Source organism: Rattus norvegicus, chromosome 3 (genome assembly GCF_021556685.1).
Source record: "Rattus norvegicus strain SHRSP/BbbUtx chromosome 3, alternate assembly SHRSP_T2T, whole genome shotgun sequence".
NCBI classification, from domain to species: domain Eukaryota; kingdom Metazoa; phylum Chordata; class Mammalia; order Rodentia; family Muridae; genus Rattus; species Rattus norvegicus.
Genome location: NC_141536.1, coordinates 110,734,607 through 111,888,039, shown reverse-complemented (window position 1 = coordinate 111,888,039; position 1,153,433 = coordinate 110,734,607). Strand labels below are relative to the sequence as shown.

Below are 1,153,433 nucleotides of genomic sequence, written 5' to 3'. Positions count from 1 at the left end.
GTTTTCTTCAGGGATGCATTGCCTGAGAGGCTTAGTGTTTAGCTTGCCTTAGCTGACTACTGGTAACCGCTCCCACCTCTGGTTCTCCTCCTTACTTCTGAAGTTCTCTATGTAAACAGGTCTTTTTCCGACACGAACCCTCAGACATCAACGTTTCAGGTGTTTATAATTTGCCCTGCCCGTGGTATCCTTTTATGGCAGCAGCAAACAAGTAAGGAAGGCATTTAATAATGTGGTTTTTTTAAAAACCAAAAAGAAACCTTCAGTTTCAGGATCGGCGACATTTTAATAAAAACCAAACAACTATGGGCTTTCTTCTTCATGCCAGAAATCTCTGCCTGTCCCATCGTAGAGACCAGCAGCGAGCCGAGCTGTGTAAATGCTGAATCATAGCAGTTCAAAGCTCTCTGACGATAAGTGCTGTGGCAGTTCAGGGAAGGAAGAGATTTCAATTTTCTTTGAATATTGACTTGCCGCTGCATAATAACTGTAATATCTTCTAATAATGACAGCCAGACATTTCTCACAAGGGCTAATGAATCACTCCATTTAGCTGTGACAACAGCGAGGCGAAGACATATCTTCAAGAGCCCAGACCTTATTTTCCCAGCCTTGTCCCAGGGATATAATGTGCTTAAAAGTTATGACAAATTAACTGCTTGTGGCAAATCTACACGAACCCTCTCAGGAAGCTGGAGGTCTGGGCCTGAGTTAGTGGGTTATTATTGGCCAGGGAAATAAAATTTGGGGAGGGAGGATACAACCCGACAAGGAAGGATTTTGAAAAGCTGTAGAGTTTAGGCTTGGCTTGGTCAGGATGTCAGGGACCAGTGACTGTTGAAAAGGTATGAGCAAGCCTTCCTTCAGTCACAAGCTTTTGCCTATTCAGTATGCAATATTCATTGCACAGGCTGAGGCACATTCCCTAGACAGCGTACAGACCTCCATAAAGTTTTAAAAGTGATTAAAAAACAAAATGAAATCATAGGGGAGAATGTGGTGCTGTGAATTGTTTTAGCTCTGCCAATTTTTGTCTCATTCGTATAGTTTTCCTAGAAAGGAACAGCTATTAATTTCACACTTCCACAGTTATGCTTTTTTGTACCCAAGTCTCACTTGGAATAATTGACCAATGGCTCTTCTTGTGCCTTTTGGAGGAGGAAGCCATCCCTGTAATTGTAGTACCTAGGAAGTACCATCTAGTCTTGGTAGAAACATGTGTCCCTGTCATCTTGTTTAGTAAAAGACCACCATTGTCATTGCTACACCACCACTACCACCATCACTGTCATCACCATCGTCAATCACTACAATCATCACCATCACCACCACCATCACCATCATTACCACTACCATCATCACCATCATCATTGCTCATCAGTAGCTTCAAGTCCTGGGCACCCTGTGATCAAGAGACATATTCATGGAGAACTGCAACATCAAGCAGCCTGACAGAGAAGGAGAAGGTCCAGGTAGCCTTTCAGATCCAAAGTGGCCACAGCTTCATCTTAATCCCTTGGGTTCTTACATACATTTCTTCTGTTGACGGGACTCAGCCATCTTGTAGGAGCCAGGTCTTTTCTAAGCCTTCAAGGTGTCTCTCTCACATACTCTATGTCTTTTTGATCTGGGAATCCATGGTTACAATCTCTTCATAACCTGGCTTCTTAGTGGCTCAACTATCCCCAAGTCTTATCTTAGAAACATGACCTTTCCTTTCTGCTTATATCTGACCCCATCCTAATTGAAAAATGCATTTGGATCAGTTTATTCTATTTTGTAGCAACTTAATTAAGATTGCATGATGTTGACCTGTGGAAGAAGAGGAGGCTAACCCTTGTATGGGTGGCCTGGGCTGTTTTATAGTAATGTGGTTTGAAAGAGAATGACGCCCATAGACTCATGTTTGAATACTTGGTTCCCAGTTGGTGGAACTGGAACTGTTTGGGAGGGATTAGGAGGTGTGGCTTTATTGGAGAGGGTATGTCACTTGGAGAGGTCTTTGAGGTTTCAAAAGCTCAGCACTATTTCCATTATGCTCTTTCTGTCTCTGCTTCCTGTTTGTGAATCATATGCGAGCTCTCAGCTGTTCCTGCTGCCATGCTTTTGTTTCACCAGCATGGACTGTAACCCTCTGAAAAACTTAAGCCCAATTAAATGCTTTATTTTCTAAGCTGCCTTGGAGTGGTGTTTTATCACAGCAGCAGAGAAGTAACTAAGATAAGCAGGGACTGTAGGCAGATGTGTAAAATATGAGTGGCACAGCTCCCAAGGATTTTCCATCTGTTCCCATAGCCTCTCTGCCAGTTAGTAGGACCAAATTTCATGCCTCTGAATACTGGAAGTGGTGGGCTCAGGGAACTCTTGTGTACTTTCTACCGTTAGTAGCCATAGCAAGTCAATGCTCTCAGCAGATGTCCTTGCAAGACTTGTCATGGCCCTTCAATACAGGGTAAAGCAGAACAAATTTATTTAAATGAATGTCACCGAAAAGGATCAATGGCAGAGCAGAGAGAACAAAGACGTCTCTTGCAGGATCCTTCTGACTCTTCTGTCAGTTCCCTTGGGAGAAGTGAATGTTCCACACATCAACCTTGGTGGGGATGAGGTTAGGGTTTTACAGCAGCCACCAGGCTTGATGGCAAACCCAGCACTGGCTGGGTTCATTCAGAGTAGGTGTGTGCCATGGACAGTGTAGTGTTCAGGGAGTCTCCCCAAAGCTGGAGAAACCATGTCTCTTCTCTATGTATAACACAATAACCTCTCTGTCACTGTCACTAGGCCCCCAGTTTGTTTGCTCCACAGCTTATTAGAGTTTCTATTGTTGTGGTAAACCTGGAGAGGAAAGGCATGGTCTGAGCTTACAGCTCTCAAGATAACACTTTATCACCCACAGAAGTCAGGGAGGAGCTCAAGGCAGGAACCTGGAGGCAGGAACTGAAGCAGGTGCCATGGAGGGGTGCTACTTACTGGCTTGCTTCTCATGGCTTGCTCAGCCTGCTTTCTTATACAACCCAGGAACACTTGCTTGGAGTTAGCGCCACTTGTAGAAGGCTAGACCCTCCCACATATATCATTAGTCAAGAAAATGCCTGGCAGCCTTGTTGATTAGCTAATATTACAGAGGCATTTTTCTTAATTGCGTTGCTTTTCCCAGATGACTCTAATTTGTGTCAAATTGACAAAACTCCTAGCCAGGACAGCACCAGTCCTGGACTCTTGCTGCTAAACCTTGACCATACTTACTTCTAGAAAACAGATATAGCCCCCATCACTTTTATTCTATTGGGTTTTTAAAAGCCCAGGTCTTTTCCAATTTAAAATTGAGGAAGTGGGAAGTGTTGTCTGCTGATAGGTTCTGGGTTATCTGCCCACATCCTTATTGGAAGTTAGACTCCAGAGAACCAAATAATCCTATAAAAATGGGTACAGAGCTAAACAAAGAACTGCCAACAGAGGAATATCGAATGGTCAAGGAGCACCTAAAGAAATGTTCAACATCCTTAGTCATCAGGGAAATAAATGCAAACAAAAACAACCCTGAAATTCCATCTCACCAGTCAGAATGGTGTGATCATAAACTCAGCAGATGTTGGCGAGGATGTGGAGAAAGACAGGATATGGGATTGCAAACTGGTACAACCACTCTGGAAATCAGTCTGGTGGTTCCTCAGATGGACATAGTAATACCCAAGGACCCAGCTATACAGCTCCTGGGCATATACTCAAAAGATTCCCCAACATATAACAAAGACACATGTTTCACTATGTGCATAGCAGCCTTATTTAAAATAGCCAGAAGCTGGAAAGAATCCAGATGTCCTTCAACAGAGGAATGAATACAGAAAATGTGGTACATCTACACAATGGAGTACTACTCAGCTATTATTAACATTGACGTCATGAAATTCTTAGGCAAATGGATGGAACTAGAAAATATCATTCTGAGTGAGGTAACCCAATCACAAAAGTACACACCTGGTATGTACTCACTGATAAGTAGATATTAGCCCAAAAGTTTGAATACCCAAGATACAATTTGCAGACTACATGAAGCTCAAGAAGAAGGAAGACCAAACTATGGATGCTTCAGTCCTTCTTAGAAGGGGGAACAAAATATTCATGGGAGGAAATACAGAGACAAAGAGTGGAGCAGGGACTGAAGGAAAGATCATCCACAGACTGTCCACCTGGGACATATGCAGCCACCTAACCCAGTCACTATTGCTGATGCCAAGAAATACTTGCTGACTGGAACCTGGTATGGATGTCTCCCGAGAGGCTCTGCCAGAGCCTTACTGATACAGATGAGGATGCTTACAGCTAACCATTGGGCTGAGAATGGGGACTCCAATGGAAGAGTTAGAGAAAGGACTGAAGGAGCTGAAGGGGTTTGTAAACCCATAGGAAGAACAACAATGTCAACCAACGAGCCCCCCCACCCCCGAGCTCCTGGAGACTAAACCGCCAACCAAAGAGTACACATGGAGGGGCCCATGGCTCCAGATGCATAAATAGCAGAGGATGACCTTGTTTGGAATCAATAGGAGAAGCCCTTGAAGGCTCATTTCCCCAGTACTGGAATGCCAGGGTGTTGAGGTGGGAGTGGGTGGGTAGGAATGGGAGCATCTTCATAGAACCAGGGGGAGAGGGGAAGGGGAATGGGAGGAAGGAAAGGGATAACATTTGAAATGTAAATGCATGAAATACCCAATAAGAATAAATAAAGAAATTTTAAAAAAGAATCACTAATGCAGGGGTTTGATACTTTCAGTAGGGATCTGTTGAATGAAGCCATTTTTTCAAACATGGATAGGAGTAAATTAAAGAGGAGTTCTCCACTGAAGGATCATGACAGAAAAGTGTTCTATGAAGATGTCCAGGCCAGCATTTGCAGGATAGATTATTTATTTAGTGTGTGTGTGTATGTGTGTGTGTGTGTGTGTGTGTGTGTGTGTGTCTGTGTGCACTCGAGTGTGTATTCATGTGCACGTGTGTGCATATGAGTGTGAAGAGGTGCTTGTCTCTGCGTGCTCATGTCAAGGCCAGAGGATGGCTTTTGTGGATATTCCTCTATAGCTGTTTTCGTTTTTTGGAGACAAGGTCTCTTACTGAAGCCAAAGCTTGCTGTTTCTGGTAGAACAAGGACCTGCTTGTCTTCACATTCCAATGCACTTCTAAATTCAGCTTTTTTTTGTAGGCTCTATACAGGTCCTGGTGTTAGCACAATAACCACTGATCCATCTCCTAGCCCTGCAAGATATTTTTCATGATTTATAGCAGAGAGCTTACCTAAGGATAGTTAGGAACAAAATACACCTACAGTAGGAGACTGATTCCCTTATCATATCTGTAATATGTATAATACCTTTCTTTAAAATAAAGATAGATTTATTTATTTATTTACTTATTCATTTATTTATTTTATGTGAGCACACTGTCGCTGTCTTCAGACACACCAGAGGAGGGCATCAGATCCCATTACAGATGGTTGTGACCCACTATGTAGTTGCTAAGAATTAAACTCAGGACCTGTGGAAGAGCATCCAGTGCTCTTAACCTCTGAGCCATCTTTCCAGCCGATGTATTTCCTAAGTAGTTTCACCTTTTTATTCTTGTTGAGAATAAGCCAAGACAGACCAAGGACTGCGTGGACAGGTATAGGTAGATAGACGAAAAGGGGTTAAGCCAAATGGGAACCTTCAGTCCAGGGCTCTGAGCTTAGCTCCACGACGCTGCTTACGTGATGGAGAGTTAGGTAGGTAATTCTACCGTGGACCTTAAATTTGCCATCTATGTTGTAAGGTTAGTAGTACCTACTGTGTGGTGTCACACCGAGAGTTAAAAAGGTAATATATAAAGAACCTAGCAGAAGGGCTTGCCCAACGGGGGGCTAATAACTGCCAGTATGAGCAATGCTGTGGGGTCACTAAGGCTGGGCTACTTGGTTACCGGGAAGTGAGGGAGCGGGACGGAATCTGAGAGTGATGGAGAAGTTGGAACAGACAGGAGTTGGTGATGGACAGGATGATGGATGGGTGCATGAGAAGATGACTCATCAAAGAACTATCTATGATTTATTGATGAATCATCTTGTGGATGATTCTTAGCATTAAATTATTTTGATTTGGGCTGACACTTTTCAGATAAAATAAAAAAAAAAAGCTATTGAGACTTTGTCCTGATACAATGGGCTTTCTGAGACCCAAAAGACCAGTTTAGCTGGCTATATCAGGATGAAACTGGAAAAGGGGCTGATTTTCCTCCACGTTCTTTATAAAGCGAAGAGAACTAAAACACCGAGAAAAATCTCTATATCTGGCTTTATTAGTCAGTGGCCCCCATCCAGAACCAGTTTCACCACCTTAAATTCATATTTTAAAGGCAATAGGGTATATAAATGGCAAACAAATTACTAATCACCTCAGGGACTGAGACACTAAGGAGTAAAGGAGTCAGATCTACACAAGGACAACGGTACTAGCCTAATGCCCAAAGCTCACCTGAAAGGCCCTTTGGTGTCATTCTAGAGCAGGGGCTGTCATTGTCAGGGGTGGTGGTCATTAAACCCACATGCTTGTCATGGTAGCTGATTGCCTGGCTGGCTCAGATCCTGTAGCCTAAGGTAACTCGGGGATAAATGGTGGGATTTACAGGTAGCCTAAAGAGGCCTCAAATTCCTCACTACCTGAGTACCTACTGTCTGTTTAGAAACTAGAAGATTCAGCATGAGCTTGTGAGCTTAAGAGAAATACAGTCTTAGTCCGCCACACGAGACCTACCCAACCTTCCTGTACCCTAACAGGGCCCCCAGAGAATCGTTCCACAGTGTTTCTCAACCTTCCTAATGCTGGCACTGTTTAATACACTTGCTCATGTTGTGGTGACCCCAGCCATCAAATTATTTTCATTGCTATTTTCTAACTGTAATTTTGCTACTGTTATTAAGGATGGTGCAAAAGTCTGATGTTTCTGATGGCCTAAGATGACCCCTGTGAAAGGGGTTTGACACCCACTAAGGGGTCATGACTCACGAGTTGAGACCCAGTCATCTAAAGGAGGGGGAAAGGAAAGGAACAGGTTTTATGAGAGATAAAAAGATGAAGTACAGAAAAGGAAAGAGTGGATAGCTGGTTTGAAGAGGGACATTTGCCTTGCACATAAAGACCTTCACAAAGTGGCCTGGGCCCTGCAGGTCGGACCATGGCGCCCAGCTCCAAGTGCGAGGCCGCCTGCTGAAGGCCAGCTTATTGAGCTCAGCAAGAGGTGCACTTGCTTTCCGCCCTTAAATTAGAAGCAGATTGCAGGCTGCAGGTGATGAAACAGTGGCAACCACCTGTTCTGTCTCCAAAGTCACCCAGACTCTTGCTGGACTCTGCCAACCCCAGGCCACCCAGCCTGGGATTTCAGACCCGAGTGTAGTATATCTTTTCCAACAACCCTCTGGTTTTGTCCTTTGAAAATTTCCCCACATTAGTAACAAAGCAAAATATCAGCACTGATGGGGAGTGTGGTCAAGTGTAAAACCCCAGGTCCTACCCAGACCCTCAGAGTCAATACACGGCAGTAGATCCTGGAAATTTGTGTTAATTCACACAAGGAACTTCCAACATCAGCCCAAGTCCAAACGTGAGATGCAAAGGGATGTCCTTTGATCTGACCGTGCAGGGCTGCTGATGTTGATTTTCTTCTGCGATGACTATCACATTTCTGAACTATCAGCAAGAAGGAAAAACATAGCTGAATTCTCTATATTTGAATGAATACCTTTGCAAGTAAGATATCTTTACTAATACACATTACACAAGCTCCCTTTCTGTCTCTCTGTCTCTCTGTGTCTCTGTTTCTGTGTCACTGTGTCTCTGTCTCTCTCTGTCTCTCTGTCTCTGTCTCTCTCTGTCTCTCTGTGTCTCTCTCTCTCTCACACACACCCCCCCCCCACACACAAACTCTCACACACACTCATGGTTTTGTGCAGGATGCCCATAAATCAGGTATTCAATCCTTGTTCTCCATCTAAATGAATAAGGAGTCTATCTCAAAACGATTCAGTAACTTCTGCATGACCTGGGAGTCAGGGTGATTTCGGTTTTGCCTTGTCAAATTAAGTAGGATGTGTGGTTCTATGAGGTTACCCAAGAAGAGACATTTCCTTGCAAATAAAGCCATTTTTTCTCAGCCACGGCAGTGCTGTGTAGTATTTTTCGTTTGTTGGAGAAACTGCACATGTCTCAACTACTTTCTGCCTTATTTGTGAATTTCCTTTCCTTTTTTTTTAAACTATAGCTCAGTGGTAGTGATCTGCCTCCAGTCCTCTCCAAAGAAGGGCTTAAGCTACCTGTGTCTGCTTTCTGGTTTCCCTTTCCAGAAATTTGAGAGGCTCCCTGGGACCCCGGGTGTGGGGATTAGGTTCTGGGAGCTGTGCTTTAAGGGATAGGAGCTGGTCTTTGAGGGTATTGGTGATTCCCCGCTCTGCACTCTGTAGCCACATATAGCTCTGTATCTCTATAGCCACAGTGTACTGTGATGGGTGTGCAAGTGTGTATTTGATGTGAAGTGTGATGGAAAGTAGGTGGAACAGAAGCAGCCAAGAGGAGAGCTGGCGGAAAGGCAGTCCCCAGCCATTTAGCTTCTGGTGCTTGGCATGCTCTGAGTAGCTGCAGAGGGTTGGAGCAAATGGGTTTAACCAGGACGAGAAATCGTGGGCTTTGCTCATCACCCCCGTGCGAGTTCACTTCCTGTACTGTTCTGTCCCACTGATGGAAATATTAACATCTGCTCTGCCTGTTCCACAGAGATGCTCTAAGTTATAGGTGTAGTCTGTCAGTGAAATGTAACCTGTCACCTTGCAATGGAGAATGGATGAATGATTCTTCCAGCTGTGTGGTCCCCAGCCCCTTGGCAGAAGGACCCTAACTGCCCAGTGTTGGCAAACAAGAGCTCCTTTCAGAGAGGCCTCATAAGCTTTTTGAAACAAAGCTGGATTCTTTAGCAAAGCCTTTGTTTGTGTGGACTCAGAGCCATCGAGAGGAACCACAAAAGAGGATCTCTCACCCCTCAGCACCCACAAGACTGCTGCCAGTGTCCCCTTCCACCCAAGCACGAAGTCCAGCCCCATGAAGACAGTCTCTGTTCTCAGGACCATATCTGCCCTCCACGCAGCTGAATAGCGTCCATTCTCTGCCTCTTGCACCTTTATTTCAAAGGATCCTGAGCACACGATACACTGTAGCCTGCTCCTCGCTGGTAGACAATAAGGGGTCTTTCATTGACTGGCCCAGTTGAAATGCTACCACCTACGCCCAGCAGCTTCCAGACAGCTGTTCTGGGCTGTGCAGAAAACATCTCTCCATTATTGATCATTTAGAAAGCCACATGCTGACAGGGGCTCAGTAAGACAACATGTAATTTATAAAGTGTGGATTTTTACAAAACTCATTATATATCTGGACTGCCTTCCTGACAGTCCTAAAACAGCAGAATAATCCTATTAAACGAAGATGCAAACTTTGACCCTGTTCAATTTTGGTCAACTGCAAATGGCCCTTTCTATAAACAAGCAGGCCTCTTAAAATGGCATCTGTATAAAGACATTTAAGGGTGATAGAATAAACTTTCTTCAGTTGGGTTCCCAAATGGCTGTGAGCATTAATAGCTTATCCTGAAGCGGTTCTGCAAAAGGGCTAGGAGCTGGGAACCTGATGCAAACGGATGATTCCTTTGCCTCAAAGTCTAGCACACCTATTGGGTGTGGAATTGCCAAACCACATTCTGGTGACCACACCTCCTATGTGAAAGGAGAAAACTTGGGGTAACTTCAGACCTCTGACTGACTCTTTGACCTCTTGGAAAACAACTCTAATCCTCAATGTCACTCACCGTTGTGACTGCATTAGCCTCAAGGGTTTGAGTGTGGCTTCCCGTACTGGAGTTTCTTTTCTAGCATCAACTAACTACATTGAAAACATAATTTCTTTTCTTGTCTCCTTCAAAAGAATGTTTAAAGGTTTGGTGTAATGGAGTGTGTACATGCCTACACTTTGGCGTTCCCAAGCAAATGTTCCAAAGTTGAGGGAAATCTGAAGAGTGATTAATCTACCAATTCACGTAGTGGTCTATCCGAGCGCCTGGGAAGCCCTCCACTTCCCTCAGCTCTTCAGTTTGTCTCTCTCTGTCTCTCTCCCTTCCTTCCCCTCCCCCCTCCCTGTGTGTGTATATAAAGCTGGCAGCTACTTGTAACATTATCTTGATGCTTTCATAGAATCCTTTAGGTCTGTTGTTGGGGAAGGAGAAGGAAAATAGAGATTGCTTGAATGTTTTTCAAAGACTCAGATTCATAACCAGAGAATTCTCTCAAACCAATCATCAGTAATTCATTCAACATAAGTTTCTGCCTGACTGTACCAGTAACTCAACAGACTCATGGGCTGAGCATATGAGTCATGAGAGCAGAAACTTACAGTGTGTGTGTGTGTGTGTGTGTGTGTGTGTGTGTGTGTGTGTGTGTGTGTAGATGAGCGATTAATATCAGAAGCTGTTAGAGAATTATGAGGGATTTAGGAAGGAAGAGAAATGTGGATTAGTGTCATTTGCAAACTCTGTGGAAAAGGAGGGAGAACCTAGGCTTTGAAGGGTGACATTTTGTAGTTGGGGCATTACCAAGAAAACCCAACTTAGCATGGAGAGAAGTTGGCAGAGTAGAGGCCTTACTCAGTAGGCTTGGGTGAAGGCTTAGTTTTCAGACATTTACTTGACCATATGGATGGTGCATAGTGGAGGAGAGAGGGACCCCTGGGCTTCTTGAAGCTCAACCGTCTCCCTCCTTTTCCCCCAAACTTCACCTTCCCAGGAGACAGTTGATTGAACTGCAGATGACATCATCTTAGAGGTAAGGAATTGCGTATTAAACATTTATAAGTCATATGACTGAGCCCTCCTCACACCCGAGGGCCTGCCTTTTGCACAGTTTCTGACTCTAGGGCCTGGGATGGAACCAGAAGCAATTAATATTAACAATTTCCGATCTCACCACCCATGCTGACACAACAATTCCAGTTTTGGAAAACACTCATGTAATCTTCTCTAATCACCTTAGTTTACAAAGAAGGGAATTGAGACCCGAAGTGTGCTTAGGATTTAAAGAGAACACCAGCAGACAATTACTTACACTTTCCCAGTGTCCCAGTGCAAGGTCCAGAGTAGTTCTCAGTCCCCACAGAGCAATTCCAACCTTGGTTTCCTTTACCTTAGAACTAGAGTCTCCAATGACAGCTAAAGCTTGTGACCATTGCGGGACAGGGCTGCTCAAAGGTACAGGGATAAGTTAGTCAACTTTGAGACTTTTAAGGCTTATGAAAAATGTTACCTTAAAAAAAAAAAAAAACCCCAACTCTCCTCTAAATTAAACATGAATTTCCTAGCTCCCTAAGTTTATAGCCTGTAGGTGGCAGTGTCTTCCTTTTCTATGCACAGCCAGCCCAGGCTCATTTCCCCCAGTGCATAGTGACTTACAGATCACACCACCCACCACAGCCTGGTATGGGTCGGACTAGGCAATGAGATCTAGAATTCTGAGAACTGTATTGTCCCAGATTAACACATGAGGATTTGGAGTTTTCGAAATGTTTTTATTTTTCTAGTTGTGTTCTTATCCTCTGCGTAAGGCCCTTATACTGTGAGTAGCTGGAAACCAGACACAGAGGAACATTCCACGCTGGCTCCAGGAGTTCAGTCTGAGGGAATGTTCTTCACAGCAGAGGCTTCATGCTGCTAAAGCGTCCTTTGATGCATAAAAGTTGGGGGTGAGAAGAAAGATCCAGGGAAAATATTCTAGGAACGGCATCACAGAAATGCCAAAGGGAGAGACAAACAAGCCTGTGATTGTCCGTGAAGAACCTCCAGAGATTATGCATGAATTCACTATTTCTGTATGACCCGGGCCTTGCAGATGGCCTGTGGCCACAAGATCTCCATTTTGTCAGCAGTCAGTGACACAGAGAGAAACTTCTCTCTGCTTTCAACCCTATGATGCAATCGTCACTGCAGCACCACACACTCAGGACTGCCTTCTTCCTCCCAAGAGCCCACACTGCTATTCACTGCTTATGGCTTCGCTGTCTTCAACCTCTGAAGCCATGCGAAGGTCAGTGCATTGCATCTCGATTCATCCTCCTGACTCCATCCCACTCTTACAAACTTAAACCGTTGTCTCCAAATTTCCAGCAGAGATAGAAGGCTCTCCTTCCATGCATAGTTCCTCAGCCTCCTCATCCCATTCCTCTTTCTGCATTTGCTGGAACCCAGACTACTTCCAAAATAATGGTAGACATTCGCTTTTGAACATTTTGTTCCGTCGAAAGGATATTACTTGTTTTCAAAGATTAAATGACCATGTAGGAGTGATTCCCACGGTCTCCTACACAGCACTGGCTATCATTTCACAGAGCCTGTAGAGAGCACTCTGCAGTGTGATGTGCCTTCTCACACGTGCACGTGATGTGCTTGCAGCACACTGTGGAACAAAGCGCCTTCAACACGCTGTAGCGGGAAGTGCATTCCGCACACTGTACTGTGATGTACCTGTTTGCCAGTTGCTTCTGACTCTTAGCCCGGCTTTACTTCCTTCCGTTGCCCACTGATAAAATCTTTCTTACCATTTTCATTTATATTGTAATCAGAGAATTAATATAGACTTAGTTCTTTGACAAATTTTATCCTAAAAATATTTTAATGAATTAAATTTGTTCCCTGACATTTCATACATGTGTACAATGTGTTCTAATTACTCTCGCCTCCCACTCCTGTCAACCTTCCCGCCTCCCTTTTCCAGGCGTCCTTTTGTTTTGTTTTGTGACCCACTGAGTCTTTACTCATAGGCTTGGAACTGTCCACTGGAGCCTGATGGGCTCACCAGTGGGTGCCCAACTAAAGGCGGTGACTCTCCCTCTACCTGCTTCTGTTTGTAGTCAGTATTCAAGAGGGAGGAACAGGGTCCCATACGGCCCTCCCTACCATGGCTGACTGCTGACAGGGCAGGTCTTGTGCAGGTAATTGCAGAAAATAAAGAGAAGGGAGACTGTTTTATTCTTCCTCATACCCCTGAGGTCCAGGAGAGAGGTAGGCAGTGGATGATAAATAAGTGTGCCTGGGCTTCTAATCAATTAATCCTCCTTGAGATAGCACTTTCTTCCGTCTCCCAAGTGAAACTTCCTTTTTCTACCTTAGACTTTCCCCTTCTGGCCATTATTTGACTTGGCAAGTCAATAAAATGGCTTGACTTCTATAAGAGAGAGGTTGATGTGAAGAGAAAGGCAGAAATGTTGAAGCAAAGCCGCGTGGGAAGTGAGGCACCAGTTTCCACAGGTCCTGAGGCTTATCAACATCCTCTTTAGCGTTGCTACCCGCTGTTCTAGCCATCTCTTTTTGCCTTCTTAGATAAATTGACCTTTCTTTAAGAAGCACAATTCAAGTAAATTAAGAAATAATGTCCTTTTTCTTTTATCTCATCCGCTGTTGTATGTACTATTGTGTTAGTATTACAGCTCTGCTAGTATCTCTTGCCTGCTACCTTCAGCAGGTGACCTAAAACGGAGGTTTCGAACATGTTTTAATGTGGAGGTCTGGCTCAGTGTGCACTTAAACTCATCTGTGTGATCGCTCATTCTTCCACCGGGCTGAAGATCTGTGTACCCCAGAACATGCCACGGATTCTCATTATCTTCGAGTATACAACACTGTCCAGTGGTGCACGTTTGCACTACTCCCTGTGATGATGAGGGTGAAATACAGAGAAACCCAGAGGGAGGCCTTTACAGGAAGGTCCCATGCCAAGGGTCCTAAACAGGCTTCATAATGTGACACTAGGTCAGTTAACCTGGGTCATCAGTGTCAACGATGGTCAAGCACAACTGTCATTGTAGTTGTGGGAAATGAAGAAAAACTGTGGTGACACATCCTTTCATCCTAACATTTGGGTAGTGCAGGGCAGAGGAACCCAAGTTCAACGCCAGTCTGAGAGAGCAGTGACTGTCAGGAACACTCTGCAGAATGTGGTTGTTTGGGATGGTGGGTGTTCCGTCTAGAGCAGCAAAGCAGATTGAGAAGGAAAGCCTAGAATGACTAGACATGCGTCTACAACTTCTCCTAAGACCCAGTGGAGGTAGGAATTAGTGTTACCCGGCATCACCCCATAAGGAAGCAGCAGCTGCAGCCAGGTGCTATGTTTGATGGCGCAACACAGCAGAATTCACCACAGAGAGCCCCAGCTCGTGCAGAAGCAGCTTCCTCAAAGGCACTTTCTTTTAGTCTCAAATCTACAATGATTTTTAATACCTTCCCAACAACATAGTGCCAGTTACCAGCAGCCATTTTGTAGAGATGTTTTCATGCTGGAGTGAGATAGACTTGGAGGGTTTCAGCTTCGTGTGATCTAGAAGGTAGGAAATGCTGAGGAATATCTGAAGTAAAGGAACTGTCCTAAACAGAATCTGTACATCCTGAGAAGGCTGATGTGTAACCATTCCTAACAACACTGGAAAATAGTGAGATTTCCATAGACTATATTTATAATGACCAATAAAATACACTTACACTTACATTTTTACAAAATAAGATGTATTGTGCGTATGTATTTAAAGCATGATGATCATGGAAACACTGAGGAATCCACTCCTAAGCTTACTGACATCTAATGCTCATGTGTATCCCTGCTGTGATCCCTCTTCTTGACCTACAATCTGGAATTTTATTATTCCTGTCATTTTAATTTACAGCTTTTACATTTATGTCCCTAAATAGCCCAGTTTTGAACTTTATGCAAATGGAATATAATACTCTATGAGTCAGTGTAAATGTGTTTGTATGTGTGTACATACGTATCACGTCTAGAAATATTTTCCAGCTTATTCTTTTGCCTTGAGAATTCTTCCTATTTATTATTGCTTCCTGGTATTTTATAAAAAACAAAGTATCTTATTTATTCCCCAAAGGCTTTCCTTCATGTCATGTACTAGAGCATAGGTACAAACACCTCCTGAGATCAAAATTCTATCTTTACTCTGACTGGGTAGATTCGTTTAGCACACACGAAGAGACACCGGTGATTTGGATGGTTAGAAGCGTTAATTTCCCCTAAAATATCCAAGTAGTGAGTCCAAGAGAGCACTGATCATCATGAGGCAGATGCAGGACCTGGTAAGGTGGGAAGATGAGTGTTCAGACTAGAGGGGCACAGGAGACCCAGGGCATAAGTGAGGACGGCTGTTTTACACAGTGGTCCTATCAATGTGCACTCCTGCATGCATGCCAGGGGCTTTTGGCTGCTCCACAGTGCTCTTCATTGACTGTTGCAAGACTTCTACACGTAAGACAATAAGGTAAGAACAAAATAGTTGAAGTTTCAATTCTCATCTTCCTTTTGATGAGGTTGACTATATATGATTTTTCATTATTTTATTTATTTACATTTCAAATGTTATCCCCCCTTCTTGGTTTCACCTCTGCAAACTCCCTATCATTCCCCCTCCCCTTTTTCTATGAGGGTGCTCCCCTCCCATTCCTGCCTCACCACCCTAGCATTCCCCTACTCTGTGTCATTGATCTTTCACAGGACCAAGGGCCTCCCCTCCTATTAATGCCAGATAAGGTCATCCTCTGCTACATATACATCTGTGGTCATGGGTCCCTCCATGTGTATTCTCTGGTTGGTGATTTAGTCCCCAGGAGCTCTGGGGTGGGGTCTGGTTGGTTGGTATTGTTGTTCTTCCTATGGGATGCAAACCCCTTCAGCTCCTTTAGTCCTCCCCTTAACTCCTCCATGGGGGTCCTCATGCTCAGTCTGATGGTTAGCTGCAAGCATCCACATCTGTATTTGTCATGCTCTGGCTAAGCCTCTCAGGAGACAGCTATATCAGTCTCCTGTCAGCAAGCACTTCGTGGCGTCAGCAGTAGTATCTGGGTTTGGTGGCTGCATATAGGATGGATCCCCAGATGGGGCAGTCTTTGGATGGCCTTTCCTTCAGTCTCTGCTCCACTTTTTGTCCCTGTATTTCCTTTAGATGGGAGCAATTCTGGGTTAATATTTTTGAGATGAGTGGGTTGCCCCATCCCTCAACCAGGGGCCATGCCTAACCTCTGGTTATGGTCTCAACAGGTTCTCTCTCCCCTTCGACTATATATATTTTAATATTTATTGGCCATCAGTATTTTTCTTCCATAAAATTCCTATCTACATATCTCCAATTTTAATGGAATTAATAACTAATTTTAGATATTACTTATATGTACAATATATTAATCCTTTGGCAGTTATAATGTCCAGCAAATATTTTCCACTATCTATAAGTCAAGTTTTAGTTTCTTTATAAGATTGTGGTAATATTTGACTATTTACTACATACATATACACTGAGAAAGTAAATTCTGAGCTATTTTATATCCGGGTGTCTGGCACGTAGTGGTGTTTATTTTCAGGAGGTTACAGTAGAATTAAACAGTAGAGGCCTTGTTCTCACTATTCACACCCGGCACAAGGGGAACACTTGGTCTGTGCTGGGTGGCTGTTCACAAAGAGAAGAAAATGGAGGCAACCTATGGTCATTCTCTATTTGCTCTCAAGGGACCATTATAGCTCAATTCACCCTTTTCTGTGAAAAGGGAGGAAGCGGAGGACTCTAGGGGCGGGGGCAATGACTGTAAGTTTGGAAAGAGTTGAGGTAACTATGGTTCTTGCACCTGCCCTCTCCGCCACAGCTCTTCCTGTCATGGCTTCCAGTGCATCCCTTACCATCTCCCTCTAACCTGTCCAGTGCAGTGTCACTGCGCTTCTAGTACAGGTTTTAAATCTCCACAAGGTGTTAGTCTTCTGTAGATCATGGTGTCCTGGAGGTCCTTGAAACAAAACACCAAGCAAATAACAAAACTCCTGCTCATTATTCATTACACAAATTAACCAGGACTTGTGTTTATTCAGCCTGTTCCCTCCAAATCCCCCTCCCCGCTGTTATCTCAGTTTGCTGTTTCAACAGTGTATTGCTCTGTCTTGTTTCAGACAATCCCCTCCAATTCTTCAAAATAAAAGAAGATTTATCATAATTTATGGTTGAGGTAAATATACTTTGATTTTCTGTCCTGCTCAACGTGCTTTAAAAAAAAATCAATGGTTTGGACAAAGCCATTGATAGCTTCTTGATGGAGTAAGCATCTGTGTGAATCAGGGAGGGATGGAGTGAAGGGCTGAGTCCACAGGTAAAGGATCTGATAAACAGTAGCCTGCACCGCTCAGTGGGGCTCGGAGAGAAACAGCCATGCTAATGAGGAAATGTCCACCTCAGTGGTAGACCGACCTACTTTGACACTTCAGAGTTCCCTGATTCTTCTTTGGGGAGAGTACCTCAACTTTCCTCTCCTTCAGGCTGCTTCACAATTATGTAAATTGTGGATAACTCACTGTAGAGCAACAGTTTTTTTGTCCTGTGGAAACTCAAGTGATGCTGTTGATTGATGAGCTTTGAATGAGTATAAATATCTGCCTGGTTCTTTTGCTAAATGAATGGATAAAAATTTCATGGCATGGTTAAAGGACAATCACAGGTTTATCTCATTTGGAGAATTAGTTTTTAACAAAACAGAAAGAAGAAAACCTAAGTGATGGCTCCTGTGGAAGGCATGTGGTCTTAGCGTGCCGTGAGCTATCTAAGGCTATGGCTGAGCACTGCTTCTTTGGTGTTAAGTATGTCACGTGGAATTATTATTCTAAACCATCGGTCAATTTTTTTTCAGTTGTAACCCAATGCATGATCATTTCGATAGTTGTTAGTATAAATAATTTTAAAATCTGGTGAAGAAAATCATTATAATTATCTCCTTTAACAGAATACTTCAATGTTCTTGATAGCTTTCTATTCTACAAAATATGGGTTTGTTAGAGAGTGTGTCAGACATTCATCTGGGTTCTTAGTTTTACAAGAAGTTTCCTTACGAATTATTTTCCAAGCATACCTGTTTTTTAAATAAGAAGTTGCATGTGTGTGTGCATGTGAACATGTATATATGTGTGACTGTATATGTATACGTGTGTGACTGTACATGTATATGTGTGTGACTATATATATATACATACATACACACACACACACACACACATATATATATATATATGAATCCATATCTGCAATTATTCCTCTCTTCTTTCTCTTCCATCAGGAATTTTAAATTTTATTTGAATAATTAAACCATTATGTCTTAATTAAATAGTAATGTATTTAATGACTTTAGCTTTAATAGAAACTTTTACTACACGTCTAGCTGTTTATCATAAGTGTAAAAGAATAAAATTGTTATGTCTATCTTTTTCTAACAACCAGTGCTTGGGTAAATTCATTGTATTTTTTTATCAAATTAATACTCCAGCATTTCTCTGCTGTTATTTTAAGTGAGAAGAAATGAACTAGGCATTCCTGCTTTGAAAATTGCCTCCATATATCTGAAAAAAAGAGGCTGGGAAAAATTTGGATTCACCTTTTCTATCTTAAAATATAGCCCTAGTAAAGGATGCTTTTAGGCATGGTTATTTTGGGACAAGACAGTTACAAATGCTAACTGAAATTACATGTTTCTCTCATTCATACTTGACCAAAAGATAATTTAAGATACTGCTCTGGTTCTGTCGCTGCCGGCATCTGGATGTCAGCACCAGGAGTGACCAGCCGAGGGTGCTGGCTGGAGTGAGCAGCATGCAAAACAGTCAAAATTTGAAAATAATACTCAAAGATGAGACAGGAATAGCCCCTTTCCTAAGCATGAGCACATTTTCTATTTTCTTTTCTAAATTGGTCCTTTCTTCATTTTTGAGAGACACCATCCGTCTTTAAGGATCCCATCACCGGGTTCATTTGACTCTTTGTCTGAACTTCACTGGCCTGACCTTAGATATTAGGAAGGCTCTCAATCAGTTGTCACCTCATTTGTGAAACAATGTTACAAAGGGATTTTTCTTGTCCCTGTATAGTTATTTGATTCCTATAAAATGCAAGCATGATTGGTCAAAAGGATTTTTTTATTAACGTCAATGCAATATGTCCCATTTGCTTTGCGGTTGCTATGGTTCCATGTAATTACAAAAGGACGTGTGGTGCAGCAGGTAAAGATGCTTGTCAACAAGACTGACTGATGACAACCCGATTCCGTGCTACTTTACAGGTCTAGGATGGATCTGGTGATTCTGCATTTTAACCCACATTGGTGTTTATGTCTCAACTCTTGATGGGACAACAAAAGGCAGAGACAAGGACAAGCTAGATACCCTTATATACCAAACATGAAAAACTGGAAAGATCAGTGTTGGCCAAAGCACAGTCAAAGATTCTTGGTCATAAATGAGGGGAAGGGATCACTTCTGATACCTGAACTCAATCAAGATGAAGCTGGAGATTGCTTCCACTCTCTAAGGAGTTGAGACCCAGCACCACCTATGCCCACCACGTGTTGGAATAATGGTGTTCACCTGTGCAGGATTTCAAGTCGGGATGCTTGACACTGCTTTGGAAACAGTGTATGAAGCTATTTAGCAAAAAAAAAAAAAAAAAAAAAAAAGAGAATGATACTGATTTGCCACTTCACATGTGCACAAACATGGTTAAGCTTTCTTAGTTCATGTGTCCCTGTGTGCACATGCCATTTACATGTAAATTCATTGCCACTCAGGACATTTTCCTTTTTTCCCTGTAGGTAAATGATATGCTTTGTTTGTAATAATAGTAAAGCCAGTGTTTAGCTTTCATTAGGCATCAATTAGGCTCCCGAGGTATCGAGAACAATTCCCTCCTACATGTCCACCAGCTTGCACTGGAGTGACCATGATACTGGCTCCTCATTCCATGAGGTGTCTGCAGCAAAGGACCCCACTTGGGTAATGTCATCTTATAGTCCATTGCTCCACTAAATGTCCCTTTTCTTGGTGACTCTCCACAGTGTCATGATGACCTTGTACCAATTTCCTTGTTCAAGTCTCACCCTACTCTCAAGAATGCTCCTTCCTTGTCTTGTGAAGACTCAACTTTATCTCTGACTTCAGCTGGAGAATTTTCCTTGTTGCCTGGAAAGAGCTGCTGGATCCTTGGCTGGGAGCCTTCCTTGCCCTAGTCTGCTGCGGCCAGCTGGTTTCCTCTTCTGCCCTCCTCTCGTTCTTCCCAGGAACCAGCTGGATCCAGCTTATCTTGAGCCCAGATCTATTCCTGCCTATTCTTTGTAAGCCTCCAAGCTTTCCCCAGTGTAAGCACTAGCTACATCGCTGTTTAAAGACCCAAGGACAGTTAATTCTTTGCTGCCTTTTCTGTCTCTGGTTTTCATCCACCATTTTCTCTTGTCACTCAGAGCTTACATACTGCTCTTTAAACCTTGATATCTTGGCTCCCTGTGCAGAAGTTTTGGATCATATATGTTTTTGATACTAGAGTCTTAGATAAGAAAATGTTTATTGAAACACTGATGACAAACTAATTTCAGAAATTCTAAGGGTCAATTCAGCTCAAATGTTAATTGGGCCTTCTACTGGTATCTCTGAGGACAAAGATAATTTTAGAAATCTGGATGAGGCTAACAGAGTTCCTTCTAAACACATTCCAGAGCTGACCACTGTCTGCAGCCTGCCTATTTTCCTGGGTCATCCTAATGCCATGAAAACTGTCCTCTGAGCTGCCGAATGAGACAGGGTGGAGGGAGGATGCTGCTCAGGACTCTCCGTCTGGCCTCATTGCATCTCCTTTGTCCTCCAAGTGAGAAGAATGGTACCTTTTGAGGGAGCACATAGACTGAAGCTGAGAGATGAAGTTCGACTTAGGAAGGGCAGGAGGAGGCTATGTGTATGTAATGCAGACACCGGCTACCCCACACTGTCCTCAGGGCCCTTGGGCTTGTGTAGGACATGGTTGTCTGGCATTATCTTCCCCACTTTGGTTTCTTTCTAATGCTAGACTGGAGGACAGCCTTAACCAGCCTGGTTCTCTGTTCCTTGTTCCCTGAGACAGTAAGTCCCTGTAACTCCTGCAGGTAACTCCTTTCTAGCCCTGGGAGGGAGCTAAGCCTCTGTATCCTAGCACACAAGCTTCTCCCAGCCAAAAGCTTAGGATCATGGGGTCAGCACTGATTTCAGAGCACTCTTCTTTCCTCCTGCCCTAAACCTATCTAAGAACTGCAAACAGAGTTACATCACAAAGGAAGGCTGTGTTTTAAATAGCTCCCTTGATTGCTAAGACCTGGCATACTAGAGCTTTGAGAAGTCCTAACTATTACCCAGGAAACTGATTGGGCAGAATCCAGCTTTCTTACCTACTTTGTTCCCCATTGGCAGCTGTGAGATCAGCAGCCGCCATGTTTGCCCTGAGGAGGCTGAGCTTGCTGGCCTTCTGCCCCTACCCTGCTGACATAGACTGGTCTTGTTTTTCTTCTGTCTAGGCTTTCCTCTGAGCCCCAGAGGCTGTTCCTGGAAAGCTAAATCCTCACAAATGGCACTCTATATTTTGGGTGGTGGAAGGGCAGAAGGGCATGGTGAAAAAAATTAAAGGAACAAAGAAAAATTAAGGTTGAGAGGAGAAATTGAGTCAAGCCAAAGAGCGGTGTGTACTCTTGATCCCTAGCACTTGAACCAATAGCTTGCCACTTAGTAAATCTCTCTTTCCCCCATATTCTTCTCCATTGCTATGGAGTTTTCTGATATGGAAGCAACTAAATATTTCCCTATATTTTTGCTTGTATTTTAAGCATTTTAAAAAATATTCAAGTATTATAATGGCCTGGGTTTATTTTGGTTTATGATGCTGGTCTAAGGTAGCCTTAGGGATTATGGTAGACCACATGGGAGGACCTGGAGGTACAAACATAAAGGTATCTGCTTCTGTTGCTCGTGGGTACTCTGCAGAACCACATAGGTGTGATCTAACTTTTGAACCTCTGAAGGGTCCTGCCTTGGATAACTCTCCCTGTGTGATAGTTGATCCTAGATTCAAGAATCTTATTGACAGAACTTACTGTGAGTATTCTTGAAATGAACAGAGAGATGCTGAGAAAACCTTTCTCACCACTCCCCAAAGAATAAAACAAGACAAGAAAGGAAGGGAATTAATTCACTCACTGCTTATCACAGAGCCTGAAAACTGTATGTTAGGATCTTTGGAGGAGGAAGATATTTTATGTAGGTTTTTTTTTCTTAAGATTGATTTATTGTGTGTATACGAGTACACGATAGCTGTCTTCAGACACACCAGAAAAGGGCATCGGATCCCATTACAGATGTTGTGAGCCACCATGTGGTTGCTGGGAATTGAACTCAGGACCTCTGGAAGAGCAGTCAGTACTCTTAACCGCTGAGCCATCTCTCCAGCCCTATTTTGTATAGTTTTAAAAATGCGGAAATTACTCAGACATTTTTGAAATTTAGAGAATGAAGAAGATGCAACGATCCCTTAACCATCATAAGCCAAAATAAATTCAGACCATTACAAACTCCAATATTAAAGAAAATCATTAAAATATGAAAAATAATACAGGTAAATATTTACTTGGTTCCATTCCAGAAAACCATCTCCATGGCATTGGAGGAGAGTATGGAGGGAAATATTGACTTGCTTATGTAGTAAGGTAAGAGTCTGGTGTGTCAAGCTGGATTAGAAATATCATTAGACATATGTGTCAGATTGGCAGAAATTGCATTAGATAATATAAATGTCTAAGGGGCTTTTTCAAAGCAATGTGAAAAACTCTTAAGACATCCACCGACAAATCAGTTTATTTAATATGAGGAATTCACATGTGAGCGCATGTTCCATTTGAAAGAAATACAAATGAAAGTGCTAAGGGGGCTACTGTTCACCTCAGTAGCTGACACTGAAACTCAGTCAACTGAAGCTCATGTGGTGGTCGGATGAAATAGAAAGTTCCACACTCTGTACGGACAGTAGAGCTGATGGCTTCTACTTTAGAATTAAGCATCAAAAACTTTAAATATGTACAACACACACACACACACACACACACACACACACACACACACACACACCCCAAACCCCTAAACTATGCCTACATGATCATATGTGAGACAGAGTCTTATATAGCCAAGGTTAACACTTAACTCACTACATTGCTAAGGATGGTCTTGAATTTCTAATCTTTCTGCCTCTAATTTTTGAATATTTTGGTTACAGGTGTAATTCAGCGTGCCTGGTTTTGAGGGTTTATGTGAGCAGGGAATAAAACGCAGGGCTTATAATACTCTAGGCAAGCACTCTACCAGTGAAGTCATAGCTTCTTTACTCACTGTCCCCCGTGTATAAAAGGGGTAAAATGGCAGCCAAATTACAAAAAGTTAATTCTCTATGCTATTATTAATAGAGTACAATACACAAGTACAATATGTGAAATGAGAACATACTATTGATATGTTCGTAATAAAAATAAGAAAAGTGTTGACTGTAACAGCATGCACGCATTAGCTTTCTACTGCTGCTATGACAAATTGCCACAGTCCTAGTGGTTTAAATCCATACAGTTGAGCATTTTAAAGTCCTGGCATATCTCTCAAGGCCTTGAGCCAGCATCTGCAGAGCTGTATTCCCTTCCAAAGGCTCTGTGGTAGGATCGGTTTTCTTATTCTCTAAGAGTTGGTAGAGTATACACCCTGAGGTTGCTGGATGGAGCCTGGGTTGTTGCTATTTGCTTTCAGGTCACGAAGTGTTAGAGTTTACAGAGGCTGCTCTCTTTCGTTGGCTCAAAGGTTCTTTCATCTTCAAAGCTAGCACTAGGTCAAGCTTCTTCTCTACTTTAAGTGTCTCCTCTTAAAAATCTTACCTTGCTTTGCTGGGTAGTGGTGGCACATACCTTTAATCTTAGCACTCAGGAAGCAGAGGCAGGTGGATTTCTTTGAGTCTGAGGCCAGCCTGACCTACAAAGGGAACTCCAGGACAGCCAGGGCTACATAGTGAGATTCTGTCTTAAGAAACAGAACCAAACAAAATCCAAATCAAAGCAAAACAACAAACCAAAAGTAAAAACTTACCTTGCTGACTAGACAAAGGAAAGTCCCCTTTAACAACTTATATTGTTAAATTGGATGTTCTTGGAAAACCTAGACTGCAGTCCCTTCTGCCATCTTCGGGTTTATAACCTTAATCATGCTTAAAAATATTGCATGTCTCTTTCTATCACATAAACACGTTCATAGGTGCCAGAGATGCAAGACACGGGCATTTTTGAAGATTGCTATTTTGTTACTATTTTAGATTAAAGATGCTACAAAGACATGTGCATGAATCCAGCTTAGTGGTCAAACAAGCATCAGGAAAATGGTATGATTATTTAAAAGCTATAAAATTAAGACTAACTTTTATTTAAAAAAAACTGCCAGGGGTGGAAAGGGGTGGTTGCGGGGAGGTGGGGGTTCCAAGGCTTAATGAAAATGAAAGGTACACAAAAAAGCTGTGTGGAAATCGAAGATCTTTCCACACAAGAGGAAAGTAGTGGAGAATAGCAGAACTTAAGCAACAAGAAAGGAGGGAGGGGCTACGATAGGAGTCAAAGGTTCAAGAGGGGACAGGAGGAGACAAGAGGGGAGGTTAGCTGAAGCTAAGGATCTGTGAAGAAGGCCTAGGGAAACCCACTAGTTTGTGAGTTAATAAAATATGTAATATATTTCAAAAAGGAGGTGAATACAAGTACTTTGCATGGATAGATGATGCTGCCTCTAGAAGATGGATTATTAAATACAAATCTCGTTGTCAAAAATGGAATAACTCTTTATGAGCTATTCACTGGTCAGGGAGAGCTCAGAGGAGAGCCAAAACAACACAGGCTTTTGCTATTGCTCTGGGTTGCCTATGATAACTAGATCAATGTTATTGGTGAGGACACTCATGTAGGGACAAGTGTGGCAGGATGTGGCCACTAGTGCAGTGTAGCATGACAGTTACGGGGGATCAACAAACCACTTTCAGATTGGATATGAAGTCTGCTTCACAGGAGGGAATTTATGGCTGTACTGTAAACCAGATCGAAAGCCCATGACATGGAAGACCAAGGACCCTAGAAGGAAAGCTACTGTTGTTTTTATGTTAATGACTATGCAATCAAGCTGCCTTCTAAATATTTATGGCTGCAGTCATTGATTTATCTTACACTCAGCTTTGGCCAGAGAAGTTTCTTTTCGGAATGAGTAGTGATTAACGCAGAGACTCATCGTTGGTCAAACTACTGAATATGAGTTCGGGTGCTCAGCTATGGATGAAACAGCTATACTTTTCCCATCTAAGGCTGAAGGAATGTCATGCAAGAGAGAGAGAGAGTAGAAGTAGTGTAGGGACCGCCTAATAGAGAGGGGAACTATGGGACATGACATGACTGGCCCATATCACTCACAGCAGTTGTAATTATCTGCACAAGGTTGCTGTAGTCGAAATCCCTCATAGATGGGTAAGGAGCGCCTGAGGGCAATCCTTGGTAGAAGAGCTATTGCCAGTTGATGTCTACTAAGGGAAGGAAAGTCATTTCTTTCGGGGAAATGGCCACTGGTAGGTTGTCCCATACCCATGTATGCATGGACAAAAGTAATTTGACTCAGGGGACTTTTTACTAAGGTGGGCAATAGAAGGTATTAGAGAGAGGTAGTAGGGGATAGATATGATTAAAATATATTGTATATATAATCCCATATAATGTATGGGATTTTCAGAAAATGGATAAAATATCAAAAACTCTCTAGTATTCTATTACTTCTCCTAAGGTCAGGACAGATATTATCACAGTGGTTTGGGCTAGACCACAGCCTAATAGGGGAGCAATCAACTGCTACGGACTCGTCTGTGGGTTTCCTCTTCAAAGGGGACTTCTTTTTTTTTTTTCTTTTTTTTTTTTATTATCTTGAGTATTTCTTATATACATTTCAAGTGTTATTCCCTTTCCCGGTTTCCGGACAGACATCACCCTCCCCCCTCCCCTTCCTTGTGGGTGTTCCCCTCCCAAACCTCCCCCCATTGCCACCCTCCCCGCATAGTCTAGTTCACTGGGGGTTCAGTCTTAGCAGGACCCAGGGCTTCCCAAAGGGGACTTCTAATGGAGGGGAAACCCTAGGAGCTATGGAATGCCCTATGGAAGATGAATGACTCTTTTCTCCATTGGATATTCAGGAACATTATTTTTACTTTCTCTGTAAGCTTAGGCCTTCCTTGGAAGGTACTTGTTGAGGGTATGGACATTGTCCTGAAGTCCAGTGAGTCAACAAACACATGTTGGGGATCTTTTGTGTCACAATGTTGGGTACTGATGATACACAGTGGGTGAGATCAGAAGGCTGTATATTGTAGGTGAAGGGAGGAGGGAGGAAGGAGGAGGGAATGAGACTAAATTTTGCTAAGACTAATAAATTAAATAAACTAAAGGAAAATGAGATTCTCTGATCAACACTATGAGATTCTGCTTGAATATATTGACCCCAGGTCCATATTGGACCATAATGCTCTTATCTCCTTTCTTTCTCTATATTTACCATGTCTTAATAAAATCCTGTTCTAATTGTGGAAGGTATTTTTCCACTTACTTAGATTCCATAAATAGCACTGCCCACTCTACCCCTCCATTCTGCCATCCTCAGGTCTGTCAATACCGAGTGTCCCAAGCTTCCTCTCCTTCTTTGGAGGCCACCCTGCCAGGGTGAGTGACTTATTGCTAAGCAGCTTACCAAAAAAAAAAAAAAGAGTTTTCCCAAGACATACTTTCTTTGCTCTTCTTGGTACCTCCATGCCCTCCACCCTCTTGATTGGTCTTGTGTTGCTTTGGGGCTTTGTGTGGTACAGTGGTGGAAAGAAAGAGTGCAGGCAGCAGAGAAGACTAGGGTGGTATGTCTTCCACCTCAGAGCTGTTCCTTTGCTGAGAAGACGTTCACGCTTACTCCAAGCCAAACAATTTGGTTCTCACTGCCAACTTTAATAGACACTTCCAGTAGAGAGTGGCTGTCCTAAGCTTAAGGGCCATTAACTCTAGCTTCAATAAAAGGATGGGCACTGCTCCCTGGGCCTACAATCAGTCCATTAGCCCACACTTGGGTTCCCTGACTTTTTTTGCCTGGTTATTTCATTGTCTTTATTTGCTACTCTACAGTCATGTCCCTTAGCTCTGTATTCTTGCTACACTGTTCTACCCAAACTCTCAGGGGTGAATTATCACTTTCTCTGCCCTCTGCCTCTGCCCACTGTTTGTTGAGAAAAGACACAGCCCACATTGGCTGTGCCCGCTGTGCATTCCTGTGTTGTACAGTATTGATTTTCAGTTCATTTCCCATGATGAGCAGTTCAAATATGTCAGAATCTACATGGGCCCACCAATAATGACGGTAGCAGTGTTATGATTGTTATGATTTTTATAATTATTGTACAATGATTGCTAATAATTATATAACATTATCGTTGCACGATAATTCTATCAGCAAATATTGCTATGGTAATTAATCATATTCCAAAATATCCTCAATGCTTAACAATGATTAAATCACTGACTCCTCCAACTAACCTTAGAAGATGGAGGGGCATTGTTAGTCTTTGCATTTATAGAGTCACAAAGTATTCAAGGAGCCCTTGGTGGTCGGTGCTGGGACTTGATGCTGGGTGACATTGTGTGCTTTGGATGTCTCTGTGGGATCACTTGAGTGTATACCCATTCCCATTCTCTCTCAGTGGACAGTTTCTTTTCTGACATCACTGAGAAAATCAAGGTTACATAAACAGGGTTTTCTTCCTTCCTTCCTTTTGTTTTTATTTTCAGACAGTTACATTATGATTCATAACTGGCAAAATTACGGTTATGGAGTATCAAGGAAAATGATTTTATGCTGGAAGGTCACCACCACATGAAGAACTGTATCAAAGGTCACAGCACTAGGAGGGTTGGCTTTGTTCTTTTTCCAGACAGGGTTTTGCTTTCTCTGTGTAACAGAACCCTGGCTGTCCTGGGCTCCATCTGTAGGGCAGACTGGCCTCAAACTCATAGAGATCTGCCTGACTCTGCCTTTGGACTGCTGGGTTTAAAAGTGTGTACCACCACACCTAGCCTGAACACTGATTTTCTAACGTATCTTCTTTCTGTATTTTATCTTTTGGACCCTAAAATCACTCTGACTGTTTTACTTCACTCTCAGAAAATGGTGTTTTCTTGCCCCATTAGGCAGTCTTGATGAGCTCTTGTCCTCCTCTCTCTAAGGAGTTACATTTGTACCAGATTGCTCATGTTCTTTCCTAGGATCTTTAACTTTTCCTCCCTTGAGGGTCTTTCTTCCCAAGGCCTTTGCTCTGCATTGGTTTCCCTCATCCTCAAAAAGGTCTGAGCCTTGACTATAGACCTGGGAAGGATGAGGCTATTCATTTCTCCTTCCCAGGCTAAGTCCTTGCATCTAGGGGCTTGTTCTGAGCTCCAGGCCTTACCTTGCATTTCACAACTTCGGGCTCCAACTTGTGTTCTGGGAACTATTGTCCCAGTGGATTGATTAGCTTATCCCTGCTTGTCTCCTAGAGGTGATTACATCCCCTTAAAACAGAAATTGTTCCTGTCTCCACCAACTAATTAGCTACTCAGAGGTTTCATTAAAGCATTTTTATCACGTGCCTACTGTACATTAGAGACCCCAACAAGAATTAAGAACCCAAAAATTAATGTGGCTGCCCTTGAACTTGGCTCTGATAAAAGGTTCCTAGCCGCTAGCTGCACTAACACAATAATGAAAGTTTGGGTGGCAAATCTGGACATAATGGGCACTGTGCAAAACAGAAGTAAAGCCATCCTTATATCATTTATACTTTATTAAGACAGGCATTATCCAGAGTTTAATGATGGACAACTGGCATATGCACAATGCCCAAGGTTCCCAGTGTTGTGCAACTAAATGTAAGGTCAGGGGTCCCAAGCGCATTTATTGTCTAAACTCTGTCATGTATATATGGTATACATGGATATTCACAAGGATGAATAAGCCAAGAGTCTAAAGGAGACACATCTGAGGAAGAAAGCCTTCCACAAAGTGTTCATCAGCATCTAATTTGCATCTTGGAGGAGGAATAGGAGTTTGTCTGGTGGACTGGAATATGATCCAGACAACATCTCCCTGGCATAGATACAAGAGTATAGTGCTGTGAAGAAAAGCGGATGGGACAACATTCTGAATAGGAAGTTTAAGATATAAATAAGCTTGAATGGACTCCTTAGACCAGTGGTTCTGAACCTATGGGTCATAACCCCTTTGAGAGTAGAATGACCCTTTCACCTAAGACCATTAGAAAAAAACACAGACATTTATGTTACAATTTGTAACAGTAGCAAAATTACAGTTATGAAGCATAAAGGAAAATAATTTTATAGTCGGGGTCACCTCCACAACATGAAGAACTATATTTAAAGAGTCGCAACATTAGGAAGGTTGAGAACCACTGCCTTAGATGAGGGCTATGTAATAAAAAGTCTTAGAGCATTGAAACTTTGATGTTCTGCTGTAGTGTTTAGCAAAGAGGTGCTACACATGGACCAAGTTTTACACATTAACCAAGTTTCTCATGCTGAAGTGACACCTAACTGTTTCTCACAGGGTCTGAACCAGAACCCATAGCATTCCAATGAGTTAGAACAATAGTTCAGTCAATGAGTTAGAACAATAGTTCAGTCAATGAGTTAGAACAATAGTTCAGGGCTTTTCTTGAACTATTACTATGTAGTGTTCTGCACCTTCCATTTTCTTCCTTGTGTAGTTTGTAATTTTTTTTTTCTCCTTGAGAACGGGGAAGAAGAAATAAGAAGACTTCTTGGTCTGTTGGGAAATAATCCTAGAGACATCACAATCTGAAACCACTCTTCATTTTTGTCCATTCAAATGTGTGTGTGTGTGTTTGATTTGGAATATCTAGTCCAAATGGCTATGGTTCTCATCGAGGAGAGGGCAACATCCTGACAAGGGGCCCAGTGCTGGAATCTTTGCATCTCTACAGTATGAGCCTCAACATTATCCACAGTCCTCAAGAAATGTGGCCCTGACGGCTTTGGCAGGTCTAGCTTTAGGCAACAGAACTATCCCTGACGCCCTAAATTCAGGGATTGTTTCTTGCTCTTGTCCTAAGGTATTAACTAACACCATTCTCTTATGCACAGCCAACTTGCTTTTCTGCTTTATGACTTCCTCAAGAGCAGGAACACGACACAGAGGCAGGACCAAGGGTTTCTCCTGACATAGGTGCCCAACAAGGCCATCCTCTGCTACATATGCAATTGGAGCTATGGGTCTGTCTATGTGTACATTTTGTATGGTGGTTTAGTCCCTAGGAGCTCTGGTTGGTTTGTATCATTGTTCTTATGGGGTTGCAAATACCTTCAGCTCCTTTAATCCTTTCTCTAACTTCTCCAATGGGGACACTGTTTTCAGTTCAATGGTTGGTTGTGAGCATTTGCCTCTGTATTTGTCATGCTCTGGCAGAGCGTCTCAGGAGACAGCTATATCAGGCTCCTGTCAGCATGCATTTTTTGGCATCAGCAATATTGTCTGTCATTGTATATGGGCTGGATCCCCAGGTGGGGCAGTCTCTGGATGGCCTTTCCTTCAGCCTCTGCGCCAAACTTTGTCTCCCTATTTCCTCCTATGAGTATTTTTGTTCCCCCTTCTAAGACGAACTGAAGCATCTGCACTTTGGTCCTCCTTCTTGAGCTTCACGTGGTCTGTGGATTGTATCTTGGGTAATCCAAGCTTTTGGGCTAATATGAACTTATCAATGAGTGCATAACATGTGTGACTTTTTATGATTGGATTAACTCATTCAGGGTAATATTTTCTAGTACCATCCATTTGCTTATGATTTTCATGAAGTCATTGTTTTTAAAAGCTGAGTAGTACTCCATTGTGTAGATATACAACATGTTCTGTATCCATTCCTCTGTTGAGGGACATCTGGGTTCTTTCCATCTTCTGGCTATTATAAATAAGGCTGCTATAAACATAGTGGAGCATGTGTCCTTGTTATATGTTGGAGCATCTTTTGGGTAAATGCCCAGGAGTGGTATAGTTGGGTCCTCAGGTAGTACTATGTTCAGTTTTCTGAGGAACCACCAGACTGATTTCCTGAATGGTTGTACCAGTTTGCAATCCCACCAACAATGGTTGGGTGTCCCTCTTTCTCTACATCCTTGCCAGCATCTGTTGTCACCTGAGCTTTTGGTCTTAGCCATTCTGATTGGTGTGAGGTGGAATCTCAGGGTTGTTTTGATTTGCATTTCCCTGATGACTAAGGATGTTGAACATTTGTTTAGGTGCTTCTTGGCCATTCAGTTGAGAATTCTTTGTTTAGCCCTGTACTCCATTTTTAATAGGGTTATTTTATTCTCTGGAGTCTAACTTCTTGAGTTCTTTGCATATTTTGGATATTGGATAGCCTTTTATCGGATGTAGGATTGGTAAAGATCTTTTCCCAATCTGTTGGCTGCTGTTTTGTCTTAATGACAGTGTCCTTTACCTTACAGAAGCTTTGCAATTTTATGAATTCCCACTTGTAGATTCCTCATCTTAGAGCATAATCCAATGGTGTTTTGTTCAGGAAATTTTCCCCAGTGCCCATGTGTTTGAGGCTCTTCTCCACTTTTTCTTCTATTAGTTTGAGTGTATCTTATAGGCATACAATAGCACAGTTCTTAATTCACTTGAGATCACAGTAAGCTGTGACATAGGTATTTTCCAGATAACTAGAAAATTATGTATGAATTGTGCAACTAGTATTTCTAAAGCTATTTTTTTAAAAATATCTTATGCTGTTCCTAGAATCTGTTACATGTGTGATGGGATAAAAGTTTAACATACCTCTCTCTGTCTCTGTTTCTCCCCCTGTCTCTGTCTCTCTCCTCCAAGCAGAATTAGCTTTCATTAGTCTAGTGTCTTAAAAAGAGGGATAGAGTAGAAAATATAAGTTGCCTAAGTATGTCTATGACATTGGGTTCCAAAGGCCTAAGTCCTTGGAGTAAATCAGAGAGTTCTGATTTCCTTTAAAAAGGGGATCTTGGATACAGACACAAACACATGAAAGAGATGGGTAATTCTGTAGACCAAAACCTAATGATAAAGGAAAATATTGAAGAAAGGATGGAGGTGGAAGGAGGAGGGGGAAGGAGGAGGGAGCTCACAGAATTGAAGTCTGAGGCAGATGAACACAGTAAGGTTTGGTAGAAGATGGCTGGGTGACACAAGCTGGCCTGGCACTAAGTGTGGCAATGCAGAAGGACCTTTATCTTGGAGTGTTAGACAAGAAGCAGTGGCAAACCTAGGTGGAGTTGAGCTTACCTATAACCCATGTGTGCAGGAGTGACTCAGGAGCCCAGGGAGAAGCATCCTCTTGCCCTGGAGTTTGGATGTTACTGACATTACTGAGAGCCTTTATGAGAACTGTGCTCAAGGGTGCTGTGAAGTCTTGGATTTGAATTCCTAATCAATTTGATGGAGTGCACTATTACAAAGGACTGGCAGAATTTAAATTCTCACAATTCTAGGGTTGGGCTGTCCACCTCCAGGTACCTCGTTGAACATCTACCTCCATGCCTGTATTTCTAGCTTTGGATATCCCTCCACTTTTATGCCTGTCTTTTATATAATTTGTCCACCACTAGCACAGCTCTCAATTCTCCTTATTTATTATAGTTAGCACATAGTGTTCTTCTACAAATCTGTTTCTCTCATTGCCAGGAAACCAGATATCAAAGCTCCACAGACTTGAACAGACAGGGAAAGGACAGTGGTTCTGAGAACCTGCTTGTTTTTCTCATCTTCGAAATGGTCCAGCTGTGACTGTCATGCTTTCTCTGAGTAGAGCAGAGAAGCTTTTATTTGCTGTTTTTGGAACACTTACTTTCCCCTATTTTCTTAGTCAAGGCCATATTCTCACAGGATGGAGTGGTTCAGTTTGTTCCTTCTTGGAAAATGACATTATCTAACTTATTCGGTCCTCCACTTACCATTCAACCATTCATTTACATATTATTGAGCCCCTACCATATCACTGGATTGCAAAAACTAATTGATGATCTCTCTCTAAAAAAGTTTAAGGGCGAAGGCATCGATTCTCAATCTTTCCTGCAGCCAAGAAACCCTGGTGGACACTGATAAAATCCTATTATATTAGAAGTCAATATTTATTGAGCCCTAACTGCCTGCCAGGTTCTATGCTTGTTTCAAACGCAGTTTTTATTCCTCATTTCTTTGAGGTAGTTATCTTCTACTTACACATGAAGGGATGGAAACTTAAACCTGAATATGTGTGGTTAATGAACATTTAGAAGAAGGGTTGGCTCTGAAGCAGCTCACAGCTAGAGCCTACATTCTCTATTCCTGAGCACTACACAATGCCTCTAAAGCCAGCAGCATCCAAGAACCATATTGTAGAGTGGCAGGTTTTGAAATTCAGTGTCACATGTTAGACATTTGCCACAGCCATTGTTGCATTTAATACTAATGATAGCTCATAAGTGGGTTGTTTCGTGATCTACAGATTGCAGCGAAGTTCTTTGCTTAAAAGGTTTAAATAACTTGCCCCAGGGTGCTCATCTGATATCAAAGGAAGGCGAGGTTCAAAGTGTGTCACTGGATGAAACTTTAGATGGTTCCAAAATTTCTTATCCTCCGACCGTGGGGAAGAGACCCAAAAGAACTGTATTTATTTAGAGCAAGTACAGTGTAAAGTCTAAGGGAACCATACGAATAGGACTGCATATTGGGGAAAAGCTCACCTGTGAGCTGAGGATTGAAAAGGGAGGAGAGACATGATTGGGAACCCCAGGAGGAAGGGCATCATAGGTAGAAAGAGTAAACTCAGGAAAGCAGGAAGGCAGGAAGGCAGGAAGTCAGGAAGGCAGGAAGGCAGGAACAAGACAAGAATGTAAGGCCAAGAAGGTGAGAACCGGAGTACCCAAGGCCAGGAATTAAGCAAAGGATGAGGGGGATCCCCTGGGTTTCAGATGTGGAATGGTTTCTGGGGTGCACTGGTAAAGAGATGCTGCTGACAGAGGGTTCAGAGGTGTTTGATGGGGTGTCATGGTAGGTCCTACAGCATGTGTGTTGGTGAGGAGTGAAGTGACCAGGAAGGAGAAGACATAGACTATTGTAAGCAAGGCTCAGTGTGACTAGAGGCCAGGCTAGGCAGATATTAATTCAAGGGAAGTTAAAAAGAGAAAAAGTGAAAGAAAGACTTGGCTGTAGTCTAGGAAAGCTCCAAGCCTGATAAGTGGACCAGGCATCATCTGTGTGGAGTCTGGTCTAGAAGGCTGAGGGAACGTGACTGAAAGTGAAATGGAATGGCAACAGGCACTGCACCTGGAGATTCTAGCTGGAATTACTGCATTGTCTCTATACACTGCCCAGGATGGCTGACATGGCACTGAGGTTTACACTCCCATGGGACACAGTGCCCTCAATCAGATCCATACCTCAGAACCAAAGTCTTTTTGAAATGAGATCATTATAGTCCTGCTTAGATCAGACACAGTCATTCTGGATTAAAGAGACTTCTAATCTGTTAGGATGGTGTCCTTGTGAGAGGGGACAGTTCTCTCAGACACACGCACAGGAGCAACTTGTAGAGATGAAGACAGAGTTTATGTGGATATAGTAATGCCAGATGGCCAGAAGCTTTGAGAGAGACATAAAACAGAGCCCTTCTGAACCCTAGAAGGAGCCAACACTGATGATATCTTAGAACTGTGACTCAGTGAATGTCTTTGGGTCAAGCTGCCAGGATGGTGGTATTCTGATCTAGCAGGCCTGGCTAGCCAAAGCGCCAAGCAAGCACAGATGGTCCCTTTGATGCCTCCAGGAGAGAAGTGGGAACCAACTGACTTCGTCTGTTTTGGATAAGGCCTATCCTGAAATTTTGGGTGGCAAAAATCAGTGGATTCATGGGGGAATTAGAGAAGGCTAGAAATGGAGAAAACCTAGCAGGAGGATGGTGTCTACTGTAAGACATGTTGAGCTTAAGGTGGCAATGGTGAAACCAGGGTAGAGCTTTGATCATAAGAGCAAAGTAGAACAACAAACAACAACAAAAAGAGATGCACGAAAATATTCCTGCAAAGGTGAGAAGCTGGGGTAAACTGCTGAGGTTGGAGAGTGAGGATGGTTAGGACCTCCAGCCCTGAAACGTTGCAAGCCATAGATCCTCAAGATACAGGTACTGAGGGTGAAGGTCGGAGCTGAGGGCAGAGGACCACTTGGCCAGGCCGGAGCGGCCTGCTGTATTCAATGAGGTGAAAATGCTGCACACATGGAGGATTTGTGCACATGAGACAACCACAAATCACGTTGTGCTGTTCTGCTATGAATGGCATTTCTTCTCAGCCTCCTTTGGTTGTGTAATTGCCCCTGATCATGGTAACGGGACCTACCTGGCTGTCCTTGCTGTTCAGGAAATGGGCTGTGCTATGTGATGGCAGCATTGAGTTTTCAGATTCACTCTTCCTATTTTATGGTCAAGGGGAGGATTAGTTTATTAGCTGATTCAAGGAGGAATGAGTGCCAAAGCTCCTTTTGTATGAGCTGAGTTTGAGGGGTCATTGGGGGGCTCGTCTGTTACTTCTTGTTGATCTTGTGTTCACTTCTGGGAGACGTGAGTATGCCTACATCATCACAGCAATAATACCTTCCATTTCCTGAGACCTTTGTTTTTATCAAATGTGCTCACCTGAATTGACCTCATATAATCCTTGCAAGCCATTGGTGTGAAATTCTGGCACGGATTTGTACAATCCATCATGGCTGTTGGTAAGAATTCTTTTATTGACTCTGTAATAATTGTCAGACACCCACTTTTTCAGACCCAGCTGGAGTTACATTCTCATGCAATAAGAAAATTAGACTTTCTGTGAATTGAGAGATCTTTATTTATCCCATAATATGAGCAAAACTCTGGGCTGGGCATTATGTAAAGATTCAGGCAGGGAGGGCCTCTTAAAGTGCTCTGACTGTGGAGACAAAATGTACAAATGAGAAGCGATGAGCCAGTAAGAGGCTCTTACCAGGGTGAATGTGTGAAGCAGTCGCACTTTGGATAGCCTTGGTGAGTACTTTGGAATGTTCCTTGAAGAGTTCATTGAGAAGGTGGGGCAGAAAGGAATTCACCCTGCTGGAGGGCCAGAAGGAAGGCTCCCAGAAGAGGGTGCTCTGCTCCCCTCTCCACAGGGAACTTGCTAAATTTTGGTTTGCTTGTTGGAAGGTGCCCAGCCCAAGGACTGCAGCTAGCTGACCCAGAATGCCTGAGCAGAGGAGTGGGGCTCCCTCGTGGAGCTTTAGAAATCTCCCACCCATACCAGCACAGACTTAGATAGGACCCAAGAAATGGGCATATTAGGTATAAAAATTTCCATACAGATGCCTAGAACTATCTTTAAAAATAGCTTCACCTGTAAGGAAGAAGGGAAAGCAGGATGGAGGGAAGGAAGGATCAAGATTTACTCCAACTTTTGGGTTAGATTGTGCTCCATTTGTTCATTGCTACTCAAAGTGGTCCATGAACCAGTAGGACTTTCTGGCCTCACTGCAAACCTACTGAACTTTGCTCTGTCTAAAGGGGTCTCCAGTATGCACGTTTAAAGATATCAATTATTGTAAGGTCAGAGCATATTTTAACAAAAGCACAGCACAGGTATTTGTTAGCCCATTGTGGTCCCAGTCATAATGATGCGGGCCTAACCCTCACTTTTTCTCGTTAGGTCTGTACGTGAATGTGCTGCAGATGTGTTTCAGGCAGTCCAGGGAATAACCGTGCCAGCCCTTACCACCTTCCACATGGCAGTAAGAACATAGTGCTTTGCCTCAAGCTAGTTTGGGTGAAGATATTCTCGATTCTTCTGAGCCAGTAAGGGTGTTGGTTGTATGGAGGAAATAAAATCATAGGCTTTTGGTTGGCTATGACTTCAAACCTAACTTACCTCTCAGAGCTTATATTTTTATAAAATAAATCCATGAAAATGGGGATCTTATTTATCCTATAGGTTTTTTTTTTGCTTATTGTTTGTTTAACTTCTAGGATAATACACATAGACAATTGCTGGTACACTGTTTTTGTTGTTTGTTTCAAAAATCAAAAGCAGCATTAATTCCTACCATCTCCTCTACAAGTCACATGGTGTCCAAAAAGAGTAAACCACCCATCCTCTTCCCGACCTGGCTTTCCCATGTGCCTCACAAGGCTCAGCTGGCCCTTAAGCTCCTTCCCAGGATGGGACTGGACAATGCTTCTGTGGATGCCAAGCACGCACAGGGATGTTCCTTACTCGTCTATCCCTGATTCGCCCTTCCTTCTCAGGCTGCCACTAAAAGTACCAGCCAACTGTCTCTGAGAGCAAGGCTGGTAGCTTAGAGTAATTCCCCTGGGGTACCAGTTCTTGCCCTGCAGGGTGGCATCCTGGGTGAATTCCACAAGTTCCACAAGGTGAGGAGTACTAGCTCACCCCAGATGACTGCTGTGAGGACATGGCTCCACGGAGCATGTCTAACGCAGAGAGAAGAGCTGGGCTGCACCCTGTTCTCGAGACATTATAATCCTACTTAGAGACAATGTAGAGATCCCAAGACTTAAAGGATGCCCAACAGTGAGTCATTCTTCTTACCACGAATGTAACGAAGCCTTGTAGTCATGGGCTCAGTCTTGGCGGGAATGTCACGGTAACTTACACATTATCAAATTAATTTTTAAAAGCAGATGTGAAATTCCATCTTGGCAACAGTGGCTAAGCAATTTTGGCTTTGGCTGGGGTGGGGGTGGGGTTAGGTCATTGAAGCTAGAGAGGGTGTTTGCTTTGTGGCTGGAGCTGCTGAGGGGCACACAGCCAACATGGTTAATCTGGGCTTTATTTTTTTTGCTGACATAAGGGTTTTACCTGAGCCACTGTGGGTTTTTTTTTTCCCTGGTCCTTTCTGAGGCACAAAGGCAAAACAAAAACAAAGCCCAAGGAAAACACAGACTCACTGCTTGTTTCTTGGAGGTTTAGTGGTGAGCCATCAAGGCTTGCTACTTCTTTTGCTGGGGTATAATTGCTGTTTCTGGAACTTGTGTCTGATCTCTTTGATTCTTTTCTGTCCCTCATGATTCACCTATGCCGCCCAGAAGCCCCCTTCTCCCTGGAGTTAAGCTCTCTTTCTCATCACTACTGCCACTTCCTGGTACCATGTGTCCGCCATCTTTGTTGGAAACGAGAGCCCTTCTCTAGGAGGCAGCTAGCCGCTCCAGAGCTAGGATGACCACTCTTCCCACCCTTCCATCTCTTCTTCAAAGAACTTTGAAGTTTGTAGTTGTTGTTCTGGAGTTTTGAAGAAACAAATCATCAATATGTCCACAAATATTTATCAAGTGCTTAGCTTCCTCTGCCCTTCTAGACGTGTCTAGGAGCAGGGATCAGAAACATGACCCTAGGATATTAAATGGAGAAATGCCTGGGCTTCAGCCTCCAGAAAGAGCCTGGCACAGTTCTAAGAGGAACAGCTGGGCGGTGGTTGGAGCCTAAGAGGCTTGCTGCAGAATGCAAATTTCATCCAAGTTTTGACTTAGAAAATATCTCACTCTTTAAAACATTTACTAGCTATCATGTACGATTAGCATGTCAATTATTCTAGTGAAATAAAGCTGATGCTCCTTCTGGAAAGTACTCCGTGGCTGCCTTTCATCTCTCCACTACTCAGTGTGGACTATAGCAGTATTCTGGCTTCACTGTGAGGCTAGGAGCCCAGAAATCGAGAGAGGCTTGCATCTATGGTGCCCCATTCCCTACTTCCCCAGTCATAACCTTGTCCTTATAGACACATGTGATCCCTATTTTTCACCCAAGAAGAATCCAATTAGATTTCAAAGAAATAGGTGTGCTCTGCCTTCAACAAGTTCCTAGTACACAGTAGCAAGAGGCAATGTATCAAACAATTAGTGCCCTGGCTACTTCACAGAAGGGGTCCTTGATGACCCATTTGGCCAATGGAGCTGTTTATTGGTAGGTGGTAGAGTGTAAGCACTGAAAGAGGGTCAAGGATAAGAAAGATCAATGCAAAGAGGAGCAGTGAACACAAGCTAGAGTTGAGCTGGTGGGAAGCTTCCCGCCAGCTAGACTGGGTGCAGCTGTGGTTGCTGCCAGCAAAGACACCATGGACAGGAGCTTACCAGCCCTTCCGTGAAGTTTCAGCCTAAAGGAGAAAAGGCCGGCACATCAAGCTGGGAGGCTGGGGGTTCTAGGCTTGAATGTTCCCTCATGCTTCACTCTACAGCAGAAGAGGGCTTTGCAGACTGTGGTTTCCAACTCATGAAACCTTGTCTTCATGTTGAAAAAGCTCCTTGTTGCAATTAGCGTCTCTGCCTTCTTTCTTGGCTAATACCCCTAAGGACTCAGTCCCACTCAGTCAGCCATCATTTATGAGTCAGTTCTGTGAGGGAATGACACTAGGCACCAGTCATTCCTTCTAGAAGAAATAACAGACCCCCCCTTTTTTTCTAAGTAAAAGGCATTGGTGGTAGGACTCTTCTTTCTTACACTGTCATCTACTCCAGGAATGAAGTAAAGGCTGGCTGTGTGAATTATTCTAATCCAAGAATAAATATGAAAACAAAAAGGCTAGCCTTGTCCAGAACAAAAATAAAATGTCTGGAGTAATCTGGAAGAAGATAATTAGATTGCCAACTTGTCTGGGTCTTCAAGTAGAATGCTGTTTCCAAGGAGAATAACAGAGAGGTGCCAAATGTCTTTAGGGTCCGTATTTTCCCTCTCCTGACAAGCATAACCCTTATGGGGCAGTTGTATTTTAACAGATTTAAAAATTTATTTAAAAATTCCACGGAAAGAAGAGATGGGTGGGCTCTTGTTTTCATGTGTTCAGCCTGGCCCTGAGTGGGAGGGAAAGGCTCTACTAGCTTCTTCCAATCCTTCCCAGATTGGTCAGCCATTCTTGCTCAGACAGCACTACAGAGGGATAGCTAGTCTCCCTTTTCAGGCCCTCTTTATAGCTACACACTCAGCTGAGGGTGCCATGCTTTAAGTGTCCTAGAAACAGAGCGAGTCCAAGTTGGTTGCAGGTGGGAAAAGCATTCCCTGGAACAAGGATACCCATGCACTTGGTCATTGGTCACTATCCACAGGCAACACAGAAAACTTTGTCCAATATTGTGTGGTTGTGAGCCTTGAAGTGGCAGGAAAGTCTACATCGAGCATGTATCAAGACTCAAGTAGAGTCTGATAAAATCTAGATGACTGTGGTTACCTGCAGACTCAGAGGACTGGCGTACTGAAAAGATGGTGTTAGGGGATTCCACACAAGCTCTCACCTGCATCATGTTGCTCTGTGTATTAGTTTCCTCTCCTCTGTGCTGTGATTATTTAGGGGCAACGTGCTCTAATTGCACAGCATGTGTGTTACCCATAACGCTAAATAGTTTGTCTTGTACACAGAAAAGATCATAAATACCCGTGAGCCAGATGGACAAATACACTGAGAATATTATTTAAGAAACATTCATTATACAACCATGTGCAGTGGCACACCCTTTTAATGCCAGTGCTCATCTGTGAGTTCAAGGCCAGCCTGGTCTATGGAGAGAGTTTCAGGACAGCCAGAACTACATAGTAAGATCTTGTCCCAAGAAATAAAAATAAAAATAAAAAAGGAAAGGAAGGAAGGAAGAGAAGAAGAAAAAGAAACCATTACACTTTTATGCAGAACTACTTATATAATAAAAGCAAAGGCTATAGGTGTTCCTCAGTGGTAGAGAATGTATTTAGCATGTATAGGGTCTGAGTTCAGTACCAAGCAGCAGAAAGCAAAAATGAAAACAAAAAACAGTGTAATCCTACTAAAAAATTAAATAGACTCCTGCATGATCCAGGAGCCTATACCACCGAAGCTTGTGAGTGGAGGGTCTGCTTAGAGTCATGTGAAGTCTGTTCTGCTTTATGAGCTACTTGAGAGCAAAAAAATATTCCCCATGGCTTAGATCTTGTCATAAGGAAAGTTTCGGTTCTACAATGTTGCTGCAGATGAGATCACTAGCATAGGTTACTGTCGTAAGTGTTACTAACAAGAGTCCCAGGTCCACTTCTGAAAAATTACCATGCAGCAGAGAGAGGAGGCCAGGGGGATGGGAAGAGCCCACAACCACTCATAGGCCCAGAATGCCTAAGAAGTTAAGGACCACAATTCCTGCCCCGTGCTCTGATTTGCTACACACACACACACACACACACACACACACACACACACACACTCACACACACACACAGACACATACACACACAAGCACGCGCGCACGCACACACACACACAGACACACACACACTCAAACACACACACACAGACACACACATAATAAAAATAAATACATCTTTGAATAAAAAGAATATGTGAGCAGTTATTATGTGAGGTTGAAGCAAGAGAAAGCATTTTATTTATTTATTTTTGCTTTTCCTTTTTTAAATTTTCTTTTTTACTGGATTTTTTATGTATTTATATTTCAAATGTTATCCCCCTTCAGGGTTTCCCCTCAGCAGACCCCCTACCTGTCTCCCTTCTCCCCTGCTTCTATGAGGGTGCTCTCCCACCCACTTTCCTCCTACTTCACCCTTAGCATTCCCCTACACTGGGGCCTCAAGCACTCACAGGACCAAGGTTCTCACCTCCCATTGATGCCAGATAAAGCCATTCTCTGTTACATATGCAGCTAGAGCCATGGGTCCCCCATGTGTACTCTTTGTATGGTACAAAGAGTAGCTCTGAGGGCTCTGGTTGGTTGATATTGTTTTCTTCCTAAGAGGTTGTAAATCCCTTCAGCTCCTTCAGTCCTTTCTCTAACTCCTCCATTGAGGTCCCTGTGCTCAGTCTGATGGTTAGCTACAAGCATCCTCATCTGTATCAGTAAGGCTCTAGCAGAGGCTCTCAGGAGACATCCATATCAGGCTCCTGTCAGCAAGCACTACTTGGCATCAGCAATCGTGACTGGGTTTGGTGTCTGTATATGGGATGGATTCCCCATGTGGGGCAGTATCTGGATGACCTTTCCTTCAGTCTCTGCTCTACTCTTTGTCCCTGTATTTCCTTTAGAAAGGAGCAATTCTGGATTAAAATTTTGAGAAGGGTGGGTGACCCCATCCCCCAACCAGGGGCCTTGCCTAACCTCTGGATATGGTCTCTACAGGTTCTCCCTCCCCTTTATTGGGCATTTCAGCCAAACTCATCCCTGTTGGGTCCTGGGAGCCTCTTGCTTTCTTGGCACCTGGGACTTGCTGGCTACCTCCAGTCCCCCATCCTCCATTGCTACACACCTCTGTTCAATTTCCTGACCCTCTGTATATCATCCCCATCTCCTCTCATACCTGTCCCCCCTTCCCCTCCCCTCTTCTCTCCCTCCTCCTTCCACCCTCTACCTCTTGTGAGTATTTTGTTCCCCATTCTAAGAAGGACTGAAGCATCTACATTTTGGTCTTCTGTCTTCTTGAGTTTCATATGGTCTGTGAATTGTGTCTTGATAGAAAGGCACACAGTGGCTGAAACAAGGGGTGAAGAAGGCTTAGGACACCGAGATCACTCGGGTACAAACACAGCAAGCCCTTAATGAAATATTGCTAAAGAAATATGGGTTAGAACATGAGTGGGAGCTTATACGACCTTGGTCAGGCAAGCTGGGATGTGAGGAGATACAGGAGAGGGTCATGGAGTGGTGTTGTAGAGACAGAGGTAGGAAGCAGGGAGGAATTAGCAAGGAGAAACAATACACAGGAAGACTGTGTGGGGCCCTGCAGAAAAGTCCAGAAGAAAAGGCTGCTTCCACCCATGAGATGTAGAGACCCCTGAAATGTATGATGGAACCTTTGTCCTCAGTAATGATGGTTCCATCAGGTCCGAGAAAAGTGGGGCACCCAGCTGAAGCCCAGTTCTACTAGGAACCCATGACATGTCCTCGCATCTAAAGACCACAGAAAATGCAAAGAAAAGATTTGTCCAAAGGACACTTAAAATACAGCAGTTGAAAATTTTATCCCATAAATAAGTTTTCTCTACTCATTTTGAAAAAAACAGTCACTTTTTGTAAAATTTGATAATAGTAAATGTATCTTAAGCCTTGAAAAGGAAGGAAACTATGATTTTAGTTTCCCACCCTGTCACCTCTTAGTGGTTTAGCTTCGGGTAAATTGTTTAATATCTCTGAACTCCAGATTCCTTATCTGTAATGGAGAAACCAAAAGATGTCCTTTCTGTGATTGGGGAAGTCTGCTGAGCTCCGGCAAGAGTCCTGGCACATGGCTGCCAAGAGCATCAGGCTTAGCCCACACCACTCCTCTTGCCCACAGTCTGTTTCATTGTTTGGGGGGAGGAGGTTGGGGAGGAGTTGGTGAAGGCTGATAAACTAATTTTTTTTTTATGAGATAGCAGATGGGAAAATTCAAAAACAATGTAGCTTACAATTGACTTTGTCGATGATGGTTGGCTAACTCTGGGCCAAATGCTGCTCTTTAATGAATGGGAGTGTGAAATTTATTAAGATTAATGACTGTCACAGCTGGTAGCCAGATGTTTACATGATTCCCCCTGTTTCATTGCAAATATATCAGTGGAAAGGGTTGGAAGACAGAATTAGGCAAATAAGTGAAATATTTTAAGAATAAATAAATGTTGTTTTGGAGGGTTGGATATTAAGATCCTAATGTGTCTTGATTAGACTAATATTAAAAAATTAACATTCATAAACCAGTAATCTAAATGAGATAGTTTTCAACATAAGTGACTTGTGGAGGGAACCGGTATGGGCATGAAGCTCATGGCGAGACAGCCAGCAATTACATAGCTCTTGTCTTGCGGAGCAGAAGGAGTTAAATGTGTCTTTACTGACCTCAGATATGAAAGGGCTAATCGTTGGGTTTAATCGAGGGAGGATAAAATGACTTTGCTTCACACATGTATTTATGTTCTATTTTTAGCATCATAATTATTTTCGCAGCTGTCAGAATTTTACAAAACTTAATAGGGAGACAGATTTGAATCCAGGATAGCTTGGTACTTTGCAAAGGAGTCCAGTAAATGAAAACTTCTTAGTGACTGACTGACCGTATTTGTGTCATTGTCCTAAGCTTCAACCCTTGAGTGGATGGGAAGAGGTTAATTAGTTGGAATAAATAGTGGGATTTTTTTTTTAAAGAAGCTGCCTGCATATAAGTGATTACAGACACACAAATGAATAAAGAGTAGAATTGCGGGAAGACAGGTTTGGCATAACTGATCATCTTGACCATTTGAAGAAGAGGAGAAAGAGGCTCTGCCATTCTGGTCTTGAACAGTCCAGGGGCAGAGTCAGAAATGAGCAGGCTGTGCGCAGAAGAAGAGCATTCGGGGGTTGGGGGTGGGAGGGCAGGGGCGTGGAGCAGTTCCGAAGCTTCAGTAATTACATTTATTTTCCTGACTTAGGGAATCAAATTACACATTTACATATTAACTGCTCACTTCCTCCTTCAGTAATACGAAACAAGAAACTATCCACAGGACATCTAAGACCAGCATTTAAAACTAGCAACCCATAAATGCTCATTTAACAAGTGTATTTATAGAAACTTATTTGTTACTGTACTTGCCCCCAGTGAGCTGCTAACTCAAAGCTGCAAAGAGGAGTTCAATGACATGAGCTGTAGTGGGCAGAGTCCTTGACCTCCCCGAAGGTATCAAAGCCTGAATCTTGGAGGTTTTGCATATATTATGCTCTTCATGGGGGGATGACTTAAGAGCAGAATTGAGGTTACTAATCAGTTGACCTTAAAATGGAAAGATTTCCTTAAACTTTCTAGTTGGGCTCAATCTAATTGCAATGCTATTTAAGTGATGGAAGAGGAGCTAATGTCAGAATGAAATGATGTGGCATTGTGACATTCTGAGGCAGTGTCTTGCACCAGGGGCAGAGGGAGTGAGGATCAAACACGAGACATCGTTGACTGAGCTATCTTTCCAGTCTGGATATTAATGTCTGAAAGGAACGTTCATTGGCAACTTCCATTGACTTTTTAATGAAGCATATATACCAGGTTGGTGAGATGACTCAGCCTAAGACACCGAGTTCCATCCCTAGGCCACATGGTGGAAGGAGGGAACCGGCTCCTACAAGTCATCCTTTAACCCCCACAAGCTACAACCCCTCCAACGACAGGATACTATTCTACATACAAAGTCTCCCTCTGGAATAGTCCAGTGAGTTTTGAAAGAAGCTACAGTCACTTTCTGGACACTCCCTCAAGTAAGCTTGGTGAGGAGGCAACCCTGTCATTAGGGGATGTGACTTTTACTAGTGGGATCCTATTGCCTTTCAACTTGTTCCTGCTCAGCTCTCTGCAAACCTGAGCTGGAGAGCTTTCATGCTCACTGACATCCTGGAGGTGTGGCTAGGCCAAGGCCTCGTGTTCTCATTTGGTCCCTGCTGACTCCTCCCACTCTGCTTACCCACATCACCGCCCACAGGACCACCCACAGGTAGATAAAATGGAACCCATCCGGAACTCCCCAGAGCCCACCAAGGTGGTGATGTCTAGAGAATCCTGGTTGTTTGCGGAATGCCATTCCAAAGTGCCCTTTCAATACACTCACTGTGCTAGCCTTGCGATCACTGCCAATCTGTAGAAAATTACAGGATGGGTTCTTGTGAAAGACTAAATTTGCATAGCTTTGTCTTCTGTTGTTTATTGGGAACGGGGGAAGATTTTGCTTTTGCTGACAATTTGTGTAGCTTTATTGGACATTATTGGGTTAGGTTTACCCTGTTTATTCACCGGCCTAAATTACTATGCATGTGCTGTCTGCTGAGGCTTAGCGTCAAACCATCTTCTTTTGTTTAGATTTGCATTGCTGTTTCTGCCTGCAAATTATTTTATACAGTGCCCACCCCCAGTACACACAGAAGGCTGGGATTAGATATATTTTAGATCTATTTTCTCATTGCCAAGTTCAGGACCCACTAATGCCATTTCTCCTGAACTCAGAGCTGAGTGAGATCTTTACCTCGGTCCCTCACTATCACACTGATCATCGTGTTCAGTTAAAGGGACAAATCGCTAAAAGAAGACGTGGCGCCACCGGGTCCATGTCTGTGCTTCATTAGACTGGGTCCATTGGTATCTTTAGTCAAGTGGGTGTTGTGAGAAGCTCTTTTGAGCCCTGTACAGTTTTTAGCTCATCCTTTGCCATTGTCCTTCAAATATGTAGCAATAGCATATTTAATGTGAAGACATATTAAGACTTCACATTAAACAATAAACCAGATGTAGCCAAAAGTTCCCGAAGTACGAACGTTCCACAGCTGAGAACTAATGCCTACAAGCCGTGGTTCTCAACCTTCCCAGTGCTGCGACCCTTTAATACAGTTCCTCATGCTATGGTGACCCGATGATTTCGTTGCTACTTTATAAGTGTAATTTTGCTACTGTTATGAATCATAATGTTAATATTTGCTATGTGACCTCAGTGAGGTTCATGACCCACAGATTGAGAGCCATCCAATACCTCTAATACAAATACCTGGTTTCAATCAGGCAGCTTCAGAAGCGATGAGCAGGCTCAGCTGTGTAGAGCACCTGTGTACAGTCTTAGCTTCGGGCAGAAGTGTATGCGCTCAGTAGGTGGCTGGGCTGGAGAGCTGGGATTCCACATTCTGCCTGCTCTTTGTACAGCAGCTGCAAGGCAGCTTCTTTTACTTTCTGACCGACAGTGATGACAGCTCGGACCAACAGTTTGACTGTATTTGAATGTGCTAAGTAGAAATGGCCGTAATCATAACTTTTCTAAATTTATTCTTGTTCTTGTTTAAAAAGAGAAGGTTCTCAAGGTTGGGAAATGATGCAATATTTTATTGATTTTTTTTCTGTAACAGATATGGATCTGGCCATGACTACATGTACTGATGGCATCCTAAAGAGAACCTGAGTCCAAGTTCATTACCACTTGTCCCTAAATAGCATTTTAAATTTTCTCATATTCTCTTACCTAACCTTGAGTCAGGAGATGCCTAATCCTGTTACTCTCCTTCAGCCCTTCTAATACACAATCACCATCTAATCTCTCAATGAACAATTAGTATTTTAACTTTCCTAAGCCAAAAGTTGGATAAAGCTCCATAGTCATCAGTAACCCAGGCACCAAATTTTATATCTCAAAAGTTCTTTGAGATATAAAGCATTCTATCTGTTTAGCCTGTATTTTTCTCCTTCCCTCTCTTCTTTCTTCCTTCTTCTGTTCCTCCCTCCCTCCCTTCTTCCTCTTCTGGATCTCTCTCTTTTTCTTCCTTCTTATCACTCTTCCATTATCTTTTAATAAAAGGCTTCTCAAAAAAGGTGAGCAATGGTTCACCCATGGAAGAATTTACAAGGAAGCTGGTTATCATGCAGGTGTTTCTTCCCAACTCCAGACTTTCTGGGATTAAGAGCTGATTATCTCTATAAATTAGCTCCTATTATCATTCCCCCAGGATTGTTCAACCTTTTGACACTGCAGCAGAGCAGCACCGCCTGCCATCTACTGCTGGAGAGCTGCACAATCCAGCTATATAGCATTTTAGCTAAGCAGACGATGTTGGGCTAGGCTCATACACAGCTCTCTTGTGGTGCATGTGACCTGTGAGCAGTGGTTGGGCTCACCTGTGAACCCATAGTATTTTGTTCCTGGAACTTAACTGCATTTTAACTTAGCATAGCAGGAAGAGAAAGAGAGAGAGAGAGAGAGAGAGAGAGAGAGAGAGAGAGAGAGAGAGAGAGAGAGAGAGGGAGGGAGGAAGAGAGGGAAAGAAGAGATGAAGTAGTACCAGAAAATGTGGCAGGCACTTTCCACTGCGCATTTCATGAAATATTTGCAATATTGCCATGCGGTTTATGGAAATGTAAACCCTGGCAAGGCTGATGGCTTACACTCTGTAAGTGGGTGATGCTCTCATTGCCACTCCAGGAAGTACTCAGCGATGACCTCGTACTTCACTGATCTCTTGGTACAATTGTATTACATCTTTTATAGAGGAAACCCTTAGGGTATAAGATCCTAACGAAATGCCACAGTGGAATGGACACTGACCGTAACATCAAATCGGCTTTGCTTGGGTTCTGGTTCTGGTATTTATGGGTGCCTTCCAGACTGACCTAGGGCATGGCCCTGTACCTGTGGCTAGAAAGAGACCAGGTGATGAGAGGGAGGAGGGTGAAGAGTAGACCTGCAGAGGACAGGCAGCCACTGTGTGACAGCAAGGATGCCTGGACATTTCTACTGACTGCCATTTACAACCCAGAACTTAGTGCTACAGCTAACCAAGCATGGAGGAAAGTTAAACCAGGCTTTTCATTGCTGTCATTTGTTAATTTTATGTGGCCTTGAGTCCAACTAAAACTCAGGGATGTATGGACATTCAGGGGACTCTAATGGCCCAACATAGTAAACATCTGTTGTTTTTCTTTGCATATGCTACGAAACTTTTACCATAAAGACAAAATGCCCAAATAAACAACTGGAGGGAGAAGGCTTTATCCCAGCTCAGTTTTAGAAGCCTTGGTCCATGGCGAGCTTGCTCCTTTGTCATCACCAAGGGCCTGAGGAGATACAGAACATCTTGGCATCAGGAAAGTGCATCAGAGAGGAGCTGCTTGCCTCTCACCTCATAAGAGGCAGGAGGAAGAGAGATCAAGGGAAGACTGTGGACAGGAGACACCCCCTCAAAAGCATGGCTTCGTATCATTCTGGGTTTCAGACCTTGATTTTCCTCTGTGCACTACATTGTCCATGAGGCAGTGCACTGGGTCCAGCAAGTCAGGAGGGTATGTGATTCGACGGAAGTCAAACAAATCTGACAACAAATCTGAAGACTTAACTTTGCTTTTGTTCAGGGTATCTGCCAAGAAGTGCACAGACTATAAAGCAGTAAACTGAGGCGATTAGAGATTACGTCTTTATTGGAGGGGCAGAGGCATGGCCAAGAGATGGGTTGTGGTGAGATTACCGAGTCCCTAGACATTTTCCTGTTTGAAGCTAGGAACTATCCTGGAAGTTTTATACACAAATGTCAATGATTTTCTTATTTTGCTCAAGCTGGTTTGAGTAGGATTTTTTGTTTCTAACCTTTTGTCTTAAAGAAATAGAATTCAATAAATGATCATTATTAAAATCAACACATTAAAACGCTTTCGATCCGTTCTTCCCCGTGACATAATCTTTGTACGTACCAGATTCTCCAGGATTGATGATTGAAAGATGAAAGTCAGTTGGGAAAGCAAGGGAGAAAGGAGGGAGAAGGGAGAAGAGAGAGAAAGAGAGAGAGAGAGAGAGGGAGAGAGAGAGAGAGAGAGAGAGAGAGAGAAATAGAGGAAGGAAGAAAGAAAGAAAAATAGAGGAAGTCAACTCTATTAGGTTACAAGAATTTTGTTACTTTCTTTTGTTTTTGATGTCCTTTTGGACCACATTCACAATTATGAAAACTATTCTAGTAGGTCTGAGATATTTCTTAGAACTTATCTAAAGATCTCCAGTTGCAGGAAGGCTGTGCCCACTCATGATAGAGGAGCCACACCCAAAAGATTTTATAAGAATGTTCGTGACTTCCTGGTGATAGTATGTGGTGGGGACAGCATTCGGTGCTGCCCAGTGGGTGTCCTCATGTAGGTGACTGTGCAGCCCTGCTGGAAGTGGACAGAAGAGGAAGTGATTCTATACTAGGTCTTTTCAAGGGGGATGGGGCATATGAAACCTGTTCAGGTCCTTATTGTGTAAACCCACTTTGCTCTAGAACTGAGTGGAGTTTCAATAAAAGGCTCGTGTACCGAAATGGGTGAAACAGACAGAAAGAACCAGGAGCTGATACATTTATTAGTGCACACCTTGGTTTGTGGGACTTTCTTTTTGTCTTTCTTTTGCTTTTGAGACGGTATCACCCTTAGCCCTGATATCAGTCCTGCCTCAGCCTCCCCAGTGCTGGGAGTACAGGTGTAGCTACCATGTCAAGCAGAAGCTTTGCTAGTAGCAGTGATCTTTCTGGAGCTTTGTCACGCAGCGTCAAACGCACTGTTCTGAGCGCCTGGCTGATTCATTTCAATTCTCCTAGCTGCTCCTTGAAAGTTGTTCCTATTATTGAGATTTATGATCAGGAAACTTAGAATAGAGGGACAATTGATCAGCTCATGGAAGCCAGCAATACAAGCAACAGCATGGCTTTTCATTTAAATCACCCGTGGGACTGCCAAACACTGACCACACCTCATATCTAACCCACTTGGTGGGTTCTAGGACTTTCAGAGCAACCTCACAGAATACCTTTGGGTTTGTTTTGAGATGGAGTCCCACCAGGTAGCTCTGGCTGGCCCAGAACTTGCTAGGTAGACTAGGTCTGTCAGCTCTAGAACAGAGGGTGGGATGGGTAGAGGTGAGGATCCTTGCTTCAGACTCTGTCAGCCAGGGCTTCAACTGAATCCCAACTCTTCCACTAAGGAGCTGATGACTTTGGTTAATCACTATTTAAGTTTCTCCAGCATCTGCAAAATAAAATGGGCTTTGTAATGAAGAGTAAAGAAATACCAACTGGCAAAACGTAATGAGTATTAGTAAGCAGCAATGAGCAGAGCTCGTTATCACATCAAAATAGTCATTTATCCATGGTTTAATAATTTGCTGGCAAATAGCTTAATGTCAGATAAATACTAGGTTGCTAGCTGTAGATAGTTGAAGTCATTTCCCCTCCCTTCCAATGCCCTTTGCGAACAGCATCCTTTATCATTTATTGTGATGTTGCTGGTTTTTAGAGCTCAATGCTTATGACAAAACTTTAAAAATAAAAAGAAGCCTTTTGGATCCAGTCAGACAGGATAATGGACAAGCAGAGGTAGGGTGGCGAATGAAGCCATGGGACATACTCATCACTGTCCCTCACTGACTTTACCAATCTCCAATAAAACTTACAAATAAAAAAGTGGGTTTGGCAGGCAGGGTGGCCCGCTAGTTCCCCGTCTTTGTGCTTTGGAAATGAACTCTTGTTTGTTGGTAAGCAAACAAAGAGAAAGAAAGTGCTATTGCCATTCAGGGCTTGTGACTCAGGAGGAGATGGGACACCAGCAAGTAACTGTGAAGGGGATGATACTGTTACAGAATGCATCGTCACAAACATACCTGAAAAGCATAACACTGTAATTGCTCTATGGAAAGATGCAATGATATACAACCTGATTAATTACTTAAGTAGTCTCTCTCTCTCTCTCTCTCTCTCTCTCTCTCTCTCTCTCTCTCCCTCCCTCCCTCCCTCCTTCTCTCCTCCCCCTCTGTGTGTGTGTGTGTGTGTGTGTGTGTGTGTGTGCATACACTGTGCACATATATGTGTATACAGGTATAGCTGCCTATAGAAGCTAGATGACCTAACCCAGTAGGGATCAATCACGTGCTTTCTGCTTACCCAGCTTCTGAAAGCTGTAGCTGTAAGCAGCTTGTGTTGTACCATTCTGAGCTTTACTGACAAGGTCAGAGGCCAAACAGGAGCTTGGTGCCTGGGACAAAGTTCCCTGCCCTTTTTAGTTGGGATCGATATCTTAATCAGAGAGATACATGTGGTCCTGCACTCAAATTACTTCCCTAATCTGTTTTCCACAGGGAGAAGAATGCAAAAACAATATCAGGGAAAGCCCGTGACCTGGTGTTTGTACTCATGGGAGGAGGCAGTGCTTTGAGCATCCTCTTCTAGACCCTGGCTTAGTTCTGTGGTCAGAGCATCTGGGCTCTGTCCTCTGTTCTCTGCTTTCTTGCTTGCTTTCTCTCATCTTTGCTCCCCTCTGTTTGTTCCTCAGCACCCCCCTCTGTCTTTCTCATTTCTCATATTTACTTTGTCTCCTTGCAAACAAATCCCCTGGTGATGTTTGGTGTGCACCCTCACCACAGTGACCATTCCTCATCCTGCTCAACCTAATTCTATTACTTCTGCTGAACGTGTTGTGTGGTGCTCCTCCAGGTCAGCATTCACTGTGATGAACCGTGCTAGGTGCTATTATGTCTGCTGATACACATGTAGGACGTGAGAAAACCAAAAGGCGTTTGTCTTCAGAAGCGTCACTGTTCCCAGAATTAACACATCACTGCATCTGAGAGTCAGGACACTGGCTTTTCAGTTCCTCTAATTCAAAACATCTAAGGTTAAGTCTATGTAGTAATAGAGGTTCAGTAACTGTGAGCTAAAGGCAGACATGGCAAATCAAATAGTGTTTTTACTTATTTTTATTTTTACTTGTTTGTGAAGGGCTGAAATGTAACTTGTGTAGTCTTAATTCTAAAAGAAATAAAAAATTAAAAACAAGTAGAAAGAGTGGGGTGATATCGCAGATGAAATCAATCTTTTAAGATATGCAGGTCTCATCATCAGGTTGTGGAGAGAAACCAAGGGTCTGGGCAATAAACAGCCTGTGATGTTAGGAGCTTCCCATGAACCACTTTGGCCAATGACCTTAGCAAAATGCAGCCCATTTCCGGCACTGAAGGGAAGTTTTCCTAGGTGGCATCAGAGTTCTAGTTGGGGCACTGTCTCAGCCAGATCCACCCAGATCTCTTTGATTTCTATTCAGGACCATGGTACTCTGCCTGTGTCTCAAGGAGTGGTATGTTTCTCCCTCCAGCCACCCCATGGTGAGCTACTGGAAGCCCGGAATAGCCTTTGTGAAGGCTCAGAGCTGGCTGGGGGTGAAAGGCAGAGTAGCAATGGCTGGGCTACCCCTTTCCGCTCTCTTGGCAGCCGGATGCAATTCCATTTCTTCTTAAAAATAATATTTTGATCCCATACTGTTTCTGGCTAAATGTTACCTTTGACAAGCTTTGCACAAATTACCATTCACAGTCACACTCCCTTTGTGGCTGATTCCGTTTTTAGCAATGTGGAGGGAAGGCGTGCTCTCCGAAGGATGTGTGTGCATTTGATATGCCTGTTCCTGCTCTCTCTGAAGGTCAACTCTAGCGTGCATTCCTGGCAGGCTGACATTCCCCGGGCTCTACAGACATCTCCTTCTAGGTTCTGGAAGTTTCCTAGCCCCACCTCCCCCCACCTTAGACCAAGAAGTAAATCTAGATGCTTCTCTTTCTCCCTACTGAAAAGGGGGAAGGAAAGGCGAAATTTCTGGCTGTCCATCTCCCTGCGTGTTTAGGGATCTGTTTAAGTGTGTATGTTCCCAGACACAGACTTTTGGGAGGAGCTTTTGTTGAAGGCAAATACTAGGGTGAATTCTAAGCTGGAGAAAGAAACAGGAGGTCTGAACATCAACTTTTTGCCAAGGTTTGTTTTATTTTTAATGACTCTCTTGAGCAGCTTCTTTTTAAAAAGGAAGATTTATTTATTTTTATGTGCATTGGTGTTTTGACTGCATGTATGTCTGTGTGAGGGTGTCGATCCCCTGGAACTGGAGTAGACAGTTAAGAGCTGCCATGTGGGATTGAACTCCGGGTGCTCTGGAAGAGCAGCCAGTGCTCTTAGTTGCAGAGCCATCTCTCCAGCCCTGTCAAGTCCTTTATTAGACATTAGATATGCTGATTTGAAGTTCACTTCATTTTTTTTACTTTGTTTTTAGATTTGAGCGTATCATGTACGTGAAAAAACAATGAATGTAACACAAATACATAATTACACATACATTCTTATGTTTATATGTTTGCATATTTACAATATATAGCAAAAAGAAAAAAAAAAGAACGTCCGTGTGGTGCAGCACACTCCTTTAGAGAGACGAAAACAGGGTACCGATAGTTTGTGACCACAGCTCTGTGTCTATAATTGGATTTTCCTTTCTTCTCCTGTCTCCTGTTCCTTTCCATTATTTTGTTTTTGTTACATATGCAAGAACTTATAAAATAAGCATTGGCCCGTTTACATGTCTTAAAATGTGACAACAGTAGCTTTATGATTGAACCTTACTTTTTCTTTCAGTAGGATTCGAGCTTTGTGTAGACTAACACGTCATTGTAGCTACAGTTCATTCTCGCCTTTGTATAGCATATGCTAGGCTGTATCTCAGCTTACCATCTATTTTATTGTTTATTGGCATTGATAATATGGCCTTGCGCACACTCCTACTTTACCTTGGGTGTATATAAGCAATAGTTTCTCCAGGGCGCAAATTATGTACGAGAGAGAGCAGAGTCTCCGGAGAGATCCATCATCTATTTAACTGCCTTCAGCTAAATCACTTCCCAAAGTGGCTGCAGCAGTGTGTGCTGCTAAGAGTCCTGGGTAAATGCTCAGCTGTGTTTTTCGTGTTGCCGACCAGAGCGTGTTTCTGCAGTGTGGGAGGGCATGTCACTGAACTGTTTGCATTCCTCTGCGTACTGACGGGCCTTAACATCTTCGAAGCCTTTGTTTACCATCTATATTTGCTTGGGAGTTATTTATTTATTTTTCTTTTGCTGTCTTTCTTCTGGGATTTTTTTTTTTACTAGCCAGTAGATAAAACAATTTTTTTTTCCAGAGCTGAGGATCAAACCCAGGGCCTTGTGCTTGCTAGGCAAGCGTTCTACCACTGAGCTAAATCCCCAACCCAACAATTTCAAAACAATATTCAGATACTAACTTTTCCTAGTGTTTCCATGAGATGATTGTTTATGATGCCTTATGACATTTTAATATTTATTTTATACACTTCATTTATTTACTTATTTACTTATTCATTTGAGACGGGGCTCAGTAGGTTGTTTGGTGAGACCTAGAACTCAGTCAATAACATACATTAGCCTTGGGCCTCCTGTCTCAGTCTTCTGAGTTCTGAAATTACAGGCATATACTACCGCACTAAGTATTTAGTTTTAATGCAGTCCAAATACCAACATTTCCTCCTATGATTATGTTTTTGTCATGATGTTTAAGGAATCCTTTCTGATATTAAGACATTCAAACTATTTTATGTTCTATATTAAAAATTTTCAACTTTTTTTGTATGCTACTGTCTGTAATGTAATGAGAGTTTTTATGTGAGATATGGGAAAACAAGGTTTTGTTTGTTTGCTTTTGTTTTCAAATGGATGATCCATGGTATGGATTTGCTTAGGCTGAGTGACCAGACAGGGTAAACAGAAATGTATTCACTCACAGTTGGGGGAGGGGCTAGACAATTGAAGGTGCTGTTGGCCTTCCAGGGGTGACTCTGCGTACATTGGGGCCAGCCTCTTGTGCAGGCAGGTGTTGAGAACTCTCTGACGTCATGGCCTCCTCAGGTCCCATTCAATCAAGAGTGACTCTTGCTACCTCTTCACAGGTTGAATGTGGGGGAGGAGTGAACAAGGCTATTCGTAACAAGTGTGCATTAAATTGCTGTTTATTACACAAGTTATGCTTCCACTGGGCCGTGCGTCAGGCTTCTGCATGTGTGAGTGTCTGCCTTAAACTTCCTTCTGTGCACTGTACTCTAGTCTATTTGCTATACCATGTCAACCCAATATGCTACACTGTATCAAGACCAAGTACTTAAGTGTTAAAGCCTTGCACGGAGCCAGGATTTTCCCAGTCTTTACACATTATTGTTTAGCCTTAGGAATATAGATATTTAACCTTCCGTTGATCTATATAAATTTTAGAAGCAACTTTGTCAATTTCTAGTAATAATTTTTTCTAAGGATTGATGTGAGAAATCATTGAACCTGTAAGTCATCTGAGGAGAATGGATGCATTTGTAGCATTGGATGTTTGAATTCTTGAGCATATGTTTCTTTCTGTGTCTGTCTGTCTGTCTCTTTCCCTCCCCCTTCTACCCTCAATCCTTCTGACCTTCTTCCATTTATTTTTTTTTTCTCACAGGAAAATTCTGTTCCATTTGGTGTATATATCCTGTTTAGCTTAAGTGTCAAGTTGACCTTATGACCTAGAAGTGTCTGATCCTCAACAAGGGAACTGCTTGGATCAGATTGGCCTCTGAGCATGTCTGTGGTGGGAGAGGAAGGGGAGAATGTTGATGGTTGCAATTCTTGATTCTTATTTGCTGTAGAACACAGCCCACTGTGGGCAGCACCATCCCTAGGCATGTGGTCCTGAACTGTATAAGAGGGCTAGCTGAATACGAACTTTCTCAAGAGCCAGCTAGCAAGCAGCATCCCCCGTGGGTCCTGCTGTACTTTGGCTGTGAGTTCCTTGACCAGAGGTAACTTTGTGTGGAATAGCAAGCTGGCCTGGTTTAAGGTCCTGTCTTGAGTTTCTGTCCCAATTTTCCCTCAATTATGGACTGTAACCTGTACCTGAAATAAACCTGTTCTTATCCTGTTGTGTTTGGTTATGATATTTTCATAGGAAATCATGAAACTAGAGCAATATGAATTTTTGCAACATAAGCAGTAATTTTGAATGTATTTAAATTCTCCTAACCGATATTATATAATGTACTCTCTTCTTTTCCTAACAGTCTTGTTGCTTAGTTGTATTTGGGCACTAATCCGAGTATCTGGACTTACTGTGGCTACCTGGACACCAAAGCAGATAACCTCTTAAGCCTGTTAGCTCCTTCCTCCTCAGTTACCATTGCAGAACATATTCTCATTTTTGGTTTCTTTCCAAGTTTGATAAGTTGCAATTTTTTTTATTCAAAAATGTATGTCCTTTATGCGAACGTCTGCTTCTTGGCATCGTGTGTTCTTTATATTCTCTTATTTAATGCAATGTGTTTTGTAACTGTAGGAACAGCCCCTTTCATTCCTGATTTCTTGTCTGTTTTACCTTGAATATTTTCCTGGCTGATTTCCCCATAGTTTTGTGTTTGTTTTTGTTTGGTTTGGTTTGTGTGTGTGGGTTTTTTTTTTTTTTGTTGTTGTCGTTGTTGTTGTTTTTGTTTTTGTCTCTTTACCTTTCCCCCCAAACAGCCTTTTTGGATCTGTTTATTCTCTGTCTCCATTTCCTATTTTATCAGTGACATTCACTGTTATGGAGATTTTTAAAACACCTACAACATTATTGGTTGGCACAGGCCAAGTTCCCTTATATGTATAACAGCACACTTTATACATTTCCTTGTTTTGACCTCATAATCTTCAAGAAGGGAGTATTAGCATTCTCACTGTAGGACAAATTAGGAAACGTGAAGTTCCTAGGGCCACTAGACTGAGAAGTGGAGACGCCCACCCAAGCCACCTGTGCTGAGTTCCTCCTCTACGTCCGTAAAGCAAAGCTGAAGGAGAGACAATGTGTATTAGAACTCCAGGGAATAAATTAGAGGGCTTAGACATTCCGGTGTGCTATGAAGTTACTGAAGAATTTTGCTGAATTTGGACTTGAAGCTGCAACCAGTCCCTGGCTCTACCTCCAGCAGTACTTTGATGCTAAAGGCGGGCAGACTGAGAGAACTCAATTACCGTACGAGTCCCTCACAGCCTTTCCATTTCCAGATATATCTGAGTCCAAAGATAATGGAGTGCTTCCTGCAAATTATCAAATTGTCTTGCTATGAATTGCAATTTTTGAAAAAAAATTCAATTTTTGAATTAACTTGCAAACAGCTTTCAAGGCATTTTCAAAGCTGTTTCCAGCTCTCACACGTTTGACAACTGCAGCAGCTATTAAGCAGATAGGCTGTTTATTTAACCAACCACAGACAGGACTATTAGACGTTAAGTGATTCGCTCAAGGTCGCAGACACAGACGTAGCCGGCAGCACGGTGGGTCCAGGATGCAGGCTGAGCCTCGCCTCACAGATCTACTGCTTTCCCTCATACTTTCCAGATCCACGAACTTTTAGGTCTCTCTGTGAGGCAGTGTTGGGTAAAACGGTATAATAAAAACTTCTGTAAGTTGCAGATATGAGATAGTCATGAAGATAATAGAAATATTGTGAGATGTGGGTAGAGGTATGTGTATATCTGACAAGTGTGTGCATACCCACGTGTATTTGTAGGTACATGTGTGTAAAATATGATGGGGGATTTAGGTATAGGATTATGGGAAGTATGTGTGTGTGTGTGTTCATGTGTGTGCATGTGCAGTTGCATGCATGTGTGTGAGTGGGTGTATGTGTGTTAGAATGCATGTGGAGGCCAAGAACAACCTTGGGTTTTATTCATCAGGAGCCGTCCACCTTTGTTTCTAGGACAAGGTTTCACAATAAACCTGGAACTTAGCGTTTGGGCTGTGCTGGCCGACTGGCAAGTCCCATAATCCATCTGTCTCTGCCTCCTGGGTGTGTTAGAATAATTTTTTTTTAAATGTATGATGCTATTGAGCTATCTCACCAGGCCTGGATTATGGGAAATTTAAAAAAGGTGTAAGATTTGCTTCTGAATGGAAAGATGAGGATTCTAATATTTTTCTACTTTGCTCCAAGTTAATCTTAAGAATTCAACAACATTGAGAGCTTGGAGGGTTATACAAAATTTTTTTAACACAGTATGTTACAGCTAGTATACTCAGCAAGGTGGAATACCAGAGAGATTCTATTAAATTGAGTAAAGGATAACTCAGATACTGGAAGAACGTTCTAGATTTCTATAGGATGTGCTGAGCACTTGTACTGTAGGGCACTATTTTCCCTCTGTCTAAACCAAGTGAAGCCACGGATGGTTTCAATCTTGTACTTTGCTCTCTATGGCTTCCCTGCTTTGGCCAAACCATCTATATCCTCAGTCATTTTCCAGAACACCCATCCCTTTATCATATCCTAACCTGAATTTCCTTTGCTTTCCTTGCTGCTCGATTTAATCTCAAAGGCTGCCATCCACGGATCCAAGAAATGGTGACTGGCTTCCTTTCCATTATCTGTCACGGCTTCTCCACCTCTTTTTTTCCCTCAGATACTGGAAACATCGAGAAGTTTATAACATATTGAGATTTTTTTTTTTACTCTTCTCTCCAGTGATCCTTTTCTGACCCTACTGTGACAAAACTCATGGAGAACCTGATCATTGTTATGGAAACAGTGATCTGCATCACTGTTCTTAAACTGCCTCTTGTTAACAGTGACATGTAGCTGGGCTACTGAATGACCTGTCTTTCAGATCCTTGACTGACTTCGAACAATGTCGTCAACTCATCAGTTTGGTCCACTTACTTTTGTAGCTGAATTCTCGACTTCCTCATCATTACTGTTGACTTCATCATCTCCAGGTTTCAAGGTCAAATACGCTGACAGGAGCTGGGACCAGAGCTCAGTTGATAAATTATTTGCTAAAGAATTGATGACAAGGCCCTAGGTTCAGCCCCTTGCACACACCGATTATCCTAGAATTCAGGAGTAGAGGCAAGAGAATCTCAAGCTTCAGGTCACCCACAGCTACATATGGAACTTGAGGATAACCTGGGCTAAGTCGGACCCTGTTTCAAAAACCAAACAACAGCATGCTGATATGTTTCTTCCGGTTCCCAACCCATAAGGAACTTCATCTCATCTCTCATAGCTCAATTTACTATGTGTCACATGTCACTCCTCATGTATGTCCTTATTCATAAAATCCTACAGGCCAGCCCTCCTAAATCCCCTTCCCGTTGCTTCTCTATTAGGCCCACTTGGCAGCCACAGCCTTTGTTCCATGAGATCTTCTACCACCTCTCTTCCTACATCTGGGTAGGGTGTAGCCAGAAGAAAACTTTCACCTTGCTGCACAGACTAAATTTACAACCACAGATCCTACCCCAGCCCTCAGCACTGCCTAACCAATTTCTTCTTCTCTCTGGCCAATTTACTTGCCTACTCTCTAAGAAAATGATTTCACGCCCTCCGTCCCTTCGGACCTACTCTGCTCTTTTTTGTTCAGCTGATGATCACATTTGCTACATCACCGAGAGCAAGAACAATCAGGAGAGAGACAGCACCTTCCAACACTGACTCCAATGCTTCACCAGTGTTCCTTTGACTCCTGCTGCTGGACTGCGCTAATTCCTGCTGAAAATGTTGCACCGTCTCTGCCTGCAACCACACAGTTGTTCCTTGTCTACTGTGCTACTGCTCTCCTAGACTCTGCTCAGTCCATCATCAGACAGACACGGAAGAGTATCTACGCGGCTAGGGACGAGTTCCTTACACACCTTCAGGGGAGGAAGGGACAGAGAATAAATGTTGATGACAGACTAGGAGACTTCAGTTTGGGTCTGCCTTCCTTTCTCTTCCTTGTTAGGCTCTACATGTCTGAAGAAAGCCCACCTTCAGTTTCTTTCCTTCAAATCACAAGGGCAGACCCCTGAAATGAAGACAAGAGTCTATCGCTGTCCATTCGTGTGGGCCATGGGAGTAAGTATGCCTACCACTCTGTGAAATATTACCAGTTGATTTTAGTTAATAGAAACAGACCCTCCTATTAGTACTTTAATAAGTAATAAATGTAATACTTTCGTCTTTTACTGCCTGTTTCCTATTTCTCAGGAACTTAGCACTTGGGCATATGGGGGAAGGGGAATGGATGTTTTAATCCAGTTCTTTCAAACTTCAACACTTTAAACATCTTTTTTCCCCTTCTCTCAGTCTAACTTTAAAAATGTTCTGCCCATTAAAGCCCAATGAAGAAATTTGATTTCAATCCCTGTTAGCTTGCTCTAATGCTTTTCTCTTCTACCTCTTAGCCTAAAATTGGTCCAAGGAAGCCACTATACCTTTTCCCTAGGCAATGAGCTGCAATATGGTGTAATAGTAGACTAATTAAAAAACAAGCTGGGAGTACACTTTCGTAACAAAAAGCTGTGCCTCAGCCCATCACAGCGGCAGGGCACCCGTCAGTCATGGGTGACTGACTAATCAGACCCTGTTCAAACCAGGCAAAAATTGAGCTAACCAATCAAGCTGTCTCTATCCATGAATCTTGCCCAAAGCTGGGGACTCTCCCCACCTCTTCTGCCTCTGAAAGAAGCCTAATTTGAGAACCACTCTCTGCTCGATTAAATTCTGCTAAGTTTAATTTGTCTAAAGTTTTCAGTTGAATGTGCCTCTTTCGGCTTTCAATACACCAGGGAAACTGTTCTGTCAGGACAGCGGGCGTTTACAGATACCAAGGTCAGTGGTCAGTTCTCAGCACTTGAGTATCTCAGTCTCTCCACATCATTTGCCACGGCTGACTACCCCAGCTTGCTTAAGATGCACTGCTTCCTCCCCCTACCTCGCCCTCCCGGAATACTAGCATCTCTTGGACACTTGTGACATGGATCCCCATGCATTTCACTGGCGAGCTCATGCCACTTTCTTCTTGGTCTTCATTCTCTTACCCCGAAGAAGTTACCATTCAACACTGCGTTGGCATGAGCATAGCAGTGATATACACAAAAACCATTCCGTTTCCCTGACTGGACTGGAAACATCCATAAGCACCCCTTGGTATTGGCAGAGACCTTTTGTTAGCATTTTGTCTAAGCCCTGCCCCACAGTTACCTGGCAACAGACAGGTGTGCCTGACTCACCATGAAAGGGGCAGCTTGCTCCCTCCGCTCTCTCTTGCCTTACTGCTCCCTGCTCTGTCCCCTTGCCTCTTCCCCCTCTCTCTCCATCCCCCCATCTCCATATGCTCATATCAGGGCCTCAACTTCTCTCCTCTCCTCTCCTCTCCTCTCCTCTCCTCTCCTCTCCTCTCTCTCTCTCTCTCTCTCTCTCTCTCTCTCTCTCTCTCTCTCTCTGCCTCTATTACCCTCTCATTCCCCATCCCATGCCCTGAATAAACTCTCTTCTATACTATACTATCGTTTGGCTGGTCCTTCAGGGGAAAGAGATGCCTCAGCATGAGCCCACCCACCAAGGCACCCTCCTCCCCCACACCTCACCACACATCCACCAAAACATATCCCCCCTCTCTTCATCTTTTTATAAATACAACACCTTTTACTTTGCATTTTAAGGAATTCCTCTCCACTCTTACTGTTGTAAGGCAAGACTCCCTCTACTGATATTTAGCTATCTTCTTTTTGAATTTAAATAGTTTTTAAAAATTAAAATACAATTGTATTATTTTTTCTTCCCCTTCCTCCCTCCAACCCCTGCCATGTACCTACTATTGGCTTCCCTTTTTCTTTCATTAGTGTTGCTACACACACAGTTGTGTGGTGAGTGAGTGTGTGTGTGTGTGTGTGTGTGTGTGTGTAATAGATAAATATGTGAATGCAGCCTGCCCAGTTGACTTAGTGTTACTAGTTCCTAATACATATATAATTTCAGGGCTGAGTCCTTGGTATTGAATAACCTATTAGTGGCTCTTCCCTGAGGAAGACTGAAGTTCCCATTCAGCATTGGCTAGTTGCCTGGAGTTCTTTGTCTAGGGTCAGGGCCCAGTCAGATTCCCCTTCCAAGTTAGCATGTCCACTGGTGTTGTCCTTGCTCTGGTCTTGTGTAGGCATCTGTTTCCCTTCTGATGACGGTTCGTCATGTGCAGCTTTTCCCACACCCAGTGTACTTCAGAACAGAGAAGGACCATCTAGGTCTAGTTTTCTTTCGTGCTGCCCTGCTATTTCCACCGATATGTACAATAAACATTTTTCCTGAAACCCCTCCTTTTGACCTCACTACTTTCATCATTTCCCATCATCCTCCAGGTCTGGTACCCCCATATCACTGGTGCCAACCTCCATCTTTGGTCTTACTGCTGTTTCCCTCAATGCTTTACAGAGATGCCTTGCTTACGTCATTATTTTTCCAGATGATTCTCCCCCTAGACTCTCCTATGGTTCTCTTTACAGCTGTCCTCTCAGACTTTCCATGGCCACTCTCTGGTAAGTCAAAAGCCTCTGGACTTAACATTCCCCTGTTTTGTTTTATTTTGTGTTTTTTTTCTCCATGCTTTGCTTCCAAAACTCTTCTAACACTGGACATACATTATCTTATCTACCTGAGCATGGTCTGTCTCCACAGCTAGGATGTAAGTAAGATCTGTAAGGACAGTAAGTTTTGCCTCTTTGGTTTCTGAAAATAATGTCCAACCATAGTAAACCTTCCTGTATTTGTTGAACAACTTCATGGGTGACTGACTAAATCCTTGTGAAAGGCGGCATTCCTCTAGTTGGCCTTTCCTCATCTGGCTCCCTTGAACCGTTGGCTCTCATCTTTCATCTCCAGCTGCCAGTAGGTTCCGTCTCAATCCACGACCCCATATTCCTTCAGTTGTCTCCTCATCCTTAACTCCATGCCTCTCACCAAGTGTAGACACTTCTCAGAGATGGTTCTGAAAACATGTGCATACAAAAATAGCTCTAAAAACTTTTAACCCATTTTTTGTATAGAATCAAACACATTCTAAAGAATAAAATTATATATCTATATATATATATGTAGATGCTTATCTCATCTTTACTCAGAATAGTAAAAAAATTGAAATAGTGTAAATATTCATTAACTGGTAGAAACATGAGTTACATAGGTAATTAAGAAAAACTGGTTACATATGTGTCTCAATATGAGGATATATTTATATACTAAGAAAGATAAACTATCAGGTTATAGGATAACGTGGTGGCTTGAATAAGAATGTTTAGTCCTCAGGGAGTGGCATTATTTGAGAAGGATTAGAAGGTTGCTGCAGGGTGGGTGTCAATGGTGGTGGGCTTTGAGATTTCAAAAGTCTATGACAGGCCCAGTCTCTCACTCTCTACCTGAAGATCAGGGTGCATCTCTCAGTTTCTTCTCCAGCACCATCCCAGCCTGCCACTATGCTCCCCACCATGATGATAGTATACTAAGCCTATGAAACTGCAGGAAAGCCCACAGTTAAACGCACTCCTTGTTTAGGTGCCTTGGTGTCTCTTCGTAGAAACAGAACACTGACCAAGACAGATAGATATTACATTTTGCTAACTATGAAATAACTAATATATGTCAAATTGCTGACAGAAGCAGAGTCTTAAAACTATATCTGTTTTTTAGATTCAAGTTACTTGAAAGAAGCAGGGATGCTAGGTAATAGTTTACGAGTTTAGAAATAAGAAGACACAAAAGAAAAGAAAAGATGGATACAGGTTGGCATAACTCTCAAAGTTCACATAAGTAGAAATTTCATATATGTGTGAAGCTAGAAAATATTTCCAGACTACATGACACAATTATATAAATATAGCATCCAAATCGATAAGAAAACACCTCACCTAAAGCATGAGATGGCCAGCAAATTGTTAAGAAAAGGGAACTGGTAAAAGTCAGGAGTGAGTGTGCTTGATAATAGGCCTCAAACACCAGCCCAAACCTCAGTGGCTCATTGTATTAGAAAAGGAAGAGACTCTGTAACTGTGGATGCCTGTCAATATGTATGTGTGTGTGTGCGGCAGTCCATGCACATGTATGTGTGTGTGTGTATATCTGTATACAAGTATACATACACACATATATACATGCATATATATATTTTTTCCCTACCTTGACAGACCATAACAGTTCCACCAGGAACAAAATCATTTCTGTATCATAAACTTCTATGTCTCAAGCCCCCAGCTCTGTGACTGACTGAGTCTCTGTTGTGTATGTATACTGATGCACACATGGGCAAACTGATAGGCATTGTAAAGGAACATTTTTCTACTAATATGTCTTTCTAGTTTATAAAGCTATTTTGTAATTATCAGTATTTTTGTGTTTGATTATAGTTTCTAAAAACAATATGACATATACCATGGGTGTGGTAGCACCTCTAGTCCCCAAACTGTGGGAAGCCATGGCAAAAGAACAATAATTGGGAGTAGTCTGAAGCTACATAGAGAGAAACTGTCTTTAAAGCATAAAAACAGACATACTGACCCAGTCTTTAAAAAAAAAAGGTTTAATTATTCTGATGTTATTTAATTTGTAATATATTTTCTGTCCTTTATCAATGTAATCTATTTACTTACATCATGTTTTAGTGCAACTTACAAGAAAAATAACATGCCAGAGAAAATTGCTTTGTAAATGTAAAAATGTAAATCAAATAAAATTCCATTGCAAGTCATTGGTAGCAGGACAAAATACCATCAAAACAGCCACTTGCCTTATTATGCAGACTGTAAAATGAACTTAAAAAAACTTCAAAAGGTCAATGTCTTTCTTTTTTTTCCTCTTTTCCAATCAGGCTATGCAAAAACAGGGCATTAGAATGAAAAACTATTAAAATTATGCTCCTTATTCAGGAGCTGAGAACTGTTTACAACTCATAATTCTAAAAGCATGAGTCTCATGTCAGCTTCGACACTAGGGTGATTTTCTTGAACACCGTCGTGGACACTGCAGTTGAGTAAGAGGAGGACAGGCAGGAGGGTCTTAGAGGGAAAGGGTGGGCACCTGGGGATTGTGACCTAAGGAACCCACCGGTTGTCCTAACCCAACCAGCAGTCAAGATGTAGGCCTTCAGGCTAACAAGCATCCACCTTTAAATCTGGGATGGAGTTCAGTGGTCAAGTGCTTCCCTAGTATGCCTGAGGTTCTGGGTTCAATCCCCAGAACTACAAGAAAACCAACCAAAAGACAGATGAGAAGACAAGCCTGAGGATGTAGTCTCAAAGCTAGTGTTCCACTAATCTCCCTCTTCTCAACAGGAAAGAAACATTTAACCGTCAACAGCATCCAGCTAATACTCACTGATCTGCACATGGGCTTGGAAGGCAGCTGACGAGATCAAAGAAGAAAAGAAAGCGCTGGAGTCCCAACTTTTTAACAGGTTCTTCCAAACACCTCTTACTTCCTGCTTGGCTTCTCTCCAGAAACTCTTTGTTGTACCCATAGCCTGTAGGTCTGACATTTTCTTCCTTGGTTGGCTGTCTTCTTAGAGTGTCTACCTATAGTCCTTAGACTGACCCCTCATACAGCCCTTGACTAAAGTAACATCTCTTGATAAGAATCTCTAGCTAGTCTTACCTTTGTATGCATATCCTAATACAGTTACTCACTCTCTGCAGGCCCCATCAGATCCTAGATAATATGGGCCATAGCATTCAACTTCCTATCTCTCTCTAGTATCTGGATCAAATTTACCTTATACATCCCCCAATTCATAATGTCTAGTAGTGGGTAGACCTTATACATCCTCCAGAATAAGACAGGACCACTGCTGAGTCTCCTCTCCTTAAGACTACCAGTGGAGTCTGATTCTCAGAGAGAGACACCAGGCTCTCACCAGAAACTGAGTTTCCTGGCACCTTGATCCTGGGCTTTTTGGTTTCTCATCTAGCATTCTATTTCTGTTCTTCACAAATCATCTAGTCATGGATACTTTGTTACAGCAGCATGAACACACGAAGATGTTGCACAATATGCATTTGACTGACAAACAAAGAGGCAATTGGTGAGTAGTTCCTGGACAGCCAATCCTTGGGAAATGTGATGATACTGTAATATGAGATATGGGCCATTTCTCCCCACTCTCTAATGGCTATAGTTAGATCTTTTTGGTTGGTGGAAATTATTGAGAGACCTGCTCAAGGCTCTAGATAGTCAGCTGGAGACTCCAATTTCACTGTGAAGGCGGGTGGACTCCTCTTTCCTTATCGTTCTGTGGGAGGAGAATCAGAAAGGCTCTCTCAAACAGGTCTTACTCCAGGCCTTAGAGGTCTTGACTTTTCTTTTCTTTTCTTTTCTTTTCTTTTCTTTTCTTTTCTTTTCTTTTCTTCTCTTGACTTTTCTCTTCTTTTCTTTTCTCTTCTTTTCTTTTCTTTTCTGACTCTATTACAACCTGGAGAGTAATGTCTTGAGCTTTGTATTTCCTTCAAAGAGAAATTATATAATCTCCAGACTAATAATTAAATTATCTCCAGATTACAGAGCAGACCCCTTGAGAGGCCTAGGAAAGGCAGACTATTAAGCATGATATCATTCCAGCTTGCCCAAGTCCCTTCTCTACCTGCTAACACACTGTAGGCTGCAATCATTTATACAGCTTCTGGACATCATCCTAGGGCGTGGCTGGATGTGTGGTGTCCATCACATTCACCAGGCACTGGGCATCAGAGTTGAGACAACTTTAGAACCATTCCTACCATTCCTCACTTGAAACTTATTGTACAAATAAGCCCAACTCAAGGAGACTGAAGATACAATGACCACCAAAGGCTGCTGAGTAGCCACAAGACTCTATCTGCCATTGGAGATCAGAATTACCTAATGGAGATCAGACCCCATGAGATGCTTCCCATTCCCCCCTCTCCTTTCCCTTATTATCTGTCTTTCTCTGTCTCTCCTCCTCTCACAGGATAAGACAGTTAAATTTTGGACTGGCCTTTTGGGAGATTATTGTTTTTTACTTATTAGAGTTCCAAGCCTAATTCTGAGATCCAGGACAAACTGTTGCTCTTAGCAAGCACTGGGGTCTTGTTAACTGGCATCATGGTCCTTGGATCACTTCCAGGGCTTCTGAACATGCTTCTTTCCATAGTCCAATCTCTCAAGGCCCTTACCAGTACTTTCTATCCTCTTCTCTAAACAGGAGCTGCTCTGCCAGGGGAAGGCGTTGGTGAAGGGAATCTTTAGGAAGTCCCAGAGACCTGAGATGAGGAGGCTCGCAGGTGTCATTGCAGAGATTCCTAACAGTGGGGACATGGAACCTGAAGAGGCCACCTCCTCTAGCCAGGCAGGACACCCAGTGGAGGGATAAGGACACCAATCCACCTACAAAACTTTCAACCCAATTTTTGTCCTGTCTAAAAGAAATGCAGGGACAGAGATAAAACAGAGATTGAACGAATGGCCAGCCAATAACAGGTCCAACTTGAGACCCATTCCATGGGCTAGAACCAATCCTTGACAATAATGATTAATGATAGCTATTCTGTTATGCTTGCAGACAGGAGCATAGCATAACTGTCCTCTGATAGGCTCTATGTAGCAGCAGATTTAAACAGACACAGATACAGCCAAACATTGGATAGAGGTCAAGGACTCTTATGGAAGAGTTGGGGGAAGGATTGAAGGCCTTGAGGGGTATGGGAACCCCACAGGACAACCACCAGTGTCAACTAACCTGGACCCTTGGGGGTTCTCAGAAACTGGGCCACCAACCAAAGAACACACATGAGCCGGAATGGAGCCCCCAGCACATTTGCAACAGACACGCAGCTCAGTCTCCATGGAGGCCCCCAACAACTGGAGCAGAGGCTCTCCCTAACGCTGTAGTATAACTGTGGTAACTGTTCTCCAACACGGCTGCATTGTCTGGCCACAGTGGGAGAGAATGTGCCTACTCTGGCAGAGACTTGAGGTAATGGGTGGGGTTGGGGGGGCAGATATGGGGGAGCATCCTCTCAGAGGAGAAGGAAAGGTAGGAGAATTTCAGTTAAGGGGGGAAGTGCTTGGACTGTAAATAAATAAACAAATAAACCCAGGAGCTGCTGAATTTCAGGTGCCCACCTTATCCCATCCTTTCTCATTCCCTGTTTGCTTACCACCCCCCTCACATCCCTCCCTATGACATACTACCTTAGTATGTTAGGTTGCTGTGTTTTCCCTCTCTGTCCTGTTTCTCAGTCATTGCTGACACCAGCATGTATTATCTCATACATCAAAGTCTTTAATATCAAATGTTTGCTTCTACTAAAACCAAAATCACTGATGTTTTTAATAGATACAGAACTAGAAAAGGTCACAATCTATTTTTTTTAATGCTATCGTATTGGACTATTTTAACCTTTGCTGGTGCGGCTTGCCTTGGGTCGGTGGGCTTAGAAAGTTGGAGACAGTAATACTGAAAGTCTGTTTTCTATTTTACACAGAGAATTTGATTGATGATTAAGGTCAGGATTATAAGTTTCCATATAATGGCTCCATTCCTGAGGAAATGGGAGAAAGCCCCCAGCGGTGACACTCATTTACACATTCTGTTTCCCTGTATTTATTTTTTTTCTCCCCACCTCCAGCTTCACATCTTCTGCTCACTGTCCTGCCCCGTCCTGGCTTTTTCAGTAGACGTGAAGGGTGAGAGGACTTTTTCTCACCTATCTCCCATGTGGTGGAATGGACACCAGAAATGGAAGAACTTATTTAAAACCCCGCATTCTTTCAGTATAACAAGGGAGGTAGCATCTGTAACATGTAAAAGATGAGACTGTTAGTAGGATGATATTCCTACTGAGAGTGTAGTTGAAAAAATGGTAGAGATGTTTTTGCCCATACGAGGGGAAAAGCAGGCAAAAAAAAGTGTTCAGACTCCTTAGCAGGCTTTGTCGTAGACATCAACAAGATTGCTGATTCCTGTGCTACCATTGTCTACCGTAAGATGTATACCATGGAGAGGCCATTTGTCTGGCTCGAGGTTTCAAGGAACTTTTCATCAGTGTAAGTTCAGGAGTTCAGCACTGAGTTTCTTCTACTATAACCCCGTGTCCAGTGGAGGTGAACAGCATGGGCCAATCCCCCATTAAATCCAGGTTCCGTTTGTTGAAGCTGCTATTAGACATCAGCATCTGTAAGTTTGACAATTGGTTATCTGGTTATCCAGCAGTCTCCTCTAATTAGGGGACGTGGTTGGTTAGAACGCAGGGAGTCATATTTCATCTGTGAGAAATACTATTCCAGAAACAGCGTTATTGGGAGGTACCAGGAGAGCTTAGGAAGAATGGCCTTCAGGGAGTCTATTTTGGGGGGGGGGGCGCTTTATACAATCTGACCTGTTGTTTCATTGTGTATTTTTTTGTCTGTGTCTTTTTCTGTTTCTCTGTCTCTTTCTGCCTCTCTGTTTTTCTGTCTCCGTCTGTGTCTGTCTGTCTGTCTGTCTGTCTTTCTGTCTCTGTCTCTGTCTCTGTCTCTCTCTGTGTGTATGTGTGTGCACACATGTCTGTGGTGGAAAGGGTGGAAAGGCTATGAGTTAACACTGGGTGTTTTCTTTAATTTCTTTCCACCTTATTTTCTGAGATAGGCCCTCACTGACCCCACAGCTCACTAACTTGGCTAGACTGACCAGCTAGTGATCCGTGAAGACCTGCCTTTCTGTGCCTCCTCAAACCCGGGATTACAGTTGCAGACATCATCCTGGCTTTACCACAGTGCTGGGGATACAAACCCACATCCTTATTCTTGCGCATCCTTCACTTGCCAAGCCACCTCCCCAGGCTCACCTGTCCTTTCATAAACTGTTTACAAGAAAGATTCTCTTTGAAGATGGCAAGGGTGTTATTCTAAAGATAAGGGGGGAAAATTGGAAACCAAACATGGTTCAATAGAGTCTGTCCCAGGGAAATTCAAGAGGTAAAGAGCGGGGATAGATTGAAAGCACACATTTTAATTAAGAAAGTAACACATGACATCACACACACACACACTCACAGTGAGAGAGAGAGAGAGAGAATCACATCTGTATTACATCCCCCAAAATAAAAATATCATTTTCATTTTAGATTTTGCTATATTTTCCTTCTAAACATTGTTTTCCTAAGGATGCATTCTTTTGCCTAGTTGAAATAGTATTTCTTGATGGTAGATACAACTTATAAATCCATTTAAAAACACATATTACTAAACATTCCTTATATCTTTACTCAGCCATATAAAATTCTTCAATCAGATAACTATTTCTTCATTTATTCCAGGATGGCAGTCTCTTGAACATTTAATTTATTTCCCTTGTTGGAAGATAAACTCCTTAGTGTACAAATCTTTATCCAAAATTCAAATTATTTTCCTTAGGCTGGATTCCTGAAAGTATATAAACTGAGCAGCAGGATGGCGACACTTTTCAGATTTTTGATGTATTTTGACAAATTACTTTTGCAAAGGGCGGTGCCAATTTGCACTCCCACCCACAGAGGATTGAGTAAGACCATTTTCAAAGTCTTTGCTAATTGGATAATTTAGAAATAGCATTCAATTTTGGCTTGACTTTGTATTATTTTCTTTCCACTAAACTTGAAAGACTTCTCATCTTATCAGCAAGTTGGAAAACAAGATCTTTTAAGAAAGAAAATCATGTGCAAATTGAGACTCTCGTTAGGGCGTCCTGCTATTTTGCAAAGGTTGATGCTAACTGTAACATATGAAAGTTGTCTGAACAAAAATGTGAACCATTAAGTGAAGCCCCTCCCAACGGACCATATTAGTATATTCGCTCATGGTATCTCAGGCCATTTGGGAGAGAGGTGAGATGATGTGCCCAGAGATCTTACTAGAACCAGGCCTGGAGGAGGCACAAGAGAGCATTTCCATGGGAAGCTATGAGAAACAAGGGAGAGTGAGTCTGGAGGTGCAAAGAGGTGATGTCAGTACTGAGTACCATGCTTACTTTAGTTCTGCATGGTTGCTCTGGAGTCAGGCTGTGTGGGTCCTAACTCAAGCATTCATGTGCTTAACCATGTTTTTGGGTCATTAAGAAGACAAAGTATACCTGTCTAGGTACAGCTGACTCCTCACTGTCCAGGCAAGCACACGGAAGACTAGCTAGAAAGGATGTGGGAAGGGAGAGAGAGCTCTCACCCTGGAGGTTGGTCAAGGCCTCTCACCAGCTGAGAATCAAGGATTCTAGCATGATTAACAAAATTTACTGTGAAGGTTGCCTATATCGAGACAATAATCATTTTTAAATTAAAAATTATTATTTTAAAATTTTGTTTATGGATTTTTCTTGCAAATGTATATCTGTAACCTGTGTGCCATGTTTTTTTCAGAGGCCAGAAGAGAGTGTCAGATACCCTGGAACTGGTGTTACTGACGGTTGTGAGTTTGCCATATAGGTGCTGGGAATTGAACCTGGATCTTCTGGAAAAGCAACAAGTGGTTAATAGTCCTTTTCTACTACTTTTCTGCCAAATAATGGTTGTTTCAAATAAGACTGTTAAACCACCAATGAGCCATATTTCCCCCCCCCCTTTTTTTTCTTTCTGTTTTTTTTTTATTTTTCTTTTATTGGATTTTTTTAAATTTACATTTCAAATGTTATTCCCTTTCCCAGTTTCCTGGACATAAGCCCCCTATCCCATCCCTCTACCCTTCTTCTTTTTTTTTTTTTTAATATTTTTTTATTAACTTGAGTATTTCTTATATACATTTCGTGTGTTATTCCCTTTCCCGGTATCCGGGCAAACATCCCCCTCCCCCCTCCCCTTCCTTATGGGTGTTCCCCTCCCAACCCTCCCCCCATTGCCGCCCTCCCCCCACCAGTCTAGTTCACTGGGGGTTCAGTCTTAGCAGGACCCAGGGCTTCCCCTTCCACTGGTGCTCTTACTAGGATATTCATTGCTACCTATGAGGTCAGAGTCCAGGGTCAGTCCATGTATAGTCTTTAGTTAGTGGCTTAGTCCCTGGAAGCTCTGGTTGCTTGGCATTGTTGTACATATGGGGTCTCGAGCCCCTTCAAGCTCTTCCAGTTCTTTCTCTGATTCCTTCAACGGGGGTTCTATTCTCAGTTCAGTGGTATGCTGCTGGTATTCACCTCTGTATTTGCTGTATTCTGGCTGTGTCTCTCAGGAGCGATCTACATCCGGCTCCTGTCGGTCTGCACTTCTTTGCTTCATCCATCTTGTCTAATTGGGTGGCTGTATATGTATGGGCCACATGTGGGGCAGGCTCTGAATGGGTGTTCCTTCAGTCTCTGTTTTAATCTTTGCCTCTCTCTTCCCTGCCAAGGGTATTCTTGTTCCCCTTTTAAAGAAGGAGTGAAGCATTCACGTTTTGATCATCCGTCTTGAGTTTCATTTGTTCTAGGCATCTAGGGTAATTCAAGCATTTGGGCTAATAGCCACTTATCAATGAGTGCATACCATGTATTCTTTCTGTGATTGGGTTAGCTCACTCAGGATGATGTTTTCCAGTTCCAACCATTTGCCTACGAATTTCATAAACTCGTTGTTTTTGATAGCTGAGTAATATTCCATTGTGTAGATGTACCACATTTTCTGTATCCATTCCTCTGTTGAAGGGCATCTGGGTTCTTTCCAGCTTCTGGCTATTATAAATAAGGCTGCAATGAACATAGTGGAGCACGTGTCTTTTTTATATGTTGGGGCATCTTGTGGGTATATGCCCAAGAGAGGTATAGCTGGATCCTCAGGCAGTTCAATGTCCAATTTTCTGAGGATCCTCCAGACTGATTTCCAGAATGGTTGTACCAGTTTGCAATCCCACCAACAATGGAGGAGAGTTCCCCAATGAGCCATATTTAAGGCACAAGTCATATGCCCGTGCTCCTTTCCAAGCTATAAACCTGTGCTTTTCTATCTCAAAAGAACCTCTCCCTCTAAAGAAAAACAAATAAAAAACCCAGGAAGCAAACCCTGCCAAGCTATACGTTTCTTTATCTCCTTGTAACCCTTGTGACCCACGTGACCTTATCTGACTGCCATCCTGTCCACGATACCTTCAGAGCCATCCTGTGATGTCATTTACTAACAACAGGAGAAGGTCTGTGTGTGTGTGTGTGTGTGTGTGTGTGTGTGTGTGTGTGTGTGTGTGTGTAGGGTATACTAAGAACTGTGTGAAGGATATAAGCGGAAATCCTATGTGAGGCTACAGTGAATACACTTGAGAGGCACAAACCCACACCTTCAGAACAGACTGTCCTTCCTCAGAGCCTCTCTCTCAACTCTGTGCTTGGATTTATGTTAAAAGATCACCAGTACTCCCACTCTGTTTCACACAGGTTCTTTTCTGTGGAGAATTCAAGAATTCCAGCTTCACTTGGGTGGAGTTCTCTGAGGAGAACTGTTCTGGCCACTGCAGGGCCCACTGTGAAGCTGGACACCCAGCCTCTACCCACTGCCACAGACACAAGCAACCCACCTCCTGGTAGCCTTTGCCAAAGCGGTCTGCATCTCCTACCAGTGCACACACATGCTTGAGAGCACCTGTGCAGATAAACAGCCGAGGCGTCCTGGGCATCAGGGGGGTACATCTATCTCTCCCCAGAAGTCCTGTGATCACCCTTCACCTCTGTGGGCACTAAACACAGCAGCTCAGTCTTTTTCTTAGACTCCCTGAGGTGCAAGTCACATCTCAGACTCTTATCTTCCTGGTTACAGGCACCCAGAGGTTGCTACAGAGGAGGCTACAGCTCTGTCAAAAAGCTTGACCAAAGCAGTGGCCTCAGCTGTGCAATGTCCCAAGGTTTGGAACCAGGGTTCCCTCCAATGGTGATACCAGCTTCCCTTTGGCTTAGGTCCGCATGCCTCTGACTAACATGCTCACAGCATTGACTAGGCTGGGAATGTGCATACTCTTACTTCACATAATCAAAAGGGCAGAGGCACTTCCCTCTTCTTTTATGCCCCACCTTTCCCTTTCCTGTCCTTCCTTCCTGGGATATCCCTATCCCTTCCTATCCTGAACAATTCAGAAAACCTTGGGAGAGGGCAGCCTGCCAGAGGAGGCGGGAGCCGAGGGATGTGTGAGTCAACCACAGGATGTGGGGTGCCTCCTGGGATGCTGAGCAGACAAGGAAACATTTTAAGATAATGGGAGTCAGGCTTCTCATTGTCAGAGAAGGGAAGTACAAATGTGAAGAGAGAGAAAATTAGGTAGGTAGATCCATAGCTGGTAGATAGAGGATAGATTCCATTAGATAGATCCCCCAGGGTGGCTGGTGTTAGTCATGCATCCTGGTCTCAACATCCAGATCTCTTGGAAGAGACACAGGTGGGCGCATGCCCTTGGGACTTGAGATTTTGGAAAGACTCCTACACTTGGAGGCAGGACTACCAGAGATGTGACCTTGAGTTTATTTCTGCTTCCCTGTACCTTCCATCATCCTCTGCCCCAAGTAGACCCTGACTCACACGGGCTCCCCAGTCTAGGGCTTGATTTCCTTCTACGTGACAAGGACTGAGCTGTAGGTCATACAGCCTCAAGAAAAAGAACAGAGTGCACCCCAAAGCCACCAAGGTTGAGGCACTTCAGCTCTGAGAGCTGTCCCTACACCAGGCCATACAGGGTTTCTGTGTGTCTGGCCTCAGTGTTTCTATACACTCCAGTGTATGTATATCTGTCTGTCTGTCTGTCTGTCTGTCTGTCTGTCTATCTATCTATCTATCTATCTATCTATCTATCTATCTATCTATCATCTATTGTTTATCTTTTGACATACATATATATCCTCTAACCCAGTCTGGGAGCAATAATAGCCCAATAGCAAGAAGGATATTCATGTCTTGGTAACTATATGCTGCTATTGTTCAAAATAAAACAGTAAGAAGTCCCAGAGATGAGATAAGAAAAAAATGCAGATAATTCTGAAGCAATCCTTGTATTAGAAAGTAAAGATACATGCAATGAACAAGGTGTATAATGGGGAGCAAGCAAAAAAGACAAATTTGCCTGAGGGACTCTCACTGACTGACTCTTCGACAATATATCAAGACAGTTATGATAACAGATTAGGAGCCACTGACTAAAACAGATGACCAAGAGTTCATGCTGATATCAATAGACAAATGAATAAGTTAATTTATCAAATTTCAAAATACCTCCCTAAGAATACTTACAGAATGTGAAGGAAATAAAGAGAACTATGGTGGAGAAAGTGGAAGTCTGGTGAGTGGCCTTGTGGAATAAGGGGGAACCATGGTTGCATATGCGTGGTCTTCCTGCCCAAGGTACACAGTCAGAATATAATTGCGGCAAATTATCAAGACAGCAACAACAGAGAGAAGGCTCACTTCTTAACATGGCCAAGTTATGAGCAGCTGTCAACAGCCTGCTGCTGGGTGGGATTTATTTGTTCAGATCGTGCTGTTTTGGTGCCTGACATTCCTATGACACAAGGCAAGTCGTCCATGAGAAAGAGATGGTGGTCACATGCCACTACTGTTTTCCCTTCTGGATGGCTGTGCTGAGCTGTATGGGAGAAGGCTCTGGTGCTCAGGAGACATGGACATAGTTCTGTCCTCCCTCTTCAGCAGCTCAGAAAAATGCCCCACTGGTATTTTTGCAGTTTTGTCAGCATTTGTGACAGTTTCACACTCCAGACAATCCCCTGTGGTGTGTTGTGCTCCAAGTTAAACTCCTGAAACAAAGGTGCAGGGACAAGTATGGGGTAGGGAAGCCATGGGGAGTTTCTTTGTCCACTGGGTAGTAGCAGAGACATGGTTAGGAGTCAATAGGTCTCCTGTCCTGTGGGGATTACACGTGGGCACCAGGAAAGGGTGTGCTTCAATGGGGACAATGGGGACAAGGGGTTAGCTTGTGGGAGGTGGTGAGTCAGTCAGGATTCTGACTGTGTGCTGTCACCATCCATAATGTCATCAGATAAAAACAGAGAACACCTCCGCCCTGACACCCTGAGCTGCTCTAGGACCATGCAGGGTGACCTAGTGTCTTGGTGTATGTCAGATAATCTTGGTGCCTTCCACTTGACAAGGATGCACTACGCGTCCACTCTCACTTGGCTCTTCTTTCTCTGCTTGAGAACTACGCTACGGAGTGTCCACCATGTTCTAGGTTTTGCCTCACCCTGTTTTTCCCTCACCCTGTTTCCCTGTTTTTCTCAGCTCATGGTCATGGAACTCTAGGATGAGAGAAGAGGGAATATAGTAACCCCAGTTTGAGTATTATACTGCAGTGAGTTTCCATTTCTGAATGAATTTTTCCAGGCAGTAAGTTTTCATTGCTCCCCTCCCCCACTCTGTAAGTAATGTAGGCCCCCTCCCCTCACATGTAGCATGTGTGTGTGTGTCTCTCTCTTAATACTTTACAAAGATCAGAGACTGCTTAGGTGGCCTCCGTTACCTCAGACTACAGCAATTGAGTTATTTCCATGCAAATAGACTAAGACAGAGACCCAGACCCACTGTAGAAAGGATGCATCGACAAAAGAGAAAGGGTAGGCTTAGGTTCCCCAACATCAAGTTCTCAGCACGAAGGGGATTTATCTACCCCAGAGGGACAGAGAGCAGGGATAAGGGACAGAGACAAGAGATAGAGGAAGAAAGAGAAGGGGAAGGGAACAAGAGGGAGGGAGGAGGGATATTTGTCCCAGAGGACAAAGGATTGCTTCTGGATAGACAGGAGCCAGATGTAGTACATAGGCCAATGGCAATCTATAAAGGTAAAAAGGAAAATCCCACGAGGTATTTAATTTTAATCTGGCGTGTTAACTAGATGGGCGAAAGGAGGCTTTTGATTGCTGGACTTCCATACTTTGATAGCTGCATGTTGGTAGTCTTCCTCAGGAGGAGGAAGTAACCAAATAAGGGAAAAGACCTAGGGGCTAGCTTCAGGCATGTAATCTAAAGGCTTTTAGTAAGGCAGAGGGAATAGGAGAGAAGGGCAAGGCTGTCAGAGCCAGGCTGGCCACACCTGAGCTGGCCAGAGTCTCTTCAGTAGACTTCTTTAGACCGATAGAAAGAGAAAAGAAGAAAGGTTCCCTGTTGGTAACATCCTAAGCCTAAATAAACCCTTTAGAGTCTGCTCTGCCAGAGGAGGAGGCTCTTTCTACCATAGAAGTCTGGAAACTTGCCAATAAGCTCCATTTCATCTGGAGATGAACCAACTTCCTGTCTTATCTGCTAGTGGGTAGCAAGCCTGCTTCCTCCCCACAGGACTTGGCTCTTGTATCTACAAGTGTACTGTAGTCACAACTCTGATTGCCCCTCACTGAGCAAAGACTGACTTCAGGGATTGTCTTTCTGACTGGGATTGCCTCTTCCTTCTGAGGGACAGGCTAGCAAGCAGCCCACTAGTGGTGATCCATAGAGTTATACAGTCCAGTGCTGTGACTTCCAAGTGAGGACTCAGGACAGAGGACTGCAGAGCCTGTGTTATAGGCTAGTGATGACAGAGGCAACTCAAAGCAGAGCCAGGATGAAAGTCCAAGTTCTCCTTGTCCTGAGATGTGCCTGCTCCAGACAGCGTGAGCATGGAGATGGTAGTGGCAGAATCAAAAAAGTAAAAGTGGAAAATTTAGGAAGACATATGACAAGGAATTGGAGCCCCAAACTTACCCATTCTATTTGGAACAGAAAAGCAATAAGTACATTATTTGGACATTGACTTAAAACAGTTTTTCTCAGCAGCTCTAAGTTGAGTCAAACCATTTTCATGATGGAGGCCGCCCTGTGCTTTGAAGTGTGCCCATCAGCTTTGCTGGCTTCCAACTACTTCATGTGCTGAACCTCAAAAACTACCAAATGCCTCCAGTTGTGGGAAGTTTCCTTCAAGACTGAAACATTCCACCCTGCAGATAAACTCCTTAAGCAGGAAGGTGAACATCTCAAAATAGCTTCAAGGAAGTTCCTGAAACTGATCAGATTCACTAGGCTCATCTCTGCCAGAATAAACAACAAAAGCTCAGAGTGTCTCCTGAAATGGGAGGAAGCTGAGCTTCGAAAAAGATTCTCAGACCAGACGAGATGCCTGGAAGAAGTAGAAATCAGCCAAGCTACTGGAAGAGGTTTAGACCAACTGCGGCACCTGGAAAGGACACTCTCTCAAATGTTGCTGCCCACAGGGTGGGCAGTGTGCTTCATGTCCCCAGCTTTCTGAACTGTCACCCATGCTGCAGTGGGCTTTAGTAATGCAGCTAGCTGTCTTTGAGCCATTTCTGCTCTTTTAGTAACCCCCGTAAGTAACTAATCCCAACAAAACTCATTGGTTCACCAAGTTGGACTTCAGTGGCATCCATACTTTGGTCTAATGACATGACTGGCACCAAGCTGCACAGACACTGGGCAGTGCGAGCGCTGGCATTGGAGTCTGGCAGTTCAGTGCAGCTTGAGGCTCTGTCTTTGGAGAAAGGCTGCTGCTTTGAATGATCCAAACACTTACCAACTCTATAGCTTCCCTTGGGCTGTCTAGGGCTATATAATACTACCTACAAAACGCAGCCAGGAGAGTCTGTCATTCGTAGATGTTTAATAATTAAAGAGAGGGATGAAGCTCAGTGGCACAGTTCTTGCCTAGCTTGCACAAGGTCCAGTGAGAACAAGGAAGCGTTGATGACTATGTCCCAGCATAGGCCACAGCGTTCTAGATGGCTCATTACCTATTGTATCTGCTCAATTACAGTTTGGTAACTGATACAGAAATTAGACTCGTTGTCACTTTAAAGAGTTTCTTCTAAAACAACAGAACCAGATCAGTTCTGACTAAATGTCACAGAAAATGTAAGAGAGAAGGAAAGCAACTAAGTCAGGTGTCTCAGCTTTCCTTCAAATCCAAAAATAGACGAGGATGTACATGTTTATTTAAAGCGAAGAACGAAACTACATCAAATGCTCAGGGCCCAAGAGCCTTTGTTCTTCACTGTTTTGAGGCAGTTTACCAGAAATGTTTACACGGAAATGGTTCCTTAGTGCAGCCTGCTTTCTTTTTAGCATCTAGAACACTCTATGCTGTCAGTATTATTTAGGGTCCATGCAGCCGAAACACAGGATGCTTCAGGATCATTAAGGCACACTAAATCTAGTACTAGTCGCAGGATGCCGATCCCGGGGGACACTGCAATAATGTTGCCAGAGCTCTCTGTACCATTGTTCCGGGCCTTTCTGGAAATACTGTGGGAATGAAAAATTCCCCTGTGGCAACCACAGCATGGCTGAGCTCCCATCGCCTGCTCCCTCCACACGGTGTGCAGGAAGACACTCCCGCCGTGGTGTTCTACTTGGCTGCTGTTTGATTTCCACTCTTGCGTTATTTCCTCTGCCAGAGGTGTGCGTTTATTTCATTTTCCCAGCCTGGAAATGTATGATTACATTGACTTCTGTCCCTCTTGCTATCATCTTTTAAATAATGGTGGTGAGAGTGCGTTGCACCCGGAACACTGAATTTTACAGTGCACCTTCACACGTGTTAATTTACACAAACAATTTATTGCTTTTGCCCCAGCAACAGCTGTCAGCTCAGTAGAGAATTTTCCCTTTTCGCCCTCAAACCCATGTGATCCTTTTCAGTTTGCTTCTTTTCTTTTTTCATACAAACAGCAAAATAACCTTATCTGCTTTTCAGTTCACAATGTTCAATCTTAATTAAACCAAGTTCAGGGTACAAGCGGAAATGAGTAGCGGTGAGGGGCCGATTACTAACAGTCATTGGCAAATTCGTTCTAAATTTAGACAGTGCCCTTAGAGGCCTCCAGATTGAATCACAACCTTATAATTAATATTTCCTGTTCTTCCTCTCTGTGTGAAATCGTCAGGCCCAGTGGCACTCGCTGTATTTGCTGTATTTATTCTTTACAGATTGTATGCCACTGTTGATGACCTGAAGTCAGGAAGCAAGATGACTGAAAAATACCATCTAAATGATAGCACAGAATTTCAGCTAAACAGCTCGACCCCCAAAAAGTCTTAGGTTAAAAAATCAAAGTCCATGAGGTAGAGTGTACACAGCTCATTGATTAGAGCATTTGCCAGGCAAGGGTAAGTAAGGTTTATAAGTAAGGTCAATATTGTTTTCAAACTAAGATAATATTAATGTACATATGTCAAACCAATTCCCATTAGTAATAGGTGAGTTTATGAACACATACCTGTGCCTAAATGAATAAAGATGGATAGGGGATTTTAATAATAATAATAATAATAATAATAATAATAATAATAATAAATTACATTTTCATTGAAGAAAGACCTTTTTTCATACAATAGATTCTAATCTCATTTTCCCCTCCCCAACTCCTCCCAGTCCTTCCCCACATCCTTACCCACTCAACTCCATGCCTTTTCTTTCCTTCTTTAAAAAACAATCAAAAACAATCTCTCCCTCTTTCTTTCTCTCTTTCTCACAAAAGCCCTATAAACCCCACAAAACTAGAATCCAAAATATAGAAGCAAAAGACCCAAAGATCAGTATAACAAACAAAAAAGCCAAAACAAAGGAAGAAAGATGGGAAAAAGTCTACAAAAATAACAGTGAGCTGGTTTTGTGTTGACCAGCTACTCCCGGGAACAGGGCTAACCTGAAGTGTGGTCAATCAGTTAAACTCCATTGGAGGGAACTTGTTTTCCCTTTGTACATGAGCACCAATTGCCCATAGCTTCTTGGTTGGGGCAGAGGCCTGTGCCCCCTTCTTTCTCCCTCTCTGGGATCCTTTCTGGCTTGAACCTGCACAAGCCTCGGGCGTGCTGCCCCAGTCTCTGAGTTTGTATGTGCACCAGTCCTGTTGTGTGTGGAGGACACTGATTTCTTGGTGTCTCCCATCCTCTTCTGATATTTCTGCCTTCTCATCTGCGTAGAGCCTGTCCCTGAGGGGAGAGGGTGAGGAGGTCATCCCACTTAGGACCGAGTACTCCAAAGTCTCTCGCTGTCCACACAGTGTTCAGTTGTGGGTCTCTGTGTTCCCGTTTACCCTGAGAAGAATTTCCTCTGATGGCGGATGAGTTTTTAGAGCATCTTTCACTTTTATAGATGAACAACATTACAGACAACACTTAGATCTATACAAAGAAAATGTCATTAAAGCTTGGAAAGTTTCCTAGGTTGGCCAGTTAACCTGGTTTATAGACAGACAGACACTACACAGACAGACATCAGAAACCCAAACATGCAGGCGCACGTACACACACACACACACACACACACACACACACACACACACACACACACACCATGGGAGTTTAAATTTGGAATTCTTGAGGTTCATTGTGAGGTGATGGGAATTCCAAATTGTGTTGGATAGCAAACATCAAAGGAAGAGTGGGTCAGAGGGAGGAGGAGGACTGGAGGAGAGGATCCAGAAAGTCAGTTAACCATCTAGTCTAAAAATAGACAATGCCGTGGAGCACATTGTAAAAGGGGTTTCAGAGCTGACCTCGGGGAAGACCCAGACACACCACCTGCAATTGCAGGCTAAAGTGTGTTGTGAACCGGCTCTAAGAATAATGTTGCATGGTAGTAACCTGGAGGACTTGGGGTTCTGTGGGGTTTTCTTTCTTGTAAAAATCACATTTGGATGAAATAATAGCTGAAACTGATGAGTCTTGAGCTCTCAGAGGTCAAAGCTGACTCAGTCCAGTTAAAGGATTCTGGCTCAATAGCAGGACACGAAAGCCATAGTTAAACACACTGGATACCTGTGCCTCATCCTCGGAGAACTTTATAATCTTTGGAGGTGAAAGAGCTGTCCTTTTGCCTGGTACGTCTCCAACCAGCTGTGCACTGGACCCCAGACTCTTTCTCCAATTCTTTTGCTATCAGGGAATATGGCTGTGTTTTATAGGTGTTTGAATATTTCTATTCCTCCTCCTATGACATCAGACTCTGATTGTTAAGGGCTGGATTCTTGGTTCTTGATTGCCAGACCTGATGATGCTTGGTTCCTGGAACCTTGACTAAGGGAATGAAGAAAGGCTAGACCTGCGGACACATGTACTGAATATTTGGGGTCAGGTTTGGGGTATGCTCACTCTAATGATGTGGTACCTACTACTGCCAGCATCCCAGAACCTTTGCGTGCACGTGCGCGTGCGCATGCATGTGTGTGTGTATGTGTGTGTGTGTGTATGTATGAATGTATGGGTGTGTGTGTGTGCATGTACGTGCGTGCATGCGTGCGTGTGTGTGTGTATGTATGTATGTATGTGTGTGTGTGTGTATGTGTGTATGAGTGTGTTTGGCACAGCATAGGAAGAGGGATTAGAGAGTCTCAGTAGGAGTTATTTGTAGATCAGTCATAGGCTATAAACATGTAAGAGAAGGAGGATGCTGTAGTTGCTAGGTTTTGTACACATTGATCCATCATCCATAAATTCTTGAGCTCAAACCCCCGAGGAAAGCTTCGTCATTCCTCTGACCCTGGCCTGCGTGGATAATGGCCACTCTGACAATTCCCTGTAGGTCTGAAGCCTTGCCCTGTTCACAGCCCACACGCAGGACTTCACTCGTGCGGGGCTTCCCACACGCCCCACACTCGATGTCTCTGTGGATCAGAAGCAGGAGGTGGGATGGACGTTTTAATGATATCCCAGGTTATTCAAAGGGTCCTTGATATTTGAGGATCAGGTGCCTCGAGGCACTGCCTTGTGTGCTCCGTCACTTCTTTACAGAATATATCATGGCAGAGGCTCTGAAGCTCTTCCCTGGCATTTTCATCCACATCGTTAGCATCCACATGTAGCTGCCATGAGCATCATCTCTACAACATAATTTGAATGACACAGCAAACACACTCGAAGGCTCCCAAATGCTTCCTGTGACCTTCAGGATTAAGTCCTGACTTAGCCTGTGCTGTTCTAAGCCCCAGCTGCATCCTCAATGCCACGAGCGCTATCATTTCCTGGCTGGGAGGAAGTGACTCAGTATCCTGGAAACTATGAATTTGACAGTCTAAGAAGTTTCCAGAGGAGACTATAGAGGGCGGGAGTCCAGCAAGTCCAGAACTTGCCTGTTTTCTTTGAACAGTTTGTTTCCTGCACTGGGAAGAAAGTGGCCACCTTGCTTAGCTCTCTGCCTCAACTGTGTCACCTCCCATCCTTCCAGAGTCAACTGTAACAACATCCCTTCTAGGAGAGTTTTTTCTTACCAGTCTTGGTTTGCTTCAGGTTAGTTTCCCTGCATGTCAGACTGAAATGTGTGTAGGTTTTAGTCTTTGAAAGAAGATTCTGACTGAGATTAAGGAACAAAATATTTATTTGGGATCAACATTTTTGACTAGAGGACAGAGGAAGCAGGAGTGGGTAGAACACGTCAAGCTGTGACACAGATCTGAAAAGGTCTTTGTGCTAGTCAGCATCCTGTCCCTGTGACAAAATATTGGAAAACTTTTAACTTGAAAAAGAAAAAGGTCATTTGGGGTCATGGTTTCAGTCTGTGGTTGATTGTGCCTGAGGTAAGACAGGGTAGCATGATTGGGAGCATGTGGTAGTTACATCGTTAACCTCATACTCTCAGAGAGGAGAGAAAGAAGGGAGAGGAGCGGAGAAAGTAGGGGAGGCAGAGGAGGGGCAAGAGACAGTGAGGAGAGAGAAACACACACACATTCATACACACACACATTCATATACACACACAGAGGCAGGGTCAGAGGGACAGAGGGATGCAGGGGTGGGGAAAGACAGAGAGAGACAGAGAGACAGAAAGACAGAGAGGGGGAAGAGAGGGAGGGAGAGGAGCGGAGAAAGTAGGGGAGGCAGAGGAGGGGCAAGAGACAGTGAGGAGAGAGACACACACACATTCATACACACACACATTCATATACACACACAGAGGCAGGGTTAGAGGGACAGAGGGATGCAGGGGTGGGGAAAGACAGAGAGAGACAGAGAGACAGAAAGACAGAGAGGGGGAAGAGAGGGAGGGAGAGGAGCGGAGAAAGTAGGGGAGGCAGAGGAGGGGCAAGAGACAGTGAGGAGAGAGAAACACACACACATTCATACACACACACATTCATATACACACACAGAGGCAGGGTCAGAGGGACAGAGGGATGCAGGGGTGGGGAAAGACAGAGAGAGACAGAGAGACAGAGAGACAGAAAGACAGAGAGGGGGAAGAGAGGGAGGGAGAGGGAGAGAGAGAATAGAAGAGAGAACAAGAGAAAGAAGAGGGAGCATGAGGGAGCCCTGGGATCTCTGTCCTCAGTGAGCTAAGTTTCTTCCCTTAGCTGTCAACTTACCAAGGTCCCATCACCTTCCCATAATACCAGCAGCTGAGACCAAGCCTTCAAAAATGGAGCTTTAGGGCAACACCTAAGATCAAAGCCATGCTGACTTATGCCAATACAGCAGGGAGTTCTAGAGAGAGCTCTGATTACTAGATATCTGGGACAAAATGGCTAGGACTGTCTAGCTTTGCCTGACTTCTCAGATGCAGTCTCCCAAGGCAGGATAGGACCACTGTCGAGGAAGATTTCTCCGGCTGAGGCCAGCCACAGAGGATCTGGCAACAAAGGGCTGATGGGACCCTGTCTTGTCTCTAGACAAACCTTTCCCTGATTCTCATGTATTTGCCACACTTTACTGTTTTTTTTTAATCAGAGGCAGTTATGAACTTTGAACTCAAAGGGAGAAAATATATTCTCAAAAATTAGGTGTAAACTATTGCATAGGTCACAGATGTAACAGGCACCCCGTCTGGTGCTCCTAAACACAGAACTTGTTCCCTGAGCCCCGTCTCTGGCCTTTCTCATTGTGAACTGTACCCTCCAGCCCTCAGTATGATGGCGGTGAGTACTCTGCAGGTGTTGCCCTAGATATCTCTACTGTCTGCATCGTCTTCCCTTTCCTTTCTCTTTGTCCTCAGTTTGTCTTCACTCCCTGGCGGAGATGTCTGTTGATGATTCCCATTACTCAAGCCAAGGGCAGCCTGGTTATAGGAAGCGTGCTTTGGCATTGGTGGGTAGCCTGTTGATAACTTAGTTTCATCATATCGAATTAAGAAGAGTGAGTGGGTGAGCTTCCTAATGCAGATGATGAAGATGGCCAATGGCCTTGACACTTTCAAGAATAGCCCTGTGCCTCTCTCTCGTCATCATAACTATTTGGTGTCATACTGGACTCAGGTTCTAAATGAATTAAACACGTTCACGCCTGGAGATCTTGAGTTAGATCCCTGAGAAGCTGAGGTAGGGCAGTACTTTGCATGGCTGGCCACATCGTTTCTCCCCAACTTTCAAAGATCCTGTTTTCAAGACAAAAGCAAACCATAAATTCAAACAGAAAAAGTCTGTACAATTGGCAACACCTGAATTTATATTATTTACTCCAGTGGACATGACATCATTAAAAAATAAGCAGAACAAACACAATTTAAGGAAAAAAGGAGAAAAAGTAATAACAATATAGCATGCATTGAAAGCAGGTAAATATTCTCAGCATTGACACCGAGATCAGTTGATCCGTAGTCAAAGCCGAACTTAAGTCAGCTTTAAGAAATTCTCCAGTCTATAGCCATTTTGATTGTGCACTATGCTTATTGATATTTTAATTTGCAATGTAATGAATGAGCTTCCGTCTTGTTAATTGATAGATCAAAGCTAGGTTGGCTCACTGAGAGCAGAATGAACATTCATGGCACTGGTATGAACTTCTGTGTTCTATCTCCAAACACAGTTACTGAAGAAAACAACCTCACAGAGAGAGCCAGATGGAAATAGAAAGCTCTATTAGAGCAATGCCCCTGAGCTTCAGAATATTAACTTTTATCCAAAATAAAGAGATAATTTTTCCAAACTCACCTACAGATGATTCGGCTGCCAGTTTCAGAAACATGACCCCAAAGTTATAATTAAATTTAAGCTTTCTGTTGGTGATCGGAATGAATCCTGGATTTAATATGATTGGAGGTTACAGTAATAAATTAACCTTCAGCTGTCACCTGTCATAACACACTCCTGTGACAAAGAGTGTTCATCATATGCGGCTCACCAGCTGAGTTTAAGAGCCTCCACATTCGTCTCTGTGCTGCTGAACAAGGCAGCACGCACAGTTGCATTGTAGGGTAGGTCAAATTGCTATGAATGTCTTAATTCGTGGTTATGTGGTAGAAAAAATGGTCAGAAGGGACGGAAATGGAGAGCCAAGCAAAGTGCCTGCTAAAGGTTTGGGGAAGCATCAAAGACTCCCACCCTCCAAAACTGAGGGCAAAAGGAAAACTAAGCCAATAGAGTCTGGTAGGAGAGACAGAATGGCCTCCTGCCTTGCAGTTAGAATGGCGGTAGCCAAGGGTCTTCAATGAAAGTGACTTTCTGCACCAACCTATTTGAGCACATCTCACTTCTGAGCAGCAGAAGGTTCTGTAGCTAAGACGTTAGATGCTAGCACCATGTTGAGGAAAACAAACTGGAGCAAATCCCTAATCCCCTTCTATCCCAGTCTGCTTATTCAACTTCTACAAGTAATCCAGACAGATACCGCCTCCCAAATACAGTCTAAGTACTGTCTGCTTAGAAATTAGTTCATGTTATTATTATTATTATTATTATTATTATTATTATTATTAATCAAAACATTGCTGTAAGGCTGTGATGTTCTAACTTCTGTGTTTATTTGTGTGTTGGACCATACTGATTAATGTTGCTTACGAAGAACAGACATAAAATAGAAAGGTAAGAAGAGAGGACAGGCAGACTGTCTTCTTCTTAAAGGGTGTTACAAGACTTGTTGTGCATGTTGTCTGTGGACCAAGTAGGGAAGAGCTAGCTCTGCCACTAGCTCAGGCCAGGCTGAGTACTACTGATGACCAAGCACTACAAGCTGTTACAACGAAGAAGAGGAAAGTGGAGTTCAGTGATGGATGGGACTTTTCCCAGGGAAAGCTGAGGTAACTGCGCCCACCTTCATTTTGGCCCTAGAAATTAGGCATTATTAGGCACTCTAGCCTACTTCTAAACAAGTTCTGTAGACTTTGTTCTTGTCATTTGTTTCCTAGCAGAACTCTGATTACTTTCCTTGTGTGGGTGTTTGGTATTTGAATGAGCATTGGAGATGATGCTCTTATGGTCTGGATTTGCACGGATGTGCTTGAGATTTAAAACAGAGATTTCATTTTGTCCTTCTAATGACTAGATACTTATTAACCATGTCAACTAATACTTGCATATATTCTTAGCCACAGGTATTTCCATTGTAAATGACTTAGTCATTTCTCGAGAGACACTAGAGTCCTCCAGTAGGATGCCTCATTACTCTTGTGGATATTACAATGATTCTAAGCTACTATCCTTGAACCAAGTAAAATAAAGCACATTCATAACAATAGTGTGGAGAACTCAGGAACCACAGGTTACATTCTTTGTATCTCCTAAAATTTCAGCATGGGAGAAGAGGGTGTCATGGATAATTCAAAGCTCTTCCTTCTCACAGTAACGGAACTTGTCAATAAATCTATATTTTTTAGGAGGTGAAAGGAAAACAGAAACCATTAGCACCATAATCGTGGACCTCAGCAAATGACAATCTAGCTGGATTTAAATAATAGATTTCAATTTACAGCTAGGGTTTGTTGCCATGTGAACTCATTATACACCAGACAATGAAAAACAAGTAAATAATCAAGCAACAACCAAACTAAACCAACAACCAAATAAAAAACCTTTTACTTAGTAAGCAAAAACCCAGTATTGTGTTTTTGACCTTATTGACTGATGGATGTCCATGTAGGCTGACAATGGTTCATTAAAATGTGTGTGTGTGTGTGTGTGTGTGTGTGTGTGTGTGTTTCTTCATCTGTCACTGTTTTGAACTCCAAATGTTTACTGTTGGTTCTGAGGGTAGAGGATAAATTGATAATGCTGCAGAATTTATTTAGCTTTTCTGAAAATTATTCTCCATGACCCCTGGGTCCAGCTCTTTGAGGTGAGATCCAGGCACAGGCAGTTTTTAGCACATCCTGCTTTCCGAGAAGCAGTCTGCTAAAATGGGGGCTGCAAAACACCTCACACTTGGCTCACTACCACCCCAAGTTGCTGCCAGCAGGCACGTTTTGATGTGTCAGTTCACAAAGCCCTCCAGAGGCCGCTGTCAATCGCCATCCTTATCACTGTGAAGTTGGTGGCTGTGTTCAGCACCGTCTTCCTTTTGTGGAGGGGATGTCATCTTTACCCAAGCCGTCATGCTGCATGTAGGCAAACTCTGAAAGCAATTTGTGGAATTAAACGGAAAACATTTATGTCGAGCCTCAGATGCACTTCATGCAGGGTGCTGCCCCTCCCCCTCCCCACGTACGCCCAGTGTTGCTGTTTGCGGATGATGACACAGTACTCAAGAAAGAGGCGAGTTCTGCTCCAAGATGCTCAAAAAATTCTCAAAGGCATCTTTTTTTTCCAGACCGCATTATGCAAATTATTACCTGGATACAATGATTGTTCTCTTGTTCAACAGAGCCTTGAGACATCAGACAGCCCTGGACAGATTCAGAATATTGACAAGACTCCTGTTATCCATCTATTCATTAACAATGATTTTGGAGTTCCTATTATGCACCAGACACAAAATAATCACTGCCCATAATCTCCTCACTGGGTCACATAGCCTGTACCCAGAGCAATGTACAGGTGGACTTATATGTGGTACAGTTGGTCTCTAGTACAGTAGAAGAATCCTGTTACTGCCAGGTCCCTGGGCATAGGAATCTATGCTTACTCCTTACCCTTGGTTGTTGTTCCTCTTCTCGGGGATGGTACTTGTACCCCTGACTGAGTCAGTTGCTGGGATCTCATTCTGCACAAAGAAAGCATTGTTGTTTACCAGTGTGTTTGCACAGGGCTCTGCTGCTTTGGGATAGCCTTGTTTAGAAGCCAACTATCATTTTTTGATACTTCTTTGGATATTTTTAAAAGGCACTCAGCACTGTTCTTTACCAATGTTCTAAAGATTCATTCTTTTTGACATTAAACATTTTCTCATCAAGTACACCCATTGCATATGCTACTGTGATACAGGCAGACCTTACACAAGCATACGAGGTGTTTATATAATATATTTTCAGCTGATTCCCTCACATGGTCTTTGCTTTTAGAGTTCCCCTAAAAGGTTTGTGCTGGAAAAAAAATTTTTTTTTATCAGTTTGCCACAGGTTAGAGTCATCTGAGAGTAGGGAACCCAAATTGAGAAAATGCCTCCATTAATATTGGGTTATATGCAAACTGCAGAGCATTTTCCTAATTAGTGGTTGATTTGAGAAATCTCAGTTGAGTGTAGGTGGGATCAACGCTGGGCTGGTCCAGGTCTTGGGTTCTAATGGGAAAGCAGACTGAACAAGCCATGATGAGCAAGCCATTAAGCAGCACTCCTCTGTGAGCATCTGTATCAGCCGTCTTCTGAGTTTTGATCTTAGTCATTCTGACTGGTGTGAGGTAGAATCTCAGGGTTGCTTTGATTTCCATTTCCCTGATAACTAAGGATATTGAACATTTTTTTATTGGATATTTACATTTCAAATGTTATCCCCTTTCCTGTTTTCCCGTCCATAATGCCCCTATCCCATCCCTCTCCTCCTTCTTCTAATCCTCCACCCAATCATGCACCCCTTCCAGACTCCCCACCCTGACATTCCCCTACACTTGGGGGGGTCCAGCCTTGGCAGGACCAAGAGCTTCTCCTCCCATTGGTGCCCAACAAGGTCATCTTTTGCTACATTTGCAGCTGGAGCCATGGGTCTGTCCATGTGTACTCTTTGAATGGTGGTTTGGTCCCTGGAAGCTCTGGTTGGTTGGTATTGTTCTTACGGGGTTGCAAGCCCATTCAGCTCCTTCAATCCTTTCTCTAACTCCTCCAATAGGGACCCCATTCTCAGTTCAATGGTTGGCTGAGAGCATTCACCTCTGTATATGTCATGTTCTGGCTGTGCCTCTCAGGAGACAGCTAAATCAGGCTCCTGTCAGCATGCACTACTTGGCATCAGCACTATTGTCTGGGTTTGGTATGTGTATGGGCTGGATCTCCAGGTGGGGCAGGCTTTGGATGGCCATTTCTTCAGTCTCTGCTCTGCACTTTGTCTCCATATCTCTTTCCATGTATATTTTTTGTTCCCCCTTTTAAGAAGGACTGAAGCATCCACACTTTGGTCACCCTTCTTGAGCTTCATGTGGTCTATGGGTTATATCTTGGGTAATCCGAGTTTGGGGGTTAATATCAACTTATTAGTGAGTGCATACCATGTGTGTTCTTTTCTGACTGGGTTACCTCGCTCAGGATATTTTCTAGTTCCATCCATTTGCCTATGAATTTCATGAAGTCATTGTTTTTAATAGCTGAGTAGTAATCCATTGTGTAGATGTACCACACCCTCTGTAGCCATTGCTCTGTTAAAGGACAACTGGGTTCTTTCCAGCTTCTTGATATTATGAATAAGGCTGCTATGAACATAGTGGGGCATGTGTCTTTGTTGTATGTTGGAGCATCATTTGGGTATATGCCTAGGAGTAGTATAGCTGGGTCCTCAAGTAGTGAAATGCCCAATTTTCTGTGGAACTGCCAGACTGATTTCCAGAATGGTTGTACCAGATTGCAATCCCACCAATAATGGGGGAGTGTTTCTCTTTCTCCACATCCTCACCTGAGGTTTTGATCTTAGCCATTCTGACTGGTATGAGATGGACTCTCAGGGTTGTTTTGATTTGCATTTCCTTGATGAGTAAGGATGTTAAACATTTCTTTAGGTACTTCTTAAACATTTGATATTCCTCAATTGAGAATTCTTTGTTTAGCTCTGTACCCTATTTTTTAATAGGGTTATTTGATTCTTTGGAGTCTAACTTGAATTCTTTGTTTATTTTGGTTAATAGCCCTCTATCAGATGTAGGATTGGTAAAGATCTTTTCCCAATCTGTTGGTTGCCCTTTTGTCCTAATTACAGTGTCCTTAGCCTTACAGAAATTTTGGAATTTGATAAAGTCCCATTTGTGGATTCTTGATTTTAGAGCATAAGCCATTGGTTTTGTTTTTTTTTTTTTTTTAGGAAAATTTCTCCTGTGCCCATGTGTTTCAAGTCTCTTCCCTACTTTCTTTTCTATTAGTTTGAGTGTGTCTGGTTTGATGTGGAGGTCCTTGATCCACTTGGACTTAAGCTTTGTACATGGTGATAAGCATGGATCGATCTGCATTCTTCTACATGTTGACCTCCAGTTGAACCAGCACCATTTGTTGAAAATGCTATCTTTTTTCCCCCTGGATGGTTTTGTCTCCTTTGTCAAAGATCAAGTGACCATAGGAGTGTGGGTTCATTTCTGGGTCTTCAATTCTATTCCATTGATCTACCTGCCTGTCTTGTATCAATACCATGCAGTTTTTAATCACTATTGCTCTGTAATACTGCCAGAGTATTACTCTGTAATACTCTGTAATACGATCAGGGATGGTGATTTCCCCAGAAGTTCTTTTATTGTTGAGTATAGTTTTTTTCCTATCCTGGGTTTTTGTTATTCCAAATGAATTTGCAAATTGCTCTTTCTAACTCTGTGAAGAACTGACTTGAAATTTTGATGGGGATTACATTGAATCTGTAGACTGCTTTTGGCAATTTTTGCCATTTTTACTATACTAATCCTGCCAATCCATGAGCATGGGAGATCTTTCCATCTTCTGATATTTTCCTCGATTTCTTTATTCAGAGACTTGAAGTTTTTGTCATATAGATCTTTCACTTGCTTGGTTAGAGTCACCCCAAGGTATTTTATATTATTTGTGACTGTTATGAAAGGCGCTGTTTCCTTAATTTCTTTCTCAGCTTGTTTATTCTTTGAGGGGAGGAAGGCTACTGATTTATTTTTTGAGTTAATTTTATATCTAGCCACTTTGCTGAAGTTGTTTATCACGTTTGGCATTTCTCTGGTGGAATTTTTGGAGTCACTTAAGTATACTATCATATCATCAGCAAATAGTGATATTTTGATTTCTTCTTTTCCAATTTGAATCCCTTTGACCTCTTTTGTTGTCTAATTGCTCTGCCTAGGACTTCAAGTACTATATTGAATAGGTAGGGAGAGAGTGTGCAGCCTTGTTTATTTAGTTCTTGAGTTTAGTGGGGTTGCTTCAAGTTTCTTTCCATTTAGTTTGATGTTGGGTACTGGTTTGCTGTATATTGCTTTTACTATGTTTAGGTATGGGCCTTGATTTCCTGATCTTTCCAAGACTTTTACTGTGAAGTGGTGTTGAATTTTTCAAATGGTTTCTCAGCATCTAATGAAGTGATCGTGAGTTTTTTTCCCTTTGAGTTTGTTTATATAGTAGATTACTTTGATAGATTTCTGTATATTGAACCATCCCTGCATCCCTGGGATGAAGCCTTCTTGATCATGGTGAAAGATCCTTTTGATGTGTTCTTGGATTCAGTTTGCAAGAACTTTATTGAGTATTTTTGCATCAACAATCATGAGCAAAATCAAACTGAAGTTCTCTTTCCTTTTAGGGTCTTTGTGTGGTTTAGATATAAGCATAGTTGTGGCTTCATTTAATGAGTTGTGTAGTGTTCCTTCTATTTTTATTTTGTGGAAGAGTTCGAAGGATATTGGTATTAGGTCTTCTTTGAAGGTCTGATAGAATTTTGCAGGAAACTCGTCTGATCCTGTGCTTTTTTTGGCTGGGAGACTTTTAATGACTACTTCTATTTCTTTAGGGGTTATGGGACTGTTTAGATGGTTTATCTGATCTTGATTAAAATTGGTACCCAGTGTCTGTCCTCAGATTCTGTTGTTATGTCTTCCTTTTCATTTCTGATTTTGTTAATTTGGATACTGTCTCGGTGCCTTCTGGTTAGTCTGGCTAAGAGCTTAATCTATTTTATTGATTTTCTCAAAGAAACAGTTCCTGGTTTTGTTGATTCTTTGTATAGCTCGTTTTGTTTCTACTTTGTTGATTTCAGCTCTGAGTTTGATTTTTCCTGTAGTCTATTCCTCTTAGGTGTATTTGCTTCTTTTTTTCTCTAAAGCTTTCAGGTATGCTATCAAGCTACTAGTATATGTTCTCTCCAGTTTCTTTTTGGAGGCACTCATAGCTATGAGTTTTTCTCTTACCACTGCTTTCACTGTGTCCCATAAGTTTGGGTATGTTGTGTCTTCGTTTTCATTAAAATTTAAAAAGTCTTTAATTTCTCTATTTCTTCCTTGACCAAGTTATCATTGAGCAGAGGATTGTTCAGCTTCCTTGTGTATGTGGGTTTTCTGTTGTTTTTTTGTTATTGAAGACCACTCTTAGTCCATGGTAATCTGATAGGATGTGTGGGATTATTTTAATCTTCTTTTACCTGTTGAGGCCTGTTTTGTGACCAATTACATGGTGAATTTTGGAGAAGGTACCGTGAGGTGCTGAGAAGAAGGTATATTTTTTTGTTTTTGGATGAAATGTTCTATAGATATCTGTTAAATCCACTTGGATCATAACTTCTGTTAGTTTCTCTGTGTTTCTGTTTAGTTTCTGTCTCCATGATCTGTCCATGGATAAAAGTGCAATGTTGAGGTCTCTCACTAATATTGCATGTGGTTCAATATATGCTTTGAGCACTAGTAAAGTTTCTTTTATGAATTTGGCTGCCTTTGCATTGGAGTATAGATGTTCAGAATTGAGAGTTTATCTTGGTCAAATTCATCATTTTTCCTTTTATGAGTATGAAGTGTACTTCCTTATCTTTTTTGATAACTTTTGGTTGAAAGTCAATTTTATTTGATATTAGAATGGCTATTGGAATGGCTTGTTTCTTAGGACCATTTTCTTGGAAATTATTTTCCAACCCTTTATTCTGAGGTAGTGTCTGTCTTTGTCTCTGAAAAGAAAATGGGCATGGTCTTGAACTCATTGGCACAGGAGACAACTTGCTGAAAAGAACACCAATGGCTCAGACTCTAAGATCAATAATTAATAAATGGGACTTTATGAACCTGAACATCTGAGGTGCATTTTCTGTATGCAGCAAAATGCTGGGTCCTGTTTACATATCCAGTCTGTTAGTCTATGTCTTTCTATTGGGGAATTGAGTACATTGATGTTGAGAGATATTAAGGAATAGTGACTGTTGTTTCTTGTTATTTTTGTTGTTAGAGTTGGAGTTACGTTTGTGTGGCTATATTCTTTTGAGTTTATTGAAAGATTATTACTTTCTTGCTTTCTCTAAGATGTAGTTTCCCTCCTTGTGTTGGAGTTTTCCAGCTATTATCCTTTGTAGGGCTGGATTTGTAGAAAGATATTCTGTAAATTTGGTTTTGTCATGGATATTGATTTCTCCATCGATGTTAATTGAGAGTTTTGCTGGATATAGTAGCCTGGGCTGGCATTCGTGTTCTCTTAGGGTCTGTATGACATCTGTCCAGGATCTTCCAGCTTTCATAGTCTCTGTTGAGAAGTCTGGTGTGATTCTGATAGGTCTTCCTTTATATGTCACTGACCTTTCCCCCTTACTGCTTTTAATATTCTTTCTTTGTTTTGTGCATTTGGTGTTTTGACTATTACATGACGGGAGGAATTTCTTTTCTGGTCTAATCTATTTGGAGTTCTGTAGGCTTCTTGTATGTTTATGGGCATCTCTTTATTTCAGTTAGGGAAGTTTCCTTCTGTAATTTTGTTGAAGATATTTACTGGCCTTTTAAGTTGGGAATCTTTGCTCTCTTCTATACCTATTATCATTTGCTTTGGTCTTCTCATTGTGCCCTGGAGTGCCTGAATCTTTTGGTTAGGAGCTTTCTGCATTTTGCATTTTCTTTGACTGTTGTGTCAATGTTTTCTATGGTATCTTCTGCCCCCGAGATTCTCTCTTCTATCTCTTACATTCTCTTGGTGATGTTTGCATCTATGATTCCTTATCTCCTTTCTAGGTTTTCTGTCTTCAGGGCGCTCGCTCTCTCTCTCTCTCTCTCTCTCTCTCTCTCTCTCTCTCTCTCTCTCCTACTTTTTATTGTTTCTATTTCCATTTTTAGATCATGGATGGTTTTGTTCAATTCCTGCACCTGATGGGTTTTTTTTTGTTTTGTTTTTCTGTGTGTGTGTGTGTGTGTGTGTGTTTTCCTGTAACTCTTTAAAAGATTTTTGTGTTTCCTTTTTAAGGGCTTGTACCTGTTTACCTGTGTTCTCCTGTATTTCTTTAAGATACTTTAAAATACTCTATCATCATTATGAGATGTGATTTTAAATCCAATTCTTGCTTTTTTGGTGTGTTGTGGTATCCAGAACTTGCTGTGTTGGGAGAACAGGATTCTAATGATGCCAAGTATCCTTGGTTTCTGTTGTTTAGGTTCTTGTGCTTGTCTCTTACCATCTGGTTATCTCTGGTGTTAATTGGTCTTGCTGTCTCTGACTGGAGCTGGTCCCTCCTGTGGGCCTGTGAGCCTGTGATCCTAGGAGAGCACCCCTGGGAGACCAGCTCTCTCTGGCAGGATTTGGGTATGGAGGGTATAGGACAGCCTTAGCTCCAGGGCACAGATGGAGACACGAAGGTATGTCAGCAGGATTCTGCATCTTGATCTGAAGGTAGCAGAAGGAGACTGTCTTCCAGGCAACTAGGAGGAGGGTCTCAAAGTCCACCCCCACAGTGACACACTTCCTCCAACAGAGCTACACTTACATCAACAAGGCCTCCTGATAATGCCACTCCCTGGGCCAAGCATATTCAAACCATCACATTCCATTCCCTGACCCCACAGGCTTGTTCAAACACTTGACTCTGTGTGGGTCATACATGGGCATAGCATAGTGCAAAATACATTTAGTCCAACTTCAAATGTCCCTATAGTCTATAACATTCTCAACAATGTTAAAAGTCCAAAGTTTAGTCTTTTCTGAGACTCATGAAATCACTTGACTGTAATCCCCTACCAAGTCAAAATAAGAAAGCAGATCACATACGTCAGATATCATGGGACATACATTAGCATTCCAAATTGTCATAGTGAGGAAATATTGGACCAAACAAGGTCAGATACAAGTTGGGTAAACTCCAAATGCATCTCCATGTCATCAGCTTTATTGATTGCAACACAATTCTTTGTCTTGGGATAGTTCCACTCCCTGTTAGCAACTTTCCTAGGTTGTTATTCCACAGCTCTGTCATCTCTAATGTCTTGGGGTATTCAAGGCAATGTCTTGGATCCACATATGATCTTCTGGCTACTCCAAAGGGTTAGATCACTTCTGCAGCCCTGCCCTCCATAGCACACTAGGATTTGGTTGATTCCACTCTACTGCTGCTGCTGTTCTTGGTGATCATATCATAGTACTGGCATCTCCAATATGCTGGAGTCTTCTAAGAAATGGGCTTCACCATTAACCTCTCATAGGCTTGCTTCATGATGCCAAGGCTCAACTTCTTTGCATGACTCCTTTAGTCCTGGATCATGAACTGCAAATGAAATTGTACCTTCACCAATGGCCTTTCCTAGCCTCTCACAATGCCAAGCCTCAGCTGCTCTCCAGGACCACTTCATACCTTCAAAACCAATAACTCCCTGGTTATTCTTACACATTACCAAGCTGGGTTTCTATCTCTCGGCTTCTATCTTTGTCCTCTCAGAAAACACTTCCCAGAAATTTTCGCCTCAGTGATGCTGGTCTCTTCTTAATCACCTCTAATCTCTTAGCTCCAGCTGACCAACATCAATTGTCCCAGTAACCCTTTCTATTCTTGACTCTAAAGCCAGATTCATATGGCTGAACTTGCCAAGTTCTTCTGTTTGTTGGGGCTGGAACATGGTCTCATTTTTCTATTATATCCTTCACTGCCTGACTTTGCTGTCCTGAAACTTGCTCTGTAGACCAGGCTGACCTTGAGCTCAAACATCTGATTGCCTCTGTCTCCTGAGTTCTGGGATTAAATACATGTACCACAACTCCTGAATGTAAGCTTTTCTTTTCCTGAAATTTGCTCTATACTAAGATATGCTTGCCTCCTGGGATTAAAGATATGTGTACCATGTCTGGGCCCAAGCTTTTCATGACTATGAAGGCTTGAGGCTATGCTGCAAGTCCAGATGAAAAACTTATATCTTCCAGCCACAAGGTATGGATCACTGGTGTGCCACCCACAGTTTTGGATTTTAGTTCATTCCAGATTATAGGTCCAAATGAAAACAATAACAATGTAATAAAGCCTAACATGATATGGGTATTCCTTGTTCAATTGCAAACTTATAAACAATAAGCTTAGTTGGGTGGGATCTTGTCCCAAGGTCATCACTCTTTTCATTCCATTTAATATCCTTGAACATTTTACTTCCTGGTGCCCCTTTATTACTTGAATCATACATTTTGTATTTTTTTCTTTCTAAGCTTGCTATATTTGATTAAAACATTTTTTATGAGAGTAAACCAAAGGAAAAAGTCTCTGCTGTGCTTTTCTGAGACTTCCTTTGTCAATACAATTAATCTGATCCTCTTCACCTTAGATAGCCTTGGGCAGATTCTTCAGACAAGGACAAAAACAGCTACATTTCTTCAACAAAATACCATAAAGTCAGTCTGTAGTACACATACTAACATTCTTCTCCCCTGAAATCTCTTGAGCCAGGCTCCCACAGTTTAAATCACCCTCAGCACCAATGTCTTCTACATTCCTAGTAGGATGGCCCATTACATCTGACTTAAAACATTCTGCTGCTTTCTAAATCCAAAGTTCCAAATCCATATTCCTCCAAATGAAAATATGATCAGGCCTATCACAGCAATACCCCGTCCTTGGTACCAACTTCTGTATTTCCGTAGTTAGGATTTCCGTAGCTGAGAAGAGATACCATGACCAAGGCAACTCTTATAAGAGACGATTGGGGCTGGTTTACATGTTCTGAGGTTCAGTCAATTGTCATCATGGCAGGAAGTATGGCACAATCCAGGCAGACATGATGCTGGAGAAGGAGCCAAGAGTTCTACATCTTGATCTGAAGGAAGCAAAAAGACTGACTCTTTCCACACTAGGCAGAGCTTCAAAGCCTACCCCAACAGTGGCATATTTCCTCCAACAAGGTCAATCTCTTAACAGTACCACTTCTTATGGGCCAAACATATTCAAACCACAACTGACTTCCATTAATGATAGACTGTGATATGGAAGTATAAGAAAAACAAGCCATTTTTGCCTCAAGTTACTTTTAGTCATGGTGTTTCATCATAGAAATAGTAACCCAAGCTAAGATGGTCTTGTGTAAAAATTTCCTCATAGATAAAATAGAGGCTAAAATTTTGTCTCTTTCACAATAATTTTAGGAGATAAAAATAAAATAATTTGCAAATTAAAGTTCTGTGAAATGGACTATTTTAATGAAATGCTGGGAGAGTTCCCCTTAAAATCAGATTATATTTTAAACTGTTACCTCTAGGCACTCCCTAGAAATAACACTATATTGAAGTAGCTTTTATTAACAAGAAATAACATATCTAATAAAGGTCATGAAATTCCACTCAAGTACATGGGGAAAATTTCTCCTCCCTCCTCTCCCTCTCCCTCTTTCTTCTCCTTCTCCTTCTCTTCCCATCTTTCATTTTTGTGTCTTATCTAACTAGGGCTAACTTTATGACTGTGACTTGTATGGTCACATTGTGTCACATTGTAGAAACTCTTCTTACTTTCTCTGCTGTCACTGGCTTGATGTTTAATCATTTATGAACAAGGGGGGGGTGTCTTAAGGGGGTGCTGTGCGACCCACGGAGAATATAAGGTCTCTGTTTGCTATCTCTTCTCCTCTCTCAGTCTCTTGTGGGGTCTAGCTTACCATGCAGGATTAGTTTATATGCGGAACCACTTCTCCAGGAGTTAGAGCAGAGGAGAAAAAACACATTTATGGAAAAGATTTTTTTACATTTCATTAATTAATTTATATATTTACTTTACATCCAGATTATATCCCTCTCCTCCTCCTGATCCCTTCATCATATAGCCCCTCCCTCCATTCCTCTTCTTTTCTGTGAAGGGGGAGGAACCCCCTGAGTACCACCCCATCCTGACATATCGAGTCACTGCAGGACTAGACACATCCTCTCCCACAGAGGCTAGACAAGGTGGCCCAGTTAGGGAATAGGAGTCATAGGGCCAGCAATAGATTCAGGTGCAGCCTCTCATTCCAGATATTGGGAGACCCACATGAAGACCAAATTGTACATCTGTTGGGTCCTGCGATAGAACTATTCAACATTTTCTGAGAAATTGTGAAATTGATTTCCAGAGTGGTTATACAAGTTTTTACTTCTATCAGCAATGGGGATGTGTTCCCCTTGCTCCACATCCTTGCCAGCCTGTGCTGTCCCTTGAATTTTTGATCTTAGCCATTCTGATGGGTGCAAGGTAGAGTTTCAGAGTCTTTTTGATTTGCATTTCCCTGATAACTAAGAATATTGAACATTTTTTAAGTGTTTGTCAGCTTTAGAGATTCTTCTGCTTAGAATTCTCTGTTTAGCTCTGTACCCTATTATTTAATAATAATAAATAATTTGGGTTATTTGAGTTGTTGGTGTCTAATTTCTTGAGTTCTGGATTTCTAATGTTTTGGATATTAACCCTCTGTCACGTGTAGGGTTGGTGAAGATACTTTCTTAATTTGTAGGCTGCCATTTTGTCCTATTGACAGTGTCCTTTGCCTTACAGATGATCAGTTTCATGAAGTCCCATTTATTAAGTGTTGATCTTAGAGTTTGAGCCATTGGTGTTCTCTTCAGCAAGGTGTCTCCTGTACCAAGGAGCTCAAGGCTATGGCCATTTTCTTCTATTAGATTTAGTGTATGCAGTTTTATGTTGAGGTCTTTGATTCACTTGGCCTTGAGTTTTGTGTGAGGTGATAAATATTCATCTATTTGCTTTCTACATGCAGAAATCCAGTCAGACTAGCACCACTTGTTCCAGATTATCTCCCTTCCCCATTGTATGGTTTTGTCTTCTTTGTCAATAGACAAGTGCCTGTAGGTGTGAGGGGTTATTTCTGGGTCTTTGATTTGATTCCATTGATCAGCCTGTTTATTTCTACCAATACACACAATATTTTATTACTATTCCTCTTTAGTACAGTTTGAAGTCAGGGGTAGTGATACTGTCGGAAGTTTTTTATTGTACAGGATTATTTTGAACAATCCTGGGTTTTTTGCTTTTCCACATGAAGTTGAGAATTCTTGTTTTGGAACTTTGGGAATTGCATTGAATCTGTAGATTGCTTTTACCGTTAATCCATAAACCTGGGAGGTCTTTTTATCTTCTGATTTCTTCTTCAGTTTCTTCAGAGACTTGAAGGTCTTGTTATACAGGTTTTCACTTGCATGGTTAGAGTTACACCATTTATCTTTTGTATACAAGAGGGCTACTGATTTTTTTAGTTAATTTCCTATCTAGCTACTTTGGTGAATGTGTTTATTATCAGCTGTGGGAGTTCTCTGGTAGAAGTTTTGGGTCACTTAAGTATACTATCATATCATCTACAAATAGTGATATTTTGACTTCTTCCTTTCCAATTTGTATCCCCTTGATCTCCTTTAGTCATCTTACTACTTTAGCTAGAACTTCAAGTAGTGTATTGAAGAGATAGTGGACAGCCTTGTCTTGTCCCTGATTTTAGTGGACTTGCTTTTAATTTCCTTCCACTTAATTTGATGTGGGTTACTGGCTTGCTGTATATTACCTTTATTGTGTTTAGGTATGTGCCTTGTATCTCTGATCCTTCTAAGACTTTTAACCTGAAGGGATATTGGATCTTGTCAAAGGCTTTTTCAGTATCTAATGATATTATTATGTGTTTTTTCCTTTCAGTTTGTTTATGTGGTGGATTATGTTGATGGATTTTCATAGATTGAACCACCCCTGCAGGTAAAGATGGTTTTTAATTGTTGCCAGTTGAATGATGCATCTAAGCTAAGTGACTTAATGAACAACTGAGCAACTGAGAGAGTCATCTAGGGAAGCAGACAAAAAAGCCAGGCTTAGGTCAGAAATTCCTTCCTCAATCAAGGAAGAGGTGTTACCTAAGACATACCCATTTCTGGGATTTGACTGCTATGAAGCATCTCTACATTCAGGGTCTGCGCTGAGTGATGGAGAGTGAGGCTCACAGGACCACCCCTTCACTGTACTGCTTGTTGCAGGCAGGAGCTGTGCACCTCCCTCTGCAGACTCTCATCTGAAGCTCACACTGCTCCATTTCACTGTCAGCCACTTTTAAAAGCACATTGATTAGGACATAATTCACATACCACAAAATCGCATCTTTAAACTATGCCACTGGGTGTCTATTTAGTGCGTCTGTGGAGCTGTGCCATATCACGCAGCCATCACCACAGTCCACTTAGAACACTTTCAAGGTCCTGACAGAAGTCTCATGCACACATGCAGTCCTTCTCCAATGTCCCTCCCTCCAAGCCCCCACCACTGCAATCATTAACACCTTTTGTCCCTTAGCATCTGCTTGATCAAACTCCAAGGCTCACCCTTGTCATAGCATGTGTCAACACGTAATCCCTTATCATAGGCAAATAACGTTCTATTCTGAGGACGTACTAAGCTGCTAATTGAGTGTTTCTCCCCAAAATCATGTGCTAGAAACCTAAGTCCTGATCTAACAGCACTGGGAGTTGAAACCTTGAGAAGCAATTAGGCCATGTGAACTCGGTCCTTGTCAACAGATTTATGTCACTATCATGAAGTAGGCACGATAAGGGAATGTGTGTCTAGTGAAAGGACATGCCTCTAAAACAGGATGATGGGGCCAGAGGACATCACTTATGGTGATATCTGATTCTGAACTTTCCATTTTAAGAATCATTTCTTTAATTTAAAATCCCATAGCCTCATACATCCTGTTAGAGCAGCATAAAGTGGGCTAAGACATATCACATTTTATTGATCTATCCATTTTAAGTTATTTTCAATGTGGGTCTACTATGAATAATGAAGATGCATGTGAAAGTCCAATGTGACCATGTATGCTATGGTTTGGATATGAGGTTCCTACAAAATGCTCATGTGTTGAAGCTTGTTTCCCAGTGTGGCAGTGTTGAGAGCTAGGGTCTTGGGGGAAAGCGATTGGAACTCTGAGAGCTTTAATTTCATCAATGGCTTACCTTTGATGAGTTCATAGAAAATACAAGGGGGCCTAGCTGAAGGTTACTGAAAACATAGCTCGGGGATATGGCATCCCATAGACCCTTCCCCCATCCTTCTGGGTTTCCAGGAGGGGAGAACTTTCTGCCACATGGTCTCACCAAGATCCCCTGCCTCTCCTGAGACCCAAAGCAATAGACCAAGCCTACCTTGGCTGAACTCTTTGAAACCATGAAACAAAGTAAGATTTTTTTTTCTTTTTTTGAACAATTCCTCTCAGGTATTTACCAAAGTGAGGAAACCTGGTTAATATAGCGTATCAGTTACTTTTCTGTTGCTGTAATAAAATACCATAGCCCCAAACAACTTTAGAAAGTGTTCATTTTGGCTTACCGTTCTAGATGGATAGAGTCCACAATGGTGAGTGTCCTGGTTGGATTTTCTGTAATAAAATTAATAAAACACTGATCAAAAGCAACTTGAGGGGAAAAGATTTATTTCATCACGAAGGGCAGTCAAGTCAGGAACTCAAGGTAGAAATGGAAGCAAGGACCACAGAGGAATACTGTTTACTAACTTGCTACTTGTGGCTTGCTCAGCCCCTCACCGCTGGTTCAGCCTGCTTTTTTTTATACCATCCCAGGGCCACTTGCCAAAGGGTGGCACCACTCACAGAGGTCTGGACACACATCAATCATCAACTAAGAAAATTCCCATAGACATGCCTAAAGGCCAGTGTGATGGAGGCATTTTCCCAATTGAGGTTCCTTCTTCCCAGATGACTCTAGTTTCTGTCAAGTTGATGAAAACAAACAAACAAACAAACAAACCAAAAAAACAAACAAAAACACAACAAACAAACAAACAAACAAAACAAAACAAAACAAAAAAAACCTAAACCTTGCAAAGCAGGCAGATCTGGTATCATGAACAGGAAGTTGGTTGACCATGGTAGGGTGGTAGGGGTAAGGAGAGGGGGGAGAGAGAGAGAGAGAGAGAGAGAGAGAGAGAGAGAGAGAGAGAGAGAGAGAGAGAGAGAGAGAGCTCATAGGACTGAGGCAAGGGTATATATCCTCAAAGACTGCCCTCCATCCTCCCTGTACCCCCGGTGCCATCCATCCATCAGCAAAGAAAATCTTTAAGTCCTAATAGTTCCATAACCTTCCTGAATAGAACCACCAACTGGGAACCAAGTGTTTAAGTACATGAGCCTCTGGGGCACGTTTCTCATCAAAACTGCCACATATAGCATACTTTCCTTTTTCTTGGTCATATTCCAGGAGTAAAACTGCATGGTTGGATTATATGCCAAATACTTATCTATATATCTGTGCCAAAAGACTCCTTCAGTATCACTGAATTATATATATTACATATTAAAATTATATATGGAGTATGATGATCCCTACGGCTGCAAATTAGAGAGTAAGGAGGTCTTTCATATTTAGTTTCAAACTTGAAGTCAGATTTATTGGGATAGCCATAGCATAAAATATTTTATAATTAAGTAAATAAATCTAGGAGTAGGCTTCATCCCCTGCCTCAGAGCACTGCTCGAGTGGATAATCCGGGATTTCTTTGACTGCTGCCAAAAAATGCATTTGGCATTTGCTCAGGATCATACTCTCTCCTGAGGCACTTCGGAAGGTCTGGCCTGGGTGATAGTTGAAAGAATACATATTCAAATTTACTGGGTAGTTTTGTGTGCCTAGGGGCCGGAGGTAGAGGGAACAATTGTGTGAGATGAGACCTGCTGAAGTTAGGAGGTCATGAGAAAAGCGGGGGCAATGCTGAGTGATGTCTCACAGTTTAGCATCCACATGAACCCTCATAACTTGTAAGTCTGGGGAGGAGGCTAAGATCCTGATCTCTGTCAAGGTCCTGGTGTCCACTACTGTGAGTCCTAGGGCTGCAGCCCCTACAGGACCTCTCTGTAGCTATTACTGCTTCTTAAAACTTTGAGCAGTTCAAGGACCCAAATTAGTGTCATCTTAGCGTCTCTTGGTGAAATAGAGCTCGTAAAAGCCAAGGCTCCCACATCCACTGAACTTGGAAGGGCAAGGGGAAGGCGCGTGTGTGCTCTGAGCCCCATTCTTCTCTTGCATAATCAGCAGATCTCATGTGGTCTTTCAATTCAATTAAGTTCCATAAGCTTAATTAACTTATGGCGCCTATTTGAAAGTTGGGCCGCTTCATGGTAGAGTGGAAAGGCAGCGTCACACCAGAAATCAAGAAGGATTGAAGATGGAAAGTCAACTGGATAGACGGTGTGCTCGGCATGCTCCAAACCCGTGAACCACTCTCAGAACACATCAAAAGAGGAGCTGGGTATGAAGTTGCAGAAGAAAGCATCATCATCATCATGCTACCTAGCCAGTGTGTCTCTCAGTCTCCTGCACACCAAATAGCTGTCAAGATTGTCTTTGTTCGAGTGTGTTTCCTGGCTCTGCCTTGCCCATGGAGACTCCCCAACCCCTTTCCTCTGGGTTAGATTTTAATTAGGTAGACACTGCTTCTCAGACTTGAAAGCACACACGAGTCACCTGAGGTCTTGTTCAAACACGGATTCTGACTCAGCACATTGGGAGCAGCCCGAAAACCTGCTTATGTACCAAGAATGTGGGTGACGGCAATGCATGTCGTATGCTCCTGGGGACAGGTGGATTATTTAATTATTTCAGTGTCTGCTTCCTGGTTCTCTCCATAGTAGACAGAGGCCTCATGGGGTGCCTGGCCCTGGAGCAAGCATCCCTAGACTGAAGAACTCCTTTTCCAAGGAGGGAGATATTCTGGTTCGTCTGTTGTACTTCTTCCACGGAGAAGCCCACCAGGCCTCTGTGACTCTGTCTCTAGTGTCTTCAGGGACACGGAGAAACAGTCTTCTTCTATTACACAACAGAACACAAAATCACAGTGGTATGGTTTCTAAACAGAGGAACTTTTAATAAGCACGGCGAGCAGACATTACACATTCTCATTCCGCCTTGCATTTTGTCATCTATCTTCTGGGAAAGAGGCTTAGAGATCATGGTGTAACTCACTTAGAACAACAGACAATTGTCACAGCCTGTTAATTCCATCTGCTTCTGATGGGAGGGGAAAATGGTTCCACGGTGAAGTCAGAGGGGCTCAGACACAGACAGGGATTTTCCTGAGGGTCCCACAGTGAGAGCTGATGTATAATTAGAAGAATGAAGGAAAGAAGAGAGACCGTGCCAGGCAGGGTCTGGCTAATCAAGACTTCTGTCTGCCAATCACTGTTTCTGACATTTGAGCCTTCTCTCTAGTGTAAGAAAAAAGGGTGGGGGTGAGTCTGGGAGTTGAAGTGTAGATTCTAAGTAGGAGAGGATAGAGTGAAGGGGACCTTTGCTCCAGTCACAATGGCATATTGTGTCTATATGTAGACTAGGGTTTATCAATTATCAAGTGCTTCTGAAACCAGAAAGCACACTGCTTAAGCATTCCATGGTTTCTTCAGCTTAGATTTCTTTTTTCTTTTTTTAATTAAACCTTTATTTTAAAAATCGTATAAATAAAACTGTATGCACCCAAGTTAATCAGACTCAAAATCTATACATCGCTATGCATAGGCTTCTACACAGAACAGCCATTATGAAGCGGTGGGGACTTAAATTGGATTTCATATTAATTTTATGACTGAAGTTATTGGTTTTACTGTGTAAAATGTGCGTAATTTCAGGATCACTTAAACATCTCACTTATTGGATCATTCCCAGGAACACCATTGTTGGAAGCCAAGATTCCTGCCATCTGACTTGGGGCTTCTGTAATCTTGGATAAGCAGTTAAACCTTTTCGGTTTCCATTCGTGACCTGATAGGTCAGTCTCTTGGTCTTTTCCAAGTGTGTGTTGTGTAGAATAAATATTGAATAAAAATACTATACGTTGATCAAGTAAACGTGGTTAATGTGAGGTTGGGACTTGTTTCTTTGTTGCAGGACTCCTCTGAGTCCTTAATGTGCTATCTTCACTATTAACCCCTGATAGAGGCCAACATTTGCTGTGCCCTGAAGACATACATCATCATCTCACATTTTGTCCCAAAGCCCATCTCCATTCTTTCATTTCCTGTCCTTCCACCCTCTGTGTTAGAGCCCTTCTCTATCCCATGACCTGTCTGTCCTCTTCCCCCATGAGTGGGAGATCCTCCCCTCTTTCTCATTCCATGTGCCCTACCTTCTGAGAGTCAGAGACCCTCTACCCCTCTCTCATCTTCTCTCCCTCACTCTCTGAGTTGGAGGACCCTACCTCTCTCTCATTCCTTGTCTCCTAACCTCTGAGTCTTAACAACATGTCTTGTGACTTGATAATTTGAAAACATCTGGGAAAATTTCAAAATATAATACTTGAATCCTAAATAACTGCATAGTTAGTAATTATTTGTAAATGGTAGTGGCTCCCATTTCTCAAGTTGCCATGTAGTGATTTTACAGAGCTTTCCTGCATGCATTGAGAAATTCCCTTCTTGGGAACACTCCTCCATTGCTTGTGGGAGTGCAAATTGTACAACCACTTTTGGAAATAAATTTAAAGGTTTCTCAGAAAACTGTAGACATTTCTAACTCCAGATCCAGCTCTAACACTCCTGGGCATATACCCAAGAATGCTCCTCTATCCCACGAAGACACTCGCTCAACTATGTTTACAGCAGCTTTCTTTGTAATAGCCAGAAACTGGAAAAAACCTAGATGTCCCTCGACTGAAGAATTGAGTGAAGAAAATATGATATGTTAATACAATAGAATATTATTCAGCTATGAAAAACAAAAATATCATGAATTTTCAAGGCAAATGGATAGATCTTGAGATTATCATCCTGAGTGAGGAAATCTAATTCTAAAAGGACATGTATAGTATGTACTCACTTATAAGTGGATATTAGTTATAGAATATAGGATGTCCATGCTACATTCTACCCAAAGAAGCTAAAGAAGGAGGAAGGTACCAGCAAGGATGTTTGAATCTCACTTAGAAGGGGGAATAAAATAGACATAGGAGGCAGATGGGGGGAGGAAACTGGGTTGGAGAGGGGATAGGAAGAAGAGTGGGGGTAGTTCAGGATCAGGTGTGGGGAGGGACAGGAGAGAGGGCCAGATGGCCATGAGAATGAATGAAAATCTATAACTGACTTGGGTAGGGAGATGGGGGCATCTCCAGGACATGACAGAGACCTGGGATAAGGGAGGTGCCCAAGAACTGATGAGGGTGAACTTAGCTGGGACTCATAGCAGTGGGGATGTGGAACCTGAAGAGGTTACCTCCCATAGCCAGGCAGGATCCCCACTGGAGCAATAGGGACATCAACCCATCCACAAAACTTTCACCCCAAATTTTTCCTGTTTACAAGAGATGTAGGGATGGGGATGGAACAGAGACTGAGGGAATGGCCAACCAATAACTGGACCAACTAGAGATGCATCATGGGGAAGCACCAATCCCAGACACTATTAATGATACTCTGTTATGCTTGCAGAAAGGAGCCTAGCATGGTTGTTCTCTGAGAGGCTTTACCTAGCACCTGACTCAGAGACTCACTGCCAAACATCAGTGGAGCTTTGAGACTCTTTGAAGGAACTGGGGGAAGGATTGTGGGCCTTAAATGGATAGGATTACAATAGCAAGACCAACAGAGTAAACTTACTTGGACCCTTGGAGCTGTCAGAATTTGAACCATCAACCAAAGAACAGGCTGGAAGTAGGCCACACCACATATATAGCTGATGTGCAGCTTGGTTTTCTTACAGGTCCTGAACAACTGGAGTTGGGGCTATCCCAAAAGCTGTTGCCTGTCTATAGGATATGTTCTATCTGGCCTGCCTTGTCTGGCCTCAATGGAAGAGGATGCACCTAGCCTCACAGATACTTGATGTGCCAGTGTGGGGGGATACGCAGAAGGGGCTCACCCTCTTAGAGGCAAAGGGGAGAGGGAGAGAGGCAAAGGATTATGGGAGAGGTGACTGGGAATGGAGCAGTGAGTGGGATGTAAAGTGAATAAAAAAGAAAGAAAAAGTCCCCTTCCTCTCAGCCTCTTTGTTGACATATGAATTTGATGTCAATTATGAAAGCTTGAGTGAATTCAATATTTTCATACATTGCAAGTAAAAGTTGTGTGCATCTGAAACTAATTATTTAGGCTCTCGAGACTGCTCTTTAATTACTTGACCAGGGGAATGTTTGTGTGCCTTAAACATTAGCTTCAATATTCTTGATCAAATGTTTTAGGCTGTTGGAAGAGCACATCACATTGATTTTATGGTCAAACAAATGGTCGAGAAGTTCTTTTGAATGTGGTCCAGAAAAAGAAAATAGACTTCATAACTGGTTGATTTAAGGGGAGGGACATGTTCAGAGAATGCTAAGGCCCATTATCAACTAGCATCTTGGTGGGATGCAGAGCCCCTGAGGGTCCTCTAGGGGGAATTTCTAGTAAAAGAAATTATGAGTTATCAATTTCCTTTAGTACTTGGGATCCATCCTTGGGGGGTACCATTGTTAGTGCAGGAGGCCCAGTAGCAAACAGGCTCTTACAGTAACCCGCGCGGCAGTGACTAGCCATCTATTCATTTTAATTTCTTGGGTAATTGGTTTCGTCTATTAGCAGTCAGCCACATATCTAAGCCACAAATGACTTTTCTCCATTAAAAAAAAAGTCTTTCCTCTTGGGTGTGATGGTCAACTAAGCCAATAAGCCTGGTGGATTTTGCTAGCTTCTTACATCAGTGACTTCAGACACTACAGGGGTTACTAAATAAGGTCTACCCATAGACTCACCTAGTTTTTTTTTTTTTTCTTTTCTTGATAAAACTGTCCCAGAATGCTGTGCATTTCACCATTAGTTTTCCTTCATTATACAGCACAGATTTATAAAATTTACTTAGTGGAATTTGTGATATCCCCAGAACACTGCAGGAAGCAGTTTAATATGTCATTTTCGAAGGGCTGCAGGAGCTGAAATCGCTTTTACGGTCTACAGTGAAAGTGCTTCTTCCTAAGAGGCAGCAGTACAGTGAGTTTTATGCTTCCTTTTGAATCTCAAACATAGATTTACTTGTTCTACAAAATATTTACACTTTTTTTTACAACCAACAAGTTGTTGACTTTACAGAGGAAATGTAAAGAGACCCTGCCACATTCCCTGGGACACCTTCCAAAATGCCTGCTTTTGTCTCAGCTATCACTATGTCTATTAGCATACACCTGGGAAAACAAGCCAGCGTGGCCCATTTGAAGCTGAAGCTAAAATGTGCTGCCCTGTTATTATGAGGAGAACAGTGTAATTTATATTATTCTTGAAAGGATGACAGAAATCTGTTCCGAACAGACAAGAGTCATCATTCGTAGTTTCCTGTTCCCGGAATTCTATGACATTTATTTGGGGTGTTCGGGGAGAGGGGAGGTCAGGGTGAGGAAATGATTTATGCAAAGCTCACGTCCTGGGCACCAGCACTTGTCTCCAGAGGCCTCCTCTTTAATTGTGAAGCACAGTCAAGGGGAGAAGAGAGGAGGGATTTATTACTTATAAGGTTAGAACAAGAGAGGGAAATGTTCTATCCCTGAAGGTTTGTTTGGTTCAGTGAAGCTAGTTGGCTTACAAGAATTTTTCTTTTCTTCCTTCCCATTTTCTTCTTGAGTGTTTAGAAATTTTATTATGAGAGATTCCAAACTCAGGAGATAATAATGTGATTCCGACTCAAATTTACAGTAAGCAACTTTTGTGACTGATTCTGCGATAGACCTTTCTCTCTTTCATTCTTCCTGAACTTTGGATTACATACTGTGTAATCCAGACTGGCCAGGAACTCTCTTCAGGTAGACCAGGATGGACCCAAAGACCGCCATCATCCTGCTTTTGCCATCTGATATTAAGACACACCCAGCCTTTCCCTGACATAACTTTGCAAAAGCAATATTATGTTAAAGTTATATTCTCCCCAATCATCTCCCATGTGCTTTGCATCAAGGCAGTTTTTGAAGTAAGTTTCCTTGCACTGGTGCATATGTACATGACTACAGCACATTTATGACTTGATAGACATCCTGGGATCCCACGCACATCATTTATAATCCAGTTATTTAGGAGCCATTTCGTGATTTTATTATATCCATAGATAATTGAAACCATTGTAACCTTAATTCTGTCCCTAGGAATGCATCTGGAAATCGCATATTCATGTATGTGTGTGTGTGTGTGTGTGTGTGTGTGTGTGTGTGTGTGTGTGTGTGTGTGTGTGTGTGTGTGTGTTGTGCCTGGCTTCTTTCTCTGAGCACAGTATTTTTGGTCTTTATGTTGTGACAGCACCTAGTGCTTTTGCCACAATCGGGTCATCTGTTTGCCAGCTGATGACATGTAGCTAATTTTGATCTCTTGGCTCTTATGAATGATGTCACTATCAACATTTGCATCCAAATATTATTTCTTTTGGGTTATACTAATGATCGAAGCATTTGGGTTTTTTAATGTAGATAATACAGTTCATCGTAACATGTAATTGCCACACGAGGGGCTTTGTTGTCCACAAGTCTAACGTGTTCCTCTTTTATCTCGGTATTTTCTCTCTTTGTCTTTGGTTCTAAGTGATGTCTTCATGTGACCACACAGGGGACTTCTCTACAAGCTGGACATTTTTCTGCAGCATTCCAGCATCTCCCTTCACAAACACATTTCCCTCAGAACAGAAAGCATCTTTTTTTTTACATTTCTCCAAACTCGCTGTCTTCTTTCTTTCTTTCTTTCTTTCTTTCTTTCTTTCTTTCTTTCTTTCTTTCTTTCTTCCTTCCTTCCTTCCTTCCTTCCTTCCCTCCCCCCCCCTCTCTCCATGATGCTCATCACTTGCTTTAATCTCTCTCTAGACATTAGGAAGGTTGAGCCCAGTCGCATGTGCTCATTGACTGTCCCTTTCCTCCATAGGATTCCATACTTACTGAACACAGCTTTCTGTTAAGTTAGAGTACTTTTGTATCAATCTGTAATATTTCTTATAGATGATCGTATGTCTGTTAAAAGAGATTGCAACTATCTTCTGGCCTTACTCATTAGCTTCAAACTTTATTATTATGTATAATGTGTATATGGTAAGTGTGGATTGGGGATGGTGTGCATGCTCACCATGGTGTATGTGAAGGTCAAAGGAAAACTCTGAGGAGTCCTTTCTCTTCTTCCCCCTTCATGTGGGAAGGAGAAATCAGCCTGAGGTTGGCTGGCTTGTGCAGCAAGCATTTTACCTGCTGAGCCATCTTACTGGCTTCCATTACCCTCATTTTTTCCCTTGAGGTAGGATCTCACTGAACAGCACAGGCTGGCCTGAGCCACCCCAGTGCTGAGATTACAAGTGTGGACTACTGTGCTTGGCTTCCATATTCCTAATTTTTTTTAAAAAGCACAATTTTTCTGGATGAGGTGGAATATATCTATAATTCCCAAACTCTGGAGGCAGGACGATGGTGATTATGAAGCCAGCTTAGGTTACATAGGCAGTCCCTGTCTAGATTAAATAATAAACAATTGAATACATTGGCTTTAATTTTTTAAATACAAATTTGTCAGTGCTTTCCTTCACAACACATATATCTCGCTGTTCAAATTCGTTCCTATGGGATGAAGAGATAATTTAGTTGGTAAAGTGTTTGCTATGGAACAATGAGAACTTCCGTTTGTTCCCCAAAGTCCAAGGAATAGTGCTGGGCAGATGGAGGCAGAGTTGATGAGTTTGGGGTCCTACCAAGAGACTCTATCTAGATCATAGCAAAGATGAATGGTTCCTAAACTACCCCTGAGGTTGCCATTGGCTCCCACATACACACAAGTATCTGTGCACAGACCTGTGCTCACACGTAGACATGCTCCCACACTGTATGCCATACAGTTCTTTCTAGTGACATTATTCCTCCTTTCTATTCGCTTTTCTGAAGTACTTAGTTTGGGGAGTTTTCATATGAAATCTTAGTTCATTTGGAATTCTGCATCTGTGTCTTTTCATGAAGTTAATTAAAAAATCCAATTTTACCTCTTAAAATTAACTATCTGTTTAGGCACCTAGTTGTCCTAGTGTTGTGTAACAAACACACAATTTTCCCTTCTTCTTGAAATGTCGCTTTGGTTATACATTAATATCCATATATTTGTGTTGTGAGTGGTGGACAAAGGAGGGTTAGAGAGAGGGGTTTCTTCATGTCTTGGCTCTGCCTTTGTCTACCATGTATTTAATCTCTAACCCACATTATTGTTCAGTTTTATTGCCAGTCTTGAATCTGAGAAGGTAAACCCTTTTTCCTTTCCTCCTCTTTGTTTTTCATCTTCACAGGCTATTATTTTTTGCTAATCCATATAGTGTTATTAATGTTGATATACATTTTTAAGTCCCATGAAAAATCTTTAGTGGATTCTCACGCAGTACTGTATCTACTATTCTGTTAATGGCTTCATTGAACAGAGCCTGAACATCATCCTTAGAAAAACACTAAGAAGGAAAAAGTGACAAGGAGAAATGTAGAATGTGAGAACGAATATTGCCACAGACAAGACAAAGTCAAATCTATTAGCAACCATGATACTTCTAAGTGAACTAAGTTCATTAGTTAAAACTTGAAGACTCCGGGCCATGAATCTACCCACTCCTTACAAATGATGTGTTTACATGGTAATAAAAAGTTGAAACTAAGGAAATGATTTAAAGAAAACATTGGCTCAATACTAACTATGCCTATCATGAATCCTGTGTGGGTTAATCTTGGCTGTCAACCCGACTGGATCTGGTAAGTTGATGAGCATGTCTGTGAGAGATTTTATTGATGTCATGACATAAAGTATAAATGTAGGTGATGGCAGAAAAATAAGGAAGCCTAAAGGAGAAGGTTTTCTTTTGTTTTGTTTTGTTGTTGTTGCTTGTTTTGTTTTTTGGTTTTGTTTTGTTTTTTCCTCATTGCCTCTGTTTTAGAATTACAGTGTTTAGATTTTACACTGTTGTGTAAAATCACCAAGTCCATAATCAACTAGGGGAGGAAGGGATTTATTTCATCCTATACCTCTCAAGTCACACTCCATCACTGAGGGAAGTCAAGGCAGGCACTCTAGAAGGGCAGTAACTTGGAAGACAGAAACTTATGCAGAAGCCATGGACAAATGCTGTTCACTGGCTCGCTCCCTATGGCTTGCTCAGCCTGCTACCCAGGGATGATGTCATCCATAGGAAGCAAGACCTTCACTAATCAAGACAATACCCACAGGCTTGCTTACAGACTGATTCTAAGGAGGCATTTTCTCAACTAAGATGTCCTCTTCCCAGATATGTCTATGTTTGTGTCAGGTTGGCAGAAGCAACCAGTATACGTTCACTTCTTGACGGTGACTTTATCTACCGTGTTTGCAAGTTCAGCTGCTACGCTGATGCCAGCTTGGCTGATGCCAACACGGCTGCTGCATTCTTCGCTGGCATCAGAACTCAGCTTCTTTAGGCTTCCAACACAGATCACAGATCAGTGGCTTTCCAGAACCCTCCAGGCCTTCAGTACCAGGTCGCTGAGAAATACAGTCTCATGTACTAGCAGCTTCTGGACATGGACATTGGCCTATCCAGTGTGAAGACCACAATTGTTGGATTAGCAGAACCACATTGGATAAGACAATCTAATAAACCTCCCTCTAGAGTGCATTCATTCATTCTATCATTTCTGTCCCTCCAGAGAACCCTGACACACAAGTGTATGTCTCTGGTATCTCTTGCCACAGAGAATGAACTCACTAAACAAGAACCCATGCTCTGAATCTACGTATTCCTCCAATGGGGTGCTTCTAGTAAGCATGTGGCAGGGATCTATTGGATCCAGTAGTGTCTAATGTGTCCCGTGTGGTGGTACACACCTGTACCCTTGGCGTTCAAGAGGCAGGGACAGGGGATCTCAAGTTAAGGACAGACTGATTTACCCCCAAAACAAAGTTAACCTTTTCCTGTACCCCTTTGAAGGCATTGGTTGCCCAAGTTTGCATACTAATTTTTTTAAACAAAAATTTAACAGAATGAAATTGCTATGCATAAAGTACATCTTAAAGAATAAATACTGTTAAATTAATAGTAAAAGGGAATATTTACCAGGCTTAAGTATAACAATTATTAATCTGTAATCTAAATACAGCATCAACATTTACAAGAGAGGTTTGAAGCAATTGCTTGGTGGTTAAAGGTGTCTGCTGGCAAACCTGACGACTCCAGTCCTGTTCTCATGACCCACATGGTCAAGAAAGAAAAGTTTACGTCAGAACGTTGGCCTCTACCCTCCACATAAACACTATGGCAGGTGCTTGTCTGTGCTTCTATCTAGGTAAATAAACATGAAGGTTTACAAATGGAGAGTTAGAAGAGAAAGTAGCAAATACATAGTCGAATTGGTTCCTTTTCAAATTTACTCACACTGTTGTTGAATTCTTACCTTTTCTCAGCATATACACAGCACACATGCACACAGTTTTAGTGTTCTCTGCTGGCTCCCACACATGGTGCTGCGTGTCCTCCAGCCTATTGCTTTCCTGGTGGACTCATCGCCTGCCTGCTTTCCCCTATGGCTTGGGCTGAGACTGAGCTGGTCTGAATTAGCCTCCATTGAGTATAAAGGGAATCTACCTGCACCCAGTCCAAATCATGAAGCTTTCTAAGAGTGAGGATCTCCTGAAATGGGGTAGTGCTCACTGAGACTCCCAGACCTCACCAGGTAAAGTAAGGGCCGCAGCTTCTTTCTGACTAAAACCAGGCAGATTCTCAGGATCTGATTGACTTGCAGTGCACATGCACGGGCCTGCTTTCTATTTCGTTTTCTGGCAGGGAAGAATTTACTTGTCACCCAAATCACAAATGGGAACAGATAACTTCTATAGCATGCTGCTGACCAAGCTATGTTCTCAAGCCCACCCTTCCAGGGAGACATCATTTTCAGACGAGCCAGCTGTTAGGGAACCCTGTTCCTAAGACCCAGCGAAGTGTTCCACAGAGCTGATCTTTCCCTCTGCACATTGTGCCCGGTGCAGTGTCCCACAGTCGGTATCCTTCCCGTCTGCACTCTGTGCCAGCCCCTCTGGCTCTGGTGACACAGCTTCATATACTTCTAACTCTTCTTATTGTTTGTTTTGGCCCTGTGGGTTTTCGCCTTTTGTTTTGATCCCATGTTTGTTCCTGGCACCTTGGGTGTTCTTTTCCTTGTGAGTGAGCTGTGCCTCGAAGCATGTTGTTGTGTTTTTACATCACTTTCTAACTCTGCATTTAAAGGCTCGTAATTTCTCTTCCTCTGCTGGCTTGTTCAGAGACACTCCCCTGCAGTTTGTTGTTAGCACCTTGCACGCTGTAGAGCAAGAAGGCCTAGGAAATGAAGCAAACCGCAAATTATTCAGCATGAGGAGAGCGTGGGTTTGCCCAACAACAGACACCCCAATTTGCTATTTCTATAAATGACCTCTAAAACTGGGGTGTTCACTAGGACATATAATTAGTGTTTAGTGAGACAGATGCAAGAAAGTCTTTATGGCCTCTGTGCTGAAGAAAAACAATCTACATGGCTTGGTAGAGGATAGATAAGCCCTGATGTAAGTGCTGGGATCTGAGATACTGATCTGTGTGTTTTTGTCCAAGAACAGGCTGTGGCCCATGGTTGTCCATCTGGATCTGCACTTGTCTGCATCCACGGACTCTAGAGAACAATGTGTCTGTACAGGACAGAGAAGGTAAGCATGCAATGGGTGGGAATAACCACAGGCTCCTACCTGTTCTAGCCAGTCAGCCGCTGAGGAAGAATTAGATCATATTACTTTTGTAGAAACTTTGAAGAAAGGAAAATAAGCCTTGAAAACAAGATTATATCCAGTACAATAGACAGGAAGTGAACAGTTTTGGCATGAGGAAGCAGTGGCCTTGGGGAAGGTGTGGTGGTCTCTGCTCTTCTCGCCACTTATCCTTACATATCTTGGACTCCTGAACATTTTTCCAAAATCAAGCTTTTGGAAGGAAAAAACTGTAGTTCTAGACAATGTCATCGTCTCTAGGTTCTTTGGCTCTTGAAGCTGAGACATGTTTGAACCCCACGCCCCAGCTGTTTCCTGTTGCACAAGCTTTCGGTTTTCCTCAGGTAACCTTGAAAGTCCTGACTCTCCTCAGCCAATCCCAGCCATCCACTTTCCTTGCTAGAATCTGAGGCTAATGATAATCGTTCGTGTGTGTGTGTGTGTGTGTGTGTGTGTGTGTGTGTGTGTGTGTGTGTGTGTGTGTGTGGTGTCTGGTGGGAGTTTTCTTGAAAGAGGTAAAAGAAGCTGGTTGGGACAGTACAGTGAACTTGTACTTAGGAACCAAGGTGAAAGTATCCTGAGACAAACTTAGGCTATACAGTAAGCCTCTGTTTTCAATGAACAAAAACTATAATTAATAAATAAATGGTAACAGACAATCCTATTATCTGACTGACACTGCTGTTTGTCTCCGGTTGTAGAAGTCATCTTGTGAGACTGAGGGACACCCTCTCAAAATGAAGCCAGTATGCTGTTATTAAATGCTAGCTTTTATGCTAACTTGGTAGAAGCTAGAGGCATTTGCCCCAGTTGGGAAAAGGCTGTAATACTGGCTTGTGGACAAGACTGTGGTGTTTTTCTTAATTCGTGATTTATTAGGGATGATGGCCTAACCTATTTTGGGTCATGCCACCACTGACCATTTGGTCCTGCAAGAAATCAGGCTGAGCAAGTTGTAAGGAACAAGCCAGTAAGCAGCATTCTGCCATGTCTCTGCATCAGCTCCTGCTTCAAGGTTCCTGCCTTGAGTTTTTGCCCTGACCTCCCTTCATGATAGACAGTGATCAGGCCATGTAATTTGAAAGAAACCCTTTCCGCCCCAAGTTGCTTTAATCACAGTGATAAAAACCCTAACTGGGACACAGTGGAAAGAGGGAGCCATCATCCTAATGCCCGTGGGTGGCTTTGTGAAGCTGCTTTATGATATATATATATCCATATATATATATCATATATATTCATATATATATATATATTTCTTATGTTTAAACCAAATGAGTAGAGGCATTCTCTTACAGAGCCAGGCTTCCTAATTGATACATAGAAATGTTTGATGGTTTTGGCTTACTTACCACCCCACTGGCCATTGTGAGAATCAACTGAGTATCAGCTTCCCAGATTGTCTCACGGTGGTAGTGATAGAGGTGAGATGAGAAGGCTGCAGTGTCTGACACCAGGCCTATTTCTGAGGGTCTCTCTGAGGTACAAAACTCTATTACTGATTTCAGTAGAGCCTTCCAAGTGTGCTGGCGGTACACCATGGCAGATAATCTGATGGTCCAGCCGGGGTGGTTTAATCTGTAATGGGGTACTTCAGAAGTACAAAGATGTTAGCTTTAGAAAAATTTCTCTCAAGACATAAACACCATCAAAGATACTTGCCTCTGCAGGGGAAAGGGGAAAATCAGAAAATGTGCTTGATACCTTAACCCCATAGCAATATAGAAGTCTACAGGCTTGAGCTGTTTGTTTATAGACTTAAAAGGGTCTACCATGTTTCTAGGCGATCAGAACAGTTCTGAGCAGCAAACCGACAAGGAAACAAGTCAATCATTCATCTTGGTCTATTCATCTGTTATTTTCTCTTCAAAGCTGCTAGCTGTTGGTGCCCATACACGTCAGACTTCCAACTGTGAACCGTCAGGGACAGTATGATTCAGGTCTTTGGGGTTGTCTCAGTGTGGCAGGGAAGATGTCTGTTTAATACTGAAGGATTTGCTCTTTCCTAGGGACCCCAGGCTCTGACAATTGGTGTCAAACAAGACATCCAGCCTTCCTACTTGCTTCCTTGATCCAGCCAACCCAGTTACAAACAAAGGAATTGAGGTTCACTGGGAATTGTATTTCCCATCCTCACCCCTATCCCCATTCTTATCCTAACTCTACTACATCATGCTTTATACACATGACTTCATTTGGTGGTGGGAGAGGAATAAAATCAAATGGGAAACACGTGTGGTACTGGAAAGAGAAAGGAGGAGAGACATCTTGATGTCTCATCAGATGTTATTTATCTCTTTCTCTGACTGGGTGGGTTCTTATGGGGAGGGGAGCATTAAGGAGTCTCTCTGTTTCCTGCTCTGTTTCTCTTTCCATCATTATCTGCCTTGGGCTTCTGTCTCTGTGGGCTGGAAACCAAAAAAATACATGGGATGTAGAATTCAAATAAGATGATAATCACTAAGAAATCAGATTCAACTCTGAGTGACTAAAGTCACTTATTTTAGAGAAATAAAAGTGCTAAAAAGCCCCTTTCTTCTCACAAATAAGAGTTGGGGCTGCTCACCCCAGGGTCTGGGAAACCTACCCTGTGTGTGATGACAGGCTTTGTTCACTTGGGTTGAAAGTCCTTCCACTTGTTCAGAGGATATGGATAGTTCCTCACTGATTTGGAAGAATTGATGTCTAATTTGTTAATTGTCAAAGCTCAAGATGCTACACACCTATCCTTGGTTAGGTCCCAAATGCTGTCCTCCACACCAAAGAAATGAAAAGGCACTTTTTATATAAATGGCTCAGTGAAGACAAAAAATATAGTGAACATCACAATGTCATTGTACAAAGTGACTTATTAACAAACAAACAATAAAACAAGCAAAAAAAAAAAAAAACCCAGAGAGATACATCTGTGCCTCAACTTGTAGCAATAAAGCTGTGTAAAGAACACTTGCCATTTGTAGCCATCTGCCATCAGCAATTGGGGATAATCTCTATGTCCTCTTGACAGTTTTGTCCCATGCCATGACCCCTTGAAGAAGCATTTCTACTGAAGATGAAACATTGAGGAACCCACTCTTGGGTCTGTGCTTCTCTGAGCTCTGAGTCTGATGATCAATATTCGTTTGCTGTTCAGAGTTCCTTACAGTCCATATTGAATCAGAGAAAGTTTGTACCCAGTGTTTTCTTGTAACTTCTTACAATGCCCTGCTCCTGCCAGCCTTTTCTGTACAGATCACTGGTAAGGAAGGCTGGCAGCCTTTGATAAATATTGTCATTGAAGGAAATAGGAAACCAGCTTTCTTGCTCTGGTTGGAAAGATGAGAAGTGTTAGCTGTTAGAAGATCAGCTTTCTTCTACTTATCTCAAGTTTTCTAACTTCTGCCTTTAGACTATTAATAATTATAATCCTCATCCACACCAAGGGCAATGCTGTTTTCTGCTTGTAGTGCTGCGGATTAAGAAATCTTAAAACACAGAAGCCAGACAGATGCCAGACACTCACATATTTCTAGACAACATGGCAAAGAATTCTCAGGGCAGATAGAGGAACAGAGGAACATGGAACAGACTTCTACTGGTAATAAGAATGTGTCAAGCGTATAGTTTTTTTATTTTTGGTTTCAATCTCACTCCAAAGGAAGAATGTGGGCAGAGGAGGGAGTATAGGGAGAGTCTGGATGACACCTGTTTTTCTTTTCTTTTTTTTCTTTTATTCTTTCGCAATGAGCTTTGCTATAACTGAACCAATAAAAGGCACTTAGAATTTTCTGGAACAATCTTCTAGTATTCAGACAATACAATCTTCTCTGAGATCAAGTTTCTGCCTCTCTTTCATGAAACTGCTTGAACTAGTAGGAAATACCCAGTAGGAAATAATGAGCCACAATAACAGTCTGGCAAGACAGCCCAATAGTGCAATAATGACAGAGATATTTGGGGGGGCAACCAACAGATGTCTAACTCAATTTAAGGCTCATTCAATAGGAGGGTGCTCATACTGTAAGTCTGCATAAGAATCCATGGCTTGAGAGGTTGTAGAAGCTAAGGGAGAATCCATCACCACCATTTATCATTAATTAACAATTATTCAACTGCCTTCTAATTACTTATTCTTATAACCATAGATGAGTGTCACTCTCAACCTTGGGCAAAGAAACTTCTTTTTTGGCGTACATAGTGGTTAATGTAGAGACTCACTTGTAACCAGTCAAAGTGCAGAGGATAAATGACTGTGGAGAGCTCATGGCCAAATGAGCCAGTCACACCACACCTTTGATCCCTAAAGCTCAGGGAAGATCACTCAGGAGTGGATGAAAAGAGTGTAAGAACCAGGAGGACTACTGTGAAATATCTTCAGGATAGGATGTGGACATTGTACCTACGAAGTCTCTACGCTGTGGCTACCTTCACAAAACCTACAAAAGATCACATCTGATGCCATGAAAGCAAAGATGAAGGATGGGCTCATGAGGCTCTACTCTTAGCTGTGGATCCACAGGTAGTTAATGGTTGCTTTGGAAAGATCCAAAGGACAAAAGGTGCTACATCCGTGTGCATATGGACAAAACTTATTGGACCCCGTGGGTTATATGTGCTGTGGATGAAACTCCTGAAAGTGTGCTGCAGAAACCGATTGGCTGATGAGAGTTTAGTGCTGTGGGGAGATTGGGATGTTGCATGTCCAGAGGCTAATTACCTTATCTTGGACTAATTAGCTCTCTGGAACAGCCATTCCTTGACCACCTCTGTGTCTGAACTACTGTCTTGTGACTATTAAAAACTTCCTGGATTCTATTAACTTAGCAGACCACAAGCTTCTACCAATCTGAAAGCCAAGGATGTCATCAGGTAGCATCTTGTTCCTATAGACAAGTTTTCCCACCTTTCTGTAACTGTCTCTCTGGGGTACCAACCAATATATTTTAAACTTGCTTTAATTTATGACTTTCTTTGTTCTGTAAAGTGATAAAAACTTTATGAAATTGCTTTCATGTTAGAACATAGAAATTTTGATAACCCAAATCTATGTTCCAGAGCCAATTGTCATTAAAAATAATTCCAGAACAAACTATTTCTTATTGCTTTTAAAGTGAGAGCTGTGATTTTTCAACAATAATGCATATATATGATCTCCAAGCCACTGAGTACTCCTGTGAGGGGTTTTCTTCATCAGATTATCTGAAGCAGGAAGACCCACCCTAAATCTGGAGGACCCTTCTGCAGACTGCCCAAATAAAAGGATGTGGAAGCAATTGGTCTTTGACTATGTGCCCTCACTCTTGCTAGGAAGTTCTCTTGTTAGGAGGTCACTGTAGCTGTCCTTCACTGATATTAGAACTGACTTCTTCAGACTTCCAACAGAGACCAATGGCTCTCCTGGAATTCTACTGGCCCTCAGTGCCAGACTAATATTGTTGAGACTTCCAGCCTCATGGATGGACAACTGCCAGACTCCCAACCTTGCCAGAGTGAGACAACCATCATTAGATGACAGCCTGTAACCCAGTCTGCTAAATCCAACATATGTGTTCTGTTTCCTCCATCCTTTAGACAACCCTGACTTATATGCATAGCACCTGCCTCAGGCAACATGAATACAGCCATGTGCTATTCTGTACATGTGGCCATTGCTTGTGTAGGATTTCTGTCTACTCCCTACCATTTGTGTCTTTTAAGTGTCTTTCATTTATTTCTCCTTCTAGAGTACTTTTTCTGCTAAGCTTGTAATCTTTGGAGTGCTGCAGGTGTGGTCTTATCTTGGGGGTAGTTCTAGCCCTCTGGAACCTTACAGGAAGGATTATAAGAGCGACAGTATCATTTTGACTTTATCTACAACACTGCTCGGTTGGAAAGAATTGATGCTTTGCAAGCAGAAGGCACAATTTCTTCCTTCTCTGTTTTTCTCTTTCCTTCTTCTTCTTTTGTTTAGCTACTTGTTCTTTTATAGTTTAGAGGGCCATAGACTTCACCTTAACTAAATGCTATGCTATGCTGGAAGGCATATGCTGGAGGGTGGTCTGTTGAATTCCAGGGGTCAGTAGCCATTGTCCTAAAGTATGAGAGCAACTGCCCTGGGGATTGCTGTTTCGAGGGAAGATACCAATAATAAGCATTTTGTTATAGAGATGATAACATTCAGAACTTTCCTTCTGGTTCCTTTATGTTCATGTAGGCTGTGCCAACAGATAAAAACTTTGATAATGGGGTTCACTTTAATCCCTGTACTGTGCCCATTTCCATGTTGGGAAAATAAATGACAGCTTGACATTAACATTAGTTTAGAAACTTTCTTAGATTCAAAGAATATGATATGTGTGATGGTTAATCCCTCTAATTGCCAAGGTGGAGTTCATGTCTGATTTAGTTTTTACCATCCATTGTTAAGTACTGCACCAGCTCAGATATCCATCCCGAGAGTGGGAGAGAGCTCCACTCTAGACATTCTGTGTGTGTAAACCCAAATTAATTGTGTCAACAATCCCACATGGATCAATACTTTCAGTTTCTAGGTAAAGAACTTGAAAAGAAAGTTTGAAATATCTACCCGAGATGATAAAGCCAGTACTTAGGGCAGGGGTTACTGGTTTTTCCTAGCCAATGTTATTTATTGATAGCACATTTGCTTATCCTGCTGGTCATGGTTTATCTGAGATCTCTATTCAGTCAGGTATATGCTTAATATAGTAGTATTATAAAGAGACCCTGAGGCCCCTTTCTATACTTCTTAAATACCTTTCATTACTGGATGGAGTGAAGGTTCCAAGATCCCCAGGGAAAGGTGAGGACCAGGCATCATAAGACTTGGGACTTTTTTTTTTAATTGATAAGGAGAGAGTATTTCAGTATTTTAATGAAAGGAAGTCCCCAGTGTAAGTATGTCCTTATGTGACTTGAATAATTATATGACTCTCATACTTTTAATTTTTCTTAATTGAAAGTGCTTTTCTCTTTAGCTGAGAATAAAGGCCCCAGTTACATGTTTTTTCAACACACTCAATCCAGTATTATTCATTTCTAGAAACAGTATCTACATGGACTGCATCTTTGGACTCTTTATCTGAAATTAGTTTATGTGTGATTAGTTCAAAAGCAATATTTACATGTATAATTCTCTAAGGCAATTGTAGAATTAGTAAAGAAAGAAGGCCCAAGGGTGAGAGAGCATCTCCATTTGCATTTGTATGTTACAGGTCTCTCTGACTGTTCAGTACAATTTAGCGATCCTCTAAGGAGTTCAAATGGAATTATAAAAATCAGATATAGAAATCATTTCCAAAACGTGTTCATTTAACAAGATTAGCTATCCTTGGAAGAGTGAGTAAGGAGTGTACCAGTGTGATGCTGAAATCACCATCCAGCACTTTAAACTCTTGCATTTATTTAAAATACGTTAGTGAATGCAAATAACGTACCCGAGGGGGGAAGTAAGAGCCTTAGCGGTGATATCTATGGAAAACAAAACACATTCTCAAATCAAGTACTGCAATCATTGTTTGCACACAGGTACGCATTATGAGTAAAGTGTTTAAAAAAAATTAGAATGAAGAGGCTCTTGGTTAGGATGACTCTAGCCCTTTTAGATGCTCTACAAGCAAGACATAAACGGTACTACAAAACCAGAGATGCAAACAGTTGGAAACCACCAGCTGACAGAGACCTGGAAGTTTCCACTCCCATCCACCAAACATATTTCGGTCTTGCACTCAGTCCATAACTGCTGACTAGCTATGTGGGGGGTAGTTCTGCAAATCTCTGGGCCTGAGCACTGCTTGATTAATAAGTGGTCCTTGGCTCAAGTACATTCTATTAAATTTATATTGTCTAAATGTTTTATTTTAACAGATGAAATTGCTTAATTCCCTCAGGTATAGGTAATATACCCCCCTCAAATAAAATAACTTCTAGTGGGCCGTTGGAACTTGGACGAGGTAAATTAGCCCTCGTTCACTCAGTATCATTATATTATCATCAGACACTAGCAGGCCCTAAGTTGGTAATCACATTTTAATAAACGGCAAGCCAGGCCCTTAAAACGACTAGAGTGTTTTCCCTTCAATTATCACAAAGGATGGTGTGGTCCCAGGCTAGGCAGGACGCTGGTTCCTTCTGAGAGGCTTATTGGTGATTCTCCTAGAGTCAGTTGCTAGTTTTGGGGAGGCAAACTCCATGAGTGTGCTATCACCCCCAAAACTGCTCGCCTCAACCTTTTCTGTAATAAATGAGCTCAATGGGAAAACTTACAATTGCCTTTGTGTTGGGGGAGGGGCTAACTCCTGTGTGATAGATGTAGACCATCCTCTTGCAAACGTCTCTGAGTTCAAAGCATGAAATCCAAAAATTTAGATTTGTTTGTTGGTTGACTGGCTGGTCTCCAGACCTCCCTGAAGTGGTGACAAGCCAGTTATGGGAAGTTACCAGGGAAGAAAGAATTGAACCAGTCAACACACTTTTCTCTTAATCCACACCTGGATGTTTTTAATGCCGTGCTTGAAAATTATGTGCCCAGAAGGACTGATGTCCTTCCGTCTGATAACCTGCTATCTTAGGCCAGCTCTGGAGGACAGAAGAATAGGAAAATTTACAGTACTGGGAACAAGTCCCCCGTATGGCTCAGGGCTGCACCTACTCAGCCTGAGAGCATTTCCTTAGCCTGAATCTTGCCAACCCTTCATAAAATGCCCCTCTGGGGGAGAGGACTGTGGTCTGATCTGATACTTTAATCCCAGTTACAAGCTGACCGGGCTACTCTGTGATTACAGGGTTCCTGGACTTCAGGTTAAGATTTACTTCCTTAGCTTTGAGTGACAGAGGCCACTCTGAAGGGTCATTTTCTTATCTCTTTTTATAGCTCCTGTGTTTCAAGGGGATGGGTGTCAGTGTGCAATGACCAACAAGAGAGACAAAAACATCCAGTCATAAATTACAAGCCTTTCACTGCCATCCCTCTGCAACTTGAAATCATTTTCATTCTAGGATGTTAGACACAATTATTTGCCATAGCCTAGCCAATTTTTAGGGCTTCCTTTGACTACCCACACCCATCAAATAACTCAGTATGAGAAGGTAGGAAGCCATGTTGATGGAATATTTGTATTGTATTATATCTAATCATATTAGACTGATGTCTGTGACTTGTGTTGATTCATGAATCTTTAAGACGTCATCCAGCTTCAACTAACTTGTTCCATAGAAGGAGAAAGTAGGAGGCCAATAGAAATGATTTACCTACGATCCAGTTTAAGGAGGTAGGGAAAGCCCTGCCGTGTTCATGTGAGTTCTTCACCTTCTGGCCCCATGATACAATTCACCTCTTAACAAAAGCCAAGTGGTAGCAACTTCCAACCTACTGAATGACAAATAAAGTGATATGTGAATGTACAAGCAAGACAAAAGAGAAGAAGCAGGGTGGGGATTCAATTTCAGGTGGTCTTGCAAACTCCACATATACCTTTTAAAATGGTTTGATTTTATGCACCAAGAACAGTTTTACATCTGACATGAGTACTTGTTATGTGCTTTCAAGTCAAAGCTAGTCCAAGATAAGTCATGATTATAAATTTATTTGGGATGGAACTGAAAACATATGATGCCTGAAGTTAGTGGGAAACTTGCTACCCAGTTCAGATGACTGCTCTACTTCTGTCACCAGCCAGGATCCTCCAAGGTGTGGTCCTCCAAGGTGTGGTCATAGAACCTTAGTTATCGGTTTAGTCATAGAACCTGGAAGGTATTTGTTGGGACAAAAGGGGTCATAAGTTAATGATAACCTTTAACAGTTTTGCATTCATTTGAAATTGTGACAAAATTGTGAATTGTTTAGCCATTCTATCATTAAGCAATTAACCTAAAGATTTTTCACTGTGTTGAGCTGTTTGGAAGAAACACAGTTTCAGCTGGAGGGATGTCTCAGCTGATTAAGTAGCTGTCCCATGGCATGAAGACCTGTGTTTAAATCCTGAGAAAGCCCGTCAGGCTAGCTCTGATCTGTAACCTCAATGCTCCTATGTCAAGGTGGAAAGAAGAGGTAGGAGAATTCCTGAAGGTTCAGCAGCCAGTTTGCCTCACATATGCAACAGTCAACAGAAGGCCATGTCAAACAAGGTGACGGTGAAGAACAACATGCATGGTGGTCAGAGGACAACCATGCATGCATCAGCACTTACACACATGAACCCACAGGAAAGAAAAGTGAAACCATTTTCTCAAAGGAATAAGACGTTTTGAACATGTGCTCTATTTTCCCAAGATAACAATACTAGCTAAGGTTACGGAATGACTTTGTGAAGTCTCTGATGCTGAGGACTGACTCTCTATTTTTGTCTCTCTCTTCTTCAGTCTCTCTCTTCCCCTACCTTTTATGTGTGTGCATGCAAACATGTGCGCATGCGCGCGCGTGCGTGCGTGCGTGCGTGTGTGTGTGTGTGTGTGTGTGTGTGTGTGTTTGTAAGCAACAGAGACAGACAGAGAGACAGAGATAGAGGGAGGGGGGAAAGGAAGGAGGGAGGGAGGGAGAGAGAGAGGGAGGGAGGAAGGGAGGGTGAGAGAGAATTGCTTTCCTCCCAGCCAACAGTTTCCATAAGCTTTTCAGTAGCTGGAACTTGAGCCTGGCAGTATGGAGCGTCAACGCTACATTCACCCGTCAGAATGAATGGCTGAATTACTGTGACATTAGTAAACCAATAATTCGTTTCCTGTGTCATTGTTCCTCACCTAAGCTGGTTAGCCAAGCCTTTTCAAAAGTCTGACTTGCTCGACCCGCTACCGGTTACAGTCCATTTCAAGCTCTTCTGTATAAAACAGTCTTGTCAAAGGAGAGACACCTGCTCCCAGCAGGGGGGCTCCGCACTGCCTGCCAAATTCTGTGTTACAGTGTCTAGAAACAAAATGATCTTTCCATCTGGAATGTGTCTGCCATGACTGCCTCCCTCCAGTTGACTGCCAACCTCTGGTGCCAGAATGAGGCAGAGACACAAGGCAGGAAGGCTCAGGGAAATGAATTTTGATAAGTTCTTGACATTGTTAAAGTTAGCTTTCTCTGAAGGAGGGCTGTTTACTTCACCATGACCTCAGCTAAATATGTATGTGTGGCTTCTAATGGGGTGGGGGTTTCTCCGTCTATGGACTAAATTCAAGTTTATATTTTTGGCACCCATTTTGAATTTTTACAAAGCCTCCTATGAATTTTCATTCTTCTTCAAGAAGACTCCCAGTTCTTTGGGATCATAGCTTCCCTTTGACGTAGGAGAGGCCAGAGGCTTTGTTCATTTCTCCTGCCATGAAAGCAGCTGTTCACACAGAACACTCTCACCTCTCCCTTTACAGGCGTGCCATCCTGTCTGTAATTGCTAACCTGTCAGTGAAGTCCACTTGATGGGTAATGGATGATACCATCCCTTTACCTTGGTGAGAAGCCATCAGTGTCTCCAGGATTTCCAGCTGCCTGCTGTTGGAGCTATGGTGAAGCAGAGAGCATCTGAAAAGTTTTCATGACTCCTCTCTATTGATACCTACCGTAGCAGGACTTTGAGACTTCAGCTCATTCGATGTAATTGCTATGGATAAGATGTAGGTTAGACAGCTTGGCATGTTGACATGGGGTATCACAAAGAAAACTGAGACTATCAAGGCACTCTGTAAATTGTAAAACAACACAGTTGTTATTTTATTTGGTTCCAGAAATTAAATATGCGAAAATTGTCTAAATACTTTGTCTCAAAATTGCATGTAATCCCCCCAAACAGCTACCATACAACCCCCCCCCTTGTAGAAGCCTAGCACTAATCTCTTCCCCCAAATTCATTTTCTCTGCAGGTAAGTCACATCCCTGTGGGCTCCCTCCTTACATCCTAGTTAATTAAAACAACAGTAATCAGCATCTCATCGAATTCACTCTCAACAAATGATTGTATCCTCACAAGTCTGTTTTGTTTTCTTGTTCCTTATCCTAGAAGAGAAAAGGACGAGGAAAGGTAGGCATTGGCTTGGAGATATACGCAAGGAAACTACAGCACCGAGGGAACCAACACCATTTAGCCCCAAACATTTCCTCTCCTGCAAGCTCAGAAAAAGATTTCCAATTATTTGGGAACAAATAACATCGTATAGTTTCCTACATATTACAGACAAGACACCAGAAAACAACTAGTTTGACAGAACTGTCCAGCAGCCCATTAGCTATGAGCTCTGCTAACTATCTATCAATGTGTCCCCTGCAGAATCTGCCAAGGAAGCAGAAGGGAAGGAGTTTCCCATCAGGACTCTGGAAGGTAAGGGAACAGAAGCAAAATATGACTCCTCCAACTGATGCAACAGCCTTGGAGGACAGGGGTCTCTCTCTCTCTCTCTCTCTCTCTCTCTCTCTGTGTGTGTGTGTGTGTGAAACAAAGAAAGAGATAGACAGAGAGAGACAGAGACAGAGAGACAGAGAGACAGAGGGAGAGACAGAAAGAGAAGGGTGGAGGGGGTGAGAGAGAGAACATGGATGACACACATACAGTAAAAGTAAGCAAATGCCCTGGGTCTTCTAACTGTAAATTAATGTTTTATTATGAGCTCCTCTGAGCAGCTTGGTGATTACTGCTCAGTTTTCAAGACTGAAAAGATACTTTCCCTCCCATTTCATTATGAATAAATAAGTCCTATTGTACTATGGTACAACCAGGAAGCAATTCAGCTAAGCCTGAGACTCTGAGAGAAGATAAATGGCTTTAGTTTAGTGGCGCATATTTAAATCCTTCCAAGCAACATTCTGAAAGTTGATCCTTCTCTATTTTTGCTATTCTAAGGTATTGTCTTCTCAAATACTGGGAGAAATACATATGGGCTCTATGTGGGTACACTATAGAACAGAAATAAATGCCAAGCTAAAAAAATTTACAAAAAAATACAGCTTAAGAATTTGCAATGACATTACCACTTTGAAAATAGAAAATAAAAATTTAATACAATTGGCTATTCCAAACATATTAGAGGCATTAGTTTTAAAGTGAAATTACCAATTATGAGTTCTATGATCTGGTAAAGGGACCGAAATTTAAATGAGTTGTGAGAACCATCTTTATCTCGATGACCCATTTCACACACACACACACACACACACACACACACACACACACACACATATATATATATATATATATATATATATGCTAATAGAAGGTAAGGTCACAATTTTCAGGTGGCCACTGAATGGGAACCCAAAAGTCATTCTCTTAATGGACCCTCAGCTTCGGCATTTGTGCCAGTTCATGGTACCGAGTCAGATCTAAGAGTAGGAAGTGCTTTGTGGAAACAGGTGGTTCTCATCAATGGTTCAAAGCCCACAGATTGGCACCTGCTTCAGAACTATCTGGAATTGTCATCAGAAATCCACATTTATGGGGCCCCATGTAGGTCTTCTGCATCAATCCTTTTGGCTTGGGTCCTGGGGATCTGCATTTATTAATGGCCTGTTCAAAGTGTGATTGGTGTTGCTGGCCAGAAATGCCACTGTCCACAAACAAATCACAATAAATAGTCTGAGAAGGCTGAAATTGCCTCTGAGGAGTGAGACAGAGCTTCAAAGATTCCCAGCCAAGAGAATTCACTGCCACTGCCCTCCTGAGCACAAATCCATCTGCCCCATTTTTCTGAATACACCACTCAAGTATAGAAAGCCCATCTTCACAGTTGCAAAAATGCTTAGATCCTTCAAAGAATGGACCTAGACAGAGTCCAGAGGTAACAGAATTAGAATAGGCCTAGACTATTACAAGGAGATGAGCTCTTGAGTGACATTTGACCTACACTCTCTATGTGTCATAACAAGGGAGGGTAGAATTCTCTAGCCACAAGCAATTGTAACAGCCTGCCTGTGATGATGCCTGTTCCCACTCTGTAGACTTTGTATAAATAAGAAAGGTGGAGCAGAAGAATCAAAATGAAGGAAGTATGAAAATGCCACAATGAACCCTGTTGCTTTGTGCGGTATACTGGTCATTTTTTCAACTTTATAAGTACTAGAGTCACTTAGTCTATCTTCTTTATTTTCTCAAAGAAACACCTCCTGGTTTTGTTGATTCTTCATATAGTTCTTTTTCTTCTAGTTGGTTGATTTCAGCCCTGAGTTTGATTACTTCCTGTCATCTACTCCTCTTGGGTGTATTTGCTTCTTTTTGTTCTAGAGCTTTGAGGTGTGCTGTCAAGCTGCTAATGTATGCTCTCTCCAGTTTCTTTGTGGAGGTGCTCAGAGCTATGAGTTTTCCTCTTAGCACTCCTTTCATTGTGCCCCATAATTTTGGGTATGTTGTGCCTTTATTTTCATTAAATTCTAAAATTCTTCAATTTCTTCCTTTATTTCTCCCTTGACCAAGTTATCATTGAGTAGAACATTGCTTTGTATGTGGGCTTTCTGTCTTTTCTGTTGTTATTGAAGACCAGCCTTAGTGTGTGGTGATGTGATAGGATTCATGGGATTATTTCAATATTCTTGTATCTGTTGAGGCCTGTTTTGTGACCAACTATATGGTCAGTTTTGGAGAAGGTACCATGAGGTGCTGAGAAGAAGGTATATTCTTTTGTTTTATGATGAAATGTTCTATGGGTATCTGTTGAATCCATTTGGTTCATAACTTCTTTCATTTTCTCTGTGTCTCTGTTTACTTTCTATTCCTATGGTGTGTCCACTGCTGAGAGTGGGTTGTTGAAGTCTCCCACTATAATTGTGTGAGGTACAATGTGTGCTTTGAGCTCTAGTAAGCTTTCTTTTATGAATGTAGGTGCCCTTGCATTTGGAGCATAGATATTCAGGATTGACAGTTCATCTTGGTGGATTTTTCCTTTGATGAATATCAAGGGTCCTTCCTTATCTTTTTTGACAACTTTTGATTGAAAGTCCTTTTTATTTGATATTAGAATGGCTACTCCATATTGTTTCTTGTGACCATTTGCTTAGAAAATTGTTTTCCAGCATTGTACTCTGAGGTACTCTGAAATAGTGTCTGTCTTTATCTCTGAGATGTATTTCCTGTATGCAGCAAAATGCTGGGTCCTCTTTACGTATCCAATCTGTTAGTCTATGTCTTTTTATTGGGGAATTGATTCCATTGATGTTAAGAGATATTAAGGAATAGTGATTGTTGTTTCCTGTTACTTTTGTTGTTAGAGGTGTTTGTGTGACTATCTTCTTTTGGGTTAGTTGAAATTAGATTACTTTCATGCTTTTTCTAGAGTGTAGTTTCCCTACTTTTGTTGGAGTTTTCTATCTATAATCCTTTTTAGGGCTGGATTTGTGGAAAGATACTGTGTAAATTTGGTTTTATCATGGAATATCTTGGTTTCTCCATATAGTAATTGAGAGTTTTGCTGGATATAGTAGCCTGGTCTGGCATTTGCATTCTCTTAGGGTTTGTATGACATTTGCCCAGGATCTTCTGACTTTCATAGTCTCTGCTGAGAAGTCTGGCGTGACTCTGATAGGTCTGCCTTTATATGTTACTTGACTGTTTTCCCTAATTGCTTTTAATATTCTTTCTTTGTTATGTACATTTGGTATTTTTTTTATCATGTGACAGGAAGAATTTCTTTTCTGATCTAATCTATTTGGAGTTCTGTAGGCTTCTTGTATGTTTATGAACATCTCTTTCTTTAGGTTAGGAACGTTTTCTTCTAAAATTTTGTTGAAGATATTTACTGCCCCTTTTAGTTGGGAATCTTCAGTCTCTTCTATACCTATTATCCTTAGGTTTGATTTTCACATTGTGTCCTGGATTTCCTGAATGTTTTAGGTAAGGAGATTTTTGTGTTTTGCATTTTCTTTGATGGTTGTGTCAATGTTTTCTATGGTATCTTCTGCCCTTGAGATTCTTTCTTTTACTTCTTATATTCTGTTGGTAATGCTTGCATCTATAACTCCTGATCTCTTCCCTAGGTTTTCTATATCCAGGGTTGTCCCACTTTATGATTTCTTTATTGTTTCTATTTCCATTTTTGATCTTGAATGGTTTTGTTCAATTCCTGCACCTGTTTGGTTATATTTTACTGTAATTCTTTAAGGGATTTTTGTGTTTCCTCTTTAAGGGCTTCAACCTGTTTACCTGTGTTGTCGTGTATTTTTCTAAGGGAGTTATTTATGTCCTTCTTAAGATCTTCTAACATCATCATGAATTGTGATTTTAAATCAAAATCTTGCTTTTCCAGTGTGTTGGGGTATCCAGGGCTTGCTGTGGTGGGGGAACTGAGTTCTGATATTGCCAAGTGGCCTTGGTTTCTGTTGCTTAGGTTCTTGCCCTTGCCTCTTGCCATCTGCTTATCTCTGGTGTTAGCTGGTTTTGCTGTCTCAGACAATGGCTTTACCCTCTTGTAAGCCTGTGTCAGCACTCCTGGAGACCAGTTTCTCCCAGTGGGATCTGGGTACAAAGAGTTGTGTTACAGGGTCAGCTCTGGGCATAGGGAGAAACCAGAAGGATCCTGTCCCAGAGTGCTCCTTGGTTCCTGTGTCCAGAGGGTTCCAGGTGGGTTCCTCTTGGGCCAGGAATGTAAGCAGAAATGGTGGTCTCATGTGTGCTCTCAGAATTTTCCACACTTCTGAAAATCCAGCTCTCTCCCCATGGGATCAGGGTACAGAGAGCTGTGGCATAGGGTCAGCTCCAGGTACAGGCTGAAACCAGAAGCGCCATTAAACTTTTAAGTGACAGTGTTTTAAAAAAGAGTGTGGGCTTTTAAAAGCTGGACTTTGTTTTACATTACAATATTAACATGAAATTTTGTGGATAAATAAAAAGGGGAAGATTATTGTTTAATAATGATGTGTTTGTCAAGTTAACATGGAGTCATTTGTGTTGTTTAGTTTTTTTTTTTCAACTTGACTCAAATTAGGGTCACTTGGGAAAAAGCAACCTCCACTGAGTAATTATCTCCCATAGTAAATTGTGCCACTGTTTGCTGGGCACATTTGTGGGGTATTTTTTAAAATAGTAGTTGAGTTGTGAGTACCCAACCCATTGTTGGGTGTGCTACTCATTGGGCAAGTGGTCCTATTGGTAGGTGAGGGGATGGGGAGGGAAATGAGGCTGGGTTTGGAATCAAGTGTAGAGAAAGACAGGAGAGAGGGCCAGGGGCAAAGAGATTGAATGGAAATCTGCAGCTGTTGGTGGTGGGGGCATCTCAAAGATGTGCTAGAGACCTGGGCAGGGAGGCTCCCAGAAATCAATTGGGGTGACCTCAGCTGAGAATAACAGCAATGGAGATATGGAACCTGAAAAGGCCAACTCCTTCATTTGGGCAGGAACCCCATTGGAGCAATAGGTGCACCAACCCACTCGCAAAACTTTCAGCCCAAAGTTTATCCTGCAGGATGGAGCAGAGACTGGGGGAGTGGCCAACCACTGATCTGCCCAACTTGAGAACTATCCCATGGGCAAGCACCAATCCCTGATACAATTAATGGTACTCTGTTATGCTTATTAATAGAAGCCTAGCATGAGGGTTCCCTGAGAGATTCCACCCAGCAGCAGACTAAAATAGATGTAGAAACCCACAGCCAAACACTGGATGGAGCTCAGGATCTTATAGAAGATTTGGGAGAAAAAATTGAGAGCCCTGAAGAGGATAGGAACTTCATATTAAGACCAACAGAGTCAACTAAGACTCTCTATGGCTCTCAGAGACTGAACCACCAACCAAAGACCAGATACGGGCTGGACCTAGATCCCCTGTACATATGTAGCAGATGTATAGCTTAATCTTCATGTGGATTTCCAAATAACTATAGCAGGGGCTATCCCTAAAGCTGTTGCCTGTCTGTGGAATATGCTCCCCTGATTGGGATGCCATTGTACCTAGCCCTGCAGAGACTTGATATGCCAGGGTAGGGGATACCCAGGGGAGTCCTCTACCCTCTCAGAGGAGAAAGGTAAAAAACGGGATGAAAAATTGTGTGAAGGGGACTAGGAGGGGACAGTAATAGGGATACAAAGTGATTGAGTAAATAAATAAATTTTAATAAAAAAGAAGAAAAGTAGCTGAGGGAGCAATGGAGAAAATGCCAGTACATAGTAGTCCCCATGGTCTCGACTTCATTTCCTTTCTCTCAGTACCCGTCTTGAGTTCCTGCTTGGCCTCCCTTGATAATGATTTGGAATCTCATAGCAAAATAAGTACTTTCTCCCCACATTGCCTTTGGTCAGTGTTTTGGCATAGCAACAGATAGACAACTGGGACATATAGTATTTAAAAATAATAAAAAAAAATCAATGACATTCTTGAATGAGAACAAGTGGGTGTCGAAGCATGGCATACATACCCTCAGCAGCAGCAACTGACAAATTCTAGATGATGCCATTGGCCAATATATACCTTTTGGATGGGAGATTGTTTCTGTGTTGGTTCCCTTAGGCATCAAAGCTTTTTAAACCTAGAAAAGCAAGACATTGTTGTGACACTTGGGGATTCTGAAGGACTCTGCCTTACACTGTGGGGGAAGGTTTGGGGAACTGGTAAGATGTTGCTTAGTCACCCAATTATCTACTGTCCCACGGAAAGCCCTTGAAGCCCAAGGTATACGTCACATTGGTAAAGTCTTAGGCAACTGTTTCTTGAGCTAAAATCAATTCATTCCTCTGAGTTCTGGAGTTGGGGTTTCATTTTAGCCCCACATTCTAACATTTATGACAGTCTGCATTATTTTGAGCAAGCCAGTAAACAGCCAACTCCCCAGCCTCTGCATCAGTTCCTGTTTTCAGATTCCTGCCTTCCCAAGTTGTTTTTGGCCATGATTTTTACATAAAAGTAACTAAGACATGATCTCTCTTTACACAGTGTATTTTGATGCCCACGGCTTTTCCCTGCAAACAATCTTTGTTCTGGGTATCTCCGATCTTCTAAAGTCTCTTTAATTCAACTTAGGCCTTTATAGTTTCATGCACAACCTTCATAAGAACTCTGCAGAAAGGCTAATGCTGTCATGTGTTTTCCAGTTTCACTGGCTTTCTGGAACTTTAGCACAAGCCTCCATAACTACCTCCTTTCCTGTCTTCAAAAGAAGCACCACCTGGATGATGCCAAGTTCTGCCGCCTTCTAAAGATTTAGCCTGGTTCCTTTGACTGCAACTGCAGTAGTCTCTGTGTGCCTTCACAGCTAATCCTGGGAAAAGCATTTCCTAGAGATCAGTTTTCCCCAGAATACCCTTGAAGACTCATGTTTTCAGATATTTTCCTTTAAAATTCATTTGAATTGTTAAACTGTGGATCTCTGAGTGGACTCTTGTCCTCCATGCATCCTTCTCATTGTATTCCCACCACGTCCACAGTTTCTCTTTAATGGAATTAGTCTCAAGCTGTACATAACTCACCTGCCTTCAATGTTAACTGTATTGATGCTCCTTTACTCCCCAAGCTATATGTTCATATTTTTCTGCTCTGTCTCACAGGAAATCTGGGTAAATGCAGCAAGCAAAACCCATGCTACCACCCAAAGTTATATCATCCTGATGTGTCCTTCACCAAAGAGTTCAGACTATTATTTTTGAATTTAATATCATTCACATTTTCATCATCAGGATGTGGACACACAGCCATCCTATTTGCCAGAATATAATGCAAACGGTCTGAGGCTCGCTTCCTTGTAGAGTTCTTATTCCCTTCTAAAGCCTCCTGGGCACTATATTTAATGACTAGATTCCTGCTACCCACCACTACCCATGAAGTTCTTTTTATGGCCTTCCAGGGTTCCCCTTCCTCTACAGCTCCAAAATCTTCAACATTCCTCCCATAAACCAGTTCTAAAGACATATGAACCACACCATTAGGTTTATCACAGCCGTGGCCCTATTTCTTGGTATCAATATTTTCCGTTTTAGTTATTTGTGTGTGTGTGTGTGTGTGTGTGTGTGTGTGTGTGTGTGTGTGTGTGATTGTGACAGAATATCTTACAAGAAGATACCTGTAAGGAAGACATTTACTGGGGCTCACAGTTGAGGGGAGTTAGCCCATCTTGGTAAGGATAAGGAATGCATGTCAGCAAAATACAGTGAGAATGTGTGGAGGTGGACCGGTCACACTTTAGGGGATCAGACAGCAGAAACTGGACAGGAAATAAGCACTGCTACAAACCCCACTTCCTCTGTAGAGACTGTCTTTTAAGGGGACAGTAACCTCTCATAGCATCGCCATCAGCTGGGAGCCTGGTATCCGAACTCACAGACCTATGGGAGAAGAATTCCCATTTGAACCTCAACAGGTTGAGAAAACAGTGGACTTGCCTTTGCATACTTCCCTATTTGGGATAGACTTCAGCAAGCCTAATAGTCACGTGCCTTCTTGAACCTGTCCCCTTGCCTCTCTCTCCTCCTATTCTGATCCAAGCCACCATTATCTATCACCTGGGTGACTTAGCTGGCGTAGTAACTGGCCTCTTCCAGTTCATTTCCTACATAAAGTCAGGGTAATCTAAATGCAAATGTGATCATGCTTAAAAGAACCCTTCAGTGGCCTTTCATTGCTCTTAGAATAAAGAGCAGAATGCTTAAACAAGGTGTGTGTGATTTGCCCTCCACCTTTTTTAGATCCGCTCTCCAATCCCATTCCACTTTTCATTGTGCACTGATTGCATTGGATATCTCTGCATTTTTGAATGCTGTATATTCTTCTGAATATATAGAGTCTTCATTTATATGGTTTATGTCCTCATCTTCACACTCTTTCTAAACCACACTCCTTCAATTAAGTACTTCCTTTTTTTCTTTCACTTGATCTTAAATAACACTTTTCCAGAAAGCCCTTATTTTCTTTTTGTTCTCGTTAGCATCTTTGTTGCTGTGATAAAAACACCATTGAAAACACCATGGGAAAGGAAGAAAAGGATTTATTTCAGCTTACAGGGCCATTACTGAAGGAAGGCAGGGCAGGAACTCTAGGCAGGAACCTGGAAGCAGGAGGTAAAGCAGAGACCATGGATGGCTTGCTCACTTACCTTTCTTATACGTCTCAGGCCCACACGCCTAAGTATAGCACTGCCCACAGTGGACCAGGCCCTACTATCTCAGTTGCTAATCAAGGAAATGCCCCATAGATGTGTCCTCAGACTACCTTTATGGAGGCAGTTCCTCTGTTGAGGTTTCGCTCTCCCCAGGAAAATCTAGTATGTGTAAAGTTGAAAACATCAAAACCTAAGCAGTAATACTGACTTCTTATCAACTTAACACACAAATATCACTTACAAACCATAGTCTTTCCTTTCTTATTTATCCTCCAGATCTTGTTTATCCCTATGATTTCATAGTAATATCACAGTACAAGACTCAGTTCCATTTCTGAGATTCTATAGTCTTCAATGGCTTTCACACCAGTCCATGATTTTGTTTCCATGACCCTCTTATGAAATAATATGGTCAGATTGCGCAAAGCAATGCTCTACTCTTCTGATACCAGTCTCTGCCTTAGTTTGCTTTATGTTGCTGTGATAAAAGCCAGAAGGGGTTATTTTATTTTATACTTTATAGTCCTTTGCTGAGACCAGTCAAGGCAGGAGCTCAAGTTAGGTGCCTGGAGACTGGAACTGAAGTAGTGGCCACAGAAGAAAAGTAGAGCATTGCTTCCTAGTGTGTCTCTTTGGCATCTTGGGCTACAGCTCTTGCACAGCTCAGGGATACCTGCTTAGGTATTGGACAACTGACAACGGCCTAGTAATCAAGAGAATGCCCCACGGTCGAGCCAACAAACCAACCTGATAGATCTAACTGCCAGTGGAGGTTCTGTCCTCGAAGGTAACTCAAATTTGTGACTCAAGTGGACAATACTAACCCACGCTATGTCTGTAATATAGTATCCCTCTAATGGCTTTCGCTCTATTACCAATTATAAATTCAGCTTTCAAGCAGATTAGTGTACCTCTCCCAGATTTTTTTTTATCAGTTTCCTTAAATTCCTCCCAAGCTCCTGTGTAATACAGAGGATAACATTTTATTTTAGGGCAAAATTTTATTTGGTAATTCTGTTTATCAGAAACCTCTAAGCTCAGCATAGTCAAACACACTATTTTACTTCATCAAATCTCTTCCCACTTTGAGTACTATCACATCATATAAACTGTCTCCAGAGAAAACTGCACAGAAACGCCTTATGGAAAATAAGAACTGATTTCTGTGTATGCGGCTTGATATCATCTCTGCTCACTCCTTAAATTAAAAAAAATGTAGCTTCAGAAAACAAAGTGTCAAGGATGGATAACTGATGATAGAATATTCAAATCACTTTAGTAAAACCATTACAAGAAAACGGGACAATATTTTGAGTGATTTGGCACAACAAACCAACTGCACTGGTAAGTTTCTAAATTGCAGTATCATTTTTGTAAAGCCATTTTGCAGTGTAAATCATTCATTAATGAGGCATTCAATACACTTTGGTATGCTCCACCACAGATAGGCCAGATATGATGATTTGGTGAGCACTGGATCATTACATGAAAATTCAAACAGGACTTCTGCTGAGTGCATGGTTATCTGTGGTCATCCGGGTCTCTGTATGATATACTAATTATCACTCCCCCTACCACACAGAGACATTAATGAACTCCTTGTTCCACTTCCTGTTATGACTTGGGCTTAGATATTTGAAGAAGCATTCCATACACGCATTCTTCAATTTCTAATCACTGCTTTGCTAATTGAGAAGTTCCTGCTTTAAAAAGTTCAGGATGGATAGAAGAAGAATTTTTTTCAGGATTTTTATTCAGATAATATGGGCAGCCTTCAAGCAGGGAGGGAAACAAAACACAACATTCACCACTGGAAAAACAAAAGACTCAGAGCAAATATTTAAAAGCCAAAAGGGGTTGTGATCTTTGGGTTGTGGGATATTTTTATGGCAAACAGATGAGAAAATACAAGTAGAGGAGTGTATTTTCCAGGATTTCCTCTTTGGCTCTAAAATGCCAGGTTCTCATCTGGATGCAAAGCTATATGTTTAGCAATCTCTCCACTCCACATCTGGATATTTCCCACACTGGAAGTGACATCAGTGAACACAAAGGAAGACAGTCATTGCCTAAAGCAGGATGAGCATTGGGGTTTCCTCTCCACCATTTGTGTCTTGTTTGAAACCAAGGCTGATCTGCAGTCAGACACTGAACGCAACCTGCACTGTGATGCTGGGATCATGCAGGACCTTACGCAATCGATGGTGCTCATTTATCTTCCTAAAGTACATTTGACCAGTCAGACCCACCCCCTTTTCCTCCTTGTGAGTTCTATTCACGCTTCCTTTTAGATAGAGCAGAAACAGAATTATACTTCCAACCTTTTCATACAATTAACATTGAAGAGAAATAACAGACTCACAGTTATAGATTATGAAAAAAAAATCATCCAATTATATACTGAAACTGGGACGGATAATTATGTCAATAAAACCAATTGGCACAAAAAAAGCCAGACCCATGAAACCAGGACATTTGGCAGGATGAGAGACTTTGACTGGCAACAGAATTGCATGGTCCTTTTTGTCTGTCACCTGCTAACACAACTGGACACATAGGCAGTAGTTAGTAGAACCAGAAGTATGAATATGAAACTTGGGGCCAAAGCTACTCAGGGCCAACTTAATCAGTTAGGCTGAACGCATCTGTGTCCAGGAGAGGAAGCTCTTCCTCCCTCCCTATGCAAACCTTCACATAGACACACTAACTTAGCAGCCCCTTAGGCTTTCTTAACAGAACTCTTTCCTCTCACAAACAACTTAGAAAGGAAAGGAAAGACTTTAGCCATTTGAATACATTAGTCTTTGAATACTATTTTCCAGACATTCCGAAGAAAAGGCTTTATTCACAGTCCTCTTTCTTTACAATGCAACAGTGAGCCCTCATACTATTGCATACCCCCGACCTGAGCTGTCTGAGGCAGATCCTTCTGGATTGAGGAGAGAGGCTGAGTTGATCCATGGTGATGTGTTCTATTGGCACTAGCCTTGAAAGTTCCAGTTCAGATACATTTGCAATTTGGGGTTATGAGTTTGTAGTTGTGAAAGTACTCAGAGCTTAAGAGAACATGAATTGATGTGATATCATCAAAGGACTCCAAGTCCAGCTCCCATTGGTTATGTGGAGCATGGATGGAGTCTATAGTAGGCCATGTGAGTCTTACTATCATATGTATGTCTGAATTTCTACTTGGAGGAAGTATGGTGCTTAGAAGGTTAACTATGGCTACTTAGAATAAGATCTCATTCATTATTGCTACAGCGAAATAATTTTACTGGTGTAGGTACAGAGTAGCCATCTTCACGACAGCTACAGAAATGCCATGTTGCTTGACCTCTGACCTTACCATCCCTTAGTCATATAATTCTCCAGGAGCAGTGACTCCTACATACTATGAATCTCTTTGTACAACAGGACAACAGCCTTGTACAGAGCAAAGGCATAAAAGTAGATTCTCATCATTGTAGTATTTTTTTTTTGAAGACCCAATGTCTATGGTAAATTTCTAATAACCCAAAACCAGTTTGGTTGTCGTGCCTGCAAACATCATGGGGTCTTTTTTCCAAGTGGGTTTATTACTTTTCCCCAAAAGGACAGAATGGCATTGGCAATGAACGCCTGTGTCTGTGAGTCCAAGAGGAAAGTGGAAGCAGGATGGTCCTCTTGTGCCATGCCCTTCCATGCCAGATAAAATGCTTCTGCACCCTGTGGCCAGAGAGCCAGCTGCGGGACCGGAGGATGGGGTGAGGAGCCAGGGTCAGCCACGCTGCCAGCTGGCTATCAGGAAATGTGCCTTACCGTGCCATGTGGCCGTCTGATGACCAGGAAGAGTGGCTGGTGTGGAGCCCAAACAGAAAGGGCTTTGAAATTTTGATCTTCATATTATGTAACAGATTCCTGGCTGCATTCATAAAGCATCAAAGACTCAGATCTCTTTCTTCTGAAAGACAAGGGATCTCTATGAATGGATTGTAATTAAAAACGTAAAAAAAAATTCTTATGAACAACCAGCTTGAACTCCTTCCGGAGTTTCCTTTGTGTCTCATTACCATTGACCTCTGAGTGAAAGCACTCTGTAAGCGACCAGCTCACCTGCCTCATCTGTTTTGAGAACAAAGGTGTCATAAGAGGTGGTTCATCCTTCTTCTGAGGTGTATTTCATACTGACTTGCCACATGGGGGCTACGGTCAATCTTCTTTTACTCCTGCACTGAACTCTGACAGGATAGAAGTGGTGACTAGCTGCAGTTCTCTGCGGGGCAATGTTTAAGAGGCCATATTAGAGGGAGCCGAGCCTCAGCTGCTTTGACTGTGTGTGGCCTGCACACAGGAGGGTCAGCCGTGTAGGGAGCCCAGGGTGAAGGTCAGTTTAAGATGCCCACATCTGAAGCTTCTGAAGTCCTTTCTTTCAGTGCCTGGGGCAAGGAGGGGTGGAGGGATGTGGGAAATCGTGTATTCTACCATTCTATATTTATTTTTAAAACAAGGCAGTAAATACAACTTTTGAGGAGCTTGAAGTTTCCTGAAGAGAGGAAAGCTCCTCAAGGTACTTCCCATTTCACCCCCACATCCTGTCCCCGCCCTCCGCTTTCCCCTTTGCATAGTGTGGTGCGTTTCTTACAGACTGACAGACCGATGGTTGTTAACTGGCGTTCTGAGGTCACAGGAGGGAGGCCTCACTCTTTGTGGTGCACATTCAACTGGCTTTGACAAATGTTATACATTTTGACAAGTGCCCTGACAAGTGTTTGGCACTCTTCTGTCTCTCAGAATGATGTCATTGTCCTTAAAGTACGGCTGGCTCGCTCCACCTCTCCATCCCTCCTCTCCACTGGCTCCCAGTTATGACCATCTTTTCTCCGTCTCTCTAGCACTACCACTTGCAGAATGCCATATAGCTGGAATTACATATAATATTGCTTTTCAGGTCGCATTGTTTAGTAATGTGTCCGTTTTCTTCATTTGTGGCATGTTAGCTCATTTTTTTTTTTTTTTGCAACATGAAATGATACACTGTGGGATAATTTGTTTATTAAATGCAGGTGGACATCATGGTTGCTGCTTCCAAGTTTTGGCAACTATGATTAAAGATGATGAAAGCATTCAGGAGCAGTTTTTGATGGTTTCGTACCAATTTATAAACCCTCATATGTCATGGGGAAAGATGAGTTGACTGAGCACACATCCCAGACACAACACACTGCTGTGTGACGGCAGTCACCTCATCAGTACTGGCTAAGTAAGCAGCCAAACAAGCAACACACTGCAGTGCAGAGTCTCAGGGACCTTACGTTGTTCTTCCAAATTTGTGTGCTGAAACTCCAGTTCCAAAGTGGATGTATTGGGACTTACTGTATTGGTATTTCCTATATCTACTATGCTTTTAAACGAGGTCATGGGGGTGTGACACGAAAAGACACCAGTGATCTCTCTCTCTCTCTCTCTCTCTCTCTCTCTCTCTCTCTGCTAGAAAGTGAAAGGTAACAATCCACAAGACAGCTGTGTCTTGGATTTCTGTCCTTTAAGCCCTGAAGCCAGTGTACTTTTGTTATTTGTACAGACAAATAACATGGAGTCTGTTTCCCATGGTGCTGTTGGTGCTAATCAAAGATGAAGGGAAAGTCACACATGCTTGGCAATACCACTAAGGATCTGCAGGACTGTGCCCTTTCATGCCTGGCTCACACATGGCTTCAGTAGACAGACAGTAGGTGTTGAAAAGGGCTCTGGTAAGGTATCCTAACCACTTCCGTGAAACGGACTACCAGTGAGGGACCTTCTCGGGTAGGCATCCACGTCAAAGTACTCAACTTGAATGCAGTGGCTGCTAGTTGTGCCTCATCATACTTGCCCTGGAAGTATTTGAACACAGTGACCCGTGTAGCTGTTGTCACTATAAAGCACAAGGCTTGTCATGAGTAAAATGCATCTGACAGCTTTTAAAATTGATTTACTTGGTAATTACTGAGGTGGATGTTTTTATTTCTTCTGTGACTTATCAATTCAAATATTTTATTTCTCTTAAAATAAAGTACACTCCTATTTTGATGAAATAGTAAATAAGGGGTCTTTGTATACTGAGGAAGCTGGTCCACCACCAGAGTGGGACACTTCAGTCATAAACCTTAGGTAGTTTGGGTGTGATGTCTGCTGGGTTTTTATGTTATGACAATTAATTGGTTTATTTGTTTACATTTCTGTTTTCCACACCATGCTCTGAAATTCTCACAGTGAGGATTAGCCACGCATTTCTCTGTATTTGCATTCATTGCTTTGTTTTGGATTTTGCAATTAAATCTTTAATTATCCTAGAAATTCCCTGTAAAAAGTAAACAATGTGAATGTTTTGGCTGCATTTAAAAAATCATGATAGCTACTCTGAGAGCCATTTCTCCTGTCCAAGAACTAACCAGGCCAAATCCTGCTCAGCTTCCAAGAACAGAGGATATTGGGAGGCCACCAGGACAGCATAGACCCTGAGTACTACTTCTCACTGACATCCTGAAATATTTCTTAAGAACTTGAAGGTATCTCTTCAGTGGTTAACAGCAGAGGTCAAGAGAAAAGGAGGTAGGAACAGAGGGAGGGAGGGAGCTAGAAAGAAATTTTCCTTATTTTAAAAGCTAAGTGGAAAACTTGAACGTTTTCCATCAGCAGCGGGTGGAACTAGGCATTCTGTGCAGCTTCAATTCAGAATGCCTCAGGAGACTGAGGGCGTAGAGGGCAAGCCACACCTCTCCTCTGCTCCTCCTGAAACAGTCTCCCTGTGCACTCTAAAAGTGAGAAGCCAAAAGTATGTTGAAGCTCAGGGAATACTGGAGGCAGCAAGGCCTTGGAGAACTTCGATCTCCAATCACTTTTGATAAGAACATGGAGCCCCAGAGTTTAATGGACCTACCCAAGTCCTAACCCTGGCTAGCTGCAGAGTCACCCTTAGGTCATACCCTCCGACCTCAGTGTGGCCTCTCCTCCCTCCCAGTTCCTCTCATCTTCCCTTCCTTTCCTGTGACTTTTCTTCTGCTCAAAATTCCTTTCACTGCAACCACGGATTCCCCTTGTCCCCTGGATATGATGTTGTGGGACAGTGAAAGCTCTGGATGAAGGTGGCTTTCAACCAGAAATGCAGCGTGGCTTGAATTTCTCGCAGGAAATCTACCACTTAAGGTTGCCATGTGTTTTTAGTCCCCTTTGGGCACTTTAAAATACTGTTGCCCCAGGGGAACTAGAGGTCTTTTTACTTTTCTTAGGAGAAAGTGATTGCAGCCAAAGCAATAAAAATCCTTCCTCTTTTTTGCCTAAAAGCAGTGAAATGATTACCTATGTCTTTAATTTAAATTCCCTCTGACAGCTGAGATTCCGCTGCTGCTGGAGGGAATGAGCAGCCCGCATCTATTGTCAGCGCGGAGGCAGAAGGAAATTTTATTGACTAGGGAGGATAATTCGCATTAGGGAAGTCAGGCAGGCCTGCTCTGACCTATTGGAATATAGTGCAGGGTCAAAGGGCACAGGATCTGAGCTGGAAAGCATCGTTAGCTTAAATGCCAGTTGTGTCCCTTTGTGTATTCTACTGAGACACTTACTTGGTCATCTGTACCTCTGGGACTGGCAGGAGAGTTGCTCTCAGCTGCTCTTTGCTTATCCGTGTGGTGTGGAGAAGAGATTGCTGCCAATGCCCTTGGGGCTACAGTTTGAGAAAAGAACAGCCACTGATTGCTACATCGTCAATCCCAGAAATTCCATCTGCATGTTTTCAGAGCCTTGGTACATAAGGCCACTCCTTGGGGGGACGGTTTACTGTGTTTGCCTTTAAAAAGGAACCCTCAGAAACCAGTCCAGGGAACTGTCCAACAAGCAAGCCTGCTCTCATACCCCTCCTCCTCCCTTGCTAAGTGTCTCTGAAAAGGGCCTCTCTAGGGACACTTGTTCCTGGTAATATAAAGACCCAGTAATGCATGAGACTTCTTGTTTATTTTTTTTCCTTTCTTTCCATGCATAGGGGGACAGAGACTTGCTCTTAGGTCACTGTAAGTTCGTTCAGTGTCCTGGGAACTGGCTTCAGACTGCCTTCCCCATGAGGGCATCAACCTCTGTGTTAATACTTTATGTGCATTTTCTCATTAAGTAGTAGTTAATATTACTATCCCTATTTGACGGGAGAAGAAACATGACCCAATGCCTTTTTACTTCTATTGGTATGATGAGACACCATGAGCAAGCCAATTTATAAAAGAAAACATGTAATTTGGGGCTTCCACTTTCAGAGGGTTAAAATCCATGACCATCCATGATGACCATGGTAACAGGCATAACAACAGTAACTGAGAGCTTATATCCTTAGACGCAACCACAAGGCAGAGAGAGAACTTACTCAAAATGGCACAAGTTTTTTGAAACCCTAAAGCCTACCCTCAGTGACAAACCTTTTCCAACAAAGCCACACCTCCTAATCCTTCCCAAACAGTTTCACCAACTGTGGACCAGGTATTCAAATCTATATGTCTATGGGAGCCATTCTCATTCAAACAACCAGACCAAATAAAGTTAGAATAAATATTTTCTGAGAAAAATGCAGCCACTGAGGGAGGAGCAGTGATCTGAACCAAGATTCATGCTCCTAGCACCTACTATTTTCTCTAGGACTTCTAGGCCCAGAGCCACAGTTGACAGATAGCACTCCATTTCATATTTAGTGGCAGTGTTGTCTGGGGACAGTTTGTGGCTTTCTTGCTTGCCTGAGAAGTTACTTACATATCTCTTCATTCTAGGTGTTGTCAAGGCTACTATTTGATCACCTTGAGGTACTGTTTCTGCTGTGGGGGTCTCTGTGAGGCTGGGCTAAAGCTATACCAGCTTAGACCCCATGCTTGCTAAACTTTGATTCCTTCACCTGCTTAGTTTCCTAACCACCCACCATACTTCTGCTATTGCTGCTGCTGCTGCTGCTGCTGCTGCTGCTGCTGCTCCTCCTCCTCCTCCTCCTCCTGCTCAATCTCCTCTAGCAGATGAAATCTTAGGCACCTCCCAAAGTCTCCTCTATGCCTTTTAATAGTCTTTTCTTACTGACTCTTGCTTTTTCCTATGTTACATCATCATGGACCCACGTGGCTCCAGTCATGTTACTCCAAAAAAAGATTCTTTCTCTCCTAGAACTTTAAGAGTTCTTTAAGATCAGTCCTTGGCCTGTTTGAGCCACATGGGTGTGATGAAATGAAGGTGTGTGATTGACAATTCGAGAAGCAAATGGAAGCAGATGGGGGCTGAGGTGCCAGCAGGAGGTGGTTCATGGTGCCATGGAGACCTGACAAAGTGATCTGAGATTGCTTACCACTTGCTGGCCTGTCATAGTCATCATAGAACAAAAGAACCTTCAGTCATACATCCTACTGGGACAACTCCAGGAAAATGGCCATCATAGATTGATGGTGTAATTGTCTGTGAACATGAAACCAGGGCTCTCCAGGTGAGGAAGTGGGGGAGGGGAAGTTTTGGGAAATAAGGGCAAGAGAGACTCATGTAATCTACCTGGCTTTGACTCTGTCTGGGGAGAAGACCAAGTGGATGAAGACAGTGAGTTTTGCACCATTCTCTGCCTTGCAGGAGAGTTTATGACTGGCTATAGCAGAGGTACTTTCTTCCTGGTGAACAGTCATGGCTGTGCTTTTCTAGCATAAGCATCAGCTGTTCCAACAGTATTAGCTCCAAGTACAGATGAGGGAAGAGTGCTTCCCAAAATTATACAGCACTATGACTCTCAGCCAAGAGGATGACTTCCTGCGGCTGGCTCTCCATGAGTCAGCAGATGGTGCCTTTGTTTTCTGGGCAGAAGCAGAGGAGCTTATATGCCAGAGGTGCCAGAGGAGACTTTAAGTCATAAGCAAAGGATTTAGGGCCCAAGCCTCCTCCCTTTTCTTTCTCCAGGGAGCCAGTTTGGGATGTATCTGAGACTACAGATCGCTGATGGCCATTGAGTTGACTCACGGTTGTTGGCAATGTCATAACAATTTTAGTTAGGAGAAGTTTGACATGGAGCCAGAATGAGGGCTTGGCTGGTTTCAGACAGAACAGATTGGGAGGCCAAGGCCTTGAGCATACACACACTGGGGTGCTCACACAACTCGGGCAGGTAGGAAGGAAGTCTAGGCAGGCACGTTGTGCTCAGCAGGAGCACGGTACAATCACACAGGTGTCCTGTGAAACTTGAGAGAGATAGGTTATGATTGTTGCCACCGAGTGCATACAGTAAATCCCCACTCCCAGCAGACATCAGGGGAAACCACTAATCGGGCAACAACAGCGGTCCAAGGTTTGGATCCAGAATTTTAACTCACCAGAGAGATCAGGAAAAGACAGGGCAGAGGTTTGCTTGTTGCACCAAAGCCCATTCGTCTTCTTAACGTTGCTGCTATAACTGTGTTCTGACTAATTCATAGTACAGAGAAACTTATCTCCTTAGGTGGGGAATGCTGTTTCTAACTCCTTCAGTTAGGATTGCCCCACTGAAATCTAAACATGTTAACACTTGTGTTTAAAACTTGGTGGCTCTGACCTAGATATGGTGGCAAATGCCTGTCCCAGAGCTTCGAAGTTGGTATTTATGTATGAATATATGTGTGTATGTATGTATGTATGTATGTATGTATGTATGCATGTATGTATGTATACATGTATATATGTGCATCACACGAAGGCAGTGCCTGTAGAGGACAGAAAAGGGGCTCAGATCCTCTGGAACTGGGATTTTAGTCAGTTGTAAACTACAATGTGGGCCCTGGGGATCACACATCGGTCTTCCAGAGGAGCACCCAGTGCTCTTGTCAGCTGAGGCATGTCTTTAGTCCCAGCTCTCCACTTTTTAGAGGGTGCCTTCCTGCTGTGTTTTCAGATGACAAAGACACAAAGAAATGTCTCTAAAGCCTCTTCACAAGGGTCATAATTCTATTGGTGATGGCTCTTCCTTCATAACCTAGTTATTTCTTAATGGGTTCACCTCCCTGTGCCGTTGGCAGTTAAGTTTCAACATGTGAATTTGAGGAAACTATCCACGTAGAAAAAGGCTTAACCAGTATGTACGACTCAAGTGTGTACCTGATGAGTAGGACTAATATCTTCTCAGGGGAATTTTTCTTCATGTGTGTGGTTGTTAATTTTGGTTGTCAACAAAAGGATGGGGAAGACAGGATGATGGGTCTCATCCATCTACAGAACACAGACTAATGGAAGAGTGGGCCAAAGAGGAGCCTCAGGCCTTACGCATGGATGGTGCCCAAATCAGGACTTGGGAAAAGTCTTTCCCATGAAGCATCATGAAGATTCCAGAGTGTGCTTGAGGGACTCTACCAACATGTTTGCAGGACTCCAGCCCTTTCTCCTGTCCACTTAGAGATGGCCCACTTTTTAAGCAGGGCATGATTTGAATAGTTGGCACAAGATGTGAGAGTAGATATGAAAATCGTAGCAAACAAGTCAAAGAATGCAGCTGATAGAAGGGGTTTAGTATCTACATGCATCATTTCTAACACTTGAAAAATGATCTTATTCTCATTTCTCAAAGATAAACAAGATTGATGCCTAATCTTTAGATAGAAGCTCAAATGAACTAATCATTTAGGGCACCCATGCATCTGTCCACTCCACCTCCCTTGGCCAATTGCATGCATCCCTACCGTTGTTTTAATGATGAGGACATTAGATTTGAGGAAATGAGATGTCTTCCCCATGGCCATGCAACTGGCATTTATGGAGCTCAGGATGAGAGCCAGGAACCTGATTCTTGAACTAAGGATGTGATTTTTCATATGTAAATGAATGTTTTTTCATTTAGATCACACAAGTAACACACTTATTATGGGCATATTTTTTAATATATAGGTTTGGATAAAAAAAACCCACTACAAGTGACCAAGAAATAATAATTTCTTAGACATTGTAATGTATGCCAGTCCAATAATTTATTTCTATACATGTGCATGTAGGAAACTACATAAACATTGTTTTATAACCTGATTCTTTCTCTTCATAATTCCATGTATTTACCATGTCATTAATTTTTATGACATCACTCAATTATAAAAAATTATCACAATATACTTGCTGAGCCTCTAATTAAACTATTGTCCATTTCGTCTCATTTTTGTAGCTACAAACTGAATTGCAATCAACATCTTTGAAAAAAACTGCATCTTCTTGCTCATTTGGCTTAATCTGATTACAGTAAATTCCGGGGAGAATATATACATATATGGTAAAAAGAACATACATTTATTAGGTTTTTAAAATAATGTCTGCTGAATTGACTGGGGTTTTTCCTCCATAGCACCAGGGTGTCTTCCTCTTCATGGTCACTCGGTATTGTATGGTGCAAGTGTTCACCGGTGGGAAGAACGATGTGCAATGTTTTGAGTATTTTTTTTTACAAGATCAAACCATAGTGACATGGAGTTGGAGCTTGTTAGCCATCTCTTTCTCTAGGCAAACAACATGTTTGCCTTGAAGATGAGAAGTGGCAGGAAAGTTAACAGCAGTAGAATTTCAAAATGCTGCCATTCGAGACCTATTGGCAAGCCTTACACAGGTAGCTACATTTTAAGGCTGGTAGAACATCCATGCCAGAACTGTCCTAAGGGAAGGAACCAGACTTGCTACAAGGATTTTGGAAAAGGTGGAAGATGCTAAACACTACTGTTAAGTCTTAGTCGTGTGTTTCTTATTGCCACTCTAACTACTTACTATAAATTTAGGAGCCCAAAGTGGTAGACATATATCTTAAATTCCCAAAGTAGATGACTGAAGCAGCTCTTAAGATAAAATCAAGATTGGTCAAGGCTGATTCTCTACGTGTACAAGTCACCTCTAGCTTTGGGGCTGCTCATGCTCTGACTTCCATACCAGTACCTGCTTCCCATGCTGTTACATCGCCTTCTCTCTTGTAGCCAAGCTGCCCTCTGTCTTCTGTTTACCTGTGATTCTATTGAAGCTAACCAAAGTAGTCTACCACAGTTTTCCTATGTCTGAATCCTTAACTTGGCCCTATCAAGAGGCCCAAAGTCAGGCTTGGTTTGAAGGTCAAGGAAGCTGTGACGAATAGCAAGGGAAATGCCCTGCTGTCCACATGAAAGTAGGGAATTATAACAACTAGGGGCAAAGCCAGAGAAATATCACTCCTGGGACCCAGTGCCATGAACAGGACTTACTGGGGGACACCACATAAGCATAAGGCTCAAATGCCATTGTGTGTGGCCTTGGAACCAGCACTTTGTGAGACACTGATCAAAACATTAGAGAACTATATATTTTTTTTTATAGTGGGCGCTTGGCTTTGTACCATCTACCTTAATTTCTAAAGCAATACAAAAGAGGAAAAAGATGATTTCAGAAAAGGAACCATGAAGACTTTAAGAGCCCACAGAAAATATGGAACAAGGGACAGTCTGAGGATTTGAATCAACGTGGTGAGTTTAAGACAGAGAAGTGTTTTTGGCTTCCCAGCCATTAGCCTCATATCCAAAAGCTGCTGTGCCTAAAACAATGCGACTGGTACAAACATACCTCTGCTGTGTGGCACAGAGAAGGTTGTGTGGCTTAAACTCCTGTCCTTATCACACAGATGCAGGGACGGTTGACAAGGGTAGGTCTCCTCTGTAGAAATGTCTTCCTCTACCCACCCCATACCTGCCCCATGTAGTCTTCTATAATTTTTATAAAAAGGTAAAGTGACTCTCAGAAAAGGATGCTTTTGGTAGATCTTGCAGATATCATCTTTAATTGCTGTTCTGATCTTTTTTCTTCTATAATCTGAAGCACCGATGGGACCAGCACGGCATAATTTAGTGCAGTTGACAAGAAAGTTACCCAAAACATCTCTAGGAAGGGGGAAAGTTGCAAACAAGCTCATGTCTTTGAAGGATAGAAGAGAATCTCTGCTTTGGGTTAGAGGTCAGCCTGGAGGCGTCATTTCTACCTGCGTCTGGTCCTCAGGGCTTTGTCTCATGTGTGTTTTTGAACAGAAGTGGCTATCATGATCCTAATGTTCATATTTTGAAACTATCATCCAACAGAACTCTCCCAGGTGCTCTTTTTGAGAGTGAAAAATCTTCTTCAGTGGCTTCAACAAGTATTTGTCACTCCACTAGCTCATCTCAGATGAGCTTCAGTTTCTGAATGAGCTTGTAGTCCAGTAATACGCTGTGGCCGGTTTCCCCAGGGAAATATATACAGAGTCTAACAGTCGAAGAAAGAGTGGCTGAAGGGACAATAGTGTCAGCACTGGGAACTTTGGGGGGCTCACGTATTCCTTGTGCCCACCCAATCAGAATCACTTTTTATACAGAACCCCAGATGATCCTTCTCTGCACTCGAGTTAGAGAGGCACCAGCTCACCTCCCTGAGAAGAGGGAAAGGAAGCTGGGGAGAAGCACTATGCACCTGCTGCTCAAATCTCCCCATGATGGTGTTAAATTGATTTTGACAGCATTTTTCATAGAGAGTGATGACAAAATGATTTGAACAGTTATCATCTGTCAGTTTAAATGTTTTCAGCCACAAGTAAAACAAAAAACAAAAACAAAACAAAAACAAAATAAAAAACTCCCAACACAATGGGCTTATTGAATAAGTGGAAAATATATTTTACAGCACAAAATATTACCAAGTAGGATAATTCCTGCCACAGTTCACTCCTTTTTGGACTCCCTTCCCTTTTGTCAACACAAAGTTTTGTTAAGTATCAAATGTGTTTAAGGGCAGCCTCAAGCTCACAGCTCTGCTGCTTCAGCCCCTGGAGTGCTGGGATTGCAGGCTTGCAACATCATACCCAGATTAAAGTTCCCCTAAGACTTCCTGTGGCCTCCTGTCATATTTCACTGGTCAGGACTGGCATCCATACCTGTCTCTAACCTGCTTCTACCAAGGCAATTCATCATGACCACTTTGCCCAGTCAGAATGTACCTATAGCCATGAAAGGAAGAGCCACCAGGATCAAATCCGGACCTCATCTTCAAAGAGGAAAGGCTCTTGGCACCTAGAGGTCAGCTCCAGCTGTTATCTACAGAATTACACTCCTTACTATTTACACTCCCTACTTGTCTCAGGATGGCCAAATTAGTTTGAATCTGGTGGTTCACAGCACAACTGGAAAATAACTAATTTTCCTTGCTTATCCATTTGGAATTTTAAAATGAAGCTTGCAGATGCTTTAGGAAGAAAAAGAAAGTAGACCAAGAACAGTAGGAACGGATGGAAGGGATTCTCATATTCAAGGCTCTGATTGAATGTGACAAAGGGCAGACTAAATAAAGAAGGCACTTGACAGAACACTCTAGACGAAAGGACTTGTTTTGCTTGTGTTTGGGCAGCAAAGCCTCCTTTTCCCAGGCCTGCTGCTGAAAACTGGGCTGTCTGGATCTACCAGGATCAATACAGTTTTTGGCACCATGCTCTGTTAGCCCTGGGGCACACATTTACATTGTCATAGTTGGTCTGCTTCACAATGACATTCTTTTGAGAGGGAAGCAACAGAGTGTGTGTCTGGTGAGTACTATGGCCAAATACTAGGCCCCCACACAAGAAAGTCACAGGCTTTTTAACACCTAGCCTTGTTTGCCTTCATTAAGACTAAATAATACCAAGTTCACTCTTGGTTTCCTTAGAACAAGGCCCAGCAGTGGGTGAATTAGAAGCCTCTTAATTATGCCTCGTGCTGTGTCAATCCCCTGAGGATGTGAGGGCTTGTTAGGGAAGGGTGGATAATCTGAGCCCCCCCTGGCTGCAGCCTGTGAATGGCTGGGATCTCCTTGGGCTCTGTCTAATAATAAGGCTTCTCTCCAGTGGCCCTTGGATGCCTGCCTTGTGACCTGCCAGACTGTTGTGGTCAGGGCAGTGGGTGGCTTTGCAATGGCTTTATTTGCTTGTTGAATGGATGGTTTCTTCATGATTTCCTTTGTTCTCATTTTATTAGCAATCTCTGTGCAGAGGCACTTGCTCAAGTGTGACCACCTCCAAAGGGACATTAAGGATTTCACAGAGGGTAGATCAGTCAGTCTGGCACTCCACCCATCAAAGTAGGTTTTATTCTTAAGTCCTTGGTGTTTTGAACATTCTTTTATTTTACAAGACTCGGAAAATTTATAATTTAGGGTGATGCAGCTGTCAAATCCTTTATTAGGCCTCTAACATGTAGCAGCCAATTCAATGCTTTAACCACTGTGCAATGGACAGCATCATCTCTAGTCTGTGAGCAACTAACGCACAGACAGACTGGAACTTTCTTCTGGTCGCACGGCAAGTAGCTGGTAGATTGAAAGGTAGAAAAGAAGTTATTATACATCAAAGCTTTGTGCTCCTTACAGCTCAGGGTGACTAAAACTTGGCTCCACCCACTTCTTTAATTTTATTCATGAAGGAAGGTGGGCCGTGAAGCATGAGTACATCCCAAGTGCTCATAATTCTTCAGATGGTTTTCTTGGTGGCAAACCTGAAAGCTTAGATCTCACTTCGTGCTTATCCCTAGGGCTGGCTTCTAATTCTTTAAAATAAGTACTGTTATTTATTAGTCGCTGTAGACCCAGACTTAATGGCACCAAATTCATAGAACCAATAGCGCCTAGCATCTCTCTCTCCCCCTCTCTTTCTGTATGTTTAGGGGGGATATTTATGCCTGCTTGACTAAGTTTAGTATGTAGTTTTGGCTTATAGGTTTATAGAGGCTAAGAAGTCCTATCCCCTGTCCTGCCTTGGTGAGGCTCAAGAGAACAGGTGGTGTAGGTTCGAAGCTAGATAGTTGGTGGTATGGCTTCCAGGCCAGTTCTAAAGCCCTGAGAATGACGAGCACCACAGCAGAAGATACATGTCCCATCTAAGGAAGCCAGGCAGAGAAAATGCAAGCTGCCTTTGTCTTTTGTCCCATTCAGTCTTGCCATGAATTACATGACGGCTATCCGCTCAGGAAGGAACATCTGAATTACTCACTCCATCAATTCCAACATCATGCTGACAGTAACAACCTCAGACATACCCCACACAATATTTAACCAGATATCTGGACATCCCGTGGCGCAGTCAAGTTGACACACAAAATTTACCATGCCAAGTACTACTGACTGGGTGAGAGTGGTGTCCGCAAAGGAACGCGTTCTTTTCCTTTGTGTTCTTTTAAAAAATACAGCCCAAACTTTCATCGTGTAACTCCGATTTCAAATGGTTGCTGTGTAACACTGGGCAAGGCACTGAAAAATCTCAGCATATTGAAGGTAGTCTTTACCACTCGGTGTTCTGAGAGCATTACACAAAAGGAGTCAGGGAATAGAGTTCAGCAAGCAAGATGTTTATAAGTGGCAAACACTCTCAGTGCTATTGTTGTTGTTTGTTTCCATTGTAAATATCAACGTTAGGTTGGTTTTGAATGTAGTGAAGCTTTCAGTTATCTAGATACAGTGTGTCACAGCTCTCAGGAAAGGCTTCGGTCATTAGGTCATTGCACTACAGGGAATGGGCCTGGAATTCTGATCATGGGGAGATGGCCATCTATGGACTTCTACTGTCCACATCAGCTGCCTCTCTAACATCTTCTGTGGGCCAATGGCTTTCCCACTCTTGAGCTACTGTAGCCATCATCATTTCAAGAAACAAATATAAGAATATCCCCCTTCCGGGTAGGTGAGCTTAACTAGCACTTTCCCCAATGAGTATTTTTAAACTAGAGATTTGTATGGCTCATTCAGAACCATTTTACCAGAAAAGGCAGCTGCAGGGAAAATGACTTAAAAGGACATGTGAAAGATAGACCCGGCCTGTCTTCGTGGCAACAGAAATATTGCTGTTATTAATATCATGCACTTAGAGAGGTCTGCCTTCCAAAGGAGCTTAAAGCATTGCTCATATATTATCTTATTGTTCTTTGCCATATGCAAGGGACATAAAAGATAGGAGTAGGAAATCTTCAGGAAAAAAGGCACTGTTCACTGTAGTACCTTTCGGTTGAAACAGGCCCAGACGAGAGTATCACAGTCTGGTGTGAGTGAGGAGCTGATGAATCACTTTCCTAGAAGCAAATGACTTCCTGTATATGTCCCTGAATGGCAGGTGTGTGAAGGCTGCCCTTCCAGGAAGACACCTGCATCCACACCTGGGAAAGAAATGCATTTCTGGACTTTATAGCATTGTTCAGTTCTCACAGCTGACGTTCCCAGCCATGCAGCCTCTTTAAGAGGCTGATTGCAGTGTCTCTCCCTTGCCATTTCAATGATCTCAACCTCTTGGCTACTGACCTCACGTCTAAGGGGTCTTAGCTCCATGTAGGGTCAGGTAGTGGAGGATGCCTAGGGTTATATTCTCCTGTTGCTTAGGGTGGTGGTTTGAATATGCTTGGCCCAGGGAGTAGCACTATTATAAGGTATGGTCTTGTTGGAGTAGGTGTGGTGTTGTTGGAGGAAGAGTGTCACTGTCGGGGTGGGCTTTGAGACTTTTCTCTTAGTTGCCTGAAGACAGTCCGCTCCTGGTTTCCTTTGGATGAAGATGTAGAACTCTCACTTCCTCCAGTGCCATGACTGGCTGGATGCTGCCATGATTCCTGTTATGATGATAATGGATTGAACCTCTGAACCTGTAAGCCAGGCCCAATTAAATGTTGTCCTTTATAAGAGCTGGCTTGGTCATGGTGTCTGTTCACACCAGTAAAACCCTAAATAAGATATCTAGTGATGGAAGATTCTACACAGTATTTCACAGAGAAGAAGCTACCTTCAAGTTATGACATTGATGCATGCTTCATACCTTCAGCCTTAGTCTAATCTAGACCATTCCAGTTCATATCCATAGTCATTCTGATATTTGACTGAGTGTGAAGGCAGCAAACAAAGGGTGACAGGCCCACACCTGCACAAACACCATAATGTCATACTGACCGGCAGCATAATGGAAGCTCAATCTATCTTTTCATGGAAGAGGAGCACTTGAGTTCCTGCCCCGGCTTCCCTTCATGATGGACTATAAGCTATACAATAGACCCTGGCCTCCTCAAGTTGATTTTGGTCATTGCTTTTGTTAAAGCAACAGGAAACAAACTAGGATACTAACCACTTATTGTCACATTGGTTAGTAGGGGCAGGGCAGAAGAGAGATCAAGGGTTTTATAAACGTTGTGAGCTGAGCTAAATGACTAAACAATGTAGACATCACTGATGGACAAATCCCACTCCCTGCCCTCAACAAGAGATAGCTGCTATATTCATTCTATTTCTACACTTTAGTTGGTGATGTAAAAACTCAGGTAGGTTTAGTAGTCTTGCTAACAAAAAGAAAAAAATGACAAATGCCTCTGACTTGAGGAAGCTTGAAGTGGCTCTGGGGCTTTGCAATTTCAAGCACACCAATTACAGTTCTTTGTATCAGGGCTGTTCACTGAGGCGATTGCCTCATTTTTGAAAGGTCAACAGCTCCTGGTCTTGGCACAAGCAAATTCCAAGCATGGCAACAGAATATAGCCAGATAACCCAACGGGAGTCTTTGTCTCTCCCATCCATCAGTAATCTGAGGATCCTTCCAGAACACACTGAGTCCACAGCTAACTCTCATATGGAAGGTGGATGCTGGAAAACACCAGCCTTATTAGGCAAAACCTTTTTCTTAGAGATTTAAAGTGTGTTTTCATAGCAAGTTAGCTGTTGTTCCTAAATGAGTTGTTTCAAAGGATCATTCATTTTTTTCCCCTATCTCCCCATTAAAGAGTATTATAAGGATTGTGTTGGGTTGCAGTTAGACACTGAGTCCATCCAGGTTGAAAGAGTGAGCAGCCATATGCTGTCAAGTCCCTGCTTGGCAACTTGCACTTTGAAATATCTGTATTCAAGCTTTAAGAAGAAAAGTCAGTCCTCCCAGGGACTCTTGAATGAGATGTGTTTTCTGCTGTGATAGTCCATTTTGGGGGACAATAAGAACCCATGTTCCCAACTTGAACAGAGACAAACTGATGGCTATACTCTGAGCTTGGTTCCCTGCTTGTATGTTTTCCACCACCCAAGACAGCCTTCTGCCCATTCCAAAGAGGTATTTATGGGCTCCAAATGGGGAAAGTGGTCCATTCTCAGACTTGAGGCTTTAGATCAAGCTATGAACCAACTGGAAATTCCTTTTACACAGCTAATATTTCAATGTGAGGGAAAGGGGAGGAATCTTCAAGTTTTGCTTTCTTATCTCTTCACTCTTTCTTCTTTCTTTCCTTCTTTCTTTCTTTCATTTTTAGAAATTTCAATTCTTGCCTTGTTAATATTTGTTTGTGGTATGATACATCTCACTTGTAGAGTACTTCCCATGTATGTGCTGTATTGGTCTTTATTCCCAGTACTTAAGAAAGAAAAAATGGAAGAAGGGGGAGGAGAGAAAGAAGGTTTGCTTTGAGTTTTGGCCTGTGTTTTGTTGAAGTATTGATAGCAGGTCGCCTTTTACTGAGAAGAATGCTGCTGGAAGGACCAATGTTTAGACATTGCCTGCTGTGCTGTCTTGACCCTTATAAAGCTTGGACCTCACAAAGCCTAGGAAAGGCTTTCTCACTTCTGAGTAACAATGTCTATAGGTGGCTTACACTCTCCATAATTATATGGAAATTATATTTGTATATATTATATGCATATTATATATATATATATATGGAGAGAGAGAGAGAAATGAAGATATTCTTACCCAATTGGCAACACAATCTGTAACCTAGATGATATTTAAATTCTTCACTTATCTCTGGTAGCTGGTGGGTGACTGATGCAGATTAGAGGTCAGGAGGCTCTGTCGACAGTAAGAGAAGCCAATGCTCAGCCCTCGGTGTGAGCAGTACATCCATAACATCCAAAAATCTTGGAACTGCCCAAGTGGAGTCTATTTGGATATTGGTGCCTGAGTTCTGGGTTCCCAATGGACTTCATCCCATTTTCAGAGTTTCATATGTATATGATATATATGATATATCATATACATATATATTTATTCATTTATTCCAGAAAGCACATCACCTTGAACAAATATTAACTGTTAAGTCTACATGCTCCTGATGATAAGCAGGAGAGAGGTCTAGATGGCTTGAATTCTTGAATTGTATTGTGTTCTGGAAAGCTGAAGTTTTATTTTCACAGTATCAAGGGAGCTCAACTCTCATTATCCAGGTGGTATGTTAACAGTCATAAAAACAGAAAAGCAGAAACCAAAAAAGTATCACCAGAGACCAAACCACACAACAAAAGGCTGCAGAGAACAGTGAGTAAAGGAGAAATGTTTCAATCAGTCCTAAACATTAAGCTCAGAAAGATTAGGAAAATACATTTGGAAGTCAGTATTTCAATGCTACATGAAGAGGTACCAAGAGAAAAGAACAAACAAAAGGTTTTTCTTGATTAAAGCACAGTAACTGTGTCAGATGTGGTGACACACACCTATGATCAGCACCAAGAAACAGAAAAAATGGGGTTAATACCAGTTCAAGGCCAGTTTGGCCTACACAGTAAGATGCTGTTTGGAAACTAAAACCAAATAAAAAGTTTAAACAAACAATAGAAAGATTGAAATCCAAACTATTTCTTAGAAAAGAGAATTTAAAAGGAAGATAGAAAAATGCAAGGAAGGATAATATATTCAGGGAAAGGAAACATCTTGAAAGTGGATATCAAACCAATAAAGAAGCTCTCCAGAATGGAGAGAATTGTGGGGGATAGGGAAAAGAAGAAAAATTGCCCTAGAACCCTAATTCTGGCATCTTCCAATGGAAAGAGCATGTAAGGACTGACTCCAAAGAATAGAGGGACCCTCCTCTGGGCACAGCCTCATGAGTTAGAGGAGCCGCTTCCAAAGTTTTCAGATTTTTAAGAACTCGGGACTTAAGTAACAGTACTTGTGCTGTTAGGAAAATGCTTTAGCACTGACCTCTTGGCCCTGAAGAAATGATGTTTTAAATACTCGAGAAGATCAATGAATGAATGGATACCAGCCTTCTTAAACAGCAGCATTAGATGCTGAGAAACTGAAGCAAGAAACTTCCAAGTTCTGAGGAAGAATAAAGTGTATGTTTATTCAGAGAGGGGGCGTTAGAAACCTTTTAAAGTAGAAACACTTAGGAAACACTAGTGACTTGTAGGCTATGAAACACCTGGGTATTTGCAAAAAGGCTACAGCTTCTACCATAAGGCTTCTGCCATGACCTTCTGGAAGGCTGTCCAGGCAGCTTGTTCCCCTACAGCTGCTGGCACAGATGTGGAACATCCTCATGCCTCTTTTGGGGGGCCCATGTGCTCTCATTACACTGGCTGTTGCCACCATCCTTACCTAAAAGGAACAACTTTTTATGGTTCTTACTTTTGTGTGTCATTATTTTCCAAACTCAGTTCCTGAGCAGCAAGAGTTGATGGCTGAATCCTGGATAGCCTGCTCATGGTGTAGGCACAAGTGGGATAAAAAGCGGCCTGGAGACATTTTGAGTTTGCAATGGAGAAAGTTGGGCTTTTGCTTAGAAAGACTCATCCTGTAGGAAGTCTCCATACATAAAAAGAGTTTAGACTCTGACCAGAAAAGAAATTATACAATGTCTTCACAAGATATCTTAGGGACACTTAGTGATGTGTTAAAAGAAAAAATACAACCTAATGTGGACAAATTAGAAAAACAGATAAGAGAAGGAGATATATATGTGTATATATATCCAAAATAGAATGGGATCTATGCTATATGGTAGAGGACTGTGGACACAGGCTTTCAGCTTTGTAATAGATATGTTCCTACCACTAACTGGAGATCACAATCAAACCTTGCAAAGCAGGGAATTAATCCCAGCACCCTGATCCAGATAATAATAAAAACATTTACATAACGACAATAAGACAGATATATTTTCTGTCACTCTTTCCAGTGTTTCCTATTTGTAAAATAAGTTTGTCACATGTGAGTGCGGGAGAGACTGTAATGTAAGTATCCTCAAGACTGACAATGGAGTGTGCAGGGATGAGAGCCTCAGTCATACAGGGCAGGAGACGGGCGGAGAGCAATCCCTCTTCACATCACAAGAAGGTCGTCAACATCAGAGGGTCAAGAAATGGAAAAGCTGTACAAGGACAAAGGCAGCTGCTCAGAAGGTGTTTGATTTGAGCTGTTACTTTTGGGAGAAGGGAAGGGAACAGTGTGATGGTTTGTATATGCTTGGCCTAGGGAGTGGCACTATTAGGAGGTATGGCCTTGTTGGAATAGGTGTATCACTGTGGGCATGGGCTTAAAACCCTAACCCTAGTTGCCTGGAAGTCCGTCTACCACTTGCAGCCTTCAGGTGAAGATGTAGAACTCTCAGCTCTCTGCCTATACTATGCCTGCCTGGATGCTGCCATGCTCCTGCTTTGATGATAATAGACTGAACCTCTGAACCTGTAAGCCAGCCCTAATTAAATGTTGTCTTTGTAAGAGTTGCCCTGGTCATGGTGTCTGTTCACAGCAGCAAAACCCTAACTAAGACAGAAGTTGGGACCAGGGACTGGGGTATTGCTGTGATAGGCCTGACCATGCTTTTGTTTGGAAGAATGTAGATTTTGGGACTTTGGATTTGGAAAGCCATGTAATGCTTCAAGTGGGGTTTGATTGGCCATCCTAATAAGAATATGGAAGACTTTGTTGCTGAGAGTGATTTGATCTGCAGAAGCCTGGTTCTAGAGGTTTCAGAGGCAAAGAATTTTAATATATGGCCTACAGACTGTTTTGTGGTATTTGGGTGAAGAATGTGGCTGCTTTTTGCCCTTGTCTGAAGAGTCTACCTGAGGCTAGAGTAAAGAGATTTATATTAATTGCATTGACAAAGAAAGTCTCAAAAAAGTCCATCAGAGACTTTGTTCTTTTGTTAAGTCTCATGAAGAGCATTTTGAACAAGCATAGAAAGCTCAGAAAGGAAAAATATAAAATAAATGGTCTGAGTATTAAAGGGGCACCAGGAAGTGAAATGGACATGAATCCTGTGTTCTAGGAAATAACAGAGTGGGGGCAAGACCCTATCCAGCTAAGTTTAGATCCAGGCATGGTTGTACATACCCTTAATCCCAGGAGACAAAGCCAAACAGATCTCTGAGTTCAAGGACAGCCAGGGACAGAGCAAGTTCTAGGTGAAGAAAAGCTTAAGTCCATGCATGATGGTACACACCTTTAATCCCATCAGACAAGCATGCAGATTTCTTGAGTTCAAAGTCAATCTACAGAGCAAGATCCAGGACAGCCAAGCTTAGGCAGTAAAGAAGTTGGAAATCAGAAAGCTAGTGATAATGTTAATAGAACAAAGGGACCATGTTCCAGTTCCTGCAAGTAGCAGAACTCAGCAGCATTGGCCACATGGCTCTGGCTTTAGAGTCCAGAATAGAAGGGACAGCTGGGACAGTTGATGCTGGTTAGCTGGAACTAAGAAATTAGTGGTGATTAAGAAGAGACCAGCATCACTGAGGTGAAATTTTCTGGGAAGTGTTTTCTGAGAGCACAAAGAAGTTGTGTTCCAGAGATAACTAAGGTTGCAGTGCATGGAAGAGTCACCCGGGTAGTACTGGCTTTGAAGGTATGAAGGGATAATGAAGAGCAGCTGAGGCCTAGCACTGTGAGAGGCCATGGAAGGACACTGGTTGAAGGTATAGTCTCAGCTGCAGTGAATGGCCCAGGACTGGCGGGTCATGCAAAGGATTTGAGGCCTGGCACCATGAAGAGAACCTATTAGAGGCTACTGATAAAGCCTAGTTGCAGCAGAAGACCCCAGTGTATTGGGTATGCCAGCACCATGGGATGACCACCAAGAACAGCAGCTGTAGTGGAGTGGATCAACCTGAGCTTTAGAATGCTACAGAAGGCAGAACTGGAGAAGTGATGCCAGCCCATTGGAGGAGCCTAGAAGATCATGCCTGGATCCCAAACATTGAAACAAGAAGCTATAAAGTTGAAGCTGTCTTCGAGACTCAGGGTTTTCAAGATAACACAGTCATAGGATATCTCCTGAGGAGTGCTGCTAACAGGGCGGAGAACCAGTCCAGGAAAGAAGTTTGTTGCAGTCAACAAAGATGAAATAGAAGTTGGAGATCTGAAAACTGCTATGACATCAGACATGGAGATGCAGAGTTTGAGTTTGCCCAGCTGTTTCCTGTCTTGATATGAGGATTACAGTTAAGTGATCGGATGGATCTCAGAAGAGACTTTCAACTTTGGACTTTTAACATTGCTGAGACTGCTATAGACTATGGAGACTTTAGAAGTTGGACTAAATGTACTTTTTATTATGCTATGGCTAGAAATAGCCCCCACAGACTCATATGTTTGAACAAATCTGTGGGGGGCCAGGGAATAGAACATGATGGTTTACATATGGTTGGCCCAGGGAGTGGCACTATTAGGAGGTGTGGCCTTGCTTGAATAGGTGTGTCACTGTGAGCACGGGTTTAAGACCCTCCTCCTAGCTGCTTAGAAACTAGTTTTTTCCTAGCAGCCTACAGGTGAAGATGTAGAATTCTCAGCTCTGCCTGCACTATGCCTGCCTGGATACTGCCAGGTTCCTGCCTTGATGATTATGGACTGAACCTCTGAACCTGTAAGCCAGCCCTAATTAAATGCTGTCCTTCTAAGAGTTGCCCTGGTCACAGTATCTGTTCACAGCAGTAAAACCCTAAGACAAACAGTAAAGAAAGTCACGTGTTCATGTTTTATATCTGAAAGCTAAGAGAAAAGCTTTTGAGTTCAGCAAGACACGCTATTACAACTTTATTTCTAGAGGTACAAGAATTACCCAAAAAAGTGAATTGGTTGGGACAGCCTTGGGCAGTGAAGATGAAGAGGAGAAAGGAAGTAAGTCTGGGTTTCTAGCGTGTGCTGAACCATTGGTGTGTGTGTGTGTGTGTGTGTGTGTGTGTGAACATCTTCCCACCCTCCATCCATAGTGTCTGCATCCACAGATTCAACTAACTGTAGATGGAAAATCTTTGGGAAAAAAAGCGTGTGCAAAGAGATATATATATCCCCTTTTTGTCAATAACCCCAAATAATACAGTATAACATCTATCTATATCATATTTGCCTTGTAATTTACATTCTAAGTACAGTTTCTAAGAGCATATAAGAGTATGCAAGTCAGTTTTATAAAATGCTGTGCACTTATAGAATGGACTTGTGTGTTTGTTGATCTTGGCGTGGGCAGAAGACTCGTGGCCTGCAGATGTCAACAAAGAACAAATAACTCCATAAAGGGAAAAAGACATTGTGTGTTTTCATGGAAAATAGCCAAAATAATATTCCTTTGTGTCATAGAGAAAAGAAAAAGTAGATTTATTTTCATTTGAAACAGATTAAAGAATTATTTTTAAAAGAATTTATAATATTTTATCTATAGTTTTGTTATGCTCATGGTTAAAAACAATGATTTATTTTGCACTGAAAATTACTCCCCAAACAGATTATTTTCAAACACTTATATGTGGAAAATATATGAACTCGGTATAAAAGTAAGCACTACATTTTCTAATCTCTTTTGTCAGGTCTAAGTTTGTATAGTGTTGTCTTTTGCTGCTTTATTTTGTATTTTGGTGGTATTGCTGCCTGGATTTCAATTTTAAAATTTATCAGCAGAGACCTGAGTAGAAAACTATAGTTTTCAGCCAAGTACCTTACTTTGATGAAAGTTATTGAGTCCCACAATTACTTCTTCTCAGTAGAACAATGTGTTGCATAAAGATGGACCCACCTTTACGAGACGGAACCAATACCATAATTATGAAACCCTAACAATAAGGAACAACTTACTGAATTTGGGTCAGTTTGTCTGCCTAATGACACTGCTCCTCTTTACTGTTTCAGACTTGACTAATCTCCATTGTGTGCCTGACATGTTTCGTAACCGCTTGTAGGTAATTTTAAATCTTCATTTTTGGAAAATTACATATTTATTTAAGATGCGTGGGTGTGCACAGGTAGCGTAGCTAACCTGAAGTTTTAACACCGTGAAGAAAATTAAATGGCACAACTCATCTAAAGATCTTTGGAGGAAATCCATGACTAGGAGGTGGGGGAGGTGGGCAAAGTCTGCTAGAATCAGGAACTGCTGAAAACCTGCCCCCAAGATCCACATCCACGGACAGATTCAAAGAAGCATAAAAATAGAAAAGCCAACGGGATATGCCAAGATGGTGCCAGAGTAGGAGCTTCCACCATGACCGTCAATGCAGTGGGGGTCAAAGGGGACTTTCCTCCAGGGACTTCTTAAGTCATCTTCAGTCGTCTGTGGCCTGCCCTCTGATTGGCTACTCATGGGGATTCTTTTACCCAGTAGGACATTTGTTGCCACTAAGAAAGGCACAGCAAACATAGATGCATTTGATTTCCTTGGGATTTGGTGGTCTTTCACTGAATCTCCTTTACATCCAATAGCATGAGAGTTAGGAAGGGCTCCAGTTTGCTTGGGTGGGAATGTCCTCTAGTAGGACCCACAAAATAAGCCACTGTACACTAGCTTCCTGAGAGACTCAGCTGTGCTTTCTAGTGTTTAACTTTGACGTAATGTGTACTTTGTAATATTAGGCTCACAGTTTTTTCTCATCCTTGCAAACATTTGAGAAGAAGCATTGGATGCAAAAAGAGGTGTTCTGGGTGTCTCCAGGTAGCCTCAAAGTTAACTCTGCTTCACTTAGGCAAATATACACAGTTATACTGAGAGCAAAAATTCAGTGGGCAGGAAACCAAACAGTAGAACTTATCTGAAATCTTTGGGTGATGCCCATGGCTAGGAAGTGGGACAGATAGCAATGTCTCAGAACAGAAGACTGTTGAAAACATGCCCGAAAACCATTCACTCTTGGTCTAAGGTCATATGGACTCTCAATGCTTTCTGAGATCCCACTTCAAATCTTTGCTAGACAAGCTTCCTTCTTTCCCACTGTTAATACAGAAGATGGTTATAAGTTTGCTCATTTTCCCCAGTGAGGAGGAACATGGCTAACATCAGCAGCTTCTCAAAAATTCTTGACCTCAACTCCATCCTGGTCCTTTTACATTATATTCTGTATCTCTTACTAAGAACAGAGTTTCTAAATCTATTCTTGATCTTTCTCTCCAATGTTCCACTAATCTGTCTCCTACGCAAAAACAACTTCATTTTCTATGATGCTGAAGCCTGAGCCCCAGAACAGGACTTGATCTTTGTTTACTTGTGTACTTTCCACTGTGCTTCCCCTGTCTAGCACAGTGTCTGTAAGTGTTAGCTCCACCCACTCTCTATTCATAGACTCTGCCACCTACATTCTTTGTGTGAATGACAAAAGCCTCAATAGGTTTTTACTTTCTTTCCTACTGTGCACATGGCCACTAGACTAACCTTTAAAAACAGATGTCAAGAGCCATCCACTGTCAGTATCCTTGAAGCCTAAATGTCACAGTGTGGTTTACAGGAGTCTGGTGTGGTTGTGGTCCATGCCCACATCTCTAAGTCTCATCAACCCTATTTTCCTTCTATCTCTGTGGATGTCTTTCACTTGGCTGAACATGGCTGAATTCTTTTTCAACTTGGGACTTTCATATACTTAAAGAGTTTTTTTCTCCCAGTGCTTTGTTTGATGATGCCCCCACTTCCTGCCTTCTAACCACCCCTTCATTGTCACTTACTTAATGTTTTTTATCTGGGGCTGAAATATGAACTAGAGACCCTGCTAATACATTAAACTGTTACTGTGGGATTCATCAGCACTTGAACCACTATGTTTGTAAATGTGTGTGTGTGTGTGTGTGTGTGTGTGTGTGTGTGTGTGTGCGTGTGTATATACATGTGTGTGTGCTTGATACTCAAATATGAGTTCTATGCTAGAAGGAACTGCATCTCACTCATTTTTCTATTTTTAGTACTTAGCACAGCACCTCATATGCAGTAGTATTACGGTTCAAGTTAGAAATATCCCTAGAGACTCATGATTTGGACACTCAGTCCTCACACCAGTCATGGTGCTAATTTGAAGGCTGGTGAAGGTGGGGCCTGGCCAGCAATAGCAGCTCATTAGAGGGTCTGTGAAAGATATGCTTGCTTCTACTTCTGGTCTGTTGTCTCATCTTCCTAGTCTCCACGGTGGCAACAATCATCACCACAAACTTCTTTGCTCATGCAAGTGAGTCTTTTCCACTGCCAAACCATCCCCACAATGATGGACTGAGAGCCATAGAAACCATAAGTCAAAATGAACCCTTCCTGACTTCTGCTGCTTCTGTCAGACATTGACTACAGTGAATGAGAAAACAAAAGACATGTAGGCAGCTACATACCTGCGTACTATTTCTATGAATCGGGACAGATAGTGAAGGTCAGTCGATAAGAATCTGTGAAAACAGGTTTCTGGGTGGTAACTTAAAATATGACACACAAAAAAATTAAAGTTTGTTGGTCACTAGGAAGGATAGGCCACACTGCTACAAGCACACAGAAGAGAAAGAATATGAGATAACAGGATAAAGAAAGGCAGGAATGGCAAGCTAGAGCAGAAACAAGACCACTCACGATGTCCCAGAGCTGCACATAGCTCCTTGCCCACAGGGCACTATGCCATGAAAGCCTGTGAGTCACATCGCGATTTTATTCCTTCCTTTTAGATTTGTATTTATTTATTTATTTATTTATTTATTTATTTATTTATTTATTTATTTATTTATTTGTATGCAAGTGTATCTGTGCACATGTACGTGTGTGTGTGTGTGTGTCTCTGTGTGTGTGTGTCTGTGTGCTCCTAAGTGCAGGTACCCACAGACACCAGAAGAGGGCACTGGAAGCCCTGAAGGTAAAGTTACAGAGAGTTTTGAATTAGGTGTCTGGGACCAAACTCAAATCTGTGCTAGAGCAGCACGTGCTCCTAAGTCCAGAGCCATCTCTCCAGTCACCACATGTGTATGAGCTTAGATTGTCTATTAGCTACATTATAAAGCATAAGTGAAACTGATGAAATTAATTTTGATACAGTATATTTTACTTATCCAGCATGTCAGAAACATTACTCCTCCGACATGTAGCCAATACAGAAAGCTATGAGACATTTTACCCTATTTTTCAAAGAAATCTTCACAAGTTACTGTGTTAAACAGGCAGCAACTCTCAGTTCAGGCCACTTACCTTTGAATCAACTTATAATCACTAAGGATGGTAAGTGATATCCACATTTGGACAGCCTTTCAGATTTCTTGCATTATATGGTTGGGTGTTTAAAACAAGATGCCATGGCCCGGGGCTCCTAAATTTCAGATGGCTAACTTTCCATACCAGAGTGGCACTGTGGCTAAGATTTTGGGAAGGATTTTTTTCCTGACTTGATGATGGCTTCTTTTTAGCCTTGTCTTCAGAGAGCAGAGAGTGAGAGGAAGGGAGAGAGGGAGAGAAAGAGATAGGAAGTGGGGGAGAGACTGTGTCGCCTTGCTTCACCTTATAAGGCCACTAATCTTATCCTTTGGTCCATCTTCACAATATCGTCCAAGTCTAATTGCTGTCCAGAGAGCACATCTCTAGACACCCAATGGAAGGCTAAGTTTCTTCCCATATGCATTTTTTGGGCACTCAAGCATCCACTCCTCAGTTGGTTTCCAAAGCTTATCTCTGCCAACCACAAACTTGACTTAATTTTCTTATTCTAGGATACCATGTCAGGTAGAATATGTTTCCTTAAATGGCACATCCTGGGAAACTTGCATACCTGATATGTAGGGCTGATGTGCAAGAGAGGAAGCATTTGTGTCCCTCCAGAATACAGAACTAGAATGGAATTTCAAGGGGGCAGATTGCTTTGAGGGCTTTAAACAATAAAGTGCCCTGTTCTGCAGATTTTTTTTTCTTATGAAAAGAGCCAGGCAGAGGCTGATGCCCACTTGGGCCAGAATTCAATAATTCACTGAAGGCTACTATCAGATGATCTTTCAAGTGGTTTTGAACCAGGAGATTCTATAATTGAATTAATCTTGCAACATTCTTCCAACAACCAGTATTTTCTTTTGGACTCTCATTTGGCATTAGAAAATGCTTTAGCTGACATTTTATTGTCCTAGCAAATACACTTTTTGTTATAGCCACACATGCCTGCAGAGAGAATGAAAACAAGGGGGTGGGCCTCTCTTTAACCCGTTGTTCCCCGACTATGAATTTATCATTTCACAGCATGTCATATTTGTCCTTAATACCAGTGGACTACACAGCACATGTGAGTGGCAGTTGCTCTTTTTTTTTTTAAACCTTGTCAATGAAATGCGAGCAATCTGAAGAAATCATTACTATTTCTCAATAAGAAAACTTTCTGTGTTATAAAACTCTGCAAGCCAAGTCAATGGTGACTTACCAATGGTATCTACCCTTGGCTTGTTAGGTTCTTGTGGGATGAAGTGTGCTTGTGTTTGCTGTTAGCCATAGCCTTGGTGAAAGCCAGGCCCGTTTGCTGCACACACTTCAGCCTAGCCAGAAAGTAAAGGAAATAAAGTATTAGCACGTTTTTAAAGTTGAAGAACACATAGACATCCAGCCAATGATATGAAGAAGAGTAGAACGTTGTTCTTCACAGCAGCGGTCACTTCTGACACGTTTCGCTGAAGTACTAAAGTTACAGTTGTGTGATGGTTCATATGTGAAATGCCCTCAGGGTCTCAAGCACTTGGACACTTGGTCTCTAGTGATGGCATTGCTTGGTGGTGTTCAAGGTGGTAGAGCCTTACTGGAGGAAGTTGGTCACTGGGGAAAGGCTTTGCAAAACACATCCAGCTCCCTCTCACCATGCTTATGATGTTAGAACATGTGAGATTTCACGTTCCTGCTCCCACTCTTACACGTGCAGCTTGTTGCCATGCCTCCCCACCATCATGGACACTCTCATGCCTCTAGAACCATAATTCCAACTCTCAGTCTCTTCTATCAGCTACCTTGGTCATGGTGTTTTAGCTTAGTGACAGAAAAGTAACTAACAGGCTGTTTCTAGAAACTTGCAAGTTCCCTTTTGGCATTTTGGGTGTGATTATTTTCAATGTCAAGTGCTTCTCTATTTGCGAAGAGAGTCTTCCTCTTTCAACTCCATGGTCCACATTCTTCAGCCATGGCCTGCCTCCCACCCTCTGGCCACAAGGATGAGCACACTCAAACCAGCAAACACCTGACAATCGGATCCTGCTCTGCTATTGAAACACTTCCCTTTTTCAAGTCTAGGTGACAGGTACCTTTGCCTCTCTTAGCTCATCATAGGCTCTTCCTGTCATATCAGCTACTGGACAGGACACATTCAAAGACTCATCTCAGAGGCATTAACTCTGTAGTGTAAACCACAGGAGAAACTGTAGGATTCAGAATACTGTCCTATTAGAAATAATTTCACTTAGGTGAACATTCAGCCCACTTTCTATTTTATTCTTAATAATTCCCTCTTTCATTTGTTCATTAAAAATTTCCCAAATACCCACATGATGCCAACCACAGCACAGAGAGTAAAATTCATTTCATGTATGCAGGAACTCATTTTTTTACACACTACCCTCACTGTAAGATTGTAATCCACAGAGTGGACAATGTGTGGTGTCATGTGGCGGCCATGCTGGGGAGGGAGTGAAAGCTCACAGAGGAGGTAGGCTTTGAGCCAGGCTTTCAGGAATGCTGGGCACTCCTGGCAGTTGGCAGAGGGAGGGTGGGGGCTGAAATGCAGGCTGGGAGGATAAAGCAGAAAGCAACAGGTGAGAGAGTAACCGGGCTCTAGAGAGATGACTCTGAAGCCATGGACGGGCAGATTCTGAGAAGAGTGAGGGTTGGGTATTTTTGACCTAGGAATTTTCCTGTCTCCCTTAACCTTTAGAATGAAAACCAAAAATCTGTCTAAAATGGAGACTATAAAGTCTTCTAGAATAAGAAAAACAATTATGTCACATTTTGGTAGTGGTGGTGGCCTTTATGGCCTCTGCCTCCTCCCTCTCCTCCACTCTTTTCTCCTCTGTTATAAAATGTAAGAATGCCTTTTGTTGTTATGATTTTGCAAACAACAGTGCATAGATTGTCCAAGCATAGCCATACTGGGTGACACTCTGTACTGGTTTCCTATTCAGAAACAAGACATAGTTAGTTCATGCATAACCAGTGTTACTGAGCTGAGCTCTGTGTGCTGTGTGACCCATGGGGCAGGATCTGCTGTGGATGGCTCTGGGCAGTGCTGGATAGAATGTCCAAATTCAAGTAACCTCCTCAAAGCCCTACTGTAATAAAGTTGCCCTTAGCGTGAAGGCAGATGCTCACAGGCAGGCCTGTGACAACAGAAAAAGAGCTATCCCATCATCTCGAAAGGGTTCCGCAGGTTTCGGTAGCAGCATGGCTGTGGGCTTATCTCCTCAATTGAGCTTGTGGATCCCACGGGGAAAATGGAAAATCCAAAGTGAAAACCTGCGCCCTGGACAGCTGAGACATCCCAAAGCTAGCACAGTAAAAAAAAATGAGTGATTAATTCCATTGGCTCTGGAGAGCTAGTAATAGGATCCCAAGAGCCAGGATCATGATGGTTCTCCTAAAGGTTAGATTAATCCAGGGACCACGCTGTATTGTGCATAGAGACACAGCCTGGATCCTCATGACACATAGTTTCTTGGCCTGAGTTTTGATAAAGTGCTGTGTGCTTATATATGGGATTAGCTCTAAATCCTTGCTGCTGACCTAAATGCCATACTCTTCCAGCCTCCAAAAATATGAGGCAGCAGGCTTCCAACCTTGCAAACTCACCACCATAAACACTTTTCGCAGTTCACGTAAGCCACCCTAGAAACTCCAGCATGCATTTCAGAGCAGCATTAGGAGAGAGACCAGTGAACTGACTTTGGGCAAATGTAAGCGTCTTAGATTTTGACCAGTTTTTCCAAACTCTGTCTCAACTCTCCTCATCCAGCCGTGACAGTTCCTCATCTGTGAGCATAACACCTGTTTCTTCCTCTGGTAGCTCTGTCACCCAATCAAGTGTGTCACTTTTATATTGGCTCCCTCTGTGCTTCCCTACATCAGCCTCCTTTATCTAAATCCTCACCTTTCTTGCCCTTGAGGCCCTGGCTCTTATTTCAAGAAAACACAAATATGTCCTCCCGTTTGTTTGTGTTTTCACGGATACTTATAGGATGGTGATCTTAGGTCATCGTTATAGGATGTGAGGAACAAGGTGAAAACATCCCATCATCTAAGACCTTACAACTGCAAGGAGAAAAGCGTTAGGGAGACAAATATGCAAGACTGTCTCTGAGAAATAACATACCAAATCACACCCGCAGTCCTGTACAGGAACCCTAAACATCAGAGTGACAATGGGGAGCTAAGAGAGACCCCAAAATGGCTGCACTTGAACTTAATACAAACAGCTTAGGATTTTTCTACTGTTTTCCATACATTGGTCTTATTCGAGGCATTTCATTACACATGGTGCAGCGCTCATAAGCCAAATGAACAGCTTTGTCCACTGTGGCAAGTCTGATGTCAGAAAGACAGCAAGCACCTCCAGCATGGGCCCCACCCTGACATGTTCCCACAGTCTGCAGCAGACAGCACATGCTTGGTTCATCCACATACATCAGAGATATGTCATCACAGACAGGAATATGACGGCTTTATAATTGCTCCAAGCCATCTAAAGGTTAAGGATGCCTGGCTTCTTTAAAATAGGGTGTTCCAGGCTGGAAAGACAGCTCAGTGGCTAAGAGTGTTTGCTGTGAAAACAGGAGGACCTGAGGTCAAATCCTCAGTATCACGTGAAAGCTGAGCGTGACGACAGATGCTTATAGCCCCAGCGTCAGGGGTGGAGACAGGTAGATGCCCAGAGCTCACTGGCCAGCCAATTTAGCTGAAACAGGAAGCTTCATGTTCAGTGAGTGTCTTAAAAAAACTGCATAGAGGACATCCAGCATTTTCCCCAGGGCACTGCATGTTCAGACACAGACACATGCACGCAAACATGCACATGTACTTGCCACACACAAATAAAAGAAAACATAATGCTTTGCACAGAATAACTGCAGTCATTGCGATGCATTTCAAATAGGACTGTTCTCTCTAAAGCACCACACCACCATCTACCTAGAGTCTGTAGAGATGGTCTGTGGAGCCCTTAGAGATGCTGAGATGTTGGAGTCTAAATTTAAATCTGAAGTAACTTGCGATCTCAGATCAACCCCTTCCAGAACATAGTCACCTCATGGTCCCGGGAGTGATATCTTGACATCAAATAGCAAAACCCATTTTCGGTGAAAGGTGGGCATCTTGTTTATATTTATTCCATGTTCTTTATGTTCAAACAGCATTCTTTCTGTTGCTTGGTGAGCTCTTTGCCCCAAGACACCTCAGATCCTTTATTGAAGGTCTTTCCTGGTAGTTATTCTGGCCAATCTTCTTGTTGGGCAGGATGGGACTAACCACTCAGAAGCCATTGCTGTCTGTGAAAGCCTTCTCAGAGGCTCTATGCTTGTGCCCTCTCCCCCAGCAAACCAGGACCTACAGAATCTCTCTATACCAGACACTAGCACACCCCGATTCTCCAGCTGCTCTCACACACAAAGGGACAGAGCAAGGTCTGACCACTTGAATGTCTCTGTGTCACATTACTGTCAAGACTGAAGTTTTCATGTTGTGCAATTGTGCCCTTTGGATCAGAAGAGCCTGGCTGTCTAAGGACTTGATTTTCTGGACTGCTGGCTTGTGTTTGAGTACGTTTCCCAAGCATGGCACTAAATGGTTCGAGGAAATGCTGATACGACTGTAGCAATTTTCTCCAATTTGTTCCTGACAAAGAATTCTCTTCAAAATTGAGTTGGCTTCTTTTCTTTTGTTCAAAAATGCTGGTAAACACAATTAGCCTCATTAACCTCAGTTTCTATTTCATAACCGAAAATTAGCCTACAATCACTGGTTTGCTGGAAAGCACAGTTGTAATTAGTCTTTAACTGACTGATACAAAAAAATCTGCCTCTTTAAAAATTTTCGCTGACATCTCAGTGCGTATGAAAACAAGTCTGAACCTTTCTATGTTAGCACTGGGGATGGAAGTAAAAATAAATGGGACTTAAATCAAGGCTCTCAAGCTGAGACATGAAAAATGGTATTCTTGGATATAGAAACTGGATAGATGATGCATTTGTTAGAGGAAGCTGATGGTGTTAAAGGTAGATGCCATGAAGCCAATTCTCAACATATCTCATGCCCAAAGCAAGTTACCTATGACACTAATGAACATGCTATCTACAGGCCAAAGCAAGTTATCATTTGAAAAAATAATAATAAAATAGAAATAGATTGGAAAGAAGGGATTTTCTTCCTTGGCACAGTTGAAATGTCACTTTCAGCCCTTGAAATCCACATTGTTGGCTACCAAAGGCAACCAAAGGACAGCTTTTTTGGGAAGAGATGCTAAAGTCACATTTCATGAGCTGTCTCCACATTGAAGACTGGACCACTCTTTTTTCGGATCCGCAAGCTAGAGTCAGAGGTCCTATCAAGAATTTGCCTGGCCATTGCAGTACCCAAAGCAGAAGGATGAAGTTGTTCATTTCTTTTCTTTTTCTTTTTTTTCTCAATAGCTAATCTTGAATGGAAAGGAAAAAGAGAGAAAGAAGTTTGAAGTAGTTCAGCTAGGTCTTTGGAAGGTGGTAAATGCATGCCTATAGGCAGCAGAGTCAAGCCACAGCAGGCGTCCATCAGGTGGATGCACACGTCTGATTAGTCACTGGCTAGTCTGATCTGTGGCTACACAGTAGACCAGATTGCTTCTAAACGGCGCAGATGCACATTTCTGATAGGTGAATTAAAGAGCCAGTGTCACGGAAGATCCTGTGGTGAGAAACAGTTCAGTTCCTAGTTCACAGGCTGCCATCTTCTTACCCAGCCTTCATGTGATAGGGCAAGCGGCTCTGAGGAGCCTCACTTAGGAAGACACCAATGTCATTCATGAGGGCTGATTCTTCATCACTTAACAAGCTCTAACGGTCTCTTGTCATTATCCCACTGAGTTGGCATGATTTCCATGTTGTTATGTTTTAAAAGGATAGAGAGAGAGAGGATTACATTCTATGGAGGTCTGGGGGAAGGGGTGCCTCAGTGGGTCCATGCTCAAGCATCCTTCCTCCTGAGGGACCAGCCATACGACACTGTAATATATAAGAGAGTTTATTCAGGACATGGGAAGGGAAGTTAAAAGGTTAGTTGGACAGAGAAACAGAGAGCATAGAGAAGAGTAGGAGTAGAGGAGTAGAGTAGAGGCCGGCCATGAGCAAGTGGAGAGAAGGGACAAAGGGGCAAGAGAGTGCAAGAGGAAGCAGGGGCAAGAGCAAGAGAGTGAGGAGGGGGCAAGTAGCTCCTTTTACAGCGTCAGGCATACCTGGCTGTCACCAGGTGACTGTGGGGTAGAGCATACATGGCTGTTGGCTGTTGCCAGGTAACTGTGGGGGTGGAGCTTAGACAGAATGCTAACACATGTGGGTTTAGGTAAGCATTAATTGAGAACCCATGCAGTTGGTGCGGCACATGGTCCTGGTGTTTGTCATTCTGGGCCGGACAGCATTATAAAAAGAAGCATTTCAGTGATCAGAAACTTGAACCTATAAGACATTTTATTAGTGATTGATGTGGGAGGTCCAGGTCACTGTGGTGTGATGCCACCCCTGGGCGGTATATAAAGCAAGCTGAGCAAACTTGGGGTGCAAGCCAGTACACAGCGTCATTCTGTGATCTCTACAGGAGTTCTTGCCCAGGTTCCTGCTTGAGTTCCAGCCCTCCTTGAACTTTAGTTTCCTTTAGTGATGGTTGTGATTGGGACAAATAAGGCAGATAAACCCTTTCCTCCTCGTGTTGTCTTTGGCCTTTCCGCAGAAATAGAAAGCAAACCAGACAAGCAGCTCTGTGGGGCTTTAGGCCAAATCTGGAGTAACTTCAGATAAGATCTTTGGAATAGTGCTCTCCTAAACTTGGGAGGTGACAGATCTGTGTGGAAAACATCCCTTCTGTGATCGGCATCCATTGGGGAGTCCCAAGACCTCTCTAATCTCTGAGTAGATACTAAACAAGACCCAAATAAATCATCCTTAAAAGAGATGTGGTCCTTTCCTCCTCACTCCTCCATGCAAGATTCAGCAAATTCCTCATTTCCCCTAGCCCACTGGTTGTCAGCCTGTGGGTCTTGACCCCTTTTGGGGGTCAGAACAATCTTTTCACATGGATATCAGATATCCCCCATATCAGATATTTACATTATAATTCATAACTGTAGCAAAATTACGGTTTTGATGTAGCAATGAGAGTAACTTTATGCTTGGGGTCCCCACAACATAAGGAATTATAGGGTCACAGCATCAGGGAGGTTAAGAACCACTGGTGTAGACTTAAATGATGCCCCTGGTACCCACCCATTCCAGGACTCTGCACTGTCCCCGTTTATATAGACACTGACTGGGAAACTGCAAAGGGAGTCTAGGTGTCCTGTCTCAGTGCCCGAGTTGCAAATGAGAAGTCTTATAATTCAAATGGAACTTCCCTTGTGTCACTCCCTGAAGCTCTTATCAAGCCCCATAATAGGGAAATGAAAAAGTCACTGAGTCAGGAAATAATCCAGGGCAGTAAAGTGGATTTCATTAGGGACCTAAGGCGTCAGATGCTAATAAAGTAATGAGCGGGGAGATTAGTGTTATTTCTCTATGGCCAGTTGGAGAGAATGGCGTGTGACACTGGACTGCATGTCAGGAACTCTGAAGCATTTTCCCTACTCTCCGCAGCTTGTTTATGTAAGAGGCTCTGTTTGTGCAATAGCCAGTGGGAAAGATTATATTGCTGGGAAGTGGATATCATCACGAGAACTTTCTGACTAGAAGCATCTCTCTTTAACTTGGTTTTAAAATTCTCAGCAATGTGCCCTCTAAGAGCTGCCCTCTTCCAAAGAACAACAGACAGCCTTTACTTTCTAAGACATGGCGTTACTTGACTATATTCAACTCTGAGCATATTCTACTTTCCCTGATGTCTTAGACATATGCCTTTTCCCATTTTAATCTCCATTTGTTTCAAGCTAATAATAATGCATATCCTCCAGAAAGAGGAAAGACCCTGGGGGTGGTTATTTTGACAAGCTATTGCTCCTCTCTTTCCCTGACATTCATTTCTTGTTTCTTTTGGGTAATTAAACACAGAAAAGGTCACCTAGCATTCTGGCAATAACAGGACGTGGGGAGGGGAGCAATGGCAGCCAAACAATACGAGGAAGGCGGCACTATTTTTATTTTTCTTCCCGTTTCTCTAGGAAGGATTAGTTATTTCTTGATTATTCATATGGTATCTACTTCCTCTAAGACTCTCGAGGCAGTGAGATTTGAAAGCACCCCAGAAACACCTGCCTGTTACTAAGTTTAATTTCTTGGCAAAACACCATTGCCACACCAACACGAAAATTCGATTTGAGTGCTTCTAAGTTCCAGTGGAATGGAAAATTCATCTCACCTACAGCAGCTGTATTCACTGGTACCTGTTCTCTGTTCCACCATCCACTCCTGCGAGCCCCGGGGAGGCATTTCCCATAATGCCTTGCTGAGAGTCCCAAGCTAAAATGGTGGTGTACATGACGCTGCTCCTTTCCATTTCCTGTACATGCTCTTCTCGGCTCCACAAGGGGCATAGGCTGCAACTTCTACAACCCAGCATTTCAAGGTCCTGGATGGTGCCGAACCTCATGCAGTGGGGCACCTTAGCTGGTTGATGGCTGTCTAGGCCAGTTCAAAGCACCACAGCAGTTGCAAACCTGGGCTGTTTTGTTAAATGGTGTCTTCGTTGTCGTGCTGTGAATACGATTTAGACTTTCTCACCCATGGTCATTGTCATGTTATTCTTTAGGCCTAAAAGTCTCTCTTTTTAAGTGATTGTAGTCCTGCTCATCGTCATGGCTTTGGTGAAAAGATTACTTACTGCTGTACAAAGCATGAGAACTGATTGTTGTTCTCCAACGTGGGTGCTCCGCTACCAGAGACAACAGCGCCCAGCAGCCCCAACATACCACCGCCACTGCTCTCCAGGGCAGCCGCCCCGACATATTGTTGCATTCCCTCCCCCATTACTCTCAAAGGCAGCCGTGTAGTTTGATCGCTTCACCTATATTCACCCACCTGTCAGCAGACATCTGTGTCTCACTTTTGGTGGAGTTCTTTCACGCGGATAGGGCTTGGGGAACTATGATGTAATCCAGGATCGCCTTCAGTAAGAAACATTTATTTCCTCCACACGGTTTCTCCTCTTCCATTAAGTGACTCGGGTTTTGTTTTAAGATACTGTCAGGTTTGTGGGAGAAAGACAAGGACAACCCCTTCAGCCTCAGCGCAGGGTTGGCACATTAGCCTTTGGTTTGAGTTGGCCCCCGTAGTTTCAAAGTTTGGGGAACTGGTTTATAACCCTTGTCACACCTCCCTGGGAGAGAGAACGAGAGCGAGAGTGAGATCACTGTGTGCTATCGGTCTGCTTCAAAGCTTTGGATAACCTGGCTTGAAGAAGGCTTCAGCTGTGGTTTATTTCTGCTGTTTTTGAAAGCTATTTTAAAACGGGGCTTATTTACACTTTATTTTATCTCAATTTCTGACTCCCTCACTGTCGGGAGCTGCTCCTCACTGTTTGAGCCTCTGGTTCCTCAAGCACACAAGCCATATCTTAAAACACTTACCTAACACCAAGGCAGAGACATAAAAATAAGTTCTTTAGGTCGGGACTGACCTCAAGAGATTATCTCTGCAGATGCCCAGGTTGGCACAGCCCTCTCTCATCGGAAGGGCAATAAGATCGGTCCCCAGAGCACATGCAATGACCCCTAACCTAGCCCTCCGGCCTTCATACTGCAACTTCCCATCCGTGGTCAGACATCTTCCCCTTTCTCCTTTGCTTTCCCTGCCTGCCTCCCCTCACAGTTCCCTGGTAACAGAGGTGACTCTGTCTGTCCTAGTCCCCAAACCCAGAGGCACAGAAGGAGATAGCTTCCACCATTAGAGCAGTCTTCTAATCAAGGGGTTTCCAGAAGAATTCTGGCACAGTTGGGGGAATGGTGGTTCCTTGATGTACTTTCTTGCTTCCCTTTCATCAGTGTCCGTAAGGCCTTCAGACATGTGACCCCCTCTGCCTACCGTGTCCTGATGCATCTTTCTGATGGAGCTATGTTTTGGGGCTGCAAAGGTGGTCCAGTGAAGGGCAGATTGCTCTCAGGAGGAGAAATATGGAGACGGCTCTCCATAGCCTTGTTAATATTGAGAACTCTGCAGAGTGGAGTTCAGTTCATACTTTTGTAATGAATCTCACTCCCACCCTGACTTCCTGGCGATGTTTGAAGCTTTGGTTTGCAGAACTCTGTAGCTTTTATAATCACGATACATCCCCATGGGTCTCTTGGTTTGGCTTAATTCTCCAGTCACAAAGCTGAGAAAAAAAGAGCCTGTCTTTAGGTCCCTGGAAAAAACATTTTTCCCCCCAGAAAGCCACACGGCCCAGTTTGGGGCCTTTCTTTATAGATTCCATAGCCCTATAGTAGAGCCCTGTTAGTAGAGCAGTGTCTTTCAGACTCACCCTGAACTTTGCGACTTTGGGATAATCTGATAGTCCTGGCCATTCCTTCTCTTTGACCATTGACTGGGGTCCTCCCAAGTTGTCTACTGTTCAAGGTGTCTGTTCCCTGTAACTCTCAGGTATTCTTACAGAGTCCCAGTCGCCCTTGAAACCTACCTTCTTGTCAGAAAAGAAAAGACATTTTGTTTACATTACTTCTCCAAGGAGGATCCCTTACTCTAAAATCAGTTTTGGTTGGATTTTTTGTTTTTTATCCATAATCAGGATCAGTTTGAAAACTCATGAGTCAGGTCTTTCTTAAGACTGTCTAGAAGTGCTTATTAGATCTGAAGATTTATAACACGTTTGAGGAAAACAGAATGAGGTTCTCTATATTCTTTTAGATCATAGAAACCAAGACTCTACTGTACCTTGAACAAAATGCAGAATGTATTGATCCATAATAAACCAGGCATAATTTAGATACAAGAACTTGATGTATATTACATGTAATTCATATATAATTTACACACATATATGTATATGTGAATAGATATAAATATTATAGATTTATACATGTGTATGTACTGTGTGTGTGTTACTGTATGTCTGTCTGTGTGTGTGTAGTAAAGCAAGGTAGGAAACTATTTCACTGTTTTCAGTCACTCCCCTGTAAATCTATTCTGTTGTCTTCCCTCCTCAGAGATTTTGCAGTTATTTTCGTGTGTGTGTGTGTGTGTGTGTGTGTGTGTGTGTGTGTGTGTATACCTCGGCTTGGGGGAGAAGGTTTCATTGGCAAAGCATGAGGTTCTGAGTTTGATCTTTAGCATGGACAAAAGAACAGGGTGTAATGGCATAGGTCTACAACCACGCCCCTGAGATAGAGATCTCATGACCCTTGAAGGGGTGAAGCTCATGCACAGTCTTGTAAAATTAGTGAGCTTCTGCTTCAGCAAGAAACCCTGACTCAAAAACTAAAGTGAGTCCTGAGTGACAAAGACATCCAATGCTGACCTCTGCCTTACGCACATTGTGTGCACCCTACTGCCAAAGTGGGGGTGGGGTGGGGAGGGAGGGAAGGGGAGGGAGTTAAAAAAAAAACTTGATTTCATCCTTCTAACAGAACACGAAGCCTCAGGGCAGAGGGCACAGTGGTTCTATTGTTCTTTCCTCTGGTCTTTCTGTCCCTTGGTGGTCTGTACCCTAGCAGGAGAAAGCGCATGACTGGTACTGACACCGAGTGTGGTGGAAGTTATCTGGTCTGCTCCATGTTGCATATGAGAAGTTTCCTTAGATGTGTTTCTTAGAAATAGGAAATGCTGTTTCCTCCTGAACATTTATGATTTTAGGAATCCATGTTGTATTCTCCACTACTAATCACAGGCAACAGGGGCCTTAGCCCCGAGTCTTACCAAAGTGCTCTCCATCTACAGGCAAGAAGATGGTGGAAACGGCTTGTATAGCACGTCCTTAAGGCTGGTGGATCGCTCCCAGGAATTCCTGGCCTAACTGCCACCCAAATGTCACTGCTCACCTTCTGATGGCAGAATGCTTCTGGAATCCATTCTCTTACACCAAAAGGCAGCTATTTATGGGCAAGCGACGGCGTTTGCACACACGATTCTACTCCCCTTCTAACTGAGGGATGGAGTTGGGGCAGTGGGCAAGGGAGTATCTTCTACCAGAGGAGGAGGAGCCAGAAAGTCGGGTGTCCCCACAAAGCACCTTCATGGGTAACATTTGGAGATGCCTGGCAACTCTAAATTCACACCTAAATATCAAATGTGTGTGAAAGCGTATTTGTGAAGGTGTGAATGGAGTTTAATGTAAGCTGGAGTACTTGGATTCGTGGGAGTGGTACCTGGCTTCAGGCACTGTCAGTTAGCAGGAAGCCCTGACCCTTTCTCTAGGGTTATGGGGACAGCTTCTGTGAGGTGATCTATTCTGGCTGCTCTGCACTGCCCTGCTTGTAAGAGAAGCAAGCCTTTCTCCACCAGCTTCCAGCTGCCCACTTAGGCTCTCAGGGTCTTTTTTGTCCCACATTTTTCTAGGTGTGGACTGAGTGCCATCCTTTGGTCTCCCCACCCCATGCCCTAAAATCTATGCCATCAACTGCAGGCACAAAATTTGATCTAATTTTCATCAACAAACTCAGTCATCAATGCAGTCAAGACAATGCCTATCCTCAGCCCCCAAACGTCCCCATTCCCTCTTCTTTGATCTTTGGCCTCTCATCTGCTTCCTAAGTTTGGATGTTCCACATTTCCTGGTAAATGGAGTAAAGCTGCCTTTTAACTTTTGTTGGCTTCTTTCAAGGTAATTTTTAATTTTAAAAATCAAAATATAATTATATCATTTTCTGTTTCCCCTTTTCTCCCTCCTACCCCCCATATGTGCCACCCAACATACCTTTTCTCACAAACTCTTGGTCTCTGGCCTTTTTTTGTTACACACACACACACACACACACACACACACACACACACCACACCACACTCAACCACAGACACACTCATACACTCACACAATCTATTCAGTACATACAATGTTATTTGTATATATATAATTTCAGGCTTACCATTTGGGATTGGATAACCATTTGGGAGATCCCTCTAGGGAGCAGACTGCCTCTCCTGCTCTGAGCACCCTTGATAACCGATAGTTCTTTGTCCAGAGTGATACCTGTGAGGTCTCCCCTTCTATGCTAACATGTCTGTTAGTTCAGGTGTTATTTAGTCAGCCACGTTGTTCAGACTTCTTTTATGAGTAGCTTCCTGACAGTTCTAGGAGACACAACCTCACGGCAGACATCCCACTCCCGCGGATCTTACAATCCTTCCCATCCCTCATTCCTTGATGTTCCGTGAATCTTAGCTGATGGAGTTATGTTGTAGATGACTCAGCTAAGACTGGCATCATGTGCGTACTTATTCTCTGCATTTTGATTGACTGCGGTTTTCCATAATGGTCTCTGTCTGTTACAAGGAGAAATTTCTTTGCTGAGGGTTGAGAGCTACACTTAACTGCGGATATAAAGGTAAATATTTAAGATGCGGTAAGGGATTATGGTGGTTTAGCAAAGTAGTAGTTGTAGGTTCTCCCCCAAGATCCCTCCAGCCCCAGGTAGTTAGCTAGATTTCCAATACCAGGTATGATTTCCCTCCTGTAGGGCAGGTTCTAAGCATTTTGAGCCTCGTTTGGATTGTGTTTTTAGGATTGAAAAGTTTGTCCTTTTTGATTGTTTAGTCTTCTATTGTTTGAATATGGCACTGTCTGCTCCCAAATTAATGGAAAATGTAGTTGTTTTCAGTAGACATGTAATGAGAATTTGCACAAGATTTTGTGTGAAAGTGTATTTTCAGTTCTCTTAAATACCTAGAAATGGATGGTGGAATATATGATAGCCTTATAAGATACCTTGGCATGCAGTGTTTCAACTCTAGCAATGGCACAGTCTGCCCTGGACTTCAGTGTGTCAGCCCACTGAGGCACCAGGACTGTCAGAACCTTTACTGTGACTCACCCTCCTTCCTATGTAACTTAGTTGTGGATTACAAACTAGTAGTCGGTGTCAGAATCACTGAATGAGGACAGGATCCCTGGACACGGGTCTTATTGGATTCTATGGGGGTTCTACTGAAGATGGTGATGTAAAAACTACCCTTACTGTGGCTGTCTTTTCTCCTTTTGAGTTCTTCTTCCTTCTTTGCCCTTATTCTTCTATCCTTCAACTCCCTAAACCTAGATAAGGGGGGTGAGGATAGAGAGGAGGGTAAAGAGATCCCTGAATAAAGTCAGAGGTTGAAAAGAGGGAGCTAGTATCATTAGACTGCTTCCTGATGATTAGGAGCCTTGAGTTACTTGGGACAAGTTTGACCTTCACCATCAGGATATCTAATTTCTTCTTGTTTCTTCTTTCTGCATGACTGCTTAAACACCAACCAACAACCCACACTGCCCGTCTGGGTCACAGCATTTATATATACCCTCTAAAAATTCCCCAGAAGTTCAAACATCACACGATCTCAGAAACTATCTACAGCAGGCAAAATCATACCCCTGCTAGAGTAGTAGGCAAATCACAGTCAGCTGTCAGGACAATCAAAGCAGCCCCAGAACCCACACCTGAGATTAAAACAAAAATATATTCTTATAATATTTCCATGTTTTTTAAAAGAAACTAAAATTCCAAAATTGTCACTACACCTTATTACATTCTTGTATGTCAGAACTTGTAGAAGGGACAGTTCAGTACAAAGGAGTGGATACACAGGCCCATCGTCCCCCATTCACGTCACAGCCTGAGTTAATCTAAGGAAGGCCCTCACAGAGATTGTATAGCAAGGTTAAAGATAGACACCAGTTATGTCTCCACACCCTCTCGTCCTTGAATGGTTTCTCTGGCAGAAGCTGAACATCATTCTTGGTTTCAGTTCTCACCCGAAAAGCCTTTACTGTTTCTAGATCCTTCTACTGACTACAACCTACTTGTTTCTGCATAGCCCTTCTCTTCTGTTTTGCCCCAGATGTGGTCATGATTCCTATGTTACTGATTTCTGGACTTCTTTTCTCTTCTCCTGGTTGGTTCTCAACTCCTGATTGATGCTTGGCTTATCTGTGTTAAGTCCTCTCCATAGTGAAATGTCTTTCTGGTTAAATTTTCATTCTGTTTCATTAGGCCACTATAGTTCATATGTACAGCTTCTTTATTGGGGATATAGTGATCAAGAAACAAAATGCACAAGACACTGTCTGAACCTGAAATGAAGAAAATTTCCCTCCACAAATAGAGAAAGTGACATCATCCAGAAAAGGGTAGCAAGAACCACACTGGGGATCCTGATAGATAGATTCGTTTTCCTTTATTATTTAAAATAAATTAAATATGTATATTTAAATATATAATTTATTGAATGAAAAGTAAAATAACTTTAATATGTAGAGACTAAATAATTTTAAGTTTCAATATATAACTGATTAAAACAGCTTTGTAAAAATACAAGTTTGTTTGTTATGTGTTTGTATAAGAGAGACACTTACACAGAGACAAAAGGCACAGGGACTGGGAGAGGGAAATGCCACAGCACATATGTAGAGGTCAGAGGACAATCCCTTGCCTTCCACCTTCTTGAGCAGGGTCCCTTGCTTCTGCTGCTGTATGCTGGACTCCAGGCTAGCTGGCCTGTGGGCTCTATCTCCACACTCTGCACTCCGGCTCACTGGGATTTCAAGTCAGGAGATCAGGTGTGTGAGATTACCCACTTTTATTCACGAGTAAGCTCCCCAGAATAAAGGTTTTCTAAGCCATTTGACTGTGAACTGGTTTTATTATTGTTCTCATGAATTTGTCTACTTTGAACTACCACTCTCCTTTTACAGTCATATAGGAAGAGATGACTAGACATGCTTTAAGTTTACTGATGAGAAGAAAGCCATCCATGAGACCGCTTGTCTTAGTAAGGGTTTTACTGCTTGCCCAGACACCATGACTAAGGCAGGTCTTATAAAGGACAACTATTAACTGGGGTTGGTTTACGGATTCAAGGTTTAATCCATCATAATCAAGTGAAGAGCATGGCAGCAACTAGGCAGGCATGGTGCAGGCAGAGCTGAGAGTTCTACATCTTCATCTAAGGCTGCTAGTGGAAGACTGACTTCCAGGTAGCTACAACTAGGATATTAAAGTTCACACCCACAGTGACTCACCTACTCCAACAAGACTATACCTCCTAATAGTGCCACTCCCTGGCCTAAGCATATACAAACCATCACAATGATCCTATCTCTTAAGCCTTATATTCCACAGTGCCCCCCCACCTCTGTGTGTGTGTGTGTGTGTGTGTGTGTGTGTGTGTGTGTGTGTGTGTGTGTGTGTAAAGGTCAAACTTGGGTGTCATTCCTCAGAACTGTCTCTCTTATTTATTGAGACAAGGCATCTCACTAGGACCTAGAGCCTCCAGAAATGTTTAGATTGGCTGGACAGAAAGCCCAGGAATCCATTTGTCTCTACCTCCCCTGTGCTGAGACTACAAGCAAGCACTACCATGTTTTGCCCTTTTCATGAATTCTGTTAATGAGATTAAGGTCCTCTAGTTTGTGTAGGAAGTACTGTCTCCCCAACTCCTACATAGTCATTTCCTCTGTCATCACATTAACCACATGGCCAGGCCACAGTGGCTACACACTGCACGCACATGTCCTCTTGTCTTCTCCCTGGGCTTTGTGGTTCAATTCTTTTGTTAAATGAGCTCACCATGAGATGTGTGCATAGGACCTGGTACTTTCCAGGAGCCATTTCCTTAGTCTCTATCTAGGTCTGTTAGTCTATGATCAAATTACCCATCTTCTAACTTTATGCTGTACTCCAACCTCCCACACCATCTCCTTTTATCTTTTTCAACAGATCTCCCCAGCAACTGGATCAGTTCTCAGACACAGCTCTTCTTACACTAATTTACTAGGATGATGGAGACCAGCACCTATTTTGTCTAACCATTTTGTCTGCAATTCTGGGTATAATGATCACAGCTGTTAGTCAAATCAGGCTCTGAACTTGGTCATGGCCACGGAGACCCCATTTTTGGTGCCAAATGTCTCTATGACTTCTGGACAAAAGGATGATCCCAGCTATGAGGCAAGATAGAGATAGAGAAGTGACAGGTTCAAAGGTAGTCTTGGAAAGTTAGCAATATTTCTGTGCACATTTTAAAGATCATTGTTTTAAGGGGTACAGCATGTGCCTCTCATAGACAAAGGCTTACGTTCAATCCTAGTAAACCACAAATGGTGTGTACTAGAGGGGCTCAAAATGTTAAAGAAAGCTGACTGTTCAAGATTCAGAAATGTGAATCAATGTTTTAACTACTCATAGCTCAAAATGGATCAAGTTGGGTCTATTTTCTGTCTTCCCAAAAATTGCTTATCAGAATGCTCCTATGTTTGGATAACTAAAATAAAATGAGAAAAAGAAAGAAATGTTTTCCAAGCATGAGCAATCAGACAAATTTTGTTGAAAATAAATTTTTAATTGGAAGTACTTTTAGGTGGGCTTTTGGAAGTTTATGCTTCAAAACCATTCAAACAGGCAGGCAAGTAAAAGAAAAAGGTTGATAAAGGGGATTTCACCAAAGTAAAAATTTCTAAACTGCTGTTTAGAAAATGAAAAGGCACACCACACACTAGAGAACATAGCCACAAAGTGACTAAGGAATTTATGTCTCTGTATAGACATGCCTACAGGCTACCCATTTATAAGGTATTTCCATACTGATATGGGGAAGGCTTTGAGAAGATACTCCTCAAAAGAAGCTATGCAGATAGTCAATAATCACATGGCAAAAAGCTTCACATCATCAGGGAAACTTCGGCCCACAGTGAGGTGGGATTTCATGGCTCCCAGGACACCTGAGCGGAAGACCGAGAGCAGCGAGCAGCCAGGGTTCTCCCAGACTGCTGACAGAAATGTAAAATGAAACTTCTTTGGAAAACCATTGGCAGCTCCTTGTACGTTACACATGCATCGCTGCTTTGATCTCGTAATTCTACTCCTACCCAAGAGAAATAAAACTTAACCACGAAGGATTTGCAAAAGGCTCTTCATGTCAGCTTTAAACTGGAAACGCCCCAGAAGTCGGCCGTGCCAGAGTGAATCTGTACAGTACAGTGCATTTAGAGTATGGAGCACAATTAAGCAGTAAAAACGAACAGACCACTAATGCAGGCATCGGCACGCTAACATTTGTTTCACAGAAGGATCAGTTGTCAAAGTCTATATTGCTTCTATTTATATGAGGTTCAAGAGCAGGCAAAACGACCCTTGACATCAAAATAGCAGGTTCCTTGCAGAAAGCAAGGTATTTGTGGATAAGTACAAAAAGATTCGAGGAAGTTTCTGGGGTGACAGGTTACTCTGCATCCTGCTTAGAGTATCAACTCAATGCTTGCATTTATCACAGCCCATGCTCTGTATGCAAATCCAGGTCTACAAAATAAACAAGAATACAATTAGGTCCTCCCCTCAAAAAAGCAGCTCAACGAACAAAGGCAAGTGATTTCTTAATGTCTCCAGGCAAGGAGGAAGCAATGTTTTATCTGCTTTAATGACACAAGTACAGACCGCAGTAAATGAAACCGCAGTGTTGCACTGTAAATTGGGAGAGCATACAGCAGAGAGCAGCTTACCTTACAACATCGTGCATTAAACACGATGTTACCTTAACACCATCTACCAACCATTGCACTGCAGCTTAACGGTGATCCAGGAATGGGACTTTTATTCCTAGTTTGGCCTGTTTATTCATTGGTGGAAGTAATCAATTCAATATGTTCTTGCTCTTTGTTGGCGCAGAGCTGATGACTGTCAGAATAGCCACCAGCTTTGCTGACTGCCACACAGCCAAGAAGATTTGAGATGATTAAAGGAGCAGTTGTGGAGCTGAGTCCACGACTCATTGTGGACTTCCACAGGTCATTGTGGAAGATTGGAGACTCAGACCAATAGAGCTTTTCTACAACTAGGTGTGTGGTCTGCTCTCACACAGGCTGCCAATGTGCTCCGAGGGCAAGATGGCTGCTGTGACTTCCACTAATGGTTACTCGATAGTGAATCCCAAGTTGTGGACTTATGTGTTAGTGATGGCTTTGACATTAAAGTAAACACATTCCTTATTGTACTGAATACATCTTCAGTATTCTTCTGAGTGTTTCTAAGAATGTGCGGTCTCTCTGGGCCTTGCCATCACCCTTCAGACTCTCAGGCCCTCCTAGTCTGTGAGGTCCTGGGATCGTCTTGTGCAGGAACAACGTTCTGTAGTCTATTACATTTAGCCTCATCTAATGTTCCCAGACCAGGTTTTCTGAACCTTGATCCCTCAAATCAGTTTAAAAATAGGCATTGCCAACTTTTTCTTGCCATAACCTCCAGTGTCCTTAGTTTGCTATGGTGGTCATCTCCTCGTCCATAAGCCTTCTGACCTACTGGCAATGCTATTTTACAGGAGCATGGTTGAGTATGACTACCTAGTCTGGGAGCTGGCAGGCTGAGCCCAAGGGGAATCAAACTCAGATGACTATTTTAAAACGGATTTAATAAAAAGGATAGCCATTTGTCACAAGAAAATCTACTTTTTGGAGCACTCTCAGGCCATCTTTAGATGGTCTCTCTTGCCTTTGTCTTTACTGTCCTGCCACCATATTACAATATTTATGAAAAATTTCAGGAATGATACAGGGCCTGGGAGGTTTCGGGTTTACTGCCTGGCTGTTTCTTCTACTGTGATGGATTAAGAAACTGGAGCTGAAAATGAAAACGTTCACCGGCAATTTCTCCATCAGTGCACCAGGGGAGCCAGTCAGGCTGCATCTTCCTCCTCCTCCTCCCAACCCCTGTAAATGAATAGCACTAAGAATTATAGACAGGCACAGCTTGGGACAACTTTAAAAGCCCACCCTTAGATTCCCACTAAGATAAGCAGCCTTCATATTAAGGGGCTCCACCGTCAGCTAAAAGGAACGGCTGGGGCCCACAGTAGGAGAGAAGGAAAGATGCTTTTACAAAAATTACATAATTTGGCTCCCAGAGAAAAGGAAGGATAAAGTACAGGCTGTGTTCCTCCCTGATTCCCTTGCCTGGCTCCCCTATGGAAACCCTGAGAAACTTGGTGTTCATGAAGGTGAAATTAAAGGGAGACCGGTGAAGATGAGGACGCCTCATGAAGGCGAGAGTGGAAATGCTGAGCTGTTAGGGTATCCCGTGGGCTCTGAGTGGGTTTCAGTAAAGATTTAGGGAAGGGGGGCTTTCTGTCTTCCTTCAGCAAAAAAGTGGGAGGACTCAGGTAATGCAGAAGGTGAGGTCAGGAAAATGCAAACCATTCTGTGTTGCTTCAGGCAAACATTGAGTGCTTATTGTGTATCCAGCATTGCACCTGCTAGGAAAAAATGTTTTGAAGGCTCAACCACAGAACTCATTTTGGTTAAAAGGAGGAAGAAGAGGAGGAGGAGGAGGAAGAGGAGGAAGAAGAAAAGGAGGAGGAGATGGAGAAGAAGAAGAAAAGAAGAGGAGGAGGAGGAGAAAAGGAGGAGGAGAAGGAAAAGAAGAAAATAGGAGGAGAAAGAAGAAGAAGAAGAAGGAGGAGGAGGAGGAGGAGGAGGAGGAGGAGGAGAAGAAGAAGAAGAAGAAGAAGAAGAAGAAGAAGAAGAAGAAGAAGAAGAAGAAGAAGAAGAAGAAGAAGAAGAAGAAGAAGGTGACAACGACTTACCAAGTCTGATGATTCAAATGATTCAGACTCCAGCCACAGCTGAGATGCTGAAATACCCTGTCCTGGCTAATTTCCGAGTTTCTACAAGGCAACCTAGAGTGACTGTGCAAGCATTTATCTTTGCTGCTTTCCTACAGCTCAATTCTGTGCAGCACATGATATCATTATGTGAGACAGTAACCAGATTTATTCCCCATGTTTGACCTCAGTTTCTCCGTATGTGTTGCTGTAGTATCATCTGGCTCTGAGTCATTCAGAGCCTTATGGCAGATGCTCATTGCACTCAAAACCATTATGTGCTTGTTTGCAGTCACGGTCCAGACATACCATCCTGTCAGTCAGGGCTCTAATTGGTGCCCACACATTGGATCCATAAAGCGCCTTACTGGGAACTTCTGAAAATAGTCACTGAGTGAGTTGTCTACTTTCCCTTACCAGGTGTTTCTTTTTCTATTTGGTGAATACAAAGGTTTCCCAGATATGTATCTTATGTTCAGGACAGTGTACTCTCACAAAACGGATTCTTCCGCTTGAAGGCGCAGCTGGCTAAGTGATACTGCCAGCAGCTGGAGGTGGCACGTTAGTACTTTGTCTTTTTCCAGCCTAGGATAGGGGTGGAGGGTGACTTGTGCCCCCCCTCATATGTGTGTGTGTGTGGTGTGCCTATGTGTCTGTGTTTCTGTATATGGGGGGAGGGGACACCGTGTGCATGCGATGGGACTGAAGGGTTAGAATGGAAATGGAACTAGGCATTTTTTTCTTTTGCAAAAACAAAGCAACCGTAATTTGTTGATGTTTTGTCAAGTTATCAATGACCCCTTAACAGCATCAAAAGAACAAAAGAACATTGCTTGGAAACAGAAAAATAACCATCTGAGGGAGCAAATGAGAGCTTTGGTCTAGGTGGAGCGCCTAACACTGTCCTCACCCACCCAGGTAACCTCAGCTGAGGCCAGGACCTCATAGCCCCACTAGTCTGAGACTTCCAAGCTCCCCAGAGAATCCATGTTCTGGCAGCAAAGCAAATCACTTACGCGTTTACTGTCCGTCGAGTTTAAAACTGAAGATATTTTTGTGATAGACTGAAGATATCTCGTAATAAGCTGAAGATATTTCATAATGGGATCTGGAAATTTTTACCAAGTATTTTATTGCACTGTGTTCCTCTGGCGAAGTGTGCAAGATATAGTGCCAAGAAAGACTAATAAATCTAGGCAAGTATGAAAAGCTTAGGGACGATATTTATAAAAACTTGACCTGTAGGAGGAAGCCTTTCTCCAGGTGCTGGACTGGGAAATTCCTTAGCTCTTTTGAAGCTTCTCAGAGAAGTTAGTATAAACTATAGACACCATTTCCCCCTTCTGTCCTTCTCTTTCTTCTTCCTTGATGGTTTTTAGAAGGGCTACCATGTAGCCTCAGGTAGCTTTGAACTCACCGTGAAGCTGGGGCTCTCTTTGAACTCCCTCCTGCTCTGACCTCCCAAGTTGCTGGGATTGCAGGTGTGCACCGCCAGTCTCTTGGCTCTTTGTCATTCAGGTTTGCCTACCTGCATTCTTAACCCTAGAAGAGAGAAATCGATCTCCTAACGCACTTTGGAGTGGCAGTCAGACAGATGCATCTTTCTAACTTTTTGGAGGTCATTTTTGTTGTTGCTGCTGCTGCTACTGCTGCTGCTGCTGCTGCTGCTGTTGTTGCTGTTGCTGTTGCTGTTGTTGCTGCTGCTGCTGCTGTTGCTGCTGCTGCTGCTGTTGCTGTTGCTGTTGTTGTTGTTGTTGTTGTTGTTGTTGTTGTTGTTGCTTAGCCCAAGGATAGATGTGAGAGACCAATTCTGAGGTGTGTTCAGATAGTAAATCCATTGCCAGTGCCAGGCACACAGTCAGGCAGCTTTGGGCTTGTTTTCCTTTTCCTCCCTTTCAGATATCCTGAGAGTTCTGTAAGGGCAAGCGTTAGTAAGCTGCAGGGTTTGCTGGGAAAGCCTGAGTGCATACTGGACCAGTGTGCAACAGTGGCTCTATTCCTAGTTGTCCTAGTTACCTAATGTTGGGTCCAAACCATCTCAGAACATAATGGCTGGACATGACAACTATATATAACACTTTCCACGGGTCAAGAATTTGAGTCTTCACTGGAGGTTCTGGATCACTTCTAAGTTGCCATCAAGATGTATATAAGGGCTATGAACATGTGAAGGTCTCACTGTGAGCAGATGACTAGATTTAAGGTGGCACGCTCATATTGCTGTGGACAGGAGATCTCAGTTCCTCGTTGGGTATATTCCTCTATGTGTGGAAAGCCCTCAAATGTGGCAGCTGCCATCCCCCAGAATGTGAGGGCTTGAGGAAAATATGGGAGAAGGCACTGACTTCTATGACTTAGTATTTAAGGTCATAGGCTGCTGTGCTAGTCATTTGGTAGAGTCAAGTCACTGGGTCAGGCCCACATTAAAGGAGGTAAACATCCTCCATCTCTTGAACGGGGGAATGATAGGTACATTTTCCAATCATCCCACTGGCTGAATAGAAGTTCTGCTTTGTGCAGAAGGAAAAGAAAGGCAAAGTACAATCTCTTCAGTCTGCTCAGGTCTCTCTTCAATCCTCCTTTTGTTTAGTCTCCCTGATAACCGGCCCTCCAAGCCCCAGGCCCGCCCCTGTGTTCCTTCAACCCCACTTGTGGCTTTAATTACCATCTTCCCATCCTGACTCACTATTGTCGATCTTCCATTAATAAATCTCAGCACCCACACTCACCTACAATTAAAGAGAGTCTGATACAGATAGACTCAGATGACCCTGAAACATGGAGTTGAAAACCCTGCTCATCCCTCAAACCCTACGAATCCAGAGGACAAAGGTGAAGTAGGCACAGAAAGGGGAGAAGCACTCTGTCTCCACTCATGGGATTCTCCTCTGGTCTGCAGCATCCTTGAGTTCCCGGAATTGTTGCTATGGCTTCCCAGAGGATTCCCTTGGCTCTTGAAAAGGGTGGGTAATTTATCAATGTGGGGCCAGCCTGACGTCTCACCCATCACACCTCTGCGGCTCCCCTGAGCATCTCCCCCCTGCTTAGTAGTAATCACGGCAGTAAATCACTCCCAGCTCATTACTATCCAGACCCTGTCCATAGACAACACTATAACTCACCAGGAAGTCTGATCAGCCTTTCTCCCTCTCAGGCTTGCTAGTGGCTTCTGGGACTACCAGCTCACAGGGCGCAGTCAGTCCTAATGGCCTTATCACTCGGCTACCTGCTTCTCCTTCCCAAAGGGAACACCCCTTAGTGTATCTGAGTCAGAGAGTCTGGCTGAACCATCCTATTACTGTTTTATATAAAGCACTTACAGAATTCCTAGAGGAGAGAGAAGTCTCCAAGGAGAACTTGTCTCATTAAGCCGCAGCCTGCTTTCCAAGCAGCCAGAGAGGCTCTGAGCAGAGAACTAAGATGTTCTGGGGACTTGGTGATGCTAATGCACTGACCGACCTCTGGGTACAGGGGGACCATAGTGGGGAAATGATCTCAGAGAAGAATGGAGAAACTGTGTTTTTTTTTTTTTTGTCTGCCCCACTTAATGGGGTTGAAGAAGCAGAGACGTCTATAGTGTCTATAATGTGATAAAAATGTACCCAACATAAAACCCCAGGGTTCCTACACCTAAAAACTCCCTATGATACATTCTTTCTTTCCTTTTAAAAATTCTCCTCTCTCTGCTGTATAGGACTCTCAACTTAGCCATAGATAGATAGAGAAAATGGCTTCTGAAGACGTGGTCTTTTAAAAGCCTAGAGAAGAAAGACCAGACATTTCTTTAAAAGGCTCCTGGCCACTATGTCTTTCAATTCTGATTTATAGGAACCAGTCAAAGAAACTCCTGGGAAATGGCTTTTTTTCTTGCTAAGAAAGCATCACAGAAAACAAGCCAACTCCCAGGTTGACAGGAGGCTGTCTGCAGAGAACTTGGGGGTTGCATTTAGAAAGGTTTGCAGAGCAACCCAGTGAATCAGGATGCAACGAGCTCTGAATGCCGACTCTTTGGGGAGCTCATCCTGCAGCTTTGGGTTCTGCAGAGAAGTGAGCCACAGCACAGGGCAGACAGCATCAGTGCTGCTTTCTGAAGACCACGGTTTCTGCCAGAATGATCCTGGGAAGTTTATACATCTTCCCCTCCGTGCTCTTCAACCCAGGAGGAACACTTTAGGAAAGCAATTATGCCAGGTGACTTTCAAAGGGAGGAAGAGTGAGCGAGCAAGATAGATAGATAGATAGATAGATAGATAGATAGATAGATAGATAGATAGAGACAAAGAGAGACAGAAAGAGAGAGAGAAACAGAAAGACAGAGAAAGACAGAGACAGAGAGATAGACAAACAGATAGAAACAGAGACAGAGAGAGACAGGGAGACAGATAGAGACAGAGTGACAGAGACAGAGAGTGTATTTGCACACGTGGCAACACTACTTTCCAAGTCTGAGGACCTCAGAAGAAAAAAGTTGCATATGGAAAAAAAAGTTCTAGCAGGACTCAGTTTGGTTCTTTGACAGTAGGGGCCATGATCATCAGTGCTAGAAGCAGGTCTTCAAGACATTCCTTCCTTAACATTTTCAGCAGATAAATTTCCCATTACCTTTAGAATAAGCTGTATTAGGTCTGAGTACCTGACTCTCAACCTCACTGAAAGTAGGTGGCAAAAAAAAAAAAAAAGGAGTTATTTCCTTGTTGAAGCTTTAAGAGTTACCACAAAATTCACACTTCTTGCAAGCATGTGTGACTGGCAATTGTCCAGATGATGTATGCTTACAGCTTGAGAGTGACTTAGAACAGGGTTTCCCTGCCCACTTTGGATGGGCATGTAGAGAAGCGATGAGAAAGCTGTTGCTATTATAAGATAGGGAGAGAAGTGGTTACGTTGTTATTGCAGCTCAGCATATCCTTTTCAATGTGATGCATGGTCCCCCTCAGAAGAGGGGACCTACAATTGCTATGTCCTTTCCGTAAGAGTGATTTATCTTTCCAGAAATGTCTTTCTACATGAGGGTTTGAAAATGCCTCAAGTTGGATCCAGGGGCCCATATATTATCTCTGCCACAGGAAAGGAAAGAAATATTTTAAAAATAGTTTTATGTGAGTCTTCTGTGAAAGGATAAAGACTTAGTTTCTTTTCAATTGCACTATTAAAACTTAAAATCATTATTCTCCCTATGCTTGTGTGTAATAGCCTTCTACAAAATGCATGTGTTTCTCATGTCCCCTCTTTGCTAGAATACAGATCATGCTTTGAACAAGATCAGGACAGGAGGTCATGATCTACTCATGCCTCAGAGGTGATGAGATCTAGCAATGTGCTATCTAGAGCAAAATTAGTTTTGTAATGAATTCTTTTTACATTTATCATTAATATAAAAGACATAGGAACAGATCTATTTTGGACTGATAGAAACAAACAAAAGGTTATAAACAGTCAACTGTTACTATTTTCCTACTATCCAGTAGGCCCAGGTGTGGTGACTTGCCTCAATCCCAGCACTCAGTTAACACAGGAGGATCTCAAATTCCAGGCCAGCCTGCCCTACATTGTAAGACTATATAAAAGAAGAAATACAACAACAACAACAACAAAATCCAAATATTCAACTGGGCAAGGAGAAGTGCTGTATGAAGAAATGACAGGGTAAGATTCATTGTTTACAAGCCATGGTTTCTTCAATGGTGGGCAAAACCCTTGAACAAACACAATTATCAGCCAGATCCTCCAGAACAGGTCTAAGGCAGTGTTGAAATGCTAGCATTCCACTGAGGTAGATCATGGGGGTATAAAGAGTGTGTCAAGAGAGCCGGCAGAGCAAGTAAAATGCAGTGGCTTCTGAGCCAGCCACGGGTTCCCAAAGAAAACCAGCTATGTACTTGCAGGGCTCTGAATATGCCAAGGGACCTCTCTGCCCTGCAAAGGAATCTATCAGGGAGAAGAAGGGGCAGTTGGCCTGTTGATGTCTCTCTGTTCCCTTCTCCGTGGTATCTCACTGAGGCTAATTCCCACATACCCCCATCCCACTGCCAGCCTTCATGACTCAGTCCTCCTGGGTGAGTCATCTACTTCTCCAAATGAGAAGGATCCATGGCCTTCACGGATTCAAGAAGGCTCCAAAGAGGGCACCTGAGCTGCTACTGGTGAAAAAAGCCAATTTGATGTCCAAATTTGGGCAAAATCAAGGTCTAGGGCAGTGACTGGGTAAGGTGCATAAACTGATTCCAACTTAAGTACTCAGTATTGAGTTGTAAGAGTTACAGGATCTGTATGGAGATGATGGTTAGTGTTGGAATTTTGTTATATATGTTGTATATTAAATGCTTATTTTTACAGATGGTTGGAGGGTCGTGGAGCTGCCCAGGAGAAGCAGGATGAATGAGGTCTCAGACTAAGAGTGCAGGCTGTGTCAGAACTGCTGTACCTTGACTTCTCAGACTGTTGAATATTACAAAACTCATTCAGTTTACTGGAAACATTGTCAAGACAAAATCAGAGTGACTGTAAGTCTTTGTGAATACCTCCTTCAAAGCCAAAAATGCTTGGAGATCCCACACAGCATTGCAACCAGTCAGGGTTTACCAGTACACAGGCATGTCCACAGTCCAGCCTGTAAACATGGTTATTAGAGCACTGATTTGCTGAAATAGTTGGGCTAGTAGGCTCTGTCTATCTGGTACCAGAAGTCATTTAATTAGCTGAACCATGAATATCATAAATACCAGGATGCAATGTGCTCTGAAAGTCAGGGATACGTAGTCAAGGGCACTATACTTGCTGCCTTGAGTAGAACACTTCAAGGACAAGGCTCCAAGGTACATCATTTTAAAAGTACTTTAAATTCATCTTTAAGTGTGTGTGTGTGTGCACATATGTGTGTGTGCACATATGTGTGTGTGCACATATGTGTGTGTGCACATATGTGTGTGTGTGTGTGTGTGTGTGTGTGTGTGTGTGTTCAGTGTCCACAGAGGCCAGAGGTATCAGATTCCCTTGAACCGGAGTTACATGTGCTTGGAGTTGCCTGACATGGGTATGGGACCTGAACGTAGGTCTTCTGCACGTCCACTAGGTACTCGTCATCACTGGGCCTTCTCTCTTGCTCCCATGGTGCCTTATTTTAAAGAATCCTACATAATCCAGTGTCTCCTAGAAGTTTTTCATTATATACCATTCCTCTGTGTGTAACAATAATCCACCATCTGATGCACTGCTAGCAAAGAAAATATGCTGTCTCTAGACTCTCTTCAAGTGACATGTAACAGGCTTGAATTCTGGCAGCTACGAACTAAGTAAGCATTGTGCTCCAGGCCTGCTTGTGACATCAATTCTCTGTCACTTTAAAATCAAGTCACACACCCACACTCTGACTTAGTTTCTTCATTTTCTAAGTAGGGAAAAAAAAATACTATCTTACAAGGCAGATCAAGGACTGGATGCAAAGACGTTTTGAAGCTAAAAAACAAGGCAAGTGAACTCCTCGCTCCTCAAATGAACAATGTGGCTTACGATTGATTCGACAAGCGCTCTCCTTTTTACAAATGAGTTCTGCACTGATCTGAGCAGGTTTTGTCTTTTCCAGCAGACTCTCACATCATTTTATGAATGCAGAGAGCCAAGAAGAGCGGATGTTGAGTGGTTGCCAGAGTGAAATGAGCAAACCCTGCTGCCAGCTTCCCACCAAAAAGTAGGTGCTTGGACCATTTTATTCAAAAGCCGTTCTTTGAAAGCACTATGTGCTGAATAAATACCCAAAATGCAATGTGTGGGGACTTCCTTGCTGGGGTGACAGAGTGGGAGTCACTGAGCAGAAGTGCACACATCACTCCTAGGCGCTCCTTCTGAGTCAAAACGGAAAAAGAATCAGTCACAAAATCCTAGAATGAAAGAATAGAAAGGGACTTGAGGTCTATCTGTCTCCCTCCCCCATTTGGCAGAGTGGTAAACTGTGGGTAGAGGGCTAAACTGTCTGACTCCTGATAAACGGGGTTTTGGAAGAAGAACTAACTCAGTTCCCTTATATCAAAGCCAGTGCCCCTCCTTAGGCAGTACCTCGCTTCTGCCTTTTGATTTGGAAGCCTTCAAATATAGTTCAATCACAGACGAGCAAGTCAGGATTGTGCAAAACCCCTCTGGTTAGAATATGGAGTGTCTGTCCCCTATATGCTTGAGTCCTTGGCCCTCTACCTGGCAGTGGCATTTTGGAAGTACACCTTTAGGAGGAAGTACATGGTTACAGAAAGAAGGTCCCGTCATGAGGGGTGGGCTTGAGGTTTTACAGCCTAGCCCCACGTCCTGTCTGTTCTCTGCTTCCTGACCATAGATACAATGTGACAGCTGCCTTACACTTCTGAGGTCACGTCTTCCCCTGGGGTTATAAACCGTAATAAATCCTCCTCCCTTACCGTGGTTCTTTTCAGGTATCTGGCACCAGCATCCAGGAAATTCGTGATACTCCTCCCAAATGTGGCTGAGCAGCCGCATGGCCTTCGCTGTAGGAAAAGCGGCTTTCTACAAAGGCAATATGGAAGGTGTCAGAGAAGAGATGAACAGGCTGTGTTTCTTAGTCAAAGACTGACTCAGGGAAGGATGTGGCTGGGCTGTGTTCGGATCCATGGAAGGAAGATTCTAGAACACAGGCCACACAGAACAGCTCTGCCTTCTAGGCAAGGAACTTGGCTATTATCTCTCACATCTGCTGGCTGCACATTTCTAGAGAGGAGGTTTTTTTCTTTTCTTTTTTTTTCCCTTTAAAGCAAGATGGTTCTTGTCCTCAGAGGCAGTTTTCTGGGGAAGGGGCAGCTGTGAGACATTGTCAGACTGTCTACAGCTCCAGGTGTGATTAGGATCATTGCTAGGCCAATTATCTGAGCCACAGGGTTCAGGAACAGAGTGAGGGTACAGTGGAGGGAAAGGCTAGGAAGAGAGAAGAGGCCGATGCTAAGATCACTGACTTAGAAATTGGTATTTCCTAAGACTCCCCAGAACTGGATAGGACAGAAGGCCTGGGGAACCAACCACATTGTGCCTTTTTTATGTCCCTCTCCACTTATCTCCTTTAGGGTCTCTCCTAGGTTTCAGCTGCTGGGACGAACAAAGGCGAAGAGGAAGACAGGTTTGATGCTGTCCTCAGGGCCATAATAACCATCCCCAAGCCCCAGGCTGTCCAGAGAATTCTTCTCTAACTGTCTAAGGCTGTAGAGGGAGTAGCCAGCTGTGTTGAGTGCTCCTGGAGAAGAAGTGGGCATGGTGTTCCCACCCTGAAATGCTGGGAAGCATGCCGTTTACCGGTCTCTCAGGGCGGCGTGCAAACTCCTGCTCTCGGCCGTGAGTCAGCAGAGATGGGAATGTTCACTTATTTGCACAAACATATGTCAACAGTGCTTTCAAAAACAACCCACTCTTCTTATCATACCACAAAGGAAATATTAATTCTTGTTAGTCTTCAGCGTAGCTCACATAGCAGTCTGTTGCTGGGAATGGACTTAGTACACTCCCACGTGAGAAAATAGAGGTTCGGAGAAGTGGCTTGACCAAGCACACAGAGTTAATTAATGGCAAAAACTTAGTGTTACTCCTCTCTTTCTCTCTTTCTCTCTGTCTCTGCCTTTCTCTTTGTGTCTCTCTCTGTCTCTTTCTATCTGTCTCTGTCTATCTGCCTCTTTGTTTCTCTCTGCCTCTCTGTGTTGGTCTTTCTGTCTTTCTGCCTCTCTATGTCTGTCTCTCTGCCTCTCTGTCTCTCTGTCTCTGCCTCTCTGTGTGTCTCTTTCTCTCTGTCTCTCTCTCTGTCTCTCTCTGTCTCTGTCTCTCTCTCTCTCTCTCTCTCTCTCTCTCTCTCTCTCTCTCTCTCTCTCCTCTCTCTTGTCACACTGGGGACTGAACCTCATGCAAGTTTTACCACATAGTTATATCCCCAGACCTTTTCATGCTTTTTGCTTTTGCACAAAGTTTAGCTAAAGTTCCCAGGCTGTCCCTGAACTCACTGTAGCCTATGTAGGCCTCAAAACTTGTGTACCTCTACTTCAGCCTCACATTTAGATGGGAGTACAGTCCCGAGCTAATAGGTCCAGCTTAGTGTCACTCTTATTTATTAGAGCACATGTATGCAGGTGTGTTCTTGTGTCTGAAAGCCAGAGGCCAGTGGCGTTTCCTATTTCTATCTACTTTGTTTCTTGGGACAGATTTTCGAGGGCTCACTGACTTTTCTAGGTTGCCCGGCCAGCAAGCTTTAGGAATGCTCCTGCCTCCACCTCCCCAGCCTCTTGTTTACAAGTCTGTGACTGTGCCAGGGTTCTGACTTTAGTGTTGGGTATCCACATTCAGGTTCTCATCATGGTCTTTTAACAAAGAGCCTTACCAACTGACCCATCTTCCTAGCCCAAAGTGTATCTTCTTTTAAATAAGCAAACAATTGGATGGCACAGTACCAAAGCTTGGGCTGAGAATCAAATATTCTCTATTGCATCAAAGCCAGTGGCCATACCTCCCATCCAAGAAGGCACAGTGCACATGAAGTCTCAGTGGAATGGGAAGGATGAAGGTGTAGAAGGGACATGAGACTGAGAAAATGTGGAGACTGCCTTCCCCAATCTTAGAGAAAACCTGGGGAAGTCAGAGAAGATGGGACAGGAAATCACACTTACAGGAAGCAGAGGTGAGCACAAAAGGTGTTCCAGGGTGGGGCACAGTAGCAAAGGGCAGTAAGCTGGGGCGGAGTCTGAAGGGGAAATGGGTGTGAGCTTTGATTGGGAAACCAGGCTGTGAATAAGGAAGTAACAGAAGGAAGGAAGCCAGAGCTCCCAAAGGCCTGTTGGCTTTGGAATCTGGCGGGTCCTACCAGATAGGGTCTCCGGCATAAAATTCACTTTTATGTTGTGTTCTTTTGAGGTGCTAAAGATGTGTTTGAAGTAAGCACTATTGAAATCCAAGGCCCCTAAGGAAGACTGGTGTGATGTCCTGAGTAACACCCCAGGAAATGGGGAGAGAAGAATGGTAGCTAGCAGAAGAAAACAAGGTAAAGCAAGGAAAGACCACGCGAGGGGCATGAGGCTGGGTGCCAAGAGGCAGCAGAAGATGCCAGGACAGAAAACCTTACAGTCTGTGCCTGAGGTGGCCGTGCCGAGGCCAGATGTGAAGCAAAAGGAATCATCTGGTGGGCAATGGTTCAGGAAAGTCTTAGATTTACCCTTTTCCTTCTGAAATTTTAATAAATTTAGTCTTTGAATTGAGTGGACAAAGCATAGATAAACAGGACAAAAACTTAACAGTTGTCAACATGTCTAAGTATGGGAGTCACAGAAAAAGTGTGTGACCCAAAGGAGACAGTAGCTGGTCATTAAAGAGAGATAAACAAAGGGACATTGTTGGGGCTGCTGGGAGTAGGACATATGCTATGAGAGGTGGACAGCCTCTAGGGTTGTCTTGTGAGGAAGATAAGTCCCCCAGCCAGCCACATGTGGTCATCTCTAACTGGGCCAGGTGTTGGATCTCCACTCTTCTTACTGTTGGAAAAAAATCTTTGCTATGATAAGAAGCTGTGATTGCCCTAGAGGTGTTTAGAGTTCCTTTTACAAAAGGATAGCTCTTCAGAGTTCTTCCTGCATCTGCCGAGAGATCTGGTATTACAATAGGCATTTGGAAACACGTCAAACAAACATGTTTCCAGTAAACATGACAACATAGTCTGGTCCTTCTCAGTGTCTGGACCCTCTGAAAGGAAGCACACTATCGCCCAAACAGGGAGCATCACCTCCCAGGAGCCTTGTGGAGCAGAGGGTCCAGGTTGTATGCTCACCTCATCTGACTAGAAGTAGGGAGAGGAGGAACCTGGCTCTCTGCTGTGGGGAAACAATGAATATTGTTGACTCCAAACTGGAATATTCTTAGGCTGTGCTTAGAGCCTGCTTCTATAGACAGGAGGTCTCATGAACCGGTGTAATTTTTTACAGACACACATTATGTTTACCAACAAATTTTAATGATACTCTCTACCCACTCTTTTTTTTTAAATTTTAAATGTATTTGTATGAGCATATGCCACGTGTATGAAGGTACCCATAGACTCTAAAAGAGCTCAATCCCCTGGAGCTGGAGTTTAAGATGGTTGTGAGTCAAGTCACCCAACCACCTATTCTGATATTCAGTCATGGATCCCGTTGGCCAGTGGTAGCCGGTAGTTTTTTTTTTAATCAAATTAATTTATTTTTATGTATATGGGTGATTTGCCTGCATGTACGTTTATGTCTGAGTACCGCATTTATTCCTGGTGGCCATGGAAGCCAAAAGACGGCATCAGAGCCACTGAAATTATAGTTACAGACAGTTATGGGTTGTCATATGGGTGACAGGAACTGAACTTAGGTCCTGTGCAAGGTTAGCAGGCACTTTTAACCCCTGAGCTTCTGTCTAGTCCCTAGCTGAGTTTTAGGATGACTAAATTCCCGATGTTATCATCCCAATCTACCTGGAAGGGAGCTGACAAGTGTCTAGAATAGCATGTGGGACCCAAATAGTTTGGCCTTCATTAGTTTTCAGAAAAAAATATAAAATAAAAAAACTTATCTTAAAAAAATGAAACTGAGCATGCAAATTACCAATGTACTTGTGATGGAAAGAACAAGAAAAGCCACCAGTGTGCCACGCTTCTGATTCATTGTCACTTTACCAACAGTGAGACACACACGAGGACACAACTGTACAAACACAATATGTGATTTTGCGGAAGTATAACTATTATACTCACTAAGCTAGGCATAACTTTATTTCAGCACCTAATGTATATACTGAAGCACATCAGTAGCAATGAAAATCATTTTCTTTACTTGTCCAAGATAGTTTACCACTACTAGCCATGTTACAACTGTCATCTTGAGCCTGAATACTACAAAAAAAAAAAAAAAAAAAGAAAAAGAAAAAGAAAAAGAAAAAGAAAAAGAAAAAGAAAGAAAACAATCACCCCTGCTCCAAAAATAAAACAGGGGGAAAAAGCACTAACAAACATAGTTGAACAGTTACTTTCCAGTTTTGCTTTATGAAGATATATTTGCTAGAGTAGGAAGAAAACTATAATTTCACTCAACAATTAGCATTTATAGCATTAACATGTTAGGCATGGAGAACGTGCCTTTTCATTCTGCCGACCTCACAAATGGTACAAATGGACAGGATGATTCAGAACTAATAAAAGATACAGGATGCAGCGTGCCTGTACTTTACAGCAAAGATCAAGAAGAATGGACAGAGGCCAAGGTAGGCAGCTGCTGTGTTTTCTTTCTCCTCCTTCCCTCTTCCCTTCTTCTTCCTTCCTCCCTCCCTTTCCTCCTTCCTCCTTTCCTTTCTTCTTCCTTTCCTTTCTTCTTCCCTTCCTTCCCTCCCTCCTTCCTTCCTTCTTTTGTCCGTTCCTTTTTCCTTCTTTTTCTCTTTCTCTTCCTTCCCTCCTCCTTCCTTCTACCCCCTTTCCTCCTTCTTTATTTTTCATTTTCTTTTTCTTTCTCTTCACCTCTCTTACTTGTTTTCTTTCTTCTTCTGGTTTTGTTTTTGTTTTTGCTCTTTAAACAGGCCTTTCTATATAGCTATGTAGTTCAGGCTGCCCTAAAATTTTCTCTGTAGCCAGGCTTATCCAGAGCTAGTGGATCTCTTATTTTCACTTCTGGAAAATGACAGGATTACAGGTATGTGCCCCTAGACAGGAGCTCTCTCTCTGTAGTCCAGCCTGGCCTTGAACTCACACCCCCCTTTTCTTTCTTCTATATGAAAATACTAGAATTATTGGAGTGAGCCACTATTCCTGGCAACTGGGGGATTTTATTTTTAAATGCTCTGGAGACACATCTGGTGTGGATGTCCCATTTGTGGCTGAACACTTCATAGACACTTATTTTCCTCACTTGAACAGTGTTGTAACTCTGCAGTATCCATCATATCCTGCACAAAGAAGCATCGCAGATCAGGTCTGAGAGTTGCACTTGTCTATGGGTAGTAAGATACAAATTTCGAAGACAGTTTGATATTGGACAAACAGATTTAATAGGTTCACCCCTGAAACCTGAGTTCCCAAACCATGGGTTCTTGACCAGATTTGTAGAAGTAGGAATGTTTTCTCATACAGTCTAAGCAGAAGGCAATTGATTATCCTATAGCATGATAAAACTAATGATGACCTCTTGTCCCTATAGAAGCCCTGTCCAGCACTATGAAAGCCAGCCAGCATGAAGGAAGCTTGTAAGGTGGAATTGGTTTGATTTCTCTAAGTCCTGTGGCCAAAGTAAATGTTATCTTCAGCAATTGGGTCTTACCATCAAGTTATTGCAGAAAAACAAGAACAATGGCAAAAGCTTGTATATTTCGGGGACAATCTCTGAACAAAACTGGAGAGAAGATATGTCACGCCGGTCTTGTGTCTGGCTTCTGGGAGGAGCATTATGCTCTGTATAATATAAGTCCAATTAAACTCTATTTAAAAGAATGTTTTCTTAATATGTACAGGTGTTTTGTCTACATTTAAGTCATTGTACTATATGAATATCTGGTGCCCACAGAGACCAAAAGAGGATTTCATATACTCTGAAACTGGAATTATAATTGTAGTACTTGGAATTGAACCCAGGTTCTCTGGAAGAGCAGCCAGTGCTGTAACTGTTGAGCCATCTCTCCATGTCCCAGATAAACTATTTTATTATACACATGTGTGTGTGTGTGTGTGTGTGTGTGTGTGTGTGTGTGTGTGTGCAGGTGTGTGTGTGCGTGTGTGTGTGTGCGTGTGTGTATGTGTGTGTTGTGTGTGTATGTGCTTGTGTATATATGTGTTATATATGTGATACATATGTATGAATTTGCAAACAGGTTTTTTTGTTCCCATCTTCCTCCCCCACCCCCTCTGCACTACTCCCCCTATTTAAACCTCCTTCTCTATTATTCTCCATTTCTTCTATCCCTTTGTGTTAGGTAGTGTTTTACTGCTGTGAACAGACACCATGGCCAAGACAAGTCTTTTAAGGACAACATTTAGTTGGGGCTGGCTTACAGGTTCAGAAGTTCAGTTCGTTATCATCAAGGTGGGAGCATGAAAACGTGGTGCAGGAGGAGCTGAGAGTTCTACATCTTGATCTGAAGACAAATGGGAGAAGACTGGCTTCTAGGTAGTTAGGAGGACGCTCTCTCAAAGCCTATCCCCACAGTGACATACTTCCTTCAACAAGGCCACACCTCCTAATAGTGCTACTCCCTGGGCCAAGCACTTTCAAACCACCACACCCCTCTCCTTAAGATCTATTTTTCCCTTCCCACCAATGGTCCCTTTCTAGCTCCCTTCATTCTACAGTTGCTTCCAGTTAAACACTCTAATCTAAAGTTTCAATACAAGGATCCACACAGGAGTGAGAACATGGAACCCTTGTCTTTACTGAGTACTGGATACCTCCCTCAGTATAATATTTACCATTTTAATTCCACTTGCCTGCAAATTTTATAATCCCGTTTTTCTTTACAAGTGAATAAAAATCAAGGTTCAGAGACTGTCATCGATGTGGAAAGAGAGATTGTTAAACTCTAGACCTTGGGGAGGGACCTGAGCAAAACAGTGTCTTCAGGACCTGAGAGGACCATTACCTCACAGCAGCTGTGGCTGCCTGTGCTAGGCCTGCACACAATTAAGTCAGTGAATATGCCAGTTCTAGGTAGGGAGGACCTCACTAGTCTCTGTGCCTAGCTGAGGAGCTGCTGGCAGTTGTCCTCTGCAGGAGAGAAAATCATTTTTCTTTTAGGAGTGTGGCCCCTGGTAGATCATGGCTCAGTGGATAACCCCAGAGCCATAAGTAAATGTATATGGGATGTCTCTAGATGAGGGTCCTCGTATCCTTGGTTTGCTTCCTTCCCCAAACTCTCTGTCATTTGTAGTTTTTCCATGGGCAGCTGTTTCTTTTACCAAACTACTGAAGTGAACGTGTATATGGATATTTATAGAAAACAGAAAACAATTAGTTTACCTGCAAATAATAATTGTTGGGTAATTTGCTTAATTGGGGTCCCTGGATCAGTGGCACCAGCCAGTGTTAACCTGCTAGACTCCACCTGAGGTGATCTGCCTCATTGTGTGGTTTGCATACCACCATATGCCACCCAGACTGAATTTTTTACCCAGTGTGAAATAATTCCTATTGACAGGATAACCACAATCACAGCAGGTAAGCCAAACTAGGGGAAAACAATAATCATATTAGGGAAACAGTAATTGCCTGTACCCACCACCAAATGTTGCCGTTAATCTGCTGAGGATGTCTGCCGAGCATGTGGTTGGGAACAGCTTGAGGGCCACTTGGAATGATGCTGGGACACGAGCATAGGTCCCCTTAAATGCACTTGACTATGAGCTATGTAGGATTTGCTAGTGGCACTTGGTCTTAATTTTCACCATAGTCTGAAACATGAATATGTAATCCAGGCCTCAAAACCTGAAGGCAGAGGTCCAGGACCAAGGCTGTAGCTAAAAATCTGCTTTTCTGCTTGGCCAGATGGCCTGCACCTTTAATAACTATGGTGTTTTTAAATCTGAGTATCAAGAGCTAATGTTCAATCCACCGAAACTACTTTGCACAGAATGCACCCCATCCTCAGACTCTGCCAAGTCTCCCTTTTATGCCATCCATGAGCAAGACATCTCAGAGTGAAGTGTAAGTACAGAGATACCCCACAGAGCAATGGCTCTCAACAGTGGTCTTGAGATCCCTTTGGGAGGTCAAATAACCATTTCACAGTGGTCACCAAAGGCCATCAAAACCCACAGACATTATAATTCATAACACTAGCAAAATTATACTTATGAGGTAGCAATGACGATAATGTTATGGCTGGGGGTCACCACAGCATGAGGAACTAACTGTATTAAAGGGTCCCAGCTTTCCGAAGGTTGACAATTGCTGCCCTAGAGAGTGCTGTTGAAGCAAGATTGCCACGGGCACTAATCAACTCTTCGCTTTCAATACCTCATTTTCTCTTCAGCATGAACCAACTGACGCCTATGTGACACCCCCAAGAAAATTGTTTCTGCTCTGACTTTCCAACAAGTGCTCCTGGGCAGAGCTGGGCACCCCCCAAACCTGTGAGGATCAGGGTTTCATTGGACAGTACTTCCGGGAGTGAGCAAAGCTTCTGTTTTGAATGAGGCTGAAGGATGCTGTGGAAGTGAGAATGCCTTTAAAAACATTTTTTTAGATTCGTTTATTTTATTATCTTATTTAAATGAGTGTTTTGCCTGAATGTATTTCTGTGCTCCATGAACCTGTTTGATTTCTTCTGAGTCAGAAGAGGGCATCAGATCCTCTGGGACTGGAGTTATACATGGTTGTGAGCAGCCATGTTGGGTGCTAGAAATTAAACCTGTGTCCTTTCTTCAAAAGCAAGCAGTGCTTTTTACCATTGAACTAACTCTCCTCATCCCAGAGAAGTCTTTTTAAATGTCTCCTGAAAATAGAAGAAAAATTCCTAGTGGAATTATGGGATTTGATGGCTTTTTTGTGACCTAGGTCTTTAATCAATTAAAATTTACCCATTGGAGCCTTTTGCAAAGCAAATCGGTATCTCACTTATTAAAAATTAAGAAAGCCATAGTGTCTAACATGCACATAGAAGGGCAGGGAAGAGTAGCAACAAAAGGTTAGGCATAGGGAATAAAGCTACACTACACAGTTCTGATTTAAATGTACCACAAAGTTTGGGTGTCGCCACCTGCAGCGCATGACATTAGCATAATTGTGTTTGCTTACTTTTAGTTTATGAGTTGCAGACTGCAGTTAGGATCGTTTGTATGGTTTCATCTGAATTATGGGCTGGAGCTTGGAAAGCCAAGAAAGTAGTTAGAGACAACGCTTACAGCAGCTGGAGAAACTAAGCAGTTTCTTTGAAATAAACCACAAAACACAACACAGCGACACGAAGCTTTATCACACTAGGCTTTTCATTAAAAATGGGTCTATCTACCCAAGAAGCCTCCCCAGCCAGCCAGGTCCAGAATGTAATTTTGTGTACCACATACCTGCCTGTTGCCCTCAGAGGTCAGAAGAGAGCTTCAAATGCCCTGGGATTGGAGTTACTGATGGCTATGAGCTGGCATAGGGTGCTGGGAACTTAGGTCCTCTCTGCAAGAGCACTAAGAACTTTTACCCGCTGAACTCACTCTCCATCCCTGAGGAGATTTTTAAATTATTGCTAACTTCCTCCCTACTCCCCCAATAGGGAAAAATGCAGGCTCTGAACTCATATCCCATCTCCCCAATAAGAGGCCAGCATTAAGCAGTCCCCGTGGCTCCTCCATACATCCATGGCTGCTAAGATATTCATATTAATACTAATGGTAGATAGACATGTTTTGGAAGTCAAGGACTAATATCATTTCTGTCTCCTCAACAGACATACACACAGATACAGAGATACAGAGATGGGGGTTGGGGGACAAGAAGGAGGATGGAGGAGGGACCAAGGAAGGGAGGACAAAGAGGGAGGATAGGAAAGAGAGGAAGAGGGAGATAACACCTGGTCTTTTCAGATATTTTGATAACTAAGTTCTTGCTTCTCTTCCTTACACGCAGACTCATTGTCTCTCTCTCTCTCCCTCCTACCCATCTCCCAGAGGTCTGCCTGCCCAGTGACACTGACCAGCTACTCCACTTTGCCTCCTGTTCCCGTTCCTGACATTTCGGTTGTGGACTATGGAGCCTCCATTGCCTAATTATCAATCGAGGCAGCAAACCTCTATTTCTGATTGTTCCCTTGGTCCCAAATGCAAAAAAATCAAATCAAATCAAATCAAAACAAAACAACAACAAAAACAAACAGAAAGCAGCTAGAGGCACTTCAAGTCCCATGTTCAAAGAGTGACTTAGCTTATCAAAAGCTCAACAAAAACAACTTGGCATCCCATGCCTCAGTTTGCTCCTCTCCTATGAAATTCCCCCAGCCAAGTGCAAAGCATTCCAAACCTGTGGTTGTAAAGGCAGGAACCCAGCTTGGAGTTACCAGAGTCTCACTTTTCCTCATGATCTCAGGCAATCATCTGTGAGAAGGCACCACAGGGAAGCACTCTCTCGCCCTGTCTACCCCCATTCAACCTGATCCATTATTCTAGGTTTCCAGTTCCCGGATTGGTTTCCCACTTATGAGCTTTACGCCCACACAGAGGTCAGATGTTTAAAATCACTTTCTGGAGTACAAACCTCCCCATCCAAACCATCAGTTGACCTGTAGAGCATCTAGGCAGGATATCGTGGCTGTTGAGCTTTGCCTCCATCTCTGTCTCTTCCAATTCTCCTCCTCTCTCCACTCTTCTCATGGGCTCACCTCATCTATATACATCCTCACTGACTCTTCTGGCTGAGTATCTGTAGTTCTCTTCCCATTGGGAGCAGCATGATGATCTTTCTCTCTATTCAAGCCTACACTCAAGTTTTTTGTTCACAATAAGGTCAACCCCTGGCACCCTGGCTGAAGTAACTTCTCATACTAGTCCAATGTTCTTGTGTGGCTGTTTAGGCTTATCACTCTGTGAAGTATCTTGCTGTCTTAGTTCCTTCCTGATTGCTATGATAAAACACTATGATGATGGCAACTTATATAAGAAAGAGCTTACTTGGGGCTCATGCTTTCAGGGAGTCATAGTCCATGGCCACCATGGTAGGAGCATGGCAGAAGGCAGGCAGGCTTGGCTCTGGAGCAGTAGCTGAGTTCTTACCTCTGAGATGCAACCATGAGGTAAAGAGAGCTTACCCCAATGGCATCACTTTTTTTAATTGGGTATTTTTTATTTATATTTCAAATGTTATTCCTGGTTTCCTGTCCATAAGTCCCCTATCCCATCCCCCTCCCCCTTATTCTATGAAGGTGGTCCCTTCCCCAATTTCCCCCTCTTCCCACCTCCCTGTCCTGACATTCCCCTACACTGGGTGGTCCAGCCTTGTCAGGACCACGGGCTTCTTGGTGCCCAACAAGGCCATTCTTCTGCTACATATGCAGCTGGAGCCATGGGTCTGTTCATGTGTACGCTTTGGGTAGTGGTTTAATCCCTGGGAGCTCTGATTGGTTGATATTGTTGTTCTTATGGGGTTGCAAACCCCTTCAGCTCCTCCAATCCTTTCTCTAACTTCTCTTAAACCTCTAAGCCTACACCCAGTGATGCATTTCCTCCAATAAGTCCACACCTCTGAATCCTTCCCGAACAATTCCAAGAGAGACCAAGTAAACAAACATAGAAACCTATGGAGGAGGCCATTCTCATTTAAACCACTGCATTTATTGATATTTTTCTTTCATTTTCCCCATTTCTGGTGTATCACTCTTGGACTATTAAAAACTTGAGAGCAATTACTTTAAATTATTGAGTGATTCTTTTTTTGTACCTAAAGTGAAGAAAATTATGGCATGAAATCTGACAAATGTTAGCCTTATTTCTGTGTCCATTTATTGCCAAGTTAATTACTCTGTTTAGTAAAGAGAATGTGAAAACCAGCTTGTACAGGTTGGGAATGCCAGATCACCGGACCCATGCTTGAACCGTGCTTGGAGCAAAGGTAACTCAGCGTGCCCGACAGGAGCTGCTGTGGGAGGACTGTACCTGTCAGGGCACAGTAGTCAGAGTGCATTCAAAGAGCTCCTCCTACTGAGTCCAAGGCAACAGAGCCTTGTGAAAGGAGTGAATGGGATGGAATGCGTAAATCTCTGACTTCCCAGAATGAGAAACATTTCCTTCTTGAGTTCTCCTTTCAGTGGTGTGTGTTTCATCCCAGACTAGAACTAATGTCCTGCCCCAAGAGACTGGCCCGTGTAGCATAGAGGCAGACAGTCCACAGAGGAAGTCTAGACTCCTGACTTGGAGGACTTACCTCAAGCCTATGCCATGGGTTGTCTGCACTCCAAAGCATGACAAAACATAAGGATGGTCTGATTCAAAACATATAGACCTTGTTCCTTTGCAGTGTTTTGCCTTCCATCTTCCTGAGTTCTGTCTTTGCCTCCCACAGTATCCGTCTTTCCGTGGAAATCTCTTTTCCCTCATTTATGTTCATTCATATCCAGGATTTTCTTTCTTCCATCTTTATTAACTTGGTATTTCTTATTTACATTTCAATTGTCAATTGTTATTCCCTTTCCCTGTTTCCGGGCCAACATCCCCCTAGCCCCTCCCCCTCCCCTTCTATATTGGTGCTCCCCTCCCCATCCTCCCCCCATTGCCGCCCTCCTCCCAACAATCACGTTCACTGGGGGTTCAGTCTTGGCAGGACCCAGGGCTTCCCCTTCCACTGGTCCTCTTACTAGGCTATTCATTGCTACCTATGGGGTCAGAGTCCAGGGTCAGTCCATGTATAGTCTTTAGGTAGTGGCTTAGTCCCTGGAAGCTCTGGTTGCTTGGCATTGTTGTACATATGGGGTCTCGAGCCCCTTCAAGCTCTTCCAGTTCCTTCTCTGATTCCTTCATATCCAGGATTTTAAGGATATCTAAAATACTGCTCTTTCTGTCTTAGATAAAAGTTTCTTTCCTGAGCTGCAGACATCTCTGCTCACCTGCCAGTCAGATATTAAAATTAACAGCTTTATTGAGGCAAAACAAGCACATGATGAGTTTCACACATTTGAAGAGTAAAATTTCTTACATCTGACAGATGCTTAAACCTGAAAAGCTGTCACAAGAATCGAGGAACGTACTTCTCAGCAAAGGTTCCCTTTTTGCTGTCCTTCTCCACTTTCCTGTTCCAAGGAGAACTGATCTCTTCTTTGCTGTAGGATATTTTCCATGTGCTGGAGTTGACATAAAGAGAGCCATTCAGTATCTGCTCTTCATTGGGAGGAAGAAGTATCTGGCTTCTTTCACTTAGCATCAGTCTGGTGAGGAACATTGAAGTCATGATTCAGAAATTCACTTCATTTTATTATCGAGTAGCGTTCTGTTGAATAGTTATGCTACAGTTGATCTATGCAGTCAATCACTGATGTTCTTTATAGTTTGTGGCCATTAGGAACAAAAGTACTGTGAAGTCACTCCATTTCCTAACCATAAATACCCAGATGTGGAATGTCCAACCTACAAGGGCAAGAAAAGAAAAGAAAGCAAATTGTTTCCAAAGGTTTGGACCTTTGCCTTGTGACCTTTCAGATAAAGTCAAGTACAGAAGAGACGTGCCTACAAGCGCCACCGTGCCTATCTTTGCCAAACGCTGAGCCTATCCACATTGCCTTCAGACTAATTCCATTCACAGAGTTGTTAAAATTAACCTGAGCAGCTCAGGCTCCTGCTCTCTGCTCTCCTCTTCTATATCCCGCCTCAGTGCCATTCTTCAAGACCCTACTGGAGTCTCTGACATCTTCCCACAATTATTCCATTCAAAGAAACTTAGGCATCCTAGAGACTTGGCCACTCCCTCCGTAGTACCGTGTTCAAGTACTCATGCACCTGTCAGGTATCTTGTCCCACCTCAGGAAGGGAAAACAGAAAGAATTTAAGGAAACACCTGCAGCATCACCAAGTACACTGGAATTCACAAGCATTAATGTTTCCCTTCCTCAAGGAGCAATGAGTTCTGCCCCAATCTAAGCTGAAACTGAAAACAAGCTTCACTTTCAAATAGTTTCTTTTCCTTCAGTGAGTCTCCTTTCACGACAGGACCAATCACAGTGAAATACAGCATTCCTATTTCTGAGCAATAAGCCAAAAGAGCGCACTAGCAAGAGATGGCTACAAATTTCCATTCCTTTCAAGTTTCATGCTTACAATTTAAAAACTTCGAGCCCAGGGGAGAAAGGAACTCTAAGGTTTCTCAGCCGTTTATGGTAAGAAGCAGGACTGTTTTGGTGATGCCCGTGGGACTGCTACAAAAGCCGCCTGACTGGAGGATTCTGTGCTGCCACTCCATCCTGGGGCTGCTTCGACTCCGGTAAGGAGCAGAAGAAAGGAGATCATCTTACAGGGCAATTCCATTGTGCTCCCTTTCCTTTGCTAAGTCATGCATCTGCAGAAGGTGATATTTTTAACTGTTTCTGCACTTCAGCAAATAAAAGACCTAACTAAAGAACACACTTACCACACATCCTAGTCAATGAGCAAGGACAAATTTTTAGAGAGTTTTAGTGCACTTTGTTGTTGTTATTGTTAATTATCCTCTCTCTCTCTCTCTCTCTCTCTCTCTCTCTCTCTCGTGTGCCTGTGTGTGTGTGTGTATGTGTGTGTGTGTGTATGTGTGTGTGTGTGTGTGTGTGTGTGTGTGTAAGAGTGCATGGCATAGCATATCTGCAAAGTCAGAAAGATAGTTCTCTCCCTCTATCTACTGTGTGGTTTCCAAAGACACAATCAAAGTTCTCGGGTTTAGTAGCAAGTGCTTTTACCTGCCAGGCCATCTCATTGGCTCACAGAGAAATTTTAATGCCCAATCTCAGTGACTTATATTTAGCTGACTGCCCCACTCAATAGCTCACAAGTAATTGGTCTTGTATCTCTTTCACCTTTCAGTCTTATGCTCTGTATTTTATAAAGATGTTGTAAAGTCACCTGACATGTCGAAGGAGAGAGGGCTCTGATTTTAGGATGTAGGCCTCTGAATTCTGCATGAACTGAAAACCAGATGTTTCATCAGGAAAGCTGTCCAGCTCTGGCAGCTAGAAGATCTATCCTGTGACTTTTCTTTTAAGTCAGAGAAGGAGAAGGAGGGGGGCTGGGCCAGGAAGGTTGGGATGAAAGGCAGGATTTCCTGAGGAAACTCAGCTTGGGCTTCTGTAGTTACTGATGTTGCTTTTCCTCCTCACATGCTAAGCGTGAGCCTGAGTCTGCAACCCACTGGCTCTCCGCTTACGTCATTACATCATCAAGCATTGCCTTCCCCGGAGCAAGTTCTACAGCATTGCACCAGACATGCTTGGGGCAACACTGGCGAGAGGTGAAGAAGGAAATGATTTCATGTCCAGCCTCAGAAGGGGGTTTCCCAAGACATGGTGGGTGAACAGCTCTTAAGATGTCTGAGATCTGATCTTTGATGCATGTGTACTTACTCCCTTCTCTACTGTGAGGGGATATGGATGTGGCAGATTGGAGATGGTGGTACGCTTTTTTGGCAAGCTCGCTGTGAATGTGTGTTGGCTAGTGAGTGTGAAACAGTGTGGAAGTGATCTTTGCCACATGTGTGTCTGGCCTTCACAAAGATGGGCTGGGCTACTGTATGAGAAGCCTAACTACAACTTCTCATTTAGAAGTGCAGAGAAGGGAAGGGAAGAGGCCCTTGCTGAGATAGGCCTTCCAGCCATCTCTACTACTCTGGTTTAAAATGTTGTCTCCAGGTAAATGCTGCTGTTTTGAAGCTTGTGAAGCCCTTTGAGCATGGGACTTACCTGGCAGGCAGTGTATCTACCTGGCAGGGCTTTCGTACTTGCGGGCAGTTCCTCTCTGTTTCCTCTGTTGGCTCAAGCTCTGTTTCCTGATCCACTGAGAGGTAAGCAAGCCAAATGACACTCCCGCCATCACAGAAAGGAGTCTCTCACTGTCCTAAACACCACCATGCCTTTCTATCATGAAACTGAGAGCCTGAATAAACCTTCCTCCTGCTAGCTACTTCTGCTAAACACTTTGTAAGGGGAAATGAATGAGTCTGCCAGGCCTGGTCCTTTGTTACCTTCAGCCCAGTCACCATCAGCATTACCAAGAGACCCCATTCAACTCCACAGTCAACTACTGACCCACAGAAAGGAAAAAAATCCTGACCTGTAGGTAATGGTTGTTTCTCAGCTTAACAAGTTTTGAGGTGTTTTTCGTAGAGAAGTCACCCCTTGGAGCTGTGGGTAAGGACAGCTTCTGTAGGGCTTCGATACCTTATATGGCTTTTCAAGACCTCGGTCCTATTCTTTTACTTTTTAATAAACTTTATTATTAAAAACTTGCAAATCGAAAAACCTAAAGCTAGGTAATAATAAGTAATAAACTAGAAATAAATAAAGCTCATTGTTTTTCTAGCTCTAATTCTGTCATAGGCTTTCTTGTTTTTGGTGGTGGGTAAGTTCACAAAGTATATTTGATACTGAAAGCATAAAAATTTAATGTGCAGTTTTACAGCTTCTGTTCTGAATATCGATTTTTAAACATATAGAAGTTCATTAAGATGTGTAGACTTGGAGTCTGATTAATTTTGGTGAGTGATTTTTTTTAATTGTCAGTCCTATTCCTTATCCATACACTTCAGTGGGTGTTTATCCCTTAGATGCAGACATCCAGAACCCTGGGCATGTGCTTCCCATGGGAGCATTTGGACTTGTAGTGCAGTATGGTGGTTTGAATATGCTTGGTACAGGGAATGGCACTATTAGGAAGTGTAGGCTTGTGGTAGTAGGTGTGGCCTTGTTGGACAGAAGTGTGTCACTCTTGGGGAAGTACTTTGAGACCCTTCTAGCCATGTGGGAGCTAGTCCTCCCCTATTGGCCATCAGTTCTTCCATCCCCACATCTGTCTGGACACTACCATGTTTCTGCCTCAATGATAATGGACTGAAACAGTAAACCTATAAGCCAGCCCCAATTAAACGTTGTCCTTCATAAGAGTTGCCTTGGTCATGGTATCTCTTCACAGCAATGGAAACCCTAAGACGAGGAGTTTTAAGCATTTCTTTAGTGTTCACGATTGTTTGCATATGAAGAGGTCAACTCAGAATAATAGAGCCCTTTCTTCCACCCATACCACACACACTGTTGTACGGCAACCTTTCCAAGCTGTTGTGGTTGTGGTGATTTTAAAGTTAAAATGCAATCATGTGATCAGGCGGCATTTTGAGATTGTTCCTATTAGAAAGGAAGGAAAGCTCAAGGACAGCAAGAATTCACCTACCAGGGGCACTTTAATCTTCTCCTTGTTCCTTCTCTTAATCATTCTGCTTCTCTTCCCCATGCTCACGTTCTCAACACCACGCTGCCTTTCCAAACACAGATTCACAGTTCCCAGTCATTAGTCTCCCTCAGAGCCATTTTTCCCCATGTTTTCTCTTTTCTTTTGCCCAGCTAAAATTAGCCTTGCTAGCCGGGACCTGTACTTAACCCAGCACACAGTTCCAGCTCTGAGTGAGATGCCAAGAACACCTTTTCAGCCTGGATCCCAGGGTGTGCTTGGATGTTTTGTGCTGAGGGCATCAATACGATGCTCAGCCATGCGTGGCTGTTTCTATTCTAAGGGATACATTTGGCTGTTTATTAAGCAGCAAGAAACAGTGTAATCTTCACCTACTGACAAAATGAATGTGGGTGAGATGCTTCTAGATGCATGGCATTGATGTTTTGAGCAGTAATCGGCTGTGTTTCAATGTGGCTTGCAGCAGGCAAATGCCTACTAGAGAATCTGACATCCCGAATGGCCTTTTTATTTGGTCCAGACCCCAAAAGAACTCTACTTAGATGAGCAAAAGCAAGATGTGTCTACAAATTGGATTTGTTACCTCATAGCATTTATTAGGATGTCTTATTTTTTCTGTTTCCCTCATTTCAAGTTGTGGGGTATTTGCTAAAAGCCCAAGATGAAATCAAGTTAGACTGAGGAAGAATTGACTGGGTTAATCATGATGTGTTCTAAGTTATAGAAAAATTAGGGTAATTATATCATTTATTCTCCAAAGTAGGATACTGAGTATGAGATGAGACACTTCTGATCATTAAACCAGGACAACAGTCCCACACCCGCGGATCCCGGCCTGCAGCAGCTCTCTGCTCCCAGACCCGTGAGAGAGAGAGACCTCACCGCCTGGTCAGGTGGGCACTCCTGAGGCTGCAGAGCGGAAGAGACCACCAACACTGCCCACCCCTGCCCACATCCCTGGCCCAAGAGGAAACTGTATAAGGCCTCTGGGTTCCCGTGGGGAAGGGCCCAGGAGCGGCAGGACACCTGCGCCTGAGACACCGCCGGAACCTGAAGGAAGAGACCGGATAAACAGTTCTCTGCACCCAAATCCTATGGGAGGGAGAGCTAAACCTTCAGAGAGGCAGACACACCTGGGAAACCAGAAGACACTGCACTCTGCACACATTACTGATTCCAGAGGAAAACACCAAACGCCATCTGGAACCCTGGTGCACTGAAGCTCCCGGAAACGGCGGCGCAGATCTTCCTGGTTGCTGCCTCCACAGAGAGCTCGTGGGCAGCACCCCGCAAGCAAACTTGAGCCTTGGGACCACAGGTAAGACCAACTTTTCTGCTGCAAGTGACCTGCCGGGTGAACTCAAGACACAGGCCCACAGGAACAGCTGAAGACCTGTAGAGAGGAAAAACTACACGCCCGAAAGCAGATCACTCTGTCCCCATAACAGGCTGAAAGAAAACAGGAAAACAGGTCTACAGCACTCCTGACACACAGGCTTATAGGACAGTCTAGCCACTGTCAGAAATAGCAGAACAAAGTAACATTAGAGAGAATCTGATGGCAAGAGGCAAGCGCAGGAACCCAAGCTACAGAAACCAAGACTACATGGCACCATCGGAGCCCAATTCTCCCATCAAAACAAACATGGAATATCCAAACACACCAGAAAAGCAAGATCTAGTTTCAAAATCATATTTGATCATGATGCTGGAGGACTTCAAGAAAGACGTGAAGAACTCCCTTAGAGAACAAGTAGAAGCCTACAGAGAGGAATCGCAAAAAATCCCTGAAAGAATTCCAGGAAATCATAAATAAACAAGTAGAAGCCCATAGAGAGGAGTCACAAAATCCCTGAAAGAATTCCAGGAAAACACAATCAAACAGTTGAAGGAATTAAAAATGGAAATAGAAACAATCAAGAAAGAACACATGGAAACAACCCTGGATATAGAAAACCAAAAGAAGAGACAAGGAGCTGTAGATACAAGCTTCACCAACAGAATACAAGAGATGGAAGAGAGAGTCTCAGGAGCAGAAGATTCCATAGAAATTATTGACACAACTGTCAAAGATAATGTAAAGCAGAAAAAGCTACTGGTCCAAAACATACAGGAAATCCAGGACTCAATGAGAAGATCAAACCTAAGGATAATAGGTATAGAAGAGAGTGAAGACTCCCAGCTCAAAGGACCAGTAAATATCTTCAACAAAATCTTAGAAGAAAACTTCCCTAACCTAAAAAAAGGGATACCCATAGGCATACAAGAAGCCTACAGAACTCCAAATAGATTGGACCAGAAAAGAAACACCTCCCGTCACATAATAGTCAAAACACCAAACGCACAAAATAAAGAAAGAATATTAAAAGCAGTAAGGGAAAAAGGTCAAGTAACATATAAAGGCAGACCTATCAGAATCACACCAGACTTTTCGCCAGAAACTATGAAGGCCAGAAGATCCTGGACAGATGTCATACAGACCCTAAGAGAACACAAGTGCCAGCCCAGGTTACTGTATCCTGCAAAACTCTCAATTAACATAGATGGAGAAACCAAGATATTCCATGACAAAACCAAATTTACACAATATCTTTCTACAAATCCAGCACTACAAAGGATAATAAATGGTAAAGCCCAACATAAGGAGGCAAGCTATACCCTAGAAGAAGCAAGAAACTAATCGTCTTGGCAACAAAACGAAGAGAAGAAAAGCACACAAACATAATCTCACATCCAAATATGAATATAACAGGAAGCAATAATCACTATTCCTTAATATCTCTCAACATCAATGGCCTCAACTCCCCAATAAAAAGACATAGATTAACAAACTGGATACGCAACGAGGACCCTGCATTCTGCTGCCTACAGGAAACACACTTCAGAGACAAAGACAGAAACTACCTCAGAGTGAAAGGCTGGAAAACAACTTTCCAAGCAAATGGTCAGAAGAAGCAAGCTGGAGTAGCCATTCTAATATCAAATAAAATCAATTTTCAACTAAAAGTCATCAAAAAAGATAAGGAAGGACACTTCATATTCATCAAAGGAAAAATCCACCAAGATGAACTCTCAATCCTAAATATCTATGCCCCAAATACAAGGGCACCTACATACGTAAAAGAAACCTTACTAAAGCTCAAAACACACATTGCACCTCACACAATAATAGTAGGAGATTTCAAAACCCTACTCTCATCAATGGACGGATCATGGAAACAGAAATTAAACAGAGACGTAGACAGACTAAGAGAAGTCATGAGCCAAATGGACTTAACAGATATTTATAGAACATTCTATCCTAAAGCAAAAGGATATACCTTCTTCTCAGCTCCTCAGGGTACTTTCTCCAAAATTGACCATATAATTGGTCAAAAAACGGGCCTCAACAGGTACAGAAAGATAGAAATAATCCCATGTGTGCTATCGGACCACCACGGCCTAAAACTGGTCTTCAATAACAATAAGGGAAGAATGCCCACATATACGTGGAAATTGAACAATGCTCTACTCAATGATAACCTGGTCAAGGAAGAAATAAAGAAAGAAATTAAAAACTTTTTAGAATTTAATGAAAATGAAGGTACAACATATCCAAACTTATGGGACACAATGAAAGCTGTGCTAAGAGGAAAACTCATAGCGCTGAGTGCCTGCAGAAAGAAACAGGAAAGAGCATATGTCAGCAGCTTGACAGCACACCTAAAAGCTCTAGAACAAAAAGAAGCAAATACACCCAGGAGGAGTAGAAGGCAGGAAATAATCAAACTCAGAGCTGAAATCAACCAAGTAGAAACAAAAAGGACCATAGAAAGAATCAACAGAACCAAAAGTTGGTTCTTTGAGAAAATCAACAAGATAGATAAACCCTTAGCCAGACTAACGAGAGGACCCAGAGAGTGCGTCCAAATTAACAAAATCAGAAATGAAAAGGGAGACATAACTACAGATTCAGAGGAAATTCAAAAAATCATCAGATCTTACTATAAAAGCCTATATTCAACAAAACTTGAAAATCTGCAGGAAATGGACAATTTCCTAGACAGATACCAGGTACCGAAGTTAAATCAGGAACAGATAAACCAGTTAAACAACCCCATAACTCCTAAGGAAATAGAAGCAGTCATTAAAGGTCTCCCAACCAAAAAGAGCCCAGGTACAGACGGGTTTAGCGCAGAATTCTATCAGACCTGCATAGAAGACCTCATACCAATATTATCCAAACTATTCCACAAAATTGAAACAGATGGATCACTACCGAATACCTTCTATGAAGCCACAATTACTCTTATACCTAAACCACACAAAGACACAACAAAGAAAGAGAACTTCAGACCAATTTCCCTTATGAATATCGACGCAAAAATACTCAATAAAATTCTGGCAAACCGAATCCAAGAGCACATCAAAACAATCATCCACCATGATCAAGTAAGCTTCATCCCAGGCATGCAGGGATGGTTTAATATAGGGAAAACCATCAACGTGATCCATTATATAAACAAACTGAAAGAACAAAACCACATGATCATTTCATTAGACGCTGAGAAGGCATTTGACAAAATTCAACACCCCTTCATGATAAAAGTCCTGGAAAGAATAGGAATTCAAGGCCCATACCTAAACATAGTAAAAGCCATATACAGCAAACCAGTTGCTAACATTAAACTAAATGGAGAGAAACTTGAAGCAATCCTACTAAAATCAGGGACTAGACAAGGCTGCCCACTCTCTCCCTACTTATTCAATATAGTTCTTGAAGTTCGAGCCAGAGCAATCAGACAACAAAAGGAGGTCAAGGGGATACAGATCGGAAAAGAAGAAGTCAAAATATCACTATTTGCAGATGATATGATAGTTTATTTAAGTGATCCCAAAAGTTCCACCAGAGAACTACTAAAGCTGATAAACAACTTCAGCAAAGTGGCTGGGTATAAAATTAACTCAAATAAATCAGTAGCCTTCCTCTACACAAAAGAGAAACAAGCCGAGAAAGAAATTAGGGAAATGACACCCTTCATAATAGACCCAAATAATATAAAGTACCTCGGTGTGACTTTAACCAAGCAAATAAAAGATCTGTACAATAAGAACTTCAAGACACTGAGGAAAGAAATTGAAGAAGCCCTCAGAAGATGGAAAGATCACCCACGCTCATGGATTGGCAGGATTAATATAGTAAAAATGGCCATTTTACCAAAAGCGATCTACAGATTCAATGCAATCCCCATCAAAATACCAATCCAATTCTTCAAGGAGTTAGACAGAACAATTTGCAAATTCATCTGGAATAACAAAAAATCCAGGATAGCTAAAACTATCCTCAACAATGAAAGGACTTCAGGGGGAATCACTATCCCTGAACTCAAGCAGTATTACAGAGCAATAGTGATAAAAACTGCATGGTATTGGTACAGAGACAGACAGATAGACCAATGGAATAGAATTAAAGACCCAGAAATGAACCCACACACCTATGGTCACTTGATTTTTGACAAAGGAGCCAAAACCATCCAATGGAAAAAAGATAGCATTTTCAGCAAATGGTGCTGGTTCAACTGGAGGTCAACATGTAGAAGAATGCAGATCGATCCATGCTTATCACCCTGTACAAAGCTTAAGTCCAAGTGGATCAAGGACCTCCACATCAAACCAGACACACTCAAACTAATAGAAGAAAATCTAGGGAAGCATCTGGAACACATGGGCACTGGAAAAATTTCCTGAACAAAACACCAATGGCTTATGCTCTAAGATCAAGAATCGACAAATGGGATCTCATAAAACTGCAAAGCTTCTGTAAGGCAAAGGACACTGTGGTTAGGACAAAATGGCAACCAACAGATTGGGAAAAGATCTTTACCAATCCTACAACAGATAGAGGCCTTATATCCAAAATATACAAAGAACTCAAGAAGTTAGACCGCAGGGAGACAAATAACCCTATTAAAAATGGGGTTCAGAGCTAAACAAAGAATTCACAGCTGAGGAATGCCGAATGGCTGAGAAACACCTAAAGAAATGTTCAACATCTTTAGTCATAAGGGAAATGCAAATCAAAACAACCCTGAGATTTCACCTCACGCCAGTGAGAATGGCTAAGATCAAAAACTCAGGTGACAGCAAATGCTGGCGAGGATGCGGAGAAAGAGGAACACTCCTCCATTGTTGGTGGGGTTGCAGACTGGTACAACCCTTCTGGAAATCAGTCTGGAGATTCCTCAGAAAATTGGACATTGAACTGCCTGAGGATCCAGCTATACCTCTCTTGGGCATATACCCACAAGATGCCCCAACATATAAAAAAGACACGTGCTCCACTATGTTCATTGCAGCCTTATTTATAATAGCCAGTAGCTGGAAAGAACCCAGATGCCCTTCAACAGAGGAATGGATACAGAAAATGTGGTACACCTACACAATGGAATATTACTCAGCTATCAAAAACAATGACTTTATGAAATTCGTAGGCAAATGGTTGGAACTGGAAAATATCATCCTGAGTGAGCTAACCCAATCACAGAAAGACATACATGGTATGCACTCATTGATAAGTGGCTATTAGCCCAAATGCTTGAATTACCCTAGATGCCTAGAACAAATGAAACTCAAGACGGATGATCAAAATGTGAATGCTTCACTCCTTCTTTAAAAGGGGAACATGAATACCCTTGGCAGGGAAGAGAGAGGCAAAGATTAAAACAGAGACTGAAGGAACACCCATTCAGAGCCTGCCCCACATGTGGCCCATACATATACAGTCATCCAATTAGACAAGATGGATGAAGCAAAGAAGTGCAGGCCGACAGGAGCCGGATGTAGATCACTCCCGAGAGACACAGCCAGAATACAGCAAATACAGAGGCGAATGCCAGCAGCAAACCACTGAACTGAGAATAGGACCCCCGTTGAAGGAATCAGAGAAAGAACTGGAAGAGCTTGAAGGGGCTCGAGACCCCATATGTACAACAATGCCAAGCAACCAGAGCTTCCAGGGACTAAGCCACTACCTAAAGACTATACATGGACTGACCCTGGACTCTGACCTCATAGGTAGCATTGAATATCCTAGTAAGAGCACCAGTGGAAGGGGAAGCCCTGGGTCCTGCTAAGACTGAACCCCCAGTGAACTAGACTGTTGTGGGGAGGGCAGCAATGGGGGGAGGGTGGGGAGGGGATCACCCATAAGGAAGGGGAGGGGGGAGGGGGATGTTTGCCCGGAAACCGGGAAAGGGAATAACACTCGAAATCTATATAAGAAATACTCAAGTTAATAAAAAAAAAAAAAAAAAAAAAAAAAAAAAACAGGACAACAAGTGTTAATTCGGAGAGTCCTAGGATCATGGATGTTCCAAATCGCCCAAGTCACAGCCGGGGAGAGAGCTGTGAGTAATGAGCTTCGCAGCACAAGCATGGTGACGTGTCTTGGTCCCCAGAATCCACATGGAAAGGTAGTTTCACTGATGTTTCCTTGTAGTCCCAGTGCTTTGGAGGCAGGGCCAGGGTGATGCTGGAGTGCTGCTGGGAACCAGCCTCCTCTAATCATTGAGTACAAGGGTCCCTGGGAGAAAGCCTGTCTTAGAAAACAAAACAAATAATTCCTGAAGAATGTCATTCAAGATGCCCTTTGACCTCTACATGCATGCAGACACACATGAATGTATACTTGTGTGTGTGTGTATGCACCCATGTGCACATGAGCGTGCGCACGCGCGCACACACACACACACATACACACACCACCTACCAGTACCCCCAAGTCATACGGGCTTAAGTAATGAAAGTAATTCATTGGCCTAGACCACAGAAAGGCCAGTGGTCCAGAAATTGAGTAAGCATCTAATTGGTTCTAGCAGTTGGCTTTAAACGTCTCCCTTTTGCCTTCTTCGCTGCAGGTGCATGCTGATGCTTCTCGTGGTTGTTGGAAGGACACTGGTAGCTTTGGGAAGTTCTGGGCTTCCTTTCTCAGACATCAACAGAAATAGCAGTATGTCCCAGCATTGCAAGTGAGAATTCCAAGACTCTGGTACTTAGATCACATGCCCACTGTCATTCCCCTGACTGAGGGATGGGAACACCTTGATTGGCTTCATTCACTCACAAGGCCTCAGTATTCGAGCTGTGAAGGGAGCAGTTTCTCTTTAGTGGTTAAAACAATCTCCTCCATAAAATATGGATAATGTTTTAAAATAGTTTTTAAAAGGCTGGTGCTTTTAAAATGGCTCCGTGGGCAGAGGTCCTTGTGCACAGGCATGGTGATATGAGTTCCATCTCTGATGCCCACAAGGTGACAGAAAAGAACCAACTTCTCAGAGTTGTTTTCTGACCTATACATGTGCACACCTTGGCATATATGCTCCTGTAATTGTGTGTACATGTACACTGCACATTCTACACACACACACACACACACACACACACACACACACACGAATGAACGAATGAATAATGTGTTTTTAAGAAGGGGAGGAGTTTTTAAGAAGGGGAGGAGTGGAACGGGTATCTAGCAAAATGTGCACTCTACAGAAATAAACCTATATTTAATGAAGTGGCTCCTGATCGCTAGGACTAAATGGAGCGTCTTTGGTGCCAGTTCCTAGAGTAAAACTAGGTTTCTACATTTCATTCCCAGGTGACCTTGGACAAGATGTTTAAACCAGATCTAATTTCTCCAATCCAGAACCAGAGTCATGGCAGTATCTGCCTTGTGTAGCTGCCGTGGGATTAAGGAAGATACTACTACAAAGTATGGTTGTAACAGTATCAGCTATGTAATAGGTACTTAATAAATGTCAATGTCTTTTAAATAGTCATAGGTGACTTTAAAAGGTATGTTGCAGCGTATGTATTGTGGGGCAGGGGTTCCTGGAGTACCACTTATTGCCCTAGGCAGGCCACAGGACACATAGGACGTAACTTTTCTTTTGAATGAGTGGTCAACCCAATTCTAATCTTCCCTCCAGTCTGTCTTTGAACTGGCCTTGGAGACATTCTCTAATCTGCCCTTTTGTAATGGTAGATCTTCTGACCCTGTCAATCCAGAAGCTTCCGGTCTATACCCTGAGGGAGGGGATGCTGCACAGAAAAGCTAAGAAGAATGCTCGAGGCAGGCAGGTTTGCCCATCGTTCTAAATGTACTTTTGTCACATCTGATGGGCAATCAAACATCCATAAAAATGTAGGGAGGGCAGGATTTTCCAGCTTCTAGACAGCAGATTGAATGGCTCTTAACAGGAAGTCAGGCGAGACACAGCCACCCCTGGAGGCTGGAGATCCCCGAGGACACAAGGCTATGGTGCCTGTCTATACTCTCCGCAGTGGGCTACCTCACCATAGGGCAGCTTTATTGATATCCTTCATAGAAAATTAAAAAATGTAAGCCCGGTGTTTCTTCTGAGTTCTATGGGCCACTCCAAGAAATTCATCAAACTTGGGGCTGTGAAACCGTAATCAGTATTAGTCAGAAGTTCCAAATTTGTGCTTAGGCTGGAAGTGTTGGTAGTTATGGAAACCAAACCCTCCCTCCATTCAAACAGCTTTCATCCAGAAGACACCCAGGTTGCTTCTGCCTCCCAGTCGCTGATGCTCTGGAAGGAGGAGTCCTTATTCCTCTTGAGGCTGCAGAAAACTTTTGCGTTGATTAGTGAGCAAAGGAAAAAACAGTTTGTTTTCTTTCCAGGCAGAGATGTTATCAGAAACTTAGAAATTAATTTACTTGGTTGAGGAAGAAACAAGAAAGGTGAATGTGAGCCGACCCAGGGACCCTGGTGAGAACTGCAGAGCAATACAAAGGGTGAGAGCAACTGTCAGGTCACATGACGCGTCAGGAAACTTAAATGTTCACTGACAACGGTGAGTTAGTTCTCCTCCTCCTCTTCCTCCTCCTCCTCCTCTTCCTCCCCTTCCTCTTCCTCCTCCTCTTCTTCCTCCTTACTATACTTTTCTATTAGAAAAATTTGAAGTTATATAACTACATCATTTCTCCCTTCCACTTTTTTCCTTCAAACCCTCTCATATACTTCTTCACTCTCCTTCAAATTTATGACCTCCATTTTCCTTAATTGTTATTACATGAATACATGTACATTATACATATATATACATGCACATCCATAATATACATATATATGTACACACACACACACACACACACACACACACTTCTCAATATAACCTGCTCAGCGTGTATAATGTTATATAGGTATGTTTTCAGGGCTGATTATTTGGCATTCTTAAACTCACCACAGGGTAGCTTAGAGGGGTTTTGTAGTGGTTCATAGCCAAGAGATTCTCTCAGATTCTAGATAAATCCCTCTGGTTGATACATCAGTCCATGTGTCTTCCCATGGGATAAAAGTATCGGGGGAAGATTTAGAGACAGGAGCTGAGATGGTGCTTTAGAGATGCCACAGCAGGAAGGGATGAGGCTTAGGGACATCCGTTTCTCAGTGACAGGAGAAAGGGGGTGTCAGATGTAGGCCTGTGATAGCCAGTATGAAAGATGAGGGAGACAACAGTATCGCTGACAAAGAGGGAGAAAGCAGAGGCTGGCCTCTGATAGACGGTTAGATTTATAAATACAAGCTTAGCATGCCCAGGGCTTTGAAAGCAAAGTCAAAATGATGCTGAAATATTGAGGAAGTCATTTTCTCTTCCCCTCTCTCCTCATCTACACAATCAGGGAACTAAACAGTAAGCAAAGACAAAAATGTCACAACAATAAAAACATTCATACACTTGTTCATGTCCTGCCTGAGCTTACTCATTAGCATCTGTTAAAGCTAGAAGCTATCTAGCCCTACCTTTGGGTGTGAGCATAAAAGAATGAACTGCAGTGGTTGTCGTCTTCTCTTCCTACGGGTTTTTGTAACAAAAATACTACTTTAAAGGTGCTTTTTAATAGAAGGCAAATGCCTTATGGATTTGTGTTATAAACACAGACTAAACCATTAGCAACAATTATGCATGTGCAGTTTAGTTTTTATTATCCTGTGTTTCCTGGGGATTTTTATGGCTAGACAAGGATAAGTTCTTACATTCAAAATATGCATGCACACACACATTTACACAGAGACACACTCACATGCACACTAAGGCACAGACACACACACATTCACACAGACACACTCCCATACAAACATGCTTACAGACGTACACACGCATACAGAGACATACACACACTCACACAAGACATACTCACACACACAGACACATTCACACACACATTCTCTCTCTCTCTCTCTCTCTCTCTCTCTCTCTCTCTCTCTCTCTCTCTCTCTCCTCACAGTGTAGACTAGATCGGCATAGGAAAAATAAGCAAACTGCAATTTCTGGACTTTGTTTGACAAAACATGGCAGACCAAGACAGTGGCTAGCTGTCCTTTGCTTTCTTACAATGATCGTTTCTTATCATTTCCCATCATGCTTCTGTCTCTATGGCACATTTCAAAGGGCAGGTAAAAAGAAATGAACCTTATCCTGGGAAAGCCTTGACCCGTTCCTGGAATTGCTCACCAACCCCACTTTAACTCACGGGTGATACTCTTCTGTCAAAGTTTGCTTATGAAGCCAGCCATCCCCACACTCAATCATGCTTTAAGAAACACATTCACCCAGCAGGTCTGTACTTTTATTCTGTAATAAACTTCCTCTCCATTATTTACTCTGCTTCCTTAATGTATTCTTTCTCTGATAGAGACAGGGCCCAGAAGCCCTGCATAGAGACTGCACACTGGTCTGTGTTAGAGATCTCCCTAGCCTTCATCCATAGATAGATAGATAGATAGATAGATAGATAGATAGATAGATAGATAGATAGATAGATAGACAGACAGACAGAGATAGAGATAGAGATAGAGATAGATAGATAGATAGATAGATAGATAGATAGATAGATAGATAGATAGACAGACATAGATAGATATAGAATTTCTTCCTTTCTTACCGTTGGTTTCTGCAAGAGACAGATTATTCAAATTCTAATTGCTCATTAATGAAATACCACAAAAGATAAATTCTTTAAAAACATGTTTTCATTACAAAACACTATTTACTATCTTTCAGAACTTAACATTTTTTTCTTGCTGTGCACATAGAACCCAACAGTCTTTGAAGTGAAGATGATAAAGTATGGCCCCCGCCTCTAAGCTTGTACTCTGATTTCAGAGGTGCCAGTGGTGTGCAGAGACACCACTGGTCCAACCTTAAATTTCATAGAAGACTCTGTCCTCTCAAGGGCTAGGAGTTGACTCTTGTTTTTCTGTGTCTGCCTTGATTCTGAAACCAGCTGTAGGCTTTCTCATGTGACCATCTCATCTCCACCATCAAAACAATGGCCAGCAACATGTTTGGTTTATATTAGCAGTAGTTGTTGAAGTGATGGTTATGAACATCAAATCATTGAATCCATTGTCTTTAACAGAATCACTTCAGTGAAAGGAGCTATTTCACAGGCAGTTTTGAATTATTACTTGCGTTGATTCATTTGATGGATACATTGAAGTAACATTTTATATTTTTAAATGTAGCTTTCCTTAGTTTATTAACTTGTTTAAGAATTTAGCTCTTATTTACCCACTTGACCTACTACTGTCCACTCAACTCAATTATTTAACAGCTTAAACAGACACTTCATAAGTATGTAAATGGAAACACCTTGACAGAATGCAGGTTTCTTCCTAAGTGTCAATTATACGCCTCAACATTCCCCTCAATTTGAATGTGTTAGTAAGACTCTAATTACACTGGTTTACAGCTGATGGAATTACAGAAGGAGAAGATCTCTCCCCTACATACTTATTAGACCTCAGTAAGTGTTCCTTTGCAATCTGTTGCTATTCAATTATCAAGTAATAACTGTCTTAATGAATCTAATTGAAATGCTTATTTCAGACTCCTATCACACCAAAAGAAGAGGCTTCACTTGGAGTCATTCTCCCTGATTGAGTCTAGTTTGTTACCCAGGAAGAAGTGGCTTCCTGTGGCAGACGGTCACATGCTGAAAAGCCTATGAGGAATTTTAAGGGCATCTGGGTTTCTGGGATTTGTATGTCTTGAAACTTAAGCCCTGACTTGACCTTGCTACTCCAGGCTGCATCACCCCACATACACTTTCCCGTTCAAACCCTACAACCTCCCTGAAATCTGTATAGGTTATTATCCCAATGGAAGTGATTTAGAAACTAAGTATAGTTTGTTTTTGCAAGACAAAAAATCTTCAACTAACTTATATCTTAATAAATGGCAGAGGTGAGAATTAGTTAGTATTTCTCTCCTTCTCTGAATCTACCACAGGGTATAAAGTCTTTCACAAAAGCAAAGATTTGTAGTGAATATTAGCTCCTTTCTGATGACATTACTGTTTCCTCAGAAAGCTGAGGCTCAAACCTACACAACAGTGTGGGACCTGATGCAAGTCTCTGAAGCCCAGCCCTGCAGTCCATTATTGTGTTTTGTTTGTCATGAGATCGTCTTGCTGTATAACATACACTAGACTCAAACTTGTATAGGCCAGGCTAGTCTCAGAGCCTTGATCCTCCTCCATCAGTCTTGTCAAGAGGGCAACCATGTCTACATGAGGTTGGGACTACAGAAGTCAGATGTGCCTGTGCATGATGATCTAAATGGGACTACATTGTTTGAAAACACATACAAAACAAAACTGCTTAAGTTAAGCGTGCTATACAATACTCACAAGGTTGTAGACTTTGCACAATCTTTTCACTTTTGTAACATTGTCTGACTCTACAATTATGTAAAAAAAATCCTCCTTTACTTCTAAGTCTAGAGATCATTTAATATATAGAAGGCAGCTTAAAACATCTTGCTGTGCTAATTCCCCCCTTTATTAATTAAATTGATCTTTTACAATTTCTTGCATATATATATATATATATATATATAATGTATTCTGTTTTCTTTCGATAACATCCTTTATTTCCTTCTCCCCTCTGCCAGCTCTGCTTCTCCCTCAGTGACCTACTTCCCATATTTATTGGGTTTTGTCTGTTTAGTACCCCGCACACTCTAACAGGACATACTCTGTGCTGCTGATTTAGAACTAACTATCAAAGCCTAATGCGCTCGCAACGAAATGTGTGGGCATAAAACTAAATGCTATGCCTGACTTACATAGGTCCACTACCTGGAGACTGCCCATTAGCCTTTCTTACTTGCCATGGCCTGCTGTATTAAAGATGGCACTTAGCAGCCTTTTCCCTGCCTTTCAATCCTTATGCTCTTTCTGCCCCTTCTTCCTAATGTTGCTTGAGCCTTAGGGGTTGGGGTCACTGTCTTTGTGCGGATGAACCCTCAGCTTTCACTTATTCTTGGCAGCTGCAGAGTCATGAGTTTCTGTATTCACCTCTGTTCAGGGATGCTTCTCTGACTAAAGCTGAGGATAGTGTTTGCCTGTTGGTGTAAAGAGATATTTAATAGATACCTAGGAGCTGGAAAGATGCTTTCGTAGTTTAGGAGTGTTTACTGTTCTTCCAGGGGACCCAGGGTTGATTCCCAGCACCCATATATGGTAGCTTATAACAATCCGTAACTCCAGTTTAGGAATCCAATGCTTTCTTTTGACCTCTTTGAGAACCAGTATATAGACACACATATAGGCCAAACACTCATTACTCATACACTAAAAAGCTAACAAACACATTTAGGAAATTCGGTTTTCCTCTAGGTACCAAGACCTTTTCAGGTGTAGGGTTTGGACAGGGTTGTCAGTATTAAGCATTGATGACTTCTAGCAAAGGACGTTCGTTCTATAATAGCCAGGCTGTCATTGGCTCATCATACCTGGCAGATTTATACTACAGTTCTGGAGTTCACAGCAGAGTAAGACCATGGATGCTGTATCTCTACCCCACTCCTACCCCAACAACCAGTATAGCACCATCTGATGCTATGAGTGGTAGCAGACAGCGAAAAAGCTTCCACCTCATTTCCAGTTTGATTCCTTAAACTGGAAAATCTTATTTCTTTGGAGACTCAGTTGTGTCATGTGATATTTTTCTGGAAACAGTCTCATGAGAGGATGTTTTTGTTGAAGTGGCAGATGGGAGGATGTTTTTCTGAGAACAAACACGTGATGCTTTTCTGGAAGCAGCTGGGAAAGGGGTCATATGATGTTTTGATAGTCTTGAGAGATCACATGATGTTTGGAAAGGGTATAAACATAATCCAACAGACAGTGGAGGATGCTCTGTGGTATTGGTGTGCCTTACCATTCTTTGTTGGTCATTATTGGGCTTTGCTGATGCTGGGTCTTTGCTGATGACCCTGCATGGTATTGGTTCACCTTGCTGTTCCTTGCTGGCCATAATTAGTCATGACTTCATGTAAAGAAACACACCAAGAACTTCTGGTGGCATTCTGGCAGCTTCTTGCCACTTCCACAGACTTGGCCTATTGGCAGAGCCTTGTGGTTTCTTCTGGATTGATTTTCTGTTGCTGATTCATAAATGGTATTTGTGACCAGATCAAGCCACTGCTGCTGATACATGTGAACTGAAGTGCTGCTATCTTGACAGAACAGATTGGATTCACTCTAAAGAACTATTTCTAAATAGGTGCACATCCTCTTTTGCCCTATTAACCTTTCCTTTCCATTAACTGTGGTGGGTGGTAGGTAGGTTTTGAAAAATATGAGCCCATAATGCCTCTATGTCATATATCCAGGGTATATGATGTTCTCAGTAGTGGGATTTCATCAATCAGTCCTGGTGGGTAACTGAGAACAATGGCAGGAAGCTGAAGTATTCTGTGGACATCTGGGGCCTTCCTAACCATACTTCCTATGGAGCTCTCTCTCCTGGCACTGGTTCTTTTGTTCAGTGACCTGTTACTCCTAAGCACCAGCACTCTCTACTTTGGTGCGTTTCTTTTAATGAGGTAACAGTGTCTTTGTAAAATGATTTTCACACTATTGATCCCTGTTCTATTTTGTAGAATAATTTAAAGACTGTCAGGTTGTTTTCTTCTTTGAAGAGCTACCTAGTCTACCTAGTCCTGAGTTTTTTGGTTCTTTTTTTTTTCTTTTGAGGGTTTATTTCACTGTTTTTGTTTGGGACAGTTTGATTACAGTTTTACTCTCTTGAAGGTTACAGGTCCATTTAAATTACTTATGTCATCTTGCTTTGAATGTAATATGTCAAATACACCCTATAAGTCCAACCATTTTTTCACATTTCCACCTAATAGGATATAGGCTTTTAATTTGTTCATTGGCATTTGTTGCAATGTCATCGTTTCATCTCCAATCCTATCCATTTGTAGGGTTCTTTTGCTTTCTTTTGGTTAATTTATTAAAAACTCTTTGTTTTCCTCAATTCTATTTTGTTGTTATTATTGTTTCATTAAGTCCTGCCTTAATATTAATGATGTAGCCCTGTCTGCTACTTTTGAGTTCTGTTTATTCTTTTTTTCCCAGAGATTTGAGATGCACCCTTAAGTTATCTATAGGGGATTTCTTACTTTTGTGTTTGGTTTGGTTTGATTTTGCTTTAGGTGTTTAGCACTACAATTTCCTCCTACAACTGTCTTTGTTGTGGTTGATGGATTGGGGTATTTTCTTTGCCATTTGGTTCTGGGATTTAAAAAATTTTTCTTCCTGATTTCTTCAGTGACCCAGTTCTTATTGAGGAGTGTACTGTTTGTCTCCACATGTCTGTGTACTTTTGTAGTTTCTGTTGTTGTGGATATCCAACTTTATTTCATAGCGGTCAGACAGAATTCAACATATTACCTCAGTTTTCCTACATTTGTTAAGGATTTATCTGTGACCTACTATGTGGTCTAAAATAGAACATTTTACTCCTTAGTATTAGGGTGAATGTTCTGTAGACATCTGTGTGGAGTAAGGTATAAGGACCCAGTTTTATTATTTTCATATGTGGTTGATATCCAGATTTTTGAATATTATATGCTAAAGATGCTCTTTTTTCCCTCCAGTATATTTTTTGCTTCTTTGTTAAATAAACAAACAAAATAAAACAAAAACAGTTAACTGGGATTCTGTATGTACTTACACCTGGTCCACTCGTCTATGTTGAACAATACCCTTTGATGTCTTCTAGAATTTAGTTTTCAAATATTTTACCAATAATCTATGTACTTAAACCCTATTTGTGTATAAAGTCTTTTATCTGCAGTGTTTGCCTATTTTATTTTTTGTTTTGGTAGTCTGTCTATTGGTGAAAAAGGAATGTTGACTCTTCCCCAGTTATTATGGTTGAGTTAATTTGTGGTGTCATTGCTAGTAGCATTTGTTTTATAAAATTAGATATACATGAATTTTGTATATGTATTTTACTATTGTGATATTTTCTTGATGTTATTTCCTCAATATATTAATATGAAGTGGGGTTCTTTATCTCCTTTGTTTGAAATCTATTTTGTCAACTATTAAAATGCCCACTTCTTGCTTTCATTTGCTTACAATATTTTTTTCTGTCCTTTTACTCTAAGGTTGTAACTATTATTTATCATTGATGATGACATACATTTTGAGTGGGGGACAGCAAAAAAAGATCCTGTTTTCTACTCCAAGCTGTTAGTTACGTTTTCCTATTAAGGAGTTGAAATCATTAATATTTCAAGTTAATGTGAAAGATGTGTTAATTCTGGCTAAGTTGATGACAGTGTGGTGTCCTCTTAGATAGACTTCTTGTGCTCAGCTGCCCTAGTGGTACTTACTTTTACTTGTGGTCGTATTGGTATGTTTATCCTTTAGTATGATGTATTTCTCCCAGGGTTTCCTGTAGAACTGAATTAATAGTTGTTGAGTATCTCCCAAGACATCTCCTCTTGGGTTCCCCACCTCATCTCCTTCTCCTACCTTCATACTCACTTTCTTTTTGTCTCTCTTTCTCTTTGTGCCTCTGTTTCTCTGTGTCTCTCTGTCTCTGTTTCTCTCCTTTCCTTCCTCCTTCTCTCCATATATACACACGTATACAAATATATACATATGCAAACATATATAATATATTGAGTCCAGTTACACTTACCTTTATGCACATGGGTACAAGGCTGTTCACTATAGCATGAACAATCCACAGTTTCCTATCCTGGAAGAAAACTGGCATTCCCCTAGCTGCTATCAGATACCTTTAGCCTCTGAAGGAAGAGTTGGGCTGTGTGAGCTCCACCATCCCTGCTGGAACATTGACTAGACTGATGCTTTGTAGATCTTATGTCGCATACACAGCTGTTGAGAGTTCATGAGTCCAGTGGCCTGTGGTTTCCAGGAGATACTGTTTTATAACCATTCTTTCAACCTCTGGCTTTTAAAAAGCTTTCCACTTCCTCCTGCACAGTGTTCCCTGAGCCCTGAGGGAAGAGGAAGTAATAATGATGTCCTATCTGAGGATGAGCACACTGCAGCCAATTATTCTCTGTACTTTGGCCATTTCTGGTTTTCTGTGCTAGTCTCCATTCACTGCCAAAAGAAGCCTCTTTAATGAGGGGTGTATTCTAAACTATTCTATAAGGGTAGGTGTTTAAAAGTTATATTACATCAACTTAGCTAGCAAACTGATAATACTAAGATCTCTCCTAAGGCCTATGGGCTCAATCGCCATGGATTCCTGGCCTGGCTTACAGTGCCAGGGATAATTTCCCTCCTATTGAACAAGCCTTAAAGGCAACCAAACTGCTGTTGATTATCTCCCAAGACATTCATGCCACTACTACACAAACGAGCATGCCTTCCTTACCAGGTAGGTTGGGAATGTAGTTCACAGCTGAGTAAGAACTCCTTGTGCTTTATCTCTTGGTCAGCCTGCCTGATGCCCTATCGAGCAATACCATCAGTAAGGAAGTTTTCAGTTCAATACCAACTTGATCTTTCCAAGTCCTGCAACCATGTTGTGAGGTGCTTTCATTATCGGAGTCTTACCAAGTACATGTGATCAACCAAGTAAAATGGCAACAGTTTGTATGACATTGGTGGGATCTTTTGAGCCACCCAACTCCAGCCTGGCCTTCTGTTGACTGGTCCATGGTTTCTGAGTCTAACATTAAGACTCCACATAGAATCCTACATCCAACAGAGGGCCACTATTCAAAATGTATAAAGAACTCAAGAAGTTGGGCACCAATTGTCCAAATAGCCCACTCCATCGGTTTATTAATGTCCTCACTAAGTTCAATTAGGACTCGATTCACTTCCTTGAACTCTTTGAATGCATTGTAACTATTCCTTAAACTTTGTGCCCTGAGATTCGTCTGGGCTGTTCTCCTTGAGGAGCAGTATTAAAGGATTGATTATCTTTGTAGAGAAACATAGCTTCTTGGTTTCTTATATTGTGTCTGCGTTTTGTGTTGGGAGCCAGGCATCTGGTCTTAAGTGGTTGGTTGTACATTTTGTATGAGTCCACTTGGGTTGAGTAGAAGTTTGGCTCTGATTGTTGTTGTTTTTTTTCTGGTGCTTTTTGTTTTGTTTTCTGTTATTCTATCTCAGCTGATTCTATATCCCATAGGAAATGCTTGAAGTTCAGTCTTCCAGATACTTGCAGACTTATAAGTGGGGAGGCAGGGTTAATTCCAATCCTGGAGCCACAAGAAGATCACAGCAAAACTCATGAATGTGTAATTTGTTTTTTATCATGGGAAGTTTCTATTTTCTTATTCTTATTGACAGTTGTAACCTTTCAGAGTTTGGAATACGTTTCTCCAAGCCATCAATTTTGAAAGTTTCTATGTTGTAATCAGTCATTATTCTAATGGGCCTGCCTTTATTTGTGACTTGGATCTTCTCTGGTGCCAGCTCCAACATCATTTTCTTGTTTTGTGGCTCTTGTGTTAAACTCTGTGCCATGAGTTTTTTTTTCTGCCTGTCTCTTTGGTGTTCTGTAGAAGAAATATCTTTTTTGAGATTTGGGGAGTTTTCTCTTATGATATTATTTTTATTTTATTAAAAATAATATCTATACTTTTGTCCTACATTCTTCCCAGCTTTGATTATACTTTGTTGATTTCAGTTTTCCATGAAATCTCAAATTTCCTTCTTGTTCTACTTGTTAGCGTTCTGTCTAAGCTCCACACCCACAGTTACCTGGCAACAGCCAGGTTTGCCTGACACTATAAAAGGGACTGCTTGCCCCCTCCTCACCCTCTTGCTCTTTTGCTCTTGCCCTCTTCTCCTCTTCCCCTTTGTCCCCATTCCCCTTCCCCCTTCCCTCCACATGCTCATGGCAAGCTTTTACCCCTCTCCTCTTCTACTCTTCTTTCATTAAACCTTTCCACGTGGAACCATGTTGGCCTGTTGTAGTTTGTCCGGATGCGAGCCAAGATTTCTACCCCAACACTACTTAAGGGTTTAAAACTTATCGTTTTCTTCAGGTGTATGTTCCACTTCCTCTGTATCATCCTTTAGTCCTGAAACTCTGCCTTCCTTCCACCTGGTCCATTCTGCTAGTGAAGCTGCCCATTTGCATTTGACTAATTGACTTTTTCTTTTCCAGCTTCATTTCAGTTTATGCTTTCTTCAGCATTTCAATCTTTTTACTGAATATGATTTTCATATCCTGAATTGACTTCCTTACTTCATTCAGCTGTTGGTTTCTCACTTGAGTGTCAATCAACTTATCCCTGGTCTCTCTGAGCTCATTCAGGTGTTCGTGAACTTTTTGAATATGGTTGCAATTGCTATTCAAAGTCCGTGTCTTCTATTTCATCTAAGTCATCCTGCTTGGGTTAGAACCTTTCAGTGGGGGATGTAGTGTCTTTGTTTTCATTTTGCTTGTGGTCTTCCTATGAGATCTGGGTATCTGGAATTAGGTTTTTGGTTATATCTTAAGCTGTGTGTTTTCTGCTCATTGGGCTGTTACTTTGAGATGAGTGACAGACTGGAATGCTTGTGGAACACTGGTCTGAACCAGGCTAGGCCACATGTAGCAACTCAACTATAAAGGTCTCTCTTTTAGGCAAGGGGATGGGTCATAGGAGTAGGGATGAAGGAACTGGCTCACTCTATCTACACTGGGTTGGCTTGGGCCATATATCTAGGTTAATGTGCTTAATGGAGTAATAGACAACTTTATTGCCCTAACACAAATGGAATTGACTCGAGGCCACATGAAATTTCTGTGATTTTAAGGATTTAAGGATTCCATGGAATTTACAAGGATTTTAGATACCTAAATGACCTAAATGTAATAATAATAATAATAATAATAATAATAATAATAATAATAATAAACCACTTGATACAATTGATAGGTTGTGACGAGTTATCCAGGGCTGGACAGGTTTGTTTTTGACTATTCTTTTGCCTTCACACTTGCTGTTTCCCTCTTTCAAACAGCCTACAGGTTGTCTCCAGACCTCTTCTTGTCTTTATACTATCTGATTGTCATTTAACTGTCACATCTGTATCTTTCTATGTAAGGTCAAGGATCTGAGAATCCTTGCTTATGCACTCAGTTTTTCACACTCAGTTTTTCAGGAAAAAATTTGTTTTTGCCCAATTAACAGAGTGCCAAAAATGTACAAGTTGCTGCTACTCCACTATTATATTTGTATTTAACCAAAGCCATGTGGTAGAAATGAGTCATTTCCTTGTGGGGGGAAAGCTCACGTTTCCCCAGCCTGCTTCTCCAACACTGTGTGAGATCCATGAATGTGTCAAGTGCCAGCCAGGTTCCTTGCCTCAAGAACTCACACCTAAGGACTGTTGGCCCATTCTTTATGGAGAACTCCCAGCAAGAACCTCTCACTGTGATGACACCAGGAAATTCAATTTGGGAAGTAAAGAACATACAGTGGAGAAAAGAGTCCTTTTGAAAAATGAAATGCTCAGCATAAAGTTCATATGATCATTCAGAAGGAAGGGTCATGTCCATCAGAGAGAGCTGAGCTTTGCTGAATGCCATGAGGATGTTATTCAGCACAGAAAAGTGCTTGCTAGGCAACAACTAGAAGCCGAATTTACATCTGCAGCATACATGGGTAAGCTGGCCAGATCCCCATGTGCAACTGCAACCCCAGTGCCATGGGGAGGGAGCACAGACAAGAGGATCACTGAACTTAGCAAGCCAGCAGCCTAGATCCAGGTTCAGTAAGAGACTATCTCCAGGAAATAGGGCAGAGAGTGGTACAGCATGAGACTTCATGTCCTTCTCCAGCATATATTCTATACAAGTGTGTATTACTGCGCACACACACACACACACACACACACACAAACACAAACACACAGCAGCACTACATTATATAAAATGATTACAAATATTTTAAAGTTGAAATATGTAAAAATTCTATGTATATATACTGTAGTTATAAGTAATAGATTTAGCCAAATATGGCAAATATTGTTTTCTAGCATGTAGAATATTGTTTTCAAAAATGAAACAGTAGATTGGCTTTAAATATTTATCAGGTACTTATTTATTGAATGGCAACTATTTTTATTTACTTTTTAACGTGTGGCATGTATTTGATTGATCTCAGAAGTCTTCACACCAATTTGTGAGTTACCAGGGGACTCCAGTCTTAAATCGAACCAGAGTTTACTCATTAGGCTATTATTGTTTTGTTTTGTTGTTATCATTTTGTTTTGTTTAGTTTGAAACAGGGTGGTAGCCCTAGCTATCCTGGAACTTATTTTGTAGACCAGGCTGTCTCCCAAGTGTTGGGAAGACATGTGCCTCGCTGCCTGTTTGATTTGGGGCAGGTTTAGTCCCTTTACCAGGACTTGTCAAGTGCCTCTTCCTGTAGCTGTAACCCTGAGGAGTCTCACTGTCACTTCTCACCCATTCTGCATACCTCTTTGCCTTCTTTTTCCATCTCTTGTTTCTTGTCCAGTTCCTTCCTTCCTTTCTTCTTTTGAGTCTATATATTCCTCCAAATCACTACCCAACTGTTTAACCTCCAAAGCGCTGAGAACGGGCAATGTCAAGCGAGAACTTCTATGCTTGGCCCAAACAGTTGATTTAGATGTAAAGGAATCCACAAGCTAGGTTTAAGATCTTGACTTGGAGTAGCAGTCAGGCTATTGTGTAAGGTAGCACAGTTTAAAGAAAGGTACATGAGACAAAAGACAGAGGACCTCTTAATTTATTTGTCACTTATTTCATGATAATAAAGTGTGTTCCAGAGATAAAGCCATAAATGGGACAGCACTTTCCCGTAAAGCACATATCATGGTCGCAGAAAAAAGTAAACCAGCAGGAGCTGGGTGGTGATAGCACATGCCTTTAACCCTAGCACTCAGGAGGCAGAGAGGCAGCTGAATCACTGTGAGTTTACAGCCAGCCTGGTCTACAGAGCTAGCTCCAGGACAGCCAAGGCTACACACAGAAACCTTGTCTTGAAGAACAAACAAAACAAATCAAACAAACAAATAAACACAAAACCCATCAAGAAATAACAATGAAGAGGATGTTTGTTAGAGGTGGACATTAGCACGTGGCTGAGATGGGACTGTGAGCCTTAGTGGGGACAGCCTCCTGTGAGTGGCACCGTTTGTATTGAGGCTTTACAACTTACACTTTAGATACATCACTTTTCTTTTAAAAGTACCTAGCTCCCAGGTTATTTCAGGGATGAAAGATAGGAGAACATAAAATACTGAAGAAATGTAGTTGTTTTAATGCCACCCCTGGGAATTCAACAAGCAAAATCAAAACCAGCTTGCTGTAGAATGACCAGTGCTCCTGTTTTTCTCAACACTATTCCAATAGCCGAATTAGGGAGTCAACCTAGATGTGTATCAGAGAATGAGTAGGTAAGATGTGGCATATATAAATGATGAAGTTTTATCCAGCCATAAAGAAAACTGAAATTATGTCATCTGAAGGAAAATGGATGAAAATAGAGGTCACCGTGATAAGCAGAACAAGCAAGTCTTAAAAAGAGTCTTTCATGTTTTCTGTCACATATTGAATTTAGGGAAGAATAAAAACACATGATTGTCCAAGGGTGTGGGAAGTGAAAGAGGAATGGTAAATAAGTCTAGGAAAGAGTCATAGAGGGGTGGATATGATCAAATAGTGTGTTCACAGGGAAATGTCATAATGAAACCGTTCGTTTGTACCTCTCATATACACCAAGATAATTCATTCAGATATTATTTTCACTGACAAAACAATGTGTTAGCTGGGATAGGCACGAGAAACCGAGAGCACACTGTTATTGTGGTAGTCCAAGTCAAGTGTAATAGAGAGTTATGCAACTGTGTGCAAGGTGTAGAGTGACAAAGTAGGCCTTTCCCAAGCTGTGGCCTGTGAGGGGCATAGAGCAATGGCCAGTGTTAGACTCCAAATGGAGAAGAATGGAGAAAACTGCAGAGGAGTCCCTCACTGACAGGACGCCTCCAGCCTCAGCCTCAGCCTCAGAGTGCTGAGGGTCTAACTAACTTCAGGACCAGCTTGACACGGGAGGAGGTCAAAATGCTGGACTGGATGTGGAATCTGCCACCAAGAGGTTTGCCATCAAGGATGGGAGGTAGCATGTACACACAGGATTTGATGAGTACACAGAAAACAGCAAGAATCAAAGGAAGCTATGAAGTAGTCGGATAAAATCTAAGGAATTCTGATGGGACTGTAGGATTGCTCCCATCAACTGCTGTGGGGATTAACACACAGATAGTTCTTTGGTGTGTTTCAAATTAAATATTCAGAGAGGGAGAGAGGGAGAGGAAGAGGGAGAGGAAGAGGGAGAGGGAGAGGGAGGGGGAGGGGGAGGGGGAGGGGGAGAGGGAGAGGGAGAGAGAGAGAGAGAGAGAGAGAGAGAGAGAGAGAGAGAGGAGAAGCACCAGGACCAGGACCTTAGATACTCTCTCCCCTGGAGTCACTCAGGGAAGAAGTTTGGGGTCTTCCATCTGGTCCAGCCAAACACAGGCTTCTCCTATTCCAGATGATCTTGTGAGGGAGGCCTTTTGTATCACAAGACTGCCTTTGACCCCAAGCTGATCCTTACTTGAGCCTTTCTTGACTTGTCATTCTCAGCTTGGCTCTGAGAATCCCAAGTAGCTATTATTGCTTGCAGTCGCCAGTGAGTTATCATACAAACTTCAATCTTCTGCCTTGTCCTCTGAGTCCTATGCTCTGTAAGGGACAGCCCATGAATGCACAGGTAAAACATTCTGCTGTTCACCTATCACCAGTCCACTTTATTGACTAAAGTGATCAGAACAGAGGGAGACAGTGTTGGAAGCTTCCTTTCACAGTGGATGGAGGCAACAGGTACAGAAATGTGTCTTCTGTCTTGGAGCTTAAGAGGAAAGGAACATGGTAATGTCACTGGACAGAGTGACAAGCAGAGCTCTTATGATGGAAAGGCTCTGCTGCATGTGTAGAACACGGCACTGGGTCCCTGGCTCCCAGAAGAGATTGAAACATTGTTCATTCTGATACTTTGCCCACTATGAACCCATTGGCCAGTCTCCATCTCTCCTTTTTAAAAAAATTACTTATTTTATTTTATGTGGATTGGTGTTTTGCCTGCATGCATGTCTGTGTGATGGTGTCAAATCTTGGAGTTACAGACAATCGTGATCTGCCTTGTAGGTGTTGGGAATTGAACCCAGGTCTTCTCAAAGAGCAGACAGTGCTCTTAACCTCTGAACCATCTCTCCAGACTTCCTCTGTCAATTCTAGCCTTGCCTCTGCATCTTTTTTATAGCTTATTTTGTGTCCTTTTAGGAGTACATTTGAAAGAAATATCACATGGGAAGGTTGATGCTCTGGAGGACACCATACTTAACCTATATTTAGTCTCTTCCTAGTTTCTTCCCATTTGACAGGTTAGAAAAATCATTGAAAAAAATTGCAGCAAAATCTGTTCCTTTTATTCCACAACTCAGTTCTCTTGCTTCTGCCTCTTACTGATGAACCAGCAGCAGAAAGCATGACGTAGCAGAATTCTGAACATGCTATATTGTGCACAGGGAACAGGGCATTCCTGTCACAAGAGATCTGCTTGTCACACTGTCCAGCTTTTTTTGTTCCCTCTACTGACATATTCTCACCTTACAGATTTTAGAAAGCATGATCCTGTTTTTTGTCATTAGAACAGAGAATGAGTCTACCATTACCGGTGTGTATGAACAACTGATTCATCTTCTTAGTAATTATTACGTACAAGTTATTTACACCTGAGGCAGGTACCTCCTCCTTGTCCACAGGATGCAGTGCTGTCTAGATACCATACAGTTTCCCAGCCCAGAGCCCTTCCTCTATAAGACGAGGAAGTAGACACTTAGAAACCACTTTTTCAAAAAAGTGACTCCTCACTTGGGACCAAATGTTAACTTAAAGCAAAGAGAGAACCCAACATTCTCCATATTCATTCCCTGTCCGTCTCCTTGATTTCAGTTGAAAACATAAGGATAACTCATTATCCTTAGCCATTCCTCCAGTCACCATGGAACTATACAGAAGCTATAGGACCTTATAGGACAGACCTCCCCTGCTCCTACAGGAGTATTTACTATACACGATGGAGACACCCCATACTGGAGTAGCATTAGTGTCTTCTGAGAACCACACTGATCGCCTTAAGATGTGACAATAGTAAAGATGTCTTGAACCACCTTGAAGAGGCAGAATGGAGTCAGCGAGTGACCAGAGCACACCATGATCTAGATAGCTAAATTATAACCTCGTATCCATACCCATCCACACTTCATCCTCTATTTAAACCTCAACCTCTTGACCTTTGGTTGTTGAGTCTAGCCTTTAACCAATAAGCTGCCTCTCAAGGTCAATCTCATGTTAGTATCCTGGAAGCTGAACATGTCATTACTGGACCCCTTCTTTGTTTCTCTTTCCAGTGTGGCCATATTGAATATGTCACCCTTCTCTGTTCTTCACCATCACTAGTTTCTTTCATTGGTATACTATGGGCCAGGATGCTGGTTCTGGGTACCCAGGTTACAGTGCAGCTGTGCATTATGTGCATGTGGTAAGAGGCCCTTCTTGTACATCACAGCTTGGAGTGCAGACATGGCAACCTGTGTGTGTGTGTGTGTGTGTGTGTGTGTGTGTGTGTGTGTGTGTGTGTTTATCCTTGACTTTTAGGGCACTTTCTGCCACATTTCCTGATCTCCACTCTCTTTCGTCAGCTGGACACTCCTGCTTCTCCATTGCCTTTAGTTGGAATCTATGAAGGTTGGAAATTTTTTCCATGTTCAACTTGCCTAATATTTTCTCAAGATAATCTGTGCAATTGTGCTGTAAACCTTAGGTTGTTGGTGCTCTCACTTGGGCTCATGTGAGAGACCTGTGTTGATCATTTTTGAATCTCCAGTTGCTAGTCTACTATATATGGTCCTTAAAAGGTCTCTGGTACACTCTTGCTTGATGAAATGAAGGTTTTCATTGAGCTAACAATTCTGTCCTGTAAAAATGGTTTACAGACATAAGGTGAAGAGAGGTCTCTTTACTGAGGCCAGAGTCAGATTGGGAAAAGCCTATTATGCAAGACCCAGGGGACTGCATTTTGTGCTGGTTTTGCTGTGGAAGTTTTTAAGGAATCAGAAGTGGTTTAGTGATCAAGCCTGTTTTAGAAGGCCCGGTTGATTCGATGGTTGTATAGAAGACACTTGCTGTGGTAATAAATTTGATGCATGTCTGAGCCTTTGTTGTTTTCAAAATTGACAGTGGGAACTTTTACCAAATAAAGGGTTCTCAAGTCTAGGCACAGACATCTTAATTCTACTGTCTACTAATGGGGATAAATATACCGTATCCACTCTCCATTGGCTAATGCAGAGTGTAGTTTTAGAAGGTTGAGTGTCCCACTTGAGACCAGTACACACCAGCCAGCATGATCCATTATTTACCATTTGAATAGAGAACAAAGTCAGAAGGAACATCCTCATCCTTAATGGTAAACGATGTTATTCTCAGAAGAGGCAAAGGGGATGCACTCACTTCTCTCTTTCATCGTCCTCTGAGATACAGAGTCCTCAGGTCTTCGGTAGTCTTCAGTGCAACATGAAAACTGTATCATTCTATCACAGAGTAAGATGTGAAAAGCTCACCTTAGAGAAGATTATGAGTTTCCATATACCCTGTGAGTATGGGGCAGGACGTTCACATCTTCATATACCCATTGGCCAAACACTTAGGATTATTTTCATCAGAAGTATTTGTTTCTGAGAATCTAGCGAAGAGCACTTTAAGTGAGTAATGTCTTCATCCACCTTAGAGATAATGATTTATTTTATTTAATTGTTCTGGGATCTGGCCCAGACATTGGCATTTTTAAGAGCTCCCCAAGTGATTTTAATATCTAACTAGGTTTTTAAAAAGCACTAATATAAAACAAATTAACATATAGTCAGGCAGATAAATGACAGAGACAGGGGATTTCCACTCCGTCTACTCCCATTAGTTCATCCACGGTCAGCATTCTGTTTCTTAGGGCGCTCTCAGTTGGAAGAAAAATTTTGATAAATGATGGAATAGGAAAGATATTATTCTTCTCATTCATAGACATTCTGGACATGGAGGTCTTCCAAGTGAGTTAGCAACTGTACAAAGTTGTCAAGGCATGGAGGGCTTTGCATTTCCTTGCTTGCTTTCTAAGGCAGAATGGCCTGTCTTCGTTACTCTTAGATGGATTTGTCAGTAAAGGGTCTTTCTTGCATCTCTAACACCAACAAAAAAAACCCCTAAAACAATTGCATACCTCTGTAACCTCGGTGCCCTTCGATTAAGGAGTCAGCTAACCTGAACAAAGATATGACTCTAGGTTCAATGAGAGACCTAGTCTCAAAAATGTAAGATGGAGAAGAGATTGGGAAGCCACATGTCATGGCTTCTAGATGCTTGGACTCCCATGTGTACACATGATGCATGGGCACAGGTACATGTCACACACATGGGGCAAGGTAACAGACAGATGGAGGGGGGAGGAGGAGGAGGGGGTGGGAGACAGAGAGAGAGAGAGAGGGAGAGAGAGAGAGAGAGAGAGAGAGAGAGAGAGAGAGAGAGAGAATGTGTATGTGTGTTAGAAAGGATACCTTACTTGCGAAGATACTCTTTAAAACATTGAGAGCTTGTCTATTAGAGCTAGCTTCTAAAATTTCAATTTCTTCCGGACTATATAAGCTAAGATTTCCCAGAAATGTCTCTGGAGAGGAAAATGTGGGAGAGGAGGAGGAAGAGGGAGGAGGAGGAGAAGGGGGAGGAGGAGAAGGGGAAGGAGGAGAAGGGGGAGGAGGAGAAGGGGAAGGAGGAGAAGGGGGAGGAGGAGGAGGGGGAGGAGGAGGAGGAGGAGGAGACTATGAAGACTTTTTTTTCCCTAGGGACTACTTGTTAAGTAGAGGAAATTTCCTTTTTAAAAATCTGTGTAGGGAGGGGAGAAGCCCTAGAGAGTTTGGCAAAGGGGTGTAGCTCTTCTGACATCTTCAACTGGCGTGCTGAGAGGATTTAGCTGCTAATTACTTTGTATTTTCTGAAGTTCTCATTACCATAATCACCTCATTGTCTTCAAAGCTACCTGCTGTCTATTCTTCAGCTGCTTTGAATCAGGGAATAGAAGACAAAGGAGAAAAGAGGTCTCTGAATCATTGACCTTCCAGACAGTCTTCCAGACAGGGAGATGGATGAGGCCTGTATAGAATCTTCCACTTCGTGAAGACTTCTCAGCTCTCCCAGGGTCCCCACAAACTTTTTTATTTTGAAACACAGAGTCTGTCTGGCAATTCAGGGACTTGCTTTGTAGACCAGTGCTGAATTGGAGTCATCCTCCTGCCTCTGCCTCCCCAGGGTTATGAATACAGGTTACAGTGCCCAGCTCAGTTTCTCTCCTGTTCTTTGTTGTCTTGGCGTACTTCAGAGTCCTGCATCTCCAGCTGACAGACATGCTCTGTTTAGATGTTTTAGCAATCAGGTGGTACTGAGCTTCACACACTGTTATCTCGCTGCCTGACACACTGACTTGTTAGGCAGATGGTTTTCAGGGGACAGAGTTCATCATTTCTTGAGACCAATTAACTAAGCAAAATTAGATTTCTCTAGGATGTCTGTTTTACTTTTATGAAGCAAACAGAATAAGAACTTACAAAAATTAAAAATACATATTTGAAAGAAGCATATTTAAAAAGTATTTCCATTTTAATGATTATAAACAGTTTAGTATTTTTGTTTCTTTCTAGACACACACATATATTTATATATATATACACACACACATATATATATATGTGAAAAAATAAATTTGAATTATATTGTGATAAACTATTTGCCAGTGAAATGAGCCAATTTAAACTAGATTAGAGTATATAAAGTCAGGTTTATTAGAAAGTTGCTCTTGGGTAGGTTCAAGAACAAGGCCAAGAAAGCAGCACTTGGGAGGGAGACAGAAGGGAGAGCAAAGAGTGTATTCACACAGGGAGAGAGGAAATCCAAAGAAGAAGAAGAAGAAGAAGAAGAAGAAGAAGAAGAAGAAGAAGAAGAAGAAGAAGAAGAAGAAGAAGAAGAAGAAGAAGAAGAGGAGGAGGAGGAGGAGGAGGAAGAGGAGGAGGAGGAGGAGGAGGAGGAGGAGGAGGAGGAGGAGGAGGAGGAAGACGACCATTTTGGGGAGAGAAAGCCCAGTCCCTGGGCTGGAAAGTTCAGGGTAGAGGGTCAGGTATGCCAGGAAAGGACTGAGTGATGCTGGGAGAATCTGCCAGGACTACTTTGACGCTTTAAATATGCACCTCAGCTATTTGCCCAGATTCTGGATACCAACACAGTATAGTCTTCGTTCTAGTAGTTTCACATTTTCTTTCATTTGTGCTGCATACTCATCTAAGTTAAGCAAACCTTGTGATCTCTTTGGAGGTGAGCTCCATAGGTATCAGGAATAATCATTTACTAAAGCCTAGACACATCACGGACTAACTGATTCATGGGTAACTTTAACCTATGTCTGGAAGAGGCTGACATCAGCTCTATGGGAATCTTCCTTTTATGGACCATCCCAGTATATCCTGACCAACCAAAGTCTGATTGCTGGACCTAGGGAATGACAAGTCTCTCAACTCAAGATGTCACGGACTTCTGAACCTTGCTATACCTAAATGCTAGGTAATACTCAAGGATTGCGAATTTGCCAGAATATCCTAGGAACTCCTTGTTCTCTTTCCAGCTCCCTCAAGCTGTCCCTGACACCCGTTGAGAGAGTTTGAAGTGTACTCGAATCCTCTTACTTGGGAAACTGTTTTGCAATGTTAAGAGACTGTACACTTTTTCTTCTCCCAGTCTAGGGCATTTGCTTCAACAAAGCTTATTAGCCTTCGAAGGTACCACTCTCTGATCAGGCTTTGCCACCTAGATGAAGAGATGACTCTTGGGCAGTCACCATATCTGTTCCGGCCTACCAGAAAGCTGGTCCAAATTATCAGAAAACAACGTGTTTAACTACCAATACGCAACCTCAGCACACTATGAAAAAAAAAAGTCAAAACAAATTTTCTAAATACGCAGTCAGTGCCCCACCTCCACCTCCACGGTCCCTCTGATAGTTTAAGGCAACAATCTGACTTGTTGACAGAGCCTCAGGTGGGAGCAATTTGGCGCACCAGTTTAGTTCCCTGGAGCATTATTCTTACCACCCTGCTTGGTTGTGTTCTACCTACTCAATGAGAACTTCAGTCATGCCTTTTCTCTTCTAGTGATTGATGGGAAATGTATGATACAGTGGCCAAGCATGTGACTGGCTTCAGTGAATGCTGATTTTCAGTGGCCTACTGGCCTGTAACCCTGAACACTATGACCATTCTGTCTCTGTGGCTCCTCCTTTCTGTAATGGAATACTGGAACGAGGCCATAGTCCTTTATCAGAAGGTATGCGTTTGTGGGCTGGGCATGAATATGGCTATATGTGAATGTGTCTTCATTTGTGAATTGACTATCCTTTATATTTCCATAGATGTCAAAACTTCATTGAATTTAAATCTTTGAAAACTGAAATGCTAACTCTTACTCGAAAAGAATTATACAGCTATGGACACCTGATTTTTGGTAAAGAAGTCAGAAATACACAATGGAAAAAAGAAAGCAAATGGGGTTGTTCTAATTGGATGTCAGAATGCAGAAGAATGCAAATAGATCTATAACCTTGCACAAAATCCAAGTGTAAGTAGCTCAAAGATCTAAACCTAAAACAAGATACACTTATCCAATGAAGGAGAAAGTAGGGAATAGCCTTGAACTCATCCCTAGGCACAGGAAAAACTTCCTGAACAGAACACCAGTAGCACAGGCACTAAAATCAACAATTAATAAATGGGACCTTGTGAAACTGAAAAGCTTCTGTAAGGCAAAGGACATAGTCAGTAGGACAAAATGACAGCCTACAGAATGGAAAAAAGATCTTCACTAACTCCACATCTGACAGAGGGCTATTGTCCAAAATATATAAAGAACTCAAGAAACTAGACATCTACAAACCAAATGATCCAATTAAAAAATGAGGTATAGCTCTAAATAGAGAATTCTCAACAAAGAATGGCTCAGAAACATTTAAAAAAATGTTAATGTTCAACATCCTTAGCAATCAGGGAAATGCAAATCAAAATGACATTGATATTTCTTTCATAACTGTCAGAATGGCAAGGATTACAAGTGACACAAGTGACAGCTCTGGTGAGGAAGTGGGGGATTCCTCCATTGTTGGTGGGAGTAGAAACTTGTACAACCACTATGGAGATCAATATGGAAGTTCTTCAGAAAATTGGGAATTGATCTACCTTAAGAATCAGCTGTGTCACTCTAGGGCATATGCCCAAAGGATGTCCTATCCTACCACAAGGACACTTGCTCAACTATGTTCATAACTGCTTTATTCATAATAGCCAGAAATTGGAAACAACATAGATGCCCCCGCAAATGAAGAATGGATAACGAAAATGTGATATGTTTACACAATGGAGTATTACTCAGCTGTTAAAAACAAAAACCAGGGGTAGGGGATTTAGCTCAGTGGTAGAGCGCTTGCCTAGGAAGCGCAAGGCCCTGGGTTCGGTCCCCAGCTCCGAAAAAAAGAAACAAACAAACAAAAAAAAAAAACCAGGAACAAAAAACAAGAACATCATAAAATTTGCAGGCAAATAAATGAAACTAGATAACAGTCAACCTGTGTGTGTAGCCCAGACCCAGAAAGACAAACATGATATGTACTCATTTATAAGTGGATACCAGCTTAGAATCAGGTTACTATCCACAGACCCAGAGAGGCCAAGTAAGAAGGAGGGCTTAGTGGGGGATGAATGGATCTCCCTTCGAAAAGGAAAGAGAATAGATTTTGCAGGTAGACTGGAGGTGGATGGGGATGGAGGAGAGAGTACTGGGAGAGATAACTGGACTTGGGCATTTGAGAAGTGATGTAGAAATCGAGTGCAGTGCACTCCCTGGAATGTACAAGAGTGGTTCTTGTGAAGTCTCCTAGTAATGAACACAGAGCCCCGGGCAAAGCTGCCAGCAGTGAGATTGGGACATCAACCCAGCCTTTGACTCACAATATGTTCTTCCTGGTTATGGTGGTGCAGACCTTTGGAGAGTGGCCAAGCAATGACTGGTCCAACCTGAGGCCCCATCATAAAAGAGCCCATGCCTACTATTGCAAGGATGGTCAATAACCAGAGGCTGGGCACTCCAGAAACCCAGGATAGAACTAAATATGACTGGCCAAAGTAAATAAATGTATGTATGTATGTATGTATGTATGTATGTATGTATGTATGTATGTATGTCAATGAAATGATTCCTAATGATAGTCTGCTATATTCATATAAGAAAGAACACTCAGCAACTGATGGGGGCAGATACAGTGACCCACAGCCAAAGACTAGGTGATGCCAGGGAAACCTTCCAATCAAGGGGAGGAAAGATTCTAAACACCAGAAAGGTCTAGGACACCTGGAGAACATGACCCACAGAATCTACTAAGCAGGGCTCATTGGGGCTCACAGACTGAAGCGACAATCACTGATGGGTCTGAGCGCCGTCATCTGCATATATATTGTGGTTGCAAAGCTTGCTGCTCTTATGGTGCTCCTAACAATGTGAGTGAGAGACATCGCTGACACTTTGAGTGCATTTGGAACCCTTTTCCCCTTATTGGGTCCCCTCGTTCAGCCTTGATATTGGGGTTTGTGCCTAGCCTTAATGTAGCTTGAATGCCACGATTGTTTGGTACCCTTGGGAGGATTGCTCTATTTTTTTTCTGAAGGGAAATGGAGGAGTAGATCTGGAGGAGAGAGGAGGAGGGTAACTGGGAGGAATGGAGGAAGGGGAAGCTGTGGTTGGGATACAATGTGTATAAAGAATAAAAACAAAAAAATTTAAAATTGTTAATGATTAACTGAATATGGCTCAAAAGCCCCAGGAAATAATACATACGTTGTATGATAGCACTTCATTTTATATTTCTATTCACTATACAAACCCAGCATAGCCTGACAGTATTCCAGAGATTAATCACTCTATAATCAATACCTAATTTTAAAAAGAATTATATCATAAGACAGAGCATAGAAGTATGCTGTTCTCTACTGTATGTGGATGCTAGTTGATTCATGGTCTGAATGACCAGACATTATGCACCCTCTCTCTTCCTCCCCTGCACGAATCCTCCATGAGTTAGAGATTGATATTATTATAGGTTCATTCCTTGTTGTTTATGATATTAAAATATTTGATAAAGATCGAAACGCTGACAGAGATTTAGGTGTTTAACATGTTATATATGCAAAAAGAGTAAACATCAAATATAGATCCGAGTCAAATAGCTTAAAGTGCATTGTTTGTCATGTCTTACTTTATTGCTAATCTTACATATATTGCTCATCTAAGAGGGAACAGGCCTCACACATTCATAAATGGCCTACAAAGCAAGCTGCTGAGTGAGAATAGTTAAACCCTACATTCATAAAATAAGAAATAGAATTACAGAGTTGACAGAGACCATAGAACTGTCAGAGAAATAAATGCCAAACTGTCCGTGTTCAAAAATGAGATCGCGTAAGTAGCCTAGTTGCTCAAGCGATAGTCAGTCAGATCCACAGTTCTTCAGCCGTGGGTGCAGGGAGGGCTTTCTGGAAATGCTGTTCTTTGCCACAATCTACAGAGGATATGGGAAGAGAGGGCAAAAGAAAATGAAAAAGTGACCCCTCTTAGATGACAGGAAGGTAAATCCCTCTGCTTCCAGAGCAGTATTTAAGTTACCATGTCACTCTCTGACTTGAGAGATGCTCAATTAGCCTCTCTCTCTCTCTCTCTCTCTCTCTCTCTCTCTCTCTCTCCTTCTCTTCCTCTCTCTCTCCCCCTCTCTCTCCCTCTCTCCCCTCTTCCTCTCTCTTCCTCTCTCTCTCTCCCTCTCTCTTCCTCTCTCTCTCCCCTCTCTCTTCCTCTCTCTCCCTCTCCCTCCTCTCTCTCTCTCTCTCTCTCTCTCTCTCTCTCTCTCTCCTTCTCTTCCTCTCTCTCCCCCTCTCTCTCCCTCTCTCCCCTCTTCCTCTCTCTCTTCCTCTCTCTCTCCCTCTCTCTTCCTCTCTCTCTCTCCCCTCTCTCTTCCTCTCTCTCCCTCTCCCTCCTCTCTCTCTCTCTCTCTCTCTCTCTCTCTCTCTCTCTCTCTCTCTCTCTCTCTCTCTCTCTCTGCATTCCATGTCTCTCTAGACTTCAATGCTGCCACTTCCCAGGGAAATCTAAGTTAGTGCATTGGAACAGGAGCATGGGTGTTCTGTCTTGGGTACTTGTGTTTGTGCCTTTACTCAGTAGCTTAACAACAGATTTTCTGAAAAATCCTCAAGTTCCCTTGCTGTACTGCTCTCCATTGGGATCTGAGTATCCATCTTGAGGATTCATAGACATGGTTTTAGGGAACTATAACTCCACTGAAGAGGAAAGTGAAATTTACTTTTCAATCCACAGCCTGCATGAAACCATCAAGGTTTATGACGAGAACAGCTAGGAACACCTATGAAAAGGGGGTAGGTAGAGGATGCACTTTTAGGAAAGAAGGCCCAATAGACCTAGAAAAAGGACCGTCCATAACACGGGCAGCAGCAATATCCTGGAAATGTTTACAACAGGAGGAAGTAATGTGGTGTTAAGATTCAGCCAATGACACATTTCTCTTATGTCCTCCCATCAAGTGCCCAAATGGAGCTACCAGACTCCTGCTCGTTCTTTTCTGAGACACGATGACTCCCTCCCTCACTGTCCACGCTTGATGGAAGCCTTCAGAATGCTATACACTGCTGCAGAGCTGCTACCTACAAAAATGAATACTTTCACTAGCTTATTTTGTAAGGATTCCTAAAAGAAATGTTTTTTTTTGAGCTCGCCTTGATCCTAGTATTGTCCAAGAATTGTCTTGAATTTCTGATCATCTTGCCACTGCAGGCATGGAGGTACACATACTCTGTTATTCATTCTTGGGAATGGAAACCAGCATAGAAGGCAAGTAGTTGACTGAGTTATAGCCATAGGTCAGATTTCTGTGACTCCTCACTCTCTGGACTGTTGCATATATAAAGGGAGTGAAGGGAGCGCATATCAGTGAACACCATGAAAAGGGTGAAGCCCTTGATGGGCTATGTCAGTGTCTGCTGCTCCAAGACACTGTAGCCTAAGATGCTACTGAGGTTTTCCTACAAAGGCCTTAGAAGAGCTGCAGGTAGGCTTTGGCCAGGAGAAGCCATTGGAACGAAACAGGCAGAGGCAATATGACCACTGTATCAGAGATGACTTTGTGCCCACCCGTAAGGGCCATTGGTGGCTCACCCTTACCGCTCCTCCCCCCGCCCCCCAGCCAGGTACATACTAAGGGAAATGCCACAGAATCCTACTTCCACTTTCTATGCAGTGGGGTGGAAGCCTTCGATATATCAAACAGCAAGAACAGTTTGCCAGTTACAATTCTGAACTAAAAGTACATTTATGTTATAAATCATGAATTCTTTGCGTGGTATCTTTGTGTGTTGTGTGTATGTGTGAGCATGTTGTGTGTAGATGCATGCATGCCACGGTGCATGTGTGGAGTTCAGAGAACAATCATGGCTACAGGTGGTGCATCTTCCACTATGATTGAGGCATGGTCTCTTGCTCACCAGTCTACACTAGAAGAGTCCGTCTGTTTGGGGGTTCTCCTCTCCCTCTCAGTTGGGAGCTCTGGTCTGATGGAGTGCTACTGGGCTAAGTTCAAACTGCTGGGGTTCAGACTCTGGTCCTCATGAGTACACATCAAGCATTCTACCCACTGAGCCATCTCCCCAGCCCAGAAGGTGGAAACTCTAAATCTCTCTTTAATTCAATCAAAGCCCAAGATAAGCATTTGGCTGTGGACACAGGGCTATATGATCATGGGGCTTTCTGAACTGCCTGTCTTATTTCTGGCTCCGGTCTTAAACAATAGTCTTCCAAGGAGAGAATGGAGCATAATGTGACGAGGTAAACAAGATTTCAAGGGAAGAATATGTTCTTAGACTTTGAAATAAATACAGCATGACTATCATAAAAGCACGATGCCGTATAAACCCACGCATAATGTCGAAAGGCAGGATGATGTAATGACTTGGATATTTTATTTTGACTTTACATGCGGTGTTAAAAACCCAAAGTACATATTATTTACACATCCACAATACAAGTTTACAAGATATCTATACACGTTAAAGGACTCTATAAAACAGTATAGAGCCACTTCACTTCAGGGTTATTTTTTTTTTATGCCGTACCATTAAAAAAGATACAATCTGTGTTTACCTTTGCACAAATGGATAAAGCATTTAAAATTAAATTAACAGAATAGAGACTAGAATCCATGTTAGAAATTTCAACATAAATACTGATAGAACTCACAGTACAAACTCTAAGGCAGCACAATGTTACAAAATGTTATCAGGGGAGGGGCGTCACACAGAGTTACCACGCTGGGATTAATATTGGTAAGGAGAATGCGAACAAGGTGGTGGGTGGCAGATGTGTAGTGCTTATTGTGGGTTGGTTTAATTGATTATTAAACTGTAATATTTTTAGTTGCAAAGCTGAAGTGTTTCAGCTTTAGAGCTTACAAGAGATCACAGGGAATCATTTTTTTTTCCCAATAGAAAAGCATGTTCTTGAAGGAAAAGATCAACTGCATCAGTATTCTACATCCTGTATAAAAATGATCTGGTGTTTTGTACCCCGTCCTCCCCCAGGTAATGCATACCGTCGTCACTGTCCCAAGATATCGCCTGGACTTTGCCCGATTGGGTCAGGGGCCTTCCTTGGCTGTGGAAATTTCTAGATTAGGTTGGGTAAATGACTGGGTGGACGAGCAGTGAGTTAACCAAAGCTATCAGTAGGTAACACACCTTCAGCCGTCAGTGGGCTCTGCCAAGCTACATAGAAATGACTCGACATGGTTTCCACAGGTGCCACGTTCCCTGGGAACCCTCATCTGACTGCACATTATCAGAACAGCAGGGGTGGAATGTTTGTCATGGCAAAGGGTGGGTGCTGCTTCTGATCCTGGAGGGAGGGGGGCGGCGTTGTTCAACAACAAGTCGCTCTAGGTTGCTTTATGACTGTAAGAAATCTTCAGGTGCTGGCTGCAAAACACTTACAAGTGGCACATGGGAAATGACGCTCTGTAGCGGAAACACTCAGCATACCGAGGGACTTCTACCACTCTCGTGAATAAGGCACAAAATGCACAGATCCAGGTAAACTCACATGTGGTATTTACAGTTCACTGTCATTGCCTGCATGACTCAGGAGAAAATCCTCACAGAACACAACACAGAGGGAGGACAGGACCACGGAGAGCTTTATAGACCCTTCATGCTAAGCCAATTGTCTGTCTTTGCTATCTGTCTCTTTCTTTTGTCCTAGTTTTGGCCTTCTCTTGCCCCTTGGGGGTTGGGGGTAAGAGGATTTAAGAGAGGAAAAGTTTTTCTATATGGAAAATAAAATAACACAATCAAAATAAATGCTTCTAAGTGTGTCCAAGGATGAGTAGCGTGCCTCAGGCTTTAATTCACAGTGGACAGGTAAATGTTACTACTGAATACTGGTAGATACATCAAGGATACCTCTTCATTCCTCTAACTTCTTAAGCTGGCAAGACTGGAATAGACGTTCTGATGGATAGCAGCACAAAATTACTTAGAACACTTAAATGTTCTGACATTGGGTATCACATAGGTTATGTTCATCACTTGACAGTCAAAGAAGCCTTGACTATTTCTTAAGGGAGGCAAACTCAATGGACTGGTGTGGGAGGACTTTAGTTCTTGTTCAGCCATGCTTACTGTAAACCACTCCAAAGTAGAAAAGATGCTATGGGCACCTAAATATCTCTCTCTCTCTCTCTCTCTCTCTCTCTCTCTCTCTCTCTCTCTCACACACACACACACACACACACACACACACACACACACCTCTAAACAGTTTGTTGGTGGCATTAAAAAAAAAAACAGTGCCACACTCAGAAAAAAAAATGCTACAGTTTGGGCCAAAGATTGAATTTTCAGCAAACTGCTTGGCAATCTCCAAGCTCGTTTTGTTTTGAGACATTCCCATCTTTCCATTTTGACATTTGTGCAAGAGGCAAGGTGAATGCATACATATTGAAATGTTCACATTTAATGGGAAGACCACGCTGAACGGCAGTCTACACTGAACCCATTTCAAGTGTTGGCTCAGGTCTTCTGAGCACTGTGTCAGTTCTTCACACTGGCGAAGGGAGCCCTTCCGGGCTACACAGCCCTTCGGCTTCAAACAAAAGACGTGGAATGAGCAGGACCTCCCTTCCTTTCCCGCAAGTACACAGAAGCCTTGCTGTAGTAGCTACATGTGGCAAGTTCTGGTGTTACCAAAGTTACAGAGTTTCTTTGGCTACTTGTTTCTCTTAAAACACAAGCAGGTATCTCGTCTTAAGGTACCCTCACAGCTTCCTCGAAACAGCAGGGACAGGATAAAGCCACACAGGAATAGCACACTTGAGGCCTAGTAAGTGTATTTGTTCAGTGGTCTGACAGATGTGGTTTGAGGAACAAAGGAAGGCTTTGGTGGCACATCAGGTTTTAAGGATGGTGTCCTCTTTAGTCCCGTCCTGGGTAGGGTACCATTACTGGTGTAGCTGCTCTGTCTGGAGAGGGAGGGCTGCAGATGGACACTCACCGGTGTCCCCTGAATATAGTCCACCTTCGCCCCTGTTGGGGTGGGCATATATCCTCCACGGTTCATACTCGGCTGTCTAGATAACAAAACACCGTTTGGTGAGTTTAAGTTTTTAGGCACGGCAGATATAGAGTGCCTCTGGGAGGAGTTTTTGTGATAACCCCTTTGTCTTTCCAGAGAAGTCATTGGGACCCCAGGAGTGGTGGGGACATCTACTCTCTTGGTTGGACTATTTCTGGGGAGTGTTGAGGGGGGGGAGTATAGGGATGCCTCCCGGTTAGGAACCTTGGGTGGGACCTCAGACATTGGTCCCGCTGGGTCCAGCATGAGGGTCTGATGGGCCATGTGGATTTCTCCCATGATGGCTTTGGCGTTACTGTTTGGGTCATTGAGATGCTTCAAGAGATCATTGAGGGTGTTTCTGGAGTCCACAGAGCGCCGGTGTTCCCTCTTACTGGATGACTTTGTGAGAGGGTGATCAACGTTCTGAAGCTTCTTTTCGGCTTTGTGAGCGTTAGAGTTTGAGAAGGATGTGTTGTAATCATGAGTGGCGTTTGGAAGAACGATGGCACTGGGAATATGCCCGTGACTTAACGGGGAATGGGGTGGAGGACTAGAAGGAAAAAACTGGGGGTGTTCCTTCCTTGAAGCACCATGGCCATGGGCCTTATCGGAGTGGCTCTTCATGGCCTGCAGGGTCTTCTGGTGGAGTACAGGTGTGGACTCTGGCGTGGGGAGAGCAGCCAGCTCTGGAGGCTGGCCTCGATGGTCCATGGCCATGGACTTTGGATCAGTGTTGGGAGGCAGCTCCTTCCGACTGGTCAGCAGGTTGCTGTACAGTTTGGGTGAATCGATGTTCTGCTGGTACTCCTTGACGGGGCTGTCAAAGAGACCATTCAGCTTGGCAAAGCTTCCACTGGAATCTGTGCATGACTGGGCCGATTCTGCATCTTTATGGATCTTTCTGTTCTTCCGAACAAACATGTCACGATAGCAGTACACAGCCACTCCTGCGATGAACGCGCCCAAGACAAAAGCTGCAAACACGCAGGTGATGAGGACATTCATGTGGACCATCTGGTTGGAATCTCCAGACTGGACTTCCCACCGTACACCTGCAACACACATGCAAAGTCTTTGAACGGAGTGCTCTTAACAACATGAGCTATAGAACGGCTAATACTGCGTCAACACTTCCTTCTAACTTCCCACATGCCTAGCTTACAGGAGCGAGTACATACCAAACTTTCACAGTATCCCACCCTCTGAATTCACAATAAAATTTCCAGAAACATATATGTTTGCCCACCCCACCCTCCAAGTCCTTGGTATATACTTCTCTCTCCTTTCACTCAGTCTCTCAAGCAGTTGTTAGGGATTTTAAGAGTTTCTATCTAAAAAGCAGAGTTAGAACAGCTCAGAAAACAACGTGTACCTTAGGAGGCTCACCTAATTCTTAAACTGGGATTAAAGAGTTGCTGCTGGGGTTAAGGAAACGTCCGAATTAACAGAAACACACATCACGCCCAATTGCTATGCTAATACGGTTGTGTTAACTAGGACATAGACGTAACTGGTCATGAACTAAAAGAGAGTACTTGGTCAATGTTAAGTTCGAGTATGCGCCTGTGCGTTGGTTTTCACGTTCTGTTTTGAAATTTCATCTTGGAATGAAATACCCATGAAGTATCTACTTATGTAAGAAAACTGGACAGCATAAGAAAGTAATGAGCTACATATTAGTTTAAGACTATCCTTAAATTATCTGGAGGCATTTGAGAAATACTTAGGTTAGACCTAGAAAGTGAAGAGTGAGTTAGTTTGTAATTATTGGAAAATTTAATGCAACCACAGACATCTGACAATCAACTAGAGACATGTTAGGTGAAGAGGTATTCAAGTCTGCTACATGCTATACACACGGCTCTCCCAGAATAAGTGAGTCAGAGGGATTGGGAAGGTTCTCTGGCATTAAGTTAGTGATAAGGCCCTTGAATATTAGTTGGTTTCAATCAGTTGTCAAGACTGTGGAACTTAATGGTATTGTGAAGAACCAGAAGAGAAAAGAACAAAGAAATGGTATTATTGAAGAAATCAAAACAGAAATAATGATTGTAAAATCATTTGCAATGAAAATATAAACAAAACAAAACAAAATCAACAGAAGTAAATCATAAATGACAAGGCAGTGCCATAAGAACTGGCTGGAAACCTGATACCGTAGCTTATACACAAAGGCATCGATAGGTTTTTTCCTAGAGTATTAAATCTTCTAAGCAAATTGATTAGACAGCTTTTTAACTTCACCTATTGTGGGCTAAATGTAGTCATTACAGCCAAATGCTATGCTGTACTTGGCCGCTCGTGGCGTTTGGACAACTTGTCACCCTGCGCATCTTTCCACATTACATCTGCAGATGAAGCAAGAAGGGGCTGAGACAGCCTCCTAGGTAGAATGTTTGGTAGCAGGTATTTGTCATCTGCGAGCTTTTGTCCTTGGACATCGAGAGGGTGACCCTCAAAATCCTCCGATATTCAGCAGGCTCTCAGCACCTGCAGGCGAAACCACTACAGATTAGATTGTCTGAGTGGCTGTCTCGGGAGCCACGGCTTGGGCAGGAATGCACTCAGACTTAAACCACAGGACAGCAAAGTCACCGTGGTCAGTGGGACTGCAGTTCTACTCAGTTTCACCTCTGAGAGCCAGGCTAGGGATCAGGTTTCCACGCAGTCAGAGATGAAGTGCCTGGCCAGGCCTTACCCTTTGGGATACCTGATATAGTATCAGTAAAATCGGAAGTGTTTGGGTCATCTTGAACTACAAATTTCCGGGAGCTCGTCAGTTTAGGTCTCCAGGTATCAATCACTTTAGATGTAATTTCTGGGCTACTTGCCACAGTGGTAACAGAAGATGAGGATACCTCCATGTCTGTGGTGGCAAACAGATGTCCATTAACATGGCTAGCGTCAAGAAGACTTTCCTGATTGCTTCCTTGCATTTGAAAGTCAAGTACATGTTCTCAGAAACCCTGTCCTAGAATTTTGCAAAAAGCCCCCTTGAGGGAACGAGACTGAGTCTTTTTCTTGCAAAAGGATAAAAACTAGAGGTTGACAATGAAGACACATTATGCAGATTTTCCAAAGTAACAGACACGAAGGTGGACATTCCTACTGAAGCCTCCTCGTGGAAATGTAACACAAGCCCCAACTTCGGCTGACTCTGGCCCTCTCCAGCTAGCTGTTAGGATCGCTTAACTTATTTGTATCTCGTAACATACAAAGGACCTTTGTGAATGGCTGGGGTCTTTATACCCTTTCCTTCCCTGGAGAAGCTATAATGGAATTACATTTAGAAAATACCTGGTCAGGTCCAAGTAAACACTTGATCTTGGACCTGATAACCCTGTTCTGCCTAAGAAGCCACTCTGCTTCCCCAAGGCCCCTGTCCATTTGTAGGTTTCTCAATGCACTGAGAGCCTCCGTCCCCAGTGAAGCACAAACCTTGCTGTGTTCTCCGAAATGCCTGGGGAGTTTCTTCCGAAGAGTTAGCAGTAACTCATGCACAAGCAATGGTATTTATACACTGAATAAGAATGTTGGGACACATGAGATAGGTCATCCTTTTCTCCCCCCTGAGGGATAAAACTGATGTGAACCCTAGACACAGCATGGTTGGAAGAGCAACCGAACCTTTCTGTGTCTATTACGAGCTTTAACCTAGTAGATTTCCACGAACATGTAAGCATATGCTTTTAGACACAGTATAGACTGATCCAATAGTTACAGAGAGAGACTGGTAAACAAACACAGACAGATGTGCATGAAGACCCCACTGTAATCTTTGTACATCAAAATCCAGCTTCATTCAACTGAAGCTAGGTTCTTTCACACCACTGAGAACACAACGTCCAGAGATTCCTGGGATTGCCACAAGACATTCAAAGGGGATCTTTAAAACTTAGAAATACACATTTTTGGAAAATGCGTATTGTTCATTCCTTGTGGTGGGGAGAGAAGGGGGAAATTATGCAATTCTGTCATCCATGGCATATAGATGGCCAGAGGGAGCATTCACAATGCAAAGGGTCGAGAGAAGGAAGCTGGGCGGCTGGCGTGCAACTGAAATGCAGTCTATGTCAACCCATTTGACTTTTCTTAAGGATGTGCCTTGGTCAATGATGAACCATTCCATGGTACACACGGGTGGAGGGGCTGAGTAAGAACTCATCCTTCAGGACCTTCAGAGGGTTATGAGTCAAAGCAGAAAAATGGAGGGCTGCCAAACTGCGCAAAAGGAGGGGGGAGAGGGGCAGAAAATGCTGAACCGATGGAAAGAAAAGACTGTTAATTCAAAAAAATTAAAAAAAACTAACCAGATGTTGGACCGCCAAATATTTTGTAATCTGGTGTAGTTGAAGTAGGCAAACTTTCTAAAGGGATCAAAGGAACAAGTCATCAGTGAAGAGTAATGGAAAGAGAGCAAAAAAGTTTATGAACTCCAAGTAATAGAAAAGAAGTCCAAAGAAAAGACTACAAACTGAAAGGCTACTGGTTACACTATCTTTCTCTAGACTGATTGTTTACAAAAGTGCAAATGGCGAAGGAAAAGAAAAACTCAGAATCTGTTCTGATGGACCCCCATGACCAAAGAGCTCAGCTTTTGCGAAGTTTTAAGTTAAATGCTAGGCGGTATGTGTCCCTGGTCATTATAAAGGCTGGTTGTAAAATAATGTTTGCGTGCAAACATGGTCAACGGGAGCAGCAGCCAGAGGGAAGGGAGGCGTCTGTCTTACCGTGGCAGTCCCCTAGGTGGGCCGTGTTGCCATACTCGGTGTCCTGCTCATATCCTCCAGCACTGTGGTTATGGAAAGCAAAGAAGTCTTCGGTTAACAGCCTTCATAGGGACACAAGGGACAACCAGGACAGAGCCAAGAACACAGACTGGTTAGTGAGAGTAAGCAGAGAGAGAGAGCGCGCAAACAATTCAACAAACTTGCCAACGAGTTACTCGTTAGGTTAGCTAGGGTGCCTAAGAGAATAAGATGTTCCCTCTTCACAGTCTAGTGCCCTCGAGGGTTGTTGTACCTAACCCTCACTTCCCTCTCAAATTTTAGATCTTCTTTTTAAAAACTTCCCCCATGCCAGAATAAGAAAGGAAGGAAAGGAAGAGCAGTACAGCTGGGAATTTAATACTTTTAAGCTGTTGATACCCTGAGAGAAAATGGCTAGGTGGTTCGTGTACTTACAGCATCCCTAAGGTCACTCTCTCACACACTCCCTGGCTTAACCAACCACAGTACGGGTCTCGTGATGCAATGCAAGACCTGCCGAAAAAGCAAACAAAGCGTGATGCAGATTTTCCTCCTCAGCATAGGATAGCCACCCTGGGAGCAGGAGCGAATAAGGAAGCTTACTTTTTACAGGAGCCATAGCGCTCACAGCGGCTGAGGGGGATGCGGACCACGCAGCTGGAGAAGGCCACGTATAAAGCATGGTGATCCCTGTCCAGCTGTAACGAGACGACCTTCCTGTCCTCCTCACTCTCGGCGCTGCACCTATTTGGTGGTTACATTTTGAAGACATACACTGAAGTCAAGCCTGCACCAACGATGTAAGAGGTGCAATTTGGCGGCTCAACCAAAACAAATTATAATTTGAGAAATTATAATTGTGGGATATAGCGCTATGGTTTTGTGTAGCTGGTTACATTTCCAGCTGGACAAAGGGTCTTTTTAAAAAAAATTGCTTTCGAATGGGGTTGCGGCTGTGAAGGACTGGTTCGATTCTAGGAGAGGAGGAGGATGGCATTCTAACGCATTTAAATCCTCCCATGCTAGAGGACTCTGGGTGTCTCCTGTATTCAACGTCCCTCGCTCACTCCTTATGTGTTTTAACCGTCCACACTCTCTTGCTGAACTCTGAGAATATTCTCTGTGCGCATGCTTACGACCAACTGTGCCACATGCAGCATCCCGAAATAGATCTGCAAGGTAAGACGGTGCTAAAATGTTCTCGTTTTCACAGGTGAGAAAGGAAGGAGGGGTGCCTTATTTTTAAACTCATCAGCTGTTCGCCCTCCTGGCCCCAGTGGGCTTAGGAAAACAAACAATCCTGAAAAGCACTTCTATGGGGGAGGTAAATAATAAACGAAGAAATAAAACCCAAATGGAACATGTAAAAAAAATCGCTAATTCAGGAGTCTGAAAGAAAAATGGCCAGATAAGCTAGACACCCATCATTTTTTTGAGCAGGGCTAAAGAGCGTTCTCCCAAAACATACTTACTTGGCTGGGTTATAAGCTTCGATCTCTTCGAGTAATACACTGTCGTTCAAAGAGAAAGGACTGGTCTTTGCCAAAACTTTAAGCACCACGCCGGCCTCAGAGCCAACAAAGATGACTGTGTAGTTTTGGTACGGCCCTGCCGAACGGTCCACTTCGATGGCTGTCAGCCTGTACCTAGAGCAGGAAAAGAGGCAGGTCAGTCCGATCCGGAGACCTGTGGAAGAGAAATGGGTGGGAGTAGACTGGCCTATTGTCTCACCGGACCCGAGTCTTTGTGAACCAGGGCTCATCAGCAATGGGTGGGACAGCGGAGTCCATCAGCGGGTGGGACTTGATGAAAGACAGGGTATCATCTGGAAAGTCGATGGAGGTTTTGTAAGCTTCCGCGAGGCCATGTTTGGCACAACAGCCAGGCCTGAAAAGGAAGCAGAAACCTTCGATTGTTCTCCCTCACATACTGGATTTAAGGAGTAAGCACACATTCTGCTGAGAAGAGGCCGAGAGAGGAAATAGGGGCTGAAAAACAAGAGGAGTGATGCCATTTCCCAGAATTCCATGGGCTTTTGCACAGCCACATGCACAGGGATAACATTTATTGGCTTTGTGAGGCCTGTCTCAGAGGATTGGCCTGCTGGGGTGGGAAGTTGGATGACAGATAGATAGAACATGGCTCCAATGTTCTTGGTGGGAGGGAGGCTGTTCAATACCAACACCTTCATGTCTTTTCTTTACCTTGGTTTTGGTACTTTGTCTTCAGGAACCGCTGTCCAAACAGAGTCTGGGGTTTTCTGCTCTTTGAACCGCCCTTTGAACACTTTCTCAATGTCGTCCATGCTAAAGGCACAGACTGCAGAGCCAGGAATGCTGAAAAGGGGGAAGAAAACCATGAGGACGAGGATGACAGTGGGGGCCATGCCCAGTTCCCACGGGGAGCACAGAGCCTCCGTGGGGTGGCGGGGACTCGGGTTCTGCTTGTCCCCACCTGTTGAGCTGCGTGGTGAAGACCCCGATCACGGTGGGGATGCCATTGATTTGGATGATGTCTGTGATGGACTGCAGAACATCGAAGTAGAAAAAGGAATCTCCAGGGACTGAGCAGTTAAGCCGAGCCTTCAGGAAGGAAGTCCAGTGTTTCTCCAGGACCCGCTGTGAGCCACCCATGTCGTTTTTACAAATGCGGGCCACTCGGGAGTACACAGCCTGCACAGAGACAAGAACCGAGCCATGAGACTGTGAGCACGGGGGGGGGGGGAACAAAATGCTGCCACTCAGGGGAGGGACACACACGGAAACCAAAGGAAACAAAGGAAAAGAGATGTCTGGCTCAGAGGAACAAGCCGCCTCCTCCCTGTACTGCCAAGCTGCCAAACACGCTCCCCGAGACCTGAGCTATCTGTCTTCCTGGCTGAGTGAAAATCACGCCAGTGCTTCTGCCTCTGACTTCGTCTACTGCTCCTCATATGACTAATAAAATGCACAGTTCTTGAATGTGGTCGTAGAAGAGTCGACAGTACTTAAGGAGCACATGGGCTTTCACAGAAACACTCCGAATTGAACAGGGGTTCCCATTTTCCATTCTGCCTTTGACACTGGAAAGGATGAGACTATCAATGGCTTTCTAAAGAGGAAAAAAGGCCTCCACTTTCTATGGTGATAGAAATAAAAATATGAAAGCTTTTGAAAGCCTGAGGAGGCAGCTGTTCCCACTCTGGGCATTGTGAGGTGTTTCCCAGCAGTTAGCTGTACCATCAGCAACCCAGTTCCCTGACTCGTCCTTAAACGCACTGAAGCGAGTGCTTTGAACCGGCCCAGGAGAGCACCTGTCACTCTTTCAAAGTGGGTGGGATTTCATTCAGTTTAAGTCCACAGTGCACATCAAGCACATATACTTGCCTTGCCTAAGTTATTATGTTCCACGGCGATTTCTCTGAAGAAGAAATAGACATAGTTTCCATATTCTATGGCGTGAAGAAAGTGTGGTTCTGAAAGGAGATTGAAAACAAACCACTCATAAAGGACGATTCAATTAGTGTAAGACCCCAACTGCCAGCTCTGTTGCATAACTACACTTGGAGCACGATTGTAAGGAGTCCCGATATGGGTGTGTTCAAGCTTCAAGAGCCTGAGTCTTTCAAGTCAGCTAATGGACTGCAAAAAAAAAAAAAAAAAAAAAAAAAAAAAAAAAAAAAAAAAAGGCCTGCAGGGAACTGAGCTGCAGCAAAGGTCTTTGTTTCAACAGATTTATTCATTAACCTATTTAACTAGGGAAGAAAATCTCATATTGAGAATTTTAAAAAAACCCTTGATTTTCAGAATTTAATGAGCAAGATGACTCTATAAATATGAACTCATCGAGTCTCACTAATAAAGCCCCAAAAGGAGGCGCCGTGTACGGGACGGTAACATTGTGGTATGGGGGGTACTGCTGTAAGCACTTGGAGTTAGACAACTGGACACACGAAGACAAGGCGTCTAGTTGTTTACTTTTGCTTTGGCCACTTGCATAACTGCCTGGATGGACTTATTCCCTGACACATCTACAAGTCTGTTCGTTCCCTGCCAATGTCGTGTTTAATAAGCAAAACACCATGTGCTTTTTCGAGATGAGCAAAGTTATGCTCTGAACTTCCTGTTGGCCTTGGCTGCTGCTCCCACTTAAACCTTTCTAACCATGCCTCCCCCACCCCCCAACACCATGGCAATGCTCCTTTAGGTACCTTTGATCCATTTGGAGTCGTATTTTATTGTGCGGAGGGCCGATCCATCACCCATGCTTCTGTAAATGACAGCATCACTGGCCAGGAAATCAGCCACTGTGGCAGAATACAGTTTCCCATCTGAAACCAAAGTTATAATTTGGTAAAATAACCATGATTACCTATGGAGTATTAGCACGGCTACCGTCTGCAGTGTTTCACCTGGCACCATTAGCTATGCAATAAACTACACTGGCGCTCATCCTCAACCTCTAACTGGCTGTCCTATGATATTACCTAATTTTACAGGTGAGGGATCTAAGCACCAAAAATTAAGCAATGCATTGAGGGTCAGAGACTTAATTAATGACAGAGCCACGTGTAAGAATACATATACCAGTCACTGAAATACACCTGTTTGTTTTTTGTTTTTTCACCCATTCTTCTTAATAATTTGTTCCTAGGCTTTGCCCTTTGAAATGCTTGTGTCAAAGTATATATCCAAGATGTGAGCTTTTGTCTTCCTTTAAATTCCCTTTGCACTGTCAATGTCATTTATCAGCGATATTCAATACACACTGTAGCTTCTCACCAGCAAAGAGGGCAACATTGGTTTGTCGGGCATCAAACGGGCACCGTGCCAGGCCACTAATTTCTTCCCCATCATACTCTAAGGTACTCAACTGCAAGAGGAAAAAAAAATAGCTTGTGTCACATCTGTTCAATGTACCTGTTTGGAGGCAATATTGCTTTATTTCTATTGAACTTCTATTTGAGGGATTCTGTTTCATATTCTCTCATAACAGAGATAAGACAAATCTATGGGTTACAGAGGGGAAGGTTCAACTCTAACAGCATACCAGTGAAAGAAATTTTAGTTGAGGAGAAAAAAGTATCATCATGTAAAACACACTTACCCTATAGTATCTGCACATCGGGTTGAAAGCGTTGGTGCCACAGACAAAAACCATCTCATCATTTCTTGGGACAAAGACTTTGATGAAGTTGTGACATTCATCCTAAAGTAAAAATAATTACAGGTCGGTCAGACATCTCCTATGGTGATGTCATGGTGGCGAGGCCACCAAGAGGGACTGCGCAGGCACCCGTCCACTGCACTCACTTTATGCTTGCCTTTCATAGCACAATTTTCTCGATCCTGCTGTCTGGACCTCCATGTCAGCTTCTAGATTAATCAAGTAAAATCAAAGCTCAGTGTTAACCGGATGCACTCTGAGTGGGGGGCGGGCATGACTGAAGCTCAGGGGAGTGTGGGAGGGCGCACTCGCCCTCTGTGTCTAGCTGCTCACCTTGCTCGGGATCACCTCTGTTTGGGGGATGTCATTTAAGTTCACTGTATAGACTTGATCCCTGTTGGAGACAAGGCAGTTCAGTCATATCCTGTGAACACATCAGTGCTATACGCTGTTTCTTATTTCATCCCTACAGATCTGCTGTGACTATGTTTTGAAGATCATCTGGCGTCTCTGTGACTTGAACAAAGTCAACAGGGCACTTCCTCACTAGGGAGATGCTTCTGGTGCATTGCTGCAGCCAGGGCAAGTGCAGCTTTTCTCTCCAGGCTTGGGGGCAAACTGACTGGGCATAAACACAGGCATATTTCTGATATTTGCCTGAAAATTCTAAGTTAGGAGAGAATCAAGAATGACCCCACCCCCTCACCCCCTGCTGCTCTGGGACAAAATAACAATGATGCATGATTTCTGGATGTGTCACTGAAGGCTTTAACTCTGCCTTCCATCCTGGTACCCAGCATGCTCTCCATGAGAGCATTTTTGGCTACTTGCAGGGTTTGATCACAATCTCATATTAGTTTTTCATGAACTAGACACATTAATGCAAGCACCACAAGAGAAAAGAATTTTAATCTAATAAACCAACGAAAGGAAAATTACCTGCCAGCAATATAAAGTGTGTCTCGAATTTTCAACATCAGCTGAAAGTCCAGCCTATGCTGCGATTCGTTGCCTGAAGGGCGTCCTCTAAAAACCGGATATTGCCTTGAATCTGCAAGTGAAAATGGGCTAACCCATCAGTCAGGATTACGGAGCTGAAGAATCAATAGACAGCATTGATTAGCTGTATATAGTACTTGTAGGAAGGGTTTTAACTAAATTCCTCTCTTAAGGTCTTGAATATAAATTAGTAAAAGATGGAGAACTGTCAGCAAATGGTCTTTTCTGTTTTTACTGAAAATGTATAATCCCTACGCCTGGGCTGCTGCAGGATGGCGCCCAACAGAACTGGCTCAGTTTCCACACAGCCGAGAGAAAGACGCAGATGATTTAATGTGCAAAACAATGTAAAGACATTTTAAAATTTGTCTCTGATGCTGAAAATGAATAGACACAGAAAAAGACAAACGAAAGGCTTCCTTTGTAAGCAGGAAATGGCTTTGGGTGACTTACAGTGGTAGTCAACCGTGTTAAGGGGCTCATCGTCCTCAGGGAAGCTGACGGCCCGTAACCTGGAGACCAGAAGGAACAGCACACAGAACCACAGCAGAAAGAACCTCATGGTTGGCCGAGAAGGTATCTGAGCTCCCTCCTCAGAAGTCCCACTTAGCTTCCTGGAAGACAAAAGCACCATGGAAAGACATTTATGTTGTGGTGAAACTGGGTTCTGGCTCGTAGCCAGTCCAAATTTTTGCCCACCTCTCTCTACAGCTCCGTATTTATCAAGAGACCCGGCAGTGGTAGACAGGTTATCTCCAAGAACAGACAAAAGGCAGCGCCGAGCCAGGCCTCCCTGAAGCACCTGGTGAGCATATTGATGCTTTGGGCACATTTGCCAGAATTCTGGAGGCAACTCTGTGTCATCCTAGCAAAATCACCAGAACCCCAAACAGAAGTGTTGGCTGCTGACTTGGCAAGGAAGTGGGCAAAGGAGGGATCAGAATTTTAATTTAACTCCAATCTGCATCCCTTCCCCCAGTCCTGAAACACATAGATACAACGTGTTTCCTCCTCTCAGGAAAGGCCCAAGAGCCAGGGCTGACGACCTTGTCCTCAACCACTGCTACCACAGAGGATCTGGCACCTAGAACCAGCTGCACGTCTGGCCCCGTCCAAGTCACAGAACTATCTTCCGAATTAGGTGTTTTGAAGGCCAATGGAGACAAAGAGGTCAGTGACCTTGTATTAGGATGAAAGGGATTGAAAAGAAATAAAACGATTCCGTGGAAATCCAATCAGTAAAGCAGAGAGTGACAGAGTAGGCCAGCTGGTACCCAGCCTCTAGGGACACCTAGATTCTAACATAAAGCCATTCAGACCCAAGCCAATACCCTAGGTACACTGCCCTCTTAGCTTTATGGGTTGGTTTCTTTCTTTTTTCTTCCTTTTTTTTTTTGAGTTATAGGGGACCTTGGGGACCTTCAAGCTTAACACCTTCCTTTGTTAAATGGGAAAACTAAGGGCTGGCAAAAAGAAGGAACTCACTCTGACTTTCATGGTGCCTTTAGGGCAAGGCTGAAGTCCAGATCAGTCAGCTGAGTCCCTGACCAGACTCGTTGCTCCAAACCAGACTGAGGAAATGAATGGGTGTTTCTCCTTCAAACAGATGGTATTACAAGGAGACATTTTGAGAGAAATGGCTGTATTCATCACTTTTATTGAGGTTATGTTTCACAGATATTAAATCACACATTAAATATGTACAGTTACTGTAGATCAATAACTCAATAAAGCTATGAGAACACAGTTAAAAGATCTGTAAATGTTAGCAACTCGTTGGCAAAAAAGAATGAATTGGGTTTTCTGGGCCAATAGGAGAGGCACGATTGTGAGATTCCCAGGGTGCTGTTCTTCAGCAGTGCTGTCTTTACACAACCAAAGCTGCCAATGGTTCATATAATAGTCGCTGTCTGCATACCTGAGAAACATGGCGGCAAGTTACAATTAGCCCCCATGTATTCTGAAGAATACAGTCATTCAGTGAATCAAAAGTGTGACTACACACTGCACACACTATTTTCTTTCTGTCTAAAGTGGAAGCTAAATATACCTGAGTGAAAATGTACTTTTGAAACACAGGCCTAGTTTTATATGGAGAGAAGAATGCTTCCATAAGATCTCTGTCGATAGGTAATAGCAGTTAAGTTAATAATCAAAAATACTTCGCAAAGCAGGATGGGGCAGCAAAGGTGGTAGCACCACTCTGTACTCGAGCTTACGAATGGACAGGACTCTATCACTGCTAGCTAATGGACGCCGGGAATGGGCTTCAATCTCTAAGAGAATCAGACTCCTTATTTATAAAATATGGGAAAAGCATGTCTTCTCACCAAGATAAAAATGAACTAAACGCACCGTGGATTCTGAGCAAAGTTAGCGCTGTGGACTGCCAGGTTGACCTCAAGAGTCTGAACGAGGTCCTGAAAAGATGAGCTAAAAACGGATGGTAGTTTTTCCAACTTTTCTTGCAAATAAAAGGCTATTTAAAAACGTTCGAGAACGACGTATAGAATAAATTTAATAGCTGATACCTACTTATCAAACCTTCTCTTAAGAATTTTACCAACCCAACTCCACAGCCAGACTTATTAATTTGTCCTAGTATTTCTGCCCCTCGTGTTGTTTTCAGCCGTAACAAGGAACCCTTAATCCCTTTGCCACATCTTCCCAAGCAGCCTCTCCCTGTCTTGTTCCCAATGCTTTCTGTTTGTTCAGACCCTAGACAGTTCTAGCAGCCGAAAAAGACTAATGTGCTCTAAGCACCAAGTTTGCCTGTGGCAGCGGTCCCAAACTGCATCTTCCGGATGGAAAGTCACTTGGTTCTTTCTGCCCAGAATCATGAAAAAGGATCTCAAACACTCGCTCCTAAAGAAATGTGGAAATACGTGCACAGAAACAGAAAGCTCTGTGAGGCTTTCTTCCACAGCTCACATCAGCATCTCTGTGTCCCAGCACCGGAAGCAGCCCTCATCCACGAGACTGAGGCCAGGTCATGCCGACTCACAGCTAGCCCTTAGCTGTGGCTGGGCGTGACATCCTGCAGCACCTCTGACACATAAATCGCCTCTCCTCATATCCTGCCTACAGCCCACCTAATCCTTCATAAATAAAGCCCAGGACCAATTTGCTTTCTGTCTACAAAGAAAGCTTAATTTAAAAAAGATGCCGTTTTGCTGTTGTTGCCACACATGGAAAGTATTTGTTGTTATATATAGCAAAGCAGGGCTCAGGGAGTAAGTCAGTGTGTGTGCGCCCGCACAGAATCTGAAAATGCATGAGAGAAATGCACCGAATAAAGGGCTAATCTGCATAGAAATCCTTCCGTTTATTAAGATTTCTGAGACTTTGTGTCAGCCAGGCTGGCTTCAGATTTCAACCTCCTAAATGCTGGGATTAGAGATGCATTGCACCATGTCTGGTTCCTCAGGGAATGGCTGAAGGACTCTAGGGCTCAGTGGCATCGGGACGATAGCTAGGTGATGCCGGCAAGCCAAGAGTCGGACAAGCCAGGGGAGAGGATGTCAACCGAGGGGTAGAAAAAGCTAAAAATTTGTCGGTGAGGTTGACTCGCTGAGTTTGGACTTCAAGTTGACTCAGTCTATCAAATGTAAATTAGAAGTAATTGCCTTTACTATCTCACTGGCCCCTCTGGGGATTAAATTCATAGAAGATATCTTACACAACCTGATTGACGGCACAATTCTAGTGGCTTTTTAGTAAATATTGCAATTTACTGTCTCATCTTATTAGGCAACAAGGATGTGAAGGCTGTCCCGTCCCCACATGCTGTTAGGCAGAGCCATCTGCAAAGCTGGCTGTTCTGCCTTCACCCTCACCACAGGGGTTTCCTTTAGGGCAAGGTCCAGTTTTGGAAGTGCTGACCCTCCGCTTAGGAGGAGGAACCAATTCCCCCAGCTTAATGAAAGGGGATCTCTGTGGGGCTACTCTTCACAGGCAAAAAGAATGGTACTACAAGAATAAGCAGATTTTTCATATTTTGGCCATTACATAACCACTAAGTCAAAAAATGTGCTCTTAAAAGGAGCTCCCAGGACCCCAGAGCCTGAGTGGCAGTGTCCACAGGGGGAGACGCAGATACAAAGACTGAACTCCAGTCACGCCTGACTTCACCCTACAGAATCGGCCTGAAGTAGAAAAAGTATCGGTGGCAGCCTGAAGAGTAACACAGACGTACGAAAGATTGCCATGAGTAAGTATCAGAAGCCCATCATTTATAGCCCCCCAATATCTGCATCAGAGAGAAGGAGAGTCAAAGAATCCAAAACAACTTTCAGCAATCTAACCTCCAGATTGACAGCCATAGAGTTCTTCCACCCTACCGGTTTTCAAGGAAAGATAAGGTCATAGTTTCCTCTATGATTAAAACATCCTATCCTGCAGGGGAACTCCTCAAACAGGGAGGTAACCATCACCATCACCACCACCACCACCACCACCACCACCACCACCACCACCACCACCACCAACAACAACAACAACAACAACAACAACAACAACAACAACAGATAGCTTCCAGAACTCCCTGAAACTGACTAGATTCAGTAGTTCTCTCCCAGCCTCCCTCCCTGTTTCCTCTGAGGAAACAGAGACCAGCATCAAGAGAGATGGAGTGGAGAAAAGCTACCCAGAAGACTCTCAGACAAGAAGTTCCACCTGGAAGAGATTTAGGTCAACTAAGGTACCTGGAAAGGCCACTATCCAACTTGTTGAGCTGTCCACAGGCTGTGTGGTGTGCTCCAGGTTCTCGGCTTTTATGCGCCCATGCTGGGGTGGGCTTTGGTGATGCTGTCTTTGAGTCATATCTACTCCTGAAAGTAACCACTCACCATAAAACCCATTGGTTCACCGAGTTGGATCTCAGTGGTAACCACACTTTGTTCTACTGTGGGTTCCCTATATGGGGTGGGATATGAAGGATGTTTTATTGCCCAAAATTTTGTTACCCAACAAGTAATTTCACCTATGAGAAAAGTAACATAACCCAGTCACCCAAATATATATTTTTATACAATGTTCAGTGTCAAACACCCATTACTGGACATTCCAACCCAATGTAGAGACAAAGTAACAAACAGATAAACTATACTTTGGAGTTATCAAGCATATGTTAAAGAAAACAATAACATAGGTGGATCTTTAACCCCACCACTTGAGAGACAAAGACAGGTGGATCTCCATGATCTGAGGCCAGACTGGTCTACTTAGAGTTACAAGGTAGCCAGGGAAACATTGAGAGCCTGTCTCAAAATAAACAAGCAAAATGGCTGATTTTATCTAAGGATATCTAAGGATGACAACAAGAATTTCACCAAAGAAGCATAATCCATAAAGCTGAAGTGGAAATCTTACAGCAAAATTTACATGTAACTAAAAATTCTTAAAAACTGTGTTTCATAATTAGTGAACTGGAAAATAAGTTAAAGGTAGTTATCAGACAGAAATGTGGAGAGCTAAAAGACTGTAAAGAGTAAAACAGAAAGTGTGTGTGAGGGTTGGGGATTTAGCTCAGTGGTAGACTGCTTGCCTACCAAGTGCAAGGCCCTGGGTTCGGTCCCCAGCTCCAAAAAAAAGAAAAAAAAAGAAAGTGTGTGTGTGTGTGTGTGTGTGTGTGTGTGTGTGTGTGTGTGTGTGTGTGTACACTGATATACATAAGACCATATTTAATACTATTTTTTCAAAATTGACAAAAATTAAGTTACCCAGTTTTAACAAATACCTCTAAGAACTTTTACATAGAAAAAAATTATACTTAGACATATTATACTTTAGATCCTGAAGACAAAGACAATTTTTTAAAATGGTTAAAAGCTAAAAGAGATGTATTATTTTTAAAAGAACAAGAGTGGCCTGACAGCTGACTTACCAATAGAAATGATGGAAGGCAGCAGACCATAGAATGAGATTTTTAAAAGTGTAGAAAGAAAATAAATTTCCAGCATAGAATTCTGTGTGAGCAGTGAGGGCAGTATTAAACACAAACACACACACACACACACACACACACACACACACACACACACACACACACACACACACACAGAGAGAGAGAGAGAGAGAGAGAGAGAGAGAGAGAGAGAGAGAGAAAAGTTTATAGAAACAAACACTTAAGAAATTTTCTGTTAGTAGACCCAAAGCAAAACAGAGATTTTAGTCAAATGGATTCACCCAGAGTCAAACAACCTCTTTTATATTTATAGTACTCAGTATATAGTATATAGTATATAGTATATAGTATATAATATATAGTATATAGAAATCCATACTTTCCAGATTAATAGAAGCTGGTACATAGTCTCTGGCTTTCTGAAAGCCCCTTACTTCCAAGAAGGAAAGAAAGCTAGAATCTAGCCCTTCCACATTGGTTTTGAGTGTCTTCCCTACCTGTGTCCCACGACCGCCGTGGGTCACTGGGGAGCACTTCAGCTCCTTGCACACTTCCCACCCAGGATCTAGAAGAAGAACTTCCTTCTTCTTTCTTCCCAGGGACTTCGCTGGCCCCTTCAGCGTTGTCTTTGCTCCCCGAGGTTGGCCTCCTCCTCTACTGTGTTGCTTGATGACATCTTAGTTTCTAGAGCCTTTCAAAGATTTTATTGGCTCCTTTGCTCATGAGTCCACCCTGTAACTCCTCCTCAGAAATTATCAAGTTAAAAGTCAGGCAGGGCCCAGGTGGGTCCATCCTCTGCCTTGCCAGCATGCTTGCTTAACTAATGCTCACAACTCATTCTTCCCATCAGAACCTTGAGCCCACCAACTGCCCTTTCTTCTCCAGTCTCAACATTCCTCTCAGACACTATAATTAAAGAGCAGGCATTTCTTGAATGTGTCTACAGATGCTTCAGCCTCCTCTACCTGCAATAACCTTCTTTCAAAGGCCCTATCCTGGACAAGCAGCCATTAATCTCCAGATCTACCCTACAGCATGGGACACTGGGAAGGTGTTTGTTTTGATTTGGCTGCAAGGAGCAGAACACTTGACCACCAACTACAGATGGCAGGTTGAGACTCTCTGGAGATCCTGGATTGTTTTCTAAACTTGAGTACTCTCTAATAAACTTAAAGTTTTGCTTCAAGGACGCGGTATGCTTTCTAGTCACAAGGGACAGTCTGCATACCACTCATTTCTGCTCTCAGTGACATACTCAAGTCTCTTAAGTGCCTTGCTTCATTCCAAGTACACTGACCCTTTAACCAACTCCTGCAGTCAGTCTTTTTTCCATATGTGCCAGTGCATGTGTATGCACACATGTCTTGAACATATGAGATCATGCTGGCATGTATGTATGTGAGAGAAATGTGCGAATATGCAGGCGCCAGAGGCTAGTATTCTGTGTTTTCCTTATCTCCAGCATCTCTCACTGAACCTGGAGTTCAAATGGTTAGGCCTGCTGGCTAATTAGCAAGGATGAGAACGCAGCCCCCGATTCTCTCCCCCCTTAGCCCTTTATCACAGCACGGGGGCTAGAGATAGGCTATCCCGCCCAGCTTTTTACATGGGTGCTGGGGATTCGAATTCATGTTCTCATGTCTGTGTGGTAAAAACTTTCTCTATGGACTCTACCCCTTCAGTCTTTTCTTGAATAGAAAGACCATAGATTCCCATGCCTACTCCTTTCTCTCCCTGTCTTTCCTATAACATGGTTTAACTTTTAAACTGTCTGGATGATGTCAGGAATTCTGATCTGTCTCAAACTCCAACCCATTAAAGGGGCGACAGCTCGCATGACCCCAGATCCTGCAGCTGACTTCTCTCCCCCTTCCTCTCACAGGTTTAAGTTTAGGCTCCATTGTGGCTGCCTCGCCTCCTCCTCAGTTGTCTACATCCTGAGTTCTTACTCTTTCTAAATGGGGCACACTGTGAAGACACCGGTTATCTCTGGGCATTTACAGCCTTGGGGCACAATCTCTCCAAGTTTCGTTAGCCACATCTGTCTATTCATAGAAGTCCCCATCCCAACTGAGACAGTCTGACACTATAGTCCATTGTCCTGGAAATTCAAGCCCAGGCTGGCCTTGCGCTCTCAACGTCTTCTTGTACAGCCTCCTGACGCTGTGATTTCAGACACAAAACTCCACGCTTGGCTCTTCACACACCTTCCTGTGTTCCTTCTAGCACATTCTTCTGACCATTTATTCACCTGCTAGTTTGTCTCCTTAACTGTTTCCTCCTCAGACAGAGTCTCGCCGAACTGGCCTCAAACTGGAGGTCCTCCTGCTTCCTCCTCTGTAGCCCTAGGATCACAGGCATGGGCTGCCAAGCCTGCTTTCCCATTCAGTTTCTGGTTGCAACGGGAACCATCTTCCCAGGATATAAACCTTGCTGTGTGACTGCACAGCCCACCGATAATTTCATAGTAAAACCCTAGTGCTTCGAATGTGGCCTTCTGGACTGTTCTCATCCTGAGTCCTCTTCTTTTCAGACTCATAGTGAACCTCTACCGTGCTACCTAGGTTTCCGCTATCTTTGCATGATATTGGGCACTGGGATGTGGTCTGCACCACTGGCACTGCAAAGCCATTCCCCTGCTTACCTTCTGCATGGGACATTCTCTTTCTAGTTGTCGAATCCCCCTTTCCTCCTCATTTCTGTTTCGTTTGTTGTTATTGCTTGTGGGTTGTTTTTGTTTGTTTGCTTGTTTTGGGAGGGTGTTGCTCTATAGCCCTGGGTGGTCTAAAACCCACTATGTAGCCCAGGGTTCTAACATTCATTGCTCTTTCTGCTCGTGTCTCCTGAGTGCTGGGATTACACATACACATCATCTTGACCAACCTGAATATGGATTCTTGACCTCTATTCTTTGGCCTCCTTGATCCTAAGATTTCAGAGTCCTCCCACCCCTCAAAATCTTTTCCTCCTACCTTGGAGGGATGTGTGGCTAAGCCATCAATGCCAGAGACAGCTTCCAGTGAAGTGTGAAGAAAGGAGTGAACCAAAGGGCTAATCGTGAGTCCTGAATCACCACAGCCATGCTGACTCACTTAGGGCAAGGGGAGCTTTTTGGACTTCCAATTTAATTTAGATTCTTACCCAACTATTAAAGAGCAGCAGAAGGCAGCACGTCCAGGAGGACAGGCATCTGAGGCTCCACTCTCAAGCAGCATGGAGTTCACTAAGATTGTTGCGGATGAAAGGGGGAGAAGGAAGGTGTGGAAATAAAAACTGCCACCCACTCTGGAGCCTGGCATTGACAAGAATGATGGCCCCCAGAGTGCCAGAAACTGCCTAATAGCCTTGCATGGCAGAACAGAAAAGAAGCAATAGGTTTGGGATGATTGAGAGAAAGCAAGGAGAAGCAAGTTAACTGCTATTCCTTGGCATTTACCATGATTCAGGACCATAACTGAAGGTCAGTTATGGAAGGGGGATCTAGATTTATTCAGCATGTCCCCATTCTATAAAGAAGGACTTTGGGCTTTGGTAATTAGCAATAGCATGTAATCAGAGTGGTGGATGACCGGACTTTTGGCTCAGAAGCAGGTAGCCTTACCGTGTGTGGTGACATGTCAGGACCATAAGCCACCAACCAGTACATGTGTACAAACTCCAGAAAGTAGTATTGGGGAGGGCCATCTGGGTCCTACATAGCCAGGGTGTCTCCTCACATCCAGACTCCCCAGGATCTTGTCTGATAAGGTGTTTTGGGGAAAAGCTGCTCTTTCAGTGAAGAAATCTGTCCTGGGAGCCTATTCTGCTCACAGCTTTAGAGTCAGTTTGCAGGTAGGAATGAATGCAGGCTCTTATCTTACCAAGCAAGAAAAGGGCTGCTGAAAGGCCTTAACGCTGAGACCTTTCATCCTTTTGGAAATACAGACAGTTAGCAGGAAGAGGTGCCCAGTATGACTGTATTAATGACAGGCTACAATTAACCGTCTAAGACTCTGTTGTGTGATACTGAGGAAATGACAATGTAGCTGTCTCATTCAACTTCTGCTCGGTGCAGCCCTGCAGGCGCAGGAGAATCTGGGAGGATGTGCTTGCTCAGGACCACGAGGAACAAGTCAGGAAGTCTCCTACTATCAGTGACATTAAGAAAGAGACCTCGTCACTAGAGACATAGATCCATAAAGTGCTGTGTGTCGTTCACAAGTTGTTGTACTCCTCTGGCCCGAGTTTCTTCATGTGTTGCATCAAAGCAAATATCATAGGAACCTTTGCTTTTCGAGGATCCATGTTCTCATCTCTGAGGTCAGACGTCAGGTTCGAAATTCCCTTCAGCTACTTTCTTGGATCAATATTAGCCCTCTCTAACCCCAACACCCACTGGGCTCCTCTCACTCATCATACGAAGTGGGTCCAGTCACAAACAGGCTCTCCCTGGCCAGGCTGTGATGGCGACCTGAACCCACCATTTCCATTTTATGACCTTTAACCTACTTCAGTGCAACCTCACTCCTGTCCATCAATAAAGCCCAAGGCAATCTTCATTTAAACCCCGCTTTGCCAAGGCATTTCGTCATGCTGGACAGTCTTGCTGGTTATTCCTCTGCTTCTTGATACTCCTTCTCTGATGAGGAGATGATCCAGAACTCTCTAGCTGCCAGAGAGCAGCATCCTCCCCCTACTCATCTCAACATGCCTGGTCCACAAGACAGGGCTCTTCAGGTCTCAGCCGGAGTCCCTAGAGAGTCATTCACCTCACACCTGCCTTCTTCTCTGTCACTGGCTGCTCCTTGAATCTCAGATCCTCATGTTCATCACAGACTATGTTGTTACCCCAGATCCAGACACCAAATTCTCTGCTAGGTGCGATTCTGTTTTCTACGGGTCTGAAACAAACCCAGATTCTTCACTTGGACTTCCTCTCCCCAACAACCCCTACAGGCTCAGTTTCACTGCTCACAGTGCCTGGATTTAAATCCACATAGCATTGTTTCACAGTTCAAGTAACTCTGGACATATTCCTTAATCATGGCGCCGTGTAAAACTGTCCTCGAGACACTTCACATGTTTCTGTTAAATTGTAAGATAACGTTTCATTAACAGATATTGCATTGGGTGTCACCAAGAGAGACGAGGTGGCTGAATGTCATCTCATTCTCTCTCAACACAGTATGACACGCCCAGCTTGGCCTCAAAGTTGCCTGTAAATACTTAATAGTTACAAGAAGAAATGAGTGCGCGAGACTGGAGGCACGCGCCTTGCTTACGTGCTGTGGTGAGTGCGGATACAGTGGATATGATCTCTCACAGCTTGTGTACGTAATCTACAGGAGCCCTCAGGCCATCAGCCTCAGTCTGTGAAGCCAAAACATTGTCTACAAATGCAACAGATGTGTACTTTCACATCTGCCCATCACTGGAAACCTAGTCCTTCCTGTAAGAGGAACCCAGGACAAAGAACTAAGTGGTTCCGTTTCCTGATCATCCCATCCCCTTATCCTGCTTCTATTCACCTCGTAGCTTCCCGGATACAGACGAGAGCAGAGAGGTTCCTGAGAGAGGTGCTTTGGGTGACGAAGTCTGTCCAAGAAACCTACTTGATTTGATTTCATTACCCAGCAAGCAAATATCATAGTAAATCAGCCTGTCTCCTGGTGGCAGCTGGTTTAGACCTGAGATGCTGCACAGGGAAGCTCTTTGCTTTGAGGGGTGGCCATTTTCCTTCTAAAGTTAAATTGTGCTAGAGCACAGTGTAGGTTAAATCAGCATGAACACATTCATAATTTCTTTTCTTACGGCTAGATTCAGACAGACGAGAAAAAGGTGGCAGTGGGTGCCACCCAGGGGACAGAAGGCAGGGGCTGAGGCATAGAGCCTGTGGCGTCCATTATTAATGCTTGCTTTAAAAATCAATGCTTTCTAAAACCCGAGGCAGTTGTGCTTCTGTCAGCCTACTTTATGTGCGTGCAAAAGGCTAGAACGTTGAAGTTTGGTGAAAAGCAACAGGTTTTTATTAAGTGTCTGATGTTCTTACATTGGTGACTACTACTACTATCAGGATTGGTGATGCTCCGGTAATTCTATTAATAGTCTGAAGAGGAACTGAAGCGAAAACAAATCGAGCAGGAAGGGACAGAAAACAGTCTCTAACCTGTCCTGGGCAAATCTAAGCAAACTGAAAGGAGATTGCACAATGTGTCCTGTAATCAGAACCACTGCTCCGGGCAGATGTTTCCAGTCAAAACTTGCCTACAAGCTTTTGCCAGTCAATCTCAACTCAGATAGGATAACATTTTTTTTGAAAGCTAAATTGTTCTAGCAACAATCTTCATTGAAGGTTAAAAAAAAAAACAACAACACAAGCAACTGATGGGAGGATGAGGCCCAGGTCATAGCAGAAAGAATGTACTATCCAGGACAAATGACAAACTGTCTTGAGAGATCAACATGAGGACTAGGTCTTTGAGAATAGTAACAAGAACCTCTGCAATAAAAAGAAAGAAAGGAAAAAATACATAGCAGGGGATTTTGGTGGCGGGAATGAATAACTGGGTAACTGCCTTTTTGGTGGTTGTGATTTTTACCAGACACAATGGGTTTTCAAGGCTAACTAGTGGGGAGGGACATTAACAGGAAGATCCTGCATCCATCACCCTCCATTCTCCATACCAGGTGCCTGCCAGGCTGCGCCCTCTCTGGCCTCTAGAAAAAGTAACTGCTCTAGACCAAAGCGGAACCCAGACTCCTGGGACGACAGGATGCCAAAGGCCTCAGCTTGTCTTTGGAACACAAGCTCACTCCACCAGATGACCTGCTGTGGCTGCCATATGGCCTGTGTGTGACATTCTGCTTGGGATAATGGGGTCTGGGTGTGTGCCTGATTCTGCCCACAGGGTCTGGATGACAGAAGTAAAGAATGTGTGTTCCTAGTCTATTGACACGTCAGATGCAATCCCTCAATACTCTTAGCTTTTTAATATCATTCAAGGTGCCTTTTCAGAGAGCATGAATATTATCCAGGCATGGGGAAACTAAGGAGGACTACCGCTGTCATTCCTGTCTGGCAAGGGAAGAGATAAGCAGGGAGGGAAATTAAGAGACATAGGAAGTAACTGTGAGAAGCTGGGGTACAGCAGTAGTGTTACAAACGCAGTCCAGTGATCTCTGCTTAGCACTTCTAGGACAACAGCACCTCACTCGGCTGGGAGGAGCTCAGGTCTTCACGCACAGGGCTCAGCAAACCACTTATAGAGCATTTAAGATGCTGTCCTGTTTTGAAGTTGACAGATTTACAGAAGGGTTAAAATTCTAACAACCCAGAGAAAGAAAAGTGGTATTTAAAATCAAATGAAACGGCGTGCAAGGCCAAGAACGGTAGGTCCTAGTCATCCAGAGTTCAGCCACCTCGTGTCTGCCTTCTGTAGGTCCACACACAGACATGCGCATAGGTAGGACAGCAAGTTCCTATGACAGAAGAGGATTTCTACCCCGACAGACCTAAAGGATCGTTAGCGTGATTCATCAGCAGCCCACAAGCAGTTCTGACTTGATTCGCAAGCAGACAGACAGGGAGCCAGGCTCTGTACTACTCCTATTAGTTTGCTTTCTTTTCTCCCCTCCCCCAAAACAGTTACTTATTTCGACAGACAATTTTTTGTTGTACGGATGGAGATTCCTGGAGAGTCGGGCTCAGCTCACCAATCCAGCCCCAAAAGTGAAGCTGCAGTCAAGAATGGGGACCAGGTGGACACTGTGGCCAGTAGGACTTCTGGGAGGGCCCACACAGGTATGGGCCACAGCTCACCCGCAGAACTCTGATGATGTACTCTGGGGATCTTTGGAGCCACAGAGGCAGAACTGGAGTCTAGGTAAATCCGCACAAGTTCTCAGGATCTCAGCTGTTAATTTTTATTAAGTAAATGCAGGACAAAAGTGTTTGTGGAGTTTGACTCTTCTGTTGTTATCTGCTTACTCTACCCATTGCTCAACAGTGGATGTAGGGTAATGAACACTGGTTCTACAGGACAACGAACATGGATTTTTATAGGCTAATGAACACGGGTTCTATAGGACAATGAACACGGGTTCTATAGGCCAAGGAACACTGGTTCTATAGGCTAATGAACACAATAGGCTAATGAACACAATAGGCCAATGAACACTGGTTCTATAGGACAATGAACACGGGTTCTATAGGACAATGAACATGGATCCAGGTTCTTGCTGGGCTGCTGAGTAGGAGTCTATTTACCAAGCTATCCGACCTCGGGCAACCTAATTAATCTCTTTGCACCTCTGTTACCCTGTAAATGGGGAAAGATAGGAGTAGCTGCCTCCTAGGATCACCAGGAGGACAGAACCAGCCCTCTAAAGAGCTTATCGAAGTTCCTGGCACAGGGGAACGCTGTAATTGTTATTATTCAGGGTGAGTATCAGGAAGCCTGTTCAAGGCTAAAGCCACAACCTTGAGGAAGGCTCCAAGGCTGGAGATAATCATGCTTCAAACATTTAACCACCCTTATCTACAGGTATTCTTCCTCCCCTTTATGAATCACCCCAAGAGGGTGCTTGCTAATCGCAACTTCATTGTCAAACACACCTGGAGGTAAGAGGAGGCTAGAAAAAAAATCTGGGTTTTCCTTTTAACCCCTTGAAGGCTTTTAAGGAGCCAAGAGGCCATTGGAAAAGCAAAGCCCCTCCTCCAGCTTCCGGTTCCTCCTCAACTGGAGCTGGAGCTTAGCATACAGATGACCTCCAGGGCCATTCTCTAAATCATCAGATTTTGTTTGTGGATTTGGTGCCTGGGTTGAAAGGAGCTCTTTAACCAAATGATTTCCAATTCATACTTCTAAATTTCTGCCATAGCATCAGCGTTGCCTAGGATACAAAGTGCATGTGCTTGCTCTCAACCAGGAGACAGCGGGGCTCTGCTCTGCAATCTCTGCCCATGATCTTCTAAGCCAAACCACAAATGGAATTTGCAGGGCAAACGATTCTCCAATGGGACTTAAGAATGTGGGCCTGACACTCGGATGGGGTCCCAGATGGACGGCAAAGGGCACATTTGTTCCCTTACAACCAGGTGGCCATTGGACACATGGGCTTTAGAAATAACCTCACGCTTCCCTAGCCCCAAGGGTGAGATGTAGAAGGCCTCCCACAGGGTACCATTTTCTTTTGTAATTAAGGATAATGCATGGCAGGAAGCTCAGTTCACACACACCCAGGAGGAGCTCCAGCCAGATTTCTTAGCCCTTCCCTGTACCCAACTGATAGAGTTGACAAATTACCCCTGGCTTGAAGGAGGGGGCAGCAGGCCCAACTCTCCAGTGGTGCCCAGCCTAGCCCAGGGAATGAGCAATATTTCACTTTCATAGGATTTTACACTTAAAGGAACTATTTCTAATTGACTCAGGCTCCTAGACCCTTTAACGGTTTAGGCACACTCAGTTACTCTAGCACGTTTCATGTCAATGGCATGAGGACAGAGGTCTTGTCTGGGCTGTTCTCTGCTTATCTTTAGGGCCCACAACTAAGCCTGGTCCCTGGGATCTGTTTCTATGACTACTTGCTGAATTAGGAACGAGTCTCCATGTTATGGAGCAGGAATTAAAGAACTACTTGAGGGCATATACCTAATCAGGGGTTTTGGATCACAAGTCCACAGCCCTTTGCTCTCCCTCTCACCTCAGGGGCTAAGCTTAGAGAGCCTCTGAAGGGATTTGTGTAGACAAAAATAAATAGTTTAAACAATGTCATCAACAAAGCCCTAGAAATTATGATGCCCAAGAAGAATCAGAGAGGAGCAATGGATGAGCCTTCTCTCAACATCCTCTCTTCTGGATAAGGGAAGACTTAATTCTGACAGCACACATAGCCTTCAACCTTTCTTCCCTCCTATATGCCCTTCTCACCACCTGGAGCACTTTCTTGGGCCTTCCCTCTTCCTTTCCTGGAGAAACAACCCCCACCATGATTCTTTTCTAAACGTTAACTCCTTATTTTCTCGATGTCTCTCTAACCACACACCTATTATGACTTGAGCATTTCGTGCTGTATCCTTTTTCTATAAACAGATTCCTGATAGAATGCTTGGTACACGGGATTTGGAAGTTGGTTACATGAGTTGTGGCCAATTCTGTACCTCATCAAGAAAAGAAATTTTCCTCCTGTGATGGTGAGATAGTTATTCTTGGTTGTCAACTTGTCCAGACCTGGAAGCAACTGAGAGAGACAAGCTATTCGGAACAGTTGTGAAGTCGTTTCTGGATCAGGAGATGTGAAGTGGCGAGACCCATGCTAAATGCCAGCCCCCACCTTCCAGTGGTAGCTCAGGTTCAAGTCGGTCCTAGGGAAAGGCTTTACTCTGCCTCCATGGCTTTTTACTGATGAGTCCATCTCCCCTAATGTTGCTGTTGTCTCTTTATAAACTTTCCTTTACCACCATTAACATCCAGCTTTGTGGGACTTCCAACAAGGGATGGAGACCAGGTGCTGCCTCAGAATCCTTAGGCCTTCAGCAACTGCTCAGGCATCCACTTCAGAAATGAAAAAGCTATTGGCTTCCTTCTCTCTGCAATCTGAAGATAGACATTATCTGATAGATCCTATCACATGTGCCAATCTATTAAGCCCCCTTCCGATGGGTAATCATTCTAAGCAGGTCTGTTCTCCTATAGCATAAACAATCAGGTGATAAAGTTACCAATGGTTACCCGCTATGAACAGATACGCAGCAAGTCATTAAATTACATCCCATTCTGTAAGAGCTACTCCTTCTTACGGTTTGGGTCTGACCACAGTGAGGTTTGGTCTGTCCCTGATCCTGAAACTCCTGGGATAGACACAGACGCTTAGCATGTTCCAGGGGTTGGCTCTGGCTTAGTCTCTAAGGCCCAATGCTTGGGATCTGGGACTTCAAATTCTAACCTAGTCACTGGAAATGTCTCAGGAGTGGGTGGGCGGTGGGCTTAGCTAGGATACAATGAGGCTATAGATGTGCAAAGAGCAGGAACAAAAGTAAAATCCTTGGGCGGAAATTAGCCTAATTACTTTAGTAGGGTAAAGTGGATTGCTTTCCTTTACACCTCCAACCCTTGTAGCTCTTTGATGAAAAGAAAGCCAGGGTAGGCAAAAGTGTGGGACCCTTTATTCAGAGAGGAGTTCACAGGAACAAAGTGTGGTTACAGTCAGGGTAGGCAGAGTTCTAGCAGGTCCTGGGAAGGGGTGGGGAGATAAGAGGGCACTGGGCTAGGGTGAGAGGCTTCCTGTGGCCTTGGCAAGATGGGTGGGAGGCAGGGCTGCGCTCTCACTGTAGAACAGGCTGAAGGGCCCAGCTAGTCTTCAGGTAAGTGGGCACCGAAAGCACACAGGTCATGTGACACAGGCAGGTGTTTTAACCATAATGCTCATGTTCTCAACACCACCTCAGTGTATCAGGGCACCTGTGACCCTTTCAGTGCGCGATCTCTTTCTACAGCTTTCACACTGCCCCAGAAGGAAACAGTGTCCCTGAAGGAAGGCAACCATCTGCAGCAGGAACTTCGGCACAAACGGGGCTTCCGGGCCCCCAGCTCCCAGTCTTACCTTCTCTGAGGTAGCAAAAGGGTGCACCTTTGCTGACTACCTCACTAGGATTTCAGAGGGACAAGTGAGAAAATGTGAGTAAAAATACCTTTAGGTTGCGACGGTGCTATCCAAGCAGGAAGAGGCTGTGGCATCATTAACACTCTATTTAGCCACAGTTTTGCACAGCCCAAGAGTGTGGCATGGCTGCTGCCTGTGCTCAGAAAAGGCCCCTTTCCCAGGGAGCAGTTATTTTGTAAGTCCCCAGCCTGGCTGGATCTCCCAGCCTTCTTCTCCACAGTTCTTTGGACCAGGAAGTTGCTTCAGCATTTCACTCATCCCTCAAGGCCCGTCCTCAGCTTGGCAATGTCTCTCTCAGATCTCCACTGAGCTCCCTGCACTTCTGCAATGGATGTGCCAGGGTGGCTTCCACTCTCTCTGGCTACTTGCCTGACCCTTTGAACCGTGAGTTTCCAGAATCTACCACACATTAGAGAATCAAGTTCAGGGACCAAGACCTGGAACATTCCCTCTAGCTACCCACTAAACAGAGGAGAAAATCCCCAAGATGTTCTCAGTTTGTGTCTGTGGGACATGCCCTGGAGCTGTGTGTGATATGCAGATGCTGGCAGGAGGGAAATCTGACTGACTGCCACCACAAACCAAGGCTGACTCTAAGCAAAGTTCTCTGGGCCCCTGCGCTAAGCAAGCACTCACTAGGAGCTATTTTTCAGATTTACCAATGAGGAAATGAAGTAGCCGCTTGTCTTCAGTCACAACATGAAATGCAGGCTTTAAGTCTTTTAGGCTCCATTGTCTGTCTGAGGACTTGGTTAGCATGCCAGGAAAAGTTAATACTGATTAAGGGGAAATGGCAGGAGAAAGGCGTTTTAACTTCTTAAAGAAACACTTTTCCTATTTTTAGCGTGATTTTATTATTTTTTAAGACAGGAACATTGCCCACATTTCTTCCCCCAATCAGATGACTTGACTGGTAGCTACCAGAAAAGTAAATAAACCAAAGCTCCAATGAAGAAATAAGGGAAGGCTCCCGCCAGAAGCCAGCCCAGATGTTCACCTTTAAAGCCTTGAGAGCTCCAGTCCCACCTGCTCCTCCTGCCTTTGCCTTCGAAGCCAAGGGTCAGTCCTGAGCAGAAAACTCTCCCTGGACCCCGCCAGCCAACGCTGCCTCTAGGTTGTTTCCAGGGTTGAGAAAGCTGGAGCCACCCTTCAGCTTGGGGGAGACAGTGTTCTGGGCCCTCTCTGCTCAGCTGCTCCAGCCTCCTTGGAGACAAATTGAGTGTCAAAAGATTAGGCTCCCCTCCTCCCAGGCCCTTCAAATGAAAGGATGGTTTCCTTAGCAACGTCTTCTTTTAAATGCTTGGCTGCTTTGGCGGAAGGGGCTTTCGGGGAAGCACATAGTGTGTCTTCCCCATGCGGCAAAGCTTGTCTACTTCTGGGACTTTCAATTTCCAACAGTAAAGCACAGTGAGATAGGCTCTCACTCCCAGGCAGCGGAGTTTTTAAAAGTGTGAACATGTAAGAATCTTTTGGATGACGGCCCAGCTTCTCGCCACGGCCGAGAGCTACGGTGCTCATGAAACACGGAGAAGAACCAGGCTTCACTTTTCAAATAATTTAGGACCAGAAACATAGCTCAGTAGTGAGTGTCTGCCCGGTGTACACTAGGCTCTGGGTTCTGTCCCCAGCACCTCAAAATGAAACAAGGCATCAAGTGAAATAAGAATATGAGAGAAGCAACAACAAAAACATTTAGACGAGCCATGGTGGTTCAGGCCTTTGGGGTCCCACCTACAATGGACTAAGCCCTCCCCAATCAATCACTACTCAAGAAAATACTCCACAGGCCTGCCTACACCCTAATCTTATTATAGAGGCATTCTCTCAATTGGGTTCCCGCCTCTCAGATGACACTAGCTTCTATCAGGGTGACGTAAAAACCAGCCTGCATAACTAGTAACAGACACCTTGAAATCTATTGCTCAGCAGTTGGGTGGGGCTCTCCAAAGGCACTGCCAGAACATTCTTAAGGTAAGAGCTTTACCAGGATGAGAAGACGCATACACTGGACACCTTTATGCTTTTCTGAGGTACACCACACCCTTGGCCCCGCCCCCACAGGCTGTTGTAACAGAAAAGGGCAGGTTACTGGAAGCTGACTGTCTAGATCCTTACGGTGGGTTGTGAGTTGGTTGGTAAAGCATCTAGATTATCTACAGGTTACCCTCAGTCCAGGAGAGCCTGGGGTGGCAGGAGAAACGGTAGTTTAGGTACAAAGAAATCCTTCTCCCTGAACCTCTGAGAGATAGCGGTACAGAGGCAAGTACGCCCTCCCTCCTAGTCACGGGCATTCCACTGCCCAGATTTTTCAGCTTCTCAAAGGGTTAGAAACACAGTATGGCAGCTTAGGCATATTATCGCCAAATGTTTTCACACTCTTCACATTTGAAAGTGGGTGAGCCCCCTCTGTGAATCTGCTGACTGAGAAACAGAATACTGCTGAAGAGTTGCTGGTACCAGGTCCTGCCCAAGCCTTAATAAAGGGGTAGCATCCACTTCTTATGTCTTCCGGTGTCTGTCATGGGAACCTAGTAACTCCCTGTGGTGTAGGGAAGCCCACACCACGATGCTGCTGCCTTTTCCCCTGTATGGCTAGATCTATGTACGAAGGATCTACAGGCTGTGGCTCTCAGCTGTAATGAAGCATCTTCTTGATGGGTGGTACCCAGTCATCATCTCAGAACTGGATCTTCCAGCCTCCAGCTACCTCAGGAGCTAAGCCGAGTCTCTGCTGAGCTCTGTCTGAACGCAGGCTCATAAACTAAACAGGCAAGCATGAGACTTTCAAACACTGGGATTTGGAATAGTGTGCGTGTAGAAATCCTTTCCGAGACCATCTCCGAATTATCTCTGTCCTGAAATACCACCTCCTTTGTTCTCTTCTCTCAGTTCAGCAGTGTAGTGAAATTAGCTGTCAGAGCCGAGCATGCTGCGGACACAGTGACTTTGGTCAGAGCACAGATGCTCTGACAATTATCCAGCAACGGCCTTCAGACTGGTCTCTGTCTCACACAGGATGGAGTTTGTCCTTAAAATGTCATGCTCCCGTCTCTTAAAAAAAAAATCAGGCTCCTGTTAACAACCGTCAGAGTAAATACTGATATAAGGAAGTGTGATTTTACACTTTTGTTTGGGGAAGAGCAGGTGTGTTTCCACCTATACATGCATGGGTGTATGCTGTAGTGTGCGGCTATCTGGAACTCCAGTTTTACGTTGACTGCTTTTATCACTCCGTACATTACTTTTTGAGAGAGGGTCTCTCTCATGAAAACTGGAGTTCACTGACTTGCTGGACTGCACAGCTAGTGAGCTCTCCTTATGTCTGCCTCTCACTACTAAAGTTAAATGTCTGCCTTTACCACATCTGGCTCTCTCTGTGCATGACATACAGTAAGCCCTTGACTCCCTGTGATGTGTACCCAGCACCCTACTAGCTATGATTCTGAAGGATACTTCAATGCATTGCACATGGCAAAGTAACTTAGGCACAAACACTTTAGGGACCATTTGTGGAGGTGTAACACAGTGGGAAAAAGGCAGCAGCATCGTCGATGTTGCTGGCCAAACTGAAAGGCTGCATGAGGAGGAATGCAAATCGATGTACACTTATCACCCTGCCCCAACTCCACTCCAGATGCATCGAAGACCTCAGCATTAAACCAGACGCAGCGAATCTGATAGAAGAGAAAGTGAGAAAAGCCTTGAGGTAACTGGCACAGAAGATGGCTTTCTGAACAGAGCATTCACAGTGCAGGCACGAAGATCAACAATGAATCAATGGACCTCATGATGCCGAGAAGCTTCTGCACAGAGAAGGACACCATCATTCAGGAAAAAGTGGCAGCCAACAGAATGGGGAAAGACTTTTGCCTACTACACATCTGATGGAGGGCTAATACCCAAAATATATAAAGAACTCAAGAAACCAGGTATCAAGAAATCAAATCAATAAATAATGGGACCTAAACAAGGAATTCTTAATAGAGGAAACTCAATTGGCTGAGAAACACTTCAAAAATGTTCAACATCCATAGCTATCAGGAAAATACAAATCAGAAGAACTTCAAGATTTCATCTTATAACTGTCAAAATGGCTACGATCAATAAAACAAGTGACAGCTCATGCTGGCGAGGCTGTGGAATAAGGGGAACATTCACTTGTTGCTGGTGGGAGAGTAAATATGCATAACAATTCCTTAGGAAGACGGGAAGCAATCTACTCCCAAGATCTTACCACCCCAAGATACTACTCTTGGGCGTGTACCCAAAAGACACTTCATTCTACCACAGAAACATCTGCTTGGCCATGTTCACTGATGCTCTATTCATAATAGCAAGAAATTAAAACCAGCTCAGATGTGTATCAACTGAGAATGGATGAAGAAGATGTGGTACATTACACAATGGAATATTAGTCATTTCAAAAAATGAAATCATAAAATCCACGGACAAATGGATGGACTAGAAAAAAATCATCTAGAGTGAGGTGTCTCAGACTCAGAAAGAAAAACAGGGCGTATTTTCACTTATGTGTGGATACCAGCTGTTAAGTCAATGATAACGAAGCTATAATTCATAGAACTACAGAGATTAGGTATACAGTAAATGACTTACAGAGCACATATAGATCTCAATAGAAAAAAGCAAGTGTGATAATTACGGATGGACGGATGGATGGATGGTTAAAACATGAAGATCTAGTAAAGAGGTGAACAAGGGAGTGAATGTAAGTAGAGACAGCTAAAAAAAGGGGCCATATGAGGGGTAGCATAGAAAGCTATTAAAGTAAGAGCCTCCATATAAATGTAAGTATGTATATTTTTGAAGTCAATCTAAATGCCAGATAATGGTGAGACAATGTTCTCTTATCGCCAAATGAAGCTTCTGGTACCAGGACTGGGTTACATTTAATTGAGTTATTGGCTACAGGGGAGCCATGGGAACTACCAAACAACCCGGGCTGTTGCCAAGACTATGGGTTTCTCTCCATAAACTGACAGCAAGGTTCAATTGCTGAAGACAACACCTATACAACTTATTGATCACGGATAGGTCAAGCTGGTGCCTACATAGAGACTCTGCCATCATATTTGACCCAGGAAGGTATCTGCATGCTACCAAAAGAGAAATGTAAACATCAAGCCAGCCAGAAACCCTGTGATGGACAATTGTGTTCTGCCTGAAAGACATGTGTCTTAGTATGTCTTAGTCAAGGTTTCTATTCCTGCACAAACATCACGACCAAGAAGCAAGTTGGGGAGGAAAGGGTTTATTCAGCTTATACTTCAACATTGCTGTTCATCACCAAAGGAAGTCAGGACTGGAACTCCAGCAGGTCAGGAAGCAGGAGCGGATGCAGAGGCCACGGAGGGATGTTTCTTACTGGCTTGCTTCCCCTGGCTTGCTCAGCTTGCTTTCTTATAGAACCCAGGACCACCAGCCCAGGGTTGGTACCACCTACAATGAGCCCTCCCCCACCCTTGATCACTAATTGAGAAAATGCCTTATAGCTGGATCTCATGGAGGCATTTCCTCAAGGGAAGCTCCTTTCTCTTTGATAACTCCAGCTTGTGTCAAGTTGACACACAAAACCAGCCAGTACCATATGCTAGGGCATTGGTGGCACAAAATTTGTCAAGAGTAGCCAACCAATACCTGATTTGACTCAAGGCCTACTGTAGAAGATGCAACCCACGCCTGACGCTGCTTATGTGATCAAGAACCAGATGGGCCTACAGTAAAACCAAGTACTGCTGTTCTAAAAACAAAGGGGAAAAAAGGAGTAGTAAGACATTCCTAATGACATTCTGCTATGCTAATAGATCAGCCTGTAGCGCAGAGCAACTTCCTCCTGCAGCAGAAGAGAACAAATGTAGAGACCCACAGCCAGACATTATGCAGAGAGTGAGTGAGACACCTTGGAACAATCCGCTCTAAATGAGATGTCTCCTTCAAATTCCTCCCTTTGGGCTCAGGGAACCCCAAGGGAAGGGAAGCAGAAAGAAGGTAAGCCAGAGGGGATGGAGGACATCAAGAAAACAAGGCCCTCTAAGTCGCATGATCTAAGATTGTATGAGACTTGAGGCAGCGCGGGCATGTCTGCACCAGGCTCTTTTCGTGTATATTATGGCTTCCAGTTTCGTGCTTTCATGGGATTTCTGCATATATGAAGGAACGGGTCTCTGATTCTTGGGCTCATTTCCCCTTCTTTCTATGGTCCAACTCAGAAATACTAGTTTTTGTTTGGGCTTCTATATTATATTATATTATATTATATTATATTATATTATATTATATATTATTATTGCCACATAGGAACCTGTTTGCTTCCTAATGAGAGGCAGAAAGAGAGTGGATCCAGATGGGAGGGGAGGGGGGAGAAAGTGTGAGTAGGAGATGGAAGGGAAACACTAATCAGGGTATACTATGTGAGAAAAAACGTTTTCAGTAAAAAGAAGAAGAAATGAACAGACAGACAAACAAAACAATTCACTGAGGTATAGCATGCCGCTTCTATTCCTGCATGTGTGTACATCAATATTGCCAATCTTTAATTCAATTTCACTTCTGACGACTTATCTCAAGCAAATAATCTAAGGTGGAAAAGAAAAAAATTATAGGAAGATACTTATTGACAGAAAATTAGATAAAACATATCTAAACATAGGAAGTTCAGAGAGAGCCCATCTCATCGCTCTCGCAGAGCAAAAATAACAATGATTAAAAATCCTCGATGTATGATGTAATGCTAGGTGAGAACAAAATCAAAACATGAAATTGTATGTTTACACATTCTGACCACAGCTATATAGAAACATGTATAATTGAACAGAAAACCAGGAAAGGTTGTTTTTGAGCTATTTCCCTTAAAATAATACTTTGTAAACTTTAACTTAAAATGGAGAGAGGTTTATGATTGTAATCCAAGCATTCAAAGGCTGAAGCAGGATGACTGCCTTAGGGTCAGGATTAATCTGGGTTACATAGTGAGTTTCAGAAAAACCTGAACTACAGAATAAAATCCTGTCTCTAAAGAACTAAAATAAATCTATATGGAATAAGGGTGGAGAGGAAATGCACCTTTCGTAAATAAGGTCTCCGTCCAACCACAGGAGCCAAGTATTTCTTCATGAGCAGAGCTGCCACCAGTCTGCTGAGTGACAAGAATAAGTATTCAAATCCCGCCTGATTTTTTTCCCCAGAACATAGAACTTATTGTAGATGTTAATGCACTAGAGAAGAGGTGGTCCATCGTTTCCGGGTCATATGTACATTGAAGGTGGCAGTAAGGAAAGGGAGGCCTGAGGCTTCACCTGAGCTGGCATATTGTAAACAAGATGTCACCTGTAAGCAAGATGTCCCCTTGCTCCTCTCCCATTTCCAGTCCTTACTGTTGCTCTGTTAAGTGTCAAGACTTAAAAAAGTTCAAACAACGCCCCTCTTTTGCCCCATTTTTAAGGGTGACTTGGCACAGGATGACTTAGAATTTATTTTTTATATGCACGAGTGTTCTGCCTCTCTTTCTCTCTCTCTCTCTCTCTCTCTCTCTCTCTCTCAAATTAGGAATTATAGTCACATAGAAGAAGAAAACCTGTTATAGACACCTCAGTAGTCAAATCTATACCCCCCCAAAAAAGATGAAACCTCACTGCAACTAAGCACATGAATCTTGAAAGCCAAAAATTACTGGTCGACCAGTTGTTCAAATATTAAGATCTCCTTTCTGCCCTCTAAAATCACACATGGGAAGATGGCGAGTGGGAACCCCGTGCTGCCGGTCGAAGTCCTGACTGTGATGCCTGCACACAGGACATCAGATCTTAGCTCCTTGCTCTTCACTGAACCATCATCCGACACTATCCCAACCAAGAGAGGTAACCAGACTCTCAGCAGATTGTGACTTTTATTAGAATGTATAACTAATCATTAATGGCCTGTTTTCAGAACCAATCTATACGGCTGGATTGTCTCAGCATGTTCTGAAGGCATTGCTGGCTGTTGGAGCTTTGAATCTACTGCAGAACTTGGTCACTATGAGCCACTCTTCTCAGTCATACGGTCAGTATTAGGGCAGAGAAGGCTGATTTGTGTTCCTGCCTTTATTAGTTAGAGCAACGAGTCAGACTTCAGCCATCTCTGTAGGCAATTGTCCAATCACCTGTCTCAGAGCTAAGACATATGTAAATGCATCCCTTAGATCACAACTCCTTAAACTGTGGCTCCTGACCCCATCTGGGACTTCTGAGTGTGCAATGATTAACTGAGAATCCAGTGAGCCTTGAGTCGGAGGTATTTCTCGTAGCATTTGCTATGCTGTGTCATGTGACCTCACCACAGCCTTTGTTCTTAATGCATCATATTGGCTCTTTCTGCTGTTCGTGACATCAGGCACCTAGCACTGCCTAAGGCTGTCTGAAGCATGCTGGTTCAGATTTCAGACTATTGTATACAGTGTACATATTATACGTACAAGGTTTGCTGCTCTTATGAAACTGTAATAGTTTACAGAAAGCAGAGACTTTTTGTATTCCCCCAGTCTAATTCTGCAGCATTTACATAACACAGTGGCGTAACTTTAGCCTGTATTACACTAGACTTCGTTGACTTTAAAAACTGCCATTTGAGGTGTTAACTTGAGTTTCACTTAAAAAAAAATTCTTCCATGATTTTTGACTTGAGTCTTGGAGAGAACTTGCAACAGTTTCCGAAATGGCCCTGAAATATGTCTCCCATTTTGGACTATGCATTTATGCAAAGCACTGTTCTCAGCATTGACTGTTGTACTAAAGTACTAAACAGCTCAGAAAAACGTTGAAGGCGCTCTATGTCAAATATTCAGCTAAAAATTAAATATGTAAGAATAAACGAGCCTGTCTATCCCATTAGTATGCAGGCTGGCTTTCGTCTTTAATAAATTATAAAATGATACATGAACCAAATATCATTTTAAAGTACACTTCTTTATGATTTATTATCAATAATGTTTAATTTATATGTCTATTTTATAAAGCTGTATACCCAGGGCATACATTCATAATCCAGAGGCATGTAAAAAAAAAGGGGGTTGTGAACGGAACCAAATTTTTAAAAGTTCTGTCTCAAAAAACCATTAAGGGTTAAAGTGGATATGGTGGCTCACAGCTGTCATCCTAAAACTTGTAAGGCAGAGACAAGAGGTTTGGTGCAAACTCAAGACCAGCCTGGTCTACAGAGTGAAATCCAGAGCATAAGCCAAGGCTATACAGCAAGAACATGTTCAAAATACCAAAAGAGCTGGGGCTGGGGAAATGCCTCGTGGTTAAAACACTTAACAGGCCAAGCAAGAGGATTGGGCTGGGACCAGATACCAGATCCTTAGCACCCATGGCCAGGTGAGCATGAAACCTGTGTGTAATTCCAGCACTCTGACAACAGCAGATAGGAGCTCACCTCAGGATTACATATGTGTATGAACACATGTGAAGACACATTTGTACACATTCAAACATGCATACATATATACACATACACCACACACATAAAGACAAGCATAGAGGAAAAGAAAGTAAAGAGTAAATTAAGACTTCCAAACCCATAGTAAAGAACAAGCAAACAAAACTCAGGCCATTAAGGACTGGTGAGGCATCCTGGGAAAGGAAATGCACATTTTCATTTTGCTCTAAGGCTTCTAGCTAAGCAGCTCCCTCCTGCACACCAAAATAGACAGGTGTCAAGGCATCCCCTACTAATGTGAACTTAAAGTAAGTATGGTTAAAATAAGAAGTAAGTAAGCCCAGTGCTCGAGGCTACAGCAGGAAGGCTGAGATGGCAGGCTAGCCTGGGCTACACAACAAAGCACTGTCTAAATAGATAACGTTTTACAGATGACTCAGAGTCTGCTTCTCTGTCGCAGTCTGTATTTTCGAGTTGCTTAAAGTAATTGACACTGAGACCTATGATTGGTGCCAAAGTAAAGCCTACTTAATAAAAAGCTCATAATACTAAACGTTATCGCTTTGACCTTAGGGTCCTGTTGCTAAGACTTAGGTTGTGTGTGGCTTTTGGCATACATGGCAGAAGGCTGCCCATCTCTCTGCTGAACCATGCCAGCCATCTGCTTGTCAAGTAGAGAAGCCAGCCTTAGGTGCTGGTGTTTAGGTGTGTGATCAGAGACACTTGGAATGCTGAATCCTCCTCCCCTCCCCTGCCTGCTCTAAAATTCACTCAAGAGGCTGAGGGGACAGAGGACTTAGCAGCTAAGAGCACTGAAGAACACAGATTCAATTCTCCAGCCCCCTATCTGGCAGCTGGCAACTGCCTTTAACTCCAACTCTAGGGCATCTGATGTCATCCTCTGGTGTCTGTGAGTGTCTGCATACTCGTGGCATGCACTCGAATTCACGCACCCATGCAAAGAAATAGAAAAACACCTTAAAATAAAATGTACTCACATGAAGGTGCTGTCAGGTAGCACTGACAGTGTAGTTAGAGGTGCATTAGGAACCTCAGGTAAGTTAGTAGGTTTTCTTTGGGCTTTTATTCCTTTAGTTTCCCTGGGACCTCAGTCCGATGAGCAGTCTGGTGTACTCTTAAACACCTGCAGGCTGAAACCTACAGCAGAGCTTGCCGGCATGAATGAGCCAGTCAGACCTTGGTTCTCACGCTTCCCTCTTGCCCAATAAAGAGAGATTCTGAAGAACTTACTTGGCCCACGTGCTGTACTCGTATCTTTAAGACCACAGGGAACATACCCAGAGCTGGCATTCCTCAGGTATCACGTGATGTGCACTCTTTTGACAGGTTAGCACTTATGCCAGGGTCCTGACTGAAGCTAGACAATTCTCGGGGATGCCAATACTTGTGTATGAGCGTTTAAAGTCTTAGATATAGATTATTTTTCAAAGTATGGCCAAAGTACAGGAGTGAGTTGAGTCTCCTCAGGGAAATTAACATAAAATCTATAGAGAAGAAAGGTCAGATCTAAGTGCAGTGATGGGAATGAGGCCAGTGCCTATCCATCAGGCAAAGCCACCTGCAGCATGGAGACCTCTGCTAGAAATCAAAAGTGTCACCTCATACCTCACCTTTCTCAAGAGAAGTTCTGATTCCTATTATTCTTTTGATCCTATGCGTCCCATGTCCTAATGTCTAGCTCAGAAAGAATGGTTGCTACAGACAAAACCCAAACTCCAGCAGACATCACATCATCGGTATCTTACTCTTAGAAGGGGTGAAAATTATGTTTCCGTTACGACAAATCCAAAGACCTGGGAAAATTAGGGGGGCTTCCTGGCTGGCTGACAGTGGGACCTCAGACCCAGAGTTAGTGAGTCCTTCTAGCTTAAGCCTCCTTAGACCAATACTGAGCCTCATGACCAATCATGAGGTTGGCAGGGCCCAAGCACAATGGAAAAGGGGGTCTGTGAGGAATGTCAAGAAGATGACAACAGAATATTCTTTAGCAAGGACCAAGGGCCAAGCAGAGGTCACATGTCCACAGAACTGATGCTGTTAACAAATATTCCAGCATATGATACAATTTGGTTCTTTTGAGGCAAAAATGGAAGATGCAATTTGAAGAAAAAAATGAATTTTAAAATCTCACTGCATGGATAAATACACGAATAAGCAAGAATGTGAAGGGTATTGCAATCCTCTAGAAAATTACTAAGATCCAAGGATAGGAGTAACTGATGCAGTAACTCATTTTAAGTACCTGATCCATTAGCTGCATCATAATCGCGCACTAAGGTGTAGCATAGTGAATGTTTTGCATGGCCAAAATTCGGTCTAACTGGCAAGTGGCCCTGTACATGTGTAGTAGAGCAGACTGGCCTTGATGTGTCTTAATGTCATGTTCTGATCAGAATGGTTTCCACCTTTTCTCCTTCTTTGTGTACTTTTAAACAACCCTCCAAATAAGGTTTCCTTGTAACCAACAGAAGCCCTTCCTGTGTAAATACCCCATAAATGACCACACATCTGTGGTTTGAAAACAACAGTGGTGCTAGTAAAGCTACGACTTGTTGAATTCCATGCCAATTGCTTTCCACTGGGGAACAGTTTGTGGAGTTCCCACTAGGTAGAAAGACTATTCTAACTTATCTGCGGTGCCTGAGAGCGTCAGGATCAGAGTCCGACTCTGGACTCATGGGCTGCAAGGGCTGGGAAAGAAACTGTGAAGGTTGTACGGGAAAAGGAGTGAAGTCAGCCGCCATCTTCCTCTATGACACGAGACTTGGTAAAAGTCTGAATGATGTTTCACCTTGGTGGGCAGAAAGGCAACTATAAAACACCAAAAGTAGAAATCTCAGATATTGAAAATCTAGACAGTTAATTTTTATAGCTCCATGCAAAGGCAGAGCAGCTGTTCAAAGAGGAGTAGAGGAGGGGCCTCCTCGCCCCAGTTTTATGGTGTCTTAGACCTGATTTATTGTTTAACTGAACTAGGAAAAGAGGCTAAAAAAATGTACACAGGGGACAACAGCTAAGCCAGGCGGACTGTGAGCAGGTACCCTGTGATGGACTCTATTACGTGACAAAGAGGCTCGAAGAGCAGTGGCTTTCTTGGTGGATACAGGACTTGGAGCTTCAAGGGTTAACAGTGTTTTTTTTTAAGTAGGAGCATGAGAAAACTGTGAATTTATGATCATGAAATATCTCTGCATTTCAGAAAATTGCGTTAGCATTTCTGACGCTCAGCAGATGAAAGTGCCTTTATAATTATGACTATATTTACTGTGATGTTTCCAAGTTGATCTGGCAGGGGGTCCTTGTTTCTCATCATACACGAGCTACAGGGAAAGGAAGGAAGCGTGGAGAAAGCGAACGTACGCTCTATCTAGTGCCCGCATTCGGGAGCGTTCTCCTCCAGTGTCAAACACCTTCTCTATTTTTAGCTGGCTCATCAAATGTAATTTCTGTTTCAGTTGTGGACAGCTTTTTGAATTATGGGAGAAAAGTATTCCTTGCCATCCATGAGACTTTTACAGCTTGTATGCAACCACAGTCATGCTGTTGTCATGTACACAGTAGAAACATAACATACATGTGAGACAAGGTATGTAAGTGTTCTGTGAAACCAAACACTGCTTTTATGCATGCAGCCAGAGGCATACCAACCTCCTCAACCTGTTACACTCACAACGCTCCCATTTCCTGTCTCAAAGTGGTTTAGACTCCAGATTTGGGTGGGTGCACAATTCTGTCCAATGAGACCCAGGAGAAGTCTGTCACTCATTACGACATTCTGGGAAGGTCAGATTCTCACCTGACACACAAATGCTTGTAGGAACATGAAAACAGCTGCCCCAGGAAAGGCCACGGCAAACGCTCAACCCTTTGTAACTTGTTTAGCCAGAGAAGGAATCAACCTCAAAGGCAGCACATCTTAGGAGGGAGTCCTTAGAGCCTGACATGAGGTCCTGAGCATTTAGCCCAGACAGAAACACCTTTGAACTGGGTTTCTGTTTTCCGCTAAGCATTCTCATCATAGCGACCCAGCAGGACGAAGCAGTGTGGGTTCCAGCAGTGACCAGGCCAGCTCCTGGGCAGACGCTCATTGGTTCTGCATCTCTTTAGGGATACTTTCTCCATTTTATAGGATGGGAAACCAAGACTCAGGAAGACTACTGATATACGCAATTTCTAAAATCCACCAAACACAGGCCATTTCAATCTCTGCTTATCCTGACTTCAGGGGCTCTTATTCAAAAGCTCTGTATGAAGAAAGGAGGCTGTGTGGGGTAGAAAGTGTAAATGTGTGGTAGGGCCAGGTCACTTTTAAATCCAGATGGGCAAACACCAGTGTAAAGGATGTGTCTAGAGTAGTGTAGGTAATTTTCATAATGTTGAGTCTGATAAAAATGTGAAAATCGTGAGCAGAGTTGAGGGGAAATGAAGGTTCCTACGGTGGGAACTAAGCAGTGGTCACTGCGCACCTGCACATGGGCAGTAGATACCTCCTGTGTGGAGTCACTCATCTTCCTGTCTGTCAGCTGCGCAATTCAGGGAGCAGAGACTGCTAAAGACATCTGTATTAAATGCTACCACTGATATATTATATGTTTATATATTTGAAGATATATATTTTGTAAATATATATATACACATGTATTTGTAAAGGAAATATTACAATCATCTCATATGTACAGTGCCATTATTCTATGGTTTCAAGCACCTGTGACCAAGTGTGGTCTGGAAATATTGACACAAAAATTCCAGAAACACATGACCCGTCAGTTTTATGTGAAGCACCCTTGAGTAAGGTGAGGAAATCTCACATCCCATTCAGTCTTTCTCTGTGACAGCAATCTATGCCTGCCTAGGAAGGGAGCCTTATAAGGGACTGTCAGCACTGGGTTGGCCTTGGGGCCCCTCTGTGGGAAATCATCTTGATTGTGTTAATTGAGGCAGGAAATCCCCAAGCACCATTTCCTGGAAATGAGAACCTGGACTGTGTAAGAGTACAGAAAGCATGCTGATTGTGCATGCATTCTGAGTGTGCATGCATTCTGAGTGTGCATGCATTCTGAGTGTGCATGCATTATAAGCAGGCATGCATTATGTGCACTGGCCTGCATGCTGAGTACTGACATACACACATTCACTCACTACTTTCTGCTCTTGACTCTGGATATAATGTGACTAACTGCATTGGGTTCCCGCTGCCTTGACTTCCCTATAACCTGGAATTGTGAACCAACCCCGTTTTATCTCTTAACTTGCTTTCTTCAGGGTATTTTATCACAGCAACAGGAAATGAAAGCAGGGTGCCATCCCTGCTGGTCCAGGACTCATCCATCTATGCAGAGACACCATACTGTGTAAGTCACCTGCCTACTAGCCACTTAGCACCTGTCTTAATGATCAGCTGGACAGCTACAGTGTCACAGTGCTTGTGCCCAAAGGAATCCTTTCTCTGACTTAGAAATGGCTTCAAAGTCTCACAGAGATGTAGTCAGTGAACACTTCTGCCTGAGAGCCATTAAGTTGCCACTTTCAATGAAAAAGCAAAAATACAAGCTGCTGTTTTGAAAGATACCAGATTATCACAGCGTTTATCCACGAGTACTACTGTAATGTTTCCATTTTGTTATTAGCTATTGTTATTAATCTATTGTTGTACCTAATTATCGGTATTTATTTCTGTATGAGGGAAGGCATGGTACATATAGGGTTTTGGGCACCCACTGGAGAAGGTTCTGGAAATTAATTCCCTATGGGCGACAGAGACTACTGTATTCAATCGAAGATGACAAATTTGTTTTGGAGGAACACCTTCCTCTTTCATGAAGAGATTTTGTTAATAAAGACAATCCTTTTCTCCCTGACTTTGGACCTCAGCCCATCACTTTCCGAAGTACAAGTTAAACCAGCCACAGCCTATAGGCCAGGTCCAGCTCTGTCCTTTGAAGCTCATCTGCCCTCTCAGTGAGACATGTTTAAGATGGGAGGATGGCTCTACGGGGACTTGAGTGAAAATTACAGAGAGGCTGTGCAGTAGCAACGCGCCAACTCCCGAGAGCTGAATGAGGTACGGTTATTGCTAACGGAAAATATTATCTATGTATTTCTGAAAATTGAGTCTAAAAACTATATTAACAGCAATGAAGTGTAAGTGATCCCCAAAGAAAAGGGCAGAGCACTGTAAAATGTAAATGACAATAATAAATTTGAAAAGGAGGGCTATCTGTTGCCTGGCTATGTGTGCACATAAGTGTATCACACTCAGGTTGGGGGCTCATGGTTTTTAAGTCACCACGGTATTTGTTCTTACAACTGAGGAAGATGCAATGTGGAGATAAATGTAGCATTAAAGAACCCTGTAACTAGAACCTTGGAGGTCCTAGGTACTAGAGTTTGCCCTTAAATTCATTTTGTTCTAAGAAGAAGATGGTGGCCTGTCAGCTAGGGCCTGTCTGAAGTTCCAGGTTGGTGGTCAAGCAAGGCTAGCTTCTAGACTCCTAGCTTTGGGTTCTTAATCCATTTTCAGACTGTTCTGAAATCTTTTGTGTTGACAGATATACAGTGTGACTTTCAATATTAGAATTGACTTTACACATCCGATGGAAGAGAGGCCCTGAGAACTTTCCACTGCTCTTTGAGTTCTAGTAGAACACAGGACACTAATTGAATGGCTGGCCTTTGGGGACTTAGAGCTTCACAGACCAGAGACAGTCATGGTCATCAGGGAAGGAGCACAATAATCTTGCTTGAGAAACTCCATCCAGTTGGTCAAGAGACAGTGCCAAAATCAGCAAGTGACAAGGCAGTTGCGTCTGTCACACTTCTCCATGCGTCCCTACTGAGTAGACAGTGGCTTTGGAACACTGCCCCACAGGTCTCAGGCTTCAAAATGGTTCAGGTTCCCAAACTGCATTCATCCAGTTTTGTCAGAGAAAAACAAGTGGATTCACGAACCACTTTCCATTCATTTAGTAAATACCTACTCTAACAAAACAACAAAACCCCAACTGGGTAGCATACTCAGTACAGAGCAGGACATGAAGAGCAGTATAGGTAAGGTCTGGGTTGTCCAAACTATCATGACTATATTTAATATTTAAAAGCCCCCAATTGATTGTTCTAAGAGCAACATAGCTTTTCTCATCACTCATGTCTATGGTTTCACTGTTTTCTCCATCAATTAAATAGAGGTGATTTACAGTGAGTGGTTGCGATACAGGCTTCAAAGTCAGAACTGGGCAGAGAATCATCAACGCCTGAGTTCCTGCCACCCTTGAAACATGCTACCTTTATTTGCAAAAAGGAGATCAGGCTAAGGACTTTAAAACTGGGAACTAATCCTGGGTCATCTGGGAGGCCAGTTATTGTGAGGGTCCTTAACGTGAGGCTGCGAAGTCAGGGCTGCAGGAGCCAGACAGTAACTGCAAAAACGGAGGAAGGAGAACAAGCAAGGACTGAACATGGCCATGGAGACCATAAAAAAGAAACAAGAAAAGTTTGATCCCCGCACCCATGTGCCTTGATACGGGCCCGCTGACACACATCTCAGACTTCTGCTCCTTCTGACTATAAGGTTATAAATCCCAATTGTTGTGGGTTACTGGTTTGTCGTCCTCTATGAGAAGGTGAGGGACTCCTCAAGGAACTGTAACATTTCCTACAAAATAGGAATAAAACAAGTAGGTATCCCAACACCCTAACACAGGACCGAGAGAGTGTAAATAAAACCTTTTGGGGGGCTCCACACAGATTAAGAGCTCAATGCCCAGTCATTATGCCCATGATAGCATTCTAGCATAAATGTATGGATGGCTGTTTACAGTGAGCAGTGATTTCATTATGTCGTAATGGCACCTTACACTTTAACAGCACTTTCATTTCCCTGTATTGTTGTATCTGACACTAACTATAATTTCATGGGGCAGCAGAGCATCCACAGATGTGGAAATTTGATTGGCTGACCATGGCCGGAATTCGAGGCACCTGGTTCTAAGTGCAGTGTGCCCCTGACCTCCGCATGGGCATGGTATCAATAGATACAGAGAGTAGCAATAAGTGGTGATAACGAGAGGTGATGGGGTCGCACGCTCCAGACACACTCTTCTCCCCATGTGGGCTCAGCCAGAGTTTCCAGCCAGGCCTCAGCCCCCACTTTCCCAAGCATGGAGTGGGGGGGACCACCTCTGTCTAATGTGTCGAGTCAATTGTGCAAAGCCCTAGGGGGAAGAATTCCATCCTGACCACAGCAGGCAATCACCTGATGCCCTGAAGCATGAAGTTTGATTACCCTTATCTCAGTTTATCATTGCATCAAGGACTGTTGATGGGAATACTGGCCCAGGGCCCCGAATAGAAAAGATGCAGGCCAGTCAGCAGAAATACGTCAGGCTCTTTCTCTTCCCTCGTTTTTTTTTCCCTCACATAGGAAATCTTTTACCAACTAGAGTCTTTCAAAATAAACCTCTTTAGCTCGCAGTGTTTTACTGCTTTCTCTTTTCTTTCATAAGCTAACTGAGATGCCCTAGGCTGGCAGGAAGAGGTCATGTCTAGCTAGCAGCCTGTTCACACCCCTCTTACTATAGAGTAATGTGTTGACATGGAAACCTGCACCCCCACTCCCCACCCCCAGACGCTAGGCCATCAGCAGATGCCCCTATCAGGCATCCTCTGGCTACACTGGAGGCTCTTTTCTCCAAAGGTAGTCAACAGACAACAGGCGTTAGTTAACCTGGTAAGCCTGATGGCAGGTTAGGGTTCTGGGAATCTGCATTTTAATCTGTGTAATGATGAATGTTAAAGTCTGAGGTCTGCCCATGGTTATGGGTCAGATAGGTGGACTGGCTCAGGAGTGAGCCTGAGCTGTATGGCATGTTTCCCCAAGCCAGGAGCCACCAGTACAGAACACACACCAATTCTCGCAACTGTCCTTTGACAGCGCCAGCAGTGGACTCCAGATCCTGACGTCATGTCTCTGAAACAGCAGATGTCTCGGTTGCAGCTCTTCAACAGAGGCACGGAGGGGCTGAGGCCAGTCTCCAGCTGCCTGCAACGATCCCTCTCTCAGCCTGGTTGAACCAGTCACCAGTGTATGGAGGTGCTGTGGGGCGGAAGTCACAAGCCACACACTAGTCAAAGAGCAGCGCCAGAGTCACACACGGCAAGATGCGAAGAACGAAGACTAAGAGAACAGGCTGTGGAGCCAGACTCTATTTATCTTTACCTAACAGACAGTGGTATATTTAAAACACTGCTGCATGCCAAGCGCTATCATAAGTCCTCTTCAAATATTAATTCATGAATGTCTCACAACGGTCTTCAGACACAGGTACTACTAGAACAGTCTTCCGTTTCTAAGCCTCAGAGAGGTTAAGTAACTTGTTCAAGATCACACAACTCATTCAAGATTACACTTCATCTCACAGATCCTAGCTCCCTCTCCCTGCCCCCTTTCACTACGGAGTAGTGGTTTAACTCTAGGACATACTTACTCTCCCATGCCTCAGTTTCTTCCTCTGTACAATGAGTATGTTATTAATAGTAGCCATCTTCAAGAACGCTGGTCAAATGATTTAGCATATTTGCTTGCGTGCCGGGCACATGGCGAGGACTCACATATGTCAGCCCCTTGCTCTCAGCCTTACATTCTCGGGGGTGGCGAGAGGATTAAATGAGACAACATATTTAAAGTGCTAGGCACAATGCCACCGTGCAGGGCAAACACATAGCATGCACTGTTATTATTAGCCCTGCTGAGCCAGGCTGGCTTATTTTAGACTGGGTTTAGAGGCAACTGGGCTGGGCACAGGGGAGCAGAGTGCCTTTTGCTTCAAGCTCCTGTGCGGGCGGCAGATCAACTACTAGACTTAACGGACTCTCTGTTTTAAGACACCGGAATATTCCTAAAAATTTTGTTCCCCATATTGGATTTGCTCATGGTTGGACCTCTCCTACTGACCTATTTTGTAATTTCTGACTGGTGTTTAATTGGCAGCCATTCTTCGCTGAGACTGTCATGTAAAGCAGTAACCTGTGAGAGTCCTGAATACACCTTGGAACGCTGAGCCGGGGTGGGTCCAAGGCATGGGAAAGCAGCTGACTTGACCATTCCCAATGCCTCCCCGGATCCCCGTTTTCATCTTATTCCACTTTCCCTATGTATTCTAATAAGCATACCTACACCACACAACTTCTGTCTTCCCTCCCCCGAAGTTTATCACATTCGCCATTAAACTTAACTGTGTGCTGATTGTAATTTACGTTAACCTCTGGGTTAACAATGGCTGAGAATCACCCACGCTCCTACTTAGCTTGGAGGAAGGTTTGGAATTGGGTAGCGGGGAGTCACAGTGTTAGGGAGGAAATGACACAGAGAACCATCACTGGAGGCAGAAACTTTGCCCTGGGAGTTCAGAACCACAAAGGAAATGTTCACTTCCTAACGGATGCCGTCATAATTTTCCAAGTCTTTTTCCTCTGTTAGGAATAAGCTGCCCCGGCCTCAAACCACGCCATGTAGTCTGCGCACCAGGGGAGACTCTATCTGCAGTATGATAAAACTCACTGTGCATTTACGACACTTGCTGAACATACGGGCTTCTCCCTCTGCTGACTTGAACCAGGTCACAACCTCAGGGAGCTGCCATCTAAATGGGCCTTATACTCCAGCCCACCTCGTTATCATGGTTTCAGTGTTTTTATTCTCATTTCATCTCTATTTCCTGTCTCCACATCATCTTCTTTCCCTTCCAGAACACTCATACAAGCATGCATTCTATTTAAAGAAAAAAGAAAAGGAAGAGTCTGCGTTTAAAGTCTTTTCGTGTTAAGAAGAAAAGATAAGGCCCACAAATCAGCAACCTCAGTTGCTTCTGCTCAATATCTCAGTGAGCAGAGGTCTCGCTGGGTCCTCACTGCTGAGTTCGTGTATACATGATCCACCCGCAGCTGACGTGGGGCTCTCACCACTCATCATAGAGCAATCTGACTTGTCACAGATTGATCCCATGCATTCTGATGGCTTACTCTGCCAGGCTGGCAGCTCAGGGACACCCAATACATCTTTGTGGGTTGCACAGCCAACTGCCACTGTGCACCTGAAATACAAGTCCGAGGTAAGTAAGGACTCAAATGCAGATAACTGACCTTGATCCCAAACCCACCCCACCCCAGGCCCTTTGCCTAAGCTGTTCTCTATGCCTGGAATGCCTTCTCTTTCAACACCTCCCCCACCTCCTCTCACTGTCCACCTGTCCAAGTCCTACCTAGTTCAAGGAGCAGCTCAAATATCAGTGGCCCCACAGGGCCCTCCCTGACCACCCTTGCCAGAAATAACCTCCCTTTTCTCAGCTTCCACAGGACTGGGTGTATCTTCTCTGGCGCTTAAAACACACCCCATTCTACTGTGACAGTTTGCTTAGCGCTCTGGAATCATGTGCTCCTCCAGGGACTCATGCAGAACAGATCCTTGGTCAAAACCGAATGAACACGTTTGCGACAAGGACAAGAACAGAGAGTGAGGAATGCAATCACTACTTCTGTGGTCCCTCTTTCTTTGTCTACTGCTTTCAGAAGTGCCTTTCTTCTATCTGCCAACTACCCAAGGGATGTCTGACCCTAACTCCCTAGTTCCTAACTCCTGGGGTTACAAGTGAGGTACTGGTGAAGGGAGAGAATCTAGCTTCCTGGTTTGCTGATGGTCCACTGAGGAACACAAGTGTTTTCTTGACACGCTTCCTCTACTCCAGGTCTTTTGTGCCAGTGCAAACCATTGCTTCTACTGGTAAATGCAGACTCCAATAACAGGCTAAGTGGTTGCAGATCCTCCTGAGGCCTTATTATCCGTGTACTGACACACTGAACGCTTACTCTTGAAACCTATATTTCCTTCCCTTAAATATATGTTGAAAACCTTAAATTTCAGCATCATGTGCAATGGGAATGAATACCTGGTTTTAAGTTTTTCCTCCCACAGGAATTCTGAAGGAAAATGCACAGTAACGAGAAGCTGCTGCACGGGAGAACGTGCATCTCAGCAGCAGGTCTGATCACTGGTCAAAGAGCGCTGTGGAAACCCTAAGAAGAACAGCGTGTGTCACGCTGGGATCCACGGTCAGGCTTCAAGCAAGCATCTTCAACCCCAGAGCTGTGGCCCATGAGCACCTCTGGGAAACGAGACAGAAGGATGTAATGGACTGTCACCTGACACAAATGGTACCAATGGAACCAAATGGTAAGTGCACCCAGACGGCACCTTTTTAAGAGTGAATATTGCCATGCGTCTGTCTATGTTGCCATCCTAGATAAGAAAACCCTACGTGGAGAGGAGGGTTGGGAATGGTGCTGTCTGAGAACATTGAAGAAGTCACGGGTTATCTGACTAACAGGAAGACATGACTTAGGTTAGCAAGAAAGACACAATTCAGGAGCCTACCCACATGAGTAAGTCATTCAATAAACACATTCTCCCCAAATGTAACTTCATAAGAAGAGTCAGAAATATCAAAGTGATCTGATCAAGTACTACGATGAGGCAGTGTGGGCTGGGATGTCCAGAGGTTCGAACTCCCTACTGGGTGACCCAGTTTCCTCATAGCAAGTAGTGGTAATGGAGCCTAACTCCTTGTAGGCATTGGAGCCTTGCATATAATCAAGATGGCGGGGATCTTATCAGGGCATCTAGAGTTTAATCAGCAGACTCCATTCATTGTTGGGTGTTATGGTTTCTGGTCCCTCCCTCGTCTTTCTCTTCCATCACCACCACCCTCCTGCCCCTGCTGTTCTGTCGCCAAGGTCACTCACATCAAAGTGTGAAATGATCCCACCCCCTCTGCACATCAAATCCCCAAAGAAGTATTCTCAACTAGAGAAGTTCAAACCGAGACATTGAAAAGCTTGACAATTATCTCCTAAGAAACTCACCTGCCCAATACATTTTATTCTTTCTCTAACAAGCAATAGCTACCATTACGGACACACAGAACGGGGAAAACAACAAGATGTGATCAAAACTGTGTGTACTGTGGGCTACTAGGCCCATTGCACAGTCTAGCAAAAGGGATGAAGCCAGGGCAAGCGTAGGTCACTGACGAGCTAGAGAGGCCTTTTTTCTGTCTCCAGTTCTGGGTCACAGGCCAAATGCTACTCTTATTTCTCTCTTCACCTTTCGGATAGAATGAGTGGGATGAGTAGACTCTGAACGAAGAAGCTTCCTCATTCTGCAATTCTGTGACTAAACTCTATCAAGCCCAGAGCATCACTGCCATGGCCACATGCCACTTAAGGCTGGAACAAGCAAGCTCTCCTGTAAGTGAAAGACACCTTGCAAGCCAGCAGGCCCTGTGGCAGGTGGACTTCCAACACGGGATGAGTGGCCTGGTGGGCACAGGCTGTGAAAAGATGGAAACTTCCTGTTCTGGGTGTTAGCTTTAGTTACCACAGCCAGACAATGTTGCCAGTGGTGTGGAAGGAAAGATCGCTGTAGCCAGCTGTGCTATTCACAGTTGGATGGATTCCGTGTACCTCCAAATGGTGATAGAGCCAGAAGCCTGTTGTAACCAAGGACAGGATGATGGATGATCTACACACTGTGTCCAAGTGGAGAGGATGGCAGAAGTTCACTTCAGGGTTGTTAAAATGCTAATCGGGGTGACTTAACAAAGCCAGATAGAAAAGTTTGAGAAACTCGAACAGCTCATGTGGGCTCTGCACTCCACCGATTGGAAGGCCCTCGGCTGCAATCTTTTTTTTTTTTTTTTAAATTAAGAACTTCTAACAATTTTCCTGTTGGGGAGAAATAAAAACCGCCTCAGTGGTCAGCTACACTGTCCCTGTTACCGAGATCTGCTAGGAAAACAGCTCGACGTCAGCCACCTCAAATGAAAAGTGTCCTGGCATACTTAACAGAGTCACGGGGTCTACGGTTTGCATGTGGCACAGGAATAAATCACAACACTTTTCCTACCAACTGGGGTTGTCAAATGTCCTCTACCGTATCCTTAGATGCTGGATTCGGTAGATTTTTTTATGCTAAATCTCCATTCACATATGCCTCAGAGAATCCCATATTCCGTTGCTGTGACAGACCCAGTGCACAAACTAAACTGACAGCCCATTCATTCATGCTGAGGGCAGGAAGGCCTGCACCAGCGACATTATATACAGACGATCTTGCTTCAAAGTTTTGTCAGATTTGCACACACACACACACAAGAGACAAATATTTCTGTGTCTTGCCCCCCAGGTCTGATTTTCTAGTCAGTAGTGTTGCTCCAGGTGAGTATACAAAAGCCTTTCTGGTCACAGGGTGTTGGCTCATGGTTACAGCTCCTTGCGGATGACAGGTACTCAATGAGCACCAATAGGTTGGCCCACCTCAACTGCCTCTTGCTTCCTCTAGAAATAGATCCAGTCTACGCAAGCTTACAAGCCCTGAATAGAAATAAAACCTACCATTTTGTCCTGCAGCATGGTGGGGTAGGAGTTTGCCTCCTAGGGTTGCACTAACACTGGTCAGGCATCTAGCCAGGCTCTCGATCCTGCATGAAATGCATCCCAAGAGTGAAAAATGACCCTATTTCAGATGCATTTCTCACCCTTTGTATCTTAGTGAAACTCACAGGCAAGAACAATGACTAAGCTAATTACCATGGTTCATTATGACAGAACAGCAAGAAGAGCTCCCTCAGACTCAGCTAAGTCCTCAGCAACCGTGAGGATCTTTTGGAATTAAAGTTCTGAATCCAAGCTTCTTGTCCATGGCCTTTCAAGGAACGGAAACCACCAGACGACAGGATACAGAGGCTCACTTACCCACATTAGTTACTGGACAGAGCCTTCCTGTGCAGCAAGCCAGTGAACTGAAGTCTTCAGGGTTTTTAAGTTGCCCTCACTCTGAGGACTAAGGCTGACGTCACAGCCATCTTTCAAATTCATCAAACCAAGGGAGGCATGACCAGATGGTGCTGGTACTATTAGAGGGTATCGAAAAAAAGGGGGTAGGGGTGGCAAAATGCCCATAGATCTAAATCAAACTCAGGCTAACCAGATGCCTGGCGATGGAGCCGTCACAGTATTCCTGCCACATTCTCATGCATCACAGACGCGCTCCTCAGAAAGGGTACCTATGTAGCATTCTCAGGAGAAATGAGATGGGTGCCAATATCCTGCAGGATCCAGTAAGAAATGCTAGTGGTTTGTTGCTCTTCCTAAGCAAGCCAGCAGAGAAATCTTAGGATCTCATATGCATTTAACTGTCTCCTTGGAGCATAGCTCAGAGACCTCAACCAAAGCCTGAAAAGCAGATCCCGGCTGTAGTTTATCTTCAGATATTTAAGCTCCTAGTGATATAGGCCCAATCTCAGAGCGTATCTGTAATTTTTAGGTATCTGAGCCAGGATAAATGCTCGTGTGTAATGCATGCTAGCTTGAGAGAATGAGTCTGTCACTCACTACATTAACCCGATACTAAAGAGAAGTTAATTTCCTCGGGTAGACACTTAACATCATGAATAAACACAGTTCCAGAATCTATTGTTTTGTGCCATCAAAACGACAGTAAAAACGCTACCCCCCACCCCCAGCTGTCTAAGATTTCACAATACAGGGAAGAAAAGCCTTGGAGATTTTCTCCAAGGAGAGTATTTCTCCTTTTCAAGGGCCAGAGACGAAACCAACTGAATAAAAATGTTAACTCTTTCCCCGAGACTTTGGCATTGAAATAAACAAAAGATTCTATTTCACTGTGTCAAGTATCAAGCAGAAGGAAGGGGAAAACACATATATTTTGGCAGTGCAGACTTAAAATTTGTAGTAGCTAGAAGTTTTGAGAGGAAGTAGCCCTCGACATTTCCCATAAGTAACCAGAAGCAGCGTTGTATTTAAGGCAAAGAAGCCTTAGTGGTTGACACGGAGTCCAGTTACTGTACACAAAGTCGGGGTTGGGGGTTATATCTATAATAACGATGTGCTGTCCCACTCTGAGGATGCTGGAATTGACTACTGACCAGTCCAATTCCTCCAGTGCTCTAACTCATACCCTACCGCAATACTTCCCCCACCCCTCCCCAGCGCGCTCCATGGCATTTTTTTTAAAAAACAAGTATTAGATTTAAACAGTACTCTGCCAGCAATGATCCTAGTAGCCAAATAATGAGAAAAATTCCAAACTCACTTTGCATCCACACCTCCAAGTTCTTAGATCTCAAGAGTTAGACGTCCGACTGGAAGCTGAAAGCGCTTCCCAATCCCCCCAGGGCGGCTACTGCCTCAGTTTCTACAGAGGGTCACTGCAGTAGAATCTGGAAGTTTCCCTACCTGGTGTTGGCCTCGGTTTGCCTGCCTCTGCTCCCGGCTACAAGACGCCTCTAGCCGCGAAAGAAGCGGCTCATACAAAATTGACTTTTCCTTATTTGTTTCCATCCATAATTGATGGGGAGCTGAGAGCGTAACACGTCTCCCGGTCGAGCCCTTGCCGCCTGGAGAAGACCCCGTCCAGGGCGCTTCGGTGGAGCATTTTTCAGTCAGAGAACAAAGCACGCAAAGTTGCGGGGGAGAGTGGCTGAGAACCCCGCGGGTGGGTGCCCAGTCAGTGGCTCCGCGCTCCCAGGCGTCCTCCCAGCCGAAGGTGGCCGGGCGGCCTGGGCTGCGCTGCGGGCTGTAGGGTTGGAGGCTGCAAGCCCCGCGGCGAGGAAGGCGGGCTCACCCTGACGGCTTGCGGAACAGCGCAGAGCCAGCCCTGCCAGGAAGAAACTTTTCCTTGCAGCCTAGGGTGTCTTTTCTTCCCTTAGGGGTGCGCCCCCGGAGGAGGGGTGCGCCTAGGAGGAGGGCCGAGCCGCCCCGCCCCGCCCCCCAGGCCGCCCACCGGCCAGCTGGAACCGGTCAGCCAGACCTCCCCAGGCGCCTCGGGCACCGCTGGAGACCGTGCGGCTTGGGAGAGCAATGAACTCCGGGGAGATGCGACGCTACGCCCACGCTTACACACGCGCCCGCACACAGCTGCTCTGCGGGCTCCGGGCTCGGGGTCCCACCCCCATCACGCACCCAGAGCGTCAGCGGAGCTTGGGAGACTGTCTTACCTCTCATAGGGAAGCCTGCTTTAAAAAACAGACAAATAAAGCTTGTCAGGATCAGATGGAAAAGCCGATCAAGACGGTGTGCAGAAAGAGCAATCCCACGGTCTCCGGTCTCGCCTTGCGATCTATCCTGAAACTGGTCCGCTCTAGCCAAGGCGGCGGGGGCGGCGGCGGCGGCGGCGGCGGCGGCGGCGGGACCCAGCGCCAGCAAAACAAACCGCTGCTCGGCAAATGGTGTAATTCGATCCATCTCCGAGTCGCTCCCTGAGATCCCGGCTCCCTCGCCGCTCTGCAGCTCCCACCGCGGCCAGCGCCGCCCAGAGTCCTACGCGCGCCGCGGCCTCGACCCCAGTGGCCGCCGCGTCCCTGATCGCGCTCGGCCGCGCGCCCAGGCTCTCCCACCTTAGCGGAGCCGCTCCTCCCGCGCCTCTCCGAGCCGGGTCGCCCAGCTGGCGCCGCCTCTGTAGCCTGCAAAGCCGCCTCTCCCTTCCCTCCCTCTCCCTTCCTCCAGGCGCCCTCACTACTCTCCCAGCCAGCCACCCTAGACGATCGGAGGACAAATGGCTGCAGCCCAGTGGTGCGGTGGGCGCAGTTGTACCCCGAAGTTTTGTCTTAGTTTTCTAGTCTAGGATTTATTTTTGAGCTCATTTTCACAAGCCCCTCCCCCATTTATCTTTATAACCACTAAGTAAAACAGCTGGGAAGAAGCAATCAAACATAGCCGTAGCTTTAAAAAATACAGAAATTGCCTACTAAAAATCTTATTTCCACTTTGAATGAAAGCCATTCGGTACAGTGTAATTTTGCAGGCTAATGAGCCGGTTTTACAGGCAAGTGTTTCGTTTAATACGTTGTGGGAGAAATGAAAATGTCCTTGAAGCGACATCATTTAAGATGTACGGATTGTCATAAATGAAATAAAAGAATCATATATCCCCAAACAAGAGGATCTTAATTTAAAGTTCATTTCCAAGAACGGTCTATGTTTATTAGTTTCCAATCTAATCATGTATCACTTAAGGGTTCTAAGTGGCTGGAATCAACCCTGATGCCCTCGCTTAAAGAGAGAAAGAGGAGAGCATTTCCGCCAAACTTTTGGCTTTCCTTTGAGTGTGGTTAATTATTGTGGACCGGTCATGGAAGCAAATTCTTGTCTAGAGTCTTCCTGCTTTTCTCCCGCACACAGATATATATTTACATTTAACAAGAACACTGCCCTGGATTTGAAAAAAAAAAAAACTCCAAAAAGACCCCCCCTGTTAACACTTGTAGGCAAAAACTTGTAGCCAAAAGCAAGCCAGGAGAGAAAGGGCAGCCTTTTTAAATGCAAGCTTTTCCCTCTGTTCCTCCTGTTACAAGAAAGGGGTAGGGGGCGGAAAGAGTGGCTTCTGAGGCTAGCTCAGTGTTTTTTCTGCTGTTAAGTCTTTTGTTCCTGGTTGGCTGGTGTTTTCTGGTTGTGTGGGGCTCTGACATCATTGCAAGTTACTTGGCAGTCAGGGTCTTCCCCTAGCCAACTTCTGACCCAGAAAGCTGTGAGCATTTCCCGGCCAGCGGTCATTCCTTCCTTCCTTTCTTTCTTTCTTTCTTTCTTTTTTTTTCTTTCTTTTCTGTACTGCAGGCAGGGTACTGGCCACACTGTGAAGATGCAAAATGAGGACAGGGGCTACTTGGTTGGTGAGGGAACAATCCACCTGCCACCTTGACAGGTTTGCTTGTCACTCTGTGTCTGCCATAGCAGCAAAGGTTCATTCCAGATTCTTGAACCCACCTCTCACAAGCACCACTAGACAACATCTTACTGCGTAGCTCAGGCTAGCCTGGAGCTTATTGTTTAGCCCAGGCTGGCCTCAAATGTGAGGCAATCCTTCTGCTTCAACCTCTGGAGTATTGAGAGTACTAAGAGTGAGATACAATATCCAGTATAGATTGGGTTCCTGTGCCCGTGGGCAGTTTTAGAGGGAAAGATACCCAGAGATTACAGTTTTACCCCAGACTGAGTCTTTAAATCCGGGAATAAGAAGGAATGATGGTCTGGTGGGTTGCTGGAGAATATGCTGATGGGTCCTTTAAAAACCATGAATTACATGTTTTCACTCTAAATATCAGTCTGGACCTCAGAGTCATCCTTGTGTTTGCTCTGATGGAGGCCGAGAGGACAGAGCCTGTCATGGGAAGAGAGGTCACAGACTACTCTTGAGGATTAACCATGTCCATGTTGTGAGGGGCGGGTGTTGAGAGGAAAGTGACACTCTTTATTTAGTCTTTAGGAGAAAGACATCCAAGGAAAGCACTGAGGTCGTTGCCGCTGCCATTGCTGTGGTTCTGATTCCCATCAGCTCTCTAATCCTGTTAGCCTCTGCCAATTCCCTTCTTTCCACACACCCTACACTCTAGGGAATAACACTGGCTCGCATTCCCTGTCCCCCATTGGAGCACACTCTCCCGATGCTCCTGCTTTTTCGGGTACCCTATAAAATGGTCCAGTTCCATGTCTGGTTTCTTGATTGAATAACAAACCGTATAGGTGTCAGAGTACCCTCAGCCCACAAACCCTTTGTACGGGTCTAAAGGACTGTCTTCTCTGTTCCAAAATGTTCTTTAATTTATCTTGTTTAGGATGTCTCCCAATTGGACACTTAATGGGCCTGGTGCCCTGCACTGGGTTGTACACTCAGTAAATACTTGTGAGACAGGTATGACACTGGGGCCTGCAACATTCTCATACTCTCTTCTGGGCCGAATAAGAAAGGGTTGTTATTGCTATATTCATACTAATACTAATGCACTCTAGGCACTAACTTTGTGTCCCAAGGTCTTGCAGTCCCACTGAGGATGATGGTTAAGTGGAGTGAGTCAGTAATTGGATAGACACTCTTGACTCTTTTCACCACCTCCCCCCAAGGCTGACTCTACCTGGTTAGCAAATACACTTCGATATTCTCGGTGTGGCTTTCCCACCGATGATAAGTAGTAAGTCACTTCCAAATGAATTGTAAGTATAAATGTATCTAAACTCCACGGAAAATCTCTGCATGTGATTCTCAGTAAAATGTATCAGTCATCAAATAGTGGAGCTTCTTATCCATTAAACGATGAGCTATTAAACCGCTAAACTTAAAGCTATTAAACGAATACCATGCTTTAACATCTGCCAAGCTGTTCTAAGCATTTCAAAAACATTGGTGTGCAACGATTCTATGAGGGGATACTATAATTAACACCATGTCCAAGGTGAGGGACCCAAAAGAACACAACGCAAAAGAACAAAACGAAAGGAATTTTAGTAATCCGGTTAACGTCACACTCGCACTGGGATTTGTTTGCTCCATTTTACTCAATGAGCTCTGAATAGCAACCGTCAAGGATGAAGTTTTTAGAGTTTATGCAGTTTGCGTTTAAGTCCAGCCGCTTCCCAGTAGATTTGTGATTTGGATAATTGATTTAACCACGGTGGGCTTCAGTTTCCTTATTTGCAGAACCAGCATTATGATAAAACTTTCAATGGCTTCTGTGGCTGACTGGATGAGATAACACAGGTGACATACTTAGTCTCTTGCCAGGAGTGCAGCAGGCACGGAGTAAACGCTAGGCAACACTCTTCTAGATACCACCCAGGCCATGCAACGTTGGGATGCTTCACCACTGGATCAGAAACTGAGTCCAAACTCACAGGAGAAGTGAGTCTCCTCAACGGGTGGGTTACCTTTGCTCATTTCTGTCTCTACTCCTGTCTCCAGGGGGTATGTCTTTTAATTCAGGTATACATGCTATTATTCAACTTGGGAACAAAGTTTTGCATGAATTTTCATGAATAACATGGTGTAGGATGGAGATTTTAATGGTTTAAAATATATAAAGATGACCGTTTCTCTGATGACTTCCATTTGGAATGCATGCACCCTATTCCTTACACTGGTGCACTGTAGAAGGTGCTTTTGTGGCAAGGGATTGCTTTCAAAACCAATCCAAACTCCCCATGACATGATAGATCATTAATAATATAGACACACGTCTCTGCATCTGCACTGACACAGCTGGCCTCCTTGTGTCAAGAGTTTGCATATGAAAGGGACTCTGCCAAGATATTTCACTTTAATGAAAAATATTTATCATGGTAAATCATAAGCCTCAAGACTTTACTGACATAATTCATTTCTATTGCTGGTTTACGCTAGTATAGCACATAGCCATTCCCGTATTTGGAATGATAAAAAAACTTATTTTGATTACTATCCTATCTTAGCATGAGTAATCTCTGCCACTTGGTCTGTGTAAAGAAAATATGCCATGCATTTTTAGAACAACCATCAATTACTTATTTACTTTTACTAATGACTTCACAGGGAGCCACTGCATGGACACTGGAGGTTTTCAAATACAATTTTTTTTCCCACACTGGACAGATGCACAGCCCTCAGCTTTTAATATTACGAGGTCTTTTCGAAGGCAGAAGAAAGATGAGCGTTAAGCATCATCGTGTCTGTACATTATGCACATCCTACTCTCCATACAACTGTCTGAGCCGCTTGTAAGGGATAAGGAAAAAGACGTATTTAAACCCATGCAAATCTAGAGTAAAACAAGCCCCTGTCTGTGTTAATGGTTAGGGTCTCAGGATTGCGTTTCTCTGAACCATTTCAATATCACCAAATTCTTTCTCCATAGACGTGTCCAGCCATTAGCAGTATAAAATGTGATTCGTTGCCAGAAGCCACTAGAGCCACCTACTGGCTAAAAACACAAAACAAAACAAATAAACAAACCAGAATAGGATTCTGGGTAATTTATACCTTTCCAAATAAAGACTGTCCAAATGCATGCTTCGCTTTTTTTTTCCTGTTTGTTTTTCAGTCAGGGTGTGCAATAGACAGTTTACAAACAGCAGATATATGGAGTTGTTACAAATCACACCGCTAAGGTGGGAGCAAGGGAAGGCATTCCGAATGGGGGACAGGAAGAAATTGATACTCTGCTATAAAAATCAATAGTGAGCCTTATTAGTGTTCAGCTGTAATAATAGGCTTGTCCAAAAAAAATCCCAAAGCCCAGTTAAATGCTGATGCAGCAGCAAGGACGATCAGCCTGCTTGCTAACAGGCGTTCAAACCTGTGCCTTGGATAGCTGTCGCTGAGTCAGAAGTGACACAAATGAGGGGCCAGCCTGCAATATCTCCACTAGTTAGGTACAGGGCCAGCGTGTGCTCTTTCCACTGATCAGTTACAGGGCTTTCAGGTACTGTAAAGCAATCTCTCCACAGTTCCTTGACCCCAAGTTACCTATGACCTTTGAACTTACAGATGGATACTAGTCAACAGACAAAACCATTTCAGACCCGATTTTTTTGTTTGTTTGTTTGTTTGTTTACACAAACTTTCTTGTCAGGTTGAACACAACTGCCAAGCTCTATGTAAACATTACTGATTCAGTTCACTACTGTGTCGGCAGCTGTTGGAGCTTAGGTTTTTTAAGAGAAGCATAAAAGGGGACCTTAAAGAAAAACCCCATGGACATTTTGCTTCTGCTATAAAGCAAAAATAAAAAAAAAAAAATGCTGGCTGAGAACTTTTTTTTCTGGAAAGGCCAGGAAGTTCTTAACGATTTGACTGCTGACCTATTACACTTACACCAACAGTTCACTCTTCCAGTATATGGGTGTGTCTCAAGAGAGTGTGTGCGTGTGAGTGGATTTTCCTCTGTATTCCTGTTTCAAAAAGAAACCCGTATGAGTTCTTTTACTATATTAAAGTCTTCGGAATTGTGTTCATAAACTCCTCCGCTATGCTCTGCATTTCTGGGTCATAATTACAAAATAAACAGATTCATTTCTCATCACAAGTTTTAATTAAGAATTCCAGTTACATGATTACTTTCTAATGAATAATACCTACTCAGTACCACACCAAGGCACACTATTAACCATGTTGACTCAGAACGTATATTTTCTAAAGACGGTTCCAGAGGTCTCATTTGTAAGTCGTCAACCTTGGGAGCTGCCCTATTAAAACAAAAGGAGAAGCCTTATTTTCTACATCAGTTAGGTGGAGATTCAGGAGGCAAAGGTAGTTTATGATTGCTGGAAAAAATTTATTTGGCAGGAAGTGCTAATCAAGTATGATTTCAGCTTGTTGTAACTATCGAGCTGGTGAGTTCTGTTTTTTAGTTTTGGTTAGACCATTAGTCTAGGCTATCCTTTAATCAAGCACTAGTTAGCTGGGCCTTTACTAGTGTAAGGTGTCCACAGGGTAGCAGGTTTGAAGTATGGCCCCAGTCTGGGCTCCTGGCTCTTAAAAGATATCTGCTTTCCAATCAAGTGAGGAAACACCATCTTGGTTTTAATTTATGTGCCAGCATTTATGCTAAAGAGTAAAACAATATGAAGAAGAAAGTCCAGTGGAAAAAAGAAGTGGTATCTTTAGAAACTGCAGATAACTCAAATCAACCCATTCATGTGAACTGCCAGCGACACAAAAATGCCCCGAGTCAGCAGTCCTCTGTGTAGAGCGGCAAATCCTTTACTAGGGAGACTCGTATCTCCCCACTGCAGATAAGGGCCCAGGATAAACCAAAGTACAGGTACACCCAAAGTCCAACTGGGTGAGTCAATGAGTGTTACTGGGGTCACTTACAGGAATAGGGGTGAAGAGTCACTTGCAAGAGCAGAAATGATTCAAGGATAACAGCATCGCCAAGGTCAACCCCTGCACAGGTAGTAGCTCACAGAGCTGGGGACCTGGAGAACACTGCACACCCTGCAGGGAGCTCAGCCTGTGGGATAGCATCCTTTCTGGGTGCCTCAGTTGGTCTAAACCTCTTCCAGGCATTCTAGCTCAGCTTCTTTATGCTCCATTCAGGCAGCTAGTCTGGTCTGAGAGGTGGTTTTTGTTTGTTTGTTTTTTTTTTGGTTTGGGGGGCTTGTTTTGTTTTGTTTTCCAGCTTTTATTACTCTGGTAGGGAGGGACCTAGTGAATCTGCTAGGTTTCAGGGACCTCCAGAAGCTATTTCATGTTGTTTACCTTCCTGTTTAAATAGCTTCTGTGCTGGATGGACCATTTCAATCTTGTACGAAAGCACTGTAACACAACACTACGGGGTCAGGGACCCTTGAAGACAAAACCCCACAGTCTTTGCAAAGTCCAGTCAAGGTGAGGAGGGGCAAGATGACTAGAAGGGGAGAGGACCACTCATTCATTCTCGCCTGTGTTCATTCCACCATTTGTTATTAATAGCAGCAGTCTGCTTTGTGTAAAGCACGGTGCTGAGATAAATGAGAAATCGCTTGCATTCAGACAGCAACTGAAAATTTGAAACGCAGTTTTATCATTCAGAATCCTGGCAGGGAACAGATGGCATACTTGGCTTGGGTAATCTGAGGAGCTGTTTGTGAAGGTGAGAGTGGGGTGCAGGGAGAACACAGGGGACAGTCACCCTGGGGGCTGTTCTAGCCTTAATTTCTAAGGAGCCGGAGAAGGAGGCAGTGAGCAGAACCAGCAGTCACAAAGGCAAGCTGAACCCCTGTGAGAAGCACTGACCTTCAGCCAAAGGACTCTGCCAGCCTGAGGTAACCTGTGCTGGAGGGAAGGAAATGAGTACTGCAGTTCATCCTCTCTGGTCCCACACTGTGCTTTTCATTGGATCAGCCTCACTGGAGCCAGAAGGCTAGGAAGTCACTGATACCTTTCTTAGGCTCAATCCCCTCCTCCTCCTCCTCCTCCTCTTCCTCTTCTTCTTCCTCCTCTTCCTCTTCTTCCTCCTCTTCCTCCTCCTCCTCCTCCCATGAAGCAAAGTCAGGGGAAAGGGGATGGGAGTGGCTCTAGTGGAGCGAGTAGAAAGTGATTTTATTTCAGTCTTTGTAGAAAACTTTGGGACAGAAGAAGTCTCAGCTGGGAGGTGCTTACTGGAAGCACACTGTGCAGTAAAATCTGGAAACGGGGAGTGCTGGATGGCATCCTGAGCTTAGCAGGGTTCCTCTAGCTTCTGCCCTTTGAACTTTCTTATTACACTTATATCCCCAAACAGCCTTATTAACATATTTTATCACCCACTGTTGTGAGAGAGGGAACTAAGTCCTTTTTAAAAATATATATAACTGGCTAGGACAGGAATACTGGCTGGGACAGGAACTCTGGAACTTTTGATATTCAAAGTAATGATAACTGCATGAGAGAGTGAAGCTCACATGTGAGGCTATAAACAGTCCAGTGGTACAGGAGAAATGCAGTGGTGCATACAAGGGACAACAAATACTGGTGCACATTATAAATGACTTCATAACAGGGAGGGCTTCTGTGAGTGAGCAAGTGAAGTGCAGTGAGGACAGACACCAGGGATGAAGTTCACAACAAAGGCATTGCTGTAGGGGACAACGGGGTAGGGGAAAGTAAGCCACATAACAGACCTGGGACTTGTGCATGATCCTGGAGCCAGCTAGTGCGAGATGCGACTGCGAAAACAAGAGAAGCATCACTACACGCAGTGTTTGGATTGCCATGTGCTGGGCTTTGAATGTTTTCTTGGCTGCTTAGAAGACAGAGATACTTCTGAGGGCATAAGTGATGAGAATGATCTTGGGATGTTCAACGTTTGAGGAAAGCATTATTCAAATGCTTCAGATAGAACTCAAGACAGAGGGAAGAGCTTGGAGAGGTGAGAATACAGCTGGGAGGACTTCAGTTGACTGTTCAGGAATGGACGGTACCTAGAGTGGATATGGAGCCTGAGCAAAGTAGGAATGTCTAACAGAAGCCACACCCAGGCATCCAATGTTTGGTTGGACATCAGAGAGGGCTTTCCTCGTTGGACTTGAATTAAGAAAAGTTGAATATATTTGCAGAGGAGGGTAATTCAGTTTTGTTTGATGTAAATCTTAAAATACAAGCATAGTAGCCATGGATAGCCAGCAAGACCTGGAAATAGTAATGATAGTAATAATCATGCAATTATTACATAAAATTTATTATGAAAATTGTTTGTTACAGCTAGTAGATCAGGAAGTTCTATGATACAGGGGAATAATAAAATCTCAACAGGCCAAATACAGACAGAAAGTAAACACATGCAGGTGAGCCTTCTGGGTTTCAGGGGCTTACAGTGATCACAGGGGAACTTGTGATACACATAGAAGCCCACTGAAGAAAGGGATAGCCTGACTCAGTTTCCACTCTTGCTCCCAGCTTGCATACAGGAAAAAAAACAGACCTGGGGGCTCACTGCATTTTCTGTAATATCTTTTGGAGCTGAGAGCTAGGATATGCTTTCAGCTTGACACAGAGAAAGCTGTTAGAAACTTTTAAAACTTTTCGTGAGACTGTCCAAACCCATTAGTCTAGAAAGGCTTCAGGGATTCTGGTCCCCTAATATGGTGCAATTGAGGAAAATGTGGCTACAATTAATTTGCTTAACCGTCATCACTCATGTGGAATTAAGAAACCCTAGGCCATGATCATTAGCACTTGCTTCGAAGACCTCAGGGAATCCGGGGGGAAAATACAGTTCAGTGGCTTCTCTGACTTTTCCTAGGCAATGTGCAGCTCTTCATTTTACTTGATTGGAATGTTAGGATAGGATGGTGGAGAAGGATCCCTTCAGGATGATAAAAGGCAGGGGTGGGATGGGGTGGGGCAGACACCACGAAGCCTGGGGTATTACTCAATGGCCAGATTGAGCTTGGAAGCCGCATACAAGACAATTTATGACACAGTAGCTAAAAGAATCATCAGAATGGCCATCTAACTTATTTTCCATTTTTGAGACAGGGCCATGTAGCAGTGCACGGGCTTGTTCCCAGGTACTCTCCTGCTTCAGTCCTATGTGTAGCTGAGACTCCGGGTATGTCACTGGGTCTGACTTCCCTCTTCTGCATCTAGGGGCCATTTCTAAACAACGTACACAGGGTTAGCCTAATGTGGGGTGTGGGGGTAGAGAAGCAGAGTGGAAGGGAAGGCAAATGCAAAATCTAATCAAATATAATGGCAGATTTCCAAGAAAGAAAGATAAGTCTTTAGCAACATTGGTAGTTTCAATTTCAGAATTGACGATGCTGACACTGGCAAGAAGGTAGACTTTCCCTCTTCCTTTTGCTTTCCTCTTTGGCATTAATGGGCGGGGACATAAAACAGATATAAGTATTTGTTAATTTCATAGAAACCACTTCAGATTATACAGGATGTCATAGAACGTATGCTTAATTATATAAGCAACCTTTGCACTAAAATCTTCACTTTACTGTCCTCCCATAAACATTTTATGAAGCATTTAGTTTATGGTTGGATTAAAAGGAACTCCGAGGCAGGGATAAACTAGAGAGATCCTTTCCTTGCGCTTTTAAACTGATTTCATTAGAACTGTAATTTAGTGCTATGTATAACCGAGCAATGCAAAAGTAGAGATGGGACAGATCTGTGCTCTCATTATTTAGTCCAATGTTGGGAAAGCAGCATTTGGCTTTTAATGAATATTTAATATGTCGAGGAGCTCTCAGAACTCAATGCTTGCAGCAAGAGGGGGTTATTGCAGGAGGAACTGAATTGACACCTGGCCTCCTGAGTTCTGTCTCCACTTCTCTTCAGTACACCTTAAGTTGCTAAGAGGCGGTCAGAGCTGCACAGCAGCCTTCCCTCTGAAAATCCTCCTCAGGTGCGCAGGAACTGAAGATGAGGGAGCGAGAACTCAGACGCCACTGGGGCGGAGCGGTTGCCTTTGGTCTCAGTCTGCAGAGTGTACTGTTCAGCGATGGCTTCTGTGCCCAGCGGCCTCCAGGAGAACTGGGTGGAAGGTCACTGTTAAAACAGCAGTGCAGACTTTGGTCCTAGCTCAAGTTCTTCCTTATGTCTCTCTTGATCAGCTCAAGTCTGGAACACTAGGGCTTGCAGGCAGGCTGGTCAAGGTAAGCCTACACCGTAGAGGGTGTACAGACAGGAAGCTGCTGTGTATTTGGGAAGTGGGAAGCACTGTACGACACAGGGAGATAGGAATTTCAGAGTCCCTTGACAGGTAGGTCATGAAATCTTAAAAAATCATTTGTATGGTATTTAATTCCGTTTTTATAAAAATTAGATAAGTATCAATAATATGGGCTTTGAATGTTCATTTGTTAGGTCTTTGGGATCTGATAACAACATGTTTCGGCTTGTCAGGACTACATCCCATGGTATTGTGATTAGGAGCAGAGAGCATATGTCTAAGTAACCCTCCTTCTCCACATGCTAAGCACCTACAGTCTTAGGTTGTCTTTTTTGACTGCTACTGCTTCGTGATCCATGCTTACGCCGTCTGTCATGTTCCTCAGACTTCAGTAATGAGTGCCAGTCAACAGGGGCCTGCTTCTTACCACATCTCAGAACCTTGCCCATGTGGACTCCTACTGGATGGGCAGTCTATTTGATAATGCAGAGATCACCAAGAGTGTGAACGCACTTCCTCTAGCACAGTGCCTTTAAATGCATCTCAGTTCCTTCTATAAAAGAAAACTAAGTGTAGGATGACTTGTCGCATCTAACTTTTTCACCTCAAAATTGGACAGAATGGATCCTTTCAGATAGAAAACAAACCGTAGATTTAATAATCGGTTGGTATGATTACTTAACATGATTTTGAGCTGCTAGCTAATGTAATAAGAAAAGAAAGCAAAATAGAATTACGAAAATTAGCAAACATTGTAACGTCTGAGAAAGGTCGAGTGGGGTTAGCCGTGTTCACAGTTCATAAGATATGAAATTTTTGTCTTTTTTAAAAAAAATATTTTTTATGTGTGTCTTTCTCTCTGTATGTGTGCATGTGAATGAATATAGGTGCTCAAGGAGACCGGAAGAGAAGGTCAGATGCCCTGGAGCTGGGGTCACAGGCAGTTGTGAGCTGCCAGATGTGGACGCTGTGGGCTGAACTCGGGTCCTCTGCAACAGCGGTCCATGCTCTGGCACCGAGCCATCTCTCCAGCCCTGAAAACTGCTCTTTTCAATACATCTAATAAACACACAAGTACTGTAGTGATTTATGATGGACAAAATAACCCCCTTTTAAGGGTAAACCAAGCATAAGGTATGTGAGGATAGACTTAGAAAGAACTGCGACGGTTAGAAGAACAGAAGGAAGACCCTACACAGAGAGCCTGCATGAAGCATCAGTGCAATAAAACCTTCCATAACCTCCAAGTCTCTAAGTTCAATGTCAGTGTAATTATGCTACGATGCCTGCCCCTTTGTGAAAACACAAAGGGCTGCTGTGATGTCGCTTCCAACCCCGACCAGCAGGAAAGGAGAGGAAAGGAGCGGCACCACCACATTCTTCTCAAAGCAGTTTATTTAGGAACCCTTTGTCTGCAAACAGCAACAAGGTATCTCTCCCGCCCGGACCGCACTCCCTTATAACCTCTCTCAACCGCCTCAACCTTCCAGTCTGCGTAACCTCCGATCATAGGTCCACGTCACATGGCCTGATCTATCGTCATGGTGCGCCTGCGCAGCTCTCACGATGGGGCGTGGCTTACTTTCAGGTGCTAGTTGTAAGACTCGGCAGCAGTCCTGGGCGCCATCTTGGGATTGCCGCTGCACCTGTTCCCCACACTGTGAAAAATTTCAAACGGCACTACAGCACTGATTTGAAAAATTCTGGGGCAAAGAACTCTTGTCTATTCATGTAACTATATATGTTTTAAAGCTACCATAATTAAAACCCTGCTAAAAAGGGTGTAGGGAGGAGCATCAAAAGCAAGGGAGAAGAACGGGGCGCGCAGGTAGATACGCGTGCGCTATTAAGTGACACGATATGAATTAAAACTATGATTATGCTAGCATTTCAAGCAACAAACAAAAAAATAATTATTGAATAACCATGTTGACAAACTGTTTATCTCTGCTGGGGGGTGGTGTAAATGCTAATATCCTATTTCACACTTCATTATTCAAAAAATTATAATGACCCAACCAGCTAAAATTTAAAGAGATGCTGTATGTAAGAAAACAGAAGTATTTCCACATGCCTAGACTAGCAAAGGCTCCTTTAAATGGGATATAAAAGCAAAAACATAGGGAAAAAAGACAAGAATCAGCACTCAGAAGGCAGAGGCAGGCAGATCTCTGAGGTTGAGGCTAACCTGGTCTATAGAGAAAGTTCCAGGACAGCCAGGGCTACACAGAGAAACCTTGTCTCAACTGTGTCTCCTAAGTAAAAATGTTTGTAGCACAAAATAAATGTTAACGTGGCAACTAGAAACCACTCACAGTTAGAAGGAAAGACGCAATGCATGGTTTACATCAGCATGGTTCTACTGAGCAACAGCTCACTTATCAGGAAGCTGTGCTTCACTGTGCTCCAGTGCTGCAGGTCAACTCAGAGCTTTACCCACACAAGGCCACAGTGGATTTGTTCCGAGAAACACCAGGAGGAACACTACCTCCAGCCTCAAACTCTTACCGGGAAACCCTACAAGTCAATGCTCTTCTACAGAGCTGGTTGTCTGTCAGAGCAACCTAACTTCACAAGGTTTTCCTCATCGCAAACAGAAAGTCCTGGTGCATTGGCGATCGGACCTCAATCACGGTCCCCTTTGCTGCTTTCTGGCAACAGCCAATCTTATCTCTGTCTCTATATCTTTGTCTTGGGACATTTCAAAGATGTTGAATCGTATAATCCGTGGCCTTTCTATGATTGGCTCCTTTGAGCGAGCATAGTGTTTTCCAAGTTCATGTTGCTAGTATCAGTATTTCATGTTTTATGGTTAAATAATATTGCTTTGAATGGCCATACCACTTTAAATTTACTTTTCATTTCCTCCTGTTCTTGCTGTTAGACATATAATGTTTTTAATGTTATATAATGTTATTACAATGTTTTATAAATGTTATTTGCCATGTGTATTATAAATAATAAACAATCTTTTATAATGTTATTATAAATATTTGTATGCAAGTTTTTGCAGGGATAGATTTTTTATATTTTCTTGAATATATAATCATGACTGGGAGGTTCATGTGTGTTGGGGGGGTCATCTTCCTCTATTTCTGCCACCTTATTTTTTTTTTAAGATGGGATCTCTCCGTAACTTGGCGTTTGATGTTTTGGCTAGGCCAGGTGGTCAGCAAGCCCAGGATTTACCTGTTTCGCCCCAACCCCAGCAATGAAGTAACAGGTCTGTGCTTCCGTGTCAGGTTATTATGTGCTTGCTGGGGATCTGAACGCAGGTCCTCGTGCTCGGAAAGCAAGCGGTTTGCTGTCTTCCCAGCTCACACTAGTGGAGTCCTGTCATAATATTTATGTTTAGTTTTTTTGAAGAACTTGTCAAATACATGAATGTGCTAATTGTGTCAGAACCTCACCAACATTTTCTCTTGTCTGACTAGGTCACCATGCTGTGTATAAAATGATGTTACATTTTCCATCTTTTACATGCTTATTGACATTTTGGATATATTTTTTGAAAACGTCTGTTTTATTACCTGTTTTATAATTAGGGTATTTGAGTCTGATGATCTATCATCTATCTGTCTGTCTGTCTATCTATCTATCTATCTATCTATCTATCTATCTATCTATCTAAAATGAATGCATATTCTGCACATTTGCATGAAATGGAAGGATCTTTTTCAATTATTTGTTTTTTCCCCACCACTTTCCCTTTTTTCTTTCCTTCCCTGTTCTTTCACTCTATCTCTCCTTTTCTTCTTTCTTTCCTTTCCTTTCAAAGTATTTTCATTCTGCTTTATTCAGAAACCAAATATACAAAACAAATCATAACTCATCTGTATTATTTATTTTACATAATGAAGAAATGCGGGAATAAAATATGTGTTTGTATGATTTTTAAAGGTATTAAGGGATGTTGGATGGATACGAAGAACCAATGACATGACTAACTTGGGAGAGGTACAGCGGAGATGGGAACTGTGTTTTGTAGTGTGACTCTCTGAGAATCTTGGGAATTTTGAACCATGTGTCTACAGTTATTTTTCAAAAATTGCTCATAAATTAAAAGATCTATATGTAATATGATTTTAAAATTTTAATTTGTATAAATGAAATGAGTGTCCCTTTCTAAGTCAAACCAAAAGGTTTCCCTGCTACATTTGTTCTGTCTGATTCCTTACAGCCTTAATAAGGGTTTTATCTCATTACTAGGAGAGGGTACCAAAGTACCCTGCAGCACAATGGCCAGGATGTGGGCAAAGGAGGATCTGAAGTCTCCACCTTCTATTTGATCTCAGTCCAGATCTCTGAACAATGGAAGCAATTCTTTGTACTTTATGGACGATGCCTTTGAAGCTACAGACTTTGCATTTGAAGTTGTTTATCTTGTTTGTAGATTGTTGTCTGCACTTTTTTGTTACTGTATTTTTTAGACAGGATCTCATATACCCTTGGCTGGTCTCAGACTCTCCTGCCTCCACCTCCCAAATGCTGAAATTACAAAGGTGCAGCATCACGCCTGGCTTGTTAGTTTCAATGTCTTAGCTAAGGAGCTGTTGCCTGACTCAAGGTCATGAAGCTTTACTCCTGTTTTTCTAATGTGAGGCTCTTCTGTGTTGGCCTGTGCCCTGTTCTGAGTTAAGTGTTATATGAGGCAGCGGCTTGTGCCTGCGTCTTGCATGGAAAAGGATTGAGACTCTTAATATAGCCAGCACACTTTAATACAAATATGTACAGCATGCCAATAATCAAATGGACAACTGATGCTGAATAGGCTATTTTGGCTAACTGACCTGTGAAGAGATATTAAGTATAGCAATAATCAAAATGCAAATTAAAATGAATAACTAATAATAATTATTATTATTCAAGTTAGCAGGAAAAAATCACCATTTACAGTGATGACATGTATTTTTAGACTTTTGAAGTAATGTTGAATGTTAATTTTGTGCATATGTAAAAATGTACACTCTATACTGAGATAAAAATAACCTATAGAGAAGTGATATTATCCTATACACTGCCATTTTTCAAAATCAATGTCAGCTGAGGATGCATATGTTTATGTGTATCATTCATGTGTAAATGTGTATGCATATATTTATGATGTATGTGTCTGTGTGTATGATGTGCATGTAGATGTGTATGCACATATGTGTGAATAATGTGTGTGCATGTATATGCACATATGTGTGTATAATGAGTTAAGAGGCAAGTCTTTGTGCTCCCTCATATACTCTAATCTTTTAAAAACTTTTTATTGATTCTTCGTGAGTTTCACATTTTGTACCCAGGTCCCACTTACACCTTTCTCCCTGCTTCATATCTGTCCTCTGTCACTGCAATATTCTCATAAAAGAAAATAAAAACAAAATAGAAATAATAAAAACATAAAAATCATGATGTGTGGGGTAGCTCTGCATAGTCCTTGGATATCACCATGATCCCAGGTGGCAGCCCAGACCAAGGACATCTGCATGGTCATTAGTGGTAATATTAGTCACCTACATCAACACAGGCCCCTGCTGCTTTGTGGCTACAGAGCCTGACATGGCCCTCAGCAGCAGCAGCAGAGCACAGGTGAGACTTCACTATGGCCTCGGGTGGCAGGGCAGGCCACTCACATCAGACTGTTCCTCTCTACCCTCGAGTCTCCAGTTGCATCTCTCTTCAGACTGCTGAAACTGTTCTGCTTTTCTTTCTCTCCCATCTCTCCACCACACACTTGCACATCACAGTGGCTCTTGCTGTGGGTGGGCCACATGGCTGGTGGACCTCTCTGTATCTTTCCCTGCCCATGCTGCATGGGCATGGCTGTATTGTGTTTTTTTTTCCTTTCATTTGAGCAGTAATTAATTCTATTGTCAGAAAAATATATGAAACTTTCTAAAGTTTTCTAACATAATCCCCACATTTGCGCACGCGCACACATACCCACCCACCCACCACATGTGTCTTTGCCTAAAAAGATAAAGAAATAGGCCATCATTTAGAATAACACTTTAATTCCCATTATTGGCATGGCTCTTTCAGGGATTTGAGTGTGGTATGCTTGTGCACGCATGTGTATGTCAGTATTCATCTATAGATCCTTTGGTAAGAATTATCTAGGTAATTCTATTGATTTTCTACTTTCCTTTATGTCAGGGCAAATTCAAAGGGAAGAAACCACTTCTCACATGCATTATTTTTCTCTGCAGGACTTTCTGGAAACTGTCACAAAATGGATTGCTGCATAATGGTATCTTTTCTCATTTCCTCCCAGAATACTGACATACACAGAAGTTTGTATATCTGACCAAAATGTGTTCTATCACTGGTATATGACATGCATAATAGTTATAGTCTGTCATAAAGCCAAATAAATAAATGTAATCTGTTGTATTTAAATAGCAAAATTGTATTGAATGTCCTATAAATATTTTTATTGATTATACAGAATTCCCCCAAAGTATTATAAAATGAATGTATAGCCTGCAAAGATGCAATTCGACCATCTCATAAATTACAGTTATCTGCAGTTAATGAGCTTGCGACAGTAAACTTAAACACCGGGTTAATCATTAGCTTTACAGTGTAGAAATGCTTGGGCTGGGGAGATGACTCAGTTGGTAAGAGCAATCAATCTGCCTCTTCTGACAACCTGAGTTCAAATGCTCGGCACTCACGTAAATAGCCAGGTGAGGCCACTTGCACACCTGTAATCCAGTGCTATGGGGAGACAGACAAATAGGCGTGTCACTGGGGTTCGCTGACTACTGACCTAGTTTCAGGGTCAGTGAGAGATTCTGACTCAAAGAAATAAGATAGAGAGTGGTAGAACAGACGTTCTCTGTCCTCCTCTGACCTTTGTGCAGTCATAGGCACACACATGCACACACACACTACAGTACACACATCATACATACACACACACACTACAGTACACACCGTACATACACACTGTAGCACGCTCACACTCATATTCCCTATGCAACACTAACATATACCACACACTTACTATAGTGCAAATACTCTACCATACTCACATTTCAGCTAAAATGCAGCAACATACCCACACACCTACATTATACCACCTTCACATATACCACATGCATAAATATTGTAGTAAGTCACATACGACATACACATGTGCCATACTCAGATATATCACACACATACACATACACACATTACAGCATACTCACACATATTCACATTACAGCACACACCCAAACTATAGTACACTCATATGCCCTAATATATGCACACATGCACATACAGCCTCTACCGCCACCCACCACACACATATAACGTTTTGAGTATTTCAATAGAATGTGTTTTTAAAACATATGAAAACTTGAAAGAAGAATATTTTTATGGTCCTAATTGCAATATTAATTTTTTAACATTTATTTTTAATGACTATTTTTAAAATCTTTCTTTTAGACTGCCATCCAGCAGGTGGTAGAAAAGAAAGGATATGGGGGAGGTGGACCCGTTTAGAAATGTCTCTTTGAAGCAACTCCCCTCCGTATTGTCAGGAAATCAGTAGTTTAGTTTACAGGAGTCAGCAGCTGAAGCTCGATCCATTTGTAGATCGGTAGAGTCAGGATAGCAAACCCAAATCAACACCGGAAGCACTACCCAGCAGAAATAGCTGGGCCTCAGCCTGGGTACAAGTCAATAGGAAGGAAAGAGGAACACCTGGAAAAGTTCTCAGATGGGCCTCTCTCAGTGATGCAAAGATCAGCAAAGATGTGAGACCAACAAGCATTGTATTGTTAGCTCTATACACAAGACAAGCTCAGTCTCCATAATGGTCCCTTGAGTTCTATTTGTACTCCCTCCAAATATCATGTGACCTCCACGGGTCTTGCCTCAGCACATGTCTTGCCTCAGCATGTACATCTGTCTCAGCTGACATTACTCTGTCAATCAGTCCATGGAAGCTGCAAAAAAGCCATGGTAGTACACTACCAGATGTTTTTGGGTATGTTTTTCTCTATGAAGTCTTGACAAATGTAGCTCAGCTATACAATGAGAGGTGGACTAATATACGTATGTTGTTAGCAAAGAATCCTTCATCACATGTCCTTTCACATGCTTGCTTTAGAAGAACATCCTTTCTCCTGTGTCTGCTTCAGTGAAACGTTCCTTCAAGAGTCTGTCTTAGCCTCTTACTTATGTCTACTTCAGGAAAACACTCCTTTCTGGGTTTATCTCAGCAAAACATCATCTAACACAACTGACTCTCCAAAGAACACTTAAGTTTCTACTTCACCTATTATTAATAATGATGATTTCATTGTAAATATAAGTTAAAATTGCTTAAATTTTGAAGTAGTTTGTTCTTCATAATAAGTTAGGTCACATTGGAACCATGGTCACACTTTATGTTTATCCTATTCTTTAAGCAGGCACACAGTTGCAATTACATGGGTGTGACTGTTGATACTCCTCCATTCTATGGTTTGGACAAATTCGTGGGGACAAGTATCTACCATTAGAATATTACACAGAATAGTCTCGAAACCCTAAATACCTCAATACTCCACATGATCCCGTTACTCATTCTCCAATTTAGGCACTGAAAACCAGGGGATTTTTTTCTGTCTTTATAGTTTTTCCTTTTACAAATGTTTATAGGTGGAATCATAACATGTGTAGCCTTTCAGATCAGCTGCTGTGCTAATTTTATACATTTAAGTTTTTTTTCCATGGTTTTCCATTCATTTACTAGGGAACATTCTAGTTGGTTCCAAGTGCTGGCAATTGGGAACGAAGTTGTAAAAATTTCTATGTCCAGTTGTTGTATATATGTGAGTTTTCAGCTTTGGATTGATACCAAAGAGTTTAAGTGCCGCATGATATGGTAAGAGCATGGTCAGTTTTCTAAAAATGGCACTTTGATGATTTTTTTCCTATTAACTTGACACAACCTAGAGTCAGCTGGGAAGAGGTCTAATGGAAAGAACACCAGATACGGGCATCAGCAGGTGTGTCCATGCACCATGCACCTCTGTTTCATTTTTGTGCACTTGCTACGTCACCTAGAAAACACCGCAGCAAAAAGACAACAGTGGGCCATGTCTCGACAGATGATGACTTTTGATTTCCTCATGCAGAGAATGGAGACGACATTAGGCTTTAAAGGTTGTGAAAGCCTTAGATGAGATAGCGTAAGGCAAGCACTTGGCATAGGATTTGGCACATAGTAGGACTGCAACAACTATGAGTCTTTCCCCTAAATCCTGTTATTAAAAGAGCGTTACTTTCTGAAATGAAATATTGGTGCTCATCGGACAAGATTGAACAAAAAGAAAGTAGAATAAAAATACTTTTAAAGACCAATAAAGGCATTGCCTTCTCACAGTCCGTGGACCAGGTACACAGTGCTCAACAATTTGGATAGATAATTAGGATTTAGAAAAGCAATTTAGTGACTACTCTAGTTCAGGTTCCATCTCATTTTTGCTCTTTCACATCCTTCAAACCTAGCTCTCCACTCACGGCCATTTTAAATGTAAGTTTACGGAATGATACAATAGAAAATTTTACAGCTACTATTTGGAGAGTGCTAGGTAGTTTTGACAGTGTCTAGAAGACTATACCATCCAAGGATCTGGTTCATTTCTAGTTCATGCGAGCCAAACAAGCACGTATTGTGCAAACTCTGATACTCCGTAGGACATACTACATCGACAGAATGACTGTGGTCATAGGAAGGCTTATGTGGGAAGAGCAGTGTGCTTGACAGCTTATGTCAGCTCTAGATATAGCGAGAGAAAGAGATGCCCATGTGCTATTCCTTTCTATTTCATATATGTGGTTTAGTCATACAAAAAGAAAAGAAATGGAACAAAGGGGAAAAACAGCAGTGAAATCCAGACAGTTAATACAAGTTAATACAGGTTTATAATTTAGTGGACTCACAATTTTTAGGGCCCATTTATATAAGACAACTTTTCATTCCGCTCCTAAGAAGTATCTCTGGTTGGGAGATTTTAGTAACCATGCCTTGGAGAAGTCTTAAGGGAATTTTATTTTTATTGCTAGAGGTTTTGCAGCTGTAGTAAAGAGCATTAATAAGATTTTGTTCCCGTGTTGGAGAATTTGCTCATTTTGTCTCTCACTAACAGCTAAACCCACACTGGCTGCCTCTCATTTTCTGACCTCTTCTAGAGCAGAAGATTTTTCTAAAACTGCTTACCTTCCATATCTTTCTGGCCATTCCCCCTCCACAAGGACCAGTGATCACATCGAAGTTTTACAGATTATAAAAATACAATCCTAATGGGATCTCAAGACTTCAATATTATAATAATGAGAAACAGTCATTTTGAGGAAAAATGAAAACATGGGATGGTTTCCAATAAGCCTGTGTTAAATATCCAATAGTTTCTGAGAGAACAGACAGTATTGAAGGATTCTAAGATCATCCACGGACAGATCTTCTGTTTTATTGATGTAACCATTGACATGCAGAGAGTTAATGATCCTCTGGGCTTAGTGAATTAGGGAAGCGCTTTGTGGGAATGGGATTCAAGACTTTTGGCATAAGACTATTCTCCAGTAAACATAACTAAACCTTAGCTGGGTCATAAATGGGATGGTGTTTTATGTTGTGATGGGTAATTTCAATTGTTAACACAAGATCTCGCATCACCTAAGTGGCAAGCTTCTAAGCATTCCTCAAGGGGTTATCTTGAGACAGGCCTGTAGGGATGGCACCATTGCTTGGGGTGAGATCCTGGACAACATAAGAAGAAGAAAGCCAGCTGAGAACTAGAATTCATTGTTTTCCTTTTTCTAACTATGGATACAATGTGACTGGGTGCTCCAAGATTCTTATAACCTTGACATTTCTGATCTCTGGCAGGATGTACTATATATACACGTATGTATATATGTACCCTTGAGCTATAAGCTGAATCTCTTTCCTTTCCTCTCCTCTTCTCTCCCCTCTCCCCCCCCCTCATTTTTTTGAGACAGGGTTTCTACATATCGCCTTGGTTGTTCTACAATTTGCTCTGTAGACCAGGCTGGCCTTGAACTTCGAGATCTGCCTGTCTCTGTCTCCCAAGTGCTAGGATTAAAGGCATGTGGCACATTATCCTGCTCTTTTATCTCTCTTAAATTGCGTTTGTTACAGAATTTTATCACAGCAATACAGAAGTAACTGAGGCAATATGTTGAACACTCTGTAAGGTTTACCTAACTTAAAATGTAAAGGTTGAGATGAAACATTCCGAAAGTCTGATCAGGGAAGAACTTAGACTAATTAGAATTAACTTCAAATAACTAGCCTGTCTTTGTTATAACAAGTGAGAGCTTGGCGCAGATGAAAGGAGAGCTGAAAAATCAAACAGTTGGGATTGAGGGGGTTCGGAGACATAAATTCTGTCAAATGCCGTTCTCTGGATTAGCGTATGGAAATAGAGATAAACTAAAAATAAGGCAAACATGACATCCAATGAATAATAAACCAGTTAGGAAAATAGTGCCATCATCTTTACTGTTGGGAAAATAAAGAAGATGTCAGGCAAGTAAGAGCCATGGCTGGTGTAGAACTCTCCTAGGCATGCCCAGAAGTTTCTGTGGGAGTTCAGAGAGGAATCCAGGCAGGGCTTGGGTTTTTTTTAGAAGAGTTGGATGATGTTGGAGCCTAGTGTATGTCTGGGAACAGAAGTGGCATTCTTGTGGTTCTCTGCTTTGGCAATGGGGAAAGAGACTCATGTCCCTGTGTCCTTGGTACTTAAGAGTTTAAAGATCTTCATTGGTTTTGCACTTCCTGGACAAGAGAAATACAGTTGACACATCCTAGAATGGTCTTTAAAACCTGGTACCAGCCTCGAGGGACCATAAGAAGGAACTATATCATTTCCTTAATCATTCTACAACCGCTTACTAAAAGATGTGAGGAATTCTATTACATGGGGAGGGCAGGCAAGGTGATGGTGATAATTGTGATGAGGACAAGAACAAGGACTATGATGGTGGCCATAGTCATTTCCATGAATTGTGCTCCCACTGACCCTTAGTTCCATAGTTAGTAGTATACCTCTGAAGCAAGCATGGTCACAAGCACTGCATCTGTGACATGTGCATCCAAGCTGCAGATCGGAGGCTTAAACAGCAGCTCTGTCACTACCTATGTGGCACAGCAAGAGAGCCTGAACTCCAGCAGCCTTAGTACCTAGTCTACATGATGGGAATGAGCCACATAGCGGTGCTGGTCAAGAAGGGTCTTTCACAGTGCTTGGCTTCCAAGACATTTGCAGCGTATAGATGTTGTATCCTTACCATGTCCGATTCTTTCTCTAACCCACGGACACAAGAGCCACCACCCAACACTTTTGTCAAGTAGAGACCCCATGAGTGAGAACTGCCCCTCCTCCATCATTCTAATCTTTTATTTATGAAGTGTCAGTGAGATTTGCGGTGATTGAGAGGGAATCACACAGCATGCTTGCTGTTCAGGCATATTCTACCGCAGGAAAGCCCTGAGGTCTCACATCCCGGAGGGACTGAGCAACATGGCCTGCTCATGAGTCCTGTGGAGTTTCAGTGTGGATAACTTGAATGGGCAGAGGCTGCAGAAATTCAAACCATTGCTTGCACCAAATAACACAACCTTGCATGCTTGAAGTCTCAGACACATAAAGTAATTGCAGGGTTTAAAACAAGGTCTGAAATCACCTCCCCACCCCAAACTTCCAGAGAAAGAGGAGTTTGAAAACTTCAAGTCAAGGAATGTTGAGATGAATGAGGAAACATCTTCTGTGCAGATTCAGTGGTGTGAACGAATGTGCATGCTTGCAGATACCCGTGTGTTCTCTTTGCAACAACTGTTTGCAGATGTACACAAGAGCTACCTATGGCCTGTTGACAACAGGACATCACCAGAATCTTGTTTTTACTGGATACACTGATGGCATATTAGTTACAAATGTCAGCTCAGTTTATCATAGATCAATAACTCATTATATGCTCAGAATATACAAAAATCCAATATGAATCAGGTTGGTGTCACATCTAAGTATTCAAATCTCATACCAATATAGACTTTTCAGTCATGTGACTCCCCACTTCTCTCTCCTAGGCTAGCACTGGAGATTAAATATACTGTGATTTTTCTCAGAAGTAGGGTTTTTTGTTTTTGTTTTAAAATCATTTGGCAGTTTTGACAAAGGGAAAAGTATCAATTGATGGTCTTGAGATTTTCTTAAAGCAAAGTTTATGCATTTCTCTGTGCATGCACATGTATATATGTGCACACCACCCCTTCTTTTGTAGTTAGAAGTCATCAGAGAGGTTCTAATGAGATGATATAGCATAGCTCAGTCAACAGCAAATCTCTCTCAACTGGTTTCAGCTAGGACCATTCTAGCTGCATTGTGAAGGATTTGAAGATGCCCAGACTGTCACTATATTGTTTACTTCATAGCCTTTTAGATCCTGAGATGAAACTTTACTGAATACAGTATGTTACTATTCTATCAAGAATCTTAACAGCAAATAAAGTCATACTACCCTTTCTCTACTTCCTGTCTGCATTTGAAAATGTAAAATTCAGACTTGGCATTGGTATTCCAAACCATCCTGAGTCCACAGAACTTTGAGTCACACCAGATACAGCCAAGGAACTTCATGGAGAATGCCCACTAAACCCTGACCTCCCAGTGCCTCTGCCTGTCTGTGCTCCTTAGGTCTTAAGCCCAGGAGACACATGCCAGATATGAGGCTGTCAGTCAATGAATAAATCATCTCTCTCAATATTCTCTTTAGTTTTTGTCTAGAGCAATGCCTACTCAAAAGTCAGGCATTAGCAGGGGCGGGGCTCAGATTCTGACTCTGCAGTCGGTGTACATTGCTTCTATCTCAGTGAGAACAACAGGTACTCTAATTGAGGCAGATGTATTTTAATTACAAACCTTCCCTGCTTCTCTCCTTTGTCACTTTCATATAAAGATGCTTCCTATTGGAGAAAAGCTGCCATGTTCATCCTGCATCCTGCTGCAAACTAAAAACAAAACAAAACACAAAAGAAAATGCAAAACAACAACAACCAAAACAACAACACACCTTGCACTTGATGGGCCACAGCAGACATATACATTGATCTTTTCACAGCTAACCTGTTTGTATTTATGTGAGTATAGGAAATATGTTGTCATATGTCCATGTGAATAAATACATGGCTGTGGACCTGATGGCTACAGGCAGGAGGTATGGGCTCTACTCAGACTGTCCTCACTGGCCAGAAAGGGGCAGGCATGAGGCATTGAGATTTTCTTGCATAGTCAAGGAGAGATAAGATTTTTCTTTTTATAAAGCAAAGTTTGGGGCATTGAAGTTGGTAGGAAAGATTTCTTTTGTTTTTGTTTTAGCCTTTTTTGGCATTGTATCATTTTGCAGCTCTGGAATTCACTATGTACTCCAGGCTGGCTCTGAACTTACAGCGATTCTCCTGCCTCAGGGTGACAGGAATGATCTATTGCACTTGGCTTTCAAGTTCTATTTAAAATGTAAAAAATTATCTATTTTAGTGATGCATAAAGCCCATGTTTATGGAAGTATTCTACGATACTTGAATGTATACATATTGTAAAATGTTCAAAACAGGAAAACAGATCTATATCTACAAATACATATCATTTCTTTCTGGTGGAAATATTCGATGTCATTTCTTCTAGCATTAGAGACACACACACTGTGGTACCATAGCACTCAGAACTCTCGTGTGCACGTAACTTTAGCCTTTGGTCAGCCTCTGCCCTCCTTCCCCCTCCCTCCTCATTGCTTTCCCAGTCTCTGGAAACCACCATTCTAGTCTACAAGACTGACTTTTCAATATTCTAGACGGGAATGACATCATGTGACACTTGTCTTTCTGTGTCTGACCTACTTCACAAAGCATTGTAATCTCCAGGTCCAGCCACCATGCCACGAATTGCTGGGTTTTCTCCCTCTTATGGGACCCATTATTCTATACTCTGTGCCTTCCACATTTTACTTATCTGTTCAGCTGATGAATACCTTGCTGTTTCCATATCGTGGCCACTGTGAACAGTGCTACAGTAAATATGGAAATGCAGATGTGTCTTCCACACACTGATTTCATTTCCTTTGGACACACGCAGTAGAGATTGCCAGATCGTATGTGAGTTCTATTTTTAACTTTCAGAGGGATTTCCATGTTGTTTCCCACATTGTTTCACATTCCTACCAGCTGTGTGCTGAGGCTCCTTCCTCTTCATAGCTCTGCCAGCACCTGTTATCTTTTGTCTTCGTGATAACTGCTCATTACTTGGGTTTTTCAGTTATATCTCCCTGATGATTAGTGAGGCACGGCAGGCGTTTTCTCCTATGTTCTTAGCCAGTTGAAGATCTTTTCTTGAGAAATGTCAACTTGAGTCTATCACCCATTTTATAATCATGGGAACTTTTTTTGGGTCTGATTTTGCTTCTGATACTTATTTGTTTATTTATTTATTTAGCTATCAAATTTCAAAGTTTCTTATACCCATGGACCAGTCTGAGGTAGACTCTGAATTTTCTACTGCTAGATGCACAATTTTTCAGAGGCATACTGTCTGGTGCAAAGACATTTTCGGTTCTATTGAGGCCATCACATCCGTGTAAAGTATTAGTGCTTCTCACGAACTTTTCTCAAATGTGTCACATATGATATGCCTGATTGCATGCTAGTTCTTGGTTCCTCTCTAAGATTGTCTGACTAGGCAGTTGTTGTGTAGAGCCCAAGGGTGTGCTTTTTCTAACAAGATTCCAGGAGACTCTTCCACAGCCAAGCATGGGGCCCTGAGTCCAGGATCATTGCCAAAATCAGATGCAAGATTTCCAAACCCATCCCATCTACACATTAGAATTTTCTGGATAGCTTTGAAAAATACCACATCACATGTTGATGTCTCTAATTATTTTTATGTTTTTAAGTTCTAGGTGACTCTAAGGACACACACACACACACACACACACACACACACACACACACACACTCACACACAGAGTTGAGAACCACCACTTTCACTTTAGAAGTTACAGATTTTCAGGGTGAGCTTAAGGTAGGAAGGGGTTATATTGGGACTAGAGACTCCCTCCCCTTTTCATTGTTTAGATAGTGAATATTTCCTTCTATCACAAGTTATAAATGTTGTATTTATTTGATAGGTTTGTTATAGCAAAGAGAAGGTGTACTGAACAAGAATTATATTTCACAATGACAGAGACCAGAAGCCCAGGACCAAAACATATGGAAGGTGGGTTCTTCCTGGGGCCTCTGAGGAAACAGTCTACTGTAGGCCTCTTCCTTTAATTTGTGGATGCTGCTCTCTCTCTTTCTCCACATTGTCTATTTTATATGGGGGTGGGGTGGGAGATCTCTGCCTTTAAATTTCTTTCTTTGGTGTACGCAACAGCCATATCAAATTTGAGCCCACTGTGATATTCTCCGTTTAACTTGATTATCTTACATCAAAAACCTTAACTCCAAATAAGGTTATATTCTGAGAAACTGGAGTTATGACTTTAATAAATGAATTTTGTTTCTATTGGGGGAGGAGAGCAGAGGGATATCTATCCCTCTATCACTGACATTCTTTCTAAAATTGAGACTATCTGAGCGTGGGAGAGATATAGCTTCTATTCCATTCCCATAGCAAATGAAAGGCTTTATTTATTTATTTGGTTGGTTGGTTGGTTGGTTTGTTTTTCTGAGACAAGATTTCTCTGTGTAGCCTTGGATGTCCTGGAACTTACTTTGTAGACAAGGCTGACCTTGAACTCAGAGATCTGCCTGCCTCCCAAGTGCTGGGATCAAAGGCATGCACATCCATCTCCAATGCGCTTTCTAATCACAGAAAACCAGTCTTTATAAGTCCCCTATGGTACAGGCTCTCAGTTGTTCTCAATAATTTTGAAGCACAAGTGGTACACCAGAATGAACACTCTGGTCATTGTTGTTCAACGAAAGACTAGTTGTTGCCATGAACCCATCAAGGGACACCAGGAGTTATTTCTGCACACAGATCCCGAGAACACCTGCATATCCTTTTCAGTTTAGATAACAAAGAAGTCTCCAAGATGTTTACATGGCTTGTTAGGCTCTGAGAGAGCTTGCCTATGCACTAGAGAGTCAGGCAAGCCTAATGTAGTTTTGCTTTTTCTAAGTATAACGTATTTTAATGTAATGTGACAATATTTAAATTGTGGTGGGATGAAGTCGTTTCTGCAACTTAATTCTCTATGCTGAAGTAGAACTCTTAACTACATACTTGGGGATTATTTTAGGCAGAGAAAAAAGCTGTATAATCAGCAAGTGGACCCTAGCAAGATTATCTTGGTGTTGTCAGAACAGAACTGGTATAGTATCCTGGTGTGTCCACAGTGGGGAAAGAAAACTGAAATGAATATTTTCACCCATGAGATGCATAAAGGTAAAGGCAGGTTGGGGAGAGCATGAGCATGTGCATTGCATGTGTGTGCATTTGTGTGTTTACATGCCTGTCTGATGTTTCATCAATAACTTTTAAAAATATGGGAATTGAGCCAAAGTTCAGATTAAGAGAAAAAGGAACCTTTTGACTAGTTTTGACTATTAGGTACAGTGGATTTCTGTGAGTTCTAACCCCTCTGGCCATGTTCCACCTCTTCCTCTTTTTACAAAACAAAGCATCACCACACTGCCTTGGTTGGCCTCGAACTCATGAACTCAAGTGATTCTTCCACCTTGGCCTCCAGAGGAGCTGGGACTGAAGGCATGTGCGACACCTTGCATTTCTACAGCTCCTTCAGGGCTTAGATTTTACTTTTACTGTCCCATCTGTTAGCTATTCTGGTCTAGTGCAGTATTGCCAACTGGGGTTCACATATGAAAATCGATGATTTTCTTCTGTTCTATGTACATAGTTCTCTTTGGCATTTTTATCTTATAAAAGCAGTTGACATGATGTGTGTTCTCCATTGGTTACTTGGCTTCTCTTTCCTCTGGATCAGAATGCCTACGAAGGCAATGACTGTGTAATGACCACTGTGGACATGGGGAGCACTCAGTTAGACTTCTGGAAAAAAATGAATGACTGATCCAGACTAAAGAGGGGGCATGAACACATATTTGACCAGTGTTACATCAAGCACACGCACACACCATACACACACACACACACACACATACACACACACACACACACACACACACACACACACCATTGCCTACCTGGAATGGTGGGCCTTCCATTAAGCACCACTTAGTTCCACCTGAGAACCTCCTATTTACAATGGAAGACTGAAATCCGTCTTTTAAGATAGATGCTGTCAGAACTGTTTGCTGAAGAGGAAGTTAATGACTTGTTCAAGACTAAAGACCTGCAAGGCTTATCATTAGATTAATCATTTCCTACAAGTCACCCCTTTCTCTATGCCAATGATGACAGTGGCAAGAGGGCAGCAGTTGCACTGCCTATCACCTTCAGTAAATGTAGCTCTAGGGAAGAAAGGATGTGCTGTGGCCTCCCTTCTTTACAAGAAATGACTGCAGTGGTTACTACAGTGGTTCACACAGACCTGGAGCTATCATGCTGGAACTCAAGAATTCTTGAATCCCGATTTCCAAAGGAAAGCATAATGACTTTGACTAGACAGACCTGAAGATAGCACTTAAGTGACTGGAGTTAACATAGCTAAGAAGACATCCTGACGCCAAATACCTTCTGATCTAGTGCTCTTGATGGCTCAATATTGTCTTTGGTACTTTGAACAAAATTGTCAATTTGGTATTTTGAAAAAATTGTCACTTAATCATGAGACAGAAATGCCAGATTGAGACATATTCTAAAAAATAAGAAGCCAGTATTCTTCACAAGCATGGTGGTTCTGAGGAAGAATCTAAGGTTAGAGGAGATAATGGACACATGACAATCAAACACACAATAGACCCTAGATTAAGTCCTGAAACAGTAGGACATGGGAGACCACGAGTGAATGCAAATGCGGAGTGCAGACATGTTCATAGGCTGCATCATTGCAAATATTTAAGGTTTTGGTAATTATATTCTATGGTCATCTGAGCGTTTAATATGAGGGTGAAGTTGAATAGAATATCATGACTTTCCATGTATACATTTTTGTCTTTGCTTTTAAATTATTATGAAATATAATCATGAAGAATAGCATGGGTTCTACAAAATTATTCAATTTCTAGATACTAAAATTCAAACAAAATCCTAGGAAGGTGAATTCACAACAAAGCCTACTTGTAAGTTGAGAACTCTGTAAGTTATGGCCACGACTGGGAGTCTTTGGGTGCTACCTCAGGTCGTTTAGTGGATTCTGAATACACACGTGGTAATGCTTTGCTATGAGTTGGTTCATTCTTTCTAGAAGGAAAACCATTTGTGAGTTCTATAGAGCATCTCTGCACACTGAAACAAGCTGCCTCAGGCGCTCTTTCCACCATTTCTAAATGCGGTCTGTGAGAATGAGGAATTCTTTGTGGGGAAAAATGAAAGAATTCTGAAATGAAGAAGGGAACGGGTACAGTAGGCTCCCTTCCCCATTTTGCTTCCTACTTTTTAGTTGCTCTAGTCAACAAGAGTAGGGCTGAGTCCTGTGCAGTCACATCCATGGAGAGAAAAAGGTCACAGCCATGTAACTTTTATTGTGGAACTTTTTTTTTTTAACTTGAGTATTTCTTATATACATTTCGAGTGTTATTCCCTTTCCCGGTTTCCGGGCAAACATCCCCCTCCCCCCTCCCCTTCCTTATGGGTGTTCCCCTCCCAACCCTGCCCCCATTGCCGCCCTCCCCCCCATAGTCTAGTTCACTGGGGGTTCAGTCTTAGCAGGACCCAGGGCTTCCCCTTCCACTGGTGCTCTTACTAGGATATTCATTGCTACCTATGGGGTCAGAGTCCAGGGTCAGTCCATGTATAGTCTTTAGGTAGTGGCTTAGTCCCTGGAAGCTCTGGTTGCTTGACATTGTTGTACATATGGGGTCTCGAGCCCCTTCAAGCTCTTCCAGTTCTTTCTCTGATTCCTTCAACGGGGGACCTATTCTCAGTTCACTGTTTTGCTGCTGACATTCGCCTCTGTATTTGCTGTATTCTGGCTGTGTCTCTCAGGAACGATCTACATCCGGCTCCTGTCGGTCTGCACTTCTTTGCTTCATCCATCTTGTCTAATTGGGTGGCTGTATATGTATGGGCCACATGTGGGGCAGGCTCTGAATGGGTGTTCCTTCAGTCTCTGTTTTAATCTTTGCCTCTCCCTTCCCTGCCAAGGGTATTCTTTTTCCTCATTTAAAGAAGGAGTGAAGCATTCACATTTTGATCATCCGTCTTGAGTTTCGTTTGTTCTAGGGATCTAGGGTAATTCAAGCATTTGGGCTAATAGCCACTTATCAATGAGTGCATACCATGTATGTCTTTCTGTGATTGGGTTAGCTCACTCAGGATGATATTTTCCAGTTCCAACCATTTGCCTACGAATTTCATAAAGTCGTTGTTTTTGATAGCTGAGTAATATTCCATTGTGTAGATGTACCACATTTTCTGTATCCATTCCTCTGTTGAAGGGCATCTGGGTTCTTTCCAGTTTCTGGCTATTATAAATAAGGCTGCAATGAACATAGTGGAGCACGTGTCTCTTTTATATGTTGAGGCATCTTTTGGGTATATGCCCAAGAGAGGTATAGCTGGATCCTCAGGCAGTTCAATGTCCAATTTTCTGAGGAACCTCCAGACTGATTTCCAGAATGGTTTTACCAGTCTGCAATCCCACCAACAATGGAGGAGTGTTCCTCTTTCTCCACATCCTCGCAAGCATCTGCTGTCACCTGAGTTTTTGATCTTAGCCATTCTCACTGGTGTGAGGTGAAATCTCAGGGTTGTTTTGATTTGCATTTCCCCTATGACTAAAGACGTTAAACATTTCTTTAGGTGTTTCTCAGCCATTCGGCATTCCTCAGTTGTGAATTCTTTGTTTAGCTCTGAACCCCATTTTTTAATAGGGTTATTTGTTTCCCTGCGGTCTAACTTCTTGAGTTCTTTGTATATTTTGGATATAAGGCCTCTATCTGTTGTAGGATTGGTAAAGATCTTTTCCCAATCTGTTGGTTGCCGTTTTGTCCTAACCACAGTGTCCTTTGCCTTACAGAAGCTTTGCAGTTTTATGAGATCCCATTTGTCGATTCTTGATCTTAGAGCGTAAGCCATTGGTGTTTTGTTCAGGAAAATTTTTCCAGTGCCCATGTGTTCCAGATGCTTCCCTAGTTTTTCTTCTATTAGTTTGAGTGTGTCTGGTTTGATGTGGAGGTCCTTGATCCACTTGGACTTAAGCTTTTTACAGGGTGATAAGCATGGATCGATCTGCATTCTTCTACATGTTAACCTCCAGTTGAACCAGCACCATTTGCTGAAAATGCTATCTTTTTTCCAGTGGATGGTTTTGGCTCCTTTGTCAAAAATCAAGTGACCATAGGTGTGTGGGTTCATTTCTGGGTCTTCAATTCTATTCCATTGGTCTATCTGTCTGTCTCTGTACCAATACCATGCAGTTTTTATCACTATTGCTCTGCAATACTGCTTGAGTTCAGGGATAGTGATTCCCCCTGAAGTCCTTTTATTGTTGAGGATAGCTTTAGCTATCCTGGGTCTTTTGTTATTCCAGATGAATTTGCAAATTGTTCTGTCTAACTCTTTGAAGAATTGGATTGGTATTTTGATGGGGATTGCATTGAATCTGTAGATTGCTTTTGGTAAAATGGCCATTTTTATTATATTAATCCTGCCAATCCATGAGCATGGGAGATCTTTCCATCTTCTGAGGTCTTCTCCAATTTCTTTCCTCAGTGTCTTGAAGTTCTTATTGTACAGATCTTTTACTTGCTTGGTTAAAGTCACACCGAGGTACTTTATATTATTTGGGTCTATTATGAAGGGTGTCGTTTCCCTAATTTCTTTCTCGGCTTGTTTCTCTTTTGTATAGAGGAAGGCAACTGATTTATTTGAGTTAATTTTATACCCAGCCACTTTGCTGAAGTTGTTTATCAGCTTTAGTAGTTCTCTGGTGGAACTTTTGGGATCACTTAAATATACTATCATGTCATCTGCAAATAGTGATATTTTGACCTCTTCTTTTCCGATCTGTATCCCCTTGATCTCCTTTTGTTGTCTGATTGCTCTGGCTAGAACTTCAAGAACTATATTGAATAAGTAGGAAGAGAGTGGGCAGCCTTGTCTAGTCCCTGATTTTAGTGGGATTGCTTCAAGTTTTTCTCCATTTAGTTTAATGTTAGCAACTGGTTTGCTGTATATGGCTTTTACTATGTTTAGGTATGGGCCTTGAATTCCTATTCTTTCCAGGACTTTTATCATGAAGGGGTGTTGAATTTTGTCAAATGCTTTCTCAGCATCTAATGAAATGATCATGTGGTTCTGTTCTTTCAGTTTGTTTATATAATGGATCACGTTGATGGTTTTCCGTATATTAAACCATCCCTGCGTGCCTGGGATGAAGCCTACTTGATCATGGTGGATGATTGTTTTGATGTGCTCTTGAATTCGGTTTGCCAGAATTTTGTTGAGTATTTTTGCGTCGATATTCATAAGGGAAATGGGTCTGAAGTTCTCTTTCTTTGTTGTGTCTTTGTGTGGTTTAGGTATAAGAGTAATTGTGGCTTCGTAGAAGGTATTTGGTAGTGATCCATCTGTTTCAATTTTGTGGCAACAACCAGGAAGATATGCGCTGCCCCTTCCGGGAGCTTCAGTGCACCAGGGTTCCAGATGGCCTTTGGTGTTTTCCTCTGGCGTCCGAGATGTATGTACAGAGAGCAGTCTCTTCTGGTTTCCCAGGCTTGTCTCCTCTCTGAAGGTTTAGCTCTCCCTCCCACAGGATTTGGGTGCAGAGGACTGTTTATCCAGTCTGTTTCCTTCAGGTTCCAGCGGTGTCTCAGGCGCAGGGGTCCTGCCGCTCCTGGGCCCTCCCCCACGGGAGCCCAGAGGCCTTATACAGTTTCCTCTTGGGCCAGGGATGTGGGCAGGGGTGGGCAGTGTTGGTGGTCTCTTCTGCTCTGCAGCCTCAGGAGTGCCCACCTGACCAGGCGGTCGGGTCTCTCTCTATTGTGGAACTTTTAAATGTTCAAATTTATTATTTGTTATTGTTAAGCTTTTCTTGTATCCAATTTATAAATTAAATTTTATCACAGTATATCTATGTGTTGGAGAGAGAACATATTTGAGGGCAGTATTGCCCACAGTTTCAAGCATCCACTAGGAGCTCATTGGAGCCCAGTGTAAGGGAGAATGTACTATACACTATACTGACTGCCTGTTTCACTCTTCAGCTGTGAAGATTCATGGGTGTTTTTTCCCTCTGTCATGAAAAACTAATGTGTAATATTCTTCCCCTGTATTTATCATATTCCTGAAATTAGTCACAAGCTTTTTTTAATAATTTGACTATGATGCAGTTTCTAGATGCAAAGCAGAAAGGGAAATGGCCCTGGGCCACATGCTTATAATCTGAGACACTTGGGAGTCTGATGCAGGAGTATTTTTTCAGTCTATGAGTTAAAGACCAGCAACATGACAGTGAAACCCTGTCAGAACAAACAAACAAACAAACAAACAAACAAGCAAACCCCATAGGCCTCCTGCTGAGCTTTCCTATAGATAGACTGGTTTTCTATTTCATGTTGTCTAGAACTTGCTAAGTGGCTGGGGTGCCATGTCATGGGCAACATAGGGTAGCAATGGATAGTGGGGTCTGAGCCTCTAACTGTGTTAATAAGAGAACAGAAGCACATAGCCATGGAGGTGATTTGAAAAGAAGTGCCAGTCTACCACACTGTGTGGGGAAGCATTTTATCCTAAATCCCTGCTTCCTCTACCCCATAGCATATTTCCAGCTGCCATGGAGCACTCAAAGAGCTGAGAGCAGAAAGATACAGTGGTGATCAAATTCATGTGCATGCTAACGCCACTGCCCTAGCCAAGCCAGTGCTCAGGAAAGGCCTGCAAAGGGGAAGAGGCATGGATGGTGTGAGGCACTGCTCAGAAATAGGCAGTTTATTCCATTTGTTTGACAGCTGTCAGAGCAACTGAGAGTGGGAGCAGGGCTAGAAGACATTACAATTCTAATTTTTAGTTATTGTATATGTTAGGAATTGAATTTATAGCTGTGTGTATGCTACACATATATTATATTATTGAGTTATGCTCTTGGGCCCCAAAGTATAGTTCATAGACCCTAGACCCTGGCTTATAGGTTAAGACCCTTCAGGGTGAGTTTAGTTGTTCATTGAAACCTGATTGAGAAGACTATTCCTCCCCTATCCAGTGACACAGGAAATCCCTAGCACTGGAATCTTAGGAGGAGTCGACAGAGAGAATAATCCATTAGTCTGTTTGCTTCCTAATGCTGACTACCTCATTGAGCTATTAGGTAGGTTCTTACCTTAAAAGACAGCCAACCAAGCAAGTGCAGGAAAACTCCTCAGGACTCACCACCTGGTTGGCATAATTTTATGAGTATTCAATCACAAAGGGACCAAACCAGCATCTAGGAATACAGCTTCCCCTGAACAGATCACCAAAAAGCAAGGTGACTCACTGTTGCCGCTATGAAGATGAAATTCAAAAAAAATTAAACACATTGAAGACACAGCTGAAAATTCCACATACAAATGTATTGAGCAAGGGAGATGTGAGCAGATGTCACCAACAAGCTCAGCAGTGTACAACCAACTTAATTTTTGTTTTGAGGCACGAGAAGGGCGTTGTGTCCATGTCCCTTCCTTCTAGATGCTCCTTATCCCGTGTGAGCATTTAAGGAATAGAAAGTCCATTATGCACGCAGTGATTAAATATGGCTTATCCATGACTCAGCGTTGGGTTATCCTGTCTTTGTCAACTTGCACAGCCAGGTAGAACTCATTTCTTTGTCTTCCTCTGAAGTCTTCATTTCTTTTTGAAAAGTCCTTTCATTTCGTGAGCTGAGGTATATGGGTAATTTGTGATTAGAAACCCTACTCAAGGATACTGATTAAGTGTATCTATATTTATGACTATATAAAGCTGTTAGCTTTCGGGACCTCAGCAAATACTGTGCCATGCCCTGATCTCTCAGCGAGGAAACCCGGGATGGTTGGGTGTGTTATCAGCTACATCTTGAAATGGTGCACCAAGAACTCAGAAGTCCATGCCACCTTCCAGGGAGTCAGTCCATGGAAGTGATCTGGCCTCCCTGATGTTTCTCATGCTTATCGCCCTGAATCACAGATGTGAGGCTGGGAAGTACCTAAAAGTTTATTCTCTTTCCTGTCTGTCTGAACTTGTCATTGTCTCTACCAAATCCTCTCAGGTCTTCCCCAACCCCAGTGAACCCCTGTGTAGTTAGGAATGTACCAACTTCCATGGCTTCAATACTGCCTGTTGTATACATAATTACACACTCAGCTAAATTTAGCTTCATGTGACCACTTTTCTAATAACTGAACACTCACATTTGTTTCGAGAGCTCTTGGATTCACCTTGGTCATTGGGCTACTCATTGCCTGGCTCCTTTTGTAGGGCTGCTTCTGTTATGTTGTCCAATAGATTGTCTAATGCTATGCCTGGTCTGACCAGCTCTTAGGAGAACAAATTGAGCGATAACTAGTTTAGAACTAGGTATTTCATCTGATACCATTGACCCTTTCCCCCCCAGTAGAAACATTTGATTGTTGACTCTATTAACTCACTATAGTTTCAAACCCTATTTTCTAGCCTCAGTCATATCCATTGCCATCACTAAACACTATATCTTCTATCTATCTATCTATCTATCTATCTATCTATCTATCTATCTATCATCTATCTATTTATCTATCTATCTATCTATCTATCTATCTATCTATCTATCTATCTATACATCATATGTGGATCATTCAGTGAGTTTAGATCTCCACTGCCATCAAGACTCTTAGGTCCAGCCTTATCTTAGTCACCTATATTTAAAAAAATAGGGGAATATCAAATTTGGCATACGTTACATTTTGATTACTGTTTGCCTTTCTTTATCTTCTGTTCCCTAAATAATCTGATTGCACTCGCTGTTGTGATCATATGACAGGAGCTGCACATAAGAAGCCATATGTTCAGCTTCAAGTCTTCCCTTTTCCCACAGAACTCATGAAATTCACTGGTTTTTCCCTCAGCTGTTCTGACTTCCCTCTTGAGGTCTGTCACCGGCTGTCAGCTGTCTCTTCTATTTCCAACAGTGTCCAGGTTCCTCTTCCTATGGTTCTTATCATATTACTTCCCTTTAAAAACTGTCCAGTAAGCTCTCCTTATTTTTATAATAAAATCTAATTACTTAACATGGTTTTAGAGATTTGCCATACGTGGCTTACAGGACACTTTTTCAGTTCCTTTAGTAAGTCATGCTATATACTGCTCTATCTGGAATATTCTACTGTGCCCCTCTCTGCTACTTCCAAGTCATTTTTTCTTTTAAGACTACAGTGTAAATGTCACTGCTTGGAGGTATGGAAGTCATCTTCAGACAATTCTGTACTCCAGCACAGTTTCTCCTATCACAACACCTGGCTTGATACTAAAAATCTGCTACGGGGTATTGGACTGCTTCATTAGTGGGTTCCATGTACTGTGACATAGGCAGGCATCCCCTAGGTACAGTATGGTGTCAGGCAGAACAGATGTTCAGAATTTTCTCATAGAAGGAACAAAGTGCTGCTGTCAAAATTTATGTTTCTAGCTTTGCTCAGTGTCTAAGACTTCCTTTATGAGTATTAAAACTGCCATTGGTTAGCAGTATAATATGTGTATATATATAAATATATGTATATATACACAACACACACACTATACACACACACACACACACACACACACACACACATACATGAATGAATGAGACAGGGTGCTCTTATGCAGTTCACATTGTGCTTAAATTTGCAATCATCTTGCCTCAGCTGCCCAAGTACACCTGATTCACCAACACTTTGAATAAGACTATCATTTGGTTGTTCATTAAAGGGATAGATACACATGTTGAGGTGACGGTAAGGTCATGTCCCGAGAGATATTTGATTTGTGACTGGAGAATCTGAGGTACTGGGAAAGTGGCAGATGAGATGGCATTAGCCTGTGAGCTTCACAGATGAGTGAATTTGCATGATGCCTTTTCTTCACCCAAGATGCTAGTGACTTAAGTAGATGCCCAAACATTTAGTGTGTGTGTGTGTGTGTGTGTGTGTGTGTGTGTGTGTGTGTGTGGTATGTGCATGTGTTAAACCTTTTAAAGATGGGCTTTTCCTTTTATAGTATTTGATGCTGGTCTGACCATGATTAGATGTCTGATATTTCCTGTCTAGGAATGAAACTACCATCTACTCAAGCCATTGTAAAACTTTCAGAAGTTTTGAGCATAATTAAATGACCCTGCTAAAATATCTAAATACTTATTGCATTTTCTCTTTTTTTATTTCAATCATTTACATAGTTTTACTTGTGAAGTATTACAAATAATTTTATAATAGGACTCCTTGTGAGAGCCAGGCAGATATATAAATATTTGAACAAATCACCCAAAGCCCTGTTGCTTACATATCTTAACACCCTGCAGGAATATCTAGCCACCTGCTTCCCATTTGTGTCCTAGTTAGAGCCAATGCTACTATATTTTCATTTCTCATCTGTTCTGCAAATTCAGACACATTTTCCTCCAGTGGAACCTCTTCACTGGTCCAACTTACCCTTAGCATACCTCAAATATGTTTCTAATCAAGTTGAGTTTCCCTCTGGTCTTCAGATCTCCCAGGGGTATGAGTGGAGTCTCCTGGAGGTACAAAGCCATAGTGGGACATGGCATATCTCACTGGGGTTAGTTTTCCTGTCTGGTTGTATTAGATACCTGTGTGAGTAGCTCCAGAGCCAGAGTGGCACCTGTCTCCAGATACTGTGAAGGTCTCAGTGCTCTCCCATCACTCTAGACAAAGCACTACTTCACCGTTTCTGGTGTCTTTACTTGTGGCTGCCATGTTGCCCTCCTGGAGTGTAGAAGAAGCATTTCCATGTGGAGCAAATTTTCATAAGTGTGGAGTAAACTTTTGGATAAATCCCCTCACATACACACCTCCCACTCACCCTGTCAGTGGGCTGTTTGCAGCATAACGGCACTAAATGGCCTTTAAAAAGGCTTCCTGCTCACCTAGGTAACCGGCTCTGATGCTGTAAAGTCCACTTTGACTCAGGGGTGCCTCATGTGGGTACAGCTTCCCCTGACCTCTTCTGCTGTCCCTTACACTCCTCCCATCACTCCGTAATCAGAGAGCAATTGTCTCAGATTCTGATTCCTAGAAACACAATTTCCATGAAGGTTGTATAAAATGTCACTTCTCAGAAGTGCCGAATGCTTACAGTGGCCTTTGAGGGACACACAGCTTAACCCAGGAAGTGAAAAGCCACGCTCCTCCCTACTTAGGAGTACTTCCGCATTAAAAGTCTAAAGACTGAAGTGTGTATTTCTCAGCACCACATTTATTCTTGAATGCCAGATCGCACTTTCTTCCTCTTCCTCCCCTTTTGTGGACGACTTGTCTCTATCAGTAATGTTCTTTGCTCAGTCTTTTTCATCCGATTCATGTTTCAGGTACGTGGCATTGAGTCTAGACTCTAGACATCGTGTGGCTATTTTTTTTAAATCAATTCATGAGTGAATAAATGAATGAACAGAGTGCCTCACATTTTTCTATAAAAATTAATAGATATTGAATAATTAAAAGTGAGAGTGGTTGTGGTAAACCTGCCAAGTCACGCAAAATTTTAAAGGGAATTTCCATTCTAAAATGTCTTACAGTTTGCTAAATATTTAACTTTCAATTATTGTTGTATAACTGCCAACATCGAAAGCTTAGACAAGCAGTGCTCATTTATGCATTTAGCAAATTATTATTAAGCTCCTGGAATGTGACTGTAATCTTAGAGTCCCAACAGGAACATTGCAGTGAACTGGGCAGCCAAACTTGCCTGCTTCAGAGAATCACATTCTGTGTCATGTCTCTGTATCTCAATGCTCAGTGGAACCCAGGTTTTAGAACAAATGAGTATATATATGATGGTTAATCTTTACTGTCTACTTGATGAGATCTATAATTACCTAGGAGAAGAGATTCTGTGCATGCCTGAGTGGGGATTGTCTTAATTAGGTTAACCCAGGGAGAAGACCTGCCCACTGTGGTTGGACCCATTCCCACCTCTGGGTTTCTGGAGCTGAACATAAGTATCCATTTCTCTCTGCTTCTAGACTGTGGATACAATGTGGTCTACTGCTTCACCATTCAGGCAGCGTGACTTTCCTGCCATGATGGACGGTAACCTCTTTTATTTCTTCTCCGTTCTGGGTTTTTATTTGATAACCTATGGTACCTAAGAACACTCTATCCTAATTACAGGGCAACACAATTTAAACTTCTAATACAGGGGTATATTTTTATATACTTGATACACACACATATTATGCTTGCATAGTAGTCGGTTTACATATGACTTTCTCAGATGTCATTGTTAGTTATCCCTCTTCAAACTCACTTTTCTACTCTGCCATATTCTATCTCCTGTCCCACCAATGCTTCTTGCTCCCTGTCCCTCATTCTTCCTTCCTGTCACCAATGCTCCAGTTTTACATACATTTTATTACTGCCACTTAACCTCTATCACCATGAGCCAGAATAAATCTTTTCTGCCTCACTTGCTCTTGTCAGGGTCTTTTGCAGCAGTGACTGGACACGCAGCTAAGACATGTGATATCGAACAAACACGTGGACGTAAGGCTTCCACAGTTTTAAAGATAGTGCCAAGCATGTAGTGTGTATTGAATAAACGTTAGTAGCTATTCCTGTCATTATTGGTTTCCAAATCATGGTTATCGTTTTAAAATTATTGTTATCAATAGCAAAACAGGTTGGGGAATACTACCTGAAAAAAAAACCATAGTGCATACGAGACTAGAGCAAGCCTGCACACATGACCATCCTTCTAGTGCAGGCAGGGCTGGCTGTGGTCTTAGGAGGCATCGGTGTTTTTCAGGAAGAGAGGAATGGGTCAGGTTGCTTTCGCTTTCCCCCAAACTGCTTAGATGTGAGGATCTTTGGGTCTGCCATTCTGACGTTGATTCCATATAAAGATCAAAACTAAACTCCACTCCTGTACAGAGTTCTGCTTCCTTGCTGCCTATCCTTGGCAGCTTGTGGAGTTTGCTACTATGGGTATTTAACTTTGGAAGGCCAATAGGTACTTGTTAGTAGAATGAAATAACATTCGTTACAGATTGCAAGGTCAGAACTGGGTAAGACACAGTACATTTCCTCTGTACAGCCAATAGTTCACTCATCCATGGCCTTACTACCTGAACTCCCAAGGAAGAAGGATCGTTAATGTGCCTGGACAGCTATGTAATTAATGATGTAGGGAGCCTGTTTATGAGAATGACATGAATTACTATATATTAAATAAACATACAAAGCTTATTCTTTCTTTAAAGATATAGAAAATATAACTAAACTTTGATTTGTGTTCATGTAAAATAGTCAATTCAAAATTTAAAGAGTGCCATGATTTCCATGTCAATACTTTATAATAGACTCATATTTAAAGATTGTGAGATTTTTATGGACTATTACTTCTTCTGTCTCCACAGCCTTGAAATCACCACTTCATGATGTCAATCTTGGGCACAGAATAATTATCCCTCTTTATGGCCCGTTCTTTGCTTTCCCAAGGTAGCCATGGAAAGAAATTAAGTCAGAGAATGCTCACTGTATTCAGGGATATTGGCATCAGGCTATGCCCTACCCTAAGTTATTTCTATACTGTGTAAACCTTTTTTTATTTTGTTTTGTTTTTGCATTTTCTAAGTGGCATTTGATCCGATACTAAGGACAGAGGATGACTCCCTCCCTCTGCTGGATACACAAACAGCTCCTTCTGCCAAATAGTTTCCACGAGGTGTAGATTGATAACAACTTATTCCTAAGCCTATAAATTAAATTCAGACCATGTGAGTATATGGATATATTATAATCATACCAGGAAAGTCATGCCAGAGGGCTTGTCAATCAAGGAGAAGGATACAGTGCCTTCACCTGAACCCCATAAAAAAGATATCTAACAACACTGGCAAAGGCCCCAGGGACATACCACCTGACCCGCCCTGCTTCTCACATCCATCTCTCATAGAGGCCTCTTTGGAACTCATTGAACTTCTGAGTGTTAATACTGCTAGGTAAGTTTGGAGTGAAAGAACCCGTGCTTGCCTTGGTTGGCTCCTACAGGCAAAGCACTGCCCCAAAATCTCGCATAGCTTATGCATTTACTATTATTCAGTAAATTCTGATAGGATGAAAGGGCACACATGTTTCTGACAGTGTGCTCATAACAAGGAAACCAACAAAACTCACTGAATTGTTCTTCACTGAAGAAAACCTATATTCCTCCTCACAAAGGATCCATCTTTTTATCTGTGGTCTGTGTGGGCAGAATTTTGTGTATTCCTCAGGTCAAATTGAAGTAACATCAAAACATGAACAAGTGTTTAGTAGCCAAGAGGTCAGCAAGACCACACCGTCTTAAAGACTTATAACCTGATCACGGCCCTGTTGTGTGCTTTGACAAAACTACCTTGGTCAAAAGAAAAAAAATCCACCCTGGGCTTGCTGATGCTCAGGGTGGAGAGACTACAGCTTGGACTTGAAACCTGGTCACTGTGGTGTTTGATTTTGTCATTTGACATTATGACTTAGACTGCTGAGTGCACGGAAAATACAACTGACACAAAAGTGGTGCCATTGAGTCAGGGCCTTTCCTCGGCATATTAAGAGGTCAATTGATAGGTAAAGAGTCAGAGTTATGCTTGAGGGCTCTCTGCATGTCCTATCCACCATCCCTTCTTCGGTGGCATTCAGTAGGAGAGATGCTTTACTTCTGAAGCTTGGATTTGGGAAATCTGGGTATTGTTTGAAATGACCAGGGCTAAACGCTTTTCTTTGAGAATAATTTTTGTGATGAGTTATATTTACTTCTGATTATATTTGAGGAAACATATCAACTATACCAATCAATGTTCTTCCCATTGGATGAAGAAACACTGGTATGATTTTTGGCAATAAATGCTTTTTCATCTAGTAATATTTATAATTAATTTTTAGCTACTTTCCCTCAGACCATTACACTCTATAGGGTGGATTACTATTTGAAGCTGGTGAAGTTAATGTCATACAGTGCCAAGTGGCACCTGTTGTTATGAAGCTGACACCTACTTATCCATTTATTTATTGAATTAATCCCTTATCTTGTTTTATTTTAGCCACTTTTCAGGGGATCAGCCCGTTAACACACTTAAAAAGATTTCCTTTATTTTCATATAATGTGTATGGGGGATTTGTATACACACACACACACACACACACACACACACACACACACAGACACACACAGACACACGTGTTAGATGGCATGTGAATGCTGTAAATCAAACCTGGACATTCTTTAAGAGCACTACGTTTACTGAGGAGACATTTCTTCAGTCTCTAAATAAATACCTTTAAAATATTTTTACTTAATGTTCACACACACACATATAATATTTTTGATCAGATCTACCCTATTCACTCTGATTCCTTCCCTATGCCTCCCAGCACTTTGCCCTCCCAATTTCAGTCTCTCTCTCTCTCTCTCTCTCTCTCTCTCTCTCTCTCTCTCTCTCTCTCTCTCATTTTAATACTCACCGCTGAGTCTATTTAGTATGTGCCTCCTATATGTGCATGAGTGTGAAACCATCTATAGGCGCACAGATAGACCCACAAGCTTGTATCTCTGAAGGAAACTGACAATTCCTCCCTCGGCAGCCATCAGTTGCCTATAGTTTCTCAGCTAGTAGTGGGACTCCATGTGCCCCTCCCCGCTCTTGCTTGGTCTTATATAAGGTCTATGCATGTGTGCAACTACACTGTCATATCATATCACTGCAAGTATATCCAGTGGCTCTTACAATTGTTCTGCCCCTTCTTCTGTGATGACCTTGCATCCCTGAGATTGCAAACTTAATTTTTCTTTTTAACACTTAAAAAATTGCTTTTCTGGAACACTTTCTTCTTGCATAACTGAAACTCTGTAGCCATTAATAACAACTCCTCAGTCATCCTCTCCCCAGCAAATGGCATTCTCCTTTCTGCTGCTATGAGTTTGTTCGTTCTTTCAAAACCAGTACGTTGTATGTAATACAAAGGCACACTACTTCTATGCTACATTCCTAGCTCAATTTGACTACTTTAGAGATCTTGAGGAAGTGAGGTCATAGTACCCATTCTTCTTTTATTTAGCTCAAGGTCTATCCTTAGAGTTCCTCTCCATCATAGGCTATGACAAGATGTCTTTCTTTATGGCTGAATAATATTCCACTGTATGTATATAAATCCTCAGTCGTATACCTGCAATATTTAAGGGACTTTCATCTTTTGGTGGTTGTGAATCATGATATGGCAAACATGAGGAATAAGTATGTTTCTGGCACATTGACTTCTCTTCCTTGGGTTGAAGGTCTGATAGCAGTATTATTTGGCTGCATGCTACTTCTGATTTTTGAGACATTAATTACTTCCCACAATAATGGCTCCATTTTACATTCCCAGTAGTGAAGGAGAGAACCAGTTTGTCTAAGACATAAAAACATTTTCCATTTCCTGTTGTGAGAATGGCTGTCCTCACTGGAATGAGGTGTTGTCTCTGCGTATTTTTCTCAGAGGATTAGAAATGTCAATCATCTTTCACTTGTATGCTCTTGATGTGCTCTTTGAAGAGACATCTATCCACATCTTTGGCCCTTTCTAAATCAGGTAACTTCAATTTTTGTTTTTGAATATATGAGTCTGTTATTCGTTTTTAATAGTAACCCCTTTGTGAGTATTTTCCCTTTCTGTTATACCATGTGCTGTTTACATGGAGTCTTTTGTGCAAGCCTTTACCTTGTCAGTAAATGTCAGACTCTGATTCATTCAAATCTCCACATTTATGACATCAGTCTCATTTCTTTGAGGGCAATGAGATTTTAAGGATACATATGTTATCAAGAAAATCCAAACATTAGCCATAAAGTACCCATATTTTTATTAATCAAATTGCTAGCATGTTCTTTGGTTCTATGCAAGAATTAAGTATGAAGTGACACCAGGCATGGGCCGGGCTCCAATGATCAGAGTGAAGCCAGGTAGGAGTGTGAGGTATGGCTGCTGAGACAGGATGAGGGGTGTTAACTTGTTTGGGGAAGGAAGTTGGTCCCTGTAATCACACCTGGCCAGCATAGACGCCATTTTACATGTAGTCTGTAGAGATCAGATGTATGTCCAGTTACTTCATGATATGGTCATGTCACCAACACCCATGAATAAGTGAGTTGGCCATCTTACCATTTAGAAACATGTGGTGCCCCCCCAAGGCCTTTGGCCCTTGTCATGGAGACAATAAGTTAGATTCTGTGCCTGTTTTATGACTTTCTGGGTCATTGGGTACCTTGGAGAGACGGGGCAAATCCAGGCAAATCTTTTAAGACAGTTGAACCCTCTATTCTCCTTTATAAAAACCAAGATAGCCACATGAACCAAAAACCAGGTGTGGGACATGCTACAGACATGCTATCTGTAATTTTCCTAATTATTTTCCCACAGCTATTTGCACATTGTGAAATTTCCCAGGGGGAAACTTACTTAAAGTTTTAAAAGATAAATGTTATGAAGAACTTTGGACACAGACATTGGACTTGTGAAACTCAAACAGAGAGGCAGACATTGCCTCTCTGCTGGGGCCAAGAATCAACAGGAGAAGAGGCCAAGGCTGCCGAGCAGCCCAAGGGGATCCTGGGAAACCAGGCCTTTTCTTCTTTTCTTCCAGGGACAATGTGAGGGACCCCCTTGAAGAAGAAAAGAAGCCAAGTCAAAGAAGATTCTTTTTTTCTTACCCAGAAAATATGGGTAGAAAAGACTATCATATTTCCAGGCTTCCGGACTATCTTTATCATTTTTTACTTCGATCTCTGTGTATATGTATCTATGTACCTCTCTATATACTATTGTTAGTTTATATATCATAAATTATATACAGTTATATAATATATAAACATAATATATGAAACATAACATATAAAATATTATAGTTTATATACATATATGTACACACACACACACTCACACACACACACACACTCACACACACTCACACACACACACACTCACACACACTCACACAGTACTAACCAATTACCCAAAGAGGACAATTGAGCACTTCATCCTTACTCAGCTTCAAGTGTCCGAGCTCAGTCTCAGATCTTGGCCTTCTACTTCATCAAGCTACTGTGTTCATTTCCTGTCAGTCAAATCAAGCAAAGCCCCGTGCAAGTTGCACACAAGGTAAGGCAAGCATTGTTTGCAGCAGCTCCAGACTCTCTGAGTTATCTCCGAGTATGAATATGCCATCTAGGACACACATAGATTTTTTTCACACCACATTCTCAATTTTTAAGAATCAAGAAATTTCAGTATAGGAGATGACCTTCTCAGGTGACGGGAGCTCCTAACAATTTTAAGAATTATACTCTGAGGTTTTGAGTCACATATCTTGGGTGCTTCTCAGTTTCTAATACCGACTGACTTCATGTCCCTGAAACTTTAATATTTACCTCTCTCTACTTCGGTTTAGTCATCTGAAATAGGCCACAGAAATATCCAGCCTTCTTATTCACATGTACAGGTAAAATAAAATATCCATATAGAACATGAATACTCAGTAATATATACACACGGGCTAGGGTTGGCTCATGGGGTAAACTGAGCTTGCCGCACAAGCTTTTGTGTCTGAGTTCGTGTCCCAGTACCTTATATTTAAAGTGTGGGCATGGCTGGATGCACTTGTAATCCCAGTGCTGTGGGAGGTGGATACCAGAGAATATATAAGGCTTGCTGGCCCATCTCAAAGGAGTAAGTCAGAAAGTGATGACCAGGATACAAGGCATTTGCCTCTGGCTTTACACCCGCATACACACACCTGCGTAAAAACCACCCGTATATAGAACTTTGTGTATGTGTGCAAATAACTTAAATAAAAAAGACTGAACCCCATAAAGAAAGAACTGAAAAAATCTTAGACATTAAGAACAGTGATGGCTAAAGATAAAAGGAAGGCTCTTGAGGAAGGTTAGAAGCCACTTTGCAACTGACATTTGTGACGCTTTGCTATAGACTGGTGGCCATGCTTGATCTGCCACACTGTCCACTTGCAAACCTTCAGTTTACCTCAGTGGTAGCGTGAACAACTGGACTCAGAAGAAGCATGGGGTCAATGAGAAGGTCAAATACAGCAATGAGGAATGCTTTTCTGATACAAATAATAAAATACTGGAAAGAAAAGGAGGGAAGGAAAGAGGAAGGAGAACTAGAGGGTGTAGGGCTGGAGGGTGTAAATGGGCAATGCCCTTTACAAAGCACTTTTGAGTGTCAGGACCTAGGACCTCTGCTGGCTGCACTGAAGGTCAGGACCTTCCCCACACTGGCTGCCGCAGCTTACTCACTGGCTCCTTGTTTGATGCTGGGAAATGATTTAGTCTGGGGATGATTATCACTGGGTGTATGCAGTCTCTACTCCTCTGTCCCTTGCCACTGCTCTGGAAGGGATGGCCTTGTGGTCCCCTTTGGCTCTGATTTTCTATGATAAAATTATGTTCTTTGTGCTGGCGATGCCTCTCCAATAAAAAGAAAATAGCGAAACCTTAGGCTGGAGAAGGCGACACATGCTCTGAGATTTGCAGTAGAAAATTAATGTTCACGGGGTTTGCTTGTTGGGAAAGGAGAGTCCCCATTTTCACATTCCCTTTTCTATAGAGGCTTTTAATTTAGTAGAATTATATTGCTTTTTTTTGCTGCTCAACAGCTGTCAAACACGGGTGGACTTTTTGAAAATTCTTTAATCATCTAATTTCTTACATTCTCTGTCTAAAAGCAACCTCATAAGAATTGTTAGCAATTTAAGCTCTCCCTTTCATTTGATTTGGTTTTCAGGACCTATAGCTGGGTAGATACAGATGTCATTGTTCACAGTGAGCCAGGCTCTGAGTGCTTTCAGCAGGTGCAGGCTGTAAAGCAATCTCTTCTAGTTCTCTCCTGCTACAGTTGGAGATGCTTGGACTCAGAGAGGGGATGCTCATAAGCCAGGGTTACACAGGAAGGGACTGTGACCTCTGTATTTTTCAGGCCGGTGTCTCACACTTTCCAGGCCACCACTGGGAGATGGCACTAACTCCTCAACTCTTGAGTCTGTTTGACTAAGAGTGCTACGTTGGAAAATATTCAGTCTGAGCTATGAGGGACTTGAAACTTCTTGGGTCTCTTGAGGGGTGATAATCTTAGAGTCAGCCTCAATGCTAATGCTGTGAGAAGCCCAAAACATATGGGAAAGCTGGGGAGACAATGAAGTCGTATGTCTCTGCCAAGCTTCTGTCCCATACACAGCACCTAGTCTTGACCCAAAGACTTTAATGAGTATCCAACTCAGCTGCTCCTTCAGAAGACTGAAGGCCCAGCTATTACTTACGACCACGTGAGCACCTCAAGATAGAACACCAATTGAGCCCAACCACCCACAGAGCAATGAAAGGAACTAAATAGTGTTTATAGATGTGCTATGCAGGTTTATTCTACAGCAGTAGCTAGCTGAATTATCACTCTCCCCTTCCTGGGCAGATAGACTAATGAGTATATTCATTTCAGTAGTTGGGCAGATTTGAACGTGACAGCTATTAATTTGAGTTTAACCAGAAGATCAACTTGATGCCAGAATTTCTCAAATTTTACAAGTTCTACCCTTTCACCTCTCACTGGTTCAGGAAACTTGAATCTTTCGTTGATGGTTGCAATATGGACCAATGAGGTATGAATAGGCTTAAGCAGGACTGTGTCTGAAAGTTGCAGAATTAGTCAAGATATAAAACCTTTGCACTCCACTTCATCTTCCAGACCAGATCTGGATGTGATGGGGGAGAGCTACAGCCCGTAGCTTGGACAGCTAGGTGATACTGAGGGCAGAAATTACATCAGAAGGAAATCTAACCAGGAAAAAGGAAAACACGTTTTTGTACTTAACAGCAATTGAACTTAAAGCAGTGAACTGGTTACACAGACACTGACATTGCTTGGGAAGTCAGACTCAACGACAGGAAATGTAACGGAACAGCTGGTAGCCATGACCAGTGCCAACAGAAAGGCAATGATGTCATTCCTTTCCCAAAGCCAGGAGGCCATGAGGATCTCAAGCTTCTTACCTGGTACAGCTGCCAGCCTGGCAGAACTGCTGAGACTTGCCACTAGCCAGGGCTGCAGTAATCCACATGGATGACAGTGTAGCCAGCCTTTCTGCCAGTCTCCTCCTGCAGAAGGGAGACCCCTTACTGCTATGGAGCTGGAGGAACAGAGTGGGTATCCTGTTTATGCCACTGTCATTGTCCCATGTCTCTGGCTCTTACAAGATTTCACTTTTTCTTCTACTGAATTCTCAGCAGCTACCCTCACAACACAGCTCTACCATTGATGCTTGGAACTGAAGGCTCTTCTACCTGTGCCCCTGTTTCTGAAATAGTGACTGTGTGATTTATGACTTAGGAATAAATGCCTGGGCCATAAGCTAGGGCTTATTCCCCAACTAGCTCATAATGTAATTAACCAATTTATTCTATTTTATAATTGCCATATGACTGGGTACCTCTTCTCAGTTTCATGCGTCTGACTCCTCAGAGTTTGGGGCAAATCTCTTCCCATGCCTGACTCTAAGAGTTCCTCTCTCCTTGCTGGAACTCCCCCCCCCCTACTTCCTTCTCCAACTAATAGGCCATCAGCATTTTATTGACAGGTGATGTTTTCATACAGTACACAAGAGAGTCTCTCTACAGCTGCCTGCCGGATTCTTTCTTCTTTGTGGAGGAGCAAGGGATTGCTGGGCACTTCTGTTCAGCCATCTTGAATCCTCTGTTAACAATGTTTTCAACCTGGATAAAGTTTTCTTAGGACCATGTTTTATACTCACTGGGTTATGAGGGTTAGTATGAACCTAGAGACGTGTGACGTCAAGAGTGATGTATCCAAAGTAACGGCTGTTTCCCCCCCCCCCCACAACCAGCCCCATTCCTTCCCCCCCTGCCTTGCCACCCATGTTTTGGCCAGGGGGCAGAGACTGGCTTTACAATGGGACAGTGATTTGAAAATCACCCCAAGGCAATTACTTTCTTTCAAAATAGAACCTTGGAAATGAACTTGCCATCAAAAGCATGATTTCTCCTTTCAGTTTCTGTGAGCTCTGTCTGGTGGGGATCTGGGGCACTTGGCCCAGAATTGCTGCCTTTGTACTGCAGTGGGGGTATCTCCTAGGCTGTAGAGAATGGAGAGTCTGTTCACAGGTAACAGTAGACGAGGAGCCAAATAAACAAAGATGCTAAGAATGAACCGGACACGAAGCTCCAAGGTAAGAATCAGAGGGGTGAAGGCTGAAGCACTGGCTGGAGACAGCATGGACCTAGCAGAGCAGCAGTGGACCCAAGGCCTCTTTTGGGAATGAAAGCACAATTCCGTTCGTTCCACAGAAACCCTTACATGCACACCCGTATGGTTTCCGGGGTACAGAGGGCATTTCTGCAAGCATCTTGCCCACTGGGAGCACAACTCTCGTGTATTTTTTCTCTCTCTTCTAAGGGACCTGCTGCTAATTCCTTCTTGACATGTAACAGCTTTCCTTCCTCCTGCTTCTCTCTCCCTCTTGCTGGCAGCTCCAGAGGAGAGATGCTGTTGCCTCCTAGCTTGGGTTGCTTTTCAACTGATTTTGAGGTCAGCGTTCCTGGTGCATCAAAACAAGCAAACGCTTCTCGCAGCCTCCTCAGAATGAGAATCCTCCATAGAAAGCTCACCAGGCCACCCCAGGTGTCCAGTGACAGGCGTGTAGGCAGCATTCACAGTGTGAAAGCTGGGAGACAGCCATTTGAAGGCAGGGGTTAAGTTGGAGAGGGACAGAGGCGGAGAAGAGCGCTCTCAGCTCATGTTGATTTCTGTCAGACTTCAGCTGAGGTTTGTGAAGAGATAATTGTGTTATATTTTCTCATCCTTCACAGCCTGGTGGTTCCTGTATAATTATACATGCCTGAACTTAATATTATTTCACAAAGAGGAAAAGATACAGCAGATTTTTAGCCTCAGGGTTCTTATGATTGGGGACAGATTTTACTCTCACAAATAATTTCATTCTTTTTCCATCCCCCCACCCTCCGCCCTTTGCAAAGAGTAATTGTAGGGATGTGGCTCACATGGAGAGCCAGCCATTGGGGATGTTTTCAGAGGCTAGAAGAAGAGTTGCCAGGCTAAGGGAACATATATCATTTAGGACCCGATGACACACAAAAGTGGCCCTCCTGTGTTTTAGACGGCAGCCTGGGAAATGATGAATCTCTCTGCCACCTGCCTCTGGCACCAGAAGTTAACAGGATTTGGTTTGCGATAAAAATCATATTTGAAAAACTTCCCTGTCTTTCTGATAAGCAGTTTTTTTTTAAATTTAGGAATGTTTCTGAATGTCATTTAATTTTTGCTGTTTACATTATTAATGTGATCAAATATTATTCTGTTATATTTATTTTGCTGCCCGGAATCAGTATGCTCTTTATTGACACATTGCCTAGAGTGGAAAATAAAGAGCAGAATCTCAAATTAAGTGAAATTTTCCTATTGATATTATATCATTATCCTTATTGAACCAGAAAAAAAAAGCAATTAGGAAAATAAAACATAGTCTAAATGTTTTTATTAACATCCTTAATGCATGTACTCAGAATTGCCAATAAAAATTTCAGTGTAACCTGGTGACAGAATAAATTACATATGTAATATAATTGTTTCATGTTAATTAAAATATTACTGTGATCTGCATTTCACGAGGCATGCTCATCTCTGACTTCCCCACTTTGAGGTTTCTGACTCCTGAATGACTCTGTAAAGAGGATCAGTACTGCCTTCTTGTAGCAGTTTTTGTGGTTAGCCTTAGACATCTTCAGCAAACCTCACTGACAGTCAGAATCTGGTATATAGTGAGATAACCAGGAAGCCATGATGCTGGGCTCACTTGGGGCACAATGACCAGGCATGTAAAATGCTGGCTATGACCTCACACTCGGAAGCCCAGCTCCCTGGTTTCAAACTATGGCTTTCTAGAAGTCACTGGCAAGTTGCTTAGTCCCTCTATGCATTGATTTCCTTGTGTGTGTGCGTACATGTGCATTGTCTGTGCACGTGCATGCTGCAGGGCGGCTGGGAGACTCATGTGTGACATCACCAGAGGGTGTTAGGCATCTTCTATGTATCCACACTGGTACTGTTTCAAGCAGCGTTTGGCTCAGGGTCCTCATGACGCAGTTGCCTGCTAGTATGACTATCATTACGCTGTTTGGCACAGTGCAAGCTCTCAAGGAGAAGTAGCAGTTATTTTTACACTCCCTCGGTTGTCCACATAGCAGAGTGTCCTTATTTCCTAGTCTACTGAAGAGTGGATACTTTATCCCTAGTTCACTCTGGCTCCTCGCCTTCATGTTCACTCTGCGTGCAAGCCTAATACAAGCCTCACGTCTCTCCTGTCCAGTTTACTGCCCCCAGCATCAGTTTTGGAAACTTAAAACGTTGTGGCCTCAGAACTGCTATTCCCTCTTGTAGCCTCTCCCCTTGCTATCCCAATCTTATGGTCTCAAAGGCCTGCTTATGTTCTCTTGGACCCTACTTTTTGGTTCCTTGCCTTGTCAACCCAAGCTTTCTACATGTGACCCCCAAGTACATTGACTTATCCAGTATCCCAGCCATTGCTTCAGTTTCCATGCTCCAAAAAGGCTGTGGCCAAGGTCACTTTCCTTCGTGGGTCCCCCACCCCTTTATTCAAATATGGCAATACGGCATGCCTTTCCTCTTATTTCTGGTTACAGCTCTTGGATGTTTCCTGTTACGCTTGTGAGTTCCTGCACACCTTCTATAATTGGCAATGGAACCAGATACTGCAATGCATTAGTTTATAATTTAATTTATGTCTATGTTTTGTACCTACCTCAGGGACATAGGCCACTTTTGACAGTGAATGTGCCATGTTGCCCTTTGTAAGGTGCCATAGAGACAAGGGAGATAGATAGTGCTTCAAATAGTCTTGGTGGAGTGCTCCTCTCTGGCTGAAATGAAGGTTTCATTTTTCAACTCAATTCAGCATCATTTTCTGGTTCTTATGCACTGTGTATAATGAGATTTGCTTTGAGTTATCAACACTGCAGGGGAATGTTTAAATTAGAAAGAGAAAACCCACCATCGATTTCTTTGAAAATGGAATAAAAACACAAAGATATTTCCCCTATATTCTATTATCAAAATATAATCTAAATTCAAAGCAATCATACCAGCAGTGCTGTTGTTTTCTCAAGATCATGAATTTGGTTTAGGAAATGTATTTATCAAAAGTAATTAAATGGAAATAAGACTCTTTATACACTACTGCATAATATTTCTTGCTACCATATATAGGATCAGCTAATGCCAAGGAACTAAGAGATTAGATGGAAAATGTAGATATCTTGCCCTAAATCCCTTGACTTAGGAATTCAATAACAGCCTGTACAAACTGGGCAGTGATGCTAGAAAGAGCGGGTGAGCTTCTTCACACACATTGGAGTTAGAGAAAAAGAGGACCCAGAATTCCTTGGTTCTTCTGTTTCTTTACTAGGGATAGGAAGTCAATGTGTCAACATAGTCATTCAAAACTTGCTAAGCTGAATTTCTAGTAAGCAAACAAGGGAGCCACGTTCTTCCTAGGCACACTCCTTTCACCCCATACTTTTATCTGCTGTGGACTGGTAAAGAATCTCAGGAGCCTTCACCTCAGTTTCACCATTAGTCACATGACTACACCAAAACCATGGACTTCAGCTCAAAGCTGTGTGTGTGTGTGTGTGTGTGTGTGTGTGTGTGTGTGTGTGTGTGTGTAGGCTTGTGTGTACCAAGGGGCATGCAGAAGTCAGAGGATGAAGGTGAGAATCGGTTCTCTCCTTCTACCATGCAGGCCATGGGAATCAAACTCAGGTCATTAGGTTTGGCAATAAATATACTTATGCACTGATCCATCTTGCTGCTCTTCAAGGCTGTTTTTTTTTAGGGGTAATTATTTCCCAGATCTTTTACAATGTTCTCAGTCATGAATCAAGCCTGTGCATGAGTGAGATTGAATGAAGGAAACATGGTGATAGACCCCGCAGGAGTTCACAGTGTAACAGAAAAGGATATTTTCCAGGATTCCTTATGGAAAGTGAAGAAGGCATAAGCAAGGGCTGAGCTAATTCTCTTTCCTCTGGGGGTGGCCCAAAGGGAAGTGTTTCTAGCAGTGTTTCCTAGCCAGTGGCCATGTAAGCAAGGTCTTAAAGGATGCTCAAATTTCTGTAGCTGGAAGTGTCCAGGAGGTGACATGTCCAAAGGTGAAGAGTGATCAAAAGCATGTGACGTCCTCTGTAGACTGGACAAGAAGGTTGCTTTGGTAAACCAACTGGCTACAATAGACCTGGAGCTGTTTCATAAGACTGAACAAAGGCTTCGTTTCCTCAAGTGATACAATCCAGGCTCTCTGCAAGTGAGGCTGGTAGCAGCTGCAGGGGGTGTCAGCCCCGGTCTGATTCTCAGGCAGTTTGTTGTACATGACCCATGTGTTGCTCAGCAGAGAAGATGGATATTTCCTTCTTGAGACGATCCAAGAAGACAAGACAGGCACAGATGTGGAAGAGAAGGAATTTGGCAGAGGAATTTACCTATGTGTGTGAAGAGATACGTGGGACTATCCTGGGAAACGATAAGTGTACCAGGAGTCTTGACTAGAAGCCATGGAAGGTGGCAGCAGACGACTACTGACTGTCGAGGCATACTTGGCAGCTGGCAGGAGAAGCTGGGAGGGCCGTCTGTCACTTAGCCACTCACTATGTCAGTGAACAGCTCCCCAGCATGTGTCCTGTGCTAGGCAATGTGTCAGGAGCTTAGGACCCAGAGAAAAACAGAGGCAGTCTTGCCCCAGGAGCTCATGGCTGGATATGAGGAGGGAAACTTGCAAGCGGCTCCATGTGTGTACTACAGGTAGGAAGACAAAGGCCTAGGTGTGAGAAATGTTAGAGGCATTGAAGATGAAACAAGGATTTCACTGCCTGGAGGGAAAGAGCACCAAGAAGGTTTCCAAAAAGTGACTCCTCCAGTGTCTGAGCTGAATTGCTCAGATAAGCTTACTGTCAGACCAGGGTAGGGGTTCAATAGTAGCACCAAAGTAATAACCATTAGGGAATCTCTGGGAGATACTCCCAACACTCACTAGCTTTTCTATGTTAGATTGTTTAAAAAAAAAGAATTATGGAGAACAAAAGAAGTATAAGGTGAGAATCCTTCAACCATTTATTTCTGCCAGCAGTGTCAGGACTGAGCATGGTGTGTGGGTCTGGGGAAGGGATGGGGACAGCGATCATGGTGGCACAAAGAGCAGTTGAAGTGAGAACTACTAGAATAGCAACCATAGTAGGGAGAGCCTTGGATGTATCGGCGATGTCTACAGACAAAGCAGTAACAGGCTACAAGAGGACCCATTTAAAAGGCCGAGGACATGACTTTCAGGTGTGGGAAGAAACACTTCCCAACTTCCAGAGCATCTTTAGAGGGTTAATGTGACCCTCAGCCTCCTGGGCTGTAAGTAGCGCACAGAGAGAACGGGATGACATGTGGCTTTTATCTCATTGATTTTGTAATTTCTGTGGTGTATGAAGCCAGAGTAGGCAGCAAGGAGCAGACTACAGCTCATCTATTACCTGGCTCTTTATACTTGAGGCGATGCAGTTCTGTGTGTATTATAAACTGCTGGTTGGAAATTAGCTGGCAAGTCCAGGTGGGAACAGGCCAGACATTTTTGTGGGCTTAACATTTTTCACTGTTATATCTACTCGCTGTTCTTAGTACAACAAAGTGCAAACTGACCCGAGTTATCTGAAAGCTCTTAACACAATGTAGAACTTTAGGTTGTGGTAACAGCTCGCTCTAGCCATGAGGCACACGAGGAGGGAAGGAAAGTCAGTGGGGTTCAGTCCGGAGATAAAGAGATGGCCCATGGCTGTATTACCAGAGTAATCATTTTTTTTTCAACACATTTTTTAAAGACAATTTTACAGCGTCGAGAAAAAAAATCTTACAGAATGGACATTAATTTTATTTTATTTTAACAGAAGGATCGCTGCAAAGAATGTGCTTCTGGGAAGGAAAATGGCTGATTTTTGGAGCCAGCCTAGATGTAGCCTAGCACCTTGGAAATCACCTTCGTATACAGCTTATAAATGTCTCAAACACTCACAGGAAGCCTTCTGAATGCTACAGACTGCATGGTTTTCATTTTTCAAAATGACTTATTGACGTCTAATACAGGGTAGAATATGGCAACGGGGCCTTTAGAAGACACTGAATTATGGTAGTGACACCCCAAGCTGAAAGGGATTAGTGTCCCTATCAAAGGTCCGCAGAGAAGCCCCTCAGTGGGCTGAGGTCTCTTTGTGCAATTCTGTAGGGATGCTAGATGATACAGCCCAATGCAGGACTTCACTACCATCTACTTGGACACCATTTGAAAATTGTTCCACATGATCCTTTATTGTTTCAGAAGTTCAAGTCACTGTTTCTGTTGCCTGTGCCCTACAACTGACCACCCTATAGTTTGGTGGCATTTTCATATGTTCGCATATTCTGTGGCTCTAGCATTTGAATAGGCCATAACATGGGTAGATTTTGTGCACCATAATTCCAAGTGTTTCAACTGGAAAGACACAAAGCCTGGACTCTGACTGTCTCTTTGTCCCCTTGTTGGACAAGGCTCAACTTAGATAAGGCTTCTGATTGGATCTTCTGGGAACAACTCATTCATGTGGCTTAGGCTAGCTCCCAGGAGGGCAGGGTAGGTCGTCCCTCAGGTGACTGAGCTGGTCTCTGTTGTAGACTGTTTAGGACTGTATAAAACCATAGAAATGATAAGAGAATGGTGACAAATTTAGAGAGCATTTTTTCCATCACTTAAAGTGTATTAATATGTAGACGCTTCCCTTGCTGTTTATGTGATGATCACGAAATCCGGACATAAAGAAATACGGAGGAAAAAGGAGAGGTATAGGAAATTCTCACACAAGCCATGGAAGGAGAAAGCTGAATTTTAAGAGTAACTGAGCTTAATTCAGTGCTATTCTCTGTGCACTTATTAGTGCATGTATGTATTGCCTTTGAACACTTCTGCACTTCCTACACAGCTCCCGCTAGGAAGAGAGGCCAGGAAGCCTAGAGCACTTGCCTCATTCAGAAGCATTCCGCACTCTGGAGCTCTCCTGATTCTCCTAAACAGAAATTAAGCACAAGATAACTGAGCACAAGGTTATCCCTTTAATGCCACAGGCATGCTCTCAGGCAGGCTGTTCCTAAATACAATACCCCAGTGGATTACTTCTCAGAAGTTTTCATAGGATGCGGGCCTCACCATGGCACACAGACTTGTCTGGACCCAACTTCCTGAAGCAGGAAAACTGTTCTATTTTTTGTTTCCTCTCCTAGCAGTGAGGAAGCAAACGCTGTTGGAGCAGGAAGTTTGAGCAGGAATTTGTTGACAAAAGCATTTTTTGGTAGGTTTAAGGAAAAGGTGTCTTGTAAATTTCCTCTAACAGCTGGCTGACAATTCCACAGACACATACAGGATGTCTGACCTCTAATGCCATGGGAACATTCAGTATGGATCAGCACTCACACCCTAAAAGCACCTTTTAGGATAGCAGTATTTGTGTCTAAGAATTGAGACAGGGGTGGGGTCTAAGGAGAGAAGGAAATCTGGCACTCTGGGTTGGTTCTGGAGATACTGGGCTGTATTGTTGAGCCACTGTTCATCTTTTCTAGGTTAATGTGCTCAAGTCTCCTTTTTAAAAGGAACATGAGCCCAGAGAGATGGAGATAGTGGTCAAGAGAGTTTGTGGTTCTTGCAGAGGAACTAAATTTGGTTCCCAGAACCTACCCAGTGGCTTACATCCACCTATTACTCCAGCTCCAGTGCCATCTTCTGCCCTCCATGAGGATAAGGAATGTAGATGGTACACGTGCACTCATACACAAAACACTTGTGCACTTAAAATAAAAATATATCTTTAAGGGAAAAGGGACAAAAGGCATTTCCCAGCCCAAGACTGATCATGGGCTAGCTATTCCTGTTCTTCTGTCTGACTGCAGTATTGGCTCCCTAAGGAGTTCAAAGGAACTACAGCAAAGAAAACAAACACAATGAAAGAGAGGAAAGGGAAGAAACAAAGCAGGAAGCTAAGTAGAAAGGGTGGGAACACAGCAACTTTGAGGCCCTAAGAGCCCAGGATAGCTCTTATGCTGCAGGAACAGACAGCAGATTTTCCCCTTCCTCCTCCTCAGAGCCAGTATCTCCATTTAGAGAGAAACATAAAATAATAAGCCTCCCCAGGCAACAGGAGCGTGCATGGTGTTGCATCAGGTATTCTGACAAAGGAAGATGATGTTAGGATGTTTCTGAAAGGTGAGACAGAAGAGCTCCCAAGTAACACCGCCGAGAGCTGCCTGCTCTCCTCACCACAGTCAAAGCTGGGAAATAAAGGAAGCCCTTTATGGCAATGGCAGCAGGAGTTGTGTAGCATCCATGCTTGCTGAGGTCACTCAGGAAGCCCGGGCAACCTTTCTGACGCCTGTCCAACTAAGGGAAATATATAAGAAACATCGCATAGAATTGATAGGTGGGTTCAACTCAGAAGATGCTGGAGAGAGGGAAGAGAGAGAGACAGACAGAGACAGAGAGAGACCGACAGGGACAGAGAGATAGAGAGACAGAGAGAGACACAGAGACAGAGAGACAGGGAGAGAGACAGAGAGACAGAGACAGAAAGAGGAGAGAGAGAGAGAGAGAGAGAGAGAGAGAGAGAGAGAGAGAGAGAGAGAGAGAGAGAGAAAGCACCTGGAAGCTCAGTAGCAGGTTGGTCGGTTCAGGCTTGGGAAGCAGATGATTACTTCAGACTGGTGGGGCTCAAGTGAGGAAGATGGAAGGGCTTCACAGGGTGTGTAGCAGGGAGGCAGACGGCAGGACCAAGGAAGTGTGGCGACACTGGCAAATGATTTACTTTATGCCATACTACAGCGTTTTCTACTTTATAAAATTGGGAAATCCCACTGGGCTGGAGAGAGAGCTCAGCAGTTAAGAGTGCTTACTGCCCTTGTGGAAGAAGACCCAAGTTCAGTTCCGAGCACCTGTATCACAGCCCCTTGTGGCTCCAGCATCAGGGAGATGTGATGCCTCTGGCGTCTGTGGGCACCTAGTCTCAAATGTACATACCCACTCACAGATACATGTGCATACCTACTCACAGACACATGTGCATACCCACTCACAGACACATGTGCATACCCACTCACAGATACATGTACATACACACTCACAGACACATGTACATACCCACTCACAGACACATGTACATACCCACTCAGACACATGTATATACCCACTCACTGATACATGTACATACCCACTCACAGATACATGTACATACCTACTCACAGATTCTTGTACATACACACTCACAGACACATGTACATACCCACTCACAGACACATGTACATACCCACTCACAGACACATGTACATACCCACTCACAGATACATGTACATACACACTCACAGACACATGTACATACCCACTCACAGACACATGTACATACCCACTCACAGATACATGTGCATACACACTCACAGACACATGTACATACCCACTCACAGACACATGTACATACCCACTCAGACACATGTATATACCCACTCACAGATACATGTACATACCCACTCACAGATACATGTACATACCTACTCACAGATACTTGTACATACACACTCACAGACACATGTACATACCCACTCACAGACACATGTACATACCCACTCACAGACACATGTACATACCCACTCACAGACACATGTACATACCCACTCACAGACACATGTACATACCCACTTACAGATACATGTACATACACACTCACAGACACATGTACATACCCACTCACAGACACATGTACATACCCACTCACAGATACATGTACATACCCACTCACAGACACATGTACATACCCACTCACAGATACATGTACATACCCACTCACAGACACATGTACATACCCACTCACAGACACATGTACATACCCACTCAGACACATGTATATACCCACTCACTGATACATGTACATACACACTCACAGACACATATACATACCCACTCACAGACACATGCACATACACACTCACAGACACATGTACATACCCACTCACAGACACATGTATATACCCACTCACAGATACATGTACATACCCACTCACAGATACATGTACATACACACTCACAGACACATGTACATACCCACTCACAGACACATGTACATACCCACTCACAGATACATGTACATATACACTCATAGACACATGTACATACCCACTCACAGACACATGTACATACCCACTCAGACACATGTATATACCCACTCACTGATACATGTACATACCCACTCACAGATACATGTACATACCTACTCACAGATACTTGTACATACACACTCACAGACACATGTACATACCCACTCACAGACACATGTACATACCCACTCACAGACACATGTACATACCCACTCACAGACACATGTACATACCCACTCACAGATACATGTACATACCCACTCACAGATACATGTACATACACACTCACAGACACATGTACATACCCACTCACAGACACATGTACATACACACTCACAGACACATGTACATACCCACTCACAGACACATGTACATACACACTCACAGACACATGTACATACCCACTCAGACACATGTATATACCCACTCACTGATACATGTACATACCCACTCACAGACACATGTACATACCCACTCACAGACACATGTACATACCCACTCACAGATACATGTACATACACACTCACAGACACATGTACATACCCACTCACAGACCCATGTACATACCCACTCACAGATACATGTACATACACACTCACAGACACATGTACATACACATATTTAAAAATAACTTTAAAAGCCTTCAGGAAAGAAGATCATCCTAGGAGAAGGCATTGCTATCTTGACTGCTTCCTGACATATATAATTGGAGCCTGCAAAACATTCTATAAATACGTGCATTACCCTCCAGAGTTCAGTGGTTATTAAGTTAAAGAATCTTCTCCAATAAATCTGTTTAATAGAATTTCCCTCTAGGTGTTGCTGTGTATTTATGAGATTCTGGGGGATGGAGCCCAGGGCCTTGAACATGCTAGATAGGTAATCTACCCCTGAACGACACACCTAGCCCCGAGGACTAGGTATAGCCCAGATTGGTCGTGAACTTGAGAGCCTTATGACTCATCCTTGAGAGTAGCAACAAGGCAGGCTGTTGCTGTAACTTTGAACACATCATTGATGCCTTCCTCCTTTAATGCAAGTGGCATAGTTTTATATGCATGTGCATAAATATGGAAAGTGGGTAGGAATCACAGTGATGACATGACATTATGTGCAGAGACAGAATGTCAGGGTAAGACTCGCTTAACTTTGAAGCTCTGTTAACATATCCAGGGTCATTCATCTTCAGATTTGCTCCCACACTCATTTCTGAGTTTTTTTCTGTAAGAAAAATATAGTCAAGATAAAAATAAAAAACATGAGAGAGCCTGTGGGCAGCACCCCACAAGCGAACTTGAGCCCCGGGACCACAGGTAAGACCAACTTTTCTGCTGCAAGAAAGCTGCCTGGTGAGCTTGGGACACACGGAAGCAGAATTCCTGTAGGACCGTGCACGTTCTGTGTTTACCGGAAGTCCCACTCCCGCGGATCCCGGCCCGCAGCAGCTCTCTGCCCCCAGACCCTGTGAGAGAGAGACCCAACCGCCTGGTCAGGTGGGCACTCCTGAGGCTGCAGAGCGGAAGAGACCACCAACACTGCTCACCCCTGCCCACATCCCTGGCCCAAGAGGAAACTGTATAAGGCCTCTGGGCTCCCGTGGGGGAGGGCCCAGGAGCGGCAGGACCCCTGTGCCTGAGACACCACCAGAACCAGAAGGAAACAGACCGGATAAACAGTTCTCTGCACCCAAATCCCGTGGGAGGGAGAGCTGAACCTTCAGGGAGGCAGACAAGCCTGGGAAACCAGAAGAGACTGCTCTCTGCACACACATCTCGGACGCCAGAGGAAAAAGCCAAAGACCATCTGGAACCCTGGTGCACTGAAGCTCCCGGAAACGGCAGCACAGGTCTTCCTGGTTGCTGCCGCTGCAGAGAGCCTGTGGGTAGCACCCCACGAGCGAACTTGAGCCTCGGGACCACAGGTAAGACCAACTTTTCTGCTGCAAGAAAGCTGCCTGGTGAACTCAAGACACAGGCCCACAGGAACAGCTGAAGACCTGTAGAGAGGAAAAACTACACGCCCGAAAGCAGAACACTCTGTCCCCATAACTGACTGAAAGAGAGGAAAACAGGTCTACAGCACTCCTGACACACAGGCTTATAGGACAGTCTAGCCACTGTCAGAAATGCAGAACAAAGTAACACTAGAGATAATCTGATGGCGAGAGGCAAGCGCAGGAATCCAAGCAACAGAAACCAAGACTACATGGCACCATCGGAGCCCAATTCTCCCATCAAAACAAACATGGAATATCCAAACACACCAGAAAAGCAAGATCTAGTTCCAAAATCATTTTTGATCATGATGCTGGAGGACTTCAAGAAAGACGTGAAGAACTCCCTTAGAGAACAAGTAGAAGCCTACAGAGAGGAATCGCAAAAATGCCTGAAAGAATCGCAAAAATCCCTGAAAGAATTCCAGGAAAACATAAATAAACAAGTAGAAGCCCATAGAGAGGAGACACAAAAATCCCTGAAAGAATTCCAGGAAAACATAAATAAACAAGTAGAAGCCCATAGAGAGAAGACACAAAAATCCCTGAAAGAATTCCAGGAAAACACAATCAAACAGTTGAAGGAATTAAAAATGGAAATAGAAGCAATCAAGAAAGAACACATGGAAACAACCCTGGATATAGAAAACCAAAAGAAGAGACAAGGAGCTGTAGATACAAGCTTCACCAACAGAATACAAGAGATGGAAGAGAGAATCTCAGGAGCAGAAGATTCCATAGAAATCATTGACTCAACTGTCAAAGATAATGTAAAGCGGAAAAAGCTACTGGTCCAAAACATACAGGAAATCCAGGACTCAATGAGAAGATCAAACCTAAGGATAATAGGTATAGAAGAGAGTGAAGACTCCCAGCTCAAAGGACCAGTAAATATCTTCAACAAAATCATAGAAGAAAACTTCCCTAACCTAAAAAAAGAGATACCCATAGACATACAAGAAGCCTACAGAACTCCAAATAGATTGGACCAGAAAAGAAACACCCCCCGTCACATAATTGTCAAAACACCAAACGCACAAAATAAAGAAAGAATATTAAAAGCAGTAAGGGAAAAAGGTCAAGTAACATATAAAGGGAGACCTATCAGAATCACACCAGACTTCTCGCCAGAAACTATGAAGGCCAGAAGATCCTGGACTGATGTTATACAGACCCTAAGAGAACACAAATGCCAGCCCAGGTTACTGTATCCAGCAAAACTCTCAATTAACATTGATGGAGAAACCAAGATATTCCATGACAAAACCAAATTTAAACAATATCTTTCTACAAATCCAGCACTACAAAGGATAATAAATGGTAAAGCCCAACATAAGGAGGCAAGCTATACCCTAGAAGAAGCAAGAAACTAATCGTCTTGGCAACAAAACAAAGAGAATGAAAGCACACAAACATAACCTCACATCCAAATATGAATATAACGGGAAGCAATAATCACTATTCCTTAATATCTCTCAATATCAATGGCCTCAACTCCCCAATAAAAAGACATAGATTAACAAACTGGATACACAACGAGGACCCTGCATTCTGCTGCCTACAGGAAACACACCTCAGAGACAAAGACAGACACTACCTCAGAGTGAAAGGCTGGAAAACATCTTTCCAAGCAAATGGTCAGAAGAAGCAAGCTGGAGTAGCCATTCTAATATCAAATAAAATCAATTTCCAACTAAAAGTCATCAAAAAAGATAAGGAAGGACACTTCATATTCATCAAAGGAAAAATCCACCAAGATGAACTCTCAATCCTAAATATCTATGCCCCAAATACAAGGGCAACTACATACGTAAAAGAAGCCTTACTAAAGCTCAAAGCACACATTGCACCTCACACAATAATAGTGGGAGATTTCAACACACCACTCTCATCAATGGACAGATCATGGAAACAGAAATTAAACAGTGATGTCGACAGACTAAGAGAAGTCATGAGCCAAATGGACTTAACGGATATTTATAGAACATTCTATCCTAAAGCAAAAGGATATACCTTCTTCTCAGCTCCTCATGGTACTTTCTCCAAAATTGACCATATAATTGGTCAAAAAACGGGCCTCAACAGGTACAGAAAGATAGAAATAATCCCATGCGTGCTATCGGACCACCACGGCCTAAAACTGGTCTTCAATAACAATAAGGGAAGAATGCCCACATATACGTGGAAATTGAACAATGCTCTACTCAATGATAACCTGGTCAAGGAAGAAATAAAGAAAGAAATTAAAAACTTTTTAGAATTTAATGAAAATGAAGATACAACATACCCAAACTTATGGGACACAATGAAAGCTGTGCTAAGAGGAAAACTCATAGCGCTGAGTGCCTGCAGAAAGAAACAGGAAAGAGCATATGTCAGCAGCTTGACAGCACACCTAAAAGCTCTAGAACAAAAAGAAGCAAATACACCCAGGAGGAGTAGAAGGCAGGAAATAATCAAACTCAGAGCTGAAATCAACCAAGTAGAAACAAAAAGGACCATAGAAAGAGTCAACAGAACCAAAAGTTGGTTCTTTGAGAAAATCAACAAGATAGATAAACCCTTAGCCAGACTAACGAGAGGACACAGAGAGTGCGTCCAAATTAACAAAATCAGAAATGAAAAGGGAGACATAACTACAGATTCGGAGGAAATTCAAAAAATCATCAGATCTTACTATAAAAACCTATATTCAACAAAACTTGAAAATCTTCAGGAAATGGACAATTTCCTAGACAGATACCAGGTATCGAAGTTAAATCAGGAACAGATAAACCAGTTAAACAACCCCATAACTCCTAAGGAAATAGAAGCAGTCATTAAAGGTCTCCCAACCAAAAAGAGCCCAGGTACAGACGGGTTTAGTGCAGAATTCTATCAAACCTTCATAGAAGACTTCATACCAATATTATCCAAACTATTCCACAAAATTGAAACAGATGGAGCACTGCCGAATTCCTTCTACGAAGCCACAATTACTCTTATACCTAAACCACACAAAGACACAACAAAGAAAGAGAACTTCAGACCAATTTCCCTTATGAATATCGATGCAAAAATACTCAATAAAATTCTGGCAAACCGAATTCAAGAGCACATCAAAACAATCATCCACCATGATCAAGTAGGCTTCATCCCAGGCATGCAGGGATGGTTTAATATACGGAAAACCATCAACGTGATCCATTATATAAACAAACTGAAAGAACAGAACCACATGATCATTTCATTAGATGCTGAGAAAGCATTTGACAAAATTCAACACCCCTTCATGATAAAAGTCCTGGAAAGAATAGGAATTCAAGGCCCATACCTAAACATAGTAAAAGCCATATACAGCAAACCAGTTGCTAACATTAAACTAAATGGAGAGAAACTTGAAGCAATCCCACTAAAATCAGGGACTAGACAAGGCTGCCCACTCTCTCCCTACTTATTCAATATAGTTCTTGAAGTTCTAGCCAGAGCAATCAGACAACAAAAGGACATCAAGGGGATACAGACCGGAAAAGAAGAGGTCAAAATATCACTATTTGCAGATGACATGATAGTATATTTAAGTGATCCCAAAAGTTCCACCAGAGAACTACTAAAGCTGATAAACAACTTCAGCAAAGTGGCTGGGTATAAAATTAACTCAAATAAATCAGTTGCCTTCCTCTATACAAAAGAGAAACAAGCCGAGAAAGAAATTAGGGAAACGACACCCTTCATAATAGGCCCAAATAATATAAAGTACCTCGGTGTGACTTTAACCAAGCAAGTAAAAGATCTGTACAATAAGAACTTCAAGTCACTGAAGAAAGAAATTGAAGAAGACCTCAGAAGATGGAAAGATCTCCCATGCTCATGGATTGGCAGGATTAATATAGTAAAAATGGCCATTTTACCAAAAGCAATCTACAGATTCAATGCAATCCCCATCAAAATACCAATCCAATTCTTCAAAGAGTTAGACAGAACAATTTGCAAATTCATCTGGAATAACAAAAAACCCAGGATAGCTAAAGCTATCCTCAACAATAAAAGGACTTCAGGGGGAATCACTATCCCTGAACTCAAGCAGTATTACAGAGCAATAGTGATTAAAAACTGCATGGTATTGGTACAGAGACAGACAGATAGACCAATGGAATAGAATTGAAGACCCAGAAATGAACCCACACACCTATGGTCACTTGATTTTTGACAAAGGAGCCAAAACCATCCAATGGAAAAAAGATAGCATTTTCAGCAAATGGTGCTGGTTCAACTGGAGGGCAACATGTAGAAGAATGCAGATTGATCCATCCTTATCACCCTGTACAAAGCTTAAGTCCAAGTGGATCAAGGACCTCCACATCAAACCAGACACACTCAAACTAATAGAAGAAAAACTAGGGAAGCATCTGGAACACATGGGCACTGGAAAAAATTTCCTGAACAAAACACCAATGGCTTATGCTCTAAGATCAAGAATCGACAAATGGGATCTCATAAAACTGCAAAGCTTCTGTAAGGCAAAGGACACTGTGGTTAGGACAAAACGGCAACCAACAGATTGGGAAAAGATCTTTACCAATCCTACAACAGATAGAGGCCTTATATCCAAAATATACAAAGAACTCAAGAAGTTAGACCGCAGGGAAACAAATAACCCTATTAAAAAATGGGGTTCAGAGCTAAATAAAGAATTCACAGCTGAAGAATGCCGAATGGCTGAGAAACACCTAAAGAAATGTTCAACATCTTTAGTCATAAGGGAAATGCAAATCAAAACAACCCTGAGATTTCACCTCACACCAGTGAGAATGGCTAAGATCAAAAACTCAGGTGACAGCAGATGCTGGCGAGGATGTGGAGAAAGAGGAACACTCCTCCATTGTTGGTGGGATTGCAGACTGGTAAAACCATTCTGGAAATCAGTCTGGAGGTTCCTCAGAAAATTGGACATTGAACTGCCTGAGGATCCAGCTATACCTCTCTTGGGCATATACCCAAAAGATGCCTCAACATATAAAGAGACACGTGCTCCACTATGTTCATCGCAGCCTTATTTATAATAGCCAGAAACTGGAAAGAACCCAGATGCCCTTCAACAGAGGAATGGATACAGAAAATGTGGTACATCTACACAATGGAATATTACTCAGCTATCAAAAACAACGAGTTTATGAAATTCGTAGGCAAATGGTTGGAACTGGAAAATATCATCCTGAGTGAGCTAACCCAATCACAGAAAGACATACATGGTATGCACTCATTGATAAGTAGGTATTAGCCCAAATGCTTGAATCACCTTAGATCCCTAGAACAAACGAAACTCAAGACGGATGATCAAAATGTGAATGCTTCACTCCTTCTTTAAATGAGGAAAAAGAATACCCTTGGCTGGGAAGGGAGAGGCAAAGATTAAAACAGAGACTGAAGGAACACCCATTCAGAGCCTGCCCCACAGGTGGCCCATACATATACAGCCACCCAATTGGACAAGATGGTTGAAGCAAAGAAGTGCAGACCGACAGGAGCCGGATGTAGATCGCTCCTGAGAGACACAGCCAGAATACAGCAAATACAGAGGCGAATGCCAGCAGCAAACCACTGAACTGAGAATAGGTCCCCCGTTGAAGGAATCAGAGAAAGAACTGGAAGAGCTTGAAGGGGCTCGAGACCCCAAAAGTACAACAATGTCAAGCAACCAGAGCTTCCAGGGACTAAGCCACTACCTAAATACTATACATGGACTGACCCTGGACTCTGACCCCATAGGTAGCAATGAATATCCTAGTAAGAGCACCAGTGGAAGGGGAAGCCCTGGGTCCTGCTAAGACTGAACCCCCAGTGAACTAGACTATGGGGGGAGGGTGGCAATGGGGGGAGGGTTGGGAGGGGTACACCCATAAGGAAGGGGAGGGGGGAGGGGGATGTTTGCCCGGAAACCGGGAAAGGGAATAACACTCGAAATGTATATAAGAAATACTCAAGTTAATAAAAAAAAAAAAGAAAAAAAATAAAAAACATAATTCAGAGAGGGGGTAACAGATACACAAGTCAAAATCAAAAGGCTTCAGTGCTTCAGTGCTTTTGGGGGTTTCTTAATAGTCTGGGTGTCTATGGGCTACTACTTTTCATTGCACAACAAGAGAGCTGGGTCAAACCAGGTTAAGGACTGTACCATGTGTCTGATTTTCTGAATAAGATTGGCATTTTCAAAGTTTGTCTTCTCCCTTCCAGACGCGTATAATGTCTTGGCAATTCCTGTGGTTGTTTCTCAACTAAATTCAACAAAGTGCTGAAGTCTTTGGATTGATTTTGTTTCCAGAATTTTTGTGAAGAATGATAAACACTGCAGTGCCCTGTCCTCTGGGTCCTAATGACTGAAGAGCCTAAGTTTCAGGGTCTTCTTACTGGACACCATTAGGTCTGGTGTCTGTTAGTGAATGAGTATCACTGAAGCTCCGAAGCATATTACTCCTACAGAAAGGAAACAGCAGAATCCTAAATATGCTACTTCTGAGATCTATCTGAGACCAGGTCAGCATCAGGAAATGAGGTAAGTCAGTCCCAGCGATTCTGAATTGATGCAGAATAAAGAGTTGTTGGCCAGAAGGAGTCAACCACCTCCAACACCTTCCTCTGCTCTAGCCATTTTCCATCCTCTCTTTAATGTGGCTAACCTGCACAGTGAGCCCCACTTGTGAGAACTGGCTTTGGGTAACTTTTTGTGGCTCCTACTACTCACCCAATTAAGGGACCTCGTGTTTGTTAGACACCCACACCACAGCAGACAGCGTCAAACATCTTACATGTGGAACCTCTTTGTCACTGAAATTCCTTTAAAATAAATTGAATATGTGGATCCGCGGGGTCTTCTGGGATGTGCTAGCAATATGGATTTGAATTCTATCTCTGACCAATACATACCGCAGGACTGTCTCAACCCAACCAGTCATTCTGCCCAAATATGCATCCTTGATTTCCTGTTACTAACTGATCATTCCAGATAGTTCATTTGTTCTATGAACAGTAACTCTAATGCTGACCTTCTCTTCACTCTGGGTGAAATGGAGCCAGCTTTATGGAGTCTTCTGAGCCTTACTCACATAACATACATACTGAATTTATCTCATATCATTTAAAATGAAGGTTTTGAAAAGAAATTGGTCTCTAAGAAGCATGGTAACTGCATGTTTTGTGGAGAATTGTCTAGTGTGAATGTTCCTGTAGTAATGTATTTGGGCCCATTTAGGACTCATTATAAAGAAAGAGGTGAGAAATGATAAGAAAGGTGCACAGAGTAGGAACTGAAAATAAAACACCCGGGCCTTCCTGATGCTGTAACAACGCTGTTAGTGGCTGAAGCAGAGGAAGCGCCCTTCCATGAAGATCTGGTTAAGTTTAGCTTTCAGTGAAGCATTAAAAATAGCAAATTTCAAAATTGATGTGTTATTGGTGTTTTTCTGTAAGTACTTAACACCTAAGGATGGCTATGCCAATGGGACACAACTCCAAGCGTTATGGTGGTGGCACCCTATCTCTTTGAATACACCAGGCAACACTGTAATCTGCTGCTCTTCAAAGACGTCAGAAGCGCTGTGGTCAAACAAACATGGACATGCTCTAACATACATCCTCACCAGCTCTATTTCTGCTTCTATCAAGGCCATTAGATATGTACCCACGATTTACATGTCATCTGTGAAATTCATAGTGATTGGCTTGAAAGGTTTCTCAATTTATCGTTGCTTTTAGGAATACCTGAAGCCACTGAGAAATTTAAACAATAATCTGTGTAAGACACTCAGGTTGATTCTCCAACTGGGATGAGAGTAAGAGAAAGTTAGGTGTGAGTACCTGGCGAAGCCATCACTGCTTTAAGGGATGTGGCTTCTAATTTGACTCCTGCTTGTCCCTTTGACAATTCGAGCAAAGGCTCTGTAACCAGGCAGTGTGGTTTTGCTTTGTACAAAAGGACTCCAGTGTCACCTTCTGGGACACAAACTGATCATTATTCTCCATGGACACACATGCATTTCTACCTTCAGAGTGTCTATTTTCCCACAGCCCAGGAATGAGCTACGAACTGTTACTGCCTTTTCTTTCTGAGTTCCTCCCTTCAGGAGAGAATGTGAGAACCCAGCACTTCATGCAGTTTCCATAGCTTCCCTCCTCAGCCAGAAAATCCTTAGGACTGTAGTTTTAGCAGGGCAGTGCCAAAGTGTCAATGCCAAAAGAGGTTTTAAAATACTTTCGACTCAGCCTGCTAAGCACAGATTACATCACCAGGATTTTCATCAAAATACATTTTAATTTCCTCTTTCTCTTCAAGTAGAAGAGAGAGAGAGAGACTCAAACACTGAGAAGAAGGTGCTTGCTCAAAAAACTAGAGGCAAGTTCAGTGTTTGTGTGCTGTGTGTGCAGTAGTTTCCCCAAGGATTGCTGAAGGGAGAGGGATGGGGGCTACCATGTCCTTAGAGGGAGGTCCAAGGGATGCACATACAGGTTATTAGGTGAGACCTGTGTTCTTCCTAGTCAACTTCCAAGCAAATTGGGTGGAAAAGGACCGGTTCCTGTGCCTGAGTGCTCAAGCCTGACCAGCCCGTTTGTTCAAAGATGGTTCTTGGCAAGGGCCAGTTTCTTCATACTCCAAGATTAACCTTAGAAGTGAAAGCAGTTGAATTCACTTTTCAAACGACTGAAGTTTGCAGTGGAGACAAGTTCTCTCAACCTGTCTAATAAACATAGAGAAACAGAGTGCTATCCAATCTTTAGGATCTTTTAGGTGTTACAGACAAGTGGCATGTACTGAGGCAAACCCAGCTTCTAGGCAAACTGAATGTCCAACGAGTAAAGAATATTCACCTGGCAAATTTCATATATTGTAAAAGGCTTCCCACCAAAAGGAAAACTTTCCAAGACTGGCCTTAGCATCATCCAAACAGAAGCTACCACAAGTTTGTCATTTGTCTGTCTACAGAGAAGCAGTTGATCCTTACGCCAAGAGCCCGAGGTTAGGTACAACCCAAACTTCTCTTTTCTAACTTACAAATACCTCCTCTGCTTCTTTCTGCTTTTAACATTATTTCAATGCCAATGATTTATTTATTGGGCTTTCTTCTGTTTATGCACATTTAGCTCTTTTTCCAGGCATTTACTAGAACTTTCCAAGAAATGTATTCTTTAAAAGAATAGCCACAGGCACATTATTTAACCTGCTTCTTTTTTCCTTAGTTGTTAATTGAAGACAGCAAACTGGTTTATTTGGGCCAAACATTTACTTTTAAAGAAAATTACAGTTTTTATTTATTCTTTGATAATTTTGTGTAAATATGTTTTGCTTTTTTTCCCTCTCCCCAAACTCTTTCCAGATCCTTCTTCATCTCCCTACCTACCCCAAACCACATTCTTTATCAAAATAACAAGAACAACATGAAGAACATGGAGTTCAGTTTATGTTGGCTGACTACTTTCTGGCATGGGGCTTGTCTTGTGGTTGACAGACTCAGTGTCACTCTGTTGAAGAAAACTGACTGTCCTTTATCCAGCAGCAATCAAATACCAACAGCTCTTTAGCTGAGGGTAGAACTTCCTTAGTGTGGGACTTCCTGCCTACCTCTCCTTCTCTAGTTGAGATTTTGTCTGACTTGAGTTTACGCAGCTCTTATGCATGCTACCATAATGAGCTGGCTAGTTTTATGCCAACATGACACAGGCTAGAGTCATTTGAGAGGAGGGAACACCAATTGAGAAAATGCCTCCTTAAGATTAGTCTACAGGCAAGTCTGTAGTACATTTTCTTAATTAGTGATTGATGATGAAGGACTCAACCCATTGTGCTACCCTTCCTTGGCTGGTGATCTTGGCTTGTATTAGAAATCAGGTTGAGCAAGCCAAAAGGAACAGGTCAGTAAGCAGCAATATTCCATGGCCTCTGCATCAGCTCCTGCCACTTCTGTGCCCATGACCTATAGAGTTCCTGCTTTGGCTTCCCTCAATGAATTGTTATATATAGGACAAATAAACCATTTCCTTTCCAGGTTTCTTTGGTCATGGTGTTTTATAACAGCAATAGAAATCCTAAGACACATGGCCTCTGTGAGTTCATATGTACAACGGTCCTGTTGTATCTGGAAAATGCTGTTTCTTTGAATTTATCTACAATCTCTGGCTTTTATACTCTTTTCACTCTATCTTCTCTACAGATCTATGAGCCTTGAGGGAAGAGGTATGATATAGACATCCCATTGAGGGCTGAGCATCCTGAAACACCTTATTCTCTGCTCATTGAACAGTTGTAGTCTCTCTCTCTCTCTCTCTCTCTCTCTCTCTCTCTTTCTCTCTCTCTCTCTCTTCTCTCTCTCTCCCTCTCTCCCTCTCTCTTTCCCTCTCCCTCCTACTCACTCTCACTCTCTCTTGCTCTCTGTCCCTCCCTCCTTCACTCTCTCTCTTCATTGGTTGTCACCATCTGCTAGAAGCTTCTATGATAAGAGTTTGGCGGTGCACTAGTGTATGGGTACAGGAATCATTTTTATTGCTGTGTTCGTCTAGCAGAAGATTGTAGTAGATTTTTTTGAAGGGCTCATGATTTAATTGACTCATGTTCTTGGGATCATTGACAGTCAGATATGGGTTTCATTTCATGAGGAAAGGCGGCTGGTTACTCCTCTCATAGTCAGGTCTCTGTTGCACCAGTGGACATATATCTTGCCAGGCAGGTTGCTATTGTCCTCACAGGGATCCTATTAGGGTGAGATTGATGATTTTCTCATCTGTTACTGTATTTAGCATTTTCTAGCCTCTGAGGATGAAGCTGCCAGTTGAATACTAGATGTTTCCATATTCTATGGTGTAAGTACACGGCGTCATACCATCAAGTTGTAGAAAGCAACCAACGGCTCTGGCAATAACCTGTAATGTTAGGAAGCTCTATGGGGTCCCACTGGTCAACAACTCAAAACGATGCAACCCATTCTCGATACCAGGCTTGTATTTGATAGCATATGCTGCAGCAGCTGTGGTATTACCACTCCATTGTAGGCTAAGTTCATTTAGATTCCTTTTACCTATGGCAAATATTTTTAATTGGCTACCTAGGAGCCAAGCCCTCCTTTTAAGTTTTAGAGTTTTTCCTTTGTCTTTGTAAACATACATGTTCAAATACATTGAATCCCCATTTTAGTTCTTTAAGATAAAAAAATGCTGATGTTTTTGGTTGCCCATGAGGACTGTTAGTACACTCTTGCTTGAGATGACACATGCTTTGGTGGTTGTACAGATAAAATAAGCTGGAACTGAACCGGAAGCATCCTTCTTGTTGGCTGACCCTTACAGTGTGGGCTGCTGCAAGAGAGAAATCATATGCAGTCTCACACCCGTGGACCCTGCATGCTACACTACTGCCCTGCCAAGGAAGGTATGACTGTTGGTGCAAGAGTAGCGTGAATGTTATGTGGATAACCAGGCATTTTCTGATTGGACTAAGTCCTTCTCTATGGGAAAAAATTCATGCCTGCTACTATAAACTGGGTCAGAAGCCTACAGCTGGGGAAGGCATCGGCCCTAGTGTGGAAGATACTATTGTAATTCCACTAAATGTGCCTATAAAACTGCCTTGTAATTGTAGAGGAAGGCTGCCATCTTCTTTGGTCAGGGAAGCTTCTTTTTCAGTGGGAGACAGCTAATACAGACACTTAAGTGGACCAAGGGCTGAGAATCACTGACTATTACAAGTGCAGCCTTAAATAGGACACACATATCAACTAACTTCTTCAAGGCTCAGGAAACATGGAAACTTGTTGCATTGGGAATCATTCTCAAAAATGGTAGGTTCTTCTTGTAAGATCTCATCTTGCCCCATTTATAAACAACAAAAATGAACACCATAAATCCTTTGATTGTACGTACTCTCCAACTTTCAAAGTTTTACCCTGTTTGATTACTAGAGCTATCTGTAACAGATATAATTTTAATATTCTTTTCATGACTGGCCCATTTCCTGATATAACTTAATTTAGCAATTACTGTTTGCTCATTGATTTTAGCATAACAATTTCATGTACCAACTTTTATAAATAGATTCGGCTCTTTAAGATGCTTTACCATATTTAAGCAATTTACTTGTATAAAATATGCTAATAAAAGCTGCTTAATGTTGAAATATATTTTAAAGGTGACTGAGTTGGTTATTACTACTTTTCAGAACTTTCTTACTGTCCCTTTGTTTTTATATTTCCAGTGCGCCATTAGACTGTTTTTCTTTAAATTAGGATGTTCTATTAGCATTTTAAAGGCAAATGATAAAATTGTAAAATGAAAGTAAAACTTCCTGGGAGGGAATGAGGAGATGGTTCAGCAGATAAAAGCATTTCTGAGGCAATCCTAACAACCTAAGTTTGATCCAAAGACCTCACGTTAACACACACACACATGCACAGTCACAGGCACAAGACACGTGCATGCACACACACACACACACGCAGACACAGACACACACAGACACACACAGACACACATACACACACACAGTCACACACACATCGGGGTTGGGGGAGAGAGGCAGAGAGGAGACCATATCTCAAAGACAAAGTTGAAGAAACAAATCAAGTCCTGAAAGCTGTTCTTAATGTCCACATGAACAAATGTGTGTTGCTTCCCACAACTCCATCCCCACAATTTTACAAAAGCACTGTCGGGGGATGGGTCATGATCAATCTATAATAATAATAGCTCTGCTTAAGAATCATATAAACTGCTTTTATAAAATCTTTCGACAATGCCTTAGAATTTTCTTTTTAAAAAGTGTGTAGACTGGAACCAGTGGGCTGGCTCTGTGGGTAAAAGTGGTTTTTATTTATTTATTTATATTTTTGTTCGAGCCTTAAGACCTGACTTTGTTTCCTGGAAGCTATGAGAATGTAGAAGGGGAGAAGCTACTCCACAGAGTTTTCTTCTGACCTCCATATGTGTGCTATGTAGCATGTGTGTTCACAGATCACATAGCATATACACTCATACACACAGACACACAAACATATTATTACTACTACTACTACTACTACTACTACTACTACTACTACTACTACTACACTACTACTACACCACCACACCACCACCACTGCTACTACTACTACTACTACTACTACTACTACTACTACTACTACTACTACTACGCTACTACTATGACTACTACTACTGATCTTATCCCTTTGTTCTGTTATTTAAAATGGTGTCTATTCTCCCACTATATTTTTAAAAACTTTATGCGTGTTTGCATCTAGAGATTTCAGATGTTTTTCTTCTTAAACAAAATTTGCTAAATATGAACCTTTTACATAAATTGCTACAGTTTCATAGACTGAGTCTACACAATGCTGTAAACTATGCTAGGAGACATCATGACAGATGCTGGAAAAGGCTAGAGCACACCTTCAGATGTGTGTGCTGCGAGTAGGGCACAGCTCTTTTTTTTTTTTTTTTTTTTTTGTTCGGAGCTGGGGGACCGAACCCAGGGCCTTGCGCTTGCTAGGCAAGCGCTCTACCACTGAGCTAAATCCCCAACCCCGGGCACAGCTCTTATAATCTAATGTGGAGATGGGTAAAATGGCTTTGTTCATTGTCACTCATGAAGACCTTTGCTATGATTAAACATAAATGCTTGAAATTTAAGTTCTAGAGTCTTTAATTATATTTTTCTGTTTCTAAGATAGGTACAATTTTTTATTTTACATTTTGAAGGTGAAAAACACCTTATAATTCATATATACACATATTGTAGAAAGTTTTCTCTTCCTTGCTGAAATGCTAATTATCATAAAAATTTACAGCACCTAAGAATAAAAAATAAATATGATTGTGTATTATGACCATGCAGATTCCCACGTTCTAACCAGAAAAGGAAGTTTATTTTAATATATTTATTACTTGTACTTAAAATTATTGGCAGATGATGAATGTGGATGATGAGGTGATTAAAACATGAGTGACATTTAACATCTTTGATTTTTCAAAAGCTTTTAACATATTAGGCGAAGAGTAGCACTCTATTTAGATCGTGGAAGTTTCCAAATTCAGCTACCAATGCCATTCTTACAATATGGCTGCAGAAGCTTCATTAAAATGATAATGACGAGATGAAGCCCTCCTCCTTTCCATGAAAAATTTAATCTGAGTGTTCTCACTAGTTTTATATCAATTTGACACAAGCCAGAGTCATTTGGGAAGAGGGAATTTCAACTGAGAAAATGCATTGACTAGACTGACGAGTGACGTGGGGATACCCAGATCACCACTGTAGCTAGTGGCGTCCCTACTACCCTGGGCTGGTGTCCTGTGAGTTATAAGAAAGCAAATCAGCCTTCGTGCCTTTGCATCATCAGCTCCTGCCTCCAGGTTCCCGCCCTGTTTGAGTCCCTGCCCTGGCTTCTCCCAGACTGTGATATAGAAGTATAAGGCGAATAAACCCTTTCCTCCTCAAGTTACTTTTGGTCCCGGTGTTTTTACAGCACTAGAAGGACTAAGCAATGCAGTAAGCTAACTTGGGTCCATCAAAGGCATAAATGCTGCAAAGGAGCAGAACAGTCACTGACGCTTTACGTGTGTTCCCTTTGCGTTAAATTCTAGAAGAACACAGTAGGAAAACTCAGGAGATGTACTCATATACTTGTAATCCCTAGTTCAAAATTAGAGTGGGAAGAGCTCTGTTCATGAAAACACTAATAATATTTATTACCCTTGGAGAGAATAAGAAAGGATGGGAATGAATTTAAGAAAATCATAAAAGTCTGCTAAAGTACATACAATTACAGACACGTGGGGGATCTTATTGCTTCTTTCTACAGAAATCCTAATTACCAAGGCACTTAGAATGGAGAGAGATTCAACAGCTCCCCTTTTAAAATCTTCATATTAGGGCTTAAAAATTAGCTGCTCAGTCGGCTCGCTACTGTGGTCTGCCTGTGTTCATTTTTCTCTCAGAACGTTAGCATCACTCGCAATTCTACGTTTGGCCTTTTACAACAGGAAGGCAAGTGAAATCCTGCACTTCCCCCGTTTTGATCCATTGCAGAGCTGTCATGTATCTAACTGTGCTCAGGAGCACATTTCGAATAGCACTGCCACTTGAACACGGCAACTCTGGTGGCTTGAATGAGAAATGTTTCCCGTAGGTTCAGGTATTGGGACACTTGGCTCCCTGTTGGTAGAGCTGTTTTGAGAGCAGTGTTAGGGGGACAACCTTGCTGGAGAAGTATGCCCCTGGAGGTGGGCTTTGAGATTCCCGTTTGCCCCTTCTGTCTTAGCTTGTGGTAAAGCATGTGAGCTCCCAGCTTTCTGTTCAGCAGTCACGGCTGCTGCCTGCTGCTGTTCTTTTCTGCCACAATGGGCGCACTAACTCCTCTGGAACTATAAACTATTTTTTCTAGAAGTTACGGTGGCCATGGTGTTTTATCACAGTGACAGGACAGTAACTAACTAACACAGCAGCCTATGACATTCTAGGGTGTCACAGGCAACAATCAGCCACTGTATGACCTTTGGTGTTCAGCCATCTCTTTACTGCTGAAGAGGTTCTAGCTATTTGACTGCTATATGGAAGTTTACGGTCATTATGGAAACATGGTCATTCCAGAAGGCTTGATCCTGAAAAGCAGAGATTCAATCAAGGAATAATAGAATAGTGGAAACTTCCAACACAAATAGAATTCACGTTTTATGGTGTCAGTTGCCCATGGGATGAACCCCAATATAAGAGAGATATCTGCACCAATATAAGAAACTATTTGGAATAAGACTTCCATCTTGAGTAGTGGTTTAGTAAAGTTTAAGATCCCAAGACCTTTCTGGAAACTAACATCCTATTTGGCAGAAAGAGACATGTACCTGGGTAACTGACATCCTGGTTGGCAAGTTAAAACATGAATGTTAGACAAGCCCCATTCTGGTTGACAAGTTAGGTCATGAATATTAGACAAGACAAGACCCCAGTCACAGTTGAGTACCCTAAACACTGGGAGCAGAATAAGTGTACAACAAAGACACGTTCCTAAGGAAAGCCCCTAGTCCTAAATTCTGATTGGTAAAATAATTTGGTATAGATGTTTGTGGATTTGGGGCTTAAAACCTCAGTAGGATCTTAACTTGGAGTCATGGTTCAGTTCTAGAATCTGGATCACGGCCCTGGCCCACTAGTCCTGGGGCGTATGCTCAAAAAACTATCCCTGTCTGACTGAACTTGGTGTTTGTATGGATCGTGAGGTGATTTCTGAACCCCAACATTCACCTTGCAAGGGGAGAACATTGGTTTGCTTGTAATGAGAGCATAAGACAATTCTGACGCTTTACCATTCTACACATCCATAAATGACTGCTTGAGTGTCAGCAGTATTGACTTTGATGTCACAAATTCTGCCAGGTGAGTAAATTCACAATTAACGTGTGTGAATAATGAGGATCTGCTGATTTGAATTTTCAATTTAACATCCCATGTTGCACAGGAAAAGCTACAGCATAATGGAGCATTAAATTGTGAGCTTCAAGAATACATGAATAATTTGCAGTTTGAGCTTAACTTATGCCCTTCCCATAAGTGTCCCAAATATTAATAATGAACATATAAGTTGTCTTCTTTAAAGGAGCTGAATATAAATGCAATATTTAAAAGACAGGCATGCTCACATTAAAACAGGATATTGATCTGAGGAATCGATTTTCTCGGACTTTTTTGAGTCTTATTTAAGACGTTTGTTAAGTATTTATGGCAACAACATGCATTCACATTTAACTTTCTCTCAGGTTCAAAAAGAATAATGCAACTGCAAAGAGGTGGGAATTCTTACCTCTGCCTCTCACATCGGAATAATCCAGTCAGTTAAAATAGAAGCTAGAACATCCAGACTCTCACTTTGGCTAACAAACCGGAAACTCTGTAGTCAAGGTCAAGGCTTCTGTTACAGTTTTTATCTAAGCTCAGGTTGTTTTATTATGAAGAAGCAAGGTTGAGATCTATGGAGCTGCATGTTGAGGAAGCCACTCATGACACAGCACTCAGTTTTCTAGAAGAAATCAAGAAAACTATGGTTTCCTTGACATGATAAAGATGATCATGCATGTGCAAAACTGGGTGGTGAGTCATGTAAATAACTAGGGCCCTGTATATTAACCTGAAATAGGAAAAATAACCTTGAATTTTGGGGTGGAAACTCATCGTCATGTTCTCTTCCTTCCTTCATCATAAATCTATAGATATTAGAAAATTTATAGTTATATCAGCACACCATATGAGAGCCCATATTACCCTAAATCCCCAAGGGCAAAGGTTGCTTCTATTTTGCCTTTGTTAAAAATAGTTTACTATTTATTTTATTTCTTGAGATAATATTACATTATTTCCCCCTTCCCTTCCTTCCTTCTAAATGTTTCCACATCACCCTCCTTGCTCTAAAATTCATCGCCAATTTTTCATCAGTTTCAGTTATATGAATATATGTGTATGTATGTACATACATGTTTTCACACCCACAGATATGTAGAGTCCTCATCCCTCAGTAAGGAAGCTTCTCTTTGCAACAGCTGGAGACCATAATAGAAAACCACAAGCTATCAGAGTGCAGGCCTGTGGAGCCCTGGCCCAAAGGCTACATCCACAAAACAACTCCTGCTTGATGATCACTGTGGAAGAGGATGTGGAAAGACTGTACGAGCCAGCGGATCAGGAAGTTTGTGTGAGGTTCCGTCTCCTATTTTGCTCTTTACTGAATTGCCGAAGCCCAGGATAGTGCATGGAAAGTGAATCTCATCAAACTGGTGCTGGACATAGTTAGGAGACAATGCATTCTGGAGTAGAGAATGGCAAGGGCTCTGTACGCTTGGTGAGTGCTCTGGTGCTTGCAGATGTGATAAGCATGCTTTCTGCACACATGCTTACTATGTAGGACAGGAGAGGAGTGGAAGACAGGAAGTGCACAGTATTATTGCATAGATAGGCGTAAAAATATTAACAATTCCTACCAGATAATTACTGCAAAGAGTCTCGTTGAATCACAAAGATAGTAAAAATTGCGGTCAGTTAAGTGTTTAGGCAAAGCTTTCAAAGGTGCTAAGTCCTTAAGTGGCTCCTGGAGATCCATTATGTTGTGTCTACAGAGAAGCCAGTCAAAGAAACCTTCAACAAACGAGAGAGATGCCATTGGCACAGGGTCTGTTCTCTATAGGCCTCTCTGTGAAAGAATTGGCTTGTTCTCTAGGTTTGGGAAGGAGGTATGGATACTAGGGAATGAGCAGCAGTAGTCAATTTTCTCCTTTCCTTTCTTTCCTTTTCCTTTTTCTTTTCTTTCTTTTTTTTTTTAATTTCCATGGCGTATTTGAAGAGTCTCTATTATGTCCTATGGAGTCAAGTTTCTTTTAATGTGCAGATTCCACCACCCATTAAGCATGCTTGCATGAGAATAGCTTCAGGTTACAGTTCTATTTGAAGTTTTTCTATGTAAAGAGGGATTCTGCCTTGATTTAAGAAAATTTCTCATTTTCAGGGCATTTTCCTTGTAAACCGATCCTCCTCAGTTATACCTCGCCAGGTGTGCAGGCATGTTTATCTTCTAAGAAGACAGAGGTATTTTTATCACACCCTTTTCATAACTAAGGAGAATTGGGATGATAAGTATGCACAGAAAATATGTCTGTCACTGTTCTGAAGTTCACGGCACCATTAATTCCATGAAGGTGTATTTGGCTCTTTTCTTCCTTTATGTTTAAATTATCATGGATTATGTCCCTAAACAATGGTCTAATTTAAACCAAGCTTAATTGCCTTTGGACCAGGGACCTCTCAAAGGCACTTCTACTCACAGAGAGCAGCTTGGTCAACATATATCTAGCTACCATATAAACTAGACATTCAAAAAGGTAACTTGCTTCAATAACTCATGCCCAATGAGATAACTGTAGAATCAAGCTAGTCTGTGGCTCTTTGCTTGGCTCCAATTTGCTTTTAGATGTTGGTCACAGGGACACCTGGGGTCTTTAGGGCTGATAGCATAGAGAACATTACCAGAGCATAGTCTCTCTTTGAAGTGGAGCACAGAATGTTCGGTAATGACCTCTGGTCATGTATGATTCCGAGGTGCCCAAGCCTCGCTGTCTGGCTACTTAATTCCACAGCTATATTTTTAATTCTGGAAAGCAAGGAGTGAGTGCTAAAGAAGAGAAGGAGGGGGGCTGGGGAATTTCCAGACTAGCACAGACTTCAAAGACCTCCTCTGCTAATCTTATAATGTCCTTGAACCCCTCCACAAATAACTGCACTTGCTAGTGAGATCCAGCTTAACCCCTTACATGCTTGTTCTCAGCCAGCCCAGAAACAAAACAATGACAGCAATACGTCAACCAACCAACCAACCAACCAACCAAACAAACAAACAAACAAAGACAGAAATGGGAGTGTCTCTTAAAAACAGCAAATTTCTCCCATTTATTTATGTCTTAGAAGTACTCATTGAGCTTTAGTTTTGAGTGATATCTCTACCTGAAAAGTACCATGCCAAGAACAAGCAATTCTAAATACTATGAGAATTATTTCCAAACCACTTACAAGTTGTAATTCCTCAGTGAGGGCATAACTCTGTATTATGCAGCAGCAGCAAAAAAAAAAGTTCAGAAAATAAAGTCATGTATACTAATAATAGGTTTAGGTCAGTGCCAAGTTAAGAAATGGGAGGAGTGTTCTTTATCTAGGAAGGCCATTCTTGAAAGGCACACACTTTGAACTTTTGAGGTACCCCAGCAAGAGGAGAAGTGGACTAATTAAAAGCACAAGGATGTGGCTAGCACTGCCAGGCTGAAGAGAAGGGCACTTGGGGTGGAATAGTTTCCAGGACTGAGCAGGGAGGCTGGGGGCTGCCAGGAGCACAATGGAAAGACTCTCAGTAGGAAACATCTGAAGGGGTGTTGCAGGAAAGGGTGCCTTGTTGCTCTCCAACATTGAAGACTGGCTTCCCAGGGCAGTTTGGGCGATAACAGTAAGAGACCTTACAAGTTTTCATAGAGCTTCATTCATTTTTCAAAGCACTTCTATGTTTATTGCATTTAATACAGCAAGCTGGTAAACTGGGACCCAAGGACTGCCGAGACTTTCTTGGTTAAACAAGAATCTAACCGCTATTCCTGTGAATTAACTGGCTCAAGTGTGTAAATGGAGGTGGCTGCCGTGAGTAAAGGAAGGATGGAGGTGTCAGAAAGACGCTGTACAGAAAGGTCCCTTTTTGTCTTGGTGAGTGCTGAGCAGGGCGTGGAGGTGGGACAGAAGAATCTACACTAAACGTGTCTTGACTCCATGAAGGTTTGGTCTAGCCTTCATTTTCCACCCTGGGATGCGCTGCTCCAAGAACACCATCCACTGCTATATACCTTACCGACGTGTGTGCTATGCGATTCTGAAGTGTGCCTCTTGTACCTTTAAGTCTGTGTGTGCTCGCAGATGAAGCGCTTTGCTTATTCTCATTACTTTGTTTACTGTCAATGTATAAATAGGGTGATTAGTAATGCTTTGTCCTGTGCCTGGATTATAACTTCTGTGAACATTAGTTTAGCATTTCCTGAACATCATGAGTGGGAGGGGCATACAGAGCCACAATACTGATTAACATAGGTGGGTTGGGAAACTGCTAGTGTACTGTGATTTTCAAGTTCTAAATAAATTGATGTTGATTCTTTCCTAGAGGAAATGAGAGCGACAATTACCATTTTCTGTTGTAGAAAGTATGTGTTGCAGTCTACATAGGATTATAGTAATTTATTCATCTCATCATCTTTAATCGATGATTTCTGAGAGATGGGTACTGTCCTGTGTGCTGGCACAAAGGTCCTTTAAATGGTAAAGAGGCAGAACTCTGGAACTCTAAAGCTTGATGCGGCAGAGTGCTGGGTTTCTAAGCCAGGTAGCAGGACAGGGGTACCTAAGATACAACGTGCTGGAAAGGACATTCTCCATTGTTTATTAGTAAAATAGACCAGCTTCTGTGGAAATAAGTGCGGAGGCTCCAAGAAAACTAAACATGTAACTCGCACAGGTCCTAGTCATCCCAACCCTGGCTATGTATCTGAAGGACTGTAAGCCAATGTGTCACAGAGATACCTGCATGGTCATGGTTTACTCCATACCGTTCCCAGTACTCAAAACATGGATCCAGATGCCCATCAACTGAGGAGTGAGGTGGGAAAATGTACATACACACAGTGGACATTAAGTTAGTCATAAAGAAAAAAATATGGTATGCACGAGGAAATGTATGAAATAGAGATTGTTGTGTTAAACCAAACTGTCAGAAAGCCAAATGCCACAGATGGACTAGACACAAGGACAGAGCATGGCAGTCATTAATATACTAACATAAAATCAGGAAGGAAAGAGCAGATACCAACAAGGACCAGCTTAGTGGACAAATGATGTGTGTGATCGGTGTTCACTTCCAAATGGTTCTAATGGCTCTTTCTTATGGCAGACATTTGAAGTCATTTTCCTGTGACCAGGAGCAAGCTTGAGATGCAGCATAGTTAGAAATCCTAGCTAGGATTTTTGCCTCAGGCCCATGGTTACCATTACGTCTTTGGCAAATGGAATAGTCCCATTGTATCTTTTCCCCCCAATTTCTGTAGGAACTAAAATGAGGATTCCAGGTTGGGTAGCCTGTCTGTGTAAGCCAGTAATTCTAGCACTCAGGAAAAGGCAGGACCTTTATAAGCTTTAGACTATACAGCCTAGTCTATATAGCAAGTTTCCGATCAGCCTAAGCTAGACCCTGTCACAAATAAACAAAACTAACAATATGAATATAACAATTATTTCCTTATGTTCAAATGCGGCTTTTAACATAAGAATAGTTCGATATGAAGTTTGAAATGCAAGGTGTCTAAGCTGCAGTCACAAATGTATAATACCCTCATCTATCCACATCTATCCACAATAAGTCAACTATTAATTACTGAACTGCCAATGATAACTATGCATATATAAAAATTGTAATATACACACATATAATTTCATAAAGAGGGAATTTGAGATCCTTGCACCAAAAGTCCCTCTCTGGTTAGTGTTGGCATCTCTATTCATGGCACACTACAAGAGGCAGTGTAATTCATCTCTTGAGCTAAGTCTCTCTCAAGAAAGAGGAGGAATTAGGTCTACTTCTCAATCCTTCACTTAACTAACAATTTATGTCAGCCTGCTACAAGCTACAGTCATCAGAACACAGGGAACATCAACCGAGACAATGTTTCTATAATATCCTTCTATAAGGCATTTTCTTAATTAGTGGTTGATGGGGAGAGGCAAGCTCATTTTTCATTAGTGCAGTCCCTGGGCTGGTGCTCCTGGGTTCTATAAGAAAGCAGGCTGAGCAAGCCACGAGGATTGAGTCAGTAAGCAGCACCCATCCATGGCCTCTACGTCAGCTCCTGACTCCAGATTCCTGCCCTGCATGAGTTCCTGCCCTTACTCGCTTTCTTTGTTGATGAACTGTTACATGAAAATGTGAGTGAAATAAACCCTTCCTTCCCCAAGTTACTTTTGGTAATGGTGTTTTGTCGTAACAACAGTAACACCAACTGTGACAGGTTGATAACAAGATAGTGGGGTATGGCTGTGACAGACTTGACCATGTTATTTTGGAAAGGATTGTGGAAAGACTTTGAAACTATGGGCTAGAAAAGCCCTAAGTGTCAAGAGCTCAGTGAGATGGTCTGTAGGAACCTGGAAGATAAGAATTTTGAGAATCGTGCAGAAGATGGAGGCCTGACTTGTGAAGTTTCAGAGGGAAGCAGACTCTACTGGGATTTTTGTGTAAAGAAATTGTAGTTTTGGTTAGCTGGGGCTGAAGAATTAGCTGTGATTGACAAGACAAGGCTATTAAAGTGAAATTTTGCTTTGCTGGGATACTTGATGTGGGTCAGTTGGAGCTGAGAAATGAGTGGTGAGTAAGAAGAGACTAGCATCATTGAGGTGATATCTTTTGGAAAGTGTTTCCTGGGAGCAGCACAGAGAAGCTGTGCTCCAGGTACGGAAGCTGAAATTGATGGTGTAAGAATTACCCAGGTAGTACTGGTTTTGAAGGGTACTGGTGTAAAGGGATCATGGCCAGTGGCTGAGGTGTGGCAGTGTAGCCGGGGTGGAGTCTCTGAGGAGATCCCAGGAGAAGGCATTAGACAAAGTGCAGCCCTTGAAGCAGAAGAACGCAGCAGGTTTGGAGATGCCAGTACCATGGGACGACCACCCAGGACAGCAGCAGCAGTGGAGTGGCGTCAGCCTAGAAGAAAAGCTATGAGTGTTTCAGAGAGCTGAGTCGGAGAAGAGACCCAAGCCCCTTGGAGGAGCCCAGAAGACTGAGCGAATCATAGATAATTGAGAACTGAGTTATTTACATTATTGGCATTCAGTTTTGCTTTATCCAGACTGTAACTGTGCCCTGGTTCTTTCCTCTTAAAGAAATAAATTGACTTAATTTTGATTTCTACAGAGTCCACAGCTTGTAAGTTTTTGTAATAAATCTCCTTTATATATAGACAGAGATTCACTCTCTAAGTTCTGTTACTCTAGAGAACCCTGACTAATATACCTGTACAAGTGGGTTAGTCAAGGGCTAGAACTTTTTCCTGAGAGTTGCTGGGAAAAGAAAATAGAACACTACTTGCATTTTCAGGTGCTCGGTGAACGTTATCAGTGGTGGCTCTGCTGGTGCTGTTTTTGGGTGGTGGTGGTGGTGGTGGTGGTGGTGGTGGTGGTGGTGGTGGTTGTAGAGAAAGAACCCTTAGTACCCAGAAGTCTGCTCCCAAACTCTACTGACTCTGCCTACCAGGAATACATTCTCAAGAAACACCTTGGTGTGACCCATATTTCTCCACATGGCATTTCTGTTACCAAGACTGAGTTGGCTAGGGAAGTTTTAAAGTGTACTGTCAGCTCTCACTTCTCCCTCATGGAAACTGCCTCCAGGAGCTGTTATGCAGCCATATATTTGAAAAGTTGGAGGCATTTGGCTGGACTATGAAAGTGAGCGGGCATCTGTTGGCTCTGTGTACCTTTGCACAGAGAAACCTTGAAGCCCTATCTGCTGGTGACTTGGGGCTGGTGATTTACCTCTCTTCTATTGTGTGAGCTAGGAAAGCCCAGTGCTGTGCAGGCTGCACAGACCGGTGCTGGCTTGTTCTGTCAGCTGATGGTATTCCAATTGCGTGTGTGCTTTAGGATTCAATGACTCACTGACATCTGTGTCAGGCACTTATTTTTAGTACATTTTTCCCTACACACATGTCTCTGGGATGTGTTTCTCTTTTCTCTCTGACAAGTGCTTCTGTGTAAGTGACATGCAAAGCAAAGTGTTGTATCTGAACCCTCTGTAGCCTTTGTCTTCTTCATACTACTAGAATGGCCACATGAAGATACAGAGAAGATGATTTCTCTCAGTAGTAGATGGATTCTTTGGTTCTGGCTTCAGTATTACAGGTTAAAATGGGCCCATTAGAAGTACAAACATGTATATTCATGTATACCATATGTGGATTCTTTATATATATGCTTTGTATCACCAATGTTACATTAATATGTTTGAGTAGGCATCTAGAAGATATAACTTTATTTATAAATAAACATACATGAGCAGATTAGAAGCAAAATTTACAAATTTTATAAAACAGCACAAGTTTCTATTTTCTTTGCAGCGTTATTTATCCTAAGTGTCCAGTACATGAGCATATATCCCACTTCGTGTATAACACATGTGTGGAAAAGGATATCCTAGCCACCATCCCTCGGCTCTCATTTGGTGAACGCTTCTGTTCTTGGCTGGGAGAAAGCCATGCCGTGTCACAGCAGCTGGCATCTTACAATCTGTGCAATAATGCAGGCAGTTTGGATCAGCCTCAGTGAAGGCTGGCAGTGAACTGGGCATGCTCACCGTGAGCTCTGAGCACACTCACTGTGAGCTCTGGTTGAATTCCTTCAGTAGAACTCCTACAATCCAAGACCAGGAGAATTTGGCTTCTGACAGATTTAAGAGGTAACATGTTTCTATCGCTGCTCTTCTTTTAAAAACATGCAAGCTTTGTCACTGAACTATCACTATGTCTTGGAGAGTGTGGGAATATATTTGACCATACATTTGCACATGCGTACAGACATTCACTGTCTTCCAAGTGCAGCCCCAATGCTTACCAGACCTTCCATCCGCCAGCCTAAAGAATAAGGCCCTTTGACGAATACAACTGCCACCATGCAATGGCATTAGTCCACATTGAGCTTCAGTAACACGGGGGTGAACTTACGGGTGCCCACTGCACCATCACAAACCATAGAGTTATGTTTTCATGTATACACTGGTACCTTTTGGCATGCCATTCAAATGCTTGGATAGGGACTCCTGGCCAAGGCATATATACCCTGGCAAGTAAAGCTATGCTATGAAGTATACTTTATACCCAAAATAGTATTCTCTTGAGAGACTTGTAATTACAAGAGTTAAACTGCATAGCCATGTTATGTTGCTGTGTCTTATCACTGGAAAATCCATATCTAGGTAAAATTGGACCTGTCTTTCAGTCAGCAGTGATGACAGAGGAGAAAATCACTTGGGGATTTAGCCGGCTGTGGAGGGTGGAGGCTGCCTAACAATTAACCACGGTTTAGTGGATTATTGCTAGTCATAGCTGAAAACTGTATGAAACCCAAATGCCAACTGCTTTTAATCTGTGGGAACTCTGTTCTTCTGTGAAATTTGTCTAATATAGCTTCATCTGAGACAGGATGCTGGGTTGCACACACTTTCTAGCTAGAGACAAATTTGACCTAAAGGGACAGAGTTATGTGAGCCCACATGAGCACTTCTGCTCCTCTTTTGTTCTGAGGTTGAACTGAGGCTGTTTGTGCCATCCTGTCCTCAGATCATGAACACGTGGTCATGTGACTATGACTCTGTGTGTACTCAGAAGCTGGGCTGTGAAACAACTGGGAGTCATTCCATGGCTGCATCGTTTCTGGCTTTCTCCATTTGCAAATGCAATACCACCAGGAAAAGTTCTCTGTCCTCAAATGATTCTCTTAAGTTGTCCTTCTCTAGAAGTGCCGTTCTCATAGTTTAAGATGTAGATTTTCCTAAATGTGTTTAGTTGGCACTCATGACTAGTAGGTACTATGACCTCAAAGGATTAGACAGGCTGGCAGAACAAGGATGTGGACTATGCACATTTGCTCTGCATCTATTTCCTGGCTTACAGTTCCTGAAATCACTGGGTTATCTCTAGAGAGGCTCTGCTTTTGCATGATAATGAGATGGACTGAGGTGAGAGGTCCAGCGGTAGATCCAGGACAGGGCTGACTACCAGAAACACCAAGGTAGGATTAGAATCTTAGACACAGCCCTACCTCTGGGGGCCTGAAGATAAAGCTGGACTCCCAGAAATGATGATGTAATTGATCATGTCTATATAATAAACCAGCTGGGTTCTGAGAGTTGCTTGCTGGTTGGACACAGGGTGTTCCCTGCAGGATGGGAGTCTCTCTCTCTCTCTCTCTCTCTCTCTCTCTCTCTCTCACTCTCTCTCTCTGCCATGCACCTTATACTGTATGTCTTTTCATCACTATCATTTATAAAATGCCTTACAATAAATCAACAAACATATATAAAACATTTTCCTGAGCTATTTGAACTGCCTTGGCAATTTTATGGTGCCCAAAGAGTAGGCTGTGGGGTCCCTAAATTTATAGCCAACTGATGAGAGGCATTGGGCCAGCCAGAGACTGAGATAAGCATCTGCAATGAGCAATGACAGTCTTGTGGGACTGAATGATTTACGTGTGGTCCTGACACTGTCACAAAGTAGACTGTGGAATGAAATAGAAGCCATTGAGTTGATGTCCATTCGGGAATTGGTTGAGAAGGAGATATACTACCATGAACACACTGTCAGAAGTAGTATTGTGCTCATTTATGTGTATTTAAATGGGGGAAAAAGACTTCAAAATATTGCTGATCTAAGGAGCAGTAAAGTAGTCTCTATATAAGTAAAGAGGAACCTAGGAGCAGAGGCTGGGGAATGTTAGACAAGGAACCACAGTAGAAGGGGCTACCACTCTCTGGGTACTTTAGGAAGCACACGCGTTGATCTGTGCTTGCACTGGTACCGTCAGGGAGGAGAGGTTACCCTTCCAGTTGGTGCAGCTATGACAGTAGTTGGGAGTGGATAATATGGCAGCATCAAGAGTATGGTAAATAAGAGGAAGAAAATAAAGGAACAGTGCTCACTTTCTACACCACCCCGTTCTTTCCAAAGCTGTTTCCAATGGGGTGAGTTCACAGCATCCTGGGATTTGGCCCCTTCTGTCTCTTTACCTTGGATTCTCAGAGCTGCCTGCAGTCGATCAGGATTCGGAATCAGTTCAGAGTAAGTCTCATTACCTTCCTGCCAGTTATTCCGCAAACAGACTCAGACATCTCCAGAGCTAGATGTTCCTTTGTTGTCTTGGCAACAGTTTTGTTTGCCCTTTTAGAGACAAGCAGATAGGCTGTGAGCCTGAAAAATAAAATCTCCATTTTGCTAATTTTAGTTCCTGTGCTGAAGGTACTAAGCTTCTTTGGTCTTGTGAGACCCAGTTCTCCAAAGCAAACTCTCGGAGTTAGAGAGAGTGGGAGCAAGCTTAAATGTATTGCAGTTGTCCTTAGGAGATGCTAGTATAAACCACTTGCTGTGGAAAAGCCCTCCTTGGCAGTCCACTTTACAATGCTACAAGAGAACGCCTGAGGCTGCTAATTTACAAAGAAGAGAACTCTGGTTTTTTTTGTTTTTGTTTTTGTTTTTGTTTTTGTTTTTTTTCAGTTCTGAAGGCTGAGATGCTGGCATTGGTGTGTAGTGAAGGCCTTCTTCTTACATCTGCACATGGAAGAAAGCAGCAGGCAAGAGAGCAAACTCCCACTTCTATCAAGGTGCTTGAAGAAAAGGGCAGCAGATTCTGATAACATAAAAGAGGTCCTTGTGCCCACCACACCTCTTAAAGACCCTGACGTTTGGTACTCTCCATTGACTGTGCCTGGATTATAGAGGAAACATATTCAACTCGTTCTATCTTTCTTATGGCAAAAGAGCAGGAAACTGGAATTAATTCTGTCAAATTTCATGTCAGACAATCTGATTTCATCATACTTAAGAAGATTTACCTAACAAACATGGCATTATCTCTGACACATGGCTTTTATGCTAACTGCATAGTGTATGTACTTCTCAGGCACATGCCCATTCCCCTCCTTTTTCAACCATACATTTTGGGGCCTGTCAATTATCTCAAAGTCTAAGATATTTGAAGGCATTAATATAAGGCATTAATGTGAAGTAGAAGACTAAGAATCCTGCTCTTTGAACCTCTTGTTGTCTTAGGATCTCACAGCATATACAACAAGAACATGGGGATGAGATTTGACATAGGTGTTTTCTCAAAGCTTCCCAGGTGTACAGTGATGCACTCCTTAGTCTAGACAAAGAAGGATTAATTGGCTGCCCTCAAAGCCAAGCTTTATGATCTTGCTCAGGGCTGTGTCAACATCCCTTTAAAGTCTGTGATGCTGCAGAACTTATGACCACATGCTCAACCAACTCGACTAGAATCAGCATTTTCATAAGACACTGGGATCTTCCTAAAGGGCATCCTTGTTTGAGGAGACCTGCTCCATCATGCTGCACCCCACAGCTTGATTCTGCATTTGAAGCCCAAGGCTAAGCCTTACCTGTCCTCTTTCCATCATGAGTCAGAAGCTTTGCCAGAGACACTAGGAGCCTGCTCGGTGGACACACACATTTTCTTCTATGTGTCATATCTTCCGGAGCAGTGGAAATATGGGCCCTTGATGAGTTACATGACTGAGAGAATCAACTTCATTTGTAATAATTAGTTAAAAATATATTCTCCTTCAGAGAAGAGAAGTTAGATCTGCGAGGCAATGTATGTAAGACTCTACATGTACTGTGTGTGTTTGAGCACAGAATACCATCTGCCTAGAGTTGGAATCTTACACAATTCTAGTCTTCTTTCCTTGAGCTCATGGGGAATCATTTCTGACAGTCGGATTGTTGAAGAAACCTTGTCTCTGTCCTTATTTCTGCCTCTTGTTCTCCCTGGGTCCATTTCCTCTTTGTATCTCTCCTCCGACTGCTGCCCTAGTCTGTTCTTCTCTTCTTTTTCTTCTTTGCCTTTCACCCTGTCTCTCTTGATACATCTAGATACCTCCCATTTCCTAACATTTTCTGAAGTGTTTCACAATGAATGGATAGGTTAACACCATATGCTGTCCCCATACTCTTGCCTTCCCACGCTGCTCTTTTTCTATCTGGAATGCAGTTTCTTCTAGGCAATCTTTTTCTGCTCAGCACTACCCCCTTTTATTCCATTGAAACATTTCCTTTGAGGTCATTTCATAGACCGATGATTGGATAACTCCCTCCTTTTGCCTCTCTTTGGATTGTCGCATTACTCCAATGGAAGGGAGTCATACTTCTTTAGTAACTAGTCAGAAAGGCATTCAAGAACATGATTGGCACCTAGCTATACCCATAGGATGTATTCAGCTATGATTTGAATGTGTGCATGCCTCTCCTCATTCCTCTTACATGATGATAGAGAGAGAAAAGAGCACTGGACTCTGAATGATCATCACCGCCATACTTAAACTCTATGTCTAATGTTAATCATCTATTAAAATATGAGAGAGAGTGAGCAGCACTTCTCAACCTGTAGGTCATGACTTCTTTGTAGGTTCACCTAAAACCATTGGAAAACACAGATACTCACATTACAAACCATAACAGTAGTAAAGTTACAGTTATGAAATAACAACAAAAATTATTTTATAGTTGGGAGTCATCGCAGTGTGACAAACTGTATAAGAGGGTTGCAGCATTAGGAAGAAGGTTGAGAAGCCCTAGGTTAAAGCTAGTGACCTCCATTTTTAGCACAGAGGCTCTACTTCTATTGGTATCTGGCAGCTAGTGCTTTTGACAGAACTGAATGTTTCAGAGCCACTTTAACCAGAATATGGCATATCCTGTACGTGAACAATGACGGTCATCAGATTATGTCTAAATTATAGAAAGAGCTGACTGGCATTGTCACTGTTAGGTGGACTAGCTCCACTAAGCAGACTGGACAAAGAGATCATAACTCACTTAACAAATAGCTTCCTTGCTTCAGCCAGGGTGCCATGCCTCAGTGAGCTACCTACTACTAAAAGTTGGACAGGAAGACAGAGAAACCATCCACTCTAGCACAAAATGTTTTGTTCTGTAACATAGCATGCCCTCAAGCACTATCCAGCATAGAGGAAGTACCCAATATGGTTTGGGGATTATTGGAGGGGTGAAGCTTCAGGTGAGTGGTCTATAACAGAAAATAGCAGAGAGAAAGAGTGATGCAAACAAATGTAGACAGACAGATGGGTGATGTACACAGAGAGGGAGGGAGTCCCAAGATCATACATAGCACAGTGAATCAGTATCCTAGGCTTCGCACTTAGATCCTCTGCCAACAAACCCATTTCCACTCCCTTGCCTTGTCACTTGAAGATTTTCTGGGAATTCTCAGTGACTGCCTCAGCCCTGGTATTTCTGGAAGTTCTCTTTTTCCCACCATCCCCAATGCTTTTCATGACCATTCATTATTTCTCCTGAGTCTCTGCCAGCTGGACCTGTGAGAATGGCACAGAGGAGCGAGGTGGCTGGTGTGTGACCCCAGAGGGCCCCTCTTCCCACTCTGCTCTATGGAACTTGGCTTGGAAAGGATAACCACTAAGAACTGAGTTTTTATCACTAGTGGCTTCCTTCACCAAGAAATGTGAGCCCTGTAGATATGAAGAACAATTGGTATATGGCCATGAGGTTTCTTGATTATAAAGGAATGAGAAGGTGAATAATAATATTATTACTTCCTGTTCCAGAAATAATCTCTGTAAAAAGAAAGGTAAGTAATTTCCAGCCTTCTTTCTTTTTTTTTTTTGTAGTTTAGCTCAATCTTTTATTTTCTCTTCATTTTTTGTCTTTTTTATTATTTTTCTGTTTTTCTTTTACATTATTTAGACAATAACATTCTAGACTGGCTTGTGGGCATATTTACAACAAATGTCACAGTCCTTTGGGTGCACATAATTGGGACATTTTGTGACTAGTTAACCCTCACTTCAGTTTGTTACGGAACAACCCTTAGCTCCAGCATTAGACAGCAAGGAGTCAGAGGGCTGACGAGGGCCTTCAATTCATAAGGCAGGGAGAAAGATCTCTGAATCACAAGTGAGCCACATACACGTAGAAATTTAATTTTGTTAATAAGTATCTTCATGTTAGAAATGCACCAGACTGTTAAGCTCTTATGTGTAAGAGACTCAGCAATTTCCCTAATACACAGAGCTCTAGACACACTCTTTCTCAGCTCTTACTCTGGAGGAAGACAGGCGTGGTCTCAAGAGTGTCCATAACTATCCCAAGATGTTGAAGTTAATAGGGTAATGTATTTACTATGTCCATATTTCCATCTATTATTGTCATTTTAAGCTATCTGTGCCCAGCCCAAATGTAGGGCTTTCTTGCCAGTGGTATGGGGATTCATGCATGAAAATCTGAGCTCCAGCTAGGGTACAGTGAATTGTCTGTGATACCAAGTATTTCTTAAGAAAAAAAAGAAGCATGTTCTTTTAAATATATAGACCTTTTGGGGATCAGTGTTCTATATGGAATGACTTAGACAGTTACAGACATTTTCTACCCTACACCTGCCATTCCCATCAATACCAACTTAGATTAGCATAGCGCATTCACTATGTTAAGGGTTGACTCGAGATTTAGCCACTATCCAACATCTGCAGCCTGCATATCCACAGCTTTTACCTCATCTTTTTCTGCTCTAAGATCTCATCATGGATACCATGTACATGAAGTTGTTGTTTGTTTGTGTTCTGGTCTGTGTCATTCTCTTAAGTTTTCCTAATTTTGATGACCTTGAATGTTTTTGAAGAATATTTCTGACTGATATTTTTGCGTAAATGTACCTCTTAGGCTGGTGAGACGACTTAGTGGGTGTGGTGGTTTGTATATGCTTGGCCCTGGGAGTGGCACTATTAGGAGGTGGAGCCTTGTTTGGGTAGGTGTGGCCCTGTTAGAGTAGGTGTGTCACTGTTGGTGTGGGCTTTAAGACCCTCATCCTAGCTGCCTGCTTGCCTTCAAAACAAGATGTAGAACTCTCAGCTCCTCCTACGCCATACTGGCCTGGATGCTGCTATGCTCCTGTCATGATGATAATAGACTGAACCTCTGAACACATAAGCCAGCTCCAATAAAATATCCTTATAAGAGTTCCATTGGGGTCTCTGGGCTCAGTTTGATGGTTGGCTCTTAGTATTTACATCTGTATTGGTCAGGTGCTGGCCTGGGAACCCCAATGGAAGAGCTAAGGGAAGGACTGAAGGAGTTGAAGGGGATTGCAACCCCATAGGAAGAACACTATCAACCAATGGGACCACCCAGAGTTCCCAGGAACTAAACCACCAGTGAAGAGTACACATGGAGGGACCCATAGCTCCAGCTGCATATGTAGCAGAGGATGGCCTTATCTGGCATCAAGGGAGGGGAGGCCCTTGGTCCTGTTAAGGCTTGATGCCCCAGCATGGGGGATGATGGAACAGTGAGGCAAGAGTGGGTGACTGGGTAGAGGAGCACCCTCATAGAAGCTAAAGGAGGAGGGGAGAGGAGGGATGAGATGGGGGTTGTGGAAGGGAAACCGGGAAGGGGGATATCATTTGAAATGTAAACAAATAAAATTATTATTAATAATAATAACACCAATAATAATAATAATAATAAAAGAGTTACCTTGGTCATGGTGTCTGTTGACAGCAGTAAAACCCTAACTAAGACAGTGGGTAAAGATGCTTTCTGCTAAGACTCATGACCTGTTTGATCTTCAGGACTCAGAGTAAAAGGAAAGAACTGACTCCTGGGAGTTGTCTTCTGGCTTCCACATAAGAACTATGGCAAGTGTGCATGTGAATGTGTGTATGCCTGATCCACACACACAGTGACACACTGAATAAATCTAATAGCTTTTTTAAAGCAAAAATTCCCTCCTTTAGCATTTATATGCTTTTCTCCTTGTAAGACTAGGACTGACTAAACAATAAAAGTCAAGTTTATTAATACTTTATTTGATAATCAGCATCTCTGCTCTTTTAAAAAAAAAGCCTTCTCTACTGAAGTCAGGAAGAAAAGACAGAGACCACGAGCTTTGGGAGAAAGACCACTTGCATATTCACGGTATATGTTCATATGCCCTGTCAGGTTTACCATCGATAGGACATATACTGCTGCTAACGCTGGTCTTGACTGCCTGGTGGAGGAAGCACTCCCTAGGTTTCTGTCTACTGTGTTACTCCCTCCCCATTTCCATTCTGCTCTCTGAAAGGAAGCTACAGCGCTTGGCCTTGAGAGGAGAGGGGAGTTCTGCGCACCCCTCTAGAGTGGAGAACACGCATGAATCTTCAGAGGCTCTGTGTGGTTGCTTGGCTCTTGTTTCTCATTTATTAGTGTTATCACTCATTTGTCTCTAGCATCACGGATTCATAGACACTTTCTACTCTATTTTTTTTTTTCTTAAGTGAATTCAGCTTTGGCCACTGGAGCCTTTTCTAGTCAGGCCCTGTGTTCCTTTGGCACACCACAGTATAGCGTTTCTTTGAGTGTTCCCTCATTTTCTGGCTTTGTAAAACACACTTGACTTATGCCTCAGGCAGGTTTTCTACCACCGCGGGGAATGGTCACCAGTGGACATCTATTTGAAAGGATCTGCACTCACCCCTTCAGTGAGCCTTATCTTCTATATGAGTTAAAACTGAATACAAGATCATGCTTATAGTGAGCAGGGCCCATGTCCTCCCTGCTGGAAGAGTGGCCCTGCTCCCAGGTGGCACTGTATACAAGCATGAAGGAGATACTGAAGACAGACAGATGGCTGGACAGAAGAACAGCCAGAAGGGGTTGTAACCAGGAGCCAGGCGTCTTCTGAGACCAAATGCTGCTGCTTCAGTCTCAAGCACTGATCACTCACAGCTGATAGTAACAGACAGCCACCCGGTCCATCTGCTGACAGGACTTATGAGGCAGCAGGTTGTAGACACATTCGGGGGCTTTTGGGTTAGAACAGAGTGATAAGTCAGGAGAAGAGTAGACAGGAATCATCTCTGTGGTGTCGTGTGCCAACTCAAATTAACAACTAATGACAACAGATTGTATTTAGCAGACTTTTAATATAAATTAGGTTAATGGTGACACATTTGAAATAGTACACTGAAAAAAAAATTCAGTCTGTAACAGCAAGCTAACAGATGTTGGCATTTTTATTATTAATTATACATTTCATTATCATCTGATTATTGTCAAACATCGTTTGACAGAAAAAAGTATAAATGATTCATATGTGTTTGTTGTGATGTTTAAAAGGGCCTGTTTTATTAATGGGGTGACTTGAGTCTTTGGATACCATTCTAAAATCCTTAGGTTTAATCAATGTGCGGAGTGCTATCCAGCCATCCTCAGTTTGACTGTACTTGTTATTCAGTAGAACTTAGCTTCATACCACAGCTCATCTTACCCGCTGTAGTCCACAGCCCACAATGGCTTCCTAGGGAACATTGCAGCATGATTCAGGGAGGCTCAGCAAATACTGCGAAGATATTTCTCAGAGGTGTCCAGAGAGATACCAGAATGAACATGGTACTTTTGCCCTTGGGAAACTGAATCATGGTACTTTTGCCCTTGGGAAACTGAATCTTTTCCTTTTCTCTTCTTTCTGTCTTATTCCAGCTAAGAACTGGGCAGGACAGACAACCATACAATGAAATTTAAGGTGTCATTTCCAACCCTGCTCATATTCTGTCGAATCTGCTCATCCAGTGCATACTTGGTGGATAATCTGCTTGTGTTGGCAACACAGTCATTCTGCTCAGACAGCATCCCGATGGGATTTGCTGAACACTGCACACTTCTTGAGTATTATAAGGACGCTCTGTGATTTGTGTATTCTTTGGGACTTTTGTTAAGCCCTGGCTGGTTTCTGGGTTGAAGTGGGTGTCACTGATGGAGTCTACCAAAAGTGATATTCTAGGCAATGGGAACACTGAGGAAAAGTCAGCAGAAGGGTCATAGGAGTGAGAGGACCAGGGACTCTGCTTTTTATTGTGGCTTCTAGTTACAACAGGGAAGGAAGCTATAACTTTGAAATCTGAACAGAGTTGCCTAAATAAGACCTGGACTATTCCAATAAGAGTTGACATCCAAACAGAGATGGGGAAATCTCCTGGGGTCACACTCTTAGATGAAGAACTATAGGAAATTAACAACTGCACAGAGAGAGGATTAATTAGCCTTATCCATGGATGAGTTCTCCAATTTGTCATCCGATATTAAGTGCTTATAGCTGTAGAAACTGAGTAGACTCACAGGTATGTTTATATGTTGATTCATTTGTGTGTATACGGGACAGCAAGGGGTAAAAAAGAGGCTTCTTTTATATTTTGGAGGGTGGACAGACGGGGAGGAAGAAATCATATAATTATATTTTAATTAAATAAATAAAATATATCTCTCCTTAAGAAAATGGTACAGAAGAGACAGTTTATATTAAGTCACTCCTGCTTTTATTTACTCGCTTTGAAAGAGACAAAAAAGAAAAACTTTTTGGAAGTGTCTACTCTCCAAGGCTTATTACAGCATCACACTGGCTCACTGCCTGGTCTACAATTCCCAGGGCGAAAGTCATTCCCACTGGAGAGCTGTAAGATACTGGTGATGAGATCAGGGTGAAATACTCCTGTTTTCCCGAACACCAGGGAGGGCTCTTGTCATGCAATGCTCTCGGGGAAATGTTGAGTCCTGTATCCCCTAAGTGACTTACTGTGGAAACAACAGTAAGTTGAGCCTGAGCCTGTTGTCAGGTCAGTGGTTGACTCAGCCAAACACCTGTCTGTGATTCTCAACCAAAGTGGGTGGCGAGGAGGAGCAGAAAGCTGGAAGAGTCACATGCCTGTCAGAAATGTACTTGGGGCAGACACTGTGGAGTGGAAGGAATATATACTATTCAACAAGAGTACGTGAGCAGCCTTGGGCATACTCCAGCAAGGTAGCTGTGAGCCACTTGCCTTGGAAAGGGTGTGTCAGACCATGTCGTTGTGTTTCAGAGCACAAGCCAAACTGTTCAGAACCAAAAATGAACTCTGAAACCTACATGGCTTCACTCACCAGCATCTCCATTTATGTTTTTTACCAATGCTCAACCACCATTTAAAGAGCACCGTGTCATCAGTGATGAGGATGTCTACATAGCACAGTCCAGCCTGGACCTGAGTGAGGTGAAAATATATTGGGGACATTTTAAACAAGGAAATACCAGCTAGAAACATCCTTAAAAGATTTGTTCTTGTAATACATGGTGGGGTGGGGATTGGAGGCCTTCTTATATTACAGGTACCATCAGTCTATACCTGCAGTGTCAGAGTGGGACAGATCCAAGAATACTATGTTCTCCCCTGCAGTCCCAGGACAGAGTGAAACCGTGAGACCACAGTGGGGTAAAAGAATGGCTCTTCTTTTGACCATTGAGGTTAAAAAGAGTTTCAGCGTTGATCAGGAGATGTTCTTGATGTCAGCCCATATGAAATCAGAACAAGTGGAGGTGACAACTGCCACATGGCTATGTTCAGGCTATCATGTAGCTCTACAGGTCAGAGCACCGAAAAATGTCCTAGCCAAGGGGAACAGGGTCAACTTGCTGAGGAGTTAGAAGAAAGCTTAGGAGATGACCATAATCCATGCTGGAAGGAGATAGAATCCCACCAGGGACAGAAGGGGGGTGTTCTCACACCCGTGTGGGATCAAAGGAATACTTTAAGGGTAGAGTTAAAATTTTAAATCCCATAAACCACAATGGATTTTGCATTGGTCTTAATTTTTCCTTGTGTGATTTTATTTTTGCCTTTATCATTTAGTCATCCTTTAGTCAATTTTAAAACTGTCTCACCATCACCACATCCCAGTTCAAGAATATCCTTGTGTCTCCTAAGTTTCTGTGGCTACTTTGTCAGACCTGTCTGTCACATGCATTAGTGTGAAGAGCAAGACAAACTATGAAGGAAACTAGGTCCTGGTTCATGCTAGGCAAAAGCTCTACACTGAGCTTTAGTTCAAATCTTTTCACATTGAAATTGGGTCTCAGTAAGTTGCCTGTGAGGATTCAAAATTGTGATTTTTGTTTTCTCAGCCCACTGAGTGGGTGGGACAATGGGCCCATGCATAAGGTGCTTAGTCAAATCTTTAAACCTTTGGTCAATTCTTATTCACAAGAGCAACCTGGATTGACTTCCCAATTCTTCCTCAGCCCTTAATTTAGCTAAAACATGTCTAACACCTGTACTGTACTTACTGACATGGTTGACTGGTGCCTAAGCTTGGCCTCTCAACTTTGACTATTCATTCTCATGTGTTATTGAGGGTTACCCAGTTCTCTGCTGATCTTCACCACAGATGTGTTAATAATTCAACAGACTCCCCAAGTTACAGGTTCAACTCTCCTGGTGTTGATGTTAGATGTCAGTCAGAAGCTCTGGTCATGAGGTACTTCTAAGTAATAAAATATAACTATTTACATATCGTGTGTTATGGCAATCGAATAACTATGAACCCTTTCTGGCTTTGAAGAGGTTACCCCTTCTAGGTCCAGTCAAGTCTTAGAGACTTTATAAGGCCTGGTCAGAAGCATTTCTTTGAAAGAAAAACTATGGTATCTCAAGACACTTCCCTATAGTTTAGTCCTCATGCCTAGGAGACATGACATTCTTCTGATTAACAATTTTAGGGCCAGGGACCACACAATAGGAAACCAACCCTGAGGACATTTCCAGACTGTCAGTGCACCTTCATTTTTCTTGGGGACATGAACAATGCTGTGTCCTCAGTATTGCCCCAATTCTCACCTTTGTTGCTCCATCTCCAGGTGTTTTTTCCAAAGGGGCCCTGACAGGGACTACAAAGAAGACAGATAGCCACAGGACACTAGGACTCAGGACTCACTAGCTGGCAAGCTCCATAATTTCCTTGTTGTCTACCACATTCTTCAGAGTGAGCTGCAGGAATCTCCAGTTGGGAACCATGAGGTTTTTATAGCATTAGTCACCAGGAAGAGAGAATGATAAGTGTGGCCCCAGGGGGCAACCAGCAAGCTCAGAACTGAGCTGAAGAGAGAAACAAAGTAGGGTTACAGTTGAAGACGTCAATGCCTCTTCTTGGTGACTGAGAGAACACTGAGTATCAGCAAACTTCTGTAAAATACAAAGCACAGAGTCAACCTGTAGGATCCAAGAGATTACAGCTTCCTACCTGGGAATTAAATGCTGCACTTTTGAAGTTGTACTGCTGGGAGCCACCTCAACAAAGACCATATCTTCACCATAACCTAAGTCCCTACAAACATGGAGGAGTTGAAATCATTGATGTGTTCTCTGACAGAATAAGATGAAACCAGAATCTAATAAAGGAAAGACAAGATTAAAACTTCCAAGTGATTGGAATTTAAACAACAAACCTCCAAATAATCTACGCTCAAACAGTAAGTCTTGAAGAAAAAATGAAGACACAGAACTGACTAAAACCAAATACATCAGACTGTGTGGAATGTGATGGAATCCACTGAGAAAAGGATATGGTATGGAAGCAAATATTCACAAAGTAAACAAAGAAATGTCTGAAACCCATTTTCTCTTTCCCTATCTCAAGAAGCAGGAACAGAGAAACAAAACAAATCCCAAACACAAAACAAAAAATCAAAAATATTGAAATAGGAAAGTGATATATAATCAATTAAGTAGAAGAGGATGAGGAGGAGAAGGAAGAAGAAGGGGGAGGAGGAGAAGGAGAAGGAGAAGGAGAAGGAGAAGGAGGAGGAGGAGAAGGAGAAGAAGAAGAAGAAGAAGAAGGAGAAGAAGAAGAAGAAGAAGAAGAAGAAGAAGAAGAAGAAGAAGAAGAAGAAGAAGAAGAAGCAGCAGCAGCAGCAGCACCTTCTACAAACATCAATGGTCCTAATAAGACTACTGAGCCTGGCAAACATACAAAGACAAGAGATACCAATCAACCAATCATCAATATCACAAATGCATCACTAAACTCCCATTTGCATTGAGATGAATCCATGCCAAACACATTTCGGTGAGGGTGCGTATTCTTTGCCAGTGGCCACCGCTACTACATGCCATGAATTTTGAGCACATATAAAGCATAACACAATTATTCTCTTACAGTTCTGGAGAGCTCAGCCATAGCTGGGTTTACCACCTTTCTCACTGGAGGGAAGCATAAGGTTCCTTGCATTTTCCAGTTTCTCTGCCTTGACTCGGAGTTCCTTGTCTCATGGCACCTTCTTCTACCTTAGAAGCTTAGCATCTCACTTAGGTTGCCATATTGTATTCTACTCAGGTGTTTGGCCAAACTGTTCACAAACTCTTTTCTTTAAGGATTCTTGTGGCTACATGTACTGTCCTCCAGGATAATCTTTCCATTTCAAACACTTTTAAATTTACCACATCTGTAAGGCAGCTCATTGCATATAAGGTATTACCATTTCCTGCTTCCTGAAATTAGTACATGGGTTACTCTGGGGTGCATCACCTAGTTATTATAGAATAATCCGAAAACTTCATATTTATAAACCTGACAATTGAGAGTGAATGCAGTTCAAAACTACAAGCTGCTTAAATTTATGAAACACACACACACACACACACACATACACACACATACACACACACACACACACACACACAAAATAGTCTGGCAATTTTAATATTTTAAGGTTTAATGAGATGGGATGTTTAATGAAAGGGTCTCTGAAAGAGAATTACATACTCAAAAATCACCAGTAAGGAGTTATACCAACTTTTAGAGAAAAGTTAACACCAGTTTCCTAAAAATCATTTCTAGACAGACACACAGGGGGACACACTATCACTACATCATGAGATTGACATTGCTATATGATCACAAACACAAAGAAACTACACATTAAAAACAATGAAAAAGAAAGCAGCAGACCAATAATCCTCATAGACTGAAGATGCAAAATCCACAAAAGTTTAGTAAATCAAAGCCAGACATATATGTGAATTATGCACTATGACCATGTGGAATTTATTCTAAGTATGCAAATCTGGTTACATATTCAAAAATAAGTCAGTGTTATATACTATACCATAAGGCTAAAGAAAAAATATCACACAATCGTATCAATAAATATAGAAGAAGCATTTGACAAAGTCTAGCACCAATTTATGGTCTCAAAAGTCTTCGGTATAGTAGGAATAAAGGGAAACTTCATTAGTTTGCTAAGGATGTCTACAAAACGCTAAGTTAATATACACGATATAAAGGTTACTCTGATACTGCGGCAATGCATTGCTCTTAGAAGTTTTATTCATGTAGAAAGGGAATCCAAGTCACTTCCACAAGGCAAGAAAAAGAAGTAAAAGGTATGCCACGTGGATGAGACTGCCCCGCTTGCAGATGAGATGACTGTCTACAGAGATAAACTCCAACGAAGTTTATGGAATGATTAATGAGTTTAGTGAAGTCTCTGATCATAATCAATACACAAAAAGCAATCTTATTTCTACATAGTTAAGAATTAAATACATGAAATCTAGGAATTAAAAAAAGTATATTTACAATTAAGACCCGAAACAAGTGAATTTAATAAAATCTACATAAAATCTTCATGTCAAAATAAAAAGAGATCATGAAGGAAATAGACAAAACCCTGAACAAATCAAGAGACACCACTGAGTTCAGGAACTGAAAGACAGTGAAATGAGAATTTCAGCTCTCTCCATGGTGGTCCATTGATTCAATATCATTCCTGTCTGGTTTATATAGGAATGTCGTATTATTCCTTACAACTGTGTGGGAATCCAAAACTATCCCAAAATAGAAAGTTTAATTACGTCAATGGACTTGACATGAGAGCTAGCATTTATTGAGCACTTGTTATATATTTTGCATTTGGCTAGATGTCATAGCATATACTCTTAAACCTCTCACTGAGACATGTGGTTATATACTGAATAATGACAGAAGAGTATTTTACGAAATGTATCTGTATTAGCTGCATTAATTGACATAGGCAACATAGAAAAGGAAGGTTTTATTTGGACTTGTGTTCCAGAGAGATATATGTTGGAGGTTATTTGATCACACTGTGAATCCCAAGATTGTGTTATTTGCTGTAACAAAACAAAACAAAAGAAAAAAGAAAAAACAAAACAAAACAAAACCCTGTTTCTAGTTGCGGTGAGGCTCACCCTTAGTATGAAACTTTAATCCCTCTGGCTGGAATACAGACAGGCCCCTAGTACGCACCTTTAATTCCAAACAATGAAGGTAAAGTTAGCTTATAGAAGGAAGCAGCCATGTTTGAAAGTGATGTCTAATTGAGTGGCAGCTAAGTGATGAATCAGAGAAAGATTTGACTGAGTAGGATATGCCCAACTCTCCTGAGAAGAGGAAAAGAAAGCTACTCGCGGGGCAGTGCAGAGAGAAGAGAAAGGAGGCAGTTTTACCAGGAGAGTTTTACAGAGACAGGTTGAAGGAAACAACAGAATGACCAGAGAATGAGAAGGAGCTACAAGACTAGAACAGATTGCTAAAGTTAGTGAGGCCAAACAGAGCAGTTCAGGAGAGGCTGAGAGAGAAGCCAGATTGAATCAGTCAGCTTGGAGAGGAGTTTGAGCCAGCACAGCTGTACTGAATAAGGTAGCCGGAGATCAGGAAGTACTTGAAAGGGTAAGTCTCAGATCCTGGAAACATTCTAGGCCTAAATTACCTTGTACAGAGGCTAGAAGCTTCTGCGAGTAGGCCTAGGTTAGCAGACCAAGGCAGCAAACCCCTGAGTTGACAATCACCCACATGAATAAAAGTTACATTTATACATAGGCATCTACCATGGCAGCACACAGCAGACATGACAACAGGAACAGAAGCTGAACGCTCACACCTTGAACCATAAGCAGAGAAAGTGAACTAGAGTTTCACCCTCTGTGATAGCATTCCTCCATGAAGACCACCCATCCTCAAACAGTGCCACCAACTGGATATGGTGCTACCTCTGAGGTACATTCACAACCAAACCTCCTTCTCCCAGGGCATCGATGAACCAAACCCCCTGCGATTGGAATAAGCTAAGGGAGAATGACATAATTCAGCAATGTTATTTGCTGCTGTGTGCTTGCTGTGGGTAGAACACGACATACTGTTTTACAGTAAAAGTAAAAGACACATTTAGTAGGAGCATTGTATACAACAACTGTAAATACTATGATGAATGCACAGACTAGCATAGCAGTCATTATATTGAGTATTTTGTATCCTACGCTATGCTTCCATACAAGCCGTGGCAAGTGGACATGTTTACACTAAGTATATTGCACTAAGATGTTCAGTCTAAGACATCACTCAACAATAGAATTTCTCAGCTTCATTAGAATTTCACAGGCCCACGTATGTAGTATATTATCAAACAAAATGTCATGAGCAGATGACTGTCATGGGAACAGCAACTGCTGAATTGAAAGCAAAGCTGACTTAGGAAGCACAGGGAGGCAAGCAGAGCTTGGCTTTTTAACACTGATCAAACTGGGGAAAAAGCTGGAACATAGGTCAGTGTGGTCAGCAGTGTAGTTTACTGCACGGCACCAGTATAGTGTTTGTTTATTGAGCACATCTAATTATACTCAAAGTGGCTTGCCCTTAAATCTAGGTGGTTCTTATGGTGGCACCTGTTAAAAGCAGAGCCAAGAATGATCGTGTCAAAGAGATGAACAACTTTTCATTTTATTATTCTTCCTCCCCCTCCTCTAAACCCAAGAATCATCACCACAGTGACTGAAATAGATGCTGATAAGTGTGTCCATGTTACCATCCAAGGAATCTGTCTTGTCCTGTTGGTTTCTCACTGGTCCCCAACATGGAAACTTATGAATGAAATGCCAGCAGCTTCTCAAAGACTTGAAGAAGGAAAAAACAAAAAAACAAAAACAAAACACACACAAACCAAACAAAAAGTACAAAAAACCTTGAGGCTATTCCACCCTTATCCTACTAAAACCCAAACAAACAAAATCCCCAAACAACAACAAAACCAAAAAGACCAAAACCACCCCCTCCGAACCAAAAAACCATATATGCTTTCAGCAAATATACTGCCAGTCACTTTTCTCGAAAGGGCACTTGTGAGTTGGCGTGCCAGTGGCGTGTGCATTGAAGACCAACTGTACACTAGAGAAACCGCATTCATTTATGTCACATACCATGCATCAACACCCCCAGGAAGCTCCATGTCTTCATTTTTCTTCCCGGACCTCATTAGGGAATTTGCTTCACACAGAGTCTTGCCTCCATTTAGAGCCAGCTGGGTGGCATTCTGCTCCCTCGCACTCTGGATATGAGCCACACATGTGTCCTCCCAACAGCCTCAATCCTGTCTGCCTGACTGGAGAGTTCACTGAGCCTCTGAATTCAGTCTGCCGGGAAAGCTGGTGAATTGGGCATATATTATAAACCTTAAAGATTACTAATGCCCAGCTTCTGTCTCCCCTTCCTTCCCATTATTTATAATCTCTGCCTCCTTCAAGCCCTGAGAAAATTTCGGCTAAGAGATGTCTTAATTGGTTGTCTTTAAAATAAGGTATGGTCACCTTGACAGCATAGACATTTTTCTATTGGGATAGAGGGAAAGAAATTCCTGATATCATAGTTGACTACACTCTGCATATTTTTAGATTATTTTCATAAATATTGCATAACCTTTACTGTATATAACCACACATGTAATTTCAAATAAAGAGATCTTCCTATTTTGTGCATATTATCAATAGATACTTTACTGATAAGGATTTAAATGTCAAAACTGCAGGGCTGACTCTTTCGGCTGTACATGGTAGATGATTGCTCAATTTCTCCTTAGGGAGAGCGATTTTTACAACCTTAGCAATAACTCATGGAAACACTTTATCGCTGCCTGCATTTATATATCCACTCACCTCAGTCACTTAACCGTTATAGCACATGACAATTAGGCCATGAGCTTGGCCCTAGGCTTCTGGCAGGAATCATTTTTCCCTCTCTATGAGTAAGACTTTCCTCCCCCACCCCAAGAAAATCTTAGGAGGAAACGTGATTTGTTAACTAGAATTTTAAGCTCTGTTTGGCCTTTTCCAAATATTAAAGAGCAATTCTACGCTCAGCTTAAGAAAATCATATGCTAGTGATAATAATATTTAACCTGTAAGTAATACAATCTGAACTAGGAGATGCTCATTAATTCAGTGGTTGTTAATTGGAAAGCAGGTTAAGGGTGCAATGGGACTTCCTTGTTTGGGTCCCACAGCCCTCTCCTGTAGCCTGTCTCATTTGCTTCAGTATTTCCCTTCAAACATATTTCATTGGCTCACAACTGGGTGATGGAAAGTAGATGCTCAGGTCACAGTGGAGGGAAAATTCCCTTCCCAGATGAATACATCAGACCTCATTTAATGCATCTGGGAAACACGAATTTGCCTGCGATTTCTTTATGTAATGGTGTTTCGGTGCTGATTGCCATTTGTCTCCTGGCCAGTTATGCACCCTAAGCAGCTCTGCACGGTATTTCTGTTCAGCGTCCTGTTTTGCTTACTAGATTAGTGTTCTTCGGAGGACGACCTGACATTTGCCATATTATATTGCAGCTTCTTGATGAAATCATTCCCTAATGTTTGAAAAGTGCATTCTATTTTCCTTCCATGGCTAGGATTCTCGTAACCCATATGATTGAATATTATACACCAATTTGATGATTATATGTCTATGTTTTTCTTCATAGCATTGATAAAAAATGACACAGTCTCTGCAGAAAAGTGTTTGATGTAGCTTCCCAGGTCAGTGTCATTAATAACTCTTTCTGTCTTGTTTCTTAAGGCTAAAACTGTGCAAGGAGGTGAAATAAATGCAAGAGCATGGGTAAATGCAGTCAGCCTTTCAGATCCACAGATTCTGCATCCACGTGTTTAACCAAACATATGATGAAATCAATTCTTTAAAAAAGACTATGTCTATTATGAATACACACAACCTTTTTTTGCTGTCATTCCTAAGAGATGCACACTAACAACCATTTATACGTAGCATTTATATAATTTTAGATGTTATAAGTAATTTCAAGATGATGTATATGAAAGAAAGTCTATAGATGACATGCAAATCCCGTACTATTTTACATAAAAGGCTTGAAAGTTCAGATTTTGGTGTCTGTGGGGAGTTCTGGATTCAAGACACCCATGGAGACCAGCGACCAACTCTCTTAGAGTTGGAGAAGCATGCAGGTGTGACTCAATATCACTATGTCTTCCAAGAAGATTGGAAATGTGGAGTGAGGTGTGAGGAACAGGTAGTGAAAAACTCATGATCAGGAGACGTAAGGGTGAATGGCGCCCATGAACACTCCAGAGGACAGGTACAAAGAGCTGACTGTACAGAGGCAGGCTCCTTTCCAGGCACTGAAAGCAGGGCTGCATGAGAAGAGGGAGACGAGGATCCTGGTAAGAGAGGAGCTGGGGAAGAATGCCAGGGGCACTGCCTCAGGATCTTGGCATCCACTTTGATGTCATTTTTGAGAAACTAAACATTTTTCAAAGCCGGATCCTGCTATCCCCATGTTGTTCTATAGAAAACTTAAAGCACATTCTCCCTTCTGTGTTATGAATGGATTGTAGAGGCAGCAGGGGTCGAAGCAGATGCTATCTGCATCATCTGTATCTATACGTGTGCACAGGTCTTAGTTACCCTTCTAGGCTGCGAATTCTCTGCAGTAGGGCTTGGGTGTCCGTAATTTCCCATTTGCTAGCATGAGCCCTGGAAAACATTCTATTGAGAGTCTGCAGGAAGACTCTTCACTCCTGTGCCCACTTCCTTGCTGATCATGGCTACTGTGGGGTCAAATCAGACGGATCTGGCTTTCTTCCTTCCTACACACTACTGCTGGAACTATCACACAGTTTGTTCCCTGTGCTAATTACTTACTTGATTATGATAGGCACTACTGTAAGCCAAGGAATGATTAGTCCACTGGCTGACATAGCAGGAACTCTTTGTCTATTGGAGGAGCAAGAAACATTGCGTTGCGTCTGTTGTCCTGTCCGTAAAATGTAAATGAGAATTTTAACCAAATGATGAGCTTGTTTTGACATTAAATGAGCTAGAACAAGTAAAGTCCATAAACTTGTATGTCAGTGAGCACTTAGTAACTGTTGGTTCTTATGCTGTGATAATGTGTACATCCAGCAAGAGGAGAAAAGATTCAGTGAGCACACCGGGTTGAGATGGGGCTGCCTGGTTATAGATGTGTTCACGCACACGATATGGACCCTGGGTAAAACCACAAGTAATGCTGCTGGTGCCACTAAGGAAGAAGTGATGACTGCCAGAAAGCTGACTCACGTCTCTATTTTGACTCTTATGTGGCTATTCCATGAGGGAAGAGAGAGGTGAAGGGTCATTTGAAGCATGAAGGCTGGCCCTTGAATGAATGACGCTGCACCCAAATGCCAAGTGACTCTGCATAAGGAAGCCATGCACCCTTTCCTTCAGTGCCACACTGGCCATGCCTGAGCTTTCTTTGAAGGACTCTCTGAGGATGACAACTGCAGAATGCCCAGAGTCTTCCTAGAACTTACAAAACTCCAGGAGGCCTTACGGAAATGAGAGCTCAAACCTACAAAAGGCCAGCAATGCATCCACAGAGAACAGACTGAGAGGGATGACCCAGGCTCCAGAGTTTCCACAGTGGGTTGAATCTAGGCCCAGGCCTTCGGGATCAATGACAGCCTGCCTTTCCCTCTCCTTCCCCAGTGACCAACTCCACTGTTGTATGCTAGGAGGACTTCCTCAGCAAGTCTCAGACACCCAAATTCTTGTTTTAGAATCTGGGTCCAAAGAGCTCCTAAGACAGATGCTTGAGCCAAGAGATGGAAATGGGAGGATGACATCAACAGGTCAAAGGTGCTAATGACAAATTCAGCACTTACAGCCCAAGGCTGACTCTCCCGTGACTTCCATGCTGACTGATTTGGAAAGGCAGAATATCTTACTTTGCTACTGCTTTGTGTTCAGGACAGAAGCATTATTCTAGGGAGCTTCATGGAAATCTAGAAGAACCCCAGCTTCCCTGGGAGGCAGGAAGACATTTGCTGGATGTTTGGTTCTACTAAATCAGCCTTCTCAGTGGTTCCCTTAAAAGGTTCCTCACTGCCAGAACCTTCTGTGTTACTACTCCTCTACCTAGGAGAGAACAGTCACTAGCTTTCACAGTTTCTGGAAACTAGGGTTGGGGTTTGAAAATGACTAATGTCTTTGCTGCCTTAGGACTCTCCATGGGTGTAAAAATATTGGTAAGTATTGCCGTAGAGGTTCTGGATTATGAGAATTGTGTAGACTGAATTGTACCCACACAAGAGAAGCCGTGGAGCCCAAATCCCAGGGAAGAGCTGATGACTGTTCAGCACAGACCTGCAGGACCAGGGAACGTGGTGTGAGACCTTAACTCTTCTCATTCTCTAAGTCACAGGGACATCCAGGAGCTTCCAAAGCAGTGGAAGCCAGATGAGCCATGGCTGGGAGATATCACACTCCTCGACTCTCCGAAATTGCCCATAGTCCCAATGTGTCTCCATGAGGCACAGCTGCTCTCTGCACAGCTTCAGAGCTCCTTGCCAAGGCAGACTGAAAGTGAGTCACCTTTGCTGATTCACTGGGTTTATGGATTTAGCTAATTCATCTAAAATGTGAAAAACATGTCTTGAGGGAAGAGTTCGGACTGGTAGAGCTTGTAACGCCCACGTTTCCATTTCTGACCCTGACTGTGGTTTAAAGTTGGCAATCGTTTTGTTCTACTTGGCAAAAGTGGGAGCCACTATCTCAGATGCAGACGAGCATTTTGGATTTAACTGGTGAGGTTCTCACCTGCTTTTATAGTTGGTAAATGAGCAAACACACATGTGTGTTCCTTCACTGGGAAATCTGAGGAACTACCCGGTAGAACTGAGATGGGCTAGGTTAGTTCTAGAATATCTCTTTTTAGCATTGACTACAAACTAACAAGTGCTATCTCCAGGACTTTATTGCCCTGTTCTGTGAACCACATGGATGTTACATAGAATCATTCATGAATTCTCCTCCATGGTCATTCGAAGTGTGGCATGGCCCAGGACTACTCATGCTGTGTTTTTGGATATGGTTTGAGCGGGACCACTAAGAGTTCATTTGTTAAGTACTTGGCTGCTGGTGAGGTGATATTGAGAGGAGGGAACACATTAAGAGGTGGGCTTAATGGACAATAATCTCGTCTTTGGGGTGGGGAAGGCCCTCAGAAAAGATTAATGTAGTTCTCAAAGCAACCTGGTTGGTCCCTTATGATCGGGTTATTAAAAAGGGTCACCTGCCCACCAAATTCCTTTGGATTTCTGTCCTACCATGATTTTATCCCCTTTAAAAGCCACCAGGTTTAAGTCTGTTTCCCCAGCGTGACATGATGGCACACAGGGGCTTGTCAATAATGGGCCAACAGGTGGGGCTACCTAAGCTCGGATAGTCAATTGCCCTCCAAAACTGTAGACTAAATAATCCCATTGTCTTTATAAAGTGTCCAAAAATACATGTTTTGGAATAGAAACAGAAAATGAACTAAGAAATTGAAGTGGATGTTCCCCATTTAGCCTGGAGACATACTAACATTTGAACTGCCTCAGTTTCCCCCTGCCATGCCGATGGTAGCCAAAATTTCATCTTCTAAATTGCCTGAATCCCAAGGTTAAACCAACACACAAACATGGTAACTGTGAATCCCTTGGAAGAAATGAAGGATAACGGAAGGGGAAGAGCACAGCCACTCAGCCCACATCTGATTTACTGCTCGTGGTGCTCACCAGAGCGCAGTGCCCGATACGATGATAAAGTGTCAGTACGGCTGGCTGATTTGCTTTTGAAAAATCACCCAGGACCAAGATCAATAAGTAACTGGAGGCTGCATGTTCATTTTAATCTCTAAACCTTAAACATTAGTTGTTTTTTCCACCGTATCCCAAAACTATAAGAAGTCTCCATTCTCTTGATACTGAGAAAAGAGCAAGCTGAGTGCAGATGACCTGAAGAGGACTTGCCCATTCCTCTGCCTCCAGGAGTGTGAACAGCACTGTTACAACCCCTTTACTGAGGGATGTTTCTTACCAAGCATGCTCGGGGATTAGAAGTCTGCAAAGGGACATACTCACTAGAGCAATCCAACAGATTTCTAGTACTTCTACCGGGTGGGTAGGCACATGGCCTTGACCTTATGAGGCTGTTCTTGAGGGAGTTAGTGTATGCAGCGATGATATTAGTAGAGAGGGTCACAACTGTCAATTGCAGAAACTGTGCCTCAAGTGCTGGGGTCAGTTGAGTGTTGCATGGTGATCAGGGTTATTATAACCTGCCCTCTCCTAAGGTACACCATACTCACAGCCTATGTGGGTCAGCTGCTTTAACAGAAACAGAAGTGGGAGACACAACATGGACAAAGAATAAAATCTGAACTTTGGAATGTCTTTAAAGTAGAAAGTTCTGTGACTTTTGGATTTTCCAGGCCAGTAATAAAGGAAGGGTTGCTAACCTTTGTCGTTCTTATTTTCCAATAAGAATGTTATAAATACTATAGCCCCATTTAATTTCATCTTCCCTTTTCATTTTAAAGGTCCACAATTAGAGTAAAGAGCAGTTAAATCTGTGTGTCTTAGACTTAGCAAGCTCTTAAATCACCAGGACAAGAGTAACAGTAACAACAGACTCCTGTTCTTTACCCCACGATTCTGATTAATAGAGGCTGAAGGTCCTGAATCTTACCTCTAATACAGTAGTTCTTAAGCTTCCTAATGCTGTGACTTTAATACATACAGTTTTTCATCTTGTGGTGACCCCTAACCATAAAACAAGTTTATTGCTATTTCATAACCATACTTTTGCTACCGTTATGAGTCATAATGTAAATATTTGACATGCAGGATATCTGATATGTAATTCCTATGAAAGGGTTCACAACCCACAGATTGAGAACTGCTGTTCTAACAACTTCCCTGGTGGTTCTGGTATAGATCAGCAGATCATATTGCATGGTACACTATTGAAAAGAAGGAAATCAGGTTAGTTAACATGCATTATCATGTCCGTGATTTATCGTGGACCAGGTGACTCTTCCTCATCTCTGGTCTTCAGACCATTGGTCATCTGGTATACAATAATCTCATTCTCTGATTCCAAGACACATGACATCCAAGGATTGCACAATATCACCCCGCTGCAGAGCTCCAAGTAGAGTTTTGAGAATGGATATAACATTCTCTTCTGCTATCCCACCAACAGACAAGTTAACTGCCTAGTTGCCTAAAGAAAAGGGAGAAGGGAAGGAACAAGGCAAAGATAAAGTTGTCTAGCCTAACTGGTAGCTAACATGTCTTCCTTGGTAGCCTGACTCTTCTGCCAGGGCATCATTGTCTTGCGAATTACCTAGCCTGGGGAACAGCCTACAGCATTCCCAAGTGTCAGATGTCCACAAAGGCACACTCCTAGATCCAACTTCAGAAATACAGCCTTTCTCTTCCCCTCTGGAAGGCGACTCAGACAGGAGTTGGTTACTTTATATCAGACTATATTATGTCTTTTTGATTTCAAAGCAATCCTAATATGAAGTACTTAGCCTCACTTTGTAGATGAAGAAATTGATATTCATGTGCCACCAGATTGCCCATGGCTTCCCCAGAAGCCATGCTGAACATCAGCAGTGCGCCAAACACATAGAAGTTATTCTCACTCAGCCAGGTTCCTCTTCCTGCCCTTTCTAACAGAGACGTGGCAGAGGTCAAATGTGAAGCTAAATACAGACTGGAGATTAACTCGACTATTTCTATAATAGGAAAAACACACAAAATCCCTACAGCCACATCAGAGAAGAGTGACCCAATTAATTCGGTGAGGAGATCAGCTGCATTGATCGGTGGAAATGTGGAGAGGACAATGCAGCTCATTGATTGAATGATTTACTTTTCAGAGGCTCTTATAGACATAGCTGCAGGCAAGTCTCTTCTGAAAGGGTTGCCATGACACCAGCCAATGGATCTACTCCCTTTGACTCCCCCTGCTTGCTCGGACAAGTCTGGCAGAGCCTCCTTGGTCAGAGGTCTGCTTGCCTAGGTCACTAGTTGAGTTCCATTTTTGGATCTGATGCCTTTTCAAACAAATGGCTTGTCTTTCAGGACAGCCTTATTTCAATTACTAAGTACCTCTTGACTCCTTACATTTACAAATTAGTATCTATGTCCCTTTTGTTAACAATCCAAGCACAGGAGGAGGACCCATGGCAATATTCCCATTGCAGAGAGGAGGGATTTACATCCAGGGAGGCTCAGGTCACCCAACGGGCTATAGCAGGGCCACCGTTGTCTCTCTGAGTTTAAATATTGTCTTCATGAGGATACAGCAATGAAGATGCATTAACCTTAAGACTCAACTCAATTAAGGAAGAATATACAGGGATTAGCACAAACATGATTTGCAGTATCAAAGGGATGTTCAGTGAAATCTTGTGAGGCAGAAAAGAATCCAAGGAGAGGGAGAGGTGGAGAGTACCTAACCACTCCTCAACAGACGGTCCTCCTTCATGCAGGGCAGTGCTCCAGGTGTTTACTAGATGAACTGGGTCAGTCTCCATCTCAACTTTCAGAGGAAAAATCTTCCCATTTTTCAGATGAAAAACCAAGTCTTTCTAACTTATTATAGACGCTTAACAAACCTGGAATGGAAACCCAGTAAACTATATCTCTCTGTAGGGTGCATCTAGAAACCAGTTTAAATGATTCTCAGCAAGGGGAAACCATTTCCTTCTTTATTCAGAGGGGAACAATTATGTACACATCTAACTGTGTCTTTTCCTCTATATCTGCTTTATATCCATATCATCTACATTTATAACTATGTCCATATCTCTATCTTTATATCCACCTAGATCTACATCTGACATCTACATCGACAATATAGACATAGACGAGGACATAACTATAGATAAAAATATAAATGGAAACCAGACCATAGCAAGAGTTAAAACTCCATTTTAACCTGCTCTTCAAACCATCTCTGTTATAGTGTTGTATTTAAACCTCATAATGATTTGTCAATAGCAGCTTTGGAAAATACTAGACGTTTCTACTGACTTCAAAAGAGGTAGCCAATGTGTGAATTTCACACAACACAGAACAAAACTCCGCTGCATTAGCGCCACCTTTCATGAGCCACTTATATCTCACCACTTCTCATTGGTCCATTACCAACTCAGCCAGTTGCATCCAAGCAACAGACTGAAGCCTGAAAGATTGCAAATTCTCCCCTATACTTTGCTGCTTACTGTAGAAATCTGGGAGGAGACCTGGGGAAAGAGTGTGGACTGCATCTGAGGCTAAAGCCAGCTAGCCTCAACAGGAGCTCAAGGTAGGTTATGGTGACATGGGCTCACAGCAGGCAGCAGCTTACTACTGCTGGCCGAGGAGTTCAGTTCACTGCTGAAAGTCTTCTCGGGAATAACCTCGTATTAGAAATTTAGGTAGAGAAGCATGCAAACCCAGCTAGGCTGCTTCTCAGTAGTTGAATGGAGTAGATGGGAAATAACTGTCCTCTGAGAGGCTCTACCCAGCAGCTGACTGAAACAGATGGAGATACCCACAGCCAAAAATTGAATGGAGCTTGGAGACTCTTACAGAGTTGGAGGAAGGACTGATGGTCCTGGAGGGGATAGTAACTCCACAAGAAGACTAACAGAGTCAACTAATCTGGACCCTTGAGGGCCCTTGGAGACTGAACTACCAACCAAAAGCCTACATGTCTGGACCTGGGTCCCCCATACATATATAGGATACGCACAGCTCAGTGTCTGTGTGGGTCCCGCAACAACTGGAACATGGGATATCCCTAAAGCAGTTGCCTATCTGTGGATCCCATTCCCCTAACTGGGCAGCTTTGTTTGACTTCAGTGGGAAAGGATACGCGTAGCTCTGCAGAGACTTGATTTGCCAGGATGAGGGGACACAGGGAGGCTCTACCCTTACAGAAGAGAAGGGGAAGGGACTGGGAGGATAGGGGGAAGTGATTAGGATGTAAAGTGAATAAATTAATTAGTAAGAGAAAAAGGAAGTTTTTTCACAAATACCATACTGTCTTTGAGTTCCCAAACTGTGTTTAGAGGGGAGTGGTACAGGCTTTGACTACCTTATATGGTAAGGGGTCAGTAGGCTGAAGACGGGTGTGCAGGCTTTTTCTTTTTGATAGCTATTTTTGTACTGTAGAAGCTTCCAGAAGGTAGAAAGCACATATGAAACTTTTCCTTGCAAAATTTTACTCACATATCATCTAGCCACATAAATGCATCCTCACAATTAAGTCCCTAACCATGCTCTCTTCCTTTTCAGAGACAATGACATATAGTCAATACTTCTCAAACTTTTTAAATGTTGTTTTTAAAGCATCCAGCATTGAAACACAGCCAAACAATGAAAATAGATTTTTCAGCCAAGGGCTAGATACTCGAGCAAATCACCATTGAAAAGAAGTGAGATTAAGTAAATAATTAACTCAGAATGAGTTTATCCCTTAAAAGGTTGTAACTGGGATATCTTAGGATGTGGAGTAAAAAGTATCTGTTGAATGTATTGAACCAATACTAGTAAAGTAATTGCCAAATATTGACAAAGAATAGTCAGATCATAAGGCAAATATTATATCACTCAGTCATGATATTAAGCCTATGAAGTAGATGTTGCTGTTATATTTACCCCATTTTATAGATGAAGACAAAGACTCTAAGAGAGAATTGTCAACCTCTCATATGACAAATGCCAGGATGTATACAAGAGCCTGTGTTCCTGGGCCTTGTACTTCAATGGATAGGATTATAGACTTGGAGAGGCAGAGGATCTAAAGGGAGTGCAGGGCATTTGAATTATACTGGGGGTTGATGCATGTAACTATATCTAGGAAGACCAGAAGGGCTACAAAGACAGATTATAGAGGAGAGTGGAGATGGAGGAGGCAGCAGCTGCATTACTGCTTAGATGTTGTGGTTAAGCCAGAATCCAGGTCACTTAAGACAGGAAGATCTGCTGTCTTAGAGGAAAAAGGACATGACTACAAAAAAATTAAATAAAAAATTCAGGTTCTTGACTTAAGGAAGGAGCTTAACGTTTGGGAAAACCAACAGTGGTCTTGCTAACCAGACTGAACTCTAGACAGAGTATCTGTCCATCATGACTTGGCTGCTAAAAATGTGAGCACTGATTCTTAGTAGCGCAGGGAAGTAAGTATTGGACATGCTTTGCTCCTAGGTTATGACGTTTGTGTGTGTTTCCCCTGAATCCAATCTATACTGGCTTTAGATATTGTTTTATTGTGTTAGGGTTTCTCTAAAGCCATCATTCTGAGCTACACAGCTATGAATTAGCCAGTGTTTAAAAATGAAATTAAAACTAGAAATGAAAAGCATTAACTGGCCCTCAGTAGTGATGATACAAAACAGCACTAATTTAAGTAGTCCCTAAATCATAACATATATTTTAAGGCCAGAGTTTTGGCTGAATATGGCAGTACCTTTCTCTAATCTCAATCATCAGGAGGCAGAGACAGGAAGGTCTCTGTGAGTTAGAAGTGAGCTTTGGGTCAACACAGTGAGTTCATGGCTAGCCAAGGCTGCATAGTAAGACCCTGTCTCAAATCAAACCAAATAACCAAATCAAACCAAACCAAACCAAACCAAACCAAACCAAACAGAAAACAGATCTTGGGGGACTCCTAACATAAACAGCATAATTTACAGCTCCACCTTTATGCCTCTTGATGATAAGGCTGATTGGTGTTCATCTTGATTTCCCAACCCCACACCGACTGCTACTGCTGTTTCTGTACCTCAAGGGTAGTTTTTACTAACTTCCTTAAGAATATTTAAAGGTTTTCCAAAGGAGGAGACCTTGACCATCTTGTTCTTGGCTCTATCCCCAGCATCTAGTAAGAGCATCTGATATATGAAAGAGTCCAAGTCACAACTGATGTGGAATGAATCACACATTAAATACACTGGTGCTAGGAATCCAGCAAAAGCTTCATGTATTTCCCAAAGAACTGAGGAGAGCTAAGCCTATCCCTCCCCCTCATGAACTGAAGGGATCGATCGGATAGATGACTTCAGATGAAACCAGCTTAAACTGAAAGTATATATGGGGAAGGATGACCTTCTCAGTGGTGCGCCTATAACGGTGACTAATGTATTATATGCAATCACATTTGTGTGTGTATGTGGTTTTGTGCAGTTATGTGAACATATGCTACATGTGAGCTTGAGTGGCAAACATTTTACTGACTTAGCCATTCCCCAGCCTTTGACACGTATGTTTATAAAGTTCCTAGGCTTTTGAATAATTAGCAGTGTTCATTCTCCCAGAAACAGTGGGAAATATTTGTAGTTGTAGACTTTATATGATTTAACATTCATTTCCATGAAACTTTATTTATGTGTTTTTTTATAAACACATCTACAATCATTCTCAAACATGTTTAACAGTTTAAAGTCTGTTGATCTAGACAGGCAGCTGCAAAAACTGTAGGCACACACCCTGTGCTTACACACCCTGGAGTTCCCAAGAGAGCGACGATTTGTTATTAGTGCATTATAAGAAGTGACTTGCTTGTCAGTCTTAGTAGTCTAGAATAAGGTAAGGAGCAAAAAACAAGACAAAACAAAATCCAAGCAAACAAAAACCAAGAGGGTTGTCTTAGATACTGCTCTACTGCAGTGAAGAGATTCCCTGACTAAGACAGCTGTCATGAGAGAAAACATTTAATTAGGGAACCTGCTTACATTTCAGAGATTTAGTTCATTAGCATCCCAGTGAAGAGCATGGTGGCACACAGGGACGCACTGGAGCAATAGCTCAGAGTTCTATATCTATATTCTGAGGAAGAGAGAGTGCCTGGGCCTGGTGGAGGCTTTGGAAACCTCAGCCCCCACACTGCCCCCCACAGCCCGGGGATACACTTTTAAACAGTTCCACTCTGTGGTGCTTTACATATATGGGCCTATTGGGGACCATTCTAATTCAAACTACCACAGGGGTCATTGAGTTGTCTGAATAGTTTTATTAAGAAATTGTGTTAAAAGCCAACACCTTTCACTTAAAAGAAAGTTCCTTGGACCATTGCTCTCAGACACAAGACTAGAAAAACACTTTCAAAGGTAGACATGATGCAGGGGACAGACTGAAGGACTTGGGGATAACCAGACACTGTTGCAGAGATCTAGTGATTTAGAGAAAACAAGTTATAAGCTTGGTCTTCCCAGAATCATTTTGAGTAAGGTCTATCTACACACCTTACTGTCTACACACACTGCAGTTTAAGTGTGAATATTTTTTGTTTCACTAAACATTTATTAAGGAGTCTTTTAACATATGATTTTTGAATAACATATTTTTTCATTATCAAATCGTTCCTTGATCATTAGAGATTTGTGATGTAATAGTTACCATGCAGCTAAAAGACTGATAATGAGTATGTATGTGTATATGAATATGTGTGTGCACACACATGTATTTGTGGTGTGTGTTTGTGTTTGTGTTTGTGTGTGTGTGTGTGTGTGTGTGTGTGTGTGAGAGAGAGAGAGAGAGAGAGAGAGAGAGAGAGAGAGAGAATGAATATGCATATGGGTGTGTTGAATGTTCATGTACATTTGGCCAGAACATCCAGTGTGGCAGAGGAGCACTATTTCCTCACATCTCAGTGTGGTAGAGGGATGCTTCCTTTTTCCTATTTCTTTGCAGACAGCAAGCAGAGAAAGGAACACTCAGGAAAGGGGCTGAGGAAAGAGACATTTTCCAAGAACAGGCTTCCTTGGACCAACCTCCCCACCCCCACCCAATTAGGCCCAGCTCCTACCTCTCATCAGCTCCTAGTCAAGCCATCATGCTACAAATCCACCCATGGGCTCAATCCTGAGTTATGTCACAGTCTCTGTGGTCTGGCTTTGGCAGCACTCTAAGCTGTTCCTTTAATTAGGCATTGCCCAAGCCAAACAGATTGGCAACTAGGAGCAACCATCACTGACCAGTCCACTCAGTCTTACAGGGTCTTGCTTTTTCTCTCTGTCCTTCCTTCTTTCCTGTGCTTGCTACCATGCTGGGTATTCCTGGGTTTTTATCGACTCTGTTCTTCATCATTAGGAAAATAAGTAAAGTCAGGGGACCTTCTTTAATATTTTAGCATAGAATTACTGCTACTTATTATATATCATATTACATTACAAAAATGATAACAAAATAAATTATTATGTTATAAATAAGATAACGCATCTAGGAATGAAGCAGGATTCCTTTTGAAGAGCAGATCTCCTTGTATATACATCTGTAGTCAAGGTTTAACCTGTGCCTCAGCTTGAGACTCATTACCACCAAGCTCAGATAACTCTGTAAATTTTTAGCACAGTCACAATAGGGATATAAAGAAATATTTATTCCTATGAGATTGCCTTTTCTTGAGGAACGGGGTGTGGTTAAAAGCAAATCTACGGTGGAACTCCAAATAAAGCTGGCCTTTTGTGTGGAAATTACATGGCGAGAGGAGGGGCAGTTACAGCTGGAGTAGAGTGAAGGCTCATGTGAGGTCATCTCACTGATATGAGCTGTTTAGGTGTTGTGGGGAGTAGAGGAGAAGCCTCCCATTGGTGCTGTGAAGACTAAGGGATTAACTAACCTATGCTGTGATGATTAGGAATTCAGTCAGCTTTAGGCCTTAGGTGCCTGGGAAACATGGTTAGGTCCCAGGGGAAGCAAACATTGGAAAAATAGATAGAAAAGAACCTTTATATTAAGCTAAGAAACTCATTGGAAGTCAAGAAGATTAGTCTAGACTGGCCTAGAACTTGTAATGTAGCTGAGGGGACTGACCTTAACACCAGATTCTCCTGACTCTACCTCTAAACGCTATGATTGCAGGCATAGCCAACACAACCAGTTGAGCCTTTGGCTTTAAACCTCGTTTGTTGAGTCAAGTTCTCAATTATGAAGATTTAGCTGGCTCACTGTATAGACTAAGCTTGACTTGAACTCAGAGAGATCCTGTCTCTACCTCCTAATACTGGAAGTAAAGGCATGTAGCACCACATCCAGTCCCCATGATTCCTTTGATTTGATGATGGGGATGGAAGTCAGGGCTTTATACATGCTAGGCAAGCACGCTACCAGCTGAACCACATTCCCAGAAAAGAAGAATTTCTTTAGGATTCTTCTCTAAAACTGAACCACTCTTCCCCCAGGACCTAGCAATGTTTCCAGTTACAGATGTTCAGATTTAGTAAGTCCTATGTATTAATTATTCTATAGCAGGCTACTTGAACTTCAATTTCTCCAAAGTAGTCACTATGAGATATCATATGTATGATGTAAAATACTGATCCTAGTTGGATGGGGCAGAATAGCTTATGGGTAGTGTCTGGTAGATACAGCAAGAGTCAACGGGGTTGGTATAAGTGTACAGACAGTTAGAGTGTTATTCCATGAGAGCCTTGCAAAAAGTTACTCCAGTGTTGTGAAAGTTGATTCAGAGCAAATGATGTCACCTGGGACTTTACAGGGGAAGGGGGAGCCAGTTCTGGAGTACTGGGTATCTGCATGTGCAGTGAATAGTCAGCTGTTTGTCTGTCGCCCTACTTAAAAACAATGTCCAAGACTGAGGAGCTTATAAAGAACATAAATTAAGTTTCTCAAAATCAAGGTACCAGCATTTGGCCCTTTAGCTTCCAAAACAGAAAGGCAAGATACCACCTGCTCCCACAGCCTTGTTTCATAGACCTCTTCCAAGCACAAGAGAGTGGTCGTTCATGTCCCAGGCACCTCTTAAGCCAATGGTGTTGAAACCACTCTTCCCCTAGGACCTAGCAATGTTTCCAGGATAAGGAAGAAGGCAGGGTGTGACACTGGGTTAATTGAGTAACAGGTGTTCAGATTTAGTAAGTCCTATGAATTTGCATATCTCATATATTGGTGACTTTAGTACAGAAAGACTTAATTTTTAAGTAAATTTTAGAAGCACTGAAGTTCAAAGAACTCCTTTGGTGTCAATTAAGACCTGAAAAAGTTCTTTCAAATGTCTAAGGGGATGCTCCACTGAGAGGCAGCTTAAGCCAACACAGTTGGAAGGAGCTGGGAAAATGACTCCAAAGCAGTTCTGTTTTCTTTCTTTTTAACTGGTGAATTTGTGAACTGAATGTTTACCCCATGCCTAGTTCTCAAGGCACAGGAACATGATGGCAACAGTCACTGGTGAACTCTGTCTTTTGCTTGTCTGTTTTGCTGTGTGTGTGCATGCGCGCGCGTGTGTGTGTTTGTGTACGTGCGCGTGCACACGTTCTTACCAATTTGCATACATACAGATGCCAGAGAAGGGCTAGGATGACTTACTCTATTATTGCCTTTTGCCTTTGTTCCTTGAGGAGTGTTTCTCACTGAGTCTGAAGCCCACTGATCCAGTTAGCATGACTGACCAATGAGATCTTGGGATCTGTTTGCTTATCTACTGCCCCATTGCTGGGGTTACAAAAGCCCTTGGCTGAGCTTAACTTTTATGTGGGTGCTCAGTATGATTCATTTGCTTTCACAGCAAGAGTTCTTACCGTGGAGTCATCTCCTCAGATCCAAGGAGCTTGTTTTTGTAGTTTTGAAACATGGGATATACACATGATGTAGGCTCACATGCCTGTTTCCCAACTTACCAATTTTTTATTTCATTTTTCAAAGCAACTTTTAAAGCTGTGGGAGATGGACTATGAAGGTACACATAGGCATATAGGTGTGGTCACAAACCTTGTGGTTACTCCAATCTATGTGTTACAGATTAGAGCTAGCATGACTAGAGTAGCTATTTAAACACCCCATACCCGAAAGCCCGTGATAATTCACAGTATCATTTAAAAATTCTATAGTGAGCTTGACAAATATGTAAAGAATAGATCAAATCAACTATCTTAAGAGCATAAACTCAATTAAGATACATATATAACAGACAGGCAAAAGTATAGTGTTCCTTAGTAACACAAACAGTAAATTGATGATTTTTACATGACACACAGTTTTTTCTTGGAGGAGACTCTTAGAGATTATAATGGAACTCAAGAGAAAAGCCTCAGACCATGTGCACAGTTCATTCAGTTGTACAAGAAGCACAGGGTGCTGAAATGCAAGCAGGTAGAGCATTGGAACCAAAGTCTTCTTGAAGGTAGACACAGAGAGACTTTACATTAAAGGACTTCTATGGTTTGTAAGCCATATCCACTTATTGGAAAGAAAAAGCTATATGTTCACATTCAAACATGAGAAGTCTGTTTGGTGCTTTTGAGCTCTTCACAACCAGCTATTTTGAAATAAATAATGAGGAAAAGTAACGAAGATGCCACCCCATCCTCTTTTCTGATCATAGTTGGCGGTCTTGCAAATTGAATGGAAATCCCATAAATCTGGTATTTTAGAACTGTTTCCTGTTCACCAGAAGAGGTAAAGCAGACATTCTTTTTCTCACATTCCTCTCTGCAGGGAAAACCACTCCCAGCACAGAACTGAGTCTAGTTCTTCATCTCTAAAGGGTTCCCTATTATCTAGGAAAGAATTGCTAGTGACCAGGCTTGAGAAAGCCCCTTTGTGGATCAGTAACTTGTAGACTATAGACTGAGGTATCTGAGTAAGATTACTTCGATGCCCATTAAGGTAATGGCAGAGAATCCAAGTCTTTCCCTACTTGCCACATAGATGAGCCTTTCCAGCATTTGTTTATGTGTAAACTAGAGAAGTTCTAAATAATCTTGAGGGTAGAGATGAGGCCAAATTATAACAGCTCAAAACAGCCTGAAAAGGAATAAAATGGAGAAAAGAGACCAAAACAGCAGCCAGAGAAATGTTTGGCAGAAGCCCGGCGTATGTTTGGCACCTTCCTAGACTTCTGCCGGTCTGCAGAATGATCACTTAGGTGCTGGTGTCTCTATTCAAATATGAGTGACCCTCTTCGAGATCTCCATCAATATTTAGCTGTTTGGAAAGTGTGGTGTCAAAGTGTCCCTCTCCTTATGCCCTGGATCTCCAAGGCAGCTACTCATAAGCACAGCATAGTTCGTCTGCAAGGTGCACTGAATGGAAATGATATCCCATTAAGCATGTCTTACTCAGTGAAAACATTTTCCTGAGAACCTCAGCGAATTCTCTTTAGAAGTACTGCACTCCAAACAAACTACATGTTTGTTTGTTTTAAATAAAAGATAAGCAGATGTTTACTTAAAATAATACAGGAATATTGTACCAACATCATAACGGGACTGGCAGGTAGAAAGGGACAAGCACTGTACAACTTGAGTTGGTGATGCTGCTAGCTTTACATAGAACTTTGGTACAGTCACTTACCTTAAGAGGCCTTCATTAGTTTATCTCAAGTAAAGAAAGGAAGTAATGTCTAAGACTTCTCATTAGTTGTATGACCTGTGTGGGGTCTGCCCGTAAGGTCAGTTCTAAAGCACTGTGCAGTAGAAACGATTCTGAGTATCCATTAGAGTATGAGGTAAATGAGTTGGGAGATCAGGGGCCACTCAACATTCAGTAGGACCTACTTAACCTCTGAGGCAACATTCTAGGATCTCAGAGGCATGTGACATTATAAATGGTACCAATATACCCTATTTGTATAAACTTTTGACAAAGCTTAATTGATTACCTTAATTGTTGATTACCAACAGAGATCAACCAAAATATATTGAATCTTAGACACTTCATCATATGATTTCTTTGGTTTCCTAAAAAAATTGAGAATACCACCCCCACCTTTGTTTTTGCTAAAAGAAGCACTTCACAGATCCTTCTGTTGTCCTTGAATTCCCAGCAGCCTCTGCTCTTGTGCTTTTGTGATATTATTCAGTAAATGAGAATTACTTGAAGACAAACACTGCTGTAAATTGACAGTCTACCAAAAAGCTCTGGAGGCTGCTGACTAATTAACACGAGGGTAGTATATACACAGTAGATACACTGGGCTGAACATACTGTGGACAAAGAAGCAATGCACATCCTGGCAGAATTGCAGAGAGTCAGCAAAACTAGTCAACACACTACTTAGAAGAGGGCAGTTTAATGGCACTGACTCATTCCTGGAATTTTCTATTCAATAATTTTAGACCTTTATTGATGATTGATATGTGGAATTACAGAAAATAGGTAGGATATGGCAGGGAAAGGGAATGAAACTACTGTAATGTATATATAATGGAACTGAGAGAAAAGCCTCATAATATATATTATATATGTAATATATAATATATATAATATTATGTATGTATATATGCTTTTCATTCCATAAATTAAATTTTCTCAGGCTCTTGACATCAGTGGTACCACAAGACTCCTACCCCTCCATCCCTGTCCCACTCCTCTCTTATGTGTATGTGCAGGCATGTTTGAGCATGAAGTTAAAAAGCCAGAGGATGACATTTGCGACATGGAGAGACATTGAGGTGTCTTTCCTTAATCCTTTTATTACCCTCTTTTGTGAAGCAGGACCTCTTACTGAAACTGAAACTCACTGTTTGACTAGATTTGCTGGCCAGTGAGGACTTCAGCAGCAGCCTTTCTTTATCCTGCAGTGCAGTACATAAAGATGCACATGGCTTTATAAGGGGCATGGGGATCGGAACTGAGGTCCGCATGCTTACATAGCAACCATTTTACCAACTGAGTCATCTCTCCAGGTTAGGAGTATCACATAACTAACTTTCTTTCTTTCTTTCTTTCTTTCTTTCTTTCTTTCTTTCTTTCTTTCTTTCTTTCTTTCTTTCTTTCTTTCTTTTTCTTCCTTCCTTCCTTCCTTCCTTCCTTCCTTTCTGTCTACCTTCCTTCCTTCCTTCCTTCCTTCCTTCCTTTCTTTCTTTTTTCTCTTTCTGTTTTGAATTGTGCCTATCTCAGCACCAACAGACACAATACATCTCATGTCATTGTTCTTCATAATAGGTCATGGCACATCTTGAAGAAGCATGTCAGAGGACAAGCCCATGACTTGTGCCTCATGATTCTCTTACCCATTGGGATGACTTGCAAAGTTGGAATGGGATATGGTCAGGCCTGAGAATTCTAGTGAAGGATTCTAAGCAAGTTTCCTTTCCATAACTCATACATTCAAATGTTGTGTCAAGAGGACCGTAATGTAATTGAATAGCATGCTGTCTTATAACCATGGATTCAGGTTTTTTATTGTTTTTTAAACCTTCCTCAGGAGGACACCAGATTTCCTTGAAATATCTGAAAATGAAAGAAGAGACTTCATAGTAGATGTAGAGCCATCTTTCTAGGCCGTTGGTAATGTCTGCCTGTTTGTATTCATGTTCCTGTAGCTCTCACCTACATCACACCAGGCTTGGGTTTCTGAGCAGTAGAATACAGCAGGAGTAGTGGCAGTACTCTGTTAAACATACTACGGCATTATAAAGTATGAAGAGAAATATCTTGGTTTTGTTCTAGAACCTGAAACAGATTCTTGGAAGTTCTTGGAAGCTCCTGGTTTCTCATTGAAGTCAACTTTAGAAAAAGACGTCTCCTGACTTAGGGGTAGCCTTTTTTCAGGTTCCTTTCTTTCACTTGGATAGTCTTCTGCTCAGCCCATGGAGGGCATCCTATCCCCCTCTCCTAGCTTACCCACTGTAGTCATAGAGTATCACTTCCCCAGCAAGACTGGGTCCAAGTATTTACTACTTGTAATGAAATTTCTTCCAGGGTAACAAGCTACATTTAGCAGGGCCAGATAACCACATGATGAAACAAAAACCTCATAAGCAAACAGTGGTCGAGAGCTTGGGAGTTTTAGCCTCACTTTCAACCTTCGGGGAGTGTGACCAGTTAGCATTTAAATGACTAACTGTTGATTAGTGATCTATTAAATCATACTGATGTACCAAAATATCTTTTAAACAGAACCTGAGCAATGAAGGTTCTCTTCAGTTGCCAACTTGGTGAGACTGAGACACAGCTAGGAGATCATGTAAAGCACAATTCTGTATAAAAGTACAGGGATTTCCAGTGAGGACTAAGAGGACATCATGGTATAGGCTGAGAGCCCTGGTGGAGTAAGGTATCTATCTATGTATCTATCTATATGTCTAATGTGTTTATCTATGTAGTATGTATGTATGTATGTATGTATGTATGTATGTATGTATATATACGTGTGTCTGTCTGTCTTTCCATATCTCTTAATGTGAACTGTCATGCTCTAATGATCTCAAACCATGAGATAGAAATGATCCCTTTTCCCCTTAGAGTGTCTCTCTTGGGTATTTGCTATAGCAACAGAGGGTCTAATGAGCACAGTAGGGTAGCCTTCAGAACCCTTAGTCACTGTTGAAGCACTCAGAGAAGCAAAAGCTACGATGTAGGGAACGAAAGGCACTATAAGCAACACCAGTGAAGCTGAGGAAGAGACCAGAGCCAGTGTGCTTAACAGCAGGCGAGCTCATTGTTTAGAAATGGGTCGTTGATCATTAAATGCAAAACATACAAGGCTGCAATTATTTGCTTGCTTCCCACTCACCTATTTTCCCAATATTATCTATTTTTATAAGCAAAAGTATTTCAAAACATGAAATTCTTAAAATCCACACTCACATCCTTATTTCAAATCCTGGATTTAGTCAGAGAGGCCTGTGCTGCTTCTGGCTCCCAGAGCTGGTTACCCTCTTTAATTGGATTGATGGTGACGGCTGTAATTACCTTTAATGAGATTGTGTGTCAAGTAACTATGCTTTTTCTACCAGGGCTAGCTGGGCTTGTGGAATACAGACAGAAGAAGCCTCTAGTTATTGAGGGGGCATCCTAGCTTTCCAAGTCATGTTTGCTATAGTGGAAGATTTCTAAATGTCTATAGGAAGCCCAAGGAAGTCTTCTTTGGAAGCAGGTTTTTGACCTCCACCTTGTCCCTGCAGCTTTGCTTTGATGTGAGCTCCAGTGAAATGGCTGTGTTCTAGGCCTCTATTATCACTCAAATAAAAATGTTTTTGAAGGATTCAATGAAGATTAGCAATAGTAAACCTGACCCTTTCTTCCTGCTTTATTGCTGTTTGCTGTTATAAACTGTGACCACCTTGAAAACATGTCTTCACTATTTTTATGTATCTGTATGTATATTTTTCCCCCAATAAGGCTTTGCTGTGTTGCCTGGGCTGTCCTTGAACCTGCCATCTTCCTATCTTTTCTTCCAGAGTGCCATGGATAAGAAGGTCTATCTTTTAGTTTTTGGGATCTAAGCAAGTGACAGGATGGAAATAGCCAGAGGTGATATAAAACTTTAAAGAAACAGTAATTTCTAGGCACAACAGGGCTGGTACACAGGTGAGATTACAGAGACTGTGACATCATGCATATGGCCTGTACAAGATCAAGGCAGGCAAAATCACAGTGTGGAGGAGGGGATGTGGGCACAGAGCCCCAGCCTCACCAAAGAAGCTATTATTCACAAACACTAGCTGCTAGGAAATGAAAAGTCAGTTTTCTTCAGTGGTGGGACACTGGGTATATCCATCCCACTCCAGGACAGGTCTTATGTTCAGGAGTAGTTGATCAGAACAGATTTGACTCCATGTTTTCCTCTCTCTCTCTCTCTCTCTCTCTCTCTCTCTCTCTCTCTGTATTTACTTGTTTTTCCTTTTTACATTTTGTTTTGAAAGGGAGAGAAAGAACAGAGTTGAGTGGGTAGGGAGGGCTTGAGAGGAGTTGGGGGATGGAGGAGAATATGCTAAAAATATACTGTATGAAATTTTTAAAGAATAAAAAGGTGGTTGAGATTTTTTTTTTAAATAAAGCAATTTTGAGTACAAGCGGGTGCTGCCACACCTAGCATTTTTAAAAGCACCCAATATCTAGTAGAGTTTATCTTACTCTTCTCCCCCTGTGATCTGAAAACTTAACAGTCTCTAAAAGTAACATGGTGAATAAGAGATGTTAAAAATACTAGTCTCTATGTGTAGACAGAGCCGTAATTAATACCTAGGAAGCCAGATGCTCTACGGCAAAAGATGCCTCTATTTTCCAATTAACACATGGAGAGTTTTACATTTTTCAATTGGAAGCCCAGCCTCCGAACAAGCAAGGCGGCCAAATGTACTGCAAACACACGTAGCTTCAGAGAGACGTCGCGCACTGAAAACACACCCCATCTTATTAGCTTCAGCACCGCTCTCATTATAAACAGACTTGCTTATCCTTCCTCCTTCTGATGCGCTTGAAACAGAACTTGGATGGGTGCCCTCTTGAAAAAAAAATAGTTCTTGCCTTCACCAACCAGATGGTGCACATCCTCTATGCCTGGTCCTCTAAGGGAATCAAGAGGGGCTCCTATTGTGTTCCATAATATGATTAGTACATCCGCAATAGCTTGTTCTTACGGAGACTTCTGGAAGTTAGACAGCTTGGCTAATGTGGTCCTGCAGAGTTGGATAGGAGACCTTATGCAGCTGAGGACTCAGAGCTATAAGGAGGGGCTTCTGCTTTTTAATTCTTCCAAAATAGGCTTCAGTGGAGGTGTGGGGCCCTGCCACATTGGCTCACAAAGAAGCTGTCTTCTGTCTTTGAAACTCAGAGACAAAAAGTCTGCTGTCTCATAAAAGGGCTAATCAAGCAAGAAAGCCTCCCTCTCTTCCCCTCCTTCCCTTCCTTTCTTTGCCCCTCTCCTTCCTGGTCTGATCCGACCATATTATATTTGTAGTATTTTCCATTCACCGACACCACCAGCAGAGCCAATAACCACTCCTGGCTACCATTTGAGGGTCACACTCACCACAAACAGAAAAAATACCATTCTGAGTTTAGCCAACGAAGTGGGGAATAATATGCTGTCTCATACCTTGGAGATTATTCTGTCTTGGCAGAACCTAGAAAGGAGAAAAGAGAAATACATGCATTAGTGTTTTATTCCTCCTTACTTTTGAAACCACAGAGCTGAATTAAACAAATATAGTTTTTCTAATAATTTAATGAACAGCTAATTTCTGCACTTAATCCAACTATTAGGGAACCATTGGGGGTGAGGGGGAAACATTTAGGGGTGGGGTGAGAGGATTCATGCACCAAGAGTAAATCCCATCCCAGTCTAGTCTCTGGGGTTGTGATACAGCATTTTGAGGCAAAACAAAAACCTTTGCGAGCTTGAAGAAGTCCTGTCAACTGCGTCCAATGTATCCCATCACACTTCACAGGTCAGAGAGAAAAATCCCTCTGGGTTAAGACCCTGTTCACCAAACGTAGCATCACAAATCAGTCTCTGTACCATAGTCTAGTTTAGCAGTAAGGCTAGGCTGGTCATGTGACAGCAGAACGGACTCAGATAAGTCTCATCCTGTGACCAGAATCATTCTGTAGACCTGAGTCTGAAGAAAAGTTTTTGAATTGCTCAGGGCAAAGCCTCTGCTGAAGTCTGATGTTCAGTTCGGCCAAATATCACATCTTCTCCCCAGTTTGCTTTTTGGAAGCATTTCTTTCATATCCTAAGCATGTGTGCATTTCAACTTGGGCTAGAAAGATTTAATTAAGAACAACTCCATCACCACCAAAGGAGGCTGTACTTAATCAATAGCTCCGGATCTGAGAAACATTTTCCCCCCGAGTGCTGCATGGTTCTCAGGAACCTGGACTCCTTCCCTTTCTTAAAATGTAAGACTGCTTCTCTTTCTGGTATTTTGCCAATTAGAAAAAAAATTGCGTTGAGCAAACAGCTAGCAAATCCATCAAAAGGTTAGGATTCTTTTTATTTGAGTGCTCTTTCCTAATGGGTTGAAATTGATTGATTAGCTCACCTAGAACAGACTTAGCCTTGGGGGAAACAGCTTTGTAGACCTTAGTGGACTGGATTTTAAAAGCCAAAAAAAGTAGAAAATCAACATTAAGAATTCAATGGACTTCAAAAGCAGAGGAAAACACAATCTGAAACTATATTAAAATCCTTTTATTTATTTCCAGTCAAACAGCCTCATAATAAGTTATATTGTTATCCTGTCTACGGGCTCCTTCTTAGGCTGGGAATGTGCCTAGGCTATGATCTCCAAATTCAGTTTACACTGAACTTTCCCAAACTTCATGTACTATTTAATTTTAAAATGCTATGACAAATTTATCACCTTGTAGACAATTCCCCTCCCCTTCCTGCCACAGCTCTACCAACATTCCACATATTGGTTTTGAAACTACCTTCAGAATGAAATTTGTCTAAGTATAAAGTTTGCCTTTTAGAAAAGGCAAGAGGTAAAAGAAAGCAGCAGTTAATCCCCTGCCTCTGGCTAGAATTAAAAGAAAAGAACTTCTTGAAGGCCGACCACTCTGATCTTGTCTCTCACCATCTTTGCTGTTCAGTCTTTGGTATCTATAAGTACCATGCTCCTTACACAGAGAGGAAGGGTTTAGAGAAAGTGACATTTACATTTGAATATGTGGGAATAATATTGCTTGTGAAAACGTAGATCCTGGGCCCATCTCTGAGGTACTGAACCAAACTGGAGCATCTTAAGTGTGTTCGAGGGAACTGGAGCCCAGAGACCACCATTTGAGAAGACCTGACGGCTGGATGTGAAATGTATCCGGTCATATATGCTGAGTGTCAAGCTTTGAGTCAGAAGGTATTTTAAGTGGGTATTCAAGGTGGTCTGCAACCACTGTTCAAGTGTAAGTCTGCAACCCCAGTGTGTAGAGGCTGAGAAAACGGGACTGCTAATCTGAAGCCAGTCTGACCACACTAGCAAGTTGTACTCAGTAAATACACTTAGAGGTATTCAACCAATACAATCCCTTTAGTGCTCGCAGTTCCCTGGTCCCCACCTTTTTGATTTCCAAACAGATATCTGACCTACTGAGCACTGAAAGGAAGAAAGCTTAGGTGATGCAGCCTAATTAATGCAGTGCCCATTTACAGTTTAATTCTAAGTAAGTCACAGAATCCTTAGGAAGACTAGAAGGACTTAGGAGCAAAAAACCCACTCTTTCCCATGTTTTCAAAGGAAGACACTTTTAAATAAGGAGATGAAAGTGGTCGGGCTCCGGAGGAGTATCTAAAAGATGAATGAAAAATTTTAGCCACCAACTTGAATAACTTCCAGGTGTCTGCTTTCAGATGGAAATATCCACAAGGAACTATTAAGTAAATACGATTAATCATAATTAATCACGCACTGTCTGAAATTGCCTAGAACCAAAATTCTGAAATGGACACATGGCACCCTTCTGCTGCTGGCTCTAATGCCCCACCAGTTCACAAGGTATCGTGTTGTTTGGTTCAGCACGAGCCTTCCAACTTCCAATCTCTTATTAGTGATATTGTAAGAAAAAAATGAATAAAATGTCCAAATATGTGCCACCAATCTTTGCATATTAAACATCCTTTTCCAACACACATATAGTTTGCACAAATGATAATGAACACATCATCGCTTCCTATGTGCCAGCCCGAGGGTCTCCCTTTCTTCATTTGTAAATGCTAACTTTGCACTTAGCACCTAAGTTCCTTGAAGACCACGATTGAGCTAAAATAAGGGGTTGTATACAGATGGCCACCTTTAATGGAACACATACCTAAAAATATATAAAAAAATTATTTTCTTGCCACCATTATGTTACTGGAATGGAAAAATTTAACAGTACGACATAGGAAGGAACTAATTCAAACAAGGTACTGTCCCTATGTTTTCAATATTGTTGTGGGGTCAGAATGACATGGTCACTGTGGTAATTACTTCCCTCTTGCTATGACTAAGGGTAATAAGCAAACTAGGGGAGCAAGGGTTTGCTTGGCTAGCTCAGAAATCTCATTACTTTGTGGTGAAAGGAGTTAAGTCCCTTAGGCAGTGAGGGCAAGAGCCTTGGTGGATCATAAGCTAGTCATGTAGAACATGTCACCTCGCCCCTGAATGAATGACCAGCTTTCTGATTGAGCTGAGGAAGCATGCATAGAATGTGCGGACTGCTTACTAGTTCTATCTGGGACGATCTCAAAAAGACAACCCTACTAAAGATGACTTCAGTCACCATCTACCTTCCATCCTGAGATGTGTGAGTCTGTCAGCAGGGTGTAGCAGAGGTTTTTCTCCCTTGAAGCCCCTTCCCACTTGGCAATGAATGCAGGGCTGTGTCCTGCCTGGACACTGAGGTACCCAGAGCATAGCCACCTTTCAAGGAAGGCAAAACGCAGTGCATAAGGGTTGTCCTCAATCTGTGTTTTACCTGAGTGAATAACAGTGTAGTCTGGAACAATTGTGGTTCCTGGTCTCCTGTCTACCCAGACAGTACTGGCATACCTCTGGGAGTTGGGAACAGGAGTCCCTGGTCCTTGCTTTTTCCAGGGGAATTGGGTGCCAAGAGTACAGTGGGGCTGGATGAGAAAACACTTTCTCTGGGAGACCTAGGTGAAGTTCTTCAGGACAGTTGCTTAAAGATGGTGAATGTGAATGCATATGTCTTACTGAGGGTGAACCAGGGATTAAATACATTTGTGAAAGAAATGCACAGGAAGGGAAACTCAGTAGCTAAACACACAGAACCTAAATAGATACCTCATTAACACAGAGAACTACGGGTGTTTATATTATATTATGTGACTGATTGCCATGGTCCTTTCAGTGGGGTGTCATATTTATGTGTTTCAGAGCATGTAGAGGCAGGCAGGGAGTGGCCCCACTCAATTCTGAGATTCACAAGGTCTGAGCTCATTCAACCTTAGCAGTTCTTCTGTCTGGTGGTATGGTCCACCTGCCCCACACATAAATGCATTTGTTCTGCACGGTCATTGTTAGCATTCTCTTACTCTTCTTGAATGTGTGCCAGTGGACTGGGAAGTCACTGACTGGCCTTGACATTGGTGGCTGTTGTGAATCCATATCCCTAGTTAGAAAATCCTAGAACATTCTCAAACAACCAGCATCAGTTTTGGGGAGGGCACGGCAACCTGGCTCACACACACCATGCTGGGAACTAAGCAGAGTTAATAAGGAGGAAACAGGGCAACATAATGCAGTCCCCCAAAGATGTGCTTCAGTGACTCAAGATACTTCTGCCATCTAGATCCTGTAGTTCTAGCTCCTCCCTATAGCCTATTCAAATTCTGAATCCATCACTGGGCCCATTCAGGATGAGGACAGAGGCCTCCAGATCGTCATGTCTTTAGAAAAGCCCTTGGAGCTCAGTGAGAGATCTACTTTCCTCAACCTTTCTCAATCTAATCAAACTGACAGATTACCCATCTCAGGCCCAGAACAGCACTCTTGTCTTCATTAATCTTTCGGATAGCGCTATAACTTTTTTCCCTCTTTTCTCAAGAGGTGTTTTCCACAGTGAACTTGACCTTCAGCAGGGAGCCCTTATCCCCCACCTCCCAATTGCACCAGATCAACCATACCATCTATTTTTCTCTTTTTTCTTATCTGTAAGTACCTAGCAACCGTTGATCTTCCCAGATGTCACTTAACAGCTTTCGACTGGACATCCTCTGGATCACAGCCACAGCAAACATTTATCAGAACCACAGGTCTCCAGGCCTTTGCCCAGGCCCCCACCTTGCTTGTGATGCCTGCATTTCTTACACGCAAGTTCACACAGGAACTTGGATATATTTCTTCCAGTCTTCTTTGCAGCTGATAAATACCTGATCATTCTTTAAAACCACATGCCACACCTTTCCTGTGGATCTTAATTTTCTGAGACAGAGTTACTTCCTTATTTGCGCTTCAGTGCTACTTCTTCCTAAATACTCCAGAATACCAATCAAAACATATTAGCAAGACCTGTGTATAAACCTGCCTCCCTGCTTAGACAAGGGGGTTCTTGGAAGCAAGCCTTCCTACCTTTGCAATGAATATCAAATGTCTACTTTATGCTGGGAGTTTTATATTCTGAAATGCAGGATGAAGAATAGTGAGAATATTTGATGGGTAACCAATAAATTCCACGTCAGGGCATCAGTGAACGAGTGCTTTTTGCGAGGTCTCTAAATGATGCTCCAGTTGTCATTAACTTCCTACTCACTCTTCAACTGTGAGAGACATTAGGCACTTATTTGCCAGCATGTTGTGTCTACTAACTTTAGAAAGGGGAAATTATTTACAGAATGAGCACTGGTCTTTATGGACAAATGAGAGGAAACTGGGAGCCAAGGGAAAGAAGTAAGCTCATACTCTTAAAGCTAAGAGGGTAAAGACAAATGAATAGCATCCTCCAGCATGTGTAAGCCTCAATGACAACCTTGCTACAAAGCGGGTGGTGTGAATTATGTTGTCTCTGTTGATGGATTAAGTCCCCCCAGGCAGAGTCAACCGTGGGACTGTTTCACTCTGAGTTCTTTGCCTCTGATTTTGTTTTTTTAAAGAAAAGAAAAGATCTTGATGTTTAAAGCTTTTCTTCTGGTTATTTACAAAAAAAAATTAAAGTCTTTCTAGGCAATTGTCCAAATTCAAGAGCTTAAGCTAAAAATCCCCATTTTAGAAAATTTCATGCAATTCTCTATTTGGATTGAGGGGACAGCTTTTTTCTTGACTAATCATAGAACAAAGAGTAATGAATGCTTTTGAAATTTCAGGCAGAATTAGAAGTCAGGATGCTTCTCAGAGGTGAGTGGATCTTTCATGGCTCAGGAAGGGAGGCAGGGCCATCATTATGCTGCATGCCCTACCAGTAGCTTCTCTGCCCATTCCCTCACTGAATACATTCTGAGGGATCTGTGTTCATTATGATACTTCCCACTAATCTGAAGAAAAACAACGTGATTGCCAGTGTTGCTTTCCATAATATATATATGCAGTTAATGCAGTTATGAGAGAAATAATTTGGAAAGAAAGTATTATAGACCCAGTTTTCATTGGTTTGACAATTATAGAGCTAGTATGCAATGAAAACAAAAAAAAATTATACAATCTTTTTATAATTTTTATGAAGGGCCCTTCTAGATGCAAATTTTTACTTATGTAATTTTCACAGGCTATAATTTGACACAGACTCTGTCTCCTAACCAAGCGGTTTGTTGTAAACACTATTTAGTTTGTAATTACCATACAGTTAAATGACTAATCACAGAGATTCACTTCATGATCATTGACAAAAATGGCCACACTTAACACAGATGAAATTAACACTAAGGAAAACGGGGCTGCCTCTCACATATTCTCAGCCAATCAACCAGAGCAAAGCCACCGGGCACAGCTCTAGAGTGTGGGATGAGAGACAATCTGTGTTGTGTGAATCAGAGAAAATGTGACACTTAGTAGATCCATTGTCTTGCTCCAAGTCCAGTTGGATGCCAGGAAGGGGAATTACAGAAGGACCAACTGAGAAAAAGAGATGTGTTCCTAAGAACATGTGGACGAACCAGGTGAGTCTTATCTTTTTATATTTTCCTCTCCGCCAAGCTCCTCTCTGTGAAATATTCATTTTGAGGGTATTCATTTTTAATATCTGCTTAGAAAACATTGGTTATTCCTTCCTCCTGACACTGCTTCTATTACCTTAATTTCAGAAATGATGTCTAGTTTGGTGACTGCTAGAGACTAGAGCCAGACTGTAAAATGGAAAATGTCATCCAGAATGCCTCTGACAGCAAGAAGCAACAGCTTGCCCTGAATTCCACTCCTGTTTTCCCAAGGGCACCGTTTAGTACCTACAGATGCTGGTGTCTTGGATGTATGTTGCTATAGTCATCTTTCTTTGCTACTCTCCATGTGGCTCTGTCCACTCATTACTCTCTCCAAGCCTCAGCTGGCACATCTCTCTTCAGTGTTACCAGGTAATTCCTAGACACAGGGGTATGAGACATTACACATGGTAGTCCCTGTGATAGTTCCCAACTTCTATACTCACCTGTGCATGTCATCCTCTGGCCACACATTTGTGGCATGTCTACCCATCTTTGTTCTTTTCTCTCCTGGCATTTTTCTCTACCTAATCTTTGTCCTATCTTAGTAGCACTGAATTGCTTTTCGTATAACTTTAGAATACATCAAAAGAAATCTGGTTCCACCTGACTTTTGTAGCCACCAAAAACCAGCCTAACATACTTGCCTAAATACTTGGCAGGCCCAGATGTCCCTGTCACTGTAAAGCAGTCATCTGTTTTCTGAAGATGCCCTCCTGGACTCACAGTTTCAATGAGTCTTTTGTAATTATATATTGTGAACCTGGGCATCTGTGTCCCTTTTTAAAAATTTACATTGACACTCAATCTCCTGTGTTCTTGTGTTCATTGAGAAATGAGGCTTGTGGAGATGATCGTGCCTTAAGGTCTTCACACACACAAATGGAGTTTGTGCCTTTGTACAAGGATTTAAGGGAGTCTGTCAAGCTGTCCTACCCTTCTTGCTCTTCTCCTGCATTGGGGCTGTGGTAAGAAGGTGCCATCAAGGAAGGTAAACCAAGTCTCTAACCATATTGTGGTGACCCCACCCCAACCATAAAATTATTTTGTTGCTACTCCATAACTGTTATTTTGCTACTGTTATGAATCTTAATGTAAATATCTGATCTTTAGGATGTCTGATATGCCACTCCAAAAGGATCATAACCCACAGGTTGAGAAACACTTCTTTAACCATACATCATCTTGGAATCTGAGGCCTCTAGCTCTGAAGCAAAGATAGTTCTATCACTTATGAATTACTTAATTTAAAATTCATTGTTACAGCACCATAAACAGACTAAGACAGCCTCCAGCCTCCAAGTTCCAGTCTCAATCAAGATCTGGCTGCAACTTCCTGAGAGGTCCTGCATGCATTTCTTAGGGTTGCTATATAGAATTCTATAAATAGGTTGGGTTATTAAGGCAGAAATTCATTCCCCCCAATTTTAGGAGCGAAACCCAAGGTGTCTGGAGGGCCATGCTCCCTTTGGACTCTGGATAGATCCTTCAGCTTCTTCCAGTATGACAGTCCTTAGTCTTGATATTCTCATGTTGTTACAGCATCCCGTTTCCACACCAATGATTTCTTCATATAATCATATTGGATTAACATCTTTGCTAGAACAGTAAGATGTCATTTGAACTAACACTATCTGAAGAGATTTTCTATCTAAATAGGCCTGAATTATGAGGTACTTGGACATGGGACTCGGTTAATTTAGTGCTGAGGGTTGAACACAGTGTCTTGAACCAAGCAGGCTCAGTAGTATAATTCAGCCCTCAAGAGACCCCAATCTAGAACCACTCGAGGGAACTAAGTCAACCTACAAATCAATGTAACCTAATAGGAGTGTTAAAGTCACTGTGAGTTAGTTGTCCATAGCAACAGATAAACAAAATGATTTTCTTTACTCAGGTCCTCTGGCTTCTGGCAACACAGTCTAGAAATTTTTTCTTGCAAGATTGCTTGGCCTTTTTGAAATTTTCCCTTGTTTGTTTTTGACATTTGTTTTAAGGACAAGGTCTTGCTATGTAGTCCTGTCTTATCAGAAACTTGGTAGCTGGACCAGAATGGCCTCAGACTTGGGCCCATCTTCCTGCCTCTGTCTCACAAGTGTTGGAATTATAGGCCCATGCCATTCTATTCACATAAGCTTGGTATTTAATGCAACAGACATGGTCACTGTTTCAGAAAGGTGCCTTAGGCTGTACATCCGTTTCTGTTCCCTGCTGGTATACACTGAAATGACCAAAGAAGGAATTCATCAAAAGCATGCAATAGAAAGAAAAGGGCAAGGGGCATGAACAGACCAGAAACTGAAGAATTGATTAAAGGTGCAAAGGAGATAGAATTATATTAGAAGGTGAAGCCAAAACTCAATAAGAAACAGCTAAGAAGCCAACTACTAAATAATGTTTGTCCTGCTTTCTGTACAGAACCCATACCAGGTCCACATCAAGCCAGCAGGACTGGAGGTGACCAAGAGGCGTAGTCAGTATTAGCAGCAGCTCACCTCAATTCCACCCCTCATCTGAATCACCCTTGGAATAGCATCCCCTGGAGAGGTACATTCTCATCTGCATCTGTGAGGGAAAAGCTATAATACCAGAAAAGATTATTTGCCACATGCTTGCCCTTTCCTGCTACCATAACCCTGGACCAGTCTCCATTGAGGTTCAACCATGCACTCCACTTGAGGGAGCTAGGCCACTAAGCACTCTAGTGTGATGGCCTGCCTACCCATGACATAACTCTTCATAGTGTGAGAACTGCTGAACAAAGACATTCTTAAAATCTCAGCCTCGGCACTGTTGACAATTACAGCCAAGAGCTTCTTCGTTGAGGGGTCATGGCCTGTGCACTGGAGAGTATTTAACAATACCCTTCGCCTCTAACCTATTAGATGCTGCTTCAGTCATGAGATCCAAAAGTACCTCTGGACATTGCTATATATCCCCTGGGGAAGAAGCTTCCCCTAGTTGAGGGGTGTGTGTGTGTGTGTGTGTGTGTGTGTGTGTGTGTGTTTTGTGTGTGTGTGTGTGTAGGGATATCCACACACATGATGGCCAGAGAACAATCTCAGGGGTTTTCCCACTCAGAAAGTATCTGCCTTGTCTTTTCAGGCAGGGTCTCTCACTGATTAGGCTAGCCTGGGTGGTCAGCAAGTTCCAGGATTCTGCCTGTCTTCATCTCCTATGCATTGCTGGGATTATGAGCCGTTACCACTGTGCTTGGCTTTTTATTATGTTCCTGCCACTCTGAACTCTTGACTGACCATTCCTCTCTGGGTATTATTACTCCATTCTCTCTAGGAACTATTAGTCACCTCTAAGTCTTACTCAGACTCCCATGCTCCAAATTCTTCCAGGACTTTGCTTCTACCTTTAGATGAGCTACACAGGGGCTCAGACATCATCCAGATGGTTAGTCTTTAGGCTGCAATGCAAATGCATGCTAGGGAGGCTTTAGCAGTGCAGGCTTGGGAACTGTAAACTGAGGTACAGGATGGGTTTTGCGGTACCCCAACTATGTCCTAGTAATAAAAACATTAAACCTGAGGAGGAGGAGTGCAACCTCCACGAAGGAGAGCCTGGATTGGGCTGACACCCTTGACGTGGATGCCTGTCTGCTACAGTTCTCTTAAGGAATGGGTCTGCTATAGGTTTGCACTCTATTCTCTGTTCTAATTAGTCTTACTATTTCTCTGATACAATGCCATGACCCCAAAGCTACTTGGGGATGAAAGGGTATATTTGGCTTACACTTCCACATCACTCTTCATCATTAAAGGAATCAGGGCAAGAACACAAACAGGGCAGGAACATGAAGGCAGGAACTGATACAGAGGTCATGGAGGAGTGCTGCTTATTGGCTTACTTCTCAAGGCTTGCTAACCTGCTTTCTTATAGAACCTAGGAACACCAGTACAGTAACCTTACCACATACAATGGGCTGGGCTCCCCCACATCAATCACTAGTTTAAGAAAATCTTCTATAGGCTTGGTTTGCCTATAGCCTGACCTTATGGTGGCAGTTTTTCAATTGAGATTCCCCCCTCCCAAATGATGACAGCTTATAACAAACTGACACAAAACTGACCAGCACAACACCATACCTCTGAGAAGGAAAGAGGCCCTGGAAAAGGGAAAAGACTTGGACATTAGGCACACCTGCCAGTAAAGGTCAGAGAGAGGGCTTCACAGACAGTGAGAGGGCAGGCTTCATGGTTTAGGTTTGGTAGTGATGTGTGAGGAGTACTCTAGGCAGACCAACTCCCACTCTAGGGAGCCAGGGTGAGAGAGATGGTAAGATAGGTGCATCTGGTCTTCACCAGGGTCAGGACATCTTACAGCTGGGGATGCATATGAGAAAGCTCCATTTGCTCTTTTCAGAGGGTTGCCATAGCAAACCAACATCAGCAGCCTAACTGGTATCTAGCCGCATGGGTAAGCTTACCTGTCATGTGACAAAAAATTCCAGTGTTTTGTAATTTACAAATATGTCAAGGTAGAACCTTGGATTTTGTTTTTTGCTTGCTTGTTTGTTTGTTTTGTTGTTGTTTCTGAGACAAGGTCTCCTCCCTATTAGCCCTGGGTAGCCTGGAACTATGTTGGCCTAGAACTCATACAGATCGATCTGTCTCTGCCTCCTGAGTTCTGGGATTAAAATTGGGTATCATTCAGTATGGTGGTAACTTATTTTTCAAAAGCAATATTTACTGCTCCAGCAGTAGTATATAAAATCTGCCACCCAAATATTTTGATTTTATAAATAAAGTTTTATTGGAATGTAGCCATATTCACATTGTGGATGGTTCTTTACAAGGACCAGAGTATAATAGTCTTGACAGACTTAATAGCCACAGCAGCTGGAATATTTATTAACTTGGCCTTCAGAAAAGGTTTTCAACCCCGCATTCCAGAGCACAGAATACAACCTTCTTTTCACACTTTGTTTTCTTCTTTGAGCTATAGCTTTGTATACCAAGACAGAATGCCAATTTTCAGTTGAAGACTGATAGCTTCTATGCAATGTATGCTTAGGTTTGGGTTTCTCTGAGTTTTGAATGAGGGTTCTGTTTAGAGAGTCTGGAAAGGCTGTCAGCATGGACTCAGTTGGTGAATCCATCAGGCAGGGGCAATAGAGTGAGAGCCGTAGGGGTGGGGCATGAAGCTGAAAGAGGTGGAGGTGCTAGGGACTGGTGTCTGAGTATCTGGAGCTAGGAGCCTCCAAGGAGGGAGAATATGACATTTGTCTTTCTGGGTCTAGGTTACTTTATTCAAAATGATGGAAAATGGAATTATTGCCAGGATAGGGCATTTGAGGGTCAAGAATAGGGAGCTGCATCTGGTATAGTAATCTGATCAGGGAATGAGAAAGTGGGGGCTCTTTAGAGATGGGAGAAGGAGGTAAACACAGAGGGAGGGAGGAGTATAAAAATGACAATAAGGATGTCCTAAACCTGTGACACATATAATTCTATAAAAAATATATTCCCCATAAATATACATATATAGTTTTAATTAACTTTTCCCATCTGTACTAACAAGACTCCTCCAAAAGCCAAAGACCACCCAAACAAAACAAAACAAAACAAAACAAAAAAAACAAAGCCCTAATACCAGGCATTGGAAGGCCTCTTTGAGTTGTTGAGAATGACTGTCCAAGAAACTTGTAAAATATACATCCTACTGCTATTGCCCTTGGTTGCCCCCAGATGTAAAAGGTAAGTTGCCATTGCTGAAGATACCACATACTTCAGAAGCAAAGTCCAGAGGTCCTGAACTAGAACTGACTTGAGTGTCCTAACTATCATGTTACCAAAGGTACCATGCAGGCTTCCAAAGGAAGTCCTACCCAGTTATGATGCCTACTGTCTACAACAATGACTAGCACAGCGGGATAAAGCAAAGGGCACAATAGTAGCACAAATACATTGGTACTAATCAATGTATTACTCTCTAATTGAATTTTCTAATTGAACTCAAGACCTACTCAACAAGAAGAAACTCATGCCTGGTACTGAAAATCTACCAAACTACTCAGTGCCAGTGACGTCATGGATCTCAGAGGAGAGCCTACAACCACCAAACCAGCATAATCCCTAACTACATCCTAAATATTTGCTCTTATAACTACAGGTAAATGTAGTAGTCCTGACCCTTCATCAAAGAAACTTCTCTTTGCAACGATGGAGACCACTACAGAAAACTATAACCAATCAATAGGGAGAGTTGCAGAGCCCAGTTCTAATGAGTACAACCTATAAAATGCTTACACACTTTAAGGCTCGGCGAACATTCTCAAGAGGAGGTGGGAATAGTGTAATAGCCAGAGGAACAGAGAATTCTCTGTGATAGCATGTCTTCTAGAAATGTCAGAAGCTACATCCATAAACTCTCACCAACATAACAGCCCAAACACAAGCAAAACAAGAACCACAACAGACATGCAGAAGTGGACAGAGGAGAAGCCCTTGAGGCTTCACCCCTATACGAAGATCTACAGGCGACTAAGGAGTGTTGAGAGTGGGAGGTATAGTCTTCCCCAGGGAAGAACAAACCAATTGGTTACCCAATACTAAGTGGTTAGCCCTGAGAACACACACATACACCTTTATAAAGATGGAGTAGGTTATATTTAGGAGTATTTTTGTACATTCATATGTACATGCAATAACAATACAAAAGAGAGGCCGTGGGTTTTAAAAAAGGGTATATGAGAGAGTCTGGAGGCAGAGAAGGGGAAGAGAACATAACATTATATTTAAAAACTCTTCTATATACATATGTGTGTGTGCGTGCGTACATACACACACACACACACACACACACACACACACACACACACACACACGGTGGAGGTGATGTGGGGGCTTCATTGCAAGTCCAGTGCTATGGAGTAGAGCATAGAGAATCTTCCCCCTGGCCTCCCCATTCCCTTCCTTCTTTCCTCTTCTATACTGGCTCCCTTCTGTTTCCTGAGGCTCTTACAGCCACAAGAAGCCCCTTCTTCCTACAGGTGCACCTGCCAGCCAGAAACACCTTAGCCTTTTTCTCCTTTTCACTCAATCCAAGATACCCCCACCCCCTAGGTTACTACAGCTTCCAGCCTGCCCTGCTGGCAGCCTTCCTGGCAGTTGGAAACACCCTGGGGAAAAGAGAGAAAACACAAACAAACAGATATGGGGTGGGGAGAGGGAAGAATCAAAGAAAAAACTGTCAAATTTCATTTTGAAAGTCTCACCCAGCAAAGAAATAGATTTCTAGTTTAAAAACACAGCAAACAGTTTTCCCTAGGGTTATAGGGCCACGGGGCTGGGAGCGTGCGAAAGCATCCGTCTACAGGAATTTTTTGGTTGTTTTTGAAGAAAGTTCATTTAATTATTTGGAGTACTGTTCCACTGAGCCAGCTGCTGGCACCCTGAAACTAAGTTCCCACAACTCAGTTTTGAAAGAGCGTTGGCTTCAAAGTGGTTCCACCATCCCCAAAATAAAATCTTGTGGGACACATCTGGGTAATATGGCCCCCTTTTATATATTTGCCTCTACATGGGACTTCATACCACACAAAGCACATAGCTAGGAATGGCCATATTTGGTCTTCCCAGTCAGTCTGAGTGGTAGGTCAAAGGTCACTTCTTCCTGGAGGGAAAAAAAGTCAGAAAATTAAGGCTCAAACAGATTTGCCCCCTTGTCTGATCACAGGCACCCCAGGGTATAAATAGGCTAGGAACGTGGGTTCTGTTTCCTAAGCCTCTGTGATTCCTCTGGAGTCATTGCTGTACCTGGTAGATTAATGCAGAGTCTCGTCCCTAAACAGCCCCGCACTACTTCTTGTGATTTCTTGAGTTCCTCTGCCTGCTAAGCCTGCCTGTGTGATAAAGAAGGGATGCTTCACAAAATAATTACACATGATAAATGACATAGAACTTAAAAAGGCACTTACGTCATGTTTGTACTGAAGAAATATTGAAAAGTAACCATCTGCTGTTAATATTTTTAATTTTATGAAGGGCTACTTGTGTTCAAGAATGACAAAATATTGCTAAAATGGGTTAAGGGAGGGTTGGGGAAGCCATTAGAGACTTTGGCTTAGGGTAGATAGAGTCCTAACCCCGGTCATCCTGCTCTTCCTTCAAAACCCTAGTCAGTCAGAACGCTCTATTCTGAGTACCTCAGCCTGGCTCTCAGAGTTGCAGTCAGGCAGAGCCCTAGCAAACACCTAGTTATTTTTCAAGTGGGTACTCCGCTTTTGTACAGTCAAGTTTTCCTCATGTAGTTACTTCTGGGATTGAATATGCTGATACAAATAATTTAAAAATGTTATTTATTTTATATATGAGTCTTTGTCTGCATGTATGTCTGTGTACTGCACGTGTTCCTTGTACCCACAGAGGCCAGAAATATCCACGTGTTGGATATCCTGAAATTGAAATTACAGGCAGTTTTGAGTTGTGGAGGGTGCTGGGAATTGAATCCTTTTGGAAAGCAATAAACGCTCTTAGCAACTGAACCACCTCTCCCGCCTGGGCAATGCAAAACAACAACAAAAACAACAACAGCAGCAGCAACAACAAACCCGCCAAACAAAAAATTCTTACCACAGGCCATAGCACAAAGGTATTGATGGATTTTTTTTTTTGTCACAGGTATTAATAGCATCATTGACATTTTATATGTTTTTGACCTCTCCTTGACCCCAGTCCATGTTCTCTGCTTGGGGTTGGCTTTGTGAAGGAGCCCGGTATATATGAGGTGGACTCTCCTTTATTTCTTGCAGTGCAGTATTTTTCCCACTATTAAGCCAACACAAGCCTCAGGTAATGTTATCTTTTTCAGAAGACAGGCTCCCACATAGATGCTGTCAGAGAGAATTTGGGGCGTGTGAACAATTTAAATGAATCAGCCCTGACAAATCCGATTTACAGATTAAAACACTGTTGTGATATTTACCAAAAGTATATATAGCAAGTTAAGACACCTCCGACAGGCAGACATTGATTGCCTGTGTTAATCAACTGGTATAATTTAGCTACAACCAGAAGCAAAATGCTTCAGGAAGATAAACCTGATCATAAATAATTCCAATTTTGGTGCATTTTGAAATCAAGGGAGACTGTTGTTCAGGGTTTGCTGCAAGGTGACACCTCTGCTGTGTTACATGAGGTCACATCGGCTTCATCTGAGTGTTGGGAGAAGATAGGAGTTGACATAAACAGATGACAAGGGATTAGGCAACTGCATCAGCCGCTGATGCATTAGGAGAGACGGAGGGAGCCCGCTGTCTGCGGATTGTACTCCCCTCATCTCAGATGCTTTTAGGTCTGTATCAATAGTCCTTCATCCATGTCCCCAAAATCTCTGGGCAAAATCAAGAATCTGTAGCCTTAAAAGAGACCCGGAGAAGGGCTCTATCTAGAAACCCTGGAGCAAGGTGACTGCTTAAGAAAAACACATTCTGCCTTTCAAAACTTATTTGTTGAATGAATAAGTGAATGAAAAATTCTCCTTCCCTCCCAATTCCCAGAAGGCTGCTTTGCCCTCAGGGCGTGAAAGGGGCTGCAGAATCTGGAAAGACCCTGGGGGTTTAAGGCCTTAACCAACCCAGTCACTCATTTATTATTTAAACTCTGCCTACTTCTAAAAAAGATTTGAGACAGCTTACAACAAAAGTACCAACACTAAAGGGCCTTACCCTCAGCCCTTCCTTGCAGGGTTTCATTATCTGTTCCATGATCATCAAACACGAGTATTAAATGACTATTTGCATGGGATGCTATGCCAGGGGCTGAATAAATCAGGCAGAGCCAGGCTCTGACCTCCATAAATTTCCATCTGTTCAGTTTGCATTCATTCATTCTTTTGACAAATATTTATTTGCACATTCCACATGCATGGCTCTCAGGGATTGTGTGGAAGGAGCAGAAATGAGTTGTGTGCAAACTTTGCCTTAGCCTCAAAAATTTAGAGATTAGCATGGGACGGGGGAGGGAGCAAGGGTAGCCAACAGAGTAGCGCTGTGATGTGGATTAGGAATAAATAATTAATCCCCTGATGCCAGGTAGAAAGGATCCATGCACTGAGGCTGTCACACAGAACAAGCAGTAGAGTACAAGAGTAATTGCATCCGTTCACTGTGTGGCCTAAGGAGAAGCAGGCTGAAATACGTTGTATAACAAACCTTTCCCTGGGGGGATGTAACACATGCGCATCTATTCACCCCAGATAGGGAACTCAGGGCACACCAACATATGGATACTACCAAAGTCCAACCTGGTTAACCAAAGAGTTCTGTTGGGGGTTTACTTACAGAAATATGGGTGAGGGGTTACTTACAGGAGCAGAAATAACTCAAAGACAGCTGCATTATCAAAGTCTATCCCAGCATGGGTGACAGTTCACAAAGCTAGGGACTCGGAGCATACTGCAGGCAGCTCAAAACATTGAAGGGGTGTCCTTTCCAGGTGCTTCAGTTGGTTCAAACCTGTCTGGGCATTTTGGCTGGATTCTGCTTCTTCCAGGCACCTGGTCTGCAAAGTTGTCTCAGTGTTTCCGAGAGGAACTTTCCGCTCTTATTGCTTACTCTTGCAGAGAGGGGCTTAGTAAATCTGATCAGTTTCAGGGACTTCCTGAAACTCTCTGGAATTGTTCACCTTCCTGCCTAAGGAGCTTCCCTGCAGCATGGAATGCTCCAGTATTAGAGGAAACCTACAGAACAGCAGGTCAGGCTGCAGACAAGACTGTAAAGGAGAAGCCAGTCACCTTTTAACCTACTTCTCACCTTTTCCTCCTCCTTCATTTGTGTCTGGATTCCCTGGGTACTGATGTTGGTAGAGGTGTCCAGCTTCATTGTACCATGCAGACCAGGTGGCCATCTAAGCCATGTGACCTGGGGTGCATATACTCTCTTCTATTGGAAACCATGACTAGGAAAAGGCTATTTTTAGAGGACTATGCTTCTGCAGAACTGTGGCAAAATTTGTTACTCCAATCCCAGAACTAAACAACCTTCAGTCTTGTCTGCCCACAAGGCACAGATTTCTCAAGAATGCCCTTCAAGGCCTTAGTAGCAGGAGAAGGATGGCTCTAGCTCTCAACTTTAGCTGAGGCTCCTTATACCCAGGAACAGCAAGATTTTTAGTTGTCTGTTGAGATGCAGTTTAGGCTAAGAGACCCTAGCTTGCTATCCTGCCTCAGTTGTGCTGGGAGCACAGTTGTGTGTTACTATATCGTAGTGCTTTAAACAGCACTTCTCTCTAATCAGTTACCCAGGAAACATATGTTGATTTAATGGAATAAACTGTCTTGCCAATCTATTGTAGCTACATAAGTGTGGAGTGCCAGGCAATATTTTCTGGCAAATGACAGATTTTTAAGTAAAGGTACACCAGTGTCCCACCAGTGCAAAGGGCTTTGGGTTACATAGCCATGAGAAGAGATGACAGAGAAGTAGTGTACTGAGGCAGGACATGCAAGCTTGCTTTCATGTTGAAGTTGAGGGGGCTTGAGGATGGGTGGCAGTGGCCAGAAGACTGGAAGGAAAGACTTTCTCATTGGCCTCAGAACTGCACTACCTCAGGACTCTTCCCATTCTTCCCAGACTGCAGAGAAGTTACTCAACAGAAGAGTTAAGCTGAAGGCATCAGGATCCAGCACTAAGGGACAGGCAGTACAGGAGCCATTCCTTCAGAGCATGACACGGAAACTACCTGCTCCATCCCCAACAGCACTGAGCGTTCCTCACCCAGGAGGCAGCTGCCTCTTCTGCTTAGCGGAGAGTACAGCTCCAAACAGGCTGCTTTGTGCACGGCATTTACCCTGTGGCATTTAGCCCATTGTCAGTTTAAATTTATTCTTTCGTCTTCTGACTGGCTTTGAAAAAAAAGTGTCAATCCATCTAAAAAGAGAAATCCCACTACAGTTTTCAGAGGTTCTTTGCTAGGCCTTGTAATCCACTGTCAAAAATTCTCTCCTGCCTTGTGTCTCATGTCAGTTAGCAGGAAAGCACAGAGCAATGTCGACACTCATTGCTTTCATTAGACTTCTACAAAGCCCTGCTCAGGGGCCGGCCATTGCTCTAAGCATGACTGGCTGCTTATAAACTTGCCAGCGTTTGTGATGGCTTACTCCGCATTATGTTTGGTTTCTTTTTTCTTTGCCTGTGGGATGAAACTAGACACACACTAGTTAAGTCAGACTTGGGCTCACTGCCATCGTGCTTGGGGAGGCAGTGACTAGATCTAAGATCTGTTTGGGGACAACCAAGCAAACATCCCAGCAGATGCCCTCTTCTGCAGAGTTCAGACGAAGGGCTCCTCTAGGCACTGCTGCCTTCTCTCTATATTTCCATATATAGAGCCCAGAGACAGCTGCGTTTCCACAGATGAAATGGGAGCTCCTCAGACCACAGGTGCGAATCTGTAAATTCAGTGGTTTCTTCTACCAGTGCCGAAAAAAATTCCTCTGACAAATTCTTCTAACACATAACACAAAATCCCAGTTACTGTCCATGTCCAGCTGACTATCTCTACATCCATGATTGGTGTCCAGCTACTGTGTTCACCACTCTATTCCGTGTGCACACCAAGATTATTCCTGCAATGACCCTCCTTCTCCTTCAGAGTCCTCTGCTATGGGTTTCCGCATGCCCCACTCCTGTATCAGTTCAGTTCATATGGACTTTCTCAGACCTGTTTCAGAGGCCACTCAGGGCAAAGGAGAAATGTCCTAGTTCATACAGGTCTTCTCAACCACATTCCATGATTTAATTTCCCAAAATACTTATCATTATTCAAAGTGATCATATGTGTGTGTGTGTGTGTGTGTGTGTGTGTGTGTATAAAACATTTACTTTTACTTTTGTACTTGTGTGTGTGTGTGTGTGTATAAAACATTTACTTTTACTTTTGTACTTTGTGTGTGTGTGTGTGTGTGTGCCAAATGATCTTGCTGAGATAACATGTATTTCCCCCTCTCTCCACCTTAGACATATATATTCTTTTTTTTTTTTATTAACTTGAGTATTTCTTATTTACATTTCGAATGTTATTCCCTTTCCCGGTTTCCGGGCAAATATCCCTCCCTAATCCCTAATCCTTCCCCCTCCCCTTCTTTATGGGTGTTCCCCTCCACACCCTCCCCCCATTGCCGCCCTCCCCCCAACAGTCTAGTTCACTGGGGGTTCAGTCTTAGCAGGACCCAGGGCTTCCCCTTCCACTGGTGCTCTTACTAGGATATTCATTGCTACCTATGGGGTCAGAGTCCAGGGTCAGTCCATGTATAGTCTTTAGGTAGTGGCTTAGTCCCTGGAAGCTCTGGTTGCTTGGCATTGTTGTACATATGGGGTCTCGAGCCCCTTCAAGCTCTTCCAGTTCTTTCTCTGATTCCTTCAACGGGGGTCCTATTCTCAGTTCAGTGGTTTGCTGCTGGCATTTGCCTCTGTGTTTGCTGTATTCTGGCTGTGTCTCTCAGGAGAGATCTACATCCGGCTCCTGTCGGTCTGCACTTCTTTCCTTCATCCATCTTGTCTAATTGGGTGGCTGTATATGTATGGGCCACATGTGGGGCAGGCTCTGAATGGGTGTTCCTTCTGTGTCTGTTTTAATCTTTGCCTCTCTATTCCCTGCCAAGGGTATTCTTGTTCCCCTTTTAAAGAAGGAGTGAAGCATTCACATTTTGATCATCCGTCTTGAGTTTCGTTTGTTCTATGCATCTAGGGTAATTCAAGCATTTGGGCTAATAGCCACTTATCAATGAGTGCATACCATGTGTGTTTTTCTGTGATTGGGTTACCTCACTCAGGATGATATTTTCCAGTTCCAACCATTTGCCTACGAATTTCATAAAGCCGTTGTTTTTGATAGCTGAGTAATATTCCATTGTGTAGATGTACCACATTTTCTGTATCCATTCCTCTGTTGAAGGGCATCTGGGTTCTTTCCAGCTTCTGGCTATTATAAATAAGGCTGCGATGAACATAGTGGAGCACGTGTCTTTTTTATAAGACATATATATTCTTAAATCACTGTGTTCCATGAAATTGCACAGTTCAAATGACAGACAAGGCTAAAGGAGATTGGATGCCCACCCAGGACCCTTGCTTTGCTAGTCTTGGGAAATACTAGTTCCAGATGTGGGCAGGGACTAGGAACCCTACAGAGCTCAGCGACAGAAGAGCTCATCCATTAGACAGGAGAGCCGTCTGGGCTGTGTGGGCACCAAGCTGCCGTCCCTCCTTCCACGTAATTATGTTTCAGACCTAGAATGTAATCAGTCTACTAAGTCAGATAACAGAACAGAAATGGCTTTGAAAGGTCACCCCAGACAGGTGGATCCTGTCACATTCCTAAAGGCTTTGAAAATTGTTTAAATTTTGGGGACATTTTCTAGCGGAACTAAGTAAAAGGTCAAATAAGAAAGCCCCAAAGAGCTAAGGACTATTTTCCCCTTAAAATTCCTCTGATTTAAAGTCTTAGCCTAAGAAAGTGTCTGGGAATGCAAATGCTGTGGTTGAATTGCTTCAGCTTATCAAGTGAAATAAGGAATACTTTGTTATGGTTCTTTTTTTTTTTAACTTTTTTTTTCTGAGCTGGGGACCGAACCCAGGGCCTTGCGCTTGCTAGGCAAGCGCTCTACCACTGAGCCAAATCCCCAACCCGTTATGGTTCTTTACATCCCCAGTAACTGCTTGTCTCGTGGAGAGTTGAGTGGAGTGGCAAACTAATTGCATGGTGAGTACCATATATTTACGACTATTTATGTTTTCTAGATTGGAGTACAGGGTAATTATTTTTGGTCTTATTAAGTGCAAATTACCAAGTCATCTTCAGGCACATGTAATTACTATGTGGTGCAGTCACATGCCACTTCCCAAGCAAAACGAACGTTTTATTTAACAGGAGCAATTCGATGTACATGGTTTTATGAACCCACCATGGCCTATCTTCTCCACTTTGCAAAAGAGTCTTTTTTTTCTTATCATGGGGGCATTTCCTTATTTAACTACATCAACTATTCTCAAAGGTTGGTAATATTTAAAAATATATATTTAGGGATCCCTCCACCTAGCCCTAACTTGTCCTAGTGAAGTCTAGCCTCACTATCTAAACAAGTGTCTTGTATACTCATATCATGTCCTTACCAACCCCTGTGACATACCTCCTCAGTGTCGTAAACTATTCCTTCTGGAAGGATTTTTCTCCCAAAGCCTAAGAGATGGATTTTTCTGAAAGAAGAGCATACATTCCTAGACAGAATACATATTTTTGTTTGTGATCAAATTGTCTGTTATTCTTTCTAGACTGCACTTTGAGAAATAGCCTCATTCCTCCTCCCCTGCTTGTGAAAACACAAGTATTGCAATTACACTGAAGTGTAATTATCTGTTGGTCACTTCCTGAGTTTTCTGAGTTGGCCACGCAACTTTTCTACATGCTTCCAATTTTAGTGAAGATATGCCTTTACACAAAGACACATCACAGACACACAGGCACACACACGCCTGAAGGAATAGCAATAGGAGGCAAATCCGAGGCTAAGTAGTTATTTGACTCATGGTGAGGACAAAGGAAAACTTTTCAATAGTTATTTACCAAGCATGTACACAGACATCCCAATCTGACTTGTCTATATACCCTAGTTAGAAAGTCTGGTTGCTGACAGGTTCATTCCCTTATTTCGGACAGCTCAGTGAGACAGACAGTGCCTCAGGACCTGAAGTCACAGGACCTCTGTGTCTTACTATTCATTCATTAGGAAATTAGGGTAAATTTCTTTCATGACCCACTTTCTTCATCCACACGACAGCAATACCCGTAAAGCCTCTCCAAGGGCTATTTGGTGGAAGAAACAAAATCGCACATGCAAATTGCTGACAGCACCACTACTGTGTATGAAAGTCTCCACAAACGCAGCTATTACTGATGTATTAAACACCAGATACCACATTTATATTTTCGGCACTTGCATTTTCTCCTTTACACTCATATTGGAAAAACAAAACCAATGGGACATTATAGATTTCTTTCCTTGCATATTTAAACCAATGTAACTAAACAAGAGTAGAAGATGCTTTGTCCTTGGCAAGGCAGAGAAAAGGTTAACTTCTGACTCCAAGCAAAGCCAGCTGGAAAGGCAGGCAGGCTGTCTGCTCGTGACAAGGAGGGGAAGAAAAGCTAATTTTAGCCGCTGTTCCTCAGTCACTGTCCAGTTTGTATGCACTTCTCCATGTTCACCCCCTTCCTGCCTGGACTGTGAGGGTTAAGCCTCATTCCCCAGGGGAGCTTCAGTCCCAAGATGGAATGAAAAAATTCCGAAGCAACCCTTGAATTAAAGATGTCTTAGCTTCAACATATCCTACACCCCTGCCCCAAATACCAACCTTCCATCCCTTGTAAATTATCCTTTCCCTTTTCTCGAAAACACTCATGAAGCCTCCTGACTCTCCTGCCATCTTTTGCTGAAAGGGACTTTTATAGAACTGTGAAATGTGGCTGGAGAAAATGGTGAGAAAGTCCAGACACATGTCAACTTGGTCTTCTAGCAAACAAGGAAAGCCAAGATTAATGGTGATTGCTAGGATGAACCCATAAGCTTTCGGAACTTTCTTCCCCCTTGCTGCTGAAGCCAAACTATCAGGGCAAAAGGAATGGAAATTATGCAAGTAAATACTTTATTTTATGAGCCTAGGTTTTCTGTTATAGAGATCGTGAAAAATAAAATACATTTGCAAAATGTGAATATTTTTGCTTACTAATATTTATAATTAAGGCACAGATTCTTACTCTAACAAAAACTCTAGCTTTGGGAATAGGAACAAAAACAGAAACACAATACTTTTGCTGACAGCAGGGTTCTTCTGTAGGCAATAGCAAGCCTCCATGTGTGCATAAATAACAAGATATATTTGTGTGGGCACAGCAACCCACATACATTGAAAACATATAGGTAGTGAGGACTCAAGAACAAAAGGGAACAGCTATATGCTCAGGTCTGAAGACTGCATAGGACTTATTTTGTTGTGAATTGATGTGTCATAGGAAAAAGACATGACATGGTTAGATGCAAACTTTTAGGGATGATTAACCAAACCAGAGAAAACCCAGCTTGAAAGTCCTGGTCCGAGGAGTATTTGAATAAAAACAGTGTTTCACAAACTGTGGGTCAAAACCCCTGTGGAGGTTGAACGACCCTTTCACCATGGTCACCTAAGACTATGGAAAAACATAGATATTTATATTACGATTCATAACAGTAGCAAAATTACAGTAATAAAGTAACAACAAAGCAATTATATGGTTGGGGGAGTCACCAGAACATGAGTGACTGTATTTAAAGACCATAAGGAGTCACTGAATAGAAGCAATCTCAGAATGACCTGGCTGTCTCATATCTTAATACTCTTCCAGTTCAATCCTAGATGTACCAACAGAACAAATATCTCACCAATGGCTTGCCAGGGACCTGGTGTCTTTGAGCTAAAAAGTTCCTTCTCCTGGACTAGGCTCGGAGGAAGGCAGTGCCTCCCTGGGGTTAGGCAGGTGATATCAGAGAACCTAGTTTGGGGATGAATTTGTCATTGCTCGGGTAGTGGTGGCAATAATCACCCTACTTCCCTGTGCTCCCTGGTCACAGACATGATCTCCAAAGGTTCTGAGGCCTGTCAGGTACCTGGTCTTACATTAGTGTCAGTTCTAGGAATGTGCTGGCTCACCACCGCCCTGGAATGTGACGAGCCTGTGGGCTGAGGCCAGGTGCCCTTGGATTGTATTACGTCATTTCTGTTTTCTTCTTAATTCAACTCACAGCTGATAGCTGTGTCTTTAAGAGATAAATTCAAGATTGCATACACTGTAAGAGTGAATTTTGGTACAACAATAAGTATGGGCAAGGAAACATTCCAGCAAAGAAAGTTATGTAAATCCATTCTGGCTAAATGATAAAACTATCAGGAACTTGCAATGAACAGGCTACCACCGAGAAACATTTTATCATAGGGAAAAAGGTCATGTAAATGTTTCACACAAATGCACGTAGAATCTTCTTTACAATAGTTCCTTATCAAATCAGGCTGAGAAGAACTGGGAGTGCCTAGTATGCTCCCCCTGGTCAACTCTGATAATTGTGTGCCTTTCCTCCAGCTTCTAGGTCTACACAGGTGAGATACTGTGCTTCATTGATTTCTTTACGAGAACATCTGGGTGCTACCCCAAGGTCCATCCTGACAGAGAACTACTTTTCCTTACCTGCCTGCACTCAGGCTGCCTGCTCTGCTGCCTTTTGCTCCTTGGTCCCCAGAAACTCCCAATCAGTGCTTCTCTGTTGACTTCATTAAGGCAGCATTAGGTAGCACGTTGACCTGGCTTCCACCTTCGCCCCACCCAATAGCTTTGTATTGGTCTTTGTTTTAGACAGACTGCACGGTGAAAGGAAGCCATGCACAGTCCGATCCTCTTTCAGCATTCTCAAAGCACTGAGAGTGGGCAGGTTACTACATAATTGATGGGATTAATTTGTCTCAATGAGTGAAATGACAATCGTGTTTCCAGCAGCTCAGTGATCTGAGCATCAGGTCTGGTTTCACTCTCTGGGTGGGCGTGGCCTTTCCAACACTAGTCCAAAGTCCTTTCTTTCTTCTGTACACTCTCCAGTGTTGTGTTTTTCATGTACGACTTTGCAATAGAAAAGCTAAGCATTCTTATGATTTTACAATTTGAACCAGGTCCAGTAAGACAAAATAAATACGAGTCTTTCCCAATATCTACTAATAATGTGGAGAAGCTAGGAATGATCTGAGCAGTATATCTACCTCACTGTCATAGAAAACAGAGGTCTGTTCAACAACCTTTTCACTTAAATTTGTCATGATTTTGAGATGGAAGAGAGTAGTTCCATATGGGTGGGAAAAAAGTTAGGATAGATGATTTGGAGTATTTGGGATTTTTGTTTCAGTGTTTCAGATTGTTTTCAATCACACAAGAGGAATGATTTATGACCTGAGAGAGTGATGGGACGGATACACTGGAGCAATCAGCTGGGGCTTCCCTTTCAGGTCTGAAAAAGCCAGGTCCTAAAGGAAAGGGAGTGTCAACCTGCACTCTCAATATTTCCACAAAAGCCACAGGTTCCTGCTTAGTAACAGGGACAGTCAACAAGAACACAGAACTTGCCGATTCCAAACCATCCAGCTAGATGAGGGTTATTACTATTCCCACCTTTATATATAATAACAACTTTTGGACTCACAAAATAAATCACTGTAGAACTGGAATCCAAAGTCAGTTTGCAAGCACCCAGTACCTAAGTTCTTGGTGCCTAGAACTTTGAGAACCATGAAATGTTAATAGTATACACCCTGGAAACTGAACCGAATGAGAGGAGAACCAGTGAGACTCAAGGGACCTGTGCTGGGCCAGCACAGTAAGAGCAGGTGGCAGTAGCGGTAATAACGGCAGCAAATAAAACCAGAAACATGAGGGGAAGAGATACATGTAGTTACCTGGATGCCACTCCGATGGGAATCTTAAAGAGAACTGTAGTGGTGGGAAGGTAAAACTAACATCGACAACAACCCAATCAAAACAGTTTTCCAGGTAGAAACTGTTCCTGAAGAAATTCAAAGTCAGACCATATCCGTGGTTGACTTGTTACCCAGGGACCAGTTGTTGACCAATGAAGCTGTTTCTGTAATCCCAAGCTAACAAGTCCCAGGGCCATGCAAGCTGTGAGGGACAGAAAGATCAGCAATGGCACACCACAGGCACCTCAGTGACCCTCACATGGGTGACAGTGTAGGCAGGAACAAGATGGAGTGAGTGTGTATGATCCCTTAGGGAGAAACAACAGAGCTTAACAGAATGGTATGAGGGTCAGTTATAGAAACAGTCAGTATTTGGTCCAACAAAATTGTCGCCTTGAGTACTTCACATGTTCTGGAGCTCTTACTGTTCGTGATCAACTTTTGCCTACCTCATAAACTTTCGCTGTGCTCTTTTAGCTTGCTTTCAAAGTTTCAGATTATATAATAAATATGCAGTGAGGTGTCGTTAAAAGCCACTCATTTTCACTTAATAATTGTTATTCATTTTCAATTACATATTCATTCAGATTCATCGGTTGACTTTCTGTGGCTGGTTTTTTGTTTGTTTGTTTGTTTTGTTTTGTTTTTGTTTTTGTTTTTTTTCTGGTTGTTTCTTTCTGGGTTTTCACAGCCTGTGCCTTGAACTTAGAATTCTTCTGATCGCTCACCACTTATGCCTCTCAATCCATTGAGCAACTAGAATACTGCTTACTGTCACATCCTGAGATTTTGAGCATAAGGTTTTATGTTTTTTTGGAGTCAAGCAAGACTGGCTCATTTTTAGGATGTAATTCCCTAAGGACAGAGTCTGTCATGTGAGATGTGGCTTCTCTCATAAAACTGAGCAGTGTCCAGTAAGGGCTCAGAAAGCATGAACTAAACCATCTCTGATTTGCTTGGATCAATATTATGTTTTTAAACTTAGTGGTCATCCTGTTTGCGCATATTAGGATTTCCTAGAAAAGCCGCAGGACATTTTTTTGTATTTTTTTTTTTTTGGTGTGTGTGTTTATTGGAAAGCCCCATTGCCTGTGTGTGTATATGACTCTCTCTCTCTCTCTCTCTCTCTCTCTCTCTCTCTCTCTCTGTGTGTGTGTGTGTGTGTGTGTTGTGTAAAGTCTGTATCTTAGTGCTACATTAGACAATGGCCTGTTTCTGAAGGCTGACCTCACCTAGCCAGCAAAACAGGAAGGAAAGCGTAGGTATTTTCTATATGTGTATCATGCCAAAAAATTAAAAAAATAATATAGTAATGCAAAAAATATTTCTAAAAGTAGTTTATATAATTAAAATTATCTATAAGTAATGATGGTCTGACACACAACAGTATGTCATCTGAGTTCTGATTAATTCTGTTTCCGTATATGTAGTTAAGTATCAGAAAGGAGCCTCATCCAACCAGAAAAGAAATGAAGTTTGTTTTTCAAGGATATTTTGTTAGAGCAAAGCATTGTTTTGTTTTGTTACTTCCAAGTAAAGATCAGGGATGGATGTATTGAACACACACACATGTATACACACATACACATGATCACACATGTACACACATATATACATACATACATACATGTATACAAACATGACCCCGCACGCCCATGTGCACACAAGTACACACATTTGTTTAACATCTGACACCCAATTCTGAGACCTCACACTTTCATAATTTCATCATTATTATCATTTTCTATTCCTTACCAAACAATGCTTTTTACAAAACTTCAGTATGTGTGGTTGCTGTGATCATTATCAGTTTGTGGAAGTCTAAATATGCCTAAACCACAGTGGCTAAGAAAAATTGTGCTTCAGTGGTTTTTTTCAAGAATCCTTCTTGACCACAAAGCAGTTTCAAGCATCTGATATTCAACTTTCTCAAATCCACATTAGGCTGGTAATGGCTCTGGGATGTTTTTAAGTCACTCTGTAATTGTAAATAGTTAATCCAGTTCACTGCAGAATTCAAATTTACCCTTTGACTTACTGCACCGCTCTGAACTCAGGAATTCTCTAATCAGCGAGCAGAGCATCTGCAATTGGCACTCTCCTGGCCAATGGCTGTAGTGGCCACTTGAATATATTCCAGAAACATTTGCCTCTGAAAATATCCTTTGTCTTATTTTCAAATGCTTTCTCCTAAAGTGGCCTCCAGGCTTCTCCCGCCCAGTTACAGAGTAAACAAAGCTATGCTGAGCTTAGCCCTGGCCCTTCCAGTCAGTGGGGTGAAGCAAAATTTCCCACCAGAAATGCCCCCATGACTCCTGTCAGTTTAAAACAGTTAGAGCAAGTGTGCAAGATAAGATGGATGCTCTGGCTTTCGGGAGGGCAGGAGTGCAAGTGAGGGGCCTCAGATCACGTTGGCTGTTTTGGGCCATTCCAGATGCACACACACACTAACATTTATGTCAGCGTTGGCTCTGCATTTACGATTTGAATACTCTCCTGCCCCAGATGAATATTTGGGAAAGCATAAAACTGTCTGCACCTTAATGATTCTCTTTAGATTGGCTAAATGTATGGGGCCTTTCTCACCACTCAGGGGCACACTATCAGACTTCCTTGCCTGTTCTGATTGGCTGACTCATTAGGTTGGGCTGTGCTGTCTTTTGGCCATAACTTATCACTTGGGACAGCATAATCTGGGGACTGCTGTAAAGTACCCAGTCTGTTTTCTATCACGGGTCACTGTGTTGGGCACAAAAACAACTGTGGCTTTTATAGTGAAGGGAAGATCATGGGGACCAGACATGGACCAGGCTTGCAACTTCAGGGGAAAGGACAGGCTGACCAGCTGAGCTAAGAGCAGGGCAAAAGTAAAAACTAGACCAGAAACTCCAGTTTCATCTGCTGCAGACTGGACGATCTCAAAGTCAAGTAGCTTCTCTCCTTCTCAGTCAAAGCCACAGTGGAAACAGAGAAAAGCCAAAATAGAATTTCACCAATCTGGATCTGGGCATTCTTAAATATTTACACTTAAACAAAACAAAACACACTCCAATTCCACATAATTGTTCTGTTCACAAGGTAATTACAGGATTTGCAGCAAGCAGCGTACTGTGTGGCTCAGTCTAAGTGGCATAGGCTGGTAATGGGTTTCATTTTAAGTGGAAGCCTGAACTACTTTTTCAAATGTCACTGGTGTACCCCTAATTGTGTGTATCACCTCTCTTGAAGATAACATCAAAGGCCTGATCCAGGTGAGTCATGACTCAGTGGACCACCTGCTTTGGGTCAAGGCACTCAGAACCAGCATGAGGGCCAGCGAACACAGAAATGCCTTCGTTTCTCCAAATAACACAAGCAAATAATACAACGGGGACCACAGAAGGGCATAAGATTGGGGTGAGGCCACACAGGACGCTGGAAGTTTGATGTTTAACAAAAAGGAAACACAAAGAGCTTAAGACACAGAGGTTTCTTTGGTCAGCATTTTTAATGTCACTGAGGGATCTACAGAAAGATACTTTATTAAAGTATGCACACACCTGTGGTGTGGGCAATTCTCGTGCTCCTGTAAGGGCAGATGCAGTCAATCCTGAGGGAGTCCCCTCCAGCACTAGAATGAGGATGTGTTTAGGGCCATTGAGAACCAGGTAGTACCTATGCTTGGCATCTAGTAGTGCCCTGGACTGGGATCTAGTCTCTTGTGGGTACCTTCTATGTAGTCTCTTATGTTGTGGTAAATCTCCAACCCAAATAAGCCCATGGAAGGAAAGCACAATTCAATTAATATGAATGCAAGCTGTGCGCCTAGATTGGGCAGAACTACAATTACACTACTCTATTCCCCAGCTATGAGATTTTTTTATGACTTGTGGTTTCTCTAGGTCACGTGCTTCTGCTTCATTTTCCTTCCATCTCCTCCTCTTCAGTCTTCGTCTCTGTCCTTCCTCTCCTTGTTCCTTCCCCTTGCTCTCTTGTCTTCTCTCCCCAAAACTTTTAACTCCACCTCTCTTCCACTGCCCAGTGACCAGCTCTAGCCTTTATTTTACAAGTTAAAATGGGGAGGTCCACTGGAAGTAACCTGATTAAGTGACTGTGATTCACTCCTCCTCCCAGCCAGACCCTGGAATTAGCATCAAAATACAAACAGCACCAGGGAAATCCACAACACCCTTGTGCTAGACACAAGTATATGGTCTCTAGTGTTGCCTCGAGCATCCTATGTCAAGCGGCTTCTAACTCACAGAACCACAGCAGAGTTCAAATCTACTCACATGAAAAGTACATCGTCGTGACACAGGCACTGTAGGCCAGAAGACTCTTCTTCAAGGCTCTACTTTACAGAAGTCCCTTAGAAAGTCCCTGATGTAAGCTGAATACTACAGGGCACAAAAGAATAGCCAGTGATAACGGATACTGGGTTTTTCACCAGCAAGGTGGGACAGAGAAGCAGAATCAGAATGCAACTTTCCAGTCAGGTGGCTTTCTCACATCTTTATATAGTGACTGAAAAGGCAGTTATGAAAAGACAGACAGCTTTCCTTTAAAGGAAACCTTATTAGAAAGACCAGAGAGAAACAGATACAATCTGTAGCTTTTCATACAGAAAAGGGCTCTGAGCTTGGAAATCCTTCCTATCTTTTGGGTTTCTCAAAGAGTGCCCAAGAGGCTCACAAAGGCCTTAGAGCCCATGAACGTTCCCAAATTCCACAGAGTAATCGTCTAGACTACTGTTCTATTCAGCACTCATTTGTGCAGAATTGATGGTGATCATTAAAAAAATAATGTTGTTAATAATGAGACTACTGTATCCCATTGTAATGTAAGAAAAGTTTTCCTGTGTTCTCTCTTATTTGGAATCTGTACTTGCTGTCTGAGTTGGGTGAAGCCGATACCCCAAGTCCTCAATTTAGTATTTTTCATGTTTATTGATCATGTGGGCTTCCTCACCTATAAGCCAAGTGAGTTAATTTCTTTCAAATTTCTTGGGTTGGGTTATTAGTTTTGGTGTTGGGCTTTTGTTTGTGTGTGCATGTGCATGTTTGCTTCTACATATTCTTGTGTGTGTGTGTGTGTGTGTGTGTGTGTGTGTGTGTGTATGTGTGAGTGTGTGTGGGTATGCAGGTTTACATGTGTGTAGGCACATATGCATATGTGTACCTGTTCATATGGAGACCAGAAATTAATGTTGAGTGTCTTAATTGATAATCTTCATTTTGTTTACTGAGGTTATCTCCCTATACCCAGACTCACTAATTCTGGTGACTCTAGCTAGCTATCTCAAGGGTCCATGACTCTGCCTCCCAAATGCAGATATCACACAGGTAGCTTCCACCCCTGCCCAACGTTTATATACAGTCAAGGGATTAGAACTTCAGTTATAACTATATAGCATGTCTTTTATCTGCCGAGCCAGCTCCCTGGTCCTCATTCATTCATTATTTAATTTAGTCATTTTTTCTCATGTAGTTCTTCATAATGTCTTATTGAGGACACACTCTTTGCTAGGTCTGATTCAAGAAGTCTGGTGAACTCTAGACTTCATGAGCTTGCATTCTAACAAGGACCAAGCAAAGTAAGTCTACGGGATAGTGCCAAATAGCAAGGCCAGCCAGGAAGAAAGACAAGTAAAAGGAAAAACCAGAATAAGAAGAAAGTGTGTATATAGCACAAAATGTAGTAGTCAGGAGTAGACCATCAAAGAAATCACAACATAGGTTGGAGCAGAAACCTATGGAAGACATCTGCGTCTTAGAGGAAGAGAATTTTAGGATCGTAAACTCAGATTAAAAATCAGGAAGGTGAGGTCTGAGGACACTGAAATGATACAACTCTTCTTTCTAGTTGTTTACAACACCCTTCAACATTACTTAGTATTTTAAGGTTTATTTTTATTTGCTTAGCTTCCATTTATGAAGCTAAATCCTATACTCATCACATGTTGACAGAAAGCAGCTTAAGAGGGGAGGTAAGTAAGGGTTTATTTCGGCTCATAGTTCAGGGTTTGGTTGGTTCACCATGGGGGAGGCATGGAATCTAGAGCTTGAGGTAGCTGTCATCTTGCATCCACAGGCAGGGAACTAAAAATGATTAATGCTCATCTGGTCTCCTCCTTTTTGTGCAGGTTGGCTCACAAGCTCATGGAATGGTACCCATATTCAGACCAAGTCTTCCCTTAGTCAATCAAATCTACACTCTCCATCACAAGCATGCTCAGAGGATAGCTTGATCTCTAGACCTTCCCTCATAGGGTGTCCAGGGGTTTGTCTCCTCTGTGATTCTAAATCCTATCAAGTTGTCAATGGAGATTAAACCATCACAATAGTCTATCCGATAGCACCAATTGTAGAGGCCTGAGTTTGAGGTGGGAGTTTCTAGTGTAAATCCTTACATTCTTCCTTTTGTTTGTCTGTTTTGTTTTGTTTTTTAATCATGCTGTCTTACTCAAAAACAATGTAGGGTTTGGAAAGTAAAGGTATGTAGAAAATTATAACAAAAGTAGCTCACACAAAGACTCAGGGTGGGGTTCTCTGAACAACCTTTGAGCTCTTTCTAGAAGCCTTATCTTCTGCCAAGCCACTCCATGTCCACTCCACATACTGGTGGGAGAATGGCTTCAAGCATTTCTTTCCACTTCCAACTATGACATCATCATTAAGCGCACAGAGGTTGTGTAAAGAGCAAAAGGGGGGGGGGCACGTGAACCCTCTTCCCTCAGCAACACCTTGCTTTCTTACTTCCCTTAGAACTCTTCAGTTTTGTCACAACTAAGTAGCTGGTCTGTACTGGGAAAAATCTCGTGATGGAATAATCCACAGCTCCCTGCAGGCAGAGCAGTTTGCAGTTATCACAACGATCTTAGATCTCAGAGAACCTAGTCTTGGTCACCTGAATGGGACCAAGACTGATTGGCGGACCTCAGGGTATGCTCACTCACAGGTCCTGTTTGTAATAGGTTTTTCATCTCAAATGGACTTCCACTTACCATAAAATGAAATTCTCAGAATATTGTGTACCCAAAACTCCTCTGAGTTGTCCTTCACATTGGGAAGCCCAGGGACACCCTTCTTTTTCTGACATATGTGAGAGCTTGTCTTGGGTTATTAAACTTTAATACATGCCCATTTTGTGGTTCAGTGACATATAGTTGGTTCTGGATTCGGTTCATGTGAACACATTACACACTTTGTGCCTCTCTCCCATCTTACTCATACCCTCTTAGGTCTCAGGGAGGTGAACTTCCCTATATTCAACCAAGTGGGCCTCTTTTGAGGAACAGAACAGGTCACAGCCCAAACACTGTGATCCAGACTTTGCGAATGTCCTCAGACCTCTGAAAACTCAGAAATGTACAGATTGTAAAGCTGGAAGTGACCTCAAGAGATGACCTCATCCAGCCATCAGCCTTTGTCAGCTGTCAGACGTTATCTCAATTCTGAGGATGAGGTAACTGGGACTTTGGGAGGTGATGTGACCAACCCAAGGTCATGTGCTAAGGAAGTGAGCACGGTGGCCTACAGCCAGGCAAAATAAACTGCTCCTTTCATTAGGCAATTAGCCTTTCTTTGGTGATATTTGAGAAAATGTTCAGAATTTTCAAGTTCAGTTGTAAACCATGAAAGAGTGGTACAGCGATTGGATTGAGAGCTAAGAGGGAAACCCGTGGTAAGAGGGGCTCCCAGTGGAAAGTGGATGGACAAAGATGATAAAGTTTGCTGATTTTATACAGAAAAAATGTGAAAACAATATTTTATATTGTGAGTGTTTCTTTTCTAGAATTTTGTAATAATGAATGATTGTATCCATTATATTTACTATTTCATTTGATTCTCCTTCAAAGAAAACTACCAAGTGGGAAACTAACAATTTCCCAAACCTTCTCAAGCACCAGGTTTCATTGGGTTTAGATTTCAGAAAACCAAGAGTCTGTGTCATAAATTAGAAAATACCTCTATAGTATCTGGAATAACATCCTGTAGTCAAATACATTTGTATTTTTTTCATCCCCAAATATACATTTTTTCATTAAAAGGATTAAATAAAGACTATAAAAAGTGTGCATCAGTTCAAGCAAGGTCCTTGCAGACAACCAAGTTCAGAGCAGGTCAGGTTTTGACATTGAGTTATTTAAGTTCTGTTTTGAGAGATTTCTGGAATTTGGAATTGCTCACTGATAAAGGATTGGGGATCCAAATTAATATCTGGAATTCTTATCATATCATGTGCAAAGGAACAGAGGCTTAGAGTCTAACTAATTATCTAAGTTCCCACAGTTGAGACCAGCAAGGGAACCCACAGCAAAAGCTCTAGTCCTACCCACTGTCTTGTGGTCACCTCTGGGGATAGCTTTATCCCCTCAAAGAGACCAGAATACACTGTGTGGGCAGGGCAACCCTGACTTTGATGTATATACATGCATATAGACTAACAGTCCAAGAATGGATACATTATAAGTGAGCATGAAGGGAACTGTTTGTGGATACCTTGGAGGCTGTGTCAGACTGAACTGAACTGATAATAAAATGATCAGAAACCCCTCAAAGGAGGTATGTCAAATTTGACCACAGATTTATACTTGCCAGTAGGAAACGATTCTGTGTGACAGCACCAGCCTTTTGTGAGAGGGCAAAGAACAGTGTGTGGTGTTTCATTATTTTATACCAGATGTCATCCAGAGCCATTTCAGAGGATGTATGGACTTCTGTGATAAGAAGTAACCTATGTAATCTTGTAAGTGTTGGTTAGTGCCTGGATGCAGCTATGGTGCCAGAGGATGCTGCACATTATGGTGAGTGAGGTGGATTGTGTGCTCTAGTGATGCCCTCAGGAGAAGCCAACAGAAGAGAGGGGAAGCACACAAACACACAATGAGAGAGTGAGGAAAGGCAGAAAGAAATTGCAAATCAAATGTAGAGGGAAGCTAAATGTAGGATCATTTAACCAGAAAATTCTGGAATGGTTTGGAGATGATTTGTGAAGACAGAGAGTTGCTGGAAGTGAGTAAAAGCAGGCGTCCTTCTAGAAGAGACCTAACAAACGAGGGCTGATTGGCATTTGACATTTAGAAATATCTTGATCATAAGGCTACAGAGATAGCTTGGTGTGTTCAGACCACAGGCTGTTCTTTTGAAGAATCAGCTTGGATTCCCAGAACCTACATGGTGATTCATTACTGTCTGTAACTCCAGTTCTAAAGTATTTGACAAAACATGCATACACACTAAATAATAAATAAAGAAATAAATAAATATCTTGTTTAGAAGAGTGACATATCATGCTATAGATTATCTCCTAAATCTGAGTTGTTTTCTTTTTAAAACTTTTTTTTCATGAATCTCAAAGACCTTTTCTGCGGCACAATTCAAATATTTTAGTATACTTAGGAATCCAGGCAGCTCTCACAAGCTGATGAGATTTGGAGTAGCATCTAATCTTTGGTTACTGTGAATAAAGCTCTAATGTTCTCAATCAAGTCATTACTGGGCATACATTTTAATTTCTCTTGTAGACTAGAATATTCGTACAGTTTTATGAAAACTTTATTTAAAAACTATATTTAAATTTTAGAGAAATGAAATTATTGTTTGCAAAATAGTTGTATCAACCCAATGATCTCCAGGTTCTCACACTTGTTATTATTGGTTATTTTTACCAAGACTACTCCTGTATGCATCTTTTAGTCACTTCAGTTTGCATTTTCCCTGGTGGCTAATGATATTAAGGACACTCTCATGTGCTTACTGGCAATATCTGGATCTTTTATCCCTGCATTGCTTATTCAATGCGTAACGAATATATTAATTAGGGTGGCTATTGGTGTGACTAAATACTAAAGCAACTTGGGGAGGAAAGGGTTTATTCTATTCTCCCTTCCAGGTAACATTACAAGACTGAGGGAAACCAGGGCAGGAGCTCCAGCTGTGCAGGAACCTTAAGGAAGGAGTCTGCAGATGCCTTAGAGGATTCTTGATTACTTACTTGCTTCTCACAGCTCTTCCAGCCTATCATATCTCCCAGGACCACTGGCCCAATGGACGGGGCTTTCCCACATCAACCATCAATCAAGAAAACATACCACAGCTAACCCATAGACAAATATAGTAAGGCCATTTTCTCAGTTCAACTTTCCTCTTCCTAAATGACTTTGGCTTGCATTAAGTTAACGTAAAACTAGCCAGCACATCAAATATGCAACTTTTAATATTTTCCTGTAGTTTCCAGCTGAGATTTGCACTTTCATTTACACATATTTTTTTAAAATACAGTTATTTAAATTCTCCTGTGCATGCGCGCGTGTGCGTGCGTGTTTGTGTGTGTGTGTGTGTGTGTGTGTGTGTGTGTGGTCTGTGGTATATACTGTGTGAATGTAAATGTTCTGGTATGTGTGTGCCCATATGTGTGCATGGGGAAGGCCAGAGCAGTAGTATCTTTCTCTATTGCTCTCTGCTTCTTTTGCCTTGTATGAGACAGGACCTTTCACTGAACTAGAAGCACACAGTTTAGGCTAGCTTGAGCTTTCTGAACCTACCTGTCTTCATCCCCAGTACTTGGGGTTATGGACATATGGGAAATATGCCCAACTATTTCTTTAAAACACAGATGTGACATTCAAACTCAGGTCTTGGGTCTTGAAGAAATGCTTTTATATAGTAAGCCACCTCTGCAGCCATAAATGCAAATTATTTTTAATAATCTCATTTGCCACCTTTCTCTTTTATGGCTTTTGTTTTTAGTGCAGTTCAGGGAACTCATTGATTTGCCACAGCTCACCAAGATTTTCTTCTGGGTGTTTCATTGTTCTTATATTTCAGATCAATTCTACTTTCCATTTATTCCTTACTTTTACAAACATATGTTTAGTTGATCCAGGCCATTGGAAAGACTGCTGAATTTTCTTCCTCGTTTTGCTGCAAGCCAGTTGTCATATCCATTTCTGGATTCTCTACTTTTGCTCACAGCTTGAAAGAATCCATTTCAATACTAGCTATTGCAATTACTGTGGTTTTTGACATCCTCATACCAGGAAGAGTAAATCCTCAAATTATGTTCTTTGTTTTTTTAAGTATTTTGTTACATTTTGGGATAAGTTTTTCCATTTCTATTTTTCAAATTATCCTAATAACATTTGAGAAACTGCGCTGAATATGTAGATCAATTTGATGATAAATGACACCAAAAAGTATTGATTGTTCAGATCTATAAAATGAAGAATTCTTTTTGTGACTCTGCATTAACCATCATCCAATTCACAGATTGAATTGATGAGCTGCACTAATCTATTGGATAGAGAGAAAGGAATATAGAGAGCAGCTTGATTCTCTGTCTTTCATCAGAATAATACTAGTAAGTTATCTCTGAGACTTGTGAGTTCCAACCATTGGATCCTAGCAAGATTTATAGTCTCTGTTACATATTTGATCCTGTGGAGCAGTATTTGGATCCAATCAGAAAGCAGTTGGTTACTGCACAACATACATACCACTATAGCACCCATAAGTGAATCTTGTCATACTAGTTATTATTGTAGTTCATGTATCTGGGTTAAAACTATCAATGATTTCTGTCACAGTCTGCATAGCACCTTATAGCACTACAATAGCTAGTCAGTGGGCAAGAAAGCTTCCAAGTAAGTCCAGCTTGAATTGTTTAAGTCTTCTGACTAAACTATGTGGTCTCTTCAGCCATAGGATCAGAACATCAAGTTCTGTTCACAACGAAGCACAATGTCTATTGCCTGTATTGTTCTGAGCATCTCTGTCACATCCCAACCAACAACTGGAAGGGCCATCCCACACCCAACACTTTCTTTGTTTGCAGCCTGTAGCTTCTGGAAGGAGTATTATCTTCTGTTAATTAAACTCTTTTATAAACACACACACACACACACACACACACACATACACACACACACACACTCAGAGAGAGAGAGAGAGAGAGAGAGAGAGAGAGAGAGAGAGAGAGAGAGAGACTGACTTTTTCTTGGTTTGTGCTACCTTGCTCAAATATTTTTTTAGCTTCAGCTATTTACCTAAAAATTTTAGTTTTCTTAAACCTAAATAAAATTCCATTGTCTATACAGATTACATTTTAGTTATACCTTCATCAGCTGATAGATATCAAGGCTGTTTTCATGTACTAGCTAACATGAATGAACATGTGCCGTACTAGGAAAATAGTCTTTGTGCACCCAGGAGTGGTATATTTGGGTCACATGACTCATCTATTTCTAGTTTTTCGAGAAACTGCCACAGTGATTTCCACAGTGGCTGTACGTTTTTACTTTGACCCACAGTGCATGAGGATTCCTGTTTCCCACATCCTCACCAGCATGTATAGTCTTTTGTTCCCTTAATGTTAGCCATTCTGTCTGGAATAAGATGAAATCTCAAAGTAGTTTTAATTTGTATTATGATACCTTTAAAATATTCTTATCTATTTATACTTCTGATAACTTTGTTCAAAGAATAATTGTCAGTGGAATGAACATTATGTCACCCTAACCCTAAGGCTCAGGGACCATTGAATACGAGGGAGCAGAAAGATGTTTATAAGTCAGAGGTCATGGGAAACTAGAGCATAGGAGTGTCCTCTTGGCACAACAGCGACACTGTGCTCAAACTCATAGCTGCTGTAGTGGCCAGTAGAAAGCTGCCAAGATTAAGCTGTGCAACAAACATTCTAGGCATGAACTGAAGACAGGGAGGGAGCATAGAGAAGCCATTGCTAAGTGATGAGGTATGACAATGGGTAGCTTTAGGGAGAGGAAGAATCAATTTCCTCTAAGGGCATGAGTATTCTCTGGTAGGTCAACCATGTTCCAGTGGATGGCTTCATACTCATGAGTATACATGAGCAGCGCAAACTGGATTTTGGTGAGATATTACAGAGAGAGAAAGAAGCAGTGAGTGAGTGAGTGAGTGAGTGAGTGAGTAAAAGAGGGAGGGAGGGATGGATGGAGAGAGATGGGAGAGAATGGAGTGAGCTGGGGGAAGTTAGAGGGAAGAGTAGGAGGTGAATATGATCAAATCCATTGTACGACATTCTCAAAAATTAATAGAATGTATCTTTAATAAAAATTTCTCTATTTGTTCATATCTTTCAAATGTTTCCTAACAAATTTGTAGTTTTCAGTGAATAATCTTGAACTTATTTTGATTATTATTTACTTTTTAGTTAGTGGCTTTTGAAGCAGATTTCAGTATATAACTCATTCTTGCCTTGAGACTGTCATCTTCCCACCAAGTCTGAGTCCTGGTATTACAGGCATGCATGCCCAGGGGTTTGCTTCTCAGTACTCCATCAATGGAGAATGCACAGTTGGGGACAGAAGGGTCGGGCTACACAAGAGTTTGATGCCATTGTGGACTTAGTTGGGCCAATTTAAAAATTGTTATTTCTTTTCTTTCCTATAGTAATTTTCTGGGATTCTGTAACAGTGTGGCACATACTGGGTAGCATCAACAACACATATGTGATACTTCACAGTGTTAAAGTGTAGAATAATGAAATTGAGTTCTTGACAGAGTTACTTGACAAAAATGTGGGGAGAATCTGTTCATGCCTTTCCCTCTGCTTCTCCTTGCCTAGGTGCTCCCTGTCTTCTGTAGACCCAACCCCCCTTTACTCTTCATATGCCTTTCCCTGTGTCCATCATTCCCCCTCTGCCCAAAGAAGAGTATTAACCACACAGAACATGAACTAATAGTAACAATCCTATCTTAACTTGCTATCAAATATGAGGGTTTTTAATAAAATTACATTCACAGGCCCAGAGATAGGATTTTTAGTATTTTCTAGATGCCCACAGTGCAGTCTATGCTCCATTTATTTTCTTCCCTCCTCTAGGACTCCTGGGGTCCTATGCTTGTTGCTGTTCATGGTGTTTTAAGGCTTTTCAGTTTCCCTTGGCTTTTTTGCTTCACCCTCTCTAGGCCAGGATCTTTGCTGACTTGTCCTTGCCATCAATGTTTCCCCTTCTATCGCACATCTTCTCTTTATCTCTTTTTCAAATGTGTTAACTTCAGATACTTTGTTTTAACTCTAGAATCCCTTGTTCTTTTCTAGAAGTTTTCTACTCTTTAAAATTATATTTGAGTAATGGCCACCAAGCTTATTTTTTCAAAGAATATTTAAACGACTTTGTTTACTTCATCAAATTTATTTATTTTAAATTTATTTTTATTTAATTTTGTGTATATAGGTGGTTTACCTGCAGGTATGTATATGTACCATGTGCATATACTGCCTGTGGATCCACAAGAGGGTGTTGGATCTTCTGGCCTTGGAATTACAGACAGTTGTGAACCTCCATGAAAGGGTTGGGACATGAACTCAGGTCCTCTGGAAGAGCAGCCAGTGCTCTTAACCACTCCTCCCAGGCCCATTTCATTTATCTTTAAAAGGCATGGTGAGTTTCTTTTCTGCTAAATTCAAAAATCTAGTAACAATCAGAAACCCTTTTTATGAATGATGGTTTCTTCTCTGACTATAGCCATACTCTCCAGCAGCTAGATTTTGAGATGTTTGGACAAAAGCACTTTAGAGAAGGCACTGGGGGAAACATTGGATTCTGATATTCATGCTTGAAAAATGCATTATTTTATTCTTATTTGTATGCCTAGTTTCTTAGCTTGGGTTTTACTTCTGTGAACAGATATAACCAAGTCATTTGATTGGGGCTGCTTATGGGTTCAGAGGTTCAGTCTGTTATCATCAAGGTGGGAATATGGCAGCACCCAGGCAGGCATGGTACAGGGGGAGCTGAGAGTTCTACATCTTCATCTGAAGGCTGCTAGCAGAATACTGACTCCCAGGCAGCTAGGATTTATGTCTTAAAGCCCACACTCACAGTGACACATCTAATCCAACAGGGCCAAACCTTCTAATAGTGCCAGTCTCTGAGCCAAGCATGCACAAACCATCACACTAGTAATTTATATAAATTCTATATCTAAAGTATCTCTTCTCCACAGGTGAACGCTACCACCATTCTCAGTGTAACTGATGATCTATGCTTCCCAGGCAACTCCCTAGGAATCCTCCTTGTATTTATATAAGTTAGTTACAGACAGTTTGCTAGTGTTCAGCAAAAGGTTAGTCAAAGTTATTCTCAAGTCCCCTGAGTCCATAAGGCTTCCATTCTGTTGGTGGACCTTGGCACAGACTTGGAAACATGTTCACATTTTCATCTCTTTTCGGGTTATTCTAGCTTGTGCTTCCTTCTATGCTGCCCTCTGTTTCTTATGAGAGTGGGGGAGTGGGTGAGTGTTCAAATGACTAGGCACTTCTGCATGCCTTGAACTTCCTGTACACTGGAAGAACTTTCCAGTTAATTCTTTGCATTTGCATAATACACAGTGACCTCCTAATACTTACTTCACCTCCCAGAATGCCCCGCAAAATTTTGATCCATATGTAGTCTAATTTACGGCTTCTCTCAAATAGGACTCCAACATCAGAAAACAGAGCCTCAGAGCTACTCAGTTTCTAATATGCTGATTATATTAGTTGCTAGTGTTCTAACACAGGCCATTCTCTAGCACGGATGGATGGAAAGCCTGCTGGCCTTCATGCGCTAATGGGGCAGTAAAGAGATGGGGATAGCCATTTTAAGGACTCTATAGTCTGCTCTTTCTTGATGTGTTCTGTTTGACCAAATGGTTCTGAATTCTTTTTTCTGGCCTGCCTTTGACTGATCTTAAGTACTGAATGGTTATTTCAGAAGATTTTTGAGTTTCATAGTTGTTTTGGTTGAAGGATTCTTGTTTATACCTCTATTTTGTTACACTTGAAGAGAAGTCTTTCCCTTCAACTCTTTCTAAATCTTACCTGTGATTTCCTCATTATTGTGTACTGGTTTATGGCTTTCTTAAGACCATGATTTTTTTCTTTGGCTCCGGCAGCTTGGCAGACAGGCTAGATTAATTCTGGGCATGGCTTAGCCAAACAAAATGCATAGAAACTTTCAATACCAAACTCTTGGCTTAGTCACAGAAAACAACAACTTCTCTGGCAATCACTAAGTGTTATAACTTCTTCTCTGCTACTCCATTTGCTACGGCAGCCTGTTCGAGATCATTGTCCCTTACAATGGGTTTCTAATTATTCACCCTGCTCTGGTTTTCTCACTTTTACTTGGGTTCTAACATCTGCATTAATTTTAGAAATTCTATTGGTATATAATATTCATCTCCTAACTATTCTTTTGGACATTATTCTGTCTTATGCCCAAGGGAGATTATTTATTTATTTATTTATTTATTTATTTATTTATTTATTTATTTATTCTTCACATCCCAAATGCTGGTTCCCCTCCCAGACCCCTCACAGATCCCCTCCTCTCATTCCTTCTCCCTTCTCCTCTGAGGGGTTGGAGACCCTCCTGGGTATCCCTCCACTCTGATACATCTAGTCTCTGCAGGGTTAGGCATATCCTCTCCCACTGTGGCCAGACAAGGCAGCCAGCCCAGTTGGGGAATGGATTCCCCACTCCAGTTGTTGGGGACCCACATGGAGACTGAGCTTCCTCTTTGCTACACATGAGCTGTCAGCCTTGGTCTAGCCTGTGTATGCTCTTTGGATGGTGGCTCAGTCTCTGAGAGTCCCTAAGGATCCAGGTTAGTTGACTCTGTTGGCCTTTCTGTGGAGTTCCTATCCTTCTCAGGGCTTTCAATCCTTTCCTCAACTCTTTCAGAACTGTTCCTGAGTTCCACCCAATGTTTGGCTGTGGGTCTCTCTGCATCTGTTTCAGTCAGCTACTAGAGTCTCTCAGAGGACAGTTATCCTCGGCTCCTGTCTGAGTGTCTTGGGTTGGAGCAAGCCTCCTGGGAAGCAGGCGGAGCTGTGGGGTAGAGCGCGGTGTGCAGATCTGCAATTGCACGTGGAGGTGTGAACTGGAAACAGAGATGATACTTACTGAAGGCAGAAGCAAAAGTGATATTTGCCATGTCCCATAGATTTTATATATGTGGAGAGAGAGAGGGAGAGGGCACTATATAGGGTCAATTGTTTAAGTAGTTTCAGGTGGTGGCCTGATGGGCGATAGTGTCCTGTGCTTTCAGAAAGGCTGGTAACATAAAAAAGATGTATCTCCTTCCTCTTAACACTGTGAAACTTTTGATCCATTCACTTTACTTGTCAAGATTATGTTGACCACCTTCTTCCAGGATCCTCTGCACATTTTCTCCTTGACTTTCAGCAAACGGTACTCACTGCCTGTGCTATCTCCCTTTTTCTGTCCTACACTAGTGAGTCTTATGAACGTTACTTTTCTTAGTTGATATGAGCGCCATTTATGGGCAAGAATTTTCCTCTGAAATCTCATTCTCATGGTTTGGATGTAAGGGTATATAATTGACTTGGTACTGAAGAATGAATGAATGAATAAATGAATGAATGAATGCTTGAGCTCATTCTTGGCTTCACGCATTTGACTCAGTTTACAAAATGGAGTGGTTGAAATTGAGAGAATGCCATATGCATTCAGGAGACAGAAACTCAAACTGTTGTCTTTTTCCTTATTGGTTCCTTGAAGTTTGTGAGGAACAGAAGTTTCTGGATGTTAGGCCAGGGTGGCAACATGACTGTACCACTTTTTCCTTTAGGGATGTCACACTGACTTCGAATGTAGTTTCAACAATCATGTGTTTCATTGGAACTCTAAGTTTCCTTTAGTCCTTTTCTTTACACCAGGTTCATTAAGCTCATATCCCTTCCTTACCAAGAGAACAGCTGACCTTGCATTCACTGTTGAATAACAAATTAACGGAGCGGCTCTAATGGCAGTTACCAGGGCTAACAACCAAAGGTCTTTCTTTGATGAAAAGATGTCACCAGATCCCAGTGTATTGACTGGCCTTAACAAGGGAGTAAATTTAAAACCAACAAGAAAATGCAAACCTGATGTGAGTTCTCTAACTCAAACAGGGAACAAATCAACCTCATTCCCTGTGAAGTGTGTCGCGACCAAACTTTAATGATAGTATCAGTTCTGCTCAACGAGGGCAGTAGTGAGTCCTCGGTTTATCTGTTAAAGAGAGTGGAATTCAAGCTGACTTCGCTGCACTTGGCAGGTGGCCGAGCATTAGCCAGTTAATGCAGGTCACATTCTAGCTCTACCTAATGAAGGCAGTGCCCAAGACACCGACTTCAAGCAAAGGCTTATCTACATTTTCCTACCTCAAACTTAACAGCGGCAGGGCTCTTTGTTTGCAAGGTTGTTGATGTTTTAGAGCAGGTTAGCCTCAAATTTAAAAAAAAAAGTGCAGAGTTATAGTGTCTCTAAATTAAGTAGTAAACTATCAAATCTACATTTTCAGCTTGAGCGGGTGAGGGTGTTTTGCAAAACAAAGCTGACAGAATATCTGCTGCCAGTGGACACTGACAGAGATAGATGCAAACTTACCCTTGGGTTGCATAGAACGCTCCACGGATTTTCTTCTGGGCTCATTGTCCTTCACTCATTCTCCCTCTGTGCTATGGACCTTCCAACTGCTGAGAGTACTGGGACTTACACTTGATGAGAATGCATTATGAGGCTGCCTCTTCTAGATGTCCCTCATGTCTCAGGTAACCATGATAGTCCTTTATATGCTAAGCATTGTCACATGCACTTTAGAAACGAGGTCCTCAAGGTCTCGTGACTAAATGACATACCAGTTGCACAGCTGGTAATAGATAAAGATGGGCTTTGGGATTTGATATCTGTTGCATTTACCATTTCAGGTTAACACTCCCAATCTTGATTTTGACTTTGGATGCAGTGAAGATATTCCCTTTCACTACCATCCTCCTTCTCTTTCCACATCACACAGAAAGTCAGTGTGTAGTCCTAGCCCTGTAATAACTAGTTCCTCTGCTGGAAAGGGAGACTACACGGCAGGGGTTATAGGTTAGAGAAGGGACTGTCTTAATCAGGCTTACTGTTGCTCTGAAGAAACATCATGACCAAGAACAACCTCAGAAGGAACAGGTTTATTTGTTTACACATCCTGAATCACAATCCACTGAGGGAAGTGAAGGCAGGAACCTGGAAGCTGGAGTGGATGAAGAGGCCGTGGAGGAGTGTTCCTTAGCTGGCTTGCTCTTCATGATTTTCTCAGCCTGCTTTCTTATGGAACTCAGGACCACCGTCTCAGGGTGAGCCTTCCCGTATTAATCACTGATTGAGAAAATGTCCTACAGGCCTGCCTGCAGCCACATCTTCTTATGAGGCATTTTCTCAATTGAGGATCCCTCCTCTCAGATGACTATAGCTTGTGTCAAGTTGACACAAAACCAATATATCACAGGGACTTTGCCTGATTCTTCCTAGTTAGTTACTTGTGACTGTAATATCTTTGGGAAGTCATCCACATTGAACACTTCTATAACATGGCCTATAGATAATGAGCAAAGCAGTAGGAAAGCCGAGAAATATCTTTCTTCTCTATTACATGAGCAGTGCATGCTGGGTATCTCACATGCAAGTAAGAAACAAACGAATTCGCATTTTAATATGACATGCTCATGAAATCCATTTCTTAGTCTATTTCATATGATTATCTTTGCTATTCATTATACATCGTTATAATGTTAAGTTGAAAAGGCAGAGAATACAATTTTACCCACACTATGATTACAAATAGGAAGAATTATGTCTGTATATGGAGACTATTTGGGAGAGAGTGCAAATGTGGAAATGGAAATTTGTTCGTGTGCGGGGATTGTGTGGTAATTTTCCTCTTCCCTTTTGATTCCTGTTAAAGCTATTATTGTGTTGTTTGTGCAATAAATACAATTTAAGAGCAGAACAGTGAAATACCAATTAAAAATAAAACATGTAAGGTATGTGCCAACACCAATGGGAAGCATAAATGTAGCACTTCTATTTCTGCAGGAAGTCTGGCTCCTAATGAGGTCTTCAGTCTCACTGACACAATGCACACTCGATCTGTGTGACAGGAAGGATGTGGGGATGAGGGCCATCCTGGCATGTGGGTGATAAGGGACCAGAGGATCCCACTAGCTACTGAACCGGAATTTTTCCTGTCATTTTTGGGTCCTGGGGATCTGACTGAAGTAAACAACTTGTAATGACTACAATGAAAGAATCTGTATTTTAGCTCCCACTGTAGAACTTCGCTCCAATTACAGCCATTACTCACTCCAACATGTAAGCTGTCGGCTTTCTATGTGGGAACCCCCAAGTAACAACTATGGAGATTTGCTTAGGAATACACATATTCTTACCCTTCAGATCTTTCTGAATTATAAATTCAGAAACCTGAGTTTTGGTGACCTTGCCACATGATTCTAATGCATAGTGCATCTGAGAGCCACCCTGTGAGAGTCACCCTAGATAAATCCATGCTATTAGAGTTTGGTCCTATCTGAGGCTCCCTCAGCCCCTATTCAGAATACCTTTCTGAGAGTGTCAATCTTTCAGTGTTAACTTGATGGACTAAGAAACACCTATCGTATCGGTGGGAACACCTTTGGCTGACTTTAGAGGGGTGCCACAGAGGTTTAACTGAGCAGGAAAAACCCTGCCTGAGTCTGGGTAGTACTACCATGCGGGCAGGAACCTCAGGCTCAATCAAAAGGAGAAGGAGCCATTCAACTTACACCAGTGTGTACCTCTCTCTGCATCCTGACTGCAGATCTAATGTGACCAGCCACCATCCTGCCTTCCTGCCACCACGCCCTCAAATCATGAGCAGAAATAACACTTTCTTCTATTTAGTAGCTTTTATCTGGTATTTTGACAAAGGTAAGAAAGTGCCTCATGCTATCTGTACCATAAAATTCTTTTATTTTCAAGAAATGGTCACTTTGGTCATTTTATTGTTCCAGCTCAAAAACATGACAGGTATCAAAATACAATGTGTTTAAGGAGACCTGCCATTATTGTGTTAGAGGAAGAAAATGTATTGGTTTGTCTTGAACAACTGAATTCACTGAAGTTTAGAGGTGAGAATTCAGCAGTGAGTGGGGAGAGACTTGGGAGGGTGAAGCAGGGTGGTTGGGGGGTAAAGGCTTTTACTGAATCTGAGAGCTGGAGATGAACTACTAACATAATGGTCCCGAGGCAGGACAGTCAGTGTCCAGAGAAACTTAGAGTTCTTAGACTATGCAAATCAGGATCTCAGTCATCCACAGCATCCTGTTTGGGAAGTGGCTCATGGCTGCCTCTATTTGTATGCAAACATGGACTGGATGCATCTAGTCTCTGCTTGGTGTTTAAAATGGTCCTGCCAAAGCATGAGCTTTTACATGTCGCCCTGCCACCTCCCACAAAAATCCCCCACTGCCCACTTATGGTATGTAAAACTGTTTTCAATCGGAGCAAAAGTAATGTGGTGCTCTAGTCTTCATGAATGACTACAAATCATTGAACTTGGACTGAACCCCACTGGGCATGACTTCACTCCAGATTCACCATAATCCCCTTGAGTACCAGGTACCCTGCTGCAGCTCTTTCTCACTGATGGCTTATTAAAGAAAACATACAGAAGTGTCACAACCAAAGTTGAACCTACCTGTGACCTGTCATTGATGCCAGCTACAGAAGTACTCAGCGGCAGACTTAAAGGTCTGTGCTTCTGCGGTGTCATGTCATTGCTTGTTATCTGAGTGTCACCTCAGTTGGGCTATACAGCCACAAGTCTCGCTGAGATGAGCTACTGTGTGACAAGATGATGGACATAAGTATTGTTGGGAAAGGAAAACTAGTTCTCGAGTCACTGGTCTTTAATTTTGATCTACTTATGCATGGACAACCCTAGACAAATCCAGGCTCCTTGAGTTTGGTCCTGTCTGAGGCTCCCTCATCCCCTATTCTTGGGATACTTTTGTGAGCGTGCTAACCATCAAGTTTACTGCCTACAGTAGCTTATTGGCACTTTTTATAATCTACATCCAAACCACACTATCCTTTCCTCTTATCCAAGGAAGCACAGTTCCCTGTCTCTTGTCTTGTAACTATGCAGAGAGGTTAGGAAGATCGACTTCAAGTTAGGGAAGCATGGGAGTTCAAACCCTGCCTCCACCCTACCTTGTCTTGGCCAGCTTTCTTGATCACAGCTGCACACGAGGTAACCAGAAGGACGGAGACGGCACACAGGGCTGCTGTTGTGCACATGGACTTGGGTTGGACTTGGCTGTCTTTCCTACATCTTTCTGTACTGGGGCTCATCTTCGTCTTTCTCTTCTGTTCACCTTGTAGGTTACCTCTGCTTCTCTAAACCAGGTTGCTAAAAGCACAGTGCACTTGCAATGCCCTAGCCTGAGGCAGTTTCCTCTGCTGGTGCTTGTATGTTTCCATTAACTACATGTTTAAATGTAACCCACTTTTTATAACAGGGTTTGGAAAAGACCCTGGAGCACGGTCTGTTTGTTCACAAACATTTTATCATTTTTTTCTTGTTCTTATGAAACAAGATGGAACTCACAAATATTTTATTTTTTTTCATTTTCATCAAACAAGATGGAAATTATATAGGAAAAGAAATGCTTCGGCCTTGCAATAACTGAACCCTGATCTGTACCCCAAACACAATTTCAAATTCATTTCTAATCACGACGTTAGAGCCTTTTTTTTACCTCCCATGGTGTTCTCCCTTTCAAGTTCAATATCCACTGGTACAATACATCAGTGGCTTTAAGAGGGCTCTTTCAGGGAGGAAATGTGAGCTATTTGCAGGGCTGTAACCTGCCAGCAAACAGGGAAAGGGCGATAGCCTGATGGGCGTGGGTGTGGACCAAAGGTGTTTTATGCAGCCCACTGGGAAATCACCACTTTAGAAAACAATTTTACAGCCATATAGTTAAATTAACTGGTAGTTCGAGGCAATTATGTGATAAAGTAAAAATATTTATGCTCTTTAGAGCTCCAAAACTGTCATTTGAAGTGTGACAAATTTTTTAAGTAATTTCACCTGTGACTCTTGGAAGAGTCTGTGACTAAGGGCGTAAAATGGAAGCAGGTTGCCAGTGTGAAAGAGAGTCAAGCCAGTTTCCACATTGTAATTCTGCCTGAGTTCTGGGCCCATAGAATGCCTCCTAGTCGTACTTCCTAAGCGCAGAAGTTTATTTTCTAAACAATCACTGAGTTTAGGACTGAGGCACGTTATTATCTCTGATAAATGTTAAATAAACACAGGAGCACAGGCAGGGATACATATCACGTTGCTTGGTTCTGTGTTACGTGGTATGTGTGTACACATTTGCACATGTGTGTTCATGCATGTGTGCAATCCTCTTGCTATGCATAAGTTCACGTTCTCCTATTTTATTCTGTTGAAAGCTGCAGCAAGAACCATGAGCCATGAAAAAAAGAGAGACCACCTCTTCTCCTATCTTCTGTGAAGCCAATCTATCCTTGCCTCTTATTAGTTTTGTTTCTACCAATGTCCACTGCCATTCTTATACAACTGTATGTGCATGCTGAATTTTTCTAAGCATTCTCTGGTATCTATTGGATGCTGCTATAAATTCCTTGACCATCACTTCATTTTATTTTTTAGATTATAATTATATCATCTTTTTCTCCCTTAACTTTTCTCCCTCAAAACGAAACCATGTATTTACCCACCCTCTGCCTTTCTCTTTTAAATTCATGGCCTCTTTTTCTCAATGGTTGTTTAATGTGTGTGTGTGTGTGTGTGTGTGTGTGTGTGTGTGTGTGTGTGTGTGTTTACAATCTCTCAGTATGTATAATGTTACATGTATGTGTATGCTTTCTGAGTTAATAATTGGATTTTGGATAGTCAGTCGGTATACTCTTACTTCCCGGGGGAAGATCCCCCATTCCCAGCAGACCTTAGTTAACTGTCTAGGGTTAAAGCCTGTTTCCCCTTCCATGTTCGTATGTACATTAGTATCATATGTGCCTGATCCTGGGGTATTGGAAACCTAGCCATTTACTCAGGACTAATGACGTCATGAACCTTGGAAGAGAATCTAAAACTTGTACCTTACTGATCCCAGTCCCTAACTACACTCTCAATATTTGTCCTCATACCCACAGGTAAGAGTAGATCAGACCTGAAACAAGAAAAATTCTCTTTAAAACAGAGACTATTATAGAAAAGCAGAGCTAATCATGAGTGCAGCCTGTGAAGCGCAGTTCCAACTTAGACATCTCAGACACATGTTGCACCTACAGGTCGGTGATCATGGTGGAAGAATAGTCAGGATTATCACGTTAGTCAGAGGAACATGGAAAATTTTTTTGTGAGATTGAGTCCCCTAGAAACGTCAGAAGCTACATTCATGACTGCCTAAACTTGATCATCGTTTTAATAGTTTGTAAACTTTTCTTTTGAATGGCTACACCATAGTTCCGCATTCTGTTCTGCTCTAGCACTTCAGTGGTATCCAGTATCTCACGACGGCACACAATGCTGCGACAGACACCTCGACACTTTGGTGTTTCCTTTGTTATTCTCTCTTTACTCGATTTTCTCAGCTACTATGCAGCAAGTGATTACTAAATCAGAATGGATGCGCCTTTGCAGTTAGCTTTTGATACATGGGATCAAATTGTTTTTCAAATCCCCGTGACTTTTCCTGTACGGAAGTTCACCTGCCTTTGTCTGTCTTTCAATCTTGTAGCAATAGGATTAAATGGTTTTGATGGTATCATGCGTTTGCCGTGGCTCTTTGGCTTTGCTTGAAGAATTTTTTGTTCCTCCAACTTTAATATATGCTGGTACTGTGACCTCAACAAACATATGCAGAGAATAGCACGCACACATACAGTTTCAGGTGGGAGCGTAGGTGGCAAGTGGCAATCTTACTCAAACAAACTTTCCTTCTTCCTTTCTTTCCTTTTTCCTTTCTTTCTTTCTTTCTTTCTTTCTTTCTTTCTTTCTTTCTCTCTTTCTTTTTCTTTTTTTCTTTCTTTCTTTCTTCCTCCCTTTCTTTCTTTTTTGCATTATAAGCATGAAAGTCCAAAAGCAAAAGCAAACACAGAGAATCCAAAATTCCCATGGAGTTTAGCATCCTCTCTTTCACCCCCATCTCTCCTCTTTCCCAACCGATTTACTATGTCCACTCAAGATTCCAGGACTCTTGCTGGGAGGCTTCTCTTTTATCCAGGGTTGGGTAGCAGCCCTGTGCATTAATGCTTGTCATTTGTCATTGGCTGAACGCCTCTGAAAGTCACAGGAGAAAATGCAGCCCACTGTTTACTCTGACCTTACAACTTGTTAATATACAACCAGCCATGGTACCTTATTTGAGTCAAGACACTGGAATGAAGACAAGCCTAGGAGATATTTATCATCCCAGTGGCCAGACAAGAAGCTCCCACCAATATAGTTCAACAACTGTAGTCATCTAATCACAAGGGAATGGGTCAGAACCAGAAACTCATTTCGCACAGGTCATTCAGGAGCCCAAGACAGATATATGCTTGAATCAATGTAATCAAAAGTAGAAAACCTTCCTATCACTGGGGGTGTCAGGTCTGAAGTTTAGTAAGAACCCAGTTGGGCTAGGTCACATAGACACAACTGAACTTTAGCCTGTTGTATATGATGGCTCTGCTCTAACTTTCATTGTGATCTTACAGGGAATGAATAATTATTTTATAGGGAAGGTAAGACCTTTGAAAGTGATAATGCCATATTTCTCTATTTTCTCCCTTATAGAATTTGGTGTCCACCTTGGTGAGTTTTGGTTTGATATGAGTTCAGTTCCTTTGAGGTTACATTGTAGTGGTTTGGGAAAGGTATTGAGAACATATTACAAGCTGTGTGAACCTATGAAGGTTTCTTGAAAATAAACAGGGAGGCTCCCGTGAAACAGCTCTCCAACTTGGGGAACTGTGGTGGTCCACTGCATCAGAACTGAGCCCAGGAGAGTAAAGGAAAGGGGGCTTCCAGCACGGCTGGTGGGCTATGCGAATGGATATGGTCCTGCAGGTTTTCTTGAACACATAGTCAGATGCTTTGGCAACAGTTTTGCTTTGATATCAGGGAGCACATTTCCCATCCTAGAGACAAAGCATTGTTTCCTGTCAACACTGCGCCCCCAAACTAACCACAGCCAGAACAGGTGACACCATATCATTTGCTGTTTGCTGGACAGTTTGGGCAGAAGAGCTAGCAAGAGGCTCCCATCTTGCTTTTCATTCTGCTCATCTCTCTTGCCCTGTGTTAGAAAAGGGTGATACTTGCTTGATTCCACACCATTCATATTAAAAACATGGGACCAGAGAAGATAAGTTTATTCTCACTTGATAGAAATTAGATGAACATGAGAATGAGAGGGGAGCCAGGCACAGGAGTGCACACCTTGGGGGTCGACTGGAGAGTTTGAAGCTGGTCTAGTGCAGCTGTAGTTGATTCATCTGCTCCATTCTGCCTAGTGGCAGTTCCACGCCACTACCCCAATGTGGATTCTTGAATGAAAGACTCACACATGTAGCCTTATATTTAATATTCCCTAAGCAGCTCGATAGCAGGGTCACCCCCACACCTCCTCTCCAATGCTCCTGAATTACCACTTACTTAAACCTATATTCTATCCTGGCTGGCCTGGCTGGCAGCCCTTCTGGAACATGATTCCTGACTCCCACATGCTGCCTGTCTCTCTGTCATGCACTTCTCAGGTCTGATCTTTGTGCTTTCCAGGCATGGCCATTCTGCTCTCCCCCACTCCTGCGTTTCTTTCCCAGGAACCCTAAACTTCCTGCCTCTGTCTCCCTGTCCAGCCATTGGCTGCTGGCAACTTTATTTACCAAACAAAGCCAACTGGGGGCAGGGACCCTCAGTGTCTTACCTTGATGTGTAATTTGGGGAACCCAATTAACATAATATGAGCAATAAATCAAATCCTCAGCATTTGCCCTTCCATTCATTACAAAGGTCTTTTCTATCAGATACACACTGAAGAGAGTGAGACCATGTCTCCAAAACCAAACTCCACCATAGCACAGCCAACCATGAAGCACCTTGGAGGAGAAGGGAATCAAGCTCTGACTTTTATTTTTTCCCTATTATTTGTGCCATTCATTTTCAATCTTAGGTTTTCATAGTACAATAAAAATAAAATGTCTTAAAATGTTACGATGTGCCATAAAACATTCTACATCTTACCAAGTGGGTCAGGAGTCAGCACTGGGCAATGGGACTGCTCCTGGGGGCTGGGGCATGGTCCTATGACATTGTCACTATGTTCTGTACAACTTTAGACAGGACTTGAATCAAGGGAAAGTCACATTTTTCCTGGGTTCTTGGTGGGAAAAAAATGAGCCTCCCTACTTCTAGAACTTTTTGTTTTGTTTTGTTTTGTTTTACTTTCAAAAAAGGTTAAAGAATTTGCATAAGAGGAGAAAGGGTTAATAAAATCAATACCCAAGCGTTTTTAAATCTAAGAGCCAGTTTGCTGTTTGCAAGTGATTAGGGGGTCTTGATGGGCTGTGTTCTTTGATAGCACACAAATGAATTTATTTTGTGGTGCAAACATAAACCCCACAGTGAGAACTGCCATTCTAGCTTTCCTCCCTCACAAGTCACACTCAAGACCTCTATCTCATGTAAGGTGAAGCTATGTGGTCGCTTCCCCCAAACTTCCATGTTTTGGAGTGGACTGTGGTGGTGGCAGTGCTTTCCTGCCTGACTTGGTTTTCAGGGAGGGAAGCAGGCTGTGCTGGGGAAACATAAGGGCCCTTGAAGTAGTGAGAGAACAACCACAGCCCTTTCTGTAACCACTTTGTGAAAACAGGTGCTTTTTGCACCCTTGGGAGTCACACCTTCACTTCTGGCTTCTGTCAGAAGACTAGGAAGCTACTCATGCACACAGCCGACAAATGGCTCAGGTTTCTTCAAGCCAGAATGCTCAAGAGGCCTCTGCACCCAAGCTGACTGCAGGGCTCCTTACCATGTTTTCTGTACCTGTGTTATGGAGGAAAGGATACGGCTGGCTCTACAGGGCTCAATGGTCCCTTAGAAAGCAGCTAAGGGTTTTTTTTTTTTCTTTGTTTGTTTTCAGCTCATACAGCTGGGTGAATGGATTCAGGTTGAAGAGAAAAAGCCAGCAGCAGCATGTCCTTATGACTTCATGGTCACTCTTGTTAATAGGATGGTAATGCAGATATTATAATAAACATCGTAACATCGTTAGTGAAAGACAGGATTGCCTCCCAGAAGAGCCCACTAATAGTATCATGAGCTTATACCTTATACATATTTTAGATGCTTTACACTAGTGTTTTTTTTGTTTCAAAGTTGTGCGTGCATGTTTGAATAGGAGTATGTGTCCATGTGTGTGTGTGTACATGCCTCTGTGTGTGTGTGTGTGTGTGTGTGTGTGTGTGTGTGTGTAAATTCAATATCCAATAAACCAAGCTGCTAGTTTCCTGGGGCATACTGAGGACCCTTTCAGTCTGTCAGCCGTGGTTTGGGAGCACAGTGTGCTGTCTGAAGAGCACTCATGCTGTTCTGAAGAATGTCCAAATGGTAATGGGGATGACTCAAGAGACTCCTATGAAAGCCGCATCGACAGGGGCAGGGGCTTCCTTCATATTTTTGAACATGTGTGAAATCCCTTGCCTACACTTTGTGTACTTTCCCAATTCTGTGTTTGCTTCTAGAGAGGAGAGGGCCAAGAAAGAGCTGAACTTGGTCCAAAGGGAGGTGTTTCTGGCAGGTGTGAGGGCTTTAAGATAATAAAAGCATGTAGCAACCAGCAGTCCCTCAGCAGAGGACCAGCTGCCTGTCAAGGCTGCCTGCTCCAGCCTGCTTTGGAAGCTTTTTTGGCTGCTGAAACTATGGGGACTCACGTCTGTGTTTCCAGCCATTTGATCTTTTTACCACTTACCCATCACTGGGAATTCCCAACTACTAAATCTGGAAAGTTCGAAAGCTCTTCATTTCACACTGGGTCCCTTCAAGGGTGGCAGGCAGCACACGCTGTCTCAACCGAAGCACACCATTTTCCTCAAATAGCCGAGGCGAATAAATGGCACACAGATAAAGTGGAATCCGGGGCTAAATGTGTCGGCAGTTACAGATCTGGGGAGGAAACAACTTTTCACTTCAGAGGTGGGAAATTCTGGATTCTTCCACTTGTGAGCTAAACTTGGAACGAGTGTAGGGGAGCCATTTCATCGTCTTGCCTGTTACTGCCTCAAGAGCACAGTGAGCTGAGACTTGACTCGTTTCTGTTGCTTCCTTGTAGGCAGGCAGTGGACATTAATAAAAGTTTCAGATGTCCTTTTTACAAGGGTTTTCGAGGCCTTAGGCCATTGTAGCTGGCTTTCCGAGATTTCCTTTATGCTATGTGCGTATTTTTGAGCTTCAGTGTTAGATTCTATGAGTGTGCTATGTTCTATTGTAGGTAAGACATGATTGAGAAAAATCTCTATTGAAGAAGCATAAAGATAGATGAATGCAGTTCCTTCTACTTTATTGGCACTTGCCAAGTACTGAATTTTTTTAAAGTAGCCAGAAGCCCATGTAGTACAGTAACAGGAGCAATGTGAGGAGTAATTGTTCCAAATCAAGACGTAAGCAAAATCATACCCAAGCTGTCTCCTAAAATTACAAGCAGGATTCAAAAGCCAGAGACTTTTGTCTGTAACAGTTCCCCTGCAGCCCTGAGCATCGCCACACTAGGGCAGGGCGTAGCCCTACAGTGGTCATGGTCATTCTGTGCTGCTAATGTTGCCAATGGTTCTAGAAGGATCTTGGAGGCTAGCAGATTCTGATATGGGCAGTGTGCTAGGACCAAGGTCATAGCCTGGGTACCAATTAGCTCTGCATGTGAGTCACTGGTCCTGATTAGAAACTGTGTATGCTGTTCTCCAGGGAATTCTGAGTGGGAACGGCCCAGTATGTCAGTCATCTTCATAGAGATACATACCAACAGGACATACCTTCACAAGGAGTTGCTCCTTCATAGCCCAAAGGCATCTACTTATACGTCCTAACATTAAATGGAAAGACTAATGGGGAACGGGTGTCTTTTGATTCCATATTTTCATTGTCTAGGTTAATCTCCTTAGAATTTATGTATTATTAATTCATTTATTTGTGTGTGGATGTTGTGTGGATGTTGAGAACATGTGCTTGCCACAGTGTGTGTGTGTGTGTGTGTGTGTGTGTGTGTGTGTGTGTGTAGGTCACAGGACACTTTGCATGTGAGTTCTTGACTTCCATCTTGTTTGGGACAGGATTCCCTTCACTGCTTGACACTTTTTATGTGCCCTGGTACCAGACCATTCACTTCTGGGGAGTATTCTTCTGTCTTTATGTCACATCTTGTTATAGGTACACTGGGATTACAGACACTTTAAACTTTCCCCAGGTTTATGTAGTTTCAATATGGTCCTTGTGCTTAAATGGTGAGTGCCTTACTTAAAATCTCCCAGCCTGCACTGGAATTTTAAAATGAAGGTTAGATTATAATCCTCAAACTTATTCCAAGAGAGAACTTTCTTTCAAAACTTACTTGAAGGTATAATGTACCTGCGAGCACTCACTCACCGATAGCTGTCCAATATGGGTTAACCTGCTAGATTTCAGCCAAGTAGACCAGAAAGTGTAATGAACAAGAATGTAAACTTGGAGGCATGCACACTTAAACTAGATGTCAATGTTTTGATGATTTCTACTTGTATTCCCTTGCAGAACCTAAATGATTTATTGAGATTTCTTCTCTTTTCTTTTTTTTTCTTTAAGTATAAATGGAGATGTCCTTGATAGTAGTGTTTTTTTTTAAATATATGACTACAGCAGAAATGTGAATTTCTCTCCTCCCTTTTCCTCATTCTTCTAACAAGAGAAGAACTTTTTTCAGTCTTATCATTTTTTAGTTTTAAGTTTCATCCAATGAAAATGGCCTACACCCACTAATCACTTTGAAAAATACCTCCCATCTTGAGGAGGGCCCCTTCAACCTCTCACTTCTTCATGAATGGTGCTGCAGAAGTCATGGGTGAGGGCTTTAGGTATGTTTCACTCAGGGTCACACTTGATGACCTTGAGTTTTGTATTGGTCTCTACTTTCCATAGAGAGCAAGGCTTTCATGTTACCTGGAACTGTTTCCTTGTTGGGACAGGAGGGGAAGGGACAAGGGAAGCTTATGATCACAGGTCACTAACAAGACAAAATCTGAACTGGAAAATGACAGGCTGTCTCCGGAAGTCCATTCCAGGGCTCTTTCCATTCATTCTGCCCTCTGAATAGCAGAGGCCATTATTTCTCAGCTCTTAGCTCCTTTGTAAAATACATGGCCATGCTTCCAAACTAAAAACTGACCATGTTTGCTGACACCTCAGAAGCCGGAAGTTCAGTAATTCATTCGTGGGCAGGCAAAGTAAAAGAAAAGTATACTACTCAGTTCAGAAACTAGAACACATTCTGAGTTAATAGCGATTAATATAAAAAAGGATAATATTCTAAGTATTGTCCTGTGGCAAGCCTAATATAGCTCATGGTAAATCTACCATGATTAAGTATGATAGCTTAAGGGATATGCCTTTCAGGACAAACCACTAACAGCCTCAGTTACTATTGATCATCTGATCCACAATAGATATTGATAGAATGTAGGTCAATACATGTCCACTATTTCTCAGTGATGGATAACTCAGGAGCCTACTTTAATTTACCTTAATTTGCAATTCAATTGGTCATATAGTTTTTCCCAAAGTGTTAATCAATTTTCAATCAAAGAAGGCTGAAGTGCTACCATGAGCCCCTTCAGAATCTTAAAGCATTATTTATTCTCAAAGTAAAACTGAACTCCTCAGAATATGTCTGCATTCTCCTGTCAGGTTCCACACAATGGCTTTGTTAGTTACCCACTTGTACCACTGAACACCTACTTCCTCTCCCCTCACCTGTGCAATCTTGCAAAGACAACAATTAGTGCACACTGTCCTGTTACAGCAACTACAAATAAATCTTGTATTTTAATGTGAACTTGCCCTTCTCCATTTTGTATACTTGTATACATGAAACACTGGCTCATTTACTGATCAACATAGACAGCCAGGACATTTAATATATTGCACATCTAAGTTCTTCAGAAAAGATTTTCTTTAGACTATTATTATTATATTAAAGGCTGTGAAGAGGAATACAGGTTGTTTACCCACATACATGCCCTCTCTTTAATCCTATTGATATTTTGATGCCCCTAGTTTTATGGTTTGTCATTTCCAGTGACACATGTGGAAATGTATTTCTGAAGCCTTCTGTGTTCTAGAAGGCCTTCTAGTTCTGTCACAGGATTTCTACCCTAAATTCTACTTCCCTTGGACCATTGTAGGACAAGCACTAATGTGAACTGTTTGATCTTACAAGTCAGTGAGCTACAATACCGGAGGTTAATTAATTTAACATACTAACTCTATAAGAGAATAAATCATGGTGCTTTTCAAAACTTGCTTTTGAGATCTGGATTCCCAGTATAGTGTGTGACAGAAAATTAATATTTAATTTTGGGCAGTCATACCTACTTAATAGTTGAGCTCTGACTAGGTGTTACAGACAGGTCCTTATATGATAAGGCAAATTAGTGTCACCCAAGGGCTTTGATGATGATAATACTAAACTTCATAGCATGTATTGAGGGAACACTGGGGGCTGAGAGGCTCTAGAGTCTGACTAATGCTTTGCATCATTGGCTATTTCATCTACCACAGGTAAGGTTAACAAACTGATTTCATAGAATTAAAGTTTTAGGTAATTTCTGGTATATCCACTTACCCAGAATTAAATGAGTCTAATAATATATTTGACTATTTATTCTTTGGTTTGCTCTTGTGATCAACAAACCTTTGTTATCTGCCCCCATTCTAGAGCTGAGAATGGAGTTGCTTCTATTCCGAGACTTTCAAACCTTCTCAGGTGAACTATCTGTAGACTGGGGTTTTATGTTGAATATCACATCTTCTGTCTCTCACTTTATCACCATCTTTTCCATTTTTTTTAGTTTCGTTCTTACTCGTTTGGGAGGTAATGTGGAAGCACTCACATACTACACTTGATCTTAACCAAATAACAAGAAATGATGAGTGACAGTACCAGGGACAAACTTTACATGATGCCATTTTTGTCGCATAGTCATAGGACTGAAATAACTGTTGGCTAGTCATAGAATTATGGAGATAGAAGGAAACATTGTATGCTGGTGACCTAGTCCATATCCTTTAGTGGGAAGAGAACATTTTAAAAATAATGACTCTATGCTTTTCTATGCTTAGTGCTTGCTTTCACAGACATGCAGAGCCACAGTTGAGACAAGTATCTAACTTGCACAACATGCTTCTCCCATGTCTTAACAGCATTTCTGTGAGGATACAGCAATGATACCAACTCAGGTTGGTTGGTAGTAGCCAGCTTATAAGATGACTACCAAAAGGGAAAAAAAACCATCATGTTATGAAAAAAGAAGAGCACTTCTTTAAGCAAATGATATTGTCTTTTGAATGAATGAATGAATGAATGAATGATGGGAAAAATAAAATATAAAACCCTCTAGCTTAGGAAGATGTTGAACCAAAATAGTGAGTGCAATGGTTTCTCTACCTGTGATTCACACACAAGCTTGATCAGCCACTATGGTCTGCAGCCATAGCAAGGCCCTTCACAGGGTGACTGCAGGACTAGGGTGTGCTTCTGTGGCCTGTCCAAGTGGAGTGGCAGTTGAGCACAAAGGGGACCATATAGGTGGGAACCTACTTCTAAGTTTAGAAAACCATGCAAGTTCCCCAGGGCTTATGTTTCAGAATAACACAGGCTTGGTTTTTATTCTAATAAGTCCTTCATATAAGGTATTCTTTCAAGCCACTGGGTTATTTTTCTTTAGAGAGAAACATTTCTTGAATATTATAGTGGAAGTTAGGAGAAATAGACTATAATATTATAGGAATTCAGTATTGGCTGATCATTATAGCAAATCCATAAATCGAGGAGCACCTGCAGTTCATGTCTATGATTAGTCTTCCCAAGAATTCCACTGTCAATGCCTTCATTTTTCATGTAACGGCAGCCTTCTTCTGTATCCATGCATATATAACAGTTCTTTGCGGGAATGAGCAAATGTTTCGAAGGGTCTTTTCACGAATCAAATAAGCAGCTGCACATGGAGAAATAGCCACTCTGACTCTGTTTGGGAAACAGCTCTGATCACTCAGGGTATTGAGAAAATGCACAGGGAACTTATTTAGAACGGCTCTGTATAGCATGAGCACCAGCCCTGAGCTAATTCAGCTCATTGTACTCTTGGCAGCTCTTCTTGGATTGCTAAAACTTTGCAGCTGTAAAAATAAAACAAAAAACACCCTTGAAATAAGTTATGTCCATATATGTAAAGCACAGCTGCATTGCTCCCTTAAGTCAGCCGTAGATGCCGGTGGGATTTTTCAATGGTATTTTGTAAAGGGAAAAGACCTTCGCTATCTGTGGAGAAAAGATAGAATTGCAAAAGGGACACCTTTACACACACATACACACACACACACACACACACACATTCTCTCTCTCTCTTTTTCTCTCTCTCTCTCGCAGACACCACACACATGCATGCACATACACATGCACAGACATGTACCTCCAAACTCTGGCACCATTTTACCAAGTTCCATAGAAACTGCTCTTACGAACTTCAGTTTTGTCCAAGAACATGTAGGAGTAGCGGTTTTTTGGAGGCTCAAATTATTAGGGGATCTAGATGATTCTGAGCATTAAAGAATTTTTTAAAAAATATTTTACTACAGAGTATTTTGGGTATTATTTTCTACACTCACATGGGATTTGTAGGAACACTGAGACATCACAGGAGTCACATTACATACTGTCTTCTGTGTGTGTGTGTGTGTGTGCATCGAACTAAAATATTTTCCTGAAAAGTTTTCAGCCCATCCACAGCTCACCCAGAACCTTCTCAGAACCAAACACGAGATTGTTTTTATTTATGATTTTGCTTTACTATGTTGTGACTGAATGTTTTGTCATATTAGATTCTTCCAGAAACTTCTGTAGGATCAGTGTCTACCTCTTACACACACAGCATTGGTGTATAGTGTTTGCTGATCTATGGCTTAAAAATTCTCTCCTGGTTACCCATTTACCATCACCATAAAGAACCTAACTTAAAATTGCTTGTTACTCCCTATCACAATCTTTCTGCTGCTTCCGTTCCAGCTACCTTCTTTATTGACAATCAATGTTTTGTTCTTCGGACATATAAAATACATTCGCACTTGTTCATTGTACAACTGCTTGATTCTAGAGGAAGCTCTACCTACTGCCTCTTAGATGCCGGGGATGCTCTTTCTGTGTCTTTTTTCCTTTCCGGTGATAGTGATCTTCATTTTGAAGCATTAATCAATGTTTTTAAGGTAGCCTTAGCAATATATTTTCCAGTCTTCTCGAAGACAGTATGAATCAGTCTAGTGCAAGATTGATCATACTATTTCCAACGAGATAGAATGTTCCCAGTGATTGGAGCCTTATTCTTTTCCTTCCTCCTTCAGAAGTGATAACTAGACATTGGCCAGTTATCTTAGCAGCTACACATAGGTCCACAATCTCTGTCTGGTTTATACCACCCAAGTGCCGTCTACTTATACTGCTCTCCCAACATATTCTCACTCACCATTTGCTAAACACATGAAGAGCCAGATGAGAGGAGAAGGGACAGGAACTGTACAGCCATTTTCTCTGAATTCATAGAGTAACAAGGTCTCTTCTCGGTGGAAAGGAGTGACTCACTAACTTTGATAGATTATCTCACGTTGAGAGGTTACTCACCAGAGAAACTTGGAAATAAAGTCTTGACATTTTGTTCAGATCCTGTTAAGCTAGAGCTTTCGAAGCTTCAGGCGAGGCTCATTTATATGTGGGTAGATTCTCTGAATTATGATTTATTCTCAAAACCATGTTTTAAAGTTCTTATTAAGAATTAGCACCTACTCTAAATTAATTAAGTGTTCACAGTATTGCTTCATTACAGGGTTTGAAGTGTTTTGAATTCCCAGAACACCAGACACATCCATATTCAAATGCGAAAGTGCAAAAATAAAAGAAACCACACACATTACAGAGCTAAATATAACAGCCTTTCAGATCATGGCCTTAGTCATCCTGAATGAGTAGAGACCTTTAAAGCATTCAGCATGTCTTCATATCCATTTTTTTTCAGAATGGGGAGGCTGATGTTGTCCTCTTTTACAGAAGAGGAGACAAACCCTAGAAGAGCAGAGATTCTCCTACAACTCTGCTCGGACACGGAGCCAAACCTACCATATCCTGAAGCGAATGGAGACCTATGCTCTTTGTGCTTTTGTTCTAATCACATCTGCTTACAAGAGTACGAAAGCACACAGCACCAAGAGATATATTTCTTCCTTCCCCCCCCCCCCTTGTTAGATATTTATTTGCACCTATAAGATCAAGTTGGGTGCTGTATGACAAGTCTGTATCTTACATCAGGGGCATTTAAAATAGCATGATTTTAACATTATAAGTCTTTGATGGGAGCCCATTTCTCTTGAGAATAAATTTACAGTGTTTTAATTGTCACCAGGGTATGTGGTAACTGGTGACAGAGTTGTAAGCAGATGCGAGAGGGATTTCAGTGACAGTACCAGGTGATGACAAGTGCGTCACAATATACCTTAGGAGGAAACGCTTATGCTTAAATTGCCTGAATCAGTCATAAAATCCAACAGAGCAGAATCTTTCTTGCAATATACCTTCTAACACTTCATCCAGGAAAGCCTGGCGATCAATTTCCCTGAAGAGTAAGCCACAGCTTGATAACTGTCGGTGAGAAGAGGGCATTTCAAGGTTTTTAGCTTAATGTCCCTTATCTTGGTCTTCTCCTATAGGCTCTAGATGGACATTCTGGATGATAAGAGGGAATGATTTCTTTCTTGTCTCTTTTCTGGGTTTATATCCTCTGCATGTCAGCTGAACGTCTGTAGGTTGTATCCTTCTTATGTAATTAATTACTCTAAACTTCATTTTTTTCTACCGTTCCCCCAGATCAATGTGCTGACATGCACAAAATAATATCGTGAAGAAGATTGTATGGCAGTTGGAAAACTGTGCCGCTAAGCTCAGTCAAGAAGTGTGTATGTATAGGGATGTTACAGTTGAGCCAGTACTGCTGTTTCCAGAGTATGTGAGCATGAGAAGCCACTATGTTTTCCTTTGCACCACTCCATGGACCAGAGCATTCTGGCACTCATAATTCATCTGACTTTACAAAATCCCCTTTGTTGCCATGGTTTGGATCTTAAATGCTCCCCAGTGGTCATGCACTAGAGGAGTAACCTCCTCATGGCTGCTGTTGGCAGGCAGCTTTAGAAGATGGGGTCTAAATGGAGAAAGTAGCTGTGAGCAGAATGGAGCAGTGCAAGGAGAAGCCTCTTCTGCTTTTTGCTCTCTTGCTGTCATATTCTTTTCCTTCAATGCACTGCCTCATTGGCAATGAAGGCAGATAACTTTGGAACGGAACTATAATCAGGAACCAGGATCTAGAACATGCTCTTCCTCATTTTGATCGATGTTCTTTGGCCTCTTGTCACTGGCAGATAGTGGACAAGCGTTCTTGAGAAGCTTTGGCTGTTTTCTCTGAAATTGGTTGTCTCCGAGTTTTCTATTGGGCTTGATTTGAACTTTAACCCAAATATCTGCAAGTTATGTGGAATTCTTCTAAGTCTGTTTGCTGTATATGGGACATGAGCCTCTGAGAAAGGGAGTGAGGACCAGATAATGCTTATAAGTTTGATGTATAATTCTTCAAGTTCTTTAAATCCTTTTTTATTGTCCATTCACTGATTTATTTATTGGTCAAAACCATGCACAAACTCAGTGTCGTCTCTGTCACGGAGTCAATCCTTTATTGAGAGCCTCTTTTAGATAATGGAGACATTTGTCAAGTTTATTTCATATTATTATAAAATGAAAGTAAGATTCTTTTTCTCTCTTTCTGAATATGAAAGCATTTCATTGTGGGTTTTTAAATTATGCATGGCCTCCAAGACAGTGTGGCAGTCTCAGCTCCTGGTTCCACCTGCTCCTTGAGAGTTGCTTATTCTGTCCTTCTTGAGACTCTGCACCTTCTTGGTCCTGCCTGGCCTATACATTTCCTTCCTAGATGGAATCTATTGATAGTTCCTCAAGTAATTACTGCTATGTGTCATGAAATCTCACAGAAGCAAGTAACTTGAAGAAGTCTATGTAAGAAAAATAAAGTTACTCGTTCTCTGAGAATCCCATGGTAGCTTATCTGGACTGGGAAATATTTTGTTTTCTATGTCTTACCAGGTTTCTCCATGACTTCTCTCTCTTAGACCAACATCATTAGAAATCTTGAACTTACTGTTAATTGACTTATATATGTGCTGACTGGTTAGGTCTTAGTGGGTACATCTGTTGTCTCCATATTCATAATCAACGCTTACTGTAGAAAAGACACCTTAGTACCGACAATGAGATACATGTTCCATGTGGAAACAAAGAAAGCTTTACTTATTTCTAGGCAATTCATCTCTTGGTAATAAAAGTCATTTGGTTTAAATCTGGAAATCAATTTATAATCTGACAAGCTAAGGCTGAACTTGCTTTGGCTAAGGAAGAAAGTGAATTCTTTAACAGTCCTTCAGTCATATCAAACATCCTCTTTCTTGAGCCCCTTATACAACTTTCCACCCCTACTCAATCCTAAGAGTGCCTGCATGAACTCCCTTGAAGTCAAGGGTAATAATTAATTTATATATTCCCCTGACGGTCCCAAAACCCTGAACCTGGAAAGTTCTAGATAAGTGGTTGCTGTATTGAACAGCTTCAGACAGTTTGGACAACAGAGTTTCAAGTAAACATGTTATTTTGAATTATGGATCAATCTTTTAAAAGTACAGCTCAGAATATTTTCATAATTTCCAACCAAATATGGCCTTCAAAGCTTATGATGACCTCAAATGAAACCAGTGCTCTATGTCTCATGGCCAACTGCTCTCCAGGAAGTCAATATAAATGGATTTTATAATATAATATAATTTTATTTGTTGTTCATGATGAAATGACTGGACCTTACAGCATGTTGTTTGCCTTCTCTGGTGTATCATTTCCACATTTTCGTGTGTCAGTCTAACTCACTGTCCTGTGCTTCCGTCATGAGGCTTCCCCTAACGCCCTCTCTTGCTACCACTGTTTGTCTTCGTTCTCTGCTCACTGGAGATGAACTGGTCTCTTTTTCCCTTTAACATCATAGTCTGTGGAATATGCTGGTGTTGACAGTAGTCTGAGATCCTTTTAGGGTAGGGACCTATCTGCCATGCTTAACTCTTCTTAGCAATCAAGCCATCATGCATATTCTAAGCACATAAAAAGTAAGAAACAAACTGCTATGAGGATGGTTTTTTAGAACCACTATCTAGAGACACTATTTCATTTTAGGGACAAGGCCTATACTCCTGGTGGCAAGGACTCTGAATCAAACACATACTGTCCATATTCTGTCTTTGCCTCTTTTGCACTGGCTTTGTGAATTATTTTATGTCTGTCCATCTCTACATCCTTACCAATGGAATGCAGTGATACTCATATATACCTGGAAATGTGTAGAATTTATTGAGCAAGACATATAAAGCAGTAGCATTTAATATAGAAAACTCAATAAAACCCTCAGAATAGCTTCCTCTGGTTCATTAGTGTTTTCTGAAGGGTCTTTCCCTGTCATCTCACTGGCCTTTGTTGGATTCTTTCTCCTCATTCTTGTTCTTAAATTATCTTGTGATGAGTCTCACAAAGGTGTTCTACTTCCTAAAAAGTCCTTTTCTACTCTCTTTTTGATCTTAATATTATAAATGACTGCACATACATTTCCTATGTACCAGGTGAAGTTCTCATACATAGAACAAAGTGGCAAAAACTTAGTAGTACACCACGAATGGATTTTCCATCAGTGGGGCAAATAAATGAGAAAGATATGCTAATATGTTAGTATCATAAAAGAATTTACATGCACAGGGAAACTAGAGCAAGAAAAGGCAAAATTTTATATTAGGTAAAAACTGGATTGTTTCTTATGGGACACCTTTTTCCATAATCAGAAACATAGCTAAAGCCTTTCAAGAGTGGCGCAGTGGGGCTGGATGGAGCTCATGAGTAGAACACTTCCTTAGCACTCATAGAAGCCTAGGTTCAACTTCCATCATGGCCAAAATGGGGCTCCTCCCTGCTGAGATAGCGTAGTCACAGAAGAATTTGATTGTAGAAATCAGCACATTAACCCACTTAATCTTGTATCAACTCCAATAATTCTTCTACTTAATTTTAATGAAATTGTATTACTAAGGACTTTACCATCTACCTTTAGGCAATAGGCACTTTTGGTTGAAACACATTTATTTATTTTTTTTAAATCTATGGGCATACATATCTCCAATTCTCTTGGCTGCATCTCTTCCTCCCAAGTAACTGGTACTTCGGCAAGCAGGGACTGATTTTCCACATGGCAATATTAAGTACAGATCTGTGTGTCTTTAATAAAATTAAAGACTTAAAAATTAATTACTTAAATAAAGTACTTATTTAAGGTTAACATATGGTAAAGATTTTTCTTGTAAAGTTTTACAGAACTTCCTTTAGTTGCAAACGGGACATCTTGCCTTTTGATACCATCCAGTTGGAGCAGCGACACACATTCAGCCGGATATCTCAGGCTTCTGTGGACAGAGAAGCAATCTCGGCTTTCCTGGTAAGCTTTGTAAAGGATGGATGGACACCCTACGCCAGTCAAAAAACTTCTTTCTGACTATTTTTCACCAATTACCTCTTTTCTTCCTACAAATAGAAGACAATGCTCCACCATTGGGTAATGTCAAAGGCTGAAGCCATGGCAGATGTAATACCCTTCAGCCCCCAGTCATCCCTCCACCCCTCAGAACTCATCCCACTCAGTGACTATGAGTCTTCCCTTCCTTTATTCTTCATCCCAAGACAAGATCAATCTACAGGAACTTAAAGGAAATGGACACGTGAAAGCAGCTGTCAGTGTGGTGGAATCTATATACTTGGAAAGGTCAAATGGGCTTGAGACCTGTTTCGTGATCTCTGACATGTTGTACTGATAAATGCTATACATTTGATTCATAATTACCATGGCTATTCTTTTATTTTGTTGTAAAATAACATTTTTCAAAAGAGAACTGAGGCTGCTTCTCTGTTACCTTGTCTGGTTTCTATGTAGTTTTGAAAATGATTTACACCTACAGGGAGGGATTTTGGTTTGGTTGGGTTTGTTTTTTTATTGTTTGTTCATTTTTGAAGCAGTCTCATATACACAGGCTAGCCTCACATTCTCTATCAAGCTGAGGGTAACTTTGAATTCTCGATCGTCTTATCTGTGCCTCTCAAATGCTGGATTACAGGCATGGGCCACCATCCCAGACTTTACACCTAGATTCAAGTTCTCCTTCTGAATATTTTCAGGCAACTCATCACTTTAACATCTTATTGCCTACAGACTCACATGCAGGTAGATAAAGGAAACATTATTTCAAGAATAAAAAATTTAGGCACCAAGAAAGTCTCGATTTTATTATAGCCATTTTATGGGTTATCCTCAGCAGCACTTAAAATATTAATAGCATATGAGGACATTTTAAAAATTTTACTTGCAAATGTGATCTCTAAGCCAGTTGATATGCAGGCAGACCATTCTCATCAATATCCTCCTTCACTGTTTAAATCTTCATCAAGGGTCGTTAGCACATGATGAAGTCATGATACAATTGTGCGAGCAATGCACCATTGGCTCTGTATCTATAATGACCCAATGGACAATGAGAATATTAAAGTATATATATATATATATATATATATATATATATATATATATATATATATATATATATGTCTTTGTATTTAGAATATCACCATTCACAAAATACAGACTACCAAAAAATTTCAGTTACACTGAGGTAGTCAACTTTTCAAGTTTCCTTCTCATTTCTTCTGCCACAGTGCCTTGAAGCATATGTTTATACACAGGTTCACCACCAACTAATGTAGATTGAGGCAGGATGGGAGATAAGAGACCCAGCGAGAATCAATCCACATACTTTTAACCAGTTAAATAGACTCTTCTAAAGATTTCAACTGAGAGACCTGATAAGGCAAGGCAAGGTTCAACCCTGACATTTGATGAACATTTGAGGACAATAGAAGGACCATAATATCTTTAGAGGCCCGCATAAGTAAAGGCAACGACGAACTGGGGCCAATAAGTTTTACTGAAAACTCAGAGTATAGCAAGAATTGAACATATTACAGAGACTGATGATGTGAAAGACCTAGAAGGACAAGGAGGGAGACAGAGAATTTCTAGAACACCAGAGATACTTCAGACAATTGGATTTCTGAGATTTTAATTAATATTCATGGAGGTTGGATTTTTTTAATTATTTATTCATTATATATATATATATATATATATGTACACTGTAGTTGTCTTCAGACACACCAGAAGAGGGCATCAAATCTCATTACAGATGGTTGTGAGCCACCATGTGGGTGCTGGGATTTGAACTCAGGACCTCTGGAAGAGCAGTCAGTGCTCTTAACCACTGAACCATATCTCCAGCTCCGAGGTTGGATCTTTAAATTGTTCTTATAGTGATTGTGTTTGAGAAGAATTCTTCAAAACTAGACTATCCTTTTAAAAAAATAGTCAATTACAAGCTAATCATTGGAAGATTAATATATGCCTACATAGACAAGCATATCTATACATCCTGGGTGTGGTTCGATTTCACACTAATGATTAAGAATGCTCCTTAGGCTCTTTGGGATCTTGCCATGGATAAAGGTGTTGAACATTATAAAGGCGTAGAGGGGATTAAGTTCTCATTCACATAGTATGGAGAGAAGAACATGGTGTCATAAGACCACAAAGATGGTAAGACCACTGGTCACTCTAGGACACAATGACCTCCACACAGAGACACAGCTTGACTTCCAATTGGTGCTTTGTGAGGAAGTGAATGATTGCCAGGAGGTTCTAAAGGAAGGAAGACAAACTGAAGCTAGGAAGGCAGGCTGAAACTATGATATTTTCTACTTTTTTCCCCCCAACTTCACCATTTCTTGTCATTGACCAGATAGTGGGGATGAGTCTAAGTAGAGACGAGGCGTATGCCCTCACTATTCTACATTTTATAAACAGCTGCAGAGGAAGCAGGGCTACACAGTCACATTCATTTATCAGAGCTGCTAACTACAAATGCATTTGCATCTGCCTGCAAATATATGCCAGGACCCAAAGTTCTCCTTAAAATAGCATCTGCCAAATGTGCACTTCCTTTCGGCTACCTGGTAATTTTGGTCAAAATTATGTTACAGGATCCAGTGTGTGTGGCCATGTAATGAAAAACCAAATATGATTTATCTGTGCATTTGGAGGCCAAAGGGCAGGAATGAGGTTTATGGTGAAGATTTCCTGTTTGGGTCTTAGTTTTCTCACAATTTCAATGTCAGGCTGATATCCTGCACATGTAATTTTAGAGCATCTATTTTTTTAATGTTTATTTAAAGCAAAGTGACAATACAGTTTCTTCTTCAGGAGTCTAATTTCACAGGAAATTTCCTTACACTTATTGATACGCAGCTTTGTCCCAGTTTTAAATTTTCTCTTAGGTTTTGCTGTGGCTTTATAGAGGCAAGTTGAATAGAATACTGCAATTCAATTTTTCCTTTTTTTTGTATTTTCTGCAAATATCTTGTTTATAAAATCAAACAGTAAAATAATTAGGTTGGTAGCAATGAACAACTGTTGAATTCTAAGCAACTGGGGAGATAGTGTGGGTCAGTACAGAGAAAATATTGTCCAGCCTTCTTTGCCACTTAATGGCCAATAAGAAAAAAGAGGAAGTGATGCGTCAGATATCTGGGTAGCAACTAAAGGGTAAAGCTCTTTCCTTCCTCTGTCCTGGTATATGGTAATGTGTATTTTGGAACCAAGTGTATAAGAAACACAGCAAATACATTTTTTCTTTTAATATCATGGCTACAGATCAAGATTAAAATCTATTCTGCCCCGTGATACAGAAATCTGAAACAGTGAATCAACACTCAGTTAAGTGGCCCAAAGATATACTTGTCAACTGTCCAAATTCTCCATACCGAGTCCCTTTTACTAGAATCATCTTCTCAGAATTATTAGACCATGTACGCTGCAAAGCCATGAAATGTTGAGAATGATGTAGACATGGGGGGTTGCCTCTGGGAACATTCTCCCTAGATTCAAGCCATTGGCATGTCTCCGAACATAGGAGTGACGGGGGAAGCTGAAACACTGACCTCACCCAGGTGAAAATAAATATAATGTCCACCTTAGCTTAAAGCAGAGCCCCAGGTTTACTGTGCTGGCACCTCACTTGAGGCTTGCTCCCAATGTAGTCAGATATGGGGAGCTGAATGGTCACAGATCCCTGGTCTGGCAGGCAGTGAACTAATGCTATCTTCTGCCCGGCAGGAAATGGTTACTTACACAGCACAGAAACTTTTATCGTTGAATACTGGGAAGCTGGTCTTAAAATAATAATAACAAAGAATTCCGCTCTTCCACTCTGACATGTGATATCTTGCAATCTGCAGGGGATTTCCCTACCTGCTGGGGGTTACAGACTGTGGAAAAACTGCTGTTAGCAGTTTCAATAGTGGATTATTTTACAAAAATTTCATGAAAAAAAAATCACATGCATTTCCAGTGTTTATTTATTTTTCCTTTCCTTCTGGAGCCATCTAAGATGGAATATAAATTTAGTTTTCTTTCCTCTCACCCCAGTGCTCGAAAATGGCCTGAAGGGAACAAACGTAGTGGGAAAATGAAGTAAAAGGCCATGAGTTTTATAAGATTGGCATACAAAATTGCTTTCCATATTTTGTGCTGTGAATCCAATCAAACATCTTCCTTTCTTTCTTTCTTTCTTTCTTTCTTTCTTTCTTTCTTTCTTTCTTTCTCTCTCTTTCTTTCTTTCTCTTTCTCTCTCTCTTTCTTTCTTTCTTTCTTTCTTTCTTTCTTTCTTTCTTTCTTTCTTTCTTTCTCTCTCTCTCTCTCTCTCTCTCTCTCTCTCTCTCTCTCTCTTTCTTTCTTTCTTTCTTTCTTTCTTTCTTTCTTTCTTTCTTTCTCTTCCTTTTCATTTGGCAAGGAAAGGAACCCAAACGCAGAAGCCCACATCTCACCAAGTGTATCTTTCATCAGTTGTCTTCACAGAAACGGTGTGTTTTTTCTCCTTTGGAATTCGATCTGTAGCAAGCTCCTTCAACCCTTCAACCTGTGGTGAAGGTTTTAGCTTTTGGTTGGAGATATTTACATACAAATTTGAATCAAAGTGTCAATTTTCCAAAACAAAATACCCAAGATAGTCATACACTTGGAAAACACTTATGTGGAAATAAGCAAGATGTTGTTCCCCGAGTGACTTCTGAGCAGACGTGCAGACTTAGTGTGTCAACTGAAGGAACATTTTGATGGTGGGGGCGGGCGGGGGGTGGCGCAGGGGTGGGTAGAAGGGTTGTTCTATCTGGTTTTTCATTCTTATGAGAAAAGCACAATCTTTATGGTTCAGGCCCACCTCACACCCACTCAGCCGACAATGTTTGTCAAACACTCCTTTCTTGGGGTAATTCCTGTCAGCGGCCAGCTGATTAAAGCCGAGACAATGAAATAAAAAAGGACAACTCAGTTAGCAATTACTGGTTCCATATACCACCAACCTCCAGTACCACCAGAAATCGAAACTGGGAAAGAAAGCATTCCCCATTCCTGGCAGGCCAGGGCAGCTGGTTGCCCACCTCCACAATGACTACACTTATCTGCCAATCCTGTTACAGATGCAAAGTAAGGGTCTACCACATTCTAAGGGGCATGTCTGACCCTTGCTCACTCACGCCCTAACCTCTGACTAGACAATCAGGTTGTCTAAGCCATGCCGTTGGGACTGAAGATAACATTCAGACACCAGCAAGGTATCTCAAGTCACTGCTTACATCACAACCAACTATTCCAATAGATAGCTGCTCTTAGGAATGTATCTAAAGGCTGGGCGTGGTGGCGAATGCCTGTCTTTTCAGTAGCTTGGGAGGCTGGGGCGGGATTGTGCTTGAGAGTTCAGGGCCAGCATCCTGGGTGTGAGGAACGCATCTAGAGTAGAGGTTCTCAACTTTCCTAATACCACGGCACTTTCATATAGTTCGTCATGTCTTGGTGACCCCCAACCATAAAATTATTTTGTTGCTACTTCATAGCTATAATTTCGCAACTGTTGTGAATTATAATGTAAATATCACCTTTCCCACTTTCGATCAGTCAGGGAAGGGTAGAGAGAAGAGAGGGAGAGAATGCATGGCCTGTGAGGAGGCAAAGACATATGGGAGGTTGGCAATTGAGAACCTTAAGTAGATTGGAAGAGAAGGCACTAGCCTGTGTAAAGAGAGCAGAAGCAGAGAGGGAGAACAGTTCCTTTTTAGCAAAAGAGCAGCCATGGGGACACTCAGGAAGCCAAGGATTTGGTCTATTAATATTTTGGGGGGAGGGAGCAAATCATCTGTCATCTCATTAATGCCCTCTTGCCTGCTTCACTGGGTGACAAGACAATAAGACCCCTCGTGACTGCTGGTCTCGGGGAAGGCCCCAATATTTAATGCCTTGGAGTAATCCTGGAAAGCAATTATTAAGCAATATATTTCTAAAGGCTGAGTCCAATCCATTTACCAGAGAAGGTAAATTTCCTTATTTGCTGCAAGATACAATGAGTGGGGAAAGCAAAGGCTTCTCTGTACTAATGGCAATCTTGAGACTATAGAACTTTCTCCTTCTGACTAATTAGGTTTCAGAATGATCACACCCCTGAATCTTTGGGGGCCTGACTTGGTATTAAGTCGTTCATAATTAGGTATAAACTACAGCAAGCTTCCTATTTGTCTATGATTTATCTATGGTATCAGGCATCTTTAGGAAAGTAAGCCCTTTATATTCCTTTTATCAGCAAAAACCTCATTAATTTGTTGCATTTTTTTCCCCGATAAGACTAAAATTATTACCGAGGTAATCTCAGAGTAAGTTGCAATCAGCAGCCTCACGTGGGGATGTGGGGATGGCAGGCAAGCAAGTGGAAACACAGGCCCCGCCACCCTCCAAAAGCCCCTGCTCATCCTGCACAATTCTCAGTCTCCCAGGGGAGAGGAGAGTTAGGTGGGCCATGTTAATTCAGGATGGAACAAAGTGGCTTGGACTTCGAGCAAGGCACTTCCACCTGTACCAGGACAGAGTGGGGACATACAGTCTCCATACAGTCAGAGGAGACACAGCACACAAAACTGCCACTACATTACACACTAAAGGCAGTTTGTATCAATGGCAATGGATTCTTACGATAGAGCCCGCTCTCAGGCAGGGTCCAGGATTTATATCTATTTATATTTACATCCCTTGACCAATAGGAGGAAGGCGTATCTATATTCTGCTGTCCTCTGCCCAGGGTGTTTAGCATGCTTCTAGGCCAAACGAGGCTCCTTTTCTTGTTGTCTCATGGCTTCCAGAAATCCATGGATCTGATAATGTGTCCCCAGCATTCTGAGTTACCACATCATGGTGTAATGGCTTGGAGAAGCCACAGATGCCCAAATGAATTGACACAATTTCCTGCAGAGGAAGCAATCTGCAGATAATAGGCAGGGATTCTGTCCCCTGTTAGACTTAGAGGAGGTGACAGTCATCATGGAGGGGTGTCTGGGAGTGCGTTCTGCTCCATCCATAAGGGAGGATGCTCACAAAACTCAGCTTGGCTAAATGTGTGGGGAGCTGACCATGCCTGCTTTATCCACCTTCTAAAAGCAAGGTTGGGAGAAGGCTTTGTGGAGAAGAAAACACCAGGCCTTCCGGTTTAAGTTTAGGCATCACCTCAAGTGGGGAGGGACATGGAAAAAGGTCACCTTGGTCACCTATATGGTAAGTTCCAGGTCACCTGGAGCTATATATCAAGTTTTAGGCTCGGCCTGGGCTACAAAATGAGACTCTGTTATAAGCAGAAGGAAAGAAAACAGTAACAAAATCCAAAGAAAATGGGTTCCATAGGAAGATGATGGTCTCATTGAGTGTCGTTTTTTTTACTAGATTAAATTTGTTTTTTTTCAATTTCATATATGTGTACTACGTTCACATCAATCTCCCTTTCTTCCTTCAACCTTTCTCATATGTCTTCTGCTCCTGTTCAACTTCATGCCCCTCCCTTTTAAACACACACACACACACACACACACACACACACACACTCACACACTCACACACACACACACTCTTATTCAATGCTGGCTGGCTGTCATCTTAGGCACAGACATAGAGAAGCAGAGGTGAGTAGAGGCAGAGAGGTGCGGTGGAGTTTATAGTGTAGTTAATGAGATTGTCCAGAACCAAAACTTCAAAGCAGGGACAGAGAAAATCCTCAGAAAGACAACTCCTTGGGACACAGGGTGCCTGCTAGATGCCTGCGTTGCCCATGCCTTAAGAACAAGGAGTCTAAGCCCTCAAGGGTTAGGGTGCGGGAAAAGTACATAAAAGGTTTTATGAAAGCTTGAAGCTGTCACGGCATCCAGAATTCTCCCTAGACCACCGCTCCTTCAGCTCCTCACATTTGACATCTCCTCCCTAAAGGCTGCTGTCAAAGAACATATGAATGAATGGATGTGTAGGTGAAGAGGCCTAAATGGAGCCATGAATCTTTAAGACTGAACTGTGAATAGTGCACGTAGAAGTAGTTCCACTATTGTTATAGTAACTCAAACAGAGAGACAGAGACAGACAGACAGACAGACAGACACACACACACACACACACACACACACAGAGAGACAGACAGACAACAGACAGACAGATGGAGATTTCTAACCCAGTTTTACCTTGTTTTTCCTGCTTGAGGCGGGACAATTCTTAGAAAAGTAACACAACATTCAAGCTTTCCCTTGAGGGCTTAGACTCCTTGTCCTTAAGGCAGGGGCAACCCAGTCACCTAGCAGGCACCCTGTGCTCCCATGACATCCCTAGGTCGCACATGCCTGGTGCCATCTGCCATTATTTGATTTTAACTCCCTTGCCTGTAACTTACATTGCACACACTACTGCAGCAGGGTGTGTCATCTGCGGCTGAAACACAGATGTTCTCGGGATGCCGCTTAGAAATACCTAGCTTCCCAGATTCTCTAATGATCCACGAACAGTGGCAGTACCTCCAGGTGTTTACCCTGCCCCGTGTCCACACATATACCACAACCTGACAGAATTACAGCTAAAATGTCAGATACAGCTTTCTGGTGGCTTGATTACCTCACTGTAGGTCATGCCCCGAATGTGAAGTTAAAGGTGTTACAGCATCTGGCATCTATAGTATGTCTGCTATGTGAGAAGGTGTTATACTGAGAAGAAAATGAACATGAGTTTATGTCACAGCAGGCAGATTCTTCCTCCTCACTCCAGAAGCTGAGGATCCAGGGGCTCAGTTTCCTTGGATCTCAATTTCCTCTGAGCATTCTTTTCTTCCTTACAACTTACTAAGTGTGAAATAAGTCCCCAGGATATAATTCTTTACAGCAAGTTTTAAACTATATTTTAAAACCAAAGAAAAATTGACTGCGTATCACCCACTGGTCCCTCTACCATTGACTAATAAAAGTAGCCCCTGTACCATGGACAGAATTTCATGTGGACAGGCCTATGAAGACACGGGTTCAGCAAAGGTCTTGCTTAAGTAGAAACTTCCTTCTCTTTCTCCCAAGTTCACGGAAGGACAGCAAACATGAGGAGAGATGAACACAAATGGAGAGAACAGAACAAGAGGGTATGTCCCAGGTGGAAGCCTGGTGTGTGAGTATGTGTGCCCTCTCATACGCTGGTGTGTGAGTATGTGTGCCCTCTCATACGCTGGTGTGTGAGTATGTGTGCCCTCTCATACGCTGGTGTGTGAGTATGTGTGCCCTCTCATACGCTGGTGTGTGAGTATGTGTGCCCTCTCATACGCTGGTGTGTGAGTATGTGTGCCCTCTCATACGCTGGTGTGTGAGTATGTGTGCCCTCTCATACGCTGGTGTGTGAGTATGTGTGCCCTCTCATACGCTGGTGTGTGAGTATGTGTGCCCTCTCATACGCTGGTGTGTGAGTATGTGTGCCCTCTCATACGCTGGTGTGTGAGTATGTGTGCCCTCTCATACGCTGGTGTGTGAGTATGTGTGCCCTCTCATACGCTGGTGTGTGAGTATGTGTGCCCTCTCATACGCTGGTGTGTGAGTATGTGTGCCCTCTCATACGCTGGTGTGTGAGTATGTGTGCCCTCTCATACGCTGGTGTGTGAGTATGTGTGCCCTCTCATACGCTGGTGTGTGAGTATGTGTGCCCTCTCATACGCTGGTGTGTGAGTATGTGTGCCCTCTCATACGCTGGTGTGTGAGTATGTGTGCCCTCTCATATGCTGGTGTGTGAGTATGTGTGCCCTCTCATACGCTGGTGTGTGAGTATGTGTGCCCTCTCATACACTGGTGTGTGAGTATGTGTGCCCTCTCATACACTGGTGTGTGAGGATGTGTGCCCTCTCATACACTGGTGTGTGAGGATGTGTGCCCTCTCATACGCTGGTGTGTGAGGATGTGTGCCCTCTCATACGCTGGTGTGTGAGTATGTGTGCCCTCTCATACGCTGGTGTGTGAGTATGTGTGCCCTCTCATACGCTGGTGTGTGAGTATGTGTGCCCTCTCATACACTGGTGTGTGAGTATGTGTGCCCTCTCATACGCTGGTGTGTGGGGATGTGTGCCCTCTCATACACTGGTGTGTGAGTATGTGTGCCCTCTCATACGCTGATGTGTGAGTATGTGTGCCCTCTCATACGCTGGTGTGTGAGTATGTGTGCCCTCTCATACACTGGTGTGTGAGTATGTGTGCCCTCTCATACGCTGGTGTGTGAGTATGTGTGCCCTCTCATACACTGGTGTGTGGGGATGTGTGCCCTCTCATACACTGGTGTGTGAGTATGTGTGCCCTCTCATACACTGGTGTGTGAGGATGTGTGCCCTCTCATACACTGGTGTGTGAGTATGTGTGCCCTCTCATATGCTGGTGTGTGAGGATGTGTGCCCTCTCATATGCTGGTGTGTGAGGATGTGTGCCCTCTCATACACTGGTGTGTGAGGATGTGTGCCCTCTCATACACAGCCCTGTGAAGCTCCAAGAATTGCCTGGGCCCCTCACTCATCTTTGCCACTTGCTCACTAGGAAGAGTAGGCACAAATGTATCAATGACAGTGGCAAAATCAGCCACCACATTCACTTGGAACCTTATAAACTGTGGGTTGCCCTATGTAACCAAACATCAGCTACATTGGCCTTGGCAGTGGATGGGGGTGGGCAGTGGGGAAGGGGCATGAGGCTCAAACTAGACCAGAAGCTGCACAGCTTCGTCTCCTTGGAGACATTTGGAATCACACTGGTTTTCTGTTGTTGTTGTTGTTGTTTGTTCGTTTGTTTGTTTTTTGTTTGTTTCTAAAAACAAACAAAAAACAAGAGGTGATTTAAAAAATCATTTATCATTGATTAAAACCTATTGGGTCTCATATTTTACAAATGATTTTTGCTGTCTTGATGCTTATTGGATAAAACCTGGTTTCTAGAAACTAGTAACTATTGGATTTTCTCTTAACCTTCTGTTTGTCCTCTGTATAGACAACTGCTTACATTACTGATTCTTTGGGTAGCTCCATTCTCTTTGTCTTAAAGGGAAGGAACCGGAGGCCTCCTCAAGCTTGTACTTTACAAGGGAAATGGTTGGCTTGGCAAAGCTCTTCCCTTTTCGTTCTGAGAGTCCTTTCAGGTATTCTTTTGTCCCAAATGTTCTTCTCTTCTGTACCTCCTCAAATCCTTCTACTCCTTCCTTTTCCACTTTATTACTAAAATTTAAACTCCTGTCCCATGCCCTCAATCACGCCCATAAACTGAACTTGGTGATCCAAGTTATAAAGATAGAAACAAAACGAACAAAACAGTGTTGTCCCTGGCTATGGGGATCATTATCGTCATCTCACCTTGGTCATTGTCATCGGTATTTAACAGGGTCTGGAGACACTCTGGACATAGGAACTGGTTATACAAGGCCAAAGCAGCATGAGTTTTGTTGGGAGCCATATGGTGCTTGAAATAAGTTGGTGTAGCCCACTGGGAAGAACCCAGTGACAATGTGAGCGAATGGGGGTGCCTATGACATTCACAGGCTGACAAATATTTTCCTGCTGAGGAGTGGCTTCAGGCATTTATGAAATACTGAGGATGTCCACACATGCCAATTCTGAATAATGCAGTTTTGTTAGTTGCTGAAGGGTAAGGTAAATACATTTAGGGCTAGGAAAGGTACAGGTGAAGACCCAGAAGCATGGTGTAGAGCTGGCTGTACTTTAAAGTTCAAAGCAGCGTGTAGGAAACAACAGCTGAGGGTCATCTAAGGTCAGGAGATTTGACTTCCTCCCAGTGATAATTCATGCCTGGGGAAGGAGGAAAGGTAAAGGAAATAACAACATTGAGAGAAACACAGGGCACAGCGCTTTCCAAAGCTTTTGTCTCATATGGACTTTTTTGGGGGGTTGGGGGTGGACGTGGGTGAGATATATTTTGCTCCAGTCTAGGTGGCTTGAGGTATGACCAAAAAAGAAAAAGGAAAACTTGAAATAGAAGTCCTTGGACCACAATATAGGTGTGTAATGAATGCCTGCCAGGGAGCAAGTAGGCCTTTCTTTAAACACACACACACACACACACACACACACACACACACACACACACACTCAGCTAGCTGTCACGACAGAGTCCTTGGAGTAAGGTGGATTTCAGAGCCAGGATATCTAATCTTCAGACAGCTGCCTGCCAGTCTGAGAGTCCATGATCTAATTCCCAATGCACCCACCTCTGGCTGTGCGATGTCAATGTGAAAACCAGGAAGCTGAAGGTTCAGGGACAGCCACAGAACTGACTACATGAAAAGTGGTGTTTGTTTCTTTCTTTCTCTGTTTTCCTGCCCAGTAAAGAAAGCAGCAGATAGTTCATTCCTCACGTGCTGCCCAGCTACACGCCCAAAACCTACAATGCATGGGATTGCTCTTCCTGGAGAATTGGAGGGCCATGCTCGATTCCCAGGAAAGCAGAACTCTGCAAAGGGCCCAACATAGCCCGCAACGACATTCATTCTTTTTAACACAAGAGATAAGAAAAATGCATTATTCAAATGGTTCCTTGACACAGCAGGCATTGCGTTCAGCCACTGGGAGAATATTTTGGCACTTGGTAATTAGATTGCATGAGCAAATCTGAGGTCTTATAATTCATCAATACTCATCACTTTAATGATGTCCTCTGAACTAACTTCTGTTTCCATATGAAACAGCCTTACTTATTACCTCGTGGCCAAGGGCAGAGTTCTACGGCACAGGCTGATTCACAATTTCCACATTAACTCTATGAGACTTGACATCTCTTATCTGTGTATGCACAAACACAACAGTGGGGCACGACACCAAGCAGTTGGTATTCTATGTCACTTCCTATTTCCTGGGGAATTACAATAAAATTGGGGTGACAGAAAAGTCTACTCAGTTCGACGGTGGTGGTTAAGTTCATTGACTAGATGGACTGCATTGAAAACCAAGAAGAAATGGCCATTCTGATGGATCAGTGGATGTCGTGGGCAGTTGGGCACAGTTGTATAGTGCACAGTATCTCTTTGTAGAAGAGTCTTTCATACCTACATTCATGTGACATGTAAGACCTTGGTATTCATTTCTCAGAATAGAACTGAAGTACCAGATGGTTCTGTATGCAAATGAGCTAAGTAAAGGTACAGTGAGGACGCCAGTATGACCTTCTGTCTCTTAGAAAGGATTCTAGAAATCACGTTCTATAGAGCTCCTGTAAACCAAGGTGTTCTTCCTCCTGACAAACTCATCCGTTCACATAGGCCTCATTGGGGTGATTGTACAAGTGGAATCAAGCGGCTTACTGGCCTTAGACAAATTTCTCTAGCCAGTCATATTTTTAGGGTATGGTTCTCTGGTTTCCAAAACCAACTTTCTATCTCTATCATCCCTTTCAGACCCACCCAAATTATAGTCTTAGCTGTCAGAAAGGCTCAAAAGAATGACTGCATAGTGGTAAAGGTGTTTTTTGGAAAGGTAATTGCCTTGTTTGTTGGTTCTTTTCCAAATTTGGCCCACAAAGTCAAAATATATCAAAATGACATAAAGCAAACTCATTGTTAAGTTGTACTGTGCATGTTTGAGTTTTTTCTAAGTTGGAGACTCATGGCCCCAAATACCCTCTCAGGATCCTTATTTAGGGAAATGCCAGCTAGTTTAATTCCTTTGGAGAGAGAAAGGAAGGGTTTTTCAAAAAAGCCACTTCAGCCGAGGGTGGAAGAGACCATCTAGTTCCTTGGACTCTTTGTACTCCTGTCCCCCGTGACTGAAGGTGAGTAAAGAAACTGGACCGTGAGGCACACGATCCTTTATAGGACAATTACAAAGCACTGGCCCCTCCCACATTGCATATAGGAGGGTTTTCAGGCAAGTTATGTTCATTAGCTTAAGCTCAGTCAGGCATGGCCTTTGCGGTCTTTCTCAGTCATCTGTCTTCTTTTCCATGTTAATATTAACACCATAATCTCAAGTCCTTTCCCAGAATCAGAGAATTGATAGTGCCTATCTAAGCAGCTCACCTCTGGGTCTCTGACTGTCTAATCCTACATTTCTGTTGTGAGCCCTCCCATCAGGGCTTCACTGATACTTGGCATCTTACCCTTATTCTTCATCCCCTGATGGATCTACTGGTTCTTGGTAGCTTATCTGTGTAGATACCCCGAGTGATTCTTGGGTAGTATCATCAGCTCATTGCTTACAGATCACAATCCTTCAATCAAATAAAGTGAAATATATTCTACAGGGAAGGCATAACATTACAGTGTGAATGCCACTCCATGGAGTCATGTGGACAATAACCCTGGTATCCTGACCACACAACTAAAAGACTGCTTGCAGCTATAGATATGATTGGCAGCAGATACAACAGTGGTTCACTGCACCAGTGTCTGGATGTGGTTTGAAGCTTAGTGATCTTTATAGTGTAAAACTAAGATCAGATTCAAAGGGAATGTACCTACGCCACACATTGCTAATGTTAAAGAACGTTAATAATTTAACAGACAAAAATCTTTCTTTGCTATAGTTTAAAACAATTTATTGTATATTCTAAAATGTCTACAAAACCTTTGCATCTTTATAAAACAAAGACATGATAAATGTTTCAGATGAAAGATATGCTAATTACCCAGCTTTCATTACCACCCATTGTATACATGCATCAAAGTATCATATTGTACCCATAAATATGTATGATTATGTCAAAAAATGTTTTTCTTTCCAACAGGAACAAATTCAAGGCTAGCCAAAGTGCTTATCCAGAACAGACAGCTTAATTCTCAATAATATAGGAAACTGCTGGCCCAAATGACCCTCATGTGGGTATAGCATGAAATTGGCCAAAGCCATTCGTGTTTTGTCTCCTCAAAGACAAGTTCCTCCCCCATTAAAAACAAGCTTTAAGGTGGTTATTCAACTCTCTTATTTTCCCCCTTACCTCCCCCTCATAATAGATACCTCCTGTAGACATTATGTATACAACGCCTCTTTGGTTACTTGGCATTACTGAAGGGCTATTTCATAGGCCAGATGTGTGGAGGCAGGAAAGGAGAATGCTGACTCAGAGGCCCTAATCCATTTGGCAGGTGGTGGTGGAAACCAATATGAGAGGCTGGAAATGTGGGATCCAGTAGATGCAACCACTGTTCGCTAGAAGGCTCTGGTCAAGAGATGAATTTCTAAGACACTTTCGACATCCACACCTGCAAACTGTACTTGGAAGTGGAGTTATGGAATGCTACAGTGGTGACCTTTGGACAGCTCAAAGATTAGTGACCTTCACACAAGGGCGCTGCTTAGCAGGGGTATAGAAATACAGCCAATTACCCCCACTCCTCCCAAGACAGCTCTGAAGGCAGGAGAGGGCTAAGCTGCAAATCACAGCTCAAACAACAGTAAGCATGATTTTAAAAACCAGTTTCATGGGCATCACTTAAAACATAAGGGGACTGGAAGCTTTACACCTTAACATTCATTTAGAAAATGCTATCTGTGGATGTCTATTATATACTCAGATTTTCTTCTCATAAATTAGGTTATAATGAACTTGGTTAATTCTAACAAGGTATTAATACCAAATTAATCTGAGTCATAAAAAATAAAGTATTTATGGGTTCTATTCAGTCTTCCAAGACTTAAGGGCCATATGGCTGGTGACACTGGAGGAGGAATGATATCTGTGGATGAGTCTCTCTGCTCCCATCCAAGGAGGTACATCTTCATTCTGGTCCACGGCAGCCTCTGGCTCCCAGCCTTACCCATCTTCACCTCTCCACAAACAATCTAGAAACCTGCGTGTAGTCTGGCTCCTCCTGATGTCCCATGACAGTCACTGTGCCCCATGTTGTCCTTCTGCTGATTATTCTCTAGTCACATGACTTGGGATCCCATCGGAATGGGTAGCCCCCTCAGACTAGGTGTCACCATATGTATTTCTAGTTTATATATGCAAGAACATGTAACCCAAACTGGTGTTTATTTATAGCTCAATAAACATGTGTGAACAGACTCATGAGAATCCCTTACAGGGTAGGTTGAAAAATACAAAACATGTATCTTATAGCGTCTCTGTCTTCAAAGCAGAAATGGAAAGAAAGGAAGACAGGGATCACCTTATCATGAAGGTACAAATAAAGAAAAAAATCACAGCTGAAGAAGAGAATAATATTTTTTTTTTCTTTTTTTCGGAGCTGGGGACTGAACCCAGGGCCTTGTGCTTGCCAGGCAAGCGCTCTACCACTGAGCTAAATCCCCAACCCCGAGAATAATAATTTTAAGTGACAATCCAAGCCTTTGATGCTCAACCAGCATGCATTAGAATTACTAGAAGGACCCTTTCCTTAGGGCCCCACCTCCAAAACTTCTTCTTCAATTCATTAATGACCTAGATGTTTCCATTTCTCATTGTTTGCAGGCATGGTTGATTCCATAAGTTTAGGGTTAATTTTTGAGATTTTTGTAGGCTAACAGACAATTAAGTCTAAGGTGATGAATAACATCTTAAAGTTTAAAAGTTAAACTTTAACTTTCTTATCTTATCTAAGAGGAGTCAGGGGTGGGCACTGCTGGGCAAAGGGATGGATCAAAGGTATATGGGTCACCCACAAGCTTGGGCATGATGAAGATGAGGCTGCCAGGATTTGGGGCCATTGTTTTGGAGGCCGCATCACTATGCCTAGGTTACTCAATAGGCAACAGAGAACATGGCGGAATGCTGTGCACATATTCCAAGAAGATGCTGACAAGAGAAAGCAAAAGCACAGTGTACAAGGGCTGGATAGTTAAGCCACTAGACCAAGCTGCTCTATTAAGGGGAATCAAAATCGAACGGAGACATGTTCATCCAATAGTCCCTCTTATATGCCCAGGGCTCATCCAAGCAGATAGGATAAAGGCCTCTGGGCTGGGCCTGGAAGCCTACTTTTAAGGACACAGGTACACATCAGAATTTAGCACTTGCCTCCACATACACCCACTTGGAAGAATGTGTAGCACTGAAGATTAGATTTAGTCCAGTGCTAAGTGTCTGAGGGTAGAGGTGTTACTGGATGCAGAATGGAAACCTGCTCTACCAAACAGAGGTGAAGAGATCAAAATGAATCACACCTAGCAATGGAGCCTTCTTGAAGGAAGAAAATTATTACATTTTTGGTTCTGGCTTCCAAAATAAAAGGCACAGCATACATACAGCAACAGGTACTATTGTCCATATAACAAATGTATTAGGTAACCCCGTAATGGAATGGTTATCATTCTTATTTTCTATTTGATTTGTGGAAACTACCCTTCCCATTATCTTCATTTTCTTTCCTTCTTTTCAAATTCGTGAATTTCTCTTATCGGTCAAGCACTAGGCAAATATGTGGGAGTTGCCTTAAAACAACCTTAATAACAGAAGCCAGTGTAATAAGAGACAATTCTACCCATGGAGTTTTACATGTGAGTGGTACATAAGGTCTTCAGACAGACCACTCTGGGGGCCACTTCCTCGAAGGGTAGTTTTGGCAGCCCTGGCAACTTAATAAAGTTCCATAATCTCATTTGTAAGCTTACTCAGTTGGACATCACAAACCACACCAGACCTTTCCCCAGTGCTATGTAGGATCCAAAGTTCCTGGAAGAAGGTGGAGGAAGCCAGGCTTGACACAATTGTCTGGACGGTCTGAAAGCAACTTACCCGAGGTCCCCTCATTACCCAATGAAATGCTAACCTTTATTTGCAGTTTGTGACATTCAAATGCAAAGCACATTGGAGCCAGCCTAAGGTTTGAATCAAGAGACTCTGAGTTGGTCCTTGGGTTCTTGTGTAGGTTCTCACCTCTAACTGTAAAGTTGCAGGCACTTAGGAAAGGTGTCCCATGTTCCCTACAGGTAACTTTCTATCATTCCATAGTCAGGAACATATAGTTGTGATATTAACCAGTGACACTGAAATCTCTACAGGTGGCTTCAATGGCACCAGTAACCTAATTGCAGGTACAGGGCTCCAAGAGCAGGCGAAAATACTTGCCATCTGTAGCCGGAAGGTACTAGAATCAACTCAAATCTACTCAAGATACAAAAAAAACACTTCAGCATATGCAGATGCCCCAAATGGCTTTATAGACAAAAATCCCTTTAATAAGCTTCAGACAGGCCTGAATTTATTTAAATGTTTAATTCTGAATGTATGTATGCCTGGTAGTAATGTTCACCATCTGTCTGACACTGCCTGTTGAGGTAATTGTCACGCTACAGTATGACATATGGTGCACATATTTGGACCTTAAATATAACCGCCTTGGCATGAAAGAATTGGAAATGAAGATTTAATCTTTGGTATCATTCAAGTTGGAGTTGAACAAACAGCCAGTTCTGGGCTATTGCTGTTTTCTTATTTTGTGATAAATACGCCTCCACAGGCAGGCCCGCAAGCAGGACTGGAGTGGCAAGCATAGCTTCAATGCACCACATCCTTTCCTCTCTGCTGCATCTCTTAGCAACCCAGGCGGGAAGGCAGTGCTACAGTGGAGACCAGCATCTAGTCTTGGGCTTGGGAGTATGAGGGTCCCAGGTAAGGGCACAGCTGAGCTGTGGTCTTGAAGGACTTCTTAGACAGTAACAGCAGCAGCTCCTGTCTCAACTAGTCCTTCTATTTCCCGAGATTTCCTTTCCGTCCCTGCCCTGTTTTATTTCCGTAACAAGTCTTTCGTCACAACAAATATGGTGGTATCTGCATAAAGAAGGACGAAATGGCAGAGTACAGCAGTTTCCTGAGCCCCACTTGTGCCCCAGGATAGTGCACATGGCTCCAAGAAAAGAACAATACCCTTTTTCAAGTTATTTTGGTTAAATGATTGTGACCTTGGAGTGACAACTGTCTCAGGCACTGCACTCTTCTTGGTTTAAATACTAGCAGTTCTGTAGCGTTGGACACAGCTGTGTAGATGCCGCAAGTGTGACTTGAAAGACCTACTTTCTGTTGGATTAGAGGATGAGTGTAGCTATTGTGGTTGCAGTCGCTGACTGGATCTACAGTGATGTAAATATGGCAATGGGGGTAATGTGAATCCAGTGGAGTCCATGCATGTTCTCAATGCAGATAGCCTGTCATTCATTACACACAGCCCTCCATACAATAACAGCTTCCTGTGTAGAGTCAACATACACAGTTTCTCAACTCTGCGCCTCCCTTGCTCATGCTCACTGCCCTTTTGTTTCACAAGAGAGACATCAGGGGCACACAGTCACACACTTTAGGTGACCTGGGAATGAGCATTACAATACGAGTAGGTCAGTCACCAAGGTAATAATCCATCCTTGGATTTTCTTCTAGTCGAACTGACGACTTGATTCCACATCTTGGAACACTGCCAAGGCTTGTCTTTAAGCCTCGAGCTTTACATGTCCTCTGTTCCCAATTAGCAACAAGGCTAAATTTAGCAAGGTCTCTCTGGTGCCACTATAGTCACAGAAGGATTCCAAAAATCTAACAAGAAGGCACGCGATTTGGTGGATCTAGGAAAAGAGAAAACAAAACTGATGGTACCCCTCTGGAGAGAAGACTGTTTGAGATGCTTACTGATTCTGAGCAAAGTGATAACGCTAGGCATTGAAGATATTTAAATTCAGAGTGTGCAGTGCAGTGGTCTAGGGTCACGTTCTCAGGGATGCCTGACCCAGGGGATGAACTGAGGAAAAGGAGATTTTTTTTTCAAGCTTCCTGCTCACTTTTGATTCCCACGACTCCGTGATTCTGGCTCCTTTTCTCTGGCATAGTGTCCAAAGATGCAAATCCCACGGGGATCTCCATCCTGCTTCCTGAGTCCTCAGGGAACCAATGTTAGCCAGTGATGATTCCCCGCTCACCAGCTGTTCTTCCTGATCAGTCCCACCACTTCCCTCTCTGTTCTCTTTCTCCCCACAGGTTTTATTTCTAAGACTTTCAAAAGTCATGGAAGAGCTTCAAGAAAATCTAATAAAGAATGTAGAGATGTACAACATTGACCCCAGCCACAGGTTATTAGCACCGTGCTATGTGTATTTCTTTAATTCTTATGCATGAATGGATGTATATGTATGATCTCTGCCAGGATTTTGGGCTGGTTGCTAAGCTTTCTGGGAATAAACTAGATACTCCAAATCTTTCTTTGTATTTTATATGCTTATCATTAATATTGCTTACATAATAAATGGATCACCATCACATGTACATGAATAACCTACTGGTTATTACATAGGACACGTTCACGTTGTCTCATAGTGTCTTTTGTGGGTTTTGTGTGGCTGGACATTGACTTCTATGGAAGATCTTCACCAAGTTTTTTATTAGATGTGCCCACTGCTTTAGCATTTGTGTTGACTCCTCTGCTGATTTGTGTTGACTCCTGTCCTATAGACCATTGGCTGTGTAGACTTAAGATCCTACTCTTACTTCATGCACACACTGAAGACGCTGTGCACCCTGTAGTATGACATACAGCTGACTGCCTGCAGTAATTCATTCACCCGGACACCCAGCATGGGAGCGCTCATGGCCTTTCCTTCCCTGTGTCTTAGAGCTCTCAGGCTCACGGGTAAAGGTGCCTAGGTCCCTTTTCTCCATCTGAATTTATTGGTCATTTTTCTTGCCATCAGAATGCTCGACTGCTGGAACTTTGCCTCCCATCCATGCTTCTGCCTGGTGACCTTGGCCTGTCCTGGCTGAGATGACAGCAAGGAGACACAGTCATCTCCCAGGGAAAAACCTTTCCTGCTCCAGACCTGCCCCAGATCACAGAGAGAAGGAAATGCCTAGTCCTTTCCTCAAGGGAAATGCAAAGCCCATCACTGAAGCAGCTGGTGAAATCAAGGCTGAGTCTCAGTATGCCTGAGTTAGCCTTTCCCTTTGTTTCATTCTGGGGAGACTTGTCTGAGGAGACAGTTGCATAGACATCATTTCTGATTGTGCTGCAGTAGGGGCTGGCTCAGTTTAGAAGCTATGTTAAGGCAACTATTTGGTCCGTTTTGTAGTACATCAAGGCTACATGGCATTCTGTAATTAGCTTTATCAGAAATAAAACTACTATTTGAATGTTCATCTGTCTGATGTCTGAAGTTGCCTGTTGCTTTCTGTGCTGGGGTCGGGAGGGGGTGTTTTATTTGCCTTTCCAGGCTGCTGCTCCTTGAGTTTTCTAAGAGTTTTAGCCAAAATAGAGAAATTCAGGTTTTCTCCCTCCCTGACAAGGGGTGGAATGAGTTCTTTGCTGGCTCTGAAATTCTCCCACTGGAAAGAGGGGACAGAAAGGAGGAGTTGGTTGCCTAGGCTGTGGGACAACTCTGGGCTCCTTGGGCAGGGTCGGGGTGGCAAGGTCAGAGGCAGCCTGCCAGCTTCTGCTGTGTCCTGACCAGTAAGCCTGCCTGGAGACTCCATGAAGAATTCAGAAATTGGGAAGGACCATGACTCTTGAAGTCAGGTGCAAAGAAAGTGGCAGAACCCCTCTTTGAAACTCTTTACAGAAAGGGGAAAGTCTGGCCTCTTTTCTGCTGAGCCACAAACTGGCAGTGTCTCTGATCTCCCAGTGAGCCATTGCTGTGTTTCCACAGAGGGGGAGAGGGCTCCTGTTCTTGCTGCCAAGGGCTCCTGCATTTGCCATGGAAACTGAGCCCCACAGGGCCTCTGGAGATGCTCACATGTCTTTACCAGCAGGCACCGGAGATCGGCTTTCTACAACAAAGTCTTTCCCTTAGACTCAGACAAAATCAGCCTGCAGTTAGGAGGGACTGATGACAGGCTAACGTTCAAGTAACAGTATACATGAGGAATGGAGTTGCCCGCCCTTTTGCTCAGATCATAAAGATTTTAAGTGATGTTTGGTTCCTTTCTGAATGAGGGGGAAACAGAGAGAAAAGAAGTTTTATCCCAGAGGAAAAGTGAGGCCTAGATCTCTCATGTGTGATGTAATGAGATATGTGCACAGGTTCTGTGTGTGTGTGTGTGTGTGTGTGTGTGTGTGTGTGTGTGTGCATGTACACAGGCATGAGCAAAGATACTGATGCTGTCCCCCAAGGCAAAGCGTTCAAGCCATCTCGCCAGGTCCACAGGCTGAAAACATCAACTTTACCTCCACACACAGAGAGTGTGAACAAAATGGCCTTGCTCTACTCCCCTCACACCACTGGAATTGCCACCCGTCTGATGTCTGGGCAGGACTGAATGTATGGCTTGGCCTCTTGGTCCATCTGGAGAGTGTAACCACGGAATTTATCATAGTACATGGCACAACTTAAGTGTTTAATAAGAGGGTCAGACATGTATGTTCTTCGCTCTGAGTGTGAAGCAGTAGGGGTAGAGGTTAACAGCTTGAGGGCAAGACACAGTTCTGTCCCTTATTAATTTGATGACTGGTTAGGTTACTGGACCTCCCTAAGTCTCTTTCTCCTTGACTATAAAGCTGAGATAACAGCGAGGGCCATCTTGTGCTATTGTTGGAGAATAACACAATGTGACAAGAGCATAAAGTTAAAGACCCAGGTCAGGTCAGCACTGAAGTTAATGTTTTCCAACAGACCTTTATGCTAAGAAAAGTCCTTACTGACCTTTCAAATCACCTGAGAAACTTAACAGGGACAGAACAGACTCTCAGTAGATCGGCATCTGACATCATTTTAGATGAGTACACATGTTTATGCCAGGAACAGGGGTGGTTCCAAAGTCTTCAGAGCATGCTTCTGAAGCTCTGGCAGCTCAGGAAGCTTTTCAATAATCATTTCTCATTTCACACAGTGCCGGCATTGGGTCAGAGTTAGACATCTCCTGGGCTCAACATAAAAAAATCTCAGTGCTAGAAAGAACATAATTTGATGCATGAACGTTTGACAGATATCCTTGTAAAGCCTTCTATTACCAATAAAGCCTTAACATTACCTCTTACTCTGTCCACCAAATATTCTGAATCATACAGATGGGCCGAAGCCTTGCATTTCTCCCTGGCCCTGAGAACAGCAGGGCAATATATTGGAGAAAACAAACACTGAGATTCAGGAGACCCAGGCTCAGGTAAGTACTCCCTGACTATGGGCAAATCTCTCTAGGCCCACGATTGCTCCCCTATAGGGCCAGTTCTGTAAGATTTGTGAAGTGTAGAAAGAGTGACAGAATTCCTAGGGTACTCACGCATTTTCAGCAGCATGGCTCATGACAAAGACAGAAGTGAGCACTATCAATGGCTAGGGTAGGTCGGGTGTCTCTTAAGGAAGTTCCTTCTCTGAGACAGCTGTTCTGCAGAAGGCCTGCCTTTCCGACAGTATTCTGTCCACACATTTAAAAGATAGAGAGGAGATGTTGCTAATCTAAACATTCAGACTTCAAATGGTATGGCTCCCCATATTTGGGCCCATGTCACCAGTTTCTAACACTTGGGCAAATACATGACAGACCTTCCAGGATTTGCATTCTTAGACCCATGCTTTGTTTTCTGACTTTGGCATATGGTGCTACATGGACAGCAAGAAAATCTCATACTCTAATCCTCATCCATAAACTACTTGCTAGCGTTCATTAAGTCTTTAGTGGTAACAGGTGGGAGTTTTACAGGCAAACTTATCTTCATGGAAATTCTGTATTGGTTATACTCCCCATACTAAAGACCCAGAGACTGCAACCTGGTCATTTATGGTGCTCTAGCTATTAAGACATGGGGAAGCTGGCTACCAGGAAACCCTTCCTGCTCTCCTGAGCTTACACAGGTGATCTTGGCATCCCTCCAGGAGCAGCAGATGTCCTGGGATTGTTGAAGCCCAACTCACTTTTTTTTTCTTCCTGGCAAAGTGCAGCTTAGAGGTGGAATTAAAAGTCAGCATGATGAATGGTGACCAAGGTGCAGGTTTACTTCAAGGAAAATCAACACAGAGAAAGCCATTTCTCTCATAATAGACGTAATAGCAGAGAACATTAAAATTCCATCTTCATTCATTATGAGAGCCACCTTTCCCCAAGACATCCAAAATGCAATTTGAGTTTCTAAAACCCTGACTGATGCAGATTGTTGTATTATATTACTCAAAATACATAGTCATGTCCATTAAAACAGATACTACCTGAGGCAGGAAAATGCCTTTGTCATCTCATGTCTATCAAGACACAAACTAATATAATTACTGATATTTTGCATCAGATGTCATGACGAAGATGCGAAACGCTCTAGGCTTGAAATACAGATGAAACTGGGTGGATGAAGGAGACCACAGTGTCATAATCTTCCCCAGTCTTATTGCTTCAGCTGAGGAGATCACAGTGAGGCTGATTTCAGTCTGAGACAAATAACTTCTCAGGCTCAGGCAGGGCGATTTCGGATCTAATAGTGAGGGTCACAGGACGCAGGGATGGTAGCAGGCAGAACAGTGTTGGTACACGAAGGTATCGTCAAGATACATTTCACGTCCCAGTGAACATTTGTATGACAGGCTATAGTCTCAGGATTTGTTTTCATTTATTGAGGTAGAAGAGACCTTTCAAAGATGGTGTGACCTGCCCCTGTCACAGTCACACAGTTTGGGTTACAGGCCTTACCAATTACTGCATAGCTTTTCATGTTTTTGTTCCGTGTGATTCCTTTCATTTCCACTCCAGACCAGAAGTGAAAGGGCAGCATATTCCTTGGTGCCTTGCCTCTGGAAGTCCTCTTCCTGGCAATCAACTAAAACAAAGACTCAGAGAACCTGCATCTAAATTCTAGATTCCCAGAGAAGCCGACTTGCCATGGAGTACTTTGAAAACACGAGGTTTATGTACTCTCTGTCTCCTGCCGTGCGTGGTCAATGACACGGGTCAGAGGCATTTAATCAAACCCTTGTAGAGAGATGGTTCCCATCACTATACAATGTGATGATCTAATTTGTCTCCTGTCAGAAATCGTATTTTGGGAATGGAGCGGAATACGATAAGTGCTGTCTTTTTACGGTCACTGCTGAAATATGTGCACAGCACAGACCAGCTAGGTTCATTATTTCATCTGTCTCTCGGGCTAAATGTGGAAATTGTTTTTAGTGTGCATGTAAATACTGATGAAATACAAGGAGATGTTCTCTTGATTCTTTTCTGTGCTCAGCTAGCTAAAGACAAAATTACGTTCTGGTTTCTGAAGCAAAATAATTGATAACCAAGAAGGCAAGGCAATAATGAAAAGGTCTAGAGGCCAGAGGCCTAACCGCTGTTGGAGAAAAAGTATGCAAACACAACTTATGGGAAAGCAACAGGAAGACGCCTCCAAACAGTAGGTGGTACTGACATTTTTAGATGCTTGGTAATTTGGGCTTTTATGGAGATCTTGTTGATTGCTCTTTGCATTAATGTAAGTGATAAGTTTATTAAATAACTCAGGTTGGGCTCATTGCCCTTAGATGACCAGCATAGCTGTTAATAATGATAATTTCCCGGCATCTTCTGCCAACTTGCCCACCAGGCAAGGGAGATGTTTGATGACATGTATTAACCATGTGCTCGTACAGGTCTAGTTTCTGAACTAGATATGACATGTCATACTTAAACATGGAGATGTCTCTTCCACAAGATATTGAAGAAACCTGTCTTTGGTTTCATGTGGCAAAACTCTAACATCAAATTGAATGGAAAGGGGAATTTTTCCTTTTAAAACAAGCCTCATAGCTGGAAAGTCTTTTGGTGGCACCATTCTACCACAAGCCCAGAAACTTAAGAGTCAGAGATGTTGAGAATGAGCAGAGGAAGAGCCCTTCCCTCATACATTTGTGACTTTTCCCACCTCTCTTATGATTCTGTTTGCCTCTCTGCTCTCCAGAGTCTTATGATTCTGTTTTCTTCTCCTGCATGAGACTCTGTTTTCCCTCTCCTTCTTGTGACTTTTTCTTGTGATTCTGTTTGCCTCCCCTGCCTGTGACTTTCCCTTGTGACTCTGTTTCCCCAGGTGCTGATCTTCAGTCCTCTGCAGTGCCTTGTCTACTCATCCTCAGAGGATGATTATTCATACTGCTGAGTGGCAATTTTATGTCATGAGTGAATCACAGTGACTTTTATAAAATGATTTCACAAGGGAAGGAATTGAGGTATAAAAATTGTTCTAAAGTACCAAAGGAGTATTTAGCAATGGTCAAGTCAGTCTCTCAGTTCTACAGGACATCCATAAGGGAGTGTCAGCAAACTCACCCTTCTGAGTGTAAGCCTGGACTCCCTGACTCTGAAAGGAATGATCTTTATGTTAGACTTGGCAAAGGGAAACTTTTGAAGTAGGTGTAGGAAAAGAGCAGACGTGACAAGTTACCATGGCTTGTAGGTCCATGCCATAACAATCATGTTAGAACTCTGCTCAGTAAAACTGTGGTGCCAGCATGGACCAAAGTCCAATAGCTCTAATCACAGAATACAAAGTATTTGGAAGCAATGGAGATGAGACTAGGATGATGTTGATTTTAATAAATGCGTCTAGAATAGTTTCAATTTTATCATTGATATAAATATGGAATAAATTGATACACAGTTATTACATTATAGTCTAAATTATTGTAAATTATATAAATACATGCAGTAAAGTCTCAATCACTGGACACAGAAACATGCAATTTAGGAATTGCCAGCAGATGTTGGTATCTTTATATTTCCCCATTTATAATTTAGCTGCACAATTACACTTGGAGGCATTCGTTGGCTATCTACAGACAGAGTATCATTGCTATGGGTGGGACCAGGCTTCGTGTGATTCACCAAGTACAAAGTCTGCGTTAAGAAAGGAGAGAATTTGTGCAAGAGAAGAGAAGACCATTTTGGGTTCCTCAGAAGGTCATTCTGCACAAATCTCCATTGGCTTCCTCTGAACCTGGCAAGGAAAACGATGTCTCAACAACCTGGATGTTCAGCACCTTGGTACCTGGGCTCTCGTGGCAGGAGGTGATAATCATTGATTGGTTGCTATCTTTAAATGGCTACCCTGACCTGAAGAATGCCTGTGGGTAGGGCTGTTCATACTGACTTTATTCACTGAAGATTAAAACAAAATACAGGGATAATCACTTACATATTATTGTCTGTGAGCCTGATGTTTATGGGGTTTAATAACAAGCCACAAAACACAAACAAATTTATTTCATACATATATTAATCGCATCATGTGTTTTTACTTTCTGATCTATAAAGGTTACTATATATTGGAAAGCTCCTAGCTTTGAATTTAAATAAAAATATTTTCTTTTAAAAAATAACTAGCTTATTGTAACAAACTATAACTCATAGCAAAAAATCAAAAAGGTTCACTAGTATTATAATATTTTATATTTTAATTACTGGCTTCATAAAATACAGATTAAGATTATTTTGCATTGGTTTGTTGATTGATTGTGTGTGTGTGTGTGTGTGTGTGTGGGTGTGTGTCTTATTTAAGCTTCTTATTTGAAGTGCAAGTAATACATAAAATCTCATGAAAATATTCTAGTGCTTAAATTTAAAATAATACCATGGAAGTGATGTGCAGAATGCACCTCGTGCATGCAGATAGTTACAACTATGATAATTGACATAATTATTAACATCTTCTGCCAACAAGCATCATTAACCACCATAAAATAAAGTTCATTGTTAAGAAAATGCTACATTATGGTCCAATAGTCGTCAGCATCCTTGGCAGAGTGAGTACAAATTTACATGGCGTTTCTGGCTTAGACTTAGGCTACTCTCTGTCACTACCTTCTTCTCCTGGTGTAGTCATAAAAACCTCTTGAATTTAAGGAAACTCCAAAAAAAAATAATATTTTTGTAGTAACCTTCAGGGCCCCTAAAGGAAATCTTTCCCATAATTTATGGCATATACTTTGAGTTAATCCTTGATAAATCTTTCTTTCAGAACTTGTGAAAACTGATTTGTTTTTGCGATTTGTGGTAATGGAGGCAGAGACAGTCTTATTGGCATTAACTGACAACATTAATTTCTAAGTAATTCTAGATAAGTATAAAATTAGCAGGAGTTGGCCTCCTGGAATACTTCTTTCCAATATGTTTCTGAGAAGTTCTTCCCTTTCCACACCCAGATACCCTTCCTGGCAGCCTTCTGACAAGAATTTTATAATCTGATGTACTTCCCAATAAAGAGATAGAAAGAGGACATGACCTGCAAAGTACACTTATCTAATTTGTAGTTCGGCTTCTAGACTGGCTAGAGGCCTCTGTACATTAGAGTAGAACAGATGTATTTCAGGAGGCACAGGCTATATGTCCTACCTATCCCGTTGCTGATATTAGGACCCTGGAAAGAAGACTCTAAATAACCGTTAGATCACTCATTTTGTTTCCTTGGCAACATACTCTTACTATGGAATTGTTGGAAGGAAGGTTGTTAAAACATAATGAACCCAATCACAAAGACAGTGTTTGTCATGTTTAACATTGGGTTTAGGTTGACAGCTGGTAAGGGAATCATTTGTGGTTTTAATCATATTGAAGCTATGCTCTAAACAACAAAATGATGATATACACAGAGATAAAAAATCATGCGGATATATATTGTGAGGTGATTACTATGGGATACCTAGCAGTCTTGATACATTATTTGCATTAGAAAGATAAAGCCAAAGATCTGCAGAAAAAGAACCTAATGGAAACTAACCAGAAAAAAGGACCAAAGTATGATCTATATGAACAGAGATAACGGACTAGGTAATTCCAAGGCTTCAACAATGGTAATCAAGAGCATGGTGTGGCAGTTAACAGAATGAAAAGACCACAGCTAGTGTGGAAGCTAGATTGGGAGATAGATTTCCTTTATTGATGGGCATGCTGGAAAGACTATTACAGGCCCTGCCAGGATGTACTGGGGATGGAATCCTAGAGCTGTGTGAAGAAACTGAGGCTATATATATAAACACTCAGGGAATATCCACGGAGAGGTATTTGACACGAATAGAACGGATTAGAGAGAAATGTATGTTGGGAAGCATAGTCAAAAAGAGAATTATTAAGAAAAGAGAAAACAGGAATTTCAAAATTAACCAAGTATTAATGTCAATATGAAACAGAAATGAACACAAAACAATGATTGACAGATGACCAAAGGAGTTTCTCTTCCTCCCTGCCTTCCTCCCATGTGCGTAGAGCATAGAAATTTTATTGAAAACAAACAAACAAACAAACAAACAAACAAATAAATAAACAAGATATGTTTTATGGACCTAAAGATTAAGAGAGAGCAAGAAATGGAATCGATAAAATAGACAAACAAAAATTCTGAATGTATGCTGACAACAAATAGGAATACTTCTCCCTTATGAAGAAGGATGTGGTTGGGCGGGTACCCTCTGCATTGGTGGGAATGCAAGACAACAGAGTACCTGAAGTCGTTGTTGAGAGTTTAGCTGTTGCCTACTGGTAGGGAACCAAGGGCCTGCAATGTTGTTATGCTGAGGCAAATGTAAGACGAAAGAAAAAGAAAAAACCACTTTGTTCATCTATAGATTCTTTCAAGCACATTTGAGTATCCTGGAAGCCATAACAGCCAAAGCTGTTTCAGAGAACAGGTAGGTTAGAGGGTAGAGTAAGAAATTGCTACGTTAATTAAAATGTTCCATGCACTTGGCAGGGAGTCCAGAAAGTAAGAGAATAGAATAGGAGCCCGTTACAACAAAGTAGAAAGGCAAGGAGTCCAGAATGGGTGAACAGTAAAAGAGCGCTTTTAGAGGTGAATTAGGACCACTGCAGTAGAGATGTGATTTAAGGGGACAGAAATGACATCCCTAGAGGTAAATACCAAGATGTCAGCACTGAGCTTAGAAAGGAGAGTGAATCCATTTTATGATCTAAAGAGTTTGGCTGTGAAGTCTCTGTGGACATGAGACAATGGTGGTAGATCTCTGGAATGCTAAAGAAGACAATTGTGGCATAAAAATGGCAGACAGGTTAAAACTATAATTCCCACCAGTGATTGGGTGTCTCCTCTGTACAGTGAACCGGTACTCTACAGTGCTAAACATGGCACATGACTAATGGTGGGGATCACAGAAATCACGGGACTGCTTAGGTTTTGCCCAGCAAGAGACCATATTGAATCTGTGAGCAAAATAAATCGCTTCCAGTGTTCCATTAAGGCTGCATTAGCATCAGTAATCAGAAATCTGAAAATGAAGCTTAATGGAGAAGAGGAGGTGAATCCCGTGTGCTTTTATTATGGCCCATTTCCTAGTGAGCACACTTTCTCTCTTCCTTGGAGAGTTTCCTTTTGGAGCCCAAGTGAAAAACGGGTCTATAAAAGAAATATTGATTAGTTTAACAATCTCATTAAATTTGATTAACCTTTTAAGAGCATTAGGTGGAGCTTTAAGCTATACAAAACTGAACAATACCTGGGTGCCCTTGGTACCTTTTAAATAGCTGTGAATTTTATGAGACTTGGGCACCTAGGAAACCAAAAGTCATCATCCAAGATTTTCATTCTTCATGTAGCTTTCCTTCCATCTGCTCAGTGTTTACCAATAACTCAACAGTTGTTCCATTTATACTGTTTGTGAGGAGAATTATAAACTAAACTGTGTTTGAAGAAAGGACTCGAGAATATAGGAGGATTTAGAAACCTCCTACCCCAATCACCATACATGCATCTACCCACCTACCCACACATTCAAACTCAAGGTCCCCAAAATAAAGCTTTCTTCTTCACTTGCCTCTTCTATGGTCTGCAGCACCCACTTACAATTACGGACTTACAATCAAACCTAAACAGGGTCCTAAGGTGTAGGAACAGAGCTGCCAGAAGAGAGAACTGAATTTATCTCTGAAGTGCAAGGGCTACAGTCCCTCAGTGAGGGAAGTGAGCTCTTCTTCAGCAGCAGGGCAAAGCAGACAACTCAGAACCCTTGAGCTACCCAAGGTAAATCATGAGCTTCAAAGGAAAATAGAACAAAACTAATGAGTAGAAAATTTGTGATTTGAAAATTCCAAAGAAAGTATAGTGAGGAAATCGTCATTGCCCTGAATGAATGCACTGCAAAAATAGCTATTCTTTGTAAAATTTCTTTAATCCTGCTCAGCCATGAGACTAGCTTTCAGTGTTGCCCTTTTTCCCACTTATGAAAATGGAAAGACATCAGAAACAGTCCTTTATCTAGTTGACCTTTTTAAAATTCAGTGTTTTTATTGATTGTCCACAGTATTTTCTTTCCCTGAGATATTGGTATGGGAATCAAAGTTTTGGAATAGTCAAACATTATTACAAAACCCTAATGCCAAATGCTTTTTCCACAAGCAACTACTCTTCTAACAACGGCATTTATGATTAAATGTAACTATTAGGGCTAGCAGTGAGAGCAAGGGTTTGCTATTGTACACAGAATGATCCAAGAAAAAGTATGTGTAACTACTTGAATATATACAATTATATATAAGTATGATACACACACACACACACACACACACATATATATATAGAGAGAGATTTTATGTGTACAGCAGAGAGATAAGACATATAAGAATTTATGTATTTTGAATTATAGTTAATATCATCTGATCCTTCAAGTTTATCATGTTAAGTAAATTATACTTGTTAATTCTTTAAATCTTTAAGTCATATACTGATAAATAATGCTTATCATGCCTAAAAATTAGCAAAATCTTTGAGGATTGATTTGCAGTACCCAAGAGCTTTTGATATATTCTCATTGAGGCTTTAATGCTGCTTAGAAACATTTTTAGGGCATTTGTACCTCATCCTGGGAGTCTCCCTCGGCTGCTTTATAGTCCGTGCTGCTCTCTATAGTGTACAGTTACACTTTCTGCATGGCTGGGGGCGGTTCTTGCTCTACTTTGAATTTTAAGGTAGTGTATAAGATGGCGTTTAGACAGTGAGAGCCATCACAACTGCCCCATCGCGGTCTATGTAATTCCTGCTATTTACTGCTTAAGGGGTATCAATCAATAGGGTTGGTCCTGATGGTGGAGCTACTGTGACAGCTGGTAGCATGTGTTCAGGAATAAATGCAGAGAGATCTGGCTAGCGAGCACGTGGGCACTTCATGCACCTGCAAGAGAGTAACATCTCTGACGTGTATGCTAGGGAAACAGGCGAGCTATCACCCTAGCTGCCTTCCTTAGTCTCATGGATACTTCGTGTCATATGAGTTGAAGACTTGAATTTTCCAGTGTAGGTTTTATTCAATTGGAGTTTTACAAATGATTCTCCATTTCTGAGAGTATTCTAAATGTTACAGATCTCCCACACGGAGGCATCCTCCGTGACCCATTGAGCTCCTGTGTCCTCCACTGAAGTGTATGGCACGCCTATTGCTAGTGTCAGGTAGGTGTGTGTGTGTGTGTGTGTGTGTGTGTGTTTGTGCGAAGTGGGAAGTGGTCTTTTAAGTTTTAGTGAGAATGCATTAATCAATTTTTTTAATTTGAGATTACCTTAGTGTTTGCTTCTTAATTTTTCTAACTTCACAGATACACATGCTAAATTTTGGGCATTTCATCTCCCATCATGCTCTACCCTAAACTCCCATCTCTCTTGCTGAAACCCTACATCTTAATAAGCTTCTGTGCTGCTCTGATGTGGTATTAGAGCCACTGGCTGCAGTTAGGATTGCTAGCATGGGCATGGGCAATGGGTTATTATGGGAATATGAACGATGTGCTACGGGTCCTAGGGGCTACACCACGGAAGAAAATGGCATCCCTTTCCCAGCACTCACGGGCAGTCCACTCCCCATCATTCCTTAGAGAGAGAGGAGGCTCAGGAGCCCCCGCCCATGCTTCCAGAGGCATTGATTCTAACAGCTTCACTCCTGGAATGAGCCAACTTTGGTGATATGAAACTCAATGTGTTTGAATTTGTGGTTCCGGCTCAGAGTTGCCAATATTTGAATGAAGGTTGAGGTTAACCAAATGTCAAAAGTCTGCAAAATTCTGACTCTAACTAATTTTTTTGGTGTCTTGTCATGTTTGTAGAACTATGAATTCACATGTAGTAAAATTGGCCTTGTTAGGGAAAATCCTTATAAATGCAGCTGCCACAACCATCAAGATATTAGTCTCAGCCCATCATATCCTTTTGTCATCAATAATCAGCCTTCTGTCTAAAGAGTCACAGCTAATCACAAATGATCTCTTATAGATGTCAGCTCTAAGTTCGGCACTAATATGGTACCCTCCCAGGAGTGGGAGACCACCAGGTTGCCTAAGGATGGGTGAACCAGGCCAGGTTGGAAATGGAGCAGGCCAACACTCCCTCGCCCGATGCTGATTAGGACCCTTTCTTTTAAAGGGATCCTTGTGTGTTGATTGAATAATGTTGATATTCCCATTTCAGTACCAGCAGATATGTTACAACAATGTTTCCACAGTAGTGCCCCTAGGGGACAACTTTGTAAACCACTTTTCTGGGACCAGATTTGAAAGATGTTTAAAGTTCTAGGGTTTTCAAAACCTTACAAGAAACAAACATCCACTCTGGTTCTTAACTTGTATAAAAAATGCCTTTGCATATTGGTTTATTAGGTATCAAAACTCAGGCATGGTATGTATTACAATTATATATTTTTAAGTTCCTGGCTAAAGATCAAATGCTCAGAGAGCTGGGACACACCATTTACATGTTTGCCTCAGAAGTATGTAGTCCCTTTCCCCCTGGACTGGAAGCGGGAGAGAACTCTTCACGTATTAATCATGCTTTACATATTTACCTCCTCAGCCAGGACTTGGGGAGACAATTCTGTTCAATAATGTGGCTTCTGTGGTAACTTACAGAAAGCATCTGGGTTTCCCTCTACCTTAATTTCAGTCTAATTTAGACTAATTTGATTTTCAGTGTCATTTGAAGGTATCTCCATGTGGTTAGCTTCCTTTTAAAAAGATTTATAGTTATTGTATGTGAATGGATGTTTTGCCTACATGTATGTCTATGTAGCATATTATGTCTGGTCCCTGTGGAAGCCAGAGGAGGGCATTGGATTTCCTGGGACTGGAGTTACAGATGACTCTAAGCTATAATGTGATTACTGGGGATCGAACCTAGGCCCTCTCCAAAGACAGTTAGAGCTCTTAACAGCCCGTTTTGTTCTGTTTTTTTTAAAATGAAGATTCTAATTCTTCTCTAACTGAGTTACATACATATTTCCTTCCAGAAGATGCTCTGCTTTCTGCTGCCACAGATGCTAACAGTGAATCTAACATTTTCTTGACTTTTTACATCTCAGATTCTAATATTTTGCATTCTTATCCCAGTTCTATGGTCAAGGACCACCTTTTTACAAAGTTAATAAAGAGCAGAGAGAGCTGAAAAAGCCAAGTGCACCTGTCTGTCAACTAACCAGGGGCTCTTTCTTCAACTTCTTTTAGCCTTAAAGAAAGAAACAAACCCCAGTTATGCAAACAGAACAATTTATTGTAGCATTGGCCAAAGAGATGAGTCACACAGCATGAGATTACTTGCATATATATATATATATATATATGTGTGTGTGTGTGTGTGTGTGTGTGTGTGTGTGTGTATATGTATGTATATATATATATGTACAAATATATACAGATTGATTTAGATCAATCTCAGTCTTCATAATAAGCTGCTATTATTTATACACAGCCCTCCTTCATCTTATTCAGCTCACAAATAACCAGGAACCCATTACTTAGTTTTCCTTATTAGCAAAATTTGTGGGAAGGATTTACACTCTGTCTTGGAGTACTTCTTGTTCACGCCACAGTATGTTACTAAGGGCCATCTGTGCTGTATGACAAATGTATTCTCAGGCATGCTCTACCAGACTCTGTCATGTAATAGGTCAAGAGAGCTTTAGTCAGTTCTCTTATCAAAAAACACCATGTTTATTTCTCAGGGTAGGGTTGGCAGGATAGTGGACATATTAAAATATTTTGTTACTGTATTGCTAAAAAGTTGTCCAAGGCTCCTGGTGGTATATAAATATGTCTGTTTATCCCCCTATATTAGCGTGTATCATTGGGAGGGTTGAGAGACCGTGGATGCTCAAGACTATGAGGTAATGTCAAATTCTTCCAACACATTGTTTCAGAATGCATCGCCATTTGCAATTTCAGAGAGACCTCACTGAACTGCATCTTCTCTAGAACTTGATTTTATTACATTTCTCAGATTTTTTTTTCTAGCTGAAAGGTTATAAAATGGCACTACAAATATAGATGGATGAAATATCACTTTATGTGCCATTTGAGAAAATACATTTGATTTTTCTCCACTGTTGATTGAGTAATCAATGTTTATTGTGACATTTGCATTTTTTATATGCTTGAGTATGTTATATATTCAGAATTTTAATCCTTTGTTAGACAGATGTTCTACAAATCTTACTTTACCAGCTAATGGATCACCCTTCTGTTTTTTGAAGATGTCTTAGAGAAAATAAAAGCTTGTTTTTTTTTAAGACACAAACATGTACATATACACCATGGAATTCTATGAAGTTGTTTAAAAGAACGAGTGACAAGGCTATGTGCGTTGACTTAAAAAGATGTCTCAGAGTGTTAAGTAACAAATCAAGTTGAAAATCATATGCATGCTACCACTCCATTTATATTAATAAAGGACCCAAACCACACATGTTGCAAACCCTCATGTATATATGGAAACACATAAAAGGGAAACTAGAATAACATCTTCCAACTGTTGACAGTTGGGAGAAAGGCAGGGGAAGTAATGAGGGGAAGAAAGGGCCTTTTATGTTTTCTCTGGATATTTCTGTACTCTTTCAACCATGTGCAAAGAAAATATTGTCTGTTGCTTGTGCAACAGAAATAGTAATGATCGAAATAAAAAGAGAAGCAAAGGCAGTTATGACTGACATAGCAATCTACAAACTGACCCCTAGAACAGAGAGAAATACTAGAAACAAGGGCATGTGTATCAGACTCTCAATATTAGATAGAGATGGCCTTTTAAGAAAGCCAAGGAAGGAGGACTCTTCAATAAATGGCGTTGAAACAAGTGACTGGCAATTGGTGCTGAGAGAAAGCAAAGAACACATTCCTGTGTATCCAACAACACCACATCCAGCTGGGCTCAATATTGAAGAAAATAATGAAAAGATATTAGTAGACTGTGGAAGGTGATACATTTTGTAACAGGGGGTTGAAGTGACCTTCGTGAGCAACCTGGACTAGATCAGTACTGTTAGACAGTGCCAGAGAAATGCTATGTGTACAGAGGCCTGAGTAAGGGTGCTCACTGAAGAACTGGAAGCTACCATCAAAGTGACATTAAAGATCCCTAAGACCTCCCTACAGTTGATGGCTACTGAAGGAGGAACAGTCATTGTTCTTTGCGGAAGTGGCTTTTGGAACGGTGTCCATGCCCCAGTGCATGGTAAAACTTGGTACATTTCATTATACAGTATGTATTTGTGTTTCACAGCCACAGACATAAAGGTGATACCCGCATACATGCCACACTTTGAAGTTCTTGAGTGTTATTTTGTTACCCTGGATTTGGAGGGAAAAAGCCATGTTACCAATGAAGCATGCTCATCAACCAACAAAAGAAAACATGTAACTTTCAGCTTTCTAGATATGGACTAACTCAGTCAGAATGATGGTTTCCATCTCTATCCATTTACCAGTGAAATCCATCATTTAATTTTTCTTAACATCTGGATTATGCATTCATCCGTTGATGTACATTGAAGCTGTTTTATTTTCTGATTATTGTGACTAGAGCAGCAATGAACCTGGATCAAGTACCCCTAGAGTAGGTTACGGAGCCCTTTGTGTGTATGCTCAGAGTGTAGAGTGATATAGCTGGGTCATGAGGTAGATCCTAATTGTCAGCAATGTGTGTTCCATTTGGTATATCCACAGACGTTAGCAAATCAGCAAAGGACTACGTTCAAGGGAGGAGAAAGAGAACAATATAAAGGGGTAACAGAAATAATGGAACATGAAGAGTTAAACGGGGGGGGAGTATTGAAGGGTAGGGTAGAGGTGAGAATAAAGGGAGGGTAATTAACACTTCACTAAGGTAAAAACACTTCCAAAAATTATATGGTAACACACTTCTGTAAAAGCTTCATATGTATACAAATATATAAATAGCTTAAATGGAGTTCTCTAGAAAGGGACATCAATGCCCACAAGAGAAACCACAGGATAAGAAATAAAAGTTCCAGTCCAAGAATTGGACTATCCCGGGAGCTACTGGCTAAAAGGGTTCTGTATAGTCAAACATTACAGGGTATTGACAACAATATAGGTTACTTTCCATAACTTGATAGCATAATGCTATTTCTGAGGATAACCACATACTTTTGCCACAGAACCTATAGACATCAAGCCTGTGTTGGCCTGGAAGCTTCATCCTTACTGTTTAGCTTTCATAATACTGAAAGTTGCAAGGCACACTAACAGAGGACACAAGTAATCAATTGTACCAAGATATGAACACTGTTAGTTACAGTGGCATTTAACTTTAGTCAGTAATAAGAATGTGTAGCTTAACTGATCTTCAGGGGAGAATAGATTAATCTTATTCTGCTAACTGTATATCAGGTTAAACAAATGACTCCTGATGTCATATCCATAGATTACTGCATCTTTCATCTTTCAACCGTCATCTAAGAGGCTTATTTTTGTAGTAGATGACAATTAACATAGATACCTAGAGCTATCAGTGTGTGTGTGTGTGTGTGTGTGTGTGTGTGTGTGTGTATACATACACACTATGGCATGCTTAGCATGATGTGGAAAATTTATATCATATCCCCCCTCTTAAGACTTAAGACTCAGGGACTATTTCAGAGAAAGGGGTGGAAAAATCCTGAGAATTCAGAGGAGACAACTACTTTCTGCCTACATTCCTGCTCCAAAAGGAAATTGCCTAGTGCCATTTGTGCTCTCTGGGCACAGGGACCTAGGAGCAGTCAGGGGGAGAACACGTTGGGTTTCTGCCTGCTCTGAGAGCTGAAAGCCAGTTGCCAAGATTGCCTACACACCTGAGAACAGAGGTAAGACCAACTTGTCTGCACCAAGCCACCCATCTGGAGGTTCATATCACAAAAACCCAGGAGCAGCTCTCTGTTCCCAGATCCAGCTGAAAGAAAACAAGTCTACAGGCCTAAAGGAGGGTAAAGCCACTGTCAGAGACAGCGAGACTAGCTAACATCTGAGGCAACCTGATGGCAAGAGGCAAGCCTAGGAAACTAAACAACAGAAACCAAGCCTACTTGGCATCATCCGAGCACAGTTCTCCCACCAAAGCAAATACCGGATATCCAAACACACTGGAAAAGCAAGACTTAGATTTAAAATCACATCTTATGATGATGATAGAGGACTTTTAAAAGGACATAAATAACTCCCTTAAAGAAATACAGGACAACACAAGTAGAAGTCTTTAAAGAGGAAACACAAAATCCCTCAAAGAACTACAGGAAAACACAACCACACGGGTGAAGGAATTGAACAAAACCATCTAGGATTTAAAAATGGAAGTAGAAACAATAAAGAAATCACAGAGTGAGACAACCTGGAGATAGAAAATCTAGGAAAGAAATTAGGAGTCATAAATGCAAACTTCACCAACAGAATACAAGAGATAAAAGAGAGAAACTCAGAGGCAGAAGACACCATAGAAAACATTGACACAATCATCAAAGATAATGTAAAACACAAAAAGCTCCTAGCCCAAAACATTCAGGAAATCCAGGACACAATGAGAAGATCAAACCTAATGATAATAGGTATAAAAGAGAGTGAAGACTCCCAACTTAAAGGGTCAGTAAATATCTTCAACAAAATTATAGAAGAAAACTTCCCTAAACATACAAGAAGCCTACAGAACTCCAAATAGATTGGACCAGAAGAGAAATTCCTTTATCACATAATAGTCAAAACACCAAATGCACAAAACAAAGAAATAATATTAGAAGCAGTAGGGGGGAAAAAAAGGTTAAGTAACATATAAAGGCAGACCTATCAGAATTACACTAGACTTCTCACCAGAGACTATGAAAGTCAGAAGATCCTAAGCAGATGTCATACATTCACTAAGAGAACACAAATGCCAGCCCAGGCTATGATATCCAGCAAAACTTTCAATAAATGTAGATAGAGAAACCAAGATATCCATGACGAAACCAAATTTACACACTATCTTTCTACAAATCCAGCCCTACAAAAGATGATAGATGGAAAACTCCATCACAAGGAGGCAAACTACACCCTAGAAAAGCAAGAAAGTAATCTTGCAACGAAACCAAAAGAAGAGAGCCACACAAGCATAATTCCACTTTTAACATAAAAAATAACAGGAAACAACAATTGCTATTCCTTAATATCTATTAACATCAATGGACTCAATTCCCCAAGAAAAAGACATATACTTACTGGATATGTAAAGAGGATCCAAAATTTTGCTACATACAAGAAACACACCTCAGAGACAAACATAGATACTACCTTAGAGTAAGAGGTTGGAAAACAATTTTCCAAGCAAATGGTCCCAAGAAAGAAGCTGCAGTAGCCATTCTAATATCAAATAAAATTGACTTTTAACCAAAAGTTATCAAAAAAGATAAAGAAGGACATTTCATATTCATCAAAGGAAAAATCCACCAAGATGAACTCCCAATCCTAAATATCTATGCTCCAAATGCAAGGGCACCTACATTCAAAAAAGAAAACTTACTAAAGTTCAAAGCACACATTGCATCTTACGGATACTAGTAGGAGATTTCAACACCTGACTCTAGTCAATGGACAGATCATGGAAACAGAAATTAAACAGAGACATAGAGAAACTAACATGAGTTATGAACCAAATGGATTAAACACATATTTACAGAACACTCCATCCTCAAACAAAAGAATATAACTTCTTCTCAGCTCCTCATGGTACCTTCTCCAAAATTGACCATATAATTGGTCACAAAACAGGCCTCAACAGATACAAGAAGATTGAAATAATCCCATGCATCCTATCACCATGGACTAAAGCTGTTCTTCAATAACATCAAAAATGATAGAAAGGCCACATATACATAGAAGTTGAACAACACTCTACTCAATGATAACTTGGTCGAGGAAAAAATAAAGAAAGAAATTAAAGACTTTTTAGAATTTAATGAAAATGAAAGAAAAACATACCTAAACTTCTGGGACACAATGAAAGCAGTGCTAAGAGGAATACTCATAGGTCTGAGTGCCTCCAAAAAGAAGCAGGAGAAAGCGCACATTAGCAGCTTGACAGCACACCTAAAAGCTCTAGAACAAAAAGAAGCAAATACACCCAAGAGGAGTAGAAGGCAGGAAATAATCAAACTCAGGGATGATTCCAACCAAGTAGAAACAAAAAGGACCATACAAAGAATCAACAAAACAAGGAGCTGGTTCTTTGAGAAAATCAACCAGATAGATAAACCCTTAGTCAGACTATTCAGAGGGCACAGAGACAATATCCAAATTAACAAAATGAGAAATGAAAAGGGAGACATAACAACAGAATATGAGGAAATTAAAAAAAATCATCAGATCCTGCTACAAAAGCCTATATTCAACAAAACTTGAAAATCTGGACGAAATAGACAATTTTCTAGACAAATAACAGGTATCAAAATTAAACCAGGATCAGATAAACCATCTAAACAACCCCATAACTCCTAAAGAAATAGAAGCAGTCATTAAAAGTCTCCCAACCAGGAGCCCAGGTAAAGATGGGTTCAGTGCAGAATTCTATCAGACCCTCATAGAAGACTTCATACCAATGGTGTCCAAACTATTCCACAAAATAGAAACAGACAGAGCACTACCCAATTCCTTCTGTGAAGCCACAATTATGCTTATACCAAAACCACACAAAGACCCAACAAAGAAAGAGAACTCCAGACCAATTTCCCTTATGAATATTGACGCGAAAATACTCAATAAAATTCTCACAAACAAATCCACGAACACATCAAAATGATCATCCATCATGATCAAGCAGGCTTCATCACAGGTATGCAGAGATGTTTCCATATATGGGATCCATCAATGTAATCGACTATATAAACACACTCAGAGGAAAAAAAAAGCATGATCCTTTCATTAGATGCTGAGAAAGCATTTGACAAAATTCAACACCCCTTTATGATAAAAGTCCTGGAAAGATCAGGAATTCAAGGCCCATACATAACCATAATAAATGCAATATACAGCAAACCAGTAGCCAACATTAATTAAATGGAGAGAAGTTTGAAGTAATCTCACTAAAATCAGGGACTAGACAAGACTGCCTACTCTCTCCCTACTTATTCAATATAGTACTCAAGGTCCTAGCCAGTGCAATCAGACAACAAAAGGAGGTCAAAGGGATACAAATTGGAAAGGAAGAAGTCAAAATATCGCTATTTGCAGATGATATGATAGTATACTTAAGTGACCCCAAAATTTCACCAGAGAACTACTAAGTCTGATAAACAACTTCAGCAAAGTGGCTGGGTATAAAATTAACTCAAATTAATCACTAGCCTTCCTCTACTCAAAGGATAAACAGGCTGAGAAAGAAATTATGGAAATGACACCTTTCACAATAGTCCCAAATAAAATACCTTGGGGTGACTCTAACCAAGCAAGTGAAATATCTGTATGACAAGAACTTCAAGTCTCTGAAGAAAGAAATTAAAGATCTCAGAAGACGGAAAGACCTCCCTTGCTCATGGATTGGCAGGAGTAACATAGTAACAATGGCCATTTTGCCGTAAGCATTCTACAGACTCAGTGCAATCCCTATCAAAATTTCAACTTATTACTTCATAGAGTTAGAAAGAAAAATTTGCAAATTCATTTGGAATAACAAAAGACCGAGGATAGTGAAAAACTATTCTCAACAATAAAAGGACTTCCGAGGGAATCACTATCCGTGACTTCAAGCAGTATTACAGAGCAATCGTGATAAAAACTGTATGGTATTGGTACAGAGACAGGCAGGTAGATCAGTGGAATAGAATTGAAGACCCAGAAATGAACCCACACATCTATGATCACTTGATTTTTGACAAAGGAGCCAAAACCATCCAATGGTAAAAAGATAGCATTTTCAACAAATGGTGTTGGTTCAACTGGAGGTCAGCATGTAGAAGAATGCAAATTGACCCACTCTTATTGCCCTGTAAAAAGGTTAAGTCCAAGTGGATCAAGGACCTCCACATCAAACCAGATTCACTCAAATTAATAGAAGAAAAAGTGGGGAAGAGTCTCGATCATGTGAGCACTGGGGACAATTTCCTGAACAAAACACCGATGACTTTTTCTAACTCCTCCTTTGGGGTTCCCGTGCTCAGTCCAATGGGGCTGTCTGCAGGCATTGTCATCTGTATCAGTAAGGCTCTGGCAGAGGCTCTCAGGAGACATCCATATCAGGCTCCTGTCAGCAAGCACTTCTTGGCATCAGCAATAGTGACTGTGTTTGGTGGCTGCATATGGAATGGATCCCGGGTGGGGGGGGGGGCATGGCCTTTCCTTCAGTCTCTGCTTTGTCCCTGTATTTCCTTTAGACAGGAGCAATTCTGGGTTAAAATTTTGAGAAGGGTGTGGCCTCTTCCTCCAACCAGGGACCTTGCCTCTATAGGTTCTTGTTGGGCATTTCAGTCAATTTCATCCCTGTTGAGTCCTGGGAGCCTCTTGCATTTCTGGCATCTGGGACTTGCTGGTGGATACTCCCAGTTCCCCATCCCTCATTGCTAAATTCCTGACCTTCTGTATATCATCCCTATTGTCTCCTCTCATACCTAATACTTCCCCCTTCCCCCACCCCCTCCTTTTGTCCTTCCAAGTCTCTCCTATCCTCTACCTCCCAGGAGTATTTTCTTTCCCCTTCTAAGAAGTACTGAAACATCCACATTTTGGTTTTCCTTACTTTTGAGCTTCATGTGGTCTGTGGATTTTATTTTGGGTTTCCTGAGCTTTGGGCTAATATCTACTTATCAGTGAGTACATACCATGTGTGTTATTTTATGACCAGGTGACTTCACTCATGATAATATTTTCTAGTTTCATCCATTTGACTAAGAATTTCATGAAGTCATTATTTTTAATTGCTGAGTAGTATTCCATTGTGTAAATGTACCACATTTTCTGTATCCATTCCTCTGTTGAAGGACACCTGGGTTCTTTCTAGCTTCTGGTTACTATAAATAAGGCTGCTATGAACATAGTGGAGCACGTGTCCTTGTTATATGTTGGGGCATCTTTTGGGTATATTCCCAGGAGTGAACCACGAGAATGATTTCCAGAGTGCTGTACCAGCTTCAATCCCACCAACAATGGAGAAGTGTCCCTCCTTTTTCACATCCTCACCAGCATCTGCTGTTACCTGAGTTTTTGACCTTAGTCACTCTGACTGGTGTGAGGTGGAATCTCTTGGTTGTTTTGATTTGCATTTCCCTGATGACTAAGGATGTTGAACATTTCTGTGCCTATATGTTTGAAGCTGTTCCCCATTTTCTTGTCTTTCCCCACTTTTTCGTCTGAATTTGCATCCTCCTGTTCTCCTTCTGCGCCCTGGAGCTAAGGCTGTCCCGCAGCCCTCTGTACCAAAATCCTGACTGGAAAGAGCTTGTCTCCTAGGAATGCCCTTACTCCTAAGCTCACAGATGAGACCACCACACTTGCTCCAATAACTGTCTAAAGAGGCACCTGCCAGGAGCACACAGGACACAGTAACCATGGAGCAGTTGGGGACAGGGCACTTCTAGTCTCCATTTGTGCCCCAGAACTAAGGCTGCCCTACAGTCCTCCACACCCAAATCCTGCCAGAAGAAAGCTGGTCTCCCAGGAGTGCTCTCACTCCTCAGATCACAGGCTCACAGGCCGACAGGAGGGAGAAGCTCTAGTTAGAGACAGCGTGACCAATTAACACCAGAGATAACCAGATGGCTAGAAGCAAGGGCAAGAACCTAAGCAACAGAAACCAAGGCTACTAGGCATCATCAGAACCCAGTTCTCTCACCACAGCAAGTCCTGGATTCCCCCAACACACTGGAAAAGAATGATTTGGATTTAAAATCACATCTCATGATGACAATAGAGTCCTTTAAGAAGGAGATAAATAACTCCCTTAAAGAAATATGGGAGAACACAGGTAAACAAGTAAGCCCTTAAAAATGAAACACAAAAATCCCTTAAAGAATTACAGGAAAAAAATCAAACAGATGAAGGAATTGAACAAAACCATCTAAGATCTAAAAATGGAAATAGAAATAATAAAGAAATCACAAAGAGAGACAACCCTGGAGATAGAGAAACCCAGAAAAGAGATAAGGAGTCACAGATGCAAGCATCACCAACAGAATGAAAGGGCTATAAGGGAGAATTTCAGGGGCAAAAGATATCATAGAAAACATTGACACAGATAGTCAAAGAAACGCAAAATGCAAAAAGTTCCTAACTCAAAACATCCAAGAAATCTAAGACACAACGAGAAAACCAAACCTTGGGATAATAGATATAGAAGAGAGCAAAGATTCCCAACTTAAAGGGTTGGGTGACTCTTAAGGAACCACAGGGCACGTGTGGAAGAAGCAATGAAGGTGGTTTTAAAGCCATATCAAAGATTTGTTGTCAACTGTAGTATAGATGAAGTATTTATGCTATGGGATAATTTGCTAGACCGAATTCTCCGTGCTGTTAATGTGTATGTTTAGTTGTGCAGACTTTTCAAAGGTCAAAGATTCACTCAAGTACAGCTGCCCACTTCTCTGTCTCTGCTCAGATAAAGAATCTAGTTTGAGCAGAGAGCATGTGAGGCCAAGATGACGATGAGGTTCTCTGAGAGGCCAATTTCCTTCATTTTCATGCATATCCAGCGGTCTGGCAAGCTTGTACTTGAGCTCATGTTGAGAATGTGGGAGAGGGTGTATCAGAGTTGTCTCAGATCTACCAGACAGAGCTCAAAGCATGCCATTGGGAAACTACCAACCTCTTCAGTTTAACCAATAGAGGACAACTTTATAAACGTGAGGCCTACGATATCCTCTTACCAACAGAACCAACATCAAAAGTTCTACAGTCATAAAATCTGTTAAGCCCTCTCACTGTTTTTCCTGCCTGTGGGACACATTTGTTTATTTTCTTGACATTAGTTACACATTACAAATTCTCTTGGTACATGGATGGAAAGTATTAGTGAGAACATTGAGTGCAGCTGTGAAGCTCTGCCTTGTACACTTCATAGTTTATCTAAAAACAAGTTCTTATGCCTAGTCACAAAGTATAAACAATTCAATTTTCTATGTTGCCTTGACATGGGACATCAGCAGACTCAGGGTTTATTAAATACTTTGGATGCTTTTTCTAGTCATTCCCTCTTATGCAGCCCACTTTCCCTCATTAAGTTCACTTCAAAGAAGTTTTCTGGTTGTCTTATCCTTTCATTATCTATAAAACACAGTTCAATAACATATATTTGCAATAAGCAAGGCGGTCGGCCCTGTGGACAGAATCTCCCTAGTTCCTTTTGGGAAGTAATATTGTCTTCTTCTATTACATTAACTGTGCAAGATAAAATAGACTGCAGAGTTGCTCTCCTGTGGGGAGCTGTAGCACATGCCTTGGCTTTATGAAATGTGGCATCTTCCAGGGTGGTCCTGTGCATCTGTGTCTATCTCTTCCTCCCATAAAGGAGATACAGGCTCCATTGCTTAGGTCTTGCTGATTTTACTGTTCTCAATGTGTCATCAATTCTGGGTGAGCTAATCCAATTTATTGACATCATTCTGGAAAACAGGCTATGTATTATAGTTGATGAAAGCTGGATTTGCATCATAGTTGAGCTTAGCATTATTCTGTTTGGTTTATGTTTTCTCTGACTCTTTCTAGTATAGATTTCAGTGCGAGTAAGCCATATTATTTCACTCTCTACAAAATGTTTGATTATATACCTACTTTGGTGACCTTTATTTTTGTGTGCTAGGAGGAATGTTGGAACTCTACTTAATTATCATCAAGTTGTACTTATGCATTATTCCAAGAAAATAGCTACTTCTCCAAAAACTGACCATATCTAGAATCCTTAAAAGCATTGAAGTGATGAAGAATATAATGGGTGATTTCATTTAGTGTAACCCACTACTATAATATGGATATAGACTTCTTTGGTCTCACATTGATACAGATGTCATTCACAGTATTATGAATTGATGAATCCACATTTTCTGTAGCATAAGATCTAGAGCCACGTACATTTAAATAAAAGTATTCTCTAAAATAAATATTTATAAGCATTTGTAAACAATTGCCTTATTCTAAGGTGAATTTATACTGTATGATGATGCTATAGCCATCTAGTACAACCTGAAGACAGCTACAGGGTACTCATATACATGAAATAAATAAATCTTTATAAGAAAAACAAAACTAAAAAAACAAACCAAAAGAGGACAAAACAAATCAAGAAACATGAAAAAGAGCCAAAGGCAAAACAAGCAAAACACACACACACACACACACACACACACACACAGAGCCCTGGCAAACTTTGCTCACTCCATGTACCTCACAGTTCTGCACTTTTAAATTGCTCTTTGAATTCACACTTTCCTGAGACTGATAAGGTTTAGACTGTGGTTTTATTTATGTTTTAAACTGTTGAAGAATGAAAACACAAAGGATACACACAAAATATATTTTGCTTCCTTTACAAATTATAATTATTATTTTTGCATATGAGCATATTTTTCTATGATGTGTGTGGGGTATGTACACCTTTGCATGCACATGGAAGTCAGAAGACACCTTTGTGAAGTCGGTGCTCTCTTTCTATGTTTGCTTGTGTAACAAGCACCTTGACCCACTATCCATCTCCAAAGCCTTGATTCCTTTTTGGATGCAATTTGGTTTAGAGATCATTGGAGGATTTAAACAATAATGGGTCCTGTCATTTTCATGCCTAGGTTTCTATGTCTCGAGTGAATTTAACAAAGGAATGGAATATTAAATTCATCAGCAGGGTTTAGATGCTTATGAAGAATTCCAACAGCACTGGAAATAAAATACCTAAGACCTAAAGCTGCTTTGTGGTGTTTTCAAGAAAATATTTCTTCGAAGCATCCTGTACTCATTTGGTAAAAGAATCTCTGATGATGTGGCAAGGGAAGCATTCCTAAAGAACACAGCATTACCTTCCCGTTGTCGCTGTTGGAGCAGGATTTTTACTAGTGCTGCACAGGGAGTATCCCTGAATGCCTGTTGGTGAAACAGGGATGTTTGATGGCAGCACACAGGAAGTGCTATTACTGCTAAGATAAAGCCAAAGTACGGCACAATGGGGGATGTTTTCAGGTTGGTGCCAGGCAGAAGATAACTCTACTGCCAAGAAGGGACTGAAAATGTTCCTTCTCCTGCCAAAGTGTGCTTAGATGCTTCTAAATGCAGCCAGAGTGCTCCTGGTGCCAAAAGACTGGAGAGACAGGCTTGTGTGAGAGAAGAGGTGCAGGAACTACCCATTCAGGAGGCTAACTAGACAAGGAAGGAGCTAGAAGTTTGGTGAACTAAATGAAACTTGTCAGGTAAACCCAAAATGAAATGGACTTTAAGCTTTTGCACGCACGAAGCCCAGGAGTATATGAGTAGTGCCTGAAGTGAAGAGCATTTTCTGCAGACCAAACAAGCTTCCAAATAGAGTGATAAGCAACAGAGCAGCGAACTCCCATTCTTCTGCTTGAGTCGCAAACTCTCACTGGGGAAGGCAGGGCAATGGGAAGGTGACCACTTGGTGATAACGGTGGACATTCTGCAGTGAGCTTGGTCCACTTGCCACTAATAGCGAACGTGCTATCATTGCTAAACTCAAACTACGTTCACTGCCTCAGAAACCTCTTCATTAAGTTCTGAGTCAAACGATCTCATGTAAGGATTGATGGAAATTTGACAAGGTTGTCTGCTTAATTCTTACAGTTAATATTTCTGATAGGCACACTTAAGACTCGTCTTTCAAGTGGACTGTCCTTTCTATTCTGGGAAGGGACACAGAAAACACAATGGTTCAAATGCTCCAGCTTACTTAGACCTTGGGGGGAGACTAGATTTTGCTTCCTTTTCCTGAAGGTGATAAAATAAGTTGTGTCCAGATGGCCCATCATTGGTTTCACAGTACAGTTTTGCATATGCTCCATCAGCTGGAGGGGGCAGCTGCAGGTGTCAGTATTTACCAAGTGGCACAAAATTTTCCTGCCAAGAATTCTGATAATCTGTTCCATGGTTAAGGTGCATAAATGAATGAATCCAAATTCTTTCCAGGCTTAAAATCTCTAATAATAATTCTTTTTACTATAGATTCTCTCTCTCCCTCCCTTCCACCTCTCCCTCCCTCTCTTCTCTCTCTCTCTCTCTCTCTCTCTCTCTCTCCCTCCCTTCCTCCCTCCCTCCCTTCCACCTCTCCCTCCCTCTTCTCTCTCTCTCTCTCTCTCTCTCCCTCCCTCCCTCCCTTCCACCTCTCCCTCCCTCTCTTTTCTCTCACTCTCTCTCTCTCCCTCCCTCCCTCCCTCCCTCCCTCCCTCCCTCCCTCCCTCCCTCCCTTCCTCTCTGTACTTTTCATCTAATAAACTATGTAAAGATCACATCTATTGTTTGTTGGTGTGTTTTTTGGACTACTTTAGTGGGTTCTGCTATCTACAACACATCCAACTCCTATTCCATCCCACCCACTTCCAACCCCCCAACACTAGGTAGGTTAGAGGGAAAATGGTGCGTAGACCTCTTTTAGACTACTTCCTGACGATTAGGGTAACAAGTTCCTTGGGGCCATCTCCTGTCATCAGGATATCTCCAAATAGCAAAACAGCAAAACGGCAAGCCAGGAATAGCAAACACAGCAGCAGGAATCAGCAGCAGAGGGAGAAGCAACACGGGGAACAGCAGTGACCACAGGCCCTCTGGGTGCTTTCAAATTTACACCCTCTCAAGAGTCCCCAGAATTTCACACATAAACTATCTGCAGGTGGCAAAAATCCTGCCCCTTCTAGAGCATGAGACCATCATAGTTAGTAGCTGTAATTAATGGCTATGGAAGCAGCCCCATATCCCACACTTGGGAGTAAACAAAACCATATTCATCTAACATAACTAGGTTTTTAAAGAAACCAAAAATTTGACACAATTTTTAGTTTTCTTTTCTGTAGGGAATTTACACTTACACTAAAATAAATAACTACATCTACTTTATTGATTGAGGTATCCCAAATACCCAATAAAAATGTCCCATAAAGAGCAACTTCTCTGCATATTTACACATGTTTTGAATAGTTATTAATCCCAACATTTTACACCCTCTCTAACTCTTGTACATCCACTTAACTACAATTCTAGTGAATGTGCTTATACTAGCTTTAATTTTCCATTATTTATTTCTTTAGTACATTCTTATAAGAATTCTACACACTTACATTTTTGTTTTCAATAATTTTCTATTAGTACTCTTTGTCAAACCCCTACATCATATAATTGTATTAGCGTATCCCATATGTAACCCTACACAATAGCTTCTGTTATGTTGTCTATGAATGTCACAATGTAGTCTACACTGGTGACAACATTTAGGCATCATCTATGGTTGTGAGTTCAAGTTGTTAGTGGAGGTTTACAAATATTCTTCTAAAGCTTGAAGGGGCTCGAGACCCCAAAAGTACAACAATGTCAAGCAACCAGAGCTTCCAGGGACTAAGCCACTACCTAAAGACTATACATGGACTGACCCTGGACTCTGACCCCATAGGTAGCAATGAATATCCTAGTAAGAGCACCAGTGGAAGGGGAAGCCCTGGGTCCTGCTAAGACTGAACCCCCAGTGAACTAGACTATGGGGGGAGGGCGGCAATGGGGGGAGGTTTGGGAGGGGAACACCCATAAGGAAGGGGAGGGGGAAGGGGGATGTTTGCCCGGAAACCGGGAAAGGGAATAACACTTGAAATGTATATAAGAAATACTCAAGTTAATAAAAAAAAAAACAAATATTCTTCTAAGAAGAGTTCTGGTGCCATTCTGAAGCCACTCTCTACTTGATAGAAATGGTTGTCATGGGTTAGATGATGATGTTATGTTATCCCTGGTCTCACCTTCAGAAGCTCATACAGTTAATACATTACATCTCTTTAATACCTTTATTAGTATAAAAGCTTTCTATCAATGATCCCTTAAAATATTTTTGTTGTACTTCTCTCTGCCCACTCAATGACTCATGGCTCCTTCTTATCATCTTATAAATATACAAATTTAATCTAAATTCTATGTTGATCACTTACTGGACCTCATGAGCTCAGCAATTTAAACATTAGTGCACTCATTACCCAGAATCCAAGCTCTAGTCAGTGATTCTTCTTGTTTTCCCGGCATGCCTTGCTCTGCTCTGCCCAAGATTCCACCCACATGTTGCAGTTTCTATTGGAAATATCTTTTCTCCTTTCCTCTGCCAAAGGCTTCCTTAATCTTTTTGAAAAACTGAAGAAGGCTTCTACAATGAACCAGACTGGAAAGATCACACTTCTCCTCTCCTCTTCCTTAAGTGCCTGGTTTCTGTCTTTATATGCTTTTGCAAGGCTGTATCATAAATACAGCGCTGGAACATACTAGGTATGTTTTAATTGGTATGGATTAATACATAACATGTGTCAAATATTCTTTTTCCCCAGCAGCAGAATCTAGGTTTAGCATATAAAAATACTCACAACAGTCTACACTGAAGACAAACTGGGAAAGAATGCTTTGAGCGGTGTCAACATACCCCATAATAGAGCTCAGTACCTCAGTGAGTGTGGGAAACTGCTGGCAGTGGCCCAACTTCAGGACAGATGCCTAGACTCTGTGATGCTTATAAGTTAAAAGAAACTCATATCTATCAATATCCTATTTTTGGACACACTCAATGAAAGCTGATTTGGGAAGAATCATGGAAAAGATCCCATTGGGAATGATTGGAGCTCAGGTGTCTAAGCGTTTGAAACATTTGCTACTTTGTCAGATCCCATCCAAACCCTTTTCAAATCTGACAAAGGTACTTATCCTCTCCATGCACTCAAGTGCTGTGCTACCTTCCAGCTGTAAATGGGGGCAGCTGCAGAGTTCAAGATGACAAAGACCAGGCTGACCATAATTTTAGAATCTGAAAACGGTAGTCCTTTGTGACTGCTCCCTTCCAAAGGGGCTCTCTAAATCTTTTCTGAACTGTCTTAGTTTACTGGAGACACCCTTCCCAACCCTATCAAAATAGCTGTTACAGATCTGAGTCCTTCAGGAGTCATTCAAGATGGTCAAATAACCTAAAATAGCACAGCCATGATTTGGGGTCAGGGAATTGATAGTAAAAAGTTCCTAGAGAGATGCCAAGTTTAGCAGTGGAAAAGGCCCATTTTTAGATAATTTCACATCACTGATACAGATACAACATGATAGCATGGAGGAAGGGTGATGTAAAGACCTCAGAGATGTAGGCTGAAGAATGTAAGAGGGACTTTGTGGTAGAGGTGATATTGAAACTGAGATTTCACATTTAAGTTGGGGCTGACTGGATGGGAGATCATAGCAGGATGAAGGCAAATGGATGCTTGCAATTATGCTTTCCTTAGCAAAAGACAATGAGAATCAGGGAACGGCATTTCTTCCTGAATTTTAGAATTACTGTTGAAATACAGTGTACCTGGGAAGGAATAAATTGGGTGAAAATGATTGAGATAAAACTTGAGGTGTTCAGAGGAGAAAGCAGAAGGTAGAAATTAGGCAAGGATGTCACTGTTGTTATGACAAGTAAATTTGAAACAAAGGAAGAACTTGTTTCTGGAAAAGAAATGTGTAGGCTAATATGAGCCCAGGAATGGAACTGAGAAACTCAAAACAGTGTTGAAACTGAAACATAGGGTTCTGGAGGCAGAACCTTCTTTGTCAAGGGCTTGTTATATGAGCATGACAATTGGAATTCAATCCTCAGCATCATGTAAAGAGACAAATGTGGTGCCTGTATTTATAATACTAGTCTTGAGGGGGGAGAGGCAGTCAGGTCCCTGGGACTCATTGGCCACTTGTCCTAGCCCAACAAGCCATCTCCAAGTCAAAGGAAAACCCTGCCTCAAAATCAAGGTAGATGACTTCCAAGAAAAGACATTAGAGGTTGAACTGCAACATCTACATAAAAACATAACCCTCTTTATATACAACGGAAATACATAACATTAAACAAAGAGATTGAAATGTAAGGTATTCCCAGAATCATGAATACATTTTATTGATTATGCTGGTTAGTATTTTTGACTGTCTGAAAAGGGGGTTTTAGACTTTTTCATGCAAACACCAAGAAAAAATTGTTTTTTGAGTGGAATTGAGGTGGAGAAGTTGGTGTTATTCCTTGTATTTGGGTGGGAATAACAAAGCCTAGCTAGACAGGAAACAGTGAATAGAAGACAGATATGAACTAATGCATTCATATCTGGATTGCAGAGTACTTATGTCTTCTTTGAATACATTTTAATTTGAGGGGAAGACCTTGTTTTATTTCACCTACGACACTATGATTATTAAGTTACCAATAAGAGAAGTTCAGTGTGCTCTCACATGCTTGAGTCACCCACATTATTCATTAGTTCTGTGCTCTGGATATGGAGGGAGGATATAATCTGAAAGCCCAAGTGTGAGGAGTACGGTCTTCACGGTATCAGTGTTGAGGTGATGGTCCTATAGGTTTAGGATGTGATGCTTCATGGCCACTGGCTAGGCATAGTAACATAGTGATGTGAGAACAGATTACTGCTGGTTTCCTAGGTTGTGCATGGAGCCCTTAATCTTGAGAACCAAAGTATTGAGAACCAAAGTCTGCCTGCCAGTCATTGATTGACTTGCAGATTGGAGACCAGAGTTCTAGTTGGGTTGGCAAAAACTGAGTAAGATACTCACAATGTTTGAGCAAGTCCAACCAGGGCTGGATCGTGCTTTGAAATATGCAGAAAAGTGGATACATCCATCATCGTTTTTGCTATCTGTTGCTCTAATCTTCTGCCATAATTCTTGAAGGTTGGTTATAGTCATGCCTCCTTTTTCCTCCTCCCCGATACTACCAATGTGATGCTTAAGGGTTTTGACTTTCACCCTACATAGTCTACAATTTTTTCATGAAAGCCCAACATAAATAACTCTTCCATTCTGGAAGCATCGCCTGTCTTTAATATTTCTGGGACCTGAAGATGAACCAGATGCCCAAGAACTTTAAACTCTGTGAGTGCCCTTTCTTGACATACCCAAGAAGTTAATTGTCTGTTTGCCTTCCTGTAATTACTTTAATTGCATGCCATTAGTGGCCACTAATAAATGCAAGTATGCTTGATTCTCATAAGCCTTATGTTTGCAACGCATCTGCAGGGCTGTCTTCACACGTGGTGAAAATGGGAAGTGAGGCAAACAAGCATATCCACATTTAACCTTTGGGGCAAAAGGAGAAGGAAAGATAATTTATGAATGGGGTAATTGTTTCCTTGCTTCTGATGCTGACCGGCACTCTCTCCATAGTGGCTACACATATATGCTGTGTGTGCTCATTTATATGACAGCAAAAGTTAAAAGGGGTTGAGGAATGAAGGCTGCCTAATTGCTGCTATTATCGCGACTCAAAGAGAGAATTGCTGGGTGATATTATGAGGATCGAAAATCCATTGAAGATTTTATTGATGGAACACTTTTGCTCTAACTTCAAGCCACAGAAAATGAAGGTCATAATTTCAGGTTTTATGGGCACATGACTGAGCATGTACATGGAAAGGGGCTGAGTTCTGAGGAGACTACGCCATATTGCTTTGGCATAGTTTCCTAGATCATATTTAAATATCTGGCACAAAACAGCTTATCCAGTATTATCTTTTGGCAAGCTTTACTAATGGAATCACCTGTAAGCTGGAGAAAATGAAATATATAATAATGGTTTGTCACTGTGTCACTCAGACAAAACCACAAGAGGAAAAAAAGCATTGGCAAAACACAAATTCTAAGTCTGAAGACTCTTTGGGCTCTTGACTGGGATATTGTTATTTATCCAAACATGATTAAATACAGAGATGCAGCTCCTGGTAGGCTGTTGATGATCAGTGGCATGCCTTATATCCATAAACATATGAGCAGTACAACATGATGTATATAGGTATGGAGTTTTTAAAGAAAAAAGAAAAATATATTTAAAAATCATCAAACGTACTTGAGTTTATTTCTAACTATAGATATATGCTTTCCTCTAAATATGCAATGATTTAATATCTAAATGCAAAATCAGTGCTGATTCTCCCTCTACCCGCACCGGAGGTGAACCTGTGATATTCTAGTTCATTCTAAACCAATCCTTACTGCACACTCACAACACATACCACGCAACTGGCAGCTGGCTATGTGTGCAGGTCCTGTGTCATTACGGAAGAGGGTTTGTCCTTAGGTCTATAAAATGAATAGCCCCGTCAAGATGCAGCTGAGAACCCAGCACCAACACTGCCCCTGTGCCTCCTTGCATGCTGCATGCAGGATGTCATCACTGCACCCATAATGTAATTTAAATGCAGCTTCTGGGAAGGATTCACGTGGGATTCAAAAACAAAATTTTCAGAGGACAAACAAAGCAAATCCTATCTAATTTTACCCACAACAAAGATATATATGTCTGATTCTTTGCAGTTTGTTAATTGAGGCAACCATTTTTGGTTAAATCAATGAATGTTTATGTGGCAATATTAAATGTCACTGTTCACCAGTGTTGTTCTCATCCTATTAGCCTTCAACCACACTGTGGCATCCATTCCAAGACCAAGTATTGGTCACCAATTTTTTTTAAAGTATCAGTATTTTCTTGGATGAAAGGTAAATACTTACAGATCAGAACTACCACTCCCTCCAAGGAAAGGAGGGTTGATAAAGTAAATGGATCTAAGTCAGGAAATTCTAAGAAACAGAATGAAAGACTGTGGCATGTAGGAAGGGTCATGGGAAGAGGACTCTGTGAAGCCAATCTGACACCATGCTTTGGGTCTAACAGCTCAAATAGAAAGGCATTCTTTCCTCACCTCCATTAATCATGTCTGTTTCTAAAACAATAACAGGGTTTTACTAGTGAAGACAGAAACACAAGGGAGATTGGAAACTGAGGCAGAGTGAGACAAAATAAATCATACACAAGTCTAAACTAGGGCTAAGTTCCAACATTACCTGTGTCTACCTGGACCTGAAAAACAATATACAGTAAATGCAGACACAGTAAGGTCTTTCTTCCTCAAGTAAAGGTTTACTTTCTAAGACTCTGAAGGCTGTTTGAATTTCTTCTTAAGACCTAGATATTAACCAGATAAAACCTCTCTTGACCAGAAACTAACTTTTTCTGTTTATTTTCCTGTCTACTTTTCCCATAAAATCTATGCTTCAATAAATTAATAAGTGAAGGTATGGATTCAAGAGTCAAATACCAACATGCCCAGGACAGTCACCTACTGAGTCCCTGCCTGTTTTCAGGCTATCTCACTCCTTTTTGAGACAGACCCATGTTTCCTTCAAGGTCTGGGAGAGGTCACCTTGTGTGAGCCACATGTTTCCCCAGCATGGCCAGGGGAATGAATTATGTTCAAACCCTCTACCTGCATTGCCACGAACAACTAGAGGGGAGGGGAGTATTCCTAAAAGGGGTTCTGTCTTAGATCTGCCAAGGCTACTTCATAAATAAGCAATGAATGAAAGAATGGGGGCCACATGCTATGTTGAAGGTATAATGAGTTAGAAGTATCCGTATCACATGTGCAAGGGAGGAAACTGAAGGAGGAGTAACCTAATACGTAATTCCAAACTCCCATGGCAGAAATACTTTTCCAATTCATTGACAGAAACTGATTTAAACACGAGCCAACTCACCATGACCTGGGATGCTTTCAACTTTGCTGTCTTCCAGCCTCTGCTTGGTACTGAACTCTATCTGCCCTGCATTCCTCCTTACCAGAAATCACAGGCTTTCTTACAGTGATTTAAATCATGAACACTTGCCGAATTCAGGAATAAGGACTGAGTTCTGGAGACTGGCTGGTGTTGAGATTGCCTACGTAAATATACAGGCAGCCAGCAAAGGAAGTGATCAAGGGATACAGGACAGACAAACGTACAAGTCAGATATGCTATCAGGACTCTCTGGCTAGAATGCTAACACTTGAACGGTCTTTAGGGTCTTTGGCGACAGGTTCAGCTGCTCCAGGATTTATACTTCCTCACCAGAAAAGTGAGAATAATGCTTTCCAGGACTGTTGTACAATGTGCCTGTGGTTGGTTATTGGGTTTCTTGCTTGTGATTCATATCCAACAAAAAGATTCTGCCTCACACAGATCCACACCAATGGGGACTCCCCTATCCTGGAGCTATGTCACCTAGAATATAGGCCTACTATACACATGTCAGAAGAACACACTAGAGAGGAAGAGACCCAGGGGTCACTTTCATTCAAACATCATTTCCCATAATCCATCATTGTGCCCTGCATAATTACAAAGGGGTCCTGCATCAGAAGCCTCTGTATTTTATTAAGCACCAAGAAAACAAGCAAAAATGATTAAGACTTTTTTTTTATTTCTTTGCATGTAACAGTATACACATGTATTAAATGCTTTAATAAAGCTGGGCCCTACTACAGAGAACCTGCATATGTGAAATTCTTTAAGAAGAAGCATTTGTTTATGTGTGTGTGCATGTGTGCATGCATGCTCAAATGGACGCAAGCACAGGGCATCAGGTCACTTTTTCTATTGCTTCTGCCTTATTGACTTGAGATAGCATCTCTCAATGAACTAGAAGCTACTTTGGGCTAGGCTGTTTGATCAGCAAGCTCCCAGGATCTGCCCATCTCTACCTCAAAAACAGGTTAGAGCCTGCCCAGCCATGCTCAGCTTGTTACATGGGTGCTGCAGGTTCACACTAAGGTCTTCAGGCTAGTACAGCAAGGGATCTTACCTACAGAGGTACTTGCCCAGGCTTCTGAAGACTCAGATTTTAAGGTGACTTTTAGAGTCATGTAATGTTTTCTGTATGTATGTATGTATGTATGTATGTATGTATGTATGTATGTATGGATGTATGGATAGATGTATGTATGTACAAATGTATGCATGGGCAAGGTTTAAGAATCAGTAGCATCTGGTTCTTGTGCAAAAAAGTTTGTATTGTTTAGAAATGAACATGTTTTGCAATTCTTTTTCCACAGCATTCTTTAATTAATAGGTCATCTACTGACTTCTCTGATTTTAAAGAGGAGAGGTTCTGGCTAAGAGATTGTAAGTGCAGTGGTAACCAAGAAGGTCTGTCTACCTCTGAGTCAACTCGTCCCAGGAAGCCCCCAGCCTCTTCTGCATATAGTGCCCTCTATGAGAACATCAGCAAAATGACAAGCTGACAGGAGTTGAGTCAGAATCCCTGACCTTTTATTCCGCTCCATAAGGCAAAGAGAAAGGAAGTCCCTAACTTCCTGGGTCCAGGCAGTCAGGAGTTAAGCTTCTCCTTCCCTTATATCCTTGCCAAACAGTCTGGGGCTGGCCTTCCAGGTTTCTGGCTCTCCAGACCAGCTGGGAGAAGCATGTTTCTCAGACCCCATGGGCTTGCCAGCAAGTTTTCCCCAGAGAACTGGAAAACAGCAAAGCCACTCGCATAATCTGGGTACTAATAGATGTTTAAGAGACTAAAAGAGAGGGAGTTTCTGGGTCAGAGGAAAGAAAAACCATGGTAAGTTTTTAACAGTGTAGGCATTTTTTCTTCCATAATTTGCATATGATCAGAGCAAACCTTTTCCTTCCAGGCAACTCCAGGAAGCCTGGGAGACATGGTTCTGAAATGCATTCGGAGGCATATTTCAATAGTTTTATTTCATAAGAATCATTTTTTGAGCATTAACCCCAATTCTCTAATGCATGAAATATTCAAGCTGATACTTGACAAAGAAGAATAGTCAGTGCAAATCTCTGCTTTACATATAGATAATCTAGGGAGCCACCAGAAAGCAGTTAGGATGCTCTTTTCCTCAGAATGCTTATGGACATCAAGGATACAGAGCTTTCCATGCTTGTGTTGGTCTTGCTGATTCTTGGCCTAGAGACCTCCTTGGCCAAGCTACAGAATCAAGTTATGCTGACTTCATTTGGCCTGGTATTACCAAAGGTCCCCTGGGAAATGCCTGCCTTATCCAGTACTGCTTTGGACTGGAACCAAATCTCTGTCTAAGCAGCTGAGAAGAAAGGTCCAGGGAGACCAGGTCTTGCAAGCTGAAGGCAGGCGAAGCCACTTTTCTTTTCCTCCAGTGACTGGCTACCTCTTCTTCCACTCTGTCATCACCCTTAAGGATAAACAAAGTATTTGACTTTTTCTCAGGATGACCCCAGTCTGTCCCTTTCTGTGAGCTTCCATCATTCAGAGGAACAGAGGATTCTCTACCTTCATCCACACTTACCTGCCAATGCCAGGCACTTGCCAGAGAAAGCGAAGATGCACTTGGAAGCTCTTTCTTCAGGAAAGAGGGTTTGCATTTTCTGTATATCTACAGATCTATATGCCTCCAGGCAAGTTCCCCTTGATGTAACAGAAGCACCATGAAGCTGTAAACGCGTCAGGGCTCTACCTTAGCCTGCAGAGCTTCACTTCAGTCATTGCTCCAACTTTTGTCACCTTTTGACAATTTTAGCATCCAGTCCTCCACCTAACCCTCTTCCCTCCAGATGTCCCATTTGTTGCTCAAACCCCTTTCTTACATCAGCACTATTGCTTTGGGGGGTAGGGTGGGAAAATGTAGTAAGAAATCAAGACACAGACAAGATTGGGGTCACACAGATTCTTAGGGATGAGCAAAAGTTGACTTCATGTCTCTGGCTGCAGAGATCCAGCTCCGGGCACTGTGTCAAGGCAGTCATAGCCCTCTAGAGCCATCCTGGGGCACTGCAGCTAAACAAAGATGAGAACACATGGGGAAGTGAATGAGGGTCCAATATGCACACTCCTCCAGGCTTAATTTACTTTTTTGTATAATTGATTTTCATGAAAGGCTTTCCTTTAAGACCTGGGAAGTTAAGACATAGCACACATCTGGCCTCCCAGTGCAGATGTCCTACTTTGGAAAGAATAAGATCCGAGAGAACAAAGCCAGGTGTCTTCCCAGAATCAAGTTACTCAGTGCTCCTGTGTTACTTGTCAAGATTATCATATTAACTTAGCAGGAAGTCAGAGATGAAACACCATGCTCTCCTGTGGCTCCAATTTTGTCTCAGTGTCCAAAGGTATTAATGAGAAATATGAGAATTAATGAATTTCTGATCATACAAATTTTTGGAAAAAAATATCAAATTTCCTCCACTTTTCTGATTTGAAAAGGATCTAACTAATCATCAGGGACACAAACTCGTTTCTACTCTTAATATTGCCCACAATTAGCTAAGGAATTGCTGGATGTGTATGCCCTATCGTGGTAGCAGCATATAAGCAAGCACATCCTGATTTTCCCAAGCCATGGGATGTTAGAGCCCACCCTTGTTCCAGTGGTATTTTGATTCCTTTATAGTTGGAGGAGCCAGAGCTAAGGAAATATCTCAAAGCTCTGTTGTCTTAAAGTATCTCCATTGGTCAGGTCATCTTCTGGTGGCTTAAAACCTACCCTTCCTGTTCTCTGCTGCCATCTCCTGCTAAGCCAGCTCTTCCTGAGAGCAGGAGTGGAAATTGGCATGGGTGCTAGAGCTGGGGACATTTCATGTCAATAGGACATGAAAGCCAAAGAGAAATTTCCCAGTGAGCTATAACTCCAGGTACATTGTCTATCAGAAGTTGACTTCAAGTGAAATGCACAGCACAAAGATGATTCATGAATCAGAAAGCTCCAACTTTTGGAGGGGAGGAAGCATTTTATTATTTTTTCAAATAATTGAACCTTGGGGGAGATGAGCTTATGTGAACTAGCAAACTCCAGACACTGTCAACAAAGCTTTTCAGACTGCAGTTGTCCTCAGCATCAGCAAGGGCAGGAGAGCACTGCACTGCCCTGTTGCGGCACTAGTCACTTGCTGCGGAACTCACCCACGACACTCACATCGGGTACTAACAGCCTTTCCTTCTTTGGCTTGCTTCTCTTTGTCATTCAGTCAAAATTGGCATCATCTTCTTAGTAGATGCTGACATAGTAGTAGTCCTGGCATTGTGGACTGTCTGCTGGACACAGGCATAACTCTAGACGTACTCAGTTAATGAAAGAATACATTCTATACAGGACTAAATTTGTTGTCACCTGTTGAAAAGCTCAGTACCGGGCACAAGACAGTCTGAACTAGCTGAGTGGCCAGTGTGCTTTAAGCAGTGTTCTGATTAATTTATCTTCATTCCGTCCTGTTGTGTTTCTCTAAACTGACAGAGAGTTCCAAGCTAAAATTTTGATCTGTGTTTAATCAAAAATCCAGTCAGAAACATTAATTCAGCAGAGCTGTTTCTTCCTGAAATTCTCATGCCAGTCTAACACAAAATTTTAGATTAGATGAAGTATCTTTAAAAAGGAAATGATCGGGCTGGAGAGATGGCTCAGCAGTTAAGAGCACCGACTGCTCTTCCAGAGGTCCTGAGTTCAATTCCCAGCAACCACATGGTGGCTCACAACCATCTGTAAAGAGATCCGATGCCCTCTTCTGGTGTGTCTGAAGACAGTTGCAGTGTACTTATATATAATAAATGAATAAATCTTTAAAAAAAAAAGGAAGTGATCTGTTCAAACTTGAACCAAGTGCTAGCATCACTGAATGCAGAAGACGTACACTAATGGAATCCAGGCTTCACTGTTAGGAGCCCAGGCTCTGGGCTTTTAGGTTGGTGGTAGAGGAGTTCTAGGTCCAGGACTGCACATTCTATAGCAAGTGGGAAAAATGAAATAAAAGATACTGGATATCTATACATGCAGTGAAAATATGCTGTCTGCAGATTACTAAAGAAAGAAAATACATTGGAATTTCGCTTACAACTCTCGTTTATAGAAGCAATTTCAGGTTTTCACCAAAAAATTTTCTCCATACAAAGCCTGTTTGTGACTGAAAGCTTCAAGGAGGCCTAAACAACACACAAAGCCTGCTCACTCCAATTCACAAGGCTGTGGCAGGTACGACAGAGACACCCAGACAAACAGTTTCCTTTCAGTGGTTCTGATTAGTTTATGAACAGTCCTGATGTCCTGACTGAGCCTCTAACTTTAGTTCACCGTCCTGTGTACCAACATCTGAGCTGATAACAAGGTTCACCTAAAATGAATCCAGGCTGATTTCCATCCAATTTGTATTCACATGGCTTATGACCTCACAGCACAGGCACTTTCATTTAGCTACTTGCCATAGAAAATATTTTTCTTAACAATAATTTTAAATATAAGAATGAATGAAAAGAAAATCTCAAGTATATACCAAATCTTGTGACATTTGGTATGTCAACTTAGAAAAAAAAAAGAAACTTATGTAGTAAGGTGAAGTGATTGAGTTTGAAAAGTACAATATAGAAACAAAAGGATGATGATTGGAAGCCACGTGAAATAGCTTTGTTAACTCATCTCTAATACTTACTGGAGTGAACAGAGCATAATAGTTCAGGAGTATCTTTGGAATAATGAAAATGAAGGAGTAGTCTACGGGGAAGCTAAATGTGTAGATATATGGGGTGTGGGTAGATGCGATCTTAATACCCAGCACAGGTTGTAAATCTGATAGCATTCTGTGAAGATTTGTCAAATGTAAACCTGAGCAAGCCTCTTCGTCTTGACTTAACAGAATTCTACCTAAAGAAAAGCCAAGGACTAAAGAACATTTTGATGCCCTACCACCTACCCTGACCTACTGAAGATGTTGCAGAACAATCAAAACAATCAAAAAATGGGGTACTGAGCTAAATAAGGAATTTTCAACGGAGGAATCTCGAATGGCCACGTAGCACTTAAAGAGATGTTCAACACCCACAGTCACCAGAGAAATGCAAAACAATATCACCTCCCACCAATCAGAATGGCTAAGATCAAACACTCAAGCAACAGTACCTACTGGCGAGGATGTGGAGAAAGGAGAACACTCCTCCATTGTGGGTGGAATTGAGAACTTGTAAAACCACTCTGGAAATCAATCTGGCAGTTTCTCAGAAAATTAGAAGTAGTTCTACCTGAGGACCAAGCTATACTGCTCTTGCTCATGTACACAAAAGATGCTCCAGTATATTCATAGCAGCTTTACTTGTAATAGCCAGAAACTGGAAGCAACCTAGATGTCCCTCAACCGAAAACACAGAAATTGTGGTATAGCTACATGACTAAATGCTATTCAGCTGTTAAAAACAAGGATGTCATGAATTTCACAGGCAAATGTCTGGAACTAGAAAATATCATACTGAGGTATCCATTGAATGTATTCGTTGCTAAGTGGATCTCAGCTAACAAGTTCATCATACCTGTGATACACCCCCCACAGACTCAAAGAAGTTAAGGCCAGAAGAGAGGCCCAAATGAGGATACTTGAATCCTACTTAGATGGTGGACAAAATAGTCATGGGAGACTGGTCTGAGACCCTGGCACATTTATGGCAGAGGGCTGCCTGGTCTGGCCTGAGTGGGAGAGGATTACCTAATCCTGCAGAAATAGAGTTGCAGGTTAGAGGGATAAGGGGTCAGGGGAAATGGCTGCCCTCTCAGAGGTGAAGGGGTGAAGGGATGGAGGGAGGAACTCTGTGAGGGGTGATATGGCAGGGAACAACATTTGGGATGTAAATAAATAAATAACTGAAAGGAAGTCTGGGTTCAGACAGTGGTAATTCCAGTTGCCTGATGTTTAACCAAGAAGGGACACATTGCTTGTGGGGACAAGTAAAATACTAGTAAGTCTAAGTAAAAAAAATCTGTTTCTTATCCCTACCAAGCACTGAGAGTTCCTAGGCCTCTCTGGGCTGAGGTCCTCCTCCCTACCAGCAGGTAACCCCCACTGTATGCTACTTAGAGAAATTATGTTAGTAAGGAATTGGGCTCTTTCTGTGCCCAGCAATTTCAAGAGTTTAGAAACTCTGGGACTTCATTCTTTGGAAATTCCAAGGGGATCTGGTCTAGTAGCTTTAAGAGACTGCCATTGACATCATCCAGAATGCCCTCCGTGAGAGACGAGAGGGCTACTTGTCCTGGGGCTGACTGGTTCCTCTGTCCGGTGTGTCTACCAGCTATGGGCAATTTTGTCTGGATTGTTCAAACCAAGATATTGGATGTTGGCAGTTAATCTCTGCTTCCTTGGTATCTTTGTTGCAGAAGCTAAGCAAAGAGAAATAAATTCTGCTTTCATTTTTGTATGTCATCAACAGCAGATGATCTAAAACAAGGGCTGTGACTACACACGGTCTCCAGGCAGCTCCTTCTGGCTCTGAACTTGTTCCCTCTGCCTACCTCATGTCTAGCATGGCCTCTTCCAGAGCTTCTATGGTGACTGCCTGGGTCATGTTTCTGACTTGTCTCCACTCTCAAACTCCAGCACCCATCCACTTAGGGCAAGTCTATAAATGTGACCTTTCTCAATTCTTACCTCTTGCTGCCTGCTAGACTGTGACCAAGGTTTAAGTGACCATGTGTCTATAACCCGCCTTCTCTGTTTGATTGTAATGGTTGAAGCACGTGCTAAGAAGATTTTTCATTGTTTGTTGTGGGGTGTGTGTGTGTGTGTGTGTGTGTGTGTGTGTGTGTGTGTGTTTAATATTATTAACTCAGGAATATTGCATAAAATCTTGATGATAGAAATCACTTTCTGATGCACCCACTCTTTCTATGAGGAATCATAGATATTTATACTCATATGGCTTTCCATGACTTAAGTTAGATGGGATTCTGCAGCTGAGTCTCTTGACTATTATGTATGGCAGTCAGCTCTACAACAGCAAGTAAGCCACAAGCCTGTTGGTCTAGTTAGCTTTTGTTACTGTTATAAAATCATGGCCAAGCTAACTTGTAGAAGAAAGGGAATCTAGCTTACACATCCCTGTCATAGTCTGCCAAAAACGTAAGTCAAGACAGGAGGAACCCGGAAGTAGGAACTGAAGCAGAGGCTATGGAACAATGTTGCTTACTGGCTTGATCTTCACAGCTTGTTCACCCTCCTTTCTTAGAGCACCCAGGGCCCAGGGTCCAGAAATAGCACCACTCACATGGCCCACAGCACGCTTGTCCATAGGTGACTCTGAGGGAGGCAACTCCTCAACTGAGGTACCTGACCATATGCCGACCATAGCTTGTGGGAAGGCAAGGAATTAACAAGGACACCCTTAATTAGAAAACGCGTGTCCAAGCCTCTGCTTCAGCAGGCACTCTTACACAGATCATCTATCTGAATTACATCGAGACTGCCATTATTGCATCAGTGACGCATGTGAAGAGAAGCACTAAGGCCCATCAGGGCAAAGAAAAGTGCTCCAGACGTCCCAGCGACCAGGGAAGGAGCCCAATCTTGTCTCTTCTCTGTTTCCTGGCCTAGCAGGACCTACAAAATGGTCTTGCAGCAGTATATAGTGGGAACTCTACCAATTTCCTCTTATTCTTGTTGAGAAAGGAAGGACTGACATGCTAATATGACAGAAGACTATGTGCATATAACAGGGCTGTGACTGAGGCAGGGATATGCCAGCACCACCATTTCCCACGTTTCTGTCAATGTCTGCTTGCTTATACTAAAGCAGTAGCACTTGCATTTCTCCATCCCCTTCTTTTGCATTTAAACCCATCCTTTGCCTCGTAGTTTCCCATCTTTCCCCTACACATTTGCCAACTTTCTGGGTTTTCAGCCTTCAAATGTTTGGTGAGAACCCACAGGCTATCCAGCATTATGGCAGCTAACTTCTTACTGTTGCATTTTTTCCCCTACTAGATGTTACTATAAATACCAACATGTTTTCATTGTAATTACTTTAATTCCCTTGGCTCCAACCAGATGCAGAGTGTGTCACTCTTTGGTGATTTCCGGGGTTGGAGATGGTTACTGGCCCATGGAACATAAATTACTATAAACACTCGCATACTTGGTACACTGCTTTGCAAACAACCTCAGCTTGGCACTGGGAGGCCACGGGCCTTTATATTCATGTGGATAAGTCACAAGTTTTCTAGGTTTTCAGGTTCTCATTTCTAAAACAACAACAAAAACATTTATCACTATAAAGAAATGGAAACAGAATTGGGGACGCTATAAGTTGGTGTGGACATTAGGGAAACACAGTTTGAAAGTCATGTATTCATTGGGTAAAGTGCATTTATTGACAACCTAGGCTGTGCAAATCCTATGTTTACTGAGTGACTACTGTATATTCTAGGTGACATATAAGGGATGTACATGTGTTTGTGAGTGGGGGGAAGGGAGTATAGAAGAGGAGAGGAGGATCCCAGCCTGAGGTCCCATTTAACTCATCACAGGAATTCATGCCTCTCTGATTCATACAGTCCTTCATGTACTCATCACAGTGCCACCACCAGGATTTATGACTGGACCTAATTTTAGACAAGTCCATAAATCCCATACATATCAGTTGTCAGTTAAAGAGCACCCCTCTGTATCTTGTTGGGTTCATGGTTATTTGTGCCAATGGAGGGAAGACTCTCACTTGCCCTTTAGCACCTCCAGGACTTCAGTGACTCCCCACAGCACAGTAGTGGTGACATCCACAATGGTGCAACTTGCTACAGTTCTTCCAGAAAACCGTCTTTGTGAAGAAAGAATTCCTAGCAGTGGAACGCAGAGCTGGGAGCAGCAGCGGCAGGCAGGACCCAGGTACCAACAGCCAGGCCTTGGTGTGAAGGAAAGGCAGCAAGCAGGGGCACTTGGGAGAATGTGGGGATGTCAGATTTCACATGACAGCCGACAAGTTTTCTGAGCACATAGGCGAAACCTCTAGGGAACAATGTGCCATGGAGGCTGAATCTATTACAATAACAACCAGCAGAAAGTTTGGAAAACCATGGATGTGGTTTTGCAAAACACTTTAGTGGGGAACGTACTTTCCTTTTCCTTTGCACATACACAAAAGTAAACATCTATCACTTTCATCTTAGAGACAAGCCTCTCTAGTTCAAACAGGTTGAGAACTGCATGCTTTGAGTGTTGGTCCATTACCCAAGATATGACCAGATCAAATCCCCACAACCCGAGAGTCTAGGTAAAAGGTAGGCCTGAGTTAAGGGAGGGCACAGAGGAACAGTGGGTACAGGCTGGGAGAAGCCAGTTCCAGAACGCACTGCTGAGGTAAAAAAATCAATCACAAATGTCTTTCTAAGAGTCAGTGGAGAGTCATCCTGGGAGAAGAGCTAGGTGACGAGAGGCAGTGTGACCGGATGCCATAGGGGAAGAGTGGAGCGATAGAGGGTGAGACTGAAAGCTCTGGAAGCAAGAGGAAGCAAGAGGCAGGTTGTCACCCCAGGCCTTCAGGGGACACAGCTCCACTCTTGAATTCAGATTTCTGGTCTCTGGAACTAAGAAACACTCAGTTTCTATTTCCAAATACTAACAATCAGATAATTCATTACCGCACCCATGGGAAAGCCCCTGAAACAGACTCATTTCACAAGAAGAGGAACTCTCTCTCAGATTGAAGCTCATCTATCCTGGAAACCCCTTCTGTTGAATCCCCGTGACATCATTACCCAGAGTTTGGTGATAATGGCAGTCACAGCCATTTTCAGGCTTGGCACCATGCTTGCCTGCCCTGGTCAGCAGCCACCACATCTTGTTTGGAAATGCACTGAACAGGGCTGAGGATTTTTGGCTCTTCAGGCTGTTTTCCTTTGTAAAGTAGAAACTCTAGCAATATATTAAGAGCTAAATGAGGCTGCTGTGTAGCCAGGATGAAAGGATTTGGGTGTAGAAATAGTGTTATCGGCTGAACTGATCTAAGAAATGAGCATTGAGAAAGGCTTCAAATTATGCAGGAAAATATGCTCATATTTGGAAAACTGGGAGGACTAGGTAGAACATTTTAGGGTCTCTGATGATTTTGACAAGATTTCAAGCTTGGAAATTATAAGCCTCGTGTAAAGAAAATTGTGTGACCCATCTGGCAATCAAAATCTTGCACTAAAATAAGAAATTTAGGGTCCACTTTTTTTCTGACTATTTCCTCTGCACCCCAGCTCCTGTTTACTTAGTGAGGATCCTTTCCTTAAATAAAAGTCCTTCCCTCAGCCAAGTTCACCACTGCCTTGGTGTTGTTGCCTCCGTTCCTCACCAGGCATTTCTGTCTGTATGCATGCCTTTTCACTGCCATCTGTTTTACAAAGGGATTTAGTGAATTACAAGCCAGGCTCTGTTCCTAAAGATTCTTTTAGCAGGTTTTAACTATACCCCATCCTTTCCCCCTCCCATACAAGCTGACTGATCATTACAAAAGAAGGAGGAGGAGGAAGAGGAGGAGAAGGAGGAAGATGAAGAAGAAGAAGAAGAGAAGAAGAAGAAGAAAAAGAAGAAGAAGAGAAGAAGAAGAAGAAGAAGAAGAAGAAGAAGAAGAAGAAGAAGAAGAAGAAGAAGAAGAAGAAGAAGCTGCCTTCTTGTCTAACCTTGAAAATGAGAAAGAGAAAGACTTTTTATCTATTTATTGTGAACAGAATAATCACAATTTGCAATGGTCCCATAACAGGACAAAATAAATAAACACAGACCAAAACAGCTGATGCAGTGTGCATTTTACCTGAGGACCCAGAACTGGTGGCTCTAATTGTAGTTCATTAGAGGCAATAATTGAATCTCAGCTGGCAGAGAGGTAAGAAATATATTTATGATCAGGGTAGCAATGGCACTCCTCCAGATCAATATTCACAAGGACTGCAAGAAAGAAGCTTTTTCCTTCAAGCATCTGTGTTCATGGGACTGCGCTAGAGCTCTGCTGTGTGGAATGAGTCTTCCAGAAGGGCTCGTCCACAGTCCACACTGCTCTACTGTCATGCAAGGTGAAATGTTGGGTGCCTGGCATAGACTCATTATTTTTGCCTTAAAACCTGAGCTGGCAAGCTGAAACAAAGCATCTTCACTTTTCAGTAACATCCCTAAACAATGAAAACACTGGGAATCCCAATAAAGCATATCAAGACAATAAAAATAGCACAAGGTGTGATGGATTTCATTATCACATATCATCACAGGATGTCAGAGAATTGAGGAGAGTGCTTCACGCTGGGTGGTGGTGGTGGTGGTGGTGGTGGTGGTGGTGGTGGTGGTGATGGTGGGTATCTCTATGGTGCTAGCACAATGTGAAGCTGACCGCACTAGAAGGTTGTAAAAGTGAGGAGAATCCTATCAAGACTCATCCAACAGCACCACTGGAACCTTCCACTGAGTCCTGCTGGAGCTCAAGGCTTTGCTCCTAGGGCAGTATCCGGTCGCCAAGTTGAAGGAAATGTACCCTTAGTGTTCTTCCTTCACTAGCAAACGAAGATGAGTGCAGGCAAAGGGCAAATACAAACTCCCCCTTATTGGTGTAACATTCAAGCATAAGTTCAAATCTTAGAAATGTATTCCTTTGGGACTGTTTGATTGTTTGAATTGGCCTTAGCTCATCCCTCTTAAATTAGGATTCTAAATGGAGTGAGTCTCACAAGGGTAGAAAGCACATGAGTCCCCCAAAAGAAGTTTCATGACAAAGATCTGGTACCTCTGAAATTAGCAGAACTTATGAATGGGCATTGCTATGCTAGTGTTGCAGATTTTAAAGCTAGGAGGCTCTGCCTCCACATTCTTTGGCTAAACTTCTTTAATCCTTTGGATTATAATTTTTATCAAATTTACATCCATTTTTTTCCTGAGAGTTTTGTCTAATCTCCTTTAGTTTCTGCCGGTGATTAAGAATGTTGAAGATTTTTAAAAATATGTATTGCTGATTTTTGCCTCATTTTGAATCACTAGCTATCTTTTTTTCCCCCAAATATTTGTATTTGCCGACTTTATAAGGATTTGGCTTGGCTGTGGATGTTTATTTCTAGGTCTTCGGTTTTTGTATGCACACAAAGCTTCTGGAGTCACTATGGCTCTGTAGTACAGTTCAGGTATTGTGGTGTCTTCAGTTTCTTTATATTTGGGGTGCTCTGACTGTTTGATATCTTTCATGCTTCCACTTTAATTTTAGGACTGCTTTTCCTGATTTTATGAAGAATGTCATTGAAAATTTGACGGTGTTTATGTTGAGTTTCTAGATTTCCTATGAGAACATGACTATTTTCACAGTATTTATTCCGTCAGCTCAGCAACATGGGGGTTCTTTCCTTTCTCAAGTGCCCTCTTCAATCTCTTTTTCTTTTTAGTAACTTATACATTCTATTATAGAAGTCTTTCAATGCCTTGGTAAGGTTTATTCCTAGGTGACTTTTTTAAAGGTAAAATGAATAGATTTTTCCTAACTTATTGTTGGTGTATGGAAAAGTTACTGATTTCTGTATATTCATTTTGTAGCCTGATATTTTCTCAAAACTAGTTATCTAAAAGTCTCCTGGTGGAATCAGTAGGCTCTTCTAAGTATTGAAATATCTCATCTGTTTTTCCTATTCATATTATGCTTATTTTTTATAATCTTTTTGCTGTACTGACTTTGAATACTACACTGCATCCCAAATTTTATTGAAAATGTTTTTAGCTTATTTTCTCATTTATTATAATGTTCATGAGAAGTTCCTTACATGCAAGCTCACTTTTCTCCTCCTCCTCCTCTCCCTCCCCCTCCTTTTCCCCCTCCTTCTCCTCCTCCTCCTTCTCCTCCTCCTCTTCTTCTCTCTCCTCATCCTTTTCTTCTTACATGTAAGACAGATTCTCACTTTGTAGACCTGGTTGGCCTATAGCTTGCTATGCAGATAGGCTGGCCTCAAGCTCAGAGATGTGCTTGCCTCTGCCTACTGCGTTCTGGCATTAAAAGTATGTGCATCACTCTATCTTATAACAGTTTTAATTGATATGTTTCCTCTACATGGACTTCTTTTTTCTTCTGCAAATGGTTGTATTTCATGATATTTTTCATATGTGAATAATTTTTGTTACATGATTAATATTTGAAATTCATATTTTGGGGATATTTGTATACTTTTTAATATGTTTAATGTATATTCTGAAACGGAAATGAATCATTAGGAATGGTTTTCAATATTTGCCTGTATGCTTTGTTTTGGGGGAACAGGAGCAGTTTTTAAGACTCATTTTTGTTAGCTCCTAAACAATATAGTTCTCCATTCTTTATTCAATGTCTCCTGTTTTACAAAGATTTTCTACTTTTGCTTAAAACAACTAATTACCAGCAGTCCCTGTGAACTCTTGTGATAGTTTCTTCAGTCCCTGGCTTTTGCTCAAGATATAAATGATTTCCTTACATGTGGGATGACTACTTGGAACACCAAATAGCTCTCTCCCTCTCCTCTCCCTTTCCTTTTTCTTTTCACTTTCTTCTTCTATGCTTCACAAACCCTAGTCATTTGGGGATCCTTGACTTCTACAATCCATTTCCCAAGTGCCAGGAAATCTGTGATAGTATATGGATTGATTGCCTTTCTACTCATGGGGTGAAAAGCTGAGACAATCATAGGCTCAGTGCACCTGTTTCTTGTTTTCTTTCTGGAAGTTCAGTTTGACTTGCATTGTCTTTGTTTTGTGTATGCTTTTCTAGCATTTGTTGGCTGTGTGAAGGGAGAATAGATACAGAGTCTCTGTCCCTTTCTCTGAAAAGTGGAACTAGGCAAGTACTTTTCTTTTGTCTTGGTCATTATTGGAGGTTTGGTAACTTTGTAGACTCTTACAGAATATTGCTATTAAATCCATGTACTGAATACACAAAACGATATGGATAGCATGAAGAATAACTAACCAAAACATTGAAAAAATCATCACATTACTATAATATGTGATTCTTTTCTCAAATGCTAAAGTTCTAGTGGCAGTGTTACAATCATCAAGCTTTAGAGCAACACTGAGCATAAATTACATTTACAGGTATTCGCTAACAACTTTATGTGATATGAAAATATTTGCAACTTTTCTTAGTGACAAAAATCACAAGAACTACTAATGTTATTGAGATTGGAATCTTCTATTCACAGTTGAAAGAATATTAAATTTCAATTAGAATTTGCTGACAGTAAAGATGAATTTGATACCTGGCTAAGTTCCTAGCTAACCAGTCTGTAAAGGACCATCAAGCAGTCAGGTAGACCTCATAGTAAGAAGCATGAATGTCTGTGGTCACTGCTGTCTACAAACCATGTGGCAGTTCATGATCTGTGCTCTCATTGACTGTAAAGGACAAAGAAGCTACTTTTGCAGTGATATTGATGACTGCAGACTCACAGTTGAGAAAGAGGGACATAGTAGTTTCCTGTGACAACTCCTACCTCACTGAAGTAACAGCCTAGATAGGAAGCCATCTAAGAGAACTCTTCAAAATTGTAGTAATGCAGAGACCCACAGCCAAATGTTAGGCAGAGATCTGGGAGTATTGTGAAAGAGTGGGTAATAGAAGTGAGCAAGCCTAGGGGGCATGGCAAGGATACCACAAGAAGATCTACAGAGTTAACTAACATGGGACCCACAAAGCCATCAGCCAGAAAACATGTCGGAGTTAGACCTAAGCCCCTACATATTTTGGCAAATGTACAACTTGGTCTTCATTTGAGTCCCCTAAGAAGTGCTGCAGGGGGCTGACTTAGTTTCTGTTCCCTGCCTTGACTGCCTGGTTGGGCCTCAATGAGAGAAGATGTGCCTAGTTCTTCTGGGACTCGATGTCCCATGGTAGGGTGGGACCTAAGGAGGCAACCCTTCTCTGAGAAGGGGAGGGGTTTGCAAGGGTGGAACTGGGAAGAGAGGAGAGAGGGGATCTCTGGTCAGGATGTAAATGAATTAAAACATTTTAATTATTGGAAGAAAAAACATGCAAAAATTTGTGATGAAGATGATGAAGTGTAAGCTCTTCACAATTTAGAGCATCTGGGAGTGGCAGGGTGGAGAATGACTCAGGGTTTTTTTGGTTTTTGCCTTTTGTTTTCTGTTTTTTTTTTTTTAAGTGGCTGACCACTGGGAGTTTGACTATGGTCCAGTGAGTATGTGGGCAACACGAATTGGACTTGTGTTTTTGTTTTATTTTGTTTTGTTCTGGGGTGTGGCCACAAGCATGAGGATGGGTGGCAGATCAAGGAGGACTGGGAGTATGATTGGGTGTATTACCGGGAAATTCCAATAAAATAATCAATATATTGATAAATAATAAAATAAATACATAAACAATAAAATATTATGACAGAAAAGAAGGAAATGTTTCAGAGGCCCCTGGTCCTCAGAGTATAAGTCAGATTCACAGAATTTGATGTTTCCAAATACCTTGTTTTACAGTCCTGGCTACTATCTGTAGATGGTCACTGTTGATTTCCTAAGGGATATTTGGAACAAGTGTATAGCAGAGAATGCACTTACTACTGTACAAAGCTTCCATCAGTACCCCCAAAAGACAATGGCATTAGCCTCTAACCATCATCAGCATCCACAGAATGCAAAAAGAAAGTTGCATTCACATAACTCTCTCATTCACATAACACGAAGGCCCCCTCTTTGGAAACTTTCATGAAAACTCTTGTCTCTGAACATACATTACCAGGCTTTCTACCTCTACCTGGGCCTTAGAAGCCACCTGGGCAAATGAGAATTCCTAAATTTTATGCTAAATTAACTGGCTAATGAGTCTGTTTTCCAGAGGTGTCATTCTCTCTCACGTCTTCAGAGATTTTATCAGTTACCCATGTCAAAGCCTCATGGAAGGAACAGTATGGACAAATGCAAAGGGCTCTGAAGATAGAGGGGACCAGTGTAGTATCTGGCTTAGATCTTCAGAGCCCCTAGGTAAGTGTCCACCTCCTGCAGGAACTACCCTGCATTCCTAGTATCAGGCATTATTTGGACCAGTGATGAAGAGTTAATGTGGAGACCAAGGCCCCAACAATGCACTTACTACTTCTAATCCATCAATAGCTGATATAAATGCTGCGAACACTCTGGGCAAGTGCATTGGAGCAACATGTGATTGCAGATTTGTTCCCAATAATCTTTTGAATGTAAAAGTTAGTTTTAAGGAATATCCAAAGCATATGTAAATGAATCTGAGTTGCCAAAGAGTTTTAACTATTGAATTGAATATTTTTTTCATGTTAGGGTTGTACCACAGGGCTTGGGATTAAAAAGATGAAAAGGGTTTTTAGTTGTCCTTTCACAGTTATCCAAGTGCTGTAGCCATTCCTGAAACCCTTCCCTAACTATGTCCTGCTAACCTGCCCCACTCCTAGTATCTCACTCTAATTTGTTATTCTAGCCAAAGTGTTTGGTAACATCATCTTTTAGTGCCTACATCTGCCAAGCAGAGGCTACCATTTGACTGACTGCTTTTTACCATCTCCAAACTGTTATCTTACAAAATGGGAAAAGAATGTTCACAGAGACTGGGTAGCATATACAATGTCACAGAGCTAATAACTTGTATACATAAGATTCAAACCTAGACATTCTGACTCCTGTCGTCAGACTTAGTACCACTCACTCTCACTCCTCCCAAAGGAAAGGCAAGGATGGTTCGAAGAAGAGTCACGTTATGACAGAACTTCCAGGGACCAAAGAAAGTCCAGCAAAAGGCTGTTCTATTAGTATGTGAGAGAAATAAAAATTCTGTCCTATAGAAATTGATATACCTTATGACCAAGTAACAGAGGAAGGTGTGTGTATCTATCTGTCTCTCTCTCTCTCTGCCTCTATGTGTACTGTGTTTGTGTGTAGTGTGTGTGTGTGTGTGTGTGTGTGTGTGTGAGTGAGTGTGTGTGTGTGTGTGTGTGTGTGTGTGTGTGCATGTGTGTATAAAATCTGTGAGGCTCTTTTGGTCCCAGTGGATTAAATGCTTCTAACTCAAGACCCCATCTCAAGATAGGTCATTTCTTTCTTGCTACCAAACTGATATTATGTCAATCTTTGGCAGTCCTCAAGGAGAGCAATCTGTCATCCTAGAACTGTACTCAGCAAAAGGTTTTAAATACATATTTATAGAATAGCAAGGGATTCTTATATCAGAAGAATAAAATGAAGTAACATCAAAACAACAAGTTTGAAATTACCTTGGAAAGTAAAGCACAACTTGAGAGGTGAGGGAAACTGCTTTGAAGAGTCAGTAATGGTCAGAATTCATACCAAAAGGAGGCCATTAGTTTAGGTGGACTCTAAACTCTGAGGACTCTTTGATTCATATTTGGATCTTACCAGCATCAAGCCTGGTGTATACATCAGTCCCTATGAATACTCCCTGAGCACCTATCACAGCATACTCCTTTAATCCAATCTTCTGTAATTGCATCACATGTTAGAATGAGAGGGCAACAGCTAGCTCATTCTTTAGCACCATGATGTCATGCAGCTGCCATCACTGGTAGGCCAGATTTCACGACTAGTGAGGGGCATTATTAGCGGCTGAGCCTTATCAATCACGGGGCTCCCATCTGAGTAGGGCCTTTGTGTGGATGGCATTTGCTTGTCATTCTTCGTTCTACTTCATCTGCAGCAATTTCAGACCCATCTCTGGTACCTCAGAGGTGCTGGCTGCAGGATGAGAGCTCTGTGAACTCTTGTTTCCCCTTCTCTGTCATCTTTTTGAAAAGAATTGTTAGAAGTGGTTCACAGTGAAAAAGTAAGATGTTTTTGAAACAGATCAAACCAGTGACATTTGATTCCGCATCTCTGAAGACTGAGCCTTTTTGTTTTAGTTCATGGACTAAAAGTTGGAACTTGTAGATGTGTTGTTACTTAAAATTGAACTCTTCTCTGAACATGAAACGCAGATGAATCCTAACTAAGATTCCCAGCTCTTTCCTTTCAGTAGGATATAGAACTTTGTGGACATAATGAACTCAGACATTTTAATAGCTGATTTGTACCTTTCAGGCCACCGTTATCATAACCTCTACAGACTCACTGTGGATTACAATGTGGGGCTTAGCCTTTTTGATTTACTTTTTCATATCTGTTCCTTACGTGAAAGGAATTGTAACTTTTATTTAAAACACATTCCCTTTTTTGTTTTTTTAAAAGGGCACTTAAGTCATTTTTATTTAAAATAAATTAATTAAATTTATCTTCCTCATTTGGCACTACATGACCTTTTGGGGACTTGGAAATTAAACTTTCTCATAATATTTTACTTTCCAGCTTGGCAAACATTGATGCTACTTTAGATTCTGAACAAAGGTGAAGAAGCATAGACTTCTTTTTAAAAAAATCACATCAGCCTCAAAACAAGAAATGGTAATATTTCAGGAAAAATTTCCCATGTGCTGTGAACCTTGCTTTTCATTTCTAAACTAAACAAAATTCTGTGTGTGTGTGTGTGTGTGTGTGTGCGCGTGTGTGTGCGTGTGTGTGTGTGTGTGTGTGTGTGTGTGTGTGTGTGTGTGTGCGCGTGTGTGTGGCTCATGTACCTCCACACATGTGGGCAGAAAGCAACTTTGGGACTTAGATTTCACCTTCCACCATGGACTCAAGAGATTGAACTTCGGCCATCAGAATGAGCAGCAAGCATGAGGTTTTAAATACATATTTATAGAGCCATCTTGCCTGTCCTTCCTTCTTTTCAAAAATGAGTTACAAAAGAAAGAGTGGTGATGACCTAAAAAAACAGTGAGAGCATTAAGTCAGCTAAAACAAGCAAACTGGTAACTACAGCTGTAAAAAAAACCCCACTAAGTTAGTAATGGTAAAATGCCTATGTTGCTGCTAATAAATGCCATTGTTTATTGTAGACAAACACCATTGAGCAGAGACTCAAACAGATGTTCTAGAGTAGACTGGTTTAAAACTTTTGTTAACAGTAAAAACAGAAGGTAAATATCTCTAAAATATGCCTCAGAATGGAAATCAATAAAACAGACTTTAGACAGTGCAGTTAAGATGAAGGCGACTAAGGGGAGGCCTTCAAGTCTGCAGTTGTTAGAATTGCAGGTGGTAATTCCCAACACTCTATTACATAAAGAAGGAAGGGTGAGCCAGGTGTGTAAGAAAGAAAAACACAGACTGCCTCTTGTGATCTCCCTTCCCCTCCTCACTTCATAATTTACTGGGACGCACCCATTTCTCATACCTGTAGGGTGAACATGACACTCCACACTCTGTTCTTGAGAAGCTAGAGTCTGGACCAAACTCTTTGATTATCTCTTGCACACACATCAACACAACTGTGTATCCAATGTGAGGAGCTCCAGAGAACTGTGGAAAGTGTTCTAAGGGTCCCTAGGTGGTACCAGGTATTAAGGATGAAATTCTTGGCACAATTTGTACATTTTTCTGTGCCTATCTTAAACTTTACAGACAAGGCAGGGATAACACACCCTGTGTGAACGGACCCAGAAAGCCTTTAGGTGGCTGCTTTTAGTCTGATGTTAGCATTTCTACTACAGTGTACTTATCGCTCCCTTTTCAACACACTGTCCTTTCCTTGTTTTGGAGGTTGAGGTTTTCAACTATTTTGAAGACAGTTATAGGTTCTGAGGAAATTTTGGACAGGGTTGAGTGATACATGGCATTTTTGAAGCAGTGATATAGATCTTAGAGAAGAAGCAAACTGGCCAGGGATTTCTTGGATCTTTCCCCATGGCCATAGCCATGATCTAGAGAAAGTCACAAACCTCTCTCAGTGGCTATCTCTAGTATGTTTGTCTTACAATGAGACAATTCTACAATATTCTATCTCACACTACTCAATTTCTTTTATGATTAAAATTCACTATGTTGTACACTTGAGGTCACCCATTCCTAGGATACATATTTGGAATATCCTGTATGTAAAAACCAACAAACTGAGAACTGACCGAAAATGTAAGATGCCAAAGGGGGTTACTATTTGAGGAGAGAAACTACCTTTCTCAAGACCCACCCCCCCTCCTTACAGTCTAGTCTACCCTCCCATGGGACTCAGGAAACAGTTCTGTGCTTTAGTGACCATACCAGTAAACACCAATTTGCAAAGGCCACAGAAGCTTTCAGAAGCATGGGGATTCCATGGTGGGGTGCCATTATACTGAACAACACTATACTCAGTATCATTTACCATAAACCAGTAAGCAAAATAATCATGTCTTGAACTAAGACAGGGACAGAAGCAATTTATCTTCAATTATCTGAACAGAGAAAGGAGCAGAGGAGTTTATAATTGGATATTTTGGATTATTCTAGCTGGGATTATCTGGTCTACTCTAAGGCTTTCAGATCGGGAGGACGCCTGCCTATGCAACGAGCCACCAACTCTTTCTATTTGCTTCATTTCTAATCCTGTTTTTTAAGGGACAATCTGAAAGGTGCTAAACCGTTCCCAGTACAGTAAAGGTCAGCTGCTTCTTAAAATGACTCTCACTGGCTCTGTACTTGTGAAGATCCTGATATGTCCTGGAATTTTTCTAATTCTTAGTAACATTTAAAAATAAGTACTCTGGGATAGCTAAGCCCACAACTCGTCCTCTAAATATGCATTTAGAGGCTTCTAATACATACTATAAATATGTATTCAGGGATTTTCTTACACCAAATAAAGAGCCTTGTAATAACTCCTTTGGAAAGAGCACGCCCTGTTACATTGCATGTGTTCAGTCTACTAAAAAATTCATGCCATTTTCCCGATAGTCCAGGCTGTCTAATAAGAGATGGTAACAAGACACTGCCAGCAATGGGTAGACATGCTTAGATTCCGCACAGGATGCAAAGCCCTCATTCTTTATACACACAAGGTGTGTGGGAGGTGGCGTGGGACACTTTGTTTATTCTCATAAATAATTCAGTACGGTTGCTCACATGTCAGTCCATAAATGGCAACATAATCGCTAGAGAACTGGGTCAGCTGGGTTCAAAGCAATCTATGAAAAGAAACCTTTCCACAATTCCGAGTAGAACACAGGCCCTGATTTCAGATGCTGGCTGCTGAATGCGGCCATTACACTGGCTCCCACAATCCCTTTCTGGTCACGTCATTGTGTCTCAGAGCACATGTACGTACAGCATTTTTTAAGGTAACGTTTGGCTCTGTTGCACATGCTAGCCTGGGATTCATTCTTTCTGCCTCTGTTTCTCAAGTACTAGCCCACCGCGCCCAGCAACACCAATGTTTTCTATTACAGATGCACACCACCAGGAGTAAGTCACCTCCACCATTTTATATTTATTTTTCAAATCTTAAGTGACAAATATTGAGAATATTGGTAAAATTTAACCTATGTTTTAGTTTTAAATATGACATGGATATAGGTGCTAATATTTTCCCCATACCTCCATAAATTAGAATATTTCTGGATCTGAAGAAGTGAGCCAAATCAGAGAAGTGCACATACCTTAAAGGTCCTGCCCAGGATACATTTTACTCCATGGAAATCTTTTAAAATGTGCATAGAGAGCATCAAGGCTTGCAAGGCACAGTGGTGCATGATGGGAATTGTCTTTGACCATGACATAGTGACTGTGACAGGTGACAGAGTAAGTTTCTTTCTCATTTGCTAGAATAATATTCTGAATGGACCAGTGTAGCCTGACCCCAGGGAAGGATAAAGTAGGTTTCTACAGCCCTTAGCATGATGCACGGACAGGAGATGCTCCATAGTAAAGTAGACAGCCCAGCTGGTCCTTAGGGAAAGATGATGTTCAGATTGTGACACTTCTACAGACCAGACAGAGCCCTTTTCAGCAAGGGTGCATGAGTGAATTTGCAAACTCTGAAGCAGGAGCTTACCTCAGCCCTATTCCTCTCTGTAGAAGACTCAATATGCAGGGTCTTCAGTTCATTCTCACAACAATCAGGCTCAAGGACCCGATGACCTCTGAACCAAATCATCCATTTCTCCAGTTATTTTCAAAGAGTACCATTTCCCTGCCAGGCTGGAGAACACATCATGGATTAGGCATTCTTCCTCTGAGGGCTATCTGCTCAAACACTTGCCCATACACAGGGTTCAGGAGTGAATGACCAGTTTTCCAATCACTACTAAGGTTGGGCTGAAGAGACCACATGGGTCCCAGAGCAGATATGCTGTCTGTGTCCTCGCCCAGAATGGCTGAGCCCAGGTCACACAGAGATTAAGATTACCACACTGGCATGAACAAAGATCAGCGCTGGTGACACAATGAGAGCCGAGGTTGAGGGACATAAGAGACACACAGCTCAGCAGAAGGTGGATGAAATGAAGGCACATCAGCCTGGCAACAAATGGAGCAGGAGGATTTCTTGGTTTCTCCTTGACACTCTCACTCTGACAAGATGACACAGGGGTACTTTATTTTGGAAGAGGAAGTATTCCTCATAGTTTGAAAAACATGGGTGTGAGGTGACCCGCTTGGCTAAGTCTCCAGATCACTAGCTCATCAACTGGTCAAGTGGGATTTTCTTGAGATCATGAATCACTTCGGCAATCAAGAAAGAATAGGTACCCCTGCACACACACACACAGTTTTTCACAGTCATTTACAGGCGCTAAAAGTATCAATTCAGGACATTAGACAAGTATAGTGGTAGTTGTGTGCCATGTTTAACAGTAGAAGAGGTTATGAAAAGAATCAATTATCATTGATGCTCCAGGGAAGCTTTCAAGAGAAGCACTGACAGTGCTAGCATGTTAGAGGGTGAAGAGAGAGCACGCCAAATGGTGGGGTGGAATGGGATGTTATGTGTGGCTCAGCGTGGCTGTAGTATGTGCTCTACCTGAGGACCGCACTGAAGAACAAGACCAGGCATGAAGCAGGAGAGATCATGTGCCATGCTGAGATTCCTGGACTGTATTCTGTTTATAAATAGGGATGGCAGGAGTTTTAAGCAGGAAGTGTATTCTTTAATGGACTTGTCTTGTTGAACTCTTAGCCCTCTGCTGACCAAAGCTCAAAATATGCTGGCTGCATGCTGCTATCTGCTGTGCACACATGCAGGATGCTGTTTATAATAGGATAGGGAGGGAGGCGGGAGGTGTCAGGGTGAGGTAGCTGGGTCTCGGGTGTTCTCTTTCTGAAGGAAACGCTTGTGATTTCAACCTAAGGGGAGCAGACTTGTGATAAAGATAACACCGAAGAGAAAGGCAAAGCACCTTGAGCTTGCTGATAATTGCTATGTGCAACCTAAGACCAGCTCCCTGTGGGCCTGGAGCTTCTACACAGACGAGTCTCCAGCATTTGCATCATCTGCCTTTTTAACTTAAGAGTTGAAGTGCATATGTATACTGTCAACTGAAATCAATTAGAGAACAGAAGAATGTGGACACTATGGCAAATAGTTTTGAGTTGTTTCTGGGACTTGGAAGGAGCAGACAATCCCACTAGAAGTCACTGTAGACATACTGGCATGCCAAAGGCTATGCATGGCTGAAGACAAGTCACTTCAATGTCACCCTATTCTACATGCCAAGACAGGGAGCTGTGGAAAGGCTGCCAGTGAGAAGCAGAGCAGCCTGGTCATCCAGGGCCAAGAACAGAAAGAAATTAGCATGGAAACTCCCCTGTCCACCACAGTTGTTTCTCCTCTTCTGTACAAGATCATTCATTTCCCCAATAGGGAGGGAGGTGGTCACTGTGCCATGTTTTCCTGAGTCTGAAGTACCTTTAAGTTTAACCCACCTCCCCACGCCTGTTCTGCGTTGTAGCATAGGGTTGATTTAGCTGTCAGAGGCTAGTCATCTCACCCTGTGAATATGACCTTTGAAAGTGGTGCTATTTGTCACATATATGGAGCTTAAATGGAGTGCATGAGCATATGATGAGGGGGAGGAGGGCATGCCTTGGCTTCTGAAATGCCATCTGGTTGTTTTATGCTGATTTTTTTTATCTTTTCAAAGTTGAAAAACTGAACCAGAACAGTAAAAATTAAATAGCAAAAAAAAAAAAAAAAAAAAAAGAGCTCCTCAAACCAAATGGAAGGGAAGAGAAAGACCTGACAGAAGGAGAAGAGACCATAACAGGTAACAAGCAGAATAATCCAGTGGCAGCTAAAATTGGGAATAAGGGGAACACCAACCAGTAAGCGTACAGTATGAACTGTGTATACCCTAGTCACCAGAGTGTGAACACACACGCTCAATTAGGACCTGCATAGACAGGGTTGACATCAAGCCGTTTCCTGTCACTATGAGTGAACACGCATGCTCACTTGTTTACTTCATAATTTTCCACCAGGAAAGCATTCCTTTCCTGTATGTATGTATGTATGTATGTATGTATGTATGTATGTATGTATGTATTTAATGCATGTGAGTAGAGTGTCACTGTGTTCAGACACACCAGAAGAGGACATCGGATCCCATTACAGATGGTTGTGAGTCACCATGTGGTTGCTGGGATTTGAACTCAGGACCTCTGGAAGAGCAGTCAGTGCTCTTAACCACTGAGCCACCTCTCCAGCCCCACATAATTTATTTTTAAATTCACGTTATATTCCACTTGTGGCCCTTACCTCCTCTCCTCACAGTCCGGCCCTTACAAATACCTCCCACAATTACCCCTTCCCCTTCTTCTCAGAGAAGGAAAATCTCCCCGCAGCCCCAGCCAAACCAAGCACCTCCTCTCCTAGTGAGGCAGGCAACGGAGTCAGAGACATCCCCCACTCCAATTGGTAGGGACCTACATGAAGGCTGAGCTGCACATCCACCAGGTATCTTAAAGAAGCCATTTTTACCCAAGGACAATTTAACAAACAATGTAAGAACTTAAATGACATTTCAAAGTCTGAAATGGAAATTGAAATTTAACATGACCTTTGGCAATTTGGGACTTGTTTTCTAAATAATTCAGTTAGACCAGGTCATTGAGATGGTACTTCACACATCAGGTGTGGAATGAGTACTTCTGAACCAGTATTCAAAAGGTTGAGGGAATAGCCAGGCTTCCAACTGAGGATGCTCATGTTGGATCAAAGGCATTACTTAGGCCTAGTTGAAGAAAACCAGAGGACCCAAAACTCTGAGTTACTTTTCTCATTCACTTCTTTGCAGACACCAGTCCCCGGCATACACCTTGGTGCTCTGAGCCACCAAATCCCTGGAGCATTGGAACTGTGTATTTGTTGCTACCCCATAAAAGAAGCTCTGTTATGCCTCTCATGATTGAATGAAACTGGGAAAAGTTACGGGAGGGGGAGACAATGACACTTTCAGTAGCAATTAAGTTGGGTGCAGCTCAGAACATGGGTTGTGGCCAATGCTAACAGGCAGGTGAGAAGAATCTTGATGAGATGCTCACATCTGTAGCCCATGAGCTACACCTCATATCCCAAAGACACCACAGCTGTCTCTTAAGTCATTTGTTCATTTGTCACCCTTTTAATGACACTTGTCTCTGATTTTATGAAAAGTGATGAGATATTAGTAAAAAGCACCCTAAGAAGACAATTTCCCATGGCAGGTGGTCATTGCCCCAAACTCTCACCCACGAGAGCACTCCTCCTTATTACCAGAATGTCGATGAACTTGCAAAGTTGCTAATGTCTTGGGGTCATATCTTGCTGAAACCTCTTACTAAATGTGTTATATAAGTATTTATGTGGATACATTTTTTTAAGTGTAGTTCAGTTAGCCATGACTACATAAAAATTCACACCCAGACTCGGGACCTACATATAATCATTAGATTATCTGTCTGCTATCTGAGAGTCAGAGATCTGAGAGGAGTTTAGCAGGTGGCTCTGGCTGCAGCCAGGTGGTGACAGCAGGTGCCACACAGCTGGGCATTGCATTGTGGACCTGCAGTTTGGTGCCTCTATTTGTTCACTCCGCATGGGCTGGGTGTGGCTTCCCTGCACCACTGCAGGCTCAGAGTGGTCAGAGAACGAACAGGGTAGCCAAAGATTTCACAAGAACTCTGAGCAAGCAAGTAGAAGCTCTATTGTATTTTAAAGCCTAGCCTCAAATGTCGATTTTAGCCTTCTGTTGGCTAACAGTCTCTACAATAACACACCAAGTTCTAAAGGGAGAGACGCTGGGCCAAGAGTGCAGGAGAGGAGTGTCGGAATGCTGTTGTTGCTATCTTTGGAAAATACCATCTGTCACAGGTGGCACATCTACCCTCACACTCCGTATGATCGGCCCGCACTTCCACTTGCTGAGTTAGAAATGTCTGCTGTCATCTCTGGTGATGAAGGCTAATTTTCTAGTCAGTGTACTCACTGGGAATCATCTGAATCTACCCCTGGTTGAGGAAGGATTAGCATGCCTTTTCCCCTTCTGGAAAGTGCTATTTGGTACCCATACCTACAGCTTAGAGGGATCGGGACAATAAATGATAACTCTGGTCTGTTTGGATTCATAGAGATTTAAGGGGTTTAGAGCACGACAGCAGGATTTCCTCTATTTCACAGCAAAGCCTTTCCTGTGCAGACAATCAAAACCAAGACATAGTGACAGTCATGGTGCAGCTGAAGAGGAGGCTAACCCGGAATGCTTGAGGCAAAGTCACTTCTCTTCCTGGCATTTCTAACCTGGATGTTGCTGTTGAGACATGCAAGTATCTTTCTAACTAAGAAGGTGGCTACTAGCCCGAATGATGCCTATATTGACTGGGAGAAGCATTTCCAGTTGCTTTTTAAAATTACAGCAACAGAGGGCTAGCACCAACCTCATTTAACATGATTGGTGACACATGTGATCACACTCAATCTATACTTGAATCTAAGTAAAAAGAAAGCCACACGGAGACTGAATGTTACACATCATATGGCCAGCTGCCGAGAGAATGCAGGGGTCAGGACCCAGGATCTCCAGTCACTCCTTCCTTGCAAGCCAAAGAAATAGGGATAAAGTGTTTTCTACCTGCAGACAAAGGAGGCCCTCTATGACCATGCCACTCATGGGAAGTTATCCTTCCAACATGACATCTTAGCCTAGGCTCTCTCACAGGCAGGGACATTGTTGTGTAGTTATTTCCTTTGAATTTGAAGGATTTCTTCCTCAAGAGAAGGCAGGGACTTGGAAAATAAAATTTACAAGGATCAGGAAGTTTCTGAAGCATAGATTTACAAGGTCCCTACTCCCAAGTCTACACAGATGGTAAGATTCTCCTACCTGCCTAGTTGCCTCAATCTGGTGCAGCACTTTGGGAATGCAGTCTTTGGATGTCACGACTTAGGCCAGGGTCAACTTTTTATTGACGAAGGAGTTCTGAGTCACCCATGTTCTTGGAAGTAATTCCTTACCACACTTTTATAAATGTGTAAATTCACTGCTTTATTAAGATAGCCTTGGGTATTCCATCAGTGTCCTCTTTGAGACAAGGAGACTTTCTGTCATGTTTTCCCAGTTAAAGCTATACAGCAGACTGATAAAAAAAGAAATCTTAGGCTAAAAGTGTCTCCAAGATGGCCATGTAGGTCACAATCTTGGAAACAGTTACTTAGAGAAGTTGAGGCGCATCACCTGAACTATAGATTTCAAGAGTCTCAGGAGAAATGTTGTCAGTGCATAATGACTTGGTATTACCAACAGTCACTAGAAACTCCTGCAATCTCTACTCTAATTAAAATATACTGAGTGAAATTAGGGTGGTTTTTAGTTGCTTTTATAATGTGAAAAACTGTGCTTGTAGGGGAAAGTACTCATAATTTGTGAGTTAAAAATATGGATAATCATCTGAGTTATAATAATATCAATAACACATTTAGGAATGTTGTGTCCCAAGTGACCTCTCAGTGTGGAGCTAGAAGCCCCACACATCCTCCGTCCACCCCAACCTAAAGAACCATATGGGAATCAGCACTGGGCAGGCTACAAGGGCTTTCTCCATTTACGTTTTGGATTGAAATGTTTCCTGTGAACAGATACTCAAATATATTGTGGTTTGGAACATATTCAAATAAACCTCATTAAAAAATAAAACCTACTGGCTCTGATTCCGTAAAACACTTAGGTGTATAGAATCTTCTAAGGCCAGTTTTTCTGAGTCAGCTGGGATCTGCTGTTGCCAAGAATCATGCACTATCTATGGAGGAAAAGACAGCTGTGTGCTTTGAAACTTCTGCCCATAAACATTTAAAAGACAAATGGGATGTGGAGCTATTATATAAATGACATTGTGTCTACATTCCTCTATAGCACTTAACACATCGTTCGTGGTGCATGCTGTGACAGGGACATTTCATCTGGTCACTTCTGGGTGCACCTTGTTTGTTTTCACCCTCCCAATGTAAACCGCACACTTCTTGCTTCTGACTCTGCTCACTTTAGTTTCTTTTCAACATTATTTGGTCTTCTGTCTCTTGCTTTCCCAGAGGCTTCTTTCTATTACATGCCAGTCATAAGATGAAGACTATTGTGCCTATGGGTTGCAAATGACTTCTTAGGACCTAGACATATCTATCTGGAAGGACACACGATCTACAGAGGTGACACGATTCATACATATATAAGAAGACCTGAGGTTGGTAAAGGGATAAAAATAATTTTATGCAAAGTAGGTGTTGGAAAGGACAGTATTTAAGATTAATCTCCCAGGTCTGCTGTGAACTGGTTTCAGGCAGTGGGTCAGAAGGGTGGTGGCATTTCAAAGGCAAAGAGTTGGAGCAAATCACACACAAGGCAATATAAGCAAGTGAGTTCGGTTGTAGTGCTTGGTCTCCTAAAGGTCAGGAAGGAATTAGAAACATGACTGCCAACTGTGAAGCACCCCAGCAGATTCCCTGAACAATGTTGACAATTTTTATTTGATTCTCCTGTCTTCTTTTTCATGAGCTAAAACATCTGCATCCAAATATTCTAAATCGTTCTGATGTCCCTGCCTCCTGGGCATACCATCCAGAAGACCTTCCTACCTTTAGTATTGATCAAACAGCACTTAACACTATCTCCCAGGGTTTCTGTCTCCAGAGTCATTGAACCCTCCTTTCTAGCTGAAGTCACTCTAACAAAGCGGCCATTCCTCAGGCAAGAGAGATCATTCCCTTCTAAAGGTTGTATGGTGGTTTTCCTCAGAGTTATTTCTTTCCAGCCAACTCTCAAGATCCCACTCAATACGTTCTTGCATGTATACATCCCAGCACAATCCTCAGGTCAATATTTCTCACCGACTCTGGCTGTTGTCACACTGATTTCTTGCCAATAGTAAGTGAAATACTGCCAGCGCTGAGATCATTACAAACTCCTGATGTCCAACTTGCTACAAACATCCACTTTCCTGTCGTTTTGTTCGGGTTTATTGCTGATAACAACACTCTGTGGGATCTCTTTGTCCAGACTCCTGGGAAGGCTGTATTAACTTGTTTCTTTATTCTGCCAAGTCATTACATTCCTCTTCTGTATGTCCTCCACACATTCCTTCCCCTGCTTCTAAAGCCACTGTCCTCGTCCAGTCTCTAACAGACATTCAACTCCCTCAATGTGTTCTCTGCCTTCTTGCTTTGTGCTTCCAAGTCCATCCCCACTGTGTGATCCACTTGCCTTTTTGCACTTCCCCAGATGCATCATAAAGACTTGCTCCAACATGCTGAAGACTGAATTTCCTGTCACTTGAGGCTCTATCTTGGATGTCTTTTACTTTTCCCTCTTGTTTTATTACTGCCTGAATCCTTTCTCAGATGAAACAACTGTCTCCTTTGTATTCGAATTTCTCTTGGCAATTGTGAGTCTCTGGCAAGAATTTTAGGAGTGTTCTGTGATAGATGGGTTGGTTTAAATTAATCTAGACTTAAGCCTAATGATCTTTATTGTATGCTTGACTTGGCCTCTAACCTGATAGGATATAAATTAAATATAAAGAATTGGGTCCCTGGAATACCACCACAGTGTGAACATTTCATCAGTGATACATGATCTACTCAGCTCTATCTTTTCAAAAGGGGTGAAAAATCCCACCTAGAGAAGCCAGTACTGCAGATATACAATGGCCAGGAGGATATTGTATGGATCATATCAGCACCAAGGATTCATGATGTATTCTCTCTGTAAAGGAGAGTCCACACACCCACAATTCCAGTAGAACAGCTTAGGCAGAATTATAGCAGTTCTTTCCAGTGCCTATGCAAACAGATGCTTGGGTAGCTTGCCATTAAAGACTTCTAGGGACCTGATCTGTAGTAATACAGAGAACATAAACATTAATTTTATATTGTTTTAAAGTAAAGTAGCTGTGATCTAGCTCATCAATCTTTAAGTATATACAAACTTTATTTACTTTTAGATTCCTAGCTATTGTTTGATTACAAATTAAAACATTGCCAATGAAGTAATTTTCTGAGCATTTGCCAACAGTATGTAGCACAAGACTTTAATTATAACATGTAGAGAATAAAAGGTGGCCCACCCTATTCATGTCACAGAAGTTAAAATCTTACTAAAGCTTGAATCTCACGATGAAAGTTTGGTGTCTGTCTTTAATTTGATACCTGAGTAATTTCATTTTATTTCTCTCTGCTCCTCATTGAAATGTCACCTTGAAACTCAATTTATTGTTTGCAAGCTATTTTCTGAGCTTCTTTATCAAAAACTATCGTATGGTAGGTCTATTGTTTAATGGATACAGTTCTGTGCCTTAAAGAGAGCAGTGTGCCAGACTAGCCAGAAACTTCTCCTGAGTGGAGTTTACATTACAGAGGGTCAAGCTAACAATATGTGAACTGACTGGATACAGAGAATTAGGGATAGCCCAAGTTGGGGCAAAGACAAAGGTCATGGCAGACCTTCAAAAGGTAGGCTTTTGTTTTGTTTTGTTTTGTTTTGTTTTGTTTTGTTTTAATAAATTTGAAGGGAATGAGAGAAATAGCTATCTATGTGGCAAGACTGAGGCTTCAGAACTGCAAGTGCAAAGGACTTGGCCCAGGTACATTCTGTGTAGCTGTAAGGAACAGCAAGGAGGTCAGTATAAATGTAGGAAGAAAGTGGGTAGGAGATTTTAGGTGGGGAGGGGTAAGTTTTTAAGATTGTAATCTCTCAAGGTACAATAGAAACACACAGTACAGTGTGGACACACTGAGTACTTGTTACCAGGATTTGGATATTTACTGTGTATGATTTGATACTCTATCATAAAATGATATGTATGAAGGGGTAACATGATGTGACTGATAGTTTAGAAGACTACCTGGGCTTCTAAGTGGATAGACTCTAAGGGATCATAGAGAACATGCACAATTTTGGAGGTCCTGGTGGCTTAAAAGTGGTTTAAAGGAAAAAAGAAAGAAGGCATGAAGGAGTGAATAATTAGGGTTCAGGATACATTCTTTTTAAATTGAAAATAGTTATTTTCATACAAAATATTCTGATTATGGTTTCCCCTCCCTTCTCATCCAAATGCACATCCTTTCTGGCTTTTCCATGATGTAGAGCAGATTGAGGTTTCCAGTAGATGAGACATGTGATGTGATAAAAGGAAGATGAGTGGGGAATTCCAAATGTGTATGTCTGGGCACGTGGAAGGTCACTCTGAGTAAATTAAGTCAAAGAATCCATTTCACAGGATCATAAATTAGCCGATGTACAGGAGTCCTGGAAGAGGAATGCTCTTACAGGCACCTGCCCATCTCATTTATCCAAGATAATCAGAGGAGTAAGTACAATGAGGTTGCCGAGGCAGGAGCTTTCCTGTGGAAAGGCTAGAGGACTTGACATTTATGGGGAGTTGTGTGTGATATTTTAAGTGAAGAAGAAAAGGAAGAAGAGACAAGTAGGGAGTGTTTCTTAGAAGAAAAAACCTAGGCTAACTTTTTGACTTCCATCTCATTTCTGGGAGAAATAAATGTGTATTTCTACTAAATTAGCAGAATCTTATTAAAGACTCTGACTCAGGCAAATCCAGGTTGTGAAGGGCTCTTGACATTGGGTTCCTTAAGAGGGAATGACAATGTTAGGAGCCAGCCTTTATCTGACCATGATATCTAATGTAAGAGCTCACTTCTCCTTTCAGATTGAATGAGGCAGACAGTGCTTGGTTGCTTTGTTACTTTCACATTGCTCTGGGCAGAAAATGGTTCAGGATGAAGAAAAATGGGATTGATAGCAGTCTAGCAAGTGTTCAGCGAGAAATTTACATAGCACATCCCATGTCGCAATGGGCTGAACATTAGCAAAGGTGCTGACACACGTGCAGATGACTGGTAACTACTGATACTCATTAACACTGCCAAAGTCATGGCTTGCTATGTCATAGGCTTACCTGAGGTCACTGAGAATTTTCCGAGCTACCCAAGGCTAAAAGTTCCTTCCATAAATGGAAGGAAGATGTGGCACAGTGTAGACTGGGCACAAGCTCACAAGTGGCTTCTTAGGAGTTTCCTGAAGGAACCATCGGGCGCTCCATTGTTGGGGTGAGCAATGGAATCCTTTGGTCAGTTTGTTGGAGGGGACACGCAGCCATACTGTCATTAATGGGGACCAGGTGATCATTCTTTCCACAGCCATCTTTCACCTCATAAGATTCAAAATGATTAATTTCCAATTTAGATAAGCATTTCAAGTATACATTAGTCACTTACAGTCCATTAAAGCTTTATGAATGGCATCTGTATTAGTCAGAAAGAGCTAACAGTGCCAAGGTAACCAGCCACAAAGATCCACATCAGTCAAGTCTCCATCCTATTTCTCTTTCTCATGGGAAGAGCGAAGTCTCCATTATTGAGTCACTTGGTATGCCCACAGTGCTGGACATTTGGGAGATGAGAGCCTGATACAAGGAGTGTGGCTTCCTTCCTCAGTCTCCAAGTGGCTCTTGTTATTTTTTTTATCATAGCCAAAATCTTATTCTATTGCCTTTATAAAGTTGCAAAACTAACAGGATGTTGAGGTATGTATCATGAGCAGGCATCTTTCTCAGTTTTTTATTTGTTGTTATTTTTAATTTTTAATTTTTTTCTGGTGTGTGTGTGTGTGTGTGTGTGTGTGTGTGTGTGTGTGTGTGTGTGTCTTGGGATGTGGGTTCCAATGGAAGCCAGAAGAAGGTGTCAGAATAGTACTTTTCTCTTCCTGGGATAATACACATTGACCAAATCAATTGATTGGAGGGTTTATTTGTATATAGTTCCAGATGAATAAGAATTTAAAATGAGAAGGAAGCAGGGTGGGGTGGCAGGCAGCATGGCAGGAGCTGATGCTGAAAGCTCACACCTTGAAATGCAAACACAAACAGTGAGAAAGGGCAGGTGGGAGAGGGGAGCAGAGATAAGAGGAGGGGAAAGAGGAGGAGTGGGGAGGAGAGAGGGAAGGAGAGGGGAGGGGAGGGGGGAGAGGGGAGAAGAGAGAACAAACTGAAAATTGCATGAGTTTTAAATCTTCGAAGCCCACTTCTAGTGACATACATCCTAAAACAATGCCACATATCCTAAACCTCTCCAAACAGCACCACCAACAGGGGGACTAAATGTTGAAATATGGAAGTCAATGGGGAACTTTCTCATTCAAACTAGAAATAGGGGGCTAGAAATGGGAGTTACAGGCCATGGTGACCCATCAGACATGAGTGCTAGGAGTTAAACTTGAGCTATCTGGAAGAACAGAAAGCCCTCCTAAATGCTGAGCCACCTCTCTAGATCCTGCTATTTTTAAAGAAAAAAAATTGAAATGAGACACACTCGAAATTAAGGCCTTTGTGATGTAAAATATGATTTTTCATTAAAAAGCACACCGAAGTCCATTCATCACTACTTTTAAAGCCTTCTCTCAATTATCAATGACTGTCAGATCTACTCAGTCCAGTCAGTAGTGCCTCTGTTCAGAAAGAGCCTGGAATAAATTCTACATCTCTCAAATGACAGATTAGAATGAATCCCAACAGATTTAGCGTTCTGAGCTTCCAGCACGCAGGCACTTTGGCCTTCCCTTAGCCAAAACTCAGGAAAGATTATGCATGGTCAGCCTTACATATATGCAGCTCAGAGTTTCTTCTAAGGCGATTCAAGAGTGTACAGCATCAGACACTGGGGAAGTGAGGTACCTGCTTCTCTGTAAAGCCACTATGATCAGGAGGATAGTAAAGGGTGACCAGACAGCGCATTTTGCTGCTAATAGTTGAAGGGCTGAGGAATAATGACAAGGATGCATGGTTTACACATTGAGCTTAAGTTTTCACTGTTGCTTATAATACTTTCTTCTTCTTTCAGGAAAATGATCTTCCAAGAAAGATGCAGCTCCCCGCCACCCACTACGAACCAGGAAATATAATGCATATTTCAAACTATAGAAAGGAACTAAACCCCGAACCTATCGTAAGGCTTCCGACATGGTTAAGTTTCAAATCTGGCTGTTTCCTGTGAATTTGAAATTCCTTTAATTTTTTTTTTAACATTTGATATTTTCCTTTAGAACAAAAATAAAGGTGTGTGTGTGTGTGTGTGTGTGTGTGTGTGTGTGTGTGTGTGTGTGTGTGTGTGTTGGGGGGTGATGACCAGCTGTGTTTCGTCCCTTAGTCCCTCTGAAAAGGCAAAGGAAGCCTCCTTTCCTCCCATCTTGTCTGTTTCTTACAAACACACTGACATAAACACACATTCTTTTTGTGAAGGAGCCTCAACTGTGGGCTGGTTCTGACTGAGTCAATGGGCCCTCACTTAGGATGGTGAGGGGGCTATGCTTTGTGGGGAAACACATGATCCATTTCTGGAGTGGCTTCTCTATTCCAGACATTATTTATATGGTGAGCAGGGTACAAAGTTGGATCAAACACAGGTTTGACTAATGAAGTTACTTTAGTCCAACAGTCTATGATCTGCCTACAGTGCATCTTTCTGAAGTTGGAGAAGAAAAAAATGTGTTGTTTATGTATGCAACATCAATTGGGATGTAACAAGAAAAATAGAGTGAACTTGCCAGGATGGCATATAGCAAGAAGAAACAGACAGATGCAGGGGAAGAATGACTTCATTTGAACCACATGGATTATTCTTTTAGACTAAGCCAGTGCTTCTGATGCAGTCTTGTCTCTAGTAGCCTGTGAGGTATTCCACACTCTTTTTGACAAGACTGAAACTGTGTCCCCAAACTGCTTCAAACTTTCTTCAGTACCTGTCCCCTATATCTTTCACCATGGTTCAAAACACAGAATCATCTTGTTCTCTTTCTCAACCTGTCCCCCAAACCTAATCACTCTGCCTGATTTTATTCTTCCCCATCCTCTCTTAAATTAACATCACTGCTCTCTCTCTCTCTCTCTCTCTCTCTCTCTCTCTCTCTCTCTCTCTCTCTCAATGTATATGCGTACACTGTAGCTGTCTTCAGACACACCAGAAGAGGGCATCAGATCCCATTACAGATGGTTGTGAGTCAGCACATGGTTGCTGGGAATTGAACTCAGGACCTCTGGAAGAGCAGTCAGTGCTCTTAACCACTGAGCCATCTCTCCAGCCCCACCATTGCCCTCTTACCCTAGAACTTATTGCTTTATATTTACATTATTGTCATATTTCAATATGTCTTTCATCCTGCCACTTCTATCACCACATTGATTTCAGCTGACTCTGTTAAAGTTGGAATGGGCCAAACTGAGTAGTAACTTAACATGCAGTATGTCAGAGTAGTAAGGACTACTTTTTCTTCATCTCTCCTACATAATTAAATCGATTCTGAACATACAGTCATGCTGTTTTTACCTCACTATGCTTTACAAAGATACAAGAAAGTATGCTGACATTTCAGGATTTGATAATGTGCTTTTAAGTCGGTACACCAGGCACCTTTCACACTCCAGAGTGTGAAATGAACTTTCTAAATCATCATTAATTTCAACTAAAATCCAACCAGGAATGTGTTATCTATAAAATAATGAACTGTAATTTCCAATAGATAAATGTTTCTGTAAAACAAAGCAAATGATAGTATTTATAAATAAAAACAAAAGAGCACCAATCACAAGAATTGCATTGTAGTTACTGTGTCTAAAAATCTAAAGTCTACTCTTCTTTTCAAGAAAAAAGTCACTATTTTATCTAGAGATGCTGACTAGTTAATAACAGGTTAATAAAGGAACAGGGTCATGGCTCAGTGGCAGGTGCCACACAAGCAAGAAGAAGGTTCCCTAGAATCCACATCAAAGCTGGGGACTACTGTGAATGTCTGCAATCCCAGCATACTTCTAGGCATATTGGTGACAGAGGCACAACCGGAAGCTCAGAAGCTTAGTGCTTGCAGAGGAAGGAGGAGAGACCCAGCCTCAAAGTGGAAGGTGAGAAATGACACTTGAGGTTGTCCTCTGACCTGCACATGTGAGCTGTGACATGACAGCTCCCTGCTTCACCCAGTATAGACTACTGAGAGAAAAGGACAGAAACCATGTCTAACAGTCTATGAAGTACGCACACAACAGCAACGAAAAGTTACCAAAGTGTTCGCTGTGGATTTCATCACTGTCATCGCACACAACAATCTATGTTGATTAGCTGCGTTTTATAATGGCACATGTTTAATGGATGAGTCCTTGGACATTGCCTCATGTGGATAGATAAAGCGCCTTATCAGCATGCCAGTGGTTTGAGCCACAGCAGCTGGACTCAGCTCAGGATTGCAGTATCCATCAAGGAAGCTTAGCAAGAGAGATTGAGTGTAATTAAAAAGGAAGTGTGGGTATCTGCGAGAAAAGTAGCATTTATCATATTGTTAATTTTAGCTGCAGCTCGTTCACAGTTTACACATGGCAATATACTACTGTTTCTCAGCATTTTGTTCGGTGTGTGGCACAAACTATACAGTTTTGTGTAATCGGTCTATTTTTGTGTGTTTTACAATCATTGGACAAATCGTCTCACAAATAAGAGATGACTCATTTTACCCCATGCAAGATATGAAAATACAGTTATGATGAATCACCGGTTTAGTTGATTTCTTGATTTCAAAAGTACATTTTGACAGTTTCTACTTTTCATCAAAACAGATAACTTACTTATATTTGGCCATTCAGATTTTCAGCTCTTCTGAGTTCTGTTGTCTTATTTGGGGAAGTACAGCAGTTCCCCACAAGAATGGCCAAACCAAGGGATAACTTGGAATGGTTAGTGTTACAAATGTTTGTTCATCTAGTATGGTTATGTGACCCTTTGGTGTGCTGACCTTTGACACTTCCTCACAGACTATCATGTAAGGTACTTCGTCTCTCCATGTTGTTCTTTTTCCCCCTTCAGAAATTCACTCACTTATTATGTGATTGTATACAGAAGCAAAATCAAGTGTGTACAGAGAGAAAGGGAGAGGAAAGGCAGGAGTTAAAAGGGAAAAAAAGGAGGGAGGGAGGGAAGGAGGGAGGGAGGGAGGGAGAGAAGAAGGAAAGGAGGGAGGAAGGGAAGGAGGGAAGAAGGGAGGGGGAGGGAGAGAGAGAATGAATCTAACTGGAGAAACAAAAACAATGAGTCAAAATACTGTTAGCATTTAACAGGAAAACATAGCTGAGTGTTGGTGCATGGCAGTGGGTGTTGGTGATGCACTTAGCACTCCGGAAGCAGAGGCAAGTGGATCTCTGTGAGTTCAAGGCCAGCCTCATCTACAGAGTGAATTCCAGGACACCCAGGGTTACACACTGAAACCCTCTCTTGAAAAACATGAAGCAGAAGAAGGAGAAGGAGAAAGAAAGTGAGATAGATAAAGACAGACAGACAGAGAGAGAGAGAGAGAGAGAGAGAGAGAGAGAGAGAGAGAGAGAATATGAAGGTATTTTGTATTTTGGTAGTCTATAATTAAATTCCTCTTCATTTATTTCTATTGGTTCACATTTATAAGTCGCACTTATGAATGGAAAAAAAAACATTTGTCCTTCTCTCCTTTCTGTGTTGGAAAGGACTGGATTTAAGAGCATCAGCCCATGTAGTCCATGGGACAGACAGTGGCTCTCCTGTTGATTGTTTACAACAAGGGTATCACTGGGTCTGAAACTGGCCCAGCTCTTTTGTGTTCATAAATTATTTTACAAATTTGAAGCCTTCATCTTAAGGGAAAAAAACACCTCACACAGTGCTGGGTACATGGATTGCGGTTGGTGGCTGGGTTGGTTATTTTTGAGCATAAAAATGAAACAGTTAGTCTTTGCATCCACTGAGGGAGTCTTAAAACGTGTTAAAGTCTGTGTATACATAGAAGATAAGCAAATAAGGGCTTAGTTCTAATTATTAACCTTGTTTCAACAGAAACACTCGTGTGTTCGGATGCTTGCAACTCGTCTTAAATGGCAGAGGTATCTTAGGCTGAACTGCATCTGTAGCTAAACTGTGTGTTTGTTTCATGCATGAAAATAAACAGGAGAGACAACCACATCACACAGAAGACACTCTTTTATATTTTTGCGGGCCTTGGAATTGGGATCAACATGATTTGCTCCCACACATGCCAGGCCTCACTGGGGAACAATAGCACGATGTTCCTGGTACCACTGTAGTGGGGCTACCTATCAGTTCTACCTTGATATCACACTTCCATCACACCAACTAGAATAAGGTGTGAGCAATTTGAGGTCATGGTGGGAAGATGTAAGTCTGCTGAATGTTGGAACGAACTACAGGTAGAAAATTGTATTCTATCCATGTAGGCTGATGTCCATATGCAGGTGAAGGCTGACACAAGTTAGACCAAGGCCATGACTGCACGGTAAAAAAATAAGAGGGGGAGGACAACGCTTTTGTAAGGCAGGAGAGAAGGGGAAGGAGGAGAATCAAGACGGAGATGGAGAAGGATAACTCAGATCCAGGTGATCTTGACTTGCCAAGGTAGTTATGTATATTTCTTAAGGGATAGATTTCTGTAGGCAAATTTATCTTATATAGGTGGGCAGTTTATATTCTCATCAATTGGTTGTGAGTTTATGGTGAGGATGTATTGTGAACTGAGAATTTAACATATAAATCTGATTGATAAATTACAGTTTATTGAGCCATGATTTCACTGGGCTATTGGGAGTGTGAGCAGAGTCTGTGGCAGGGATCCATGATAGGCCAGCCCATGCTGAACTTCTAGAGCACTAATTTTATCGGGTAGCTGGAACCAGAGAGTTCGCAGATCATGCCAGGAAAGATACTAATCAGAGATAAATTATGGTTAGTTCCATTTGGCCCCATGGGTGCTGGAACTAACACTAGAGACCAGTATGGCAAGGTACCATGCTGGAACGGCCCGCAGACCACCTGGGTCAGAGAGTACTTGGGGCCAGCGTGGAGCCACTGAGATAAGGGATAACCCATAGTAACATATGGCCCTACAGGTGCCAGCACCAGGTCGGGATAAAAGGTTTAGCCAGTTTTTTAATATTTACTCCAACATATCCAAGGGACAGAGACTTGATTTAAAAACCACTTAGGGTGGGATATTTGAAGGGAAGCAGACTAGGGTATGATGCTTAAGTTTTGTACTTAGAACTGTTCATTTGAACCATATCCTTTGAAATATATTGTGTGTATCTTACTATGCTAATTTTTATTGAGCTTGAGCTAATATAATAAATATAATTATAATAAAATTCAACTTTATGGTAAAACTAACTGAACAATCAAATATTTTAATGAAGGATCTTACAGATTACAGTGCTGATAAAATGCTTCTAACTGGTAGAGATCCCGCCTCCATGCCTGATGACCTAAATTCAACACTGGGGACCCACAGAGCAGAAAGAGAAAGTATTCATCACAAGACAAAATGTAACAAAAGAATTGTATTATAATATACTCAGACATAGTCATATCTCAAAGGCCATGAATACAATAGGTTGTCATTGAAGTTAAAAGATACTTCAGCCAAGGTGGTGAAAAAGTCAAATTGTGAGTTCCAAAGAGAGAATAATAGGTCTAAAGTTACTGGCTCTTTAATGCCGGTAGAAGTTGCCACAGGAGACTGATTGGCTGTAGAGGACTTAATTGCTGGACCCCTGTCCAGTAGAGCTTTGCTGGCCTGAAACATTGGTTTCCCCAGAAACACTACCTGCTCCTAGAAGTTATCACTACACTTCACTGTCCTAGAGCTCTCATTGATGACATGACAGGGTTGTGGAGAGGTTGAAGGGACAGGAGCCTTGAAGTAATCTTGGCAAGCTCTGTGTAAGACGCATCCCTTCCTTTTCCTGTGCTTTAATTTCCATACGGCTGCATTTGACAGACTGCAAACAAGTAGAACATATACTCATCGATGTTTTCATATCTTACCATTTGCTTACATAATTTCGAGATCTTTCTAAGAGCCTGCTAGACGGTAATGAGGACAAGACAACCCATTCTGACGTTGAGAAGATGCGCGTGCACTTTGTCGGAGAGTGGCCCACCTTTCCCAGCTCTGGGCTTTGCCTCAGCACTTGCAGGCACGGCAGCTCAGTCATCTGGCCTTGCAAAGTAGGAACTCAACGCACAGAAGCCTTTCTGAGACCCTATGCTTCTACCCTTATACCTACTTTAATAAAAAAAATTACATATTTCATTCTGAAATGACACACTTCTTTTTCTAGACAAGGCCTGGTCTTAAGGAAATGTCAAAATGAACCATATTTGTAGACGATTTCAGACAACAAGCAAACACATACCATGAAGTTTGGCAGTTACCATATAGATAAAGATGGCCATCCAGGCAGCATGTGACTTCTCTCTCCTTTCCTAACAAAAAAACAACCTGTTTCTTCTTTTTAACAGAAAAAAAAATAGTTCAGCCTACTTAGGATGCTGTTCTTTAGGGAATGGAGTAAAATGAGAAGGAAGGAGGGGTAAATATTTAATGTCTAAACCTAATAGTGACTAGAATATTCTTTTCTTTCCCTCTCTCACTCTGAGAAGTTTGGAACTGAGGGCATTCAAGGGGATGGTTAATCAGGGTAGAACGCACGGAGGAACCTCGTACTTGTAGATACACACTCATGGCCTCAAAGGAGCAAAGGAGCTCCAGACTGATAGGGAAGAAGCTCTTCCCATGTCACATCATTTAATATGCAGAGTAGAGAAAGAGCACAGCTAACCCCGCAGCTGCCTCTGAGTCCCCAGACTGTATTTTCTAGTCACTCAGAAGGTTGATGGAATTTGTAACAAATTCTGAAAACTTCTAAACCCATAGGACAATAATAGAGATAATTTTTTAAAATCTTAAAATACAACAATGTTGAGCTCATTTACTTGTGAATAGATTTTGTCAGGACAGGCACTGGACACACAGGACACTAGCAATCCATTCAGCAGAAAATCCATTTTGTTCTCTGCCAGTATGTTCTTTCCCAGACAGCTGTTTCCTGAACAGCCATGTGCTTATGGCCAATGCACAACTTTATTAGTATTCTATTGCCTTACTAGGAGATATACAGTAGATTCATAATACCATATGCTCAAGATGCTTCAAATGAAGTCAAATAGAAGCTCCACTAGCAATTCATAACATGCTTTTGAAGTACTGGCTAGATTGCATATTCATTTTATAATATTGTGGAGTTTTATCCCACCTCCATATGCACTAACAACACTATTTCAATATCTAACACTTTACTAATTTCCCAAACCTAGACTTTCATAAGCATACTAAAAAAGGGCCTCCACAATATAAGAAAGCTCAGAAAATTTGTCCAAAATGAGAGGAAGCAGCAGCCCCAGCAGGCAGCCAGTAGGACTTCTGGTGATTACACTGGAGCTATACTATACCATAACTACCTATATTATAGTTTATTTCAGACGTCTAGAATACTGGTTACTTTTATATAAACTTGTCACAAGCTAGGGTCATTTGAGAAGAAAGAATATTAATTTAGAAAATTTCTCTCTAAGTTTGGTCTGTAGGAAAGTCTGTAGGGTGTTTTCTTGATTGATGATTGGTATGGGACGGCCCAGCACTGAGCTCCTTGATGCTAGAAGAAAGCATCCAAGCAAGCCATAAGGAGCAATTCAGTAAGTGCTATTCCTCCATGCCTCTGCAACACTACTTAACTCTGTATTCTTGCTTTGAGGTCTTGCCCTGACTGAACGTGGTGGTTTGCATGACAATACACTCATAGCCCACAGGGAATGGTACTATTAGGAGATGTAGCCTTGTCGGAGAAGATGTGGCCTTCGGAGGAAATGTGCCATTGGAGGTTAGGCTGTGAGGTCTCTGATGCTCAAGCCAGGCCCAGTGTCTCACTTCCATCCTGCCCTCTAGTGATCCAAATGGAGAACTCTCAACTACCTTTCTAGTACCTTGACTGCCCGTGTGTGCCATGCTCTGCACCGTGATGGTAAGGAACTAAACCTCTGAACTGCAAGTCAGACCCAATTCAAAGTTTCCTTATGAGTGTTATCATGGTCATGGTGTCTTTCCAAAGCAATAGAAACCATAACTAAGACAACGAATTAAATATTATAATGTTAAATATGTCCTTTCCACCCAAATTGCATTTTGGTCATGGTGTTTTATCATAATATTGGAAACCAAAAGTAAGAAGTGTCCTAGGATTACACACTTTCTATGGAAGTTTCATTCACCAGTACTTTCTTTATTCTTAGCAAGGAAAAATGCCATGTTTCCCTGGAAATATCCTCTCTCCCTTCCGTTCTCGTGTCTAGTCACATATTCATGTGACTCACTTGTGTTGGGAATCCGAGTACTTATAATACTCAATGAACATGGAAAACACCAAGTCCACTGAAATTCGGGTGAATATGTTGATGAACACACAGTCTTATAAAAATCCCAGAGGAAAAATAACTAGGGGGGAGGGTGGGAAGTTGGAGAAGACCTATAAGAAGAGCTGGTATCTGTCAAAAATATCTAGTTTAGTAGAAAACTAAAACAGGCAGCTTTAAAAGATGGAGCTTGAGGAAAGTACAGAGTCCACTCTCATCGATGCATGCAGTCTCTTTGTCTCAGGCTCCTGGGATCTGAGGCACTTTTAGATTATATGATTGCATTTCTCTACTTCTCTGTTTCTTCTAATATCTAGCCCAAAATAAGTCATCCTCCTTCACCTGATCCCACAGTTTCCACCTTCTGTTTGCTTTCCTTTTCTACATTTTCCTCTATTGACCCATTATTAAGCACTGGTTTTACTCTGGTATTTTTCTTTCCACTCATACCCACAGTACCAATACATTAGTATGCACGGTTTTATTAGCATTCATTTATTTCCTACAATAATGAGTATTTAAGGGGCAAAGGGTTTCTATTTGGCTATTACCGTATCTTCATAGTAAGCCTGTGCTTAACTAATGATCATCATGTAAACATTATTCTGCTCTTAGAAAGGTAACAGAGAGTGAGCTGGGTGCCCTAAACTCTACCAAAGTAAAGCAATACTGTAACCCCATTATCCTGAACAATGCAAATGTTTCCCCTGAAAGAATAAAAGTGATTTTAAAGAGCCCAATCAATGACCTAACCACACAATGAAAGTCCAATATAAAAAAAAAATGAAGGAAACATAAAAATCAAGGCAACATGATTTCTCTAAAAGTGATTAACCCAACAGTAATGGGAATTATGTAAGTGAGAATGAATTGGATGAAATTTTAGATGAAGACTTCAAGGGTATGATCAGAAATATGTTCAAATATGTCCCCAGTGACACAAACTCTAGAATGACTGCCGAGAGAACACAACATGCTCAGAGAGAAAATGAAAGTAAAACAAGATGTACAAGTTTTATGTAATAAAGAAATGGAAAAATATGGAAGAAACTGAAAGCAAAAAAACAACTAAAATATTAGAAATTAATATCTTAATGAATGAAATAAAAAGTTTATTTAGAAGCCTCACAAATAGAGTAGTTGAAAAGGAAAACAGAATAGCAAGATTTAAGACAGGGTAGAGGAATGAAAGTATTCAGACAAGGATAAGAAGAGATTTATAAGAATGTAGAAACAGAATATTTAAGGTACATTTGACACTATAAAATATTAAATCTATGTATCATGTGCATAGAAAAAAAAAGAATAATTTTACAAAAAAGCCTTAGAAGAAAATGTCTGCAAAACTGTAGCAGAAATGTTCCAAATCTAGAAAAATGATGGCCATAAAAATACAGGAGGCAAACAGAAAAGACATGGAAAGAACCTTGTATGTGATAGCATAGTTAAAACACTGAATATGCAAAAGAACATATACTGAACAATGTAAGAGAAACACCAAGTCACTTAAAAAGACAGTCCCTTAAAAATAACAGCAGATTCTTGAAGGGGCTTGAGACCCCATATGAACAACAATGCCAAGCAACCAGAGCTTCCAGGGACTAAGCCACTACCCAAAGACTATATATAGACTGACCCTGGGCTCCAACCTCATAGGTAGCAATGAATAACCTAGTAAGAGCACTAGTGGAAGGGGAAGCCCTTGGTCCTGCCAAGACCGAACCCCCAGTGAACGGGATTGTTGGGGGGAGGGCGGTAATGGGGGGAGGATGGGGAGGGGAACACCCATAAAAAAGGGGAGGGGGAGGGGTTAGGGAATGTTGGCCCAGAAACTGGGAAAGGGAATAACAATCGAAATGTAAATAAGAAATATCCAAGTTAATAAAGACGGATACAAAAATGATAGCAGATTCTAATAGCAACTTTAAATTTTGGGATGATTTGGAACGACATACTTTAAATTCTGAAGGACAAATGCAACCTGTAATACTATGCCTAGCAAAGTCATCTGTGATAATATAGAGAAAAATAAAACTTTCGATGATAAATGCAGGTTAATGGAACTCATGAGCACCACGATCTACAGAATGCACTTGAAGGAGTCCTTTGGACTGAAGAGAAAAATAAACACATCAACAAGGTTATAGAAAATTAAAACCTATGCTAAAATAGCAGTTAAGAAAACGAGAAATAGGAAAATACCAAACACTACAAAGTCAACAAAATAACAATGATTAATGTATTATTTCAATAGTAACTTGAATATTATTGTTTTCAATGACCTACTCAAACGACACAAAGTGTCAGATTGGATTACAAAGCAAGATCCATCTATTTGTTGCATTCCAGAAACACAACACCATCAAACTAATGGAAACCTTATGGTCAGATGATAGAAAAAAAGATATCCAAGTAAATAGATAAAAGAAGCAGGGAGGAATCACTAGTGTAACACATGAAAAAATGCTTCAAACCCAAATTAATCAGAAGACACAAAGGTCACTTACACTGATTAAGGCTTCAGCTGACCAAGAGAACATTGCCATTTTGAACAATTGAATTGAATATGATTACATTCACTTTAATAAAACAAATACAATTATATACAAATATACAGGTCAATGACAAGGTCATAATAGTCTGAAACTTGGTATTCTATTTTAACCAATAATTATAAAACCTTGATCAATATACAGGGAAAAAACACAGAGAAATATCAAAGAGACATTGTAGAACACATGGACATAAGAGGAAACTAAAGAAGCCACTCAAAGACCAAGAATATGTAGTCTTCTTGGCTCACGGGACTTAAAAAAAACCAGACCGCATAATAATACATGGAAAAAGGATTGATAAATGGGGAAAGGGTGAAATGACTACTTATATCTTCTCTGATCACAATACAATAAAGTGAGGAATCCAGCAAGAGAAACCAAAGAACACACACCAACTCAGGGGGACTAAGTAGCACACTGTTGGGTGATTAATGGCATGTAACACAGCAAGAAAACATTTTGTAAAAAGCATAGAGTCTAATAAAAATGTAAACAGAAGACCATGGGGCTGTCATGAGAGCAGTTACTAGAGGGAAACACAGCTGTGACTGCTTACACTGGAAAGTCAGAGGCATCTCTAATAAGGAAGGACACGTGGGAAGGCTTTCTCAAGCAAGAATGAATGAACAAACTTACAATTTGTAGAAGGAAATGAACAGAATCAAGACAGAATTAAAGAAATAAAAATAGGACCCCACAAAGAATGAATGAAACAGCATTGATTTTTTTGAAAAGACAAAGTCAGCAAATCCCCAAATAACCTCATCTAAAGAATGAGAAGAGGCAAATTAATAAAGTTAAGAGGCAAAATGGAGACATTATAATATATGCCAATGAAATTCATGAAATCATTAGAACCTATCTGAAAACTCAAAATATCATTGGTATAGTTCATTAAATTAAAAAAATTCTCAAAGAAATGGATGAATTTCTAGATACATTACAAAAATTAAACCAAGATGAGATAAACAATTTAGATCTATAACAAGTAATGAGATTAAGGTGGTATTTTCTTTTAGTTCTATTTTTTTAAAAAAAATTCTAGACATAGGTGGGATCACAGTAGATTTCTTTTTTTTTTTTCTTTTTCTTTTTTTTTCGGAGCTGGGGACTGAACCCAGGGCCTTGTGCGTGCTAGGCAAGCGCTCTACCGCTGAGCTAAATCCCCAACCCAGTAGATTTCTTAAGAAGAACAGACACTGGTGCTTTTGAAACTATTCCTTAAACAGAAAGGGGCATCACTGTGCTGATTAGGATGAAGCCATAGTCATCTGGGAAGAGGGAGCTTCAGCTAAGAAAATGTCTCTATCAGATTGGTCTGTGGGACACTTTTTTGATTAATGATTGATGTGGGCAACACAACTCGGGGCAGGGGGTCATGCTTTGTATAAGTAGTAGCTGAATCTGCATCTGGGGAACAAGTTTTAAGCAGTATTCCTCCAGTCTTTGTCTCAGTTCCTGTCTCCACGTCCCCGCCCTACACCTTTCGTTCCTGGCTTGACTTTCTTCTATAAGAACTTAGATTGGAATACCAAATAGACCCTTCCCTTCCAGTTGCTTTTCATCATAATCATTACCACAGCAATAAAAAGCAACTGATCACAACTATATGACTTAAAATATCTGATATCAAAACCATGTAAAGAGATAATAATTACAGAAAAATCTCCCTTAATGGATGTAGATTTAAAAAAAAATCTCATTAAAATGGGTGTAAACTGAATTAAGAACGCATCGAAAAGACCATCCACCATGATCAAGTTGTCTTCATTCTAGAGATATAGGGGAGGTTCAACACATATAAATCGATACATGTAATACATCACATAAATGTTCATCTCAGCACATGACGAAAAGGCTATTGACAAAACCCAATGTCCTTTCATGACAAAATCCTCAAAGATACTAGGAGGAAAAAGACTGTATCTCAACATAATAAAGGCTACATGTGACAAATCTATAACAAACTATATATTAAGGGGGAAAGTCGAAAGCATTTCCAATAAAATCATGATAGAGTAACCATTTTCTCCACTCATTCAAAACAGTGAATAGAAAAATGTAAAGAGAAATAGGACAGGAGAGGGAAATATAAAGAAAACAGATGAGGGAAGAAGTCACGTTATCTTCAGATGATAATTACATACGTGATGAGACCCTAATTATTTAGAAGAGCCATAGTGCTAATGATGATGATACACCCTATGAAGGGAAGTACTTTGTGGTACAGGCCTAGAAAACACCAAATCTTCTAGAATTTGGGTTCAGCACCATCTTTAAATTAGGGAAGGTCACACTATTCCTACCTCCTGGCAAGCTCACAAGGTTATCTCTAAGATTGTATATTTAGCAGAGTACAGGTAGAACTGAACAGATGTCCTCATGCTATATCTTCCAACCTTGTTTATGGGCTTCTTTCTCTCATCCTTTGAAATACACTTATCATTGGATTTTGGAGTGTTTTTCAAGAGCACAGTTTCATAGGATGTTATGAATGTGACAGAAACGAATGTAAGAAGCCTGAGAAATGCTAGGCCAGAACACCTCAAAGTGCACCGTCTCCCATGCTGCTGCTCTTCATGTGTACAGAGGTCTCCAGACCCCATAGACTACATGGTGTATACATGTGAATATAGTGTGTTTCTCAAACAAGTGCTTATTGTATCAACCAATACCCCCTGGGATTTGAAACTTGAAACACAAATATTGGACGATACTGCTCTTTTCTCCACACATCAGTGGTTCAGTGAACAATACTGTCATGGAAAATAAATCATCTCTCCACACTATCACAAAGAAAATGCAAATAGGTATTATTACACCCTGCTGGTATTTGAAATTGTGTTTGATATCTGACTTATTAATTCCTTTTTACAATAGTTTAGCACATATAAAGAAGTGTGTGATTTCTACCATTTATATGCTATTATAAAAATGGTGATTATGTCTTTTAAGAGAAAAATCTTCTCTTCAGATTTATGACTTGAAACTGGCATGGAGAAACTATACATATTTAGAGTTCTTATCACAAGGGTGAGGAGAAGGAGTCATGGTCATTCTTAAGATTAGAGGCCACAACCAAAGCTAGTCCTTGCTAGCCTTGGGCCCCACTTGGGGGAATAGTTGACATTGTGTTTGTCAACTGCATTTCTGTTCTCTTTAGGAAGTACACACCAGGGATATGATTTTATATAACAAAGTAACTGCTAGTAAAAGATCAAAGTCTATCTTCAAATATTTTCTTCTGTTTCCATGATTTTAACTAGCAACTCTAAGGAAGAAAACATTTTTACCACCAATGGCCTGTATGTCTTATCCCTCCCTACTTAAATGTTATTATTTAATATCTTCACGTACTCCACATTTTTTGTTGTTGAGTTAATCCAAATACCTTCATGCAGGGTACTGATTATCAGATCTAATCCGATGCTGTTTTTCTCCATGTAAAGAACCTGGCAGGTTCTGATCAAATGGGTACTGTTTGACAGCAAGGCCTCACAAATGGAACAAAATGATTGTTATAACTCTTGCATTGAGGGATCACAGTCCCCAGCAATGCAGAAGAACAATAACAAAAGCTGAGTGTATATGTTTTGGAAACTAAAAAAAAAGGAAGAAAGAAAGAAAAAGTAAAGATGGCTTACAAGACATGTTACAAACGGATAAAACATGAATTTATTAGCTCACACAGTGTCTCTAAGAAGTCTTTCACAGGCTTTTCCCCTCCTGTTTACTATAAAATACCTGCTGATACTTAATAAACACACAAAATTCTCCAGCAAGGAAGGATTAGAAGTAAGAACAGGTGTTTATTGGGCTGGAAGCAGACCAGGGACCAGATCATGCACTGAAAAAAAGAATCCTTTCCTAACCCTAGACTGTCCTCATACTCTGTGAAAACATAGAGAAAAGTCCCTCTCTATTCAAGTCCAGTGACATTCTCAATTCCAGAAAAAGATAAAGAATAGCATGAAAGCGCAGTAGAGCCATGCTAAGGTGTCAGACGATACTAAACCACAACCAAGAACTAACTCTTTTTCACAGGAGGCCTGGAGGAATCCATTAGCTTCCCAGTCAAACATGCATGCTCAAGACCCGATTTGTACTTCCTGTTCAGGTATATTGGTGTCTCGTCCTGTCAGTAGGCTCTGGGGGTGATTTTCCCTTCAGGGTTCCCTGGCTTTGTTGTACCACTTGGTCTGTACTAAGGAGTAGTCACACAACTACTATTAAGAATGAATAAGTTAGCCAATACATAAATCAGTAGACCAACGATTGGGCATTTATTCTTTATGTATGTTTCAAAGAATCATCAATGCATATATGGTAATTTGACCAAGGTTTGAGAGAGCAAAGCCTTATTCAAATAAAATCCATTGTATCTTGATCTTTAAATCTGTAGAAGCAATAGAAATCACTCTGAGCTGCATTTTTTCCTTTTTCAGGATAATCTTCCTTCCTTCACTTAGAATATATGGACCATTTGGTATCGTTTTTATTATAATTTTTTTAACATATGCAAGGTAGATACAGCTTTCTTAATTTGCTACAGAAGTGAGAGGCATTGGCAAAGGATCACTGAATGCTCTTTTACCCATGGGATGTTGTCAGTGGACTTTGCTAGTCAACCATATGGCCAAACAGATACACTGAGCAAACAAACGATTTGCTAATTGTGTATATCCTGTTTCACGTGTTTCCTTTCTAGCCTTTTATTGTTTGGGGCTTTGTTTTTTACTGTTGTTCAAAATTTTGTAAAGTTGCAAAATTCTCTGACACATAAAGTCATCTTTTGAGATTGGTGTATTGGAAATGGAGAAATGTGTTATTTGTTTGTGAATTAAGGACAGACAGTGTTGGCATGCTTTAAAAGACTAGGCAGAGTTGTTTTAACTTTATTTAGTGCTCACAGCAAGAACACTTGGAAACAGAAGCAGCAAACTCTAGTAGTTTTAGATGCTTTTAAACCCCGGTGCATACACACACACACACACACACACACACACACACACACACACACACACACACACACACACTTGCTTGTCCTGGAAAAACAAGACTGTGAAAGAATAAAATTAAACTTTGCTTACTGGGCCCCCTAAGTCTGAAGAAAAAATCCATACTTTAATTTGTTACTGCAATGGTGAATATTTCCTACACATCAAGACAGACTATAAGGTATCTAAAACATGAAGTACAATTTTTCACTTGAGGAAAAAAATTGATTCTTTTACTCTGTGAATTTGTAGTTGCTGTTTTTCTTTAGGACGCCATTGAAAGGTCTAATTGCTGTATACGTTTCTTTGATGAGGACTTGGGATTTCATTAGACAAGGTCCCAGGTGGGTTGTCAAGTATGTTATTAGCTATGCTTTGACTAAGGAAGCAAGGAGGCAGATAGAGAACAATTGTAAGCGTTCACGGAGTTCTAACGAGAAAAGCTATTTACTAGCAGTCCTTTTCCTGGTTAAGAATGCCTGACAGGAGGCATTTATCAATGAAGAAAGTCTGCATTCTAAGTTTTAAAGCCATAAAATGGTTATAATACACACACCTGTGAGAACTCCCATCTTGGATCTATAAAGAGGCTGTGCAAAGAAGGCTTTCTGTCCTTGCAGTGTTCTATCACTGAACATTGATTTGAAATGTTCCCTAAGTAGAAGAGGGACTCACCAGCATCCTATGAGGTGTGCAGCAGGACTGTGTATATACTGTCCTTGACCTGGCCTTAACCCTACATCCTGCACACACATTGTTCTTGACTCAGCATCTATCCCAAAGAGTGGGATACACATATAGTGCCCTTCACTCTGTCAACCTCAATGATTGCACACACTGCTCTGACTTAGAGTCAACCCCGGGCCCTCTATAGACAATGCCCTGGACTCAGAGCCAATTCTAAACACTGCATACGCATTGCCATCGACTCAGAGTCCATCACAAACACTGCACATATATTTCTTATAATTCAGAGTTAATCCTAGGCCCCCTGTGTACATTTTCTATGACTCAGATCAACACCAAAGCCTGTGTACATATTTTCCTTAACTTAGAATCAGTCCCTGGCATTCCCAAGCGTAAACTCTGTAATGAGGGATGACTCTTGACTGAGAGTAAACCACTAACACTACACACACATTGGCCATATCTCATTGAAGCCCAAAATACACATTGACCATGACGGAGCATCAGCTCCGAGCACTGTATACACGTGACTCCTGATTCAAGTCAACCTTCAGGACTGCATAAACACGACGATGACTGAAAGTCAAGCCCAAACAGAGCACTCTCATTTCCTTGGACTTAGTATTAATTAACTCTTATCACCGCACACACACGTTACCTGTGACTCAGCATCACACGCCTTATTGTGACTTAGAGTCAACAGAAGGCACATGAACTATGCTTGCCTTTCATAATTTTACAGAAGGTCAGCTTTTAAAGCTCTTTTTGTTTAGTGGTCTTTCTCTCTTCATCCCACCAATTTCCTTTGAGGAATGGCCTTCTGTCTCATTTGAGTTATTTTGATGATAATGTCTTCTTTAAGAGGATTATTTGTTTAAAGTTCAAGTTAATAAAAATAACTTATCCCATTTAATATATTCCAGAGACAAGAACAACATTTCAGGATGTTAATTGCTCATGTTACCACCCATCCATGAAACATATGCCAAAAATGTTCTGAAGAGTTCCAGAATGTCTCTTGCAGCTATAAATCTTTTGCAGGTATGATTGTATGAGAACAGGAATGCAGAAAGTGTATCCAACAGCTGGAGTCAGGTGTTTTACTCAAGTAAAAGTATGAAATTAGATTTAAATGAATTAAATTAAGAGGGGGAGGGGCGCATTATTTAATATGGACATTCACCACATCCTCAGTCAAGTTTCTTCCAGCTCCAGACAAACAATGCTGCCTGTCCACTGCAGATGAGGCTCTGATGAAGTGTGGAAGGATGACCCCACAGCCACGGCCACACGGTGTGTGCTCTCTGCTTCTCTAATGACACTGAATACATAGTTGTTTTAAAAAGACAGGACCAGTCAGGAAACTGAGCTTGGAAACTTATCTGTTTCAATTGTCTCCACCACTTGGCATTCAATTGTACACATTTCATCACTTAAAGATGGCGATTAGTAAGTCTGACTTTTAATGTAATGATACCTGAGGAAAATAGCAATACACAATGTGAGGAGGGAGGGAGGGGGAGGGAGAGGGAGGAAGGGAGGAATGTGGGACAAGAAAGGACTGGAGAGAGCAGAAAGGTGTTCATTTCAAATCACTTGTCTTTTGGTTTTCAGCCTCAAAGGAAATAAGCAAAAACAAACAAACAAATGGCCTCGTTTAGGCTTACTATTTATCAGCCATTTTCTTTACTCTCAATTTTTAATTTTCTTGTTATTTTGGGTTTTTTTTCAGAGCTAAGGACTGAACCCAGTGCTCTACCACTAAGCTATATCCCCAACCCCAATTTTTAATTTTCTTAAACATCTGTTTCTGTCTCTGTGCTCTGGAAGCCAGATTAATAAAATCATACAGCAAGGAATGACATGTTTATAATTATATGCAAACAAACGAATTTCATTTTGTTAAAATGTAGGTGATCAACAGATTCTGGAAAGCACACAAAATTAGGTGCCTCTTTGTTTCTTGCCAGTCCCATGTACCTAGACATTGGTAAACATTTGACCTATGAAAGTTTCAGGCTACCAGCTACACAGGCTCCTGCCATCTCATCTTTCACAACAGCCCCGGAAGAATTTACTTAGATCTGCCATCCATGTCATCACCACCTTTCCTTCAGCTCCTCCACATCCAAGAAGGGCGCCCAACACCTCTGCATCCCAGTCAGGAAACTAGCACAGTGCACAGTGAAGGCTGAATGACAGTAAGACAGCAAATCCTTAAATAAGAAGATGGTACAGTAAAGGTGGCCAGAAAGAAACACCAAGCTGTGAAGTCATGTTATAAACAGAAGCAGTCAAGAAATGGATGATGAGAAGCACTAAATTGCAGTTACTGAATGCTCACTGGTTACAAGGCACCACATCCTTGTGTCAGGGTAGTAAAACTCAACAACCATATAAGAAACAGAGAGCCATGCAGCACTCTGCAGCTTGCACAGCACTGTGTAGATGGTAGGCAACAAAGTCAGAATGTTTAGACATCACACCCACACCCTTACCTCTATAGAACACTATTTCAGACAGTGCAGGGGTAGGCATTCATACAGAGAGACATTCAGAAATGTAACAGGATTGAATCCTGTCTTAGATTGGGGTCAGAAAATAATCCAGGAGAGCAGGTGTAGTGAGTAAACCTCAATGTTAGCTCATTCATCGACACTATGAACTCTTCATTGACTCAGGGTGTTTATTCCCAGAAGTGCTACACGTCAAGATCCCAGCAGAGCCTCTGCACTGAAAGAGAAGAGGGCAGACAGCTACTGTAGGATTCATACCAACCCAAATGGCCAGGGTCACTAATTGTGATACTGATTCTTTTTAATTTTATTTATTTATTTAATTTTAATTTTTTTAGCTTTAGAGAACTCAATAGATGCCTTAAAGGCAAATTAGAAAACTGTTTTGCTTTCTGTATGCAATGGGTTTGAGACTTTATATTGAATTAGAACTCATATTTGAGTCCCATAAACTGACTGACTGAAGGTAGTATCCCCAATACCTATACAGAATGACCATCTCTTCTAAAGCAATATTGTTTTTGTCTCAAGTGGAAGGCAGAAGACGCACGAGCTATTTATGGCAAGGCTGCGATTCTCAGCTCAGGTGTGCAAGCACAGACAGTCAGAGAGAAGAGCCCTCACAGCAGCTGAGGGACACATCTCTCCCCTTGTGTGGGGATCCACGCCAAAGATGAGTGAAGCCTTGAAACATCTAAGATAAGAAGATGCACAGAACAAGCCAGGGAACTACTTCAAGTTAGGAGTGAAGAAGGTAGTCTGTGCACAGTTAATCACTCTCTGTGGCAAGGAGTGAAATGGGTAGGGGATAAAGAGGGAAGGGGATACATTAGTGTCAGCGAGTTAGTGGAATGGAGCTGGAGCAAAGGTCGAGAGAGAACGTTAAGAAGTGCAGCAAGAATTTGTGCTGTTGTATCTATTTGTGATGAGCTAGATGTGACCATCATGGCAGTGTTTCTACTGCTATTGGTGACTGAAATGGCCTGCGGAGAAGGAACCACTGTCCTCTATAATGATGATCATCACAGGAGGCAGCTTGCTCAGTGTGAGAGCACAGAGCAGAAGACCGCAGTTGGCCTCAAGTCAAGAGAGCATTTGTGTATTCAAGTCAAACTGCTCTTCAGTAGGGCAAGAGTCTCCCCAATAAGCAAATGCTCACCTCAAAATTTTTCCTGTTCTTAAAAAGTTTTGAGTCATCATTCCTGAATGGAATAGCAAACCCCCTCATTCCCCCTCTGCACCACAGTTTCACTGCAACCTCTATTTATTTGCTCTGGGCTGGATGTATATCGTGGGCTTTTATGGGTAGGTTATCATTTTAACCTAGGCCTTCTCTCTTCTTTCCCTGCATCAAAGTTTCATTCACTTTTGGTTCCGTCCTAGCCCTCAGACCTGAAAACCCTTGGCAGAATCCTCTGGGGTTCAGAACAGTTAACCCTAAATCTGTTCACTCTCACACCCTCTAGAAACTTCATTTTGACCTCTCTGCACTAGCAGAGACCTGATTTTGTGAGGATCAATTCCCCCGAAGCTCTTACAGGAGAAAGTGTTAGCTTCTCTGGACTTCTCTTATTAAGTAGCCTAAAGCATGTTACATTTCCTCTTGGTCAGTTATTACTGGACCCTGACGCGTCCTCTCCTTCAACAACAAAGCATCAGCAAGCACAAGGCCCTGGGTTCGGTCCCCAGCTCCAAAGAAAAAAAACATCAGCAGTTGCTCTCATAGGATCAGGCTATGCTACCCCACAGGTTGCTTGGCACATCTTCTAGTATTCTTGTCCTCATTGTAATAGTATAGGCTCCTGTGCATTCTCTGTGATGCCATTTCTATTCAAATTTTGCTCATTCTCATATTCAATGTACACTCCTTATGATATCCCGGGTTTTTTTTGGTGTCTGGCCTCTTTTTTTATGGTTTACTGTCCTTTTTTTTTTTAGGCCATTTGCTTTCACAGTCACATTTTCATTTCAAGCTAATCAATAACTGAAGCCCTGCAAAATCTCAACTTTAAAAAACTTCACTTTACAATCAGAATTCCTTTAATTCTGATCACAATCACCTTAGCCGTTTAACTGTAGCTTTCATTCAGAATCTAGACTTCATCATATGTGTGTCCCTACCATATAATTCTCCCACTAGAGGCTTCCATCCTCCCTCTGATGTCATTGTAGTTCCTTGACCCCTATCAACTGTACTCGGGCTAGGGAAGCCTAATGGGTCAGATCCATGACAGATAGTGAAGACAGAACTTGTATAATCATTATCTGAATACCCACCAACTTTTACCTGCCCTGTTTCTAAAGATAAGTCCTTCACTATCCTTTTCAAGATCAGGTTTTCCACCTAGACACAGACTTCTACCCACTGCTTCTTACCAAAGCTACAGAAGCAGCCCCCATAGTACCATATCCAACTGTTGTAATCTCTGCCCAAACCATGCTTGTTCTGCTAAAGTCTGAATAATTTGTGTCTACTCTTCCAGTTCATATATTGACAGTCCAACCCTTGAGGTGAGGGCTTTGGCCAATGAGTCATTTAGGTCTCAGAACTTTCCCTCTTAAACTGATTGATCCTGAATAACTCTAAGTTGTTGTTGTTGTTGTTGTTGTTGTTGTTGTTGTTGATGATGATGATGATGATGATGATGATGATGATGATGATGATCTTTTGTTCTGTCTTTAAATATGCTCGGCTTTCCTCCTCAGAGCCTTTGGGCTGTCTATTCTCCATGCCTGCTACAAGCTTTGCTGGATATCTGTCTGCTTTGGACCCTCCTGTCCTTCAAGTCTTCCTTTCCTCTTTTAGGAGATAGCTATGTAGACAGGCTTTACTAAAACACTCTGTGTAAAGGTCAACTTCCTTCCCATGATCTCACCACCCCCTTCTCCATCCTTTATCCTTCCCGTTTATTCATACACATATATCAGACACGTAAGAAAAATAACAAGAATATGCCATGTAGGTTTTAGATATACTTATCTTGTCTATCATTCACCTTTTCTCCCACAAGACTTTTGCCTACATGATTTACTCAGCCTTCCCAGTGTATAAAGCAATAATTTGCAAAGCCTGGTTGATGGCCAAAAAACATTTGTTTAGTGAGTGAGACAACAAAAGTAGATCTATGAAAGACTGTAGAAAGATAAAACAGATAGCTAAACATGACTTTCATATGGCCTAACATATTGTTTTCCTCTGAGACCTCCTTTTGGCAAAATAGGGATTTGAGAAGAGTTTAAAGTCACGATGGTTTCCCCAGTAATTTCTTGATAGTGTGGCAACGTAGCTCACTGAGTGTTATTATAGCCCTACAAATCGAAACCCACCTGTGAACAACTCTAAAGTTACTGCTTTATCTCAGTAGAAAATACATATTGGGTTTATCTGACCCTTTTTGGTAATCTCTAAAAGTTTTACTTTTAATATGGTCTTTTTATTACTTTCTTAAGCACATTCTCTCTCGTCCTCTCCCTCTTTCACATGCATTAGAAATACGTAGAGTCTAAAAGAAAAGTTCATACCATCTTACAAGGAGTCTAAGAAAGTATTTCTGGATGGCACACTATGGTTAAATAGTGTGTTTTTCTTATCTTGCCTTGACCATTGCATTTTCAACCAAACAAATAAACCATAAAGCTCATATAAAATGTTTTCTAGTAACGTATTTTTATAAGGCAGCTTTATAAGTGTAACTAGAATCTTTCAGATGGCTGATAAGACAACGGATATTATTAAAAAGCCTTTCTCCCCGTCTCTCTTAATTTAGTACTATCCTTCAGTATACAGAGATTGCTTTTGATCAGAGGGTCTCAACCTGAAGAATTTTCCATTGGTCACCTTGCTTTTATGTCATCCTTTCAGATGCAAAGGGCGAGGAGGAGAAGGAGGGGAGGGGAGGAAGAGAAAGAAGAGAGGAAGAGGAAGGGAGGAGAAGGAGGAGGAAGAGGGGAGGAGGCAGAGGAGGAGAATAAGCAAAAGAAAAAGAATCTTCATTCTGGACTTTATTAGATCAATAAAAAAAATCCAAGTAATAGCTGGGGCCTTTGAAATACAGTTGCTTCCTGGTTCTTTCTCTGGCCATTCCGATCAGCTGCAAAATAACTATGGATTCTTGGAACAGAAAAACTTACTGTTTTCTGGACTTTCTTTGAAATGCCAAAGAAAGTAGGTGAGGCTTTAGAGAACAACTGTTTCTAGTATCTACTACCTTGTCTTCCTTCACTCATGAGCCTGCTCTTGAGGGTGCCAGAGAGCTTCCCATCTCATCCTCCCTGACTTCGTCTCACCTCTACTTTGACTTTGTATTAAGAAAAGCCCATTATTAGGAAGAAAAATGTAAGTTGAGTTGGAAACACTATGAATAAAAAGTACTACATGAGCCAAATTCCAAGAAACTTGACTCACCAAGTTCTTAGTACTATGATTGGCCATGACGATGGTAATCATGGCATCAATTTTCTGGCTAATTGAGTTAGCTACAGTCACACGGAAATTTGGGTACAGTACTGCAGGACATTTCCTTACACATCATTCATACAATTCTCACTGGTTGTTCCTATAGATTAGCTTCAGAGTTGTGTGAGCCAAAGTAGTTATTGCTGTGGGGCAGAATGGGGTCTAGACAGAATTTAAGAAAAGATTAGTAAGTTGTGTTATGAGAAGAGATTCTTATCAATACAGGTAGATTTGAATAGTTATGAAAGCAAAAAGAGGCTTTCATGTGTTTAGGGGTTACAGATGGGGAAGGCTACCATTCTGGAGGATGGTAATACGCATAGGTAAACATATTTACAATGGAGAACCCTGGGAAAATGTACAAGTTTAATTTCTCCAAATGGAAATGGATGATATTACTGGTTGGTATTTCCTATGTCAGCCTATTTTTCTGACCCATATCCATTATGTTAACGTTCTTTTCTAGCACACTGGATTAAAATCTGGACCATTTGTGCTTAACTTCATCCATTATTCATAGACCTTGATTGCTTCTGACATTAGGATATGAACGAGGAAGTCTAGAAAATATTCCATGCCTTGCTCAATTATTGAGATTTCCTGTTTATCATTTAGGTACGTTTTCTAACAATTGCAACTCTATTGCTTAAGGATATATGCCCAACAATTCTTTGCAGAGACAAACAGTATAGTGTGCTTAGGCAAATTGTGTTTTTTGACCCAACATCAGCCCCCCAATTCCTATTGATTATCTTCAGCGTCTATAATGAAATGGAGTCCGAGAGTAAACTCAGGGTTTGGTGGGGGTGTTGTTTGTCTTACGGAGCAAACACTTGAAGGAGAATTTATGGAAGCAGAGGGCTGTGGGTCAATAGCTTTTAAAAAAAGCTCTCAAATGTAAACAGGCAGAGCACTTTCTGAGCTATGAAGGAGACAAGAAAGGAGGCTGATGGGGTGGGGACGATGGGAAGCAGGAAGACAACTGAAGACTGGCTTTGTAAAATGGTCCACATCTGAAAGGAATTAAGGGAGATGTGGGTCTGAGAAAGTCCTCTTCTCCTGAAATGTCAACCCTTGGGACCCTTGTCTCTCCAGTTCCTGACAGGGATTGCACAGAAAACATTTTCCTCAAAGTCTCCCATGTTCTCTTCTTAGCTGTAATTCTAGAACCCTGAAATTGAAATCAGTGCATTGAACACTAGGGATAGTTCACAAATAATTCAGGGACAGATAGAGTGATTAGCTTTTGTTGTTATCATAATTCAAGGAGGAATGTCAAGGGTATTTGAACTCAGAGGAACTGCAAGCATTTGCTGACCACAAAACGGCAGCCCAGCCTGAATAAGATGCAATTCTACCACAGGTCAGTCTGACCAAGTGTCTTTAATGACAAGCGAAGTTTCCATGGCTAAACCCCATGTGATAATTTTAATCTTTACAATGTGTTTCTTGTGTATTTTTTTCAGGAAATTTTTCAAAAAAGTAAAATTAATATCAATCATAGTTTTGTAGACTAAGATCTAAATCTCAACATTGAAGGAATGTGCAGAAGTAAGGAAGTAAAAACCTCTTCAGCTAAGTCAGATAATGTTTGAGGGCTTGGGTAGAGGCCTGCAGATTCAAAGGTCGGATTCTTCATTACTTTCTTCAGCTCCTAGACAGCCTTTCTCAAACGAGTCTGATTTGTTAACAGTGTCCTTATATCACAGATATAGAACGGGAAGGTGTTGCCCTTGGTTCTCTATAAGACAGAAGCTCTGGGCTACATTCAGAGAAACCTCCCCATATCCTAATGCAAATCTTTAGCATAATATTTGCAACATCTTTTAAAGCTCCTCTTTCTCAATAAGAAAAATAACAGCCTAGAGTTCATGTGACTCTGTGGTTCGAAAGTCAGTCGTAAAGTACTTTCATAGAGGTTTATAATTTCATTAAGGCCAATAGCATATTCTGTGTGTGTGTGTGTGTGTGTGTGTGTGTGTGTGTGTGTGTATGTGTGTGTGTGTGTGTGGTGTCCATATGTATGTGTTTCTCCATGCTACCCTCATTCTACTGTTCGCCCTTTCTTGCCCTTTGAAATTCTAGAAAGCATGTTGAGGTTAATTGCTGGCTCTTCTAGGATTTAATGTATTGTCTATAAATATGTGTGTTTAATTCAAACTTTATTATATAGAACTGTGAATAAAAAACATCGTGGACTGAAATCAACCAGACCCAAAGTCCATCTCTCTTAAGTGAACCTCCGTTCAGTGAAAACAGTCATTCTGAATCTGCAGAGCTTCAAGTCAGACTTTACATTTACTGAGGGTGTATTCTTGATGGAAGATAAGTGTACAGGAATATATTAAATATTATCTGCAGTGTAACGACATCCCTATTAAAAAGTTGACTTAAACTCTACATCTAGATAAGGAAACTATGACTCATGCATGGGAAAAACAAAGGTTTGGTGATAGTTCTAGGAAGCACAGCTAAGGCATTGAATGAAATATGAAAGGCAACTTAAAAAATTTCAAAAGGACCCCATGACTATCAGATGCAAGATATTATGATGGAAGCAAGCGAGGTAGCCCAGGGGGAAAAGGCGCATTTCATCAAACATGGTGTAACTGATCCCACCGGATCCCACATGGTGGAAAGGAAGAACTGACTCCAAGAAGCGGTTTACTTACTTTTCTCATATGGGTCCACACATAATACACACAGTGACTAACTAACTAACTAACTAACTAACTAACTAACTAACTAACTAACACAACTAACAACTAACTAGATGTAAAAACAATGTTATGTGACACTGTATTGCTAGTCCTGGCATCAATCTATACAACACATCTTCTAGCTTCCAGCATTTTCACTGTCATTTGATTCATTGTTCATAAGCAGTTTTTAAGAACACAAGCATTAAAGCAAAAGTTAATGTAACTTTTTTAATGTAACTAAGTACAGAAGCAGACAATTTGAGAAGAACATACTGAAATGCTAAATACACCCAATTCATGGTTTTCAAATTTACAAATACAAAACCATGCCTGTTATATAAGAACATCCAACGAAATGGCAGAGAGTCATAGTCTGGTCAGTGTACCATGGACATGCTGTTAGGCTTCATTAAAATAAGGACTCGGAAGAATCCAGGATCTATTTTAGGACAGTACTCTTCAGAGAACCAGATGTGCTGAGGACAGCCACACACTACGGAGATAGATCAGTCTCAAGTTGAAGTGGAGGAGAATCAGGCATTGTTTCTCAATTTATTCTATTAACCCCAACAACTCAGAACCCCACGAATTCACTAACGTCAGACGATGTGATTGTACTTGAAGTGTGTTAACCACTCCCTGGTGCGATGCCTATCTGTATTAGAATGTATACAGACACTGTGATTCCTTCAAAAAAAGTTGTAAATATTTGGTTGCTGATAGTTTCAGCATTTATTCCTTGGCATCGGATCTAAGAGTGTGTATGTATGTGTGTGCACATGCATGTAAACACACATGCAGGGGAGTGAAAGATTTCTATTTTTAAACCCATCGTTCAATAACACGATGCAAGCTCATCGGCTGGCATCTTCAACATTATGGCAATGTTTTGAAGTCCCAGCACACAGATGTGGCTCTACCGGCAGCAAGTGTCCAGTGTGGAGGCCACACTACCAGTGCCAGATAGTCTTCTTGTTATGCAATCACTTAATTAACTACAGATCCCATCCCCTCACAACCCAGTTTCAAGACTCATGCTAAGGCTGTTACTGCCCCCTACAGAACTGAAAACAGCCACTTCCTCTTTTCTCCCACTGACATGGACTTTGTGCTCTAACAACTAATATTTCATCTCTGTAGAAACAGCTCATTGTAGGAGGTGAAAACCATGTCCCCTTCTTGGTCCAGTTGTATAACTTAAGGAACTACAGCTATTACTCAATTTCTTTCCTTTAATCCAGCCTAACCATACTATCTATATTTGACGTTTAAGGATTAATCATGGGGTTTCTCTGATATTTTCTTTCGTTTTGGTAAGATAACTTACAGGGAAAATGTATAGATAGGAACTTGTTTACCTAAAGCACTTCATTTTGCATCTAGTACAAAAATCCAGAGCCGTGTAACATTTTCTGTGTTTTGTTATTATATCTTTAAATCTTACCACTGCAGGCAAATGTGAAAATCCTTAAATTGCTGGCCTCAGAGTTCCCATGTCAACTGGCATCTGTTCAGGTTGAAGATCCTGCCAAAAGTCAAAGAAAAACATTTATGAGACAGGGCCTGATGGCTGATTATTTAATCCTGAGTGTCCAGCACTGCCAGCAAGCGTGGGCTTTGAATGCCTGCTGCTACTTTAATAATAAGCCCTCTTACACCCAGCTGAATGCAGTGTACCAATGGATGCTTCCCCCTGCTCTAATAAGAGACCGATTATCGATCTTCCCCTACATGCTCCCATTGAGACCAGACATTCAGGAATACAAACGGAAAAGAAAAATGGCACATTGCATAATTAGCTTTAATAAATAGGAGCATAATTTCTATAAAGAAAATAGTGGCCAATCTAATTTTAATGAGGCGCAAACAGGCTTTTGTTGAATATTGTACAAGAGGTATAGGGTCCCAAATACATTCAACAGTCAAACTAAACAGCAGTCTCCAAACTCTGTCTCGTCCCGTGGGATGAGCTTTGGAGGCCGGGGTGGACCACCTTGCTCTAACCACACTACTGGAATAGACAAGTACAGACTTAGAAATAGACATACTGAAATGAAAGGAAGATGAATCTTACGGGAAAAAGTGCAAAAAATCTTAAAGATAGCATGGTGAGAACTAATTGAATTAATGTTTAATCAGCTCATCTAACCAGAGATACCTTAGACCAAAACGGATGGCTCAGACCCTGAAGATATAGCTCCGGGGGTAAAGTGCCTTCTAGAGAAGCAAGGGGTGGGGGAGGCTGTGTTCAATACCCAGTTCCCACAGAAAGGTTGTACAGGGTCCATATTTGTGACATCAGGGAGGGAGGAAGGAATAGAGACAGACTTGTCTGACATCCTAGTCAATAGATGAGGAATAGGCCCAATGAGGATAACATGATTGCCTACACACACAGACACTCACACGTACACATACACATGCGCACACATACACAAACACACACATACATACCACACATACATATGTATGCACGCACGCGTGCGCGCGCGCGCACACACACACACACACACACACACACACACACATGCACGCACTCACGTGCGCTCATACCACAATTCATTGGCTCGGACTTGAAAGGCTCTGAGATCTCTCAGTTCTGCTCTAATGTTCCAAGTCATTTCCTAATTATAAGGTACACAGGACTGGATTGTCTATGCATCGAATTTATCTATATATTTACTCTGAGGTAACAGACACCAGTTCCCTGATTTTTCACAGATAACATAAGCACATACATACATACATATACCATCTGAGATATTTTAAAATTAGAACATACAGTGCTTAGTCCCTCTGATTTAGGTCTGTGTTTTAGAAGCATATGATTATTTATGATAGCTTTTGGATGGAAAAAAGAAGACATCAGCCTTATATTTACCATCTGCTGAATTTTTAATGAATAAATATACTTGATTATTTTAAAGACAAAAATATGGACCAATATTAAGGATGGAAACTTGCACTCTTGAGTTTGGAAGAGGTTTTGAGCCTTTCTTCCAAGCGATCCTTAATCAAGGATCTGGGATGGCTCCAGGATGAGGCCATCCTGGTGTGCCTCACTCACAGAGCAAGCTCATGGCTAAGCAGTGAGGCCACTTTGAGAGTAGTTGGTGAGAAAGCCCCTCTCTGTGAAGCTGCCACCTTGTTATGTTTGCTGATTCTGCTAACATAAGCTGAGCTCTGAATTTAGCAGGAGAGTGGGTTGGGAGGCACCAGCTGTGGTACTTACTTAAAAGGGAAACCTGCTTAAGGCTCAGAAACTGCCATCAACAAAACAGGGAGAGTTTGTGTGGGTGGCAGGATTGCTTCATGCTTGTTTCAGTTGTGCTTTGAATAAATGATAATATGAAATCCAGGAAGCAGACACACATATTCATCCATACTGTCATTATCACACGTGCTCCAGCAATAGCCATACTGTTATTATTTAGCCAAAAACCTTGAGTAACAGTGTTTTGCATGAGGGACTGGAATCTTCTCCTTCTCAGAGAGTTTGAAAAGCTCACGTGTTTATTCATTTGATGAATTTGCCTCCTATCTCACCTCCCACATCGGAACATGCAACTTCTCATCAGGCTTTTAAGTGGACTCTTCTGTATGAGTGTTAACAGTCTGTGGCTGGCCTCGGAGCACTGGCTACAAGCTTGCTTCAGCTTCCACTAACACAGCAGCCTTAGACAAATGCTGTCAATCTACATCTGCACCCCACCTTCCCTTCTAAAAAATAAAAGCAATGATCTAGGGAATTCTGAGAATACTTTCAGCTACAGCATCATACGAAATGCTGACATAACGGGGATGTGAAGCTGGCCAGTATCTTTATCTTGGCATATGCTCTTGGCTAATGTTGTGTGGCAGGAAGTGAAGTCCAGAAAGCCATGATGGTGTAGTTACTGTAAGATCAAAGGTTGAACCCAGAATTTCAACTCGTATGTCAAGGCATACTGTATTCTAACCAAGAAGGTTTTACAGCTCTATTCCCAGTACACACTCGCTCACTGACCAAGGAGTGTTCCTGGCAGGATTTTCTTTTCTTGGCTGACAGAGGAATACAGTGTGTCCTTTGGGGTTCTCTCACAGATTTTCTCAGGGTTAGAACATATGCCCAGATCCCAGGAGGTTTGTCCTCCCACACTCACAGCTGTACAACACACAAGAAAAAGTTATATACAAGCTTAAAACATACTCAGCATTTATAAAAACACTCTGGGGCACCTTCAGATGTATTCCAGAGACATTTCTATTACCAAAATATTTCTAGGTTATTTTCTGCTTATTTCCATGGACTCAGATCAAATCCTTATTTATTTGCCCAAAGTTCAACACTTGACAATACAATATACCTTGCAAAATCAACAGATACCCCTTGCTTTCCTGTAGAGTACAGTTTTATGGGAACCCGGGAGTGTATATTGGGAGTAAAGAGGGGCACAGTCCACAAGAGACAGGTCCATGCTGCCTGAGTTGTCTTCCTTGGAATTTTCAAATAGGTTAGGAGTCTACCTGTTCTCTTGGCATAAATCAGGTTATCCAAATCACTTTTTCTGTCTTTCCTTATTCTCCCAACACTCCTTTGCTTATCAAAATGTTACTTGTCCACTAACAACTGGGTCACACTCACCACTCTTGCATTCCTACCGACCCTGAGCATGTACAGAACAAATCTTTTCTTCATCTCTAGTGCTGAGAGTAGAAAATTTTTCATGGCTACTCATGCCGACTAGTACAAATCAATTAGCTCAGCATCATTTTATAGGCAAGAAGAGATTTATCCAAAAACAAACCAATGAGTGATTGGTTAAAAATAAAAAATTGCAAATCAAAGGGGAGCCAGGGTGGACAGAAACTTTAGATGGTTGAGTATTCTGCTCTTTGCAAGATACTGTTAAAAATATATATGCAAACACAATACTTGGATATACATTATAATGTATATGTGTATATATAATAGACTAAATTATTATATCTTGTTCTCAGAAAATCTTACTCAGTAGATAATAATTGTTCCTAATTTACAAGTACAGTAGGTAATTTTCAGAGTGGGTAGGTAACAAGTAAGGTCACTATAATATGAGAAATTATATTAAAGGGTCACAGCATTAAGAAAGTTCAGAACCACTGAGCTAAGTCTACCTAAAATAGCAATGAACGTCATACTCTGTGGTTATTTTTTTTAATCATTTACATGTATTATTCTTAAGTACCATTAAGTTTTATTTGAAAATGACAGTTATATTGAATTTTGTCTTATTTTTAAATGACAGTTATGCTGAATTTCATTTTATTTAAAGGGATGACCAAGAGAAGTATGGTTATATTCATAATAGACAGCATTACCTAATATAGATGTGAAGTTGTTCCTGCGTGTCTACTGTGGTTTGATTTCAGCAGCACCCACAGTATACCTCATTCTGTGGATTTCAGTTCCCTTAAATTTGATTAGAACTTATCTGTGTGTAACCTTCAGTATATGGTAAACCATGTGTAGATTACTTATAATACATAAAACTCTGTGCCTTCGGTCTAAACTGTTATTTATATGCATCGTTTGGAGAGTAGATGCCATAGTCTACATGTTCAGCAGAGAAGCATGTTTCCCCCATATTTTCAGTTGGTTGGAATGAACCAAGAGCTCGGAACCCATGGATGGGGAGAGGCAACTCCACACAGTGAACAGTTAGCGAAGAGAGGACAATCAGCACATCTATCTCCTCACTGACAGTTACCTTCTAGATGCTCTTGTAAGCAAGAACATTGGAACCATCCTCTCAGCAAATGTCAAACACTCAATACATGATAAGTAACCATTTTGTCCATGTTGTATATAAGGTGTCCATCATTTTTTCTTTATTTTATTTTATTGGTTATTTTAATTTTTTTATATTTCAAGTGTTATCCCCTCCTCCTTCTCCTCCTCCTTCTCCTTCTTCTTCTTAATATTGCCCTTGCCCCTTCTTCCAGACATGAGTAACTAGCATTCTATCCTCTGTTTGAAATGTTTAGCTTGTTCATATAAGTGCAATCATACTGTATTTTATTGTTTCTTACTCATTTCCCTTGACATAAGTAAAGGTTCATCCATGTAGTCACAAATGAGCAAATATCCCTAGTTTTAGAGCTAAATGACATTTATATGTAATGCGTGAATATAAAAATAACAGATATGCACACCGAGCATAGTCATCATCAGGATAGCTCAGCTCAGATGGGAATGTCTATGTCACAGTCATCTGGCTGCCTTGCTTTGTCACCATCTTTGTTTTCTTTCTGTAATAGTTGATGAGCGTTACCTGCCTAGAGACATGAAATGTTGTATGTAGACATCAATAACATGGACACTCAAAGCTTTTTCTAATTCTATCCATCAGGTCATAAAACAGGAAACCGAGGGCTGCAGAGAGAAGAGGGGAAAGAAGGAATGTCAAAGCACTTTCTTTTCAAAGAGCAGCTCTCAAGGCTCCTTGCACAGGCTGGGGTGAGCCTGCACTTCTGAATCGGTTGCTGCAGGGCATGCGTCTCTGCATACATATGCATAATGTCCTTTTCACACCTTGGAGCTGGCAGATGCTGCTTCTGCTTGGAAGGTGTTTGGTAATCCACTCGAAATCATGAGGACTCATAACTCATTTATGCAAGCGTCACACCCCTCTAGATGACAACTCTGGCTCTGAAGAATGATTGAGAGCGCCATGGATTTGGGCCAAAAAATGACAGTGAGCTGCCAGCAGGAGGCCTCCAGCTAGATGAGGAGATGGCTCTAGTCAGAAGAGCAAGCTCGCTCGGGCAAAATCAAAAGTCAAAACCAAGGAGGGAAGAACTGTTCTGGTCTCAACGATTAATTCTGTTACAATAAAGAAGACCCTAGGCATTTACTGACTTTACAGGTAGGTGGGTATATAACCCTATCCTGGACTCTCCATGCTAGAGAGTACTGGGCACCAATATAGCCATTTTGCATACTGGACCTTTAAAATTGCTTAACCATGAAAGGTGGTAGAAACAGAAGATGTATGTACAAGCAAGGGCGAGGGGAATGAAGATGTGGTCCTGGCTCTCCCAAAGTAGTCTGTAACCGGTTCGCACTATGCTCCCTTGACCATGATCCTCAATCAAATCCTTTACAATCGTTCTCAAACTTTTGCTTTCATATTACCAAGCTCATGGCTCCTCTCCCTCTCCCCCTGAGGCCCCTAATAGCATGAGATGCTATGTGTGCTTCTTAGAAGAGTGTCAGCTTTTCACAACTATTCTGTCCCTGTTAGACCTGGCCACAGGGACTCTTTCATCCCCTCTGAACTTTACTGTCACCATGTTTTGGTCTTGTCTTAACTTCTTCTAGAAAAGTTCTCTCTTCCCCGTTGGCAGGTTTTCTACCACGCCCTTTGCAGAAACAGCAGCTGTTTCACCAACAGGGAGAAGTCATTCTCATGATTCCTTATACACGCCTCTACCTGACCACCTAATACCCTGCGCTGGAACTCGTTTTATTCATTTGAATTCATACAAAAGACAAATTTCTAGAGAGTAAGATCAATGCCTGTAAAAGTATGTTTTAATCCAGAACACGAAGCAAAATGCCTGGCTTCTACTGACTTTATAAATACATAGCCATTAAAACAAAAGGCACATGATTGATTTCCTTTTCATAGCATTTTAGCAAAGCAGCTGAGGGCTTTCATTCTTCTTGGTGATACTGGGGAAGCCTCCCTAGCCAGTAGCAAATCAGAGTACCGATTTGCCATCTTTAACAAAAACCATTCATCATCTTTAGCCATTTCTTTTTTTTTTAATTATTAATGGCATGCTTCTGGATTGATCAAGTTCCCCTAGATCACTGTGTCTCTGATTTCTAATCAAACTGCCCTGGACTGAAATTTAGAGTAGTCACCTGTCATAACCAAAGTTGGTAAAAGCTGAGAATCTAGTTAAATCCAAGTCCTTCCTGAGTAAAAGGAACAGAACGAACACACATAACCAACGAACCTGTCTTGAAGAACAAGGTGAGTGTAGCAGTCAAGACCACTCAAAATTTAGCAGTGTACTTAACCCTCATTTCCTCACCATTCTAGGCCTTCAGAATGGAGATCCCTCATACTCAATAGGGTTTTTCTGCCAGCATCATTTGGGGAAGATTCCCCACACCCTCCTGAAGAAGTGCTTCTTTTGGGAAGCATTGCTGTTATTGGTGGAAATGTGTTTTCTTTCAAGAGTTGTGGGGCACAAAGGAGTTATGGTGATTTGAATGAGAATGAACCCCATAGGCTCATATAATTGAGTGTCTGTTTCCTAGTTGGTGGAACTCTATAGGAAGGATTAGAGAGTGTGGCCTTGGTGGCAGAGATATGACACTGGGGGTGGTCACACCACAGTCTACACTAGGCCCAGCCTCATTCTCCTTTCTACTCCTTTATTGGCTCTCAGCACCAACTTCAGCGCCACGCCTTCCAGGCTACTGCCAACTTAAATGCTTTCTTGTATAAGTTGCCTTGGTCATGGTGTCTTTTCACAGCAGCACAAGAGTAACTAAATCAGGAACTGAGAGCTACTTCTGGGAACCACGCTAATAGTGTTTCTCTTGTCCTCACAGCCATGATTCTGACTTGGGCCTTAAATTTCCAAGCTTAAAATTGTTTCAGCCTTCATAGATGGCCTTTCTATTTAGTGGATTTCTTCATATCAATATATTCTGTTTGCAGTGTCAACAATCATCTCACAAATTTTGGAATTGCAGGGTGACCTTGTGATAAAACTGTAGTCAACTATCTTTAGAGAGCCAACCAATCAAATATCTCTCCACCTCCCAGGAGCATCATGATACCCCATCCCTTCCTCTATGCTTTTAATTGTGGGAGTATTTATGGGGAGCTATCTTTTCTCCCCACTCCCACCCTCCCTAGCCCATGTAGATGAATTTGGATACACTCTCCAAGACACACAACTCCTCATCCTTCCCTGTACTACCGGTGTGCCATGCTCAGCTGCATAATCAAATTCATCACATTTTATCACAAGTGGTTACTTTATGCATCTTACTGATGTATCAGGTTGTAAATTCTCTAAAGATAACATTTCCTAATGAATTATGCCCCCCACACACACAAGGTAGATATTGGTAATTCTTTTTTGTTTAAACTGAGTTGAATTGGATTGACATGAACTCACATTCACATTTCATGTTATTACCTTGCTGTTTGGTAACAGGATGTGCATAGCGTGGGTCTATGCTTTAACTGTGCTCTTGTACACCGTTCCTCTGGTCTCCTTCTTTTCAAATAGCGACTATACAACAGCAGATTTTCACAATCATTAGGTCAAATTAGTACAAACGCTAGGAAGGCTGGGCAAACTCACCAACCAACACTGGGATTGTGGAAACAAGCCTTTTGTTAAAATGCTTTGTTTATTTCTATTCATGAAATCTGAACTTCTTTAAGTGAGCTGCAAAAAGGCAATGTCCATTTCACTAACACTACTTGGTCTACTAGCCTGGACTAGCCTACAATGCACAACTGTGTTTCTTGAGATATCCTAATAATCATAGGCCTTTGTTCCTGCATGACTGGCTCCTTACTGCGGCACACTGATGCAGGCTGGCATGACTCTCACACATTCACTCCTGCGAGGAATGAATAGGCTGTTGCAGTAATGGGAATTTGTGGCTTTGCCTTGGTTTGACTATTTGTTCATTTATTGAATATTTATTGCCCCTATACCTTATGTCAAACAATACAATACTATTATTAGAAAAGAAAACTTTGAAGTTTAAGGAAATCTCATGGGATAGGGAAAAGACAGAACATGAACATGAACATGAACAGAACATGAAATAGCAAGTTGAAATTTTACATGTGTATGTATGTAGAATGCTGAGGTGGGGTGAGTAGATAAGGGGTGACCTATACTATTTTCTACTTCTATTCTGTGTGGAGAACCAAAAAGTGCCTCACCACAAACATCTCAGTCAGCTATCTAGCATCCCTTAAGAGTTCACAAACTGCTCTTTAGAAGCTGGTTATCCCCATTACAAACAGTGTCTATTGCTGTTATGTGAGTGGGGCTCAAGATCAGGGACATCCCTTCCAAAGGACCACACTTCCAGTCACACCCAACATGACCAACTCTCTGACATGGACATTCTTAGGATATAGCGTGTAACTGGAAAGGGCACAGGGTGAAACACATCCTAGGAGAACCTCAGAAAGAATGATGTCACTCTGCCCTGTACATTAACCATTGACTCACGTGGCTATTTAGATGCAAATTACCCCAGGCTACATATAGTGGACATCCCATTCTTGATCACAACAGTCACATTTATAACCATTAGCATATGAGGCTGTAGCTACTATGCATTCCTATGATCAGAATTAAAGGATATTGCTCTAAAGAATGATCAAAACTTGTACTCATCAATTCATATATCATTAATTTATGGGTTATTTACATTCTGGGGTCAGAGAAACAAGGACAAGAAATAAAATTATTTATGCTGAAGGGCCTATAATCTAGTGGGAAAGATAGACAATTAGAAGTAGAAAAAAGGACTATTAAGCTGTGGGTTTTCAGCACAGAGATACAAAAACATCTAATTTTGCCTAAAAGGTAAGAGTTAACATGAAAGAAGAAATAATTTGAGATGATTCCTATAGGATGAATAGCAGGTTCCTTCCTTCCTCCCTCTCTTCCTTCCTTCCTTCCTTCCTTCCTTCCTTCCTTCCTGTCTGTCTGTCTCTCTGTTTTTCTTTCTTTCCTTTTTTATGATAAAGATTATTCATTGTAATTTATGTGTTTGGACGTTTACCTGCATGTATGCTTGTATACTATATGTGTGCAGTGCCCGTGGAGGTGAGAACAGGATGTTCTATTCCCTGTAACTGGAGTTACAGACAGCTGTGAGTCTCTGTGTGGGTGTTCGGAACTGAACCTGGGTCTTTTGCAAGAAGAGCAAATGCTCTTAACCCCCGAGCAATGCCTCCAGCCCCAAAGTAGTAGCACTCTTCTTGATATTCAAAGTGGAAAGGACATTGGACAGGAGAAGAATGGTATCTGAAGTATGGAAAATATTAGTACACATAGAGAAACAAAGGGAATTTGGTATTATTGGAACGAAATATAAACGTTTAAAATGTGGGTGTGATGGTTAGCATGCACTATAACGTTGATGTGATTTAGAATTACTACGGGAACAAATGCTGGCATGTCTCTGAGGGATCACGTAGACTTGAGGTGGAGATGGAAAACACCCGCCCTAAACTCAGGTGGCACCATTCATGTGGTCTGGGGTCCTGAATAAAATTTAAAGGAGAATGAAGCCAAATACCAGCATTTATTGCTCTTGGGTTCCTAACTTTGGATGTGATGCGACTAGCAGCCTCCTGCTTTTCCTGCAATCTCTCCAAGTCATTCTGGACAGCATCCTCTAGGATGGGAAGCTACAAAAACCCTTCCTTCCTTAAGTTGCTTTTGGCAGGTGTTCGGATGCAATGAAAAACACAACTAAGACCTGTGAAGACAGGTTACAGAATGAAAAACAAACAAACAAACAAAGAAAGAAACAAACAAACAAACCCAGTTTTTCCTTCCAGCCACTTAGTTCCCAGCAATAATTACTCTGAGAATAATTATTATTAATAAATGGCTTGGCTATAAGCTTTGGCTCATTCGCTGACTAGCTCACAGCAAATTTAACCTATTCAAACTATTCAGTGCTTTCCACAGGGTTAGGTACCTCTCTCCTTCTTGCTCCATTTTTCCCTCAGCTTCTCAAGCAAATCTCTACCGAGTTCAGCTACCTGCCAGTTTACATCTATCTCCTCGGCATCCCTGGGTGAACCTCCCACCTCTTTGACTATTTCTGAGAATCCTCTCTCTTCCTGCCAGTGTCTCACCCCCATTTCCTGCCTCAACTCATTGGCCATAGTCCTTTTCATTGACAGGTAATGCTTATAAGAGATTCTCTCTACAGTAGAGATACAGCATGCTACAGGAATTGGGTAAGAAGATGGAGGAAGAAACGAAGTTTAGGAACCAGAACACAGAAACTCCTAGTATCTGATCATTTTTCTATTAACCCGCACATCTCAATTCCATTACAATTCTTAGCTGAATCTTAGAGGCTCGAGGGTTTATGCTCAAAACTTTCCCCTGGTGGCTTTATTATCTTTTCCAAATCTTCATGTGACTGCAGTGTAAATACTAACAACACTGACAAATTTTTATGAAATTGGTGTGAATCAAATGAATCCAGACTTGATGCAATGTATGGCAGGTGTCAAACACTCAAAGACAGAATCTACAATCATTTATTCGATAAGAAACGTAGGGTGATAATAGACTTGGACATCAAAATAAAGTCACCATATGGTATAGAGACCCAAGACAGGAGATAATTAACAATTAACAGTAACAAGGACTGCTAATACTGACAACTTAGTGTATATTAGACATGATGCCAAGAGCTTTAAGCTTATTAATTTAATCTGATCACCAATCCTACAGGGTAGACTGCCATTGCTCTGAGAAAGACAGAGTAAATTAAATAATCTAAAATGCATGTCATTTGTGACAGAAGGAGGGTTTGAACCCAGGTGCTTGGCTCCTACATCTGTTTGTGCTCACAGCTCCAGATATCCTGTGTCTGTTAGGAACTCCCTGTCAGAAGCATTCATTCAGGATAATTTTAATTACATCCCTTCAAATCAACACCACCATGTCACATGTATGTGCATGGAATCGTCTGTAGGAGGCTAGCCAGATGGAAATGGGCAAAAGTGGATAGACTATATCAGTAGAAAGTCAGACTCAAAAGTCTTAAATACTGAAGATGCGTGTATGTATCCAGAATGCTGTCAACAATGGTGAGTCCATATTAACCTTTTGTTTTATTTGTACTGACTCCATCGAAGTGGCATTCCCATGAGAAACTCCCAGTGTGCTTCTTTAGCTTTACACAAAATGTCAGTGGAGAATCAGAAAGGCTGTCACCATGAACTACACACAAGTAGAAGCTGTTGAATGACCTTTTCACAGGGGTCACCTAAGACCATTGGAAAACATAGTTACATTGCAATTCACAAAAGTAGCAAAATTACAGTTATAAAGTAGCAATGGAAATAATCTTATGGCTGGGGGTCCCCACAACATGAGGAACTGTATTAAGGGGTTACAACATTAGAAAGGTTGAAAACCACTGCTCTACAACAAGGTTTCAGAAGTCATGAGACCTTCCAGAAGACTTACTGGAACTCTCTTAGATGGTGTAGGAAGAGGGAGAGGAGAATCATAGCTTTGCTTCCAAATCAACAAAAGCCAGTTGATGACTTAAACAAACCCCCATTCCCTTTTTTAAGACCTCTGATTCATTTCTGTCACACATGCCCTACTGTTCCTGTGTTACATGGTGCTTCCATTGTCTGACTCACAGGCAGTCTCCTTCTCCTGTGCTTTTCTAAACTCTGCTCCTGATGTTTGTCTTTTACTGTCATTCCTTTTCACACCCTCCCTCTTTGGTGAGTAAATTAATTCAATTATCCTGAAAGTTCATTTTAGTCCTTCAGAGCCTGGCCTCCCCTTATAGGTCCTGCATTCCCAAGGTAGCACACTAGCCTGGTTCAGCACTAGTGACAGGAGCCTTTTTATTTTTTTCCCTATTAACAATGGGATGGAATAATTGCAGGAGGACACAAGCGCAAACCATCAAGGGCAAAAGCATTTCTTGCTAGTCACACCTATTTGACAGGCTCAAAGGCATGTGAGGGGCATCAGCCAGCCAACACAAAGGTCTAGGGATCCAGATTAAGGAAGGCAAGGGTTCAGTTGGCTTCTTTACAGTTCCAAAGCCTTGAGTTTTTGCAGGACGGCAGCTGCCTTGGTTCCTGATTAAAAGCCAATCATTAGAATGGAGTTGTCATGGGGATCTTTATAACCTAGAAAGTTCACTGAGGGGCTGAGGCCCAGAATGACCTTCAACTTCTCACTAAATCTCTTTTATTCCCTGTTGTACTTTCACCAAGAAAATGTTGATAATCAATGAAAACATAGAAACTACAAAAAGGCCTTTTTAACTGACAAAATATATTGCAGTTTTATTTTTAAAGTGCCATTGTTGGGGCTGGAGAGATGGACTTGTGGTGAAGAACACTGGCTGTTCTTCCAGAGGACCAGGGTTCTATTCTCAGCACCCACATGACAGCCCACATCTGTCTCTAACTACAGTCCCAGGGCATCCAATACTCTCACAGAGACATATATGCAGGCAAAACACCAATCAATGTTCATAAAATAAAAATAAATAACTTATTAAAATACAAGCCTTTGAATTTACAAATTATTCTTTATGACAAATTTCTGAAAGGAAGTGGCTTTAGTGTTTTGATAGGGATTTTAGATCATACAGCCTAAGGGCACTGGACAAGGTGTTTCTCCTGTGAAGTGCTTCTAGACACTGGGTCCATAGCCATTGTCTGCCATGCTCTACCACAGTGCACCTTTCCTCAAACCACAGCAGCTTATCTTAGCCAAAAGGAACGGCATTGGGTTGGTCATTAAGATCCAACAGAACTTAATAACAGAACTAGCCCTTGATACCTGAACTAAGGAAGAGGTCATGGTACCGTCCAGTACCAGTAACCTTTCCTTCCTTCCACCTGGAGTCTTTACACATGGCTTCCCATATATGAGGCTCCTAGTATCTGATCATTTTTCTACTAACCCACACAGCCCAATTCCATTACAATTCTTAGCTGAATCTTAGAGGTTCGAGGAAGAACAAATGGAATTCTCTCTCTCTCTCTCTCTCTCTCTCTCTCTCTCTCTCTCTCTCTCTGTGTGTGTGTGTGTGTGTGTGTGTGTGTGTGTGTGTGTGTGAGAGAGAGAGAGAGAGAGAGAGAGAGAGAGAGAGAACATTTCAAGGATATTAAGAGAAAAGAATAAAGAAGTAAAACCAAAATCCCTTTATTCATTTTATTGGCCAACACCCAGACTCTAGGTCCTGCGCTGAAGATTCATAGAAGATGAACAGAAGCTGGGGATTGGCAGCACCGAGTGGCCTTCCAACTTCAGATGGTCTGAAAGGGCAGCTCACTCAGCAGCAGCCAGTAGATTGGGAGCCAGCACCCGATCAGATAAAGAGAAAGAACATCTCTGGACAGAATTAAAAAGGCTATTTTGGGATATGTCAAAAGGAGAAAAGCTAGATTGGAAATGACAGCAAAGGTGATTATGGCATGCACAAAGGACACTTCCAAAGTTCCAGCAAAGAAGGGAAGATTTCCTAATCATTCTTTAATTGTACTTCATAATTAGCTAAGTCATAAATGTCACAGCTGGGATTAAAAGATCTTTCAAAAGGCAGGATCTTTTATGAAGTTCTGAAAGGGGAAATGCTAGTGTTTGGGGAGATGGGCCTGGTGCTCACATCCTTTTAATTGGTGAAATGACTTAAGGACCCAGATTTCATGATTGCATGCATTCATAAAGCACAGTTTGAAAGATAGTGTTTTTTGCTTACATCTAATTTTTGCATTCTTCTCCCCTTAAAGAAAGCGAAAAATAGCAAAGGAAACATTTTCAGGGGAGCAAAATCTCAACAGTGGAGTTGCGTCTGAAGCTGCTGGAGGCAATGAATCCATGGGCTCATCATGATGGGGCAGCATTTCAATGACAAATGGCCGAGCATTAGGACATAGGAAAGTTTCTGAAGTAAGTTGTTCCACTACATATTCTTAATCAGTGTCATAGAAGGCATAAAGAGCAGGCAAATTACTAACACAAAGTAAACATAAATAAAATCACCCCTAGAGACTTCGCACCTGGTGTGCTAGTGTGCAAATAGAACTGGGAAAGCCACACACAAAAGTCCTTTTCTAACTGGATGGAATTTCAGGAAAGTGCAAAAGAAAAATGCCAATTTGGGATAACTTACACTCAGAGTTGTGTCCGTCCTTTAATATTGCATTGGCTGTTGTTATGTGTCAGATTCTTTGTTCAATGATAGGGATGGCAAACAAATGGAGAGACGCCAGTATTCACAATCCAAAGGACAAAGCCTTTCCCATATACATGTTCTTCCTTCCTGATTTTTCTCTGTATAATTTCATTTAGTGGGGATCTTTCAGTAAAAATCCCATGTAGAATAATGCCTCATTACTACCTGTAGTCTGATCTTTGAGCACAAGACCCAGGTACCAAGAAATTCCTGGGTTGTTTGTATGAAGATTTAGGACACCTGTCTAAATGGATGAGTCCAAACTGGAGTTGACATTTGTCCCCCGCCCCCTTCTGCTTTCCTTTGTAGTTCTCACCAACCTCTACTTTACTTCAAAGCCCTGAGTGCAAAGAGCTGATATTGCAACTAGATTGATATCATAGAAAATATAGGTAATATCTAGATAATAGGTATGGCCAGGCTTAAAACAGTCTGCCCTTAGCTTAATGTTTTGCTTTCACTGTACTTAAATTCTTTGTCTTGGAACTTGTGTCTGTGTGAGAAGTTTAATGGGACAACTGTATACATCTGATAAAATATACACACATGAAATCATGGATGCTGAATACTGTCAGTAGCATTTATTTCTTCTGAAAAAGAGGCTCTTCATCTTTTGATTATATAACAGAACATTGCAGACAGGATGGTTTGTAGAAGAGAAGAAACTGATTATAATTGTGGAGGGTAGGAAGTGTGAGAACACCACACCAACATATGTTGGGGGGCCTCCTACTTGATCATCCCTTCTACCCAGCCCTGCAAGGTCTAGCTCACTCAAGATAACAAGGTCAAACTATTCACAAAGTCAGGAGATCAGTGACCTAAATTTCTTAAAAGTCCCACTCCTTAGCCAGAAAGATGGCTCAGCAGATAACAATGATTGCTGACATTTGGAGAATCTGAATTTAATCCTTTAGGCCCCACTTGGCAGAAGCTGAGAACCGACTCCTGCAAGCTGTCCTCTGACTTTCCCACACTTGAAAGCACATGTACACACACACACACACACACACACACACACACACACACACACACAAACACACACACAGTAATGAGAAATTTAGATGATCCTACTCCTGATGTAGTCACAGGACAGTTTAATCTTAAGTCTTGGTGGAAGCATTCAGACTGTTACCCACTCCATAATTTTACTTTGCATTAGGTCTCTGTCTTAGTTTGCCACTGTGAAGGAGTCCAGGTGGCAAGAACATGAAACAGTCACATCAATGGTCAGCAGCAGAATGAGAATGAGTGCAGGCATGCTTATGTTCTCTTCTTTTTTATTTAGTCTTGGAGTCAATCTCATGGGGTGGTGCACCAACGTCTAGGCTGGATCTCTCCACATCACTTAACATAATCAAGATACCCACCCACCAGTCATGCGGGCAGGCCAATGTGATCAAGACAATTCCTCATTGAGACTCCCTTCCCAAATGATTGTAGACTAAGGTCAGTTGACAATTAAATCTAAGCCCACATCTACTGTTGTTGATGTCCTTGTTCAGTTTATGTTTAGGCAGTCAGGTTGATGAGACTGCATGAGTATAGCTTCTGATGTTGTTAGGAGACACAGTCTCATAGCAAACTTCTTGACCCTCTGGCTCTTACAATGTTTCCAATCCCTCTTGCTCAAAAGGAGAGCAACAGTAAGAAGCCAAAGTCACTGGGAAACGACTATGAGGCTATAATGTGTGTAAAGAACTACAGACAAGTAAAGAATACTGAGAGTCAGGGAAATAATCTTCCCCAGGAAAGAGAACACCCATTAGCTATCTAATACCAATGGTCAGCCCTGAGAAATATATTCAAATAATATTATACAGGGTAAGCAAGTTATATATATGTGCATGTATGTATATACTCAGACATGCATGTAATAGAAATCAATGGGGAAAAATCATGAATTTGAAAAAGCAAGCAAGAAAGGGTTTGGAGGGATGAAAGAGAAGAGGAATAATGTAGTTATATCATAAACTGAAAAATAAAAGAAATAATAAGGAATAAACTAAGCATCATGGTGGTATAGTAAAATCTTACAAATCAGGTGGTGGAAACAACAGAAACGCCCTTCCCATAGTTCTATAAGTTCAAGTCTGAGGTCATGGGCAAGTATGTTGACGTATGAGGGTCTTCCTCCAAGTGTACAGAGAGCGCTAGTATCTGGATATTTTAACTTATGTTTTGCATAAAGGTATAGGAGGTGCAGAAGTTTTCGTGCTCATAGATAAGCACTAGGGGAACCTGGAATGTGCAGAATAAAGGGTCATTCCTTCTTGAAAAGAACTGTAATACCTGTGATCCACCCCGAGGCTGGGGGCAGACATGCTTATTAGCCTGGTGACCCTTGCATCACCTGTGCAGTAGAACTTTGCCTGAACTGGATCTTTGCGAGAATCCTTATCATGAATTTCTTTTATTGTTTGTTTGTTTGTTTGTCTTGTTTTGTTTTTTTTCAATCGACCGATAGAACACATCTTTATGAACTTTACGAAGAATTCTAATGTAGAAACGAATGTCTGATCTGTTTTTAGCTTACTTTTTTCCCCTCAAGATTCATTTGTGCTTTGTAAACACAGCATTAAGTTAACTGTCACCAGAAGAGTTTTTGCCAAATTGTACTATGCTTAAATATGCTTAAAATAAACCACTTGGAGTCAGACTATGACATTTGAAACAACAGTGGCTGCAGAACTGTGTTGAGCACAACTGCCTTCTTGCCAGCCAGGAGGTCATAGATACCCTCTCATAAAGGAACTAATCCCCAGATGGGACTTTTATCCTAATCCCTTTATGTCAATCTCATTAGTACCCCAAGTTTCCAGTAGGGTTGATTTTGTATGGCTCCTGGAATGACACCAACATTCAATTCACCCCACTCCCAGAGTTGCTCATCTCATATATCAGCATTTTGCAAATAAGATTCAGGTAGTGTGGACCATAACCTATGCTCTGTACCCCACAGTATTCTACAATGTACTCCATTTCTTTTCCTAACTTAATTAATTGATAAAACCATACATTTCATCTTTCCGATCAAGTCCTCTTGTATAGCTTGCCTAAACTTGGTGGTACCCATTGCATCCATGCATCTTCTACAAGTTGACCCTTGAGAACTGTATAGGCCATTGCTGTCTTGTCTATATTCTCTAGAACGTATGCTTTCAAAACATGCAGTTTTCTTTAAACTACACAATAACTAGTGAATAATTAATGGAGTGTCATTTTCTTTTAAAAAATCTGTATTTGCCTTTATGTATATGTGAAGTTGTGTATTCACATGTGCATGTGGATGCTCACAGAGACCAGCCATCAGACATGGATGCTTAGAACCAAACACAGGTACTCTGCAAAAGCAGCAAGCACAAACACCGAGTCACCTCTCCAGCCCTCCCTCCGGCCTTTGTGGTGCTGGAGATTATGTCCAGGGCATTCTCAGGCTAGACAGAAGGAGACAGGTTTTGTCATCTGTATAGAGACTGTTAAAGAGACGCTGCACGACAAAGTTCTTCTTTGAAGGATGTGACTGCTTCATTTAACTGCTTTACTGATGACAACTTTCCAATGACATTTTCAAGCTCCCTTCCCAGGAGCAGAAATATTCTTGAAATCCCAAGAGTTCGCTCTTCCCCTCACTGTGCTTAGAGGAACAATGATGTATACTTTCTAAGGTACAAGTAATTGAAACATTCCATCTTTTCCGTTTCCTGCGTTTCAAAGCACCTATTATATATGTAATTTTACAAATGAGATACACTGCCATACCATACCTTTCTGTACGTGGGTATGTCATTATTTCTCAAGTTTATTTTTTTAAATGCTAAGAAATACAATGCGGATTTGTGGTAAGGCATCACAGAAAAACACGTTCTTAAAAAACAGCAGTGATGGTTAATGAAGTCTGGTATAAAGCGATGAGGAAGACAGGAAGGATTATCCTTTTCTTCACTTAAAAAAACAGACTTCCTGGGTTGCCACTTCACCGTGATGTCTTAATATTCCCTCATTTAATTATGTAAATCGTCAAAGAAGGCTGCTGTTTATGGTAATTTGCACTTGTGGAGGTCTGCTTCCCAAGGTAGGCTGATTTAAATCAAATTATAACTAAGGGAGATTTACCACTTGTTGATTCAGACAGACAATCACTTATAACTCCACCAATAGGCTAGCAGAGACTGCAGGGTTTCAGTGTGTGGTAAGGCTGTAGTGATCCCACTGTGAAAGGCATCAACTGAGATACTATGGAGGGATTTGGGATTTCTATTGATGTCAGCAGGAACTGAAGCAGCTGCCTTTATGGGCAAAGTGATTAGTGAAAACCCTTGACCCTTACTACCTCCACATTCAGCCCTTTCTTGCAAATAGAGTTGAAGCTACTCTCCCCAACTCATTCATGCCCTTTTTGATGTACATCCAGTCTCATTCAGAATCTGCCCGCATTTTTGTTTCACAGCCATACCAAATGCTGAATGTAACTGAGAAATGACTATTGTAAAGCACTGAAGGGTTCATGTGTTCCAAGGCTCTTTTTCTATTTTCTTTCAATTAAATGGGGGGAAAGCATTAATGATGGTCTATTTCAGTTTGAGAAACTAAGCATAACCAAATCCATTCTTTGTTTTATGGGCACATTTGTTACACAATGAATCCCTCTTTAGTTAATGATACTGACCCCATAGACTTAAGTAGACCATGAGAAGCATAGTAGGATTGAGGGCATCATGTCCTCTTTGCTGCAGGCATGACAAGGAGAATGTGAACATAGCAAACTAAGCTGGAGATTACACTTAAGAAGTACACAGACATACAAAAAAATTTCCTAACCTAAAGAAAGAGAGGCCTACAAGCTTACAAAAAGCATATAGAGCACCAAATAGACTGGAGCAAAAATGAGAAACCTCCTACCACATAAGAAAGCACTAAATGTACAGAAGAAGGAAAAACTATTAAAAGCTACAAGGGTTAAAGGCCAAGTAACATATAATGGCAGATCTCTTAGAATTAAACCAGCCTTCTAAACAAAGAATTTAAAACCAGGATGGGTCTAGGCAGGTATCTTACAGTCTGTAAAAGAACATAGATGCCAGGGCAGATTACTATACCCAGCAAAACTTTCAATTACTATAGACAGAGAAAACAAAGTATTCAATAACAAACAAATTTAAACAATACTTTTCCACTAATCCAGCCCTACAGAGGATACTAGAAGGATAACTTCACCACAAGAAAGGTAACTACACTCAAGGAAACACAAGAAATAGATAATTCCACACCAGCAAAGCCAAAAGAAGAGAATCACAATCACATACATACATACATATTCACACACAGTATCACCACCTACATCAAAATAACAGGATCTAACAATCATTGGTCATTAGGATCTCTCAACATTGATGTTCTCAATTCCCATTTAAAAAGAAACAGAGTGAATATTTAAACACAATCTATCATTCTACTGAATACAAAAAAACATACCCCTGGAACAAAGGTTGACATTCTCTCAGAGTAAAGGGCTACAATAAAAGGTTTTCTAAAAAATGGCAACCTGGAGTAGCAATTCTAATATCTAAAATAGACTTTCAACCCAAAGTAAATCAAAAGAGATGTAGAAGGACACTTCGAGGGGGTAGGGAGAGACAGGAGAAGGAAAGGAGATGGGATGGGGGAAGAGGGAAACATCATCTGGTATTAGGTGGGGGATAAAGGACTGAAGCCCTGAGACCCAGCAGAAAGAAAGCATATAGGTGGCCTCGGGAGGAAGGAGGATGAGAGGACCTTCCAGAATGTACCAGAAACCTGGAAAGTGAGAGACTCTAGGGGCTCAAAGAGGGAGACCCTAGATGAAATGTCCTACTGTGGGAAGAGGGACCTTGTTGAGTCCACCTCCAGCAGAAGGACAGGGCATCAAGTGAGGGATGGGGTTGCTATTCCACAGTCAAAACTCTGACCCATAATTCTTCCTGTCTGAAAGAAATGCAAGGATGGAAATGGAGAAGAGCCTGAGGAAAAGAAGGTCCAGTGACAAACCCAAAGTGGGATCCAGCTCAAGAGGAGGCCCCAAGACCTGACATCATTACTGAGGCTATGGGGCACTCATAAGGGACCTATCATGACTTCCCTCCAAAACACCCAACAAGCAGCTGAAAGAATCAGATGCAGATATTTGCATCCAACCAATGAACAGAAGCTGCTGACTCTTATGGCTGAATTAGGGAAAAGCTGGAGGAAGGTGAGGAAGAGGGTAACCCTATAGGAGCAGTCTCAAATAACCTGGACCACCGAGATCTCTCAGACACCGGATAAACAACCAGGCAGCATACATCAGCTGAGATGAGGCCTCTAACACATATACAGCAGAAGACTCCCAAGTCTGGGTTCAGTCAGGAAAAATGCACCTAACCCTCAAGAAACTGCAGGCCCCAGGAAGTTTAGAGGTGATGGGGTGGGTGGGTTGGGGACATCTTTGTGAAGACTGGGGTGGGTAGGGAGCTGGGAGGAGGTATGGGATGTGAAACAGTTGGAGAGTGGACCAGGAAGGGAATAAAATCTGGAGTGTAAAAATAAATAAATAAAATAAGAAAATATAAGGACACTTCACACTCATCAAAGCAAAAATCACCAAAATGACATCTCAATTCTGAACATCTATGCCGCAAATGGAAAAGCACATCATTCATAAAATAATCACTTAAACTTAAATCACATCGAACCCCACACATTAATAGTGAGAGACTTCAAAACTCTACCCTTAACAATTAACAGGTCATCGAGATAGAAATTAAACAGAGAAATATTGAAAATAACAGAGATTATGAATCAAATGAATCTAACAGATATCTACAGAACATTTCACCAAAACACCAAATATTATACTTTTTTTCTCAGTACCTCAAGGGACCTTCTCCAAAATTGATCATACAAGAAAATTGAAATAACTTATTGTATCCTATCAGACCATCATGTATTAAATATGGATTTCAACCACAACAACAGAAACAGAAAGTTTACACACTCAAGGAAACTGAACAACTTTCTACTCAGTGATAACTGTGTCAGCGAAGAAATAAAGAAATTAAAGACTTTCTAGAATTGAATTAAAATGAAGGCACAACATACTCAAACTTTTGGGATACAATGAAAACAGTGCTAAGAAGAAAGTTCATAGCACTAAGTGTCTTCATAAATAAATTGGAGAGTTCTCATACTAACAATTTTAAACCTGAAAGTTCTAGAAGAAAGAAGAATAAAAGAGGAGGAGGAGGAGAAGGAGGAGAATGAAGATGAGGAAGAGGAAGAGGAAGAAGAAGAAGAAGAAGAAAACACACCCAAGAAGAGTAGACAGTGGGGAATGATCAAACTCAGGGATGAAATCAATAAACTAGAAACTAAGAGAAAAATAACAAGAATCAATGAAACCAAGAGCTGGTTCTTTGAGAAAATCAACAAGATAGACAGACCTTTGGCCAAATTAATCAAGAGACAGAGATACAGTGTCCAAATAAACAACATCAGAAATGAAAAGGAAGACTTAAGGAAGACTGAGGAAATTCGAAGAATCTTTAAGTCTTGCATAAAAATCCTGTACTCCACAAAATTGGAAAATCTAAATAAAATGGATGATTTTCTAGACAGATATAATTTACCAAAGTTAATTAAGATCAGTTAACTATGTAAATAGTCCTATAATCCCTAAAGAAATAGAAATAGTCATTAAAAGTCTCCCAACTGAAAAAAACAGCTTTGGGCCAGATGGTTTTACCAGACTATCAGAGAAGAGCTAATATCAATACTTGTCAAACTAATTCTCAAAATAGAAACAAAAGGAACATTATCGAAAACATTCTATATGACCACAGTTGCCCTAGTAGCTAGACCACACAAAGAATCAATAACAAAGAAGATTATTTTAGATCAATTTCCCATATGAACATTGATGCAAAAATACTCAATCAAATACTAATAAAATTCTAATTAAAATTGATTCCAAGAGTGCATCAATAACATCATCCACTATGATCAAGTAGGCTCCATCTCAGGGATGCAGGGGTGGTTCAAAATATGAAAATCCATCAACATAATCCAACATACAAACAGACTAAAATATTAAAAATCACATGATCATTTCATTAGATGCTGAAAAAGCCTTTGACAAGCTCCAACACGTCTTCATGTTAAAAGTCTTAGAGAGGTCTGGGTTCTAAGGTGCATACCTAAACATAATAAACACAATATACAGCAAACCAATAGCCAACATCAAATTAAATGTAAAGAAACTTGAAGTTATTACACTAAAATCAGGAACAAGTCAAGGCTAACAACTCTCTTCCTATCTCTTGAATACAGTACTTGAAATCTTAGCCAGAGAATTAAGAAACTAAAGGATATCAAGGGGATACAAATTGGAAAGGAAGAAGTCAAATTATTGCTATTTGTGGATGATCTGATAGTATACATAAGTGACTCCAAAATTCTATCAGAAATTTTTTTACAGCTGATAAACACCTTCAGCAAAGTGGCTGGATACAACATAAACTTGAAGAAGTCAGTGGCTCTCCCTTAAACAACCGACAAACCAGATGAGAAAGAAGTTAGGAAGACAATTTCCTTCACAAAGGCGACACTACTAAAAATATTTTTGATATAACTCAAGAAAGCAAGTAAAACCTGTATGACAAGACCTTCAAGTCTCTGTAAACAGAAATTGTAAAGAACTCCCGTGATCATGAATTGATAGGAATAACATATGGCCACCTTACCAAAAGTAATCTAACAAATTCAATGCAATTCTCATCCAAATTCCAACAAAATTCTTTATAGGCCTTGAAAGAGTTACTCAATCTCAACTTCATATTAAAAACAACTGGAAAACCTAAGATAGCTAAAATAATCCTGAACAATAAAAGAACTTCTGAAAATATCACCATCCCTGACTTCAAGCTATACACAGAGCAGTAGTAATAAAAGCTGCATGGTATTGGTACAGAAACATGCAAAGTAATTTATGGAATCAAATCCAATACCCAGAAATAAACCCACACTTCCGGACACTTAATTAGTGACAAGGAAGCCAAAACCATACAATGGAAAGGGGAGAGCATCTTCAATAGATGGTGTTGGTCTAATAGGATGTCTGCATGTAGAAGCATACAGAGAGATCCTTATCTATCACACTGCACAAAACTCAAGTCCAATTGGATCAAATACTTCAATGTAGAAGCAGATACAGTAAGTCTAGTAAACAGAAAGTGGGCAATAGCTTTGAACTTATTGGTACAGAAGACTACTTCCTGAACAGAACATCAAGAGCTCAGGCACTAAGATCAACAATCAACAAATGAGATCTCATGAAACTAAAAGATTTCTATAAGGCAAAGGATACCATCAATAGAACAAAATGACACCCTAGAGACTTGGAAAAAACTTCACCTACCTTATAGCCGACTGAGGGCTAATATCCAAAATCTAAAGAACTCAAGAAGGTAGACACCAACAAATCAAGTAACCCAATACAGAGGCAGATGCTTGCAGCCAACCATTGGACTGAGAATGGGGTCCCAAATGGAGGAGTTAGAGAAAGGACTGCAACCCCATAGGAAAAGAAACAGTATCAACTAATAAGACCCACCAGAGCTCCCAGGGACTAAACCACCAACCAAAGAGTACACATGGAGCAACCCATGGCTCCAGCTGCATATGTAGCAGAAGACGGCCTTGTCAGGCATCAGTGGGAAAAGAGGCCCTTGGTCCTGTGAAGGCTCGATACCCCAGTGTAGGGGAATGCCAGGCTGGGAAGGTGAGAGGGAGTGTGGGGGTGGTAGCAGAGCACCCTCATAGAATCAGTGGGAGGGAGTGGGATGGGGGTTTCTGAAGGCAAAACCAGGAAAGGGGATAATATTTGAAATGTAAATTTAAAAAATCCAATAAAAGAAAAAAATGAGTGTCTAGATCTAAACAGAGAATGCTCCACAGAAAAACTTTGAATAGATGAGAAGTACTCAAAGAAATGTCCAAAGTTCTCAGTCATCAAGGAAATGCAAATCAAAACAACTCTGGGATTCTAACTTACACCCACTAGTATGGGTAAGATAGAAAACTCAATGGACAGCACATGCTGGTGAGGATGCAGAGCAAGAAGGATACTCCTCCATTGCAAACTTGTACAACCACTCTGGAAATCAATCTGGCTGCTTCTCAGAAAAATTGGGACCCAGCTTTACCACTTCTGGGCACATACCCAAAAGATACTCCACTATCCTGCAAAGACACTTGCTCAACTATATTCATAGCAGCCTTATTCGTTATAGCCAAAAACAGGAAACAACCTAGATGTTCCTCAACTGAATAATGCATAAAGAAAGCGTGGTTCATTTTCACAATGGAATATTACTCAGCTATTAAAAATGAAACTACAAATTTTGCAGTTAAATGAATAGAACTAGAAAATATCATCCTCAGTGAGGTAACCCAGACCTAAGAAGACATGCATTCTATGTACTCAGTGATAAGTGGATATTAGCCATAAAATATAGGATAAGAACACTACAATCCAAAGACCCAAAGAAGTCAAATGACAAGGTGCCCCGAGGACAGACACGTGAATTTTTCTGACCTGGAAAAATAAATTAAATATCAGAGGAGAACAAAGGGAATGGGGTGGGGAAAGGGTTGGGAGATTAGTGGGAAAGAGGATCATGTATAAGGAGAACAGGGAAGAGAAAATGAAAACCAGTGGTGAGCAGAGGGGGTGACGTGCCAGAGACCTGGGACAGGGGGAGCCCCAGGGAATCTATGGGATGACTCTAGCTGAGACTCTTAAAAGTGGGGGGTATGGAGCCTGAAGAGGCCATCTCCTGTAGCCAAGCAGGACAACCAATGGAGGGATAAGGACAACAATCGACCCACAAAACTTTAGACCTAAAATGTGTCCTGCCTATAAGAAGAGCAGGGACAAAGAAGGAACAGAGACAGAGGAAATGGCCAAACAACGACTGACCCAAATTGAGACCCATGCCATGGGCAAGAACCAATCCTTGACACTATTAATGATACTGTTTTGTTTGCAGACAGGATTCTAGCATATCTGTCCTCTGAGAGGCTCCACCTAGCAGCTAATGGAAACAAAGACCCACAGCCAATCATTAGATGGAGCTCATAGAATCTTATTGAAGAGTCTGTGGGAAGGATTGAGGAACCTGAAGAAGATAGGGACTCCACAGGAAAACCAACAGTGTCTACCAATCTGGACCCTTGTGGGATCCCAGAAACTGAATCATCAACCAAAGACCAAGCATGGGCTGGACTTAGCCCCCATCCCCACACCTATGTAGCAGATGTGCAACTTGATCTTAATATGGGTCCCCAAAAAACTGGAGTGGGGGCTGTCTCTGAATCTATTACCTACCTGTTGATCATTTCCCTAACTGGCCCACCTTGTCTGGCCTTAGTGGGACAAGAGGCACCTAATTCTACAGTGACTTGATATACCATGATGGATTGATATTGTGGGAGGGGCTTCTTGGAGGAGAAGGGAAAGAGATAGTAGGGGAGGAAGCTGTGTTCAAGAGGGGGACATGGAGGAGAGGGGGCCTGATAGAGAGATGACTAAAGACATTAATTAATGAGAAAAAGTAGAAAGAGTCTAAGCCAAATATCTGCTTGCCTCTTATTTGGTGTAAGACCAAAAGAAAAAAAATTGGAAAATCTGGGCCTTTACAAAGATAGCATCAGTGGTTCCTTCCCCACAAAAGTCAGGTTGTAATGGAATGAGTCGGCGCCTTCAAAGCACAAAGCTTTACATGAGTGTTCATTTCCAAACATAGCAATCATGGATGACAACAGGATGGGATAATTCAATGTTTTGTATGAGAATGAATAGTTTTCGATATATCCAAGGTCTAAACTTAAAATATAACCTTTCCCTTTCTGTGGACACAGGACCTTCATCTAGCTCCCCGCAAAGGTTAACATGTTAAAGGTGGTAACATTTGCTATGTTGCTAATCGATACAGTGAGGGTAAGATGTGACCAGGGAGTTCACGGTAGTGCATACCTGATATCCTAGCACTCATTGGGTTGAGGCAGGATGAGAGGCTAGTCAGCAAGACTCTGTCTCAAATAATAACAAACGTGAAAAATGCAAACTGCATCTGAATTGGGAGGCACAAAGACCACAAAGACCTGGTTAGTTACCTGGGGCTTTTCTACCTGTGCTGTTGAATTTATAGCTGACATGACCTTCCTGGGCACCCTGGAAATTATGCCTAAGCTGCTTTTACCATATAAGGTATTGACACTTACAGACACTAGCTGCATAAAACCCTGACTTTTTAATCTTCTCTTGCAGCTGGCTTGCACTGCTCAGAATTTGGTAAGTCACCCACAGAAGAGATACACTTGGGTCTATAAAGATGGCAAGTTAGGCTTCTGAAATAAGTGATTCTAAATGAGTATTAGGTTGAACATCTTCTATGGCAATCTTGAGGGTCTGAATACTTGGCTGAACCCAAGAAAACTTTTGGGTTCTGAAGTCCTGAATGAATGTGCATCATAAAGCCTCAGAGATTTCCCAGGTCATGCTCAGAGGACTAGCAAAGGCTTGCCCTGGTCTAAGTATGGATTTTGAGGAAAGGTTAACTTTTAGCTAAGACCAGTGTGTGTAGAACTTATCAGTGTGTCTTCCCACCCCCATGACTTCAGACTGAGACAGCCCCCCTACAGAGATCCCCTCAGAGGTTTCCTAGCCTATACGGGCCTTTGTGCCAAATATAACAAGCATACTATTCCTAGGAGGTTGTTCATGCAACTCCATCAAAGCTCAACGCCCACTCAATCCTAGATTTTCTGTATGTATTTCTGTAATTTCTTCCTTCACCATTGACCCAGTTAGGTCAGGACATGGTGCTCAGGTCCCTCTGTCTCTTTCTGTGTAAATGTACACACACACACACACACACACACACACACACACACACACACACACACACACATACACACACACATACACACACATACACACACATACACATACACACAAACATACACACACACATACACACATACACACACATACACACACATACACACACATACACACACACATACACACACACATACACACACATACACACACATACACACACATACACACACATACACACACATACACACACATACACACATACACACACGCACACACACATACACACACATACACACATACACACACGCACACACACATACACACACATACACATACACACACATACACACACATACACACACACATTTATACACACATATATAAGTATATGTGTATGTCTTTCAACTTATCTTCCTAATCATAAATATAAAAGCTTTAAGAATCTGCTGTTATTAGAACAATATTGGTTTTGGATCTCTACATAAAATGATAGAATTTTCCCAGTGACTTTGGATATGTTTCTGCTTCCGGGAAGACATTTTCTGCTATTGACTCTAGGGATTCTGAAGCCACTTGTAGGAGCCAAGGACATCTTGAGTAGCTTCTATTTATAAATGCAGTTTCCTCAAGGTACCATATGCTGGTGACCAAACAGAATTGCATCACAGCTCCTCAGGAGGGAAGGCTCTGCACAGATCCATTCTGTGATTGTCAGTGTGACTGATGGCCCCAAGAAGAGCCCTCAAGTTTCAGGATGCCTTTGGTTTCCTGTCCGTAACCTTTTTAAACCAAGGCTTCTGCTACATACCATCTATATGTATGCCATACATAAATACTATGTATGTGTATTAGCTTTCTGTTGTTGCTGTAACCCACCACCAATGAGGACATAGCTTTGTCTTTGTGTAGGTAAATCCATAGAAGTCAGAAGACTAAAGAAGATTTGTCCCCAAATTTCCACCAGTAAAATTCAAAGTGTCAGTGGGAATATATTACTTATGAGGAGAACTTGCTTCCTCCTTGTCGGGTTTCTAGACATTTCCTTCCTCCTGAAGATCATGGTCATCTTTCACCTTTCTCCATCTTTAAGATGTGAGGAAAGCATATTCGTGTCCATCTCTAGCTCTGACCTCTCACCTCATTCTTTGCATTCAGGGACCTGCCAGAGTCATTTATAGCAGGGATTCTTGAATGTTTTTACTTGAGAATCCTTTTCGAAAGACCCAAGAAATTTTTATATGAATCTAGAATTACAGGGATATAGAACAGATATGTAAACCAAACATTTACTGATAATAAACTTTAAATTTATTTTCTTTACAATATAAAATATAAAATATATATTTATTTTAAACGATTTTAATATACACGTTTACATTTATAAAGATGAAAGTAAATTTGTGCAATAAAGGGATGGAAGTGTTTGGTTGATATTTATACTGAAGAATTGGATTCAATTCTTTTCAAACCAATCAACTGATTTTAAAATTGATAATGCTTTGTTTAAATGTTTAGTTCAAATCAAAGGGCTATGTTTAAGATTATTTCAGAAATTGTAGGAAATAGAAATAATTAATGTCTTAATGACAAACCAAAATGTATTTAACATTTTAAAAATTAAAAATTAGTCAGTAACTCAATATTTAAACCTCAAATATTCTGACAGTACAATCTAACAATATAGTGATTAGATACTTACATGCTAAATAATGATAGAGAGATACTAAAAATGTTTCATTTCCTGTTTACTTTGACTCAGGAGTCTCCCCCAGCTGCCCGGTATACATGGTGTTAAGCACACAAGGGGATACCCAGCCTATCCTGCTTGGCCCATGCCGTCTAACAAAGGAACTTTGCTCTAGGTGCTCAGTCATGAACCCAATCCACAATTCTCCCATCAAGAGTAAGAAATGATATTTGCTCTTAATCACCTATGACCTCTCAGCTCTACTACTTTAGAAAGTTCCTCAAATCTTTTATTCCTCTACCCTTACCAGGGACTCGGTGCCCACAGACCTCTGGTACGAGATGCTGAAACTCATTCAAAGCACCAAGTCCACTGCAGGTTTATAGGCATGGTTCTTCCCTTTGGAATATGTCTTAAATCCAAGCAGAGAGCATTTGCTTACCCTACAACAGCCCTGCCACTATTACACAAGTAGACACTTCTTACCTAGCAGTTTGGCATCATAATTTGTGGGTTTCACAAATGAGTAAGCCCAATGGTGCTTTTTATCCCCAGAAGTCGCTTGACAGAATTAATATTGTAAGAATGATCATCCTACCAAAACCAATTTAAAGATTCAGTATAACTTCAGTCAAAAACCTTCTTAAACGCTGATGGCCAGGGAGGCCATAGGACCAAGAGCGGAACTTAATCCTGCTGTTTAGATAGCTGAGCTACCTCCTCTGTATATTTACACCTACAGACAATCACCGCTCTCAGCTTTCAGCTCAGTAGCTTCTTTTCTCTAGTGAGCTGAAGTGAATTTAGAGACTGATGCCCAGCCATACGAGTTGTTGAGAATAAGTGACAGCTATATCAGCCCCAAACAAATAATTTATACTATTCTTTTCAAAGCTCAAGGAACATTGCTGAATAAGGAGTGGAAAGAACGTAAGAGCTGGAATGGAGAGGCATAGGAAATGCATTTCTAGGCTACACAGTGACTATACGCTCTCATTCTCACCCATTGATGATGGCCGCTCTGGGTTTCTATAAGAATAGGCCCATCAACAGCTAAGCTTAGATGGAGGAAAGAATCAGATAGTTCTATCCCTCTTACTGCTGAACTATACTGATAAATCCAGGATAAAAGAGTTGTTGCCCAAAGACACGTGCTCCACTATGTTCATAGCAGCCTTATTTATAATAGCCAGAAGCTGGAAAGAACCCAGATGCACTTCAACAGAGGAATGGATACAGAAAATGTGGTACATCTACACAATGGAATATTACTCAGCTATCAAAAACAATGACTATGAAATTCAAATGGCAAATGGATGGAACTGAAAATATCATCCTGAGTGAGCTAACCCAATCACAGAAAAACACACATGGTATGCACTCATTGATAAGTGCCTATTAGCCCAAATGCTTGAATTACGCTAGATGCACAGAACATATGAAACTCAAAAGGGATGACCAATATGCGAATGCTTTACTCCTTCTTTAAAGGGGGAACAAGAATACCCTTGGCAGGGAATAGGGAGGCAAAGTTTAGAACAGAGGCAGAGGGAACACCCATTCAGAGCCTGCCCCACATGTGGCCCATACATATACAGCCACCAAACTAGATAAAATGGATGAAGCAAAGAAGTGCAGGCTGACAGGAACCGGATGTAGATCTCTCCTGAGAGACAAAGCTAGAATACAGCAAATGCATAGGCGAATGCCAGCACCAAACCACTGAACTGAGAACGGGACACCCGTTGAAGGAATCAGAGAAAGGACTGGAAGAGCTTGAAGGGGCTTGAGACCCCATATGAACAACAATGCCAAGCAACCAGAGCTTCCAGGGACTAAGCCACTACCTAAAGACTATACATGGACTGACCCTGGGCTCCAACTGCAAAGGTAGCAATGAATAGCCTAGTGAGGGCACCAGTGGAAGGGGAAGCCCTGGGTCCTGCCAATACTGAACCCCCAGTGAATGTGATTGTTGGGGGGAGGGCGGTACTGGGGGGAGGATTGGGAGGGGAACACCAATAAAGAAGGGGAGAGGGAGGGGTTGGGGGATGTTGGCCTGGAAACCGGGAAGGGGAATAACAATCGAAATGTAAATAAGAAATACTCAAATTAATAAAGATAAAAAAAAAAAGTAGTTGTTGGCCTTAGTTGTGTATCCACTGGTGGTAACCCTACTTCCAATGAGATAGTAATACAGACAGCCCTGGTTCAACTAAGTGGGTACAAAACCAAGCCAAATGTCACAAATCTGGGGAAGATAGATAGAGAGGAAGAGATAGGGATAGGAAGGAAATACAAACAGCGAGTGCAGAAAGTAACCAGAATGCATTACATACATATATGCGTGCACACATACATATATACATGTATGCATACATGCATACATAATACATTTGTATATCTAATTGTCAAATTAATTAATTTAATAAAAATATTTTCTTTTCCATGGTTAACACACCATAGTTCTATAAGAAAGAAAATATTGTGTGTATAATTAAGACCCTGTACACAGCATACACACAATACTCAATGTTCTCTAATCCAAGCCAAGATACAACAGCAGCCTTTGCTGGTATGGGATGTTACAGCATGGGCAGTGGAAAGGATAGATATTGTGTGAACACCACAGACCCAAGACTGTAGTGGAGTTGTGTGATGCAACATGGGTTAGGGTTGGCATGACCAGAGATGCATTATTCTCTTGATTCTGAATTATGATTTGGTTGTTTATCAGAAATCTTTGTTGTCAAATTTCTAACAGCCCTCATACTCAGTTATGCCATGATATCCCATTAATCAGGAATTGAACATTGGGGGCGGGGTGGGGGGTAAGTGTTATTCAGACAACCTGTCTTGTAACACACATTTACTTCTCTCTTGTATAATTGGTGTGGTACCAGTTACATATAATCGTCAAAAGAATTGAGAAAAGTGATATCCAGATCATTTCATCACACAAAGAGCTTCAGATGAAAGAACGGGGACAATAGGCAATGAGAGTCTTGCAATTAAAAAAGAAATCCATAGAGAAGTTGACACAGGAGGAAGGATCGAAAATTAATTGAAAGCTCAAGGGATTATGGGCTCAAGTTGGGGGTTAAACATATAGAAAAGAAGAGGAAGAAAGAGAGACTAATGGTAGGGGGAGAATGTAAGGAACTGGTGCTCTCAAATTCTACTTGCTTTGTTTGTTTTGTTTCGTTTTTATCCAGCAGTATACCAGCCAGCAAAGTTGTCTGTCTTCTTAAAAATCTAGGCTTTCTTCTAATAATGTCTGCATATTTCACTGACTCCCACAAGAAACATTCAGGGGCAGGGGACAAAGGCATTTGTCTAAAAACCACACAGTAGCTATTTCACTCTTCTTCCAAAAAAGAAAAAAAAAATCAATAGTTGTTACTGTCCCCACATTTCATCTTGAGCCTCTTTTGAAAATGTGCAGTTTTATTTAAAGTTGGTAGCTCATTCCAGTCAGGCCCAGCTTACCACAATTCAGTATTAATTTCCAGCCAACTGGAAGCTCAAAGTACAAGCAGACAGGGTCACGTCTCACCAGTCTGTTTGACCTGGCCTTTTAAGTAGTAATGAGGGCCACCGCCTGATAGAGTGACCCTGAGGACCACTATATTCTTTGGTAGGAGGAGGGGGCTGCCTGGCAGTCATCACTTGTCTCAAGCTGAGTGAAGCTCTACCAGAAACTTTAGGAGGCCAGTGTAGTAATGGAACACACTCTGCCTTGACTTCTGTAGTGGCAGACTGGAGGCCTGGCTTTATTCTTTGTTCTTCAGGTGTCTGGTGTGCCTGTGACCAAAGAACAGTTCAGAGGAGAGGAGAGCAGGCAGGCTGAGTGGTGTTACTGAGAGCTCATTTGGGGAGGCTTTTCTAAGTAAAAACTTGGAGAACAGACTCACACAATTTGAAAGAAAGTATCATCTAGAGAGAAAGCAGAGAGTAAGGAGGGCTAACTGCTGAGAGTATGGTTCACTTGGAGTGCAAGGGTTCAGCTCAGGAAGGAAAAGCTCCTCTGGCCAACAAGAATCCTCTTGAGAAGAAAAGGAATTGGTCTGCAGAAGAAGCTGACCTGGAGGTGGATGTTTGAAGCCTTACATTGTCTTTCTTCACTGTACCCTCCCACACCTTGATTATCAATTGTGAGGGAAAGAGGGTGATTCAGACTGTATGGAAAATGGAGAACAAGCTTCAGCCTAGACTGGGAGACGGATTCTCAAGCTGCCATTATCACAGGGAAGGTAACTTACAAAGTGATAGGAATCAAGTTACTTTCTACCAATATCCTCAGGAAAGGCTTTCTTGAGGAATTGCTATTTAAGCTAAAATTAGGATGTAGAGTCTTGCAAAAAATGGGAGCTTTTAATGAATTACATTTGCAAATGTCTTGAGGCAGGAAAAAGTTCATCTTATTTGAAGAACTGAAAACCAAGGGGAAAAAAAGATGACTACAGAGATTTAGTCAAATCTGTATATAAGGTGGATTCCGTTGAGATAAACTCTTTCACTTCCCTCTCCCTCACCCGGTTCAGCACCTGGATAGCTGACTCCCTGTTCTATTTGCCACATGCCTTGCTTTGGCTACACAGTTGTTGGGTACCTTTTCAACACTTAACCTTGTACTTAGCACTGTTACTTCAGTCAAGGAGACTCCAACAGCCAGCGTGCAAGAAGAGGTTTAAGAGAAGACAACTTGGATTTCCCATATTGGTTTGCTGACTCTAGGTGGTTCATTGTCAAGGGTGTGTATCAGACATGGATACACATGGGCTCACCATACAGTGCGGACCTGAGCTCGGGTAAGACCCACCTACATCAGCCCAACTCCAGTTAATCAGCAGGCTCTCTACTGAAAGGAGGGTGTGTTAAGCCTCACCCTCTAGCATGATTTATTTTCTGCCTTATCATTGGATGATACCATCCCCCATCACCCATGATACCTGAAAAATAAGTGAAGATTTATAAACAACGAATGATGCATGTATTAAGTTTGTAGAAGCACACTGCTGTTGGAGGTCAGCACATTCAGGAGAGTTCTGGAGAGGCTGGCAGTACAGAGTGACAGAGAAGTAAATATGTTTGACATAGGTACTGGAGGCAGAAATCATTCTTGCCATGGAATTACATACAGAGAGGGAGAGAGGAAACCAAAGAACCAAAGGGCAACTCCCGGGTTTCCAGGTGAACATATGGGTGAGAATTAAAATACTGTGACTTTTCCATATTATTACTGTTTGCCACAGTAACAAAAATCCAAATGCAGGGAGATTTACTTATTCATTACTTCATGCTGTATGCTGGTTTTGGTTTCTGCTCTATTATTTTATCTGAAATTCAACAGTTAACCTCTATGTACATTTAATTTTTTGAACAATTTAAATTTGGGAGGATGTAGTGTCCTTAGATCAAGGATGGCTAGGTCAAATTTTTTTCAGTGATATTTCCCTTTTCTGTGCTGATTTGCCATTCCCCCAAAGACAGGAAGCAGAAACACATACACACAGAAAAATGCATGCCACTCCAGCAAAAGGTCATAGCTTCCATAAGGCTCCTGATAACCCCAGTGGCCAACCTGTGGACCACTGTCAGACACTACTTGAGTGTTTTATGTGTATGCACACTTGGTGACACACCCTTACAGACGCTCCCTGGAGCAGACATGGACTGATATCATCCCATCGTATAGTTTAGGGAGAGTTGCTAACTCCCTTGCCTTCAAACACACAGGGAAGAGTTGCATGGAGCTCTCTAGTCTGTGGAAGGATGATGCTCAAGTTACTTGGCTTTCTGAACCACATTTGGACCTAGACAATATAGATTCTTTTTCTTCACATCAAATAATTCTATGTTTATTCAAAGTAAGTAATCTGTTACTTCCTTCTCTCAAGGCAGAGAAGAGAAAGCTTCTTCCATGTAAATGACAGATTTCTATTAGACAGATATTATGTACGGTTAATTCTCTCCATTAGAAAATCTGAGGCCAAGTGCCTAGCCCACTGCAGAGTGTCTACCTTTTTCTACTATGCATGTTCGCCCTCACTCCCAAATCCCCAGCATTCACTTCCATATCTTCTTTTCTCTTCTGTGTTTAGTTTTAATTTATACAGCGGAGGATTTTATGTATCCTTTAAAGCTTTCCTAAATCTTTTCTAAACCACGGAGAGTTATAAATAAGTCAGTAAACAGTCTCAGGCAAGCCTTAAAAGAAAGAACATGGATGTAAAAGCAACTGGATGCATAGCTGAGTCTCCCATACCCTGATGCCCTTCCATCCATATCCATCAGACTGTTTTATGTCTATGTGTGTTGAGGAGCATGTGTGTGTGTGTGTGTGTGTGTGTGTGTGTGTGTGTGTGTGTGTACACCAGACACCAGTGTCAGATGATATACTTCCCTCTTGCACTGTTTGTGAGACAGGGCCTTTTACAGAATCCGGAGCTCACTGATTGCCTAGACTGGCTGGCTAGAAAGCTCCAGGAACCCATTCATGGCTGGGTTATAGCTGAAGTGACTGAGGCATGGCACTATACCTGGCTTTCCCATGGGTGCTGGGGATTTGAACTTGGGTCCTTATGTATGTGCCACAGGCACTTTATATACTGAGCCATCTCTTCAGCCTTTGCTGTTGCTATTTTTAACTTGAACATAATTGGGTCTCAAAGGGTATATCTTAATAATCCAAAATTACAAAACCAAATTGGGGTAAAATGAGGATCGAATATAACTGGTTTGCTATGATTTTTTCCCCTAGTAAAATATACAGCTAATTTTAAGTTAATTGCCATTATAGGGATGGTGAGATTGATTAGCGAGTAAAGGCATCTGCTAATCTGAGTTTGGCCAGGTGCACATGGTAGAACGAGAAACCCATTTCCTGAAATTTGGCCTTTGACCTTCATTTCTACATCATGGCATGCACACACGAATACACACACACACACACACACACACACACACACACACACAAATGAAAAAGACATCTGCAGCCCTAGCATCCTTCAAAATCATCCCTGTGGTGCAACGAAGCAGGTTTTGCATTAAATGTCTTTGACTCTGTGGTAAGTTATGCAATAAAACAAGCAGAAATCAAGAACAAGAAAGATGGCTCAGTGGTGAGAGCACTAAGAACCCACAAGGCAACTACCAACCATTTGTAGCTCCAGTTCCAGGAGACCCAATGCTTTTTCTGACCTTCATGGGATCCTGTACATATAGGATGTAGAGACATACATCGGGTATACGCATATAAGGAAACAGAAAATAAATCCAGAAATGATATTAAGTCCTGTTTTTCTTCCTGGCTTAGTATTAACAAAGGTTATCTGTTGTATCCTAGTTTGTTTTGTATTGTTGTGCTGTGACAGGCACCATGACCAAAAGAAACTTGAGAAGGAAAGACCTTATTCAGCTTATATGTCCCAGACAACTGTTCATTACTGAGGGAAGTCAGCGTAGGAACTCAAGACAAGAACTTGGATGTAGGAACTGGGGTAGAGACCATGGAACAATGCTGTTTACTGGGTTTCTCTCCATCTCATGTTCTACCACTTCCTAGAAGCATCTGCCCAGCAGCAGCACCTCCCATTTTGATGGACGAGGCCCTCCCATACCAATCATCAATCAAGAAAATTAATGGGGCTAAACTGATAGTAGCGCCATAGGTAACACAGGTATAGACTTCCTGAAAGTCCATGACCCCTGCTTCTCTAGTGACCAGCCTGGAAGTGAATAATACTCAAAATGACATGTCCTAGAGTGATTCTATCTCTACTGCTCCCATAGTGGTCACCACTGTCACCTCTCTGGTGGTCACCACTGTCACCTTGCTGCTATATTTAAAATTATAAGCATACAAAAGTTCTTATGTCTGAACCTGTCCAATTGGCCATTGGATGAACCATTCTTGTGACTAAATTACTACATGATTCTGAGCACGTGTTGCATCTTCTGATAATGTGATAATAACGTGCCTCGCTGACCTAGAAATGATACTGATCAAAAGATCCCCACTGTTGCATTCCATACCTGGTTCTTCCCAGATGTCTGCTCTCCTCAAGTAATAGCCAGCTGATGACTGGATGGGCAGGGATACTAGGAGATGCATGACTGAAAGATGTGGTCCCCCTGATGTGAATGCAGTGCACAGGATTCCTCCCAGAGTTTAACTGTGATTAGGTTACAATGTGGTCTACGATGGACCATCTTTTCTGTTCTCCATCACTGAGGATAGCCTTGCTTGAGTTGTGATATTTTGTCCCTCTCCTTTCTCCTTATTATTGTTGGCAGGGGCTCCTCTAATAAAGCATCTTCATTTAATCTCCAAACTGGTGTTTGCTCCTAGACGGTTCTGGAGTAAGACACTTGTGATGCTTCTTTTTGCCCAGTTCCTCTTAATGTTACCCTGTGGACCTTCCCCATGGAGTGATCATTGACTCCCCTAGACCCTGTTTTCAATAAGAAGGCTTTCCTACTCTCTAATCTTTCTTTGTAGGCTATAGAAGCTACTTATTCTTAAATTATGGTGATCTATGTAGATGTTTGAACTCCTCTACCAGATGTCGAGCCCCTTGAAGTCAATGGCATCAAAACTTACTGACACATTATCTCACCATATGTCAGGCCTTGTGCTACCGGCTTCACATATGCTGTGCATCCATTAAACCCTCCTAAACAGCCACTGAGGTATATACCAGCACATCTATTTTTCAGGGAAGAAAACCTGAAGCCCAGAGAAATTAAACGACTGGCCTGGTGCCACATGGCTGGTTTGTAGTTCACCTTAATTTCAATATAAGCTTTTGTGCTCAAATATTTCCTTCCCTGACCAAAGAGTTTGCTCATGTAATGAGTGCTATATGGTTTACTCATTTTATATCTTAACTCCTGTACACAAAGGGGCTACATTCTGTGCCCGGCAGAAGCAAACAACGATTACTTGGGGTTCACTTACAGTATTAGTTCCCAACCCTATCTTCATTGTGTAGGTCACTGCTTTATTCCTCTTTGGTTCTTGGTGATGAGATTCTAACATATGTGAGTCTTTTTCTCCTGCAGAGTTGCAAACAGACATTAACAACAACGACCTCTGGGCTTCAAAGCTTGGCATCAGATGCAAATAAATATGAGATACATTTCTCGGTCAAAGCCAATGAATACTGTAAGAAATTATCTCAGGAAAGTGGAGACCAGGTATTGCCTTCTTTTCGCCATTGAAACAAAAAGATATGAATTTCTACAAATTCCCATAGCAATTTGGTTATTGGAATTAATTAAGGGAACTCTATATTCCCAGTGCCCACAGTAAAGACCACCATTGTCTTCACACCAGAATGGCTCAGCCTCACAACTGCTAATATGAATTCCCGTGTCTTGAGGTGTTATAAACAGGAGCCAGGTCTGTGAAGCCCCGAGCTGACTTAATGGCACTTCCTTGCTCTTGAATTCTTTATCACAATGTTCTGTTTGTAGTACAAATTGCTTTATTAAGTATTGATGAAAATCCCTAAAAATACTCCTCTATCTATCCAAAAGCTGGATGTAGCATTTGCATGAGTTATGAAAACTGCTGTATATAATGAGTCGGAACACTGCCTCGTGAATTCGGCAGTAAAAAAATTACAGCCTAGCTCCATGAGTGTAATTATTCAGGCATCCAGTTTGATTTATCATCTTCATGAGACACTAAGCCATGAAAAGTCTCCTTCTAGAAATCAGCCTTCACTCATTTTGCAAATACACCAGAGAGAAGAAGGAGGGATAAGGAAGAAAAGACAAACAAACAAAACCACAAATGGCCTGCCAAGACGAGAGGCTTCTTTTTCTTTACTTCTAAAAGGCTGGTAACTTATAGCTAATTTTGTGATAAACAAATGGGAAAATTGCACACTCCTGTGTGTGGCTTGGGCAATGAAAGCCTGACTCAGGGCTGGAGAGGTCAGTTTTCACGGAGCTTACTCAAAAGCAAAACCTCAGGTGGGAAACAGGAGGAACTTCCTGGCTTGAGGCATGGAAACATCTGGAGCTGTCCAGGCGCCTTCCTCACATGCCACAGCTGGTAGCTGATTAGTCCTTTGCAGGCCGCAGGATTCCCCACTGGCCCCTGCTCACTGCTCATTGCCCAAATTAGTGAAAATGAGTCACAGCGAGTGCAAGCAAGTGGTCTTGATGGAACCCACTGAGGTCAGCTTGCTGAAAAGAGCCGTTCAAAGGAACAGCGGAACTTCTGACAGATGGAACGAGCCTGAGGCTGACAAAGATATTTCAGAGGGAAATGAGGAGGGTGGTGGAGAAAAGAACCAAGCCTCCAGCTCACAACAAGCAGGCACTTAGTGACTTTGACCCGGAAGGATAGCACAAATGAAGATCACTTCCCTTCCTAATCTGACTAAGTGTATGAAATGCTTTGCTAAATGTGTATGTGGAGTTTAAGGGCTCCTATTTCTTTGATATGATTTCTCATATATTCACCCGGGGCCACCTCATATGAAAGCTGGCTATTGTCTATTCAAATTGGTGAGGAAAAAAACCCATATATCTTGCTAGTCTTTGTAAAGGGTCTCTTGGCATTCTTGATGTTTAAAAAGAATTTAAAGACCTAGCCAAAAAATGAGATTGGGCACCAGCAAGATTTGTATCTACTGGAAATGAGAAAGTAGATATAGACTTATGAGAGCAGCTGTTATGTGTGTGAGTGTGGGTGTACTCTGGGGGAGCAGGAGCTTGAAGCAGCCTCTTGAGAGGCCTAGAGGTGATCCTGAGAACAGAAGTACCATTGTGAAGACCACTTAGTACAGCCTGGTGGTTCACAGCTCTGTCCTTAGAATCTTGCCCACCAGCCATATCTCTAGATATGTAAACTATTCGGTAACCTTCCTGGATTTACCAGATGGGAATGACTATACTGCATAACTCATCGTGTCTTTGGTACGTAATTCTGAAAAAAGGGATTCATCTCATTGACCCATAACAAGCACTAGGCAAACAGTCACAGGCATTATGCCCTGTGTGTACAACCCTGTGCTAGCACCACTAGCGAAGAACTGAAGTATATGCTCCTTGAGGGCCACCGTGGCCTGCAACCTAGACATCAGCTCATGGCCAGAGGACAGATGAGCTGGAGATTGATGACAGTGTCTGTTTTCACTTTGCCCAGGTGGTACTAGTCTCTAAGTTCCTGCCTGTTGTGGTTCGCCCTGGAGTTATCTGTATTTTGATGCTAATTCCGCTGCCTCAAGTACAGCTGCCTAGTCCTGTACTCAGGACTCACACCACTTCACTAGAACCTTCTCCCCATTTAATTTGTAAAATACAGGTGAGGGCAGGTACAGGATAGAAGGAGGCCTGTCATTGGACGAGCACAAGGATGGGCGGGAGAAAGTTTGAAGGAAGAGGAGGAGACTAGAACAAAAAGAAGAGAGACAGCAGGGACAGAAAGAGTAGTCATGGTGGAGAGAAAATGGAGGCTGATATTAAGATCCAGCTCTTATTTACAGGTTCTATTACATTCTATTCTATTTACAGGTTATTAATGTTCTAAAGGAATGGCTGGTACTGGGCTTTGTATGTTTAGGTGGGCAATTATATCTTACCAATTAGGTCAAAGGTTATTGTGTTGTGTGTTCTTTCGTGTGTAGATTTAAGTGTAATGGAGTGTGTGGCGGCTGGTCTGGGCCACCATGGAGTTGGGATGTGTGCTTCTGGCATGGAAACCTGCCTTGGGAACTAGATAGGTAGAGAGATTGCTGACAGCTCAGAGAGAGGCCTTCGGCAGTGTGATATGGGATGGACCTAGGGGGATAAAAGACAACCTTACTTTTTATATTTTTTATATTTATACAGCAACACCCGCCATGGTTTCCAAGTGTCCCATCTTCACCAAGATGGGTCTGAGAGCTGCACGCAAACTTTGCCTGTCAAGTCTTCCCAAAACAAGCATAGTAGAAGGGGTAGGTGGGATCAATAAGATCTTTGCCCTTGATCCTAAAGAATCAGGAACCATGTTTTCTCTAAATGCCATATCCAAGCAAGACCACTCAACTTCACTGGAACTGTGATCATCAGAGAACTGTGAGGAAATCCATAGCTTCCTTCAGGACAGATAGAGGAGAGAGAAACCTGGGCTAAATGTTAGGACCAGTCTCGGTCACTTGTCTTCATTGACCAGTACTTAGAGCAAGAGTTACTGTGGTCATGTTTCCCTCTGATTTATGCTTTCACTCACCCCACTTCTGTGACTGGCTAGAGGACGAAAGTCATGTCTTAGGCATACCACAAATCCTGTCTGTGCCTTCATGCAGTACACACGGGTCTCACACAGCTCTGAGCATGCTTGTTGACCTGTTCTGTTACACTTTCATAGAGATCTCTCTCAGTCTAAGATGCCCCACGGTCCCTGCTCCTTAGACAGCTTTTTAAAACCATATGTTTATTTACAGAATAGTTCTTCTAACTCTGTACCCGTGTCTCTGCTATGCGGATCTAGTACTACTCTGCTGACAACAAGAGGCTGGCATCCATCAAGTTTTCCTCCTTTATATTACCAACCAGGAGGATCATGTGAAAAACCTTCATATCATTTACAAGGTTTTGAGGCTCTCCTAACCCAATGCAGACTTTGAGGCCCAGAGTCAATAATGGATGAACTTTTATGGAGTAAACAGAGGGGAAACACGATTTGTGGTCCCACTAAAGAGTTAGTGGTCATCACCCAGCTATCTTACCAGTTGCTTCTCCGAAAGCTTGCTCATTGTGGGTACAACTCCACTGAAATATACTAAAGTGATTACTAATTTTCCTCGTACTTTACATCGCCATGATCTTCCTTTGCATGTACATGCAGAAATTTGCTCATTCTTTTAGAGTCTGGTCATATGCCACGTTGTCTTTCCTCTGCTATTTTTCCCACCTCAACACTAGAATCTCCTTTGAGAGCCACTCCTTATGAAAGCCCACCTTTCTTTGTGGTATCCCAGAGAGACTCCTGTGGCTCGTTCTCAAGCCTTAGCTATGAATTTCATTGGTTTAAGAGTCGATCTCACAGGCATCTCTGTAGAGACTGGAGGAGGTGAGAATGTTCCTATAGAAAAAGGTCTTTGCCTTTCCTTTTGTCCCAAATAAAAATAACTCCTAGTGGCCATTTCCAGCTACGGACACAAATATGACACCAGTAAGTGGATTATTCAAGGTTCCAGTAGACCCAGGAATGAACTGCAATAGGTCTCCCCAGAAATGATCTACAGCAGTCTATAATCTTGACCTTGTTGATGCACTCACTCTGCTGCATCAGTGTTGAACCAATTGTCCAACTGTAACATGTACCAAAAACAAACAAACAAATAAACAAACAAGCAAGCAAGAAAGGAAGGAAGGAAGGTAGCAAGGAAGCAAGCAATATCCTCTGGCCCTGAGCATTCTAGTGTAGTAGCTTCTGACTTGTTTAACTCATAATTTTAAACTTCTGTTACATATATTGGCCACAGTGATGTTTCCTTTAATTACAGCTTGTTTCATACTGTTTCCAACATTTGAGTTGTCATTGTCTGAGGCTGTGTGTAGTTTGCGATAACCTCCAGGTCTCCTCACTGGGAATGGCTTTCAATTGAGATTCCTCTGCCTGACAGTGCCTTTGACCTGTCTTCATAATATTACAATAGCTATTGTGATGGGATGTAGAATGTTTACTGAATCTTACTTACTGTCTTAACATATCACTCATCTCTAAATGACACAAAGCCAGACCTTCTACAGTGAACTGTCTGACTGTGCTGATTTTCATCTGTAACCATAGACTTCTGGTCTGAAAACAGAACATATCTGCTTTCTAATTTGTATATGTTTCTTAATCCATTTATGTGGTTCTTCTTATTATGGAATGTATAAAAAAACCTTAATTCAAATGAAATAATCAAATAATACTATTAGGAAACATGAAGAAATGTGGTGTAACTAGGCATGATAGTTAATTTTGACTTTCAACTTGATGGGGTTTAAATTGCTTTGGACACAAACCTCTGGTCATGCTTGTTGGGGATTATCTAGATTGGTTTAATTGAAGTGGGAAGCTCCGCCCTAAACGTGGCTAGTTATATTCCATGGGCTTTAGTCCCAGATGGAATTAACAAGGGAAAACCAGCTAAGTACAAGCATTCAGCGCTTTCTGGTCTCTGACTGAAGCAGTGTGACATCTCAAGAGCCTGCTGCTCTGAGTTCCCTACCATTGGGGTCTGCACTCTTGAACTGCCAGACCAAAGAAATCTTCCCTACTCTAAATTGCTTTTATTGGACATTTTATCTCAGCAGTGGTAATTGATACACCAGGAAAATTTAGGAAATTTTTATTGACATAAAAACTGTCTTCTGGGGGGCTGTAGACATGGTTAAGAGCACTGACTGCTCTTCCAGAGGTCCTGAGTTCAATTCCCAGCATCCACATGGTGGCTCACAGCCATCTGTAATGGGATCTGATGCCCTCTTCTGGTGTGTCTGAAGACAGTGATTAGTGTACTTACATACATAAAATAAATAAATCATAAAAAAACTGTCTTCTGAAGGATCAAAGTGTCAAATTTTGTGTAGATAAATAGCTACAAGCAATCCGGGTAGGGGGGATAGGATCGGAGTAGGACACAACTTACATCCTTCTGAAAGCATCTTGGAATTTTGGTCTTACTTCCAAGCAGGTGAACCTGAAGAATGGCCCAATAGTCATGAGCAAGAAGAGAGGCTCCATTTGAGAACAGCACTATGCAACAGCATTGAAAAGTTGTAACTAATGCAAACTTGTAAGGTTTTGACTTAAAACAAAGTGCTTCCCATGCTTCATGTGTTTTGATTCTCTTCTCTAATATTCACTTTTGGTTGACCAACCCACTCAATGTGCATTCGGTGTATCTCTATGTGCATTTACCCACTAAATGGCTCTCTCTGTGGGAAGTTTCCCATTTCATGTCTCTGGTTGTGAGAGCGACTGATATTTAAAACTTCTCTGCACCCTAACATTTTGTTTTCAAAAACCATATTCCAAATCTGTGTCTTCTATGAGGGTTTGTTTGATTAATTTCACATGTATTCTAATTGCCTCTGCCTTACACATCATTAGCGCAAGGGTTTGATCTCCCTCATCTCCAAGCATGAGTCTTTCCAATGTTAGGTTGTTCTAAGTATGAGTGTTTTTCTAGGGCAAAGGCTGCTGCATCTGTTTTAAAGCTTTCTCCTGTGGTGATGGCTGTTTTTATACACTAAGACTAATCCAGACTTCTTAACTGACCTACTATTTTAGACATTAAACTGAATGGATTAAATAAACACATTCTTACAGATATATTCCTTCTTTGCAAGTTGCAGTTTGGAAAAAAAGACAGAAGCCATTTTCTAATACACTATTCCTGCACTAATAACTGTAAAAATTTGGTCAGAGAAATGCAAAAATTTAAGGTAATTAAAGTGTGTTAGAAAGTGTTTTAATTCCTTGTCATGGTTAGCTGGTTCATTTTAGGCTTCATAAATTCAAAGTTCTAAAAGTGCACTAGACATTACATTCTTGGTTACAGTTATCAAAAAAGACTTTTCTAAGACATTTGTCCTTTTTCTATTTTTTAGAAACAAAATCTCTGGGGCTTCTAAGAGGCTCAGTGAATAAAGGTGCTTGCAGCTAAGTCTGGTGGCCTGAAGTTGACCAATCAATTCCCAGAACCAACACATGACAGGAAGAATCTTAATTCCCCAAGGTACACTCCCTCTCACACACAATGAATGAATGAGTGAATGAATGAATGAGTGAATAGCAATGAAAATTCCAGCAGAAATAGTTATATAAGAAAATGAACTACATGTTTTCTTGTAGCATCCCTACTAGACAACTACGTTTACCTTGACAATCACTGTTATTAAGCCTTTAATGACTAGCACACTAGGAGGTAAGTCAGACCTGATGCCTGGGTTATGAATAGCTCATTAAATTCTGTGAAGTCAGAGCAGGGTTTCCTGCTGACAGTATCTTATGCTATTCATATAGTTATATGAAATAAAATATAAAATGTATCCAGGTCTGGATGCACTGAATAGCTGTATCTTTCCAAATCATACCCCCTTGAAGAGGACATTATAGCAGGTAAGGGGGAGGCTCTCTATTTAATCCTTATGGAGGGCATAGTCCCACTTGAAATGACCAAACAGTAACCAGAGTACTGCGAGTGGCTTCCAAGCTGATGTGCTGCGGTTTTTCAGAAGCTTTGTTGATTATCAGGAAAGTTCTCAGATTGAGAAGAGAAGCTGCGCTGCCACAGCTTTGAAGGTTGCTGCAGAGCCCGGTTCTCAGGAACAACACACCAAATAGCCTGACAGACAGACAGATATGGGCGTGTTCAGGAAATCCCTCTCATCTTTGACACTGATAAAGAGGGTTTGATGTTTAAAAAGCAGGTGAAAGAAACACAGCTTTTGTTTTAAGCAGTTCTTTGGGTGGCCATTCTCCATTGGAGATAATGATGCTATACAGGGATGTTTGTGTGTGTGTGTGTGTGTGTGTGTGTGTGTGTGTGTGTGTGTGCGCGCATGTGCGCCTGTGCACCTGTCTTTTCCCCCACTGATTGAGCAAGACTTCCCCATTTAGGGAGATCGCTTATCCTTCTACATGACCTCATCATTCATGCCCACCTAGGACTCCTGAGCTCTGACTCTCAAGTCCTGGTGCAGCTCCCTGCCCCAAACACAGCCCTCTGCTTCTCTCCCTGTTCCAGAGACACTCAGCAGTACGACAGCCATCACTTATTATTTCCATCCAGTTGCATTACTGGGAATTACTGAATTTCCCCCATGAGGCCACTTGGGCCCATTTCCTGATGGCTCCAATCTGACAGCCAACCCCTGAAATCATTTCATGTTATTAAGAAATAAATTTATTATCACTGAATAAGTTATATATTTGATTCAAAGTTCAGGCTAAATGGAAAATTAGATTATTACTATCTTCCTGCAAAGATTTTATTATTAATTTGTTCATTTGAAATTTAATAATTCTAGGCAAGTCAAATAAATTATTTACGATTGTATTTTACCCCAAGGTACAAATCCTGCGTATCTCCAGGCTTTCAATTTCTCTTCATATATTGATACTTTGGAAGTTGAAATGCCGAAGGCAAAAGATATATAGTAGAAAATAAGGTCACTGTTCATCAGAAATCAGGAACCAATTACTATATTAAGACTGGGTGTTTGTTTAAATTATCATTGTAATAGAGAAACAATAGATGACTTCATATCCAAATCATGTCTCTGATTCCATCATGGGAGAAACCAGAGGCTGGTTATTTCTAAGTAACATATCCACAAGAGGTCAACAGAGGGATCCGTGGGGCCTGCTGTTATTTAACACTTTTTACCTCACAGCAGGGCAGGCACATTTTAAGTACACATTTCTGCCCATCTCCACAGCAACAAGTAACCTAATACAGAGCCACTGTCCCCAGACTCCATTGTCTGTGGGGCGTTGTTTATCATTCTTTAGCAAGCGCTGCAGAAAGAAGAGCAGTTTTCCAAATCTTAGATGAACAATTTGGGCTTACAAAGTAGCATTTTGGTTTTCTCACAGTAGCAATTTTAGGCGACACCAGTGCTTGGCCAGAAAGCCAAACACAAGTTATAAACAACCATTCATGTAACCACTGGGTGGACAGTGTGATGGAGCCAACTTCTATGTGCAACATCTCCATTGTGAAACCAGTTTGGCATTTGGTTTGTAAAAGGAGCAGGCAGAACACTGTGTGTGTGTGTGTGTGTGTGTGTGTGTGTGTGTGTGTGTGTGTGTGTGTAGTGGGGTTGCTTGCTCATGTGGACTTCTGGCTGCAACCAGCAGACTGGCACAGATAACCAACTGAATTAGCTATATTCCGATGCAGGTTGGGATAATAAAAGGAAGTTAGGGGGGTTACTTGATAGGTAGTCATCAAAGGAAAGGCAGAGAGAGCTGAGGGAGGGAACCAAGTGGAGTGTGCAAATCTAGGAACGTGATAGCCATGCATTCCATTATCTACTAAACCCGTGTCTCTGAAAACAATCGACCTAACTGTTCAGGTGCTTCTCGCATACTGGCCCACTTTACAAGTCTATGTTAATGGTGTGTTCTGTTTGAAGACACAGTGCTAAGCCCATTTTAAACAAGATGCCTTCTTTACATGGGCTGCAACCTGTGATTGTTCGTATAAACCACAGAGAACTGCATGGCTTGAACAGGTAATCTAAGTGATTCAGGCTCAGTGCAGAACGCACTTGGGCTCACGCACACCGCCACCAACAAAGCAGCATTCACCTTCGCCATTTTTATACCTATTAATGCAACAGGGCATAAATATATAATGACTATTGTCTTTTAAATGATTTCCAATGCATTACAAATTCTCATCCACACAACTTATTAGTAGAATAGAATTATATTTGCTATGTGTCCATGGCCATTTAATTGTCAACAGACTTATGTAAGTAAATCCACATCCTTCTCTTTGTCTTCCAAGAATTAGGTCTGTCACTAGGTCAATAGACCAGTTCTTTTCAGAAATGTGGAGAAACTGAATTTGACTCATCTTTCAATCTTCCACGGCCTGGTATGAGGTCATCCTCTTGGCTCACACACAAGGTAAAGTGGCTAAAATGTACAAGATATCCACCAACATCACAGTTTAGCAGATGCACTAAAGAAAGGAAATAAATCAGGTAGCTATCCTTGGAGATAATGAGAAAAAAGGAGTCGATACAATAGAAGCAAACAGACTCTAGAGGGAAACAGAAGGATGGGAACGAAGGAAGAAAGTGAAGGAAGGGAGAGGAGCAGGTCTAGGAGGTAGCTTGTGGCTCCACAGCCAACTGGTGTGTACTTGAGAGCCTTCTACCCAAGAACAATTCTACACAGAGTCCTCTACCCCGTTTCCTGAACTTTCATTCATTCCCATGTTTCTTCCCAGACTCTGCTTTGAAGCACTTCTAGGGGTCTAGCCAGTTTGGGCTTTCAGAGCATTTGAACCACTTGGAGACCTGAGGTTTTTAAACGTTAGACTCTTACTGTGGTCCATCTGCTTTTCATCTCACAGGGGCAACACCAATGAAATGTGGCTTAAAAATAAGACGGATGGCCCAGAACATAAGCTCTGAGTGCAGAGGTGAAAAGATACGAACTTTTCTATGGCGAAGAAGAAAGCAGAAGTCGGTTTGGGCTGTGATCAGATGACACTGCTTGACTTTACTCACTCAACTTCAAGTCGAGGGTTCAGAAAATATGCTCACACGTAGGCTCCTGGAGGGTTCTGATGGCAAGGTGACTGAGGAGACCTTGTTTGTTCTCTCCTCTTTGTGCAAACTATCCAGGGTCTGAGAATAGTGGCTGAGTGTCAAAGTCCTACTATTTAAGACAGTGTAAATCGTTTGTGATGAAGCAGATGAGATCAAGCTTCAACACCCATGGTGGCTTGTGGTACCGGCTGGTTCTGTGTGTCAACTTGATACAAGCTGGAGTTATCACAGAGAAAGGAGCCTCCTTTGAGGAAATGCCTCCATGAGACCCAGCTGTGAGGCATTTTCTCAATTAGTGTTCAGGGGTGGGTGGTACATCCCTAGGCTGATAGTTCTGGTTCCATAAGAAAGCAAGCTGAGCAAGCCAGGGGGAAGCAAGCCATTAAGTGACATCCCTCTATGGCCTCTGTATCAGCTCCTGCTTCCTGACCTGCTTCGGTTCCAGTCCTGACTTCCTTGGGTGATGAACAGCGATGTGGAAGGGTAAGCTGAACAAACCCTTTCCTCCCCAACCTGCTCTCTTTCTTCCCTCTCTAGATGGTGGCCTAAGTGCGTAATTCCATCATGAGAGTGGCCAATGCAAGTTCTCCGCTACCTGCAAAAACTGGTGGCCACCGGACAAGATCCTGTCTCAAAGCAACAAAAAAGAAAAACCACTCAGTGTCTTTAATTCATTCTTACACATGATGTTAATGTCTGTCACTGTGTTGTATAAAAAAAGGGGGGTATGCCATAATTTTCAGCAATCTGTAATTTTCATCCTTATAGTTTAAAAACACATCAAGAATTGAGTATAAATGTCAAAAAGAGTCTACTTGGTCCATTGGTATCCCACTATCCATATGACAACTGCTATAGATATGAATATGTGTCATTTCAATGCCACTGAAATGGTGTGTTAGGGCCACCCTGTAGGCACCGTGAAGTCACTCCTTCCTGTTGGTGTCTCACACCCTGCTATGCACAAACAAGTGCTTAACAATGAGGTTAGGAGTACCAAGCAGTCCTTTGAGACCTAGACTGAGAAATAAAAGCCGAGGTAGAGTTCATGCCTGTGTGTTCCTGGCAGAGCTACTGTGATCTAAATTTGGCATTTGGTGACCTTGTCATCAAGGAACTTGGAGTTAGGAATTAAAGTTATGTTTCCAGTGACACACAATCTGGATTCTATTTCTCTCCTGAAGCCAGAAAGTGACCCTGGCTGGTCCTATGATTATCGACTGGAATTAGCAATGGAGGACGGTCTAGTGGAAGTGGGGCCTGGGTGGTAGCCGGGTAACATTTATAAATATCCTGGAGGGAGTTGCTGGAGTTCTAGGTGCAAAGTTTAATGTGCCTCTTTCTTTGCCTTCTGGAACCAGAGGCCCCCAAACAAACAATATTGTGGTTTTATTAAAACGCTAAATACATGATGATTTTCCAGTGACATTTACCTAATCATGGAAAAGACTGTAGCAAAGGGGCTCCAAGGGCCCCTGTGGATTTGGGCTGTGTAAGCTATAACATCAGCAAACATTTCCTACAGAAGCAGAGAGCTGAATGAAATAGGGAGCTCTCAGGTCATGTGTGTTTTGGAGGCTAAATAAATATGGAGATAACTTCTGCTTTGCATTTATTTTGTCAGGCACAGCTCTACCTCTGTAAACTTCGATGCTGTCCTTGCTGGAGGATCTGCGGTGTCTTGGGATTTCTCCCAGGCTTGATTTTGAACAGGCAGTATGGTTACCAGAGACAACCATGGACACAATTGATACCATGGGCTGAGGGCCAACTGAGCAATGGTTTTATGGGCAAAAACCACTGAAGTTTAAGTTGGGTTTAAGGAATGGGGAAAGTGCTTAGAGATGAAAGAAACAAACAAAGGCAGGGGTGCCACAGGTAGAGTCACTACACCAGAGGTCATCAGAGCCAGGGTGGGAATTGGGGCACCATGGGCTTGAATGTGGGCTTTTAACACTTAGTAAGCTGCGCCTTTAAGTGCACTGCTGAACTCTTAGAAAACTTTCAGTTCCCTGTTTCTAAGTGAAGGAAAGGACAGCCACTAATGAATCCACAGCCCTGCTCTTGAAAGAGCGTACCCCAAAACGGGGAGCCGTGTCTCTCGCTCCGATCGCAGGGTGGGGTGCCCCCAGGAATCACGAGGAGCCATTCTTGATGTAACAGCAAGAGGTAGCTTTATTAACGAGATCCCAGGTCTTAGCGGGATCCCGGGTCGACACGTATCTCACACAGGAGACAGAGGAATCGACCCCGAGCTTCCAAACTCGGGGGTTTACATAGGGGAGGTAAGGGGCATTCGCGCGGTTACACATGATTGGTCAATTCAAAAGGTGCACGGTTACTTTCGGCGCGAAATGACATCAGCAAGGAGTATGTGTTATCTAGCAGCTCGGCAGGCAGGTAGGGTGGCTCATCTCACTCAGGGGGGTGAAGGAAGGGGAGGGGGTGGCTATGGATGGTCAGTGTCCTTGGGGCTGATAGCTGGTTTGGCAAGTCCTATCTCTGGCTCTCCCTCAGGCACGTCCGGCCCTGCACATCCGGACTCTGACAATGAGCAACCTTTATGAAACTCTAGTTCTACAAGAGCATCGGGTAGACTAAAAAGTGTTTCCAGAATTTTACCCCTGCTGCTCACAGCTCTTTGTAATGAAACAATTGGATCTAGGCTTTTCATGACCTATGACCCTAGAGGAGAAGTAAATGAAAGTCCACATTGATTCAAGGAACTTTGGATCCTCATGATACATGAGTTGGTTTTGTGGGCACAGGACTTATTGAACAAATCCAACATAGTGTCTAGCTTGTCTTAAAGCAAGCTGTGACAAAGCTCCAGCTTCCACATCCAAGTCCTTTGCAAAGCAACTGCAAGTCACATCACACCTTGAACTGCCTACACATACTGCCCCAACCCTTTCCTTTACATCAAATGGAAACTGTTCCATCACCCCACACTAATGACAATACTGTACCAAGCTTGCCCACCACCACCCACTACTTCCTATCTCACTTCCTATTGTCATTTCCCCATTGATATTCTGCATGAAAACACCTTTAAGTACTGGACAGCTCACTCCTGCCAAAAAGCAGATCCATGCTGAGTAAGATCCTTTCCCAGAACAAGTCCTTACTGGTTGCATAATCAAAGCCATTTCTGTAACAGACATGTGTCTGAACATTTAAATCAGGGAAAAGAGCATCTCTCATAGGGCTGAGACAACACACCCTGCTGACCACTGCGCCTGCTGTAGAAAGTGCTCAGTTTGATCAGGGTGTTTTTATACTTACTTTGTAGCAAACACCTCAAGGAAAGAGATGACTGCTTGATGCTTTTCTGTAGCCAAGTGGGATTCAGTGGACCTCAGTACTAGAAGACATTTTTCATAGATAAAAGCTTCCTTTATTCTTGTGGCAATGCCATGTACCATAATAGGGGACCGGTAATTCAGTGGAACTCCAATATCCTGGTTGTCATGCATACAGTAAAATGCACCAGTGATGATAGCAGTGACCAGTAAATTAAAAAACAAAACAAAACAAAACTGTATTTCCTATAATCAATGTCTTAAAATTGGGAGCAAAAGGAGAATTACTGCTTTAGAATTCAATTGGGAAGATCGAAATCTTGGAGAGCAGACTAGGATTCAATGTTCACACTAAGCTTAGTAAAGAAATATCAGCAAAAGTGCAGAGACGTAGGGGGGATTTTCTAAATTGTTTTCAGACAAAAATCACAAAATGAAACAAATAAACCCCCTGTCATTTCTTTTCTCCCTGGTAATCTCAATGCATTGTAAAGGTGTCAGTGTAATTCAAAAAGTCGCAACTTTAAGTGTTTTCTTTAATTGCATGATGCAGAGAAGTACACAGCTCACAGGCACCCCAGTAGGATATTCCTCTGGTATCAGGTCCAATCAGGAGGATCGCCCCAGGATCTCCTTGGGTGTCCTTTCATTTTCTATTCTCTGCAAAGAACCATGAAGTATCTTCATTTCTGACATCATGGGTCTCTTGGTCCATTATTGGAATTAGTCACCTAGATTCTTTTATTCCACAGTATTTATGACAGTTGTCCTCCACGTCACTCACAGATTAAAGCCACAGTATGTTTCCTAGCCAACTGCTCACAGGTTAAATGAGATGTTTACTGGGACCCTCGAGGTCAAAACAGGCATCTGTAAAGATTTTTCTTTGGATCTCTCCCTAGGGTAATAGGAAAAAATGCTAAATGCAGAGATGCGAGAGAGGGTGAAACACTTTCAATTAACTAGATGAATGTGTTCTCTAGCTCGAGCTGTTGCTGGCTTTTCTGCCCTCTGTTAAACTATAGATGACACCAAATGAATGCCCGGGAACAAAAAATAGGTAGGCAAGGGTGCAATAAAGGGCAAGTCTACCGTTGTCATTTGTGCTTTTAGAGAGTGAGGCTTCCAGCATGCCTTTGTGGATGGGAGAGTCACCAGATGACAGAGCTGCCCGCCTTTTTTGTGGCTGTGTACCAGGCTCACTGCACAAGGCTTGTTCAGGAGAGCAGCTGCTTGGGGCTTGAAGCGGGAGCTTGGCACAGTGCCACTGACCTCTCCTCCTCAAGGTCACTCCTGCTGTGGCTTTGGGGTTATAAACACTACTATCTAAGCAAAAAAAAAAAGATAAAATGCAGAGTGAATCTTTGGAAATAGATCAGAAAGGCTATTAAAATGCTTATCCTTCTACTGTTTATAATGAACCTAAAACATTATGTTCAAATCACATACCAAATGCAAGTCTAGAGCATGAAAAGGAAAGCCTGCTCTACGGGGGTTTTGGTGTCTTGAAGTGCCCTCTTCTTGTCAGACTTTTGACGATGAGCCAAGGCTCAACATCAGAAAGGCAAAAGGCCTGCTCCAACATTATTTAATTAGAACGTTGAAGAGATGCTCATGCCAACATAAACCCAGGGATGCAGTATTATTTAATGAGGAAGCCGATATCCTCCATTTTCTTCCCCCCATCTCTCTCTGATTCTACATGTTAAAGAAAGGGATAGGGAATAGTTGCAGTGACAAAAGCTCTCTTCCTTTCCAGCGATTGTTTTCAAAAAATGTTTATGCTCCCTTTTTGTTACAGTCTAGAAAAAATATTAAATCATGATGAAATAGTATCCAGTAATCAGTTCACATGCCACAAAGTTGAGTATTCCAGGAAATAGAATGCTTTAAAAGTGATGGATTCGAGAGGACAGATGCTCTCGGGCTCTGCCTGGTTTGTTCTCTGTTTTCTGAGTTGCTAATGCCAAAGAGATCCCTAGAAATGTGGGGTGTGCTAGTATACCAAACAGTCTAGCTAGCACACAGTTGAGGGGAAAATTCAGGATCCTAGGCGTTTTAATATTTATAAAGTATTTAAGTATCATTGTGACATGGTTTTGAACTTGAACCTAAGACTTCTTTATCATTTGTGACCTCTTGCATCTCAATTCAAACAAAACTTTAATCCTATAGAGCCACCAGGTCCTAAGTGACCCAGATACAATCTATCATTGTCTAAATGCGTTCCACAAAGAGGTTGGTGGATTCTCTTGCTAATCCTACATTTAATATTACTTAGGTAGTGACAAAGGAATGCCATTAAAAATAGGAATAAATATTTGACTCAGTCAAGTGACTGGATGCTGATTTCAGAACAAATTGCTGTCAGAGTAAGGGAGAGAGAGATATATTGCTTTTATGTCAGCATGAAGGTCTAGGCCTTGCCCACCTGCAGGAGTCTGAGGGCACAGGTACAAGACAAAGAGATAAAGATTATTCACATTTTACCAGGCAGAGCTTTAAACCCCAGGAACAGGCAAGTGCGCATGTGCTAAGGAAGGGAAGAGACAACCAGCCTGCCTGCTAAGCAGAAGTGAGGCTGCTTCCCCTGTTTGAGCCTTGCCTGCAAGGCTGCCATCCTCAGACTTGATGACCAGCGAATCATCTATTTTCCTCAGGTCCATTCCCAGTGAAAAGTCTGACTGTGGGGTACCCTCTTAGGGCCTTTCAGGCCCTATCTTGCCTGCTGAAGGGCAAATGATGGGAGGTTGCTTTTAATTTTCTCCTGGCCTCTTCCTTTGTTATCTCCCTGCCTGCCATCTCTCAGATGCTTGTGCTTGATGGATTCTGTGGAGATAAAGATATGGGTAATTTCTTGCCTACAATGCTTTTCTTTTGATCTTTTGTGGTTTTATTTTTGCACTTTGGAGTGCGGTCCTCCTACTGTGCAGACAGATGTGCCTGGATCCTATTGAGATGCAGCCCGGAGCACACAGACCTCAGCCACGCTGTTCTGAGATGGCTGCGATTTTTTGTACCCTAGATCTAGGGAAAAAGAGCAAATGAAGGTAGTGGAGACTTGGGGATGGGGTGGATACAGGACGTAGGTGTAAAGCTTAAGGCATAGAAAGCATTTGGATGTGGGAGATTCATGGAGTCGGGTCTTGGCAAGGAGAGATGATTTGCCTGCTGTGTTTGGGAACATTTTAGAGAACTGGCATACATCTTGTGTTGGTCACAACGAAAGCTAATCCAGCTACCATAAAAGAAATATCTCACATTTCCAGGGCACCATGATAAAGAATGGAAACAGCATTGCTCCCTTTGTGGCATCCTAAGTGTCACTCTTGAGCAGTCCTGGGATCAAGCACATCAGCCCTTCCTTCTCTGCTCTCAGCCATCGCTTCAGTGTTGGATGTGTCAAGCAGTTTTGTAGGCTGTGCTCATTCTGAAACTGTGACCATATAACACAGTGAGGCTTACACTACTCACTGAATTGGCCATAGCTGGTTCTGAGTTGAAGCTTCCACCCTATGAAAACAGTTCAAGGCTTAGTAACCAAGATTCCTTAGGAAATTTCTGGCTTAGGCCAAATGTAATCCAGGGCCATGTACAGCAATACAATAAGCACAGTCTTAAGACTCAACTTTTTTTTTTTTTTTTTGGTTCTTTTTTTCGGAGCTGGGGACCGAACCCAGGGCCTTGCGCTTCCTAGGTAAGCGCTCTACCACTGAGCTAAATCCCCAGCCCCCAAGACTCAACTTTTAAGAAGCTCACCGAGCTGGATCTGGTCCAGACCCTAACGCACATGTCTTAGTTTTGTCAGCTTCCTTTCTGTGCTGGGTGTGCACTTCACTTCTGTCTGAATGATATATTTTCAACTTCCTTTCTATAAATGATCTGCTAATACTGTGGATACCATGCTTTGTTCTGATTTCTCAGAAGTAAGGACATGGTCTTATTTGTGGGCTTCATATAAGTGCTCAAAAGGGATCATAGCTTGCTTCCTGCCCTGTCTGTGGTTTAACACTATTATCTGGAGATCACTATCTTTGTAGTTTAAAAAATAAAATGTAAGAGAGCATCCTACATATAATTATTTACCTAGTCCTCAGTGTGGATAGCATAGAAGGTAAGCTCACATTTATAGATTCCCTGTCCTGGTTAGTTTTAACTCTTAACTTGACAAAGTCTAGAGTCATCTGAGAGAGAGTCTTAGTTGAAGAATGACCTAGAAGAAACTGGACTGTGAACATGTCTTGACTGATAACTCATCTTGGAATATACAGTCCACTATGGGCAGCACCATTCTTCGGCAGGTGGTCTTCCACTGTATAAGAAATATAACTGCTTCTGGCTTGAACCTGTGCCTGGAGCAGACCTTGGGCACTGGTTCTGCACCTATTCCTAAAACACCCAGAGGAAGCTTGACCTCCTAGGTGCTCTAACATGTCCAGGATCATAGGTGAGGCCACAATATCTGCCTTACCACCCAGCATAACTGGGACCCCCAGGATCCAGGAACACAGGAACCCTTACCCAGTCAGTGGCATGGGTTCCTCCTACCTTGCAATCCATCTCATCTGCTCACACCAAACCCAGACACTATTGATAATGCCAAGAACTGCTTACTGACAGGAACTCGGAATAGCTGTCCCCTGAGAGGCTCTGCCAGAGCCTGACCAATAGAGGTGTGGATATACACTGAACTGAGTGCAGGGACCCCAATAGGCAATTAGGGTAAGGACTGTAGGAGCTGAAGGGGTTTACAACCCCATAGGAAGAACAACAATATCAACCAACCAGAACCCCTAATCTCCCAGGGACTAAACCACCATTCAAAGAGTACACAAGGGTACCCATGGCTCCAGCTGGATGTGTAGCATAGAACTGCCTTATCTGGCATCACTAGGCAGTGTGCCCCTTTGTCCTGTGGAGGCTCGATGACCCAAGATAGTGGAATGCTAGGGCTCTGAGGCTGGAGTGGGTGGGTGAGTGAGTACCCTCATAGAGGCAAGGGGAGGGAAGAGAGGATGGGAGCTTGTGGAGGAAAAACTGAGAAGGGGGATCACATTTGAAATGTAAATAAATAAAATAACCAACAAAAAAGAAATATAACCATGATCCAGCTAGCATGCATCATCCCTTTTTTTTTCCAGAGCTGGGGACTGAACCCAGGGCCTTGCACTTGCTAGGCAAGCACTCTACCACTGAGCTAAATCCCCAACTCCCACATGCACCATCCTTAATGGTTCCTACTGTACTTATGTGGCTTTGAAGTGAATTCTTTGGTCAAATGTAGTGATGTGTGGAATAGAAGCAGGCCTGCCTTTAAGCTCCTGCCTAGATTTCCCTCAACAATACACTGTGATCTATAATTGTTAGTCTAAACCCTTTCCTCACTTATGATTATTTTGCTCAAGAAATTTCCAAACAGCAACAGAATAAAACTAGAACATCCCCCCAACAGCATCTCTTGCTCAATGGCTACTTTCTGCTAGGCTTTTAGGATCACAATGAGTATTCTACTACAGGAGAGTAACTACAGTGGCATCCTAGTCTGCTTTTGGTTGCTGTTATAAAACACTGATAAAGCCAACTTGGGGACAAAAGCATTTGTTTTAGCTTATTGGTTAGAGACTACTCGAAAAGCCAATACAGGAACTCAAGGCAATAGCTTGAAGCATAAACCACAAGGAATACTCCTTACTGCCTTGCTTTCTATACCTTCTTGCTCAACCTGCTTTGTTTTTTTTTTTTTTGTTTTTTTTTTTTTTATTAAGGTAAGTTATTTTTATTGTTGGTACAAAAGTATACACATAGTGTTGTGCTACTTCTAGTAATATCCGGGTAAGGCTTCATGCACATGACTGCATTGTTTAATACTTCCCTGTGTGATCCAAAGCTCTTTCTTTTTCTTTATTAACTTGAGTATTTCTTATTTACATTTCGATTGTTATTCCTTTCCCGGTTTCTGGGCCAACATCCCCCTAGCCCCTCCTCCTCCCCTTCTTTATGGGTGTTCCCCTCCCCATCCTCCCCCCATTACCGCCCTCCCCCCAACAGTCTAGTTCACTGGGGGTTCAGTCTTAGCAGGACCCAGGGCTTCCCCTTCCACTGGTGCTCTTACTAGGATATTCATTGCTACCTATGAGGTTGGAGCCCAGGGTCAGTCCATGTATAGCCTTTGGGTAGTGGCTTAGTCCCTGGAAGCTCGGGTTGGTTGGCATTGTTGTTCATATGGGGTCTCTTTGTTATACAACCTAGGACTACCTGCCCAGGGGAAACCTCACCTCAGGAGACTGGGCCCTCTCCCATCACTTATTCACCAAGCATAAGCCACTCTTCCTCAACTGAAGGTCTCTTTTCCAGATTACTCTAGTTTTTGTCAAGTTGACAAAACTAAATATTCCAATTGGTTTGGAGTCCAGATTCTGAAATCACATCACATGGCTTCAAGGTTAAAAATCCAGCCCTGTAGTTCTGTGACTTTGGATCAGTTACTTCTGTACCTCATGTTTTTCTGTAGAACAGAATATTAATATGTATCTCCTAAAAAATTTGTGAGGACAAAATTAAGTTATCACACATAAAGGTCAGGGACTTTTTTCGGTGAATTTTCTGCTTTGAGTATTAAATTAATTTTGATTGATACATAAAATGTTTTATAATATTAAAAGTGTATTACACACTGTAAAATCATATTTGTATACTACAGATCGATTTAAGCACATCTATCATTCCAAACATATTACTTCTTTATAGTAAAGCTTTCAAAATCCTTTTCTATCATACTGTGAAATATAGTTCTTTATACTATCTGGACACTCTACTATGCAGTAGCACACTGGACTGTAACTGTAGCTTAGTGCCCTTTGCTGGGCTACTCCATAGCCCTTCCCTAAACTCCTTCAGATCTTGGATAACTACCAATCCACCTCAACGTTAAAATGGTTATTTAACAATATTCCCCACAAGAGAAATTGTGTGCTTTGTGTCATTCTATGATTGCCTCTTTTCATGGAATATGGCGGTCTCTGCTTTGATAAATGGCAGGATTTAGTTCTTTTCTGTCTTGTACATCATCAATCATCTCTTTTTATAATGCTTTTTAACACATCCTATTTATTTAAAATTTAGCTATTTTTATTTAATTTTTCTTGGATATTTTATGTATTTACATTTCAAATGTTATCCCCTTTTCCTCTCTCCCATCCCTCCTCCCCCCTCCCCCTGGGTCTATGAGGATGCTCCCACTCCCACCCACCTACTCCCACCTCAATGCCCTGGCCTTCCCCTACACTGGGGATACAAGCCTTCCCAGGACCTAGGGCTTTTCCTCCTATTGATGCTGGATAATGCCATCATCTGCTACATATGTGGCTGGAGCCATGTGTTCTCACTGGTTGGTAGTTTAGTCCCTGGGGGCTCTGGTCTATCATCTCTTCTTTCTCCTGTCCTCAGATGATGGGCACCTAGGATGTCCTCACCCAGGATACTGTGAACCGAGCTGTAAGGAACATGGGACTGTAGCTGTCTCTTTGACATACTGATTTTATTTCCTTTGGCTATATCTCTACTAGTGGGAATGCTGGAACATATGTTGTTTCTATTTTCTTATTTTAGTTTTGAAGCACTTGCTAGTGTTTTAATGTATGGCTGCACTAATTAATATTCCTGCATCCTCACCTGACACTTGCTATCTTCAGTCGTTTTGATGGAAAGTCATTGTTCTTTATGACTCATGTTTCCCTGATGAGTGACATTGGCTTTCTCTCTTTTCATATTCCTACTAGCACTTTTCCTATCTTCCTTTGAGAAGAGTCCATTTAGGTCTCTTTTCCACTTTTAAAAGTGGGTGTTTGTCTTTGTGCTGTTGAGTATTTTCAGGTCCTTGCTGTGTTCCAGATTTCAACCCTTTGACACATTTATTCCTTGCAAATATTTCCTCTATTTCATATGCTGTCTCTGCCTTCTGCCTTCTGTTTGCATTTCAGTTCTGAAGCTGTTTTACTCCCATGGAATCCCACTTCCCAGTTACCTGTTTATGTTTTGTTTCCTGTGATTTGGGGATCCTGTTCAAATAATTTGACTATTATCAGGTTCTAACATATCTGTATGTTTCCTTTTAAAAAGTTCATACTTCTAAGTCTTACATATAACTATTTAATCCACTTGGCATCGCTTAGCAGTGTTCCAAGGCACAGAGTGTTCTCATTTTAGTTATCTACATGTAGCTATCTAGTTACTAAAAAGACTTTTTTCCCCAATGGAAAAAAAAGCTCTGAACACCTTTCTCAAAATACAGTTAGCTCTAAGTGTGTGTGTCTCTTTCTTTTTTTTTCCGGAGCTGGGGACTGAACCCAGGGCCTTGTGCTTGTTAGGCAAATGCTCTACCACTGAGCTAAATCCCCAACCCCGTGTGTCTCTTCTTGATTCTGTATTGCTCAATTTGTCTATGTGTCTGTTTTTATGCTAAGCCCATAGACTCTGATATCAGGTAGTTATAATGTCTTATAGTTTGTTGTTGAAGTTAGCTTGGCCACTGTGAATTAATTAGCCAGATAATTAATTAATTTTATTGGTATTTTATGGTGCCATAAAAATTCTATGCTTGCTGTTGGTAGTTTTGTGAAGAATGTCATTGGCATTTGAGACAATTGTGTTGAATCTGGAGGAGACATTGGCCATTTTGACAGCACTGACCCTTGTGATCTCTGAAGGCTGGATGACCTCACATATTTATGTTTTCTTTAATTTACTTCATTGAGTCTTACAAGTTTCATCATATGAATTTTCATCTAAATGGTTAAATATTCCTAGTGCCATTTTGTGGCTGAATGCTGCTGCTGTTTTTATTATCACTGGGAGATATTTTTTTCTAATGAACACAATTTGGATAAAAGAAAGTCATAGCAATCAGAAAATATGCTAAGGAAGTCAGAAGTTCAGGCGGTATATTAAAGGAGTCAGGTTGCTTCAATAACTGGATTTGGTTTGAGGTTGGGTGATCGCTATTTTCTTCGAACAAATGAAAAGTGTCAAGCTGTTGCCTTTAGAAGGTCATTGGCTTACTGGCCCTGCCTCAAGGAACTTAGCTTTGCAGTCAGCTAGTGCTCTAGGAACAAGAACATGACCAAGGAGTGGCAAGCACAGGGCTGAGATGTGCAGCTGCCTAATAGCCCGTCTCTATCTCACAAACAGTTGTAGGCAGTGCTGTAGCTGGCTGCAGCCACAGACCAACTCTCAAAACTCATTGTTAAGAGGCTTCAAGAGCACTCTTCTTTCTCCACACTGACTACTGTGATTTCCAAGGAGCCCAGAGTCTAGTGCAGATTCCTTCGGGGTGGTTAATCCATGTAAGAGTCTAGGAGAGAGGTCAGCATGCATGTATGCTTCACTATCTGATGGGGATCCTAAGAGACTAGAGGATGAAGGTACTACAGTTCTCCTTGTCTAGAAAGAATTACTATGCCAGCTGTGTAATCTTGGGGTTCTGTGTTTATGCATACTGTGTAGCACAGGAGACTTCCCCTCCTATCCAAGTCTGGGCTGGCTTTTGTCAGGTTGCACGATGGCAGAACAGTGTCTCCTCTGATGTTCTCCACTGACCACTCTGCTGGGGTCTACTCTCCCTTGCTCTCCACGCACCCTCCCATACCAACTTCTATAGCTCTCTGCTGATGACATTTCTTCTTGCTGATTAAGGCAGTCCACCCAGTTTTCAATAATTTAGAGGCAGTGACCACAGAAATCAATGTTTTATAATAAGATGGGAACACATTTATGAAGCCTAATCTACTCTAACAAGCTCATTTTTGTTTTAATGTTTTCAAATCTTGGCAATTCTATTAAATTGGAAGTCTTAGAGGAGAGTGTTGCAAAGATAATTACATGGTGCTGTTTGTTTTCCAGTCCCAGCTTCACAGAGAAATCTGGAATGGTAGAACAAGCCATGGAGCTGCCCAGAAAAGTAGCCAGAACACTGGCATAACACATAGTGAGTTACACAGTACAGCACAAAGTGGGAGCAGCAATGAAGACACAGGGCCAGCATCTAAGCACACGCAAAAGGCTGGTCTCCATTAGCACCCTGGGCATTGAACAAATGTCTAACACTGAACTGGGGCACTGGAAGATAATATAGTGATAGTGTCTCAGGCCATTCTTAGACCTGACAGGCTGGCAAGGAGGCTAATTTGCCCTTAAGTTTCCAAAAGGGTCATCACAATAATCCTGTCATGGGGTATTTTAGTCACTCTTGTTTATGGAGCTACTGTCAGATAATAGAGAATAAAAGTTGTTCCAAGTCCAGTTTGGGTTATGTTAGACAGATGGGTGAATACATAGGTTCTTAGACCATAGATAGATAGATAGATAGATAGATAGATAGATAGATAGATAGATAGATAGATGACAGATACAGAGATGAATTAGTAAATGATACATAGATAATAGATAGATGGTAGATAAATGACATATATATACATAGATAGATAGATAGATAGATGACAGATACAGAGATGAATTAGTAAATGATACATAGATAATAGATGGTAGATAAATGACATATATACACACAGATAGATAGATAGATAGATAGATAGATAGATAGATAGATAGATAGATAGATAGATAGAAAGACAGTCAGACAGTAATAGACATAGAAAGAACATAAGCATTCCAAGTAGCCACTGGGCCGCTACTAAAATTCCCAAGTAGGGTGGTTTTCTGTGACTTTATACTATATTTTAATCATGCATTTTGTTTTATGTTTTGATTGCTGCTTAAATATTATTGTTAACATAAATGCTTGAAAAATTAAAAATAAAATACAAGAAGACAGTATACTTTGCATTGTCATATGAAGAGTACAAAGCTCTCCTAAATTTTCCATTCTGTAGACTTGTGTGTTCACAGGTTGAGATTTTCAAATGCAGGACCCATTGCTCTGCTGGATCACTTTTCTCACCTCCCTCCCATGGACACACCACTGTCTTTCTACTGCAGCACTGTTGTCTATTCGTGGTTGTTACCACAATTCTATCGGAAACTAGCTAAAATGGAAGCTAGTTGGTACACCTGTAAGATGGGTACACCTGTAAGAATGTGTTTTAATTAAATCATTTCAAATGAAAAGATCCACCACTGATGTAGCTCTTTTGAGGTGGGAAGATATATGTTTAGTATGGGCCACACCTTCTGCTGGAAGCCTATATGAACATGTAGAGGAAAGAGGCTTTTGCTCTTTGACTGCTGGACCCCACCCTGACTGGCAAATCCAATCCTTCAGTGGCATTAGATCATACTTCTCTGTGATTCCAGTGTATCCATCGAATCTCATGGATTGAACAACTATTAGATTCTTGGGTTTGTTCTTGGTAGACCGTCATTGTTGGACAAGCTGGACCACAGTCTACAATTCACTCTAATAATTCATATATATATACATATATATATGACAAAGTATACTGTCTTCTTGTACTATTTTTATTTTTTCAAGCATTTATGTAAATAATAATATTATGTGTGTGTGTGTGTGTGTGTGTGTTTGTATGTGTATGTGGAAAATTTAGGAGAGCTTTGTTCTTTTCATATGACAATCCAAAGTATGCTGTCTTCTTGTATTTAATTTTTCAAGCATTTATGTAAACAATAATATGTATATATGTGTTTGTATATGTATGTGTATATGTATATATAATAATCTATTCAATATTTGCTATGAATATATATATACAAATGTTCATATATATGAATATATATGTTTTTAAAACAAACATATAGTTCTGTTCCCTTAGAGAACTCTTACTAATACAGGTGGTTTTCACCTGTGCCATCCAACTGAGTATCCACTGATCACTCATGGCATCAGAACACATGAGCTGTGTCTAAAGTGACCAAGAAGTGATTTTATTTTTTACTTCAGTTAAAATTCTTACACTAACTAATGCCTAGATTATTAGATACCTCAGGTCTGAAAGGACCTGTCCCCCAAATTTTCTCAGAGTAGCCTCTACATATCTTCTAAACATTCCTTATGTGATCAGCAATGATATGAAGTCACAAATGTTAGACTCAATCTGGACTAATAGTACTAGTAGCATTCAAATCATTAGTGGACTGAAGGATTCATTAAGTATTAGTCTCTTTGCTGGGAAGCAGAATGTGTTTGTCTGGTATCCCTGGGCCACTTTTTTTCACGGACAGGATGAACACTCTGGGAAATTTGTGTCCTTGTTTAGATGGCTAGGAAAAGAGGAAAAATACGCCTCTCAACATAAAGGATTGTATCAGAAACAGGGCTCTTTGGAATCACTGTGGCCTGACACACAGCAAGCTGCCGGTGGCAATGCAGATCAGCGTTGTGCTGGTGCCTTTTATTAAAGCACATTTCAATCTTCCTCCTACCACTATTTAACTCCCCAAAACCATGCTGGTTCATAGACTATTGGGCAACTCTGTCCTGAGACTAACGAACCCTCATGGAATCTCTGTGAGGAGAGCAGAACACAGCTGAAATGTCAATACCATTTCTCTCTTTGTCTTTTGAAAAAAATATCGATTAGATTAATAGATACTAGTCCCTGATGAGATTATTCCAGTTGATATGAAGTCGATATTTTTATGTATCTGTCAGTGACTTAAATATAATAAATGTCTGACTCCAGGGAGCAGAGGAAGCGGGCTTTTCTTTACTGACTGTCCAACCCTTCAAACTTAGTGCCCAACAAGTGCCTACCATGTATCAGGTGCTTCTCTCAGAATGTATGTATGTATGTATGTATGTATGTATGTATGTATGTATGTATGTATGTTTGTGTACAAAAATACTTAATTTTCAAGTTATGAAGCTTCACAGATTAAGAAACTGACAGAGGAACTGGGTTATTCAATGAATCCTCATCAGATGCTGGTGGCATGTGTGTGAATTGTGAACTCAAGATAGTCCCATTCCAGGCAGGGAAGCAGACCTACATCTGGACCTATTAGACAAGTGGTGGCATGGTGGATGCTAGAAAAGAGCCCACACAGATCCTATGTAGGCAAAACCCAGGAGAGAAATGCTCCCTGTACATAGACTCCCTGATGCTGCTCAGCTGACGAATGGTGTACACCAAGTTGCAAACTTGGTCCCCAGATATGAATGCCTGAAACTTACATTTGGTTAATGAAAATATCTGAATGCTCTACGCTGTGACTGTAATGCCTAAATCAGAGATTTGCTTCACTGAGTGAAGGAGAGAGCTTCCCTCGGAGAGTGATGAGATCCAGATCCCCTGCGTGGGTGCTAAAGGAGCTCCAGTAGCACATTGCCACTTCAGCCAATTGTAGGCAGGTGGTTTCTCTGTCCTGAAGCCAGGGAAATATGAACAGAACACATAGAGATGATCCCGTCACCTGATGACCCAAGCAGCTTTGAAGAATAAAGGGGCAGGAATCTGAATTTCTTACTCCCCTCTTTACCATGTCTCCTGCAGTTCATGAGAAGCTCCCAGGCTTAGAACGGATCTTCGCTAGAAGGGAGCAGTTATCACAGAAGCTTAATTTATACCTGTTGGTCATGTTATAATTTCTAAAAATATTCTCTGTAGATAAGCTTGGGGAGCAGCTACCAAAATAACTGTGAAGAAGGCAACTTGTAAACACAAAAGATCAAGCACCTTCTTTCTTTGTGGCTGTGGAGGTGATCTTCTACAGGCTGTGGGGCACACTTGACCATGGGATAGTGACCCCTTAATCATCATGGCCCCAGCAACATTTTATCCATTCTCCTTGCTATCTTCCATTCACAGGTAGTAGCCACACACTCTCTGAGTGGACAGTAGGAGTGCTAAAGAGTATCATCTACTACCTCAGGGAAAGCTCAGAGCCCTGACCTGGAACTAACTGTGTGGTCCTGGGAAAATGCTCTCTGGACTTTCTGGTCAGTGCAAGTATGTAAATTTTCCTAACCTGGTTTTGAATATATTCAATGATTTGTGATATGATAATAACCTTTGATATATAATGCCTTTCTTTTAAGACCACGAAGTGGTCTCCCCACCAAAACCACCTTGCCTGCTGGAGGTTGAGTACATAACATCCCTCTGGGTGGGAATGTTCAGGTGTTGCCAGTTCTGTAGAAAACACTAGGTTCTCATGTTCATATTCAAGTCAAGAATGTCTTAGTCTTCTATAGAAGAAACAGTGTTCCCTGGACAGACCTCCTGGAACGTGTCTTGGTTTATTTGGGATTATTCTGCCAAAATATGCACAATCCCATTTTAGGCAATGACTTTTTATTAAATGACTGTTCATGAACTGACTGAAAGTAACATGTTCATTTGTGATAGTATTTTTACTTCCCTTAAGACCATAAACAATTAAAATTTTGATCTTACTCTCATTAATGCATAGCAATAAATTGTTTTTGGGGTGATTTAAAAAATGAGCCTTGGACCGAGAATGCTCCCTGTTAACACACTCTGAGAGCATTTAGAGCATTGCTTAAGAGGGTTGTTGCCCAGTGAGTGGGTGGAGAACGGATATGGGAGATGAGGCAGGGCAGCAAAGTGATAGTGAGGTCAAAATGGAAAAATGGAAAGAAAAGGAACAGCAGAGAAAATGGCTAAAAATCCTTCTGCCTCAGAGATGCACCCAACAGATGGAGTATGCGACAGCTTCCTCCACATGAAGGACCTCTCAAGGTTGTTGAGCAGATGTACCACTGAGCTCCTGAACTTCCGCCCAGGTCTGGCTGCTTCCTCCTCTGGAAGTCTGTTTCTTTACACCTTGCCTCTGTTTCTGCTTCCATTTGTGAGTCTGCCCAATGTTTTGTTTAACACAAGGACCTGAAAATTCTGGGGTACAGTCACTAGACTCCACTACCTGATGGTGGCAGACAGATATACCAGACAGAAGAATGTCCTGACAAATGGATACCTAACCAACACAGCTGTCAGTAGTTTACTATTATATATATATATACATATATATATATATATGTATATATATATAATCTCAGCCTAACCTGCCCTTGAATGTAAGATCTTCCTTCCTCAGCCTTCTGGCTACTGGGTTTATAGGTCTGTGCCATTATAAATGATTTCTGCCTGAATTTTGATGGGAAGTTCTGGCTCGGAGTGAAATAAAATGAAGGTTTAATCCTTATAGCCCATGATACACATTTTCAATTAAAACAACAACAACAACAACAACAACAACAACAACAACAATAACAACTCTCCCTCTCCCCTTCTCAATCTATATAGCTGAGTTCTGTTTTCCTCTTCTCTCCTTCCTCCTGTGGGAAGCCACAGCAAACAGCCTTGTGAACAGGTCCTTCAGGTTCAGGCTCAGAGCCCTTCTAATTGTTGCAGCATGATCAGCTGCCTCCTTTGTGCTCCTGTAATTCCAGGAGGCACTGATCACACTTTCAGATGGCCATAGTATAATTCACATAGTCTTTGATATCGGTCAGTTCCTTGTGGATTTATTTTATATTGAGGTGGAGGCCGAGTAGGTGCTTACTGACTTTTGAAGTACTCTCCAATTTTCAGATGATTTATTTTCTTTATAACCATTTCTTTAACCATTGTCTTGTTACATGCTCACCTTTCCTAAATGCACACCTCTATAAGGATAGCAGGAGAGGACAAAATAAAAAAAAAATACAGTGAGACAGAAAGACTAGAGTGTGGACAGGACTAAGTGCGAGGAGACTGGAAACTTGGGCCCAGGCTGCTCTGAATCTTAGCTTGACTAACCTTCTTGGAGAGCCTGCATTTTATATTGCTTAGTTTTCCATGGAGCCGGTGTCAAAGGCAATACTCAGAATCACTGTAAACAGACTTGGAGGAGCAATTTTAAACAGCGAAATGCCTCTGAAACTGTTTTTGTAATTACAGCCTCTGCCTGGAGAAAACATGGCCTTCTAATTTACATGCCCTCCTAGTGTGAAGGTCTGATCACTCCAATCTGTGATGTAAATCACAGCAAAGTATCCTAGATAGTCAGAGAAGTCAGATCCTGGTGACAGCCAGAGCGCATCGATTCTTCTATCTTCCTCAGAGGGGGCTTAAAAGCTCTGGATGCAGGTGCGTCGTTCTGAGAGGGGCAGCAAATGGAGAGGAGTCTCGTAGGCTGCAGAGGCAGTGCGGTGTTGGAGCAGAAGGAAGGCAGTCTCTTGCAGAACTCGTGATGGCAAACACCTTTCTCAAAGCTGCTGAGCACACACTCACAGTCTTGATTCTGCCACTTAGCTCTCCTGACTTACTCTTCCCTCCTTCTCTCCCTGGTTCCTGAAAAGCTTTCTTGGGCAAAGTTATTTGCAAGCAAAGTGAAGCTTGTTCTTTATCTGTGCAAACCAAGGGGAAGTAGTAGCCATCCTCAGAGATGTGAGAGGAGGAAGAAGTGGCATTAACTCCTGCTTTGTTCCTTTCCCTTTGCTCCAGAATCAGATCTTAGTACTCTGTTTCGCTGGTAAGCAGGGCAACTTCTGGTAAATTATTTGCTTTATTCGTTTTGTTCCCTCCTTCTTTCTAGTCTCCCCACCTCTCCCTTTCCTTGTACCCCTGAAGAGAATAAAGTCTGGATACACAAAATGAAGCCTGGTGGTCCAAATTTAAATCCCCAAGTTTTGTCAACTTGAACTGCTCTTAAAAATACTCTTTTTCTGACTCTCCAATCTCCTTGGGAGCTCCCTTTAAACAATCAGGATAATATTTCATAAGTCCACCGGTACATTTCCCAAGCCTTTGGGATGGTTTGTCCCTTAAGGACGGATACTCACATTCAGGGAGCTTAACGCTGTTAAGCAAGCTTAGTGTGTCACTTTCTTTTATCCTTGTACGTGTGCTAGAACAACCAAGACATAATACTGACTGCAAGGCCTTTTGCAAGTCTCCTTTATGCAGCATGGCAGGCGGCCACTTTTAACTGGGAGTACTGTGTACTTGTGTCAGTGGAGCAGGATTCCCCTAGTGTACGCTGCTCTCCCCCCACTCACTGAAGGGGAAAGGTGCTGATGGGACATTCAAAGGAAGGGTGAATTCTGCTGCAATGTCAAATCATATGCAGCCCTCCTTCTCTAAAATAACAGACAAGTCCTTTACTCTTCTCTTTCAATCTACAAGAGACAATTCAGACATAGTATTTTGATATACATTTTTCAAATTTTAACTCCATGATAAAATGCCATAGAATAGCAACATGCCTTGTAGTGAAAATGCCACTTCTAACCACATGTGAGGGATTTATTATTATTATTATTATTATTATTATTATTATTATTATTATTATTAAATCTTTTCTACAGTCTAATCATTATTCCCTCCAGGTCCACCCTCAGACAGTACCCCATCCTATTCCTCCTCCTCTGTCTCCTAGAGGATGTCTCCCACCCCTACCCACCAAACCTCCCCTGTCCCTTAAGTCTCTAGAAGGTTAGGTACTTTTACTCTCACTGAGGCCACACCATGCAATCCTCTGCTGTATATTTGTTGAGGGCCTCATATCAAGTAGTGTATGCTGCCTGGTTGGTGGCTCAGTGTCTGAGAGATCTCAAGGGTCCAGGTTAGTTGAGACTGCTGGTCTTCCTATGGGGTTGCCCTCCTCCTCAGCTTCTTCCAACCTTTCCTTAATTCAACCACAGGCGTCCCCAGCTTCTGGCCATGGGTTGGGTATAAGTATCTGCATCTTGCTCTTTCAGCTGTTTGTTGGGCCTCTCCGAGGGTCACCATGCTAGGCTCCTGTCTGTAAGCACACCATAGCGTCAATAATAGTGTCAGGTCTTGGAGCCTCCCCTTGAGCTGGATTCCAATTTGGTTCACTCACTGGACCTCCTTTCCCTCGGTCTTTTCTCCATTTTTGTCCCTGCAGTTCTTTTAGACAAGGACAATTCTGGGTCAGAGTTTTTGACTATGGGATGGCAACCCCATCCCTCCACTTAATGCCCCGTCTATCTACTGGAGGTGGACTCTACAAGTCCCCTCTCCCACTGTTGGGCATTTCATCTAATGTCCCTCCTTTTAAGTCCTGAGAGTCACTCATCTCCCAAGTCTCTGATACATTCAAGAATGTCTCCCCACCTCCTCCTCCTGAAGTTGCCTGTTTCCATTCTTTCTGCTGGCCCTCAGGGCTTCACTTCTGATTCCCCTGCCCCTAATACCTGATTATGTTCCCCTTTCCCCTCGTTGTCCCTTCTCCCACCCTGTTTCCTGAATGTGGTACAGCTGAATCTGTACAAGGATATGTGAGAAATATGAGGAGAGAAATGGTGTTTCAAAGACAACTAGGACAAATCTCAACTAGTTTTACTGATGACATAGTCTGTATTATTCAAAGTAAAATAGAGATCTATAAAAAAGATTCAGGGTATTCCAGGCTATTGCAGGATGTGAGTCAAGGATTCCGTGAAGCATGGTAGTATATTTCCCCACAATTCAAAGAAAGCACGACATTGGATACTGCCTAGTGCCCTGCCATCACAATAAAAATCTCAATTAATTTTCTACACCATTTCCTGAACTCTCAACACATTCCTGGCATTTTTGTAGCACTCACTGATACTCCGAACTCACACCTGTATCTGATCATTTGGAAATTATTTCAAATGATGCCATTATGGCAAGAGTAAAGGCTGATAAGTTGGTATGGTTAGATTTACATAAAGAGTATGTGGTCCTATAATCTATGGGGGAAATAAGAATTGTAGTCACTGAAGTTGTGATCATGCTGCCTGCTTACTGAAAGCCACTGTGGTATTCAATGGGAAGGCAAACTTGTTTGGATCGTCTTCCAAGCTTAACTCACCAAAAGAAGCAGCCTTCAAATACTGCTGAGAAAGTGCTAGCATACCAACGATGCCAGTCAGTGTCACATTAGAGAGTGGGTGTAATGGAGGTGAGATAGACAGCATGTTCATCTATAGAGATGATGCTAAACATTTTGAATTCTGAATTCTGATGAAATATATTTTTCAAGCAATGTTTTTTAACTTCTTTCAGCCATTTACCTTAGCATACATGATTCATCATTGGCTGGGTCTCTCATCCCTAACTTAATTCCCTCAACAAAATAAAGGAAAAATTCTGTAAGCCAGATAATCTTACCCAATGTTTACACAAACCAAATGGTACATACAGCTTTGCTGAATTTAAGGAAGGGACAATTCAACAACTGTTTATTCTCAGCCATAGTCATAGTTTTCCCTATGAGCCATACTAAACTCAAGGATAAGATGTGGTCCCAGCCTCAACTACTTTATCCTAAACCTGGAAAGATCAGATGTGTAGCGAAATAAAAAATAATTTGATAAAGGCTTTAAGAAAGAGACGGCATAGTATTGGCATTTGGAGCAAATAGAGGTCAATTCTGCTAGACCACATCAAGGGAATATCATAGAGAAGGTAAGTCATGACTCTAGTATGACACATTCCCAATGGGAACAGTTGTATGAAGGTTTAAAAGTAGAATAACCAGATATATACTTTCTTAATGCTGGGAGAAGTAGAAAGAAAGTCAGGGTCTACTATTAATGTAGGGAAAAGGAATTCAATGTTCATTTTGTTGGCTCTAGGAAACACTTGAACTCTCTAATTAGAGTTAGGAGACTCTAAAATGAGGCATAGGTCTATAGAAATCTAAGGCACCCATTACAAGATAGGGCATATAACTCTTAGGAAATGTCAGAGTAATTCACCAATATAAAACTTGGTGTCTTTTGTGGGGCCCTCGGGGTAGCTTATAAAGGTTAATCATGAGGATCTCATTATGAGCACAACTTGAATGGAAATGGTACTGTTATGGTTTAAATATGAAGTACCCTGCTAAAAGCTCATGTGTGAAGCCTTGCTCCCCAGTTGGTCCACCCAGTCCCTGATTTGACTGACTTATGAAGGGGCAAATAGTATCAGTAGGTTAACCCACCAAGGTGATCATACTCAATGTCTATTACTAGATGGAACCCTCTTCAGCCGTATAAGTTATCAAAGGTGAATAGCTGAAAGTCATAGTTTGGCTGTATCTATCTGTTGTCTTCCCTCTCTGCCTCCTGGTCACATCCAGGTGAACTGCCTCTGTCACATGCTTCTCACTGTGCTCTTGAGCCACACAGCAGACCCAAGAACATGGAATCATCCACGCATGGGCTTCGACTTGTGAAATAGCATTCAGCATAAACCTTCTGTCCTTTAAGTTGCTTTTCAGATTGAATTTGTTGGAGCAAACACAGTTTTTACACACACACACACACACACACACACACACACACACACACACACACACACACACACACCAGTCATTCAAGCAGCAAATAAAGATTGTAACACTACTTATCATGACATCTATATTGAATTAAGTAAATATTTATACAGTAGATCAGTAATTAAAACATCCCAATAACAAGTATGGTATTCTATCAGGCTGGGTGTATTTATTTGACACTAATTATATGCATGTATAAAAATAGGCCCAATGAACTTTCCTGGGTGACTGAGTTTTGAACGGTCTTTAAGATACTGGGAATTTTACTTAGTGATCAGGATGCTTTGAAGAGAAAAATATTTAAACAGGATTGAGAGAGTATAATAAAAAACTATTAGAAAACTAAAGTTTTCTTCCCATCTTTTGTATTCCATGTTGGAATAATTCTTAACTCTTTTCAGCATCCAAGGAGCATGTAGGGATGGAACTATGGTGAGATAAATTATTCAAGACAGAAGATCCCTCCACTTTATAGTGAGCTTCTCCCAGGTCTATCTACCTCATATATGAACCACAGTGTATTCTTCTGAAAGGCCATATGTGTCTCAGCTCTACCTCAAGACATAAGGGTGTAAAGTGTAATGTGTATTCAGTGCTGTCAGTCTCATGGTGTCTAAGGCAGAGTGGTAAAGATAAGGCAGTTTGTTAAAGATAAAAATGTTATTAGTCTCCTGATAAGACTTATCTTCAGCACCCTCTCTTCAATCCAAAGATTAGCATGTTGATGGAAATCAGTCAGTTATGAATCTGCCTGGTGTTTTGTAGATGTAAACAAAGGGAATATAAATGAAAAGAAAGTGCAGTTATTTTCTTCGTGTACATTATTAAAATACTGTTAGCATGGACCACTGCATCCTCCATACTATTTTAAGTCAGAGACAATCTATTTCATTAAGGAATGGACTTCCCGACTCTAGCTTTATATAGACTACACAAAAACTGCGGAAGTTCAAAGGCTTTTGCTCTTTCAGTCAGAAGACAGTCAATATGTATTTTCAGGTGCACCCGATAACAGCTTCTAAGATGCCGTTTTAATTTTATTCTTTAAGTATATCACTTCTTTTCGTCAATAATGTATTTTCCATTTTACCCGGATAACAGTTAAACATAGTCCTTTCCTGTCTTTAGTCAGGGCTATAAATGGGGTATCTTTATCAAAACCCTACCCTCAAGTCTCAGGGATCTATGAGAGTGAAGAGGCAGAACTACTCTAAGGGCTAGAGGTGATAGATAGCACCAAGGAGAGATAACTACCAGGACAACAGAACTGATGCACCTATGAACGATTAGAGAGTGTGGCAGCACTCATAGGACCTGCGCAAATCCAACCAGATGAAAGTCCAGTACTGAGAAGGGGGAGTAGATACAAAGTTCCAGTTCTAACCAAGAAGCAGTCTGTCATGGATGACTGCTGGGAAAGGAAAGATTAGTTTTCTCCAGTGGAAAGTCACTGAGTGTATCAATCATGCTCCAGAGATGGCCTCATGCTAAGAAGCAGTTGACCAACATAAAATAGACTCCATGTTTTTCTATGTCCAAACTTTTATTTTTACATGTTATGTTTTGTTTTCTTCCTCCCTTCCTTCCTTCTGTCCTTTTATCTATCTTTATTTCTTTTCTTAAATTTGTCTGTTTTAATTTTTATTGCTGTTTTTCTTGATAGTGTGGGGCTAAAGGAGGGGCAAGTCTTGAAGGAGTTGAGGGAAGGAAAGATGATCAATATATATTATAAGAAAATAATTAAATAAAAACTTTAAAGAAGAATGTGTAAAAGAATCTAATTATTTCAGATTTTTAACATGCAAGATTGGAACCTTTACTTGTAGGAGGTATCAAGCTAGAATATCAAAAGAAACAAGCATAAAATTTAGCTTCAAGAATCATCAAGCACAGTAATTCGGTCATTGGTAATTCCACAACAAAGTACGAAGTGGTAAGGCACAGAAAGCAGTTGTGGCTCTGAGAGACTCTGTTTTCCTGGCCAAGGAAACATCTAAAACTACCAGCCTGGCCTGGGATGACTACCATGCCCTCTGAAAGGATATCTTAATTGGTTAGTTAGAAAGAAGCATGCCATCTGACTTACGTGGGAGGCAGGCAGGGAAAAGTACCCTGATTCCTGGTTCAGAGGTCAAATCCCTAGAGACCAGAGCCCTATACTTACAGTTTGTTTAGAAGATTAAATGAGATCATGCACATGAAGAACATTTCATAGAACAGCGACATAACTATGTCGGCAAAGAAAAGAATCAAAATCAAAAGTGAAAAAGCTTCAAAAATGGGGTTCTGTTCTGGAGCACTCCCCATGATCAAACGGCCTTTAGAGCACAGTGGATGTAATATCTAGACATAGTGACACCTGTCTACAGAAAAATGGAAAAATATTCATGTCAAACTGAGGTAGCAGGGAGTTCCGCAAAGAAATAGGATATTCAGATTGTACTTTTAATGACGGGTGTGATGTGAACCCGTGTACGTGGGTAGAGAGAATGCTTTCATCATAAGGAAGAGGTGCACATGAAGAGACGGGAGCAAGACGTCATCAAATTTGATGAGTATATGAGGGTGCTAAGTCTGTTTGATGGTCTGGCATGTGAAGAGGACACAGACCACTAGTAACACACAGCAGACAAAAATGTACAGCCCCAGTGCTGCAGCCAACGTGGACTACTGGAGCAGTGGGAATGAGGAGATGGGGCGAGCCCACGTTATCTTCTTAGGCCTACCCCAGTGCCCCTGCAATTCAGGCAAACAGCAGACTTTACAGGAACGAATTTTTAAAATTAAGAGTCTACTAGTCTCCAGATATTGTCTTTGGCACTTGACCTGTAAGACTGTATAATTTTTTTTAATTAGAAAAATGACTTAGATTTAAGAGACACATTTGTGGTCCAATGAAATCCCACATATGTGTCTGTGATTCAGGGATGTGACTGGGTTATAGTGAGAGCACACACATGTGCATGCATAGGAATACATAGACATACACACAGAGTAACTTTCCTTGGGATGTTGGAAAATAGGCTTGTAGTACATTGAATTGATAGATGTCTCTGAGTTTTATCCATCAATGGAGTGTTTTAATTTGTGTGCCATTTCTGCTACTGTTGGGTACTATTCAGGAACCCTGTGACTCTTCAAAGGCTATTTCATCTTCCATGGATGAACAGATAACATGTAGCAATAACTAAGATTAAGCCAGTATTTTTTTCTTGAATATAGTCAGCAACATTATCACTGAGACCAAAATTCAATTTACTCCAGGCAGTTACCAAAATCTGTTTTTATATTAGGCCTTATCTCCAGATTCATATTTTTTTATAATGATTTCAATTCCACTTTCTTTCCTTCATCTTTTCGTAGCAGCAATGCCTGCTTAAGTGCAGCTAGAATTCATTGTAACACTTTATTTTCACACTACATCCTCACACAATATTGTCTATAAAAATAGCATTCACATTTAAAAACACCCAGACAAAGCCCTTTCAAAGAGTGGAACCCCTAGATAATATTTCCCTATCTTTATATTCAAAACATCTTGGCACACTGACATGGTGGTAGGTCTGATTCAGAGAATGCCTCTTCCCTGGGCTTCACTAGATGCACCAGCAGGCCCCATAGCAGCACGAAGGGTGAACAAGCCAAACCAAAGCGCTGTGCCTCACAGAGACAGGAGCCTGCACCTGCAGAAGCACAAACAACACTGCTGGTGAAATAAAATCAAACCCACAGAAGTGCCTCCTGCATTTAGGAGAACATTGCTCTCAATATGCCTAGGCCTTCTGCTCCAAATGAACATGGTTCCCATCTGTGTGGGAGAAGCAGGCTCAGATAGAGTGCTTTGGATGAGCCTCTCTGTGCTGAAACCATGGAGATCAAACAGACACATGCTTCATGGACATTTGTTCTGGCAGATGTAGGGCAAAAGATGTTCAGTGTGGTCGTTACAAAAGCCTGGCCCTTTTTCATAGCTCTCTCGCAAGAGCTAGTTCTAGAAGGCAGAAGTTGCTGTTCCTCACTACCCAGAAGCAAGGCTGGTATCCAGGATCTGCTTTGGGGATCCTGTTGTTTCTTCTAGCACCTCCACCTCCTTTGTTACTTCTCCCTTTCCCTCCCTCTTCCTTTAAGACAGAGGCTGGACATCATCTCCTTGGAAAGGTTTGCTCTATATCTTCCTGTGTGTGTGTGTGTGTGTGTGTGTGTGTGTGTGTGTGTGTGTGTGTGTGTGTGTGGTGTGTATATTTATGTGTGGTGTGATATGTGTGTGTATGTATTGTGTTTATGTGTGTGTGTGTGGTGTGTTGTGTGTATGTGGGGTGTATGTGTATGTGTGTATATGTGGGGTGTGTGTGTGTGTGTGTGTGTGTGTTGCGTCAAGCAGGTCATGCTTTGAATACTTTGGATAACCATTACCGTCAATTTCAAAGTCCGAAACTCTGGTCTCTTTTTGATATTTTATAGTTGTTTTGAGATTACAATTGTCCCAGCAAAGAAACAGAGCTTATGTCTAGAAATAACACACCAGGTTTGTCCACACCAATGATATTAAGGGTCTACTAGGTAGGACGGATCATTTTAGCTTCCTAGTCCAAGGAAGTGCAGGTGACTCCTGTTTTTCCAAGCAGGAATTTAGTAAAGGGCAGAGAGTACTGTGATGGGTGTGGCAGGGCGGGAGAGAGTCCTTATCTGCTATGGGGCTCCTAAGAGTTGGCTTGTATTCAGCCTTCCAGGAGGAAGAACGGAGACAGTGTCACTAGATTTACAGAATAAAAAGCATAAAGAAAAGCACTGTCACCTGGACACTATTCAAACCCATGGATTTGTAACTATGGCCCAGTCAGTTTAAGCTACCAAGAGCAGGCTCAGAGATTACAGATGCCCAGCTGCTCACGGAGATGAGTGACATAGTTTGAAAGAGCAGAAAGTCTGATCAATACTTCAACCATTGTTTGGAGGGCTAAGACAACGCTGTGTCACCAGAGACAACTTCATTTAATTTTCCCGACCGGCAGCAAAGAGGTCTCCTTCACTGAGAGAAATGTTATCAGATCTGTTGGGTTTGGGCTTTAATTTAAGCTTTAATTTTTACCCGTTGCTCTGAAGCTGTTCTTGACATTGTAAGGCAAATTGGCTCCGTGCTAAGAAATAGATTTCCGTGGAATCACAAAGGCTGTGGAGCGATTGCAGGTTGTCATCAGTTCTACATGCGTCACTTCTGCCAGACGTGGGGGGAGGAGCGTCTGAAAGCGTCGACTTTTAAAAAGTGTTTTAAGGGGGAAAAAATGAAAAATTCACTTAAGGCAGAAACCTGGCCCTATACCTAGGTGAGAAGCCGGAGCTGAAGCTGTGCTTTTTAAAACTACACGGTTTCAAATTGAAGACAAGCTTAGCAAATCTTGGATTCAGCCCTCCCTGTGTCACCATAGAATATCACTGTAATTATTCTGTTTCTAAATTTGAATTGGCTTTATTTGACTTTTATTTAAACCTATGCAGTTCTTCTCTCATTACCCGTGCGAGTGTCTGCAGGCTGATTCCTAGTCACATCCACTCCCTTAGATTACACGGCTACCTGACCAAGCAGTCAGGAAGAACTGTAGAAATTAAGTAAAACTCCTTACTTTTCACTTTGCCCAGAGACGATGCTAGGTGACTTTCAGACGCTGAAGAAATGAGACAAAAACCATGTCCAGTTAAGGTGAAAACCTTTGTCTCATGATTCTGTTCCCTGCCTTCAAAATCTCCCATTTTAAGGGAAGATCCTTGAAGAAAATAAAAATCCAGTACTGGAGAATCCGTAAACTTCATGGGGAAGACATGTAGGCCTGTAACCCAAACACAATGATATCATATGCATGGCAGGATGGGAATAAGTAAATCAAGCCTCTGAGTTATCCTCTATGAGCCTTGTATTCTGCAACTGGTAGGTAGCAACAGGATTTTCTTATATTATATACCAGGTGACGGCTAAACGGTATTTACTAATAATCTATTTATGAATGCTTCAATCATTGTCCTGTGATACAACTGACATTATTACGTCACAGTTAAAATAAGAAGCCTAATGCCTCTAGTCATGTGTATGTATAGCTTTGAAGAACGCCCTCAGATATCACTCCCAAAGTGTCCTTGTACATCCTTATTGTCCTCCAGCCTATCCATCGATAACCACGACTGATTTGCTTTCTACCTACCACAGGCAAGGACTATACACTCCCTTAGAATTTTTAATAAATATATATCGTACAGTATGGTATATGCTCAGCTTTACATATTTCAAGTATCAGTTAAATGACACTTCTACGAAGTTGCTGCTTTTAAATTAAATTAAAACTTTATGTAAGGAGTCTATGTAGGTCAGGCTGGCCTTGAACTCACAATCCTTCCACCTTAGTCTCCTGTGAGTAGAGGCACAGACAAGTGCTGCAACCGCTGGCTAACCACTTGCTTTGAAGCTGCCAAGTATAGTAATCTTCTGTGAGGACAGATAACAGCTTGTTTACACACTTGTTTAGAGATGAGGACTAAGTTATTTCTATTTGAAATTATAACAAAGATAAATCTTAGGGGAATTATTTCATAGCAGTATATGCTATTTTTATCTTGTGTGAGTATCTATTAATGTAATGGCTGTTCAATTAAATTTTCTTAGGATGATGAATTGTTTCCCATGTTCTCATGGTGTCTTGTATCCCCATCCCCACCTCATAGTCCCCAGTACAGGAGAGTGTGAAGACTTCGGTTCACCAAGGCTTGTCTACATTTCACATGGTCATTCATTGAACTTTAGACATCTTCTCAGGTAACATGGCATCTTGTAATTTTCATTGATGTCCCTCTGGTGGTTAATGCCATCAAGCATTTTTGTGTCCGTATTTGTCACCTTACATATTTGTTTGACTAATTGTCTGTTTAAATGATTTGCTGTGGTTTTCATTGGTTATATTCCCTGGTCCTGGATATATGTTGTTGACAGATATGAAGTTCATCCATGTCTTGACCTCATTTTCTCATCATAGCTTCTACTGAAGCAAGTTTTTCAGTTAATGTTCTCATATGACGTGGGACATGAGTCCAAGCACCCTTGCAAAGCTCCGTCCATCCTTCAAAGAGCACGTACATCAATGGGTACAAGGTGTTCACTCCAGGGCTCCACTCCCGAGCCCTCCTTGCCATGGTGGTGACGCTCTTCCACATCTTAACTGCAGTACCACACTGCCCTCAGCACGACCCGGCTAAGTTTCCCAGCCTGACAGCATTAGTTCTGTAAGTTCATTTCTTCAGAGTCATCTTGATGTTTTATGCCACTTGTATTTTCACACAAATGTTAGATTCTATTTCTTACTATCTACAAACTCCCCACCAATACAATTTGGAATTGTTCTTAAGTATCTATCCATTGGGGTATCACCCTCTTAATATCAATGTACCCAACTCAGATACAGTGCATTTTTTCTATACATTTTTGCCTTTTAAATTTTCCCTTAGTGTTGCTTTGAGTGTTTTGGTAAGTTGGGCTTATCTTTTCATTGTTTCACTAAGTTTTGAATATTAGTTATATTTTTAACAACATGTTAAACCAAGTTCAGAGCCCTATGCTACAATGAATGATCATAAGCCATTTTATTAACAATAAACATTTGTTTAACTGTCACGCTTAGGGAGAAAATACTTAGAGATTCACAGAATGTATTCACTGTCAACAACTTAATAGGGTGTTTGAAAATTACAGAAGAGGAAGTTGTGTTGTTTATTACTTTTGGGATGATTAAGGGGAGTTAAAAGAACAAGTTTGAAAATGAATTTAATAACGTCTTTGAGCAAATAATGTCTAAGCCTAGTTGTTCCTATGATCAGAACAGTGTGTGGTAATGTACAGAAAGAACAAAGAAAATGCACCTGTTTTAGGTGAGAAAAGTCTGGAGTCCAATGGCGGTCTCTTATTGGTGAAGTCTCGTTTCCTATTCTTTCCCTACTGGGTTTCAGTGCACCTACATAGGAACCTAAGGCCATGGAACCGAGTCTGAGGTTTTTAAGGAGGTGAAATGCTATTAGAGATGATACAAAACAAACTCACTGCACCTCAAAGCTCACGGTATCTCACGGATCTGTGTGTAGCAGGAATGGAGAATCAAAGCATGAGGCTCCCCATGGTGGACCCTGAGCCCCTACATTCCACAGAGAATAGCATGAGCCCGTAGGGGCTAAGCAGTTTGAGACCTACTGTTAATGATTGCATTTGTGTCACGTTTTCTGAAATAAGAAATGCCACCGTCGACTGTGTCTAAGACTGTCTCTAGAGAGAGATTTTCAGTCCTGCAGAGCTGCCTAATTATGCAAGTTATTTGTTTATAACTTTTACAGGTATTAAAGCACTTGATTGCTTCTTAACTCAACTTTAGTACTTAGAGAGTAGGTGAGCATTTGACGAACCCATCTTAAATGTAGCTTCTTGATGTTTTTATTTGTGAGCTAATTATAGTCAAGTGACTTTCACATTAAAAATTAAAGAAAGCTTAGCTATAGTATATATGGTTTGGGAAGATTATGTTTTGCTCCACATCATTTGTTAATCAGTAAATCTTAGAAACAAAACCTGACCTATCTTTCATAGGTGATATTTCCTACACTCAGAAAGAAGCTGGGTCTCATCCTTCTATTATAAAAATAGGTTTATATTTGTCTTATGCATATGTGTTTTGCCTACATATGTGCACTTGTGTGTGCCTGTTACCCATGGATGTCAGAAGAGAGCATCAGATTCCCTTGCCTTGGAGCTATAGAGAGTTGTAAGCCACCATGTGGGTAACAGGAACTAAAGCTGGGTCTTCTGCAAGAGCAACGTGTGCTTTTAACTTCTGAGCTCCACACACCCTAAGCTCTTGATCTTCCATCGTTTGATCTACTTGTAAGCTTAAAAATATAGTTAACTCTACTGTGAGCATGGACAGTGTTTGAGTCTCCTACAATTCTTCTGCATGGGGGACTGCTCTGGAGAGTTTTGCAGTGGTGGCTTAGGCTAGAGTGTCCATGGCTGAGCTGATGCTACCAACAATTCCTCTCATTCTGACAACATGACAGGATGATGGTGAATCTCTCAGCAGACATCAGGAGCCTATGAGAGGCCAGAGCACTGATCCCAGCCCTACTCAAACCACTGCTTTCCAATGGTTTCACTTCTCTTTTGCTAATGTCAGTCATTTTTGCCTAGGCCCATGGTCCTAACAATAGGTTAGGTATCCATTCCCCTATCAGGTCCAAATAACAGCAGGACTCAGCTGATAGCTCCCACAGATGACCCCTAAAAAGAGATATTTTCTAGGAAAAATAGCTTTCACACACATAAACAATGTGACATCCTCCCTAAGAGGAGTGAGTTTAACGCAACAATTTCCCAGCTATGCATGGTCCCAAGGACATTACTGTTAGATTTTTAAATTCTACATAAAGCCCCATCCATGCCAGGCAAGTGTTCCTGCACATTTTGAAATTTATTGTTTTAATGCAAGCTTTCACTAAGTTGCCTAGACAGCTCTTGAACTTCTGACTCTCCTGCCTCTGGCCGCCATGGCAGCTGAGATTACAGGCCTGTGCTATGACGCCCAGCTTAGAGATTATTTTCTTAAATGTTCTCACTGGAAGACTGGAGAGATGCCTCAGTAGGTACTAATGCTGTCCATACAAGCACAAAGACCTGACTTTGGTTCTGAGCACATAAGTAAGAATGCGGGGAGGCTGCACATCATCTAATACCCCAGCGCTGTGGGTCACTGTGGACCACAGAAGGATCCTGAAGCTTGCTGGCAGCAAACCTCCCTCCAGCCTCAGCTAGAAGCCCTCTCTCAAGGTAATAGTGTAAAGCAGGATGCTTGATGTTCTCCTGTGACTTTCAAACCTCCTTTTCTCCCCCCACACACTTCCTGTCAGTCTGTCTGGTTGATTATATTACTTTCCATTATAATATGTATCTCATAAATATGTACTTATTGAATCCTATTTAATTGATTATGACCTATTAGTAGGCTTGGATAGCATTTATGCAGAAAGATCTCTTACAAACACAGGAGTAATGAAATGTTATCAAACCCAGAGCTCCCCCCACACCCCACACCCGACAAATAATAGTCAGTAACTACAATATGGCAGCTTCCATGTACCAAGTTCTTATTTTACTACTATCTAATTATCTTAGTTTGAAATTAGTATTTGATTGACTGTGTGGAGCTCTGGTTCTAGCTGTCCTGGAGATACGGCTAAGAGGATGGACATTGAGCGCTGGAGCTGTACCAATGTATACAGAGAGGTCCATAGGGCTGAATCGTACCTACATGCTCAAGGCATGGTATTGGATGATGTACACATGAGCAGATCATTTTTGTGGCTTTGGGACCATTTCTCCTAATCTAATTTCACAGTACTTTATCCATATGATGATTTTGTTGACTCTGTCGCAGTCTAACTTGACAGACCAATGCTTTTAAAATTGTGGCCAGGCATCTCCCTCACCTACATCATTCCTTAAGAATGAAGGACCTCACAGGCTCAGCTAGGCTCTAGAGGGAGAGTGTAGTTCTTGATTTAAAGCTTAAGTGGACTTAGAAAACCATTTATAGCTGCTTTCCATGGAGAGGCAAACAGCCTGGACGGTAAGCGAAAGCTGCCATCCGCCTCTTGCCATGCTACCCAAGGGCATGTTCCCAAGTTCCTCTGGGTTATATTTAACCACAACAGCAGCATCAACAACAGACAATTAGAGGAAAGCCTTGGGCTTAAAGATAAGCTGTCAGGGACAAGACCAATTTCCTCCATGGACTCTCTATTCAAACGCGTTTATTTCGGCAGCCTTCTTTCACTGGCACATCCAAGGATGGGGATACTTGAGTCTTCAATCTTGCAAGCACTTATTTTTTTTTAATTCCCACCCCTGGTCCCATAAATATGTACAAACCAATTAAAGCTCAGACATTATGCAAACCAGGAGGCTTTGTTTGTTGTTATTGCAGCATGTAGTATGGCTGGGGAAGAATAGGGGTGGGGGTGTGGTTTCAAGGATGTGTTTTAGTGTGCACTAGTGCCATTCACACTCATTCTTCAAATAATAAGCTAATTGGAGACAGACTTCCCTTATTGAAAGCTCCAGCCACTGGAAGAACGGTAAGGGGTAAAGGAAGTGACTTCTCTGCCAGAGATGAGCAAAGTTGTACTGAATTCTTCATTTGGAGCATGTAGCTGACTGGGTCCTCACTACCCCAGGCTGCTGTGCAGTGGGAGTACTGTGTAATTGCACTAAGTGACTGAAAGCAAGGGCTATTACTGTCTGCTTGTCTTCCTTTCCTGTCTCCTCTCATAATGGCTGGGGACAGGGACATTTACCACACATCTATTTTTGGTTTCTGTTTTCATTTCCTGCTTGGGCTTCATTTCATTTCTATACAATATTTCTATTAGATAATCTTTGACATAGTAACAAATACAGATAATATAATAAAAATAATCGAGATTGGAGTGCCATTTTTGGTTTTGTTGTACTTCCTTATGTTCCTCTGGCTTCCAACTCATGCTTATAAGTTTGCCCATTGATTTCATGCTGTTTCAAAAAATTGTGAAGACTATTTAGTTTTCAAGCATTTTTTCAAGGTATACTGGTTATATTTTTCCATATAATGAAAATTAGAATATCATTAACTGTTGGAACATATTGCATAGAATTCACTTTACTAAATTTTTTTTCAGACTTATAAATAGTGACACACTGAACATCTTTCTGTATATCTATATCTATATCTATATCTATATCTATATCTATATCTATATCTATATCTATATCTATATCTATACATACATACATACATACATACATATCAGGTCAAGGAAATTATGTTTAAAAATGGAATCCCTAAGTGTTGGACTGTTATCATAAACATCTATCCAGATTCTCCTGTACTGAATCTTTCTCACTATGGACTGGCATGTGGTAGAATAAAGGAAAGTAGATTTTTGTAGGAAGTTGGGGATACGATTAGCAATTAAATCCGTGGCTTGGACCATTGTGACTAAAACTGTTGCTTCAGCTGAGAACAGCAACAGGGTTCAGAGGCAGCATTGTGCAAGATGAGGCAGTCAGACTGCATGGCATACAGCTCTCCCATCTGTAGATGACAGTACCTTTAAGGTATGCTCTGCCTCTAAATCATGCCCACATCCCAAGTCTGATCATCTGAATCTTTCTGTCTCTGTTATCTGCTCAGGTGTTTATAATATGGCCATTGAAGCTAAGCATGGGAGTTATTTCCTCTTAGAAGCTTTTCCTGGTGTTCCCTTCAAAATCCAAAAGCTTTTGAGCTGAGAAGTCATTATTCATCAGTGTGTGCACATTACCTGTAAAAAGTACATCTGGAGGATGGAGACTGTGTCTTTATGCAGGAAGTTCCATAGTTCATAGGGAATCAATAAAAGTTGGCTGGGTCAGTAGTCGCTGGGACTGATATCTAGAGTTTGGTTCACTCACCCACACATCATGACAGGATACTCCATCATTTTTGAATTGAGATTGTCAGCTTACTTCCTGACTTCTGGTTCATAACAGCCCACCCATCCATCAGGAAGTCTGGCCAACCTCGTAGAAGTTATGACCTACTTCTTCATTAGACAGTATCTCCCAAGAATGTTTTACTGTAGGTTAAAAAGAGAGAAGTGCACACCAGAATACAGCAAATACAGAGGCGAATGCCAGCAGCAAACCACTGAACTGAGAATAGGTCCCCCGTTGAAGGAATCAGAGAAAGAACTGGAAGAGCTTGAAGGGGCTCGAGTCCCCATATGAACAACAATGCCAAGCAACCAGAGCTTCCAGGGACTAAGCCACTACCTAAAGACTATACATGGACTGACCCTGGACTCTGACCCCATAGGTAGCAATGAATATCCTAGTAAGAGCACCAGTGGAAGGGGAGGCCCTGGGTCCTGCTAAGACTGAACCCCCAGTGAACTAGACTATGGGGGGGAGGGCGGCAATGGGGGGAGGGTTGGGAGGGGAACACCCATAAGGAAGGGGAGGGGGGAGGGGGATGTTTGCCTGGAAACCGGGAAAGGGAATAACACTCGAAATGTATATAAGAAATACTCAAGTTAATAAAAAAAAAGAATAAAAGAAAAAAGAAAAAAAAAGAGAGAAGTGTTCTGTTATCCTCTGACTCACCTATTCTGTTCATGCACACACACACACACACACACACACACACACACACTGACACGCATACAGAGGTGGCATTGTATTCTGCATTCTCATTTAAAAACACATAAAATCTTAGGCAAGACTGAAATTGAGAAAAGAAAAAGGACTAAGATAAGAGAAAACAAGTGGGGCTGGAGAGATGGCTCAGCGGTTAAGAGCACCCGACTGCTCTTCCAGAGGTCATGAGTTCAATTCCCAGCAACCACATGGTGGCTCACAACCATCTGTAAAGAGATCCGATGCCCTCTTCTGGTGTATCTGAAGACAGCTACAGTGTACTTATATATAATAAATGAATAAATCTTTAAAAAAAAAAGAGAAAACAAGTGATCATGTTCTGGGTGTAAGAGCTGAGGTCGGGGTGACAGAGAGTGGAGTCAATGTATGACCAGAAGTGAGGCCACCAGATGATAACTATAAAGAAAGTTATCAGGAATGAGCAGCTTGGTACAGGTTTTTTTTTTTTTTGGTGTGTGTGTGTGTGTGTGTGTGTGTGTGTGTGTGTGTGTGTGTGTGTAGGCGATCAGGAAGCCAATCACAATGGCAGTCTGTAGGTAACCACATGCCTATGGGCTATTTCAGGTAAGGATGATATGTTGATGCCATGGTAGAGAGACATGAGTACAAAACATTGCTGCCTACACTATAATACCATCAAAATGCAGATTACCCAAGTCCTTAATATACGTCGTCTTTGTAAACTGTGTGGGAGAGGTCAAGATCATACATTTTTAAAACACATATATGTACACATGCACACAAACTCACATACACACAAACACACCCACGATTCTGGGGGTCTCTTTTCAAAGAAACGTCAATTTCAAAGGAAGTTAAAAGAGATACCAAGCCAGGGAAGAGGAAAATGTACTGAATTACATAAAGTTGCCCAAACAATATACATTTGGCAAGCAACAAATATCAGCGTAAATCACGGTGATTTTCTTATTTAGCTAAAGTCATTAATATTACTTTGAGAAAATGAACCCAGATATTGATAAATCTGACTATTTGCACACGTACTACATCTTCATCTATTGACCAATTACAGTCTGGATAGATGTACACCGGAGACTCATGATGCCTTCCTTATAAATTCAGAGTATGAGATGGGTGACGTACTTGTGAAGAAGTTCAGAATGTGAGGGAAATGGGCTTTCCAGTAATGTTCAATACATCGTCCACAGAGCTTACCCACCTGACCCTCATTATGCCATGCCCATGACATGCTCATAGCTTTCTTTCCTCTTTCGCTTGTAAAGTAAGTTCCCATTGTTTGTCACTACTGACAGAGGTCCCTGAAGAGAGTCTGTTTGCCTCGTTCAATAGTAGGCGTAACAACAAAGCATGTGTGCTCAACAAATGAACAAACTTTCTCTTCATTGCTGAAAGTATGCTTTAAGGTTGTTAGCCACTAGGGATAATAGGAAGGAAGCAAACGTAAGCTTTATTATAAGAATGAAGAGTTTTAGCTTTACTGATTTTCCCTGCTTCAAGGATCCTGCTGAAGAGAGAATAATTAAATGATATGTTGAAAAAGATGGAGATGATACAACATAAATAACACTGCTTTTCCTAATCTGGAATCCACTATTTTCTTCTTTTGAAATACTTTCCCAGCAGTGTGCTGGCCAGGGTGTAGGAAGCTTTCTAGGTGGTAGAGCACACCAGACAGAATATAAGATAGCAGGAGCAGCGGCTAGCCAACAGAACCAATGCTGGCCCTCTCACAGCAGAGCTGAGCTGGAGGCGCGTCACAGTGTAATCACTAAGGAGACAGAGTGAGGGTGGATGCATGTATCCATAGCACTTATCAAGTCCTCTCTCAGTCTCCCTTTACAGCTAGGTCAATGCTTCTCAACCTGTGGGTCGTGACCCCTTTGAGTCACATATCCGGCATCCTGCATATCAAATATTTACACTGCGATTCATAACAGTAGCCAACTTGCAGTTATGAAATAGCAACCAAATAATTTTATGAATGTGGATTACCACAACATGAGGAAGTGTATTAGAGGGTTGGAACATTAGGTGGGTTGAGAACCACTGGTCCAGGTAATCTGTTCAGAGCTAAAGCCATTGTCTTCTGAGTGGTTAAAATACATATTTTCAGGATGAGTCAGGCCTTAGTATTCTGAAAATTTTGCCCATGTGCTTTATATTCTTAACAAGGAGGTTAGACATGATTTCAGATTGGACTCCAGGAACAGTCGTCCCACTTTGACACTCCACAAGGGTGTACTCCTCTCTTGTATCTATCTCTTCATCTGTATATCTATCTCCCTTTGTTTGGGCTGTGTGTGACCTCCACTGTGGCTTACATGACATGGCTCTTTTTCTCTATCTTCACTGTCCTACTTTGGGTATCTGCTAAAATGTCCAGCCTTTGGCGTTTTCATTTAAACACCAGTAAAATGGTTCTTGAGCTCCCACTTGAGCCTATTCTTAAATTACATTATTAATAAGACTGAGAATCCCGAGAAGGAGCCCCAACTTCAGCTGGTGATTAGAAAGAGCCCCAAAATTCCAGTATTTGGATCAAGATTCAAAATTAGGTTTTGTCTTTTTACCTGAATATTCTGTAGCTTTCTTCATACCCATGAGCCAAGATTTGACTCTGAAATGCTCATAGACCCCAAAGCTAACACAACTGGATTAAAATGTTATTAATGATACTTATTCATATGAATAAATGAATGAACCCATTTCCTGAATGAGTAAAACAGAAAGTAATGGCCTCAAGTATAGCACATGTGTTGCAGAGACAATTAAATTAAATAATTCAAGTTGAAAGGCATCTTGAGACATGTATTTAGTATATATTTAATACGTATCATTTTCTTCCTCTCATCTGTTTCATAGAAAATGGCTTGGATTCTCAACCAAGCATTTGACTACCCTCTCATAGGCAGCAGGATCACCTCATGGCCTCTTTCTCCTCCGGAAAAGAAAACGTTCCAAGATAAGTGGGAGTGGTGGGTTATTGTTGTTTATGTACTATCTAATATTTACTTGGAATATATTTTCTATTTCTACATTAAAAGTTGAGAAATAAAAAGTAGTGTTTTAAAGGCATATAAGTAAATACAAAGAAAAATTTTCTAGTAATATATCTTTAAAAAATCTTTAAATATAAAATTATAAAGTATTTTTACCACAATCATCAGTTGAAACAATTTGTATTTATTCTCAATTAAGTATGGTTAGTGCAATAGTCATTTATAAATTTTAGTAAAAAACGAAATTAATAAAATCAGAGTAACTACTTGTATATTATCAGATATCTGATGTTGGCAAGCCTGTAGACAGGTTTATATGTAGTATCTGATTTAATCACAAACCCTTTCATTAGACACAGTTTTAGCATTTTACCAATGAGAAAACACCATATGGGAGACCACTTGCCCTGTAAGTGGGAAGTCATGATGCTGGCCCAACAGAAACCAAGACATGAACCGAGTAGGCACACAGTCCCTGCCTTCTACAGCATTGCTAATTATGCTAACTGCTTGTCCAAAAGGCCGAGAACTGATGTCTATAAGGGAATGTGTGTGCACAGAATTCAGACTGGCAAACCCATCTCCTCAGAATGGCCCTTCTGAGCATCTGTAATCGAGGCCAGGAAGCTGGGATGGGTGGTTAAACCTTTTCTAGGGCATCAATGGCCTATGAACCACAGCATCTAAGTAACCTATCTTGGGTTACTTTGGTAGTGAGGAGAGCAGAGAGAACGAAACAACAACAACAATAACAACAATAACAACAATAACAACAACCCCACAAAATAATCTGTCATCGAAGAAGATCTTTTTGTCCCTTGACAAATAACAAACTTCACTTACAGAAGCACAAACACAGGAAGGGGCCTACGTTCCTTCACTAATTGTGCTTAAGACTGTGTTTCAAACCTCACTCCCACAGGCGACTTTCAGCTCGACCCTTTCAAAATGCACTGTCAGATTTGGTTTCAAGGTTTATATAATAACCGTGATTGTAAACAACTCAGCCTTTACTAACCAAAATGCAAACCAGGCTGCCACTTGATTGAAGCTAGGAAGGTAGCTCTGAGCAGGAGGGCAGAGCAGGATAGACTTCCTATTTGACCTGTTTGCAATTCTGCTCTTCACCCGGTGAGCGAATACATTAGAAAAGCAACACCTTTGAAGGAGAATGTGCATAGCAAATGCTTTCAGCAGGGCAGGCGAGGTGGAATGAAAGGGTCCCATTTTTTCTGATAGAGATTTGTGTGAGTGTTGTGCTGGTTAAAAGCTCAGCCACTCCTGCTATAAGTCAAATGAAGTAAGGTTTATTATCACATTTGTAAGTCCCTTACAATTGCTCTGATTTGAGATTTTAGGCATGATTGTGAAAGAACCCACTTCCTGTTATTTCATGCGCAGCAGCAAAGGAATTAGAGGAAACTACATTAGAGTCTGATTCCATAATGGTCTTCATGCGGTTATTCTCCAGTGCTGTGTGGCTGGGGCAGATTTTCACCAGCAAGAGTGGACAGACGCCTTGGTTTGGACCCCTAGTGTTCAGGGTAATTTAATCACAGCCACTTTTCCGGGCAGCCTTCTGAATTCCCTACAAACCAAATCCAATTACCTGTGGAGTCTCTAATAACTGACAACGAGTATTTTTCGTTCTTCTTTTTCTTTCTTTCATTTTTTCATTCTTTCTTTTTTTCTGGAACCTGAGCAACTGAGACTGCAAATTCATGGTGTTTATGAGCAAATTTGGGGTTTTATTTTGAAGAAACCCCAAAGAAACCATCATAAATGCAGATGACACATTGATATGTAAATCAGTGCTTTCACTAATGACTTGGCAACCCTAGGCATGAAGGAGACACAGGAAAAGAAACTAGTGTGGAATACAGATCCCAGTGGTTAGAAACTCCAAGAACAGAGCAGGGAGAAGCCTGGAGGTGATTTAAATGGAAAAGAGGGCATGAGGATGTTTTACCTTTGGCATCAAGAAGCAGCTTGGTAACTGGTTTTAAAAGATAGGGGACTGTCACCATTAATTAGAATATGTAAGAGGAGGCAACCCTGACAGATCCTGAATCTAAAGTCCTTCACCCTGAGACCTTAACACCTAGGAGTTAAGGAAAAGACATAACCCAGTGTCACCTGTTCTAAGTAAAACATTGGTGGTTGGGGGCGGGGACTGCAGCAGTGTTAGGTGTTACAGTCTCCTCCACGTGAGAAGAGGTTATGATATGGACTTCAGAAATAAGTAATGCCGTAGTATTGATAAGTAGAGCAAAGAAAGTGAGCACTGCATAAACAAAGATGGCAGGGAAAGAGGTGGAATGAAAGGGTCCCATTTGGTATCCTCTCACATACCAGAAAAGAGACAATAAAAAGAGACCCATGGGAGCAGTGGCGGCCAGTAGCAGGGGAAGGCATAGTGCATCCCGCATACACATGTGCCGCTGGCAAGAGTGTAAATTGGTACCAACCTTGAAGGACAGGAAATCTGCATAAAAATGAATGTATCCTCAGCCGCAGTGCTACATAAAGATGCATAAAGACCGTCTGCAATCACAGATGCAAAAGCTGAAGCAAAACACCAACGAGGAGAGTCAGATAAATTAATGACGCTCATTACGATGGGGTCATGCCAGCCTTTAGGATGAGAGGAAGCACAGTCACCTGTGTGGAAAGATGCTTATAATATATTTCTTAACAACATAGATTACACCATGGTATATCAGATACACAGTATGTCTGCATCTTATACCCATGAACATATATGCCCAGATGGTTTGTATTAATTATACAGATCTACACTAAACATATGACATAAGTATTAATATCATAATCTGGATATAGCATAAAATGTACATATAAACATACACCTCTAAATACATACGCATATGCCATATGGTAGTGAAATTTCTTACATCTGACTAAGTCATTAAATACTATTAAGTACAATTTTGCTCCTTTTTATCTTATAGCTTGTTAAATGGTATTTTCCATAAGGAGAGAATAATTGTCACCTTAGGACAATACAAAACTACCATTAGGTAAATGCCACCAATGCAGGAGACATCCACCACTGTGCTCTAAAATCGCTGTGCAAATGTTAGAGATGAAATGCGATATAAAATTAACTCCAAATAGATGTCTCCAGATACATCAATTGAACGAGAAGAATAGGCCCTTTAGCCATCCTCTTAAAGGAGTGTTGGAGGCTAATGTCCCCAGCAGTGAGGCACTCATGCACCCTTCATATGATTCCCAGGGACCAGCAGAACAACTTCTCTGCTCTTCTTCACAAATGTATGTCCTCAGTCCCCTTACCAGGATACATTTATAAAACTTAACTGAATGGTATTTTGTATAACAAATGTACAAGACCCATTAAAAGTTACCTAAATCATAAAAGATAGGGGGAAAAAACCAGGGGCTGTCTCATATTGGAACAAACTAACAGGACATGAAAATTAAACACGGTCTGAGGTCTTGGATGGGATCCTAGAACAGAAAAAATTACATAGTGGAAGGAGCAAACACTGGTGAATTTTAATATGACCTGAAATTTACCCTATTGGTAATAGGGTATTTTCAAATACTATTGTATTTTGAAAATGCTAATTTCCTAGAACTAGGGTAGATGAATGAAGGGTATAATTAGGAGTTGCTCTGTAGTATTTTTGCAACTTTTCAGTAATTATAGAATTATTTAAAAATAAAGTGGTGGTTTTTTTCTTTTCTAATTATCAGGAAATTGTCCTCTGCCTACCTTTTGGTTTTGATCTCATTCTGCAGATGTTAAAGGCACTCTGAAGTTTTTCCAAGTAGTTTCTGTTATACATAGTCACAGGGCTTCCTAACTATGAAGGCTATATTGATAAACTAGTACGTCTTGCTGTTTTACGGATGCCTTCAGTCAGGAAGAGGCTTTTCTGAGCTTTAAAGGACAGCAGAACAAGACGGAGATTCTTTAATTAAGCAAAGAAATGCTCACCCAGAATAAGGTAAGGAAATCTAGTCATCCTCCGTCATCTGAAGGACGATCAAAATGGCCGTTACCCAATCACATGCCTGACACACCAGTGAGTAGACTGATGTATAAAGAACATGAAACAATTCTTATACTCACAGGTAAAAATGATATCTTCATAAAGAATTTACATTTCCTCAAGTGTGTTTTTATTCTACAGTGGAGCATTTCCTCTGTAGAATATTCCTATTTCTCCATGATCAATATAATGACAGGAAAATAGCACACGGCAGTTTTTATCCACAGTAAATCACTTCAAATACACACATACCTTTAATTTTTATTCAGAGACCATGTTTATTAGCCATATTTTCCCACAGTATGTGCTTGTAAAATACTGTTAAATGATGACTGTTGAAATAATATATTCCATCCCTACCTCTAGTCTCTGGAATTAGTTTATCTATCCCTTTCTGCATCAAGTCTAGAATCTGTACATTGGAAAATAGTCACTTCTACCCTATTTGATACAGTGAAAGTCAGAGTACACACAGATGGGAAACCCTCACCCTACAGGCTCTTCACTAGCAAAAATGGCTTCTAGGGTTGAGCCTTGCAGATGAGACCTGATTGGTACATAAACATTTCAAACTAATTTATCAGCTAAATCTATGTGACTCTTAAGAGTAAGAACCCTTATGCCAAATAGCTTATAATTCAACATACAGAGGGAAATGATATTGATAGAGCTATCAAAAAGTTGGCGAGCCTCAAGCCAGGTATTGAGGTCAATGTGCTACTCAGCCGCCCAATGAGTCTCACTTCTGTCCACATTGAAGCAGGGCTTACTGCTAGTGATGTAAAGAAGCCATGCTTTCCCTGCTCGCTGGGAATTCGCAGGACTAAGGAGCAAGGAGCACAACAAGTAGAAAACGAAAACAAAGGACAACACAGTAGTGAGTTCTTTTTAACAAACAGAAGTTGTCTTCTTGTAAGCCACAGGGAAGAGGGAAGAGGAGCTGAGACTCAGTGGAAGGAGAAGTTTCAGAAGAGCTCAGTGGGTCAAAGGGCATTTGGGGGCATGGAGAATGGTAGGTGTGTAGTTAGGAAATTGTGAAAGCAGGGAGAACTGAAAAGTTACTAACCACGTGGCTCAATAAGACATGCAAAGGGGGAAACAGGAAGAAGCCATGACAATACGGGCACTTGGGACCAGACAGAACATGAGGGATTCTAAGATTGTTTAAATAGCTAACAATCAAACATCATCATCAATTTAGGGAAATTAGGTGATGACCTTATTATTGATATAAAAACACTGTATGCAGTGGAAAATAGGGGAAGGAAATCAGACCCTTAGGGTACATTATTAACACTTTCTTGAAGTTGATGTAGAAGGATTCCAAGACCAGGCATGGAGCAGATGATGCTCAGTGATAAATGCTGAAGGGCAGTTCACCAAGTCATCTGGGCTGAAACAGGCTGAGAAAACTAAAGGAACGACATGTCAGAAACGTCTCCAAAGAGAAGCACAGGGATAACACATCAAATTTATGAGAGCTCAGGTTCCGTTTTCGCACATATGGCATATGAAGAAGCCATGTTGCTCCAACAAGAAAAGAAGAATGAAGAAATTGAACACATTTCTCAGGTCTTTGAGAGGATGTATGGGCCAAAGCGCTACCGCCAAGACGAAACAGATGGGGGAAAGCAGGGTGTCAGAGTGCACAGTAGCAGAGAATCAGAGGATCAGAAAAGGGCATGACCATGGAAGCAGAAATCGTGTGGGAAACCTGAGCTGTGTTGGATGAACTGTTGAAGACCTAGAGTATACAAATATAGATGTTTAAATTCTCAGAAAGCAGCACGGAAGGATGCTTTCACAATTCTACATGACTTACATCCAAAAGTTCAATCAGGAGCCACATCAAGGACCATAGAAAAGTACTCCATGCTTCTAGTGGAAAGAGCATGGAAGGAACCATTTAGGAAACATGAGAATTTTCTGTCTTTCTTAGGAAAGTTTCTTCAAAGGAGAAACTAGTCAACTAGAGAATCATCTGCTAGCGTATATGTGCTTACCTATACCTCAACTTCACTTAGCTTAGCATACTATGTAAGAGAAATGGAATGTACAACCAGCCCCTAGGTCTTTAATAAGGAACCAGAAAACCATTCATGATGTTGTGAAGTTTAGTTCAAAGGCCTATGCTTCAGAACCAACATACAATATGAGTGGACAAACCTCCCTCCACCCCACATTACACTGCTGTATGCAGAGTATTGTTATTACAGTACAAAGAGACAGAGAGCATCAAACCAGATTTAGCAAGGTTGCTGGGATTACTTGGAAGGAAATTTAAAAATATGAAAAACATAATCCAGAGCAAGCAAGAACTTATGGGTAGTACATGCAGAGAGATGACAAGCCTAGACTAGAACTCAGAAGTAATGCCTTTAATGTTTCCAGGGAGAAACACATTTCCAGAGTGAAAAAGTCATTTGTCAAAGTAGAGAAGGAACAGAGGGAGGGAAGGGTTCATTTCAGCTTATACTTCCGAGTAGTAGTCAAGCCCATAGACAGAAACTCAAGAACTTGGTAAGAACGTGGAGGCAGGAACTGAATCAGAAGCCACAGAGGGACACTTCTTATTGAGTTGTGCCTGTGGCTTGCTTAGACAACTTTCTTACACAATTCAAGACCACCTACCTGCCCTAAGAGGGAACCACTTATAGTAGGCCAGGCTACATCAATTATTAATCATGAAAATGTCCATAGACTTGTTTATTGTCCAAGTTTAAAGGTATTTCATGATTGAGAGTGCTATTCCCAAACAACTCTAGCTTATGTTGAGTTGACATAAAACTAACCAAACACACATGTATATCAATTTGAACTGCAGTAAATCAAATGTAAAGGACAAATTCTGAAAGAAGCCAGGATAACCAGTTTAACCTATAGAATAAATTAGTACATCACCCTTGCCTCAGAAATCATGAAAGCAGGGTTGGGGATTTGGCTCAGTGGTAGAGCGCTTGCCTAGCAAGCACAAGGCCCTGGGTTTGGTTCCAGCTCCGAAAAAAAAAGAAATCATGAAAGCAAGGATGGACTAATGGATATATTTAAAGCCTTCACCAAAAAGTAAGTGCTTGGCCAGTTTAAAATTCTTTAGCATGAATTTTTCAAAATTAAAACTTTTCCACATAGATATTGACTTTGTTGAAAAGGGGCATACCTTATAGTAAGTTCTTTGGAGAGGGAAAATTATATAGGCCTATCCCAGAATTCACTGAAGGAAGGGAAGGCATCAGAGAAGGAATAACTAAATATAATCTTTCCTTCTTCTTGTTCTTAATTGATCTAACAAATCTGAGAATAAAAGCAGAAGCTAGATCTTTGAAAAGATCAATAATATTGATAAAGTTCTAGCCAGATGACTTAAGAGGAAAAAAAATACCTGTTAATACTATTTTTTTAAAAAACTGAAACTGGGAACAGGCTTCAAAATCCATAAACATACCACATGCTGAAAGTGAATGCTATGCATAAGTGTGCACTCACAGATTTGGCAACCTAGATGACATGGAACAAGTCCTCCCAAACACAGCCTGCCAAAACTGCTATGAAGAACCGGATCATTTTAAGAGCCTGAGGGCTATTTAAAAAATCAGGTCAACAAATAATAAACTGTGGAAAGCAACAGATTCAAATGGGTTTAATAATAGGCAATTACCCCAAGTAGTTAAGGAAAGGAAATACACTACTTCTCATCCTGTGTTAGTGAACAAAGCATAGAAACCCCTCCCTACCTTCCTACCTGCCTACCACACTGTGATACCAGCATATTTGAACACCATACCAAATAGAGATGTCATGAGGAAAACAGAGACTGGCATCATGCACAAGCATAAATGTAAGGGGTTGTCAGTGATAAATTAGCAAGTCAACTCCAGCATTGTTACAAAAAGAGTGGTACACAACACATAAGGGGGAATGTACTCTAAGTATGTAAGGCTGCTTAAACATTTGAAAATTCATCAACTAATTCCATATATCAACAGGCTAAAAAGGGAAAAAGTACATGACCATCTCAGTAAATGCAGAAAATATACTTGACAAAAGTCTAGTAACCATTCATGAATAGAGAGGTTCTGAGTAAATTGGGGAAAGAAGAGACCTCCTGCAGCTTAGTAATTATTTATGGAACCCTTACAGAAACATGGTTTATGGTAAGAAAATATAAGCTTTTGTATTAAGACCAGAAATAAGACAAGGGTATCTTACCACTTACCTGTAGCTTGTACTAACACATACAGTGATGAAAAAGGAAACCAGTGGTACCCTGCTTTGTAAGGACAGAGTAAAGTCACCACTATTTACAGATGACAGGTTTCATTATGCAAAAATTATAAAAGATCTGACAGCAAACAGAACCACTTGAACCAAATAAGTGATTGTAGTTAGGTTATAGGATTCATGAGTAATAAAACCCAACTCTCTTACATATTAATAATGATTAAAATATCTTGTATTTTCCAATAATCCAACTATTGAATTAAGGTAAAAGTCTAAGAAAATATTAGTAAGATGTTTTATTATGAATTCTATGAAACTCTGATGAACATCATGAAAAGGCAGAATTTATAATCACAGATAAGAAACCAGTATAGTCAAAATGTGATTTCTAATAGACTTTATCTATGCTATTGAAAGTTCACCAAGACATTCCGTGAATACTAATAAGCTGATTGTATAGCATCTATGGAGAGGGAGAATACTCAGGACAAGCAGCATACTACAGACGATGTGCAGAACCTGGAGTACTTAGATGACTCAAGGTCAAAACAATAGATGTGTTCAGCATTCAATATCCATGTGGTCAGAGTGAAAGAACAGACAATTCAGTCTGTGGATTGCAGTGGATTGGAATAGAAAGCTCAGAAGCAGACCCATGTAACACTAGTCAGTCGACACCGTGCTGACAACAGCAATGCCTTTTCAATAAATGGTCCTGGAGTAGGTAAAAACCCACACACAAAATAAAGAAATCTAGACAGATGTCTCATGGTTTCCATAAAATTAACTCAAAATGGAGCATAGCACCAGATGTGGAACACAAAACTATGAAACTTTTAGAAACTATGAAAATATGCAGGAGAAATTTAAGTGCATATTACTAGGTTAGACAATCCAAAAAGCCTCTGATTGTGTAACTCTAGCTGTGTAACATTGCAGCAAAAGCAAAATTATGGAGACAGAAAAAAGTACCCCATTTTTTTCTGGGTGTTGAGACTCAGGAAAAAGATGAATAGATAAAGAACACAGAATTTACATGTTTATTTGTGTGTCCGTGTGTGTGTATGTATGTGTATGTGTGTGTGTGTGTGTGTGTGTATGTGTATGTGTGTGTGCATGTGTGTGTATGTGTGTGTATGTGTGTATGTGTGTGTGTATGTGTGTGTCTGTGTCTGTGTGTGTGTCTCTGTGTGTGTATGTGTTTGTGTGTCTGTGTGTGTATGTGTGTGTGTGTGTGTGTTTGTATGTGCACCATGATATGGGGTGGAGAATTCAGAAGATACCATTTGAGAGTCAGTTCTCTCCCTCTATTGTGTAACTCCTGGGGACAAGTCAGGTCATCAGGTTTAGAGGCAAGCACCTTCACATGCACCACTCAACGCAGGTATTTAGAGCAGCAGATACTGGCTGGCAAGGTCCAGGCCAAGTGAGAGGCCCCCCCCCCCTCAAAAAATTACGGAGTCAGTAGCAGAGCAACAGCATCCAAAGTTGATCTCTGGCCTCTACAACACACATACACGTTCAGCTTCACACGCACATACCTACAGCTAAAGACAAAAAGTCCCAGGGACCAAAGCTGTTGTTTACCCGTGAAATGATACAGTTTTGTCAGAGAGCAATAGTGTTGGGAAGGAAACCTAGTAGAGATTCAACAACAATGAATTTTGTCAGCTGCATTTACAGTTATACCTTTAGCTCAACACTGAAAGGTTAGGATAGCACTGTACTTAGAGCTCTGAGAGTACAGAAGTGGTACCCAGCCTCCTGATTAGCAGCGCCCAGTAAGGGGCCTTTTTGGATAAAAGCCTGATGTACTGTGGCAAAATGGACTATCTCCTCAAAGAGAGCTCTAGGAAATAGCAGAATCATCGACAGTAGCTCCATAATTAAGGGCCATTGCCAGGAGTTACCTCCCGTGGCTTTGGCAGCTAGAGGCATTTGGTTTGCTTCATGCAGAGGATAAAACTTATGGAAGAGCTCTCCTATAGTCAAGGGAGAAATGTGAACAGCCTGGGGTATTTCTTGGCTTTTGTTAACTGCTGTGTGAAAGAAAAGGCTATATATAGATTTTTTTCACTCCCCTTTCTGTAATTTTAGTGAAACCCAAAGTCAAAGTATAAAGATTTAAATTTTCAAATCAAAAAAATAATATTTACTTGTAAAGAAATGGAAATGCATTTTTTCCACTTTAGGGTAAATATCACTATGCTGATGCTACAAAAGTGATTCTGGAGCTGATTGAATCAAAATATATGCAAAATTTCATGAGTCCCGCCTGTCAGATTTGCATTCAATGCTCTCCCGTGATGCCCCATTGGCTCCAGTTGGATTATATTGGAGAATCAAGAGGTGAACACTGACAGGATAAGGGTATTAAAATGGCTGCTGTGTATCTTGGGCAGTCATTGAGTAATTTCTCCCAAATCCTTAAAAACATGCTTACCCTCACACAGGCTGTCAGATTGGGTGCAGGTGCAACTAATTCTTAATTCCTAGATAAATTCACAGAATAGAAGAGAACACAATGTGCATCCTTGTCAATTCCTAAACAGGAGGGCAGATCTCAGCATGAACAGAAAATAATTTAGAAGATGCAGCAAAAGTCAAGTTCTAAGGGTATCTGCTGGTAGGAACCTTGAATAGGCTGTAGCATGACAGGGGGCTTCCTAATGACTTGGCAAACACGCCTGGAACTCCAATCAAGGTGCTAGGCCACTTTGTTGATCTACAAGTATGAACTGAACTGTTATTACTCTTTTCAGAGTGTTAGCCAAGGAATTAAGGAGCATATGAGATAACCAACACTGATCAAGTAACAAGTCATGTGTTCAACTATACCCATAGCCACCAGGAGAGATGTTTCTGTGACATTCTGAAAGAAAAGGTGTCAACAGAGGAACTAGCTTACTAATCTGTTTTCAGGTTCTGCAGATTAAGTACAGGTAGACACCTACATCCTTATTTTGACCTCCACAGACAAGTGATGCGATTTATTATGATAGATAATATTCAGATAATTTTACTCCCAAAAGACTAGGATAAAGGATAATTGAGAAAAAGCATTTCAGTAGACAGTAGATCTTCATAAGAATTACTGTCATGATTGTGGCTGGGGAGTAGGCTCATTGGTGTTTCCCTTACATAAGCATGAGGAGTGCAGTTCAAGCGCCAGCACCAGTGATGCAAAAGTCAGGTGGGCTTTATGTAACCTTAGCCTCAGCATGGGGTATACAGAAATAAGAGGATCTCTGGGCTTTGCTAGTCAGCTAGTCTAGCTAAATCAGAGCCAGGGTTAGGGGAAGACCTATATCAAAAAACAAGATGGCGAGATGCTAAGGAAGAGATCATGCTAGCAAGTGCTGGTCTCTTCCAGCTCCCAATTATACACATATCTACACTCACTGTCACTATCTAGAGACTACATACTTCATGTTACAAATCACTAGCAACACTTATATGCATTTAAAAGATTATTTTTCCTCCAGTGGAATCCCTTTAGGACTTCCTTCCTGAAACTTCCTGTGAAATAATCTCTGAGTGAACACGGAGACAGGTTTGAAGAAACTATTGAACCACTTGAAATAAATAATGATTATATTAAAATAAGTCAAATCTATTCAAACAAGCACAGACCTAAAAGTCTACATCAGAAATTTGACATCTCTCCCAACATAAGCATCTGTAGTCAAACCTAGTCTCCAATCCCATCATAGCACACATTTCCAGGCCACATTACAGCCCCATTTCTCTCCACACCTCCATTTCTCCCCACATCACGGAACAGCTTTGTCCTTCCCCACTTCTCATTGCAATGGACGCCATCTCTCCTTTCTACATAGTTTGTAATCAACACGATGTGTGATTTGAAATGTAAACCAATCTTGCAATCCTTCTATCACTAAGTCAATTAACAGTATATGGATTGGCCCAGGAGCGGCAGGACCCCTGCCTGAGACACCACCAGAACCTGAAGGAAACAGACCAGATAAACAGTTCTCTGCACCCAAATCCCGTGGGAGGGAGAGCTAAACCTTCAGACAGGCAGACAAGCCTGGGAAACCAGAAGAGACTGCTCTCTGTACATACATCTCGGACGCCAGAGGAAAACACCAAAGGCCATCTGGAACCCTGGTGCACTGAAGCTCCTGGAAGGGGCGGCACAGGTCTTCCTGGTTGCTGCCGCTGCAGAGAGCCCGTGGGCAGCACCCCACGAGCGAACTTGAGCCTCGGGACCACAGGTAAGACCAAATTTTCTGCTGCAAGAAAGCTGCCTGGTGAACTCAAGACACAGGCCCACAGGAACAGCTGAAGACCTGTAGAGAGGAAAAACTACACGCCCGAAAGCAGAACACTCTGTCCCCATAACTGACTGAAAGAGAGGAAAACAGGTCTACAGCACTCCTGACACACAGGCTTATAGGACAGTCTAGCCACTGTCAGAAATAGCAGAACAAAGTAACACTAGAGATAATCTGATGGCGAGAGGCAAGGTCAGGAACCCAAGCAACAGAAACCAAGACTACATGGCACCATCGGAGCCCAATTCTCCCATCAAAACAAACATGGAATATCCAAACACACCAGAAAAGCAAGATCTAGTTTCAAAATCATTTTTGATCATGATGCTGGAGGACTTCAGGAAAGACGTGAAGAACTCCCTTAGAGAACAAGTAGAAGCCTACAGAGAGGAATCGCAAAAATGCCTGAAAGAATTCCAGGAAAACATAAATAAACACGTAGAAGCCCATAGAGAGGAGACACAAAAATCCCTGAAAGAATTCCAGGAAAACACAATCAAACAGTTGAAGGAATTAAAAATGGAAATAGAAGCAATCAAGAAAGAACACATGGAAACAACCCTGGATATAGAAAACCAAAAGAAGAGACAAGGAGCTGTAGATACAAGCTTCACCAACAGAATACAAAAGATGGAAGAGAGAATCTCAGGAGCAGAAGATTCCATAGAAATCATTGACTCAACTGTCAAAGATAATGTAAAGCAGAAAAAGCTACTGGTCCAAAACATACAGGAAATCCAGGACTCAATGAGAAGATCAAACCTAAGGATAATAGGTATAGAAGAGAGTGAAGACTCCCAGCTCAAAGGACCAGTAAATATCTTCAACAAAATCATAGAAGAAAACTTCCCTAACCTAAAAAAAGAGATACCCATAGACATACAAGAAGCCTACAGAACTCCAAATAGATTGGACCAGAAAAGAAACACCTCCCGTCACATAATAGTCAAAACACCAAACGCACAAAATAAAGAAAGAATATTAAAAGCAGTAAGGGAAAAAGGTCAAGTAACATATAAAGGGAGACCTATCAGAATCACACCAGACTTCTCGCCAGAAACTATGAAGGCCAGAAGATCCTGGACTGATGTCATACATACCCTAAGAGAACACAAATGCCAGCCCAGGTTACTGTATCCAGCAAAACTCTCAATTAACATTGATGGAGAAACCAAGATATTCCATGACAAAACCAAATTTACACAATATCTTTCTACAAATCCAGCACTACAAAGGATAATAAATGGTAAAGCCCAACATAAGGAGGCAAGCTATAACCTAGAAGAAGCAAGAAACTAATCGTCTTGGCAACAAAACAAAGAGAATGAAAGCACACAAACATAACCTCACATCCAAATATGAATATAACGGGAAGCAATAATCACTATTCCTTAATATCTCTCAATATCAATGGCCTCAACTCCCCAATAAAAAGACATAGATTAACAAACTGGATACGCAACGAGGACCCTGCATTCTGCTGCCTACAGGAAACACACCTCAGAGACAAAGACAGACACTACCTCAGAGTGAAAGGCTGGAAAACAACTTTCCAAGCAAATGGTCAGAAGAAGCAAGCTGGAGTAGCCATTCTAATATCAAATAAAATCAATTTCCAACTAAAAGTCATCAAAAAAGATAAGGAAGGACACTTCATATTCATCAAAGGAAAAATCCACCAAGATGAACTCTCAATCCTAAATATCTATGCCCCAAATACAAGGGCACCTACATACGTAAAAGAAACCTTACTAAAGCTCAAAACACACATTGCACCTCACACAATAATAGTGGGAGATTTCAACACCCCACTCTCATCAATGGATAGATCATGGAAACAGAAATTGAACAGTGATGTCGACAGACTAAGAGAAGTCATGAGCCAAATGGACTTAACGGATATTTATAGAACATTCTATCCTAAAGCAAAAGGATATACCTTCTTCTCAGCTCCTCATGGTACTTTCTCCAAAATTGACCATATAATTGGTCAAAAAACGGGCCTCAACAGGTACAGAAAGATAGAAATAATCCCATGCGTGCTATCGGACCACCACGGCCTAAAACTGGTCTTCAATAACAATAAGGGAAGAATGCCCACATATACGTGGAAATTGAACAATGCTCTACTCAATGATAACCTGGTCAAGGAAGAAATAAAGAAAGAAATTAAAAACTTTTTAGAATTTAATGAAAATGAAGGTACAACATACCCAAACTTATGGGACACAATGAAAGCTGTGCTAAGAGGAAAACTCATAGCGCTGAGTGCCTGCAGAAAGGAACAGAAAAGAGCATATGTCAGCAGCTTGACAGCACACCTAAAAGCTCTAGAACAAAAAGAAGCAAATACACCCAGGAGGAGTAGAAGGCAGGAAATAATCAAACTCAGAGCTGAAATCAACCAAGTAGAAACAAAAAGGACCATAGAAAGAATCAACAGAACCAAAAGTTGGTTCTTTGAGAAAATCAACAAGATAGAAAAACCCTTAGCCAGACTAACGAGAGGACACAGAGAGTGCGTCCAAATTAACAAAATCAGAAATGAAAAGGGAGACATAACTACAGATTCAGAGGAAATTCAAAAAATCATCAGATCTTACTATAAAAACCTATATTCAACAAAACTTGAAAATCTTCAGCAAATGGACAATTTCCTAGACAGATACCAGGTATCGAAGTTAAATCAGGAACAGATAAACCAGTTAAACAACCCCATAACTCCTAAGGAAATAGAAGCAGTCATTAAAGGTCTCCCAACCAAAAAGAGCCCAGGTCCAGACGGGTTTAGTGCAGAATTCTATCACACCTTCATAGAAGACCTCATACCAATATTATCCAAACTATTCCACAAAATTGAAACAGATGGAGCCCTACCGAATTCCTTCTACGAAGCCACAATTACTCTTATACCTAAACCACACAAAGACACAACAAAGAAAGAGAACTTCAGACCAATTTCCCTTATGAATATCGACGCAAAAATACTCAATAAAATTCTGGCAAACCGAATTCAAGAGCACATCAAAACAATCATACACCATGATCAAGTAGGCTTCATCCAAGGCATGCAGGGATGGTTTAATATACGGAAAACCATCAACGTGATCCATTATATAAACAAACTGAAAGAACAGAACCACATGATCATTTCATTAGATGCTGAGAAAGCATTTGACAAAATTCAACACCCCTTCATGATAAAAGTCCTGGAAAGAATAGGAATTCAAGGCCCATACCTGAACATAGTAAAAGCCATATACAGCAAACCAGTTGCTAACATTAAACTAAATGGAGAGAAACTTGAAGCAATCCCTCTAAAATCAGGGACTAGACAAGGCTGCCCACTCTCTCCCTACTTATTCAATATAGTTCTTGAAGTTCTAGCCAGAGCAATCAGACAACAAAAGGAGATCAAGGGGATACAGATCGGAAAAGAAGAGGTCAAAATATCACTATTTGCAGATGACATGATAGTATATTTAAGTGATCCCAAAAGTTCCACCAGAGAACTACTAAAGCTGATAAACAACTTCAGCAAAGTGGCTGGGTATAAAATTAACTCAAACAAATCAGTTGCCTTCCTCTATACAAAAGAGAAACAAGCCGAGAAAGAAATTAGGGAAACCACACCCTTCATAATAGACTCAAATAATATAAAGTACCTCGGTGTGACTTTAACCAAGCAAGTAAAAGATCTGTACAATAAGAACTTCAAGACACTGAGGAAAGAAATCGAAGAAGACCTCAGAAGATGGAAAGATCTCCCATGCTCATGGATTGGCAGGATTAATATAGTAAAAATGGCCATTTTACCAAAAGCAATCTACAGATTCAATGCAATCCCCATCAAAATACCAATCCAATTCTTCAAAGAGTTAGACAGAACAATTTGCAAATTCATCTGGAATAACAAAAAACCCAGGATAGCTAAAGCTATCCTCAACAATAAAAGGACTTCAGGGGGAATCACTATCCCTGAACTCAAGCAGTATTACAGAGCAATAGTGATAAAAACTGCATGGTATTGGTACAGAGACAGACAGATAGACCAATGGAATAGAATTGAAGACCCAGAAATGAACCCACACACCTATGGTCACTTGATTTTTGACAAAGGAGCCAAAACCATCCAATGGAAAAAAGATAGCATTTTCAGCAAATGGTGCTGGTTCAACTGGAGGGCAACATGTAGAAGAATGCAGATCGATCCATGCTTATCACCCTGTACAAAGCTTAAGTCGAAGTGGATCAAGGACCTCCACATCAAACCAGACACACTCAAACTAATAGAAGAAAAACTAGGGAAGCATCTGGAACACATGGGCACTGGAAAAAATTTCCTGAACAAAACACCAATGGCTTATGCTCTAAGATCAAGAATCGACAAATGGGATCTCATAAAACTGCAAAGCTTCTGTAAGGCAAAGGACACTGTGGTTAGGACAAAACGGCAACCAACAGATTGGGAAAAGATCTTTACCAATCCTACAACAGATAGAGGCCTTATATCCAAAATATACAAAGAACTCAAGAAGTTAGACCGCAGGGAAACAAATAACCCTATTAAAAAATGGGGTTCAGAGCTAAACAAAGAATTCACAACTGAGGAATGCCGAATGGCTGAGAAACACCTAAAGAAATGTTCAACATCTTTAGTCATAAGGGAAATGCAAATCAAAACAATCCTGAGATTTCACCTCACACCAGTGAGAATGGCTAAGATCAAAAACTCAGGTGACAGCAGATGCTGGCGAGGATGTGGAGAAAGAGGAACACTCCTCCATTGTTGGTGGGATTGCAGACTGGTAAAACTATTCTGGAAATCAGTCTGGAGGTTCCTCAGAAAATTGGACATTGAACTGCCTGAGGATCCAGAATGATGCCTCAACATATAAAAGAGACACGTGCTCCACTATGTTCATCGCAGCCTTATTTATAATAGCCAGAAACTGGAAAGAACCCAGATGCCCTTCAACAGAGGAATGGATACAGAAAAGTGGTACATCTACACAATGGAATATTACTCAGCTATCAAAAACAACGAGTTTATGAAATTCGTAGGCAAATGCTTGGAACTGGAAAATATCATCCTGAGTGAGCTCACCCAATCACAGAAAGACATACATGGTATGCACTCATTGATAAGTGGGTATTAGCCCAAATGCTTGAATTACCCTAGATCCCTAGAACAAACAAAACTCAAGACGGATGATCAAAATGTGAATGCTTCACTCCTTCTTTAAATGAGGAAAAAGAATACCCTTGGCAGGGAAGGGAGAGGCAAAGATTAAAACAGAGACTGAAGGAACACCCCGTCAGAGCCTGCCCCACATGTGGCCCATACATATACAGCCACCCAATTAGACAGGATGGATGAAGCAAAGAAGTGCAGACCGACAGGAGCCGGATGTAGATCGCTCCTGAGAGACACAGCCAGAATATAGCAAATACAGAGGCGAATGCCAGCAGCAAAACACTGAACGGAGAATAGGTCCCCCGTTGAAGGAATCAGAGAAAGAACTGGAAGAGCTTGAAGGGGCTGGAGCCTCCAAAAGTACAACAATGCCAAGCAACCAGAGCTTCCAGGGACTAAGCCACTACCTAAAGACTATACATGGACTGACCCTGGACTCTGACCCCATAGGTAGCAATGAATATCCTAGTAAGAGCACCAGTGGAAGGGGAAGCCCTGGGTCCTGCTAAGACTGAACCCCCAGTGAACTAGACTATGGGGGGAGGGCGGCAATGGGGGGAGGTTTGGGAGGGGAACACCCATAAGGAAGGGGAGGGGGGAGGGGGATGTTTGCCCGGAAACCAGGAAAGGGAATAACACTTGAAATGTATATAAGAAATACTCAAGTTAATAAAAAAAAAAACCTCCCTCTAGGGCTGGAGAGAGATGGCTCATTGGTTAAGAGCACTGACTGCTCTTCCAAAGGTCCTGAGTTCAAATCCCAGCAACCACATGGTGGCTCACAACCATCTGTAATGAGATCTGATGCCCTCTTCTGATGTGTCTGAAGACAGCCACAGTGTACTTATATACATAAAATAAATAAATCTTTAACAAAAAAAACAGTATATGGATTTATCAAGCAACTTGTCATTTTTTTAATAGCATCTAAACGCAAAACCATGGTGAATCCATGCTGGAGACAACCTATGTCATATGCTTGAAAGATGCTGTAGGGACTGACAGCAATGTGTTTTATCTTCAGCTACCCCATACCATGCAAAGCCAACAAATGACAGCAAACAACACAAGGGATTTTGACAAGTTTATTAGAAAAATTTTTAAGTGATGAGAAAAATGTAATTGCTTGATATCAGTTCCTATCCAGCAAAGTTTTTGTACAAGAGAATTTCTTTGTAAGAATTCTACGCACAAGAAGTAAGGACAATCAGAATTTATTTTCAGTAGGTAAACACTGCTGTCTTTGGTAGGAATTCAGAAGAAGCCCAAGCCAACAAGTCCCCAGGCCATGGCCAATCTTCTCTGTTAGAGTCCTGAGTCCTCTGTCATGAACATACTCTAAAACATGATTGACAAACTCATAGCAAGGAACCTCAGAAACTAGGTGTCTTGGTGTGGGTTTGTTTAGTTTTTCTTTTCTTTCTTTCTTTTTTTTAAAAGGAAAATTTTTAAAAGCTTTGTTTATAGTTGCTTATGAAAATGAGTTTGTTAAAATCTTTGCGTATTTTGAAAATTATAGGCATATGATATTAATTCAATACTCTTTATGCAACGAGGAAGAATGGTATCTTAAGTCAAGTATCTTAAGAACAGATCTTACCATACATCAGAAACTATGCCAACTATGTAAATATTATTCCCACTCTGCCTATATATCACAGTCCAATCTGATATATGAGGTATCTGGGGCCCCTACTGGAACCATGCGGCAGAGCTAGGCTTTGAGCAGAAGAACTTCATGGTAAGCAGAGAGCAGGGAGAAAGGAATAGAAAAAGGCCAGTTCTCAAAGACTAAAGACGGGGCTTCTAGGTTCTTTGATTATCACAAAGGTTCTTGGAAATGTATATATTGTGTAAATTTCATGTTCTTTTTAAAAATAACCAGATCAGACTCAGACACGATTTGTGGTGAGTAAGCATGCCGAAGGATTAGGGAACCTCCCTCCATACCATAAGGTTCTTGACTAATTTGGTAAACCAAATGAGCTTCTGTTACATCAGTATGTCCACACAAGCAGACTCCCTCCTGCATCTTTGTAAACAGTTTGGAGAACGCAGCTTTAAATGGTGACATGTAATTTCTACAACCGCTATTTTGCAAGTAACAGAAGTTATACTAATCTTCCTTGGGAGCGACAAAAAGATATTTTGGAGATAAATTAGCATACTTCTCTGCTTCTTACACATTCTCTTTGCCTCTCTTCATTCTAAGGGGGACAGACGGCCTCAAGTGAACGGTGCTCATGGTCACTAAATTCATGTATTATACTCTGAATTATCACCATTTCCTTTTCTTTCTCTGTTCTGTATACCTGTCAATTTTCTACACAACCTAAGAAAATGTCTTCTCATGACTGGACCGAGGAATTTTATAGCAATTTTCTTAGTCCTTGGCTAAAGGAGACCTTTCCAGAGGAAGTCCTGAAGAAAACATTGATAGTTCCACTAGTGCCTACCTCTTTCTTTTCAAGTCCTTTTTTTTCTAACATGATGGGCATTAGCTCATATAAACAAACAAATAAATAAATAAACAAACAGACTAACTTTTGCCAAAAATATCATATATTTGTAGTTAATTTCATTTATCCTAAGTAAAAGCAAATTAACATTTCGACTTTTCTCTCTGTGTTCATCACTATCTGAGATTTAATATATAATCATCCCAGGATTTGTCGCAATAGATCAATAAAGCATACCATGGAGGTGCCCTGTTATAGAGTGAAGGGAACAGAAGCATATGCAGGAGAAAAGCCTATTCAATCAGCTAAGTGCACGTGCCTATGTTCATAAAGACAATAGTCCACTGCCACCAGCCAAGTGGATTTTCAGGGTTGGGGATTTAGCTCAGTGGTAGAGCGCTTGCCTAGCAAGGGCATGGCCCTGGATTCGGTCCTCAGCTCCAAAAAACAAAACAAAACAACAACAACAACCAAAGTGAATTTTCTCATGTATAAAACATTTTATCAAAAAACAAACCTGCTGATGAAAGAGATCTTCTGTGTCCTGATATTTAGTTGAAGAGTTACTGAAGTCAATATGTTAGAAAAGGAAATGTCAGTGATGGCTCTGAACAGAGGGATTATAATTAATTTCTATTTCTATGTGTTCACATTGCATATGTTATTTTAGCTATGTTTTCTGTTTCTTCACAATGAATATGTCACTTGTATAATTAAAACAGGAAAATGGAAGAGAATTACTGGCAGAGCCCTCTAACAGCAGAGCCAGCTAGGGGACGGGTTACCGTGAAACCTGGACTCTTCTAAATGAAATCGCACCCACCTATTTCATTTGCCTAGCACCTTGCAGACTGACGCTCCTTGCATCCTTCCATCAGCGTGCAGTTAACTTATTACGCAATGTAACATTGCAAGGGAGGAAACCGGTAGCAAATGCTCGCAGAGTGGACATTAAGCACAAATGAATGTCCTAGACAGAATCTGTGTCTGTATGCGTGCAAGTCCTCGATTTCTAAGGCACTGCTCTCACTGCCTTCATGACAGCCTCCTGCTGGTCCATAGTCTAGAGGTGCCATGTGTCAGGGAAATCCAGAGAACATGGAGTGCTTCTTCAGAGCAGAAGGGTGATTCTTATGCTGATGAGAGCAGAATTTAGCAAGCCTGGAACATTCTTCACTAGCATGCTCCTTGTAGAGCCTTTAAAGGCCTTAATTGAATTCCATTTAGCTGACTATAGTATGTGATTAAAAAAGGAACTCAGATGGTTTTTAAAAAATAAACATATGCATGTATAAATAAAAAGAGTTTAAATGGAGTTCTCCTATAGCAGGGAAACAATTCTCCTACTAGACACCACAAGCTAGCAACAAAAGACGCCAAAAAAAAACAAATAAAACCCACTGGTCAGAAGTGGGTTAGTTCTTTTGGAGTTGTTGGTCAGTGAGGTTCAATAGACCCAAAATATTACAGGCTACTGCCAGTGTTCTTGGTTATTGTGATGGCTACTCCTTATGTTACCTTGACTACATCTATAGTAACTAAAGCCCAAACAGTTGGGCATACCTGTGACAGGTCTGGTTGATTAAATAATTAGAAATGGGAAGAGCTATTTTAATTATGGGTCACACCTTATTGTGTCAGCCCACATAAAAGGACGCGGAAGAAGGAAGAAGAGATTTAGGGTGAGTGTTCTCATTTCAAATGATTTAATCAGTAGAATCTCTCCTATGTATGCTAAACTGCTGGTGTCTTTCCCTGGTTTAGTGTTTCCTCCCTGTGCCCCAATTCTTCCTCTTAGGAATGAATGGTAATACGTAATCTCTGTCACTGCATTATCTGCAAGTATGTAATTTACCTTCGATTTTATGGGGAAAGGATGCAAATATGATTGAATACAATGAATGACATTCTCAAAAATTAATAAAAGATATTTTAAAGAAAAAATTAAATACAAAATGGAAAAATATAACTCAGAAAGGCAAAGCAAGTAGCTTTATACTTGCCTGGAGAATTATACTATTCTCAAAAGCAATGAAGCTTCACTCTTGGCAGAATCTCATAGTCAAGAGAGGAATGGTCTTCTTTCTCTCTTCCGTCAGATGTACTCTTGGGCAGTAACCATAGAACAATATCAGGGCTCCTCTGCAGGTAGCCCAGGAGCACTCTAAGGACGAGTAGCTAAGCAGCTGAGGCCACATTGCTCCACAGATGTTTCTGTATGGTGGCAGTGTGAATGGGAAGAGATCCCACCGGTTTAGGTTTGAGTACTTGGTCCTCAGTCAGATCTGTTTGGGAAGGATGGAGAGGTGTGGCAGTTCAGAAGATACGCCACTGGGGAGAGGCTCGGAGGTTTTGAAAGTCTAATGCCATTCTCGGTATGCTCTCTGCCTCCAGTTTGTGAATTGTGAGCTCTCAGAGGTTCCTGATGCCGTCCATGCCTTTTCTTCTGCCATCATGGATTCTACCCCTCTGAAACAGTAAGCCAAATTAACCACTTTCCCTTTATAAATTGTCTTGCTCGTGGCGTTTTGTCACAGTGATAGAAAAGTGATTACACCTACGGTTTTGTAAACACCAGGTTGTGTGATGGGCCATACAAATGGTAGTAATCTAGCAATGCCACAAAAATACACTTAGTGGCTGGTTACCGACTCATAAAGGCTGAGCACAGAGGAAGGCTCACCCTACACTCTAAGCTATTTGGCCAAGTTTTACAGTACTAGACATTGTCTCTAGGCTTCACTGTGAGAGAATTAGGTTCTGTTTATCTAGGGCAATGGTCCTGAGCCTTCCTTTAATACAGTTTCTCATGTTGTGGTGACCCTCAAGCACAAAAATCTTCTGTTGCTAATTCATAACTGTAATTTTGATGGTGAAATTGTAAATATCTGATATGTAGGATATCAATATACAGTTCCCAAAGGGGCCATGACCCACAGGCTGGAAACCACAGGTCTAGAAAGAGTGAGGCCTTTGGATTAATATTTGTGATAAAAATTCCAGGTGATTCATTTTAGTCTTGGTCACAGACATAAATGAAAACTGGTGCGATAGTAAACAGACTCAGCATATTTTCATTTTGCTACAAATTATTGTCTAAGTGTGAATAGATACTTCCAGGATCTTTTCACCCTGACTCATTAATAACTCATCAAGACTGAATATCAACGTTAAATATATTTGAGTGATTGCCAACTTGGCAGGACTTACAGATGATTTTTTCTGCCACATTTTACATTACCAGGCCAACTTGAGCCAATGGCCCTCTAAATACTGCACATGTGCCCAGGGGTGATGAGTGTTGGGTGTTTGTTCAGCTAAGGGTCCTGTTCACATTGTCAACTACAACCAAGAAAAGGAAATATACACTCGTCCTCAGATCAAGAGGATGCACAACAATTTAAGTTTCATACATACTGGGCGAGTAGGAAATATTGAATTGTGTAGAAATAGTTGAGTGGGACATTTAGTAGTCATTTCTTACATGTAGTAAGAAAGTGAATAGTCTATATAAACCTTGGGTTACTTTTGCCTAAATCAGCATTCAAGTGAGCTTTTTACTTATGTGTGTGTGTGTGTGTGTGTGTGTGTGTGTTTGTGTATGTTATTTTTATAGAGTAATATATCCCTTTAGACTGAGTAGAATAATCTATACCATATTCATGTAGAAGGTGAATACAAAACATTAATCAGCCTATTTTAGCAGAATCTTATGGCCACAAAATGCCACACCTTGGACTATGGTTAAGACAATGGGTAAACCTCCCTCTGAAGATGAGCTGTGGCTTTTTACAGTGGGATCAAATGAATAACCATGTGCCGAGGAAATAAGCTGAAAGACAGTTTGGGGTCTGCACTGATAAAATAGCTTAGACCTAGGACCTACTTAATTTTTGGAGTGGATGCTGTCCATCCTCACCATGAATGCTTTTTGTAAATATTAACTCATTATGCTACAGTTTTCTATGGCTGGGTCATACCAGGTATTTGGTGGCTTTGAAGAGCACAAGTGTCTCAAACACTTGAGGTAGGTCAGAAGTCTGGGATGTGGCCATTCTAAACCCCCTATTCTATCAGAATGGCTGCTTTCCTTCCTGTGTGCTCTGGGCACAATGCCTCTGACTGTTTCCCTGTCTGGAGGTCAGACACCATTCCTTCATTAATGGTCCTTTCTGTCCATCTCCAAAGCTAGCAGAGGCTGAGCGGAGTCCTTCTCACTGCAGCACTCCCACCTTGCTCCACAGTCATATCATCGCTGGCTCGTGACCCTCCTCTCTGTCTTTTGTCTTTTAAGGACATTTCTGATTACACTGGACACACCTCTAATCTCCTAAGTCCTAATTTAATCACAGTTGCCCTGTCACTTTTGACATGAAGACAATGTGCTTACAGTTTCTGTAGATTAAGATATGGATGTAGTGGGGGTAGGGTGGGGCCATTACTACAATGGGCATGGCCTTCTTTTTCCCATTTTTCCATTTTTTAAAATTTGACAAGAAAAGCTTGCTTTAGTCACATAAAGCCAGCAAGGAGCACAAAGGCTGTGTACATGGGGGCTGGGAGGTTTTGTAACAGAAACTATTTCCTGAATCAGTATTATCCTAAAAGTTGACAAAAGGTTACAGGATAATAAAAACAACACAAATAATAAAGAAGTCACCCATCGTCTCCTTAGTGTCTTTTAATGATGTATAAATTGGAACAAATTAATTATTCACTCTGAGCTTTAGTTCTCCACATCCATGGACTAAGCTTTGAGGACTAGTCTTTGAGGACTTTGCAGAAGGCAGTGATTAGGGTTGGGGCATAAGTAAACCTACTCTTTGAGCCTTGCTAAAAATGAATCAAGAATGTCTCTCATCCCAAACCAAATTTATGGGTGCCGGAATGGGAGCTTGAAAGGAGAAGATTTACCACGCAGAATCTACTTGTGCTGTGAAAGTACTGCCTAGCGGTGGAAGGAAAGGCGGACATACATCCATGTGCACGCCACTGGTCTGGGTGATCTGGTTTTGTTTCTGTTTTTGGTGTTGTTGTTTCTAGAAGTCACCACCACCTTCTGCACACCTCACCAGGACTCAGCCTTGTGCTGCACACAGCCAGCACTCCAGCACTCTGTGAATGTTTTATCCTGAATACACTCTTCTGTGCTCACCTAAAATATAAAAAATAAAGTCTCTCAGCTTCCCTTTCTTCTTATTTTCAAGTGCACCCGGTTCACTTAGCAGTACAGACTTTACAAGAGCAATCAGCCAGAATGAAATGCCCTAAATACTGTAAAGTAAGCATCAGAGTCGCCTGGTGAGGGGGCGACCTTGGAGTTAGCAGCAGGCTAGCACTACCTATGAGCCACCAAGTGGCTGGGGCTTGGATGGGAGAGAGCCAAGCTGCCTGATCTGCTGATCCAATTAATCCCCAAGTTTGCTCAGATTAATCAGAATTTCCAAATCTTCCAAGGCTCTCTAATGCCCATTTAATAGCTACATCAAGAATAAACACTTGCTAATCTGTTCATGTCACATCCATGGCCATTAGTTGAGGAGGTTGGTTCCTCTGAACGACTGCTAAGGGCTTCTTCAAAGAGAAATGACAGAATTGGCATTCATAATTCTCCACACTGCAGTCCAAGTTGTTTATAGCACTTACACATATGTGCCTGTAATTTTCCATCAAGAATCTACAGTTTTATTATTGTTAGCTGCCTTCTGGTAGACAGTCCCTGCAAAGGGACAATTTTGATGGATGCAATTTACTCAAGTGTATTTAACATATCACGTCCTGAGTAGTTTGTCATCTGCAACAACAATACAAATATTTTGATTTATGTTGAGCTCATTAATTATTTCCTCGCCAGATCCTAATTTGGAGAAACTCCATGTGTGATTTATTTATTTATTTATTTATTTATTTATTTATTTATTTATTTATTTATTATTTCCCCCTTTTCATGCAACCTAAAGCCATCCTGGAGTCCTGATTGGGTCAATTGTTGTTTACTGGCCAGTGCGGATAGGCTTATTGCCCCCCTTGCCAAAGGTAAATATCCCAAAGGGACCCAAAAATATGCCGAATGAAAACATTAGTGCTTTAATTTGAGTAAAAACAGTCTTCAAAGGTTATGCGCTGTGAGGGAGATTTGGCTTATTAAGTAGGCTGGGAGCTGGTAAATCACGGAAGCTCTTCCAAGCTGCACAAGTTGTATTCCAACCTGGTTATTTGAAGCAGACCTGCATGGGGAAATGGAGCGCTCAGGTAGAACGCCATAATGGGTCCAGCCGGTATATTCTATAAGGACCAGAAGACTCTCTGCTAAGTGGCATTGCAGCTAGCCTGATTCCCTAGCTCACCCGACACCCCAGCCTCCACCTCTACCATCTTCCCCATAACTTTTTGTCCCTCTTTGTTACCTTTTCTGCTGATCCAACACAGCTTTGAGCAGGCCATGGTCTGACTGGCCATTTTAAAGGCAAAGCTGGGAATGTCAGCTCTGGACACCACTGCTGCCATTCTGAGGTGTGACTGAGATAGGACAGGAATGCAGCATGGTGTCTGCAGCACAGAAGACAATACTAACTGATGATCATGTAGCTCTCATTATTCTCTTCACAAGAGGAGGAGGAGAGAAGACAATATGATAGGAAGACAGCAAAGAGCCACAAAGGCAAAGAATAGAGCTTAGAGAATCGGCTGAGGGAGAGAGCAGGAAGAAAGACCTGTGCTGGGAGAAGAAACCCAGACTGAACACATCAGACATCCCCTAACTCTTGCCAACTGAACACTTCAGACATCCCCTAACTCTTGCCAGATCTTCAGCCTGCTAAGGACTGACTTGAACGCAAAGCAGACAGAGCAGCCCCCCACCATCCGCTGCCACTGTGCCTAGAGCAATGCAACCCCTGGGAGGTGTTGAGACTGGATGTTACACCCAGTGGCTCCAATTCAGTTCTTTAGTGGCACCAGTGGGAACTTCAGAACCTCTTCTAATTCTGTATCAAACAGTTCTTTCCTGCAGGTACACTCACGCTGCAAGCTGTCCTAAATGCTTCTGGTATTTTTAACATCCCCTTTATTGATGTTTAGAATAAAGGTATACATTCCCAGGGAGAAGAAAAACCAACCAACCAAATAAGCAAAAAAAGAAAAGAAAGAAAGAAAGAAAAATCCTTTCCCCTCCCTCATACATTAAGCTAAGCTTTAAAAGTCATAAATAGCTTACAGGAAGACACAGTGGAGGACTCAGGAGGCTGGGAGCCTGGCTAGGCTCTGAAGCCTCTACCTCATGTTCCCACCCCCTGGAAGGCTTGGCTCATTTCCCGCTTCTCATCACTCCCAACACTGCTGTACTTGTTAACTGCTCCGTTCTAAAAGAGATTCCGTTAGACTGTAAATCGTATCACGTTGCTTCACCCATACAGAACACTGTACGTCACCAGAAAATACAAAGTTCTCAGCACCCCAGCCAACACACCTTGACAATTCTTTGCACCTTGAAACTCAATAAATTCGTCCTAGATGGAGTCACTAACTTTGGCTTCAGCCCCTCGAGCCACTTATCTCCTTTTCTAGAAGCTCAAAGCCTCTTGTACTTTACATGCCTGCCAGGTTTCCTCTTACCATGGAACTGTCTTCACTTTACCCCATGAATCCTTGCATTTATTGTGAACTTAACCCCACCCACACTCCCACGGAAAGGAGACTTTGCTAACACCCTTAGCGCCCTGTCTCGCCAATGTTTAAACCTCCCAAACCCTCTTCACAATGTGTGCTCACATACCTTCACTCATTCACAAAGCCCACAACTGCCTGTGAGGAGGCGACCTATGAATCTCCATAAAATCCTCAGCACCTAGGTCAATGCCTCAAACGAAGTGGATGTGGATTCAGAATTTAATGACTAAATAGATCAAATCTTTGAGGCTTTGACATTTTATCCAAAAACAGTCTGACATTTTATAACTACACTTTGATCCCGTTAGAAATAAGTTTGTGGGGCATGAATGGGATATCGCAGGCCACACCGAAGGGGACCAAGCAACGTACCATATAAAAAAGACAGTCATTGATTAGATCTGTATCATTCACCAGAAGACAGTAGAATAAAAGAAAGCTTCTAGATTCATATGCAGGAAATAAAAGTGAAAAATAAGAGCTAGTTATAGTTGAAATATCTGCTCTATAAAACAATTGAGAAGTGACAAGAACATCCTGTACCTTTAGAGTCTAAATACTTCCAATATAAACATATAATTTTAAATATATTATTTGTTCTGTTTGGAGCAGCTGACTTGGCATTCTCCTGTCTATCACCAGTGGTAATCTATTCAGCAAACTGGCTGGCAACAGGAAGTCCCTGATTTGTGTGTGCCCTTGAAAAATAAAGCAAAAAGCAAAAGGCAAAAAAACAAAATACCTCCTCTCTGATGATTCATTTTAAAAGTGGAAAGGAACTCTCAAAATGGGTTTGTTTGGGGGAAGGATGGAAGGGCTGCATTATAATTGCAGCCATTTTCTTTTCATAGACAAAAATGTAAAGACGACTTTGAGAATTCCACTTGCCTCTCTCCTTTCCCACCCAGCCATGTGCCTGCCAATTCTCCTTTCTGAACAGCAGTCTTAAAGGGATGCAGGGATGCAGGTGTTAGAACACATTCATATGGAAAACGCTCCTCTACCGAGGCCCAGAATTGTGTGGCTGTTTATGGCCCAGCTAGCTCATCCTCAGAGGAAACCGTGCTTTTCCACTGCTCGTCTCATACCTGATAACACTCCCTGTGTTACAGTCTACATCTCCAAAGAAATCCCCCTTAAAACAATAGACTCCCCTTTTCACTTTCACACCGGTATAAAATATGTCCGGGCACATAAAATGCTTTCCAGGTGGTATCCCTTTTTGCTTTATCTTTCTGACTCGCCCAGTCCCAACGAATAACAAAATACATAAAGGCAAGGTGGTCCTCTGTTGCACAGGCACAGGCTCTGTTGCATTCATTAGCCACAGGTTTTTGTGACTCCAATTTTCAGTGTGCTAGGCTGGCATAAAGTGGGTGGTGGCATAGCACTGCTATTTCTAAAAGTTGCCTTACCCAGTTCAGTGTCCCTGATGCATGAGCGTGTGTGCAGCTCTGCAGGGCCTATAGCTGGTGTGGCATCCTCCACCACCCTTCAGGGAAACAATCTAGTGAGGGAGGGAGGGTGAGTGGGGAGATGTGGAATAGATGCTGGATCAGAAACCCGAGTTCTTAATTAAACTGAAAAGCAGATGTGTGACTTTCACCTCTAACAGATTAGCACAAACAATTGATTAAATCAGAAAATTGACATCTGGATGATTCAACGGATTTGCCCTAGAGAAAGCATGACTAAATTTTGACTCATTTGAACCAGTAGGAGAGCACTGGCCTCCCTGTGGAAAGAGTATTAGGCATTCGATTGGTGAATCTTTCAGCTAACAATGAAACAGATATGTGAGTGCCAAAAAACCTGAGAGAAACGCCTTAGCTACATTGAGAAGACAAAATTAAACAAACAAAAAACAAAGTACATACATAAACATACACAGCACAACACACACACACACACACACACACACACACACACACACACACACTAGCTAGAACAATAATAAACTGAAATAGCTGAATAATAATAAACCCGATGGATTGGGCTGGAGAGATGGTTCATGGGTTAAGAGTACATTGTTCTTACCAATGGCCCTGGTTCGATTCCCATACCCACATGGGCTTTCACAGCCTCATAGAGCAGGTACACATATGACATATAGATTAAATACCTGTACACATAAGTTAAAATGCATAGTAAAGCCTAAGAATGAAGAAAATGTAAAAACACCTGGATGAATCACCATCCCTGATTTCGAGTTGCACTGCAGAGTTATAGTAATAAAACCCACATGGTATTGGCATAGAGACAGACAGGTTAATCAATTGAATGAAATTAAAGACCCAGACATAAATGCACACACTGATAGACACCTGTTTTCTGATGAAAAAAATTATAGCATCTTCAACAAATGGTGCTGGTGAAACTTTATGTCTCCAAGTAGCAGAATCCAAATAGATCCATCCTTAGCATCTGCACGAAACTCAATTTCAAATGGATCAAAGACCAAAACATGGAACCAGGTACGCTAAAACCGAAAGAAGAGAAACTGGGAGATAGCCTTGAAGTCACTGGCACAGGAAGACTTTCTAAACAGAGCGCTGTTAGCACAGGCACTAAGATCAACAATTAATAAATGTGATCTTGTGAAATCGAGAAGCTTCTGCATAGCAAAGACAAAGAGGCAGCCTACTGAATGAAAAACAAAAAAAAAACTTGATCAACTCCACATCTGATAGAGACTAATACCCCAACCATATAAACAAACAAATACCAAGAAAACAAATAATGCCAGGTAACGAACAGGGTACAAATCTAAAGAGAATTCTTGAAACTTAAATGGCTGAGGAACATTTAAAGGAATGCTGAACATCCTTAGCCATCAGGGAAATGCAAATCAAAAGTACATTGAGATTTCATCTCATACCTGTCAGAATGACTAAGATCAATAAAACAAGTGACAGCTCTTGCTGGCGAGGATGGCAAGTAAGAGGAACAGTCATCCATTGCTTGTGGGAGTGCAAATTCATTCAGCCTTACGGGCATCAGTGTGGTGGCTCCTCGAGAGATGGGACTCAATCTAGTTCAAGGTCCAGCTGCACCCCTCTTTGGCATTTATCCAAAGGATGCTTCATCCTATAACAGAGACCCTTGCTCCTCATTGGCCTTTTCATAATAGCCAGAAATTCGAAACAACGTTGATGTCCCTCAACGAATGAATGGTTAAAGGAAACGTGGTTCATTTACAAAATGGAATATTAGTGATTTAAAAAAAAAGCAAAATCATGAAATTCCTAGGTAAATGGATGTAAGAAAAAATGATCAGAGTGAGGTATCTCACACACAGAAAGACAAACATGGTATATAGTCACTTAAAGGTTTATTTCAAGGTAGTAATTCAACCCAGGTACAATCTGGAAAACCATAAAGGTTAGGTATAAAGTAAGAGACTGCGAGGTGGAAAAGAGGGGACAAATAGATAACCCTAGAAAGGGAAATGGAATAGATATGAGTGGATGAGAGGGGTGGGGACTGGAACAGGAGGGTGAAGTAGAAAGGGTGAAGGGAGAGGGGAATAAGATTGGAATGAGGGAAGAGCGAGCTAAAATTATGGGACAATTGTGTGGCAGTATGTGAACGGAGTATAGTTACAGCTTCCTAAAATACATACATATAGGAAGGCGATCTAAATAAAATCACCAAATAAATTGAAGATGGAGCCCCACTTGTCCACCCCTTGTCACAAAATGAAGATTCCAGTAGTGGAACTAAGTTACATCATTGAGTTGTTGGCCAAAGGCGTCTCATAGGAAACCTCCAGAAACCCAGGCTGTTGCCGAGACTAAAGGTCACTCTCTACAAACTGATTGAAGTCCCTATTGCTTAAGCCTACACCTACACAACCCATTGAACATGGAGTAGTCAAGGTGGTGTCTACATAGAGCCTTTACCCCATGTTCTAGCTTCTTTGCTTCAGAAAGGTACTCTATACACTGCCAAAAGCAAAACACAAACGTCAATATAGCCACAGAACATTTTATCTAAAATGGTGTCCTGCCTACAAGATATGCTAGTGCAATGGAGGCACAAGGTATGTGGGAGCAAAGAACCAACCAATATCTGATTTGACTTAAGGATCCCTCCACAATACAGAACTCACACTGCACAGTGCTTAGAAAGCAATGTGCAACCAGAGAGTCCAGAAGTGCAGGGCAAAACCAAATAACGGTTTTATAAGTAGTATCAAAATGACTGCCGGTGACATTCTGCTATTCTCATAGATCAGTGCCTTGCTCAGTCATCATCATAAAAGCTTCTTCCTGCATCAGATTTGAACAAGTACAAAAACTCAAAATCAGACAATATGCAGAGATCTAGAGACCTTGGGACCCTCAGCCCGAAACGGATGACGTCATCAAATCCCTCTTCTCACAGTTTTGGTAACTCTGCGGAAGAGGAGGCAGAAAGAGTGTAAGAGCCACAGTACATAATGGACTCCAAGTGAACAACGTCCTCTAAACCAACAGGACTGATGCAAGCAGGAACTCCACAGTGACTGGGGCAGCATACAGCGAGCTTGTAAGTATCTGTACCTGATGCAATCCTAGAGGTGAAAGAACACAGGCCCCTCTAACCCAGAAGCAATCTCCAACTGACAATCGCTTGTACATAAAATTTAGTTTTCTCCAAGGGAGCAAACTGGGGAAACAAACTACTCTTTTAAAGGTAGGCTGCTTGCCCTGCAGTAGCTGGCCAGCAGAAGACGAACTCAACTGCATCTTTAGAGCTTCCTTTCACATTGTGTGTGTCACAGTGTTCCCTCTTTTGTGTCTTTCTTTTAAAAACTTATTATTTTTTAATCTTTATTTTTTTCCATATATATTTTCTTCTCTCTTTTACTCTATAGGCCCTTCATATATGTATTATGCCTTCCTGAGTATGTGAATGAGTGTGTTTGTTTCTTGTGCCTTCTCTTGGGTGCTTCCTTTCTTTCTTCCTTTTTTTCTTCCTTTTTTCTTCCTTCCTTCCTTCCTTTCTTTCTTTCTTTCTTTCTTTCTTTCATTCTTTTTCCCTATTCTGATGTATTAGCATTCGTTTTATCTTATTATATATTATTTTATTTGATTGTTCTACCATGGAAACCTGTTGTTTCCTCATGAGAGACAGAAAGTGGGTGGATCCAGTTGAGAGGAGAGGTAGAGGGGGAGAAGAAGGAAGGGAACTATAACCTGAATGCATTATGTGAGAAAACAAAGTCTATTTTCAGTGAAAGGGGGAAAAATAGCCTCTGGGGTTTGGTTTATGTAGGTTGATTTCGTTATGCAGGTGAAGGCAGATACAAGAAGAAACAAAGTCTGTCGTTGGACAAGAAGGGAGTCAGGAACAGAGGTTTTAGAAGAAAGGGAGAGGCAGAAAGGAGAGAAGAGGAGAAGGAACATGGAGACAGAATAAATGACCCATCACCATGCATCTCTATATAGATACAGGTTGTTATGATTATTTCTTAAGGGATGGATTTCTATAGGTCAATTATCTTATCTAGGTGGGCAGATTATATCTTTATCAATTGGTTTATTGTGTGGATGTACTGGATTAAGAATTTAACATATAACCTCGATGGATAAACTGCAGTTTATTGAGTCCTGATTTCACCAGGTTGTTGGGTGTGTGAGCAGACTCCAAGGCAGGGAGCCGTGATAGGCCGGCCCATGCTGGACTTCTAGAACCCTGATTTTACCTGGTAGCTGGAACCTGAGAGTTCACAGCTAGCAGGGATTTGCAGGGAGAGATAGTAATCAGAGATAAATTGTGGTTCCTTCCATAAGGTCCGACAGGTGCCGGAACTAACTTCAGGGACCAGAGTGACAAGGTGCCATGCTGGAAGGGTCAGCAGATCGCCAGGGTCAGCGAGTACTTGGAGGCAGCCTGGAGCCACTGAGATAAAAGTACTCTGCAGTGCCATGTGGCCCTACAGGGGCTGGTGCTCGTGCCTGATAAAAGGTTTAGATATTTTTTAATATTTACTGCAACAGGTTTAGACCTAAGTGGCAGTAAGTATAGGACAGGGTGCAAGAGACATGGAATGGGGTTTTATCTCTGGTGGATTTGCACCTGATGATCATTCTGCACCTTGGTCTAACAGTACACCTCTCACATAATTTTCTCGTCCATAACAAGCTGTTGGTGGACACTTTAGGGCAATTTTGAGGACTTGCACCCTGTAAAAAGACACTCTCCTCTAAACAGCCAAGCTGGTCCCTGCACATACTTCCTTCTTGCTTGGAAAGCCCCAGCAGCTTGATGAAATCAACATAGGGCCTTGAAAAGAACGATGCTGCACAGGCCAACACACTGGCCCATGCGAAGGGGAAGACACATGCAGAAGAGAGCCAGTGTCTGAGTTGTTGCAACCATGGCATCATGGCTCCCACTGCAGTTACATAAAATAACATTTGCAAAAACAATTTCTTATGCATATTCACCTAATCTCTTAAGCATGTAAAAATTTAAAAGACTTAAAGAACAAAACACCTTCCTCTCATTACAAGGGACAGGCTGCTTAGAATGGGCCTTTCTGCAAGTTTGTGGCTGGAACCTCATAGCCAGGGCTGTTCTTGTCAATCCCCTGCCCTTTCTACTCTTCTGGCTTTCTTAGCAGCCTAGGGCTAAGCTAAGGCTGAAAGCGTCTTAATGGCCTCTTTCAAAGGCGACAAGATGAATGAAATATTGCACAAGAGAATTAAAGGGTTGGGTTTTGGTCCACACTGCCCAGAGAGGAAGAGCTAATCATTCTCAAACACTGAGACACTGAGCCCGTTGCCTCCCATCTCTGTCTCGCTCAGTTGTTCATAACTGGGAAGACAGGAATAAAAATGTATGTTGCATCCACATTCTGCCTTCTGCGCAGCCTTTCAGCTAGAGGCTGAGAAAAGGAAGGTTTCTCTAAGTGCAGAGGGGGAGTCCTGCAGGGAAAGACCGGGGGCATTCTGCCAAGGGTGCCTGGGGCTTTCTTTTCTTCTTCTTTTTTAATGCAAGGATCATTTCATTATTTATAATAGCTGTCCTTTTCTACCTCAAGAGAAAGCCAGAGAGAGGAATATGGACACACTCTTTTTATAATCTGAAATTTTATGTCTTGGTTTTGAGAGGATTTTTTTTTAAAAAAAGAAGTAACTAGCAGCCTCTCAGTGTGGGGGTGGAGGTGGGTGGGGGTGGAGGTGCAGTGGGGGTGGGGATTCCCACAGTTGTTTTCACACTCTCTTCAGAACTCTGTAGCCATTAGCTTCTCAGAGGACACAGCTCTGAAAAGTACTTTTAGAGTACAGTTCTGACATTTCTTTTCAGGCGTTTCTTAAGACTGTTGGAATTTGAACAACAAAGTGAGTGTCTTCAACCCCAGGCCAGCCTCTGCATGCTACTGGCCTGACAGACAGCTCTCCTGACATGGCAGAATAAATATTCCTAACACCAAAAGCAATTTGAAAAAAGAAAGGAGAGATAGAAAGACAGATGATAGACAGACAGACACACACATAGAGGGAGGGAGGGAGGAAGTGAAAGAGAGAGAAAAGGAGAGAGAGAGAGAGAGAGAGAGAGAGAGAGAGAGAGAGAGAGAGAGAAATAGAGATTGATTTTAAAGACTAACAACAGGCATGTTGGAAAAGGACTTAATTGAGTCCATTTCTTTCCATACACAGAAGTGGCAGAATGGTCACCGGAGACAAAAATCCAATGAATTGAACATACTAGACAGTTTAATTACAGAAAATTGGGTGTTCCTGCCACAATCATGTATAGTAATTGCACATGTTGCTGCACTAAACCAGTTGTAGGCTGACTAGACAAAAGACAAGGATGAGTTTCCCATTACCCCTTGCTATCATCAATACAGCTGGTGGTCATTAATAGGACATCAAGGCAGATAGTAACTGTGAGCATGGTACCGTGCAAAGGTCCCATAGCAAGCAGTGTATCATACCATGAGATTGCTTAGAGCATCTCCTATGGAAAGATGGAGAAGCCTGCCCAGCAGCACCAGCCTTAAACCCAAGAACCCAGCTGCTCTTAACTCAAGGTAAGGTCAATGCTACCTGCCCATCACCAGTGAAGAGTAGAAACTAAGCCAATCTGATCCTAAATACAAGGTGTATGCTTGTAAGGACAGACAGCTTAGTAAGAAGTTGCTGGAATGCTTACAGAATATGAACAAGAGAACCCAGTGAAGATTTAGAACCAAGAAATGACAGCAAAAAGTCACGTGGGCATTCAATGCTTCGTAGAGTTGAAATGTGTGACAATCAAGTCCAGTGTCAACGAATGATGCCCAGAGAAGCCTGGCTGCGCCAGGAAGAAAAGACCCAAGTAGCCCACAAGGCATCTACTCTGCTCTGCCTCCAACCTTTCGGCAGTCATTTTGATCCTATGACTACCACACTCTGAACTTAGACGATTTTTTCCCCAAGAATTAAATCATTCTACTATGAGATTGGATTCAGTAATTTCAGAAAGAAACACAAGAAAATCAATTTCCTGATAAAGAAAAGAAAATCTCATCAAGAGCTCTCAGGAGACAGGCTACACGGACAGATGAATGCATCTGAGGAAAGGAAACAAAGACACTGCCCAGCGACACGAAATGAATAGCAAATATTTGAATTGGTGATCCTTCTCAGTCAAAGGCCATTAAAACTAAGGACTGTGTTCTCCATCTAAGTCATTGTCTAGTCCAGAGGAACTAGACTAGGGTGTCAGGCATCATGCATATAAACTGTGGCTCAGTACTTGGACCATGTAAGCACTGTCTGTCTGTCTGTCTCCATGTTGAGCTGTCTGTGTTGTCCTTCTGTGGAACCCTAGGTAGGTTAGGTTCGGCAGTGTGTGCACCAGTGAGCTCATAGGCTAAGTCTCAGGATCCAACTCCTCACACTCAGGGGTAATAAGACTTCCTGAAGATTCGAAATGCAATTGTTGTTTTAAAAACCCATCTGTTTTAAAAAGAAAATATTGCCAAGAGTTGCTTAAAAAAATTGAAGTTTTTCACCTTTGCTCAACAACTGCTAAGTAAATTAGGCCTTTGGTTTATGAGGAATCATGACATATGTTCAAAGTGATTTTATATGCCAGCAGGTGAGTAGACATGTGCTTCCAGCTTTTCTTCCCCTCCTGCATCCCATTGTACATTCTGAAAGGGGAAGGCACTATACTTTTTTAAATATTACATAAGTTTCTGCCATACTTCTGAATGGAATGGCCTTTCAACCAGTGTTCAACATTCATCAAAAGTGTAAAGAATGGAGCAGTTATCGCTCTCTTTTGCATTTCTCTCTTTTTAAAAGGTGGCATTACTTATTTCAATGTGTTTCTCCTACATTTGAGGAAAAAAACGTTTTCTGAGAAACAAAAAGTAGAAATTCTCTTGGAAGCTTACGTATACTTGAAATATCTTTACAAACAGGTCAGCAGGCTGCCTTGATTTTACAGGAGACCAAAGTCAAAAACTTTGCAATGACTATTTTTGTGCTAATCCAGAGAGAAGAAAACAGAAAAAAATTATTGGAAGATTGTTATAGCTGAGATAATAATAATCACAAGAGGCCCATCAGAAAACGAGATACTATCAAGTATTAATAATGACAGTAATAATGGGGTAATAATATGCAATGTATAGATACTGGAAGACACTAGATTGAAAATCACCCAGCTATAGATAGAGAAACAGAAGTGGACCATATATATATAGACCAAACTGTCATATATATATAGACATATATATATATATAGACAACTTAAAATGAAGTTTTACTAGCGAGATGAATGTACCTTTGTGTTTCTGAGATGAAAATAATTTTTTTCCCTGTCAAACGGGCAGCATGTGGCCAGAGGCTCTAAGGAGATGTTTCCTCCCCAGGATCACCTAGTGAATCTTTACTTAAAGAGCACCCAACTGCCTTTGTCTTTTTACAGACAGTTAACATACCTGATAGAAAGCCCACCTCTCCCAGGCAATAACTTCCACTTTCCTAGGTGGCATCCCTGTAAACCGAAGATCTTCATTCTTTGGTTTGGAGATGAGGAAGAGGCAGGCAGGGCTCAGGGAGGGCTTTAGTCAGCCTTCAGTCCTATCCCAGATGTGTGGGTATGGAGACTCCAGCGTGGAGTTCTTCCCTTGTTTACAGAAGTGGTTGAAAGACCATGAGTGTGAAAAGCTGGGGCTACAGTAGGCACAACTGCGCCCTTGGACACAGGTTTCTTCTCTGAAGACTGAGGCAGCATTTCTTCTACAGTCATCCATAAACTAGGAGACCCTTCTGTTCTGGGGTTTTCAGAAACTCCCTGTATAATCACATTTCATGGTCTTCCAGTTTCCATCTTAGATCCCTGGTTTTCTTTTTTATTTCTCTGCCAGCTGTTACTGGATAAAATGATACTCGTGACATGATCCTTTCTCCCGGCAGAATGGTAGTCACTGGAGACCTGGGAGAGCCTGAATGGATATCACTAAATATCACATTTACTAAAACAAATGAACACCCTGCCCTAAGGTCTGGACAGATATATAAGCTGTATGAAATGATAAGAAGAACAACACAAAGCATGCCATTATAAAGCAATGGCCATTTTCACTACAGCGCTTCAAGGTCTAAGTTGTTCAAGTAAGTTATATGACTCTGTTTAGAAAAGCATTTATTCTACATCTGAAAATACAAGTATGAATATAGATGCATGTGTATGAGTAAATTGATTTACGTGCAGTAACATATTAGCTAAATGTGTTATTTCTAGCCATATAAATACAAAGAATTTAAATGTATACATTTAGTCATTAAAATATCTCAATTATTATTTAATGAAAAGAATGCTTTTAACTATGTTTAATAATGTCATCCTATCTATACAGAAGGATGATTCTTTGCCTCCTAGTTTTTCAGTGTTTTCGTTTCTTCTTCCACTCCAGTTAAGTTCCCATAGAACGGGTAGAAGTCAGCGCCCTCTGAGCATGTAAGACTGAAAGTTAAATGAGACATTCTCATTTTATTTTTATGAAAAGGAATGTTGTGAATGTTGCATTGTTTTCGGATCTGGGTTACTACTTGGCATGCCATGGGCGACACGGATGACCCTGGTGGGCTCAGGCATTCCAGTTCTACTTGAAAGCTTTGCACCAACCAATTCCTGTGATTTCTGTTATGCATTTGGCTTTTACTGGCGAGATGAATGCACCCTTGTGTTTCTGAGATGAGAATAATTTTTTTCCCCTGTCAAATGGGCAGCATGTGGCCAGAGGCTCTAAGGAGAGATGTTTCCTTCCCAGGATCACCTAGTGAATCTTTACTTAAAGAGCACCCAACTGCCTTTGTCTTTTTACAGGCAGTTAACATACCTGATAGAAGCCCGCCTCTCCCAGGCAGTAACTTCCACTTTCCCAGGATGACGTTAGAGCTTCTAACCAGGAGGCCGCCACCACATCAGTCCCAGGACCAACATGGGAGGCAGAATCCAGGATTCTTGGGGCATGCAGGCTCCCCTCTCCTCTTCTCCACCTTCAGTGGCAGCCTGAAACACCCTGCCTTTTATTGTCCTGGTGTTCTTGTTAGCCTCTCTACCCCCTGAAGCTTTATGCTTCTGAAGTTTCTGCAGGATTGAACACACTCAGTTCTCAATTCACTTCTCTAGCAGCAGCAGTAGCCCCAGAGGAGAGCTGGCTTCTCTCGAATGCTCTTGCTTTCCTGAAGACAGAACATGTTTTCCCTTTCACTGAACATCTAATCCCCTAGTTTGTTGTTATCACACTGTTTCAAAAGAAAAAAAATATTACTCAGAATACAAATCCCGAAAAACAAATGCTTGGATCTGAATTTAGTTCACCTTTTCATCTTTATTTTGTCATGATCTGTTGGTACCCTAAAAATAAATCATCTGACACTCGATTTTCATTTTATCTCTATCTTGGTTCCAGCTACTGGGTCTCCATTATTTTTTTTTTACTCTTTCCTCCCTTTCAACTCTGGGTTGCCCAGCAACTTCAAACAGCTGGTTGCCCAAACAGGAAAGGTAAATGGGATTAACTCAGGAGGAAACTAATTGAAGAAAGCATTAGTATACTATGCCGCCAATCAGGATTCTTCCAATGGTTCCTGATTACTTTGCACTCTGCTGTCTTAAGTGAGAGTGTGGACTGTGCTGTGTACAGGTGGAGGGGCTGCCGTTGACTTGAAATAGTCACGGTAGTGGTGACAGCATCTACCATATTCACACCAGGACCAGCTCTCTGCTGGAGAGAGGAAATAAAGTCAGGTCATAGGTCTTCCATGGCCCACTCCACTCCTGCATGGGCACTCACTGACTCGATCACATCAGGTCCTCATCTTACCACCATAGGCCACTACAGAAGTTCTGTGAGCTTAGCTAGGAGCCAGTCCTTGGTTTCAACTTCACCTCCCCTTTCCTCAAGATCCTAGATAGAGAACTACGTTTCTTAAACTGTCTAAGTCTTAATTTCAACCTTGGCAAAATCAGTTAATCAATGCCTACTTTATAGAGACATTGCACAATTACAACAGAAAGGAAAAGCAGCTACCTACAATGGTTACTGCCCAGGTTAGACCCACAAATTCACCTCTCCTTTGACTGCACAGCCCTTCATGGGAAAGCAAATGAGAGTTGCCTTGACCAGTTTGGAATTTATGGCTGTATTTCCAGCATGAAGCCACAGCATATGAGTAGGATTTGAGCATGATTTTGAGAGACATGGATAGACATTAGAGCCATTTTTAAGAAGAAATGAATAGATTAGGGTGAACGATGAATCAGTAGAACTATTAATAGTATCTCTGGGTTTTTAATTAATCTTTTTATTATTTGACAGTACCATAAATTTATATAATGAATTTCCATCCTCCATGCCCTCCTCCTGCTGGAATCCTTCTAACAAGTTGCCTTGCTAATTTGATCTCTCTCTCTCTCTCTCTCTCTCTCTCTCTCTCTCTCTCTCTCTCTCTCTCTCTGTGTGTGTGTGTGTGTGTGTGTGTGTGTGTGTGTGTGTGTGTGACTCACTGAGTTGGATTAGTTTCTTGCTTGGGTGTGATTGGGAGGATAATTATTGGAACATGAGCAACATATCTGTGGTTACACACCCAATAAACAAAACAAGAAAACCAAACCTCCCCCAACAACTGTTGTCAATAGTCCCCAGGGAAGAGTGGGGCCTCTCATGCTCTTCTCACCCTCCCCATGCATGATGAAAATTTAAAGGGCCCAGTCTTGTGAGGGTCTTGTGCAGAGAGTCACAGTGAACTGCAGAATCATGAGTATAATAGTCAGTCGTGGCAAGTTCAGAAAACATTTTCTTGCCAAGTATCCCCCAATTCAAAATTATTTCTTGAGCTCCAAACAGAAACAACAACAACAACAAAACCAACAACAACAACTATTACTACTTATTCTTATTCTTATTATTGTTAACTTATTTTATTTTATGTGAATGGGTGCATTGCCTGCATGTGTCTGTGCATCAAGTGTAGGATGATATCCTTACGTAGCAAGGCAGGTCCAGGATAAGGCATAGCCTATCATTGGTTGAGAAGGAAGGGTAGGTGAGAAAACTTGTAAGAAATAGAGGAATCAAGATGGAGATGACGGAAGAAGATGATTCAGATCCAGGTGGTCAAGGTCAATTTTTTTTATCTTGTCTAGGGAAGCGGTTTATTAATTGGCAGTGAATTTATTGTGTGGACATATTGTGGATTGAGTATTTAACATATAAATCTAATTGCTAAATTACAGTTTCTGGAGCTTTGATTTTACCTGCCAAGAGGACAGTGTGGGAAAGAGGCTGGTAGAGAAACAGCTGATGCTTGAGGCTCCTCGGATCCCCCTAGTAAGAATGTGCAAGAATATATTATAATGCAGGAATATATTATAATATTAAGGCATCAATCAAGTGCATGCATGAACAGTGGCAGCAGGGGTCAGAAAAGGGCATCAGACTCTCTGGAACTGTGAGCCCCCATGCCGGTTCTGGGAACTGAACCTGGGTCCTCTGAAAGAGCAACAAGTGCTCTTAACTGCCAAGCCACTCTCCAGTTCTACCTCTCAGATGTTTTGAGCCTGGACGATCTCAGAGATTGTTGTGGTCCCTGAGGAGGAAGTAATGCTTTTTAAAAGGGGAAAGAGTTTATACAGAGGAAAGAAGTGAAGGGGATTCCTGAATATTTTAAGTATATCACCACTGTCACTATTCTTTTTTTTTTTTTTATTAACTTGAGTATTTCTTATATACATTTCGAGTGTTATTCCCTTTCCCGGTATCCGGGCAAACACCCCCCTCCCCCCTCCCCTTCCTTATGGGTGTTCCCCTCCCAACCCTCCCCCCATTGCCACCCTCCCCCCATAGTCTAGTTCACTGGGGGTTCAGTCTTGGCAGGACTAAGGGCTTCCCCTTCCACTGGTGCTCTTACTAGGATATTCATTGCTACCTATGGGGTCAGAGTCCAGGGTCAGTCCATGTATAGTCTTTAGGTAGTGGCTTAGTCCCTGGAAGCTCTGGTTGCTTGGCATTGTTGTACATATGGGGTCTCGAGCCCCTTCACGCTCTTCCAGTTCTTTCTCTGATTCCTTCAACGGGGGTCCTATTCTCAGTTCAGTGGTTTGCTGCTGGCATTCGCCTCTGTATTTGCTGTATTCTGGCTGTGTCTCTCAGGAGCGATCTACATCCAGCTCCTGTTGGTCTGCACTTCTTTGCTTCATCCATCTTGTCTAATTGAGTGGCTATATATGTATGGGCCACATGTGGGGCAGACTCTGAATGGGTGTTCCTTCAGTCTCTGTTTTAATTTTTGCCTCTCTCTTCCCTGCCAAGGGTATTCTTGTTCCCCTTTTAAAGAAGGAGTGAAGCATTCACATTTTGATCATCCGTCTTGAGTTTCATTTGTTCTAGGCATCTAGGGTAATTCAAGCATTTGGGCTAATAGCCACTTATCAATGAGTGCATACCATGTATGTCTTTCTGTGATTGGGTTAGCTCACTCAGGATGATGTTTTCCAGTTCCAACCATTTGCCTACAAATTTCATAAAGTCGTTGTTTTTGATAGCTGAGTAATATTCCATTGTGTACATGTACCACATTTTCTGTATCCATTCCTCTGTTGAAGGGCATCTGGGTTCTTTCCAGCTTCTGGCTATTATAAATAAGGCTGCGATGAACATAGTGGAGCACGTGTCTTTTTTATATGTTGAGGCATCTTTTGGGTATATGCCCAAGAGAGGTATAGCTGGATCCTCAGGCAGTTCAATGTCCAATTTTCTGAGGAACCTCCAGACTGATTTCCAGAATGGTTGTACCAGTTTGCAATCCCACCAACAATGGAGGAGTGTTCCTCTTCCTCCATATCCTCGCCAGCATCTGTTGTCCCCTGAGTTTTTGATCTTAGCCATTCTCACTGGTGTGAGGTGAAATCTCAGGATTGTTTTGATTTGCATTTCCCTTATGACTAAAGATGTTGAACATTTCTTTAGGTGTTTCTCAGCCATTCGGCATTCCTCAGCTGTGAATTCTTTGTTTAGCTCTGAACCCCATTTTTTAATAGGGTTATTTGTTTCCCTGCGGTCTAACTTCTTGAGTTCTTTGTATATTTTGGATATAAGGCCTCTATCTGTTGTCGGATTGGTAAAGATCTTTTCCCAATCTGTTGGTTGCCGTTTTGTCCTAACCACAGTGTCCTTTGCCTTACAGAAGCTTTGCAGTTTTATGAGATCCCATTTGTCGATTCTTGATCTTAGAGCGTAAGCCATTGATGTTTTGTTTAGGAAATTTTTTCCAGTGCCCATGTGTTCCAGATGCTTCCCTAGTTTTTCTTCTATTAGTTTGAGTGTGTCTGGTTTGATGTGGAGGTCCTTGATCCACTTGGACTTAAGCTTTGTACAGGGTGATAAGCATGGATCGATCTGCATTCTTCTACATGTTGACCTCCAGTTGAACCAGCACCATTTGCTGAAAATGCTATCTTTTTTCCAGTGGATGGTTTTGGCTCCTTTGTCAAAAATCAAGTGACCATAGGTGTGTGGGTTCATTTCTGGGTCTTCAATTCTATTCCATTGGTCTATCTGTCTGTCTCTGTACCAATACCATGCAGTTTTTATCACTATTGCTCTGTAATACTGCTTGAGTTCAGGGATAGTGATTCCCCCTGAAGTCCTTTTATTGTTGAGGATAGCTTTAGCTATCCTGGGTTTTTTGTTATTCCAGATGAATTTGCAAATTGTTCTGTCTAACTCTTTGAAGAATTGGATTGGTATTTTGATGGGGATTGCATTGAATCTGTAGATTGCTTTTGGTAAAATGGCCATTTTTACTATATTAATCCTGCCAATCCATGAGCATGGGAGATCTTACCATCTTCTGAGGTCTTCTTCAATTTCCTTCCTCAGTGTCTTGAAGTTCTTATTGTACAGATCTTTTACTTGCTTGGTTAAAGTCACACCGAGGTACTTTATATTATTTGGGTCTATTATGAAGGGTGTCGTTTCCCTAATTTCTTTCTCGGCTTGTTTCTCTTTTGTGTAGAGGAAGGCTACTGATTTATTTGAGTTAATTTTATACCCAGCCACTTTGCTGAAGTTGTTTATCAGCTTTAGTAGTTCTCTGGTGGAACTTTTGGGATCACTTAAATATACTATCATATCATCTGCAAACAGTGATATTTTGACTTCTTCTTTTTCGATCTGTATCCCCTTGACCTCCTTTTGTTGTCTGATTGCTCTGGCTAGAACTTCAAGAACTATATTGAATAAGTAGGGAGAGAGTGGGCAGCCTTGTCTAGTCCCTGATTTTAGTGGGATTGCTTCAAGTTTCTCTCCATTTAGTTTAATGTTAGCAACTGGTTTGCTGTATATGGCTTTTACTATGTTTAGGTATGGGCCTTGAATTCCTATTCTTTCCAGTACTTTTATCATGAAGGGGTGTTGAATTTTGTCAAATGCTTTCTCAGCGTCTAATGAAATGATCATGTGGTTTTGTTCTTTCAGTTTGTTTATATAATGGATCACGTTGATGGTTTTCTGTATATTAAACCATCCCTGCATGCCTGGGATGAAGCCTATTTGGTCATGGTGGATGATTGTTTTGATGTGCTCTTGGATTCGGTTTGCCAGAATTTTATTGAGTATTTTTGCGTCGATATTCATAAGGGAAATTGGTCTGAAGTTCTCTTTCTTTGTTGTGTCTTTGTGTGGTTTAGGTATAAGAGTAATTGTGGCTTTGTAGAAGGTATTCGGTAGTGATCCATCTGTTTCAATTTTGTGGAATAGTTTGGATAATATTGGTATGAGGTCTTCTATGAAGGTTTGATAGAATTCTGCACTAAACCCGTCTGGACCTGGGCTCTTTTTGGTTGGGAGACCTTTAATGACTGCTTCTATTTCCTTAGGAGTTATGGGGTTGTTTAACTGGTTTATCTGTTCCTGATTTAACTTCGATACCTGGTATCTGTCTAGGAAATTGTCCATTTCCTGAAGATTTTCAAGTTTTGTTGAATATAGGTTTTTATAGTAAGATCTGATGATTTTTTGAATTTCCTCTGAATCTGTAGTTATGTCTCCCTTTTCATTTCTGATTTTGTTAATTTGGACGCACTCTCTGTGTCCTCTCGTTAGTCTGGCTAAGGGTTTATCTATCTTGTTGATTTTCTCAAAGAACCAACTTTTGGTTCTGTTGATTCTTTCTATGGTCCTTTTTATTTCTACTTGGTTGATTTCAGCTCTGAGTTTGATTATTTCCTGCCTTCTACTCCTCTTGGGTGTATTTGCTTCTTTTTGTTCTAGAGCTTTTAGGTGTGCTGTCAAGCTGCTGACATATGCTCTTTCCTGTTTCTTTCTGCAGGCACTCAGCGCGATGAGTTTTCCTCTTAGCACAGCTTTCATTGTGTCCCATAAGTTTGGGTATGTTGTACCTTCATTTTCATTAAATTCTAAAAAGTTTTTAATTTCTTTCTTTATTTCTTCCTTGACCAGGTTATCATTGAGTAGAGCATTGTTCAATTTCCAAGTATATGTGGGCATTCTTCCTTGATTGTTATTGAAGACCAGTTTTAGGCCGTGGTGGTCTGATAGCACGCATGGGATTATTTCTATCTTTCTGTACCTGTTGAGGCCCGTTTTTTGACCAATTATATGGTCAATTTTGGAGAAAGTACCATGAGGAGCTGAGAAGAAGGTACATCCTTTTGCTTTAGGATAGAATGTTCTATAAATATCTGTTAAGTCCATTTGGCTCATGACTTCTCTTAGTCTGTCGACATCTCTGTTCAATTTCTGTTTCCATGATCTGTCCATTGATGAGAGTGGGGTGTTGAAATCTCCCACTATTATTGTGTGAAGTGCAATGTGTGTTTTGAGCTTTAGTAAGGTTTCTTTTACATATGTAGGTGCCCTTGTATTTGGGGCATAGATATTTAGGATTGAGAGTTCATCTTGGTGGATTTTTCCTTTGATGAATATGAAGTGTCCTTCCTTATCTTTTTTGATGACTTTTTTTGAAAATTGATTTTATTTGATATTAGAATGGCTACTCCAGCTTGCTTCTTCTGACCATTTGCTTGGAAAATTGTTTTCCAGCCTTTCACTCTGAGGTAGTGTCTGTCTTTGTCTCTGAGGTGTGTTTCCTGTAGGCAGCAGAATGCAGGGTCCTCGTTGCATATCCAGTTTGTTAATCTATATCTTTTTATTGGGGAGTTGAGGCCATTGATGTTGAGAGATATTAAGGAATAGTGATTATTGCTTCCCGTTATATTCATATTTGGATGTGAGGTTATGTTTGTGTGCTTTCATTCTCTTTGTTTTGTTGCCAAGACGATTAGTTTCTTGCTTCTTCTAGGTTATAGCTTGCCTCCTTATGTTGAGCTTTACCATTTATTATCCTTTGTAGTGCTGGATTTGTAGAAAGATATTGTGTAAATTTGGTTTTGTCATGGAATATCTTGGTTTCTCCATCTATGTTAATTGAGAGTTTTGCAGGATACAGTAACCTGGGCTGGCATTTGTGTTCTCTTATGGTCTGTATGACATCAGTCCAGGATCTTCTGGCCTTCATAGTTTCTGGCGAGAAGTCTGGTGTGATTCTGATAGGTCTGCCTTTATATGTTACTTGACCTTTTTCCCTTACTGCTTTTAATATTCTTTCTTTATTTTGTGCGTTTGGTGTTTTGACTATTATGTGACGGGAGGTGTTTCTTTTCTGGTCCAATCTATTTGGAGTTCTGTAGGCTTCTTGTATGCCTATGGGTATCTCTTTTTTTAGATTAGGGAAGTTTTCTTCTATGATTTTGTTGAAGATATTTACTGGTCCTTTGAGCTGGGAGTCTTCACTCTCTTCTATACCTATTATCCTTAGGTTTGATCTTCTCATTGAGTCCTGGATTTCCTGTATGTTTTGGACCAGTAGCTTTTTCCGCTTTACATTATCTCTGACAGTTGAGTCAATGATTTCTATGGAATCTTCTGCTCCTGAGATTCTCTCTTCCATCTCTTGTATTCTGTTGGTGAAGCTTGTATCTACAGCTCCTTGTCTGTTCTTTTGGTTTTCTATATCCAGGGTTGTTTCCATGTGTTCTTTCTTGATTGCTTCTATTTCCATTTTTAATTCCTTCAACTGTTTGATTGTGTTTTCCTGGAATTCTTTCAGAGATTTTTGCGATTCCTCTCTGTAGGCTTCTACTTGTTTATTAATGTTTTCCTGTGTTTCCCTAAGGGAGTTCTTCACGTCTTTCTTGAAGTCCTCCAGCATCATGATCAAATATGATTTTGAAACTAGATCTTGCTTTTCTGGTGTGTTTGGATATTCCATGTTTGTTTTGGTGGGAGAATTGGGCTCCGATGATGCCAAGTAGTCTTGGTTTCTGTTGCTTGGGTTCCTGCGCTTGCCTCTCGCCATCAAATTATCTCTAATGTTACTTTGTTCTGCTATTTCTGACAGTGGCTAGACTGTCCTATAAGCCTGTGTGTCAGGAGTGCTGTAGACCTGTTTTCAGTCAGTTATGGGGACAGAGTGTTCTGCTTTCGGGCGTGTAGTTTTTCCTCTCTACAGGTCTTCAGCTGTTCCTGTGGGCCTGTGTCTTGAGTTCACCAGGCAGCTTTCTTGCAGCAGAAAAGTTGGTCTTACCTGTGGTCCCGAGGCTCAAGTTCGCTCGTGGGGTGCTGCCCACGGGCTCTCTGCAGCGGCAGCAACCAGGAAGACCTGTGCCGCCCCTTCCGGGAGCTTCAGTGCACCAGGGTTCCAGATGGCCTTTGGTGTTTTCCTCTGGCGTCCGAGATGTATGTACAGAGAGCAGTCTCTTCTGGTTTCCCAGGCTTGTCTGCCTCTCTGAAGGTTTAGCTCTCCCTCCCACGGGATTTGGTTGCAGAGAACTGTTTATCTGGTCTGTTTCCTTCAGGTTCCGGTGGTATCTCAGGCAGGGGTCCTGCCGCTCCTGGGCCCTCCCCCACGGGAGCCCAGAGGCCTTATACAGTTTCCTCTTGGGCCAGGGATGTGGGCAGGGGTGAGCAGTGTTGGTGGTCTCTTCCGCTCTGCAGCCTCAGGAGTGCCCACCTGACCAGGCGGTTGGGTCTCTCTCTCACAGGGACTGGGAGCAGAGAGCTGCTGCAGGCCGGGATCCTCGGGTGTGGGACTTCGTCACTATTCTTCTTAAAGGAGAGGAGACCTACTTAGATTTCCTGAGAGTCCCTTGTCTAGAACTAGTTTATATGTAAGGGAGGCTAAGTAGGACACTTTATTGTATGCTCAGAGAGATTACGACTCAAACATGGGGGAACACCACAGACACTGTGATGGCTGGTTGGTCGAACTACTTCATGTCTGTCATAAGTGACTTAATCTTTTGAAAGTTATGCTGCTCCATTTATAAATGAAGGCATTGTTTACTTTAATGGTGAGATGGTCTATTTAAGGTAGGGGCTCAGGCAATGGAATGGATATGCTGGTCCTTTGTTTACTCACACAGTAAGTATATATCAATGTATCTATCAATGTATCTAATATGTCTCAAAGTTTTTGTTTTTATCTCCTCAGTTTTTAATGTCTAAAATATTAATCATTGATATATAGAGACAGTTTAAGGATAATATAAAAGTGTAATAAGACAAAACATTCACAAATTACTTTCTAGACCAACTAACGTGAGCATTCCAGCTCCTAGACTATCTGTCCCTAAATCAATCCAATCTAGCAGTGGGGAACCAGATCTCTGTAGTCTGAGCAATAGACTTGGTGTGTAGTTCTTGTGTTTTTATAGGTCAGACCAGTAGACTAAAGGACTAAGAAGATAAATACTGAGAAACCTAAATGGTCCTGTTCAGAATTCTAATCAGACATGAGTGCTTAGGGCTCACATTTTCTTAGGGTATAAGACAGAACCCGTTCCTTGGGGATATGCGCTTGGCTTTTATCATCTGTGAGCACAACCGTTAAGCTCCTCCTTAATTTTTGTGAGGGCCACCCAAAATGATTATAAGAGGCAAAGAAACTGGTACAGGAGAGGGTAACTGTTAGATGAGAACAGAGACAAAAGAAGAGGGGAAGGAATACACCCATTGATTTTCCCACTGCAATATGGGATGCTTGGAAGACTCCTCAAACCACAGGGGGGCCTAACAGAAAGCTGGCAATTCCATTCGTTTCATCCACACCAGGAGTGTCTTTCTTCAGTTCATCTGTCTCCCATCCGAATGACGACTGTGGCACATGTGTGGTAGGAAGAAGGGATAGGAAGCTGGGGAGATGGCTTGTTGGTTGAAGGTGAATGCCACCAAGTCTGCAGAGCTGAATTTGAGCAGGAAACATACATGGTAGAGGGAAAGAACTGACTCTCACAAATTTGTCTTCCACAATGCTCTCTCCTGCTCCCTCTCTATGTGAAAAAGTAAGAAACGGGAGCTGGAAACAGCCACTTCCCTGCATCCAGCATGGGTTTCAAGAGATCTCCAGGTTGGGAGTGTCCTGTGTGATACACTGCTATAGACCTCTTCCATTTATTCATTTTCCAAACAGCTGTTTTTTCCCAACCGTTATTTTTTAATAGTACAGACTACGCACCCTAATCCAATAATGAAACAAATATTTTTTTGCCTACTTTTATTTGTTTTCTTTCACCAAAGACAGTCCATCTTTGTAATCTACCCTTGCTAACCATTATCTAATTCCTCTATCCAGAGTTAGACGGCTTTGAAAAAAAAAAGCAATCAGAGGAGAGACAGACAGTGGGCATACCTAAACTACACAGAATAAATACATAATTCAGTGATATTAACCTCTCAGCTACCTGGGAAGCATTCTTTGTAGCTCAAACAGTGAGCCAGCCAGTGAGAGAGAGCGTGTTTATCATTTATTTAATACGCAGGGCTGCAGCCTAAAGAAGAAAAGTTTGAAAGTAATGTCAACAGCCAGAGGATCACACTCGGAGTCATCCGGCTCACCTTGTGCTTCTCCCCTAGGCAGAGCTGACAGGAATTCATTGAGGGCCATTCTATTATTCATGCAACGAACTGCCCATCACAAATGCAATATGAAAAAGGAGACACACTGAGCACGGCACGGGCGTATCAGCTCTAAAGACTGACGGTTTAATTTCATGATTTCAAGATGGTTCATTTAAAAGTTCCTGGAGCAAGGTTCTAAAGCTCAGGTTGACAAAGGGAGCATCGCTGCACTTTAAGAAACCGTGTCCTAGTTTTGCTAGGAAGTAAAAGAAACTGAGTTGAAAGCATAGGATGCAAACAATGGGTGCAATGATAGGACAAGTGGGGGCAGTGCCCCTGAGCTCTCTCAGGCCCACCCCACAGAAATTGACTGTTTTGGGAAACTGATCATGGTTTCTACTACTAGATCAGTGAAGAAGAGAACACAGAAAGCCTCCCGCAGTATCTCATTTACAGGAGATCTAGAGCCAAGTGTGACAGATGCACACCCTTGCCGACACAAGGTCTGTGTCCTTGCTAGAACAGACTGAGAGAACTGAGGATTATACCAAGCATGAGACCAGGAAAGAGGCTGGGAACCGGTGGAGACACAGTACCAACAGTGTTCACTTGGCACTAAGCTGGGGTTATTCTGCATCCTATGGCATTTCTAAGCTACCTTTCTAGAATAGTGTGTTAGTGGTTCTAAGTGTTCAAATGTCATCATATAGAGAGGTCAAGTACCCCTGTAGGCTGATACATAGTGCTCTTCACAACCTCTCTGGTGGATGCCTCACATTTTTGCATTAGGTGAGGACCACTGTATGAACCCCTGAGCTGTATGTATGAATCTGAGGAGAAAGGTGGGCATATCAGTCACAATGACTAGGGTTTTGGGATTCTTAGGTTCCAGCCAGAGGACACTGGCCAGCAAAGGAAGCTGAGGCTCACTCAATCAAGGGAGGGACTTACAAAGAGAAAGTCAAATAGAAACAGGTGTCACAGACCCACGACTTCCTATACCAGGAAGCCAAGAGCCAAGGACCCTGTATGGGGCAACTGACTGAACTTGCTGCCTGACAATGGTTTACATGCGCCAGCTGTGGATGGGTAAAGAGGCCAGCTGAGTCTGATTTAATGCAGGCTGAAGAAAGGCCCACACACATCGAAGTGCTTCAATGTAGTATTTCTGGTTGAGCTCTAAATTTCCTCCAGCTGGGCACTTCTAACACTGTGGGAAAGCAGAAGCAACAGCAGGAGAGCTAACCCATATGCTCTTGATGAGGCTTGGAGCTCTCCTGGGACCCCACAGACTCAAGGACTTCTCTGGCTATTTCCAGTAGAATGTGAAGGTCATCAAAGAGGAACTCTGTAGCCAAAGAAATGGAGAGCAGTGAATGGGCAGGAGGAAACAGGTGTGAGCTGCAACACGGGGAGGCCAGAGAGCAGTGCTGCCAATCATGCCATCTCTAGAGTCCTCGGCACCTGCCAGGGCATTCAGGGAGCGGTTCCTCAGATGTTTCAATTTAGTGGCTCATGATAGCACCACCATGCACAGGCACACACACACACGCACACACGCACACACACCACACACACACACACACACCACACACACACAGACACACACACAGATACACACACACACATACACACACAGACACTCACACACACACATGCACACATGCACACGCACACATGTACACACACATATATGTGTACACACATGTACACGCACACACAAACAAGTACATGCTCACACACAAATTCACACACACATATGTGTACACACATGTACACGCATACACAAACAAATACATGCTCACACACAAATTCACACACACACACACACACACATGCACACACACACATAAACACTTATGCTTTTCCTTCCCTTCAGTGTGTCTGCCAAACCTTCACACTGGGGTCGTGCCCCTCAGGTTTCTGGAAGGTGGAGATAAGGTAGGACATGGGGCTACAATGAAGGGTTTTCTAACAGAGAGAGTCTGGATCTGGTTACCTTTGGCACCAGTGAACTCCAGAGAACACACGGGCATTAGAACAAGGGTCTGTGAGCACCAAACACAGTGATTATGCAAGTTACAACATTAGCAATGAGTCCGTTGGGAAGGATAAGATTGCAGATCAGTCTGCTGTCCACAAGTGCTGATGGGAGTCCACCACATGATGGGAAAAGACAGTCTCATCATTGGGGAGAACTTAGAGAACAACGGTCATTGGACTTCGGACCATGCACACAGTATCATCTTCAGTACTTCCCAGCAAAGTGTTGTCCAAGACATGCTCAAAGCACAGCTCTCCCTCCTTTCCCCCACCTGTTAATGACAACGAGCTAGACCATGTGTTCACAGAACATTTAAAGATATTTAAAAACTGAATCTATGCCTGCTCTAGGACTGTCCAACAAAAATGTCTATTCATTTATCCAAATACATTTGCTGGAGTGTTTATAGCAATACTACACACAATAAACAGAATTGAAAAACTACTAATATGCCCATTATCAATAGAATGGCTGAATAAATTGTAATAAATCATATGATATTATAATTGACATTTTTCATCATATAATATTCTGTTAAGAAAATAAGATAATCTCACAATGTCAAGGAAAGAAAACCAGACACAAAACTTTGTAAATCCATATATGTATGTAAATCCATTTATATACCTACAAATACATATATTTATATAAATACACACATATATTCCACTACACCTTGTGACATTTCTAAGCTATCTTTTAAAAATAGTATGTTAATGTCCCAGTACACCTGTTGCCAGATGCATAAGCCTCTCCACATCTCTCTGGTGGTTGTATTTATGTATATGTATACATATATATATACACATACAAATATATGTATATATACACACATCTACCAGAGAGAAGTGAAGAGGGTTATGCAATAGATAGATAGATAGATAGATAGATAGATAGATAGATAGATAGATAGATAGAGATAGAAAGCTAGATAGATATAGATACATGGAGAGAAACACACACACACACAAACACACACACACACACACAGAGAGAGAGAGAGAGAGAGAGAGAGAGAGAGAGAGTTTAAAATTGTTAAAAGTGCTGGGTATGTTGGTGTATGCCTGTAAATTTATTATTACTAAGGTTCAAACAAGAGGATTGCATGTTTGGGGTCACCTAGAACTGCACAGCTTTATGGACTGACCTGACCGGGATTATAAGAGAATAGAGGAAGAACAGAGACACAGACACATGAATAGAGAAGCTAGAATTGGGTAGATTATGGGAACTTTGATGGCATACACCAGTAGTAGCCCCCAAACTCAGTGGACCTGTTTTATTGGTTGAATAGAAGAGGTAAGCTTATTGTATACAACTAAATGGTAGGGTTATTATTTGCAGTTGAACAGGACATGGGAAGCAGTCTCAGGCTGTAAACATGTAGAAGGAGGAAGCTTTATTCACTTTCTGCACATACTGAAAACATCAGCACATGGACCAGAGGAAGGCTTGCCCATGGGTCTGATGCACTGGGGATCCTTGACATGGCCATGCTCATGTTAATACACATTCACACAGGACTCGTCCACCTGCCCCTCTCATGGGCCAAACTCTACCACACAGAGAAATCCTCTCTCAAACAAGTAGCACAGGCAAGGCAAGTTTCTATACAAAGTCAGTAAAGCCATTATTCAAGGTGTGGGGGGAAGGTGGTCCTCATGACATTCTGAACAACAGTTGTGTCAATATTAGCCAGTGTTCTGTTTTCAGTGAGTGCACGCTTGCGTCTGCATACCAATTCCTTGTGTTTAAAGAAGAGGATGCCAAGCACACTTATTACCATGCAATTTATGGCATAAAGGCAGACAGGGCTTCCCTGCCAGAAAAAGGAAAGGTTATGACCCAGGTAGTCTCAGGCTTGCAACCAGGACAAATGTAAGTTCAATGGCACTTTTTGCAGAACTGGGATGGATGAAAATACCAGTATCATGGGGGTTTTCAGGTTTTCAATGACAAAAGGTAAGCATGGAGAGTGGCTGTGAGTAACATCAGCTATGCTGATCAACATTCGCAATCCTGTCTCTCGGGCATGATAACTGTACTGTCCGAGGCTGATGAACCTCCTGGTCTCAGAGAGTGTGGCAAAGTGTGAAGCCTCTTGTAATACCTGACTCTGGAACCCCAGGTCCATTAGTGGTTTTCTCACAGAACGACCCATATCTGCTATCAGGAGTGGATGTCTTTGAGTTTTAGAATAGCTTCCTTTGTCTGACTCACAGGCTGCCAACTATATCTATATCGGCAGCCTTCTTCACCCTCACCCATTTCAGAGAGTCATATCTCCCTCCCTAGTGGATTCAGCTTACAAGGCATCCTGGCTCTGTTTGTATACCTGCTGTCTGCTGGCAATGAGTGCAGTTAAGAACGATGTCCTCTTCCCAGACAAATCCACCTGCAGCTTCAGAATGGTACATCTTCAGTTGTCCTAATTACCATGAATGGTCCAGAGGAAATAGGTGACAATCCTACTGAGACTGTTACTGGAGCTGGGGCATCCCCGACTCAGGAAGTGAGGCAGGTGGATGGCTCCTTCCAAAGTTGTACATATGTAGGATTTCTGAAACCTCAGCCCTCTTGTTCCTATTAATCCTGTTTTTCCCATGTAGTTTCTTTGTCCTGCCTAACTTTCCGATTCCTTTTCCACTCCTCTAAGCTCCGTGCTGCTATTTCCCATCAACTTAGATTTGTTATTATCTATTCATTGAGCTCACAAATAGAACTGTGCCCTGGAGGAACAGCCTGAGAAATTAAGTACATTGTATTCAATTTATTTTGAAATTAACACTATGGCAAGTGAACCAAAATTTCATTTCTTTATATACTGGTTAACAAACACACATTTTGGTAGATGGGAAAGGCCCTTCCCTAGCTTGCCTCTTTCCTTTGCGAGGCTTTACAGGATGGAGGTTTGATTCTACAGACCTTCCTCCTTTTTTCAAACATTGCTTCCCTTCTTTTGTTGACCATCTTAAACAAGCAAGCGGATGTTTCCTTTCTTTCCTTTTAATTGCTGCTGTGATGTGTGAGGCAACGTTCTCAATGAAATGCAAGTCGTAGCTGCCCACACAGCAATAAAAGGGGCTTTGTGGGCCTCCCAGCATGGGCTGCTTCTCAGCCTTGGGGTCCATGGTCCCTTCTGCAAAGGGCTCAGTGACCTTCAGCTTCTCCCTCTCATACCAAAAAGATGCTCCGAGTGTGAGAAAAACAGCAGGTAGGCCAGCCACCACAAAGAGCCTGTCCTCTAGTGTGTCCGTCTTCTTTCCCTCTGACAGTCAATTATTATGGTTTCAGTAACAGTTGTACTTTACGGTGACATGACGATCCCGGAGCCAGAGCTGACTGAAGCTATTTCACCTTAAGATTTTTGCTCCTTAGCTTGCTTTCCTGTTAATACACTGATCGCAACTGTGATTAGGAAAAATACTGTTCCTTAATTTACAACCGAACGACATTGAAAAGGTGGCTAAGTGCTTCGGTGTAGAACAGGCTTACATTCTGATGCAGAGAGAGAGCAACATATTTTCTGGTTAAGAACAGAATTATGGCTAAAGCCCACAGTAAATGAACAAACAGAAATTACATGTGTTGATTCAGCACCATTCTCAAGAAGGATTGCTCGCTTAAGGAAGGGCTTTCACCTTCCATCTACTCATTAGGCCTGCAACAGGGCCAGCATGACTATTGATTTTTATCCTTCCTTAGGTCCTCCTAACATGTTGATGCAGCCTGACCTGGATAATCACGATTACCGTTAATGCTGAAGAGAGCAGACATCACCCTCTATGTGACAGGCCTGGACATCTGCAGTCCTACCTTTTCGAGGCATGATGACAGAGTATTCTGAGCAGTTCAGAAGGGGTAGGTCGTTCTTGAGGCACTAACACTCGGAATCATGGGTAAAGCGAACACTTTGCTTTCCTCTAAAATTCAGTGTGCAGTTAGTTGGCTCCGTGCTTGGTGTCTGTGGCACCACCATACATTACGGCAGAGAGCACAGTTATTTAACTCATGGTGGCTGAGAAGCAAGGAGAGACGAGAGCAAGCCAGGACCCCACTATCTCCTTTAAGGATACACCTACAATGACATAACATCCTACCTAGGTCCCACCTTACATAAAGTTTGTACCAACTTTGAATTGTGCCATCAGGCTGGGAACCAAACCTTTTACATGTTAGTCATTGGGGCTTGGTGGGGGGAGCAGTTCCAAATTGCTACAGGAAGTAAGGAAGGCCCGATGTTACAAGGCAATGAGTCTTAGAGACTATGGAAATATTGGTAAAGGAGAAATTCCCCTAACCCTGTAGATATTGTAGGTGAAGTGAAGTCTGGCCTCCTATTTGTTAAAGGCATTTAGAAGTCTACCTTGACATTCCTTTTAAAGACCCCCCACCTCTCTGCCTGCCACAGCACGTAGGAAACACTTCAGAGTTCATTACAAATGACCACCTCCCAGAGCACTGGTTAAGGACAACCAGACAGGAGGAATTACAGTTGTTGCATCAAAAATAACCTTTTTTGATATTATTTTTGATCAAAGTGAAGTGACTATAGCAATAACCTTTCAGCTGGGAACTGTTATGGTTTTCTTTCTTCTTAGGCACCTTCCTTTGAAACACCTTGTCTCTAGGACTCTAAGCCAACTTCTCCTTTGTCAGCACCTTTCAAAAGATGATTTCACAGAAACAGTACTAACACGAACCCTGGACACCCTGTTTCTTCTCTATTTTGTTCATTCTTGGTGTTTATCCTCCCCTGAGTTGTACAGGAACCAATACCACTCTTTCTCTACACAAGGGAAAAAAAATCCAGCCTTCAGTCTTTACCTGGTGTGTGCTTCCAACACATGGCAAAAGTTCAAAACTCCCCTCTCTTGGGAATAGCTAAGTCCATCACCTGCCTCGGTGCATGCCTATATGCCACATGTCTTTATCCTTCCTGTGAGTCTATAAGACCAGTGGATAATTTCTGAGTTTACCTACATCGGGAAAACAAGAGGCCCACTCATTTTCTCATTACATTTCTCCTATTGTACTGGTCTGACAAAACCACCTCTGTCCTTACCCTATTCATTTTGTCCTTTGCAATGATGTTCGGATTATGCCAGAGTGAGCATTTGTACAAAAAATCATGAGATGCTATGGTTTAGGTAAGTGTATTTCATGAAAACGTCAGGTATGCATATGATGGGTGTTGTTTAAGATCTGTATGTAAACAGTTGAAAGACTTTTGAGACAATTAACTATCTTGTATGCTTGTAGCTGCATTGTATGCTCAAATCCTCAAATAGGAAGGCATGATGACTCCATGGTGTCTGTCCTCCTGTGCCAATTGGTAGATTCAACCACATTTCAAGTGAAGTGAAACTGAGAAAAAACAAATATATAAATCTGTCAATAGAAGATGTTGCTATATTGAGAATCTTCAGAGACTTTTGAAGATAACCAGGCTAGGTTTTCTTGAGCAAGGATTTTTCTAACATTTTGATATTAAAGCAAGCAGAGATGGGACTATGGGAAGGGCCCTTACAGAGACTGAAGCTGCGGCTTCAATTTCATCAATGACATAGACCTTCCCAGTGACTTAGACTCCCTCTGAACCTAGTTCACCAGAGTCTTGGTTGTTTTGATTTTCTATAACCATCCAAACGTTAATAAAATCCAAAGATGATTCTGTTTAAATGATTTTAAGTATCTATAATTTAAGATATGATTAAAAATAAAGAAAATAAATTAATCAAGTCACATGTAAATTAAATGTATTAATTTGTTGTTGTATGCTAGCAAATGTATTAATCAAACAAATTAAGTGATCTGCCTGGCTTTTAAAATATCTAGAGGAGTTTTAGCTTTTTACATTAAATTTATATCAACTTTCTACTGAAATATTTTATCAGGGAGTGTCATTGTGACTTAGTTATAAGGCAGACTAGTTAATTCTTGATTAGATTCAATTTGACACCCTGGCCATAGCATTTATTGTGAACAATTTTAAATGTATAGAATGGTAATGCAGAATGGGTAAACTGAAAGACTCTTATTAGATATGCACAATATACACACATTTATGATTAAGAAATAGGCCTACATTACGTGAGAATTAAAGCACAGATAAAAAAGCAAGAATAGGTTTAGTATCCCTGATACAGAAGTCTGAATTCAGATGTGCTCTAAACTTGAGACTTTTGGAGCATTTACAGGGTGGCAGATTACATACCCGCCTTTCTGTGATGTCATAGTTCAAATCAGCTGCACTGAAAATACTTGATAAAAATTTCTTTATCCTGTGAGTATAAGGTCAATGCATAAGCTGGTATTTAAACTCAAGTTCAAAATATTTCATTATATCTCTGCAAACATTGCAAAAATTTTACACACATACACACACAGAGAGAGAGAGAGAGAGAGAGAGAGAGAGAGAGAGAGAGAGAGAGAGAGAGAATGAATGACTCTCAGAAACTGAGTCTGCAGAGACTCTGGCCTAAGCCTACTGTTTACAAGTACGAATATGCCTCAAGAATCATGTACGTTCACTAAATATCTAATGCAAATTCAGTTTGTATGAATCGCTGTGCAGCTTCTAAATTAATGGCAAGAAAAGGCTGAGCCCCTGCAACAAAATAAAAGGGGAGGGGAGTAATGAGGACAAGTTCAAGAGCTTCAATGAAGCAATTCATTTCTTTTAAAATATTTTGGTTTTTTATTGTCAGTTCTTTGAAAAATTTACACTCATATGTAATGAGTTCTGATCCCTCCCTCCTTCCCATTTTCTCTTTCCATCCCACTCCTATAAGATTACCCTCTCCACCTGTTACTTTTCTGATTCGATTGTTTTTTCCTGTATGACACATTTAGTTTAACCAGGGGCATCCATATGACCACTGAATGAAATCTATGCACCAGAGCTTGGTGGGGTTGGCAGTAGGCACATAGTGGAAGACAATTGTTCCCTCTTTCTGGAATCTATACATAGGCGATAGTTCAGCTGTGAGGTGTAGGGCTCCTGGGTTTCTCCTGTCTCCTTGTCTTGCTGTTGATAGTGGGTCCATATTAGTGTAGACACGGTGAGGGCATCCTTTGTGATTGAGAGCTCATAATGGCCACATGTTTTCTTTTGAAGCTTTTCTTCCTATTCTATTTTCAAGATGTCGAAACCTCCACACTCTCTCTCCTTTCTACAGAGTACTCTGAGCCTTTGACAACATGACATACCTTGTGGGGGGCTAAGCATTTGACATTCTCTGCATCTTGTGCAGCCAATGTCTCAGGGAGTGATTTTATGGTCACTCTGACCAACAGATGAAATGGAAAAAGTTAAAGGAAGAACAGTTGGTTTATTTTACTCCTGGTTTCAGAGGACTTAGACCATCATGTTGTAGGAAACAGCGTGACAAAAGAGCTCACATTGTGCAGGCCAGGGTGTAGAGAAAAAAACAAAGGGAACATTTCCCTGTCTTTCTCTCTTTTCAAATCCATTTAATCTACTGTGGTAATCTGATCATGAGAAGTACCAAACACATTCAGGGTGAGACTTCCCCTCCTATTTAATACTTTGTGGAGATATTCTCCCAGTCACACCCATCAAGGAGTCTCAGCTTTGAGGTAACTCAATCTCACCAAGTTGACGATGAGGATTAACCATCGTATCTTGACATGGTGTTCACATTGTCCATGTACATATTCAAGCACAGTTTTATTGGATATTTTATTTATTTATATTTTACATGTTATCCCCTTTCCTGGTTTCCCCTCTGGAAACCCCTTATCTCATTCCCCTCCCTCTGCTTCTATGAGGATGCTCCCCCACCCAACCACCCTCTCCAGCCTTCCGGCACTGGCATTTCCCTAAATGGGGCATTGAGCCTTCACAGGACCAAGGACCTCCCCTTGCACTGCTGTCCAACAAGGAGGCCATCCTCTGCTACATATGCAGCTGCAGTCATGGGTCACTCCATATGTACTTTTTGGTTGGTGATTTAGTCCCTGTAGAATGTAGCAGAGAAAGCATCTCTTAACCCCAGCATTAAACCACAACCACTGCCAAGAAAAAAAAGTAAGTTTGGGGGGAATCCAAGAGTCATTTGCTGGTGTCTTTAGTATACAAATCAGCAAGTCCTGGCAGTGTGTGGGGTCCTGGGAGAAGTACAGAGAATCTTTACGAGTGAAAATTCTCAGAAGTACAGTAGAATTGTCTCCATAGTGTGCTGCTTTCAAGCATGCCTTGGAGGAATGGGGGTTTCTTTAGGGTTATCCAAGTGTAAGGTTACAAATGGATATTCTTGATTATAAATTCTCTGAGGACACTCATAGCCATCAATAAAGCAATGTCATGCCAGCAGCAGAGTCACAAAGCCAAATGAGTTAGCACTTGAGAAAACGATGGTAAAAAGTTCAGAACCGGGGATTCACCTCTGTGGTAGAGCATATACCTTTAGCATGCATGAAATCCCAGGTATGGTCCCTCCCACAGAAAGAAAACATGAGTACAACTGGTTCTGTTCTAGGCATGGCACATATAGGAGCTCTGTGAACCTGCTTCCCAGCAAAAGAGGTAAAAATTATTTTAACCCATTTGAGGTTAAGTTCATGCATTAAAAATTGGGAGATATTTGCTTTGACTGTTAAACAGCAAAAATGTGAGGGGTCTGTGAAGTCCAATGAGAACCTACTTTCTCCCTGCTTCTCAGTACATTACGACAGGGCTACTTACAGGGTACAGCTAAGAACTGGTCCCTCGCCCTGTAGCTCCTACTTAGACGATAATGCCAGAATTCCTATCCTGTGCCATTGTGGGTGAAGACACCCTCCCTTGGTCCAGCCTCTTTAATGGACAGAATGGTGTTGGGGAGATACTAGAGCCCCAGATACCCCTGGCTATGAAGTTCCATGACAGTGGCTTTATGCTTTGTGGGGCAAGCTGAAAGCCTTCTAGCTTTGGACCAATCCAGTAAGTGCACAACTTCAGATGCAAGTGTCAGTTAGAGAGACAGACACGGTCTTGACCAATACCTCCGTGGATGTGACTTTGGGATTTTTTTTTTTGAAAGAAAGAAAAGCAGCCCTAAAAACGACAGTTCCTGGTCTCTCTCCAGAACACACAATTTTTAATAGACTGGAGAAAGACAGTCAGACCTGTGGGGATGATGGAGTGATAGTAGCTGGAGGGCTATAAAGAGATTCTTTTGACACAGAAAAAAACTATGGGCCAGGCCATGTGTCTGCCTGAGAAGACAGAAGAAGGAAAAGTTGGCTGGGTGAAACCCTTATGGTGTCAGAACCTATCTCAAAAACTGACTTTAGGAATTTGCTTGGAAAGACTGAATTCTACTGAATTATTTTGTACTGAATTCACATCCTGGGGCATTGCTGAAAAAAATAGACATATTTGCCTTCAAGGAGTAGCGATTCATCCATCTTACCCCTAGTTAGTGACAGTAAACACTGCAAAGCCACTGTCACCCCAGAGTCACTAACCTTGGACTCAGTGGTTGAATCTTCAAGGATAAGTATAGAGCCTTAGTTCTGTGTGGGGACATAGAACTCACTGAAATAATTCAGGTATTCACTGGATAAGTCAACTAGAAGGCACAAATAATAGGAAGTCTCGCAGTGACATCTGTACCCACAGAGGCTTCAAGATATTACACAAAAAGTTCAGCTTTCAGCAAAACAATAGGAGAAACAGCAAGATATACTGCACTTACCAAAAGGAAGGAAGCAAGAAGAGAAAGTGGGCAAAAGAAACAGCCTATGACAGTAGCCACATGTCAGACTTAGAAAAATCTTGACAGTCACCTTCATAATTTAAGAACTAAAGGAGCCATGATTAATGGCAAAAGGCATAATACCCCCTCCCTTTCATAAACTAGCAATTTCTGCTCCCATTTCTATTATTCAGCATAATGCTCTAGCATAATTCCAGCCAGCAAAATAAGACAAGAAAAATACCCAGAATTACAAAGATTAAAATGTAATAATGCTGTTCAAGTGGAAATGATGTGGTTGCCCAACAGGAAATCCAGAGTCTCTGTGACCCTTTTATAGAATTATTGTCTTTCTATCAAGGCTATAAGCTGTTGATTCAGCACAAATACTGTTTTTAAAAATATGCTAACAAGAAATCCAGAAACTTCAATTTATGGAGTATAACTGCCCAAAAACGAAATACACTTAACAGAACTTTTATAGGTATATGTGATGAAAATTAGAACATGGCAGAAAAACAAAGCAAAGGTAATTTGGGCAAATGGGAAGACACAACATATTCCATATTCACAGAGGTGAACTTAACATAGGGTGGAGATTCAAATTATTCAAGGTGGATTATGAATTCAGTGAAATTTCCAAAGTCTTGCTTCTTAAAAAAATACTATTTTATTGCCATAGGCCACAATCCCTAAAATAACTGAAATAAGCTGGGCAAAGAAAATAGATGGCTTTGCCATTAATGGGCACAATAATAGCACTCAGGAGTCTCTAGCATTAGTCGAGGAATAGAGCCATACAAGCCAAAAGAACAGAACATGGAAGTCACAAGCAGACTTCAACATGTTCAGGTGAGCTGTGGAAAGGGTAGAACAGGAAGGTCTGCAGAGGAAAGAGGTTTTGCACCAAGTGATCTATGAAGACACCAATAAAATGAACCGCAACTTCAACAATAATTTTATACAAACTGTCTCAAATGAATCACAGATTTCAATATAAAACACAAAACTAAAAAGTAAGCCAAGGCTTAGAAACACAAAATCAGTTCTAAAAATGTCTGGGAAAATTAAAAATTTTCTAATAAGCGTAAAAAAAAACCACTTTTTCTTGAGAGATAGGGAGAGATGTCTCAGAAATAAAGCTCGTCAGATGCTCCATCCAGTTTCAGCTCCTAGTACCCAACCTGGGCTCCCAACTGCCTGCAGCTCTAGCTGCAGGGAACATGACATTGTTCTCTGGTGTCCATGTAAACCCACATTCATGTTCACAGACATAGACAAACATGCATAAATAAACAATAAAATAAATATTTAAAGAGTTTTCTCCATGAAAGACCAACTGAAGAGGACAAAGGACAAACATTTACTAAGAGAATATATTTCTCAGTCACATCTACAAAAAAAGACCTAATATTTAAAATTTGCAAAGGAACCCTGAACTCCATAGTAAAACATTTGACAACACAATTAATGAATGATCAAGACACATGAACAGATGAATTCTCTAAAATGATATACAGATGATTAATAAACACACAGAGATGCTCACCACAGCCCCCAGGAAATGTGAATTTGAGCCCAAAGTGAGATTTGATTATGCATCCAACAAGCTATCATAAAAAGATCAAAGAAAATTACTAAGGGTAACTCAGACAGACTGTGGATAGTCGTTATTGTTCTTTCTATTGGTTTGTGTGGCTAGAACTTTTTTGAGATACTATTTTTAAAAATCACAGTTGCTAATTTGACAAAGAAAACTGAAGTGTGAAATAGGCAAGGACTAAAAAACTCAGTCCAGGATTACTGAACTTTGAGTCCCTTCTAAACAGTGGAGGAAGGAAATTGGAAGTGGTTGTTCATCATTAGAAGAGCAAGCCTGGCATGTTTGAAGGGATCTGAACTCACACAGATTGGAGTGCTGAGAATGGACAGAAGGCAACACATGTTCTAAAAATAAGATTCGAGATAGAATGTACAGGCTACAGATCTCCCTATAATGAGTCTTCCTCAACAAAGTACAAGATGGGTCCCAGCAACTCAGGAATGTTGCTGGAATGTGGATCACTAACGTTGAACCACTCACTGAACTCTGCATGCAATAAAGAAAGGGCCTCTGACTGATTTTAATTGCGAGTTTTCTTGTAATGAATGTTCCTGGCACCTTCCGACACTCCCTTTACATCTGCTACCTGTGAGGCTGCTTGTGAAAGAGATTTTGGGTAGCTTTGATCTGCTGTTTCCGACTGGAAAACATCAAGCAAATGTGAAACAGGTGCCTTCCACATTGGCATCATACCTTCCCAAGTAGAGAGCCACCAAGAGAATTGTCCCCATGAAATCTCTTCATCCCCATCAGAAGGTTTACTGAAAGATATTGAAGGCAAAATCATGGTCTCTACTTAAGCTGGTGTTCCCACTGTGTTGTGAAGAATGCACTGAGGAGGTGACAAAAGGAAGCTTTAAAGGCAGTGGCCCTGGGCCACTCATGCCACTTCAAGGCAAATCTTCAGGATACAGTAGGATCTGCTTATTCCTGTCACTGCTTCAAGGTACCATTTTGTCAGACTGAGGACTAACAACAAACACTATTTAAAGGAACTGTCACTCATTTTCTACAACTTCAAACACGGGAGAGAAGTTTTCAAACTCATTCTTCCACCAATGCATTGAAAATGCTTTCTTTCAGCATTTATCCTTAAAAAAATGGTTATACACACTTTGGAGCATTGGGCAGTCCATGGCTGCCTTCAATCTGTTTGGCCATGGCTGTGCTTGGTGCGCACTCTTCTATTAATGCATAACTAATCTTTGTACGTTCCTGTAGTGATTCCTGCCTTGCTGGGGTAATATAAATACAAAGAACCTGCCACTTGGATAATCTGCATGGTCAACTTTATAGGATTTTACCCTGAAAAGTCTTAAAAGACCCCACTCACTTGTAGTGAGTATGACTTTGCTTTACAATTCAAGAGCCTGAGCCATGGCCTTGTGCTTTAAGTTCAAAATAAATCCTATCTGGATTGTCAGGAGACTCCTCTTGCCTTGTGCCTGTATTTATTATTTGTTTGGGGATGGCTTAGACTTTTGTTACTATGAGTTTGTTACTGAGAATTTTATAAACAAAATGTAGGTGGTGAGGACCTCCCTAACTCTTTGGCTAATGGGTTTTAAATGCTACATTTCTCAAGCTTCACAGATCTACAACCTCACCTCTTTCCATGTATCTCCCATGGCCTTTCTAGCTCTGGGACACAGATTTGAGATAATCTTCATCTCCTTGTCCTTGTCCTAATCTGGGATCTCCCTGAACCTATATTTCCTAAAACATCTCTTCTGTAAACCTTAGAATAACTATGCTTACCTCATACTCTGGAAGGGAGGAAGGTTAAGGAGACATTTTATGATGAACCCTCTGAAAAATAAAACCACATTGTTACTTTTCTTTTCATGTGATCCCATTTATTTCTGTATACCTAGTGAGTGACATAGCACCTCATAGAGAAGAAGCACTCATGAATATTTAATCAGCATGCAAATGAGGCACAGGTCATGCAGATGAACACTCATAATGGCTTAGAACATAGCTAGTCTTCTTCAAGCTCAAGTTCTAATATTTGGTGAATGTTACTAACTAGCTAAGTGACAACCTTTGGCTATGTAATGAACGGTTCTAGGTTTTAAAGGCAAGGTTACCCAGGATTCTCTATCTAAGGTGAGAGGACTTGCAAACTGGAAGCCATATTGATTTCATACTGAACTGTAAATATGAATATCTCAGGGAGTCAGACCTATGACTGCTATATCTGACATTCCAGGCTGCAAATCTGCAAATCAATGCAACAATGAGAAAAGCATCAGGAGCCTTAGGGCTTAGTTCTCTCATATCTGTTCAAGGTTTAATCAAGTTGAAGGGCTCTCAGTCTACAATACGGTGTGCATATCTCTAGTGTCTTGAGCAAATCACAGCTTGTATATCCTAACTTCCAGTGGATAATGTAGTCATTACAAACTTTCACTGTTCCAGCCCATTTAAACACTGGTGCCTTCTGTGCACTTGGTTTTAAATTGGGCTTTTCTACACAACAGGAAACAATCGTAACCACCATTGAATCTCCTAAACTCACAAGCTTCCGTCTTTGATTATTTTCTGAGTGTTTTCTTTGTAATCGTTTCTCTTGCTTCTTGCGTGACAATAGGACATGCCACTTTGTTGGATACTAGCTCTATTTTTCCCTCACAACTTTTAACTCTTTTTTTTTCATCTCAGGTGCTAAGAGTTCATGGAATATTGAGTTTCCTTTTCAGTTAGGACTAAATAAGAAAAATAGATATTATTTCCATTGGGCTGATATTTTGACACCTGCTTTTTGCTTAGAAGAATATTCTTTAGGCTCGTGGTTATTTTAAGTCCACAATAGCAAACCAGGTGACAGGACAAGTCAGAACAATGCCGTAATATCTGGAACCATTTGCTTCCAATGCTAATTTTATCATTTTGTACATGTATGAAGTATAAAATGTCCTCGTCTCTGTCCTCAAAATGTGTAAATACTAATGCTCCATCTTTGACTGCATGATCACCAATCGAATATAATTCCTGGCCTGCCATGTGAACACTTGGGATAGTTAAAAACCAATTTACCTCACAGCAGAGTCTGATGGTGAAATGATCAATAGAATCTTAGAGTTGAGTTATTAGTCTCACTTATTTGGAGTCACAGATATCAATGAATATAGATACACATATATACACTGGCTAGAAATTTCAAAATAGTGATGACGAAGTAACATCAGATAAAAAACAGGAAGAAAGCCAGTACCAAGAAAGTGACATCAGAAATGGGGTAGAGCCCTAACCAGTATGATTGCGTCACCACTCCAGCTGAAGCAGACCTGAAGTTTCCATTCCTTCATGACGGAACAAACAAGAAACCTAAGTTCAACATACATCTTAGGGACACAATAATGATTTGGAGTGTTTGAATGAGAGACATCGCATATAGGATCGGATATTTAAGCATAGTCCTCAGCTGATTTCACTGTTTTGGAGAGGCAATGGGAGTTTATAGTCTTATGCAATACTCTATTCTCTCTAATTTACAACTGTGATCTCTCTGCTTCTCACTCCTGTCATTATGCCAGTCACTTGCTGTCACGATGGACTCTAATCCTTCTGGAATCAAAAGTGCAAATAGACTCTCTTATGTTACCTTGATCACGCTGTATCATGCAAGAGAAAAATAAATAATGTAGTAGTTTTATTTTACTGTCACTACACCGAGGAAAGAATACACGGAAGTTTTCTATTTTCACTACCGCAGACTTTGCTATCCTTTTATGTCTTATAATGTGCTTTGTGAAGAAGGAGACTATGGAAGTAGACAGAATGACAAGACGGTAGTCCCCTGCATGTTTGAATCTGTGGTTATATCACCAGACATCAAGAAGGACTTTCCAGATATGGCACTTGGGTCAAGAGATTGTCTAGATACCCTGGATGGGCCCTTTGCCACATATGTCGTAGTGCAAGCAGGAGAGCTATGCTGGCTGTGGGGAAGGAAGATGTGATCGCAGATACAGAAGCAGAGCCAGGGTGTGGAAACATAATTCACACCGTTGAGCTGCTGATGGTGAAGTTGTGGGAGTGGGCCATATGTCAAGGGAGCAATAGTGTCTAGAATAAGGAAAAGAAAGGTCACTGGTTCTTTCTACAAGTCTATAGAAACATATCACTAAGGAAACCTGGACTTTAGCCCACTGAGAGCTACATCAGATATTCGTGCTCTCTCCCCTTCACGATCGTGGTAAAAGAGAGAGTTAAATTTCTGATATGTCAAACTAAGATAATCAGTGGCTTCTTCCCCAATTTTGATTCATCTGCCACCTGCTGCACGCTTCACCGCTGGCTCCTGCCAGCTCTTCCTCCTCCACCTACTGAGCGTCTGTGGATGCTAACACTAACCTCTTCACTTTCAGAAAAGTGGTGCTTCCTCAAAGGTATCAATGTCGAATCTAGCCAGACTGTCCTTAATTGTTTCCTTCTAGGACTTAGAAGTGCAGTCTCATTTCCTTAACACGTGATGAAAGGTTGGGGAAGGTCACTCACTCACAAGAGATGAACACACAGCAAGAAGATCAAGAAGGGTCCCTAATGGGGTTGGGGATTTAGCTCAGTGGTAGAGCGCTTGCCTAGCAAGCGCAAGGCCCTGGGTTCGGTCCCCAGCTCCGAAAAAAAGAAAAAAAAAAAGAAAGGTCCCTAACAAACCATCTAAATCCTGTCAGAAGCTCCAGTTACTCACAATGTTCTATTTCCACCAGGTATTCAGTAACGTTCCCTGCATAAATACCCTCTATATTGGTTACTTTTTTGATGCTGTGATAAGATGCCATGACCAAGGTAACCAAGGTCGAATATGAGAGCTTCTTTGGGCTTATCATTCCAATGAGATGGGAGTCTATCATGGAAGAAGGACCGCAGTGAGCGGCAGCCATAGAGGTAGGGCAAGAAGCTGAGCAACCCTTTCTTTTAACACAACCATGAAGGAGAGAGAACAAATTGGCTGTGGTTTGAGACTTTAAATTCTCAAAGGCTACCTCCATTGAGGTATTTTCTCCAGCAAGGGTGAACCACCCCTAACCTCACCAAGTGTTCAAATGACTGAATGGGGATAATCTCATTCAAAACACCATGGCCTCACTACCCCTGCCACATTCACAGAAATATCTCTCCTTAACAGATGTTTGCAATTTCTTGTTCTTAGAATCTCCTCCTCCTCCTCCTTCTCCTCCTTCTTCTTCCTCTTTCTCCATCTCCTCTTCCTCCTCTTCTCCCTCTTCCTCTTCTTCCTCCTCCTCCTTCTTTTCTATTCCTCTTCTCCTCCTTCTATTAATTTAATCTCCAGGACAGAAATAGATCTCTGAAAAAAATATTTCATGTTCAACATGTGCAAAATCGGCACATGCTGAACTCCTGAAAGAAAGATGGTTGGTAATAAGATGAGCCCTGGTTGCAGAGTAGACAATGCTACTTTCTTGGAAGCCCCAACCCATCAGGAACTTCCAGGGTTCTCTGCTGTACTCAAAAAGCCAGACTATGGCTTCCATATGTCTTGCCCTAACTGCTTAACCAAGGCCCCCTTCCTCACAGAGTATACCAATCACAGAACCTCGGGACCAGATGGTACAAAGAGATTGCTTGTTACTTTTCCTTCATAACTGAAGACAGGCGATCCTTCAGATGATGTGGCAGGGCCAGGCAGTGTGACTGGTTAGTTTATGCAGTTAGACTTCTTGGAAATTCGAAATTTTTCTCTGTCATGAAATTGTGCAAATGGAAGCAAATTATTTCCCATTTTGGTACACAAACTTGCACATCTAGATACAGAGGGTAGTAACAGTACCTATCATGATGTTGCTGGGATGAATATATAAAAAAAGGGAAACTGTTTTACAACAAATGCTACTGAGATGAAAAAGTTTCTATATTTTCATGTACAATTAATTTTTGGAACCCAAAGATATTCTCCTCTGAGAACGGAGAATCAAGGTGCAAATAACATAAAGCCACAAATTCTTGCTTAGTGGAAATGAATCAAATCTAGATCTCGTTGATTGTAGAACCTGTTCTTGGTGCTGCCTGCTGTGACCCTTTTAATGTGCATAGCAACGGAGGTGGACTGAGATCAGTATTGCTTGCCTTTTGGGTCTTTGTCAGGTTTCTGTTAAGTCTGCTTTCCTACCCCCCATTCCTCTCAACTGTAACATCTGAACTAGCACAATCACAGGCCTACAACGTGTGGTCATAGCCACGTATTGAGGGAGAACATAGAGCACCACACCAGAAGTCCTCTCCTTTTACTACGATCTGCCACAAGATTACATCTTCTATTTCAACCCATCAAACAGTATGAGCATGCCCTGCCCCTCTGATTAAGCTCAATCCTACCTCACAAAGTTTCCGTGCTTGGAGTTCATTAGCACACATCTCCAATCCAGCCTGCTCATGGTTTCTCCTAGCTCGTTGAAAGGCTTCCCTTCTTGTTTTAAAGCCAACTCTCTTCATTACCAGGTATGTTCCAAATCCTAATCATCATTGTCTATTTTAGACTGAATGTAACTACACTGATTTAAATCTGCTCCATGAAACTTCCACTCTTTCTCTCCCATGACTTTTCCCTAAGGAGTTGGGTCTGGTAAAATCATCAGGGACCATTTCTTTTTTATTTCTGCATGGTGCTATGAAAGATAAAAATCTAGGTACCTAAAATTTATCACAAATTATAACAATTGAATGTAGGAAGTCGGTTAAAATAGAAAACAGATCATACACACAAATTCCAGGTTTTCAAGCAGATGTCTTTAAAGGCAAGAAGATTTAGAGCAGAGAAAAGCAAAACTGTCTACTAACCTGGGTATGGAATGTTGTAACAATCTGGTCTACATTTTGCTCTTTGACATTTCATATATTTTGAATCATCTTCTACCTATTACATTAAAATTGCATTTCTCACTAGCTGGTCTTCCAAATTCCAAACACCATTTCACTTCAACCTGCTAATTCCAATTTCTTAGGCAATGTATAGAGCTTTGTGCATTAAGTACCTCTTTGTGTTTCCAGGATGTTAAAAGTTCATATTATAAGGCTTCAAGAGCATTTAATATATATCAAGTAATCCTGAAACCATCCATGCTCAAAATCTTTAAAGATCACAATGGCTGTATAATGTTTTAATCACAATTCTTTAAAAATATAAGTATACATTTATACTATGTATAATGTATTTACATAGGTGGTTTAAACAAGGTCTAAAAAGTTTCACTTATTTCCAAATGTTCTGAGTATTTTTCTTATTATTACTGGAGACTTCTTTTAGACTGAAGAGCTATATTATTTTTTTAAAAAGATATATTTCGACCCAGCATGCAGTTAGACATTAGAATCCCAATAACCTTTTCTCCTTCAGGCCCCAGAGCACACTGTCATTAGATTGTAATTTAACTCAATATCTGTTATATTTGCAGATTTAACAAAGCTTCAAACCTGCCCCCCAAAGTCTGCATACATATGCATATGCCCTATGGCTCCTTCTTTCTTGCACACCAACTATAAGTCATTAGTATGAAACCTTACTTGACTGAACCTGACCCTGGTCTTTGGCATTATGCAAAAACAAAGGCACAACTGAGAAAGAGAATTCTGCTTGAACAGCTCAGCTCTGAGGGTCCCAAAGCTGTTCACAACCTTGATAAAGCAACTACAGGAGCAATCATGGTGAGCTGAGCAAAAATAGATGGATAGAACAAAAAGTTTCAAGTTTGGATTCTTAAATAATAGGAATATGAACAGTAATTCGTTGTGGCCATAGGTACCTATTTTTCCTGTGCGTCCTCTCATCAGGCTATTGTATAGATTAATTTTGTGACAACAAGACAATGAAGAAAGAACTGGCTTGTGGCATTTTAAAGCTATAAGTGTGGTCAGTGATATGCCCAAAAGCCACACTAATAGCCAAAACCAAAATCCATATTCCTACGAGCCTAACTTTAGACTCCATCACCACTTTTGGCATCTCCTTGTCAATAGTGGGTAGTCTAACCTTCTAGGAACTCAGAAGACCAGAGTCAGGAACTTACAAAGGGGACAATAATATCTTGTAGAATTTTCTGAACAATTTGTATTACATCTATTAAAGTAAATAGTTCAGGGTAAGGACTATAATGGGAAAGTGTGTGACCAAGAACATTTAGAATGTCCTTAGAGCCAAAGAAACATTTGCCTAGTAAGCAGTGTTTGGTCTCCAACTTCTTTTTAATAGTTCTTTCCCTCCAGAATTTCCTTTTCCTCATTCCCCTCTTCTTCCTCCCCTTTCTTAGAAAACTCATTCTCTATCCTTCTTCATAGCCTTCATCTCACCCTCTCCTTCCCTTTTCCACCCCTCCTCTTCATTTCCGGCTAAACCTGAATCATATATCCAAAAAATAATCAATTTCCATTGGATACACAAAGTATTCCCTGTCAATAGCCTTAGAATTAATTTGAATGTGAAATACGTAAAAACTAGCGAAGATGGAGAGAGAAGAAAACACGTGGGTAGGAGAGAGAAAGAGGGACACATTCTATTAGAGTAGCAAGAAGACAGAAACGACCTTCAAGAATTAGATGAACACACAAACATGGATTCACACTGGGTCAGTTTCAACTCTGTAAAGATGTACGTGATGATGGCCTTCACATAGCCTCCTGGCAATGGTGGCCACACCTACCTCCAGGTGCCCACTGCCTCTCTCTCCGTTGATTCCAGCTGTTTCTTCCGTTGATGTCTTGGGATGGTGTCTGGTTTTCAAGTTTCTTTTACTCCAGATGGTTGTTGCTTCTTACAGCACCTACCAGAATTAGACAGATACTGAATAATAACACAACAGATACTCCATCAGGGCCGTCTAACTCTGGAAGTATTTTATAAACACACATTTTGGCTTGCACGCTCTTCTTTGTACGTCTAGAGAACATTGTCATTTGCATTCTAATCTAGGCTGTGTCCCTGCCTTGCTGGGAGATGGATGAACCTCTCATTCTTCTGGTGTTTTAATTTCCTCAGTGGCTAAACCTGAATCATATTTCCAATCTACGTTTCAGAACTTCTCAATGGATTATAGTGGAATCTTTCATAATGCTTTGGCTAAAAAAATTTCTCTCTGAACCATATTGATGTTTTCAATACTCTATTTTCCCCCAAACAGTCATCAATAGGACTCACAAAGGAAATATATCCATATAATTGGATTAATTTCTGTAAATCCTTGGATGATCTCAAAATGTTTGGCCATGACTAATCAATGAATTTGAATTTTTGGCAACTGGTAATCATGTGCACATTTCAAGTATCTGCCTTTTTGTGCATAAAACAATCTGCTTTAACTAATTTTGAGAATATAAATGTTAATACACAGCAGTATTAGAATACTATTGAATTGGATTTTATATAAATTTTATGATGCCATGAGAAATTAAGAGGCAAAAACAGCTACATGGATGCCAAATCAGGAAGTAGTCCAGTGTCTCTAATGTCATATTGTGGCAAAGCTAAGGTTGGAAATGATTTCTTAAAGAGAATCTAATGAATGGGACTGATTTGACATTTGGTAAGACGGTAGAATAGACCTTCCTATGAACTAGAGGTTCTGTGACCAATGCCCTGTTACGCCTGCGTATTCAAACCTCATCTCAACTCTATTACTGACCCATGTGCTACTAAAGACTAATTGGAAAGCCAGGGAGGGGACAAATGTGTCTCTGCTCAGTGGAATGGCCGATATCAAAGCTTGGGTACTATATTAGGCTCCCTGTTCAGATGTTGAGTCAATAATTTACAGATCTACCTCAGTAGCAAATATCAACCAACAAGCATGGACTAGCATGTGGTCCTTTGTGCAAGAAACAATTCCTGGTAGAAATCTCAAGCTAGAACAGTAGAGAATGAGAGCAGCACATGTGTCCCCTCTTCTGGGAAAACAAAGAGTGAGAAAGACACTAGGCACACCACATGTAACTAAGGTCAAGGTTTAGAATAACCCACACATAAAAATGACAGTTCTGATTTACTGAGTATTTGTGATGTGGAAAGGAAATCAAAAGAGACATTACAAAGCTTCCTTTAACCTACAAATGTTCTTGTCACAACTCCATGTTTAGGGATGAAGCAGCTGAAGCCTAGATGGGTAAACAATGATCATAGAAACACCAGTACAGAATTTACAATAGTCCAGTTACAAAATTTTTACCTACACATTATTTACATATTACACATATTACTTGCATATTAATAAAAATATCTCTATGAGATAGGTATTAGTGTCATAAACATTTACCTTCTGGAAATGTGATTTATGAGATATTAGTGAAGTACAAGATCATATGACTCCCAGATACTATACTCAAATTCCAAATCTAGGAAGATTGGCTCTAACAAGGGGACTCACGAGCACTGTTTGCTATTGTGCATTACACAGAATGAGTTGGCAGAGATCAGAGGCTAAGATGTGTATTCAAAAGATAGCATGTTCGGGGCTGGAGAGATGGCTCAGCGGTTAAGAGCACTGACTGCTCTTCCAGAGGTCCTGAGTTCAAATCCCAGCAACCACATGGTGGCTCACAACCATCTGTAATGGGATCTTATGCCCTCTTCTGGTGTGTCTGAAGACAGCTACAGTGTGCTCATATATAATAAAAGATAGCATGTTCTTCATGTCTAACTAGCTGCTCTTAAAAACAAGGCAGGGAATATTTGCGGCTGGAAATTATGTTGAAGTATATGATCACTTTACTATGTTTAAAAACCAAAGTTCTCAGGTGAGTTTCTTATTCCTTCCTAAATATTAAAGAATCCTAAGGAACATGCCAAACATCGTCACTGTTGCTTAAAATGGTATTTCTTCTTTTGCCTTATCAATTGACTTTGGATAGGCTACAAGGCTGGGTCTGGACCCATCATGGACGACCCAGAGCAAGCAAAAATGAGAGCACACAAAGACTAGAAAAGCTGTGTGGCATCTGCAGGAGTGCACGCTAACTGGCATTAAGATGCAGTAGTTATGTGTGCCATCCTTATTTGTCATCTTCAAAAACACACTGAACTTCAAGCATGGGCAGAGTACTATGGTGTGCACTTTGCAAACACAGGTCCCTCTTCCTAAAGGAAAGCAAGAACTACCAAGAACTGCAGAGATATGGACAGCTGGGAATAATTTACATTAGAGTAAGAAAGAGGACTTTTGGTTCTTCATCCATGCCCAAGTTTCTGCTGTGTGTGAGAAAGTTAGAACAGGCTCAGGTACACTCTGGGATTCAAATCAAGGCATATAAAAGTAAGCTATGGGGTACTGCAATATGCTTAACCATCATAAATGCATCCAGGCAACTCTGTGTGCTTCTAATGTGCCCTGGAGAATTAGGAAGATAGTTGTTATGATCGTTACTATTTTATTCTCTAATGACAACTACAGCATCTTCTCTTTGGTGGTCTGTGTCCCTGAGAGCAAAATAAACTCAACAATTGCTGTGACATCTCATGAATATTAATGCCTTCTTTATTTATTGTTTGGCAAAATATGACAGAAATAAAAAATGCACTATAGCAAAAAGAAACATGAATACACCAAAAATATCTAGCTACTCTCAGAATGCTTGTGTCATCATAGTTATCAATAAACACACACTTGACAGCCATGTGGCACACACAGTACTTCGCCCCAGCATCCTTTCTTACTGCTAATTTCACTGAAGACGTGTGGATGACTCTTTGGTTGCTACCATGGACTCATATGAATTCTGGAGTTGCGTGGGTTTGCTGTACACAATAATGGCACAAGGTGATATGAAAGAACAGCCTTCCAGAAACAGATTCTCCAGGCCTCAGAATCTTTCCTAAGAAAGTTCGGTGCTAGAATCTCAAATGTTAAAGACAAGGAGAATTTAAGCAGTTTTGATTGAAAGGAATACACTAAACCACTCTAGCCAGCCCATGTCTCACATCCCAGCACAGCCTGAAACAACCCTAAGAAGGCTTTCAGTTTGCACAGCGCACTTGCAAAGTTTCTGATCCAGTACACTTTGCAGAGGAAGGCCCATAACACCAAGCCACTTAGAGCAGCAGAGGCCACTGAGCTAGAGGAAGAGCTGGGACTAACATTCCTAACCCCTCAGCCCTCATCCAGTGACCTTTATAAACTGCATCCTGCCTCCCTGTTGAGTACTATTTAAGGGTCAAGTAAAGGTAAGTGTTTATTCAGACAGTTTGCTCTCCAGCTCTGGCAACTGACCTCTGAGGCTGATCAGTTGTTCCTGAAATCACACTGATAAGCAGGTGGAGAACTTGCAAGGGGAGAGATGATACAAAGTGAAGAGCATTTCAGAGTCTGCTTTGTGTTCGCAGACCTGGTAGACAGCATACAAAACCACAAAGGTGAAATTTCTTGAGCTCTGGCAGAGAAAAATTAGTCTGGCTATACTTAGAACTTGGTCATGATTGCAGAAAGTATACCTGTCGATTTCCCTTGGTTAAATCTATCCTTAATCGAGGTCCCGAATTCAAGGCAGCACCTTTGAGCCACAGGCAGAACTCTTAAGGCCAAAAACAAACAAACAGAACAAAACAAACATTACAGTAGTTGTATGTTTTGGGCTCTGTGTGGATTTCAACCACAACAATAACAAAAACAGTAGTAAATAGCTAGACACCCATTGACTCCTGTTCCGTGCTAAAACTGAACATTCCAGTTGTGTGTCCCGTTCCCCAGCAATGATGACATCTGGGGCCACTTTCACTGGTTTGCAAACAAATCTCTCAAGTAGCTGTTTAACAAAGTAAGCTTTGGAGAACATCGGGTGCTAAGTCAGGACTCTGGGACAGTGAAGAACAGTGGAGTCCCATGGGCTGCAGCCACATCTAAGCAGCTAAAGGCAATGGCTGGTTTTGCACTTCCAATATCACTTCAAGGAATAGGACACCTTTTGGCACCCAAGTGCACCAAGCAACTAAGCATGGTTCATGAACAAAACATCCCCCCCCCAACCCATACACACATTTAAATGTACCTGAGCAATTGGTCTTCCTAACAACCTTTAGCAGTCGCAGGGTTTTATCTTAAAGCTGCTAGATTAATTTTCTCATTATTTTTCTGTATGTTTGAAAACTCAAAAAACAAAAACAAAAACCAAACAAACCCTCCTTTACACACATATAAACACACGGAAATATAATGAAAAAGGTCACATTTTAGAAGTGCTCTATACATTGTTGATTTTGTTATTAACTGTGCTGTCATTGCCATGAACTCTATGGTATACAATGTGCTGAACCATAACGTCAAATATTTAAAATCTCATTGTGTTCAACATTGGAAAAGCATGGAGACATAGAGCTAAGAATCCCAGGGGACCCCTCTGTGGTTGCACTGTGTGTTGTAACAGGTACAACCTGTTTCTCTAGCAACACGGAAAGGGGTTGACTGCCTAATCCAACCACCACGTTTAGATGTAAGAATGGCCAATTAAGGAAACCTCAACATATACTTTCATAAAAGTTAATTTTAAAAATCTATTAAATACTATGAGACTCCACAACTTCAGGATTCTAGAAATAAAAATATGTAAAGTAACTCTTAAATCATGTTTTAAAATTGGCTACGAAGTACAAATTTGTACCTTAAGTACCCCTTTCTTCTCCTCTGCTCTGAGACACCTTGACAATAGTCCTGAAAGAAATGACAGGCTGTGTGCTAGAAGGGGATCCTAGAGAGAGATGGGAGAAATAAACTGACCAGGAACTTTTTGACTGAGGATGAGTGGGAGCCTGTTCCCATAGCTGTCTTAGGAATTTACCTACTCTATTTACCTCCAAGTGACATTGTCCAAAACACAAGTGGGCTAATGTACTAGTCTGTTTTAAACTGACTGATCTCACAGAGCCTGGAAACTGGCCAAAGGTTAGTGCTTTAGCCTTCTTAGGCATTTCCTAGGCCTGCACATGATCTTACAAGTCCCAACAAGTATGGTAGAACATAGCCCTTGTAAAGTACCCACCTCCCACCCTTTTATCATTGAGTGTCTTAGACTATCAACTGCCCAGCTGTCATCCATTCACTTCAGGCCACAGACACAGAACAGGGCTAGGAACTCCCCCATCAAGGTCAGAAGCAAAGCTAGTAATGTCAGTTCTCATCACTTCACTCAGCAGTAAGGCACGGAGAGGAGAAACTGAGAAGGGTCTGAATGGAAACTAAGAAGCAACAGTATTAGTGTTTGCAAATGACTTAATCTTACATGGTGAAAACCCCAACATTTCATGGAATTCGTGAAATCATTAAAACGAAGGCTATGCAATAAAAATAACAATTTTTCTTTTTCAAGATATATATATATATTTAAAATAGTTTATTGTTAGTAAACATATACATGTATATATACATATATATTATGTATATATGTTAACAGTAAACTATATAAAAATAGTTTAGTAGTGAAAGGAGTAAAATACTTAGGAATAAGCTGAACTAATGAGGCGAAGCTATATATTAAAGACAAAATAACATTGAAAGTGATTAAATGCTTTACAAAATGGAAAGATGACCCATGTCCACAGATTGGAAGAGTCAATAGCATTAAGGAGCTACTGCAGTGCCTGTATTGATCTGCAGACAGAATGTAATTGTTATCAAATGCTTTCATTCCTGTAGGGGCAAGGTGACCCTGAAATTGACATGAAAATTCAAAACATTATAATAGACAAGCAATACTGAAACTGAAAAACAAGCTTAGAGGTCTTAAAAATGTCCTGATTTAAAATCTTCCAGTGTAGCACAGGCATATAGATACGTATAGAATTGATGAGTAGGGTCCAGTAACAAGTAGACCATAACTCTGTGATGAGCTGATTTTTCATGAAGTGTGCCAATGTCATTCAATTGGGAACAAACTGGATTTCAATAAAAGGTGCTGTAACCAGTCAAGAGCTACAAACAAAAATGAGTTTGGGCTCTTACTGCACACATATGCATGTAAACACACACACACACACACACACAAACACACACCACTCAGGATAAATAATTAAATACGAAAGCCAAAAGCACAGTCTTCTAGGAAGGAAACACAGGTACAAATTGTCATGCCTTCCAGCAATGGTTTCCTAAACAAGACACCACAGCATAAGCAAAACATAAAGTAACTTCATTGTGACAAGTCTGTGGGAGTGAGCCCCACAGCACTTCGGAGGAAAACACAACCATGAACTGGAAGGAACCCTTCGACACTAAGCACAGATGAGGCAATATTTCTAGATTACATAAAGGATTTTGAGCTGAGATCCCTTCCATGGGGAGAACTGAACTAGGTCTGTCTAAGTCCTCACTTTACCAAGCTCACTGGGAGAACCAGGACACTCATTCGGCTTCTCTACAATATGGGAGGAGTTACGGGTAGGAGCATAGGCGACATTAAGGCAACCATGCTGGAATGCCTTCAACTAGCAGCAATTATGGCTTCCCCATGGATGCATAGATAAAGCCCCCTCTCCTGATCCTCTCTCACCTATATCCCCTAGCTCCTCCCCGCCAGGGACCTGAGACAGATTTGGCAGAATTGAGACAATTGGCAAGGGTAGCTAGAGTCTCAGATGAGACTTCCATGTTCCTTCTATTCCCCATCTTTCTAGAAGGTAAAGTAAGAATTTGTCTTGGCTATTTTTCTATCACTGTGATAAAACACCATGATCTGGGCAGCCTAAAAACAATGTATTTATTTTGGGATTATTTTCCAGAAGGTTAGAATTCATAGTGGCATAGCAAAGATATGGCAGAAGGAACGGCTGAAAACTCACATCCTGAACCACAACAGAGGGAAAAAACAGAGGGGTGACCTCATTCTTTTTAAGCCTCCAATCTTCTCCTGAGTGACACACTTCCTCCAGCAAGGCCACACTTCTAATCCTTCCCAAAGAGCAACTGGGGACCAAGTTTTCAAATTCATGGACTTATAGGAGACAACTTCTACAAGCCACCATGGGACTCAACAAGTCCATCTATGATGACCTCTTGTGAGCAGGCACCCAAGAACTCCTAAAGAAGGAGTCATTTTGTCCCTGAGGATAGTCCCTTAGAACTTATACATAGCAATGATAAAAACAAGAATGCTCTGACTTTAAAATGGGGGAAGAATTTGGAGTCTTTTCTCCAAGCAAGACACAAGGAAATGAAGGTAAACATGACCAAATGTACTTAAAGTCCTTGTCCATCAGAGAAATGGCGCTCAGGCACATGGTCAGACACACAGCATCATGGCCCTCTATTTAATAAGACAGATAAAACCCACAAAATACCCAGTGTTAAAGAACTCAGGAAACCCAGAACTCTTCTTTGCTGATGAGAATGTGTCCTCGTTGAACTTCTGAGGAAAACAACTTGATTGTTCCTCAAACTGTTCAGGATGATCTATCAGCTCCAATCCCAGGTGTCTAAGCAAGAGCCATGTTGATACAAATCTCACCATAAATGCCACCACAGCCCTGCTGTTCCTTGGTGCTAGGAGATAGACGTTTCATAGGTAAAAATAGGAGATGGCTCACTGAGCTGACCGTGTAAGCAGGAGGGCCTGAGTTTGAATCTCCGGAACCGACATAAAACCAAAAGCCTAGTGCGGACTCCTGTAACTCCACTGCTTCGATGAGAAGATGGGAGCTGAAGATACGATGTTCTCTAGAAACTTGTGAGCCACTTATCCTGGTGTACACTTTGGATGAAAACAACCAAGAATCCGTGTCAAATAAGGTGGAAGTTTGTCTTCTGACTTCACTGTGCATGCTGTGGCACTCATGTGCTACACACACCACACATACACACACACACACACACACACACACACACAGACACACACACACACACAGACACACACACTAAGAAAAACACATAAATGTTAACTGATACTGGATGAGCAATTTAGTTTTTGTACTAAACTACTATACAGAGGTGGAAATTTCTAAAGTCCTGATACATATTTCATGAGTGAATGAATGAATTTCAAAATGCCATGTCATACCAAAGGCCACAGACCTCTAATTTCATTTAAGTAGAATCTTCAGAAATGTTGAGTACAAAGAGACAGTGAACACAAGATTGGTTTCTGGAGTTTCCCCTTAGGTTAATGGGAGGAAGAAATTGGGAGTGGTCACCAACAACTATATGGTGGGATTTTAATTTTAGGGTCATAAAAATATTTCTGGAATTAAACAGTGCTGATGTTTACACATTATTGTAAATATAGTAAAATCCATTTAAAGTTTTATACTTCAAATTTAGTGATTTTCTTCTTAGAAGGTTTTGTCCATCAATGCCAAAGAGAGATTCTTGTTCATCTCTAACCTACAGTTTAGATTTTTAGAAACAACAAAAGCAGGATAGGTATTACAAGTATTTCTTATACAATCAACATCTCCTGAAAGGATAAACTGCTAGGATACAGTTCTACTTAATGAGAAATAAAAGAATTGTACAATGATGAAAGCAAACATAATTACGAATTAGACATATACAATCTTAGCAAATGGAAAATTCTGGAATGTATATGAGCCAAATTTCATTTCCTCGAGGATCTGTGTGTATTTAAAAGTTCCCTACCTGGGACGAGTAGGAGTCCAGGTGATGGGATGATGACTGTGGTGTGTGCATGGAAGGCCTGATGATGGTACTAAGACCAGAGTCTGGAAACCCAGGACAGTCGGGAAGGCTCTGTGGTCTGATAAAGTGAGGCCTGTTGAAAGTTGGGAGGGGGCTGGATATGAAAACCAGGTCAACAGTGGCCAACTAAGGGCTTTGAGGGGTTTCAGTATTCATCAGGAGATACTGGCCAAGGTCATTCTGGGGCATGACAGATGAGGATGGGAGAAGTACCTTCTCAGAGGACGTCAAAGGCTGCAATGGGTAGAGAGAAGGAAAATAAAGGCTGAGAGTGAGTGGGCGAAGGGTGAGCACTGAGTAATCGGACTTTTCTTTTGCACATACCTACTGTGCTAAGGTAAAGAACGAAGCTTTTAGCTTCATTGGAGAAAGACTACAGGAGAAGAGAAACACAAAGACTGAGAGAACGTCTGCTAAAATCTGACTGCTGGTGTAGATTTATTTGCAAGTACATTTAAGCATTATGCTAATTACTCATGCATCAATCATCTGTATTTTATATAGAGAAGCTCAGGGAGCCATTGTCTTTCCTGATGGTTATTGAGTCAGCATCAGAGCCAGCTGGAGTGCTGATTAAAACCTAGATTGCTGGCCCCACCCGGGCTTTCTCAGTAGCATAACTGGATGGGTCTAAGAATGTGCATGAATGACAAGTTCCTAGGGATGGCTGACAGTTGCTCAGTTAGGGACCAAGGGCACCTTGAGAACCACTGACTTAACAAAGCAGGGTTTCAAGGAAAATATCCCAGTGATTTTAATGCCTATGGAAAGATGGACGGAAGTAGAGAGGTTAGAGCCTGTGCCAGTGCTGTTAGGTGCTGCACACAGAGTAGAAGAGGGTGAAACAGACCAACTCTTGCACTCACACAGCCGACTACAAGTGGACATCTGTATGCTTTTATACCAATTAGTAGTGCCATTTGTATTTCCAGACTAATGGTTCCTAAATGTAGTCATGGCAATACAGGTCTATGTGTATAAATCTTATTAATAGGCACAACGAAAAATACATAAGCAGGAGCTAAACTAAGTGAAGGAAAAGCATCCTGCAGCTCTGTGATCCAAGGGTTTCCAGATAAAACTTCAGTTGATTGCTCAATATAATTCTTTTTTCTCCTAAGCAGAGAACCAAACCCAAGGACCCATGCTTGCCTATCAAGCTATATATATATATATATATATATATATATATATATATATATATATATATATATATATATATCACCAAGCTTAATCCCCAGCCCTGCGCAAAACAATTCGTATAGGAAAATAGCTTTAAGAGAGGCCTGAAGTCAAAATGTATCCAAGAGTTGCCAGAATTTCTTACCAAAAAAAAAAAAAAGAATGTACAGTTAAATTAGTTTCTTATGATAAACAATGATTCACTTTTAATAGAAGACAGTTCATATAATATTCGGGACTGACACTAAGATGCTAACATTTTTTCAATAAGTATTTAAAATTTAAACGTAACTAGGAAAGTGTTATTTTATTCAGCAAACCTAATCCAGATATTCATTCAGTGAGGGTTTAGTATGCTGACAGTTTTATAAGAGAGACAAACAAACAAACAACATATCATGTCCCACATGTAGCAAAATGAGTAATAGAAGAATAGAAAGTGCAGAAGTTTGAAGGATACAGTGGACTGGGGATTGATGTGGCTGTGGAAACAGAGAGGAGAAAGAAGGCTCTAACACTAAGGAGATAGGGCTTCAGCTGGTCCTGACAGCTCATGCCAAGGCCAAACAGAAATGTGAACAGTATGGGGTGGCCAGCAGGCAAATGGTGGGAATAGATGCTGTGGACACAGCATGCTGTGGTACTTAGGTCAGATGCTACAAGTTGTACGGCACAAGCTTGAAGCACATGTACTGACCCTCATCAATATTTACCATGGATCCATGACCATAAAATTTAGCACCCGTTCTCCCAGTGTCCCAAGGACTCCAAAGAAAGACCTTAAATTACATCATACCAATAGAAGGCTAGTTACTGAGCCCTCGGGACAGGAAACTGCTCAGATAGATATTTGGTACTAAAGCCAAGAAGAGAAACCAAGAATGTTCTGCTCATCATAGAGAAAGAAAATGGCTGCAGCTCTCTCTTGTTGGAGTTTGAAGTGGAGGCGATGCCTTCCACACACCCAGGGCCACAGCAGAAAGCCTTGTCCAGCAGTCACTCAACCTGGGTGCTAGTCTTCTGGAAATGTTCTCCAGTGACACAGTGCTTGGACTCTTTTTTTCCAGATGTTAAGCAACAGTTTGGGATTATACGATCTCTCCGAGCCCTTCCTGTTTAGCACTCAGTGATTAATTGAGTAAATCATCTATTCAGTAAACACTGCGAGTCTGCCATATGCAAGGCAATTTTCTAGGAGCTATGATGGACTCAAAGAGAGCTGTTTACTCATCATTGGGTCAAATAGTGAAGAACATGATTTGTCCCTCCTCCTGTTGAAGGGCCCATCTTGGCACCCTAGAGGAATGGCTACTGGCCAGGAAACTCAAGCATCAGGATTTTCCAATCTCTTTCCTCCCTTCATCTTGGTCTTATCCCTTCCCTAAATTTCCTCAGGAAAACTTCACCTGTCTGCACCCCACTCCTTGGGGTCCCTGCTTTCAGCTTTTCAGTGTGAGAATCACCTTGTCTGATAATCTCATGTATGCCAGAGCCCTCAAAAAGGAAGTGGGGGACTTCCCATGAGAAGCCAGGAAGTAATGATGCCCTTCATATTTCTGTTTCTTTTACATATTAGTCCAACCAGTAGCTGATTCAGACTAAATCAAGGAAAGAGAAATAAAATCATCGTGTGTCAAAGCTCGTTGGTGTTACACTAAGGGCCATTATCTCATTAAGCCTTCACAAACAGTCATGACAACTGTTTATTATCCTCAGAGATGAACCTGGATAGGAAAGAGTCAGTCAAGCTGCCAGCAGTCACAAACACTGGGGAGGAAGTAATTGCCTGTCCTCCAGGCATGGTCTCATTGAGCTGGAGATCACTAATCAGGCTAGACTGGCTGGCCAGTGGGCCCAGAGATTCTTTTGCCTGTTTGTCTCTATTTCTTCAGTGATAAGCGTGCCAAGCTGCACCACTACGTTCAGCTTTTGCTTAAATCCTTGAGATTGAACTAGGGTCCTAGTGCTGGCAAGGCAAACACTTTGCCAAGATAGCCATCTCCCCAGTCTCACAGTGATATGTATCACAGAAACATCTTTCCACATTGTTAAATGGCATTCATACAGCAGCAGAAAGACTGAAAGACACTGGGTGGCCACTAGGTTAATATGGACGTCTCCTGGGCAGGCGAACATCCTTGTAAACCTACATCTTGTATATAGATATTTTTCCCTTATACAGAAGCTGCTGGCTACATGTCTGTGGCAGAGCCATCATTGTTTAGATAGTTGCATGTAACTCTGAATGTGTGGATTTTCCTTAAGACACCATTTTCTTCACAGTTGTAAGAAGAAGTTGCCCACAACCATAAGATCTCTGCCCACTCAATATGATTCTATTGGAGAGTAGGGCTTCCAGGGACCAAAGTTCTATCTCCAAGGTGTGCCCATGTGTAAGAATCGAGATGTCATAATACATGAAACTTAAGAATTTGTTTGTTTGCCGGTCATGGTGGAACATGCCTGTTAACCCCTGCACTCTGGAAGCTGAGGCAGGAGGATAATGAGTCAGAGGAAACAGAGACATGCAAGACTGGACTACATAATGAGACAGGGTCTTAAATGGGCTAAAAACAGACCAACTACGAACAAAGCATAGGTTTTGTAGAGTCTTTTCTCTATATGTAGGTAGATGGTGGTTATTGCTCCACTAACGCACTGGGCCTGCTCTGTTATTATTTCTTCTGGCTTTTGTCCTGTGCAAGGTGAAATGTCCAAAGTTGACTTTTTTTGCTGCTTTCATGGACACTTTCCTTTCAAATATCACCTTCATTTATCAGGAACAAAAACCCTGACACATTTATTATTTTAGCATTGTACATGACACTGGAGTTGTAAAGGCTTCTATATGATAACTCCCTCTATCAATTAGGTATTGCTGAATTGCCTGAAAAAGTGATGGCTGAGAATAACATCCATTTCTGCAGCTCATGACTGTGTAGATGCAAACTATTCTAGTCTCGGCTGCACTTCTTGATGCGTCTGTGGTTGACTTGAGGTCTTCTGTACATCAGCTTTAGTGATCTTGGTTCTGTTTCCATTTATCTAGGACCTTGAGTAGGACAAATGCTCTGGCTTGGCACTGATCCACAGAGTGTCTCATCTTTCAGTGGGCCAGCATGGGCTTGTTCATCACTGTGAGGCAGTGCTTCAAAACAGCAAACAGGCCGGCAAAGTGTCATGGCCCCTGCTTCATCTTGCATAGTCTCAAACACAGTCTCAGACTGTGGTTTTGTGACAGGGTCTCAGTTAGCCCAGGCTTACCTCAAACTTGCTATGTAGCCACAGATAACTGTGTACTCCTGGTCTTCCTTCCTCTGCTCCCTAAATGCTGGTTTTGTTGGCTAGAGAGATGTCTCAGGGCTTAAGAGCACTTGTTGCTCTTTCACAGGACTGGAATTTGGTTTCTGAAACCCACACTGGTCAGCTCATAACCACCTGCAACTCTAGATTCAGATAATCTAATGCCCTCTGGATTCCAGGGCATCTAGACCTACACATACATGTATACACACACACACACACACACACACACACACACACACACACACACACACGTGTATGCTCATGAAATCTGATTTTTTAAACATTGTTTAAGTCCTGGGGTTACAGATAAGCATTGCTCCACCCAGCTTCCCAGGACATTCAAGAAATGGGGCTTTATTTTCCTTTCCAAAAAGCACATTACGAGTTAGAATTAGAGACTCGGGATTCACTCTAAAGGCAATCACACAATCTTTCCCATTTTTTTTCTTTTACTTTTTAAATTTTATTTTGGGCATGAGTGCATGTTATAGGTCATGCGACAGACAACTCCATAGAGTTTGTTCTCTCATTTTACTCTATGGGTCCAGGGGATTGAACTCAGATCAACAGGCTGGAGAACCAGGACTTATTGGGAGCCATGCTTTTGATCGCCCCACACCCCAAACTTCCTTCTCCAGTGGTGTCTCTCTATCCAAAATAATTGATGAATCTGCTAATATACTGGTAAATATTGATATAATGAGCTATGAACCTGGAATAGAAGGGCTGCTCTGGGTCCCCTGGAGACTAGCCTTGGCTCCAGAGGTGACTCCATGCTGATCTGGCTAACAAGAGACACTGCAGGAAATTAAAGGGAAGGAGGACAGATTTTCTTCTCATGGTTTGACTGCACTGAGAACAATTCTTTAACAAACGCAGGCTAGTTTGTTGCTACTCCTTGTAGGGCAGGTCCCATTGTGTTTCCATGTCCCCCTGTACACAGTCACCCACTGCTCATGTGAGGCACCCTGCTCAGGGCTTCCTTGCTGTTACATGCAGGGACTTCAGCATTCTTTGATGATTTTGTTATAACCCTGATACCTCCCCTGAAGCAAGGCTTCCTCCAAAGTCGGTTCCTACAAGATTCTTCCAGAGTCCTTGGACCCATCACCTCTATGGGTAGAAAGGCTGCTAACCTCAGACAGGAAAATGTACAAACATTCTTTTCATATTTCTATTAACACTACAAGAAATGTAGCCCTTTCTTAGTTATGAATGTAGGTAAAAGGCAGCAGCTCTAGCTGTGACACATGCTATGACAGATGTTTTCCATCTCATTACAGGTGTTCATGTGTCATAAGATGCTGTTTGTCATCATTACAAAAACTCTGTGTTAGATATGAGATCCCATACTGCCTGAAATATGGATTAATAAACACACACATTCATTTTATGCAAATTGCTTGAAAATAGTCTGTTGGTTGAATTTCAGTTTACTTAGTATCCTCTTGCAACCTTTATGCATTTTATATGCTTTGTGAAAAGGTTGTTTGCACCTCCCATACTCCCTCCTCCCCCACTTCAGAACTCCTGGACCATCTGAGTGAATTACATTTCCCTCAAGGCTATGACTGACACATGTTACTTAACCAGGGGACTTGCTGCATATTTTGGATCAGTGATCAGTATTTAATGAAAGTAGACTTTCACGAAACGCATTTAGGATGACAGATGTCCTACAGGAATGACCTGAAATGTGAAACCTTCAGGAGTAAGAGTTGGTGGCGATGTCTGTTCAGAACAGGACTCTTGTCCTCAACCCTCCCCACCCCATGGTGTCAGACACTCATGCCTCCTACCTCCCTGCCAGTCGTCAGCCTCACACAGGCTTCTTTCCAGAGGCTGCACATTTTCCAGTTGGTTCCATGTTCTCGCTGTTTAACCCACCATCCCTTCGGTTCTTAGCTTGGAGCTAAGTGTACGAGCCTTCGGTTATTACACCATGGTGAAAACACATGGGAAGGACTGTGTCAGCTAAAGCCACACAGACAAAGTGAGACCAGAGGACCAAGAAGGTTTACTACTCATCTTCAATTTGAGCCAGGCAATTCAGACTGCTTTTGCCACTGGACTTCTTCAGTGTTTTTAAAACTGTACCCCTGGTTGAGAACTAAATTAACAAAGACACAGAGGACTTCACCACTGTGGTATTGTCAGTGTTCACTGAGAGTGGTGTTTCCTTCTGCCTCCTTTGGTATTCTTAGATCTTAATACCTGGAGCTCAATTATGCATATTGAATGAATAAATGAGATGCAAATTTAAGCTGGGGCAAAAAGGGTTTGCTTTGTCAACAGATTTAGTCACCGGAAAACTGTACTAAAAACTTTACGGACAACCTTCATATTTTATTCATCATCAGGCCACTCAGGACTATGTGGATAATGTTGGCTACTACTGACTGCATTGTTTCCTGTCCTATTCCCGCTAGAAGAAAGGCAGACCTAGAGGCCCACATTTGACCACAGTATCCAGCACTGACCATTCCCTTGGAAATACTGCTGGTTTTGCTTATAGGAAAAAATATTTACATAGACTGTATATCTTCTTTAATTTTTTCCATCCCATCAATGTTAAAATCTCTTAAAACTAATCTTCAAAATAATAAAGTTCCTTAAAGAAATATTTTACTCTATTTTACTGTTTAATCACTTATGTACAATATTTAATACTCTATACAAAAGTACATTATATAAGAACGTCCCAAGTCTTAAAATATCTTTTCTTTCACTGTGAACCATGCTGCCCCACTTCCTTTGAGCCTCCTCAGTCTAACTTTTTACTTAGAAGTGATCGTGTTTTCAAAAACTAACTAGAAAGGGTACTATTTTAATGTGTAGATTAGTCTTATCTTTAAAATTACACTTGAAGAGGCATTTTTAAAATCATTCTGTCATGTTTAAGCTCCTACATTTTTCTTCCAAAGAGATTTTCCCCCTAGAGCTTCTTATGGGTTAAACTGAAATGTGAGTTCTTTCCATTTTCTCCCTTTGACTTTCATTTTCCCTTACCCGTGGCAGTGCCCTGGCAAGTTCTTATATTGAAATTGGGGCTTTGAACTGCGCTGTAAATGGCCAGTTTTCCAACTTCAAGCATGTATGTTGTCATTGCCTGTCAGGTGGCTCCATGGCACCCTTCAGGTTTGAAGAGTAGGCTTAAGGATTAGCTTTGCCTGTGCACATTGTCTCAGTTGGTAGATAAAGTAGATCATTCTGTCTGGTGAGTAAAAGTGGAGACAGCATGGGAAGGCTGTTGTCCTGTAAATGTTAATTCCTGGATTTACAGGAATAGCAGGCTTATTTGATTTACTCTTTTGCCTGCAGTTTCCCTTTGCCACCCCATGCACATTGCTGCCTTCCTCTGTCAGTGTCCATATGGAAAACCTCCTCTATGGGTCTTCCTGGAAGACTTGACACACAGTGAATTTAAAAGAACATCACTGGCTCTGAGTGAGAGACTATAAATAAGTGCTCAAGTGTCAGCCTGCGATCTTTGTGACAGTCACTGTTGCCATTCAGAGACATTCTGAGCATTGAGGCTTTCTTTTATTTCTGAGGGTTAGGTGGCTAAATCTTCATAGAAAATTGCTTTCATTTCCTGCATTTGTCAGCAAAGTGCTATGAGTTGCAAGATTTATGGGACAGAGTTTCCTGGTACCCAGACTTCTGAGATGAAGGTGGTTTCTTCTGGAGGTTCAATGGAAAAAGCTGCCCCGGGATGTTTCCAGAGCGTCTACCAATTTGGAAACAAGTTTTGCTATTCTTCAACATGGAGATGCGTCACTGCAATCCACCTTCCTCATTGTATGGCATTCTTCTTGCAGCCATCAAACATTCCCCTTTGAACGAGTCATGGCTACGCGTCTGGATTGGATCATCTACAAAGATCTTTCCAAACCAGCTTGCGATCATGAATATGAGAGACTATAAAACACACAAATCAATTTACATAGGGTCAGGGACCATAACAGACACTAAGAGCTTTTAAAGTAGGCGCAGGTTAAGCAAGAATGGTCTGGTCTTTAAACCATACATTTGTGCCTGGGAGTCTCCCTACTTCAAAGGGTCTAGAACCTGCTTCAGAGGCTGCTTCTTAATACATTAATTCATTCTGCATCTTTGCTTTGGCTCATATAAAGTATTAAAGATGATTCATTGTCGGGCTCCATTTTTCTTAACACCCTTCATGGCTCAACTACATCTGCCACTGTTAATTTCAGCCTGGTTAAGTGTTTGCTTAAGACGTGCCCTGTCCACAAACAGCTTCTCTAACAAGATCTTTTGTAGTCAGTTAAGGGTAATAAGGCTTATTGTTTCAAGTCCACATAGGTGCACAGGCATCTATCCCTGAGCACATGACCATGTCCAGAGATATGTTCATGTTGTACAGAATGACAGGGTTTTCACAATGACTCAGAGTAATGAAAATACTGCAAACAGCTACACACATGATACTGTGGCTTAGAAAGGCTTCTATTTTTGTTAACTAAATGGCTAAACACTTAGGTGCTTAGAAGTTAGAGTGGTCCAAATTAAGACCCTTACAGATATTAGAAAGATGCTACTTCTCCTTAGTTAATGAAAATAATTGGCTACAATTTTATTTCCAGTCAAAAGGGATGAGCATGGGCTTCTTTGGACAGTCAGCACCTCTCTGGAGTTCTGGTTTGCAGTCTTTCCTTCCCTCTCACTTTATTCCTCTTTCCCCATGCTAATTCTCTGGCTCTGCTTGTCTCTGTCATGGGGACACACCCAAGGGATGTTCCTGTATAAGAGAAACATTTCAAAAATCAGTTAACCACAGTGTGTCATTGTAGCTGTTGGGTTCTTTCATTGGCAGCCTTTGGTAATTGGAGCCATGTAGAGGACTCCTAGTTTCCTGTGTTCACTAGAAACCCAGCCTTCCTCACCCCCCAACTCAGAGCTGAGACTGCTCATCAACTGTGATAGCTCAAAGATATGGTAAAACCTTCCTTGGTGTGTAAATGGTGGTCATATGTAAAGAAAATGACCACCATAGATTTCTCCCTGAATACCAAATACTTCTGGCATGCATACTGCTCCCTTACAATGGAAGATCCCATCAAGGTTTGACCTATTTCAACTGAATATAATAACCCTGCCTCCATGTTTATATGTATGTAATAATTCCACCTCCCTGTTCAACTGTATATAATAAATATTCTGGAATTCCCAGGTGCAGAGGTTTCTCGGTCGGAGAGAACCCATGCACTGATCTCAGGTTTTCTCTGTGTCTGTATCTTTGTCTTTTCTCCATTCTCTCCACGTCTGTCAGTTAAGTTCCTGGAGTCCGGCAGCATGCAGCAGGGTAGAACAGTCAGAAGTGTGGGCACCACACAGACCTGGATTTGAACTTTGCTTCTCTCATGATGAGAACACAGCCTTGCTAGTGTTTCTTAAAAATCTCTGATTCTAGTTCCTGTTTTATGAGATGCAGGATAAAATGTTTGTTTCACTGGGTTAGCCTGAAGATCCAATAGGGTAGTGAAGAATTGGGTCAGCGTCCAGCATGCAGCAGGGATCAAAGCATTCGCATTTTCAGCTTCCCATGTTCAACCCAGAGCAAGATCTCCAGGAATCTATTGCTTTGTCTATCACGGAGTTTAAACTGAGGGAGGATGTCGTGCTCCATCAGCCTCTGAAGGCGGCAGAAGCATCAGTGGTGTAGTAAGCAGAATGGAGAAAGGGTGCGCCTTCATCTGACGCTAGCGATGCTTCATCACTCCAGGCAGCCTCCGACCACAACAGATTGTGTGCCCAAGTTTAGGTCGTGAGTCACATTCTGGAAACAATCTTCTAGACAGTGGTTAGATCCTCAAGCAGTGTCGTAGGAGTATATTGACTCATGTTATGACCAACTAAGATATTTTCCCTCTACGTTCCAGTGGAAGAGCATCACAGTCAAACATAAAGAGGTCATAGTACATCTTACAGGACTGTCATCTACGCTTAAAAAAAATACATTCACACACACACATGCACACACACACATGCACACATACACACACACTATACTCGCACATATCACACACACATGACACACAATTCATATTTTAACTAATAGCATCTCTATTATCTCTCATTTATTTATTTTATTTTGTTTAATATTTTAAAACAGTCTCTCTATGTAGCCTAATGAAGACCTACTTTATGCTTCTAACGTAAGATTCTTCTGCCTCAGCCTCATTACTGATGTGACTACAGGTGAAAAGCATTTTGTTCAGTACATTAGATCCATTTACTTATGGCTCCATTGCGGTGGTTTTCCTATTTTCTAATGATTTTCTTTTTCAAGGTACCCTTTCTCAATTCATCTTCTTGTGCAAGCTTGTTTTTAACGTGTCTCTTAGAAGGTAAAGCTTTGGTGTCAAATATGCCACAGGTTAAACTAATTAAAATAAAGAATTTTAGTAATGACAAATTTCCTTTCAAAACGTTGCAGTAGCTTACTGCTCCTACCATACAGTCTGAGATGGCTTAGGGCATTCACAGTGTTATAATAAGATACCACAAACTGCTGGCTTATTCACAGCAGGGATGTATCTGTCAGTGTTCTACAGGTTGGAAAATCCACTGACAAATTACCAGCAGTGCTTCTTTACAGATCCTATACCCTGGCTTCTGTATTCTAGAGAGGAGCAGGGACCAAAGTTTTGTGAGTCTCATGCGCAAATGTCAGGGGAGAAAGATGGCCACAGGGAGACTGAGAGGTTAAAAAGATGGAGAGGAGTTGTATGGAGATGAGAAAAACTTTATTCACACCAGGGGAGGAGCACTAGGCAGGGTGACACTGGCAGGCAAACACATAGGCACAGGTACACATGGAGACTTCACACCGGCTACATGGAGGCAGGCACACAAGTAGATACACACAGGGCAAAGGGAGATGGGAAGGGCCCAAGCCTCCGACTTAAGAGCTGTATTTGTACAGGATTACATTAAAACGGTCCTCTGCCAAAAATAATTACATACATGATTATTTCACTGTTTACTTTGTGGCTCCCCAGGCATCCATCTGACTTGCAACACTATAATATCCAATAGTAACCATTTTAGCTGACTCATAACGGATACCAACATCAGTGGCATGCTGAATAAGTACGAACGGTTCCTTACTGCCTTCCATCCCTGATCAGATGGATGTCGCTTGTGCTTCTTGTATAGGATGTTAATCCATTCATGAAGACTCATGGCCACATCACACTGTGGCTCCACTTTCTGATACCATTACAATCTTAGAATCAGGGTTTCGACATGGGAATTAGGGGTGAGGTACATATTTCCAGATCTATGTAGCTCTTTCTTTATGTCCTTGCTAGTGCTAAATTGTATCATATTTTTTAAAGCTTCCCAACCTGGAATAAAAGTTACCTGCAGGTGATATCTGACATTTTCATTGGAGCTTGTTTACTCAAGAATTGTTTTCATTTTTCAGGTATTTGTCTTTTGTCCATCTTTTTCATGACTTCTGTTTTGTTTTGGTTTTCCTACTGCTTTGCAGAAGCCCTCTGAACATCAAATAATTAGACCTGACCTTTGCACGAACATTAAATCCCTCCCTACTGTTAGCGCGTAATTTGTAACCAAGCTGCTGCTTCTTTGTCTTCAACATCACTGACTTTTTCTTTAGTTGTCTCACATTCAGACTGCGCAATTGGGATATCATGCCATACGTAGCAGCAGAAATTCCTCTTACAAATTATCATCACCACCACTGAAAACAACAAGCCAGAAGACAAACTTTAAACACCCTACTCAGAATTCTGTGCTTGTGTGTATGTTTGTTTTGAGGTCTTTGCCAATTTGAATTAGCCTCCAGAAACAGTTTTAGTGATCTGAGATGTACTGGTCCCAACTCCACAAGACCGAGGACAGTGCTCTAGGTTACTGTTAATTAAACAGATGCCCTACTGTGAGCCACTGGCCCAGCCAGCTTCAAGCGACTCTTCAGTCTACCTTCGTTTCTTCATTGGAACTTTCATGGAACCTATTGAGCATCAACAGAAAAAAATTAAAGGTACTTTATTGAGAAGATGGTCTGTTAGAGAATGTGTAACACTTCCTGGGAAATTGAGATGCTGGACAGGGAGGTTTGGAGGGATTTGGAACAATGTACCCTGTCTGCGCTCACTTTTACTAGGCTCTATATGCAGCCACCAAACCCAGACACTATTGCCAATGTAAAGAAGTGTTTGCTGACAGATGCCTGAAATAGATGCCTCCTGGGAGCCTCTGCCAGAGCCTGACCAATACCGATGTGGATGCTTGTAGCCAACCATTAGACTGAGCATGGGGACCCCAGTGGAGGAGTTAGGGAATCCCATAGGAAGAAAAACAATATCAATCAAACAGACCCTCTAGACAGAGCACCCAAGGACTAAAACACCAACTAAAGAGTACACAGAGGGACCTATGGCTCCAGCTGCATATGCAGCAGAGGATAGCATTATCTAGCATTAGTGGGAGGGGAGGCCCTTGGTCCTGTGAAGGCTCAATGCTCCAACATAAACGAATGCTCAGGCATTGAGGCAGGAGTGAATAGGTGGGTAGGTGGGGGAGCACCCTGATAGAAGCATAGGGCAGAAATGGGATGGGGGTTTGCAGAGGGGTTACCAGGAAGAGGGTTAACATTTGAAATGTAAATAAATAAAATAACCAATGAAAAAGAATGGTTAAAGATGAAGAAGATTATATATCATATATTCTGAAGCCATATTTTGCAAATTAATAAATCAGTGTTTGTTTTTCTGGTTAGTTTTGATTGTCAACTTGGCATACCCTAGAGTTCACTGAGTAGAAAAAATTTAATTGAGATCTTTCCTAGATCAAACTTGCCTGTGCACCTATCTGTGAAGAATTTTCTTAACTGTTAATTGATGCAGGGGAGACCAGCTCACTCTGGGTGGAACCACTCCTAGTCATTCCCCCATGGTTCCTGCCTTGAATTCCTGTTTAAACCCCTGCACTGACTTCCTTCATGGATGGACTGAGACCTAAAATTATAAGCCAAATAACTCCATTTCTTCCCCCAGGTTGCTTCTGTTCAGAATGTTTTATCATAGCAACAGAAATAAAATTACAATACTTACCAATTCAAAGATTTTGGTATCTTAGTATATATTCATGTAAATCTATTGTATATTTAAAATAATGTTATGATGATTTATACTAAAATAGTCTCAAATAATATAATACATCATTTTGCGTTGGTTTATTTTTTTTTTACAAAACAGAATGAATAATAGTGACAGCTATAAATTAAACATCAGAACTATATTACTGACAGTATATCATGACATAAGAATTCTTGTCTTTTTATAAAGTTAGCCTGAATACTGTGGGGAGAATGGCAGGTTTGTGATTCTAATCTTAAAACTAATCTTAAAACATAACATTTCCAAGTTGACAACAACTTTGTAGTGGCCCTTGGGCATCAACCTTTCTGTCAGTCATTGTACCTTACAAGCACTCTTCAGGCCCTTGATGGCCTACTCAAGCAACTTCTCACAGTCGACAAGACCATGGCTTTATGTAGGTAAATGAGATTTGCTCAGGAAAAAGCAAAGTGTACAAAAACCAAGCTACAATTAATTAATTTCATTCAGTTATAAAATCTTGAGGAACTAATTACAGATAAATATATCTACCTACTCATAGATAAATGTCTTGAACATTATTTATTTATATCAAGTATGAGTAAAGTTCCTATATACAGACAATTGAAGTCTGTTTATGCATATATACACATATATATCTACTAAATTCAAATAAGAAAATATCTGATAAAGATATAATGATGGCTTCTGTGTGTTTGTCATTGAAAATATATTTATTGTTGGAAAAATTCCCAACTTTTCTAACAGCCTTTACCTTTGTAGTAAGTAAACTGTGTTTGTGCTAGTTTGCACAACCCCCTTTCATATGCATCTCAACCAGAAAGAGCATCCTTTAATGTTCAAGGACAGCTACATGCTGGTTGCAATAACAAGGGTTCAGAGAATGTTCTTTTTTCCTTTAAAAACACTTCAGAGAACAAAGACGCTATAGCCACAGATCTTGAATAGCTCTGTCTAAATCCAGGTAGATCGCACAATATAAAACATACACAGCAGATGTTAATTTGAATTTAAATGCAATTGAATTGTCCATCAAAGGGAATATAGTTCCAATTTATAATTAGCTTCTAAATAAGTGAAACCCTATTCCTGTCTAAAATGAAACTTAATCTGTTTATCGAGCAGTCATCAGCTGGTGTGTTTGCACTGCTCACCGACAGAGCACGAGCGTCTCTAACGGGCTTTTAAATCCATGTAACTGTCAGCAAAGTAAGGACAAACTAAATGGGAAGATGACGCCGCATTAGCCAAACCTCTCTTTCCTCCAGCAGTCAGGTCTGACGGGGCCTTTGTGCTAGTGAGCCACGTTTGAAAACTTGCTCCGAAGACTTTCCTGAAAGTACTAAGAAGTGTGTGTCTTCTAGTGCAGTTGACCTATGCAAACTGGGCCACAAAAGGCTGCAGCTTTCTTCAGGATGAACCTTCATGTAAACAGTGGTCATGTGTATCAGGGCTGACAGACCACAGTATCCAGTGAGTGGTGCTGGTGCGTCATCTTCCTTTAACAATTCTATTCTCCTCGTAAGTAAAGAAGCCAGACAAGAACAGATGCCAAATTCCCTCATTATGTGTATTCCAAACACAGTGCCTTTCAAAACAGCCTGCTTGCATTTGGGGCCCTCAGCTAAACAATCGTTACGCATGCCACTGGCAGTACTGCACGACGTTCTGACCTTCGGATATGGCCCGGCGACCTTTTCCATTTAAGGTTCTCCTGTGCACCTTCACAGGCTGCTTTCAACTTTGTCCTAACCCACCAGCACTCACCCATTCTCCCACCTTCCCTGTGGAGGCATAACAGAATCCTGAATAACCGAATCCTAGAGCTAGTTTACCAGGAAAAGACATTCATTTTGGACAACTTTTTATCCTTATAGAGTATTTAATGTCTGCCAGCCCTCCCCCCTCTCCCTCCACCCCAGCAAGCTTCAGACAATGAAAGGAGCATTGCCCGGGCTCCAGCCATCTTCAAAATAGCCTGACATCACATTGCTTGCAATGCTTTTCACAATTTTTTCCTTAGTGACACACATGGGTGACATTTGATCAATAGTTCAATCTCAGAAACATGCCAAAGTGTGTAGCAGCGACCACCAGTGTGACAGGCACCAAGTCCTTAGTACCTGCTTCCTACTCAGGAGAGCAAGGTAGAATACAAACGAGAAACCCACTACAATCCCAGGAACATAGACTCTTTTAATTTCTTAAAATAAAAGAACCACTTGCGATTGCTGACAGTACATCGATATCAACAAATTACCTACCGAGCACCTCACAGATGATCACAGCACACAGCACCACATTGTGAGTATCTCTGTGGCAAAGACCTTCTGCCACAGCCTGTCATTTTCTTATAAACTGTCCCCAAACCTTGTCATTCACTGAACAATGCTAGGCATGCCACAAAAGTCCTTTATTGATTTTGCAGCGAGGCTTAAAAATAAATGAAGTCTAATGGGATATATGAATTTTGAAATTAAGAGAAAACCGTGGAGGCAACTAACGGTGCAAGCATGTCAGAGGTGGGCTGACTGAAAATATATGTAGTGGAAGAAAGGATCCAAACTTCACTACCAACATTGGACTTCCCAGAACCCTCTGCCCTTTCTCCTGGGAATCCCTGGCCAACATGGAATCAAAGAATACTGGTTAGGGTCTTCTAGACTGTCTCAGAATGAGTAAAACCAGCAGTGTTTTGTTCTGTACGAGCCTCAAGCCATTTGGATATTCACATTTAAGTTAATGCTCGACAGACTTTCATGTCGTGAAGGAAGTGTTCTGCCGAGCCTTTGTCCTATCCTGTGTGTCACATGGTACAGTCTCTTCTGCACTTGAAATACGACTGCTTCAACTGAGCCACTGAAATTTTAATTATTTAAGTTGCTGTGCCCTAAATGAAGAACATTTTCTTCACAGCAGGTTTCGCTGGATGCTCCAGTTCTAAACTCTAGTGCCTTTTAAACTGGGAAGGCAAGAAAGGAAGAGGGAGTGTGAAGGGGGCGGGTAATATCAGGTAGGGAAATACTTTCTGAATACATGACATCAGCCGGGCAGCTTGCAATGTGCTTTCCAGAGAGGAGCACAGTGGCAGGGGTAGCTGAGCCCCACCAGCTGGGGCTCAGGAAAGATCTGACGGCATCTTCACGGAGTCTCTTGCCACATTCCATCATCCTTTGGAGGGCACTTGCATCTTTTGGAATGAGATTTGTAGGGTGATTATAGACTCATCAGAAACAGGTAAAGATTTAAAATGTCATGCCATATCATCAAGGATGTAAAGAGGAGTGCCGGAAGGCACGTATAAAAGAAATGTTATTTTACGTATTTGGCAGCAGACATGTGAAGTGTGTTGGTTGGTTTCTTATTAAGAAAAATGAGGAATGCTTGAATAGTCAACAGTAAAATATCAATAACAGTGATCATTATAGCAGTCAGTATCATTTATGGAATCCTTCCTGTCCTCTAAGCCTGGGCTTAGAGTCATTCATGCTTTGAATTTCAGGTGAGAATGTCACTATCAGAGATAAATGAGTAGACTGGAAGCGGGAAGGTCTCACTGGGTAACCTCTTTCTTATCTTCTTAAGTGAAAATTCCCAAAGGCTCTCACAGGAGCAGTCAATGGAGTGATGCCCAGAAGATAACACCCAGCATCAGTAGAGAAACATGCCAGTGCTGTAGGGCCATGCCCAAGGAAGAGTGTGCCTATTTCTTAATGACACTGAGGACACTCTACTCTTGTCTGCTTTGTGTCTGGTGTCCACAATTATTAACAAGGCAGATATTAAAATTTGCCAGGACTTTTGGTTTGCATGAATAGCTTGATTTCTAGATACACTTAAAACATTCTTTCTTTCTTTCTATCTTTCTTGCTTTCTTTCTTTCTTTCTTTTTTTTTTTTTGTTAAGGACCTATACAGTTTAACAAACATCAAGCCATCATTCTCACCCTAACATTACCAACTTTCTCTTCAGTTTGGTCTGAAATACAGGAATAAAATTGCGAAAGATTAGTGTACCTTTAAGGACACAATGAAAGCCTTGGCTGTTTGCAATATCTGTCTCATGGTGCCTGTAAATAACTTCAGGAAGTTAATTATTAAATAATCAATAACAATAACCCTTTACTGTATATGCCAACATCTAACTCAGTCCTTGGCACAGAAAACCCACTCAGTAATTGGTTCTTTGTTCCCTTTCCTAGTGTTACCTCCTTGAGAATGAGAATATAATACAAACCCCAAGTTATACATACATTTAGCCAAATGGTTTCCATTCTAATTCAAAGTCACAATAGAAAGTAAAAACCTTGCATGGCTGTGCCTTTATGATGATTGTCAACTCTGGCCTTTGAATGGTTTGCTGTTTTTATACAATAAAAGATTCACAGCCATAAGTTTATCAGGTTGGAGTCAGGTATCTAAAGAAAATGTGCGTGCACGTGCGTGCGTGCACGCGCACACACACACACACACACACACACGCACGCACATATGCATGTGTGCATTTTAATATAAAATATATTCTTATTCTTATTATTTTCTTAGAAAATTAGGCTTTTTTAAATCAATGGATGAAAACAACGTTGGAAAATAAATTTTAATTTTATGCATGCTTTAGAAATTGGCCGCACTGACTGACTAATTTATGTATTAGATATTTTTGTAGCAGATACTATGTAGCCATTAAGGAAAACAGGAAAGTCTGTAAGTATACACAAGCACAGATACACAATATAGAGTGACCTGGTTATTTTCAGGTATTGCCTTATATTAATTTAAGCAAATTTTAATTTAAATAATGTTCAAATATATACACAGGAAATATATAGTTGTAGATGTATGAATTAAATTTCTATCAATTAAAATTTCTATCATCTGCTATCACACACATGCACACAAAGCAATTAACGTCTGTTACGTCTTAGGAGAGTGGAGACAAGTAATTTATGATGTATTTTGTGTTCCTCATATAATTTTAAATGTCTAATTATATACATACATTATATTATAAAAATATTATCCATCACATGATCATTAACATTGAAAGCACTTCTGTAAATAATTTTCTATGCTAATAAATCAAAACACGTTATTTTATAGTTTATTTTTCTTTATTTATGAAAGGTTTAAACTAGGCTATTACTTTCTTTGCCAAATTCTCAGCGTCAAATGCTGGACTTCTAAATAGATGCCTTTGAGAAAAAAAATAGGTCAGCCTTGGCTTGGGAACTTAACAACATGGTCAGACAAATACCAAATAGGCAAGGTTGTCTACTCCCTGCCCCCCAAAACATCTCAGCTTTTCTTCAAAGCAACAGAGTCCATAACAACATCCATTTGCTTATTGTAAGTTTAAGAATCTTTAGCTTCTATATTTGTCTGGATTCAAGCTCCAAACAGAAATGTACAGAGTCTATGAAACCCAGGCTTGTATGAGTTCTTGAAGATAACTCAGAGCTCAACTGATGTCTGCATATTGTAACAACCACTGAAAACTCCTCTTGCTTCAAAAACATAGAGTATAATATGTTAAAGAGGTTTTAAAAATTGAAGTTTCAGTCTGAGGCTATATCATGGTGTATAAGCCTAGCATCATTCTAGACATAGGACATCTATAATGAAAGATCCCTGGTTCATTATCCATTTGCCCCCCCTACTTTCCTAAAATGAGACAGTGTGTAGTGCTGTCCTTTCCCTTGGGTAGATGGCTGACAGCCACACTAGCATAAGAACTGCCAGTCATTCAACTTTAATGACTCGATAGGCCCTTGGCAATTGCTCCTTTGGCCCAATGAAACAGGCATGAGTATGAATTTCAATTGTGTCATCTTCATACATAAATACCAAGTCAGGACTGACAAGCTTTGATAAACTGGGTGTCAGACAGCTAAGACTTGTCTAGCATGCAAACATTCATGAGCTTAGTACAGAAGACCTGGCCAGTCCACCAGGACCAGGAAAGACTCTGAGTTTGAGAGCTTTCCTCATATTCTTAAATACAAAGTTCAGGAGAGCTGTATTGGTTCTGAGCATGTTGAAATGAACTGTTGTGGGGCAGTACACACCATATTTTTGTGTGTAGTATATGTAGAACACACACACTTTTAAACTTTATTTTCAATGAATGCACCTTAAGACCAATGACCTATTGAACTGCATAAAGAAATGTGCTTGTTATGTGGCTAGTACAAAGCCAAACCTTTTAACTGAAAACCTACTGTACTTGAAAACCTGATTCTGTCCTTACTGAGCCCGTGGAGCTTTTCCTGAAACCCTGGTGACGATGACCCTAGTATTTTCTAGTCTTTGCTTCTAGTGGTAATTCAGTGTCTGTTATTTAAAAGGGTAGAGTTTCAGTAGAAAAATGAGCATCTTAAATGTCTTATAGTTTGTACATTAATTTATCACAGAAAATCATCCTAATATTCTATGGATACTCTGTTGGCAAACATCAGGTAACAGTGCCTGCTAGAAATAACAATAGCCTTGGGCCACAGCAGCCTGTCAACATCTCTAAGATTACCAAGGAGACAGACACAAACCATGGAATGTATTTTGTACTGTATATTGATGGGTATGTTCACTGACTATAACGCCTTGTCCAAGTAAGATTTCTATTACCATGACCAAAAGCAACTTAGGGAATATTTGACTTGCCTCTCCCAATTATAATCTATCACTGAGGAAAGCCAGGGCAGGAACTCAAGCAGGACAGGAAACTAGATGCAGGAAGTGAAGCAGTAGCAAAGGAGATGTGCTGCTTACTGGCTTGTTCTCCACGGCTTGCTTTAACTGCTTTCTAATGCAATGCAGGACCACTGGTCCCAGGGTGACACTGCTTTTTTAGTGGTTTAGGCTTTCCTCTATCAGGCTTGTATACAGGCAACCAGATGGGTGCATTTTCTCATTCTGGATTCTTCTGGACTCTACTTTGTGTCAAGTTTATAAAAACTTAACAAGGACACCCCTCTATTGATTACAGAAATCACAACCTCAGACAAAAGCCATCATCTGAGGAAACTCAATTCCCCTTGTATATACTTGATCTCATGTACCAACACAATGCTAGCCCTATTTACTGTAAGGAATTAAAGACAAAGCCCTATCTGTCCCCAGATGCCCATGGAGCTGGAGTTGCATGGGGTTGTGAGTTGCTTGACATTGGTATCAGGAACTGAACTCAGGTCCTCAGCAAATCAGTACCTTTAACGACTACTGAGCCATCACTCAAGCTGATTTTATTATTTGTTTTTAAAAACATGGAAACTAGAAATCAGACAATTTTATGATTTACCCCAGATCTCATACCTTTGAGTGGTATAGACAGGATTTAAACCCAAGTATTCTGAGTTTACAGGGAGGCGGGGGATGCCTTACCTGTAACGGTGCTGTGCCTCTGTGGATGTCTGTGGTGTCTTTTCAGGATATCCACTTTGAAAATAACACTCTCTTGACCATTCCTGATTTGTCATTGTTAAGTTCCAGCCCTGGTGAAGAATCAGATCTACCTAAAGCTGATGCTTTAATTAGGTAACCCAGTGCTGTCAAGAAAGTATTCTGATTTAATATTGAGTTTAGTTTCAAAAGGTGTGGCACAATGGGCAACTGGACACAGTTTAGTCAATAGCATGTTTGCCTAACATATCAAGGCCCTGGGTTCAATTCCTAGCACTCCATAAGTCGAAAATGATGCCACATCTTTAATCCTAGCGCTTAGGAGATCCTCCTGTGCTATATGAGACCCTGTGTCAAAAAAAGCAAGCAGAGAAAAATCCACAGAGATTCTTATCGGGTGATGCTTCATGGACCCTCTTTGGGAACCAGTGGTTAGGGTTCCTCTGTATTAGAGGATTGCTGAATTTATTAGAGAACCTATCTGGGAGCACAGGGTTCGTGAAAGGAAGAAGGATGCATATGGGAGACAGACAAATGGGTGAATCAGTAAGTTGTCCCAACTTTCACACCACAACTCTGATGTGGTCTCTTTCATGACAGGTAGAATACTTCTAGAAGCATAGTAGGTACTCAGTTAATATTTAACTTTTTGGCAAATTAGTATTTTTTAAAGGCAATAAATGTTCAGAACTATTGTCTACCGCTGCAGACCATGGTAAGTGGAAGATCTGGAGCCGCCTCAATCACTACACTCCTAAGAAGGAGCAAAGTAAAGAAAAACAAAAAACCCCACATGTCTGGCTCTAAAATCTACATAGCAAGGAAGAGGTCAAGTAGGATTCCCTACACTCATTTCTACACATGCATTTTACCAACGAGTGTGCTTTTAAAACATTTTTAAGCTGCTCCTTAGGCCCATCAAGTGAATCTACCATTTCCTCAGCCTAATTAGTCCACACCAAAATACTGGGCAAACAGTTTTACTATCCTTGTTTTAAAATCTTCTCCTAGCATTGCCTTTAGGAGGGGTGGTAGGTTTTCTACTTGAAACTTTTTTAAAGCTCTTTTATATTTGCTTTTTAAAGTATTTCTGGAGAGGCTTCTTTGCTGTTTGTTGTTCTGAAGAAAATCAGGACCACCATTTTGCTGTTGTTGGTGTTTGGGAACTGTTCTCTGTGACAGGGTTTCTGATGGTTGGGGAGGGGAGAAGAGCTGTAGGGAAGCTGTTGAACAGACAGGAATGTTAATACTCAGGCAGATGTGTAAATACAGGAGGCTTTCTGCATCTGTGGATTCAACTACTCTGAAAATAAAGACCTGTTTTAGCTGTTTCTGCATAAAACATTTACAGACTCTCTCAATCTTTGTCACTGTCCTATAAACAGTTCCACAACAGTTGTTTGTATAGCATTTGTGCTGTGTTAATACACAATAGAAAGAGAGTTTACCTTCATGGGAAGACATGTAGGTTATAGCAAATGCTTCACTATGTTCTCCTAGGGTCTTGATTGTTCACATATTTGGGCATTTATTTTATAATATTACAGCAACATAGCTTAACTTTTCTGATATTAAAGTGGTATAATTTTAGAAGCATATTGAAAGATAATGTAAAACAAAATGATGTTAAAATACAAAACTCAATTATCATGTGACTTTTACATTTAATAATAATTTTATATAATAAATACATAACATATTTATTATATTGATGTACAATTTTATATGTAGTATTTTTGTTCATGTACATGTTGAGTATGTGTACAGGTGACTGTGCCCATGGATACCCGTCCATGTGGAAACCCGAGGATTCTTATGTGTTACCTTCAGGAACAGAGTCCAATTCCTCTGAGACAGGTCCTCTCATTACCCTCAAGCCCACCACACAGACTAGAATAGCTGGCCCTCCATCCTCAGAGATGCCCCAGACTGTGCAAGGGCACACTCATGCACCAACATATCTAGCACTTGTATGTGGGTTCTAGTGATTGAATTAAAACCCTTCTGCTCATGAAGTAAGCATTTCACTGACTGAACTGTCTCCCCCAACTCATGTATTAGATTTCATACCTTACTATGTCCAATTACATTGTCTCACAAATATAAACATAACTCATTTTCTCCATGTAATTATTTGAGTAGCTCACTAGATTAAGATATATTGACATGCTATAATCTACAAAATCACTATCTTGTTAGATTTTTAATTTGTCTCTAACTTCTATTAATGTCTATTGTGATAAAATGTCTTTATCTTGTTTTAGTTTTCTGAAACATTCCCATAAATAAACAACTACAAGGCGTTGTATGTGAACAGGCTGTGAGTTTTTCTATAGATAGCTATCTTACTTTTGAATAGACTTGTACTGATAATTTTCCCTCTAAAGTACACAGATATCACCATTATAAAACTCATTATTTTGTTATATGGTATTTATTGTTATGCATGTAGGACTTGGTGGTGTGGTGCAGATATACTTAAGAGATGATCCTTGAGAATTATGCTTTTGACCCTACTCAGACCATTTCTGAGCTTGCTCTGCATTCACTCATCCATTGGTTTACCCCTGCTTATTCATTGCAGTACTTCATTATGTATAACTCTGCACTGATAAATGGTTAGGTCACATCTGTACATGGGTTATTTTGCTTTGGGAGGGTTGTTTTCTCAAAGATGAGAAAAATCACAGAAGGATACACATGGTCACAGTGTGGCCCAAGAAGCATATAGATACAGGAGAAATATTATATCATGCGCTGTTTTTCTCTAATTGCATACACATTCAACAAAATATAGTGGGTATCTATGATTGTGAGAACTGGTTTTATGAAGATCAATCCTGATTATTAGTATGCATTTATTTTGTCTAGCTTGGTTTTGGAGAGCATGGCCAAGCCAACCTTGAACTGCAAAGCTGGTATATAATCCACATGATGACCCTCAAGACCAATTGCGTTTATAGAAAAGGGAGCTTATTTAAGCTTGTAGTTTCAAGAGGAGAAGAATCTGTTATGGAGGGGAAGCAGCAGGCACAGCAGCAGGCTCAGTGGCTGGAATAGCAAGCTCAAAGCTTAACTCTTGATCCACAAGCAAGAAGCAGAGAGAGCTGAGAAATTCCCAAAGCCTGCTTCCAGTGACATATTTTCCCCCAGCCAGGTCACAGCTCTTAAACCTATCCAAATAGTGCCACCTACTGGGGACCAAGCATTCAAAGATCTGAGACTGTGGGGGGCATGGTCATAGAAACTACCACAGACTATAGGGGCATGGCCACTAAAACTACTGTAGATTATGGGGAGTATGGCCGTTAAAACCACCATAGCCTATAGGGACATGGCCCTTCAAACATCATAGACTATGGGAAACATGAACATTCAAATCACCACAGGTTTTAGGTACAACTCAGATTATTTCAGAAGTAAAAGTTTTGGCGAATCGGGGAGAGGAAAACTGGGATGAGGTAGAAGTTACCTTTGATTTGTCTTGTTACTGTTTTTGTTTGTTTTGTTTTGTTTTTTCACTTCCAACTTCCTATCTGTTTCCTTTCCTTTTCCCACGGCCCTTTTTTTTCATTGGCCCTGTATCGGTATTCGTGGAGAACGTCTCATCAATTGGTGATGTCCTGAACTCTGTTTGCCTTCACGCCTGATCCTGCAAATAGCATTCCTTGCTTTCAAATGCTTTCAGCTGAAAACGCACAAACCCATTCTCCAAAGGCCTGGCTTTATTTCCACAGTCTCTGCCTCAAAGCAATAGTGAACATTTACCAGAGGATTTCAGACACAGATGACTCTGTCGTAGATGCTTTGTGCATTGTTTCATTTCACTTGTTCACAGTTTCCTATCAATCTTATTTTCCAAGAATTTAAATAATGTGATCAAGGTCCCTAAGCTGGTACATTCCAGTTGGGAATTGCACCTGGGTGTCCTTTAAATGTCCTTTGATTCTCTATTATAGTATCTTTGTTTCCAACCCTGGAGAAAGGGCCCTGGTCTACAAAGTGTCCTGTCATACCATCTGTGCAGTTTATTGGATGCCATTCAAGGAAAACATCCAGGCAGGTGTACCAGGCACTCTGGAAAAATACCTATGCATAGTCAGATATGTGTCAAATATGTTGACTCAATCCAGATCTAAACTGACCGGATGGTTAGGAATTGTCGCTACTACACAGCCTCCATTTCTACAGGGGTTGAAAGTGGAGTGTTGTTAAAATGATACACACTCAATTTGTTTTGAACAATAAGTTTTGGCCATACATTTTTACAGCAACTCATCAATGGTCCTACACATGAGGAAAAATGGCCTCTATTGTGACAAAACAGGAGTGCCTTGGCAAGGCAGGGCCCAGAGAGTTGTGTCATTTTGCACTGTTTTTGTTTTAACTGCTCAGGAATATCTCAAGCCCATCACCTGTAGATTAGTCAGAGTAGAACATTTCTGAGATCTGAAGCAAAGGTTCCTTATAAATGACCTTAAAAGATACAAACATGAAAACTGACATTTTGTGATGTGTCACTCTTGCTTCCTGAGGTCTCCTCAAATGCCATCTCCCCCAGGACATGTTTGCTATGAGCAGCTCACAGCTCCTCCTGGAGTCTCTAGTTCTGTTTTATGTCTTATCTTCTCAGGAAATGCTTCCTTTTTAACATAGACTTCCTGCAAAATTGCCGAAACACAATACTAGTTTGCATCAATTTCAGTCCTTTAATAGAGTAGAAATCTGGGTATTCTCATAGTATCCATAAACAATTAGATTTACCCAAGAACTTTTAAAATACACAGTATTTTCCTTGGAACAGCACATGGTAAGTCAAACAGGCAGACACAGAATATGGTAGTAAAGAAATGGGTTTTAGATTATTTTTTTGAAAAAGCACTTTAAGAATCACTTAGGGATTTAATCACATAAACATGGATCACTCTTTGCTCTCACTATCAAATGAGATAAAGAATCTTTTCTGGGGAAAATATCACTGAAACATATTTTGTACTATGGTGGATTCAAACTGGAACTTAGACAGTTTGATTTCGTAAGTTCTTTGGCTCCAGTGTTTTCTAGTAGAGGTAAAATGATAAAATGATTGGGCGAGTTCACTCATTCTCTATACCACCTACTTTAGTAATTGATAGTGCCAAACTTCTGTTAATTTTGAAAAATGTCTGCATTATTAATACAATCCTCTGCAGTGATTCTCAGTAGACAATTCAATAGAGAACAGAGACCCAGGGTCAACAGACAGATCATTAATGCCTTTTATATTTACTGTGGTCCTATTTTTATTGTTTTAAAAGCATTATCCCTCTATTTCTTAGGCAAATTAAAGTCTATGAATTCTGTAAATGAGCTTGCTCTAACAGTTCTACTCTGACATATGGTAGAGAGTTCAGGAATTCATGCCATTCATCCTTAATGGTTTTTATTTGGAAAGTCTCTTTGTAGACTCCAATGTTCATTCATTTTACTTTAGGAAACACTTGTATAAGTATTGTTCTTCACAGACAAAGCATCATAATATAGAGGCAAATTATTTGGAAGTAAATTAAAAAGACCAAATATTTCAAAATGCAAACCACTCAAGTATTCTCCTAAGTAGACAAGCAAGACAAAGCAACCGTGGTTCCCCTCAGCCCTGCAAAGACAGAGAACACCTTGAATACTGCCCACATGTCTCTCCCATAGCTCTCTCTTTTTGCAGATCCTTTTAAGCACATTTGGAAAACCACTTAGCTCCAGAGAAGCAAGAATTGTGGAATCATCTTACTGCATAGGAAATGGTTTTCAAAATGAGGTATCCTTTGTAACAAATTTTGAGGTAGAATCTCAAATTAACATGAGAAAATAAGTTTCTTCTTATACATATGTGTAGTGTACAATGTATCCCATGATGCTCACAAAGTGATTAAATGCTCCACACCGCCTTTAGACTCACTCTCAAAATGCTGGCATAAGCGGGATGTCATGGGCAAGAGTATGTAAACCAGCTGACTTTACTCCAGAATTGGAAGCTCCCTTCAATATGGAGTAATTAGCATTTTTAGTCATTAAAGTAAAAGAGCTAATAGTGAATGTTGGCTGAGATGGGAAGATGTGAGTTGAGAGTAGTACTTTGAGTTACTGTGGTTTATTTTTTGATTTTAGTAAACACATTGCTTCTACAGATATCTGAGTTTTATAAAGGTATTAATGCTGCTACAGCAAGGCTTACAAGTCCTTCCTAAGAACCACTTAAATCTGTTCAGCAGGTTAGTGACATGTTCCCCCTGGCCCTTATACTGTCAACATACCTTGTGTAAATGTAACCATCCCAATGACGCAATAAAATCATGCTAGCAGATCCTCATACAAAGTGTTGGGAACCTAGAACAGAACCCCACAATCTGGATCACTTTCTCATGTCTCCTGATAAAGGCATATGTAATATCCCCATGTGCCTTCCTTGAGAAATGCTGATCTCAGAGTGCCAGAATGCTTTAATATCATTCAGAGGTGTAGCAAAATCAAGTGAGGGTAAGGACAATTCCTCACCCAGCTGCTGAAAAGTGAACATGCCACTGAACTCTCAGCCCTGTGCCTCCACCTGCTAAGTGTCATTGTTGACATGAGAACCAACTACACCATAAGGTAGATGTTCATGTGTGGGACGTGCAGTATGAATTCAATGTGGTACCCACTTCTATTATTAGATATTCCAGGTTACATACTGCTTCCATATACACAAACGCCCTATAGCAAGCGTTATATGCTGATTCTAAAAAGGCATTAGAGGAGAGATCTGAGTTCAGTGCCCTTTGATGGAAGACACATATTTGAGGAGTGGTTTCTCGGGTACAGCTGAATATGGGTGAAGACATGGAAGAAAATTTATGTCTCACTCTTTTATAGGGTCTTATCCAGGAACTGTATTTTTATATTAATTCTTAATTTTTTTAACATGGCTAATGCTGATTCTTAGTTAACTGATAATTATGGAGGACATATTTTATTTCAGGTACAGTAGTCAACCCTGAGGGATTCTGCAGCAGCTAAAACATCAGTGACTTTAGAAATGTAGCCTCACAATTCCAAAGCTCACTTCTTACAGTTACAGATGTGCTCCTAAGTGCATGCTTAACTCATTTGAAATACAGTTTCTCTGCTGTATTTTCTGTGGCATGGCAGCTATAGTAAAGACATGGGACAGCTGAAGTAACACTGCTCAGTTCTGAGGAACAGACACCCAAGATCATGGTGCCAGTGCCTGGTTTGTCCTGAGGTATCTCCTCTTATCCTCTTACTTTCCAATAGTTATGTCCTTACTGTGTCACTGTATGTATAGTATATATGTGTGGTATGTCTGTCTATCTTTCCCATATATCTCCTTTTGGGTACTCGTTTTAGGTAGTAGTGAAATTTCACTTTAAGTGAATCACTTCCTCAAAGGCACTGTTGTTGTCAAATCACCATATTCCAAATATTCAACATATGTTTTTGGGGGGGCGTATACATGCATGCACGCAACTCTCTCTCCTTCTCCATCTCCCTCTCCCCCTCCACAGGTGTGTATTGCTAACTATCCTTATTTCCTTAAGCCCATTCTTCCTCAGATTGTCTAGCAAGCACCTTGCAGGGAAAGGCTTGGTTGGCTTTAGGAGCAGTTCAGTCCAGGTGGTGCTGTCCATGGTTGGAAATGAGAGCACCTGACTCCATCTGTTTTCATAATTCTCTTCTCCACCCTAATACAATCCTCTCCATTAGCCAATAAGTCCATTTATCTATCCAAACATATTTTCTCACTCAAATATTCTTTGGAAGAATTTCAAATAAAGGGACTAGAAACCAAACACAAACAAACAATTGGACTCCCAGATGGCCACTTCCAAAGACCTTCTGAGAGGATGACCCCCAGTGGGAATGTCTGCTCCTGGGTAGAAGCAGTGGTGGAAACACCACAGAGGCTTTGTGTCTGTCTGTCTGTCTTTTACATCCTAGTCCTAAGAGTGATACTTTTAAAGCAAGTCCCTCCCCAGTGAAGGACTTCTAAGTCCACTCACTGGAACATCTCCATGTAGGCTCTGAGAGCAGTGAAAAAGCAGATCCACACAGCTGTCCATCCTGCTGTCCCTAAATGTGTTCGTAGATCATTTCTTACCAACAGGTTGCCAAATACCAGTGCCTGGGAACTGGGATTAAAATGTGGGACCCTGGATTCAGAAGAATTTAAATTCCTAGCTTAAAAATGTATTAATATGGGGGTTGGGGATTTAGCTCAGTGGTAGAGCGCTTGCCTAGCAAGTGCAAGGCCCTGGGTTCGGTCCCCAGCTCCGAAAAAAAGAAAAGAAAAAAAATGTATTAATATGTTTCATCCTCACCAAAAGCATAGAAACAAACCCAAGCAAAGCATTGCACCCTGTTGTCAGAATGAATCCAGGGGCCTGATTGAAGTTGGCCAGAAGACTCTTTAAGGAAGAGTTGGCACAGACAGAAGATAAGAAAGAGCTGTCTCAGCAACTGGGCTGCCATGAAGGAAGAACAAGTTCAGGGAGCCAACCAGATCTGTACTTTACTACTATTAACTTAATTTTAAATGGATAGATACAGATGTTTATATTTACCACAAACAACCTGTCATTCTGGGGATTTATTTCCTTCACCTTACTTAGACGTACTAGCTTGTTGTTTTTGCTAGTTTAAGCAGTCTCTCTTAATTAAATATTGTCTAAATTGAAAGCTAAGCCTTTAGTAAGACTGTTTTAAGGGCATTTCCTAGAGGTACATACACAGTCTCACATGTCTTCCTTTCTTCCCTGAGCTAATTTCTGACTTATGGCTGTGGCAGTGGATAGAAGACAGCCCAATCCATGGTGTTGAACTTGGACTGCTCCCAGTTTCCTCACAGAAGATCTTTGTTCTCACCCTATTCATTTGGAATAAAATTCAAAATATTTAGCAATGGGTGTGTTACAGCATGGACCAAGAAGCATGCATGTCAATCAGATACAAATCAGATCGGGTACAGACAAAGTGATGCAGGTAATGATTAAGAGAATGCGAGACCTAAGTCATGACTGTAAGTACTGTAGTGCGAATGTCTCATCTAGAGTTTTGGAAGGACCTGCTGGTGCCCTTCACTGGCATCAGTAGCCCCAGCTACTGTTAGGAATCCTTAAAACAACATCCTATAGCAGGTAGCTCTCTCATTCAGATCTTAGTCACTACAAAATCACCTCATGCTTCCATTGGGACATGACTTCTGGGTCATTCTGAGGGGTTTATTGATCAATGCTCTAGGCTATTCCCACAATTCTATTTTTATTTAGATCACATTGTAGCTTCTCCTAAAACTCTTCACTCTCCCTGAAGATAATCCAGAAGGCATAGTTCTTAGAGCTCACCCTTACCCTTTATTTTTTCAGGTTTCCGATCTTGAGATCAAGGATAGGAAAACCTACCTTCCTAAAACTAAGCTTGCTTTTTTCTGCCACAATGACTTATGGCTCCTGGAAAAATATGGTTTTCCATGTTCTCTGTCTCATCTTGTTCACTCCACCCACTGGAAAGTATTACCGCCCTCCTGTCAGCCTCCTCAAGGATTTTTTTTCTTCCAGTCTCTTCTCAGGTTTAATAGATTTAGAAATCTCTTTTTCTCAATAATATTTGACTTTCAGTGCCATGATGATGATAAAGAAAGAGTAAAAATTCAGAGTTCTGTTTCAGATAGCTAACAACATCATCCTTAGGACAACAAGTCTCTTAAATTTGCAGAAAACATTTACATATGTCTAAAGCCATTTCCTTCACACAATCATTTTGATATGACTAACAGAGAGATGTAATCTATTTTGAAAACTTAGAATAATAAGATAATAAGTACTAACACTTGAGGCAACACTTGTGTTTACCTCAGTATACCAATTAAGGGACATGTGGAAACTCAAATCATTCCATCAAGAGATCAAATACTTTCTGATAAATTGGTGTTTAAAGCCAAAAGTAAATAGAAACTGGTAGGCTGGTGAAGTCCTTCTAGGAACTCATGTACCCTCAAAGAAGACTTTAGGCTTGTTGGGGATTGGCCTTCCCTTGCTGATTTTGTTGGGGTCATTAAATCAGAGGCTATGGCCCAACAGTCTTATTTCAGTCAACTACTCTGCTCTTACCTAACTTCACATTCTACCCTAAGACTTCACAGAATGACAAGAGCGAAATTCCAGTCCTTAAAATAAAGTAAAATAAAATAAGCAAGATAAATTGACAGCCCATTCAGTGACTACAACCTAACCTGAAAAGAGAATTGGAAAGGTCCACCCCTGCCATTCTAATGGTGCACTACACCATTAGCTTTCAGAGACCAAATTCACTGTCCACGCTAATCCTTTAAAATTTCAACACATGTTGAGCCACAGTAGCTGGGTTCTTTACATCTAGAACTTGAGGTTCTGTATAGAACACAAGCCTATACCTTCACAGACTGCCTTGAGAGAATGCTCTATGACAGGGGATCGAATCTCACAGGTGTAGAGAAGAACTGTTCTCAGAAGTTCTCTAGAAGACTCTGTTGAAGATGCTACCAACCATGGCCCAAAGCCAACTACAGGTGACTTGTAAGTCTAAACCATTGCAAATCAAAGCACAAATTTGGCCACACTGACAGAGAAAAGCTTTCTAAACTCACAAGCGACTTTTTTTTCCCCAACAGGGCTAAGATCTACTATATCCTATTCATGTGTCCTTTTTCCAGCATTTAGAATCTGGCACGTTTCCCAGTTACTAAAAATTCTCATGAAAAGAAGCAGCCACGCAAATGCAAGCCGACAAGCCTAAGATCCTTTGTTGGTTTTCTTCCATAATTGATATTACATGTATATTTAGAATACACGGACACTGCAGCCCTGTGCCAGCCGCTCATTCTAACGTCTTTCACATTCTTGAATTGTGTGCAACTTCAGCAGTTTCTAATCATCTTACTTTTAAATACCTCCGCTTACAATATGAAAAGGCTTACAGCGTCATTTAAATTAAGACATTCCACATAGCTCTGCCTGCATTCTTCCAAAACACTCAGTCAATTAACATAAGCTACCTTCTAGAAAGGCTTTGCTTTAAGTCAGGTGGAAAGAAATATTATTTCAGAACCAAAGACGAACAAAGCCATGAAATAGATAGAAGATCAAATAACGGAATAAATTTTTGAGCTTTGTTTAATTTCCCCATAGTTGAGGAGAAAGTATATGTCTGCTTTTAAAGTGTTCTCCTATAGATTCTTTGTGGGCATAAACAGTCTGCCAGGACTAAAAGGGACAAAATATCCAGAATATGGCAGCCTTTTCTACCAGATGAGGGCCCAGAAAGTCTGCAGATTCCAAAATACTGCAGGCTCAATCACCCCAGGGTGCAGTGAACTGAAGCTCGATTCATCATTCCCAGGGAATTAAATGTACTGAGAAACAGTCCTGAGTCTGGCAATGTTAGAAATGGCCGAAACCGAGCATGTCTAATAGTGGGGCCAGGCTGCCACCTGGAGGACGGCAGAAAACACAGCTCCACAAATGCCAGTCTGTCCCCAACAGTCAAAGAGGCCCTTTGGGTTCATTCTGCTCCGCTAGTTGACAAAAAGCTGAGCCTTTCTGCTCCATGGCTCATTGATGACCATGTGGAGGCAGTGGCAGCAGGTGAAGCCAGGTGTGCCATAGCCATTGCCTTCCCTCTCACCCTCATTACAGACTCAAGGGTGGGGAGGCTTGCCCTTGGGCACATTTTTTTTCTCTTGTCCACTCATTTTGTTGGTCAATGTTGTGGGTCTTATGTGCTATTTTAGAAGCAGAAGTATCAGGTCACTTTTTAAAATGTCTACACTCTGCATGAAGCACCACTTTGTCTAAGAAAAGACAAAGCCACACCTTCAAGGTGTGCTGTTCACACAAAGTGAGCACTGGGTACTGTGTGGCGCTCCAATTCAGTCAGGACCACTCAGAGAAAAAGACGCAAAGAATATCTCCTCTCTCTCTCTCTCTCTCTCTCTCTCTCTCTCTCTGTGTGTGTGTGTGTGTGTGTGTGTGTGTGTGTGTGTGTGTGTGTGTGTGTGTCCTTTAGAGGCTGTTGAAACCTAATGGGTCAAATTCCCAGTCCCAATGAAAGCATGATATACACAGGGTATTGTGTACAATATTTTTCCAGTGTCCATTTTTCTTATGTAGGAAAATACAGTAATCACTCCCAATTTATCATATTGTGGAGGAGACTGAAATTATACTCATCAGCAAGTAAGGATGGTATATAATTCTCAAGGCCAGCCTTTTGCAAATTAGGCTTATGTGAGTAGGAAAAAGAGGCCGGACACTGGATACCAACCGCTCGACTGCCAAGTCATATAGGAGAGAAAATGCTGAGTCACAAGATGTTCCAGGGTGAGCTGTCACCATGGGCTATCACCGTGGGCTTCATTCCTCCTTCCAGAAGTCAACACCCACCTATTTCCCTCTCTGCTCCTTGCTCATTCTTTTCACAGCCCTTGATCATTACTCAAAAGAAAGTATAGCACTTACTTCCAAAATAGTAAAGTTTGTTTTGTTTTGTTTTGGTTTGGTTTTGGTTTTTAGTTTCAGCTAATTCACAACCCAAAACATTTGTTGGAAAAAAATAGGATTCTGGAAATAATTCTATTGTCCTATTGCATTTCCTCCAGGTAACCCATCGGAGAGAATGTTGGCCAGAGCCCATACTCTGCGAAGATGCAGGTGGATACCAGTTGGCCCTACTGGATATGCTGTTAATCTGAGAGAGCTGTAGTGACACCTCCTGGCAAGACCAAAAGTACGCTGCCTGCCATAAAACTCCACATTGCCCAACTTTATGATCAGAAACAGTGAAGAAAATATATTTTCCCACATGTACTGTTCTTTGACACAAAAACAGTCCATCTGTAGAGAGACACAGTCACAACACGCATCCATGTGTGAATGATTTCCATTAAAAAAAGAACAGCTGAGTCCAATGAAGAGGATAGCCATGTTTTTGTTTTATGACACCCAATAACTAAAGCTGGTTTTATCTACTCATCTAGGAATTGTGTACACAAAGCAATGTTGTCTAATGCTAGGCAGTAAAATTCTATAGGACTTATTTTTAAATTATCTTTGCGTAATATTTCTATCTGGGCTCTTTGTTGGTCTGATATTTCTCTTGAATGACTGGGCAGTCAATCCCTCACACTTCCACCTCACCCCCAGCTCCCTGCCTATCTCTCTGACCTGAAGAATTTTAAATCTAGAATCCTCTTATTCAGTGGACACCTTCCCCTAAATTCTCTGCCTCTTTCAAAATGTACCACCTGTGTTTTGAGAAGCAGTTTAATATCTTACATACCAGAGCTAAAGTAAAAATAAATATTATTTTCTCAGACCTTGAAAGTGTTAATAGGGCTCTAGAAATACACTAGGCATCCTTCCTTCATCCAACTCACTTACTCACCCAATCATATATATTTAGTTATTACTATATGCTAGGCCCTGTGTTAGATATTACACACACACACACACACACACACACACACACACACACACACACACCAGCAAGAACAAAATACATGGTAGACCTTGATCTTGTATAACAGGATTTGAATTCTAACCATCAGATATAGAAGAGAAGCATCAACTAAGAGACAAGGTTGAAATGATGGTAGGGTTTATGAAAGAAATGGATGATAAAAGATTGGCAGGCATCTGTGGAGAGCAAAATTCAAGGAGAGACTTCCAGAAGCAAGGGTTCGTGGCAGCACAGGATTTAAGTTTTGTGAAAATAACAAGGAAGTCTGAGTGGCCAGTTGAATATAATTGTACAGATGCCCTCAAAATGCAAGAAGGCACTTGCAAACGGTTTTGAAGGGATGGGTCTTGACAGATAGCTATGGCATAATAGCCCTTGCATTATTTCAGATCATCACTTGGTTCTTTTGACAACTTCTGAAGATATCTATTGACATCTTCAATTTTACAGATGGAAACACAGAAGAGAAGCAATGAATGCCCCAAGCCCAGTTTTATAGCTTAACTTGGAAACAGAAATGCTAGGACTTCGCACAATCCCAAGGCCCATGTATCAAACTGTACAATTACAAGTTCTCAGATGATTGTTTCTGCAAAAGCAAGAGTGGGAAGACAGCCACAGAAGGCAGGACAAGGCTCATCACAGAACTGATGACCAGAAGGACAGTGGAGAAGATGGAGAATTAAATGGGATTATTATATGTCTGTACTGAAATCTAACAAGGACCTGTTGGTAGAATGGATATCGTGGGCCAAGGAATGCCTGGTGGTGATAGAGCTTTTGAACAATTTAATGGCTTCCCAGAGATGTCTTCCCACCAGAACCTCTCAGCACTTTTTCTTTAAACTCACCATAATTTTCAAAGGGTTTGCTGTATATACCATTATCCTTTTGGTATTATTCAATGGGACACCTTTCTAATACCATACATTCTTCTGATCTATATATGTACACATACAACATTTTATCCTGTATTAGTGGAGTTTTGCATTTTATATCACATTATTTATTTTCAGTTTGTGAAAAAATGGTTATAAGCACTGCTTAATATTCTACTCGGGGATGGCTATCTAGAGCTCAGTACTTCAGTGCTCACCATCATGGGCAAGACAATGGGTGCAATCCCCAGCCTCACAAAAAAAAATCTGTCATACGAACATGCTATATTTCATCTTCTTCTTGTTACCCTTTTTATTTTTTTTCTCCATCTTTGGGTAGGCACTGTTTCTAATTTTGCACTTGTCTTACTAATTCTGTCCATATAAACATTTTTATTGAAATCATGATTGTTTCCTAAGGCTAAGCAAATAAACATGAAATTTGAAAGTCGTTCATTAATAAATTAGTTACTTATTTTTTGCATTGCATTTCAGTACAACCACTGAACATTTGCCACTGCTTTGCAAGAGAAACTGCAAGAATGCAGATTAGTTGACAGTCAATACTGGTGCATGGATTGATGTAACAGTAGGCGTCCATGAAGGCCATTTTCTGATGATTTCCATGTTAACAGTGGAAGAAGATAGACCTTCATCTAAGAGTGAGGTATAGTCAGAGGAGTGTTCTAGAAGTGAAACTGTCCTGCTATTTTCCAGGAAAATGAATGCAGCTGATTACCTGAAGCCAGTAACCACTTCAGACCATGGTGAGCCTTTCCTGTAACATGGTCAGTTGCACAGGTGTTAGCAATAGAAGAAGTCAGATTTTTATTAGGACCAAACTTCCAAATCTTTGTCTCCATGATGATGGCCACTGTACTTCCTGGCAGAGTTCTGACATTTTCTCTCTTGCTTAGGATTTCTGCCTTCATCTCAGAGGTTCTGAGCCATCATCTGATCACCACTTTCCCCTGTTACTCCTCTCCAATTTGCCCTTACTTTCCCTCCTCCTAAGCACCCAAACTGAGAAGCACATTCTCCAGCTAGGCCTCCAAGGACTGAGCAGACCGGTATTATTCTTTTGCTCCTTCACATTCAGTCCCTACTTCACCCTCATTGCTTAAGGCAAGGGACTCTTTTTTCTTTTTCTTAATACTCATTTCTGTTTTTCAATATCTTGTTCACAGTAAGTTCTACTTCAAGTTAATGGAATTTAAGTTTATTTCTATTTACAAGGTACTTTTTCCTTTTAAACCTTCAGCAGAAAAAAGATCAAAGTTGCCTTGATCATGCTCGCAGGACAGTCTTATTACTCCTGAAGCCACTGTTGATCATTAACAAGGTGTACAACAATTTGTGTTGGTGAGAAGTCTGGAAATGCGGCATATTTTCACTTCCACGTGTTGCTTGTTTGCAACAGTTAAGACTGTATACTCAGTTTTAAAATGACCATGATAACTGAGAAGCGTCATGTTTCCAAGGATATTTTAGAATGTCTATACATTTCTAGTACCACTATGACTAAAACATTCTCACCTCTCCCTCCCTCTCTTCAGCACACAGACACACTCATGCTGTGTTCAATCCTTCTTAGATGATTCCTTCAAAGTTATCATTTTATTTTATTTATTTTATTGCCATGTGTTTAAGTCTTTTATTGTCATTTGACCAATCTGGTGGGAAAAGCTGGATGCTCTTGGTTGGTACAACAACGACAACAACAATTTAAAATTAGTACATGGTGAAGTTCTCTAGGAAGCTGCATTTTTATAGACAGAAATTACCAGACATCTGTGTAACCTTATGAGCTTAGGTCAAGATGTCGAACACCTGAAGAAGAAGACACAGAACAAGTGACGGACATCTACCCCTTTCCATGGGCTCATGGTACTGTTCAGTGGACACATACATGAAATAAAGAAAGCCCACAGTAGAACCCAATAATCTAGTATGAGCAATGGAGATACATAATAATTCTTTCATGGCAATCTCAGACACAGTGTATAACAGGACCTCAAGTGTCATTAGAAAATAAAATAGAATTTCCACTTGTATCTTTAGAAGTAGCTACTCTTCAAAATTAACTCACTTAATAAATGTTCAGCTCTGTCACTCACTTTTCTCTTGCAAACTTTATTTTGTATGCTTAGAATGAAAATGATATTTCTAAACCCTTGAGTTCAAATCCATCGCTCCGCAAATTATTCATGCCTAAACAAGCTGCTGAGGGAAACTTAACTAATTTCCAGTCCCTTTAGGAATAATTTTAAGACAAATTCTTTACCCAAATGGGATGAGTGTTTGAACACCAACCTGAATACACCTGCATGCTGAAGGTCTGTGCTTGCACTGTGTGGCACTGTGCTCTATAAATAATCCTCTCTGGTTCCTTGCCAATTAGGACTTATCACATGGCACACAACTTAGATGTCAGCAGTTAATTTGCATGTCAATGAAACAATAATTTGATGAAAATTTAAAGCTTTATGCACTATTTATACCATAATTGGAAGCACAGTAAGTGTGCTCATATGCAGATTTTTATTGTGTTCAATGATCTCTTTTAAAGGCCACATTTAAATGATCAGTGTTGATCATTGTCTGAGAGTTCTAGTTTGGGACAACAGATCTGCATTTTAGACATTAAATTAATTTAACATTAACTCTAATTGAGATGTCAGAGGAAAATGTCAGTCAAGTCCACCAAACAGTGGAGTGGCAGCTGCTTATGTTTGGGATTTTAATCCCTTTTTGGCCTTAGATGCAAACATGCCACCCTGGGACAATGAAATATTTTAAGTTTATTTTTCTTCCTTTCCTTTCTCTGCCCTCCTATCCGATTTTCTATAGTTAAAGGGAACACTTTTGTGGGTGGTCCCTTTAAAAGCTGAAAATGGTAGTTGATTCTAGTACATAGGCAAACAACCAGTGGGCACTCAAACTTAACTACTGTGCTTAAGGGCAGTACTTAGAACAAATACTGTATTTACATGGACAGAAATTCCAAAAGCTGCCAGCCTGCTGGGCTAAGCTTGCTACTGGAATGGCCACACCTACCAATCAGTGCCCTGCAATGTAGCTAGTAGAAAAGCCAATGAGCAGAGGGAAGAAGCAGGTAGGGGAAGGGAAGGAGGGAGAACGGAGGAGGGAAGGAAGGACAATGGGAGGAGAGAAGAGAAAGCAAGAAGAGCAGTCTGAGGAACTGGAGAGGTGGCTGGGGATAGCAGTGATGGTTGCTCTGCCAGAGACAGGACTGGATTTAATTATCACCCACAGGAGGCTCACAACTGTCTTTACCTCCAATCCCAGGATCTGGCCCCTTCAGGCACTACACACATGTAGTGCACAAACACTGAGGCAGGTACAACACTCATACACATAAAGTAAATTTTTGTTAAAAAGAAAGAAAGAAAGAAAGAAAGAGAGAGAGAGAAAGAGAGAGAGAGAGAGAAAGAGAGAGAGAGAGAGAGAGAGAGAGAGAGAGAGAGAGAAAGAGAGAGAGAGGAAGGAAGGAAGGAAGGAAGGAAGGAAGGAAGGAAGGAAGGAAGGAAGGAAGGAAGAGTTTTGAGTTTCTAGTCTCTTGGCATAACAGACAATTGCCAAGATTGCTATTTTGCTTCCCATAGACAGAGTGCTTGAGTTTCAGGTGCTCTGAAAGTTATTTCCTCTAATGGAAAATATGGTTGCTTTGCTGTGCTGCTTAAGCCCTGCTATAAGAATGACTGACTGGAAGAGTGTGCTGAGTACCATTAAGAATAGGGCTTGGGTGTTCATTTAAATGCCACAGATGTAGGCATAAGGTGACTCAGGTGTTGGTTTTCTGTCACATCTTCATCCAGCCAAAGTGTAACTGCCCTGAAGTCAGATTTCCTCGAAATCAGAGTGCATCCTTTGGTTTCTCTACTGGCCTGTAACGACTAATCGTCCCTTTAGATCTATTTATTATATCCTGTTTCTAAGAACTTCCTTTTACTTTAATGAGCCCCCACATTCCACAATCAAAAACAAAATTATATATTCTGACAGAGAAAATAAGTGGATAAATAGAATAAGATAAAGATGAGAAGAAAAGAGCAGCATGAGAGAACACAATGTTTGCCTCTGAGCCACCCCAGAAGCCTACATCCTTTCCTTGCAAAAGTATTTCCCTCAAAAGGCAAGGTAATATATACATGTTATTTAATTGACTATCTTAGTCGTTATATTATAAATGATTTTCGTCTCATTAACTAAGTTGATCTTGCTCTTAAAAGAAATATAAACAATTGTTGATTTTTAAATTCAACACTTAATAACATTTTCTTCAAATTAGTTTACACCAAAGGAAATTAAAAGTGCTATTTTAATTAACTTAGCTTAGTCATTTGACCATCATTTCATGTTTTATCTAACTCAAGCAAGTTAATCATGAAACATCTTCTGTTTAGTGAACATTTATTGATCAATCATGGAAGAAAACCAAGGTTTTTGCTAAAATATTCTGGAAACACATATTGACATATTTCAATTTTCCCAAAAATGCAACAGCACTCCTCCTGAAACAGAGTAAGTAAACAAAGAGCTTTGATACCTATGGAAAGCAAAAGCCAGCATTCAAATGCAACCAATAGGGCTCTGCTTATAAGAGGAGAGTCTGGGGAAGCCAACTGCATGACATGGGCTTGGACTCTGTGAACACAGACAATCTCCTCAGTGTGCTCCCCCAGAAAGGAAAGCCCACCTTCCTACCTGCTAAGTTCTGACTCAACCGTTAATGGAAGTTACTCTCCTTCCCTGTTCAGCCCTTCCCTAGCGACCTCCCTGGCACCAAGTTTCCAACAGTACATTGCTTCACCAGGCCGCATGAAACATATTCAACATGCGTTTATGACGCAGAAGGAACATATTTAAAGACTCAGGTTTAACAGGTATTGATCTGAAAGGCTATTTGTTTTGAGGAAAGGGGAACCAGCATTGATGCAGTGAAGACTTGAATGTCTAGAGTACAAATAATTCTCTATTTGGGGGTCCTGAGGAATTACAGCATGTGGTTGTAGAGTAATGAATGTTTGTAATTCACGAGCTGCTATTTTAAGATGCAAAGCACACCATGACATCAATGATGTTCTTTTTAATCTCCACGGACAGGCTATTACAATGGAGGCACTTGGGGAAGGACTATGCACTCTAATATATATTTAATGAAATTTCAGTGTTTCAACAATGATGATTCATTAACATTTCATAATTTATAGAATGATGAAAATAACCCCCAGATTGGCTTAAAAGTACAGGTTTTATTTGTAGAAACTGCTCATGGAATTTTTGCACTAATATTTCTATACTGAAAACCTGTGAATGGCCCCTTAACATGGATTTAATACACCTTTAAGGAAACAATCAGTATTTACTCAAATAACACTTTCTCCCTCTGAAAGAGTAAATAGCATTTTAACTGCTTCTTTTCTCTTCTCACTTTCTATCTTCCTTCAGCTCCTAGACGACAAAACAATGGCCCTTTCTTCCTGTGGAAGAGAAAAACTCAATAAACACAAATGGCTACAGGGCCTCAGAAGAGTGAAATTATGGCTTTCCAAGGACTTCATTTTTCCCTCACGAAGAAACACATTTAAAAGGGACCTTTCCCAACACACTTTAAAGTCAGGCATATTTCAATGAAATAATTATTTTGGAAATGCTAAACATTGCTGACTGATAAATGAGACCCAAATTATTAAGCTCTGTTCTTTTACAATCCAGATTTAGTGTAGTCATCAATCTGGGTAAGAATTTAGAGTCTGGAGACTTTGGAAGATGAACAAGCTACTCACTGAAATTGGTCATGTGGGAAGGCGGTTAAATGAGTGTTCAGTTTAAACATAGCTGTGGATAACTTCCGTGTCTTCATCTTCATTAGAACTTAGCTGATCTACTGCTCATTTGTTCCCACACTAACGTGGACACAGTGTGGAAACAAACAAAAGAGAAAAGTGAACAAGTAATTCGGTGCATCCAAAGAGCATCGTGGTGTCGAAAATATGATACAACAGAAGGCTCTAGGGAAAGTTCCCTTTCAATATGAGAGGCACAAGAAAAGCAACGTTACTATGAAAAACATGAAGGATATAAATGTTAAAAGTGATAGGAGAGAGAGGAGAACACGCAATACTTTACATGGGTATCTGTGGCACTGATATTTATCATCATCATTTCTACTGCTATTTATCATCTCCCTCATTCACACTTCCAGCCTTAGAATCAGTCATACAGCTTTCAGACCTTAAGCAACACCCACAGGGCTCCATCTATCCCTTCTCCCTCCAAGAGCAAAAAGGCTAAGTCCAGAGAGATGTTCACATGAGGTATTTCTCCCTGGGCTGAACTCCAGGTTTCAGCAGACAATGCACTTAGCAGGTCATGGGCACAACATCAAATCCAGGGAGAAGTACAGTGGTGTTCCTTAGTAACTACTGATATTCACGACCAACTACAGATACATAATGCATATGCATAAACATGTGTGCATACAGTAACTGCATTAAATAATACTTGAGTATATTTTGCTGAGAGATGTGCCCATTAGAAAAAGGGGAAACGAATGTATTCATAGCCCAGGGACTAAGGCACTGACACTTGAACAGGTGATATCATTGTCACTACTGGAGGAAAGCCAAATAAGGACATGTATGCTACCATGGAAGAAATGGATTTGCTCAAAATGTCCTGGGGCTCCCCAAGGAGAGGAGGGAGAAGAGGCTCCCTCTGCCTTTGCCTCTGAGCCCACTTCCATCTATAAATTTTAACGTCAATGCTAGGGTGGGAGCCATGGGCTCTAAACCACTGTGTGGGCGCATATATGTACAGAGGAAATTACACTTTGTTTATTAAAGGGGACGCCTCTCCCAGAACCACGCAATCTTATTACTTGACGTACAAAAATGATTGCACATCCATAAAGAGAGAGCGGGAGGGGGCCAGGGGAAAATAAACCCCGCCCAAGAACCTCTATGGGAAACTGGTGCTAGCAGGAAAAAATTGCCTGTTGCCCCAAATGCTTAAAACTCCACCTTCGTTATTCTGAAAACAATTTCAATGCAGGAGGGAGATAACATTTCCTGCTTCTGAGCGCCATTCGCTAGGCTGTCTGAATCAGTTCGATCTAAGTTTTGCACTCACGCATGGTTTCTGTTGTCGACTACTCTTACTCTCTGAACCAAGAAGTCCCATTCCAAAATGTACCCATCGGCTCTGACCCTCACTCCTCCAAGTCAACACTTTTATTAACCTGTGAGCTGAGTCTGTGTCGCCCAGCCCGGCCCCAGAACAGTCACCGGGAACAATGAGCCAGAGGAGGGACCCACCCATTGAGCACCTGCTCTCTGGCGCGCAAGCCTGGACGCGGGACGCGCGGGCCTCGCGTTCTGGAGACCCTGCTCCACCAGACCCCAAGAAAAGCCTGGAAGCAGGTGGTTCCCTGCATCACACTCGGTGCTCCCGAGTCACTTTTGCCTCCCAACACCCACCAGTTAGAGCCGCTGTACCTAAACAGAAAACAAGCCCAGCGGGGATATGGGGTGGTCCAGCCACCACCCACCCGCTCAGGCTCTGGAACGCACCGACGCCGGGTGGCCCGCACCGAAATCTCCAGGGCTTTGGGGTGGAGAGAGGTGGAGCCCGGAGCCTTAAAGTGGCTTCTGGCCCGCCTCCGGCCTGGCAGGGCTCTGGGATCCGGTAAGACACAAAAGATGGGCAATATCAGAGCCTGCCACTGTGCCGTCGCCGGGGTGAGCGGCCCGGCCTCGGGCGGGTCCCTGTCACCTCTCCCCACTGTCCACTCCCGCTCCCTGGTCCTAATCCTGGTTGCCTACTCTTATCCCCTGCTTCCCTGGTTCTCATCCCCTCTTTCTAGTTTCCATCCCAGCTCATGGGTTCCTATCCCTGATCCCCGGTTTCCGCCCGCCGCTGGAGCATCCCTGGACGCCGCCGAGCCCCGCACGCTTTCCGGGAGCTCGAGTGGGCAGCGAAAGGCGCGGGTGGAGGAGACGAGATACACTTACTTGCCGGGAAGGCTGAGCACCTCTTGCTTCTCACTCGCAGGTGTCTGGCTTCAGGGCCCGCGAGGTCGCTGGCACAGCTTGGAGCTGGACACTTGGCGAGCCCGGGACACCCTAGTCGCCGCTCAGCTGCGCGCTGTCACCGCACCCGCACACCGAGGCACCATCTACAGCCCCAGGCCTCTGCCCCCCTCTCCCACGTCGCCGCTCCAGGCAGACCACACCCTGTCACCCCCGCAGCCCTCCACTCCTGCCTCTTTGACACTTCACCGGTTACTCCGCCGCCCGGCGTCCTCCCACCCCCTCAACCCACGTGCTTCTGCGCTCGCTCCCGGCTCCAACTTCCCCCGCCGGTCCCCGCCCTCCTGGGAACCTCTGGACTCAGGCTGGAAGGTACTTGGTCCTCCCACAAGTCCACCTAGGTCCTCGAATTGATGGTGTCACTGCGAACTGCGATGGTGTCATGTACGCTGTGTATAATGTGGGAAGATTTTTTTTTTATTGAGCCATGCATTACTTTTAATATAATAGAGGTATATTGATTACCAGGCTTCAATCACTGAGCAGTCACTGGCCTTAGTAGAGGCTATCAGCCCAGCTGTTTCCACTTGGCAAAAACCTTCCTAAAGTTCCCGCTTAGCCTGTCATTTCCTATTATCCTAGTATTTATTTATTTATTTATTTATTTATTTATTTATTTATTTACTTACTTACTTACTTACTTACGTATTCATTCATTCATTCTTATTGTTTTAAGGAATGTCTTATTCTTTACTCTTCCTCCTTCCAGCAAAGTTTGAAGTTCCTTCCACCTCCTCTGTCCAGTCACGAAGACTTTAGGAAAAATTTCATCTCTTCCTGTGATAGCTGTCAGCAGCCTCTAGTATAGTCCTCAAGATAAAGTATATATTCCCAAATGCCCCCACATGCCCTTAAATTATGAAGACAAACTTTGGTCATTTTATACCACACTGAAATGAGGCGTTCAATTGCGCACTTGGCTGTATCCCAAACACTAGGTCCTGGAGAAAGCTAGGAACATTTTACATTTGGCTGAGTGATTTCTCATACTATGATGAGGTTTAGCGAGGTTAATAACTGGTGATAACTTAATGTGACACTTTTAAGCTTTCTTTAGAGCCTGGACCCCTAGTCTCTCACACATGCACAATCTGGCCTGCCTTTCTTTCTTTCTTTCTTTCTTTCTTTCTTTCTTTCTTTCTTTCTTTCTTTCTTTCTTTCTCTCTTTCTCTCTTTCTCTCTTTCTCTCTTTCTCTCTTTCTCTCTTTCTCTCTTTCTCTCTTTCTCTCTTTCTCCTCTCTTTCTCTCTTTCTCTCTCTCTCTCTCTCTCTCTCTCTCTCTCTCTTTCTCTCTTTCTCTCTTTCTCTCTTTCTCTCTTTTCTTTTTTTCAGAGCTGGGGACCGAACCCAGGGCCTTGCACTTGCTAGGCAAGTGCTCTACCACTGAGCTAAATCCCCAACCCCAATCTGGCCTTTCTTAGCACAGTACTTGGATGTCCACCTGCCCAGCCACAAACCACTTTAAGTACCACCACCACAGAGGGTCACCCAGACTCTTCTCTCTTTGAAATAATATTCATTCTTTTGCCTCTTATTTTGGTCTCAATCTCTTAACTAAGAGTTTTAAGAAACAGTGATGGCTTAAAGGTCAGATCTCTGTTGCACCCATTGTCTTAACTCACATATAAACATTGCTTTAATTTTGTCCTCAGTCATTCACCTCCAGGTAACCTTATTGCTTTTGTTTCTCCCTTGAAGCAAACAGTGCTTCAACCTACAGAGTCCATCCATGAAGCAGCATTGCTCTAAGCAACCTGCTCATTAGATATTTTATAGATGATGCCAGGGAGAGAAGGGGCCAAAAAATAACCACCAATTACTACCGCAAGGATCAGGTTCCCAGCAATCTACTTGGTCTTAACCAGCAAAGGACATACCTTACCACAATGTCTTATACTCAATAAGTAATAAATATTTCAATATAATCCATATGTATTCATCCATGTTTAGCTGCATTGCTGCTAGGAACTGAGCAAAAGTCTGGATGGACTATTGAGACAGTTGGTCACAGATATTTGCCACCAGATTACAAACTCTCAGTACAGTCATGAACACTGTCACTTATATGTCCATGTGAAGGACATGATCCAACTTTGCATTCTAGGATGTCTGGTTGGAATAACTCAGCCTTCAAATTTGGATTCAAGGTCCTTCATGATCTGTGAGAGACACCTCAGTTAAACTGATTTCGACTTAGTCCACTGCCAGACACATTTTTGACTTCCAGAAACCTGGCATCCTGCAATGCAACCCTCAAGTCATAGGCAGAGCAGCAGACACCAAAGACAGTCATGTCCCAGTTCCATGGAATCTCTGAATGCTGCCTATGATGACAGATGACATTGAAGATGTAGTTACAAATCTTCTAGTGCAGGGATTATCTTGGATTTTGAGGACCCTAAATGAGACCAGATGGTTTCAAGAGTGGGAGTCAAAGGGAGAGTTAACATAGAAAGGAGCAAAATGTATTTGAAGGCCAAGATTACTGCCGTGTAGCCACAAGCCAGCCAATCACAGAGGACACTGGGAGACAGAAGAGGCATTGAAGAGTCTCTCACACAGACCCTGGGATCAGTGTTGATTTCTATCCAGTGAATGGGATCTTGGAAACTTCTAGGCTGGTGTATTGCATTCTCCTCTAAGATCAAAACATTCCATCCTTCAGAAAACCCCCTAAGTAAGAGATGAACAACCCCTCTCCCCAAAATAGGTTCAAGAACTCCTCCCTGAAACTAGCCAGATTTTCTAGGCCTTTTTCTGCCAGAGTAAGCAGAGCCTGGATGCAAAGAAGGCTCTCAGACAAGAAGAGATGTCTAGAAGAGGTTTAGACGAACCGAGGTACCAGGAAAGGATACTTTCCAACCTGTTGTGCTGGCTGCAGACTGTGCAGTGTGCCCGGGTTCCCAGCTTTATGAGATGTCACCCATGCTGGGATGGGTTTTGGTGATACAACTCTCTTGTAGTTATTTCTACTCTGGCTGCAGACTGTGCAGTGTGCCCGAGTTCCCAGCTTTATGAGATGTCACCCATGCTGGGATGGGTTTTGGTGACACAACTCTCTTGTAGTTATTTCTACTCTGGCTGCAGACTGTGCAGTGTGCCCGAGTTCCCAGCTTTATGAGATGTCACCCATGCTGGGATGGGTTTTGGTGACACAACTCTCTTGTAGTTATTTCTACTCTGTAAGTAACCCTCATCTAGAATCTAATAAGTAACCCCAATAGAAGTCATTGTTCACCAAGTTGGACTTGGCGATATCCATACTTTGGTCTATTGTAGTATCCTTGTCTGGGGTGAGAAGATAGGTGTGTTTTATCTCCCCAGCAAAAGTTTGTCACATAATAAAAACTAACCAAAAAATAAGTTTATAGTAATTTATTATAGCATCTAAGGAAACTAATTCTTGAAAATGGGAGGTGTCCTTACATCCCCATTGGACAAAGAATCAGAAGACATGTCAAACACTTAGGCATTGTCCTTTTCAGTGACCGGGGCGACCAGCTCTTGAGGGCAGAAGAATTGGCTCCCAGTAAAGAGTTACATAAAATCCTTCTGATTTAGATGTTGCTGTTTTATTTCTCTAAAAAGTGCAAGTAATAGCTTATTTAAAATTTGTTATCAGCTATCCAAGAAATCTATCTAAAGCATACAGAAATTAAAATTCTCTTTTAGTTTACAATATGTAGGATTTCCATGCCAATGTTTAGAAATGCAGAAATTGCCTCTTGTCAGATAAGACAAGTCTCCAGTCAGCAGAAATAAAGCTGTATTTGAGTCATGAGCTGACCCTAGAGATTGGCTCTACAACCCCAGACTTACATCAGCTGTCATGTGTTGAATACTTTAAACTTATAGGTAGAACCCATTTAAGTATTCTAAAATTAAAAATAAAGTAAGATGTAGTGCCTTTTTAAGTATACATACCAAAATTACTTATTGGATTGCAAAAAAAAATACTCAGCTGAAGTTAAAGTATAATTTTTTAAACGTACTTATAAACTCTTCCTCAGTATACTCCAGATTATCTTGATCTTTGAGAGATCCATGAATTTGATATTAAAGCATAGTACATGTAATTTGATTATTTTTAAAGAAGGTAAAACAGAACACATCCAGTTAAACTGCAGATGGTCAGTTAATAAATTTTAATATGACTTAATTTACTACATAATGTTTGGGACAATTAATTGTCTTTGTTTCACATCATGTTATTAACAACATAATAGCTGGAACTTTGGAACCTAAATTAAAAAGTTATTCACTGGTTCTCCACTGGCCTGCGGCTGTCACTTTGCTTCAGAAAACAGAAATGAGAAAATGAGTTGATTCCTGTAAAGTTTAGTCTCAGAGCCTCCAAACGCTCAACCACTGGGGAATTTCTCATTGGCTTGTACAGAGTTTAGCATCTTACTGTCCATCAGACAAAGAATTGAATTCCTCTGTGACTTAACTCCCCCTTATAACTACTTTACCCTCATTTATGGGTTCTTAAATTCACTACAGAATTTCCAGCCACCAGTAACTGAAATATTCTGCCCATTTTGTGATCTGTCCTCTAGGATTTCTAGCACCAGGATATATGCATCTGTCCAAAACGGCAGAGGAAAAGTCGGGGTGCTAATGTATGTGGCCTGAAGCCTGGAAGACAGCAGTCAGGTAAATCAGTAAATTAGTTGTAACTTCATTTCCACAGTAGTAGAGTACAAACCTCTTCACAGATGTATGTCTTGAGGGTAGAAGAGATGGCTTTGCAGGCAAAATCACCTGTTGGAAGGGGGACCGGATATGGAACAGCAGATGGATAAGTGGCCCAAGTAGAACCCTAGCTCATGGGAGGTAGACACAGGGGTACCCTATTAAACAGGCTACCTAGACTAGGGAGTTGGGGGCCCTGTGTGCCAATGAGAAATTCTGCCTTAATGTATAAGAAGGAGAGTTATTGGAAAATACCCAACAACCAGGCCTCATCATATATGTATACATATGTGAATATTAACCCACATGTGATCCACATATATGTGAACTTAAGTATCACAAACACATACATGCCAAATATAAAATATGTGGAGCTGTCATTTTTACATGTTCATTAGACCCTAGGAGTCTTCACATTGGGTTACCGATGTTTGGAGATGTAAGTTACACAGTTGCTGACTCAGAGTACAGCCAGTTTCTAATCACTTTGCACTTTAGATACCTCACTCCCAGAAGAAGGGAGAACCACAACCATATCCTAGTGCTGTTAATTCTTGATAAAATATCTCCATGTCCAACACAAGGCCTCATACGGAGGGCTTGTTCAATATGGCTCAATGCATTTTTGGCCTTGCTTGACGTAATCCTGCCCTGTGTTGTATCTTCCAGTCATTCCTCTTGCAAGGATTTGTATATATTAGGTCCTTAAAATCTATTAATCATATAAGGGATTGGAAGGATGTGAGGCAACTTTGCTAAAAAGTGTTGTGAAATTGACAAAGTGCTGTGGAATTCTAAGAGATGAATGATAATAGTAATAATTAATAAGAAATAATGGGCGATACCACCAAGTCTTTGATTCTGGCTGAGCCTTGGAAAATTGCTCTACAAGGAATGTTTGATGCTTTGCTTTTTCATCTAAAAATTCGACTGTGAGAGCCCCAGAACAGCAACATTTATTGATCAATGGAAGTTGTTTCATTCTGCCTTCTCAGTAGAAATTCCAATTCATCCCTCAAGCACCTATTAATTTTACTGTATGTTGACATACATATGTGCATTCAATTAGACATGGCTGCATTTAACAGAAAAGATTGAGTCTGTCCCTTTTATCAGGACTGCGAGGACCAAGAGGCTGAAACTATTGCAATAGTGCAGGCACCAGGATAAAGCTGCCAGAGACATTTCTGAACTGCTTGAACCTCTGATGTATATGGATCCACCATTACTGCTCTACATGCTGGAGATGGAAAGAAGGGACAACTTGTTTGTATATTTTAGATATTAGCCCTCTGTCGGATGTAGGATTGGTAAAGATCTTTTCCCAGTCTGTTGGTTGCAGTTTTGTCCTGCTGACAGTGTCCTTTGTCTTATAGAAGCTTTGCAATTTTATGATATCCCATTTGTTGATTCTTGATTTTAGAGCATAAGCCATTGGAATTCTGTTGAAGAACTCAAGAAGTTAGCCTCCAGAGGGATCAAATAATCCTATTAAAAATGGGGTACAGAGCTAAATAAAGAATTCTCAATTGAGGAATACCGAATGACTGAGAAGTACCTGAAGAAATGTTCAACATCCTTAGTCATCAGGAAAATGCAAATGAAAACAACCTTGAGATATCACCACACACTGGTCAGAATGGCTAAGATCAAAAACTCAGGCAACAACAGATCTGGCAATGATGTGAAGAAAGAGATACACTCCTCCATTGTTGGTGGGATTGCAGGCTGGTACAACCACTCTGAATAGCAGTATTGAGCTCCTCAGAATATTGGACATAGTACTACTTGAGGACCCAACTATACCACTCCTGGGCATATACCCAAAAGATGCTCCAACGTATAGCAAGGATACATGCTCCACTATGTTCATAGCAGCCTTATCTATAATAGCCAGAAGCTGTAAAGAACCTAGATGTCCTTCAATAGAGGAATGGATACAGAAAATATGGTACATTTACACAATGGAGTACTACTCAGCTATTAAAAACAATGACTACATGAAATTCTTAGGCAAATCAATGGAACTAGAAAATATCATCCTGAGTGAGGTAACCCAGTCACAAAAGAACACACATAGTATACACTCAATAAGTAAATATTAGCCCAAAAGCTCTGAATATCCAAGAAACAATTCACAGACCGTATGAAACTCAAGAAAAAGGAGGACAAAAATATGAATACTTCAGTCTTTCTTAGAAGGGAGAACAAAATACTCATGGGAGGAAATAGAGGGACAAAGAGTGGAGCAGGGACTAAAGAAAAGGTCATCCAGAGACTGCCCCACATAGGGATCCATCCCATAAGCAGCCACCAAACCCAGTCATTGTTGCTGATGCCAAGAAGTGTTTGCTGATAGGAGCTTGATACATACTTCTCCTGAGAGGCTCTGCCAGAGCTTTACTGATACAGATGAGGGTGCTTGCAGGTAACCATTGGACAGAGCATGAGAACCTCAATGGAGGAGTTAGAGAAAGGACTGAAGTAGCTAAAGGCATTTGCAACCCCATAGGAAGAACAACAATATCATCAACCACACCCCCATCCCAGAGCGCCCAGGGACTAAACCACCAACCAATGAATACACATGGAATACACTCCAGCCATATATGTAGAAGAGGATGGCATTGTCTGGCATCAATAAGAGGAGAAACTCTTGGTCCTGTGAAGGATCATTTCCCCAGTATAGGGGAATGCCAAGGCAGTGATGTGGGAGTGGGTGGGTGGGAGTGGGAGCATCTTCATGGAAGCAGTGAGTCGGGGGAGATGAGATGGGAGAGGGGGAAAGGGGAATAATATTTGAAATGTAAATACATAAATATCCATAAAAATAAAATAAAGAAAGAAAGGACAAAGGGGAAAGATGGTTATAAAAATATAACTTCTTTCCAGTTAAAACATCCTTCTTTTTATGAGATTTTTCTCAAGGCAAACAATGGTTGTTAATGTCACAGATCAATATTTTACCTTAAATAATTGTGTGATTATACTTTTATTAGTAGAGAATCCCTCGTGTTTTTGTCTGACACTTCTTCCTTTTTATTTATTTTTAATTAGGCTACAGAGTATGAAGTTTCATTATAGCACTATCAAACTTAATTTGTTTTTGTAGATTTTCCTTCTTTTGGCTCCATTTCCCTGTTGCCGCAATTGTCCCCTTTCACCTCCAGTAACCTCATTTCTGGCTTCATTTCACATGCATTCAAGAATCTTCTCATTCTTCAGAACCTCTTTCTCCCCTCTTGTGGTCCCACAATCACTCACACAGTCAGTAACTCTCTCTCTCTCTCTCTCTCTCTCTCTCTCTCTCTCTCTCTCTCTCTCTCTCTCACACACACACACACACACACACACACACACACACACACACACACGCACACACACATGTGCATACACATTAAATATTAATTGGCTATAGACATACTGGTTTGTTTCTGGAACCTCTATCATATATTTCTTTCCTGTCCTTTCTCCCTTCCTCCCTCCCTCATCCTTCCCTCCTTTTCTCCCCTCCCTCCCCTCCACCCTTCACTCCCTTCTTTCCCCCATTTTTCCTGGTACAATACTATCTGTTACTATGGCTTGGTATTATCATTTGAAATCAAACTCAGCAATGCTATTTCTGTGTAGGATTACTTTGTCTTCACCTGGTCTTTTGTGTTTCTATATGAATTCCAGTATTTGTTTCCTATTTCTGTGAAGAATGACATTAGAATTTTGATAGAGATAGCCTTGAATCTATACACTACAGTTGACAATACAGTCATTTTCACATTAAATCTACCAATCTGCAGTATAAGACCTCTTTCACTCATCTAATGTTTTCACTTAATATTTTTTAGTTTCTTAAGGTTTCCATTTTAAAGCCCCCCACTCCCCTTGATTCAATTTATCCCTGGGTGCTTTATTTTGGTAAATTATTGTAAATGAATATTTCCCTAATTTTATTTTCAGTAAGTTAATTATTGCTGTGTAGAAAAACTACTGAGTTTTGTGTGTTCACGTTTACAATTTGCAACCTCATGGAAATGTTTATCCAATGTAAAGGCGTTCTGGTGGCGTACATGGAGTATTTTAAATCTAGTGCTACAGGTTCTGCTGTCTAACGTCTTACTTTTCTATTTGCATCTACTTTGCATCTTTCTCTTACCCTTATCGCTGTACCTGACTTCACACACTGTTTTGGAAAATCATAGAGTAGGCATGCTTGGTTTTTCCCAGATTTCAGAAAAAAAATTCTATTTTTTCCATTTAATATGGTGTTGCCTAGAAGTTTGCCATATATAACTTTTATTATTTTAAGGCATGTTCCATGTTCTACAAATGTTTCAGGAATTTCTTATGTTCAAATTAGACAAATTCATTTTGATCATATGGTGTCTACCCTTAAAACTATTCACATGATGGTATTGCATTTTTTGATTTGTATATGTTGAACCAACCTGGCATGGATAGGATGCAACCGATTTTTTTGTAGTTTATGGTCTCATTAATGAATTTTTAAAAGGAAAATTGACCTAGAATATACAATATTAGGTTCTGTACGGCAATTTGAACCAAACTGTTGTTGATTCTCCCTAATCCTTCTCTGAGGTACACCTAGGGTCCCTTATATCCTCAACACCTGCCTATCACCTCCTATCAGGACTTGTGTTGGATTAACAGTGCCCCGTCAACATTTCTTTTCCTCTTTTCATAGTTTCTTTCCAATTTTAATCGTTCACTCTTGCCCCTCTTATATACAGGTAACAATTGCAATCTATACTTTGCATACATACAAGAGAGAATAGACAAATTTTCTCTTTCTGAGTCTGAGTTATTTTGCTCAATACACTTTCTGGGACCATCTAATTTCCTGTAGTTTTACAGGTAATTAAACTTCCTTTGTGTATATATATACACTACATTTTCATTATCCCTGTTTTCACTGAAGCACATAAAGACTGGTTCCATTTCCTTACTTTGTGAAGAGATGTAGCAAAGATAATGAACACACAACTATCCCTGTGGTAGGCTATGGAGTCCTCTGAATATGTGCTCTGGGGTGGTGAGTTGTACTGTGTGGCAGTGCAATTTTTAATGTTTTGAACAACCATCTTGCTAATATCTGTAATGGTGATTCTTGATTTCACTCCTAATAGCAGCATCATCATTTGTATTCATTTGTTTTCTAGATGGTCATTATTCTGACTTAGTGAGAGGAAATCTCTAGGCAATTTTAATTTTTTTCCCCAAAGTGCGATCACTGTTATCACTCGGGTTGATGTTTCCTAGTTCCATCATTTTGCCTGCAAAATTCATGATGTCCTCACTTTTAATAGCTGTGTTGTATTTCATTGTGTAAATATTCCACATTTTCGGCATCCATTCTTTAGTTGAGGGACATCTGGGTTGTTTCTAGGTTGTGATATGGTGTAGTATATCACAAGAGTATATGCCCAGGAGTGGTATAGCTGGGTCTTCAGGTAGAACTACTTCCAATTTTCTGAGGAACTTCTAGGTTGAATTCCGGAATGGTTGTACCACTATACAATCTCACCAGCAATGGAGGAGTGTTCCTCTTTCTTTACATCCTCGCCAGCATTTGCTGGCACATGAATTTTTATCTTAACCCTTCCGAATCTCATTTTGATTTATATTTCCCTGATGATTAAGGATGTTGAACATTTCTTTAGGGGTTTCTCAGCCATTCGAGATTCCTCAGTTGAGAATTCTCTGTTTAGCTCTGTTTAACAGTTTGAGAAGTATTGGTACTGGATCTTCTTTAGAGGTTTGGGAGAATTCAGCAGTGAATTCATTTAGTCTTGGCTTTTCTTGGTAAGTAGATGTTAATTCTTATGGGTGTATCTATCTAATTTTGTTGTGGCAAAGTCACATGGGTTAGGAAGTTTTCAGTTTATTCTAGGTTTTATTTCATTTTGAATATTAAATTCAAAGAGATCTGCATTTCATTTGTATTCATTATTTTATTAATTTGTGTTTCTCCTCTTTATGGTTAGGTTGTCAAGCTTGTTAACATTTTCAAAGAACTAACTCCAATTCTGTGAACTTTTTTTGTTCTTGTTTGTGCTATTTCCTTACATTCTGCCTTAATCATTATTATTTCTTAACATATGTTGAGTTTTGGTTTGGAGGTAGTTACTACTAATACTATAGCTGCTGCTTCTCCTCTTCCTCCTCCTCCTCCTCCTCCTCCTCCTCTTCCTTCTTCCTTCTATTTTTCCTCCTCCTCCTCCTCTTTTTTGTCTTCTTCCTTTGGCTGGAATGTTGATAAGATTACTGAGTTATCTATTTTGACAGCTCTTTAAAAATGTGAATAGTTATACCTTTTAGCTATTCTCAGATTGTGACCTTGACATATCCCATATATTCTAATAGAGTTTGCTACAGTTTTTATTCATTTATATGAATTTAAATTTTTCTTTGTAGGCATGATGTTTGTGTGCATTGTGTAAAGGTTATTATTGTTATTCTATTCAAATGCTGATTTCTCTGCCCTCATCTTGTTTTGATCTGGACACAGCATTGTAATGTTTATGTCAAGAATCTCCTTTCTCAAGTTTGTGTAAACAATTCTTAACATTTATTCTTTTCCTTGTCAATAAATGCTTATTAGCCAATGGCTAAGCAGAAGATAGAATTGGACAGAGACTTCCACCAGTCAAGGGAATTGGGCCACGAGGAAGAGATGGTCTGAGAAGATACCATAAGAAAAAATGTCTGAAGCTGAGAGATCTAGAAAAATGGTAAACTTCAACTATCATAGAACTGGGGCTGGGACATAGTCAGCTTAGCACAGGGGGTCAACATAGATCATCTGACTTCCCAGGTATTGAGGTGTAGCTTGAAATAAATTTTGTTTTTCTGTGTGATTCTTGGGGAACAGCAAAAGTAAAGAAATGCAGCTGCCATATTACTTCATTGATTATATCCATATTAAAAACAATTCATTTTCCTCCTGATTTCTTTAATGAAACCTAAAGTTCAGTATATGAGTGTTTGTATTATTTCTGAGGTTTCTCTGGCTATGTGTGTTCTGATATATCTGTGTTCTGATATAAAAATTCTTTCTTTCTAGTATATGTTAAGGATTGATTTGTGTTCTACAACTTGATCAACTTAGAGAACTATTCTATTTTATGTGCCACTGAGAAGAACATGTGTTTTTTGTTTGTTTCATGGAATACTCTTTAGATGGACAATTCTAAATATTAAGTCCACTTGACCTGTAGTATGAAGTCAGAAAAGTTAGCTAAATCTAAGATTAGAGTACTGAAGTCTCACATCATTCCCCTCTCCGCACCTATAAGACAAAAACCTTTTAGCTTTATGAAATCGTGAGTCCTAAAATTTAGTACAGAAATATCTATAGTTGTCATATCTTCTTAAAGAACTATCCCATGTGCTATTATATGCAGATTCTCTTTATTTTTGACTTATTTTGGTTGAAGTCTACTTCATCAAATATAAGAAACACTACGCCATCTATTTGTGATATAATTTTCCTTGATAGATTCTTAGATTGGCTTTTAGTTTTCTGAAGTCTTTCCTGGATAACTGAGTTTCTTGGAGAATAACAAATAGATCCTGTTCTTTCCTCTAGTCATTTAGTCTGCATTCTTTTATATCAGTTGTATACATTTGCATTTAAGGTTATTATTGAAAGGGTTTTCTCTTTACTATACCCTTTATTAATTGATGTGATAGTTAATTTTTAGCTGTCAACTTGACAAAATCTGAAACTACTTGGAAGATGCGCCTCTGGGTATGATTATGGGAAATTATCTTAATTGCAGTAATTGAGGTGAGAAGACCCACAGTGTGTGGTACAATTTTCTGACTTGGGTTCTGGACTGTAGTAAATGGAGAAATGGAACGGAGACACATGGATTCATCTCTCTTTGACTCTTGGGAGTGGCTACAGTGAGATCAGCTCCCTCAAATTTGTACTTCTGTAATTCCTCTGCCGTAACAGACCATGATCTGGAATGTGAGTCAAAATAAACATTTGCTTTGATAATTTTCATAGTCAATGTTCTACTGCTGTGAAGAGACACCATGACTTTGACAACCATTTTAAAGGAAAACATGTGATTGAAGTCTGCCTACAGTTTCATAAGTTTGATCCATTGCCATCATAGCAGGGAGCAAGATGTCATGAAGGTGGACATGGTACTGAAGAAGTAGCTGGGAGTTCTACCTTTGGATCTACATCAGCAGGAAGAGAGAGCCAATGGGACTGGGTTGGACTTTTGAGACCCCAAAGTCAACCAACAGTGACATGTTTCCTTCAGCAAGGCCATACCTACTGCAACAAGACTATACTTCCTTTCAAGTGTTATCACCCCTGATGCTCAAGCATCAGGGGAGGGCATTCTTATTCAAACCGTTATAGTCAAAATATTTGGTCATGGCAATTGGAGTAAAAGCTAAGGTGGTTGATGTTACATTTGATTGAGTGGTTGGTATTTGCTTTCCTTTTTCCATTTACTCTTAAATGTTTGCTGGTTTTCTATGCTGGGCATGAATGAATCTTTTCTAGCTCTTGATTGTCATCAGTTCCACTCATTAGATACATATTTTAATGTGCTCTAATGGATGATACTTTATGCTTCCCCAGTATGTACTATATCTTAAGAGATTTTCTATAGTGCTTTCTGGATTGCCTTAGTCTGTATTTACCTTGAGATCCCTTTGTTTCTCATAATCTTTGAGACACTTTTTCTAGTACCTCATGTTGACTGATGGGAGTTCCTTCTGACTGTTTCATGCTTTTCAGTCTTTTAAGGTTTGTGATGAAAGTAGAATGTTCCCTGTTGTATTTGCTTTTTTATTTGAATAAGTTGTCCCTTACAACTTTTAATATTGTTTCTTTGATTTACACTTTTGATCGATTGATTAGGTCATAGGAGGCTCTTTAGTCACATCCATTTGTGTCTTTAAATGTTTCTTCTGTTTTATATTTATTTGTTTATTTACCAGTGATTGATAATTTATTTGGTGTAATTTCACATAATAACAAACTAAAAACAATATAGAAAAATATAAAAAAATGAAAAAGTAAAAAATAGCCAATACCAGGAAATAAAAGTTATTATTCCCTATACCCCCCTCCCAAATGCTTTACCATACCACAAGGACACTTGCTCAACTATGTTTATGCCAGCTTTAATGGTAATATCTAGAAAGTATAAACAAGCCAGATGCTCCTCAACTAAAGAATAGATAAAGGAAATGTGGTTCATTTACACAATGGAATACTACTCAACTATTAAAAAAAAAGGACATCATGAAATTTGAAGGCAAATAGATGGAACTAGAAACTGTCATCCTGGGTAAGCTAGCCCAGACTTAAGAGAACTTTTGCGATGTACACTCACTTATAAGTGGATGTAGATATAAAATACAGGATATCCATGATCCACAGACCCAAATAAGCTAAATGACAAGAGGGCCCAAGGGAGGGTGCTTGAATCTCACACAGAAGAGGAAATAAAACTGTAACTTGTTGGGAGAGGGGTTGGGGAGGTCACCAGGGGCATCAGACATAGGGAGAGCCTGGTAGAAATGGATGGAAGAGTGAAGTGAAATCGTCTGGAGTCAGGTCATCTCTCTAACACTCCAGAGACCTGGGATGGTAGAGGCTCCAGAGAGCCTACTAGGGTGACTCTAGCTGAGACTTCTAGCAATGGAAGATATGGAGCCCAACAGAGCCACACCCTGTAGCCAGGCAGGACTCCCAGTGTAGGAATAAGGTCACCAACCCAGCCACTAAATCTTGGCTCCAAATTTGTTCTCCCTACAAGAAGTGCAGGGATGAAGATGTTGCAGAGACTGAGGGAATGGACAACAAATGAGTGGCTCAACTCGTGATCCATCCCATGGGTAAGAAACTCTGACACTATGAATGACACTGTTATGCTTGCATACAGGAACCTAGCATAACTGTCTTCTGAGAGATTCCACCCAGCAGGCCATGGAAACAGATGCATAGACTCACACTCAAACATTAGAGTGAGCTTGATAAGTCTTGTGGAAGAGTTGTGGGAAGGATTGAGGAACATAGAGGGGATAGGGAGTCCAGAAGAAGACTAAGAGTCAACTAACCAGGACCTTTTCAGGCTCTTAGAGACTGAACCACCAACCAAAGATCATACAAGGTCTGGGTCTACTCCCCCCGACCTCCCCTACATACATTTGTAGTAGGTGTACCTCTTGGTGTTTGTGTGGGTCCCCCAACTACTGGAATGGAGCCTTACTCTGATTTTATTGCTTGCCCATGGATCCTGCTCCCCTAACTGGCTGTCTTGTCTGGCCTCAGTGGAAGAGGATGCACCTCGTCCTACAGTGACTCGAGGTGCAAGTATGAGTTGATTCCTTGTGAAAGACCGCCTCCTTATCAGAAGTTAAGGGGAAGTGCGTTTGGGGGGAAGGTTTTGCGAGGTGTGTACCGGGAGTAGAAGGATGCAAAGTAGATAAATAAATTAACAGAAAAAAGTTATGACACCCTCAGAGTGTCTTCTTCATTGGATCTTTACCGTCGTGTGGACTATCTTCAGCTCTCCTTGGTTCCTGGTTCATGGCTCATGAATCTTGCATCTCCAGTGCATTGAACTGTCCTCTATAAACCAAGCTTTACCACCAGGATCTCTCACAGGGACTAAGGCTCTATCACATTTATAGCCCTGAGTGGTTCTCTGAAACTGGAATAAGAACTTATGACCCTTCATTCTTGCATCCATCATGCTTACAAAACCAATACAGTGGGTGGCACTGACAAGTTGGTCTGCCAGCTTGGAATGACTCTGACCCTCTTGGAACAGCAGCTTCTATATTACAAAGCTGGTGAAAAGCTTCCCAGGATGGTCTTTCTAGCAGCAAGAAACTATTTAGCCTCTCTCCTTTCATAAAGTAGAAGCTTTACTAAGAGTGGTCCTGCCCTGAGGGCATTCTTCCTATCTTTCCAGTTCAGGACCAAAGACTGCTTCTTCAATAGAACCAATCTATTTTTTTAAAAACAATTACATCTTCTTTTTCAACATGTAACTTTCCTCCCAGTGCTCTTTTCTTCTCCAAATTGCATGCTTTTATTTCCTCTCATTCCTTTTGCTGATATTTTTCATTATACACTTACATAAGAGTAATCAGTAATATTCCTCAGACTTAATGTTATTCTGTCTTATAATTTCTTTCATCAATGAAATTGGTTCATTACCTTTAAATTCAACCCCATGCACATTATCATATAAAGACAGAATGTAGTCAGATTCTTTGCCAAAATATCACAAGCGGCTTGTTTCTGACAGACTTTTTGATACCCCACTGAACCTTCACAAGCCGAGTCTACTGTCCACAATCCTCTCAGCATTCTCTACTTTAAAACTCCTACTGTGATTACTGATTAATTCTACTTCCAACATTTAATGGCTATTCCAGCACACAGTTCCCAGTTCTACCATAAAAATACTCCAAAAGCAAAAAGAACATATGGTTGACTGTATCACAACACCCCATTCTCTGTACCAATTTCTGTACTGGTTACTTTTCTGTTACTCTGATGAAATACCCTGGAAAAGTTCATTTTCCATAGCAATTACTGAACTGTGGTAGTTTAACTTATAGGTTCATTGAAAAGCTATCATGACTGCCCACTACTTCTTCATACATACAACACTCCTAGTGTCACAAACTGTTGACCTACTACATGAGCCAATGGGGGATACTTTTCATTCCAACTAGTATACTAGCAAAGATAATTAACACTATTCAGGGGGACAGCTCTAGTAGTGGTGGATAAGGTCCATTTGTGGGAGAAGTTTGCTGGAGTATCCAGAAAACACTGGGCCTTGAGACTGGGTGAAAGTGAGAGCAACTAGGTCTGATGACTTGGCAGCGTCAATTCTTCTGTAAGTATGTTCATCTAGGTACTCAAAAATGGGATTCATTCCATCATTTTATAAGGACATGCAAATCAAAAATCTTAGAGAACTGTTCCAAACCATATTCGTGGCGTTTCACTTGCAGAGTTCGCAGGGATAAATGAGGTTGTGTCTATCTGTAGGACACAGTCTTGGCTACGTATTCTTGGGATTGAGTTAGTTTGAAGAGGCAAGAGAGATTAAGTGCCAAATGTCATAGTGTTATTTAGATGTTATACTTTCCATTTTCATCTTCTGAATGCTATTTATTACCCACTGGAAAACTAAGTATATTCTAGCTCAGAATTTTTTCCTTCCTTCCTTCCTTCCATTCTCCCTTCTTTCCTTCCTTCCTTCCTTCCTTCCTTCCTTCCTTCCTTCCTTCCTTCCTTCCTGCCTGCCTGCCTGCCTGCCTGCCTGCTTTCCTTCCTCCCTCCCTTCCTTCCTTCCTTCCTTCCTTCCTTCCTTCCTTCCTTCCTTCCTTCCTTCCTTCCTTATTTTCTTCCTCTTACATACATACATACACACCACACACATGTGCATATATATTTTCCCCTTAATTCAATTCTATCTACTTATTTCTGTCCACACATTATTTCAGCTCTGTGGTTTCCAAAGCTTATTGTTTGACCCCCAAGTCACTGATTTTGTATTTTTCTACATGTAATATAAATGCTTTCAGAGTCTTTGATTCCTTATGATTTAGACTAACTTAGTTTGTAGTATAGCTGTATTTTATTTTAAATCCTTTGTTATTTAGAAGTATACAGGGAGTGTATAATACAGTATAAGCTATGAGCATAAAAGCTCTAATAATGGGTGTGTGGGAGTCCATGACATTATTATTTATGACATGGTGGATTTTGTAGGGAATCTATTTTTCAGGCTTAAATTTTCTCTGAAGTTATTAGTGGCTCTTGATGTCTCAGTCACCTCTGATTCTGGGATCTTAACTGCTGTTTTCTGTCACATATTTCTGCATGAAACTTATAGCCTTTCTAGCAAATGATCCACCCGTAGAAAGACAAAGTTACTTGAATAATGTGATATATACAGTGTTCTCATATAGCTATTCTTCATTTTCATTCCTTATATGTTTTCATGGCCTTTTGACTCTGTTTTGTAATTCTACAGAAGCAAATGATTTCTTTTAATACTATATGCAGCAACACATCTTCTTTCTTTTGGGCTGATTAGATCACAGACGAGTTTCAGTGCATGAGGGGCTGTCATGAGACAATGCCTTTAGATGGTAGACTAACAACATAGAAGCAGTTTGCAACTCTATACTGTCTTTAATATTTTTTATGAACACAAGAGAAATAATATTTAATTCACTTAAAAGACAGTTATTGTGCTCTGCATGTTACCATATTTGGCTGACCTTAATCTGATATGATCAACTAACCACAACATTTTCCTTTCTCTAGACAAATGAAATCCTAAGACTATGAAAACTTTATCAGATTTTGAGAAATTATTGTCTCCCTTCTTCTCATTTCCATTCTCATATCTATTGCTAGGTTCAGCCACAGCTTTCTCTCCTTATCTAGGCTTGTTCTATTCTAAACAAATATCACAAAATCCTGTTTTGAGGCTGAACTTCACTGATTCATAACTAATTTAAGAGAATATGTTGGTAGTTTGTTTTTGTCATGAATTTCAACTAACAATTCATTATACTCAATTGGAAATAACTAATTTGTCACTTTATAACACTCTATGTGCTTGCTGAGATGCTATGCATTGTTTTTCTCTTCCTTTCAGGGTTCCCGTGTAGCTGCAAGATGGGGCACGCCTGGAATGCCCAGGTGGGCTCTCACTCTCTGCAGCCTTCTTCCCTCTAGGCTTCTGTTAACTCTCTTGTCTAGCTCAAGCTTCTTTACAGCATGCTAGTTAGCTCCCAAGACAAGGTGTGTTTAGGAAACAAGGTCTAATTTATAAACACCAATTAAGTCTTTTATTGAACTATGTTTGCTGATTTCTAATTGATCACCAACTTAGCCAATGAGAGTCACATGGGTAAGTTAGTGTTGTGCAAATGAGTGTGACTATCCAAGAAGTTCCACTTATATGCTCTGCCTCATAGATGAATCCTAGTTTTCATTTTTTAGACTTGTGTGTGTCTGTTTTGAAGTATCTCTAAAGTAATGAGAAAAAACCTCAAAATACAGGGAGAGGAACGAAGCCTTGAAATGGGAGTTGAAGATAGTAGAACTCTTGCGATATGAAAGTTGAGAGGGGTACAGGGATCTAAAGGTGTACAGGAATGGGAACAAGAGGATGAGGGCAGACAGAAGGCAAACTATGAAGTAATCTGAAGTAAAGATTATGAAAATTACTTGGGTAAACCACTACAATATGTAAGCTAATTGAGATCTTTAAGGTATTTGAATGGACATACCACACATGAATGGGCAATGCTTCTCACGGAAGCCATGGGTTGCTAAATGCACTTTTCAGTGCAAAACATGAAATACCTTGCTATGAGTTATCAATCTGTGAGACCTCAGAGATCAGAGGTATAACACAAACCATTACATTTGGTTATCTCTCACAACTAGATGGTTAGACCCTATTGCTGATGATACCACACATTTAGGTTTTAGAGTAGTGTGAAATCCAGCTGAAACTGTTCTGAAAATGTTCTCCCTTCAGGATAGCTTTCATGCTACCCTAAGGTACTATGTAGGCCACTGGAAGGATAAAACTCATTAGTGATATTATTTAGTGAGGAACCCTGAATGTTGCCATCCTAACCTTTCAGGTAAACTGTGCCTTTGGTGTAATAGTGGCATGGTTTCTATAGAGCAACCAACCACTTTCCAACTGGATATGAGACTTGCTCTACAAGAAGAAACTCAGAGTTGGTACAGGAAACCTGGACACAGTCCATGACTATGAAAGTCATGAGCTTGATGTAGAAATCTACTACTGTTGTCTTGTTTAAAGGACATTTTGTCCACCTCCCTTTATATATTTATATTCATACTGATAGGTTAGAATTACTTTCAACTTTGACCAGAGGAATTTTTTCTTACAGTGGGTGTCAAAAATTCAAAGGCTCATAATTGGTCATGATGTTGAAAATAATAGTTTAGTGACCACTCAGTCCTAAATGGGACATAGATGCCAACTCTTCACTCCTCAAGGCAGAAATGGCAATTGCACTCATGAACTCAGGGTATTACTGGAATTACTTGCATAAAACTGCCAAAAATCAAGTAGTCAAGATTCTAGATGGATAGGAGAGGGAATCATGAGCTTCTATCCCCAGATGAAGCAATATTAACAATTACTAAGTATTTATGTAAGGAGAAGTCACTTTTCTTTGGGTGTGTGGTCACTGGTAGGTTGTCTGTGCCTCTTTGGGTGACCCCAAACCCATGTCCAGTTGATTTTAAGCTCACTTATTAAATAAAAATTATGATATACTCCTCTTATAGATTTAATATTCATGTTCCCTTCAATTTCATGGGTTGAAGCTGTAATCTCAATGTAATGATGTTTGTAAATTGAATGTTTGAAACATAAACGTGTTTAGATGGGTTCATGAGATGATGGGGGTTAGCATTTTTAAGAGCAGGCACAATCAAGAGGAATAACCATGCACCTATATGCACCTATATGCACCTATATGCACCTATATGCACCTATATGCACCTATATGCACCTATATGCACCTATATGCACCTATATGCACGCATTAGGAGAGGCTTAGAATACACAGCAGAATAGTGGGGCTATCGACAGACTATGAAGAGGACCATCATCTTACTATGACAACAGTTTGACTTTGAACTTCCAAGTTCCCAGAACCAGAAGACAAGTGCCTACTGTTTAAGCTGTCCAGGCGACAGCTAACTCTATCTGAATAACATAAATAACGCTTACCTGTCTTTTTTGGATGACCTTCCATAGTATCAATGAATAAAGAAACAATCTAACTTAGTTTATCAGAATTCCATCAGTCAGAGAATGAGACTTAAAAATGGAATGGTTTTCTTTCTTTTTCTAATCTTTGTCATATTCTTTTTATCTCCTGGTAGGTTTTGCTTTTGTTACTAGCTAGTACATGCTCATAGTTGGCACTGGGCAACAAAATAACTCCGAAGAGAAAAAATATTTATCATATCTATTGTAACTAGAACAAATAAAATTCATGTAAGATGAACCTCCCCACTTCCTACCAGAGAATGATTCGTCTATAGAATTCATATAAGTTATAATATTTATTGTCCTAGGCTTCATAACATAAGAATTAGGACATTAATCTCATTTAACCTCTATATCAAGAAAAAAAGTATATTTGAAATCTAAATGTATAGATGACTAAACCAGAACACAGATATGACTGTTATTTACATGATTTATGTAACAGATTTGCTAAGTAGTAGAGACAGGAGTTAAATCTAGGCTAACACTATACTGCAGAAATGATATAAACAATGTTGTTGAGTGTGGAGCCTGGTTATTCTAGCTTTACAAATTTAATTTTAGTCCCCACAACTAGAAAAAAGACTTAAGGTTATATTCTGTGCAGAGCTGCTGGATAAGACTTTATATTTATCTTGAAATGAACAATTATAATTTTAATTGTACAAATCCCAAATGTGAAAACTAATTCATCTTTGTGTATTCACCACAGCTCAAGAGATAGATGGTCCTTCTGCCATGAAGTCCCATGCTCTGAGTAATTGCTGTGTCTGCAGGAGCTGGGCTGTGGGTGAGGAGCCCGTGTAGAGAAGTGGGGTCAGATATCTGCTTCCTTTACATGCTGGGCATTGCTGGGCCTGAAACCCGAGAAGCACTCTTCCTGTGCAGATTAACTGAGACACTTCAGCTGCTAGTTGAATCTTCAGAAATTCATCAGCTTCGTGCAGTGCCATGGGAGAACACCCTTGGCATCTAAATAATATCCATTATCATTCATATCATTATGCCAAGAATGCAATACACTCAAACCAATTGTTGTAGGTAGTAAATGGAGCCCCAAATGCTCTGTAATATAATTTATTTTGCAGAAATATCACAAAATGCTTCACAGGTAATTATGTTTGATGTAGGAAAATACAAACTCTGAATATGAAAATGTATTATGCAGGTTGCATTTAGAGAAGAGATGGGCAGGATTCAGGCAGTTTGCAAAGATTTGAGAAAGAGAACTTTCAAAACAAAGATCCAACTACTTTTGAAAATGAGGTTTGTAAAAACTGAAGGACTTGACGTAGAAGATTTTTCTTGTAGAAAACTTGGTTCCTATTATTCTTTGCTCCCAAAGGCACTAAAATACATAATTAAATTAAGTATCTTATTTCATTAACATATCTAACTCCTTCCTTGTGTATCATTTTTGATTTTCTGTGTAAAGTGCCGTATCATAAATTATCTGATATTCCCCTCAACTTTGTTTCCTCTGTGCCAGCAATAGGGTGATTTGTTACTGTTAAGACTGGACCACTCATGGTTTAACACCTTGCTCTTTGTAAAAGCTGGAACATCTTCCCCTGGGAGCCATGCAGCACTAACTCACTCTTTTACCTCTCTCACATCCTTAGTTAAATGTCATCTTCTCCCTGAGGCCCTATGTAGACGTTCACAGTGCCACCATTCCCAAAATCCCAAGCCCCTTCATCTGTTCCTCTATTTTTATAGTAAAAATCACATCCTTATCTACAAGATGAACTATTGTCATTTATTATTGTTTATATCTATTTCTTGGCATTTCTAAGCCATGCCCCCACAAGGACCAGAAATCTGTTTTGTGACTCCTCACTTTTTTTTAAGTGTTACTCCATTAATTTATTATCTTATTTTATTTAGCTGTTGTCTGTCATGATTTTCTTTCTTTCTTTTTTCTTTTATTGGATTTTTTATTTACATTTCAAATGTTATTTCCTTTCCCGGTTTCCTGGATATAAATCTTCTATCCCATCCCTTCCCCTTCTTCTATAAGAGTGCTCCCCTCACCATCTACCCTCATTCCTGCCCTCCACGACATTCCCCTAAACTGGGGGATTCAATGTTGGCAGGACTAAGGGTTTCTCCTTCCACTGGTGCCCAACAAGGCCATCCTCTGCTACATATGTAGATGGAGCCATAGTTCAGTCCATGTATAGTCTTTGGGTAGTGGTTTAGTCCCTAGGGGATCTGGTTGGTTGGCACTGTTGTTCTTAGGGGGTTGCAAGCCCCTTCAGCTATTTCAATCCTTTGTCTAATTCCTCCAGCAAGGATCCTCTTCTCAGTTCAGTGGTTTGCTGCTAGCATTTGCCTCTGCATTTGACATGCTCTGGCTATGCCTCTCAGGAGACATTTATATCCAGATCCTGTCAGCATGTACTTTTTAGCTCCATCACTCTTATCTAGTTTTGGTGGCTGTGCATATATGTATGTGTGTATGTGTGTGTGTGTGTGTGTGTGTGTGTGTATGTGTATATATATATATATATATATATATATATATATATATATATATATATATATATGTCACATGTAGGGCAGGCTCTTGATGGCAGTTCCTTCAATATCTGCTCCAAACTTTGCCTCCATATCCCCTCCTATGACTATTTTTGTTCTCCGTTTTATGAAAGAGTGAAGAATTCTCACTTTGGTTGTCCTTCTCCTTGACTTTCATGTGGTCTATGGATTGTATCTTGGGTAAACTTGAGCTTTCGGGCTAATATCCACTTATCAATGAGTGCGTACCATGTATGCTTTTCTGTCATTGGGTTACCTCACTTAAGATATTTTCTAGTTCAATCCATTTGCCTATGGATTCCATGAAGTCATTATTTTTGATAGCTAAGTAGTAATCCACTGTATAAATGTACCACATTTTCTGTATCCATTCCTCTGGTGAAGGGCATCTGGGTTCTTTCCAGTTTCTTCCTATTATACATAAGGTTATGAATATAGTGGAGCGTGGGTCTTTGTGGTATCTTGGAACATCTTTTGTGTATATTCCCAGGAGAGGTATAGCTGGGTTGTCAGGTAATGCAATGTCTAGTTTTCTGAGGAACCTCCAGATTTCCAGAGTGATTGTACCAGCTTTCAATCCCACCAACAATGGAGGAGTGTTCCTCTTTCTCCACATCCTCGCCAGCATCTGCTGTCACCTGAGTTTTTGATCTTAGCCATTCTGACTGGTGTGAGGTGGACTCTCAGTGTTGTTTTGATTTGCATTTCACAAAGATTAAGGAAGTTGAGCATTTCTTTAGGTACTTCTCAGCCATTCAATATTCTTCAGCCAAGAATTCTTTGTTTAACTTGTACCCCATTTTGTGGTAGGGTTATCTGGCTCTCTGAAGTCTAACTTCTAGAGTTCTTTGTATATTTTGGATATTAGCCCTCTATCAGATTTAGGATTGGTAAAGATCTTTTCCCAATCTGTTGGTTGCTGTCTTGTCCTAATGACAGTGTCCTTTGTCTTACAGAAGCTTTGCAGTTTAATGAGGTCTCACTTGTCAATTCTTGATCTTAGAGCATAAGCCATTGGTGTTTTGTTCAGGAAATTTTCCCCAGTGCCCATGTGTTCGAGACTCTTGCCCAGTTTTTCTCCTATTAGTTTGAGTGTATCTGGTTTGATGTGGAGGTCCTTGATCCATTTGGACTTAAGCTCTGTACAAGGTGATAAGAATGGATCGATTTGCATTCTTCAACATGCTGACCTACAGTTGAACCAGCACCATTTGTTGAAAATGCTATCTTTCTTCCATTGGATGTTTTTAGTTTCTTTGTCAAAGATCAAGTGACCATTAGGTGTGTGGGTTCATTTCTTGGTTTTTAATTATATTCCACTGGTCTACCTGCCTGTCTCTGTACCAACAGCATACAGTTTTTATCACTATTGCTCTGTAATATAGCTTGAGGTCAGGGATGGTGATTCCCCCAGAAGTATTTTTTATTGTTGAGAATACTTTTCATTATCCTGGGTTTTTGTGTTATTCCAAATGAATTTGCAAATTGCTCTTTCTAACTCTATGAAGAATTGAGTTGGAATTTTAACAGCCATTGCATTGAATCTGTAGATTGCCTTTGGCAAAATGGCCATTTTTCTATATTAATCCTGCCAATCCATGAGCATGGGAGGTCTTTCCATCTTCTGAGATCTTCTTCCATTCTTTCTTCAGAGACTTGAAGTTCTTGTCATACAGATCTTTCACTTGCTTGGTCAAAGTCACACCAAGGTATTTTATATTATCTGGGACTATTGTGAAGACTGCTCACTCTTAAGGGCCTTCTGCATTGCCTAGCACGCAGGAGAGTTTCCATAGATTGTAGTTCATACTTACATGAACCCCCTGATTTTCAGTTTTTGAATTGTATGTGGTTATAAGGCAGCATAGTGCCTAAAACAGAAGTATAAATTGGGAGAAAGAGAATAAGCCAGTGAGAGAGCAGGAGCAGGAGCAGGAGCAGGAGCAGGAGCAGGAGCAGGAGCAGGAGCAGGAGCAGGAGCAGGAGCAGGAGCAGGAGCAGGAGCAGGGCAGAGAGAGAGAGAGAGAGAGAGAGAGAGAGAGAGAGAGAGAGAGAGAGAGAGAGAGAGAGAGAGAGAGAGAACAAAGAATGCTATCACAAGTCAGATTAGGTAAATGTGCCTACTACTTATGATTTCTATAAAGTTAAACTAGAAATAAAGAAAATTGTTTTGTCAAGTGCCTGGGGAATGTTTATAAAATTTAATTAGGTCCAAAACCATGCCTATGATGTTGACTTTTAAAAACTGGACATTAGGTTGCATCCTTTTCTCAAGAACAAACAAAACTAAAATTTAATTAAGATTCAATTTAAAAACAATTTAGTTAAAGAGGGAATAAGAATGCAATTAAAATATCTTTAGGACATAATTAAACCAAGAAAGCATGCATCAAGATTTCTGGAAAATTTTCAAATATGTTTCAAAGGTACATTTATATCTTTAGGGGCTATCATTTAGGAAGATAAGAAATGATGAATGAAATAGCCTTTTATTTAAGATGTTAGAATACTGCAAAAGTAGTAGTTCCAAGGATGCAGGCAGAGGGAAACAATGAGTTAGGAAAAAAGAAGGCAAATAGATTGAAATTCAGAAAGATGTATAAGACTATCTATCTCTGGGAAATAGAGTTATTTAAAATGCAGCGTATAAAAAGCAAAGAATTGAAAGATGTACAGAAGAAATTTTGATTTTGCATAAAAGGTTTATGCATAGTTGAGTATATATACATGTCTGCATATTATAAGTGAGAAATATAATCAAGATACAAAACCCTCAAATCTTGTCATGTAAGTAGCTCCAAACCCATCTTGATTAAGAAAGTTTTATAGGCAAGTTTTTCTAAGTATATAAAAATCCATGGTCACCCTGTTGTTTGAAATAACCAAGAATTTAGCAAATGGTACTATGCCAACTGTCTTAGGCAGGCAAGAGGACCCCAGTATTCAAAGGTATTTGCTGCTGAGGCTTGGGCCTGAGTTCCCTAGGGTCCACATAGTGGAAGGAGAGAGTTGACTTCTTTAAGTTCCCCTTTAACTTCTACATGAGTGCCATGACATGTGTGTGAGTACACTCCATACACATGCACATGAACATGCACACGCGCGCGCGCGCGCGCACACACACACACACACATTATATAAGGAAATTTTGTAAAGAGCAATCCCATTGATGAAAGCGGTATGTACTCAATAATACACAGGAGCAATATTCAATATACTTAGTGAACATTCCCTTTCATTAAACAGAACAATGTTCAATAAAGAAAGGACAGTACAATTTTTAAATGTGTAATGTCAAGAGCTTTTCATTAAAATATATTGAGACTAAATGGCTGCTAGTTCTGTAAACAAGTTTCAAGCTATTTCAAAGTATATATGTGTATATATGTATATATGCTTTGTATATCTATATCATTATATATAACATATATACATATTGTACATGTATACATATATACATACATATATTACGTACATATATACTATGTATAACATATATATATAGCATGCATTATGTAACATGCATATATATATATACAAATGAAACAGAGTACAAGGCATTTTTGTATATCATAGTGAGCTTGCAAATGATGCAGAATTCCATTTATATATGAAACGGAAGAGACAACAATGAAGCAGATGGTAATGCATTAAAAGCTTCACACATGTGAGGGAATTCTCACAGAGCATGTAAAGGAGGCTCTGGTGATTTTAAATGCTTACTTATATAACAAATCAGAAGAAAGGGAGCATCAGCATCAAGCTGTGCATGCAGGATCTGCCAAGATCGCAAGCAATAGGTAAGGCATTGCGGAAGGTCGTTTCCAATTTCCCAGTAATTTTAAAACGTCTGTAGAGACAAAGACTAAGCATCTTAAAAGGCCATGTGGGAAAATAACTTGTACCTGATTAGTCAAAGTTCAGTACTCATCATTTGCAGGTAAATGTTATAAATCATTAAGAAAAGCAGTAATGACTCTTCCAAAACTCCAAAAGAACATTTGGAAACATGCGAGGTGATTAGAATTATGAAATGAGAATTTAGCTAACAAAGCCATTAGTCAGCGTGATGGCTAATCGTGCTTGTCAGCTTGACACGCCTGCGAAGAAGAAGCCTCAACTGAGGGACTGCCTCCACCAGACTGGACTGTAGGTGAGTCTGCGCGTTTTCTGAATGGCTCACTGATGTGGTGGTCCCAGCCTACTGTGGGAAGTAACATTTTTAGTTGAGTGGGTATGACCTATGTAAGAAAGATGTCTGATCAAGCCATGAGGACCAAGATATTATGTGTTAAATATTGCTCCCTAGTTTCTGCTTCAGTTCCTGCTTAAGCTTCTGCACTGACTTCCCTAAGTTATGGATTACAGACTTGAGCTGTAAGATGAGAATTGCTTTGGTCATGGTGTTATCGTGCTGGAGAAAAGCCAACTATGGTAATCACTATTCAAATTCATAGAGCTATTAAAAATTATTGTCCAGAGCAGTGAAGACACATGAGATTCTGTGTGCTTCACATCATATACAAAAGCAAAAATGCCGTGAAAATAAGGTTTATCAGGTTATACTATTTTATATAAATGTCGAACATCGGTGAAAACACAGAACAAGTATTTTGTAGCCAGGTATAGTGATACATGTCTAACATACCAGCATCTAGGAGGGTGAGGCAGGAGAATCAGGAGTCAGTAGTTAGACTGGGCTACAGAGTGAGGCCCTGTCTAAAGTTAAAAAAACAAAATGAAGAATTAAATGAAAGCCGATAACACGATGGTGTACAATATGATTCCTCTTTTGACTATGAGAATATACACAATTTTATTGTTGTCCTTATAATTGAGCAAAATTAATTTTATAAATACATCATTATGAATTGGTGTTTAAAGCAACATTAAGAAGCTGGCAAGATACAAGTGAAAGGGTGATTCGTTCACACTCAAACTTTCATAAAGTTATAAAAACATACCAGCTCTCTCCCTGGTTTCTGGGCTAGAAGTGAGTCAGCAAGGCTTGGTAGAGAACAGCTTCTTGGCACATTAACCGCCAAGAAAGGAGAGGGACACAGACAAGTCTAAGGTAAACGCCTGTCCCCAAGTCAGGTCTCCTGCTGTGTACTTGATTCAGCTATGCAAAGGCTCCCAAAGTTTTCAGCACTTCCAAAAATGGTGCCCCCAGCTGGGGACAAAGAACCACAGGATCCTGAGGGCCACATTTCATATTCAAACCACAGCAATAAACAGTTATCTTAACATGCCAGAATATGCCATTTGGAATTTTAACAGTGATTTCTTCTGACTCTTTTGAGGAGAAATAAAACTCCCCCTCAATTTCCTATCTTTGTGTAATGTACGTCTATCAGCACAGGATATGTTCAGAGTCAGAAAAGAAAATTTAGACTTTAAAAATCAGTAAGAATTGTTAACTCCATTTAAATATGGTTTGTAAATTTGGGGCTGGCATTTTGTGTAGTTTGAGATATGTTTATTTCCAGTATTTTTTCTCATTGAGAGCACTAACAATTTTTTTCTTCAATTTTTGTTATTTTATTTTATGTGCATGTGCCTGAGTGCACGTATATGCTGCCTACGCTTGCAGTCTACCTACGGAGGTCAGAAGAGGGCATGAGATCCCCTGAAACTGGAGTTACAGGCAACTGTGACCATAGTATGGATGCTGGGACCCAAGCACTCTGCAAGAATAGTCAGTGCTCGTAATGCTGAGCCATCTCTCTAACCTGAGATCTCCTTTTCTAGAATTATACAGGCATGGATGACATTTAAGAGGGATGATTTAGTAGATATCACTTACCTGTATAATAAAACAGCAATTAAATGATTATGCCCTGATTAAATTTAATGTTCAAATAAAATAAAACAATCTATTTGGGCATGTATTTTAATTTCCTAATCTAATAAGGTAATTGCATTTTGACGGTCCTTTCAGTTAGGTAAATGTGAAATTCCCATCCTAGTGTGTTGGGTTTGAGGTGAGGTTCCCCTCTCTCCCCAGTGGAGCTCTGGGTGAATTCCAGGGAAGGCAGAAGAGCAGGAAGCTCTGCAGTCAGCATTTATATGACTCTGATGCTGTAAAGATAATGAGAGCTGTAATGGAATGTGTATGTCAGGAGAATGGATCATTAAGATGTTATTACCTTTATTTGTGGGTTTTGTGTCTCCACTCTGGTAGATTCTGCTGTGTGTTTCACTGGGTTGATGCCAGGTACTATAATTTCAATGAAATTCCAAGGCTCAGATTATGTGGAAGCAGTTAAATGACGCTAGGAATATATTTTCGCATGGGTCTGACGATCCATATTTGTGGCAGGAATTGGTTACCCCTACCCTTACCCCATCCCCCTTTCTCTTTCTCTCTGTCTCTCTGTCTCTCTCTGTGTGTCTCTGTCTCTGTGTGTCTCTGTCTGTGTGTGTGTGTGTGTGTGTGTGTGTGTGTGTGTGCGTGTGTGTCCATATTCATGTGTATGAGTGTGGGTGACATTTACCATAATGCATGTGATCAAGAAACTTCCTTGAATGTCAGTCCTTGCCGTCAATCTTTCTGGAGATTGGATATCTTGCTGCATAAGCCAGGCAAGCTGGACATCCAGTTTCTAAGATCTTTTTGTCTGTCCTCATCTAGCTGTACACTGTACTCTATGTCTACACCACTGGCTGCTGTATCCAGCTTTCCATGAATTCCTCATATTCAAACTCAGGTCTGTGTGCTTACATTGCAAACTCTTTATCCACTGAGCCATTCTTCGCATCTTATCAGTTAACTTTTAAATTATCAGTTTGTTTAGAGATACTTATTTGATTTGATTAATATTATGCACTTCACACATATTTCTTCCAGTCAATGGCCTTTCAGGTTTCCCAACCATGCACTTAAAGGTAAGAAGCATTAATATGAGTGAAGACCTATAGTCCCATCTTCCTACGGTCAGTGCATTTTCCATCTCCTAAGTATCCTATTAGCTATTTTTGACTGCTTTGAGGTTCAGCTATTAAATTTATCTGTATGTTTCATTTGAAATAATATGTATGTAACGAATATTAAGAAGTTACTGATGTTCAAAACAATATTCAGGTGCTTTGGCATATTTGCTAAGGAAAAGACTTGCCTTCTCAATTATTTTGGTGACTTTGTTACAAATTCTTTTACCATATGTGCCTACCCCCATTGAGGGACCTACCCACTCTGTCTCCCCAAACCATAGGATTGTCTTCTTATCAATGCAGTAACATCATAACTATTAAATTTTTTTAGAACAATCTAACATCAGGTAGTACATCTCTTCTAAAACTTTCAAGTATAATTTTCACCAATTTTGATTTAAATCTTCCTTCTGAACTGTTTGTTAATTTTCATTGACCACATTGATTTACTTACTACAATAATAGTTTTAAAGGGGTGGCATCTTCAGTTCCGGGGAACTGATCCTGCAGTGTATTCAGGGTCCTTCGACAGTGTTCTTTTGTTTTAAGCATAATGATCTTAAAAGTGTTTTCTTTAGTTTTTCCTTAATGTTAAAACATTGATATGAGTATAAACCACATTCCTTTAATTTCATCTTCATGAAATTACAAAGGTATAGAAAAATAAAAGTGTATTATATTTGACAATGTTTACATCTCCTGCACACTTACAGAATTCATTTAGTTTTCTTTTCTTCATTTTCTTTTTTATTTACTGAAAATAGAATTCCATGCAGTATATTCTGGTCATGATTTCCTCTCTCCAGACTCCTCCCTGTTCATCCTCACCTCCACATCCATCTGCGTCTATACTATTTCTGTTTTTCCTAAAGAAGCAAAGATGCATTTAAGGGTTAATAATAAAATAAGGTAAGCCAAAAACAAACAAGTTGGAATGGGGACAATTAAACAGAAGGAAAAGAGCAAAAGAAAATATATGAGAAACACATATAGAACCAGAGAAAGATGTTTTCCTACACATGAATCCCATAAAAACACAGAACCTGAAGCCTTAATATATATGCAAAGGACCTATGAGGTTAAAGCGACATCATGAGACAAAGAACTTTCTCCAAGAGAAATGAACCACTCTTAAGAGAGACTGAATACCCAGCAGTAGATGGCCAACACAAATCAGACTCAACAGATCATTAAAGGTTCTGTGAGTCATTTATTTTAATAACAAGTATTTTGGTTGTTATAATAAATAAGTTTTCTTATTTACTCTGTAGGTGTTCATAATTTATAGAAAAGTTTACATGTGCACTGTAATTTTTTCTTGTCTTTTATGACGTTTCAGTAAATTATTCTGATATAATGTTGATTAGAGTATTGGGGAGTAGATATGTTTGTTTTTCTTTCCCAAAGTTGAAGGGACAATTTTCTACTCTTTGTCATTAATATTATTAGATTTAAATTGGGAACATGTGTATAAGCACATGCATTTTATTGCAAAATATGGATAGTTGGTTAATAATGAAGTTTGTGTTTATATTTTATATTAAAATTTCTTCAAAAATATTACTATTTACCAGCTGAAATGTTAACTTTGAAGTCTGTGACAATTTAAGCATAAATAACAGTATTACAGAAAAGAAGGCCTGTAGGGGTTCCTGGAGATGATAAAATGTTTGGTTGTTCTTTTTTGAAAGAAATCTTAAGGGAGGGTGGATAAAGACAGACAAAATAGGAGAATGGGGATTACAGGAGAGGGGAGGAAGGAAGCAAACAATAATTCAATAATTTACTGAAAGTTCAAATGATAAAAACATAAATGGTGAATGGAGATTTCCAATCCAATAATCTCATTAAAGATTACTTCATTAAGGCTCTTGGTGTCTTAACAAGTACTGACACCATTTGTGGTATTGGAGGGCATACCTTAAAAGATTTTAATGATTTTATATGTTCCAGATGAGACCAAACCCTCACATAACTATTCCCAAGTTGCTATACCCTTATTCCCTGCCCAACACTGGACCCCTTTGGTGTCACTTGCTATACTATGCCCCTGATCCTTGCTCATGTCCCCGTATATTCAGAGGACCTCATTTTTGTGTGTGTTTAGTTTATTCCTTCTTCTCTAGCTGCAGCTCTGGGTTGTCCTGATGTAAACCTCCTTTCTGTTTGGTAACGGAGAGATGTATGTACTAGATGAAGACTAAACTTGGCATGCTTACGAACAAATTTATGTTTTACAGAGACTTTATGTACTTCGTGCTTAGAATTTTAACTTTAAAAAGGGGAAAGTTAATCTGTTAAGTCAGAAGCACACAAGGACAGCTTCATTGTGGATGGTTCTTGATGTCACTATATCACTGAATGCTCAGGCTCTACTTTGGTATTTGGTGAGAATGAATGTAAACTCATTTCCAAATGAGTTCTTCTTATCCATATAACGATCACAGCATACGTTGGTTTGAATTTTAGACCCTGGGTCTAATTAGAGCCAAACACAGCAATGCTGCACCCCACCTCCCAAGCACATAACTTTGTCCAACAATATCTTAAAGTCTTGGTCATGTTTGGCATGATCACAATATGGGCAATATGACAACACATTCAGTGTTTATAAGATTATTGATGTGTGTAGGGAAGACCTGTAGCTTTCTCATCTCATGATTGCACCACTGCTCTCCAAATACCACCAACTTGTTCTCTACTTGAAGTGTGCTGTAGATGCCACAGTGGTCCCACCACTCCTTCAGCTGCTACTCTTTTACTTGTGCTGTGTCTTGGGAGCTCGTTCTACATCCTGGAAGGTCCTTCCTCTCCTTTTAAAACCATCCATTGTGGAAGGCCCAGCTCTGACACTGTTGTCTAAGAATTTCATGCATTCACATGTGTTTGGTTTGGGTCTACCCTGTGGTCTCCCTTTCAACCATGTTCCCATCCTTCTACTACTTTCTCCTCCTTTCTCAACTGCACGTGCTCTCTTTCCTATTTGTTTGTTTTTAATCCATTAAGAGTCCATTTGGTGCTGCTATAGGTGTTGGGCTATCAATTGGATCATATATAGTCTGTCAGAGCCCACATTTCTGAAGAACATTAAGTATCCTTCCTCCAGCATCTAGCAATTACCAATAGCTCTTTGGAAATCGTAAGGGTTCTTGAGCCTTTCCCCAATCCATGTTGAGACTTTTGCTGCCTTAATTTTGTGCAGGTCTTGTGCATGTAGTACCAGATACTGTGAATTCATGTTTTAACTGCTCTAACTAGTCCCAGAATATAAAATCTAGACAAATATGGATTGCGATCATTGTGTGGAGAATGATACTTATTTTTGGAAAAGGCTTGCATTCATTCTTACCAAATACAAAAGTAGTGCCTAAGCACTGTTCTGTCATGCCCACCAAATGCTTTTCCTATAGGCTTCTACTCCCTCTAGATCTTACATACTCCCTTTCCCTTCAATGATGACCCCTATCCCTTGGGGGAAGGTAATGTGATATAAATCTCTCATTTCAGAGATGATCACTCAACACAGTCTTATTCTGTACACATCATGGAATGTTGGGACCGGTCTCTAATTATTACCATGTACTACACAAAGAGGGTTCTCTAACAATGGTTGAGATTCAGTAGTCTATATAGTCAGGGTTCACTTTATTAGTACTAGGTTCTTCAGTGTGCCTATCTAGCCAGACTGAGCAAGTTAACAGTACCAGGCATGAATTCTATTCTGTGCAGTGACATTTAAATTCTATCAAAAAGTGGTTAGTTATTTCCACAATATCCATGCTTCTGTTGCACAAGTGGGCACATCTTACCATACAAGGTATCACTGTAGTCCACAGAGTACACAGCTATTTAAAACTGTTGAAGACTTTCTTCCTTGGTAGCATGCATAGAATCTTCCAGGACCCTGAAAGCTATCAGGTAGCATGTCCAGTCCCTTTATTTTTTTTCCACTAGAAACTGTATTTTATCCACCTTCCTTTGTTAAGATTCTAAATAGTATATAACCATTATAGAACAAATTAATCTGCTTGTGGCCCAGGCTTGTGATAGGAAACATCAATTACAGTAGTGTCAGGCCTTTTCCTATTTGTTTTTCCAGCCCCTTTCAGACTGTCACTTGTCTTTCTTGGTTAAGAAACCTTCATGAACCAGGCGATGGCGCAGATTGAGCTGTGGACTCACCTAGATAAATAAACACCTAGATAAAGTTGGGGTTCACTTCCTGCCTAATTGCTAGATGAGGCAGTGGCTGAAGCCTTTATCTGTTCAAAGTGCCAGCCAAGAATAATATCAACACAGCCTATGGTGGTGACAAAGATGTTGCCCTCCTTACAGGCCTCGTCTATGGTGGTTACCTCATAGCCCTTCATTGCAGCTTGCAGTAATTGATGGAGTCATTGATGATGACAAGGCACTGAAACCCCTCAGGGCCTGGGCACAACCCTTACCGACATCACCATAGCCTGTTACCACTACCACCCTGTTGGAAATCATCACATCTGTGGCCCCTTTGATGCCATCTATGAGGGACTCCCAGCAGCCATAGAAGTTGTCAAATTTGTTCTTGGTGACAGAATTGTTGACATTGATGGCAGGCACCTTCAGTATCCCATTGGCCATCATCTTGTAGTGGTTGTGGACCTCAGTCATGGTCTCCTCAGAGATCCCTAGGATGCCTGACAGAAGCTGTGGGTATTTGGTGTGGATGAGGTTAGTAAAGTCACCACCATCATCCAGAATCATGTTGAGGGGTTCATCCTTGAAGTGCAACATCTGCTCAATGTACCACAGGTACTTCTAATCTGTCTCACCCTTATAGGAAAATACTGGAATGCCAGCCTTGGCAATGGCAGCTGCTGCATGGTCCTGAGTGCAGAAGATGTTGCACCTGGACCGTTGCACCTCAGCACCCAGGGCCACGACAGTCTCAATGAGGATAGCAGTCTTCACAATCAAGTGCAGGCAGCCAGCAGTGCAAGTGCTCATCAGTGGCTTAGAGGCTGAGTACTTCTCCCGCATGCGCATCAAACCTGGCATCTCATTCTCAGCTCTGTCCAGGGCTTTCTGTCCCCAGGCAGCCAGTCCAATGTCTGTGACTTTGTAGGGCAGTTTATCAGACATGGCGGCAATGCTTCTACTAGAAGTGATAAACTCAGTAAAGGGGAGTGGGCAGTGCAGGGCAGTCATGTCCAGTTCTTAAGATTTAATATTAATGACCTTTCTCCTCTATGCAGACTTTCCTCAATCATTTCCTTCTGCATCTATCCGATTAGAGCATTTACAACGGGAAAGCTTGTCTACTGTTGTGCCTATCGCTGTGTCCATGTGCATTGTCTGGACTAAGCACAGCCCTGTATAATTTGTCTTTATATTCCAATTGGTGATTATATTCACACATAAGTATTGCTTATTGAGCAACCCAATATATATTTTGAAATTTTCTTTTATTTTGCTTTCTTAATCATCTTTTCTTGCTCTGAACACCATAAAAATATTTAGCACTTTGAAGCTATTTCTAATTGCCCTTATTCACTGAGATTATTGTCAGTGTTCTCCCATAAAGGCAATGGTCATCTTCAACACACATTAAAATTTACTTAAAATATAAGTAAAATAAGTTGTGTTCCATATTTTTCTTCTGCTTTTCATTTCCTTTATTTTGATCTTTATAAAAGTGAGATGAATGTTTATATTATTGCCATGCCTAGCTTCTCCGTAAATATTATGCCTTTATCTGAAATTTCTCCTTTCCCACATTGGATTCTTTGTGATAAGGTTCTAAAATCTGTTAAATATTTAAGTACTAGCTAAGCATTATCAATATTTATCAGCTTTTACAAGCTAAAACAAATAGGTTTATCAGATGGCCCTGGTGAAAAAGCAGGACAGAGACATCATTTGATTGTTTCTTTCCTCAGCAGATTCTTGTCTGCCACTGCCTACTTACTATTATTTGTTGTAAATTCATGATGGACACCACATGAACAGGACTTTCATTATCTCCTGATCTCTTCAAGCATCTGGTACTTACAATAGACTTACACAGCTATACAGTTTGTCGAATTGAAAACCTTTAAAATGACCAACTATAGCCATTATACTAGTGTACACATGTTGATTATGGTAGAAATTCATCAAAACATTGTTTTAATTTCTGTAAATGTTCTATTGTATGGCCTGAGTTCCGCTATGCCATCAAGAGTCTAAGTTCCTGTGTGATTCAGGCAACATTGTGTTTTTCCCTGTCTTCATCTGACTTCACGAAGGTCTTCAGTCTTTCTTGAGTGAACAGGACAGAATTTTATTCACAAGTATGAATTTTACACTTCGATAAAAATTTGAGGACACAAACTGAAACTTCTTGGATTGAGTAATGTGCAAGTGTTGTAGAATGCTGTCTATTGAGCAAAGCAGTCATTATCATCATCACAACAGCTGTGACTACTCACCAGAAGACACCCAGGATCAAGCCTGTTGACATGCTTTCACAAAAGAAAGACAGGAGGAGGGTTGCCAGACCCTCATCTCACATTTCAGCCAATCCTTGATGTTCTTGGCTGTCAGCTGTATGCAATTCTTCTCTAATTGCATATGGCCTCATGGTCTCAGGAGATGCTAGAGTATATGCAAGGTGGAAGGTTAACGAATGGGAGATTCCATCTTGCAGCCACAAATGTGCCATTATGCTTGCTTCAGCTGCTTTGGGGGTCATCCTCTCCTTGTCAATGTAAATAAGCCCCTAAACTCTTTGGTTTGCCAAGTTTGCCTTTGATAGGACTGTACTATGCTCTATCAGTGAAAGCAGACATTTGTTTATGTCTCCCCATGAGACATTCACACAGTATCCCATTAACTAAGGGAGTGGATAAATGAATATACAGAAGGCTGTGCAGCTTATTAGCAGGTATGTAGGGATTCTTTGTAGCTAGAGGCATCATGAAGATCCTGAGAATGGGCAATCTCCGAAGGAAAAAAAAGGATGTGGTCCTACCAAAAAGAGACATTGATTCTATTTTTAAAAATTTATGTAGGTCAGCACAAGTTCAGGGCCTTAATAATATTATAATGATAATTTTCACTCAAGCTTTACAGTCTGAGCCTGGTGTGTAGTCACAAGTCTACTGTCACATTCTATTCCTCGAGGAATGAACATTTCGAGATGACAATACCGAGTGGAGTAGTCTCCATAAAGTATTCTCCATCAAACAACTGTCCCTGCTCATAAGAATAAACTTTCACTCCTTCCTTCCTTCCTTCCTTCCTTCCTTCCTTCCTTCCTTCCTTCCTTCCTTCCTTCTTTCCTTCCAATTTGTTCTCAAGCTTCTGCTAATCTGCAGGTTTGAAGACACTAGCTGTCATCTCCATATGAACTTTGTGCTATCACATTTATTATAAAATCAGGGTATAATGCGCTGCCATTTGATCACATGTTTGGGATGATGGTAATAAAAACAAATGTACCCTCTTCCCACAAACACAGCACTCCATACAGACATATAAAATCATAAAAATTGGTGACAATGGTAAAGTGCTAAGTTATTGTTTTGTTTATGTACTTAATTATATGGACTGTTAGAGTGTAGTATTACTTATAGCAAAACTTAACCATGAAGCAGCCTCAAGCCAGTCTTTCAGAAAGTGTTGCAGAAGCTTCTGTCATCATTTCATGTGATAGCTGCATGTGTGGAGAAGGCAGACTGAGATGCTGATGTGTTTGCCTATGTGCAGACCCAGACTGGTGAATGCATGTGTTCGTGCAGTGTGATTTTAATGAAAGTAATAAGTAAAACTTATCAGGACCTAGTACCAGCATAGATATGCAGTAGGCTGAACAACCTTAGTTTCTGTAAATGAACTCTGACACTCAGATGATGAAATAACCTTGACATTCATATCTGGGAACATGTAAGATCAGAAGTGAGGTGGAAGTACATGGCCAGTGTGATCTTACTTGTGAGGAGGCCGTATAGCATGATCTGGAAAGAAAAGAAAAAAGAGATGGCTACTTCTAAGTAATTGGATTTGTGAGTACCCAAGAGGCAGATAGGTGGAAGGTCTTTGGTGAGATCATTGAGAGGCTCAGAAGGGTTTCAAAGTGTCATCTGCTACTCATTTCTACATCCAGGTAAAGATGCTGACCATGTGGTAGATCTTAAAATGTTCAACATATTATAAATATAATCTAAGTATCTTGACTAATCAATAATTTTAAAGACATAATACTGTAGTAAAAATCACCTAGGAAATATTACATTGCAGTGCTACTTAGTGTAATGGCTGAACTGAAATTTCAGACATGAGCAACTGACTCTCAAGAAATTAATAGACTCTGGCAACTAGATTTCCTGCAAATGCCACAAGGCTTTCTTGGTTCATGTTCCACTAAGAACACAGAACTAAAAGATCAATAACAGATTCATAAATGCGTAAACACACTTAATGGTGCAATTTGCTAAAGAATTCTTAGGTCAATGTATACGCTCCTAGGCTGTGTGTGTGTGTGTGTGTGTGTGTGTGTGTGTGTGTGTGTGTGTGTGTGTATGTGTGTGTGTGAATGTGTGCGTGTGTGTGTACATATGTACGTGTGTGTGTGTTCTAAGTGTGCCTGCCTGTGTTTTTATAAAATTCAATGAGATAAAGAAATCCTAGAAACAGACTCTTCCTGGTTCCCATCTCTCTTCATTCTTTATACTGGAAAGCATTTGAAATGTGTTTTCCTCCACATTCTTAGGGGCTCTTCTAAGTGGTTTTCCAGTCTTGACTCTTCCAGTCTGTCAGACTTGGCAGGCCAAGTCAGTTTTCACAGAATTCGAACCATTCCAACCTTTCCACAACTCAAACTTCTTCCCCAATACATCTCAATTTACATAATTCTAACAGATTTAAACCTGAACCACCAAGAATGATAAACATCTTGGAAAGACCAGTTGCTGTCCATTTTTACCTGTTGCTCTGCACAGGTCATGTTTCAGTACCTCTTGGTTTACTGCTTCCTTTAGTGTGTGTGTATTTTGTTGTAAGAGGATCTTGAATATTCTCTGTTATCTTGGCAAGTAAGTGGCCTTTATTCTCACTTAATAAAACTTAATAAAACTTGATCCTCATTCCTTCTCCTATTACCCTAGTAGCACATGAGAGGAGCTTAATCTTCTGGACTTCCATAAGTTAGGGGGTGTGTGTCCATAACAGAATTTCCCACAGTAAAATGGCATTGTTACTTCATTCAACCTTCCTCCAGAAGAATCTTCTGTGTCTTGGAAGTGGAATTGTATCTTGCGTCTCTTTTGGGGGAGGGGTGTTGAAACTTCATGGACGAAGTACTGTTATTAAATAAATATGAACAAATATAATAGCTTACTTGATGAAACTTCTGAAAAGACAGACATGCAGAATGGGTTCCTAAACATGGGAGGATGGAACTAGATAATGACTTTTCAGCCAGGAAGTTAAAATATAGACCAGAGGACAAAATACCAAAGCAAGCTTTATTCAGAGAATGTAGAATATTTCTCATCGTGTACCTAACACTGTCCTTCATCAAAAAATCTACTTCTAAAATCCATCCACAATGGCAGCAAATCTGGACAGTGCATAGTTAGAACCCCAAATAAAACAGAAAATAAGAGAGAGAGAGAGAGAGAGAGAGAGAGAGAGAGAGAGAGAGAGAGAGAGAGAGAGAGAGAGAGAGAGAGAATATTTCCTGTCTTCAACCTGTGCCATGAAAGTGACAAGCAAATATTTTGGAAAGGAGAGAGGAGGCGCGCGGAGTGACAGAAGAGCCTTCGTGGGCAAACACAGGCTGTGTGATGAAATGTTTGATCAAATGTTTGTTTGAAATGCTGCCGCTCCTCTCTTCTGATGAAAGGCTTCTATCCCAACATTTGCTTTTTGTCATTGTGAGAGCCAGTTCAGTGAATCCAATTAACCAAGCAGAAAAGAGGACCTGCGGCTAGCTGTACTCTCTTACTCCTTCCCAGGGGGTTGTCATACTGTTGTTTAAATGTATTTGGTCACTGAAGCACTTTCCTGAGTTTCTAGCAAGTTAACAGCACCATATGTATTTTTAGAGAAAGTGAAGAGTGCTGGGGAGGCAGCACTGGCCTGTGGGGATCTGTGTGAGCAGCACAGCTGCCTGCCAGTGGCTTCTTTCCTGTTGGCACCTGCAACACCGTTTACTGTAAGGCACCAGGCAAGGAAGGTGTAAGAGCTTTTTGACGTGTGGTTGAGCATACTTGTCACAGTGCTCATGTGGTGAACATATTTTACAGAAAATAGTCTGATGTCAATGAAAACCTTGATCACAGTCACATGAAAAGCAAACTTGGAGGCAGCGTCAGGGATAGGTTTCCAGGAGGAGGCTCAAACCTCAAGGCCACTCGCTAACTGAACACAGAACTCAGTATCTGCTCAGCTGGCTGGCCAAGGAGCTTCAAGAACTTGTCCCTCTCCATCCACTGCTCCTTTCCCTACACTGGGATTCAAGCTATGCTCAGCCACTCTAGACTTTTGCATGGGTGTCGGGGGCCACAAAGAGCATCCATTGGCCCGGCCCCATGAAATTTTATTCTGATTGTGTCATAGGTTTTGTGTGAAGATGCAGTGCTTCATTTAGTAGTGTAGCACTGATTACCAGGGGCAAGGATGATGGACAGGCTCTTCCTCACCTTTCAAGCTTATTGGAATTGATAGTCCAGAGTTAGTTTTGCCAAGGTTATTATGTAAGTGGGACCTTTCAGAATGACTTTCTTACAACTTTGCCTGCTTCTTCTGTCTTATAAAGAGGTTGCCCCAGCTGTTTTTTTATCTTATTAGGTTCTTCTGAGGCCTTATCTCCTACCTGGTTTTTCTTAACTAATTGAATGCTTGGTATAAAGCTCCATCTAAAATGTACTCTGGGCATATTTCTCACCCAGTTAATTACTTTCGTGCTCATTAGTATAATTGCATGTTTTACCTGCCCTAGAGAAAGGACACCAGAGTCAATAGTAGGGAGATTGGAGAGATAGAAAGAGAGGCTAGGCATAGAATTCTTGATCTTACATGAAATTAGTACCCATGCAACTCATTGCAGAAGGGAAGTCTATATTGAGAGCCCTAAAGCAGCTCATGAGCACAGCTCCTAAAGAAGCCTCCCAATGCTGTTCGTTATTTTATGATAAAGCATTCATCTGCAAGGACAGGTAGGTCTCAAACAATAGGGTTGGGACATAAGTCAATGCCATGTCTCTCTTCTATACAAAGCTGTTTTCAGAATCCTGTCATTTAGCCTTTCATACTTATCTACCTTTATTTTTGATATTAGAAGATAACCATTCATAATAGAATACTGGTAGGATACAGAAAAGCACAAGGAACAAAAACTTCAACTTTATGCCTAACTATTGATAAGTTATGCTTATGAACTTTCCAATATTTTCAAACATACACACACACACACACACACACACACACACACACCTGAAGAGAGAGGGGGGATTTTTTTCCTGGAGAATATTTGACAGCATATAATTTATAGTGATGACTAAAATCCCAGGGATCCTCTGCACAATGTCTGATAAGACCAAAAAGTACACAGAGTTTCTGCATGGAGACAGACTGTAAGGCAGCCTCTTTGGTAATAATACATTTATTCCTGGGTTAAGTTGCAATATTATTGAATTCAGATTTCTAATGCCTTATCATCCACATAGACCTGTCAATTAAAGCTAATATTATTAAGTTACAGTAGTATTTATCTGTTTTCCATATAACATAGTGTTCAGGATAACAGGGCATTCATTGCCCAGTCTTTAAACAGACAACAGTTACCCACATTAAAAATACTACCAAATCTACATTAATATGCGATTAACTATTTTCTAATTAAAACTATTATTCAATAACCATTGTTCATATACTGAAAAAATAAATGAATGATTATAGAATTTATAATGACTAAAGTCCATTGCCTAAATCACATTGCGAGTGAACTTTACAGTTTTATTTAAAAACAACACCACTTTGTTAAGGGAACACAATTTCTTACTGCATTCTCAATCTTAGAGATCTATTTAAATGTAGTTACCATCTCTTACCAAAGAAGCTTCTCTTTCCAGCAAATGGAGACCATCACAGAAATGCAAACTTGGATACAATGCAGAGATCAGTGGATCTTGAGGAGACCAACCCTAACAGATCCATCTATATATTAGTCCCTGCATTCATCAAGAAGATGGGACAGAAAGATTGTAAGAGCAGAATACTAGAAAGTCTGCAGTAAAACAGTCTCTTCTTCAATGACTACATAAACAAGGCAGAACAGTAGCAATGCCAATGGGCATGTTAATGTAGAAAGGGAAACATTCCACAAGGTCTGTCCCTAGATGAAGAACCATGGGCAACAATCAAAGGCCAGAAGAAGAACTATCTGCTCTCAGGGATGAGGTCCTTTAGTGATGATCTAAAACAGAGTGCTCAACCTTGAAACCATATGCAAATGACAAGTCAGACTAACCGTTATGGTTCAAATTCCTCTCCAAGCTGAATGATTCAATCTAGCTTCTCTCAGCTTCTCACTGAATTGCTCTGCTTGGCCTCAAACTAACTTGGGGAATTTGTTCTAGTCCTCTGACTGCTTCTTTTTTTTTTTTTTGGTTCTTTTTTTCGGAGCTGGGGACCGAACCCAGGGCCTTGCGCTTCCTAGGCAAGCGCTCTGCCACTGAGCCAAATCCCCAACCCCCTCTGACTGCTTCTTATTCTCTGGCTGTAACTGCCTCAGCTGACCTGCACTGAACTATAGGAACTCAGGAACTAATTCATCTCTGCTCCACTCAACTCACTGCGCTGACTTCCAAATGACGAAATCAACTCCACTGCAGTGAACTCAACTGAATGAGCAGAGCTGACTGACTCTCTGCCTGCATTGCTCTGAAAAAGCTTCTCTTTTCTGTGCTGTTCTTGTGAGAGTTGGGTATAGCCTATTTCTGGCTCATTCTGTCAAATCTTTCCTTGATTCATCACCTTGTACCCCCCTCAATTAGACATCACTTTCAAGCATGGTTGCATCCTTCTACAAACTGATTTTACCTTAATGGTGTGGACTAAGTATGTGCCTGTATTTTAGCCAGAGGGATTAAAGATGAGTAGTCCCTTACCAGAGCAGCCATGTTGCTGGATTACAATTTCTCTACACAATTAAATTATCTTAATAAAAATAAAAAAGGAAAATATTTTTAGAGAAGGGAAAACTTAATATTATTAATTATTTGAGAATTAAAGACATGTATACCATGTATTTTGGTCCTACTTAAATCTCAAATGCTACTTGAACTCTTGTCTTATCTAACACCCCAGTTTACACTCCTAACTTGTGATATTATTTACTGCTATTTTTATAACCCACTGAGCCCAACTCATGCTGTCCATGTATTCATTCTTGTGTGGGCATTCACTGCTACTTGGACAATGTTCCAGTAGTCTGGAATTGACTCTTCCTTCTCTAACACCTAGAAGTGAGAAGTCATGAGCCCTTCCTGCCCTTGCTAGATTGTTGATTGTCTTGACATTATGCTGGCAAACATGATGGCTGTGAGTGCATGAATGGAGCATTTTGGCATGTTCCAAAGACAGTGTTTTGCTTCTGCATTGCCTGGCCTTTGGCTCTTACATCTTGCATTGTTTGTACAGCTTTGGTATCTGGATAGCAATGACTCTATAAGCTTACTATTTGTCATAGTCACTTTTCTATTGCTATGAAAAAAAATACCATGACAAAAAGTAACTTACAGGAGAAAAGAGTTTTTGTTTTGTTTTGTTTTGTTTTGTTTTACTGTTCCACAGTGGACATAGTCCATGAAGTCAGGGAAAGCATAGCAGCCAGGTATCAGAGAGAGAGGGGAGGAGGGGTAAGTGAGGCCAATCTTTAAAATCTTATCCCTTCAGTGTCATGCTCTATTCAGCAAGTTACCATCTCTGAAGATTCCATAGTTTTCCCAAGTAGAACCACGACTCAGGGACCAAATGTTCACATGAATGAGCCAACAACCTTTCCAAATAGAGACACACCCAGGAACAAAGAACTCAACTACATAAGCCCATAACCTTCCTCAACAGAGCTGTAAGTGGGAACCCAGTGCTTATATATATGAGCCTATTACAATCTCAAATAGAGCCACCCATTGGGGACCAAGTCCTCAACTGCATAAACCTACGGAAATAATTCTCACTTGATTACTGAAGTGTTATTTTATTACTTCATCCTGCCATATCTTTTGGAAGAGTTTTGAAAGATTTGTTTTAGTTCTCCTTTTACAATTGAAAATAGATTCTTCTCTCATGCAGTATATGCTATCACCTACCATTCACTTCCTTTCACTCATCCTAACTTGCCCTGATCTACTTTTCCCCAGATCCAGGTTTTTCTACCCCATGAACCAGTTCTTAAATAATGACTCAGAGAATTATTATTCATGAATAAATGCCAATGTATATTAATTAATGTATACTATTTTATATCTACCACATGGATAGTTACCCTTCTCAGTTTCATATACCCGACTTCCTGAGTCATGGTGGGAAATTCTATCCTAGAGTTCCTCTCTCTATGATGGATGTCCCACCTTCTATTCTACACTTTCCTGTAGACCATAGGCTTTTGACTGACAGGTGATGCTTCTACATAGTACTCAAGAGATTATTCCTACACACTCTCTCTTGCAATACTACATCACTGGAGCCATCAACTCCTGCAATTTTTTCATTAAAGATCTTTCTATTAGTGATTTAACTTCCACAATAATCATTAATTTATTCAAATTCTCTGCTTCTTTATGAATTGGCTTTGATGGGTTGTAATTGTCTAACAATTTAATGGGTTCACCTGAAAACTTATCTCTTCACGTGTAAGTTTACAAGTAGCATCTTACAATAAATTCTGTGTACTTAGGTACTATCACTTTTAATATTTCCTCTTTTGTTTTTGTCTCTGAGAAATTTTTCTTAGTCTAGTTAAAATGATCAGGATTTTCCAAAACCTTAGCCTACAAATCTGCTGACCTCTAATTTCTAATAATTATCTATTATCTATCTATCTATCTATCTATCTATCTATCTATCTATCTATCTATCTACCATCTATATCTACTTATCTACCTATTTATGTATAGATAGGGTATCATTATATCCCAGGCTGGCTTTGAACCCAAGAGACTCCTCCCTCTGCTTCCCGATTGCTGGAATTCTGGTTGTGTCAACTGTCCTGCCTTGAGATTTTGCTCTCCTGATGTATCCATTCATTGTCTCACACACTTCTTAGAGCTGATGCTTTCTGACCAATACGCTCAATAATCTGTTGGTTAGTATTCGATACCCCTATAACTGATTCACTATTCTCTCATATTGTAACTTTAAATATATGAATTTACACAGTTAGGTGATCTGATATTATGCATATGTTTATAATTTTTATAATCACTCAGTGAAGTCATCCTTTATCATTGTTTAACATCTTTCTTTGTTCATTTTAAAATATAGTCTTTCACATTAAATCTCATTTTGGTCTATGTTTAATAGCCCTCTTCTTCACATTCCAATTGTGTAGGGTATATTCTAATTTTTTACATTCCTTCTAATAATATTCTTAAATATGAAATGAGTCTCTAATACATAGTATGTGGTTGAATCACATTATTTCGTCTAATATACAATCATACTATGTAGCTAAATTTGTTGTCTCAGCCCCCCTAGTACTGCAATTAAAAGTGTGGGTGACCACAAACAGATACATTTCAAAATTAAAAAAAATCTTTTCAATTGTTCTTGTTTTTTATTGGATAATTTAATCTCTGTCTATTCAAGGAAAGATAAATAGATAAGGAAGAGCTACTGACATTTTGTTATTACTTTATAGATTCCTCCTTTCTCTGTTTCCTCCTCATCATCTTCTTTCTTTGAGATATAAGAGGGCTTTCTGTAATATATGCCCTAGTTTGCTTTTCATTGTTGTGTTACACAAGAAGGCCAAAGGCAACTTGGTGAGAAGAGGTTTAGTTGGCTTACACTTCACAGACCATCACTGATGGGAACCAAAGCAGGAATCAAGAAGCAGGAACTGAAGCAGAAGCTGTGGAGGAAGGCTGCTTTCTCTCCATGACTTTCTCAGCTTGCTTTACAATCCACCACCACCTGTACAGTGCTGGCACCATCTACAATGGCCTGGGCCCTCCCAGATCAATCACCAATCAAGAATATAACCCACAGAATCTGATCAATCTGATGGAGTCAACGCCTTAATCAGGTCCCGTCTTCAGAAGTGGTGCCTCTAGCTGTGTCAATCTCTATTTGTTAAATATAGTTGTTGAACAGGTGTGTGTGTGTGTGTGTGTGTGTGTGTGTGTGTGTGTGTATGTGTGTGTGTGTGTGTTACTGGGGATTAGAACCCAGGTTCTTAAGTATACTAGGCAAGTGACCAACTACTAAACTGTATCTACAGTCCAACTTTAATGACATAAACCTCAGCTATTTTCTTCCTGTCTGTAACATTTTTAATGACATTATTTTTAATATTTGTCTCCTGGCAATTTACTTCCTCTGTAACTTCTATTAATAGTTTTACCTTTGAAACCTCATTCTTAGGACAAGTTGCTCTGCATGTCATCATGTATTACATTTACAAAACTCAATGTAAATACAGTGGTAAAGTGCTTTGCATTTCTTTGTGTTCTTTATACTATAAATAGTTGTATTTTTGTGAATTGACGTGATGAATCATTAGTCTTTCATTTGTGCTTAATTCATCCTATAGCAATTCCTTCAAGGCACGACACATAGTGCCAAACATATTCGGTTTTGTCTGCCCTGACACTTGGCAGGCTGGTTTGCCTGCTATACTTTGGTTCTATTGTCTAATTCTCTCTGGGCCTCCATTATTTCCAATGAGAAATCTGCTGATGATTGTGTTGACACATTTTTTGAATGTTACATATTTATCTTTTCCTTCCCTCAGGAAGTTGCTGTTGTTTTTGAAGTTTGGCAGCAGACTGTTGCATGTCTTGTGAACTTTTGGGGGTTGGATTTGACTGGAGCTCTCTGCAATTCTCATGCTTGCATATTGGCAAGTTAACTCAGATGGGGAAAGCTTCAGCCATTGTTTTATTTTTATCACTGCTTTACTTGGCCCATTTTTTTTTTCATTTCTTTCTGAGTCTTCTGCCACGAGAAAGATCTGATTCTCAGTGGGGTCATCCTCTCTTAAAGGATTTCCTCTCATTTTTTCTCTTTCTTTTGTTTATTCTTTTTTCCTTCCAGTTGGATAAATTCAAGTGCTCTGTTTCCCTGCTCCTCAGTGCTTCCCTATTTCATTGGATCCACTGTAAGAGATCTCTTGCATCTGCTGCTTCAGCCACTTATTCATCAAGACACCATCTTGTTTCCTACCAATTATTATTATTATTATTGTTATTATTATTATTATTATTATTATTATTATTATTATTATTCTGCTTCTGACTTTGTTTGTGTAGTTTTTCCATCACTTTCTCTTCATGTCCATCCTCATGGCATAATGAACTTCTGAACAAAAACTATTTTTAGCTTTTATCAGTCATTTCGAACACCTATTTATTTGGCTTCCAGTTTTTGGTATTGCATAGCTCTCTTTTGTACTTCATTGTTGTCTGTGCTTTTGAGCAAACATTTCCTATTCTACCTTGACTGATGTTCTGGGGAATGATAGAATCTCGATTTTGGAGCAGTGTACCGATCTTCATGGTTATCTGGCAATGTCCCTGGGCGCACAGGGTGTATATTGTATTCTTTAGTTGGCTGGTCTGATACCTGTTCTCTGATGTTCTGTGGCGTTCTATTTCTAGCTGAGCTTCACTGTGGATGAAGCACAAATGCAATACCTCAGTTATATGCTCTAATGAGCTCTGCTCAGATCAGTCTCAGGGTAAAGTTCCCGCCCGAGCAAGTCCAATGCATGTTGATCTACAAAGTTATAGGCTGAGCTCCAAAGTCAGGCAGAGTTAGGTTGAGCAAGATGACAGAGTCTACACATTGGAAATACATGGTTGTCTCTGTCAGCCTGAGCTGATATGAATATCTGCATGTCTTTCTGTGTATCTTCCAAGTAAGTCTGACTTTCTGTCTTCCCTAAATTGCAAGGGCTTGGGAATCTGTCTGATGAAGCAGAGGATCAGTTGGTATGCTTTGTGGTAAGGCAGTCAGCCCTGTACTGAATTAGACTCGTGTAGCCTTATTACCTCCCCAAAGGAGACAATCGTCACTGTACCTCGGCAAGGTTATTTGGTTGAATTCTAAAGCTGGGTTTGAGATGAGCCATCAAGTGCCTCAACCAATGGGACACACTTTTAGCCTGTGCCTGCTGGCAATGAATCCGCTTTTGCCAGTGGGTGTGAGGTTTGCTGACATCTGTAATTGTGTGCACAGCTGGCTGGCTGCAGCACAAAGATGTCAAGAACTTCATGTTGCTTTGACATTTGCTTTCCCATTTCTATTCTATCTGACTCTAAGCAATCTAGCTGGGTTTTATTCTGTACTGTTTCCTGTGAGGGGATCTGAATGAACTTCCTCAGTAGCCTTCAGCGTGCTTGGGAAGTTGCATGCTTGCCTCTGGCTCTCTTTTGCAGCTGGCGGAGTTGTGGGCAATGGGGATCCCTTTCGTGTGCCACTGTGCTGATGTGAAGGAGGGTGGCATGATGGGAATCAGTGTGAGTCTGCGGAACCTTTCAAGTCAGAAATCAATTCATTTCTATGGCCCACACAAGGCTCTTGGGTATATTTTCCATCCGTGCTGTTGTTGCACAGAGTGCAGCTCTTTGTGGCTGGCAGATGATTGAAGTCTGTGTGGAATGCAGTGGGGCCTCAGCATCAAACCTGCCACCTGGTTACACCAGGCTCCTTAAAGACTTTGCAGTTCTCTCCATTACCCACACCAGGCCTCCAGACATTTGCTTTTTCTCTTTTTTTTCATTTCTTCTTTTCTCCTGGTGCTACTGGTTCCCACAGGGACTGCCAGTCTAAGTTGGGATTTGGGGTATCCGTGTGATCCTCTCTGTAATGTTTATGTCTTTGTCCCTTTCCCTCTTAGATGAATCTACACATAATAATTAACTTTTCAGGTTATTCTGTGTTTTCCTTGTTATTAGTGGGGATGGCCACCTCTTAGCTCTTCTAGGGGTGGAAACGGAAAGTCTCAAGATTATCTTAAAGTAATTGTTTTATCAATTGCCCTGCAGGTACAAGCTCCAGCTAATCTTATTCCCAGTTAATGGCATATTACTTTTTTTTCTTTCAGCTTTCAAAGATATTAAGGACATATTAGGCCTTACTGAAACTGGTTCTAGGGGAAATGGTAGTTTTCTGATGATGTAATTTAATAGAGGTCTAAAGAGCAATGTAAGATAAAATCCTTCATAGATAAAATTAGACATATTTCTTACCTCAGTGGTCTTCATGCTGGGGCAGCTTTCCCCTGGGGCTGCGTTCAGACTTCCAACCAGGCACTTTGGCAGGAAAGGTTTTAAGGAAGCCCATTTTAAGATATGGACTGTCATTCACGTAGCCACAGAGAACGGATTAGCCTGGATCTCCTGGTCTGTTCTCACTCACTGTTTCCTTTCATAATTGCTTCCCAGGCTTTAAAAGGAAAGCTACATATTTACAAAAAGAGGGACTTTTCAACAGTGACTAGATCCTGTGAGTGAGGTGCCAATCTAAGAGAGAAAGAGTGACAATGACTGCTCAGACATTTCATTTCTCTTGTCAATCACATGCACCCTACTTTCCTTTCCACAAAGCAGAATGAAGGACTAATCTTGTAGACAAATTATGTGCATGTGCGTACATGAGCGTTTTGTGTTGTGTGTGTTAAGATTCGCATACGGAATATTAGGTTTCTCTGTTGCAATTTTAAAGAAAATTTGTTTCGCTAACTCCTTCCTTCCATCTTCGTTGACCTTCTGCCCCACTCTCTGAATCGTCTGGATTTCCTGATGCTTCCTGGGTTTAGAAGAGCATCATGTTTTCCTAGCATTTCAACATGTATCATTGGGTTATTTGAAATATCTCCAATCTTTTAATGAGTACAGTTACAGCTATAAAATTTCTTCTCAAGACTGGCTTAACTGTGCCTTGAAGGATCTCAGTGGTTTTCTTGTCTTTTAATTTCTTTCTAAGAATTTTCTCATTTTCTTCCTGCCTTCTTTAAAAATGCACTGTTAATGCAAATGTGTACTGCTATGGCTTCAAATAGCTGGGTGATTTCTGAAGTTTCTTTTGCCATTAATTTCTAGTGTCATTTCACTTTGGCCTGGGAGTGTCCAGGGTATTATTTCAATTTTTTTTTTTAGTTTTCTTGGTGGCCTGCGATGTCACCAATTTTGGAGAATGGCTTGTTTGCTACTGTGAATAATGCTATTCCATATATGTTGCACGAAATATTCTGAAGATATCTGTTAAATCCAGTCAATCATTGGTACAATTTACTCTGAAGTCCATTTGATCATTTTCAGTCTCTAAGACTAGATGAAACAGAATTTGATCCTGAAGTTCCCTGCCACTATTTGATCAGGACTATGCACTATTAATGTCTTTTAGATCACACTTAACTTTTGTTTTATGAAATTTGTGGCACAATGTCTGCTGTATAAACGCTTACTGTGTTATTTCTCCTTGATGCATCGTGCATTAGGATATAACCGGCCTCTTCCTCTCCTTGGACTAGGGTTGGTTTAAAGTCAGCTTTACAGATATAAGAACAAACGTGACTGCTTGTTTACTACTGTTCTCTTAGTGAGTTGATTTTCACGCACTGCTACACAGGGTTTTTATGTCTTTGTTAGCCGTGTGTTTCTCAGAGAAAATAGTTGTTTCTGACTCTTAATTTAAACGGTTGTCTAAATGTTTTATTTTTGAATTGAAGTCATCTACTTTTAACATTATTATTTAAAGGGGTTTGTATTTCTTGTAATTTGGTTAGACGGCAATCTGGTTGCAAGGTCACTGATATTTCCTTCCCTTGTCTCCTGGTAATTTGGGGAGTTTGGTCATTTGTTGTTTTGGACACAGTATCTAATTTTTATTTTGTTCATCTGTTGCTTTCTTGATGTTCCTCTTTCACTTGCTCTTATGGATAAGACTTTTTATACTTTCTCCTTGCATGGCCGTCACTTTGTGTTTCCTCAGTGCTGGCATTGGTTGCAATGAGCTGCATGAAGTTGAGTTTGCCTTGAAACACCTCATTTCTCCATCCATTTTAAAAGACAGCTTCACTGCTGCTGTCTTGGTTAGCAGGTACTTCCTTCAAAGGCTATAATACATTATTCTCTGTTTGTCTGCCTTTTAGAAATGCTGGGAGACTCAGAGTTAATCTCACCTTTCTGATTTGTGTATAAGTTGACATTTTTCTGTTATAGCTTCTTTATTCTGTACTTCTCAAATCTTGATTACAGTGTGTGTTGGTGAGAGTCTTTGTTGGATATACATTTTTTTTAATTGCTAAATGTCTCCTGTGGTAGATGTTAATTTATTCTAGGTTGAGATATTTTCCCATTTTTCAATAAATAATTTGTCTATTCCTTAGGATTTATTGTAGCCCATTAATAATGAGACTGGATCTAGAATGTATCTCAAATTTCTTGGAAGTCCAGATTGATTTCTTTTTTTTCATTGGATTTTTTTTGTTTACATTTCAAATGTTCACCCTTTTCCCAGTTTTCTGTCCATAAACCACCCTATACCATTCTTCCTCCCCTTCTCCTATGAGGGTGTTCCCCAACCCATCCACCTACCACTTTCTGCCTCCTGCCCTGTCATTCCCTTACACTGGGGCTGGGGTGTTGATCCTTGGCAGGATGAAAGTCTTTTCCTCCCATTGGTGCCCAAAAGGGCATCCTCTGCTACATATGCAGCTGGAGCCATGGGTCCCCCCATGTATACTCTTTGGATGGGGGTTTAGTCCCTGGAAGCTCTGGTTGGTTGGTATTGTTGTTCTTATGGAGTTGCAAACCCCTTCAGCTCCTTCAATCCTTTCTCTAACTCCTCCAGTGGGGACCCTCATTCTCAGTTTCAATGGTTGGTTGCCAGTGTCTGCCTCTGTATTTGTCATGCTCTCACTGAGCCTCTCAGGAGAGAGCTATATCAGGCTCCTATCAGCATGAACTTCTTGGCATCAGCAATATTGTCTGGGTTTGGTGGCTGTATGTATATGGGATGGATCCCCAGGTGCGACAGTCTCTGGATGGCCTTTCTTAAGTTCTTTGCATATGTCTAAATGTATTACTGTCTCAACTTGGCCTCCCTTTCTGAAGTTCCCTTTTCTCCATAGTCTTGTTCCTTGGTGATGCATCCTGGTGTGGTGTTTATTTTACTGGTTTTCTTTTCTTTTTTATATTTTTTGATTGGATCCTCTTCATGATGTCAATCTCCTTGGTAAATTACCCTACACACATTGGAATTTCTCTTCCAACTTGCTTGCTGTTTGATTCATGTTACAACTTAAGGAGGAAAGAGAATATTTTGGTTTTCAGTTATAAAGGGCTAGAGTTTATAATAGCAGGCTAGCAGGAGCAGATAACTGGCTGATCACATTTTCTTCTACACACACACACACACGCACGCACACACACACACACACACACACACACACACACACACACACACACACACACACACATAGAGCCAGGAAGGGTAAATATCCTAAAGGCTGCATACCCCTAGCAAACATCACCACTAACAGTGAACTATTTTCAACTACGTGAAATCATGGGGAATATTTCTCATTAAAATTGTCAAATTCCCTACCTCCCATAGGCTCATGGCTATCTCATGATGAAAAAAGCATTTAATACAATGTCAAAAGTCCTCCTCACAATCTTTAACAGTCTTAATATTGCTCAAAAGTTCGAAGTCCAAACTCTCTCTTGAGATTCAGAGCACCATATTAACTATGGCCCCTTATAACATTTTTTAAAATTATACCCGCAATATACAATAGTACAGAATTCTGTATGTACAATAGTACAGAAAACCAGTACTCTACCATTCTGCAAATCAGGAATGGTTGCACAGGGAGGAAAAGATCAAACCAGAGCAAGACATAAATCCAGAAACACAAACTTCCAATCCTGTAGTGTTTGCTATCTCAAGCTTCATTTTCAAAAGGTTTAGGTGTTTCTCCAACTCAAGCTTTGTTGCCTGTAACACTCATTTTTTTTCTTTGTGCTGGTTCCATTCTGTGTATACAGTTCTCTTTGGCAGATGTCTCACAGCTCTGGGATCTCCAACATCAAAGTGTTTCTACTGAAACCCAGGTTTCACCTTTATAGCTTCATCCAGTGCTTTCTCTGGACAGTTTGCTAGGGACTCCAGTACTATTTAGCATGTATCCTGTGGCCTCAGCAGGTCTCTGAAACCTCATGAGAATGATCTATGATCCCTTCAATATTGCATCCTTCTCTAATACCAGTACCATATTGATGATGTTCCCAAATCAGGCTACCAATTTGAGATGAACCCTCACTCCTTTGTATCTTATTTGCAGCAATTTCTGTGTGCTTTCTAGAAGAAAACTCTTTATGCTCTTTTTCACATTTGGGGTATAAGCTGGTTGGGGCTTAACCTTAGACAGTATTTCATTTCTTTCCTAAACAGAGAAAGAGGCTTTGCTGCCATGGTGTTAATCCCTTAACAATTATGCCCTCCTTTTCAGTACAAGCCTTGGTTGTAATCCTCACCTTCCTAGTCCTTGTTCCTTTGTGTACTGTGAATTTTTTCCTTTCTTTGGGTCCTACCTATGTTATTTTTCCACTGAAGATCTGAATATAAGTGCTCAGTAATAACCATGCCACATACTCCATGTTACTCTCTACTTTGTAATTGCTTCTGAAAAAACCAATTGGTCCATTGCTATTTAATTAACCTAGGGCAAGCAGAATGCAGCCATATTTTTCTGCCAGAATATCATAGAAACATCTCATAACACTGTTCCTAATAGAAACTTTGCTTCTTTCTGGGAACCAGGTCTCTACTGATTGCCTTACTTTTCACAGTGCTATCTTCTATGCTTCTACTAAATTGCCTTATTCTACTCTGTTTTAGCGTTCAACCAATTTGCTACTCCAAACTGCATAAGTCTTTTACATTCTTCAAGAAAAATCAAAATAAATACGATTATGTTACTCACAGTACTATCCTTCTGGTAGCAATTTCTACATTACCTACATATCTGCTGTAATGGATTTCTATGACCTAAGGCAACCTAAGAATTTATTTTGGCTTACAGTTGCAATGGATTAGAATCCATAATGGCTGAGAAGTCATGGCATTTCTGTAGGAAACTAACTTTATCTACACAAGATTATAAATAGATAGATAGATAGATAGATGTATAGATAGATAGATGATAGATATATAGATTGATATAGAATCTTCAAAGCCTTAGTGATGTTCTTCCTCCACAAGGCTGTAAGTCCTAAAGGTTTTATGACCTTCCCAAACCCCAAGTGCAAATTAATCATTCAAATATATGAGCCTAGTATATATAAAACTCTACATGGAATAGAAAAAGATTTTTCAAAGCCAAAATTTGCAACAAAAATAAAGACATAGAATGAATTAATGTCCTAGCCCATCAACCAACACACAAACCAGTATGCCAACAAAACAAAACAAATTACCAAGCAAAAAGGTGCAGCTCTCTTTCTGTCCTAACTCTTGTGCTTGCTTTTCAATAGGCTGAGATTTCTGTTTTTTTGGATATACATGAAGTTCTGACATGGCCATTGGAGACAATTGATGTTGGTTCCTGTGTTGTATAGATGAAATTATCTAGTCCTTGCTGGGTAAAAGGCAGAAGACCAATAGCAGGGCCAAACCTGTCATGGGAGTGCTTACCTCTTAAATGGGAAGTCAAAGGCTCTGTAGTCTGGACATTGACTTCTAGATGATCAGCTGAGTCAATACCTTGGGGGTCCATGTGGGCCTCTGGGATCATAAGCAGAGGTCAAATCTCAATGGCTAGCTGATTTGACCTCTAAGGTTTGCATGCTGACATTTAGAATTATAGGCAATGTCAAATCTTCAACTGTGCTTAGAATAAACTCCAGGGTGATTGGGAGAGTTTAAAGCTTTGTATGCACTGCACTCTGGGGCAACAGTCAGAGGCCAAAACTTGACATGTGTGTTCCTCTGTGGAAATTTGATGTGTTTTTTTTTTGTACTGATTAAACTAGAAAGTATAACTGAAATCTAAAGATATTAGGGACTTGTCAAAAAAAACCACATGCTTAATGATAATGATCAAACTCAAATACAGTTTTCCAACTTCACTGTCTGAAAAACTTTGCCATTAGAGTGCAAGCCACGGTTGGAATGGAGTGTGGATTAATCATATGTCTTGTAACTGTAACCAATGCCATGACAAAAGGAATTTCTGGAAGGAATGGTATATGTTTACTTCAGTTCTGATGAATATAGTCAGTTATAAAAGGCAGATGACAGGCAGAGCTGGCATCTGTCTGGTCACATTGCATCCACATTCAGGAAGCAGAGAACAAGAAATGCTTGTGCTCATCTGGCTTCCCTCTGTTTGTTTGGCCCATGCCTTCAGCCTATGGAATGATTCCTCCCATATGTAGGGTAAAGCTAGCATATTAATCACTCAAATCCACATCATCTATCACAGACTCACCCAGAGACTTCACTTTGGTGTTAGAGGTCTTATCAAATTGAGTGTGTTATTCATCACAGAGCAACTCCTTTTCATGCCTGTACATCAAGAAAAAGATAGAGGGATGTTTTTAAATACCTACCAAATGGGAGTGATGACTTCAAGGTTATTCTAATTCTTAGGAAGGACCTGGAAACTCCAGTATCTGTGAGTCTGTCTGATTGTGTGTGTCTGTGTACTGTGTGTCTGTGTCTGATGTGGTGATAGTGTGCATGTGTGTGGCATATAAGTATGTATGTCTTATGTATATGTATAGTATGATGTGTGGGGGGGTGTGGTCGCCTAGCATATGTGTATTTTAGCTGTACATGGGTCAAATAGCAGTGTTAGATTAAAGCTGAAATTCAAGGTCAAAGTATTAATTAATGTACATTTTAAGGCCACAGGTTTATTCTCTACCACCATAGAAAGAAAGATAAGCAATAAAGAAGCCTATAATACTCTCACATGGAAATATACCAGAACCAAACAGGAACAAGTGAAGCAAAACCAGAGATATGAAAATTGAGTAACTATGGCAAAGAAATTTATGCTTTTGTTTTTGTTGTTGCACACAGATTTTAATTAAGATCCCTTCTAGCGATCCCAGTAAATCATTGCACATGCAGAGTCATGAGGGAGTGCTAAACCTCCCGTCCACCTCACTAGCTCATTGTCATATTCCTGTAAATCAATCCTGTGATGTGTGCTTTGGTCAGAATAAGTGCTGATCAGGAGAATTTTATGAAAAGAGAACTTTATGCAATCAGCAGTTATTCGTGACCTTATTTCAAGCAGCAGTAAACAGCAAGTCTGAAATACACTATTGGAGAATGCTTGGGGAACAAAACCACATCTTAACAAGACATAGCCATTGATTTCTTCCTCGAAATTCACTCACCGCATTCTACATTGTTCTAATCTAGTAAGACGCCTTTTAAAAGAAGAGATACGTCCATTTAATGATACATGGCTGAGTTGTTGACTGAAATGCTCTCTCTTCAAATACAAATGCTCCTTACCTTGGGGAGACTGATAATATGAAAAAAAAATGGAATATGCCTACAAGTAAACTTGTAAGATGCTCTCTTGGCAAAGATTAAACTCTTCTGGTGTCAATCTGACTCGTTAGGGTTAGAGTTCTCTGGATGATTGATGCTATGATGTGTGTGCGGTGCTTGTATGTACTTGAGCCTGTAAGAGACAGATATTTGTAAATGATCTCGATAGGCTCATAATTTCGAATGCTTGATCCCCAGCTAGAAGAATTGTTTTGGAAGGTAAGGTGTGGCCTGGTTGTAGAAGGTATGTCATTGGGGGTGGAATTTCACATTTCAAAAGCCCCTTCTCTCTGTTCCCTGAAATATAAGATCTCAGCTACTGCTTAAGTGCCATGCCTGCCTTCCTGCTGCTGTACTCCCTGTTCATTGAGTCATGTTCTAAAAATTTAGGAGGCAAGCCCATAATTCCATGATTCACTTTACAAGCTGCTTTGGTTATGGTGCTTCATTATAACAAATAAAGCAATAACTAAGACAACGTTTTTAAGGCTTATTAAAAACATTGTGTCTCTGTGTGTGTGTGTGTGTGTGTGTGTGTGTGTACACGCGCGCGTGCGCGCGCACTCCTAGTTCATGCTTGGTGCACATAAAGGTCAAAGGAGGGAACCACATCTGGAATTAGAGTTAGGAACCATCATGTGAGTGCTGGGGACTGAACCTGGATTATCTGCAAGAGCAACAAGTGCTCTTCACCACTGAGCCATCTCTTCAGCCCCTGAGAGGTGAATATTTCTGCAAATTAAATGTAATTATCTCATCTTCACAAATTTCTCAATTATGACTTCATAGTAAAAATTACAGATTATTCAAATAGTAACAGTAAAAATGTTTAAAATCCTTGCATGCTGCCATGTTTAGGTCTGGAGTTAAAGGAGCTGTCAAAAATAAGCTAAAATTAATTTGGAAAATGCACTTTAAGAAAGAAGCCAATTTTCATTGCATGTTTTGAATATTAATGTCATCTAGGTTAAAATCACGCAGTAAGATTTGTAAGGCATACATCCTATCTTGAGCTTTAGTTTTTTGTACAGAAGCAGAATGAATTATAAGTGATTACAGCGTTTAAATTTTGGGTTTATTTTCAAGTGTAGTTGATTTGCCTAAAATGGGAATTCTGTAGCTATTTCGTAATTAAGAATGATAGTTCTCTGTGATTCATAATTGAACCTCAAACAGGTGTTTTCTTTATTTCTTTTAAAAAAAAGTTAGAAGTATTTTCAGCAACAACAGAAAAATAAATTTGCAATGAGTATAAGAGTGCAAAATTGAGCTAAATGTAAATGTTTTTATATATTTTTAGAGAGTATTTTTTATTGCACCCATCAAAGGCAACTTCACTCCTAAGTTACATGTTCACTGTTTGAGGTTTAGTGAATAGTTAGCTAAAGGTGATGTCATAAGCAGGAATTTGGAGACAAGAAAGAATAAAAACAAAATATATTGGTGCCTGCTTGAGGTAGAATCTGCAGATATACACGCCTGAGTGTAAAGGAAACTATTTTATTGGTAAACCAAATATTTTCATGTAAAACAAATTTTATATCTTGTATGTATGCATGTATATGTTTTGTATACGTATATATTTGTGTGTGTGTGTGAATCCACATGTACACATATACATATATGCACTCTGTGCAAAGGCTTGTAGAAGAATTTTAATCCAACAACATGGCTGTTCTGGCAAGGGATCACATTGAAAGAGCTTCTAGGTCTATATGGTCTGGCCAGAATGAAGAGACATTCTGGATTACAGTATTATCTGGTTAGAATACAGGCACGCCCTTAGTACATGGCTTAAATCCCTAACAATGAAGGTAATAGTTTGTAAAGGAAGGAGTCATGTTTGAAAGTGATGTTTAAATGAGGGTCAGATGAAGTGACAAGTCAGAGAAAGATTTGACAGAATGTGGCAGAGATAGACTATGCCTAACTCTCACAATAACAGGACAGAGAAGAAAGGCTACTCAAAATCAGGGCAGAGAAGTGCTGTGGTGTGTGTGTGTGTGTGTGTGTGTGTGTGTGTGTGTGTGTGTGTGTAAATTTTATTCAGGACAATTTTACAGAGATAGGTTGCATAGAGAACAAGCTAGGCACAGGTAAATACAGAAATAGCTAAAGAATGAGAAGATCCAGAACATATTGCCAATATCAACAAGAGCAATTCAGTAAGAAGCTGAAAGAAGTCAGATTGAATCAGTCAGCTTGGAAGAGTACACTGTATGGAGACTAGATGCTTCCATACTTGGCCTAGGGATAGCTAAAACACAGAAAGCAATATTCTGGGTTCAGCCCATGTGTGAGTTTGTATTGATTGGTTATGATACTCATTGTAGCCCATCTCCTGAGGAAGTAAAAGAATCATTTACAGAGGCCTGAGGTTAGCACTGAGTTTCCACCTCAATTGATGCTCCAATTATTACTTTTTGCTAGAGTCTCTCTGAAGCAGCTTGTTGATTCAGCTAGCCTGTTTGGCAAGCAAGCCCCAAAGATCCTTCTATTTCTGACTTCTTCATTCAAGGGATATGGGCTCGTGACACTGTTCCTGACTCTTTTACATGGCATTTGGCAATTGGCCTCAAGTTCCCATATGTTTGTGTGGAAAGCACTCTACAGTCTGAGTCATTTCTCTATTCCCCCATCCTAATCTCTATCTATTTCATCATTAGAATCAAAATGATTACTGGAATTTTTAACAGTATATGGTTCTTGTGGGTAGCATTGCCAGCCCAAGTGAAATAACTTTCTTCAAACTATACTTATAGTATATGTGTGTGTGATTATATATACACCTATGCATATACTTATATATACTATGTTTAAAATAATATGATTCTTTGAAGCTTTATCAAGCAATTGGTGTTATTTTTATCTTCCTCCTTCTCTTTCTGTAGTAACTTTTCTCCTTCCTTTCCACTTGAGGCCACCTTTCTAGTTTTTCACCTTATGCTACTGTTTCATTCACAAGCCCTTCCCCTCTTCCACATATGCATATATGTTTGTGTGTGTATTTGTATGTATATGTATGTATATACATGCATCAGTATATGTATGTGTACATGTATGTATAATCTTTATATTTTCCTGATTTTTGTGTTAACTCTATGTTGTATACTCGCATCTGAAGGGCAAAACAGCATTGAGCTAGGAACCTCAAGTGAATGAGAACACATGGTATTTGTCCATCTAAGAACAGTCTATACCATGCAGCATAAACACACATAGTTCTATCTGTATGTGTTAAAATTTCATGATGCCAATTTTCTTTATAGCTGAATAGTATGTCATTGTGTTTTTGCATCACATTTGTTATTGTCTTTTCTCTTGAGGAAGGACATTTAGTTTCTTTCTGTTTCTTGGTTATTGCAAAGAGTGCGGCAGTGAGCATTGCTGAGCAAGCATCTGTGGAGTAAGATATTGAGGCCGTTGAGCATATGCCAAGCAGTAACAGAGCTTGGTCATATACTATATTAACTTTTAGGTTTTTGAAGATCCTTGATACTGATTTCCAGGGCTGCATTCCCACCAATGGTAGTGTGAGTCCTCACAATCTCACTAGAAATTTTGTCAATTGTTTGGTTGACCTTAGCCATTCTGATTGGGGTGAGATGACATTTCAAATTTATTTCGGTGCTCTTCACAAGAAACACAGGATAATAAAAACCCCCAGTACCAAACATAGAACTATTCCCAATGACTCCAAAATCAATATAGATTATTGACGTAGCCTTGGTTGCTTCTCAGAGACTGAGGGTGTGCCCCTATTGCTAAAGGTAGACTTAGTACATGGAACTTCTACAAACGAAGATAGATCATACCTGAATACTGCTCTCCTGTTGTCTAGCTTTCATGGCACCAGAAAATACTATGAAAGCTGTCAAGGGAAGGAAGCAGTTCTGCCCATCTGCAACACCTATAAAACACAATGACTGGCATAGCATGATATCTGTATTGGCGAAATACATAGCACTCCCATGGTGGTGGTAACCTACAGTTTAACTGGACTTAAAGTTCACTCACCAGGAATGATGATAACGGGTATTAGAAACCTACCCGTATGGGGGAGGGGAAGGGGGAGGGGAGGGAAATGGGGGCTTATGGACAGGAAAATGGGAAGGGAATAACATTTGAAATGTAAGTAAAGAAATATATCTAATAAAAAATTTAAAAAAAGAAAGAAATATCCTGCAACTAGTGAGATCACAGTCCTTAAAAAAGAATCTATCACCACCAGTTTCCTAGATAATTTATTATATTCTAAATCTTACACTTATATCCACTAGTAAGCTACCATTCATCATTAATGAAACTTCTCTTTATGACAAGGAAAACATCCCAGAGAGAACCACAGTTGTACACAAGGTAGAGATGGATGTACTGTAGGGAGTTCAACTCCAACAAAGACATCTATAGGTCATGGACCATCATAGCAGAATAGAAACTGTAAGATCTAGAACTCCATGAAGTCTTCTATAAAACAGTCTCTCCTACAAATGGCTGCATAAATATTAATAAAGTTTCATTGGGATCCCTGTCTAAACAAAACAATATAGGAAAATAGTGACTGCTGGAAAGGGAGAATTGGTTACCTTATTGGTTGTCTAATGTATTAGAATCAACCATTAAGCTATGTATGCACAAGCAGTAAGAACCAGGCTCAGCAGGTTGTATTTATATATTTGTGAATATATAATACATATTCTAATGATATATTCAAGTCTATTATTATTATTATTATTATTATTATTAGAATGTATTTAAAACAATCATGACTGAGTATCATTTCTTTTGTGGTGTTAGTGATCACACTAAGACTTGTGTTTTCTGAGTATAATAAGAGGTAATTATGTGGCCCACATAATGTCTAAATCCACATGTCAAATTAGCAATCATTTGGATTAAATATTTCCTATTAAAATCTCAAAGCAGCATAAGTTCAAAATGGTCTACAAAATGGTACTAGGAGGAAGGCTCTCACGAGCTAAACCAACAGAGAAGAAAGACTGTGCCATCTCTTCAAAGTGCACCAAGCCGTGTGGAGCTAATTCTAAAAGTAACCAGAAAGTAAAGTAGCCTGCAGGAAGTTGTGCTAAACTAAGGGCTTGCCATCCTCATTAGGTTGAAGGAATATGAAGTAGAAGGGCTTTGACTTCATGGGATAACAAATTAGGAAGCAGTGATCTATGCAAGAGATGTTTACTGGAAGAAAGCAGCAATTACTCAAATGGTAGGCCATTGCTCTTCCTGTTTGGCCTCTGTTTGTTACAGAAGATGCATAATGTCTTCCTAAATTGCCTTTTGATTAGCAACACTTTCTATTTTATGTTTTAATTTATCTAATGATTTACTTCAAGTACCACTTAATTGTAGAGTTTACTTTAAATTTTCATCCTTTAAAATGGAGGTAATTTCATTAATAAGCATTCTGAAAATGAAGTCAATGTAGACAAGAGAAGAAGCTGTGTTCGTCTTTTGCTCTGAGCTCTGCAGTAAACATGTTGGTTGGTTATGGGCTCTGTAGGCACATCCTGCTGTTGGAATACCTCAGAGAAAGCCCTGATATGGTTACCACCTGCATAATCACAAGCACTACTAACTTTGCACCCACATGTTCATAATGGTAGCCACAAGGCTGAAGAAAGACACAGGTGGTATAGGTTCTGGGCTTTGGAGGGCCTCTGTGTGAGGCAGACCTCATGGATAAAATCCAGGAAGAGGTGGATATAGACTTGAAGCACTCCCGTGAGTGCTCAAGCATGTCATCCTTCCAATCAATAAATGTCTCCAGTTGATTATAATCTTTACTCAACTGCCTAAGATTCTCACTGTCCAAGTGAGTCTCTGAGCACTTGAGAAAATGCACCTGTGTATGCTGGGCTCAGGAAACCAAATGTGGAAAATTTCAAAGGAGAACATGAATAAGCACTAGCCTGCTTCAAAGATTAAATAGCCAGGCCTGCAAAGTGACCATACATTTATTACAGTCCTGTCACAGTATATGTACCATTAGACAGGACCAGCTTCCTTCAGTTGTCTACTGTATAAAAGCATTAATTTCTAATTAATTACAGTGTACAATCTCTAATACTTCAGCTGACACTGAACATGGTTTCCAGGTAGGTTTCTCTCCAGAACACTAAACCACTGTTTTTCTTGAATACTACAAGATGTATAATTACTATTAGACATGTATCCTTACGTGAAAGAAATCATCATAATTAAAATGCATCATAGACAAATTTGTTCATATTGAAACTGTATCAGCAAATGTTAACTTAGAGTTTGAAATGTGATACTGAGACAATGAAAACTTAAAATTTCAAGTAATACTTTCTATGTTAAGATTTAAGAAGGAAGAGAACAAAGGTCACTTTGATGACCTACTTGAGTTTCTTGGCTGAACTCACAGTGTTGAATATATTTCCATTATAGACAAAAGTATTTATGCTGTTTTTCTTCTAGAAAACAGCTCCATTTTATTTCATCTCTAAATCCAAGAGCCAATATAGTTCTTCATTGTACTTGCAATTTCCCTTTTCAGTGCATCCAAATTTTACACACACACACACACACACACACACACACACACACACACGCACACTCAAATGTGTGTGTCCTTTTAACAGCTATGTCATCTAGCATTCAGATAATCTGATTTCTCTTTCTTCAAATGATCTGATTTCAGACTCCTTATCTTCATGTCAGGCAATTTTTATGTAAAATACTAGTATCAACCCTAATGGATCTGATGACAGTTCTAAAACCTTTCTAAGTTAATGGCCTTTCCATTGCATTTAAGTGCTGTGCCTCCTATGTGCTGTGATAAGCATGACACCACCATTATGAGGTCTTAAGTAACCACTCTGAGGGGGACACTATCCATTCCTCAAAACTGTAATTGCCTAATGTAATATATCATTGCCATTTATGACTTCTATGGAACAAAAATATCACTTTAACTTCCTGAGCATTTAGTTATAAATGTGTGATTAGAGTGTTACTTTGTAAGTGGAATAAATTCAGAGAAAAAGAGATTCACTGTAGATTGTCACTGGAGTTTCATATTTTGTTATCTACATAAAATTTCCCAAAACTATTTGGAGACAGGATAAAGGGAACAAGTGATAGAGTAGGTTTTAGTGTATTGTTAAATATATAGACATGAATTATAGCTTAATAATAGTTCCATTGAGTTATAATTACCACAAAATATATTGTTATCACTTAAAGTATGTGGTGGGATCGGTTTTGACCTCTGTATGAACCCAAGAATCCATCACCATAGTAAGGAAGAGGTCAGATGTCATAGCCATTCATCTCCAGTGTTTACCAGCAGTGTTTTAAAGCCTCCATTCCATGTCTCTTTTCCCATTGCTGTCCTATCCCCTGGAGATACATTTCTTGGTTTCTGTCACTATTAATTAGCTCAAATTTTTTTTTTATAATTTTAGATAAATGGAATCACAGAATTGTGTTCCTGTATATAGGCTGCTGTGGTTAACATGTTTATTTTGATGTTTGGATAACATGTATACCAAGTTCCTTCTATCTGTTCCTATTATATCACATGACTATGTCAATTATTTTTTCTTCATTGAGGTCTTCATGGACATTGGGATTATTTCAAATATATTATTACAAATAAATAAATTATTTAAAATAAATCTTGCTAATACTATAAATATTAGCAAACAAACTATCCCCTTTAAAGTAGCATCCATTCACTATGTCTCAACAAAATATTTAAAATTCGTAATGCCTCCATTTGGTAAGAGAGATACATTATTTGTGAGTTTGGGGACTAAATTGTAAGACTTCAGTTTGGGCCAGCTCTAGGCACACTATGCCTTCTCATCATGACCAGGTATTGCCACAGAAGTACAGGCAGCTGGAGAGAACTTCCTATTGAGTTAACCCAATCCCAGTGAAAATATCGTCATGAAATTTATGAAATATATTGATGAATTATGAATATGTTGATGAGGTCTTTCCTAAATTAATATGAGAAGCAAAGGAACTGGAATAAGCAAAGAATTAAGAAAATAAATACAAAATTGGAGGACAGCAACAATTCAATTTCAAAACTGGCTCTAGAACATGATAACTAAGAATCTGGGATTCGTGAAAGGCTCCAGTATCCAATGAAACAAGTAAGAGACCAGAAATAAAATAAATGTGTTTTCTTTACTTTTGACCAACAGCGGGGCCCATCTGATGGAAAAATAATCTTCACAAATAGTCTAGAACTATTAGATGACTATTTCTTAAAAGAAATATTAGTATAGCACACAATTTAGGTTAAGGTTTTTTCACTAGACAAGGGGAGTCACCTTTTATTGTAAGGTTTTGGGTAGTCTTTATTTTGAATAAAATTTTTTTTGATAAAAGTTCCCTAGCACTTCTGCTTCTGTTGACATAATCACGTCTTTATTCTTGAGGCTTATGTGCAAACTTCCATGTGCTGAATTTTAGTTGTTAGAAAAGCTTCATAAGTTTGAATGGAGCACATCTGATCATAGTATATTGTCTGCTACAGTGCTGCATTATTTTTCTAGATATTTCTATATTTTATATTTCTCTTTCATAAAATGTATTCTCCTGGATTTGGAGTTATAATATTGCTATCCTCACAAAATAAACACTGACATGTTCCTATTTTTTCTATTTTGTAGAATAGATGTTTAGAAGTTGGAATTGTTTCTTCTTATATTTCAAAAAAATTTTCTGGGCAAATGTATGGGCATAAAATATTTTATTTTCATAATTTGAACTATAAATTTAATTTCTGTAGTCCATAACAGTTCTTAGTGCTACATGTTTATTTTTTTAACAAGTCTAGCTTACTTGTACTTTCCAGAGGGTTGGTTATCATCAAATTTCTTGGCAATCTCTTGTTTACATTACTTTTCTTTTCAAGTTACTATCAACGCAAGCTGTAGGACGCTCCTACAATTGTTTCTGATTTTAACTGGCTCCTCCACCCAACAATCATTTCATTTGTCACTTCCATAGGTAGATGCAACGTTATTGATTTTATATTGATTTTAGATAAACGTATCTGGAGCATTATTTTGTTTTGATTAAACTTCTGTTATCATTTTGCTAAGATACATACCTTAGCATTTCTTTTTAACTTTTTATCTTATTCATCAAGTTTTTCAAGCATTTTAGGGTAGAAATTTAAACGCTGTATTAATTTCACCTTTGTGCATAGCTTTAGTAGAAGTCAAATTTGTTTGTATTTTATATTTTTAATCTACAATTTTAATGTTTATAAACTTCCTTTGAGGCATGTTCATTAACCCATGGGTTATTTTACTCTATGCTTCCAGTATCAAGAGACTTTCCAAATATTATGTTTGGGATGTTAATTTTAAAACTTTATGGTCAAAAACACACTTAATATGGTTTGAGTCCTGTCAGATTTGTTCAGTCTTCTTTATTTCCCAGAATAAGGACTAATATGATAAATATTCCCCGTGTACTTGAAAATCATGCATTCTATTGATGTTGGCTAGAATATTTGTGAAATATCAATTTTATTCAGTTTGTTGATAACTTTATTCAACTTTATTAAGTTTTTTCATTTATTTTTTCTTAAAAAGATAAGGGAAGCAAGAAAAAAAGCAGAAAAGAATGTATTCAGACCAAATAACATCCAGTGAATATAGGCTAGAGAAAAGTAAATTATTATGGAGTTTTGGAGGATTCCAAGGTTAATTGGAACTTTGCCTTAATAAGCAGCACTCATCATCTGTCTTATAATGCTCTCTGGAGACACCCTTGAGTCTCCCTTTACACCGTATATTCATTGAGGCCTAAAATTCCAGGGTAGGTAAATGTAGTGTATGTGTTTAATGATTTCGACCACTTCCTGCCATTAGTCAATAACTCAACTTCTATCACTTTGTAAACATACTACAAAAATGTGTGTGAATAAACTGGTTACAAATTTGCACAGTTTTAAGTTAAGCACCATGGTGGGTTTTTTTTTCCTGCCATTAATTATGTATTATAATTTGCTCAAGTATCCATCTCATTTCCCTAGTGAAGACAAACTCTGAACCAGGAGTGTTGGAGGTCTTAATAGTTTATTCCCTTGCTGGTGTTATTAGTCATGCCTCAGAGAAGTGCATGAAAGGGCATTTTGACTGAGATATGAAATTGTCTTATCCACTTTGTGGTTGTAAGAATTATCTTAGAAAAAGAAGGTGGCAAGAGTTTGCAAATTAAGTGGACCTGACCCATATGACATTTTCAATTTCCTTCCAAAAGAAAATTGATGCTTTTCTTCATGACACATTATAATAGAATTTTGCAAACAAAGAATGGCTTTAAATAATTTCTTTGAGGAGCAATTTGGCAATACCATTTAAAGTTGATAACAAGCATAAGTTTGAGATTTATTAAATTCTCTATAGAGAGTTTCTACTCTGGAGAAATATTTTTCCATTCCTAAAGTAGTAGGATATTGTTTAAAGCACAGTTTTAATAGGCATTTTAAACCAGCCTCACTTTTCCTAAAGATGAGGTATATTTCATTAAGTAAATATTGCTTTGAATTCAAATGACTTATACAAACACAATTATAGGTAAAACTCACCAATTGCTAAGTGAATTTTTTTCAATAACAGAGATGCCATTTATATTATTTTAAAAAATTACAAAATATTTTTCAAGATATTGTATATTTAATAGGATGACAGAACCTGCAAGTGAAGATTATATTCTGTGTTCAGAATTATAGATACCTTGAAGAAGGAAACAAAGATCTGAGTAGGCTTTACCCTCCATGCATTCTTATCCCTTTAGAGGAAGAAAGAGCATCATGAAGCAAAGCACAGGCTCTCAGCACAGCCCTGGATTGTGTTCCCACATGAGATACACTATCATTTAAAGCATACACAGTCTGGAAGGCACATCGCGTTACTCTCCAATTTATATATAGAGGCAAGGTCACTTGCTCCATTTTATATAGAGAGGCCAAGTTACTTGTTGAACACCGAGTTTGACAATTTAGCTAGTTTACCCTGGGAATGTACTCTACCTCAAAGTCCTGACATTATAGGGTCTTCTGCACCCATCTAGATTTTATGTGTGTTCTGGGGGTCCAATCTCCTGCCCTTATTTTTGCACAGCAAATACCTTTTCCACAGAGATGAGTGTGTGTGTGTGTGTGTGTGTGTGTGTGTGTGTGTGTGTGTTTGAAAAGCTTCATTCCTGTTCTCTGTAGCAGAAGATAAGGTTAGGAAGGTTCTGAATGTTGGTTAACCTGCAACCAGGAATAAAACTAATGGCTCAGTATGAAAAGACTCAGATATAGCTAGATGTAGTTAATACCCAGCATCAGGGAGTAGGGCCCTAGTAGCAGATGATAGGTCCAAATAGAGATCCTCCTTGGAGCTGGCCTGGATGCAAAGGTGATTCATCACAGAGCAATCACAAACTGTTTCAAACTCCTGGGCTAAGATTTTCTGTCAGCTGACTCCATAATTCCCTACCAACATCTTAGCAAGAAGCAGAGTCACTGATTGGTTTGGGAAACCCTTTGACAGGCCTGCGCTTTCCACTCTACCAGCTTAACAATTCTCTTTTGATTGGGCCTTATTCAGTACTTCATTTACATATGCACACCCAGCTAATCAGAGCCTGCCTGTAGCCACATACGTGTGCGCTCACTGTTTTTGCTGGGCTGACTCCTGGCCTGACTCAAGCCCTCAGCTATCCCATGACTGAGGCTGGAAGCCTGGCTCCCAGGTGGGACAGAAAAGAGGAAGACTGAGGACTCATGAGTCAGACTAATGGGGTTACTTGTCTTAAAGAAAAGAGGAGGAAGATTGTCTTTCCTTTCAGGACTTACTGAAGATAGTTTCATCTAAGAATTGCAGAGGTCATGTGGGCTTCCACTACTCCTGTGAATTTGACCTGTGGCTTCAGAAATGGGGACTTGTTCCTATCTCTGGCTCAAAGACTGAACTCATGGATATCGACTGAAAATCATTCCTGAAACAGGGACCTTTCATTTATTTCTTTCAAAGACTTCACTGGAGGTGTACGAACTACAATACCTCTAAGGCTTGTTAGCAAGCTCTGAGCTACCCTGCTTCTGTGCAGAGTTTCTATCTCACTATTTTCTCTCCAGTGATGGAACCTGGTTTTCCTGGTGATAGTTAATCCCATGTTATTAATGTTCTCATTTGTTCGCCATTCTCTATCTGCCCATTTAATTATTGGAGAGGAAACAAAGACCCAGCTGGAAGAAAATTGATTGCCTCAGTTTGTAGATTGGCTGGGAAGATCTTCAAAAGGTACTTTTGGAAGGGAAACAGATGGCATCCCTTTGGAAAGGTGAGTGAAGCATATTTCTGCTTCTTGTAGCCTCTATGTTTCACCATAGTCCTTTTGAGCAAAACAATGGGACTCTGACAGGGCAAGTAACATGGCTACTGTTGTGAATTCTCAGGTGTCAACTAGCTGAGGAAAACTCAGTCCATCCTCTCCTGTACTTGGCATTGGGAATTTGGTCTTGCTTTGCTCTGGTTTTATTTCATCCAAATGTCCTGCTTGTGAGGAGCTGAGTTGAGGTTATAAAGTAGGTAAAGTTTTCTGGAAAGGGCAATACCCCAGCACTTATGGAAGGCTATCTTGACTGAGTCTGTTCCTGTTCATTCATTAGGGTGTTATGTGGAGATCTACGGGAAGTCTAGCTTCTTGCTCATGTTCCATTTCTCTTAAAAGGAAATTTGGCTAAAATCCCTTACAGTACCCTTTATTTGGCCATTCTCACTTTTGTTTTCACATGTGTGATTGAATGAAGCTGCTGTCCATGAATGGAAGAAATGTGATGATAGGAGTCTTGATTATGAAATATAAAACTAGGTAGACAAAACAAATTAGGGCAGGTCATATGGTCTAGAAGTTTCATATATATATGCATATATATATATACATATATATATATATGAAAGTGTTTAGATATGCTAAGAGCTTTTTCTAAGAAATAATTTTGGATTTTTCATAATGGAAAGGAAAGTTCTGACAAACCTAGAACATAGTATGTACAAGAAGTTGGAGTGAATTGCATAAGGTTTGAGAAGGATGGAACTTAAAGAAGTTATATGGGGTTAGAATGCCTGAAGAGAGGGAATTAGTAAGAGAAAGAGTTCAAAGACTCGTTAGCTGCAAGAAAACCTCAAACGTGGAAGGTTGGAATGTTATAGAAAATATTGAAAAGGACTTGATAGGTTGCAGGAATCACACATCCCAGGAGTCAATTAGAGAAAGATGGTGTTAAGACCAGATGTTATAAGTCAGTCTAATCACATCTTTTTTCTTGGCAATCTGAAGAACAACAGATTGACAGAGAATTAAAGCACTCCATGTTGAAGGTAGGTAGGAGCAGAGAATCCTGGCGCTTTGATCCTCCTCAAACATGTCCAATGCACCATAATATTTGGAGTTTGAACTAAATGCAAAAAGAGACAGGACCAAAGGGACACACTTCATTTTTTTTCTGTTAGGCAAGTAATGCTCTTGAGAGGTCATATCTTTTAAATTCAGACTCCATTTTAGAGAACCTGACCTAAGTTTGAACTCTGGTAAACTAACAGGCAGGTATCTAGCATTAGTTTCCATGTTACCTCCCCCAACAAAACCTGAACCTAGCTCCAGTCTTTAGGTTCACCCCTAACAAGACCGGCGTCTCCAGGTTCTTACTCCATCACATCTGCTCCCCCAGGTTATAAGCCCACCCCCTGCTTATGACCACCAAATGTAGAGGGAAATAGAAATTAAGTTTATGATATGACTCTGAGCACTATCCAATTATGTTAAAAGTCATAGTAACTTCCCAATTAGAAGCTTGCATGCTCACACTTTCCCCTTTGCTGTCTACCATAAAGTCTTTCCCTTATAGACATTTGGAGCTCCTCATCACTAAAACCATCCTTTGTGTCAGTGGTGTGCTAAGGGGCCTGAGCTAGCTTGAATAAATAGGCCCTACTGTGATTGCATCAGAATGGCTTTGGGGATTGCTAACATTTCCCTGACACTACACTCTTCAACATGTAATCTTAAGTGCATCCTGAGACAGTGGGGTTCCTTTGATTTCCAGACCTTAAGGGAAAATGTCTAGTATTTACCTGCACCATGGTTCATCCTGAGTATAAGCTAGCAAAGGAAGAAACCTGGCTTGCTCTCTTCAGATAACCCTTTAGCTACATGCTATGAATACACATACATTTGAACCACACACTCTCAAAACGAGGTAGCAGTGACTCACTTTCTTTCACAACACGATGTGGTCCTGTTATGACAAAAGCAATATTGAAAGCTGATCTTTTAACTGCAATCTAACTTCTAACATCACCCTCCAAGTAGATCTGTTCTTCAGATGAACAGGCAAGTGAATCGATATTCCCTGTGCCCAGACCTAACTTTCTGTAAGGTACAGCTCCAACTTTTAAAATACAGTAACATGGATCCTGATTCAGATAATTTATTTCTGTGAGCAAATTTGCTTTTAATATTTACATAACTTGTCAAAATTTCGTGGGGGAATAAAATAAATAAAGTATTACTTTATTTTATCTTAACACTGACTAGTAGGCCTTTTGAAATGCTAAAATGTCTAAGGATGGCCCTTTGAAACCAAGCATCCCTTTGGTCGCTTTTCCCTGTGTCTAGATAATTACTGAGAAAAGTAGAGACTGTTTTCTGACTGGTAGTGATGTCTCCCCTCATCCCAACTTGCATCTGTGGACCATGGGAGCACATCTGAACAAATCTTCACATATTATTAGAAGGACAAGTGTTCTGGTCTATCCTACATCACACCAGACTCTCAATTTTTGTTATCTTCCCCAGTTCTTCATGGGGACAGAAGCGTTCATATTTCAAACTGCAACTGCAGGGTTAATGTTTATAGCTCAAGCATATTTCATTTCCTTATTTCCAAGACAGTATTCTGTCCAAGGTTATTGGAAGTAGCCTTCTCAGCTGGCCCATGCTGGAATGTAACACTATTAAACTATCATATTTTTTGTGAGAAGCAAAAGTTTGTAAAAGAGCCTTTAAAGAAATGCAAGAGTTAATGAAGTTGACCTAACATTTGCCATGGACAAGAACCTTATAGATTAACTATATATGAACTGATAATCATGAATTTGTTGTGTTACACAGGTAATTTAGATTCAACTCTCTTTTATGTGTTTTATGCTACCCAAGAATATGTTCTTTTAACAAAAATCTGAATTTATTTAAATTTGATTTTTATTGAGCTTTGTTTAAATGTTACATTATAGTTAAGACCTGAAGTCAGTTGACCTGTTCTCTAGCCTGTTACAGTCAGGATCCTGGAGACAATGGGACCCCTAAGAAATAGCTCTATTATTATATCAACTCATTTTTTCCTTTAACCAGAGAGGCCATGAGTATTTGAGAGATTACACTGTAAACAATATACACTTCCATAGAAGGGTCAATAGAAAGAGCAGAGAAAGCCACCATTAGCAACATTCTGAATATCTCACAGCTGGCACATCTGGAAAAGAAACCATGGAGATTCTTCCAAGGCCTTTAATGTGAACCCTGAGGAGTTTTAACTGACTTTTAACAGCACAAATGTTAACACACAACAGGATGAGTACAGTCAAGGGAGGAATGACTGGTAGTAATATGAGAAGTAATAACTCAAAATATGTAAAGGACATTTAGGCCTGTGACCTCTATGAGCATTGTCTGGAAGGATTTTTATAATTCATATTCTTTTTCTCAATAATTTATTTTTCTTATTGACTTTACATCTGTATCTTATCCCCCACCACTGTCCTTCCAGTCTTGCCCTTATAAATTACTCTCTGCATAAGCTCCTCCACTTCTCCATAGGGGAAGGCTGCCTTGAGTACCACCCATCCTGAACATCTAGTTCTAGCAGGACTAGACACATTCTCCTCTGGTGAGACCTAACCAGGCTGGAATCCAGTGTCAGGCAACAGAGTCAGAGACAGCCCCAGCTCCAATTGTTAGGGGACGCAGATGAATGCCAAGGTGCACATCTGCTACAAATGTACAGGGGGCCTTGGCACAGACTGCATGCTCTTTGATTGGTGGTTCAGTCTCTGTGAGCACTCTGGGCCCAAGTTATTTGACTCTGTAGGCGTTTTTTCTCTCCTTCTCTCTCTCAATAGATATCTGCTTATGAACATCTTACCTGGGTGGGTTTTTATAGACATCAAGGGAAACTTCATACATTGAGAAAATGAAAACTTAAATTAACCAGAATTATGAATGATAGACCAGAGCGGAGGGAAGCTCTACTTAAACTGGAAGATGGACAATTGATATTAAAGGAACAAGGTTCATAACTATAATATTCTTTTTTATAATAAAAATCACTACTTAAATAAAACTTGCAAATTAAAAACATCATGCAGTTAAATTAGCACAGACATTCAAGCAAGTACTTGCCCAGACCTGAAGCCTGCAGTTCAATGAATATTTTTACAATTGAGAATACCCATTTTGAAGCCCTAGAGCTTTGCAGTGGATTATAAAATCCATCAATTACATATTTATACCACCAAACACCCGCCCCCACACATGAAAAGTTCATAAAAGTTACAATTAGAAAAATAATTAGCTTTAGATACCTTTCTTCTGTGTTTTGAATGGCTTCTTTGTTTTGAATAGATGTGAAATGCTAATTCAGATGCTGTCCAAGATCCCATAGGTATTTAAGTAAAAAATGTGGTTAGTAATCAAAGGATAGCTAACTTGCCTAAGAGTGGTAGTTGTGATGACAAGTTTGGTCCTGTAACACACAGATGAACTTGGAAGAATAAAGGTGGTAAGTCTAACCATATGTTTACCTCCACAGACAACTTCTGACTTGAGACATTGGGGCTTTTATGTGAAGCTCATTTTTACTAACCCCATATGCCTGATTTCATGGGAATTTATACTTTGTTTTTAACTCCTTATGTAACATAACTCCAGTAGATTGTTTGGACCCACTTTTATCGGTCCTACTGATCTGGAGTCATACAGTTTAGAGTCTCTTCTTGCACCCATTTCCCCTGCCCACCAATTCCTGTGTGGTATGCTCAGCTTCCATGAGCAGCCTGCAGTGCCTCTTGAACCTCCATTGCCTGGTACTTTCTGCCCACTTTCATCAGAAATGCTGATCCAGAATCATACTGACTTGCTGAGTTGGAACCATATAAAATTACACACAACTGCTGGGAGACTGGCACAGCTCCCTGAGTTTCATTGTTCAGCTGAAGGACACCCACCAGAAGTATGCCACATCAGTATCATTGAGGTTAGCCCTTTTCTAATACCTGATACAACAGGAACATCTAGGAACATCCAGAAAGATAAAGGCCCTTCAAGTAACACAATCAACAAAAGCCAGGACAATATGATGGATTTGAGGTACATTTATCCTACTACAGAAAATTTTGGATGTCCTAATACAACCAAAGCACAAGAAAATGAGCTCAAATTCACTCTTATAAAGAGGATAGAGACTTTTAAAGAAAAACAAAAGCCAACATCAAATTAAATGGAGAGAAATGTAAAACAATTTCACTAAAATCAGGGACAAGACAAGGCTATTAACTCTCTTTCTACCTATTCAATATACTACTTGAAGTTCTAGCTAGAGTGATAGGACCAGCTGACAGAGATCGAGGTAACACAATATGGGAAGAATACTAAAAGTATTGCTAGTCACAGATGACATGATAGTTTACATAAATGACCGCGAAATTCTACCAGAGGACTCCCTCTCTCTCTCGACTGAAAAGCACCTTTAGAAAGTGGCTGGATACAAAATTAGCTAAAAAAAATCAGTAGGCCTCTTTCGTACAAATGAACTGAGAAAAAAAAATTGGGAAACAAGCCCATTTACCATGGCCATAAATAATATAAAATATCTTAGTGTAATTCTAACCAAGCAAGTAAAAGACCTATATAACAAGAATTTCTAGTCTCTGAAGAAAGAAATTGAGGAAGATATCAAAAAAATGGAAAGATTTCTCATCTCATAGATAGGTAGGATTAACAGAGTGAAAATGTCCATCTTACCAAAAGCAAGCGTTAGATTCAATGCAATTCCCATCAAAATTTCCAAAGAATTCTTGCAGACCTCGAAAGAACAATTTTCAATTTCATATGGAAAACAAAACCCCACCTGGATAGTTAAAACAATCCGGAACAAGAAAAGAACATCCAGAGGTATCATCATCCCTTATCTCAAGCTGTGTTACAAAGGAATAATAATAAAACCTTCATGTTATTGGTATAGGAAAAGAGGTTGTTCAATGGAATAGAATGGGAAACATTGAAATAAACCCACACAACTATACACTTCATTTTTGGCAAAGAAGGCAAAACCATACAGTGGAATAAAGAAAGCATCTTCAACAAATGGTGCTGGTCTAATTGGATGTCTTCATGTAGAAGAATTCAAATGCATCCATATCTATCACCCTGCACAAAACTCAAGTCCAAATGGATCAAAAATTTCAATGTAAAACTAGATACACTAAATCTAATAGAACAGATTGTGGGGGATAGCCTTGAACTCACAGTTACAGGATACAACTTCCTGAACAGATGACCCACTGAAATTGAAATGGACCCAATGAAAATAAAAAGTTTCCTAAGGCAAAGAACTGTCTATGTCAAAAGGGCAGCCTACATATTGGGAAAGGCTCTTCAACAACCGTACATCTGACAGAGGACTAATATCCAATACATACACCAACAACCTAAATAGCCCAATTTTAAAAAGTGGAGTTCAGCGCCAAACAAAGCGAACTCACCAGACTAATCTTGAAAGGTAGAAATGGTCCTTGTCCTTAGGCATCAGGAAAATGCAAATAAAAATAACTCTGAGATTCCATCTTATGCCCATTGAATGACTAAGATAAAAAAATTCAACTTTTTGATGCTGGCAAGGATGCGGAACACAGGGAACACTCCTCCATTACTAGTGGGAGTGCAAACTTGTACAGCAATTTTGGAAATCAATTTGTCAGTTTCTCAGAAAATTGGGAAGAGTTCTACCTCAAATCCCTCACAATACCACTCCTGGGCATATACCCAAAAGATGGCCCACAATACTATAAGGGCTTTTGCTCAACTGTGTTCATTGAAGTCTTATTCATAACAGACAGAAACTTGAAACAACTTATATGTCCCTCAACTGAAGAATGGATACAGATAATGTTGTTAATTTGCACAGTGGAATACTATTTAAATATTAAAAACAAAGATATCATGAATTCTTTTGGGAAATGGAAGAAATTTGAGAATATAATCCTAAGTGGGATAACCCAGTCCTAAAAGGACATTCATGGTATGTATGTACTCATTGATAAGTGTATATTAACCATAAAATACAGGCTACCCATGCTACACTCCACAGACCCAAACAAGGTAAACAAGGAGGGAATTCCACACAAGGATGATTGAATCTCACTTAGAAGGGGGAGTAAAGTAATAATAGGAGCAGATGGAAGGAATGAATTGGATTGGAGAGAGGATGGGGATGAGAATGAATATGCTCAGGGTTAGGTATGGGAGACACAGCAGAGATGGCCAGAGGGCCAGGAGAATGAATGGACATCTGCAGCTGTTAGGAGTGGCAGTGGGGAGTGGGAGTATCTCTAGGATGTGCCCTAGGAATCAATGTGGGTAACCTTAGGTGAGACTCATGGTAGAGGGAATGTGGAGCCTGAAGAGGATACCTCCTGTAGCCAGGCACAAAACCCAGTGGTGCAATAGGGACAGCATTCTATGCATAAAACTTTCAACCCAAAATTTATTCTGTCTACAAGAAATACAGCAACAAAGTTGGAGCAGAGTCTGAGGGAATGGCCAACCAATAACCAGGCCAACTTGAGACCATCCATGAGCAAGCACCGACTGCTATACCATTAATGATACTGTCATGCTTGCAGACACGCTTGCTAGAATAACTTTCTTCTGTGAGGCTCCCACCAAGGAGCTAACTGAACGAGATGCAGAGACCCCCAGCCAAGCATTGGATGAAACTGAGACACTTATGAAAGAGTTGCTAGGAAGGATTGAGGGCCTGGAAAGGGATAGGAACTCCACAGAAAGACCAATAAATTCAACTAATCTGGATAGTTAGGGACTCTCAGAGACTGAACTGATAACCAAAGGAGAATATATATATATATATATATATATATATATATATATATATATATATATATATATATTCCCTTCCCCCACCCACCCATATGAAGCAGATGCGTGCAACTCAGTCTTTGTGTGGTTCTCCCAACCAAAACTGGATCAGGAGCTATCTCTAAAGCTGTTGTCTGTCTATGAAATATGTTCCCCTAACTGAGCTGCCTTGTCTGATCTCAAAGGGAGTGGATGAGTCTAGCCCTGCAAAGATTTGATATGCCAGTGTTGGGGATACTCAGGGACTTCATCCCTCTCAGAAGAGAAGGGAATGATTAATGAGGGAAGGGACAGTATAAGGGAGAATTTGGGGGACAGTGATTGAGATGTAAAGTGAATAATTATTTTAAAAATAAGTGTCCTTGGTTCTAGATTACTTTATCATATACAAAAATTTATTTTTCTTTGATATTTATATTTCTTTGCAAAAATATTAATTAAATTAAATTTAAAAGAGAGATGTTGTTGTTTGCCCTGAAGTTAACTGTATTTTGATGCTAATTCCACTGCCCCAAGGACAGCTGCCTAGTCACTACTCAGAACTCTGATGACTTCACCAGAACCACCTCCCCATTGAATTTGTAAAGTACAGGTGAGGGGCAGGTACAGGATAGAAGGAGGCCTGTCATTGGAGGAGAAGGAAGGATGAGTGGGAGAGAAGTTTGAAGGAAGAGGAGGAGACTAGGACATAAAGGGAGAGACAGGACAGGAGAGGGTGAGAAGCCATGGCAGGTGATGTTAAGATTCTGCTCTGTGTATTTACAGGTTGTTATTAATGTTCCTAAGGGATGGATGGTACTGGGCATTGTATGTTTGAGTGGGCAATTATATCTTACCAATTGGGTCAAAGGTTATTGTGTTGTGTGTTCTTTTATGTGACGTTTGAGTGTAGGAAAGTGTGCAGTGGCAGGAGACAATGGACTTACGCAGAGTTGGGATGTGATTCCGCCAAGTTATCTAGCAGATATCTTGGGGCACAGCGGTGCGGATCTAGCGGGGTAAAAGACAACAATACTTTTTTATTTTTATTTTTACAACCACAGAAAGATAACTCCAGTAACCAATCTTTGCTTACTCCTTTGACATATGTTGTTTGTGTGTGTCTATTTACAGTACTCAACTGGTTTGTATTTGTTGAAACATTTTTCTTTGGCAGTAATTTACTTTTCATATATACTTTTTAATGGGGATCTCTCCTCTTTTAAACTTGGTAAATGTGTTTACTTCTTCTTGAAGTCCTCATGTTGATGATATTTTTATTTTGGTAAGTTCTTGTGTCCTGCTCACTAAAGAACAGCATTGATAGGTTCCCCCTTTCAGCTCTTTGAATACACCATCCTGGCTTATGAGGTTTACTGCAGGAAAAATTCACTCACAATCTTATCCACATTTGACGATTCCTGATTATTTACATTTCTCTGGTAATTTTCACCCTTTTTTTTTACTTGAGTTTTATGTGGTCACTTGTGTAGGTCCAACCATTCCATAATCTATTTTGAGTCTTTTGCATTATGATACTCTACTGGATGCCCTTTGACCCAGCATTGGAAGCTTTTCTTTGTCAATATCTTTTTGAATAATTTCAATCATTCTCTCTCTCTCTCTCTCTCTCTCTCTCTCTCTCTCTCTCTCTCTCTCTCTCTCTCTCTCTCTGAGTGAGGACCAAACCCAGAGCCTTGTCCTTGCTAGGCAAGCGCTCTACCACTGAGCTAAATCCCCAACCCCTCTTCTTTCTTAAGCTTGTACAAAAAGACATTCTTTCTTGTAGTTGTATGAAGTCTGTAATTCTCAGTCTCATTTTCCACTTATTCTTCTAAGTGGGTCCTTTGTAATGACTTGTTTCTGAATTTCAAGTCTCTCTCTCTCTCTCTCTCTCTCTCTCTCTCTCTCTCTCTCTCTCTCTCTCTCCCCCTCTCTTTTTAAATTTTAGTGTGAAGAAGTATGCCCTTGGAGTCCTATTGAAATTTAGTGCTCTGGCAGTGATTCATTAAGTTCCAGATCTCTGGTTCAATATTTATAGTTTCTCATCATTGACCTGTGAATTTTATTTTGTTAACTCTTGTGTCCTCCTATGGATGGGTGAACTTCTTCAAGAAGTACTGTAGATCATACATACTCAGATTGCCAACTTGGGATAAGTTATTTGATCATTATTTCTTTGGTGGTATGCTTCTGCTGTATATGGTTAGAGCCCTCATCTCAGCTGGTGTATGGTGCCTGGTTGGTGATGCAGTGTCTAAGAGATCTCAGGGGTCCAGGTTAATTGAGACTGTTGGTCCTCCTACAGGGTTGCTCTCCTCCTTAGCTTCCTCTAGCTTTTCCCTAACTCAACCAGAGGGGTTAGAAGCTTCTGTTCGTTGGTTGGGTGCCTATATTTTTCATCTGAGCTGCTTGTTGGGTCTTCTGGAGAGCAATCATGATAGGTCCATTTTTGTGAATGCCCCATAACTTCAGTAATGGTGACAAGTCTTCAGATCTCCCCTTAAGCTGGAACTCACTTTGGACCTGTCACTGAACTTTCTTTTTCTTGGGTCTTCTCCATTTCTATCCCTGCATTTTTTTCAGATGGGAAGAATTATGGGTCAGAGGTTTGGCTGTGGGGTAGCAACCCCAACCCTCACTTGATGCCCTGTCTTTCTGCTGGAGGTGGATTCCATAAGTTCCCTCTCCCCACTGTAGGGCTGTAGGATGATGTCACAGGTGAGGCAGGTACAGGATAGAAGGAGGCCTGTCATTGGAGGAGAAGGAAGGAAGGGCGGGAGAGAAGTTTGAAGGAAGAGGAGGAGACTAGGGGAGAGAGGAGAAGACAGGGTGGAGGAGAGGGGAGAGAAGCCATGGCAGGACAAGATGGCAGGTGATGTTAAGATTCTGCTCTGTGTATTTACAGGTTGTTATTAATGTTCTCAAGGGATGGATAGTACTGGGCATTGTATGTTTAAGTGGGCAATTATATCTTACTAATTGGATCTAAGATTATTGTGTTGTGTGTTCTTTTATGTGAGGGTTTGAGTGTAGGAAAGTGTGCGGCCGGGATTTGTTTCTGCCAAGATATCTAGCAGATATCTGGGCACCACGGTGCGGACCTAGTGGGGCAAAAGACAACTACCATTATTATTTTTATATTATTATAACAACATAGGGCTTTTCATCTAGAGTGCTCCTCACCCCCCTTTGAGTCTTGAGAGTCTCTCACTTCCCAGGTCTCTGGTACATTCTAGAGTGTCTTCCCAACCTCCTTCCTCCCTAGGTCACCTATTTCTATTCTTTCTGCTGGCCCTTAGGGCTTCAATCCTTTTCCCCCACCCAGTACCAGATTATGTTCCCCTCTTGCCCCACTCCCATACCCTTTCCTTCACCTGTCCCTCTGTCCCTCCTCCCTTGTGGTTGCTTTCTACTTCCTCCCAAGTGGAATTGAGGTATCCTTACTTGGGTCCTTCAGCTTATTGACCTTTTTTGAGTTCTGTGGACTGTATCTTGGGTATTATGTACTTTTGGGGGAGCTAATATCCACTTATTAGTAAGAACATCCTTTTGAGTCTGAGTTACCTCAGTCAGGATGATATTTTCTAGTTCCGTCAATTTGTCTGCAAAACCCAGGATATCTTTGTTCTTAATAGCTGAGTAGTATTTCATTGTATAAATAAACCACATTTTCTGTATCCATTCTTCTGTTGTGGGACAGCAGGGTTGTTTCTAGCTTCTGGCTATCACAAATAAGGCCACTATGAACATAGTAGAACATGTGTTCCTGTGGCATGGTGGAGTATATTTGGGGTATATTTCCAAGAGTGGTATTTCTGGATCTTTAGGTAGGTATATTTTCAATTTTCTGAGGAATCTCCAATTGATTTCCAGAGTGGTTGTACCAGTTTGTAATCCCACCAGCAATGGAGGAGTTTTCCTCATTCTCCACATCCTCACCAACACGTGTTGTCACCTGAGGTTTTGATCTTCGCCATTCTGACTGATGTAAGGTAGAATCTCAGGGTCATTTTGATTTGTATTTCTCTGATCTCTAAAGACTTTGAACATTTCTGTAGGTGCTTCTCAGTCATTTGAGATTCCTCTATTGTGAATTCTCTGGTTAGTTCTATACCCCAGTTTTTGACTGGGTTGTTTGGTTTTTTTATGATAAGCTTCTTGAGTTCTTTATATATTTTGTATATTAGCCCTCTATCAGATGTGGAGTTAGTGAAGATTTTTTTTCCCAATCTGTAGGATGCTGATTTGTCTTATTGAATATGTCTTTTGCCTTATAGAAACTTGCCAGTTTCATGAGGTCCTATTATCAATTCTTGATCTTAGAGTATGAGCCATTGGAGTTCTGTTTAGGAAATTTCTGCCTGTGCCAATGAGTTCAAGGCTCTTTCACACTTTCTCTTCTATTAGATTCAGTGTACCTGGTTTTATGATGAGATCCTCGCTCCTCTTGAGCTTGAGTTTTGTGCATGGTGACAACTATGAGTCTATTTTCATTTTTCTATATACAGAGGGTCAGTTAGACCAGCACCATTTATTGAAGATGCTTTCTTTTTATATTGTTTATTTTTTGCTTCTTTGTGGTTTTATTTCTGGGTCTTCAATTCTATTCCATTCATCAACATGTCTGTCTCTGTACCAATACCGTGCAGTTTTATCACTATTGCTCTGTAATACTGCTTGAGGTCGATTTCAGCCCTGAGTTTGATTATTTCCTGCCTTCTACTCCTCTTGAGTTTATTTATTTCTTTTTGTTCTAGAGCTTTTAGGTGTGCTGTCAAGCTGCTGACATATGCTTTCTCCTGTTTCCTTTTGCAGGCACTCAGAGCTATGAGTTTTCCTCTTAGGACCGCTTTCATTGAGTCCCATAAGTTTGGGTATGTTGTACCTTTGAAGAGTTAAATTTCAAAAAGTTAGTCACAAACAAAGTCCGGACATGCCTGAGAGAATTTGAGATAGGGCTATCAGCCCCCAAGGACACTGGCCATCTGGAGCCACCCCTTCCCTCACTCTCTAAAGATGAGTCATCCCCCTGCTGAGTGAGATAAGTCACCCTACCCACATTGCTGAGATGCTAGATTGCACGTATTCTTTGCTGATGTAACTCCGAGCCAAAAGTAACTGTGCACCATTTGAATCAGCCAATTATGTGTAACCGCGAGAAGTACCCTGGCTTTCCCTATATAAACTCCTGCCTTTAGAGGCTCGACGTCGACTCCTCTATCTCCTTCGTGAGATACGTGTCGGCCCGGGATCTTGTTAATAAAGCTGCCTCTTGTTGTTACATCAAGATCGGCTACTCGTGTTTCCTGGGGCACGCCATCCTGAGACTGGAGCGAGAGTCTCCCCAATTTGGGGTTCTTTCACCTTCATTTTCATTAAATTCTAAGAAGTCTTTAATTTCTGTCTTTATTTCTTCCTTGACAAAGTTGTCATTGCGTAAAGCATTGTTCAACTTCCATGTATATGTGGGCTTTCTGTCATTATTATTGTTATTGAAGCCTTAGTCTGTGGTGATCTGATAGGATGCATGGGATTATTTCTATCTTCCTGTATCTGTTGAGGCCTGTTTTGTGACCAATTATATGGTCAATTTTGAAGAAGGTACCATGGGGTGCTGAGAAGAAGGTATATCCTTTTGTTTTAGCGTGGAATGTTCTATAAATATCTGTTAAATCCATTTGGTTCATAACTTCTGTTAGTTTCTCTATGTCTCAGTTTAATTTCTGTTTCCATTATCTATCCATTGATAAGTACTATATTGAATAGATATGGGCAGAGTGGGACATCCTTGTCCCAGATTTTAGTGGGATAGCTTTTAACATGAAGGGGTATTGTATTTTGGGAAATGTTTTTTCTGCATCTAAGGAGATGATCATGTGATTTTTTTTCTTTGAGTTTGATTATATTGTAGATTACTTTAATGGATTTTCATATACTGAACCAACCTCATATCTCTGGTATGAAGCCAACTTGATCATGATGAATGATGGTTTTGATGTCTTCTTGGATTTGGTTTGTGAGAATTTTATTGAGTATTTTTTGCATTGATATCCATAAGCAAGACCGGTCTGAGGTTCTCTTATTTGCTAGGGTCCTTGTGTTTTAGGTATCAGAGTGATTGTGGCTTTATAGAATGAATTAGGTAATGTTCCTTCTGTTTCTATTTTATGGAATAATTTGGAGAATATTGGTATCAGGTCTTCTCTAAAGGTCTGTTAGAATTCTGAACTAAATCCTTCTGGAACTGGGCTTTTTTTGCTTGGGAGGTTTTTAATGATTTCTTCTATTTCCTTATGGGTCTGTTCAGAAAGTTTATCTGCTCTTGATTTAACTTTGGTATGTTGTGTCTGTCTAGAAAACCACCCATTTCATCTAGATTTTAGTTTTGTCGAGCATAGGCTATTGTACTTGGGTCTGATGAATTTTTTAATTTCCTGTTTCTGTTGTTATATATCCCTTTTCATTTCTGATTTTCTTAATTTGTTTTTTTTTATTAACTTGAGTATTTCTTATATACATTTCAAGTGTTATTCCCTTTCCCGGTTTCCGGGCAAACATCCCCCTCCCCCCTCCCCTTCCTTATGGGTGTTCCCCTCCCAACCCTCCCCCCATTGCTGCCCTCCCCCCATAGTCTAGTTCACTGGGGGTTCAGTCTTAGCAGGACCCAGGGCTTCCCCTTCCACTGGTGCTCTTACTAGGATATTCATTGCTACCTATGGGGTCAGAGTCCAGGGTCAGTCCATGTATAGTCTTTAGGTAGTGGCTTAGTCCCTGGAAGCTCTGGTTGCTTGACATTGTTGTACTTTTGGGGTCTCGAGCCCCTTCAAGCTCTTCCAGTTCTTTCTCTGATTCCTTCAACGGGGGACCTATTCTCAGTTCAGTGGTTGCTGCTGGCATTCGCCTCTGTATTTGCTGTATTCTGGCTGTGTCTCTCAGGAGCAATCTACATCCGGCTCCTGTCGGTCTGCACTTCTTTGCTTCATCCATCTTGTCTAATTGGGTGGCTGTATATGTATGGGCCACATGTGGGGCAGGCTCTGAATGGGTGTTCCTTCAGTCTCTGTTTTAATCTTTGCCTTTCCCTTCCCTGCCAAGGGTATTCTTTTTCCTCGTTTAAAGAAGGAGTGAAGCATTCACATTTTGATCATCCGTCTTGAGTTTCGTTTGTTCTAGGGATCTAGGGTAATTCAAGCATTTGGGCTAATAGCCACTTATCAATGAGTGCATACCATGTATGTCTTTCTGTGATTGGGTTAGCTCACTCAGGATGATATTTTCCAGTTCCAACCATTTGCCTACGAATTTCATAAACTCGTTGTTTTTGATAGCTGAGTAATATTCCATTGTGTAGATGTACCACATTTTCTGTATCCATTCCTCTGTTGAAGGGCATCTGGGTTCTTTCCATTTTCTGGCTATTATAAATAAGGCTGCGATGAACATAGTGGAGCACGTGTCTCTTTTATATGTTGAGGCATCTTTTGGGTATATGCCCAAGAGAGGTATAGCTGGATCCTCAGGCAGTTCAATGTCCAGTTTTCTGAGGAACCTCCAGACTGATTTCCAGAATGGTTTTACCAGTCTGCAATCCCACCAACAATGGAGGTGTGTTCCTCTTTCTCCACATCCTCGCCAGCATCTGCTGTCACCTGAGTTTTTGATCTTAGCCATTCTCACTGGTGTGAGGTGAAATCTCAGGGTTGTTTTGATTTGCATTTCCCTTATGACTAAAGATGTTGAACATTTCTTTAGGTGTTTCTCAGCCATTCGGCATTCCTCAGCTGTGAATTCTTTGTTTAGCTCTGAACCCCATTTTTTAATAGGGTTATTTGTTTCCCTGCGGTCTAACTTCTTGAGTTCTTTGTATATTTTGGATATAAGGCCTCTATCTGTTGTAGGATTTGTAAAGATCTTTTCCCAATCTGTTGGTTGCCATTTTGTCCTAACCACAGTGTCCTTTGCCTTACAGAAGCTTTGCAGTTTTATGAGATCCCATTTTTCGATTCTTGATCTTAGAGCATAAGCTATTGGTGTTTTGTTCAGAAAATTTTTTCCAGTGCTCATGTGTTCCAGATGCTTCCCTAGTTTTTCTTCTATTAGTTTGAGTGTGTCTGGTTTGATGTGGAGGTCCTTGATCCACTTGGACTTAAGCTTTGTACAGGGTGATAAGCATGGATCGATCTGCATTCTTCTACATGTTGACCTCCAGTTGAACCAGCACCATTTGCTGAAAATGCTATCTTTTTTCCATTGGATGGTTTTGGCTCCTTTGTCAAAAATCAAGTGACCATAGGTGTGTGGGTTCATTTCTGGGTCTTCAATTCTATTCCATTGGTCTATCTGTCTGTCTCTGTACCAATACCATGCAGTTTTTATCACTATTGCTCTGTAATACTGCTTGAGTTCAGGGATAGTGATTCCCCCTGAAGTCCTTTTATTGTTGAGGATAGCTTTAGCTATCCTGGGTTTTTTGTTATTCCAGATGAATTTGCAAGATTTTCTTAATTTGTATACTGCCTCAGGGCCCTTAAGTTAGTTTGGCTAGGGGGTTATCTATCTTGTTGATTCTCTCAAAGAACCAGCTTTTGGTTATGCTGATTCCTTGTATTGTTCTCTTTGTTTCTATTTGGTTGATTTCAGCCCTGAATTTGACTATTTCCTGTTTTCTACTCTTCTTGGGTGAGTTTGCTTCTTTTTTCTCTGTAGCTCTCAGGTGTGCTGTTAAGTTGCTAGTATACATCTCTCCAGTTTCTTCACCAGTGCAGTTAGTTGTCCGGACTGGCAGGACAGTCAGCGAGGGTCCAGATGGTACCTGGAAGAGAATGGGGGACAAGAGACATGAAGGAGGAAGCCAAGACAAGAGTCTGATCAAGGTGACAAATTTTATTTTTTCCCTAGACTGAATTTATAATATAGCAGGGGTGACAGAGGGAGGGAGAAGTGGGAAACATTTAGGCAGGCCAAGGACACTGCTCTTGTGGTCAGCTGATGTCAACAGGATGTTGGTTTCTCAGAAAGGTCACAAGTTTGTCATATCATTAGGCATCCTGACCACCAGATTTGTATTATTCTTCTGCAGCTGGCTGGGAATTTTCCATGAACCCAGTCACACTTAACTCTGACTATAATATTAACATCAATAATGGAGGATTTTAGGGCATCACTCCCAAAACTTAGTGCTATGAATTTTCCTCTTAGCATTGCTTTCATTGTGTGTGATGTGTCAACATTTTCATTAAATTCCAGGAAGTCTTTAATTTCTTTATTTTATCCTTGACAAAATTATCATAAAATAGAGACTTTCAGTTTCCACATGTATGTGGACTTTCTGTTGCTTTTGCTGTTATTGAAGACCAATTTTAGACCATGATGCATGTGATTAGGGTGCATGTGATTATTTCAGTCTTCTTGTATCAGTTGAGGGTTGTTTTGTGACCAATTATATGGTGAATTTTGGCGAAAGTATCATGAGGTGCTGAAAAGCAGGTGTAGTCTTTTGTTTTATGGTGAAATTTTCTGTAGATATCTGTTAAATCCATTTGGTTCATACACTCTATTACTTTCACTGTGTCTCTGTTTAGTTTCTGTTTCAGTGACCTGTCCATTGGTGAGAGTGGGTTATTGAAGTCTCCCACTATTATTGTGTGGGTGTCAATGTGTGTTTTGAGCTTTACTAAAATTTCCTTTATGAATGTGGGTGCTCTTGCATTTGGGGCATAGGTGATCAGAATTGATGGATTTTCCCTTTGACAAATATGAAAGTCTATTTTATTGGCTATTAGGATGGCAACTCCAGCTTGTTTCTTTGGATCTTTTGCCTGTTAGACCTTTTATCATCTTTCTACTCTGAGATACTCTCTGTCTTTGTTAATGTGGTGTGTTTCTTTTATGCAGCCAAATGCTGGATCTTGTTTGCATATACAATATGTTAGCTTATGTCTTTTTATAGGTGAGTTGAGTCCGTTAATATTGAGAGATATTAAAGACAGATGACTGTTGGTTCCTGTTATAGTTGCTTTTGTAGGTGGCCTTATGTGCTTGTGGTTTTTTCCTCTTGGCTTTGTTGTGAGGTTCTTAATATCTTGTCTTTTCTTTGGTATAGGTATCCTCCTTATATTAGAGATTTCCTTCCAGGATCCTACGTAGGGCTGGATGTACATAGATACTGTTTGAATTTGGTTTTGTCCTGGACTATTTTGGTTTCTCCATCTATGTTGATTGAGAGTTTGCTGGGTATAGTAGCCTGGACTGGCATTTATGTTCTCTTAGAGTCTGCATGACCTCTGACCATGCCCTTCTGGCTTTCATAGTCTTTGTTGAGAAGTCTGGTGTTACTCTGATAGGTCTGCCTTTGTATGTTACTTGGTCCTTTTCCCTTACATATTTTAATATTCTGTCTATGTTCTGTGTGTTTAATGTTTTGACTATTATACGATGAGAGAATTTTATTTTCTGGTCCCATTTATTTGGTGTTCTGTCAGCTTCTTGTACCATTAAGGCCATATCTTTCTTTAGGTTGGGGAATTTTTCTTCTATGTTTTTGTTGAAGACTTTTTCAGGTCCTTTGAGCTAGGAATCTTCATTCTCCTCTATTCCAATTATTCATAGATTTGGTCTTTTCATTGTGGTCCTGAATTTTCCTGGATGTTTTGGGTTAGGAGTTTTTAATGTTTTGAATTTTCTTTGACCCTTGTCTCAATCTCTTCTACTGTATCTTTACACCTGAGATTCTCTTTTCTATCTCTTGTGTTCTGTTGGTGATACTAACACCTGTAATTCCTGACCTCTTTCCTAGGTTTTCCATTTCCTGGTTTGCCTCCATTTGTGCTTTCTTTATTGTTTCTACTTTTCGGTCTTGGCATGCTTTACCTGTTTGGTTGTGTATTCCTGTATTTCTTTAAAGGATTTATGTGTTTCCCCTTTAAGGGGTTCTACCTGCTTACATGTGTTTTACTGTATTTATTTCATTGAGTTATTTATATCCTCCTTAAAGGACTCTATTATCTTCATAAGATAGGATTTTAGGTTAGCTTCCTGATTTTCAGGTGTGTTCCTGTATTCAGGTCTTGCTGTGGTGGGAGAACTGGGTTCTGATGATGCCCACAATTATTGGCTTTTGTTGCTTATGGTCTTGTGTTTGCCTTTTGCCATCTGCTTATCCCTAGTGTTTGCTGGTCTGGATGACTCTGTCTGTAGTCTCTGTAGTCTGCCTCTTTTGTTCCTGGTTTGCAACCTGTTTCCTGGTAAGCCTGTGGCTCTGGCTGTAACAGACCTCCTGTAGGGCCTTCCAACTGAAGGATCTTCAAAGGGGCAGCGAAACTGTTGATTTGTTGCCCTGGCTGCAGTAGATCTGGGAGGCCTTCATACTGTTGGATCTTCAGAGGAGCAGTCACACTGTTGTCCTTAGAGAAGCTGTTCTCTGGGGTGGGGGTGGGGTGGGTCAGTCACTGAACTGTGGTTTCTGTTTCCTTGTGTGCACCCACAGTCCAGGGAGGCTTTCAGTCTTTTGGATCAGTTGCTCTGCATGCCTCAGAGACCCTGGGAGGTCTTCAGACTGTGGTATCAATTGCCCAGTGACCCTATGTTCAGAGGAACTCCTGGGTTGTCTTCAAGCTGTGGTGTCCTGGTTGCAGTGAATCTTCTGGGATGTCTCCAGTTGTTGTATCAGATGTGTTGGGTGCAGCAGATATCCTGAGATGCCTCAGGATGTGATATCAAATGCTTTGAGTACAGTGGTTCTTCTGGTACGCTTCAGGATATGAAGTCAAATGTTCTGAGTGCAGTGGATCCTCTGGTATGTCTGAAGATAGCTTCTTCCAGGGTGCAGACTAGCTAGCATCTGTCCCAGCAGAAAGAACCAGGCCTGTATTTCTAATGCCTAAGTTTTACATGACTAAGTTTTACAGAGAACAAATGTGAATTCTCGAATAGGTGACTGGCTGGAGTAGTTCCCTTAGAGTGTTTCAGCTTCCATGCTGTTCCTCTTTGTTTTAGGGTAATGTTGCAAATACTAGGCTCAATTACCATCATAAGTATAGAAAGAACAAAGGGATGACCCTCCCTGGTAGAAAAAGGATGCTTTGCTATTTGTTATCTAGGCCCTGCTGGATAACAACTTTGTACAAAGACTTGCTTCCATTATCTCATCACAGAAGGCTCCAGTGCCTGATATCTGAAGCTCAATAGAAAACAATTTAGGGCATGCTGTCTGTTGAATTGTTTTCTATCTTTAATAACAAAATAAAGTAGAAAAACATAGAAGTCAGTTATACATTTGTTATATAATTTGTGGAAGCCTTGAGAATTAAGCTAAAAATCATACGTAGAGGAATAACAAAGTTGACTGGAGGAATAAAGAAGAGATAAACAGAGGAGAAGCTCTGTGTAGATTTAACCTGCCTTCTATGGTAAGTAGATAAAATTTTCTGATCTTGAACTATCGTTAGCTACAACTTATTTTCTGCTCTGTGGAGTAGCATGAGTTGAGAGTAAAGGATGCTTGGGGCTAAAGGAAGAGATCATATAGGGACGCTGCAGAGGTAGGGGAAGACTACAGGGGCAACCAGGGAATAACAATGTGAATACTTTGTAAATGATGCGATGTTATATGGGAGAAGGGAGATTGCATTTACATTTTATTAGAAAAGAATAAAAATGGTTATCAAAATTAACAGATTAGAAAAAAAACATGTTTGGAAATTTCTGAAGAATGGGGATTTTGAAAGTAAAAAAAACTAAGATGATAATCCAGGAAGACTTTAGAACTTTAGAAAACTTGACTTGTGTCTTTCAAAAACAAAACAACAGAATAAATGTCAATGAGCTTAGTGAAGATAAAACTGACATTTTAAAAGTAGGAATGAGAGTGGGAGAGGAGCCTCCTTGTAGTAAACGTGTGTACTGCTCTTGCACAGGGTGCAAGTTCTGTTCATAGCATCCACATTGGGCAGCTCACAACTACCTGTCACTCCAACCCCAGGGTGCTCTTCCATCCCTGGCTCCCATGGGCACCTCACTCATGTACACATTGAAATATAAAATCAAAAATAGAATAAATCTTACAATAGAAATTATGAAAGTGGTAGAAAATTCCAAGTCTTTCATAAAGCTATTACAAAACTAATGTGTGAGGGAAGCCAAATACTGTCTTCTAGAGTAGCATTTAGAGACGTCTTGATGACCTGGAAAGGGCAGGGACAATATATAAAATGAATTATTTTTAATATAAGCATAACCAGTAAATTAATCCAGCAGCTATATTTCTTACCCTTGTTAGTCCCCCCAAAACACAAGAAGCCATGGTTCAAATTCAAGGTGTACTTTAATATTGGGCTGTTAAATAATTTACAGTAACCCTTTATGTTAATCTGTCTCCCTTCCAGCCCCATCCCATTATACTTGCATATTATTATTGATCTGACTTTTGGGCTTCAGATAGTTTTATTGCATACTGACTTCTCAGGCCCTCTCTTCCTGTGGCTCCAATTCTGAATCCTCAACTCCTTCCCATGGCTGGTGACTTCCTGTCCTCTTTTGCCCAGCCTTTGGATGATCAGCATTTATTTACAAGGTAGAGACTAAATAGTAAGAATTGCTTACACAGACTTGAGACAGGAAATTCTTGACCTAAGCATTATAATGTCCTGTCTGGATTGAAACAAGATATGAGGGCAGAGTAATCAGCATTTGAATAACAGAAGGACAACTTTTACACAGTACACAAAAACTATGTATGCCTATAACAACGGCTTTCACTAAAACATTAATGATACCAATTTATATTTTGTAAATTACTTCATATTAAAAATTATTACTTTGGGGGGAGATAAATAACAGTTAGCATGTTGACACATTTCTGAAAATACTGGTAAGTCATAGAATCATAACTATACAGAGGTAATATTTTATTATATATGAAAATGTACATGTATATTTTACACAAAACTATACATAAAATATACATGTACATTTTATTACACATTAAAAAAGAAGCTTAAAGTGGTCACAAATCATAATTGATTAAATTTTTGAAATGCATCTTAAAATAATATTTAGTACAAGAAAGTTATCAGCAAAAATGCTTTATGGAATTTTTTATATTAACAAAAATTTGGAGAATCCTAAATGACTAGCTGCCTGGTAATAATGTGTGACTAGAGCATCGATCTGTAGACTGATGCTGACTGAGGCTCCTGAGGGGTTTGTCCCACTCAGTGTCTGCCTGTCAGTTGCTCATTAGCTTCTGCAGTCAACAGGATTGTAGTTCATTTTCCTCCTATTATGAATTTGGAATTTGCACACTTATTGACATAAGATTATAAGAATACATTATATTTATAATTAGAAAGCATAAAATGCATGCTACATAAACAAATATATCAAATTCTGTTTAAAATTCAGTCCCCCCACCACAAGAAACTTTCCCCTGATTAATCCCAGGGGCATTGATCATTACTCTACAGCACGCCCCACACTTATGCATTCAGTTTACACCGGGCTCATTTGCATGTTTAAAAAAACAATTTATGAACATAATTACAGTATTTCTACATTCATATAGGATGGTCTCCAAACTGAATTATAAGCTTGAGGTTGCAAGAAAACACAAATACATTTCCAATGCATTTCCAGAATAATTCATGTGGCACTTTTCACGCAGTGGCTTGTTACCTCACTAAGAATCTGACAACACCTTGGGCCGGACTTGTCTGACAGGAGGAATAGGGAGAAGATACAATCCAGCATCTCTACAGTTCTCATTGTCACTCAAACTGAGCTGCTGATTTAAAACACACTCGTGTAAAAAGATGCATTATCTCGTTCTTCTAGGTATTTATTTTTATTTCAGACTCATCCAAAATGCAGTCGCATAATTATTTGTTAGATCCCAATTTTCTGTCCACACACTATACCCCTTTCCAGTTTCTATCAGAATTCACCCATTTTCTTATACATTTTTGATGGCAAAGGGCAAAGACATTATTGCCTTTAGTAGGTAGAAGCCATAATCACTTGCCTGCTTGATAAAAGCGCAGTTTCTTAGGTGTCCAGGCACATGGGAATGAAAAACTCAATGAGATGAAAATTATTGATTCTGTTACTCTGGTCAAAAAAACATCCTTAGAGGTCATTGATGATTGCTTTACCCTTAGAAAAGGGCTGCAGTGACTTGCTGATGTTGCTAAGCTGACCCTAACCTCCTTTTCTCCACTCTCCATTCATGGGGACTTCTTGTTCTTGATCACAGAAATGGGTTAAGATATATGCTCTTACACACATGTGTCCCACACGTATTTATTAGCTAAGCAGCACTGAAAGTCTTTCTTGTTAATGTCCGAAGATGAAGTGTGACATCTTAACTGTAATAATTAATAGATACGATTACTCATTGCAGGGAATAAATTTTTGATCAAAAGTTGTGAGGAACTCTTTAATGGGAGAACAACATTGAAGAAAATTAAAAAATAAAAACCAGAGGAATTTGGAAATGAGGAAGGGAAAGAGGTAGGTGGGTGTGGCCAAAATGCTTAGTGAATGACACTAGGAAGGTAGATGAATATGGCCACAATGCTTAGGGAATGATATGAGGAAGGTAGATGGATGTGCTCTCAGAGTTTTTGTTGAGTTTGCGCAAATGGAAACATAGCTTGAGGAGGAAATCTCTGAAGAATTGTCCCCATCACACTGGCTTGCAGACATGTCTGTGGAGGCGTTTGCTTGGTTGATTATTAATGTAAAAGCACCCATTGTAGGTTGTCCATCCTTGGAAAGGTAGGCCTGATCTATCTAAGAAAACAGACTGAGCAAGTCAGAGAGAATAAGCCAGTAAGCAGTATTCTTCATTGACTCTGCTTCTGTTCCTTCCTAAAGGGATCTTTAGCTTCTGTGTCTCTGGATGAGGGTCTGCCACCTGTAAAATAAATAAGCCCTTTCCTCCCCATGTTATATTCTTGATCAGTATTTTATACCAACAGCAGGGAATCAAACTAGAATATATAGTTATAATGGCTATTAAGTAGTATTAAGGTAGGTAGACATAAGTAGTTATAATGGCTACTAAAGATGCTGTTAGCAGATAGATCAGTCCAAGTTTGGGTCGAAAATGTTTCAGACACTACTTTTAAACTGGATGATAAAATAAATATAAGTACTAGAACAGGAAGGACAGACAAAACCATTGAGAACATATTGTTGTAAAAATATAAAAATAAAAAGTATTGGTTGTCTTTGACCCTGCTAGCTCTGTACCGCGGTGCCCCAAGATATCTGCTAGATATCTTGGCGGAAACACAGCCCAGCCGCACACTTTCCTACACTCAAACCCTCACATAAAAGAACACACAACACAATAATCTTAGATCTAATTGGTAAGATATAATTGCCCACTTAAACATACAAAGCCCAGTACCATCCATCCCTTGAGAACATTAATAACAACTTGTAAATACACAGAGCAGAATCTTAACATCACCTGCCATGGCTTCTCCCCTCTCTCCGTCTCCTTTCTCCTCCTCTCTCCCTTAGTCTCCTCCTCTTCCTTCAAACTTCTCTCCAGCCCATCCTTTCTCCTCCAATGACAGCCCTCCTTCTATCCTGTACCTGTGTCACCTGTGACATCATCCTACAAGAACAGAGGATGAACAGTCACTGAGCTGGCCTGGCCTTTCTATGGTCTTTGACTATAATTCTCCCAGCAAATTCTAGCTACAATGTGTGACATCAACATCATACAGATATAACAGAAAAAGAATGATTCACGGCTGGGAAATGACTCGGTCGTTAAAGCACTTGCTATGTTTCAGGACCAGAATTTGGATTCCAGAAAATAATTACCAGATGGGTGCAGTGGCTATCCTATGACTCCAGTCTGTGGAAGGCTGAGATAGGGGGATTCTCAGAGCAAGCTGGAGCACAACTAGCCCTATCTATGATCTCTGAGTAAAACTGGGAGACCCTGCCTGAAAGAAAGGTGGATAAGAGGATAGTACTTTATGGCAAGGACCTTCTCCTAATGAATAAAGATTTCAGGGGACCAAGCACTGGGCAAGGAGTAGGTGGGACTTCCAGGTCAGAGGGAGGAAGGGAGAAGGAGTGAAGGGACTGGAGGCTTTTGGGAGGGAGAGAGAATGATGGGAGTAGAGGATGTAAGGAACTATAGGTCCCCGGTTAGATGATGAACCTGCCAGGATCTACCACAGGAGGATTTACCTTAGTATGGCTTACTAATTAGGATGTTAAGAGTATTTGTGCCCAGTGACTGAGTTACTTGTTAATTCTAAACTTAAGTTTGTGTGGTGTTTTCCTTCACGCTGTGACTCAACTGAGTTCAAGAGAAAGGTCCAGGGGAACGGGCAATTTGAATGTTTGGGGATGGTGTGGTAGCCATGGGAACTTAGCAAGTTGGGTGGAGACATTTCAAGAGCCCTGGGCTAGAGTCTGCTGCGTCTGGTTGACTGAGAAAAAAACATGGCCAATGGTGCCTTCACATTTGCATACCACTCACTCCCACCAAACCCACCACCTCCCTATGCACTCTATTTCATGCTTTCTCTCAATCTTAAAAACAAAACAAGATAAAATAAACCCAGGAAGTCATTTTTCTGTTGGTAAACTACCCCTGAGCCTGCCACGGTGCCTGATCAATATGCACAGTGTTACTTGATTGAAGGACATTAACTTTCATTTTTCTAGCAGCTATCCATGGTTCACAGCTCCTTGGTTAGGACTGGGATTTCAGGCCCATCTCCACCACTTTGTGCTTGGAATTTGTCTGGATTGAGCTTGTGCAGGTCTTTTCCATGCTGTCAGACTCTGTGAGTTTATATGTGCCCTTGCCCAATTGTGTCTGGAAAACAGTTTCCTTGTGGTTTTATATATTTTCTCTTCCCTCTTCCACATAGATTCCTGAACCATGAAGGAGGGAGTGCGACTCAGCTGTGTCGTTTAGGACTGAACATTCTATAGTCTCTTATTCTCTGTATGTTGACCAGTTGTGGTTTTTCTGTGTTCATTTCTATCTACAGCAAACAAAACCTGATTACATCCAGGACATGGCACAAACCAAAGGTTGAAAATTGGAGGAACTCATCAAAGCATGTTTGACGCAAGAAATTCTGATATTACATTAGCAGAGAAAAAATCTAGAAACAAATGAAAAGGAATAAAAGATGATAAGGGAGAAATATCTGATCTCAGCATTGAGAAAAGTCTTTCGGATGAGTTCTGCTCAATTGCAAAATAGTTCAATAAATATATTGCGTTTTTCCTAAATAAGATTAACATCATATTGGATTTTATAAGATTTGGATATGATACCAAGACAAAGATTAATACCCAGAAAGGCTTGTGTTAAATTAAAGGATTTGTTATGTTCTGTTTACATATGACATACCCTCTTTCCAATATTAATATTTTGGCAAGATGAACGTGCCTTATATAAGCCTTGGCTCCAGATTTTGATTCCATTGTTACTAATATAATCATTGGTAGAAAAAAAATCACCTGCTGTCTAAAGTGAGGGTAGGCTTGTAGAGTTTGTATGAAAAAAGGATTTTAACCTGCTTAATGAGAATTATTAATAATATTCTGATATTTGGGAAAGCACTGCTGATCTGCACAATGAACAGGAATAAACTTCCTCTTGCACAGCTCTTCAAGGCTTCCATACAGTATGTTTAGGGATGTCTAAAAGGAAAAAGGGGGCCATGGGAACATGACATTCCTTATCGAAACAGTTCCTCACCCCAACCCTGAGTAGTCACTCATGGGCCATCCTTTTCTGTACTATTTCTACCCGCAGACACTGGGTCAATATCAGTTCAGTTGCTATAACTGAATTCCATTGACTGGACAACTTAAAGACAAAACACATACTTCACTGGAATCTGAAAGACTGAGATGAGGTAGCAGCAAGGTTGAGTTCTTCATCTTGGTTTGCAGGTCATGGTATTCCTATTTCCCTTTTCTCACTTTCTCACTATTTATTTTATTATTATCATGTGTGTTGGAGAGAGAGAGAGAGAGAGAGAGAGAGAGAGAGAGAGAGAGAGAGAGAGAGAGAGAGAGAGAGAGACTGCGTTACCTCACTCAGGATGACATTTTCAAGTTCCATCCTTTTGCCTATGAATTTCACAAACTTATTGTTTTTGATAACTGACTAGTACTCCATTGTGTAAATGTATCACATTTTCTTTATACGTTCCTCTGTTGAAGGGCATCTGGATTCTTTCCAGCTTCTGGTTATTATAAATAAGGCTGCTATGAACAGTGGAGCACGTGTCTTTGTTATATGTTGAAGCATCATTTGGGTATATGCTCAGGAGTGGTATAGTTGTGTCCTCGGGTAGTTCAATGTCCAATTTTCTGAGGAACCTTCAGACTGATTTCCAGAGTGGCTGTACCAGCTTGGAATCCCACCAACAATGGAGGAATGTTCCTCTTTCTCTGCATCCTCGCCAGCATCTGCTGTCACCTGAATTTTTTTATCTTAACTGGTGTAAGGTAGAATCGCATGGTTGCTTTGATTTGTATTTCCCTGATGACTAAGGATGTTGAGCATTTCTTTAGGTACTTCTCAGCCATTCAATATTTCTCAGTTCAGAATTCTTTATTTAGCTCTATACCCCATTTTTAATAGGGATATTTGACTCTCTGAAGTCTAACTTCTTGAGTTCTTTGTATATATTGTCTATTAGCCCTTTATTATATGTAGGATTGGTAAAGATCTTTTCCCAATAGGTTGATTGCCCTTTTGTCCTAATAACAGTGTCCTTTGCCTTATAGAAGCTTTGCAGTTTTTTGAGGACCCGTTTGTTAATTTTTGATCTTAGGGCATGAGCCATTGGTGTTATGTTCAGGAAAATTTCCCTAGTGCACATGTGTGCAAGGCTCTTCCCCACTTTTTCATCTATTAGTTTTTTTTATTAATTTGAGTGTATCTGGTTAATGTGAAGGTCCTTGACTTGGACTAAGCTTTATACAGGGTGATATGAAGGGATCAAATTGCATTCTTCTACATGCTGACCTCCAGTTGAACCAGCACCATTTGTTGAAATGCTATCTTTTTCCCACTGGATGGTTTTAGCTCCTTTGTCAAAGATCAAGTGACCATAGGTGTGTTGGTTCATTTCTGGGGCTTTAATTTTATTCCATTGATCTACCTGCCTGTCTCTGTACTAATACCATACAGTTTTCATCACTATTGCTCTGTAATACAGCTTGAGGTCAGGGATGGTGGTTCCCCCAGATGTTCTCTTATTGTTGAGAATAATTTTTGCTGTCCTGGGTTTCTTTGTTATTCCAAATGAATTTCAAAATTTCCCTTTCTAACTCTATGAAGAATTGAGTTGGGATTTTGATGGGGATTGCATTGAATCTATAGATTGATTTTGGAAAAATGGCCATTTTTACTATATTAATCCTGTCAATCGATGAGCATGGGAGATATTTCCATCTTCTGAGATCTTCTTAAATTTCTTTCTTCAGAGACTTGAAATTCTTGTCATATAGATCTTTCACTTATTTGGTTAGAGTCATGCCGAGGTATTTTATGTTATTTGTGACTATTGTGAAGGGTGTCATTTCCCTAATTTCTTTACCAGCCTGTTTATCCTTTGAGTAGAGGAAGACTATGCATTTGTTTGAGTTAATTTTATATCCAGCCACTTTGCTGAAGTTGTTTATCAGGCTTAGTATTTCTCTGGTGGAACTTTTGGTGTCACTTACGTATACTATCATATCATCTGCAAATAGTGATATTTTGATTTCTTCCTTTCCAATTTGCCCTCCTTTTGTTGTCTGATTGCTGGATAGGACTTTGAGTACTATACTGAAAAAGTAGAGAGAGAGTGGGCAGTCTTGTCTAGTCCCTGATTTTAGCAGGAATGCTTCAAGTTTGTCTCCATTTAGTTTGATGTTGGCCATTGGTTTTCTGTATATTGCTTTGACTATGTTTAGATATGAGCCTTGAATTCCTGATCTTTCCAGGACTTTTATCATGAAGGGGTGTTGAATTTTGTCAAATGCTTTCTCAGCATCTAATGAAGTGATCATGTGGTTCTTATCTTTGAGTTTGTTTATACAATGGATTATGTTGATGGATTTCTGTATAATAAACTACTCCTGTATCACTGGGATGAAGCCTACTTGATCATGATGGATGATGGTTTTGATGTGTTCTTGGATTCAGTTTACGAGAATTTTATTGAGTAGTTTTGTGTCTATATTCATAAGGAAGATGGGTATGAAGTTCTCTTTTTTGTTTGGTGTTTGTTTGGTATGTATAAATGTAATTATGACTTCATAGAAGGAATTGGGTAGTGTTCCTTCTGTTTTAATTTTGGAAGAATTTAGACAGTATTGATATTAGGTCTTCTATGAAGGTGTGATAATATTCTGCACTAAACCAATCTGGTCATGGAATTTTTGGTTGGGAGACTTTTAATAACTTCTTCTATTTCTTTAGGGGGTATGGGACTGTTTAGATGGTTTATCTGATCCTGATTTCACTTCAGTACCTGGTATCTGTCTAGAAAATTGTCCTTTTCATCCAGATTTTCCAGTTTTGTTGAATATAGACTTTTGTGTAGGATCTGATGATTTTTTTGAATTTCCTCAGAATCTGTTGTTATATCTTCCATTTCATTTCCGATTTTGTTAATTTGGATACTATCTCTGTGACCTCTGGTTATTCTGGTTAAGGATTTATCTATCTGGTTGATTTTCTCAAAGAACTACCTCTTGGTTTTGTTGATTCTTTGTATAGTTCCTTTTGTTTCTACTTGGTTGATATCAGCCCTGGGTTTGAATATTTCCTGTCATTTACTCCTCTTGGGTATATTTGCTTCTTTTTGTTCTAGAGCTTTTAGATGTGCTGTCAAGCTGCTAATGTATGCTTCAGTTTCTTTCTGTAGGCACTCAGGCTATGGTTTTTTGTCTTAACATGGTTAAGGCTATGTTTTTTTTTTTGTTCCATAAGTTTGGATGTGTTGTGCCTTTACTGCATTAAATTCTAAAAGGTCTTTAATTTATTTCTTTATTTTTTCCTTGTCCACATTATCACTGAGTAGAGCATTGTTTGACCTCCATGTGTATGTGAGCTTTCTGTCGTTTTTGTTGTTATTGAAGACAAGTCTTAGTCTGTGTTGATCTGATACGATGCATGGGATTATTTCAAACTTCTTGAATCTGTTTTGTGACCGATTATATGGTCAATTTTGGAAATGGTTCAATGAAGTGCTGAGAAGATGGTATATTATTTTGTTTTAGCATGAAATTTTCTATAAATATTTGTTAAATCCATTTGGTTCATAAGTTCTGTTAGTTTTTCTATATCTCTGTTTAGTTTCTGTTCCATGATCTCTCCAATGATGGGAGAGAGGTGTTGAAATCTCCCACTATTACTGTGTGAAGTACAATGTGTGCTTTGAGCTTTAGTAAGGTTCCTTTATGAATGTAGGTGCCCTTGCATTTGTAGCATAGGTATTCAAGATTGAGAGTTCATCTTGCTGGATTTTTTCCTTTGATGAATATGAAATGTCCTTCCTTATATATTTTGATAACTTTTGGTTGAAAGTCGATTTTATTCAATATTAGAATGGCTACTCCAGTTTGTTTCTTTGGACCATTTTCTTGGAATTTGTTCTCCAGGCTTTCACTCAGAAGAAGTATCTCTCTTTGTCACTGAGGTGTGTTTCCTGTATGCAGCAAAATGCTGGGTCCTCTTTACATATCCAGTCTGTTAGGAGATGTCTTTTTATTGGGGAATTGAGTCCATTGATTTTTTTTCATTTTTATTAACTTTAGTATATATTATTTACATTTCACTTGTTATTTCCCTTCCCGGTTTCTGGGCCAACATCCCCCTAATCCCTCCTGCTCCCCTTCTATATGGTTGTTCCCCTCCCCATCCTCTGCCCACTACCACTCTCCCCCCAACAATCATGGTCGCTGGAGGTTCAGTCTTGGCAAGACCAAGGGCTTCCCCTTCCACTGGTGCTCTTACAAGGCTTTTCATTGCTACGTATGCAATTGGAGTCCAGGGTCAGTCCATGTATTGTCTTTGGGTAGTGACTTAGTCCCTGGAAGCTCTGGTTGATTGACATTGTTGTTCATATGGGGTCTCAAGCCCCTTCGAGCTCTTTCAGTCCTTTCTAAGATTCCTTCAACGAGGGTCCAGTTCTCAGTTCAGTGATTTAATGATGGCATTTGCCAATGTATTTGCTGTATTCTGGGTGTGTCTCTCAGGAGAGATCTATATCCGGTTCCTGTCAGCCTTCACTTCTTTGCTTCATCCATCTTATCTAGTTTGGTGGCTGTATATGTATGCACCACATGTGGGGCAGGCTCTGAATTGGTGTTCCTTTTGCCTCTATTCTAAACTTTGCCTCCCTATTCCCTCCCAAGGGTATTCTTGTTCCCCCTTTAAAGAAGGAGTGAAGAATTCACATTTTGGTCATCCTTCTTGAGTTTCATGTGTTCTGTGCATCTAGGGTCATTCGAGCATTTGGGCTAATAGCCACTTATCAATGAGTGCATACCATGTGTGTTTTTCTGTGATTGGGTTACCTCACTCAGGATGATATTTTCCAGATCCATCCATTTGCCTATGAATTTCATGAAGTCATTGTTTTTGATGGCTGAGTAATATTCCATTGTGTAGATGTACCACATTTTCTGTATCCATTCCTCTGTTGAAGGGCATCTGGGTTCTTTCCATTTTCTGGCTATTATAAATAAGGCTGCTATGAACATAGTGGAACATGTGTCTTTGTTATATGTTGGGGCATCTTTTGGGTATATGCCCAAGAGAGGTATATCTGGGTCCTCAGGTAGTTCAATGTCCAATTTTCTGAGGAACCTCCAGACTGATTTCCAGAATGGTTGTACCAGTCTGCAATCCCACTAACAATGGAGGAGTGTGCCTCTTTCTCCACATCCTCACCAGCATTTGCTGTCACCTGTTTTTGAACTTAGCAATTCTCACTGGTGTGAGGTGAAATCTCAGGGTTGTTTTGATTTGCATTTCCCTTATGACTAAAGATGTTGAACATTTCTTTAGGTGTTTCTCAGCGACTCGGCATTCCTCAGCTGTGAATTCTTTGTTTAGCTCTGAACCCCATTTCTTATTAGGGTTATTTGTCTCCCTGTGGTCTAACTTCTTGTTTTCTTTGTATATTTTGGATATAAGACCTCTATCAGTTGTAGGATTGGTAAACATCTTTTCCCAATCTGTTGGTTGTCGTTTTGTCCTAACAACAGTGTCCTTTGCCTTACAGAAGCTTTGCAGTTTTATGAGATCCCATTTGTCGATTCTTGATCTTAGAGCAAGCCATTGGTATTTTGTTCAGGAAATTTTCTCTAGTGCCCATGTGTTCGAGATGCTTCCCCACTTTTTCTTCTATCAGTTTGAGTGTATCTGGTTTGATGTGGAGGTCCTTAATATACTTGGACTTAAGCTTTGCACAGGGTGATAAGCCTGGATCAATCTGAATTCTTCTACATGCTGACCTCCAGTTGAACCAGCACCATTTGCTGAAAATGATATCTTTTTCCATTGGATGTTTTTGGCTTCATTGTCAAAAATCAAGTGACCATAGGTGTGTGGGTTTATTTCTGGATCTTCAGTTCTATTCCACTGGTCTATCTGTCTGTCTCTGTACCAATACCATGCAGTTTTTATCACTGTTGCTCTGTAATACTGCTTGAGTTCAGGGATAGTGATTCCCCAAGAAGTCCTTTTATTGTTGAGGATAGTTTTAGCTATCCTTTTTTTTTTTTGTTATTCCAGATGAATTTGCAAATTGTTCGTTCTAACTCTCTGAAGAATTGGATTGGTATTTTGATGGGGATTGCATTGAATCTGTAGATCGCTTTTGGTAAAATGGCCATTTTTACTATATTAATCCTGTCAATCCATGAGCATGGGAGAACTTTCCATCTTCTAAGATCTTCTTCAATTTCTTTCTTCAGAGATTGAAGTTCTTATCATACAGATCTTTCACTTGCTTGGTTAAAGTCACACCGAAGTATTTTATGTTATGTGTGACTATTGTGAAGGGTGTCATTTCCGTAATTTCTTTCTCGGCTTGTTTCTCTTTTGTGTAGAGGAAGGCTACTGATTTATTTGAGTTAATTTTATACCCAGCCACTTTGCTGAAGGTGTTTATCAGGTTTAATAGTTCTCTGGTGGAACTTTTGGGAACACTTAAATATACTATAATATATATATAATATATATAATATTGTGATATTATATATATATTATATAATATAGTGATATTTTGACTTCTTCTTTTCCAATCTGTATCCCTCTGATCTCCTTTTGTTGTCTGATTGATCTGGCTAGAAGTTCAAGAACTATATTAAATTAGTAGGGAGAGAGTGGGCAGCCTTGTCTAGTAGTCCCTGATTTTAGTGGGATTGCTTCAAGTTTATCTCCATTTATTTAATGTTAGCTACTGGTTTGCTGTATATGGCTTTTACTATGTTTAGGTATGGGCCTTGAATTCCTATTCTTTCCAGGACTTTTATCATGAAGGGGTGTTGAATTTTGTCAAATGCTTTCTCAGCATCTAATGAAATGATCATGTGGTTTTGTTCTTTCAGTTTGTTTATATAATGGATTACGTTGATGGTTTTCCATATATTAAACCATCCCTGCATGATCCCTACTTGATCAAGGTGGATGATTGTCTTGATGTGCTCTTGGATTCGATTTGCCAGAATTTTATATAGTATTTTTGCATCGATAATAATAAGGGAAATTGGTCTGAAGTTCTCTTTCTTTGTTGGGTCTTTGTGTGGTTTAGGTATAAGAGTAATTGTGGCTTCATAGAAGGAATTCGGTAGTGCTCCACCTGTTTCAATTTTGTGGAATAGTTTGGATAGTATTGGTATGAGGTCTTCTATGAAGGTCTGATAGAATTCTGCACTGAACCCATTTGGACCTGGGCTCTTTTTAGTTGGGAGATCTTTAATGACTGCTTCTATATAGGGTTGTTTACCTGGTTTATCTGTCCATAATTTAACTTCGGTACCTGGTATCTGTCTAGGAAATTGTCCATTTCCTGCAGATTTTCAAGTTTTGTTGAATATAGGCTTTTGTACTAGGATCTGATGATTTTTTGAATTTCCTCTGATTCTGTAGTTATGTCTCCCTTTCCATTTCTGATTTTGTTAATTTGGACAGACTCTCTGTGTCCTCTCGTTAGTCTGGCTAAGGGTTTACCTCTCTGTTTACTTTCTCAAAAGAACCAACTTTTGGTTCTTTTGATTCTTTTTATGGTCTTTTTTGTTTCTACTTTGTTGATTTCAGCTTTGAGTTTGATTATTTCCTGCCTTCTACTCCTCCTGGGTGTATTTGCTTCTTTTTGTTCTAGAGCTTTTAGGTGTGCTGTCAAGCTGCTGATAAATGCTCTCTCCTGTTTCTTTCTGCAGGCACTCAGAGCTATGAGTTTTCCTCTTAGCATGGCTTTCATTGTGTCCCATAAGTTTGGGTATGTTGTATCTTCATTTTCATTAAATTCAAAAAATCTTTAATTTCTCTCTTTATTTCTTCTTTGACCAGGTTATCATTGAGTAGAGCATTGTTCAATTTCCACGTATATGTGGGCATTCTTCCATTATTGTTTTTGAAGACCAACTTTAGCCCGTGGTGGTCTGATAAGACACATGGGATAATTGCTATCTTTCTGTATCTATTGAGGCCTGATTTATGACCAATTATATGGTCGATTTTGGAGAAAGTACCATGAGGTTGTGATAAGAAGGTATATCCTTTTGTTTTAGGATAGAATGTTGTATAAATATCTGTTAAGTACATTTGGTTCATGACTTCTCTTAGTCTGTTTATGTCTCTGTTTAATTTCTGTTTCCATGATCTGTTCATTGATGAGAGTGGGGTGTTGAAATCTCCTACTATTATTGTGTGAGGTGCAATGTGTACTTTGAGCTTTAGTAAGGTTTCTTTTATGTATGTAGGTGCCCTTGTATTTGGAGCATAGATATTTAGGATTGAGAATTCATCTTGGTGGATTTTTCCTTTGATGAATGAGAAGTGTCCTTCCTTATCTTTTCTGAAGACTTTTACTTGAAAATTGATTTTATTCGATATTAAAATGGCTACTCCAGCTTGCTTCTTCAGACCATTTGCTTGGAAAGTTGTTTTCCAGCCTTTCACTCTGAGGTAGTTCTGTCTTTGTCTCTGAGGTGTGTTTCCTGTAGGCAGCAGAATGCAGGGTCCTCATTGCATATCCAGTTTGTTAATCTATGTTTTTTTTTATTGGGGAGTTGAGTGCATTGATGTTGAGAGACATGAATTGTTGCTTCCTGTCACATTCTTATTTGGATGTGAGATTATGTTTTTGTGCTTTTCTTCTCTTTGTTTTGTGGCCAAGATGATTAGTCTCTTGCTTTTTCTAGGGTGTAGCTTGCCTCCTTATGTTGGGCTTTGCCATTTATTATCCTTTGTAGGTCTGGATTTGTAGAAAGATATTGTGCAAATTTGGTTTTGTCATGGAATATCTTGGTCTCTCCATCTATGTTAATTGAGAGTTTTGCTGGATACAATAACCTGGGCTGGCATTTGTGTTCTCTTAGGGTCTGTATGACATCTGTCCAGGATCTTCTGGCTTTCATAGTCTCTGGTGAGAAGTCCGTTGTGATTCTGATCACTCTGCCTTTATATGTTACTTGACCTTTTTCCCTTACTGCTTTTAATATTCTTTCTTTATTTTGTGCATTTGGTGTTTTGACTATTATGTGATGGGAGGATTTTCTCTTCTGGTCCAATCTATTTGGAGTTCTGTAGGCTTTTTGTATGTTTATGGGCATCTCTTTCTTTAGGTTAGTGAAGTTTTCTTCTATGATTTTGTTGAAGATATTTACTGGTCCTTTGAGTTGGGAGTCTTCACTCTCTTCTATACCTATTATCCTTAGGTTTGATCTTCTCATTGTGTCCTGGATTTCCTGTATGTTTTGGATCAGTAGCTTCTTCTGTTTTACATTATCTTTGACAGTTGTGTCGATGATTTCTACGGAATCTTCTGCTCCTGAGATTTCTATTCTATCCTTGCATTCTGTTGGTGATGCTTGTATCTACGACTCCTTGTCTCTTCTTTTGGTTTTCTATATCCAGGGTTGTTTCTCTTTGTGCTTTCTTTATTGCTTCTATTTCCATTTTTAATTTCTTCACCTGTTTGATTGTGTTTTCCTGGAATTCTTTCAGGATTTTTGTGATTCCTCTTTATAGGCTTCTAGTTGTTTATTTATGTTTCCCTCCATTTCTCTAAGGGAATTCTTAATGTCTTTCTTTAAGTCCTCCATCATCATGATCAGATGTGATTTTAAATCTAGATCTTGCTTTTCTGGTGTGTTTGGATATTCAGTGTTTGCTTTGGTGAGAGAATTGGGCTCTGTTGATGCCATGTAGTCTTGGTTTCTGTTGCTTGGGTTCCTGCGCTTGCCTCTAGCCATCAGGTTGTCTCTGGTGTTACCTTGTTCTGCTATTTGTGACAGTGGCTAGACTATAGGCCTGTGTGTCAGGAGTGCTGTAGACCTGTTTTCCTGTTTTCTTTCAGCCAGTTATGGGAACAGAGTGTTCTGCTTTCAGGCGTGTAGTTGTTCCTGTCTACTGGTCTTCAGGTTTCCTGTGGGCATTTGTAATGAGTCCACCAGGAAGGTCACTTGGAGTAGAGAATTTGGTCTTGCCTCTGTTCTCAGGCCTTGAGTTGCTTCTCAGATCTGGGTTTCAGTTCTCCGTGAGGGCTGCAACCAGAAGGGTTTGCCCGGCCTTTGCTTGCGACCCTGTGCACAGGGCACCCGGATGGTGCTAGGCATTTTCCTCTAGTGTCAGAAATGTGGGCAGAGAGTAGTCTCCTCTGGCTTCCCAGGCCTGTCTGCCCCTCTGAAGGTCTAGCTCTCCCTCCCACGGGATTTGGGTGCAGGGAGCTGTTTGACTGGGTCCTTTTAGAATCAGGTGGTTTCTGCTCTATTTCCATTTTTATTTTTTATTAGTTTTTTTTTCCTGAGCTGAGGACCGAACCCAGGGCGTAGCACTTGCTAGGCAGGTGCTCTACCACTGAGCTAAATCCCCAACCCCTTCTATTTCCATTTTTAAATCCTGGCTGTTTCGCTCAATTTCTTCACCTGTTTTGTTGTGTTTTCCTGTAATTCTTTAAGGAATTTTTGGGTTTCCTATTTAAGTGCTTCTACTACTTATCCATGTTGTCATGTATTTCTTTAAGGGAGTTATTTATGTCCTTCTTAAAGACCTCTGACATCACCATGAAATGTGATTTTAAATCTGAATCTTGCTTTTTTGGTGTTTTTGTATATCCAGTATTTGCTTGGTGGGAGAACTGGGTTCTGATGATGCCAAATATTCTTGATTTCTGTTGCTTAGGGTCTTGTGCTTGCCTCTGGCCACTAAGTTGTTACTGGTGTTAGCTGGTCTTGCTGTCTCTGGCATTGGTTTGACTCTCCTGCCAGCCTGTGTGTCAGCACTCCTGTTGACCTGTTTTCTCATTGATGGATCTGGTTACAGAGAACTTTGAGACCACTTCAACTCCAGGTGCAGGCAGAAACCTGAAGGGTCCTGTCCCAGGCTGCTCCTGGGTCTGTGTGGCCTGAGGCGTGCAGGCGGGCTGCTCAGAGGAGAAGAGTTGGTCTTATCTCTGTTCTCATGTGTATCAGTGCTCCTGGTGAGTGGCTTTCAGCTCTGGGCGCAGGCAGATACCGAAAGGGTCCTACACTTGACTATTCCCAGTTTCCTGTGCCCAGAGGGCACTAGGCTGGTTCCTCTTGGGTCAGGAATGTGAGCAGAAGTGGAGGTCTCCCTTGAGCTGTCAGGAATGTCTGCACTTCTGACAGCTCAGCTCTCTCCCCCAGGGGATTTGGGTACAGAGAGCTGTGGGACTAATTCAGCTCCAGGCACAGGCAGAAACCTGAATGGTCTTTTCCCAGACTGCTCCTGGGCTTGTGTGTCCTGAGGCCTGCAGGCAGGTCACTTAGAGCAGAAGAGTTGGTCTTACCTCTGCTCTCAGGTGTGTCAGTGTTCCTGGAAACTGGCTGTCAGCTCCTATTTTTCTAATATTAGAAGAAATGAATCTGATTTTTTTCCATGAGAATAAAGTGAAGGAAGGTAATAGTAAGGAGAAGGAGGTGGAGGAGGAGGAGGAGGAGGAGGAGGAGGAGGAGGAGGAGGAAGCAACCTCAGCCCTCACTCCCCAAAGAAATAGAAAACCTGGTACATTTTCTTCTCTGCTGCCTAACAAAACAAAAGGGTCTGTTCTGATATAATAGCCATGCAGGATACCTTTCTTTTGTGCTATGGGTATGGACACAGAAGCAGACTTCAATCATCATCGCACCTAACCACCTTGTTTTATCATAGCCTTAGTTAGAACATTGTGAGTTTCCTCACTGGAAGAAAAGTATACTGGAATGGAATGTTAACTTCTGACTAGGTACAGGTATAGAGATGCCACGGCATGCAGGGAAACTATAGATCCAAGTATTGGATGCAGAGGCATTGGGGATGCTCGTAGAGCTGCCTATGAAGAGAGAAATCTCAGCCTGTGCAAGATTCTTGCCATTGCCAAAACTTCTCACAAAGATCTCTGCAGCACACTTCGTTGCTTCCTGCTTTCTCAGCTCTTTCCTCTGTGCTCTTCCCAGAGTGCACTCAGGAAGTATTTACTGGCAATTTTTCGTTTGTCATTTGATTACAAAAAATTAAATTTCCCTATGGAAATAATACTTTTAATCATTGATAAAGGCTAGTGAAATTCCATTTTTCTGCTTAGAAAAGAGAATAGAGAAGTAAAATCAACCATTTATCTGTTTATCAAGTTTTATCTGTTTACCCTGTTTTATTATAGTTTTACCCTGTTTTACTCTATGCTGGGGAAAACTAACGAAAATTTGAGATAAAATGTTCTTTTAGAAATTTCATTAGTTAAAAAAAGTAAAAATAGGCTGCCGCTGCAGAGAGCCCCTGGGCTGCACCCCACGAGCGAACCTGAGCCTCGGGACCACAGGTAAGACCAAATTTTCTGCTGCAAGAAAGCTGCCTGGTGAGCTTGGGACACACGGAAGCAGAATTTCTCTAGGACCGGGCACGTTCTGTGTTTACAGGAAGTCCCACACCCGCGGATCCCGGCCCGCAGCAGCTCTCTGCTCCCAGACCCGGTGAGAGAGAGACCCAACCGCCTGGTCAGGTGGGCACTCCTGAGGCTGCAGAGTGGAAGAGACCACCAACACTGCTCACCCCTGCCCACATCCCTGGCCCAAGAGGAAACTGTATAAGGCCTCTGGGCTCCCGTGGGGGAGGGCCCAGGAGCGGCAGGACACCTGCCTGAGACACCGCCTGAACCTGAAAGAAACAGACCGGATAAACAGTTCTCTGCACCCAAATCCCGTGGGAGGGAGAGCTAAACCTTCAGAGAGGCAGACAAGCCTGGGAAACCAGAAGAGACTGCTCCCTGCACACACATCTCGGACGCCAGAGGAAAAAGCCAAAGACCATCTGGAACCCTGGTGCACTGAAGCTCCTGGAAGGGGCGGCCTAGGTCTTCCTGGTTGCTGCCACTGCAGAGAGCCCCTGGGCAGCACCCCACGAGCAAACCTGAGCCTCGGGACCACAGGTAAGACCAAATTTTCTGCTGCAAGAAAGCTGCCTGGTGAACTCAAGACACAGGCCCACAGGAACAGCTGAAGACCTGTAGAGAGGAAAAACTACACGCCCGAAAGCAGAACACACTGTCCCCATAACTGACTGAAAGAGAGGAAAACAGGTCTACAGCACTCCTGACACACAGGCTTATAGGACAGTCTAGCCCCTGTCAGAAATAGCAGAACAAAGTAACACTAGAGATAATCTGATGGCGAGAGGCAAGTGCAGGAACCCAAGCAACAGAAACCAAGACTACATGCCATCATCGGAGCCCAATTCTCCCACCAAAACAAACATGGAATATCCAAACACACCAGAAAAGCAAGATCTAGTTTCAAAATCATATTTGATCATGATGCTGGGGGACTTCAAGAAAGACATGAACACACTTAGGGAAACACAGGAAAACATTAATAAACAAGTAGAAGCCTACAGAGAGGAATCGCAAAAATCCCTGAAAGAATTCCAGGAAAACACAATCAAACAGTTGAAGGAATTAAAAATGGAAATAGAAGCAATCAAGAAAGAACACATGGAAACAACCCTGGATATAGAAAACCAAAAGAAGAGACAAGGAGCTGTAGATACAAGCTTCACCAACAGAATACAAGAGATGGAAGAGAGAATCTCAGGAGCAGAAGATTCCATAGAAATCATTGACTCAACTGTCAAAGATAATGCAAAGCAGGAAAAGCTACTGGTCCAAAACATACAGGAAATCCAGGACTCAATGAGAAGATCAAACCTAAGGATAATAGGTATAGAAGAGAATGAAGACTCCCAGCTCAAAGGACCAGTAAATATCTTCAACAAAATCATAGAAGAAAACTTCCCTAACCTAAAAAAAGAGATACCCATAGACATACAAGAAGCCTACAGAACTCCAAATAGATTGGACCAGAAAAGAAACACCTCCCGTCACATAATTGTCAAAACACCAAACGCACAAAATAAAGAAAGAATATTAAAAGCAGTAAGGGAAAAACGTCAAGTAACATATAAAGGCAGAGTGATCAGAATCACAACGGACTTCTCACCAGAAACTATGAAGGCCAGAAGATCCTGGACTGATGTCATACAGACCCTAAGAGAACACAAATGCCAGCCCAGGTTACTGTATCCAGCAAAACTCTCAATTAACATTGATGGAGAAACCAAGATATTCCATGACAAAACCAAATTTACACAATATCTTTCTACAAATCCAGCACTACAAAGGATAATAAATGGTAAAGCCCAACATAAGGAGGCAAGCTATACCCTAGAAGAAGCAAGAAACTAATCGTCTTGGCAACAAAACAAAGAGAATGAAAGCACACAAACATAACCTCACATCCAAATATGAATATAAAGGGAAGCAATAATCACTATTCCTTAATATCTCTCAATATCAATGGCCTCAACTCCCCAATAAAAAGACATAGATTAACAAACTGGATACGCAACGAGGACCCTGCATTCTGCTGCCTACAGGAAACACACCTCAGAGACAAAGACAGACACTACCTCAGAGTGAAAGGCTGGAAAACAACTTTCCAAGCAAATGGTCAGAAGAAGCAAGATGGAGTAGCCATTCTAATATCAAATAAAATCAATTTCCAACTAAAAGTCATCAAAAAAGATAAGGAAGGACACTTCATATTCATCAAAGGAAAAATCCAACAAGATGAACTGTCAATCCTAAATATCTATGCCCCAAATACAAGGGCACCTACATACGTAAAAGAAACCTTACTAAAGCTCAAAACACACATTGCACCTCACACAATAATAGTGGGAGATTTCAACACCCCACTCTCATCAATGGACAGATCATGGAAACAGAAATTAAACAGTGATGTCGACAGACTAAGAGAAGTCATGAGCCAAATGGACTTAACGGATATTTATAGAACATTCTATCCTAAAGCAAAAGGATATACCTTCTTCTCAGCTCCTCATGGTACTTTCTCCAAAATTGACCATATAATTGGTCAAAAAACGGGCCTCAACAGGTACAGAAAGATAGAAATAATCCCATGCGTGCTATCGGACCACCACGGCCTAAAACTGGTCTTCAATAACAATAAGGGAAGAATGCCCACATATACGTGGAAATTGAACAATGCTCTACTCAATGATAACCTGGTCAAGGAAGAAATAAAGAAAGAAATTAAAAACTTTTTAGAATTTAATGAAAATGAAGATACAACATACTCAAACTTATGGGACACAATGAAAGCTGTGCTAAGAGGAAAACTCATAGCGCTGAGTGCCTGCAGAAAGAAACAGGAAAGAGCATATGTCAGCAGCTTGACAGCACACCTAAAAGCTCTAGAACAAAAAGAAGCAAATACACCCAGGAGGAGTAGAAGGGAGGAAATAATCAAACTCAGAGCTGAAATCAACCAAGTAGAAACAAAAAGGACCATAGAAAGAATCAACAGAACCAAAAGTTGGTTCTTTGAGAAAATCAACAAGATAGATAAACCCTTAGCCAGACTAACGAGAGGACACAGAGAGTGCGTCCAAATTAACAAAATCAGAAATGAAAAGGGAGACATAACTACAGATTCAGAGGAAATTCAAAAAATCATCAAAACTTACTATAAAAACCTATATTCAACAAAATTTGAAAATCTTCAGGAAATGGACAATTTCCTAGACAGATACCAGGTATCGAAGTTAAATCAGGAACAGATAAACCAGTTAAACAACCCCATAACTCCTAAGGAAATAGAAGCAGTCATTAAAGGTCTCCCAACCAAAAAGAGCCCAGGTCCAGACGGGTTTAGTGCAGAATTCTATCAAACCTTCATAGAAGACCTCATACCGATATTATCCAAACTATTCCACAAAATTGAAACAGATGGAGCCCTACCGAATTCCTTCTACGAAGCCACAATTACTCTTATACCTAAATCACACAAAGACACAACAAAGAAAGAGAACTTCAGACCAATTTCCCTTATGAATATCGACGCAAAAATACTCAATAAAATTCTGGCAAACCGAATTCAAGAGCACATCAAAACAATCATCCACCATGATCAAGTAGGCTTCATCCCAGGCATGCAGGGATGGTTTAATATACGGAAAACCATCAACGTGATCCATTATATAAACAAACTGAAAGAACAGAACCACATGATCATTTCATTAGATGCTGAGAAAGCATTTGACAAAATTCAACACCCCTTCATGATAAAAGTCCTGGAAAGAATAGGAATTCAAGGCCCATACCTAAACATAGTAAAAGCCATATCCAGCAAACCAGTTGCTAACATTAAACTAAATGGAGAGAAACTTGAAGCAATCCCACTAAAATCAGGGACTAGACAAGGCTGCCCACTCTCTCCCTACTTATTCAATATAGTTCTTGAAGTTCTAGCCAGAGCAATCAGACAACAAAAGGAGATCAAAGGGTTACAGATCGGAAAAGAAGAGGTCAAAATATCACTATTTGCAGATGACATGATAGTATATTTAAGTGATCCCAAAAGTTCCACCAGAGAACTACTAAAGCTGATAAACAACTTCAGCAAAGTGGCTGGGTATAAAATTAACTCAAATAAATCAGTTGCCTTCCTCTATACAAAAGAGAAACAAGCCGAGAAAGAAATTAGGGAAACGACACCCTTCATAATAGACCCAAATAATATAAAGTACATTGGTGTGACTTTAACCAAGCAAGTAAAAGATCTGTACAATAAGAACTTCAAGACACTGAGGAAAGAAATTGAAGAAGACCTCAGAAGATGGAAAGATCTCCCATGCTCATGGATTGGCAGGATTAATATAGTAAAAATGGCCATTTTACCAAAAGCAATCTACAGATTCAATGCAATCCCCATCAAAATACCAATCCAATTCTTCAAAGAGTTAGACAGAACAATTTGCAAATTCATCTGGAATAACAAAAAAACCCAGGATAGCTAAAGCTATCCTCAACAATAAAAGGACTTCAGGGGGAATCACTATCCCTGAACTCAAGCAGTATTACAGAGCAATAGTGATAAAAACTGCATGGTATTGGTACAGAGACAGACAGATAGACCAATGGAATAGAATTGAAGACCCAGAAATGAACCCACACACCTATGGTCACTTGATTTTTGACAAAGGAGCCAAAACCATCCAATGGAAAAAAGATAGCATTTTCAGCAAATGGTGCTGGTTCAACTGGAGGTCAACATGTAGAAGAATGCAGATAGATCCATGCTTATCACCCTGTACAAAGCTTAAGTCCAAGTGGATCAAGGACCTCCACATCAAACTAGACACGCTCAAACTTAGAAGAAAAACTAGGGAAGCATCTGGAGCACATGGGCACTGGAAAATTTTCCTGAACAAAACACCAATGGCTTATGCTCTAAGATCAAGAATCGACAAATGGGATCTCATAAAACTGCAAAGCTTCTTTAAGGCAAAGGACACTGTGGTTAGGACAAAACGGCAACCAACAGATTGGGAAAAGATCTTTACCAATCCTACAACAGATAGAGGCCTTATATCCAAAATATACAAAGAACTCAAGAAGTTAGACCGCAGGGAAACAAATAACCCTATTAAAAAATGGGGTTCAGAGCTAAACAAAGAATTCACAGCTGAGGAATGCCGAATGGCTGAGAAACACCTAAAGAAATGTTCAACATCTTTAGTCATAAGGGAAATGCAAATCAAAACAACCCTGAGATTTCACCTCACACCAGTGCGATTGGCTAAGATCAAAAACTCAGGTGACAGCAGATGCTGGCGAGGATGTGGAGAAAGAGGAACACTCCTCCATTGTTGGTGGGATTGCAGACTGGTACAACCATTCTGGAAATCAGTCTGGAGGTTCCTCAGAAAATTGGACATTGAACTGCCTGAGGATCCAGCTATACCTCTCTTGGGCATATACCCAAAAGATGCCTCAACATATAAAAGAGACACGTGCTCCACTATTCTCATCGCAGCCTTATTTATAATAGCCAGAAAATGGAAAGAACCCAGATGCCCTTCAACAGAGGAATGGATACAGAAAATGTGGTACATCTACACAATGGAATATTACTCAGCTATCAAAAACAACGAGTTTATGAAATTCGTAGGCAAATGGTTGGAACTGGAAAATATCATCCTGAGTGAGCTAACCCAATCACAGAAAGACATACATGGTATGCACTCATTGATAAGTGGCTATTAGCCCAAATGCTTGAATTACCCTAGATCCCTAGAACAAATGAAACTCAAGACAGATGATCAAAATGTGAATGCTTCACTCCTTCTTTAAATGAGGAAAAAGAATACCCTTGGCAGGGAAGGGAGAGGCAAAGATTAAAACAGAGACTGAAGGAACACCCATTCAGAGCCTGCCCCACATTTGGCCCATACATATACAGCCACCCAATTAGACAAGATGGATGAAGCAAAGAAGTGCAGACCGACAGGAGCCGGATGTAGATCGCTCTTGAGAGACACAGCCAGAATACAGCAAATACAGAGGCGAATGCCAGCAGCAAACCACTGAACTGAGAATAGGTCCCCTATTGAAGGAATCAGAGAAAGAACTGGAAGAGCTTGAAGGGGCTCGAGACCCCAAAAGTACAACAATGCCAAGCAACCAGAGCTTCCAGGGACTAAGCCACTACCTAAAGACTATACATGGACTGACCCTGGACTCTGACCCCATAGGTAGCAATGAATATCCTAGTAAGAGCACCAGTGGAAGGGGAAGCCCTGGGTCCTGCTAAGACTGAACCCCCAGTGAACTAGTCTATGGGGGGAGGGCGGCAATGGGGGGAGGGTTGGGAGGGGAACACCCATAAGGAAGGCGAGGGGGGAGGGGGATGTTTGCCCGGAAACCGGGAAAGGGAATAACACTCGAAATGTATATAAGAAATACTCAAGTTAATAAAAAAAAAAGAAACAAATATATCTCTAAGAAAAGGGGAAATTAAAAATTAAAATGTACATTAAAGTATACTTTGCCAGTACATACAATTTTTTAACTTTAATATTAAGTGACCGAACAACCCGCATATAAATTCCTTTATCAAACCTCATCACCTAGATTTATCCCTGAGTATTTTTTCATTCTTTTGTCATTTAAGTGCCTCACAAACTTCTTTTTCAAATTTATGCTCATTTTTAAAGTAGCAGTTTTTATCCTAGAGCATGGCAATGTTAACATTTCAGGATTATTTCTTGTTATTCAGCTTTGGAAACTACACAAATAGACTCCATGATTTCGTGTGGGATTATTTTTTGTTGTTGTTTTGTTTTCTTCTGTTTTGCTTTTTTGTTTTGTTTGTTTGTTTTTCTCTTATTGAACTTTAGTGGTGGTAGTAGCTTTGTTTCAATTTTGAATTTTGGATTTTTGTTTTGGAAGAGGAAATAAAAGAAACAAAGTTGGGTTGGAGAGATATGTGTAGAGAATTGGGGAAAATTTAGGAAGAGTTAGAGGTGGAGAAATAATGTGATTAAAATATATGGACAGTATCAAAAACCTTGATGAAAATAAATTTAAAATGATACAATATTTATTAAAAAAAGTAAAAATAAAATATTTTATATATTTTTATGATATCTATAAATAAAGAATTTAGCACAAGTTTTCCACTGAAATCTAAAAGTACTGATGTAAGGTTGGTCGAGCGTTCTACTGTGGAGATTCATGAGTGATATTGATTCCTTACATAATTTGATTTTTAAACTTATGGGAGATTTGTTGTAGTCCGTTTATCTCTTCTTTTCCTATCCTTGCCTTATTGCATAAAAAAAGCGCTAGTGACTGTTAACCTGTATGCACAGCGTGTGGACTGCATGACTTTGACCATTTGATTGATGATCTCTGCGCATCACAAGGAATCTTATCTTGGGTAATCTGCAGGCCTCCAATTTCATTTTGAAGTTCATTCTTTACCTTTTCCTTCAACAGAGTCATGTTCACATTATTTAAAAAGACTCACGATCAATAGTCTCTGAGCTTATCCAGAAATATAAAAGCATTCTAGAGTGATGGAGGTTGCCCTTTATTTTAAACCTCCAGTATTTATATTTTGAAAAATAAAATATGTACAATTTATGTGATCCTTAAATGTATACCATTAATTTCAGAATAATCAATACTTTTGGAACATTGATAGAATGAATTACTGTTCACTGGGGGTGGAGTGATCCTACAGTTGAGCAACCTTATTTTTGTATTTCTATCTTCACTGTACACAGTATGGAATCTCCTCTTGCTCTACTGGGCATCTACTAGTGCAGGGACTAGGTAAGAAAAGGTTATTCCTGAAAGTGGATTTATGAGAGCTACCGTTGTCACCTGCCTTTCTTCCTTTTTCTTTGATTTTAACTGAAGTAAAATATCAAATGGAGTAACACGATAATACAACATTTCATAATGCTTGATTATGAAAACCCACGTGGTGTGCGTGTGTGTATGTGTGTGTGTGTGTATGTGTGTGTGTGTGTATGTGTGTGTGTGTGTGCGTGCGTGCACCCTTTAAATATAAACGAAATGTATTATTTATGGGATAAAGTGATATAATGTTTCATTTAAAATGATATTGAAGCCCAGCAGATGACTCAGCAAGTAAAGGAGTTTGGAACCAAGACTGATGACCTGAATTCAGTTTCTGGGATTCTATGGTCAATGGCAAGAGGTGATTGCTCCAAGTTAGGATCCCTGCACATGTATGTATGTACACACATGTATGCATATACACACAATAAATAAATAAATAAATAAATAAATAAATGTAATTTTAGAATATTTAAGTACTTTGAAAACTGAGTTGGAGAAATATACTAGCAGAACATTTCTTTCTCTCAAAGAGGACCCAGGTTTGGTTACCAGTAACCATGTGGTGGCTCACAACCATCAGTGACTCCAATTCCAGGGAATCCACATTCACACACTTCTCTCCTTTATAGGCACCAGACATGCATATGGCACACATGTATATTTGGAGGCACAATATTCATGCAAATAAAATTTTGAAAATCAATTTATTCCTTAAGTACTTTGAAAATTTTACCTTTATTTAAAGATAGATAAGATACATTGTCTGAATTTAGCAATCACCACTTGTGGTTTAGTGTACTTTCATTCTGTTAATTAATTAGTTTTCAGTGCTGGGGATTGATTTCAGAGTCTTGCTAAGCTGGGCAACATCCACAGTTCTCTTTCTAACTTATTTTTATACAAATAGCTCATGAAATGAAGAATATTTTGAATATTAATTACAACTTTTTATATATTCTTTTTTAAAATTACTTTTATTTATTTTTAAGGATATTTCTTTTCTTTTTTATCTTCATTAAATTGGGTATTTCTTATTTACATTTTGTTTGTTATTCCCTTTCCCGGTTTCTGGGCCAACATACCCCCTAACCCCTCCCCCTCCTCTTCTCTATGGGTGTCCCTTCCCCATCCTCCCCCATTACCGCGCTCCCTCCAACAATCAAGTTCACTGGAGATTCAGTCTTGGCACGACCAAGGGCTTCCCCTTCCACTGGTGCTATTACTAGGCTATTCATTGCTACCTATGAGGTTGGAGCCCAGGGTTAGTCCATGTATAGTCTTTGGGTAGTGGCTTAGTCCCTGGAAGCTCTGGTTGCTTGGCATTGTTGTTCATATGGGGTCTTGAACCCCTTCAAGCTCTTTGAGTCCTTTCTCTGATTCCTTCAACGGGGGTCCCATTCTCAGTTCAGTGGTTTAATGATGGCATTCGCCTATGTATTTGCTGTATTCTGGGTGTGTCTCTCAGGAGAGAGTTACATCCGGTTCCTGTCAGCCTGCACTTCTTTGCTTCATCCATCCTATCTAGTTTGGTGGCTGTTTATGTATGGGCCACATGTGGGGCAGGCTCTGAATGGGTGTTCCTTCTGCTTCTGTTCTAAACTTTGCCTCCCTATTCCCTCCCAAGGGTATTCTTGTTCCCCTTTTAAAGGAGTGAAACATTCACACTTTAGTCATCTTTCTTGAGTTTCATGTGTTCTGTGCATCTAGGGTAATTCGAGCATTGGGGCTAATAGCCACTTATCAATGAGTGCATACCATGTGTGTTTTTCTGTGATTGAGTTACCTCACTCAGGATGATATTTTCCAGTTCCCTCCATTTGCCTATGAATTTCATAAAGTCATTGTTTTTGATAGCTGAGTAATATTCCATTGAGTAGATGTAGCACATTTTCTGTATCCATTTCTCTGTTGAAGGGCATCTGGGTTCTTTTCAGGTTCTGGCTATTATAAATAAGGCTGCTGTGAACATAGTGGAGCACGTGTCATTGTTATATGTTGGGGCATCTTTTGGGTATATGCCCAGAGCTGGGTCCTCAGGGGGTTCAATGTCCAATTTTCTGAAGAACGTCCAGACTGATTTCCAGAATGGTTGTACCAGTCTGCAATCCCACCAACAATGGAGGAGTGTTCCTCTTTCTCCACATCCTCACCAGCATTTGCTGTCACCTGAGTTTTTGATCTTAGCCATTCTCACTGGTGTGAGGTGAAATCTCAGGGTTGTTTTGATTTGCATTTCCCTTATGACTAAAGATGTTGAACATTTCTTTAGGTGTTTCTCAGCCATTCGGCATTCCTCAGCTGTGAATTCTTTGTTTAGCTCTGAACCCCATTTTTAATAGGGTTATTTGTCTTCCTGCAGTCTACCTTCTTGAGTTCTTTGTATATTTTGGATATAAGCCCTCTATCAGTTGTAGGATTGCCAATCTGTTGGTTGTCGTTTTGTCCTAACAACAGTGTCCTTTGCCTTACAGAAGCTTTGCAGTTTTATGAGATCCCATTCATCGAATCTTGATCTTAGAGCATAAGCCATTGGTGTTTTGTTCAGGAAATTTTCTCCAGTGCCCATGTGTTTGAGATTCTTCCCCACTTTTTCTTCTATTAGTTTGAGTGTATCTGGTTTGATGTGGAGGTCCTTGATCCACTTGGATTTAAGCTTTGTACAGGGTGATAAGCATGGGTTGATCTGCATTCTTCTACATGCTGACCTCCAGTTGAACCAGCACCATTTGCTGAAAATACTCTCTTTTTTCCATTGGATGGTTTTGGCTCCTTTGTCAAAATCAAGTGACCATAGATGTGTGGGTTTATTTCTGGATCTTTAGTTCTATTCCACTGGTCTATCTGTCTGTCTCTGTACCAATATCATGCAGTTTTTATTAGTGATATTGCTCTGTAATACTGCTTGAGTTCTTCAAATGTTATCTCCCTTCTCAGTTTACCCTCCACAAGCCCCCTATACTTCCCCCTCCTGCTGCCTTTATGAGGGTGCTCTCCCACCTACACACCCATTCCTACCTCAGCATTCTAGCATTCCCCTACCCTTGGTCATTAAGTTTCCACAGGACAAGGGGCTCCCCTCCCAATGATGCCAGACGAGTCCATCCTCTGCTACATATGAAACTGGAGCCATGGGTCCCTCCATTTGTACTCTTTGGTTAGTGGTTTAGTCCCTGGCAGCTTTGAGGGGTGTCTCGTTGATTGATATTGTTATTTTTACTATGGGGTTGCAAACCCCTTCAGCTCCTATAGTCCTTGCCCTAACTTCTCCATTAGGGTCCCTCTGCTCAGTCTTTGATGTTTGGTTGTGTACATCCACATCTGTATTGGTCAGTGTCTGGCAGAGCCTCTCAGAGGACAGCAGGCTTTTGCTAGTAAGTGCTTCTTGGCATCAGCAATAGTGTCTGGATTTGGTGCAGATGGGATAGATCCCTAGGTGGGGCAGTCTCTCTAGATAGCCTTTCTTTCAGTCTCCACTCTTTATCCCTGCATTTGTTTTTGACAGGAGGAATTCTGGATTAATATACCGAGGTAAGTAGGTGGCCCCATCCTTCAACCTGAGGCTGGGCCTATCCATTGGATATGGTCTATCTCCCTTTTGTTGGGTATTTCGGCTACTATCCTTCCATCTACCTCCCAGTCCACCCTCTGATTATTCCACATCCCATTCTTTATCTCTCATCTCCAAGAAGATATCCTCACTCCACCACTCCTACCCCACCTAACCTCCCCATACCCTGGGACCTCAGGTCTTTTGAAGGTTAAGTGCGTCTTCTCTCAATGAGGCCAGACAAGGCAGTCCTCTGCTGTGTATGTGTCTGGGGTTCAGACCAACTCATGTATGCTGCCTGTTTGCTGGTTCAGTGTCTGATTTTCTTTAATTGGAAATGCCTTTTCAAAATATAATTTATTCTGATTATAGATGGCCTTCCCTGTTCTCATTCCTGTTCCTTCCCACCATCCTGTTCTACCTCTCCTTACTTAACAAATAAATGGGCATCTAAGGAATAATAAAAATAAAATGAAATACAGTAGGGTAAAACAAACAAATACATCAGAATAAGACAGACCAATGAAACAGAAGAGTCAAAGTGAAACCATAAAGATTCAGAGGCACACATGCTCCCATACACAAGAATTGCACAGATACACAAAACAGGAAGACCTAAGAGACCTGTAAAAATCAACATTAAAGAACAGAGGACACCAAAAGATGGCAATGAGTTTGTTTTCTTTTGGCAATCTACTGCTGTGCCTGGGGCCTACAATTAGGCACCCCTAATGAGACTCCCTTAGTGAAAACTATTGTTTTATTTGCAAGTGATTGTCAATTGAAGGTTGTTTCTGGATTAGGGATGAAGGCACCACTAGCCTACACAGAGAAGGATTACTTTTTTTCACAGTCTATCTTCAGTATTTTACTTTGTAAACTGTTTTCTATTTTACCCAAAGTCCTATAAACATCCCCTGTAGTCATATTTTATTGAATTTCCTTTTTCATTTAATATTTTTATTTATTCACTTTATATCCCAGTCATTTCCCCCTCCCAGTCATCCCTCACACAATCCTTCCCCCTCCCCTCCCCTTCTCCCCTTCTCCTCTTTGCTGGTGGAGATCCTCCTGGGTATCTCCTCCCCATACACACATCCTGGCACTTCAAGTTTCTGTGAGCCTAAGTGCTTCCTCTTGCACATATGCCTAGATTGTAGAACATATCCCTTGTACGGGCAACAGCTTCAGGACCCATATGAAAGTCAAGCTGCACATCTGCTACATGTGAGTAGAGAGGCCTAGGCCTAGCCTGTGTTCTTTGATATCTCTGACCCCAAGAGCCCCAAGGGTCTCTTGGTTGTCCTGTGGAGTTCCTATCCCCTCTGGGACCCACAAACCTCCCCTCTATTCTTTGTTAATAATCCCTAAGCTCCATCCATTGTTTGGCTGTGGGTATCTATATCTGTCTGAATCAGCTGCTTGGGGGAGTCTCTCAGAAGACAATATGTTCCTGTCTGTCAGCAGAACAGAGCATCATTAATGGTGTTAGAGATTGGTGCTGGTCCATGGGATGGGTCTTGAGTTGGGCTGGTTATTGATTGACCATTCCTTCAGTCTCTGCTCCCACCCCTGTGCCTGCATTACTTGTAGACAGGACAAAGTTTGGGTTGAAAGTTTTGTGGGTGGCTTGGTGTCTCTATTGCTCCACTGCAAACTCCTGTCTGGATACAGGACGCCCTCTTCAAGTTCCATATCCCCATTGTAGTGAGTCACAGCTAAGGTCACCCTCATTGATTGCAGATTTCTATTCATTTTCATGATAATCTAGTAATTTCTCCTGTGATTCCCCACACCTGATCCTAAACCCACCATTTCCTTCCCCTTCCCATCCTTCCTAGTTCCCTCCCTCCATCTGCCTCTTACAGTTTTAAAGGCCCAATTGTAGCTCTTAGAAAAGTGTGGTGGCATTAAAGATTTCTTTGTATACCTTAACAAAAAGAGCACTACCTCTATATTCCAACACCAATAGAATTTTCAATTAATTGAAGGAAGGTTTTTTTTAATAGATTACAAAAAGCTGAGGTACACAATATGGTAAATAAATGCTTGGATAAATTTTAAATTTGTAAAGAATACCATCTATATTTTGAACAACGTATTTGAGAATCAATATGAAGTTTTACTTTTAAGGGAATTTAAATTATAAAATAAATAAAAAGAAAGCTATCATTTGCCTATTCCAAAAAAAGAAAAAAAATCAAACCATGCTATTCCTGAATGCTGGAGACCAGGTGATGTTTCAGGCAGATCCTAGTAAACTGGAAAGAAAAGTTAGCCTGTGTTTCTTAACTTTCTCTAGTTAGCGAGAGGAAAGGAAGGGGCCCAACTCTACATTTTACTTCACTATTAACATATTTTGGAAAATACAGATAAGTTAGAGAAAATTCCAAAGATTTAGCTAAATATAACAAACTTGAAAATTGTAAACCAGACTCTGTAGAACTGTTTGAAGAACCACACAGTTGAATTTCTCTTCAGAAATGGCAAGAGTGGGTGTGAACACTTGAGCATGTGTGATATACTTCATTTCAGTATGTTGTGCCTTCCTGAAACTAAGAAAGGTGAAAGAAGTATATTAACTAATACAGGGAAGTCACAGTCTTTTAAATTTAAGAAGTACACAGATATATGATAACTTATTTACCTGATGAAAGAGAAATCAACACTTTTCTGGCAGTAAGGAAAAAGAGGTTAGGGCAGGGATATGGCAGAAAGACTGTGTGCACAAACTCCATTTCGCCAGTGCTAATACTGCCTGTGTGTCCTATGGCCATGAAGTAGATTTTTTTTTTTGCAGAGAGGTAAAACACAATACCCCAGAACAAGCAATATCCATGTAACTGGTAATGTATCCAAAAGAAATTAAAAGCAAACAGCAAATGCCTCAAGGTAAAGACCTCCCTGGTCTTCTTCTCTCCTCAATCAGTTTATGTCTATTGTCTCTGTGTCTCCAAGACAGGGAACTGGAAAGTTCACCTTAAAGTAAACAATCAGTGTAAGGGAGCACAGTACAGAAGGTGTCATGTAGTATGTTCTACACGTGACGACCCACACTGGAGAGTGGTTCCTGATGAAATAAAGCTCATTTATGCTTCTGTGTACAAAGAGCTAAAAGACAGGAATATAGACAAGGTCTTTATGATACATACAGAAAATAAAATAACATAGAATCAAACTGTCTATAAAGACATAGAAATGCTATGTAGCTCTTCTTTGAGAGAAAGGAGGGGGAAGGAAGGTAGTGATGGAAGGAGACAGGGAAGGATGGACGAGGAGAGAGAGAGAGAGAGAGAGAGAGAGAGAGAGAGAGAGAGATAAGCTATGCTATATAGTAAATATGTAAGCCTTATAGTAAAAGAAGCTAAAATTTTGTTGATAAAATATTTATTAGGCAATATGAAAGACAAAGCAGACAGCGTCTCTTGAAAAGGTAATTGGACATAAGGGAAATGGAGTGTCACCATGGTGACACACAGACATTTCAGAGGGACCAGTAAAGTGAGGGACAGCACACACACACACACACACACACACACACACACACACACACACACACACACACAAAATGCTTTTGAAAAGGTAAGGAAGTAAAACCACAAATTCCAGATGGTGTATTTCTATCAGAGGCCACATCAGTGGATAAAATCACGTGTATTTTAACATAACATAATCAGCAAATTCAGAAAACAAAATTCAAATTTCCAGAGAGGAAAAAATGAGGTCACTAAGGGACACTGAAACACTTGTTGATGACATCTCATACTTATGTCATTCAACATGGAGAAATTTCACTGGTGTGAAATGAGAAGCTTCACTCCTAGTAACTAGTGTTCACAGTCCTGGAAAGTTCACATGCTCTGGGAGGAGAAAAGTACTCATCAGTCACACCCAGATATGAGAGCTGTGAGATTCAATAGTGAATGGATAGCAAGATATACCCACTAGTGCAATAGTAGCATAGACATTATGGGGGTGATAAATTGCTATCTTAGTTTTTTTTTGAATTTAAGTCCTATTCCATGGGATGAAACCCATACTTAATGCTTCTAATGAAAGCTAAGAACAAGATCAGATAGATTATGAATCCTAGGGGAAAGCCAACTATTATTATGCTAATATAATAAGAAAATGGCAATGAATTGACTTCTGTTGACATATTATTATACTCATAGACTAGTGCATCACTCAACCCCCATCAGAGAAGCTTTGCCTTGCAGTGGATGATTAATACAGAGACCCACAACTGGCCCATATGTTTAGTGTAAGTGATTTTGGAGTATTCAGCCTTCAATGGGATGTCTTAAGATAGCCTTCTTCTCAAGCTCAAGGAATCACACAAAAGTGGAAAATTATTAGAATTAGAGGTGATGGATAATTCCAAGGAAGCTGTATAAGACCTGCACAGGCTCAAGCCAGACAAAAATTCAGCACGAGGTTCATGCCCAAGATGACACCTCTAGCCAAGAAGCCATTTACAATGATAGCTACTAACACATTTCAGAGTACAGTGCATGCTCAGGAATAATTGGCCAACACAAAATAGTCTCTATGCCTTGGGACATGCACTTTTGAGTGTATGTTTGTATGTATGTGATTTTTTGCACATATTTTTGTTTTTTCTCTATTATCTATCATCTATCTATCTATCTATCTATCTATCTATCTATCTATCTATCTATCTATCTATCTTCCTACCTACCTACCTACCTATCATCTATTTATTATATCCTGATTGAGGCCCTGCTCCTGGTCTCCCTTCCACACAGTCCCTTCTCCCAATCTCTCTCCCCTTCTCCTGTGAGAGGATTGGGCAAGCACCCTTGATATCCCTCCACCGTGGCACATCAAGTCTCTGCAGAGTAAGGCACATTCTCTTACACCAGGCCAGGAAAAGCAGCCCATTTGGGGAACAGATTCCACAGATAGGCTTTAGGGATAGCCTACTCTCCAGCTGTTGGAGGATCCACATGGTGATTGAGCTGTACATTTCCTACATTTGTGAAGGGACCCTGGGTCCAGCCTGTGTATGCCCTATGGTTGGTGATGTACCCCAAGGTTCCAGGTTACTTGACTCTGTTGGTCTTCCTGTGGAGTTCCTATTTCTTTCAGGACATTTAGTCCTTCCCCCACTCTTCCATAAGAGTCCCCAAGCTCTGTCCAATGATTGGCTGTGGGTCTCTGTATCTGCTTTAGTCAGCTGCTGGGTAGAACCTTTCAGAGGACAGTTACATGTGGCTCCTGTCTATAAGCATAACAGAGTATCAGTAGTATCAGGGATTGGGGATTGCCTTTGAGATGAGTCTCAAGTTGGGCTGGTTATTGGTTGGCCATTCCCTCAGGCTCTGGTCCATCTTTGTCCCTGTATTTCTTTTAGACAGGACAAGTTTGGGGTCAAATGTTCTGTGGGTGAGTTGCTTTCTTATTCCTCTACTGGAGTTACTGCCCGGGTACAGGAGGGGGCTGCTTCATGATCCGTGCTCCATGTTCTACATTTCCACTGTTGTTCTTTTCAGCTAAAATAATCTGCATTGAGTCCTGGGACCCTCTTGGATCCCAGGTCTCTAGTTAGTCCTAGAGATAATATCCTACCCCTGCCTCTAGCCCCCACACCCACAGCTGCAGCTGCAAAATTCCATTCATTCGAGGAGTCCTCCAGCTCATTCTCCTGCCTCTCCTCACACCTGATTATGATCTCCCAAACTCACTCCCCATCCCCTTTCCAACCCAGTTTCCTCCCTCTCTCTGTCTCCTAAGACTGTTTTATCCCCCTTTCTATGTGAGACTTAAGCATCTTTGCTTGGACTTTCCTTCTTATTTAGCTAATTTGTTCTGTGGATTGTATCATGGGCATCCTGTACTTTATTGCTAATAGCCACTTATAAGTGAGTACATAACATACATTTCATTTTTGTCTGGTCAGTTTTGTTTTTAAAGAGAGAGGTGGAAAATGAAGTTGAGTGGATATGGAAGGGGAGATCTGGCAAGAATTGGAGGGAGAGGAAAGAATATTATCAAAATATGTTGTGTGAAAATCCTTTGTAAAAGACTTTAAAATGAAAGAAGGATTTAAAACCTAAAAGAGGGAATTCAGTATTCCCTGATGTAAAAGGTTTTTGTGTATGTGTGAGTGTGATATGTACGTGAGTGCAGGTGGACACTTGCCATCCTGTACATGTTGAGTTTGGGGGACAACTGTAGGCACCATCTTCCATTTTGTTTGAGGAAGTATATCTCACTTGATGTTTCACACACTGAGCTAGTTAACAAACTCTCAAGATTCTCTTCTCCCCATCTACATCTTGCCACAAGAGACCTGGGATTCTGATAAATCCTACTTTCAGTGAATTTATGTGGCTGCTGAGGATTAGAACTAGATCTTAATGTTTGCACACAGCACCAATTTAGTCAGTGTGTCATCTTTCCCCTTGTTATTTCCAACATAGAATATCATCAGTATGTGAAGCTAAACTGTCAATTAGGCATGAGAAAATAAAAAGGCTCAAAAACTATATCTTTAATTGGTTATTTTATTTGTTTACGTTTCATATGTTGTCTCCCTTCCTATTTCCCCTCTGCAAGTCACCTATCCCATTCCTCTCCATCTGCCTCTATGTGGGTGCTCCCTCACCCACCCATCCATTCCCATTTTACCACCCTGGCATCTCCCTATGCTGGGGTATTGAGCCTCCACTGGACCAAGGGTCTCCCCTCCCAATGATTCAAGATAAGGCAATCCTCTACTACATATACAGCTGGAGACATGGGGTCCCTCAATGTGTACTCCTCGGTTGGTTGTTTAATCCCTGGGAGCTCTGGGTGGTCTGGTTAGTTGATATTGTTCTTCCTACGGGATTGTAATACCCTTCAGCACCTTCAGTCCTTCCCAAAATTCTTACTTGTGGTCTCCGTGATCAGTCCAATGGGGGCTGTGAGCATCCACATCTGTATTGGTCAGGCTCTGGCAGATCCTCTTGAGGGACAGCCATACCAGGCTCCTGTTAGCAAGCACTTCTTGGCATCAGCAATAGTAGCTGGCTGCAGATGAATGAATCCCTAGTTTAGGCAGTCTCTGGATGGTCTTTCCTTCAGTCTCTGCTCTACTCTTAGTCCCAGTATTTTCTTTAGACAGGAAGAATTCTGGTTTAAAAGTTTTGAGAAGGGTGGGTGGCCCCATCTCGCAGCTGGGGGCTGTACCTATCCACTGGATATGGCCTCTACAGGTTCTATCTCCCTTGCGTTCGGTATTTTAGTTAATGTCATCCTTATTGGGTCTGGGAACCTATTGCTTCCCTGCTATCTGAAATTTTAGTGGCTACCCCCAGTTCCCCATCCCACACTGACACACAACTCTGTTCAATTTCCTGACTCTCTTTACATCTGCCCAGTCTTCTCTGACACAGTACCTAATCCTGCTCTCCTTCTATCTCCCCCTCCTCTCACCCTCCCAGATCATTTCCTTCCTCTACCTCCATAATTATTTTGTTCCCCCTTCTAAGTAGGACTGAAGTGTCCACACTTTGTCATTTATTCTTAATGAGCGTCATATGACCTGTGAGTTGTATGATGGGTATTCTGAGCTTTTGGGATTATATTCACATATCAGTGAGAACATACCATGTGTGTACTTTTGTGACTGGGTTACCTCACTCAGGATGATTATTTTCTAGTTCCATCAATTTGCCTTCAAATTTCATGAAGTCATTTTTTTTAGTAACTGAATAGTACTCCTTTGTGTAAATGTACCACATTTTCTGTATCCATTCCTCAGTTGATGGACATCTGCGTTGTTTCCAGCTCTGGCTACTATAAATAAGGGTGATATAAACATAGTGGAGCATGTGTCCTTGTTATATGTTGGAGCATCTTTTGGGTATATGTCCAAGAGAGGTATAGCTGGTTCCTCAGGTAGAACTAGTTCCTATTTTCTAAGGAACGGCCACATTGTTTTCCAGAGAGGTTGTTCCCTCTTGCAGTCCCAGCAGCAATGGAGAAGTGTTCCTCTTTCTCCACATCCTTGCCAGTATCTGCTGTTACCTGAGTTTTTTATCTTAGCAATTCTGGCTTGTTTGAGGTGGGATCTCAGGGTCATTGATTTGCATTTCCCTGATGACTAAGAATGTCGATCATTTCTTTAGGTGCTCCTTGGATATTTGAGATTGCTCAGTTGAGAATTTTCTATCTAGCTTTGTACCCTATTTTTAATGGGTTAATTTGGTTTTCTGGAGTTTAGGTTCTTGAATTCTTTGTATATATTGGATATTATCCCTCTATCAGAAGTAGGGTTGGTAAAGATCTTTTCCCAGTATGTGGGTTGCCATTTTGTCCTATTGACAGTGTCCTTTGCCTTACAGAAGCTTTTCAATTTTATGAGATTCCATTTGTCAATAGGCGATCTTAGAATCTGAAATATTGCTGTTCTGTGCCAATGTGTTCAAGGCTCTTTTCCACTTTGTTTCTATTAGATTCAGTGTATCTGGTATTATGTGGAAGTCCTTGATGAAATGGATGGTTTTCTAAACAGATACCAAGTACCAAAGTTAAATCAGGATCAGATAAATGATCTAAACAGTCCCCCAATTCCTAAGAAAATAGTAGTCATTAAAATCTCCTAACCAAAAAAAAAAAGCCCAGGACCAGATTGTTTTAGTATAGAATTCTATCAGAACTTCAAAGAAGACCTACTACCAATTCTTTTCAAACTATTCCACAAAATAGAAACAGAAGGAACACTACCTAATTCATTCTATGAATCCAAAGCTACACTGAGACCTAAATCACACAAAGACCCAATAAAGAAAGAGAACTTCAGCCCAGTTTACCTTATTAATATTGATGTAAAAATACTCAAAAAAATTCTCACAACTGAATTTGAGAACACAACAAAATGCACATGATCAACCAAGGGATGCAGAGATGGTTCAATATATGGAAACCCATCAATGTAATTCATTATATAAACAAACTCAAAGAGAAAAAAGCTCCACATAACCATCTAATTAAATGCTGAGAAAGCCTTTAACAAATTATAATACCCCTTCACATTAAAAATTTTGGAAAGATTAGGAATTCAAGGTTCATATCTAAGCATAATAAATACAATATACAGCAAACCAATAACTTGCATCAATCTAAATGTAGAGAAACTTGAAGCAATCCCACTAAAACCAGAAACTAGACAGGGTTGTTCACTCTCTCTCTATGCATTCAATATAGTACTTGAATTTCGAGCCAGAGCAATTAGACAACAAACAGAAGTCAAAGGAATACAAATTGGAAAGGAAGCAGTCAAGATATCACTATTTGTAGTATCCTTAAGTGACCCCAAAAATTCCACCAGAGAGCTCCTACAGCTGATAAACAACTTCAGCAAAGTGACTGGATATAAAATTAACTCAAACAAATCAGTAACCTTCTACTCAAAGGATAAACAGGCGGAGAAAGTAACTAGGGAAATGACACATTCACAATAGTCACAAATAACATAAGATACCTTGGTGTGACTCTAACCAAGCAAGTGAAAGATCTGTATGATAAGAACTTCAAGTCTCTGAAGAACAAATGGAAGATCTCAGAAGGTGGAAAGATCTCCCATGCTCATGGATTGGCAGGATAACTGAAGGATGCTGCCATGTTTGCATTCCAAAGTCAACTGTAGACACACTAACCTATTTATACCAAGTTAGAATAGTGTTGATCCAAATAATGATACACAGATGAGGTGGAAATTTAATGGTTCTTTTGAAAGTCAGTGTACAGTGTTTTGCTGAGGCAAACACGTGTTGGAATGTTTTACTGGAGTAGACACAGGTGAAAGACTAAGATGAACTTGTGAATGAACATTTAGCTGAAGCAGACACAGGAGAGAGGATGTTCTGCTAAAGTAAACACGTAAAAGGACATGTGATGAAAGATTCCTTGCTAACAGCATGCATGTATTGGTCTGCTTTACATTGTATAGTTGAGCTGCATTTATTGGGGCTCCATAGAGAGAAACACATCAAAGCCTGGTGGTGTGCTGCAGTTTCTTGCCCTTTCTGCAGACTTCAGCTGATGTCACCTGAGACAGATGCATGTGCTGAGGCACGACAAATGCTGAGGCAAGACTTGTGGAGGACGCATCAAGCTTGGAGAGTATAAAAAGGACTCCAGAGACAGGGCTGGGTGCTGAGCTAGGCTTGCTTATAAAGTCAGCTATGCAAAGCTTGTTGGTCTTGAGTTTTCAATTATCTTTACTTAGCTGAGAGAGGCATAGCCAAGAAATTCTCCTTGTCCCTTCTGCTGACTTCTGCAAAGGCCGAGTCCTGGCTACCTGTGCTATGTCATGACACTGTTGTTGCCAACCCTACTTTAAGGAACTGGACTGTTGGTGTATTTGTAAAATATTTGGTAGCAGATTGAGCTGCTTCTGCTGACCTCTGAGTTGAACTGAGTATTTCCAGAGAACATAGAGGGGAGTTGCTCCAAAGAACCTTTCTAAAAAGGTCCACACCTCCCCCAACACCCTTATCCTTTCTTTCCCACTACCTATAATGGGTGGTGGGCTAAAAGGGAGGTTAAAGCATTTAAGAACCATCATTAAAATTGGTTTTGAAAAAGTTAAAGTTACACAGAGAGGCTGAGAACAAGAACTTAATCTACACATCTTGGCACATTAGTAGAGCAAGCTCAATTTTCTTCCTTTAATGTTTTTGTGAGACTAATAATTAACATATGCAAGGTCAATCCAAGGAGATTCCAATTTAATTGCAAATAGATCTTCTGAAGATGGGATGAATGAAAGAGGGAGTTTGGAATGGTGACATTGGATCTAACAAGGCTTGAAAAATTTTACATTCTTCCATGTATCTCCATGTATAAAACTTTAAAATTAAAAAAGAAAAAAATTGTGAAGTTTTTGATTATGGAGCATAAATGTCATGCACAAACTATGACTTACAGCTCTCACAGCAGACATCAGTGGGCATTTTAAAATGTCTTTCATCTGACTCTTGGATGTCAAAAGACTATTTACAAAATGTTTTAGATTTTAAATTAAAAATCTCATCCTCTTGTTTGTATATCTCACATTTAAAATAATCCTAAGGAGGACTTTGATTAATGTTTGCCTCCATTTACAACTTAGTTAATTAAACTCCCTTAAAGATTTCAAACTTCATTTATAAATTTAATATGTTCAATTATCTTTGTGAACACTCTAATTATCCTACAAACAAAACATTACAGAATACCAAAGCAATCCATATAAAGCTAACAAGTTAAACTTATAAAACCACAAAACTCTAGTTTCTTAAATGGTAAATCACTATTTGTACCTTAGCAAAACTGGAGACTTCCAGCTTAAAGACAGATGCTTGAGTACTCCCCTGTGCATTTAAAATACGAATCAGATGTTAATCTATAAATACATCTTTGTTATCTCCTTTACATATTAGATCTAATGGCTCTAAAATGTGGACATCGTGCTTTGACAGACTTCAGAACCTTTAGTACATTTCATTCTAAGTTTATTTAGTAAAGAAACAATGCAATGCTGGAAAATACCATGTACTATAATTACAAATATAAATTAAGAATTCTTAAAAATTTTTGTAAACAAACACAGTTTCAATTCAAGTGAAATGTGCATATTTTCTGAGGTTGCTTCTGACTAGAAATTTTGAGTGGAAAATGAGATCTAGAGTTGAAAATACATTAAATCTTCTGTTAACATAAAGGACAGACTGAGTTCTTGTAGTTAGTCTAACAGAATCCACTTCATGAACTGAGGATGAGTTAGGATGACATCCATGTTCCTCATGTCTTCAGGCTGATGTTCATATCTCACCACTTTCCTTGTGTTGCATTAGAATGTGTATTTATTCTATCAGCCTAAACATAATCTTTTTAATGATTTCTCTAATGAGGAGTCATAACATCTATGAATATGTGCATATGTGTAAAGTGATGTACACAGGGATCCATCACCTTATAGATGCTTTGACTTATATTCTGTATCTACCCACACTTTGGCTATGGTGCCCAAGGCAGAATATTGGCTGTAGTCTTCCAGCTAGACCACTGCTATGGTAAGATATTGGGACGCATTGGTGAGTAGTAGACATGTTCCTTTAAAGACAGCCTGAATTAACTGTCACTTGTTATCATAATTCACTCTGTTGGTGTTCTGTTTGGTGTTTTAACAAACAATTCAGATAAGAATGCACTTCATACAGTAATAATAAAATAATATACAATCTCTGTCTATGTGGAACATACTTCATGTTTAATAGTGGAAAACAACAAGGGCAATATGACAAGAAAAGATAGGGCAGAGAATATACCACATCAATTAGTTTTGAGTTACCAAGGTAACTCTGTAAAACCCATTGCATGAAATCAAAGAGGACTCTGCTGACATGAAGATACAAAGGGACATACACAGGAGAGATAATGGGGCTTAGCCAGGCTTCAGGTGAGTGCAGTGAATGGAAAGGGAGCGCACTGTAGATAAGAAAGAATATAAATACCTCAAACATATCACACTAAAAATGGCAAGATGAAGAATGGATCTTTTAGCAAAAGAAATGAAACACAAGCAGGAAAATGCAAGCAAAACAATACAGAAGGTGATAAATGACAGGGGCAGACATATTTAGAGTTCTTTAAAGATGGATGAAGCTGATCAATCTTTGTGGTCATGTGTTGTATTATCCAAGCATGTAGTCTTTTATCCATAGCTTGATGGTTAGTTAGTCAATGATTATTTTATCTTGTGTGCAAATATATATTTTTTAATTATAGCCTAATTTCCAATAGAATTAGGTTTGTATAATTTGCTTTTATTATTGTATGAGTTTATAAATATTATACATTGTGATGCATTAAATTTAAAAATCATCAAAGAAATATTTTTGAAGAATGACAAGAGTTTTAAGAATAGCAATACTCACAAATGTTAGGAAAACAAAAAATAACCCAAGGGCTGGTTCTTTGAAAAGAGCTGGAACAATTTATAATAATAAAATGAATTACAACATTCCCAGTAAAGATATGAAACAATAACAAGTCTTAAATTGGGCTGCTTATGGAATAGTTATTATAGAGAGCAAATTAAATAATTGCATAAGATCTTTCCTTAACTTCATGGAAATATATTATAAATTATGACTACATATATATATATATATACATATACAAGGTATTAGTAGTGTAGCTTCATATGATATCTTTTGCTAAAATCTGTCATGAGCATTGACATATCCCCATTGCACAGAAGTCAGTAGCATGGACATTTTCAGGGGACAATTACTAGGACAATAAATAATTAATAACCCGGTACTATTTGAATTCTTCTGCTTTTCTTTCTAGCTCTGACAATCTACTTTGGACCAAGCCCTCTCATCTGAAAAATAGTTGTGGAATCAGGATAAAAAGTTAAGAGGCAGTAGCTATTTAACATTATGGATTAGGGTTAGCTTGAGAAAGATGCTGTATTGAATCTAGCATTCTCCACAACTTTTTACTTGATACATTTGTAAGCAGCCACCAAAGAAGAAAGCAGAGGCTTAGAAACTCCTGACATACACAGGAGTTTCTTCCTTTTCATTTACTTGTTTTTTGTTTTTGCTTATACAGTTTTCCTTTATTATGCAATTAGTGTTATTTTTAAGTCACCTTTCTCTTCTCTCTTTCTACATTCTTCTATATTCTCCTAGCTTTATTTATTTATTTCCTGTTCAACCCAGACATGTTTATTCCCCTTTCCACTACCATCTCCCTGAACCTTCCTATATTATTTCTATTTTTACTCTCATTAATTTTTAACCGGATAGATTAAATTATTTTTGCTGTTTCCCTTTCCTTTTTTCAAAACATTACTGGTGGCAAAGTATTTGACTTTAATGGATTTAAATTTATTTCTACTTCTGGTTTGGTTCAATGTCATTGCTATTACAAATACATATTTTATTTCAATATGTAAATGACACTAGATTCCCCAGGACCACACATGAGATCTGGCAAGTATTTTTAGTAAAGTAAGAAACCAAAATCAACTTCTAAAGAGCAGTATCATTTCTACATATCAGCAAAGAGCAGCTGAGAAACAATGTGTTGGACAAACATTCACAATACTCCCAAAATAATGTAAAATAAAATAAAATACTTAGGAGTAAAGCCAAAAAGACAAAATCCCTCTACAAGGAAAAATCTTTTAGCCCAGAGTGGAGAAAATGATATTAGAAAATGGAAAGATTTTCCCCCACATTTATTATAATTATTGTAAAAATGGTTATACTAAAAAGAGTGAACTGCAAAATGAATATAATCTCAATTAGAATTCCAATGACAAACAGAAGTAGGAGAAACAACATTGAACCATCTTGAGAAGCACAAAGGACCCTGAACTGCAATCTCAGTTCTATGCAGAAAAGCAAATATGCTGATACATTACTCTATTTGACTTATACAGCATTGTTGTTTTAAATGTCTCTATGTTATTGGCCCCAAATAAACATTTAGACCACAAAAGAGTAAAAGGACCTAGAAGAAGCTTGCATGATACAGTAGCAGAAGTGTCCAAAATATACATTTGTGAAGACAACTTCCAAAATGCAGGCATGAAGATTGAATGTTCACATATAAAAGGAAAAAAGCAGTATTTATTTCTCTCATTTCTCTCCCTGTATAAGAATCAGTCCCAAATGGACTTCATAGAAAAACAGAACTCAAGATGGGGAAAACATTTCGAAGGATAGGTTAGATGAAGACTCTCTGAGGTATGGGAAATAATCTAATTGATTGACAAATGGGGTTGTATTAAATATAAAGACTTCTGTACAGAAAATGAAACATTCACCACACTCAAGATAAAAATCCCTACTGTGTATCTAGCCAGAGATTAAAATCAAGAATCTAAAGAATCACCAAATCAGTGGCTAGACAAATGAATTGAATGAAGAGTTTTTAAAAGAAGAAATAATGAATAAATGAATAAATGAAAAAGCATTCAATGTATTTAGCCCTGAGAGAAATGCATATTAAAGCTACATTGAGATTCTACTTGGTCACAGTCAGAATGACTGTCACCCAAAACAAACAAACAAACAAATGCCAAAAATATTGATGATCAGGCAGGGAGAAGAAACCTACAGAGCTGATGGGAATTTAACATGGTGCACCCACTCTGGCAGTCAGATCTACCATTCCTGAATTTTCTACTCAAGGAAGCCAGCACATCGCAAGGTTCCCTTGCACAGCTGTTTATTGTTGCACTATGTACAATAGCCAAAGTGTGTGTCCAGCTCAGAGACAAAGAAAACATCAACAGACAAAGAAAACATCCACTTTAGGCTCAGAGCAATTTTAGTCAGCCATAAAAACAATGAAGTCATGACATTTTCTAGAAAACAAAATTAGCTATTGGGTTAAATGAAATAAGCCAGACTCTTAGAATCAAATATCCATTTTTGTTCATATGTAGAATCTAGGTCTAATAAGTGCATGTAACTTGAAGAAGGGTGACAGTATTTGTGTTGAGGAAGGGGACAATGAGAGAAGAGGGAGGGGAGGTGGAGGCAGTGAGTAGTGAATTGAGAAAGCCACAGTAGTACATTTGCAAAGGTTATAATGAAACTCAGTGCTCTGTAGCTTAAATAGAAAAAGTTGAAAAGGCTCAGTTCTTGAGAGGATGGAGCTCCAGGTACAAAACAGAATGAAGCAGTGCCATCTGTGTTAATGTTGCTAGCAGAGCTGTGTTTTCTAAAATTTCTATGCTGAAGCCCTCATTCCCAGCCTGATCGTGATTTAGTTAGGAATGATCGGAAGTATATTAGATAAGATCCTCCTCCTAAGTGAAAAATTGGTAACTATAGGCAATTAAAGAAAGATGGCCTGGAGAATGTGAAAGATCAGTCTTAAAATGTTTGCTAACAGCATTGTGGCAGCTTTCAGGCACCAGAAGCATTGTAAGTGACAATTGTTCTAGTTATATTGATTTTGGTATAGCCATGTCTTTTAAGATAATGCAATAATTTAAAACATTTATAACACACATTTTTGTGTACCAGGAAATAGTTTAATGTGTCAAATAGAAAATTCTGGATATTAAATAATTTGTAAGGCATGCTATTAAGTTCATTTAGAAAGTTATGTAGCAAAGTACTAAAACAATGCAGCAAACTCTTACCTCTAGAATTTCTTTCCAAGAAGCTGTAATGATATAAATCTATTGCATTCTACTTATTTTCATTCAAAGATTCTTAACATAGAATTTGACAGTTTTGTCTTCTTAAATCTTTGGTTTTCAACTAGAAATTATAATTTAGACTGTTATCATAAGAGAGATGACATAGGTAGTGTGAACATAAGTATCAGTTTATGATTATTATCCATGCATAATTTCTGATACAGCACCTTTAATTTTCGTTTTCCAAGTTTAAAGAAACAAACATATTACATATTATATGTAGTTATAGTTAAGTAAATGAATGAAATCCTTTTCTATTGTAATATACATCTAACTCTTAGCAGATCTTCTGTCCAAGGAAAACTTTGATCTATTGCAATGTAGCAAAGACATGACTGCAAGATGCTTGTCTCCTTGGAGGACAGTGCTTCCACATTGTATTGTTCCATTCCTGTCCTAGGTTGCTGAGTAGAAGTCAAGGGAAATCAAGATTTTTTTTTATTAACTTGAGTATTTCTTATATACATTTCAAGTGTTATTCCCTTTCCCGGTTTCCGGGCAAACATCCCCCTCCCCCTCCCCTTCCTTATAGGTGTTCCCCTCCCAACCCTCCCCCCATTGCTGCCCTCCCCCCATAGTCTAGTTCACTGGAGGTTCAGTCTTAGCAGGACCCAGGGCTTCCCCTTCCACTGGTGCTCTTACTAGGATATTCATTGCTACCTATGGGGTCAGAGTCCAGGGTCAGTCCATGTATAGTCTTTAGGTAGTGGCTTAGTCCCTGGAAGCTCTGGTTGCTAGGCATTGTTGTTCATATGGGGACTCAAGCCCCTTCAAGCTCTTCCAGTTCTTTCTCTGATTCCTTCAACGGGGGTCCTATTCTCAGTTCAGTGGTTTGCTGCTGGCATTCGCCTCTGTATTTGCTGTATTCTGGCTGTGTCTCTCAGGAGCAATCTACATCTGGCTCCTGTCGGCCTGCACTTCTTTGCTTCATCCATCTTGTCTAATTGGGTGGCTGTATATGTATGGGCCACATGTGGGGCAGGCTCTGAATGGGTGTTCCTTCAGTCTCTGTTTTAATCTTTGCCTCTCTCTTCCCTGCCAAGGGTATTCTTTTTCCTCATTTAAAGAAGGAGTGAAGCATTCACATTTTGATCATCTGTCTTGAGTTTCATTTGTTCTAGGGATCTAGGGTAATTCAAGCATTTGGGCTAATAGCCACTTATCAATGAGTGCATACCATGTATGTCTTTCTGTGATTGGGTTAGCTCACTCAGGATGATATTTTCCAGTTCCAACCATGTGCCTATGAATTTCATAAACTCGTTGTTTTTGATAGCTGAGTAATATTCCATTGTGTAGATGTACCACATTTTCTGTATCCATTCCTCTGTTGAAGGGCATCTGGGTTCTTTCCAGTTTCTGGCTATTATAAATAAGGCTGCGATGAACATAGTGGAGCACGTGTCTCTTTTATATGTTGAGGCATCTTTTGGGTATATGCCCAAGAGAGGTATAGCTGGATCCTCAGGCAGTTCAATGTCCAATTTTCTGAGGAACCTCCAGACTGATTTCCAGAATGGTTTTACCAGTCTGCAATCCCACCAACAATGGAGGAGTGTTCCTCTTTCTCCACATCCTCGCCAGCATCTGCTGTCACCTGAGTTTTTGATCTTAGCCATTCTCACTGGTGTGAGGTGAAATCTCAGGGTTGTTTTGATTTGCATTTCCCTTATGACTAAAGATGTTGAACATTTCTTGAGGTGTTTCTCAGCCATTCGGCATTCCTCAGCTGTGAATTCTTTGTTTAGCTCTGAACCCCATTTTTTAATAGGGTTATTTGTTTCCCTGCGGTCTAACTTCTTGAGTTCTTTGTATATTTTGGATATAAGGCCTCTATCTGTTGTAGGATTGGTAAAGATCTTTTCCCAATCTGTTGGTTGCCGTTTTGTCCTAACCACAGTGTCCTTTGCCTTACAGAAGCTTTGCAGTTTTATGAGATCCCATTTGTCGATTCTTGATCTTAGAGCATAAGCCATTGGAGTTTTGTTCAGGAAATTTTTTCCAGTGCCCATATGTTCCAGATGCTTCCCTAGTTTTTCTTCTATTAGTTTGAGTGTGTCTGGTTTGATGTGGAGGTCCTTGATCCACTTGGACTTAAGCTTTGTACAGGGTGATAAGGATGGATCGATCTGCATTCTTCTACATGTTGCCCTCCAGTTGAACCAGCACCATTTGCTGAAAATGCTATCTTTTTTCCATTGGATGGTTTTGGCTCCTTTGTCAAAAATCAAGTGACCATAGGTGTGTGGGTTCATTTCTGGGTCTTCAATTCTATTCCATTGGTCTATCTGTCTGTCTCTGTACCAATATCATGCAGTTTTTATCACTATTGCTCTGTAATACTGCTTGAGTTCAGGGATAGTGATTCCCCCTGAAGTCCTTTTATTGTTGAGGATAGCTTTATCTCTCCTGGGTTTTTTGTTATTCCAGATGAATTTGCAAATTGTTCTGTCTAACTCTTTGAAGAATTGGATTGGTATTTTGATGGGGATTGCATTGAATCTGTAGATTGCTTTTGGTAAAATGGCCATTTTTACTATATTAATCCTGCAAATCCATGAGCATGGGAGATCTTTCCATCTTCTGAGGTCTTCTTCAATTTCTTTCCTCAGTGTCTTGAAGTTCTTATTGTACAGATCTTTTACTTGCTTGGTTAAAGTCACACCGAGGTACTTTATATTATTTGGGTCTATTATGAAGGGTGTCGTTTCCCTAATTTCTTTCTCGGCTTGTTTCTCTTTTGTATAGAGGAAGGCAACTGATTTATTTGAGTTAATTTTATACCCAGCCACTTTGCTGAAGTTGTTTATCAGCTTTAGTAGTTCTCTGGTGGAACTTTTGGGATCACTTAAATATACTATCATGTCATCTGCAAATAGTGATATTTTGACCTCTTCTTTTCCGATCTGTATCCCTTTGATCTCCTTTTGTTGTCTGATTGCTCTGGCTAGAACTTCAAGAACTATATTGAATAAGTAGGGAGAGAGTGGGCAGCCTTGTCTAGTCCCTGATTTTAGTGGGATTGCTTCAAGTTTCTCTCCATTTAGTTTAATGTTAGCAACTGGTTTGCTGTATATGGCTTTTACTATGTTTAGGTATGGGCCTTGAATTCCTATTCTTTCCAGGACTTTTATCATGAAGGGGTGTTGAATTTTGTCAAATGCTTTCTCAGCATCTAATGAAATTGATCATGTGGTTCTGTTCTTTCAGTTTGTTTATATAATGGATCACGTTGATGGTTTTCCGTATATTAAACCATCCCTGCATGCCTGGGATGAAGCCTACTTGATCATGGTGGATGATTGTTTTGATGTGCTCTTGAATTCGGTTTGCCAGAATTTTATTGAGTACTTTTGCGTCGATATTCATAAGGGAAATTGGTCTGAAGTTCTCTTTCTTTGTTGGGTCTTTGTGTGGTTTAGGTATAAGATTATTTGTGGCTTCGTAGAAGGAATTCAGTAGTGCTCCATCTATTTCAATTTTGTGGAATAGTTTGGATAATATTGGTATGAGGTCTTCTATGAAGGTTTGATAGAATTCTGCACTAAACCCGTCTGGACCTGGGCTCTTTTTGGTTGGGAGACCTTTAATGACTGCTTCTATTTCCTTAGGAGTTATGGGGTTGTTTAACTGGTTTATCTGTTGCTGATTTAACTTCGATACCTGGTATCTGTCTAGGAAATTGTCCATTTCCTGCAGATTTTCAAGTTTTGTTGAATATAGGTTTTTATAGTAAGATCTGATGATTTTTTGAATTTCATCTGAATCTGTAGTTATGTCTCCCTTTTCATTTCTGATTTTGTTAATTTGGACGCACTCTCTGTGTCCTCTCGTTAGTCTGGCTAAGGGTTTATCTATCTTGTTGATTTTCTCAATGAACCAACTTTTGGTTCTGTTGATTCTTTCTATGGTCCTTTTTGTTCCTACTTGGTTGATTTCAGCTCTGAGTTTGATTATTTCCTGCCTTCTACTCCTCCTGGGTGTATTTGCTTCTTTTTGTTCTAGAGCTTTTAGGTGTGCTGTCAAGCTGCTGACATATGCTCTTTCCTGTTTCTTTCTGCAGGCACTCAGCGCTATGAGTTTTCCTCTTAGCACAGCTTTCATTGTGTCCCATAAGTTTGGGTATGTTGTACCTTCATTTTCATTAAATTCTAAAAAGTCTTTAATTTCTTTCTTTATTTCTTCCTTGACCAGGTTATCATTGAGGAGAGCATTGTTCAATTTCCACGTATATGTGGGCATTCTTCCCTTATTGTTATTGAAGACAAGTTTTAGGCCGTGGTGGTCCGATAGCACGCATGGGATTATTTCTATCTTTCTGTATCTGTTGAGGCCCGTTTTTTGACCAATTATATGGTCAATTTTGGAGAAAGTACCATGAGGAGCTGAGAAGAAGGTATATCCTTTTGCTTTAGGATAGAATGTTCTATAAATATCCCTTAAGTCCATTTGGCTCCTGACTTCTCTTAGTCTGTCGACATCACTGTTTAATTTCTGTTTCCATGATCTGTCCATTGATGAGAGTGGGGTGTTGAAATCTCCCACTATTATTGTGTGAGGTGCAATGTGTGTTTTGAGCTTTAGTAAGGTTTCTTTTACGTATGTAGGTGCCCTTGTATTTGGGGCATAGATATTTAGGATTGACAGTTCATCTTGTTGGATTTTTCCTTTGATGAATATGAAGTGTCTTTCCTTATCTTTTTTGATGACTTTTAGTTGGAAATTGATTTTATTTGATATTAGAATGGCTACTCCATCTTGCTTCTTCTGACCATTTGCTTGGAAAGTTGTTTTCCAGCCTTTCACTCTGAGGTAGTGTCTGTCTTTGTCTCTGAGGTGTGTTTCCTGTAGGCAGCAGAATGCAGGGTCCTCGTTGCGTATCCAGTTTGTTAATCTATGTCTTTTTATTGGGGAGTTGAGGCCATTGATATTGAGAGATATTAAGGAATAGTGATTATTGCTTCCCGTTATATTCATATTTGGATGTGAGGTTATGTTTGTGTGCTTTCATTCTCTTTGTTTTGTTGCCAAGACGATTAGTTTCTTGCTTCTTCTAGGGTATAGCTTGCCTCCTTATGTTGGGCTTTACCATTTATTATCCTTTGTAGTGCTGGATTTGTAGAAAGATATTGTGTAAATTTGGTTTTGTCATGGAATATCTTGGTTTCTCCATCAATGTTAATTGAGAGTTTTGCTGGATACAGTAACCTGGGCTTGCATTTGTGTTCTCTTAGGGTCTGTATGACATCAGTCCAGGATCTTCTGGCCTTCATAGTTTCTGGCGAGAAGTCTGGTGTGATTCTGATAGGTCTGCCTTTATATGTTACTTGACATTTTTCCCTTACTGCTTTTAATATTCTTTCTTTATTTTGTGCGTTTGGTGTTTTGACTATTATGTGACGGGAGGTGTTTCTTTTCTGGTCCAATCTATTTGGAGTTCTGTAGGCTTCTTGTATGCCTATGGATATCTCTTTTTTTAGGTTAGGGAAGTTTTCTTCTATGATTTTGTTGAAGATATTTACTGGTCCTTTGAGCTGGGAGTCTTTACTCTCTTCTATACCTATTATCCTTAGGTTTGATCTTCTCATTGAGTCCTGGATTTCCTGTATGTTTTGGACCAGTAGCTTTTTCCGCTTTACATTATCTTTGACAGTTGAGTCAATGATTTCTATGGAATATTCTGCTCCTGAGATTCTCTCTTCCATCTCTTGTATTCTGTTGGTGAAGCTTGTATCTACAGCTCCTTGTCTCTTCTTTTGGTTTTCTATATCCAGGGTTGTTTCCATGTGTTCTTTCTTGATTGCTTCTATTTCCATTTTTAATTCCTTCAACTGTTTGATTGTGTTTTCCTGGAATTCTTTCAGGGATTTTTGTGTCTCCTCTCTATGGGCTTCTACTTGTTTATTTATGTTTTCCTGGAATTCTTTCAGGGATTTTTGTGTCTCCTCTCTATGGGCTTCTACTTGTTTATTTATGTTTTCCTGGAATTCATTCAGGCATTTTTGCGATTCCTCTCTGTAGGCTTCTACTTGTTCTCTAAGGGAGTTCTTCACGTCTTTCTTGAAGTCCTCCAGCATCATGATCAAAAATGATTTTGAAACTCGATCTTGCTTTTCTGGTGTGTTTGGTATTCCATGTTTGTTTTGATGGGAGAATTGGGCTCTGATGGTGCCATGTAGTCTTGGTTTCTGTTGCTTGGGTTCCTGCGCTTGCCTCTTGCCATCAGATTATCTCTAGTGTTACTTTGTTCTGCTATTTCTGACAATGGCTAGACTGTCCTATAAGCCTGTGTGTCAGGAGTGCTGTAGACCTGTTTTCCAGTCTTTCAGTCAGTTATGGGGACAGAGTGTTCTGCTTTCGGGCATGTAGTTTTTCCTCTCTACAGGTCTTCAGCTGTTCCTGTGGGCCTGTGTCTTGAGTTCACCAGGCAGCTTTCTTGCAGCAGAAAATTTGGTCTTACCTGTGGTCCCGAGGCTCAAGTTCGCTAGTGGGGTGCTGCCCACGGGCTCTCTGCAGCGGCAGCAACCAGGAAGACCTGTGCCGCCATTTCCGGGAGCTTCAGTGCACCAGGGTTCCAGATGGTCTTTGGCTTTTTCCTCTGGCGTCCGAGATGTGTGTGCAGAGAGCAGTCTCTTCTGGTTTCCCAGGCTTGTCTGCCTCTCTGAAGGTTTCGCTCTCCTTCCCACGGGATTTGGGTGCAGAGAACTGTTTATCCGGTCTGTTTCCTTCAGGTTCAGGCGGTGTCTCAGGCAGGGGTCCTGCCGCTCCTGGTCCCTCCCCCACGGGAGCCCAGAGGCCTTATACAGTTTCCTCTTGGGCCAGGGACGTGGGCAGGGGTGAGCAGTGTTGGTGGTCTCTTCTGCTCTGCAGCCTCAGGAGTGCCCACCTGACCAGGCGGTGAGGTCTCTCTCTCTCACGGGGTCTGGAAATCAAGATTTTATAAGGTTCAGCAGTGAGACCAAATAAGTCTTACATACTCTGACATCCATATTCCATAAATGCCCCAGAGTCACAGTCAAGTGGACTCCAAATTCTCAAATGTACCAAAGATAAGACACATAGGTTACATTTGAGCCTCTATAGGTGATTCAATTAAGAGTTATGTGTGGGGGTTGGGGATTTAGCTCAGTGGTAGAGCGCTTGCCTAGCAAGCGGAAGGCCCTGGGTTCGGTCCCCAGCTCTGGAAAAAAGAAAAAAGAAAAAAAAAGAGTTATGTGTGAGTGCATTGTGTTTTCCTCTGTGGGTGAAATCATCGTGCTCCATCAAATGCTCACCATGTGGAAGCTTTGGAAGCTGGACAAAGACATTCATTAAGGTTGAAAGTGGTGCTTCTGAGTCAGACAGCACTTTGTAACTTCGTACCAGTCCTCTAAATCAAACCTATTATTTTAGAGGCTAACAAAGTTCTCTGAAATGCAGGAGAAAGGGCATATCTCCTCAAATACTTCCAGCCCCTCATAAATTAGGTATCTTAGCCTGGAACAAAAAGAACTTCCTTGATATTATTGCAAATAAAAATCAGTAATTCAGGCTTTTTCCCAGGGAACAAGAATTGCATGAAAAGGAGCAATGAACTGGATGTAAGTCCTAAAGATGTCTCCCACACATGGTACAGTCTCTTTGATTAAGGCATCAAGGGAACTCCTGCACTTTTTGTCCTTCTGGTCTACCTCTAAACAGCATCCTTTCTCTTACCAATGGCATCACATTTGAAAAGTACTGTTGCCTTATTCTATCTGATACTGGAAATTCATTGTAGATCACAACATTGTTTCTTCACATCCACAACATTGTTTCTTCACATACCTCATTCTGTTGCTCTGTCTAAAGTTCACACTTCATCTTACATGTCTATCAAGAACAAATCACCATTCTTCCAACTTTCCATCAATAGTTTTTCCTTTGAAGTGTTCAAGAAGAAAAGAAAGCAAATCTTATTGCGTTCTTATTAGTTAGAAATTGTCTAAATAAAAAAGGCATCGTTGGAGAATTTGTGTGTAAACATGAACTAGTTACTTAATATTGTTAGTTACAAAAGACAAAAAAAGGTTAAAAGTTAGCATTTAATAAAAGTGCTAATTTTATTTCATGTTAAGTGGGTCATAGATATAAGTAAATAATTTTAAATCTCAACGAGTAAAAATATTTTGTTATTAATCTTAAATGCATACTAAAGTTATTTTCATGTTTTAGTAATATGGTATGTATATGTAGAAATATCTCTGTATTTCAATAGACCAATTTCCAAATTTTATTGATCTAGAACTTTTAAAAAATATGAGGAAGAGTATAACATGAGGAGATAAAATGAATGAGAGTGAATAGCTTGATTTAAAGTTCATTTTTTTATGCTATTACTTTAATAATGGTTTCTGGCTTTCATTTTAAAAGGTATGCCTTTGTTAGCAGAAATTTCACCTTTTCTGCATTCTTTCTTTAGGCCTTTTCTCACACTGCTGGCAAACTTTAATAACACACTATTTTAAGGACTATGTAGGGAATGGCCTACGTTCTGGTTTGTGTTCCATTCCTAACCTTGGTGTAATTAAGATGTGAAATCTGAATTCATTTAGTTTCTCCTCTTCCCTTTTAGCCTGGGGCTTCATGCTGCAGCTGCACTGAAGTATGTTGGCTTTCCCAGTCAAGAAGATTGGAATGTGTCATCAATACAAACCGATTCAACACTTTTCCTGATAAGAGCATTCTGCTTTGGGACTGCTCACTTTTGTGTGCATTTTGTCACATTAACTTTATGGAGTCCTGGGTCAGAGCACACCAGACCTGTTCATTTCTAAACAGCTTTCTTTTATGATAACTCTGGTTCATTGTCTGACCTGGGGAATTCCATCACAATTCTGCATGGTTCAGTTTGATACTCACGGTGTATGTATTTTAGGCAGTGTCCTGTATTAACAATGATTACAGTATGATACCTCTGGAAAAAATTTAGTGTATTCTGTGTATAATAGCTATAGACTGCCTTGCCCCCATGTGTGTGTGTGTGTGTTTATATGGGAAGTAGAGAAATTGTTGATATCATCAATTTCCAAGTTCTTGTATGTCGACTAAACGTCTACATACATTACAGCAGCCTGGCTTCAGTGGGAGAATCTCCCTCTTATTTAGAATTTTCATTCTTAAATTTGGTATGGTCTGTCTAACTCACATATGCAAAACAAAAAAATTATGCAGCATTGATGATTTTGAGCTTAGGCTCCAATTTAATCACCAGTCCACTCAGGATGAACATTCTGGGAATGCATTTGAGTGCTAGTACTGGGCTGGGTTTTGTGATTGAAGTGTGTACAGACTTCATTAGTCTCAAAAACTACTCTTTCTGCATCTCTCTTTGTGTATGTTGAGTATACTTAAGTGTGTGTGAGCTTAAGTAAGAAGGATGAGGAACAAGAGCAAATTTGACAGGGCACAAAAGCTCTCATATAATAGTTTTACATGGAGTCAAGCTTGTAGCATCATTGTTTGAAATGCCAATGGACCCATCTGATTCAGCCTTTGGGTAAATGGAGCAATTTGAGTGCTCTTGGAACATACAGATTCCTGCAACATTTGGACATCCACACACCTAGATAGCACATCCTAGAAACACATCTGTTGGCTATGCCAAAGAACATGCATTTCACTGTGCATTGAACAGATATAAAATTTATTTTACATGCCTCACCTAGGATTATTAAAAACCTTAATATAATACAGATAGAATTATGGATAATATAAATACCAAATAAGAGCAATGAAAGAACTGTTTTCATTATTTTCATTGTTATAATATCTGTATGGATTTCATTTAGTTGATTTTATAGCAATTGTTTCACTTTTAAAGAAAAATACCATATATTTAATATATTAAAAACTGAGCAATAGTGAATGTGCAAAGAAAAAACAATCAAATCACCAGAAACTTCTGAAAAGAGCCATTAGTAATGGTCAATAAATCGTTTTTGACAGACTACTTTTGTTTTTATCGTTATATTTGGTATTATTCAACTTAAAATAATAATCATTATAAAATCTATAAAACAGTTCATTGTGTATAAAACTCACACTACAAAAGATTATATATGTATATATAAATACGTGGAAAGAAAAGGTGAATCCACACACCTAGAGTAGAAACTAAAGTAGATGTGAAACATTATCCAAAAAGATCACTCCATCTACTTTAAATAAAACCCCAGATTTCCTGTTATTTCTTTTTTTTAATTATTATTAACTTGAGTATTTCTTATATACATTTCCAGTGTTATTCCCTTTCCCAGTTTCCGGGCAAACATCCCCCTCCCCCCTCCCCTTTACAAATGCACTTTAATTAAGAACAGTAACCATATGGAAAACATGACCTAGTAGACTCATGATAACTTCTCAAAGTTTTGATACATCTGTATAATTTACAAATGCAGAGCATAAAATAATTGTATGCAGGTTAAGGACTTATCCCATTACTACAGCCCAGCAAGAGCCACTAGGGAGAAATGTCCTCTGCCAAACCTTTCAGCCCCTTCAGCTATTATCTCAAAAAGAACTTTGTTTGCTCGCTTTTCCTTATATCTTACATAATTTTATGCTGCCTTAAATAATGCTTAGAATTTCAATTTTAATTATATGTCTGTACTAGATATTTTGCTCTTGTGCATTTATAATCTATCACCTTTATTAAATATATTTTAATTTTATAGTTGTTTTGGAAGTTTTATGCATACAATCATACTACCTATAAGATAGTATTTATCTTTCCCTTGCAATATATGTAACTTAACTTCTTTTATTGCCTTACTACACTAGCTGGCATGACTAGGATGGCTTTATAATTCCTTTGGTGTCAGAGTCTGTAGTGTTGTCCTCCCTCTATATGAGTTACTGATAGTGGTATTTTGTTCTCTGAGATGATCTTTCTGTACAGTGCTAATAAAAATCTGTTTTGCAATGTATTTTGACAGTGCCATAATTCACTAAGTTTAAGATGTTGGCACTTACACGGTGTTTTATTGTCAGCATAAACAATAGAGCACTGTTAATCACCTTGTGCTGAAATTTTACTTACATTCTTGAAACTTATTTAAACACAGATTTTACAATATAAAATACTTTATTGAAAACAAAAGGACATTCTACTGTCATCTCTGTTAACAACACAATTTAATACAACATAGTTTTTACATTCTTTATCTTGTGCATTTAGTTTGTAGACTTTAAACTTACTTTTAAAATTACTTAGGTTTTTTTGCCTATATTGGGACTTGAGAGATAGCTTAGAAGTCAAAAGCACTGGCTGCTCTTGTAGAGGACCTGGATTTGATTTCCAGCACTGACATGGCAGTTCACATTTTTGTTTAGCCTCAGTTCCTGGGAAACATGTAGGTAAAACACTCATACACATAAAAATAATCATAAGATATATATATATATATACATATATATACATATATGTACACACATAAAACAGTTTCTTATTTTCCTTTGTATCATAAATTGACAGTACTAATCCTTTTATTTTTTAATATTTTTATTACTATTTGAAATTTCTACACAATGTATTATGATTATATTCATAGCCCTTATTCCAGTTTCTCCCAAATGCATCCTTACATCCTTACCTATAAATTCCAGTCTTCTGTTTCCTTTTGAAAAGCCTATTCAGTCCAATTGGTTATGTGCAAATACTTTTGGGTGTGAGACCAACCCTGAAGCAACACTGATTTATCAGGGATTAACAGCCTTGAAGAAAACTGACTCTCACTCCCTTAGCAGGCATCAACTGGCGGCAGCTCTTTGGCTGCAGAAAGGACTCCTATCCACCTTCCCCTTCCACTCTAGGACTATAGTATGGTGGGATACAACAGAGTAATTGCACAAATAAATCCACAATGGTTGTGACAGCATGCGATAGGCTTGCCCAAGTTTGAGTTAGACATAATCCATTTATTTTTGAGAGAGCCTCTCACTACATTACCTAGGTGGCCACCAACTCATGATCCCTCTGCTTTAGCTGCTAGGGTGTTGGGGTTACAGATGGGTGCTACTATGATCTTCTTTCTTATCTTTTTTAAATGCAAAATCTTTAGGATTTCTTTATTCCATTAATTATTATTATACAACATCTTACAAAGAATGTTCCAGCGTTGCCTCCAGGATTTGCTATGAAGTCATTCAGATAGAGTTAAGAGCTGTTTCATCAGAATGTCTCCACAAGAGGTTTCAGACCAGCAACAACTGATGACTACCTTGGCTGAATATTGTAGTTAAAGGCATTCGTAATCCCGTGTTTTCCCACTTGTCTATTTTGTTCCCAGAAATAATAACTCTGAGACTTAATATTTCATGAATAAACGTCTAGGCCAAAAGCATTGCTTGTTCCCCAACTAGCTGTTAATTACCCATGCATTCTATCTCTCCAGAGTACCTGATCCCCGAGGGGAGGGATTTGATGGAGATAATCCCGTGAGGATTGAGTATTTCAAGGTTTCTTCATGTCCATCTGTGGGGCTTTGTCGTTTACTGAGGAGATAACGGGATGGAGTTGGGTAGAAACTCCTCCATAAAATTACTACAATAGAAAATTAATCAAGGTTTGCAGGTCGAACTATATGACCAGGATGTGCAGCTCAAGTTACTTGCACAAAGAGTCGCATTTCCAAAATTCCTGCTGCCTTATCGCCAGCAATTGCAGAAAAGGATTGTCTATAAGTCACTTCTTAACTTCCAATATATGAAAATGTGGAAAAGTACATGTTGGACTTCTCCTGAATATTCCTTGAATTGAAATTCGCATGTCCTCTGATTTATCAATTTCCCTTATTTCTAACAGACAGTTATCCAACAGGTTTAGTAACAGCACCTTTTGAAGCTGTAAAGGGCCAGAATAAAGGGAAAAATAGCATTTTTTGTGGTCTTGGAATGGACATCATGGAGTTTTTGGATTGATTTTAATTTTGTGAGATGTTGTATGATCATTCACCTTCATTGCTGAAGTCATTTACCTCCCTCTTGATAATTTCCTCCCTTGCCACAGTGGCATCTCTTTGCTCACCCTAGCTCAGAAACAGGTTGCACCATGAGATTAGAGATTTCTATGTGTTCTCCTCTCTAACTTGCTGCAATGCTGGACAGCCAGCCAATGTGACTAAACAGAAACAAGAACTGGTCTGCCACTTAAGGAACTCTGGAGGAGCTGGTAATAAACATCTATTATCCTGTTTTCTACTAAATGGGGACACAAGTTACTTTTTAAAATTGAAATAGTTCTTGTTCTTCTTGTCAGTATCTTCTGACCATGTTTTCCCCTCCCCCAGACCCTCCCCCATTCATTTGCCTACCCAAATCCATGCTTTTAGATAGGCCATGGATCTAGGCTGGAACCCGAACACTACTACTCTGCTGTAAGAACACAGCAGTAAAACAAACACTAGTCTGCCATCCCCATAGATTAGCTATCATCAGAGAAGCTTCTTCCTGAACTAAATAGGAAAAAAATACAAAGATTCACAGCTAGATAATGTGCAGAGATGAGAAACCTTGAAACACTCAGTCCTAAATGGGATCTTTCCATCAAAACCCTCCCCTCTGGGCTCAGAGAACTCTGCAGAAGAGGAATCAGAAAGACTGTGAAATGGGGATTTTATTTTAAATATATGTTTTATATATGTTTCTCCTCTATACCTGTCTCTTGCCTCTTATACATGAACTCAGGGAAACAGTTTATTTTCTCTAGTTCTTTGCTTCTCTTCCCTCAACTTGTCTCCCTGTGTTTGGATGGATATTAAGGACAGACAGATCTTCTACCCTGCACCCACACATGCCTTTTATTGCTGTAATCAAACACAGCTCACACAGCCCTCACTGGCTGATTTTTTTCACTCAAAATTGTGTTGAAAAAGAGTCAGATACTTTAAACATCGCAAACAGAAGAAACCAGTAGGTTTCTCTTGATGAGGAGAGAAGTAAATAGGCCTAATGAATTACTAGAAACACTCTGATTTCTTCTCTGTCCCTCAGTATGGAGTGGCATTGTCACAATAATGCATTCAGTTCTAGAAACTCATTTTATTTTTCAAGTGTCTAGGTAGTTTTTAGCTTTGAAAATGAAAGTTAAGAAGAAAGAAAACATTATTATACTTTGTTATATATAGATTGTTTTAAATATTTGACTTGAATTTTAAAAAGTAATATTGTCAGAGATTTTATAGCTTCTGCATATCAGACTTATTTTCTTTAGACTATGAATATTCGTGTGTGGACAGGCAAATAAGACCCAAAATATAATAATTCTTTTCTATGTATTCTGTTTCAATTACAATGCATTCTAAATCAGTCTAGAGCAAACACATTTAATTAAAGCCAATAAATTTAAGTGCCCTCCCACAATTGTTATCCCCTTTATGCCTAAAATGTAGCCAGACGTTTTTAACTGGAGCTTGTTACAATCATAGTTTTGAAATGAAGTTGCTTTCCTTTAATATCCCAAAAAGGAAATTTTTATCATTAAAGAGCATTACAATTTCTTTGTGACATTAGTGTTCTTGAATAGCCTAGGGAGCATCTGTTCTAGTCTGGTAGACATTTCCTCTTTATAGTGCTTTGGAGCTCTGGTTTGAATAAACACACACACACACACATGCGTGCATGCACACAAATATATACTCTCACAATTCATATACACAATCATACACACATGTACTTTGTCACACACAGTTCTGCACACACATGCTGCCACATGCATACTTGTTCACGCACATGCTTACATGCACACATGCTCATTCCCACAAACACACAAATATTCACAGACACACATCTCCCCTCTCATACTCATGCTGACACACATTTTCACACACAGGCTGTCACACACATATGCACACACAATGCTCAAATACACATTCATGCACACACACACACAAAGACACACAAAGACACACTCAAACTAAATCTTTAGGATTAGTTTGTTTCCTTCATACTAAGTCTCACAGCTAATCTTCAAGGAAGGAAAAGCACTGTGCATGGGAAGTTGTTTCTGATGAAGTCATAGTGGGTGTGGCATTGGACAGTTGTAGCAGCTAACATTATCAACTTGATAGACTCTGAATCAACTAGGAGCCAGACCTTTGAGAGTGTTCCCAGAAAAGATTTGCTGGTCAGAAAAAGCCTGCCCTCAGAATGAGCTATACCTCCAATACAGTGGCCCAGATATAATGAGCCCTAAGGGAAAAGGTGATGTTGTCCCTTCCCTGCCTTCCTTCATGCTGCATGGCTGTGTATGGACTACATTAATGAATGCACTATGAAGATAGCAAAGACACCATGATGTGGCCTGAAGACTGGTGTCTCCAGGAATACATAAGGTCTTCCATCCAAACTGAGGTGGCCAAGGCATTCAACTTGTAAATTAAGTAGGTAACAGGTTCCTAGCTTCTCCGGTGTACAACCAGCCATTGTCAGACTACCAAACTCCTTTTCCTACAAGCCAATCTAGTGAATCTCTTCTTATAATACCTTCACATTCCATTGCTTTTACTCTTATAGAGCATCCCAAAGATGAGAATACAAAAGACCCATTTTAGGCAGGTGTAGTGATCATCAGGAAGGAGGGTAGGGAGATGGTAAGTGAAGGAACAAGGAGGAAAACTGGAGGAAGCAGTCACTGATGCAAGTGTTTGAAACAAATGAGACTGAAAGGCCTTACAGCCATACATAAAGATTGAGGAGCACTTTCCAATTAAAATTTTTATTTTCTTATACTACTAGAGAAATTAAAAATGAGAATTTTGGCCTTGTAACAACAGCCTTTTTTATAAGTAAATGAAGCCATAAGGTCAAGCATAAATACAAACTTAAAAGACTGTCCTAAAAATATTTGTACAACTAGAGAGAATTCTAAGTACCACGAAGAGATGTTCTGGGAAACCAAGCCAGAGAGAGGTGGTCCAGCTAAGCAGTTTCACAGAATCTGATACAAATTAAATTTGGGTGTAAAAGATGCTATCAATATTGTCCTACAGATCTTTCATGTTTTCACATGATTTACGAGATGTTTGCCACCCTCCCCTAAAATCAAAGCCCTTTCATATTTCATTCTAATTCTGAAATACTGCATTAGTCTTCTATTGCCACCATAACAAATTACAGCAACCTAAGCAACATAAATTATTGCTTCACTGACCCACAAGTTGGAAGGTTGCCTAGCAGCTGCTTTTCTGAGGCTGTTCTCCCAAATAAAGGATCAGTCTGATGGGAACTGATGGAAGTTGCTATGATGAGCCGATGACTGAGAGAGACCAAGGCAAGGTCACCAAGGCTATTGGCAGTTTTCTGCTTACAGCTGAAAGCAGCATTTCTTGAGTCTTACAGAGTGTTTGGAGTTGCTGGCTTATTGGTGTCAGCCAGTACCCACCACTGTTGCCATGTAGGATGATGTCATTATGCAGCAAGGCAAGTCCGGGATAAGATGAAGCCTATCATTGGATGAGAAGGAAGGGTAGGCAGAGAAATGGACTAGGAAGGAAAGAGGAGAAGGAGAAGAGGGAGATTAAGACAGAGTCTACAGAGGAGGATGGTTCAGATGTAGGTGAACTAGATCGATTTTATCTTGTCTAGGGCTAAAGAGGACAGTGTGTGAAAGAAATGGCTGAGAGACAGTTGGAGCATTCAGATCTGGTTCTGTTGCCTAGAGGATTGAGAACGTGCAGGGCCAGAAGAATGAGATATGTGTGTGTGTGTGTGTGTGTGTGTGTGTGTGTGTGTGTGTGTTTGTGTGTGTGTGCCAGGTGTGGTAACTACCACCTAGGGGACAGGATGGAGAGGGTGGCTAAAAGGGAGGTAGCCAGGAGAGGGTGGCTTGCAGACCGTGTGGCAGAGTAGTAGCCGGACTGAGTGGATCTGCCTCTCGGGAACTGACCGCAAATGATCCTCATTAATTTTTATCGAAACATTGCCAGGCTGCTGCTTCCAGTGCCACTGTTTGAGTTCCTCGCTTTAGGTTAGCAGGCTTTTGTACTGTGGATAGTCTCAGTCTCTCCTCCACCAGGGGAATGCTCTCTGCTTTTAAGTGTTCGTGTGATTATACTGAGTACACCTGGATCATCAGGTTTTCTGTCTTAAGCTGTATGTGCTCAATAGTAGGTTCAAAGTTCCCTTTCTTATGTCTTGAGATTTCTTCTTGAGTTATGGACATCCTTGGAAAAATATTGTTCATGCCACAAATACTAAAGATACTGAAGATAATTTGTGTATTGCCTGTTCTTTGTTGAATTGCATGTGCTCATTTCATTAAAAAAAATTCTCTCTTTAGGCTGAGGAACAGGAGACTTAGATAATTAAAAGTTAAAATCACACTAACACATAATAGGAGTGACAGAAAGAATAGCTTTTGTAACATATATATGAAGTTTTACTTTCTCAAGTTTCTAGTTATTTTTACCTGTTTTAATTATGATGTTCTTTAGACTGTGTGTGTGTGTGTGTGTGTGTGTGTATGAGAGAGACAGACAGAGACGGAGAGAGACAGAGAGACACAGAGAGAGAGACACACACACAGAGTGAATGAAGCAGGGAGATGTTTGTGGGGCTCAGAGGTCAATCTTCCACTTTGTTTGAAATGGGGCGTCTTTGCTCTTCACTGCTGTGTGCACTGAGTGTTCCTCCATGCTGTGTGCACTGACAGCGAGTTCATGAGTTTATGGGGTTCTCTAGCCTTTTATCTCACAACAGCAGCACCAAGATTATAGATGTGTATTGCCATGCTTGGCTTCACGTGGGTTTGTGGGATTTGAACTCAGTTCCTCATGCTAGTGCAGCATGCACTTTATCCTTTGAGCCATCTCACCAGCCCTTTGAATGACTTTCTACAAAGTAGATGAACAACTCATATCCCAATCCAAATACAGAGCATTTCTATGTCTCAGAATGGCTCAGTTGATCCCCAAACAATCCTCCTCACCATTCCTCCATGTTCTCACTTCTGTTCAGATCATTATTTCTGCCCATTCTAAAAATTCAAAAGATTATCATATGAGGCAAATTCTTAGTGTCTAGTGTTTACTATTTTGGGTAGCATACTTCAGAGACTCCTCTGTGTCCGTGTGGGTATTCACAGTAGCTACTTGTCATTGCTCAGTAATCATGAGTAACTTTGGGGTTATACATGACTTTATTGCTTTTGCGTTTTGTTTTGTGGCATTTGACTTCTTTGTACTTCTCAGTTATTAAGCATAAAGACATTGTTTTCTTCATGATTGCCAAGCTAGGTAATGCTTATAGTTACTTAGAGTATAAACTATGAAGTCATCAACACTGATTTACAGGTAGGTAACTTCTTAAAAGCTCCCTCTACCCTGTACCAGAAGTTTAAGTATTGCTTTAGCCTGATTATAATTTTAGGGGAACATGCACATAAATATTTAAATAGTTACTCAAATACATGAAAAACATAGTAAAATGTGACTATTTTAAGGAAATTCTGACTTCCGTGTAAAATACATTGAGCTAAGTAGTCTAGAAACTTGATGACCTTGATATATGAAGTGTTAGAGAATGAATGATCTTCCTAAATTTAGTGAGCTAAAGTTTTGACCTGGGTACATCATTTTCCCATAGTATTCTAGATTAATTAAATTATTTTGAATAAAGACATTCTGATAGGTACCTGGTTTGTTACTTATAATTTTTATGCTATTTAAAATATTTTATTATTTAATGGGTATGGGTGTTTTGGTTGCGTGTAAGTCTGTATGCCATGTGTCTACAGTGCTTAGAGTGTCTGCAGGGGCCTAAGATGGCATCTAGACCTCTAGAACTGTGGTTATATGCAACTACAAGCTACCATGTGATTTCTGGGAATCAAAATTTTGTCTTCTGTAAGAGCAGCAAGTATTCTTACCTGGTGAATCATCTCTCTGGCATCTTATATTTTATCTACATTTGTTATTTAGATATTTTGAGAATTTCAGGCATCATTTTTTTTTTAACCTTGTGTTTCTTCCTTCCACCCTCCAAAGTCCTCTCACATCCCTTGGAATCATACCCTCTTATGTTTATGACCTCTTCTTTAGTAATTATTCCACATGTTATATATTATGTACAGAGAGAGAGAGAGAGAGAGAGAGAGAGATACACACCCTAATGAGTACATTTAGTGATATATCTATATACATCTATATCTATATCTATATCTATCTATCTATCTATCTATCTATCTATCTATCTATCTATCTCTATATGTATATATATATATATATATATATATATATATATATATATATATCTTTACTCTTTATTAGGGGTCGCTATTGCCTGTGACTCTTCATGCAGGGATAAGATCCCTGTGAACTTTTCTCTGTTCACATTGGCCTGTCAACTGGTGATATCATGTATGCATGGATTTAGGCAATCATTTTGTTGACATTTCATGGGTGCTAATGCTCTGTTATATCTAGAACACAATATCTTCAGTACATATTGTGACACTCCAGCTTTAACCATCTGTCTATCCTGCTTCCATAATTTCCCCTGAGCCTTAGGAGTAGGGGTTGTGTTGTAAATGTACCAGCCGGGACTCAGTACAACAAAACACCTACTCTCTGCATTTTGACTAATGTGGGTCTCTGAAATAACCCATCTCTGTTGCAAAAAGAAGCTTCTTTGGAACATGTTTTTTTTAATTAATATAAAGAATATTTAATAAGAAGTCTACACTTAAAATATTTGACTCTTATCTTTCTTTTCCATGATGTTCTCAAAGTTTCAACACTTTATAGGACAAAAGCAAAAAATACAGAATATTGTGAGCTTTCTAAATGTTACAAACCCTCCAAGTTCCTTGATGAATAACCTAAAAACTATTAGGCAAGGTTACCAGTGTGTGTTTTCTCATTTTCTTCTTTGCTATTCTTTATTTGTTTAAGAAAACTACGCCTTCCGTACCAATAAGAAGCAGGTTACCAACAACCAGGGTAATTGATTGTGCTTCTTTGATGTTCTATTCAGTCAGCAATTGACATATCACTAATTATTTAGTTCATAAATTCTAGCAAACATATTATTTATAATATATCTATGGCATGTTGATGACAATTCAATTTAGGCATATGAGTAAAGTATATAGTCAGAAGGGCAATATGCATAAGGCAGACAACCCACACATGACAAAATCATGTTCTTCCATAGAGGCATGTAACCAAATAAAAATAGTCAGTTGTAATAAATAACCTGAAGTAAACTCACTCCTATCTGCTATACCTGAAAGGGACACAAAAGCATAGTCCAAGAACAAAATCATATTTTTAAAGAAACTGGGGTCATAACACTCTTGTAGCACTTTCAACAAATGGTGCTGGTTCAAGTGGAGGTCAGCATGTAGATGAATGCAGATCGATCCATTCTTATCACCATGTAGAAAGTTTAAGTCCAAGTGGATCAAGGACTTCCACATCAAATCAGATACACTCAAGCTAATAGAAGAAAAAAATGGGGAGGAGTCTTGAACACATGGGCACTGGGGAAAATTTCTTGAACAAAACATCAATGCCTTTGCTCTAAGATCAAGAATGAACAAATTCGACTTCATAAAACTGCAAAGCTTCTGTAAGGCAAAAGACACTCTCATTAGGACAAAACGTCAACCAACAGATTGGGAAAAGATCTTTACCAATCCTACATCTGATAGAGGGCTAATATCCAAAATACATAAAGAACTCAAGAAGTTAGACCCCAGAGAGCCAAAAACCCTATTAAAAATGGGGTACAGAGCTAAACAAAACATTCTCAGCTAAGGATTATCGAATGGCCAAAAAGCACCTAAAGGAATGTTCAACATCCTTAGTCATCAGGGAAATGCAAATCAAAACAACAGTGAGATTCCACCTCACACCAGTGAGAATGGCTAAGATCAAATCTCAGGTGACAGCAGATGCTGGCGAGGATGTAGAGAAAGAGGAACACTCCTCCATTGTTGGTGGGATTGCAGACTGGTACAACCACTTTGGAAATCAGTCCGGGAAGGGGAATAACATTTGGAATGTAAGTAAAGAAATATATCTAATAAAAAATTTAAAAGACTCTTATAGCGTTTTCTTGGAATTTTCTCACAAGCACTCATAAATTAATTGAAAAAAATCTATCAAGTTCAAGACAGAATAAAACAAAATTAAACAAGTCATTGACCACAGGAACAATATAACTGGTAACAGTAGACAGTTACTTTTACACAGGATGAAGGCTGTCTAGAGTAGTGTCTTGATCCCTTTGTGGTCATATATCAGATATCTTTCTTATCATATTTTTACATTATAATTCATAGCACCAGCAAACTTAGAGTCATGGAGTAGCAACAAACATAATTTTATTGTTGGGGGTTGCTATAACATGAAGAACTGTTTTAAAATCTAGGATTAAGAAGGTTGAGAAACTATGGTCTGGGAGAATCTACCACTGGAAACACCAAGTAGTCTGAAGCATAGTTGTACTCTGAAACTCAGTATTCTACAACCTGCTGGTGAGCTTGTGTTTTGATGGGATGTCTAGAACCTTGCACAAGATCATGAAGAATGCTCCTTTATTAGTGCACAGTATCATCAAAACCACTGCTGGCTCAGACACTGATACTTTTGGAAAGGCAACGAATGAACACATACACACATGTAAGCTTAGGTGGCACTTTGATTTCCATGTATTTCTTATTATTCCTTGCCACACTAGCATATATTTTATGTGTAAATATTTCTATACTAACATATATTATTATTTTTCAAAACGTATTTATATGTGCTATATTCTATGTGCACACATGTATGTAGGACACATGAACATGTGTTCCTACATGTGAATGTCCGAGGTTGATGCTAGATATCTCTCCTTCACTTGTGTATGGAGTTCACCCATCCAGCTAGACTGACTGGTCAGTGACCTACAGAGACACACATCTTAGTTCACTCAATTCTATCCCCTACTCTACTACAAGACTCCCTGAGCTTGACGTTTGGCTATGGGTCTCTCCATCTGTTTCCTTGTGCTTCTGAATGAAGCCTCTTAGGTAGGCCTTTTTTTTCTGTAAGCATAGCAGAGTATCATAAATAGTTTCAGGGATTGGCTATCTTACATGGGTTGTGTCGGCCATTCATTGGTTGGCCATTCTCTCAATCTCTGCTCCATTTTTATCCCTGCACATCTTGTAGGCAGGACAATTTTTAGGGTTAAGCTTATGTCAAACCTTTGATGTAGGTGCTGGTGATCAGACCTAAAGCCTTCATGCTTAGGAAATTATGTTGTTGACTAAGCCATTACCCCAGCTTTCCATATAGCTATTTTTAAAAAAAATTTGACACAAAAGTATTTCACTTACTTACATAGTTCTCTTTTCTAGCCATTATTATATTTATTTAATTTAGATTAAAATTTGTGTCATTAACATCTGGGTTTGAAAGACATTTTAATATACAGTGGCATTTAGTTGGTAACCAATTCATTTATTGTCAAAATTTATTTTGCTTTAAACCATTATATTTACCAAAATAATCTTTCTTTTTATCAATTATACTGTCCAGTTTAACTGTCCTGATGAGATGTCAGCAGTGGACTTTTTTATTCTCATTCATATTAGAAATGTTTTACCTCTCTGCTGATTTTTCTGGATATTCTCCTTCACTCTCTTTGACCTGTAAACTGTGAAGATATTTTAATATCTGATATGTTATTTTTTTTCTCCTAGTAGCATCTTGGTTATCTGAAGGTCTCTTTCTACTCTTTGTTGTGTTTGTTTATTGTCTTAGGATTTACTGGGGCATGTTTTAAGAATTGTGTTTATTTTATGCTTAATAGTTTTTATACTGTATTTCTTGAGAGTCAATAAGGCTGATTTTTTATGTGTGTTGAATTTCTCTTTGAATGAGATGTTAGTTTATGTCTACTTGCTGCTTAGTTTTAAGCCTTTAAAGGAGAATTTTAGAACATTTCTTCTAACAGCTCTAGAATAACTCTAAAACAATATTACCTTTCTAGGCTCTCAATTAAACATTTAAAATTGTTAGCAGGGTCTCTCAAGTATCTTCCACTCTATTGATCTCACAGATCTCTTTCAGCTCATTGGCCCACAGTAACTGTAGTTTGAACTTGTGCAATCTTAAATGCATGAACACAATAGTCTAAGAAACTTCATGTGCTTGGTTTGGAATTTACATCCTTGGGAAGCATTTTATTCCCTTGATCTTCCCATGAATTCTGTCCTCCTCATCTTCATCCTCCATTCTCTTTGCTTTTCTTCAGGTATGGAAGTGCTTTATATGAGTAAGGAGCCTCACCTTGAAGTGGGATTTACTGCAAGGCTGATAGCTCGAATCTGATTGTAGCACAATACTTTGAGCTATTGCATCACATTTTGGGTCTTTTTCTTATATAAGAGTAAGCTCAAAGTCTCTCATTTTGATGGAATACGCACAAGAAGTCAAGTGTTCTTGCCTATACAACCTTTGTTTTCAGTCACCATGCATCATTCTAAACCTATTCAATGATATAATCCAATCATCTTTTACTACTCGCTGTCCATCAGATAGGGCTCAACTTTTAATTTAATTTCTTCCATGTTGAATAATGAGTGCTTATCCTTGTTTCCCTCCCTAAATCACTCATGCTGTTCCTGGTAAAGTTCTGGCATACCATCTACAACCTGATTTTCATTATGAGATTCATGGAATCTTCTCCAGTTTTTCCTTACTACATTTTTTCCCTTTCTTTGTGTAATTTGTCTCCGAAACAACCAGACTTTCTCAATTTGTTCATAAAATACTTTTATGTTTTCCTGGTAATAGTATTTTGTTTGAAATAATAACTTCTTTTTATGAATTATTAAAACCTAGGAATGTTTTAGGGTATAATCTTCTATCTTAAAAGTCTCAATTTGTAACAAAGATTTGCATGTTGGTGCTTTTTAAAGGCTTATTATATTGAGTGCCATGAAAGTGAATGTCTACCTGAGTCTCAAATAACTTAATTTTCATAATTCCATGTTTCTAGATAAAGAGATGACTGTGCTAACAATCATCATTGAAGCACAATTGTTATACATTTCCCTCATTCTGTTTCACATACTGTTTAGTTGTTATTGTAAAAAATTCTCTGACAATAGCCACTTAAGGGAGAAAGGATTTATTCTGAATAACAATTTATGGGAACATTATGACTCAGAGAAGAGAGCCAAGTCACAGCAGCAGGAGTTCACAGCTAATCACATTGCTTCTACAGTCAAGAAGCATGGTGAATATTTCTGCTCAGATCTCCTCCTTTTAACAGGCCCAGATCTCAGGCAGTACAATGGTTCCCCTCCCAGTGGATGGTACTTCTCATTTCAAGAAACCTAATCTCCATAGTCCCCAACAGGTATGACCAGAGTTTCTTCTCCCAGGTAACATTAGAACTCATCACATTGGCATTTTGGATTAGCTATAACAAATCCCATTAACCTAATGGACAACAAAAAGACTGTCATGGTCCTTAGTTTTTAGATATTACCAAAACTTTATACAATGACAAGCTACCAGAATGAAAGGGTCAATAAAAATTAATTAATCCATATAGTACTTTCTTTTATCACTACAATGTCAACATACCTGATAGAAGAGATTTAAGGAAGAAAGAAATTATTTAGGATTTTTGTTTAGGAACACATTATCCACTGAGGTAGAGAAATCAGGACAGTAGAGTGGAGAGTGGAGATTCTTCAGATCTCAGTGGACCAGAAGCAGAGAGAGCTGGGACCAGAAGAGGATAGCCCCGATGATTGACTTCCACTAGCTAGGTCCAGTATCTTTTTTTTTCATGTTTATTAACTTGAGTATTTCTTATTTACATTTCAGTTGTTATTCCCCTTCCTGGTTTCCTGGCCAACATCCCCCTAACCACCTCCCTCTCCTTCTCTCTGGGTGTTCCACTTCCCATCCTCTGCCATTACTGCCCTCCCCCCAACAATCACATTCATTAGAGGTTCAATCTTGGCAGGACCAAGGGCTTCCACTTCCACTGGTGCTATTACTAGGCTATTCATTGCTACATATGCAGTTGGAGTCCAGGGTCAGTCCATGTATAGTCTTTAGGTAGTGGCTTAGTCCCTGGAAGCTCTGGTTGGTTGTCATTGTTGTTCATATAGGGTCTCAAGCCCCTTCAAGCTCTTTCAGTTCTTTCTCTGATTCCTTCAACGGGGTCCTGTTCTCAGTTCAGTGGTTTAATGATGGCATTCGCCTATGTATTTGCTGTATTCTGGGTGTGTCTCTCAGGAGAGATCTACATCCGGTTCCTGTCAGCCTGCACTTCTTTGCTTCATCCATCTTATCTAATTTGGTGGCTGTATATGTATGAGCCACATGTGGGGCAGGATCTGAATTGGTGTTCCTTCTGCCTCTGTTCTAAACTTTGCCTCCCTATTCCCTGCCAAGGGTATTCTTGTTCCCCCTTTAAAGAAGGAGTGAAGAATTCACATTTTGGTCATCCTTCTTGAGTTTCATGTGTTCTGTGCATCTAGGGTAATCGAGCATTTGGGCTAATATCCACTTATCAAAGAGTGCATACCATGTGTGTTTTTCTGTGATTGGGTTACCTCACTCAGGATGATATTTTCCAGGTCCATCCCTTTGCCTATGAATTTCATAAAATCACCGTTTTTGATAGCTGAGTAATATTTCATTGTGTAGATGTAACACATTTTCTGTATCCATTCCTCTGTTGAAGGGCATCTGGGTTCTTTCCAGCTTCTGACTATTATAAATAAGGCTGCGATGAACATAGTGGAGCATGTGTCTTCATTATATGTTGGGGCATCTCTTGGGTATATGCCCAAGAGAGGTATAGCTGGGTCCTCAGGTAGTTCAATGTTCAATTTTCTGAAGAACGTCCAGACTGATTTCCAGAATGGTTGTACCCGTCTGCAATCCCACCAACAATGGAGGAATGTTCCTCTTTCTCCACATCCTCACCAGCATTTGCTGTTACCTGAGTTTTTGATGTTAGTCATTCTCACTGGTGTGAGGTGAAATCTCAGGGTTGTTTTGATTTACATTTCCCTTATGACTAAAAATGTTGAACATTTCTTTAGGTGTTTCTCAGCCATGTGGCATTCCTCAGCTGTGAATTCTTTGTTTAGCTCTGAACCCCATTTTCCAATATTTTGTCTCTCTGCCATCTAACTTCGTAATTTCTTTGTATATTTTGGATATGAGCCCTCTATCAGTTGTAGGATTGGTAAAGATCTTTTCCCAATCTGTTGGTTGTCGTTTTGTCCTAACAAAAGTGTCCTTTGCCTTACAGAACCTTTGCAGTTTTATGAGATCCCATTTGTTGATTTTTGATCTTAGAGCATAAGCCATTGGTGTTTTGTTCAGGAACTTTTCTCCAGTGCCCATGTGTTTGAGATGCTTCCCCACTTTTTCTTCTATTAGTTTGAGTGTATCTGGTTTGATGTGGAGGTCCTTGATCCACTTGGACTTAAGGTTTGTACAGGGTGATAATCATGGATTGATCTGCATTCTTCTACATGCTCACCTCCAGTTGAACCAGCACCATTTGCTGAAAATGCTATCTTTCTTCCATTGGATCGTTTTGGCTCCTTTGTCAAAAATCAAGTGTAGGTCCAGTATCTTAACATTTTCATTATTTCCAAAAACAGGACAGTGAACTAGAAACCAAATGATCAAGCACGTAACTCTGTGGAAAAGTTTTCATCTCATAAAAATCACAGCGTTACCAACTACATGATGCTTGAATTTCTTGCAGGGTATTTCTATCAATAATAGTAGGTTAGATTCCCTCTGTTTAGATCCCCACCCCTTATAGCAATCCATATTTGATAATTTTTATTTATCTCATAGATTTTCAAATATGTAACCACAAAACTTATATGCACATTTACTTTCACCTGTATGTGAATATAAAATCTGTCATCCTCACTATGACTGAAAAGCTTTCCAAAATTTGAAGATACCTTTGATGTGATTACCTGTAAATTTTAATAATTTTAGGATAAATATCTTTTGATATTTCTTGGTTTTTAAATATTATCTAGGTCTATCCTTTACATCAGATGTTATCTGGTCACGGCCCCTGTTTCTTAAGGGATATAAAACTGTTGAACGTTACCTATGTGATTACCCTGACATTTCTGAGGATTTTATCCAAAGCATCATTGCAAAGCTTGCACATCACATTTCCTTTCCAAGATGAAAACATAACAAAATATATAAAAGAATATCTCCCCTAGTTACTAAAAGAGTTTAAATAGTTATGAGTTACAGGTGGATGCTTAGGAACCGAGTCTTCCCATAGGAAATTAGTCTTAGTTTTCAATACACTACTTTCTTCTATCTCTTCCCATTCTTCAATCTATCCTGTTGGTCTCTACTGCCCCCAAGAAGATGGAATGAATAGAAGAGAGACACACTCCACCTTTCATTGACACTGGTCCAGACGAATAATCAATGAAATGCAAATGTGTGTATGGATTGTGTGTGTCTGTACAGGTGGTGAGCACATAACGTCAAATATTAATTCTGCAGTATTACAATAGCTTTCACTCTAAATCAATAGGTGATGGCTATGAATTGGAACTCAATGGAGAAAATGTGGACTCTAAAGGATTACAAATAGATATTATAGAAGATTCACATTTTAATTAGGTTAATGAAGTAAATGCTGGTCTAGATAGAACAGGTGATTTTGGTATTTCCCTAAGTTCCACAAATAGTCACCTCTTGGTTTTAAAATTCACAAATGGAGGAAAGGATTCACTTTCTACCCCTGTAAGAGGATCAATACTGCAATCAGAACAGCCACGTGCTGTGATTTTAATGTTTTACTCAGTCTCTCAAAGCAAATGACCTTTCAGTAATGTATCATCCAATACTTTGATCTATAAACATCAAAGATACCCATAAACTTTGCTGGAGAAAGAGAATTGACCCTTGAGCCAACATATGTGATAATATGTAAGAGAAGATTCAGCTCCTTCTGCCTCTAAGGCACCATGCCTCTGAGAAATTTATCCCTGTCACTACTTTGCCAGGACTCTGTAGAGCATGTATCTCATGCAAGCAATCATGAACCACCTTATACCACATCCACATCAAGAATGTATCAACCCATATTAGTCTCTTTTGTGAACCATATATCCTGACTTTTCTGAGGCTATTAGTAACTGAGGCTTAATTACAATGGCTTTACTTTTCCTTTCCATGATGAAACACGTAACAACACAAATAAGGGAATATTTCCTCCTTTGCTGGAAGAGTTAAGAAGTTATGTAGTAGTTATTAATTACAGGTGAATGAATAGAGGCAAAGTCTTCCTATAGGAAATTAGTCTATTTTCAATAACAATTTACCCTATCTATTCCCTTTACTGTCAAGCAATTTTAAACCTTGTTTTGTTAGCATTATATATTTATATGTTTAGGAGGTATAATTCATCACATATATAAAATGTCTGATAATGAAGCAGGGTACTTAGCATTCCCATCTACAAAGGCATCATCCTCTTCTATGTCCTGGAACCTTATGACTCTTCTAAGTATTTCAAGATATATTATGATTCTTGTGGAAATAATTGGTTTACTAACAAGTTGTGAATTCCAGAAAAGAACCTCCTGTGTATCTCCTCCTTCCTTCCTTCCTTATAATCTTCCTAGGCTCCAGTGACCACTATTCCATTATTTTCTTCTATGATATTATTTTTGTAGATTCTACAAGTGAGAGAAAATGTGCCATTTAGCTTTATGAGTGTGAGTAATTTCATCTAAAATGATATCTTTGAGTCTGTCCATGTTAACTACAAGTTATATAATTTCATCCTTTGTGTATGGGAAACACTATTGGTGTGTCTTTTTTCTGTATCTTAGTGGTTCCCTCACCAATTGGTGGTCATCATGCTGATTCTACAGAATACTGAAATAAACATGCGGGACAAGACTCCTTTGGAGTCAGCTAGGGTTGATGAACAAGTATGTGGATTAAAGTTGAAGATTATCCTGGTATACATGTGGCCTCAGGACTACAAGCTAGATATACCCTTAGGGTGATTTCTGGATTGTATGGAAGTTCTATTTCGTTTTGTTATGCCTTTAAGTACCCATTTCCCACAGTGCCTCTCAAAATTTGCATTTTCACCAAGAGTATGCTAGTTTATCTTTCTCTGCATCTTTACTAGTATGCTATTTTCCCCTTTGATAATAACAATTCTTACTAATATAAGAAGCAATCCCATTGTGGTTTTTATTTATGTCTCCCTGATGACTGGTGATATTGAACATTTTTTTCCTTCACTTGTTGACTTTCCCTCCTCTTTGTATATCTGTCTCTGTCTCTATATAAACACACAAATTCACATGTGCATATGCTTAGTATGTATGCCTGTCCAGATCATTTTCATATTTTAAAATTAGCAATTTATGTTTTCTGATTTTTGATTCAGTTTTCATTTTTTTTGTTGGACTACTTGGAGTTTCTTATACATACAAATACATACAGAATTTTCTGGTGTATAGTAAACAAAAATACATGAATACACAGGGTTGTATTATAGAAAAATGTAAAATATAGAAGGCATTCACAGCAGAAATCACTAAACAACATGACAAATTTTACTGACACTCTGTGTAAATGAATTGAAATTAATAGAGAAAAGGTATTTAGACAAATATTATTTTGATGAGTCTATTTGTTTTCCTCAAATTGTCTTTCCAGCCTTCAGTACTCTGAGGTAAATCTCTGAACTTCATTCTTTTATTCTCTAATCTAACCTTCTAGGTTAAATGGATCAGCACAAGACACTCAGGGAGATAGAGGGAAAGAAGGGAGACAGGTCCTGGCATATCTTCCACATTTCTTCCCTGGCTTCTGATGAATGCACATTGTACCAGGTAATTCTCTAAAATCATGGATCAGTGCAATTTATACTCATGTCCTTTTACATTTGGGAATGGTAATAATGATTGGGCTTCTGGTCTCAGGTATTCTGGCATCCTTTGTGGGGTTCCTAAGTCCTGGTCCCACAGGCAAATTACTCCTCCAGTAAAGTCTCTTTGGTTGAACTGTCAATCAGTTTTCACTTTCGTTTAAATATCTTGATTGGTCAATGTGGCTCACACACGCTGGAACACAAAGGAAAAATGGTTTTTATAGAGAATGACAGGCAGCTAGCGTATGTGCTTCCCCCTGCACCAGAACAGAGGGACACCTGTTTGAATTTTAGAACCTAAGTTACTGAGTCTGTGTGAATTTGTCCATGTTCACAGGCTAGTTCACCGGGTACCACGCTCTAGGAGACTAGGACCAATGAATCTTCTTCAGTGGATTTGGTCTGCACTCTAACTTCCACAATTACTTGGACAGTGTGACATAGTCATGCTAGTAGTAAACAAGGGTGACAAAGATGCAGTCAAAACTTGTACTTAGCATTCAGGAGACAACCGTGTATCACATATCTAATGATTCTGTGGAAAAATCATATTACCATCTTTCAAATAGTCTTTTCTATTTAAGCAGTGCAGCTGTGTCTAGGAAATGCTGTACAATGGAGCATTAAATAGCTATGTGCTTTGAAGAATTTATCACTGACTTGATACCAGCCAAATTCTGAAGCCTTTAATTTGTGTATGTAAGTTATACTGAAATTCATTATAAAATGGGAGGCTTCTAAGCTCCTGAAAAGGCATTCATTACTTTCTAGGAACACCTGCAAATGTACCTGTTGGATGAATGACTGTATATCAAATCCTTAAGCAATATGTGGAAGCTCACACTTTAATTCCATCACTTAAAGGGCTAATCCAGAAGAATTCCCTTGAGTTTCGGGTCAGCCAAGGATAAACAGTGAGTTTCATGTCAGTATCGGCTACATAATGACCCCCATGCCACCAAAGCAAGCACTAGTTATATATATATATATATATATATATATATATATATATATACATATATATACATTTATATATATATTTATACATATAAATATATATTAATGTGTAGCAAACAGTAGTAATATATGCAAGGCAAACAGTAGTAATATATGTGTCTACAAAGAAACAGATACATTTGGAATTGTGGTCTTAGCTTAACAGTAGAGATCATTTGGCTAGCAAGAACAGGGCCTTCTGTTCAGTCCCCAACACTGGAAAATAGCACTAAACGAATCCTCCCCCAAATTCCTGCCCCACATTTAAGAAAGCTGTTTGTGGCCTCCGTGATTCTACAGGTGTCACCCCAGAGAATACACCCCCCATTACTAGAATGACTCATAATTATCACACTGTCATTCACTAGGGACTCATTTTAAAACTAAAGAATGGTAGTCATTGTTTTATGATTCCTAAATCCATGCTTCACAACCAGTCAAGGACTGGTCTGGGGGATTGTTGGGATGGCCTCCCATAGGTCTACCTTTCAGTGCCATATGGTGGCATACACTACTGTTTGAAATGATAGTGCTGTCAAAATATTATTCATTGGCCAATGGCTATAATGGAATCCCCTAAAGTCCTAATATACAGGTTTAAGAAGAGGGAAAAGAAATTTGAAGGACTTATTATTTCAACCAACAGGCTACTTAATGACTTTGTTGGGTCTTGCTTCTAAGAAAGAAAAATGTCTACCCAAAATTATGTGTCTATTAAATTGTGTTATGGATCTATTCCCTCACTCTCTTTAGCTACTGGTCTCACTGACCTAAATGGCAACAACTAATTTTATTATACTGGATGGAGTGATTAATTTTGAATAACAAGGCAAAGTTGGACAATAAATATCGGTGAGAATCCAAGAGATTCCCTTGGGAGTGTTTTAGCATTTACATGCCCAATAGAAATAGTCACAAAGGATCTGCAGCTACACAATTCAGAATAGGCTGGGAGGTGGTCCTATTGAAAGTGTGGACTTATCTTGAGACAAAAACTTGTTTCTTTTCAAACTTGGGCAAGTGTGGCTTTGATGATGAAGTGGGTGTTGGAGATGTAGAAAAGACGATGATCCAATTTGGCCCTATGACAAAAAGCAACCAGTAACAGCTAACTAGCATGTCACTGAAGTTTATTTCCTTACATGTTCCTTGTCTAAGAAGTAAACTTGTTAAGTAATATTAAAACTAGATGCTGGGGGAGATATGATGAATTGCTGGCACTTCACCATTGTTTAAATGACCAGTACAATGGGCTTTTTCTGTTGAAATAGTTTTCTTAATCTAGGCCAAAGATGGGAATGAACAATGAGTGGAATTTTCTGTTCTAGCAGTTTTCTGTTTGCTTTCCTAGATTAATTTTCTTCTTTTCTTGAAACTGCTTTATGCTGGAGGACTGTGGTTGGGATATCACCCAGAACTCTGTGTAAGCTTTGTTGTTTCATGGGGCACTCAATGAGCTATTTCTGTGGGGTCTTATTCTATGGCCTGGCACTGTGCTAGTATTGGGGGTTGCATCTCTCTTAACTGTAATGCTTTCAGGGAAACCTCCAGTATCTGCCAGCCTCTGGTAACACTTTCTCTACTCTGTCACTTCATGGTTGCTTGCCTCTGTTTCTCATGTTGCTTGCTTCCTGTGCTTGCCTCTCTTTCTCTCTCTCACTTTTAAACTATTTCTCTAATTCCTTTATTCTTCCTCAAATGTCTGTAAACAGATCACAATCTGTAGAGTTAGATCTCTGGGAGGAGCTGGGATTTCTCCTTAGTAATTTGTTGTTTTTAAGATAGAAATCTAATAAAGTTCAACTCAAGTGTTTGAAAATGCTGCTTCAAGCAAAAGCACAGCCCATAAAACTAAAACAGGGCTGGGTATCTGGTTCAGTAACAAAGAGAGTGTTATCCATGGAGAGGACCTAATACCAGTTCCCACCCAGCACTTATACTGGGCAGTACTAAACCACCTGTAATTCTGATTTAGGGAGTCCGATGCCCACTTCTTACCTCTATAGACACCACACATGTACAAACTCATACATAAAAACATGTATGCACATTTATTGAAAATAAAATAAAGATTTAAAAACAACAATAAAGTAGCATGCACCAAATAAACCGTCAGTTGCCAATAAGAGATACTCTATACTATACATTATGATACAAATATTTATTAACTACTATACTTAAGCAGTTTTCTAAAAAAGTTTAGGTTGTTTCATTTTATTTTATGGTATGGGTGTTTTGCTTGCATGCACATCTGAATAAGACACATGTTCATTGTGCACAGAAGCCAGAAGAGGGCATTGGAACTCTTGGAACTGGAGTTATAGATATATAAATAGTTGTGAGCTGCCATGCAGGTGCTAGGAATTTAATCTGAGTCCTCTGAAAGAGAAGTCAGTGCTTTTAATCGATGAGCTACCTATCTATTCCCATGCCCGGACAGTTTTAAGTAAAATATCAGTAAGTGAAAAGAGTTTTCTTTTTCTCAAAGGAAAATTCATAAGGCTTTCTTGTTAGCTGAGAGAGCTAAGATAGGAAAACTATGATTGAGATTAAGGAAGGCGTGTGGAACTGAGGAGTAAACTAGTGCATGCCAAATTACTCTGTTGCTTAGAGAATAATAGCAAAGGTGGCTAAAACATTACACCTTAATGAAGTTTATAGAATATTCCCTTAGAAATGAAATTCTGGTGTTATACAGAAAGCAAACCTCTCAAATACAGTAGCTAATGTGACCCTGTTTCCCAGGTGGTTTTCATAGTTGCATCCTAAGTGTTCTGTGGAGACAACAGTTGCTCTAAATCTGCTTTTTAAATTTTTAAAAGGGAGATGTTTTTGCAGACTTGATAGACTTTCTAGTGAATCTCACCAACATTTACTTGGTTGCTATCTCATAGGTGGAAGTTTCCATCTCTATTGGATATTCTTATAACCTGTTTCATGAATTACTTCTCCCAAACCCCCACTCATTTTCTACTGCGTTGTCTATCTTTTTATCGTATTGAATTTTGTAAAATTTGCATGTAAGCCATTCATCAGTAATAGATGTTGCAAATCTTCTTTACTTCAATGATTGGTTAATATCTGAACGTTTTATCTTCATGGGAATTACGGTGATAAATGCTGTTTAATTTGTTATTTTCACATCCTGATTGAGAATACTTTGCTTGCTGGAGATACGCTTGTTTTCCATCTTCTAAATTTCCTGCTCTACTTTTTCATTTAATGCAACATAAATAAAATGGTTTTTGTTGCTGTCTTTTTTTTAAGTTTAATTTTATTCAGTTGCTAACCACCACTTACTGCCATCACTATGTAACTACAATGGTACCTGTTGGTGCAGGCCAGGCTGTTGTTTTGAAGTTCTGTGCTATGAGTCTGCCTATGTGTGATTTGCAAGAGAAATGTCTGTCATAGGCTTACATGTTCGAACACATGGCCTCCATCTGGTGGCACTGATGGAGAAGGTTATGGACTCTTTAGGACCTAGATTCTTATGGAGGAAATGAGTTACAGGGGCAGACCTTTCAGGGTTTATTGCTTGCCCTCACTTCCTTGTACATGCTTCACTTAAAACTAAGATGTCCAGGACTAGCTGTTTTCATGCTCCTGCTACCAGGCCTTTTCTTCCATGATGGACTGTTTTCCCCAGGAGCTGTAAGTCAAAATTGGTGCTCTCTCCCAAAAGTTGATTTTGTCCTGCATTTCATCAAAGCAATAGAAAAAGGAATTAAGACTGAAAATCTATAATGAGAAATAAAGTAATGCTGTGAGAAATTTCTCCACTTGGGTCTTAAGCATTTGTAACTGTGTTGGGGAAAAAGCATGGAAGAGTTTAGAAACTGGGGATAGAAATCTTGAGTAGTGTAAGCAGATATGGGTAGATCCTCCTGTGTAATCATGGAAGACTAGAAGGAGAGAAAATGTGGGCTATGCAATCCCAGCTCATGGGATTTCAGAGGAGGAACTGGTCATTAATGGTGTTGTAGCCTAGCAAAGAATCTGGCTGCATTCTGTCTATGACCCTAGAACTTGAATGAGACTGGATTCAAAGGTAATATCCTAATTCGTTAGAGGGAGGAATTTTAAGGCATGACAACACTCTAGCTATATCATGACTATTGTTCCCTGCTCTTATTCATGGAGAGAGAGAGAGAGAGAGAGAGAGAGAGAGAGAGAGAGAGAGAGAGAGAGAGAGAGAGAGAGAGAGAGAGAGAAGTGGAACAAGAGATTTAAAAATATGAAACCTGGTGAGGAATGATGTATGTGCAAGCTTACAATTGTGAAGAAGGTGTGTGCATACTAGAAATCACTGGCAACTGTTAAGGAGATTAATGCCATTAAAGATAAACCTTCTAATGTGCACTGAGACAAGAGTAAAGGTGCCCTGACCATCAAAGATTCAGATTGGGATAGTCATGGAGTCTAGCAGTAGTATGGTTTTAGAGAGCAGCTGAGATTGGGCAACGTATTTTCAAGGTGAACAGTCTTACAAGGAGGACCTAGGAGGTTGCTCTATGTATTCGTAAAGAAAAAGTCTAAAGTGGGAAAACTCAGAATGTTTGAGATGACTGAGTCCTAGCAGAACAGCTAAGGGAAGCTACAGGCATGGGGATGTAGCTGGCTTAAGAGAGAGGCTATGCATGCTGAAGGCAGCAGAGTTTGGGGTGCAGGACTAACAAAGCATTTGGAAATAAAATAATTCCATCATGAGACCCAGATACTGGACATGGATTTGGATTTGATGTTTCTCTGTTTCCTTTCTTTCTTTCTTTCTTTCTTTCTTTCTTTCTTTCTTTCTTTCTTTCTTTCTTTCTTTCTCTCTCTCTCTCTTTTTTCTTTCCTTCCTTCCTTCCTTCCTTCTTCTCTTTCTTTCTTCTTTCTTTCTTTCTTTCTTTCTTTCTTTCTTTCTTTCTTTCTTTCTTTCTTCCTCCCTTCCTTCCTTCCTTTCTTTTTTTCCTGTACTCCTCACCCCCCTGAATCAGGAATGTCTGCACCGAGGGGAGGTATGTGTAAATTTTATTTTATTTTAGACACAATTTGACTCACAATTAAGAGATTTTAGACTTTTAACGTGATGAAGGTGTTGACTGTGGAGGATGTTAAAGATACACTTGATGTCTCTGCAGACCTTTTACATTATAGCATGGTCATGATCCTATGGAAACAGGAGTAGAGGGTTAGGAATAAATGTGATGTGTTCAGATGTCAAATTGACAAGAGTTACAAGTTGTGATGGCTCGTGTTAAGTATCCACTTGACAGAAAATACAATCTCCTGGGATATGGACTTCTTGGCATGCCTATAGGAGATCATCGTGAATACATTATCAGGGGCAGAAAGATCCGTTTAATTGGGGTCAGGACCATTCCCTAGTCTGGGATTGTGGACTGTACATAATGACAAGAGAGTTGAGCAGCAATGTTCGTTCCTCTCCTGTTTTGTCTGTGGACATGATGGGACCAGCTGCTTTAAGCTCCTTCTGTCTTTATGTCTCAACCATGGTGAGCTGTACCTAGAACTGTGAGCAAAATAAATCTTTCTCTTCTTAAGTTGTCATTGCCGAGGGACTCTATCACAGCAACAAAACATTGGATAACACACCAGAATTGCAATAAACTGCCATGATTCATTCTTCTGTCTAGTAACCTACATACTTTTTTTCAAGATGGTCAAGCCTTTTGAAATTTTATCTACGTTTATAACCTATTTTAGTTTTAAAGTATTAAAACCCCTTGAAATTGACTGGTATCATTATCAGTGGACTAATTTAGGAAAATAGATACCTTTATAGCACAATTTTCAATCCATGAACTTATCACATATCTATACTTATATGTTTGATATAATTCAAAAATACAGTTCTATATAGACTTTTCATATGTTTGATTAGATATATGTCAAAGTATTTGATGTTATTCTGAGTGGTATCATTTTTTTATTTTAACATTCCATGTGTTTAATAAAGAAATGAAAGTTTTGCATAGCTTTTATACCTGAAGCTATATTAAATTGTGTTATCAGTTGTAATAATTAAATAGAGAGGTTTGCTTTTGGACTTTGCATGACCACAATTATGTGTACAGCCTGAAAATGGAAATGGCATTTTGCCCTTCAGAGTTTTTACTCTTTAGCTTTCTGCCTCATTACACGGCCTATTAATAGAATTGAATGAAATGAGATGGAAGTGATGGGAATAAGTAATTTAGCCTCATTGTGTGTGTGTGTGCGTGTGTGTTCCCATGTGTGTGTTTGTGTCTGATGGAGGATTTTTTGTTGTTTCGTTTTTCTGAATTTTGCTGGCGACTCTTTAATAATTTTGCATATGTGGTATGTGGTATATGTGTGCACATATGCAAGCCACAGTTGCTATCATGTATTCTCTTTTATACCCTTCTATATTATTTATATTAGCTATCTGAGAGTTTCACTCAACATGTTTTAGAAATATTCACACCCTACAATTATTTCTACATCCCCATTTCCCTATCACACAACCTTGTGTCTTCCGTGGAACACTTTAAGACCAATTTGTACTGATCAAATGTTCTTGAATATGTGGTCTTACAGTACATATGGCTGACTTGCTAGGGCCTGTTCTCTTAGAGAACACTTTATCTTCCCCTCTCAGCAGCTAACAATTGTTAGGAGCTCCATGGCTAGGGAGTGGGACTTGTACCCAACTCTTCTCTCCATGGTAGGATTTTAGTCTGGACGGAAACTGCTCTAAGTTCATTCTCTTGTTGGCTGTGTCCAAAAAATGGTTTCCCATAGGCATCCTATTTTCACTGGCTCATACACACTTTCTGCTCTGTCTTTGACAATTATCTCTGAAATCTTGGAAGGAGAGGGTGTGGTGTATATGACCCTTTTAGAAATGAGCATTTTTCACTCTCTTTTTCTCTGCTCCTTGATTAGTTATGGGTCTCTATGTAAATCACCATTTACAGGGCAGGGGGCAAGCTGCCCAGCTCAAGCAAGGGTTGAGATATGACCATTCACTAGGAATCAGTTTCTTGCTAAGTCTACTTCGCAGCATAATAGTTGACTCTTCTTCAGGGTCTATGACTTGTCTAGTCACAGGTTCTTCACCCCATAATGGTGTCCGTTATGGGTTTCATCTTGGGTGGTAAGATTTAAATTCAGTCAGAAAATGTTTGATTATACCAAGACGTTCACTCTACTATTACACTATGCACTAGTGGCCATGATTGCCAGACCAGTATTACTGTGGCTCGCATACTTCTCAGCTGAGTGGGATTGACAATTTTCTCTTCTAGTCCAAGGTCTCTCACTGAAGAGGAGCTTTAAGTTTTGGATGGACTACAGCCATCTCTGGAAGATCCTTCTATCCTACACACTGGCACCAGAGATAGCTTACTATGTGAATGCCAGAGATCTTAACTCATATCTTGAGGCTGTTCACTAAGTGTTTATAATGACTGTGCCATCTCCCCACCTTCTCTTTTTTTTGTCAAATATAAGGTTTCTTTTTTTATGAAGAATTTGAAGTGTTTATTTGCAAATAAAATCACAATGTATATGGAAACTTCTAAGAAATTTGTTATCGTACCTACTATAGATTATCAAAGACATTTACATTATGTTCATGAAAAATCATTCACATTTATTGTTTATGAGGGGAATAATTCTTTCCTTTTTAAAAATTTTATTAGATATATTTCTTTACTTACATTTCAAATGTTATTCCCTTTCACGGTTTCCTGTCCATAAGCCCCCATCCCCTTCCCTCCCCTCCCTCATATGGGTATTTCCCCCATATATCCCCCTTACTGTCCCGCCATATTCCCCTGAATTGGGGGGGTCCAATCTTGGCAGGACCAAGGGCTTCCCCTTCCACTGGTGCTCCACAAAGACAATTCCCTGCTACATATGCAGTTGGAGCCCTGGGTCAGTCCATGTATAGAGTTTTGGTAGTGGTTTAGTCCCTGGAAGCTCTGGTTGGTTGGCATTGTTTTACTTATGGGGTTGCAAGCTGCCTCAACTCTTTCAATACTTCCTCTAATTCCCCCCAAGGGGGTCCTGTTCTCAGTTGAGTGGTTTGCTGTTAGCATTGACTTCTGTAATGGACATGCTTTGGATATGTCTCTCAGGAGAGATCCATATCCGGTCCCTTTCAGCATGCATTTTTTAGCTTCATCAATCTTACCTAGTTTTGATGGCTGTATATATATGGGCCATATGTGGGGCAGGCTTGAATGGCCATTCCTTGAGTTGTTGCTCTAAACATTGCTTCCATATCCCCTCCTATGGATATTTTTCCCCTTTTAAGAAGGAGTGGGAACATCCACATTTTGGTCATCCTTCTTTTTTTTTTTAATTTTTTTTTTTTTGGAGCTGGGGACTGAACCCAGGGCCTTGCACTTGCTAGGCAAGTGCCCTACCACTGAGCTAAATCCCCAACCCCTGGTCATCCTTTTTCTTGCGCTTCCTGTGGTCTGTGGATTGCATGTTGGGTAATTAGAGCTTCTTGGCTAATATCCACTTATCAATGAGTGCATACCAAGTGTGTTTTTATGTGATTGACTTACCTCACTGAGGATGATATTTTCTAGTTCATTCCATTTGCCTACAAATTTCATGAAATCATTGTTTTTGATAGCTGAGTAGGACTCCATTGTGTAGATGTACCACATTTTTTGAATCCATTCCTCTGTTGAAGGTCATCTGGGTTCTTTCCAGCTTATGTCTATTATAAAAAAGGCTGCTATGAACATAGAATATAGTGAAACATGTGTCTTTGTTGTATGTTGGAGCATCTTTTGGGTATATAGCCCAGAAGTGGTATAGCTGGGTCCTCGGGTAGGGGACTGTCCAATTATCTGAGGAACCTCCAGGCTGATTTCCAGAGTAGTTGTACCAGTTTGCAATCCCACCAACGATGGAGGAGTGTTTCTCTTTCTCCACATCATTGCCAGCATCTGCTGTCTCCTGAGTTTTTTTATCTTAGCCATTCTGACTGGTGTGAGGTGGAATCTCAGGGCTGTTTTGATTTGCATTTCCCCAATGACTAAGGATGTTGAACATTTCCTTAGGTGCTTTTTGGCCATTCTATAATCCTCAGCTGAGAATGTTTTGCTTAACTCTGTACCCCATTTTTAATAGGGCTCTCTGGAGTCTAACTTCTTGAGTTCTTTGTATATTTTGGATATTAGCCCTCTATCAGATATAGGATTGGTAAAGATCTTTTCCCAATCTGTTGGTTAATGTTTTGTCCTAATGAGAGTGTCTTTTGCCTTACAGAAGCTTTGCAGTTTTATGAGATCCCATTTGTTGATTCTTGATCTTAGAGCATAAGCCAATGGTGGTTTTTTCGGGAAATTTTCCCCAGTGCCCATGTGTTCAAGACTCTTCCCCATTTTTCTTCTATTAGTTTGAGTGTATCTGGTTTGATATGGAGGTCCTAGATCCATTTGGACTTAAGCTTTGTACATGGTGATAAAAATGGATCAATTTGCATTCTTCTACATGCTGACCTCCAGTTGAACCAGCACCATTTGTTGAAAATGCTATCTTTTTTCCACTGGATGGTTTCAGCTCCTTTGTCAAAGATCAAGTGACCAAAGTGTGTGGTTTCATTTCTGGGTCTTCAGTTCTGTTCCACTGGTCTATCTGTCTGTCTCTGTACCAATACCATACAGTTTTTTATCACTATTGCCCTATAATACTGCTTGAAGTCAGGGATGGTGATTCCCCCAGAAGTTCTTTTATTGTATTACAATATTAATCCTGCCAATCCATGAGCACGGAAGGTCTTTCCATCTTCTGAAATCTTCCTCAATTTCTTTCTTCAAAGACTTGAAGTTCTTGTCATACAGATCTTTCACTTGCTTGGTTAAAGTCATACCAAGATATTTTATATTATTTGGGACTATTGTGAAGGGTGTCATTTCCCTAATTTCTTTCTCAGCCTGTTTATCCTTTGAGAAGAGGAAAGCTACTGATTTGTTTGAGTTAATTTTATACCCCAACACTTTGCTGAAGTTGTTTATCAGGTTAAGTTGTTCTCTGGTGGAACGTTCAGAGTCACTTAAGTACACTATCATATCTGCAAATAGTGATATTTTGATTTCTTCCCTTCCAATCTGTATCCCCTTAACTTCCTTTCACTGTCTGATTTCTCTGGCTAGGACTTCAAGTACTATATTGAAAAAGTAGGGCGAGAGTGGGCAGCCTTGTCTAGTCCCTGAGTTTAGTGGGATTGCTTCAAGTTTCTCTCCATTTAGTTTGATGTTAGTTACTGTTTTGCTGTATATTTCTTTTACTATGTTTAGATATAGGCCTTGAATTCCTGATCATTCCAGGACTCTCATTGTGAAGGGGTGTTGAATTTGTTAAGTGCTTTCTCAGCATCTAATGAAATGATCAAGTGGTTCTTATTTTTGAGTTTGTTTATAGAGTGGATTACGTTGATGTTTTTCTGTATATTAAACCATCCCTGCATGCCTGGGATGAAGCCTACTTGATCATGGTGGATGATTGTTTTGATGTGTTCTTGGATTCGGTTTGCAAGAATTTTATTGAGTATTTTTGCATCAATATTCATAAGGGAAATTGGTCTGAAGTCCTCTTTCTTTGTTGGGTCTTTGTGTGGTTTTGGTATAAGAGTAATTGTGGCTTCATAAAAGGAATTAATAGTTTGGACAGTATTGGTATGAGATCTTCTATGAAGATCTGATAGAATTCTGCACTAAACCCATCTGGTCCTGGGCTCTTTTTTGTTGGGAGATATTTAATAACTACTTCTATTTCTTTAGGAGTTACAGGGTTGTTTAGATGGTTTATTTGTTCCTGAATTAACTTTGGTACCTGGTATCTGTCTAGAAAATTGTACATTTCCTGCAGATTTTCAAGTTTTGTTGAACATAGGCTTTTGTGGGAGGATAAATGTAAGGTTTCTTAAGGAATCAACATGCTGATTCCTATAAATTACTTCAAATTCTAGTAAATATTATTGCTTATCAATTTTTGACAATCACCTGGTTTGATCTTCGTTTGTAAGTGAATTAATGCAGTAATTGCATTGTATTCCGACTGAGATTTCAGATGTGTCCACACATGGACTGAGCTGCTTAGAACCACACATGTGCTTTCCTGTGTGCTTATTATTCCTTTCCTTCTCTATTAAAAAAAATCACATCAGAAAAAATTTGCCTGTATCCTGCATATCAGAAATTCTTCCCATATCCCTAAATGAATCATGCTGACTTCTTGCAACCAAACACATCTTCCTACAAAGATATAAAATCTGACTGCTTAGAATTTTTGGGTCTTAAACTCTTTTCATTTCTTGTATAAAAAGGAACCCATTAATTTTGTATTAATTTTTTAAAAAATAAAATAGGCAACTCGATTTATTTGAAAATCATTCTATATTTTTTATCTTAATCCATTAACTTATTTTAATAGTGTCTGAAGTTACTTTCATTTCTTGTGACGCCGTGTTAGATTTCGTAGAGATCATGGTGGATTTAGAAAAGGTGGGGTGATTGCTTAAGTGCATTTATTTTAGCTCCAGTGTTCCTTAAGTTTCTAAAACTGCTCTCTTTCTCTCTCTCTCCCTCTCTTTTGGTTTTGGTTTATTTGGTCTGGCTTGTTTTTATTTACTTTTGGCTTTTTGCTGTTGATGTTTCTTTTTCTGAATCAGGATTTCTCTGTATAGCTCTGGGTGTCCTGGAACTCACTCCGTAGATCTCCGAGATCCACTTGCCTCTGCCTAGCCAGTGATAGGATTAAAAGCAAGGACCACCACCACCTAGGTTTGAATAACTATTACTTCTAAATTTTAAATTATTTAATATTTTCATATGTGAATCTCACATGTTTTTATCAAACCCATTCCCATTCCTTCTCTTCCAATTCCTTCCTTATTGTCATTACCAATTTTCTCTTCCAATTTTCTCATTTTTAAACCCACCGAGACCTGTATATGCACGACTATAGGACCATCTGCTGGAGCATATGTAGCCTCTTGAAGACTGCTTCCCTGAAATAAACCAACTCTCCCTTCCCCAGCAGCCAGAGTTATCAATAGTTCCTCCGTAAAGTAGGGCTTCATGAGCCACTTCTCCACTGGTGCTGAGGTTTTGACTGACGTATTCTGTGCAGGTCTGGTGTATTCAATCACAACCTTCATGTGTACAACGTAGAAATTCTTCATCTGTAGAATTTACACCAGTAGAATTTACTGAAAAGATAGCAGGAGAGTCACACATTCACTTCATTATATTGAGAAACTAGAAATCTTAGGAAAGTTATGAACTGAAATAGCCTATATGTTTAATTAAAGGAATATATATTAAATTACACATATTTTCTATTGCCTCTTTGATAAATAGACCTTTTCATAATTTTTTGCCAGAAAACCATTCCACATATCCCAAAGCTTAAATAGCATTTATTGCTGCATAATTTTCATTTGTAATGGGCCGCTCTATCTAGATGTGTTGTACATGAGCGGCAATAGTCCTGCATTCAGCACAGAAGCACAGATACCACATGCCTCACACTATATTTCCTCCATTTGTCTTTGTATTGAGTTGGCCAACCTGGGTGGTTTGCCAAATACTGCTGTGACTTGTCTCTGTGGTTTAGTCTTTGTCAGGATAGGACACAGGGCAATCTCATCCCTTTTGAATCATTTATAAGTTTAAAGTAAATTCTTCTGACTTAAAAATGTCTTCCGTTAAAATTGATCATGTTAGCAAATATGATATATTTCTACTAAACCTCTTACCTGACCAGTTATCAGAGCAATCTGCATCTCACTTTCACTTGATCTAGAAACACCTCCATACTCACTGTTCCCCAAACCTTTTTCCCTCCTCTTTTTCAAGCAAAATTGTAGAAAAAATATTGAAATATTGGCTTGGATGTAAGAAAATATTCACAACAACACAAAATTGCAAAAGTGTTCCCACAGTGACTTTAGTATTTGTGGTTCCTGTTATATCATTTATCTGCTACTATTTTATACTTGCAGTTTTCTTTTTAAATTTTGTATTTTCTGGACACACAACGTGTGTGTGTGTGTGTGTGTGTGTGTGTGTGTGTGTGTGTGTGTGTGCTTGGCCTATGTAGTAAGGCCTATCTCAAAGCAAAACAATGTATATGTGTGCTTGTAAACATATGTGTCTCTAATATCCAGTGAGGATGACCACCTTTCAGAAACTTCTATTTTTGTATATCTTCTGATAACATACCCTTCTTTTTCTTCTTTTAAAATTTTAAATAAAAATCTGATATTTTATTGTCTCCTGGTACCTTACATCTTTAGCGCATAAGACACTGAAAGAATCAATTCAGATATTGCACCAGAGACTGGAGTACCAAAAAGCATGTGTGAGAACTCTAACTGTGTCACTGCTGTGAGTACTGATCAGTAGATCTAAGGATGTTAGGACTGCCAGGTCTTTAAAGGATGTGTCATTTTTGTGGACCTGTGTCAGAAAGTCAAAACTGATGTTCAACTGTAAGTTTTGGTCATATGTTAAAATATCAATTTCAGGAGACAATTCCAGTTATTCTGAGGATATACTGTTTCCATAGCTGCCTGGGTGTTTTTTGCATTCCTTAACTGTTTGCTGCCATCACTGGCTATCTCTGCTCTAAAGTTGGAGTCTTCAGTGTCTCCCCCTCCCACTTTATTCAACTTATAACATCTGTGATTCTTAAGACTTAAATGAAATAACAAACAAAGTTAGCAAAAAGTTAAATGAGCTGGGAACTATATTGGACTTGAATATAGACCACCACATTATTAGTTTTCTTCTCCAGCTTTCATGAGTGCACCTTCTATGATCTCACACAATAGAAAAGCCTAGAACACTTTTATAAATTTGTCATACATTATGATTGGTTAGGTTCCTAGTGAGGAAACACACAGTGCCTTTCAGATTTCTATTCCTAAGAGGGCTAGCCAACCTTTGTCTCTGAAAGACTTTTAACAGATTGTACTTTGTAAAAGTCCAGAAATAAATAGGCCTTTTGGGTTGCATTAAGTCCCCTGAAGTCCACTGTAACCCAGAGTGATGGAAACTGATCATTCAGAGAACTCCAAGTCTTCTTGCTATACTGCAGCCCTCAGGAATAACTGCATCTTCCTCTTCTGGATGGAACTATTTGATTTGAAATATGACTGTTTCATTAATGAATGTGATGCCTAAATTGGCAAATTAAAACTTCTCTCTATTGCTAAGATTCTCTGTGATGACACTCCCCTGCTCAAAGCACAGTAATTACGTTGAGAAATCATCTATTCCAGGGTAGCTGGGCAGTTAAAATATTTTATCAGGTAAATTACCAGCCACTATCAACATTCATCAAGGACTCATTTAGATTTTATTACAGGTTGACATTTACTTATTTGCCCAATTTTAAAAATTATAACTGTTGCACAATGGCCCGAGGTTGCAACTATAGAAAATTAGCACACTAATCACATTAATTATCATAAATAAAAGGTTATCAAAGAGCTGCTAGCAATAACATATAATGGTTTTAAAGCAGCTTACGGTGTTCTTAATCATACCTTAAAGTCAAATACAACATTGCAATTTCAAGAGTCTTTTACTTTCTATACTTTAAAGCCTTGATTCTTCTACCTGCAGATGCCATTCTTGATACTATTTTAAGAATAACAAAAATTACAAAATACCCAAACCTTAAACATTTAAAGTCAAGACACCTCTAAAGTCAAGAACCATATTCTAAGACCCCCATCCATTAGTCTGTTTCTACATTTCATGATCAAATCTAGATGATCATTAACCTTTTGTGCTCTATCAATGTATCTACAACCCTGAGTTTCGATCTACATCATGCCTCACAGTACCAATCTGGTCCTTTTATTTACAGTAGTATTCTCCCCATAAAGAGTACACATATAATATATCCTTAATGACCTTCAGAATATGAACAAGATTATGTTTCATTTTTGCTTAAAATAATCTGAGAGTTTCCAATGAATTGCAAAACTATCAAAGTGCTCTGTCCTAGGCCCCTTGCAATCTGATTCCATCAACACTGGCATGTCTTACCTCTCTCTTCATTATAAAGTCCTATCACTTTGGCCACTCCCCATAGCAATTTTTGGATCGTTGAGCATTTTGCAAGATGGCTCTTACCTTAGTAAATCTTATACTTGGCCTGTTTGTAATGTTTGACTCCCAGAGTTTGGAGAATTTCAGTCTTCTTCAGAGAGATGGCACTCGGTAATAACCTGTCCTTTGCTCTCACTCAGCCTGCCCTGCTATCATCATACTCTGTGTTCTTTCTATGGCATAGTTCTCTGCTCACAGAAGTACTTTGCCTGCATCCTTGCTTACTTGCTTGCGGAGCACTAAAGATTATAAGAGCCACCATGGAAGAAATCGTTTTCCCCATTGCTTGTGTTAGATTCTGAGCATTCTCCCCTCTTCGCTGCTTCAGTTGACTGTTCCTTTATTTAGTACAGAGGATTTTATCCTAATACAACATCATCTAAGACTATTTTCTGTACCTTCATCTTAGTTTACAATAAATGTCAGTCAATCAATCAGGACATCAAATCAGGAAATCACTAAGTGAAATACTGTACATAGTTTTAAAATTCCTCACTGGGATAATCATAAAACACGTGCTGTATCTTTCAGTTTCGGGTATGATCAAGACCATGGTACAAGTGATAGAAACCAGTCCACTTGATATAACCAATTTGTTAGCATGGAGTTCTCTAAATATTTTAACTTTATATTTCTTAAGTGAAACTAATAAAGATACTTTATTTTTTAATTCATTTAATGTTTAATTTTTGTATCCATTTTTCTTATTATATAAAGTACATATTCATTATAGAAATATTAGATATGGAAAACATACTAAAAGAAACTATGGGGGAATGGGATAGTGGGTTCCAGAGGGGAGACCAGGAAAGGGTATAACATTTGAAATGCAAATAAAATAATCCAAAAGGAGAAGAAAAAACAAAAAGAAGGAGGGGGAGGAGGAGGAGAGGAGGAAGAAGAAGAAGAAGAAGAAGGAGAAGGAGAAGGAGAAGGAGAAGGAGAAGGAGAAGGAGAAGGAGAAGGAGAAGGAGGAGAAGAAAAGAAGAGGACGTCAAGAAGAAAACAGGAGGTTAGAAAGATGCCTCGGTTGGTAAGGTGCCCACCATTCAAACACAAGGACCTGAGTTTGGATACTCAGATACAAGTAAGAAGCTGAGCATGAAGGATGTGCAATCATAGCTTTGGGAGACAGGGGCAAAAATAAACAGAACCCTAAATATCACTAGCCAGCCAGTCTACCTGACTTGATAAACTTCAAGTTTAGCAAACTCTTTCTGATCTTGGTGGAAGTAAGACTAACTCTACAAGTAGTGCTTTGACTTTAAAGATACATTAAAAAAAGCACATGTATTTCCGTGTACTTGACTTGTTCCAGCATTTAATTATATGACCCCATTCTCTACAGTTTGCTTTCTATCTTTTTATTCTCATGTTGTTGTCTTTACTGTCAAACTGAATATGTTTGTAATATTCTTCTCTGGTCTTCTACCTCTATGGTCTTTGTCTTAATTGCCAGGTAGGTTCTGAGGTGGAAGCTAAGAAATCTGATGCTATACTACTCTTCCCACAGGACATTCACAGCATGAATACATTATTTTCTACTTAAAAGGCATATCGGATACTGAATCACAGCAAAGGGTTGTTGCTGTTGTAGGAGTTAACCATCTGTCCTCAGTTCCCATGTTTTCCCCTTCATAGTGGAGTTTGTTATCAATTGAAATATCAAATACTGTATTGGGGGGTCCTTGTATACACTTTTATCATGTTCACAGGATTTGAGTTATTCTATATTTATACTTGTAAAAGAAAAATAATGTGTATTTTCCTTGTCTGCTTTGTGCCAAGGAGCTGATGATAGGATCCAGGCAAAGGAGCCTTTGCATCCTGGACACATGTCAATCATTTTCTTGTTTCTGATGCTACACAGACCAGATTAGTATATCAGCATGAACTCAATGAGAAGGAGATGCTTTCAACAAACTAATTTTACTTTATTTTCCACTGTTCCTTGTGTGATTCTAATGGCTAAAGCTGCCTAGCAGATTGGATTACCATGAACACACCATGCATTTGGAAGTACATTTCCTTCTACAATAAGCTTATATAGTGCTTTTAAAATAAAAATGACAGAGCTGGAACATGCTATTTTGTAAATACTATCTTATATTTGCTTTTATGATTTTAATAGTTCTTTGAGAATTTCACAAAATGAGTTTTGGTCATATTCATTCCTTCCTCAAATTCGTCCAAAACCTTTCATCTTTCCTCCCTGTCTCTCTCTGTCTCTCTCTTTCTCTCTCTGTCTCTCTCTGTCTCTCTCTTTCTCTCTATATATCTCTGTTTCTCTCTCTGTCTCTCTCTGTCTCCCTCTCTCTCTCTCTGTCTGTCTCTGTCTCTGTCTCTGTCTCTCTCTCTGACTCTCTGTCTCTCTCTCTCTGTCTCTCTGTCTCATTGCACTAATGAAGTCCAGCTTAAGCTGCCCATATTTTTTGGAGGGTAGAGGGTAGACTTCAACTGTAGCTTGGTCAACTTACAAAGAGCTACACTCTCTTAAAGAAAACCATCCAAAAGAGGAAAGAATTAAGAAAGGAAGAAGAAACTTATCAAAAAGAAATGAGAGAGAGAAACTGAGGAAGAAAGAAAGAAAGAAAGAAAGAAAGAAAGAAAGAAAGAGAGAAAGAAGGAAAGAAAGAACAAAAGAAAGGAAGAAAAAGATTTTCTAATATTTTAAAGAATAATCAGGAGGTGAGTTAATCCAGAGGTTTGGAGGCTTTTCCACTCCAAAGCTGTATCCTGTATCTTCTTCTAAATCTCATCAAAGAGGTATTTGAGATAGCAGAGCACCATTTCAGAATCTCTGCATTTCCAAATTCAAATGTTTATAAGTAATATGATATTTCGCAGAGAATATTCAATGCATTTACCCACAGACTTTCCATTTCTCTTCCTTTTCCTCTGTGTAAAAATTCAAAGTATTTGATTGTTAATATTTTAAGGAGGCTGTAATACGATCTCATTTAAACTTTTCTTAATCATTTTGTTATTCCAAAAAATATATTTTAATGGTGATAATATAAAACAATATTAATCAATTTTTTGTGGGAAAATAATACACTAATTTAAAATATCTTTAGTAAGGCAAACAATTGGCTAATAGATACATAAAGTCACAAAGATACGTAACTATTATGAAGCAGAATAAGTATTTAATATCTATCACCCCATAGAAAGATTGTTTGATACAGAGGAAAAGCGAGTCTATTGTGCGACTATATCTCCTAGAAAATCTGGGAAGCAACGCACATGAAGACTCAGCAACATAACTGCCTAATCAAGACCTGAACAAGGAGAACATCAACATGCTAAGGCAAAAATAGGAAAAGTCATGAGACCTCCACCCTAGGTTAAAAACTACAGGTAACTAAGGAATGCTGAGAGCAAGGCAAGATCTCACAAGTTTGTAATCCAACCAAATGATCATCCTTGAATTTGTGCACATATATATTGGCAGAGTTTTCTTGTTGGAGAAAATCAATTTCCTTTTATAGCAAGGAGTATGACTTTGTGTCCTCCTCCTCTTCTTAATTCTGGGACTTTGTCTCATTGGAACATGTATATGTGTTGTGCATGGTGTCACAGTCTCTGAGAGTTCATACAAGTTTTAGTACTACTTTTTCTAGAAGGCACTGTTTCTTTGGAGTCATTACTGCCTCTGGCTTTAAAAGTCTGCATAGATCCCTAAGCCTTGAGAGAAGGGATTTGATAACCACATATCCTTTAGGAATGTGTGTTCCAAAGATATTTTATGTACATTGTCTAGGGCCCACACTATTGTCCATGTCTGTGTTAATTTCCATCTATTTTAAAAATTATTTTCTCATAAGAACTAAGTAAAGCACTTACCCATAATTATAGCAATATGTCATTAGGAGTCGTTTTATTGCTATATTCTCTTAGCAGAATAATAGCAGTAGTTTTCCACACTGGAGTCCATAAATTATCTAATATCAAGTTTTTGTCTACTTTAGCAGTGTCAAATGTGGGTTCTATTTTATGGAGCTTAAAGTCATTTAAAAAAATAAGTGGTTGGTTACTCCCATAACAACTGTGCCAGTATTGCACTGGTCTATTTTGCAAACAGGTCTCTGTTGAAGGTCACTGGGTTTGTAATTGCCTTGCTCATTACATTTTTCACCTTGTAGTAAGCAGAGTACCCTCCAGAACTGTGAATGTTGGTCAGTAGGTCTAAAGCTTCTAATTGTGGACCAACTCAATCTCTCCATATCTGATGGCATAAGCAAGCTGTCTCTTCAATAATAGCATCTTACAATCAGAGTGTGGAGAGCAACTAATAGCCTTAAAATAGCCAAATAGCCTATGATATTTGTGGAGATCTGTAGCATTTCTTTGTCAAGTGACTCAACATGATGTAAACTAATCCTGGCACTTAGTGGCTAGAGATGTCTAGTTGGGGCATTGTTTTCCCGGTTACACAGTAACTCCACTTAAATTCCTTTCACTTTGTATGCATTTCTATGGTAGTAGATTTACACAAGGGTTTCCAAAGTCCCCTTAGTGTTAATTTATTTCCTCATATTCCCTCGTTTTCCCTCTTTACCATTCTCCTTCCAGTATAATCTTCCCGTTCTTGTTTCCTCTTTAAATCTCATTTAACACTATATTCTATTTCCCTTTCCTTGAGAAATCGCCGCACTCCTATGTTGGAGATCACTCTTACTAGGTGCTTGACATCTGTAGCAATAAGAACATAGCACATGCATTGAAAGCTTAAAAGGTAATATCCACATATAAGACATCACACAGTATTTATCTTTTGGAATCTATTTTACCTCACAAAGGCTTATTCTAATGCTAATTTCACAATTTCACTTTTTCTTAACATATAAACAATATTCTATTGTGAAAATGTAATACAGTCCTATTGCTCATACACCAGTTTGTTGATAATAAGACTGTTTCCATTTTATGGCTTTTATAACTCCAGCACAATGAACATGAGTGACCAGGTGTCTCTGAAATAGTATGAATAGTTCTTTGGGTATATGCCCAGGAGTATTATAGCTTGATCTTGAGGTGGATCAATTTATAGCTTTTCTGGGAAACCTCCACACTAAATTCCATAGTGGCTGTACAAATTCGTGAGCATTGTACAATCAATAGATGAGTGTTTTCACTAATCTATGTTGTCAATTGTTTTATTGATCTTAGCCATTATGATAGGTATGAGTTGAAAATCTCAAAGTAAATTTAATTGGCATTTGCAGTTGAGTTTTTTTCCTATTTGTCTGGAGTGCTTATTTATTTATTTATATATTTCTATTTTATTATATTTATTTACATTTCAAATGTTCTCCCATTTCCAGGTTTCCCATCTATAAACAGACTATCCCATCCCTCTGCCTCCTTCTTCTATGAGGATCTTCTCCTGCCCTACCAACCACCCCTTCGTGCCTCCCGACCCTGACATTCCTCTACACTGGGAGTCCAGCAAAGGCAGGATCAAGGGCTTTTACTCCCATTGGTGCCCAACAAGGCCATCCTCTGTTACATATGCATCTGGAGTCATCAGTCTGTCCATGTATACTCTTTGGGTAGTGGTTTAGTCCATGGGAGCTCTGGTTGACTGATATTGTTGTTCTTATAGGGTTGCAAACCTCTTTAGTTCCTTCAATCCTTTCTCTAACTCCTCCAATGGGAACCCTTTTCTCAGTTCAATATTTGGCTGCGAGCATTCGCTTCTGTAGTTGTGTCTGGGTTTGATGTATGTATGTATATGTGCTGGATCCCCAGGTAGGGCATTTTCTCGATGGCCTTTCCTCAATCTCTGCTCCAAACTTTGTCTCCATATTTCCTCCTATGAATACTTTTGTTCCCCCTTCTAAGAAGGACTGAAGCATCCACATTTTGGTTGTCCTTTTTCTTGAGCTTCATGTGATCTGTGGATTGTATATGGGGTAATCTGAGCTTTTGGGTTAATATCAACTTATCAGTGAATGTGTACCATGGGTGTATTTTTGTGATTGGGTCACCTCACTCAGGATATTTTCTTTCTTTTTTTTTATTAACTTGAGTATTTCTTATATACATTTCGAGTGTTATTCCCTTTCCTGGTTTCCGGGCAAACATCCCCCTCCCCCCTCCCCTTCTTTATGGATGTTCCCCTCCCCATCCTCCCCCCTTGCCGCCCTCCCCCCAACAATCTAGTTCACTGGGGGTTCAGTCTTAGCAGGACCCAGGGCTTCCCTTTCAACTGATGCTCTTAAGAGGATATTCATTGCTACCTATGAGGTCAGAGTCCAGGGTCAGTCCATGTATAGTCTTTAGGTAGTGGCTTAGTCCCTGGAAGCTCTGGTTGCTTGGCATTGTTGTACATATGGGGTCTCGAGCCCCTTCAAGCTCTTCCAGTTCTTTCTCTGATTCCTTCAACGGGGGTCCTATTCTCAATTCAGTGGTTTGCTGTTGGCATACTCCTCTGTGTTTGCTGTATTCTGGCTGTGTCTCTCGGGAGAGATCTACATCCGGCTCCTGTCGGCCTGCACTTCTTTGCTTCATCCATCTTGTCTAATTGGATGGCTGTATATGCATGGGCCACATGTGGGGCAGGCTCTGAATGGGTGTTCCTTCTGTGTCTGTTTTAATCTTTGCCGCTCTATTCCCTGCCAAGATTGTTCCCCTTTTAAAGAAGGAGTGAAGCATTCACATTTTGATCATCCGTCTTGAGTTTCATTTGTTCTAGGCATCTAGGGTAATTCAAGCATTTGGGCTAATAGCCACTTATCAATGAATGCATACCATGTGTGTTTTTCTGTGATTGGGTTACCTCACTCAGGATGGTATTTTCCAGTTCCAACCATTTGCCTACGAATTTCATAAAGTCATTGTTTTTGATAGCTGAGTAATATTCCATTGTGTAGATGTACCACATTTTCTGTATCCATTCCTCTGTTGAAGGGCATCTGGGTTCTTTACAGCTTCTGGCTATTATAAATAAGGCTGCGATGAACATAGTGGAGCACGTGTCTTTTTTACATGTTGGGGCATCTTTTGGGTATATGCCCAATAGATGTATAGCTGGATCTTCAGGCAGTTCAATGTCCAATTTTCTGAGGAACCTCCAGACTGATTTCCAGAAGGGTTGTACCAGTCTGCAATCCCACCAACAATGGAGGAGTGTTCCTTTTTCTCCACATCCTCGCCAGCATCTGCTGTCACCTGAGTTTTTGATCTTAGCCGTTCTCACTGGTGTGAGGTGAAATCTCAGGGTTGTTTTGATTTGCATTTCTCTTATGACTAAAGATGTTGAACATTTCTTTAGGTGTTTCTCAGCCATTCAGCATTGCGCAGCTGTGAATTCTTTGTTTAGCTCTGAACCCCATTTTTAATAGGGTTATTTGTCTCCCTGCGGTCTAACTTCTTGAGTTCTTTGTATATTTTGGATATAAGGCCTCTATCTGTTGTAGGATTGGTAAAGATCTTTTCCCAATCTGTTGGTTGCTCTTTTGTCCTAACCACAGTGTCATTTGCCTTACAGAAGCTTTGCAGTTTTATGAGATCCCATTTGTCGATTCTTGATCTTAGAGCATAAGCCATTGGTGTTTTGTTCAGGAAATTTTTTCCAGTGCCCATGTGTTCCAGATGCTTCCCTAGTTTTTCTTCTATTAGTTTGAGTGTATCTGGTTTGATGTGGAGGTCCTTGATCCACTTGGACTTAAGCTTTGTACAGGGTGATAAGCATAGATCGATCTGCATTCTTCTACATGTTGACCTCCAGTTGAACCAGCACCATTTGCTGAAAATGCTATCTTTTTTCCATTGGATGGTTTTGGCTCCTTTGTCAAAAATCAAGTGCCCATAGGTGTGTGGGTTCATTTCTGGGTCTTCAATTCTGTTCCATTGGTCTATCTGTCTGTCTCTGTACCATTACCATGCAGTTTTTATCACTATTGCTCTGTAATACTGCCTGAGTTCAGGGATAGTGATTCCTCCTGAAGTCCTTTTATTGTTGAGGATAGTTTTAGCTATCCTGGGTTTTTTGTTATTCCAGATGAATTTGCAAATTGTTCTGTCTAACTCTTTGAAGAATCGGATTGGTATTTTGATGGGGATTGCATTGAATCTGTAGATAGCTTTTGGTAAAATGACCATTTTTACTATATTAATCCTGCCAATCTATGAGCATGGGAGATCTTTCCATCTTCTGAGGACTTCTTCAATTTCTTTCCTCAGAGTCTTGAAGTTCTTATTGTACAAATCTTTTACTTGCTTGGTTAAAGTCACACCGAGGTACTTTATATTATTTGGGTCTATTATGAAGGGTGTCGTTTCCCTAATTTCTTTCTCGGCTTGTTTCTCTTTTGTGTAGAGGAAGGCTCCTGATTTATTTGAGTTAATTTTATACCCAGCCACTTTGCTGAAGTTGTTTATCAGCTTTAGTAGTTCTCTGGTGGAACTTTTGGGATCACTTAAATATACTATCATATCATCTGCAAAAAGTGATATTTTGACTTCTTCTTTTCCGATCTGTATCCCCTTGACCTCCTTTTGTTGTCTGATTGCTCTGGCTAGAACTTCAAGAACTATATTGAATAAGTAGGGAGAGAGTGGGCAGCCTTGTCTAGTCCCTGATTTTAGTGGAATTGCTTCAAGTTTCTCTCCATTTAGTTTAATGTTAGCAACTGGTTTGCTGTATATGGCTTTTACTATGTTTAGGTATGGGCCTTGAATTCCTATTCTTTCCAGGACTTTTATCATGAAGGGGTGTTGAATTTTGTCAAATGCTTTCTCAGCATCTAATGAAATGATCATGTGGTTCTGTTCTTTCAGTTTGTTTATATAATGGATCACGTTGATGGTTCTAGTTCCATCCCTTTGCCTATGAATTTCATGAACTCATTCTTTTTGATAGCTTAGTAGTACCCCATTTTGTAGATGTATCACATTTTCTGTATCCATTCCTCTGTTGAAGGACATCTGGCTTCTCTCAAGCTTCTAGTTATTATAAATAAGGCTGCTATGAACATAGTGGAGCAAGTGTCCTTGTTATATGTTGCAGCATCTTTTGGTTATATGGCCAGGAGTCATATAGCTAGGTCCTTAGGTAGTACTTATCCAGTTTTCTGAAGAACCTCCAGACTGATTTCCAGAGTGGTTTTTACACTCCAGATTTTATTCCCCTCCCGGTCCACCCCCTGACTATGATGTTGAATCTTGTTAAGTGTTTTTCAGCCACTTGTGTTTCATCTTTTGAGAACTAATTAATTTCAAAAAATATTCTGAGCAATATCGAATGTTCATGGATCAGTTGGTAGATGGCCTGGGGAAATGCTCTTATCATGAAACTGTATTCTTCTGGACTATCCCTATGTATCTAATAAACTCACTCTATGAAGAATGTGTCTCTGTGAATATATATGTAAAGTTTTACATTATATGTACATTTTCCCATGCCAACATACCTGTCAACTATTATTTTGAAAACTCTCAATCATAAAAAACAAAATTTTAAAAAACCAGAAGTCTAAGGTTAATAGGTGAGAGACCAATTTTCGTGGAGATAAGCATTGCCTCAGTTATGTGATCAAAAGACATCTTTACAATCATTTCAGTACAGAGACCTGCTGTGATTCCATTTAATCTGATGAATTTTGCAACGCTGAACTGAACAAGAGGTGTGGAGCATTTTAGAAACAGAGGCTGAGGACTAAAGTGTGTCTTCAGGTAAATGTTCTTTAAAATAGGGATTGGTCTTGCCTAATAAAGCCTTGCTTTGAATGTTGTTTTAATTGAAACTTTTAATCCAAATCATGTCTGAGGGTTGTTAAGTGTTACTTCTTTTTGAATCAATTCTGTTTTTTTTAATATTCCTTTTTTCTGCTTCATATTGTTACATTGTCTGGCTCATTATACTAAAAAGATGTAGTAAGCTATTAACATCTTGAATGGCCGACGAAATGTTATGATATGGAATGTCATTCATTTTTATGAGTTGGCTGTCAGTCTGGGCTGCAATAAACTTGCAATTCCTCCTGGGCTTGATGCCATGCCTGGTGCCTTGGTAAAATCCTTATAAAATTTCAATAATTATACTTTAAATCAAAATAAACAGAGCTTTGATGACATGCCCTCGAAAAGTTGAGTGGGCGTGAGGGAGACTCTCCAAGGTGGTTGTTTGCTGTTCAGCCCCATGTCATCATAGTGCCAGAGTTGGCTCCTCCCAGACAAATGAGTGAACTTGAGCTGCCTGGAAAGTTCATCTGCAGAACCTGTGTCTTCAATGCCCAGAGACAGTGAGATGACAAAGCAATGTTATTCCTTCACCATGGTTCCCTAACATTACAACATGATGACAGAAACTCCCAAAAGTTATCATTTGAATAGAAAAATATCTGGCTAGATATTTGAAGGAGATGGAAATACAAAGTTTTCCATGCCAACCTCTATTCTCTTTTTCAATTTTATTTTTCTTGGATTTTCTTTTGATAGATTTTTTTCTATCTTTATTAAATTGGGTATTTCTTATTTACATTTCAAATGTTATTCCCTTTCCCGGTTTCCAAGCCAATATCCCTCTACCCACCTCCCCTTCTTGGATTTTTTATGTGCTTACATTTCAAATGTTATCACCTTTCCCACTTCCCCATCCCCCTTCCTCTGCATCTATGAAGATGCTCTCATTCCTACCCAACCACCCTAACCACAATGCCCTGGCATTCCCCTACATTGGGGAAACAAGCCTTTACAGGACCAAGGGCTTTTTTTCCTATTGATGCTGGACAATGCCATCCTCTGCTACATATATTGCTGGAGCCATGGGTCCCTCCATGCGCACTCATTAGTTGGTGGTTTAGTCCTTGGGAGCTCTGGTGGAGTCTGGTTGGTTGATAGTGTTCTTCCTAAGGTGTTGCAAACCCCTTCAGCTCCTTCAGTCTTTTCACTAATTCCTCCATTGGCATCCCCTTGTTCAGTCCAATAGTTAGCTACAAACATCCTCAACTGTATCAGTAGGGCTCTGGCAGAGCCTCTCAGGGGACAACCATATCTGTCAGCAAGCATTTCTTTGCATCAGTGATAGTGACTGGGTTTGGTGGCTGCATATGGGATGGTTTCCCAAGTAGGACAGTCTCTGGCTGATCTTTGCTTCAGTCCCTGCTCTACTGATTGTCCCTGTATTTCTTCCATGAGTATTTTGTTCTCCCCTCTAAGAACAAACAAAGAATCCACATTTTGATTATCCTTCTTTTGGGGCATCATATGATCTGTGAATTTTTCCTTCTGTATTCCAAGCTTTTGGTCTAATATCCATTTGTCAGTGAGTGCATACCATCTCTATTCTTAATAAATGAATGCTAATGCATTCTTTAGCATTTCCTCACAGAATACAGAAAAGAGTCAGGAGGAAGACTTTTCAGGGACAAATAATGCTACATTACTTGAGTATAGGTAAACCAAAAGTGCAATTTGTCCTTAAAAACTAAGGAGTTTATACTCTGAGTTGTCTGCAGTATTCCTTGTTTAGCTGGATAGAAAGTAAGGAGTTACAATGATAGGGCATCACTGTAACTTAATTGATAATGTATTTCATTACAAGTGAGACTGGGAACAACTCAGTGGAGAACTGTACTTCACTGCAGTCACCACCACCACCATTCCTTTCTGAGACTGTGGTGTCTTGAAGATAAAAGCATGGAACCTTTTTAAGCTCCGTCTTTCTTTTTCTGGTGTTGGTATGATACAATCAATGATCAGAAGAAACCTGATAAATTTAGAAAGCCCAGGCAACATGCTATAAGCAGTATGCAGAAAACCAATTGAGAAAATCTTACAGTTTTGGAGAATCCTGAATTTTACTGCCTTTGGTATGATTCCTTAGTTTTTCCCATCAGTTCTATTTTCTACCCCCATGCTGGTAAATTTTTCTTGTCTTACACGGAACTACAGTGGTGGCTTGTGATACTTTCTATTAGACTTCACTTCTTCCTATTCTGCCATAAGAGTTTCCAAGTTCCATCCACTCTATCTGTGGGTGTCTGTATCTCTGTGAGTCAGCTGCTAGGTGGAGCCCCTCAGAGGACAGGCATGCTAGAATCCTGTCTGCAAGCATAACAGAGTAGCATTAATAGGTTGAAGGATTGGTTCTCGCATATAGGATGAGATTCAAGTTAGACTAGTTATTGGTTTGCCATTCCCTCAGTCTCTGCTCCATCCCCCATCCCTGCATTTCCTGTACACAGTATAAATTTTTTGGTCAAATGTTTGGTGTGTGTGTTGGGGGGCGGTGTGTGTCTATCACCCTATTGACATTCCTTCATGGTTATAGGATGAGCTTAAAAGAATCAGAGCAAAATTAAGTGGAGGTACATCCACTATATGTTGCACCCCTTACTCTCATATATGTGTGTGTGTGTGTGTGTGTGTGTGTGTGTGTGTGTGTGTATGATCCTCCTTTATGATCAATATTCTGATATACTGTATCACAGTGGTATACCTTTTATATACATTGACATGCCATTATTATCCAAAGCCCTCAGTTTACATGAAAATATCTAGTATCATGCATTCTTAGTTGGGACAAGGTAAGTTGATATCATTTCAGTATTATGATTCTATCCATGGTAGTTTCACTTCCCTGGAATCCCTGTTCTGCTTATTCATCTCTTTTTCCTCAATGTATTTTTGTCTTTTAAAATTGTCTTCATTTATCCATCACAAGCATTTATATTTCCTCCATTTGTATTTGCATAACTCCATTGTTTGTTTCAGTCCTTTGATTTTGTTTTCTTTTGTATTTATTTTTATTTACATCAATTTCCAAACATTACCTTCACCTGAAAATAAGGGCAGGAGAGACCAAGATATGATCTCTAACTTTAATTGCTCAATATTCATAATTATATGAAAAGAATTTCATCCTTTTTTATTTTTATTGGATTTTTTTAAATGTATTTCAAATGTTATTTTCTTTCTGGTTTCCCGTCCATCATTCCTCTATCCTATCCTCCTCCCCCATCTGCTATAAAGGTGTTCCCCATCTCAAATGACCCCCCATTCCTGCCTCCCTGCCCTGACATTCCACTACATTGGGGGGTCAAGTCGTGGCAGGTCCAAGGGCTTCTCCTCCCATTGGTGCCCAATAAGACTATCCGCTGCTACATATATAGCTGGAGCCATGGGTGTGTCCATGTATAGTCTTTAGATGGTGATTTAGTCCCTGGGAGCTCTGGTTGCTTGGTACTATGTTCTTATGGGGTTCCAAACCCCTTCAGCTCTTTCAGTCCTTTCTCTGACTCCTCCAATGGGGACCCTATTTTCAGTTCAATGGTTTGCTGCTAGCATTCACTTTTGTATTTTTCTTGCTCTGGCTGAGCCTCTCAGGAGAGAGCTATATCAGGCTCCTGTCAGCATGCACTTCTCAGCTTCAACAATACTGACTAGGTTTGGTGGCTGTAAATGTATGGGTTGGATCCCCAGGTGGGACAGGCTCTGAATGGCCATTCCTTGAGTCTTTACTCCAGGATTTGTCTCCATATCTCCTCCTATGAATATTTTTGTATTGAATATTTTTTACTTACATTTCAAATGTCCCCTTTTCTGATTTCAGGTCCATAACCCCCCTATCCCATTCCCTTCAATGAGGGTGCTCCCCCACCCATCCACCCAATACCCTCTGCCTCCCCACCCTGACATTCCCCTACACTGGGGGGTAAAGCTTGGCAGGTCCAAGGGCTTCTCCTCCTATTGGTGCTCAACAAGTCTATCCTCTGCTACATATGCAGCTGGAGCCATGGGTCAGCCCATGTGTAGTCTGTCTTTGGGTAGTGGTTTAGCACAAGGGATATCTGGTTGGTTGGTATTGTTGTTCTTATGGGGTTGCAAACCCCTTCAGCTCCTTCAGTCTTTTCTCTAACTCCTCCAGTAGGGACCCTGTTCTCAGTGCAATGGTTGGCTGCAAGCATCTGACTTGGTATTTGTCATGCTCTGACAGAGAATCTCAGGAGACAGCTATTTCAGGCTCCTGTCACCATGCACTTCTTGGTATCAGCAATATTGTCTGGGTTTTCTGGCTATATGTAAATGGGCTGGCTCCCCAGGTGGAGCAGTCTCTGGATGGTCTTTCCTTCAGTCTTTGCTTCAAACTTTGTCTCCATATTTCCTCCTATGAATATTTTTGCTCCCCCTTCTAAGAAAGACTGAACCATCCACACTTTGGTTGTCCTTCTTTTAAGCTTCATGTGGTCTGTGGATTGTATCTGGGGTGATCTGAGCTTTTGGGTTAATATTCACTTATCAGTGAGTTCATACCATGTGTGTGTGTGTGTGTGTGTGTGTGTGTGTGTGTGTGTGTGTGTGTGTGTGTGTGTGTGTGTTTTGTGATTGGGTTACCTCACTCTGGGTTATATTTTCTAGGTCATTCCATTTGCCTATGAATTTCATGAAGTCATTGTTTTTAAGAGCTGAATAGTACTCCATTGTGTAGATGTACCACATTTTCTTTATCCATTCCTCTGTTGAAGGCAATCTAGGTTCTTTTCAGCTACTAGCTATTATAAATAAAGCTGCTATAAACATAGTGGACCATGTGTCCTTGTAATATGTTGGAGCATCATTTGAATATATGGCTAGGAAAGGTATAGCTGGGTCTTTAGGTAGTACTATGTCCGATTTTCTGAAGAACTTCCAGACTTATTTTTAGACTGGTTGTGTCAGCTTGCAATCCCACCCACAATAGAGTAGTGTTCCTCTTTCTCCACATCCTTTGCAGCATCTGTTGCCACCTGAGTTTTTTTTATCTTACTCATTCTGACTGGTATGAGGTGGAATCTCACGTTTGTTTTGATTTGCATTTCCCTGATGACTAAAGATGTTGAACATTTCTTTTGGAACTTCTCAGCCATTCGATAATCCTCAGCTGAGAATTCTTTGTTTAGCTCTGTACACCATTTTTCTCTAAAGTCTAACTTCTAGAATTCTTTGTATATTTTGGATATTAGCCCTCTATCGGATGTAGGATTGGTAAAGATCTTTTCCCAATCTGTTGGTTGCCGTTTTGTCCTAACAACCATGTCCTTTGCCTTACAGAAGCTTTGCAATTCTGTGCAGTCCCATTTGTTGATTCTTGATCTTAGAGCATAAGCCATTGTTTTTTTCTTCAGTAAATATTCCCCTGTGCCCATGTGTTCCAGGCTCTTCTGCACTTTCTCTTCTATTAATTTCATTGTTTCTGGTTTTATGTGGATGCCTTTGATCCATTTCGACTTGAATTTTGTACAGGGAAATAAGAATGGATCAATTTGCATTTTTCTCCATGCTGACCTACAGTTGAAACAGCACCATATGTTGAAAATGCTATCTTTTGACTACTGGATGGTTTTAATTCCTTCATCAAAATTCAAGTGACCATAGGTGTATAGGTTCATTTTTGGGTATTGTATCTGTTGAAGCCTAGTATGTGACTGATTATAGTGTCAGTTTTGGAGAAGGAACTGTGTGGTGCTGAGAAAAAGTATACTCTTTTGTTTTAGGATGAAATGTTCTATAGATATCTGATAAATTCATTTGGTTCATAACTTCTGTTAGTTTCTCTGTGTCTCTTTTTAGTTTCATTTTCTATGGTCTGTCCATTGCTGAGAGTGGAGTGTTGAAATCTCCCTCTATTATTTTGTGAGGTATAATGTATGCTTTGAGCTTTATTAAGGTCCTTGCATATGGAGCATAGATATTCAAGATTGCTAGTTAATTTTGGTGGATTTTTCCTTTGATGAATATGAAGTGTCCTTCCTTATCTTTTAAAATAACTTTTGGTTGAAAGTCAACTTTACGGGATATTAGAATGGCTACTCTATCTTGTTTCTTTGGACCATTTGAATGGAAAATTGTTTTCCAGCCTTTTACTCTGAGGTAGTGACTGTCTTTGTCACAGAGGTGTGTTTTCTGTAGGCAGCAAAATGCTGGGTCTTCTTCACATAATCAGTCTTTTAGTCTATGTGTTTTTATTGGGGAAGTGAGTCCATTGATGTTGAGAGATATAATGTACCAATGATTATTGTTTCCTGTTCTTTTTGTTGGTGGAATTATGTTTGTGTGCCTATCTTCTTTGGGGTTAGTTGACATTAGATTCCTTTATTTTGCATTTTCTAGGGTGTACTTTCCATTCTTGTGGTGGAGTTTTCCATCTGTTATACACTATGGGGCTTGATATGTGGAAAGATATTGTGTAAATTTGGTTTTGTCATGGAATATCTTGGTTTCCCCATCAATGTGAATCGATAGTTTTTCCGGATATAATATCCTTGACTGGCATTTGTGTTCTCTTAGGGTCTATATGACATCTGTCCAAGATTTTCTGGCTTTCATAATCTTTGGTGAGAAATCTGGTGTAATTCTGATAGGTCTGCCTTTATATGTTACTTGACCTTTATCCCTAACTACTTCTAATATTCTTTCTCTGTTTTGTCCATTTGGTGTTTTCACTATTATGTGACAGGAGGAATTTCTTTTCTGGTCCAATCTATTTGGAGTTCTGTAGGCTTCTTGTATGTTTATTGGCATCTCTTTCTTAGGATAAGGAAGTTTTCTTCTATACTTTTGTTGACAAAGTTTCCTGGCCCTTTAAGTTGGAATCTTTGCTCTCTTCTATACCTAATATCCTTAGGTTTGATTTTCTTATTGTGTACTGGATTTCCTTGATGTTTTGGATTAGTAGCTTTTTTGTTTTGCATTTTCTTTGACTGTTGTGTTAATGTTTTCTTTGGTATCTTCTACCCTGAGATTCTCTCTTCTATCTCTTGTATTCTGTTGGTCATGCTTGCGTCTACAACCCCTTATCCCTTTCCTAGGTTTTCTATTTCCAGGGTTGTCTCCCTTTGGAATTTCTTTATTGTTTCTATTTCCAATTTTTAGATCCTAGATGGCTTTCTTCAATTCCTTCACCTGTTTGTTTTTGTTTTCCTGTAATTCTGCAAAGGACTTTTGTGTTTCCTCTTTAAGGGCTTCTACCGGTTTACCTTTGTTGTCCTATATTTCTTTAAGGCAGTTATTTATGTCCTTTGTAAAGTCGTCTAACATCATGAATTGTGATTTTAAATAAAAATCTTGCTTTTCCAGTATGTTGTGGTATCCAGGACTTGCTGTGTTGGGGGAATTGGGTTCTAATGATTCCAAGTGATCTTGGTTTCTGTTGCTTAGGTTCTTGGCTTTGCTTCTCGCCATCTGCTTATCTCTGGTGTTAGCTAGTCTTATTGTCTCTGAAAGTGGTTTGACCCTCCTGTATACCTGTGTGTCAGCCCTCCTGGGGACTGGCTTTCTCCCAGTGGGATCTGGGTATAGAGAGCTGTGGCATAGTGTCAGCTGCAGGCATAGGTGGAAACCTGAAGGATCCTGTCCCAGACTGCTCCTAGGTTCCTGTGTCCAGAGGACTCCAGGCAGGTTCCTCTTCAGCTAGGAATATAGGAATATAGGAATCCTATAGGAATATAGGATACCTGTGCTATCAGAATTGTCTGCAATTCTGAGAATCCAGCTTTCTTCCCATGGGATCTGTGTAGAGAGAGCTGTGGCACAGGTCAGCTCTGGGCATGGGCAGAAATCAGAAGGCTTGATCTTATTCACTGATTTGTTCAGCACATACTTTGAGTAGCTCTTCTACGTCTGGACCTGGGGAATGCTTGGGATTCATATGTCATCAAAGCTTCACCACTGAGGCACCCTGTGCACATGGGCAGCAGTCTAGTGGAGAGGCAGGAACTGACCCTTGGGCTGAGACTTAGGTTGGCCTGCAAATAAAGAATTTCATCTTATAATTACTTTTTAATAATAAATAATTTAAATGTTTGGCTTAAGACACTGGTTTTTATTAGTAATCATGCCTGCAACAAAGTTTTTATTAATGAATATTTTGTGTTGTTTGTACACTGAAAAAATTTAAAGACAAAATACTGTATGCTTATTCAATGTTTAGAATGAGACACAATGTTGCAGTCCATGAAGCCCTGCCAAAATTTCCAGGTCCATGTAGAAAGGAAAAATTTCTGTCTCCTTTTTCCCCCCATATTAATACTGACAGTTTTGTAGAAGTTTCAAAATTCTAAATCATGAAAGCTCATGTTATAATTTTTAAGTGCCCTTCCTGGTTGCTGCCGCTGCAGAGAGCCCCTGGGCAGCACCCCACGAGCGAACCTGAGCCTCGGGACCACAGGTAAGACCAAATTTTCTGCTGCAAGAAAGCTGCCTGGTGAGCTTGGGACACACGGAAGCAGAATTTCTCTAGGACCGGGCACGTTCTGTGTTTACCGGAAGTCCCACACCCACGGATCCCGGCCCGCAGCAGCTCTATGCTCCCAGACCCGGTGAGAGAGAGACCCAACTGCCTGGTCAGGTGGGCACTCCTGAGGCTGCAGAGCGGAAGAGACCACCAACACTGCCCACCCCTGCCCACATCCCTGGCCCAAGAGGAAACTGTATAAGGCCTCTGGGCTCCCGTGGGGGAGGGCCCAGGAGCGGCAGGACCCCTGCCTGAGACACCGCTGGAACCTGAAAGAAACAGACCGGATAAACAGTTCTCTGCACCCAAATCCCATGGGAGGGAGAGCTAAACCTTCAGAGAGGCAGACAAGCCTGGGAAACCAGAAGAGACTGCTCCCTGCACACACATCTCGGACGCCAGAGGAAAAAGCCAAAGACCATCTGGAACCCTGGTGCACTGAAGCTCCCAGAAGGGGCGGCACAGATCTTCCTGGTTGCTGCCGCTGCAGAGAGCCCATGGGCAGCACCCCACGAGCAAACTTGAGCCTCAGGACCATAGGTAAGACCAAATTTTCTGCTGCAAGAAAGCTGCCTGGTGAACTTAAGACACAGGCCCACAGGAACAGCTGAAGACCTGTAGAAAGGAAAAACTACATGCCCGAAAGCAGAACACTCTGTCCCCATACCTGACTAAAAAGAGAGGAAAACAGGTCTACAGCACTCCTGACACACAGGCTTATAGGACAGTCTAGCCACTGTCAGAAATAGCAGAACAAAGTAACACTAGAGATAGTCTGATGGCGAGAGGCAAGCGCAGGAACACAAGCAACAGAAACCAAGACTACATGGCATCATCGGAGCCCAATTCTCCTGTAGAGAGCGGCGCGGCGAAACAAAGATGGCGCCAACATCCAGCCTTGTCTGGATATAAACGACTTACTGCGCATGTGCAGGCTTGTCCCCTTGCTAGGGCTCCCTCTAGTGGTGAACAGCGGTACTGCACATGTGCGGTTTATTCACCAGGTGTTAGTTGACCGTTAATATGCTAATGAGGTGATTCATTCTCCGCCAATCCCTGGAGGACAAGTAGTGGGGTGATCCAAGCCCCAACAATCCCTGAGAGATAATTAGCATACTGCTGTCTATATAAGCCGAGCGATTTTGCTGCTCGGGGTCCCTGTTCAGAAGAGCTGTAACACTGAGAAGAGCTGTAACACTGAGAAGAGCTGTAACACTGAGAAGAGCTGTAACACTGAGAAGAGCTGTAACACAGTAAAGGCTTGCTCGCAGAAGAATCCTGTTGCCGCGCGTCGTTCTTGCTGGCGGGACATTGGGCGCGCGACATTCTCCCACCAAAGCAAACACGGAATATCCAAACACACCAGAAAAGCAAGATCTAGTTTCAAAATCATATTTGATCATGATGCTGGAGGACTTCAAGAAAGACATGAAGAACTCCCTTAGAGAACAAGTAGAAGCCTACAGAGAGGAATCGCAAAAATGCCTGAAAGAATCGCAAAAATCCCTGAAAGAATTCCAGGAAAACATAAATAAACAAGTAGAAGCCCATAGAGAGGAGACACAAAAATCCCTGAAAGAATTCCAGGAAAACACAATCAAACAGTTGAAGGAATTAAAAATGGAAATAGAAGCAATCAAGAAAGAACACATGGAAACAACCCTGGATATAGAAAACCAAAAGAAGAGACAAGGAGCTGTAGATACAAGCTTCACCAACAGAATACAAGAGATGGAAGAGAGAATCTCAGGAGCAGAAGATTCCATAGAAATCATTGACTCAACTGTCAAAGATAATGTAAAGCGGAAAAAGCTACTGGTCCAAAACATACAGGAAATCCAGGACTCAATGAGAAGATCAAACCTAAGGATAATAGGTATAGAAGAGAGTGAAGACTCCCAGCTCAAAGGACCAGTAAATATCTTCAACAAAATCATAGAAGAAAACTTCACTAACCTAAAAAAAGAGATACCCATAGGCATACAAGAAGCCTACAGAACTCCAAATAGATTGGACCAGAAAAGAAACACCTCCCGTCACATAATAGTCAAAACAACAAACGCACAAAATAAAGAAAGAATATTAAAAGCAGTAAGGGAAAAAGGTCAAGTAACATATAAAGGCAGACCTATCAGAATCACACCAGACTTCTCGCCAGAAACTATGAAGGCCAGAAGATCCTGGACTGATGTCATACAGACCCTAAGAGAACACAAATGCCAGCCCAGGTTACTGTATCCAGCAAAACTCTCAATTAACATTGATGGAGAAACCAAGATATTCCATGACAAAACCAAATTTACACAATATCTTTCTACAAATCCAGCACTACAAAGGATAATAAATGGTAAAGCCCAACATAAGGAGGCAAGCTATACCCTAGAAGAAGCAAGAAACTAATCGTCTTGGCAACAAAACAAAGAGAATGAAAGCACACAAACATAACCTCACATCCAAATATGAATATAAAGGGAAACAATAATCACTATTCCTTAATATCCCTCAATATCAATGGCCTCAACTCCCCCAATAAAAAGACATAGATTAACAAACTGGATACGCAACGAGGACCCTGCATTCTGCTGCCTACAGGAAACACACCTCAGAGACAAAGACAGACACTACCTCAGAGTGAAAGGCTGGAAAACAATTTTCCAAGCAAATGGTCAGAAGAAGCAAGCTGGAGTAGCCATTCTAATATCAAATAATATCAATTTCCAACTAAAAGTCATCAAAAAAGATAAGGAAGGACACTTCATATTCATCAAAGGAAAAATCCACCAAGATGAACTCTCAATCCTAAATATCTATGCCCCAAATACAAGGGCACCTACATACGTAAAAGAAACCTTACTAAAGCTCAAAACACACATTGCACCTCACACAATAATAGTGGGAGATTTCAACACCCCACTCTCATCAATGGACAGATCATGGAAACAGAAATTAAACAGTGATGTCGACAGACTAAGAGAAGTCATGAGCCAAATGGACTTAACGGATATTTATAGAACATTCTATCCTAAAGCAAAAGGTTATACCTTCTTCTCATCTCCTCATGGTACTTTCTCCAAAATTGACCATATGGTCAAAAAACGGGCCTCAACAGGTACAGAAAGATAGAAATAATCCCATGCGTGCTATTGGACCACCACGGCCTAAAACTTGTCTTCAATAACAATAAGGGAAGAATGCCCACATATACGTGGAAATTGAACAGTGCTCTACTCAATGATAACCTGGTCAAGGAAGAAATAAAGAAAGAAATTAAAAACTTTTTAGAATTTAATGAAAATGAAGATACAACATACTCAAACTTATGGGACACAATGAAAGCTGTGCTAAGAGGAAAACTCATAGCACTGAGTGCCTGCAGAAAGAAACAGGAAAGAGCATATGTAAGCAGCTTGACAGCACACCTAAAAGCTCTAGAACAAAAAGAAGCAAATACACCCAGGAGGAGTAGAAGGCAGGAAATAATCAAACTCAGAGCTGAAATCAACCAAGTAGAAACAAAAAGGACCATAGAAAGAATCAACAGAACCAAAAGTTGGTTCTTTGAGAAAATCAACAAGATAGATAAACCCTTAGCCAGACTAACGAGAGGACAAAGAGAGTGCGTCCAAACTAACAAAATCAGAAATGAAAAGGGAGACATAACTACAGATTCAGGGGAAATTCAAAAAATCATCAGATCTTAGTATAAAAACCTATATTCAACAAAACTTGAAAATCTTCAGGAAATGGACAATTTCCTAGACAGATACCAGGTATCGAAGTTAAATCAGGAACAGATAAACCAGTTAAACAACCCCATAACTCCTAAGGAAATAGAAGCAGTCATTAAAGGTCTCCCAACCAAAAAGAGCCCAGGTCCAGACGGGTTTAGTGCAGAATTCTATCAAACCTTCATAGAAGACCTCATACCAATATTATCCAAACTATTCCACAAAATTGAAACAGATGGAGCCCTACCGAATTCCTTCTACGAAGCCACAATTACTCTTATACCTAAACCACACAAAGACACAACAAAGAAAGAGAACTTCAGACCAATTTCCCTTATGAATATTGAAGCAAAAATACTCAATAAAATTCTGGCAAACCGAATTCAAGAGCACATCAAAGCAATCATCCACCATGATCAAGTAGGCTTCATCCCAGGCATGCAGGGATGGTTTAATATACGGAAAACCATCAACGTGATCCATTATATAAACAAACTGAAAGAACAGAACCACATGATCATTTCATTAGATGCTGAGAAAGCATTTGACAAAATTCAACACCCCTTCATGATAAAAGTCCTGGAAAGAATAGGAATTCAAGGCCCATACCTAAACATAGTAAAAGCCATATACAGCAAACTAGTTGCTAACATTAAACTAAATGGAGAGAAACTTGAAGCAATCCCACTAAAATCAGGGACTAGACAAGGCTGCCCACTCTCTCCCTACTTATTCAATATAGTTCTTGAAGTTCTAGCCAGAGCAATCAGACAACAAAAGGAGATCAAGGGGATACAGGTCGGAAAAGAAGAGGTCAAAATATCACTATTTGCAGATGACGTGATAGTATATTTAAGTGATCCCAAAAGTTCCACCAGAGAACTACTAAAGCTGATAAACAACTTCAGCAAAGTGGCTGGGTATAAAATTAACTCAAATAAATCAGTTGCCTTCCTCTATACAAAAGAGAAACAAGCCGAGAAAGAAATTAGGGAAACGACACCCTTCATAATAGACCCAAATAATATAAAGTACCTCGGTGTGACTTTAACCAAGCAAGTAAAATATCTGTACAATAAGAACTTCAAGACACTGAGGAAAGAAATTGAAGAAGACCTCAGAAGAAGGAAAGATCTCCCATGCTCATGGATTGGCAGGATTAATATAGTAAAAATGGCCATTTTACCAAAAGCAATCTACAGATTCAATGCAATCCCCATCAAAATACCAATCCAATTCTTCAAAGAGTTAGACAGAACAATTTGCAAATTCATCTGGAATAACAAAAAACCCAGGATAGCTAAAGCTATCCTCAACAATAAAAGGACTTCAGGGGGAATCACTATCCCTGAACTCAAGCAGTATTACAGAGCAATAGTGATAAAAACTGCATGGTATTGGTACAGAGACAGACAGATAGACCAATGGAATAGAATTGAAGACCCAGAAATGAACCCACACACCTATGGTCACTTGATTTTTGACAAAGGAGCCAAAACCATCAAATGGAAAAAAGATAGCATTTTCAGCAAATGGTGCTGGTTCAACTGGAGGGCAACATGTAGAAGAATGCAGATCGATCCATGCTTATCACCCTCTACAAAGCTTAAGTCCAAGTGGATCAAGGACCTCCACATCAAACCAGACACACTCAAACTAATAGAAGAAAAACTAGGGAAGCATCTGGAACACATGGGCACTGGAAAAAATTTCCTGAACAAAACACCAATGGCTTATGCTCTAAGATCAAGAATCGACAAATGGGATCTCATAAAACTGCAAAGCTTCTGTAAGGCAAAGGACACTGTGGTTAGGACAAAACGGCAACCAACAGATTGGGAAAAGATCTTTACCAATCCTACAACAGATAGAGGCCTTATATCCAAAATATACAAAGAACTCAAGAAGTTAGACCGCAGGGAAACAAATAACCCTATTAAAAAATGGGGTTCAGAGCTAAACAAAGAATTCACAGCTGAGGAATGCCGAATGGCTGAGAAACACCTAAAGAAATGTTCAACATCTTTAGTCATAAGGGAAATGCAAATCAAAACAACCCTGAGATTTCACCTCACACCAGTGAGAATGGCTAAGATCAAAAACTCAGGTGAGAGCAGATGCTGGCGAGGATGTGTAGAAAGAGGAACACTCCTCCATTGTTGGTGGGATTGCAGACTGGTAAAACCATTCTGGAAATCAGTCTGGAGTTTCCTCAGAAAATTGGACATTGAACTGCCTGAGGATCCAGCTATACCTCTCTTGGGCATATACCCAAAAGACGCCTCAACATATAAAAGAGACACGTGCTCCACTATGTTCATCGCAGCCTTATTTATAATAGCCAGAAAATGGAAAGAACTCAGATGCCCTTCAACAGAGGAATGGATTCAGAAAATGTGGTACATCTACACAATGGAATATTACTCAGCTATCAAAAACAACGAGTTTATGAAATTCGTAGGCAAATGGTTGGAACTGGAAAATATCATCCTGAGTGAGCTAACCCAATCACAGAAAGACATACATGGTATGCACTCATTGATAAGTGGCTTTTAGCCCAAATGCTTGAATTACCCTAGATCCCTAGAACAAACGAAACTCAAGACGGATGATCAAAATGTGAATGCTTCCCTCCTTCTTTAAATGAGGAAAAAGAATACCCTTGGCAGGGAAGGGAGAGGCAAAGATTAAAACAGAGACTGAAGGAACACCCATTCAGAGCCTGCCCCACGTTTGGCCCATACATATACAGCCACCCAATTAGACAAGATGGATGAAGAAAAGAAGTGCAGACCGACAGGAGCCGGATGTAGATCGCTCCTGAGAGACACAGCCAGAATACAGCAAATACAGAGGCGAATGCCAGCAGCAAACCACTGAACTGAGAATAGGACCCCCATTGAAGGAATCAGAGAAAGAACTGGAAGAGCTTGAAGGGGCTCGAGACCCCAAAAGTACAACAATGCCAAACAACCAGAGCTTCCAGGGACTAAGCCACTACCTAAAGACTATACATGGACTGACCCTGGACTCTGACCCCATAGGTAGCAATGAATATCCTAGTAAGAGCACCAGTGGAAGGGGAAGCCCTGGGTCCTGCTAAGACTGAACCCCCAGTGAACTAGTCTATGGGGGGAGGGCAGCAATGGGGGGAGGGTTGGGAGGGGAACACCCATAAGGAAGGGGAGGGGGGAGGGGGATGTTTGCCCGGAAACCGGGAAAGGGAATAACACTCGAAATGTATATAAGAAATACTCAAGTTAATAAAAAAAAAAAAAAGAAAAAAAATTTTTAAGTGCCATTAATGCTTGTCTGAGTCAGTATTCTATGACACACAATACTTCTTGAAACAAGGGCTCCCACACCTCTAGCTTACACATCACATCTAGCTCATTTGTTCCTTTCCAAACCACCATATTCTTCAGAGACCATTCACAAGCCTCCGAGTTTGATTTTGTTACATTGTGGTTGGGTTCCAAGGCACAAACGAGCTTAAAAGTGTGTGTGTGTGTGTGTGTGTGTTTGTGTGTGTGTGTGTGTGTTTTGCATGTGCTCATTTGTTCAAATGCTTGCACAGGCCAGAGGTATCAAATGCTCCTGAAGGTGTTGTGACAAGTGGTTGTAAGCCTCTCGACTTGATGTTGGGAACCACACTATGATTCTTTGCAAGTGCAGTATATACCCTTAGTTCCTGATCTATCTTTCCAGAACTGCATTTCTCTCTAGCTTTGAATAGTCTTGCATGGTCAGACTGGCTCATTTTGTGTACCTCCCACTTATGAGTAAAGCTGCTATAGTAACTTGTGTGCACGTTTTGTGTGCACATATATATTCAAGTCCTTTGGTAAATACCAGGGAATGTAGGAATATGTCTTGGTTTATAAGAAGCAACTGGTACTGAATCCTTGGTGGCTCTGGCTGTCATGCTCCTGATGCTTGATGCTCTTTTTCTTTAGCCTTCACTACTGTTCTGGATTTACAAGAGCTACATGGTGATCTGTCATTGTTTCAATCTGTATTTCCCCAATAACATACAGTGTAGGACATGTTTTTATATGCTTGCTGCTCTCTGCATATTTTACTCGGCAAGTTGTCTTTTGGGGCTTTTGGTGTCTTTTATTCATTGAGTTGTTGACTGATTCTGTCCTATTTGAAACTCAAGTGTTCTTTGTATATTTTGGCAGAGAACCAACCATACAGACAAACTCAATGCAGCAGATATCTGATAAATGAATTCGTGTATTTACAGTCAATTAATTTTCAGTAAAGATGTCAAGGATATACAATGAGGAAAGGATAGTCTTCTCTCTACAGTAGTGCTAGACACCCTCATGCATGATGGAAAATAAGTTCATATTTAATGAACTCAAGGAAGAACAGCATTGTAGGTTGTCTGGAAGCCTTCAGGCTTAGAATAGGTATGCAGCTTGTGCCCAGCAGTTTGCCTCCTTATATGGAAGCATCACATACGCTAAGTTGGCTCATTCTCTTCTCCAGTTACATTGAAGTAAGGTTTGCACAGCTTTTGCTAGGGAGAATCGAAAATTAAACTAGTACATTAAAATAGAAACACAGTTTTCTGAGTACATGTCCAATTTATTCCAGCATCCTTTTGAATATGACTCAATGTAAAGTCAATCACTTATTAATCCATTTAACAATATTTAGACAGTATACAAAAATGTACATAATTTATATATTATATAATTGTGTTTCAGAGAAATTGTAAAAGACAAGGAAGAAAACTTATTGACTAGTGACTATATTAGCACACTAAGATTATTTTCATATTAAAATTGATTTTTCCATATCAGAAATATTTAAATAATATGTAGAATCAATCTCATTCACAGGAACAACACAGGTTATAAACAATTTAGAAGCAAATGTAACAGCAAATTTGAATAAACCACATGAAATAAAGAAATAAAGAAAATTCTTTGTCATGTGTTAAATGAGCACCAGATAACTGAAGGCCACAGCTATGCTCCTAAACTGGGAAGATTTAAGTTTTAAAGAATTTTTGACTCTTCCAAAATGTATTTATAAATTAATACGATTGTTAATTCATAGGACTGTTTTTTTTACAGCATCCTGATAAATAATCTGTCAGGAGATAAAAGAATAATGAAACATTAAAGTCAATTAATCAGCAAGCCTTCAAAATAGCCAAGACTCAGACTTTTCTATGTAAATTATATGAATTAAAATTATCAAATAAACTTGAGTGAGATAGGAATTAAGACCACAACTAAGTTTGCATAATAAGTTAATGGCAAAAGAGTGAATTCATTTAAAGGTTGTATATATGTAACTACTTGTTAAATTTAGGATTATATCTTTGCCTCTCAATTTATAAAGAAATAATTTCATGATGAATGAAATTCCTCTTTAAACCAGAGAAGAGAGAAAAGTTCATAGGAAAACCTTATTTATTCTGTGATTACATATGTAATCAGTGAATAAAAGATTCTGGATGCTAGGCATTGAGCATAGATTCTATTCAACCAGGCTCAGCACATGAAGAACAGTGGAAAATTATATACAAGTATGTGTAACATTAAGGAATGTATAAGTTAATTAAATGGTGATCAACCAAATAGGGAATCTATAAAGAGTATAAACAAATAATTTATGGAGGATGAGATACAATTGGTAGGTTATTTTAATTTTTATTATTATTATATTTTATTGTGTAGATGTTTTGTCTGCATGAATGTCTGTGTCTCATATACCGTATAAGCAGACACGGATCTCATGATAGAGTGTTGGATCCCTTAGAACTGGACTTACAAAGGGTTGTGAGTCGCCATTGGTGTTCTGGGAAGCAAGTTAATTCCTCTCCAAGAGCAGCCAGATTTAACTACTGAGCAATCTCCAGTGCCAGAAAATATATTTTAAAATCTTCTTACTTGTGAAAAAGGCAAAACAAACTAAAATGTATAGCTATATCCTTTTGCATTTCATTATTCTGTCTTACCTAGTTTATCGTTCTGTCTTATATGTATTGGTATTTTGCCTGCAGTCATGTCTGCACCATGAGTGGCCCTCGTACATAAGGAGGCCAGGAAGGAACATTTGGCTTCCTGCAAATTGGAGATACAAATGGTTGTGAGCCACCAGGTGAGTGGTAGGAATGGAATCCAGATTCACTAGGTACTCTAGAAAAGTAGCCAATGATCATAACTGCTGAGCTGTCTCTCTAGCTCCTGTTTCTATCTTTTCTAGTAATCGTGCTGCTATAGTATTTGTAAATAAGTCCCTTCCTTTGATTTGGGAGAAATGCACTTCAACAAGCACTCTACTGTACATATGTCTGGGATCCTATCATGTTGCTATTTGCTGCTCTTTCAGCCTGAAAACTTTCTGATCACATTTTCTTCTGAGGCAAGTATAGTTGAAGAAAGAAAAAATGAAAAAAAAAAAAAACCCCTCACTTTCTGTCTAGTAAAATAATCATCGCTTGGATTTCTAAAGCCCATTTCTTTTCTTGCCAAGTGTAGTGTTCTTGGTTGACATTTTTTTTCCATTTGACTTTGAAAAGATCATTCTACTTTGTCTGGGTCAGCAAGGTTTTGGTTGAAAATCTCCTGCAAGCACATGGAAGTGAGATGACTTGTTTTCTCTCCTTTCACCTTTCTGTCCTTGATGTTTGACGGTTAATTAGCCCCTGCTGTAGACAGTTATAGGCTCAGACTACTAGGAATCATCTGGTCTTCTTTAGGGAAATGGAAAGATTTGTCTAGGGTTTGATTAGGTAAGCCTCTGGTGCTATTCTGTATCTCTGATTCTCCTGTGTCTCCTGCAATGTGGATATTAATTTAGTTGATGGCATCTCATGTGTCCCATTAGTTTATTGTGCCCTGCATTATTCTCTGTTTGCTGTTTCTCTGCTTGTCTTGCTGCTTTGTTTTGTTGATCCATCCATGGTATTCTGTTAAGGTAATTTGTTGTTTCTCAGCTCCAAAACTCTATTTGATACTCACACTTTCTGTCTCTGTGCTGTAATGCTCTTTCTTATGTACATACGGTTTCCCTGATATATGTCTATGGATTATTCTCTACCTTAAAAACTTATTTATTTTCTTGAATAATCAGTTCATTTCTAGACCCCAATTACCATTATTTTTAACGTATATGAGTGTGCCTATGTGGGAAGACACATTTGCATGGCATGTGTGTGGACTTCATATGACATCTAGTGGGAGTCGGTATTCTGAAGGTCAATATATTTGGGTTGATGACTACTGACTTTGACCACTGAGCAATGTCTCTTTTCCTAAACTCTAACTTCTTAATCAGCATCCAACTCAGTTTTATCTTGTCCCTTTGGTGGTACCATGCTTGATTATTTTACCTTTTCCATCGTAAACACACATAAGAAGAAATAATTTCTTCCTGCATTTGGAGATTCCCTTCAATACAAAAACTTGCCCTGAGATTTTGCAGGCTGCTGAAGACCAGGATTTAGGTGCTAGAGGGGGAATTGGATGGGGGGAGTTGTGGAGAGGTAACCAGGAAGGGGGTTATCATTTGACATGTAATAAAATAATAAATAATAAAATGGTAAAATGATTAATAACAAAAGAAATGAAGGACGAAAGCTTTGAGTTTTGTGGGTCTATAACAACAACAACAACAACAACAACAACAAGAACCACAACAAAAACTCTAAGCTCCCCCAACTCCATAAGTAGGCTGACCCCGGAAGTCTTGATACCAGCTTAGAACCAAGAATTTAGCAATCAGGCTTATGATTCATGTGCCATGTCAACATGCTTTCCTGTTAACTTTATTTCCATGGTAGTTTAGATTTAGCTCTATTTTAAAAGTCCTTGTTGAGCATAATTTATATTGTATAAAATTTAATCACAAAAATATGAACCTTATTAGTTCCTTTGGTTCATTTATCCTAGAACTGTCATTGCTACATTGAATTTAAGCATTGTCATGGGAAACAACCTCCAGAACAGAACACCAAGAGCTCAGGCACCAAGATTAACAATTAATAAATGAGACCTCATGAAACCGAAAGTCTTCTGTAAGACAAAGGACACCATCAAAAGGACAAAACAGTAGCCTAAAGAATGGAAAAAATCTTCACCAACCCTACATTCAATAGGGGACTGATATCCTAAATATTTAAAGAACCCAAGAAATTAGACATCAACTAACCAAATAACCAGATTAAAAAATGAAATATAGACTTAAACTTAAAATAATTTTCAACAGGTGAATGTCTAATAGCTGGTAATCACTTAAAGGCATGTTCATTGTCCTTAGCATCAGAGAAATGTGAATCAAAACATTTGTGGGATTCCATCTAATACAGATTAGAATGGCTAAGACCAAAAACCCAAGTGTCAGCTAATGCTGGTGTGGGTGTAGAGCAGCAGCTCCTTCATTGTTGGTGGGAGTTCAAACCTGTACAATCACTTTGGAAATCAGTTTGGCACATTCTTAGAAAATTGAGAATAGTTCTATTATGAGACCCTAGGCATACACTCAAAAGATGCCCCTCTGTACCACAAAGGACACTTGCTCAACTGTGTTCATCGCAGCTTTATTTGTAATAGTCAGAAACTGGAAACAAACCAGATGTTTCTCAACCAATGAATTGATAAAGAAAGGTGATACTTTTACACAATGAAATATTACACAGATATTAAAGACAATGATATAATGAAATTTGTGGTCAAACACATGAAACTAGAAAATATCATGTTGAGTGAGTAACCTGGACCCAGAAAGACATACGTGGCATGTATTTGTAAGTAGATATTAGATATAAAGTACAGGATACCCATGCTATAATCCACATAGCCAAAGAAGGATATACCCAAGGGAGAATGCTCCAATTTTACTCAGAGAGTGAAATAAATAGACATCAGAAGTGGATGGAGGGAGGAAACCAGGGTGAGGATGGGAACATGACCCATGATCACTCAAATATGGAAGGACACAGGGAAAGGAACTGGGAGAAAAGAGCTGGAATAGGGGTGTGTGTGTGTGTGTGTGTGTGTGTGTGTGTGTGTGTGTGCGTGCGCGCGCGTGTGTGTGTGTATGTGCATGTTATGGGGGGATCTCTGAGATGAGCTAGAATCCTAGGGAAGTGGAAACTCCCAGGAATATATGAGGGTGTTAAGACTCCTAGCAATGAGGACTTATGGAACATGAAACAACCACCTCCTGTAAACAGACAAGCTTTCCAATGTAGAGATGTAGAGATTGGGACATCAACCCAGCCACCAAATTTTAAACCCACAATTTGTCCTGCATACAAGATGTGAAGGGATAAAGTTGGAGTAGAATTTGGGGTAATGGCCAAACAATGACTGGCACAGCTTAATATCCATGCCATGATAGCCATGACAGAGAACCCACCCCTGACTCTATTAATGATGTCCTGCTCTGTTTGCAGATGGGAGCAGAGCATAACTGTCATCTGAAAGGCTTCAACCCACCACTGATGGAAACAGATGCATAAACCCAGAGCCAAACATTAGGCAGAGCTTGAGAATCTTGTGGAAGATGGAGAGAAAAGATTGAAGGAGCCAGAGAGGTCACACCACAAGAAAACCTACAGAATTAACTAACCTATAGGGGCTTACAGAGGCAACCACCAAACAGAGAGTATACGTGGAATTAACCTAGGCTCTCTAAACATATGTACAAATGTGCAGCTTTGCCTCTGTGTAGGACCCCTATCAGTAGGATCAGGGATCAGGGGCTGTCTCTGACAATGTTGTTTCGAGACCCCTTCTCCCTAATGGGCTGATTTGGCTAGCCTCTAAGTAGAAGATGCGCCTAGTTCTACTGCAACTTGATACATGAAAGAGGGCGGTCCATGGGAGGTCTCTCCTTTTCTGAGAAGAAAGAAAGGGATTGGGGAAGGTAAGTTGAGAAGGAGGGACTGAAAGGATAGGAGAGAGGAAAAACTGTAATAAGAGTGTATATTTAATTAATTAATTAACTAACTAATTAGAGTATCAGCAGTGAATGTCCGAAGTTTCTAATTTCATAACACCTTCATAGTCTTCCACCATTGACCCTTTGTTCTAATTCTCTGAGTTTGTAGGCAGTGGATTCCCAAAGTGGGTTTGATTTTCAGTCCCTTGATCATTAGTTATGTTGTATGTCTTTCTAGGCACTCACTGGTTGCCTAGCTGTTTCACTTGGAGAGATACCTATTCAAATCTTCCACTCCTTTTATATTTGGGTAGTTTGATTTTATTTAGAGATGAGAGTTATTTATATTTTATATTCTCAGCATTTGGTTCTTTATAAAGTTTGTAAATTATTTCATCAACTATACTTGCTGTCCTTTCAGGGTATGATAGTGGTCACTGAAGTATGAACATTTTAAATGCTGACAGTGTCAAGCTTGTGTTTCGTTTCTCCTTACATGATTATGTTTCTGATATTCCATTTAAGAATATATTGCTAATGATAGAGTCATAGCGATTTACCCACACTTCCTCTAAGGGATTTTTATGCTTTCGTCTGCTACATTTAAGTCTTTGATCTATTTTGTGTGAAGTTTTACATAAGGTAGGAGTTAAGTATTCAGTATCACAAGTGTAAATGTCACTTTGCTGTTGTCTCAGAATGAAGTCCTGAAAATATTATGCTTTTCTCATTAAATGGCCTTGGGACTCCTTTCAAGTATATGGACCCTGGGTGATGTGTCTCTAGATATTTTCCCATGCTTCTTGTTTTCATAATTTGTAATCTTTTTATTGACATTCTGTACTTAATATGACATTGTCACATTGCCTTACTTTAATTTTAATCATGTCCTTCTTTGGCAGTATTTTAATTCATTCTTCAGTGGCTCTGTCTATTAATCTCACATCTAGCTTATTTCTCAGACAGTTCCATTTGTCTGCTCTTGTCTGATATATGAAGCACGTACTTTGGCTTCTTGTATGTATCAGCTACAGTCTCTCACCCCCAATACTTGTCACACATATTTCCCTTTAGTCCATTTGGGTCATAGCTGGCTGAATAGTGTTAGCTATAAATTCCACCATGCTGTGGAATGGAAAGGTGTGATTCTCAGATGCTGTAGTTCGTGAGTGTTTCTGTGACTATGCCAAAAATAGCTGTGGATGAAACTAGTTTGCCCATGGCACTACTATTATTGTCTGTTTACGTGACAACACTTAGCTATAATGTTTTACTACAGTCAGTTGCTCTGTTCTTTATAACACACATTGTTCCACATCGTAACCGATTACTTTGGATCAGATAATAATAGTTTCTGATGAACCAGCAGATGGAGTAAGTAGGTAACGGCATTAATTGTATTATAAATATCACTGCCTGAGTTTGATCTTTGAAACCTACAGTGAAGAGACAGAACCAACTCCTAATTTGTCAGGTAAAGACACCCTGACCTCTGCACACATGCCAGGGAATGGATGTTTCTATATACCCCACTACCATTCACACATGCATTAAAACATCAAATCAGAAAGAAATAGCTGAAAGACAATATCAAATCTTGAAGTACTTGGCAAATAAAACAAAGCTACATTGTCTGTGGGCCAAGTGGATGTACAACACCTCAGTCATTGTAGTTCTAACCAGTGCTAAGCTGAGTGGACTTACAGCAGCACATGCACACACCAGAGAAGAGGGAAAGTCTCAGTCCAATAATCTTGGTCCCTATCTCAAGGACATAGAAATTAAAAGTTATCCCAATACTAGCAGAAAGAAGGCAATAAAGATTATAACCCAAAATAAATATAATTGAAAATGTAAACAAAATAGAGAGAAGTCAATGAAATGGAGAGCTGACAAAGCTCTGATAAGAGTGACAATTTATTAAAAGACAGAAGATAAATATTGGAAATATTGGTAATGAAGAAGAAGAAGACTTCCCTCCAGACCATGAAAACATGAAAAGTATAACAGGGAAGTTCTATAAACAACTCAAAACACATAAACTACTGGTGACTTAGAATGTCTTTTAAAAGTTCCATCACGGATCATCATGCAGTATATAGTTCTTGTTGCCTCATAGCTGTAAAAAAAATTTGAAATTCGATCTGAAATTTAACAACCACCCAAAAAAGAATTCTAGGCCCAGATGGTTCCACTAGAGAAATATTCTAAATGTTTAAAATGAACTAAAACAAACTCAACATGCTTGTCAGAATAGAGTAAAAGATATCTCTCCCATCATTTTTAGAAGCAAGTAAGACTGTGATACCCAAACCAGAAAAAGACAAAACTGAAAAAAGAAAAGTACTAAGATAGTCACGATTGTGCATGCAACCATCTTTAAAATATGTTAGCAAGAAAGTATGACAACGTATAAACACATGTACCCCATGGCCGTGCTGGATTTATTCCAGGAAAGAAAGGCTGGTTTTATTCTGGAAAATCTCTTGACAATGCATCATTAAACAAAACATGCAATCATTATATGACCCAGCATTTGTAACTTCAAGCATTAATACCACAAGGAAGTGCCTTATGTATGCATACACAAAAACAACTGTACAAAAATTTTAAACAGTTTTAGATGTTTTTAGCATAATTCCCCAAGCTGGAAAACAATCCAGATGTTTCTGTTTAGCGCATCCATATGTTGCAACACTCTTCTGCAGGAACGCACTGCAGACGACTGATCAGACAACAGCTTGTGTGGAATTCCAGTGTCTCACACCGCTCCCGGAAGTCAGCCACTTTCCATCTGCTTACTTTGGGGTGTTTTTCTAAAACCTTGGTTGTATCATTAAGTTATTTATCTTAGTTCTTTTTTCTTTCCTTTTTAAAGATACTTCAAATTTTGAATGGGGGGCATACACACACATGCATGCATGTGTGTTGATTTATGGAGATGTACCTGTGAGGGAAGGTGCCTGAGAAAGCAAGCAGAGAGGTCGGACACCCTGGGTCTGCACTCACAGGTGGTTGTGAGACATTTTATAAGAGTCCTGGGAACGGATCTGTAAGATCAGCATGATTCTCAGCTACTGATTTATCTCTCCAGCACCCTTTCTGATTTTTGGTTTAGGTGCTTAGTAAGGGCACCAGTGGAAGGGGAAGCCCTTGGTCCTGCCAAGACTGAACCCAGTGAACGGGATTGTTGGGAGGAGGGCGGTAATGGGAGGAGGATGGGGAGGGGAACACCCATATAGAAGGGGAGGGAGAGGGGTTAGGGGGATGTTTGCCTGGAAACCAAGAAAGGTAATAACAATTGAAATGTACATAAGAAATACCCAATTTAATAAAGATGGAGAAAAAAATTTTCCAGTAACTTATTATTGATCTTTAAAGACTGTACTATTCAATGTTAATGTGTGGTAGTTTCTGGAGGTTCCTTTGGCAAATGATTTCTAGCTTTATCCCATTGTGTTCTGATGAGAGATCGTGAATTGTCCCTTTTAAGATAGTCTTTAACAGTGGCCTTATGGCTGAAAATGTGATGTGTTTTGAAAGAAATTTCCACATGTTACTGAAAAAAATGTGTATCTTACAGTTGTTACCTGTTAATTTCTGCCACAGTCTGTGAAATTCGTTGGATTCATGATGAAGTTTAATTCAGTAGTTTCAATTTGATTTGGCTTTAGGTCTAAATGACCTCTTAATGGATGACAGGAGTTATTGAAACTATATATATATATATGTATATATATATATGTATATATATATCTTTACTATATATGTAGTATATTTATATGAAGTTGTATTTTTATTTATTATAATTGTGGCTAAACAACTACTTTTTCAGATATGAGTATTGTTTAAGATATTTAACTTCAAAATACCACAGAGGAAATTAATGAAATAGAGTCAGAAACAACAAAAACAAAAAGTTCTTTCAAAGAAAAAAAGAATATTATCAAGTGATTAGATAACTAATTAAAATGAAGAAATAAAGATAATTAATAAAATTTTAGATGAAAATTGGACACTGTAACAAAAACAATAGAATTTCAACATTCATAGTTGGATAGCATATTTTCATAAAGCACTGTCTTCTGGAAGGTATAGACATTGTTGTTGTGAATAGGCAGTCATTGCCTCTGTCAGACACTCACAAAATTAATTCTGTAAACACTTCCTCATGGAGACATATAAGCCCAGAGAGTATACATGGCAGCATGCAAGTGGCTCATATGCTACTTACAAGCTAATATAAGAGCAGTATATCATATGAGGACATTACATAAGTGAGATTATTTCACTCCTTCCATATGTATGAGTGATTAGTGATTGCTGGTCAAAAGACTCTGCTTCAATGATACATCTGAAAACAAGTTATCCTTGTTTTGTAAATTAATCCTGTACCTACCCACGTTCATACAAGTAACTTCATTCACAGTCCTTGTTTGACCAAGCTAGACCTGGATAGAGTCAATAATTTGGTCTGTCATTCATGTCCTCTCTGGGACAGACATTTTGTTCATGGCCTGTCAGGAAAAGTCACATAGTGGATGCCAAACAGGGATGCAATCCAGCCAGGAGTGGTAGAAACAGTTTGCTGACTGTATTATGAGTGATGAGATATGTAACTGATGAGTGGGAAATCTTTAATGGCCATCACCATAAGTCTCTCATTCCCACAACGATACAGAATAACCTTGTTTTGAAAACAGTTATATTGTCTCTGTTATGAGTGAAGAAACATGCAACCAAGGCTCCTTTGATCAAGAAGTATGTGTGATGGGAAGCCCAAGGTGGCCACCTTCTATAGTGTGGTATAGAATAGGATAGGATAGGAGAAAGTTTCCTTGGTGAATGAACATACCCTATGAGGAGGGTTGTCCATCCAACAGCTATTGGACTCAGGAACATGTTATAATCACGGGAAGAAGCAGATAAGTCATCTTCTTCTTATGTGGCTTTATATTAGTAAAAATACATGTAGCAATGCCTTTGCTGTTCTCTCAAAAGAACCTTCCCATATAATGGAAGAAATACAAAGGGAAAACACTTGGGATATTAGTCTTTATAGTAATAACTGAACTTGAAGGGGAAGCATCATATGGCAACGTTACCTTTGTATTTCTTATGTGTTACTAGAGGAGTACAGGGTTGGAAGAGTGCAAAGAAGGCCTGTGCCCCTGCTAGGACCCAAAGGTTTGGGAAGCATGGGACAGTGAAGAAGAAGAAGATGAGAATAAGTGACAGAAAGAGTCATGTATTGGGGGCTCACACTCAGATTCCCAGCATTCTGGTGATTAGAGAATATTAGTTTTCTGAATTGTTTGAGTTAAGACAGACTTTTACACAAACAATTAAAGGGCCTCTAATGGGCTTTGTCACGAGGATACAGGATGAAGTGTGTGGGATCAGCCTAAGCAATGTAAAGGCTTAGAGCTGGAAACAAAAATGCCCACCCCTCCTTTAGACAAACTGAACAATCAGAGGCAATATATGGAAAACAATCTCTGATCACCTGGCTCATCTTAACCATGTGAGACAATCTTCTGTAGAAGTCTGTATAAATATTAGAGGATAGAAGGCTATAGGAGAAAGACAGACATTTCGGGAGAATGGACATGAGAGAAATGTGCCCAGTTCACTGGGAGCAATGACATGTATTCACAGCAGAGGAAGGAAGGAAGATCAGTAGGACCTTGAGATTTGATGGATTTTTAGAGGCTTTGATGAGCCCCCTGGTAAGACAATCTTTACAAGGTCTGAGAGGTTCAGTTTGGTTGAACATGCCATTTAGCTCTGCATAAATTGCATTCATAAATCAGACTGCTCTTAAAGAAGTGAAAGAACGAATGAAAGAAATGTGTGTCTCTCTCTGTATTCATGTCTGTTCATGCATTTGTGTGTATGTGCACAAGTGTGTGTGTATTTGCATGTATGTGTGTGTGAAAACATGATCACATGCATGTGTGGGTGTAAGACATGGTATTCGAAAGGATAACATGAAAAGAGAAAAAGAAATTTTGATCAGAGAATGGTCATAGAATACATGTGACAGGAGAGGGGGGAGGGGACTGCTTTAGGCTGGCTGGTAAGCAGGGAGCAGAATGAAAGATCAATGAAAGCAAACCTACAAAAAATGCAACAATCAAACACATTCCTTTATATGTGAAATAAAACAAATACACCAAATCTCAATCTAGATTCTAGGTGAAGAACATGGAGAAGGTACAGTGAGGGAGGGACAAATGAACCCGAATAGGATTTGGATAGGATCAGAAGATATTTATGACGCATGAAGCTTCCATAAGGAAACCTGTGCCAATCAGACAAATCGGAGCTAATCATACCTTATTTAGGTGATAAAATTTTAGAGGCAGTTTATGAATAATCCCTGGGAATAACCAGTGTAAGTTATGTATGGAGTGGAATGTGTGTGAAGGTACAAGATGTGGACATTCCTGATTGTCAATGTGCCGGCTGTGCCAGTGTACTTTGGCTTTGCGAAGTTGTTTTGAGTAGGAAAAGGAGCTGGCAAAAGTCTCTCTCTCCCTCTCCCTCTCCCTCTCTCTCATTTTCAGAGGTTCATGTGCTGGCCAGGCAGACATGGAGGTACACATTTTAATCCCAGCCCTTGGGAGACAGACATAAGGTGATTAATTGCCTTCTTTTTGAAGTCAGCTTGATTTACATAGCCAGATCCAGTCTCGGACATATTTAAAAGGTTCAAAAGTATGTGGATCTATAAGAATACATAGAACAAAGGATTATGCTGTAGCCATGTGTGTTTTGTATTTTTAATTTAAAATTTTAAATTAAATCTCCTACCATTTGTAAATGAATAAAATGTGGACCCTGAAAGTTTCTGGCAGATATACTTGGCTGGAATCTAAACTATGTGAGTGTGTGTCCTACTTAGTTATGACTTCAAAAGATAAAACTTGGTACTTAGGATTTATGCTGTCAAAACACCTTTAAACTGTTCATGTACTTCAATGTTCTAAACAGCATAAAGCACTTTCTATAGACCCCTCAGGCTCTGGCAATATGACAGTAAAATGTTGCCCTCCCTCCCTCTCTCCCTCCCCCTTCCCCTCCCCCTCCCTCCCCCTGCCCCCTTCTCTCTGTCTTTCTTTGGTAGAATTCTACAGCATACCTTTGAAGAGATGTCCACATTTTCTCTTGCAATAATGGATTAAAGGTAAATATATGGACAGTCACAGGTAGGAAAATACTTTTAAGTCAGGCTTATTAATATGCATTGATGTACAAAGAAGAACTCAATAGGTGTTTAAAGCATATACACTTTTTATCCTTCTAGAGGAAGGGCTGTTTTTCTCTTGAATGTTAGACTGTGTTTTTAATTTAAAAATAGCACCCATCTGTGTTTCAGCCTTACAAAATGTTGAGGGACTTCTGTGTGAGTGCCTGGAATAGATTTACTACATCATTTGCTCTGGCAGCACTGAGGGGAGGTGGTAGTACAATATGTCTGCACAGAAGTTCCAGAAAATCTAGTTTGGGGCTGTCCTCCCTTTTTTTCTTGTCAATCAGCTTAAGACATGTTAGAGTCATATGGGTAGAAAAACCTCAGTGGAGAAAATACTCTCATTAGATTGTAGCCAATTCTGTAAGTTTTAAAAATTAATTATTGATATGGGTATACAGGGCAAGCCCACTGGAGGCTGTGCTGCCCCTTGGCCCTCGGACTAGGATGGTTTAAGAAAGCAATTAGGAGCAGGAAAGTTGTGAAAGCCATGGAGACCCAGCCAGTAAGCAGTGTTTCTTCATGGCTTCTGCTTCAGTATTCAGCCCCTGGTTTCTGCCCTGACTTCCCTCAGTATGGAATGTTCCCTGGAAAACTTTAAGATGAACTAACCATTTCAAAGTTGCTTTCAGTAGTGGCGCTCTACCATAGCAATAGAAAATTAATTAGGTCTCCCAGCTAGAACTTGGGCTTCGTGTGAAATAAACAAGAACACCACCACCACCAAACAATCTATTATGGTGGGAACACAGAATTATACTAAAGCTATGGCAGAGTCATACGTAACATGGGTACACAGTGAGAATGAATATCGAGATGCTCCAAATGCTTTTGAAGATTACAGAACCAACTTCATATCTCTGTTCTTATATTTTTCATACATTTGCATTAAAAGAGTCCAGAACAAGCAATAAGAACCCTGACAAGCTTTGGACATTCACCTTGAGGAAAAAGCAATGCTACATATTCCATTGGAAAAATGCTATGTCTGTCTTATATTACAATTCAGGTACATCAGTGCACAAAAATCTTGTGAAAAATACAAAATAAAGCAACAGAAGAAATAACCAGCACCAAAAGGAGAGATAATCTTGATTAATAGATGATTTGCAGATTTTTTTTCTGTTCTCTATGATTGTAGTCTTGTCTTGGCTAGGATTGCCTTCAGTTGACATCTGAGAGCAGGAGTGTCCACATGTCTCCTGGCATCTTTATTACTTCTCTAACGAGCTTGTGGTTGCCTTGGTACAGTGCTGAAAGGGATGGCGGTGGTGAAGTCTACCTGCCTTGCTCACATTCTCAGATGGATAAAACAATTCTCACACCTGCCATTCAGTGTCTTTGAGAGAAGCACTCTCTGAGACGAGAAGTTTTCCTTTCACAGGCTGCTGAGCTTCTGTATGGATGCTGAACATGATGAGAGTCTTTAGGGCGTGTTCTGAAGGGAGTCTGTGCTTTTGCTTTTCTTTTCCTAAGCATACAATGAATTGCTCTTAGTCATCAAATTTGAACAGAACTAGCTTTACAGGGTGGCATTGCTTATGTGTTAAATAATTAAGGTGTAATTTAATGTTATTTGAGGTTGGGCTTGTGTTAATAGTGACATGTTATCCTCAATTCTACTCCTTTTTGTATTATTTTTATTAATTATTTTATTTATTTACATTTGAAATGTTGTTCCCCTTCCAGGTCCCCTCTCCATGAGTACCTCACCCCAAAGCTCTTCCATTGATTTAAAAGAGGCTGCTCCTCTACTCAGCAACCCACTCCTACCTCATCCCTATAGAATCTCCCTTCTCTGGGGCATCAAGCCCCCATAGGACAAAGTAAATCCCTTCCCACTGATGCCAGTCAAGGCCACAGACCAACCCATCTATGCTCTTTGGTTAGTGACTTAGTCCCTGGGAGCTCTGAGGGGTCCAGTTAGTTGATATTATTGTTCCTCCTATGGGATTGCAACCCTCTTCAGCTCCTCAGTCCTACCCCTAACTCCTATAGTGGTCCCCAGGCTTAGTCCAGTGTTTGGCTGTAAATATCTGCATCTGTCTTAATCAGGTATTGGTAGGGCCTCTCAGAAGATAGCCATGCAGGCCTTCTGTCTGCAAACACATCTTGGCATCAGCAATAGTGTCAGGGTTTGGTGTCTGGGCATGGGATATTTTTAAAAAATATATATTTATTAGCTTATTTAATGTATATGAGTATATTGTAGCTATCTTCAGACACACCAGAAGAGGGCATCAGATCCCATTACAGATGGTTGTGACCCACTATGTGGTTGCTGGCAATTGAACTCAGGACCTCTGGAAGAACAGTCCATGCTCTTAACCGCTGAGCCATCTCTCAACCCCTCTTTTTATGTTCTTATTGGCTTTTGCCCTTATTTGTGCTGTCCATAAGAAAACGGCTACAGTGTCCCTTTCTTTCTCCTTGTCTCCTCCCATTCTCTCTCTCTCTCTCTCTCTCTCTCTCTCTCTCTCTCTCTCTCTCTCTCTCTCTCTGTGTGTGTGTGTCTCCCCCAATCCCTCTTTCTCCTTCATTTTTACATGTCTTTTATTTTACTTTTAAAATGGAAAGATTTTAAACATATCCATCTGGAAAGTGCTTTATTTGTGGTTGTGTTTTAGGTATAATTTAATTTTTTTAGTAAAATACACAATTCAGATTTTCTATTTTTTGTGTGCCTGTTTTGGGGATTTGATACTTTGAGAGAAATGTTCTATTCCCTGGTTAAGTTTCCTCAGAGATTACTCTTCTCTTTTTATGCTAGTAGATTCCAATAATTTCATACTTTGTTTTATCCAATTTTCCTCCACAATATTCCAAATCTCCATTTTGTTTGCTTCATTAGCCTTATTAGTTTATTGCCTCTTACATCGGACTTCTTAAAGCAACATAACTGTCGTTATTTTCTTTTACATTTTATTTCATATGAATACATGTTTTGCCTGCATGGATGTATATGTACTGCTTGCAGACCTGGGTATCAAGTGTCTGTGGAAAACAGAAGAGACCACTGGATGCCCTGGAACTGGAGGTATAGATAGTTTGAAGCCACCGTGTGGGTTCTGGAAACTTAAGCCAGGATCTTTTCATGAATAGCAAATGTTCTTAGGCTTCCAGACTTCATTTTAATTATACACTTGGTTTCATTTTTACTGTTACTTACCGTTGTTTTCTTATTTCCGTCAACGAATTTTCTTCAAATTTGATGTTATGCTGTTCTCTAATTTTTTTTGGTATGGATAATGATCATTTTTGCTACATCTTAACTTTTAAATTTCTTTCCAAGCAGTAATCCAGCTGTATCACTTGAGGTTTTGTTTGATGTTACATCTGAATTGTCATTCAGTGGAAGTGCTTTAACTTATGTATTATTTACTTTAATTCTTATTTTATTTAAAAGTATGTAGTGCAATATACAAATATCTGATCATGTCCCAGGTAGATTTTTATTAACAGATTTCCTGCTTCTTATCCCTTTGGTCAGGAAGCCATTGTTATTATTTGGTAATGATATGTCCCACTATATATCTGACACCGTCATGCAACACACTACCTAGTGCAGTATTGCTCTTGTGTTCTTGTCTCAGATCCTATGGCAGACATATACTACTGTGCTTGGCTAACGCTGAGGGTGTTTTTGTCATGTTTAATCCATGGTTAAAAATTTCACATTAGTGAAGTTAGAGCCCTGCTAACCAAGAGTACTCTGCCTGGCAACGCTATCTGATAGAAACACAGAAGGAACAAGGACAAATTCCAACATACAGTGAAAAAAGATGTGGCTCCATCAGACTTTTGCTGAGAAATGCTAAGGGAAATGGTGGGCTCTACACCTGAATCAGCTTCTCAACTTGCTGAAAGGCATGATTCCTGGCCAAGATACAAAAGCAAAACTGTCCTATTCCTCAATGGATTCAGATGAAAACTGGTAGAAAAATCAGGTACAACTGTAAGAGAAGACACTAGAGGAGAATGAAGCTGGGTGTGTAAGGATTCACACAATGGCAAGACTGGGGGTTTATACAGAATCATGGTCATCAATCAGTCCTATCAGATGGAGCTCAACAATTTTAACCTGAAGACTTGCTCATGTCTAAATTAGGGGTATTATTTGTCCAGTAATAAAATGTAGAACATTTCAAAAGAACAAAAAAGAAATATTAAGGGAATATCTTCAAACTGAAAGGGTCACTTGACAAGTAAAGAGAAACTTTATTAGGTACAAAATTCACTTGTAACAGTTACTCTATGGATAAATTCATAATGCCCTGACACAGTAGGCATGATACATTAACTATTTGGGTATTCAGAATAAAGACTAAAAATAAAGAATGATTAAAATAATATCTGCATTTCTATGTTGAGATAGCAATGCAGAAAATATAAAATTGAATGTGAAATATTAAAAATTTTGAGAACGGAGCATATGATTAAAAATTTATTATTATATTTATCCATTATTTGTTTCTTGTATGTATAACAATGCTAAATTACCATCATTTCAAGATAACTTTATAATAATATAATGCTAAAATAATATTATTGTGTGCATTATGTGCAATATGAAATGATAATAAAAAGATACTTTCCTAATTTATATACAGTCACGAAGAAGCCAAACTCTTTTATAGGTAAATAAGCATAATGAGCAAAGAATCAAAACAGCTACTGAATTTAGTCACTTAAGAAAAAGAATGTTTTTAGAAAAGGGGAAGAAAGAAAGAAACTTCAATAAATTTAGCAAACAAATTGCAAAGTGGCTTGACTAAGACCTTCTCCATCCTATCTATTATCTTGAATGTAATAGGTTAAATTGTCCAGCTAAAAGACAGAGTGATTGAATGGGCTTAAGAAACAGGACTCTGCCACAAGCTGCTTACGGGAAACTCTCTATTTCAAAGGACAGCCACAGGCTGAAAGCAATGGTCTGAGAAAGATATTTCATTTAAATTAAATCAAAATGAAAGCAGGAGTGACCAAAGTTTGTTAAATGAATGACTTATAATTTAAAGCAAGAATAAGCAACAAGGAAGGCTATTAGCTGAAGATGGAGAGGTCAGTTTGGCATGACAGAATAACAGAAACAAAAATATCAAGATCAAAGCCCATATATGTAAAGAGAGTAATGCTTCTAGAAAGAGATAGATGAAAATACAGGAATAGTTGGAAATTTCAACAATTGAAATTCAGAAATAGATGCACTTCTCAGACAGAAAGTCAACAAAGACACAGAGAGTCAAATCACACCCGAGACTAAGTGTATGTAACAGATGTTGATAGAACATTCTGTCCACTAACAGCCAAATAAGCACTCCCCTCATAGCATGAACCTTCTCCAGTAGGTAAAACAAGCAACCATTGTCGACACATTGTTAAAATGAAAACCGAAACTGTCTACTAGTGTACTGTTCATCTGTTACAGGGGCACCCCTTTCAGCTCTTTTAACATGTATGCACGTATATGTCTTAGGAAGACTTCACAGTAATAGGCTTCCATATTGCTTATTTGAAAGACCTTCGGTAATGTTTCTTCCTTTCTAAACTCCACATCCTACTTGGTTCTTCTCTCCTGGCCCCAGTTTAACACTTACTCTTTCTTTATTCTCCCTGCAGCCATTTATATCACTGTATTCTATCTCACTTTCCCTGAAAGGCCCCTTGCTAATTTTTTGACCTCATGGGTATTCAAAATGAAGCACATGTATCTGAAGATTCAAAGCTAGCCACATGTGATATTTGTCTTTCTGGGTCTGTGTTACCTCATTTAGGAAGATTGATTCCAGCTCCATCTATTCATTTATGACTTTTATGATTTTGTTTTTATTAATATCTAAATGATATTCCATTGTTTAAATATATTGTAGCTACGTCACCCATTTACTGGTAGTTGAATATCTAGGCTGTTTCCAATTCCTGGCTTTTGTGAAGAAAGCAGGAGTAAATATGGATGAACAGGTAAAATAAAATATAGAGTCTTTTTGGAGTTGCCCAAGTTCTACAGCTCCATCACATGATAGCTCTATTTCTAGCTTTTTGGGGAACCTCCACATTGGTTTTTATAGTTACTGTACCAGTTAGTACTCCCACCAGCAGTGAATAAGTGTTCTCTTTTTCCTGCCAGCATTTGTCCTTAGCTATTCCCACAGGGGTAAAATTAAATCTCCATGTAGTTTTAATTTGCATTTTCCTGGCAGTTAAGTTTCTTGAACATTTTTAAAAAATCGTTTTTTAGTGTACTCTCTGTTTACCTTCATGTCCCATTTTTATTGGACTGTTTGTTGTCTGTGTTTAGGGTATTTTGTTTGTTTGCTTTGTTTTTGAATATTCTATATGCTAACAATAGAATAACAAATAAAAAGCTAAGTTCTAGAAATGGGTTACTTCTTTTGGATTTGTTGGCTAGTGAGGCCCCATAGATCTCCAAGTATTACAGGCTATTGTCATGCTATTGATCATCCTTCAGAACTTGATCGTAAGACATTGTTGAAGGTACTACATATTTGAGGCATCGAGTTAGGGAAATCAAGCTGGCACTTATCTGAAAGCTTCATCCTTCCTGGCTAGCTTTTGAACTACTGAAAAGTACTATGGACGTTACTGGAGAAGTAAAGAAATCATTCCTCTTACTAGGTTATGAATCCTGCAAACTAATAATGAGTAGCCTAGCAAGACAATCCTATTGATACAGCAGTGGCATGAACATCATAAGAGTGATACAAATTTAAGAGTGGATTTAAGCCCCACTCCATAAGATAAAACCTTACCTCATGTGATTATCAGGTGAACCTATGTCTAGATGTATCATACGACATAGAAGACAGCCTATTACTATTCTGCTAAATGAACAGAGCATTAAACTGATTGCTAATGATTTACTTTTATATGTAAATGTACTTCTCAACATTCAACAGGGAAACATATATTTGCAATTTATGATATTTAACACAGAAACTCATCATTGGATAAGATGCAAAGAATGGGATTTTATATAATAATATCCAGCCCTCCATGGACATTTATATTATACACTTTCCTCCCTACGCTTAGGGATCATTGTGGCAGAGAGAAAATAAAGACTGTAAGAGTCAGAGGTTATGGATGACGGCAAGGAAACTGTGTCTTCTGGACACATGTTTTGCATATCAAGGCGCAACAGCTATGTTGTAGATCTGTGTAAACTTACCCTTTTCATATCCTGGCAAGAAAAGGGGGGGGGGGCTGCGGATAAAGTCCCAGCTCACTTCTAGCTGAGAAGTTGTTGACAACTGATGGCTTCTGGGAGAGTAAGATTCAAGAGTGTAGTCTCTAGTAATTTGACCAAGTTCTAGTAGAACATCATGTCTTCAAGAATACATGGACAGCACAAATTATACTTAATTGGCCTTTTAAATCAGGGACACAAAATTGGATGATTAGAGAAGGGGTAGGTCTGAGAGTAGCTGTGGAAAGGTGAAGGTGAATATAATCAAAACACATTGCTTGAAATTCTCAAAGACACACACACACACACACACACACATACACACACACACAATGACAAGACAATATGCTAAGACTCAAAAGATACAGCAACTCCCTCAGAGATGAATTGTTACCTTGAAGTGGAAGAATAAAGAAATCCTTTCCACTCCCTACCCCCCAAACAAATACAGCAAAAGTATAGCAAAGAAGAAAGTTTGAAGCAATCCATCATAGTCAAAGTAGAAATCTCTAAAAATTTTTACTAATGTGTGCCAAGGAAATAGCAAGGCAAGAACAAATCAAATTCAAACTAGAGGAATTCAATTCCAGATACTAAAGCTTAGAGCTGAAAAGCTAACACAGAGAATGATAAAAAAAAAATCAATGAGCTAAAGAACTGATTTTCTGAAAACAAAAACAAACAAACAAACAAACAAAAACACATATAAGCCAGTTTTTAGGTAGACGAGAAAACAGAGAGAACACTTACGTGTATTAGGGATATGAATATATTACAATTCGAAAGGATCACTAGAGATTATTCGTGACAACTACATGCTAACATGTATGCTATGGCATATTTCAGGACACAGGAGAAACACTCCTACTGTTCTGTTAAGTTTACAACATTAAACCCATTGCAAATGATTTATCCTTATAGATTAAAGCATTTCTTGATAGCCCAGAATAAACACAAATTTCTAAACACATAGTCTTTACTCAAAGGAACTGTGAATAGAAATAAAACATTCAATAATATTGCATCAATACTAAAAAAATATCTCTAATTAGGTATTGCCAAGGAGCAGAAAGCTACACCATTAGATTTTATGAAATATTGAAGGAATTAATTCACTAGTTCTTAAAAGTGCCACCAACACCAAAGTATTTTTTCAAACCTTTTGGGGGTGACAAGCCCCATTATGATGCTGAAAGCCAAAAGAGTAGAATGTGAAAAAAAGAGGTAGATTCCAACATCTTGAAGAGAACCCATGAAGGAATCTTCAACAAAACATAAGAAAAATTGTATCTGTGTTGTACATTATAAACATTATTTTCAATATTCATGTGGGATTTGTTTCAGGGATGCAAGGGTGATGAATATATACCAATCAGTGCATGAAACATGTGTAAACAGAATGGAGGAAATTTACACACGATCAGCTCAGTGGGGAAAAGGCACTGCAGAAAATTTAATATCCCTTCAGTATAAAATGTTTAAATAAATGAGGTTGGGTGAACAGAGCTCAACATAATAAAAGGAGCACAAAGGAACAGCTGGCAGACTGAATGGGAAAATACTACAAGCTGCTCTCTAGACTCCATCCAGCACAGCACTACGCTGGTCCAGGGCTTTTCCTTACCACAGAACTGGAAGTTGCAGTAAGAATAAGCAGACAAGAGAAAGAAATTAGACATCCATGTTACAAAAGAGGAAGTCAGATTTTTGCTGTTTGTTAATGGTCTGATCGTTCTTATGCATAAAATGTCATAAAGATGTTACTATAAACATGAGCAATAATAAGTTAGTTGGACAGTTGCATGTAATAAATTCAACATACAAGGATTAACAGCATGCTGTGTGACTAAATCATTTGAAAAAAAAACTAAAGAAAACAGCCACATACATAATAGGTACAAAACTAAATAACTAGGAATACATTTTACCAAAGTGGAGGAGGATACATTGAATCTAAAAACCATAAAAGAAACAAAGAAGACAAAACCAAAGGTGGAGAAATATTCTTATGCTGATGTGTTAGAAGAATTGATAACATTTAATTAAGTCAGCAATCTGTAGATCAATACAATCACTAAAAAATCTCAATGATACGCAGAACAAGAAAACAAACACCTAAAATGTAATTTAATTGCAAACAAACAAACAGACAAGTCGTTTTCAAATAGGCAGGAAAGTGTCTGGCACTACCCCAGAGGGCTAGAGTAGCTGAGACGCAGACTCACAGCGCCGCAGCTGCATCAGTTTTGAAAAGACACTAGAAATACTCACAGAAGAGGTTTTTGTGTTGTTTTGTTTAGTTTTTTAAATAATTGATGTTGGGGAAACTTGCCTGTTCATGTGCCTAAGAATGAAGGTGGACGACTGCCTCCTAGCAGCTACAGAAGCAACTCAAAATGGGTTACGAACCTAAGTAAGACTCGCAACTGAAAATCTACTAGAAGAAAACCAGAGAAATACATGGAGATAGTGGCTTGAGAAAGGCACGCATTTTTGCAGATGGTTCTCAAATTGTAAGAAAGCAAAGCCAAAATAGACTCCTGGCATTACACAAAGACTTAAAAATTCTTCACTGTGAAGGAATCTATCAATAAACAGAAAAAAAAACAACAGAATAAGAAAAGACTTTTAAAATGCACATCAATACGGGTTAATATCTAAAATATATAAAGAAATCTTTAATCACAAATAGAGAAAATAGCCTTATTACAAAATATATACCTGTAGCAAAGGATCACATGCCTTTTGTCGGCATGGTACCCACTAAATTTTTAATTGGAAAAGGGTCAGGTGTGGTGCTCCATCTGTAATCTCAGCGTTTTGTTATGTGGGGCGGTAGGGTCTTCAGTCTGAGGGTCACCTAAGAAGCATAGGGCAATTCTGTCTTTTGAAAAGCAAAACTCATTGTCTGAGATGCAGCTCAGTTGGTAGAGTGCTTGACCTGATGCACAAACCCCTGAGTTTCACCCCCAGCGACATACAGGTAAGGTTTTAGCTTTCAACCCTGTAACTCCAGCACCTGTCAAGTGTGGGTAGGAAAGTCTGCGGTTTACGATCACTTTTGGCTGCATAGGAAGTATAAGGCTAACCTGGGCTATCTAACACCCTGCTTCAAAACACCAGCAAGAACAAATACAAAGCACCCCCATTTCCAAAGCAACCCCCCAAATAACAAAAAACAAGAACAAAAAAGAACACCAAGCACAATTTTACGTATCTATGAAAGCTTAAGATACTGTGGCTGCTCAGATGTATAGAGACTTTAAGGGCAGATGATTTAACTATAATTTAATACAAACTTACAGTTCATCATAGCAGTCCTGGTGTTTGATTATGGTGGTGTATTTTGAATGCATGTGTGTAACATGTGTGCTCTACAATGTTTCAGTTTCCATTGGGCATGATGTGTCTTCCACCAGCAGAATCCACTCTGTGCCTTTGAAAAGTCTTTGAGGAAGATGTTTTCTTATTCAAAGCGGTGGATGTGGTTTTCATTGGCTATTCTGGAGGTTTTGTTCTGTATTTAGCAACCCAGCCTTTGTCTCTGTTTTGACTAGATATGATTTTAGTTGTGGTTTTCTTCCTTGTGAATCATTAAGTTGCTTAAACCTCAAATGTTTGATCATTTCTCTTCAAGTTTTAAAACCTCTTGGCCAGTGTCATTCCTTCTATCATTTGGCTGCTTTGACAACTGTCTCTGGAATTTAAGCTCTTCTCAGAGCTCTTCAGGGGGCACATGCTATCCTTCCTTTATTGAGTCACCCGGCTGAAGCCTTTCTGCATGAAGCTCAGTATGTCTTCATTCTACTCTCTTAACACCTGGGATGCTAATATTTTAAAACTAATATTAATTAAATTAAAGTAAAACTAATATTAATATTTGAAAAAAACTATAGTGGGCTCTGAGTTTTTTCTTATTTGCTATACGCTTTGGTAGATATTTCTTATTTGTCTATGCAAAACTTGTACTGCTATTTGTTTACTGATTAAATTCTAAAATTATTGAATTTTGTCAAATGATAGTTGAGATATTTTACATTGTTTTTACTTCTGTCTTTAATGAGCCACACTTATATGCTTTATATTTTTATTGAGTTTTGAGTACATGTTATAAAACACAACATAAAAATAAGGAGTGGGATATGTTTATGAATGTGTAATGAGATACAACCATCACCATTAATCAATTTGAGAATTGTTACATCAGCTTTAAAAAGCTAAACACCCAGAGCCCAGCTTCTGGACACTCCCTCTTTTGACTTCTCAGACCCCTAGTATAATGTCTAACTCTAATCAGTTATTTGCCAATTCTGGGGACTTTATGCAAATAGAACCATATGGTTGTGATCTTTTGTAATTAGTTTTCTTAAATTAGCATAATGCTTTCAAGACTTATTCATAGTGTTTAAAGTATTAATAATTGATTCCTGTTAATTGCTAAATAGTAGTCCAGATTATGACTGTGATATATTGTATTTGTATCTGGTTCCAACTGACACACAATTAGTGTCATTATATCATTGAAATGATATAACTAATTCTTTCAGGAACATTCATGCAAATGTTTTTGTATGGGAATAAATTTTCAATTTTTTCTGGTTATGAATTAAGGGATGGAATTGAAGGTCATATGGTACCTTCAGTTCTTAACACCGGTAGATTCTCCTGAGCTGTCAATAGAGTGGCTGCAACACTGTACATCCTGATCAGGGATGAGAGCACCCTCACAGTCTCCTCAGCTTTTGCCTTTGCTTGACTTTGGTTACAGCCCTTCTAGTGGATGTGAAGTCTTATCTCACTGTGGTTTTAATTTACATTTCCCTGATGACTAAAGCTGTTAAGTTTTTCATGTGTTTATTGCTGATTTGTTTTTCCTTTTTGCAGAAATGCCAGTTCAAATCCTCTGAAGATTTTTAATTGGGTTATTTGTGATTCTTGATTGCATTGTATGAATCCTTTGTACGTTTGGATATCAGTCCCTTAATCAGATTTGTGATTCCCATATTCTATCTCCTGTTCTGTATGTTACTTTTGCAATTTCTTAACAGTATCCTTTGAAGCATAAATGGTTTTAATGTTGAAGAAATCCAATTTATTTTTTACTCCTGTGATTGCTTGAGCTTTGGTGTTTTATCTAAGGAAAAATTGCTTAAACCAAATCCACTAATATTTATATTATGTTTCAAACTTCTAACCCTTAGATAAATATAATCTTAAAGGATTTTCTTCCCAACAGATACTTTCTTGTACAATCTGAGGTAAATGTTTTGCACGTGAGTTTCTGGTATCAATATTAACATCTTTTCAAAGGGTGCTTTTTCCCGGTAGATAGTTTTAGGAACTTAGTTTTAAACAATGGCTGAATCAATCCATTCTTATCTCCTTGTACAAAGCACAAGTCCAAGTGGATCAAGGATCTCCACATAAAACCAGAAACACAAAACTAATAAAAGAGCAAGTCGGGAAGAGTCTCGAACACATAGACACAGGGGAGAATTTCCTGAACAGACACCAATGGCTTAAACTCTAAGATCAAGAATCGACAAATGGGACCTCATAAAATTGCAAGCTTATGTAAGTCAAAGGACACTCTGATTAGGACAAAACAGCAGCCAGCAGATTGGGGAAAGATTACCAATCCTACATCTGATAGAGGGCTAATATCCAATATATACAAAGAACTCAAGAAGTTAGACTCCAGAGAATCAAATAATTTTATTAAAAAATGGGGTACAGAGCTAAACGAAGAATTCTCAGCTGAGAAATATTGAATGGCCGAGAAGCACCTAAAGAAATGTTCAATATCCTTAGTCATCAGGGAAATGCAAATCAAAACAACCCTGAGATTCCACCTCACACCAGTCAGAATGTCTAAGACTAAAAACACAGGTGACAGCAGATGGTGGCCAGGATGTGGAGAAATAGGAACATTCCTTCATTGTTTGCAATGCTGTTACAACCACTCTGGAAATCACTCTGGATGTTCTTCAGAAAACTGGACATAGTACTACTATCTGAGGCCCCAGCTATACCACTCCTGAGCACTCAAAAGATGCTCCAACATATAAGAAAGACACATGCTCCACTATTGTTCATAGGAGCCTTACTTATAATAGCCAGAAGCTGGAAAGAACCCAGATGTCCTCCAACAGAGGAATGTACAGAAAATGAGGTACATTTACACTATGGAGTACTACTCAGCTACTAAATAAAATGACTACATGAATCTTCAGTAAATGGATTGAACTAGAAAATAAACTGAGTGAGGTAACCCAATCACAAAAGAATACACATCATATGCACTCATTGGTAATTAGATATTTTCCCAAAAGCTCAGAATACTCAAGCAATTCACACACCCCATGAAGCTCAAGAAGGAAAACCAAAATGTGGATGCTTCAGTACTTCTTAGGAGAGAGAACAAAATACTCATGGGAGGAAATACAGGGAAAAGGAGTGGAGCAGGAACTTAAGGAAAAGTCATCCACAGACTTCCCCACCTGGGAAATCCATCCCATATGCAGCCACCAAACCCAGTCACTATTGCTGATGCCAAGAAGTGCTTGCTGACAGGAGCCTGATATGGATGTCTCCTTTGAGGCTCTACCAGAGTCTTGCTGATGCAGATGAGAATGCTGCCAGCTAACCATTGCCTTAACACTAGGACTCCAAAGGGGGAGTTAGAGAAGGGACCGAAGGAGCTGAAGGGGTTTACAACACCCTAGGAAGAACAACAATATTAACCACCTGGATCCCTCAGAGGCTCCAAGGACTAAACCACCAACCAAAGAGTACACATGAAGGGACCCATGGTTCCAGCCATGTATGTAGCAGAAGATGGGATTGTGTGACATCTATAGGAGGCGAAGCCCTTGGTTCACTGAAGGCTCATTTTTCCAGTGTAGGGGGATGCTAGGGTGTTTTGATGGAGAGGGTGCGTGAGAGTGGGAGTATCATCAAGGAAGCAGGGGGATGTGGGAGGAGGAATAAGAGAGAGGGGGAATGGGGATAACATTTGAAATGTAAATACATAAAATATCCAATAAAATGTTTTAAAAAGCTCTTTTCTGAAACCCTTATTCAATTGTATTAATATTCTTGTTATATTTCTAAAAATTACTACACTTTTGATTACTGGGGCTTCCAGTGGCTTGCTATAAAAAGTATAGATTTTCTTGCTATTCTTTATTTTCAGAAATATTCCTTTTGTTGTAAGTCCCATGTAAGTCCTATGAACATTAAACTCAGTTCATAAACTTGCAGAAGGAAATAAGCTCAGATAAGCATAAAGATTTGTTTGAGATTAAATATCACCAATTTAGAGATTCCTGGTATAGTACCAAGGCATTTCATTCAACATGGTGTATCTTTTGGTTTATTTAGGTCTTCAATTTTGTTAAGTGATTTTGTATAAAAACTTATAGTTTTTTTTAAAAAAAGTCCTAAATCTTATTTTCATTTTGACTATGCTATAAATGAGGTTTTCTGTAATTTAATTTTCAGAGTATCATTCAAATATATGCAATGTAATTAATCTTTGCACATTAATCTTGCCTCCTATAATTTTCTAAAGTATTTTTTTAGCTATAATGATTCTTCAGGAAATTATTAGGAAATTCCACATACAAGATCACATCACTATTTTGAATGCAGGTGCCTTAGATGTGTTTCTTTCTTCATTGTCCTGTAAAAGACCTCCAGGACACAGCTAAATAAGTGGCAAATGGGAAAGTCTTTATCTCCTTTGCAGGGGAGAAACGAACTGCATTCTTTCACCATAGCATGATATTAGCAGAAAGATTTTTCAGATATATCCAGTATCAGTGAGGATGTTTTTCTGGGATCCTAGTTTCTACAGTGTCCTCACAAAGGATGGTTGATCTGTGAGATGACCCCTCTAGCACAGAATTGCAGAGCTCCCAGTTGGCGGTCTGCCTCCTTGTTTATTTGGGGAGCTCTTATACAGAGCTGCATAGCTACTTTTGGAATGCTATAATAAAGCACATGACCAAATAAACATTTACCGAAGGAAGAGTTCATTTAGGCTCATTGGGCCGAGGGGCCATTAGGGCAAGCATTCTTGCCAGCAATCAGTAGGCTGGTAAAAGAAACAGTTGATGGCTCACATCTTGAACCTCAAGCAGGAAGCAGGGAGTGAGAGCAGGGAATATTAAGTGGCTTTTAAAGCCTGTAAGTCTCTCCCCTGTGACATATTTCCTCCAGCAAATCCACGCATTCTAAGCTTATCCAAACATCATCACCAACTGGGGACCTAATACTCAAATACTTGAACTTTTATGGGACATTGTCATTCATACCGTCACAGAAGCACAGAGTAGTGTCCCGGATGTCATCCCTGGGCATCTGTACCTGTGTCCTGCTGAGTTCTGAGATTACATGCATGAGACACATGCCAGATGCTCAACTTCCCAGTGCTTCTTGATTTCCCCCACACCAGCACACATTCTAAATCACTGGCTGGGGTCAGTTGTTGTCATCTGCACAGCTTACGGTACCCCTGTATGGCTGCTTTCAGGATTTGCACTTGTTGGATCTAAAACACTGGTTACAAAGACTTTCGGTTTGGGTTTCTTTGCATTTCCTGCATTTGGAAATCAGTGTGCTCTTTGAAGGTATTTCATTATACTTTGGACATTTTACATGATTTTTTAAACAATCTTTTTCCCTCTGTCTTCTCTAAAATTTCCCCTATGTAGATAGTGTGCTTTTGTTTTCTAATGGGCTATGGCCTCTCAAACTCTGTTTCTTCATTGTTTATTTGTTGGTTTGATTTCCATTTTATTCCTTTGAATGATAATCACTTAATTTACCTCCCAAAGAATGCATTTTTCTTTTATCTGCTAGCATATGATAAGCCCTTCTTGAGCACCATTCCTTTGTGTGATGGCCAACTTCAGCTCCAGCATTTCTGTTTCTGATTTATAATATCTACTTCCAAATATCCTCTATGAGATAAACCACAATTCTCAGATAATTTCCTTAGTCGTTATTTGGTAGCCTTCTGTTCCATGGTGTATCTGATCCCTTAATGTAGCAGTCGTTGTACTGACATTCCTTACACAATGTAACCTGTCTACTTCAGTCTAGAAGATTCAGCTTTTTTGATTAAATAAATGTTCCCAGAAGCTTTGGTTAATGTGCAGAGTTTTGAAATTTTTCTTCTAATATGTTCTCTTCTGTTTCCATTCCTTTGTTTTTATGTTTCCTGACTCCATTATTTGCATCAATGTTACTTTTATCCAATTGGAGAAAAGTAATTAGTAATAGTTCAAAATGGGGTCTGTCTTATCATCAGTATACATACAAATTAATAACCAATGTACAGTTCTGAGGATTAAAATGAATATCTTTTGTATAATCACTTCATAAATACTTTCATGAAATAAAGATTGCTAATGTTGGGAAATATACTTATATACTATATTTGTTTAAATGGTTTCCTTGTAGCTTATCACAAATGTTTTTATTTACCTAATTTTCAAGCTATCCGTAACTTATTAACTGTATCTGTAGAAAACTCCCAAGTCCTCAGGGAAGCCACTGACAATAATTAGGGCATTTGCTAGTTGGTACCTTTGGATTCAAGTACCTGTGGATTGATATACAGGAGGAAGCTTCTGTCTGGTTTGGGAAATTTTTGCTATTATAATTATCCTTGAAATTTATGAAAACAAATTACAAAGAATTTATGTTCTAGTAGACACTGTAGACATGACACATGTCTGGTGGTTTCTCAGAAAACTGGACCTAGTACTACCTGAGATGCAAACTGTACCACTCTTGTGCATATATAGAAGAGATGCTCCAGTATTTAACAAGGAAACATGCTGTCTGAGTTAGGGTTTTATTGCTGTGAACAGGCACGATGACTAATCTAAGTTTTATAAAGGATAACATTTAATTGGGGCTGGCTTACAGGTTCAGAGGTTCAGTCAATTATCTTCAAGACAGGAGCATGGCAGCATCACAGTATCCAGTCAGGCATGGTGCAGGAGGCGCTGAGTTCTACATCTTCAACTGAAGGAAACCAGGAACAGACTGAGAACCCTAGGAGGAACTAGGAGGAGGGTCTCCAAGCCCACCCCACAGTGACACACTTCCTCCAACAAGGCCACACCTTCTAATAGTGCCACTCCCTGGGCCAAGCATGTGCAAACCATCACACATGTTTCACCATGTTGATAGCAAGCTTATTTATTATAGCCAGAACCTGAAAAAACCCAGATATGCCTCAGCATAGGAATGGATATAGAAAATATAGTATATCTACACAGTGGAGTACTACTCAGCTATTAAAAACAATGACCTCCTGAAATATACAGGCAAATTGATGAAACAAGAAAATACATCCTGCGTGAGGTAACCCAGTCACAAAGAACACATTTGGTATGTTCGCACTGATAAGTGTATACTAAGCAAATAGCTCCAGGATAACCATGATACAACTCAGAGATCATATACATGAAGCTCGAGATGAAGGATGACCAAAGTGTGGATGTTTCAGTCCTACTAAGAAGCAGGAGCAAAATAATCATAGGAGGTAAAGTGTGGAAGGTACTGGAGAGGAAGAGAGGAAGGCGAGGGAATAAAAGCAGGCAGGATCAGGTATGGGAGGAGATGGAGATGACATACAGAGGGTCAGGAAATTGAACAGAGGTGTGTAGAAATGAGGGATGGGGAACTGGGGGTAGCCACCAGAAAGTCCCAGATGCCAGGAAAGCAAGAGGCTCCCAGGCCCCAACTTGGATTACATTAGCTGAAATACGCAACAAAGGGGAGGGAGAACCTGTACAGACCTTAACCAGAGGTTAGGCATCACCCCTGGTTGAGGGATGGAGCCACCCACTCATCTCCAAATTGCTCCTGTCTAAAGGAAATACGGGGACTAAGAGTAGAGCAGAGACTGAAGGATAGACCATCCAGAGACTGCTCCAAAATAGATCCAGTATATGGGATCCAGCCCATATACAGCCACCAAACCCAGATGATTGCTGATGCCAAGAAGTGCTTGCTGACAGGAGCCTGATATAGCTGTCTCCTGAGAAGCTCCGCCAGAGCCTTATGGATACAGACATAGATGCTTGCAGCCAATCATCAGACTGAGCACAGGACCCCAATAGAAGAGGTAGGGGAAGGACAGAAGGAGCTAAAGGGGTTTGTAACCTCATAGGAAGAACAACAACTTCAACCAACCAGATCCCCTAGAGCTCCCAGAGACTAATATACAAACCAAAAAGAATACACGAAGGGACCCATGGCTCTAGCCGCATATGTAGCAGAGAATGTCCTTATCTGGAATCAATGGGAGAGGAGGCTCTTGGTCCTGTGGAGGCTTGATAATCCAGTGAAGTGGAATTCTAGGGAGGTGAGGTTGGATTTGGTGGGTAGGTTGGGGAGTACCCTCATAGAAGCAGGTGGAGCAGGGATGGTATAGGGGTTTTTGGAAGGGAAACCAGGAAACTGGATAACAAAATGTAAATAAATAAAATATCTCTCTGGGCAAGGAAGAAATACAGTTTTAACAGTGTATAAAGCTTTTTAGAAAAAAATTTCAATTCATCTCTGACCTCAACATAGAGATTCTTACTATTACAAACAGTCAGTAATTTCTGTCTCGTTACTATTTCTTAGACAACATTTTATGCAGATACAATCTAATATCACTGTTCTGTGCGTCACTCCCTTCTAATATTTGGAACTTTCATTTTCTTTTAGAAGTCATTCCATGTCATGATATCAAAATATCTCTGGTCCTTCTTTTAAGGCTAGTGTTTTTTTTTTTTTTTTGTTTTGTTTTGTTTTGTTTTTTGTTGTTTTTTTTTTTGTTTTTTTTTTTTTGTCCCTGGAAGCTCTGGTTGCTTACCATTGTTGTACATACATATGGGGTCTCGAGCCCCTTCAAGCTCTTCCAGTTCTTTCTCTGATTCCTTCAACGGGGGTCCTATTCTCAGTTCAGTGGTTTGCTGCTGGCATTCGCCTCTGTATTTGCTGTATTCTGGCTGTGTCTCTCAGGAGCGATCTACATCTGGCTCCTGTCGGTCTGCACTTCTTTGCTTCATCCATCTTGTCTAATTGGGTGGCTGTATATGTATGGGCCACATGTGGGGCAGGCTCTGAATGGGTGTTCCTTCAGTCTCTGTTTTAATATTTGCCTCTCTCTTCCCTGCCAAGGGTATTCTTGTTCCCCTTTTAAAGAAGGAGTGAAGCATTCACATTTTGATCATCCGTCTTGAGTTTCATTTGTTCTAGGTATCTAGGGTAATTCAAGCATTTGGGCTAATAGCCACTTATCAATGAGTGCATACCATGTATGTCTTTCTGTGATTGGGTTAGCTCACTCAGGATGATATTTTCCAGTTCCAACCATTTGCCTACGAATTTCATAAACTCGTTGTTTTTGATAGCTGAGTAATATTCCATTGTGTAGATGTACCACATTTTCTGTATCCATTCCTCTGTTGAAGGGCATCTGGGTTCTTTCCAGCTCCTGGCTATTATAAATAAGGCTGCAATGAACATAGTGGAGCACGTGTCTTTTTTATATGTTGGGGCATCTTTTGGGTATATGCCCAAGAGAGGTATAGCTGGATCCTCAGGCAGTTCAATGTCCAATTTTCTGAGGAACCTCCAGACTGATTTCCAGAATGGTTGTACCAGTTTGCAATCCCACCAACAATGGAGGAGTGTTCCTCTTTCTCCACATCCTCGCCAGCATCTGTTGTCCCCTGAGTTTTTGATCATAGCCATTCTCACTGGTGTGAGGTAAAATCTCAGGGTTGTTTTGATTTGCATTTCCCTTATGACTAAAGATGTTGAACTTTTCTTTAGGTGTTTCTCAGCCATTTGGCATTCCTCAGCTGTGAATTCTTTGTTTAGCTCTGAACCCCATTTTTTAATAGGGTTATATGTTTCTCTGCGGTCTAACTTCTTGAGTTCTTTGTATATTTTGGATATAAGACCTCTATCTGTTGTAGGATTGGTAAAGATCTTTTCCCAATCTGTTGGTTGCCGTTTTGTCCTAACCACAGTGTCCTTTGCCTTACAGAAGCTTTGCAGTTTTATGAGATCCCATTTGTCGATTCTTGATCTTAGAGAGTAAGCCATTGGTGTTTTGTTTAGGAAATTTTTTCCAGTGCCCATGTGTTCCAGATGCTTCCCTAGTTTTTCTTCTATTAGTTTGAGTGTGTCTGGTTTGATGTGGAGGTTCTTGATCCACTTGGACTTAAGCTTTGTACAGGGTGATAAGCATGGATCGATCTGCATTCTTCTACATGTTGCCCTCCAGTTGAACCAGCACCGTTTGCTGAAAATGCTATCTTTTTTCCATTGGATGGTTTTGGCTCCTTTGTCAAAAATCAAGTGACCATAGGTGTGTGGGTTCATTTCTGGGTCTTCAATTCTATTCCATTGGTCTATCTGTCTGTCTCTGTACCAATACCATGCAGTTTTTATCACTATTGCTCTGTAATACTGCTTGAGTTCAGGGATAGTTATTCCCCCTGAAGTCCTTTTATTGTTGAGGATAGCTTTAGCTATCCTGGGTTTTTTGTTATTCCAGATGAATTTGCAAATTGTTCTGTCTAACTCTTTGAAGAACTGGATTGGTATTTTGATGGGGATTGCATTGAATCTGTAGATTGCTTTTGGTAAAATGGCCATTTTTACTATATTAGTCCTGCCAATCCATGAGCATGGGAGATCTTTCCATCTTCTGAGGTCTTCTTCAATTTTCTTCTTCAGTGTGTTGAAGTTCTTATTGTACAGACCTTTTACTTGCTTTGTTAAAGTCACACCGAGGTACTTTATATTATTTGGGTCTATTATGAAGGGTGTCGTTTCCCTAATTTCTTTCTCGGCTTGTTTCTCTTTTGTATAGAGGAAGGCAACTGATTTATTTGAGTTAATTTTATACCCAGCCACTTTGCTGAAGTTGTCTATCAGCTTTAGTAGTTCTCTGATGGAACGTTTGGGATCACTTAAATATACTATCATATCATCTGCAAAGAGTGATATTTTGACTTCTTCTTTTCCGATCTGTATCCCCTTGACCTCCTTTTGTTGTCTGATTGCTCTGGCTAGAACTTCAAGAACTATATTGAATAAGTAGGGAGAGAGTGGGCAGCCTTGTCTAGTCCCTGATTTTAGTGGGATTGCTTCAAGTTTCTCTCCATTTAGTTTAATGTTAGCAACTGGTTTGCTGTATATGGCTTTTACTATGTTCAGGTATGGGCCTTGAATTCCTATTCTTTCCAGGATTTTTATCATGAAGGGGTGTTGAATTTTGTCAAATGCTTTCTCAGCATCTAATGAAATGATCATGTGGTTTTGTTCTTTCAGTTTGTTTATATAATGGATCACGTTCATGGTTTTCCGTATATTAAACCATCCCTGCATGCCTGGGATGAAGCTTACTTGGTCATGGTGGATGATTGTTTTGATGTGCTCTTGGATTTGGTTTGCCAGAATTTTGTTGAGTATTTTTGCGTCGATATTCATAAGGGAAATTGGTCTGAAGTTCTCTTTCTTTGTTGTGTCTTTGTGTGGTTTAGGTATAAGAGTAATTGTGGCTTCATAGAAGGTATTCGGTAGTGATCCATCTGTTTCAATTTTGTGGAATAGTTTGGATAATATTGGTATTAGGTCTTCTATGAAGGTTTGACAGAATTCTGTACTAAACCCGTCTGGACCTGGGCTCTTTTTGGTTGGGAGACCTTTAATGACTGCTTTTATTTCCTTAGGAGTTATGGGGTTGTTTAACTGGTTTATCTGTTCCTGATTTAACTTCGGTACCTGGTATCTGTCTAGGAAATTGTCCATTTCCTGAAGATTTTCAAGTTTTGTTGAATATAGGTTTTTATAGTAAGATCTGATGATTTTTTGAATTTCCTCTGAATCTGTTGTTATGTCTCCCTTTTCATTTCTGATTTTGTTAATTTGGACACACTCTCTGTGTCCTCTCGTTAGTCTGGCTAAGCGTTTATCTATCTTGTTGATTTTCTCAAAGAACCAACTTTTGGTTCTGTTGATTCTTTCTATGGTCCTTTATGTTTCTACTTGGTTGATTTCAGCTCTGAGTTTGATTATTTCCTGCCTTCTACTCCTCCTGGGTGTATTTGCCTCTTTTTGTTCTAGAGCTTGTAGGTGTGCTGTCAAGCTGCTGACATATGCTCTTTCCTGTTTCTTTCTGCAGGCACTCAGCGCTATGAGTTTTCCTCTTGCACAGCTTTCATTGTGTCCCATAAGTTTGTGTATGTTGTACCTTCATTTTCATTAAATTCTAAAAAGTTTTTAATTTCTTTCTTTATTTCTTCTTTGACCAGGTTATCATTGAGTAGAGCATTGTTCAATTTCCATGTATATGTGGGCATTGATTGTTATTGAAGACCAGTTTTAGGCCGTGGTGGTCCGATAGCACGCATGGGGTTATTTCTATCTTTCTGTACCTGTTGAGGCCCGTTTTTTGACCAATTATATGGTCAATTTTGGAGAAAGTACCATGAGGAGCTGAGAAGAAGGTATATCCTTTTGCTTTAGGATAGAATGTTCTATAAATATCCGTTAAGTCCATTTGGCTCATGACTTCTCTTGGTCTGTCTACATCTCTGTTTAATTTCTGTTTCCATGATCTGTCCATTGATGAGAGTGGGGTGTTGAAATCTCCCACTATTATTGTGTGAGGTGCAATGTGTGTTTTGAGCTTTAGTAAGGTTTCTTTTATGTATGTAGGTGCCCTTGTATTTGGGGCATAGATATTTAGGATTGAGAGTTCATCTTGGTGGATTTTTCCTTTGATGAATATGAAGTGTCCTTCCTTATCTTTTTTGATGACTTTTAGTTGAAAATTGATTTTATTTGATATTGGAATGGCTACTCCAGCTTGCTTCTTCCAACCATTTGCTTGGATTTAGTTTTGCTTAGGGTCTGTATGACATCAGTCCAGGATCTTCTGGCCTTCATAGTTTCTGGCGAGAAGTCTGGTGTGATTCTGATAGGTCTCCCTTTATATGTTACTTGACCTTTTTCCCTTATTGCTTTTAATATGTTAATATTCTGTCTTTATTTTGTGCGTTTGGCGTTTTGACTATTATGTGACGGGAGGTGTTTCTTTTCTGGTCCAATCTATTTGGAGTTCTGTAGGCTTCTTGTATGTCTATGGGTATCTCTTTTTTTAGGTTAGGGAAGTTTTCTTCTATGATTTTGTTGAAGATATTTACTGGTCCTTTGAGCTGGGAGTCTTCACTCTCTTCTATACCTATTATCCTTAGGTTTGATCTTCTCATTGAGTCCTAGATTTCCTGTATGTTTTGGACCAGTAGCTTTTTCTGCTTTACATTATCTTTGACAGTTGAGTCAATGATTTCTATGGAATCTTCTGCTCCTGATATTCTCTCTTCCATCTCTTGTATTCTGTTGGTGAAGCTTGTATCTACAGCTCCTTGTCTCTTCTTTTGGTTTTCTATATCCAGGGTTATTTCCATGTGTTCTTTCTTGATTGCTTCTATTTCCATTTTTAATTCCTTCAACTGTTTGATTGTGTTTTCCTGGAATTCTTTCAGGGATTTTTGCGATTCCTCTCTGTAGGCTTCTACTTGTTTATTAATGTTTTCCTGTGTTTCCCTAAGTGTGTTCATGTCTTTCTTGAAGTCCTCCAGCATCATGATCAAATATGATTTTGAAACTAGGTCTTGCTTTTCTGGTGTGTTTGGATATTCCATGTTTGTTTTGGTGGGAGAATTGGGCTCCGATGGTGCCATGTAGTCTTGGTTTCTGTTGCTTGGGTTCCTGCGCTTGCCTCTCGCCATCAGATTATCTCTAGTGTTACTTTGTTCTGCTATTTCTGACAGTGGCTAGACTGTCCTATAAGCCTGTATGTCAGGAGTGCTGTAGACCTGTTTTCCTCTCTTTCAGTCAGTTATGGGGACAGAGTGTTCTGCTTTCGGGCGTGTAGTTTTTCCTCTCTACAGGTCTTCAGCTGTTCCTGTGGGCCTGTGTCTTGAGTTCACCAGGCAGCTTTCTTGCAGCAGAAAATTTGGTCTTACCTGTGGTCCCTAGGCTCAAGTTCGCTCATGGGGTGCTGCCCAGGGGCTCTCTGCAGCGGCAGCAACCAGGAAGACCTGTGCCGCCCCTTTCGGGAGCTTCAGTGCACCAGGGTTCCAGATGGTCTTTGGCTTTTTCCTCTGGAGTCCGAGATGTGTGTGCAGGAAGCAGTCTCTTCTGGTTTCCCAGGCTTATCTGCCTCTCTGAAGGTTTAGCTCTCCCTCCCACGGGATCTGGGTGCAGAGAACTGTTTATCCGGTCTGTTTCTTTCAGGTTCTGGCGGTGTCTCAGGCAGGTGTCCTGCCGCTCCTGGGCCCTCCCCCACGGGAGCCCAGAGGCCTTATACAGTTTCCTCTTGGGCCAGGGATGTGTGCAGGGGTGAGCAGCCTCAGGAGTGCCCACCTGACCAGGTGGTTGGGTCTCTCTCTCACCGGGTCTGGGAGCAGAGAGCTGCTGCGGGCCCGGATCCGTGGGTGTGGGACTTCCGGTAAACACAGAACGTGCCCGGTCCTAGAGAAATTCTGCTTCCGTGTGTCCCAAGCTCAGCAGGCAGCTTTCTTGCAGAAGAAAATTTGGTCTTACCTGTGGTCCCGAGGCTCAGGTTCGCTCGTGGGGTGCTGCCCATGGGCTCTCTGCAGCGGCAGCAACCAGGAAGACCTGTGCCGCCCCTTCCCTCCCTTACTGCTTTTAATATTCTTTCTTTATTTTGTGCGTTTGGTGTTTTGACAATTATGTGACAGGAGGTGTTTCTTTTCTGGTCCAATCTATTTGGAGTTCTGTAGGCTTCTTGTATGCCTATGGGTATCTCTTTTTTTAGGTTAGGGAAGTTTTCTTCTGATTTTGTTGAAGATATTTACTGGTCCTTTGAGCTGGGAGTCTTCACTCTCTTCTATACCTATTATCCTTAGGTTTGATCTTCTCATTGAGTCCTAGATTTCCTGTATGTTTTGGACCAGTAGCTTTTTCTGCTTTACATTATCTTTGACAGTTGAGTCAATGATTTCTATGGAATCTTCTGCTCCTGATATTCTCTCTTCCATCTCTTGTATTCTGTTGGTGATGCTTGTATCTACGGCTCCTTGTCTCTTCCTTTGGTTTTCTATATCCAGGGTTGTTTCCATGTGTTCTTTCTTGATTGCTTCTATTTCCATTTTTAATTCCTTCAACTGTTTGATTGTGTTTTCCTGGAATTCTTTCAGGGATTTTTGCGATTCCTCTCTGTAGGCTTCTACTTGTTCTCTAAGGGAGTTCTTCACGTCTTTCTTGAAGTCCTCCAGCATCATGATCAAATATGATTTTGAAACTAGGTCTTGCTTTTCTGGTGTGTTTGGATATTCCATGTTTGTTTTGGTGGGAGAATTGGGCTCCGATGATGCCATGTAGTCTTGGTTTCTGTTGCTTGGTTTCCTGCGCTTGCCTCTCGCCATCAGATTATCTCTAGTGTTACTTTGTTCTGCTATTTCTGACAGTGGCTAGACTGTCCTATAAGCCTGTGTGTCAGGAGTGCTGTAGACCTGTTTTCCTCTCTTTCAGTCAGTTATGGGGACAGAGTGTTCTGCTTTCGGGTGTGTAGTTTTTCCTCTCTACGGGTCTTCAGCTGTTCCTGTGGGCCTGTGTCTTGAGTTCACCAGGCGGGGTGCTGCCCAAGGGCTCTCTGCGGCGGCAGCAACCAGGAAGACCTGTGCCGCCCCTTTCGGGAGCTTTAGTGCACCAGGGTTCCAGATGGTCTTTGGCTTTTTCCTCTGGCGTCCGAGATGTATGTGCAGGGAGCAGTCTCTTCTGGTTTCCCAGGCTTGTCTGCCTCTCTGAAGGTTCAGCTCTCCCTCCCACGGGATTTGGGTGCAGAGAACTGTTTATCCGGTCTGTTTCTCTCAGGTTCCGGGGGTGTCTCAGGCAGGGGTCCTGCCGCTCCTGGGCCCTCCCCCACGGGAGCCCAGAGGCCTTATACAGTTTCCTGTTGGGCCAGGGATGTGGGCAGGGGTGGGCAGTGTTGGTGGTCTCTTCCGCTCTGCAGCCTCAGGAGTGCCCACCTGACCAGGCGGTGAGGTCTCTTTCCCACAGGGTCTGGGAGCAGAGAGCTGCTGCGGGCCGGGATCCGCGGGCGTGAGACCTCTGACAAACACAGGAAGTGCCCGGTCCTAGATGAACTCTGCCTCTGTGTGTCCCGATCTCACCAGGCAGCTCTCTTGCAGCAGACAAGTTGGTCTTACCTGTGGTCCCGAGGCTCAAGTTTGCTCGCGGGGTGCTGCCCAAGGGCTCTCTGCGGCGGCAGCAACCAGCAAGGCTAGTGTTTAGAGTCAGGCTAGACCTATTTATCTGTCTGTCTCCTGTCAACAAGGGTTTAGATTATCTTTCCACAGTGTGGGTCTATAGGATGTCTATTTCTACACTATGTGAGAATATTTAAACCTTTAAGTATCATTGTTTACCTACTTTTTACCAGATACCTTCTGCTATCTTTCTATCTCCTTTGAGAAAGTGCTTGCAGCCTAAGCTAGCAGGTCGACTACAATCCTCCTGCCTCAGTTTCATGAGGGAGCTTCTGGATTTGAGGTATATTTCAGGAATCGTCCCACTTTAAATTCAACCAGTAACTTCTTATAGTTTCTTGAAATACTGTTAATAATTTTGGATTTATTCATTGACACATTATTCACGTATAAATGTATGCTTAATTTGGAACTTAATTTTAGGAATCTTACCTTATGCATATAGTTATACAATATGGTTATGTAAATAATCCAACTTTCTCTTTAATTTTTATGTCTATCCTACCATATTTTAGTTTTCTGTCCATAATGTAATCCATATCTACACTATTCTAACTGATTCTGCTTTTCTTTAATTTTTATGAACAAAACTCTTCTTAGTTTATTGCTTTATATTTATGTGTTTTCTTATCTGCAAGACTTATTTACTTCTTGATTTTTTCTTCTCTTATATTTTTGCTTGTTTACTTTTTTTCATTTGACCTTTTCACAAAAAATACCTTTAAGAAGTTTTAAATGATACTAAGTTTAATTTGTACACAAACATTATGCTCGTGTGGAAATTTTACTCTTTTAATGTTGTAACTTTAAAAATAACACTTAGAAATTTGTGATAACCCTATAATCTTATTTTAATGAGAAAAATGTTTCAAATTTTATCCACACAGTGTTTACATTAGATACTTTTTTGCTGTTGGAAATCAGCATTTGTTATCTCTCTCAAACTTGCTGTTTAGCCTATGAATGTTATTCACTTCTTTGTGTCAAGAAGTATCCAGTTCTCTTTGAAGAATTCCCCTACTTACTGATCTGGCAGTTGTAGTATTTACTTTACGTTATAAAATACTATTGTCTTGAAGTTATGGTGATTTCATTTTATAACTACAATAACAAAACCCCCAAGACAGGTGCTAGACAACAAGAGTAACAAGGATAAAAATGAACCATTTATCATAACATCACCCTGCATCATGACAGCATCCTATCATCCTATTTTATTAAGATCCTTAAATGTCAGGCATGATAAATATTACCATAGTCTGCCTGTTGATCCCAAAGTATGAGATATGACTCTTGTATAGTTTTACATAGACACACACACACACACACACACACACACACACACACACATTTTTCCTCTTAAAATACTAAAACATGAGAGCAATGAGGTGACTCAGTGGGTAAAGCCCTTGCTACCAATCCTATTTTAGTATATGTGCTGCCGAAGCGAGCACCTTGCTATCAATCCTAATGAATGACCTTAGACTGATTTCTAGGACTCAAATGGTGGAATAAGGAAATGTAAGTTCTCCAGACTCCATGTATTTATGTATACACACACACACACACACACACACACACACACACACACACACACACAGAAAAAGAGAAGAGAGACAGAGAGAGATATGCATACACACTATATATATGTACATTTGTATACATATATATCTGTCTATCTATCTATCTATCTATCTATCTATCTATCTATCTATCTATCTATCTAATTATCTATCTATCTATGCATGCACTGAGGATTACTCATCCTCCCAGTTAGGGTTGATACCATGGTTTCAGCTTCTCTCCTGTTTTCTCTAACCCCAAAGCAAGCCAAACTCAAATTTTACTGCCTTGATGATGTCCTCCTTCCTGATAAGTCCCTGACTAATATGCTGATCTCAATGATAGATTCATCACAAGCCCTTTCTCTCCATTACAACAAATTCAGATGTTGCTTGATTGTCCTAACTTCCATGTCATGCTGTTGCAGGTGATTATTCTCTACTCTGTCAGCAGTCAATTTTTACTTTAAGTCTTTCTTTTATGTTTACATGAAGATTTCTGCACATTTCTTCTATCTTTCAAGTTTTAGTCCCTCCCTGACCTCACAATATCTATTGGTAATGTGCTGTACAGCACTGGGGCAGATGCGTGTAGCCTAAATTGATAATATAGTCAGATATCTGCCTGAGCCATCCTATCAAGTGAGCTTGGTGCTTACTGCCAGAACTTTTACTTGAGGCACACTATTCTTCTTCACGTGTATAGACTGATATCATTGGACACATTCTTCTTCTTCTTCTTCACGTTTATAGACTGATACCATTGGGTGCACTATTCTGACTTGAACTTTTCCACATTTTTTAAATACCCATACCAGGGATTCTGTGGACCCTCGTCTCCCCTTCATGCATTATGTGTCATTGTGCTCTTGAATACTTTAGTCTATTTTTAAAGGTCACTTGGGTCGTTTTCTGATTTCATTCCTGTAAATGTGCTGATATGAACACCCTTTGAGCTGTTTCCTGTGGCACAGTAAACCTGCATGCAAGGGATGGATTGTTAAATCAAGTTCAGAATATTTTTACTTTTACTAGGTAATTTCTAATCATTTTTGAAGAGATATCAATTTGTATTACCACTGATAAGGAATAGCAGTTCACTGTCATCAACAAAGTCTTACCATCATGGATTTGGTGGTAAATTGGGTAGGGACATGAAAATGTATCGGATGGTTCTGTTATTCTATTTCCCACTTACCCTTCAAGTAGCAGCTTCAACTGTCACTCACATTTTCTGTTATATAAGGGGCATTTGTAGATTTTGGAGTCATTTTTAAAGTTTTCTGTGATTCCTCTATTCTTTTTACTATTCCATTATTAACTGTAATTATGTTTATATTAAAATTCTCTCTGTATTTTTCTCTCTACATTTACTCTTGTTTGTTTCAGCTGCAAACCATATTTATTTTTCTTATGGTTAACCTTTAGAAGTGTTTTTCACTCTGTAATCTTCTAAAAGAAATCCCACCCCACCTGAAGGCCTTTAAGAGCTACTACAGTGTTTATCAAAGTCTTCAGCGTTTTTCTTTCCATTGTAATGTGAGTGAGGTGGGTCCCGTGGTCCAGTTAGAAGAAGCATTCTATTCATCTCTTATAGAGTCATCAGCTCCACTGGAAGTGTCAACAGTCCCACAACAGTCAATAGTAAATATTCCATAAAATTCCATGAAATAGGTGAGTCAGTTCCTAGAATTTCCTATACTACTTTGGTCAGTTTGAGTGTCACTCTTAGGGTAATACTGCTTTAAAATCTGCTGTTAGAGCAAGACTCACACCTTCAAACCTTAAAAATCATATTATTATAATCAGTCTTGGTTAATTATGTCTGGGGATGGCCAATCAGAAAAGGTTGCTATGACTCCATTGTTGGAAGACATGATATGTTGTCCCTAGATAGAGTATCTTGTTTAGAACAGTATTTATAATCAATTCATTTAATTCTGACCATCCAATTTTTTGAGTTTTTAGATTATAATTACTATTTTAACTTCTTAAAGAATGGAAATATAAAAGGTTATGTGCTGCAATTTCTTCATTAAAGTAAGAGGCTGAAGTTAGGTTGCTGCCGTGCTGATAGTGTACCAGTTGGCCTCCAGCTTCCCACAGTTCCCACCAGGAAAGTTCTCTTATCATAGAGTCTTTTGTTTTAGTTTGTATAAACACATGAATATAGGAAGGATTAGTGGCTGATAGGAAGGTAAGACACTGAATATCACCTGGGTGCTTCCAAATGCCAAAGGATATGGACAGAGGCAAAGAGCCCTCATCTCGCTTGTTTCTTATAAGACTCTCTACATGGTCTATAGAGTTGTTTCTGTTGATAAATTGATAGCTAGTCAGACATGGGGATCTGAGTACATATCATCAGCAGTCAAATGAAGAGCCAAGCATGGCAGTGAGTTCCTATAATTTCCATGATAAGAGAGACAGAGGGACACCGTGATGTTGTTGGTGGCTAGCTAAGCTAGCTAAATTGATGAGTTTCAGGTTCACTGTGAGACATTGTCTCATAAATAATGTGGAGAATAATTGAGGAAAATTCTTGATGTTGGCTTCTGGTCTCCACGTGCATGTATGCATGCAAGTATGTGTATACATACACACATATACATGCATGTACACTCATACACACTTGTGTGCACATGTCATACACATATGTCACAAACAAAATAATCACTGAATATATATGGGGAAATAAGCTGTAATTATTTCATTGAACTGGGCATGAATGATAAAGTGACAGTTTCCTCTGTCTGTTTGCTGTACATTATCACTAAAAATATCCTGAGTCCAGAACAAAACAATATAGAAAGATGAGAGAAAGGCACAGAAATAATGCTTTTCTCAGATTCTTGTGACATAAAACTGATGTCTAGACAGTAATGCAATTGGTTCATGAAGACATTATTATGAAGAAAATCTGTGTGTATGGCAGATAATCCTCTGCTTTGAGCATGGTTGCTTGATGGGATGCTATTACTCCTGGTCTAGGAAATGCAGGAATGTCTGCCTTCTCTTTATTGGTCTTCCAACAGTTTCACTTAATAAAACAGTAATGGGTGTGGAACTGCACATTGTTTGCTCAGCACAACCTTAAAGAGTAGAGTTGTTTAGTTGAGCTGTAGCAAGGAAGTGTTTTCTACTTTTTATTTATAATCCAGCTGTTGTCCCCTCTTCTGGTTCCCCCTCCCACACAGGTCCTTATCACATTCCTCCTCCCCACTGTTTCAAGAGGATGCTCCCCTTCCCAGCATACCTCCCCTCTTCTAGGGGCTTCAAGTCTCTTGAGGTATCTTTTGGATATATGCCCAAGAGTGGTATAGCTAGGTCTTCAAGTAGATCTATTATTGCCAGTTTTATAAGGAATCACAAGATTGATTTATATAGGGGTTGTGCCAGTTTGCAATCTCACCAGCAATGGAGGAGTGTTCCTCTTTTTCCCCATCCTCTACAGCATCTGATGTCACTTGAGTATCTTGAGGTATCTTTTGGATATATGCCCAAGAGTGGTATAGCTAGGTCTTCAAGTAGATCTATTATTGCCAGTTTTATGAGGAATCACCAGGTTGATTTATATAGGGGTTGTGCCAGTTTGCAATCTCACCAGCAATGGAGGAGTGTTCCTCTTTTTCCTCATCCTCTGCAGCATCTGATGTCACCTGAGTATTTAATCTTAGTCATTCTGATTGGTATAAGGTGGAATCTCAGGGTTATTTTGCAGGCTCAATGTTCGGGGTCATTTGATTTGCAAGGAAGTCTTTAAATGGCAGCATTTCTCACTCTTTCACTGACTGTAAGGCAGCAGTATATTGGGTGCATGTGGAAGTGCTATTTCTGAGGCGCTTTACCGGCATGACTATTGGTGGCCAATGATACCCCTGAATCAATGACCCTGACATATTCAAACAATTCTTGCTGTGTTACTTCCCTAAGTCATCTCATCCCTGGCTGTCTCATGTTCCTTATCTACAAATGAGTAGGAATAATTTCCTTCGGTAGTGAGTGAATAAACCTTCTTCTAAAATCTATGATCATAAAAATTCTAAACAACATAAAATAGTATATAAATGCAACTGATAGCTAGCACTTAAAATTTCATATCGTGAATAAACTACTCCCTCCGTGTGTAAGTAAAACAGTGGAAAGTACATCCCCTATACTATTTTGCTTAAAGGTTTGGTCACATCAGTAAAGTATTCAGATTTTACACACAGTTGGATGAGCCGTAAAATGTTTACATACTCTTTTCATCAACTCTTAATCAAGGTAAAAAGCATTTCAATGCTGCTAGTTATGTTTTGTCATTGTGACGTACAAGTCCCACTCTAAGAGGTATTAAGCATTTTATTATTATACCAAACCAACTACATCTTGTAACCTGTTTTCATAATAGTCATAACTGGAAAAAAATCAAATGTCTTGTAATGAAATCATGACATATTCATTTCATAACTAAGCATCCATACAAGTGACAACACAAATGGATAACAGAACCACAGAAAGAAGCTAAACAGAATAAAATTATTCCATATGGGTAACTTTGGAGCTTCTAATCATCAATTAGCAATGACATAATTCTTTGTAATGAAAATATTAACACCTACAAATAAGTGCTCCGAGCTGACAGAAAGGAAGTATGTAAACCTATTCCATCCTACATATTTTATATTTTAGCATAATGCTATTTTTCTCCATTTTAATTTTTACCTAACTCTGTGACTTGAGGTATATTTTTTCTAACAAAAATTACTATAATTTTTGAGATGTGAAGCAGTGCCTATTTCTTACAAGCAAATACAAAACATCTCCTGGCAAAATGAACAATTCTATTCTTCTTTTCATTCTGAAACAAATGCATAACAAAAAGGATTATTGATTGGCTGCTCTAGGAATTATGAATAAAAATAATTGCAGCAGTTCCACTGAGAAATTCACTACAGATATGATAACAAACGTCTCTAAGGAATATTCATTACAAATACACCAACAAAGTTCCCTGAAGAACATTTACTACAGATCTACTACCAAAGGCCTATAAGGAATGTCCCTGCCGTGGTACCAGCCCAAACAATTTTGGAATTTTCTTAATAACTTCATCCGGAACCTCTTGGTAATTTTTTATTCACAACACTCTGCATAGACTCAATAGTGCCTTCTTATTGTTTACTTTCTGAGATAGTTAATTCTTGTCACCATTAATGTATGTTTCATTGTTCAGATCCTGAGTATTTAGCAAAGATGCTAATTCTGAGAGGGCATCATTGAATGTTGTGGAGGAAGTAAAAAGGGATGTGTTGGCTTCACCTGGGGACAGAAACTGTGAGGATACTTTTAGAAGTTGGGGACTCTCTGTACCTCACACACAAGAGCACTCCTTACAAATTTGTCTAGGCCATCTGACCTCTCTCTTACCCAACAAAAATCATAGAATCGTTCTATGTGGAGCTATGAAGTGTTATTTAATGAAGTGTTATTTAATAATCCTTTTGGGGGAACACATTTCATTTCACAACTGTTTTATTTTTCTGTTCGACATAGTTCTCAGGTTTATTTTTATCCTGATTTTGTTTTTTCTCATGAGGCTGAGCAGAAAAAGGGGTAGATGGCTGCAGCTGAAATCACCCCTCTTTTATGCTGTGAAGACTTTCAAAACAGAAGCCTTATTATACTTACATAAAAAATTTCCTTTGCTACAGTACCTCCCCATTCTCAAAATAGAACATACATTTTAAGTACATCCAACTATACACAACTGGTTCTGTAAGGAACCATATTTTCATTGGTCCTTCATAAATTTTTCTTGCAATACTGCCCACCATTTAGATGTACTTATCTGGTTCCCTCCAGAGATGAACTTCTTCAGAGTGGATATAAATCTGATTGTAAACCTATAAAATCATATATTTCTAACCATACTGTACCAAGTCCTAAACACATTTCTTGAAATGCCCAGTATTTCATGGTCAATACAAAAATAGCAAAGTATTTTCAAGATGAAGTCATGATGACCTAGTCCAGGGAATTGGGTGCTACAGAGGTAAAGTGGAGTGGCATCAATCTGATCCTAGTTTTGTCCTAAAATCTAAAATGCATTATGCTATTTATTATAAGAAGACAAATAAGGAGGAATAAAACAATAAATAATGGAAAATAATAACATATACATGTACTGGAGATGAAAATTTTCAACCTTCCTAAGGCTGCGACCTTTTTATACAATTCCTTGTGTTGTGGTGGCCATCCAATGAAAACTTATTATTATTATTATTATTATTATTATTATTATTATTTTGCTATTTCATGACTGCAATTTGCTACTTTCATGAATTGTAAAGTAAATATCTGATATACAGCTCTAAAAGGGTTATTGACCACCAAAGGCATCATATTTTGGAAAACAGCAACGTTAGAGTTTGTTCATGGCATTTACCAGCCCATCAGCCAAATGGTACTTCTTTGTGAAGCTGTGTGAAGAATATTTTACACAACAGGGTCCAAGTTCTTGGTGATCTTCTGTTCATCCCATTGTTACAGATCTCACTGGTCATGACTAGTGGGAAAAGAGTCGCTGGATTCAGTGTTCCTGTGTCCATTATATAGCATCTGTACAAAGACTTACCACAAAAACAATTCATCACCCCACATAATGCATGTCTTCTTCCCACCACTGTGCAGAAAGCAAAATGGTGCAGAACATTCCCAATCATGTCCCTGATGGTATTTTCTATTAAGCTTCAAGATGTCCATATACAGGTAACTCATGTTCATAGAGGTGGGAAATGCAGAGACTTCCACTGAGGAAGAAAAGAAAGTGGTTCAACCACACTCTTTTGACACCTGGTTGCAAAAAATAGTGTGTGATTTGATTCCTGTTTTAAGATGTATACTTTATCTTATGGAATAGCAAGTTAAACTTAGGATTTTCTGCCAGCCTTTTGGGGGGGTGATTTTTTTTTATTTATTTTATGTTTGCATTCCAGACTTTATTCCCCTCCTAGTCTACCCTCTGACTATTCCACATTCTATGCCTCCTCCCCCAACCCCTTGTCTCCATGAGGATATCCCCACCCCACCCACTCTACCAGACCTCTAAAGTTCCAGGGGCCTCCAGTCTCCTGAGGTTTAGGTGCATCCTCTCTAACTGAACCCAGACTAGGGAGTCCTCTGTTGGATAGGTGTTGGATGCCTCACCTCAGCTGGTGTATGCTGCCTGGTTGATGATTCAGTGTCTGAGAGATCTCAGGGGTCCAGATTAATTGAGATTGCCCCTTTCCTCAGACTCCTCCAGCTTTGCCCTAATTTAACCAGAGGGGTCAGCAGCTTCTGTTCATTGGTTGGGTGCACATATCTATATCTGACTCAGCTGCTTGTTGAGTTTTTTGGAGGGCAGTAGTGATAGGTCCCTTTTTGTGAGTGTCTCATAGCTTCAGTAATGTTGTCAGGTCTTGGGACCTCCCTTGAGCTGGAACCCACTTTGGGTCTGTCACTGGACCTCCTTTTCCTCAGGCTCTTCTCCATTTCGATCCTTGCAGTTCTTTCAGACAGGAACAATTATGGGTCAGAGTTTTGACTGTGGAATGGCAACACCATCCTTCACTTGACACCCTGTCTTTCTGCTGAAAGTGGGCTCAACAAGTTCCCTCTCCCCACTGTAGAGCCTTTCATCTGGGGTTCTCCTCTTTGAGTCCTGAGAGTCTCTCACTTGCCAGGTCTCTGGTACATTTTGGAGGGTCCTCCCAACCCCCTTCCTCCAGAGGTCACCAGTTCCCATTCTTTCTGCTGGCCTTCAGGGTTTCAGTCCTTTTCCCCCACCCAATACCAGATCATGCTCCCCTCTCCTCCCACCCTCATTCTTTATCCATTCCCTGTCCCTCTCTTCTTCCCCCGCTTGTGGTTGCTTTCTTCTCCCTCCCTTAGTGGGACTAAGGTGTCTTACTTGGGCCCTTCAGGGTTGACATTTTGAGTTCTGTGGACTGTATCTTGGGTATTTTTGTTGGCTAGTATCCACTTACCAGTGAGAATAGACTGTACATGTCCTTTGGGTATGAGTTATCTCACTCAGGACAACATTTTCTAGATCCATCCATTTGCTTCAAAACTTAGGATGTCCCGGTTCTTAATAGCTGAGTAATATTCCATTGTGTAAATTAACCACATTTTTCTGTATCCATTCTTCTGTTGTGGAACATCTGGGTTGTTTCCACCTTCTGGCTATCACAAATAAGGCTGCTATGAACATAATGGAACACATGCCCCTGTGGCATGGTGGGGCACCATTTGGGTATATTCCAAAGAATGGTATTTCTGTGTCTTTAGGTAGGCTTATTTCCAATTTTTTGAGGAACCTCTAAATTAATTTCCAGAGTGGTTGCACACCACACCAGCAGTGGAGGGGTATTCCTCTTTCTCCACATCCTCACCAACATTTTTTGTCACCTGAAGTTTTGCTCTTAGCCATTCTGACTGGTGTAAGGTAGAATCACAGGGTCATTTTGATTAGCATTTCTCTGAACACTAAGGACTTTGAACATTTCTTTAGGTACTTCTCAGCCATTTGAGATTTCTCTGTTACGAATTCTCGGTTTAGTTCTATACCCCATTTTTTGATTTTTTTTTTTTTTTTGGTTATTAGCTTCTTGAGTTCTTTATATATTTTGGATATTAGCCCTCTATCAGATGTGGGGTTAGAGAAATGTATCTGGTTTGATGTTGAGGTCCATGATCCACTTGGACTTGAGCTTTGTGCATGGTGACAAATATGGGTCTATTTTCATTTTTGTACAGCCAGTCAGTCACTCAAACCAGCACCATTTATTGAAGAATCTTTCCTTATTCCATTGTATATTTTTGGCTTCTTTGTCAAATATCAAGAGTGCATAAGTGTGTGGTTTTATTTCTGGGTCTTCAATTCTATTCCATTGATCAACCTGTCTGTCTCTATACCAATACAATGCAGTTTTTAATCAGTATTGCTCAGGGATGGTGATTCCCCCAGCAGTTCTTTTTTTTTTTTTAATTAACTTGAGTATTTCTTATATACATTTCGAGTGTTATTCACTTTCCCGGTTTCCGGGCAAACATCCCCCTTCCCCCTCCCCTTCCTTATGGGTGTTCCCCTCCCAACCCTCCCCCCATTGCCGCCCTCCCCCATAGTCTAGTTCACTGGGGGTTCAGTCTTAGCAGGACCAAGGGCTTCCCCTTCCACTGGTGCTCTTACTAGGATATTCATTGCTACCTATGAGGTCAGAGTCCAGGGTCAGTCCATGTATAGTCTTTAGGTAGTGGCTTAGTCCCTGGAAGCTCTGGTTGCTTGGCATTGTTGTACTTTTGGGGTCTCGAGCCCCTTCAAGCTCTTCCAGTTCTTTCTCTGATTCCTTCAACGGGGGTCCTATTCTCAGTTCAGTGGTTTGCTGCTGGCATTCGCCTCTGTATTTGCTGTATTCTGGCTGTGTCTCTCAGGAGCGATCTACATCCGGCTCCTGTCGGTCTGCACTTCTTTGCTTCATCCATCTTGTCTAATTGGGTGGCTGTATATGTATGGGCCACATGTGGGGCAGGCTCTGAATGGGTGTTCCTTCAGTCTCTGTTTTAATATTTGCCTCTCTCTTCTCTGCCAAGGGTATTCTTGTTCCCCTTTTAAAGAAGGAGTGAAGCATTCACATTTTGATCATCCGTCTTGAGTTTCATTTGTTCTAGGTATCTAGGGTAATTCAAGCATTTGGGCTAATAGCCACTTATCAATGAGTGCATACCATGTATGTCTTTCTGTGATTGGGTTAGCTCACTCAGGATGATATTTTCCAGTTCCAACAATTTGCCTATGAATTTCATAAAGCCGTTGTTTTTGATAGCTGAGTAATATTCCATTGTGTAGATGTACCACATTTTCTGTATCCATTCCTCTGTTGAAGGGCATCTGGGTTCTTTCCAGCTTCTGGCTATTATAAATAAGGCTGCTATGAACATAGTGGAGCATGTGTCTTTTTTATATGTTGGGGCATCTTTTGGGTATATGCCCAAGAGAGGTATAGCTGGATCCTCAGGCAGTTCAATGTCCAATTTTCTGAGGAACCTCCAGACTGATTTCCAGAATGGTTTTACCAGTCTGCAATCCCACCAACAATGGAGGAGTGTTCCTCTTTCTCCGCATCCTTGCCAGCATCTGCTGTCACCTGAGTTTTTGATCTTAGCCGTTCTCACTGGTGTGAGGTGAAATCTCAGGGTTGTTTTGATTTGCATTTCCCTTATGACTAAAGATGTTGAACATTTCTTTAGGTGTTTCTCAGCCATTGTTAAAAATTGCTTTCACCATTCAGAATTTTTGCCTTTCCACATGAGTTTGAGAATTTCTCTTTCCATGAATTTGAAGAATTATTTTGGGATTTTGGTGGGAATTGCATTGAATCTGTAGATTGCCTTTGATTGGTTAGCCATTTTTCTATGTTAATTCTGCCAATCCATGGGCATGGGAGATCCACTTTCTGATATCTTCCCGATTTGGTTCTTGAGAGACTTGAAGTTCCTATCATAAAGATCTTTCACTTGTTTGGTTAGAGTTACCGCAAGATATTTTATATTATCTGTGGCTACTGTGAAGGGAGTTGTTTCCCTAATTTCTTTCTCAGCCTGTTTACAGGAAGGCTACTGATTTATTTGAGTGAATTTTATATCCAGCCACTTTGCTGAAATTGTTTATGAGCTGCAGAGGCTCTCTGGTAGAACTTTTGGGGTCACTTATATACTAACGTATCATATGCAAATAGTGATACCTTTAACTCTTCTTTGCCAATTCATATTCCCTTGACTTTTTTGTTGTCTTATTGTTCTAGCTAGCACTTCAAGTACTATATTGAATCCATATGGGGAGAGTGATATCCTTGTCTTGTCCCTGATTATAGTGGGATTGCTGCAGGTATCTCTCCATTTAATTCTATATTGCCTGTTGATTTGCAGTAAATTGCCTTATTATGTTTAGTTATGGGCCTTGAATTTCTGATCTCTCCAATACATTTAACATAAAAGGATATCATATTTTGCAAATGCATTTTCTGCATCTAAGGAGATGATGATGTGATTTTTTTCCTTTGAGTTTGTTTATATGGTAGATTATGTCAGTGAATTTTCATATATTGAACCCATCCTGCATCCCTAGGATGAAGCCTACTTGATCGTGGTGAATGATGGTTTTCATTTGTTCCTGAATTCAGTTTGCAAGAATTTTATTGGGTATTTTGAATCAATATTCTTAAGTGAGATTGGTGTGATGTTCTCTTTTTGGGTAGGGACCTTGTGTGGCTTAGGTATCAGAGTAATTGTGGCTTCATAGAATGAATTAGGTAGTGTTCCTTCTGTTTATGTTTTACAGAATACTTGGAGGAATATTATTATCAGTTCTTCTTTGAAGGTATGGTAGAATTCTGAACTAAATCCATCTGGCCCTGGGCTTTATTTGGTTGTGAGGTTTTTAATGACTTCTTCTATTTGCCTATGGAATATGGGCCTGTTTATGTCTCTCTTTTCTTTTCTGATTTTGTTACTTTGGATACTGCCTCTGGGCCCTGTAGTTAGTTTGGCTAGGGAGTTATCTATTTTGTTGATTCTCTCAAAGAACCAGCTTTTGGTTTTGCTGATTCTTTTATTGTTCTCTTTGTTTCTATTTGGTTGATTTCAGCCCTGAATTTGACTATTTCCTGCTATCTAATCTTCTTGGGTGAGTTTTCTTCTTTTTGTTCTAGGGCTTTCAGGTGTGCTGTTAAGTTGCTATTGTAAGACTCTCCAGTTTCTTTTCCATTGCACTTAGTGCTATGAATTTTCCTCTTGGCAGTGCTTTCATTGTGTCCCATAAGTTTGAGTATGATGTGTCAACATTTTCATTAAATTCCAGGAAGTCCTTAATTTCTTTCTTTATTTCATCCCCGACCAAATTATCATTGAGTAGAGATTTGTTCAGTTTCCACATGTATGTGGGTTTTCTGTTGCTTTTGCTGTTATTGAAGACCAGATTGGGCGATGGTGGTCTGATAAGATGCATGGGATTATTTTAACCTTTTTGTATCAGTTGATCGTTGTTTTGCTACCAATTATATGGTAGATTTTGGAGAAGGTACCATGAGGTGCTGAAAAGAAGGTGTATTCTTTTGTTTTAGGGTGAAATGTTCTGTAGATATCTGTTAAATCCATTTGGTTCAGAACCTCTATTAGTTTCACTGGGTCTCTGTTTAGTTTTTGTTTCAATGACCTGTCCATTGGTGAGAGGGGGTTATTGAAATCTCCCATTATTATTATGTGGCATTCAATGTGTGTTTTGATCTTTAGTAAAGTTTCTTTTATGAATGTTCATGTCCTTGCATTTAGAGCATAGATATTCAGAGTTGAAACTTTCTCTTGGGTTTTTCCCTTTGGCTGGAAGTCTATTTTATTGGATATTAGGATGGTAACTCCAGCTTGTTTCTTGGGACTGTTTGCTTGGAAAACCTTTTTCCACTGTTTTACTCTGAGATAGTGTCTGTCTTTGTTATTGAGTTGTATTTCTTGTATGCAGCAAAATGCTAGATCTTGTTTGTATATCCAATCTGTTAGATTATGCCTATATATATATATATGTATATATATATAGGTGAGTTGAGTCCATTAATATTTAAAGGTATTAAAGTCAGATGACTGTTGGTTCCTGTTATATTTGTTTTTGTAGGTGGCTTCATGTGCTTGTGGCTATCTCCTTTTGACTTTGTTGTGAGATGCTTAATAATTTGCCTTTTCTTTGGTTCAGGTATTTATCTTCCTTGTACTGGAGTTCTCCTTCTAGTATCCTCTATAGGGCTGGTTTGGTAGATATACACTGTTTAAATTTGGTTTTGTCCTAGAATATTTTGGTTTCTCCATATACACTGATTGAGAGTTTTTCTGGCTAGAGTAGCCTGGACTGGCATTTGTGTTCTCTTAGAGTCTATGTGACCTCTGACCAAGCTTTTCTAGCTTTTAATGTCTCTGTTGAGACATCTGGTTTAATTCTGATAGGTCTGCTTTGTATGTTACTTGACCCCTTTCCCTTGCTGCTTTTAATATTCTTTCTTCTATGAATTTAGTGTTTTGATTTGATTATTATGTGCAGAGAGGATTTTCTTTTCTGTTCCCACTTGTTTGGTGTTCTTTAGGCTTCTTGTACCTTATGGCCATCTCTTTCTTTAGGTTGGGGAAGTTTTCTTCTATAAGTTTGTTGAAGACATTTTCAGGTCCTTTGAGCTGGGAATCTTTGTTCTCCTCTGTTCCAATTATTCTTAGATTTGGTCTTTTAATCATGTCCTGAATTTCCTGGATGTTTTGGGTTAGGAGTTTTTTTTTTTTTTTTTTTTTTTTTTTTTTTTTTTTTTTTTTTTTTTTTTGTAGTCCTGTCCATTTCTTTTTTTTTTTTTTATTAACTTGAGTATTTCTTATATACATTTCGAGTGTTATTCCCTTTCCCGGTTTCCGGGCAAACATTCCCCTCCCCCCTCCCCTTCCTTATGGGTGGTCCCCTCCCAACCCTCCCCCCATTACCGCCCTCCCCCCATAGACTAGTTCACTGGGGGTTCAGTCTTAGCAGAATCCAGGGCTTCCCCTTCCACTGGTGCTCTTACTAGGATATTCATTGCTACCTATGAGGTCAGAGTCCAGGGTCAGTCCATGTATAGTCTTTAGGTAGTGGCTTAGTCTCTGGAAGCTCTGGTTGCTTGGCATTGTTGTACTTTTGGGGTCTCGAGCCCCTTCAAGCTCTTATGCTTTGAATTTTCTTTGACTAATGTGTCGATCTCTTCTATAGTATTTCTTATACCTGAAATTCTCACTTCTATCTCTTGTATACTGTCGGTGATGCATCTCTAATTCCTCATCTCTTTCCTAGGTTTTCCATTTCCATGTTTGCCTTCCTTTGTGTTTTCTTTATTGTTTTTACTTCTACTTTTAGGTCTTGGACTGCTTTATGCAATTCATTCATCTGTTTGATTGTGTTTTCCTATATTTCTTTAAGGGATTTGTTTATTTCCTCCTTAAGAACATCTCCCTGTTTACCTGTGTTTTCCTGTATTTCTTTCAGTGAGTTATTTATATCCTTTTTAAAGGACTCTACCATCTTCATGAAATAGGATTTTAGGTCAGCTTCCTGATTTTCAGGTGTGTTGGTGTATTCAGGGCTTGCTGTGGTGGGAAAACTGTTTTTTGTTGATGCCCACATGTATTAGTCTGGAGCTTCCCTCTCACCATCTGGTTATCCCTAGTGTTTGCTGGTCTGGGTGACTCTCTCTGGAGTCTGCTGCTTTTGCCCCATTGGATTGCAACAGGTCTCCTTGTAGGCCTGTGGTCCTGGCTGTAGCAGACCTCCTGTGGGGCCTTCCAAATGGAGGGTATTCAGGGGGCAGAGAAGCTGCTGATTTGTTGCCCTGGTTGCAGTAGATCTCCTGGGAGGCATTCAGACTGTTGGGTCTTCAGAGGAGCAGTCAACCTGTTGCCCTGTGTGAAGCTCTTTTCTGAGGGTAAGGGGTGTCAATGAACTGTGGTTTCTCTTTCCTTGTGTGCAGTGACATTCCCGGGAGGCTTTCAATATTTTTGGTCAGTTGCCCTGCATCCTATAAAGCCCCTGGGAGGTCTTTAGACTATGGTATCCATTGCCCTGTTGTCCTATGTACCGAGGAACTCCTGGGATGCCTTCAAGCTGTGGTGTCTTGGGTGCAGTGGATATCTGGGGATGCCTCAGGATATGGTATCAAATACTCTGAGTGCAGCAGATCTTCTGGTATACCTTAGGATATAGCCTCTTCCAGAAAGCCAACTAGCTAGCAGTCTGTCCCAGGTGGAAAGTCTCCATCAGCTTTTGCCACAGGCATACCTTCGGTAATATTTTCCCTTTTCTACTCATCTGAAGCTCTGTGTAATGGGTCACTTTAAGGGTAAAGGATTTTGTAGGTCTGAGTTCATTGCCTCCTTCTTGACTTTAAAGACCATATGTCAGCTAGTAGATCTTTAGCCCAAAAGTCAAAGCAAAGCCATATTTCTCTCTACTCTTATATCTCGTATTCTTATATGCATTCTTATATGATATATACTTATATCTTACATATATTCTTATATCTTCATTTATCTTAGGTTCCAACATCACATGGGCTGGGCATGAGCAACCTTGTCCTCACTCTTTCCACAGCTGATATAATTTAGCCAAAGAACAATAGAGCAAAGCCAGTGAAAACAGTTGTTTCTCTTTGGAACAGAAAGACTAAAGAGGAAAATTACATCATACATGTAGATCCATGCAGGAATCACATCCCAAATGGTTCACCACCTTGAACTTTTGGCAGTTGGACTTTTCTAGCTTCTGTTTGTGAAACCTCGGGATCTGTTAGGCAGATACTGGCTGCAAAGACAAACATAACTCTGAGGCACACCTTTTACACTGAGAATATCTGAATAACATCACTATCTCTTTTCTACAAATGTCCCTTTATGGATAATAATCATTAAAAGTGAAAGAGGACAAATAATTTTCTCAAAATAAGTTGCAATGTCTTGCATAATTATCAGACAAAGATATTGATATTATATTAACTTATGCATGCAATGGTGGGAAGAGCAGTCCTCAAACACTGAGCAGGGTTGTTGTTGGTGAGGAAACATATACTTAGTTGTATGGGTAATACTTTCATCACAGGAACAAATTCCTCATATTTATACAGATGGGTATATTGTCAGACACTAGTTACATTTTAATTTCCTATACATATATTCAATGTTTAAGCATGGAATGATTATTTTGAGATATTCTTGTGAGTATTATCTGAAATTCATTATCTTTTGCAGATTTTTTGAATTTTAAGGAGTGAGATTGACACTCACTTTAGGGATTTTATCATTCTGATTAAGGTACCAGGTATAAGTGTTAAATTACTTAAAGAAAATTCATTCATTTTGAATAGGATACAACCTCCCTGAAGAGGTCCAGGCATGAGAGATTGGAGAAAGATGGGTTAAAGGAACATGGCTTTGAAAAGAAAAGGCTTTGATGAAAATGAAAGGCAGTTCATACAATTGCCGTTTTATGAGGAGCTTTTATAATAAAATGAGGTAAGATAATTTTTAGAAAGTTGACTCTTTTTTATAAAGCACACCTTCTCCTTTGATGGTTCATCAGCAGGCTTCTTTTAGTGGGAGTGTTGTGAATTGTTCAAATTGATTTAATTAAGTTTTGACATCAAGGTAGAACTGACCAGCTGATTGCCTTGTTTAATTTAGTTTACATGAAAATGTAACAAACAGTGGTGTGGTTCATAGCCCTATGATATTCATAGAAATATCTTGTACAAGGCCAAAACTGCTTCCATATTCTGTCAACAAGATCAGAAAGCATTAATTTAACATTCACTGAAGGTTTGGAGTGGTCTGTAAAATTAAACATATTTTATTATCAACATTATTGACAAAACAGAGAAGTGTCAATTTCTAAATATAGGAAGTCACTTCAGTGAAGGATCCTTGTTTGGGGTATATTACATCTAGTTCTGCTTCAGGGATTCCCATTAAGTTTCTGACATACAGGTCCATGTCTCACTGCCCCTAATTATAACTGCAAAATGAGCTGTAGCTAACAATTGCCATTTAGCTCCCCATTAGCATTTATATCATTGCAGTCGAGTTTAGAATTGTGCTTTAGTGAGGACCCTTCAAGTTTCAAAATAGGTTATAAATTAAGAAACAAACAACGATGAACTATTTTTCAAGCTAATAGTATAAATCAGCTCACATCTGTGGCTTAATCAAAAATAAGGATTTATGATTATTAAGAATAACATACAGAAACACCCCATGCTCCTAATTTATGCATCCCTTTCCCTTAACTGGGCTGCCTTGTCTAGCCACAGTGGGAGAGGCGATGCCTAGTCTTGCTTGATCTGCCAGGGCTGGTTCATGTCTATGGGAGACCTCTCCTTTTAGGGGTGCATATTAGGGAGGTAAGTGAGGAGGGACTGGGAAAAGAAAAGGTAGGGGAAGCTGAGATCAGGATGTAAAATGAATAAATAACATAGTAAAAATGAATGACATACAGAGGCACAGTTTAAAACAAGAAAAAGAACATATATAGATTGGGAGTGGAAGGATTTTGAGTAGAGGAGGGGGATAGATAGCATTGCTTCATTTTATATGTACACAAAGTTCTTAAGAACAAAGAAAATTTCTTTTAAAATATAATGTAAAATAGAATAGTATAAGCAATACAAATGCGTCCACCATTAATTTGTTGTTGTTGTAAAAATCATATAACATTATCTACACTTCCAAAGCTGCAGGATCTTCATGACACAGGGCAACAACAGGATGTCCAAAAGGAGTCCTGGCTGAGAATCCCAAATTAAGAATTAAGTGAAAGCCAGAGGCCTCTGCAATGAACTTTGCAAGCAATGATGTGTGGACATAAGTATATATTGTGTGACATACCGTGACACACTACAGGTTCTACAATGCGATTTTTGTCTTTTGAGGTGAGGGAGTTTTCAAGGGTGGAGGGCCTGTAAAAAGAGGGACAGGAAGATGAGTGGAATTAGGGTGCATGATGCGAAATTCACAAAGAAACAATAAAAATTAAATTAAAAAAATAACATTGAGTTTAGATAGATACTTTTTCATAAAATATTTTGAGTAAATGAAGAAATAATGTTTAATTGTCTTGGTTAGCTAACTATATAGGAGTCAGTGCCATAAGCTTTTAGGTGACACCTTTCACCCTATTCTTTATGTTCATATGTAGCTGGTCAACTAAGTGAGTGTTGACTGTAATATTCAATCATGTAACAATTTCACATAGCTATTGTTTCCATTTAACTAATATTCTGCTTGTTTCTTCTCAAATGGAGGAAATTTGACAGCCTATGACATTTCGGTCTACTCTTGCTTGAAAAGGTGTCGTATGATTATTGAGCAGCAAATTGTTTCCTTCATTTGATAAATTTTCTACTGTGATGAGATCATTATAGTCTTATGCAATAAGCAGAACATTCAAGCTTTACTTATACATAAAAGTGAATCTTATTCTGTTTTATATCAGCTACAAAAATGTTCTCAGAGTTTGGGTTGGGAAGATGTGGTTAATCTTTCTATTTGCTTTTGCCTTGTGTTTCTACAGGGTGGTCTGCAGTTTATTATCCTAATCTGGGGCCTTTAGGGAGAAGAGTGTTGGTATGAATACAGATCTAACTTCTAACTCAATTCATCAAACATCAGAAGTCAGAACCAAGGAGATGACTTTCAAATTATTAATGAAAGGGAGATAAAATGTTCCATGCTAAGATACTGACACTACCCAATGCATCCCTAAAGTCACCCATCAATAGCTTTGGGTCTGATTGAAGGAATACAGTCACTGTCAAACTACCACCCAGTGTCAGTGAGCCAAGGGATGAGTGAATCAGTTCATCAGTCTTGGGTCTCTTGTTTCCTCTTTCTGACATGCCTAGCTGTCATTCTCCCTATTCTAGAACACTTTCTTCAGTGATCCAAGGGAATCACTTAAGATTGTTTGTCCTAAACAATACACGGACACCTACCACCATGCAGGGACTATTTGCCACCAGCAGTTCTTGAGATCTGGAGGTCTATTTATCTCCTTTACTTTAAAATCCATCAACTGATCACAAAGATTACTAAACATTTGAGTCTTCTCGAGTTAAGCTGCTTAGGTGTCCTCTGAACTCAAAAAAGAAAGGTAATCACTATCTCTCACTGCCTTATCCTTGTCTATGGTCTCTCTTACATGTCTCTTATAGTTGAATACTTTGAACATTCTTAATTTGAACGTCAAGTTTAGAACAGAGCAGTTTGAGTTTAGAGAGACCTAGAATTTCAGAGGTGGGGTGCCTTAATTTCTCTAAAAACATACCTTGACAAAAGCAGCTCAGAGGAGAAAGGTTTATTTCAGCTCAAAGTCCATGGGTACAGTCCATTATGACAGGGAAGTTCATGCAGCAGAAACTGAAAAAGCTTATTAAGTCCCCCCACAGTCAGAAAACAGGTAGTGATAATGGCTGTGTGCTCAGCTATATTTCTTTTCATTACAGTCCATTACCCAGCACCAGGTTGATACTGCTCACTTTTAGTGTGAGTCTTGTCAGTTCAATTATCTTAGTCAACATAATTCTTCACAGGCTTGCTTAGAGAATAATTAATCCCTCACAAATGGACTTGGAGGCTTATGATGCCAGGATCTCATCAAGTTAACAAGTAACACTAACCATAATGTAGAACTTTGTGGCCTCCTAAATTATGAATTAGGCTTCAGTGGTGTTTAATTTCTGTGAAAGGACCAAGCTTTAAGAAGTGATTAAAGAAGTACATTCATACCATTGTCAGGCCAATAGTGTTTTATTGATTATAACACTTTTTTAATTCCAGTGGATTCGTTGAGATGTAACAACACAAACTGTGTTTTGGATTGATGTGTTTTCTACTTCCTTTATTTATACCCATGTTCTCAGAAACATGGCAGTGATAGTGAATCTTGATTGTCACCTTGAAGAGATTTAAAATTCACCATGAAAAAGGACTTCTGGGCATGGTTAAGAGGATTTTCTAGAGGAGGTTGATTAAAGTTGAAAGATCTCCCTCAAATGTAGGCAGGGACAGTCGTCCATGTGACAGAATCTCAGACTGAATATAAGGAAGAAAGCAAGTTCAAAACGTTCAGATTTCTGGGCCTTCTGACTCCAGATGCAATGTGATCAACTCTTGAAGTTTTATCTTTTACCATTTATTGTAATGCTCAGTGCTGACCTCCAAGAATGGAGTCAGCACAGGCTTTGGGGCCCAGGCCCAAGTTAATTTTGGTAAATAAAGATTCCGGCAGTCAATAGCTGGGGAGAAGAAGCATAGGCAGGGTTTAGGTTTCCTGGGGTTTGGGACTATAAGGAAGAGAGAAAGAGGGAGAGAGTAGCCATGAGATAGAGAAGGTAGAAGAGTCACCATGGCCTCTGGGCCAAGAGAACATGAACCGGAGAGTTGCCTGGGTAGAGCTAAGAGCAGCCCAGATGAAGCACAGAAAATAATAACTTGGGCTATCTATGGGAAAGTAGACTCTAACATCATGGAGGTCAGGCAGTTGCCCAGCTATTGGCCTGGTAAAGACATATTAAAACCTAAGAGTTGTGTGTGTTTTTCATCCAGCAACATAAATGGTCAAAGGCAGGAAGGAATGCTGCACTGGGATTTTTAAAAAAAATTTTTTTCCACAACCAGCCTCCTCAAGGTCCTGTTGCCTGACTTTATTGCACAGCAGACTGTACTCCTGAAGTATGATCTTTCTTCTTTAAATTTCTTTAGTTAAATATTTTGTCCCAGAAACTGCTAACGTAACTAAGAAAAGCTGCTATTAAGAAATGGTCAAAAATAGACAATGGACAAAAGAAAGCATCTTTAATAAGTGGAGCTGGTCTAACTGGCAGTCTGTTTGCAGAAAAATGAAAATAGATCCATATTTGTTCCTTGCACAAAACTCAAGTCCTCAACATAAAACCAGATCCATTGAGTCTAATAGAAGAGAAATCAGGGAACAGCCTTGAACTCATGGGCATGGGGGAAATTTCCTAAACAGAACTTTAATGGCTCAGGCTCTAAGATCAAGAAGTGATAAATAGGACCTCATGACACTGAAAATCTTCTGTAAGGCAAAGGACATACTCAATACGACAAACCGGAAACCTACAGATTGGGGAAAATAACTTCATTAACCCCCCATCTGATAGAAGACTAACATCCAAAATATATAAAGAACTCAAGAAGCTAACCACCAAATACCAAACAACCCAATGAAAAAATGAGGTATGGGGCTAAACAGAGGATTCACAAAAGTGGAATCTCAAATAGCAGAGTAGCACTTAAAGAAATGTTCAAAGTCCTTAGTGATCAGAGAAATGCCAGTCAAAATTACCCTGAGATTCCACTTTACATCAATCAGAATAGCTAAGATAAGAAACCTCAGGTGACATGTTGGTAAGAATGCAGAGAAAGAGTAACACTCCCCCAGTTTTGGTGGTACTGCAAACTGGTACAACCACTCTGGAAAACAATCTGGAGGTTCCTCAGAAAATTGGGAATATATCTATATGAAGACCTAGCTATACCACTCCTGGGCATATACCCAAAAGATGCCCCATCATAGCACCAGGGCACATGCTCCACTATGTTTGTAGAGGCTTTATTTGTGATAGCCAGAAGCTGGGAACAACCCAGATGCCCCACAACAGAAGAATGGATACAAAAAATGTGGTTGATTTATACAATGGAATACTATTCACCTATTAAGAATGAGGAAGGAATCAGAGAAAGAACTGGAAGAGCTTGAAGGGGCTCGAGACCCCAAAAGTACAACAATACCAAGCAACCAGAGCTTCCAGGGACTAAGCCACTACCTAAAGACTATACATGGACTGACCCTGGACTCTGACCTCATAGGTAGCAATGAATATCCTAGTAAGAGCACCAGTGGAAGGGGAAGCCCTGGGTCCTGCTAAGACTGAACCCCCAGTGAACTAGACTATGGGGGGAGGGCGGCAATGGGGGGAGGGTTGGGAGGGGAACACCCATAAGGAAGGGGAGGGGGGAGGGGAATGTTTGTCCGGAAACCGGGAAAGGGAATAACACTTGAAATGTATATAAGAAATACTCAAGTTAATAAAAAAAAAAAAAAGAATGAGGTTACCATGAATTTTACAGATAAATGGATGGAAGTAGAAAATATCATCCTGAGTGAGATATTTCACTCAAAATGGTATGTATGGTATGTAGTCACTAATAAGTGGATATTAGAAAAAAAAAGGACACAGAATAACCAATATACAATCCACAGAACTCAAAATTTAACAATGAGAATGCTTCAATCCCACTAGAGATGTAGAAGAAACTAGTAGGAAGAGGAGGGAGGGTACTGGGTGGGAGAGGGTTGGAGGTGTGGCAGAGGAAAAGGGGAACATAGTTAGGTATTAGCAGGAGTGGGTGGGGGGACAGGAGTAAAGCCCTGAGGGCCAGCAGAATGAAAGGAAACCTCTGGAGGTGGGAGGTGGAGGGACTCACTAGAAAGTACCAGAGACTCAGGAGGTGAGAGAATCTCAAGACTCAAAGGGAGGGACCTTAGATGAAGTGCCCAACAGTGGAGAAAGGGAAATTTAGAGTCTACCTCCAGTAGAAAGCTGGGCATCAAGTGGAGGGATGAGGTTGCCATTCCCCAGTCAAAAACTCTGCTTCAAAATTGTCCCTGTCTAAAAGAACTACAGGGACAAAGATAGAGAAGAGACTGAGAGAAAGAAGGTCCAGTGACATGCCCAAATTGGGACCCAACTCAAAAAGAGGCTCCAAGGTCTGACAGTATTACTGATGCCATGATGTGCTTACAGACAATAGCCTAGCATGGCTGCCTTCTGATAGGCCCAACAAGCAGCTGACTTAGACAGAAGCAGATACATATACCCAACAGAAGCCAGGGACCCCTGTGGTTGAATTAGGGGAAGACTGGAAGAAGCTAAGGAAGAGGGGGACCCCATAGGAAGATCAGCAGTCTCAACTAACCAGGTCCCCTGAGATCTCTGAGACACTGAGCCACTAACCAGGCAGCATACACCAGTTGGTCTGAGGCTCCTGACACATACACAATAGAGGCCTGCCTGATCTAGCCTCAATGAGAAAAGAAGCACCTAACCCTTGAGAGACTTGAGGCCCCAGGGAATGGAGAGGCCTGAGGTTATGGGGACATCCTTTTGGAGACAGGGGAAGAGGAACGGGTTGAACAACTGTTGGAGGGCAGAACAGAATGGGGATAATAACTAAACATTAAAAAAATATGATTAAAGGTTAAAAAAAGAAATGGCCACAATAAACACTACCAGTGTGGTAATAAAGTTTTAGAAACTGGTTGATAAGAGAAATGCAGAGCAGTCTAGAATTTGGGGCTTCAAAATCTCTAGGATGCTATAAACAGAATTAGGCCAATCTGGTAGTTTTGAAGACCAGAGGGCTATGATAATAAGAATGTGGTGGTCTGGCTTTACAGAAAGAAACAAGGAGTCTATGGAGAACTTCTGGGCTAATAGTCATTTACATAATGTTTTTACAGAAAATACTATTGCATTTCGTTTTATAAACATGGGTGAAGCTGACTCAAACATCAACAGAAGATATTCAAAGTTCTGTTATATCTGGGGATACAACCCAGTCACCATTTACTTCTATCATCTAGGTCTACTGTGATTAAAGATTAAAAAGAAAACAAAAGGTTAATTTGTTGAGGAAAAGCATGAGCAAGTTTAAAGTTACAGACAAAAGGAAAAAATTAGTACCTATATATCCTACCTACCATGTAAATAAGAGAGCCAACTAAGCCTCAAATAAATTATTTCCAGCACTTTGTGGCTGACACTATCTCTTCCTATTCATATTTGTAGCAGTGCCAAGGGGTTCATATTCATTTCATCATGGATTTATGGATTTATTTTTAAATTCTACTGCATCCTGTTGCCCTATCCTTCTCTTTAAATGTTATAATTCTGATCATTTCATAATTTATAATTAAATAATTTCATAAATTAAAATTGAACCTATAAATTGAGCAAGTTTTCTTAACTTAAAAGTTTATCACTTTCAGTTCTTTGAAATTTTATCCATGTTTTCATTTGCAAATATTGCTGATATTTTAGGTGGTTTATAACAAGTAAACAAAGAAAATTGATATCTTAAGAATAATAAATATGATGTAGCTCTATATTAATTTACATCTTAATTTAACCCAGCAATATTTTATACTTAATATATAACTTTTATATAGTAGTATGCATCCCCATTAATTTTATGATTTTGAGTATTTTAAATTTCTTTTGATATAATTATTTACCAGTGTACAGGGATCCAATAAACTTAAATCTAATAATGTTGCATCCAAATATTCTACAGTATTTTTATTTTGGTTAGATGGAAAGAATTACAATGCTTATAAATTTATATAATTAATAATAAAAATGATCATCCTAGCAAATATAACTTACATAATCTGTAAAATTCCAATCAAAATCCTCAGGATATTCGTCAGAGAAATAGAAAAAAATCTAAAATTCAAATAGGACTACAAAAGATATGGGATGTCCAAAATGAATCTGAGTAAAAAGAACAATGCTAGAGACGTTACCATTATGCATCTCAAGATATATTACAGAGCTATAATAATTAAAATGGCATGTGACCGACACAAAAATAGTCATGTAGAAAAATGAAACACAGTAGGAGACACAAACATGAGCTTGTATAAATATACATTTGTTTATTCTGAGGGTTAGTTTTAGATTTTATTAGAACAAGTATGTATTGCTGTTTATAAAGTGTCTAAGTTTATCTTTCTCTAAAGGCATGGTCCTTCTGGACTGCCTCATGAAGCCTTCAAGTTATTTCCTAAGGTTTTTCCACTTCACCTGATCAAAGTTTACTGTGAATTCATGCAGGATAAGCTCCAACAACCATTCAGCTCTTCATTATGATCTTGTACACTCCTTCATTACCTATGGCTACATGGCTCTGTCTGCTGCCCCCTCCTGTCTTCTGCTTTGCCCCATAACATCTGGCTAGTTATATTCCCATTCTCTGTTGTGGTTTCTGACTCTTCAGACTAGTGCAACATTTTCCTCTTGAGTTTCTGTCTTTCTTTCGACAAAGACTAGTGATAAGCATACAGAAGGACTATTGGGAGAGTCTCTGAGCTCACCTTTTCTGCTGCATCGTTACTCAGGCATCACAAACCAGAGCAGACAGAACAGACTTCTACAAAGCCAGGATTCAACAGAGCTGCTTAGGTTTTGCTTTGGGTGTTTTCTGTTTTTGTTTCCTAGTTCCTTGTGACAGGAAGGCAAATTTGGTGCTGTATACTCTATCACAAGCTATCATTATTGGATTTTCTATGTTCTATAAGAGGCACATTAATTAAAGACTTAGTCCTCAACCACTGACACTGTTCAAAGACTGGATCTTTAGGAGCAGAGCCAAATGAAAGGAAATTATATCTCTTAGCACAAGACTTTGGAGACAAATATGGCTGGCTGCTTCCTCTTTCACTTTACTTTCTAGCTTCCATGAAGTAGAGATTCTCTCTCCTTCTTCCAGGCCCAAAGCAAATAGAGCTTGCTTCTGTGCAATAAAACTTGGATTAATGAGTAAACTTTCTCATTGTAATTTAATTCCTCACAAGTATATTGTCATGAAAAAAGGTTGTGTCTAATCTAAATAATATTTATTTTCAATAAAACATTTAGAAAGACAAATGCACAATGCTAGGATTTGGTTAATGATATATATTTATTGCAATGGTACTCTTGGCGTTTACCAACTATGAAATATAATTGAGATTCTCTGAACATCAGTTTTCTTGTAAGGAAATGTCAGATAACAATACTACCTGATAGGATTTATATAAATTAAATAACCTAGAGAGTGGCATAATATGAGCTCAATGAAACTTTACTGGCATTTTCTTTAATAATTGATTGAGATATAATGATGTTAAGTATGAAAAACTAATATAAGCAAGATTGAGGCTTTAAACTAGCAGTCACAACAACTTAAATTACCACAGTAGTAATTATAAATACTCGGGAAGAGTTCTGAAGCCAAGTAAAAGCGTTGTGGAATCATTATGTAAAGCACAATAGTGTAAGATGCTGAGCTTAGAAATGTTGCTAATATGAAAGGAAAACGGAGATGGCAAAGAAAATGAAAATCTGATATATAGGGAGAGGTAAGAGAGAGACGTAAGTGTGTTGGAATTTGCAGAGTAATCAGCTGGAATGCTTTATCTATGGTTTTTGGTTTCTGTTGTTTTAAATATATATATTCATATATATTCAGCTAATATTCATCTCAATAAATACCAGAGCTAAAATTATAGCAGCTCCAGTCAATGTCCTACAGAAATATAGGCTCATTTACAGGAAATGTGTTGGCTCCATTTCTTGCTGATGACTGTCCTGGTGGCACTCTTTAGAGTTTAAGAGGGGATGACAGGGTTATGTGGCATCGATATTACTTCAAAGAAAGGAAATTTGAACTTGTTGCAGGTTGTTAATTGATTGAAAAGATAGGACTTCTGGAGGTGGTGGTGACTTTTGTGGGACACAATGGAATACCTATTCAGTTGATATAAAACAGCAGCATTCATAAGTATGATTATATTAGAAGCCACTTATCTGTTTTAGAATTTTTTGAGTTCCCGCCATGGTGGGTCTCTATTCTAATCATGCTGTGCATGATAATTCATTTGTTCCAACAACTATTTCAGGACATAATTACTATTTTTCTTTCTCATCTTACGTGTAAGTAAGTAGACATAGAAAAATGAATTTTCTAACCTCATGAAGAAGTATGGATTCATCCACCCATCTATTCATTTTTGTTTTGACATGCTGTCTTAACGTACTGCTTGCTGGTCTCATGTTGATATTGTAGCCTTAGATAACCATGGACTCCTCTTTTACCCACTGAGTGCTGGCATTATGGATATGCAACACAAGGCCACATTTACACAGAAAACTCATAACCTAAGTACTGACTTCCAGGCCTGCTGAAACACCCCTATTTTACACAACTAGAGATTTGAAGAAAAGCTATAGAAGAGAAAATATAGCATTTTCCAGTTTCAACAATAAGTCATTTTCACTGCACAAGCAGAAAGCTGTCCAATTTCACGGAATATTGTAACTAAATTAGGATACAATTTTAAAACAAGCAAACAGAAAATACTCCTACAGAAAATAACCATCCAAGACTCTAAAAGTTTAAGCCACATAATGAAGTGAATGAATGGGCATCAACTCTTTCTTTTCTAACTTCAAGTACATTAGCGATAAATACATAATAATGGTAGAAACAATGATCACAAAAGTAAAATATCTAAGACACTTAGAACAGAGACTAGCGTATAGTGGGAGCTCAATCAAATTTTAATGCATTAAAGATTAATAATTGAAAACTTACATATCAGAGTGAAGCCTTATAAAGATCTTTTATTACAATTTTATATTATTTTTGTCATTCAACAAGTGAATAATTAGGTACTAGAGGTTGAGATTTGATTTGCTTAAAAGTCAGCTTTAAAGTGAGAGAGTTAGTGTTCAAAGACTCACAAAGATTTCTGTTCCTGTACATTCTACCAAGACACTGAAGTTCTTCCTACCTCATGTAATATTTTTTCAGATTGGAAACATAAATTACAGTGAACCTAAACATAAATCACAGTTGCCTTCAGAATATCTGTGCCATAATTTGGGGGAAATCTTGTAAGCAATTTTTTTTCAGCAAGATACTCTACAAGGTCCATACTGTTTGACAGCTTAGTTCACCTATGTAGTAGTCTGAGGTAAGTAACCACCGACCTCCTGACAGGTGGGGACTGGGGGGGGGTTAATATTTAAAGGGATTTGGAGTTCTGCTCCAGGTCACAGACTGGGAAGGGGCAGAGACAACACCAACCAAGTCATTTGACTTCAGGCACCCGGTGTTTTCCACAGCATTTCTGTGATGGGTGGTACTGGACTAATGGTAGGCATGTTGAGTCCTTCCTACTTATGACAGAACTGGCTTAAGATTCCCTAAGAAGCAGGTCAGTAGATCAGCAGATCTTTAGGGAGACTTGGAATATACATACTTCATTTGAAAGGACCAGAAGTTAGGAATGAGCCCCAGATGAATCCTGCTGGAACTTGTTCAACATCAAAAAAACAGCCTAAGCCACAGCTGTATCACTTTCTTAGGGGCAGCTCTACTGATTGGCAATGGCTGGTAATAGAGGTATTGTTCATAGCCAAGCCAGAGAAGCAGCGAAGTGTTCTCCAAGCTCTGCAGACTTATGCAGCATGGCAGATCCTCTGTTTAACCTTGCTAGTGGACACCCTCCCCCACCTCCCACGACTGTATGAGATCCCAAGACCAGAGAATCTTTAACAGAAAAGGGTAATGGTTAAACAGATATAAACATCCACAATGCCTGACAGTTTTAAAACAATATTGATCCCATAAAAATATGTGAGGCTGAAAAATGAAATAGTCCAAAGGACAAAAAAAGCCCACTTATTTAGATAAAGATGGGACTAGCATCATATCCACATTTATCCCTTCGAATTTTACTCATGAATGTTCATATTTAAAAGATGAATTAAAGAAAATGCAGTGGACTATAATTTATATAAATACTTAATATGTTAGGAATAATGTTTTGGTATTTGTTTTCACCCTCAGAAAAACGTTTCTGTCTAATAGAATGTGTTTTGATGAATGAGGTAATATGCTTTGTGACTTGGACTTCGCTGAAGAAGGCACCATCAATCTCTGGGAATGTTTTGCTAAATTACATTAGCTTGGCATTCATTTTGAACAGCTGTGATCTCCTTAGACAAGTATAGTCAGTTAAAGGAGAGAGAAAAAAAGAACCTCCCGCATCCACAATTTTAGGATTGGTGCTTTCTATCCTAGCAAAGGACTCCAATTCCTTAGAGGGCAAGAAAGGTACAATACCATGCTTTTGCCACTCAAACTTTACTTGTTCATTCTGGTGAAATGACACACCCATCTGTGACCTTGTCAACTGGAGAAAAAAAAGTGCTTCCATCCCAGTGCCTACTAACTCCACAGAGGAGCATATCATCCACGAAGAACAGGGTGAGACACACATTTCCACCTCTCTGCTTAGCTCTCTGCAGAGCTTCTCACATGCGTGCTTAATCAACTCTAGTTATGCACTTTTAGCCCTTGTAGGGAGTATGAAGGTCCTTATGCAATTTCAGAATCAAAGAACACAGCTCCCAGCAATTATGGTTTCATTACCTGAAATTAGAAAAATCACGTTTAGTCAATTGGAATTGCTTCCCACTTTTATGCTGGTCATGAATGTGTTCAAATAGCACATAGCAAGAGAAAAGTGGAACAAACCCTCGACCCCCTGACTTCTCTGAAAATATTTTTAGATGGATAATAATTTTTGATATTTGAAATGACTGTTTTTCTCCTGTTGTCAGTACTTTGGTAATTTTGTACTGCATAGCTGGATCCTTCCCCTCTAAAGTGGATACACTCCACTTTTTCTCCTCACATAACTTTGTTTCCACTTTTTCAAAATAAAATAAAATAAAAGCAAACTAAGTTTTTGCTGTCCATATACTCTTGAACGTATAGCCTTCCCTGCAGCCTGGTCAACAGCAAGGGCCACAGCCTAAAAGAAAACTGACTCTCCCTTTCCCAGTTGCAGTCAATTGTCAATAGACCCTCAGCTAGAGGTGAGAGTCCATACCCTACCCTGCTTTCTGATTCGTCTGGCTTGAGCTTGTTCAGGATTTCGGCATGCTGTAACAGCCACTGTGAGTTCAAATGTGCAGCGGGTCATTCAGTGAAGTCTGTACAATGTCCCCCTGACAGCAAGTACTAGATTTATGCTTGCTTGTTTGTGGTTCCTTTTCTTCCTCATAACTGAGTGCTCCAGGTTGTAATTGGGTGTGGCTCTCAGCCCATGGGTGTGAACTACAAAGTGATTCTTTCACTGAAAACACTAAACGTGGCATCTGTACCACCACTACACATAAAGGAGCTTCCTAAATTTTTGCCTAACTAAAAGATTTGATACTCCCATATATTTTATTTCTTGGACCAAAGGTTAGATATGAAGGTGTTTTGGGAGCACCTGGTCCTGTGGCCAGTGTTAAAAAATTACCATTATATCTAAACCTATACACTATATAGGAGATGTGATCATGTTCTAGGATCATTTTATTTTTGCTTGAGAAAACTAAAACTTATTTTTTTGAAATTGCTAAACATCCACTCCTAGGATTAATGTGAAAATTAAAAGGATATTATGCCTGGAGTCTGCACAGCTATTCTTATTGGGAGCATAATAATTAAAAAAAAAGCTCCATTTTTGAGTTTCCTATCCTTTCTTGTTCTTAGTCTCTACATCACCTATGAATAAAAGATATTACACATTTTATTGTGAATTAATTAATTCCACAGACTCCCCTACTCTAAAGAGCATCTTGCTTGGCCCTTTAAAGTTCAAATATCAATCTAAGATAGGTTCCCCAATGTCTAAAGTGATTCACTCGTAATTGTTATCTGGAGTTTTTCTTCTCCTTGATATAACTGAAAAAAGCAATGGAATGAAAATCAGTCTGAGCAGAAAGTTACCCGGAAGATAAACTGGCCAACAGTAGCGTAGTCTAAGGATCACTGCCATGCCTAGTGCACTCCTTATACGAAGAAAGCAAGTGGCCTTCCGGGTTCTCAAACCCACTGGCAGGCACTAGAGAGCAACCAGTGCAGGTTGAACATCAGATGTCTGGTTTGTGGCAAGAAAGAACTCACCTCATGAGCTCTACACTTACCCCGGAGTTGTCTTTCAAAGGCACATTCAGAACAGACTCAAGTAAGGAAAAATACCGGCACACTAACAGGCTGAGGAGACAACAGGCTGCTCTAATTTCAAGGCACAGATCCTGAACAAAAGGACAATGAAGGCTATGTCATAAGCTGAGTAGGTACAGAACCCATGAACAACTTCAGCTAAGTGAAACATGGCACCAGAAAAGTTTTGTTTTCTGCTACACCTTCCTTCATTAAGAGTCCTTTTGTTGTGTCGATGGTGTTCTATAGAGGTGAAGTTGGAAGCTAAATGTCTCAGAGATAAGGGAAACAGAACTCCTTCAACACTAGAAGATTGAACCCAAGGAGGAGGCATCCATGAAATGACTATATAAATACATATGTATAATATATATTTATGTATATATATATGTGTGTTTGTGTAACTGATGTTTTATATATATATTCAGAGATGAAACTCTGAAGACAATTGTTAGAGAGTCATAGAATTTATTATATTAGCATTTTGTTTTCCAGTTGATCTTATAGTTAGAGGTTATGTTATTTTAACTTGTAGATATATAAAAATGAAAATTTTGGCTAAAGTATCACAACTCAGGTTTTGTGTACTAAACAATGTGTTAAGCAATAAATCTCCAAAAGCAGAAAGCAATACAACAAACTCTGTGGAGACTTCCTAAGATTGTTATCATTGGAATGCTCATCCAACATGTGTGTATGCCTGTGTGAGAGACACAGACAGAGCAACAATGACAGATATAGAGAGCAAACCATTATATCTATATCATCTTTCAATCATCTATCTACCTACCTTTCTTTCTTTCTCTCTTTCTTCCTTCCTTTCTTTCTCTCTTTCTTTCTTTCTCTCTCTCTCTCTTTCTTTCTTTCCATATATATCTCTATCTGTCTATCTATCTATCTATCTATCTATCTATCTATCTATCTATCTATCTATCATTTATCTGTTATAGATACTGACATTCTAGGATAATTTTTGGTCACTAGTGATTCTGAAATCTGTTTAAATTACTTAAAGACAAAGGCCTAATGCATTTCATCTTACCATAATTATCACTTCTGTTTTACCCTGTGTTGGGGACTCTGTATAGATACCTTAAAATAAAAGATAAAGCGTGCTGTAAAAGGGTTATAAAGATGAAAGCTTCAAGAAAAATATATGACTTAGTATGATTGAATAAATTATAATCAAAAGTTATTATATTTTCTAAGGTAAAAATGTAAACTCTAAAATAAAAATTAAGACTCCCTGTTTACAACAATTATGTTTTCTTAAATATGGATTCATTCTTAAGAAGATTTATAAAAAAACTGGTTCAGATGAAAATAGTTTACATGTTCTCCTCTAGTAATATGCATAACTCCTTCCAGCACTATGAAAGTTATCAGGGATGAAGCTTCTAGGTGTGTGTCAACTTGATTCCCATGTTCTGTGACTCAAGTATGTGGTGTATTTAGCACTTGAGTTTTACTGTCAATATCTGGAGGGTAACCAAGATAATTGGGAATTGCCTGTGACGTCTGGTGGTCTGTGAGAGTTCTCTAGTTAACAACTCCATAAATGATAATCCATCGTTGGAAATGATTTTAATTTGCTGGCTTATGGTACCCAATTGAAATATTGTCCCAATTAGCAGGGAAAACTCATTTTAGATTTTTTTGTATATGTGTAATTTAGAAAACTATAATTTTAGCATTGGCCTCAGGTAAGAACATCAAAGATCAGCAAAAGGATATAACCAATAGCCTTTGTACCATGAAACAGACAGATGAAAAACAGGAAATGAGACACTACCCATAAAGGCATCTCATTTCTAAACACAATATTATCTTATGTTGAAAGTCTAATATTGAATGGGTTTTTTGTTTTTGAAATTTTATTTATTTATTTATTTATTTATTTATTTATTTATTTATTGTTCTCATTTAAAAAATTTATTTTTCTTGGATATTTTATGTATTTAAATTTCAAATGTTATACCCTTTCCCCCCCTCACAACCCCCCTTCCCATCTCCCCCTACTTCTATGAGGAGGCTCCCACATATCCACTCCAACCTCAATGCCCTGGAATTACCCTATATTGGGAAAACAAGACTTCACAGGAACAAAGGCTTTTCCTCCCATTGATGCTGGACAATGCTATCCTCTGCCACATATGTGGCTGGAGTCATGGGTCCCTCATGTGTACTCATTGGTTGGTGGTTTAGTCCCTGGGAGCTCTGGGGTGGGGGGTGTTGGTTAATACTGTTGTTCTTCCTATGGTGTTTAAAACCCCTTTAGTTCCTTCAATATTTTCTCTAACTCCTCCATTGGGGTCCCCTTGTTCAGTTCAATGTTTTGCTGCAAACATCCTCATCTGTATCAGTAGGGCTCTGGCAGAGCCCCTCAGGAGACACCATATCTGCTCCTGTCAGCAGGCACTTCTTGGCATCAGCAATAGTGACTGGGTTTGGTGGCAGCATAAGGGATGGATCCCCAGGTGTAACATTCTATGATCTTTCCTTCAGTCCTGGCTACACTGTTTGTCTCTGTTTTTCTTCCCTTGGATATTTTGCTCTTCCTTCTAAAAATAAATGAAGCATCCACATTTTCCTTCTTCTTGGGCTTCATATAATCTGTGGCTTTTTTCTTAGCTATTCCAAGCTTTGGAGCTAATATCCACTTATCAGTGAGTGCATTCATGTATGTTCTTTGTGACTGGTTTACCTCACTCAGGATGTTATTTTCTAGTTCCATCCATTTGCTTAAGTATTTTTTTTTTGGTTCTTTTTTTTCGGAACTGGGGACTGAACCCAGGGCCTTGCGCTTCCGAGGCAAGCGCTCTACCACTGAGCTAAATCCCCAACCCCGCCATTGCTTTTAATAGCTGAGTAGTACTCCATTGTATAAATGTACCACATTTTTTGTTTCCATTCTTCTGTTAAAGGACACCTGGGCTTTTTCTAGCTTCTGGCTATTATAAATAAGGCGGTTATGAGCATAGTAAACCATGCATCCTGTTACATGTTGAAGCATCTTTTGGGAGAATTCCCAGGAGTGGTATAGCCTGGTCCTCAGGTACTACTATGTCCAATTTTCTGAGGAACCTCCAGACTGACTGTACCAGTTTGCAATCCCACCAGCAGTGGAGGAATGTTCCTCTTTTTCCACATCATCGCCAGCATCTACTGTCACCTGAGTTTTTTATCTTAGCCATTTTAATTGATGTGAGGTCAGATCTCAGGGTTGTTTTGATTTGCATTTTCCTGACACCTAACGATGTTGATCATTTCTTTAGGCACTACTCAGCCATTTGGTATCCCTCAGTTGAAAATTCTTTTTGTTGTTGTTGTTGTTTGACTGTATTTTTTTTCATCTTTATTAACTTGGGTATTTCTTATTTACATTTCGATTGTTATTCCCTTTCCTGGTTTCTGGGCCAACATCCCCCTAATCCCTCCCCCTCCCCTTCTATATGGGTGTTCCCCTGCCCATGCTCCCCCTATTTCCACCCTCCCCCAAACAATCACGTTCAGTGGGGGTTCAGTCTTGGCAGGACCAAGGGCTTCCCCTTCCACTGGTGCTCTTACTAGGCTATTTATTGCTACCTATGAGGTCAGAGTCCAGGGTCAGTCCATGTATACTCTTTGGGTAGTGGCTTAGTCCCTGGAAGCTCTGGTTGGTTGGCATTGTTGTTCATATGGGGTATTGAGCCCCTTCAAGCTCTTCCAGTCCTTTCTCTGATTCCTTCAACAGCGGTCCTGTTCTCAGTTCAGTGGTTTGCTGCTGGCATTCACCTATGTATTTGCTGTATTCTGGCTGTGTCTCTCAGGAGCGATCTACATTCTGTTCCTGTTGGCCTGCACTTCTTTGCTTCATCCATCTTATCTAGTTTGGTGGCTGTATATGTATGGGCCACATGTGGGGCAGGCTCTGAATGGGTGTTCCTTCTGCCTCTGTTCTAAACTTTGCCTCCCTATTCCCTGCCAAGGGTATTCTTATTCTTTTAAAGAAGGAGTGAATCGTTCTCATTGGGCATCCTTCTTGAGTTTGATGTGTTCTGTGCATCTACGGTAATTCAAGCATTTGGGCTATTATCCACTTATCAATGAGTGCATACCATGTGTGTTTTTCTGTGATTGGGTTACCTCACTCAGGATGATATTTTCCAGTTCCATCCACTTGCCTTTGGCTCTCTGGAATCTATCTTCTTGAGTTCTTTGTATATTTTGGATATTAGTCTTATATAGGTTGTAGGATTTGCAAAGATCCTTTCCCAACCTGTTGGTTGCCGTTTTGTCCTAAAGACAGTGTCCTTTGCCTTACAGAAGCTTTGCATTTTTATGCGGTCCCATTTGTTGATTCTTGGTCTTAGAGCATAAGCCATTGGTGTTTTATTCAGGAAATTTTGCCCAGTGCCCCATGTGTTCGAGACTCCTCCCCACTTTTTCTTCTATTAGTTTGAGTGTATCTGGTTTGATGTGGAGGTGCTTGATCCACTTGGACTTAAGCTTTGTACAGGGCAATAAGAATGGATCTATTTGCATTCTTCTGTACGCTGACCTCCAGTTGAACCAGTACCATTTGTTGAAAATGTTATCTTTTTTTTCCATTGGATGGTTTGTCGAAGATCAAATGACCATAGGTGTGTTTGTTTATTTCTGGGTCTTCAATTCTTTTCCAATGATCTATCTGTTGGTCCTGTACCAATACCATACAGTTTTTAACAATATTGCTCTGTAATACTGCTGAGGTCAGGGATGGTGATTCCCCCAGTAATTCTTTTATTGTTGAGAATAGCTTTTGCTATCCTGCTATCCTGGATTTTTTGTTTTCCAAATGAATCTGCAGATTGTCCTTTCTAATTCTGTGAAAAATTAAGTTGGAATTATGTTAGAGATTGCATTGAATCTGTAGGCTGCTTTCAGCAAGATGGCTTTTTTTACTATATGAATCTTGCCAATCCCTGAGCACTGGAGAACTTTTTGTCTTCTGGGATCTTATTTGATCTCTTTCTTCAGAGACTTGAAGTTCTTGTCATACAGATCTTTCACTTGTTTGGTTAGAGTCATACCTAGATATTTTATATTATTTGTGATTATTGTGAAGGGTGTCATTTCCCTAATTTCTTTCTCAGCCTGTTTATCCTTTGAGGGAGGCTACTGATTTGTCTGAGTTAATTTTATATCCACCACTTTGCTGAAGTTGTTTATTAGCTGAGTAGCCAATATCTAATTAAATGGAGTGAAAGGAAACAATCACACTAAAATCAGGGACTAGAAAAGGTTGCCCACTCTCTCTCTATATTCAATATAGTCCTTAAAATCCTGGCCAATTACACCAGAAAAAGACGTCAATGAGATACAAATAGAAAGGAAGAACTCGAACATCACTATTTGCAAATGATGTGACCATTATTTAACTGACCCCAAAAATTCCACCAGAGAACTCAATTTTTTGACATTTTTCTTTTATTGGATATTTTAATTTACCTTTCAAATGTCATCACCTTCTCCTGTTTCCCCTCTAGAAACCCACTATCTCCCCCTGCTTCTCAGAGGGTGCTCCCCCACCTATCCACTCACTCCCTTCTGTCTCCCTGCTTTGACATTCCCCTACACTGGAGCATCAAGCTTTGACAGGAACAAGGGCCTTTCCTCCCACTGATGCCCACAAGGCCACCCTGTGTTACATATGTGCATGGAACCATAGGTCCAACCTTGTGTACCCTTGGGATGGCGGTTTAGTCTCTGGGAACTCTGGGGTGGGGAGTATGGTTGGTTGATATTGTTGTTGTTCTTATTTATTCTTTAACCTGCTTTTATAGTCCAGTCTTTGTACCCCTACCAGCCTGCCCTCTGACTGTTCCACATCTCATACCTCCTACCCCATCTCCAAGAAGATATCCCCACCCACCACTACCCCACCCAACTTTCACACTCCCTGGGGCCTGAAGTCTCTTGAGGTTTAGGTACATTTTTCTCACTGAGTCAAGACCCAGCAGTCCTTTGCTAAACTCTCTGTGTATGTCTAAGGCATCACTGTTCAAAGCTCAGTGTTCAACACCACTCAAAACAGACCTTTAGGTATCTCAGAAGTTATTATACTTTATCCTGATGCTCTTATGGGCTTATTTGAGGTGCATAGCAGTACTATATTACGTATATAAGATATGTTCTAGCTTTCAAACTGATCTTTGAGCTCTCAAAACTTTAACAGTTCTTTCCTTGAAATAGTTGTTGAATTAGATGAGGTTCAATAGAACACCATTGCCACCTTGCTATAGTCATTCATGACATTCAATATTTGAAAAAGTGTGATATTCAAAGTTTCTTGTTGTTCTCCAATATCTGTAAATCCTGTAATTGTGTCAGTGTGCTCATTGTGCCTTGTAAGAGCCATGTTCATTGTTAGCTTCTAATTTGTACATATGCTTCTTTCTCTTCTTCCAACATTCTCTCTCTTCCTTTAGCTCCTGAATGTTTTCTTTCATTGTGTCTGGATGTAGTTAAGACCTTCGCTGACAGTGAAGTACTGAGAAGTGTGTGGTGAAGTCGCATCTTGATCACTAATGCCAAGCATTGTTTCAGGTACACAATAGAAAGGAAGAGAATGTAACTGTGAATGTTGCTGTGAAAAAGTGCATATTAATGTAGGATTAATATATTGTCCTAGGTTGTGTTATAATAAAAGCAAATTAAAAGAGAAAGTTTCATTTTATCTCACTAATAAGAAGTAGAAGAAGAAGAAGTAGAAGAAGAAACAGAAGAAGAAGAAGAAGAAGAAGAAACAGAAGAAGAAGAAGAAGAAGAAGAAGAAGAAGAAGAAGAAGAAGAAACAGAAGAAGAAGAAGAAGAAGAAGAAGAAACAGAAGAAGAAGAAGAAGAAGAAGAAGAAGAAGAAGAAGAAGAAGAAAGGAAGAAAGAAAGAAAGGAAGAAAGAAAGGAAGAAAGAAAGGAAGAAAGAAAGGAAGAAAGAAAGGAAGAAAGAAAGAAAGAAGAAAAGTTCTACTGCTATAAGTATCCATATACTGTTTTCAAATTTTCTTTAGTATTATTTCCCCTTCCCTGTTCCCTTCTCTATTCTGCCTTCCAATTCCCACCATCCATAACCCTCCTTTTCCCACTATTCCTTTTAATATTCTATACTGCTACCTTATATCTCCATCCCATTGAAATCTACCTTTTCACAAGCCCTTATTAATTACTTTTCTCTAAGGAAATTCCAAATGGAACACACATAATTGAAAGTTCAACTCTAATTGCCACAGATGAGAGGAAACATGCAACATTTATCTTTCTGTACTGCAGTTACCTCACCCAGAATGTTTCTTTTCAGCTCCATCTATTGAGCTGCAAATTTCATTTTTCTTACTCAGAGAAGCTTTTTTTTTTCAGCAAATGTTGATTATCTCAGAGATCCACAACATGTCAAAGTGCAAAGACTAGGGAACTGTGGAATGTACAGCATGAAACAAGACATTTATAGCTCATTTCTTCCTCCCAAGGTGCAGAGATCATGAAAAAATTGTAAGACATGGAATCAGTACATGGCCACAGGAAATAATGTTCTGCAGGTATAGCAGGGCAATTACACATGGCCACAGGAAATAGTGTTCTGCAGGTATAGCAGGACAGTTACACATGGCCACAGGAAATAGTGTTCTGCAGGTATAGCAGGGCAATTACACATATGGTTTCACAGAACTTGAGGCAGCACACTTAAGGTTTACACATGCTCAAGTAAAGTGAAATCCTATTACTGAAAAAGGAGATAGGCATGAGTTCCCATCCCAAGTTAAGGCAGTGTAGGGGTGGGCTTCTCCTTGGTTGACAGAGCCATACCTCCTTGAGTATATGGACAGTCCTAACTGCATTTGATGGATTTAAATAGCAAAATAAGACAAATGGTTGAGGTAGGGAGGGGAGGGATAAATTTGATCAGAATAGATTGTGTGAAATTCTCAAAGAACTGATATAAATGAGATGACTAGGCCTGGCACAATAACTGAGTGTTTAAGTGCACTGGCTTCTCTTCAGGAAGACCTGGTTCCAATTCTTAGAACCGGTAACTCATTTCTATTCTGTTTAAAGATTTCAATTCTGGGGGATCAAATGCCTTCTTTTGACCTCTGGTACTCTGGGTACACATGTGTTACATAGAAGTATATGCAAGCAAATTACCCACATACATAACTTATTTAAAAAAAAACAGATAAAGGCATAAGTAAAAACTCTTAAAACGAGTGGTTCCATAGGTAGAGAAAAGAAATATAATTACCAATCCTTTGTCATTGAAGGAAATTAATCCACTAGGTATATCCTACTACATCTGTGCTTTATACATCAGATCAATTCCTATGTTCATAATTCTCACTTCTGAGAGAACATCTAGGGACTCAGCAAAGATGCTGACACCTTGAACTGCAGTGACAATTGGGCACTTCAGTTAGCTAAATTCAAAATTGCCCTGACAATATTTCTAATTATCTCTTTACATATTTCTTAAATCCATTTTAGTGAGATACCTTGAAAATTATCTAAGATGACTTGGGATTCTGAGTGATAAGAAGAGTGCTCCCAGAGACAAAAGTCATTATTTTCTTCTGTGATACAAATTTGTTATGCCTATTTGCCTACTCAAGCCTTCAATCTTATTTGAATCAGACTTTCATGATTTGAGGGCTATTTACTGACAGGAGAAAAAAGCAATCCGTGTCAGTAAATGGAGTGTGATGGCACAAGCAGGGTACTCTTTGCTTAGTTGAAGTGCTTGCTATTCTCATCTACTTTTTTATTTTTATTTCTTTATGTCATGCTATCTGTATGTTGGATTGTTTTAATTTCAGGCATGATATTACTATTATTTGTTTTGAACATAAATGATGTATCAGAAAGAGGGAGGAGAGAGAGAGAGAGAGAGAGAGAGAGAGAGAGAGAGAGAGAGAGAGATATTGAGATTGTGATGGCTAATGTATTTCCTGTAACAGGGAGACAGATTTTTTCTCTTAATTTCCATTTATTTTTCTCTCTGGAAGATTACTTTCCTGCCTACTCTAACTCATCTGTAGCAAATCTAAGACCAAACCTCTAGAACTTGGGTCAAAGACAATATTTGACGTTTACATGAACAAAATATTCATGATAGACCAAGAAGTGAACTCTGAATTGAAGTCTCCAAGAAGCCATGCCTATTCTAACCTCTTTATGATCCTGACTCATGTGGACTTCTGTGATTGTGTGAACAAAATGTTACAGGTTGTGAGTCAAAATTTACCCTGTGTTATCTTTAGGCATCTAGCCAGCTATTCACTGCCCAACTCTCTGTGTGGCCTACCATTCTGTTTATATTTAGAAATCTGAAAAGTCCCAACAAAATAAAATTTATATCCTCAGAACTGCTTCCAGTAAAATCCAGGACACTAGCTTTTTATCTTCAAACACCCAGATATTAGCAGCCCTCCTTTCTTCATAATTATCTATCTTCCTGGAAGTTTCTAATAGTTCCACTTTATGCCCTTCCATTGCTGGTGGGATTATAAACTAGTACAGTCACTCTGGAAATAAACCTGGAAGTTCCTCAAAAAAACTGGGAATACTTCTACCTGATGATCTAGCTATACAACTCCTGGGCATATACCAATAGATGCCTACCATACCATAAGGACACGTGTGGTCCACTATGTTCATAGCAGCCTTATTTGTAATAGTCAGAAGCTGAAAACAACCCATATGCCCCTCAGTGGAAGACTATATAGAGAAAATGTGGTTCATTTATACAATGGGATAGTATTAAAAATGAGGACATCATGAATTAGTAGGGAAATGGATGTTAACTAGAAAATATCATACTGAGTAAGGTAACCCAGACCCAAAAGGACATGAATGGTATGTATTCACTGATAAGTGGAATTAGAAAAAATATTCAGTATACCCATGATACAACTCATAGACCATATAAAGATTAATAAAAAGAAAGGGCCAAGAGTGAATACTTTAATCACACTTACAAGGGGGAACAAAATAATCATGGGAGGCAGAGGGAGACAGGGACCTGGGTGGGAGAGGGGATGCGGAGCGGAAAGTAGAAGGAAGGATCAGGTTTGGGGGAGACAGGAGAGAAGCCCAGAGGACCAGAAAAATGAATGGAAATATGCAGCAGTGTGATGTGGGGGCACAGGAACCTCAGGCAAGTCCCAGAGACCTGAGAAGTAAGAGGCTCCCTAGTCTCAATGGGAATGACCTTAGCCAATAGTGGGGAGATGGAACCTGAAGAACCCACCTCTGGGAAATAGACATGGCCCCCAGTTGAGGGGTGGGGCTACCCACACATTTTCAAAAAAGTTGCACTCAGAATTGTTCCTGTCTAAAAAAAATGCAGTAAACAAAAATTTAGCAAAGACTGAAGGAAAAGCCATCCAGGGATTGGCCAAACTTCGGGTCCATACCATGTGTAGGCGCCAAACCCTAATGCTGTACTGGTGCCAAGTTGTGCTTGTAGACAGGAACCTAGCACAGCTGTCCTCTGAGAGGCTCTACCAGCAGCTGACTGAGACAGGTGCAGATGCTTATAGCCAACCACTAGACTGAGGTCTGGACTCCTATAGAGGAATTAGGGGAAGGATTGAAGGAGCTGAAGAGGATTGCAACCCCATAGGAAGAACAACAGTATCAATGAACTCAGACCACTCAGAGCTCCGAGAGACTAACCCACCAAAAGAGCATGCATGGGCTTGTCCATGGCTCTAGGCATGTATATAGCACAGAACTACTTTGTTGGTCTCAGTGAGAGAGGATGTGCTTCATCCTGTAGAAACTTGATGTCCCAGGGAAGGGGGCTCCTGGCATGGGTGAGATAGATTGGATGGGTGGATAGGGAGGACCCTTTTAGAAGCAAAGGTGGTGGGGGTAGGGTGAAGAACTCTGGGAGGGAGGATCAGGAAATGGGCATCATTTGGGATGTAAATAATTTTTAAAAATTAATAAAAAAGAAAAGAAGATAGGAGAAAAGAAATTAAACAAAAAGAAAAGAGAAGGAAAGAAAAAAGAAAAGAAAGAGCTATACCACCTTTGGGCATGAACCCAAAGGATGGTCCACCATACCAAAGGACATCTGAACACTCATAACATCTTTATTCATAATAGCCAGAAACTGGAAACTATATGTCTCTCAACTGAAAAACAAGTAAAGAAATATGTAATACCTCTCAGCTATTTAAAAGAAGGACATCATAAAATTTGAAGGCAAATGGATGGAACTAGAAAATATTATCCTGAGTGAGGTAATACAGACCCAAAATGACATGCATGGTATGTGCTCATTATAAATGAATATTAGCTATAAAATACAGCATACCGACACTACATTCTTCAGAGCAAAAGAACTTAAACAAGAAAGAAGACCCAAGTAAGGATGCTTGAATATTACTCAGAAGGCTAAATAAAATAGTCATTGGAGGTGGATGGAGGTAGGGAACTTGGTGGGATTGGGGACGGGGACAACAGGGTTGGGGGATCAGGTGTAGAGAGAGGCAAAGAGAGGACTGGGAGAGTTTGCAGTACAAAGTTGGTGTGGGGAGAGCATCTCTAAGAAGTGCCAGAGTCTTAAGATCAAGGAGACTCCAGGGATTCCATGAGGGTGACTCTAGCTAAGACTCAGAGTAGTGGGGACTGTGGAACCTGAAGTAGCCACGTCACGTAACTAGGCCGAACTCCCTGAAGAGGAATACAGACACCAATCATCAAGCAAAAGCTTCAGCCAAAACTTTGTCCTGCCTACAAGAAGTACAAGGACAATGATGGAGCAGAGACTGACAGAACGGCCAATGACTGACCCAACTTGAAACCCATCCCGTGGGCAAGAACCAGTACCTGACACTGTTATTAATACTTTGTTGTGCATGTAGACAGAAACCTAGCATAACTGTTCTCTGAGAGGCTTCACCTACCAGATGCCCAAAACAGATGCCAAGACTCACAGTCAAACAATAGACAGAACTTAGAGAGTCTTGTGGAATGATTAGGGGAAAGATTAAGGGACCTGGAGGAGATCGACGCTGCACAGGAAGACGAACAGAGTCAACTAACCTGGACTCTCTTAGACTCTCAGAGACTGGAACACCAATGAAGGAACATACCTGGGCTGTAACACACACACACACACACACACACACACACACACACACACACACACACACACAGAGAGAGAGAGAGAGAGAGAGAGAGAGAGAGAGAGAGAGAGAGAGCAGATGTGTAGCTTAGTCTTCATTTGGGTCTCCCAACAACTGGAGTCAGGGTTGTCCCTGACTCTTGGTCCTCTTCCTCTAATTAGACTGCCTTGTCTGTTCTTAGTGGGAAAGAATGCGCCTATTCCTGCAGTGACTTGATATGCCAAGGTAGATTGGTACCTAGGAGTATCCTCCCCCTTTTCTAAGGAAAAGGAAGAGGAGGAAAGGAAAGAGGGACTATGACGGGGGGATGTTAAATAAATAAATAAATAGGAAAAGGAAAAGTAAATTCTTCCAATAACAACAAACAGCAAAAAGTCCATGGCCAGGTGGTTTTATTGAAAATTCTACCAGACTTTCAAAGAAGAGATAGTACCAATATTCCACAAAATAGAAACAGATGGAATATGCCAAACTCATTCTATAAGTTCACAGATAACCTGATACCTAAACCATACAAAGACTCAACAAAGAAACAGAATATCAAACCAATTTCCCTTATAGACATTGATGCAAAGGTACTCAATAAAAAGCTCAGAACCAATTCCAAGACCACATCACACATCAAAAGATCATTCACCGTGAGTAACTTGTCTTCATCCAGAGATGTGGGGATGGTTAAATAAATATACAGAAATCATTTCTGTAATCTACCATATAAACAGACTAAAGAAAAGAAACCATGATCATCTCATAGATTCTGGCTCCTTCTTATACTGTGGCTTCAGCTGCCTCTGGTAACCCATAACTGAACTGTCACAGAATTAATTCCACTGAACTACCTCTCAACTGAGTCCCAACTCACTGAACAACACTCACAACAATTACACATCCATTTCAAACATGACTTCGTCCTTCTACGCACTAAGGTTATCTATAATGTTCAGGATTAGAGGTGTGTAAGAAGAGTATGCCTGTATTCAAATTCCTCAATAGTCCATACTACTTGGATTTTACCAAGTCTTCTGTTTCTTCTTTTGAAGTAAAAATGTTCAACAGGTGCTTTACCATGTAAGGGTCCCATAGCAGGTCTCTTAAAATTGCGTATGCCACCTTGTAAGATCATCTCTTGCTCACACAGCCATGTGTCCTTACACATTTGAACATATGTATGTACACATGAGGCCACATACACACCCAGAGAACATAAACAATGAAGAGGAGAGCAAGCAATGATAGGAAAGGACATGTCAATATTTAGAGTTTTAAGTTTAAAGAAAAGTGTAAAAGGATTTTGAGCAAAGATTAATTTTATCTTAATGCCTCTAAGTGTATTTCTTAGATCATTTATATTATCCAGTTTATCCCAAATCCTATTGGATGATTGAAACCAAAAAAATGTGGGTAGCTTCTTGGTGAAAGCCTAAGTTGGTTTTAGCTGGTGGTTTGACAGCGGCATGTGAGAACCATTCATCATCCAATAGCTCACGACAGCAGGACCTGCAGACACTCACTGTTACTAGCTGCTATGAGGAGCACAGCTGTGAGTTATTCCACTGCATTGAAATACACTGGCATTCATTTCCATTCTGAGCCATCAGTAAAATGAAATCACAATGATTTAAAACCCACCAAAAGTAAGTCATTTCTCCTCTGTGACTGTTTTAAACAAGGTAATAGGAAATGGTTTTAAATTTTGCAATAACACCAGTCTTTGGATTTTTAGGTAAAATATCGCAATGCAGTCCCCTGTATTTCAGGTAGGTGGGATAAGGAAGGACCCAAAAGTGCTGAACAGTTGTTAGGAATGTTAATTACTGAGAAATTGCACGTTGGCTTCCTGGTTTCATGATCTCTAAAAGGGATCTCCCCCCCCACCCCACATTATCCACTTTCACATGTTATCCTTTAATTAACTGCACTTACACCCTGGACATATCAGCACTTTGCAGTGTACCACACATATATGAGTAAGTTCCTCATACTTAAGCAGAATATGCTTTCAGTCTGGGCACTGCATATGCCACATATTAGTACATACATAATGAAGCATTCATTTAAATTCTGATTGACTCCATGTTACTATATTAACTATTGTACACAAAATTCGTTCCAGAGGCAGAAATGGAGAAATAGTTCTTCACAGTGGGAGCACCTTGGACTAAGAGCTTATAAATCAGTGTCAGATAGACATGGCTTTTAGGTTTGTCTTGGTCACATTAGCCATTTAGCTGTAGACAAGTTCTTTTTTACTGTTAAACTCTGGTAACTTAGCCTATAAAAATAATAAATAATTGTCTACCTGCTACATGTGTTGTATTGATTAAATTTGGAGATGTAATGCTACATATTGAATGTTTGGTAAATATCTGTCTTGTTTTATTGTTTTTGTTTTTAATTTTAAACCGACACCAACTACCTCCTCTCCAAATCACTCTTTAAATACCACTGGATAAACTCTCAGATACCCATCAGTTTCTACATAAGAACTAATATTATCAGTATGAAAAGAAATATCCAAATACATTATTCATCAGGCCAACATATTTGCTATACTATATTTATTTAAAATATTATTTCTTGCTGGCTGATATTTCTCTTTAAGGTGGTTGAAGAGAAACCTACATTGTGACAGCCATACGTTGAGGAGTAGTGAGCGCCTTGGAAAAGAGACTTATGTCCTGTGTGGATGACTACCATACTACATTGCAGATGAATGGAGTCCACAGGGCACTCTTCCCCTTACTGTGTGCTACTTGTAAAATTACTGCCATGGCTTCTTTGGAATGTCAGTTCTCTTTAATACTCAGAAAAGTTGCTTTTCAAAGGCAATTCGTAGAAAGTCTTATTTTCATTTATGTCTTCCAAGGAAGTCAAAATTTCACTGGCTAGGGGAAGATTTAAAGGATATTATTGATCCTCAACATCCATAATGACAGAAACTGAGTTTATTCCATGGCAGTGACCATCTGCCTTCAGTAGGTGTGTGTGGCTTGAATGTCCAGTTGCTGATTCCCTCTGCCATCCCTGAGTGTTGACATTTTTTTACTCAGACTATGTCATATGCTTTCTACACCAGGGGGAGTAACAAGTCTGCTACTCTCTCTGAAGACAACTCCTCAGTGTGCCAGCTAAGGGAGAGCCTGATATACACACAGGGACATGTTATTACTGGAGTCAAGAAGGCATTATTATAAAGTATTTCCCTGTAGTCTCCATGTCCTCAAATTTGATGGCACTCTTTTAACCAATCAGCTGGCTCGGGCTTGCCTACCATGTTCACAGGTAATTGGGAATAAGTAACAATGAATTTTGAGGGTTAGACTACTTGGCTTAGAACATATGGCTATTGGTATTGAGCCTTAGAAGCTTTATTTATAAATTGTGGCAAATAGTACAGCTACTGAGCACAAGAGCCTGACATCCAAAACCTCTGTGATAAAATATTGGCCATTTCCTGCTGTTGACACCCTAGCCAGTGCTAGCTGCTATAAGCCATGGATCAATAGCTGTTGACCACAGTATTACTGACAATCAAGACCCGAAACAATTAGTCTTGACCTGAGCACCCAAAGCTATAGTCTCTGTACTCTTAAATTTGGAGCTATAAACTATAATCGTCATTCCTCAAAGCCATATCCCCTGGACATAGTAGTCCAGCTTCTAGGACTGTCTTAGTTAAATTTCCTATTTAATGTGATACAACACCATGACTGTAAATGACTTGGAAGAAAAGTGTATCTAATAGCACAACATTGAGGGAAGTTAGGGCAGGAATTCAAATAGGGCAAACACCCAGAGACAGAAACTGAAGCAGAGATTGCCTTGCTTTTAATGGATTACTCAACTTTCTTTCTTGGAACACACAGGACCACCAGTTCATGGTTGGCCCTATCCTCTGTTAGATGTATCTTTCTATATCTACCAGCAGCCAATTGTCAGGCAGAGATGGGCAGTCTTATGGGAGAGTGGTGGATAGAAGTGAGCAAGCCAGAGGGGTCAGGGTACCACAATATCTACAGAATCAACTGACCTGGGTCCATGGGGACTCACAGAGACTGAACCACCAACGAAAGCACAAGTGGGGACTGAACCTTGGCCCCTACATGCTTGTCTTGTCTACATATTTAGCTTGGTCTTCAAATGGGTCAACTAAGAATTGGATCTGGGGCCGTCTCTGACTCTGTTGCCCACAATTGGATCCCCTTCCTCTACTTGGACTGCTTGGTTGAGCCTTAGTGCTTAGTCCTACTGGGAGTAGATGTCCTAAGGTGGGATGGTTCACAAGGGGGGGCTTCCCCTTCTCTGAGGAGAAATGAATGGTTGAAGAAGAATTTGAAAATTTAGACTAGAGGAGAGGAGGTAGTGGGTATGTAATTGTCTCAATTTAGGTTTGTGCTTCCAAAATTACTCTATTTTGTGTCAAGTTGTACAGTTCTAGACAGAGTGGAAACCTTGGTATTCCATGACTCAGAACCATGAATACTAAAGAAGCTGCCTTTCTGCCAATTCGTAACTAGGATCTGCATATTTGAGAAGAACCCAGCCAGCTGATTAGTAATATGACCCTTCTTACAGTATCTAAAATATTGAGTCTCAAATAAAAAATAAAAGCACACCATCTGCTGAGGCATGAATCCAGACATCCTCTTGTGGACTCACTGCATTATATAGCTCATGGTGATCTAGCTGCATTGCACACGTGTCTGTCTCAATTCTGTCTAGAAGCAGGTCATTCTAGGCTAGTGAACAAGGGAAGGCCACTTGACTTGCCCACTGAATTATTTCAATGCTGAGTTTTCTGAGGACTGACATTTTTAAGTGGCAGATTGCTTCCTGTGAATCTAAAGCCTGATCATAAAGCAATTTTTAAACATAGTCCTTATATTCTTTGATTTAAATTACAAATATTCCAGAGTCATAATTTTCATTCCCATTAATAAACGCTGACCAAGCCATAGCAGCAGTAGACATGCCTGACAAAGATTATGAAGAGATTTTGTAATCAATCTGAAGAAGGCCTCACCTTGCTTCCCTTTCTAGGAGCTTAGAAAATCATATACAACCAAACACAGATATGCAGACTTCCATATAAAATTTATATAAAAATGTTTGATCCACAAACAAGCCTCACATTTAAGCTTAATGGATACCTAAAAAAAATGATAATTACCTAATGAAGCCGTGACTTAAGATACATTCCAAAAAATTGTCTCTGTTGTCCGCATTGTCTACTGATTAAGAGATAGTGGGAATTCTAATGTTTCTGTTTGTGGAACAGGCTTTCCTGATGAATGAAGGCTGATTTGTATGATTTTTTTAACCTTGAGATATATACCTGCATCTTGTCTCATAAATCATGAACTCTACTTGGGTCTTCACCTCCTGGAATGATCTTTCCATCAATATCTTCAGAGACATACCTGTCTAGAGACCGTGGAGGCAATTACATACATAAAAATCCATCCCCCAAAGGGAATTTGGACAACAATTTATCATTCATTGTGATATAACATGATTAGATAAACTGTAAGCAAAGCAAGAACAAGGACTTAGAAATGTGGCAGCATCAATAAACTTCTCTTAAAGGATATGTTTCTCCTTGAAATAAATGAGAGGAGCAAGGGAAGTTTCAAGGACATTCATTAAAGTTCTTCTCGTGAGTCGACTGAGGATGTCCTAAAAAGTACTTTACCACTTAGATTTTTTAAATTGAAAATAGACCACTGAGAATTGAGGCGATTATATTTTAATAGTTTCTGGGGAAAATTCATGTGGAAAATGTGAACCAAATCAACTTGAAAAGAAAGCACCAAGTGTGCGTGGATGCTTTGAGTATGCAGATATCAGCATCACCTGGGTCTCCCCTATTACTGGTCCCTCTCCACACCCATTATCATAATTCACTGTATCCCATTTCTTCCAATCTCCCTGAGAATTGGGACCTAGCTATACCATTCCTGGGAATATACCCAAAAGATGCTCCAACATATAACAAGGATACATGCTCCACTATGCTCATAGCAGCCTTATTTACAATAGCCAGAAGCTGGAAAGAACCCAGATGTCTTCAAGAGAGGAATGGATATAGAAAATATAGTATATTTACACAATGAGTGCTACTCAGTTATTGAAAACAACGACTACATGAAATTCATAGGCAAATGAATGGAGCTAGAAAATATCATCCTGAGTAAAATAACCCAGTCACAAAAGAATGCACATGGTATGTACTCATGGATAAGTGGGTGTCAGCCCAAAAGCTTGGAATACCTAAGATAAAATTCACAGATCATATGAAGCCCAAGAAGAAGGAAGACCCAAATATGAATACTTCATTCCTTCTTAGAAGAGAGAACAGAATACTCACGGGAGGAAATACAGGAACAAAGAATAGAGCAGGGACTGAAGGAAAGGTCATCCAGAAATTGCCCCACCTGCGAATCCATCCTGTATGCAGTCACCAAATCCACGCACTGTAGCTGAAGTGCTTGGTGACAGGAGCCAGATATGGGTGTCCCCTGAGAGGTTCAGCAGGAGCCCTACTTATAAAGATGAGGATGGTTGCAGCTTACCATTGCACTGAACAGGGGGATCCCAATGGAGAAGTTAGAGAAAAGCTGAAGAAGCTGAAGGGGTTTGGAACACCATAGGAAGAACAACAATATCAACCAACCCTCCCCTCCAGTGTTCCCAGTTACAAACCACCAATCAGTGAGTACACATGAGGGACCCATGGTTCCAGCCACATATGTGGCAGAGGATGGCATTGTCCATCATCAATAGGATGAAAAGCCCTTGTTCCTGTGAAGGCTTGTTTCCTCAATGTAGGAGAATGCCAGGTTGTTGAGTTGGGAGTGGGTGGGTGGGAATGGGAGCATCCCCATAGAGGAAGGAGAACGGGGGAGGGGTTTGGGAGAGGGGGGAAGGGGATAACATTTTGAAATGTAAATACATAAAATATCCAAAAAATGTTAAGAAATATTTGCCAATAAACTGGTAGTGGTATCTGACAAGGAGGTCTAAAGAATGACCATTTCATAAAATAAAAAAAAAATTGAAAGGGATTTTTTAAAAATAAAAAAAAATCATTTGAAAGGAATTACAGGCTTGCTATGGTGGTTCACTGTAAACCATTTATCTGAGTTTTAAGCATTTTTTTATCTCCCAAATATCCCAATGGAAGCTCATATTCAAATGAGCTATGAAGTCTTGTAGAATCTAAATCTTTGTAATTGAAATTACCTGCAGAACTCTACAAATACTATTGCCTGTGCCACTAGCTAGGTTATACAGTCAGGTTATATAGAAAGTATTAGTCTCCTATTTCAGGTAAAAATACATAATCTTTACAACCTCCCACTTAACCATTGGGAAGGATTCAAAATAATGTCTGTGAAGTCATTCACACTGTGCTTAACATAGAAAAACACAATAACAAGTGTTGCATATACCTGTCAAATTTATAATTGACTTTCTTACCTCTCTGTAAAAACAGAGATCCTCCTGGTACCACTCTCTGGTGAATTAAGCTAAGTAATGATCCTCAAAATTTTAACCATTATGGATGTCCTATTTCTCATTGAAACTTTATCTCTTTTGGCTCTTTCTTCATTCCATCTTCAAATACTTACCTGCAAAGTTCTGGTACCTGTCCCAGCCATTTCAAATATACCTCCATAATTCTATTTGCATGATTCTTTATAAACTTACCTAGATTAATATAAGGTCCGTAGTCCTAACAAAGCTTCTCTCTTCTCCATTAACCCTTCAATCATTCCTATGGAGTGGCCATATTAGTTTTCCTAAAATATTCTGGCAGTGATGAGTACTGAAAATAATATACTAGATATGATCATCATCTATTCTTAAATTGAATAAATATCGATTGATTAAATGGTTTGCTCCTGAAAATTTTCTGGCCACTAAATTATATCAACAAATAAAGAAAACATTCTCTGTCATCCAGAAGCCTAAATCCTCACGAACATGATAATAATGGTCTTTAAAACATAGCTGAATAAATTAAGAAAGTTTAGCATGAAAGCTTAGCATGATTATGTATCATTTTTCTTTTGACTTAAATAGTCAGATATACAGGATAGTTCACACGCATTACCCACAAACTTTAGGCAATCCTCCAAGTTGGGTGAAATTCCCATTCCCCGATATAACAAGGTTGGGAGGCTTGATAACTTGCTTAATATGCAGCCAGTAAGGAGCAATGTCCAGCAAGGGCTGGGACCACTTGCTCTTCCATTATATATCCACGATATGTTCCATGTCTGTCCAACATTATTGCCCAGGAAATATTTTTCACACCGTGCAATCTCTGCAATAGCTTGGTAAGTGTCAAAATAACCTGATCAACATCAACTTAAAACACAATCAGCTGCCATGGATCCTTTCTTGCTGGCATTCTTGTCTGTCTGATCTTATATCCTATCTTGAAGGCATCAAGGACCACTTGCCCTTTTCATAAACCACATTTCACTTTATTTCCTCTGTACAGTGTCACCTCAAAATCTACGATTCTCCATGGGTGTATGTGTTTCTCTCTGTGTCAATTTTCTCTTAGGGCATCTAAAATCTATGAAAGTATCTGGATCTCCCCACCAAATTGAGTTGCCCCTTATAGGGTCATCAAGGTTAGCCATCTCAATATGACAATCAGCTTAATCTCCCTTTATTAGTATACTTTGTATCTTGATATAATTTGCTTATATTCCATCAAATTACTCTTATTCTTGTAAGACTTTATAATAATACATATATCAAGATGCCATACGTATTTTACAAATTTACAATATTGACTCTAATATGGAAAATAAATTATTTTTTACTTTGCATAAATGAATGCTCTTTAACCCTTTAATCCCCCTCCATTTGAGCTGTTTTTGTAAAAATTTAGAAAGCTATAAAGGATTAATGGAAAATTATGGGTGAATTATAGTAAATAGATCAGCTTCACTTGTTTGTTGGAAAAGGACAGAATAAAATGATGTATGAAGATGTGATCTGTCAAACTGATGGTAGTGTAAATACAGCTTCCTCCCTTTCATCAGTTTCTTCTAGGCCCGATTATTATGAGACTTTCAATGACTTCCTAGCCAGTGATGACCTGTTCTTAGAATTGCTTTGGGATGCCTCTGATGGATAAATCCAGAAAGTACGTGTATTAAAATGACAGTGGAGTGAATGGGTCTTTTCGCAACTGTATTCTATAGATCTGGTATGCTACAGAATAGTGAGTATTTCTGAAGGCAGACAAGCCTCTGGTCTGAAATGTGAGCTTTATAAAATTTTCCTTCAAGAGGACCCATTGTGCTATGTTACTTAAAGGCCTTCTACTGTCTTCTCTTCCTCTTCCCTCCTCCCCCTCCCTCTCATCCTCCAGCTTGGTGTCTGCCTGGGCCCCATCAATCTATTTCTGGCATTTTAGTTTTCTGAGACTGGCTTGGAGTGACAAGAGGGTGTCACTAATGCAGGGAAGGCTTCTAGGCAGCTCTTTTACTTTAAGCTGCAGGGTAAGTGAATCGGCCTCTTGCTTTCTTCCAGGAACTACTTACCTTCAATCTTTCAATTAAAGGTCAAATGGTGAACAGAGACACACTGGTGGTCTATTACAGTGTTTTGTTCCCACTGTCAATGAATCTGTTCTTTACATGCATGCCTCTCAACCTGCCCAAGGTCTATGCTCCCCACCCGTATTGTGTTTCTGATTTAAAAAGGTGAGACTTTTCACAAAGGTTCTGAAAATCTTTCACATTTACCAAAAGGGAAAGAGTCGTGATTACTTACAAAAATAAAATATAGTACTTTTCTCAGCTAGGGCCATGCTTAAAACCTTTAGCAAAATATATTAAGGACAGAATTTTATGGGAGTCAAAGAAAAATAGCTTTTAGAAAGTTAAAATCATGCCTTCCTCTTCCCTGCTTGGTTTTCTCAGCTAAGCTAAAAAGAATGGCTAAGCTATGCCAGAAAAGGGAAGCAATTATGTACTCACAGTGTGCCAAGCTTGATGTGAATTAATGTATGTAATTCTTATTAACATCCAAAGTGTATCTTTGTTAATGCTCAGGCCCTGTGAAAACTGTCAGGGGTTAGAGAGATAGAAAGGGAAGTATGTGGACTCTCTTATGGGGAGTTCGATGTTGATGCTTGTTCTCTGTATTAGAAGTCAAGCAATTCTGTGGTGTAGGAAATGGATAGGAAAATAGATACCCAGCACCTTGTGGATGGGAGTCTATAACACATTAGTGATGCTCAAATCTTTACTTGCTCGATGGACGCTTATGTAAGCAAGTTTTATTAACACATTGATCTTAGTCTTTCAGAAATGATCCAGTTACTATCTAATATATCTTTTAATTCAAAATCAATTCATACATATTGAATATCTCATGACACACAGTGAAGATGAACATGTTAAAATGCTATTTATTTGACCAACATCTAATCCATCTTTTCCTGTATAATTCTCTGTCCTAGGAGCTGCAATAGACCTCGTCTTATAGAAGCTACATGATTCTCATTATTTTGTTTAAACTAAAGTATATCATCCACTCGATACTGATGTTGAGGCAAATGACACCTAACAGATTCACTGAGTGTCTTCAGGCCACAAGATTGAAATAGACAGAACTGACATCTAGAATTTTGATAACACTCAATGCCCAAATGTTTATCAGTCATCAGGGCACAGAAAGCATTTGATAGTCTTATCTTTAGGGAACTTGTGGTATAAATCACTAAAAATCTAATTAGATGGAGTGGACCAAAGTTTACAGGTAAAATTCCCTGATGTGTGATTGGCTTGCCAAAGAAATAAATGTAACAGCTCAGCACGCTCAACCAATGAAGCTCTCTGACAACCTTCTGGCTATTTCATCAGTACTGCTGGGTCCTGAGGTCAAACTGTGGATATTTCATCCAGAAGCCACTGTTGGGAATGGATTCTTTGATCTGATGAATTGTAAGGCAGAAGACATTTTCTGGTTGTAAAGCAGTAGTTTTTGAACTCAGTGAGCTTGGCCATTTGCAGATGTAATCCTACAAAATGTTTGGTTCATGCTTAACTATTTATACAGATAGACATTGGTCTGGATATAGGAATTAACCAATAGTTCTGCAGTGAAAATATCAATACAGAATGAAGACCTAGACAAAGGTTATAAATGACCTTTTCATTTTATTGCAAGCCTCCGATCCTATCCAGATGTTGAAATTGGCAAATTGGTTCTTATATCTACTTATCACCAGTTTAACGTCATTATGCATGATCTTTTTCTTAATAGTTTCAACTTCATATACTGAAGTAATACTAGGACATCCCATGCATGGAGCAAAATTCTATTTGCAAATAGTGAAAATGGTGCCTTTGGTACTTGCATGCACGTGCACAAATGCACACAAACACACACACACAATTAGTATACTTGGCAAGATGACCAGAAAGACTGAACTATGAAGAGTCGGGGATATAGAGATGACAAAGCTGAACACAGTGACATGTAATTATAATCTCATTGCTAGGGAAACAAGACAGTGGATCCCTGGGACTTGGTGGACAGCCAGGGGAATGGAATCAGTGCTCTGAAGGTTTAGGGAGAGACCCTGTCTCAAGAAATAAAGTGAAGAATGATAGAAGCAAATAACTGAAGATGATGTTTTGTGTGTGTGTGTGTGTGTGTGTGTGTGTGCATTTAAAAATAGAAAAACTGAAAATAGATATTGCTAAGGGTAGTTCTCTCACTGATTTTTCAACATGTCCCTCCCGCATTTCTTACAGCACTTTGCACATATTTATGGGCATTTCCACATATTCTCAAAAGAGAGATGCATCAAATATTCTACCAAATTGAAAAACTGGGGCAATAATAATAATAATAATAATAATAATAATAATAATAATAATTGTTTTCATATAGTTCACAATATATTCTGGTTGTAAAATTTTTTTTAAAGATATTTCCTTCTGGTACAAAGTAAACCATAAAAGTTTTAGTGGTTGTGAACCCCAGATAATTGATCCATTATACGTTCTGTTTTGTTGTCACTTATAAGAATTTATTCTCTTAGCATAATAATCGAAGACCTGCATCCTCACTCAACTAATCTGTCTTCTCTCTTCTCTTTGTGTATAGATCCATTTGAGGAATCATTTGCATGCACATGATATAGAGATTCCACTTTTTCATTTGTATTTGTATATGCAGTTGTTTGGTATTTTAAAATAGTTCTCTTTGCCTATCAAATCTCTTTGCTTGCTCAAATAGATGAAGCATAAACATAAATGTTCCTTTTTGTCAGTTTTGTTCTGTTCCAATCATCTTCATGTACCTGTTCTCTTGTCAGTATAGAATACTGTTGGGTACTTAAGTTTACAGTAAGATCTAACATCTCAGTTTTGCTTCTCTTTCAACACTCTCTTGAAGAGATTTGCATTTCCATTTGATTATGAGCCATCCAGCTGAGCTCATAATAGAGGTATCCTCAATTAGCTGGGCATTTTGGGGATAACTGCTCTCCTGTGGATGCTAAGCTTCTGATTCATGAACGTGGAATGCTGTTGAAGCTGTTGAACATCTCAATGGTGTTTTTCACCATGATCCACAGTTTTAACTGAAATTACCTTATACCTCTTTTTGTGAAAATTTTTCTTGGTATTTTGTTACTTTTGATATTAAGAAACCTGAAGCTTTTTTCAATCTATTATATTGCTTATTGGTAATAAACAGAAGCTAATACTCGTTGGTATTTTCAGATTGTATATTCTGAAACCCTAGCAGGTTTGGTTTTTTAAAGTTATTACTTCTAGTGGTAGAAATGTGTGTGTGTGTGTGTGTGTATGTGTGCATGTGCGTGTGTGTGTGTGTGTGTGTGTGTATCTGTGTGTGTGTGAGAGAGAGAGAGCAAGAGATCTGTGAACACATATAGTTCAGCTTCTGTTTTTAATTTATACACCTCATTTTTAACTCAGTATCCCCTCTACTATCAAATCATATTTTATATACATATAAATATATGCATATATGTATAATGCCATATATGTATATAATATGCATATATGATATATATGATTTTTATACCTTTAAAAATTCTAGAATCTACTAATGAGAGGAAGTTATACTATTTGTATTTCTGAATTTATTTATTTTAGAGTGATCATTTCTAGTTCCATTTTATTAAAGATGGTATAATATTATCTTTGTTGTTAAACTCCATTGTGTGTATACACCATATTTTCTTCATTAATTGGTTAATAGATGCCTATGCTGATTCTGTAAATTTGGCGTTTGTGAGTAGTGCTATAATAAACATAGATACAACATTATGGCATATTTATTTGGAGTCACTCAGGAATATACACATTATTCATGAAGCTGGTTCACATGGTAGTTCACATGGTTAAGTTTTCGTGGAATGTCTAGACTTGTTTCTGCAGTAGCTGGACCAGTTCATGTTCTTGCAATTGCCAAAGTATGAGAATTCCCATTTCCTAGAATGTTTGCCACATTTTACCATTCACTTACTTGATGACTGTCATTCTTACTTGTATGACATTGAGTCTCAATATAGTTTTAATGAGCACTTCTCTGTTGGTCAATAATGTTAGCTGTATTTTTCTCGTACTTATTGGCCATCTGTACTTCAGCTTTTGAGAACTGTCAGTTTGCTTCATTAAGTCAATTTACTTTGAGCCATGTAGTTTTTATATAGGATAAATGTTAATCTATCAGATCTATAGCTAGGAAAATTGTCTAGAATACTGAAAGCTGTTTCTTCTCAATTAGTTACCCCAGTGTTGTGAAGAAAGCTTTCAATCTCATCCAATACTTTAAAAAAATTTCATGGTATTACTTGCTGAGCTATCATGATCTGTCTCTTTCAGAAAGATTTTATCTATATGCCTAGACCTCGGTGTATTTTTCTATGCTTGCCTCTGCCAGAATCAAATCTTAGTAAGATTTTGACCGATTTTTGAATGAACGTTGTACAAATTAAGAGACAAGACTTCACTTTCATATTTCCTATACATATATAATCAGTTTCCTCAGCACCATTAGTTGAAGAGACATTTGTTTCTCAAATTTTTTAAAATATTTTTCTATTAATAGGAGAGGTAGTTCTCTGCACCCAAATCCCGTGGGATGGAGAGCTAAACCTTCAGAGAGGCACACAAGCCTGGGAAACCAGAAGAGACTGCTCCCTGCACACACATCTCGGACGCCAGAGGAAAAAGCCAAAGACCATCTGGAACCCTGGTGCACTGAAGCTCACTGAAGCTCCCGGAAGGGGCGGCACAGGTCTTCCTGGTTGCTGCCACTGCAGAGAGCCCCTGGGCAGCACCCCACGAGCGAACCTGAGCCTCGGGACCACAGGTAAGACCAAATTTTCTGCTGCAAGAAAGCTGCCTGGTGAGCTTGGGACACACGGAAGCAGAATTTCTCTAGGACCGGGCACGTTCTGTGTTTACCGGAAGTCCCACACCCGCGGATCCCGGCCCGCAGCAGCTCTCTGCTCCCAGACCCGGTGAGAGAGAGACCCAACCGCCTGGTCAGGTGGGCACTCCTGAGGCTGCAGAGCGGAAGAGACCAACAACACTGCTCACCCCTGCCCACATCCCTGGCCCAAGAGGAAACTGTATAAGGCCTCTGGGCTCCCGTGGAGGACGGCCCAGGAGCAGCAGGACACCTGCCTGAGACACCACCGGAACCTGAAAGAAACAGACCGGATAAACAGTTCTCTGCACCCAAATCCCGTGGGAGGGAGAGCTAAACCTTCAGAGAGGCAGACAAGCCTGGGAAACCAGAAGAGACTGCTCCCTGCACACACATCTCGGACACCAGAGGAAAAAGCCAAAGACCATCTGGAACTCTGGTGCACTGAAGCTCCCGGAAGGGGCGGCACAGGTCTTCCTGGTTGCTGCCACTGCAGAGAGCCCCTGGGCAGCACCCCACGAGCGAACCTGAGCCTCGGGACCACAGGTAAGACCAAATTTTCTGCTGCAAGAAAGCTGCCTGGTGAACTCAAGACACAGGCCCACAGGAACAGCTGAAGACCTGTAGAGAGGAAAAACTACACGCCCGAAAGCAGAACACTCTGTCCCCATAACTGACTGAAAGAGAGGAAAACAGGTCTACAGCACTCCTGACACACAGGCATATAGGACAGTCTAGCCACTGTCAGAAATAGCAGAACAAAGTAACACTAGAGATAATCTGATGGCGAGAGGCAAGCGCAGGAACCCAAGCTACAGAAACCAAGACTACATGCCATCATCAGAGCCGAATTCTCCAACCAAAACAAACATGGAATATTCAAACACACCAGAAAAGCAAGATCTAGTTTCAAAATCATATTTGATCATGATGCTGGAGGACTTCAAGAAAGACATGAACACACTTAGGGAAACACAGGAAAACATTAATAAACAAGTAGAAGCCTACAGAGAGGAATCGCAAAAATCCCTGAAAGAATTCCAGGAAAACACAATCAAACAGTTGAAGGAATTAAAAATGGAAATAGAAGCAATCAAGAAAGAACACATGGAAACAACCCTGGATATAGAAAACCAAAAGAAGAGACAAGGAGCTGTAGATACAAGCTTCACCAACAGAATACAAGAGATGGAAGAGAGAATCTCAGGAGCAGAAGATTCCATAGAAATCATTGACTCAACTGTCAAAGATAATGTAAAGCGGAAAAAGCTACTGGTCCAAAACATACAGGAAATCCAGGACTCAATGAGAAGATCAAACCTAAGGATAATAGGTATAGAAGAGAGTGAAGACTCCCAGCTCAAAGGACCAGTAAATATCTTCAACAAAATCATAGAAGAAAACTTCCCTAACCTAAAAAAAGAGATACCCATAGACATACAAGAAGCCTACAGAACTCCAAATAGATTGGACCAGAAAAGAAACACCTCCCGTCACATAATTGTCAAAACACCAAACGCACAAAATAAAGAAAGAATATTAAAAGCAGTAAGGGAAAAAGGTCAAGTAACATATAAAGGGAGACCTATCAGAATCACACCAGACTTCTCGCCAGAAACTATGAAGGCCAGAAGATCCTGGACTGATGTCATACAGACCCTAAGAGAACACAAATGCCAGCCCAGGTTACTGCATCCAGCAAAACTCTCAATTAACATTGATGGAGAAACCAAGATATTCCATGACAAAACCAAATTTACACAATATCTTTCTACAAATCCAGTACTACAAAGGATAATAAATGGTAAAGCCCAACATAAGGAGGCAAGCTATACCCTAGAAGAAGCAAGAAACTAATCGTCTTGGCAACAAAACAAAGAGAATGAAAGCACACAAACATAACCTCACATCCAAATATGAATATAAAGGGAAACAGTAATCACTATTCCTTAATATCTCTCAATATCAATGGCCTCAACTCCCCAATAAAAAGACATAGATTAACAAACTGGATACGCAACGAGGACCCTGCATTCTGCTGCCTACAGGAAACACACCTCAGAGACAAAGACAGACACTACCTCAGAGTGAAAGGCTGGAAAACAACTTTCCAAGCAAATGGTCAGAAGAAGCAAGCTGGAGTAGCCATTCTAATATCAAATAAAATCAATTTCCAACTAAAAGTCATCAAAAAAGATAAGGAAGGACACTTCATATTCATCAAAGGAAAAATCCACCAAGATGAACTATCAATCCTAAATATCTATGCCCCAAATACAAGGGCACCTACATACGTAAAAGAAACCTTACTAAAGCTCAAAACACACATTGCACCTCACACAATAATAGTGGGAGATTTCAACACCCCACTCTCATCAATGGACAGATCATGGAAACAGAAATTAAACAGTGATGTCGACAGACTAAGAGAAGTCATGAGCCAAATGGACTTAACAGATATTTATAGAACATTCTATCCTAAAGCAAAAGGATATACCTTCTTGTCAGCTCCTCATGGCACTTTCTCCAAAATTGACCATATAATTGGTCAAAAAACGGGCCTCAACAGGTACAGAAAGATAGAATTAATCCCATGCGTGCTATCGGACCACCACGGCCTAAAACTGGTCTTCAATAACAATAAGGGAAGAATGCCCACATATACGTGGAAATTGAACAATGCTCTACTCAATGATAACCTGGTCAAGGAAGAAATAAAGAAAGAAATTAAAAACTTTTTAGAATTTAATGAAAATGAAGATACAACATACCCAAACTTATGGGACACAATGAAAGCTGTGCTAAGAGGAAAACTCATAGCGCTGAGTGCCTGCAGAAAGAAACAGGAAAGAGCATATGTCAGCAGCTTGACAGCACACCTAAAAGCTCTAGAACAAAAAGAAGCAAATACACCCAGGAGGAGTAGAAGGCAGGAAATAATCAAACTCAGAGCTGAAATCAACCAAGTAGAAACAAAAAGGACCATAGAAAGAATCAACAGAACCAAAAGTTGGTTCTTTGAGAAAATCAACAAGATAGATAAACCCTTAGCCAGACTAACGAGAGGACACAGAGAGTGCGTCCAAATTAACAAAATCAGAAATGAAAAGGGAGACATAACTACAGATTCAGAGGAAATTCAAAAAATCATCAGATCTTACTATAAAAACCTATATTCAACAAAATTTGAAAATCTACAGGAAATGGACAATTTCCTAGACAGATACCAGGTATCGAAGTTAAATCAGGAACAGATAAACCAGTTAAACAACCCCATAACTCCTAAGGAAATAGAAGCAGTCATTAAAGGTCTCCCAACCAAAAAGAGCCCAGGTCCAGACGGGTTTAGTGCAGAATTCTATCAAACCTTCATAGAAGACCTCATACCAATATGATCCAAACTATTCCACAAAATTGAAACAGATGGAGCCCTACCGAATTCCTTCTACGAAGCCACAATTACTCTTATACCTAAACCACACAAAGACACAACAAAGAAAGAGAACTTCAGACCAATTTCCCTTATGAATATCGACGCAAAAATACTCAATAAAATTCTGGCAAACCGAATTCAAGAGCACATCAAAACAATCATCCACCATGATCAAGTAGGCTTCATCCCAGGCATGCAGGGATGGTTTAATATACGGAAAACCATCAACGTGATCCATTATATAAACAAATTGAAAGAACAGAACCACATGATCATTTCATTAGATGCTGAGAAAGCATTTGACAAAATTCAACACCCCTTCATGATAAAAGTCCTGGAAAGAATAGGAATTCAAGGCCCATACCTAAACATAGTAAAAGCCATATACAGCAAACCAGTTGCTAACATTAAACTAAATGGAGAGAAACTTGAAGCAATCCCACTAAAATCAGGGACTAGACAAGGCTGCCCACTCTCTCCCTACTTATTCAATATAGTTCTTGAAGTTCTAGCCAGAGCAATCAGACAACAAAAGGAGATCAAAGGGATACAGATCGGAAAAGAAGAGGCCAAAATATCACTATTTGCAGATGACATGATAGTATATTTAAGTGATCCCAAAAGTTCCACCAGAGAACTACTAAAGCTGATAAACAACTTCAGCAAAGTGGCTGGGTATAAAATTAACTCAAATAAATCAGTTGCCTTCCTCTATACAAAAGAGAAACAAGCCGAGAAAGAAATTAGGGAAACGACACCCTTCATAATAGACCCAAATAATATAAAGTACCTCGGTGTGACTTTAACCAAGCAAGTAAAAGATCTGTACAATAAGAACTTCAAGACACTGAGGAAAGAAATTGAAGAAGACCTCAGAAGATGGAAAGATCTCCCATGCTCATGGATTGGCAGGATTAATATAGTAAAAATGGCCATTTTACCAAAAGCAATCTACAGATTCAATGCAATCCCCATCAAAATACCAATCCAATTCTTCAAAGAGTTAGACAGAACAATTTGCAAATTCATCTGGAATAACAAAAAACCCAGGATAGCTAAAGCTATCCTCAACAATAAAAGGACTTCAGGGGGAATCACTATCCCTGAACTCAAGCAGTATTACAGAGCAATAGTGATAAAAACTGCATGGTATTGGTACAGGGACAGACAGATAGACCAATGGAATAGTATTGAAGACCCAGAAATGAACCCACACACCTATGGTCACTTGATTTTTGACAAAGGAGCCAAAACCATCCAATGGAAAAAAGATAGCATTTTCAGCAAATGGTGCTGGTTCAACTGGAGGGCAACATGTAGAAGAATGCAGATCGATCCATGCTTATCACCCTGTACAAAGCTTAAGTCCAAGTGGATCAAGGACCTCCACATCAAACCATACACACTCAAACTAATAGAAGAAAAACTAGGGAAACATCTGGAACACATGGGCACTGGAAAAAATTTCCTGAACAAAACACCAATGGCTTATGCTCTAAGATCAAGAATCGACAAATGGGATCTCATAAAACTGCAAAGCTTCTGTAAGGCAAAGGACACAGTGGTTAGGACAAAACGGCAACCAACAGATTGGGAAAAGATCTTTACCAATCCTACAACAGATAGAGGCCTTATATCCAAAATATACAAAGAACTCAAGAAGTTAGACCGCAGGGAAACAAATAACCCTATTAAAAATGGGGTTCAGAGCTAAACAAAGAATTCACAGCTGAGGAATGCCGAATGGCTGAGAAACACCTAAAGAAATGTTCAACATCTTTAGTCATAAGGGAAATGCAAATCAAAACAACCCTGAGATTTCACCTCACACCAGTGAGAATGGCTAAGATCAAAAACTCAGGTGACAGCAGATGCTGGCGAGGATGTGGAGAAAGAGGAACACTTCTTCATTGTTGGTGGGATTGCAGACTGGTAAAACCATTCTGGAAATCAGTCTGGAGGTTCCTCAGAAAATTGGACATTGAACTGCCTGAGGATCCAGCTATACCTCTCTTGGGCATATACCAAAAAGATGCCTCAACATATAAAAGAGACACGTGCTCCACTATGTTCATCGCAGCCTTATTTATAATAGCCAGAAAATGGAAAGAACCCAGATGCCCTTCAACAGAGGAATGAATACAGAAAATGTGGTACATCTACACAATGGAATATTACTCAGCTATCAAGAACAACGAGTTTATGAAATTCGTAGGCAAATGGTTGGAACTGGAAAATATCATCCTGAGTGAGGTAACCCAATCACAGAAAGACATACATGGTATGCACTCATTGATAAGTGGCTATTAGCCCAAATGCTTGAATTACCCTAGATCCCTAGAACAAACGAAACTCAAGATGGATGATCAAAATGTGAATGCTTCACTCCTTCTTTAAATGAGGAAAAAGAATACCCTTGGCAGGGAAGGGAGAGGCAAAGATTAAAACAGAGACTTAAGGAACACCCATTTAGAGCCTGCCCCACATGTGGCCCATACATATACAGCCACCCAATTAGACAAGATGGATGAAGCAAAGAAGTGCAGACCGACAGGAGCTGGATGTAGATCGCTCCTGAGAGACACAGCCAGAATACAGCAAATACAGAGGCGAATGCCAGCAGCAAACCACTGAACTGAGAATAGGTCCCCTATTGAAGGAATCAGAGAAAGAACTGGAAGAGCTTGAAGGGGCTCGAGACCCCAAAAGTACAACAATGCCAAGCAACCAGAGCTTCCAGGGACTAAGCCACTACCTAAAGACTATATATGGACTGACCCTGGACTCTGACCCCATAGGTAGCAATGAATATCCTAGTAAGAGCACCAGTGGAAGGGGAAGCCCTGGGTCCTGCTAAGACTGAACCCCCAGTGAACTAGACTATGGGGGGAGGGCGGCAATGGGGGGAGGGTTGGGAGGGGAACACCCATAAGGAAGGGGAGGGGGGAGGGGATGTTTGCCCGGAAACTGGGAAAGGGAATAACACTCGAAATGTATATAGGAAATACTCAAGTTAATAAAAATAAATAAATAAATAAATAAATAAATAAATAAATAAATAAAAAATAGGAGAGGTACCCATAAGAAAGTTCAGAAATATAGTCACCTAAACAGGCCTGTAAAATGGCACCACCAGTTTACATCACAATGTGGATGGAAGAAATGTCACAAGATGACAGCCACAGGTGAAAAGTTGCAGCTAGTGACGGGCTTTAGAGAGGGAATGTCAGTTTTCTCAAGGGATGGCTCCATGATGTCTTCCAATCCTAGACTGTCAGTTCTAAGCAAATACACATACAAACGTTGCCAAATTGGACTCAGGAGGTTAAGTATATTCATATATACACACATATGTATATATATATATATATATATATAAATAGGATTATATTATATATACATGCATATATATAAGTAGATTATATATAAAATAAATGCATATGTACTTAAACAAAAGAGTTCATAAATGTGAGAAGGAGCTGAGGTAGACATGAGGAAGTAGTTGCAGGAGGGAACAGATGCAGAGCAAATGATGTCATGATAGGACTCATGTATAAAAATCTCAAAAAGTTAAAAATGAATCAGTACAAATATCAGGCAACTATGGGCATGCTCAGCAAGTATTGGCTCCTCTTCTGACCAATAAAAAGCTTCCTCTTATTTTCATCAACAATACTTTGCTGGTTGTTCACTGTGGCCCATTTGTAACCAGAAAAAAAAAAAAAAAAAAAAAGCAGGGACTGTGGCCTTCAGGTAATGTTCTCTATGCTCAAGATTTCTTTATCTATTCATGGTCTTTTATGATTTCACATGAATTTAAAATTCTTATTTTTTATTTTATGATGAATAATATTGGAATTTGGATAGTTTGCTGTAAATCTATAGATTATGTTTGGTAATTCAACAATTTTAATGTATTAATTATGCCTATCCATTCGTGTCTTACCATCTCCTAGTATTTTAATCAATTACTTTTCTCAGTGTTTTAAAATTTTTATTGTAAAGTTTTCCACCTTTTTCACTGGCATGTTTTATTTGGTTGAGTACATTGTGAATATGATAGTTTCACTGAATATTTTCTTGGTATGTTTATTATTGATGTCTAAGAAAGCAATTGATTGATGATACTTTACTATGTTTGCAGACAGGAGCTGTCTGAAACAGATGCAGATATCCACAGCCAAATATTGGAAGGAAGTTGGGGATTCTTCTGGAAGATTTTGGGGAAGGAGTAAAGACCTTGAAGGGGTTAGAAACTCCACAGAAGATCAACAGAGTCAACTGACCTAGACCCTTAGAAGCTCTCAGAGACTGAGCCGCCAGCCTAGGATCATACATGGTCTGGACAGAGGCCCCGGGCAGCTATGCAGCCAATGTGCAGCATGTTGCTCCCCCAACAACTAGAGTGTGGGCTGTCGTTAAAGCTGTAGCCTGTCTGTGGAATCCGTTCCCCAACAAAATTGCCTTGTCTTGCCTTAGTGGAAGAGGATGTGCCTAACACTACAGGGAGTTGATGAGCCAGGATAGGGGATACCTAGGAGAGACTGAAAGAGGATAGGGTCCCTGTGAGGTAGGGACTGGGGAACAGTGATTGGAATGTAAAAACCAATTAATTCATTTTAAGAAAAATGAATTCAATTGATTATTGTATGTTGGTTTTGTAAACCTACCACTTTGTAAGTACTCTTTATCAGTTCTAACCTTTCTGGTGGTGTGCTTAGGGACATATGTAAAGGACATATTGTCAGAAATCGGAAAAATTAGACATATTCCTTTCTTCCAAGTATCTCTTTTTATGTGTGTCTACTTATTATTGACGCTAAATCTACAAGAACCATATAAATGAATTCCATTTCTTTTATTTTACTTTCGATGAGCATATCATGATAGTAAATATTTCGTTCAGTTTTTATTTTTCTAAAAGAATATTAGTTCTCTTTTAATTTTTGGAGTTGAATTTTGCTAGATGTGAGTATTTGTTTCTGTGTAGGTTTTTCTATGTCACTCCGTATTACTTTCATCTTTGTTGTTACAAAATACACAAGATACAGTTTTAAGGGAAGAAGGTTTTATTATGCCTGACATTTTATGTATTTATGTCTATTTATGTATTATGTTTACATTCTTTTCACACTATATTCATGAATAGAAAGCAGAGAAGAATGGATGTTGGTACTCAACTTGCCTTTTTTTGTATTTGGTCTGGGACCTCACCACATCAATAGTCAGAGCACAACTTTCCTCTGTAGCTCCGCCTTTGTGGAAATACCCTCATATGCACACACTCTCCCTCCTTCCTCTCCCCTCCCTCTTTCTCCTTCCTCTCCCCCATTTCCCACTCCTTCTCCCTCCTCCCTCTCCCTCCTCTTCTCTCTCCCTCTCTCCCCCTCCCTTCCCCTGTCCCTCTCCTTACTGTCCCTGACACTGTCCCTGACCCTGTCCCTCCCTCTCCCCCCCCCTCTCTCTTTCTCTTTCTCTCTCTCTCTCTCTCTCTCTCTCTCTCTCTCACACACACACACACACACAAACACACACACACACACCTACACACACACACACACACACACATACACACACACACACACTCACACTCACATCCTATTGGTCTTGTTTCTCTGCAGAACCCTAACTAAATCCTGCTGTCAGTTTTGGTGGCTGGCTGGAGATGGAGATATAGCCTTGCTACTTTGGACCAAAGTTGCAGTGGCTATTGTGTATTTTTGAGACTGATTCTTGAAAATCCTTCTTTACATGACTGTTTTGGAACAAAGAAATCTTAAGTCTTGAACTGCTAGTTTCATGGAAGGATCTTTTCTGTTGAGTATTCTTGCACTTTTACAAGTTAGAACCCCTTTCAGGGAAGGAAAAAGCCTTGCTCTCACTGTTCCTATTGTCAGAGCAAGAAGTTTTGCTTTAAAGGAGCTAATATCTTCAGCAATTACCGAAACAATTTCTGTGCCTCTGTTGTCTTCGGATTTAATCTGTTATTTCTTTGTTAAATTGCACAATTTTCTTATCTTTCTATTCCATTTGTTTTTCTAATTCTAACTCTCTCTCTGAAGACCTGGATAAAAACAGCAGTAACCATGACACACAGTCTGCATCTTAGATTCTCTTAGGCAAACAAATTAGTCCATCATCTTTTAAT

General features: G+C 40.9%; 1 protein-coding gene, 3 long non-coding RNA genes and 1 pseudogene across 32 annotated transcripts; 2 read left to right on the top strand and 3 right to left on the bottom strand.

Moving 5' to 3' along the window:
- Positions 1-185,469: 185,469 nt before the first annotated feature.
- LOC134486433 (uncharacterized) lies at positions 185,470-197,356 on the bottom strand. The gene is made up of 2 exons (XR_015683761.1): positions 197,145-197,356; positions 185,470-186,446 (listed from the first exon to the last, which is right to left on the bottom strand). It is a non-coding gene; the product is annotated as an uncharacterized LOC134486433 (long non-coding RNA).
- An 87-nt stretch (positions 197,357-197,443) lies between these two features.
- On the top strand, positions 197,444-203,203 carry LOC102555070 (uncharacterized). 2 transcript variants are annotated; one of them, XR_015683759.1, is made up of 4 exons: positions 197,802-197,854; positions 199,063-199,393; positions 199,627-199,753; positions 202,914-203,203. It is a non-coding gene; the product is annotated as an uncharacterized LOC102555070 (long non-coding RNA). The 2 variants fall into 2 exon arrangements; XR_015683760.1 differs by lacking the exons at positions 197,802-197,854; positions 199,063-199,393 and adding an exon at positions 197,444-197,575.
- A 48,894-nt stretch (positions 203,204-252,097) lies between these two features.
- Sema6d (semaphorin 6D) lies at positions 252,098-838,075 on the bottom strand. Of its 28 annotated transcripts, none has more exons than XM_087652073.1 (22): positions 837,799-838,075; positions 785,378-785,497; positions 624,869-624,949; positions 439,304-439,331; positions 266,112-266,272; positions 265,599-265,710; positions 264,993-265,053; positions 264,806-264,868; positions 264,600-264,701; positions 264,275-264,365; positions 263,704-263,823; positions 262,880-262,968; positions 261,969-262,186; positions 261,719-261,850; positions 261,246-261,401; positions 260,987-261,160; positions 260,118-260,258; positions 259,950-260,027; positions 259,497-259,597; positions 259,077-259,133; positions 257,465-257,632; positions 252,098-255,818 (listed from the first exon to the last, which is right to left on the bottom strand). In XM_087652073.1, the coding sequence occupies exons 5-22, from the start codon at positions 266,218-266,220 to the stop codon at positions 254,530-254,532; spliced, it is 3,261 nt and encodes a 1,086-aa protein (XP_087508199.1). In that variant the 5' UTR covers positions 266,221-266,272; positions 439,304-439,331; positions 624,869-624,949; positions 785,378-785,497; positions 837,799-838,075; the 3' UTR covers positions 252,098-254,529.
- On the top strand, positions 349,096-352,259 carry LOC147995662 (uncharacterized). The gene is made up of 3 exons (XR_015683758.1): positions 349,096-349,265; positions 349,920-349,986; positions 351,312-352,259. It is a non-coding gene; the product is annotated as an uncharacterized LOC147995662 (long non-coding RNA).
- A 34,049-nt stretch (positions 838,076-872,124) lies between the features above and the next one.
- Positions 872,125-873,019, bottom strand: Ahcy-ps8 (adenosylhomocysteinase, pseudogene 8; annotated as a pseudogene).
- Positions 873,020-1,153,433: the final 280,414 nt, after the last annotated feature.

Excerpts from the sequence above, each read along its gene's own strand:
- Sema6d (XM_087652073.1), bottom strand. The coding sequence starts at position 266,220 with ATGAGGTTCTTTCTGCTGTGGTTCTGTGTGCTGTTCCTTCTGGTCTCC. Across the intron at positions 263,824-264,274 it reads CAATGTTGCCCTCTTTGCTG|ATGGGAAACTGTATTCTGCC; the intron begins GTGAGAAGCTAC and ends CTTTGGTTTCAG. Across the intron at positions 262,187-262,879 it reads AACATAATAACTTAGGCAAG|GCTGTGTACTCCCGAGTGGC; the intron begins GCAAGTATATGT and ends GTCTCTGTGCAG.